Genomic DNA, 1,153,433 nt, shown 5'->3' with positions numbered 1-1,153,433 from the left:
TGAATCCAACCTAAATGCCCATTGATGGATGACTGGCTAAGGAAAATGTGGTATAATCACACACTATATACTCGGTTATGAAAAAGAATGAAATTCTGCCATTCATAGCAACATGGATGAGCTTGGAGAAAATTATGTTAAGTGAAATAAGCCAGAAGAGAAATACTACATGTCCTACTCATAAGTGGGAGGCAAATAAATAAATAAATAAATAAGAAAGAAACAGCAATCACAGTAATAGGTCGAGGTTTCAGAAGAGGAGAACAGCGCTGTGGTTACTAGAGCTGTAAAAGGGTTGGGGGAAGGGATTTGATGAGAAATTGATTAATGGACACAAAGAATGATTACATTTTGTATTGATAAGTATGCTAATTATCCTGATTTGATAATCACATATGGTACATGGGTATCAATATTCAACTCTGTACCCAAAAACTTGTAAAGTCAATTATGTTTCAATAAAATAAATAAATAAATATTAAGAAATCTTAAATCTTCGAAGATACAAAAAGTAAAAATGTTGAGAGTTTCAAGATGGCGGCGGCTGCGGCGGCTGGCGCGGAGTAGCTGAGGTGGAAAAGGTGGCCACTGGGCCTCAGGCAGCCAGGAAACTTGCGGACCTTCCTCTGGCCATCTGGCCATCTCTTAAGGGAGGACTGCTGCTGCTGGCCGGTCGGGGGGGCTCAACGCCACTTTGCCCCCGGCAGGAGAGGCTGCCTCATTTACAGGCAACAGCTTTGAAGTGTGGAGCAGGAAAAGAACTGATTCTTAGCTGCAAAAGCGAGTCTTGAAACAGGGAACATGGCGCCAGGGCTGCTGTGGATGCAGCCAGGATCCTGGAGGCTGGGGCCGCACTGAAGGCGGCCAGCTGCCCTATTCAGGATTCGAGGTTTCAGGCCGGCATTAAAGAAGATTCCTGGGAGCGCCCGAGCGGCGCCGCGACTGAACAGCCCGAGGCGGCAGCGCTGAGAACACGGAAGGCAACAAACCAGAGACAGAGCGAGCGCCCGACCTGGCACAGCACTGTGAGTGATCCCTGGCACAGCTCTGTTCGGGGGGTGGATGCCCACGCGGCTCCCGCCTGCACCACCAGGCCACTCACTGCCCCGGTGCTGCCTCCATTTTCCCAGGTGCGGGCAGCTCCGCCCTGCTCGGCCATCACTGAGCCCATTTGCTTGGCCTGCGCGGGGCTTTCCGGACCCTGCGGGCTGGCCTCCTCTCCCACTCCCTCCGCGGTTCTCTGGCGGGGCTGGGGGTGTGGGGCGTCCGACCAGTGTTGGGAGGGCTAGGAAGTACTGGTGGGCCGACTGTCACTCCACCACACCCTGGACTCCGCCCCGGTAAACTTCCTGTTACTGGGAGGCAGATAACATCTCTGCGACCACCAGCTTGGAAAAAAGCCTAACGAATTTCTGGTTGGGAATAGTGTGGTAGGAGAGTTCCCAGGTCCGCTTGAACCTGCCGGAGAGCAGGCTGCAGGCGGGCACTAGACTCGGTTTATACCGGGGGGATACAAAGGTGAACAAGACCCGAGAAAGATCTACACAGTGCTACAAAGGCACCCAGAGAGACCGGTCGTCTGTGCCTAGCAGAAACCTGGTAGACTTCCTGGGCGAGGCGGTGCTGAGCAGGGTCTTGAAGGCCCAGCTGATAGACGAGGGGTGCAGAAGACACACCCCAGCCCAGCACATTGTGCACAGAGGGGGGAGACATGCGGCCAGGGAGGCGGAGACTCGACAGAAACCACACACCCGGTGGGGTCGCCACTGCACGATCTAACAGCCTAGGCCAGAGCACACGGAACGGGAGAAGTCCTGTACAGGAAGTGAAAGCTCAACAGAGATCACACACCCTGTGGTACGTGATCCACCAGCCCAGCAGAGTACAAGCTGACCAGAAAGGTGGATCCCTGGAGAAGCCCAAGACCCGAGGCAACCACACACACAAGACACTAGAGGCCAACTGAGCAGTCACGGCGGGAGCCATACCAAATTGGCAACCACAGCAACATCCTAGTTAGTCATTAGTCTCAAACCGATGGACTGTGAAACCCCCTGCCACAATGAATAAACACCAAAAAAAAGACACCAGAAATACAAAAAATCAAGAAAGTACACCACCAAAAGTTAATAAATCTCATACTCTAGATCCTATAGAACAAGAAGCCCTTGAAATAACTGACAAGGAATTTCAAGTGATAATTCTAAGGAAACTGAATGAGATACAAGAAAACTCAGCTAGACATCATGATGAAATGAGGAAAAGTATACAGGATCTGAAAGAGGAAATATACAAGGAAATCAATGTCCTGAAAAAAAATGTAGCAGAACTTACAGAACTGAAGAAGTTATTCAGCGAAATAAAAAACACAACGGAGAGTTTAACCAGCAGGCTTGTCGAAGTTGAAGAGAGAACCTCTGAACTTGAAGATGGGCTGTTTGAAATAACACAAGCAGACAAAAAGAAAGAAAAAAGAATCAAGGACATGGAAGAAAATCTGAGAGAGATATCAGACAACCTCAAGCGCTCAAATATCCGAGTCATGGGTATTCCAGAAGGGGAGGAAAATGGAGATTCCATTGAAAACATATTCAACAAAATAGTGGCAGAAAACTTCCCAGGTATAGGAAAAATCACAGATCTTCAGATCCAGGAAGCTCAACGATCTCCAAACGTATTCAACCCAAAAAGGCCTTCTCCAAGACATGTCATAGTCAAATTGGCAAAACTCAGAGACAAAGAGAGAATCTTAAAAGCTGCAAGAGAGAAGCGTCAAATCACCTATAAGGGAGCCCCAATCAGGTTAACATCAGACTTTTCATCACAAACCCTAAAAGCTAGAAAGGAATGGGATGATATTTTCAAAATACTAAAAGACAAAGATTGCCAGCCAAGAATACTCTACCCTGCAAGGCTATCCTTCCGAAATGAGGGGCAAATAGTATATTTCTCAGACAAACAAAAACTGCGGGAGTTCACTACCACACGACCACCCTTACAAGAAATCCTCAAGGGAGTACTGGGTTTGGTTCCTGAAAAATAACTACCATTGCCATAAAAACCTAAGAAAAATCTAAACCCGCTAGTACAATAAAAATGGCATTCATGAAGAGAAAACAAGCTAACAAAAACACTATGAACAACCTAAGAAACCAACAAACAAAGAAACCAAACAGTAAATCAGAAAGCAAGGAACAAAAGACACCTAAGACAAACAAACAACCAATAAAATGCTAGGAATAAATCAACACCTTTCAAAAACAACTCTTAATGTAAAAGGCTTAAATTCCCCAATTAAAAGACACAGACTGGCTGACTGGATCAAAAAGCAGGACCCAACTATATGCTGCCTACAAGAGACCCACCTCACCCATAAAGATTCACACAGACTAAGAGTGAAAGGATGGAAAAAGATTTACCATGCAAACAGAAAAGAAAAACGAGCTGGAGTGGCTATTCTTATATCTGACAAAATAGACTTTAAACTAAAATCCATAAAAAGAGACAATGAGGGACACTACTTAATGATAAAAGGACTGATCCATCAAGAAGACATAACAATCATAAATATGTACGCACCCAATGTTGGAGCAGCCAGATTTATAAAACAAACTCTATTAGACCTAAAGAAGGAAATAGACACTAATACCATAATAGCAGGGGACCTGAACACTCCACTGTCAATATTAGACAGATCATCTAGGCAAAGAATCAGTAGAGAAACACAAGATCTAAACAAGACTCTAGACCAATTGGAATTGGCAGATATCTACAGAACATTCCACCCAACAACCTCAGAATATTCATTCTTCTCATCAGCACATGGATCATTCTCCAGCATAGATCACATATTAGGTCACAAATCAAGTCTCAATAAATTCAAAAAAATTGGAATTATCCCATGTATCTTCTCAGACCACAATGGATTAAAACTAGAAATTAATAACAAACGAAACTCTGGAAACTATACAAACACATGGAAATTAAACAGCATTCTACTTAATGACATATGGGTCCAAGAAGAAATCAAGCAGGAAATCAAAAAGTTTATTGAAACTAATGAAAACAATGATACATCATACCAAAACCTGTGGGATACTGCAAAAGCAGTATTGAGGGGAAAATTTATTGCATTAAATGCTCACTTCAGAAGAATGGAAAGATGGCAAGTGAACAACCTAACACTTCACCTTAAAGAACTAGAAAAACAAGAACAATCCAATCCTAAAGTTAGCAGACGGAAAGAAATCATTAAGATCAGAGCAGAACTGAATGAAATTGAAAACCAAAAAACAATTCAAAAGATCAACGAATCAAAAAGTTGGTTTTTTGAAAAGATAAATAAAATTGACAAACCATTAGCATGGCTAACAAAAAAAAGAAGAGAGAAGACTCAAATAACAAAAATTAGAAATGAAAAAGGCGATATTACAACTGATTCATCTGAAATACAAGGAATCATTCTTGACTACTATAAACAACTATACGCCAACAAATTTGAAAATCTGGAGGAAATGGATAAATTTCTGGACACACACAAGCTCCCAAAACTGAACCGTGAAGACGTAGAAAATTTGAACAGACCAATAACAATAAAGGAGATTGAAGCTGTTATCAGAAGGCTCCCAACAAAGAAAAGCCCAGGACCAGATGGATTCACAGCAGAATTTTACCAAACATTCAAACAGGAATTGACACCGATTCTTTACAAACTATTCCAAAAGATTGAAACGGACGCAAATCTCCCAAACTCATTCTATGAAGCAAACATCATCCTGATACCAAAACCAGGTAAAGATATAACCAAAAAAGAAAACTACAGGCCGATATCCTTGATGAATATAGATGCAAAAATCCTCACTAAAATACTAGCAAACAGAATACAGCAACACATGCGAAAAATTATTCATCACGATCAAGTGGGATTCATCCCAGAGATGCAAGGTTGGTTCAACATACGCAAATCAATAAATGTGATACACCATATTAATAAACTCAAACACAAGGACCATATGATCATCTCTATAGATGCTGAAAAAGCATTTGATAAAGTTCAGCACTCATTCATGACAAAGACCCTCTATAAGTTAGGTATAGAGGGAAAGTATCTCAACATAATTAAAGCCATATATGCCAAACCCACTGCCAATATCATCCTGAATGGGGAAAAGCTGAAAGCTTTTCCTTTAAGAACAGGCACTAGACAAGGATGCCCACTCTCACCACTCCTATTCAACATAGTGTTGGAAGTACTAGCCAGAGCAATCAAAGAAGAGAAGGAAATAAAGGGCATCCAGATTGGAAAAGATGAAGTCAAACTGTCCCTGTTTGCAGATGACATGATCCTATATATCGAACAGCCTAAAACCTCTACAAAAAAACTGTTGGAATTGATAAATGATTTCAGCACAGTAGCAGGATACAAAATCAACACACAAAAATCAGTAGCATTTCTTTTCTCCAATAGTGAACATGCAGAAGGAGAAATCAAGAAAGCCTGCCCATTTACAATAGCCACCAAAAAAATAAAATACTTAGGAATTGAGTTAACCAAGGAGGTGAAAAATCTCTATAATGAGAACTACAAACCACTGCTGAGAGAAATTAGAGAGGATACAAGAAGATGGAAAGATATCCCATGCTCTTGGATTGGAAGAATCAACATAGTGAAAATGTCCATACTACCCAAAGTGATATACAAATTCAATGCAATCCCCATCAAAATTCCAAAGACATTTTTCTCAGAAATGGAAAAAACTATTCAGACATTTATATGGAACAATAAAAGACCACGAATAGCCAAAGCAATGCTCAGCAAAAAAAATAAAGCTGGAGGCATAACACTACCTGACTTTAAGCTATACTACAAAGCTATAATAACCAAAACAGTATGGTACTGGCATAAAAACAGACACACTGACCAATGGAATAGAATAGAGAATCCAGAAATCAACCCACACACTTACTGCCATCTGATCTTTGACAAAGGCACCAAGCCTATTCACTGGGGAAGGGACTGCCTCTTCAGCAAGTGGTGCTGGGATAACTGGATATCCATATGCAGGAGAAGGAAACTAGATCCATACTTCTCACCGTATACTAAAATCAACTCAAAATGGATTAAGGATTTAAATATACACCCTGAGACAATAAAACTTCTGAAAGAAAACATAGGAGAAACACTTCAGGAAATAGGACTGGGCACAGAATTCATGAATACGACCCCAAAAGCACGGGCAACCAAAGGAAAAATAAACAAATGGGATTATATCAAACTAAAAAGCTTCTGCACAGCAAAAGAAACAATTGAAAGAGTTAAAAGACAACCAACAGAGTGGGAGAAAATATTTGCAAAATATACATCTGACAAAGGATTAATATCCAGAATATATAAGGAACTCAAACAACTTTACAAGAAGAAAACAAGCAACCCAATTAAAAAATGGGCAACAGAGCTAAGTAGGCATTTCTCTAAGGAAGATATCCAAATGGCCAACAGACATATGAAAAAATGCTCAACATCACTCAGCATCCGGGAAATGCAAATCAAAACCACATTGAGATACCATCTAACCCCAGTTAGGATGGCTAAAATCCAAAAGACTATGAACGATAAATGCTGGCGAGGCTGCGGAGAAAAAGGAACTCTCATACATTGTTGGTGGGACTGCAAAATGGTGCAGCCTCTATGGAAAATGGTATGGAGGTTCCTTAAACAATTGCAAATAGATCTGCCATACGACCCAGCCATCCCACTGTTGGGAATATACCCAGAGGAATGGAAATCATCAAGTCGAAGGTATACCTGTTCCCCAATGTTCATCGCAGCACTCTTTACAATAGACAAGAGTTGGAATCAGCCCAAATGCCCATCATCAGATGAGTGGATACGGAAAATGTGGTACATCTACACAATGGAATACTACTCAGCTATAAAAACGAATGAAATACTGCCATTTGCAACAACATGGATGGACCTTGAGAGAATTATATTAAGTGAAACAAGTCAGGCACAGAAAGAGAAATACCACATGTTCTCACTTATTGGAGGGAGCTAAACATTAATATATAAATTCACACACACACACACACAAACCGGGGGGGTGGGAAGAAGATATAACAACCACAATTATTTGAAGTTGATACAACAAGCAAACAGAAAGGACATTGTTGGGGGGGAGGGAGAAGGGAGGGAGGTTTTGGTGATGGGGAGCATTAATCAGCTACAATGTATATCGACAAAATAAAATTAAAAAAAAAATAAAATAAAAAAATAAAAAAAGTAAAAATGTTAAAAGAAGTACATAGGCCAGAGAATGTTTATTTTCAAAACCATTAGCCATTCAGGAAACGAGAATTTAGAAGAGCAAATGAATCATAGAATTTTAAAGTTAGAATGGATGTTAGAGATTATACAGGTCACTTTTCTGACTTTACAGATGAGAAATTTAAAGCCCTCAAAGGTTAACTGACTTTCTCGGAGTCTAGACAGTTATTTGATGGGACAACTTGATTTAAATCCATTGGTATTTCCCCTATATCATACAAATTTAAGTTTTTCACGAAGATAAATTGCTGTCTTCTGACTTTGTACCCAGACTAAAAGCCATCCAATCAGAAGTTCAATTATATATGACACAGAAAGTTTCAAGAAAGAATATATCCTTGTACATGATATGTGGTGCAGATATTACTCATGTTAGATGAACTTGAAAGATCAGAACAAACTATAATTTATTTTTTATTTCCTGACTCCTCAATATTAAAGACTTCATAGACTGGATATACCTTGATTCAGAGAGTAGAAACTACTGGCCAAGGGTGATATCGCAGTCTAGCATTAACTAGATATTCTAGATATGCAGACAAACACAAGATTATATATACATAGTTACATATATATACATATTATAGCTTTGAAAGGAATCAGAGAATCCCTCAGAATGGAAAAACAATTTTTTATAACCTTCAAAGCTAAAACAAGTTGATGATTTCCCACTCTTTCAGCTTGTATATGTAATTAACTCTAGATTCCTGTTTGGGTGTCTCTCCTTTCTTTTTCATCAGTTTGTTAAAATCCAGATTCTCTGCTTGGCATTTCCAGTTTTCCAGGTTCTTGCTCCACCATACTTATATATTCACAAAAATGAATTACATATCACAACATGATTCTCAGTTTTACTCAAATTTTCCTTATTTTAAAATAACTGTTCCCTTTAATCTCCATATAATCCTTTAAAAGTCTTTTTCTAAAGCCAGCCTTTGCCAAATGTCTTCTCATGCTTTTCTGACTCACACTAATCCAACCCCTTCCTTTCCCTCCTTTTAATAAGTTCTCATTTAATAAAAATGCCGATGTCTGTAACTACCTCACCAATTAAACCAGATATTACTATCATCATGTTTTAAAAGCTCTTCAACTACAATGTGTATTGGAAGTTAAAATATAAATAAATAAATAAACAAACAAATAAATAAATAAATAAATAAATAAATAAGCTCTTCAGATGATGTAGAATCAAGAATGAGACCAATGTCCTAGGAAATTCACCAACCATATCATTCATGTAGGTTCCTGTTCAACTATGTGTTATAATATTCAATATCTTCATATGTATAAATTTCTAGTTTTCCAAGTGAGACACACATCATGTGTTATGCACATTTTTAATCCGAATGAAACTTCGCCCTGAGATGAGCACAACAAACCCCTAAAGGTAAAGTCCTTTTAGAAACACAGAGTTGACCCCTTTCATAGCTTTTTCCATACTTAAAAGTTTCAACCTGTTTAAGAGGTATATTTCCTTTGGAATGAACCTCTCTCATAATCATCATATAATTAGCAAATAGGTTTATTTCCAATTGGGAATTTGAGCGCTAAACTATTGAACACAGTTGATTGCCTTTCATTTACAAAGATCCAGTTTAACTTTCATGTTTGCTGATAAGCTAATTTGGACTCCAGAAAGGTAGAAAATGTATCCTCAGCTGACAATGAAGCACCCAGGATTGATGACCTTTTTGTTTGTATCGTATTATAGGGGGGAAAAAAAAAGACACTGGGATTAGAAATAGCTTCTTTGTTTTTTTCTCAAGATTCCATGGATTTTTTCTCAATAAGCATGATAAACACAACATTGGTTTTTGTGATTAACTGGTGTCTATATGTTGCAGGAAGGTATTGCTTTCTTTCAACATGTCTTCATGGTTAAATGAATTAAATCTCTACCAGCTCTCTCTAGACTCCTCAATTGACCCATGATCCATGCTCCATGCGGTTTGTAATAGCACATGCTTCCCCTTTCCCTACCGACTGATTAGCACCCAGCTAACTTCTCCACCCTAGAGGATCAGGTGAATGAAAAACAGCAAATGGGCACAAAAGTAGAGAGAGTGATTGAGCCTGGAACCACAGCATGGCATTATCCACACGGGCTGTTTTAGCTGCATGTAAACTGCCTTTTTTGAAACCTCAGATAAGGAATAATTGTATCCAGGAAAAGAGAGAGACAGAGCAATTCAACTATTGCAGTCATTTATTCTTAACTTTTATTTTTATAAAGAATAACAGAAGATCCCAGCAGATAAAATCAATGCTTCACATGAAACCCAAATTCAGTTTGCATAGGAGCATTTTTTTTCCCCAGAGCCACTAATGTTGTTGTGTTGATGCCCTACATTACCGTTCCCTACCAAGCCCAGGAGGGAAATTTAGAACTTGAATAGACCTTGGAGATCAGTAGTCTAAGCCTCCCTCTGTTTCCTCCTTTTCCTAATAAGGAAAGTGAGGCCCCAGGAGGTTAACCAACTTGCACAAGGTCAGATGAGCTCAATTGTCTTCTAAACTCCACACGGAACTTTTTTCATTTCCAGCTTTAAATTATTTATTCAGTTTTTTGCCATTTTCACTTCATTGAAATGAACTCTCTCTTCTTGCTATTATATCCTGGAAGCTATTTATCCAACCTGATTTAATTGCATTTTCATGCAATTGCATTACATTTTGCAATTGCTATTACATTTTATATTCTCTGTGTTTTTATGTCCTAGTGCCAACTGTTAGCATATTCTATGCCCTGCTTTATTATTAAATTACCTCAGGTGTTTCTTAGGCCAGGTATACTTATATTGTAATGTGGAGTTAAAAATAGTAGCATAGGCAGAATGTCTCAAATCCTAATTTAGAGTCCAGGAAGGGAAGAAGTTGAAAGCTAAGGATTATTTTAACTATTTCAGTGCTTGCCACATTAGAACTACAATAAATTAACCTCTTTGGTGTCTTTGTTTCCAAATTCCCCTCCCATCTTCTCTCTTTTTTATAGGCCCACTCAGAGAAGAAACGGTCTCCTGGAACTGCCCCTGTCTTCTGAAATTAGCTCTAGGAAGTCATTGCAAACATTGAACATTAAGTAAATGAACCCCAATTTAAAAAGGATTTACACAAATTAGAATAAAAAAGCTCAGCGGAAACCAAAGCAATCCTCATAGGTCAAAAAGTCTGAGAAATTCTTAATAATATTCCCTTGTTTTCTCAGTGGGCATATTGGTAAACATAGACTAAGACAAAGTTAGGGGGGTTGTTAGAGCAAATGAAGGTTTTGAGACATAAAAAAAAAAAAAAACCTTCAAAAGTGAAGAAAAGTTTATTATAGCAAAAGTCAATAAAATATGTAGCCAAGAAAAAAAAAATTTTTTTTAATCTCTCAGTAGAATAATAGTGCTTATGAATTATGGGGGAGATATTTTGATGCTAGCTCATGCTTGGGCTTTACTTACATGGACTCCAATCTAACCCACTGTCAGCTGAATTATATGCACCATGGACTTCAAAGGCTTTGTGCTCAATGGGAATGTCCAGTACGGAGTGTTGTGAGAAATAAGTGACTGTGCTGCAGTGCAGGCTGCCAAGCTGCAACGATCACTTTTCAGTCACTGGAAAAGCGTGGTGTGCAAATGGACATCACACTGTGATAAGGGGAAGTCCAAAAATATAGTTGCCACACAGTGAGCAAATTTAATGGAAGCAAGTCTTTCACTTTTCTTGGACAGCTATGCTTCACAGGTGGTGCTTTTACTGATCGACACGGTTGTGTATTTGGAAGTGTAAATATACATGCCTTGAACATTCCTTTCTTAAATAGCTATGTGAAAGCCACAACAAAACTTTAGAGAGTTTGGCTGAAAGTAAAATTTGCTCCAGTTATTTGCTTTAGCAGTTTTCCATGACTCCTGGGTAGGACAAGATTATCCAAGGAAACTGATTACCTGTGACTGCATTTTTTAAAAAATATAATTTATTCTTTTTAATTGACACATTGTAATTGTACATACTGATGGGGTACAATCTGATGTCTTGATACATATATATGTTGTATAATAATCAGGTCAGGGTAGTTAATATGTCCATCACCTCATGCATTTACCATTTCTTTGTGGCAAAAATATTCAGCAGCCTCTCCTCTAGCTATTATGTAATATATAAAAATGTTAACAATAGTCATCTTACTGTGAAATAGAACACTAGAATTTATTCCTCCTATCTAATTGTAATTTTGTACCCATTGGCCAATCTCTCCCTATTTTCTCTTCTCCCGTCCCCTCCCCAGTTTCTGGTAACCTCTGTTGTATTCTTTGTTTGAGTGAAATCAAACATATGAGTGAGATCATATGGTATTTGGCTAACTTCACTAAACATAATTTCCTCCAAGTCTATCTGTGTTGCTGCAATGACAGGATTCCATTCATTTTTTTATGGCTGAATTGAATTCCATTGGGTATATATAGCACATTTTTTTTATCCACTTATCCATTGTTGGACACTTAGGTTGATTCCATATTTTGGCTATTGTAAATTGTGTTGCAATAAACATGGGAGTGAAGATATCTCTTTGATATACTGACTTCATTTCCTTTGGGTTTATACCCAGGAGAGGGATTGCTGGTAAAATGGTAGTTCTATTTTAATTTTTTGAAGAACCTCCTTACTGTTTTCCATAATGATTGTACTAGTTTAGACTCCCACCAACAATGTGCAAGTGTTCCCTTTTCTTCATATACTCTCCAACACTTGTTTTCTTTTGTCATTTTGATAAGAGCCATTCTATCTAGAGTGAGGTAGTTTCTTGTTGTTTTGGTTTACATTTCCCTGATGATTAGTGATGTTCAGCATTTTTTTATATGCCTGTTGGCCATTTGTGTGTCTTCTTTTGAGATATGTCTATTAAGATCCTTTGCCCCCAAAAAGACTTCTTATCAAAATGGCAGAATAGACAGTCCCCAGTATCACTCTCTTCCCCAGCCAACCAATTACAATGATTAAAAAACAACTGCCAAGTTGGGGTCTCTAGAGCTCAGGGGAGGAGGAAGGGAGAAGTACAGAGTTCATGAAGGCAGCAGAAAGCACAATGAGAGAAAGAAAGGACCACTCCAACAATTTTGAGCCCTGAACACTTCAAGCCTGGCCCTGATAAGCACACAGATCAAGAGCTGGCAAAAGCCACAGCAGTGCCCTTCATATGAAGTTGCTTGGAAGCTAAAGGGGAGAAGAGGGCCTTGTTGGTTCCCATGTACCCACATAGGAGTGAAGGGCCACAGTCAACTGAAAAAAAGGAGCCACTCAGAGGCCAGTGAGTCATCACAGAGGACTGGCCCATGGCCATCCCAAGGGAGGTGTTTGGAGTACAGGCAGTGGGGAAGACTGGCCCATTGGGGGAACATTGGGGCACAGCATGGACAGCTAACCTGCCCTCCAATTAGCACAGGCCCACTTAATTGAGACTGGTCAGGAATAGAGAATTGCAGGGGATGCAGTTTGCTGAAAAGACTTAGGCCCAGATGAGAGTTTCCACACAGCCCAGAGGTACTGGACTTCACAAGACCCAGAAGTACTTAAAAGTCAACAATTAAAACTGAGCTGCACACACAAAAAAACTTCCCCAGAGAATCAGCAGCAAAGAAGCAATTTAGCTCTACAGCAGGACTCAAGTGCTGGTCCCCACAGGAAATTCTCCCATTTTAGAAGTAAGCAAAGGACAACAAATTAGTTCCAGTGTAGAGTTTAAGTGGTGGGAATAGTGAATAATCCAACACAGAACTGAAAGAAAACAGAAAAAACCCACATATCAGAGACAAATTTCTGATATTAACCAGTAAAGGTCTAACATCTCCAAAGAACACTTGTAAAACCTAGAAGGACCAGAAGACCCCCAGACTACAAAGCTGGGGTGGGAGGAGGGGTGAGGGCTTAAGCTGCACCACCCTAACATCTGCATCTATCCCAGTGATGACCACAAGGCCCCTGCCAGAAGGGCTCCCAAGTCAGGGCTGGAGGTGCCAAGGGCCTCAGCCATGTGCCCTAGCATCAACATCCAGCCCAACAACAACCACTGAGCCATCACCAGAAGCACCTTGGGCTCCTGATCAGGGGTAGGGGATGCCAAGGGCCTCAGCCACACTCCCCAATGTACACATCCAGCCTGGCAATGACCACCAAGCCATAGCTCGAAGCTCCCCAGGCTCCCAAGCCAGGATTATGGGGTCCAAGGGCCTCAGCCATGCCCCCACAAAATCTGCATCCAGCTCAGCCATGACTGAGCCACTGCTGCAAGCCCCCTGGACTACCCTGACAGATTGAGGGAGGATGCCATGAGCATCAACCACACCCCTTTCTCCCTCCATCCTCCTCCTCCCACCCTAATCCCATCCCCTTTTCTTTCTCCCCCTCTCCCCAACTACTCCACACCTTGAAATGTAAATAATAATAATAATAATAATAATAATAATAATAATAATAATAATAATAATAATAATAATAATAATAAATACATGTTAAAAAACAGATTCTTTGCCCATTTCTCAATTGATTCTTTTTTTTTTTTTGCTGTCAGCTTAGGTTCCTAATATATGCTTGATATTGACCCCTTGTCAGATGCAAAGTTTGTAAATACATTTTTACATTCTGTAGGCTGTCTCTTTGCTCTGTTAAGAGTTTCCTTTGATGTGCAAAAGCTTTTTAGTTTTATGTAATCCCACTTGCCCATTTTTACTTTTATTGCTTGTGCTTTTGAAGTCTTATTTTAAAAAATCCTTGTCCAGCCCCATGTTGTGGATTGTTTCTCCTGTTTCCTTCTAGTAGTTTCATAGTTTCAGATTTTACATTTAAATCTTTAACCCATTTTGAGTTGAGTTTTGTGTGATGTAGGGGTCTTGTCTCATTCTTCTGCATGTGGATGTCCAGTTTTCCCAGCACCATTTACTGAAGAGGCTATCTTTTTCCCAATATGTTTTCTTGACATCTTTGTCAAAGATCAGTTGGCTGTAGGTGCATGCATTTGTTTCTGGACTTTACATGCTATTCTACTGGTCTATGTGCCTGTTTTTATTCCTGTACCATGCAGTTTTGGTTACTATAACTTTATAGTATAATTTGAAGTCAGGTAGTATGATGCCTTCAGTTTTGTTCATTTTTCTCAGGATTGCTTTGGTTATTCAGGGTTTTGGGTTATTATTATTTTTTTTTTTGAAATTCCATATGGGTTTTAGAATCGTTTTTTCTATTTCAGTGAAGAATGTCATTGGTATTTTGATAGGGATTGCATTAAATTCATAGATCACTTTGTGTAGAATAACCATTTTAACAATACAAATTCCTCAAATCCATGAACATGAGATATCTTCCATTTATTTATGTCCTCTTCAATTACTTTCCTCAAAGTCGTATACTTTTCATTGTAGAGGTCTTTCACCAACTTGGTTTATTCCTAGGCATGTGTGTGTGTGTGTGTGTGTGTGTGTGTGTATACACACATACATACATATATATATATACACACACACATACATACACACACACACACACATATATATATATATATATAGTAGTTATTGTAAAAGGGACTGTTTTCAGTCCTAAAAGTTGCTTTGTGGTATCTTTAAGGTTTTCTATACGTAAGATCATGTTGTCTGCAAACAGGGACAGTGTGAATTCCTCCTTTCCAATTTGGATGGCTTGCATTTCTTTCTCTTGTCTAATTCCTCTGATGAGGCAGTACTACATTGAGTAGAAGAGGTAAAAGTGAGCATCTATGTCTTGTTCCTTATCTAAGAGGAAAAGCTGTTAGCTTCTCCCTATTCATGATAATGTTAGCTGTGGTATTGTCATACTTGGCCTTCATTTTATTGAGTTATATACCTTCTATACCTAGTTTATTAAGAGTTGTTATCATGAAGAAATGTTGAATTTTCTCAAGTGCTTTTTGTGCACTAATTGAAATTATCATATGGTTTTTGTCTTTCTGTTAATGCAGTGTATATCAAGTTTATTGATTTGTGTATGTTGAATCATCCTTGCATTCCTGGATACATCTCACTTGATCACAGCACATTATCTTTTTAATGAGCTGTTGGATTTGGTTTGCTAGTATCTTGTTGAGAATTTTTGCTTCTATGTTCATCAAAAATATTAGCCTGTAATTTTCTTTTTTTGTTGTGTCCTTATCTGGTGTTGAAATCAGAGTAATTCTGGCCTCATGAAATGAGTTGGGAAGTATTCCTTCCTGCTCAATTATTTGAAATAATCTTAAGAGAATTGATATTAGTTCTTTATGTTTGGTAGAATTCAGCAGTGAAGCCATCAGGTCCTGGAGCTTTTCCTTGATGAACGACTTTGCATTACTAATTCAAATTCCTCACTTGGTATTGGTCTGTTTAGATTTTCTATTTTTTCAAAATTTAATCTTGGTAGATTGCATTTGTCTAAGAACTTATCCATTTCTTCTACGTTATCAAATTTGTTGGCATACAGTTGTTCATAATAGTCTCTTATGATCCTTTGTATTTCTGTGGCATCAGTTGTAATGTGTCCTTTTTCATTTCTGATTTTATTTATTTGAGTCTTCTCTCTCTTTCTCCTGGTTATTCTAACTGAGGTTTGTCAAGTTTGTTGATCTTTCCAAAAAACTAACTTTTCATTACACTGATCTTTTTAATTTTTTATCAGATTCTATTTCATTTATTACTGCTCTGAGTTTTATTATTTCTTTTCTTCTGCCAATTTTGTTTAATTTGTGATTGTTTTTCTAGTTCTTTTAGGTGAATCATTAGGTTGTTTATTAGAAATCTTCCTTCTTTGTTTGATATAGGCATTCTATTGCTATAAACTTTCCTCTTAGAACTGCTCTTGTTGTATTCCATAGATTTTGGAATGATGTGCTTCCATTCTTGTTTGTTTCAAGAAATTTTTAAACTTCCCTTTTAATTTCTTTATTAACCCATTGGTTGTTGAGAAGCCTATTGTTTAATTTACACGTATATGTAAAGTTTCTAAAGTTTTTCTGCTGATTTCTAGTTTAATACAACTGTGGTCAGAAAAGATATTTGATATGATCTCTATATTTTAAAGTTTGTGTGGACTTGTTTTTTGGCCAAAAATGTGATCAAAACTGGAGAATGTTCCATGTGCGGTTCAGAATAATGTGTATACTGTACCTGTTGATGGAATGTTCTATAAATATCTGTAAGGTCTATTTGGCCTATGGTGCATTTTAAGTCAGAGATTTTTTTTATCTTCTGTCTAGATTATCTGTCCATTGTTGACAGAGGGGTGTTAAAGTCTCCTGCTATTATTAAATTACAGTCTATCTCTCCCCTTTGGTCCAATCATGTTTTCTTTATACATCTGGGTGCTCCAGTATTTTAGTGCATATAAATGAATAATTATTATATTCACTTGTTGAATTGAATTTATCATTGGTAATGACATTCTTTGTCTTTTTTTGTAGTTTTTTTAGAAGCCTATTTTATCTGATATAAGTACGGTTACTCCCTCTTGCTTTTGGTTTCTGTTTGCATGAGATATCTTTATCCAGCCCTTTATTTTCAGTCTATGCTTGTAGTTACATGAATGCCTTATAGGTAGCATATCATTGGGTCTTGTTTTTTGATCTATCCATTTAGCCACTCTATATCTTTTAATTTGAGAGTTTAATCCATTTACATTTAAGGTTATCACTGATATGTGAGAACTTATTCCTGCCATTTTGTTCATTGTTTTCTGGTTGTTTTGTAGAACCTTAGCTCATTTTTTTTTTCTCTTGTTATATTCTTCTGTGGATTGGTGGTTTTCTGTGATGCTAAGCTTTGTTTTCTTTCTCTTTCTAATTTGTGTATTTGCTGTAATTCCTTTTTTCATAGTTACCTTGGGGAAACATAAAAAGTCTTGTAGTTATAATAAACAATTTCAAGCTGATAGAAACTTAACTTTGGTCATATGAAAATACTCTAGACTTCCCCCCACCCTATGAAAATTGCATTTTTGTTGCCTTAATTTATGTTTGTGTTATTATATGTTCCTTAGCCACTAATGTAGCTGTTGGTGTTTTTTGTCCATTTGAATTTAAGCCTTCATCCCAGAGGACTAAAGGATTTAAATAGCACCATTACCTCACTGAAGTATTCTGAGTTTAAATTATGAATTTACCTCTGCACATGAGTTTTTTATTTATTCATGTTTTCATGATAGCAATTTATTTTTTTATTTATAATTGTAGCACTCCTGTAAGCATTTCTTGTAAAGATGGTCTAGTAGTGAGGAATTACCTCAGCATTTGCTTGTCTGGCAATGTCTTTATTCATCCTTCATTTCTGAACAATAGCTTACCTGGATAAAGTATTCTTGGCTGACAGCTTTTTTCTTTCAGCCCTTTGAATATAGCATCCAATTCTCTAATGGCCTTCAAGGTTTCTGTTGAGAAATATGCTGATAGTCTAATGGAAATTCCTTCATATGTGACAATGCTTTTCTCTTGCAGCTTTTAGAATTCTCTTTGTCTTTTACTTCTGACACTTTGATTATGATGTTCCTCTATGATTATAATGTTCCAAAAATCTCTTTGGGTTGAGTCTGATTGGAGACCTTTGAACTTCTTGAGAACACTCCACTTCAGAGTGTTCATATCTTTTCCAATACTTGGGAAGTTTTGAACTGTTATTTCATTAAACAGGTTTTATGTGCCTTTCCCCATCTTTTCTCCTTCTGGACGACTCATTATTTAAATATTTTTGCTGAATGGTGTCCCATATGTCTTGGAGGCTTTTTCCATTCTTTTGCATTCTTTTTTCTTTTCTCTGACTGGGCAATTTCAAAATACCTGTATTCAAGTTCAGAAATTCTGTATTCTACTTGATATAGTCTGTTGTTGAGGCTCTTAAAAGTATTTTTTTAATTTCATTTATTGAATTTTTCAGGTACAAGATCTCTGTTTGGTTCTTTTTATGATATATAACTCTTTGCTAAATTTCTCATTCCAATCATGAATGGTTTTTCTGATTTCATTGAATTGTTTATTTGTGTTCTCTTGCATATCATTGAGTTTCCTTGAGATTATTATTTGAAATTCCTACATTTAAAATACATACATTTTGTGATTGTCATTTTTGTTAGTGTTTATTACTGAAAATTTACTATGTTCCTTTGGGGATGTCACTTTTGGTGCCTTTTCATGTTTCTTGAGTCCCTATGTTGATTTCTGTGCATCTAATGGAGTAGTTTTTCCCAGTTTTATGGAGTAGATTACATTGAAATGATTTTTCTGTATGTGGGCCCTAGAGTGTCTTTTTGATAAGTTGTGTTGGCTTTGATTTTGGGTGGACTCTGTAGCATAGTCTCTGTAGTCTTTGATTGTAATGCTCTCCAGTGAAGTCTACAAATGCCTCAGTGACCTAGACTGTTGGAGCTTGTGCCAACATTGGCTCTGTTTTGCTGGACTGGATACTTCAGGTAGGTTGTTGGGCCAGGAGCATGTGAGTGCAGAGGACTAACTGGCTGATTGATGGTTTCTCTGTGGGGTACATTCACTGCTTGACTGGCTATCAGGCCAGGTGTGGTCATACAGATCTGAGGTTGTCTTTCCCATGGGGTGGTGCACTGCCTGACCACCTTTTGAGTTGGAGACATGTGAGCCTAGGTGCAAGGTTGGGGAGGGTGGGTAAAGCAGCTCTTTGAAAGCCTGTCAGAGGACCGGGTTCCACTGCTTGGCCAGGAGCAGGCATGCAGGGTATAGCAGGGCCAATTGGTTATAGGGACACCTGCCAGAGTAGGCAAAGCCACTGCCCAATTTGCTGTCAAGGAGGGACCAGGCATGCACAGGGACGGGAGGCCCCAGCAGCTCTGTGGAGGTCCACTGCATTATCTGTTGAGCCCAGAAGAGGCCTGCAAAGTTGCAACAGGGCCCAGCAGCATTTATAGAGGCCCTCTGGGTGGAGGCAAAGCTGCTGCCTGGTCTGCTCTCAGGCAGGTGGTAGATGAGCACTGTGTAGCAGGGCCCAGAAGCTCTGTGGAGTGTTACCAGATTACCTTAGCCTGGAACAAGCCTGCAAGGCTGTAGCCAGGCCTGGCATCTCTACAGAGGCATGCTGAGGGAAGGCAAAGCTGCTGCCCCATTTATTGTCCAGCTGGGAGCAGGCCTGCAGTGGTACAACAGTGTCTGTCAACTCTGTGGAAGTCTGCTGGCTCACCTGTTGAGCCTGGAGCAAGCCTGCAAAGGTGCAGTATGGCCCAGCAGCTCTGTAGAGGCTTGCTATGGGGAGGAAAAACAGCTGTCTGATCACTGTTGGTCAGGGAGCAAATATACACTAGTGCAGCCATGGTGGGCCTTTGGGTCACACTTGCAGGCTTGCGCCAGCAGGACTATGACCCCAGCTGCCTACAGCCTAGGCCATACAGAAAGCGCAAGACTCCTGCATCTGAATCTACATGGCTACCCCCCACACCCCACAAAGAGAACAGGCAGACCTGCTCAGCAGGGAAGCCATGAAAAAGTGGACAGTCTACCACATTCATGTGCACGTGCTCTGCACAATCCACTGACCCACTGAACCCATAGATGCCCATGCTTGACAAACAGCCGGTTTGGCAGCAGCTCTACCTACCCCTGCAGACTTCATGGAGCTGCTGGACCCTGCTGCACTAGTGCACACCTGCTCCCTGACTGACAGCAGTTGGGCAGTGGCTTTGACTCCCACAGCAGGCCTCTAAAGAACTACCAGGCCTGGATGCACCCTTACAGGCTTGTTCCAGGCTCAACAGCTGGTCCAGCAGCTCTCCACAGAGCTGCCAGGCCCTGCTGCACTAGTGAACAACTGTTCCATGACTGACAACAATCAGGCAGCAGGTTTGCCTCCACACAGCAAGCCTCTACAGAGCTGCCAGGCCCGGCTGCACCCTTGCAGGCTTTCTCCAACAGGAGGGGTGCAGATGGGAAGCCAAATAGGTTCAGATGCTTGGGTCTTGGTCTTTCTGTCTGGACTGGCTCCAGATAGCAGTGGTCATGGTCCTGCCAGTGCCTGTGTGAATAAGGTAGAATGAAGGTGGGGCCTAATTATAGGGGGAATAAGCCTCCACCAGCCCCCCTCGGGCAGAACACACTCTAGCAGTGAGTTTGATTTCAAGATGGCACTGCACCATAGCTGCTTAGGTCAGGATGGTGGGTGTGCTTTCCTTGAGCTTATACTATGAGGCTGTGCAGCTGCACAAACTCCCACCTACTCTTCAAACTGGGTTTGGTGACTGAGAGAACTGGGGGACTCTCTTGTGGCAGGGATTTCTGGCATTTGTGGTGGCAGGGGAAAAAGCTGGGGTTTTCCAGCTTACCTTCTCTCCACCTGACTCTGAGCTGGTCCCTGTGGGGAGACAGCCAGGCAGGATGCCTTGCTCTGCCCTCTATGGTGCTATCCCAGTCTTCCATGCTCCACAAGGATTTTGTTTCTCCCCTGTTGCTCTGCAGTATATTTCTTTATTCATCCTAGCCAAAATATAGTTGCTTATTTGTTGTTTTGTTTTCTTTTTGTGGGGTGATGAGGACCAGACAACTGTAGTCAACCATCTTGCTCCACTTTCTTTGACTGCTTTAAGGGCAGCGAGTCTTCCTCTGTCTTCTGAGAGAAGAAATGTTGACAGAGACTGCCAGATGAAGGATTGATGTTGAGCCACTGCAGCTTTCCTCCACACCTCCATTAGAGTTACCTGGATGATATAGTTTGGGTATGTTTGCCCCACAAATCTCGTGTTGAAATCTTATCTCAAATGTGGCAGTGTTGGGAGGTGTTTGGGTCATGGGGATGGATCCCTCATGAATATATTAATGCCCTCCCTGGAGGAAGGGAGTGGTGATGAGTTCTTGCTCTATTAGTTTCTGAGAGAGCTGGTTGTTAAAAGGAACCTGGTACCTCCCTCCCTCCCTCTCGCTTCCTTTCTCACTATAAGATCTCCTTCTACCCTCTCTGGCTGCCTGAAACTTCCTGCCTTGAGTGGAAGCAGCTTGAAGTCCGTGCCAGATGCAGCTGTGTCAGAATTGTGAGCCAAATAAACCTCCTTTCTTTGTGTATTACTCAGTCTCAAGTATTCTGTTTAAGCAATAGAAATGGACTAATACACTGGAAGTCTCTTTAAAGTAGATTGCCTGGGCCCATACCCCAACCCCAAGTTTCTGATTCCACAGGTCTAGAGTCCAGCTCTAGTTGACAAGTGATGTTCATGCTGCTGGCCTGGGAGGCACAGGGTGGGGGTGGGGGCACACATGGATGGAACACACTGATCTGTGATCTGCACCTATTCGGTTTGGATAATTTCACATGTGTTGCAAACACAGTTCCACTTTAAATAGGCCAGGTTGTTTCTCCATTTGACCAACTTTACATGTTTTGTTGATGCCAAAGCACATGATGAGAGATGTTAAATTATAGATATTACCGTTGAGCTGTCAGGGGCTTGGATTTCCAAATCTCTCTACTTCAGGGAGAGGTTGGAAGAAGATAAAATTGTGATGGTTGTTGGAGGGGTTTCATGAAGGGTATCCTTCCTTTGGGCAGCACTACTGTCATTGTGGGACTAAATATTAGACCCAACAAAAGAAGAATCATGTTCCTTCCTTTCCTAACTTCTCTAGTAATCTGGCCTTTAGTATATATAAGCAGTACCTGACTTTAAATCAATATGTTCTTGGTAGCACTGCCTTAAAATAATTATTTGGGGAAAAGACCCTCACCAGCAAGAGGCTATGGCCTTTCATGGAACTTCGAGGTAGCGACTTAGCAACTTCCCAATAAGGGAGTGGGCTTTAGGATAAAAATTAAGTCTAATGAGCCAAGAGTTGACTTTAGGAAAAAACAAAGCAGTCTCATATAAAATTACAGCAAAATGGTTAATAGCAAAGAAATGAACATATTAAAAAAAAGATGTTTAACCTCATTCTACAATTTAAGAAGTTGAATTTGGAGCAACAAGTTGCCACTTTTTGTCTGTGAGGTTAGCAAAAATGAACCCCATTGATCCAGTGTTGACTAGATTACGCTGAATGAGGTGTTCTTACACACTGCTTCTTGGGAATGTGCATTGGGACATTTTGGAAGTCATCCTGATAATAATTATCAAATTATTAGAAGTAAGTGTACATGCTCTTTGGCTGCCTTGAAATGTTATTGTCATGAATTTACCTTATGGAAATAACTACAAAATTATATATAAGGATGTCTATTGAAGTCACGATTGATAAAATGATATGATACACATCAATTTAAAAGAAAAATGGCAACTTTTTACTGGACGGCTGTCAATTTTTTTTTTTTTTTTTTTTTTTTTGGCTCCCCGGCATCTGACCCATTAAGTATATTTAGTGATCCTTGGCCTTAGTAGTCAGGCCCAAATTTACTATAGAAGGGGAAAATGATGGAAACACTTTTCCAGCTTCCATCACTGTGAAATGGGCATAGGTTTTAGACCCTTCCATTCAGAATAAACTGCCACAGATGTTAAGTTGGAAATGTGTGATACAAAGCAGGGGTTGCACAAAGTCAATTCTGAGGAAACTGGTCACAGAGGTGACAGCTCGTTCTTCCTGCAGGGACAACAGAGGCAATGCTTCTGGCAGCAGCAGCCAGGGGTGAGTGACTGTCACATCAGTTGAAGAAGCAGAAGTGGCTGCACCCATAAGTGGTGCCTTTAGCTGAGCAGCTCGACAATGAAGTTTTGGAAGAATTCCCAGTTGTGAGGTCTCCAGTCTTTGTTCTCAGGTGGTCTCATTCAGAAAGCTACCCAGTATACTTTTTATAAATGTTGATGGAGTTTGGATGTGTTGTCCCCTCCAAAACTCATGTGGAAATTTGATCCCCAATGCAGCAGTGTTGGAAACTGATTGAGTTGTGGGGGCGGATCCCTCATGAACGGATTAATGCTCTCCCTGGGGGAAGGGGGCTTAATGAGTGAGTTCTCTCTGGATTAGTTCCTGCGGGGGCTGGTTGGTTAAAAAGACCCTGGCACCTTCTCTCTCTCTCTTGCTTCCTCTCTCCATGTAATCTGCTTGTACCCGCCGCTGGCTGCCTGCTATTTTTCCTCAATGAGTAGAAGCAGCCTGAGGCCCATGCCAGGTGCAGCTGTCCCAGAATCATAAGCCAAATAAACCTTTGTTCTTTATAAATTACCCAGTCTCAGGTATTCTGTTACAGCAACACAAAATGGACTAAAACAAATGTCATCTGCTTCAATCAGCCAGATTTCTGTTGCCTTGACTGCTTCAATCTTTATGTTCTCATAGAGCAAAATCTTAAAAATATATTCAGTGAAAAGGCAAGATGCAAAATAACGAGAGTATGATTCTCATGTGTGGCAAAAGAAAAAGTTTTTTTCTTTAGATATAATTACTAATTTCAAGGTAGGATACACAAAAAATGGTTAATGATGTTTTTACTTTTCATTTGGAACATATCTTCTGTACTGTGTTTTCTTTTTATTGCCATGTAGCAATGTGACATACACTAAAATAAAACTTAAAATAATATATGAGTGCCCAATGCCTTCATCAAAGAATTCTAGGTATTTTATTCCTAGGTTTTTAATTCCTTGGAGCTCTTACTACTAGCACCTAAACTTAGTTTTCTTGGGAAGCCCTGGTGGAAGCTAGCCAGAGTTGGGCCATGGTGATACCCATCTCCAGCATGCTGAATGTACTTGCTCATGGCATGTTTGTTTTCTGGTATTGGTGGAGAAAGTTTTCCTGCAGGTAACTTCTGACCCTCAAAGCACCACCAGTACTTTGAACAGTACCACAAGACCAGGTGTCTTCCCTAAAGGGTGGGATCTCCCCTTCTGCGTTTGTTCCCACTTGGCTGAAAAATATGGGATGAATAACATGAAAAGATTGGCATTTGCCTGCTTGGCTTCCCTAGCTCCACCACAAATCCAATCTAGGGAAGGATGGAAATACAATTATTTAGAAAACTTTAGGACAGATGGGTGAATTCTGTGCCTGGGGAATAAAGCACAAATAACAAGGAAATTAACATTCGCTGGTATATGCTTTTGCCAGGTACTGTGATGGGTTGTTTCCCCTTGTCTATTCCGTGAGGCAATTTGCAGAAGGCAAAGGGCATGGGTTTCACAGTCAGAATATCCCAGGTTTGAATCCTTACTCTGCCCCATCTATGTTACTTGATTTCAGAACTTCATCTATACAAGAAGAGAAAACTAATACCTAGTTCATAAAGTTGTTATCAAGTTTAGAAATAATATATGTAAAGTCCCTAATGCAGGGCCTAGAACATGGTGGGAACTCCTAAAGAGTAGCATTTATTACCAGTGATGACCCCCCAAAAATGTTCTTATGAAAACTAACGGGGAAAACGAATCTGGAATATAAAATTTTCTTTACAGAACATGAATACTTTGTGATAGAAAGGATTCATATTTAAAGAAAACAGATAATTTTTTGAAAGCTTGAAATAAAGTGTAATTGTATGGTTTAACTTTTCCACACCATTATTCTTAAAACCATCTATAATGTTCTCCCAACTGTAATTGATGAATTTCAGAAAATTTTGAAATTTTAAATTAAGCTTGACAATATGAGTTATTTTTTACCCCAAATCATGGTCAAATAATTTTTCCTGTCAGTTCTAATGTGAACGAAATTGTACACAAGATCATAAACATCTTTCCCCCCAACTATCTCTGAAATACATTTTGTTTATCAAGGCTTAATAAAGCCTTTATCAAGCCTATTAATAAAGCAAAAATTCGGCATCCATTCTTACAAGTATCATAATCTTGCAAACCGGTTTGGAGTAGAGGAGAAAGTCTATATTATAGCTCCAAATGATGTGCCCAGCAGGGGAAATAACATTTTCCCTTATTAAACAACCATCTCTTTGAGTGGAAATTAATCTGGGTCATCGTGGGACTATCTAAGCTTGCCATCTTTAGAATTTGTTCATTAGAATCAGGGGCTGTATAGCCATATATTTGTATTTAGGTAAAAATCAGTTCAGAAGACGTTAGCTTCAGATTCTGAATGGAGGCTCTGTTGATGTGACTGTGTGTATTGTGAGTGGTGGTAGAATCCCATTAGAAGGGTGTTAAATCGTTTTCACAGCTTCATAAGGAGTGTCACTGCTTTGGGGCTCTAGTATGCAACTGAGCTGAGTAATTGATGTCTTCTTATGACTTACAAAAAAGCTTTTCCAATTCTTAAATTGCCTTGTTGAGAATGTGTGTCACAAGATCCAGAGCAACCAGAACCCAGAAAATCTGTATTTGTTTCCTAAGACGTTGAGTCTTTTATTTAAAAAAACTGTACTTGTAACATCTTCACTTATATATAAAAAAGAATATAGTTAAAAAATATCTCCTTTTTCCTATCCTCCATCTGTCTTCCAGTTTCTGCTGTAACCTACTCCATAAATAACCACTATATTTGCATATAAAAACAAACATACATTCATATTCTCCTTTTACCTTCATTTTAATACAATAGGTAGCACATTTGCATACTGTTCTGAACCTTGATTCTTTTCAGTTAATATATCTTAGAGATTTTCTTATAACATCATGTATATTACATATTTCTTGTGTTAGTTTGGGTTCTCTGAGAAGCAGACGCCAAGACAGTATTCAACATGCAAAGGTTGTAGTATGAAATGCCTGTAAGAGAAAATGGGAAGTAACTGGGAGAGGGTGGGAGAGTTGTCAGACCAGTGAAAATCTGACTTGAATGAAAGAGAAAGAAAGAAAGCTGGGTGGTGTCTGCATCTCTTTGTGCTTTTGTAACAGAATACATGAGTCGGGGTAATTTAGGAAAAAGTGAAATTTATGGCTCACAGTTCTGGAGGGTAGGAAGTCCAATATCAAGGTGCTGGCAGGTTTCATTATCTGATAAGGGTCCCATCTCTGCTTCTCTGGAGGCTTGAATGCTCTATCCTCCGCAGGGGAGAAACACTGTTCCTCACATTGCAGAAAAGCCAAAGAGCAAAGAGAGAAAGCTTACTCCTGAAAGAACTTTTTTTAAGTCATTAAACCATTCCACCTCATGACCTAAACACTTCCCATTAGGCCCCATCTCCCAACAGTGTTGCATTGGGGATTAAACTTCATTTAAATCATAGCAGGTGGATGCATCTCAGACTGTGATCTAGTTTGGCAAGACTGTCAGGGATCCCTCAGCCAGAGTCACCTGTCAAAGGAATGCCGGGTTTTCTAGGAATGGGCCTAACTCACAGTCCCTATCATGTTCATTGTCTGGGAGCAACCTGGGGAAGCATAAATTCCTAGGAAATGCCCGGGTGGACTTCAGAGCACAGCAGCTGTGGCCCTCAATTAGTTGCAGGCCCTTGTAGTTGGAGGTCTGCAAGGCACTTTTTATTAATCCATTTTTGTGTTGCTATAACAGAATATCTGAGACTGGAAAATTTATAAAGAAAAGAGGTTTACTTGGTTCATGATTCTGTGGCAGCTGAGTCTGGCATGGGCCTCAGGCAACTTCCACTCATGGTGGAAGGTGGAAGGGCAGCCAGTGTATGCAAAAAGACTACAGGGCAATAGAGAAAGCGGGAGAGAGAGGAGAGGTGCCAGGCTCATTGTAACAAGCCACCGTCACAGGAACTAATCCATTTCTGAGAGCTCACTCACTCTGTAGGGAGGGCACTAATCTATTCATGAGGAATCTGCCCCCATGACCCAAACATCTCCCACTAGGTTTTACCTCCCAACACTGACACATTAAGAATCAATTTCAACATGAGCTTTGGGGCACAAACATATCCAAACTATATCACACATTTACAATAGAAAGCCTATGTTTTCCCAGGGACCTTTCATTTATGTTTTGTTATCCAGAACTGGGTCATATGCTGTTCCCTACCTGGAAAAGAGGTTGCAAAATTGTGGAAGTGAGCACACTGGGGCTGAGCATACAATGTCACAAAGAAGTCAGAGTACAATAAGCAAGAAATATAAGGGCAATTGGTTTCAGTGATTGTCACATGCTTAATAAATGTTTGTTGGATAAATTGATGGGTTTTTTTAGGGCTTGCCATTAAAACTCCACAATATCTTCAAGGCTCCTTCTTGGGATAAAGTGCCCTCTCACCACTAAGTACTCAGTTTGCATATTTCCTCTAATGAAAGAGAGAGATGGGCAAGAACAAAATAAAACAAACAAATCACCCCCCACCCCTACCAAATAACTGGTCTAAAACTTTAGCTTTCCCAAAGCATTTTTACACTCACCGTCACTCAATTTCTGCATTGCTCAGTTTCTACATTAGAGACTTACTGTTTGCAGAAATCTGGTTGTTCTTGTTTGCATTGATAAATTGATACATTTAGGCAATACATAAATATTTTGTAATTAATAGAATAGGATATACTTGAATACCTCTCACTTTTCTACTTGATGACTCTGTTCCGGCCACACTGATTTCTTCCTGTTCTTTGGGCTTTTGTACATAGCATCCCCACTGCTAGAAATGGCCTTCACATGCAAAGAACATTTTTATTTTTAAGGTTCGCAGTAAGTCAAATGTTGTCTTTCAGAGAGGCCTTCCCCAACCACTCCATCTAAATTGATGTTAGGCATGCACAATTGGGTTATACTATCCCCCTAGTAATTTTATTCATAGTTTTTTCTACACTCTGGAATATTTTTATTTGGTTTCTTTCTTTTTTTAATCTTTTTTTTAAAAAAATCTTTCTACTTTTCCCTTTCCCTCTTTTGTGCAATTATGTATACCAGTAAGTAGCCCAGTGCCTTACATAAAATTAATAGAAGTCTTTTTTTTTTTTTTTAAAGAAAGGATAATTATCCTATTTTTTGGAAAGCTGATATTCAGGGAGGTTCTAACTGGCCCAAGTTTTCACACCTAGCAAATGGAAAAGTCCTGTTAAACTTACACAGTAAAATATAGTATTAAGAACATAAACTTTAAGATAATACTCTCAAGGTTGAATTCTTAGCTCTACTACTAACTGGGTATCCTTGGATAAATTAGATTCTCTAACTTCATTTTCCTTAACCTTAAAATTAAAATAATAATAATAACACTCCCTCAGTAGGATGTTGTGATGCTGTGTTAACATGCAGTGACTGCTCAGTAAACATGGGCAGGTGTTATTGAGCATCCAGGCTCTGCAAGTTACCTCTAAGGTGTCCCAGCTTTCTCAGATTGCAAACTCTGTATTTTCATGCTGGCGGTAGTGGTAGAGGTAGGAGTGAGATTTTATGTTAGGAAGGAGACAGAAGCAGGAAAGCATCAACATGTATAAATTCATTAATTGCGGGGCTCCATTGGGCTTAGAATTAAGTTTCATTCTATTGTAAACCCCTAACAGTCAGATGCCCTTGCCCCGTGTTCTTTTTCTTTTTAATTGACACATTACAATGGTACATATTTGTGGGGTGCAATTTGATGTTTTGATACACATATATGTTGTGTAATGGCCAAATCAGGGTATTTAGCATATCCATCACCTACTGCATCTATCATTTCTTTATGGTAAGAACGTTTAAAAACCTCTCTTCTCAGGGCTGGCCTGTGGCTCCCTCGGGAGAGTGTGGTGCTGATAAAAACCTCTCTTCTCACTATTTTGTAATATAAAACACGTTGCTATTAACCATCATTACTCTACTGTGCAATAGAACACCAGAACTTAATCCTTCTATCTAACTGTAATTTTACACCTGTTAACCAACCTCTTCCATCCTCCTCTGTCCCTTCCCCATCCCAGCCTCTGGTAACCACTGTTCTTTCTGCTTCTATGACAGTAATTTTTTTCTTTTTTTTCTTTTTCAGATTCCCCATATGAGTGAGATCATGCAGTATTTGTCTTTCTGTCTCTGCCTGGTGTCTTTTGACCCACTGCAAATGCAGAATGCATGAGGCTGGGCTAGGTTTGGGGTGTTTTCTGCCTTGAATGGACCTGTAATAATCAGTCTGCTCTATTCAAGCTCCTTCCTAGGTGAGATCATCTCTGTACAGGCATGCTGGATATTTTCAAATACTCTTGGAAGTGAGATTCCATCTTTTACTTGAATAACATCAGAAAATCCTAGCAAGATATCAGTTAATCCAGCAAGATGCCTCTGATTTCTCTATCACCTGCCTGGATTTTTAAACCAGGACAACTTGCTGAAGATTTCTGGGTGACTTTTTATTATGAAATTCAGGTTTAATAGGTAGTTTCTCATCAGACTATTGGGTGCTAGTGTTACTGAGAGAAACACTGCAGTGTTTGCAACTCATCTGTCGTGTGGCAGCAATGTGAGATGTACCTGCAGGTTGGTGACATTGATTTCTATGAATTGTTTTATTCTTGTCAGAATTGATCCATCAGCCAGTGGCCACCTCATTCCTGGATGTGACTTCATCTTGTTTCCATCCTCTGTCTTCTCTCCAGCCCCTCCAGCCTGTCAGGAAGAAACAGGTTACCTTGGAGACAGGACGTTTAGAAAATATACACAACTACTACTCTGATTCAGTTATTAGATACACATAGAGTTGTGTGATTCTCTATGCTTAATTTAAAAATACTTGAAAGGGTGGTAATGGATTTCAAAATGGAGGATTTCATTTTTAGACATGAAGATAGTATGTCCACAGAAGTTTATAAAATCTTTTTTTCTCCACTTTTAAAAACATAAAAGAGTAAACAATTTCTGGGTTGCTCTGAAGACCCATTTTAGTGCAGAGAAGAGAGCCCAAGAAAATGAGCTTATACTGAAACAGAAGCCTATATGAATTTAGACTATTTTCTTTTACTCTTCTGATAAATACCATATGCTACAACTTTTTTTATTTAGAGAAAAGATAATTTAAAAAAATTTTTTTAAAAAAATTTGTTTTACCATTTTAGCATCTGTGTGTGGGACTTAGTATGGATGTATTAAACATGCCTATATATGTACTCTATAGGTAGACATCTCACTAGCCCTGTGTTATTCCCATGAGCTTTTTCTTTTGCCCTCTCTCTCCAAAAGTGTGACTTTTTCACTCATACATTAGCAACTGACCAGTGGTCATTTTGCAGAATTAGAGACTTTTCAGACTCAAATGCTTATGGAACCGTAAATATCAGACATGGCTGCTTTCCAAGAATATCCTGGCATGATAAAAGGAGGGTCAAGCTTCTTACTACAGACAGTGTTGTTTATACAGCCCAGGGAATGCCTAAGTTAACTGCTTCTGCTAGAGGATTGACCCTGCAGGCTGTAAACTATTAACTACAGTGTTCCTTGAACCACAAGGAATAAGCACAGATCTCATTAGGGAGCTTTGCTCTTTAATTCTTGTCATTGAGTCTGCAATTGACCCTAGTACATGTTCCATTCAGTATTTCAAAGTAAGGTCATTAACAACTAAGGGTGAAGGGCCTGTGCCATGATCTCCTAAATAAGTGACTTGAGCTTAAATACAGAGCCACGTGAACTTCCTCACCTACCTTTTTACTGGATACTCTGGTGGAAACTGAACCCTGTGATTTTCCGTGCAGTCTGAATCTTTCTTCATGCCATAGGCATTTAATCTTTTTTCAAAATAACGTTTACTGAGATGAAAAAAAAAGCTGCATCAGAAGGAGGAATTCAATTCTATCCAGTGAGTTAAGGTAGTATACTTTCTGCCCAGACTTTATGGTTTCCCACTGCTTAAAGGAAGAAGGAGAGGGCTTTACTATTCATGGCACACTCAGTGAGTGCCCAGTGCGCACTGACTGGGCATTTTACATATTTTCCTCTGGTTATTCTTCACAGAACACTTTCAATTAAATTTTAATCTATAGAATTTATAGATGGGCAAACAGAGTCCTAGAATAGTTAACTCGTCCAAGTTGAAAGAAGCTAGAATTAACATAAGTCTACTTGAGCACACAGCTGAGCTCCTTCTACCAAACCACACTGCCTGCCACAATTAGCATGTTGGCTGCTGCCTTCCTCGACCATATCCATCTTCTTCCTCTCCCGTCACCTCTTCTCCTGTCCCCTACCCTCCCTTTTTCCTTCCCTTCTTTGTCTGTATTTTGTTTACTATGTATTTCAAGGCTACTAAAAAATAAGAAAATTATATATCAGATGTACATGTACTGGTCCTGAACCAAAGTTTATAAATGTTAACATTTGCCATATTTCCTTCAGATTTAAAAAATGTAATCAAAATATTATATATCTGATTAAAGACACCCCATCTCCTTCTTCTCTTCTCTTCCCAATAAGTAAACATTACCCTGAAGTTAGTAATATGTTCTTATCATCCATTTTTTATATAATTACAACTTATGCATTTATTCAAAAACAATACATATTTTTGTAATAATTGGTATTAGTTTTTGAGATTTAAATCTTTATTTGGTTGTATTAATCCACTTCTGTTGCTTATAACAGAATACCTGAAACTGGATAATTTATAAAGAAATGAGATTTATTTCTAACAATTTTGTTGGGTGGGAAGTCCAGAGTCCAGAGGGTACATCTGGTGAGGGTCTTCTTCTGGGTGGGGACTCTTTTCAGGGACCCGTGGCAACACAAGGTATGGCGAGAATGGTAAGAGCTTTCTCATGTGCTCCTTATAAAGCCAACAGTGCACACCCATGATAATTCATTACTCCATGGATGAATTAATCCATTTGTAAGGGCACAGTCCTCATGATCCAATCACCTCTCAAAGGCCCCATCTTTTAAATATCATAATTGGATTTCCCACCCTCTTAAGACTGTTACAGTGGGGATCGAGTTTCAAACACATAAAATTTGGGGGGACACATTTAACCCATAGCAGTGGTGATGCTTTACAGCATGTATCCTCTACAGCACGCCTTTTTAAAAAATCACTATCATTATTAAAAAAATTTTCCATGTAAATGTAGTCCTAGTTCATTTATAAATATACAATGATTATGTAAGTATACAGTGCATGATTATTCAATCACATAAATATACAGAAATTTATTTATCCATTCTTTTATTGACAGGTATTTAGATTGTTTCCAGTATGAGAGCACTTCAAAAAGTTCATGGAAAAATGGAATTGAAAGATAATATGAATCTTTCCACGAACTTTTTGGAGACCCCTTCATATTTTCCTGCTACTAATGGTGCAGAAATGAACACCTTTGCATTACTCCTGTGCCTATGTTCAAGCTCCTCTAGGGTAGACACCTGAAAGTGGATTTGCTGGATTATAGGAGCTGCATATCTTTACCTTTACCAGATATTGCCAAATGGCCTTACAAAGTGTTGTACCAATTTACACCCCATTAGTAATGTATGAGAATTCCCATGTGTCTATATTCTAGTTGGTTGTTAGTATTATCAAACTTCTTAATTATTATCAATATTCAGGGTATAAAGTAGAATTTCATGCATTTAAATTTGTTTTTTGAGCATAAAAGTGTTCAACATCTTTTTACAAATATGATGGCTTTTCTCCTATGTGACTTACATGTTCACATATTTTACTGATTTTTTTTCTTTTTCTATTATTTATATTTTTCTTATTGATTTGTAGAACTTCTTTAAATGTTTTATATATCAGTCTTTCATAGGAAATACATAATGCAAATGTCTTTTGTTCTGTTCCTTGTATTTTCATTTTGTACATGGTATCATTTGACAAGCAGAAATTTTTAATCCTCAAAATAGTCACACTTATCAAAATATTGTTTTGGTTTTTTGGTGTGTGTATACTTTAGAGTGTGTATATTTTGCTAAAGAAATATTTCTCCACCTCGATATTATAAATCTATTTTAATATTTTCTTTTATAATTTTAAAGTTTTTCTTTCCTGATCTAGGCCATCAATCCATTTATAATTAAATTTTTTGTATGGTGTGAGATCAGGTCCTAACTTTATTTATTTATTCATTTATTTTACATGATTAGTCCTTAGTTCCAGCATAATTCATTGAAAAGTTAATCTTATGCCCATCAATTTGGATTGTCTCTTTTCTCCTACATAAAGAGGGCTACTGCTCTGTACAACTCCAGGGGGCACCACTCACAGCATATTCTAGATGAATGGCACAATCTTGGAGCACATAGAATATAATGTAAGTGGTGTCCCCTGGAGCTGTGCAATGTAGCAGCCCTGTATAAATCTTTGATAGGTGTGTTTGTTTGTGTATTAGTTACCTAGGACTGCCAAAACAAATGACCACAAACTGCATGCACTTAAAACAACAAAAACGTATTGTCTCACTGTTCTGGAGGTGAGAAGTCTTATACTGAGGTGTTGGCAGGGCCATGCTCTCTCTGAAAGCTCTAGAAAAAGATACTTCCTTGTCTCTCCCTAACTGGTGGTTGCTGGCCACTTTGGCATTCTTAGTTGTAGATGCATCATGCCAATCTCCGCCTCTGTCATTAGTGCCACTCTTCCCTGGGTGCCTCCATATCTTCACAGGGCCTTCTGATAAGAACAACAGGCACTCCATTAGGGACTACACTAATACAGTATGGCATTATCTTAACTATTTACCTCTGCTCAACTATTTTCAAATAAAGTTACATTGTGAGGTTCTGGGTGGACATGAATTTGGCTGGATAGCGGGCACTATTCAAGCCAGTATAGTTTGTTTTGGGGCAGTTCGTCTCTGTACCATTGGCCTATTAGTCTATGTCTGTGCCGACATAGTACCACCTCAACTTGATTACTACAGCTTTATGGTAAGTGCTTACATACAATAGAAAGAGTACTCAACTGTGTCTAATTGTGTTCTTCTCCAAACTGATCTTGGATTTTCTGTGTCCTGCAGGAACTATGGAATTCCTTTTTTGAAACTTTTGGTTGGATTTTTTTGAATTGAGAGATTAATTTGGGAAAAATTGACATCTTCAGATTATATGTAAATAACTCCATTTATTTAAGTCTATTTTCTTAACTTTAAACATGTTTCTAATTTTTCCATGCATGTTTTCCACATCCTTTATTAATTTTTTTCCTACATACCTAATAGTTATTATTTCTCTCTTAAATGCAATACTTACCGTTCTTTTTTTCCTATTTGGTTGTTGCTGGCATTCAGAAACTCAGTTGTTCTTTATGTAATTATCTTGTATCTAGTATGATTGCTGAATTCCTGTCTTAGTTCTAATCATTTATTTCTAGGGTCAATCTGATTTCCTATATAAAAAATCATTTTGTTTGTAAAGAATAATTTTGCCTTTCCTTTTAAATTCTGATACATTTAAAATTTTTTCCCTTATACTCATGCATTGTTTGGGAAAGTTTCACATAGAAACAATGACAGTAGGCATTATTTTCTTGCCTATCATACATTTTTATGATATTTTACTGCCCAGACATTTTGAGTTGTCATGGTAATGATTCACAACCAGGTTTCTATATTGTTTCTCTCTCAGTTTCTGCCTTTTCCAGTACTTTTCAGCTATTCCTAGTTACAGAGCCCAGTTATATCTAGTTCTCTACAACCAAGTCCAGAAATATATTACAGGATGTATTCCCAACATCTGGTGAATTAAGAATTAAATTGTCCTGAGACTGTGGTGAAAGCCTCTGATCCTCAGCCTTTTCTTCTAAAACCCTGTATTTCCTGAGAAATAAATAGCTAGGAACTGATCCTTGCTTAAGCCGTCTTGTTCTGGGCCAGGTGGTTTGTTAATCTGCCTATTCCTCCTTCTCAGGAGATGAACTAAGAATATAGACCTATCTCAAACCAGAATCATCTCCTGCAAACTGGATGCTACTACCCATTCCACCTATCTGGCTACACATTTCCCCAGTGACCAGACTAATAATTATAAGCTTTATTTTTTTCATGTCTAGCATACCAGAGGGTAAAGAGGGTGAATCACTGTGACAATGAATAGCTACTGATGAATAGCTACTGGCAGGGAGGTAGGTGTACCAAAATCTCTAGAGAACTAACAATAGCTGGGCAAAATGTCCCCAGTATCTCTAGGTAATTTTAACATGCCACATTTTTCTTCCTTCATTTAGGAATCATTGTCTTTGAGAAACTTACTTCCTAGTTTTACTCACTGAGTCAAAGTTCCTGAGTAGCAAAACCCAGCCAAATAGAACCACAGTGCTCTGTGCCTCCATAGATGCTGTGATTGGGACTGCAGACTGTTTCCCTCTTCCACTCACTAAGTTTATTTCTGGTGTAGCACATCTTCTCTTGGAGCTTTTGAGGAATCAAAGGTCTATGGCTGAGCTTCTCTAGATGTTGGCAACAACTAGAGAAATGATTAGAAAAGTATTTATAAAGAAATGCATTAAAATAATAATCCATGGTTATAAATGCTGCACTCCAAATACCATTAAATAATAAAGAATTATTCTGAATTGGTTAGATTCTTAGTACCCTTAATCTCCCTCTTATTACTCTATTATTATATATGAGGAGCACCAGACACTCTGAAAACCAATTTAGTGTTTCACTTCTTGTCAATGTATACCTCTTGATTATATAAAATGTTTTCCTATGTTCAATATATACATCTTGATTATATAAAATGCTTTTACAGTTTCAAAACAATTATGACAAATCCAGTGATTAAAGCCTAGATACAATATTTTGATATGTACGGGTAGTCCTGAATAAATTTACACCAAAGCAATATAGAAAACATTACATTATTTAGCATGTATTCCCGATTAAAGAAAGTTTTCTTTCTTTTTTTTTTAATTAAAAAATTTAATTTAATAGGTTTTATTTTACAGCATGAGAGTGATATTTACTGTTTGGTGACTTTCAATTTTTCTAAAAAGGATAAATATCATTGGAATCTTAGCTAAGGAAACATAAAATGGTGACAGAACAGAAACAGCTGGACAAATAGGACATTTTTTGAATGATATTAAGTTGTATTTCCCTTGGCTCATCTATAAAGGAAACTTATGTTGAGAACTGCAGAGGCAGAATCTCTCCCTAGCTGAGAATCTTCCTGGCCATTAAGAGTCATCCAAGCCTGGGTTTGAGAGACAGTTCTGCAACTCACTAGCAGAGTAACCCAGGATGAAGTCTTAGCCTCTCACGAAAGTATCTCTTTCCTCATAGACACAATGGGGGCTACTGACATTTTTTTTCTTAGTGGACCACCATAAGGATTAGAGACTATTTATGAAAATACCCTGACACAGAAGAGGCACTTGCTCAGTGGTAAGTATTGTCTTTCAGCCCTTATTAAAGGAGTATAATCCATTTGTCATTTTCTTTTATTTAAAGGCTGAAATCTGAATCAAATCCATCATACACTTATCAAATATCTGCTATGTCTAAGAAATTAGGCACTAAGCCAGTGAGCAAAGACATTTAAAACTCTGTCCCTTCCCTGATAATTTATAATCTAATCACAGGGGATAAAATGAAGACACACAACAAGATAACTGACACTCCAAAAGCATAAGTAAGTACTTAATGGATGACTGGCACTTTGTCATCCTCGATAAATATATACTTAATAAATAAATGAATGAGTTAAGAGGAGAGAGAAGGACTTTATCCTTGGTTGGTCCTGGGAGTTTGTATTGAGGAGATGGAATTTTAAAGCAAGGTCTTAAGTAAGGATTGGCTTGGAAAGACAGATGTAAGGAAAAATACTCTTTTCAGCAGGAGTATAAAATGTAAGTTCAGTGCAAGAAATTGCAAGCAGATCAGTTTGGCTAAATAAAACAAAACAACTGTTTTCATGGCCTATTCATAAGAGTGAAACACCTTTACATAAATGGAAGGCACATTCTCTGAGAAGATTTTTGACTATATCTTGAAAATCACACTGTGGTAAAAATAAATAAAAAATATTTTTTTGACCTAATAGATTAGCTCTTTTAGAATTTATTCAAGTAAAAACGTAAAGAAGACTGGCTAAAAAATCTGGCTCAGAATCATTGATGAAACCAACCTGTGATTATACATTAAGATCACAGCTAACTTTTAGCATCCATGTGCAATCACTCAAGACCCAGGCAGATTTATTGCCTGATTTCAGCACCTTCTACCATCAAACTTTCCCTTATTTACTTAGGGGAGTCCCTGTTTTGGTCCTGCAACTTTGCTTGTAAGCTAATACTCTGATGACTGTCACCTTGAGGTTCTGCCATGTTCTTCCACTCCTACCAAACCTGCCCTTGGCTAAAGTCATCTTCTTTCAAAACAGAAGTTTTATTTTGTCATTTCTAATATTGCTTTCATGAGATCACCAGTGTCCATGTGAAGGATTCTTTATTTCTCTCTTTCAAAGCTGCCACTCCTCAAGGTGCTATACACAGCTGAATTTTGTGCATAGGTGAGAGAACAGACCCTCACCTGAACCAGAGGCATACTTTGTTTTCTGGAACTAAAACAATACTGCCTGTGCTCAGAATCTGAAAAAGTTTCTCACAAAGCAGGACTTTAGGTATTTCCTCATCTTATTAGCTCCTGCAAGCAGCTCTCCAATGACTCTCTCAAACAAAAAGTGAATGCTACCAACAGACAGACAGATAGACAAATGCAAGCAACACAAAACAAGCCATATTTGTTTCACAGGATCAAACAACAGTTCAGGCACAGTATCCTTACACACAGTATCCTTATACAAAGAGAGTGCCATGACCCTTCCCCCCAAGAATCTATAACTTTCTCTCACCCCCGAACAGGACAAAATATTATGGAGTTGGCTCTGGCTTGACCTTCTTAATTCACCTACATTGAAGATAGTTCAGTTACTTAGGTTAAATCAGATTACCTCTTTGACTGTTATATATTAATTTTTAGTAAGAGTCTAGGAGATAATTGCAGATATGATACTACTAAAATCGAGGTGCTAAGGACCTGAAGGAGTTTATATGGTTTGTAGTATGGCTAGAATCATGACTTTGTTGTGGTAGAATGTATTCCTAAGATAATATTAGTCCCAAAAAGTTACAAAAATCCTTCTGAAAAGTATCTGCAGTGATTAAAAAAATAAAAAAGATGAAAGAAAACAAAAAACAAAAACAAATGATCTGGAATCTGATCACCACTCTGTTTCCCATAGAATCTACATTAAAAATGTCTGGGTTTTGAAACATCCTTTGCACTATTTAAAGTGTTATATGTATTACTTGGTTAAATTGCTAAGTATCAGAAAGAAGGATCACTAATAAGAAAGATGCTCACAGCTCATTCTTCTTTTAACAATAGACTCAAATGAATAATTGCATGATAACAGGAAGTAGGGCTTCAGTTTATCATAGAATTACTCTTAATTAGACTTGCTACCCCAGTGTATGTCTCATCAGAATTGCCTGTGTATTATAAACTTTATTGGATTATTTTACACACCATGTATTCATCGTGGTCTGATCAAGCCTTAGTTGTGTATTGCAATATGCCAACTATGGTTGGTTGGTTGGTTCACTGGAGTTCATCAACCCCCCCATTCTAATTCAGGATATCATTGAGGTATGAATATATTAGGTTATTCTGCAGCCCAGAGGTTGATCCTTTATTAGCTCTTCAGTATTTGATAATTATAATGAAGATCACAAAACTGCAAGATCTAATTAAGTTTGGAACTTTCCAAAATTGACTTTCTGTAGAAAATTTCATGCTGAATGAATGTGACAATCCAGAAAATTAAAGAAATAGCCTCTTGCATGACTATATTTCATTTCCTTCTTCATACACAGAAGCAGAGAATCCTGGGGCTAAAAACAGGGTTGAACAACTTCTCAAATTAAGAACAATTTTGCACATGGCCAAGATTTTATTGTCTATTCCCATCCAAGAAAAGTTTGTGAATAACAATGCTTCTCCTGGGTATAGGCAGTTTAATTTTTCAAGTTTTTGCCTGTGTTATCCTGTTTATTCTTACATCTTCGGAATTAGGTCCGTGAAATGCTATGTTGCTGCCTCATGTAGCTGTGTGACTGCACACTGAATTAATAAGCTGTGTGTTCAATTAGTAGTAAGTTAACTTTTTGAGCCATTGTTTCTTTCTCTGATAAATGGTGATAATGATGCTAGACAGGATTCATGTGAGAATTAGAAGTGGTCTACTGGGTCTGACCTTTCTATTGTATGGTTACAGTGAGCCTCTCACTTGCTGGAATCCTGCCGTAGTCCATGTTCTTGTTTCCAGACAAATGCACCGGATCTATTCAGGACTGTGGGAATGAGGTAATATGAACACCTCAGCAACAATATTTGCTCTTAGGATTAGGAGTTGCAGCAATCAATTCAGCTGCATTTTCTTTCATGAATACAAATGTAAGCAAGAGAGCTAACTCATAATCACCAGATTCCATATAACTTCTGTCCAAAAATTGACAAATTGGTTCAGTTTGCCCTTTTTTTATCCTGGAGGAGGATAAACTGTCTCAGATGGTGCACAATATTTCTGATAGGTCTACTCTAAATGTGTGTTGTACTTTCTGCTTTTCAGCAGGCTTCATTTGAATTGTTTTCTAGGTTGTATTTTGACTGCTCAGTCTCATCTTCCTCCTTTTCTACTAATCATACGCCAGATGCAGGCTGGTCTGATTTAAGAAGACTGAGTTTTTGCCAATAGGGTATGCTTTGAGAGCCCAGGAAAAATCCCTAAACTCAGAGACTGCCATCTGTGTACAACCTCCGTGCCCAACCTGTCATCATTAACGTGAGTCGACTCAATAAAGACCGACTCCTTTGTGATGTCCCATATGAAAATGCTCCTGAGCAAGATAACTTATCATTCATATATATATTTTATATGGGACTGTTTTTCAGGTCTTTTGAATAGGAAAGAATGTGGAGAAAAATCCCAGTATAATAAGATACAGAACAGGTGGTTTCACTGTGCGGAGTGGTAGGGCAGAAGAGGGTCTTGCATTTGGTAAAGAAAAGAAACTTGGCCAGGTGCTGGGCAGCACAGGTGCTGGCAGGTGGAGGATCCTTTTGAAGAAAAGGTGAGACAGCACCACTATGCTGATGTCTATCATTACGACTTCCTCAGGCTGCTCCTAACATCAGGCCTTTTTCTGAAACACTTCCTACCTTGCAGGAATCTGGTGTCTTCCACTCAACTTGTCACTCCATGTGCTGAGTCCACTCTGGCCTAGGTCACTGCCAATGCTTATTCTGGACTCCTATCAAGAACAGATATGAGCTCACCGTGTGGGGAGTTATGTTCTGTTCTCCTGGGCCCCTACTTCCCAGTGTCTCAAGGCATTTTTTATTGTTATTCTGAGAGAATTGAGAAGGAAGGAAATGCAATATTTCCCCTAACCCTTCATATTTTCCTCTCTGATCCATTTTTTTCTCTGCCTTGGGAATCTCCAGCTGTCACATTGAAACAGGTACCAGCAGAACCCTCATTGTGTTCTGAGATAACGGAATCACAATTCATTCTACAACTTCATACAAGAGATAAATATATTCAAATGTCTAATTGCATTAGGTTTTGCCACTTATTTATTTAACAAATATTTATGAAACTCCTGCTCTGTGCCAGACATTCCTGTAAGTATTGGAGATTCTTCATTGAAAAAATATAAACAAAATCCTTGCCCTTGGGGCTCATGTGTTCTAGTCAGTTACTTAACATTGACAGAACACTTATTACATAACAGGCACTTTTCACAGCCCTTTACATGTATTGGTTCATGCAATACTTGTAGGTGGATACTCTTATTTTCCTCATATCGCAAATGAGAAAGTTAAGGAAAGTGACTTTCCTGAGATCACACTGCTAGTTAAATGAATCCAAGAAATACAAAGGCCAATAAGAGTGTATGGTGTTTTTCATATTTTAGATGTATTGTGATACTAGTACTATAAAGGCTTCTCTGACAATAAATAAACCTCTGCAGAGCAGATGTAGAAACTGTCCTATCTTTTCTCTTTCTCTATGTCAAACATGCTTCAGTAGACATGTTGAAGTGTTAGGTCTGATGTAAAGCCCTAAAAGTGTCAAATGAAAGAGAAATAAATAGTCAAAAGTGTATGCCATCTTTTCAGACTGATTGGGTCACAAAATGTCTAACACTTTGTTATTTTCCTTATAGTTGGCAAAAATTTTTTTTAAAAAATGAGAACCTGGAAAATGTCCCATCACTCATATTTTTAAGATTTTTGTGATAACCTACTAAATTTCAGGAGCTATTGACCAAGGAACCCAAACACTATCACACAGTGGGTTATTCTGTTAGAAGTAACCAGACAGACTGCAACTGAAACCATCTAAAACTAGCTGAAACAAGTTCAAGTTGTTTTACAAATTATCTTTCAGGGTACAAGCTAAGTATGTGCAGAGAGGACCTCGGATACCACAGAAACTTGAAAATCTTCCACCAAGGGATTGGTGCCCAACCAATCGGCCCAACCAATCGGCCCTTGCATGCATGCATCAAATTACCTGATTCAGGCCCATCCAATCAGTTCTTGACTCATCAGCCAATTTGCCCTTACCTGAGTCTTATGGCCTGATTCAGGGTCAGGTCATCACTCTTTGCCTAGTCATGCGGTCTGAACAGGAGACAGCCAATTCCCAGTCCCTAATCCTTATCAATCCTTTAAAACCCCATTCAGCCCCTGGTTGGAGGATACAAATTTGAGAATATTGCTCCTGTCTTGTTTCTGGTTGACCTTGCGATAAAGCCATTTGTTCTCAAAAGAACCAGTGCTGTAGTATTGGCTTCTGAGTCCATCAGGCAGTGAACCTGTGCTTGGTCACACTACCAATATTTGTGATCTTCTGGGCTCTGGGAAAACAATCCTGACAAAGTCAAATACATTAAGGTATCTATCAAAACCAGAGATTAGTTCCTAAAATTACAATTTTTGTGGTTTTCATTATTTGAGAGCCTTTACTAAAAATCAGATATATATTAGGAATAGTTAAAACTATTACCAACTATACTTTTAACAGTTAATTGACAGAAAATGCAAAAAGCGTAAAACAGAATGTGGTTAGAAACAAATCAATATTTTTTTAAAAAAAAGAGAGAAAATCAATTGAAAGGTGTTGCTTTGCCTCCCACAGATTTGTCACCCCTCTTCCCCTGGGTGATGGAGCTGCAAAGGATTGCTCAAAGCCCATCTCTTCTGAGCAGTGAGAAGCCCCAAAAGGGTTAATCTCCCAGTACCCTCAAAAGAGAGGCATTCCTTCCTTTTGGGGAATTAATCATGAATTGGGGTTCTCTCCCCACATTTATTTTCCAGACCAGGAAGTTACAGAAAAAGAACATAGGTGGGGTAATAGTTTAACTATAGAGGCTAGTAACAAGCAAGGTGACATTTCATAATGCAATTTGGAAAAGGTTAAGTCGATCCACCAGCAAAAGCTTGATCTTAGCAAACATTCTCTCTCCCTACACAATTTCCCAGTATCTTTACATATTAATCAGTAACTTGTCTGTCCTTGAGCCAGCAACCTTGCTGTGCTACAATTCTTTATCTTACAACAGAGACTAGCCTGGGGAAAATTTCCTGTCTTTTGCAAGGTTAACATTTTATATGTACTTTTAAGAGGTGAAGCTAAACCTGAAACTGCAGGGCTTTGGAGGCCCTGTGAAATACATTGGCTTTATAAATATTGGTATATTCCACAGAAAGGTATGGTAAGAGTACTCATTTCACAGTCTTGTCTCCCTGCAAAACTTTGTCTTCCCCACCAGAACATAGGGTCCATGAGGGCAGTGCCTTGTTCTGCTCATTGCTATCTCTCTAGTGTGTAAGCAATTTAGGTGCATAATAAGTGCTCAGTCAAGAACTGTTGGGTGGTGTTGGTGGTATAGTGGCAAGCATAGCTGCCTTCCAATCAAGAGCTATTAAATGAATGGCTAAGTGAACTTAAGATTAAAGCAATTAACATACAATTGCAGGATAAAGTTTCCATTGACATGGTTTTGAATACTCGAGGATGGTCCCTTTTCATGATCAAGACAGTTACAACACAGCTTTGACTTTTATTATTTTTAATGACTACCATCTAAACCACAGAATTTTAAGCTCAGTAACATTAGAGATATTGTTTGTTTACTTTTTTCTTAAACCGCCATTGAATGAATAATAAATGAATTGGCAGGTAAAAACAGGAGAAACAACACTGAATTAGGTGGCAAGTAGGAGGTACTGCATTATTGTTTTAAGAATCAGACCTGCCATTGTATTTAAAGAATCAAAAGGAAAGAATAGAAGAATACAGGAAGAAAAATACTTTCTTTTAAACCTGTATTTTAAAACTTAAATCTTGTTAAGATTTGGGTCCACTTCCGTACAACATGCTTCCAGCAAATGCTTATTGACTGCTGTACTGATTTCCCTCTCACCCCCAAATCAACAATTTTAGCTCATACAAAGCCTTCATTTAAAATAAGTGAGTATTAAAAATATAGTCACCATGCTGTGTAATACACCACTAAAACTTATTCCTCCTGTCTAACTGAAACTTTGTACATTTTGACCAACATCTTCCTATTCCCCACTTTCCCTACACCTCCACGCCCCCAGTCCCTGCTAACCGCCATTCTACTCTCTGCTTCCATGAGTTTGACTTTTATCATAATCCATATATGAGTGCAGTATATAGTACAGTATTTCTTCTTCCATGCCTGGCTTATTTCACTTGGCATAGTATCCTCCAGATTCATCCATATTGTTGCAAATGACAGAACTTTATTTTTAAGGCTGAATAGTATTCCATGATATGCATATACCATATTTTCTTTATCCATTCATTGCATTGCTTTTATACGGTGGCCATAGTTAATAATAATGGTATATTGTATATTTCAAAATTACTAAAGAGTAGATTTTAAGTGCTCTCATTATATTGCATCTCAAAGCAAAGCTATGCTATCTACCCTAAATGAATCAATGTACAGTTTATGCATGTATTAAATAACAAACTGTACCCCCAAAATGTGTACAAATAAATGTTAATCTAACGTTTCTTGTGTGGCCCACCCACAACCTCAGTGACCTTGTGTGGGGCAGCCCACCTCAGTTGAGGAATTGCAGAGTGATCCAATATCTCTCTTGGGGGCACAGGAGCCTTCTCACAAATGCAATGGCCTTGCCTAAAGGGGCCTGCTTCAGCTGAGTAGCTGCAAAGAGCTCCAGCATCTCTCTTTGGGGCACAGAGTCCTATACATGACCACAGAAACTTAAAGTGGCACACTCCAGCTGAGCAGCTGCAGAGACCCAATGTCTTTCTTGGGGTAACAGTGGCCCACCCATGACTGCAGTAGCCTCACCCAGAGTGGCCCAACTTCAATGGTGGTGCTGCAGAGCAACCCAGTGTCTCTCTTGAGGGTGCAGGGCCCTGTCCATGATCTCAGGTATCTTACCCAGAGTAGCCCACTTCAACACTCACAGACAACTTTGACCTTGAATATAGTTGAAGACATCACATGAAGACTACACTATGTTCACCCAGAACCAAACCTAAAACACCCTATCCAACTGTCACTATAGAACACATCTGCAGAAAAGAGTCTCTCCCTTCAGAAGCTACTCCAGAGTATTAGAAGAAAGAACTGTTCCACCTGATACCTGGACATCAAAATACGGATACAAGAAACATGAAAAAACAAGTTAATATGACATTCCCAAATGAATACAATAATTCTCTAGTACCAAACCCCAAAGAAATGGAAACCTAAAAATGCCTGAAAAGGAATTCCAAATAATAATTATAATGAGATGCAAGAAAATACAGATAGAAAATGCAATGAAATGAGAAGTACAATTCAGGATCTAAAGGAGAAATTCAATGAAAATGTAGCTTTCATAACAAGGAACCAGGCAGAAATCTTGGAAATAAGGAATTCATTCAATGAAATAAAAAACACAACCAAGAAATTAAGCAGTAGACTAGATCAAGCAGAAGAAAGAATTTCTGAATTTGAAGACAGGCTTTTTGAAATAACCCACTCAGACACACACACACAAGAAAAAGAAAAAAGAAAAGAATTTTTAAAAATCGAAGAAAAATCTTTTTAAAAAATGAGACTACTTTAAGCATACCAACATTGTATTATGGGTGTTATGTGTGTTCTGGAAGGGGAAGAGAAAAAAAAAAAGACATCAAAAATCTAATTAATGAAATGATAGCTGGAAACTTCCCAAGTATTGGAAGAGGTAGTTCCACATCCTGGGTATTTCATAAACAACAGAAATTTATTGTTCACAGTTCTGGAAGCTGAAAAGTCCATGATCAAGATGCCAGCAGATTTGATGTCTGCTGAGTGCTTGTTCCTCATAGGTGGCAGGTTCTTGCTTTGTCCTCACGTGACTATAGGGGCAAACAAGCTCCCTCAGGCCTTTTTTATAAGGGCTCTAATCCCATTCATGTGGGGTCTTCCCTCATGAACTAATCACCTCCCAAAGGTCCTACCTTCTAATACCAACATAGAAGGATTAGATTTCAACATATGAATTTGGAGGAACATGAACATTCAGACCATAGCAACTACATAAAAATTTGTAATTTTGAATGATAAATCATATGATAAAGTAAATAGACAAATATTAAATGTTGGGGAAACAGCCAAGACTCCCTATAAATGACATGAATTAAACAACCCACGAATATTCATTAAAATTTAACCAAAAGGCAAAGCCAAATGCCAACAAACTTATGAAAATATATAGAAACTTATTGGTAGCCAGGAAAATGCAAACTGAAGCAACAAGCTATCATTATACAATGATAAGACAAAAAGAAAAGCAGAGATAAACATTGTTGGGGAGCAATGTAGAAAAATAATAGAAATGGAAAATCCCTGTAAACCAAATGAACACCAATCTATGGGGATTGTGTGATTACTCTACATTCACACCATGCAATTATTTGTACCACTTTAAAAAATATGAATAGAGTTCGTCCAGTTGAATTGCTTTTTTATTCTTTGGATATATTATTGGAGGTAGTAAAGATGTAGAAAAGTGAGCACAAAATAATCTATTTATTAAAAGGGAGCAGAGACAAAAATACTCAATATTTGTATATGATTTTGAGTTATAATCATGAAGGAAAATATAAAAGAATACCCATTATGTTTTTAACGAACATTGAGAAAATATACAAGGCAGGTAATTTTATTGGCTGAGGTGCAAAAAAGAGAGGAAGTGAAAAACAGAATAAAAGACTCACTGCACTAAAAATATTATGCATACTAAGTTCATTTTCTTGTGTGTTCTTGGTTAAAACTGTACTTGTTGGTAAATGTATAAAGAAAATATTTTTAAAAAACTAAAAATGTAAAAGAATATCTTTAAAGTTTCTCTAAATTAAAAAAAAATAAAAAACAGTACAGGATAAATTTTTTATTACATGAAAGTCTAGCTCAATTATTTATAACTTTTTGGTAAAAATAATAAATAGAACAATCTAGTATTTTCTTCTCCATGCCCCAAGGATTCACCATAGGAACCCCTAGTGTTCATATATATACTTTTGAGTTCATTGACCTAGAGGATGACAGAACCAAGCAGTGGAAGGGAAGCATTAAAAAAAACATGAGGCAGAATGAAATGGATGTGATGCTAAAAGTTGTATTATTTTAATAAGTTTTGTTCAATCAATTGAGTTTTTAAAAAAATTTCCATTACTACAATTCTTATTTCAGTTCACACCTTATATCTGAAGTACTGCAAGGTGTAATTGTAATTTGAGGTTATTTTAATTTTTTAATTTGTATTTATTTATATTTCCAAAATGTTATACTTTGGCACACATTGTGAGGTATAAACAATGAAAATCTTCAGCAAATGGTGCTGGGATAACTGGATATCCATATGCAGGAGAATGAAACTAGGCCCATACCTCTCACCATATACTAAAATCAACTCAAAATGGATTAAAGAATTAAATATACACTTGGAAATAATAAAATTTCTTAAAGAAAACATAGGAGAAACATTTCAGGAAGTAGGACTGGGCACAGACTTCATGAATACAACCCCCAAAGCATGGGCAACCAAAGGAAAAATAAATAAATGGGATTATATCAAACTAAAAAGCCTCTGCACAGCAAAAGAAACAATTAACAGAGTTAAAAGACAACCAACAGAGTGGGAGAAAATAATTGCGAAATATACATCTGACAAACGATTAATATCTAGTATATACAAGGAACTGAAACAACTTTACAAAAAACAAAACAAAACAAAACAAGTAACCCAGTTAAAAAATGGGCAAAAGAGCTAAATAGGCATTTCTCAAAGGAAGATATATGAATGGCCAACAGACACATGAAAAAATGCTCCACATCACTCACCATTCAGGAAATGCAAATCAAAACCACACTGAGATACCATCTCACCCCAGTTAGGATGGCTAATATCCAAAAGACTGTGAACGATAAATGCTGGCGAGGTTGCAGAGAAAAAGGAACACTCATACATTGTTGGTGGGACTGCAAAATGGTGCAGTCTCTATGGAAAATGGTATGGAGGTTCCTCAAACAATTGCAGATAGATCTACCATATGACCCAGCTATCCCACTGCTGGGAATATACCCAGAGGAATGGAAATCATCAAGTCAAAGGTATACCTGTTCCCCAATGTTCATCGCAGCACTCTTTGCAATAGCCAAGAGTTGGAACCAGCCCAAATGTCCATCATCACATGAGTGGATACGGAAAATGTGGCACATCTACACAATGGAATACTACTCTGCTATAAAAAAGAATGAAATACTGCCATTTGCAAGAACGTGGATGGACCTAGAGAGAATTATATTAATTGAATCGAGTCACACACAGAAAGAGAAATATCACATGTTTGCACTTATTTGTGGGAGCTATAAATAAATAAATAAATAAATACACAAATAAACTGGGGGTGGGGGGGAGGGAAGAAGACACAACAATTACAATTCCTTGAAGTTGATATGACAAGTGAACAGATAGGAGATTGTTGGGAGGGAGGGGGAGAGGGAGGAAGGAGGGAGGTTTCGGTAATGGGCCCCAATAATCAACCACATTGTATATTGACAAAATAAAATTAAATTTAAAAAAAATTAAAAGAAGAAAAATTAGAAAAGAAAACCATATCTGACAAAAATTCAGAAGTATAACTTTGGTAGTATTATTTTAAATTAAAAATATAGAGAAACTAAACACAGAAAAGGTATTTTAAAAATATTTTTTGTTTCTTTTCCAGAGATCTAGAAAAGTTTAAGTTACATATTGAAAATACTTGGTAGGACAGCATGACAAAAATCTAAATCTAATCTGAAATTTTAAAAATACAATAAGCTCCTGAAAATTTTTATTTATCTTATCCTCTATATACACATATATTACATATACTACATTATATATTATGTACAATATGTATAATTTATATTCATTTTATATTTATATTATATTTTATGTTTATTTTTGTGGATTATTTCCCTTTTTAATTTCTTTTTTCTTTATCCCATTGTTTATTTTTTATTTATGCTTTCATAAACCTCTCAGCCAGAACCCATGTTGAAGAAATAAAGAGATACAATGGCAATTTAATTGTACCTTACCCAGCAGCTACAATAGCAATAATGGAAGTTAATATATTTATGTTTGACTTTTAATTTACCAAATGTTTTCACTTGTATTTTTTCATTTGATTCTTTCAAAATTCTGAGGTAGATATTAATATTAGCAGTAGTATTATGTCTCCATTTTATGGATGAGAAAATTAAAGCTTGTCAGCTCAAGGGTTTCATGTCCAGTAAGTGTAAGAGCTAGAGGGCTTGAAATATTATGATTGTCTTTCCCAAATTATATTCTATGTTCTCCTTGGGTATCATGTTGTGTAATGATCTTTCCCCATAATTAGCAGCCCCATGAGGAGTTTAAGGAAAAAAGAGGTTTAGACCTTTAAAAACTCTTTAAATGTTAAAATTTGAGAATACCAAACTAACAAACTACAGAAAATAATAAAAAACATTTATGTTGCAGCCCTCAATTTTAACAGCTATTGGTATTTTGAAAAATTCACTTCACATCTCTATCTTTAAATATGTAAATAATGCTGTGTAATATTTATACCTAAGGCTCTCAGTCTCATTACAGAATTTTCCTGAAGTTGTGTTATATTATTCCCATGTGTTTGTCTACCTTGATCATTAGCCTCTTAAAATAAATACTATTATTGGGGCATTTAAAAAATATGCGCGAAAATGGCATTATGTCATTTATCTTAAATGGCAACTTACTTGTTCAATTCAATATTGTAATGTGAGGATTTAATTTATCTGTTTACAATTCTGTTTAGTATTCCATTGTATGAATCAGCTACACTACATTGCCTAACTGAGGGCAACTTGTGTTTTCTCTATTACAAACATTGCTTCAGTAAGGATCCTCTATATATCTCCTTTTGCATACATTTGAGAGATTTTTAAAGAATTGTAATTACCTAAGAAGTGTAATTTCTGTGTTTTAGGGTGTAGGTATGATTAACATTATAAGGGAATTCCAAACTACTTACCAAAGTGGTGGTACCAATTTACACTCTCACCATATTCCAGTGTCTATTTTTCTGATATTGACAGGTTATTCATTTTTGCCAACCTAATGGATATGAAGTGGTGTTTCATTGTTTAATTTTCATTTCCTTGATTATTAGTGAGATTGAAATTTTTTTTAATACTTTATATACATGTCATGGTTTTTTCTGTTTCCTTATATCTTTGCACATTTTTTCAATAGGGTTACTTGTCTTTTTTTTTACATTGATTCATAGTTGCATTTATATTTTCTGGATTATAATCTTTTTTTAGATATAAGGATTATAAATATTTGTCAATTTAGTGGCTGGTCTTTTTACTTTATTTTGTCTTACGAATGTTTCTAATTTAAAAGTTATATTTATTAATCTTTCCCTTTATGAACCTTGGTTTTTATACTTTGTTTAAAAAAAAAACTAAACCTCTCCTCTCTCCCTAAATTTGCACAGCAATCTTATTATCTTAATTAAAATAATCTCTACTTTCTTCATGATGATGAAATCCCACTTAACACCAAGGATTTACAATTTTAAAAACAAGTGACTAAAAACAAATTAATCTGAAAAGGCTGAATATTGTATGATTCCAACCACATGATGTTCTGGAAAAGGCAAAACTATGGAGACAGTAAAAACACCAGTGGTTGCCAGGGGTTTGGGGGAGGGAGGGACAAGTAGACAGAGCACAGAGGATGTTCAGGGCAGTGAAGCTATTCTGTATGATACTGTCATGATAAGGACATGTCATTACACATTTGGCAAAACCCACAGAATATACAACACAAAGAATGAATTCTAACGTAAACTATGGAATTTAATTAATAGTAATGTATCAACATTGCCTCATCAATACTAATAAATGTATCACACTAACGCAGTATGTTAATAATAAGCGGAAACGGGGGGGGGAGTCAGGGGGCTTGTGGGAACTCTGTACTTTCTGCTCATTTCTTCTGTAAACCTAAAATTGCTTGAAAAGATAAGTGTGTTCCCTAGTAATGAATACTTTTCTACATATGAAAGCGATTGGAATCCTTAAGGAAGTATTAGAGAAGGACGGCTTTTGCAATTCAGAAATAAATTATCTGGCATAACTAGGGTGCCCAGGCCAATACTGGTTTATGTCTCCTGTCCTGGAGTAATTATTAATAGCATCCTCTATCACTCTCAAAAAGTGTCCCATATAGACAATAAATTGTATGCTGACTCTGCTGGTAACCCTACAGGCCTGACTTTCAAATATGAGATATACAGGCTTCTTTTTGAGTAAAACAGGTCAGAGGGTGGTTTATAGATGTTTTCCCAAGTTTCCTCATTTTTGGCATAAGAAGCAGCTTGGTTTTCAGCATGAAATTACCTCTGGCTCCGGGCTCAGAAATGACACTTATAATTAATAACTTGGAAAAAAATTATAGTTTATGCTAGGAGACAAGTGTGGTGTCAGAAGAGGTGTGTTAGAAAGCAATCGGTCTTATTCACTGGGAAAAGGAATTGAAGTATTTCTTCTTGATATATGAAGCATAAAGATGAGTGTGCCATTCTCGGTTCCTCTGCCGCTCTTTGCCTTGCCCCACTCACTCCTACACAGGAGTTATAGTTATGCACTTGGCTTAGTTTCAACTCCACTATGTGGTCTGCGATAAGCCACTTAATCTTTGGGGGGCCTTAGTTTCTTCCTTTGGAGAATGAGACATTCGAGTCAGATGACCTTTTCTTTTAGTTCCAAAATTGAATGATTATGTGTTCTACATTTTTTACATACACCATTAGAAACTAAGAGTAGTAGAAGATAAGCCTGGAGAAATAATTGATTGAAGGTGAAAGGTTCTGAGAATCTCAGACTTGGAACTTGCTTTTCTAGCTGTGAGACAATAGCTGGCATCAAGCAATCTTTCCCACTGAGAACAACTAGAAAAATCAGATAAAATACAATAAACAACTGTTTGAAGGCATTGGAGAGAGGCAGCCATACTTGAGAAGTCTTCATCACACAGAGAGAAAACAAACATCCTATACTTTTCCCATCCGTTCTGGAAATTAACTAATTCTTGGTGTTGGGTGTGAGGTTGAGAATCCGGCAGGAGCTCTTGCTAAGAGACAAAGGAGCCATCATAGCTTTGCAAACCATCTGGAGCTAGAGAAACAAAACTTGGATTCCAGGGCTGTCAAAGCAGACAGGACTTGAGAGTCTAATTTCTGGAATGAAGAGAAGCACTTGGAAGGAAGCTGCCCCTCAATGCTTTTTCCTTTCGGGCACACGCTAGATTCTTCAGCTGCGCAGTGTTAGAGATTAAACTAAGCAAAAATGTGCTCAAACACAAGGTGAGGTCATGGGAAGTCTCATGGCCCCGAGGAGAAAAAAAATAAGGTTCATGATAAGTCAAAGAGGAGGGGCCCAGTTAATATTCCAGGCTTTTCGTCGGGATCCCTAGAGAGCTGTACTCTAGGACTGTGGGACAGATGGAACAGCCAAATATTGAGGTTTACCAAGCCTGAAATCCAGCCTCCAGTCCGCTCAATCCTGGATTAGATTAAGGGCTTCTGTTTTTACTCTAGCTGAGTGGGAAAGATGACGAGCAATATTATCTGGAGATTGTCCACATTTTCATATACGATGTGTAATATTCAATAAAAAAGATGCATGCATTCATACATACAAAAAACAAGTCCAGAATTAAAAGAAAAAAAATAGAAAAAGAAAGTAGTGTTAGAACAAAAACCATCATCATTCAGAGCCCTTGAGTTTAACCAGTAATGAAAGGAGATTTAAAAAGACCAAGAAAAAGATAAGGAGAGCTGAAAGAATAATTGATCTACCCTTACAAATAACAGGTATTTCAATTTGGACTCATTGTATTGTAAATAGAGGAGCCAAAGGAACACTACTTCATCCCCTCAAGGTTTGCTGAAAATCAACTGACAAAAGCAGATTATTAGGAAAAAGGCAAAACAACAGAGCTAGGATAATTATGACGATGTGGTATTGGCCCAGGATGAACAAATGTAGTTTAATGTAACTGACAATTCTCAAGCACATCAACGTATGCAACAAAACTTGACTTATGACCGAGTTGTGTTGCATGTCAGTAATGAAGAAGGGACTTTTCAATGCAAATAACAAGGATACTTGGTTAGACACACAAAAAAGAAAGAAACTGGACTTCAGCTTTATAATTATACACACAAACAAAATTTAAAGTGGATTAAAAACCTAAATATAAAGTGACAATATTATTAAATTCTACCAAGAGAAGAAAACGGACAAGAATAATTCTAATGTTTAGGTAAAAATAAAGAAGTATTTAAGGTAAAAAGGGCAAAACCTGAAGGGGAAAAATGGATCTATTTGGCTCAAATAAAGCCAAAGACTTCTGTTCATCAAAAGGCACATTAAAGAAGGTGTTGGCAAAGGTATAAGCAGTAAGAACCCTTAGACATTGATGGTGAGAATATAAATAGGTACAGTCATATTGGAAAACAGTTAGTATGACCATGTAAATAACCCCAGCTACTCTACTTCTTTGATATACTCTAACAGAATGTTGTCACATGAGCACTGCGACATAGCATATTGATGTTTGTAACAACATATTTTGCAAAAGCAAAACAAACAGACAAGCAAACACTGGTAATAACCCAAATATCACTCAGAATAGAGTGGGTGGATCTCTGTGGTGCAGACTTTCCACTGAATGCTAGATACTTGTGGAAAGGAATAAACTGCATTTACTGCAAGAGTTGGATAAATCTCAGGAACATAAGACATTGAGGGGGGGGGAAAGCAAGTCATGGGGAGACACAGACTGTGATTCTATTTGTATGAAATGCAAAGTTGGAGATGATTTTTTAGTAATTATTGAACTATAAAAATAATGGCAATATCAATGAGTCAATGAGTTGGATCTTTGAAAAGTCAAAACCAAACCATAAATTAGATAAATCATCTAAAATAATCAAGAAACAAAGTGGAAGAAACACAAATATATATACAATTACAATTACTAATTTTCTGTTTTTGCTCTAATAAATTACCACAAAGTGGTTTATACCAACCTAACTGTATTTATTACCTCACAATTCTGTAGGTCAGAAGTGTAAGTGGGCTCAGCTGGGCAGCTGGTTCATCTGTTCCAGGTCTCACAAGGAAGAAATCAAGGTGTCAGCCAACCTGCTCTCATCTGGAAGCTCTGAAGAAGAATCTGCTTGCAAGCTCATTTAAGTGCTGACAGAGTTGTGATTGTACTGATATGGTCACTGTTCCCTTGCTGGTTGTCAGCCTGGGGCTTCTCTCACCTCACGAAGGTTTCCTGCATTCCTTGTCAACCCACCCCTTCCACCTTCAGACCAGCCACAGTGTGTCAAATTGTTCACCATTTCCCTTCTGACACACTGCTTCTGCCACATCTTTCTGACTCCAGCCAGAGAAAATTCTCTGCTTTTAAGAGCTCATGTGCTATAATTGGGTCCACCAGAAAAATCTCTCCTTCTGATGGTCTATGGTGTTAATCACGTCTGCAAAGTCCCTTTGCCATGTAACATAACATATTCACAAATTCTTCAGATGAGGGTATGGGTATCTAGAGGTAGGCGTTCTGCTTATCATAAGAAAAATTAGAAAGGAGAAATAACCACTGACATGGAGAAATAAAAAATAAATTATGAACTACAACTCCTGCAAATAAAAGTGAAAATCTACTAAAATGGATGATTTCCTGAGAAAACATAATTTACTAAATCTAAAATGAGAAGAGGCAGAAAAATAAACTATCCCTGGAAAAGAATTAGGAAGATCAAATTTCCCACAAAAACAGGAGTCCAAATGGTTTCACTGTTAATTTTTTTCAAACCTTCAAGAAACAGATATTTTCAACATTATCTGCATGATCCCAGAAAATTAAGAGAAGGCTGTGCAACCTATTGTTTATTGGTATCCAGCCCCTTACTGGACCATTTGTGTTCTCCATATTTCTAGGGTCTGGAAGTGGGGCTTTTGTTAGCAGGGTGCTGGTTAGTTCTGCCAGTTGGAGGCGCTCATGCAAGGTTAGGAAGGGAAAGAGAGGAAAAGCCACGTCCTGCTCTGGCAGTGGTGGCAGGACGAGTGCTGGTGTGACAGGGCTCATGAGTGCTCATCTCTGACGGCCACACAAATGCACGTGGAGCTCCCCCTCAGGGGCTGCAGCTGCTTCCTGTCGGTCCTGATCTCAGGATGAAACTAACTTCTCTCTTTTGCTCTTCAAGGCCTTCCAAATATTTTGAAACCCAATTTCCTGCTTTAAATCCCTCTCTGCTTGAAATACCCTGAGTGTTTTCTGTTCTTTGTATTGGAACCCAACAGATACAGAAGGTAAGCTTTTGAGTTACTTTGATAAAGCCCACTCGAAGTGGTCACATAATCTGACAAAGGCAGCATAAAAAGAAAATGGTAAAATGGTTTTATTAATGAATGTCAATTCAAAACTTCTAAGTAAATTGTAATATAAAATATTAAAATAAAAACAGAATTTAATGAATAATCTTAAAAGTAATAAATCATGAGTAACTGGGGCTCTTCCCACAATCATTTATCATATTAATATGTCAAAGGAAAACAAGGGAATGAAATAACAGCTGTAAATTTTCCAAAGAGGGAGACAAATTTATTGTTTATGGTAATGCACCAAAGAATCAGCTGAAAAGCTATCAGAAACAATATGAATATTTAATAAAGTGACTGGCTACAAAATTAATTTATAAAATAATTAGCTTTTATTTTAAAAACAATAAGTGGTATGAAAGAAAATATCTGAGTCAGAAAAGCAAGTAGAGAAATAAAACTGGAAATAAACTATTGAAAATGTGCAGAACCTACATTGAAGAAAACTTGTTCTAACTGGTGAGGAGCATAAAAAATAACTGGAGATATGAAAAGATGTAACTTGCTTTTTTGGTTAGAAGTCTTAATATTGCAAATACACTAGTTCTTTGTAAATTAATTTCCAAAAATCATACCCTTACATCAAAATACCAGTGTTTTATTTTATTTTTTAGTTTTAGAATATGACAAAATAACTCTAAAATATAAATTTGGGAGGATACTAAGAAAAGAAGTAATGTGGGTGGACTGGCTGTATCTAAATATAAAATGTACCATGAATGTTATAGTAATTAAAACAGTATGGTACTGATGAAGAAATAGAGCTGCTGACAATGAACCAGATCTGGAATTTCAAAATAGACTCAAATACCTGTGAGAATTTAGTGTGTGACACAGTTGAACATTTCAAATCTTTTGAAATATACACTTCTAAATAAATTCCAAATTAGTGAAAAATATAATGTACACATGAAAATTATAAATATTAGCAGTGCACATTAGTGAACAAGTTTTTATTCCTTGAGTGGACAAAGCTTGTTTTAAAGGAATGAACATAAAACCCAGAAACCATGAAGAAAAATAACTGATATAATAAAATATATTCAAATTTTCTCTTAGGCACGATAGATGGATGGATGGATGAATGAATGGATGGATGAATGAATGAATGAGTAGTTAGATAAAGTCAAAATAAAAATATCACACTGAGCAAAAAATACTTGTAAAACATACGTCAGGCAAAAGTATTGGATTCCTAAATATATTGAAAAGCACATTGAAATCAGTGTGATAAAGATTAACAAACAATACAATAGAAAAATGGGCAAAGAAGATGAGCAAATAGTGAAAGGGAAGGAAATACAAATGGCTGATAACCTTAGGAATGTCCCTAACATTCTTCAAAATTAATGTAATGCAATTTAAAATAATGAAACATGCTTTCTCATCAATCGCATTGGGAAAAATTAAAGTCCATAATGCCATTGTTTGCAAAATAGAATACAGTAGATATTACGCTTTGTGTAAGTATAAAATGGTACAATTTTTTTGAAGGTAAATAGGCAATTTCTATACAAATTTTAAATTCACATATCCCATAAAGAAATACTACAAATGGAATTTTTCCTGAAGATTTAATTTATGTGTTTAGCATATTTATTGAACACTTACTATGTGACATTCTCTGCATTAAATACTAGAGATAAAGCAGTGACCAAGACAAAGTATTTGCCCTTAAGGTACCAATAGTCAAAAATCTAGTATTGCTCATAATGATTAAAAAGGAAAAATTCAAGTGCTGGGAGAACCTTTATGTGCTAGCAATCCATACAACATAAAACCATTAAAATATTAAAGAGAATAAGATAAATATAAGTGTACTTATATTTAAACATTCATGAATGTTTTCTGCATGAAACAGAAAAGTCACAGGAACTATGCACAGTAGGGGGTTTTCCCCTAAACTAATAAAGACACACACACATATACACACATGCACACACTCATATACCTACAAAATAAAATATCTGGAAGAATACACACCTCATTCAAGAGGTCACCTCTGAGACGTGGCATAGGAGAGGTTCTCTTAACTTACTTTTTAGAATTCCAGATAGTTTAATTTTTTCCACAACCATATATAAATTTTTTAATAATTTAAAAATTCATCTCAGATCCTTTTAAAAAGAAGTCTCTCAGAGGGTCTACTGTATTTATGTCTGCATTGAGATCTGCCGGTGAACTCCAAGCTCCTATCTCCCCCTGTGGGGATAGATTCCTGCCTAATTAAGCAACCCAGCCAGCAGGGAAGGTACAAGCAACACTATCTGGAACACGTGGACTCACACTGAGAGGTGCACTCCTTAATTGTGCGGCAACCCATCTCAGCTAGAATTAATTTCATTCTTGAAGTTGAACGCTTCATCATATTTTTTACAAAGCCTTCCCTCACCTTTGTGGAGTGCTTATTCTGGAAGTCATCAGTGCTGTTGCTTGGTGTTGGAAGGTGCCAAGGGGAGAGCTATGGTTTATTTTGTAATCCAGAAATAATCATAAGGATGGTTATTTTAATAATCTTCTCTTTTTATTCAGTGTCTGTGCCAAATAGCAAAAATCTGTGGTCTTGACATTCCATTTTGTACATAAACCTTTTCTGGCATCAATGATGATCCAAAGTCAGGCAGTGCTGTGGGAATCTTAAAATAAAACTTCTTTCTTACACAGAAAAGGTTTACAATTCTGTAAAGGTTTTGCCACGTCATTTACGTAGTCTGATATTCTGCAATGCAGTCATACCTGCAAATATGATGGTTTATATTTTAGGCACAATGATTGTTTTCAGTGGGGGGGAAAAGCCTCCACAGAGGAATTGATACTGGGCTCCATGCTGGGCCTTATGCATTAATCATGAAGTATCATGCTTATGCAAATGTGTAGAAGCCCAATTAGGCAGAGAGCACAGAGCCCTGGGAATAATGTTATGGGCTATTGGGCCTTTGAAATACACTCCTTGGCCAAATTTTCAAAAGCAAAGCAGATTTGAGATGCCTTTTTACTCTTGAAAACAGGTGTACAATTGTCTTCTTAGTGCTTATTTCATGCCTTCAACCTTAAAATAAAGCTTTCTCCCAGTTGGCATGATTTTCCCTCGTTGCTCAACAGGAGCAGTGGAAATTCTGAATCACTGACAAGAAAATAAAATGTTCATTCAACTTCTAGACGTGCTGAGAATATTGAGGATACATCAATATTTGGGTTTTTTGCCACGTGTTTTGAATGTTTCATATATTCAGTTTTCCTCCGGCAAACTCTGCCATCTCTTATATTTTGTGTGATTAATCAAAATATTCTGGTTTCTATTTTGCAAACCCTCTGCACACAATGCAAATATTGTGAAGAGAAAACACGAAATTCTGGAAGACAAGCTCTCGCTTTTATGTATTACTTCCTATTTTCAAACTTTATTTTACTAACTTGAAGCTGCTCTTGTCTTACCCCTGGCTCTTATTCTTGTAAGACACTTGTTGAACCTGGTCCAGTACTTAGAGAGGATGTAGTAGTGAGTGGGAATGAGGGAGGATAATGAAAAAGATTGGTTCACTCTCCCCCATTTAAATGATTGTGCCTGAGAGGGTCTTTTTGAACACAGTCATGTCTACATTGCTAATTGTTAGAATTAGACAGATAAAGTGGTAAATCAAATGTTGTCACATAAGAAAAGTTCATAGGTTAGGAAACAAGACTTAAAATATTTTTTGCAGCCAGATGGTAATGGAATCCTTACCTCTAAGTATGCAGTTCTATAAAAGCTTCAGACACATATTTTAGCATTTTCTTATTCAACTGGAAACCAGCTTAGGTTCGTAAAAACTCTATTTTTCAGTATCAAAAATATCAGAAACAGCTGATTAGTAGGTTACTTATGATATAACCCTTGCTTCTAATATATAGCACTCACTGGTGGCTGGGAGTGGGATGAGGGGTTGGCAGGAAATGGAGAAAGAAAGAGAAGGAAGGATGGAGGGGGGTGGAAAGAGGAGGGGAGACCAGCAGTTCAGGGGCACAGAGAGAGGGAGACTTTCTTTACAATGTTTGGCTACTGTCTGAAAGACTCTCCTCGGGAGGAGAAAGGACTCTGACTTTTAAAAATGGCGTTATTGGTGGGAGCTAAAAATTAATATATAAATTCACACACACACACACACACACACACACACACACACACAAAACCGGGGGTGGGGGGGAGAAGATATAACAACCACAATTACTTGAAGTTGATACGACAAGCAAACAGAAAGGACATTGTTGGGAGGGAGTGGGGAGAGGGAGGAGGGAGGGAGGTTTCGGTAATGGGCCACAATAATCAACCACACTGTATATCGATAAAATAAAATTAAGAAAAAAAAATTAAATAAAAAAAAAGTTAATTGATAAATTAATTAAAAAATATAAATAAATAAAAATAAAAATAAAAATGGCATTAATCCACTGCTCTGTTTCTTAGAAAGCCCCTGGCTATGTGAGTAGCACTTTCAATTAGATCTGGTTGAAAACTGCGTATAGAAACCTAAAGCCCTCCAAATACAATTTATTACATTAGGCTGTTCAACAAAACATTGGCCTCTGTTAGCCCAAACCATAATATGGCCTTGGTATGTTAGTCCATGTTAGTCCAGTCGATCTTTTTGACATAGCTTCTTAATCCTGACAATAAACTCACCCTTTCTTCTCTCTGACTCTCTCTCTCTCTCTCTCTCTCTCTCTCACACACACACACACACACACACACACACACACGAATTTAATAATTAAAAAAATTCAAAAAGTAGTCACTACTCCTCATAAACCATAGGAAAAACATTTTTTGTGTGGTTATGGTTTCAATGGAGAAACTCATTTCTAAATGTATAATTAAAAAACCAGGATCAGCAAGTGGACTTTGTAGGACATGCACTGTATTTCCTACATCTTTTAAGTAGCTATAAGAAGAGAGCTGTACCCACTTACCCAAAGCTGAACCTGCTGTACCACTGGGGCCCTCACCTCTGTCTCCAAACTTGGAAAGTACCACCCTGCCTAATAGCATTGTCCTCCCTGAAACCAGAAGCCTACAAAGAGACGGATCAAAGGGTGAGAAAAAGGCACATCTTCCCAACAAAACATCTGATTCCCATTGTAGAAAGGTTTATTTAGGTGTTTTCTGTTTCCATAGCAAAAAATGAAGCAGCAGCTGAAGAAGTAAAGTAATAGAAAACTATGACATCGAGTTGAAACCTGTTGAACAAGAAAATTAGTAAAATCTGATAATACCCTAGGGTTTTTTCTCCACAAGAGAGGTTATAAAAAGGCCTTTGTGTCAATGTTTTGCTTGTTTGTTTGTTTGTTTGCTTCTTGTTCTTGTTGTTTTTGATTTTTGTGTTTACTGTGAAATATCTCTTCTCCATACAATTGGGATTAAAGGAGCAGAGGAATGCTTGGAACTGAGAGACAAGAATCATATCCTTAATAACATTCGAAGGACCTTCAAAAAGTTTATGGAAAGATTTGTATTATCTTTTAATTATACTTTTTCAGGAGCTTTTAGAAGTACTCTTGTGTACTATGATGTGGTAAGATGGGAGTCTTTCAGACAAGATAGTCTTTGCCAGGAAAGGTACTGATCATTCCCCACAGAAATACAGAGAAAGAAGAAAGGGCAGACTTAAATTTCCTAGAGTGCCCGCCCATCCTGTACCACCCACCATGACCTTATGGATGTAAGTCCTCCAACACTGTGTGTAACTGATCCCAAGAAAAAAAATCTCAGCATGATTTTGCTGATTGATTGCTAGCAAATTTGCTCCATTGCTAATTTAACCTTGCCAGTGCCCAGTTAGGGACAGGAAGCCCTTCTGCATTTGCTATCTCCAAGAGGGTTCATCACTCGAGCCTGAACTTCCTAATTAGAACAAATAATATGGCTCTCTACAGCAGCAGTTCTCAAACTGTGGTCTGGGGACCTGTGGAGGGCTCTCAAGACCCTTTTGGGAGATTCTCAGAGTCAAAACTGTTTTTTTGTAATATTATCTGTCTTTTCTGCTACTATTCTCTCACGAGTGTGCAACTGAGTTTTGGAGAACATGAAGTGCGATATCACAATAGATTGAATGCAGAAGCACATATGAGACTCCAGTTGTCTTTTATTAACCAGACATTAATAATATTTGCAAAAATGTACAATGAAGTCCACATTCTCACTATTTTTTTATTTGGAAAATATAGTTTTGTTTCATTAACATATGTTATTTGTGTTAATATATAGCAGGTTTATTGTTATTTTTAATTATTAATAAATAAAAATTCTTAGAATTTCCAAGATTTAATTTCTAATATGGTAAATATTAATAGATATAACCAACATTTAAAAAGCTGCTTGGAATCCTCTGTAATATTTAAGAATGTTAAGGGATTCTGAGACCAAAACATTGAGAATTTCTGGTCTACTGAGTGAGCAAAGCAGAGCTGACGCAGGAAGTGAAGCCTTTATCTTCAGTGCTCCAAAATACTCCTCCGAGGACTTGCAGATTCAGTACAGGTGGGCCTTGCTTTACAACAGCCCCATATATTAAGATTAGAATCCACAAGGGGCAGTTTCAAGATGGTGGTGACTGTAGCGGTTGGCGCGGAGTAGCTGGAGTGGAAAAGGCGGCCACTGGGCCTCAGGCAGCCGGGAAACTCGTGGACCTTCCTTTTGCTATCTCTTAAGGTAGGACCGCTGCTGCTGGCCGGTCGTGGGGGGTGACCACCAATTTGCCCCCAGCAGGAGAGGCTGCCGCAATTACAGGCAACAGCTTTGAAGTGTGGAGCAGGAAAAGAACTGTTTCTTAACTGCAAAAGCGAGTCTCGAAACAGGGAACATGGAGCCAGGGCTGCTGTGGATGCAGACAGGATCCCGGAGGCCGGGGCCGCGCTGAAGGCGACCAGCTGCCCTCTTCAGGATTCGAGGTTTCAGGCCGGCATTAAAGAAGATTCCTGGGAGCGCCCAAGCCGCGCCGTGACTGAACAGCCTGAGGCGGCAGCGGCCGAGAACGGGGAAGGCGACAAACCAGAGACAGAGAGTGAGCGCCCGACCTGACACAACCCTGTGAGTGACCCCTGGCCAAGCCCTGTTCTGGGGGCTGACGCCCACCCGGCTCCTGCCTGCATCACCGGTTCACTCACCGCCACGGGCCTGCCTCCATTTTCCCAGGTGCGGGCAGCTCCGCCCGGCTCGACCGTCACTGAGCCTTCCCACTTGCTTGGCCCGGCCAGGGGCTTTCCGGATCCTGCGGGCCGGCCTCCCCTCCCACTCCCTCCGTGGTTCTCTGGCGGGGCTGGTGGCATGGGGCGTCTGAGGCCAGAGTCGGGAGGGCAAGGAAGTACGGGCAGGCCAACTGTCACTCCACCACACCCTGGACTCCGGCCCCCGGTAAACTTCCTGTTACTGGGAGGCAGATACCATCTCTGCGGCCACCAGTTCGGAAAAAAGCCTAACCAATTTCTGATTGGGAATAGTGTGGTAGGAGAGTTCCCAGGTCCGCTTGAACCTGCCGGAGACCAGGCTGCAGGTGGGCGCTAGATTCAATATGCCGGGGGGATACAAAGGTGAACAAGTCCCAAGAAAGATCTACACAGTGCTACAAAGACACCCAGAGCGACCGGTCGTCTGTGCCCAGCAGAAACCTGGTAGACTTCCTGGGCGAGGCGGTGCCGAGCAGGGTCTTGAAGGCCCAGCTGATAGACGAGGGTTGCAGAAGACATGCCCCAGCCAAGCACAGTGCACACAGAGTGGGGAGACGTGTGGCTAGGGAGGCGGAGACTCGACAGAAACCACACACACTGTGGGATCGCCACTGCACGATCCAACAGCTTGGGCCAGAGCACACGGAACAGGGAGAAGTCCTCCACAGGAAGTGAAAGCTCAACAGAGATCACACACCCTGTGGTACGTGATCCACCAGCCCAGCAGAGTCCAAGCTGACCAGAAAGGTGGCTCCCCGGAGAAGCCCAAGACCCGAGGCAACCACACACACAAGGCACTAGAAGCCAACTGAGCAGTCACGGAGGTAGCCATACGAAATTGGCAACCACAGCAACATCCTAGTTAGTCATTAGTCTCAAACCAGTGGACTGTGAATCCCCCTGCCACAATGAATAAACACCAAAAAAAAGATACCAGAAATACAAAAAATCAAGAAAGTACACCACCAAAAGTTAATAAATCTCAATCTCTAGATCCTATAGAACAAGAAGCCCTTGAAATGACTGACAAGGAATTTCGAGTGATAATTCTAAGGAAACTGAATGAGATACAAGAAAACTCAGCTAGACATCATGATGAAATGAGGAAAAGTATACAGGATCTGAAAGAGGAAATGTACAAGAAAATCAATGTCCTGAAAAAAAATGTAGCAGAACTTGCTGAACTGAAGAAGTTATTCAGCGAAATAAGAGACATAATGGAGAGTTGAACCAGCAGGCTTGTCGAAGTTGAAGAGAGAACCTCTGAACTTGAAGATTGGCTGTTTGAAATAACACAAGCAGACAAAAAGAAAGAAAAAAGAATCAAGGATATTGAAGAAAATCTGAGAGAGATATCAGACAACCTCAAGCGCTCAAATATCCGAGTCATGGGTATTCCAGAAGGGGAGGAAAATGGAGATTCCATAGAAAACATATTCAACAAAATAGTGGCAGAAAATTTCCCAGGTATAGGAAAAATCACAGATCTTCAGATCCAGGAAGCTCAACAATCTCCAAAAGTATTCAACCCAGAAAGGCCTTCTCCAAGACATGTCATAGTCAAATTGGCAAAACTCAGAGACAAAGAGAGAATCTTAAAAGCTGCAAGAGAGAAGCGTCAAATCACCTATAAGGGAGCCCCAATCAGGTTAACATCAGACTTTTCATCACAAACCCTAAATGCTAGAAAGGAATGGGATGATATTTTCAAAATACTAAAAGACAAAGATTGCCAGCCAAGAATACTCTACCCTGCAAGGCTATCCTTCCAAAATGAAGAGCAAATAGTATATTTCTCAGACAAACAAAAACTGCGGGAGTTCACTACCACACGACCACCCTTACAAGAAATCCTCAAGAGAGTACTGGGTTTGGCTCCTGAAAAATAACTACCACCACCATAAAAACCCAAGAAAAATCAGTACACACTAGTATAATAAAAATGGCATTCATGAAGAGAAAACAAGCAAACAAAAACACTATCTACAACCTAAGGAACCAACAAACACAGAAACCAAACAGTAAATCAGAAAGCAAGGAACAAAAGACACCTAAGACAACCAAACAACCAATAAAATGCTAGGAATAAATCAACACCTTTCAATAACAACTCTTAATGTTAAAGGCTTAAATTCCCCAATCAAAAGACACAGACTGGGTGACTGGATCAAAAAGGAGGACCCAACTATATGCTGCCTACAAGAGACCCACCTCACCCATAAAGATTCACACAGACTAAGAGTGAAAGGATGGAAAAAGATTTACCATGCAAACAGAAAAGAAAAACGAGCTGGAGTAGCTATTCTTATATCTGACAAAATAGACTTTAAACTAAAAACCATAAAAAGAGACAATAAGGGACACTACTGAATGATAAAAGGACTGATCCATCAAGAAGACATAACAATCATAAATATGTATGCACCCAATGTTGGAGCAGCCAGATTTATAAAACAAACTCTATTAGAACTTAAGAAGGAAATAGACACTAATACCATAATAGCAGGGGACCTGAACACCCCACTGTCAATATTAGACAGATCATCTAGGCAAAGAATCAGTAGAGAAACACAAGATCTAAACAAGACTCTAGACCAATTGGAATTGGCAGATATCTACAGAACATTCCACCCAACAACCTCAGAATATTCATTCTTCTCATCAGCACATGGATCATTCTCCAGGATAGATCACATATTAGGTCACAAATCAAGTCTCAATAAATTCAAAAAAATTGGAATTATCCCATGTATCTTCTCAGACCACAATGGATTAAAACTAGAAATTAATAACAAACGAAACTCTGGAAACTATACAAACACATGGAAATTAAACAGCATTCTACTTAATGACATATGGGTCCAAGAAGAAATCAAGCAGGAAATCAAAAAATTTCTTGAAACTAATGAAAACAATGATACATCATACCAAAACCTGTGGGATACTGCAAAAGCAGTATTGAGGGGGAAATTTATTGCATTAAATGCTCACTTCAGAAGAATGGAAAAATGGCAAGTGAACAACCTAACACTTCACCTTAAAGAACTAGAAAAACAAGAACAATCCAAACCTAAAGTTAGCAGACGGAAAGAAATCATTAAGATCAGAGCAGAACTGAATGAAATTAAAAACCAAAAAACAATTCAAAAGATCAACGAATCAAAAAGTTGGTTTTTTGAAAAGATAAATAAAATTGACAAACCATTAGCATGGCTAACAAAAAAAAGAAGAGAGAAGACTCAAATAACAAAAATTAGAAATGAAAAAGGCGATATTACAACTGATTCTTCTGAAATACAAGGAATCATTCGAGACTACTATAAACAACTATACGCCAACAAATTTGAAAATCTGGAGGAAATGGATAAATTTCTGGACACACACAAGCTCCCAAAACTGAACCGTGAAGACGTAGAAAATTTGAACAGACCAATAACAATAAGGGAGATTGAAGCTGTTATCAGAAGGCTCCCAACAAAGAAAAGCCCAGGACCAGATGGATTTACAGCAGAATTTTACCAAACATTTAAAGAGGAATTGACACCGATTCTTTACAAACTATTCCAAAAGATTGAAATGGACGCAAATCTCCCAAACTCATTCTATGAAGCAAACATCATCCTGATACCAAAACCAGGTAAAGATATAACCAAAAAAGAAAACTACAGGCCGATATCCTTGATGAATATAGATGCAAAAATCCTCACTAAAATACTAGCAAACAGAATACAGCAACACATACGTAAAATTATTCATCACGATCAAGTGGGATTCATTCCAGGGATGCAAGGTTGGTTCAACATATGCAAATCAATAAATGTGATACACCTTATTAATAAACTCAAACACAAGGACCATATGATCATCTCTATAGATGCTGAAAAAGCATTTGATAAAGTTCAGCACTCATTTATGACAAAGACCCTCTATAAGTTAGGTATAGAGGGAAAGTATCTCAACATAATTAAAGCCATATATGACAAACCCACTGCCAATATCATCCTGAATGGGGAAAAGCTGAAAGCTTTTCCTTTAAGAACAGGAACTAGACAAAGATGCCCACTCTCACCACTCCTATTCAACATAGTGTTGGAAGTACTAGCTAGAGCAATCAGAGAAGAGAAGGAAATAAAGGGCATCCAGATTGGAAAAGATGAAGTCAAACAGTCCCTGTTTGCAGATGCCATGATCCTATATATCGAACAGCCTAAAACCTCTACAAAAATACTGTTGGAATTGATAAATGATTTCAGCACAGTAGCAGGATACAAAATCAACACACAAAAATCAGTAGCATTTTTTTTCTCCAATAGTGAACATGCAGAATGAGAAATCAAGAAAGCTTGCCCATTTACAATAGCCACCAAAAAAATAAAATACTTAGGAATTGAGTTAACCAAGGAGGTGAAAAATCTCTATAATGAGAACTACAAACCACTGCTGAGAGAAATTAGAGAGGATACAAGAAGATGGAAAGATATCCCATGCTCTTGGATTGGAAGAGTCAACATAGTGAAAATGTCCATACTACCCAAAGTGATATACAAATTCAATGCAATCCCCATCAAAATTCCAAAGACATTTTTCTCAGAAATGGAAAAAACTATTCAGACATTAATATGGAATAATAAAAGACCACACATAGCCAAAGCAATGCTGAGCAAAAAAAATAAAGCTGGAGGCATAACACTACCGGACTTTAAGCTATACTACAAAGCTATAATAACCAAAACAGTATGGTACTGGCATAAAAACAGACACACTGACCAATGGAATAGAATAGAGAATCCAGAAATCAACCCACACACTTACTGCCATATGATCTTTGACAAAGGCACCAGGCCTATTCACTGGAGAAGGGACTGCCTCTTCAGCAAATGGTGCTGGGATAACCGGATATCCATATGCAGGAGAATGAAACTAGATCCATACCTCTCACCGTATACTAAAATCAACTCAAAATGGATTAAGGATTTAAATATACACCCTGAAACAATAAAACTTCTGAAAGAAAACATAGGAGAAACACTTCAGGAAATAGGACTGGGCACAGACTTCATGAATACGACCCCAAAAGCATGGGCAACCAAAGGAAAAATAAACAAATGGGATTATAGCAAACTAAAAAGCCTCTGCACAGCAAAAGAAACAATTAACAGAGTTAAAAGACAACCAACAGAGTGGGAGAAAATATTTGCAAAATATACATCTGACAAAGGATTAATATCCAGAATATATAAGGAACTCAAACAACTTTACAAGAAGAAAACAAGTAACCCAATTAAAAAATGGGCAAAAGAGCTAAGTAGGCATTTCTCTAAGGAAGATATACAAATGGCCAACAGACACATGAAAAAATGCTCAACATCACTCAGCATCCGGAAAATGCAAATCAAAACCACATTGAGATACCATCTAACCCCAGTTAGGATGGCTAAAATCCAAAAGACTCTAAACGATAAATGCTGGCGAGGTTGCGGAGAAAAAGGAACTCTCATACATTGTTGGTGGGACTGCAAAATGGTGCAGCCTCTATGGAAAATGGTATGGAGGTTCCTCAAACAATTGCAGATAGATCTACCATACGACCTAGCTATCCCACTGTTGGGAATATACCCAGAGGAATGGAAATCATCAAGTCGAAGGTATACCTGTTCCCCAATGTTCATCGCAGCACTCTTTACAATAGTCAAGAGTTGGAACCAGCCCAAATGTCCATCATCGGATGAGTGGATACGGAAAATGTGGTACATCTACACAATGGAATACTACTCAGCTATAAAAACGAATGAAATACTGCCATTTGCAACAACATGGATGGACCTTGAGAGAATTATATTAAGTGAAACAAGTCAGGCACAGAAAGAGAAATACCACATGTTCTCACTTATTGGTGGGAGCTAAAAATTAATATATAAATTCACACACACACACACACACACACACACACAAAACTGGGGGGGGGGAGAAGATATAACAACCACAATTACTTGAAGTTGATACGACAAGCAAACAGAAAGGACATTGTTGGGGGGGAGGGGGGAAGGAGGAGGGAGGGAGGTTTTGGTGATGGGGAGCAATAATCAGCCACAATGTATATCGACATAATAAAATTAAAAAAAATAAAAAGAATCCACAAGGAAGGTAATTAGGTGGTAAAATTCAAATTATAAAGAGGTCTTGATGAGATTCTTTTAAGTACACTGCACTATAAGAGTATTTAAAGTATGACGAGTTTTCAGAACTGTAAGTACGCTTTCAGCTTCTAAGGACACATGCAGTGCAGCCTGGCAAACACCCTGGCCCTAATCCTAGGTAACAGTCTTTAGATTTGAGAAAAATAATAGTAATTTCACTGCGCTTTCAAGATAATGAAGGTGAGACATCTACATTTGGCATTTTTTGCAAAAAATTTAAAACTCAGATAACAAATAGAGGAAGTTAAAATGTGATTGGCTCTAGAAGAAAGAGATTAATGTCATTGTTAGAACCAGATTTTTGAGTTTTTAAAGGTTAAAAATGAGAACAAAGAATCACCATAGGAGAAATTAGATTATTCTGTCTTATTTGCAGCAGAGTGTTACCATTTGAGGTATTGTTAAAAAAATTGGAGTAGGGAAACTTGATTAAAATTGTTTTGGGGTGAACCAAAAATTGAGAAATAGAAGCAGAGAATTGAGGTTGGGTTGCTGCAGGGTCAGCTGTTCAACCTGGAATTAAGGATGGGTTTGAGGTCTAACAAGGATAGACTGAACTTGAACTACACAAGAGCAAAAGATTCTAACTGTCCTAGGAGAAAAATAAAATAAATAGTTAATAATCAAGTTAACAAGCTACCTCTAGTTAGTAACAAGAGCACTGCTAGCTCTCTGTGTGCGTGCATGTGTGTGTGCACATGTGTGTGTGAGTATGTGTGTAGTGCTGAAGCAGCAATGCTCTGATGTTCAGATCCTGCAGCACACGCTCTGCCCTCGATGACAGGGAGCTTGTGATATTGATTGACCCTGAAGGTGGAATGTCCTGAAGAACAAGTCCAGGGGCCCAGAGCTATTCGGTCTTTCATTAAGCCTCCCCTTTGCAGAAGAGAAATGCATATATACTTCCCTTATTTCTGGAGTGCAGTCTCTGTCCACAGAGTGGCCACAGTCACCCCTAAAAGAGAAATGTTCTTGACAGCCATTTAAAGTGTCATGCGTTCAGCAAGGACTCCTTATTCTGACATTTTATTTTCAGCCATTTGGGTAGGTTGACATTTGACTGGCTCTTGAGTTTACTGTCAGAAGATGGCTTTTGCTTCTCTGCAGTGAAAATACTTGCTGAACTAATTTTTATCAAATTTTTCAAAATGTCATCATCTTTGGCTAAGAAAAGAACAAGAAACATCTTTCTTCAAATGAGAGCTTTTTACAGATTTCAACATTCACTGAACAGAAAAAGTTAGAATGAAAAATTTTGGCTATCTTCACCATAGGAATAGCCATAGCCTCTACTTAAATTTTCCTTTTAATTTGTTCCATTCAATATTTGTCACATCTATGTGTGGCTTAGAGCTACTATAAAATCAAAGGTACCAAATGGCACTGAAATTTTTACATGGTTATATCATGTGGTGGAAGATGAAAAGCTCTAGTCTTCTTGGCCACACACTATATGTTTCCAAGAAACTACAAAAAATGATCTAAGGTGTAATATCTAATATGTCTATATTTCTTAGGTTATCCAGAGATGCTAGTCATTTAAAGCACATATGTACACATATACGCACATAAACATACATCCTGCTGAATGCTGATAAAGAGAGGTAGAAAAAATTAGATGTGGATAGTACGTGTTTAAAAATAGAGGTTAAATTGAGAAGTGGTTGATAGACCACTTAAGCAATTCATAAGAAAGCAAGCTGCAAAAATCTACAGTTAGAACTTAAAGGGGAATGTGGTGATGAAAGAAATAAGGTTCTGCACAAAAACAAACTAGAACTGAAAAAGGCTAAAAGAAAAAAAGAAACATACACACAGAAAATAGGCCCTGTTATCACTAGACTTACAAACATTTTTGGAGAAAGTTTCAGGCTTGTTTGGATTTTTCAGTCATAGGAAGTTCATTCCTGGTAAGCAATGCTAATAGCATGCTATCTACCTATAGTTAGTGGGCAAGGCTCCCCTGACAGAAGGTTTCCCCACAAAAAGAATGTGAGGCTGGCGATTGGCACCCTCCAATAGATCTGTAAAATAACCTTAATTTTCTTCTGACTTTGGAGCCATGAGCATGAGGGATCTAAGTATAACTTTCTTTATTTGGGATTCTATGTCTACTTTCTTTTTACCTAAGTAGCTGCACTTTGAGTTTATTGCAGATTCTTAGTCATGTTCTGTGATCTCCAGTGCAAAGTTCTCAGTGTAAATCTGTCCCTGTTTAATTATTTATTTTTGTAAATGCTGTCATTACTATCATATTGTTACATTTCTTAAAACCAACAGCCTAAATACTACAGCAATGCTTTCTCTTTGCAAGCATACCCCAAAAACAGAAAGACAGTGTGTTATAACAAAAGGAGTTTTGGGATATTGATTTTGGTGGTTAAACTTCAAAGGGCATGTGGCATTATATTTCCTTGAAAAGTCTTTTGTCCCTGGAAAGCTATAATAATCTGCTCGTGGTTGGCTGGTCTGATTTTTCAAAGGAAATGCCATGGCAGATCTATAGTGCCTCATTCATTGAACATTCACTTAGGGATATGTGCTCCAAACACTGTGTTATGCTGGGTCTGACAAAATTGCTGGCCCCAGGAAACTCACAGTTTGTTGTGGAGCAAGTGGGGATTAAATAAACAAACATTAAAACTAATAATATGGTAAATACTGCAATAAAGGAATCAGCATTAGAAGTTCCATTAGGACAGGCACAGGATCTTTTCACCATTGTAAGTTCCATGAGGACAGAACTGTATTTTGTTCACTGAGAACATGTGCTTTATTCATGTGTTTTTTTCACATGAGGACAGGACTGTGTTTTGTAGTCCCAGTGCCAGAACAGTGCCTGGCATAGTGTGAGGGCTTAATAAATATTTGATAAATAAATGAATAAATTAACGAATGACTGAGATCACTAAATAAATAGGTGACAATAGAAATGATCATAACATCAATATAGGAGATTACAACTTTAGAGAGAGGACATAAGGATAAAGAAATTCAGAATACTTTAAGACATATCTCATTTTTCTGTGAATCTCTCGCATCATGGAAAAATGCAGAAAAAAAAATAAGAAAAGAAGCCTAAACTAGCAAACTTATCTTCTAATAAAACGCTTATGAAATGTGCTTGAATTCTCAGTAGGATGTCATTGGAGACTAGGTATATGTTTATGAGTAAGTATAGACATTTTTCTAACTAAAATATGTGAATATTATCTGTAATGATAAAAGAATGATTCTTAAGCGTCATTTGGGGGGCTGAAAAATGATCAGTTTAGGTTAGTTAAATTAGGTTAGCTAAAAATATTAGAGTTGGGTGAGGGAAATTCCTATAGTAGATGTTATAAATCAAAAGGTCTTTCCATTGTTTTAAGAGGGAAGGAACATCACAGACTTTGATATAACATTATTGTGAGTGGAGTAGGGAAAAAGATATGGGTAGTGTTTTCAGCCAAAAAAATAAAGGAAAGTTGTTCAGATATTGTTTGTTTGAATGATTAAGGTCACAACTATATTAGAAATAATACCACAGAACAATGTTCAGAATGAGAAATGGTTTTAGGATTATTTTAGGAATGTGCAGCAAAGTGAGAAGATTACAGGAAAGTGGTGAAGCAATAATACAATTATTAAAATTTAATTGTAAGATTCATATCCTAACAAAGCAAAAGATGTTCCTTCGTGGCTTAGGCAGTGATCATTATTGTCTGGACACTAGCTTTCTGTAGGGTCCCAGAAAGGAAGTGGCTCCAGATCCTCTTCTAAATCAGAGGATCTTAAAATGTTTTGTGTCATGGGCTTCTTGGACAGTCTAGTGAAGCCTTTGGATACCTCTCAGAATATATATATTTTTTTTACAAAGGAAATCAATTATATCTAAATAAAGTTATCGAAATGTAAAGGAAAGCAAATTTGTGATACAGTAATATATATACTTCTTTATTAATACATTAAATCTAGTGGCAGGTATATGAAGTACGGTTAATATAGAAATGATGAGCACAAACAGTAGTTCATGATCTCTACAACACTTCTGAGAGAAATTAAAGGAGTTCTAAATAAATGGAGAGATAGTCCATGATCACAGATTGTAAGTCCCAATATTGTTAGGATGGTAATTCTCCCCAAATTGACATATAGAATCAATGAAATCCCTATCAAAATCCCAGAAGGCTTGCCAGAAATGTATTATATGAACAAAAATAACAGTAATCCCTGTCCTTGTGGAGCCTTTGGCAATAGGATGAAGAGAGACAACAATCAATAAATATGATGTTTTAAAAAATGTAGTAGTTGACAAGTGATGAGGAAAAAATAAATAGAGGATAAGGGGTATCAGAAGGGTTAGGGTGGAGGGCTGAAATTTAAATGGGTGCTCAGTGTAGGCCTGATGGAGAAGGTGATATTTAAGCAATGACTCAAGGTAGGTGAGAGAGTGGACCATGTATACATACGTCTTGGGGGAGAGTATTTTAGGCAGAGCAAACAGCTGGGAAAAACATTCTGCATTACACACGTAAAGGCTGGTGTTTTCAAGGAGCAGAGGGGACGCCAGTGTAGCTGGAGCAAAGTGAGCGAGGGTGAGACGAACTGGATCTGAGGTTAAGGGGTAGGTGGTGGGGAAGGGAAAGCTCAATGAGGAAGAAGTATGGGGCTGTTGTAAGGACTGATGCTTGCACTCTAGGATACGTGGAAATCCATGGGGGCATTCGAAACAGAGAAATAAGAGTGTCTGACTTCTTGTTAACAAGACCGTCTGCTGTTGTGTTGAGAAATAAGGAGGTAAGTTTGGAAGCTATTATATACTACTGGTATAGAGATGATGGTCACGTAGATCAGAGTGGTGGTGGCTGACAGGTTAGATGTGGCCATATTATGAATATGATCTGATGCTGGATCCGACAGAATCTCCTGATGGACTGAATCTGGCCTGAGAGAGAGGGAAAGTCAAAGAACGACTCCAGGGCTTTTGGGCTGGACAAATGGAAGGATAGAGTCTCCATGAACATAATTTCTCATTGCTGGAGACTTAGAGAGATACAGGAGAAGCAATGGTGGCCTTATCATTAGGCATCCACTAAGTTGGTGATAGTCACTGGGCCTTACTTTTTTTCTCCAGGTGGAATTTATGATAAGCCCCGGCGAGAAAGGAAACTAATGAAAAATGGTCATGGAAAAGCTCATCTTTCCATGCAATGTGATTTATTTGTTCTTCTACACTTTCTACACTTTCCTTTATTGTCCATTAATGAGTTATTAATTTTGTGTGTGTGTGTGTGTGTGCTGTAACTATTTCAGTTTCTCACATGGCTGCCACTCATGGATAAATATTCCCTATAAGGGGCTGCTCATGACCAGGCTGGCTTTATACTTAATAAAATGTAAATAATGCAAAGAAACTGATGGAGAAAGCATTATGAGCACTCACTATGAGGTCAGCGCATTACGGCAACATTGACGTTGATGTATACCTTTCTTTGAACACATTGTATTTGGCTTTTATTTCTGAATATATCTGATCATGGTCTCACGTGTTATTTTTTGGAGTAATTAAATAAAATGTCCAAGGTCAACTTTTGTCAAGGAATAAAAAACTGAGAAACCTCATCCTGACAGCTGTCCCCATACATAGCCAGCTAGCACAGAAAGCCATTAATGAATGACCCTGCCCAGTATATGATGACAGGACATTGCGTCGAGCATGGGACTGGGGCTTAGATTCCTGAATCGAATTGTCTGAGCTGGCTGGAAGTAAAGGAGAAGAAGCAGCTCACTGTTTCCCTTGAAATGTTCCTTGCTTTACCTTCAAAACTGCTGACTTTATGGTCCAAATTGTTTTAGAAAAACCTGACTTCTGCAGCTATTTAAGATTGTCAATAAGAGGGAAAGAAATAAAAAGAAAAGAGATGAAGTTTAAATGAAGAGGAGAGTGATGCTAGTTTACAATCTGGTGGGATTTTTTGAATGTGTGTTCTCTTTCCGTTTGGGGACTTCGGCTTTAGGTTTTGAAGTAGCTGGATTCCCACAATATTGCCTTTTTCTTTTTCTGACAACACATTTAAGTCTATCTTAGACTAAAATGTGGGCCAGAGAAGGTAAAGTTATAAAAAATATGTTTGACTTCAGGATGTAAGACCGGGCAAAGACTTTATAAATAAGACCTCAACAGCACAGGCAACAAAAGAAAAAATAAACAAATAGCATCAAACTAAAAAGCTCTTGCACAACAAAAGAAACAACAGAGGAAAAAAGCAATGAGAAAATATTTGCAAACTAAGCACCCGACAAGGGACTAATATCCAGTATATACAGGGCAGTCAAACAACAGTAAAGAAACAAATAATCTGATTAAAAAATGGGCAAATGAGCTGAATAGACATTTCTCAAAAGAACACATACAAATGGCCAACAGGTACATGAAAAAATGCTCAACATCACTCATCATCAGAAAAACGCAAATCAAAACAACAGTGAGATATCATTTCACCCCAGTTAGACTGGCTATTATCAAAAAGACAGAAAATAACAAATGCTGATGAGGATGCAGAGAAAAGGGAACCCTCTACACTGTTAATGGGACTGTAAATTAGTACAGCCACTATGGAAACAGTATGGAGGTTTCTCAAACAACTACAGATAGAACTACCATATGATCCACCAATCCCACTACTGGGTATATACCCAAAGGAATAGAAACCATCATGTCAAAGAGATACCTGCACTCCCATGTTCATCACAGTTCTATTTACAATAGCCAAGATATTTAACCAACTTAAATGTCCATTGACGGACGACTGGATAAGGAAAATGTGGTACATATATTCTCCCATTTGTAGCAACACAGATGAGCTTGGAGAAAAATTATGTTAAGTGAAATAAGCCAGGCACAGAAAGACAAATACCGCTTGTCTTCATTCATGAGCGGAAGCTGAGTATATAAATGAATAAATAAACAAGACAGAAAGAAAGAAACAACAATCACAATAATACACTGAACTTTCAAAAGGAGAGAACAGAACTGTGGTTACTAGAGGTGGGAAGGGGTAGTGGGTGAGGTTTACTTAGAAGCAGGTTCATGGTCACAAAGAATAATTACATTGTGTAATAATGAATACACTAATTATCCTGATTTGATCATCACATATTGCACACAGGTACTGATATTCAATTCTGTACCCCAGAACTATGTATAATCATGTTTTAGTAATTTTTTAAAAAAAGACTCAATTGAGGGACTAAAAAAACTATGTGTTTGGCAAGGGAATTGTGGACTTGGAAGTGGCAGACAAGAGAAAGTTATTGGGATGGAGGAAAATTATGAGGAGATAGAGGACAAGAAATAAAAGAAGAAAGAATTTGATTCCTTTTCCTTTTACTGTATAGTTCTAAAAAATTTGGAACCAAAATGAAGAAATCCGTAGAGTACAGTGAGTTCCCTTTTTACCATCTACAATGTGTAATTCACACTTTCAGTTAAGGATACATAATATTAGGGCCAACTCTAGGCAAAAGTATAAAATCAGTGAATTTATTTTCAAAATGTTTCTATCCCGCTTTTATTGGTCTTTAACCTCCTTTTGGGCGCAGTCACAATACACACATTGGTACTAAGCCCCAGCCTCTGGAAATTTCCATGTAGGTGTGCTGAATCTTACCTGACTTCCCTCAAATATAGTTGTTCAGTGTCCCAGACTTTCAGAGTGCAGAATGTTAAGTAGAGTTAATTAAATCTTGTAAAAAAAAAAATCTCTAAATCATATGACCAAGTTACCTTTTAATTAGATAATTATCAAGATAATAGATAATTTCTAGATAATAGCTGAGCTCTTAGCTCATTCTAAATAGTATTTTCATTTTAACAAGGTACTTTTATGCTTTGCCCAAAAGAAATAACATGGCCTTGTTAGGCACGGTATGAGAATGGTGAGAAAGTTGTATTTTGATATGATAGTCCTTTCAATTCCCTGTTAATCTGACCTTTAGGTGACCACTTGCTAAGGCCCAGGAAGCCATACAGGCAAACAGTGGAAAGCCAGTTATTTTATAAACTATGTACTCCAGATTTTCTGTAAACTCCAGATTTTCATCATCAAAATAATAAAGTGATTGAGAAATACCCTTGGTGAAGAAAGTGAAGAGAATTTGAGATTGTTTATACTGGGAGGAATTTTTAAGAACTGTGTATTAAATTATAGATTTTCTAATTATTCCATTTCATAGGATTAAAATAAGCAGGCTCTAATTGTAGTAGAAAAAAACTCATTTAAGACTCAAGGAAAACATTTTGCCACCTTCTGGAACCTCCAATTCAAAGGATTTGCAATTTCAACTTCTATAGATCTTTAGGACCAAGTTAGGTCATTCTCTTGACTGGCTGGTTTGCTTATCAATCTGATAGTATGAGAAGCTCTCAAATTTTCTTCCAATCCTAGGACTTGAAACTCCCAGCACATCTTCTCCTCACACAAACAAGAGGCAGCAAAAATGGGGGTTCTTTCTTAGTTGTGAGCTCCCTCAAGGTATATCGAGAATTTACTGAAATCTCTCCCTCATTGCAGAGATTAAATTTTCATGCTGCTCTTTTGCAAATATCTCAAATTATTTGTCTAACAGTAAATTAGTCCTGACATGTTAATTGGTTTAGGGAGCCATATATGATGTTTACTCATATGTGGCTAATTTCTAATACTTTAGTATTTTGGGGAAAAAAAATCCACTTAGGTAAAATCAGGTCTAAAGTCCAAACATCCTGCAACTTCTGTTATCATCAAAGCCACAGACACTAAAATTAGTCTGAAAACTGCATAGGTGGTTCATTCTAGGCCTGGCTGATGACTCACAGGACCTAAAACAATTTCACTTCACCTTTCCTAGGGTTTTCTCTCTAGTAAAATAGATCTAATAATACCACATAAAAGCTTCATAAAGAAATTGACAGAATTAATGAGATAATAAAAAAAGTGGGAAGTAGTTGTTGAAAGGACGTCAGGGCCTTGTATTTCCTCTCCCTCCTGTGGTGTGGAAACATCTGACCCATCCAAATCCATTCTTTCCATGACGTTGAGCCAATGATCAGTCCCTTAGAACAGAGAAGCCACACCTCCCCACTCAGGTCTTCCTTTGCTTTTCTGACTTGATGATCAAATCATTTATCACAATGTTGAACCTAAATCTGTTTTGTGGTGGCAGATAGATGTCATGGTTCTGTGCCTTTTTCAGTGAACGTGGCAAACAATGGCATGATATGAAACTTCACAGACCATACGGAAATAGTACATGTTGTGATCATGTTCCCCCCCCACTTGATAAACAGAGACAATTGCTAGCTTTTTAAGCTTTTGTAGCCAGTTGTATCTTTTTAAAAATAATTTTAGCACAGAGCTACAAATAGGCTGGAAGTTAAGCAAGCACATGGCATGTAGGGAGTACTTTGAGAGGTTCACAAACTCAGGTCATATAGAATTTTGGAGATACAAAAACATACATGCTCTCACATACACGTATATATATATTACATAATTATGCATATATATACATGTATATATATATACACACACATATATAAAAAGATATATAATGATTTTTATCTGCAAAAAAATCAAAGGTAAAATAGAGTGTTATCCTTATCAGTAATTCCTTCTGTAGTCCAGTGAGGGAGGAGAGAAGGTGTTTTTTCTGAATTTTCAAATTACACCCGGAGAAATCGAGGCATAGACCGGAGCCACAAAAAGAATGAACTATAGAACATGTGGAATGAAACATTAGCTACTTGTGTTGGTTGGGTAAATGAATTTTATACTTGTTTGGGGGATGCAAAGTGAGAGATATTTAAAAATTCATCTTTGGTTGAATTGGATTTTTCTTGGTCATTGGTGTTCTGTTTTGCAGAGTCTAATTAATTCTTACTGCTGGAGTCTGCACCCTGGGGTGATTTTAAATAAGTAGATACATAAGGAGTTTTCATTTGCACCATGATGTGACTCACTGAGTGATCTTGCAGTCTAGCTCCCACCTCTTCAATCAGGATTAATTCCTTCTGTCTCTCTCTCTTCTAAACCCCCTTCCCCACCACACATACGTACACAAATGCACAAACACATCGATTACTATATACTTATCTTTCTAAAATTTTAAGTGTATTCCTGCCAAAAGTGTTATGTTTTCTGAAAGACTGAGGGAGTATAGCACTTTTAGAAAACTGCCATTTTAAATTACACAGATAAGCAACCACAGGAATATAGTTTTTTTCTCTCTGCTGTTTAGCATTTTAAGAACTAAAGAACTATAGCCTTGAAAATTCTAATAGCCATTTGATTTTAGTGCCCAATTTCACAAATTGTAATTCTCTCAAAATTAGTATTTTTAGAAAATAATGATCAAATCCCCCCCCCCCCCATTTCTAAACAGATAACTTTAAATATCCAGACGGGTCGACAACACAGTAGCTTCTGCAGTTCTAACTTGACACCTTCCTCTCCAACTTTAACAACCTTTCACTCTGCATCTAATAGCCTGGTGTCCTGGACAGGCAAACCTTTTTCAGCCTCGTCCTGACCTGGTGCTTTGGCCCTTGAAATAGGAAGTGAAATGAAACAGAAAACAAAAATAACCAAAAATACCCTAAGGCAATGCGTTTTTGTCTCTTTCCTTACCTAATCGGATAAACTTTAACCAGCCTTTAGATCTTTAAATTGCTAGGGAACAAAGAGACACAATAGAAGTTAACACAAAAAGAGTCAAAACAGGAACAAATTAGCGATGAGTGAGGGAAGCTTGCAGCAAAGTAATGAAATTAGAGCCCTCCAAGTATCAAGTATATTTGAATGCCATTCTATTTTATTACAACTCAAGACGTCTTTTTTAACATCAAGTTATCATATTTTCCAGGAAGAACATAAAGAGATGACAGAATTGCCACTTTCTATAGGGTGGCAGGATGGGTTGAGCCTATCACTGGACTGGAGGGAGGGGTGGATTATGAAACCTTAAGGTTGGTGGATGCTGTGCCAGATACTGAAGAGTCTGCAGGAAGCAATAGTGCCACATAAGAGAATTCACTAGCCAGAGGTGTGCATCAAAGCAAGGGTGGTGTCCAGTGACCAGGTGGAGAGCGGACCATCCTTCAAAGACCAGATGATGCTATCCATAAACTCTTGGGGACCTGTATGACACTGGAGCCCCCTCCACCTTTTCATGTCATGAAGACTCACAGGCCACACGTCATACCATGTTTACTTAGTATCTTGGAAAAGAAACAGGGAATGAGGAGGGTATTCGTAAAACAGATTTTTTTTTTTTAAGAAAGACAATATTATGATAGGATTACTTTGATTATTGTATCAGACTAAGCTTAAACTTCTATTAAATATTTTTTTTCCTGTTACTCAGAAGATGTTTCTTGAAGGAATCCACAGACACAGTCAAAGCAATATACTTTCTCTGCATATCTAACTTATGGTGTTAAATTTTGTAACACAGCTATATGTGGTAGAGATAATATAAAAAGAAAAAATTCTCCTACTATTTACCAGGTTTCAATCTACTAAAGCAATAATTTTCTTTCCATATACTCTGGCAAAACTAGTCCTTCTCTTAGAGGGATGCTATCCTGTGTGATAGAGTTGGTGGGAGCCTATGTACATTATGTTGTGGATATGAAAATGTTGAAAATGTTCTGCATTGTTTCTAATCTGTTTGCATCTCTCCATCTTCGCACATTAGGGTTACCTGGAGAACTTTAAAAACACCCTTCTCTAATCCTGATAAATTAAGTCACAGGCTCCCCAAGTAATTCTAATGTTTAGCCAAGGTTGACAACATTGGTTCAGTCCATAGAGAAGAATCCTGATAGCCATGTCTGTAGTAGTCTTCTAAATCTGGGATAATTTCAATACCAGTAGCATCACTGAATGGCTGCCAACTTTGTTCTGCCCATGTGGGGAAGGTTGACTTTCAAAGGGGAAAATGTTTTCCAATTCTTTAACATTTATTTAAAGTTTTTCTTGCTGTACTAATGATTGGTGTCTGATATAAAGCACTAGAGTTTTACTATGTTCTCACTCATGTCATATTAATTCCCAATGATGGAGTTTGGATGTGTTGTCCCCTCCAAAACTCATGTGGAAATTCGATCTCCAATGTGGCAGTGCTGGAAACTGATTGAGTCATGGGAGCAGATCCCTCATGAATGGATTAATGCTCTCCCTGGGGGAGGAGGAGTAGTGAGTTCTCGCTCTATAAGTTCCCATGAAAGCTGACTGTTTAAAGGACCCTGGCACCTCCTCTCTCTCTCTCTTGCTTCCTCTCTTGCTTGCTTCCTCCCACCATGTGATCTGCTTGTGCCCGCTGGCTGCCTGCCACTTTCTGCCATGAGTAGAAGCAGCCTGAGGCTGGTGCCAGATGCAACTGTCCTAGAATCGTAAGCCAGGTAAACCTCTTTTCCTTATAAATTACCCAGTCTCAGGTATTCTGTTATAGCAAGGCAAAATGGACTAATACACCCACCTTCCAATCTGCAAGGCAGTTGCAATTTAGGTAAATGAGGAGAACCTGGGTAAATGTCTGTCTCTGATCCACCCTTCTTCCAATCACTACAAATAACATCCTCTTGGGTACAATGGATAGACGAAAGGTGATTTTAGGTGTTAATCGTATGTGTCTGGCAACTAGTATTTATTTTTATATATAGTGGGCCATTTACAAAGTAATGAACCCAGTATTTGGTCATGAGAACAATTAGGATAGTTACCCCGGACTCTCTGGTTAGAAGGATTTCTCTAGGCTCCGAGGCTACCTTTCACTCAAAGGAAATTTCTTTGGTATCCGTGTTTGCTTTGGCTTAATAATTTGGAAATAGCAATTTGTTACCAGTGTTAAGATCCTTTTTTTGTGCTGTGAACTTTGACCTTTCTCTCAAAGTATTGGTTTTGTAATGGGGATTTAACTAATGATGGAAGTAAACAACTTTGGATTTAACTTCGACAGAGTCATAAGCACACTCAGGCAACCCCCCTTGTGCATTCAAATAGCCTTGCCTGAAAAGCTGAACCAACAAATCTTTAACAGTTACAAGAGTAATGTGTATTGAGAGGCAGTTACTGGATAAAAATTGGATTCAAGATGATTTTCAATAGAGCTGATTCAAACAAAACCAGAGAAGTGTCATAAAAATATAATTTCACACACAAGGAGCACATTCACAGACTGATGTTGCAATATTAATGGACAGTCTCCCCCTTCCTATTTCCCATCAAAATTCTTAGCCATGAAAACTAAAGTGAGAGATTGTTCTTGTATTTTAAAGTTTTGATGAGGATTTTAGGAGTAGCAGTTTAGAAAAGACAATAGCTTCATATAGCCAAAATATCAGACCTTGTCTCCTGTCACTGGACTTCAGAATTATAAATTACTAAGTATCTAGGAAATCTGGTGAAATATGTATAAAAAATTTGAAGAAAAATTTTGAGAAACTATCTTAATATCAGAGAAGATCTCAGATTTGTATATATTTTACAAAAAAAAAAAAGCCCTATAAACTTTCCCATATATAGTGGATTTATTATATTTCTCCAAAGCAATTTGAAAGGCACTGAATTATGTTCTCTTTCAGCTTCCAAACAAATAAAAACACCATAAGTAATAAAAGAAGAAAAGTTGACTCTGAAATTCATTTTTGTGTAGATTTATAGGAAAACTGCTTTGATGTCTTTTCTATTCCCTTGCCAGTTTAAAAAGAAAAAAAAAAAAAAAAAAGGAAAGAAAGGGAATGTCTATTAAGTTTAACATAAAAAAAATCCACTTTTCAAACCTCATTTATCTTTGATGAGCCCTGGGCAGAGTGCCATAATAACACTGCGCACATTATAAGAATTCTATAATCATTCAGAGTCTCTTTCCCTTGCCTTTATAATCAGCTGAGTGTTGTTATTGGCCCTCCCTCTAACAAAGTTAGCAAGACTGGGCTGACACTTTACGCAGGGCAGGTTGCTGTACACAAAAGGGAGCTGAAATCGGATTTCAACACGTCTCCGAATGTGTTGAAAAATCCTCACCGCACTCTCAACATATGAATTTAAAAAGCTTTCTTCATTGTGTTAGAAACTAATGTCTTAATTAAGTGGGACTTCTTGGGGGTCCAGGTGGTCCTGCTGGTGTTAAAAAGAATCTGCCAATGCCCTTGGCAATTGATGGGGAAATAGATCCCTGTGCTTTTTCTGAAAGCTTGGTGTATGTGAATTGCTCAGACTTCACAGATGTGAGTCCCGGCCGAATCCTGGCTCTGATTGTTTTCTCTAGGCATCATGAAAGCACAAACAGAGAGACCTCCAGTTAATACGTTGGAATGTGTTTATGCTTCAAACCAAGAAGAAAACTCAATGTTTTGGGATCTGTCACATCCAAACTGTTGTTTTTTCTCCATTTCTCTTTCTCGCCATCAGAATGAAAGTATTTTCATTATTTGAAAATTCTGGTTAGAAAGATAATAAAAAATTTTGGTTCTGCTTTTCCATGATTCTTTAAGAAGTGTGAAAAAAAATAAAGTGATCAATTTTTCTAGGAACAAAATGTCAGATCTGTTTGGTGAAACTATGCTTGATTAAGTCTGAAGCTCAATTTATATTAAGCCATTGTATTTACTAGAAGTTCAGGTTAAGACAGTAATGCATGTTGTTATATCTCTGCATATGCTCTTAAGGTTTTTAAAAAAGAAATTATGGTGAACCGTAAGGTAAACTATGGACTTTGGATGATTATAATGTGCCAGTGTAGGTTCATCAATTGTAACAAATGCACCACTCTGTTAGGGGATTTTGATCACAGGGAGGCTTTGTGTATGAGATGGCAGAAGAGATATGGGAAATCTCTGTAACTTCCTTCCAATTTTGCTGTGAGCCTAAAACTGCACTAAAAAAAAATGCCAAAAAAAAAAAAAGAAATTATGAATTTTTAATTATGGCTTGGGGAGTTGCTGATGCTACTAGGACACACACCACACACGCTCACACACAGTACTTGGGTAGAGAAATGTTGCAATGAATGAAATGAGATCTCCAGATAGGCTGCTGCTTTGGTTCAGGTCCCGGTCAGTTTTCTTAGACAAAAGTTTCCAGTCTGACTCTTGCGTGTTTTTTCAATACATACAGCTGCCAGAAATTGCTTTCTGAGTACAAATCTTACACTACCCACAACTATTTATGCCAATTCATACTCAATTATATAATGCTTATAGCATTTAGACTCACTTTCAGTTACTGAAAGCAGTGTAGCCTATTAGAGATAAATGAAACTATTCTGGTAGTTTTGCAGTTTTTATTTTGTTTTATTTATTTTGTGGACCTTAGGATTCTATGTAGGTATTGGTTTTCCATCCTCTTTATACAAGTTTTATATGAATATATGGGGAGGCTCTTTGCGGTATTGCTTTGAAAAAATAATTCTTAGTCGTTTTTACAATTTAATTTACAGATGCTGCATAGAGTTGTGGAATAATGAAATGACTTGACCAAGGGCGCACACTAGTTTCTATTTATCGCCCATCCTTGTATACTATGATTCCTTTTAATTAGTACTCTTCGGTTTTCAAGTTAAATTTCTTTAACCTAAAGAACCACTTATTATCTTCAGTTCTCTGATGACTGGTAAAGTCACAATTGAAGTTCATTGGAATCATTCATCCATGTCTATTGAAAAGGTGCCAAACTGAGATATTTGGAACACCTAATTGTTACATTTCACGTACGCAGACTTGCCCACTGAACAAGGCTCCAGAACACTGCTCCTGTCCCACATTTCCTTTTAATACAGCCTCTGAGGAATCTGATGCATGACTTTTCAGGCCTTCTTCCAGTAAAGCCAGACTAGATTGTCCAACCCCAGCCTACTCTATCTCTTGCAATGAATAGAAACATCAGCATATGAATCACGTTACAAATAAAGAGGGCTGTGAAGCCTTTGACAATTTCCTAAATTGAATCCAGGATGATCTAATTATTTTCCTTGACATCTGTGTTGTGATTTATGCTATCAAAATGTGTATTGTAATTCTCTTTGCATGATTCTTGGAATCATCAATTTTGTTAGCACTTACTTATGAAAGTAGAGTGACTTCAGGTTTCTCCCTGCCAAATCCTATCCTCAATCTATGTACTCTCTTCTCAGGGCACATTGCCCCATTCTAGGTCCTTATTAGTAAATGAGATTTTTAAAAGCTAAATTTAATTAGTTTGCAACAGTCTAGTTTGAGAGAGACAGTCTACGTCTGTGAAAAGACCTAAGGTTCCAAAATTTGTTGGCACAGATGTAGGATCTGCCACTTAATAAATCTGATTTGGAACAAGTTTGCCTATGTTTCTGATTTTTAGTTTCTCTAATTTTTGAATGGGAACGGGAACAGTAATCCTTGTCCTCTCTTACGGGACTTAATGAAAATAAAATAGTACATGTGGTTATTTTTTAAAAAACTAGAAAGCAGTGATCATACAGATATAAGACTCAATGTCAATCTATCTCCCAAACCAAAATGCTGCCAGTATGGATCTGGCCATCACATCTTGGGCACGAGCGGTGACAATTTGCTTTGTACCCCATGAATATTCATAACCAATAAAAACAAAACAAAACATTAAAATAAACAAAAACACTGGAAAATAGACTATCAAAGACAGACAATAATGCCATGAAACATGGCCAAGTATAGATATAAGAAAATAAGTTGTTTAAATAAAAGCAGCATAACAGAGGTTAAAATCAGGGTTGAGTTTATGTGAAAATAGACTTGGTGGTTTATAATAGTGTGAGGAAAGTAGAATTGGTTTGATCAGGCCCCCTCGCCTCATATCCAGCTGGGGACGATTCAGCACATCCGTTGTAACCAAGTTACATAGGAGTAGAGTTAGTGCACATGTGCGCCCGTGTACCCCTTGGCTTGCCATTTTTGTGTCCTTCCATATGGAAGGCAGTGGCTCTGAACCGCTGGTGGGTGGAGCTCGCCTCTGAAGACTAAAGCGTGTCCACTTTGTTGGAGGCTACTCCGTTTTTCTTTCAACTACCTGACTCAGGACCTGCACAGGATGAGACAGAGGGATCTGTGATCCAGCCTGACAAATAGCCAGTACAGTTACAAGGCTGACATAAAAAACAGTTAATATAATTTTATGCTGCACTGATAGTAGTATAGTGCCAAAAAGTTAATAGTTCCAGTGGATTTTTCAATGGTCAGAGTACAGCTGATATATTGGGTTCAGTTCTTGGCGCCATGTTTTTAAGATAGGCATTTTCAAATTGCCAGATGCCCAGAGGGAAACACCCAGATGGTAAAGTTTTGTAAAGAATGGAACTTGCTGAAAAAATGGCTATAGAAACTAGAGCACAGGTAGATCAGAAAAGAGTTAGGAACATGGTACGGTTGTATTCAAGTGTTGATGAGCTCTCAAGAAAAGTGGGGATTAGATCTAATATGAGGATTTTCTGGGGACCAAACTATAATAATAGCTTCTCAGGAATCATCAGAGCAGTCTGTTATATTTTACCACCTTTTTGGCTATTAGGGTGTAGCAGTTCGATATGTAGGCAGAGTAGGTATCCCCTTCCTGCATTACCGTATAAAATTTCTTACCTGGTTGAAGATGAAACCCTTCCTAGAAACAGTTGACATCATCAGAAAGATGCTCTCCTTGTTTAAAATTCTTTTTGATGTTTTATTTGTAAAATTGCATACATACAAGAGAATTTTTGTGATTGGTTATCTATGGGAGAACAGGATAGTGAGAAGGGGAGCTTTTGGTGTATGGCAATGTTCTATTTCTCTACCTGGGTGGTGGTTACTGGATGTGATCACATTGTGATAACTTATACACCTTTGATTTATACATTTTCTGTGTATACACTATAATTCAAAAATAAAGATTTAAGGAAGGATATGGGTAACATATATTTAATACATAAAATATACAGAAAATCTTTAAAGATTTCTTTAAGTTCTTATAAACACCATGGACCTTAAAAATGATCAATTTATTTATCTATGTACTCCCACTTTATCCATCTCTATCTCTTCGTCTTAGAGGTAACCACAGTACTGATTTGCAATTTTTACTCCCTTTCTTTAAAAAAAAATGGTTTTATTGCAAATCTACGTAACCCTTAACAGAATTTGTTTTCTCTTGCTTGTCTTTGAGCTTTGTTAAAGGTGCTTTTATTCTAACTATAGTGTTCTGTGATTTTCTTTATTCATGTTGTTACATGGACTGTTTTTTCTATTGGTTTATAAGAATAAACTCAATGACTGCATGTGTGCAAATATCTTCTCCTAGTTTGTGACTTGTTATTTTACTCTTTTAATGATGTCATTTAATGAGTGAAGGTTTTTAATTTTAATTTTATAGTTTAATTTTCTTTTATAGTTAGTCATTTTTGTGTCCTATTTAGGAAGCCATTTCTTATTCTAAAGTCATACAGATATTCTTCTGTATTATCTTCTGCAGTAGATTGAATGGCCCCCCAAAGTCATTGAAGCTTAACCCCCACTATAACTGTTAAGGATGGGAAGTCCTACTATGGTAAGTGAAAGGTGGGGCTTTGAAGAGGTGATTAGACTGTAAACACCCTGCCACATTGAATGGTTTAGTGGTGGTCACAGGTATGGCTCAGAGGGTTTCAAAAGGAGAGTACTTGTGGAGCTATTTCTATCTCTGCTCCGCCAATTTTGTCATGAGAAACCCTTGGGTCACTGTTACCACCACCAAGGTCTTCACCAGATGTGTTCCCTGGACTTTGGGCTTCCCAGCCTCCAAAACTGTAAGCAATAAATTTTGTTTTCTTTATAAATCACCCAGTTTCAGGTATTTATGTTATAAGCAACAGGAATGGACTAGTACATCTAAGTTTTTGAAGAGTTATACTTTCACATGTAAGTCTTAATCTATTCAGAACTGAAGTAGGAATCCAATAGATTTCTTTTTTTTTTCATATGCACAATCAACTTTCTCAGCCTCATTTATTGAATAGATAGACCTTCATTTCCCCACTGATTTATAAGGCACCCTCTGTTATATAACACATTTATATACACAGCCATGTGTATATGGCTTTCTATTATGTTTTACTGAATACTTGTCTATCCCTATGCCAATATCACACTGTGCTATGTCAGTGTAAATTCATGTCTTAATAATCTGTAGGGGAAAGCCCCTCATATTTTTCTTGTTCTTCATCATTGCATTGGCTCTAATTGACCCCCTTTTCTTCTGTATACACTTTAGTATTTGTTTACCAAGTTTCTCATAAAATCTAGCCATGCCCTTAATCATAGTAACTCTTTAGCTCGATGGGCAGCAGGTTTGACCTTTTTACGGTATTGAATCATCCTAACCGTGAAGATCATATGACTTCCTTTAGGACCTGACTCTTTACAGTTGTTCTATGAAGTTTTATAATTTTTCTTCATACAGGTCCTTTACCTCTTTATATTTTTAAAAATTACTCCTCGGTACCTTAAATACTTTCTGGCTATTGTAAACTTTTTGAATTGTCTTTTTGTATTTTTTCTTTTGTGGTACAAACATGAAATTGTTACTTCTATATTGATATTTCATTTAGCTTCTTTTAAAATTATCATTAATTTTAATAATTTATAAGTGAATTAGTTTGGGTTTTCTAGGTAGAAAATCTTACATTTGTGAACTTTTGAGAATCAAGACCACTTATTTCTTCTTTTTCAATCTCTGTGACATTTTTTCTGCTCTTTAATATATGCCAGTATTATCAGTAAAATTTTAAATAGCAGTAGTGGTACAGGGCAGCTTATCTTGTTACTATTTCCAATTTAAATACTTAGAGGGACTTCATATATAAACATGACCCCATAAGACACCATTTCTCCTCCTTGGAAATCATTCAAAGTTAACAATTTAAAAAATGAAGAAAGACCACCCCAATCTCCATCTTCCATAAAACTCGGAGACAGAAATAATTCATAGCCACAAAAATACGTGTACAAATCTTACAAAAATAGTTCAGCAAAATAATGCAAAGTTAAAGAATTTTTTGAAATTAGAGAGAAAAAGGCATTACAGAAGACAAGCAACAGTATCCAAATGATGCATAGCAGCAGAATCTGAGAAATAAAATCAAAACGATGGAACAGAAAATAAGTTAAAGATACAATAATTCAAAAGGCTTTTCCTGAGATTAAGAAGAAAAACAACAAAAAAACCCCCCCAAAACTTGAATCTACGTATTGTAAGGACCCACTTCATCCAGAATAAAACTGGTATAGAAAATTCAACATTGGGACCAAGGCTAGTAAGTTTCCTGAATTCTAACGATAAGGAATGAATCTTTTGGGCAGTAGTATAAAAAGAACAAGACACTTATTGGGGGGAAATAAAGTTGTCCACAGATTTCTCCACAGCAACAGATGGTAGAGAAGAGCTACAAAATACTCAAGGGAAGAAATTGTGAGCCAAGGATTTTTTTATTCAAGCAAGTTGTTCTTCAAGTATAAAGACTTCAGATAAATAATTTTGAACATGTAAGAAATCAAGGAACATTTTTCCCCATGGGTCTTTCTTGAAGAACCTCCCAGCTAATTAATTTCTACCAAGATGAGCTAGGGAAACTGTAGCAAAATAATTTGTGGGAAGTATTGAATGTGTATAAAACCAGGACCCCAACAAATCTGGGGTTTATGGTGACAGAACAGAATGTGAACGTTATGTGCCTGGGAAGGAAGGAAGAAAGAAAATGGGAGAAAACTTCTCTGATTACAAAGGTGTTCTGTTAGCTAGGAGTCAAAAGAATGTTTCAAGCTGAACAAGCCAGAAATATTGGTGTATTTAAAAGTAGAAATATAAATACTAATAAAGTTAATATTATTGACAAAAGCTAGGTAGTAGATAAAAGTTTAAGAAAGAGAAAATAAAATTGAACACTTATTATTCAAAGCAGGGAATAATGTACTGAAAATAAATAGATAACTAGGGTTATTATATAAAGTCATAATTATAAAGGTAACAATTAGAACAAGAAGACAAAACTTCATAACTATCAGAGGTACTACACATAAAAATAATGCAAATAAATGAGACCACTAAATCAAGTCTTTTTAAAAATCTGTGTAAAGAAAAACTAAAATTATACCATAGAAATAAGATCAGAAATATCTTTCATATCAATAAAAGTAAATAAATACCTCATGCTTTCAGAAATATTTTTCCAATAAAGCAAAATACTTTATATAAATATGTACAAATATACTCTCTATATAGGTACATGTGATAGATTACTAAAACAGGGTAATTCAGAAAGGTTGAAAAGAAAGGATGACAAATTATATAAGGCAAAGGCAAACAAAAAGAAAGCTGGGGCCATAATCTATTATTCAAGCCAGAACTCTGGCCAACAAAGAAGGACACTTTGTAATGCTAAAAAGAGTCATTCACAATAAAAATAGAGTGGAGTTGAATATCCGTGAACCAAATATCTCAACTTCATAAATCAAAAACTACAAGATAGAGAAATATACGTGTAATAGAAGATTTTAACTCACCTTTTAGCCCATGATAGTGGTTAAAAAAAAAAAAGAATGAAAGATATACACAAACAAAATGATAATTCTGTAGGAAAGTATAACTTACAAACAATAACCAGTATAAGGATAGAAAAATTAGATTAATTTACATCGATGAAATAAAAAAGTCAAAGGCTTCACTTTCTATACTTTTGAGGAATAGATTATTCAGTGCTATTTTAACTGCTCCAAAAAATGCAGTATGTCAACAATCACATTTTAAAAAATCAGGTAGATATCATTTGGTTCTTTAATAGTATACCTAAGGAATGTTAAGGTGATCAGGTCCTTGAAGTCTAGATAATGATGAAGAGCAGGAGAGCTGACATAATCCAAAATGTACAATGAAGGTACACTTCTGATCCTTCCTGGTGAAAGAAAACAACTTCTGGTTGTTCTTTATAACCAGTTTAGAAAAAAATAGCACAATCAATCATTGATTTACTCATACCTGGACCATATTGAAAACCCCACATACGAAACAGCAGCTGCAACTGCAATCACCACATAATTAAATTTATTATAACCCACAGTTATTCTTGAATACCCATCTGCCCATTGCAGAGCTGAAAACATTGGGAGCTGGTAGGTATCACCAGTTCTGCATTCTTTAAGTTTAAATGATGACAGTAATCTTGGCAATTTCCATAAGAATGGGGTATTGCTTTTGGTTTACAATTCTGTTATGTCTCACTCCATGGATCAGGGAATCATCGTGGGGATTCTTTACTCTATTTCAATTATTTGTCCTGGAACTGAGGAAATAACCATGGACATCTGAGCACATTGTGGGACAAATACAGGCTAAACATTCACATATCATCTAACATCATAATTTCCTGCTTTGATTAATGGACCATGGTGGAATTTTGAATTCCTAGAATGTTTTTAGATATAAATTCATCAATTAATCCATTTATTCCTTTCGTAAGGACACCGTGATTCTTTAACTACCATCAAATATGCCTGTCAAAACAGAGATCCCTGTCTGATTGCCATTTTTTTCTCTCTGTTACAATAAGTGTGGTCATATTTTCTCTGGCATTTGGCCTCTGGCACTTTAGATCCCGTGTTTCCCATTGACAGTAGGGAACTTAGGTCAGTGGAACTTAGGTCCCACCTTTATAATCCCTAGCCTGCAGAGGATAGACAGCACAGACCTTTCCAATGATGTTAATTCTTCCCTCACTAACACATTTTGCAATGCCCAAGAAAATGGAATGCCTTCTGGGCCCACTTGAGAAACAGTGGGAAATTGGATAAGTCACATATAGTAAATCCACTTTAACATTTTTATCTGCCTAAGTTTTAGGATTTCTTCCTCTATGTTATGCTAGGGAAGTTCTGTCACCTAAATATTAAATATAGGCTGTTGAATATGGATCACTACTGAGTCCTGCTCTATTCAACCAACTAAGTCAACTATCGGAGACATTTCTAGTTGCTCAAGCTAATACATTAATTCCAGTGTCTCGGGTAAGTGCATCCAGAGTAAAAATTTGTCTCAACAAAATACTGTCTACCATTCTCCTTGGCCTAACGGCCTTGGAAGATATTCCTACCTATATTCTCCAGATGTCTACTGATATATATTAGAGAAATCTTGCAAATATTTTAATGCTTTAAGATATCTCTTCCTGGGTCAGATTTTGTACTTGTTCCCACTGGGAAATATGTCATCGGATTCTAGGTATGGATATGGAAGCAGTGCCTTAGATAAGGTTATTACAGGATCTTAAAGCAATGTAAGATTAGTCTCCTTAGTCAAGAAGGGAGATGCTTCTTTTACTGAGCCGATGAAGCTCATATGAGTAAATCTCAGATTCTTTCTTATCTACTGAAAGGTTTTCATTTGAAGTCTCAGGGTCTCCATCCTTTTCCCATCAATGCCTTTACTTTCAAATAACATATTTGGCAAGAATATGAATTTAACTTATGCTGTGATATGGCACAGCTAGATTTTTAATGTGATTTTCAGCCATATCTGTCCTGCTCTGAAAATAAATAAATAAAATAAATAAAAGATCCTTGTAGGGCTACTATGGACATTTTTTAAATCACACCTCATGCCGGAAGTTTAAAGCCCTGAGTTTTTAATTTTATTCCTATAAACTCTCCAGAAGCAACATCCTACCCCACATTACTTAATTGCAGAATCTAATTGTTTTTACAAATTGTTACCCTCTACATGTAGTTTATCACAAATAATCTCAGTTGATAATTTAAGAAATCATGATTCCAATGCTTGCCATAGATTACCAGTATCCCATTTTCCAGTGAAACTGATGGCATCTCTGTATTTAAGCTCACACAGCTCAGCAACTCACTCTAAGAATCCAATTTTGGTGAATTTGTTTCTTTGGCTCACTGTTGGTGATAAGTACTGGATAATATGGAGTCTAGTCAGTAAAAGAGAAATGATGCTTTTCCCCCTGAAACAGAGGTGATTTAATATAGGTAACGAATTACAAATATGTTGTTGTACAGCTGACAGTACACAAAGGGGAATGTGATGTAAGATGCAGCTAGTATACTTAAAGCCGGGGTAACAATGGAGAAAAGGTGGCTTTATAAGAGGTTAGGAACACCCCTATGTTGTGCTACTTAGAGTGCTAAAAAGCAACTGGTACCCAGGGAAGGACTACCCAGTCGGTGCCAAAATCATGGAGCAAGAGCTGTGAAGCCAATATTGGAGATGCCAAGGGAGTGCTGGGCAGCCAGGATCTAAGACTGGTAAGAGGGTGTGGTATACTGGAAGTAGGACTGAGCAAGAGAATTTGCCCTGTGGGTGTTGGAAGTGCTGAAAGGTGCTGTAAAGCAGAAAAAGTCTTTTACTCCCCTTTCACCTACTGCTGTCTACCTGTGCCTCTGAGTGTCAGACTCTAACTAGAAGTCAACCAGCAAAAGAGACAAGCAAGTGCCAGAATAGTAGACACAGATGACTTTGTCTCAATGACATCTTTCTCAGCTTTCCCAGGGGCAAAGAGTATTCTGGTCTCCCAGAATTTAAAGTATAGAGCATCTACTTCTCTTTATACTACTTTTTATTCTTATTTCAAAGTGCCACTCTGACTTGTCTCTCTTCTTTTCTATTTTCACTATTGTTATCTTAGTCTAGGAACCCTCTACCTAATACTTACTTTGGTTTAACCTTCAGAATAGAAATACATTATAAGGGTGCATGAATTTTTATCTTCAAATTCTTATTATTTTTAAAATATATTTTATGCTATGCTTTAGACTCTATGCTAAAGGATCATTGATATTTTAATAAAGATGTATAGCTATGAATCTAGCCTTTGTGGTTTGCTTTATTGTGAAATGGAAATAAAACATGTGGGAGCTTGGAAAAGCAAAAAGCAAAGAACTGTATCATTGTCAATTCCAAAATCTCAAAGTTCAGAAGACAGATTTAACTGTATCAGTGAAATCTATTAGAGCACGGATTACTTAGGTACTTTATGGTATAATTGCAATCCTTTATTTACCTCATATTACCTCATTTCTGTTATATATTCCTGAGCAATGTTCACAATGGGCTGTCTTTCTTCAGAGAATATGTTATGATATACTCTCACATCTCCATAGATCATGGTCTTCAAGGTTTTCCTTTCCTCCCTTTCTTCTAAGCTGAGTAAATATCCATTGAGCCGGGCCCTGTTCAGTTGTTCTCACCTTGTAAAGCCTTATCAAATCATCCAACACCTTTCCAGAGTACTTGTTTCACATTATTTGTATGTCATTTACCACGTGATGTTTTTCACACTTTAGTACAAAAGTACCATACATAACAAGGAAGGTAGATTTTCCATGGTATGGTTTACCAAGTGAACCTAACCAAACAGGAATTTCTACATTGGATTCAGTCTTTGTTGCTTTCTATTTCCTCCATTAAGTTCTGAGCACCACTTTGAAGGCAATAAATAAATGTCATTTGTATTTCTATTTCTAGCATCTAGTTCAATGCTTGGTACATAGTGTGCATCAATAAATGGCTAATGTAATTTAATTATATATCAATGGAGGAATGCCAAAGTTGCATACTATAATGCTTTTGAGCAGTGTACGTATTTATGATTTTCCTACCTATTTTGATCTGACAAGTACCAATTTTCTAGCCTTTAAAAACATCTGGAAAATATTATTTTTAAAAGTTAACATTCATTCTTTAGAGTAACTATTTCTTGCAGACATTTGAAACCCTGAAAAAGTATATATTATTCCAATTTTTATGAACATGTATTAGTTTTACCTGATTAGGGTCTGTTAGACTTGACCCAATTCTAGTCTTACATTTATCATGTCAATCAACATGTTATCTGCCCTGCGTGAATCACTGTGCAGTACCGAAACAACACACTGTTCCTATTCCATAAATATGCACAAGTAAATGTTAAAATAAAAACAAACAAACAAATAATTTATGTAGAAAATATTGCACAGTCTTCTTTAGAAAAGGGGACTGCCTAGAAGGGGAACTTTTGTACTCTCTGTTTTATCATATTCTTGATTAGGTTACATTGCTATTCTGGATGGCAGTTATTATACTTACTTTTAATATTTTGAGGCAAGGCTTTGAGCTGACCCTAAGCTTAGAAGGCACAGTCAAATGCTGAAGCAGGGTTTTCAAACAGCAACACAACTATGAAGCAAAGGACGATCTTTGTCCATATGCTGTAGAATAATGAAGCAGAGCGTTTTTCTCTAAGCCATGCTCGTACATGTGAATCTCAGTTGTCATCTGCAGTGTCATCGTAGGATATGGGCCACGATATAAGCTCCACTTTGGTTAAAATGTTTTGCTGCCCTTGATTTCTGAGGATTTCTCTTCTTAAGATAAAAGCCACCCCCCTCCAAAAAAAAAATAATAAAAGAGAAATGTGTTTTATATTTAAACATAGATGGGGGTTAGAGTGTTAGAATATTTCATCTTCAGAAGCTAGTATGTTACCATAGCGAACAAATAAACTTTCTGTCCAGGCAAAAGCCTGTTTGCCCTTCCAGCTGACTCCACCCTGCACCCAAATGGATATGATGCTAATAGAGTCCAGTTGTCTCTTTCTTAAACTCATTTCCTTTCTCTGCATCTTGACACTATGTCAGTTTGAGGCAAGCTGTGGCAGGTTCATTTTCTAAAAGGCTATCCATGTTGGAAAGCAGCAGCCAAAGGCTTAATGCCAGGATTAGCCATTAACAGTAGGGGGAAAAACATTCTTGTTGTAGTCTTGTTTGCTGGAAGGCTACCCACTGGCATTTGAAATAGTTCTCTTCCGTCAATCAAACAAATTGTTTTGCAGATCTAGTAGGTGTTTAGAGGATGTGGGGATAGAATTTTCAGATCTTCAGGAACTTTATCAAGAAAAAGATCTACATTCTGTAGAAATATCTGAAAAATTTTAAGAAGGATGGTTCTTCTTCCAACAATATTTTTAATGTACCCATTGTGCCTTGGGGTTACAGGGAATAATAGTTTGCAAATATTTCATTAAAATGGACACCCTTTTGTGAGATATTGATGAAAATCTGGATATAGGAAGAAATTTGCCCATGTCTTCCAAGATATTGAGGTAGCCTGAGTTATGAGAAGAAAAGATAATGTTAGTGTCAGGAAAAACTATGACAACTTTCTTCCTTAGTCTTCAAATCAATTTTGTCCCTGAATCCACACTTCACATTTTCACTTACCTGTTCTCTTACCTGCCCACATTGCCAAAAGAAATGTCAGTATACAGCATAGGCTGACAGTAGTGCTTAAGAAAACCTGTAGATAACCTTAATGTACTAAAATTTAAATTACCTTAAAAAAAATGGTAAGGTCTGCAATGAATATCCACCTTTGCAATGCAAATATTCTTCCCACTCTAGTACTGTTTCAACTGGAGGCATTCAACTTTTATTCCTTTATTTCTTTACACTTCCAAGTGGAAGCTCCTCTTTATGTTCTATTTATTCCCACTTCTGATTAAGATTTTATCTGAAGAAAAGATTGTACTGCCAAAAATTATTTTTTAAAAAACAGTGAAGTATAGATATTATATGAGATAAAATGAGGTAAAGTATCATTCTCCAAAAATCTTTGAATTAAGAATTACCATATAAATTGATTATTCCAGTGAGAATTACCCTGGGAAAGACACTGAGTCCTTTGACAACCTGGTGACATACTTTATGAAAGTTCCTCAATTATGCCAGGCACATGTCCTCTACTTAATATTTAACACAACCCTCTTGGTCATAAAGGCCTGAATAAGCACTATCTACATACTACAGGTGTATTTTTACTTTTATAATATTAATGAGTTGTTGTTGTTTTGTTGTTTTTGATAATAAGAGTAAGGCATAATAATTGTAGACAATTTGGAAACATGGTTTGTTGGATTTTTTTGGGTAAATGTATTCTTTAAATTATTTTTTTAATTGGCACATAATAATCGCACATATTCATGGGATACAGAATGGTGTTTTGATACATACATACAATGTTTAATGGTGAAATCAGGGTAATTGGCATGTTTATCACCTCAAACATTTATCATTTCTCTAGGTTGAGAACCTTCAAAATCCTCTCTTCTAGCTATTTGAAAATATGCAATAAATTATTGTTAGTTATAGTCACCTAACAGTTCTATATAACACTAGAACTTATTCTATCTAGCTATAATTTTGTGTCCATTACCAACCTTCCCCTATTTCCCCTTCCTCCTCCTCTCCTAGCCTTTATAACCACAATTCTGCTCTCTACTTCTACTTTTGTTGGTTTTATACATCTCAACATACCAAATGTGGAACTATATTTTCCAGAATTCTCTTTCCTATATGATTCCAGTGTAGAGTGAGTCCCAAGATAAATTTGTGCAGGATTTGGACTTTGGATGTGTACTAGTAGTCATTATAGTCTAAAGCCTTGTTTGACAAACTGCATTCCATGGGCCAGATCCAGCACACGGCCTGCTTTTGTAAACAAAGTTGTACTGGAAAACACATACAATTGTTTATGTGTTGTCTTCTGCCATTTTTCATGCTGCAATGACACAGTTGCATGACTGTAACTGAAACCATATGGCCTGCAACAGAAATCATATGGCCTGAAAAGGTTTACTATATTGCATTTCATAGAAAAAATTTGCTGACCTCTGAGCTTCAAGTTGGTGCAGGACTCCACATGCTGTTGCTGTACGTGCAGGCTGGTTTGCCTCATTGGTGTGGAGCAGCTGGATCTTCTCCAGCTTCTCTGGGTCCTGAACCAGGCATGTGCATGATTTTATAGCAATCTGCAGCAGCTTTATCTGCAGGCCATCTGTATCATTGGGGGTTAGATATGGTGAGAGACAGGTATAGTTTTTTATTCTTGTGGGTTTCAGTTTGTTTTCATATGTTCCAGTTTGTCCTAGATTTTCCCTGCTCTGTGTCCAGTTTCTTTTCTACCTTTTCCCATTGACCTACAGTGACTTCTAGCCCTACAGCAAATGCCAAGGCAGCAACCTTCTTTTCTTTAGACTTTTTTTCCAACTTCCCTTTGTGATCTCTGATTAGATATTTTTCTATGGTCACCCATCCATCCCCTTCCTGACCATTATTTCCCCTGAAGCCTAAACTATTATGTAGAGTCTAATCCATATAATAAATTTCAATTCCATACCACTTATATTTGTTATGCTTTTTTTAAAAAAATTAACTTTAAGTGTTTAGTCATTGGACTGAGAGTAGAGTGCTGTCATAACATAAACCAAAAATATGTCTTTGTATTTGGAATTGAACAGTGGGCAAAGCTGGAAGGGTTTTAAAAGAATATTAATAAAGGCTTGAAGAACTGTGAGGGAATTTTTATTGGAGACTGGTAAAAGAGGTGATTTCTGTTATGTTATGGTGGAAGTCTGGCAACACAGTTGCCTGTAGTAACATAGAAAGTAGAAACAGTCCCTAAAGATCACGAAGATCTACCTAAGAACATTTTCAGGCAGGATGTTAAAAATATCAACTTGTTTATTCTAGCTGCCTGTGATAAAATATATGAAGAGAGAGGTGAATTAAGTAAGAAACCAGTTTTTTAAAACAGAATTTAGAGGAAATAAAAGGGAGTCAGGATTTGAGTTAGAAATGAAACTTTCTCATTCTTGGTCTTTCCCACTGAAAAACTCCCATAGCAAAAAAGTGGACTCAAGACAAAATTCAAATTCAGCATTCTACCAATACAGGATAGTCTCAGGATTAATACCTCAAGTGTTCAGCTATAAGATCACCTGTTAAGACTTCAGAAAAATTTAAGCCAATGCCTTGTAAAGTAATTCAGATAGACTTCTATCAGTTGTAAAGATATGTTTCTTAAACACTCTCTGCTAGAAAAAAGAAACTCTATCTTAAGGGCATGCCTCCCAGACTCTCTTGGCTAGAGAAAGGTCTTACAAGGTTCTTAATGATATCCCGCAGTACTTTGACTTATGGCCTATATTAGAGATTGACCTGATTTGAAGATATTTGTGGGTGTGTTTTTTGTGTAATAGAGTTAATCCTAATAATATTTGTAGGAAATCCACAAGGCTTTTCAGAAAATTATAATGGTAAATGTACCATTAGTTTGGACTGAAGAGACAGAACACTTCAGAATGAGTAGAGTGCTTGAGGCCTCTTAAGCTTCTGCAAGCAGGAATCAAGTTGTGAAGGCTGCACATCTGCAAACATAGGCTGTTCTTTAAGAACAACTTAGAGTGCAGAGCCATGAAACTGTGATAGAAGTAAAAGCCATGGAGACCTATTTGCCATCAGCAAAACTGGGTTTTAATCAAATCTATCCTTCTACTTCTACTACCACCTACTTACTGCAGGCCACCATTACCTCATATCTAGATTACTATAACACCCTCGTAACTGTTCTCATAAGTTCCACTCTTCTTTCCCTCCCACCTATCATTTACAGAATAATAAAATATCTCTTTTTGAAAAAAATATTGGGCCCATTGTTGTCTGCTTTAAATTTTCAAGGCTTAGCTTGTTTACAAGATAGTCACTATCGTTTCCTCCCCTCCCCATATGCATATATTATTCTTCCATTGTCCGATATAGTCTATTACTTTACCCCCCTGAATCTGAATTGGCCTGTGACTGCTTTAACTAATAGAATATACCAAAAGTAATATTATGCCAATTTCAAGCCTGCCCTTTAAGACGACTGGCAATTTCTATTGTCTCTCTCTTAAGACACTCACTCTAGAAGCCACCAAATTCCAATAAGAAGCCTGACTACCCTGTAATCTCCATACTGTGAGGAAGTCTGAGCTATCCAGAGGGATAGGCCACTTTGGGAGACAGCAATGGCAGTAAGTCCTCAGTCTTTCCAACAGCCTAGCTTAGGTGCTACACATGTCAGGACAAAAGCCACCTTAGACCTTCCATCTCCAGTAGATGCCATCTGGGAAAGAAGGCATCAATAGGCCTGAGTCCATTTGGGCTACAATAACAAAATACATCAGACTGGGAATTTATAAATAATAGAATTATATTTCTCACAGTTCTGGAGCCTGGAAAGTCCAAGATCAAGGCACCAGAAGATTTGGTGTCAGGTGAGGGTTTGTTCTGTGCTTCCAAGAAGGTGCCTCTTGCTGCATTCTCACATGGCAAAAGGGGTGAAAAAGGAAGGACACTGTGTCCTCACGTGGCAGAAGAGCACAAGAGGCAAAAGGCACTAGAGCACTCCTTTCAATCTCTTTTATATGAGCACTAATTCATTAATGAGGGCAGAGCTCTCATCACTTTACTTCTCCAAAGGCCCCATCTCTTAGTGCTATCTCATTGGATATTAGGTGTCAACAGATAATTTTGGAGGGACACATACATTCAAATCATAGAAGGGCACCAGACATATATGTAGAGTATACTATAAAGCAAATGCATTTCACAGGGCCCCCAAGGCCCTGCGGTCTCAAGTTTAGCCTAACCTTTTGGAATTACATATAAAAATGTTAACCTTGCAAAAGACAGGAAAATTTCCTCAGGCTAAAGTCTTTGTAACATAGCAAGGTTGCTGGCTCAAGGACAGACAAGTTACTTAATTGATATGTAAAAATGCTGGGGAAGCTGCTGTGGGGAAAGAGAATGTTTGCTAAGATCAAGCTTTTGTTGGTGGATCAACTCAACCTCTTGCAAATTGCATTATGGAATGTCACCTTGTTATTTCACTGATGTTACCAGCCTTTACTGTTAAGCTACAATTGGTCATAACCCCACCTATGTTCTTTTCCTGTAACTTCCTGGTTTGGAGAATAAATGCAGGATGAGAACCCCAGTTTGTGGTTAATTTCCCAAAAGGAAGGAATGCCTCTCTCTTGCAGGTTCTGGGAGATTAACCCCTTTGGGGTCTCTCACTGTTCGGAAGAAATGGGCTTTGAGTAATCCTTTTGCATTTCCGTCACCCAGGGGAAGAAAGGTGACAAATCTGTGTGAGGCAAAGCAACACATATAGACCCAGGAAATCCATCCCAGACACCTGGAACTGTTCAAGTCTCACAGGTGAGATACCGTATATTATGGAGCAGATACTAGACATCATGGGTGTGCTGTGCCCAAATTCCTGATGCACAGACATGAGCATGATAAAGTGGTTCTTATTTTACACCATTAAATTGTGGGTAACTTTTAATGCAGCAATATATTCCAGAAACAGATAAAATGCAAAGAATAAAATCCCAACATTCAGAAAATATTTTGGTATATTTTCTTCTAGTTCTTTATCTAGTTATTTATCTATATGTTAAATAAGAGTCCTAGCTATATAAGTCCTAACTATGTAAGTTCTAACTACGTAAGATGTATTTTCCCTCCTGTTTACATTTTTTATACTGTCAGTATCTTATATGCTATTAAAACTTACCATAAAAATTGTTCAGTAACAACCCATTCTTTCACCATATTAATAATGGAATTTATTTAACAATTTTTATACCACATATTCCCTCACTGGGAAAATAAAAAGATTACATCATGTGAAATATCTCAATTTTCTTCCCCCATACCATCACAAATCTGTTTACGTTTATTCAGACCTCTCTTGCTCCCTCCTATACGTTACTCTCAGCTTCTAATTCTATCTCATAGATTGTTGAATAGCCGATGGAGGAATAGTCCTCACCTTCGTACCACCACATCTCTACTTTTTCTTCAGTCACACCCATGTTTTTCTCCTGGTTTCTGTTTCAGTATAGGATTGTGCTCAGGATCCCAAGCCTTCTGAACTTCTTAAAAATTTGACTCCTTTGGTTATATCCTCTTTTATACCTTTGATTTCTATTGAATTGATCTCTTATACTCCAATTTCAAATTTCTTCACAAACTTTTCCTGCAAACTACATTTTCTTGCACATCTATCACTCTTCCTCCTAATATCACATGACTTCCATACCAACAGTTCACTCAAACTACCTTTGAAAAAATGTCAACAATAACCTGCATTTTTCCTAATCCAATGGCCCATTCTCTGTTCTCTGCTGTCTGCACTGTCCCTTGTTGAGTCGTTTGACCACCCATGTGCATTTGTAACATTGACCACACCTTCCTTTTGAAAATATTCTCCTTAACTTCCTTATTCTATACCTTCTGGTTCTCCCTGTTTCATTTGTCCCTCCTCATTCTCCTTTGTTAGCTCCTTTTCCTCTGCCCAAAATATTTTTATCGGGGCTCCATCTTCTCTTCTCTTTTGACAGTTTGTCTCTAAGTAATATTTAAATTCTCATAGATTTAAATGCCATTTTATTATGATTATCTGACTTAACTTACACTGCTAGCCCAGATCTCTTCTCTGTTTACTTAATATCTCCACTTGGATCTCCCTTAGATATCAAATTCAACATGTTTTCTTTGTTTGGATTCCCTGTTAGCAGGTTTTGAGATGAGGATTTAGGAGAAAGAGATTTATTAAGAGAGGATTTTCAAGAGAAACTTGTAAGGGTATGATTTCAAGTGTCATCTAAGTCTATCCTGATCCCCCCAAGGAGAATTAGAGTGTAACTTAAACTGAGGATTCTGGCCTGGGTCTGGTCTTTTGTACATGACACCACACTAAGTGCTGCCCTAGGGGAGTTTACAGAACTACCAGTCACCCCTGGATGTGACAGATCCAATAGCCTAAATCTGGATCTTCAAAAAAGTTTGCAAGTGTAAACCTTAGCAAGAGCACCCAGAGAAACTAGGGAAAAGGTACACCAAAATCGTAGAAAGGATCCCAGGGTAGGATCTCTCCAAGTGGTTTGAAAAATATTATTTTAATAAAAACACATTATTTGTTAACATATAATGGGTTTGTTATGGTTATTTTAAGTGAAGTAATAATTATTTTTTATAAGAAAATTAAAAGGAAAATTTAATTCATCACACTAGTCACATTTCAAGTACTCCATTAACAACAGGTGCCCAATGGCTACCACAACACATAGTAGCACATAGTATAGCACATAGTAAGCACTCAAAATTTTTTGAATAGACACTGATTAAAATAACTCCATCTGTGTTATTGATATTATCTCTTCAGACACACTGTCTCAAATTGTTCCTCTGTCTAAAAGTAATCTCCTCAGTTATTTTTCAGGTTGGGATTCCCTACCCCCAACCTGAAAAATAACTATTTTTCAAGCTATTTATCATCTTATCAATGAAATATTTTGATTCTGCTTTCCCAGAAAGAAGCAATTACTTCCTCTTTTCTGTTCCACTGTACTTCTATGAATTTCCATTCAAGGATTACTTTTCACACTTTATTGCATTTCTTTAGCTTTATCGAAGGCTCCTAGATGACAGAAATTGAATGGTATTTATCTTCATGTTGTCCACATTTGGCATAACTCTGGCATATGGAAGTCACTTAGCAAATGCTGGTTAAAGGGAAAATGAATGGATCTTTCTCCTCTTTTAATCTTTCACGTTCTTATAATATCTATTACTTTTACCATTTTTATATCTTTGACTCTAACTTTTCTTTCACATGCAAACATGTTTTTCTGTTAAATATAAAGTATACAAAGTCTTTTCTTTCTACTAGGTATAAAATATATAAAGTCTTTTCTATTTAAAAAAGTAACACTTATGAAGTTTGCTTTGATGTCATAATTTGAGATTACATGATTAAAAATACCAATTTTTAGAAATATAGATATTTTATTTATGAAAATGGTCAATAATATCGAAGCCTACAACCCTTCATTTATAATTCCAAACCTTTATACATTCTAAAATTCAAAAATTCCATTGTAACTTATCTGGTAATAACTGCTAATGAATCCTGGTTTTGTACACATGGACGGGAGACTATTTGGTCTATTGATATCAATTAATGTGAATATTCAAGTGGAATTTGATTATATATTATTTTTCTAAAATAAGAAAACTTCTGAATTCTAAAACATGTCTAGCCTCAAAGGTTCAGGATGGTCTGTGGATCTGTATGGTCATTGTGGCTATTTATACACAGCAAATACATATCTTGTAGATTTTATTTCAGAAGCAATGTAAAAACAGTTTTACAAAGACAGTTTAATTGGTTGATTTATAAAAATAATTCTATGGCTAGTTATTGAAGTTTTAAAGCTTCAACAAAAATTCTCTTTAGTATTGTTATGGACAGATGTTTGTGTCCCTCCAAAATTCATATGTTAAAATCTAATCTCCCATATGATGATATAAGGATGTGGGGTCTTTGGGAGGTGATTAGGTCATAATTAGGGTGGAACCCTTATAAATAGGATTCTTGCCCTTATAAAAGAGACCCCAGAGACTCTTTCTCTTTCTACCATGTGAAGATACAATAAGAAGTTGTAGTCTGTAACCGAGAAGAGGGCCCTGAAACTGACCATGTTGGCACCCTGATCTCAGACTTCTAGCCTCCAGCACTGTGAGAAATAAATTTCTGTTGTGATTTTGTGGGGTATAAAAATCATAACATGTCTTATTTTTTGTTCAGGTAATGACCAGATGACTCTAAGCTTTAATTTCATTATATTTAAGAAAAATAGCATACTTTTACAGAGTCCAAAGTAGGCATATAGCCAGAGTTGCAGAATAATTCTAAAATTTTCTATATTTATACTGTTTTTATCTAAGTTGGAGAATACTCTGAATTCTTGATAGACGTACTTCTACCAGCAGAATAAAATCATCTTGAAATGATATGGCAGGTTCTTGACAATTCAGTCACACACAGAAGTTCACACTCCAAAAGCAATTATGGAAACTTAAAGCATGATTCATGCTCAAAGATTGTGAATCTCCTCTGAATTTGTGACTGTATTTCCAGTAAATAACTCTGTAATTCTACAGTAACCATGGTTCTATTGACTGTAGGAAAGTTTAGCAATGGAAATGAGTGGAGTATCCAGAGGGCATTGGCCCAATCCACATGAACAATTGAGTGTGAATGTACTCACCTCCTGGGACAAATCGGCAATGTTCTTATATTTTTCCCTTCACTTTCAAGTTTATTGTGATGAATTACTCCATTGTATCAGTAAAAAATACAACCTAGTTGATGGAGTTTGGATGTGTTGTCCCCTCCAAAACTCATGTGGAAATTTGATCTCTAATGTGGCAGTGTTGGAAACTGATTGAGTCATGGGGGTGGATACCTAACGAATGGATTAATGAGTGAGTAGTGAGTGAGTTCTCGCTTTATTAGTTCCCATGAGAGCTTGTTGTTTAAAAGACCCTTGCACCTCCTCTCTCTCTCTTGCTTCCTCTCTCTTGCTTCCTTTCACCACATGATCTGCTTGTACCTGCTGGCTGCTTGCCATTTTTATGCCATGAGTAGAAGCAGCCTGAGGCCCATGCCAGATGCAACCATCCCAGAATCGTAAGCCAAATAAACCTCTTTTCTTTATAAATTACCCAGTCGCAGGTATTTCTGTTATAGCAACACAAAAAGGACTAAAACATTAGTGAACTACTAGTGAGCCAACATGCTGGAGGTCTGAGAGATGTCTATTTCTAAAAAGTGTCTGAAATGTGTGATCTGAGGAATATTTATATTAAATCTCCAGTTAAAATAACAAGTGTGACTTCTGTTTTCTAACTGGACCTTGACTGGCACACTGACATAGGCATAGGATTACACTAAAATCAAGTCAAACATAAGACTAATCCAGCTTCTCCTAAATACTCTTTAGTAGGCAACAGCTCAAATAGAATGTGCCACCTTGGTTACTTTGAGTATCCCAATACATAGTGAATCTGATTTTCAGGATCAGAATACTAATTCTGTTTTTTTTTTCCTAGTTCAGAATTTAGTTTAATTTATTGAAATATAGCAGGTGAAAGTGTATCTGTCATACACCTTATGAAATTCTGTTTTAAAGCTTGTGTGAAAACCCACTGAAAACCAACACCGGAAAAAAGGTCCAGAAACATCAGTATAAAACTTATCTAAAATACAATGATACATCATTCCTAGTTCAGAATTTAGCATAATTCATTTCAACGAAGCAGCTGAACTGCCTCTTTTATTTTTTGATATTTTATTTGACTTTATTTTTTTCTAGTTTAATTTTTTATTATAGCACAACATATGAAACATAAGGATTGCCATTTTGAGCATTTAAATAATTTTTAATTGGATTTTCTTTTTTTTCTTACATAACATTTTTATTCACTATAAATTTAATACATGCTCACTATAAAAAACTTTTTGGAAAATACAGAAAAGTAGAAAGAAGAATAAAAATCATACATAACCCCACAACTCAAAGAAAATGAAATTTTACAATGTTTCTGACAGTCTTTTTCTATGAAAATATTTTCACATAGTTAAAATCATATTGGATGTTTTTTTCCCCACAAAACAAGTCTTAATACATTAAAAAAGACAAAGATCATAGAAAATATGTTCTCTAACTACAATAACAAAAGGAAATTTAGAAAATTCACAAGTGTGTGGAAAATAAACAACACTCTCCTAAATAAACAATGGGTAAAAAGAAAAATCATAGGAAAATTAGAGAGGACTTTGAGATAAAAATCAAAGTGCAACATATCAAAATTTGTAGGATACAGGGATCATGCATTACTTAGAGGAAAATTTATATTTGTAAACATCTATATTTAAAATTTTAAAAAATATCAAATTGGTAATGTGAATTTCTACCTTAAGAAAATAGAAAAAGAAGAGCAAACTAACCAAAAAGCAAATATAAGTAGGAAATAACAAAGATTAGAACAGAAATATATGAAATAGGGAATTAAAAAACAATAGAGAAAACCAAAAAAACTGAAAGTTTATTCTTTAAAGTGATCAACAAAATTTGCAAACCTTTATCAAGACTGACCAAGAAAACAGAAGACCAAAATGACTAAAATCAGAAATAAATCAGGGGCTTTATTACAGTGTCATTATGATTTTTTGTGGTGGTAAGATTTGGTTTCTTTCTCTAACTCATTTGCATTTTTATTATACCAGTGTATTTTGTTCTTTCTTGTGTATTTGTGGTCTCATTTTTCAGATTCCAGATGCAGGACTTCCTTGATGATTTCTTGTAGGGCTGGGTATGTAGTAGTGAACTCCCGCAGTTTTTGTTTGTCTGGAAAATACACTATTTTTCTTTCATTTCTATAGGATAGCCTTGCTGGGTATAGTATTCTTGGCTGGAAGTTTTTTCTTTCAGTATTTTTAATATATCATCTCATTTTCCTCTGGCCTGTGGAGTTTCTCTTGAGAAATCTGCTTTTAGTCTGATAGGGGCTCCCTTGTAGATGACTTGATACTTTTCTTTTGCTTCTTTTAAGATTCTCTCTTTGTCTTTGAGCTTTGCCAGTTTGACTATTATGTGTCTTGGGGAAGATATTTTGGGATTGAATCTGTCTGGGGATCTTTGAGTCTCCTGGATCTGAAGGTCCATGTCTCTCCCTATACCTGGGAAGATTTCCATTATTGTTTTATTGAATAGGTTTTCCATGCCTTTTCCTTTCTTTTCCCCTACTGGAATATCCATGATTCAAATGGTTGTGTTCTTATGGTTGTCTGTCTATCTTAGATTTTCTTCATTTTTTAAAATTAATTTTTCCTTTGTTTTGTCTGCCTGGGTTATTTTAAAAAGTTTATCTTCAAGATCAGAAATTCTTTCTTCTGCTTGTTCTAGCCTTCTGCTCAAGTTATTGGTTGTGTTTTTTATTTTGTTGAGTGACTCTTTCAGTTCCATGAGTACTGCTACATTCTTTCTTAAGGTATTAATATCTTTGTAAATTTCTTCCTTCATATCCAGGATTTTTTTCATGTTTCATTATGTTGTCTAGCTGGGTCTCTTTATATCTCAGTGAGTTTCCTTAACATTGTTGCTTGAAATTCTTTTTCAGTCATTTCAAGGGTTTCTTCATCAAGAGGGTCTGGTATTTGACCATTACTGTATTCTTTTGGTGATGTCTCTACATTGATGTCTCATCATCTGGTAGAGCAGTTGTTTCTTCTATTACTCTGGAGTGGGCTTTGAGGAAAGAGACATCCTCTTCTTTTTCTGGTCTTTGCTGGTGACTCTCCTTGTGTCAATGTAGCCAAGTGTCTGGCAGGCTACCTGCATCGTGGTTGTGGCTACTACTGTGGCATCAAGCCATTTTTGCAGCAGCCACAGCCATGGTGGTAGCTGTGTTGGGCCACCCATGCAGAAGTGGTTTTTCAGCATGCTCTCTTTCCTCCTTCTGGGTGAAGAGGGCTGCCCTCAGCTCTTGCCTAGGACCCCGGGCATGCTCTCTTGCCTTGCTTCAGTGTGGAGGGGGCTGCCATCAGCTCCTGCTCAGCATGCCAATTCTTGTGTTAAGGTTCTTCTTGTAAACTTTATCTAAGTCCTCCTACCCCTTTTTATCAATTGTAGATGTCTGTTATGGCAAATAAACTCATTTTTCTCATATTTAGACTAAACTAAAATTTACTGATGAAAAGGCATTATTACTTATTAGCTAATGTACGCTAAATGTCTTTTTTCTAAAATTCCAGGTAAGCTCTATTTGACCTTGAGGTACACGCAAGATACTGTCTCTTTAGAAAAATGTTCAAAAGAAACAAGGTTTGTTTTGTGAGGTTTTGTTTGTTTGTTGTTTTGTTTTACTATTTTAAAGTCAGCTTGCACCCTGAACTTTGCTTTAGTATAGATACCTGGGAGCTTGTATTAGCACTTCTAGTTTTCCTGAGGCATAAACTCAAATTAATAGTGATATCTCTTTTTACATATCACTATTACATTTTAAATCTATTCTTAGAATTCCTTAGTACAATTTAGATGCGCAGAGGATGGCAGAAACATCATAGAAAACAACTCCAAATCTTTGGTTTTGTGAAAATCAGTTTTCATAAGCTTTATAGTTCAGGTTCTTTTTTTTTATAAACTATTCCTAAATGTCCTGAGATGAGAAGTAAATCAAAACAAATCTCTTGGATTATTCTCACTGGTATTACATTGTATATGGAAACACACTTTCCAGTGGGTAAGCATAAGTAAGACAGATTCTGTCCAGAGAGTTTACCAGCTTACAAGGACACTACAAAGGAGAAAAACAGAGAAGAAGCTGTTTTACTTTTGTTTGAAATTCACAACAGCTGTTGTATTCTTCTTGACTGGTTCCAAATTTAATAAGGCCCAATAAATCTCTAAGAAAACAGTCCTGAGACACTGCTATTGGTTTTGTTTTTGGTGTTAAGCTTATAGTACAAAGTCTCTCTCTTCAGTACTCTTTCTGGCTAATTTCAGATTAGGTCATGCCAAATAAAAACCCCAAAACACTAGCCCAGAAAAACACAGAGAAAAAAAGTTAGTCTCTGGCAATGGATGTCAACTAACAGAAAACTTCCTTTAAAACCTAATTCAGACTATTAGCATCTGCAAATCAGGAGTGTTTTAGATTGCTAGTCCGGCTACTCTCAGAGCCTTAAGTGCTCTTTTCAAATCACTGCTTCAAATTCCTGGCTATTGTTACCTTATAAATAATTTGGGAGAAAAATATTGTCAAATGCTTGTGTAATTTCCCTGGTCTGCAAAATGTACCCCAGCCTGCTTCATTGAGGTAGTCATAGAGATTACACACCCAGTATAAGCAGCTGGAAGGAACACAATACTGATGTGAGTAATATGTTTTCAATTTTTAATGAAGTGTTACTTGTCCTTAACATTATGTCTTTTAGGTTCCAGGTTGTGTGCCTGTGATAAACTGCATAGCTAAACATCTTATCTATTTTTAAGTGACCAGTCTTTAGAGGTAAATTCTCTGTTTTCCTCAGTGTATTGATCCAGTGTTTGACTACCATCAAATGCTTTACACAGTGTACATGATTGATGTGCTTTGTTTGTTTGTTTTCTTTTTGGTGGAGAGGGAGAAGAGTTAAATATATTTCTGCTTCCCCTTTTGTGCAAAAGTTTATGTAATATGCACAACTGAGGAAAATCTTCCAATGAGTTGGAGGCTCTTGGGATTTCTGCCTGATGTGGTGAACAATTACACAGGTTATAAATACGAGTAAGTCTGCCTGCTAGTAAAGGGAAGGAAAACCATCTTACTATCCTGTGTGCTTCAGATTATTTGTAAGTAAGTTCAAGTAACACTACTTCTAGACAGGATGTGATGAATAATCCAAAAAGTTAGGCTGAATGAAAGCAACATCCTCTGTGAAGAGGACAAACAGTCATGACCAGTGTTAAGCAGCTGTTGGATGGAAGAACATGGCTAACGCGAAGGGAGGCAAACTCTGAGCAACTGGATCTATTCTTTTGAATCAGAAACTATAAGGAATGTTCACAGGGACCTGTAAATGTAATCCAGGTGCTGACATCAGAATATGTTTTCCCTGAGGAGGCACGTGAAGGTTGCTGCATCCAGTCCTGCAGTGATTTGTTAAAAGGGGAGTGTGATATTCCTTGAACCTGTATCTGAGATTTGCTGCACAGCCCCGTGAAATTTACCAAATGGGTGGACTACTAGCCAGTTTGGCTGATTTAAATGATATCTTTAGAACTTTTCTCATTTATTTCTCTGGCAAATTTGAAGTCCTATTGAAAGCTAAAGACTAGAAGGAGGCAGGTCATAGTTTAATTTCTCCCCTTGTTTATTTTTAGGCTGCTACTTTGGAAAATAAACAAGAAAGTTGAGAAGAGCACAAAACATCAGAATTTTATATTTTGGACCACCATTTTAGAGTATCCAAACAATAGAATTAGAAAAAGATTTTGTTTGGCTGGAGAATACTGTTCTGATCAAAATAACTTTAAACTAGAATTTGAGGGGAAGGCATTAATAAAGCAAAATAACTAAGTAAAGCTGTAAAACTTACCACGTGGTTGGAAATGGTTATATTTCCAGGTGCAATGTCAACATAAAATATAGGCTATAAAGTGTGCCTTAAATTTAATATGCTAAATTTTCTCATTGTATTGCCCAAATCTCGATGTTCAGACAGATGACTATAGCACAGAAACAAATATTTTGTTTAAAAAGTAGAGTCAAAGTACAGGAAAGGAGAATGTGTTAAAACACACACACACACACACACACACACACACACACACACACACTGCCACACACACTTTCTTAGAAAATATCTGAAGACAGAAGCTTGATAAAAATATTTGAAAAATAAAAATGGAGAAAATGCACTTTTGAAAGGTTAAAAAAAAGGTCAGGAGATTAAAAAATCTGTACATTTTTGGGAGAGCATACATGATTCTGTTTTAATGTATATGATTATATTCTAATGTAAAAATCTCAACTATATTCTTAGTAACAAAAATAATTTAACACTTAGACATTAGTTGAAGCCCCATTTTCCTAGAAGCAAAATACATTACTGCCTTGTTTAGTTGATAATTTGTTTTTTCTTCAGAGGGCTGAGGCAACAACTAGCAGAACCCATATCCTAGATCAGTGTTGGCCCCTTGAGGGTGGCAGTGGTGGGAGAGGGTTTGTCTTTGCAAGATCCCCCCAGGTGATTCAGATACGACTCTTTCCCCTTCACATTTCAAAACTACTGCCTTAGGTTTACTTCTAACCAATATGAAGCAATAGATGGTTAAAGTGTTGTTATAGATTATTAAAGGATATGGGGTTATTACATCAGCTATTTAACATATCAGATATTTAACTTAGTTCTAGGTTAGATAGTGCCAGATATTAGGAATATAGATTTAAAAAAAACTTAGCAGGAGTGTGGATAGATATTCACAATTGTTGAGTAATTGCTCTTGTTCTGGCACTGACCTAGACACTTATATAGTTATGTAAAAATTATTTAATATGTTAAAAAATTCACAAATATCACATTGCAGCATGTTATTGTCATCAAATTACAAAGGAGGGATGAAAATTCTGAGATGAAGTCACTCGCTGTAGCTCCCACAAGCAACCAGGGCAGAACTATGATCTGAACCTATCAGTTTAGCTGTAAAGCCCAGACTTTATGAGCACGACCTTGTGACCTGAAAGAACTCACAAGACTAATCACCCTCATAAAATGTTCTTACACAAGGCACCTAAATAAATGCATAAGGACACCTAAATGTAATGGCATAGAAAATCTCTGGAGAGTTCATATTTAAAAGGTGCACATGCAAAAGATAGAAGGTGGGTATCCAAAGAGTAGAATAATCCCATAAGAGTAAATTTCAGGGAGGCTAAATGCAAAGATTTCCTAAAATAAAGAGGATTTATTGACTGTATTCTAAGCAAGATAAGAGAGAGAAAAAGAGAGCAATCCATTACTGTTTAGGAAAGACAGTGTATTATTAACTTACAAGGAGGCAAAAACTCTCTTCTCACCTGACTTCTATATTTTTCACCATAATTTCCAGGTATAACAATAGTAGTCTAGTACACAGATGTCCAAGAAATATAAAAAGTTTGCATTTTGTTGCCCCTTCCTACTACTAAATCTTTAACAGCATTTGTAATCTTTTATGTCATCTGAGGTTTTTCCAATCTTAATTTATCTTTGCTCCTCTCCATTGTTCTCAGTCAGACACAGGTATAAACTGGCAGTCTCTAATTAACTACCTAAGGAAAATCACTATGTACCCACAAAGAGACCCATAAGTAGCTTAATTAGAACCAAAAAAGCACTATTAAAATTAAGTTTCATCCTGTGCCTCTGCCCATATATAAGCACCTTTTATATATGGAAAATGCTTGCATTTCACCATTTTACACACATTGGTTGTAAATTACAAGTTTTATCATTCTCCGTATGTGGTCAGTGGAAATGTTCAGTATATTATTTGTACTCATTAACTTGGCTGTTCTTTATCTCTGTCAAACTCATCTAATCATCCAGTAATCACAGAAGTTGTTGATGAGTGATAATTAAAGTCCTAGTCAATGGGATTGGGGTAGTAGCTGAGTAATATTGCTATGTTTTGCAGAGACAACTTCTGTGTCCCTTTACCTTTAAAAATCATTTTCTATTTCAAATGTCTGGAAATAGAAAATGATGGAAGAGTGGTAAGACGGCCGCTCATCCTGAGCCTAGATTTGTTCCTTAACCTTAAGTGTGCTAGAACTCAATCCATCTCCCAAGCAAAGCATGGACCTGTGAATCCCCCTGAATAACTCTGTAGACTCCCAAGAGTCTTGTTCGACCTGGTTCATTATAGAGCTGAGACCCTCAGGTGGCAACCTATACCCTTTCCAGTGAAACTTTTTCTCCTTGGCATCTATGTTTGTTGGCAGTGGTATCCTGGACCTGGTCTGTACTGATTTGTAAAAGCTGATTGTTAAATTTTCAGGAATTTTGTTAGCTGGTTTATATCACATAGGAGCTTGAAATGGGTCATGGCTTGAGTATTTACACCACAGAAATCAATAAACACTACAAATCACAGCTTCTCCCAAGAGCCAGTTGTTAACCATTTACCAGCACACTACTGGTGGTAGGCAACGGTTCTTTACTATTGTACTCAAAGCTAACTGGATGGATTATTTGACAACACAAAGAACAAATTTTTCTTGCTCTTTATTTCTGAAAATAGTAGGCAGCTGTGCAAATACCCTGAAAATCTCTAAGGAAAAAATTCCCTTTCTCCACCCACATTCCCCCTTCCTCTCCACCCATTCCCAGTTCTCATTTTCAAATCTCTTCCCTTTCAAATTTGTGCCATTTCAGAAATGCTCCAAGGACATTTCTTTTTGTGATATTTTTACAAAATAATGTGTGCTATTTATTCGGTTCCTACCATGTCCCGTAAGCGCAGCTTTATGTCAGGGCTGCAGAAAAGTTTATTAAAGATGAACAATTTGATTCTAGATAGAGGCTAAAACTCAGGTAAGACTTACCCCTCAGCCTGAGCCTAGATGACTCTCTTTTTAACCCTAACTTTGCTGCTAAGACTCAGAAGATTCAAATATTTAAAGACTCAAATATTGTCTGAAAACTTGAGTCTGAGTGTTGGCATACTATACTATTTGGAAGGGAGGGGGCTGGGGAGCACTTACTCTTGGCTCTTGGTGCATCTTGTCTGCAGAGGGCGCTTAACACGAGCAATTCTCCTAGTATTTTCACCCCTTTGCATACTCCTCTCAAGGACAGGTGGCTTATCTCATTCATGAGTTTCAAAGTGGTATCCCCATCCTTACCTCCCCCCCATCCCTTGTTCTTTCTCCCTCCCTGTATGGGATCCAGCCACCAAGGAATGAGCCGTTATGCACCTCCCACCTGCCCCCTGCTGTATGTGTTACATGGTGAGACCTCCAGCCAACCCAGCTCTGTTTGTGACTGCTAGGAATGTCGCTCTAATTTTTGGGTTCTGTATATACTCTTATATCATGTTCTTTAGTCTACTCTAGTATTACTAATAAAGGTGACATTCTGGTCTCTATTTTCAGATTCCATTGTCTCCATCAGTGGTTCAGAACTTAGAAAAAGAAGATTGGGATTTGTTAAGCTCCTTCAAACACCAAAATTAATGTAATCCTGGGAAAGTCACTAAAGTTCTGTTTCTCAACAGTAAAAAAGAAAGGAAAGTTACCACTGTAGTAGGATTCCTTGACTCACAAAATGTTTATTGATTGCCTATATTTACTACGTGCCCAATGTATGTCAAGTGTTACCCAAGGTTCTAGGAATATTCTGTCCCAGATACTGTGAGGTTATCTATAGATATATAGAATAAAGTAATTTCTGCTTGCATAGTATTCATAATCTGGAAAAGAACTATAATATAATACTTTAAGTGCCATAACACGAGCACAAAGAAAACACCTGACTGTCCCCAGGCAGGATTCAAGGAGAGAAAAGACAGATGTTTTTTTCTTATGTTACCTCCCCTTAACAAGTCTTTTACCAAACTCATTTTTCTTTTAATTCTTATTGAGTTTCTGGGAAATATATTAATGAAAACATAAATGGGAAAAAAATAAAGAAGCTACAAAACCTATTTACTGTCATTGGTCTTTGCTAAATTAAGAATTGACTACACTGACATTTGCTGCTATGCTGTACTAGTTTGCTAGCGTTGCCATAGCAAAGCCTCTACAAACTGGGTGGCTGAAACAACAGAACTTTATTTTTCACCATTCTGGAAGTTAGAAGTCTGAGATCGATTCTAAGTATCAGCAGAGTTTGTTCCTTTTTTTTTTTTTTTTTTTTTTTTGTAGAGTTTGTTCCTTTTGAAGCCTCTCTCGATGGCTTATAGATGGCCGTCTTCTCCCTGTGTCCTCACATGGTCTTCTTTCTGTACATCTGTGTCCTAATCTCTTCTTCTCATAAGTCATATTGGCTTAGGGATCTCCCTAATGACCTCATTTACTTAATTATTTCTTGGAGACCTTATCTCCAAATACAGTCATATTCTGAGTTAACTAGAGGTAAAGACTTAAACATATGAATTTTGAGGAAACACAATTCAGCCCATAACAGTCACCTATTGAAACTTCTCTAGCAGTAGTGAGGAACTTAGCCATGATCTTGAAAATAAATTATTCTGAGCACCCCTTCTCAGATGTCAATGATTGGCCAAGTGGTCCTTAGGAAGTACATTCTTTTTTTCATTTTTAAATTCCGTTCATTCTATATGATCTGCTGGTAATACTGGCCTATTTCAGATGATTTTTATGTATGGTGCTATGCAATAATGAAATGGTTAGAAAACTGGTGACTCATTAAAATTCTCTTCTATTCACTTTTATTGTAGGGAAGAATTCAGTTTAAGAGACCCTTGGTATATCATATTTTTCTTAATTTCTTTCTTGTTAACTTTTTCTTTCTTATTTTATGTAATACTAAAAACTGCAATGGAAGGAAGAATAAAGGAATAAATGAATGCAAATGCAAGAAGAACTGAATTCATACAGCTGTTCTCATCTACCTGCATTCTCTGCTTAATGTATTTTTCAGGAAATTATAAAAACTGTTAAAAGAGGGTGTTTCAAAAATGGAAAGCTCTTAGCAGATGTTTTGCTTTGGATAAGAGATCTTGCTGGAAACATATCTTGCATCTGAAATTATCTGAACCTGAGCATAGAGCTTAATGCATATTAAAATTCCATTGATTAGAAATCTGCTCCATATTGTCATATCTATGATATGCCTACAGATGGTGTTGGAATTTTACCATTAACCCATGCAATATGGATTGAATCTGGAAAAAAATGTCTTTTTGTCCTTAGGCATTGGTCTTCTTTGTCATCCTGACTCTTTAATTTATCACATCCTATTTTTCTGCCTTTATTCTAAAATATTTTATCTTTTATCCTCCCTCTCTGTGTTTTATTTTCCTGTTTATTATCTCAGTAGATGTCTTTTCTCAGTTCTTGGTCTAGGTAGTTTTTAGAAAAATTGATGAGATAGAAACACCTAGGAAATAAAATTGTCCAAATTAAATACACCCAATTTCATGAATCAATGTGATTAAAGAAGCAATTCATTTAGAGACCAATTTAGTATTTCATACTTTACCAGTGAAAAATCTCTAATAGAAAATATCTCATAAAAATTTAATAATGAGGATTTTGTTCTTTTCTTTAACTTTGATATTATCAAAGTGTTGATTCCTTTGAACTTGGGGAACAATCAATCATTGTGTGTGTTTAGTCCCATGAGACAGTTTCTCAAATAACTAAAATGTTAGTGAAGCATGAATTGATTTATGGAGAAAAAAAAAAAAAACTTACTGAGTTTCAACAGCTTTACTCTTCCTGTACAACATAACTAAATTTGAAACTATTGAATTAGTAAAATAGTTGGTGGGAAAAGTTATTTTTCTCATTTCCATTTCAGGTTCTTTTGCCTTTCTCACCATGATCTCTAAAGTAGAGGGTCAGTGGTAACCTGGTGGAGAATATGAGGAACTGAAATGAACTATATTCTTATCCCTTTTCTCTAGAAAAACATCATCTATTTAACCATATCAATAATACTAACAGCAACAATAATAGTAATAGTTATATTAAAGTTCCAGCAGTCATTGTTAACTTATTGCCTGCTAGGCACAGTGCAATTATTACCTTGTTTAAACTTGAAAGTGAGAATGTACCATTATTATTCTAACTTTACAAAAAAGAAAAATAAAACTTTAGAATGATCTGGGGTCACACAGCTACTAAATGGCAAAGCATAATGGTCCATCTTTCTCCAAAGTACTATCTCACCATTTTTAAACATTCTGATATAATAGCCAATAGACACACCTAACTTGTAATATCTATTCATTTGGAAAGAAAATTTTCAATTGATTATAAAAACAATTTATATCTCAAAACCTCCTCTCCACTGAAACTTTTTTCTAGAAAAGGTATTTTATATTTTATTTAATTCTTATAAAAATGTAAATTGACTTAAAAATGTATTTCTGGAATGCAGGTAATAAGGGAAATGAGAATTAGGTATTCTGAAAGGAGACAGAATGTTAGAATATTAAAATTTTAATAATGCTGTGCTCCTTGCCACAGATGTAATACTTATGTTTGAATCTTGGAATAAGCCTTGGGAGTTTTATTTTGAATTGGCAAAGAGATTTTTTTTCAGCTTGGGCTTTCTTGTTTTCTAGACTCCAACTGTTTTGTTTATCTGATTTGGTGTTTATTTTTTTATTCTCTTATACCCTTTTTGCTTTCTGATTCCTTCTTTCTGTTTCATTTTCTTAATTCTCATCCCAAAAGATTTTCTTCCAGAGTATAGGCATATTTCTAAGAAAATGGCTTAGGGAGTAGGCGCCCCAGAACTCAGGTCTCAAGAAATGAAATGGCTCAGTAAACATATAACAAGGAATCAGTTCCAGATCAGGTTGAAAATCCTGAAATAGCAACTGGATCCTTGACCTACTACATCCTAACTTCTTAACACGAATTAACACTTTCTTCATTTGTGTGGCAGTCCTAAAAGCCTTTTGGAATGTGAGGTTAATTTAAGTTTGAAAACAATTGAATGTCAATGTATGTTTTTTTGGTTTGGATGGACCAACTTCAATATACTTTCCTTAAAATCCCTTAGGGCTTGAAATATAGCCTTCTCCTATATTATCAAGAGATATTATGGAAGAAAACCAGGCCAGCACATTGGTCCTATGCATAAATGGGTCTAGATGTCAAGACTAATTACCAGAGATCTTTCAAAAGGGAAAAAGTTAAAATAGTACAGAGGACTTTAGCATCATTCAGATGCTTTCAAATAAGTACATTACTGATATGAATTTACTGATGGATCATTTGCCATATATTTCAAACTTGCAAGAAAGTTGAAAAATAAACCCATCAACCTATGTAAACGGATGGCACTGCGACCACATAGAGATACTTCTAATTGTAGAGAGCTTGCCCAAAGTAGCACAAATTTAGTACTAATAAGTAGGGTAAATTAGCAAAATTAAACCCTTGAATTTTGAACCCAGGAACTTCCTGGTTTGATATGGATCCTTGAGTCACTGTGGCTGCTGCTACCACCCAAGGAGATGTCCACAAGGGGAACGTCTCCTCTTTCCCAGTCTTCCCAGCAAGTTTTCCCTCACCAATCCAAAATGGTCTGTTACATACAGGCAAGTGCCTGTGTTGGTGCACGTTTAACTTAGGCATGAGAAAAGTGCCAGAATTCGGTGACGCATAAGTAAGAATTAACATCAAATATCTTCAGCTCATGAAATGGCTGCAGTTGTTGATTACTACGGACAATCTCCCTAGGGTCTTCTGACTTTGAGATTTAGGGTCAACTTTGTTACTCTCTGCCATGACTTATGTGGGTCCTGCTTTTTAAAACAGGAACAGAACTTCCTTGTGTCTCTAATTTAATCTTGGAGTAAGTGACGTGTTTTTGTTTAAAGCACCAATCTTAGCCAGGCAGTAGTCTACTGTTACCCGCAAATACTTGTAAAACACTTCCGTTCTCCAATCTCCTCTGGTGGTTTTTCCAGATCTAAGACATCACCAAGGTTCTACTTTCTTTTTCTACTTTGTAACTTTAAGTTTCTGGTTGCATGTCCTCCATATTCTGTTCAGACTCTTGTGTTATTTGCAATATCTCATGGTAATATAATGATCAACTTCTTCACTGAATCATACTCCTCTCTGAACTATTGTAGTGTTTCAACTCTGCCTACATCTACTAGGTTTAAATACATAGTGGAAAATATCGTATTTCTTTAAAAATCTCTCAGTACCTGCAACCAACACTTTTGAATTTAAGGAGAGGTAGATGGCGTCACACAAATGGTAAAACATATTTATTTTTGTGTCTGTGTATAGACACACAAACATAAATAAGTATATGCATATAAAGATATGCTTATTCTTATTTCTTTTAGGCCTGAATAAATGCGTATGTAAGACTTTAAGTTTATGTGCAAATTAATATTGACTGGTTGATCTTTGTGGCTCAACTTCTGTAAATTTTCAGGAGCCATGCTTACCTGGATGCCTGTATGGAGACTGTTTCCACACAACAGTAAATTCCCTAAGATGTTAAACCATGTATATAGTTATAGGTATAGTTGCTTAGCAGTGGAAAATATTTCTCTGACAACTTGGTTCTAGGTCTTTATTCTTTATGAGAGAGTGTTATGAAAACTATCTGCCTCCCTCTCTCCCTGTTACTGCCCAGAACCTTTCTTTACCCAACTATCCACTTACTTCTATGTTTGGAGTGTGTTTTGTCACACACACACACACACACACACACACACACAAAGTGCAATTTTGAATTTGCTGCATACTTATTCAACCTAAGTAAGTGGTCAGGAATTTTGAGTAACTAATTTAAAATTTTTTGAATGTTTTAGACATTTTTCTCTCACAGCCAAAGATAGGATATGAAACTGACAAGTCAGCTTAGTTTTGGGGAATTTTTATTAGCGAATTATCAGAGTATTGGATAAAATGCTTCAGGCACTGACTCATGCCTAAATGTTTTCAGAAAAATATTATGTGATTTTTAAAAATATTTGATGAAATATGTTGAAATGTAATACAATGGCACAGCAAATAATAGATTGGAGTTTTAAAAATTGTTATTTGTCATTTTGGAATGATATCTCATTGTGTAGAAGTTTTGCAATTCAATATATAATGACAATGAAAGAATGAGTATAATTTGAAATATGCTAATCACTAAGAGTCATTGCCTTTTTCAAAATGTTAGGTGGGAACTGGAATGTTAGGTGGGGTTGGACAGAGTAAGTTAGTGAGAAGGAAACCAGGCATAGGAAAACTAAGAAGGACTATAATTGAAAAGAATTGGAATAGGCATCTGACAAAATATTGTTCAGATTCATTTATTAATAAAATGTAAAACAATTGGATTCATCTTATTTTAAATATTTTAAGTTATTCAAGTAAAATGAAGGCTGCAGTGGTTGTTGGTGTTATAGTATTCTTTTCCTTAAATGAAGATTTATCCATTAACTGAACAAACCATTTCTGAATACTTATTGAGCACCTGTTATGCTAATGGCAGCTCTCCAAGTGCTGAAGTTTGTACAAAGTAGAAATTTAAACACAGTGGTAGAGCTAGAGAGGGTCTTGGAGATTATACTCAAGTATAACCTTTTTTTTTTTTTACAAATGAGGAAGTAAAGCTAATGTAACGTCTGATCATTGTTTGCCTGATCGTTATTCTGAAAGAGTTTATAGTCTACATGGGTAAAAAAATAGTCCTTATGAAAAATAATACAAAAATATTAAGCTAGTATATAATACAGTGGTAAAAACAGGGAATCTCGAATTTAACTCTCCATTTACTAGTTGTGTAGACTTCAGTGATCTGCTTAACTTCCTTTAGACTTCAATTTTATCTTCTATAAGGACATACCTTGTAGGGTTCTTTTGAGAATTAGATGTAATAATGTTTCAAAAATGTTTAAACATTCTGTCATGTGATAAGTGCTCAGTAAATGTTAACTGTTATCATTATTACTGAACTAATGCTGTTCTGGAAGTGCTGTGCTAGTATTATAAATATCAATTGCCATAAGGAAGTGGAGTCTAGGAAGGCAGTGTCAAAGACACCTCAATTTCCCACTTTGTGCTCTTATCTCCTTTCACTTTTCCTTTTCACCCTTTTCCCAAATCCACACACCATGAAATGACTAAAAACACATTCCTCTTTTGTATTATATACCACCAGTGTCCTCTGCATCACCACCACACACACAAATCCACTAAGTGTTTATTACTTTAAAGACAGGGCTCTTAGGATGTTGAGACGATTTCTTTATAAACTGTGACGAGGTTAGCCACTTTGGCTCAGTCTGTCAGAAGAAAGCATGATGGTTCTAACTCAGGTAATATTAGCTGTCACCTCCCTATTGGAAAAGATTACATTTCTTTGACTTTAGTATTTTTGCAAAATATATTTTTGAATTAAGTAGTTATAAAATTATTTCCCAAGAAGCTTCATTCCCTGAGGACAAGTAAGAGATCCCACCCAGTAGAGATAGAAACAAGATCACTGCTCAGAAAATTTACCCTTGCTACAGTATCACAAGATTCATCAAGCTGCTTTCTCATATCTATATGGAAATTCTATGTGGAAGGTATTTTAATATCATTTTCTTCTCATTTCATTTTTTTTTTCTGCATGACCTATTCCTTGCTACTCTTTTTTGAGGTTTTGATTGCCCTGCTGTATTATTTTTCAACCTTTTTACATATTTATTGTTCCATAAACTTAGATGTTGATTTTCTTTCATACTTGATTTAATTTATTTTGTAAGTTTACGTTCAATTTATGGATTTTGAGATAAATCTCTCTCACCGGTTCTTTACACTATAGACTGCATAAAATCTGATTTATAAAAGTTCACTTTGTTTTTGATGTAAAAGCAAATATTACATTTGATTTGTCCTTGGTCACATGGGGTTATTAAGGAAGGGGAAATGTTTCTGATACTACTAAAATTAGTCCTTTTTGATTTTCAGTTGAAGCAAAGAAGAGGGAAATTGACATTTGTCTGACTTTGATATTTGAGCTGACTCTGATCTTTGATTATTTTCAAATGCTTATGCAAATCTGGGTCCTGTCTAAGCAATATATTATTTACAAGTTTTTAGCAAATCAGCATCCACAGCAGAACCAGATGCTTTTTAGACTAAAGCCACTTCCATACTTTTCAAGAAATTTTATTTGTTTTTATTTAAGAATGTAAGAATAGTGATGATCAGATAATTTCACTTTGAGTTCTGTGAGATTTTGATGAATGACCTAGGCAGGTCTCCAGAACAAGAATACGTACCAGTCCTATCTATCTATCTTTTAAAGATATCTATCTTTCACCTAATAGGATCTTCCAAGTTAAATTTTGTGAGATATTCTTGTGTACTGCTTAGCATCAGACCTAATGTATATTTAAAAGAAACTTCCCAGAAAATGGCAATTGGTCTTTCAGAGATATGTAGACATTTTTATTATGATTATTGCAGGGCTCATAATCCAGGATATTTTTCACTTGGATTTTCTCAGTGCTTAGCAAAATACATTTTACCAGTTTCAAACTTTTTGTTAACAATTTTTGTGTTTTCAAGATTTTTTTTTCTTTTTTGACATTTTACCTACTTTATTTCTCAAGGTCTTATTTATACAGAGACTTTCTACTTTCTTTCCAGACAATTTTTAAAGATGTGAGCTGTATCATCTTAAAAATAAAAAAAGAGAGAGAGACATTTGTTCAGAACTTTGAATAAATAGCTGGCATCAGACTAATATTTCTACCTAAACAACTAAAAAAGTGAATATAATACAAAGAAAAAAATGACTCAGTATAATTTGAATAGTGCTATGACTATTAAAGAAATTGAGCTCATAGGTTTAAAACTCCAGTAGAAGATATCTCAGATATACCCAGATTGTTTCATGGCAAAAGTCTACCAAATATTTAAAGAATTAATATCAGTTCTGTAGAACTGCTACCGTGAAATAGGAGAAAACACTTTTCAATCCATTTTATGAGTCCAGAATTAGCCTGATACTAAAACCAGACAGACACAGAACAAAAAAGTAAACTATAGATGAATGCCCATCATGAACATAGACTCAAAAATATGCAACAAAATATAAGCAAATTGAATCTTGCAATACGTAAAAGTAATTATACACCACAGCCAAGTATGAATCAATATTAAAAAAGAAAGCTGGTTCAGTATTCAAAAATCAGTCAGTGTAACCCACCATATTAACAGGATGAAGAAGAAAATTCAAATGATCATATCAATTGATGGAGAAAAAAACATTTGATGAAATTTAACATCCATTTATGATAAATACCTCAGCAAAGTAGGAATAAAAAAGAACTTCCTAAGCTTGATAAAGAACATATATAAAACAACTACAGCTAAAATTACATTTAATGGTGAGAGACTAAATGCTTTTCCCCTAAGACGTGGAGAAAGGCAAGATTTCTACTTTTAATACTCTTATTCAACATAGTACTAGAAGTCCTAGCCAGCGCGATAAAGCAAGAAAAGGAAATAAAAGGCATGCAAATTGAAAAGGAAGAAACAAAGCTGTTCCTATATGCAGATGACATGATGGTTTATGCAGAAAATCCAAAAAAAATCTACAAGAAAATCCACAAGCACTCCCAGATCTAAGTGAGTTCAGCAAGTTTGCAGGATAAATGTCCAATAAAAAAATCAGTTATATTTCTATATGCTAGCAATAAACACATGGAAATTGAAGTTAAAACGTATTATTTTAATTACTTAAAAATAAAATATTTAAATATAATTATGACAAACCAGGTATGGGAGTTGTATTTTAAAAAGTATAAAATGTTAACAAAATAAATTTTAAGTTCAAAATAAATGGAGAAACATACTGTGTTTATGGATTGGAAGACTTGATGTAGTAAAAACATCAGTTCTCCACAAATTGGTCTATAGGTTTTATGCAATATCTGTCAAATTCCCAGTATATGTTTTGTAGATATAGGCAAGATTATTCTGAAATTCATTTGGAAATAAAAAAGGAACTACAATAGCTAAAACAATTTTTTAAAAAGAAGAATAAAATGGAAGGGAATGGCTCTTTCCAACTTTAAGATACTCTATTACTATAGTAATAAAGACAGTGTGGAGGGACAAACACAGATCAAATGAACAGAATAGAGAATCCAGAAATAAACCAACAAAACTATGGCCAATGATCTTTAACAAAGGTAAAAAAACAATTCAAGAAAGGAAAGAGTGTCTTCGGTTGTCTTTTTAGTAAATGGTACTGGAGAAATCAGACATCTGTAAGTAAAACAAAACAAAACAAAATCCACCTTGATCTAAACTTTTCAATTTACCCAAAAGTTAACATAAAATAAAACATATATTTAAATGTAAAATATACAATTTTTTAGGAGAACACAGGAGTAAATATTCAGAACCTAGAGTTAGGCGAAAAATTCTTAGGACAGTGAAAGCATGATCCATAATTGAAAAAATAATCAATAAATTGGACTTCATCAAAATTAAAATCTTTTGTTCTGTAAAAGACCCTGCTAAAAGATGAAAAGACACACAGAGAGAAAATATTTGCAAAACACATATATACGCGTCCTGACAAAGGACTGTTATGTATAATGCATAAAGAAATCTCAAAGCTCAACAATAAAAATAAACAATCCAGTTAAGAAAGGGGCAACACCATAAACACACACTTTATCAGAGAGGATGTGTGGGTAACAAATAAACACATGAAAATATATTCAGTATCATTAGTCAGTAGGGAAATGCAAATTAAAACCACAATGCATTAACACTACATGCCTGTTGGAACAGCCAAAATTTAAAAAGTTCTCATAGTAGCATGCTGAGAAGGATGAGAGAAACTGAGTCTCTTATACATTGCTAGTGGGAATGTAAGGTGGTACAGCCACTCTGGAAAACAGCCAGGCAGTTTCTTTAAACATACTCTTTTTATGTAACATAGCAATCTGGTATTTATCCCAGGGAAATAAAAAATTATGTCTACACAAAAATCTGTTCTTGGATTTTCATAGCAACTTCATTCGTAATGACCCAAACCTGGAAACAACCTAAAATATCATTCAACGGGTGAATTGTTAAAAAACAGCAACAACCAAAAATACCTATGGTACATCTATACTGTAAAATATTACTCAGCACTAAAAAGGAATGAACTATTGATACACTAAACAAATTGGATGGATCTCAAGGGTATTATGCTGAAGGGAGAAAGCCAATATCAAAAGCTTACATACTATAAGGTAATGAAAGTCAGATTGGAGAGGAATGAGGAAAGTATGTCATGTTAAGAAGTGAAGGAGGCAAATAAAGACTTTTTCTGAGAATCTGGACAATAAAAGAAAGAATACCAATTTGAATGGCATTAGTGAATGTGACATTTTTAATTCTATTGACACTACTGTTATGACAAATAAGATAATCAGTTTTTGTGTAAGGATATACTTATTTTTACGATGTGTCATTTTTCTCTCTTAAGTAAACCTAGAGTGTATGACTGAACTAATATCCTTCAAATTTAAGATGTTTCTATGGTTCATAAATTCCATGCCACAGTGAAGAAACTATCTGCAGCTTTGTTGAAAATATTCTTTTATTTAGGAGACTCAGGAAAAAGGGGAGAAATCTCATTTAATATCCCAGGCTCAAAAAGAAAAAAGAGAGATTAAAAGGATAGTTTGTTACAAGCCTGAGAGTAAGTGCTCTCATTATTTCCTGTTACAACATGCCTTTATGTTCTGAGGGTGCCAATCATACTCTGCAATTTTAATTTTATATCTGCATATTTGTTCATTGCCGGCCAACCCACCAGAACGGAAGTTCCATGAACATTAAACTAATATTATGGCAGTCTAAGCTCTCTAAAACTACACCTGGCATATATCAGACTCTCAGTAAATACTAATGCATGCAGGAATGAATGAATATGGGATTTGGTGCTAAAGTTGTGAAAACACGATAGCTTAAGTGAAGAAAACTCACTAACATTTATAAGGGAGGAAGTAATTTATTGATTTAACAAATACTTATTGAGTACCTGTATGTGCTAGGGATTGCTCTAATTGCTTGTGATATATCACTGTGAAGGAAAAGAACAAAACACCTGCCCTCATGAAACTTCCATTCTGGTGCAGGAAAACAAAAAGATTGAATGGGTGAAGTGAAGGGTTTTGAAGTGCGTCATCACCTGCAAAACTTGGCCTGGATTGGAAGATGAGTAAAACCAACAGTTTGCTCTGTGATAAAAAAAAAAAAAAACTCTGATATTGTTATTTCTTTAGCTGTTTGGTTTTTTTCTTCTTCTTGTCTAGAAGAGAAAAAAACTTGAAGAATAGCAGGTAAAGATGAAGCATGGCCAAGCCTCTCTTTTCCAAGTTCTTGCTTTGAACTATAAATTGGTGATATAACTTTGGGATACCTGGAAACCTTTGAAATGAGGCTATGAAAATGAAGTGTAGGACCTAAAGTAACAGAACCACTTGATGCAAATTCAGAGTAGAATTAGATGTAGAAAGCTGACTATAAAGTGACTTTGTACAGAACATGAGAAAAAGGGGCAATAAATGAACCAAGGTCCTATTTGAAAATCACAAATTTTTTTAAAAGAACCATTCTGTTTCTGAGTGTTATATTTTTGTTTATTTTTTATTTTTGGAGACTGGCCTGTATGGAGAGCCAACCCTTGGTCTTGGTGTTACCAACACCGTGCTCTAACTAACTGAGATAACTGGCCAGGCCTGTTTTTAAATGCAATATCTTCCTTGATAGTATTTCCTCTTAATACAAAAGGTAAACTATGTATAAGTTATTTTAATACCATGATATTTACTTGGAAAAATCTCATTAAGAATATTCTGTTTTAAGACTTGATGTCTGAGGTAAAAATGGGCCTAATAGCACTGCCACCCGAACAGCTTTTGAGGACAATTATCCAAGTGGCAGGCAACTTAGGAGACATGAAATGGCAAAGAAATCCTCCACAAATAGTACCACTTATTGACCATTTATCAGAGATTAAGAGGAGAACCTTTGAAACACGCTGATCTCAATGATAACACCAGGAATCTTTATCTTCAAAAATCTTTTCTCCACATACTGTGTTCAGAAGGGAAACTAAGTCACTCAAATATTGAAGAGATTCTCAGGATCGCATAGGAAATCAGTAGCATAGCTCAGGGGAATGTAAGAAAATCAAATACAGATCTCTAAATATTCTACAATAAACATGCAGATTATCAAAAAATGTATGGAGACTGAGCCTCCATAACCAGGGTCATAAGGGGCATCAATGAGCAAGACATTCTTGAGGATGTCATCAGGGGAAATGACATTATGCTGAACACTACTCACCAGGGAAACACTTTACAGACATTTTTAGTAGGTAAGAGGGCTGAAAGAATCAAGTTGCTGATTCTGTTTCCCAGACATTCCCTGCTCTGGAATCTGTGACAAACAGCTAAGTTAATCCTAGCAGGCATCCTCTTAGAGCAACAGCTTCTCTATTTGAGTGTGTGTGTGCAGGCGTGTGTGAGTGTGTGTGTGAGCCTTAACTAAGGCTGATGAAAATCTCCTTTTGTAATATTGCCTCCTTCCTTTAGCAAGAAAGAAAAAAAGAGTTCTCCTAGCCTAATCCTCTACTTGATAGATCAAACTCTTAATGCTAAATGTTTCAATTGTCACATCCAAAAGACAGCTTATTAATCCAAACTCTGTTTATATTTTTACATTGGGAGTTCTCAATTGACACTCCATTGTATTTATGGTGCCCAATTTGCTCCTCCAGATGAAATTTTATTCAGGGGTCATCAATGTTGGCTTCGTAAGGTCACCTGAAAAAGTTTATTTCCTGGATCCTTTTGAAAAGAGGGGTTTCCTAGGTAATGGCAAATACACATTGGCATGTGGCGTTCTGGCTCTGCGGAACACTGTGCTGTTTGTCCCCAAGCTTGCTGGTCTGAAGTAATCATTGTTTGTTAGAAAAGATAGGATGCTGCTGCAACCTTGAAGGGGAGAATAGGAAGAAATAGCATTTTCTCAATATAAGCCTCTGTGATAACACCAAAATGTGAAACTTTATGAATGCTGTTTGAGAGATTCTATTTTTTGATAACTCAGAAATTGCATTTTTGGCAGGATGGTTTCAGAAAAGGAACACTAGGACTTTGATTTGGTCCTCTGTTTTTATCTGCAACTTTAATCTATATACGGAGGAGGTTTTCTTTGACATTTGTAGCAGCATTTCTGAGATTGATGCTGCTGCCTATTATTATACAGGAGAACATTTGATACTAAAGGTTCCCGCAGCTCCCATCAGCTTTCTATGGCAGGTCTGCTCTCCTGACATTTAATGTCCCTTAAGCCTGATATGGTCTGATAACTTCAACATGCCAGCTGCTTTGGGGAGAAATAAAGAACTGCAGTATCCTTGATGCTTCGTAGGGACTGTCACCACCTGCATGATCAGTTACCAGCACCTTTTCCCCTTGATATGTGTGAATTAAAGTCTAGGAAAAGTGCATGTGTTGCGTCCATGTGTACATGTACCAAACACACCAAGATTAAACCAGACTAGAGGAAAAGTAGTCTCCTTATAAACACAACCAAAGGACGCAGCATCTGTCACCTTGTTGAGATGTCTAGATTATCTTTCTTAAACTGAACTTTGAGTGAGTCCAGGTGATAGGAAAAGTTCCCTGTGCCTCAAATGTCAATTTTTAACTATCACTCTTTTAGTGTGTATGCCTAGAAAGAAGTGCTGTCGCTGTAAATGCCTAAGCTAACAAGAGGCAGGATTTCCTCTCTAACCATAACTCAGAATCCAGTTTAGATCCTGGTGAAATAAACTGGTATATCCAAACATTGAATGAACTGCCAATGGATTAATGCACAGCTACAAAAGAATGAAAATTTCTCTACAACCTGATTTGAAAGGTCTCTAGGATATTTTATCAAGTGGAAAAAGCAAAGTGCAAAATATTTTCCATAGAATACTATTTTGTGTGTGTGTAAGAAAAGGTGAAATATTCAGATTCACTGGTGTAGTGGATTGGGTTATATTTCCCCAAAACTCACTGAAACTTGAATTGTGTACCCCAAGTTATATGTATTAGAAACTTGGCCCCCACTCTGACTGTTAAAAGGGTGGGAAATTTTATTATGGTAATTGAAAGGTGGAGCCTTGAAGAGGTGATTAGATTGTAGGACCGTGCAGTAGTGAATGGATTAAAAATGGTGGTCAGGGGCATGATTCTGAGGGCTTTAAAAGAAAAGAGAGGAGAGTCTGCCTTTCTCTGTGCTCTCTCTGCTTCCACAATCTCACAATGTGAGACCCCTGGGTCATTTTTGCCACCACCACGTGGATTTTGGACTTCCCGGCCTCAGAAACTGTAAGCAATAAATTTTGTCTTCTTTATAAAATACCCAGTTCAGAGTATTTTGTTATAAGCAACAGAAATGGACTAATACAACTGGTACTTGCATAAGAAAATACTGAAAACATATTCAAGAAACTAATCAAAGTGCTAACCAGTACAGAGTAAGTCAGGGGAAAAGGAGCGGATAGGGATGGGGTGGGAATAGAGCTCATATCTTTTTATATGATTTTAATTTTTTAACCATGTGAATGTGTCATCCAAAAATTTTCAATTTAATTTTTTAAAATGTTAAGGCCTTCATTTTCATTGGAGTTTTGTTTGATATCTGACAATTAACTGGGCTCTTGGAGACCTGAAGTTCCAAATTGGTTAAGCCACTGGCCTCTAAGATGTAGCACTGAATTCATGAAATGCTTCTAACTGAATTTTGGAATCTGCACTTCATCAACCATGAACACCTTTTCTTTAGCCCATCAAAAACTCATGGAGGGCAAGCACCATGTCTCTGATTACAGTGCTAAGGACATATGTACACTACTGAATAATACTTCCAGGGTAACTACAATATGTGTTCAAAGTAAGAGAAAGAATGATGACCCACTTTCTCAGCTGAAAAGACTGATTATTTTTTAAACTCATGATATTCTACATCCAAGATAGTAGTTTATAAGAAGGCTATTTTTCAGTTCATTGCTCATGAAGAAAATTAGCCTCTCATTTTAGTCAGCTTGAGAACTATCCAATTTTAACACAAATGAAAGACCAGAATATGAATTTCCCAAAGTTATGCTACTATTGTTATTTTTTAAACATCATTACACAGTAGTCAACATGCAATAAATGCACAACTTAAATAACTAAGCTTGGAAGAAGCGTGTCATAATGGCTTTGCTAAACTGGGAATAGAAAAGGAAGCTCTCTTTGATATATCCCCAAACAATCAAACGTACCTAAGAAATACTACACAGTAATATAAATTAAGTGATAAAATATCCTGGAAAACAACTCAGACAATCAACAGGATCTCAGCTATTACCCAGGAATAATACTTTCTCAGACAGCATAATACAAAAGATATGTGCTAGAGATATGATGGATTGGAAGTGTGTCCAGAAAGGTGACTGAATGCACCAAAATAAAAAATTCAGCATGCTTCCTCATGAAATCTAGGTAATCCCATACCTTGATTTGACAATGTAACCTGAAATGTTTAATCACTGGAAATTTTGAAAAATCATCTAGGTCAATGGGGTCAGTAGGAAAGAAGAAGGAAAGATCATTTGCCGATCAGCAGTTACTGAGAAGTGGATAACTAATTTATAATCTAAAATATTTAAGTGTAAGTGTTGATTTTCCTGTGTGAATTTGTGGAAATTTTAGGAAAATGGTAAAGCTTAGTTTTGCTTTTTAATCTGAATGTTAGTGGTGATATGTTGACAAGTTATTAACATACAAATTTTAACATCAAGACAGAAGGAAAGAGAGAGAATAATAATCTTGAGAGGAATGTCTGGTGAAGGAAAAGAGGAACAGATTGTTCCTTCCTGCTCTTATCCCTAACCTTGAGGTCAGATGATTTCGGCTCTAAAAAATTAAGTTTCTGTGGAATAGCAATTTCATGGACCTTATTCTGCAGGGAAAAGTTACTGCTTGGAAAAGTTTTCTGTTCCTCTTTGTCCTGTGCTCCTGCCTGCAGGCCGAGGTCTATCTCCACCCCTTGGTGCTGGAATGCCTTACCTCCTTCCTGTGGTCTGGAACACCGAACATTTCAAAGGGAAGTCACAGAACAAGCAGGATGAGGATCATAATCCTTCTGGATCCTTGTGTCACCCTTCTTATGACGTGTCCTTATTCCACCTTGTTGATTTATGAATGAACACATGTAGCCAGTTAATTCTCGTTGCTTTCTTCCCCTCTGATTTTTCAGGGAACCCTAATAAGGAAATGCTTTAAGGAGAACAGGGAAGTTTACAAGTTCCACAGCTATGTAAATAATTTAGCAACCCCTAAAATGAATTTGCATTAATATAGTCAGGGCTCCCAGAGTGTCTATAATAGTTATTTTACTGTCTCTACTTTCTACTGGCTCCAAATTTCTCCTGTTCATTACTGCATAGGGATTGTCTTATAAACTTAGTAGAAACACAACAGTTTTCTAAAATCTTCTGCTTGGGTCTTACAAAAACTGTTTTTGTTTTCCAATCTATATATTTCTTTAGCTAGACTAAAAAGGTATAAATTTCTGCAAGGCCTATGGCTTTGTTGTCTGATTGGCCCTTAGTGACTGCCAAGAAGAGCAGCGGCGCCTGCCCAGGGCTTATGCCATGACCTGCACTTTTTAGTGTTTTTCAAGAGATTCAGCAGATGGGCTAATTGTTGTCTCTGAAAGCTCTGCCTAGAGGCCTGGCATCCCAGGAATTTGCCCAAGTTGCTTGTGATGGCTGTCTGACTCTGCCCCTCGCTGTGGGGTTTCACAGGTATAATAGGATTTTACTTTTAAGGTAGCAAGCAAGCTGCCTGGCAAAGAATCTACTCACAGAGAGGATGTACTATCCTTCCCATTCCCTCGCCTACTCTCAGAATCTTTGATTTAGAACACTACAGCTGCTGCAGTTCATTACTGTACATTTTAGAGTCAAGCTCAACTGTATCAAAGGGTTACCCCCTAAAGTGCTATACTCATTGTGATAATAGCTAAGGATATTACAGACAGGAGGAACGCATACTGTCTTTGGAGCACCACTACTCTCAGCCTTAAGTCGGCTTCCAAATAAGAGGGAGAGTACTACCTCACAAGTTGGCTGTCCCCTCTCACAGTGTCCATGTAAATTATGGCTGCCCCACCCAGTCAGGCTTCTAGGAGTCCAGGTAAAGGACAAGGGCTTGTACCAAGGGCTACTCATCCCGAAGTGATTATGGCTCCAAGAGCCATGGTGGGGGAGCCAGGGCTGAGGAGTGTTTGAGGGTCTGGCCCATCAGATATTGGCCCAATATCTCTTGAGTGCTATTTGTCTTCCAAGTCCTGATCTAGCCACCCCTTTGCTCAAGTCACCCCACGAAGGATTTATAGGAAAGAACGTGGTGATATGCAGGGTTTTCTAGGCCTCTGGCCCAGGAATGTCACTTCAAACCACTCAGATTAGGGGGAATGGAGACGCTATATCTAAGGATTATGCAACTACAAGAGAGACAGTATAGTCCAGTGGATACAGCAGTAAAGTCGGCATCAATGACCATAGGTCTCTGGCCCTGCTTTTGTTCCTGAGTGGTTCTGTGACTTTGCACAAAGCATTTTTGTGCTTTAGAGTTCTTGACTGAGAAGTGATAATACTTGCTGGTTGATGAGCCTCCTAAGACTGTACCTTTCAGAGGGGCCCTGTCAAAGAAAGAATCGAGAGCCCTGCTCCTGCCATCCACCACCCGCCCACCCAACCCCACTGCATATCAGCTCTGCTTTTGTGACTTCACCCACATCTTTAAAATATATTAAATATCTATATGCTAGACATTCTTACTAATGCTGCTCCCTTTCTCCATATACATATAAATGTAATAATTCTATATTTGTTAGGCTGCCTAGCAAAATAGAAATCTTCTTTAAACAATCAATAATACTTTAAAAAGTTCATGGAAAGTAGAACTAAAACATAATACAAATCTTTCTATGAGCTTTTTGAAGCACCCTTGTATATCAGATACCCTCTTACCTCCAGTAACTAATATCACTAATAAAAATTAATATAACAATTGATATAACTATCTTTTATTTTCTACAATGTTCTAGGTACTTTCGTAGGTGTTTCCCATTATAGCTAGCCTCACAATAGCCATCGGAACAGGGGTTATTATTGCCATTTTACATGCAGTGAAACTGAGATTCAGAACTCACGCGGTTTATACAATTTGTCAAGAACATATCACTTAACCGTCATACAAAACACTTCTTTTGGTCCCCATTTTTGCTGTAACTTCACACTAACTCATCCAAATTTATTGAGAACTTTGGCATCTGGATTATATTACTTTTAAGCCCAACAATTTAGTCAAGCCATTAATAAATAGACCCTCATCCATCTGATGACTTCATTTACACAGCACAGTTCTATGACATATCATTGAACTTACGAAGATCTTCAACTATCGTACTTCTGAAGGATACTTTCCCACTCTCTCACTACCCCTTCCTCTGCAACAGCTTTCTCACTTGCTTACTTTCTAAATGCCCTCTCTTTAAACACAGCATTATTCCTAGGTCCCAGACGAATTCATTTTCTCTTGATAGTTCAGCTCTCTCTCTGGTCCATTGTGCCTGTCACTTTTATAGCTCTCAAAATTTCCCCTCATTCACATGACCTTCTGTTCTCCTGTCACACCTAAAAACTTCATTTTTGTGTTGTCACCTTTCCCCTCAACTATCCTGTGCCTCATTAACTTTCATGTATCCTTCAGATCTCTGCTCAAATATCACATCCTCATGGCTTATTCTCACTCCACAGATCAGCCTGGTCACTGTGCTTCATGCTTTTGCAGCAGCCTATATCGTTTTTTTGTAGCACTTGTCAGAGTTTGTAATTTACATGATTATTTATTTAATTGTTTGATTAATATCTTTCTCCCTCACTAGTCTGTAAGCTCCACAAAGGCAAAATCCATGTCTGTTTTGTTTAGTTGTAGGTGCTCTTTCATTCCAGACCATTACTCCCCTACTCTTCAGCAAAACAAGACAAAACAAGATTAAAACAAAACAAAACAAATCTGCTTCTTTCTTTGACATGCATGCCATATGGCTATACACCCTTTCCTCTCTTCCCTTTGCTGTGTCAGATTTGTGACATTTCCTCATTTACTTGAAACTTTGATCCTAGTTCACAGTCATTCTCGGCCTCTAATTCTTGTCATTGGTCTCATAATTCCAACATGAAAGTGGATGACCTGTCCAATACCCTGCCCTCTGCATGTTTCCGTGTACCTTTCACCGACTGCATGCCAGCCACTTACTGCCTTGTCACACCGTGCATCTGGTCATCATGAGAACTGACCACACCTAAATTTCAATATTAATATCAAACATCCAATTCTGACCCCGCCATCTCTGAGCCCCAACCCCCACCACCTCACGCACTTGCTCAAACTCTCTCACTGCAGCAATCTTTGATCTCATCTAGACTTCCAATCCACTAGGCCTACAATCATCTTCTGCTTGCATTTCCTTTCTACTATCATCATTATAAAGATTTCCTTATGGACAACCTCATGTCTGTCATCCTCCCTCCCTATCATACTCACCTTCTAACTTCCAGCCCCAAAAGTACTAAACTATCTTTCTCTCTATACCTGCACTTGAAGAGTAAAATTTGCTGGAAAAAAATGTACCCACTGAAAAGCTTCACCCTAAATTCATGACCACAATCCACAGTCAATCAACACTACCTGGAATTCCAGATGTCTTTCCCTAGTAAGTGCATTGTCCTATCTTAGAAATAACTATTTATATCTTTTCTCCTCAAAGCTCCCATACCCTTTACCTTCGCATACTCACCTGGTGATTTTACATTGTACTTAATTGAGACACTGAAAGTCATCAAATGCAAATTACTTCATTTCTCTACCACTGAATTTAGCTCTCACTTGCAATCTCCTTCTCATTTGTTCTAGTGACAGGGAAGTTTGCCACACCTGCTCTGTTGAAAATCCATTCCTGTACCTGTGCCCTGGATCCCATCCTGTCTCACCTGCCTAAGGAACTTGCTTTATAAGTTATCCTCTTTAACGCCTACTTTTCCTGTCTGTAGATTATTTCCAAAAAGTATGAAGACATAATCTAACATTTTTCATCTTTACAACCCCCTTAATACCACATCACCTTTGAACTACTCCCTCATTTCTCTACTTCTCTTCATGACCAGATTTTAGTGGGAACATGAGATTATCATGAAAAAAAAAAACTTGGATAACCATGTCTCCTTACCACTATCTACACCTTTCCTGTAATCCTTCTGTACATACTTTTCTCCACTTGCCTCCATCCTATACTCTTCTTCCTACTTCTCCACTTATCTCTAATTTTTGCATTCCCACCCTTCCTCTAGCTTACCTGGTCATTTTCCACAGAGCAACTGGAGAATCATGTTTTTCATATATACATTAGATCTTATTATTCTCTGGTTAACAATATTCATTTTTTTAAACAACTTCCATTTTGTTTAAAAGCCAGTATTGTTATACACTTAACAGAAACAGGTAATAGAGAAGAAGAGGAGGAAATGACTGAATAAGGAAGTAAATCAGCTACATTTCGTTTTCTCCTAGGACTTACAGTGCTTTGAGAGACACACTGGCATTCAACAGATATTAACAAAGATAACTGCCATTGTTAATGGTGTAATAAAGAATACAGGGTGCTATGAGAACATACATTAGCAGTTTGTTCCCTATAGAAATGACATTTATCCTGAGATCTTAAGGGAGAACATGAGTAGTGAAGTGTTAAGGTAGGCAGATGGAACTCTGTGTGCAAATGCCCTGAGGCAGGAAGCCACAAGTAAGGCCCGTGTGACTGGAACATTGGGACTGGCAAGTATTGTTGTATGAGGTAGTGCTGGAGAGGTAGACAGGAACTAGATCCTGCAGAACCTTGTAGAATACTTAAAAGATTTTGGATCTCATTCCAACCACAAATAAATACCACCGAAGAACTTTAGAAGATATTTTAAATTAATTTTATTTTTTAACAAGAACTTTCGAGGTACTATTTGATGAATATATGCTGATGAAGAGCAGATGCAGATGAATTAGTTAATTACTGTAAGTTTCCAGGAAAAAGATAGTTGTAGTTTGGGCCAGGGTGCTTTTAGTAGAATTATGAGCAGCGGACAGGTTCAAGATGGATTGAGAAGGCTTGGTAATTGATTAGATTCTTGGGTCTAATGGCAACAGACATGTCAGGGATAATAAATGTGTCAAGGATTATCTCAAATTTCTAGTGTAAGTATAGAGGGATATAGAGAGTAGCCAATTTCTAAGAACAGAATACAGGAAGAGAAACTGGTTTGAGAAAGAAGATAATGGATTAGACTTGAGACATTGAAATTGATAATTTTGTGAGAAATTCAAATAAAATTTGAACTATGATATTTAAAACTTGGAATTGTCTTTGATTTATATCGTCCCATAAACTCTACACAGTTTGTCAAATGTGGCTATAATTTAAAAAAAAATTATTCTAAATCCAATCACTTTCCACTACTTCTATTGTTGTGACCTTAATCTGAGTTATTTTATTTTTTTATTTTTTATTTTTTTTAATTTTATTTTGTCGATATACATTGTAGCTGATTATTGCTCCCCATCACCAAAACCTCCCTCCCTTCTCCCTCCCCCCCTCCCCCCCAACAATGTCCTTCTGTTTGCTTGTTGTATCAACTTCAAATAATTGTGGTTGTTATATCTTCTTCCCCCCCCCCCGGTTTGTGTGTGTGTGTGTGTGAATTTATATATTAATTTTTAGCTCCCTCCAATAAGTGAGAACATTTCGAGTCTTTTTGCAAAAGTAAGGACATAATATTTCAAAGTAGGGGTGTGGTATGGTGCAATTGATAGACTATAAGAGGGCAGCAGAGAGACAATTAGGAAATAACCTAGAAGACAGATTAAAATAACTCAGATTCAGATTATATTAAGTGAATCTGAGTTATTTTAATCTGTCTTCTAGGTTATTTCCTAATTGTCTCTCTGCTGCCCTCTTATAGTCTATCAATTGCACCATACCACACCCCTACTTTGAAATATTATGTCCTTACTTTTGCAAAAAGACTCGAAAGAAATCCCTATGTTCCACCCCAAATTTTTATCCTACCCTTCTCTCCATGATATGCTATGTGGTCACACTGACCTCCTTCCTGTTTTCTGAATAAGATCACTCCTACCAAGTCCTGTACTCTAGTTGTACATTCTATTTAGAATTCTTTTCCCCTTCTCTTCTATGAGTTTTGATTTAAATGTCATTTGAAGATTCTGTAAAATAGGCTACTCTTCCAGGCCTATGGATTTATCGTTGGATGACACCACTGATATTCAGAGTAGGAATTATTTCTTGGCATATGGGTATGACATATAAGAGCAAGATGTGCACAATGACTTTTTCTTCTGCTTACACAAAAGAATATATTTTTGTCATTAAAGATTATTTGGGGGCCTGTGATGCAGGAAAGGTACACCAGCAGGAAGGGAGGATGCTGTTGTATGAATAAAAGTGCTTTATTGCTCTACTCACAGAAAACAGCTGCTGGTTAACATATGCCTCCTGATCTTGATTAATTGTGGAATGAAATAGTGAAAATTGTGACTATGATCATTTCAGAGTGCTGGTTAAAGAAATAGCCTTCAAGTGAAAAATCCTTGCTTTACTACATTGACGATTTCTGACTCTTGAGGTAAGTTTTCATTCAGGATTTTACCATGAATGAGATTAACATGACTCTAATAACATCAGTGTTATGTAATTCTATTAAAGTTTCTATAGGATTGTGTCTCAGTAACATCAGTCTCCTGAAGAATCAGAACCTATTACTTTAAGGCACACTTTTTTTTTCTTTATTTTTCTTTCTTTCTTTCTTTCTTTCTTTCTTTTTTTTTTTTTTTTTTGCATCTGGCCTGTATGGAGATCCTAACCCTGACCTTGGTGTTGGAACACTGCACTCTAACCAACTGAGCTAACAGGCCAGCAGGGCACATATATATATATATTATACATACATGTGGGGTACTATGTTGATTTTTAATAATTATGTGCAATGGGTGATGGTTAGATCGGTATAGTTAGCTTATTCATCATTGTAATACACAATCATTCTTAGTGCCATTGACCAATTCCTCATTAGCCCCCCTTCCTCCCCACTCCCCTTTTCCACCTCTAGTTTTCTAAAAGTTCAACACATTACTGTGATTGTTGTTTCTTTCCTTCTTTTCCTCTGTGTCTCTTTATTTTTCATTTGTTTATTTATGGATTCAGTTCCCCGTTATGAGTGAGAACATGTGGTATTTTCTCTTTCTGTACCTGAGTTGTTTCCCTTAGAATAATTTTCTCCAGGCTCATCTACATTGCTGCAAATAGTAGAATTTCATTCTTTTTTATGACTGAGTAGTATTCCACTGTGCATATATACCAAATTTCCTTATCCTGTCATTCATCAATGGACATTTAGGTTTGTTCCATTGCCTGGCTATTGTAAATAGAGCTGCAGTAAACATGGCAGTGCAGGTATCCCTTCAATTTGATGTTTTCCAGTCCTCTGTATATATCCCCATTAGTAGGATTGCTGGATTATATGGAAGTTCTATCTGTAGTTGGTTAAGGAACTTCCATGCTGTAAAATAAAGAACTCAACTAAAGTAGAGGCAGCAGGAATAAAAAATAAAGAGAGATTCAATGAACATTTGGGCCAGAATTCATAACATGTGTTGATTGATTAGAAGGAGGGATTTGAGAGAAAGGTCTAAATATTTTAAATCTGAAATAAATCCAGAGTTTCCAGCTTACAAATATTATGAAATTATTTTAGAGTTGTCAATAGGAAGGTCCAATTTGGACACTTAATTTACACAGATTAAGTGGATTATTTCCACGATATCTACATTGAAATGTTTGAAAATACCAAGAAACATGGAACTAGAACTCAAAAAATAAAAATAAAAAGGAATAATGTAATCACTGTAGAAGCCAGAGAAATGTCAATGATCAACTTGAAAGAGCATTTAAAGTGAAGAGAAGGGGATGATGAGAAAGATGGAATCTGGCAAACAAGAACACATAAAAAGCAAACATGAGAGGAGGATGTCATAAAGGATCCCAAGATTCAGAACCAAGAAAGTCAAGATAACAATAACAAGCAATATTCAATGAGGGAGTGGGCAAGAGAGCGCAAGCCACAGAGATGCAAAGTTGGATGGGACTGAAAAGAGGTCAATAGGTTTGTCAGTTAGATTTTGGTGACATAAATACAAATAGCTTAACCTGAGAGCTGCATCCCTTTGAAGAATCAGGAAAAAGTTTCCAGAAGCTTTCAAGCAGACTTCTGTTAATGACTCATGTTTGTTACTAAACCTACCACTGGTAAGAAACATTTAAATGACCATGGCATATGCCAGTTATGATTTACTTAATGAGGCTGCAGAATGTGCCCACCTCTGCATAGGGTTCAGATTACCCAGCCCTTGGAAAAATCTGGGTTCTATAAGCCTGGAAAAGACTGGTGATTGGGTAAGTAACCTATAGTGTCTACTACGAGAACGAAGTAAAGAATGTGTGTGTGTGTGTGTGTGTGTGTGTGTGAGAGAGAGAGAGAGAGGGAGAGAGAGAGAGAGAGAGAGAGAGAGAATTTTTATTTTCTCTGAAATAGGTGGCAAGGTCAATAGTAAAGATAGGGGGATACTTGATGCTTTGAGATGGTGATAAAAATTTAAATTTAAACAGCATCTATGGGGATTGAGAAAAGGGGTATATGTGCCAGAGAGCACTCTACCTGCTGGAAGATGCAAAAAATGCTGTCACTAAGGCAGGTGTTATTTTGATGTTTGATTTAACTTAGTGCGGAGTCACATATATTAGAGGTAGAAATGATCTGCTTGACCACCCTGTCCTTTTCATGCAGATGCAGAACTGCTCTTGCAGCAGTTGTTTTATTGCTTTGTTCAAACTCACCTTAAACGTCCTGGCTGACAAAATTTCCACAGCTTCCCTTGGGGGCCTACTCCATCATCCAATAGCTCTGTCTGTCAGGCAGCATTCCCTGTGGTCCCCGTGCTGTGGTCCTTCATTTCCTTCTATTCATCTTCTGGCAAAATGATTTCGCTTCCTTGGTGGGGTTTTTACATGCAAGCTCTAAGCCACCAAATATGCTGTTACGTGTGTTTGGGTTTTCCGTCCTGTCCTCATCTGTCAGTTCTCCACACCCTTTAATGATGAGTGCTGCTTTCCCTTGTAACACCTATGAATTCTTGGGGCTTTTATAAATATGGTGTTTCTTATATGAGCTACTATATAATAGGTGGAATGTTCCCATGAAATGGACTGCTAGTTTTATAATTCTTCCACTGTTACCCAGTTTGAATTAGCTTCCTGAATCCCCAAACCTGCTTGAGGAAGCCTACAGGAGAATCGCCATTATTTCAAGGAAACATATCCTAGTAGTTTCCTAACAAACACCTTTGCTTCTAGTCTCTTTCTTCTTTAATGCACATTGCAGACTGTTGTAAAATTGACCTTCTCTCAGTCTCTATTTTCCTCATGTTCATTCCCTACTTGAAACTTTTAATGTCGACCCATCACCTAGATATTGAAGCACAAGATCTTTAAACCATTATTCCTTTTATAGTCTGCTCCCAGGAAACTTTTGCAAATTCTTCTCCAATGTTTAAATTCTGAACTCCTCAGCACCTCTGCTCATGGTATTTCCCTTAACTGAAATGCTCGCTACCATTTATCTACTTATCCAGTTCCCAACTATTTGTGGTGGTTATTCTCATAACTAGTGGAAATGCATAGAATATTTCTTGATCTTTCCTGCCTCTGAAATCTTCTTGCTGTTCATGCCACACCACTGATTCATAGTGGCAGGTTTCCTGATGGCATAGTTTTAACAGTTGCATTGCTAGTTAATTGTGAGGTTTCCTGGTAGCCAGGATGCATTTCTTACCAACTTTGTAAGCAATTTTGTTCTAGTAACTTAATTTCCCTAAGCTTCAAAATTCACATCTATGAAAAGGTATTAGTAATAACAGTTATTTCATGGGACTACTATGTTAAATAAATGTTTAGCTATTAAGTACAATTAAGTAAGTACTATTAAGTACTATACGGTTAGTTATAAAGTTATGCTTTTTTTTTGCATCCTTCATATGATTCATATGCTTAAAACAATGCTGGGTTTTAATAGGTGCTTAATAAGCATTTGCTGAAATAAATGGTTAATTTATTTACTTCTGGGAAGTGACTCTTCTCTAAAGTTTTTCCTTTTCTTTCTTGTTTTCTTTCTCTCTTCCTCCTTCCCTCCTTCCCTCCTTCCCTCTTTCTTTCTTTCTTTCTTTCTTCTCAGTTCTTTCTTCTTTTTCTATTCGTTTTGACATTGGGAAACTCTGGAAAGAACTCTAAATACTTCCAGATTCTGGATGGAGTTGACTTAGTCCCATATCCCTTAGAAGATAATTAACTGGGCTGAAAATGAATAAACACTCATAGTTGTTTATACTGATCTGTGGGAGATGGTTCAGTTCTGACCAAGCCTTCAGAAAAGTGATATAAAATAGTTTAGTTCAAGTTTCCTCAGGGATAACATCTCCACTGGCAATCAATCACCCAGAAAGGATTATACCCAAGTTACCAATTCCTCTGTCCCAAGAATCTTGAGCACATAGAGATTTCTAAAGTGTACTCAAAGAATTATTAGATATATTTGTTTTGGTGGTGGTAATATAACTCAGGGTGAAGGAAGTGAGGTCATAAAATTGATTGCAACAGATTGTGTGTGTGTGTGTGTGTGTGTGTGTGTGTGTGTGTGTGTGTGTGTGTGTATGAGATTTAACCTTCTACCTATGTGCAAAAGAATAGAAGAGTTTAACCAAATTTGACTTGGATCTGTGTTTTGTGCTACAGTGAATCACTCTTTATAATAAACTAAGACATATAGTCCTTAAACTACCTGTGTTGGATTCTGTTAGTTTCATTAACCCTGAAAACCCTCTCTCTTCTATTTTGTTGAGATCTACCCAGCACTCTCTGCTCACTCTAGCCTTCTCATTATTTTATAAAGGTGACTGTTCCTTAGAAAAAAATTAGATATGTCCCTGAAATACTTACTAGATTAATTTTTCAGGAATAAAATTAGAATATAGTACCAACATTGTTGTTTAGTCTGCAGTTAACTGTTGACATTAATAAGCCTTGGTGCTGACTAAAGGAATTATCATGTGACCAGGTGCTTACAGGACTCAGACCTGAAACACAGATATCCTGAACTGAAAAATTCATCTCTACATTTCCCAGCTGTCCTGCCAAATGAAAGAATAGCTGACTATCCTAAATGCAAGTTTGTTTTACTTCCATTTTAAAAGCAAAATCAGGCTAATTATAATTATTATTTGTATTACAAATACCTTTTTTTTCACCATTTTAAGGTAGCTGAATTTACGGTGTCTGGGAACTGATCAGCCAACCAACCCAAGTTATGCAATTTTAACTGTCCAAAGAGCTCCAATTAACAGACTTTTGGGGGACTTCAAACAGTCAGAGTCTTTGAATTTAAGCCATTCCCCAAGGCAGCATCTACTCGGCATGAAGTAAAGGGGGATCTGGCAGTTATTCTCTTGATTTGATCAGTGTAGCTACTCAGGGCTCTATCTCCCTGATGAATTATCTGGTTTGGCTGTCTACACTGATCAAATCAGATGGATAATTGTCCAATTTTCCTTGCATTTTGTATACTATAAACAGTGCTTAGAATAAACAGGACTAACTGGCCTCCTGCTTTTTAAGGATTATCATTTTGCTATCACTCAGCCAGTTGTCCAAGGTCAGAATGTTCTGTTGGTTTGTGTCAAGGTGTTTTTGTTTTGTTTCACTTCCACCCACTGTAAACCAAATTAGCATAGTCAGATACATTTAACATTGATTGAAATCTTAGCATCATGCTCTAACTCAACTCTGAATAACCAGAAATGTTTGAAATAGAAAATATGACATAGAGACAAGGTATTACCTGGGTTTCTGTTATCTAAAATATAGATGCTATTCTCTGCAGTCCATTGAACGGCTCGGTTCCAACAGCCAGCGCATAGGCATATTAAAGCATCATTAATTATTTTGTCTCTGTTTTGCATCATTAGATATTGAGGCCACTGGTGTTTTACCACTTATCTCTCAACCCAGGAGCATTTGCTAAGACCAGTCTCACATTTTTAATGATGGTGCTAAGCATAGAAAAGACTATCAAATTGTTATTTTTCTTTTATGAATGGTGACTCAAAGACCATTCAGAAGTTTTACTGCGTTCTTCTTACAGTGCCCCCTCAGTAGCTGATTTTAATAAAAGTCGTTTTGCACTTTTGGAGGGGAGCTCAGTCTGACTGGTGCAGCTGAGTGTGGATGAGGGTGGGGGAGGGATGGGAGAAAGGGGGAGATGGCGACCGTGGGGGGGGAGTGGGTATTAAGTAGTTTTCTTGATACAAAACCACCAGACAAAGTTGTGTTTCCTCTTCCTTAAAAAGCAAGAAAAGAAAAGAGAACCAAATGCCTTGTCTTGGAAAAGGTGATGTTCTCAAACAATACTGAGAGAAAACTGATCTTGACTTCCTCAAACAGTAAGCTCTTCCTGCTGGCATGTTGGTGGAGGTGGCAAGGTGAAGAAAGGGAGGGATGTCTCATTGGACTTTCAGTACAGGCTATACAAGGGTTTTCTAAAAGTTCATGGAAAGGTTAGTATTAACTTTATTTTTCCACTAACTTTTTGAAGTACCTTCATATGTACTGTATATAGTCACATACAGGATAGTCCTACCATAAAACAGTGCTGGATACTAACTGTCCCAGCATATTACTTTTTGCAAGTATTCCTGGATTTTCTGCTACAGATGTCCTACTCCCATTACTCTTACTTACTTCCTTACCTCTTTTTCCAATCTTCCCTTTTCCAAAATGTGTTCAGTACCTCCCCACTCTTTTTCCTACTCCTTCCTTCTTCCTGTCCTTCAGTTCCTTACCTACCAGTTCATCAAACTCAGTACTTTCCCTGCAAAACTAGCATGGTTTTCATGTAAGCCTTGGGATGTTATTCATTTCCAAACAACTTCAAAATAAGTGAGTTGATTATAAACTACTAAAAATATATTTCTCATCTTCTTGGCTCAATATCAGTACCACTTTTTATAAACTGATAAAGGTGACTGTTAAACATTAGCTGACCCCACACCAGAAATTAAGTGAAGCACAGAAGTTTGGGTCTGAAGGCCAGTCCAGGATTTCATTTGAAGGATTTTCTTCTGGTGATGGTAAGCTCTGAGAGTGTGTGTGTGTGTGTGTGTGTGTGTGTGTGTGTGTGTGTGTGTGTATGTGTACATGTATGTGTAAGTTTCTGTTCTTGGAGAGAGGGTGGTTGGTGAGAGAGGAACAAAAGTACATAAGGAAAGAAGTTGACTATACCATGGATGGCAAATATATGACATCTGAGCTGCATTTCCTAATTCTGCATGTGAAACATAGGTCACTAAATGGGCATTGCTTTCTTCCCAAGTGAGCCAAATAGAGCGCACCTTGCTATTCAACACAACCTTCTGTTTAGCCACTACCATCAGTAATTTATGGAGAAATTTATTTATACTTATGGCCTAGACAATCTCTGTTCAAATCCCCAATGTCTGTAAATGAATCTATTGGTGTGTTATTTTCCCAAGATTAAAAATTGTCCTTTTAGGCTTGTAATTCAAAATTGGAATCATCTTTATTCATAGCCTCTTGGGAATTTTAGATATCTCATGAAAACTTGGGGAAGCAGGTATCCCACTGCTTCTCTCCAAAACATCTGTTCCTACTACTAGGTATTTGTTTTGTGAATTTCCAAGTTTCACATGCAGATAGGCATATGAAATATTCTTTAAATTTATTAAATGTAATATTTCCTAGAAACTGAAAAGGAAATGTAGGTGGCTTATTATGGATTGTGTCATAGTTCAACACAATATTAAAAATAAGGCTTTATTTTAGCTCTAATCTTAATCTTCATATCCATATCCTTTCATTCTTTCTCTATTTTATACTTTTCTTGGCAAGAAAATTTCCATTACAGTCCATTCTTCTTTCTTCCTGTAAAAATTAGAGCATGGCTCTGAATATTTATTTATTGATAAGATTATACCACAATTTATTTATCTGTCCCACTGTTGATAAACATTTTAGTTATGCCCAGTCCTAGGTTACTATGAAAGTGCTTCTATAAACATTCTTCTACATATATTTTAGTACACACATTTGTACACATATTAGTTGAATCAGTGTGGAATGGGATATCTGGTCACAGATAATGTGTAGGTTCTGCTTTAGTAAATCCTGTCAGAGTTTAACTAAATGATTGTGCCAGTCTACATTGCTATCAATAGGATATGAAAGTTCCAATTGCTCCATGGACTTTCCCACACTTGGTATTGTCAGTTTGAACAGTTTTAGCCATTTAGTTTCTCTGATGTCTAATGATATTGAGCACATTTTAATATGTGTATTGGACATTTGTCTATTCTTTTATGTGAAGTGTCTATTCACATGTGACTATTTTTTTGTTTATCTGTCTATATTTTTCTTATTGATTTGTAGGAGTTTTTAAAAATATTCTGGCTATGAATTCTGAATACCTCCTTCCCACTCTGTACCATCCTTTTATACTTTCTTAATGATACTTTTGATTCACAGAAGTTCTTAATTTCAACATAACATGATTTATCAATATTTCTCCTTTTGAAGAGCTTTTTTGATTGTTTAAGAAATCTTTGTTTTTCCGAAGGTAATAAAGATAGTTGTCAATGTTTTCTTCTAGAAGATTTCATTGTTTCATTTTCCATACTTTAGACCTACAATCTACCTGAATTTGATTTTTGTTTATAATGTATAGTAGGTATCATGATTCATTGTTTTTAAATATACGGACATCCATTTGATTCAGCCTCCAAGTTTATTATCAACTTTATGATAAATTATGTGGTCTATTCCTTTACTTTCTATTTTGTTCCATTGAGCTATTTGTATATCCTTGCATTAGTACCATGCTCTCTTAATTACTTAACTTTATATGAATATTTAAATATTTGGCTTTTAGTGTGTTTTCTTCAAAACCAGGCTGAGTGTCCTTTGTGATGCTTCATCAAAGATATATCTGAGGGCTGGCTGGTTAGCTCCATTGTTTAGAGTGTGGTGCTAATAATATCAAGGTCCAGGATTCAATTTCTGTACAGGCCAGCCACACACACACACACACACACACACACACACACAAAATGCATATATACATATATATGTGTATATATATAAAATATCTGAGAATATATAAATATATCTGAGAAGAACTTCCAGTTTTTCCCCTCTCTCCCAGGTAAGGAAATGTGTATTAAAGCATACTAAAAAAAATTTTAAATACTGAAAATGTAAATACTTTTCTTTATTACACTTTGAAATAGAACTTACATTTTTCTTGCATGACTCTTGCTTAACTGATTCTTTTTACTGTTTTCTTTTTTTTTATACCTTTTCTGAGACACCTTGTTTTTTTTTATTCAACATATTTTAACATTTACCTGTACATATTTGTGGGGTACAGTATATTGTTTCAATATATGCAAATACTGTACGGTAATTCACTTAGGGTAGATAGCATAGTTTTGTACCCATTAGTCCACCACTTCTCCTCCTGCCTGCCCCCAACCTCACCTTCTCAGCCTCTGGTATTCATTATTCCGCTCTCTACTTGCATATGAACTACTTTTTTTTTTTTTTTTTTTTTTTTTTTGCTTCCACATATCAGTGATATGTGGCATTTGTCTTTTTGTGTCTAATTTACCTCATTTAACATGATGGTTTCCAGCAGTTCTGTCCAAATGATAGAATATCTTTTTTTTTCTTTTTATAACAGCTGAGTAGTATTCCATTGTGTATATATACCTCAGGATTTTTTTATTCATTCATCCATTGATGGACATTTATGTTGATTCCATCTCTTGGCTATTGTGAATAGTGCTGAGATGAACACAGGAGTACAAGCTTCTTTTTGATATTAATTTCATTTCCTTTTGGTATATACCTAGTGGTGGGATAGCTGGGTCATATTTTTAGTTCTCTGAGAAACCTCCAGACTGTTTTCCACAGTGGCTGCACCAATTTACATTCCCACCAACAATGTAGGAGGGTTCCTTTTTCTCCACATCCTGGCCAGCATTTGTGATTTGTTGTTGTTGTTGATAATAGCCATTCTAATTGGAGTGAGATGATATTTCATTGTGGTTTTAATTTGCATTTCTCTGATGATTAGTGATATGGAGCATTTTTTATGTGCCTGTTGGACATTTGTAAGTCTTTTGAGAAATGTCTCTTCAGGCCCTTTGCCCATTTTTTAATTGAGTTATCTGGTTTTTTGCTGTTGAGTGAAGTTCCTTATATATTCTGGATATTAGCCCTATGTCTGATGTGTGTTGGCAAACACTCTCTCCCATGCTGTAGGCTGTCTCTTCACTTTGCTGACAGATTCTCTTACTATGCAGAAACTTTTCAGTTTGATGTAGTCCCATTTGTGTATTTTTCCTTCAGTTGCCTGTGCCTTTGTAGTCTCACTTTAAAAAGCACTGCCCACTCCCATTTTGTGCAGCATTTTCCCAGTTTTCTTCCAGGAGTTTCATTATTTTGGGTTTTAAATGTGTGTCTTTGGCCCACTTTGAGTTGATTTTTGTGTATGATGAGAGATAGGAGTCTAGTTCCAATTTTCTGCATGTGGATATCCAGTTTTTCCAACACCATTTGTTGAAGAGGCTGTTCTTTCCTCATTGTATATTCTTGGCACCTGTGTCAAAAATCAGTTGTGTGTAAGTGTGCGGGTTTATTTCTGAGCTCTCTATTCTGTTCCATTGGTCAATTTGTCTGTTTTTATGCCAGCATCATGCTGTTTTGGTTACTATAGCTTTATAGTATATTTTGAAGTCAGGAGGTGTGATGCCTCCAGCTTTATTCTTTTTGTTCAACATTGCTTTAACGATACAGGGTCTTTTGTGGTTCCACACAAATTTTAAGATTGTTTTTTCTATTTCTCTGAGGAATGTCATTGGTATTTTGATAGGAATTGTGTTGAATGTGTAGATTGCTCTGTGTAATATGGACATTTTGATGATGTTAATTCTTCCAACCTATGAACATAGGATATTGTTCCATTTATTCTGTCCTCTTCACTTTTTTTAAATAATGTTTTATAGTTTTAATTGCAGAGGTCTTACACCTTCTTAGTTAAATTTACTCCTGAGCATTTTATTTTTTTGGTGGCTATTGTGAATGAAATAACTTTTCTGATCTCTTCTTCAGCTATTTCATTATTGGTCTATATGAAGGTTATCAATTTGTGTGTGTTGGTTTTGTATCCTGCCACTTTACTGAATTCATTTATTAGTTCTATTAATTTTTTGATGAAGTATTTAGGGTTTTCTGTGTATAGGATCATGTCATCTGCAAATAGGGATAGTCCGATTTCCTTCTTTTCGATTTTGATGTCCTTCATTGTTTTCTCTTTCCTTATTGCACTGGCTAGAACTTCTAGTACGATGTTGAATAAGAGTGGGGAAAGTGGATATCCTTGTCTTGTTCCAGATGTTAGAGAAAAAGTCTCCAATTTTTGTCCATTCAGTATGATATTAGCTGTGGGTTTGTTGTATATGGCTACTATTGTGTTAAGGTTCATTCCTTCTACACCTAATTTGTTAACTGCTTTTATCATGAAGCAGTACCAGACTTTATCAAATGCTTTTCTGTGTCTATTGAAATGACTTTTGTCCTTCATTCTGTTGATGCGATGTATCATGTCTTTGATTTGCGTATGTTGAACTATCCTTGCATTCCTGGGATGAATCCCACTTGATCCATGATCATGCTGAATGATCTTTTTAATGTGTTGTTGGATTCTGTTTGCTGGCATTTCATTGCATATCTTCATATCTGCAGTCATTAGGGATATTGGTCTGTAGCTTTCTTTTTTTGTTGTGCCTTTCGGATTTGGGTACGAGGGCTTGTAGAATGAGTTTGGAAGTATTCCCTCCTCTTCCATATTTTGGAAGAGTTTGAAAAGAATTGGTATTCGTTCTTTAAATGTTTGGTAGAATTCAGTAGTAAAGCCATCTGGTTCTGAGGTATTCATTGCAGAAAGAGTCTTTATTATTAATTTAATCTCATAACTCATTATTGGTAGGTTTAGGTTTTGTAGTTTTTCATAATTCAACTTTGGTAAGTTGTATGTGTCCAAGAATGTATCCATTTCTTCTAAGTTTTCCAGTTTGTTTGTATGTAGTTGATTGTAGTCATCTCTTATGATCCTTTATATTTCTTTGATATCAGTTATAAAGTCTCCTTTTTCCTGTCTGATTTTATTGATTTGAGTCTCTTGTCTTTTTCTCTTTGTTAGTCTATCTAAAAGTTTATCAGTTTTGTTTATTTTTTTGAAAAAACAGCTCTTTGTTTCATCTATCTTTTGTATTTTTTTTTAATCTCTGATTTATTTATTTGTGCTCTTTATTTGTTATTTTCTCTCCTACTGATTTTGGGTTTGGTTTGTTCTTGTTTTCTCACCTCCTTTTGAGGTATAATGTTAGGTTGTTTTTGGAGTCTTTCTTCTTTTATGATGTAGGCAATTATTTATTAACATCCCTCTTTAAACTCTTTTTGCTGTATACCATAGGTTTGGCCCATTCATTGTTTAGGAGCATATTATTAAATTTCCATGTATTTGTACAGTTTCTAATGTCTCTTTTGTTGTAGATTTCTAGTTTTATTCCATTGTGGTTGGGACAAGGTAATTGATTTGATTTCAGTTTTTTCAAATTTGTTGAGACATGATTTGTTTCCTAACATATGGTCTATCCTAGAGAATGTTCTATGTGCTGCAGAGAAAAATGTGTATTCTGTAGCTGTTGGATGAAATGCTCTGTAAATGTCTGTTAGGTCAAGTTAGCCTATAGTAGAAATTAATTCTGATGTTCTCTGGCTAATTTTCTACCTGGATGATTTGTCCTTTGCTGAAAGTAGGGTAAGTCCTCAGCTATTATTTTATTGGAGTCTATCTCTCCTATTAGGTCCAATAGTAATTACTTTGCATAACTGGGTGCTTCAATGTTGGGAGCATATATATTTAGAATTGTTATATCCTCTTGTTGAATTGATCACTTTAGCATTATGTAATGAACTTCCTTATCTTTTTTTACTTTCCTTGGCTTGAAATCTATTTTATATGATATGAGTATAGCTACTCCTCCTCTTTTTTGGTTTCATTTGCATGAAATGTCTTTTTCCATCCCTTCTTTTTCAGCCTGTATGTTTATCAGTTAAGTGAGGTTCATGTAGGCAGCATATTGTTGGTTCTTGTTTTATAATCCATTCAGTCACTCTGTCATTTTTAATTGTGGCATTTAATCTGTTTACATTTAGGGTTATTACTGATATATAGGACTGGTTACTGCCAATTTGCTATTTCTGGTTGTTTTATAGATCCTTTTTTCCTTTTTTTCTAGTCTTACTGTCTTGCTTTGTGGTTGAGTGGCGTTCTCCAGTTTTACATTTTGATTTCTTGCTATTTATTTTTAGTATGCCTCTTATAAGTTTTTGTTTTATGGTTTTATAGTTACTATGAGGCTTATAAAAATACGTTATAGTTATAACAGATTATTTTAGACTAAAAGCAACTAAACTTCGATATCTAAGAAAAAAGAAAAAACAGCCAACTCTATGCTTTGGTGTCATTCCTCCTACTTTGTGGTATTTTGTTGTTCCAAGTTACATCTTTTAATATTGCCTATCTCTTATATGGTTGTTGTATATCTTATTGTCTTGTAAGTTTGTCCTTTAGACAGGATAATACTAAGGATATTAGTGGTTTATTCACCACCCTTACAACATTGGAGTATTCTGAGGTCATCTGTTATTGGTTAACTTTACTAATAAGTTGTGTACTTTCAGATGTTTTCTTGCTACTCTTTAGTGTTCTTTTCTTTCACATTGAAGAGCTCCCTTTAGCATTTCTTGTAATGCAGGTCTAGGGTTGATGAATTTCCTTAGCTTTTGTCTGGGAAAGACATTATTTCTCCTTAATATTTAAAGGTTAGTTTTGCTGGATACTGAATTCTTGACTGACAGTCTTTTCCTTCAGCACTTTGAATATATCGTGTCATTATCTTCTGGAATGTAGTGTTTCTACTGAGAAATCCACTGAGAGATGTATTGGGGCTTTGTTGAATTGTGTACCCTAAGAAATTTCCCTGAAAGATAATTATGTGTACTGTAGTAAAGTATGTTTTTTTCCTAAATTTTCTTACTCTAGCCTGTTTTCTCTCCAGTTTTATATCAATATCTATATAGGGTAAGACACCATGAATTAGTTACATTATATTCAAAGAACCTTGCTCATAAAAGGCACCACAATTCTTAATTTGAGTGGATCTGTCAGAATGGGGCAGCTGTTTTACCCAGAGGCTCAATTATTCAAAATCCAAGGAAGAGGCTCCTATAGAATGCTACCATCTAGTAATAAAGAAAGGAAGCAGTAGAAAGACAGAATTAAGATAAAGGAAGCTAGCTTTTGTGTTTGGTAAAAGAAAAAAGCTTAGTTTGGGGTGATTTTCATAACAAAGAAATAAAAGGCTAGTTTAACAAAGACTAAAGATTATAGTATAAAAGGAAATCTAGAGTTGCAAAGTGCAAGCTGCACAGAATGTAGCTGAAAGATACCTCATTTGTGTGTTGTTTTTGTTATGTATATTTTTTCCATAGTATCACTGATTTGCTCTTCTGGAGTTATTCCTGGAACCTGAGAGACCTCTGCTGCATATGATAATGCATTTTGATCTTTTGTAATTTACGGACAATTAATTTAGTTATTTCATTGATGATTTGCATATATCTTCTAAAGTAATTCTTGTGGTTTTCCAAAGTTTTATGAAATTTACCTTGTTTACCATGGGACTTTTCCAGATGCCAGCAACTAGTAATAACAAAAATATTTTATGTAATCCTCCCACTTTTACTAAAAGGTAACAAGCTGCTTTAAAAAAAAAATCCACAAATTGCTTCTTAACTTTTATTTTCTGTACATGTGTGAGTTATGTTAAAGAATATATTTGCTTTTGAAAAAGTTTCATAATAATGGTGTCATATTATGTGTAGTCTTCTGGAACTTGCTTTCAATCTTTACTATATTACTAAAACTTATTCATATTATTGTTCATAACTGTATCGCTTTAACTGATTTATAATGTTTTACTAACTAAATATACCACAGTTTATCTATCTCTGGTCCATGGAATTTTGTGTTTCTACTATTAACAACAATGCTATGAATAATTTTTTACATGCCTGCTGGTATATGTTAAGTGATTTCTAGATCACATACCTAGAAGTAGAATTTATGTATTCTAGCGTAAGCAAATAATCAAATTTGCAGGATAATACTAAATTGGTTTCCAAAATTGTTAAATCGATTTACACATTTACTGGCAGTATATAAGGATTCGTGGTACTTCATAGCCTTAACAACACCTACCATAGTTACTTATTTTGCCTATTTAGTGTGTGTAGAATTACCTGTTGTTCATCTTAATTTGTATTTCTCTTATTATATATTCTATGATGAGGTTTAGCATCTTTTTATCTGATTCTTTACTAGTATTGTTTTCTCTGCTAAAGTATAGCTATTAATTCTTTGGTATTTTTTTTTTCTTATTAGATTGTCTTTCCTCATTGGTTTGTATTTCTTAATATATTAGATTACTAATTTTATTCTCTTAATTTGTGACTTGAACAATTACTTTATTTGTGTGTCTTTTGATAAACAGAAGTTGTTGATTTAAATACAGTAAATTTATCAGTATTCTTATGATTAAAGCTCTTTGTGTCTTATTTAAGAAATTCTACTCTTTATAAAGGCCAGAATATATTGTCCTCTGTATTATTCTAAATGTGTTAAAATGTGTCATTCACATTTACGTCTACAATTCTTCTGGAATTAACTTGTGTATAAAAAAGAAACCAGAAAAATCTAATTTCATTTAATTTTTTTTTCAATTTGGAAAAGCAATGCTTCAGCACAATTTATTGAATAGTTTGTCTTTTCTATACTGATTTCCAATATCACATCTGTTTTAAATTTCTAATTTCCACAGATGTAATGAGCTGTTTCTGAACTTTTCACTCTGTTCTATTAGTTGATATTTCTATACTTATCACTAAAAGTCTTATTCTAAAAAAGCAAGTGCCTCTACTTCCTTCTTCTTGCCTTACCTCTCCACCCCTCTCCCTTCTCTTCAGAAAGATTCTGGTTATTCATGGGCCTTGTTCTTTCATGGAAATATTAAAATTAGATTAACAAATTCCTTTGAAATGCTGCTGGAATTTGATTAAAATTGTCCTGAATCTAGAAAATCCATTTGGAGGTTAATTGTACCTTAATATTGAGAACTTCTTTATGTAAACTTGGCACATATCACAATTTATATCTCTCTTTGAAACTGTATAATTCTCTCCAGAAGGTTCTCACATGTTTTATTACATAGACTAGTTGGTACTTTATATTTTCCTGATAGTATAAACAATATAATTTATACTTTTTAATATACATTCATTTATTCAACAAGATTTTTTTGAGTCTTTATTATGTGGCAGATACTGCTCTAGGTGCCCAGGAAAGAGCAATTAAAAAAATTAGGAAAGATTTCTGGATTCTCTATTCTATTCCATTGGTCAGTGTGTCTGTTTTTATGCCAGTACCATACTGCTTTGGTTATTATAGCTTTGTAGTATAGCTTAAAGTCAGGTAGTGTTATGCCTCCAGCTTTATTTTTTTTTGCTCAGCATTGCTTTGGCTATGCGTGGTCTTTTATTGTTCCATATAAATGTCTGGATAGTTTTTTCCATTTCTGAGAAAAATGTCTTTGGAATTTTGATGGGGATTGCATTGAATTTGTATATCACTTTGGGTAGTATGGACATTTTCACTATGTTGATTCTTCCAATCCAAGAGCATGGGATATCTTTCCATCTTCTTGTATCCTCTCTAATTTCTCTCAGCAGTGGTTTGTAGTTCTCATTATAGAGATTTTTCACCTCCTTGGTTAACTCAATTCCTAAGTATTTTATTTTTTTGGTAGCTATTGTAAATGGGCAGGCTTTCTTGACTTCTCTTTCTGCATGTTCACTATTGGAGAAAAGAAATGCTACTGATTTTTGTGTGTTGATTTTGTATCCTGCTACTGTGCTGAAATCATTGATCAATTCCAGCAGTTTTTTTGTAGAGGTTTTAGCTGTTCGATATATAAGATCATGTCATCTGCAAACAGGGACAGTTTGACTTCATCTTTTCCAATCTGGATGCCCTTTATTTCCTTCTCTTCTCTGATTGCTCTGGCTAGTACTTCCAACATTATGTTGAATAGGAGTGGTGAGAGTGGGCATCCTTGTCTAGTTCCTGTTCTTAAAGGAAAAGCTTTCAGCTTTTCCCCATTCAGGATGATATTGGCTGTGGGTTTGGCATATATGGCTTTAATTATGTTGAGATACTTTCCCTCTATACCTAACTTATAGAGGGTCTTTGTCATGAATGAGTGCTGAACTTTATCAAATGCTTTTTCAGCATCTATAGAGATGATCATATGGTCCTTGTGTTTGAGTTTATTAATAAGGTGTATCACATTTATTGATTTGCGTATGTTGAACCAACCTTGCATCCCTGGGATGAATCCCACTTGATCGTGATGAATAATTTTACGTATGTGTTGCTGTATTCTGTTTGCTAGTAATTTAGTGAGGATTTTTGCATCTATATTCATCAAGGATATTGGCCTGTAGTTTTCTTTTTTGGTTATATCTTTTCCTGGTTTTGGTATCAGGATGATGTTTGCTTCATAGAATGAGTTTGGGAGATTTGCGTCCGTTTCAATCTTTTGGAATAGTTTGTAAAGAATCGGTGTCAATTCCTGTTTGAATGTTTGGTAAAATTCTGCTGTGAATCCATCTGGTACTGGGCTTTTCTTTGTTGGGAGCCTACTGATAACAGCTTCAATCTCCTTTATTGTTATTGGTCTGTTCAAATTTTCTACGTCTTCACGGTTCAGTTTTGGGAGCTTGTGTGTGTCCAGAAATTTATCCATTTCCTCCAGATTTTCAAATTTGTTGGCGTATAGTTGTTTATAGTAGTCTCGAATGATTCCTTGTATTTCAGATGAATCAGTTGTAATATCGCGTTTTTCATTTCTAATTTTGGTTATTTGAGTCTTCTCTCTTCTTTTAATCAACCCACACACTTACTGTCAGCTGATCTTTGACAAAGGCACCAAGCCTATTCAGTGGCGAAGGGACTGCCTCTTCAGCAAATGGTGCTGGGATAACTGGATATCCATATGCAGGAGAATGAAACTAGATCCATACCTCTCGCCGTATACTAAAATCAACTCAAAATGGATTAAGGATTTAAATATACACCCTGAAACAATAAAACTTCTTAAAGAAAACATAGGAGAAACACTTCAGGAAATAGGACTGGGCACAGACTTCATGAATACGACCCCAAAAGCACGGGCAACCAAAGGAAAAATAAACAAATGGGATTATATCAAACTAAAAAGCTTCTGCACAGCAAAAGAAACAATTAAAAGAGTTAAAAGACAACCAACAGAGTGGGAGAAAATATTTGCAAGATATATATCTGACAAAGGATTAATATCCAGAATATATAAGGAACTCAAACAACTGTACCAGAAGAAAACAAGCAACCCAATTAAAAAATGGGCAAAAGAGCTAAGTAGGCATTTCTCTAAGGAAGATATCCAAATGGCCAACAGACATATGAAAAAATGCTCAACATCACTCAGCATCCGGGAAATGCAAATCAAAACCACACTGAGATACCATCTAACCCCAGTTAGGATGGCTAAAATCCAAAAGACTATGAACGATAAATGCTGGCGAGGCTGCGGAGAAAAAGGAACTCTCATACATTGTTGGTGGGACTGCAAAATGGTGCAGCCTCTATGGAAAATGGTATGGAGGTTCCTCAAACAATTGCAGATAGGTCTACCATATGACCCAGCTATCCCACTGTTGGGTATATACCCAGAGGAATGGAAATCATCAAGTCGAAGGTATACCTGTTTCCCAATGTTTATCGCAGCACTCTTTACAATAGCCAAGAGTTGGAACCAGCCCAAATGCCCATCATCGGATGAGTGGATACGGAAAATGTGGTACATCTACACAATGGAATACTACTCAGCTATAAAAACGAATGAAATACTGCCATTTGCAACAACATGGATGGACCTTGAGAGAATTATATTAAGTGAAACAAGTCAGGCACAGAAAGAGAAATACCACATGTTCTCACTTATTGGTGGGAGCTAAAAATTAATATATAAATTCACACACACACACACACACACAAACCGGGGGGGGGGAAGAAGATATAACAACCACAATTATTTGAAGTTGATATGACAAGCAAACAGAAAGGACATTGTTGGGGGGGAGGGGGGAGGGAGAAGGGAGGGAGGTTTTGGTGATGGGGAGCAATAATCAGCCACAATGTATATCGACAAAATAAAATTAAAAAAAAAAAAGAAAGAAACTAGTGAAGAGCAGGTTATAGCCCACTAAAAAAAAAAAATTAATTAAAAATAAATAAATAAATAAATAAATAAATAAATAAATAAATAAATAAAATTAGGAAAGAAAACAAGAAAAAAAAAAAACAACTCTTTCCTCTTAGACTTTCCATTCTAACTGAAGGACATGGAAAATAAACAAAATAAATAAAATATTGAAAAGTGCCATTAAAAAGAAAAGGTGGGGAAGTAGAATAAGTAGTGATAGCGATTATGGTAGTGGGTTGTAATTTTCAATAAAGTAGTCAGAGAAATTCTTACAGAGAATAAGACCTACGAGTGAATTCCTGAAGAATGTGATATCGTTTTCTGTTTTGTTGTTATTTTTTGGTACATAAAAAACATAATTTTTTTAAAAATTCATCTTATACAAGGGTGCTTCAAAAAGTTTGTGGAAAAATAGAATTAAAAGATAATATGAATCTTTTAAAGAATATTTTGAAGTACCCTCATATTCAATTACCTTGTTAAACTCTCTTAAATTCTTTTATTAAATCTATCAATTGTTTGTAGATTATTTGGGATTTGATAGGTAGATAATCATAGACAAGTATATAATCTGTGATTAAGGAATAACTTTATTTCTAGTTTTTTCTTTTCATTCTTTACATCTTTTTTTGTCCTTTTACTTTGCTATCTAAACCCTCTTTCATAAAGTTATAAAGTTGAATTGAAGTGGTGTAAGGTACATTGCTGTGAATGATGTTTACTGTGTTTTTTTTTTTTTTTTTGATAGATGCTCCTGTTTAGACTAAGAATGTTCTGTCTTCTATTTTACATTTTGTACATATTTCTTTATACATATTTCTTTATTATTAGGGTTGTCCAATTTTTATTATGTTTTATCTGTGGATATTTAGATGGTTGAATTTTCCTCTGTAATCTGTCCTTGTGGTAGATTATATTTAGAAATGTTGTCAAGCTAAAACATTATGATATAAACCCAATTTAATATACTGCAGAGGTTTAATTGCAAAAAAATTTTTGAAGATTTCTAATCTGTGTTCACGAATGAGAGTGCCTTTTTTCTCTTCTTTATCTTCTCTTTATCTTGTTTTATATCATGGACAAGTTGAGAATGATCACTTTCCATATTTTGGGAGAAATCCATGTGAAAAATTGTTGTTCTTCAAAAATTTGATAGACTTCAGTTGTAAAACCTTACCAGCCTGGGGCGTTCTTTGTGAGAATTTTTACCCAATAAATACATTTCCTTAATGATTGCAGAACTATTCAAATTTTCTATTTTTTTCAGGTAGTTTTAATAGTTTCAATTCCATTTCCATTTTAACTTCCAAACGAGACAGTATCATAGCCATAGTAATTCTACACAATGTTTCTTTAAATTTGCCTATATTTATCTATGTCTTTGTTCACAATTTCTCCTTGCATCTTAGATCTTTCTGATATAATTTCAACCTTCCTGAAGAAATTCCCTTTAGAAATTCCTCCAGTGAAAGTTTGTTGGTGATAAAAATCTCATTTTTTAACATAAGAAAATGTCCACATTTCAGACACATAACTGAAAAAAAATCTTGTGATCATGCAATTCCAGTTTGATGGTTATTTGCTTTCATAATTTTGACAATATTATTACACTGTCTTTGGCTTCTATCACTGTTTTTTAAGATGTCTGCTATTAACCTAATTGTCATTTTTTTGTAGCTGATTTGTCATTTATCTCTTGTTTCTCTTAAGATCTTCTCTGTGTCTTCAGTTTTAGTACTATATATGGATTTTAAAAAATATATATCCTTCTTGGTATATGCTGTGCTTTCTCTGATAAACTCTGAAAATTTTTAGCCATTATATCTCATGCAGCAATTTAAATTTCTCCATCTGGAAATCTGATTATGTGTCATTTAGACTTTCTTATTCTATACTTTGTGTCTTTTAACCTTTTCTCTCTGTTCTTTCTGTGTTATTTTCTATGGCTCTGCTGGGTCACTAATTAATTATCTCTTTAGCTGTGTCTTATCTGTTATTGAGTTCATATAAGGAGTTTTTTTAAAAAATTAATTAAAAATTTAATTTATATTTTAATTGACATGCATTGATTGTATGTACTTATGGGATACGGAGTTCTACTTCAATACATGTATACAATATATGATGATCAAATCGGGGTAGTAAACACATTCATCATTGCAAAAACGTACTTGTGTTTGTGTGTGTGTGATGAGATCATTTGAGATCCTCTCAGTTCTAGCCGATTGAGAACATACAATACATTTTTACTAATCGTAGATGCCTAGCACTACTGTACACCACTAGAACTTATTTTTTCTATTCAGTTGTAACTTTGTATCTGTTAACCAACCTGTCCTTATACTCGTTCCCTCTTCCCCTCTCAGCCTCGGGTAACCACAATTCTACTCTCTGCTTCTGTAAACTAAACATATTTTAACTCACCCAGAGAGTTTATAATGTGAAATATTGTATTTCTCATTTCTAAAAGTTCTATTTTTAAATTTCAAATGTTCTTCGACAATTTTTGAATGTCTCTCTTGTCTTTCTCCTTTTTTATTCTATATGTTTTATTTCTTCAAATATTTCACATACATGGAACTTACATTTCATATCTGATAATTCTGGATTCCGAATAAATTTGTTTCCTAGTTACATTTGTCTTCATTTCTCTTGTTGCTCACAGATGGATGCTCATTTCTATGTTTGCTTATTAAATTTTCACTGTGAACTCATATCTTATTGAACCTAACCTGCAGGAATTCTGAGGGCATAAGTGGGAGCCCTTTTACTATACAGAAATTTTGCATTCTGCAAGATACAGGGTCAGTACTGATGTGGACTACTTAGTCCCTTTATGATTTTATGATTAATGTGAGAGTTTCAAGTTCTGTTCAAATCTTGCCAGGACCCTAAGGCATAGTCCCTGGATGGCAGTGCTGATGAGGACATCTGCCTCAAGGTAGATCTCCTTTAAAATTCCCTGCTCCAGGGCCAGCCCGTGGCACACTGGGGAGAGTGCGGCGCTTGGGAGCACAGCGTCGCTCCTGCCGTGGGCTGAGCGCGGTGCGGGAGACACCAAGCCGAGGGTTGCAATCCCCTTACCGGTCACAAAAAGACAAAAAAAAAAAAAAAAAAAAAAAAAAAAATTCCCTGCTCCATTTACCCCTACTGCTTACTGATCTCTATTCTAGTTTGAGCTAACTACTTTTTCTCATTTTAGAAATTTGCCTTCCTTATGTCTAGCAAACTTACTGATATATTAAAAACCACATTTGTTTTCATTTATCAAAGCTCTGCTTATATTTTAGCAGGAGGAGCCTTCCGGGTAACTAATTCACTCTCTGACCATTCTTTTATTTTTCCACTAGTTCTTTAAGATTGTAACATTTAATTTCCAAAACTTCAATTTAGATAATATTCTTTGTAAATTAATTATGAGTTTAAAAGTCTATATTTGATGCACAAAAAATATATCATATTTAGCCAATTGGATGTTACACCAATCAATATATAAATTTCTTTAAAAATTAAGCCAGCATCTTTCAAGAAAACTCTTAGAATTTTAGGTATTCATAACCAGTGATAGCTTTTTCCATAACTACGAGGACTTTTTTTTTTTTTGCACTTAATAACTTGATTTTGAAGATTTATTTGCATTCTTGTAGAAGCATTTAGGTTACATAAAAACCAATAGTAAATTGTTTCTGACATACTTATTACTTTCCCCTTTCATTAATTACATCTCTTTACTATTCAGAAGATTTCTTTTGGGGGAGCAGAATACTTGGGAATATGCACAAAATCCATTTAACTACTGATTTGAAAAGATTATTTTCTTCTCTGATTGTAAAAAAGTTATTTCTTATGTTGTATCTTTATAGCATTTATTGCTTAGTTTTATTTAAAGTCAAATTAAATATTCATGGGCTTTATATGGATAAATACATGAGTATGACACCCAGAGATAAAACATGTTTGAAAACAACAATTGTTTATAAAACATATTATCTCTCTATGTCAACAAATGACCATTTTAGATATAATTGTTATTAATCTTATGTAAATGATCTACTGTGGCAAATTTCCTCCTCCCCTACACACATATGTAATGCCTTACATACTGTCAAAATGTTTTAAAAGTTTAACAGCAATAGAGGTAAGCTTTGAGAAGGCTTTCACTTGTCCTTGTGTACAAGATATACCCAAATAAGGACTGAACAATAATCAACCATCTCGAAAATTTCTTTGTTTAATGTTCACATTTGTTGTTTTATTCATTCACAATATTATATAATTCACGTATTTTGAAATGTCCAAAAGCATAAAAGAAACTGTATTACATGTTTAAACACACAATACCTGCTCTAAAGTGCATGCTTACATATTTTTCTGGACTTTGTTATATATTCAAAAAAGATTGAAAAATAATTACTTAATAAAAACTGTTTTGGGAATGATACTCTTTGGTAAGTCATGGAGAGACAAAAAGACCCCCCCCCCAACTTTACTGAGCACCTAATATGGACTTTTTTTTTTTACTTGCTGAAGTTCTTATTTTATTTTTATTTTTATTAAAACATTTTTTGTTGTAACATAGTTGATTGTACATATCTGTAGGGTACAGAATCGAATATCAATACCTGTGTGCAATATGTGATGCTCAAATCAGGATAATTAGTGTATTCAACAATATATAATGTAATCATTTTTCATGGCCCTTTACCAATTCCACCCCCCACCCCCTTTGCCAACTCTGGTAATCTCAGTTCTGTTCTCTCCTTTTGAAAGTTCAAAGTATTATTGTGATTGTTGTATCTGTCTTTCTTTCTTTTTTTTAAATTTTATTTATTTGTTTATATTTTAGCTCCCACCTATGAGTGAGGACATGTGGTATTTCTCTTTCTGTGCCTGGCTTGTGTCATGTAATTTTCTGTAAGTTCATCCATGTTGCTGTGAATGACAATATTTAATTCTTTTTAATGGCAGGGTAGCATTCTATTGTGTACATATACCACATTGTCCTTATCCACTCATCTGTCAATGGACACTTTGGTTGGTTCCTACTCTTGGCTGTTTTAGATAGAGTTGCAATAAACATGGTAGTGCAGATATTCCTTCAACGTGATGATTTCCTTTCCTTTGGCTGTACACCCAGCAGTGGGATTGCTGGATCATGTAGCAGTTCTATCTGCAGTTGTTTGAGGAAACTGCACACTGTTTTCCATAGTGGCTGCACCAATTTACAGTCCCACCAGCAGTGCAGGAGGGTTCCCCTTTCTCTGCCTCCTCACCAGCATTTGTTATTATCTTTTTGATAATAGCCAGTCTAACCGGGGTGAGATGATATCTCAATGTGGTTTTGATTTGCTTTTCCCTGATGCTGAGGGATGTTGATCATTTTTTCAAGTGTCTGTTGGCCATTTGTATATCTTCCTTTGAGAAATGCCTAATCAGCTCCTTTGCCCATTTTTATTTTTTATTTTTTTTTATTTCTTTTTTATTTTGTCAATATACAATGTGGTCGATTATTGTGGCCCATTACTGAAAACTCCCTCCCTCCTCCCCCTCCACCGTCCCTGCCAACAATCTCCTATCTGTTGGCTTGTCGTATCAACTTCAAGGAATTGTAATTGTTGTGTCTTCTTCCTTCCCCCACCGGATTATTTGTGTATTTATTTATTTATTTTTACTTCCCACAAATAAGTGAGAACATGTGATATTTCTTTTTCTGGGCTTGACTCATTTCACTTAATATAATTTTCTCTAGGTCCATCCATGTCGTTGCAAATGGCAGTATTTCATTCGTTTTTATAGCTGAGTAGTATTCCATTGTGTAGATGTACCACGTTTTCCGTATCCACTCATCTGATGATGGGCATTTGGGCTGGTTCCAACTCTTGGCTATTTTAAAGAGTGATGCGATGACCATTGGGGAACAGGTATACCTTCGACTTGATGATTTCCATTCCTCTGGGTATATTCCCAACAATGGGATAGCTGGGTCATATGGTAGGTCTATCTGCAATTGTTTGAGGAACCTCCATGCCATTTTCCATACAGGCTGCGCCATTTTGCAGTCCCACCAAGAATGTATGAGAGTTTCTTTTTCTCCGCAACCTCGCCAGCATTATCATTCACAGTCTTTTGGATATTAGCCATACTAACTGTGGTGAGATGTTATCTCAGTGTGGTTTTGATTGCATTTCCTGAATGCTGAGTGATGTTGAGCATTTTTTCATGTGTCGGTTGGCCATTCATATATCTTCCTTTGAGAAATGCCTATTTAGCTCTTTTGCCCATTTTTTAATTAGGTTACTTTTTTTGTTGTAAATTTGTTTCAGTTCCTTGTATATTCTGGATGTTAATCCTTTGTCAGATATATATTTTGCAAATATTTTCTTCCACTCTGTTGGTGGTCTTTTAAGTCTGTTAATTGTTTCTTTTGCTGTGCAGAAGCTTTTTAGTTTGATATAATCCCATTTGTTTATTTTTCCTTTGGTTGCCCATGCTTTTGGGGTTGTATTCATGAAGTCTGTGCTCAGTCCTATTTCCGGAACTGTTTCTCTTATATTTTCTTTAAAAAGTTTTATTGTTTCAGGGTGTATATTTAATTCTTTAATCCATTTTGAGTTGATTTTAGTATATGGTGAGAGGTATGCATCTAGTTTCATTCTCCTGCATATTGATATCCAGTTATCCCAGCACCATTTGCTGAAGAGGCAGTCTCTTCCCCAGTGTATAGGCTTGGTGCCTTTGTCAAAGATCAGACAGCTGTAGGTGTGTGGGTTGATTTCTGGGTTCTCAATTTTATTCCATTGATCAGTGTGTCTGTTTTTATGCCAGTACCATGCTGTTTGGTTATTATAGCTTTGTAGTATAGTTTAAAGTCAGGTAGCATTATGCCTCCAGCTTTATTATAATAATAATAATAATTATTATTATTATTAATTTGCTCAGAATTGATTTGGCTACGCATGGTCTTTTGTAATTCCATATAAATGTCTGGATACTTTTTTTCCATTTCTGAGAAAAATGTCATTGGAATTTTGATAGAGATTGCATTGAATTTGTATATCACTTTGGGTAGTACAGACATTTTCACAATGTTTATTCTTCCAATTGAAGAACATGGGCTATCTTTCCATCTTCTTGTGTCCTCTTTAATTTCTCTCAGCAGTGGTTTGTAGTTCTCATTATAGAGATTTTTCACATCCTTGGTTAACTCTATTCCTAAGTATTTTATTTTTTGGTGGCTATTGTAAATGGGCAGGCTTTCTTGATTTCTCTTTCTGCATGCATGTTCACTATTGGAGATTAGAATTGCTACTGATTTTTGTGTGTTGATTTTGTATCCTGCAACTTTGCTGAAATCATTTATCAACTCGAAGAGTTTTTTTTTGTAGAGGCTTTAGGCTGTTTGATATATAGGATCATGTCATCTGCAAACAGGGACAGCTTGAATTCATCTTTTCCAATCTGGATGCCTATTTCCTTCTCTTCTCTGACTGCTCTGGCTAGCACTTCCAACAGTATGTTGAATAGGAGTGGGGAGAATGGGCATCCTTGTCTAGTTCCTGTTCTTAAAGGAAAAGCTTTCAGCTTTTCCCCGTTCAAGATGATATTGGAAGCAGGATTATCATATATGGCTTAAATTATGTTGAGATACTTTCCATCTATACCTAACTTATAGAGAGTCCTTATAATGAATGAGTGTTGAATTTTATCAAATGCTTTTCAGCATCAATAGAGATGATCATATGGTCCTTGTGCTTGATTTTATTGATATGGTGTATCACATTTATTGATTTTCATATGTTGAACAAACTTTGCATCCCTGGGATGAATCCCACCTGAACATGGTGTATAACTTCGTGTATGTGTCACTGTATTCTGTTAGCTAGTATTTTATTGAGGATTTTTGCATGTATATTTATCAAGGATATTGGCCTGTAGTTTTCTTTTTCACTTGTATCCAGGTGATGTTTGCTTCATAGAATGAGTTTGGGAGAATTGCCTCTGTTTCAATATTTTGGAATAGTTTGTAGAGAATTGGTGTCAATTCCTCTTTGAAAGTTTGGTAGAATTCTGCTGTGAATCCATCCGGTCCTGCCTGGGCTTTTCTTTGTTGGGAGCCTTCTGATAACAGCTTCAATTTCTTTTATTGTTATTGGTCTGTTCAGATTTTTCTACATCTTCTTGGCTCAGTTTTGGTAGCTTGTGTGTGTCCAGAAATTTATCCATTTCCTTCAGATATTCAAATTTGTTGGCATATAGCTGTTTATAGTAATCTCAAATGATTCCTTGTATTTCAGAGGTATCAGTTGTAATATCACATTTTTCATTTCTAATTTTCATTATTTGGGCCTTCTCTCTTCTTTTTTTAGTTAGCCATGCTAATGGTTTGTCAATTTTATTTATCTTTTCAAAAAACCAACTTTTTGATTCGTTGATCTTTTGTATCATTTTTTGGGTTTCAATTTCATTAAGTTCTGCTCTGATCTTAATGATTTCCTTGAGTCTGCTAACTTTGGGTTTGGATTGTTCTTGTTTTTCTAGTTCTTTAAGGTGAAGTATTAAGTTGTTCACTTGCCTTCTTTCTATTCTTCTGAAGTAAGCATTTAATGCAATAAATTTCCCCCTTAGTACTGCTTTTGCTGTATCCCACAGGTTTTGGGATGATGTATCATTGTTTTCATTAGTTTCAATAAATTTTTTGATTTCCTGCTTGATTTCTTCTTGAACCCATATGTCATTAAGTAGAATGCTGTTTAATATCCATGTGTTTTTATAGTTACCAGAATTTCATTTGTTAATGATTTCTAATTTTAATCCATTGGTGTCTGAAAAAATACATGGGATAATTCCAATTGTTTTGAATTTGTTGAGACTTGATTTATGACCTAACATGTGATCTATCCTGGAGAATGATCCATGTGCTGATGAGAAGAATGAATATTCTGAGGTTGTTGGATGGAATGTTCTGTAGATATCTGCCAAGTCCAATTGATCTAGGGTGTTGTTTAGATCTTGTGTTTCTCTGCTGATTCTTTGCCTAGACGATCTGTCCAATATTGATAGTGGGGTGTTCAGGTCCACTGCTATTATGGTATTAGTGTCTATTTCCTTCTTTAGGTCTAATAGAGTTTGCTTTATAAATCTGGCTGCTCCAACATTGGGTGTGTATATATTTATGATTGTTATTTCTTCTTGATGGATCAATCCTTTTATCATTATGTAGTGGCCCTCATTATCTCTTTTTATGGTTTTTAGTTTAAAGTCTATTTTATCAGATATAGGAATTGGTACTCCAGCCTGTTTTTCATTTCTGCTTGCATGGTAAATCTTTTTCCATCCTTTCACTCTTAGTCTATGTAAGTCTTTATAGGTGAGGTGGGTCTCTTGAAGGCAGCATATAGTTGGATCCTCCTTTTTAATCCAGTCAGCCAGTCCGTGTCTTTTGATTGGGGAATTTAATCCTGTTACATTAAGAGTTGTTAAGGAAAAGTGTTGATTTATTCCTAGTATTTTATTGATTTTTGTTTGGATGTCAAATGTCTGTTGTTCCTTTCTTTCTGATTTACTGTTTGTCTTCTGTAGTTGTTGGTTCCTTGGGTTGTAGATAAACTTTTTTTTCCTCTTCATTGTTGGCATGTTTATTTTACTACTGGGTTTTGATTTTTCTTGAGTTTTTATGACAGTGGTAGTTATTTTTCAGGTACCAAACCCAGTACTCCCTTGAGAATTTCTTGTAAGGCTGGTTGTGTGGTAGTGGACTCCTGCAGTTTTTGTTTCTCTGAGAAATATACTGTTTGCCCTTCATTTCAGAAGGATAGCCTTGCAGAGTAGAGTATTCTTGGCTGGCTATCTCTGTCTTTTAGTATTACATCATCCCATTCCTTTCTGGCTTTTAGGGTTTCTGATGAAAAGTCTGATGTTAGTCTTATTGGGGCTCCCTTATGGGTGATTTGACGCTTCTCTCTTGCAGCTTTTAAGATTCTCTCTTTGTCTTTGGGTTTTGCCAATTGGACTATAACATGTCTTGGAGAAGACTTTTTTGGGTTGGATACAGTTGGGGATCTTTGAGCTTTCTGAATCTGATGATCTGTGTCTTTTCCTATACTGGGGAAGTTTTCTGCCACTATTTTGTTGAATATATTTTCAATGCAATCTCCTTTTTCCTCCCCTTCTGGAATACCCATAACTCGGATAGTTGAGTGCTTAAGGTTGTCTGATCTCTCCCTTAGATTTCCTTCAATGTGTCTAATTCTTTCTTTCTTTCTTTTCTTTCTTTCTTTTTTTTTTGTCTGCCGGTGTTATTTCAAACAGCCCATCTTCAAGGTCAGAAGTTCTCTCTTCTGCTTCTGCAAGTGTGCTGGTTAAACTCTCTGTTGTGTTTTTTATTTGGTTGAATGAATTCTTCAGCATGGCAAGCTCTGCTACATTCATTTTCAGGGCATTGATTTCCTTGTACATTTCTTCTTTCAGGTCCTGTATACTTTTCCTCATTTCATCATGTTGTCTAGTTGAGTTTTCTTGTATGTCATTTAGTTTCCCTAGAATTATCACTCGAAATTCCTTGTCAGACATTTCAAGGGCTTCTTGTTCTATGGGATCTAGAGCTTGAGAGTTATTACCCTTTGGTGGTATACTTTCTTGAATTTTTATATTTCTGGTATCTTTCCTTTAATGTTTAGTCATTGTGGCAGGGGATTTCCTGGTCCTGTTGATTGACACTATTGTCTGGCTAGGATGCTGCTGGGGCTGCCAATTTGGTACAGCTGCCTCAGTGTCTGCTCGGTTGCCCACTGGTGCCTTGGGTGCATGGTCGCCTTGGGTCTTGGGCCTCTCTGGGGACACCCCTCTCTGGTCCATGCACCCTCAGCCAGGCTGGGGATGAAGTCAGGTGGCGGCAGCAGCAAGGCCTACCTTCTGGGTGGTGCGGTGGCACTGCAGGGCACGTAGTCTCTCCTTTGCCCATTTTTTAATTTGGTTTTTTATTTTTTATTTTTTTACTGTTAAAGGTGTTTGAGTTTGTGTATATTCTGGATATTAATCCTTCGTTAGATGCATAATTTGCAAATATTTTCTCCCACACTGTAGGATATCTTTCATTCTGTTAATTGTTTATTTTGCTGTGCAGAAGCTTTGTAGTTTGATATAATTCTTTTTGTTTATTTTTCCTTTTGTTGCCTATACTTTTGGGTACATATTCATAAAGTCTTTGCCCAGTCCTACTTCCAGAAATCTTTCCCTATATTATCTTTTAGGAATTTTATAGTTTCAGGTCTTATACAAAGTCTTTAATCCATTTTGAGTTGATTTGGGTATATGGTGAGAGGTACAGGTCTAGTTTCATTCTTCTACATTTGGATGTCCAGTTTTCCCAGTACAATTTGTTGAAGTGGCAGTTCTTTCCCCAATGTATGATCTTGGTGTCTTTGTTGAAGATCAGTTGGTTGTATGTTTATGGGTTGATTTCTGGGTTCACTATTCCGTTCCATTGGTCTGAGTGCCTGTTTTTATGCCAGTATTATTCTCTGCCACTAAGTTTCTGTAAAATTCACATGACCAGTTTCTGTTTAAGAAATAAGAATGCTTCATATGAATAGGTGAAAAGTCCATTTGTTTTAAAAAATAATTTAGATACTTTACATAAGAAAAGTAAGTATGATTACACCTGGTAGATTACTTTTAGGGCTCACTGTAAAAGATTGTAGTTTTCAGTTGTTGCTCTATGCTATGCTTTCCAAAGCCAGACAGACAGATGGGCTTTCATTATTTTCTTGACTTTTTATATTTGTTGATAATCGTTGTAATTAATTTTTAATCTGAGGACTTGTAAAGCAATACTTGGGGATTTCACAAACCAAACTTGTATTAATGAGCCACAAACTGTTCAAATATTCTTCTTATATATCAAACTCCACTGAGTAGTAATAACTCTTTTCTGGTCATGGGCTGAACCCAGAGCATCTGGGAACTATCCTATGGAATGATCACCAACAGTGTGCATGCAGTGTGAAAGATGATGGAGTTCAATTCATTAAATCCAAACAACTTTTTAAAACTATTTCTTGAAACAGAATTACTATTATTTAGTGAGTACTTACTAAATAATAAGAGTCCTAATTCCAAGTTTATAATAATAAAATTATCAAGAAACTCACTAAAAATGTAAAAAATTTACAATATTAGTTTATTTCTATAACTATTTTTACATATTGTAGGTGATTTTCTTAACTGTTTTCACATATCTAGGCTATATATTCTCGCCTTTTCCCTCTTCTAGTAAGAAACAGAAAAATTTTAGTAGCTTTTCCAAAGTCGTGAATAATTGGTGATCAAAATACAATCCCACTGTTATATTTCCTACACTCATAATTTGTGATCAAGTTCCTTTAAAGAGAATTGCCATGCTAACTAGAAAAGCAACAATAATAAAAGGAAGCACCTATTGACAGCTAACTGTGCCAAACATTGTGCTAAAGGCTGTACAAACATGACTTCATTTAATCCTTAAGATTCTTAATGTAAGCTTAATTACCTTTATTTTACAAAGGAGAAAATTGAGACCGAAAAAATAAGCAACTTGCCAAAAGCTCATGTCATAAGAAAATATCAGAAACAGAACTAAAACTTCAGTGTACTGTATACAAGCCCTGTCTTTCCCAGAGCCCATGTTCACAAGCATGTTAGGCACTCCCATAAAATATAAAGTATACATGCTCTTCAACCAGTTGGTTCACAACGTAAATTAATTTTTGCATAAACTATAAGATACAATCTGGAAGAAAAGAGAAGACTCATTGTGTGACAGATACTATAATGTGAGTTGATTTCAGTTGTTTTCCTAAGCCTTAAGGAGAGCTTTGGAAAATAGGATATATATGATTTGTCAGATGGACAATGAGAGATCCAAGGGGTAAAGAGAAACCATTCACCCTCGCCAACTTTTTATTTCTTTTCTCTTATTTCTGTCAAAGAATGGCTCTACTTTATGCTCAGAATAGCTTTCTAATCCTTGTCTACAAAGCCACATGTATTCCCTTATCAAAAACTTGACTCCATGCCAGCCTCTCTAAGGAGCCCTATCCTGATGATAGGTTGTATAAATGCATCCTCCGTCGCTTCTCTGACAACAGCATTCCCCAAACACCTTCCTTTTAAAATTAAAAAAAAAATTTTCCTCAAAAACAAAAAGAAGAAAATTATATCTGATTTGTCATCTTCTTTTATGTGATTGTAAATTCATACACTATTGGCTGTTTTCTACTACATAAAGGTCAAGAAATATTTAGTGCATTGAATGGTCAATTTGTCTGGAGGAATACAGGCTGAAACATTTAAAAAATGGTTTGTAAAAGGAATAGAGTGTACAGTTTTCTCACCAATTATGACACAATATCTCGGCCATGTTGTGTGAATGGTGTTGATCCATCACAGACAGGGATTAGAGTTCCATTGGGGAAAGCCTCCCAGGAGAGGTGGGTGGTAGAGGGAATCTCTACCCATCACAAAGCCATGGAGGAAAGCAAGAAGCTTCCAGGGTGGGGAAGCTGGCAGCAATGTACTAAAGAGGGGTCACCATTCCTATTTTGCAAAATACTCCAGTTATTTACCTTTTGCTCTGGGCAGCTGTAGGGAATCTGAAGAGAATCAAAAATATATGGAGGCCCTACAGAGGACAGCATACAGCTTGAGCACCCCAGAATGTTGCAAAGTGGAGCAAGTAGGGATTCAGAGGGACTGCTAAGTGAAATAAGCCTGAGTATTAGGGGACAGGATGTTTGTGTCCTCCCTACCCGCATTCATATGCTGAAATCTGATCCCAATTGCAATAGTATTAAGAGGTGGGGCCTTCGGGAGGAGGTTAGACCATGAGGGTTGAACCCTCATAAATGGGATTAGTGGCCTTATAAAAGAGGCACTAGGTGGCTTCTTCACCCCTTCCGTCATGTAAGCACACAGAGAGAAGCCACCATCTGTGAAAAACAGGCCCTCACTAGACACAGAATCTAGAGGAGGCTTGATCTTGGACTTTCCAGCTTCCAGAACTATAAGCAATAAATTTCTGTTGTTTGTAAATGACCCAGTCTAAGGTATTCTGTTATAGTAGCTCAAACAGACTGAAAGTAGATCATCCGGCAGAAAGAAAATATTCAGAGATTGAGAACGTAGCACTACTTTATTTCCCAGACAATGCATTGGCATTGTTAGATATTAATGTCTGACAGTTAAACTTCTTAACATAACCTTATGCCATAAAAGCAAGTACATGTGTAATGTACAGAGTTTGGATGTGAAAAACAAACAAACAAAAAATCACTACTTTCCAAATCATAGAAAATGTCAAGAATATGATAAAACAAGGGAAATTTACCAAAAAACAAAAATTCTGTTCCCTTTATCAGGGCTTTGCCTAAATAAATTAGTTTTTTTCATAAATTGCTAGAAGTTTTGCCTTTAACATTTGTGTCTGACACATAGGCATTTATTACAGCAGTTCTGGAATATACCGTGTTGGTCAGACAGAAGCAGGTTCTATCCATCACTATTACAGGAGGAATGTATTCTCTGTGGAATCCTTTAAAGGGCTGCAACAAGTTCACTTCCTCCTGTTGGTAGCAGAGTAGGTTGCATTTGTCTGGTAATTGATTGTGACTCCCCACCAAGTCTGAGGTGCATGTAGCACACCCAATGGTGTGCACACAAAAAAAGATCAAGTTGGCCTTCCCCTCTCTTTGGAGCTTTGCGCTCACTGATCTCAGTAGAGTGTCACTGTCCTCTTTATGACAGCTGCTCATTTCCCAGGCCTGCTGTGTTTCTACACTGCCTTCCTATTGTATGTGTATACAGACTGATTATAAGTTCACCACTTCCTTCCACCTTTTTGTACAGGGTATTATCTATGACAGATGAGTGCAATAAAGTGAATCATTTTTTTTTTCCACTTGCAGGCAGCACAGTGAGTTCTAACCAACAAAGGCACATTGAGGTAAATCTTTAACAGTGTCACCACATTGACTTTCATCATTTTCACCTTTCCTTTCACTGATTTTTTATCCCTGGAGTTGTAAAACATAGTTTCACATTGTGACTGTCCTCTAGTCCTCAGTAGAATTAGTTACACTGACAGGAACATACTCTTTTTCATAGACACTCCATCACAGCTCAGCCTTAGTTGCCTTTCTCCCTCCACAAATTCAATTTTATAGATAAAAGCTCAGAGTTTCAAGGGATAAAAAAAATTCAAAAAAGTCAAACTTTCATTTTTAAAGATAATACAGTACTAGGAAACTATTGAAAAAAATGTGATGGCATATTTAATGTGAAAGAATGTTTTCCATATTTGAAGAAAAAATTGAAAACCATATATATGTGATTTCATAAGTATTTTATTTTATATGTAATATATGCTCATGTATAATATAATATATATAGCTGCTTTTTTATTTGCTTTACTTTTCTTCTTTTATTTATGAATATATTTGATCGTATAGTGAGATTAAAAGATTTGTAAAGGCAAAAAGGAAAACAACCATATGGTTCTTATTTCAGACTGTTTAGTCTACATAAACAAAAACCAATTTGAAAACAAATAATTTGTAATAAATTTGTTGGTTTTTTTGTGTGTCTTAGTTTGTTCAGGCTACTATGTCAAAATATCATAAACTGAGTAATTTATAAACAATAGAAATTTATTTCTCACAGTTCTGGAAGCTGGAAGTCCAAGATCAAGGTGCTGCCAGATTCTGTGTCTGGTGAGGGTCCACTTCCTGGTTTATAGACAGTGCTTTCTCTCTGTGTCCCCACATGGTGGAAGGGGCAAATTAGCCTCCTGGGGTCTCTTTTATTAGGACACTAATCCTAATCATGAGGATTTCAACCTCATGACTTAATCAAGTCCCAAAGACCCTGCCTCCTAAATCATCAGCTTGGGGTTAGGATTTCAACATATGAATTTACTGGGGACACATATTTTCAGACCACAGTAGTTGTTCCTGGCAAAAAGGAAAGATATTTTAAAGAGGAGGAGAAACACTTGTACAAGAAACCACCACTTTAATATCATAGTGATTTCTATTTTTCTTAAGTAACAGGCAATTTTAAAACAAATAAGAAAGGCACATTTCAAGGCACCCCTGCAGAAATACTGTGAAAGGATTCACTTAAAAAGGGAGATACAGAACCCCAAAGCTACTTTTTTAACCGTTTAAATAATTGCTATCTTTTTCTTTGCAAATTGTTAATACTTCAAAGGACAATTATTATGTCAGCTCTTTGAATCATTCTTTCATTAGTTCATTTAATCAACTGGTAATAATCCCTTATTCTATTGCCCTTATTTAAATCTTTCTGTGATATTTCTTTTTCACCAAGCTCAGTGATCAAGAGTCTTTATGAGAGAACTGATAAGGAAAAAATTATGCTAGGAAGATAGATGATAAGAGACTAAGGGGGGACTTTTGCAAGATCACATTCTGGAAAGCACCCAGTTGAAACAAAAGGAAACCATGGTGTATTACAAAGACAATCTGGGAGGTGATTTTTGTTTGTTTGTTTGTTTCCTTAGAGAAAGAAACAAAACAAGACAAATAAGGCATATAAGGAAGAAATTATTCTTTTATAGGGAATTTGAAGCCCAGATAGAGGGAAAACCAAATAAATAATTCATTTGTAGAGACCAAAAAGTAAAATTTGGGGTTTCTGCATAACTTGCTTCAAATAAAGATACCAGGGTCTAAAACTACCTAGTGCCTCTAGGAATCTTGTACTTAGGATCCAATGAATTTGTACCTGAGCCAGTCAAGATCATATCCTTGATACTAGTGCTAGTACAGGGTGGCAGTATCCTTGAGAGACAGATTGATAGTATCTAACTTTGATTGATAGCCTTGTTCATCAGATTTAAGATAAGACTATTTACCAGATCTGTTCTGTATGCATATTTGAGAATTAAAAATAATATTTGTGAGGCAGATGATCTACATAAACACTCTTCACTGGCAAGGCCTCCTTTTTCTTCTTCAAAATGAAATTTGTTATTCTTGGACCTCTATTTTTCAACAAGAATTTTAGGGTCAGCTTATCAGGTTCCAGGAAAATGTGGTATCTATTTATTTAACTATTTTTTTGTTCTACAATAAAATGTACACTTTTATGGTTATATATTTTATGCTTATTTTGTAAGATTTATTTCCAGGTTGTTCAAAGTTTATGCTGTTCTTTTGAATGAGATCTATATTTATATGTAATTTCTAATTGATGGTTACAGTAGTGGATTGAATTATTTCCTCCCAAAACTCACTGAAGCTTGAATTGTGTTCCCCAAATTTTACGTATTAGAAACTTGGCCCCCACTGTGACTGTTGAGAGGGTGGGTAATCTTATTATGGTAATTGAAAGGTGGAGCCTCAAACAGGTGATCAGATTGTAGGACCCTGCTGTAGGGAATGGATTAAAAATGGTGGTCAGGGGTGTGGTTCTGAGGGCTTTACAAGGAGAGGAATGTCTGCCTTTCTCTGTGCTCTCTCTGCTTTCATCATCTTGCAATTTGAGACCCTTGGGTCACTGTTGCCACTACCAGATGGACTTTGGACTTCCCAGCCTCAGAAACTGTAAGCAATAAGTTTTGTTTTCATATAAATCACCCAGTTCCAATTATTTTGTTATAAGCAACAGAAACAGACTAATACATTTACTGTTGTATAGAAATGTTATTTTAAAAAACTATTTATTCAGAATCCTGCAATTTTGCTCAACTCTTACTAGTTCGAACGTTTTGTGTACATATATTTTCTATACAGATCTAGTCATCTGAAAAGTTTTATTTCTTTTTACCTGAAACTTGCATTGTATAGGAGCTCTAGAAAATGTGAAGTAGAATAAGTGGCCTTCTTTCTTCCCTGACTTTAATGTTTGTGTTTCATCTTTAAACTATTTATCAGATTAAATCAGTTGCATCTGAACACTACTTTGCCACAAGAGATTTTTGTTGTTGTTGCTGTGGCTTTGCTTTGTTTTCTGCTAAGACAGGATCATTTACTTACAACCCATTTACTTACAACCAAATACTTTGGTTTGTTTTTAACAAAGGAGTATTGAACCGACAATCTATTACACATGGTGGTTGTATTAGTCCATTTTCGTGTTGCTATAACAGAATACCTGAGACTGGGTAATTTATAAAGAACAGAGATTTATTTGCTTATGATTCTAGGACAGCTGCATCTGGTGCAGGCCTCAGGTTGCTTCTACTCATGGCAGAAAGTGGCAGGCAGCTGTCAGGTACAAGCAGATAACATGGTGAGAGAAAGCAAGAGAGAAAGAGACAGAAAGAGGGGAGGAGCCAGGGTCTTTTAAACAACCTGCTCTTAAGGGAACTAACAGCATGAACTCACTTAGGTCCCCCTCCAACCCCCCCCCACACAGGGAGAGCATTAATCTACTCATGAGGGATCTGCCCCCGTGACTCAAACAGCTGCCAACACTGCCACATTGGGGATCAGATTTCCACATGAGTTTTGGCGGGGACAACACCTCCAAACTCTATCAGTGATTTCTATCACATTCCCATTTAATTCATTTTGGCTAGTTCAGAAAGGATGATGGCCTCTAGGTATAGACATGGATTACACTATAGTTATCAAGGTGTGGATCTCGATGCTACTTCTGTTCTGGAAGTAATTTCCTTCACTTCCAAATTAACAAAGTTCATGGCACTTGGGACATAGTCATTGATTTCCCTAACTGTCTTTTGTTTGTATCTATCAGTCCTGAAAGTTTGCCTTCCCTGGGCAGGGCAGATGAATACCATTATTGTGCTACCTAGGGAGAAGTCAACTCTATAATGGGGTCTGTGCCACAATTTGATTTATAGGGATCTCGACTATCTCATCCTACTAATTTACATGATACAGGTCTATTGTGATAATGATGCTAATGCTGATAATCCCTGAAGTACAAAAAATTGAAAGTTCCTTCATCTGTCTTGGTAAATCACGTATGTAAAAAGGGAAGAAAGATAAGTCTGTTAAAACCCAGGGATTTGATACCGTCTAGTTTAATGTGGCTCCTTGGTTTTAATATTTTGAGGCCTATTGAAATATTCTCTCCAAAACTTAGGGATATATAAGTTGCGTGAACTGGATGTCATCTGACATATTTACAAAGTTAGTCATGCCTAGCAGCGTGTTATTTTCAAATGGAAGTGGTATTTTTTAAGTTAGAATGCCTAAGGCTACAAATAACAGGATATTAGCTCAACTTGACCTGAACAATAATGGAATTTATTATCTCACTTGGGCAGCTTATGTAGGTAGGAGGCTCCAAGCTGGAGCTCTGGTTTTGTTCGCTGTGGCTCTCTTAATTCTGCCTCCTTTATGTGTCATCTTCGTCTTCAGGATAGAATTTGATAGATGCGGCAGTTTTTGATGTTGTATGTAGATGCAGCATTATCCAGAGATATAAAAAGCAGATACTCTTTAATGGTATCTCCTTCTCAAGGGGAAGAAAATATTTTTCAGAAGGCTTCAGATACCTTTCTGAAGTGGATGGCAAGTCCCAAATTCCTTATGTAGAAATCCCACATGGTCATTGTCTTTCAGTAAGTGATTATTGAATGCCTATTAAGTGCCATCAATCAAGACAGACACAGTCATGCCCTCACAGAGCTTTTCATCTGCTTTTTCCATACTAGAAACAAAATGTGCATACTAGCCTTTGAGGAGGCAGGGATTCTTGTATTAACATACATTGAATATATGTAATTATAAGCTTGTTAGGTGGTTTTTATTTTTTATTATTTAGTGATAGTGGAAAATCAGAATTAAAAAAAAAAACCTTTTAAGTCAATCGTTAACTTAGTCTAAGCAAGAATTGGGAAGGCTCCTTCCTCTTAGCACAAACTGAAGTTGGTTCTATTAAAAAAGAAGGAATCCTTGGATCAGTAACCAGTATTTTCTGCTATAGGATGTATGGGACTGGGCCTAAACAGATAATGAAGACCTGTATCGGTTTACAAGAAAATTTGCTAACAGGTCTGTACCTGCCTAATAACAATTTCAACTAAACCTTTTATTAGGGCTTTCTTATTTCAGTTCCAAGGATTTTCTGATTGCTTTGTGTAAAAGCTGACACTAGTTCTAAGCAGACTGCTAAAATATTACAACCCTTATTGGAGGGTACCTTGTTATGGTACAGAAGGGAAATAGTCATCTTAAGCAAAGCCATTAGCAGTACTTCTATGGGTCTGTATCTAAGTAAAAACACATTCATATTTCTAGCCCAAACCCATTCTCTAAACTCCAGACTTGTATGTCTAGCAGTAACATTAGTTCATGGATATCTTAAAGTTTCCTTAAACTCATCAAGTCCAAAACAAAACTTGTGACCGCCACTTCATCTCCATGTTCTCTGTTTTAATGTCAGGCACCACTTACGGCCCCAGACCTCAGAACCATTCTTAATTCCTCTCTGCACTTAAGCCCCATCATTGAATCCTTCATTTTCACTTTCCATATCACCACTTCATATTTCCACCATCACCATCAACTTGTTCCTGGGCTTTTCCAGAGTCCCACATCCCTTCCTATTCTACTTCCAAAGTAACCACTTGTAAATACAAATTTATCATGCCCTTCTCCTGTTTAAAACACTTTGGTGGGTTCCTTTTGCTTAGATCAAGATTAAATATCCTTAATGTGCCTTCAAGGCTCTGCAAGACCTTGTCTCCACTTGTACCTGCAGCTTTATCTCACACCACTCCTTCCCTCTTTCTCTCTAGTCCACTCTTATTTCCAACCAGGGATTTCTTCTATTGTGAAGGGGACTATAATTTGTCTTCAGCAAAATAAAAGTGTATTCTCTGCTTACCTTCATTTATATACACAACAATATTGTCCCTAAGTTTGCCTTCATCAGGATATTCTCCCCACAGCAAAACAAGTGAAGACGCATTCAGATTTACTGATCCAATTAGGTCCCCCATAATTTGTTAGCATCTGATCGATTGCTCATTTCATTATTTTCTTTCATACCTGTTCATATAATCTCACTATTTTCACCCATTTAAGCATCAACGATACATATCAATTTTTTAATGAAAATCTTTCTAAAATATGTTTTATTTTGTCTAATTGATGATACCAAGTATTCTCTTCATCCTTCAATATTGTCAAAATGCACTAAAATATGCTTAATTTGACAAGGCCATCAGAAACTATTAAGGCTCTTGTAGTTATTTTCTTCTACTCCAAATAACCCTGGAGTACAGTTTTATTCCTTCCCCTTGCCCCCTTAGGTCTCTTCTTTCAACAGCCATTTATTATTACTATTAGTGTGTATTTTTTCCCCCTCTTCTAATTGGTTGCCATGTGTTTAAAGCAATTCTAAGTGAATGCAATCTCTTGGCTTCAAGACTTTTTATGAGTAAAATCTTGCATTTTATGACCCTTTTACTTAAGCCAAAAGGTTTTATTCATGTATTTCTGCTTTCGATTTCTGTTCAGGATAATTAAATTTGTGGCAGACTGATCTTCATATAAATCAAATATAAAATAATACTTTTATTGTCTTTCCCACATACTATTTCTTTAAGGCTACTGCAACTTATATGATATATATTTTACATTAAGTCATTTTTAAAATATATTTTATAAGTTTTTAAAAACAAAATTCCAGCCAAATCAGATGCTCTTAGTGTCCCAGTTCTTACGTCATGGTATATTTCTCTTTGCAAGATGCCATTTGGTTTAATAAAATGGTATATATTGAATACCTCCCTAGTGATCCGAAAGAAGACGGTTTTAAAGATGACCACATGACGCTCAGAGATGTCTTGTGACGCTATATCACTCTGGTTCATTGACCTGGTTTTACAATCCTAAGCACTGGGATCTCAAGAGAGAAAAGCATCTGATTTTTTCTGCAAGGTTTTAGAAAATGGAGCACAGGCATTTGCAAAAGACGTTACTTGCATCTGTGGTAGGCACGTGTACATACACACGTGCATGGAGGAGTGTGAGGAGCAGCGGGAACTCGATGTCATTGTTTTGAGGGCGAGTAGACGCTCATTGTTTAGCATGTTCTAACTTTGCCTTGCATCCTGTCCTTTTTTTGGTTTCTCACACTTCCTTTTGTTCTCTGCTCCCCCTAATCTCCCCACTGTCACTTTCTGCTTTTTCTTCTTTTTTAACAACCATTGACCCTCTCCAAAATTTAAATTAATTTGTGGAGAAATTATAGCTATGCTTGGAGAAGACAGGAGAAAAATGTTTGTTTCCCCCCCACCCCACCCCAATCTCAAGCTCTGGTTATCCCTACTGTGGTTTAATCTTATTTCTAGGATTTGGATCAATAAATTCGTAGGAAACGCAAAGCCAGTTTTCTGTTTATTGACCTTCTGTTGAAAGCATACACAATTTAGCCAACATCTGGACAGTATTTGTCAAGGCCAAATGTAACTCAAATTCAGGCCAGAGAATGAGTTGGTACATTTGTTAGCTAAGCTATTTCATGGGCTTATAAATAAGATCAAAAATAATAATAATAATAATAATAATAATAAAGCCAGCTGCTTTTAGTCCCATGCTTGGTTTATTTTCAGCAAGGCTTTGATAGTCAGGGAGTTACACACCACACTGACAAACACACCATGTTTTCTTTCTTTCTTGTGCCTGTAGGAAATTTTGTACCTGGAGGATACTCTTGAACCCAGGTTTTTCCTACTGACTAAACTACTTACTGTCTTGGACATTGGCCAACATTGCAGCTGCCTTATCTCTTTCAAATGTTAGCTTTCTATTTATTTACAAGGATCATTATAGATTGTCACACTCTCAGATTAACCTGGTAGAGGTGATAAATGGAGCAGGGCCTTCTGCCTGCATTTAGTCACTTGGATTTGCTACTGAGGGCAAATGGAAACTGAGGAACAAATAGTTGGAGAGAAGAAAACAAGGATTATGAAAAGTCATTCAAAGGCAGATTGGGGTTATTTATGTTTAAGGCAAAAAGTGCCTGAATTTATCAAGATAATACCAAGTGCAGGTCTATGTGTGACCTAAGTGGCAAAAAAGGGAGATATTGATCCTTGGATTTGAAACACTTTAAAGGAAATAACATATTCAAATTCCTCATTTGTACAACTGAAATTAAAACGTTCTTAATGTTGTAGGTAGAGGCTACTAATTATAGAGAGTGCTGAGAGGCACCTGACCTAAGCAAAACTTGTCAGCATATTGTTCAGAATGTCTTCTGCCCATTGATGCCTTATTTGTGACATTTATACCAAAATAAATGAGTGGAAATGATGAGACCTTAATTTCTTTTTGTGGATCTAAAGTTAATATTAGCCATAAAAGGAATAACATGATACTTAAAATTCCTCTTATATTCCTAGATGTTACCTGATTTAATTTTTTCCCAAATATTATTTATAATTTCTTTCTTTCTCCTAACCACTTTATGTACAGGTGTACTTATGTTACACATATTTAACTGGACTTCGGGAAGAAGGTTCGTGAAATTGCCTTTGCCGCCATATTCCACTATGGCAACACACCTTCGGAGAGGGCCAGGTCGCTCATCTGTAGAGCTGATAGAAGGACAGAGAGTTGCTCCAAAGGGGACTTGCTGATTCCCTGTTTAGCTTGGCTGGGACGACCAGACCACCTCATTGAAGATTGCTGAAAGAGGTGGAATTTTAAAAACCTCGTTTGCAATTCACTTTTAAGTCTGGTAAGTCAAAATTTACAACTAAGATTTGCAAAGTTAGCTAGCTATTAGCTGTTTTGGTCAGAATCTAATCAAGTGATTGAAAAAAAAAAAAAAACCACTCACTTTTTCCCATTCCTCGGTAAGGCTTCAATTTTGGGGAAATGTGCTGGCAGACAAACTTTTTTTTACCTTTTCTTCTTGGCCCTCTTAAATAGATACAAGCTATTTTTTCAGTCTCCACAGTGACTGACCTGATTTTTATGATTTTTATCTATTCTAAAAATATTTTTCTCCCACAGCAGAGTCCTAATTCTCATATTAAAAAAGACTGCAGAGTAAAGTGGCAAGAATCTATTTCTTTGGGTAAGCAATTTTCTAACAGTGCATGAGCTCCTTACAACACTATAGGAGTATGAGTACCTTTATGTTTACTTCTTAAAAAGCAAATCAAAGTCTGTGATAGTAAAGAAGTTGGTTAATAAATCAGTGAAACTTGCAGAAAATTCACATTTCTTCCCCGTAATCTAAAGCTGGAAAATTCAGTACAGAACGTTACTTGGGTTTCTGAAATATTATTACTGGTCATTAAAATTCAGACTGGTGGTTTTTAACTTTCTAATTCCATGTTTCTTCTAGCCATGTTTATTGCCTGTCTAAATTTCTTTTCAAATTGGTAATCGCGATTACACTTCTTTGAATTTAACTGAAGACAAAATGGCTTGCTTTTGGATGTCTCCATGTAATTACAATTTAATTTTGTGTGGCTGATATACTAAAGATAATGGCTTCTATTTTGCAAAATACGACTTAGCTACATGCAGCACCATTGCCAGAGCCTATTTCATAAGCAGAAGCCAACTGTTCTCTCATTCCTGCAGAGTTCAGACTTTCAGTTTCTGGCGGCATTTCCGTTGCTAGAACAGAATGACAATTTCTCTTGATCTCTATAAAAGCTCTAGTTTACCAACTCAGTGATGTGCATTGTGCAGCAGAGAGCAAGCTGCTGAGTCTACATTACTTCAGAACTGGAACGCACTCGACTGGAGGCTGGAGAACACTTACCTTCTCTCCTTCTATTGTCCCTTAAAAATTCTGCCACAGCGCATGTCTAATCATTGCTGTAAACAGTGGTTTTGGAGGGCAGCAACTTGACTAATAAACATTGGAACAGTTCTAAATCCAGAGTCCACGAATTGACTCTGAGACTTTAGGCAACTGTTTAACCCCTTTGGGTATCATATTTCCTTCATTAAAAGAAAAAAATCGCTTCAAATTTACCTGTGTCTGGAGGAATTTAAAAATAACCAAATGCTAACTCACATTTTGGAACTTTTTTATTGATTTGTTCTCTTCCCTTCTCCAAATATCTTGTTTAGATCACTACAAAGAAGAAGCAACTTGGTGAAGGAAAGTTTATGAAATCAGTTAATAAGAAAATAAGCAAACACATTAAAATATGCACATGGACCCATTTGAAAATTTCCACTATCTTTAGGAGAAAGCTCACTGACTCATTAAAATTCATGTCCATTGATACTGCAGAAACAAGACGATCCAGGTAAAATGAATTTCTCTAAATCTCAAATAACCAGAGAGAAAAACAGGTCTACAGCCCATTCCAAGGAGCAGGAAACAAATTAAAAGTCCCTTAAAATGCTGATAGACAACAAGCAAGCATCAATGAAAAAACTGATTAACTAAACAATGAAGAAAACTTCAATCTTTTAAAATAATCCCATCCAATAGGAATTAACTGAAACTGTATAATTAGTTAAAAGAAATAAATAACTTTGGATAATCATTTGGGATAGGGCTACCTTTTTACCGATGGCCTACTTTACTACCCAAATCTGCTTATCTTTAGTTTTGTATGAGATAAAATGAAAACATGAAACTGAGCTTGCATAAGCCTTTCATGTACATTATTTGGAGCTTAATACTATATTTTTTCTATAACTGTTTAGTGACTCTACGGCTTTTTCATCATTAAATAAGACAGGTGCCAAAATGATAAAAGGGCTGAAAATATGACCTATGTGATAATTGTTGTAGTCACACTAGCTTGACAAACAATGTAATAAATAGCATGATTTAAAATTCAGAATAGAACTTGTGAAACATGTTATCAAGTACTGTATCAAGTGCTTGAACATGTTTTTAATTGGCAAAACTTTAATGCCATTAAGAATTTCACATATGCTTCAGCTAGTTTTTGTGCAGTTGAGAAAAAAATATCAATACCCATCTGTCACTGTGAGTAGAGCACATATGGTAACAGAAGACCTTAAAATACATCAGATGTGTTTTCTATTATCCAAGTCACTTTGGCTCCAAAAGGAGTTCAGGCACCTTAATATAGCTTTGGCTATTAGAAGTTTAATTTTGCCAATTAAAGTTGTTATTTTATATGTAACTATGACAATTTTGCTTGTATTCCGCTGCTGTGTTAACAGTCATTAACAAGAATTCTGAGCTTGCATAAATCCTTCTGTTCCAATTCAGATTTCTGGAATAGTAAAGGCAATGGCTCTGCCTTCACGTAGGTGCCCTTCTCAGTTGGTAAGGTGATCAGTGCTAGCAGGGGCCATTTGTAGATGGCTTCTATTCTTTCTGGAATTGCCCCAGTTTGACTTACAGTGCCAAGTGAAATGGGAGAGTTGAGTTAATTTTCCAGATATTTCAAGTCAAAATACTAATGTGAAAAAAAGAAGATATTGTTGAATGGAGAAGGAGTTAAACCTTGTCGAATCAGGTCTCGCCCATTTATCTAACATTTACTGAGTGGCTACTCTATAGCATGTGTTGTGCCAGATATCAGAAATGAAGAAATGTAGACTCATGACACTTGCCTTCAAGAACATGTACAAATCTAGTGAGGAGGAGGAGATACATAAACAAACAGTGCACTTTAGATCCCATTATAGAGCTGTCTAGAGGATGTGCTGAGAACACAGTAGAAGAAAAATCAGAGAAAACATTAAAGAGAAGGAAGAATAGGAAATTGCCATCAGACACATTGGACAAATGCTACTAATGTCAATGGGAAGAGAGCACAAAAAGACATGAAGATGGGAAAGGGTGTGTGGAATTTGTGGAATGGTGAGTAGTTCAGTGGGGTAGGAACTGAGGGGATAAGGAGGGAGGGTAGGCTGCAAGGAAGGCAGAGGCCAAATCACAAAAAGTCTTCTATTTCTGGATTTGGAGCCCTTCATCTTGAAGATATTAGGGATCTTTAGAGCACGTTTGAGCTGTAAAAGAATATAGGTTGGCTTTCCACTTGTAAGTAGCACTGTGATTCACAATGGCTTCATTGGAAGGAACTGGGATTAGAGACAGTGAATTTATTTTCAGGGGCATAAGAGCCAGTGGCAGTAGAGTGAAAGAAGAAAGGACAAATTGGGAAAAAAATATTAAAACTGTGGAATCTACATGAGTCAGGGTTACCTTGGTTTTCTATACTAAGTTTATCATATAATACTTGGTCTTGCCTTTGTTTGCTGTGCCAACAGAAACCCACAGTTCTGGGTAATATAAGGCAAATATAAGGTAGAGTGGGGAAATAGACCCTGCTTTTTTATGAATTCAATAAATCTTTCCAAATTGAAGAAGAAATGCAGAATTTATAAGTGATACTATATTTTAATTGCACATGGGATAGAACCTGCAAAGTTTATATTTTTCTCATTCTCTTGTGGTAAATTGAGGATAAAAGCATTATAATGTCTTCTAAATCATTATTCTTTTCAATGCTTTGAAGTTTTTAAAAGCATTCTAAATGTTTATTCTCAGCTTACTTTAGCAAAAATCTCTATACTGCTTAAGGTGGTCAATCTTAACGAAGTAGGAAACTGAACACAGAAGGCAGGAAGCATGCCAGGGGACCTTGCTGGGAGCTGTGGACAGCCACTCCTGCCCTAGGGAAGGCAGGAACATGCTCAAGAAGATCACTGAGCGCTTCGGGCAGCCTCCCCACCCATCAGAAGACAGAAGCATGTCACAAACACTGCTTCTGCATAGGTGGTCCACCACAGCCACTTCCACAGTAATTGCTACTACAAGGATGCTTGACACCACTGGAGCAGCCATGGCCACTGTGAAGGTGGCCCACTGCCCACTTGACTCCATTGACACAAGAAGATTCACCAGTGGAACCTAGAAAAAAGAAGGAAATCTCTCTCCTAAAAGCCCACTCCAAAGTAATAGAAGAAGCAACTGTTCTACCAGATAACCAGATATCAATGCAGAGATATTAGAAATATGAAAAAACAAGAAAATATGACACCACCAAAGGAATACAGTAATTCTCAAGTACCAGACCACATAGAGCAGGAAAACCCTTGAAAAGATTGAAAAGGAATTTTGAGCAACAATCTTAAGGAAATTCAATGAGATCTGAAAAGATTCAGCTATACAACATGATGAAACAAGAAAAAATATCCAGGATATGAAGGAAGAAATTTACAAAGAGATAAATAACTTAAAAAAAGAATGTAGCAGAACTCCTAGAACTGAAGGACTCATTCAGTGAAATAAGAAACACAGGTTAGAGCAAATAGAGGAAAGAATTTCTGATCTTGAAGATATAGTCTTTTTAATATAACCCAGACAGACAAACACAAGGAAAAAAGAATTTTTAAAAAATGAAGAAAATCTAAGAAAGCTAGCAGACAACCTTAAGTGTACAAACATCTGAATCATGAGTGTTCCAAAAGGGAAGGAGAAAGGAAAAGCATTGAAAACATATTTGATGAAATAATAATGGTATAGGGAGAGACACAGACCTTCAGATCTAGAAGGTTCAAAGATTTCCAACAGATTCAATCCAAAAAGATCCTTACCAAGACACATTATAGTCAAACTGGCAAAAGCTCAAAGACAAAGAGAGAATCCTAAAAGCAGCAAAAGGAAAGCATCAAGTCAACTATAAGGGAGTCCCTACCTAACAGCAGACTTCTGAACAGAAACTCTACAGGCCAGAAGTAAATGGGATTGTACATTCATAATACTAAAAGAAAAACAAAAAACCAAAAAAATCCCCCCTGCCAGCCAAGAATACTATATCTAGCAAAGCTATCCTTCAGAAATGAGTGAAAAATAATGTATTTTCTAGACAAACAAAAACTGTGGGATTTCATCACTACATCACTAGCCCTACAAGAAATCCTCAAGGAAGTCCTGCCTCTGTAATCAAAAAAATGATAATCACTACCACAAAATATTCAAGGAAGAACAAAACCTATTTATTGAACAAAAATGCAAACAAGGAGAAAGAAACTAAATCTTACCAGCAAAAAAAAAAAAAAAACCATACCAACATTCTAATAATGCCTCTTCTTTATTTCTGATTTTAGTAATTTCAGTCTTCTCTCTTTCTTCTTGGTCAGTGTAGGTATAGGTTTTCAAGAAATCCTCAAGGGAATCTTGCATCCAGGATCTGAAAAATGATAAGCACTACCATAAAAACACAAGAAAAAACAAAACTCACTGGTAGAATAAAAATGCAAATGAGGAAGAAACCGAATTTTGCTACTTCCAAAAACCAGCAACCATCAAAGACAAACAGTAAAAGGGGAAGAAAGGAACAAAAGATATTTAAGACATCCAACCTAAAATTAATAAAATGCCAGGAGTAAGACAATACCCTTAAATAACAATCCTAAATGTAAATGGTTTAAAGTCCCCACTCAAAAGACACAGGCTGACTGATTGGATCAAAAAGCTACACCCAACTAAATGCTGTCTTCAAAAGTAAAGACACACATGGACTAATAGTGAAAAAACGGAAAATGATATACACTCAAATGAAAACCAAAAGTGAGCAGGAGTAGCTATTCTACATATCAGATAAAATAGACATTAAACCAAAAATTATTTAAAAAAAGACAGAGAAGAACATTATGTAATGATAAAGGGAACTATCTGCAAGAAGACATAACAATCATAAATATTATATGCAGCCAACACCAGAGCACTCAGATATATAAAGCAAACACTACTAGATATATAAAGCAAACACTACTAGATCACAATCTGATAATAGCTGGAAACCTGAACACCCCTCTCTCAGCACTGCACAGATCAGCTAGGCAACAAATCAACAGAGAAACACAGGATTTAAGCTACTCTTTAGACCAATTGGATCTCACGGCTATCTACAGAATATTTCATCCAGCATCTACAGAATACACATTCTTATCAGCTCATGGAACATTCCCTATGAGAGACCCCTTGCTAGGTCACAAATCAAGTCTCAACAAATTTAAAAAAATAATGAAATCATTTCAAGTATCTTTACAGACTGCAACAGATTAAAACTAGAAATAAATAAAAAGCAAAACACTGAAACTATACAAATACAGGGAAATTAAACAACATGCTCCTGAATGACCTATGGGTCCAAGGAGAAATTGAACAGAAAATCAAAAAATTTGTTGAAACTAATGAAAATAGACACATCATACCAAAACATGTGGGATACTGCAAAAGTACTACTAAGAGGGAAGTTTATTTCAATAAATGCTTACATCAAAACAATAGAAAGATCTCAAATAAACAACATATTAGTATACCTCAAAGAACTGGAAAAACAAGAACAATCCAATCCCAAAATTAATAGATGGAAAGAAATATTAAGATCAGAACAGAACTAAATGAAATGGAGACACAAATAATGACACAAAAGATCAATGAAAGAAAAATGTTGGCTTTTTCAGAAGACAGACAAAGTATATAAATCATTAGCTAGGTTAACAATAAAAAAGAAGAGAGAAGACCCAAATAACAAAAATCAGAAATGAAAAAGGAGGCATTACAACTGATATCACAGAAATACAAAGAAGCATTAGAGACTATTATGAACCACATTAGACACCAACAAATTTGAAAACCTGAAGGAAATGGATAAATTTCTGGACACACACAAAGACTGAACCAAGAAGAAATAGAAAACCTGAACAGACCAACAAGAAGGAATGAGTTTGAAGCAGTAATCAACAGTCTCCCAACAAGACTGGATGGCTTTACTGCTGAATTCTACCAAACCTTTAAAGAGTTAAAGAGGAATTCATACCAATTCTGTCCAAACTGTTCTAAAAAATTGAAAAGGAGGCCATTCTCCCAAACTCATTCTATGAGGTCAGCATCACTCTGATACCAAAACAAGACAAAGATACAACAAAAAAAGAAAATTACAGGCCAATATCCCTGATTTACATAGACACAAAAATCCTCAATGAAATATCAGCAATTGAATATGGCAACACACAAAAAAATTATACAACATAATCAAGTGGAATTCATTCCATGGATGCAGGGATGGTTCAACATACACAAGTCAATAAATGTGGTACACCACATTAACAAGATCAAGGACAAAAACCATATGATTATCTCAATAGATGCAGAAAAAGCATCTGACAAAATTCATCATCGCTTCATGATAAAGATTCTCAGGAAATTAGGAATAGAAGAAAAGTAAGTCAAAACAATAAAAGCCATATAGAGTAAACCCACTTCCAATATCATCCTGAATACAGCAAGACAAGAATGCCCACTCTCACCACTCCTATTTAACATAGTATTGGAAGTAATAGAGCAATTAGGCAAGAGAAAGAAATAAAGGGCATCCAGACTGGAAAAGATGAAATCAAACTGTCCCTGTTTGACATGATCCTAAATATAGAAAAACCTAAAGACTCTACCAAAAAACTCTTAGAGCTGATAAATGAATACAGTAAAACTGCAGGATACAAAATCAATATCCAAAAATCAGTAGCATTTTATACTCCAATAATGAACTAGCAGAAAAAAGAACCAAGAAAGTAATCCCATTTGTAATAGTCACCAAGAAATTAAAATTTCTAGGAATCGATTTAACCAAGTAGGTGAAAGATCCCTACAATGAGAACTACAAATAACTACTGAAAGAAATTAAAGAGGACCCTCAAACCGAAAGAATTAAGGTTGTGAAAATGTGCATACTACCCAAAGCGATCTACGGATACAATGCAATCCCCATCAAAATACCAAAGACATTCTTTACAGAAATAGAAAAATAATCCTAACTTCCATATTATGGAAGAATAAAAGACCCTGAGCAGCCAAAGCAATCCTAAGCCAATAAAAAGCCAAAGTCATAACACTATGTGGCTTCAAATTATGCTACAAAGCTATAGTAACCAAAACAGCCTGGTACTGGCATAGAACAGGCACTCAGACCAATGGAACAGATAGAGAACCCAGAAATCAACCCACATACTTACAGCAACTGATTTCAACCGAAAGGCACAAAGGCAACAAGAACATACACTGGGGAAAGGGCAGCTTCTTTAATAAATGGTGCTGGGAAAACTGGACATCCATATGTAGAAGAATGAAACTAGACCAGTATCTTCACCATATACCTATATTAACTCAAAATGGATTAAAGAATTAAATATAAGACCTGTAACCATAAAACTCCTAAAGGAAAACAGAGGAAACACTTCAGGAAGTAGGATTGGGCAAAGACTTCATGAATAAGACCCAAAAGCACAGGCAGCAAAAGAAAAAATAAATAAATGGGATTATATCAAACTAAGAAGCTTCTGCACAGCAAAAGAAACAATTAACAGAGATAAAAACAACCTATAGAGTAGGAGATAATATTTGCAAACTGTGCATCTTACAAGGGGTTGATATGCAGAATATATAAGTCACACAAGCAACTTAGTAGTTAAAAAAAAAAACCCAAGTAACCTGATTAAAATATGGGCAAAGGAGTTGAATAGGCATTTCTCAAAGGGAGATATACAAGTGGCCAACAGACATATGACAAAATGTTCAACATCACTCAGCATCAGGAAAACGTAAATCAAAGCTACTTTGAGATATCATCTTATGCCAGTTAGACTAGCCAACATCAAAAAGACAGAGAAAAACAAACGCTGGCAAGGATGCAGAGAAAGGGAAATCCTCCTACATTGTTGGTGGGCCTGTAAATTAGTGCAACCATTATGGAAAACACTATGGAGGTTCCTCAAACACCTACACCTAGAACTGCCATATGACCCAGAAATTCTACTGCTGGGTATATGCCCAAAGGAACGGAAATAATCATGGTGAAGGGATACCTGCACTCCTACATTTATTGCAGCTCAATTTACAATTGCCAAGAGCTGGAGCCAACCAAATTGTCCATCAATGGACAACTGGATAAGGAAAAGGTGGTATATAAACACAATGGAATAATACGCTGCCATAAAAAGAATGAAATATAGATAACAACAACATAGATAAGCTTAGAAAAAATTATGTTAAGTGAAATAAACCAGGTACATCAAGAGAAATACCTCATGTTCGCACTAATAAGCAGGAGCTAAAAAACTAAATAAATTAGAAAAGAAAGAAAGATATAGCAATCATAATATTTTTGATGAACTTCCAAAAGTTGGGAACTGAACTGAGGCCAGCAGAGGAGGGGGAGGGGGGTTAGTGAGAAATTGGTAAATGGACACCAAAAATGATTTAATTGTGTAATGATAAATACAGTAATTATCCTGATTCGAGCCTCACATATTGCATACAGGTATTGATATTCAACACTATACTCCACAGATAATGTACAATCAATTATGTTTCAATTTAAAAAAGTAGGAAATTGAATGATCATCAGTTTTCACAAGGCTAGGGGTTCATTTGCTATAATTGAGAGCCACAATAACAATGTTTTTTGCAAGTCAGGAATATGCAGTCCCGTGCTGGTTTGGAGAATTCACAGTATCAAAGACACACTCTCTTCTCTAATAGGGCATTGCTTGATAGCATGATCCAAGACACTCACTGCTGTATCCTCATTTCAACCAGTGTGAGGGGTTACACAGTTAAACATTTCATTCTCTGAAGGGTACACATAATTTCCCCATCCATCAAGTATCCTGTTAGCCAATACTTGGTCACATGGCCACACCAAGATGCAACGGATGCTAGGAAAACTTGTCTTTTTTGTTTTGTTTTGTTTCTGGGTGTACCTGAGCCCAGCTAAATTTTATGTAACTTTAGAAGAAGAGGAGAATTGATATTGGGGGACAACCATTTCTGATACAGTCCCCTTATGACAGACATTTTTGAGGCACTCATTCAAGAAGGGCCGTGCCATAGCACTCTACCCACTCTTTCACAATGGCTTTTGTGAGCAGCCAGCTGTGTTACCGAGCACATGAATGTTTATTATCCCTGTCATTCACTTATTTTACTAATTCAACAATCATTCATTGAGCACTGACCTTGTAAGTTATGTCAGAGGATCTGGAGATGGAAAATTGAATAAAGCCCAGTCTTTCTCCCATAGAGTTGACAGTTTAACGATGGTGAGATAGAGGAACTCAGTAATTACCATAGGCCATGGTAAGTGCCGTACTGTATGGCAGACACTCTCCTCAGAGCTTGCCTGTACCCAAGCAACAGAATGATTTGCTTAGATGCTGATTTCTGCATTCTTGCTTCTATAGGGGGTAAAGTTCCTTTCCCCTTTCTTTTCCTTTGGGATGAGAAGGCTGACCCTTGGAGGTCTGAGTTCTTGTCTCTCTTTCCTTGGGCCAATTTAAAAGGCCCTTTCCCTTCAAGCAGAAAACAGATGAGTCTGGCACTTTACCCTGAGGCTGTCTTTGGGTTTCTAGGCTGATTGTCTGGAATTGAGCCCTGCCTTCTCTATGGGGCAAGTATGGACTGGGGTGCTTTGCATAGAGAAGATGACTCCTGAGAAAGAAGGTGTGTTTCATGCAGAACTGCTAGAATGAGAGGATTGTGTTGGGCAGAGTGTGGGTGTGGTGACAGGGACCTGGTCCCACTTTTATGCCATAGCCTTAAGAAGTTCTTACCAGAGTCCACGTGGCTCTTATTGAGTTCTTTTTAACTCTGACTTCACCTGCCATCACTTTCTCCCTTTTTCACTCCACTTTAGCTCCGGCCTCCCACGTGTTTGCCAGCAACCTTGCCCCCTTCATGGCCTTCGAGCTCTGTGTCTCTCTGTGCAGGCCGCTCTTCCCGCAGAGCCACATGGCTAATTTCCTTACTTCCTTTAGGTCCTTACTTACCTGCTCTGTGAGGCCTTCCCTGGCCATTCTTTCTAAAATATCGACCCTTCACCCAGACTCTAAATCTCCTTTTCTGCTTCTTTCTTTCTTCTTAGCACTGATTTATTCTTTACTTAATTTCTACAGTGTGTGTATGGGGGGAGGGGGGAGTCACAGAGGGAAATAGACAAAAAGGACAAATAATTTCCATAGGAAAAGTGTTTTTTGTCTGTTTTATTCTATAATCTATCTCCAAGACAGTGCCTGCCAAGTAGTATGTGATCCATAATTATTTGTTAAATGAATGAATAATGGCAAATTTCCTCAACCCAAGCTAGACAAATGAGAAGTAGAGTCTCCTTTATTTAAATTGGCCATAATAACTTGGATAAATGGAATCTCAGCAGAAATCCTGCACTTTAGAATAGAAGCCTTCCCCAACCTCTCTGGCAGGTATCAGCATCTTGTACCTGAGCAACTGGAGGCATAGAGTCACATAAATTTGTTTTTGCTTTTTTTATTTTAATAGAAGAGATATCTTATTTAATGCACCTGAGTGTTTGTAGCAAATTCTTACCAGTTACCTTGAATGGGCAGAGAGGCCATCCTGGCCTCATCCTGCTATTTAATGCCCCAGTATTGGTACAGCCTGTAAGCTTGGCTTGAAAGTGGCACTAGGGACTTGGCAGGGTGTTGGTACAGGAAGTGGACTGTCACAAGTACATGGGACTAGCACAGAATGCAAAGGGTCAACACTTTAATACTAGCCATGACTTAGGTGATAGGGAACTGCAAGTGAGCACTCTGTGTGTGTGTCTCAGTTATTTTGGGCTACTACAACAGAATACCTGAGACTGGATAATATATAAATAATAGAAATTTATTTCTCACAGTTTTGGGGGCTGGGGAGTCTAAGATCAAGGTGCCAGCAGGTTCAATGTCTGGTGAGGGCTTCTCTCTGCTTCCAGATGATGCCTCTTGCTGTGTCCTTACATAGTGAAAAAAGTGGAAAGGCAAAAGGGCACCAGGGCAATCCCTTCAACCTCTTTTACAAGAGCACTAATCCCATGTACGAGGATGAAGCCCTCATGACTTAATCACTTTCCAAAAGGACCCACTTATTAATTCTGTGACATTGACTGTTAGGGTCCAACGTGAAAACTTGGGAGGGAAAGATACCTCCAAATGTATCACAGACACATACCACCTGTGTGTGTGTGATTTAAGAGACATAAAGTGCATATGCGTAAAACTAACCAGTGAATTTGGTGCCTCTGTTATAACTGTGTCAATACTTACGTTTCCATTCCTTTCCATTTCAAAGTATGTGAAAGTTTCTCCTTATACCACTGCCTTAGTTTGATAAAGGAACTGGAAACAGGCCTCTTCTCTGCATTAGACTTTTCTATTCTATGTAGAAAAGTTTTTCCAATTTTTCCCCTTTGCTCAGTACCCTCTATAGTCACACCATATTACAAATTACCATCTGATAAAAGTTATGTTGCTTATGGATTGAATTGTGTCCTCCCAAAGTTTAATGTATTGGAATCTTAATCTCCACTGTGACAATGTTAAGAGGTTGGGAAATCCTATTATGGTAATTGAAAGGTGGGTCCATTAAGAGGTGATTGGATTGTGGGGACCATGTGAATGGATTAATCCTTTGATGGTGTAATGAGTGGTCATGGGCATAATCTGATGGCTTTATTTTTATTTTTTATAGTAATTTTATTTTACTTCTCAATATACATTGTAGTTGATTTTCATGCCCCTTTACCCATTCCTCTCCAACCCCTCCTGTTCCCCCCACATCATATCTGTTCACATGACTTATAAAGTTCAAGGAATTTTTGTGATTTTTGAGTCTCCCCCACATTTGTTTCTGTGTTTATTTATTTATTTATTTATTTATTTATTTATTTATTTATTTATTTATTTATTTATTTTTAGCTCCCACAAATAAGTGAGAACATGTGGTATTTCTCTTTCTGTGCCTGACTTGTTTCACTTAATATAATTTTCTCTAGGTCCATCTATGTTGCTGTGAATGGTAGTATTTTGTTTTTTTTATAGCAGAGTAGTATTCCATTGTGTAGATGTACCACAATTTCCTATCCACTCAACTGATGATGGACATTTGGGCTGGTTCCAACTCTCGGTTATTGTTAATAGAGCTGCAATGAACATTGGAGAGTGAGTGAGGAAGTTAGTTTCTCTCTTGCTTCTGCCATTCTCACCATGTGACAACCTGCATCATTGTAGAATCACCACCAAAAACAAGGCACTCACCAGATGTGTTCCTGACATTTTGGATTTCCCAGCCTCCAAAACTATAAGCAACATATATTGTTTCTTTACAAAATACCCACATTCAGGTAATTCTGTTATAAGCAGCGGAAATGGAATACTACATGTACTATTTTTTTTTCCTTACCTATTTCCTAGAAGTAATAAAAGAAATAAAAGTGGAAATAAAAGAACTTGGCCCAGGTTAAGATGACTGTTAAACTTGGTTAAAAGAAGCAAAACTTACATTTAGGGACTAATTCAAGTTCATTTAATTTTCCATGGAAGAGTTTTTAAAAAACAAGAACAGTTAACTGAAAAATACATGAAATAGAGAGAATTTTAAAATACTCAATAAGTTAAAGAGTCAGAAGCTACCATTTTTTGAATGTCTATTGGGTGCCATTTAGTAACTCATTAATTGAATGAAGAGATTGATGTTATTCGTCCCATTTTACAGGGAAAGAAAACAAGCCTCAGGAATGATAGTAAATGCTAACGATCCATTGTTAGTAAGTGTAGATGCTGAATTTGTACCTGGTGTCTTTGATTCTAACTAAATTTTCCACTCTACATGCTATTTTCCAACTGTCTTTAATTTCAGAATGTTCTTAAAGATTTAGTCCTGTACATTCTAAAGTAAAATCTTCATATTTCATTTCTAAATAAGATCGTCTTTTCCCCCTTGATTGGTTAGTATGAGTTTCTCTACTTGTTTTTTTTAGTGCCATGCAGTGATTTAAAGTTCCTTGCTATTCAGAACACAGATGAGTTACTTCATTTTGAAATTCCTACACCGAAGCAAGTTTCAACAGTGAAAGCGTGTTGTTAGGGGCTCATGCTCTGAATCTGAACCTTACCTTCTCTGCTTATTTCTTGGATGACAGTGGTCACGTTACTTAACTATGCTGAGCCTCAATATCTTCATCTGTGAAATGGGAATAATGATATTAACAGTATAAGGATTAATTTAGTTAACTTAGTAATACAATTATAATGCTTTGGGCCAATCTTGATACATAAAATTCACCAATAAAATTGTTACTTTTATCCAAAGAGAACAATTTTGAAAGAGACAATAGTTTTCATATTCTAGAGCACAGGATGTTAAAGTTTCATGAGGGTCCTTCCCTCAATGTCTTCCTGTTTATTATCTTCCAAAATCTTCAGAAGCATAAACTGGTGGGCTACACCAGCTGGGAGTGATGCTTTTTCACTGAAGCCATCTGAAAGCAGGGCTATTTATCTCTTTTATTTTAAAATGCAAGTATTCATATTGGAAAAACAAAAACAAAATTAATTGATCATTATTGGAGGATCCTATTGCACTGACTCAGTATTTTGAATATCGGTAAATAAAACAACAAATTAAAGGCTCGTCTTGCCTTTACCTTGTGAACTATATATCTCTAGGGGTAGGTAAGGAGATTTTTTTTTTTCACAGAAAAATTTAGGGACCTAGGCACTAGTCATCAGTGGCTTCTAATAACAGAGATAGAGAAAGAGGCAGAGGGAGAGGGAGGGAAATGGAGAGATGGACAGACATTTGTATTTCTGTTTGGGTGAACAAACCATGTAAAGCAGTCTTACAAAAACTGTAATTCACAGTAAATAAAGATAGAGGAACACGCAAACCTACACAAAAGTGATGCAATAGCAAAATCCAAAATGACAGAAACTCTACAGGACAAATTCGGTGATTTGTCAATAAAAGATATGACCATTCCAAGGCATGGATTTATTTTTTTCAGAACTTGATTGAAACAAGCTGTACAACCAATTTTATTACATTTATGGAAAAATCAGAAATCCAAACATTGGATATTTAATAATGTGAAAAAATCCTAGACAATTTTTTTGTCCTGATTGTATTACCAAAAATAAGTCATTGTTTGTAGATAAAAGCATGTGATGTCTAAGATTTGCTTTACAGTAATGCAGGAGGAGGGAAGTAGATAAGTGTGGAATGGGATTAGCCATGAGTTGATGGTGTTAGAACAGGGTGACAACACACGAAGAAATCGGGCTTTTATTACATTTTGTTTCTTTTGTGTGTGCTCAAAATTCTCTATAATTTAAAAAATGTTGTTTTTTTAAAAAAATGACATTTATAAGCTTTTGGTTTAGGCTGGAAGGCATATATGATTTAAGAGTAAAAGATATGAAAGTATTCGCTTGAGTATTATAATCAGTTCGAGTGTGGTTGCAAACTCTAAACTGAATTGATGCTTAGGTAATGATATAATTCAAAACCAAAAGACATGGGCTACATAGTCACCTTCTTTAGATTCTGGAGTTGTTGACAGAGCTACTATAAAGAGCACTCCTCATTTCCTATGAAGATTGGGGACCAGTAAGTGTGACTGATATCCCTTGGTTATTTAAGAAATCTCAGCAAGCTGAAAAAGCCATTCTTTTAGAAAGACAATCCCCAAGCTCTAAGACACGTTTATTTTTCTTATTAAAGAAGAAATTTTTAGCTTGAACATTTAGAAATATAGAAATATTTAAGAAAGTCAAATACATACAATTGATATTTTAGTGTTAAGGAATCTGAGTATGTTTCATATTTTAAGTATTAGGATATTTAAGAGAATTGGGCCTATTAGAGTAACAAGTAAATTTGTAATTCCAATGGACCATGTTATGTAATCGATTCATACTTGTAATGTTAGCTCACATCTTACTGTACGTTCAGTTTGGACATTTAAGAGAACCTGGGGTTCACCATGCTGTGATTTTGTTAGGGGAAGTTTATCGGATAATTGAGGAACTTAAATAGGAAATAGAATTTATTCAATTGATAAATCCAGTTTAAAATGTCTACAGATGTTTAGAAAACTTTTGTAAATGGAACCAAATATTGGCCAAAGTCTCCCTATAAAATTGTTGTTGAATTTGCAATACTTATGAATAGAAGATTTATAGGAGGAAATTAAACACTTTAGAAAAACTAGACTTTTTAAATTTATAACTTTAATATTCCACGTGTTAATTTAAAAAACCAAAGTAACCTTTTATTAGTGATTCCATTGCTTATGAAATTCAGTGTGTTCTCTGTGCACAAAAATCACCCTCCAGGACTTACAAAAACAAGACAAAACAAAAAAAAAACCCAGAACCTAACGTTTTTAACAAATATTCATTGCGGTCCTCAAAAAAGAAAAGAAAATGTTTAACGCAATTGAAGTGGATTTGGGGAGAACTGATAGTAGTGACACTGCTGAAATGTCACTTTCTCCAAGGCTGTCAGACAAGGCAAGGGCAGGGCGGCCGGCGGGCGGGCTCCTGCATTAACATACTTCCCAGACGCTCCATCTCCTGGGTCCTGCGCACCGGACGCCTCCCAGCTCCCTGTGGACGCGGGAGCCCATCAGGCCAGAAGCAGATTAAAGCTCGCACACTGCAAATTGGCCGCTTGCCGCAGCTTGCCAGAAGGCTAGAGTTCAGCGCAGTTTAATAGAGAAGTCTCTAAGCCTCCTTCTCTCCGTCTCCCCCTCGCCTACCTTTAAAAGGAACTCGCATCCTAGGCAGACCTCAGGCCCGCCTCCTGCTCGCCCCGCTGTCTGGCCTCGGCGGCGACGGAGGCGGGGGTCTGGGGCCCCGGGAAGGGACTAACCGGGGGTGGGCGGTGGAGGGACTTCGCGCTTTGGAGAGTCCCCCCCCCCCACCTCTTCCCACCCCCACACGATTGAGCGGCGCAGAGTGAACTGTCAGCGACGACTGATTTATAAAACCGATTTACCTTCTGGAGAGTGTAATTATGTTCATAGTTAAGAATTAATCAGGTGAGAGAATTATGGAATAATCATTCTCCGGACTTTGAAGGACGAGCTAATGCAAACCCACCAGTGCAACTGCAGAGCCCGCCGCCGGGGGGTCTTTGCCTCCCTGCTAGTTGCAGGGTGAGGTTTCTGAGCTAGCTGTCTTCCTTTGCAAAAAGACAAAGTGAGAAATTTTGCTGAGTTTCTCCAGAAGAATCATTCCTATTCACCCAGTTTAAAAGGTGGGGAGACGGAGATTGTGTGAAAGAAGTAATTGATAGAGACAGGCTTATCTCTGAATAAGGATCAAGAGAATTAACTGAAGTGCTTTCCCTTACTCGATGGAACAGTCAGCATTTCAGAAAATTTTCATTATTATTTTTGCTAATATGTCTTCCCTTCGTTCCAATAGTGTGGGTTGGATGTCTTTCACATACAGAATTGTGTTTTTTCACAATGTGAAGGATCCCCCCCCTCCCTGCCTCCTTTTTATGGGCAGGGGATTTGTCAGTTAATTCGGTTTATTTCTCAGCATGTCTCACTACCCTCCTCCCCACACAACCTTTACAAAATTGGCATTTCTGTTGGGACATGGTAGACTATTTTGTATGTTATCTGAGGAGAATTTCTAAGAGTCTCATGACAATTACCTTCCAGTCCAATCACATATCTCTTTACTATTAAATTTTGAAGAAAAATGGCTGCAATAGAAGCCAAGAATGGAACAGATTGTATGAGATGACTGCAGTACCTGAAACCATCGTACCGTTTCCTTGACAAGATGCCATCATTCCGACATTACTCCTGATAATTGGAAGGAAGAGACCATGCACCCCACAGCCCCAATAGCCTATTTTGTTAGCTGTTCAAGTACATACTCACAGCTGAGAATAAGGTCTACACCAGGCTTTGCGGCCATCATCCTTCAGCTCCCTTGGCCCTCCACACCATTCCACTTACTCTTGGCCGTTCCGTTCTTTGACCTTGGGATTGTCCTCTGGCTCAGGACTGTGGACATTCTCTGTGGGACCACCCATATCTTCTCTCTTCCATGGCTTCTGAATCTTTTATTCTTTTTGTGCACTAACTAGGAATCCCATTTTCTGTATCTAGTGGTCAGTCCTTAGGCTCTACTACCTATAGCAGAATTAGCTCCTCTGGTATAGGAGGGAAAGGGAAACGAAGCAATCCCAGGGGACTGCCTGCAGGTGTGCCATTGTTAAGATATTCAGACTTTCCACAAATCAAGTTAACTATCCTGTGAGTTTCTTCTCCACTTTATGTTACGAGTGACTATTTCAGCAGGAGATCAGGAGAAAATCTTTCCAACTTATAGGTGTGAATGAAAAGGAAAAAAAAAAAAAAACAGAAAACTTCTGGTGTACAGGTAATGAATCTTACTTGGTAGTACTCCAAGTCAGCTTCTGGGGTCACACCCTCGTCTCTGGTTCTCAGTACGAAGGGTAGAAAACCCATCACCACTGCCTGCTTTCTGTTCAGCTGTAGAACTGGCTCTCTGCTCTGCGTCTTGCCAAGAGCCATGCTTCCCTCAAACCTCACCCCACCACAAATCCTACAGAGGCCCCAGGAGGTGAAAAGAAGATGCTCTTCACAGAGAGGCTACACACCGAAGATATGTGAGTAACTCTTATTTAAGCAGTACTGTGAAGAATGACTTCCCTCTCATTATTCTTACCCATTAAGATCTTATTCCAACCATCCGGCGATAACTGACTTTTTCATTGATCACTGTTGCTCTCTTCTGCACAGGCAGAGACCTGCACTCTTAATTAATTGGCATGGTGGGAGAGTGGAAACAGTCCTTGACTGGGAGCCAGGAGACAGGTTCCAATTCTGGCCCTACTCCCCAACAGCTGGATGGCCTCAGGCACATCATTTGCCTCTTAGGACCTTGGTTTCTGCAGATGCACAGTGAGGGAACTGGACTGGATCAGTCTTTTCACGAAATGTGATGCTCATGAGAAGGCAGGCTTGGAAAACACTGCACACTGTGTTCTCTCTCATCAGAGACCTTCCATGCACACGGGCTCCCAATTACAAAGAAATCTCTTATACTTGGTTTAACCAAGAGTTTCCCTACCTAATTTCATCAGAGAAGGTCTGACATTTTTCTTTTTTCTTTCTTTCCTTCCTTTCTCTCTCCCTTCCTTCCTTTTCCTTTTTTTTTTTTTTTTTTTCATAGAATCATTATTCCATGGCACTCTCTCTGGGAAATGCAGTGCTAAAGAACCTTCTTTAGGTTGGTTTGTTTCTGTGTTTTGCCTCTAAGTGTGGAATCTAAGCCTACTCAGAGTGTTACAATCCAGGAACCACAATATATTGTTTTAATTATTTTTTAATTATTATATAATTATATTTACTAGTTTCCTGAGTACTAATGGAATATGGGCCAAGACGAATAAGACAAAATGTACTGGTAGCCCAAGAGAGTTTCACCATATTTGTTTAACATTCTTGGGAGGTAAGGTGATCTATATTTTTAAAAATCTACATAGCTAGAATTTACCACTTAAGTGCCAATAATATTTTATTTCTGCTATTCACTTATTTACTCCTTCAAGTAACATAGACATTTTTAACCTTTTATTGTGCCTAAACCCATTGGCTGTCTGAGGAATCTTTCTAAAAACAGTGTTTTTAAATGCCAAAAAAATGCATAAGATTACAAAGTACACTTACTAAAATTCACTTATCAAAATCTTTTTTTAAAATTTGTGGTATGTATCTGCTTCTTTATTAATCATCAAATGACAGGATCTATCAGTGTGTCTAATAATTGCCATAATTTTAAAGTAGCGATGAGTGTAAATTTCTGTAGCAAGTGTAATGTGACAAATGTGACAGATATGTAAAAATTCTTGATAGCATAGTGCTTGTTGCAGATTACACTTTCCAAAGATAGCCACAACAATGTGAGTAAAAATGCCTCTAGATGATGCCAGCTCCAGCTATAGAGTCATACTCAGCCTATAAGCCCTACTGAGACCACGTATATCATGAAGCAAAGATAAGACATCTTCATTGTCCTGTGTCCAAATTCTGACCCCCCAAATAAATAAATAAGTATAATAAAATAGTTTCTGCATGCCACTAAGTTTCAGAGTGTTTGTTATGCAGAGGCAATAGCATAAAAATGCCATAATGAAGTTTGTGTGAGTCCTAAGGAAAGTACTCTCACCTGCAGTTCCAATGACAAGATTGTGAGACTCAGAGAGAGGACAGTGTCCAGCTTTCTGGTTTGGACAACCAGATGGTGTTACAATTCAATAAGGTGAAGAATAAAGGACTAGGTAGAATTTTGAGGTAAAGGAAGGTAGAGATTATGAGCTTTATTTAGGCACGTTTTGAGTTTTTAATGCTGGTGGGCATACACATGACTGAAATGTAGGCCAGAAGCTCAAAAGAAAATTCTGGGTTAGGAATAGGTCTGGGGACATCAGTATGTACAGGGTGGTGAAAGCCGCCAGTCTGGTCGATAGCGTCTAAGGAGAGCAAGAAGGGAAAAAATGGAGATAGTAAATCAGGGAGAACCAAAGTGTAATGGGTGGGAGAAACTGGGAAGGAAAATGAGATGTGGTCAGTGTGGGAAAGAGACAACTAAGAGAAAGCAATGTCACGAAAACAAAAGGATATTTTCCAAGCCATGCATGCCCTCACCATCACACACATTTGGATTTACTTTTTTGTGTGTAGTGGGAATAGCTCACTGTTAATGTGAGGCTTTAATGCATGCAAATGGTTCAGTGGCAAAAAAAAAAAAAAAAGAGAGAGAGAGAGATAGAGAATCATAGCCATGTTAAAATAGGTAAGACAGGAAAACACTCTGTTGGCTCTAGTAATTAAGAGAAAATAATTCTAAATTATCTACAATTCCCTTCCTTCTAAGAACACTCAGAATGTAGTTCAACTTTTTCATGGTGACGTGGTCTATTTTATGAACACACGATAGTCAACCTTAGAATTAAATTATGCCCTTGGAGGCAGTTGTTGTAGGCCAGGATGGTTTAGTTTACAAAGAACTCCCATTCTCCTGTGGCTGATTACATTGTGGTTCTACATGGCTCTCTCAGGGCTGTTGTGGTTTGTGGTCTCCCACACTGTGATTATTTTCCTAGTTGGTGGTTTTACTCTCTTCTCTCTTTAGGCAGTCCTTTAGCTGTCTGCTTCAAGTGTCCGTACCTCCCTGTTCTCTATCTGAGCTGTTGCTGGCTGCCTCAGTCAGTTTTCTCTCCATTTTATGTAACTTGTGTGTTAGTTTTCCATGGGTCCTGTAACAAATTCCCACAAACTTAGTGGCCTAAAATAAAATAAATTTATTAATTTACTGTTCTAGAGATGAAAAGGATCTCATGAGCTAAAGTCATGGTGTTTGTATTCTTTTCTGGATGGACTAGAGGAGAATCTGTCCATTAAAACTTCTAGAGGCTGCCCACATGCCTGTTTCCTCATCTTCCACCTGCGTCTCCAAAGCCAGCAACACTGGCTCTTTGTGCTGCTATTTCTGTAGTTGGCCCTCTTCTGCCTCCCTCTTCTACTTGTATATTGCAATTGCATTGATCTTATCCAGATAATCTAGGACAGTCTCTCCATCTCAAGGTTAGCAGCTTTCATTCTATCTGTAATCCGAATTCTCCTTTGCTAAGTAATGTAGCATATTCACAGGTTACGAGGCTAAGATGTGGACATCTTTGGGGTACCATTATTCTGCCTGGCCCACCTAGGAAAATACCAAAAATTTCCAAGAAAAATAAAATTACCAAATGCAGTGTGTAAAATTATCCCAATGAATTCTTTATCTTAAAAGACTATAATTTTTTGTGGCAGCTGTTGATACTAGATTTGGTGGTAGTTCCTCTGCCAACTTAAAGTCTCTTCTGGAAGTTTGACTCTGCTAAAACCTGACCTTAAGAGATGAGAGGCAAAGGTTTCTATATATCAGTTTCTATACTGCACCAATTTCTGAACAATATTGTACACATTCAGGTAGTACAAAGATTATTTAAAATATTCAAACAATGAATAACAAATTAATGGTGGACCTCAGTGCTCCCAAGTATCTCTATGATGTTTCTGGCAGTTTGGAGTAGATTCCACAGTCATAAAGCACCTGGGTCACCCCAGGAGCTTCAGCTTGAATTTAAATTAGCATCCACTTTCTAAAAGAAGCAGGCCTCAAGAAGGATCTTGTTTTTGCTAATTCTGCTCCAGAGTTGAAGGGAGAATAGAAGGAGTTTGTAAATCTATTGAATTGAATTGCACTGTAATCAGCTATTTACATTTGTGTACTTTACTTGAGGGCAGAGCAGTGATTTGTTCAGTTTCATTTCCCAATCTTTTTTTTAAAAGATGACCGGTAAGGGGATCTTAACCCCTGACTTGGTGTTGTCAGCACCACGCTCTCCCAAGTGAGCCACGGGCTGTCCCTCATTTCCCAATCTTGAGGTGGGTTCTAAGTGAGTTTCTGATTTGGAAGGGTAGAAGGTACAACAGTCCTTCATAGAGGAAGGATTAGTTGGGAAGATCATAGGGTACACTGGGGTGAGCCTTGAAGGGGCAGCTCAGTGATAAATCAATTGACTTTGTAACAAGTCCAGGGTGTTTCAACATACAGATTGAGATTTAGGTAGCTGCAGGTCTAGATCTTAGCTGTGGCTCACCTGGAGCCATTGAAGAGGTCTTAATAATGATATAGGTAAGGGTATGAGTAAATTAAATGTGGCTAACTCACATCATTTTAAATATGAGTGAGTACAATAGATTGTATTGCATTGTGTGAAGTGTTAGTTTTGAATCAAAAAGAGCGTGGTTTGAGGCTTTTATTAGGCTGTGCCATCTTACTGTCTCTGTGCCTCAGGGCTGGCCTCAGGCTTGGTGGATCTGCTACATTTGATCTGATCCCCAAGGACTCTGAAGCCTCACTCAGCTTTTCCTTCCACTTCGTTCTCCTAGGAGTCAAAATTTTCATTATAAAAGCCTTCTTCCCTGCACTCACTCTTCCAGGATTTCCCCCCTTTTTCTCATTCTAACCAATACCTGTTCTCCCAACAGCCACACACACACACACACACACACACACACACACACACACACACACACACACACACACCAGAATTTATGATTTCACAGAGGATTACCCAGAAGCAAGGATGTTTCTCAGTATGAGAATCATAGAATATCAGTTCTAGAAGGGTCTGCTATGGGTTAAATGGGTTGCCCAAAAGTTCATGTATCAGAAACTTGACCCCAATTGTAACAGTGTTAAGAGGGTGGGAAATTCGAGTTATGGTATTTAAAAGGTGAGGCCTTTACAAAGTGATTAGATTTTGAGGACTGTGCCCTCATAAATGGATTGATCCATTCATGGAGTAATGGATGTGGTTCTAATGGCATTATAAGGGGAGCCAGTGAGAAAGTTGACTCTTGCTCAGCTCATTCTTGCCATAGAATACTGTGTTGCCGTAGAGAGCCACCACCAGGAATAAGGTCTTCCCCAGAGGTATTCCCTGGACTTTGGGTTTCCCAGCCTCCAAACTGCAGGAAATAAATTTCATTTCTCTATAAATTACCCAGTTTCAGGTATTCTGTTATAAGCAACAGAAATGGACTAATACAGGGTCCAGCTGAGGTACACCTACATCTATTCTTTGCAGACCTTCACCACCCACCTCACTGCAGAGTCTTGAAAATCACTAGCCAACCTTCGCAGTCTTTAGGGGTTATTAGTTTCACAGTGTGATAAATTCTTTGAAGTATTTTAAGTTTGAGACAAAATCATATATAAGATGGAGTAGGGGTAAATACCAAAATTATTTTTAAGAAAATAGAAACTTGACATGTTTTGGCAGTCTTCAGGAGCCTATAGATTCCTCTTTATTTTAGAGATAATTTGGGACAGTTTAAGAGTGTGGATGCTAATTTGTTACCCTACTGAGGTGAAAATGAAAGTGCAGGACAGGGACAGGATTCAGATCAGGCCTCCGGCCAGGCCTGGGCTTTCCCCTCCCCAGCATGCTGCTCAGCGCTGCAGTGGGAACGGGACACTTCGCTTTCCTTTTCAAGGTCCCACCGCGTTCTGGGAGAGTGACCTACCTGGTCCCTATCGTGATTAGTGTGGTTTCTGAAGCATGAGATCTGATTATGACCCCATGTTGTTATATTTAATTACAAATCTCATTATGGCCCTGGCTGTGACACCATGCAGCCCTCCTTGCAGTCACCTTTGCTGATCTGACTGCCTGAAGGTCTGTCTTCATGATTTACTCTAAATTGTTTTAGAATCATAGACTTCTAGAACTGGAAGGGAGGTTAGAGATCATGAAGTTCAATTCCTTCACTTTACAGATCAAATTACAGAGGCCCCAAAGAGAAAAAGTCATCTTCCAAAGGTCACACAGTAGATGCGGGACTGGAACGTGGATGCCTGATTCCCCAGGCCTGTGACGGTTCTCTCCACACCATGCTGCCTTGCTGGGGACACACTTCAGACACCATCTCCTCATTCCCCCTGCTTTGTATTATGTGACAGCTTCCTAACATGCACAGGTTATTCTGTACTATCTTTTTCAATACACAGTCACAGATTAAATCAGAACTGCAGTGTTCTTTGAATTTTGAGGCAGAGGATGCTTGGTCAGATTATTCACCTTCCTGAGTTTTGGTGTAGGAACATGGATGCAGACTAACCTGCTCTCTATGAAGGAAGACATGAGGCTAACTACATATAAGTACTGTCAAATAAAAACAAATCAAAACTTAGTAAGGAGAACTTTATTTGAAAAGACTACTGCAATAGTGGGAGGGAAATTATTGCAGTAGGGAGAATGCTCAGACCATAAGATCTCCAAGATCTAGAAGGTCACACAGGAAAAAGCCTTTATATAGGGAGGGGTAAAATGTCCGGAAAGAATTGGGTGTAGAGATGTGGGATGAGTTTGCAGAGTGATTGTACAGTTGGACAGATACATTTTTCTTTGTGGTCAGCTGACTTTCAGGAGGTGCCCTCGAGGAGTGCTGTTCCAAATTCCCATGCAGGCTCAGGCTGAGGGTGGGTCAGATTTCAGGGTCCTGTGGGGAGGAGAAGAACCTGGAAGTTTGAACAAGACAAGTTAGTGTACATTTTGTCCATATTGTCCAGTGGGGACAAACAGTTCAGGTAATCATTTATGAGAGAAAGAATGGGAATTTGGAGGGTATGTCTAACTTTGTCATAGATAAACAAGGAGGTCATCTTTGAGAATCTTACCCAAGTCATATGGGGTAGGATGTTTCTTTATAGAAAGCCATTTCTTGGAGCACAAGAGTAGAGGCACTTCCCAACCAGGAGCACAGGGCTCAGGTAAAAGTAAAGCTTTCACATCACACATTTGATTTTCTGACTTTCTCCTTCCTTTTGCTCAGAGCAAGTTGTGGTCGTCCACGCTATATCTGAGAAAATTAGCTTAGTAATCAGCACTTCACAGATCCTCCTTTGTCTTCTTAAAATAAGGATAAACACCCACTTATCCCATTGAGTTTATAATAAGGGCATAAAGAGTCATCACTCCTTCTTTTTCTTTATATAAGCACTAAATAATGCTTAGAATTGGATGGAGCGGATAGGCTCTTAGGGTGTGAGCTTTTGGCTCTGGAAAGTACAGTGTGCCCTTGAATTGGCTTAGCCCAGCCATGAATAATAATTCATAAGATCATATGAACCCTCTTGCAAATGCTATGCATTAAGTCCTATTTAATGTGAGGCTACAGAGTCCTCTGTAGCCAATTCCAAGGATAGGAGGGTGGATGACAGCAGCGATTCCAGTTCCCTAAAAGTTCTTCACCAGCCAAGAGGGAAGGCTTAAAGCTTTCCCATTGTTTCTAAACCTGCTCCTGAGAATTACCATGGAGAACTTGTCAGCTTTGTGAAAGATTTGACCATTTACTAGGATGCTAAAAATCTAAAAAGAAGCAAAATGACTGCTGGAGGTCAGAATATGAGAGAGTTTGATCCATCTTTGATCAAATCATCCTTTGCAGTTGCTAAACTAAGGGTTGATGAGTAGCGTGCAAACTTGGTGACTCAATTGAGGTGGGCAGCAAAGTTCAGCAGTAGCTGACTTTTTGCTCCCACATTCATTGTACAGAAAAAGGCAGTTTGTTTTTTATGCTTTTACATAGTCCTACTGATTTCATTTTAAAATACTAAGTCACTGCAGCCAAAGATAACCCAGACGTACAAATAACGAATGTCAATCTTGTTCTGACAGTGCATCTTTTGCCCAGGGATCTCACATCACCTCTCTAAGTTTCCTGGACAGTACAGAAGCACATGCTGAGTCTTTTGGCAGGACCTGTCTTACCTGGAGGCTAAGTAAGGCCTGGTTTGAAGGCCCTTGATATTGCTCTTTCCAATGTCTGCCTGTAGTTCGACCAGTAGATTTATTCTTTTGAATAAATCCTGTACTAAAATGCAAAATAGCTTGGAAAGAGGTATCCATCACTAGTCTAACTGAGACTCAATTTTTTTGGAGCTGGTTTGGATTCTGGGCAGAGTGGAGGAGACTTTCTAGGCTAGATGAGCAGGAACAAATGGTAAGGTTGGCTTGCCTGGGGAATACTACAGGGTAATCAGCTGACAATGCTTGTATCTTCTCTGTGCTCTTTCCTTCCAATTCTTTTTCTAAATTTATCTCTGTCCCCCAGAGGAAGATCAGTCTCTCTCCAACTATGTGAGGCTAATATCTTCACCTGTACTGTCCATCACTTAGTCTTACCTGAGACCTTTCTCCATCACTCATTATTTTGCTTTCCTATGTATTCACTTTCCCCCTCTCCATTGATTCCTTCTCTTCAGCTCACAAATGAGCACAGATGTGTCCTTACTTAAAACAAAAAAATAAAGTCACAACAAATACCCAACTTTCCAAACAAAAAAAGCAAAACACCTTCCCACAAATTTTAAGTCCTACGTCTTAGTTACTGTCCTAATTACCCTTACAGACAAGCTTCTTAAACACGTCTCTAGGAATGCTTTATGCTACAAATTGACAATAACCTAACGTACCAAGGCTCAAACAAATAGGGACTTATTCTTTTCGTATTAAAAAACCTGAACCTAGACTTTTGCTGGTATTGGCCACTGGTGTCCATACTACTCTTTTTCTGTCTTACTGTTTTGTTGTCCACAACATGATATTTTTTCATCTGTAAGTCTGTCACCTCATAATGCCTGTATAGCTGCTGCAGCATCAGCATCACAACTGAATTCAGATACTAGCAGGGATATGGCCATTGCTCCTCACCATCCTTATCTCACCCCTGCTCCCCAGTGACTGTCTTTATCTGGGAGGAAAATATCTTTTCCTAAGACCAACAGCAGATTTCCATTTAGAGTTTATTGCCCATAAATGATGATCCCTATTTACAAAATAGATTCAGAGAGTAGATATTTGGTGTTTTAACTTATACTCTGGAGATGGATAAAGGAGAAAGGGGTTGAGAATAGTTTTCATGTGGCCAAATAGTGTCTACCACAGTATATCTTATTTCCTTACCTCCACCCAATGACATCTGTCTTCCATCTATGACCTTCTAAGGTCATCAATATTCTTCCAAGGATATGACCAACAGACACTCTTTATCTTGTGGTCTTTAAAGTCTGTGGTGTTTCCAGCGTCAGTGACCCCTGTTGAGCTCCTTTATGTTTCCCCTCTTGTGTTTCCGGTTGCTCTTTCTCTATGTTTTTAAATTTTCTCCTCCACCCTTCCATTAAGTATCAGTTTCCTGGTTTTTTGCCTATTTTCCTTTCTGCCCTCTCTTCTCTTCCTTCTACACAATCTACCCAAACTATCTCACATATGTCTAAGGCCTAGACCTACACATTAATGATGCTTAAAACTATTTTTAGCTCAGATTTCTCTCTTGTGGTCCAAATCTACATATATAACTGCCTACCTTTACCTGGATTCATAAGCCCAACATAACCCCAAACAAACTTTTGGTATTCCTTAGAAAATACTCAGTTTCCTGCATTTCTAATTATTCTGAATCATACCATGATTCCCATCATCTTCCAGTGAAAACAAGAAAACTGGAAGTAGCTTGAACTCATTCTTTCTCATGCCCTGTTTCTGACAGAAGTCTAAGTAGTTTGTAGTCTACTGACCAAATACTTTTCACATCCATTTCTTCCTTTCCATTCTCACTTCTCCTGCCTTAGTTTAGGTTTTTATAATTTTTTCCCTGTATTACAGGCCTAACTTATTATCTGATTTCATTCTAGTCTTACTATTTGCATTCCATCTTATACATTACCACCAATATTTCCCCCAAAACTTGACTACCTCAAGATGACTGCTATATTAGCCAGGGTCCCTCCCCTCTGGTCATACCTGGCCTATACTGGAGAGCAACCATGCAGTTTTTAAGGATACAGATGCTTTCTTCTCTAATGCATTTCTCAATGCCTCAGTAGAGGGGTGTCTCCTGGGTTTTCTGGTGGAATGCAGTTGGGGGTGAGTGTGCAGGTTCCACATAATAAAACCAGTCCAACATTTCTATATCCCTAAGCCTTTGTATTCCCTTCTATACCTTATGCCAGGGCACCCTGAGTTCATCAACAGCAGGTCACTGTTGAATCCAACTTTCAGCTAACCAGCCAACTGAGCTGTTAGGGTCACCTCCCATTTATGAACTAACATGTTATATCTATAATCTCTAGTAAACACATTAACAGATTCAGCCAGATCCAGTGTTATTCTTCCACCCTCCTTGGTCTAACACTTAAAATCTCCTCCCACACATATTGCCCACATTTCTGCCAATATACATAAGCAAAGTCTTGCAATGTTTTGGGCTTGGAAGCTATTTCCTCCTAGGTCATGGTATGTACCTGTCCCCCTTGAGCATGCTGAGACTTTACTGTAGTTATGGGTCTAGTTGCAGCATGGGGTATTTATGTGGTGTGTAGAGGAGAATGAGCATCCCCTTTTAATGTATCTGACCCAGGTGAGGTTATCACAGGGTCTTCCATCAGAGGTAGAGTAGTCTCCTCAGACATTGTAGGGCAAGTTACTTTCACTGGTAAAGGAGATTCTTGGGACTCAAGAATGTTAGTTTCATTTGGATCCAACCAGATGTCAGCAGTCAATGTTTCAGGGTCCCATGCTTTTCTAATCACAGTGTCCTGACATTCACATAAGAAACTCGTGAAATTGTGAATTCAACTGTTGTAAATAATAATGTTAAACACCTGCACAATAAAATGCTACATTTGATAGTCAATAATAGCAGCCAATAGCTACAGTTAGAAGAGTTTCTGGTTCTCTAACCTTCACCTGAGCTAAGAGTTAAAGCACCTGAGCTTGTCATTTTCTTTTTATAAGCACTCTAATGCACTCAGAAGAACTGATCCTACACCCCAATTTTTTAGTAAGTCTTGGATTAGTGACATCAGGGTCAAGTACTGCAGCCGCTTGAACTCTCATGGCACATGTTTTTAGTTGGCACCTTATCACAGTCAAGCACCTGAATAACCAGGATGCCACTGCATGCCACAGATTAGTAATATCTACTTTCCATTTGCCAGAAGCTCAGCATGAGCTCAGCCCAAACCCAGAACCATAACCAAACCAATCCTCAAATCCCATCTTTGTGGGTCTATCTTCTGAGACCTTTCCTAATACCAATTCTGAGTCAATCAGAATCTAATCAGAAGACATAAACAATGCAGTAATTTGAACATAAAAAATTGAATATAAAGAATTATTAACTATAATAGGGATTTAAGTTATTGGACTAGCAGATATACAGAGGATAGAGAGTAGCTGAGGCAGGATAGAACAGGGATAGAACAGGATAGAACCCCCAAGAGGCTACTCAAGCTAACACCTGCTAGCAGCAACTTAACAACCCTACCAATCAGCTCACCCTCTTCAGCCTTGTGATTTCCTGGGTGAGAAACAAAAATCCACAACCACCAAAACCTCTCTTTTTTCTTAGAATAGAGTTTTCTTGGAAGAACACCAAAAACTCCCTTTTTCTCTTCCTATTTCCTGAATATTCCTCCCCTTAGTTAAAATAGAGAAAGACCTGCATCCCAAAACAACATATAAAACCTTCCCTAGGAGTTCATGGGACAGTCCTCACTCATGAGGACACCATGCACCCTTCTGTGTGTACTTTCACTTTGCAATAAATTCTGAGTGTGAGTGTAACTCTGCCATGTGGCCTTGGAGTTATTGTAGATTCCTGATGGGATTCTTCCCTTTGGAAATCCAAGAACCTGCATCTCCAGCATCATAGCCATTACTCAGAAGACTGAAGTAGAATAGGAACAAATCTGAAAGAGCTTCCTTGCCCACACCATGACTAATATTCAGCCTTTATTGAAGAGGGTGTGAATTAGGGCCACAGCATGGCAGAGAAGTTTGTTGAGGTGTTGCACTAACAGGACTCTCTAGAAAGCCATTCTCCAGAGTACTCAGAATCCTACCATAAAAGTATACACCAGAATCTGGGAGAAGAACCCCTTCCTCATGCAGGGTCCCTCCAGCACCCTTTACTGGTCACGTATAGTATTATGCCAGCTAGCAGTGGAGAAATATTCCAGTATTACAAGCAGGGAAAGGAAGGGTGGACTTCGAGCTGAGTGGCAACAGGGTGACAACTGGCAAATCTGGACCTCCTCCTTCAGGATGATCCTCAGAATCCTTAGGATAACATAATGGGACATGCATGAGGTGACTTTTCTTCTATATACCACTTTATCATCTAGCCATGCTAATGTTTTTAGAGTCTCCTAAACATAACATATTCTTTCTTCCTGCCTTTGCATACAGTTTTCTCAGTCTCTTTGGTCCCATTGTCGATAGGGTTATTCTTTAAGTATTCTGCTGGACTCTGCTAAAGAAACATGTTTTCAAGGAAAGCTTTCAATAGTGCTGAGTAATCATTGACTGAATGACATGAATAATCCCCACCTCATCCTGAAGCTGAACCGAATGCCTCTCATCTGTGACATCCTACGTGTTCCCCTAGCATAGAATTAATCAAACCATATAATGATGGCTGATTTTTTCTCTCTCCTGTGATATTGTAAACTTAGCAATGTCAAGAACTGGATCTTGCTCATATTTGGTAATTATTTAGAAGGATGTGAACAGCATCTGGGACACAGAAGACTCAATAGATATAAAGATAACTGTAAGAAGAGACATTTTACATTATTAGTAGTAGTAGTTTTAAAGGAAAAAAATTAGAAATCTCAATATAAATATCAATGTTTACTTATAGAAGATCAAGGATAAAGAAAGAACGATGAATTATTTGCTTTCTAATCAAAGACTAATTTGCCTTTGCTGCTTTGAGATATAATTTTTATCACATCAAAAAGTACTTTTAATAATAGATAATAAAAGTCACTTTGCAGATGTCAAACTAGTTTATTTGCTGAGGGAGTAGTGATGTAAAATTTTATTTTGATTAAATAATTTTTGTGATAATAGACTGTAGGATGCTAGGAAGAAATATTATATTTAACTACATGGACCCAAAACATTCCTCACGAGTCTTTTCAAATGCATTTTTTTAAAAGAATCGGTTTCACAGGGATATTGTATTTATAGAAAATTAGGAGAGAAAGAGAATTAGGGCATAATTCAGACAATTGAATGCATACTTTCTGAAGCTACAGTCCTGAACCTCTTGCGTAATTCTCTCCAGTGCGTGGGATTTTGATGTGTATTGAGGACATGGTGGAGGAAAGATAATGTACCATTACCAGTAACTGCTAAACTTGTAGTTAGTATTAATTTAACTATAGAAAAGCTACAAATGAACTGTAGAGATCAGCCCACCAGTCCCTGGTGAACTGCTAGGTCAACCAACACATGAAATGTACATTATCTTGAGATTTTAGTTCATCAGTATTACTCTGGAATCCTGTGAAATGGTGTGGGGTTTCAGAACATGTAGAACATATTTGCAAAAGGTGTTCTACTTTCTTCTTTTAAAAAGAAAAACCATGAGAAGAAATACCATGTGTAATGAAAAGTTCAATTATTTTAATTGTAGTGACAGGAGTGGGAAGGCATAACTCAGTTTCGGAAAGTTTTCTGGTTTGATAATTCACTTTAACATCCTTTGCAGAATTCTAGATGCTCTGTGAGATATTTGGTAATTATTTAGAAGGATGTGAATATCGTTGGTTATTTTTCAACACAGAAATGAAGCAAATGGTAATAAGCTGTTTTGAATATTATCTGACATGGCAAAAAGCTAGTTGCTGAAAATAATCCCTGCCCTAGTGCTTTCCAGTAAATAACTTGTAGAAGGAGAGCAACAGGAGCCCAATTTCCATTTATTTTATAAGTAACGGCTTAATAAGAGAGAAATCCCAGCTTTGCAGCCTCCTGTATTGTTCCTTCTACAGCATTGTCCAGATCAACATCTTGGAAACATTGTTCAGGTCTGGGAATTTTCTTTTCTTTTTCTTTCTTTCTTTCTTTCTTTCTTTCTTTCTTTTTTTTTTTTTTTTTTTTTGGTAACCTTTTTTTTTTTCCTGAAGAACTTATAATTGGGGGAACAAATTCTCAAAGATAAAACTAAATAGGAGTAGGGGGAAAAAAGATAGCAATTTGCTTTACCCCTTCCTCACCCTTGCTCACACCAAAAGAAAAAAAAAATGCCTTGAAAATAAAAAAGCAAAAATGACAAGTACACTTGATTAGGTGCTGTGTGGATGGTTCAGGTTTCCTTCCATGGAGTTCTTTCTCTCTTGATATTTTTTTCTAATTTCTGCTGCCGTTCAAGATGTTTCTTTCTCTCTGCCTCCAGGCCTCTTTGCTTCCTGAGGCTTTCTTTGTGCTTTTTCAAGTCTCTATTATTTCCTAGATTCCTTTTCTCCAGGTCTAATCCTGGAGAATCGTAATATCTATTCAGACCTTTCAAAGTTTGTGAAAATCATCTTTTCTGGGAAAGGAAGCCTTATGCATTTCACCTCCCTAGTTCGGTATCTGAAAGGAGGAGGCTAGAGAGAAGTCGTGAGTAGGATTCATGATAACGATGACAATGTTTATTGAAATGTCACTGTAAGTCAGGCACTATTGCAAGAGTTTTGTGTGTAGCAGCTCATTTGACCCACATGACAATCCTATGTGAACTGTTTGTAGTATTTTTCCTTTTGTATGGAGGAGGAAGCTGAGACACAGAGACCCTGGGTAACTTGCCCAAGTCTAGGAAGTCTTGGAGTTATGATCCAGGCCCTGGAAATATGGTTTCAGAGTCTGCTTTCTTAACCATGAGACTATAGAGTTAATATGTAATGCGTTCTAGCCTTCTGATCCAATGTCCTTTTCTCCTCTTTGTACTTGCTGTTGAAACAGTCTTGTGCAGTTACTGTTTACTGCAAGCAAGAAGCAATCACCAGACTGGAACCCTCTGTGATCTGACATCATGTTGAAACTGTGGGAAGAAACACATGTGCATCTGGAAGTCATACAGACTTTTATTACATGCTACAGCCCGATAGGCTTTACTAGATTAAATAAATGAGTACAATTTGTACTTGGAACTGGATTTTCTTTTTCTGGTCTCTTGGCCTAACTGCTCTGGATAGTCTGTGTGCTGTTATTTGGCCATGGTGAATCCAAGAAATGTGGAGGTCCAAAGTAGGCGGTATCAGTGGATTTTCATGCCTTTCATTGGCTTCTAATGGCAGCAACCCAAGAGCCCCTCCCCTCCTCTGACCATGAGCTCCTCTTGCTGTCTTGTCTCATCATAAATATATTCACTGCTGTATCCTTTATGAATAGATAGGCCATGACAACTACAATATTTCAGCTTTGAACGTAAACACATGATAATTTGCCCAGTGTTAGTAAGAGTACCCTCAAACACAACAAAATATCTTTTTATATTTTGCTTCTAACTTGAATATCTGCTTGGGTTCATTTTACCAATATTTTTCTTTTTCTTTTTTGTTAATTAAGAATTCTAAGGAAAATGGAATCATGTTTTCAAAGAAACAAAAACTATTCATTGGGACTGATGAATAGAAATCATAGTACGTGCCCCATTCTTCATTTCCCAGGTGGATTTTCTATGAAAAAAACAAGTAAATGACTGGGAGTGACAGTGGTGGCAGTTGTAATGTCTATGGGGTTTCAGACTTACTCCCCCCTCTGACCATTTTCACCAATCACTTGTCCCGAGGCAAGTTGAAGTAGCACATGGTAGCTTGATTATTATCTCTGATGTTTAGATCATAATTACTCCAGAACAAATTAAAAGACACCTGGGAGTTCAGGCATTCTGTGATGTTTATAGCTTCAGCATAAGAAAATATGAGAGAAAATTGGCAAATTTGATCTGAACCTAAGGGAAGGAGAAAAGCTTGTATTTCTAATTAAATTGCTGAGTTGGTTTCCAATCAATACACACCTAAAAAAGATTTGAAACAGAATAGAATTAATATTTGCTTTGGTCTTGCTAACTCCTTTTTAATTTTTTTCCCCAAGTTTAAAGCAAAGGGAAGAATCTCATTCAAATGATGTACAGTGTCAGGGGCAATGATAAATTTGCCAGCAATCAGAAATGTCTCGCCTATTGACTTAGTGGATGCAAAATTATACCTAGTCGTGTAACAATCCTTTCTTTATCGCTCCATATAACTGTACACCAGTGAGTTATATTCTGTATATATAGCCACAGGAAAGATCGCAAATTAAGATGAGGAAGCAGGCTGCCCATGATAGGTTTCTAAAAGGCCAAGAGATTAATTCCGGAGATAGTTCATCTGAAACCAATAGTGTTTGGACTATTTCTTTATGGAAAGAAAACGTAAATATTTTTGCAGAAACTATCCTAAAATATATAAAAGAAACTCCAGGTACTCTTAAAAATAAAGTGCACTTTCTATAATTTTATCTTCTACCATTTTCCCCTCCAGGGCCACTGCTGGGCATCCTGTGAATCAAGATGCTAAGACATACAGTTTCATCTATTTTTGACATTCTGAAGGCAACTGTTTCAAGTTCAGCTGATGAGAAAGGTTCCCATAAAGCAGGTTTGCAACTGGATATATATCAAGACTTGAGTTACCCAGAAAAGGAAAGGCAACAATGTTCTATCATAGAAGTGGGTCCACTCAAAATGGGGTTGCTTTCATATTTCTCAAAGCATATTATTTTGAGAATAAATTGCAACTTCAGTGAAGATTTGAGAAGTACATGTGTCAACTTAATGCCCCATTGAGAACATCTTGAAATTGACAGATTTTCTCTGTTGTTGTTAGCTGCTATTGATCTAGAATTCACTTTTCATTTACATTTTGTGAAAATTTTTGTAATAGTATAACGAACCTGCATGTACCTGTCACTTAGCTTCACATTTTGCCCATGGAATTGAATGTTATATTTGCCAGTCTTATTGTAAGCCTGTTTAAAGGTTCCAGAAATCCTTTGGAAGCTCCTTTCCCATCAAATAGCCCTAAAAGAGCCATCACCACTGAGTAGGTTCCTTCTCTGTGACTAGCCAGCTTGTCATAAATGTCACATTCCAGTCACTTCTAGATGTTCCATCTTCCAAACCATCTTTATTTGTTTATTGGGGGAGCACAACTCTTTTTTACCTTGTGCCAGTTCAGAGTTCACACACGCACATGGGGGCAATCATGAGGTTCTGGCAATTTCAAGTTTTCTGTGATGTCCAGTTATCACCACAGATTACTCACTACGGTGGAAAAAGCCATTCCAGATGTCTGTTGTCTCTCTCTGCTCATATGCATTCTGCTTCCCTCTTTCTGTTCATATGAATCTGAGGTTTACCCAGTTCTTAGTCTGTTTGTGCTTCTATAATAAAACAAGTGAGACTGGGTAATTTACAAAGAACAGAAATTTATTTTCTCACAGTTCCTGAGGCGGGAAAGTCTAAGATCAAGGCACCAGCATATGTGGAGTTTGGTGAGGGGTTCTCTCAGCTCCCAAGATGGTGACTTGTTACTGTACCCTCATGTGGTAGAAAGCAGAAAGGTGAAAAAAGGCCTAGCAAATTCCCTCTAGACCTTCTATAAGGTGCTAATCTCATCCATGGCCTAATCACCTCCTGCAGAACCCAGATCTTAATACTGTTAACATTGGGAATTAAATTTCAATACAAATTTTGGAGGAGTTACAGACATTCAAACCATAGCACTCAGTGTCTGTTCTTGGCTCTGAATTGTCCCTGACATAATGGTGCATAGGCACATTCGACTATTACTGTCACAACTGCATTACAGAGGAGAAAATGGTAAAAGATAAAAAGCAAGCTGAAAAAACAAAATGAGTATGAATATTATTTGATGTGCATTCTTTGAGTATGGATTCTCTCTACTATGGAACTAGACCACGTTTTGGACAAAGCAGTAGCTCACTCAAAAAGGATTTGCCCATTTTTGTAATGTTGCCTTTAGCTATAGAAAGGAAAAACAAACAGAAATGTATAGGACTCACCCATAACCAGGAAAGTGCATGTCTCAGGTGTTCCTTTCATAGTCATGGAAGGATACGGTGTTCTACTCTCTTGACCACTTTAATCATTCCACAAGAGGACTTATACTTGTTTCTCTGCCCTTTTTCCCCCTGTCCCCCTCATTAACCTCTCCAAGTGTGGTGGGGGTCTTGTGGTAATGTTGCTTCAGAAGGTGCTAGCAGTTGCAAACAATAGTCACAAGAGGAAGTTGTCCCCCTAAAAACTCAACTTATTGGGGAAAATGTGAGGATACAATACGCATCTAATCTGCTAGCTTGAATTCAAGGGCCAGCAGTGTAAAACAGACACTGTGTGTTGGGCACGTGGTACACACAGCAGCTGGCTAAAGCTTGGATACTGGAAGGGATGTGCTAGAAGGAAAGGAAGGAGAGAGATCAAGAGAGGACTGTTGGACACCTGGTGTAAAGGAGTCTCTAGCGCAGAAAAGGTGATGCTATGGAATGTCTGCACGCTGTTCTGCACTCAGGTGCGTTCTTGATTCTTGTAAGTGATGGTCTAAGTTTGTGCACTTTTTTTTCCACAGAAGTTACTAGCCATAATGACAAAAAAACACAGACTATTTGTAAACACACTGATCAGGAGTCATAATCAAATGCCACTCTTCCACATTCTACATTCTTCTATAGATATTGTTACTGATATCCTGATTTGAGCTTCTGCTCCCTGAAGCTAATATCCTCATCTCCGTTTTTGTTTTGAAATCTAGGTAATCTGAAATGAATTCTTCCAAATATCCTACTCTCTACTCAAAGTTTTTCTATATTCTTACCTGCACCCTCTTTTTTACTTTAGCCTCTCCATCAATATCCTTTAAATCACCCCCCCCACCCCACTGTTCCCATCACTGTTACCACCATACGAATTTTTTTTTAAGTTGATTTTCTTTGATCCTCTAGATTTGGGTGGGTTTCCTCTAAGGGTTTTTGTTTGGCTGGTTCGTTTTTCTGTGTGGAGGAAAACCTGTATTTTTCAGGTTACAGTCATTGCCATGGTGATAATTTTTCAGAGAGCTGTCTTTTTCATCTTTTTTTCCTGTTTAGTCCCAGTATTTAGAGCAATGCTTGCACATAGTAGCTGCATAATTAGTATTTGTAGAGGCATGAATATTGTTTATCCTTTCAAAATAGTACATGTTTATTGAAAAGATATTTTTAAAAATTGTTCATAGTTCCCACTGCTGGGACATACCTCTTCAGAATTTTATCAAATATTTCTCAAAAATGTAATGAATGTTCATTGATGAAAATACAAATAAAAAATAGATATGACAGTGAAATCACTCTAATTCCAACTTTCAAATTAATTTCTGTGTTCATTATCTCTTGCAAAAATCTGAAAATCTAATGACATCATTAATGTTTGTGGGACTGCAGGTCAACTGGGCAATACATATGATCTGAGCTTGGCTTGGCTGATCTCAGCTGGGCTTATTTTTGCTTCTGTTATTAGCTGATGGCAGTTGGGGTCAGCTGGGGGCCTCCTGTAGGACTTGGCTGGTCTAGGATGGTCTCAGTCTGGCTGACTTGTCTCTGTTCCACGTGGTCTGTCATCCTCCAAAAGGCTAACCCAGGTTTATTCTTCTCACAGCAGAAGCAGGATTCCTAGAGAGAAAGGGAAAATGTACAAGGCCTCTTGAAGTCTAGGCTTAGAACTGGCCACTGAGTTCTGTTGGTCACGCACATACCAAAGACTAAAATAATGAACTTTACTTCTTGGTGGTAGAAGCATCAAAGTCACATTGCAAAGGGAACGGTGAAAAATTGGGACCATTTTTAAAATCAGTCTGCTGCAAGTCTTTTAAATTTATATGTAGATATAGATATAGATGTTTATATATGAATATAGATGTTACTTTTACAATATAAATCTAGTAAGTTATAAAAAATTATATACATTGAATATGTGTCCATATATGTGTTTATATATGTAAACATATATTAATCATTACATAGATATGTAATAACATGGTACATTATAAATATTATGTATGAGGGTACTTAAAAAATGTTTATGGAAAGATTCACATCATCTTTCAATTCTCTTTTTCCATGAACTTTTGGAAGTATTCTTATATTTATCGTACATGACAAATATACAGTTATTATTATACATAATAAACCAGAAATATAGAACTTAATATTTGGAATTTATTCTATATTCTCCTAGAACTATTCCTTATTTTCTTAAATTATTTTTGAAAATATTATTTTAGGAGTGCAAAATATCTAATTGTGTGGATGAACTATAATATTTTTAACAGTATATGAGCCACTTTTATTTATTTTATTTAGTTTTTTAAAACATGTTCACTATATTTCAATCCTAGATCACAGTAAAAAAAGGTAATGAGCTATAAAGTCTCTTCAGAGTAGAACTAAATAGTTCAGTGACAGTGATAAAAAAACTAAATTTAATTTCAGAAATAATATTAGAAAAACATAAATAGTAAATAAAGAATTTATAAATTATTTTGAACAATAATAAAATCTGCCTAGAATGCCCTTCTCCTCTGTCCACTTGACTTCATGTCTTTTCTCAAACTTCTCCTTCCCAGTGAAGCTTACGCTGTTTAGAAATGCAAGCCCAGTCTCCACCTCTAGCAATCCTGATTTCGCTGCTCAATTTTCACTCCCACCACCTCTCCTAACATGCTGCATATTCAGTTTTACTGTCTGACCCTCCTCACTGGACTCCCTTGCCTTGTGGGCTGAGATTTGTGTTTCTTTTGTTGGCTTCTGGGTACCAAGCTCCTAGAGCAGTGCCTGGCGCATAGTTGTAGGCAATCAAACATTTTGTTGAATGAGTGAAAGTACGAGTAGGCTTGAATCCTCACCTAATTACTACCTGACTTAGAACCGTGGGAAAGTCACGCAGACTTTGTGAGCCTCAATTTCCTTTTCTGTATTTTGGAGATAATAATACCTGCTTTAGAGGTTTGTTGTAACGAGTCAAGAGGACACTGTTGTAAATACATATATCGAGATCAGAAAAGGCTAGATGTTCCTCTCTTCCTTTCCCTTCTCTTTTCTCTTCATTACTTTCATCCAGTTTCCATTAAAATGATTCAATTGCTTACTAAATCTTTAATAAATTGGGGTTTTTTTTGTTTTGTTTCAAATTGTTCTAGTAGTTATTCAGAACTCCAAATAATATACTTAAAACTCTTATGTCTGGATTTATGATTTTTGAATAATACAAGTTATAAAGCAATTAAAATCTCAAGAATGGCATGAATTAAGTGTTATAAATGTTCACAAGAAAGCTGTGTTGTAGGGGATGAAGACAGAGAAGATCCCATGAGGAAGATGGAAGCCTGGTAGTAAATGATTACTGAACTCAAAGGGCCTGAGTTTAGGGTTAAGCATTGCCAGTGACTAGTTGGATATGGTCTTAGTCTGTTTTCTATTGTTATAAGTGAATAACTGACATTGGGTAATTTATAAAGGAAACATATTTATTCCTTACAGTTTTAAAGACTGGAAAGTCCAATGTCAAGGGGGCTCATCTGTGAGGGCTTTCATACTGGTGGGGACTCTCTGCAGAGTCTGAGGGGAGCAGGGCATCCCATGGCGGGGGCACAAGAAAGAGCCAAACTGGCTTTTATAACAGACCCAGTCTTGTGGTAACTGATGCACTCTTGTGATAACCCATTGATCCATTAACCCATTAACTCACTAATCACTGAAAGTGTTAATCTATTCATAAGGAAAGAACGAACCATCACGGCCTAATTACCTTTTAAGGGCTTCATCTCTTAATACTATGTATTCTTAATATTGTTAATAATACATTGGAGATTAAGTTTCAATGTGAGTTTCAGAAGAGACAAACATTCAAACCATAGCAGATACTTTGAAATTCCTTAGCTTCTCTCAAGATTTGGTTACACATATGAAAATTAGGGATGATAACACCTTCTTTTCAGGTTTGAACTGAGGATCAAAGGACACAATTTTTGTAAAATCGCCTGGTGCTGCTTCATAGAACTTGAAAAAAGTTAGTTGAATCTGAGGGGATATTTGATCTTTACCAAGATGATGAGAATTTCAATATTTAAGAGGGGACAGAGAAAGACATAGATGCAATGAGGTCAAGGCATAGATGAAGAAAATTTTAGAGTCATCAGTTTAGCTTTTATGAGAACTCGTAAGGATTTATGAGAATAAAAGCTTTAATTTCAGCAAGAATATCAGCAGTCTTCACTTTCATGTAAAGAATTTGGAATTATTTTGTGGTCAGTGGTAAATGTTAAGAGTATTTTGAATGTGCAATTAATAAAATGGGAACCATGCTCTAGTAAATGTTACTAATATGACAGCAAGTGTGCAGGCTTGATTGGAAGAGGAGAGACTCCAGACAGTAAGACCAATTCCTACTGGGTACCTGGCGTTTAACCAATATTTGCTGAATTAATTGAATATTAAAGACTGTATTTGCATTTTGTTAGGTGCAGTATTCACCATTCTAATTAGTGTCTAGAGACATTATGCACATGATAATGCTTTGCTTACTCTTTCCATCTCTAATGCATTTAATGGAAATGAAAAAAATGGACATTTCCAGTGACTCTCAGGATTGACATACTGTCTCCTTTTTGCCTTGTTTGAAATGCAGAGATTGAAAGTCAAATTTAAAGGATATAGAAGATTGCATTAATTCATTAAATAAAATGTCCCTTGAGGCTGAAAGTATGATGGGATGTAAATAGCCATTTGTCAGCAATATGGGATTAACCACCTTAAACATTTTTTTTTTCCTAAACAAAATGATGGCTCTTGCAAAACTGAGCAGGCTTCTTGTTTGAAGTGATCTTTTGTTGACACTTGTGCCCTAGTGGAACTGGCATCCCAATTTGTGAGTGGGCACTCAGCCAACTTGCAAATGGGCATGAGCTTAGACAGCCAGGCTTTGTGGCTGACGTGCATTGATTATGCAGGATGTCAGGCTACTAAAGTTGAAATGGCCGTCTGTCCTCAGCTTCTGCGCTGGCCACTGAGGGGATGGGCTGTCATGAGTCCAGCTTTCAGCTCAATTAATTTCAAAAAATAAAAATTAGCTTCTGCAGTGAATTACAGCAAATTAATATGCCCAGGAAATCAAAACAGGTATTCTTGCAAAGAGAAAAAAACAGTCTTTCTTTCTCTTTATCGCTGTATCTCTATAAAACAAAAGACAGTCTCTATAACAAAAATTTACTCACTACCCTGATTTGTTTTTAACATTCTCTCTTCCTGGAATAAGTATGATTCCAGGAAATGGCTGAATTTTACCCATGTTTGCCAAGAAAGAAATGAAGCCTAGGACACTGCCATTTCTAAGCCTTCTGATATTTTTTGTTTAATTAGAAGAAATAATTTAAAAACACGTATCGAAATCTACATTGTTAATGCATTAAGTCAAGTGCTCCATTACTGATGGTTCCTGGAATGGCTCTCAAATTTTGGGTCTCTTTGGATACTTTCTAAGGAATCCAGTAGATAAATCTTATTTACACATTCCAGAGTCAATGGCAATGGTCTCTGGAGTTTGGTGGACTGATTCCATCAGACAGTAAACTTCTAAAGGGTAGCACCTCTGCTGTGTTCGTGGGTACATCCTTAGTCACTAGCACTAACCCTGCACATACTAGGTGCTCAGTAAATATTTTTTTTTTTCATCAAGGAATGAAACTCATTATGTTGGATTGTGGAATATACTATAAAGCAAATGTACTTCACAGGGCCTGGTTTTCCAAAGACTTGCAGTTTCAAATATTGACCTTGCAAGGATAGGAAATTTTTCTCATGCTGTAAGTCTCTGTTGCAAGATAAGAATTGTGGCACAGCAGTTTGCTGGCTCAAAGACAGACTAGTTACTGATTGTTAGGTAAAGATACTGAGAAATTGCTATAAGAAGGAATGTTTGCTGAGATCAAGCTTGTGTTGATAAGATCATTTAATTGCCTTACTGGAATGTCATCTGGCTTGTTTCACTGAAAGTTAGCAGCCTGAATTGTTAAACTATAACTCCACCTTTGTTCTCTGCCTGTAACTTCCTGGTCTGGAAAATAAATGCAGGAAGAGAACTCCAATTCGGTGTTAATTTCCCAAGGAAGGGCTGCCTCTCACTGGAGGGTGCCTGGGAAGTTAACCACTTCGGGGCTTCTCACTGCTCAGCAGAGATGGGCTTTGAGTAATCCTTTGTGTCTCCATCACCTGGGGGAAGAGTGGTGACAAATCCGTGGGGGGCGAAGCAACACAAAGCAACATTGGATCTGTTTGGAGGTGTTCAGAGGACACAGTAGAAGAGAAGGAGAAGAGAAATGTCATTCATTGACCTATTATAATACACCAAGCACAATGCTAGGCTCTTTATATACACATCGGTATTCCTTACCCATCTTTTAATTAGCAGCTTAGATGTCATTGTCTTCATTCATCAAATCTCCCTAATTATTCAGGTCTGTGTTACTTGTCTCTCCTTCTATCAAGGCACTATAGATCACAGTGTATTATAACTGCTCAATTACGGGTTATACCTCTCCATGGACTGTGAAACCTGTGAGGATAGAGATAGTGTCTTTCTTGTTCACTGTTGTAGCCCTAAAGCCTATCATATTGCCTACATCTTCGTAACTATCATGTTGCCTACATCTTCGTAACGTCTCTTCAGTGGGTTATTTGGTTTCATCTTTACCATGTTTCCATGACAGAAGCATTAAAATCCAGGTGAGCAAAGTTAGGTTGAGATATATTAAACCACTTACCAAAGCCAAGAAGCTTAAAAATGGCAGAACTTGAATTCAACCCCAAATTTAGCCCCAAAGTCTGTTTTTTCTTCTGTGCAATGCTGTGTGCTGCTTTATTACACTGATGATTCGGTGCCTACAGCTTGTGAAAAGTCCATGCCATAAGAAAAATATCACTAGACATATGTTCAGGAAGCCCACAGATCTGCCACCTGAGATACAGAAGTTTCCAGTCTTATGTTGACCATTTCTAATGCAGTAATGTGGATCCTGTCCCTTGCAACTGCATCCCCAACGTTTCACGGTTATTTTCAATATTTCAATTTATAAAAGTAAACTCAGTGCCTGGACATCTGGGTATACAGGAAAACAACAAGATATCATACATTTCAATTTCAACACGAGCTAAGGGACTCTATCAAATCTGGCAAAAGCCTGACTGGAAAGGAGGGATAAATTTTTATCAAGAGAATACATTAAAAACAGATGGAATTGGGAAATAGGTACAAGTACAAATCATACATACGTACCTCTGCGGCCTCCAGTATATTGTGGAAGCTCAAGCTATAGATTCCAAAAGCCAATCTAAAGACAAAATAAAAGAAAAGCGGCAAACATCCTCAGGGTATCCTTGAGTTTGTCAGTTAGGTCCTTCTCTAATGTTCCCTGTTGCATAGTCTGGGTCTTGGGACACAGAAACAAAAGTTTCAGAATTTGTTTATTAGTCTAATAGGAAAAAATAGTGAAATAGTGAGGGAGAAACAGAACACCTTCTGGCTAATACTACTCATAGCTACTGTCTTCAGTAAGGTTGAAGAAAAGGCAAGAAAAAGTTTAAATTTGTGTCTCCTGCATATAAGCCATGATATTTTTAGAAAAGCCTTCTAAGGTGCTCCATATGAAGGTGATTCAAAAGGAAAAAAAATTCTGCAAAATATATTAATAAGAACAGTGTAGTGATAAATAAGATAATTTCATAAGTAGTAATTTTGATGAAACATCAAATCATGTATTAAGTAAATGTTATTCAGACACTTAGACTTTTTTCAGAGACAAAATCTCTCATGTTCTTCCACATCCCTTCATATTTTTTAACTATTTTCAATGAATGTGATTGTTAGTCAAACTTCTCAATTTTATATCATCGTGGGATAAACACAGCCTAGAACAAATTCTATATTTTCAATCTTTCTTTCAATAATGCACAGGACAAGAGAATCTAAACTAATGAGATTTTTATTTCTTTCATGTAAAGCCCTAATTTCACCTTTGCCCCTTGCAATATTATGGCTGAGAAAGGACTTTAAAGATCATTTAGTCCTAAACACTTATTTCAAGGATAAGAGGCTGAGACATTTGACAATATTCCACAGTTCTTCCCACAAGATCAAAATCTATGTTGATTTAGAAATAGTTGACCCTTTGAAATAGTTTCAACGTTAACACAAAGAACAAAGGCTGTGGTGTTGGTTTCATGGTAGAGGTGGCACCCTTTGCCTTACTGGTAGTCCTCCCTGGAGGATAACATTCCATCAGAGGCTGGGCAGCTTCCAGATTTCCTAGAGCTCTCTCCCCAACTTAAAGGCCTTCTTGGCCTCTTAAGCCACGTCAGGATGGCATTATTATGGCATCTGGTTTCCACTCCTAAATTAAAAATGCAAAATATCTATTTCTCTATCTACAACACACACATATAATATATACTTGTACACATATTTTACATATGTAATCTATACCTATATTGAATACATGTATCATTATTGGAGCACAGTAGAAATAGGCACATACGGGAACAATAGGAAAATGAGAAATATAATACTGCATAGATATTATTACATTCATATTAAAGAAGGTATGGGGAAACTAGGTATGGGGTATATGGAAACTCTCTGTACTTTCTTTTCAATTTTTCTGTAAATCTGAAACTATTCTAAAGTGTATTTTATAAATAAATAAATAAGATCGGCAGTCTGCAGATTTCTTCTTGCCAACATTTTCCCTGGTTCCTTAAATGTTTTATTCTAGCTCCAAAGCTGCTTAGCTAACTGAAATCCCGAGTTGATACCCACAGGTAGCAAAAACCTGTTAGTTCACTTGTTGACTAAATAGAAACCTCAATCCCTTAGTGCTTAGAGCTACCTTTAGGTAATATTTTGCAGAAAAGGAAAAGAAAGAAACTAACAAGAAAAAATGGTTGGGTCTTGTTTGAGTAACATGGCCTCTGAATATTTCTACCTTAAATCTCGTAAGAAACATAGATTCCCTGAGGCCAGCATTTATAGTGATTCTTCCACCCTCTGCAGTTTCCAAGTAGGGTGGATTTTACATGCAATTATGGAGAAGAAAAATTATATTTATACTGAGATTGTGCTTTCTTGTTATTCTTGTGATTATTACACAAAAGAATAAAATTAATTTGCATCCTAACCAAAAAATTTTTAAATGCTGCTAAGAACAAGGGAGTATAATTTAGAAGGAAAGTGACAAAAAAATCATTGTTGTGTTATTTTGTGTTTAGAAAATGAATATATCAATCCTTCACCTTGTGGAGCAATATAAATCAGCTTCAGCTATTGCTCTTGAGGAAACAGATGAACCAGTTGAGAGTAAAATGATACAAAACGAATAAGATGGGTAACTGACATGCAGTCACCCCAGTCGTGTGTCTGTGGATCATGCACGTCAGAGAATATGCACAACATTTTGTTTTGTTAGTATTTACCAATACATTATTCAAAAATATTATGAACTCATATTCAGAAACATACTTCTAAAAGAAATCTGCAACGAGAGCAAGAATCAATGCATATTAAATTTATAGGACGTGGAAAAGTTAATAAATCATTTTTTATTAAAGCTGAATTTCCCCCTTTTCTTTGACACAGCAATATATGCACGCAACTAAATATCATTAACCAATATCTGGGTGCATGTGGATGAAAGTAAAAATAGTCCGCTATTACTAAAAATTATTTCCTGAGGCATATATTCATTTGGGGATTAGTTCAGTCTGAGCTCTATTCTTTTAAAAAGAACATTAAAAGAAAAAGTCTTTGCTGGGAAAGTCACCTTCCCCCATCTCCCTGCTTTGCCTCGCTCAGCTGGAAAACTACCTCAATTCTCTATTTGGGGTGACGGGACCTCCTGATCTTGTGACCAGTTGAAAAGCTGGGAACATTCTTATTACTCTTGTCCAGAGTCAGCCATTTTAACCGCATTTGTATTCACAGTGCTGTTCTCAGTGAGACGAGGCTGCATTGCCCGCGCCGCGTCTCTCATGCAGGCCGAGCCGGTGCAGCCGAGTTCCCTTCGCGTCCCTCACCGGAGCAGGACGCCGCCGCGGGATGCGCCTCAGCACATGGGGATCGTGCTCTGTGCAGGCTGTGCGCCTTGTCGTTGTCAGGAAGGCGTGAGCTAAAGGAGAATAAGAAACGGAGCAATTTGACTGCATAGATAAACACAGAACTGGAGGTTGTGAATGGTGCGTGGTAAATGGGGAAAAAAAAAAAAAAAAAACCTAAAAACTGAAATCTGTTTTGGTTAATTATTGCTTCCCTCACCCCCAAAATTCTATTGTCTTTCTTATGTTCTTAAGAAAGGCATTTGAACTCAGGTACCCTGTGTGGAGGTGGTAATTTTACACATAAAATTTAAGTTTTTACCACATAAATACAGTTTTCCAAGAGAGAGATAGAGAGAGAGAGTGTGTGTATGTGTGTTTTCATAAAATCTCATAAAAATGTTAACAGCAAGAATAGTATATGCATCCTCCAAAGGAAAAACTGTTCTGCCGTTCTTTCCATTGCAAGGACAAATACATTTTAATATATTACAGAATGTAAGGTACATTTTTTTTCTTAGGAAAAGACAATGGGGATCCACATACCATCCCCCTGCATCACACTGCACACGTGTGAATCTCTGAGAGAGGTAGAATACATGGCGATTAAGAGAATAAACTCTGGACCCACACTGTCAGGCTCACACGCCAGCCGTGTGGCTTGGGCAAGCTACGTAAGTTCCTTGTGCTTCAGTAGCCTGTCCTATAAAATGGGAGTTACAGTAGTCCCTACCTCATAGCACTGCTAGGAGGCTTAAATAAGTTGCTATGAATAACTTGTTTAGAACGGTATCTGGCCTATAGTGACCATATAAGCAGTGGTGGCTCTGACTCCTTCTTTGAACACAAAAGCGGCTGACACACCTCAGACTGGACTTTCCCAGTAACAGTTCACTGTTACTGCTGTGATTATTCAATGTCACCATTCCACCATTTAAGAAAAAAACAGCCAATGAATGTATATCCTAGGGTCGTGGAGAAGTGCAGATATGGCCATATGGTTTTTGCCTTCAAGGAAATTGGAATCTGATAGGAAAATAAGATTTCTAGATAACAAGACAAACATATAACCTCCCAAACCAGGTGAATATTTAAGTAGGAATTAAAATCTCATAAGTCACAAGAGACAAATGGAACTAGGAACTGTAATAACTGAAACCCAAAGCAGAATGTTATCTAATGAATATTAGTATCTGCATGACTTGTTTTTAGTTCTTCCTTACTTAGCAGTAACTCTCCTTCATTCTGCGTAGAAACACTGTTTCCCTTAATAGGCGTAAAACCAACACTAATTCCTGTGGTTTCCTGATCAATAACAAAACGGATGTACATGTATATATTTTTTCATGTGGTTAAAACTCTGTGGACTGCAAGTTATTTCCCCTCTGATGCTGTTTTTATATTCAGGTCTTCTAGGTATCATAAGAAACAAAATTAAGAGTAATATATGTTCATTTTTAAAATAAGCAAAACTAAGCTATAAAATTTTAGATGCCTTTGAGTGTACCTCAAAGAATGTGACATCAGCAGTTATATAATTTTATTGCTGATGTTAAGTCTGTGACAAACTCTCAGCTACAGTTTGCTCTGGATGTTGGAAAATGAACCTTATGAATTTTAATGCCTTTTACTTTTGACATTGATTTATGTTTTGTACAGCTGTACTTTTCTATACACTGATATAAATAAACAGCATCCTTAATAGAACATTTGGAGAATGCTTTGTTCCAAAGTGTTACTTTTTTAACATCAGCTGGAGGTTGTTTAAGTAATAATATTCAAAGTGTGTACACTAATCACAACAATTTGAAGTGATATAAAGATGTCTATAAATGTTTGTGTGTTTGTTTTACAGATTCAAGCTTTTAAGTATGAAAACAGTGTTCAAATAAAGCTGCTAGTGCTGCTTTCAAACACTGCCAAAAACAAAGATGACATGATGATAATCTAATAGACTTGGAGCCTGTATCTGACAGTGAGTCATTTAGATATAAGGTGTTTGTGCTCATTCAAGGGCAAAGTTTGGCCTCTAAGATAGGGAAACAGAGGGCACAGAAAGGGAAATTTTTCTGTACTCTTTCTGTTTATGATATATGCATCATTGGATCGCATCTTAATTAACTTGATGTTATTCACATAGGAGACACTTGGAAAACAGTTCTGTGGAAGTTGTAGGGCTCCCAAGTAGCAAAAACTTCCTTCCTCCACTTCTTCATGTGACCAATGTGATAGCTAGCGACCAGAAGCAGAAAGGTTTCTTACCAGTCAACTTTTCCACGACCTCACGTTTTATTTACTCTCATTAATAGGAGATGACCTCAAAGGGAAGGGGAGTTCTCCATTATGAAGAGATTTTGGTGCATGTGGCTCCATTCTATTATTCGGGACTCTTGGTGACTGAAGAATGTATGCAGAATTGAAAGCATCCATGTGTTGTTATGATCTATTCACATATCAGGCAGGTATTATTTTTAATTCGCAAAACTCAGGTAAAAGAAATAACAGAATCATTTATTTTTTGAGTCAGTTAATCTGCTCTGATTCTCTACATACTTAGATGGCAGGAAATGAAATCCTGATCATTTTTAGGGGAAACTTTTCACTTGTATTAGGATAGTAAAAGAATCTAAGTGGTCTCCTGAATTCCAGAATATTTGGGGAGAAATCTTGAGTGTTGATACCAGCCACTGTGAATATGTTTGATATTGAATCTTCATGATTCATGCATTGTAAACTCGTCCAATGAAATAGAGGACAATAGAATGCAATTGGATTCTGTATCCAAAGTCTACCTTTTCTAAAGGTGAGTTCTCTGTAAAATCTTGGGTATTGTGCTCTTGCAAAATCTTTCCTGCAAAAATCTTTCTTAACAGCAAAAGTACTAAGGAACTTGACAGGTTCAATGCCAGCCCATATGGCAATTGAGGAAAAGGCATCCTGCCCTAAGACACGTTAGCACCCTCTGCTATGAGAATGTCTCCAATGTGAATGGTGCCCCCTAGCTGTAAATAACTGCACTGCTATATATAGCAGCTCAATAGAAGTTACAGATTTTTCTTTCTTTTTCTTTTTTTACTTTGATTTTCTCAATACTATACATGTTAGCATTCTGGAGCTGAAAGGAATTTTGTGATCATTTGACAGTTAGAAAACTGAGGCCAAATAGATACAATGAATAGTCAAATGTAGTTGATGAAAGCAGTGGAATTAGGACCCATATCTCCTGATTCCTTCGCTACCATATTTTCCACTTTGATAAAATTCTATAAAACAAATGTTCACTTAAAAATTTCCAAACAAAACAAAACAAAAATAATAAGATGACAAACGAAAACAAGTTTTCGTAAGCTTTTAAAAATGCAGATACTTTTCCAAAAGCAAATTTACATGCAACTTCCAGAAATGTTTTGTTTGAAGCAGAATGTTCCCATACAGGTAGTAATATGACGTTAGGGTCTGCATGGGGTGAAATATGCTAGAAGCCATACATTTCTCCTTAGGGGCTTCCCTCTGTAGAGTTACTGAATAATAGATACATTTTAGCAGTGGCCACTTGATAGGGCTAGGAAAAGTGTTGCCAAATGATCTGCATTATTTAAAAAATAATCAGTATTCAATACCTTGGAACCATGGTATCATTATCATTGTCTCTTTGGCTTAACACAGCCAGTCTACCTTCTCCCTCAGCCTTTTCTATCCTGATTTCCCTTTCAGTCATTTGTGAGACCAAAGCAGGCTTGATACCACAGTATTTGGGAAGGTGCCTAGTGGCGCTGATGGAATCAGCAATACAATTAAGAAGAAGCAAATGGTACCGTTCTTGATGCAAGCACCCTGCTTTGTCCTTTACATAGGTTTGCTTTTGATAAAAGATAGTAAAGGCTCTCTCAGTTTAGGGACTTAATAGCTTCTACTTTCAATAGAGGATGATTCTTCCAAGAGCAAAACAAATTACGTAGATTTATTACATTTTTACTCAGTCCATGTAAACTCTACTTCATGCATTGCAGAGTAGAGTATTTTATTTTCCATTAAAACTTAATTTTTTTCTGGAACTGCTATATTTCTATAGCTTAAAGCATCACTTGGGCTATGGAAATTGGTGTTGTAAAGGGATTTCACATTTCTGTAGTTTCTGTGTGTAGCATGCTGGACAGTAAAGACAAGCACAAGAACAGAATGATTTTTTTTTTTTTTTATAAGAAGTGCTTTTTCCTTCCTCTCATATTTTTACATACCAGATGCATTGTCCTCTTTCAAATCAGTCTCCTTTCATCTTTCATCTTCCAATCAGGTCACAGAAAGGGACAAAATCACCCAACAGGCCTTAAAATCTAGTTGTTATTCAAATGAGAACATTTATAATATCTAACTAGAAAAATGAGGTAAACAAAATGTAAGTACAGTACATTGCCTCAATTTTATATGATGAAATGGGAATAATAGATCTTGTAAGATCATAAAAGTGACACAATAAACATCATTATCCAGTTAATGGGATGAGAATTAAGGGTGCTAGATTGTTTGCTTTAGGCTTGATGACATTCTTTCTTTTTAGCCACCTTGTGTTACCAAAAAAATGAAACATTGAAATGACTGCATTTACTGGCCATGGAGTGCTAAGTGCAGGTCCTGAACCCTGCGGCTTACTTTCGAAGTAATCTGAGAGACAACATCCTGTAACAGCAGTGATGTTTGCTTGTTAGGAAGAGAATGCTTTATTCTATTCCTGAAAACCTAGAGAATATGACATTTAGAGAATATTTCTCCAACCCTACTTCTCTAATATATCTTCTTTCCTTTCTTTTGATTGACACCAGCTATGAGAGTAGTTGACAAAAATTATGCAATTAGTGTTGTTTTTTTTCTGTCTACAAAATTGGCATTGAACCTGGCAATGCTAAACTCTAAGCACTAGGTGGTCTTCCCTTCTTTGTTCTAGTGTCCCTTGGGACTCTGGTTAAGGGAACACAATTCCTCAGCTGTCTGAAAATATTTCTCACTATAGAGTCTCATGCAATTTAACCATGTGAATCAAACTGACTAGTCACAAAATCAGGCACTAATAAGTTGCTATTTGATAATCTGAATTACCTGAATTAACTGACTCATATCAAGGAACTTTTTTCTCCCTTTAATAAGAACACCTTTCTCGTAAGAGTTTTCAAAGATAGGATGGATTATTTCATTATAGCTGCAGAATCATTGTAAGTGGTGAAAATTAATGAGGTCTTAAACTCTGAAACTCTATGAATTGATATTTCAATTCAGTCAAAACAGCTGATCTGGTTTCTATCTATAGCACATTTTGATAGAGCATAGAAAAGAAACCCCGATTTACTGGTTAACAGGCATAAAGTTCAGTATAATTTCCTCCAGCCCCAAGACACGAGTCAATGATTTATTTTTGTGAATAATATTTATAATATTGTTTAAAAATATGTTTCATAAGAGGTTCTTCAAATAAGAACTAGCATATCCTTTTCTAAGTTTTTTCTTGCTCAGGTTAAGATATGATCAGCTGTTATTTGTGGTATGGTTCCTGGGTCCCTCGTAATCCTAGACTCCTATTGAATATTATTGAGCATATGTTCAGTTCATTTAAAAGCCTTTGCATAGGAGCTTCTTTCAATACACAAACTATATTTTGTTAGGTTATTTTACATCTAAAAGAGGATTTAAAATTACACTCGTTATTTTCAATGTGGAGATGTAAACTCAGAATTTTAGCTAGAAGAGATTTTTAAAATTCTCATTTCTTCATGCAGCATTAGCTCTCCCTATCAACTTTAAAATACACATACATGTGACCAACATATTTCCATGTCTTCATCTAAATTATCCATTAAATATTAAATATCGATACATATATTGAACAGAACATGAAAAAAGGCAGGAGTCTTGGAAATATCTCTATCTATGAACCCTCTACAATGGTGTTTTTGAAACTATATTATACCAGCCTTTTTGCTAAAGGGGAAAATTTGTTCATCTTCAGTATTAACTTAAATATTTATAATTATTGTTTTGTATATGTGTACATGTTTATATGCATACACATATATACTGAATAAAAACAAAAAATTACAATTGCACAAAAGAGAAATAAAATTAACAGTAATTAAAAGGTATGGGTAATTTTCATTGTTGTTAAATATAAAGCAATGATATTATACTTTTTAGTGTAAATATTACCTTCAGTGTGTAGTTATAATTTTATCAGTTTCTTGAATATTAGTAGTGGAAATGGACATAATTGTCTTATACCCAACTTCAATGGGAATGCTTTTAAAGCTTTTCAGTGTGTACAAAGTTTGTTTTAAGGTTTTGATAAATATCTTTTATCAGGTAAAGAAAGCGACTCACTGTTTTTAGGTTGTAAAGTATATGTATATATGTGTGCATGCATGTACATATATGTATATAATATTGTTTATTTGCAGTCTTTGTTAGAGTTAATTTGTTAACAACTTATTTGGGATTTTCACGTTTTTTACTCAAAAATGAGATTAGCCCTTTTTTTTCTATTTCTGTACTGTCCTTCCTTCTCTGATTTTAATATTGAAGATATATTAGCCTCATGAACACATTTGGTAGCTTTCTTATTCTATTGCCTAGAAAATTTTAAGATAGAGCTTATCACTTCTTTGAAGATTTTGGTGAACTCCCCATGTACAATGATCTGAACTTAATGCACTTTTGTGGGAATAGCATGGGTGAGAGAAAGATTTAAGTACCATTTAAATCACTTAAAAGAATATTGTTATATATATCTTTACAAGGTATAATTAACACACAATAAACAGCATATACTTGCAGTGTACACTTTAGTAAGTTTTTAAATATATGTGTATGTATACACACACACACACACACATATTTACTTGACAACTTGATATACGTATGAACAATGCCATTCAGAGAGCAGAAAATTTTAATTTTAAGGAAATCCAATTTATCCATTTTTGTTTATAAATTGTATGCTCATGAACTATAAAAGCAATCTTTGTCTCTAACCCATGATCATAAAGATTTTCCACTGTGTGTTGTTCTAGAAGTTTCATAGGTTTGCATTTTGTATCTAGGTCTATGATCCATTTTCAGTTAATTTTTTTTTATAGTGTGAAATTCGTATTTTTTGCCAATGGACAAAGAATTGTTTCTGTGCCATTTATTGAAAAGACCATCCTCTCTCAATTGCATTGAACATTTATTGAAGATTAGTTGTAGATACATGTGTATATGTGTGTACATACTGCATGTGTGTGTGCTTGTGTGTCTTTTTCTGGACTCTATTGTATAACATTCATTTATCTTTTTATTTATTTATTTATTTATTTTTTGGCAGCTGGCTGGTACAGAAACCCTAACTTTTGAATTTGCTGTTATAACACCGAGCTCTAATCACCTGAGCTATCCAGCCAGCCCCTTGTTTACTTATCTTAACAGCAATGTCACACTGTCTTAATTGTCATAGCTTTATAATATGTCTTGAAATCAGGTAGTGTTAGTCCTCCAACTTTGTTTTTCTTTATTGAAGTTGTTTTAGCTATTTAAGGTCATTTTTTCCATATTAGAATAAGCTTGTCAATTTTTCCAAATGTCTGTTGGGATTTTGGTTGGGATTGCATTAAACGCATGCTCTATTTGGAGAGAACGGACATCTTAATAATCCTGAGTCTTTTAATCAATGCACCCAATACATGTCTACATTTATTTTTGTCTCTTTTTATTTCTTTCAGCAGCATTTTATAATTTTTACTGAATAAGTACTGCACATATTTTGTAAGATATGATGGCAAATATTTCATATTTTTGGTGCTACCATATAAATGGTATTTTTTTCAATTTTAAAGTATTTTTTGCTAATATATAGAAACACAATTGACTTTTGCAATTGGTCATATATCCTGCAGCCTCACTAGATTCACTTATTACTTGTAGCAGCTCTATTTAAGATTCTTTAGTATTTTTATATAGATAATAATTTCATCTGCAAATTCCTTTCTATTGTGATAGGCAGAATTCTAAGATGGTCCTGAGATTCCCACTAAGGTTTATTACTAAATATGATTGTGGTTATAGCTAAATATACTAATAAAACCTAACCAAAACAAAACAAAACCCACTTAAAATGACTGAAAACCAAAATCTAAAATATATAGAGAATCTATAAATGCATGTCACCATAATGAGGACATGAGAGAAAGTAAAAATTTGGAAAATCAATTCACTTCTAATGAAATTACCTTTCTGAAAATCTGACAAAGCCTTTAAAATTATTGTCTTAAGCAATAGATTCTTGCAACAGACTGAATGTTTGTGTACCCTCAAAGTTTGTATTTTCAAACCTAATCCCCAATATGATGGTATTTGGAGGTGGAAACTTTGGGAAATGATTGGTTCATAAGGGCAAATCCCTTATGAATGAGATTAGCACCCTTATAAAGAGACCTCGGAGAGTTCCCTCAACAATGGTATTGCATATCATATTTAAAGAAACCTTCCATTGTGTGAGGACATAGCAAGAAGATAGCCATCTGTGAACCAGTAAGCAGACCCTCACCAGACACTGAATCTGCTGGACTTCAGAACTGTAAGAAATACATTTTTGTTGTTTATAAACCATCCAGTGTATGATATTCAATTATAGCAGCCTGAATGGATGACAATGCTAAAATAAATAAACACTGAAATAATATTCGGTAAAAACAAAAATTTCAAAGCAAAAGCAGGAAGAGATGAAACAATAGATTAGACAAGAAAAAATATTGTAATTATGGAAATAAAAAGCATAGTATTCAAAATTTGAAAATTCAGTATAAAGGATAAACACTAAACTGAATAGAATTGAAGATGGACTATTTTAGTCAATTTCAACATAGAGTGACAAAGAGGGAAGAGGGACATTTATATGAAGAATAGATTAATGAGCTCCAGCATATATTTAACAGGAGCTTCATAAAAGGGGAGTAAAGAAATTTTTATATGCATTGTTTGAAGAACAAAACTTTAAGAATTAAAGACATGTATTACTGAGAAAATTGTATATGATAACCTGAGATAAAGAAGGCTAAATCCATACTAGACACATTATAATAAAACTAAAGAATATCAAAGGTTAAGTAAAAATGTAAATTGCTTCTACAGTAACACTGTCTAGTAGAATGTTCTACAATTATGGAAATGTTATATCTTCACTGTCTAGTATGATAGCCACTAGCTGTATATGGCTGTTGAGTATTCAACATGTGGCTAGTGTAACTAGTAAGAAACTCAGCTTTAATTGAAAAAAAAATAATCAATTACAATTTAAATTTAACCAGACAAATGTGTCTAGTGATTATTGAATTGTACTGCACAGTTCTAGAGGGAAAAAAAGGAAAAGTAAAATGAAGTAGGCCAACTGTAACTTCTTATTATCCTCAACAAATACCAGAAGGTATGGAAAACCAAGCTTCAACATACTGAGGGGAGATAATTATATACATAAATATATGTATGTATGTATTTATATAATATATATGTAATAAATAAATGTTTATTTATTTATTTAATAATCAGCGAAACAGCCATCCCGTGTTGGAGGTAAAACAAGGACCTTTCCAGATATTTGCTGCAGAAAACATAGTGCGTTCAGATTTACACATATGCCCTTTAGATCTATTTAAAGCAGCTAAGGGATACTCTTTTGGTGATTTTTATAACAATTAATAAGCTAGAGCTCAGGGCCGAGCCCGTGGCGCACTTGGTAGAGTGCTGCGCTGGCAGCGTGGCAACGCTCCCGCCGCGGGTTCGGATCCTATATAGGACTGACCGGTGTACTCACTGGCTGAGTGCCGGTCACGAAAAAACGACAAAAAAAAAAAAAAATAATAAGCTAGAGCTCAGATCAGAATTGCCATGACCCGTAAGTAGTGCATCCTTGGGGGGAAAAAAAAACCAAAAAACATTTTGTAGCCATTTTCAGATTTTCATGCCATATATTATGATTTTGACATTTAAGCAAGAGAGGTTGCCTTTTAAAATGTTAGATCATTCAAAGTTATATCCAACTTTGAAAATGTATACATTTTATTCTAGAACTTATACATATGAAAATACAATACAAAGTAGTTGAAAAAAAGATTCATAATGTGTACAAAAGTAAAATTATATCAACTAGAAACACTCAATAAATTTGCAATTAAATATAAGAACTTAAAATTAGGGAGCCATGATATTTGATTAAAAAATAGAAAATTTAACTAACTATATACTATAAATAAGAAAACTAATCAAGAAACTCCAAGCACCTTTAAATAAAAATTTGAGATTTATTTATGTTTGATTATATGTATTTGTGAGATACAAAGTTGACTATCAGTGTGTGCATACAGTATGTGATGATCAAGTCAATATTATAGCACGTTCATCATTACAAATCATAATTACTCTTTATATCTAGAAACAATATTAGGGTCATGAATTAGCTTGTTCAGTGAAAAGTTAGGCCTTGCTAAGGTTTCTTATTACATTCAGAAGAAGGATAGATACATGTTACATTAATTCATGCTTAAGTATATAAACTTTTTTTAAAAAAGGATTACCATAAAAGGATATAGCTAGGGCTGACCCCATGGCGCCCTCGGGAGAGTGCGGCGCTGGGAGCACGGCGACGCTCCCGCCGCGGGTTCGGATCCTATATGGGAATGGCCAGTGTGCTCACTGGCTGAGCGCGGTGCGGACGACATCAAGCCAGGGGTTACGATCCCCTTACCGGTCACGAAAAAGACAAAAAAAAAGGATATAGCTAGATTATATAATTTTTTTAAATGGAAGAGAGAAAAATAGTTAATAGAAATCAATACAGTCAAAATATCAAAAGAGTTAAAAGGAAAGGGGATTGTAAAAGCAGACCATAAAAAGGGCTAACATGAGATGATGAAAAGGTTCTGCCATTCTAATGTTAATCAAAATAAAGTGGTGGGTTAATATTTGTAATTTGAAAAAATAAACCAAAGTTAAAAACAATATAAGAATGAAGTGGTATTGCATATAATATTTAAAGAAACCTGAAAGAATGATATAAAAATCATTAACTTAAATGCACTTATCAACATAACACTAAAATATGTTACACAAAAATGTACAGAACTAGAGGCAGACTTCCAGAATGGTGGCAGAAAGAGATTGGGGAAAGATCTCTCCCAGATAAACATCTTTTAAGCTACTCAAATTTGACAAAACCAATTGATTAAAGTCTCCTGGAGAATGATCAAGGGACTCACAACAAATTTGGAAGCATTTGTTCAACAAAATTTATAGAAACACAGTAAGGACAATTGCAGACTGTGATGTTCAAGCTACAACTGCACCTATCCCCCACAGCTCTGACTTGCAGAAAAATTGCTTCAGCTGTTCAGTAGCCAAGTGGAAGTTTCCATCTCCCACAGCTCCCTGATCTGTGTTGAGTGAAAGCTGTTCTGGTGGGCTTGTCAGATCAGTGGTAGCTTCCATTTCTGCCAGGTTTCTAGGGCAGATGATCTAATCTGGGCAGTTTTGCTAACGGATGAACACCAACTGATCCTATCCTCCCTGGCTCTGGACTACAGAAGATACATTCTGGATGGTGGTGGCAGCCACTGGTGACACCAGTCCCTGCTAACCACACACTTACCCAGCTTCTTTTCCATAGGGAGAATCCATGGCAGTGAAGAGTGAGTCTTCCATCTTCCTCAACTCATGCTTTTTAACACAAAGAATCTTCCTAAGGGGATAATGAGAACAAGACTCAAAAACTAGCAGTAACCTGCCCTTGCCAAGGGGCCCAAATTCAATTGGATTAGTCTGTGGAGCAATTTATGCCCCAGCACATTGTCAAACATGCTAGAGCAATTAGCTAGAGATCAGTGGAGACTAACAGCTGTGAGTAATATCAATAAAGACAATTCTGTCTTTATTTAGAAGTGTAATGTAACAATCAGAGGAAAAGTCAGTGAAAGAGAAGCTTGCTAAAACCACAGACATCCCTGATAGTCAGAAAGACTGTTTATGTATTCAAACTTGTGTCCTCTGAGGAGTGATATGAGAGGATGGACACTTTTTGGGAAATGGACTTCACTGAACTAGTCCAGCCACACACATAAAAATAAACCAGCAGGTCAGTGAACAACAACAATCCCCAGAAGGGGGATTAGCATTCAAAATTGCTAGATGTAGATAAAAGCATTTAAAAAATTCAACATCCTTTTATGATAAAAACTCTCAATAAATTAAGTGTATAAGGATTGTACCTCAACACAAGAAAGTCTCCAGCCAACATTGTACTTAGTGGTGAAAAGTTGAAAGTGTTTCCTCAAAGATAAGTAACACAATAAGGATGGCCACTTTCACCACTCTTAATCAACATAGTACTTCAGCCAAAATAATCTGGGAAGAAAAAAAAGGCAATCAAATTGGAAAGGAGGAAGTTGAATTATTTGTTTGAATATGACATGATATTATATATAGAAAACTTTAAAGACTATACTAAAAACTGTTAGAAATAGTAAATAAACTTAGTAAAGTTGCAAGAAACAAAATCAACATACAGAAATCAGTAGCATTGCTATACACTAATAGTAAATTATCTAAAAATAAAATCAAGAAAATAATACCGTTTACAATATCTAAATAAATAAATAAATAAAATACTTAGGAATAAATTTAACCAAAGAGGTGAAAGTTATATACACTGAAAACTATGAAACATTAATGAAAGAAATTGAGGAACACATACAAAAAATGAAAAAATACCCTGTGTTCACGGATTGGAAGAATTAATATAGTTAAAATGTCCATATGATACTAAGCAATCTACAGATTCAATGAAATCCCTATGAAAATTCCAATGACATTTTTCACAGAGAAAAAATGATTCTAAAGTTCATATGGAACATCAAGAGACCCTGAATAGCCAAAGCAATATTGTAGAAAAAGAACAAAGCTGAAGGCATCACAATACCTGATCTCAAAATCTACTACAAAGCTATAGTAATCAAAACAACATGGTACTAGCACTAAAACAGACACTAAAACCAATGGAACAGAATAGAAAGCCAGAAATAAATCCACACATTAACAGTCAATGGCAAAAACACACAATGGGGAAAGGGGAGTCTTTTCAATAAATGGTGCTGAGAAAACTGGGCATCCACACAGAGAAGGATAAAATTGCACACTTGTCTCACCTCGTATAAAAAATTCAATTCAAAATTAATTAAAGACTTAAATGTAAGACATGAAACTATAAAATCACTATAAGAAAACATAAGGGGAAATTTCCATGATGTTGGTCTGGGCAAAGATTTTTGGATATGATTTCAAAAGTGCAGGCAACAAAAGCAAAAATAGACAAATTGAATCACATCAAACTAAAAAGCTTCTACACAGCAAAGGACATAACAGAGTAAAGAGACAACTTATTAAATGGTAGAAAATATTTGCTAAACACAGCTGATAGAATGTTAATATCCAAAACATATAAGGAACTCAACTCAACAGCAAAACAAACAATCATAAAAACCCCAAGTAACCTATTTAAAAAATATGGAAAGGACCTGAAAAGGTATTTCTCAAAAGAAGATATACAATTACCAACAGGTACATGAAAAGATGTTCAATACCAGTAATCATCAGGAATACAGATTAGAGCCAGAATGATATATCACCATATCTCACCTTACACTTGTTAGGATGGCTATTTTATAAAAGACAAGAGATAACAAATGTTGGAGAAGATGTGGGAAAAAAGGGGATCCTTGCATGCTATTGATGGGAATGTAAATTAGTATAGCCATTATGGTAAACATAATGTATGGAGATTCTCCTCAAAACCAAAAATGAAGCCGTCATAAGATCCAGCAATTCTACTATTGGATATTCATCCAAAGGAAACGAAATCAGTGTAATGAAGAGATAAATGCACCCTCCACATTTATTGCAGCACTGTTCACAATAGCCAAGATATGGAATCAACATAAGTGTTCATTGACAGATGAATGGATAAAATAAGTGGTATATATACCTGATGGAATACTACTCAGCCATAAAAAGAAAAATAAAATCCTGTAATTTATGGCAACATGGATGAGCATGGAAGACATTATGTTAAGCAAAATAAGTCAGGCACAAAAAGATAACACCATATCTTCTCACTCATATGTGGGAGTCAAAAAAGTTGAGCTCATAGAAGTTGAAAGTAGACTTGTGGTTACTTGAGGTTGGGAGGGGAGTAGGGAAGGGGGAATAAGAAGAGGTAGGTTAGTTGATACAAACTGGCAGCTATATAGAAAGAATAAGTTATATAGTGTTTATAGTAGTGCTAGGTTACTATAATTAGCAATAATTTATTGTATATTTTCAAATGGTTAGAAGAGAGGAGTTCAAATGTTCTTAACACAAAGAAATGATAAGTGATTGTGTTGATGGATATGCTAATACCTTGATTTGGTCATTACGCATTTTATAAATTGTACCCCATAAATATATACAATTATTACATGTAATTTATTTGCACATTTAATTGATTGTACATTTAATTGTACATTATTCAATTAAAACATTTGAACAAAGAAGGACATCCAGTCATTTGCAACAACCTGGATAAGCCTGGAGGACATTATGCTAAGTGAAATAAGCTAGGCATAGAAAGAGAAACACTGTGTGATCTCACTATGTGTGGAATATACAAAAACTGAACTCATAGAAACAGAGAGTACAATGGTGGTTACCAAGGGCTGAGGGGGGTTGTGGCAGGGATTGGGGAGATGTTGGTTGAAAGATACAAAATTTTAAATAGACAAGATGCATAAATTATGGAGATCTATTGTTCAACATAGTGACTAAAGTTAATAACAATATATTGTATACTTGAAAATTTCTAGGAGAGTAAATTTTAAATATTCTCCCTACAAAAGAAAGGTAAGTATGTGTGTTGATGGATATGTTAATTAGCTTGATTTAGCCATTCCACAATATATACCCATCAAAATATCATGCTGCATAACACAAACATATACAATTTTTATTTGCGAATTTGCAAAAATAAATTTAAAAGATCTATTTCATGAGATTAAAAAGTAAAGCAGCTATTATAAACATGTTCAAGGATATAACGAAAATCATATTTAAAAATTTAAGGAAGGAATGATGATAATATCTCACCACATAGAGGCTATCAATGAAGAGATTGTACAAAGAACCAAATGGAAATTTTGAAATTAAAAAATACAATAAATAAAATGAAAAAATTACTGGAGGATTTTACTGGTAGATTTAAGCTGACAGCAACAGCAATGACAACAGAAACAATCAGCAAATGAGACAGATTAACAGATTATGCATGTTGAAGAAAAGAGAAAAAAGGACAAAAAAATGAACAAAACCTCATAGAAATACAGGGCACTCTTAAATGAACCACTATACAAGTACCAGAAGGGGAAGAAAGGGATGGAAAAAAATATTTTAAAAAAATGCTTATAAACTTCCCTAGAGGGGCTCAGCAATAGATTTGAGAGAGCAGAAGGATCAGTGAGCTGGTACTCCCATTACATTTACGTTGGTGAGCTCAGTGATGTCCAACATTTCTCTGAGGCTCTGTTCAATCCTATTCCACATTGTGGGAACTTTTAAAAATTCTTGTGTTATGTATTCTAATCTCCTGATCTTAAAGGTCATTTATCTTTACTGAGAAGACATATATCAACTGGGGAGGTCAATTTTCTGCCAGTTAGCTGTCTCGTAGTTGTTCACTTTTATGTTTGAAACACACATAAACCAACATGCATACACATTCACACTTGCACAACTCATTACACACTTAATATTCTATTTTTGCAGATAGTTAATTCTAACTTTAATGTCTGCAGCATTGTTATTTTAATGTACATAACCATAATTTACTATGTATAGTCAGTTATGTGCTTCTAAATTTATTGTTGGCTAAAAAAATAAAAATTCTACCAGAACTTTCTGGTTTTACTATATTTTCCTTAGTTTTTTTTTTATTGTAAATTTAAGAATTGTTTTATTTTAGTGCTTGTAACTTTTATTCTCTTTTAGATGGGATCATATATCTTTGCTTCAAGTAGTTTGAAATGTTTTAAATCTAGGATACATTTATGAGAATGCTTGCTATTCTATTTCTTGGTTATTATAATTTTATAACTGTCCTTTATCGAACATTTACTAAATGCCAGACACTTTATTAAGAACCTACCTCTACTATATCCATTTTCTCATTTGGTATGAATATCAATTCACGAAATATAATTGTCTTTCACATTTTACTGATGAGAAAATAGGCTTTGCTAATTTGTTAATACCCCACATCAAGTGCCAAAATTGAGATTTAAAACTCAGCCTGTGTGAATCCAAAGCTGTACTAATTTTACTACACATACTGTGTTTTCCCTTACATGGAAGCTATAAGATGTTATCAATGCTTTTCTCCAAAATTAAGAGTTTCTGGTTTTGCTTATGTCTTTTGTGCTATTGAAATTTCATAGCTTCCTGTGATTCCAACAGCATGCCTTGGAGGTGTGAAAAGCCTCTATCCGATTTTCCTGATAAATTCAAATGCTTATTAATATGAGGAATGTCAAAAGTATCTATTCCAGAGTTTCTTAATAATTTTAAAAATTTTTTAAGCATAAAGACAATATGTATTATTACTAAGTTAAACAAATACAAGTGAAAAAGAGCAAAGAAACAATAATAAAATGATATTTCATATCATTTATTGGGCTTTTTACCACATAAAAGATATTTGACTGACAGCCTTACATGTATAATCTAACATTTAAAAAATTAAATCCTGATAAATCGTATTGTTATTCACACTATACAGATAAAAAAATTAAAATTGGAGGATTGGAGAAATTATTTAAGATACTCATGGTGGTGTTTCTCAAGATGGCGGCGGCTGCGGCGGCTGGCGCGGAGTAGCTGAGGTGGAAAAGGTGGCCACTGGGCCTCAAGCAGCCGGGAAACTTGTGGACCTTCCTCTGGCCATCTCTTAAGGCAGGACTGCTGCTGCTGGCCGGTCGTGGGGGCTCAACGCCACTTTGCCCCCGGCAGGAGAGGCTGCCTCATTTACAGGCAACAGCTTTGAAGTGTGGAGCAGGAAAAGAACTGATTCTTAGCTGCAAAAGCGAGTCTTGAAACAGGGAACACGGCGCCAGGGCTGCTGTGGATGCAGCCAGGATCCCGGAGGCTGGGGCCGCACTGAAGGCGGCCAGCTGCCCTATTCAGGATTCGAGGTTTCAGGCTGGCATTAAAGAAGATTCCTGGGAGCGCCCGAGCGGCGCCGCGACTGAACAGCCCGAGGCGGCAGCGCCGAGAACACGGAAGGCAACAAACCAGAGACAGAGCGAGCGCCCGACCTGGCACAGCACTGTGAGTGATCCCTGGCACAGCTCTGTTCGGGGGGTGGATGCCCACGCAGCTCCCGCCTGCACCACCAGGCCACTCACTGCCCCGGTGCTGCCTCCATTTTCCCAGGTGCGGGCAGCTCCGCCCTGCTCGGCCATCACTGAGCCCATTTGCTTGGCCTGGCGCGGGGCTTTCCGGACCCTGCGGGCCGGCCTCCTCTCCCACTCCCTCCGCGGTTCTCTGGCGGGGCTGGGGGTGTGGGGCGTCCCGACCAGTGTTGGGAGGGCTAGGAAGTATGGGCGGGCCGACTGTCACTCCACCACACCCTGGACTCCAGCCCCGGTAAACTTCCTGTTACTGGGAGGCAGATACCATCTCTGCGACCACCAGTTTGGAAAAAAGCCTAATGAATTTCTGGTTGGGAATAGTGTGGTAGGAGAGTTCCCAGGTCCGCTTGAACCTGCCGGAGAGCAGGCTGTAGGCGGGCACTAGACTCGGTTTATACCGGGGGGATACAAAGGTGAACAAGACCCGAGAAAGATCTACACAGTGCTACAAAGGCACCCAGAGAGACCGGTCGTCTGTGCCTAGCAGAAACCTGGTAGACTTCCTGGGCGAGGCGGTGCTGAGCAGGGTCTTGAAGGCCCAGCTGATAGACGAGGGGTGCAGAAGACACACCCCAGCCCAGCACAGTGTACACAGAGGGGGGAGACGTGCGGCCAGGGAGGCGGAGACTGGACAGAAACCACACACCCGGTGGGGTCGCCACTGCACGATCTAACAGCCTGGGCCAGAGCACACGGAACGGGGAGAAGTCCTGTACAGAAAGTGAAAGCTCAACAGAGATCACACACCCTGTGGTACGTGATCCACCAGCCCAGCAGAGTACAAGCTGACCAGAAAGGTGGATCCCCGGAGAAGCCCAAGACCCGAGGCAACCACATACACAAGACACTAGAGGCCAACTGAGCAGTCACGGCGGGAGCCATACCAAATTGGCAACCACAGCAACATCCTAGTTAGTCATTAGTCTCAAACCGGTGGACTGTGAAACCCCCTGCCACAATGAATAAACACCAAAAAAAAGACACCAGAAATACAAAAAATCAAGAAAGTACACCACCAAAAGTTAATAAATCTCATACTCTAGATCCTATAGAACAAGAAGCCCTTGAAATAACTGACAAGGAATTTCGAGTGATAATTCTAAGGAAACTGAATGAGATACAAGAAAACTCAGCTAGACATCATGATGAAATGAGGAAAAGTATACAGGATCTGAAAGAGGAAATATACAAGGAAATCAATGTCCTGAAAAAAATGTAGCAGAACTTGCTGAACTGAAGAAGTTATTCAGCGAAATAAAAAACACAACGGAGAGTTTAACCAGCAGGCTTGTCGAAGTTGAAGAGAGAACCTCTGAACTTGAAGATGGGCTGTTTGAAATAACACAAGCAGACAAAAAGAAAGAAAAAAGAATCAAGGACATGGAAGAAAATCTGAGAGAGATATCAGACAACCTCAAGCGCTCAAATATCCGAGTCATGGGTATTCCAGAAGGGGAGGAAAATGGAGATTCCATTGAAAACATATTCAACAAAATAGTGGCAGAAAACTTCCCAGGTATAGGAAAAATCACAGATCTTCAGATCCAGGAAGCTCAACGATCTCCAAACGTATTCAACCCAAAAAGGCCTTCTCCAAGACATGTCATAGTCAAATTGGCAAAACTCAGAGTCAAAGAGAGAATCTTAAAAGCTGCAAGAGAGAAGTGTCAAACCACCTATAAGGGAGCCCCAATCAGGCTAACATCAGACTTTTCATCACAAACCCTAAAAGCTAGAAAGGAATGGGATGATATTTTCAAAATACTAAAAGACAAAGATTGCCAGCCAAGAATACTCTACCCTGCAAGGCTATCCTTCCGAAATGAGGGGCAAATAGTATATTTCTCAGACAAACAAAAACTGCGGGAGTTCACTACCACAAGACCACCCTTACAAGAAATCCTCAAGGGAGTACTGGGTTTGGTTCCTGAAAAATAACTACCACTGCCATAAAAACCTAAGAAAAATCTAAACCCGCTAGTACAATAAAAATGGCATTCATGAAGAGAAAACAAGCTAACAAAAACACTATCTACAACCTAAGGAACCAACAAACAAAGAAACCAAACAGTAAATCAGAAAGCAAAGAACAAAAGACACCTAAGACATCCAAACAACCAATAAAATGCTAGGAATAAATCAACACCTTTCAATAACAACTCTTAATGTTAAAGGCTTAAATTCCCCAATTAAAAGACACAGACTGGCTGACTGGATCAAAAAGCAGGACCCAACTATATGCTGCCTACAAGAGACCCACCTCACCCATAAAGATTCACACGGACTAAGAGTGAAAGGATGGAAAAAGATTTACCATGCAAACAGAAAAGAAAAACGAGCTGGAGTGGCTATTCTTATATCTGACAAAATAGACTTTAAACTAAAAACCATAAAAAGAGACAATGAGGGACACTACTTAATGATAAAAGGACTGATCCATCAAGAAGACATAACAATCATAAATATGTACGCACCCAATGTTGGAGCAGCCAGATTTATAAAACAAACTCTATTAGACCTAAAGAAGGAAATAGACACTAATACCATAATAGCAGGGGACCTGAACACTCCACTGTCAATATTAGACAGATCATCTAGGCAAAGAATCAGTAGAGAAACACAAGATCTAAACAAGACTCTAGACCAATTGGAATTGGCAGATATCTACAGAACATTCCACCCAACAACCTCAGAATATTCATTCTTCTCATCAGCACATGGATCATTCTCCAGGATAGATCACATATTAGGTCACAAATCAAGTCTCAATAAATTCAAAAAAATTGGAATTATCCCATGTATCTTCTCAGACCACAATGGATTAAAACTAGAAATTAATAACAAACAAAACTCTGGAAACTATACAAACACATGGAAATTAAACAGCATTCTACTTAATGACATATGGGTCCAAGAAGAAATCAAGCAGGAAATCAAAAAATTTATTGAAACTAATGAAAACAATGATACATCATACCAAAACCTGTGGGATACTGCAAAAGCAGTATTGAGGGGAAAATTTATTGCATTAAATGCTCACTTCAGAAGAATGGAAAGATGGCAAGTGAACAACCTAACACTTAAAGAACTAGAAAAACAAGAACAATCCAATCCTAAAGTTAGCAGACGGAAAGAAATCATTAAGATCAGAGCAGAACTGAATGAAATTGAAAACCAAAAAACAATTCAAAAGATCAACGAATCAAAAAGTTGGTTTTTTGAAATGATAAATAAAATTGACAAACCATTAGCATGGCTAACAAAAAGAAGAGAGAAGACTCAAATAACAAAAATTAGAAATGAAAAAGGCGATATTACAACTGATTCATCTGAAATACAAGGAATCATTCGAGACTACTACAAACAACTATACGCCAACAAATTTGAAAATCTGGAGGAAATGGATAAATTTCTGGACACACACAAGCTCCCAAAACTGAACCGTGAAGACGTAGAAAATTTGAACAAACCAATAACAATAAAGGAGATTGAAACTGTTATCAGAAGGCTCCCAACAAAGAAAAGCCCAGGACCAGATGGATTCACAGCAGAATTTTACCAAACATTCAAAGAGGAATTGACACCGATTCTTTACAAACTATTCCAAAAGATTGAAACGGACGCAAATCTCCCAAACTCATTCTATGAAGCAAACATCATCCTGATACCAAAACCAGGTAAAGATATAACCAAAAAAGAAAACTACAGGCCGATATCCTTGATGAATATAGATGCAAAAATCCTCACTAAAATACTAGCAAACAGAATACAGCAACACATACGAAAAATTATTCATCACGATCAAGTGGGATTCATCCCAGGGATGCAAGGTTGGTTCAACATACGCAAATCAATAAATGTGATACACCATATTAATAAACTCAAACACAAGGACCATATGATCATCTCTATAGATGCTGAAAAAGCATTTGATAAAGTTCAGCACTCATTCATGACAAAGACCCTCTATAAGTTAGGTATAGAGGGAAAGTATCTCAACATAATTAAAGCCATATATGACAAACCCACTGCCAATATCATCCTGAATGGGGAAAAGCTGAAAGCTTTTCCTTTAAGAACAGGCACTAGACAAGGATGCCCACTCTCACCACTCCTATTCAACATAGTGTTGGAAGTACTAGCCAGAGCAATCAGAGAAGAGAAGGAAATAAAGGGCATCCAGATTGGAAAAGATGAAGTCAAACTGTCCCTGTTTGCAGATGACATGATCCTATATATCGAACAGCCTAAAACCTCTACAAAAAAACTGTTGGAATTGATCAATGATTTCAGCACAGTAGCAGGATACAAAATCAACACACAAAAATCAGTAGCATTTCTTTTCTCCAATAGTGAACATGCAGAAGGAGAAATCAAGAAAGCCTGCCCATTTACAATAGCCACCAAAAAAATAAAATACTTAGGAATTGAGTTAACCAAGGAGGTGAAAAATCTCTATAATGAGAACTACAAACCACTGCTGAGAGAAATTAGAGAGGATACAAGAAGATGGAAAGATATTCCATGCTCTTGGATTGGAAGAATCAATATAGTGAAAATGTCCATACTACCCAAAGTGATATACAAATTCAATGCAATCCCCATCAAAATTCCAAAGACATTTTTCTCAGAAATGGAAAAAACTATTCAGACATTTATATGGAACAATAAAAGACCACGAATAGCCAAAGCAATGCTCAGCAAAAAAAATAAAGCTGGAGGCATAACACTACCTGACTTTAAGCTATACTACAAAGCTATAATAACCAAAACAGTATGGTACTGGCATAAAAACAGACACACTGACCAATGGAATAGAATAGAGAATCCAGAAATCAACCCACACACTTACTGCCATCTGATCTTTGACAAAGGCACCAAGCCTATTCACTGGGGAAGGGACTGCCTCTTCAGCAAGTGGTGCTGGGATAACTGGATATCGATATGCAGGAGAATGAAACTAGATCCATACCTCTCACCGTATACTAAAATCAACTCAAAATGAATTAAGGATTTAAATATACACCCTGAGACAATAAAACTTCTTAAAGAAAACATAGGAGAAACACTTCAGGAAATAGGAGTGGGCACAGACTTCATGAATACGACCCCAAAAGCACGGGCAACCAAAGGAAAAATAAACAAATGGGATTATATCAAACTAAAAAGCTTCTGCACAGCAAAAGAAACAATTAAAAGAGTTAAAAGACAACCAACAGAGTGGGAGAAAATATTTGCAAAATATACATCTGACAAAGGATTAATATCCAGAATATATAAGGAACTCAAACAACTTTACAAGAAGAAAACAAGCAACCCAATTAAAAAATGGGCAAAAGAGCTAAGTAGGCATTTCTCTAAGGAAGATATCCAAATGGCCAACAGACATATGAAAAAATGCTCAACATCACTCAGCATCCGGGAAATGCAAATCAAAACCACATTGAGATACCATCTAACCCCAGTTAGGATGGCTAAAATCCAAAAGACTATGAACGATAAATGCTGGCGAGGCTGCGGAGAAAAAGGAACTCTCATACATTGTTGGTGGGACTGCAAAATGGTGCAGCCTCTATGGAAAATGGTATGGAGGTTCCTTAAACAATTGCAAATAGATCTACCATACGACCCAGCCATCCCACTGTTGGGAATATACCCAGAGGAATGGAAATCATCAAGTCGAAGGTATACCTGTTCCCCAATGTTCATCGCAGCACTCTTTACAATAGCCAAGAGTTGGAACCAGCCCAAATGCCCATCATCAGATGAGTGGATACGGAAAATGTGGTACATCTACACAATGGAATACTACTCAGCTATAAAAACGAATGAAATACTGCCATTTGCAACAACATGGATGGACCTTGAGAGAATTATATTAAGTGAAACAAGTCAGGCACAGAAAGAGAAATACCACATGTTCTCACTTATTGGAGGGAGCTAAAAATTAATATATAAATTCACACACACACATACACACACACACACACAAACCGGGGGGGGGGGGGAGAAGATATAACAACCACAATTATTTGAAGTTGATACAACAAGCAAACAGAAAGGACATTGTTGGGGGGGAGGGGGGGAGGGAGAAGGGAGGGAGGTTTTGGTGATGGGGAGCAACAATCAGCTACAATGTATATCGACAAAATAAAATTAAAAATAAAAAATCTGATAGTCAAGAGAAGGAAGGGCTCTCACACTGCAGTCCATACCCTGTGGTGCCTATGGGTGTTTATGTAGATACTATCAATAGACACTTCCTGAAAGTCACTCGTTTTTCACTACTTTGCCAATTTTTTTTAAATAATGTGCTAAAAAATAAATAAATAAATAAATAAATAAAAAAATAAGATACTCATGGTGAATAACTAGTGTCAGGGCTGTTTTCATGTCTAACTTACAACTGACATTAAAGTTTATTTTCTTAACCATTATGCAGCACTGGAAAGAACCTATTATAAAAAGTAACCAAACCATAAATGTGACTCAGATATTAAATTAGTTCCTGTAGTTTTAAAAATTATGTAGTTGTATGTGTCAAGACAAATATGTACATTTACATAAATCTTTCCATTGTTCCATTTTTTATGGATCTGGGTGTGGTATTACATAAAAATAGAAGCATTTACTGAGGATGCATTATGTGCCAGGCAAGGCACAACATGGTAACTAGTAGTAACTCAGGGTTCTATCCCTCTGTAGTCATACTAAGTATGCACACACTATTGTCGAATTAGTAGTAAGCCTGGAAAAGCTTGAAATTATGAAATTTTCAGCTAAGAGAAGGAAAAGGAAAGTTCTTTTCATGGAAAATCTCATGACTTCAAGCATTTTAAGATTAGGTGTTTTATGATTGAACTGAACACTTAGAGATTAATCTGAGGGTATCTTGAAATGAGCAAAATTAGATTGAAATTGTCCATTCTATTTCAGAAGAATTTGACTAAGGTAACATTATTACACTATTTCTAAAGTCTCTCTAAATCTCTCCAACAATCCATTTTCTTTCTCAGGTTTACCACTTATTCTACAAATAGCATATATATATTTTGACTGCAGAGAAATTAGAACCCTCCAAAGAAATCTTATAACATTCTAATTAAGGCCTTGCATGGTAACATCTTATGATTTGATAACCTTTTTATGGGCTTGGAGTTGCTGGTTCCATAGGGCCAGAGGGACAGGCAAGAGAAAACTTCAGGCTCTAGAAAAATCAGTATTATACTTCTCAAAGCATAAGACTCATTCAGGTTGAAAGAAGCAGAAGTGATTCTTGTTTTTATAAACATGTTTGCCTTAATAAAGTATGATGTCACATTTCAAATTTATAAAATTATTAATTAGCATGTGTTAAATGAAAAAAAGACTTCCAGAAAGACTTTCTTTTCTTCTGTTCTTTCTCTTACCTTCCTCCTTTCCTCCCTCCCTCCCTTTCTTACTGCTTTTTTCCCATTACATTTTTCTCTATCTTCTCTAATCTCTTGATCTTTTATTCTTACCTTTCCCTCTTCTTCCATTTTTCTCAACTTCATTCTCTCCTTTAGCTTATTTATTTCAAATAATTTCTTTGCAATTTGTTTATCTGGGAGAGGCTGTATGTATCTATAAAAAGCAATATTAAATAAATGAGTCTTATTTCTGCATTTGACTTTAGTTACTCAGAGTCTTTCACTGTTCCACCAAAGAATGATGTACTTGAATGGCATATAAGTGAGGAAATTTATCTTCTTTTGTCAATACCTAGGCTTCAATTGACCTATAGAGACAATGTACAGTTCCAATTAGAGTCACTATGCACACTGCAAGACATAGACATACACACTGAAGCATAATTATACTTAGAAAGCACTTAATTTAATGTGTCTAGTCTGTAAAGTTGGTGATGCTCCTATTTCTTTCACTGGGATTATAAACTCTCCTTAGGATATAACAGTTCAGAAGTATAAACTTCACAAAGCAGGTGAAGCCATGGGGTCCAGATAGTTCACCAGCTCACCCAAGAGAGAAGAGGCTTAGTAATTGTCCCTGTTGGCTCAGCCTGGCCCAAAATCTTCCTAACTTGTTATAGATAGAGATAGTATTAATTGTTGGCTCCTACATTATTGGAGAGGTTGATATTTCACTCTAGAAATGTTCTTGTTTATGATTTGAAAAGCTAGTTTTATGGGGATAGCCTCACGAAAGCAGTGGGTCTGGGGCTGAAGAACAAAGTGGATGTGTCTCACAATCTAAAAAGTTGTATTTCATGAATGACCTGGTGGTGTCTACTAGGGCCCTGGAAACTTTCCTTAAGGGCCTTTCCTTATATCCTGGAAAATATAAATCTCCTGCTGTATGCGCCATTACCTTAAGCCCCGAACCTGTTTTCCATGACTGGTGTATGGAAATGCAACAGTGTGAAATGTGAAATTATTTAAAGGCCATGTGAAGTGATAGGAGACAAGGAGAGAATGCGCTAAAAGGTTCACAAGAAGAATGGCCCTGATCTGCTAATTAGAAATGCTTGTTTGCAAAGTTTCTTTTTCTAGCGTAAGCTCCCATGTCTGATGTGGAAGAAGTGAAGGAGAAAATGAAACAAACAAACAAACAAAAAATCCTAGCTGGTTCTACTGGCTTCTCAGCATGTAAATGGAAACCCTCCAACTGACTGAAATCATGATGACATGAGCTTCAGAGAGTTTAACAATAAGCAAAGACAACCTCATTTAGACAAGTGAAAAGCAGTTGGTGAGAAAGTGTAGGAGGTGAAGATTACGTGACATGAGAAGATTTATACCTGTGAGAACATGAAGGCTCAGGTATACATGCTGAGGTAGTGACACAATCATAGTCATGAACTCTAGGACTTTAAAGAGTTCAGGTCAAGTGGAAAGAGAGAGAGAACAACAGAGAAAGACAAATAGAGTATGGGGTGTGGGGCACAAAGAGAGCGATATAGGGACTAGCGACTCAAGCAAGGAATGCCTACAGCCCACAGAGTGCCACGGTTGTACTTCCATGCAGGTGGCCAAATGTCAGCCAGCAGAAATAGTTACCAGTTCAATCTTAAATGCAAAGCTATGGGTAGAGGTGGAACAGAAGGGGGGAAAACTCACAATAAACAGAAGTAATATTTTCAGTGACATTTCAAGCGTAAAGGAGACTATAAGAATATTCATCTACCCTATGACAGGTGCTTATAGGCAGTAATGTCATTTTTTTTCCATCTAAACACTACTTAGATTGGTACTTTTTTTTTTTTTAAAGGTAACCCAGGGCCAGAAGCTTGCACTGGTTGCTTACTCTCTTATCCAGTGCCATGCTGTAGAGACTGCCTTGATAGAAACCCTTGTGATAGCATAGGGGTATGACCTGTCTCAATGGTTCTGGGTTTTTTGCTCTTACTCCTTTTACCATCAGCAGGACAAGTGTAGTGATGACAGGAGAAACATGCACCTCTTTTCTATTGCTTTATTACTATTCATAATTATTCTGTATGAAACTCAGAATCAAAAACCCAATTACCTGACAATTTCTTTTTGAGTCCTGTGCTTCTGCATCCAATCTCCTTTTATTATGCTATTTTCTCTCTTTTTTTTCCATCTTTGAAGATGGGTAGATTGGTCAACATCCTAGATGCCAGCCACAGAGGAGACAGGAGTCTGGATGGCGAGAGGACTCCTTTCCCAGCTGACTCTCAGGCACTGATAGCACGACAGTTGCGAGGAGACACAGGGCACATGTGATTCCTCTGCACTAGGCTGCCTTCTCCTTACACAGCTGTTCTGTCTCCTGCATTCTTCTGTGTACATAAACTTTTATTAAGATTAAATGAATGACTTACATACAAGTACAACAAGCAGGTATCCTGTTTAGAAAGTGGATATGTATTAAATTTAAGGTGAACACTTTTCATCATGCTGTAGAGATTCCTCTGTCCCTGCTCCTCCTCCACTAAGCATGTTCACAGAACTGCAGCAAATTTAGATGGAAGACACTCCACATTTTTAAAATGAGGAAACTGAAGAATGAAAAGTTTGACAGATATTTGCAAGATAAGGTCTAATGAATGGCAGAGCCAGGATTAGAACCTAAGTCTCTCCATTCTTAGCCCCAGTGATCTACAGTTTCATCCCATAAAGTTATAAACAGGACTTTTTTTTTCCCCCTCTAACTTTTAGGTTGGCACAGGCTATTCACTAACTTTTAAATGTTTCAAAGAGAATTTCACGTTGAGAAAATTTGGAAGATGACATATTTCTTTTGGTGTTGTGGGGTTTGACTTTCTTTTTGTTGTTTGTTTCTGTTCTTCTTCATGATGAGGGGGCTTTTTTCTACAGAATGAAACACTCGGGTAAGACTCAGATCTATACTTTCAGAATAGTCTTTGAATATAAAATAATGATTCAGGGCTTAGTGTGAAAGTCTCATAGCTCTGATTTAAATTCAAGCTGCATGAGTTTGCTAATCCCATAATTTGAGCAAGATTCTTAAACTCTTAGGATCTCAGTTTCCTCATCCTCAAAATCCTGGAAATAATGACACTTTGTTATAGCTTTATTGTGATAATTAAATAAGGTAAGATATATGTAATACACTAGCATAGTGTCAGGCTCATATTAAGTACTCAATTAAATGTTGACTGTTTTTGTAATGTGTGTGTGCTTATGTGTGTGTTTATATGTGTGTTTAAACACATGTGTTTATCTACCAGGAACAGTTCTCAGCTCAAGTCTCATGGTGCTGAATTAGCCCTGATCATGAAAGATACCAATTTGCCTCTTCAAGGCATAATTATAAATATGTGTAAAACAATGAGACAGTTTATAAGTAAACATAATAATTTATTTAACATGTCATTTTAGAGATGCTACTCTGTGGTGGAGAAATATAGATATATACATATTAATAGGTATTATGCAAAATAGTTTTAAAAATTAAATTCATTAGTTAAATGATTAAGAAAGGCTGGCTTACATAAATTTAAAGGGTATTTTTTAACTCACTAAAGGACATTGTGATTTCCAAAAATGAGATATTTGGCCAGGAAGCACTTTTTTCTTCAGACTTCTGTTGGACGTAGACAGTGGATTTGGGTAAAACTGTTCTATTCTTATTCTAATTATATGGCCACTATATTAGTCCATTTTTGTTGCTTGTAACAAAATACATGGAACTGGGTAATTGTAAGAAAACAAAATTTATTGCTTACAGTTCTGGAAGCTGGGAGTCCAAAGTCCAGGGAACACATCTGGTGAGGGTATTGGAGGTGATGATAGTGACCCAGGGGTCTCACATGGCAGAAATGGAGGAGCAGAGAGAGATAGCTCCTCATGTACTCTCCTTTTAAAGCCTTCAGAACCATGCCCCTGACCACCGTTATTAATCCGTTCACTGCATCGTGGTCCTACAATCTAATCACCTTTTCAAGGCCTCACCTTTCAGTTACCATAATAAGATTTCCCACCTTCAACAGTTACAGTGGGGATTAAGCCTCAATGAGGTTGGGGGAGGACAGCATTTTTCCTATAACACCCACCCCCCAAAAAACTCATGCATTTTTCACACACAAATACATTCATTTTGTCCCCAAAGTCTTAACTTGTTTCAACTCAAAAGTCCAAAGTTCAAAGTCCCATCTGTGAAATCAAAACAAATTATCTACTTCCGTGATACAATTGTGGGGCAAACAATAAGTTACATATTTCCATTCAAAAAGGGATAACTAGGCCGAAAGAATAGGATGACAGGTCCTAAACAAGTCCAAAAACTAGCAGGGCATGCGGTGAATCTTAGAGCTGGTGAATCATGTACCTTGACTGCATGTTTGACATCCTCTGCACAGTGGTGGTGGGGTTGGGTCCCCAGTCCTCAGACTGCTCTGCTTCTATGGTTTTCCTGGTCTCTGGCCATACTTCAACTCTCACAGCTTCCTTAATGCTTTGCTGCTTGGAAATTTCTTCCACCAAATACCCTGGCTCAGCACCTTGAAGTTTCACTTCCATAATATGTTGGGACATGAACAGAATGCAGCCAAGTTCCTTGCCAATTCATAGCATGGATGATCTTTGCCCCAGTTTCCAATAAGTCCCCTCTCATTTATATCTGGGATCTTCTCAGAATGGCCTTTACTGTCCATATTTCTAACAGCATTCTGCTCACCACTATTTGGACAGTTACTAAGAAGTTCCAAACTTTCCCTAGTTTTCTTGTCTTCTAAACTCCCACCAGCATCTAGGCTTTTCTAGCCTCCTCCTTCAAATTCCTCCAGCCTTTACCCATTATACAGTTCCAAAGCCACTTCCACATTTTCAAGTCTTTGTTACAAGCAACACGCCAGTCCTGGTACCAATTTTCTATATTAGCGTGTTTCTGTTGCTTATAACAAAATATATGGACCCAGAAAATTGTAAGAAAATGAAATTTATTGTGTGCAGTTTCAGAGGCTGAGAAGTCCAAAGTCCAGAGAACACATCTGGTGAGGGTCTTGGTGGTGGCAACTGTGACCCAGGGGTCTCAAATGGCAGAAGTAGGGGAGCAGAAAGAGAGATAGCACCTCATAAACGCTCCTTTTAAAGCTCTCAGAATCATGCCCCTGACCACTATTATTAATCCATTCACTATGGCATGGTCCTATAATCTAATCACTTCTTCAAAGCCTCACCTTTCAATTACCATAATAGGATTTCCCACTCTCAACAGTTACAGTGGGAATTAAGCTTCAGTGAGGTTAGGGGGTGGCATTGAACCTACAGCAGCCACAGTTCAGAACTCTTTTGGAGGACTCTTGAGGGAATCACCTTGGGGTTCTGTTCAACCAAGGTTTAATCCTTGTAAGGATTTAACAAAAACTGAATTAATTTTTATCCTGACACCTTAATTTTCTCCATCTTTTTTATTTTCATTTGTAATTGTGCTAAAATATATATAACATAAATGTACAATCTTAACTATTTTCATGTCTATGGTTCAGTAGTATTAAGTCAATTCATACTCTTATGCAACCAGTCTCCAGAATTCATCTCATAAAAATGAAATTTTATATCCATTAATCAAAAACTTCTCATTCTCTCCTGCCTCCAGTCCCTCACAACCACCATTGTACTTTCTGTGTCTATGAATCTGACTACTCTAAATACCTCACATAAGTTGGTTTGACTTTTTGTATCTAGCTTATTTCACTTACAGTAATGCTGAGGTTCATCCATTTGGAACCTGTGTCAGAATTGTCTTTCTTTTTAAGGCTGAATAACATTCCACTGTATGTATATACCATATTTTGTTTTCCTGTTCATCTGTTGACAGAAGATTGGGCTGCTTCCACCTTTTGGCTCTTATGAGTAAAGCTGCTATGAATTTGAGTGTACGATTTTCTCTTTGAGGCCTTTCTTTAATTCCTTTTGGGTACATACTCATTAGTGGATTTGCTAGATTATATGGTAATTATATTTTTAATGTTTTGAGGAACCATGATTTTGTATTCCATAGTGGCATCACCATTTTATAATCTCACCAACAGTGAGTGAGTATTCCAATTTCTCCAAATCCTTCCCAATATTTCTTACTTACTTTCTTTCTTTTTTTTTTTTCTTCTGTTGTGGTTGTTAGTAGTAGTCATCTAAATGGATTTGGGGTAGTATCTCATTGTGGTCTTGATTTGCATTTCCCTAGTGATTAGTGTTGTTGAACATATTTTCATGTGCTTGTTAGTTTACACCTTAATTGTGTTCAGGTTCTCCACTTTACTCTTCACCTTGGCCTATTTCCATATATTACATATTGATAATATTCAGAGAAGTGTGCTGTGGACTTTTATACATAATAAAATCAATGGAATTATAGTATAATTAATAAAATTTGGTACAATGAAACAAATGTTGCTCTTAATGCAGAAGAGTTTCGTGCTTTTGCTTTTGTTTTTTTGTTTTCGGTGGCTGGCCAGTATGGGAGATTTGAACCCTCAACCTTGGTGGTATAACATCATGCTCTGACCAGCTGAGCTAACTGGTCAACCCCTAGATTAATGCTTTTACACATTTTAGAATACAAAAGCCTCTTTTTAAAATTAGAAAAAAAACCCCACTAACATCTACATGATAATACTTATATTTTTGCTATCTGTTGATTGAGAAAATATATATGGCAAAAATATCACTATGACTTCAGTTACTTGTTTTATTGGTTGGCACAATTAACAATTGCTGCTGTGGCAAAACAACCTGAAACCTTTGCTGCTTGACACAAGACAGTTACTTTCTCAGTTGTGTAGAGACTAGTATGAGTCAGGTGATCCTCCCACATATTATGGCTATGTTCTTTTAAATGTATGAACCCTAAGGTCATTGCAGAAGGGGAATGAGGAATGAACTAGTTATCTAGGCTCCTGACTACCTTGGGCTACTTCCTCTTGTGGTTGATTGGCCAGGCCTCATCATATGACACTAACCAATCTGCAGTGGAGGCTAGAAAATGTAGGAGAGCTTATATAATTTGGGAAGCACTTACTCTGTGAGACATGTCTAATAAACCTGTATTTTATTAAACACAATAGTGACTAGGTGTATTTGAAAAATAGCAGTAAATATATGTGTGTGATTTATTTAGTCTACAAAATTTGTACATGGGAATTCATAAATCTCTTGCAATAACTTTATAGTACATAAAGATTTTGTTGATGAGATGGGTTTATAGTGTCTATCATTAATCAAATAGTATTGTAATTTTAACGATCAGAGAATTAGAAGCATGGAGCTTTAGACTATTTAGTTTCCAGATAAGACCATGGCTAAATTCAATAGACAAGTGTGTTTATTGTTTTTAAAAATTTCCAGAGAGAACATTAATGACAGTATTTTCTCCCATAGACAATCAGTGATGACATTAATTGCAATTACTTCAATGTGGAATTTTAGAATTATTTCTTACTGTGCACTGTTCTTTGTCTCCATTGTATGGTAAATTGTTTGCCACTTTGATTTGAAATTTTCTGAGTTGGTATAGTTGTTTTGACTAACTGATGATGCCTTGAAGTTGTTTTTAATTAAAGAGATGTTTATTAACTCTTGTGTATAAAGCTACAAATTCAGTTAAAAAGCACATGACATATTAAGTACTTTACACTACACACACACACACACCCACACACACACCCACACACACACACACACACACACACACACACACACACACTTTATACATTATGTTTGAGAGTCCCTGATAATTACATAAAGACCATGCTTGCATTATACCAAAACCCTCAATTAAAAAGTGCTAAGTCTGTGAAACTGGTTATTTAACATCACATATACATATGAAGAAAAGAAGAGTTGTTTTAATGACTCCAACTTACAGAAACTATAGAATTCCATCAAAATATATTATATTTTGGAACACTGTGACAGTACATGAGATAGTAATGCCTTATGCTTTATTACAATGGCTAATTTTAGCCCCTAACAATTTCCAGTGGCCTAGTCTAGCACATTTGAGAAAAATAGATATTAGTTTCCATCTTGCTGTGAATTCAGTCATGAATTCTCAACTTAGTTTTTTAGAATGAGCCAATATTCAGTTACTTCCAAAATATATTTTTGGCAATAACTGGAATTTATTTGAAATTATATTTCTACATTAAGTATCAGGATCATCTTGCATTATCAGGTGTTCTTAAGTATTTTTCACATACTTAAAATTATATATAATCTTTAATTAGTACTAGATGAAGTCATTATAAGTTTATAATCCAAAGTTATGATTTATGAGTCACTTGATTTTTTGTGTTAACTTTAGAGAGTGAATATCCATAATGAATGAGATGTGTGTAAAGTTAGTCACAGGAGATTTGTATAGAGGTAAAGATGTCTAGAAGATTTTCCAGCAGAAGGGATCCGCATTTCCTCTGTAAAACTAGGAGAGGCAAGAATAATAAAATTATGGTTTGACCAAATATATATGAATGAAGGAAAGCATTGGTTCTATTTATGATCTTTGGTGGTTTTAGTCAGGACATGAAAGTTCTGTAGCTCTGACAGATTATTTTCAAAATGCCTTTCCCAGCCAAAACAACACATTTTGGTTTCTGGTCGATTAATTCTTTGTTCTCTTTCCTTAAGCTGGGCTAGTTCATGCTCATTTAATCACATTTATCATTAAAGAAACCAGAGTAAAATGATGTCTCCAAGTTCATGCAGGAATCAGTGATAGAAAAGAGTATTAAAATGCTCAGTATGCAAACATCTAGTTTGCTTTGTAGCCCATAGAAACACCCTATGTCATTTATCTCAAGTTATTTTAAATTCTTTGATAATGTTTCTCCTTAGGAATATGTTGTTTTTCCAACACGACTTTCATTGCTAGAGGGAAACATGAATTAATTGTTTGTTACTTCTGAGCATAGTCCTATTTTCATTTATATTAAATGTGTTCGATAAATCCTACAGGTTTGTTTTGGATTGTTTATACGAATACACTGGGAAGGAAGTGAAATGATTGCTAAGCTGGATTTTAGTAATGGTGTAATCAGAGACTTTCATGGAGTTCATTTTATTCCTTATTTATGATTTATACTTGTTTCTTTAACTGCCTGCAAGGTGCATGAAAGAACATAAGCCAGAAAACTATGAAAACATATATAAATATTTATTCAAATGTGTTATTTTTTCACCTGATAACAATGTTTTTTTGAAGTTTTTTTTATTGGAGCATATTTTCCAGAGCAATTTGCTCTGCTTTGCTTTTTTTCTCCTCTGCTTTGTTTTGCTTTTATTCATTTTTTGCAAATTACTAGAGAAGAGGCAAAAGTTTTATTCTCCCAGAAGAAATTGCACTCACTGCAACTTTATCATGTCTTAAGTTGAAAAGCATGAGAATATGATAATGATGCTGTTACTACCGTTTCCCAAAGAGCACGGGTGAGAGGCAAAGCGAGTGAACAATCAGGCCACACTCACAGTCTTCCCTTCTATATAATCTGAAGCATAAAAAGAGCCTTGCACAGATCTGGAATTTATAGTACAATGCTCAAAAGTCTGCATGTATAGTGGTGGTGGTGTGTGTGTGTCCACCTTTTATTTCTTAACAATCTCTCTAGAGATATTAATACTATGCCTGAATAATAGATTGAAAAGTGAAAAGTTCAAACAACCTGCAAACACAAGATAACTGTTCTGACTAAGGTGTACCAATTTTACTGGATTGAGCATTGTTTTAATGTGTTTAATAGGAACAAGAATGAGGAAATCTATGGGCCTAGTGTTAAGCCACAACATCTTTCTATCAATGATATCTAATGTAGACACTATGGGAGGTTTATTAGTAGCACTGTCATCCCAGACACTAGCTGGTGTCTGTGTGCAAATAATGTAGAGTTGATAAAGTGCTTGGGCTCTGGAATCAGAGCCTGGCTTTAGGTTATGGCTCTGCACTCTCTAGCTGTGTGATCCTAGATGAGTTAGCTAAACTTTTAAGGAATTAAGTCTTCTGTAAAATGTCATTACTGACAGTATCTACCTATTTTTTGTTGTTGGACTTAAATACACTAAACTATTTAGGTATGAAATATGTTAGTGGCTTAGTACAGTGCCAGGCACTTCTTACCCAGTAACATTAGCTAACATCATTAAACAAACTCTCCCTAAAGATTTTACTTTAAATCTTTATCAGAGAATATTAGTTAGGTATGCAGTGATGATGTTTAGATGAAGAGTGAGTCTGAAGGTATTGAAGGCACATTTTTCACACAGTGTGTTTTAGAGATGCTAAAGTACAAAACAATTTCCTTAGTGATTACAGGAAAGATCTCTGTTGACTCACTAAAACAAAATAAAGTAATGTAGCATATGACTTAGGGAAGAAAATAAAACTGATAGGTGTTAGAAATGTTTAACAATCTCTGATTTTCAGTGGAAAAAAAATATTACCTTATTTAAGGCAGCGACATAGCTGGGATCAGGGCAGACTCACTGCATAGGACAGGCTGCTTAGAAAATCCTTGTGACAGGAATCATAAGTTAGATATCACTCAGTTTAAGAGCAAGAATTCCAGGGGGTATGAAGTATTTTTGTTTTTGTTTTGTTTTTTTCCCAAATGTAAACCTGTAATGCTTGAGTACCCATTCCTTAACATTTGCTTTTTGACATTGAATAGTATATTTAATGTATGCCAATATTCAGGAAAGCATGATATGAGTTAATATTTTGACAATAATAGCAGCAGTAGTGGCAACTAAAACAGTCTTAAGGAGAATTTGCATTCCCAAATACATGTGAATGTTAATAGCTATTTTTTTTTCAATCTAGCCTAAATCATTCCGTATTTTCTGATGGTTAGCATTATAACCAGACATCAACATGGCAATATTCAATGCTAGAAAATAGCAGAGCAGCATCTAATTTTAAGAAAAAGGCAATAAACATTTTTGAATATGTAAGATCACAGATAAGATAAACACTATAAGCATTTCTTGAAAACACTACTAGAGCTTGATATTCAGATAATCATGAAATGAATAAAAAAACTACAGCAAAAGTTGTGGTAAAGAACATTAGGAGTGTAGGACTAAGACGTTAGAACCGTGAGGCTAGATTGTAAGGCTACTATTGGAAGAGCAAAAGTATTAGGATTTCAACGCTAATAGTCAAACAAATATGGGGATTATAGTTACATTATAGAGTGTAATTGTCATAAGTCCTGACAATGAATCAATTATGTAAGTCAACTAAGAAAAGTTGGGAGAAAAGGGGAAGGGTGTTCAAGAGAGAAAGAATAAGTGGTTGTTTCTTTATCTTTTATAGCCATGGAATAAAATATATACTTAAAACTGATAAATCTATTTATAGAGGTATAAAACTATATAACTAAGAAATTAAATACTAAGAAAGATAATATAATCTGCTAAAATTGGTGGTGAAGGAGAGAGAAAAATGGGAAAGAAGAAAAGCCATTCTATATACTAACTTGATCAATAGTCATATAGTGTGTCAAAAGGAACTGTATAAGTAAATGACAGAGTTTGGACGTGTTGTCTCCCCCCCCCAAACTCATGTTGAAATTTGATCCCCAATGTGGCAGTGTTGGGAGCTGTTTTGAGTCATGTGGGGCAGATCCCTAATGAATGGATTAATGCTCTCCCTGGGGGTGGGGTAGTGAGTGAGTTCTCGCTCTATTAGTTCCCACAAGAGCTGGTTGTTTAAAAGACCCTGGCACCTCCCCCCCTCTCTCTTGCTTCCTCTCACCATGTGATCTGCTTTTACCTGCCAGCTGCCTGCCACTTTCTGCCATGAGTAGAAGCAGCTGTCCCAGAATCATAAGCCAAATAAACCTCTTTTCTTTATAAATTACCCAGTCTCAGGTATTCTGTTACAGCAACACCAAACAGACTAATACAATAGCTAAGTGCACAATTTTGATAAACCTTATAGTTCTTATATTAAATCACAATGTCAGGAATAATAACTTGAAAATCACACTTCCTTTTAGTACCAGGAAAAAACTTTCAAATTACCAAAAGAAACACATAAATACACTCAGTATTTTCCTGTCTAGATTCATAGTTTATTTTAACTTTCAGCCAATGAGGATTTCCATTTTTTTGACAGCCTAAGTATGTATTTAACAACATTTAAAAATATTTTAATATTTTAACAGGTATTTTTTCATATTCTGTCAAAGTGGTTGATTTTTTTAAGGATAATTCTAAATATTTTTGAAAACAGAAGTAGGAGCATGGATATAAAATGAGATGAAGGTGTGGAAATCTCACACTATTACCAATTTTGAATATTGATATAAAAGTCACAAACAGACCAATACTATGGCAAGATTGGAATTATACTAGGAATGAAGGAAGGTTCCATATTACATTAGGCATAGCAATTAAGGAAGAAAAAGAAAATAAAGGCATATAAATTCTAAAGAAAAACATAAAATTAATCCTTGTTAACAGGTGACATACATTTATACCTCCAATAACAAAGAGCATCTGACTGAAATAGAACCACAATTAATAAAATAACTCAGTAGCATGACTTGCATAAAATTAATATATAAAAAAACAACAGCCTCAATGCATTCAAATAAGATTAGAATATAAAGAAAAACTCTCTTTGTGATAGCAATAAATATGATAAAATATTTAGGTATATCATTAATAAAAAATGAGCAGTTTTTATATTTAAATTTTTTTAAATGTTATTGATAAAGAATACTTGAGCAAATGGAAACATATATCATGATTTAACATGAGAAGATTCAACATCATAATGATATTAAATCTCCCCAAATCAACCTAAAACTTTTACATAATCTAACAAGTTTACTTGAAGAATCAGACAATGTGATTCTAAATTTTATGTGGAAAAATAAGCAAGCAATAGCTGTCAGGAATATTGTGAAAATAAAAAGTATTGAGGAAAGTCTGACCAGTCTAGACAAATGGCTACAAATGAAACCATTGAAGGATTTTTTAAAAAATAATCTTACATCAGGAAAGGAATTATTTAGTATGACTTGGAGAAATCATAATAGAAATGATTAATGCATTTGCCTCAATCATCAAAAACAATCTTCGAAAATAACACCATCAACAAAGAAAATAGCCAAAGGCCAAGTTGGAAAAACTATTTGCAACTTACATCACAGATAAAGGGCCGGCTTTTCTACTGTATAAAGAATGCTAGCAAATCACTAATACAATGGCTCAACAGCTCAGTAGGAACATGAGAAAAGAGAACACATATACTGTTCACAGAAAAGGATACCCAAATGGCTCTTAAATATGTAAATAGTTGCACAAACTCACTTAGAATAAGAAAAATTCTAGTTATAGCTACAGAGAGATTTTATTTCTAAACTGGTAAACATCAAAAAGACTGACAACACACTGCATTGACAAATGTGTTGGGAAACATTATAAATTGGTATGGTTTATATGAAGGGCAATTCAGTGATACATGGTGAAGATAAAAACACATACATCCTTCCACCTCGTAATTCTATTTCAAAAAAATGTATCCTGTAAATTCTGACAAGTGTGAAACGACATACATACAAGTTATTCATTGTAGCAACATTTGTAATAGCAAAAGATTAAAACACTAAAATGTTTACTGACGGGCAAATTACATAATAATGTAGAATTATACGATGGAAGAGGGGAAGAACAGAAAATTTTGTTTTATGTACTTATATGGAATGATGTCCAATATATAGTGTCTTAGTCTGTCGAGGCTGTTATAAAAAAATACCATAAACTGGGTAATTTACAAAAGCAGAAATTTATTTATCATAGTTCTGGAGGCTAAAAAATCCAAAATTAAGATGCAGAAAGATTTGGTATCTGGTGAGGCCCACTTCCTGGTCCATAGACAGTGCTTTTTCTCTGTGTCCCTACATGGTGGAAGGGATGAAAGTTTTTCTCAGGCTTTTTTAATAAGGGCACTAATACTAATCATCAAGTTATGACTTAACTATTCCCAAAGGCCCCATATTCTAATACCATCACCTCAGGGTTGAGGATTTCAAAATATGAATTTTGGAGGGACACAGACATTTAGAACATAGCATATAGTAAGTGAAAAAAGAAATGACCAGAATAATGCATGTGTGCTAGCTAGCATTTGAAGAAAAATGTAAAAAAAAAAAAAAAAAAAAAAAAAAAGAGTTTGTATGCACATTAATTTTCTCTAGATACATGCCTGAAAAACTACATAGCAACTTAATTTAAAAAGAAGAGTTGGGTGATATGGTCAGAGATAAGGAGGACATTTCACTTTAGACCCGTTTTGTACACTTTAAATATTGCAGCATTACTACTTATTACATTCAAAATGAATTAAATATAAATCAAAGAAAAACAAGAAGTATTCATGAAGAAGTGTCATTCATGGACTCAATAACAATGGTTCATTGAAACGGTTTGAATGCAGTAGGTTGAGGAGAAAATGGGTGGTAAGAAATTGGAGAAAAGAATAAAATATAATTATAGAACAGACAATTTTATTTCTGTGCTTGTGGTTATAGATGAGGGTAATAGAGTCAGGAAATATTTTTAGATAGGTAATAAAGACAGATAATAAGATAAACATAGATAATAGATGAAGATAGATAATACTCCAATATATTTTTATGATGTTGGAGATAATCTAATAACTAGCATGTACATTTTTTAGATCTGAGAAGCTATATACCAAAAATAATGACATGGATTTTGAACACTGGACTTTTAAACTTTTTTTTTTTTCCTGATGGGTATTAGATAAAAGTACTTTCTATCTATTAAGGCCACTCCTTCTTGGTGGCAATAAGAACATTTTATCTGCATCTATTTCTATACCAGCGGGAGGAGGAAGATAATTGAGTCAATCACACAAAGCTGCCTGATCATGGGACAAGGAAATCCTGATGAGCTGACAGTGAAGTGTACCTTCTCCACCTACTGTCCCTGCTACTCCCAGATCTGCCAATATCCACAGTGTTTGCTGTTGGAGAAGTGAGGGATGAGGGAGTGACAGTATGTTGGTCTAGCCCAACAAAACAAATGGAAAATAGTTATGTAAAAAAGAGAGAGGAGAAAAGTTAAAAATGCTTCTATTTCAAGATCTATAATTATGCAGAGATTTATTTTGCTTTCCTTTCCAACATACATTCTACTCTGGTAGTTCATCTGTAACTTTTGAAAAGATTTGTTTATTGCATCTGCTTTTCATCACCCATCTCACATCCAACTCAAGCCATGACCACCCACAACCAAATGTCTTCTCTACTCCTATTACTTTTTGATGTACTATTCTATGGCTTTCTATTTCTGTCAGGTGAAAATCATTCCACTTTCTTTTCTTCTTCTTCTATGGTAACATACCATATCCTGCTGCCCTCACCAGTGAGCTTTCCACCTCCTTCCACTCCAAGTCCAATCAACTGACCACATAGATAATTGGGTAGAGATGTTGCATATCATTTTAGTAGGTAAATAAGTAGAAATCCCAGCAGCCAGCACAGTGCCTGTGAATTGAGCAGTCAATAAATGTTATTTAAAAGAATGAATAACACAATTTCAAGTGAAGCAGATTTTGGGTTAATTTAAGGCAGCTCTGTTAACATAGCTAACACAGGACCAGGCTTTTCTTTCAAAGCAGAAGAAGTTTTTATTCGAAACAACCTACTCCCAGTTTATTATTGTAGAGAATTCTTCATTAGATAGGCAGTTGACCCGAAAGATGCCTAAAATTTTAAATTTATGATCATTGGATTTATTCTCTACTTATTGAAGTTGAGTTTTATGTCAGCATTGCTTGTGAAGAAGTGAACTTGCTTATAGTAAAGTGATTCACTTTTAAGGTAAGATATTAGTTCTATGTCAAAATAACCTTACCTTTAAGAAAAAAGTTCAACCACCTTTTGCTGGTGGGAGGGTATTGAAATGAGCTGAGATAGAGAGACATATCTGCACAAACCTCCAGCGCAGCAAGGGAAACAGATGAGAGACAACTTGCTCAGTCGTTCAGTGGTACTGGTTCCAGACCTGCTCCAGACAGAGGCTCAAAGGGACTCGTCACTGGCAGAACAAAGAACCCTAGGAGGGAGGCTTTGCTCCAAAAGAGAGGATTTTGCTTCAGGAAAAGACTGTTCTGAGGAAAAAGAGACTAGCTGTTTCAAGCTCAGCAAAAGCTCATCTCATGGCTTTTAGCAAAATACTGAGTAAAAAAGCAATATTAACTTGAATCCAGCCAAGAGAAGTGCATCAAAGTAAACCTACTGCATATCTAGAGGGAAAGATGACTATTTCTTGTACTTAGCTTTTGCCTGCTTTTCCTTTGTCTTATATTTTGCATTTTTCTATTATTTATGGTTGATAAATGTATCTTGATTCTACCAGCCCTTTTTCTTTGTTTTCTCTATATCATTAATATTTAATTCTAGGAATATTTATGAATGTCTTTTATGAAGCAGACACTGTGCAAGGTGCTCCAGTTTTAAAAAAAGTAGAACATGACCTCTTCTCATATGGACCTAGCAGCCTAGTGGATAACCACACAACTCACAGTAGTAGCAGGGAGTGAATAGCACAGGCTTTGGAATAAGATAGGGATTTGCATCCTGATGTTATCATTGGTTATCTATAAGGACTGAGGTAAGTAAAATAAATTCCAATCTTTAGTTGTTTTATCTGTAAAATACAGATATGTTTCATGGGTTGTGAAGATTAAATGAGATTATGTATGTATCTATATATAAAGCAAGATAATTATAATAATAACAATGCCCAGAGCATAATACATTCTTAATAAGTGTAAACTACTATGACCATTTCCACTGTTACCACTACCACAATTTCTCTGGAAACAAGCTATAGTGTCATTTGCATGGAGAACGTGAAGAAACATAGTTGACAAATTTTGTTCATTAAACTGAGCACTGTAGACTGGATGACCCCCTAACTTCATTGAGGCTTAATCCCCACTGTGACGGTTAAGAGGGTGGGAAATCCTATTATGGTACTTGAAAGGTGGAGCTTGAAGAGGTGATTAGATTGTAGGACCATGCCATAGTGAATGGATTAAAAATGGTGGTCAGGGGTGAGTTTTGGAGTGTGTTGGGTTGGGTAACAGACCCTTCAAACCTGTCCTGTGCAGGTCATGAGCTAGGTAGTTGGAAAAAGATTGGGGGCCATTGGCAAGGTTGGCATGCTTTATTCAGACACGAGCTCAGCTGCCTAGTGGATCAAAGCACTGTCTTTTAAACTAGAGTCAGGAACACGTGGGTGCACATGCGCAGGTATACAGTCTTATGCAACATATTTACAGCAAACTGCTGAGTCATACTCAGCTGGATATGAGGCCTGACCAGTCTGTCTCCATTTTCCTCACAGAAGGTTTTAAAAGGAGAGTGAATGAGAAGGTTAGTCTCTCTCTCTCTGTTCTGCCATTTACAATGTGAGACCCCTGCATCACTGTTGGAACCACCAAGACCCTCACCAGATGTGTTCTCTAAACTTTGAACTTCCTAGCCTCTGAAACTGTAAACAATAAATCTCATTTTCTTATAAATTACCCAGTTCTATGTATTTTTTTATAAGCAACAGAAATGCACTAATACACTGAGTGGTAGAAGACACGGTTGCTAAAGATCCAGGTCTTAGTTATAAACGGTGTTAAGCTAGATAGATACCTGCTTTTCCTCCAGATCCATTCTCTGCTTTTTTCTACCATGCTTTCTGCCCTAGGAGGTGACCTGTATGGACTGTATCAAGAGGTTGTTATACCTTCTTGCTTCCAGTTGGGTCCAGTCAATTGGAAACCCTAAGAAAATACTAATGTTGGGGGGGGGGAGAAATTAAGACATTTATTCCTCTGGTTCCCTCCCTAGGAAGTAGTCTTGGGCTGGCTGTATTCATTGATAAATGGTCACTATTCCTCATAATGGGAACTGTTGTACCTCTGATCTCTTTCTTTCCAGGTTCTAGTAACTTCTTCCTACTTCTTGCTTTGCGCCTAAGGGCAGCAACAAATCTTCTGTTGAGAGTCCTAGGTTCTCACATTGTCCCTTTATTGTTTCCCATGTCCTGTCTACTCCACTGTAATTCTTTTAAAAAATATTTTTTTTGGAAATAAACTCTCTTAGAGTTTTCCTGATTTGAGCATACTCTCTATTTCCTATCATACCTTTACTGATAGAGGTATTAATTGCTGTATAACAGTTTACTTGTTTATTCATTTACTCCATCATAAAACAAACCTCTGTTGAGTGCTTCTCGTGGTGTTCCTAAACACTGTCTATGTTCTCATGGAATTTACAGTCTGGTATGAGATTTATACAAATAAATAACAATGAAAATGCAGTATAATACATGTTAAAATAAAGTGAAGATGCTTACGACTACATAGCAAGCATACCTGACCTGGACATGATTGAGTGACAAGTATGTAATGTGAGGTTTGTTCAGAGGAAGAGAAAGTACTGAGCATAATGGAGATGAGAATACAGAAATTTAGTATATAAAAAGACAGTTCTACACTTTGGGAATTACAATGGATGTCAGGGAGTGAAACATGGTGTATCTAGTTGTATACATTTTGTCCAAAGTATTAGTTACAGGATCCCTGTGATGAGAGAAGCCCATTAAACCTTAGTCTGAAATGATCTGATATGGTCCTTCCTTGTCTTAGGTGGATTTGGGGATCGTCTGACTTCACTGGATGAAGTCAACTTTGGTCCTTAACTGATAGAGTGGGCCTGGGCAACAATACCTAATTGTAAGACAATTGAAGTCATCTTGCTCTCAAATTAATCTCCTATGTCTCAGAAATAATAATATTTTGATTTTCTGCTCACCATTGTTTCTCTTTTTTTTACTTCAAAATTTATCAAATTAATGGTTAATATTTGTTTTAGTCAGGGATCTCCAGAGCAACAGAACCAATAGGATGTATAAATAGAGAAAGCCTTATTTGAAGGAATTGGCTCACATAATTGTAGGAGTTGGCAAGGCTGCAACCTGTAGGGAAAACCAGCAGGCTGGAGGCCCAGGGAAGAACTGATGTTACAGTCTTGAGTCTGAAGGCGGATTGGAGACAGAATTCCTTCTTCTTGGGGGTACATCAGTCTTTTTTCTTAAGGCCTTCAACTGATTGGATGAGGCTCACCCACATTATGGAGGGTCATCTGCTTTACTCAAAGTCTGCTTACTTAAACCTTAGCCGCGGCTAAAAATACTTTCACAGCAACGTCTAGACTGGTGTTTGCCCAAACAACTGGTTATCATAGTCTAGCCATGTTGATACATAACATTAACCAACACAATGCTCATGAACTCCATATCTTCTCTACCTACTCCTTTGCTCAACCTTTGCCATGTCAATCCCATCATTAACCTGAAATGCCACTTTCTCCAAGGGCATAAAGAGTTTCCTTATGACTAATTCCAGTGACTTTTTAACTACTCTGGGCCTTTGGGTTACATTTGGTATGTTTGGCCACCTCCACCCTTGTGGAACCACTTCTTTCCTTTTGATTTCTAGACAACGTCAGATTTTTTTCCCCAGCGTATCTGACCAACTGTTAGCATTCCCTGAGGTTTAGTTCTTAGTTTTGGGTTCTCCCTTCCTAATTCTCAGTCTTGGAGAATACATTCATTGTACTGTTTTCAACTATCAGATTTGTGCCTGTGATTTCTGAATTTTCTTATGTCTTGACCTCTCATATAGGAGACGTCTTTGTGCTGTTATACTTCATCCAATTATTAACAAAATTATGTCAGTTTTCCCATGGCTTCTAAATGTCTTCTCTGTCTTGTAATCTGCTATTAGGCCATTCTATCTGTGAGGAAAATAGAGTAGTTTAGTCAGGCCCCCTCGCCTCAGGTCTGTTGGGGGTGGGGCAGCACATTCTTTGTAAACCAGTTGTGTGTGAGTGGAGTTAGTGTGCATGCATGCCCATGTATCTTTTTAGTTTGTTGCTATTCTTGTGTGTTCTTCAGAGTTTGTGAAGCGGCAGCTGAACCCAGAGCTTACATCTAAAAATAGAGCATGTCCACTTTCCTGGCAGCTGCTCAGTTTTTCTTTGGACTTTGCTGGTAGCAGTTGAGTTTCTGAGTTTCTCTTTGGACTGCCTAACTCTTAGAAGTGTGTGTGCTGATTAAAAACTATTCCTTCTTCAACCAAGGCTCCAAGGACTTTTTTCCTGAAGGGTTTGTGACCCAGTCTGGACAATATGCTTGAGGGGTCTGTGAGCTCCAGACCCAGCCCTAGCTCTACAATATCTTAAACAACTTTGATTACATAACCCTTCTGATTTGAAATCACAATCACTACTACTTTGAATCTAAGCTACTCTACATAGTTCTGAGGGTCTTTCATAATTTTGCCAACTGTCTGATCTTTTATCCTTTATTGCATTCTCTACTAAGGCATATACATTCACTGTCATCAAATCATTTCATCCAATCCCAGTTAAGTACTCATTTTATGCTGGATGCTGGGAATACAGAAGTGAACAAAACATGGTTCCTGCCCTTCAGATACTTAAGGTAGAAGACCAGTACCAGATATGTGGAAAGTAGGTGGAGACTTCTCTGAACACATTCATGCTAATACAATTTAGCCTGTGACTAAGTATTTTAGTAGCTGTACAAAACACTTTTAGTTGACAAGTGACTTTTTAATGGGGTAATATGGGGGATAGGGAGTAATATGAAGGTCGACAGAAGTCATGGATCAATGCGTGACCACAGAAATTAACCTTGACTTCTCTCTCTCACACAGAATCTCAGTTTTTACTAGCCCCATGTTATCTTAATAGGCTAAAGAGAGTCAGCCTTGCAACAGCTCTAGAGGGATTAGGCTGAACTGCAGGGGTGACAGATTATGAATGGCTATTGTGAGTGTGTGTAGTTCCATATAAACAATGACACTAAAGTCAGAGAAAGCCCTGTTTTTTCTCATCTGCCTCAAGTAAAGTGTCTCTCATTCAGAATCCTTTACTTTTCCTGCCAAGCATTTAAATTTGACCTGTCCTTTGAGACTGAGCTTAAGAACTACTTCTTTTATGAAGCATTTTGTTTGTTGCCTGACAGGTCTGGCTGTCATTGATCTTTTCCTATAACTATACATTTAATTTAGTATTCAATGATTTTCTAATGTTATTATGTGTGTTAGTCTTGTTTGTTCTAACTAGGTGATAAGTACTCCTTAGGACAGGGACCATGTCTTATATGTTATCTTATCCTTTAACATTGCTAGCATAGTGGTCAGCAGGAAGAAGATACTCAACAAATACTTATTATTTGACTAATTTTCTTCTTATATGGAAGGAGTGGTGAGGAGACTAGAACCAACATTTATCTAATATGTGCCAGCACGTTATACATATTGTCTAATTTAATAATCACAACAGCAGAGTAAAGGAGACATTACCAGTTTTCAGGTGAGACTTCTAGAGGTTAAATAATTTGGCCAGAGTTGTCATAATTTTTCATTGTCTTATCCAATCTTTAAACCTAGGTCTGTCTGAATTCAAAGCTCATGTGTTCCCAAATCTACCATGCTGCCTCCTTATTACACACATTTTCTCTGATGTGCTGCCCAGAGCCCCTTTGAGAGCAGAGGCACTCATTCCTTCAGGATCTGGGAGTGTTTATCTTTCAGAGTGTTAGTTATGTTCCTCACTGAGACTTACCTTCAACTGAAGGGGGCATCCTCACCTAAGAGGATGCCTCCTTCCCAGGGCAGTCCACATCCAGTGACTGGTCTATGTCAGGGTATAAAGGCCTAACTTGTTGCCCCATTTGGAGATTACTTTGAGTAGCATCCCAACTCCAGAAATCTCGACAATATTGGCTAAGGCTGGGACTACATTCTAGCTCAACTCCTCCCTCAACCCTACCAGTCCTGCTTTCTTCGCTATGCTTCTCCTAAGTTTATCTCAAGAGCTCCCCTCAATAAATTTCTTCCATGCAAATCTCTGCTTCAGAGTCTGTTTTCCAAGGAACTGAGCTGCAACATGTGTCATCTCACAAGCTAGATGGTTATCAGGAGAATGTGATATGTTCCTGGGTGTTACCCAGGAAGCATCCAATCACTCTTTCAGTGAGACTTTCAATACCTACCATGAGTGCTAACGCTTGCTGTAAGGTATCACTACTGCTGTATTTTTCTGCCTACTTACTTCCAATTTCAAGAAAAATATATTCTGACTTTGAATAGGGTGGCACAGATTTTGTTGTCTTCCTCCCATAAAGTAAATCCCTGAAACTGAGATTGTTAAATTGTACAACTATTATGCATGACAATATTTGTGAGCAAATTTTCTCAGAGAATGGAAGTGTGATTAGAGTCTGAATCATTTGAGATTATCCAGAACACATTAGGGCAATGACTTTGCAGTTACAAGTTATACTTACATTGGTCCTTCTCCAAGTCCATCGATGTTTGATTAAAACCAGATTCCACGTTTTTTAAGTTATATTTTGGCACATGATTAAATTTTAACTTTTTTCTTTCATAAGCAGATTATAAAACAATCTCTACGTCATTGCTTGTGAAGCTAACATCTCTTTGATTTCAGCTTTTTCATGCCTTTGTTATATCAGAGTATTAAGTGAAGGCTCAGCCCTAATAGAACACTCTCTCTGCACCTAGAATACTGCCATTCATATGCAAATGCAGTCAGTTACTGTTTGGACCACGGTTGGAATATTACCAAAAATAGGAAAGTCCATTTTTGGTAATTGGTCAATATGTAGAGCATAGCCTACTAATAAAAGTTAGCTGGTGACTATTAACAAACCAGAATTTAGAAACAAGAGCAAAGGAGAATTATGTACTAAGAAAACACTTTTTGAATCCCTTAGGGAGCAATGTACCCTTTGCTTAGACACAGCTTTATCTTGGGAAAATGTGGGACAAGAAAAGAGACCGATGTAATCAGAAAGTCAAAACAACCCTCCACCTGCAAGAACTTAACTCCTGGACAAAAAATAAATATAGTGAAGATGGATACATAAGAGTACATGAGAGCCAACAGAAGTGTATGTATTTCCATAATTTTGATTCTGTTTATTGTATTGTCCATGCAGTTAAATAAAGATGAATAAAACAATGAAAGATTTACCTCTAATTGCGCATTTCTGTTTAATCTGGGAGCTTCTGAGATTTTCTAGCTGGTAACTTGATGATCCCACGGCCTTAGATTTCACTTTGTTGAGTCTTTGGGATCTGTGCTCTGCTTTTTTCTCACACTATTTCCCTTCTTCCAGAGTAAGACTCACCACTGGGCTTCCATCCCTTGACATGACATCAACAGCCCATCACAGCCAAGATGTAAAATATAGAGATCCCATCCCATGTAGCATAATTGGTAATCAGATTCCGTATCAGTGAAGGGAAAATAATAGTAGGGCCCATTGTGCATGATTAGATGCCAGCCAGCATAGAACAAAGGGTACCTGTCTAGGTTGGTTATTGCTAGTGGAGCTCAAAGCTCTAAAACTTTCAATGCCTTGTTCCAAAGCAAGAACATAAGCCCTTGGTAGCAGACAAGGGTGACAAGCATTAATAGTGCCATTATCTGAAGATAATACTAAGCTGATAAAATATTTGGCCATGGCCAAGGCTTTTATTTCCCAAGGAAATATGGTTTTCAAATATCACAATCTATCACAGAATCTCAAGGGGACTGCACATTTTGTAATGTATTAAGTTCATGTAAACTGCCACTATGAAGACAGGAAATCTAATTTAGGGGAAAATATTCCAGCATAATAAGGAGGCTAAACTGAGGTGGCCACATTAGGGACACACTGGCTTTCTGGCTGACTATTTCCTTAATCAAAGAACATGTCAGAGGGAAGGCCACCAAAAATGATATGGGATTCGGAGCTGTCAATTATTAGATGCACACAACAGGTAAATTAATATCTGGTGATAGGTTTCTGGTGCTTGGGGCTTGACAGCTTATGCAATGTTACTTTGGCACTACAAATGAGGGAGATCAGATTCTTTGTCATAGTCAACCAAATATCACTATTCTCCAGCTGTCACTAGGCAGTTTAGGAATCTATATTAACTCTTTCAGGCCCCTAAGAGCCTCTTTAGAAAACTTTTTTTTTTTCCCCTAGAAATGTACCAGTTACTGGCAGAATTGGTGGAAAGAATGACGGACCATAGTTTCTATATTATATAGCCAGGGCTCTGAACTGGGAGAGAACACATGGACTGTCTACTTTAACACGCCCCACCCTCTCGACCTGCCTAGAGAGGTAAGGAATTGCCTCTGGTCATGCTTTTTGGCAGAACAAAGAGGAGAACTCATTTCTATTCTGTTAAGTGTGATCTACTAAAAAAGAATAGTTTGTGGAATACTTTGATATGCACAGTCTACTTTGAGCAGAGCCAACTCTGTGAGAAAGATACATTTTTCAAATGAGAAAACAAGATTCGATGTGAAGCAACTTGCCTGTGTCAGGCAATGATGGCACCGTAATCTCCTTGCATGGATTCCAAGCTCTGTGTTCTTACTCCTTACTTTGTGTACTGCCTGTATTAAAACTAAGGCTATTCGCTAGTGAAAGTTTCCCTTAGGTTAGTTAATTCATTGCCCTTGTTAATTTACTCTTTTCCAAATTTAAAAAAGTATGAATATGTGTACATTTTGTCCACAAAAATCTGTTATTTACTCAAATTTAAACAAAGTTTTAAGCAAGTCCTCCTCTTCTTCCTTCTCTTCCTTTATTCTTCCTTCTCCCCATCCTCTTCCTCCTCCTTTTCCACTTCTTTATTCTTCTTCTTAGACTAGGGAATAATTTAATTCATCCAATTCATGCTTACTTCCTGCACTATTCCTCTTAGAATGTATATATAACCTCGTTCTTTATTTGCATGTTATTTAAAGTTTATTGACTTCTAAAGGTTATTGAGTCTTCCAGACTGTTCTTTATATAATCATTGTTCATGTCAAATGCAAATGTGGTTGTTAGTTTTGCAATCACCCAGAAAAGGTAAAAATGAAAAGTTGCTATTTTTATTTTTTAATATAAATGAGTGGCATCTCTTCCCATAACCGTCGGAAGCCCTACAATACACACTATCAGATTAGACCACAAAGAGGCCAGAACGCTCATATTAAACTCAAGTTCACTGAATTCTATCAGTCATCAGTTATGAAGAGACAATTTCCCCCCAAGGGCCTGTTTAGAAAATGAATCCTTTCCTATTTAGAAGCTCTAGCTTAGACTAGATTACTATCAAGGTCAGTAATGATTAGATTTAACGGACACTTAAAAATTCTGCTTAGATAATTGTTTTTAGACAATTCAAGTGGATTCATATCTGGTTGCCTTTTTTTTTTTAAGTGAGAACCTCTGAAACATGTTCAGAGATAGAAAATACTCTACGAAGTTAGTACTCTCATAACCTTATTTTGAATAGCAATAGGTATAGGGTCAGCATGTCAAAGGGTCAGCATACTGGGAACTTTACTGGTAAGACAGAAATGTTTTGATCTCTTCCAAATTAAAGTTTCAGGTGTGTTACTACCCATTCTCTCTACCTCAGCTCCAAGTTCTAGAAGATTAACCAAAGCTGAAGCAGGTAGCTGTAACATCGATAGAGTTTCCTGGGTTGTTGCTATTCCTAGTGTCCCTGAGGAAGCATCTAACTGCAGCAGCAACAAAGGCATTCTTAAGACATACTGGTGTTTGTTTGAGTCACAGCAGGTGGAACAGTGGGGGCTACCATAAGAAGAAGGTTAAGGAATAATCTGAAGCTTGCTAAGTTTGAATAAACATTAAGCAATGTCTGTGTGGTTCAAAAACAAACCTCAGAATGAAAAATAGTCTATGGAAGAGTGCTCATTGAAGTGGTCAGTCTGAATTAATTATAGTGGGGTTGTATTCACACAGTGTGCTTACTCTACATGCTCAGCTAAAGGCAACGTGTACACACACAAATGCACCTACACACACTTAGCAATTTTATAATTACCCATATTTGGTCTGGTATTCCACCTGACAAAGGAATGCCCTCCATGAGAACCTAGTCCTCACAGCCCTCTCCTGATGCAAGAACCTCAGTGTTGTGAGTATGCTTTTCATCATTGAAGATGCACATTTACATTCAACATGGCTCTTAATAAAACAAGTGTAAATTATTTCATCTGATGCCCTACCAAGGAAATAATGATCTACCATTATAGTGATAGAAAAACTGATGGAGTTGGACTTAGATTTTAATACTAACTCTTTGTAGATGATTGAAGAGATTTTCAAAGATAATTTTAACTTTGGAACCCCAATAGCATCCAAGATATTACTCCATTCTGATGATGCTCCCCTCCACGTACTGAACTATGATGTTCAGAAATTAATTGGTTATTAAAGAAGACACAAGTTGACACCATTGAAAAATACTTAATTTGAAGGTTACATTAGACATAGTCCCTTTTTCTATTTGCACTCAGATACAGTAAAATAACAACAATGATAAATCCAAAATGTGGATAATATCTTCTTACTCTACTTCTCCTGGACTGATACCAACAGAGCTCTTCTGCCTGACAATATGATCTCTTTCTCCTCTCTTTTTCTCTTGCACTCACACACATTGACATATACACACTCAGACACACACAAACACACCAATCTTATCTTATAATAGCTTTGTCCCAAATTCATTTAGAAAATATGTTCAGATTAATTAAATCATTCTAAAGACAAGCATACATTCAAGAGAACTGTTGCTGAAAAAATGTTCTGCTCTTTTCAAATTAAACTTTCAGGTGTCATAACTCCTGCAAGGAGAGTTAAGAACCAAGGAGTCAATCTCCTGTGGATCCTATGAGTCTTTCTGGCTGGTTAAGTAAAACAGGTAGAACATGCAATACAGAGCCCTCTCCGTGGGAAGCCATTTCCTTATTTGCAAAATTCTAGCACCAGCACCCTCACTGCAATAATTAGAGGCCCCTACCAGTCCACATAGCTGTAGGATTTCATGCAAACAGTGAAATGATTCATTAGAATGACCTAATGCATACTATTTAATGAACACTATAGATATTTCACTGTTAAGTGTAATCATACACAACAGATTACAAAAGATATGTTTATTTTGATATCTTCTCTTACTAAAGAATTGGAGAAAACCCTTAGATTGTTTGGTCCAAGAGAATGATTTCAATGTGCTTTCCTTGTGATGCCTCCTGTTTTTTCAGTGTTCAAGTTCTGCTCATCTTCTTTTCCCCATCTTCTGAGCGTTCCTTATCCCATACAAGTCTGTGCCTGGGCCTCACTTTTGCCTGTCAGGACCGTTAATACTATTTGAGCATTTTTGACATCCATTTGCAGTCATTGAAAGTTGACTTTACATATCAAGCATTTATTGATTATTTCTCTAAAGAAAAGTCTTATTTCTTCCACATAAACTCTAAAATTTAGTTCTTCCCTACTATCCTAGGAATAGCATGCCTGCTTGTGTAGCCCTATGCCTTTCTCTCTCTCCAATGAATTTCGTCTTATGCTCTCTGTTTCCATGACTATGGTTCTGGACCCACTGAAAGATGGGAAGACACTATAGTCCATCCTACCGACCAAAAGAGAAACTTCCTGAAGGAGTCTGAACTCTATACCTATGTTAAATAGGCTGCTCTGGTTTCAGCAGTTGGAAGAATACAGCTTGTTCATCTCAAAGCCAGTGTTGTGTGAGCACTGTTATATTTGCAAGAGACGAGCACACCAGAGGAAGCTACAAAAAGGAAGCAATTGTACAAGTTAAGAATATTTATAAAGAAAAGTTAAGAGAATAATCATTAAGAAAGGGAACTCAGAAAATGGCAAGTCTTTTTCCATTGTCATCTGTTGTTACCAAAAAAGCTTTGGCATTCTGGAATCATTAAGAACTCAATCTCTACGATTAATAGATTCCTAATGTTACCATTTTCAGCAACCTTTAGGTCTTAGAAATATGTCCATTTTTATCTTCTATTCTTAGGGGAAAGTGATATTAAAGGTGCACAAAAAAATCAGATATTTTCCTGGGCTTTCAGTTGCCTTTTGACATTGGATGTATAGCAGCACCTTGAGAATAAAACTCCTCTCCTACCTCTGAATTTCCATTAGACCCTGTAGTAGGAAGGGAAGATGGACTTGTACTATGTTTTAAAGGGTGCTTGGGCACAGGGTGGGATAGGATCTAGTCCAAGTGTTGCAGATAGTCCAAGGTCATTCACAGATACCTTGAGGAAAAAGGGTAGAAAATCCAAACTTGAGACAAAAGCAAATTCTAATAGTCTCACCAGGAATTTGCTTTGTGGTCTGTGAGAACTTTACTTTTTCTTCACATTTGAGTAACATGGACCAGAAGGCAGTTTTGTTGCAATCCTGGCATAACACGGCAAAGCTACTGTTTGCTTTGTGAAGTTGGGCGATTTCTCAGACCATGTCGCTTGTTATAGAACTATATTCTTCCCAGGCCTACTCACTGTCAGGTACTCATTTTCTCAACACCTTTGAATTAATACTACTAGAAAAATCTGACATATGTAATAAAACATGCATATTTACATTCTTCTAGTTCATTCATCATCTTCGTGAAGCAAAATTACAAGAAGATGGTGTGCAGTGTAAATTTTTGTTAACCAATGATTACTAAAGATTTCAATAGTAAAAGTATGCTGCGTTAAACAGGAAACAATCTCTTTGAAAATCATCTGGAGAGCAAAATTACTATACAGGTAAATTCTGAATATTCTCATCATATTGAGGGCAACCTTTGAAGATCATTTACCCAGACTGTACCAAGAACTAACTGTCAGAAACTTCACTTATTATTCTAAGAACTAAAACTATTTTTTTAAATGGGTTACTTGTCTTTTCACTGTTAAGTTGTCTGAGTTCTTTGTATATTCTGAATATTAATCCCTTGTTGGGTGCATAGATTTCTCCCATTCTGTAGGTTGTCTTTTCACTTTTTTAATTGCTTCTTTAAAGAAGTTTTTTTTGGTTTGATATAATCCCATTTGTTTGTTTTTTCTTTTGTTGCCTGTACTTTTGGGGTCTTATTCATAAAGTCTTTGCCCAGTCCTGCTTCCTGAAGTGTTTCCTCTGTGTTTTCTTTTAAGAGTTTTATAGTTTCAGGTTGTATATTTGTGTTTAAATTCATTTTGAGTTGATTTTGGTATACAGTGAGAGGTATGGGTCGAGTTTCCTTCTTATATGTATGTATGCCCAGCTTTCCCAGCACCATTTGTTGAACAGTCAGTCCTTTCCTCCATGTATGTTCTTGTTGCCTTTGTCAAAGATCAATTAATTGGCTGTAAGTGTGTGGGTTGATTTCTGGGTTCTCTATTCTGTTCCATTGGTCTGAGTGTCTGTTTCTATGCCAGTCCAATCTTGTTTTGGTTACTACTATAACTGTTGTATAATTCAAAATTAGGTAGTGTTATGCCTCCTGCTTTATTCATTTATTTACTTTTGCTCAGGATTGCTTTGATGATTTGATGACTTTTGTTGTTCCATATGAATGTTAGGGTTGATTTTTTCTATTTCTGTGAAGAATGTCATTGATATTTTGTTGGGGATCGCATTGAATATATAGATCACATTGGGTAATATGGACATTTTCACATTGTTAATTCTTCCAATCCAAGAGCATGCAATGTCTTTCCATCTTTTGTATCCTCTTTAATTTCTTTCAACAGTGATTTGTAGTTCTAGTTGTAGAGATCTTTCACCTGCTTGGTTAAGTTTATTTGTAGGTATTTTGGGGTGGTGACTATTGTAAGTGGTCTTACTTTCCTGATTTTTTTTTTCTGTTGGTTTATTATTGGAGTATTAAAATGCTACTGATTTTCACATGTTGATTTTGTATCCTGCAACTTTTCTGAAATCATTTATCAGCTCTAAGAGTTTTTGTAGAGTCTTAAGTTTTTCTCTATATAAGATCATATCATCTGCAATCAGGGACAGTTTGACTTCATCTTTTCCAATCTGGATGCCCTTTAGTTCTTCTCTTGTCTGATTGTTCTGGCTAATACTTCCAATACTACACTAAATAGGCAAAGGGACTGAATAGGCATTTCTCAAAGGAAGATATACAAATGATCAACAGACACATGAAAAAATGCTCAGCATCACTAAGTATCAGGGAAATTCAAATAAAAACCACATTGAGATATCATCTCACCCCAGTTAAACTGGCCATTGTCAAAAACAGAATAAAAAATGCTGGCAAGGATGTAGAGAAAGGGGATCCCTCTTACACTGTTGGTGGGAGTGTAAATGAATGCACCATTATGGAAAACAGTATGAAGATTCTTCAAACAACTACAGGTAGAAATTCCATATGATCCAGCAATCTCACTGCTGGGTATATACCCAAAGGATTGGAAATGATCATGTCAAAAAGATACCTGCAGTCTCATATTTATCACAGGTCTGTTTACAATAGCCAAGAGTTGGAACCAACCTAAATGTCCATCGACAGATGACTGAGTAATGAAAACGTGATATATATACTCAATGGAATATGGCTCTACCATAAAAAGAATGATATTCTTCCATTTGTAGCAATGTGGATGTTTATGTTGCTATAACAGAAATACTTGAGACTGGGTAATTTATAAAGAACAGAGGTTTATTTGACTTATGATTCTGGGACAGCTGCATCTGGCAAGGGCCTCAGGCTGCTTCTCCTCATGGTAGAAAGTGACAGGCAGCCAGCGAGTACAAGCAGATCACATGACCAGAGGAAGCAAGAGAGATAGATGGGGGAGGTGCCAGGGTCTTTTAAACAACCAGCTTTTGTGGGAGCTAATAGAGCAAGATATAACTCATTAATACCCCCACCTAGGGAGAGCATTAATCCATTCATGAGAGATCCGCCCCCATGACTCAAACAGCTTCCATCACTGGGGATTAGATTTCCACGTGGGTTTTGGCAGGAACAACACATCCAAACTCTATCATTCCACCCCTGGCCCCCCCCAAACTCATGTCTCTCTCACATACAAAATATAATCATTCCATCCCAACAGTCCCAAAAGTCTTAGCTTGTTCCAGCACCAGCATAAAAGTCCAAAGTCCAAAGTATCATCTGAGACCAAAAGCAAAAGTCCTTCCAGCCATGAACCTGTAAAACTCAAAAGCAAATTTACTTCCAAGATACAATGGTGGAACAGACATTGGGTACACATTCCTATTCCAAAAGGAAGGAATGGTACAGGAGAAAGGAGAAACAGGCCCCAAACAAGACTGAAACCCAGCAGGGTGGACATTAAGTCTTAAAGCTCCAAAATCATCTTCTTTGACTCCAAGTCCTACATCCTGGGCACAGTGGGGCATCTGGCCTCCAAAGCATCAGGCAGTCTCACTCCCACAGCTCTGCCAAGCACAACCCACCATGCAGTTCTGGTTTCTGTGGCTTTTCCAGGCCAGCATTGTACATTGCCAGTGGCCCTACAGTTCTGAGGTCCTGGCAGAAGCCCCGCTGCATTGACTCTACTAGACATTTCCCCTGGTGGGGGCTCCCTCTGGGGGCTCCAACCCCACTTTTTTGCTCGGCATTGCTCTAGTAGATGGCCTCTGCAGTGTCTCTGCCCCTGTGGTAGGTCTCTGCCTGGCCCCCCAGGCTTTTCCATACATTCTCTGAAATCTGGGTAGAGGCTGCCACACCTCCACTGCTCTCATGTCCTGCAGGCCTGCAGACTTAACACAATGTGAATGCCACCAGGGTTTCAGGCTTCTAGTCTCCAGAGCTGCTGTATGAACTGCACTTTGAGCCATTTGAGGCAGGGCTGCTCCAGCCAGAGCAGCTGGGGTGCAGGGAGCAGGTTCCTGAGGGCAACTGTGCCCCATATCTGTCCTCCAGACAGCTCAGTCCTTCTAGCCTTCAGGGTCTGTGATGGGATGTGCCCCCTTCCAGATTTCTCAAATGCTTTTAGGGCTTTTTTCCCATTGTCTTGGCTATTAGCATTTGGCTGCCTCACCACCAAGCTAATGTCTTTAGCAACCAGTTTATCTGCTTCACCCTTGCATTTTTCTCCTACTGTCTGCTTCTCTACCACATGGCCGGGTTGCAAATTTTCCAAATCTTAATGCTCTGCTTCCCTTTTAAGTTCTGGCTTTACATCATGCCTTTGCCGCCATAACTCAGAGTAGGCTATTAAAAGTAACCATGCAGCTTCCTTAATGCTTTGCTGCTTGGAAATTTCTTCTGCCAAACTTGCTGGTTCACAACTCTTAAGCCCCACCTTCCACAAAGTCCAAGGACATGGACACAATGCAGCCAAGTTCATTGCTATAGTGTAGCAAGGGTGATCTTTTGTCCAATTCCCAACAAACTCCTCATTTCTATCTGAGACCTCATCATCCATGTGTTCTTTACTGTCCACATTTCTATCAGCATTCAGGTCACAACAATTTAACCAGTCTCTAAAATGTTCCGAACATTCTCTCATCTCTTTGTCTTCTTCTAAGTCCTCCAAACTCCTCCAACCTTTGCCTATTATCCAGTTCCAAAGCTGCATCCACATTTTCAGGTATCTGTATAGCAAAACCCCACTCCTCAGTACCAATTTTCTGTATTAGTCCATTTTTGTTGCTTATAACAAAGTACACTGAACTGGGTGATTTATAAAGAACTGAGGTTTATTTGGCTTATGATTCTGGGACAGCCGCATCTGGCTCAGGCCTCAGGCTGCTTCTACTCATGGTGGTAAGTGGCAGGCAGCTGGCAGGTACAAGCAGATCACATGGCAACAGGAAGCAAGAGAGAGAGAGGAGGTGCCAGGGTCTTTTAAACAACCAGCTCTCATGGGAACTAATAGAGGGAGAACTTACTCATTAATCCCCCTACCTAGGGAGAGTACTAATCCATTCATGGTGGATCTGCCCCCATTACTCAAACAGCTCCCATCACTGCCACATTGGGGATCAGATTTCCACATGAGGTTTGGCAAGGACAACACATCCAAACTCTATCACTTAGAGAAAATTAGGTTAAGTAAAATATGTCCAGGCTCAGAAAGAGAAATACTGCATGTCCTTACTCATAAGTGGGAGTTAAAAAAAAAATTTAAAAAGTAAATTTTAAAAAAGAAATAAAGAAAGATTAAACAATCACAATAATGTGTTGAACTTTCAAAAGGAGAGAACAGAACTGAGGCCAACAGAGGTGGGGTGGGGGGGGGTTAGTGAGAAATTGGTAAAGGTTGAATATACTAATCATCCTGTTTTGAGCATCACATATTGCACACAGGTATTGGTATTCAACGCTGTACCCCACAGACATGTACAATCAATTACGTTTCAATATGAAAAAGAAACAAAACAAAATTTAAACAAACAAATAAACAAAAAAGAACTAAAACCAAACCTTGATTAAAAAACTGAACTGTGGGGTGGAAAGAGCTGATTGATAAACGTTTTCTTATTTCTAGAAACTATTGGATTTTCTTTCTCACTCACTCAAAGAATGAAGAAGCAGGCAAAACTCCAAAGCTGAGCTTTTTAGGGTAAGATTTTTCTCACAACTCTACACCTAATTATCGGTGTGTACCATCAGCAGAGATTCTCAAGGTACTGTTTATTGAAACTGACCTGGTAGGCATCCCAGGTCTCAAGGATGAATGAATAAATAACTTTGCTGAATGCGGCTGAATATGTGATAATGTAATTAGTATTCCTGCCAACAGAATTGAAAATGAGATGTTGCATCTCTAGGGACTTTTACGCTTCTCTGTAAATAGATTCTCTTAAAATGCACAAGATCCATATGAGCTAAGCAAAAAGGTTCACTCTAAATTAAAATGCTATTATGCTACAGATGATGTGGATGAAGGATTTACTGAATTGTCACTCCCAGATTGACAGGGGAAAGCCATCATTTACATATTTTCCAAGCACATTGAGCCCCAAAGGCATTTGTTTCTTTTAAACAACAAAAAGAAAAAGCCACTTGGGTTAGAAATAATCCACTAGAGGAACACAATGGTGACCCATTGCTAGTGTCTCCATGACTATAAAAATAAACGTTAACATTTATTTGATACAAAGGAGAAGGAAAACTAACTGTTTGAGATAAGGTACTTTCTTCCAGATTTCAAAGTGAGAATTTTTAAAAAGTGTGGTATTTTGAAATCATCAAAGATTGCTGCCTCAATTTGTTTAAAACATCAGGCATTTACCATATTGGCACCAAATCAAGTCAATCTAATCAATTTCCCCTTGGATACTTTAGTAACTTAGAATTTAAATGTTAATCAGTTCCATTCAGATTATTTACATACAGGTGCCTAAGAAATAATCCAGTGGATTGCTACCCAATATTTGCTAGCTAAAACTGCAAATACAAGAATTATTTTTTCTTCCTTCCAGAGCATTTGCAAAGGATGAGTGAACTTCCTTCAGACTCAGCAGGGCTTCCTCAGTCTGGCTGTGTTTCAACTCAAAATGATTTCCTCCTCAGAAACAAGTGCACGGATGCCAGTTCATCTTTCACTAGAAATAAGAATAGAGATGTATGCCTCATGCCTAAAGGCTCAAATCAGGAACATATCTAGAGAACAGCTGCTAATGGGTTCAGTTCCTTTAATGGCATCACTATAAACTAGAATAAACAGAAATTCAGACCAACATTGGGCCAAGAATCAGAAGAGTTGGCCTAACTTTGCCCCTAATGAGTTCTGTGGCGCTCAGCAAGCTACGTAAGCTCTCTGGGTTTTAATTCCTGCCTGTGTAAAGAAAAGCAGTTTGGACCAGTTACTCCTTCATTTATTCAAATATATCGAGTGCTTGCAATTTGCCAGTTACTGCAAAATATGCCATTCCAAAATATGTTACTTTGACATAAGGATTATTTTGAGCTGAAGGCAATTGAAAAGCAGATACAAGAACAGCTCTCTGTCCTCCCCGTTTGCCTAAAAGCAGGACATAAATTTACAAAGGTCTTTCTCCTGTCCTCTTCTCTGTACTTGAGAGGACAAAGTTGATCACGGGAGACCCTTATCAGCCTGGAGGTAGTACAGAGGAGTCTATATAACAAACTTTACTACTAGCCTTTATCTACCATGATTTTCCCATACATTTGTCCTCCCACAATTTTTTCTTTTTTTTAGAGGTAGGCATTTCACTACTTAACTGGCATTTTATTTTATTTTTTTTAATTTTTATTGAATCAAAATTGATTATACATAGTTTTGGGGTTCAACATGGAGACATGTTAATCAAATCAATATTACTAGCATATATATTGTTATAAATTGTAATTATTCTTTATGCCCCTTGTCCAATCCCACCCCATCCCCCTTTCTCTCAACCCTCCCCCCCCATCACCCTAGATTTCTTCTCTCCCTCTGAAAGAATAATGGTTACTTTGTTGATTTGCTCCCTAAATGATCTGTCCAATGCTGAGAGGCATGATCAGGTCCCCCAATATTATCACAGAGCAGATGTATCTTCCGCCACTATGAAATGGGCTCAGTGGAGACAGACATCCTCCTCCTTTCTTTATCTCTGGTGACTCTCCTTGTGTCAACTCACTCCAGTGGCTGGTGGACCATCTGCATGGTGGTTGTGGCATCTAGCCGCCTTCATGGCAGCCATGGTTATCATGGTGGCTGTGGTGGGCCACCCTCACGGAAGAGATGTTTTTGGCCTATTCTGTGGTGCTGGCAGTGTGCCTGGTTGTAGAGAGTGTCTGATCCCCGGTTCCATGCCCCAGGTCCCCGAGTGGGTCCCGAGGTGCTGGCATGGTGTGCCTGGTTGTGGGAGGGGGTTCCAGTCCCCAGCTCCTTAGCCTGGGTCCCTAGGCGGGCCCAAGGCACTGGCACAGTGCCTCCCACAATTTTTTGCCCCTACACACTCAAGATTCTTTTTCTGTCTTGTCACTTCTCTAAAATGTTATTGTTCCTTGTTGAAGATGCTGTATAAGCTGGAGTTCTAAGCCAGCTCTTTGAGAGTTATTCTCTCCCTGAGTAACATATATTTATGAGATAGACATCTTAATAAACTTCTTTTATTTTTTTTCTTGTTAATCTGTCTTTTGTTATGGGGGTCCTAACTTAGAACTCAGAAGGTGCTAAGGGTTGAATGTGTACCCTACAAAATTCAGGGGTTGCCAATGTGATGGGATTAATAGTTAGGGCCCACAAGGGCTTCTCCCTCATGGATGGGATTAAGATCATTATAAAGGAGACCGCTACAGTGTTCAGCTCTCTTGCGCGTCTGCCTTCTGCCTTGTGAGGAAACAGCATTCCTCCCCTCTGAGGGAGGGAGCAGGAGGGTGCCATCTTGAAAGAAGAGAGCAGCCCTCTCTAGACAGCCAAACCTGCTGGAGCCTTGAATTTTCACTTCTTAGTCTCCAGAACTAGTAGAAAATAAAATTTCCATTCTTTATAAATTACCCAGTCTCAAGTATTTTGTTAAAGCAGTACTGAAAGACTAAGACAGAAGGGTAGAGGGAAATTTTTTCTACCCTGCATTGTGGTTGCTACTGGGAGTCCTGCTGGTGAACTGCCTCAAAGAGCCCGCACCCTGGCACACTGAGGTAGGCTTTTTAGCTCTTTTTTTTGGTCTAAATTGACACCATCTTGGCTCATTCACTCTCAAAGCAGACTATGAAGAAAAGATTATCACAAGTCAGCATGAACTATTCCATTCAATCTTAGAAAGCTTGAGCAAACCTTGCTTAATTAAGATACAATGGTACATGTGAATAATTAATGAATTTATAAGGATTGACCTATTTTCAGTATCTGTGGCTTTCATTAGCTAAAGATTCTGTATCTTTTTAAAAATGGAAGTTTATAAACACTTCCAATATTGGAAATGGGCTAATCAGTGGACCTTTTATAGATGTTAGCAAACTTACTTGCATAGATATTGCACATGTTTTACCTCTTGTTTCCCCAGATAATATGATTTTTCTCTACTTGGATTGTTTTCCTTTGCTAATCTCTATCCACTCTAAACTACCTTCTCTTATTGACCTTAAAACTTTGCTACTTCCTACACAAACATTTCTCCTATAATATTAGCTTCCATGTGAAACAGTTTATGGTCACTATTTATAAGGAATTATATGTAACAGGCACTGAACTAGGCTCTTTATGTACATACAATCTCTCTGTGCTTGTACTTCTTAGTTCTAACATCATTTCATATCTGTATTTTATTCATTCATTCGTTGCTTTATTTAACATATATTTATTGACCGTTTACCTCATGCCTGGTATTATTCTAAGTGCTAGAGATATAGGAGTGAGCAAAACAGTCCCTGTTTTTATGGAATAGATGACAAGTTTCTAGAAAATGAAGCCGATTCTGTTCTTTTTGTTTGTTTTTATTTTGTATTGAATACAGCAGAAAACAAATGTTTGTTAAATAACTAGAAGCTTGTGTTGAAGAGGCACAGTATGATTTGAAAGTGTCCGCCAAAAAGCATGTGTTTGAAACTTAATCCCCAGTGCAATGATGTTGGGAGGTGGGGCCTAACAGGAGTGTTCCATTCTCATGAACTGATTAAGGCTGGTTATAAAAAGGCTTGAGCCTGCGAGTTTAATCTCTCTCTCCCTTTCTTTTCAGCACTCTCTCATGCTTTCTTGACCTTCTGCCTTCTGCAATGGGATGACTCAGCACAAAGACCCTCGCCAAATGTGGGCCCCTTGGTCTTGGACTCCCTAGCCTTCCAAACTATATGAAATAAATCTCTGTTCTTTATAGATCATCCACTCCTAGGCATTCTATTACAGCAGCACAAAATGGATGAAGACAAGGCACAAATGTAGAAACCTGGAAGCAATAAGACTAACTACGGGTGTGTTATGGAGACAATTAAAAATTGCCATGAAGCAACTTGCTAGATAATTTGGTTAAAACCAAGCACAGTTTGCATCATTGCCACTGCCTCCACATTGAAAGGACATGGTTAAAGCTGATTCTAGGAAATCCTCAAAACTGATAAACTTGCTTGTCAGAGTCCATTTCGCCTGACTACTTGCCTTCTCTCCTTTCCTTCCTCCCTCCCTTCCTTCCTTCCATCTTTTTCTTTTATTCCAGAATTATCTAAATAAGTATTGTAATAACATTTGTTGTGAACTTTCACTGTTCACCTTCAAAGTATTAACATGTAAGAGATGAGGGGTAGAGGGATGTAAAGTTGATATTTATTATTAAAGTATAGAATTTCAAATACTCTAACTCAAAAATGAGAAAGTTCTATTGTGGAAAGTGGTCTCATCAAAACTTAAAATTATACTACCTACTAATGATCAATTGCTTGTAAAGAAAGATGCATTGTTCTCAGCAATGATGACAGAAAAGTTGCATAATAGTAACAGAGAAATCAAAATTTTATTTTTTAGCATAAGAATTTCTTAGGTATTTTTGAAACTCAATGTACATTAACTTTTGGAAAGGTTAATTTTAGAACCTACTAGCCGAGATATCTGAAAATTTATTGCGTAGAAATGTTGATAAGGACAACCGAAAGAAGGGGAAACAAATCTGTTTTTCTAAGGGTATACCCAACTGATCAAGCTCTCACTCCCAACAGCACACAGATTTCCTGACTTTCAATCTGACACCCATAAATATTCCAGCTCAGTGGGTCTTTGGGTTCCCCAGTCTCTATAAATATACCATAGCTTTTGATTGTTTTATGATGGAAGTTTATTTTATTTTATTTTTGCCTGCACAGTTGGCTTTGTTTTTTTCTGTGCTTTATAGACCCTTGTCTTTTTATTAGTTCAGTGTTCCCTGTTGATTTTGTGTTTTATATTCCTGCTGTCACCACCAGAACCTCACTGTAAACAAGAATGTTGTATCTCAGTAGGTTATTTTCTGTTAATGACCTGTGATACAGTATATAAATAAACTAGAGAGTCATCCACAGGTGCAGTTTATTAGAGTTATTGCACTGTGGCTTGGGTAATGTTCCTCGGTTCTTTAAAACTTTGCTGCTTTGAGAAGCAAAGGGGCCAGCTAGCTGGCAGTTTTGAAGAGAGAAAAATGAGTCTGTCACTTTGCAATAGATGGGAATCCAGCCTAATAATCATCATTTTAATTTCTCAGTGTCAACATCTAGGTTGCCGTATGACTTAAAAAATTCTAAGCCCAATTACCAAGATAAAGCGGTCTGGTCCTAATAGCTGTCTTGAGCAGAAGTAAAGAGAACACACAATGATCCCTCCCCACACATAAAAAATAAAACCACGGGAAAATACACACACTATACTGCTCAATTAGAACAAGAGGAATTGTTTTGTGCTGCACACAGGTGCATAATGAAAACCGATAATGATAGTTTATTAATGAATTCTCATAACTCCTGGCGAGGTAGGTGTTATTAAGACTCAGGTTGATGTGGGCAACGGAGGCAAAGTAACTTGCCCAAGGCCAGGCAGTGAATCAGTCCCTGCTCAGGGAGCAGAGACATCAAATGAGCTCCTGCCACACCTTGGGCTCTAACCACTAGATCATGGTCTGTTTTGGTCTTGGGATGAAATTAGCAGAAGTGAAATTGGAGCTGAAGAGTCAAGAAATAGAAGGAATATTGGGTAATGGTTTCAGAAGGAACTGAAAGGTGATAAAGGGCTTTGAGGATACGGTAACATACTTCAGTGAACAGATATGCACTCCTGGCTTTGAAGTACATTAGAAACAGATTCTGCCACACATTAGAAGCATTCAGGACTGGAAGAAGACAAGAAAAGGAACAGAGGTAAAGTGGAAAGTACAGTAGAGGAGACTAATATTCTGGACATTCTATACTATTATGTAGGGTACCTACAACATAATTTAGCCCCAGAATCATATCTTGTTGGCGGAGCTGTGTAGAGAATAGGGGTGCAGGCTTCTAGCTTCCTAATTGTGAACAGAATATTAGCATATATTCCTTTGTTCTGTTTTCTTATTGTTCATTATAATAAAATTAAAAGTGTCCACTTGCAAATCTTCATAATTATCTATTACTGGTGTTAAAAACGTCTCTAATTTTTTGCCGTAAGTATTCAGGATGACTCTATTCTAAACTAACGAAGGCTGTCCGTGCATAACAAATCCCCAGTAATTTTAGGTGTTTAACTAGTGCATGCACAGCCATACCTGTCACTGAAATGATGAGTTTCACTTTGATGCATCTCAATCTTCAAATTTGTTGCAGGTCTTTTATCAGACAGACACACTTATTTCTCTTTGCCTTGTTCTAGAAATATTTCTGCTTAGTGGAACTGCATGATCAGTTAGCTCCACTGTTTTATCAAATATATCAAAAGCATGCAATCTATGCCATTGCACAGAATTAGTTTGGTGAGCTAGCATTCCAAAACAACTCATTCAAATATGCTAACCGAAAGTGAACTATTAACGCACAACTTTAGAAAAAAAATATTAGCACATAGATTTCACAATAGCCGAGTCACAGCTATCCCCAGTGACATGTTCCATTGTCTTATTTGCCATCCCATGGTGTTGCCATTATTTAATTCTTAAAGCATCATTATTTTTCATCTAGAAAGCATCTGTTATTTTAGATAGAAGATGCAGGACAACAGAAATTTCCTTTGTTGTTTGTTTAAATAAAAGAAGCAGAGATGCCAGGATGTGAAAATCAAGCCTGAATTCCTTGCTTCCCATATACATCTCATCTCTCTAGTATTTCTCACCAACACAGTATCTTGGGGGGCTCAGAACTTGTCTCTATATGGATTGTCTACAGGGTTTACATCTTTTATAGTCTCCTTATTAATTGTATACCAAGACATAGTTAAAATGGTAAGAGAGAGAAAGGCTACTAATGATAACGACTTCAGCCTTTTTCACTTGTGTAAACTCTTAAATCATATTTAATGTTAAAGCTACCAACTAGTTGGCATTGTGGTTTTGTTTTTTCATTTGCTTTTGTGGAAGAAAGAAAGAAACACCTACAATATTTGTTTACCAGTAGGCAAGCTATTAAAAAAAAGACCGATACAGGAAAGAGTGACTGAGACGCTTCTTTAACAACTAACATTTAAAAATCATTATAAATCACAGTGTCTGTTAGGTGCTTAGATGTTTCTCATGACTTTTATTCTTAACTGGCTTACCCAATTCATCATTTCCTTGGACTCTTACACTTTTTTAACTTCACACCTAACTTTCATTTTTACTAATTTAATTTATGACTTACTAAATAAGAACAGAGAAATAAAAAATCTTACCTTTTGCCTGCTTTGAGTAGTGATTTTAGGGTGGCATTTGAAAGAAATGTTTTATATGCTTGATTAAATGCATGTATGAATGCATATTAACATACATAATTTTTCTTAGTGATTTAAATGACATATAATATTTCATCCAAAAATGAAAACAATATAAAAAAAAAACTATCAGGCCTATTCACTGGGGAAGGGACTGCCTCTTCAGCAAATGGAGCTGGGATAACTGGATATCCATATGCAGGAGAATGAAACTAGATCCATACCTCTCACCGTATACTAAAATCAACTCAAAATGGATTAAGGATTTAAATATACACCCTAAAACAATAAAACTTCTTAAAGAAAACATAGGAGAAACACTTCAGGAAATAGGACTGGGCACAGACTTCATGAACACGACCCCAAAAGCACGGGCAACCAAAGGAAAAATAAACAAATGGGATTATATCAAACTAAAAAGCTTCTGTACAGCAAAAGAAACAATTAACAGAGTTAAAAGACAACCAACAGAGTGGGAGAAAATATTTGCAAAATATACATCTGACAAAGGATTAATATCCAGAATATACAAGGAACTCAAACAACTTTACAAGAAGAAAACAAGCAACCCAATTAAAAAATGGGCAAAAGAGCTAAGTAGGCATTTCTCTAAGGAAGATATACAAATGGCCAACAGACATATGAAAAAATGCTCAACATCACTCAGCATCCGGGAAATGCAAATCAAAACCACACTGAGATACCACCTAACCCCAGTTAGGATGGCTAAAATCCAAAAGACTCTGAACGATAAATGCTGGCAAGGTTGCGGAGAAAAAGGAACTCTTATACATTGTTGGTGGGACTGCAAAATGGTGCAGCCTCTATGGAAAATGGTATGGAGGTTCCTCAAACAACTGCAGATAGATCTACCATACGACCCAGTTATCCCACTGTTGGGACTATACCCAGAGGAATGGAAATCATCAAGTGGAAGGTATACCTGTTCCCCAATGTTCATCGCAGCACTCTTTACAATAGCCAAGAGTTGGAACCAGCCCAAATGTCCATCATCAGATGAGTGGATACGGAAAATGTGGTACATCTACACAATGGAATACTACTCAGCTATAAAAACGAATGAAATACTGCCATTTGCAACAACATGGATGGACCTTGAGAGAATTATATTAAGTGAAACAAGTCAGGCACAGAAAGAGAAATACCATATGTTCTCACTTATTGGTGCGAGCTAAAAATTAATATATAAATTCACACACACACACACACACACAAAACCGGGGGGGGGAGATGATATAAGTACCACAATTACTTGAAGTTGATACGACAAGCAAACAGAAAGGACATTGTTGGGGGGGAGGGAGAAGGGAGGGAGGTTTTGGTGATGGGGAGCAATAATCAGCCACAATGTATATCAACAAAATAAAATTAAAAAAAAAAAAAAAACTATCAAAAGGACCTTCTCATGGTAGAATGGATAATTAATTGAGAAAATTAAATGGCTCCTCCCTGTTGCTTCCCTTAGTTGAAACTTCTGGGAGCATCAGACACCAGGAGGCACAGGCCAGAGTAGTCTGAAGAGGGTGGTAGGAAATGACCTGCCAGAGAGAAGCATCAAAGTGGCCCAGGGGAGAGGCTGGGCCAGTGCTGCAGGCCTAGGACACCTCCTTTCTTTTGTGATTCCTGGTAGTGTTGTGTGATGGATACCCAGCTTTCTTCTTCTGCCTCGATGTTATCTTACTATCAGTATACCTAGTTTTCTTTTGAACTAATGGGGAATTTTAGTATTAGTGAATAGTGTAGGTTAGCTTTCGAAGGAAATTAGAGATTTACTCAAACGGCAGGCATCTAATGCCAGAATCTATAATACATTATTCTTGATAAACAGACATTCCTCTCTACTGGAATATTTGCAGTGACAATAAATTTACTATGCTGCAAAGTAGTTATTCCCAAGTCTGCCTCCTTGTAGCTTTCTCCCACTTTTTTAGTTCTGACTTATGGAATGACCACAATCAATGACTCTCTTCCATGTGTCAAGCTTGAACGTTTTGATAGCAGCCATCCCTGGTACATTTCCCTTCTCCTGACCTGAGATGCCATGTTACTTCAGCAGTTCTTTAGGTCACATGATTCTGGATTCACACTGGTTTGTCAAGACCCCAACAGAAAATATTTTTCAAGAATGGAAACAATATTCCAGATATGGTTTAATCAATGCAGCCTGTAACAGGGGTTTTGATTTCTAAGGTTTAGATATTACATCTCTACTAATGCCATTTGAATTTGTTTAAATGGTTCATCAGCTGTATTGCAGAATTGGTTCATAGTAAGCTTGAAGTCAATTAACAGTGTCAGACATTTTCACACTTATATTGCCCAACTATGTCTTTCCTATCCTGCCTTTATCTATCATAAGCTTATATTAATAGAGAAAATGTCCAGAAAAAGGGGAGATAAAATAACCATTCTATTGTGTGCTTACGAATTCTCACTTGAAGTATGTATAAATTTCCGCATCCTGTACTTCAGAACATGTTAATACACTGGAGCATTTCTGGGGTGGAGATCAAGAGCAGTAAGGAAATTTCAGGAAATTTTCTATGAGAAACTGTGGAAGGAACTGGTAGGCAACACAAAGAAGAAATGACGTGATAGCTTTTCTTTTGTGAGCTCTCTTTAAGTATCTGAATGGCTGCTGTCTAATAGTAGAATCTAAACTAACTGATTTATATTAAAATAAGGCAAAATTGAACCCAACATTACACAGAATTGTTTGAGTGGTTTTGCCATTAGATTTTATCAAAAGTGACATAGGCTGTTTTGGGCAATAGTGAACTACCTGTCACTAATAGTTTAAAAAAAGAGAAAAATTACTGGCTAAGGATACTGTTAAGGGAATTAACCTATCTGATGGGGCCCTGGGTTAGATTATTTTTTCACATTAAAGAGTTTACAAAAATTTTTTGAAACTAAATGACATTTACATTTATCCCCACTAAATGATATCTTATTACTTTGGTCCCGTCTTTATTTTATCATATCTGTGTCACTTGCATATCTTATAAATGTTGTTTTTAGGTTAAGTTATTGATATAAAAATGGGTAGCAACATATTTAGGTCTCCAGTTGTTAACACTATATGGGTAGCGTGTGAAAGCCCATAAAAGAAACAATTATTTAGTACACATTTTGCTGATTTTTCCTCGAAGAATTTGTTAATTGCTTTTCTTTTCTTTTTTTATTGGTTATAAATATTCATGAGATACAAAGCAGATTGTCACCCCTCCTGCCCAAGATGGGAAGGACAGATCCATACTGGCAGCATGCCCATTACTACAAACTAAGATTGTATCCTGTGTTTCCCACCCAATTATCCCCAATCTCCCTCTCCCTTCCCCTCCACCCCCCACTTTGTATCTCAAGGTATGCTCTCTCCATCTGCAAAAAAGGAAAAAAGAATTAAAAATAATGAGGAAAACCTAAGAGAGAGAACAGACAATGGCAAGAACTCTAACATCCGAATTGTGGGTATTCCAGAAGGGGAGGAGAAAGGAAAACGTATTGAAAACCCATTCAAGGAAATAGTAACAGGAAACTTCCCAGGTGTTCATTGCTGCTTTTCAATCATAGTTCTTTGATTTACCGACTTATGATGCCATAGCAATCCAAAAGAAAGAAGGAAGAATGAAAGGGTTAGTTTGACATGACCATATGAGCACACTTGTGCTGACTATAGGTGCTTTTACTCTCTCGCGTGGGACTCACTGGAAGATGTGGCCAAGGTTGAGAGGTGGGTCAGAGCACAATGGACTTCAACACCTGGATCTGCTCACAGGGGACAAATCCTCTGAGAAGAGTCCTGGGACTAAGCAGTGACCATTCAGTCTGGGAGGCACAAATGGTGATGGGAGGAACAGCCTGGACTATAAAAGGAAGCAGTGATTTGGAGGAGGTTGGAGATGTACAGAAATAGAGCTTCCACATCCAGAAAATGACAGAAGTAAAAGAGTGGTTGTGTTAATCCAGTTTCTGTAGCTATATCAGAATACCATTTAATTTATAAAGGGTTATTTATAAGGAACAGAAGTTTATTTGGCTCACAGCTCTAGAGGCTGGGAACTTTAAGAGCATGGGGCAAGCATCTGGCAAGGGTCATCCATGGTAGATGACATCTCATGTGAGGAAACGCGTATGACACAGAGAGAAAATTGGGGTAGAACTTATTCTTTTACCAGGAGGCCCTCCCTTGATAACTAACCCACTCCTGAGATAATGATGTTAATCCATTCATGAGGGTGGCGCCCTCATGGCCTAATCACCTTTTAAGGCCCCATCTCTTAATACTGTTACAATGGCAATTGTTTCCAACACATGAAATTCAAGGCACATATTCGAAACATAGCAGTGGGCATAGGATAGACGAAAGTAGTTGGTCAGCTGCTGAGTAGATAGAAGAGAAGGGAGGGCTCCATCTGGGGGATCGGTGCAAAATAAGCCTTGTGGTCAAATAAGCTTCTATTCCAGCATTCCCTATATATGGACTATTGGTCCTCAGAAGGTTGATAGTGTGACCAGCTGTAGACACTCAAACTCATTTGTTCTGTGACTGTTTGTCTGCAATATATCCTGCCCCTCTCCCTAGCCCCTTTGAGAGATAGGAATTTTGCACATTTTCGGTCCAAATGATCATCTTTAAATATTTATGATTTTTCAAGTATTCTAAACAGTGACTCAGAAAGCATCTGCAAATTATATTAGCCCGTGAGTTATAACTCATTTGGTTCTACATGTTTCAATAGTTTGGTTAAAAGATCACATGGCACCCCAGATTCCCCAAATCTAAAAGGCTCTGAAACACTACAGAGTTTTGTTAAAGTTAGTGCCAACTTTTTTTTTTAACCTGAACTAATGTAAGACATTAGTTGTATTTCAGTATCCTACCACATTCTGCTCAGTATGGACATTTTGTGGCTTTTTTGCTATTTAGTGACTTTGGGTGAATTGTGTTAAGAAACGCTGCCTGTGGTCCCAGTGAGAAGAAAGGGAAGCATCTGCCAATATCATAGCACGGACAGTGGAGTTAGTGTAAGATGCTTCATGTGGTACATCTATGAGGTATGTTACTGAAGAGTATGGTGTTGGAAATACCAAAATATAGAACTTTAAAAAAGAAAGACAGGTTGTTGAAGGTTTTCAATGACAGCGATGAATTAAAAATATTGAAAAATAGAAAAAAACTTGCATAGGATGAAACCTAAATATCTCAACCATTTATTATCAGGTGGATTTGACATTAGGAAGAGAATATAAGTACAGACTGGTTTGTTGGCATGAATAAACGAAAATACACCATGGAAAACAGAAAACTGAAGGTGAATGGAGTATTTAGAAAGTTATCTACACAAAATTTAAGGAGTGTCATGGTGTAAAGTTCCAGAAAATCTGCTGGGAAGAGATTTATTTTGTTTATGATGCACCTTAAAAATCACATTGATGGATTTGACAGGATACTATCTGGAAAAAAAACTGAATCCTGAACAAATTGCAATGCTCAATCATTGGCTCTGTGTTCTTACAAAAACCTTAAACATGGCCCATAAGAGAACACCAACAGAATAGAATATAAGGGATCTGTTTCATGGAATCCAATGCAGTGGACACACACCAAATAAAAGCCAAGATACTTGAAAGAGGTGTGCAATTTACCTGGTTATTATAATGCAGACGAGGAATATTTCTAGCAGCATAAACTCATTGCAAGAAAACCAGAGTGGAAAATTCCGTAGAATTTTATTGCTTCTGGACACCAATCCCTCTCTTGAACTTCTTGTAAAGAAAATGTTTTGGCATTTCATTTCCCTCAATGAGACATTCTGCCTTGTGACTATGGAGTTTTCCTCTGTCCCACTTCAACCTGATACCAATGACATTGGTGACACTGATCTAGTCCTTTCTTTAAGACCTTCATGGAAACAGATGTCGTAAGTATTTATGGAATGTACAGCACAAACAGAGTGAGTTTGAATGTGCGTAGGTTTGTAACTTTACAAAAAAATAGATGAAAAGCACTAATATGCTTATGTCTATCGTTATTTCATGTATCAGTTTATTTCTATTTGTGTAAAGTGTAATAATAGCTAAAGTTTTTATCATAATGTGGTTATTCATACATTTTATTGGAGGAGTTTTAATGCTGCCCCAGGACCTTCTTCTTCTTCTTCTTCTTCTTCTTCTTCTTCTTTTAATATCCATCCATATACTGCCTCTAAAATCTAAAAAAAAAAAATGAATTTTAAAATACTTCTGGCCTAGTATTTTTCAGAGATGGTGCTATGTGATTATTTATTTATTGTCTCCCAACTAGATTATAAACTCCATGAAAACAGCAACTATGTCTGCTCTGTTCTTCAATTCATTAGCAGCACGTCTCCACATGCCTGCCAGGAATAGATATCTATTGAAGCATGAATTAAATGGAATGCTGCTCTCCAATTTACTCCTCTCTTATCCTGAGGTACAATTCTTCTGCAGCCTCCGCTTCTGCTCCTACTCAGGTGGCCATTCACGTTCCTGAGGATGGTTATCGGTTTGCATCCATTCAGACATCTGATGTCCTGATGTCCTTTCGCCTAAGCATCAGGCATGTCCCTCCCTTCCTTGTTAGTCAATATGCTGAGCATGTGGATGTAAAAGCTTTGTTTTCTGTTCTCTTTGAATATTTGTACCTCACAAATCCTAGCTCCTTTTGAGTGTTCATCTTTTTAAATAATTCATAGGTTAATACCAACATTTTGTATGTGCTTTTGATTTTGTGTCCCTCTTCCAAATTATACACATGTGTGCTTAAAATTTAAACTAATGAGGTAGCCCTCTGAGCAACTGGAGGATTTCTTTGAATACGTTCTTTTTTCCTCAAGGATCATTTACAACTCTATAGTCCCAATGCCATTTTCTAGAATCTCTTCGATAAGCCACATTCTCTCCCAAAGTCTATCATGGTCCCTTACTAATTAATCTTTTTATTTTTAACTCATTTGTAATGTATTTTCCTAACCTGAAGGAAAAGTAGAGTGGGTTGAATTGTTAGTATTTACCAAGTACTACCTAGCTTTTACCAGCAGTTTATTTAATCCTTACAATGGCTCTGAAGATTGACATTCTTATTTTATCGATGAGGAAACTAAAACTCAAAGAGTTTTAGTAAACTGAGCAGACCATTCTTACTCCAGTCACATAGTGCCACTCTATTACACTATTTGTAAGCCCAGCACATCTAGTGTTATCGTTGCTCATTATTATGACTCCTACTTAACCTTGTCACTCCTACCCAAGTTCCTGTACCTTTGAATTAAAATCGGTCTTCTTTTCCTTGTTAAACAAAATAATATTCCATGGGTTTTTGTTGTTGTTGTTGTTGCTGTTTTTGCTTTATTTTTTGTCTCCTATGAAATAGTAACTTTGTTAAAAAGTTAAGAATTCCACAATTTTTTTATTTCTTTTACCAGTAGAGTTGAAACTTCTTGCATCTGTTCAAGTTTTAGAACCTGTATTTGGAAAGGGGACGTGGGAGTTGGAAACTATCAGTTAAGTATCTACCATAGTATGCTATGTACTTTATTTTTACTATCTCCTTCATTTTTTAGACAATGTAAGATATTATTTTCAATTTGGCTGTGCTTTTTCCTTTTCCTTCTACTTCATTGAATTAGAATTTTTTTAAAACAGACGTAATTAGTCAAATCCCATTCTCACTCTTGTCCCCGCTTCCTCCTCCCCCCACAATAAACAAGGCTATAGGAGAGAAAGATAGAGAAATCTTTTACACTATGTACCAAATATATTTAGAATTTGTATGCTAGTACACTCTATGTCACATGCATTGTCCTCCATTGTATCTAATATTTCAGATTTATCTATGTATGTAATGCATTTTTCCATACACACATCAACTACTTTTAAATGCTTTGATCAATTGGGCAACTCCCTTGCCAACCACATATTCCCCAGTCCATCTTCTGTGCCTTCTCTCATATCTGGGAAACGATTTCACTTTCAGAAAGATAAAGCTCTAATGAGCTCTTAGGAATCTTTGTTCAAAGATGTCCAGTCCACCAGGGATCAGCTAAGAAGGTGTCTGAAGTGAGAATTACTTACTGATTAGAAACCAACAAGAGATTTTTCTCTACTTCTAGAGGTCGCCGATAAAATTCAAACCATGTTTTAAATTCCACCCAACAGCAAAAACCTTTTTTAAACAAAGCCATTTTTTTCCCCCATTCCTCTTCACTGAGAAGAATATTTCAAATTCACAGCCTTCAAACTTTGTGGTGAATGAAAAATAATGCTTTAATAGATCTTGACCCTTCACAACTAGTACACCATTAGATGGTTTAAATAATGCACTTGCTGACTTCTCAGATCCAAAATAGATTTTATAGACAATATAATTCTTACTAAATGGTAGTTGGATTTTTAGCAATTAGAAGGTTTTTAAGCATTTTATAAATACAAAATTTTAAAGCATTTTAAGCAGTTTCAAAGCACTTTGAACATATAAAGAATACAAAACAGCAGTGAGTTAACCTCTTCAGTTTTTCCGTTCATTGAACTGTAGAAATTTTTCAGCTTTTAATTAGCTTGAAAAAATATTGAAACATCTATACCTATCTATACCTTGAGATTCTTTCTTATTAGACAGAAAGCAGCACCAGCTGAGATGCTATTTAGACCAGATGGAGCTTAGCCTGAATGAGGAGTCTATTTTCTTAGGTGGCAAAATGACCAGAGCAATTATTTTTTGTGTATGTGAGGATTGGATAGTGCTTTGTAAAACTCCACAATAACAATATATCTCCAAATCAGTATCCTGACTTGTTTACCCCTCCTGGAAAGGAGAATCCTTCCTAGGAAATTCTCAATACTTCATGTTAAAAAAGAAAAAAAAAAGAAAGAAAAGAAAGAAAAAAAAAAAGAAAAAGAAAGGAAGAAAGGAAGGAAGGGAGGAGAGAAGGAAGGGAATTGAAGAAAGGAAATAAATAAACCCTAACAGTAGTTTACTCCTCTGTGTCTGCTGGATAGAAAAGTATTATTACCTTGTGTCATTGACATATGGAGGGCTCCATTAAACAGTCAGTTTTATTTTCATGTTAATCACTGTTATTTAAAAGTTTCAGGAAACTCATGGAGAGTTTGGTGTCATCTGAAGTTAGGTTGAAAATGTCTTAAATCAGCTAGTTTGTAAAACTGCTACAGTTTAGACAAATACCACTGGTAGGTTCATCTTATGCAAAAGAGATACAGATCTTCCTTCCTGAAAGCTTCTATTTTTCTTTCCTCTCTACCTTCTGCCCAGGGAACTGAATAGAAACGTTAAAGCTTAAATTAAAAGAATCCTTTCTCTTTCAATTGGGAGATAGGAAATTGGACATTGTTTAGTCTAGAAAACTTTCAAAAGATTGACACCTAAATGTATTCTTTGGCTGAATTTTTCCCAGTGATGCGACATCATTTGAATACACTGAAGCCTCATCATTTACCAGGTTGGTAATAATTTTGATACAAAAATAGGCCTCCATAGGAATGCAGCTTGAACCAATAATGAGCAACAGTGCTTCCTTGGTGATAAATTGACACTAAAGCCCAATCCTAAAAAATCTCTTATATTATTTAGAGGAGTAGTGATCAAAGACACAGGAGAAGAAAGAGCTGGCAGCCTCGTATATTCTCTACTGATGCCGAGATAGTGCCAGTAATAGGGAATGCAGTTACTACCAGGGAGAGCTGGAGAGCTGCTTTAAACTCCACATTCATAAATCTTCTGGAACAGTCAGCGGCAGGAGTGAAAAACAAATCAGCACAATGTCTTCCCGAAGTTTTTAAAAACTAGCTACACAAATTGTCATTCTGCAGTATGAATGGGACAACTATGAATTTAGGTAGAACAAAACAAAAGAATTGGAATGTCACTGGAAAGCTGATGGGAATGATAAGAAAATGCTGAGATTTGACTAGTGAGAGTAGTTTTATTCTAGGGAGAATCTAGTCATTCCCTTTTTCAACTTATCCAGCATTCCGTCGTCATGCTAATCTTCCTAGAGTCCAGTTTTTTCCATATCACTTTTTGCTTAAAACTCTCTGTGCTTCCCCATTGCTTATAGACTATAGTACTACAGGACAGTGCCACCAAATTATTGGACACATGAAAAATTAATGACCAAATTTAAATCCCATGATAAAGAAACTTCATTAACAATCTATACTATAGGTTCTTTAAAATTTAAACAATTATAGGTAGCATAACAGATACCATTCTAGCATATCTTAATCATTATAAATGCAATATTAATTCATTTATATATTTTAACTTTCACTATAAAAGCACAAATTTTTCTTTTCAGATAAAACAAATAATTTAGTGACCCAACCTTCAGTAACATGTGTATGGCAATGCTGACAAATAACGTGTATTTCCAGTTTATTCTCCTATATATATATATCGCCCTTGGTAATCATTTGCATTCAATTACTTTTACAGTACTCTATTAGGCCCTTTTTCTCTTTTATTTTTCAGTTTTTTTTTTCTTTTATCAATATTCTCTACTTATTTTACAGCAGAGTTTCTATTTGATTTTGTAATTTTTGTGATCATTTTCCAATATTTTGCTCCATATATTTTCTCAGCAATCTTACAAAGATTCCATTCATATATATGCTACTTAAAATTTTTAAGCAGGTAAGTAAATTTTCAGAAATTTATACAATTTTTATGCATGGCATTAAGGTAAAGTTAAATAAAACATCAATAATGTAAGGTTAGAGGATTCTTATGTCAAAAATTAGAGGATAGGTTGCTTTGATTAGAATATATTGTACAACTGTTGTGCTAATATCATACCATATAATAATTTAGTTTTTATTAAAAGAAAGGGCACAGAAACAGGTAATAAATCTTATATGACTGTACTCCAAGTCACCTGTTGGGGTCACACCCTCGTCTCTGGTTCTCAGTACGAAGGGTAGAAAACCCATCACCACTGCCTGCTTTCTGTTCAGCTGTAGAACTGGCTCTCTGCTCTGCGTCTTGCCAAGAGCCATGCTTCCCTCAAACCTCACCCCACCACAAATCCTACAGAGGCCCCAGGAGGTGAAAAGAAGATGCTCTTCACAGAGAGGCTACACACCGAAGATATGGCAGTAGATACCAAAGATATACCTTATTTAAGCAGGAGAGCTGTGAAGAATTACTTCCTTCTCATTGTTGTTGCTCATTCCTATTACTTGTTCCATCCATCAGTCTGTAACTGACTTTTTCACTGATCACCGTTGCTCTGTTCTACACAGGAAGGCACCTGCACTCCTAATTAATTGGCATGGTGGGAGAGTGGAAACTCCTTGACTGGGAACCAGCAGACAGGTTCCAGTTCTGGTCCTGCTCCCCAACAGCTGGATGGCCTCAGGTATGTCATTTGCCTCTTAGGACCTTGGTTTCTGCAGATGCACAGTGAGGGAACTAGACTGGATCAGTCTTTCCATGAAATGTGATGCTCATGAGAAGGCAGGCTTGGAAAACACTGCACACTGTGTTCTCTCTCATCAGAGACCCTCCATGCACATGGGCAACCAATTACAAAGAAATCTCTTATACTTGGGTTAACTGAGAGTTTCCCTTTTTAATTTAACCAGAAAACACCCAATTTTTTTCTCTCCTCTTCCTTCCTTCTTTCTTTTTGTCAAATTCATTGGAAGTGCAAATACAGGGTGGCTCATGACTTGGAAGTTTTTAAACAATCCAGTCTTAATATACTTTCCAACTTAATTATAGTTAGTTCTCTACATAAACCTTCAACTTTACTTTGAGTAAACTACTCAGCCACAGCCAGAACAGTCATCCTGTTTCCCACCTCACTTGTATTCTTTCCCCATGACAGTACCTAACCCTTTGTTCTCTCTTTCCAGAGCCACTTACTCTACCACAGTCATATCTCTCATAGTCCAGTCTCATATACTCCTTTAATCTCCTGAAACAATACCCATTTTACATTTAGTCATAGTCATCTGCATTTTCTTTGCTGGTGACTTGCTTCATTTTGCCACTGCCCATGCCTTTACCTCCTGTTTCTCTAGTTACAAATCCCAAGAGGACAAAAACATGGTCAACACACTTTTATAGGACATAGTAATAATTTGATAGCTCATGGGGAGTAGCTGTTGTAGGAGTAAATGCCAGATAGAGTAGTGATGAATTTGCCAGGTGGAGAGGAATATAATATAAAGTTTTAAAATTTATTTGTTTTTGATGTTATAGTTTGCTATGGAACAAAAAAAAAGAAAAAGAAAAAGAAGAAAAAGCAGAACACTGCTGCTTCTGACATCATGAGAATGTTCTAGGCTTTTGTTGATGGTACTATCCTGTCTTGTACCTTGAAACCTTGCCAACATAGCTATATTAATCATAACACTGTTCTGAATTTTATTATTTATACTAAAATCTGACTGACAGGATAGTGTTCCTAGAAAAAATAGCAGGATAGTCTGAAGGAAGAATATAACTTTTCAAAGAAAAAGGAGAAAAGAGGAATGTGGAAGGCCAAAAAAGATTAACTTGACAATTTCTTTGGACTCTTTGTGTGAGGCATAAATCCATTTTCCTACCTAAACCTGACAATGTACAAATTATTTCCTACTTTCCTAGTTTGATGTTCAGTGTTGACTTGAGGCATCTTATTGTGTCTGAATACATCCCATTACCTGCTGTGAATATAGAACTGTCTTCTTGGCAATAAGTGGACTTTTCCGCACCGAGGATAGAGGAAGGATTGAAGCATCCTTGAGAAACCAGGAAAAGAACCGTCTGAAGCTACTCCTCTCCTGGTAGGGAAACCAATCTAGAAGATGACTGGTTGGGGGCATCCCTGGTAATGAATTTTCTCTACAGTCAAGATGGTGCTAGCACTAGGAAAGTCTTGATTGATTTGCTTTTCTTTGCTTTTGATAAAAATAAATATTTTGTGCTCCATGGATATTGAAGAGGTGTTTGAGGGAGCTCAATCACAGTCCTTGGGTTGGCTGAAAGGGGCAGTAGGAACAGCGACTCTTTGTAAACAGTTTCTATGCCCAGCAGGCTCCCCTTGTGTCCCTGTTTTGTTGGCTTTGAGTGAGACAGAACATTGTTTTCCAAAAATACTCCAACTTTCATTATGATCATCATTGTCATTATCATCATTATTGCTATTCTCCAAACCACCCAGCAGAGCAAACTTTCACATATTGACAGTGGCTGAATGTAAGCACTTTAGTTACTCTCTCAAAACAAGGGTCTGCAGGGTCACCCAATCTTTGTATCTTCATAGGCAGGGGCCCTCCAATTAAAGACAAATGTTCTGAAATTACCTTTGTGTTCTGTTCACAAACCACATGGATGCATTTTTCTCATTATATGTGATTCCGTGATGAGAACAAGGCAAAGTGGCACGTATATATTTACCCGTAGAAGGTAAAGCCATACTTAGAATATCCTAATTCACTAGACAAGAAATAGGAAAATTGCAAAGGGTTGGGGTATTATAGGAGCAGATATGTTCCACTGAAGGCCAAGGTGTTTTTGTACACCCAAAGGTTCACATCAGGTGTTTATTGCCTAAAACATGTCTGAGAAAATTAATGAGGTAAGTTATTACCCACCATGTCTTCAGTTTTTCCATTACCAGCTGTAAAAGCAGGTAGCAATCTCACTCTACCTTGAAGGCATCATTCATAATAAATTACTTGCTTTCAATCATGAGCGGAATGCAGTGAAAGGAAAAGTACCAAAAAGGTCTTCACTGGGTTTTGTTAGAAGGCAAAGGCACAGGCATTGAGCCTCCATGTTATTGTCAAACTTCCCCAAATGAGATACTTTGAATTCAAAATTATCTTCAGAATTATCTGAAGCCAGACTGACTTTGTTCTTTTTCTTAAATTTTTTTAAACTAATAAAAACCAGAGGCATATTCTCCTGTCTAGAACAGTAACTCACATTACTCTATAACTGGAGAAGTACCTTCACTTTTATCTTGCCTCAGTCCAACTTTTGTTCCAACCAAGTGTTGTTAGAGATGAAAAGCAGGAGTGGAGAGAAAGTTTTCCTTGTGGTTAACTCTGCTCCTGATCCATCTGTCAGAGACAGCCAAAAGATGGATTTCTTCTCCCTAGTACCATGCTTGGTTATAATTAGAGTGCTCTTAGTTGATGGTTGCCAATCTATAACCATGAGTAAAACCTGCAGTGGCAAATATTGTAGACAATCCAACTTAGATCCAGACATATGTGTACATTTGATGAACTTCACTACATGATTGCCAGATTGTTTTCCTTATCCTGTGCTATTTAAGTCCAGACTTAAATGTCTGCATCATACATGGTTGAAGTATAGGTGATTGCTCCCCATAGGACACCTAGGTGAAATAGGCAAGACTCAGGCCAATATTTAATCCTATGGAGATAACAAAGGGAGTTGCAAAGATCATGCAGCAAAGACATTCCCAGGATGCTGCTTGTGATAGATTGTGAAATACTGATAGTTTAACATATTCAAATTGGGGAGAAATAAAAATACTAAAGAGCTTATCAAAATTAAGTACAGGACTAATTAAGGCTACATTGAATATAACTTCCACAGGCAGTAGGGTTGCCTAATGGGTGTTCCCCTTAGGAAATGTGTGGTCATGTCTGATAAGCACTGGCAGCACAACATCATTTATTTTATCAAAGCTCCCAAGGCAGGAAAAATTAAGAGACGGAGATTACCATTTAATCTGCAAGAACAGGGATCTTTATTCAGCAGTACTTATAATTTATATTCTTGTACATTTTGCTATCCTTAAAACCCTGAAATCTCAAATCTCCAAGTATCAAAGTTGCTGCTAGTTTTCTTACAGTACCATGCTAGTAACAGTTTACTCTTAAATAGATCTCTACTTTGGAGCTGAATTCTTTGTCTTAGTGAGTAGATTGCATTATTTCTCTGTACTGGTAGTGGCTTGTAAAGAAATAAGATACTGTAATTAACAGAAATGCATTTTGAGTGTCTTTGTTTCTCGTTCATTTGTCCATTCAAACCATTATTATCTTCTTTAAACTATACATTCTGCCAGGATTTGAGGTTATAGAAGTGATTACATAGACATAGTTTATACTAGTCAGCTTACGATAGATTTCACTCCAATGACAAAGAACCACCAAAAATATTACGTGCTTACAGTGACAAAGGCTTATCTGAAGGTTGACTTTGACTCTGCTGCATGTTAGTTTTCATTTTGCAATGTAGGCTGAAGGAGTAGCCCCTGCCCTCTCACACTGTTCTTGTAGTGGGAAAATAGAAATGATGGAATCGTGCTGGCTTTTAAAGTTTCTGTTTGGGAGTGGCAAGTGTTTCATTGACACATTTCATTAGCAAAATTAAGTCACATCTATAAGCCAATTAATTGTCAATGGGATAGAAAGAATAATCCTTCTGTCAAAAAGATCTAGAAGTGAGAGGCAGTGAATATTTTTGACAATAATGCAATTTACAACACTGCTTTAGGAAACTTACAGCCTAGATGGAAAACCGAAAGTTCTGATACAGAAGTGCTTACAAGGCATGCAACAAGTGGAGTTTTACATTAGAATCTATTAGTGTTTTTTTGCCTTGCTCCCTATTAAACATTGCACATGTGTTGTTTTGGCAAATGGTTTAATTTTTCTCATATAAACATACTGAGTTAAGGTAAGCAATTGCCAAAATAAAACCAATTTAAGCCATATCATAGTTTATGGTAAAGTATGCATTTAGAAATGTGAATCAGATAAATAGTGACTTCTCCTTTGCCAAGTCATATTGACTGAGTGTCCAATTCAATTGATTGCACAGATATTGACCATCAGAATCCCAAGAGGAAAAAATTCTGATTTAATGGAAATAGTAACATATCAACATGGTCTCTTGATGACCAAAAAATCAAATGAAAAGGGCAAAAAAGTGGAAGGAATTATTACAATTCTCATGAGGTCCCCCATATCCTCACTAGGCCAACACTGGTTTGCTTCTGGCTAGGGCCTTTGGCCCAGTTTGTCCAATTTTGGTTGGATGCATACCACATACTGAAATCCAAATCTCATCTGAGAATTTTTATTTAATTTCATTTAATATGAGATGCCTCTAACACCTAATAATATTTAATAATATTCAGTTGCCCAAAGGGGCTGATTGTTAACATGTCTAAAAACTTGTGATTCAGTTTAGTCAACCTTAGACTTATACTGTCAGTAAGTGCATCATATAAATAATTCAACTGCTAAGGAAAGATAGAATCCAGAAAAATGTGCAGTTTACAAAGCTTTCATCATGTTTAACATTTGATGAGCTCTTATAACTGAAAACAAAGTACAAAGATTCATCGCTTAACGAAGTCTGTTTTTAAAAATAAGTGTAACAGTGCTTACAGTTTGCTTAAAAGTGAAATTGCATGTGAAATTCAGGTTTCTCTAGGGAAGACAATTGAATGACCATTTTGGTAAATTAAACTGATTAAATGGACTTAACATTAATAGATATATAGGGTGACTATATGTTATAATTGAAGGAACTGTGGACTGAAACATGAGGGACGTGAACTACATCCAGACATTCCTTCAGCATGCCATCAGAGCAAATAACTTGCTGAGCCCAAGGTATTTCCAATTTTAAAACTGAGTGATTTGGACCAAGTGCTGGTAAATTTACTAGAAATCATATTTCTTCCTTTCTTTCTCCCTCCCTCCCTTACTTTCTTCCTTCATTGAAATACAGTTATTGAACTTTTAAATGTTTCAGATGAAAAAGTAGGCACTGGATAATGTATTAATGTATAAAGCAATCATGGCCCCTGCTCTCAGGAACTCAGTATTGACTATTTGGGACAAAACAAACAAACTATTGAAGTGGGTGCCATGAGAGAGATAAAGAAAACCCCGATACCTACAAATCTGTCTAGGTAGTGAGGGAAGTCTTCTCTGAGGAAGTGACATCTGCCCAGGTCTAAAGAACAAAGATTGGGGACAAAAAATATTGCAGATAGACACGGCTCCAGCAATGTAAAGGATTTGGATTTTATTCAAGCACAATGAAAAGTCATTCATGCATTTATAGGCAGGGAAGTGATAGGAAGTAATTCATACTTAACACACTTCATCTGGTGGTTGTGGGAAGAATGACTTGTAGAAGGGCAAAATTCTAGGCAGGGTGGTACAGTGGGGAAAATTGCATTGGTCCAGGCAAGAGGCGATAGAAAATTGACTAGGGGTAGTAAGAATAGTGATCAAGATAGACAAATGGATTTAAAATACACTTTGGAAGAAGTGTCAGTATTTGCCGACAGATGGCTGTAGGGAATGATGCAGAGGGAGACATCAGGAGTGATTCCTAGCCTTCTGGCTGGAACAACTGGATAGATGGTGCCATTTAGTGGGAAGGTGAGGTATAGGAAAAAAATTAGTGTGGAAGTTTTGGAAGGGGGAAGATAGTTGGCAATCAAGGAATCCCATTTCTACCTGTTTAGGTGCAGATGACTGTGAACCTTTCAACTGGAGATGTCAAGTTGCATGTGGATAATTGAGTTCAGAGCTGAGGAAAAAGGTTTGGACTGGAAATAAAATGTGGCATTCAAAGCCATAGGAATGGGTGAGGTCATTGATGAAAAAAACCTGGGATCAAACTCTGGAGTCATCAGGAAAACAAAACAAAGCAAGGCAAAAACAAAACAAAACTAAAACTAAAAATCCTGAGCAGCTGAGGTCAAAAAAGTCACAGAAAAACAAGAAGGGAGTAATATCATGGAAGCCAAAGGAAGATGGTATTTCAAAAAGGGTATGGCCTACCTTGCTGAAAATTGCTGAGAGGCAGATGAAATTAGAACAGAAAAGAAGCCTCACTCTTAACAGCAGAGAAATCACTGGCAACTTTGGAATAAATAGCCTCATAGAGGAATGGGCAGGAAAGAGATAGTCTAAACGGGAGTGGAATGAGGAGTAAATGTGATGTGAGAAAGTGGAGACAGCAGGAATAAACAACACTTGAAAAGTTATATGGTAAAGCGGGAATAGAAAAAGGGAGCAATATTTGGAGAGGAATCTGAGACTGAGGGGATTCTTCTTGAATAGTGAAGACAGGCACATTTGTTGCTACTGGGAAAGGTAAGGCAGAGGAAGAGTTTGATGGTGCAATTCAGAAAGAATTGGAAACCTGTGAGAAGGCTAGAACAGGTGGGGAGTTCGACCTTTCACTGATGGGGGACATTTCTTCAATAACAGGAAATGAGACAAGAATGGATACAGATGTAGGGAGCTTTGCATAGTTTGTCGTGGAAAACTAGGGTATTTAGATTTTATCATTTAGGTATGATGCAAAATCATGGCCTCAGAGGTAGACAGGTATGAGGCAGAAATTTTGAGGCGAGAAAAGAAATGTCTAGCAAGCTGAAAGAAGCTGTAAGAAGCTTTTATGCATTAAGTATTCCTAGCATCTGATAGACGCTCCATACATGTCATTGAACAAATAGGGTATTGCATGGCCTTTTAGATATAACAATAGGTTCACTCACAATTTTCAGATGAAAACCTAAGACAAGTTTTTGCATATAGCAGAATTAATTCAAAAACATCCTTTGCAAAAATCTCTTAAAGGCTCAACTATAAGAACGACACTTGCCAATTTGCTGTAGCCATAGCCTCAAGAATATATCATCAAGACCCTAGACTAGAAGAAAGCAATCAGCTTTGTATATCCTCTAATGGCCTAAATCCTCTAATATGTGTGAGGAAAGCTAGTAAAGACAAATTTATCCAATGGAAGTTTTGCATATGTGCACATCAGAAATACCATAATTATATACAGATCACCATTTTGGCTATGCATTATATGGAGAAATGAGATGCTTATAACACTTACTATTTTTTGTTTTTAAATATATTTTTCTATCACTTGAAAAAAGCAAGCCCCTTTTACTGGTTCTACTTGAGACTGTTTTCCAAAGCCATTTTTAAGATAGGCATTCCGAGTAAAAATGTTCTAAACCTCCTGGTAAGTCTCAGAGTATTGATTATCTTCTAATCTAGTTTTGACTTTGCCTTGAAACTTCAGCCATAAAAGATTTAAAAGATTTTGCCCTTCACTAAAAGCTATCATCTATAATCCTTGCACTCACCCATTTCAGAATCCAGATGACTGAATGTCACATTCAGTTACCTTTATAACCCCCCAAATCAAAGTTTCTAATATCAACACTTGCCTCACTCATCACTCTTGCTTCTCAACTCCCAATTTATTGGTAATTCTTTACCACCCCTTGCCACTTACTGTCTGCAGGGTTTGAGCTGTCAGAGCAGCTAAGCAGGCTTCTGGAGTCAAACAGCTTTAAAAGTTCCACAAATTTCATACAGAAAATGGGAAAACATAAAAACTGTGCATGTCAAAATGCCATCCCATGTTGACAGTAAATCACTTAGCTAACATTCAGTTTGTCTTTGGTGTGCTATCACAAACCACTAGCAGCTGGTGTGTATGCCTGTGTGTGTGTCTGTGTGTGTGCATGTGTGTTTCAAAATAATTTCTTAAGCCTTCAGAAAATGCTGCCATTCTCACATTCATTCTTCTTTAGCCTTTTACAAATAGCCAAAATAATGTATGGACGTGCAATTTCACTGTCCTTTTCTCTCAGATGCTGGCAATAAAAGTTGATTTGCACTAACAAGCTAAAAGCTCTGAGTGCTATCAGACTGTGATGCATTCCAGGAGGGAGGACAGCTATCAGAACCTATGACGGTAGAAAGCATTTTTACAATAGACCCCACAAAGATTTAGAATCCAAGGCTGGGGTTCAATCTATTGTTCCAAAGTCAGCTCGTATGGAAGAAAAGATTCAGCTGCAAATTGGTCAGAGTGGAGACGATCTTCCTCTTCTTTTGTTTTTGATATATTATGGCTGCTACACTCTCAGCTTTTGCTACTCTCCTCCATACACTTTGCAAGAATTCATAGTAGGTTCATAGCATTACCTAGTAATAAGGCAGAAAATATGTTTGTCAGAAAATACATGCTAGAAATATTCTATGTGTATGCCACTGGCCAGCAGTTGACATTTCCATTAGTTGAAAAGAAAAGCAGAAAATACAGCCAAAGAAAATGTTAAAAATGAAAACATTCCACTGATAATGTGCATCTACCCCTCCCATTTGATATTTCATTGGCAAATGTACCAAATATGCTTGAAAAGATGTGACGTGGTTCTGCATAGGTTTACAGGCTAGAAACACAGAGCTATAAATCTAAGGTACATTTAGCCTTAATAAAGTATATATGAGGCTTCTTAAAAGGTGAAAGTATAATTGAAGAGTTTCAAATCCCACCCAGTATACAGGACAGACTATTACCACTTTGTCACCTTCATGATTGTGCTGTTTAGGCAGGCAAAACGTTGCACAAGATAGGATGGAGCTTCCATGAAGAAATGAATGGTTTAGAAGAACAAATATAGCCCATATTGACAAAGAAGATACTCCATTTTTGCTTTTGAGCAAACAAAGCCAGAAGGATACAAGTGGAATATCATAAAGAGATGGGGGAAAAAGTGATTGTCATACCATGAAATCACTTCATACAGAATGGAGAGGATTACAGCGGTAGTGTTCTAAGAGCTCAAGCTTTGAAGCCAAATAGTGCCCACGTTTAAACCCCAGCGGCCATTGACATCTTGTGTAGCTTGGGGTAATTTATTTAACTTTGTGATGTCTCAGCCTTCTTTTCTGTATAAAGGGACTGTTAGTAGAACCCCTTTATGGAGTTATAAGGATTATATGACTTGATGTATGCAAAGTCCTTGCTGGCATATCTTTAGCATTCAATAAACATTAGGTGTTACTATTAAGTAATGCGAGCATACATTCAAAAAAAGAGAAACCCATATGACTGAGAATTTTTAATTTCTCAAATAAATATCATATTTCTATAATTTGTAAGCATTTAGTAGTAGCAGTGATAGTGGTTGTGGTGATGGTGGTAATAGTGGTGGGATTAGTAATGTTTTAGAGTTTTAAACAGACACTGAGATGGAGATTTGTGTGCATGGATGTACCGGGAAGTGCTTTCTGAAACAACATCTGTAATGGAGCAAAGGCAACAGGATTAGGCAGAGGAAAACACTGAGATGCCAAGCAGTGGCGACCAAGAACTCAGCCATTTCAGGGGACTCTGTGAAGCTGTAAAAGCTCTTCAGAAACACCTCAGATTGCCTTCAATGGAGGCAAGGGAACTGGGGGTCTTTGGACTTCTGTATAAGTCGGTGGATACAAGCTGCTCCTGCAAAGAGGCATAATCTGGGCAAGGCAGCTCTATTCAGCCTTAGCAATTTTTGAGTGGGGTCCTGGGTGGCATACACCACAGCTTTGACGACAGTTAACTGTGTTGTTCATATGCTCTTGCTTTATGTCTATTCAACCAGTCTAGAAACAGCTCCTCCAGGATTCTGGTTGGTCTCTTTTTCTGGAGAAAATTACCAAAAAAAAAAAAAAAAAAAAAAAAAAAGTACAGTTCCTGTCACAGCAGCTGGTTTGGGGACTACAAGTATTATTTACCATCTCCCTTCTCTGGTACTCATTCTAGATTCCCTTTGCCCTTGGCTAGCAATTCTGCTGATGTTACTAACTAACCAGGTTATATGTCTCTGGCCCTTAGCCTCAAGGACCTGAGCCCAGGTCTTCATGCCCTTCTCAGGCTCTTGCTGTTGTACTTGTCCATTTAACATTAAAATTGTGCAGAAGAGTACAAATCGCCTTAGTGCAAACATAACCTTCCCATCTCTGCTAGGAAGGTGATTCCTTTTCTGCTGGCTTGTTGGCACAAGGAGCTTAAAGTAACTGGGTGGCAGAGCAGCTAAAACTTAATGGGACTTTTGCCAGTTCTGTGGTAGAAGTGACGCCATCCTTGGAACCAGGATCTCGGTTCCTCTCAGCATAGAATTGTGGGAATGAGAAAAATGAAGTCTTTTAAGTGGGTCACTGAGAATAATGGAAGGTGAGGTCTTTTCTTCCTTATATGTAATATTCCAATCTTTCTCCTTCCAGGTCTGGGTCCAGCCAGCCATGCTATTTGTTACTACCCCATGAGTCCACATGTATTCTTACCTCAGGATATTTCTCTTTCCACAAGAGTGGATAATCAGGTAAAGGTTTTCCCTCACCACTGTCTTTCAGGAATACCCCTGAGCAGGGGCTATGCGTAGCAGCAGCTGCTATCTATCTATCTAGTCATTTTCTTCCATTGCCAGCTAGTTATAAGGGACCCACCACATGGCCACAGATATGATCTAAGAAAGAAACAATAGTGCAAGATCAGGGGATAACTTGGGGGGTGGATGCTTACCATTGAATTCTGACTCTGCTCTGTCGCACATGGCTACCACTGAGCTCCTCTCTGGTATAGGTGCCCTTTTAACCAGCACATCCATTATCATTTTGGTAAAGGTGTGTCCTCTGGGCCCTTCCCTGAAATATAATTAGCGAATGAGTTTTTCACTTTACATAGTATTATGTGCAAATTATGTCCTTTGCATTCAAATCAAATGTTGAATCCTTAACCCCAGTACCTCTCAATGTGACTATATTTGGAGATGGGGCTTTTAAAGAGGTGATCAAGTTAAAGTAAGGCCATTAGAGTGGGCCCTAATCCCATCTGATAGGTGTCCTTATAAGAAGAGGAAACTTGGACACACAAAGAGGCACCAGGAGTGCACACACACAGAAGAAAAGCCTATTAAAGTACTTATAAATAAATATTAACAAGCCTGATTTTTAGCTAAGGAGACCCTCTGCTTTAACACTTTATTTTAAATCAGTGATTATTTGCCCACAGTCTTTCATGTCTTTCTCCATTGCATTAATAGACCACATATTAAAAATCCTAAGAATTGCTAGCTCTCTAAAACCTCTAAAACAACTGAGATATTCCTACTGCCAATGTATTCCATTCCTGTAAAATCAAATTTCATTCACACCAGTGACTCTGTTAAGAATTATTTCCCCTTCGTGCCAAGGGCTGCTAGTATTACACTTACAACTACCGATACTTCTTCCTTGCCAGCCTGATGTAGGTGATCAACTCCGAACTCGTATTTCAGGTTTTCCTTCATAGTATCACTTGGGGCACCAACAGTTTTGCCTGGGTTCCCTGGAAACAGTCTCTGAGATGGAGAATTGCATTCAGAGGCATATTAAGTAGCACTCATTGAAACAACACCTCTGAAAGAGTGAGGGGAGTGATTGAGTAGAGGGAAAATTTGAATTGTAATGAAGTTACAATAAACATCTCAATCAATCTGAATATGGAATTGGCTCTTCAGAATGGCCCCCAATGGAAGTAAGTTTCCTGGGCTTTTGTCCTTTTGCATTAACTAGTCATTAAATGTGGGCTAACCCCAGGGAGGGACATAATGTGTCCCTTCAGTAGTGGGCCATTTCTGGGAAGGGGCTCAGCTGTGAGCTGTCAGTGGGTAACAACACCAAAAGTTGAGGGAATGAGTGTCTCAGTTCAGAAGGGGGATCTTGGAGGTGTACTACAGCAACCGCTATGGGAAGTGATTATACAGGCATCCTTATCATTCTAATATTCATCAATCCTATTTTAGATCCTCCAGCTATGCAAATTGCATAAAGAAGCAAAAGTTACTTTAAGAGAATTTTCTTTTAATAATGATGTAATTTATAAAACAATTTTTCACTGAAATAACCCTTTCTATACCAGCATCTACCCTTGCCCACAAAGCTTTTTCTTTATCTATCTGTTGAGGAACATCAGAAAATTCAATGCAAATCAATTGCACCAATGAGTGAAAAATAATTTGATTATCAAACAATTTATAAAGATTTTGAGAAAACTGGTGATATTTTTGAATATTTTCTCAAAAATATTTTTTGTGTGAAGTGAAAATTATGGAGTCATATGACTTTAGAATTTTGTGAAAAAAAGATAGTATTTCATTCAATCTTTGTTCAAAATATTAGTGCATAATTACAACTCAAACATATTTTGCAAGACAAAATGATTTTATTTAAGAATTTCTAGCTCAAAAATTTAAGTCCCGAAACCCTCTTTTGAGGCAATTCACTGACTTTTTCTTCTTTATCAATTTTCTCAAATATTAGTAACCTCTAGTTACTATACATAGAAATAGACATATCAGATACCACATGATTGAAGTCTACTTTTTAATGTAATTTTAGTAGTTCCCTAGTGTCCTTCTGCTACAGAATGGATAAAAAGTTCATTCAGATCTTATTCTTACAAAAAAAATTTAAGTAGGTCTAGGTAAGCTACCAGTCCATTAAAAGTAATAGGAGGAGATAGAGATCAGCTCTAAGTAAACCCTGCGTTAAGGAATTTGTCTTTCAAGTATTCACCACTTCTGGAAGATAAGCAAAGTTTTCTTAACCAATTAATTGAGACTGTTGAACTAAATGTCATAGCAAACAAATTCAAATTTGTACATCACCAAGTCACTTTTCATTGCAAACCTGGCAAGAACACCATAAACTTGTGTAAAATAATGTTACGGCACTCCCAGGATCCCTGCTGTGCTTCGTGATTAACCTATTTAAATACATGGCTTATTGGAAAAACAGTGAGTGAGAGTCATTGGCAAAACAGCTACTGATTCAAGAGAATAGAATACTGGTCACTGGAGACTGATGGAGGAGAGGGGGAGAGGGAATGGGCAGAGGGTGATCAGTGGATACAAAAATAGTGGAGCAATAGGAAGAATGGGATCTAGTGTTCTATAGTAATGTAGGGAGACTACAGTTAACAACAAAGTTCTGTGTATCTCTGAATAGTTAGTGAAGATGATGTTGAATGTTCCTAACACAAAGAAGTGACAAATGTTCTAAGTAACGAATATATTACGCACCCCGATATGATCATCGCACACAATATGAATGTACCCAAATATCATTTTGTACTCTATAAATACAATTATCGTGGGTCAATTAAGAAAAATAAATTGAAGAGAGAGAAATAGAAGAATAGTAGTTACCAGAGACAGAGAAAGGGAGGGGTAAGGGAAGGCCGAGGAAAGGTTGGCAGACTGGTACAAAGTTACAAAGTTACAATTAGATAGGAAGAATAAATTCTGGTGTTCTAGGGTGACAATAGCTAGTAATATTGTATTGTTATTTCAAGTTAGCCAGAAAAGAGGATCTTGAATGTTATAACCACAAAGAAATGATAAATGTTTAGGTGATAGATATGCTAACTATTCTGATTTGATCATTACAATATGTGCATGTATTGAAACAACTGTACCCCATGAACATGTATAGTAAGAAAAAAAATTTTTTAATTCACAAAAATAAGAAAAAAAAAAAAACAGCTGCTAATTCTAATTCTAAAACAGTTCTTCCTCAGTTTCATAATAAAGGATGATACTGGTATTTGACTGTATGACATCATTAAAAATTATTACTACTTATGGGTTTGGTAGAATTGAGAATAGGGGGCCAGGAATCTGTCAGTAGGTTTTCCTGGAAACTATGGGCCCACCCTGAGGTCAGGATAGCAACATCCTGGAAGAATCTCTAGTTGACTAGCTTGTTACTCAACCTCTGCTCAGCCATTAACTGACTTCACTTTGGTTATCAGTATACATATCTGCATACACCTCTAGATGTTAAGCTCCTAGAGAGAAGGGGTCATTTCTTATTTTATTTTTCTTTCTGTGAGTGGACTAGTGAGATGCTTCACATACAGCCAGCATTCAGTTATTTGATAAAAATAGCACTCTAATTTTAAATGGTAAATTTTGTTCACAACATTTTCTAAATCCCATTAACCAATCTGTATATTTAAATCAGTCGAAAAAGCATTTACTGAACATTGTGTAGTCACTGTGATTAATATGTGTGTGTACATATGTGTGTGTGGTCTGTGTGTATGTACGTATAAATACTCAATGCTTTTGAATGAATTAATGTGCAAAAACAGTCAAGAAGGCTGGATTTGTCAGTGACTACTTGAAGGAAAAGATAGAGCTTTGGGGAGAAATGGGTATAAAAATAAAGATAGTGGCATCCTCAATATTTGGATAGGGACAATCACACAGTGAAAAAACTTTGCCTTGACAAGTAACTAAGGCACCAATTGTTCCCACTGTCATATTAGTAAACAGCTTGGTCCCCAAGGTGTTTAAGGAAAGTTCTGACTAATTGTGGCTCCAAGGAAAATTGGTAAATTGGATTCAGACTGACATTTTCCTAAGCTGGAGTCATCCCTAGGATTTTAAACATTATAAAATGTGTGTAGAACCAAGGGAATCTGGGTGGCTGAATAGGGTTCAACAAACATGGTTGGCTAAGTCTTAACTTTAGCACTTTGAACCAAAAGCTATCATGGAAATTTGGCAATAAATTTTAAGTTCGAAAGTCTGATTCACCTCTAATTAGTTAAATATGTCAATGTGTATAAGGTGGCAGTAAAGATAGGAAGGGATGTGGAAGTGTTATCTATAGGATAAGCTTCATTTTCTGTTTTTGTCCTATCCACTGTAGGGTACAATTTTAAAAAACTTTTAATTATGGATATTTTCAAACATAAAAAAACTATGTAGAATAGTAAAATGTATTCCCATGTACCCATCAAAAACTTCAATACTTGGCAAGTCCTGTTTCATCTATGTGTCCTCTCTCCTTCAAGGATTATTTTAAAGCTAATTCCAGACATCATATCATGTCACCCATAAATATGTCAGTGTTCATCTCTAAACCACTATGACCTTTTTTTTTTTTTTTTTTTAACATAACAACAATGCCATGGTCTGACTTTTAAGGATACAGGAGACCTCCTCTGTCCCTAACTTGTTTATTTACTAATGTTGAAAATCCCACACACTTAAAGTTCTTTGTTGGAGATAAAATACTAAATGCTCATCAGAATTGTCACAACTTAAACCTTTTCAGTTATGCTCTATTGGAGAAAATGTTCTTAAAGGTCTAGAGGAATGTGTGAAAGACAACAAAGATTAGCCATTTCTGCAATTATATCTAGAACAGGCACAGACATCCAAGAAAATTAAGAAACTGTGAGAAATTCCCTAAGATTCTAAGGTTATCTGTTTCATGAGGGCCTAATACTAGTCACAGGTATGCAAGATCACAGAGTCGGTGGGTAATAGAGGAGGATTCCAAGCAGGTCTCCAAAAGCTACAACCTTAACTTCTGGCTTCTTCCCACACTCTGTGCTTTTCTGGATACTTTCCTGAAACTAGTGCTCAATTTTCTGTAAGTGTATTACCCAAGCATGGTTCTCCTTTCCTCCTGGCTATAAAACCCCCATGTCTAATATGTTGGATTTTCCAAATGTAGCATAGAAAATAAAGCAGATAGATACAGTTAGGCTGCATATTGAAACAGATTAAAGCTTCGATTCTTGCTTCAAGTGCAAGCAACATGGTTATTGCCAGCAGTAGGGGATTGGAATTCTTATGATTTCTTCCAAACTTTATGACTTTCTCAAGATTCCCTGAATTTATTCCCATGTATATACTGATGCCTACTGCCCTTAAAGGGCATACCCTAGAAGGCTAGACTGCATAGACTGCAGCTGCTTGAAGAGTACCATAGAAAATAAAACTTGATGTTCTTATGTCAGGAAACCTACCCTTCATGCATAGGTTAATACAAAACTTACTCTTGATTTTTATGGGGAAGTCTTCCTCTGTTCTTCACATGAAAACTTGTTGTCTGCCGCAGGAGGCAAAAACCATGCCAATGAAGTTTATGGGCTGTCAACATGTGGAGAATACAGGATTCTGACGAGAACACTAACCACTTCAGGTCACTCACGTCTCCTTGTCATTCCCAGGGCTTGCCCAGGGGCAATGAAGGGGATACAAATTGTCACCCATCATGGTTGGTGAAAGGAAAGCCTGAGATGAACTAGATGATTCCAGTACAGAATTTTCAGCTCACTCAAGGAAAGTAAGGAAAGTGAATGAAGAAAGCCAATGTTCTTCTGGAAGTTATAGTTCTACAGCTTCATCAAATTTGTAGTGGTGATTGCTCCCTAGTGGCCCCTCCTCCCTGCTTACCGAAATCTCTCCCTTCCTTTGAAGCCTAACTAAAGTTCCTTTATAAGCTTTGCTCAGCTCTCATGACCCTCTAGGATTGTTCCTTTTTCTTCACTTCTGTATAAATCATTGTCTTTTTCACTCCACTGGGAAATTAGGAGCTGCCTTAAAATTAATTTCTAAGAAGGCATCAAGTCAGAGAGCTGGTTACACATAAATCTAATGAATTTTTGCATCTCTCTTTACAGATATTTTTTGTTATACATAGTATAAGGATTATTGATATTAAGTTATAAAGATTTGGGTATAATAGGATTCCAGAAGGAGTGAATGAAAGCAGACAGCATTCCAGAGGGATGTAGCTCTCATACTCAGTAGGACCCCCCTCCAGTAAGCTGTTACTACCTGATGCCCCCTGAGAGGTGACTGAGTGGGGCAAAGGGACACAGGGAGCTGCCCCAGGCACCAACCGGGAGAACTGAGCTGCCCACTCTTTTGCCTATATTCTTACACAATAAGTAATAGCTATATCTTTTGTTGCATTAAAAGTAAGCTTTAATCATAGGTGGGTAACATAATCATTGTTTTCACGTACCATAAACTTGTGATGACCACTTATTTGACATTTAAACTATATATTTAATATATTTTCCATTGGCTTTTTATCTTATGGGTATGCATCCTTTCAACTAAACTAAGTTGTAAACCCTACTGAAAAGACAGATTCTCCATTTTTTGTATTCTCAGTGTACAACTCATGGATCCATGCAAAATAGACACTCATTATAGTATTCAGTTGCCATTGTTGATAACAATCTAAACCAAACACTGATTTAAGACCTAAAATATTTGCAAAGTCATTTCTTGAAGAAAAAGCTGGTTTTATCTGATAATCCCCTCGTGGACCACAATCACACATAGAGGTAAAATAGACTTCCTAATGAACAAGAATAATGACTTAAAATGTCTAATAAGAATAATACAATACTAATTATATCTCCTGTTATATTATGATTCAAAGTACTTGGATCACTTCTAAGTTATCACAAGTTACCATGACCCTGGACTATTTTCTGGGAAGTATGATCTTGGATTATCTTAACAGCCATTTACAGACAATAGCTCAAATATCTGTAAGATAATTCAAGTCCTATATCATCTTTTACTATTTCTAGGTTTTCCACAACTTATTCTTGAGCTAATTGAGAGAAGAAGAAAGGCAAATCATTAGTACTTTTTCAAAACAACATTAAATGGATTTCTATGTTTTTAACTTTTTAAAGGTAGACATAGACAAACAGCTGCATAACTTTTTGCATTTACTTCGAAGCAACTGTGGAGGATATTGTAAATGACACCATCGAATGCTGCACTGTACCCTAACATCAGACATTTCTTTCAAAGTTTGGGACTAGAAAATGCCTTGTTTTCCCTAAGGAAATTTTGTGCTTTCTGCTCTTGGGCACAATTCCTTCCTTGACTTGGATACGGGGAAGCTTAAATAATTTTTATGCTCAATCCCAGAAACCATATTGAGCTTTCTTATTGGTACATTTGTTTTCTCTTCTTAGCTGTGTTTCCTTACTCTCTTATTTGTATTTTATTAACTATTTTATATTATATTTGTCATTTTGGCAGCTCATTTAAAATCTTTCTGAAGGATGTGACATACAAATATATTGGAATTAAAGTCACACTTAGCATTAAATGGGCAGGCAAGCTTTCCATGAAGGCTGAACTGGTACCTACATCAGCACTGGAGTGATCCTCATTTTACCTGAACTTCGCTGGAGCAGGTCTGTGAAATGGCTAGATGAAAAGAAGCTGTAAAAGAAGCTCATCAGAGCAGGCCAGAATAAGGAGTTGTATTTGAGCAAACGGTAAATGCTTAAGAAAATGATGAACCCTTAAGTGCTGCTAGATAAAGGGGAAAAAGCTGTTGAAAGGTATCTTGCAAATTGAAATTTAGACAAGAAAATGTGGCTTGCTCATGAGAATCCAGGTAGTTAATGCAGAACTGAAAGTGGAAAAGGTTCTCTTGGATAACAGCATGGCTTTCTTTTACTTACTCCTGACAGACTGGAATAACTTTGCCTTCTAAGGCAATGTGGCCCAAAGGGCTGGGCCAAGACAGGCTAGGCACTAGTTCAAGATTTGCTCGAGCCAAAGAGAATCTGTATGTAGTCCTGAATACAGGAGAAAGCATCAAGCTTCACTATTTCTGGGTTGGGTATCTGTGCAGTAGTAATTCTTTCTGTATGCTCAATGACATCTCTGAGTATCTAGTAACCTGAGTGTCAAAAAGGCAGAACCACAGACTATATATTTGCTATCAGTTTGAGGTAGCAAGAGAGTTAAGACTATTCATTATAGAAGTCTTGGACAGAAGAGTCCAAGGCCAAGACTGATGTTTGGCCAGGTGATAAAGAGCTGGTAAGTCCCCCAGGCTATCAAATAAAATATCCATTTCTGAAGGCATCAGTACAAAAAGAAAGGTCAAGGTTGTCAAGGACGGAATTTGGGAAGTTAGAACTGGAAGCTAATTTTATTAGTGCAAGTGACCTTTGACCTTAGAGAAGAAACTGTTCTCTATTTTTTTTTAGCAAATTTTATTTTTTACAGCAATTTTAGGTTTGCAGAAAAATTATGCAGAAAATAAAGACAGTTCTCATATCCCTCCCCCCTAACATTAACAGCTTGCATTAATGTGATATATTTGTACAATTGAAGAGCCAACTTTGATATTATTAACTAAAGACCATTTCACATTAGGGTTCACTCTTTGTGTTGTAAATTTCTATGAGTTTTGCAAATACGTAATGTCATGTATCCACTATTACAGTATGCCCTATGCTAAGCCTACTCATCCATCTCTTTTTCGCACTGAACTCCTGGCAATCATTGATCTTTTTAATGTTTCCATTGTGAGGCCTTTTGCAGAAAGTCATATATAGTTGGTATCATACAATATGTAGCTTCCTCAGACTGGTTTCTTTCACTTATCAATATTCATTTAATACTTCATTTTTTAATATAGCTTGATAGCTCATTTCATTGTATTGCTGAATCATACTCCATTGCACCACAGTTTGCTTATCTCTTCACATGTTGCAGAACATCTTGGTGTTGCCAATTTTTGGCAATTATGAATAAAGCTACTATCTATATTGGTGTGCAGGATTTTGTGTGAACATAAGTTTTCATCTCATTTGGATAAAAATCAGGATTACAATTTCTTGATCATATGATAAGGCTATGTTTAACTTTGTAAGAAACCGCCAGACTGTCTTCTGAAAGGGCTGTATCAGTTTGCATTCCCACCAGCAATGAGTTGCTTCATATCCTCATCAGCAATTGGTGTTGTCAGTACTTTGGATTTTGGGCATTCTGATAGGTAGGCAATGGTATCCTGTTATTGTTTTAATTTGCAATTTCCTAATAACATATGATATTAAGTATCTTTCATATGCTTATTTTTCATCTGTATAGTTTTTTTGGTTTTCTGTTTGTTCATTTGTTTGTTTTGTGAGATGTCTGTTCAGATCTTTTGCCCATTTTCTATGAGTTTTGCTTTGTTATTACTGAGTTTTTAAAAGTTCTTTGATATTTTAGGGTACAAATCCTTTATCAAATATGTGTCTTGAAAATATTTTCACCCAGCCTGTGGCTTGTCTTTTCATTCTCTTAACAGACGCCTTCATAGTTCTCAATTTTATCTTTCATGAGCTATGCTTTTGGAGTTATATCTAAAAACTTATCACCAAACCCAATTCATCTAGATTTCCTGTTATGTTATCTTCTAGAAATTTGGTAATTTCCATTTTATATTTCAGTCTATAATCCATTTTGAGCTATTTTTCTGTGAAAAGTCTTGTCTGTATCTAGACTTATTTTTGGTTTTTTGTTTGTTTGTCTTGTGTGTAGATGTCCCGTTGTTCCAACACCATTTGTTGGACAGACTGTCCTCCTTTCACTAGACTGCCTTTGTCTCTTTGTCAAAGATCACTTGACTATATTTGTGTGAGTCTATTTCTGTACTTATTCCATTCCATTGATGTATTTGTTAAGTCTTTCACCAATATCACACTGTATTGATCGTTATAGCTTTATAATAAGTACTAAAGTCAGGTAGTATCAGTCTCCTGATTTTGTTCCTCAGTATTGTGTTGGCCATTCTGGATCTTTTGCCTTTCGTATAAACTTTTGAATCTGTATGTTGATACCTACAAAATAACTAGCTAGGATTTTGATAGGGATTGTATTGAATCTATAAATCAATTTGGAAAAATTAGTATCTTAATAATAACTCTTCTTATCCATGAACATGAGATATCTCATCATTTATTTAAAGCTTTTTGATTTCTTTAATATTTATGGTTTTCTTTATATAGATCTTGTAAATATTTTGTAAGACTTATGCCTGAATATTTCATTTTGGGATGTTCATGTAAATTGTGGGGGGTTTTTGTTTTTGTTTACTTCAAATTTCAGTTGTTTATTGATGGTATATAGAAAAGAAATCAATTTTTCTATTTTGACCTTGCATTCTGTAATCTTGTTATATTTACCTATTAGTTACATTATTTTATTTGTCCCTTCTTTTGGATTTTCTATATAGACAGCCATATCATCTATAAACAAAGAGAATTCTATTTCTTTCTAATCTATATACCTTTTACTTCATTTTCTTATCTCATTTCACTAGGCAGGACTTTCAATATGATGGTAAATACCAGTGGTTAGAGGGGACATTCTTGTCTTGTTCCCAATCTTAGAGGTAAAGCATCTAGTTTCTCACCATTAATATAATGTTAGTTTTAGGTTTTCTGCAGATGTTTTTTTTTTTTTAATCAAGGTGAGGATATTTCCCTTTATTCCTTGTTTTCCAAGAGCTTTTACCATGAATGTTTATTGTATTTTGTGAAATTATTTTTTTACATCTATTGATATAATCATACAATTTTTCTTCTTTAGCCTGTTGATGAGATGAATTACATTAATAGATTTTCGAATGATGACTAGCCTTGCATACCTTAAATAAACCCCAGTTGGTTGTGGTATGTAATTCTTTTTATTCATTGTTGAATTTCATTTAGTATTTTGCTGAGAATTTTTGCATCCCATGGTCATGAGAGATATGAGACTGTAATTTTCCTTCCTAATAATGCCTTTTCCAGGTTTTTTATTAAGGTAATGATGCCCTTATATAATGAACTAGAAAATATTCCCTGTGCTGTTACGTTCTGGACAAGATTATAGAGAGTTGGTCTCTTTTTTTCATTTTTCCACTGGGTATGGTTGTCCTGAGCCCACAGATGCTGATGAGGTATAGGGTGGGAAGAAAAATTAGACATGTAGACAAAGTTTATTTTCAATGGGGCCTGGCTGAGAGGATTAGCTTTATTTAGAACTGATAGTTTCTGTGTTGGTGCTGGTATAGTCTAATTACATAGTCTAATTATCGGATAGCTAATTATTACTAGTAATGGCTCTCCGTGCAAGAAACTTGTTCTAAAGATTCTAACCAGGGGATATATAGATAGAGACAGAGAAAAGCCTTGAAACAATTATTGCAGCTATAAAACAAAGAAACAGTATCCATGTACATAGTAGGTAATGAAATATTGATTATACATTGATTTTGTAAGCTCTGGTTGCAGATGCAAAGTACAATACCATCAACAAATTGTCTTAAAACATGAAGAACATGCTGTCTTCAGTGACGTTTGAAAACAAAGTAAAAATACTTACTTTTTAATGTATTTGAGTAGCATTTTAAAATCAGGTACATGTTAGAATAAAGGAATCCACTACTTTCTTTCACTTCCTTTCCAGATCTGGAAAATGAGGATTTTAATCTTATGGGATTTTTAAGAGAATCAAATAAGGTAATTTGATCTGTTAATTTTTTATCTGCTTTTAAAAGTATTTTAGTGAAAAAAATCAGTCAAATAGAGTTCTTGCCTTCAAGTCGCTGTACTTTAGAAAACGATATTACAAGTATCATTATAAAACAAATGCCAGTAAGATAAGTGACTTAAAGTGGGTACCAACACAGAGCCGTAGGGCAGGGCTTAATTAGTTTATTCTGTAAAAGGCCAGTTAATAAATATTTTAGTCTTTGCAGGATGTACAGTTTCTGCTTTAACTATTTAACTCTGTGTTTGCAGCACAAAAGCAACATAGAAAACAAGTAAAAGAATAAGCATAGCTTTATCTTAATTTATAAAAATAAGTGGGTGGCTGGATTTGGTGTGTGGCCATATTTTGCCAATTCCTGCTCTTAAGTGTGAAAGGAAAAAGAAATAATGTAAAAAATTATTTCCAAATTATAAAGTTCTGTTCAAATATAAAGTTATTATTTATTGAATTTATTGAAGATTAATGCAGTGTTTAACTTGATATTAATACACAACTAATAGTCCTTGGGCTGTCACCAATTTGTTGCCAGATAAATCAAGATAGAATGACAACAATAATTAAGGGTAATAAGCCACACTCACCCTTTTCTTAGAGGAAATGGGAGAGAAAATAAATCCTTTTCATTTTTTGTTTTTCAAAGAATTTTATCTTCCTAAGAGTTTAGCAAATTTTAAATACATTTTTGTCACTGCTCCCTGATGAACTTGGAGATTTAATCCAATTCCCAACTTAATATGAGAACCTGCTCTCTCCCCCCACCCCCCTTTCCCACCTTCTGTTAATTGCATTTGAATCCTAACTCTTTCTGGTGCTAAGTCAGGAGTCAGAAGTTCTGAAAGCTAACCTGGCTGTGCCTCAACTTAACAAGTTTCTCCAGATACTAACTGCTTTTTCTCTTTCTTCCACTTTCTCACTCAGTGGTTTAAGCTCATTCAAGTCTGCTTCTCTTCAGAACTGAATTTCCATTTTTCACAATTCAACAAGTAGGCCTTTTGTCTGTCATATTTGGAGCCACGTATATTTATTTTAGCTGTTCAGTGGAACACTGTATTTTATCATCATCAGACTAATCAGCTGCACGTTTTTAATTTAAAGGGTTTGCCCAGCAGTGTGGTCTCTATGACAATCTGCTCTCTACCACTCTATTCTCAAATTTGGCTCCTTGAACCAAAAATCTGTTTGTTTTAACAGCTTAGACATCTTGACAACCATTTTTTGTTAACATATTCAGAGTAAACATGCACAATGTTAGAAACTGATTTACCCCACAGTTGAAATTGTTAGCACACAAGTGGTTTTTGACTGGAGTTATACATATTTTTTACTAATTTATAATCTGTTAGCATTACTTAATTGTTTCTATCTCTTTAGATGCAGCTCATTTGAAAGTATGATTACTGCTGTTCCAAAACAACAAAAGCTTTACAGGGAATTCCTATGTGAACAGTAGCAGAAACTTTTATTGCTATATTAATTATCCCTATGTGGAATTTCAGAATTCAACAAATCTTTTTACCCTATTCTTAAAAACACCATATTACTAAGAACAGGAGTGTTCCACCTCTTTGAGAAGATCCATCTGCATGTATCATTTATTTATTGCTTCTCACTTTACCTCATCTTCCAAGCTTTATTTTAAATATCAAATGTCTCTTAACTAATGTAGAATAAAAAACAGTAACCCATTTTACTATTATTTAATTGGTGATTTTTTACCGACATCTGCCATTATTTTAAGAGCTGTATTTCTGTCAGACAGCTAGGTAAAGTTCTGTAATTCATACTTCATACCTTGACATTCCAATTCTGCAGAATGAATTTAATGCCTATTCTCATATCAGTAACTGATTATAATCTCTTAGTGGGTAGGAACTAGAGCTGTTTAATTTTCTGTGTGCAGCTCTCAGATAGCAACAAGTTCAGGGATTCGCCAAACACACATATAGTGCAGAATGATGAATAGTTTTTGCAGTAAAATACCTAGTAGAGTAAAAAATTATCAATTTTATTCCATCTTAAACTCAGAGAGAAGAAGGTAATAGAAGGTGATTGTGTAGTTGTCTTGGTCCTGAGGTAAAGGCAGTCTTCTTGCCTGCATAGATTATAAATACTCATGTGGGCATCACCCTGCTATATGCACTATCCTGATAATAAAATTTTGAAATCACGTTCCACAAAGAACATTTACAGCTCTAGAATAGGAATACTGAACTTTATAACTGTGAATTAGGCTCAAAAATGCTGGTAAAAGTTCTCCAAATCTTAGCTAATGAACCACATTTAAGTAAAGGGTATTCTTATCTTTGCTATAAAGACTGGAAGATCCTCTAAATTATTAAACTTGTGGCTATGGAAATGTTAGCCAGTTCCCTATGGCAGAAACATTCCAAATACATACAATCAGAAAGAAATGAGCATCAGAACTGGCAAGAGGGACCATGAGGGAAGAAAGTTGTCTCACCAAATGATGCTGGAACATTTGGGTATCCATATGCAAAATTGAACTTTGATTACTAGATCAAGCCACAGACAAAAACTAATTCAAGACAGATCATAGATGTACATCTAAGACATAAAACTATAAAATTTCTAGAATAAAACATAGGAGAAAATTTTTGTGACCTTGGGTTAGGAAATGATTTCTTAGATACAACACAAAAGCATAACTCACTATAAGAAAAAATAAATAAAATGAACTTCATCAAAATTAAGGACTTCTGTTTTGAAGAGACACCATTAAGAGAATAAAAAGAGAAGTCTTATGCTGGGAGAATATATTTGAAAACCACATTATCTGATAAAGACCTTATATACATAATATTTAAAGCACTCCTAAAGCTCAATAATAAGAAACAACCAACCAATGAAAAATAGGCAAATGTTATGAACAGACCAAAAAAGTAAATGAATTGCAAATAATGCTTCACCTTTCTTCACTGAAATGTCTTTTTAGCTTTCTCAGAAGTCAATTAACAACATATGTGTGGATGTGCTTGCTTTTGGACTTTCTATTTGGTACCTTTCATCTGTTTGTCTGTATGAAGTCAACCCCATACTGTCCTGATTACTGTAACTTTATAACAATTCATTGGTGTCAGGTAGTATAACTTCTCCCACTTTGTTCTTTTTTCTCAAAGTTGTTTTGGCTATTTTAGTTGTTTCAACTTTCTCTGTAAATTTTAGAATAACTCCTTTATTCTAAGAAAAAGGCTGCTGTGGTTTTATTGGGATAGTGTTGAATCTATAGATCAAATGGGAGAATTAATATTTTTAAAATATTGAGTTTTTTAGTTAATGAACATGGAATTGAAATTTTGAAATTTTTTATTTTCATCTGTTAATATGGTAAATTACACTGATCAATGTGAAACCAATATTTCACTCCTGGAATAAATCATATATGGCCATGCTATATTATCTTTTATATACTGTATTTGCTATATATGTATATATACCTGTTTATATCTTTTTATATACTATATTTGTATATATATATATACACACACATACAGAATTTACTAAAATCTTGAAGACTTTTTGCATCTGTGTTTATGATAGAAATTTTCCTTCCTTGAAATATGTTTGACTGCTTGGTAGCAGAATAACTGCTGGCCTCATAAATTAAATCGAGAAGTATTTCTTCCTGTTTGAGTTTCTAGGAGAGTTTTTGTAGAACTGTAGAAAAATTAATAAAATCAAAAATTGATTTTTTGAGAAAATCAACAAGATTGACAAGCTTTCAGCTAGACTAACCAAAAAAAAAAAAGGAAATTCAAGTTACTAAAATCAGGGATACAAGACAGGACATCATGACCATGTTTTTGGAAATAAAAAGAATTATAAGGCCATACCACAAACAGTTATATTTCAACAAATTGGGTAACTTAGGTAAAATGAACAAAATCCTGGAAACACATAAGTTACTGAAACTGACTCAAAGAAATAAAAAACTTAAATAGACCTATAATACATGAAGGGATTGAACTAATAATTTTAAAACTTCCTAAAAGAAAAGCCCAGGCCCAGATGGTTTTATTAGTGAACTCTACAAAACATTTAAAAAAGCATTAGCACAAATTCTTCACAATCTCATCCAAAATTAAAAGAGGAACATTTTCCTACTCATGATATCAGTCTTTCTTAACACAAAACCAGACCAAAATGCTACAATGAAAGAAAACTACAGAAACTCAAGCTCTAATGGGCCCTGCCCACAGCACAAGCAGGAGCCATAGTGAGTAGAATCTCATGTGCCACCAGAGGTCCAGACTCAAGCCCTAGAGAGCCCAACCCACAGCCCAAGCAGGAGCCAAGATGAGCAGAGTCCCAAGAACAATCCTTAGCATTTTCAGGGGCCTAGATTCAGGCCCTAGAAAGCCCCACCCACCATCTGAGAAGGAGCCAAGATGGTCTACCATAGCCACTGCCACACCTACTGCCACTGCAAGATTGTTCACCACCACAGTAGCAACTAGGGCCACCCTACCTACAGGCAGCCCAACACACACTTTACTGCATTGATACTACAAAAAGAGTCACCAATGGAGGCTTCAAAGAGAGAAGGAAATCTTTCTCCTCATAGCCAACTCTAGAGTAATAGAAGAAACAAGTGCTCTACCAGATGACCAAACATCAACAAAAAAATACTAGAACTACAAACAAGAAGATATGACACCACTAAAGGAATACAGTAATGATCAAGTACCAGACCCCACAGAAAAGGAAAACCTTGAAAGGTCTGAAAAGGAATTCCAAGCAATGATCTTAAGAAAACTCAGAGATAAGAGAAGACTTGGTTCTGGTCAAGATGACAGAATAGATGATTCCCAGCATCACTCTCTACCACAAATCAACCAATTTACAACTATAAAAATGTAACATCACAAGCTGGGGCTGCTGGAGCTCAGGGGAAGAGGAGGAGAGACCTACAGTGTTCATGAAGGTGGGAGAAACCATGATGAGAGAAAGAAAAAAATGCTCTGAGCGTTTCATGCCACGGTTACTTTAAGGCTGGAACTGCTGAGTGCATGGAGCAGGAGCTGACAAAAGCCACAACTGTGCTCTTCAGATGGAGTTACTTGGAGGCAGCAGTGGAGAAGAGGGCCTTGAAGGCCTCCAGGACAGCAAGACTACTAATAGGGTTCCCACAGACCCATGGAGAAGTGAGGAGCCATAACAACTGAAAAAAGGAAGCCATTCAGAGGCCAGTGAGTCATCGCAAGGGACCAGCACAGGGCCCATCCCATGGGAAGTGTTTAGAGCATGGGCAGTGGGGGAGATGGGCTCACCAGGAGAACACTGGGGCACAGCAAGGACAGCCAGCCTGCCCCTCAATCAGCACAGGACCACTCAGAGGAGACCGGTTGGGCATGCAGAATTACATGGGGTGCAGTTTGATGAAAAAACTCAGGCCTAGATCAGAGTTTCTACACGACCTAGATCCACCAGGTCTCTGGAGAGCTGGAAGTACCTATAAGGTCAACCATTAAACCCTGAGCTGCACAAAAAGCCTTCCCTAGAGAAACAGCAGCAAAGCAGCAATTTAGCTAAACCATATGGCTCAAATACTGGTTCCCACAGGAATTTCACCATTTTAGAAGTAAGCAAAGGACAAAAAATTAGTTCCAGCCCAGGCACACTACCAGCACCCTGGAGGTTGCCTGGGAACTGAAGACTCAGAGCCAGGGACTGGACCGCCCTCCAACAACCAGGCACACTGCACCAGCACCCTGGGGCCCACCTGGGGACCCAAAGCATGGAGAAAGGGACCAGACCCCCCTACCACAACCAGAAACACCATGCTAGTGCATCTGGGCCCACCCAGGGACCAGAGGTATGGAGCCAGGGAGTGGACCCCCCTCCCACAATCAGGCACACTGTGCCAGCACCTTGGAGCCCACCCAGGGACTCAAGGTATGGATCCAGGGACCAGACACATCCCACAAACAGGCATACTGCCAGCACCAAGGAGCTTGCCAAAAACATCATCTCCATGTGCGTGGCCCACCACAGCCACCACAATAACTGTGGCTGTTGCAAAAGCAGCTAAATGCTATAGCCACCACACAGATGGTCCACCAACCACTGGAGCGCATCGACACAAGGAGAGTCACCAGCAGAGATAAAGAAAAGAAAAGGATGTCTCTCTCCACAAAGCTCATTTCAGAGTGACAGAAACAGCATCTGCTCAATGATAATATTGGGGACATGATTACACCTCTCAGCATTGGACAGATCATCTAGGCAACAAATAAACAGAGTAACCAATATTCTTTCAGAAGGAGAGAAAAAATATAGGGTACTTAGAGTGGGGGAGGAAGAGGTGGATGGAGAGAGATTGGACAAGGGGCATAAAGAATAATTATGATTTGTAACAATATATATGCCAGTAATATTGATTTGATCAACATATCTCAATGTAGAACCCCCAAAATATGTATAATCAATTTTGATTCAATAAATAATTTTTTTAAAGTGCAAAAAAAGAGAGAGGGAGATAAGAGAATGAAACAAGCAAAAATATCCAAAATTTGAAGGAAGAAATTTACAAAGAGTTTAATATCTTAAAAAAGAATGTAGCAGAACTCCTAGAGCTGAATGGGTCACTCAGTGAAATAAAAAACACAGCAGAGAGCTTGAGCAGCAGGCTACAGCAAGGAGAAGAAAGACTTTCACACCTTGAAGACGGTCTTTTCAAAATAACCCAGTGGACAAAAAAAAAAAAAAAAAAAAAGAATTTTAAAAAAAATTTAAAAATCTAAGAAAGCTAGAAGATAACCTCAAGCACTCAAACATCTGAATCATGCGTATTCTAAAAGGGGAGGAGAAATGAAAAGGTATTGAAAACCTATTCAAGGAAATAATAACAGAAAATTTCTCAGGTGTAGAGAGAGACACAGACCTCCAGATCCAGCAAGCCCAAAGATCCCAAACAGATTCAATCCAAAAAGATCCTATCCAAGACACGTTATCCAACTGGCAAAGCTCAAAGACAAAGAAAAAATTTTAATACCAGCAAGAGAAAAGCATCAAGTCACCTATACAGGAGCCCCCATCAGATGAACCATAGACTTTTCAATTGAAACCCTACAGACCAGAACAAAATGGGATGATATATTCAAAATACTAAAAGAAAAAATGGCTAGCCGAGAATTCTATACCCAGTAAGGCTATCCTTCAGAAATGAGGGAGAACTAGTGTATTTCCCAGACAAACAAAAATTGTGGGAGTTCACCAACATATGACCAGCCCTGTAGAAATTCTCAAGGGAGTCCTTCATCTGGAATCTGAAAAGCAATAATCTCTACAACAGATACACAAGAAAGAGCAAAATCTGCTGTTAAAACCAAAATGCAAGCAAGAAAAAGAAAGAAGCTAAATCATACACCTCAAATTTCCAGCTAACATTGAAGATGAAAAATAAAAGGGGAAGAAAGGAACAAAAGATTTAAAACATAATAAAATGACAGGAGTACAAAAATACCTATCAATAACAAACCTAAATGTAAGTGAATTAAACTTCCCATGCAAAAGACACAGACTGATTGGATTAAAAAACTAGACCCATCTTCAAGAGACCGAGACTCACCTCATCTGTAAAAACGCACACAGACTAAAAGTGAAGGAATGGAAAAAGATACACCATGAAATGAAAACCAAAAACAAGCAGAAGTAGCAATTCTTATATCAAAAAAAAAATAGACTTTAAACCAAAATTCATAAAAAGAGACAAAGAAGGCCACTATATAATGATAAAGGGATCTATCCAGCTAGAAGACATAATGAATGTATGTATGCACCCAACACTGAAGCACCCAGATATAGAAACCAAACACTCTAGACCTAAAGAATGAGATAGACCCTAATACAGTATTAGTGGGCAACCTGAACACCCCTCTCTCAGCATTGGACAGATCTTCCAGGCAATAAATCAACAAAGAAACACAGGATTTAAACTATACCTTAGACCAATTGGACCTAGGAGATATCTACATAACATATCATCCAACAACTCCAGAATATACATTCTTCCCATTAGCACATGGAACATTCTCCAGGATAAGCCACCATGTTAGGTCAAACATCAAGTTTTAGGAAATTTAAAAAATTGAAATCATTCCAAGTAACTTTTCAGACCACAATGGATTAAAACAGGAAATAAATAATGAGTGAAACTCTGGAAACTACAAATACATGGAAACCAAGAAGAAAGTAAACAGGAAATCAAAAAAATTTTTGAAACTAATGAAATAAAGATACATCATACCAACACAAGTGGGATACTACAAAAGCAGGACTAAGAGGGAAGTTTGTTGCACTAAATGCTTACATCAAAAGAATAGAAAGTCTTCAAATAAATGTCCTAACAGTACACCTCAAAGAACTAGAAAAACAACAAGAATACAATTTTTAAAGTAGTAGACAGAAGGAAATAATTAAGATCAGAGCAGTACTAAATGAAATAGAGCCCCCACAAAATGATATGAAAGAACAATGAAGCAAAAAGTTGGTTTTCTGAGAAGAATAATAGAATAGACAAACTATTAGCAAGCTTAACAAAAAAAAAAAAAGAAAGAAAGAAAGAAAGAAAGAGAGAAAACCCAAATAGCAAACATCAGAAATAAAAAGGGAGACATTACAACTGATAGCACAGAAATATGAAGAATCATTACAGACTATTATAAACAACTGTATGCAAACAAATATGAAAACCTGGAGGAAATGAATACATTTCTGGACACATACAAACTACCCAGACTGAACCAAGAAGAAACGGAAAACCTGAACAGACGTATAATAATCAGTGAGATTGAAGCAGTAATTAGCAATCTTCCAACAAAGAAAAGCCCGGAACTGGACGGCTTTACAGCTGAATTCTATCAAACCCTTAAAGAGGAATTAATACCAATTCTCCTCAAACTATTTTAATAAATGGAAGCAGAAGTCATTCTCCCAAACTCATTCTATGAGGCCAGCATCACCTTGATTCCAAAGCCAGACAAAGATACAACAAAAAAAGAATATTACAGGCCAATATCCTTGATGAACATAGATATAAAAATCCTCAACATAATGTGCTGCTGTATTCTGATCGTTAAGGATTTAACAATCAGAATACAGCAACACATCAAAAAAAATTATACACTATGCTAAAGTGGGATTCATCCCAGGGATGCAAGGATGGTTCAACATACAAAAGTCAATAAATGTGATATACCACATCAACAATACCAAGGACAAAACCATATCATTATCTCAATAGATGCAGAAAAAGTATTCAACAAAATTCAACATCCCTTTATTATAAAGACTTTCAGCAAATTCGATATAAAAGGAAAATAATCTCAACACAATAAAAGTCATATACAACAAACCCACTGCCAATATCAACAGGAACAAGACAAGGATGCACACTCTCACTACTCCAATTTAACATAGTATTAGACATACTAGCCAGAGCAATCAAGCAAGAGAAAGAAATAAAGGGCATTCAAATTGGAAAAAATGAAATCAAACTGTTGCTGTTTGTAAACAAAATGACCTTATATATAGAAAAACCTAAAGATTCTACCAAAAACTATTAGACCTGATTAACAATTTCAGTAATGTTCAGTAATCAGCAGGATACAAAATCAACACCCCAAAACCAGTAGCATTTTTGTTCTCCAATAATCAAGGAGCAAAAAAAAAAAAAAAAAAGAAAAAGAAAAAGAAAGAAAGAAAAAAAGAAATCAAGAAAGCAAGCCCACTTACAATAGTCACCAAAAAAATTAAATACCTATGAATCAATTTAACTACAGAAGTGAAAGATCTCTGTAATGAGAGTTACAAAACACTACTGAAAGAAATTAAAGAGGACAGAAAAAGGTAGAAAGACATATCATGCTCTTAGATGGGAAGAATTAACATTGTGAAAATGTCCATACTACCCAAAGCAATTTACAGATTCAGGGCAATCCCCATCAAAATGCCAATGACATTCTTCACAGAAATAGAAAAAACAATCCTAACATTCATATGGAACAACAAAAGACCCTATATAGCCAAAGCAATCTTGAGCAAAAGAAATAAAGTGAGAGGCATAACACTTTCTGACTTCAAACTATATTACAAAGCTATTGTAACCCAAACAGCATGGTACTGGCATAAAAGACACTAAGACAAATGGAACAGAATAGAAAACCTGGGAATCAATCCATGTACTTACAGACAACTGATCTTTGACAAAAGCAACATGAACATCCATTAGAGATAAAGACTGCCTCTTCAATAAATGGTGCTGGGAAAATTGGACATCCATATGCAGAAGAATGAAACTGGACCTGTACTTCTCACCATATATCAAAATCAATTCAAAATGAATTAAAGACTTAAGTATAAGACCTGAAACCATAAAATTAATAAAAGAAAACATAGGGGAAACACTCCAGGATGTAGAATTGGGCAAAGACTTTATGAATAAGACCCCAAAAGCACAAGCAACAAAAGAAAAAATAAACAAATAAGATTATTTCAAACTAAAAACCTTCTGCACAGAAAAGGAAACAATCAACAGAACAGAAAGACAACCTGTGGAATGGGAGAAAATATTTGCAAACTATACATCCATAAAGGGATTAATATCTAGAATATATAAGGAATTCAAAAAACTACACAGTAAAAATCCAAATGATCCAATTAAAAAATGGGCAAAGGAGATGAATAGACAGTTTTCAAAGGAAGACATACAGATGGCCAAGAGGTACATGAAAAAAATGCTCAACATCACTCAGCATCATGGAAATTCAAATCAAAACCATTTTGAGATATCACCTCACCTCAGTCAGACTGACTATTATTACAAAAACAAACAAACAAACAAACAAAAAAAGAACCCAGAGAATAACAAATGCTGTTGAGGATGCAGGGAAAGGAAAACTCTTTTATATAGTTGATGGGACTGTAAATTAGTACAGCCATTATGGAAAACAGTTTGGAGGTTTCTCAGACAACTACAGATAGAACTATCGTATGATCTAGAAATCCCACCACTGGGTATATATCCAAAGGAATGAAAATCATCATGTTGAAGGAACACCTGAACTCCCACGTTCATTGCAGCTCTATATACAGTAGCCAAACTATGGAAACAACTTAAATGTACATCAATGGATGACTGCATAAGGAAAATGTGGTATATATTCACAGTGGAATACTACTCAGCCATAAAAAAAGAATGAAATTCTGCTGTTTGCAGCAACATGGATGAGACTGGAGAAAATTAGGTTAAGTGAAACAAGCCAGACACAGAAAGAGGAATGCCTCATGTCCTCACTCATAAGTGGATGCTGAAAGTGAGAGAGAGAGAGAGAGAGAGACAGAAGAAAAGACTACAATAATACATTGAACATTCAAAAGGAGAGAACAAACATGAGGATGCTAGAGATGCGGAAGAGGGAGGGAAGAAGTTTGGGGAGTGATTGGTCAGGAAAGGGGCATAAAGAGTAATTATAATTTGTAATAATGAATATGCTAATAAAAATAAATAAATAAAGCTACAGATTATCATTACTTATAAAGAAGCAAAAACACTCCACAAAATACTAGCAAATTAAATTCAGCAACATATAAAAAGGATTATACACCACAATCAAGTGGAATTTATCCCAAGAATGCAAAGTTTGCTTAATATATGAAAATCCATCAATGTAATACGCTGCATTACTAGAAAAAGGACCGAAAGTATATGATCATGTTAATAGATGCAGAAAAAAATGTATGTGACACTATGTAACACTCTTGCATGATAAAAATGATCACAAACTATGAGTAGAAGGAACTTCTTCAATCTGATAAAGAGCTTGTATGAAAATCCCATAGCTAACAATATATTTAACAACATGAAAGAATAAATAGTCTCCCCCAAAGATCAGGAAATGACAGGGTCGTCTGCTCTCACCACTTCTGTTCTACATTGTATGTTCATTGTGTTCATATACTACATTTTATTCATCCATTCATCAGTTGATGGAAATTTGGGCTGTTTCTACTTTTTGGCTATGATCATTTGTCTAACATTTCAAATGGAACTATGGTTTTATTTCTTTTAGGTTATAGCTAACAGTGGAATTGTTGGGCCATATGGTCAATCTATGTTTAAACCTTTGAGGACTTGCCAAACTGTTTCCCAAAGTGGTTGCACCATTTTACAGGCCTAACAACAGTGCATGAGGATTCCAGTTTCTCCACATCCTTGCCAACACTGTTCATTTCTATCTTTTTTTTTTGTTATCCCCATCCTACTGTGAGTCCATTGGAATCTACTTGTGGTTTTGATTTGTATTTCCTTAATAGCTAACGATGTTGATCATCTTTTGGTGCATTATTGGCTATATGTGTATCTTCTTTGGAGAAATTGCTCCTTAGATTCCTTGTTTATTTTTTAATGGAAATATTTATCTGTTTATTACTTAGTTGTAGGAGTTCTTTATATATTCTCATATATATACTCACATATTCCGAATCCAAGTCCTTTGTCAGACATATGATTTACAAATATTTTCTCTCAATTTGTGGGTTGTCTTTTCACGTTCTTAATGGCACCATGTAGAGCAAAAAGTGTTTAGCATGTATATAGTTCAACTTATCTATTTTTTTTTGTTATCACTTTTGCTGTCATATGTAAGAAACCATTACCTAACTCAAGGTAGTAAAAATTTATGCCTGCTTTCTTCTGAGTGTTGATAAATTAGTGAGTAACAATTTGAGTCACGTGATAGTAAATAGTTGAGGTGGAGGGGTAAATGGTTCCTTTACACTAAGTAGAAAGCAGTTGTAAAACTCATCAGTAATAGGATTCTAAGGAAGAAAATGAATCAAAGAAAGGCCTAACGGAAAAGCCAAATAAAACAAAAACATTTAAATATAAATATGGATTAGAAGAAAATTCTCTATTAGTTTGGATAAATTTAGTATTTAAAATTAGAGGTAATGTTGGGAAAATAGAATAGTTTGGTCAGGGCCCTCGCTTTGGGTCCAGTTAGGTGTGGTTCAGCATCCTCTGCAAGCAAATTGTGTGTGTGTGTGTGTGTGTGTGTGTGTATGTGTGTGTAGTTAGTGTGCATGTGCACCAATGTATCTTTTTAGTTTTGTTGCTATTCGTGTGTTCTAGAGAGAGGAGAGACAGGAGAGAGCTTTCCAACCTATGGCTCCAAGGACCTTTTGGCCAGTTACCTAGCTCATAGACCCACGTGTAAGGAGTCTGGAGACCCATCCTGGCATGTGAAGGGTTTGTGGCCCAGTCTGTGAGTGGGCTTGAGGGGTCTGTGGGCTCCAGACCCAGCCTTAGCTTGACAATCAGCCCAGTCGTTACAGGATTACCAGCAGGTAAAAGAGCACCACAACTGGTATAGTCATGGTCGAGCAGCTTTACAATTGGTGTCACGAACAGGATTGAGAGCTAGACAATTGGCGCTGTGAGGATTCAAGGCCTTAGCCTAGCCAGACAGGTAACAATATTAAAGTTATACCATAAAAAAGATAATTTATTTAATAATTTATTAAAAACAGTTTTTAACCTAATTTAGATGAAGGAACCAAATGACATAGATTCTACTTATCGACTGGTCTTCAGTACATTAAGTTGTGCTCATATTATTCAAAATATTTGGGGGAAACAGAATATATAGTTAATTCCTGAGTACCAAATAAAATTGATTTGAATAATTATTTTTTCCTGAAAATTCTTTTATGTCATCAGTTGACCAAATAGGCCAGTTTTTTTTTTTTTTCTTTTTTCAATCTGGACAACAAAAGTAAAACCAACTAATAGGTATTGGAAATATAGATATCTAATTAACTGATGTTATTAATCTTAATTTATCATTTTTTATGTCTTGAAAGAAAAAAGAAAGAAAAAATTGACTTCAAAATATGAAAAACTTTAATATGCTAATATTTTATTTTTCTATACTATAAGAAGCATGTGGTAAATATATAATTTCTAATACCAGAAAAGGAATGAGAATCAATTGAAGTTGTGAGTATTTACAGCCATCCTATTTGGGTTTTGTGAAAATTTTCACACATACACAAATAATGCCACCATCACATAATTAGAAATTCCCTGAAATGGAGATTTAAAAAGAAGAGAAAAAATACAGAAAGCTATTTCGAATCTCACAATGGAATGAATTGCCATGGTACAGTGCAAACTAATCAGAGCATATCCGATGCTGTAAGGTTACTACTATAAATAAACACAGAGACCCACACATACTCCGATTTGATGGTCTTCCTTCAAAATGATGGAGTGCGCTGAACTTTATATTCACGTGTCTCCTGAATGCCACTATCTTCTAGAGGTGCAGGTAATTTTCCTACTTCAGAATGTCTAGGAAAGAAAGCACTTGTTTTCCTTTTCTAGCCTCCAAAATATATGCGTATGTGTATATGTATACACATATAGGTATATAATTTACTACTTTCATTTTTAAGTTTTCATATTATCTTGAACTCTTCCAATAGTGACAAACCAGGGAACACAATAAAAAAAGATTCAGTAACAGAGAATGAAGTCATAACAAAAAGTTAAAGATCATTTCTACTTACAGGAAAACTCATTTTCTCACCTAGAACGCAGTTTGCTAAATGGTGATGTCTAGGCCCAATCTACCCTCAAGTGTGATTCTTTTCCTTTTTCTTTGATGTGCAGAAGTTTTTAAAATATTTTGAGTTGGTTGCCAACATCTGAAAAGCAGAATGTTCCACATAAAAAGTCAGGTTCCTGGCATTTCTCTAAAAATTAGAAGATCTGAAAACAGAAACTTAAGTCCTGCAAGGCCCCTGTTAGCTAGTGAGCCCCTTAGCTGAGGCCCACAGCTCTCCAGCTTTCTGATGAGTCCGTCTTGCCCACCTCAGTCATTTATAGTCCCTGCCTGACACCTGTGAGCATCTGGGTTTGCATACATTTTTTAGACCCAAGTGAACGGTTTTTCTCTGCTTTACAGCCAGCAATTCTCTCGGCATTCAATTAAAATAAATTACCAGCCTAGAAGCAGTCTGTTTTCGAGAAATGAAAAGAAATTTTTAATATTGCTTTCACAGTTAATATGTAATTACTGAGTAAATTATTGCCATGCTTAGCGCTTCTTTAGGACCTGTTCAGGAAGGAATGTAGAAAGTCGTTCTCGTTTTCATATCAATTGTTGAAAGAGAGCCTTCATTGACCATATTGGACAAAATGAGAAAAGCAATACGTGTTTTTGTTGTTCTGAACAGGATGACAACACAAGTGAAAATAGGTGTGTAAACACCACTAGGAAGTAATAAAAAACAAGATTGCTAAGATCACAAAGGCTGATGGTGTTTTATGATGGCCTGAAGCAACAACTAAAAAACTTCTCTTGTAGTCACTGAATCTACAGGTTTCATTATTCATTTTCCGTAGGAATTAATTTTTTTTTTTTTTAATATAAAAGGCTTTCTCCCTTTCCACAGACACTTTAAAATAGCTTGCACAGAGTATGTGGGCTAAGAGAAAGCAATGTTCCTGGTACAAATGTAAAATCAAAACCAAAATCAAATTGTGCTTTTGTATGTAATGTAGTTCTAATGGAACTGCAAGCCATAAAGCTGAAAACTTCTCTGTTTAGGGAACATATTTTTCACATTGAAGGAAAATCTAGATCCCAGGAAAATCTTTGAAAGGTATCAAATTTAAAGACCCTAAGCTCTCCTCAGAAGCTTTACAACTTCAACCTTTTTCAAAGTTTTGATCTGAAATCAGGTAAACCTCTCGAGGTAGAAATAGCATTGAAACTGAAAGAGGCAAGTCAGATGAAATGCAGGTAGGTACTAATGAGCATCATTGTAATTCATGTTCACTAACCTTTACTCCTGAAATTTTCAAGTATGCACAGCTGTGGGCATAACCACACATAATGCATTTGTTATGTGAACACATATCATATGAATGAAAAGCTTACAAGTAAAACCCAAGCAAGGGTAACAAGAATGGGTTTTAAAAGGTTTTTACCCCTCTGGCATTATAAACATATATCTTTGCTTGTATTCTTTAGTCATTTAATTTCCAGGCTTCCAAAAATTTCTTCATTGAATCAATAGAATCATAATAAAAAGCTTTCATGTGTACTGAAACTTTAAACAGACATAAACAATTGATAGAAAAACCTACATATAGCCATGGGCATAAACAAAAGAAGTAGCTGAAACTATCAGAATAGTGTCCATTTGGCTAAATCCTCCAATGACCTTTTTAATGCCTACCCATGTCAACATCAGCCAAAAATTGCATTTTAGAAGTTATCCAACCAGGAGGTTAATAAGTAAAGAATAGGCTTATTGTTGGGAAAGATGATAAAATATTACAGAGGGGGAAATACAACTCATTTAACTCCTTCTTACTTTCATTTAAGTAAAAGACCTTTAAATTACTGACCAGATAATGTCAGGATATAGGAAAAAGGCACTGAATTCAGATTAAAATTTATGCAGGAAGTCGCATATAATTTCATAGCCATGAGAATTAATCATGGAGAGAAGAGAGATGAAAAACGGGATCTGTGTCAGAATACTGGAAATAGACAAATATTTAAGTCTTATGAAAAGCAAAAATATGGGAACTCAGGCACATAAATTTAATACCAATTGGGTAGTAAATAGCTTTTGAAAAAGTGTATGTAATCATTTATAATAAACACATGTACTCTAAGACATAATAGAAGAATCTCAAAAGTTGATAGTTTAAAACTACTTTAGTTTCTTTTCTAGAGATAATTAGTAGGTTGATGTTTCAGGAAAAAAAATGTTGTAAAACTATTGATTTCTTCAAATATTTCATGAAATCTCCCATGAGTTCCTGGAAGAAACTGTACGGTTCAATATTATCATGCGATATGGGTATAGGGATAACAGAAAGGGCTCACAAGAGAAAATAACTGGCGGGAGGACTGAAAACAATACTTAGTAACTCTGATATCTATAACTTACAGCACAAAGTAGTGCCAATAGAAAAGTGAGTTTGAGGTTGCAAAATAATAAAGCAAATTTGACAGTGTAGGTACAGTTGAGACTTGGTACCATTTCATAAGAGAAATAACTAAAACAAAAGAGGTACTAAATTCCAAAGACTCAGGCATGTTTGGAAAAGAGCCAGAGAAGCAGTATGTGTTCAGAAAATTTCCTTCAGAAAATACACAAATCTGAAGCTGAATCATACCTGGGAAAATGTTGAGTGCGGATAAGAGGACAAGAAAAAAATACTGATAAAGCTGTGAAAGGGTGCTGAAGACTACCTAGTCAAAGAAAGGAGAAAGATAGTGGGGCACTGGGGCAGGTGCTCAAACTGATATAATGCTGAGGTGGCCTCATCTCTCTGAACAGATGTGAAAATTTTTTGTTTGGTTAAGAATAGAGCATTCGAAAAATTATTTTTCACCTTTCATAAGGAAAAAAAAATTACAAAGGGAACTGTTACCCAAGACATCATGGAAAAAATCAGTTGGTTAAATGAAATAACAGAAATATCCTGGGGGGAAATGTAATCACTTCAAAGTACATGAGACCTACTCTGTGTCAAACACTGCTAGGGGATTTTTTTTTTTTCTTTAATTATCATGGATGCAGTAGAAAACTATTTCTGCATGACTTCATTCTCTGTCAATATTAAATTTTCAGACTGTTAAAAAATTAAGTTCTATGCACATGCAATAAACAAAATTTAACACTTTTTAACTTAAACATATCCTTTTCTTTCTCACAAATGTGTGCCTATGTCAAGATTCATAGAAGGAAAAAGAAAACATTCTTTAAAATTTTAAAGGAAATAATGCTTTTTGTTGTGGTTTGTTTTGAAAGAAGTAACATGAGCTCAATTATACTGGCTACGTTAGTAATAACTGCTGTATAACTACTCAACTCCAAAATGTCAGTGGCTTACAAAACAGAAGCGTATTTCTTGCTCATGTAAAGTTCAATCATTAGTGATCGGGGGTGGGGCAGGTTTTTGACAGGATGGGGAGGAAGCTCTGTTCCATGCAGTCATTCAGGGACCCAGCTGAAGGAGGCTCTGCTATCTTCGTTGTGTGGTTTCAGAAATTGTTCTGAGAATTCTGTGCCCAAATTCCACTGGTCACACATAGATGCAAGGAAAAATTGGATTTGCAAACACCATCTGAAAAATTAGTTCCCAGCAACAGCTCTAAAACCATAGATAGGAGCACAAATCTTTGTTGGAAAATCAGTTATCTGTGCTGCACGTATATGGAGTTATTCTGACCATTCAAAATCTGTTAGTATAAAGATAATGGTTTCTTTGCTGACACTTACCACTGTATATTCTCTGAACATTGAAGATTGACTGATATTTGAGAGCTCCACTGAGAAATACTAACTGTTATTATTTTTGATGCAGAAAAATTGTTTTTAGTGCTCTCATTAAAAAACTAAAAATCATTAACAGGGTCATTGTGATAAAAATATCAAACGTCTAAAATATTATCTCATTGAGTTATAGAATTTTAGAACTAGAAGCAACTTTGGAGAATGCCTAGTCTGACACCATTTTCTAACAAATAAAATTACATGTTGTATATATTTGTAGTTAGGTTATAAATTTATCATTGAGTGCAGAAATAAGTGAAACCAGTCTTTTCCTTTTGCCTAAATGAAACCCACGTAATAAGCTAGGCACTTAGTCCTGTTAACTGTTTCCAGCTCCTAAACGATTAGACATATCTTCACTCTGATATTGTGAAGTGTGGAAAGGGACAATGATAATTTTGCAGCTTGTCTCATGTGCCTGTGTTATTTGATTTATGTGCTGTACCTGTCTCCTATGACACTGTCTGAATTCATAAATCTGAGTAAAAGAACAGGGACCCATAACTCAAAGAGGATGAGATGGGCTCAACCCTGAGGCTGAGAATGTACTGTGGAGTTGGAGCTCTGTTCTCTCATGAATACCCATGGGTATCAAAGTTGCTAAAGGTTAGGCATTCATCACACAGTATCCCAATTCAGATACGTGGCAAGGTTCCAAGAATAGATTTTTTTTTTTTTTTGTCTTCAAACTTTTGTGTAGTCCACATAAAATTTTTTTGTTGTTTTTGCTTCTTCTTTTTTTTAAATAAGGTAAACTTGAGGCATTCTAGTATTCTACTAATGTACACCTCCAGATCATGTACACCTATTGTCAGTGCCTACTATGTGCAGGATGCTATCCTATATAAGTCTTATGGGGAAAAATGGTCAGTATGAAAAGGATCCTAGCGATATAAAATACTCAGTAGTACAGAAAATTAGAAGAGAGAGAGTTCATTGAGGATGAGATACTGAAGGACCATGTAACATAAGACAAGTAGTATTACAATCAAACTGCTTATATTAATAAAAAGCTCCTGAGTAGCCAAGTCTTATCACTTTCTCAGTCTTTAGGCTACCTTTACTTTGTAACTATTATTATCAGATTTATTTCTCAGTGTTTAATGAGACTTTAAACTATGAGATTTATGTCAGACATTTAGTTTTATTCTGTCATGGACAGTAGTAGCCACATCTCTAGCCAGTCACAAACAGATGCTCTGGCTTTAAGTATATAATGGTTAGGTATATACTTAATTGGTTCGTTCAACAAGTAATTAGAACATCAAATATCTATCAAGCTTTTAGTCTGTGTCAGGCACTAGTCTGGTGGTAGGAGCACAGCACTGAGAAGGACAGATGCAGTCCTCACCATCTTGAGATTTCTAACCTGTGAAGCAGACGGATCTTTCTATCAACAATGACATTAGATTGTGGTAAGTACAATGATGAAGAAGGCACAATAAATATTCTTTCAGAACAAATAGTAAAAGAATCTGGCCTAGTCTCTTAGCCCTGCGGCCTGCCTGTTTTGGAGAAGCTGCCTGCTAAATTTACAAAGTTGCACTAACCGCACTTCCTGCTTCTATACAACTGCTTAATTAAGCCCCAGTTTGTGTGACCCTGCCTGAAGACAGGCAGAGCCAATGAAAAGCCTGCCTGCCTGCTCAAGAAAAGTATAAAACCACAACTCTCCCTGCAATCAGGGTCCCAGGATTTTGGAATGTGAGTTCGCACGGGTCCCACTAGCATAGTAAACTTCCTGGTTCTCCAGCCTGCTGAGTGTCTGAAGTTTTCTTTGCCAAGTTCTTTCCATAACATTAGGAGTCAGGGAAGACTTTCCATAGGAAACTACATTAAAGTTAAAACGTGAAAGACATAAAGAAAGTGGCCAACTGAAGCTGAGGCGGGAGTGGGTTCTAAGCAGAGAAAAAAGAAAAGGCATGTGAGTTTTGCCAGTTATAGGAAGCTCTGTGAAGAAGCATCTTCTTACCTCTACATAAGGAGATGATATAACCCAGCAATTCTCAAAGTGTAGTCAAGGAGTCTGCAAGGGCAAAACTGTTTTCATGATAATACTAAGACGTTATTTGCTTTTTTTTCACTCTCATTTTCTTAAGGGAGTTTTCCAGAAGGTGCATAACATGTGATATCACAACAGATTGAATCTTGAAGCAAACATGAGAGTCCAGTTGTCCTCTGTTAAGCCCGTCATTAAAGAGATTTGCAAAAATAAAAAAAACAATGTCATCCTTCTCACTGAATGATTTTGGAAAACAGAGTCTGTAAAAAAATATGTTATTTATGTAAACATAGTGTATTTTTATTTCTAAATGAACTAATGAATACGTATTTTAAAAATTCTCAGTTTTGGGCCAGCCCCGTGGCGCACTCGGGAGAGTACAGCGCTTGGGAGCGCAGCGTCGCTCCGGCCGCGGGTTCGGATCCTATATAGGGCTGGCTGGTGCGCTCACTGGCTGAGCGCCGTTCGGGCGACACCAAGCCAAGGGTTGCGATCCCCTTACCAGTCACAAAAAGACAAAAAAAAAATTCTCAGTTTTAATTTATAACATGTAAATACGGAGAGATATAACTCACATAAACAAAAGTTATTTGGGGTCTGCTGTAGATTAGGTGTCCCCCAACATCACTGAAGCTTAATCCCCATTGTTAACTGTTGAGAGTTGGAAATCCTATTAAGGTAACTGAAAGGTAGGACCTTGAAGAGGTAATTAGATTGCAGGACCATTCTGTAGTGAGTGGATTAATAATGGTGGTTCTGAGGGCTTTAAAAGGAAAGCACATGAAGAGTTTTCCTCTCTCTGCTCTGCCATTTTCCACCATGTGAGACCCCTGCATTGCTGTGAAGACACCACTGAAGAAAACCCTCACCAAATGTGTTGCCTGGACTTTGGACTTCCTAGCTTCCAAAACTGTAAGCAATCAGTTTTGTTTTCTTTATAAATCACCTAGTTCCAGGTATTATATTATAAGCAACAGAAACAACTAATACAGATAGAATTAGTTGACAGAATAAGGTAATAGAATAAGGTGGTCTTGAGACCAAAAAGCTTGAGAACCATTAATATAATCAGTTATCCAAAATGAAGATCTTTTGAGAGTAGAAGTGCTTATTATTAATACAGACAACAAAATAACAATACATCTCAGCTTACCTAGATGTTTATCCCAGCTTATTACTTGTTTTCCTGTCTACACTTGTTTTCCTAGTATTTATTATTAATAGCTTTCAGTTTCACAGTCAAAATGTCCTGGTTTGGAGGATCAGCCATATGGTCACCCCACCTCTAGGAATAATTAATGGTGGCTTTGTCCTGTGCCCTTCTAAGTTTGCTATCACACAGAACTCCAGTACATGAATTTCTGAGGGGTCTTGTGGGGGCAAAGATGTCTGACCATCACAAATAGACTGGTTGAAATAAGCAAGGGCAAACATTTTATTACTTTCATTTTATGTTTGTTTTGTTTTGTTTTTGTCTAAAGTGTGGCATGATGAGTTTTTCACATCTTGGGTCTGAAAAAAACACTGTTAGTCTGTTTTAGAAAAACAGATTTTTAGTTTCCTGCATCAACTCCAGTAGTTACCAGGACATCTGAAGAATAAAATCTTTCCTTTTAAGTAACTTCAGCCTTTGAGAGAATGTTGAGAGGAATGAATCATTCCTGTGCTGCATTTTATAGAAGGTCACTCCAAAGTATAAATGCTTGTTATGAAAACTGTAGGAATTTGTATACTCAAATTGAAATAAGGTCATCATCTGAGCAGAATCCTTCAAGCATTAAAAAACAAACAAGAAAAACAAGAAAAACTGCCGAAAGCACCTGACGGAAAAGGTATTTTATTGCTATTTTTTCCCTCTTCCCAAAGACTGAAATACCTAACATTTACAGAACAAGGATGCACAAATTTGTAATGAAATACATCACTCAATTTCAGCTAGAGATTTTGAGATCAGATACATTCTTTTGGAATATCTGCCAACAAATAACGTGAATATGTTACTGATTCACTTGGAAAATGTTTTGAGAAACAATAGAAACATTACAGGCTGAATAATGAGAAAACAAGATAGAAAAAAAAAAAAAAAAAGCCAGCCAGGGAGAGAGAGAGAAAAAGAGTGAAAGAGCAAGAAAGAAAGCATTGTCCTTGTGGGAGCATGCACCTTTGTTTCTTGGACACATCAAGGGCTTCTAGCCAAGGGCTGTGGTGTTATTCTAGACACTTTCACTGACATGAAATGAGGAGTCTAAATTATGATGAAATCAGAACAGCCAACCACAAGGGAAGCCATTAACAATTTAACATGAAGGAGTGTGGATTCTACTTGTCAAAGAGAATATTAGAGAACTATTTGATATAAAATGCAACTATCACAGCACTGAGGGTTGGGTACCTCAGCTGGGTTTTCCTTGAACTCATTGCCTTACAAAGTTAAACACAGACCTGGATGTTTCACAAGGACAGCGTATTTCATGCCAAAGCAAAAAAATTAGATCAACTGAATAGGATGAGGATTTGATTGGATACATATCTATCACATAGTCTTGTGGCAAAAGAGAAGTTCACAGGGAGGAAGAAGAGGAGGAAGGTAGACCAGAGGAAAACATCAGAGAATTTGAAATCTAAGACACACTGAGTCAAGTTCTAGCTGGGCTGCTTCCTGTGTGATCATGATACACTTTTATCCTCTAGAATCCTAATTTGCTTCATCTTAAAATAAGAATAATAATATCTACCTCATAAACATGGTGTCAGAAAATGAGCCAAAAATGTAAGGTGCCCAGCACAGTGCCTGGCACAGAATGGGAACTCATTAGACATCATCTGTCCTCCCTCACTTTTCGCTCTTCATATGTGGTCTCTCTTTCCTTCTCTTACTTCTCCTTTCCATCTTTTTTCCCTAATACTTGAAGAACTTTTTTAAAATGTGATTTAATTTTAGATTTACAAATAAGTTGCAAGGATAGTATGGTAGTTTCCATATGCCCGTCAACCTGTTTCCCACCTTTTCTTTTTTAAATGTATTTTTCTCTAGTTGTGCATGTCCCCAACTATTGCGAAAAGAACTAGGTTATGTTGCATCACTCACTCCAACTGCACCTTCATCATCCCTTCTGCACACAACTGATGAATGCTAAGTGATTAGCCAAAAGCGGAAAAGCATTAAATTATCTGGGACCGAGTATGATTATCGACTCTCTTGGCTGCAGGAAACTTTGGAATGATCTAGTCCCTACCAACTTCAAGAAAGCCAACTAGGTGGAGGCAAAAGAAAAAGCTGATGAAACCCCAATACCAGTGTGATGCTGAAGTTATTACATATATTTAATAAGTGTCCTAAGACATACCAATAGATCATGGTTCAATAATTTAGAAATCATTTCAGATATGTGATGTGAAGGTGAAAGGGTTTAAAAAGCATAGGATAGAAGGTTTAGTTTAAATTTATATCCCCAGGGGCTTTATATAGTATCCTGATGTAACCCATGACTCTAGATAATAGAATAAGGAGTTAGGCTTCTTTAGTTCCATCTTATATCTCTTTTCTGGGCTTCTTTTCTCATTGCTTGCAAACATTGTCTCCATAATTTCTCTGTTGTTCTTGTGGAGGCTTTTTACCTAATGACAGCTTCCTTTGAAAACGTCCAATGCTCTAAAATAGCCACAACAGCCTTCCTATTTTTTTCTAATAATAAAATACTATATCCTTGATAGTCTTTTAAGCTACATGTCAGGGGAAGAAAATAAGTTCAGATCCAGCCGTGCACATGGACTCTTACACATAACTAGCGTAATGCCTGTGTCTCTCTGGGACATTTGCATTTTAAGAGAGGAAGCTTTGCAGTAAAAAATACTGTCATACCCAAGAATAGACCTCAAATGTTGGAAGTTTAGGCACTATGATGGGGAGAAGACAAGGAGACCTGAAAGTACAACCTTTCTTGGTACTTCTCCAATTGAGCACTGTTGGAAACCCTAAAAAAATACGTCCAACCTCTTCTAATACAATGAAATCTCTTTAGTTCACTACATTTAAGATAGTCAAAATAATAATATTAATGAATAAAGAAAAATAACCTATGAAGGGGGTAGGTAAGGGCTAAGAAGTGGCAAGAAGGATTGGACGGCAGCTAAAGGGACTTTTGAGTCATGTCTGCAGTGCCATTTAAATTTCTTAGATACAAACACCAATGTAAGGCAAAAATCTCACCTAAAGCAATTTTGAAAAAAAAAGAAAAAGAAAAAGAAACCAGAAACTTTAGTCCACTGCAAATTTTTCCTATGGCTGTAGACCTTGGCATAACACTTTCGGGAAAAAAAAAATAATGAAGCACAATGCTAAAGGCTGGAAAATGAAGAATGATTTGAAGGTGTGAAAGAATTGGGAAAAAAAGATAAAAAGTAGTGACAGAAGTTTATTTCATTCCCATCATGAGATCCGGCAATGCTCATTGCCTTCAGTTACCAAGGCCACAAACTATTATTTTCAAAGGATCATTGCCCTGTGTGAACAAGAAGATTTGATGGGAAGACAAAGGGGTTGTGGGGGGAAATTGCCTGGCTATTCTCCTTAATAGGTTTTCTTTTTCCTTTCTTCTGGAGAGGATAACTAGAGAAGAAAATGCTCAGAAATAGTAGCAATAATAACATTCATCATCATCGCCATCATCACCAAATTTTGTTAGAATACGGAACGTAAATCAGATCCCTCCATTTTTTACCTTCCCTTTCTCGACTTCGTCAACCTGAAGAATATGGACTAAATAATTCTCTCAAAGTACTGCTGCCTTGCCTAGTGGTGAAACTTTTTATTAAAATTTTAAATAGACCCACAAAAAGAAGTGATCTTACTGACATAAATTCACCAGATGAACTATACAGTTCACAGACAATACAATTTAAATTATAAAATGAAACTGAAAACAATGGAATAAAATAAATAAATAAATTATATATTCTAAGATACTATCCAAGGAGGCTCATGAATCAAACTCTGGTTTACGTGGAGGCAAGATAAATGCACTTGTACGTGGAGAGTATAATTTTCCATTTCTTTCTCTGATATCACTCTAACTGATTTTTTGAATGCAGTGACAGAATGCAGTTGTTACCAAAGAGTGATTCAAAATGACAATTCCTTCTTCTAATCACTAATAAGCAATGCTAGAAGAATATCCTGTATTTTTTAAGATTTTGTGCAAATCTGTTTATTAGATAACCTAAGAGTTCATTATTCTAATATGGTTGTGCAAGTCCGATTCAGTGTTTGTTCAGTATAAATTGTACTTTTTCTAGGAGATACGTATTTGCTCCTGTTAAACGGCACGTGCAGCAAACATCTCAGGCTTTCGTTTGGCTCTCAAATTTGGCACTGCAGGCAAAATGCCATTAGGCAGAGTGAGGTAAGAAGAAATGGCAGACAGAAAAGTCATGACACTTGGTGCAGCCTCAGACTTCTGAGGTACAGTCACAGCCAAAATTATGCTATAAAGATTGTTCATTTCCTACCGCATCTGAGTTTTATGCTACACAAGGAAAAAGAGGAGAATATGAATGGCTCACAGTACAACATCCGCCCTGGCTGCATAATGACAGCACTGCTCACTGTTCACACCCTCATCTCCGAGATATGCAAGACAGCACTGCCTGTGTCTGAGCCAAATGCTATTTCAAATGCCATATCTGGCATGCACTTCTTTAAGAGAGATTAGATTACTATTAAACATATCATTTCTTATTCTGTTCATTTCCATCTCTTCCTGATGCCTCCAGTGAAAAGATTTCTTACATATTTTGACAAAAAGGTTAAACCAAATCAACTCTGCAGTAGAAATGGACACTGAATCTTGAAGGGTTAAACAAGCTTCTGAAATGCTGAGATTTTTTTTTTCTTCCCTAGAAACTGCATGCTTGAACGATTCTTAAGCTCTTAGGGTTACCATGGTAATTATTATTCTTAAATGGAGAGGTTTATTTGTGAAGCAAAAAGCCCAACAAACTTGTTGCCTATATCTCTAAGTCAGAACTACCTGCAGCCATTTTTAAGAAGGAGCCAACTTCTGGAAGAATTGAATAATGCATATCAATCTTTATCACAGTCTATAGGGCTTGCAAAAGAGAATGGAGGGTCATAAACATATTAGAAATAGTTACTGAAACTGCACTTATTGTATAGGCTTTGCAGGTTTTCCCTTTTGAAGGCAAGCTGAGGTTATAAATGACCTCAGAGTCAACTGGATTTTAGGAGAATCAGTTTGAGCACGTGATAGGATATTTACCATATGACTGATCATAATGGTCCTAAAGTCAATTCATTTCAAATGTGAGGGTGACCCCCCAAAGCTGAAATTAACTATTTTATTATTATTATTATTATTATTATTATTATCATCATCATCATTATTTAATCCTAAGGTCATGACCTAATGAGTCTGTTTCTCCTTAGGGAAGAGATCTGGCTTGACTGACAATAGTAAGTGTTCATAGCAAACTTTTGCACCATAACATGCTTTTGCAAAATACTGGGTTGGTGTTATAAGGTGAGAAGTCTCAATACCCTTCTTCACATGTGGAAAGGCTCTATTTGGGGTCTACTCTATCCAAGAACAGTGTTAGCTCATTAAGTCTGAAAAAAAACTGCATAAGTCAAAAATCAATTATTTTTGTGTTATCCGTAAAATCAGACATACAGAATGAAAAGCAGCCTGGAAATTTCTGCTAGATGGATGTGTCCCTATACTTTGTGCATGCCTCTACTCTTGCCCTTATCAAAGTGTAATCATGGCTTTCTTGGTGGGTCACCCCACTAGACTGCTGGGCCTCAAAGCGTTAAGGACAGAGGAGGCAGGAGAACAAATTCTGGAATCAAGCTGCCTGTATTCAAGCCCCTTCTCATTTGCTACATATGTGAATTGGGCAAATTTCTTAATCTCTCTGGGGCTCAGTTTCATCATTTATAAAATAAACCTAATAATAAGACCACCTTTATAGGGTTGTTGTGAGAATTAAATGGGTTAATACCTATAAAGTAAGAACAGCTCCTGGCACAGGGAAAATATGGGAGTGTTAGTCGCTTCCCAAGGGATATTATCTTTTTATGTTTGTACTCTCAGTATCTTCAGATCAGTTGCTTACCAGAGGTTTTTCTTTGAAAGACTGAGTGAATGAGCCTTCAATTCAATTAAGGAACCCCTTTACACCTTCTGCCATAATTGATCATCTAGCTTCTGGGTGAAAACTTCCAGTGTCCAGGATTCATAAAATAGCCACCCATTCTATTGTTGGAAAGCTCTGCTCAGAAACTCTTGTCTTCCTGGCAACTCTCTTCTATGGGAAAAGAAAGTCTTGAGCAGTCTTCTTTTTGGAGAAAATGTGTCTTCTTCCAGCCTGCATATCATAATGATGAAAATCCTGTGGTATTAGAGGCAGGAGAAAGAGTATTGCTTTCTCTCCTCTTCATATCAATGGGCAAGTTGCAAATGCTTCTGAATTCTCACTGGATGAGAAGTGAGTTGTTAAGATTTTTTTTTTTTTAATGGACAGAAATCTTATCTTTTTCACTTGGCAATTTGATCTTTTAACAAATCATCTTGCCTATTTTGTGGGGTTATTTTTTACTATCCCATTTTACAAGAGGTATTCAGAGAAAAGAAGACTTACTTGACATTTCTAAGCCACTGGGATTCTTTTTAATTTGTTTCCACGGTATTTAATCTATAAGACATACCAGACTGAATAATTTATGTAACAAAACAATGACAACAAGGTCAAAGCAGAAGTATGACTTTACAATGGGGAATATTCATGACATGATGCTATTTGAAATATGCTTCTTGAATATTAAAGAGTTTTTCCTAATGTTATGTTCCAATTAATAAGCAGAAAGGTATAAGAAAGAAAATTGGATTCTTTTTGAATTGGAGAAATTAAGCAAATTCAAAGATAGCAATTATCATATGGCTATTGAAAAATGTCAACCACTGTCTGTTCACATAAGATTTAGAGATGGCAGCTGACAATGACTGTCTGTTCACATAAGATTTAGAGATGGCAGCTGACAATGTTTTCACTTGTGGCCTAGTTATTATATCAACCTCAGAGTATCATATATTCTGCATCAGTAGATCAGATACTTATAATCTGATTTATTTAGTGATCATAACCTCAATTTTTTTTTTTTTGGTTACATTTAAACTTAAAAGGGGAGAGTCAAAGCAACAACATTTGCTGCTTAAGATGGCTTATAGATTGAATTTCTGACAAGATCTCTTTTCTAACACATTAGAGTTTATGCTCTGAAAGGGATATGGCTTCTTATGTACAGTGGACAAAAAATAGATCATCTAGTACATAGTATAGAAGAGTACTAAACTAAGAATTAAAAACCTGGGATGTTTGCAGACCCCCATCATCAATTAATGTGTGGTCTGGGCTAACTGCATTAATAGTGATATTGAACATTTATTAAGAACTTGCTGGATTAGTTAGAGGACTTACTTCTTGCACTTCTAATGGATAAGCCAAGAATCTTAGTATATTAAGGTAATAAAAGTTTATTTCTTGCTCACATCAAGTCACCCTCTTTCCAACTGGTGGCTCAGCCATATTCTAAGGCTTTAAAATCCTCCAATGCATCGCCAGTCTTCACCTGGCAGAGTAATGAGGGAAACAGAAGGGAGAAATATGTGACTGAGCTTTGAACAGCCAGGCCTGGAACTGATGTTTATCATTCTGCTCATATTCATGTGGACAGAACTCAGTTACAAGGCCCTACCTATCAGCAGCTTGGCTGAGAAACACAATAAAGCACTGTGCCAAGGAAGAGAGGACACAGACAGTGCTCAGCAACTGCAACCAGGCTCTCCATGCTCTGTTCGTCTCTCTCAACATCTCACTTGATTCTCACAATGACTTTCTGAAGATCAAGAAACGAGCTTAGAATAGCAGAGCTGGACTCTTCCCTTTGACTTAGTCTGTGCTCTTAGCCACTATGCTAAATGTCCTCCTTGGCCTTTGAAAATCACTACGTATAAATTTCTTTGCCTTGATAACAAAAATGAGAATATTTGCAATCCCTGTTATGGAATTTTGGAAAAATTTATGGGATATTGGAAAATTGTGAACATGTGAGGACTTGCCTTCTCTCTGTTATACAGATGAATTGTCTGGGCATGGTTTTGTAGCTAACTCCTCTACCTGTACCGTGTATACCATCTCTTCTTGCCTTCTCCAGCAATTCTTTTCTCTCTCCTGTGTCATAAAATCTTCCCTCTCCACTGAATCATTCTCATCAACATAAAAATATGCTATCATTTCTCTGATCTTGGAAATAAAACATTTCTTGACTCCACATATCTAACTAGTTATTGCCTCATTTCCTTACTCCTCTTTACAGCAAAATATCTTTCCAGTAGTTCAAAATACCATTTCCAATTCTCATCCCCCATTTCCTCTTGAATCCCCTCCAGTCAGTCACCCCCATAACTGTCCCAATGCCAATTTTGCTTCAGTTCACCAATGGCCTCTATGTTGCTAAATATCATGAGTTCTTAGTCTTCACCTTAGTAGACCTATCATCATCATACTATCTCTTTCCTCTTTGAAAAGTTTTCTTTACTTGGTTTCTAAGACATCAGCACTCCGCCTGTCTTTCTTTCCAGTTCCTTGGACACCTTTCATGTGCCTTTTTCTTTGTTTCTTCTTCATTTCCCTGGCCTCTAAATAGAGAATTGCTCCAGGGCTCAATCCTTAGATGTCTGCTTTCTTGCTCTTTATATTCGCTCCCTTGATGACCTCATCAAGTTTTATGGCTTCAAATACCATCTGCAAACTGAAGATTTCCAGACTTCTTCCCTGAATCCCAGATTTGTGTCACTACCTGAATGCACAGTCAGCATCTCAAGCTTAAAATGCCCTGAATTGAAGTTCTCATTTCTCTACCATAACCACCCTGGTTCCAGGCACCACTATCTCTTATTTAGATTATTGCAGTATCTTCCTAAACAATCTCTTTGCTTCTTTCATTACTCAACTCCTACCATCTAAAGTAAGGTCATGTCACTCCTATGGGCCAACCATCTAATGTTCCTCCTTCTCACTCAGAATAAAAGCTGATGTCCTCATATGGCCCACAAGGCTTCTCAGGATCTGATTCTCCCATCATTTTTCTAATTTTATCTCCTATTAGTCACTTCGTCCCTTCAGCCCACTCTAGTCACCAGGGCCTCCTTGCTGTTTCCCAACCATTTCAGTCATTTCCTCCAGCTCAGGGTCACTTGCACTTGTTCTTTTCTCTGCTTAAAATACTCTCATGTCTCAATTTGTCAGTTGCTTGGTTCTTTACTCACATGCACCTTGCACTGAGGCTAAGTAGCAATATCTCCTTCTATGCTGGTTTAAACAAGCTTCTGCTCATTTTAGCATTTGCCCTATTTAAAGTTTAACTGCCTATCAGGGCTACTCTAATTAAACTCTTTTTAATAATTCAGATTCTTTAGACAAAATGCTCAGTGAGCATCTGAGATACTGTCCCCCTTTTCTCTCTAACAATAGCATCTTGGTTCATGGGAAAGAGGCCTATGTGACCTTGTAGAAGTAGGAGAAGTTGACCGCCTGGCCTGGTGCTGGTCCTTGGATGTGGTGTTGGCCAGTGTTCACTGGGAGGTAGTGACCTCATCTAGCACATGGGACACTGTTGTTATCTACTACTGATGTCTGAGGATAATCAACTCTTGTTGACCTTGGCTTGATCAGGGCTTAATGGCCCCACCATGCTGACTTGGCATTTTTTATTATCTTGTGGCTGCTACAAACTCCTCTGAGTCTCTTCCATGTCCTCCATCTGGTGCAAAGCCTAGCCTGTCCACCTCACAGCCTCTGCTGCAGGATCATCTTACCACTTCCTCCACACATCCATCATATTTGGCCCAAAGACAGTCCTCTGGCTTTTAAAGTTCACAACACCTAGAAGTCACATTTGACACAGGTGTGCAAACTGGACAATCTCTCCCTCTTACCTCAGTGCTCTTCCCTCTTTACTATATTAGGTTGGGGGAGCTGCCCTACACAGAAGTCATCTTCCTAAGTCCCAGATAGGGAGTAGGGAAAGAGGCTCTATTTACTTTTTCCAAAGCAAACCAAGAAAGGGGAGATCAGAACATACTTATTACTATTCTCTCTTTTCTCTATATATACATTTTTGTCTCATAACCATTGGACTAGAAAAGGTGGTCTGCCCCTCCTTCCTTTTCCTTTGACTATATGGCCAGGATACAGCTTATTGAGATGACATGTGCCTCTCCGTCATCCCTGAGACTGTGATGGTAGCCAGGGAGTATGGAAAGAAACTAACTTACCAAACAATAACAACAAAATCTAATCAGGTATTTCAAATATATACAAGATAAGGACTGTGCCTTTTTGAAAACAAGGTTTATTAATTCCCTCCACTCATGGCCAAAGAAAGCTTAGTTAATGATTTGAGATTCTCAGATGAAGTCCAAGGTTCAGAGAGGATGAACCAGTTTGTCACTGAGGAGATATAACAGAAAGGCTAGAAGAGTGTGTGAAGGACTGTTCTTAGAACAAGTACTTGGAGGAGCTCCTAGATAATGCAGAACATGGGGCGCTGATGGGGCCAGCATCACGAGTGTGCTTCCTGTGCAATCACACAGGGCCCTGCACTCATAAAAAGTATGGCTTAATATTCCGTGGTAGTCATCCTGAAGTTCTTAATAATTTTTGAACAAGAGGTCCTGCATTTTCATTTCATACTAGGCTCTGGGCATGTATCCTTGGAGTTCGGAATACTTGCACATAGAGATAGTGTCTCTTGTCTGAAGCCTGGAGGTTCACAAGAGTACTCCAGATGACCAGAGCATAAGATGAAGCCTGGAGTACTGTGCCCAAAAAGAGGATAGAAGGAGATGCCTATCCCAGTTACCTCTTGCCTCTCAGAATTTGCAGAGAGGAGGCTAGTAAAGAGGAAGAAGTCACACATTTGATTTACTGGGTATTTTTTTGTGTGTCATAAGATGTACACACAAAGACAAGGAAGGACCATGGCTAACCTTTGAAAGGTGAGAGATAGGAAATGAAACCAGACCGAGACTGAGACGCCTCTTCAACACCACTGAGTCAAGCAAGCAGAGTCTTCCTTCCCTGCTGCGCTGCTCTTGCTTCTGGTGGGATGAGAGTGAGAACGTCCCCTTGAGAGTTTTAGGGTCAGAGAAGAAATTCAGAAGAGAAAAGTCATGGCTGTGATCATTGGCTGATAAGTGATTATGATTTAATTTGACTGAATACTTACTGAGAAAGGCTGAGATATTCAAAACTAAAGTATGTTACAGGAATCATTGAACTAGATGAGTATTTAATTGGGAATTGACCAAATAAATAAAATATCTCATCTCAGCAACTTAGTTGTTAAAAGACCAGAACAGTATTGTATACTTTTGAGAATAAAGTCAGTTTATATTACATGTTTCTGTGTAGAGAATTCTCAGTCATATCAATTACACACAGACATATGAATGAAAGCTCAATTAGCTTATGTAAAAGCAGATATCATATATATACATGTGCACATATGCATATATATTTCTTATATAGAGATACATACACATATATACACGCACTTACCCACACGCACACACACACACACACACACATTTCTCTTTGGTACTCTGAAAAACATTGGCAGATTTCACATTCCCCATGAATGCTTGAGAGTATATGTTAATGACAGTAAAGTTAATTAAAACCCTAATTTTCTATTGGCAGAATCTACTAGCAAGGGTTCAGGGCTCCACAGAGAATAAGAGCAATCTCACTGGGACTTTTCAGTCATGTACTCTTTATTTAGTACCATTCTAGCCCCTGACATCCTAAATATATAAAATCACCTCCAGGTTGATGGATGGCAGCACTTTAGGTCTCCTAGAAAAGCAGAAGACAATTCATCGTTCTTGTCACAATAAGGCAAGTAGCCCACAGGACAAACCAAAGACCACCGTGGCTTTAAACAAGAAAGGCACTGATTAGAGGGGAAGCAGATGCTGAAAGAGAATTCTAGAGATACTGTGGAGTCAAAGAAGCTACCAGTCAAACATAGAAAACAAAGAAGACTACAGCTGAGAACCTGTGGGACTAGAGATAATAAGAACAGCAGGAGGAAAGAGAGGGAAAACATATAAAGAAGGAAAAAAAATAAAAACAATGAAAAGAAGATACATAAAAGGGAATAAAAAACCAATAGAAGATGCCAGAATTTTTGACGGTGAGTGGTAGGATCTGAAAGAACTCCTGAAAGAAATGGGCGAACTTCCCTATGGGGCACCATCCTTGACAGTGAGATATTAACCTAGAGGGATACCTGTGGAGCCCCAAGTCCGGCAGAAATAAAAGACACAGAACAGCTAAAATGCATGCGCTAGATTGCTTGTGTATACTCAGAAATACATTACTACAGCTATTTCAAAGAGAAGGTAGTTGAAAAGCTGTATGTTTTAGAAAATGTAATCAAAAGAAATTTGTGTGTGTGTGTTTGTTGTTATTGTTATTTTTCTTCCATCTTTCCCTTTGACATGGCAGTCAGCCTGCATGAGGTAAGGCAGCATTTGAGAACTATTTTAAAATAGAATTGGCCCCTCTATTTTCCCTTTTATTTTCTTCCATCCATCCTCACTCTCTCTCGTTATTTCTGAAACTTTCAGCACTGAAAGCACTTCTGCCTTTGATTATTGATTACTCTATAGCTCTCATAGACTGGCTGCATATGTGGGCTTGGGGAAAATAGAATAACTTCTTTCAGAGAACAGATATTCTGTTTAATGCAGCTTAATTTTTTTGTTTTTTTTTTCTGCATTTAGAGTCACCTAAACTTGCTTGTTCATTAAAAATCCTATACCCATGATAAAACCTAGAACTGTTGCCCAGGCATTCACCATTTACTTCATATTTTGTAAATTTCAATATGATGCTGGGGGTCTTGGTTCTGCACTGCGTGGTCTCCTCAGGCACAAGGCTCTGTCATTTTTAAAACCACGGAACAACTCCACAACAGAGCTGATTCCTTTGTATTCTTCCTCCGCAGATGCAGATAACATTTTGAATAAGGTGTGGCTCTTATTTACTTTTAGCAGTTTGATGATTTATTTATTTAAGTGGGAGAGCCAGATAAGGGACTGATTATGTTCACACTTCAGTGATGAGCATAAGGTAACCCACTAAAGCTGGTGACAAAGCTGTAGCTTAGGTCCACAGGCAGTTCTGTTTGTATTTATGGCAAGACATGGTGATGGATAAGTGAAAACTCTTATTTATAAGAAAGCAAATGAATGCTTCCTCTGTAAAAAAATAATAATAAATTACAGATAAGCTAACTTAAGGCTTCAAAAGCAGTCCTCACCCTGGGTGGAAAGAATGCCCAAGAAAGGTCCTGTAATAAGTCTCGGATCTTTTGGCATGTACATAGCACAATAGAGGTGGAGATAAGGCTGTTCCTCACCCATAAATAACCCCCTCATGTGATCCCTAATGCATTGTGAATTCATTGTGGATTTTCAGGCAGCTGGAAGACACTAACTAATCAATGCAAAAAAAAAAAAAAAAACTTTGCAGTGGTTTCCACTTGGAAGTAAGTATCAATCAAGTCACAACTGTGCTTTGGTTCGGATAGTCTGAATAAAACTTGCTAAAACAAAGTTTGCAGAGGGAGAAAAAAAAAGAGTTGTTCTTGTGGAGGAAAGCTTTTCTTAGAGGATTTCAAAGCACTCTGAATCAGATCATCTTCTCATATAATATTTTTCTGTAGTTCAGAGTAGCCAGTTCTTACACCTAGGAGAATTCATTCATTTGCGAGCTGTCTTTGTAGGTCTAATCATTCAAATATTTTTGGTCCTCCAAAAGTGATTATTAGAATTGATGCTGTGGTGTCTGTCTGTGTAAAGGCAAGAGAATTATTTCAAATACAAATGGTAGGTGGGTGAACCATTCTATATTCTGAAATCACTTATTTGGGCATTGTTGCCTCTTGGGCTTCTTGGTAATTTGTCAAATTTTTAGAAACACAGAATCACACTGTTTAAAGAATTTGTGATTCAGAAGATATTAATTTATTTTTATTTATTGAGTGCCTACTGTCTTAGTTTTCTAAGACTGCCATAATGAAGTACAATAGACTGGGTGGCTTAAGCAATAGAAGTTACTTTTCTCACAGTTCTGGAGGCTGGAAGATCAAGGTCTGACAGGGTTGGTTTTTTCTGATACCTCTCCCTTTTTTCGCAGGTGACCTTCTTTTGGCTGCCTCTTCACTTAGTTGTCTCCCTGTGAGCGCATCCCCTGGTATCTCTCTTTATGTCCTAATCATCTTACAAGGACACCAGTCAGATTGGATTAGAGCCCATCCTAATGGTTTTAATCACCTTTTTAAAGGCCTTATCTCCAAATATGGTCACATTCTGAGGTACTGGGAGTTTGGGCTTCAACACATGAATTTGGGGGGGGGGGGAGAGGAACACAATTCAGTCCATAATATTTATCATGAACCAGGCACTGATATAGATGCTAAGGATCAATGAATGAAACAGGCAAAATTCCTGTCCTTATGGAGCTTACATGCTAATGGAGACAAATATACAATGAATAGCAATGATAATTTTAAAATTACATAGTGTTAGAAGATGATAGGTACTATTGGGAAAATATTAGAACAGAAGGGGATCTGGATTACACTGGGTATAGCGAGGCAGATGGCCAGAGAAGACTTCAGAGAAGGCTTCCTTTAGTTAAGAAGATGAGCACTGAGCTAGTTGTTGCTTGAAGGATGTGAGTTTGCCAATGGTAGAGAAGAGCAGTACAGGCTAAAGAAACAGCAAATGCAAAGGCCTTAAGGTGGGAGCATATCAGCCTATTTTAGGAACAGCGAACAGGCCAGTGTAGCCAAAACAAAGTGAGTAAGGAAGAGTAGAGGAAAATGAGATCAAATAAAAGGTAACAAAGGGCCAGATCATGTAGAGTTGCAACCACTGCAAAAACTTCAATTCTTACACTGAGTGAGGTGGGAAGACGCTGGAGGTTTAAGAGCAGGGGAGTGATGCGACCTGACATACTTTTTAATAGGATCACTCTTTATGCTGGGAAGAGACTGAAGAGGTAGAGGAATGGAGTCAAGAACACCAGTTAGGATTATTGCAGTAATCCAGGTGGGAGATATTGGTGGCCCAGACAAAGGCTGTAGCAATGGGAATGGAGAGAAATAGCCATGTTCTGGATATGTTTTGAAGATAAAGACAACAGGATTTTCTAATAGATTATAAGTGGACGGTGAGAAACAGAAAAGAGTCAGAGGTGATTCCAACAGTTTTGGTCTGAACAAATGGATGGATTTGACATCAATTGTGATGTGAATAGAAGATATTTGGTGAGAAAGATCAGGAGTTCAGTTATGCCATGTTACTTCCTTTTTAGGATATTGACATTTTTAAAATAATGGTTCAGGAATTTTAGGAATATACAAGGATTAATAGAGTATAGAATCAATAACTAAATTTAAGAAACGATACATACCCAGGCTCTGAGACAAATATTATGGTGATATATGTACTGTATTGGCAGCTATGTTTATTGCAGCCACTGTTATGAGCCCAGAGAAATAAAGATTTAACAGCTCTAATGTGTCATGATGTAAATGAGTGCCAGGCCCAAGTCAGTGAAATGTATTGGGAAGCATGCTGCACTGGAGTCATACTGACCTGGATTCAAGTCTGCATTTTACTTGACCCTGAGAAGTCAGTTAACCACTCTGAATCTCAGTTTTCTCACCTATAAAATGGCCTGTCAGTGATATGTTAAAGATTAGAGATAGTGAGGCAGGACAGAATAGGGACATGCCCCAGGGAGGCTGCTCATAAATATTCAGACTGGATTGGCACTAGTCACCTCCTTGTTTTGCAGTTAATGAACCCATAATAAGCTGATGACAACTTAACCACTGTACAATCAGTGTGCTACACCTGGAACTCTGCAGTTTGCAAAAACCACAGTGCCAGTGCACTGAAAGAAACAAAACTGCAGATGACTGCTATACAACCTTCCACCCATGATGATAGAACAGAAAGGACAAAGTTAAGGGAAAAGTGACCCCACTGTGCATGATCAAAAACTTCACAAACTGAGGGATGCATGACAGGAAGCTGACACAACCTTGCATCAGTCTGTTAGGCCTTAATTACCCTAGATCCTCCCCCATGGACAAATATTCCTCCTCTTAGTTAGGATAGAGAAACACTCCCATCCCAGAACAGCATATAAAAAACCCCCTCTCCCCAAAGAATCCAGGAGCACTCATCACTCCTGGGTATGCCTGTGCACCTTTCTGTGTGTACTTTCACTTTACAATAAAGCCCAGTAGTTTGAATGCTCAGTCTGTCTGTCCCTCTTCCTTTTCACACTCATCACATTGTGGACTTTGCTCAGTTCCATGAAAGGTTCTCCTTCTCAGTTTGACCAAGAACCTGGAATTGCCATCCAGTAGCAATACTATTAAAAATTGTGTGGGACAAAGCTAAACAGACAAGAAAGACTTAATTCAAGACTCGTGCAATGGAGGAGAGAGACTTAGATCAACTTCCCAGAGCAAAGGTCTGGAGAGTTTTAACTGCTGGGGTGTGGGTATCACAGGTCATCTGTGTTTGCTAATTGACTTTACCCAAAGGAAAAAGGAAACTGTCTTGTTATCTTCATGACAGGAGGTAATTTTACAATTTGGAGCAAAGCACCCACCAGAGTTAAGCTTCTACCATCCTACAGAAACTGGGAGATAAGGGCTCTATTTTATTTGAAATTCACATTTCAAAGGGATGGCTCCCAGGACCTTGAGGAAAACTATCCTGGATTGTAAAACTGACAGGAAGTTTTTAAAAAATATTTACATCTCAAAGGAATAGAGAAAAAATTTACAATTACAAGTTTTCTAAAGTAAGCGCTCTATGAGGAGCGAGGTCAGAGGCCAAGAGGCAGGATAAAGCCTGTCTAAAGTTTGGTCAAGCTGAGAAAAATGTTAAGATTATTTTGGCAAATACTATTTGAACAGCAACTGATTTAGGCCATGGAGCATAGTAGGTGCTCAAAGAACGGAAACGATCATAGCTATTATTAATATTATTATCACTAACAATAACTATTAATATCATACTTATTGTCAATGATTGCTGCTACAGTAAACTTAATCTAAACTAGACAAAACCCCCACTGACCTACATTCTGATAAGTGCTATTAGATGCTATAGGAAAAAAGTGGGTGAGTGTTTTGGCTTGCTATGAATTCATGATTTAGTTTAGACTGGAGAGAACCAAAAGTGTCATCAGGGTTGGTATCATACCACGGATGCCCTAGTGATTTCTGTCCAAAGTATGAAGAATCCCTAGCAGAGTATCCAGGCAGTTCTCCTCCTCTCCAGATCGCAGGAACCTGGGAAGAGGCACAGTTGGAGAACAAAGCAATAAAGATCATTCTTTAGTCTAACAGGAAAGGACATGAACCATACTATATTAGTCTGTTTCTGTTGCTTATAATAGAATACCTAAAACTGGATGATGGAGTCTGGATGTGTTGTCCCCTCCAAAACTCATGTGGAAATTTGATCTCCAATGTGCGGTGTTGGAAACTAATTGAGTCATGGGGGTGGATCCCTCATGAATGGATTAATGCTCTCCCTGGGGAGGAGAAGTAGTGAGTGAGTTCTCCCTCTATTAGTTCCTACGAGAGCTTGCAATATATAGGACCCTGGCACGTCCTCTCTCTTGACTCCTCTCAGCATGTGATCTGCTTTTACCCGCCGGCTGCCACTTCCTCCCATGAGTAGAAGCAGCCTGAGGCCCATGCCAGATGCAGCTGTCCCAGAATCATAAGCCAAATAAACCCAGTCTCAAGTATTTCTGTTAAAGCAACACAAAATGGACTAAAACAGAAAATTGGTACGAAGGAGTGGGGTGTTGCTAAACAGATACCTGAAAATGTGGATGCAGCGTTGGTACTGGGTAATGGCCAAAAGTTGGAGGAATTTGGAGGACTTAGAAGAAGAGAAAAAGATGAGGGAAAGTTTGGAATGTCTTAGAAACTTATGTGGTGGCAAACAGAATGCTGATAGAAATGTGGACGGTAAAGGCCATGTGGATGATGAGGTCTCAGATGGAAATGAGGAACTTTTTGGGAATTGGACAAAAGATAACCCTTGCTACACCATAGCAAGGAACTTAGCTGCATTGTGTCCATGCCCTTGGACTTTGTGGAAGTTTGAACTTAAGAGTTGTGAACCAGAGCATTTGGCCAAAGAAATTTCTAAGCAGCAAAGCATTAAGGACGCTGCATGGCTACTTCTAACAGCCAAGTCCGAGTTATGGTGGCAAAGGCATGAGGTAAAGCCAGAATTTAAGGGAAGCAGAGTGTAAAGATTTGGAAAATGTGCAGCCTGGCAATGTGGTAGAGAAGCGGAGAGCAGGAGAAAAATGCAAGGGTGAAGCAGATAAACTGGTTGCTAAGGACATTATCTTGGTGATGAGGCAGCCAGATGCTAATAGCAGAGAAAATGAGAGGAAAGCCCTGCAGGCATTTCAGAAGTCTGGAAGGGTGTCCCACCCATCACAGACCCTGAGGCCTAGAAGGACTGAGTTATCCTGGAGGACAGACCTGGGGTGCAGCTGCCCTTGGGAACCTATTCCCTGCATTCCACCTGCTCGGGCTGGAGCAGCCCCAAGTGTGGTTCATGCAGCAGCTCTGGAAAGTAGAAGCCTGAAACCTCGGTGGCATCCACGTCATGTTAAGTCTGCCGGCTGACAGGACTTGAGAGCAGTGGAAGTGTGGCAGCTTCCACCCAGATTCCAGAGGATGTATGGAAAAGCCTGAGGGCCCAGGCAGAGACCTGCCACAGGGGCAGAGCCACCACAGAGGCTGTCTACTAGAGCAATGCTGAGCAGGAAAGTGGGGTCAGAGCCCCCACAGAGAGCCCCCACCAGGGAAACGTCTAGTAGAGCCAAGGCAGTGGGGCTGCCGCCAGGACCCCAGAAATGCAGGGCTACTGCTAACTTGCAACGCAGGCCTGGAGAAGCTACAGGCACCAGTACTGCCCACTGGGCTGTGCCTGGCACAATTGTGGGAACAAGGCTGCCTGATGCTTTGGGGGCCCAGATACCCGATTGTGCCCAGGATGCAGGACTTGGAGTCAAAGAAGATTATTTTGGAGCTTTAAGACTTAATGTCTGTCCTACTGGGTTTCAGACTTGTTTGGGCCCTGTTTTTCCTTTCTTCTGGCTTTTTCCTCCCTTTTGGAATGGGAATGTATACCCAATGCCTGTTCCATTGTATCTTGGAAGTAGATAAATTTAGTTTTGACTTATACAGGTTCACAGCTGGAAGAACTTTTGCTTTTAGTCTCAGATGAGACTTTGGACTTTGGACTTTTAAGTTGGTGCTGGAACAAGCTAAGACTTTGGGGACTGATGGGATAGAATGATTGTATTTTGTATGTGAGAGGAACATGAGTTTTGGGGGGGCAGGGGTGGAATGATGGAGTTTGGATGTGTTGTCCCCTCCAAAACTCATGTGGAAATTTGATCTCCAATGTGTGGTGTTGGAAAGTGATTGAGTCATGGGGGTGGATCCCTCACGGATGGATAAATGCTCTCCCTGGGGGAGGAAGCATAGTGAGTGAGTTCTTACTCTATTAGTTCCCACAAGAGCTTGTTGTATATAGGATCCTGCCACCTTCTCTCTCTCTCTCTCTCTCTTTCTCTCTCTCTCTCTCTCTCTCTCTCTCTCTCTCTCGACTCCTCTCGCCACGTGATCTGCTTTTACCCACCAGCTGCCTGCCACTTTCTGCCATGAGGAGAAGCAGCCTGAGGCCCTTGCCAGACACAGCTGTCCCAGAATCATAAGCCAAATAAACCTCTTTCCTTTATAAATTACCTAGTCTCAGGTATTTCTGTTATAGCAACACAAAATGGACTAAAACACTGGGGATTCATAAAGAAATGAAATTTATTTCTTACAGTTTTGGATGCTGAGAATTCCATGGTCCAGGAGGTGCATCTGATGAGGGCCTTCTTCTTGATGGGAGCTCTGTACAGGGTCCTGTGGCAACACAGGGTATCACATGGCTAGAATATGGCAATGGCAAGTGAGAGGAACCTTCTCACTGGCTCTCCTTATAAAGCCATCAGAATCATGCCCAGGACCACCCACTAACCTATTAACCCATTACTCCATGAATAAATCAATCCATCCGTGAGGGCTCAGTTGGGTCCTCAATATCTAATCACCTCTTATAAGCTCCACCTTCCACCACCATATTGAAGGTTATGTTCCAACATTTGCTTTGGGGGACATTCAAATCACAACATAAACCAAATGTTTTACACCTATCACTTAATGCCTAATGTGTCATTGAACACTGGCACAAACTAATTCTTATTGGTAAGAGGTTTGAGGTGAGAGAAGATACAGTGAAAAGATTCTGAAAATAACATACTCCAAAGCAGATTGGCTATTAGAACTCCATATCATATATAGTACAAGAAAAACCCAAGGCCTTCTGCAGATTTAGTTTACTACTACTGGAGGACTGAAGGCCTATGTAAAACCCATACTAGTTAACAACTCTGTCCACTGAAGTAGCCTACTCAGGGAACATAACCAGTAGTAAATTTAGGGTTAATGTACAGTTTTGAAGTGTCCCACCAGCATATTATGAATACTTCAGTATTGTCAGTCATAAAGACTTCAATGTGCAGGCCCGAGTAACTAAACTCTAGATTGCTTACATCTTGCCCAAATTTAATGCAAATAGTACTTTTTTTGTTGTGGTTTCCTTGCCAGGTTATTTTTTTGAAAGTAAACCCATAAAGATATTTCAAACTAGCCAACTTTTGGAAGTCCCAGATGACTTCCCAAGAGGGTCTGTGGTTTTAGTTATTTGGCTGTGAAACAAAATGATAATGCATTGGCTGGGGGTAAAGAGGAACACAGAAGCAAAGAAGGTGCAATTTTCATGCCATTCCCAAGGACAGTTGCCACTATGGTTTGAATGTGTTTCCCAAAAGTATATGTTGGAAACTCAATTGCCATTAACAGTATTAAAAAGTGGGACCTTTCAGAAATGATTAGGCCATGAGGGCACTCCTCATGAATGGATTAATGCTATTATTATGGCAGCAGATACCTTATAAAAGATAAGTTTGGCTTCCTCTTGCTCTGTCTTGCCTTCTCTCTGCCCTTTCACCATAGGATAATGCATAAAGACGGCCCTTACCAAATGCTGACCCTTTAGTCCTGGATTTCCAAGCCTCCAGAACTGTGAAACAATAAGTTTATGTTCATTATAAATTACCCAGCCTGTTGTATTCTGTTATAGCATCACGAAATGGACTAAGACAGTTGCCTTCTGTCTGTAGCATAACATCAGCACTGGAAGTCATTTTACCAATCATTTAGCCCAATCTATTCACTTATAGATAGAGAAATAAAAAGGCATGAAATGGCCAAAGGCACTCAACTGATTCCATAGTCATATCTGGTCTTGAATGTAGATTTCCTGCTCCCTAAACAAAGACTCCTCTTCTATACTCATGGACCCTAAACAGAAAGCGATTGTCTTAGTGTAGTGTGGGTTCATATAGCTGGGGAAGACAGCACAATCGCCAGTGAGACACTGTTAGGAGAGTGTGGCTTCCTGATGGTCATCGGATGCACACAGAGACCGTGCAATATCTGATAGTTACTCCATTTTCTATTTACCTTTTTATTTGCTGCATGGTGGTAATAGTGCTTACTGGTGGAGAGTCCCAGGATTATCTCATAATGTATTTCCCATTTCTTGACAGTGGCTTGAACTAAAGACAATATTACAAATTCACTCCCCCTTTCCCTTTTGTGCTACCAGTGCTTATTATGCTATGTATGGCATGCCATATCTTTTATATATTACAAACACTCTGTGAGCCAGTGCCTTATAATTATTTTTATCTTCTGAGCCATTCACTCAAGTGCTTAATATACATGTATGTATAATTACTTAATATGAGCATGTATATACAGGTGCACATACACACACACAAACACACACACACGTGTGTGTATGTGTATGTACACTCACTTGAGTAGGTAGCTCCTTGTGGTTCTAATGACTCACTGCTCAACAAAGGAATGAAAGCTGCTTTCAAAGCAATAGGGAGAGAAGCTTTAACTCTTCAAGCATTGATGGCAAAAGCAGGGCAAAGGGTTGGTTTAGTTGGGGAGGGTATTATACATGGGTAACAGTGGAGTGGGAAGTGTACTAGGAGGTCAACCATAGGCATGCCATATCTGATCCTCACCTTGCCCTTGACCTCACTTCCAGTGGCTTTTGGAAGTGTATTGAATCTATAGGGTAGCACAGGTTCCTCCATGTGTCTTAGCCTAACTCTCAGGGAGAATTAATTACTTCCTTTGTACCACTAAAGCAATTAGTATCTGACTCTACCACAGCCATTGTAATATATTATAAGTATCTGTCTCCTGTTAAACTTTGTGCTGCCTAAATGCATGGACTATGTCTTAGCTATCTTTGTGTCCTTTAGAGCCTTTCATATAGGAGACGAATAAATGAAGGAAGATAAATGCCAGACTTTGACTATACTCCCCTACTGCCTGCCTGCCTGTCTGTCTGTCTGTCTGTCTCTCTATCTATCTATCTATCTATCTATCTATCTATCTATCTATCTATCTATCTATCTATCTATCTATCTATCTATCTATCTATTAGCACTGTTCTAAGTGTTTTAGAGATATTAATTTATTCAATCTTCCTCACAACGTTATTTTAGGAAGACTGGACCCGAAGTTCAGAGAGATTAAATAACTTGCTCAAGGTCACACACATGCTAAGGCAAATCACAGAGTTCACTCGCAGGAAGTGGGGCCGCAGAGTCCCTACTCTAACTGATCTCACTAGGCTGTACCTGTCCTTCCTGTATGTTCAATGGTTAAGTTATTAAGAGATAAGAGATCAGGATCCAAAACTAGCAGGGAACCAGGCAAATTATTTTGACTGGGAATACTAGGAAATAGCAGTATGTCTGTAGCAAAAGGTTTCTGTTGGCATTTGGTGGTTCACAGGGATCCTCCCTGGAAAGTGATAAGGGGGGGGGAAGACTGATGCAGAAGTGTTGTGTTGTTGAAGAAGGTGCAGAAGTGAAGGGTAGAAGAACTTTGAGGCTGGTTCTCCTTACAGCAGTACCTGGGCATAATTCTGGTGATTTTCTCTGTCTTCATAGGGTATTTTTACCCTGACCCGCTCTCTCCTCTGAGGAACTAGCTAAGACATAGGCTTATTAATCCTGAGGGATTATACATGAAACCTACATCTTTATTATTTTTGTTTTTTCACACAGTAAGTCTACATTCCACAATATCTTTTGCAAATACTTTCAGAGGCTGCCAGAGTTTTTGCTCTGGGTCACATAAACTAGAAGGTCAAAGATGCTGAAATCTCTGAGGTGTCACCAATCTATTTTTTTAACACACCTCCCACTGAATTATAAGCAGGTATACCAGTCAGGTTGCACAACAACCCCAGAATTGTTTGTTTCTCATTGCAAACTTAGAAAGACAGGGACAAATTTACAGTTCCTATTTTGAATCCATTGCTAAGCCCCCAGGAATGTGTGGCTTAAAAGCTCATTTGGTGCCTTGGAGAAGCATGGTGAACAGTTACATTGAACATTACTCATGTCCTTCGGGAGATGCTCTTGTTCTTGTTCAAGTAAAGTTTCTGGAGGGAACACTTTGCATTAAGTATCTGTTCCTACTCACTCTGATTACTTTTCTTGAAGTTCCCTTGGCTTCTTCCAAACCAGACACAGTCTCTAAATTCTCAGTGATGCTCTTCACTTCTAATACATGTGCTGTCCCAGCCTCATTGCCATAGTCATTCTCAGACACAGAGGAAGGAGCAGGTGGGGGAGTGATCCAGGATGCTCACTGGTAGGCTGCAAGAAAAACATCTAAATGAGAATGAGTAGATTCAGGTCAAAGCAGGTAATTGCTCCAAGAACTATAGCCTCCCATCTAGGTAAGTCCCCATACTCGGTTTGCTTAGACCCAAGACAGCCTCTTAAAATCAAGTGCGTAGGAAAGTGTGCTCCTCTGGACATACTGCTCATATGACTCCCAGAGAGAGACTTGAGCCTGGAGGAAAAAGTCTCAGTCTCAGACAAGCAGCTTTATTCTTTCAATTATTTTTTTTCTTTCCTCTTTATTTTTGTATTTCTTTCCTTGTTTGTTTCTCTCTTCTCTCTGTCTGTCTGTTTCTGTCTCTGTCCCTCTCTCTCTCTCCATCTATAGACCTTTCCAGTGTTGTCCAATAGAACTTTTGTTGTGACACTAGAAATGCTCTGCATTGGCACTGTCCAATACAGTAGCTGCTACCAACACTTGACTACTGAGAATTTGAAATGTGGCTAGTGTGACTAAGGAATGGAATTTTTAATTAAATTAAATTTATTTCAACTTGAATAGCCACAAGTGGCTAATGCGTATCAAATTGGCCAGTGCAGTTTTACACCAATTATCTCTAACATTACCTTTATTATTCAAATGTTGGCAACTGTGAGTTGATATCCTTTGGCTAGCCTCACTCTCTTTTTATTAAAAATTGTTTATCAACAGAAAAAGTTGGTACAGCTTACAAAGTTTGGTTCAAATCTGTTCCAAACCCTTCCCCTCAATTTATAGGGCTTTGGGGGCAAGAGAGCACTTTGTGTCTTTTCTGAAGATAGAATGCTCCTCTCTGGTTGCCTGGAGACTAGATATTCTCTACCTAAGGATGCAGGGCACCCCAGTGTGACAGGAGGTTCAGACAGGGTTCATTTGCAAGGCATGGGAGCAGGTGTATTTGAAAATTTCATGAGTGAAGGCAGAGGTCAGCAACCTCTTTGGCCATCTGCAGAAATAAACAATGTTGGTACAAAGGTCTTGAGCCAGGGGAAGCACAAAGAGAAGGGAAAGGAGGAGTGGAAAAAGAGAGAGTGGGGAAGGAGAAGGAAGGTAAAAAGGAAAAGCACACAGGGCCGAGCCCGTGGCGCACTTGGTAGAGTGCTGCGCTGGCAGCGCGGCGACGCTCCCGCCGCGGGTTTGGATCCTATATAGGACTGACCGGTGCACTCACTGGCTGAGTGCCGGTCACGAAAAAACGACAAAAAAAAAAGGAAAAGCACAGAGTCAGAATACCCATGTTAAGAGTGAGAATGTTACTAATTGTGATCGTAGTCACAACTCTGCCTCTGGTTATCTATTCCTAGGAAGCCAGGCTCTCTTATCAGAAAACTTTCACTTTAATCAGCCACAGATGCTTGTATCTCAGGATTGGGTGGTGCAATTTGGGGTGGAGGGTGGTGGGCGGGAGGAGTCAGTTAATTCTATGTATCCCTCAGAGTCTACCTGAATTCAAATCCAAGTGAGTTTAATGCTATCCTCATATGGACTGCCTGCTACTTTGTGTCCTTCTCTTCTTTTTCCCTGGCTATGTTTTTGCTTGACAAACATGGATCTGAGAGTCTAGTGACCACCTATTGTTTTTTGTCGACATGTGTTCTAACTAGTGAAAAAGAAGTATGAAAAGACATTTCAAGACCATGACACTAATAAAAGCAAATACGTTTCTTGTAAGTATAAAGTTCTGTTAAATCACGGATTTTTTTTTTTTTTTCTTTTTTTCTTTTCCCAGAGCAGTTTGCTTACAATCCTGGAACTGTATGTCTTATATCTGGGAAATCTATTTTACATTGACTTCTTGTATCTGCTACATTTTATATTGACTGGCTTTGCTTTATTTTAACTGTATTTGTGTCTAGACTTGTGGGGCTTTAGCTACAGCCAATTTCTACATTATTAAGAGGGTTATTTCGAGTGGCCCCTGTGAATAAACCTAATTTTCCCCTCTGATTAGTGCTTAATTTGAAATTGTTTGTGCAGTGATGAAATCTTTCTTGAGTTTCACTTCCAGATTCCAGTTTCCATTCCCAGAGGTTGCTTTTGATTACATAAATGCTTTCAGGGTGATTATGTGGGCAAAATTGTATATTAGGTAGTTTGGGTGCTTTCTGTAAGAAAATTGTGTTGTTTAGAAAGAAGAGCTGTGAGTTAGGTTTTGAGATTTTAGGAACTTTAAAATTACGTGAGCATTCCTTCTAATTAATGCAAATACACCCTGCATCTATAACCCTTCATAATTTTGTCATCCAGCCTTTGTCTAGAGGTTCGTTTCTCTTTGAGGCTCTACCTTCCATTGTAGGAAGATTTTTCTAGATATACACATCAGGCTTTTCAGAGTAAAGTTTCACGTGTTTTTCTCTTCTCTCAATCTTCAATTTTTGTAATAAATGTCTTGATGAGAAAAAAGCAGATATTCATGCTATTCCCCCAAATGTAACCTAGAAATCAGACCACATGACATCCTTATGGGCCAATGCTTGTTCTATAAATCTTCACACATATACTATCTGACCCCTTCTAAGATAATTTGATGTTTGTTCACAGCTGGTAAAGAATTTTGCCTCAGGATGAATCACACCTTGAATTTTATCCATACCTGATTTAGATTATGTTAAGTAAGATTTGGGACTTAGAATTGATGGCAGAATGGGTTAAGATTTTTGGAGATGTTAGAATGGGGTGAATATATGAATATTTTGCATGTGAGAGGAACATAAATTTGGGGGGGCCAGAGAGTAGCATGTCATGGGTTGAATTGTGTCCCCCTCAGATTAGTATGTGGAAGGCCTAACCTTTGGGACTTCAGAATATATCCTTATTTGGAGATAGAGTCTCTATAGAGGAACTCAAGTTAAAATGAGGTCATTAGGGTTGGCCCTAATCTGATATGATAATGTTGTTATAAAAGGGGAAATGTGGACATATAGACACGCATGGAGGGAAAACAATTTGAGGATACAGAGCGAACAGCATGTGAGATAACCATCTACATGCTAAGGAGAGAGGCCTGGAACATATCCTTCCCTCACAGCCCTCAGAAGGAACTAACCCTACCAATGCCTTCATTTTGGACTTCTAACCTCCAGAACTGTGAGGCAATAAATTTGTGTTGCTGTGATACACAGTTTGTGGTACTTTGTTACAGCAGCTATAGCAAGCTAATACAAGAGCCTAAGCCCCAACCTGGTTGACTGGAACATGGAACAGACAAATGGCACAAAAGACATGTAGACCCAGTGACTGCTCCAGACATTGTCTAGATGCAGACATCCAGCTTGCCAGAATATCATTTCCTGTATTCCTATTTTCTATTATCTTTAATTTTTATAATTTCTCTCATTCTTTATAAATCTCAAAAAAATAGCCAGTCCAAAGAGAATATGTGCAGGTTTTCAGTAGTTACTATACATCCAAGAGATATTAAAAGTTATTTTTACTATTACTAATAATATTTATTCACCGCCTGCCATGTTCCAGGTAAGGTATTACAATATTAACTTCTTTAGCTATTGCAACATTACCTTAAAATAGTAGAGATTATAATATTCCTCCCTCTTTAAAAAAGGATGAACTGAGGCAAGAGGGTTTGGCAACTTGACCAAGCTCGCACAGCTAGTTAGTAAAAGAGAGGAGAAGAATCAGCACCTGCATGGTCTTAATCATGTCTCCACTAAGGGAACCAAATCCTAAGACTGAGAAAATGGAAGTAGGATAAGATTTAAGCAGGGAGGTTACAGGGAGAAAATCACTTTTACATATTGGAAGGCATCCTTTAAGAAACAATACAAATTACTTTACACCTTTCCAACTTTTCCCACTGACGACTTTTCCAATAGCTAAACCTAATGTGGGTAGTCATTGCAACAGTTCATATTTTAAGCCACAGACAGACAAAAACAGTTGCTGCATCAGCTTAAAGGAACATTCTTCTTCTGTAATCAATTAAATTCATTGCACTTGATTACTCAATTCCTGCCAAGAAACAATTTAAAAAGCCTGTTCACAACAATTTGTTTTACAATTTTCAGGACCACTAAAATGACCTCCTGAGGACCTGGAATTTTAAAAGATTTTTCCAGTGTTGCTTGAGGACAATATGGCAGTAAAACAAACGAAAGCCCACTTAGATCTTAATGATATCCATGTGAAATATGCACTCTTCATTCATCAAGCTTTAATGTACATGTCATATGCATTATCATGGGATGTGGTTTTTGCTGTAAATAATTAACGGACTTTAGAGACTTCAGGACTGTACTGCCCTTGCTGTGTGTACCTTCGCAAGTTACGCACCCTCTCTAAATTTCAGTGACCTAGTCTTTAATTAGAGAAGGCAATGCTTATCTCACAAGTGGGTGTGAGAATTAAATAGAATAGTGAGCATAGAGCATCTGAAATCACTAATTTTTCCTTCCATTCCACGTTTTCCTTTGCTCTCATTCTCCCAGACGTACAGCGTGGTTCTCTGCCCTTATCTAAGCTTGCCAATGGCTGCCATGCAGAACCTTGATAATAGCCACACAAGTTGACTAAAGTTTGACTCAGAACCACTTTAAAGTCAATTTCCAGTTTGTGTTTTTCCTGGGAAGAAGAAGGTGAAGACCATACAGGTAATGGGACTTCTGGCCTTCTCCTGCACAAGAGTACGTTTGTGTTTAGAAACTCTCAGGGGAGACAATTTGTTTTTTTATTTTACTCAGAACCAAGATAAAGGCAGGTTATTATCCTCATGATCTTTGTGTGTGTGTGTGTGTGTGTGTGTGTGTGTGTGTGTGTGTGTGTGTGTGTGTGTGTGTGTGTGTGTGTGTGTGTGTGTGTGTGTTAAGCTGTGGCGTTATTTTTGAGTCTGTGATCTCAAGTCTCTGGTCTCCGACCTTCCTCCTGGGGTAGGCCTTAGACTATCCCTTCAAGTTTCCAGTCAGTTAAAAGTCATCTCGAGACCATCAGGAATTGGCAGATGGCCAAGGGCAAAAGCCTGCTTCAGTGCATTCATACCACTCTAGATACTTCCTTCTGGATTTCTGGTCTCTGAGGATTTCTCTGAACTCCCTGACATAAAATCAATGAATTTAAAAACAATTTATGCAGTACATTTTTCTTCCGCATTTTTAGATACTCTTTAGTGTCTTCCTTATTTTTAGAAATAAAATTCCAGTCTCGCAGATTATTTCCATTTTTTTCTAAATAGAACACCAAGGAAATCCCCTGTTTTAGTCTGCTTGGGTTGCCATAACAAAATACCATAGACCATGTGGCTTACACAACAGAAATTTATTTTCTCACAGTTTTGGAGGCTGGAAGTCAGAGATCAGAGTACCAGTGGTGTGTTTCTGGGGAAGGCCCTTGGGTGGCAGATAGCTGCCTTCTCACTGTGTCCTCACATGACCTCTTTGTGCATTTGGGGAGAGACAGCAAGGTTTCTGATGTCCCTTCTTATCAGGTCACTAATCCCATCGTGAGGGCCCTGCCCTTATGACCTCATCTAACAGATGAGATACTAGCTTCAGATACTATCTTGCAGAGGTCCTACCTTCAAATAATATCACAGCATATACATTTTTGGGGGGAGGGCACAAATATTCAGTTCATAACAGCTCTTTTCCATGCCTGAAATAATGGCTTCACGGTATGGGCTTAGGTATCACACCAACTGGTATGATCTTGAATTTCATCGCTTATAACATGAGGATAATCTAACTCAAAGCATGGTAAAGACTAAGTACAGTACCACATATAAAATAGGGACCACAATGCCTAGGACAGTAGAAACTTCACAGTCCTTTCCTTTCCCTGTTGCTTCCACTTGCTCTGCCACAAGTGGCTGTATGTAGCTGACTGGTATATAATGATCAGCTCCAATTTCAGCCTAGAAATTCAGGAGGCAAGACAGTCATGATCCCAATTGCATTACCTTGTTGAGCGTTTTCATTATTTATGTCACTGGAGGGGAGAAGGTGGGGACAATAGAAGAAAATAAAGACAATTAGAAGTTTTTTATTGAAGAAACAAGCAAAAACAAAATCAAACAAATCCAAAGGTGACATCTGGATACTTTCTTTTTTAAACTCACACTCAAGTCAAAAGTTGTAAGCTATCCAGATGGTGAGCTCGAGAAGACAGAAATGAATCACTTATTTGTACTACGGCTTGAGGATTTAAAGATCTTTGGGGAAGATGTTCAAAAGCTTCACTCCAATTAACCTCAGCCTATTAAGTGTGACCATCCACAGATCAGAGCCAAAGAATGGATTTCAAGGACGAGAGAGGAAGGCCAGGGAAGATGCCTAAAGTCTGCAGCCATTTCTCTGGAATGAAACCCCCAGAGAGAAAAATGAAGCAGCTTTAACAGAGAGGATGGATCAGCATGCAACTAGGACACAATGTAATTTTTCTCAGAAAGTGTTGAAATGGGGACAACCTTCTGATTTAATTCCGAAGGCCATATTTGAACTCTATAACCCCTTTCTGAATTTGATCTAAGTGAAACAGATTATCATGTGTCAGTGTTCGTAGTCTCGGCAGAATCCTAACCTAGACCATTTAGAACCCATTTATTCTTTCTGGCACTTTTCCGCCTCAAATAAAAATGGAAAGATAAAGGAAAATGGTATTTCTTCTTGCAGATAGTCATCAAATGAAAAGTATGGTGATTCTGGCGGAACCTCTGAAAATTAAGAGATTTTAACTGCCCTACGTCTTGCTGAGAAGTACTATTTTAAAATGTCTTTGTGACCTTTCTGACTAAATTGGAAATGAAAAATAAGAGACAACACATTTTTTCTCATTCAAGAGAAGTGGAAAACTCTCATTAACAGACCAAGAAAATGAGAAAGAAGGAAAGAACAGAGGCAGGAGAAAATGGGAACAGAAACCACAAAGACCATGTCTATATTTTTATTTCAGACGCTCTTTGCAGACAACACCCAGAGATTTCACTTTGTCTCATAGGACCCTCTCCCAAATGTTGGTCCTCATTTTTGATTCTCTAAATTTTAATACTAAGCAGTACCTTTTTCAAAATTAATAATGATTGAGAAAGATAATGAAAGGATTTGGCCCCTCTTAATCTCCATAATATCTTTTCAAACGAGAATGTGAACATTAAAATCTGCAGAATTTGCAATTAGTCACAAACAAAAGCCCTCCCAGTTGGTGGCACATGATTCTTTCCTGGTTTCTGGCTTCTAGAAAGGATGTCATTACTCCTACTGTCTTTGAAACTCCCAAGGATTTTATCAAATAGTTATATATGTGCCTGTGTGTGTATGTGTATGTTTGCGTATATATATATAATACGTATTATTTATATATGTAAAATTAGAAAAATAATTGTCTTGATTTATTTAGCTCTTTTGATAATAATTTTGGGTGTTTCTTGGGTGTAAAGCAGATATTCTATTTCCGTTTATTGCAAATAAATGTTTTAGAAAGCAATAGCATTATAGAAGAACTAAATGAACAATTATAACAGAAAAGAATGGTAGTGTAAGAGATCTGCTGAAGAGAGCAAAATAAATTGCAAGGTAATCCAGTAGGAGCATATTAATACGGCAGTGAGGGATATGGGCACATACCTCATTCACACTGCAACTGATTTTCCATATAAGCAGCTACTTTAGCTTACCTGGTGTGAGGATAGAAATGCTGATAATGCTGAATGCTGCCCCCCCTTCCATAAAAGTTTTATAGAGAAACCAATATTAATAAAGGCTTTTGAAAATAGAAATTAACTAGCTTATGTGAAGTTGATCAATACAATGAGGTATATAGAGCGTGTTCTTTCTTCAACTACTTTAAAATTTATTCCTCCTTGTCATGATCCTGCAGGGTAGCTTGAAAGAGAGAAAATGGAAAGAGAAAGGCACCATTGAGAGGAAACCAGCAATAATCTGTCTCAAATAAAACAGAATTATTCCTGTGCTATTTTTAGTATTCATCAAAATTTCTTTTATAAGAACATATTATGCCCTCAAGTTTATTTTTATTTATAAATGCCTCGGACAAGAGTTATTCAAGTCCATACTTCAGACCTACATTACCTCGGGGGGCATAAGAGGTGGCCCCTGTACTTGACAATGGGGCTTAAAAGCATTCCAAGAGAAGAAAGGAATGTTACAATTGGTTTATGTACTGTATAATTGAGTATGCTGTAACTTTTTTAAAAATCAAGAATATTTATGACTAAGCTTCAGAGTGTTCTCTTAAAAGCTGAAGTATCAAATCAACGAGTCAATGGGCATAGGGGAGGAAGAATACAAAAATAACCATAAACTTGCTCAGAAACTAAATGTGTTCTTGTCTTTAAAACCGTCTGTTGCTTTAAGGAGTGTCTGACACATGGAAATATTCTGCTCTACGTTCAGAAGTTATTCATGAAAGGTGGCTTGAAGATTTGGGTATTCTCTGTCAGAGGGTGTATATAGACTTTTTACTAAAACTGTTTAAATTTCATAAAGAATATTGATAGGAAAAAAGATATACCTGTGAGTTTCTTCAGCAGTTTCATATGCTTTTCTAGTTGAGCTTAAATTTTTTTGCAGAAAGTGAAGCAAAACTGGAAGCCATTTGGGAAGATGTTGTTTAAATTGCAAAGAGGAAAATACCCAGCTGAGCAGTTTTTTTTTTTTTTTTCCTCAGCCCCAAACAAAGTAATCCAGCCAAATTCTCATTTTATTTCTACCCTGAAAATAGAATTATGGCACCATGGCCAATGCATGTACCTCTGAATATTTTACTATATAGCACAAGATGTAAAATGCCTGGGGTAGAGGAAAGCACATCAGATTGGAAGATAGAAAATGTGCATCCTAGTAGTGATTCTTCCGAATGTAGCTTTGAGATTTGGGGAAATCACTTAATTTTTTGCATTTCAGTTTACTTTGAAAATGAGGAGGCTATCGTAGGTGATTTCCAGAATCATTTCTAGCTCTACCACAGTGGATTCTATGAATCAAAAGAAAAAAAAAATGTTAATATTTGTTTCTCAATCTATCACAATATACATAATCCTCAATGGAGAATAGGATATTTGAGTTTTTTTTTCCTTTTTTAGTTTTGTTTCCCCAAACATTTTTGATATTCACATTAGAAACACTTTTTTTTTTTTTTTTTAACCTGTAAGTTCATGTCTTCACACAGTGTTAAGGCCAAACAGTCTGGTGCTATCCATTCTATTATACAGGTCAGCTTCCCTCATGGAAATTAACAACTATATAATTTTTAAAAGTTATTTATTCATTCATTTACTCTCTAAAAGAAGTGAGTGAACGAGCCATGCAGATATGTAGGGGAGAACATTGCAAGCAGAGAAAAATGTAAGCTCAAAGACACAGAGATGGGAGCATGTTTGGTATATTTGAGGAACTGTGAGAAAATAAGTCTGGGAAGGGATGTTCACAGGAGATGAGGCTGGGGGAAGGCGAGACCTGATCATATACACACTTACAGGCTATGATAAAGGTTTTGGTTTTCAATCTAAGTCATTAGCGGATCAGACAAGATGTGACTTACATTTTAAGGTAAGAACTCTGGCTGCTGTGTCAAGAATAGATTCTAGGGAGCAATAATGAAAGTCCAGAAACCTATTAAAAGATTGCTGTTGTAGCACTTAGAGAAATGATGGTGGTTTGGCTTAGAACTGCAGTGATGGAGTAGGAAGGAATAGTCAGATTCAGGATATATGCTGAAGGGCAGTCCTTCAAAGAGAGATGAGAAAACATTCAAAGCTGTTCTAAAATGGGAAATGCCTCAAACTAGGTTTGGCCAGGATCTTGTTGAATGACCTGTGGGACAGAGGCATGTGACACAGCCACTTCTTCACACTTAGCCAGAAACTCTTCTCTGATGCACCTTTGGACCATCCCCTTTTACTATGCCTCAGTCCACTTTGTTCTCCTACAACTCGCATCATGTCAGTTGGGATTTATAAATTCAAACAGAAAACTATAAAATGGAAATGTATTTTGAGATAGTAAAGATGTGCTTAGACCAGTATATTCTGGAATAATTAGTCCTATAATGCAAGGAAAAGTGTTTCTGGTAAGTGGCTAGAGAAGAGGGAGCACTGAACCCTTTTCAAGATTTAAAGTGAATCTTACTTATTCTTCTGTATTACTATTCTATTATTCCTTTAGTGGCTCCAAGGAGTACCATACTACCACTAAAGAAACACGTAATTGTTTTAACCTAGTTTTATACTAACTTATATTACAGTCAAAAATCTGTATTTCACACAATTTCCTTCATCATGCTAAAGAAGTAGAGTTACATAAAACAAATATTGAGAAACTTGAACTTAGAGAATGTTATTGGGTATATAATCTGTATTAAAAATATTTTTGGTAGTGTTAGGTGCCCTAGACATCAACAAATGGCTCTTAGTGAGAAAATTTGCATATTGGTGACAGGATAAAGTGAATAAACCTTACAATATTAATATTGACTCATATTTTATAACAACCATAAAATGCAAAGAATACTGTAATATAGTAACAACATTAAATGTGGTGGCTTAGTATCTTTTACAAAAAATAGTGCATTGATTTTGAAGCAATGCATAGTTTTGAAGGACAGGGAAATCAAATGTTTTATTATGCAAATATAGATGCTCCCCAAAATTGGTGTAGCTCAATTACATCACTAGTTGTCAGAAAGGATTGAAAGGGTAGGTTGGAAATAATTCTTTTGAATGTCACATAAATTTTCTTCACAGCTAATCTCTGAAAAGAGGGAAAAAAATTCGCTCTACTCAGGCATCGAATAGAAGCATTAACAATGGAAAGGTCAGTGCATAATGATGCAAGAGAGAAAAGGCTTAAAGTGCCATATTGATGAAATGAAATGGGGAAAAGTTATACAGAAATATTAATCAATCAATCCTTAATTTAAGACCTTTAGGTAACTTGCTAAAATCTTCTGCACTGTTTAATATTAAAGAAATGCTAACCAATAAATTCCTTTTGTGGGGAGGAAAAATCCTCCAGAGCCGTGTATGTAGCTTCAACTTTTCTCTTTCCCTTTCAGTTCTCTCTATTGCAGGAAATAGTTGGCACACTTGAGTTATCCTAGTAGGTATTAGATAGCCATCTTGTTCTTGATATAATTTGCCCTCTGTTGGCTTAGAAAACCCAGCGTCATTATACAAACTCCACAAAGGAAAATTATGTATTCATTAAAATTCATGTTTGGAAAGTCATGAGTAAATGGTCATGATAAAATGGTAAGTAAAATTGCAGGATATAAAACTGTACACGTAGTATGCTCCACACTTCGCAAAGATAAATATATGAGAATGCATGTAAGGACCAGAAGAAAATATATCAAGAGAAAAATTGTGGCTATCATTGGATGATGAAATGCATTTAGGAAATGCATTTTTGTCTGCTTTACTGATTTTACAAGTGTGGTGGTATTTAAGATTTGCAGTGATATGGCTGGCATTAACAATAAGCATTTTTCTCTTCTTGACCTCATTCTTGCTATCTAATTTACCTGTTGACTATTTCACTTGCTCTATTAACTACTATATGTATTGTAAAGGCCAGTAGGAGCTGGAAGGAAAAGAGAAACTGGAGACAAAGAAAAGGTTAAGTTATCATCATATAGGATTAAAGCTTTAGAAAGATATTTGGAAAGACAATGTATTTGACTGTCTATGAAACTGATTCTATTTACATAAAGATTTCATGGGACACATAGAGTACACTTAGATAAAGGGAAGAGGAAAAGAGTCACATTGATTTACTGATTCACCCACTAATTTATTCATTTATTCAACAAACATTCATGAGCACCAAATAAATGCCATGAACTGGAGAGCCACTGATGAAAAAATATGGTACCTAACTTCTAGGACCTCATGGTTGAGCTTTGGAGATAAATGCATAAATATGAAGAATATTATGTCATTTATAGAGATATAAACCAGGTAAATGTGTAACACAATGCATACAGTCATCCAAGCTGCTTGAGGGTGTCATAAGTTTGAGCTGGGTGTCATAAGTTGAGCAGTAGGTGTTCACGAGATTGATGATTGGAGGGAAGGAATTTTCTGGTAGAAGTTTCAACATGTAAAAAATCTCCAGAATTGTTGATGGACAGAGAACTATTAAGTGATTTAGAATTTGCTGGAACTTGTAGACAAGCTGGGAGATTCTATAGATGAGAAATTGAAAAAGGAGATAGAATCAGATGTTTTTCACATCGTGTTGTCATTGGAGTTTATCTTACAGACAATGTCACTGAACAAATGTGAGTGGTATACAAAGGATGTGCACTTTAGAAGGACCACTGTGGTAGCAATATGAAGGCCAGACTGAAGAGAGCAGAGATGAGTCAGGAAGAGCAGACCATCACAATATTCCAGTAAAGAGATAATGCAGGTCTGAGATATGGCAGTTAGTGTGGAATGAAAAGAAGATGCATCAGAGATGCAGGAGGCAGTGATTAAGAACATGAAATGAGATAATTTACTTTCAAAACCTGTGTCTACCACCTACTAGATAAATGAGAGTGCATGTTATGGTGTCACCCAGATCCCTAAAAAAGCCACATTTTCTCAACTGACAGAAATGTCGGTTGCTGACAGTTCACAATTGAGTAATATCCTAGGGATTGACCTCGGCAAGAGGGAGTTGTCATGCCTGAGGTTATGCTCCTGCTTCCCAAGGGCAGCCCTTTTCCAGTGACTGCCCAGGATGGGGTACCACGAACCATTTATCTTGTCTCAATTCAGGAAAATTATAAAGGACAACCCCAACTCCAGACCTTCCACTGTGAGCTATTTACATTTTAAGTTGTGAATTCATCTCAGTTCATTGTGTCCCTCTGCCCAGGCATGCTTTCCTTACTCCTTCACAGCTATTATTCCAAGATTACTACCCAGTAAACTTCCTGCATGTGCATCTGTATCTCAGAATCTGTTTCCTGGGGAACCTGACCCAAGACAATTTGTAACAGAAGTGGACCTAGGAATAGATTCAAAAGTGGGACTTGGATGCTGGGTCAGCAACAGTTTTATTGGCAATGGGGTACCCATTATTAGTGGTGGGTGGAGGTCTTACTGTCCTTGGCAAGCCATAGAGGTGAAATTGTTAAAACTTACACCAGGGCAAGGATGATTAATTACCAATTCAAGCAAACTGTGAAAATCAAAGGGCCTGTTTGGCAGCATATTAAGAAATTTTTATCTCCTATATCCTGAGTGAAGAAAAGGCTGAGGATTAGGCTCAGGATTTAATTATAAGAACAGAACTTCAGAGAATGTTGATTTGCAATAACAGCAAACCTGCCATGTCCAGGTCAGGGCCCTGGTTGGGAAGGAGCTAGGTCTTAAAATATAGATGAGGGTATCATGTTTGATGATGCACTCAAAAACCTTTAAACCCCAGATCCTCCTGAACCTCTGAACATGCAAAAGTGACTGACTCCTCCCTTGCTTTGAGATAATTGAGTGGTGTGTGGCTTGCAAGTTAATATGTGCTAACCAGGACATATGCCACCTACTTTTCTAGCTTCAGACAAATAAGTAGGGTAAAGTTACAATATAACCTGGCCAGGGAAGTACTGGGCCTGCTGAAGGAAAAAGAAATTGTGGGACATAGCCAATATATACCAGCAGGAGCTGGAAGAGTATATATGAGAGTAATAGCAAAAACTTGGATATCACCCAAATGTCCATCAGCAAATGATCAGATGAGTAAATTGTGGTATATCCAGTCAATGGAATACTGCGTAGCATTAAAAAGGAATGAACTACCAATACATGCCACAGAATGGATGACTGAAAATAATTATGTGAAATGAAAGAAACCAGATGAAAAAGAGTACATACTGTTTGATTCCATTTATATTTATTTCTAGAAAATGCAAGGTAATCTAGAGTGGTAGAAAGCTGAATACTGATTGCCTAGGGATGGAGAGATAAGAGGATTGGAGGGGTGGGAGGAAGGGATTACAAAGAGGCATTTGAAATTTTTGTGGGTGATAAATATGTCCATTATTTTGACTGCAGTGATGGTTTAATGAGTATATACATATGCAAGATTTATAAAATTGTACACTTTAAATATATTCAGTTTACCATATATCAATTATACCTCAATAAATCAATTGAAATAAATACACAAAACAAGCCCAATCCCTCTAAATTTTACAGGTTTCAGGTGCAGAACAATGCCCTTGTCATATTAGATACTACACAGATGAAAACAAACAAACAAACCAAAAAAAACCCCAAAGATACAACTAAAATATCACCTCTACTGGGAAACCCCTACGCCTCCTCTGACAAGGCTCACTGGCACCCTCCTCTCTGATTCTTCTCTGTTATCACTCTCATTCCTGGGAATTGGAGCCCTGCCTACCCCCTGCACCCCCTACCCACAAGTCTGGCAACTCCTGGAAGGTAAGAACCACCTTAAACTCATCCTGGTATCTCCTGTACCCCACACAGAATCAGGCCTGCAGGATTCCTTTTCAACCATTGTTTCCCCATCTCCACTGAGATATAGCCCTGACCTTGCTGATAGCATAAGTAAAACAGCCATTAAGTGTTCTTTCCCTATGTTCCCCTGTATAGAAAGCAGGAAGGAGAGCTGTTAACAAGACCAGTATTCCATTCTCTGTAGAGCTTCTGTGACACGGTGAGGCTGGATGACTGGGGCTCGTCTAGGCAGTAAGGGATCCGAGTTCTGCTTTATCAGGAAGGTAGAAAAGTGAGCTTGCAGTCCACAAGCCAGGCAGTGCTGGCATGTCCTTGGTGCCTCTTGTCTAGTTTTAACCTCTCTAGTCTCATCATTCACACTTTTCTATTTGCTCTCCCACCCCAGCCCCAAAACCTCACTCTCTTTCTCAAACTAGCCAGATACTCCGCCTCCTCAAGGCCTTTAATATTTTTGTTTCCTCTCTTTGATGGAGTCTGTATTGGCTAAAATCAACTATGCACAGACTCACACACACACACACACACACACACACACACACACACACGTATAGTTGAAATATATTTATCATATATGGTTTAAATTGAATCCTCGTTCTGTTGCTTAACAGTTATGTGACAGTAGGGAAGTTACATAACCTTCCTGTCTTTCCGTTTTTTGCATCTGTAAAACAAAGCCAATTACAGTACCTTCAATAGAATTTATATGAGGATTAGACAACGTCTGGTATTTGGTAAAATTATATAAGTGTTGGTTATCATTGTAATTACTACCACTTTATTATGTGGTAATGCAGTGAGTAAAGAAAATGAAATGAAAACAATAGTAAAGATTAAAGATGTCAAATGTACCTCCTTTAACCTAATTTCTGCAACAGATGCTCCTCTCTTAATCTCAACAGGGAACAGATTTCACAGCCCAGGAGCGTAATTACAGAACACGCAGGCTCCTGTGGTCACAAACTTATACTTGGGGCACACTGAGCAACTGCCAATTCAGGCCTCAATGGGTGACTAGGGCATATGGTGATGAAGGATCAGTCAAGAGTACACTGTAATGTTCAATAAATGCCAGCAGCTTTGTGACATTAAAAATAGAGGTTGCCACGCTGCTCCATCAATAGGAAGAGCAAAATCTAACATATAACTTGATCAATATGTCTTATTTCTTCTCTACTTTCCATCCTTCCTTCTGTAAAACTAGGTTGAGTGTAGATTGAGTACCTATCATGTGTCAGAACATGTGCTAGGTCACAGGGATAAAATAAAAACAAACACATTCCTGCCTTCTGGAGCATACAGTCCAGGGAAGTTGTCTCTATGGAGCTTTCTGTTAAGTGGGTTCTCTTATAGGCTGAATGATGCCAGGACCTCAGACTTTGCTGCACACACAGTGCGGTCTGTTCTTGATAACACAGAGGCCATTTGTTCTTTCTATATCTAAATCTCTCATTCTTGGGGCTGCCCACTTCTGGGAAGTTCTACTCTCTCAAGATCTTCTACCATATCGTGGGACAGGACAGGAGATTACATTCCACCAGTAACCTTGGCTTTCTTCTGTTAAGGGCTTTGGTAAGAACTACTGACTAAAGTGGGATTTGGGAGTCATCCATATCTTGATGCTCCATTTTATTCTTGTCTCCATGAACATAGAATTGGTTCTCTGTGAAGATAAAGCCATAAAGGTCAATAGGTTAATTCTTAGGTTAGAGAAACCAATATTTTTTTGTTAATTTCAGCAAGGGCATTCACTTCTACTTGAAAAATGGTAACACTGATTAAAGTGTTTTTTTTGTTTGTTTGTTTGTTTTTTTTTGCTTTTTGTTTCCTTTTTAAGAACAGTCAGTTACAGATCAATATATCTCCAGTGGGGGAGAGGGACAGTAAGAAGAAAAAAGAGTTAAAATGCTGACAGGAGTAAGAGAAAATAACCAGCTCTGCATTATAACACATTCCTGGCTGGGTTAGAGCAGACGTCTTTAAGAACATTCTGCATCACAGAAATCCAAGTCCAGTACAGCCCAGAGTACCTCTGTGGGGAATGAAATCCTCTCAGACTGCCTCCCTGGGAAAAACGCTGGGCTATTCTTATTGCAGTTACTTTAGGATATCATTGAAATTAGACACCGACAAGAGAGGCACAGTATAGGGAGATACTGGGCAAAAGGCATGCAGCTTAGAAAACTCCCCCCAGATGGCTCAGACTTTCTACTTTTTTGATATAACTATGGCCCACTGGGAATTTGAGAACCCAGTTCCAGCTTTTCTGATCTCACCTCACTTTGTTAGTTATACTCCATCCCAGCTTCTGAAGCACGTGGCAGTAAATTGTGCTAAACGCATCTTGAATTAGATGGCCCCTTCCAGGGAATTTTGTGGATTTGTGTGTGAGTGTGTGTGTATGTGTAATCGAAAGTACTTTCTCATATATGCAGAGGGGTTCCAGAATTGAAATGAATAAGGGAAGGGAATAAGGGCCAGATATTTTAATTTCTTTAAACTTCTATCTCTCTTTTCTCTCTCTCTCTGTACATACACACACACATTTGTCTGTGCAGGCGTGCATGTGTTTGTATACTTGTATACTCTGTACATAAAGCAGTATTTGAACAGTTTCTCTGACTCCTTCATCCCTTCATCACTGAGCTTAATTTATAGTGAGGGAATAGTTTTTTAAATTATGTGTGTATACTTTTTATATATAAACAGTATCTATATCTATGTCTGTATCTATATCTAGACCTAAATCTATATCTATGCAGATAACTTTTTTAAAGTAATCCATTACTATCAATTATGCTCAACAATAAAGTGAAGAAAGGGAGAGAAAAATTATTCAAATACTTCTTCAGGGATGAACACAAACATGATTCATGGGTTCCCAGATTCAGCTCTGCACACCAAACCTTTTTCTGCCTTTTAATCTTGTAGGGACAGTCAGTAACATATGTCAGCATATATAAAAGGGTAAAGAGAGTTCCATTAAAATCCCTTTTGAGGTCTGCTCCCCAACCGGGTTACAGAGTAACAATCCAGTAGACTCAGAAAATGTATCCTTAAACGACATCACAGCTGGGGAAGGGATTTATTATGCTCCCTTCTAGGCAATGATGTTCACCTTGAGGAATGTAAGACAGACAATCCTTGAAGAGAGCAGACTCACTCCCCCCAGTGTCTGCTCTCCAGACTGTGCCTCATTTTTAAGGTGGCCAGCATAGGTAATGGACAGGCAGTCGTCTTCTGGTGGTGAACAATTCTCTTTTCATAAAACTTAGAACAAAGACAAGGGCAATGAGTCCCTCTCTGGATAATGCTCATTTTTGATAATCAGCATCATGTATCAGAGTGCCTTCTATGTGGTCCTCCCTGAGGAGGCAATATTGGGGATACAGAAAGTGCAGATACTATCTCTAAAACGAAATAATTTACTTAACCCAAAGAATGTTGGGAAAGTGAGGCACACAGCAGATAAGTGAAATATCCAAGGGTCATAAATCTCTTCATAAAGTTAGAAATGGAACTTTTAAAATATAAGTAACAAGAAAACAAAATTTAAAAAAACTTGAAGAAAGAACTAGATGGTATTATTAAAGAAATACAGTAGTATTTTGGTGGACTGATCTGGTCATCAACACTAAGTATACCTGCAAATATTTTGCTTTAAACAGTGACCTAAAACAACCAGGCATGTGGTGGGGATGTGCCTGCTGAAAGAGCATGTATCAGGATTTCCCTGGGCCTTGCTCCTTAGAATGTGAGCCATAAGCCTCCAGTAGCCTTGGCATCATGTGATTTACTTCCTGAGTCAGAATCTGCATTTTAATGAGATTCCTCAGGTGAATCATGAGCCTATTGAGAGGCATTGCCCTAGGTATCTTTGTAAATATATGTTCCCTGCATGGGCGTAATTTATTGCATAACCAATAACTATTATGGATAGGAGTATGACTTAGGCCTCATGAATGCTGAAGTAGAGAAAATGTTCAAAGAGCATTTAGGATTCTAACAAGATGGCAGACCAAGATAACTAGGCAACTAGGATTTTTGGATGAAATGTAAAACCAACAATGACATTTCTTTAATGCATAGTTGAACTTTGAATAAAAGAAAGATAAATCTCCAGGTGCTAAGAACAAAGGTAAAAGTGAAACTGAGGATTGTATGCACATGTTGAGTCTATGGTTGTTCGGAAGTAGAGGTTAAGTAGAAGCTGTTAGCTAATAGCTCGTAAGCTAAGCTTTCATTGCACCTCACTTGGGGAATAAAGATAAAGCATTAGTGTCTGTCTAGCTAGGCATTTGGGAATGAAATTTCCTCATGAAGTTGGGAGCTTTGAATGGCTTTATCACCAGAGAAAAAGTAGCTTGGTTTCACCTCTATTGAGGAATAGAGATAAAAAACTGGGCCCTCTGAACTAGATATTAGATATTGAGATCCCTTTATAGGGATCCATGAATGGCTTAATCCTCAAATTAGATGAAATCTACCCAGTGGAACAGGGAGAAGATAAAAGCTTTCCATTAAAGAGATGAGGAAGGGATATGCACATCTCAAAAATGAGTTTGAGGTCTGAATTTATTTTACCCATGTAGTTTGTGAACAAGAAACCAAATATTAATACAAAAATTGGTCCCTGACTGGTGATGCTACTAAGGTCATTGGTAGAAACAAGCCTAAAATTATTCTTGAGGGACAGTCCTATAACCCAGGCTACAGGAATTTCCAATGAAAAGTTGAACCCATATAAAGATAATGTCATAATACAAACAACAACCTAAAGAAAATCTAAAAAATTATCAAATATCTAAAAACATCTAGAAATTATCAATTTGACGTTAATGAATAGATAATAAAATGATTATGGCCCAAATAACTTAAAATGATTAAAAGAAAAGTCTTAAACGGAAAATAAAATTAGTATGTTAATAATGATTAAGATGTTAAATTAAAAATTAAAATCCAATGAAATGAACTAGGAATGATGAAATAAGGAACACATCTAGAAAATAAATATATTAATAATTGAAATTAAAAACAAAGTTAATATGTTAAATTGTTTAGTCACAACTAAATAATGAGTATGTGAACTTGATTAATTAAATTACCCAGAATGAAGCAACAGGAGAATAAGAGAATAAAAAGATAGTGAACATGAAAGATAAAACGAGGCTCAACATAATATTTAGAGAAGTTTCATCCCAAGAGAATATAGATAATCACTGCAAGGCAATATTTAGTGAGAATATAGGTACAAATTTCCCAGAATTGATATTTTTAAAATAGGCAGAATTAATAAAAACAAATCAATACGTGGACACATTGCAGTGAAATTGCAGAACACTAAAGACAGAGATTTAAAAAAAAAAAAAAAAAAGGCAGCTAGAGTGAAAAGATGATGCCTTACGAAGAAACCAGAATTAGACTGACAGAGTACACAATGAGGCCAGAAAGTGATGGAAATTATGTCTTCAGAGTGCTAACAAAAAATAACAGTTAATCTACAATTATGTACAGGAATCAAGTATCGCAGTAAAGAAAAAGTGAAAATAAAGGTACTGAAGACTGTGATATTTCACTGAAAGAATTACAAAAGACTGATCTTGAGAAATATGAAAATGGATCTTGGTGGAAGAAGTGGAGTACAATAAGCTCTGTGAGCAAAGAATCAGTAACTCACATAAATCAGTAAACCAGCAAAGCATTTAATGTTTGAAACAGCCATCACCATAACAATAATTTGGGAATAAACAAAAACTAATTAGAAAATAAAATAATAGAAACTAGGTAAGACAGGAGAGCTGTGACTAGTGGTAAAGTATTTTAGAGATGTTTATTTTACAAGAGGAAGCCAGAATTGTTAATTGTTTATATTTGAAACAAAAAACCCCATGACAGTGGTTTAAAAATAATTGCCACACATGTAGATATAAATGTAATTTTGCAATCAGTAGAAAGAAGAATTAAATGAAAAAAAGATGATCAGTCCTACAGAAGGCAAGAAAAGAAGAAAGCAAGATAAAAGCATAATGTGAAAAGCACAATAGAATTGCAAAAATAAATCCAAAGAGATCAATAATCACACCAACTATAATTTTAAAAAGTTTTACACTTAAAAAAAAATTTCAAATTAAAATTATTTAGCTATATGCTACTTATTAGAAATATACCTAAAACATAATGATAAAAGAGTTGAACTTAATAAAATTAAGATATGTGAAATGTTTTTAAATAAATGCTAATCAAAAAAGTTACGGCTTATAATATTATCAAATAAAATATTTTAATGCAAAAATGATATTATATAAAAGGAACAAGTCACCAGAAAGATATAAATATTCTAAACTTGGGTGCATATAACAACAAATCAAAATATTAGATTAGACCATATAAAATGGTCTTTTTCCAGGCTAAAAAATAATCAAGTACTGGCAATTTCATATAGTTCAGTCCATATTTGAAAAAAATACTAACGAAGTTACCCAAAATGAATAAATCTATAATAACAAAAGATTTTAACAAACTTCTTTATATCAAGCAAAATTTAGTAAATATATTGAAGAGCCAAACAATATAATTAATAGTCTTGATTTTTCTTCCCAAGCACGCAGGAAACCTATGTGCTAGATACACCAGGTCCTAGGGCAACAAGAAAGGCTCAACAAACAGCAAATATTATTTAATATAGACCACGATTAAATACAATTGAAAATCATTAAGAAAACAAGAATATCTGCTTTCTCTCCCCCTCACTTTCCAAATGAGTTTAGAAATTTAAAAAATGCCCTCCTAAATCATTTGTGGATCAAAGAAGAAATTATAATGGAAATCACAAAAGGGTTAGAACTGAAAACTACAATGAGAGGAGTGTGTATCAACCCTGTTTTCTATATACTGATTTTTTTTTTTAAATGGGAAACTATGTATGCCCTCTACATGCCTCTAAAAAAAATGGACAAGTTCTCTCCAGATATCTTCACTGTCTATCCTGTTGTCCAGTAAGGTAGTCATGAGCCAAATGTGGCTATTACGCACTTGTAATGTGGCTAGTTTGAATGGAACCATGATATTACTGTAAGTTATTCACTTGATTTTAAAGTCTCAGTATGAAAAAAATACAAAATCTCTCAATTTTTTCTATTAATTGCATATTAAAATGATGATAGTTTGGAATTTGTTGGTTTACCTAAAAAACATTATAGAATTAATTTTACCTATTTCTTTCTACTTTTTTTTAAATGTGGCAGCTAGAATATGCAAAATTACATATGTGATTTGCATTATATTTATCTTGGACAACGCTGTTCTATACTGTTCTCGGACATCTTAGGTTAAAGAGCTGGTCCATGGTAAAGCAGTCTACTGAGGTCATGAGAGATTTGAGGCCAAGAGCAGGTCTGGCAAGGAAACTACATCATTGCATTATTTCTTTTTAAGGACAGAATGACAGGGGCAAGTTTTGGTTTCTGGTGATTTGACATGTAAGATGTCAAATCTTAGGAAGAATCTTCACCTATAACTGTTTATTCCATGTGGTCCCTTGAATCTCTGTGCCTCCTGACACACTGTAGTGACCAAAGGGATCCTAAGAGGAGTGTTTCTCATCTATCTACTGCCCACCTTCCCCTCCAATATTCATCTTTCCAAATTATGGTGTTTGAGTTAGGTCTAGATATGGTCCAATTATCATGCAGTTTTCTGAGAAAAAGGAATTTTGAGGTAATTTTTAGAATCTCCCTTTGCTTTAATCCTGTCTGCACAATATGTAACATGAATAATTCCATTTCTTGGATGTGGATGACTCTCTTAATATCCAGGCTAATCCTATTTGACAATTATTAAAATTATTCTTGGCCTCCAACTAACAATCACAAAAAATGATATGGTTGTAACTCTGATCAGTAAACTTGGTGAAATGTGACCCTTTTGTTCAAGGTATTTTAAGTCAGTGGTTCTCATGTGGGGACAGTTTTACCTCCCGGAGGACATTTGGCAATGTCTTGGGACATTTTCAAATATTATGATTTGGGGAGGAGGTGCTGCTGGCATCTAGTGGGTAGTGGCCAGTGACGCTACTAAACATCCGACAGTGCCAGCTGCCCACAACAAAAAATTACCCAGTCTTGAAATTGTAATAGTTCTCACAGTGGGAAACCCTACTGCAAGGTAATCTGAGAAAGACTATATAGAATTTTTAAAATATAAATATATATAATTATTTTAATGTAAATTTACATTAAAGTATAATATATACACAGAAAAGTGCACAAGTCTTAAGTGCACATCTCAATAAATTTTCAATGTTAACACACTTGTGTAACACAGTAGCCAGCTCAGAAAACAGAGCATCACTAATACCCAAGAAGCCTTCCCATGACCCAGCCCAGTCACCCATTCTTGCCGTAGATAGCTACTATTCCTAATACAGATTAGGTCGGTCTGTTTTTGAACTTTACAGAAAGGAAATCGTGATGTGCACTTTTTAGTGTCTCCCCTCTTTTGCTCAACTTTACATTTCTACAATTCATCTGTGTTGCTGTGTAGTGGAAATTCGTTTATTCCTATTGCTGTGTAGTATTCAGTTGTAGGAATAAATTATTTTTTCATTCAACTACTGAAGCACATTTAATGATTTTTAATTTTGAGCTATTAAAAATAGTGCTACTCTGAAATTATTATATGTGTAGTTTTGTTAAGTGTATACACATTTTTGGAAGGGAGTTGTTCCTAGGTGTAGAATTGCTGAACATAAGATATACAAACATCCAGGCTGTAGTGGATATTGTCAAACATTTCCAAAAGTGGCTGTATCAATTTACTCTTCTCTAGGAGTTTATGAGACATTATTTTTAAAGGGCCAGTCCAGATGTTTTATGTATGTATGTATGTATGTATGTATGTATGTATGTATGTATTTCCCAAGCTTAAAATTCACATCTTGAGCACCAAGCTAGTTAGGAAAGAGAAAGAGCATAGGCCAAGTCTCATGTCCTTTCAATCACTAGGTGACTAAAATGTGTTCTAATGAGTAATTGTGCTGACTTTATGGATACCAGGAAAACAACATCAGGTGTGGAGAAAGTGTATGTCAAAAAACCATTTGGAAGAAGTGGTTCTTTGAAACTGTTGGTTTGTTCTCACTGCCTTCTTGCAGCAAATTTAGACAAGCAAAACCAAGCACTGCAATCCTGTTGTGACAAAAATAACTAAGATTTTGATATGCTTGCTTTCCTTAAATGTCACCTAAATGTCTTGCCTCTGACGCCAATGCTTTTCTCACTATAGTGGGCTATTTCACTGTACCCAGTACTTTCTTCTGCACATCCCTGTTACTCTATGTTCAAGTCCCTAAGACTGTAATGTACTTGAACATAAAAAAGACTTTCAGATTCTTAAGATAAGAAAACCTCGTGAAATTGAAGATATTATAAACACAATAGCAGTATTGACATTATTTTGACTCCTCTAACTATTCTAGATATCATACTTCCTTTGTTAATTTTTAATACTGGAAGGTTTCCAGTTTCATGTAAATTAGCATCACATTTTTATGTGCATGTTTCTATTTATTGAATCCCAGGTCAAAGTAATTATACAACAAAGAACAACAGTTTTCATAGCAGACTGCCTGAATGCATGTAAATTGGGTCTCTCACCAAGGAGGTAATGAATACAATCTCAGGTTTCATGGGATGAATCAGAAAATGGAAAAACTAATAACAGACTTCTTATACCTCAGATAACCTAAGTCAAGGTATCTTTCGTCATCTTCTCCATAAAACTAGCTTCTTAATTTTAGAGTTGTGTATTAAATGGTGTAAAAACAAATCATATGGGAAAAATCTGAAAGTCACACATGAGAGAAAATGAATTTTCATTTCGTATGTAAAATAATTTAAATGGCTTCACTACACCATGATTATGTAAATCAAATCCCATATTCCTGGAATAACAGTTATACTCAGGAGATGAGATAGTGTTGAAGTCAAAAGCACTGAGTCTGAGATCTGACTACCGGTTCAAATTTGGTCCTCAAACTCAGTAGCCACGTGACCCTCAGCAAGTTACCTAACCTCTTAGACTCTCAGTTTCAGCTAAATGGGAGTCAATACTAGCACCTATGTCACAGCTTATGAAACTCAGAAGGTACTTTTCATCATAGCAGTTAGCTCAGTGCCTAGGACACAGTAAGAGCTTCACAGATGGTTGCTGCTATGTGTTGACTGACAATAATAATGGCAACAGAGGGCATGGGAAGTGTTCATGTTCCTCTTACTGTAGGGGAATTGTAGAAAAATATAACTTTAATATACGCAGTTTGCTTTTGTAAATGCTTGCTAAAAACATTTTAAGTAAAGCAGCTTCAAAGGGGCCATATAAAGGTCAGGCGGGCCCGAGCACACTAAAATTCCAGGAAGGGAGTGACCCCCACCTTGTTCTAGGAACTGACTAGTTCCCTATCTAAAGGCCACCTGGCCAGACCTCAGGGAAGATAAACGATTGAGAAATGCACTGTTCCTTATCGAGGTACCAGCCTGCTAAAGCCCACCTGTAAATCTAAAGGCACCACAAATCTATCGGGGTACCAGCCTGCTAAAGTCTACCCATAAATCTAAAGGCACCACAGATAACCAACAACTCATCCTGTCATTAAGGTCTGTCCAGAAAAACTGTATAAAAGGTGCTTGTGTTGTAAGCTCGTGGTCGCTTCTGTCCAGGAGACTAAGTGACCTCAGCATGCTGGAATAAAACTCCTCTTGCCTGATTGCAACGGTCTCTGTCTCATGGTCTTTGTGGAGTGAGCCATCCCTGCGTGTGTGGGATTTGTGCATTGTTCACAGGTCTTACATTACAACGGTGTGCTGTAAACTTAGGTTAAATTGACTGAAACCATATGCAGAAAGTAAATGAAGAAGGATCATGGCTGAAACACTTTAAGTCAATTTGCACACTTTTTACATTGAGAATCTATGAAAAGTAGTCTCATAAGGCAGTGGGGTGCAGTGGTTAAGAGATCAACTCTGGATCCAAACTGTCTAAGTAAAATTTCTGTTCTGCCACTTTCACTCTCTGCATGATCTGGGCAAGTCATTTAATCTCTCTGTTCTATACAATGGGCTTAGTATCTCAGAACTTGTGTGTGTGTGCATTTTGTGTGCATGCAATGTATATGACATGGCATTGTTTTGAAGACTAAATCAACACATGGTGCATCTGGAATAGAGCACATATGTAGTAACTGTTATTAGATGCTTGGTATTATAATTATTCAGCTCACATTAGGTCACTTGCTGAATCTATGGGGAAAAGGCAGCCATCCTGAAGAGGGATATAAAAGTGATTCCACTGCTGTCACTTCAGGGCTGAATTCCCATTCTTGGGCTAGTTTCTTGTGGACACTGCTGAATGAAGTGTTGAAAAGCACATGGTACTGGAGCTTGAGCTTGGTGGATATTAGGTCCCAAGCTATTGGAAACATTGACAGGAGTGACAGAATTGGAGAAAAAGCTCATTTCAAAACTGCAAGCAGTTTTTCTGTCTTTTTAGAAGATGGGACTTGAACATAATATTGATGCAAACTATTTGTACATTCTGAGGAAAATCATTGAATGGACCTTTCAGTTATGCAAATCTGAATCACATGTCACAATTAGAAAAGGAGGTGTCTGAGAAGCTGTAGCGATAAGGAGCTAAGCTGTTCTGGGTGATCACGGAAAAGGCCATTTATGTAGTAAGCAGAAATAACTGTAAACTACTTTTTAAAAAAGTTAATTTTCTAAGTATGGATCTAGATGCCTACAAACTGCTGTTTATATCTTGTATCTTGTACTGAGTAGCTTCTTGAAGGTGGTCAGGACCTGAGACTTTAGGACTTTAGATAAGATATGCAGGAATCACTTTTACGTCACCCTGGAGAAAGGACCTTAAAAGAGTCCTGAATGTGGTGAGTACAAGACTGAAACCCAGAATCTGAGAAACTTTAAACAATAAAGGAGCAATCAATTCTTAGTAATTTGTAAGCAAGGGATATAAAAAAGAAGCTTCTGCTGCTTCCCCGGTCTCCCACCCTCTCCACTGTCTGCGTGCATCACTTATAAAGCAGAATGGCGGTGTTCTGCCCTGATTGTTCTGTTGAAACTGTGAGATAAGAATCTGTTCATATGGGAGTGGAGCTGCCCATTGTCAGTCATCCTGGGATGAAATGGGTTTTAAAACAGGAAATGGATCCTTAGTCTGGAGATAAGGAAGGGATACCTTCATCTCCTTAGGATTTATTTGCTTGGGTCTTGTCTCTGGAGAGCCTAGCCAAACTTGGAGATGCTTGGGGAGAAAAGTCATCTCCCTCATAGGCAGGAACAAAGAGGCAGCCTTTAAGGAACTTCACAGCCAAGGGCCTGGTACTGTGGTTTCTCAGAACAGCCATCTCTAGTAGCTGCTGTGAATTAACCCCTGCATGTACTTCCCTTCCTCTAGACCTGGGCCTTCAGTCAGGCCTTGTGAAAAGGTAGAGCTGTCTCTCATGCGTACGTGAGGAAGAGTGTTAGATGAAGAGCCCTGAAGAGGGCCTGGCAGTGCAGCCTCAGCCTAAGGGAGCTCTCAAGGTTTGGATCCACAGGGTGTTATTGCTGAGTGGGAGGACTGGCCTGCTGACAGAGACCGGGTTAGAGGTAAGAATTCACCTAACACACCTAGGGCGGAGAAGAGAGGCGCAGACAGACACACATCAGGAGTTATGAGTTTGGGAAGGGATGTTAAAGAGGATCTGGGCTCCAGCCCTCCCACAGAAGACTGTTAGATTGTGCCTCTACCTTACCAACAGGGACTGGTCATTTTTAACAATTTATCTTAGTATAGTCTGTGCAGTAAATGAATGCTTGAACTTCTAGTTGTCTAAAAAAAGAACTCTTTCATAACTTAGCATATAATAGCCAGTGAGATCCAGAGTTCTCAGGTTCTAAAGTATATCTTACTGAAGATTTTATGCTGAAAGTTTTTGTGACTGAAGTTTTAACCATGTCTCTGGAATTCTAAACGGGCTGACACATAAATTAGCATTTATTTTTTAAAGTTTTAGTATTTTTTTCCTGTTTTTTATCCTCTTTCTCTTTCAAGTTGTGCAGTCTCTTTTATAATTTATCTTTTCTAATTTAAGGATGTTACATTCTAGAGACAAATGCACTTAAGAGGAAAATCTTGTTCATGAAATCCTTTCCTGAGTATTTTTATGCCTACTTCTATTACTCAGAGGCAATTTTCCTGGGTGGTGTGTTTTTCAGTATACTTATTTTTTTTTTCCTCTTCAAAAATCCCTCTCCCTTTTGGCTCTTTTATCTCCCTGTACCCCACGAGCCACACACACACACACACACACACACACACACACACACACACACACACACACACACACACACACACACACACACACACACACACACACACACACACACACACACACACACACACACACACACACACACACACGAATCATAGAAAAGATTTTTGTTTTTATTAATGAGCTGAGGTCAAAATTTCGGTTGGGAGGTAAAATGTCTTATTACTGGTTAGCATGGAATTTGGTGCTTTCATAAAATTTCATGATGAATCGTTTTCTGTGTCCTATTTCCCAACCAAAGCTAGAATATTGCTAAATGTTTTGAAATTGAGGAAAGTAGTAGCACAAAGAACCACTTTGAAAATGTTATTATGTATATTAACAGAGAAATGTCTTTACCCTGTGGCTCTGTGATGAAGGGGGAATAGAAACCTAACAGCTGATAGAACTAGAATGTAAAGGATTTGGTTTGCTATCGATGTTTGGGCTTTATTTGCAGCTAATTAACATCAAGTCTTCAGTGAGCATGACTTATTTCAAATACAGCTAGTTTTATCACTTAGTATTCATAATAAATATGCTACAGTATAGAAGTAAACTCTCTAGAGAGCAGCAGGAAAATTAAACCACCAGTCTAAGCAATCTAGTTTGCCATGTAGACCATCCCCTTCAGCATCCAGGGTTCGGTAAGCACGGAGGCTGACACATTAAATTGCAAGTAATAATGCGGTCGCTTCCATGGAGCAGATAGGTCAGAACTGCTGGCTGGATCTTCCGAGACCTGCATACACCATCATTCCAGCATAATCTCCCACAGTCTCGTCTTGCCTCAGGTCCTAACACCTGTCCTCAGTCTCCAAGTTCCTTCAATAACATTAACCTTTCTTCCTTCTCATTTTCTTGTGTATGAAGAGCTGTAGCACTCCATGTTTCCTTCTGTTTTCTCACCCCTTTCTGAGCAGTCCCTGTGTCTTTCTAGGGCATTGAAAGGCCACTCTGGCAGTAAAGCAGATCGTTTTAATTAGGTTTGATTACTTTTTAAATAAATCCTGGAGGAGTGGGAAAAGCGATAGATAAAAAAAGTACAAGCTTTTTTTAGAACCGAATCTGTGGAACAGTGTGGCTACTGACAATAAAATGGGGTGCTTTTCTACTTTTCTCTTTCTAATGGAGAGTAGGAACTACCTCCTAATGAAATTCACTGCCCTCCCACCCCACACCCCACATAATTCTGTTTTCTTTTTCAGGCCAAACTAGAATACATTGACCACCTTGAGTGAAAATTTTAGCTGAAACAGGTTCAGGATTTTGTGGTCAATTACAGTTTAAATATATGATTTATTTATGTTTACTTGGTTTGTTTTCCACACAACCTGAAAATTCTTAGATTGTGCCATTTGTTCAGCCTATGAGGAGGAGCATGTGAGATAATTTACAGCTGAGTGAAGCCAGATTATAAAGTTATCAGTTGATAGAAACGCTAGTTTACACAATAGGTTTGGAAGGAATTTTCTTTTCCTCCACAGATTAGTTTTAAGGAAGATTGGTTAACCCTTGTGTTGCAAACTTGGATATAAGTTTACCAAATATTAGAATGCTAGGATAAGTAGAATTAACCTTAGCTGTAAGTTTCTCCATCTAAGTAGTTTTACCAGTTGAAATGGGTAATTGTTTTTAGCCATAAAACAATTCAGGCTATTTAGAGCAGATATCTCATCATCTTTATGGCTTTGTTACTATTTCTTGAATTCCAGCCATGCTGATGGCCCTGATGAACTAAACCAAAGAGTCAAGTTGCATTCTAGGAACTAACAATTTAACTTGGAAATGTAAGGTTTATCTGGATTTTCCTTTGTTTGGTATGCTGGAAGAGGTAGGAGGTTAAACTGCCCAGGAATGTTCACTGAAGAGACCATGGCTTTCTGCGTTTGAATATTATCTCCTTGTCACGTTGACTCAGCTAGCACTAATAGTCCAGGTTTAAAAGAAATTAGGTCTACAGAGAAATCATGCTTCTGGACCTCACAGAAATTGAATATTCAATGCTCTGCTTTTTCCTGTTTTTCCTTTACATTTCTCTGAGAATCTGTGAAAATAGTATTAGAATTGCTGCAGATATTAGAATTACTGTTATTATTATTTAGAGCCACGGAAGCAGTACAATAAACTAGAAATAATTTGGGGAAGAAGCAATATTGGTAGTTGTTGGCATTGGGAGCCAGTAAATGGCACACTCTCCCTGTGTGTTTAAGAACTAATTGAGAAATATGCTCAAGTAAGAAAAATAAATATCAAAATACCAACTTTATTGATGTTAGAGTTAAATTAGAAAAGGCAAATTGAAAATATGACCATAATTGGGCTTCCTTATATATCTCACTCAGATTAAATAACTCATCCAGTCACTGTCACAACCACAGGCTGTCCTACTCCTATCCCATCTTCTCCACCAAAGTTGGGAATTCTAAGAAAGGATTACCCTAAACAAGAGGCTGAAGCTCATGGCCATGTATTTGCAGACCCTTTTCCTAATTTCACCAGTCAGACAAGTATTGTCTTTTCTTTGGGGAGGAGTAAGTGAGCTGGATGGACAGAAGAATAAGAGTTACTTTCTCAATGTGTCCAAGAGCAAGATATGTCTGTCACATGAGCCTAGTTGGACAGGCCAAAAAAGAATGGAATGATTCCCTTAACAGTGAATCTCTAAGGAGCTGTAACCGGCAGACCAGGCTTGGCTTGTCCTCTCGCACTAAACAAATGACTTGCAAGTCCAAAAGTTGGTGCAAGGATTGGAAAGTTTATGCAGATTACCGGTACTCAACTAAATGTCTAACCAAACAAACAAAGAGAAAAGAGGAGCAGTAGGGTCCAGTTTATCGTAGTCCCAATCGGCGGGGCCAACTTATTCCACTGACACAGTAATTGACAAAAGCAGATCTCCCACTGTTGTCAGCACAAAGAAAAAAATACTGACTAGATTTAGATCAGAGAAACAAAGCATTGCCAGTAGCTCTCCAGGGTGCACCTATACAGAACAGCAGAAGAGGGCTCGGAAAATCAGAAAGAAAGCATAGATGGGAGCCCTCCAGGGTGCACTTACATAGTAGCAGATACAATCCATCCAAATAGCAGAAGAGGACTCAGAAAATCAGGGAAAGGTAAGGAGAATTTGAGCAGGTTCTGGACTTCCAGTCACTGGGTAGCATGAGAATGAATCCCCACCTCTCTCATGAATCCCCTGTCAGGGGGAATCTGCTCAAGAAAGATCTTTACGGGGTAGGACTGGCCTTCTCACCTCTGCTAGTTACCTGTCAGGGCAAGCCACTGCTGGCCAGAGGGAGCAGCTTCTCACAGGTTGAGAGGAGTTTAAGCTGTGGTTGTCTGGCAGTCACTTTAAAGAGGAAGGAAAGGGGGGAAAGGAGAGTAAAAGAAAATAAAGAATTTTCTTGTCAGAATTTAGCTGGGAACTTCAAGAGAGATTTACCAGCAACAGAGACATGGGAGCAAAATAGTTCCAGTGGCCCAACCAAGCACACCACCAGTGCCTCAGGGCCCCGCCTGGGGGCCTGGGGGCCTGGGGCATCAAGCAAGTGACTAGACCCCCGCCCACAGCCAGACACACTGCCAGTGCTAAGGAGCATGCCAAAAGCATCACCTCCATGTGGGTGGCCCACCACAGCCACCACAATAACCATGGCTGCCATGGAAGTGGGTAGATGTCACAACCACAACACAGATGGTCCACCAGCCACCGGAAAGCATTGACACAAGGAGAGTCACCAGCAGAGACCAAAGAAAAGAAGAGGATGTCTCTCTCCACAAAGCCCATTCCAGAGTGACAGAAGAAGCATCTGCTCTATGATAGTATTGGGAGACCTGAACACACCTCTCAGCATTGGACAGATCATCTAGGCAACAAATCAACAGAGTAACTGTTACTCTTTCAGAGGGAGAGAAGAAATCTATGGTTATCAGTGGTGGGGGGGACGTAGAGGGGGATAGGGAGAGATTGGACAAGGGGCATAAAGAATAAGTACAATTTGTAACAATATATATACTAGTAATATTGATTTGATCAACATATGTCAACATTGAATCCCAAAAATATGTATAATCAACTATGATTCAATTAAAAAAAAAAAAAAGAAAGAAATAGTCTCAGTGGCCACTTGCCTCCTGTAGCTAGAATCTTCTCTGGTGCCCAAAGCTTTCCAGTTTTTGCCAGTGACTAAATTAAGCTCTTGGATTCCAAAATCATAGAAATGAACAATGTACCCAGCAGTAAAGCAAGGAACACTTTATTAAAAGAGGAAATAGACGTATGCAAAAGGTAGGTAGCTACAGTAAAGCTAGCTCCCTGAGGGGAGCTGTTCAGGGTCTTTTATAGGGAAAGGAGCTAAGGGCCAGCGTCACTGGAGGTAGTCCGTTCTGTTTTTCCTTGGTTGCGTCATGGGTGCATGCTCAGTAGGTCCAAGACGGCAGTGCTATTCATCATCATCACCCCAGAAGGGTCATTATAGTGGTCACCTTGAAGGTTTATGTTCATGGGGGAATTCCTAAAGAAGTCTTAAGGTTAATCTGTAACTTAATTTTTACAATTACAGTAAACAAGCCTTGGGGAGGGGTTTTGCAACTCGGTGAATATGTGTTTCCTCTCTTATCTCACTCTATTTTATAAGGGCAGGCCATGGGGTAATCATTTGCCTTGGGAGTCTCATGACTAAGGAGTGGAAAAGTAACCAAATGTCCTCTACAGGTAAAATGGAGTCAATTTGGTTCACAGGCCTAGACTTTGTTTCAGAGCTATATGAATTTTATGGAGAAACTAGAAGTTTTCCAGTGCTAGTGATGTTTTAAGAACTTTTAAAAATTAATTAATGTATTTATTGAATTGACAAATAAGAATAAGACTTTATTTGAAGCTGATTTATGAGTCTTCAGTGCAGGAAATAGAATCTTCTGCATTGGCCACTACAATAGAGGTACCTAAGAAAAATAATAACAACAAAAAAAATGGATTTCTAGACCTGAAAGCCACCTTTTTTTAAAAAAAACTTTTTATTGAGCTTTATAACCTAGAAGGCAACCGGACCTTTCTATATCTCTTGGGCTTGAAGCCAGCACTAACAAGTATTTTTTATTTCTTTGCCATTTTTACTCATACTTGTGAGGAAAATGGAGTTAGTTGGTTCAGGCCCCCCTCGCCTCACATCCAGCTAGGTATGATGCAGCATATCTGTTGTAAACAAGTAATGTAAGAGCGGCTTAACTATGCATTTGTGCTCATGTACCCCGGGGCTTGTTGCTGCTATTGTGTACTTTTTGTAAAAAAGGCAGCGGCTTTGAACCACCAACCAGTGGAGCTTGTGTCTGGAATAAAGCATGTTCCCTTTGCCAGTGGCTACTCGGTTTTTCTTTTCAACTACCTGGCTCAGGATCTGCACAGGATGGCACAGAGGGCTCTGTGATCCAGCCTCACAGTGCTCTATCCTGATTGTTCCTCTACTTTATAGAGTCAAAGGTGCTCTCCAAGCAAAAAATACTCCTTTGCCACATCTTCTCAAACTCGATCTACTTCAATCTAACCCCTCAGAGGCCAGAATGCTCAGACCCTCCAGATTTTCTAATTTCTACTCTCTACACTAAAAGCGCAAAAGAAACATATTGAATGGATGAAACTGCATCCCTCTGGGCCTTTCAGTGACTTCCTGGAGCAGAGACTGCTCTATGCTCCAGATCGCATTAACCAGGACCACCTATTTTAAGACTTTACAATGGCAATAAATAAACTTCAATTGTGTTAAGCCACTGAAAAATTTGAAGTTTATCTCTTATAGCAAATAACATTATCTTAATTAATACTCATGAGTATGAGCATTAGTTTCATTTCTTAATGAGTCCCTAATCTCCTTTAGCACTAAAAGCCAGGCAACTTCCTCCCATCACAGTTGGCATGTAGAATTAAACTACGTGCCATTACTGCTGTGTGAATGCTACTGCATTTTCCTGTGCCCAGACTGGGTATTGTTTTGACCTTCTCTCCCCATCATTTTCCCCAAAGTTTAATATTTGTTTCTTTTAAAAGTGTTCAATTCACTGCAATAAATATTCAAAAACATAATCTATGAGTGTTGGGAAAATAGAATAATTTAATCAGGCCCCCTAGCCTGCCTGTCCAGTTGGGGGTGGTGTGGCACATTCTTTGTAAGCAAACATTGTGTGTGGGTGGAGTTAGTGCACATACATGGTGCCCCAGTTTGGCTGGCATCTGCCTTGGGCGGCCACCACCCAGGCAGCCATGCTCTCTGACCTATGGCTTCCAACGACCTTTTTGGCCAGTTACCTAGATCATAGACTTGCATGTGAGGGGTCTGGTGACCCAGCCTGGTGTGTGAGGGGGTCTGGACAATGGGCTTGAGGGGTCTGTGAGCTCCAGACCCAGCCCTAGCTCAACAATTGGCCCAGTTGGTGGGATTACGGGCAGGTAAAAGAGCTTGACAATGAACAAATTACTCACTATGCTGATTAAAAGTATGAATATGTTTTTCTCCCACCCTTAGCTCTGCTTTTCTCCATTGTGAAAATGTGATGCTTTCTAGTTCTCCTCTGTACGACAGGAGATAGGAGTTCGGTCAGTCTGTGAGGCAAATAATATTTATCAAATAACTGTTATATGGTCTGCTTTTGCTTAATGATATAGCGTATTTAGAAATATAAAAAAGGATCTTTGACTTTAAAAACTTTAGAGTTTGTTCATCAAGCTGTATACGTTAAATACGTATAGTTTTTTGTATGACAATTGTATCTCAATAAAGTAGTTTTTTAAAAAAAGAAATTTAGAATTTGTTATTATAAAAGCGGCTCAAATAACTACTATCAAGAACTTATAAGATCAATAGAGATAATGATTTTTTTTTTTGAGATAATGATTTTTGATTGCTTATTTGCCAGATATTGTGCTAAATCCTCTATATATGCTAACTTTTTAATCCTCACCAAAAAAAAAAAAAAAACCAGAAAAAGAAAAAGAAACAAATAATACATACAAACATTTTATAAAAAGAGGAACCAAGGCTCAGAGAAGTTCATCATTTGTGCACAGGCACATAGGTAGTGAGTGGTGGAGCTAGGACATGAGTTCAGTAATCTGACTGCAAAGAATGAATTTTTAAGCTCTGTGCTATACTGCATCATATACTGTGACAATTACAGCCAATACTTTAAATAATAAACTTACTTTGCAAGTATTGAGCTAAGCTTATTTAGTTATCACAATAGCCTTATGGGATAGGCACCATTATTTACTGTTATTTTACAAATGAAACTATGTCACACAGAGATCTTGTGCAAGGACACCCAGCTGGTAGATTTTGGCAGTAGCATTTGAAAACAGGCTGTCTGTCCTAAAATATTTCCTTCCAAGCTTCTGAAAAACAAATTAAAATCTACAGAAGAAGGCCAAGAATAATCCCATAAACACCCAGGTACCCATTATCTAGGTTCACCCATTGATGCATTTTACTCATGTGTAGAGCCTGTACTGTCAACCAGTGTAATTATGAGGCTGGATTATTTGATCAGATTCAATAGTAGAGGAATTTATAGAAAATATAATTAATAGATAAGGGAGGCTTTATGAAGGTATGTCTTGAGCTAGTTCGTGAAATTTTTAGATAAATGGAAAAAGAAAGGTGTTCTGAAAGTGGGGGACAGTCTGGGATGATGATGTGGTTATAAGTGGAGGAAAGATTTTAGATGGGTAACAGTAGAAAACGAATTTGGGACCAGATTATGTGAAAGCCAAGGAAGGTGTTCAGAGGGATTATCATAGGAAACAGGTGGCCTATGAAAGATTTTTTTTTTTTTTTTTAGAATAAATAGCAACTAACTGCAGTATTGGCATTTATAAACACTGCTCATTTTTTTAAGAACTTCCATTGAATACTGCCACTCTGAGAGAACATAGCACTCTTCTCGTTCAATTCTAAGAGCTTAAGGCTTAGACAAGCCTTTTGAAAATCAATAACTTGAAGAATTTTTGAAATGTCAGCATACAAGGTAGGCCTTGGAAAAATCAGCGAGATTGTAAAAAAAGAAAAAATTATTTTGATGATTTCCCCGCTTGCTTCTAGGACACTCAGGGTTGTTATCATGGAGACATCCCTGTCAGGACAGCCCTTCAGAACTGTGCTTTATACTCCAGAATGTTATTTTTCCCACTAATCACAAGTTCACCTAACCTGTACACTATTTTCTTAGGATAAACTTAAGTTACATTTTACAAACAAACTAACTAAAGAACTTAGGAACAAGGTTATAAAAATGTATTATAGGGGTAAAGAGATTTGGGAGATAATAAACAAGCAGGAAATATAAACCCTTCAATATGTGGTAACACAGGTGGCCAAAAATTAGACCTATGTTTGTGTCCATTCCAGAACAAGGCCACTGGTTTTAGCAAACAGAACAGAAAAAAGTATGTTAGGCTGTAACACTGAATCACTGAAGGTTTCAGAGTTACTGCATTCCAGAGGCATGGATTCATGAGCTGGGAAAGGAAGCCTCTTTTACCATCAATATCTGACAGTCACATTGCCTGTACTTCCCATGCCCGACAGGAAGAACTGAAATGAGTATTGCAAAATGAATATGCTGGCTATGTGTGTGATGTGCCACTAACATTTCCAATATGATGCAAATACATGACATGCTTGTCATTGTGGCCTTGTAAATCCCTCTGGCTACCAGTGTGATGACTTGTAAACAATAATGTTTCCAAGTTGGTAGTATTTTCTGCTATTTCAAGGTCACAGGAAAAACACAAATGTTTATTTTTCAGTATTAGGTTGAGCCAATCTCATGCAAAGATCTAAATGGTAATGCTTTCCTTATACTACCCCTAGCCAAAACAAAGTCCCAGATAATTGCATTTCTCGTAGTTGTATTGTAAAATGTTTAAAATAATGTTCATTTTGGTCAAAAATTAACCCAGGGCAAGATGGATGATTTTTGCTTTCATGATGGCAAATTTTTCCTATTACTTGAAAGTTAATGGCATGTAAAATGCCTTAATATTGGATCAATTTATTCCTTGCTAGGCAAAAATAATCTAGAATTTTTTCACTTATGAAGGATTTCAGTCAAATATCAGGCAGTGTTGAGGTTAAAGTGATGATATAAAAAGTATGATGGCTACTACGTAACTGTGTTGTCTTCTTGCCACATTTTCTTAACTTTATCTATACTTTCCTTAGTGAACTACTGTAAATGGTTCTTCTTAGGCTAGTGATTCAATGGTCATTGAGAAGTTTGCCTTAATATTAGATTTCAAAAAAATAGTTGTGAACATCAGTGGGCAAAGGATTACTGTCCTAATTTTATCTGTGAAATAGTGTCTGTTATAGCTAGACAGGCAACATGGAGAAAACACGGCTTTATTACTGTTATTATCAATAACTTAAATTTTTAAAGCAGTTTAGGTTCACAGCAAAACTGAGTGGAAAGTACAAATAGTTCTCATAAATGACCTGTCCCCCTCATACATGTACAACCTCCCTTACTTTTAACATCCTGCACCAGATTGGTACATTTATTATAATCAATAAACACATTGACACATCATTATCATCCAAGTCCATAATGTTTACATCATGGTTCACTCTTTGGACTGTACATTCTGAGTTTTAACAGAACTCAGGTGTCAAAACAGAGTTGTTTATTCAGGCCTTTTGACTACTTCTTGAATCAAGTTGCTTACTTTTTGTTAATTTTTAAGAATTCTTTGTATATTTTGGATAACAGTTCTTTATCAGATGTGTCTTTTGCAAATATTTTCTCCCAGTCTGTGTCTTGTCTTCTCATTCTCTTGACATTGTCTTTTTCAGAGCAGAGTTTTTAATTTTAGTAAAGTTTAGCTTATAAATTACTTCTTTCATGGTTCATGCCTTTGATGTTGTACCTGAAAAGTCATCATTGTACACAAGGTCATCTAGGTTTTATCCTTTGTTATTGCTTAGGAATTTATAATCTTGTGTTTTACTGTTAGGCCTACGATTCTTTTTGAATTAATGTTTGTAAAGAGTGTAAGGTCTGTGTATAAATTCATTTTTTGCATGTGGATGTCCAGTTGTTCCAGCACCATTTGTTGAAAAGTCTATGTTTGCTCCATTGTATTACTTTTGTTCTTTTGTCAAAGACAAGTTGGTGTGGCTCTCTTTCTGGGATTTCTATTCCATTCCATTAATTTACTTTTCTATTTGTTCATCTGATAGTGTCAGTCCTCTGATTTTATTGTTCTCCAATATTGAGTTGGCTAGTCTGGGTCTTTTGCCTCTCCATATAAACTTTAGAATCAGTTTGTTGACACAACTGTCTGGGATTTTCATAAGGATTGTGTTGAACACATATGTTAAGTTGGAAAGAACTAACATCTTAATAACATTGAGTCTTCCTATCTATGAACTTGAAATATCTCTTCATTTATTTAGGTTTTTCTATATCTTTCAGAGTTTTGTAGTTTACTTCATATAGATCTTCTACATATTTTGTTAGATTTATAATTAAGTATTTAATATTTTGCAAGGTGCTAATGTAAACTGCAATGTGGTTTTAATTTCAGTTTCCTCGTGTTCATTGTTGATATATAGGAAAGAGATTGACTTTTGTATGCTAATCCTGTATCCTGCAACCTTGCTATAATCACTTATAATCACTTATTATCACTTATCATTGATTCTTTCATATTTTCTACATAAGTCATGTCATCTCTAAACAAAGACAGTTTTATATTTTCTCAATATGTGTACCTTTAATTTCTATTTTTTGTCTTATTGTACTAGCTAAGACTTCCAGCATGATGTTGAAAAGCAGTGGTGAGAAGGGGCATCCTTGACTTGTTCCTGATCTCAGCAGAAGAGCTTTAGCTTCTCAACATAAAGTATGATGATAGTGTGAGATTTTGTTGTAGATGTTTCCTATCAAATCGAGGAAGTTTCCCTCTATTCCTAGTTTTCTCAGTGTTTTTAACATGAAGATGTGTTAAATTTTGTAAAACACTTTTTCTACAACTATTCATATAATCATGTGGTTTTTCTTTGTTATCCTGTTGCTGTGTTCGACTGCATCAACCAATTTTTTAATGTTGAACCAGCCTTGCATACCTGGGATAAATTGCACTTGGTCGTGGTGTATAATTTTTTTTATACATTGTTAGATTTAATTTGCCAATATTTTATTGAGGATTTTTGCATCTATATTCATGAGTGATATCAATCCATAGTTTTCTTTTTTGTAGTGTCATTGTCTGGTTTTTGTATTAAGGTAATGCTGGCCTCAAAGAATGACTTAGGGAATGTTCCCTCTGCTCTATCTTCTGGAAAACATTGTAGAAAATTTATATGATTTGTTTCTTTTAAATGTTTGTAGAATTCACCAGTGAACACATCTGGGCTTGGTGTTTTCTGTTTTAAAAGGTTAAATTATTGATTCAATTTCTGTAATAGATAATAGACCTATTCAGATTGTCTCAAGAGAGAAAGAAAGAGAGAGAGAGAGAGACAGTCACAATAATACATTGAGCTCCAGTGGCTCAATCACTTAGCGTGCAGTACTTACACAATAATACATTGAACTTTCAAAAAAAAAAAAGAGAGAGAGAACAGAACTGTGGTTATTAGTGATGGGAAAGTGGGAAGGGGAGGGGGATAGCAAGAAATCGGTTAAAGGTAACAAAAATTGAATATGTTTTGTAAACATGAGTACACTAATTATCCTGATTTGATCACCACATACCTTACACAGGTATTGAGATTCAAGTCAGTACCCCACAAATATGTATAATCAGTTATGCTTCAATAAAAAAACTGAAAAAGATGAATGTCACATGCCTAGATGTATTGTCTCTTTCTCTCTCTGGCATTTATCCTGCTTGATATTCTCTGAGCTTCCTGGATTTATGCTTTGGTGTCTGGCATTAATTTGGGGAAATTCTCAGTCATTATTCTTTAAATATTACTTTTGTTACTTTTTCTCTTTCTTCTCCTTCTGTTGTTCTCATCATGTGTGTAACTTTTGTAGTTGTCCCTAGTTGTTGGACATTCTACTATTTTTTTTTTCTTTCAGTTTTTTTCTCTTTGTTTCCCATTTTTGGAATTTTCTATTGCCATATCCTCAAGCTCAGAGAAACTTTCTTCAGCTCATTCAACTAATGAGTCCACCAAAGGCATTCTTCATTTCTGTTACAGTGTTTTTGATCTTTAACATTTCTTTTTGACTCTTTCTTAGAATTTTTATCTCTCTGCTTAAATTATTTGTCTGTTTTTGCATCTTGTCTACTTTTTCCATTAAAGCCCGTAGCATACTAATCATAGAATTTTTTGTTTTTAATTTTTTAAATTCCTGGTCTGGTAATTTCATCATCTCTGGTTCTGATGCTTTTTTAATCTCATCAAGTTGTGGGTTTTTTTTCTTTTAGTGTGCCTTGTAATTTTTTGTTGAACTGCAACATGATGTGCTGGGTAAAGGAAACTATGGTAAATAGGCCTTTAGTAATGTCATGGTAAGGGAAGTGTTTTATAGTCCTATAACTAGGTTTCAGTCTTTTGGTGAGCCTGTGCCTCTGGACTGTAAATTTTACCAGTGATTCTCAGTTTTTCCCCAAATTAAGTGGGATAGGATGTCTAGAGGGGGCTGAAGTTGGGCATTTCTGTTCCTGCACATGAGAGGGTGGGGGAGTAGAGTTAGGTATTTCCCTCTCCCCAGCTAGGTTAAGCTTTCATTAAAGCTTAACCTAGCTTTCAGCCTAGGCTCTGATAAAACAGTTTCTCCTGTGGGCAGGCTCTGTTAAGAAGAACAGAATCTTCTGGTATATTTTAAAATGGTTCCTTTTCCCTCTCCTGGAAGCAAGAGAGAATTTTTCTTTAGTATTTGCTGTGAGAACATGGTAGAACTCCTGGAGGCAAAACTCACATAGGTGCAGGGGCTGCCTGATGACTGGGTCTCCCTGGAGTTTTTAATTCTCAAACATGCTTCTCTGAGCCTCCAGAAATTTGCCAATGAGAGTTCAGTTTTTCCCACTCCAACCATGCTTCTTGCTCATAGGTTTCTGTTCCAATAAGTTGTGATTCTCTGTATCTTCCTGTTTCTCTCTCCAATTTTAGGGGCAGCAGTTTGACCTGTGATCTCATTTCTCTGAAAGTTGTTGATTTTTTTAGTTCTTTTTGGTTTTTACTTTTTATTAGAATGAAGTAGCAACCTGTAATCTCTTTACATGCCATTTTCAGAAACTGGAAGTCAAAACATTGTTCTCATAATTGAATATTACTTTTTAAATTGCTGCAAGAATGTGCAATGTCATTCTAATGACATTTTAATGGACGGTTGGAGAACTCTGAAATATTTTTTGGAAGAAATATATTCAGTTAAAAGACCAGGTAAAAAGAAAATGCACTGTTATCATTTTTCCAACTTTGAAGCCCTGTAGATGAAAGCTAAGCAGGATGAAGGTCACCTGGGGTGTCTGTAGCTTAGAACAGTAATACTCCAATCACAGGAGGCAAAAAATGAGGGGTATTTTCTATCTGACATACGCACTGAAGATAATCAGCTGCCTTCAAATGAACAGAACAGAATGTGGATCTCAAGCAAAGAGAATAAGTTATATTTCTCCAGACAAGACATCACTCTTTTGGCTCATCTTGATGAGGGAAAATAAAACAACTGAGAACAAGTGAGGATCAGTTCCTGTTGATATCCAAATCTCTGCTTTCAGGCTGGTCTACATCCTAAACATTCCAAGGGTTCCAGGATGGCTATATTGGATGAGAGCTTATCAGTCGACCTCTGTTTTGAGAATGATATCAATAGGAGAGCTTTTTTAATAAGAACTATTGTTTATGGTAAAATATTTCCCTGACAAATATGAAGGATAAAGAACTAAAAGCATTTATATCATTCCTCACTGGTGTCTTTCTCTATTCACACTTCTCCTGTCCATAGAACGTAGACCTTCTCTAATTCTCTGGTTTTTACAGGGGAGATCTGTGATTGAACATTTTAGTCTGTCTATTTCAGGGGTGGAGTGACAACAAACAAGTTTGGTCATAACCCTAAAGCTAAATTTTCCATTTGTCTGTTTTATTCTTATTTTACTTTAACTCAAACAGGAAAGTGAAATTGACATATATATTATCCTTCCCAACATCAACAGTAATATTCTTAACTAGAAAAAGTAACATATAATATGATAAAAAATAACTCAAAAGTCAATACAATAAAGACTTATTACACTTCCCATTTCCAGTTCTAATTTGCCTTTCCAGAATCAAAGAAATATTCTGTGTATAATCAAGTATCTGTGTGTGTGAATATATTATTATTCAATATAAATTGTTTCTTAACCTTGCTTGTTTCACTTAAGTATATATGTAAGCATTCATTCAATATAGTACATTTGAGGTCTATTTTATTCTTTTTAATGGCAGAAATATATTCAATATTATGGCTTTACCAATGTATTTGATTACTGTTCCATTAACTGGTATATAGATTGCTTCTATTCTTTTGTTAACTGAAACAGTGCTTCACTAAAATCCTCTGCATGTGTGAGTACATTTGCAGACTCCATTCCTAGAAGTGGATATGCTATATCAAAGGTTATATGCAATTAAAATTTGATACATATAACTATTGTCAAATTATTCTCTAAAGAGATCACACCTACCATTCTCATTTGAGAATGCCTGTTTCTCTGTATGTTTACCAATATTGCATAATATCAAATACTTTGATCTTTAAAATTTCATTTTTTGTAAAATAGATTCCAGAAGTGGACTTTCTCAATGTTGCTACAGATACCATCAAGACATAGCTTATCTACCTGATTGTTTGGCATGAAAATCAAAGGGACAAGTCAATGTACCAGTTCCCTTTAACTTTTCATGCAGGAAGTTTGGAAAAAAGAGGTGTGTGTGTGTGTTTGTGTGTAATTGTCTACACTCATCATACCTCAGCAGTAAAATTCAAACATGCATTTGATTTCCTTTAAAAAGCACACACTTGGATACAAAATATTATTCTAATTTCTAGTTTGAGCAGCTCCATTTGCAAAGAGCAAAACTACTATAACAGGTAGGTAATTTCACAGTGTCTTATATAAGTGGTCATATTTTGTGAGGAGGAAATGCCAATGAGGCATAGCTAAAGGTCACCTATTTTAATGAACCAGTTTCTGACTCATGGTTTTACTTTTGCTTTTCTTTTACCTTCTTTGTAGGTTATACTTTGATTAGCATAAAGATTGTTTAATAATTGTCGAAGTATTTCAAGTTCAAATGATTCCTTATTTAATGTGTTTCTTTGTCCAGGATTAAAAGCAGGTGAGTTCTAACAAGCTTTTGGAATGAGAGAGAGAGGGACATGGCTTAAGAAGCAGGTCAGGTCTATTTTGTTAGATTCTCTGGTGCTAGCATTCTGTTGAGGTAGGAAGGTTTCTCAGAGAAAAGTAAATGAATCCTGTGTTTCAGAATTAGAGGTGATGCTATATTTTCTCATATGACTACATTTTATCTGTTATATTTAACTACATTCAATACTTCTCTATTCCTTCCTCTGTTGGTGATAAAACACAAATATTACATAAGCAATGTAATAGTCAACTTATTTTTTTAATGATGTTAGTAATGGTCCTCCAATCTTCCAACCCATTCTCCAATCCCCACTTTTTACTTCCCCTCTAGATTTTGGAGTGCCATGAAACCTCTGCTCTGGTGATTTCCAAAAAAAAAAACCATATCACAACCTTTCATCATATTAAAATAACCTGAAATTCACATTTTCCCAGAGGGACAACTGTACAGTTGCATAGTATCCCTGCGGGTGGGTTTCTCTGAGCTAGATATTGAGTGGACTGATATTAGTGGAGAGCCTTCTATATGCTAGGTCTTTGTGCTGTTTTATGCAATCATCACAATCTTCCCATGAAGTAAACACTATTATTCTAGTTTTATAGACTAAGAAACCAAATCATTGAGAACAAGAATGTTGGCCAGGATCACATGGCTCAACTCACCAAAGCCAAGCTTTAAGAAAAACTTAAAGTTGCACTTTTTTTCTACCATACTACCTTGCTTAAATGTGTTGATGTTTATGGGTCCCATAAGACAATGTACACAAAATTATCTGTAAATTATTAAATTTAGCAAACTGTATAGTAATGCTCTGTGATCGTTTTCCTATGTGTTTTGCATGATGTTACCTTTCCTCTAACATAGAGAAAATGGAAGTGAAAATTAAATTAATTAATTTAAAACTTACTAGACCTATGAGGAGATATAATAAATAATGTATATGCATATGCCCACAACTCAGCTTAAGAAGTGGAACATTTCAGTGACCACTGAAGCCCTACCCCATCCCATGTACTTCTCCCCTGCCCTCTGCTTTCCCTCCCACCTTCTTTCTTTCATCCTCCTGCAGAGGCAACCATTATCTTAAAATTGGGATTTATAATTCTTATTTATTTCTCCAATCTCTAAATAATACATGGTAGTATTTTGGTTTTTATAAATCTCTACATAGATTCCATCATGCTTTATGCAGTCATTTGCAACTTGCTCTTTTTTGTTTGACTTCATGTTTTTTAGATTCACATATGTTGGCAAATACACTTCTAGATTTTGAAGTTAAAACATCTAAAATGTTCTTCTGAAATGGTGATAATAAAAATGATAACTTGATTATATGAGCTAGGAGCTGAAACTGAGCACTTTACATATTAATTTATTTAAGCTTTACAATACTGGGGGATGTGTATTATTATTCTTATATTATTGCTGAAGCTCAGAGAGTTTATTACTCACACAAGGTAATTGCTAGTCAGCAGCAGAGCTAGAATTCCAGCACCAGTATTTATAACTCAAATTCTGTGTTTTCCCTGTTACACTGCACTGCCTACCTTCAGTGAATTCCAACTTTCATCTCATTCAATTATTTTCAAGATCTGGGCTCCAACTCCTGGCCAAGGGCAAAGCATAGAGCAAAAAACAGCGACCCCCATGTGCATAAAAGCTGCCTTAGTAATGCAGCCCCAGGGTTCCCATCTCCCTACTGCCTCTCATTTACAGAGGCAATTACCCTCTGCTGTTACTGTACTGTGTAGTGATATTTGGCATCACCTAGGGCACCTGTTTCCTGAGACATCCTACCCATAGAAAGAAATAACTGCTCCATGAATCCATCCCTCAACTAAAACCAAGGTCAATTCACCACCGTGCACCATGACTGAAAAGATGCCATAGAAAAATGTAATAGGCTGTCACAAACCAACCAATGGCCTAATTGTGAAGCAAAATTGCTGTCTTACAATTACTACTATTACAAACTATCCATTAAGGAGCAGCCTCTGCCTCCCTCTTTACTCTTTCATTAGCACAATACTCCCACATTAGTACCCAATTATAAACAAGCCCTACCCAAATTTACATCACTCTCCAAATTACATACACATACTGATTACTGTTTCTTAAAAGAGCAAAATTTATGTGAGCACTAAATACTCCTTTCCTTTCAGAATGTTGTGGTTTCATAGTCAGACCCTTTTGCATGCATGTGACAACAGCCTTTTAGCTCAGTCTGCAGAAGCATGCATTATACTTGGAATGTGTTTCTTCTAAATCAGAGTTCAAGAACAACAGAACTTAGAGGTGTGTTTTCTCCTTCTGTCATCCAAACTATACACAACACCTTTCTTTTTGTGTTCTCTCCCTCTTCTCTTCCCTCATTGTTTTCTCCGCTTTCCTTACATGTCTCTGTAGTTCTCTCATTTTTAATAGCTGGCTTCTCTCTGTTTCCAATTCTCTTTTTACCTATCTCCCAAATGTTTTTTATACATGCCTCATTTTGGCATTCCAGCCAGTTTGATTCTCAGCATGTTAGTATCTCTTCTGTCTAGTGGCATTTTATACTGTGTGACTCTGCAGGATCTCCTGTAGGATTGTCCTGAAAAGGTGGCTTCCAACTGGTGAATATGGGCTTAAATCCACCCTCAAAAGAAGACAAAGTTCTTTTGTCACTGTGGTGCTTGAGTCCATCTTTTATTTTCCCTGAACACTGGTTTTACTCAGATTATATGTGAGAACCACCCTGCCTGAAAATTATTTGGAATACTTAAACATTTATTTTGTGATTTTTAGTTCTAAACTCGAGACCACTTTCAACATCTTCTATTGACCTCTTGGATGCCACCATATGCTTGAAATAGGGTTTCTGTAACATGCAGTAATTCCTAATTTTGCATCTGAAGTTGTTATTCATTTCTTATGTTTTTCAATTACAATCTAAAAATCGTACTCATTTCTTATTGTCAAATTAGAAGGCAGCCATCCCTACTCATTGAAATAAGACTAATTTCCAATACTGTGAATAACATCATTGTGCTTTACTTTGAAATACTCCAGTGGATTCCACAGCACTCAAATATGAGCTGACTTCTCAGTTATGCCTTTAAAAGTTCTATGTGGTACGGCTTCTGCCCATCACTCCCGTGTCATCCAGAAGCATTCTCCTCTCTCCCTTAATGTGATCTGGCCACATCATTGTTCTTTAAAGTTCTGAGACTCCCTAAATTCACTCCTGCCTTAAGGCTTTTACTGTTCCTACTTGTCCTTTCCTGTGCCTGAAAGGCTCTTTCCTCAGATCTCAGAATGGCTGGTTTATTGTCAATCATATTCCAGCTCAAATCTCAGCCACCCCTTTCCAATGTCTTCCTTGGCACATAACACACTCAGTAAATACCTGTTGAGTCAATCAAATAAAAATTGACACTGTCTTTAATTTCTATATAGCATATATTCTGTTCCTGTCGATGTTGATGATGTTATCCAATGTATGTTTCATTTGAAAAAACTGGTCCAAAAATTTCTGGTGGGAGGAAGGAGAAAGATCATTGAGGTGGCCTACAGCATTCTATGTATCATCCTCTGTCTCTATCAGATCCTGCCCTTCTTCTGTAACTTGTTCACTGGGAGTGTCTGGCTTCATACGTGGTATTCAAGTTTGATAAGGAAAACCATGATGGCAGAAGCTTTTTTTAAACATTACTAGCACCTGGTTGATCATAAGTGGATCAGGCAGAGGCAGTGAAGCTTTGATAATGTGGGGATATCAAGTATTTCTTTCTATGTATTTTTCATAGTCATTTAACTTCTGTTACTTATCAACAAATAGAAAGCAAGTATTCATAGGGCAGACAAGGTAAACTATCATATCATCCTACCTTGTTTTTTGTTGTCCTGTTTAAGGTTGTCAATCAACATTTCTTCAACTTATACCTTTTCAATGCAAGAAAAAATTATTGCACAGTTTGTGTATGCAAAATATATTTTAGCTACTCACAGTGCACCAAGCTATTTAATACTGCTTGCAGGATATAAACAACACAAAAACAACCTTTCCTTTCTCATCCTTTTAGGCATGGTAAATCTACCTTCTTCTGCACATGCATAGATCTGACCAGTGTTACCTTCATAAGTTCTTGCCTCTTCACCTCCAGTCTTGGACTGTAGGGGAATTGTAGAAAAATATAAGTTTAATATATGCAGTTTGCTTTTGTAAATGCTTGCTAAAAACATTTTAAGTAAAGCAGCTTCAAAGGGGCCATATAAAGGTCAGGCGGGCCCGAGTACACTAAAATTCCAGGAAGGGAGTGACCCCCACCCGGTTCCAGGAACTGACTAGTTCCTTATATAAAGGCCACCTGGCCAGACCCCAGGGAAGATAAACAATTGAGAAACGTGCTGTTCCTTATCGGGGTACCAGCCTGCTAAAGTCTACCCATAAATCTAAAGGCACCACAGATAACCATCAACTCATCCTGTCACTAAGGTCTGTCCAGAAAAACTGTATAAAAGGTGCTTGTGTTGTCAGCTCGGTGTTGCTTCTGTCCAGGAGACTAAGTGACCCCAGCATGCTGGAATAAAACTCCTCTTGCCTGATTGCAACGGTCTCTGTCTCCTGGTCTTCGTGGAGTGAGCCATCCCTGCGTGAATGGGATTTGTGCATGGTGCACGGGTCTTACAGGACATGAGAATAAAGCTGATCAAGATGGTCACAAAGAATATAGGATTTTAGGTACATTATCACTGACATAATAAATTTCCTCATTACCTTGAGATAATTATTTTGATCTGGCTCAAAATAGAATTGGCCTTTTCTTTCTTGTTTCTTTGTCAACAGCTATTTTTGTAAGGTTTTCATTACTTCTTAATTGTTCAAACTTCCTATATTCATTTTTCTTGTTAAGGACCAATTTTACAAATGAGTTCATTATCTCTACCATTTTAGACTCATCATTAATTTCATGCTCCTCATTTATTAGTGGACCTATTTTTTCTTTGGTATTCCTTTTTTCACTGCGGTATTTGGAAAATGCCCTTGTTTTCTCTGAATCCCCTTTACTAGCTTTATTATGTTCTCCTTATGCTGCTGGTATCTTTCCTATGTTTAATTGATGTATCTCTCTTTTTATTCCAAATAGCAAGTTTTCCTCCACTGACTTTTAATATAAGGTGTTAAAAGACATTTGTGTTTACAGTTTATATTTTCACACCCCATTCTTCAAACACATTTTAAATACACTCTAGTATACTTAAAATATCAATAGAATATAGATAGAATCAATAGAAGCTATGGCAGAAAGACTTGAGACAATTCCACCTTTTATAAATGCATTACTGCATACAATAAATTCCTTAACCCTAAATTAGTGAAGAAATTCATGATAGTTTTATCCATTAGGCTGGTACAGACCATTATTTAACAATGTCCTGGGCCAGGGTACACAACAAAGCCAAGGAGTAGAATTTCAGTTACTCAACTTGTGGGCACTTGAGGAAAAGATGTGTAGGGCAGAGGTAAATAGTATGGACAAAGATATGGAAGTCCTGCTTCTAGACCATGAATGTTTCTGAATAATTTTAACCAGCTCCCTTCCTCTTTCTCTCTGCTGGAGTCTCTTCCTCTCCATTGTGACTTCCACCTCTCTGTCTTTATCAGAAATATAGGGGTGGGAGCTGGGAAACAGAAAGGCGTGTATCAGCATGGAGAGCACTTTGGCAGAATCTAGGCAGCCAAAAATACTGTAATCCATGATTCCTACTGTGACACAACAGAGCATTGGATTAGGAAACAGGAGGCCTAGGGTTTTATTGCAGGTTTCTGATTATTTGACTTCCTGGTAAATGAGCTTTCTCATTTGTAAAATGTGGGAGTTGAATTAGATGATAGTTAAGGTTCTTTCTATCTCTGAGTGTTCCACATGATTCTTAAAATTCAGAAGCTATTAAATCATTTACTAGGAGGTTTATTTATGTATTTCAATCATTAGACTTGTATTAAATACATTAGTTTCCTCCTTGGAACTCTAAATGAGCCTGATCATTTCATATACCATATATATGTCAACCCACAAAAGCAAGTCCTGGACAGCAGCCTATGTTTAAACTTACTGCCAGTGTTCCTTTTTTGCCTAATCTCTGATTGATTTTGTTTCTATTCCAGTTTCATTTAGTTTTGAACTCTTGACATTGGGATCCAAACCTTGAGCTGACCTTTAACCCATCCAGAGCTGGAGCTCATGTGGGTTCTCTGTGGCACAAAGCCTCACTGTCCACAGATGAACTAGGTTGCATCTTTGACTCTAATCATAACCTGCTGCATGAGAGGAAACTCTCTGCCATAGCTGTACATGTAAACAACTCAATCTCTACTACTCCAAACAAACCAGTTTCTGCACCTCACTGACTTATGTAAGGTCAGGAAGATGCATCGGAAAATTATTCATCAAATATTTTGTCCTTGGGAAAATTCTTCTCTGAGTCATAGCTTTGCCATATGTAAAAACTGTTAACCCACTTCATCCAAGCTGCTATGAAAATCAAATGAAATTATTTCTGTGAAATTCCTTATACACAAAGTACAAAATATCTTATACACTACTATATTCAAGTTTCTAACATAATGGCTTTCCTGCTGCTGGGCTTTGTTCTTTTTAAGCTTCCTTGATTTTTTTTTTTTTTTTTTTTTTTACATATACTCTCACATCTCTCTTACTCTTTGAAATCATCTGTTTAATTTCTTTTCAGTCTGGTAGACTGCTACTCATCCTTCAAGACCCAGCTTATAGGTTATCTCTTGTGTGAAGGCTTCCCACCTCTCCCAGCCAGAGGCGACCGTGCTCTTCTCCATGTGTTTGTCTGCACATTTAGTCATAGTTGTAGCTGCAGTTGTCCCATGGGTAATATGCCTTGAGCACTTCCTACATGATTGTATTATACATGCCTTATCTCGTTTCACCCTGAAACAATAATATCAAGAAATAGGTAGCTTTATTAAGTCCATTGTTTCGGTGTTAAACTGAGGACAAATAATTTGCTGATTAGAAAGAGCCTGGGCCTAGCCAGGATCCATGCCTTAGTCCTCCCACTCCACCCTAAAACTTTACAAAGCATCCTCACAAGGGAATTAGTGGAATCCACTTATTCAAGTGGGGCTCAGGGGCAGAATATCTTTACCCAGAGCTTCATTCTTTTCTCACCCTTCTGGTTTTGCAGTGCTGGATTTTCCTGCCCCATATCTTTTAATATTCTACTTTTTGCTCTTCTACTTTTTAGAGTTCTTGCTTCCTTGTAATGAGTAGGATTTTTTAATATTTACATTAAACCACTCAGTTTCCCTGTTTTAAATTTCTCAAAGGTGTACTCTATGCTCAGATTTTTTTTTTTTTCTTTTATTTCTGAGGTGGTTTGTCTTCCCTGTACAATCTTTTACTTCATATCTGTATATCTTGATTTGACTGTTTTCTGTTTAATTTAGTTCAGCACTGTGTTTGGGTATCTCTCAAATCTCCATTATGGTGGGAGGAGTCCCCTGAGTTTGGAGCACAAAGAAAACAGTTTCCAGGTTAATATTAATCTTGAAAAAGAAGCCCTCTGCACATAAGTCCTAGGTGTTCTGATACTTCCCATGAGGAATGTGGTATTATAAAACAACACTCATTTTACCTCTTAAACCCAACTTGAGCCACGAGAAATTTGACCATTAACCATTTTATGCCTACTGTGTATATAGCTGCATATTAATATTTTTATTCTCCCAATTTTTAAACAATGAGATGTGTCTCCATTTAATGCCAAACAGATACAATGTTTAAGGCATCTCTGTGTGTTTCTTCAAGTGTTTCCCTACTCCCCAAAACTGTCTAAGGAGAGAAAGAGTTCATCACTAATTTCTGAGAGTAGTACACAGAGAACCTTGATTAAGTAGATAATGCAACTCAATTATTTATATGAAATACACTCCATAGAAAAAAATGGTGGTATGCCAGATTAATAAACTTATATGAAATTCATAACTTGTAATATAAGTGTGCATAAAACAATATTTTCAATTTTGTACATCAATGGAAATTTATATGATCCTATATGTTCACAATGATGATTCTGTAATTTTCAGCCATCAAAGAAAAAATGCATTTCTGATCCCTTTGGTATTAAGGAAAGAGGAACCATGTATTTGAGAAAGATTTTTAATAAGAATTGAAACAGAAAGAGGTATCTCTTTCATTGCAGAATTAAATTAGCCAGAAAATCTCATTCTTCAAGCATTTTCATTAATCAAGGTTTTACTATACTTTTAGATAGGAAGTCTAATCAAGACATCTGAGAAGTCAGTGTGTGTCACTTACCGAAGATTTCAAATATGCTTTTCAAAGCTTTTAGACCACGACGTTTAGGAAAAGTTCTCCAGTCAAAAGACTGCCTGCAGAATGTCACATAGAATATTTAAACAATTGTCACTAAAATCTCATTCCCTTGTCAGACAGAAATGGCATTATTCCTACAATTGTGTGTGTCTTGATACACATAAAGTCACAATAAAATGCAGAAATGTATTGATACATACAAAACATGTCTTGAAAAATGAAGAGGTCTTCCTGGAATCAAGATAGCCTTGTTTACTGGATCCAATTGCTCTTTAGACACTTGAGCAACTTAGGCAGAGATGGAGTTTTGGGATATTTTTGTTTTAAATTATCATCCATTACCTAAATGCATTTTACTCAGCAAGCAATGGCAGAGCCCAGGATTTTAAAATAAACACTCCCAACTTCAGAAAATGATGATTCCAATCATGGTTTCTGAAAAGGTATTAACATACTTATACATGTCTGTTCTTTCTGTATTTCTCCCCCAAATTCCCGATTATAATATGAATATTTTATAATGATGTTTAGTAATGAGCACGCAATCCAACCTTAAAATGACTCCTCTTTTAATTAGCACATTAGTCACTCAGTAAAAATTGAGTTGGATGAATTATTCAAATATAATTCAGCAGAGGTTCGAGCAAATCTGAAAGACAGAGGGGGGAAAAAAACCCCAGCAAGTCTGCCTAGTTGTTTTTCCACTCACAGAAGGTTAAAGAAGGACCTTGCAAAGTGGAGGAGTGGAAGTTATAAGAGCCATTTATTAATAGAGGGAGACTTAGAACTAGTCTAAGGAGCCTAATGCTGCCAGTATTGGAGGATGACCTTGAAGCACTGAAAAACACCAAGCAAAGAGGGGAAATATTTTGTAAAGTAATGCTTCTTTATCTTTTGCTTTTATAACTTAAATTAAACCCCAAAGAATACTGTTGTGTACATTTTGGAGGAACTCTCACTAGGCATTCACCTGAAATACTTTTGAACTGCAAAGAAACATTCATGTGGAAGTTTTGTTGCCTCAGGACAATTCTGTAATTTAGTGCGGAGACATGTTCCGATTAGCAGTGGGGACCAGCAGGGGGAAGCTAACTGGAGTGAAGAGGTGAGAAAAAGAGTCAGAACTTTATTCCTGAAGCACAAAAAACCGCTCAAGGGAAGAAGAGGAAGTGGGAAAAATCAGGAGGAAGTAGAATTCAGTCAGTCAGTAGCATTGATAATTGGAAACAAGAACGACTTTTAAAATACTGCAAGGCCAAAGTCCATAAAAATAAACAAGGAAAAAATCCCCTCAAGGATTTAGACTTTCTCATGAAATTGGTCAGAGGCATGGACAATAAACAAAGCATAAATCCTGTAAGATAGATCCCTGCCCTATGGATCTGGATGAGGACTAGAAATAACAGAGCTGAAAGGAAAGTTGCCATGAAAATCAGTCTGGCTCTCCAGGTAATTTATTTGCAGAAAACATTTGCTTGAACTATTTGTTTTTTGGGTTGCTATTCTCTTTCCATTTCATGTTGCTTTAGTCAGAGAAAATCACTGGAAGGGAGGAAGGCTGCTGGGTTGTACTTTTTTCACACCGAGTGAGCCATTCCCGGGGCTCAGTAGGAACTAGTTGGCTTTAGCCTGATGTGCACCGTTCAGGAGACTTCTTGACTTAACCGTAACAGAAGTCTCCTCGGTGGCCATATTGAGGAGATGGGTTATTTTATGACATCCTTGGCTAGTTACAGATCATTTGGAATAAATTGAGGTCCAGGAGTCATTACCTAGTGGTAAAAATCCACGTTGGACCCAGATTTACTTCTTCCCTCAAATCAATGCTCAAGCACTTATCTACATGCCTACCTGGGCCATTAGTCCCAAATTTAATCTGGTTTTACACAGAAATAACCATCATTTGACTCAAATATACTCTGCTTCCCATCAATCATTTTTCTGTAATTCTTTGACCCCAGAATAGCCTTAGGCCAAAGAAATCTGTCCCTACCTGTAGGATATCATCGGGAGGCTAGCAAAATACTCCTAAGACCAACGATTTCTTTCTCCCACCTGTTCCCAGCTCCAGCCTATGAGGGATTTTTAGAGACTAGTTAATTTAGCTCTCATTGTTTTACTTTTTAGCTTATTTATTTGACTTGTGCTGATGTGTGATGATGTGTTTGTTACTACCCTTGTCACCGAGCACAATGTTAGGTAGCCCTGAGAGAATGGGAAATGAGATTGGGTATTTGTCATCCAGGATACTGTGCATAAGGTTAAAAAATAAAGTGTCTAAAATTAAAATAAAAAGTAGGAGTTTTCTTTATGTTACTATAGGTAACACCAATTAATATTTCTCATAGCTACTCTTCCAACTTCTATTTTTTGACCAATTTCAGACAGTTATTACCTCCCAGAAATACAAAGATTTCAGCATCATAACCCTACTTAATTTCTCTAATTTTTATTAACTCTATTATTATAGTTTTATTATCAAGTTTTACAAACTTATATTCTGACCTATAAATATAAATATCTGATGTTTTCTTTGTCCATAGTTTAAGTGTAATAACTTGAACAAATGAAAGCAGTATTTTCAGTCTATTATTACATAAATATTAGTCTCTCTATAGCTGTGTAGCATGATCAAACTGATAAAGAAGGAAATATAATTCTGCAATTCTCTGCTCAAATGAGAATTTTGTGTGTGCCAAGGTCCACTGGATTCTCTTCTAATTCCCTTTCTGCTCTCTTTGTTCTGTCCAAATCATTTCTGCTGATACTGTTTCTTGTATATCACATCACCTCTTTTTCTTATACTACGCTTTTGCTGCTTTGGAACGTTGCCTTGAGAGGTTGTATAATTTATGAGTTCATGCATGTCCAAGAATGTCTTTATTTGGCCTTCACATTTGATTGTGGAGTTTGTTTTAGCTGGAATGTTATTACTTTTTAGCTTGTTTATCTGGTTAGTGTTAATGTGTTTTATTGCTACTTATGTTACCTAGCAAGATTTAGGTATCCTTGAGGAAATAAAACATGGGATTGTATTTTTGGTAGGGGGTGGGGGCCAGGGGGGTGCAAGATGGGATTAACCTGAATGTGGTTAAATACAAAGGGCCTAAAATAGGGGGTGGCACTGTAAAGGGACAGAGAGGAAATCTATTAGGCATTGCAAGCTCTGTGGTCTCTACCACATCTCTGCTATGGTCTCTCACAACTCTGCCCTCATAGGGCAAAATCAGCCATAGACTATATGTAAACAAATGAGCAAGGCTGTATTCCAATAAAACTTTACTTGTGTGCACTGAAATTTGAATTTAATATACTTTTCATGTGTTATAACATTGCTTTTTAAAAATTTATTAAAAAATGTAAAAACTATTTTCAGTTCACAGGCCAACCAAAAACAGGTATTAGGTTGAATTTGGCCTGTGGGTCATATTTGCTGATCTGGTCTGAAATAAACATAAAAAGTAAAAATCTGTCTCTCACACACATTATAATTTTAAAAATAATGAGAAATTCAAATATCTAAATAAGTATCAATTAATTTCTCCATAATACTTTGAAAACCTTTTTCCATTGTTTTCTAGCATTCAAGATAACCAATATGTTATCTGATGATGATATAATTCTCATTCTTTAGTAGGAAAATTACCCTTTTAACCCTGAACGTTCTTAGCATTTCCTCTATATTTTTGCATCCTGAAATTTTACTAGGAGCTGTACAAAAGTGGATCTTTAAATCTTTTCTTCTTAATTGTTGGTGGTTTTGTTCAATCGGAAGGCTGTTATTAATCTTTAGCTCAGGAAAATCATTTTGTATTTAAGTGACATAATTAATTTTTCCTCTCCGTCGTTTTGTCCTCTTTCTACAATTTCTATTAGAATAACATTAAATTTCCTGGATCTATCATTCACGAAATTTTATTTTATTTTTTTCTGACTTAGTCTCTTTTATATTTTATATGTCATTCTGGGAAATTTCCTCAATTATATCTTCTAAGTTAGTGACTTCTTGTTGCTCTTCCTGTTTAATTATTTTGCCTATTCACTGGATTTTCAAAAAAACAAAAATCTACCATCATATTTTTAATTTAAATGAATTACTATTCATTTATAATACATTGATGTTGCCTTGAGTTTTTGGAGCTTTTCCATGTCAATTGTCTTCTGCAAAAGTTCCCCTCTGCTTTCTTCATCTGTCCAATTTGCATATGCTGTACTATCTTTCTCCTGTTAAGTCCTCCAAATTGTGCTTCATCTGCGTTTTTTTTTTAATTCCTTCTGCTACCGACAGACCAGGCTCGGCTTGCCCTCTTGCATTAAACAAATGACTTGAAAGTCCAAAGGTTGGTGCAGGATTGGAAGGTTTATTCAGATTGCTGGTACTCAACTAAATGTCCAAGCAAACAAAGAGAAAAGAGGAGCAGTGGGGTCCAGTTTATCCTAGTCCCAATCAGCGGGCCAACCTATTCCACTGACACAGTAACTGTTAGCACAAAGAAGAAAAGTATCGGCTAGATTTAAATTAGAAACAAAGCACAGCCAGGAGCCCTCCAGGATGCACCTACACAGTAGCAGATACAATCCAACACAAACAGAAGACGGCTTAGAAAATCAGAGAAAGGTAAAGAGAATTTTAGTGGCTTCCGTACTTCCAACCACTGCACTGCATGGGTGTGAATCCCCACCCACTCTCATGCATCCCCTGTCAGGGGGGAGCTGCTCAAGCAAGATCTTCACCATGTAGGACTGGGCGTCCCTCTTCTGCTAGTTACCCATCAGGGCAAGCTGCTGCCAGCCAGAGGGAGTAGCTTCTCATAGAGCGAGAGGAGTTTCAGCTGTAGTTGTCTGGCATCACTTTAAAGAGGAAGAAAAGGGGTGGGGGGTGGGGGCGGCGGGAAGGAGCGTAAAAGAGAATAAAGTATTGCCTTGTCAGAATTTATGCTGGGGATTCCAGGAGAGACTTACCAGCAGCAGATACATGGGAGCAAAATAGTCCCAGTGGCCACTTGCCTCTTGCAGCTAGAGTCTTCTCTGGTATCCAAAGCTTTCCAATTTTCACCAGTGACTAAGTTTAGCTCTTGGATTCCAAAGTCATAGAAATGAACAATGTACCCAGCAGTAAAGCAAGCAACGCTTTATTAAAAGAGGAGATAGACTTATACATATGGGGAGCAGCGACAGGAAAGCTAGCCCCCCGACGGGAGCTGTTCAGGGTCTTTTGTAGGAAAAGGAGTTAAGGGGTGCAGGCCAGTATCGCTGGAGGTGGTCCGTTCTGTTCTTCCAGGTTGCATCATGCGTGCTTGCCTCAGTAGGTCCAAGACGGAAGTGGTGTTCATCATCCTCACCCCAGAAGGGTCATTGTAGCAGTCACCTTGAAGCTTTGTGGGCAGGTGGGAATTCCTAAAGGAGTCTTAAGGTTAACCTTTAACTTTTACAATATGGTAAACCAGCGGTGGGAAGGGATTTTGCAAATCGGTGAATATCTGTTTCGCCTCTTATCTCAGTCTATTTTATCAGGGCAGGCTATGGGGTAATCATTTGCCCTGAGGTCTCATGACTGAGGAGTGTAAAAGTAACAAAGTGTCCTCTGCAGGGAAAATGCAGTCAGTTTGATTCACAGGCCCAGACTTACTTTGTTTCACTTCTTATTCCTGCCTTCAGCCCCTGCCTTCCCTAAAGCTGTATGGTTTCTCTCTAATTTGCAAATACTGTTTCTGTCATTTCCTTCTTGAAGAGGAAGGAAATAAATAAATGCCTTCAGTCTGTTATCTCAAGCAGGTTGATGAAGATGAGGACAGGGTAGAATTTGACGGGGGCTGGGAAAAAGGAAAAAAGGAAAAAGTTGTTTGGCTTTCTGTGCCACTTCATATGGGATAAAATGGAAGGAACTGAGTATACTGTAGAGAGAAGGGAACCGAATCAAACTGACTGCTTCACAGTTTGGAGAAGAGGCCAGAAAGGGCAATTCCATTCCTAGGACAGAACCTGTAAATTTTCAGCTAGTGTTATGTAATAGACCCAAATATTAAGATAGCGCTTTATCAATTAATGTGGTGCTATCGATTTGTTATTGAGAAGTTGCAAACATATATGTACCAACTGGTGAGTTTAGACATGCAGAAGAGGCCAGGCTAGTTTTATTTGATTTCTTAGAAGCCTATGGATAGGAACAAAATGGCAAGTATGACAAATTCCATTTAGGTACCCTGTTCTATATGAAGAAGTAGTTAATGTATATTTACACATGGTACCAGATCTTTCCAGTATCAACACCTGTGATGTTCTCAATTACTAGATAGGTCCACCCATTTTAATATTTTCTTGTCTTTAAATGAAGTTTAATCTTTATCTTCTTGTTGAATGTCATATGTACTCCACAGTAAAACCACATTTTGTTGTCAAAATGTTTGTAATAGTGGCTCAATGTAGACATGGTTTAATCCTGCTCCCCAAATTCCTTCATGTCATTAATAACAACCCTCAGAGTACAATTTCCTGGCTATTCTGCATCACCTTTATGTTCTTCCTTTTGAATAGTCCACAATTTGCATGAATGAGGCCCAGAAGAGTACTCTGTCTGAGTTTTAATGATGTTCATGGACTGAGTAGCGCTTGGGAGGAAAAGATAAAGAACATTAAAAAAAAAAAACCCACCTAACCCAAAACACAGAGCTATTCCCAAACAGAGTGTACAGACTGTGGATGTTCATTTTGTGTGCAAATAAAATCTAATCTTTTTCTCCCTCTCTCTCTCTTGCTTTTATAATGCAGAACATCTGGAGCACTTTGGTCTTTTCCTTTGAGCTCCACATTGCTGAATTGAATAGTAACTTGCAAACCAATCTGTAGCCCAGGGAAGAAAAACTGAGAAATTAATTACTCATCCCCTACTCTCTATACCATTTTTGTGACCCTTAATTACATTCACAGGGTCCTATTCAGAATGTGTAATGCAAGCCTAGGAGACAGGGAGCTAACAGGCAAATCAGACAAAAAAGATAACCTTGCAAAGCTTTCATTTTGAAGTAACACTGTGCTGGGTTGTAAGTTTTACAAGGCAAAAATACATGAGAATAATAGGGCTTTGTAAATCAATTTGGGCTTAGCGTTTCCATTTGGGGTTTACCAATCAAAATGAAAGCAATGATATTTAAACTTATTTCAACCTTTTAACCAGTGCTGAATTTAAATAGTATCACAAGTATAACAGAAAACATTGCATTATCTCCTCACACCAAACTTATGTCTCAGAATGAGATCATACGTAAATTTAAAGCCATTATTATTGATTTTCAGGACCAGTGTAATTAATTTCTATTTGCCCAGCATTTATAAATCAAATAGTATGTCAAACTACTTAAAATGGAATCTGTTAGGAAATCTACATCAATCTACCGTACTCACTCTACACACATCATTTCAGATGTGCATGTGTTAACAGCTTGGATACAGCTTGTAATACATGCAAAGGAAGGAAAAGTAGCTAGAGCAGTGATTCACTCATTATTAAGATCTTTAACATAATTCATATTTTTCTTGTTAAAATAATTAAATAAGCTTGTCTGATACTATTGGTACATTGTACTGTTGGGAAAATAGAATAGTTTGGTCGGGGCCCTCACCTCGGGTCCCATTGGGTATGGTTTAGCACATCCACTGTAAGCAAACTGTGTGTGTGTGTGTGTGTGTGTGTGTGTGTGTGTGTGTGTGGAATTAGTGCACATGCGCACCAATGTATCTTTTTAGTTTTGTTGCTATTCTTGTGTTCTTCAGAGAAAGAGAGAGAGAGAGAGAGGAGTTTTAGTGAAGCAGGTGGGCAGGCATCTGCCTCGGGCATCTGCCCTGCACAGCCATGCTTTCCAGCTTATGGCTCCAGGGACCTTTTGGCCAGTTACCTAGCTCACAGACCTGTGTGAAGGGGTCTGGTGACCCAGCCTGGTGTGTGAAGGGTTTGTGACCCCGTCTGTGAATGGGCTTGATGGGTCTGGGAGCTCGAGACCCAGCCCTAGTGGGCAGGATTACCAGCAGGTAAAAGAGCCCGACCACTGGCATGGTCATGGAGCTAGACAATTGGCATCATGAACAGGATTAAGAGCACTACAGTTGGTGATGTTGACAGGATTCAGACATCAGCCATGGCTCCACAAGTACCTTGGTTGATATCTAATTGGCATGTAACAGAAATTGGTAACAAGGTATTACAATGCCACTTTACCTTCCTGTACCTCAGTTTTCTTATCTTCATAATGAAGGAGATAGGCTAGATTATTTCTAAATTCCCACTTAGCACTTAGAATTTTTAGTGGTGCAATTTATATTCCTCATTCTCAACCCACCAGTTGGCATAAAAACAACAAACTTATCTTCTCTCAATTGTAATCTTAAGACTTGAGAAAATCAAAATTGATACTCAAATTGGAAAGGAAGAGGGATCATCGTAAACTTTCCTAGAGGACAGTCAAAAAAAGTAAATGTTGAAATGGCATTTATATTTATCTTACAAAATATTCCTTCCTCTATGCTGATATCATGATTGCCCACTATCTACTTAACTCTCCAGATATATCTTCAACCACTTGCTAGAGCCTTGTGCGATACTGAAGTAATTGAAGCCTACTGTCCTATAATTAGAGGAAAAGTTTAAGAAGCAATTGTCTGAGAGGGCAACCATTAACTTAAATTTAGAGTAGAATGTAAAGTTTATAAAATTTTTCTGAGGACAGGTTTGTTTCTTACAATGTTACTGAGGTAAGTTGACATAAAATATAACTTACATATTCAAAGTACACAATTTGATGAGTTTGACCTACGTATTCACTTCTGAAACCATCACCACAGTTGTCAATGAACATTTCTATTACTCACAAAAGTTTCCATGGTGACCCTTTGCAATTCATTCCTCCTTCATCTGCCCAGACAACAACTGTTCTGCTTTCTTTCACTATAGATGAGCTTCCAATAAGTTAGATTTATCATAAAAGAAATCATACTGTATGCACTCTTTTTTTAACAAGCTTTTTTCACTCAGCATAATTATTTTAAGATGCATTCTATGTTGTTCTGTGTATTAATAGTTTATTCCTTGTTATGGTTGAGATTCCATTGCGCAGACATATACCACAATTTGTTTCTCTGTTCATCTGTTGATGGATATTTGAGTTGTTTCTAGTTTGGGGCTACTACAAATAAAGCTGCTATGAACATTTATGCCCAAATCTTTATGTTGTCATATGCTTCCTTCTCTCTTGAGTAAATACGTAAGACTGAGATGGCTGGATCATATGGTAGGTGTATGTATGTTTAACATTTTAAGAAACTGCCAAACTATTTTCAAAGTGGATGTACTATTTTAAGTTTCCACAAGCAGTGTTGCTGTACACTAGAGTTCTACAAACTATGTTCTACCGGCCAAATCTGTTCTGCCATCTGTTTCTCTATAGCACGTGAGTTAGAAGTGTTTTTTATATTTTTAAGTTGTTGAAAAAAATTCAAAACAAAAATATTTTGTAAAATGTAAGAATTATATGAAATTTGGATTTTGATGTCCATAAGTGAAGTTTTATTCCAACATAGCCATATTCATTCATTTGTGTATTGCCTGTGGCTGCTTTTGTGCCATAAAAACAGGGTTGCATAGTTGTGAGCAAGAACACATGGCCCCCAAAAACTAGTCTGTTGGATGTGTAGTTATTATATTGTGATTTAAATTTGTTTCCCTAATGACTAATGATGTTGAGCATCTTTTTATATGTCTTTTTTTTAATTGAAATGTAATTGATTATACATATTTGTGGGATACAGAGTTGACTATTGATATATGCATACAATATGTGCTGATTAAATTGGGATAATTAGCATATTCCTCACCGCAAAATATAATCATTCTTTGTGTCCATTAACCAGTTTCTCCCTAAGTCCCATTCCCCTCCCTCTTTCCCACTTAACCACAGTTCTGTTCTCTTCTTCTGAAAGTTCAATGTACTATTGTATTGCTTGCTTCTTCTTTCTTTCTCTCTTTCTTTCCCTCCTTCCTCTCTTTCTTATTTTTTAGCTTTCATTTATGAGTGAGGACATGCAGTATTTCTCTTTCTATGCCTGGCTTATCTTACTTACGTATTGTTTTTTGAGTTCATCAATGTTGCTGCGAATGGTAGAATTATGTGTCTTTTGCTATCTGTATATCTTCTTGGTGAAGTACCTGTTCAAATCTTTTGCCCATTTTATATTGAATCCTTTGTTTCTTCTTGAGTTATAAGAATACTTTATGTATTCCAGATCCAGAATTTTAGTCAAATATATGTTATGTAAACATTTTATCCCAATCTGTAGCTTTCTGACAATGTTTTTTAAAGAGCAAATGTTTTTAATTTAAAGTCCAGTTTATTGACATTTTAAAAATTGTTTGTGCTTTTTTATTCAAAATATTTTAACACTTATTTGTACATATTTGTGGAGTACAGTATATTGTTTCAATACATGCATATACTGCACAGTGATTCACTTAGAATAGATAGCACAGTTTTGTACCCATTAGTCCACCACTTCTCCATCCCCCACCCCACTCAGGAAGCTTAGTAACCATTATTCTACTTTCTACTTCTATGAGAACCACTTTTTTTTTTTTTAGATTCCACATATGAATGAAATCACGTGGTGCTTGTCTTTTTGTGCCTGATTTATTCCACTTATGATGGTTTCCAGTTCCACACATGTTGCTGCAAATGACAAGGTATTTTTTTGTAGCTGAGTAGCATTCCATTGTGTATATATACCACAGTTTTATTTTGTTTGTTTGTTTTAATCCTGTCTTGATGGACATTTAGATTGATTCCATCTCTTGGTTATTGTGAATAGTGGCTATGATGAACATGGGAGTGCAGGTGTCTTTTGATATATTGATTTCATTTTCTCTGGGTATAAACCCAGCAGTAGGATAGCTGGGATATTTTTAGTTCTCTGAGAAACCTCCAGACTGTTTTCTATACTGGTTGTGCCAATTTACTCTCCCACCAGCAATGTAGGAGAGTTCTTTTTTCTTTGCATACTGGCCAGCATTTGTTATTTTTTTCTCTTGTTGATAACAGCCATTCTAACTGGAATGAGATGAAATCTCACTTTGGTCTTAATTTTCATTTCCCTGCTGTTTAGAGATGTTGAGCATTTTTTCATGTCCCTGTTGGCCATTTGTATGTGCTCTTTCAAGAAATGTCTGTTTAGTTCCTTTGCCCATTTTTTAATTGGGTTACTTTTGTGTGTGTGCTGTTAAATTGTTTAAGTTTCTTATATATTCAGTATATTAGTCTCTTGTCTGATGTGTACTTGGCAAATACTTTCTCCCATTCTGTAGGTTGTCTCCTCATGTTGTTGACAGTGTCACTTGCTGTGAAGAAGCTCTTTAGTTTAATGTAATTCCACTTATGTATTTTTTTTTTGCTTTAGTAGCCTGTGCCTTTGCAGCCTCACTCAAAAAAGTGCTGCTCATTCCCATTTTGTGTAGCATTTCTCCTGTTTTTTCAAGTAGTTTCATAGTTTCAGGTCTTAAATTTAGGTCTTTAATCCATTTTGAGTTAATTTTTGTGTATAGTGAGAGATAGGGGTCTAATTTCAATATTCTGAGTGTGGTTATCAAGTTTTCACAGCACCATACATTGAAGAGGCTGTTTTTTTTCCCAATTATATTTTTTTGGCACCTTTATCGAAAATCAGTTGGGTGTAAATGTGCGCATTTATTTCAGGTCAGGGCTCTGTATTCTATTCCATTGATCAATTTGTCTGTTTTTATGCCAGTACCATACTGTTCTGGTTACTATAGCTTTAGGTATATAAAGGCAGTGTGATGTCTCCATCACTGTATTAGTCTGTTTTGTGTTGCTATAACAGAAATACCTGAGACTGGGTAACATATAAAGAACAGAGGTTTATTTGGCTTACGACTCTGGAACAGCTGCATCTGGCATGGGCCTCAGGCTGCTTCTACTCATGGCGGAAAGCAGCAGGCAGCCGGCGTGTCCAAGCAGATCACATGGTGAGAGGAAGCAAGAGAGAGGGAGAGAGAGGAGGTGCCAGGGTCTTTCTAAACAACCAGCTATCACAGGAACTAATAGAGCGAGAACTCACTCATTAATCCCCCCACCCCCAGGGAGAGCACTAATCCATTCATTAGGGATCCACCCCATGACTCAATCAGTTTCCAACATGGCCACACTGGGTATCAAATTTCCACATGAGTTTTGGTGGGGACAACATATCCAAACTCTATTATTCTGCCCCTGGCCCCCCAAAACTCATGTCACTCTCACATACAAAATACAATCATTCTATCCCAACAGTCCTAAAAGTCTTAGCTTGTTCCAGCACCAACTTAAAAGTCCAGAGTCTCATCTGAGACCAAAAGCAAAAGTCCTTCCAGCTGTGAATCTGGAAAACAAAACCAAATTTATCTATTGCCAAGATACAATGGTGGAATAGAAATTGGGTACACATTCCCATTCCAAAAGGGAGGAATAGGCCAGAAAGAGAAACAGGCCCCAAATAAGTCCAAAAGCCAGCAGGACATACATTATGTCTTAAAGCTCCAAAATAATCTTCCTTGATTCCAATTCCTTCATTCTGGGCACAATGGGAAATCTGGGCCCCCAAAGCATCAGGCAGCCTCACTCTCACAGCTCTGCCAGGTGCAGCCCAGTGGGCAGTGCTGGAGCCTACAGCTTTTCCAGAACTGCGTTGCACATTGCCAGTGACCCTGCAGTCCTGGGGTCCTGGCAACAGCCCCACTGCCTTGGCTCTACTAGACATTTCCCTGGTGGGGGTTCTCTGTGGGGGCTCTGACCCCACTTGTCTGCTCAGCATTACTCTAGTAGATGACCTCTGCAGTGGCTCCACCCCTGTGGCAGGTCGCTGCCTATGTTCCCAGGCTTTTCCATACATCCTCTGGAATCTGGGTGGAGGATGCCATGACTCCACTGTTCTCGTGTCCTGTTGGCCTGCAGACTTAACACAATGTGGATACCACCGAGGTTTCAGGCCTCTACTCTCCAGGGCTGCTGCATGAACCACACTTGGGGCTGCTCCAGCCAGAGCAGCTGGGATGCAGGGAGCAGGTTCCTGGGGGCAACTGCACCCCAGATTTGTCTTCTGGGACAACTCAGTCCTTCTAGGCCTCAGGGTCTGTGATGGATGGGGCACCCTTCCAGACTTCTCAAATGCCTTTAGGGCATTTTTTTCCATCATCCTGGTTATTAGCATCTGGCTGCCTCACCACCAAGCTAATGTCTTTAGCAAACAGTTTATCTGCTTCACCTTCGCATTTTTCTCCTGCTCTCCACTTCTCTACCTCATGGCCAGGCTGCAAATTTTCCAAATCTTTACATTCTGCTTCCCTTTTAAATTCTGGCTTTACATCATGCCTTTGCTGCCATAACTCAGCATTGGCTGTTACAAGTAGCCACACAGCTTCCTTAATGCTTTCCTGCTTAGAAATTTCTTCCGCCAAATGCTCTGGTTCATAACTCTTAAGTCCCACCTTCCATAAAGTCTAAGGTCATGGACACAATGCAGCCAAATTCCTTGCTATGTTGTAGCAAGGGTGATCTTTAGTACAATTCCTGATAAGTTCCTTATTTCTATCTGAGACCTCATCAGCCTCATGGCCTTTACTGTCCATGTTTCTATCAGCATTCTGCTCGCCACCACATAAGTTTCTAAGACATTCCAAACTTCCCTCATCTTTTTGTGCTCTTCTAAGTTCTCCAGACTCCTCCAGCCTTTGCACATTACCCAGTTTCAAAGCTGCTTCCACATTTTCAGATATCTGTATAGCAACATCCCACTCCTCGGTACCAATTTTCTGTATTAGTCCGCTTTGTGTTGCTATAACAGAATACCTGAAACTGGGTGATTTATAAAGAAAAATGTTTATTGCTTACACTTTCTGAGGCTGGGAAGTCCAAAGTCCATCTGGTGGTGGTAACAGTGACCCAGGGGTCTCACATTGCAAGATGGTGAAATCAGAGAGAACAGAGAGAGCAAGAGAGAAAAAGACAGACTCTCCACTTCTTTTCAAGTCCTCAGAACAATGCCCTTGACCACCATTTTCCATTCACTATGGCATGGTCCTGCAATCCAATCACCTCTTCAAGGCCCCACCTGTCAATTACCATGATAAGATTTCCCACCCTCTTAACAGTCACAGTGGGAGCTAAGTTTCCAATACATAAAACTTGGGGAACACAATTCAACCTTCAGGGAGTTTTGGGGGGACACAATTCAATCCGCTACAATCAAACTATCTTTTTTTTCAAGATTGCTTTAGCTATACAAAGTTTTTCATGGTTCCACACAAATCTTAAGATTGCTTTTTCTATTTCTGTGAATGTCGGGCCTTAAAAACTAATGCCACCTTAAGTGACATTACAAGCAGTGCCATTATGGGCCCACAAGGGCGTATTAATGTGGCAGCCTAAGACGGCACTGGGAGGAAGTAGGGTGGGAGTGTCTGCAGGAACCTTGCCTTAGCCCTTATTGGCCAAATACGCGCTTCCACTCTCGTGGTTACAATAGCTAGTCATTGAGACAGGATGCATGCTCTCTTGACCTTTAAGATGATAAGATTATGTAAAAAACCTCCCTTCCCCATTTGCCTTTAAAAGCAAGTGCTTGTGTGATAATAAACGGAACTGCTCGACAGAACCCCCGCCGCGTCTGAGTGTCCTTTAACCGGGCTGTTTTTGGGGCCGGCGGCTGTGCTCACCTCTCTTCATGGCTCTCTTCCCCCGTCTCCTTCCTAAGGGGACAGGAGGGAAAGAGGAATCCCGGGCCATTCGCTCACCCACCAAAAGGAACAAGGCTAGGGCTGTTCGGGTCGGCCGGCGGCGGACCCCACATGTGAAGAATGTCATTGGTATTTTGATAGGGATTGCATTGAATGTATAGATTGCTTTGGATAATATGGGTATTTTGATATTTGATATTTTCTTCCAACCCATGCACATGGGATAGCTTTTCATTTCTTTCGTCTTCAATATTTTTCACCAGTGTTTTGTAGTTTTCATTGTAGAGGTCTTTCACCTCCTTGGTTAAATTTATTCATAGGTATTTCAGTTTTTTGATATCTATCACGATGGGATTTCTTTCTTGATTTCTTCTTTGGCTATTTCATTATTGTTGTATAGGAAGGCTATTGATTTTTGTGTGTTGGTTTGGTGTCTTGACACTATTCTGAATTCATTATTAGTTTTAGTAATATTTTTGGTGGAGTCCTTAAGAGTGGGGAAAATGGGTATCCTTGTTTTGTTCCAGATCTTAGAGGAAAAGCCTCCAATTTTTGTTCATTCAGTATGATCTTAGCTGTGGGCCTTTATGGTATTGCAGTACATTTTTTCTATACCTAATTTATTGAGTATTTTTATCATAAATGGTGTTGGATTTTATCAAATGACTTCTTTTTTTGCATCTATTGAAATGATCATATGTTTTTTTTTTTTTTTTTTTTTCATTCTGTCGATGTGATATATCACATTTATAGATTTGCATGTGTTGAACCATCCTTGCCTTCCTGGGATGAATCCCACTCGTTCATGGTATGTGATCTTTTTAATGTGTTGTTGAATTCTGTTCGCTAGTATTTTGTTGAAGATCTTCACATCTGTGTTCATTAGGGATATTGGTCTATAGTTTTCTTTTGTGTGTCTTTCTCTGGTTTTGGTATGAGGTAGTTTGTACTTTTTATGTACTATTTAGGAAATGCTTGCCTAACTCAAAGTCCCAAATATTTTCTCCTGTATTCTCCGCTAAAAATTTTATAGTTTTAGCAGTTACAATTTCATCTATGATAAAGTTCGAGTTAAATTTTGTATATGATGAGTTGTCAAGATTGATTGATTGATTGATTGATTTTTACAGAGGGTCATCCAATTGTTCCACCCATGTTTTTTAAAAATATTGTTCTTTTCCCACTATACTGCCTTGCACCTGTATTGAAAACCAATTGAGTATATATGAGGATATTTGGAAAACTTTGTTGAAAAATTGAATTAAATATATACAAATCCTTCCATGAACTTTTTGAACACCCCTTGAATGTCTGAGTCTATTTCTGGACTCTCTATTCTGTTCCACCAATCCACTGTCAACCTAATGCCCATTCCACACTCTGTAGATTACTTTAACTTTATAAGAAGTTACAAAATCAGGCAGTGTGTTTGCTCCATCATTGTTCTTCTGTTTAAAAAGTATCTTAGCTCTTCTATAATTTTTCATTTTCATATAAATATTAGAATCAGCATGTCAATGTCTACAAAAAAATGCGAGGATTTTGATTGGCAATTATTTTGGATCTATAGATCATTTTGGAGAGAATTGATATCTTAACACTATTTCTCTAATCAATGAGCACGCTATATCACCCCATCTAATTGACAGTTTGTTAATTTATCTCTGCAAAATTTTGTTCTTGTGATATAGGTCTTGCTCATCTTTTGTTAAATTTATTTGTTAGTTTTTCATATTTTTTATGTTGTTGTAAATGGTATTGGCTTTTCAATCTAAATATTATTTTGTTTATTGCTAGTATATAAAAATACACTTAAGTTTTATATATTGACCTTGAGTCTTGCCACCTTGCTAAACTCAATGATCAGATCTAGTGATTTTTTTGGAGATTCCTTAGGCTTGTCCTCATAAAAAATCACTTACTCCATGAATAAAGGCAGTATTCTTTTTTTATAGTAAGTATGCTGTTTTTTTCTTTCCTTAATTTACTGGTTAGGATTTTTAGTACAACAGTAGGTAGAAGTGGTGAGAATGTATTTTCTTGTCCTGTTTTCAGTCATAGATAAAATCATTCAAGGCACCATCACTAAGTATGATGTTAGCTCTGGGATTTTTTATAGATACCCTTTAATAGGTTGAAGAAATTCTTTTCTGTTCCTACTTTGCCAAGAGTTTTATTTTTTTAATTATAAATGGATATTGAACTTTACCAAGTATATTTTCTGCAGCTACTGAGATTATCATATGTTTTTTTTTTTAGTTGGTTATGATGAATTCTACTGATTTTTTTGGTTGTTGTTCCTTTGTTTAGATCCAGTCTTCATCAGTATTATTAACCTTATGCTTGAAGAAGTTCCTTTAATATCCTTATGAGCTGCTGGTGATAAATTTTTTCAGCTTTTGTATTTCTTAAAAAGTCTTCATTTCACTTTTATGTTTCAAAGGTATTTTTCTTGGATTGATAGTTTCTCCCCAACCTCCCCTGAATTTTAAATGTGATATTCCACTGTCCTCTAGACTGTATTATTTATGAAGAGAAAATCCTTATCTTTGATTCTCTGTCTGTAGTATGTCTTCATGCTCTGGCTACTTTTAGAATTTTGCTTGTGTCACTGTTGTAAGCAGTTTGGTTATGATTTATCTCCGTGTAGTTTCCTTTATATTTCTTCTACTTTGGGTTTGTTGAGCTTCAGGTATCTGTGTGTTTATAGTTTTAATAATCTTTGGAAAATTTTCAGCCATTATTTATTTAAATATATTTTTCTAACACCCTTCAGATATCTTTTCCTTCTGAGACTCCAATTACATGTATTTAGGTTGCTTCTAGTTGTCTCCCAACTCACTGATGCTCCTCCATTTATTTTCTTTTTATTTCATTTTGTATAGTTACTATTGCTATGTCCTGTTGATCACTAATCTGTTCTGCAGTGTCTAATTTTCTGTTAATTCTATTTATTGTATTTTTCACCTCCAGAAGTGTGATTTGGATATCTGTATGTGTATATCTATGTGTGTGTATATATATACGTGTATACATATATGTATATATATATATATGTATATATATATATACACACACACATGCATATATATATGTGAATGTATATCTATAAGGGTGTGTGTATCGTGTATGTACATATGTTGTGTCTCCATTTGTCCTGTTCACTTTCTTCTACTTCGTTGAACACAATGAAGTATATTTCTAAATGCTATTGCAAGGTACTTTTCTACAAATTTAATTACTCATGTCATTTATAGGTCTGTTACTAATGATTGATTTTTTTCTTTATTATATGTTCTATTTCCCTACTTCTTTGCATTCAAAGTAATTTTTTATTGGATGCCAGACATTGTGATTTTTTTTTTTTTTTGTATTTCTTTAACTATTTGGGGGCTTTGTTCTAGGATATAGTTAAATTATTTGAAAACAGTTTGATCATTTCAAGGCTTGCTTCCAAGCTTTCTTAGGCAGATCTAAGACAGCTCATGTGTAGGACTAGTTTGGCCTCCTACTGAAGAATTATCATTTTGAGAATTCTATTCAATGCTTTATGTATTGACAGGTCTTTTCCCCTATGGTTTGGAAATCAAACTATTTCTAGCGCTGTAGGGTCTTGGAGATTTGTTCTATTTGTGTTTTGTTTGTTTGTTTGTTTGTTTGGGGTTTTCTTTGGGGGGGGTACTCTTGCCCCAATCTTTCTAGTCTTCTCATTTGCATGTGTTGATGAATATTCAGCTGAAGTCTCAAGAGGGAACCTCTACAGAACTCCAGATATCTCTCTCCACATATCTCCCTTTTCTCTGGTACTCTGCCTTATGAATTCTAGCTGTCTTGTGCTCCTCAAACTCTGAGCTCTTTTCCCTCCACCCAGCGAGACAGTTGGGCCCCCTTTTCTTCCTGCACTGTGACCTAAAAACTGCCTGCAATAAGCTGAATCACAGGGGCTCACTCTCACTTCATTTGTTTTCCTTTTCATGGGGATCACCATCCTATGTGCCTGTTTTCCAATTTCTGAAAACTGTAGTTTTATACATATTGCCTTTTTTTTTCAAAGTTGTTTCAAAGAGTTCAAAGTTTCTATGGGGCATGGTCACTGGGAATAAATTATACCTACTTGACATTTGTGCCTACAGCTTATCCTATATCTGAGTCCAACTTATTTGAAACTTTTCTGAGAAAGTCATCTTTCTGATCTGGTCTCTCCTAAGTAATGCCCAAGATTATGACTGGTAATGCAAGCGTATCTGTATAAAAAGAAGGAAAAAAAGAGATGTAAACAGGAAAATCAGGTGTATAAAACTACTCACAGCTTCATTGCTAGGAACGTCTGCTCAAGTCTAGTGGTTCCAGGTGCTTTAGTCTGACAGTTGAGAAGTTACAATAGTATAATTTCATCCTTTAGCTCTTCAACTTGGCATCTGCTGATATTTTTTATTTGAGAGTCAATGACATACATAAACAGTAGAGGCTTTATCACCAGGATAGGAGTCTCACAATCCATTATAGATTAAATATTTATATTTATTTCATATTTTTATTTACATGCCCTCAAGTAGGTGTTAAGTGATACAGAAGGAATAGTAGGCATTTTTATCTCTGTGTGTCAATCACAGCAAGAAAAAGCTGAGGTTCAGTACTACATAACATTTCTCTAGTTTTCATATCTATTTCTGTGCAAAATTGCTGGAAAACAGCTTTTCAATTCTTGGATTCTTTTACAGGATTTTCACCATATGCTCATCCCAAAGAAAAAGACTACTATGCTTTAGAATTGCTTGATTCTATAAGTCAATTTTAGGAGGACATATATTTGCAATGTTGCAAGCAGGTAATAGAAATTATCACCCTTCCTAGGCTCTCTTGTTGTTATGTAACTGTCCAAGAGCCTATATTAATTTTTTCTCTTGTCTTCCCAAGGATAGGTGGGATTTCTGTATCATGAACATATAAAATTCATAGGTTTTCTACATATATGGGGTGGAAATCTAGAAGTGTTGTGAAGAGATAAAATAAAGAAAAACTGCGAACTAATTTTGTCATTAAAAAACAGAGTTTACAAATATTAAAGAAACAGAAGTTGTTGAACTTTGAAAATATTTGTGACAAACAATGCCCTCTTTAGTTTATGTGGTATTACCTATCTTTGGGAAGTAATATATTATTTCCCAACATAAAATAAAATCAAGACATTCTTTCTACGTTTATGTTTATAGAAAACAAGAGTTCTAAGTGACCGGTAGTTGACTCAATTTAGGATTATCTTGTGATTAAATTAGGATATATACTATCATAATATTTGAGTTCAAAAATTATAGTCTTTGACTGATTGGCCAAACCATTGACAGTTCTGGAAAAGCTCAGTAATTCTAAGTACAATAATAAAGTTCTCCTGCCCTACTAGGACCTGCAGTTCAACAATCCTACAGCCTTTTCAGTCTCCCTCATCCACCTCACTTTCAAACCCTGCTTAAATCTAAGTCCCTAACTATTTCTACTTTTGAATTCACACAAGGCAATGAGAAAAAAATATATGATTTGTTAACTGGTCTACCTTTTAATGCACAACTAACTTCAAATGGACTCGATACTTTCCAAGTATCTCACTACATCCAATATACAATTATCATTTTCAAATTTATAAATCCCTCCCTTTTTCACCAAGAAAATTGAAACAGTCAGAAAAAAAATTGCCACAGTTCTCTCTACTACCTTTAATACCTACCTGCATCTTCATCCATATATTTTTTCTGCTTGCTTGGTGTTATGGATGAGGTGTCCATACTGTTATCTGAGACCAACCTCTATGCTTGTCCACTAGGTGCCATCACACCAGCCATTCTCTACTTCTTTTGGCATCATCACTTTTTCTATTACCAGATCTTTTCCCATCAGCATTCAAAAGTGCTGAAATTTATTCCAACTTAAAAACAGCAACAACAACAACAACAAAACTACTGATCTTGAGTCCCTCTCAAGCTAATGCCTCATTTGTCTTCTCCCTTTTATAACAAGACTCCTCAAAAGAACTGTCTGTTTGAGCTATCTCTAATTACTCTCCCATTATTTTCTATTGAACCCATACCAATAAGTCTACTTCTTCACCTAACATGCTCTGTTCAAATTTACCAATGATAACCATGTTGCTAAATCCAACTTTCATGCCACATCTGACATCACCTGTCAGTAGCATTTAACAGAGTTGATCCTTCCCTTCCCTATGAACTCTGTCACTTGGCTTCAGGGTGTTACCTCCTTCTCATTAGGGTCTTCCTACCTGACTGCTATTTTCCTCATTCTCCCACCAAGACTTGCAGGGCTCTGAAGCCCCATCCTCATGCTCTTTTATGCTCTACTTATACTTATGGATATAAAACAAAAATGCCCAAAATTTAAACCTCTACCCTGGACTTTTTCCTTAACTCTTGATGTATATATTCAGCTGCTTATTCAGCATCTCCATTTGAATGTCTAATAAGCATTTCAGACTTTATAGGTCCAAAAGTAAACTCCTGATCTTCATTCTCAACCTGCAGTCTTCCCCATTTTAGTAAATGGTAAATACATCCTTTGACATGAGTCAAAATTTTGGAGTAATCTTTGACTTCACTCTTTGGTACATACCTTATATCCATTCCATCAGCAAATCCTGTTAATCTTACCTTCAGAATATATCCATATTCTGGCAGAACATGACAATGGCAGGGTCACCTTAGTGTAAAGCAGCACCTTAGTGTAAGTCACTGCTTGCTTGAATAACTTCAATAGGCTTATTACTTAGTTCATCATTTGTGCCCTCGCCTGCCAACTCTATTCTCCATACAGCTGCTAAAGCAATCCTTTTATTCTTTTTAAAGTGTTTAGATTTATTTTTAATTTTTATTTTACTGAAACATAACTGGTTACACATGTTTGTGGAGTGCAGGGTACAATATCTGGGTACAATGTATGATGATCAAATCAGGAGAATTAGCATTTTCATAATCACAAAATGCAATCATTCTTTGTGTCCATTAACCAATTTCTGAAGTGACCATCTTAAAACATAAATCAGATCATGTTTCCTCCTCCCCTAGCTCAAACATCATTAATGGCCTGCCTTCTCACTCAGAATAAAAGCCAGTGGCCTTACAATCACCTCAGATTATCCCAGTAGCTTTTCTTGGTGCATCCTTTGGCTCTTTTTTAAATGTCAACTTCACAATGATACCTTTGCTGACAGCCTGGTTTAAAATTGTAAAACAGATTAAAGAAAATTCATGGGAGCGCCCGAGCCACGCTGCAACTGAACAGCCCGAGGCGGCAGCGGCCGAGAACGGGGAAGGCAGCAAACCAGAGGCAGAGAGTGAGCACCCAACCTGGCACAACCCTGTGAGTGACCCCTGGACCAGCCCTGTTTGGGGGGCTGACGCCCACACGGCTCCCGCCTGCATCACCAGGTCAATCACCGCCCTGGGGCTGCCTCCATTTTCCCAGGTGCTAGCAGCTCCGCCCGGCTCGGCCATCACTGAGCCTTCCCACTTGCTTGGCCCGGCGTGGGGCTTTCCGGAGCCTGTGGGCCGGCCTCCCCTCCCACTCCCTCTGTGGTTCTCTGGTGGGTTGGTGGCGTGGGGCATCCCCGGCCAGTGTCGGGAGGGCAAGGAAGTACAGGCGGGCCGACTGTCACTCCATCACACCCTGGACTCCGGCCCCCGGTAAACTTCCTGTTACTGGGAGGCAGATACCATCTCTGCGGCCACCAGTTCGGAAAAAGCCTAACCAAGTTCTGGTTGAGAATACTGTGGTAGGAGAGTTCCCAGGTCCGCTTGAACCTGCCGGAGAGCTGGCTGCAGGCAGGCGCTAGACTCGGTTTATACCGGGGGGATAAAAAGGTGAACAAGACCCGAGAAAGATCTACACAGTGCTACAAAGGCACCCAGAGTGACCGGTCGTCTGTGCCTAGCAGAAACCTGGTAGACTTCCTGGGCGAGGCGGTGCCGAGCAGGGTCTTGAAGGCCCAGCTGATAGACGAGGGTTGCAGAAGACACGCCCCAGCCCAGCACAGTGTGCACAGAGTGGGGAGATGTGCGGCCAGGGAGGCGGAGACTCGACAGAATCCACACACCCTGTGGGGTCGCCACTGCATGATCCAACAGCCTGGGCCAGAGCACAGGAACAGGGAGAAGTCCTGCACAGGAAGTGAAAGCTCAACAGCGATCACACACCCTATGGTACGTGATCCACCAGCCCAGCAGAGTCCAAGCTGACCAGAAAGGTGGCTCCCTAGAGAAGCCCAAGAACCAAGGCAACCACACACACAAGGCACTAGAGGCCAACTGAGCAGCCACGGAGGTAGCCATATGAAATTGGCAACCACAGCAACATCCTAGTTAGTCATTAGTCTCAAACTGGTGGACTGTGAAACCCCCTGCCACAATGAATAAACATCAAAAAAAAGATACCAGAAATACAAAAAATCAAGAAAGTACACCACCAAAAGTTAATAAACCTCAAACTCTAGATCCTATAGAACAAGAAGCCCTTGAAATGACTGACAAGGAATTTCGAGTGATAATTCTAAGGAAACTGAATGAGATACAAGAAAACACAGCTAGACATCATGATGAAATGAGGAAAAGTATACAGGATCTGAAAGAGGAAATGTACAAAGAAATCAATGTCCTGAAAAAAAATGTAGCATAACTTGCTGAACTGAAGAAGTTATTCAGCGAAATAAAAAACACTACGGAGAGTTTAACCAGCAGGCTTGTCAAAGTTGAAGAGAGAACCTCTGAACATGAAGATGGGCTGTTTGAAATAACACAAGCAGACAAAAAGAAAGAAAAAAGAATCAAGGACATTGAAGAAAATCTGAGAGAGATATCAGAGAACCTTAAGTGCTCAAATATCCGAGTCATGGGTATTCCAGAAGGGGAGGAAAATGGAGATTCCATTGAAAACATATTCAAAAAAATAGTGGCAGAAAACTTCCCAGGTATAGGAAAAGTCACAGATCTTCAGATCCAGGAAGCTCAACGATCTCCAAACGTATTCAACCCAAAAAGGCCTTCTCCAAGACATGTCATAGTCAAATTGGCAAAACTCAGAGACAAAGAGAGAATCTTAAAAGCTGCAAGAGAGAAGCATCAAATCACCTATAAGGGAGCCCCAATCAGGTTAACATCAGACTTTTCATCACAAACCCTAAGAGCTAAAAAGGAATGGGATGATATTTTCAAAATACTAAAAGACATAGATTGCCAGCCAAGAATACTCTATCCTGCAAGGCTATCCTTCCGAAATGAAGGGCAAATAGTATATTTCTCAGACAAACAAAAACTGCGGGAGTTCACTACCACACGACCACCCTTACAAGAAATCCTCAAGGGAGTACTGGATTTGGTTCCTGAAAAATAACTACCACTGCCATAAAAACCCAAGAAAAATCAATACCCACTAGTATAATAAAAATGGCATTCATGAAGAGAAAACAAGCTAACAAAAACGCTATCTACAACCTAAGGAACCAACAAACACAGAAACCAAACAGTAAATCAGAAAGCAAGGAACAAAAGACACCTAAGACAACCAAACAACCAATAAAATGCTAGGAATAAATCAACACCTTTCAATAACAACTCTTAATGTAAAAGGCTTAAATTCCCCAATCAAAAGACACAGACTGGCTGACTGGATCAAAAAGGAGGACCCAACTATAGGCTGCCTACAAGAGACCCACCTCACCCATAAAGATTCACACAGACTAAGAGTGAAAGGATGGAAAAAGATTTACCATGCAAACAGAAAAGAAAAACGAGCTGGAGTAGCTATTCTTATATCTGACAAAATAACTTTAAACTAAAAACCATAAAAAGAGACAATGAGGGACACTACTTAATGATAAAAGGACTGATCCATCAAGAAGACATAACAATCATAAATATGTATGCACCCAATGTTGGAGCAGCCAGATTTATAAAACAAACTCTATTAGACCTAAAGAAGGAAATAGACACTAATACCATAATAGCAGGGTACCTGAACACCCCACTGTCAATATTAGACAGATCATTTAGGCAAAGAATCAGTAGAGAAACACAAGATCTAAACAAGACTCTAGACCAATTGGAATTGGCAGATATCTATAGAACATTCCATCCAACAACCTCCGAATATTCATTCTTCTCACCAGCACATGGATCATTCTCCAGGATAGATCACATATTAGGTCACAAATCAAGTCTCAATAAATTCAAATATTGGAATTATCTCATGTATCTTCTCAGGCCACAATGGATTAAAACTAGAAATTAATAACAAACGAAACTCTGGAAACTATACAAACACATGGAAATTAAACAGCATTCTACTTAATGACACATATGGGTCCAAGAAGAAATCAAGCAGGAAATCAAAAAATTTATTGAAACTAATGAAAACAATGATACATCATACCAAAACCTGTGGGATACTGCAAAAGCAGTATTGAGGGGGAAATTTATTGCATTAAACGCTCACTTCAGAAGAATGGAAAGATGGCAAGTGAACAACCTAACACTTCACCTTAAAGAACTAGAAAAACAAGAACAATCCAAACCTAAAGTTAGCAGATGGAAAGAAATCATTAAGATCAGAGCAGAACTGAATGAAATTGAAAACCAAAAAACAATTCAAAAGATGAACGAATCAAAAAGTTGGTTTTTTGAAAAGATAAATAAAATTCACAAACCATTGGCATGGCTAACGAAAAAAAGAAGAGAGAAGACTCAAATAACAAAAATTAGAAATGAAAAAGGCAATATTACAACTGATTCATCTGAAATACAAGGAATCATTCGAGACTACTATAAACAACTATATGCCAACAAATTTGAAAATCTGGAGGAAATGGATAAATTTCTGGACACACACAAGCTCCCAAAACTGAACCATGAAGACGTAGAAAATTTGAACAGACCAATAACAATAAAGGAGATTGAAGCTGTTATCAGAAGGCTCTCAACAAAGAAAAGCCCAGGACCAGATGGATTCACAGCAGAATTTTACCAAACATTCAAAGAGGAATTGACACCGATTCTTTACAAACTATTCCAAAAGATTGAAACGGACGCAAATCTCCCAAACTCATTCTATGAAGCAAACATCATCCTGATACCAAAACCAGGTAAAGATATAACCAAAAAAGAAAACTACAGGCCGATATCCTTGATGAATATAGATGCAAAAATCCTCACTAAAATATTAGCAAACAGAATACAGCAACACATACGTAAAATTATTCATCACTATCAAGTGGGATTCATCCCAGGGATGCAAGGTTGGTTCAACATACGCAAATCAATAAATGTGATACACCATATTAATAAACTCAAACACAAGGACCATATGATCATCTCTATAGATGCTGAAAAAGCATTTGATAAAGTTCAGTACTCATTCATGACAAAGACCCTCTATAAGTTAGGTATAGAGGGAAAGTATCTCAACATAATTAAAGCCATATATGCCAAACCCACTGCCAATATCATCCTGAATGGGGAAAAGCTGAAAGCTTTTCCTTTAAGAACAGGAACTAGACAAGGATGCCCACTCTCACCACTCCTATTCAACATAGTGTTGGAAGTACTAGCCAGAGCAATCAGAGAAGAGAAGGAAATAAAGGGCATCCAGATTGGAAAAGAGGAAGTCAAACTGTCCCTGTTTGCAGATGACTTGATCCTATATATCGAACAGCCTAAAACCTCTACAAAAAAACTGTTGGAATTGATAAATGATTTCAGCACAGTAGCAGGATACAAAATCAACACACAAAAATCAGTAGCATTTCTTTTCTCCAATAGTGAACATGCAGAAAGAGAAATCAAGAAAGCCTGCCCATTTACAATAGCCACCCAAAAAAATAAAATACTTAGGAATTGAGTTAACCAAGGAGGTGAAAAATCTCTATAATGAGAACTACAAACCACTGCTGAGAGAAATTAGAGAGGATACAAGAAGATGGAAAGATATCCCATGCTCTTGGATTGGAAGAATCAACATAGTGAAAATGTCCATACTACCCAAAGTGATATACAAATTCAATGCAATCCCCATCAAAATTCCAAAGACATTTTTCTCAGAAATGGAAAAAACTATTCAGACATTTATATGGAACAAGAAAAGACCACGCATAGCCAAAGCAATGCTGAGCAAAAAAAATAAAGCTGGAGGCATAACACTACCTGACTTTAAGCTATACTACAAAGCTATAATAACCAAAACAGTATGGTACTGGCATAAAAACAGACACACTGACCAATGGAATAGAATAGAGAATCCAGAAATCAACCCACACACTTACTGCCATCTGATCTTTGACAAAGGCACCAAGCCTATTCACTGGGGAAGGGACTGCCTCTTCAGCAAATGGTGCTGGGATAACTGGATATCCATATGCAGGAGAATGAAACTAGACCCATACCTCTCACCGTATACTAAAATCAACTCAAAATGGATTAAGGATTTAAATATACACCCTGAAACAATAAAACTTCTTAAAGAAAACATAGGAGAAACACTTCAGGAAATAGGACTGGACACAGACTTCATGAATATGACCCCAAAAGCACAGGCAACCAAAGGAAAAATAAACAAATGGGATTATATCAAACTAAAGAGCTTCTGCACAGCAAAAGAAACAATTAACAGAGTTAAAAGACAACCAACAGAGTGGGAGAAAATATTTGCAAAATATACATCTGACAAAGGATTAATATCCAGAATATATAAGGAACTCAAACAACTTTACAAGAAGAAAACAAGCAACCCAATTAAAAAATGGGCAAAAGAGCTAAGCAGGCATTTCTCTAAGGAAGATATACAAATGGCCAACAGACATATGAAAAAATGCTCAACATCACTCAGCATCTGGGAAATGCAAATCAAAACCACATTGAGATAACATCTAACCCCAGTTAGGATGGCTAAAATCCAAAAGACTCTGAACGATAAATGCTGGCGAGGTTGCAGAGAAAAAGGAACTCTCATACATTGTTGGTGGGACTGCAAAATGGTGCAGCCTCTATGGAAAATGGTATGGAGGTTCCTCAAACAATTGCAGATAGATCTACCATACGACCCAGCTATCCCACTGTTGGGAATATACCCAGAGGAATGGAAATCATCAAGTCAAAGGTATACCTGTTCCCCAATGTTCATCGCAGCACTCTTTACAATAGCCAAGAGTTGGAACCAGCCCAAATGTCCATCATCAGATGAGTGGATACGGAAAATGTGGTACATCTACACAATGGAATACTACTCAGCTATAAAAACGGATGAAATACTGCCATTTGCAACAACATGGATGGACCTTGAGAGAATTATATTAAGTGAAACAAGTCAGGCACAGAAAGAGAAATACCACATGTTCTCACTGATTGGTGGGAGCTAAAAATTAATATATAAATTCACACACACACACACACACTCACACACACAAAACCGGGGGGGGGGAAGAAGGTATAACAACCACAATTATTTGAAGTTGATACAACAAGCAAACAGAAAGGACATTGTTGGGGGGGAGGGAGGGAGGGAGAAGGGAGGGAGGTTTTGGTGATGGGGAGCAATAATCAGCCACAATGTATATCGACAAAATAAAATTAAAAAAAAAAAAAAAGATATAGTAAAACTGAACCACATAAAAAAAATAAATAAATAAAAATAAAATAAAATAAAATAAAATTGTAAAACATCCACCAGTCCCTGGTACTGCCCATTTCCCTACCAAACTTTATTTTTGTGGTATACCATATATTTTTCCTATATATTTTTTTCTTCATTATCTATCTTTCCCTATAAAAGGTGAATTCATTAAGAGCAGGGATTTTTCTTCTGTTTTCCTTTATGCTCTTATCTCAGCACCTAGAATAGTACCTGATACTTAATGAATACTTGTTGAAGAACTGAAAGAAACAAGGGTTTTATAGCAACTAAAAAATATGTTGTCAAATATACCTTTACTAAGTATATAACATTAGATGCTATATAAATATCATATTTTGTTCACACTCCTAGGTATCCATTTATTGTTAACCAAATTAAAGCATCAGCGGCTACTTAAATAGTGATGTTGATAAAGGGGTATGAGTTAATGATGTGTGTGTGTGTTTGTGTGTTCTTCATTCACCACCCCTGCCCACAATGTATCACTGCTTTGCTTCGACTCTCAATGGCTCCAAACTTTTACACATGAGCAGCTCACACGTGTGTACACACACACACACACACACACACACACACACTTGTATAAGGCTTTCCGGACTTTGGCACACCTACTTGTTAACTATGGTTCACAATATTTCTCACTGAGGACCTGCCATTTCTGCAACTCATTTCCCTTGCTCTAAGAGCACTGTACTGTCTTTATGCCCAGTCCATTGCCTGTAAATTTTCCTCACCTAGAATGCCCTGCCATTTCTCATCTATCTTAGAAAATCTCACTGTTGTATTTGACAAATGCACAGCCAATACTGAGCTGCTGCTTCTCTCTCTACTTATAGACATCACTGTCTGTATCATTCACGTAACGTTTATCCTAATGTGCCTGATATTGGAAGCGTGTGTGTCATATGGCTCCATTGTCCTCCTAGAACACCCACCTGGAAAAGACTAATTCTAACTGAAGTTAAAGCCTATTTTTTATTATCTTATACCCCTAATGCTGAGCACTGATGGAGCCTAGCAGGTTGGTGCTACTCTAAATTCATGCTATCCAACCTCAAGTGGGCTGCCGTTGATTTCCTACTTAGTCCTTGCTGCCATTCTTTGCAATAGCTATTTCCAACCTTCTCCCTTCTCCTTAAACCTCTGTTCCTGCCAGTTTTCTTCTTACCCCTCAGCATATGTCCTAACCTCCTACTTTAAGGAGAAAATAGAAGCCTACTAATATAACTTTGTCAACTTCGTGCAACCAAAGCAGCATGTTTGTACCTGCACTTACCCTCCTTTCTCTCACTTAGTGCATAAATTGCCTAATGCTGATCTCTCCACCTGTCTTCCTGATCTTCCTTCTCACCTTTTACGCATGCTCATTTTATGAAGGGGAGAAAAATCCTTCTTCTATATCTTAACTCTCTCGTCATCTTGGGCTTTCTTTCCATTAGTATTAAACATGCTCAAGTGTTGCCTAACTTTAAAACAACCTCTTCTTTATATCACATTCTCCTCCAGCCACTGCTCTCTTTATCACCTCGCTTTAGAGATCCAGACTTTAAAAGCTTTGACAACCTTTGTGGTTTTTCTTCTCTTCCTACTTGTTTCTCAATACACTGTGTTCTACTTTCTGCCCCTACCAGTACACTGAAACCCTAACACTAAATTTTAGGATGAAGTCATAATTTGTAGCAGGGCTTAATGTACCCTGTTTTTTGATCTCCTCCTCTAGTCACACCTTCCTCAGTGTTCCCTCACCCACACCCCCACTGCTCCCCAACACACATGCTATGTACACAGCTTCTTATAGTTTTCATTCATTTATTTTAAAAATTATTTATTAGTATTATTTTTTGCATCTAAGAGGTTGTTACGGAGCAGTTGGAGGGTCGTTGGAGGAGTAAAGGGGGAGGGAATTAGGGGGGGGAAGGAGGAAGGAGGGGGATGTAGTTGAGGCCCGTGGCACCCTCCCTCCCCCATTCGGGCAGGGGAGACCAGGGGAATTCCTGCAGTGGCTTGGTCATTGCTGGGCTGGATGCAGATGTCAGCGGGAAGTTGCTGAAGCCCTCGGCCCCCAACTGCCCCAACTCAGGAGCCCGAGGAGACTCCTGTGGTGGTGTGGTGGTCATCACTGGGCTGGTTGCTGATGTTGGAGGGTGTGGCTGAGGCGCTTGGTCCCTCACCATCCTGGCTTGGGATCCTGGGGTGCTTCCAGTCCTTCTAGGTTCTATAGATGTTCTTTGGTGGTGTTAGAACCTTACTGGTTAATATCAAACTTTGTCTCTGATCTGTTTGTATTTTACTTTTTCTTTCAGTTCTGTGTTGGATTATTCACTATTCTCACCACTTAAACTCTGCACTGGTACTAATTTGTTGTCCTTTAGTTATTTCTGAAATGGAGGAATTTCCTAAGGGAACCAGTACTTGAGCCCTGTGGTTGAGCTAAATTGCTGCTTTGCTGCTGATTCTCCAGAGAAGGCTTTTTGTGCAGTTCAGGTTTTAATTGTTGACTTTGTAGGCACTTTCAGGTCTTGTGAGGTCTGACACATCTGCTTCATGTGGAAACTCTGGTGTGGGCCTGAGTCTTTTCAGCACACTGCACCTCCTGTGGTTCTATATTCCTGACCAGTCTCTACTGAGTGGTCCTGTGCTGATTGGAGGGAAGATCAGCTGTCCATGCTGTGCCCCAGTGTTCCCTTGGTGGGCCTGTCTCCCCCACCACCCATACTCCAAACAATTCCCATGGGATGAGCCATGTGCTGGTCCTTTGCAATGACTTACTGGCTTCTGAGTGGCTCCTTTTCTCAGTTGTTATGGCTCCTTATTCCTATGTGGGTCCACGGGAACCCTGTTAATGGTCTTGCTGGTGTGGGTGCCATCAAGGCCCTGTTCTCCCCTGCAGTCTCCAAGCAACTTCATACAAAGGGCACAGCTGTAGCTTTTGCCTGTTCTTTCTCCATACGCTCACTGAGGCCAGCCTTGAGGCAGCCAGGGCTCAAAACGGTAGGAGTGATACTTTCTTTCTCTCATCGTGCTTCTCTTGCCTTCATGAACTCCATAGGTCTCTACTCCTCTTACCCTGAGCTCTAGTGGCCCCAGCGTGACTGTTCTTGCTTTTTAATAGTTGTAAATTGGTTGATTTGTGGGAGGAAGTGACGCTGGGGACCGTCTATTCCACCATCTGGACCAGAAGCCCTTTTTATGAGTTTTAGAAGACATAGTGATCTCTCTCCTTCTCTGACTTTCAGGATTTCACATCTTGTGACTTTGGCTGGCTAGTTAGCATTTGTGTATTCTTCAGGTCTCACTTGAGACATTCTCACTTGAAACTTCTCTGACCTAGATTTTCTCACAAGTCTGAAGTAAAAGGGCTCTGTGTATGTTTTCCCATAACAAGTTATTTACCTTCACATTGTAATCAGTTATTAAATTGCCTACATCCACACTCTCCACAGTTGAAATTAAAGATCAAAAATTTCATAATTGCATAAAACCATATGTCCGTATTTGTCATTATATCTTTGGTTGCCTACTAGAATACTTGTAGGCTACACACACACACACACACACACACACACACACACGCACACGCACACGCACACGCACACGCACACACACACTGATTTAGCCATTATAAAATTGTAAAATTGTATGTATGTGTGTAGTAATTCAATAAACCTTTCTTGTTTGCTGATTTGCAATCCTGGGCTATTCATATTTACAATTCTAATTCTATATTAGGATTTGTGAACCAAAGAATGCAAACACGGGGTTAAATTGTCACTGTAAATCATCACATTAACTCAACGTTTTGGGGATACTAGAGGATCATTTTCATAGCTATTTTTAAGTACAGATATATTTTTTCCAATCATATAGCCAGTCATTGAATCTATATTTTCCAAAAATATAGATTTTAATAAAATATAGATGTAATATTAATATATACTAATATAATATAGATATTGGCTATAATATTGATATTGGAGTGCCCCAGAGCTTACTCCTTGATCTTCATCCCTTCCTTGCCTATTGCTCTTGATAATCGTAATCAACTTTGTCGCTTGAATATTCTAGCAGCTTATCTATTGCTATGGAACCAACTACCCCAAAACTTGATGGTGTTAAAAAAATGAGTTATTCTTTTTCATGGTTCTGTGGATTGATCAGATGGTTACTTTCCTTGTGTCACCTGGCTCTCTCATCAGTGGTAGGGATGGCTGGGGAATCCAAGGTGGCCTCCCACTCAGGTTTGACAGTGGTGCTGGCTGTCAGCTGGGGAGCTTTGGTTTTCCTCTTTGTTCTCTTTCATCCTCCTATAGATCGATAGGCTTCCTTACATGGCAGTTTCAGGGCAGGGTTCTAAGACCATGAAAGAGAAAGCTGAAAGGCCTGTATAGACCTAACTCAGAAGTCATATCATTCCTTCCACCACAGTCTATCAGTCAAAGCAAGTTATAAGGCTAATGCAAATTCAGGAGATGGGAAAACAGACTTCAGTCCTTGAGAGAGGAGGGAATGGCAAAGCCACATCCCAAAGGTACAGGCAAACTGGGATGGGATAAATTTATGTTGTTATTTTACAATCCACAAGAAAATAAACAGACAAACATCTTTATGACAAAGACTCCCCCAAACTTTATCTTCTGCCTGTACCTATTCTTTAGGCCTAGACCTGTATATTTGAATGCCTACTTAACACCTCTGTATGGACATCTAAAGTGAACATGTCTAAAACTGAGCCCATCTTTCCTATCCTGGAAAACTCTTCCATCCACCACCTTTATCACTACAATTAATGATGAATCGGTCCTTCTCGTTGCTCTGGCAAAATCCTTGATGTCACTTTTGACTAGAGTGGCCTTATAATTTATCACTCAAACTGGGACACATTTGGAAGAGACAAAAAAGAAAAATAACTGAAATTATATAATTTTTTGAAATAGGTAATTTTTGACTGACAATTTGATTTTATTGTAAATCTAGAAAAGATTTTATTTGAAACTATGTTCAGAAATATCATTCTCTCTAAAATAAAATTAACACACATCCTTGTATTTAAAAAAATACAAAACAAATTTTGGATTGCTGATACATTCAATGGATGTTTCTTGTAAACTGTAATATTTTTACTTTTGCAGCTGACCAGTAAGGGGATCTGAACCCTTGACCTTGGCATTATCATACTGCAGTTTAACCAACTGAGCTAACCAGCCAGCCCAAACTGTAATATTTTAAAATGAGAAAAATACTATATCCACAAGTGCCAAAGTACCTAAAAAGCTCAGAGAAAATTCATTAAATAGAAGATATCTCCATTATTTATTGTTTTTATTAAAGTACATATTTGGTTCATGGCAAATACGCCACAAGTTCTTTCTGTTTGCCTCCCTCAAGAAAACCTTTTCTTGATAAATATTTTTACAAGAAAATATTGTCAAATAATTTTCTCTATGATTCTTTGAGTGTTTTAACAAATGTAAATCAGAGGACTTTGCAGTTTCATTCCAGTGGTATAGAATATGTATATATCCAATTTAATATAGGAGCTCCATGAAAAAAAAAAAATCTTTCTACAGTTGGGATATTGCAGTTGAAGTTTTCAAATTTCAAAATTAAATCTTGGATGTCATTTGACCTATCATGACTTATTGTGTTCCATTATCCCATTGCTTTTAAACAGATAAATTTGAACATCTTTCTATTTTTGGACTTTATTTTCAACAGCTGCAATTTGTTAAAATCTTTAGAAGCTGAAATGGGTTTTGGTTTTGCTTTGCTTGGTTTTGTCTGGGTTTTCCAATCATTGAATACTTCAATGAAAGATTCCCAACTGATTTTGGACAAAAGTCAACAAAAATTTAAATGATTCGTTTACAAAAAGTTCATTGCCATTATAGAACACTTAATGGTTCTTCAGAGGATCAAAGGTATGCACTGCCTGGCTGAAATCTTTTTGCTATATTTCTAAAATTAAACATCAATTTTTCTATATGTGTGTGTGTGTATATATATATATGAACATTATTTGTAAATTTTGACAACTTTAATTTTGGTTTTTAGGGTATCACCACAAATTTGGACTCAACTTTAAATTATGTGTATTCTATAATCAATTCCAAATATATTTTTACTTCTCAAGGATCTGAATGGGAAAGAGCATTGTTCTTTTTATAATGGTTCCCAAAATTTGCATTCAAATTTTCACTAGAAAACAAATAATTTATCTTTATTGTTGCACTTAATTAAATGGCATTTGGAATGTTAGAAATTTCACCTTTAAAGATATGAAAACTTAAATGCTTTACTTTGAACTGGATTAATAAAACCTTCAAATCATAATTTGATGACACTCATCAGCACTTAATTATTCACAAAATTCTCCAACTATTGGACCACAAGAAAATTTAAAATGAAAGGAGCAAAAGTAATTTAAAATAATGAACATTGATCTAAAGGAAAAGTCATTCTTCATTTAGTTATATATAAACCCACATTTGGCAGGTGTGCATTTTAAATCAGTTTTGGTGACAATCTTTTTGCAAATAACAGCTGACTTGAAGTGGACACTTACAGTCCCTCATCATACTTTTGTCTTCTGGTTTTCATCTGACCTTTGGCATCATTAAGATTCCCATGGAGGATGGTAAATGTAACAAGAGTTTGTGTAAGTTCCATATATTTTTTTTTAAGTTCCATATTTATCATCAACTTCCTTGAAGAGTGAAAACTCACTATTCTTTTTTTATTAAACATAAAATTTAGTGATTTTTAGTTTAGTCAGGCCACAGATTATCACAAACTATCACAAAAGTATTACAAAATGATAAAACAAATAGTTTTAGACCTGTGCTACATAATATACAACATATAGTAATACAATCCATGATAAAACCAAGAAGTGTACATTCTTGTCTGTAAGAGTCTAGTCAATTTCTAATTTCCACTTATATTTCCCAAACCATTGCGACCATGGACACTTCCAACTGGTGATCTGGTGGCATTTTGTATCTCCCAGGCCCAGAGGGCACAATGGGCTGGTACACCACGTGGCCAGCAGGAATAACAGTGCTGAATGCTTCTCCCACCCCTAGAGAGCACTGGTGTTACTGTTTGTAAGGCAGCACATTTTATTTTGTCAGAGGGGTATGGAGTCTCCTCTCTCTCTTCACCCGCACCCAATCCATCAGTACATACTGTTTTCTCGACCTTCAAAACATATCTAGAATCTTACCATATTTTATGACCTTCTTGGCTACCTCCCTGGTTGAAGTGACCATCATCTCTAGCCTGGAATTCTTCAAAAACCTCTTAACTGGTCTCCCTGCTCTACCTTTGTCCCTCAGTGGTCTATTCTCAACACAGCAACTAAACTGATATTTTTAAACTTTAAGTTAGCACCATTCATTCCTCTGCTGGAAACCCTGCAATGGCTCGCCATTTAGTTCGAAGTCACGGCCAAGGTCCTTACCTTGAACTACAAAACCCCCCTCCATCTGTATCTGTTACCCCTCTGACCTCACCTGCTACTACTCTTCCCCTTGTTACTTGCTACAGCCACAGGAGACTCCTTGGTATTCCCCACATACTCTAAGCTGCTTCTTATTTGAAGAGTTTTCCTCTAGCTGGTCCTTCTACCTGCAATGTTCTTCCTCAGATATCCTCTTGCTGAAATTCCCTCATGTTTTCCAAAATGCAGCTTCAAATCTCGTCTCCTCAATGAGGTCTACCCTAACCATCCTATTTAATGCTGCTACCGGAACATAGCCCTGTCTTACACTAGTAGTCCTCTGTATTCTGCTCTACTGTTTTCCTTTTTTCTATATCTCATATTCATTATTTACTGTATTAATAAGCTTGTCTTATCTTGCTATGTAACAAATGACCTCAATTAATCACCTACAAAAACAACACTTTATTTCCATGGATTGACTGAGGCTCGGTTTCAGAGTCTTATTCATTCTGAACATTCCGTGTTGCCTTTCTCCTGATAGAAAAGAGCAGAAGCTTCTGCTTGTAAGTAGCATCCTTTACTCCCATTGCCATTTCATTAGCTAAAACGAATAATATGGCCAAACCCAAGGTCAGAAATGTAGGAAGTGTAATACTCCAGTGGAGAGGGGCATAGTAGCAGTTAATGTTTATTGTTTGTTGTCTGTTCTCCCCACTAGTACCTCAGGGGCAGAGCTTTTTATCTATTTTTTCCCCAGATAAATATTAAGTACCTAGAGCAAAGCTTTGCACATAGCAGCTATTAAGTAAAATTTTATTAAATAAAGAAATGAGTAAAAATATAATGTTTATTATATGGTTTTGTATTTCTATAACCATGGTTAAGGTGAATACTATCTGTCATTTATTTATTTAATTTTAATTTAATTTTATTTTGTCAATATACAATGCAGCTAATTATTGTGGCCCATTACCGAAAAAAAATAGATTACAGGCTTATGCAACATCTAATTTATTGTTGATAAATAGTGAGGATGTAAGAATATGGTAGAGGATAATGAATCACATTCCAATGATCAGGGCATGAGAGGTCCATTGTCAGTTCTATAGCTTGCCAACTGGCTGTCTACTTGGTCTGAGACATGTTTTCCTTGCTAACAGAATCTATATGGCAATGTAGCTAACCCAAGGGGTGTGTAATGACTGCTCTAGGCCAATAAAGGCACTTCTTTTTTTCTCTTACCCTTGACAGAGATTATTCTGGTATGATTCCCTACAGAGGAAGATTGCTGAGGGCATCTGGGAACTAATTCTCCCTAATGAAAGGGAGAGTTATATAAGGAGAATGTCTTTTTCAGTCTTCCTCTCCTTCTCTTTCTGCTGAGATACAATTGAGTGAAGATGACATACCTGGAGCTGTGGCAGCCACATTGTGACCATGAGGTGACAAACACATGCATGAAGACAAACACATGTAGAATAAGGAATTAGAGCAATGGAAAGAGCCAGTGTCTTTTATCACATCCCTGAGCTGCCAAACAAATCTTGCAAATGTTGACCTACAGAACTCTAGATAAGTAACTACATGTTCTTAAGTAGTGGCTCAACACTGAAATTTGCATCTTAACTGAGTTGAATGCATCCTGAGATCAGTTGAGCCAAAAAAAAAAAAAAAATCATGAACAAACATCACAACATCTCATAATATAGTAGTATGTTTCAAAAATATCTGAAATAGCTAAGAAACACATATTAAAAGAGAAACTTTGACATATTGCCAGTATATTTGATATGGTTGAAATGCTGGAATACAAACCGGCTTAACTATATGTAAATGGCAAAAAACTTTAGAAAATAATTAAATTGATTTTTATTTGCACTGTTCTAGAGAAGTAGTTTGGAACATTTTGCTATTTGTAAAGCAGCTGTTTTAGAGTCAAATAGATTCAGTCATAAATTGAAGCACTCTATTCTATGGCTTATCACCATGTTTACTATAAAAACACAAAATACATAGTAAGAATTTTCCTATTCATCTAAAATACTAGCTTGGCTTTGAAAGTGTCTGGTTCTGGTTTGAGGCTAGATATGATTTTATAATTTCATAGACTATCAGCCATACCTTTGGAAGCATCTGGCAATCAATATGGGACTTTGGGTATTGTGTATGGAAAATGGGGTTTTGCTCTAAATTCAGGAAGACATCATGGGTTAAAGAAAGAGTCAAGAGAACCTGAAGAACTAGGTTTTTCCCTGTAGGAAGATAACTCATTGACATGAGCAAGAGAATAAATGGCATTCCCATTGAGTTCCTATTAGTTATGAATTCATTTGGTGGCAAACAACTCACAATTACCATGACTTAAATCAAGTTATATTTGTCTCTTAAAGCAGGAGTTAAAGGGTAGGAAATTCCAGACTGCCCTGTTGGCTCAATGATGCCATCAGGAACTGAAGCAGTTTCCATCTCTCATTCCTCCATCCTGCTTATGAATTTCTTAATCGATATGCTTCCTATCTCAGGGTTGAAGAACAGAATTTTCACTTTCTGTTGGTATTCCTGGCAAGAAGAAGGGTGAGAACTAAGATTTTGCCTTTTGATTTGGGAGGCAGCACACACCTCAGAGTCACACACCTCAAATATCTCATTGGTCAGAACTGTGTCACAAGCCTACCTGTGGCAGAAAGGTAGAATGGGAAATAGAGTATTTTCTCCTTCCAGCATCTATGGTAGAATGATAGAGGGGAGAAAATAATCACAAATAGGTTTCAATCAATAGTGTAACTATATGGGCAACAATTATGTTTTTATAATCTCTCTTGTCTGGAGCTGAAAGAACATTTATGAATCTTCGTCAATACAGAGGGACGAGGTGACTCCTCTTCATACCGAGCCAGTCCCCGTGCATTCTCCCTGCCTGCATCTTCTCCATTTCTTTTATGTGAAAAGAGATTAACCATCTTCAGAATCAACTACTTAATTCACGTGCCCAGCACAGAGTGAAAATGTGGGGTCCTGATCAGGAAGGGTCTGCAACCCCAACCCATGTCAGTGGGTGACTTCTAGGAATTGCAACTTCTGCTCTGGGATGTGCTCCATACCTGGCTTGGGGAGGACAAGAAGCTCCTCCTAAACTGTCTGCTGAACGTGCCTTTCCTGACTCTTCCAGCTCTTTTTAGTCCCCAGTTGTGCCCCATGTGCAATCATGAATCCCTAGCCAGAGCGTAAGCCTGGGTGATCGCAGCTGTTAAGTGCCTTACACTGTCCTTATCTTCACCCTAGTGCTGGGCCCTTGGTAGGTACTTGACACGTCGTTAATTGTTTTTGTCTTTTGTCCCTGACTACAACAGAGAATCTCCTAATGGCAGCGATGAATGAATCCTGCTTTCCAGTGGCCAGTAGTCAAGTCCTGTCTGATACTGTGGAGATAAATGTTCGGCACAGAGAATTTTCTGAAGGTCCTCACCATGCTCCAAGTCAACATTCTCTCCGGGGACTCCACAGCCAAGGCTTCACAGGTCCTTAAGGACACTTGCAGCATCCCTGATTCAAGAAGGACTGTAGGGACTCGCTTTCTCCCTCCTGGCCTTAGATTTTGTTTCTTGTTTAATTTTTGTTATAAGCTGGGACATGACATTGTCTATTCTCCATGCAGTGTCACATGCAGAGAAATAGCTCAATGATCAAAAAGTAATTAAAAGCAATCCCACCTTTTTCTGACATTTCTTGAAGAAGGTCCAAGGGATTTAATGCATAATTCATATCAGTATCCTCACCCTCCATCACTGCCCTCAAGACCAAAGGGTTCACACTTTGTAATCTACTTCCTGCAAGAAATCTTACAGAAGCACATTTCATATGGCTCTTGAATCTTCACTGCCTTCCTTGTTCTGTTAGATCTTCTCTTTTATTTTCATCTCAAGGTAGATATAGGTTCCCCTGATCTCCCCACTCCAGTCATGTTTCCCCCACTCCTCAAGAGCATAGAAAGGCCCAGGGACTTCTCTTATAGGCTCAAAATTGTCCCTAAAAGTCTGGAGGGAACTAAAAGGCAGTGAGAGACTTACCTTTAGGGCGAAAGGGGAGGCAGAAAATTGAAACATTCATAATTGAATATACTTTAAATCCCCTGTCCTTCTGAAAATCATTGACCGTGCATGCCTGGACTTCCTTCCCCCAGACAAGGAAGAGTATCCGTCTCTCTCTGTGCACATGCAGCACAGCGCTTGGGGGCAGAGAGCCAAGATTGGTTTCTGTTTATCATGGGAAAGAGCTCAAGGTACTTAGTTTTAAGCTGCACTGAATCTGGTATCATTCATCTGTTCATGTTCTTTTAAAAAAGCCTTTAAAAATTCAGTGCAGAACAACAACAACAACAAAAAAGCAAATTGTCCTTTGATTCCATAATGGCTTTTATTCCCCAGAACTGCAGTGTGCAAATAAAGGAAAGCAAATTATGTTCTGAATTAAACTTCTTTTGCTTCAGCTAGGCTGAGTCACCTTTGACGTTCCATTTTTTTGAACAGTGCTGGCCGCACATCTAGAGCTATTTTAAAAGATGTCACGTACAAACCTGCAAACTTTAGAATATTCTACTTCAGGCAAGTCATCTAAAGAAAGGTAACTGAGCTGAATTTACCCATATATTTCCCTAGGCTTCAGTCCCCCTGAAATCTATTGGTATCTTTAGGAGCACCCAGAATATTAAAGCACAATCAGTATAGATGCCGGCCTCTCTGGTCCTCTTGGATGCACCACAGATGGCAAGATGCAATCAGAGAGGGAATATAAATGCATTAAATTTCTCCTTGGATATATCCCATGGTAGGGAGAGAAGCAAATGGTAAGCAATATTTCAGCAAACAACTTCAGAATGTTTTCTTAGGCTTTTAAACAGCCAAGAATACAAGCAAGAGCCTATGGTCCTAATAACTTAATAAGTCCATGGTGGATCCAGAAAGAAAGCTATCTGTGGAGGGTTTGAGGAGAGTGATATCAAATCTATACAGTGAACATAAAGCAAGAGACCTAAAAATGACTACTCTCTGCATCTGTGATTTTCCTATTGAGTTTGTTTTTTCAGTGAATGCTAGGCATGAAGGTGTCCTTAGGGCTTTTGCAGTCAGTAGCATTTCCCCAAAATCTCTACAGGAAGGGCTTGGGGTGTCAGTCTGCTGAGAGGGAAAAATGGAGGTAGAGTATATACCTGGAGACTCTGATCATTTACAGGTACAGTAGTTTTATTTAAATCACATAAATATTAGGAATGTCTAGGAGGATGCACTGATGGAAATTATGGGAGGGGTAGCTAGCTAGCTCCCTTCCTAAGCCACACCTCCCTTGATGCCATAGCTGTGTAGAGCCCAGTCTTCCAAACAGTAGAGTTAACATTCTAAAATCTTTCTTAGAAGATAACACTCTGAGCAGTCAGAAACAAACCTCCCAATGAAACCATGCAATCAACTGGACACTTCTTAATCTTAGGAGCTTAAAGAGGTAGTTTGGTATATAGCTTGGAGCATGGGTTTTAGAGAGACTTGTTTTCAGACCCCATTTCCATGATTTCTTAATTGTGTGAACTTGAGCAAGTCACTTTGTCTCTGTTGGGAAAATAGAATAATTTAATCAGGCTCCCCTCACCTCAGGGCCAGTTGGAGGTGGTTCAGTGCATTCTTTGTAAACAAATTGTGTGTGTGGGTGGGTGGAGTTAGTGCATATTCATGGCTCCACGGGTTTGGCTGGCATCTGCCTTGGGCCTGCTCCGCGTGGCCATGCTTCCAAACCTACCGCTTCTAAGGACCTTTTTGCCAGTTACCTAGCTCATAGACCTGCTTGTGAGGGATCTGGTGACCCAGCCTGGCATGTGAGGGGTCTGGGGACCCAGCCTGGTGTGTGAAGGGTTTGTGACCCAGTCTGTGAATGGGCTTGAGAGGTCTGTGAGCTCCAGACCCAGCCCTAGCTTTACAACGGGCATAGTCGTGTAGCACTACAGTCTCTCTGACTCTCAGATTCTTTATTTGTAAGTGACCTACTGCCTGGGGTTGTATGGATCAAAATGGGTCTGTGCATAGTTCCTAAGACATTGCTTGGTACCTTGTAGGTACTTAAAAATGTAGCTATTACTAATATTATCATCCTTGATGCTATTATTATACTGAACCAATGTCTACCTATATGTATTGTAACATGTTATCCTCATTTACTGACTCAACAAAAAATAATTGGGTCTTTATCTTGATTCAGACCTTGTCATAGGTCATGAAGACACTGATTTGAGAAGGTGAACATTTGGCAAAGCGGAAACAATTGCACATGAATTTCTAACAATAACCTGGTAATTATGCACAAAGTGCAAGGAGTGTGCGGAGGCGGAGGCCCTGAATCCTGACTGTGGAGGGTGGGGTGGGCTTCACAGAAGAGATGCCATATTTATGCTAGTTCTCAGGATGAATAGAATTTCATCATTTGGGGGTAGGATCCAGGGTGGAGAATTGCAGAGAAAAAGGATAGTGTGCTTGAAGGAACACAGGTTTAAAAGTACAGTCTTTTAGACTGATTAGTCCTTAGAAGCCAAAGTGTACGTTCAAGGAAAGGGAGGTGGTTGGGGGATTGAGATAGGAGAGGAGTAGCAGAATATGAATGTGAATTTTAGTCAGAAACCTTGTATGCTGAGGGGTTCATGCTTGCTGCGTGTGTACTGGGGAGCCATTGGGAGGTTTTTAAGCCAGGAAATGTCACAGTAAGATGTGTGTTTTGGAAAGATAATTCTGGTGTGTTATGAAGGGTTTATGTGGGAGAAATACAAGATGAGATGCAGCGACACTAATTAGAAAATTATTGCAATAAGGCAGCATTTTAGGTCAGAGGCAGTGGTAATGGAGAGATGGAGGTGCATTTCAGAAACAGAAAGGCAGGAATCTGTAGTGACAATATTTATCTCTCACCATAAAGACTCTTTCAAATGTTTGAAAACACTATTCTCAGTTTTCTAGATCTTCCAATTTTTAAACCAAATATTTCCTGCCCCTTTAATTGTTTCAGTTTATAGATGTCATTTTCTTCCTTGTCGTACTTTTTGTGACTAGTCCAAATCTGTCATTTTCCTCCTTTAAAATTAGGTGCCTAAATTCAAGCCCACACATCAGATATAGATTCGTCACCTGCCCCCCTTAAACCAGACATGACATTATCTTTTTAAAAGGCTTGTCATAATCTTGGCATCTTTGAACTTGTGGTCAACTAATACCTCCAGATCTTTTTTGCTTTAACTGTTGCCTTGCCACCTTTTAGCATATGATTTGCGAGGTTTCCATTTGTCCACATAATCTAGTATTTTGACAGACTGAATTAGCTGAGCGGTTATCTGGAAAAAGCACTGGAAGATAGTATTTTAAAATATTTTATGTTGCTAATAAGTGAGAATGATTTATGAATAACCACGTCTAAATTGTTGATGTGGACTTGTATAAAGTAAATCACGGTTCATAAACATTTATCTTAGATATGAAGTCTAAGACACCTAATTCTGGAATCCTCCCACCCCCCACCCCTGCAGCTATTTTACAGCAGAGAAATCTACTGGGAAATGAAGAATCTGTGTCAAATAAATACATTTTGACTTCATTTCAATCACAGATCATCAACAAATTCACCCATAATTTCTCATAAACATAAAGCATCTATACAAATACAACATGGCATAATGATAGTTTCTGTGTAAAAAAGCATCTAAGGATTTTTGTTAATAAACATGTAATGTGTCCATGGGCAGATAATCCTTTCAGAGGCTTAGTTTCCTTATCTATAACACAGGGAAGACAATAATAATAACAACAACAACAAAGTCTCATGGGGTTATTATGAGGATTAAATAATAATATTTGTAAAATAATTAGAATTCTGCCAGATGTATGAAAAACACTATTGAGAAAAAAACAGTTTAAATATTTAACTAAATAAGCATCATTTTCTTTCAGTACTACAACAAATCAAGGCAACCAGCCCCTCATGGTGATGGGTGAGGGTATCTCTCATATTCTCTGTTCCTTCTCTTACCCTCAGCCGAACAAGGATATTTGATCATTTATCAAGGAACATTTATTAAGCACACACTATATTCCAGGTACTGTGTTTAACTTGTGCTTATAAAAGATTAAGAAGATATGGTCTTTGCTTAAGAAATTCAGGGTCCACTACAGCAAATGCTTAAACCAGCAATTATAGACTAGGCTACAAGGCTAGGACGTCTCACTGGTCTGTGAACAAATCAGTGACTTCCAACCTTTGAAGTTGATGTGCACTTACATATTTTCCCCCAAAATGGATATTAGAAGTAACATAACTGTTGTACTGGTAGGGGTTTGGGGACTGTAATATGTTTCCTCCTAAAAATAAGTTTTTTAAAAATGTATGCACTGATAGTCTCTGAGAAACATATGTGAATCACTGGTTTCAAGGATGACTAAAACACCAATGGGGATAAGGCGAGTTAAAAGTGAAAGTAATTTGGGACATATTTATACATTGTGGAAGTTATTTTTGCTAAACTCTTTCAGACACTGTCATCTCAAACCTTTTTGGCAATGAGATAATAAATAAGCAAACACATTTTATAACCTTATCTGTATTAAACTGTGTTTATTGCACACATAGATCAATAAACTACTTTTTCCTATCTATGCCCTCTAGCACTCCACACGTCAAGTGACATTGTGAAAACATTGATCTTTCACTATCTTGTTATGGTCATCCCAAATGTTTCCGATCATTCTTCAATGACAATACTATTTTTATGAGTCAATGTACCTTGCAGTACTTTATACTTATTAGAGAGACAACTGAAGTGGTGAGACTACCTGTGTGTAGCTTTCTTTCCAGACTATCGCCAAAGCCTAATTGTACTTATTTCAAGCACAGCCAGAGATGAAGCTGGTAGGATAAGATTGTATCCAACCACCGCTCCAGCCCAGGGAAAATTAAGCTGGTTCTATTCAGCATCTCCTCCATCACTCCTCCTTCTCTTGGGATTACAGATATTCTAGAATGTGGTAAGGTAGAGATAAATTGGACAGGTCTGCAGGTGCAGAGTGGCACCACATCCATTTGGACTTCATTGGGAAGTCTGCCAGTGAAGGTCAATGCTCCCCTGCAGCTGCGGGGGAGGGAGCTCAGTTGAAGCCTTCGCTGCAAGCTTCGGATGGGCCTCAATGGAGTGAAGGCTGGATGGTCTACAAAGGATGATGTGGCATCCACAGAGCTTCGAACACACCAAAACTTCTCCTGCTGGGAGTACTTTGCTGAGACGTCTCTCATTCCTGCATGTCATCTGTAGAATTCACCATGTTTCTAAAAAATTCTTATTTTCTATCCTTCTCTCAAATGCATTGCCTCCACTTTTATGTCTTTGACACAAAGACATTTAAAGTAATGCATCTAATGGAATTTAGGCACTTGAAAACACTAGAGACAGAGCTCTTCAGGCTATTTCTGCTTCTACTCTGGTAAGCTTGGGGAAATGGACCAGGAACCTATTAATTGCTTGAATGGAAATACTTGGGGGGAAGAAGGGACAGGTGAGAAAGGGATGAGGAATATAAGCAAACAAAAGTAAAATTGATCAGTATTTCGAACAATTCTGCAATAGATCAATTATCTGTAGAGGTCACCACGTTTATGAACCCTAGAATGAGACTGCAGAGATTCAACTCCTGTTCTGGCACTTGCTAGGTGAATAACTTTCAACAAATTATTTTACCTCTCTATACTGTGAGTGGGGATAACAACAGCACTATTTCTCATGGGCTGTCATGAGGACTAAATAAGTAAATATGTAACGTACATGTCCACATAAGAATTCGAAATGTAGACATGTCCACATAGGAATTCGAAAATTGAAATGTTTTATTTTATTGAGTTTTATTTTTTACTTAAAAATACTCTGATAGAGGCGTTATTGCAAGTGATCTTGTTTTTCAGACTCATATTTATAAAACTCACAAAAATACATTTTACCAGTGCTGAAATTGCCCACCTTTAAGAAGGGTTGGACTAGTAATTTTGTTATTACAGTCTCAGAAAAGGTTAGTATTAAGATCCTGTAAATATGGAGACAAAGGGTGCTTTGGGATTGAGCTCTAGTTGCTATGGATGTAAAGACAAGGGAAAACTCAAGCTGAGGGGAGAATACAAGAATAGGACAATAGGGTAGAAAAGAGATTTCAGAGCTGAGCCGGTGGTGCAGTGTCTCTTAATTTGCCTTAAATGTAATCACCCTCTAAATTACTTCCTTGCTGGCAGGTTTTTTTTTTTTTTTTTTTTTTTATTGTTATTTTGTTTTGCTTGTTTTTGTCAGAAGATATTTTCCATGAGAACATATTTCTGGATATAAATAGGAAATCAATGGTCAAGCAGGTTTCACTTTGCTGAACGTATCGATTCTGTAAAACGAAAGCTGCTCGTATATACATCTAGCCTGGGCAAAGGGCACCCGGCAAGGAGTCAGGCTTGTATCTTTCTAAACTGCCTTTCTTTGACTCTTTCAAACCCAACAGGGCTGAAAAGGAAAAGGGGTCTTCTTTAGCTTCACACAAACTAACAGCCATTTCGATGACAAGAAAGCAGCATTGCTTCCCAATGTGTCTTTGTTCGAGTGATAGCAGGCCCATTGAAACCTCCTGATGGAGCTCATTGAAAATAATAGGCCCTATTATCTTCACTGGCAAAGCTGCCATGAGAGCTTCAAAAACTGAAATAATGACAGCACATATTGGATGTACAGTAGAAAGGCATGGAGTGATTATGGGCAATTTCTGGCTCTCTTCTGCACACCTTGATGGATGGGGGGTGGTGGCACAGGCTGTAATGTACAAAGAAGGGGCATTTTTCAGCAATGCCCTTTGGGGATGTTTGTATCTTTAGAATTTAAATGCTTTGTCTCAAATAATTCATAAAAGTAAAATATCAATTCCAAAACCGGTTTAGAAACCAGAGATTATAAGTAATGGATTCCTTAATTTAGTATTGAAATGCTGTCATATTTGGCAACTCAGTAGAGACTACCTCTGCCACGTTGGTAGGAAATTTCTATTGGAGAGAAAGCGAGTACAGTGTCACAGAGTGACCCAGGATGCAGTCAATGGATAGAGAAGTGTTTCTGTGAGATCACAAAGGCCTTCCTTCCCCCAGGTTAGTTCTCTCTGTAACCCCAGATGTTCCCAGCAAATCTGATTGTCAGTGCACTAGCGTTGGGAGGAACAAATAGGAAGGGGGATAAATCTGGAAGGAAGGAAAACATTAGCCTTTGGAAAAACAGGAACAGGCCTGTTAGGCTGTGAGAAATTACCAGAGAAAAACTCCCCTGAGGACCCAATGACAACTGAGCAGGAAAGGGCTCCCTCAGGAGATTGGGCTCCGTTTCATTACAGGGTTTGGGGGACGGGGGAGAATATTTGCTTTTTCGATATGTTTCTTTGATTATGTGTTATTATTTCTCTGTTTTCAGAAATGAAATGTCTTAAAACCACTAACCAACACACACAAACAATATTTTTTTTCATTTGAAACAACTCTAAAGAACACCATGTGCTGTGTATGTCCCCCTCGGGGCTTATATGTAATATAAGAACAAGATGGTCTCCCTGCTTGCCTGGTGCCTGACTATAACTACAACTGGGGAGAGGCCCGTGGCAGCAACAGCATCTTCCAGCTACTGTGGCAGAATGAGAAGTGACAAGAAGGTGAAGGCTATCTGCTACCGATTGCCCACAAATCTGTCCAGTGACTGAGGCAGATCATTACATTCCCCCAGTCCCAGGCAGGGAATGCTTAGAAGCAACAGTAGGAGTTTACTGGGACTTATATCCTTATAAGAAGCAAACTTCCTCTCCCACCTCATCCTTCTTCTGGCATATCCTCTTCTATATTTATTCTGGCTTGTGAATACTTCCTTCAAGGGACTCAGTCTGGGTGGCAGTGTTATTCTATTTGAGAGATGTTACCCCTTGGAAACACATGCCAGTACGTCTTACCAGCATGCACAATCACACACACGCACACACACACACACACACACACACACACAAGCATGGCACAAGACCCCACCATGTCATACTAAACCACAAAGAGACCTGAACCAGCAAGAGGTACCTGCAGCAATGCACAGTGGTGATTCTCTGTGCTGCTTGGCTTCTGCAAAGCACCGTCCTGGCAGGCCTCTCCTCCCTTAGGCATCTGTGTCTGCAACTAGGCAATAAGTTCCCTAAAGGCAATGACAGTTCATCTCCATGCACGGTACCCAGCGGCTGCTCCGTAGATATTTCTGAATAAAGCTGTTGAGCAAAAATAAACATCATAACTACTGAAACTAAAATGTGACAAGATTGTAAAAAATGTTATTTCTTGTTTATATTTACACCTTTTTAAAAATCCTTTAGAAGTGGAATTCAAGGCTGGAATCTAATTACATTTATTAAATTCCAAATAAAACTTCCTCTTGTCCCTTGAGTCTGGCAAGGCACCTTACTCTCAGATTGTTTCACTATTACAGGTGTTTTCCCCTAAGTTAAATCTCTCAACAGAAACGCTTGTTGTCTATCATGCTTGCCTTGTCTTCTTATTTCTTGGTGGGTGGGTATTATTTATTTATGTGCCTATCTATGTGTTTATTTAGCCTTTACGTAAAAATGCTGACTTAATGAATTAAAAGTCTTAACAGGCAATAGGAAAAAATTACAAAAAAATTTCGACTTTTATGAGACCTTTAGTTTCTCAATATTTATTAAAGTTTGGCCCCAAAATAACTAAGTGGGATCATTGGTATACTCATTTAAAACATAGATTCCAGGGCCGGCCCCATGGCTCACTTGGGAGAGTGCAGCGCTGGTAGCGCTGAGGCCGCAGGTTTGGATCCTATATAGGGATGGCCGATGCACTCACTGGCTGAGCGTGGTGCTGGGGGTTGTGATCCTCTTACCGATCAAAAAACAAAAAACAAAAAAAAAGAAAAAGAAAAAAAAAAACATAGATTCCAGATTCTGCTAAAGATCTTCTAAATTGGAATCCTTGAGGGTGGTGGGCTCTAGGATTCTGCATTTTTAAACAAACATCCCAGGTGGTTCTAGTCTGCACTAATGTATGAGAACAGCAAGATTCAGGGCTCAGAAAGTATGAGAAGACCAATGTTTCTGGGCGAAACCTCACAATTATAGCTTCCAAACAAAATGAATAAATTCTATATCACCTCTCAAAAGCAATCTCTCAGTAGTGCACTGTGTTTTCTTCTCACAGTATAAATGCAGTGTTGAAGGGTTTTTCCAGTGTCATAGATTTTGTTTTAGGGGATGGAGGGAAAACATGGTGCAATGTATCAGAGAATGTGTTTTCACTCTTAGGGCATGTCCTATTGTAGAGTTGGTGATGAATTAAAATCTGCTGATTGTTCAATAGCACAGTCTGTCAGTAGTGCACACAAAGCACTAAACTTCTTTCAAAAAACAGTGGCTAGGATCTTTGAATCTCTCTTCCCTCTGGTGTGCCTAGAGTATTGAATCCTCAGAGTGGATCAATTTTAACACCCCTTCCTTCTATACAGCAACATTATTTTCAGAAATGATCTTGTCATAACCAGTGATAATCATTAATCTCTTGATTTATTCTTTATGTTTAAAATAAAGAATTAAGAAGAATATATTGCAATATATTTCAATATATTGAAAAAAGTTATTCAAATTCAGTAAATTACATCATTTATGATCTAACATTTGCCCTTCCCAGCAAGGTGCAGTTCACAGTTTCATTCTTGCACATTTTAAATACTTATAAACTTCAAGTAGTCACCTAGAATGACAAAACTGAATAACTCATGTTCTCTTTCTTCATTTTTACAGTCATGTGCAATCATTGTATATTCAGTATTTCAACTCAGGAATATGTAGAACCATATCGTTTGAAGACACAAATTTGAAGGATGTTGAACCATTAAAAACTTCTTTTGAGCAAACTCGTGAAGCTGAGTCCAGGTGTGTCAGGGGCTGCTGCATAACCAGGAGCTCTCTCAATGAATTTTCATGTAAAATATAGAGTGTATCAAAGAATAAGTAATAAAATATGCTAATTTGAAGGTTACATTATATATCATTAAAACTCAACAGTAACCTCAGTCCTTGCTTAGAAATTAGAACACCTAGACATTTTTTGCAAAGGGGTATTTCATCACTGACATTGTTTCAAATTGCTGGTGCATGGTGATAATGAAAAAAAGCAGATGGTCTTTTAGTCTTTTTTTTTTTAAAAAAACTATTTTTGAATTCTTTGTAAACAATGCACCTTCTTATTGCCTGTACCTGGGGTGGCAGATCACATTGCACAGCTGTGAATGGGTAGTGGGGAAAGTTCAGCTTCAGAAAAAAAGTTCAGTATCTGTGATTATCTCTCTTTTCATTGATCCTGTGTAATTTGCATCATTTAAAACATTGAACTATTTCACCTTGGTTGTAGGGGACTCTTTTCCCATTCTTCATGGTAGAGTTACAAGGGATGGTGGCTCAGGCTGATCAACTCAGGCCCCTCTATTGATATCACTTTATGGCGGGGACAGAACAAAGCATTTCTTTGTCTGGAAATAGTTACCTGTTTTTTTTGTCATCCTTATATTTCATTTAATCTCCACCTCAAGCCTCTGCTCTAGCCTGTCTAGAATCTCTGCATCCGGAAAAACATGTGTTTGCAGAGCTATTTCATGTTTGTGATTTATGTTGTCCTCATGTCCTGTGGGAGACACGAAAGGGACTATTTTTTTGTTTGTTTTGTTTTGTGGATGAGGAAAGCAAGTTGAATGAGCTAGTAAGTGGAAGAATTATAATTGGAGCTCAGGATTTCTGCCTGTGTCTTTCATCTTTGCTGAGATTATCTTTCTCTCAAGAAATGTCACTAAAGTGACCTTTTAGTCACACAAGTTGTAAGTCTGTAGAGCTGCAACTAGAGTCAAAGTCTCTGATTCCAGTCCTAGACTCTTCCTGCCATACATCACACCTTTCCAGTTCTGTGATATCTTTTTGCATCTTATCTCTTGTCATAGCATTCCATGCCATTGGATTATTGTCTAAGTTTTTCCATATGTGTTAGTCTCTTCTTTTTTCCCCACCTGAATCCCCAACTGAACTTTAATTTAATTGGCCAAGAGGTGATGTTTTATGATTCTCTTAAGCCCTGTTCTTCCCTATAGCACTTAGCGTATTTCTCAATACATAAATAATTTTCAAGAAACTGTTTTTAGTCAATTGCTTGAACAATTGATTAAACAATTGACCAATTGAAAATATTTCTTTGCCATTATCAGTCCTTTGGCTCTTGGAATGATTTATTTTCTGAGTTCCTTCATATTACAGGCACTTACACTGGCATATCCTGTTGCTCTGCAGGGCCTCTTTGAATTTGGTTCAATAATTTGACCTTCCATTTAAGTCAGTATTTTAGCCCAGCATCTTTCCAGATTTTGCAGCATCTTCTTGGCCTATATTCCACCACCTTCATGCTCCGTCCTTCTCTTGGATTGTTCCTTGTGATATGTCATTGTGTGTGTGGATTTCCAGCTCTAGACACGTGACTGCCTCACACTATCTCAGTGCGGCATTCATCCAGGTGAAGTATTAGAGAGAAAAACTAGCAGCTTAGCCTTTGTAAAAAGAAAAGTTGAACTGTTCAGAAAATTGTGGCTGTGAAATTATACTGGAAATTTCCACTAATGTCCTAGTAAGAGATGAAAAATGTATCTTTTGATTAGACAAATGCCCTTGAAATCACCTGAATTTTGATTAAAAAATAGCTCCCATGACTATGGCTATCAGCAAGAAGGTAGACTGATAAAATTAAAAGATCACTGAACTGAGAGTTCAAAGACTATGAACTCACTAGACTGTGAGGTCCTTAAGAACATAGACAGTCTAGTTATTAATATTCATATTTCTTGTGCACAGATGTTTCTGCCTTATGTAGGTCCTTGAAAGTCTGTGAGATGAATGAGTGAATTAGTGAATGAATGAATGAATGAATGAATGAGTGAATGAAAAAAAGAAAAAAATGACATAAAGCACAGCTTTAAGTCTGGCTACACCACATGCTAACTTGGTAACTCAAAGTAAATAGCTTTCACTATGTGGCTTCCCCATATGTAAACCCAGGATTTGATGGGATCTCCTATCTTCACCATGGAGTTGTGAAAATAAAATACTGCATGCTTGTTAGTGCTAGCTAGTAAAGAGGCTTGTTAAATGGTAGTGCTATACATTTTGTATCAGTTAAAAATGGATTTGGCTGCAAGCAACAAAATTTTACTAACTGCAGTTTAGACAAACAGGAGGGTATTTTCCCCACAGACCACAAAGTACAGAGGTTTGCTAATGCTGGTGTTGGTTAATGGCTCACTGATGTTAAGGTCCATGTCTCTTTGGCTGTCTTTACTTTTCTCTCATGATCACAAATGACTGGAGCAGCTCCAGCTGCCACAGTATATTCTAAAAAGGGATATGTGGGACAGAGGGAGGGTGACATCAGTTGTGGTGTCTCTTTTCTTTTACCTGGAAAGCTAGCAATTTCCCAGAAACCTACACAGCAGACTCCCCTTCAGGCCTTAATGGGCAGAACTTTGTTACATAACTAGTCCTTGCAGTTTTGAAAGTGATAGAAGGAACTGTCGCAATTGGCTTTGGTCAATCATGTTTCATTGCCTAGGAGTGCATATACTCGCCCCAAACAAAATTAGGACACTATTGATAAGAAAAAATGATATCTAACAATGTCTTCCATATAATTATCTGGAAATGTTATGACGAACAAGGTTTTAGAAGGAAAGAAAAACTGTTATGTCAATGCTTCCACCGGACATAGGGGTGTGTGTGTGCATGCGTGTGTATGATAGTGTATGTAGTGATAGTGTAAATGGTGGTGGGAGTTTAACCTTTGTCTTCCTTAATTACTAGCTTCCTAATTTGGGAAAGGATTGACCTAAAGTCGTTGGGTATGTGAGGTCCTTAAACTAATGGATACTTGTAGAATAAGCATTTTTGATGTTGCCCTGTGAAAATTACTATTTTTCTCTCTTTGCCAAGATAGAGTGATAGCCACAGTCTCTGCGATAGTGGAAATAGTAGCTGACTCTCCAATCTGCCATACACTTTACTCTTTAACTTCTGATACTAAAAGGAGAAGGTATTCCATGTCATCAGTGCAGAGAGCCTATTGGAGTAAGAATCAAAAGAATAATAATTATAGTGTATGGTAGAGCAGCACATTCAGTCTGAGACGCTCCTGACTTATGTCTTCTCCCTTAATTATGGGATCAACCCAATATGCCATTCCTGTAGTTTCTGGTGACCCACAAGCTTCTTTTACATGAGTATGTCTGGCATACTTAAATAGAGTATTAATTCCATCATCTGCTTGACTATGATCCTGGTTCCCCCTCCTTCCCCTTCCCACACCCCCTATTAAATTGAGCTGCTTACTTTCCATTATGGAAGTGATTAGAATCTAGTGCTCTGACTCTCTGCTTATTTATGAAGTCAGTGTTTACTCTGTTGAACCCATCAGTGTTAAAAAGGAGAAGAGGGGGACATCTGTGACCCAGCCAATGACAAGAAGTCGCAATTTACAACTGCCAAATTACCAAGTAATTTTATTAATACCAGCCTCTGAAATACAAGGAAAAGGTGCTTTTAAAGCCTTTTGATTACATGGTTAGAATACAATCCTATGTGAAATATCAGCTAAGTTTTAGGGCTTTTTGTTTTGTTTTGTTTTGTTTTTTCTGCAAACACAGTAGAAGAGCCTGGATTTTTTAGAGTTCATCAGGTTGCTTCAGGGTTATACTGCTGCCATCCACCAGATTTCTTTTTTTAAGATTGCAATGGATACTACATATTTTGCTGCAGTAAATTTCTCATTACTTGCTATAGACACATAAAAGCCAAAAGTCCTTCAAATTAGCTAGATGACTCTTGATAACAATTTATACCTACAATAGTAATTATAGCCCTGTCTTTTCATTAATTAAACATACCCCCTCAAGATATTTCATTTTCAATACAGAAGTTTTCATTTTATTATGCTTCTATAGATTGGTTTCTGGATTCATATAGAAATTGGGTTTTGCTTGTTTGTTTGTTTTTTTTTTACCCTGACAATCATTTGTTTCTTGACTGTTCTTCTGAATTTGATTCATTACCTTGTAGTCCACTTGGGATTAACATGAATTGAACTATTGGTTCCACATGAAGTCAAAGACTTTTTTTTTATTGTCTTAGTTGTTCAGATACTGTCGTTTACCCAAATCCAGGGAGAATCAAAAGCAGCATTCATACTAGGGGAGCCCTATTGTTGATTTAAAAGCAGCAAGACACTTTTTTCTTAAAAGTCATCTATATTAATTGAACAAATAGGCATTGGAGACTCAATATTTCATAGACATGGCTCATGGCCTTAGTCTCCTTGGGCTGCCATAACAAAATACCATCAACTAGGTGGCTTAAATACCAGAATTTATTTTCTCATGGTTCTGGGGCTGGGATTCCAAGATCAGCTTGGTTGGGATTTGGTGAGGGCTCACTTCCCGGCTTGTAGAAGATGCCTTCTCCCTGTGTCCTCACATGGTGGAGAGACAAAGAGCAAGCTCTCTGGTGTCTCTCCTTATAAAGGCACTAATCCCATCTGAAGGCCTCCCCCCCCCCCTTTATGACCTCACCTAAACCTAATTGCATCTCAAAGGCCCAGTCTCCAATACACTACACTGGGGGTTAGAGCTTCATTAATTGGGCAGGGGTGGAGCAGGGAGGGCTGGATACAATTCAGTCCCTAGCACTAACTAAAATAAAGATGCTGAAACAACAAACATGTAAACAGAGAAGCAAACTGACACAGAGGTTGACCAAAATTGGTCAAAATGGGTTATTGTCCAGCTAACATAATAGTCATAGATTAGATTTTAGTTCCCCACCAGATAAAGAACATAAAGTTTTGCACTCATCTAAAGCAGGATGTTGGCCCTGGGTTGTCTAGACCCCCATAGAAGTCTATGAAATAGAAAGAGTGAACTAAAAAAAAAAAAAAAAAAATCTACCCACCATTTCAGAGCGGCAAGAACAAACCTTGTCGTCTCCTCTAATGGCTGGGTAGGATATAGTCTTTCTTGAAACCCTGAAGTACTGAGCATAGACCTTGTACAAGTTTGGAGTTCAAATTTACCACGCTTACATGGTCTAAGAACCTCTCCGTCAAAGAAATAAAAATAAAAATTTATCTCTGGTGGTGCAATCCCTGGGACTGACTGAAATTAAAAACTGCTCTATAGGTGTTCTCCTACAGCCCATGTTTCAAGAGATTCTCAAAGAGGGAAAAATGAGTTTGTGAAGACAAATTATATTCCACCATGAGTGTTCATAGATAAAAAACAAAGAATATGAGAGGCCAAACTTGAGCTAATAGCTTAACAATTGCAAGAAAAAAAAAAAATTTAAAGGGGCCTAAAATGATTAAAAACATTAAAGAAGAAATCCAAGAATATAAAATATCATGAAGCACACAAATATCAAATTGATAAAAATAGATCAGGTAGATAAGAATTTTGTCACTGAAGTTAAAAAAAAAATCAGTGGTATGGTTAAGTAGTATGTTAAACAAAGGAAAAAAGATGGTTAAGTAGTACGTTGAACAAAGGAAAAAAGATATTTGTGATCTGAAGGTAAATCTGAAAAAATTATCAGAAATAAGGAAAAGAAATATAAATACAAAAAGCATGTAAGGGAGCTTACGAAATAAATGGAAAAAGGTTGTCCAACATTCCACTGATAGGAGTCCAGAAAGGAAAAATGAATAACCACATAAGAAATATTTGAAAACAAAATGTCTCAAAATTTACAGAACTGATGAATGATTAGAATCTTCAGATTTAAGAAACACACACATAAACATATATTCAGAAAGTTCATGAAATAATAGAATTGAAAGATAATACAAATCTTTCCACTAACTTTTTGAAGTACTCTGTGTGTGTGTGTGTGTGTGTGTGTGTATTCCATACCTACGCACACTATCAAATCTAGTGTGTGTGTGTGTGTGTGTGTGTGTGTGTGTGTGTGTGTGTATTCCATACCTACGCACACTATCAAATCTAGAATACTAAAGACAGAGAGCAAATCTGAGAAGTTAATAGGTAAATCATAGTCAACCTACAGCAAACTTTTCAACTGCAGTGAGAGGTCAGAAGACAATGAAATGATATATTCAAAGTGCTGAGCAAAATTATCAAACTAGAAATTTGTATTAAGCTAACCTAGAACTCAACTGTAAACCCAAACTAAAATTAGATAATGAATATATTTTAGAAAAAAGAAATTAACTTGTTAGTAAGGTGAGTGGTGCAAAAAGAAATAGGATGCATTTTATTACTTCTTTTACTTTTCCATATGTTTGAAATGCTTCATGATTAAAAATAAAAAAATATCAAGACCTTCTTAACTAATGATGAATTCATAACTTTCTGACTGTCTCTCTTTCTCTCTCTGCAGGACCTAAATAAAACTCACCCAAGACAGTTTTTACCATTATACAATGTAAGAATAATACCTGGGATCTGTGAACTTTTCAAGAATCTTTAAGAATATTTGAAGCCTATAAAAAAAAGTTTTCTGACTCCAAAACATAAAACAGAAATTAAATTTCTTTAAATTTGCATTTAAATGTCTATGACACATAATATTAACAACCATTGAATGTCAAGTCCATTAAACTTCTATTTCATTAGAAAAATGTTAATTTTCTTGCTTTGAATTTCCACATATATAATATAGGATAATTCCTAAAATTCAAAGTCAATAAATAACAAATTAGTTTGGAACCAAATAATTTCAAAAGCAAAATTATAAAAAGAAAACTTTATATTCCAAATTTCTTTTTTAGTGTGGGATTTGAGTATGTAATGCTATGTAACATTTGCTATATAATATGTTTGCTATGAGGTAGAATGTGGTTTACAAAGGTAGAGGGCCTAGAGGGTCTATGATGGTTCTCCAATGATCCTGTTATTAACTCAGTGGTCTCTTCACCAAGGATATTCATTGTTCAACATGTAGAAAGTATGGATGATCTTGGTCCTACAACTATGCCTTTTATTCTAACTCCTTTTCTTTTTCCTGTGGCTATGACAAGTACAATGTTTACTGAGTTATCGTGTATTAGTCACTGGGCTTAGAGTTCCAAAGGCATGAACTCCTTTAATCCTCATGATAGCCCTAGGAAAATAGGCTCTATTATCTTTAGTTTATAAATATGGAAATTGTGGCTTAGAGAGTTATATAACTTGCCAAAAATCCCATGGACAGAAAGTGTTTAACAAAGTAAGAAAATGAGCCTTTCTGACTCAGTGCCTTGCTCTTGCTCATTGTGATGTTGCCCTGACCGTGTCTACAGAAATTCTAAAACATATTGTTGTCAGGCCTAATATTTGACAGATGGATCCAGTTCACTTTTATTATAACTTCTAAAGGGTTGGACAGGAAAAACTCATGTAATGATGATTCAAAATTTTCAGTAATGGCCAGAAGGCAAGGTCTTTGGAGGTCCCAAGCACTGAAATATTGTAGTGATTATGGAGACTTTTCTGTTTCTCTCTACCCTCTATCTAAGTCAAAATACAAACAATGCTAAGCTATAAAATCAGGATAAGATAGCCAGAGTAATAGTTGTGTCCATAATGATTACTTTTCTAAAACATCATATATCAAATGATTTCAAAAACTTTTCTTTCTTTTTCTAATGTACCTATTGTGCTGGTATCCTAAATATAAATTTGGTGGGTGTGATGTGATGGTTAATTTTATGTGTAAACTTGCAGAGTGTTTTGGGATGAGATTGACATTTCAATCAATGAACTCTGAATAAAGCAGATAGCTCTCCATACTGTGGTGGGCCTCATCTATTCAGTTGAAGGCCTGAATGGAACAAAAAGACTAGCCACTAGGAGCAAGAGAGGATTCTCCAGCAGACTGTTTTCTAACCTCATCAGTACCATTGGCTCCCCTAGGTCTCCAGCCTGCAAGTCCACAACACAGATTCTAGACTTGCCAGCCTCCATACTCATGTAAGCCCATTCATTATAATAAATCTCTTTCTCTATATACATGTATCCCATTGTTCTGTTTCTCTGGAGAACACTGACTAATATAATCCATGTTGTGTAATCCACATTTCCAAAGACCTGCCCTAAATCAGGTGTCCTAAATCTGTGCCTTTTCTTTCTTGATGTTAATGTCTGAAATCCCAGTTCACTATTGTCTCACTTACTTGCAGTTAATGCAACTGAGCATTTATTTAAAAACCTGGAGTTTGTTCTTCCTTATTTCTATGGTGCTAAGAACACACTCTAAAACATCTTTTTTTCTCAGGTCTCCTGTTGACATTTAACATTGGCTTAGGAAACAAGGTAACAATTGTGACCATGAGGTTTGGAATCAAACCTTCATTCCAGTCCCAATGCCCTGTAACCTTGGGCAAGTCACTTTGAATCCCACTACCTTCATTGGTAAAATATGAAGATCAAAAGAGACATAGTAGGTAAGGATATTTCACAGTGCTATGCAAATGCAAGTGTTTTATAAATGTTGATTATTTTGACTATTATAGGTATTATATTATTAAACATAAACATGCATGCAGTACCTCTTTTGTAAGTTGCGGTCTTTGGCCATTGGTGAAGGTGAACTTATAAATAACTAACTAAAAGGTCCTTTGGAGATTGCCATATGGGCCCATAATGGAAGGGATTTGAGAGCCTGCATGTTAACTGAGAGATCCTGAATATGAACTGTGTATACACAATGCTTTTCAACCATCTGTTGTCCTGTGTATGGTGGTAAGCTTCAACCAACTTAAAACTCTACAGCAACGTAATACTTCTTATCCTCCCGCTACCGATTGACTTACTTCCGTTGCTAAACAATCAGGGCTACTCTTTTCCCACCTGCTGTTCAGCTCCTGAAGACTCTGTGGGTGATTGTGCTTGAAGCTATTTCTCCTTTTTCTCCTCCCTTGACTGGTCTAGCAAATACAAGTTTGGTCACTGCCTACTGTACCCTAAAGGTACCCCTCTGAGTATTTAGTAAGAGCCCAATCCATCTGCCTATGGATTTGCATGTAATGTTCAAGATCATGAGAGACAAGTTTCCTACTTTTTTATATGCCAGATATTCAACTGGTTCTGATTCTATGAGATCTTAACTTTTACCAGGAAAACATCAGAACATGTAGTGTAATGGCCCTGTTAGAATTTTTTGTGTGTCCCAATCTATTTTAAATATATATATATATATATATATATATGTATAAAACTTCATTTAAAACACACAAAAAAACCAATCCAGCAAGTTTTAGCACTGGTCATAGGATTTTTCTTCAATCTCAAGAACATGCAAATCATGTGACACATGACTTGACCCTAAACCCTTCAAAGCTCCTGTGCTGTTTGAATGGAGCCCAGAGAGCCATGACTTATCCTGTGTTTGCTGCAGTGTTTGGTTCTCAGAGACCGGGGTCACAATGAATTTCCTAATGACTAGCTTTCCCTAGGGCTATTTTTTATGTGCAAGTGCTTCTCTCATAAACAATTGAATTAGTTTACATTAACTACCATCAATGGCAAAAGTACACAAAACATAAAGAAATCACCTAAAATAATGTTTTTGAACCAGCTGCTAAATTAAGTAATGTATTTGTTTTATTGCACATTTGCATAATAGGGCAAACTAGAAACTCTCTGTAACAGATGTGCTGGTGGCAGGGAGATTTGATTACTGGCTTTTGTTATTAATCACTGCACAAATCTTAAATGATTTGTTTCTACAGTTTGATCAATTTACATCTCAGAATTTACATTTATGCACACAATGTGGAGATAAAGCATCTGTTCACACCTTTCGTGAAGGCATCAATATATTTATGCGGACTGTAGTTTTGTTAACCAAGGCACAGGAGACTTTGGCCAAAGACTGGACAACTTTTGGAAAGATCCCATTATTCCTCATCAAACTAGTGAATAAATAAAAATCATTTTGCGATTTCCAGAATAATTATGTTCTATTGTATATTGTTTTGCCTCTCCTTTCAAAACAAACAAAACATATGATATTTGAAACTCACATGTTTGAACCATGGACATTTCTATTTTTTACAAATCACTCCAGAATTTTGAAGAATTACAATGTTATCATTGAAAACTATAGTGTGTAGTTTTAAAATTATCTTTCCCCTTTTAGTTTAACAGTTGACATTTCATAATCTTATATCTATGATTTCCATCAGCATTTTAAATAGGTATAATACTTTTTAAAATGGCATGCCTAAATTAAAAAAAGTAAAAACACAGGCAATATAAATATTGTTTCATTAATTTCCAATTAAGCGTGATAAATGCATTGGTTCTACCCATAAGTGTTTCCCCAATAAGTCAAAACACTAGATAATGTGATTTTTTTTTTCAATTGTAAGTATCAACCTTATTTTGTAAGCCAATACATTGTCAAAATATGCATAAAATGAAGTTAAAATTTCAGCCTGTCAATGCCAGGGGCTTATTTATATTATAAAGATTGTTTATTATTATTACTTGCTTCAATGACTCACCATTTGAATCCTAACATTTCTCAATGTTTTATACATTTCCATATATATCCTTTTTGATTAATTTTTATCTCTTCCAAAATCATAACTACTAACGGGTACAGAAAAAAAAGCACTGAGGATTTTGCTTCTCGTACTATTCTCTTTTCCCAGTTTGCCTTCCTATTTCTTCATGGCAGAGGGAGAAAAAAAGAGAAAAAAAGAACTCAGGTCTGAAATTAAATGCATCATTTCTGAAAACTGGATGAAATTTCAGATGAAGGCTTTGTTTTTAATGCCTAGGAAAAAATTAAAATGTATATATTTTTCTCAGTCAGAGGCAAGATTGTTATGGTTGCAACCCCTGCCTTTTTATAGTTCATCCTCGGAGCTAATGAAGCGTTGCATATTGGTTTCAAAGTCAAAGCATATGTAGTCACTGAAGCATTTTTCCTTTATATAGCATGATTTCAAAAGAAGCCCCAAATGTGGTCATCTTAGAAAATCTAATTTGGTCGAGTACTAAAGAACTTTTTCCCAGACGACAAAAACCTTTCCCTTTGAGTTGCCTAAGAGAACACAAACTGGCTGTGAAGTACATTCACAATTCTCCGTGAAAAATGTACAGGAGCTGATGAAAATGTATTGAAGGACTGGCATGTCAAGGCCATGAAGGGCATTGGGCAAATTTGGATAAATGTGTCCAGATTTCACAGAATCAGAATCAGAAGTGAGTTAGAGGACAATGTAAAAAGATGTTGAAGAGGATAATGTAATTCAGACAACAAACTTAACAGCATTACACATCCACAGCCATCTCCGAAGTCATTAACGCTGTTGCCGGGGGTGTCTGCCAAAGAGCCAGATGTCATTCTGCCACAACTTGGCATCTGATGGTTGTCATTTATAAGAGAGAATCGAGTGAGGACTGTAATTAGGTGTGCTGAATGGAACCCTTCCGTCTGACTTCATCAGGGGCTGTTTCTAGTCCTGAACACATACAGAACAAAGCAGGGGAGCTACGCTGCCCTTTGGACTCCTAACTAAAAGCTCATATATTTTTCCCCCTGAAGGAAATGCAGAGCTTATAATTTTTTTTTGTTTCACACATTAAGCATTTATTGTTCTCTTTGGAGATGACAGGCATGTTCCTGGACCCCCAAAACCAAAAACTCCAGTGGAAAAATTAAACATGTAAACAGATCAGTTACAAATATACCCTTGTGAGGGCTATGTTAGGGATACTGGTTAATAGTGGTGTTGTGGGGGTGCAAAGAGTGGAACAACTCCTCCTTGGAGATTTGGGGGGAGGCTTCACAGAGGAGGAGCTATTGAAGGATGAGAAAGCATTTGGCAGGTGAGTGAAGAAGTGAGGGGGTGGGCATCTAGCAGAAGAAATCACATGTCAACAAGTGATTAAGAAATCACTTATGGAAAGGTCAGTTGTGCTCCAGGAATGGTGAGTATTTACACATAGTGAGAGTCTGAGGCATGTAGACATTCTCGATAAGAGCAATTCAAGTTGGGGCCAAGATGAAGAAAATGCCTATTGAATCCTTAATTCCTGTTTTCTTAATGAAGAGCAGTCTACATTAATAAGTATAAACTCATAGAATATCCCTCAAATCTTAATAATAATAAAAAAGTTTTCCAAATTCAGAATTGTCCCATCAAATTATTAGCACAACCCTATCAAAGAGATTCTATTTATTATTTTCATTTCAATTACGGACGATAAATAGCAGGTCTATGTTCTCCTAGCAGGCAACCAGCAAAGCCAGGGGAGCCCAGAATGCTTGCGACCTGCCTCTGCAGCGCTGCACGGTGTCTGTCTTCCACAGAACTGTGTTTCAGTACTTATGGACTGGCATTGCACTGGCTGGGAGAGTTTCAGCTTCCCAAGTGGAGAGAATGTGGCCTGACATCTCAGCTTTCAGAATCATTGATCCCTTTTTCTAGATAAAATCTAGAAATGGTATTGGGAAATAGATTTTTAAAAAATTAATTATGATAAAAAATTACCTGCCCTATCCACGAGTATCCTCATTAAGCAATGGAATCCTCTGGAGGTATTGCCCAGGAAGGGCTTTTGTTAAACTGTCAAAATATATTTAATAATATAGTTACGACTTCAAGTAATGGGATATAAAACTATATATATATACATACATATATACCGTATGATGATTAGATTTTTAAAGGGTAAATATGAATCAGAAACATATACAATACATATATCAAGATAATGTTAAATGTTGTCTAAATGCTAGGATTACAAGTGATTTTTTTAAAGTTTTGCATTTTTCTCCCATTAACAGGTAGAACTTGCACAATCAGAAGACACAAAACATGCGTAAATGGAGAGTGCCTATAAGGAGAACTGTAAAAAGTGCCGAGGTCAAAGGGCACTTAGAGAACCATTGGAGGCAGCAGTCCCTGAACCCACCTGAGAAGGATCAAGACTTCCTGAAAATCAGCCAAGGAAGGAGAAAGCATCTGCCATCGAGACACCTTGATTTAACTGGGGGCATCCCTCAATGAGCTTGGTCCATCTGCATTTAAAACTCTGAGATTGCCCAAAGCCTATCCAAAACAACTAAGGAAGCCCACCACACCAAGTAGAAAACCTAAACTGAGGTAACAGAAAACCTGCTAAACTGGCTTCAGCAATAAAGAGATTATCTCACATAGAAGGAGTCCAGAAGCAGAGTAGCTACTAGAAAGGCTCAAAGATGCCCAAGACCCTGGCCTGTCCACCTCTCTTTCTCCTGAGTCAGTGCTGAAGCTGCAGTAGCCATTCCAAGCATCAGCACCAGGTTCAAGCAGATGTCCAGGGGCAGAAGTAGGCCTACCTCTCTCGTGACTTTAAGAATGAGAAAGCCTTTCCTGGAAGACCCTAGCAGCCCCTTCTCATAATTCATTATGTCCACTAAGACCAGCCTTTGAATTGCCTGAATTGGGTTTTTTGAAAGTCCAGTTTCCACTCACCTTCTTTTTGGGTGCGAACTCTGTTATATACCTCCTGGGGCCCAATTTTGAAGCCCCTAAATAAACAGAAATTTGCTCAGCATATTAGAGATAAACTAAAGAGGGCAAGAATCCTATTCTGTCAACCCAGGGTAGCTATAATAATTGAAAAAGCTTAGTAGGTTGTTTCTCTCTGAGTACTATACTGGGTACCAGGAGGTGATTAAGGACAATGTAAACAAAGCTATGCCACAAGATTTTTGGGGGGACAATGGACTTCTTACTCTACAAATGTCTGCTCATACTATTTAGGGGCATTAACACAAGGCCTGTGGCCCAGTAGTATTCATTATGGGAGGTATGAAGTAGTTTCTCTGCCTCCTAACATCAGAAGATTTTGGTAAGCTGAAACTCAAGTACAAGTGACATAGACTATGTGCCACTTACTTTGCAACCAGTAAGATAGCAGAGGAGGAGGAAAGTGGGCCCAGTCCTGACATTTATGGTTCCAAGGCAGCCAGTGAATACTTGGGCCTGAGATTGGGCTTAAAAAAATGGAAAGATGACTTGAATATGAATGAATCTCCTTTACCAATGTGCCAAATATTTCCCAGTTGCAGAAGCAGCCCATGCCAGTGTGTGGCTTTCCTGCCCTTTTAGAATTGTTTCTGCTCAAGTGCCAATATTGTGTGGGGGACGGGGAACACTTCCCAAGCTATGGAACTCATTTCTCATCCATCTGGAGTGCTGAGGTATCCAGCCCGCCCTTGAGCTGTACATGGTGAGTCACCATCTTGGCTGGATTATGTGCCTTTGATAACAAAAGGACCTAGGTGGTTCCTCTTAAGAAAGCAAGCATTATGCTGAACTAGAGCTCGCAGCAGCTAGAGTGCCTGGCCATTGCTAGCATTGCTAACAGTGGAGCAGGTAGCTGTTTTGGGAATGGTCATCTGAAGTGTAGCCAGTGCATGGCTGGTGGAGGCCAGGGACATCCATGAACTTCAGCCATCAGCAGCCCTCTTCAAGCCACTATACACGAAGCAGCAACCAAGTGAAGAACAATGTGCTTCCTAGGCAAACACAGCACTCCTTTCAGCCTGGATTTGAGGCTAGAACTGCAGAATTCAGATACTCCTAAAGCTCAAAGGGCTGCTTAAACGGGCCACATCAGGTTGAAAAGTGAAAGGCTGTCAACTTCTCTCCAATTCTGCCACTTAAACCTTGTTCAGGAAAGTATCATTTTTTCTCTGGGTTACTGCCAACTGCATTTCAACTCCATGTTCTGGTCAATCCATTTACCACAGAACAACCAGTGTTCTTGCTTAAAATCCTTTAATGTATTCCTTTATTTTTAAAATGAAATACAAACTCTTCCCCATAGGACCCGGCCCATCTACCCCTCCAAACTCATCTCATCTGGCTCTTCCTCTTGCCCACCACGCTTCAGCCTCACAACTTTCTGCTCGTTCTCACTAACTAAAATACCCCGATGAGTTTTGCAGAAGCTCTTTCCTCTGCCTACCATGTATTCCCATTTTTTCCCGCTCCCAGCACTGTTTGCATGTCTGTTGAGGCAGGTTCCAGCCTAACTGCCAATTCCTCAGAAAGGCTGATCCTGACCATTCTACATAAAATTTGTCTCTAATTTATTTTCTTTGTAATTTTTAATTCCTCAGTTTATCTGAGTATATGTCTGTTTTCTGATGTATCTAATGAGAATTTAAGTTCCTGACTAGAGAGACCATGTCTGCTTCATTCTGTGTTTGTAGTCTGGCAAGAAGGGACTTATGAGTCATCAAAGAATGTTTACTACATGAGTAAATGTACCAGTGAATCAGGAAAAAGTAGATAAATTCCCACCTCTTCTAATAAACATCCCTTGAGTGTGCCACCTGAGGCTGTGATAACCTTTTCTTCCTGTTTTCTTTTTCTGCATTATTGTCATTGTCGATATTAGCTCCCATTTTCTGAGTGCATGTCGTCAATGTAGAGATCACACTTAGAGATGTGAGACATTTTCTTTCCTGATGATCTAACGGAAGTGTAAACAATCAATGAGAAAAAAGAATGACCACGGTGCAGCTTTGAGGAGATCTCCATGAAGGATGCTCTTAGGATTTAAGACCAACATTGAAGGAGGAATTAGGAAGTAGAAAGCATATAAAGGAGAGGAAAGAACACTAAAGACAAGAAAATGAGAAGATTGGAGAGTAACCAGAATGTGTGGAAAAAATGAAATTACTTTTATTTATATTAATTTGATTTGATAGCAAATGTCTGGGCAATTCTTGTTAAATATGTGATTTGTACCATTCATATATCCATTAATCACACTCCACTTTGTAAATACCTTTATTTGGTGTCTTGAACCATAATTTGAGTTGTGTTATTTATCTGTATCATAAATCCATTTTTCTTTCCAATGAGATTATAAACATAATATAAACAGGGGCCTTGTCCCATTCATCTTTATATCTATAGAATTTCAGATTATCCAAATCAGAAACTATTCTGGTCACCTTTTAGCTATATCTTCTACTGAGAATGATGCCTTTCTATGGCGTACCTAATAAAAGACCATCCAGCCTCTTAATAAACTTTTCACAAAAAGATTCTCATAAAGCAGCTTGTTTCAATTTCAAATAGTTTTTTATGACAGCAAATTCTTAAATTTTTCTCTTTCTCAACTTTCCACCACTAATCCTAGTTAAGTACTCTGGAATTATACAGAACAAAAAATTAATCCTTTTCTGTAAAATAATCCCTTGCATATTTGAAAGCAGAATTATTTTTTCTTTTGTCTGTTATTCTTTAGGTTAAATATCCCTATTTTCACTAGCTATTCCTCACAGATATTTGCACTCATGTTCCAATACATCTATTTTCTCAAACAATTGAATAATTATTTAAGCTCCATATCATGAACCCTGCTTGTTTCATTCACACTGTATTCAACTCACTTATAATCATGTATTTATCGTACTTCTAATTATGACTGATATATAATAGGCAATCAAAAATATTTGTTAAATGAATAAATGAAGGATTAAGAGTACAAGCTTTAGCCAGTGCAATAAAGCAAGAAAAAGGCATAGGAGGCTTCCAGTTGCAAAGAAGAAGTACAACTCTCTTTACTCACAGACAACATTTTCATCTACATAGAAAATGTGTGGAATATCTGAAAAGGTGCTAGAACTAATGTGAGCTTAGCAAGGTTGCAGGATACAAGGTCAACTACACAAAACCCAATTGTATTTCTATATCCTAGCAGCAAACAATAGGAAATTAAAATTTAAAATATCATTTCAAATAACATTCAAAAATACAAGAAACAGGGACAAATTTGACAAAAAAATATGTAAAACCCTTAAATTAAAAGTTATGAAACATTGCTTAGAGAAATTAAAGAAAACCTAAATGAAAATATAATTGATTTGTGGGTTAGAGGCCTCAATATTACTAAGAAATCAATTTTCCTTAAATTGATCTGTAGATTTAATGTGATCGCAATCAAAATTCTAAGAAGCTTTCTTGAGAAAATCGATGAATTGATTCTCAAAGTCCTATGGAAATGAAAAATAGCTAGAATGGTCCAGACAACTTTGAAGATTAAAAAAGTCGGAAGGCTGGCCACACGTGAATTCAAGACTTGTAAAGAAAGACAAATATAATGCTAGTCATCAAGACAGCATGGAATTGGCTTAAATATAAACAAGTAGATCAAAGGAAGAGAACAGAAAGTCTAGTATAGGTCCATGCATATATGGACAACAAAAAAAGCAAAATTAATGGAGTAGGAATAGTCTTTTTAACAAATTATATGATTCATACCTTGAACCATAAACAAAAACTGTTTCAAATGGAATATATACCTAAGTATGAAACATAAAACTAAAAACTTCTAGAAGAACACATTGGGAAAAAAAATTTGTGACCTTAGGCTAATTTCATTGGTTAGACACCAAAAGCACAATTCATGAAACAAAATATTGACAAACTGGACTTAACAATTTATTGTTACTGTTAATCAAAATTAACAATTTCTACTCTTTGAAAAACACTGTTAAGAAAATGAAAAGGTAGGACACAGATTTGTAAAAGACATTTGCAAATAAAACATCTGATAAAAGGATTATATTCACAATATCAAAGAACTCTTAAAACTCAATAAGAAAACAACCAATCCAATAAAACATGAACAAAAGATTTGAACTGACAATTCACCAAAGAAAATACACTAATATCAAGTGAGCACAGCAAAAAAGATGCTTAATGTCATAAAAAAAATGCAAATAAAAACTGTGAGATACCCCCCAAAACCTATTCTAATAGCTAAAATTAAAAAGACTGATTATAGCAAGTGTTGGTGGGGATATGGAGAAATTGGAAGTCCCAGCATTGCCGGTGTGAATGTAAAATGGTAGAACCAGTTTTAAAAAGTTTTGTGGTTTCTTAAAAACTTAAACATGCACCCACTATATTATTTAAGGGAAATGAAAGTATATACAAAATTGTATTTTGCACATGAATGTTTATAATAGCATTATTTGTAATTATCCCAAACTAAAAACAATTCAAATATCTATTAGTTGATGAATGAATAAATTGTGGCATATTTGTACAATAAAATAATGTTATGCAATAAAGAGGAGTGAATTGTTAGTACACAAAACAACATAAATGATTCTCAAAATAATTTTACTGAGAGGAAAAAAACAGAGAGAAAAAAGAGTGCATACTATAAACATCCACTTTTATTGAATTCCACAAGATGCAAACTATCAATAGTGACAGAAAACAAAGGAGTGGTTACATGGGCTGGGAGGGGAAGTTCAGGGAGGGGTGAAAGGGAAGGCACGTATGGTGTGGTGATAGTGTATAATGTGACAAAACTCATCAAAATTTACACATTAAATATGTGCAGTGTATTGCATGACAAGTATACCTTAATAAAAGTGCTAAAAATAGTGAAAGAAAGTGAACCAAAATGCCAGGTACAGATCAAGCTTTATTAAAGGAAAAGAATCTGCCAGTCTGCACTCAAAATGGAGGACAGTTCCAGGTGTGGGGGTGAGAGGGCTTATATAGGGCACCAGGGGCTGGCTGATACAATCGAGGAGGGGCATTATGCTAACGTGGAAGCTATGCAACTAGGGTGGAGAATTGTGCCCTTGCAGAAGCAAAAGAGTTTCTGTTTCTCAGAGAGCATGACGTTTCTTAAAAAGGGAGAGGCTGGTGACTATTCTGTGCTTATTGTGTGCAAGATGGCACTGGTCACGTCCAAGATCCATCCTTCCCATCTTTTAAGTATAAGGAGAAAGGAAAAAGGGGTAAAGGTCTCATTCTTCTGAAGCTACTTCCTGCTGGAGATGGGCGAGGATATGGAAAAAATAAAAGATTTATGTTGGCGGGTAAAACAATTAGGTGGCAGGGTATTGGTTTCATATGGGGAGGCTGTATTCTTCCAGGGAAGGGTCGCTGATTCTGAGGGGCTGATATCCTCCTTGCAGGAACAATTTGGCGACCTTTTGGTTGGTGAAAGGCTGCATACATTCCTGCAAGAAATTAGAGAAACACAAAAAGAGACAGGAATCAAAGAATAGGATGAGTCCCAGCACATTAAGGGATCTTAGTAGGGGCATAAGCCAGGGTATCCGAGGGTTCAGTGACTGGGGCCACCCCCAAGGTGTGTTTGTGTTTTGTAACCTTTTGCATCAGTGATCAATGCTTGTCTTTAAATGGTTTAAATTGTTTTGGATCACCCAGACTCATTTATGTAATAACAGCATTCCTCCCCCAAGAAGAGGCAGGTGCCTCCCTTCTCGGCTGTAAGGAGAGGTCAAGGGCCTGATGGTTCTGTAAAGCAATTGCCATGAATGAGGTGACCTGTCAATGTAGGGAGGAGATGCTATCTATACTTAGTTCTTCTGAGGGTTTTTGATAGAATTGAGAGGCAGTAGCAAGGCCTGCTATGCCAGTCCTAGTTGCAGGAAGGATCCCTGCCCCAATTAAAAAAGGTACAATTAGTGCCTTACGGGAGTGGGGGCACTTCCTGAGGGGGGGGCAAAGTTAGTCCCAGTCCCGTCTTCATCCCTCCATCTGTCTGGATGATGATGTCGGGACTAGCCAAAAGAATATGCAGGAAATTTCATTAGGGGGCAGGCAACAGTATAACGTAGTTTTGCAAAGGAAATATATTTCAGTTTTAGGGCATGGATGAGGTGGGGGTAAGTGAGTGGTAGCATTTTGTCATGTTAGTAAGGCAGAGTGTGGGCAGGCCCCACATAATGCTGACAGTCCCCACTGAGGTGAGATTAGAGGAAAGTGAAGAGACGTTTGTGGAAACATTGCAGGCTGCATTGACAGGGAGGGGGGTGACTGCAAAATGTTTCTCATGAAGTGGGAGACAGATGAGTCACTCGGGGACCAGTCTGGTTCGTTGAGGACTGCATCATCCCTGCGGACCCAGAACCTCCCTGTTCCAGGTAAGGGGGAGAATTGAGATAGGAAGAAAAACATGGGAAGATGTGAAGGGTTAGGGAGCCAAAAGAATTTAAAGGGTACATTGTCATCACAATGACATTGCTAAGAAGCATCCTACTGATAGGAGGTAAAGGAGTGCCAGGAGAAACCTTCCTATAATGTTACACTGCTCTGGGGCAGCTGCTGTCAATCCTGTAGCAAGTACTAGAACAGATAGTATGATAAATGTTAGGGACACAGGGTGGCATATATTTATCATGTCCCATGATGACAAACCAATGATAGCAGGTTGGGACCAGTCTTGGAGTAGCTCTTGTGCAAAGGATGTGAAGTGGGCCTGCAAGAGTGAGAGGATAATCGCCAGGGGAAAGATCATCCTTCTTCTGGGATTGGGGGAAGAGCAGAGGTCCTGGAGATTTTCAGTTTTGTGGGTCCTAAAATTGACAAAGTGTAAGGAGATGTTGGGCTGGGCATTGAGCAGAGGGACCCCTCTGGCTTGGTGTTAACAGATTCTTTGGGTGAAGTCTTGGGTGCTAGTTTTACCAAGGATAAGTGGTACCGAGGGGCCTTTCCTAGTACTTTTATTGTCCTGGGAGGAGTGAGAAGTACTGTATAAGGCCCTTCCCAACATGGTGAGAGGGGCTTTGCAATTCGGGTCTTAACATACACTTGTCATCCTGTTCTCAGTTTAAAGTCTGAGGGGGTGGTGGGGAAAGGATGAGGTAATAAAAGGTTGGCCTGTTCCCTAAGAAGATCCCTAATGAGCAAAAGAGTAGGGAGATACTGGCCTAAAGGTGATGAGCTGGAAGGGGGAGGTGTGAGTGAAGGGCCTACTGTACATAAGTTCGAAGGGGCTGAGGCCTGTGGGCTTGCAGGGGGCAGCTCATAGGCAAGCGAGTGCTGGTAGGTAGGCCAAGACAAGGGATGATTTCTGAGGTGAGAGTATGTGTTAAAGAGGTCTAAAGCCTCCATGCAATGGTGTTCTAAGGGTCGTGAGTATTTTGGGATGATAGTGGCTGGATTTAAGGGAGGGCAAGGTTTAAAGGAGAATTGGGAATTTTCAATGGAAGTAAGGTGAATAAGTTGTAGGCGGAAAGGGGGGAGAATTGACTTGGCCTTATGGCTGAGAAGGCCTTGACTGTTTGTTCTCCAAAAGTTAATTTAGAGCTTTCTTGTGTTAAAAGTGAGGCTGCCACCAAGGCCCATAGGCAAGGGCCCATCCTCAAGCTGTGGCATCCAATTGTTTAGAGAGGTATGCAACCAGGGAGAAAATATCTTCTGCCTCTTTCCCCAAAACTTCAACAACCAATCCTTGGGTTTTGGTGACATATAGGATAAAAGGATGAGATAGGTTTGGGAGGGATAGAGCTGCGGCTGCAAGGAGAGTGGCTTTTAATCACTGGAAGGGAGAATGAATGGGCTTTGTGGGATCTAAGGGAATGGCAGGATCCCCTTTGGCTGTCCCATAAAGTGGCTTTGCTAGCACACCATAGTTAGGAATCCACAGGCAAAGATACTCTGAAAGCCCCAAGAAAGAAAGGATTTCACCCTTTGTGGTAGGAGTAGGGAGTTCAGAAACTAGACTCTTGCGATCCACCATTATTTCTCTAGTGTTGGGGGTGAGCTGGACTCCTAAATAGGTAACTGAAGGAGAAGAAATTTGGGCCTTGCTGGGGGACACTTGATATCCCCTGGATGCCAGGAAATTAAGGAGAGCGACAGTGTGGGCCTGTGAATCCACATAGGAGGGGCTGCAAAAGAGGAGGTCATCCACATATGATATTAAAGTGCTAGAGGTTGGGGGAAGTTCAGATAAGTCTTGAGCTAAGGCCTGGCTGAAGAAGTGGGACCTATCCCAAAATCCCTGGGGCAAAACTGTCCAAGTAAGTTGTTGGGAACAGCACATGTCAGGATCAGTCCTGTACTAAGTGGTATGAGCCATTAGGCTTTATAACTGGAAGGATGGGTGTATTAAAAAGTGAGTGGGTAGGCTGTAAGAGATGAGAAGAAAGGAGTTTGTGTATGATGGGTTTTAAGCCTATTAGGTTTTTGTTAGCGATGGGGTATGGTGGGACTTTAGGGAACAAAGAGGGGTTCTGCAATTTAACTAGGATAGGGGAATGTTGCATAGCAATGGAGGGAGAAGAAGTGTTCCATACTATGGGATCAACCTTGTCTGAGGAGGAGGGGAAGGTGGAAGCCCCAGGGGCCAGGTCTGGGGCAGCCTGTAACAGGAGTATTGTGGCTGGAGTTAAAGTGTTTAGGGTAAGAGTAGCTTTGAATTTGAAAAGAGTGTCCTGTCCCAGTAAGGGGGTTAGGCATTAAGGCATTATTAAAAATCTGTGTGTGAATTGGGTGCAAGAAAGGGGTTGAGTGATCTGTGGGTGGTATTCTGATCCCATGACCCCTACTATTGTGATAGAGAATGGGATTGTTGGTCCTGCATATTTAGGAAGGGTAGAGTAAGTAGCCCCTGTATCGATGACAAAAGAGACCCACTTACTGCTCCAAGACGAATTATCCTGGGCTCACATGTGGTCATCTCTGTGGGGGCCCCAACCCCTAGGCATCATCAGTCCTCCTCTTGGGTAAAGCCAAGCAGATCCAGTAGGGATGGCTGTGATGCCACTGTCTGTGGGTTGAGGACTGGACCACTCCCTCTCTGGTGAGTGGGACGGTCAACCCCCCGCCCCAGTGACCTGGCTGTTTGCAATGAGGACAGGGCCTGGTAGAAAGCCTGGGGTTGGAACAGGCCTGTGCCCAGTGGTCTGGTTGACCGCATTTGAAGCAGTTCCTGGGTGGCTTGCTCCTACAGGCAGCTAGCTTTGGAGTATGTGAACCACAGATAGCATTAGCCAGGAGTTGGTATTCGGCCTGATCTCTTTTGTAATGATCTTTCTTCTCCTCTTCCTCCCTATTGTTAAAAACCTTGAAAGCTGCATTGAGGAGGTCTTGTTGGGTCATATTTGGACCATCCTCAAGTTTTTTAGTTTTTTTGTTTTGTTTTGTTTTTTTCAAATATCAGGGGCTGATTGGGTAATGAAATGAGAGAGTAAGAGGGCCCTGCCTGCAGGGGAGTTTGGGTCTATACGTGTGTATTTATGTAAAGCCTCAGTGAGGTGGGTTAGGAACTCACTGGGATTTTCAGTGGATCTCTGTGTGATTTTTCTAAGCTTGTCATAATTGACTGACTTGTGAATAGCCACTTGGAGGCTGTAAATCAAGTGTATGATCATGTTATCCAGGAGATCCCAGTCCCTGTGGCCAATCTGGTAGTCCCAATTTGGGTCCATGTGAGGTATGGCAACAGCTCCCACAGGCTGCCTATTATTTTGGACATGTACCTCATCTGCCTGTTGCTGGGACATTATCCAGACCTGCTCCCTGCCTTCAGGGAACAGATATGTGTCTGGGTTGGACTGGAAGGATCCCAGTCATTTTTTGATTTGGAAAAGTTCAGAAAGAGAAAAGGGGATATGAACCTGGACAATTCCCCCCATCCCAGCCACTTGACAGTGGTGAGTATAAAGGAGCTGCAGCTGAGGCAGGGTTGTCCCCTGATGAAGGGGGAGAAGGAGAGGGGTTGGGTAGCTGAAGACAGAGAGAGGGAAAAGACGAAGGGGCTGGTGGAGGATCTGGAGCATAACAAGGTGGTCTGACAGATCAGAAGATTAACCTGAATCCGGAAGGGGAGGTCAGGCATGAGCTAGGAGAATTTGAGACATAGTACAGTTTTGACAGAGAGAAGGAGGCTTGAACCTAAAGAATCTCTCTGACTTTTCCATTCTGGTAACAATAGCTGTCTAGGTCTCTGAGAGTATCTAATTCAAGTGTGCTATCTTGTTGCTACTGGGATCCATTGCCTAGTTTGTAAAATGAGGTGTTCAGGTTTTAATGTCTCCCTGGAGGTTGAGAAATTGTCCAAGAGACAGCCCAAGGGCATGGAGCATGGAGGTGTGGATTGTAAGGATCCCATGTAAAGGGTGAGAAAGGAAACAGGCAGTCTTAGTAGAAGAAGAGTGCCAATAAAGAGCATCCTCTTTGCTGTGCACCTTCTTTTCAAGAGAAAAGCCACTGACCAGCTAGAGGAGCATCCTCCAATAGCTGGGAGGGCACGAGAGGTGTTTTCTCGGCCAGGCACCTGGGCTTTGAGAAGTAGTGAGCAACAGTGAGTCGGGGGAACCTGTGATGAGAGAGGACTGACTCACTGACTCACTCTGAATTGAGTCCAATGTTGGATGCATTGGTCTGAAATGGCAAAAGGAGACAGTCCTGGAGGTACCCAGTTTGGCAGGTCAGGGAAGGGTGGCCAAGGGCCAGTCAACCCAGGTGGGGATCATCCAACAATGTCGGTCAGAACCTTTCCTAGGTTTCGGCACCAAAATGAAAGAAAGTGAGATGAAACACCGGGTACTGATCAAGCTTCATTAAAGGAAAAGAATCTGCCAGGCTGCACTCAAAGTGGAGGACAGCACCAAGTGTGGGGGTGGTAGAGCTTATATAGGGCACCAAGGGCTGGCTGATACCATCAAGGAGGAACATTATGCTAATGCAGAAGCTATGCGACCAGGGTGGAGAATTGCACCCTTGCAGAAGCAAAAGGGTTTCTGTTTCTCAGAGATCATGAGGTTTCTTACAAAGGGAGGGGCTGGTGACTATTTTATGCTTATTGTGTGCAAAATGGTGCTGGTCACATCCAAGATCCATCAAAAATAATATAGACATGAATTCAGTTAAGTCTAGATTTAAATCTCACTTTGTCCATGGGTGTGCTGTGTGCATTTGGGCAAGTTATTTATCCTCTTATTTTTATTTTAAATTGAATTTATTAGAATCCCTTTAAACTTCACAAATGTGATCTGAATGTATGTAACAAGGTGTCTTAGATAGGTAAAGGATAGAGCTCCTATGCTGGTGAAGTTGTGCAGGCTTCCCCCTTCCCATTTGTAACTGCTCATTTGCAAAGGGACTGAAGAGTTTCAGTGGTGGGGGTGGGGGCAGGACACATAATCCCTGTCCTCCATTGACCCTCTTCCATATTTACATATTGCTGCAGGGTAACGAGAAGCCCTTGAGGTAGAGTTTCCCCAAAGGGAAGAAGTAGTCTAGATGGTGGTACATAGAAGTGTAATATTTGCCAGCTATAGCAATGGAAGTGACAGCAGAGCTCATGCTAATATAGCCATCCCGCACGTAGGTGAGCTCTCTGAGGATAGCAGTAAGTGCATATGAAAGGATAGAGCTGACTCCCTACGTTCTGTATACTTTGTTGTGGCATATCCCCAACTGAATACCACAGAGGGATCCTCTCTATTCACAAAAGCATCACTGCAGCAACCAGGTCTCCAACGTTGAGCACCACAGCTATCTTTCACTGGCATTAGGTGTGGTGGGTTTCTACCTCTACCGGCAGGAAGAAATGTCCAGTATACTGATTCATAGGTAATGTCAGCATCCTTGGAGATCCCTCAAAATAATTAAGGTGTAAATTGTCCCTAGGCAAGCAAGCAATATTTCATAACAAAAAGAGCTGGGTGTTAATTTTAACAAAACTACATCTGTACTTATCAAAGGTAACAACGGAGAAACTGAGTTGCAAATGAGAAAAAGACAAATTACATTGAAGATGTATTTCCATAGCATGTCATTAGAGAAATGTCACATTTCCAAATCTAATGGAAACTTTTCTTTCCTCATCTTATTCTCACCCCTTAGTGCACTAAATACAGTTTACTACCATGATCTAGAAACATGTCCCTTCTGACTCCTATGACATCCATGATCGAAATTGTTTTTCTACCTCTCCATTTATTTTTCTCTCCTGCCTCTCCATTCATCTTTCTCCAAATGTATTTCTCCAACTCAAACTTCTCTCTGATCTTTACATTTTTCTATCCTACTCTCTACCTAATATCTTTACGTGGATATCTCATGATATCCCAAACTTATTTTATTCTTTTCCTTCCTAAACTCTTCTTCCTTCATTCTTCACCAGTTCACCTTATTCCAAGTAAGAGCGAGCCCAGAGACCTGGGAATAATGCTTGATTTCTCTAGTACATCAGTCTAGAAACTCTACGAAATAAGAAAATGAGTTCATTACCCTTGAATTATTCTCAGTGAATAATCCATTCAGGTTCTTTCATCTTCTTCCCGTGGACTTAAAAAATATTGATTTAAGAATCAACTATAGAAAATTTTCAAGGAATCATTGGGAAGTGTTCTAATATATAGTATGTAGCCTCCCACTTCTATTTTCTCATTTCCCTATTTACCCCCACTGAAATCTTTAGAATTTTTATTTATTTAGATCATTTCTCATAAATACTAAATGTGTGATGTCACTTATATTGGATTTTGTACCATTTAGGAGCTCCTGAGGAATTTCTTTTTCTGCACTAGCAGCCTTGACAAACCTGGCTATTCAGGACAGCTATTTTATTCCCAGAGGTAGCATTACCTTTAGTCAATGTGGCCACTGAGGAGTGAACCCGGATAAATGGGATTAAACTGAAACAATAGGAGATTCAGGTTAAATACTAAGAGAAACATGTCAAGAAAAGGTCATTTAGACATAGGAACAGTTTCCCTTGAGAATATGGGAATATCCTCATTGTAAGCTTTTTTTTTTTTTTTTTTTTTCTTTAACACAGACTACAGTTCAGCAAGGGTCACTGTATCACAGTAGGCAATACAGTTTTTCCCCCCACCTTAAGGAAGAGTTGAGAAAGGGAGCCAATGCCACTTGGGCATGACATTTAACACCCTATGGAAAGGAAGCATTTCATGGCCCTTCCTATATAACATCTCCCCTTTCTATTCTCCTTAAGCATTGACTTGTGATTTTGGAGAACAAACCCGAAGAACCAAGGTTATCACTAATGATAATACTCATATCTCTTTTGAATCCTGGATTAAACATTTGTTTTGAAGGGATTAGTTTGAAGCTATTAGTCTATGACTGTTTTATAAAGCCTAGTGGAGTCGTCTGTACACACTTAGCACTTAGTTTCCATTGATAACGCTGTTAAATAGAGTTAGTTCTCTAATAAGTGTAACAATGAAATCAAATCTCTTTTCCCCACAGGCTAAGGCATAATGCATTCCTCCAGCAGAATGGTGGTTTCTGTCTGTCAGGGGATTTGTAATCGGAGAGAGAACTCTATTTGCAATGAGACAGAGCTGTACATTTGTGGCAGGCTAAGGAGTGAGGAAATGGGAACTTGGCTTACCATTCACACCCACTGCTTTCCAACTTCATTGGTCAGAGACCCTGTGGAAATCAGATCAATCAACTGCATTCTTAATTGTTGTTTTTTTACACTCATCAATTTTCAATTTGGTATTCCATCTATTGACATATGTCACCGTTATTGAGGGATAATCACATTAGTTTTAGAATAATGAATATATCTCCCTGACATAAACAAATTAACATGTTTAATAAACTTCTAACAGTAGTGCAATTCCCCAGCCTTCCCTGACTCTACCAGTAGATTTACAGTGAAGTTTATTGGAGGAGGTGATGGGGAGGAAACAGAATCCTTCTTCATAATTTTTATAGTTGTTGAATGGCTCTGAGTAAAGCTTACACACTGGTTGCCTGTGGGCAGGATTGAGCCTGCAGATATATTTTGTTTGGTCACATAATGCTGTCAGGAAATTTGATGGAGAGCTTTGGTTCTATTGGTAATAGCTCAGGAAATTGAATTCTCCATTGAAAAGTCCTAATAATCTCTATCTAGTAATAGTGGCTGGATTGACAAAACGGATTTTTACAATAGAAAGAATTATAAAGTAATATTACATATTTTGAGTTAGTTATAACACAACTTTGGGTCCTCTGTCACCATCTATTCTTTTTGTCTTTTTTTACTTCATAATGTATTTCTATCAGTTTTGTTTTGTTTCTTTTGTTGTTGTTGTTGTTGTTTTTGTCTTTTTCATGAACGGTAAGGGGATCGCAACCTGCACTGCACTCAGCCAGTGAGCGCACCGGCCATCCCTATATAGGATCCGAACCCGCGGTGGGAGCGCCGCTGCGCTCCCAGCACCGCACTCTCCTGAGTAAGCCGTGGGGTCTGCCCTTGTTTTGTTTCTAACTGACTGGTCTCTTGTGCTTTAAGTCTCAGTTCTATCTCCTCATTTCAGCTGATGATCTACCTTCCTTGTATTCCTGAGAAAAATGATGGCATCTTTTGTTTGAAAAATTTACTCAGTTTTCCTGTTCTCCACTGCATCATTTCTGTTTCTTTAAGATTTGTTTTACACTCTTTTAACTCACTTCTCCCATTCTTCATTCATATTTAGAATTCTTCTGTCAACTTTGTGACTATTATTTATCTCTTTACATCTTAATAATTAATTAATTAATCAATTTAAAAGAAAACATCGAACACGTACCTGTAGGTGTAAATTTCATCAATTGCCAGTTTCTGTATCATTATGACTAAGACAGAATTTAGTTCTTACTGACAATAGAGAAGATGTTTTAAAACCATTAATTATACTATAATGAGAAGGTACTTATAAAGAAGTATCTTCAAGGAACTATGAGAATACAGAAAGGGAGACAGGGGGATTAATTCTGCCTGTAGTGTGTAGAATGTAAGGAATGGTATTTTAACCATTGCTATTTAAGACAATTTCCCCTTTCTACTCCCGCATCTCCTCTAGCATACTTCCCGCTGACTCAGATGGCATTGGAGAAGCTCCAGGCTTTGGGGGAATATGATTAGGGGAAAGTTGACTTGGAAACAGTTTAGGTTCGTGGGATGCAGTTCTGTGGCTTGCAGTCACATCCATGTGTAGTTAAGTTATAGCTAGCCATCCGATGGTAGGCATAAATTCCAGGAAGACTCCTCCCACATACTGTTTCGACTCACCCAGGGCTGGGACACAAAGGTGCAGACCTGGAGGTCACATCTTACTTTGAATGTTTCCTATAGCACCTCACACTAAAACATGTATGTAGGGGAGGAGGAACAAGATTTAAAATGTGCAGAACCAGAAGTTAATCTGTGGTAAGTTCTTTCAGTCATCTGATGGGTCAAATTATAAACAAAGGAAGATTTGATCTCATTCGTAAGTGGTCACACTAGAACCATATACTCAATGATGCCTTATGAGTTTAGAACTTATATGTGAGGGTACTTCAAAAAGTTCGTGGAAAAGTAGAATTAAAAGATAACATGGATCTTTCCATGAATTTTTTGAAGAACTCTCTCTCTCTCCATATAGATTGAGAGAGAGAGAGAGAGAGAGATGAATGACACTGGAAACAGGTTTTCCCCAAATTCCTAAAAACTGACTTGATCTTATCAGTAATAAAATGTGAAGCTTAAAAAAAACTTTTCAAAACTATCAATTAAAACATTTTCCATACATGCTAGAGAAAAGATCAACTTATCTTTGTACTATCGCTAATGAAAATAAGATTATAGAATTGTTGTCCTATAAAGAAGCAAAAAATCTGTGGGCAAAAAGGTTGAAAAATCACGTTATAGAGCTGTGTCAGAAGATTAATTAATAAAAATATGCTTTTTTTGCTGAATTATAAAATTCTGTGATATGTATTAGCCTTTAAAATGTATAATATATTGTAATTTCTCATTCTAAATACATTTTTTTCATATCTAAGTTTGTATTTATAAATTTGTATTATTTTTCTTGGTAGATGCCTAAAATTTTATAAACTTCAGGCAGCACAAACCAGACTGAATGAATTAAAATTTTCCAGGCAATCCTGGAATTTTTCAAGTAGAGGAAACAGTCTGTATCAAGATTGTTATCATATATAATTCGGGTTTTCACACAAATTGAGCAAACTCAAGTTGAAATAAATCAAGAAGAATCCAATAAAGGGACAGTTTTCAAGTGTGGGTAGGGTGCAGGGGAGCCATCATGGGTAGTGATATTAGCCCTCTGCGCATGACCATGCAAGTTGAGCCTTTGTGGACAAATTCTTGGTGTAGAGTGAGTTTCATGTGGGGAGTATGTAGAAAGCCTTTCCTGTGTGTCTTGATGGCCCCGTCCAGGCATAAGTGACAAGTGCATGGAGCATGTCATTGTGCCTATGCATGAATGTGCGTGCAGGTTTGTGCACATGCATGCCATAAGGGAGGCAGTGCCAGCTCGGTCTCCCTGCCGGGCTGAGAGCAGCCCTGGGCATGAAGGAGTGAGTGGAGACAGCAGTTAACTGGAAGGAGTAAACCTTGTAGGGAAGACTTTCTCCAGAGAATAGCTGTATACTGTGAGGAATGCAAAAAGGCCTAGATAATCACACAGGGATGGAGTGGAGGGAATACATATGCAGAAAGAACCTCACTCTCTTCCCTCCCTCCACTCTACTGCTTTAGTCTCGCATTGTCCTAACCCTCCAACAGCAAAAGGGAGCCTATGGAGGTGATCCAATTATGTCAAAATACAGGAGACAGAGGAGCAGGGTAGAGAAGTGTATAGAGTAGGTTTGAAGAGGCAGACAAAAAAATCTGGCTGGATCTATCATAAATGTACGCACATATATGTATGTGCACATGTACACATGTGTATGTGTATTAAACATATATACACACATATGGATGCGAGATGTGGGTAGTATGTATAGTTACATTTAAAAATGGAACCACACCTTGCTTACCGTTTTATCATCTGTTTAATTTATTTAATAACAGATAAATTATAAACTCTTTTCTGTGTCATGAGGCTTTTTTTTTTTTTAGTACAACAGATTTTCATAATGTTATATAGTTCAACATTCTATGGTGGATGTATCAGAATTCTTTTATGCTACTTCACATTTGTCACTATCATATAAAGACCTGTAATAAGCATCCTTTAAACCATTTAAAGTTTTTAACGATCAACAATAAATATTTTCTTAAAATAAATTCAAAGAAAATGTAATTGCAAAACCAAAGGACTACCCATTTCAAGTTTTTATCACCAAAATGCTCTCCAAAAAGATTGGGCCTGTTTACACTGCCATCATCAGCATATTAATTCTTATTTTCCCCACATCCTTACCACTGCAAAATATCTTGAAAGACAGAGCTATGAGGCTACTTTCACACAATCTCTCACCCCTGAATGTTTGCAATCTACAACTCTCCTTTTGGCAGTGAACAATGGCTTCCCAATTTTGAATCCTATTGGCTATTTATCATTCTTATCATTGACCTTACAGTATTGGATTATTATTGACCTCAAGCTTCTATTTGAAAAATCTCTCTCCTCTTTGGTCCTGTGATATACTCAGTGCTGATGTGAATCTTCCTCTTCGGCTCATCCTCCTCCCAAGTTCTGTTAGATCCGTCCATCCACTCAGACTCAGAGCTCTGCCCACTACGCATTCTGGCCGAGTCTAGTGAGCCTTCTGTGCCTCCCATCTTTGTCTCTTTTTTTCCGCTTCCAATGCTCCCACTCTCATTTGAGCCCTTATCATGTTCACCTGGACTATCAGCACCTTCCTAACTCATCCCCTCGCCTCTAGTCTTAGCTGTCCCTTCCTACAGCATCATTTTGCTACGGCACTCTCCTGTGCCACAGCGTCCAGTGCCTCTATTCCCATTATCTAGCAAATGAAATCCACACTGGCCTTTGCTATCCCTCTTCCACTACTCCTGATCTTGCAGCCTACCTTCCAGCCTAGCCACACAGGTCTGTCCACCTATAATTCTTTTCTCCATCTCTGCTCTTCAAAATTCTACTCTTTCATTAAGACCTAACTCAAAGTCACCTCCTATAGGAGTATTTCTCTAGTCACCCCTATCAAAAATTACTTCTGTCTTCCAGAGTCAATAATTTAGACCTCTTTCTCTTGTAGCCACTGTGGGAGGCTTTAACCATTACTACTTATACAATGATTGAAAGCAGAATCAGGCATTGTTCATCTTCCTCCAAGCACCCAGCATAAAGTTTTATTGCTGGTAGGTGATTAATAAATATTAATTAAGTGAATGAGCCAGACCTAGAGTAATTCTCCTGAACCTTTGGTTTTAAGAACAGTTATGGAAAGCTCAGAAATAGTCCACTGGTCACAGCTCATCTCCACTTTCAGATCTTATCAAGCAACCAACATAAAGATGCCATGAAAATTTAAGTTTCATGTCTTTAGTTAAGCAATGAATAAGTCCAATATGGCTTTATTGGCTGCCCCAGAATTCTGAAAGTTCTAACAGAACTTGTGTTGCATTTTATAAAATCTAACAATTCAAACCTATGGTGCATGGCAACATTAGCCACTTGCAAATCCAGAATAGACAGTTAATGTCTCTGTCTTCATTACCACATTTTGGTCTTTCCCAGAGTGGACAAACTTCATTCTCGTTTCCCCCACAATAGCATTTCACAGGGGCAAGCTGAAAAACATTGTGGAAGCATTTATTAGGCCTAGGGTCAGAAACAGGACAGCGAGGAAAACCTTCTGCCTGTCATGAACAGCATAAAGCCATTTTGCCAAGTTAACAAAGGAAGGAGAGGTGCAGTGAAGTAATGTGGAGGCAGACACAGGAGTCCTCTGCTGAACTTTGTGCATGCCTTGCCTTTCCTGTGTGACTTCAGGCTATTCATTTCACTTACTTGTGCACGACATGTGAAGTGTACCACCTCCCAGCCTGCTATTCCTACCTCCCAGGCTAGAGGCATGCCGGCAGCTAATGCTGTAAGATTTTCCCAGCCTGGCCTAGACTCCTGCATGATGAGATTTCCTCTGTGCAATTTGTACAGCACCTTTCCCAAGCATGGAGACGTTGCACAGCCCAGCAGTGAACAATAAGGCAGCAGGAGGCAGCACCAACGGGCGACATCTAACACTTTCAGGAAAAAACAAAATTAAGCAGCAAAGCTCTTTAGAGCAGGAGAGGCTTTTTAAAAAGAGTTCTCTCAGGTAACATAAGCAGCTGCTTTCTCACCGCTCTCACGAGGGCATGCCACAGGGCTAAACGAGCAACCCTTCCAGCCCCAGGAGAAAGAGCTGAGCTGCAGTGGGGACCAAATCCATTTATTTTCATGTCTCCATAGTTTCTAAATCACACATACTCTCATCACATTCCTTTTAAGAACACACAGCAGATTTTCTTCCTCTGGGTGCAGCCAATTTATTCACATAGGGGAGGTATTTGATCAGCCTCCATGCACAGAGATTCTTAGATGAATGTGGCTGCTCAGTTTCTTACTAAATTAGGAGCTGCAGAGAAAGTGTGACCAGAGACAGGATGCTGGACAGGTACATAGATTATCATGTGGAAAATTTGGCTTGTGTACTACAAGGACTATGCAGGTGAGAAACGACATTCATGTCTGCTCAGTTCTAATTTCTGAACACAGTTTACAATCTCTAGTTCAACCACATTTTGACCCCAAATTAAACCATGCCATGTAAGGCCCTGGTGGTGCGAATATAGAGAAATCGCATTTTCCACAGTGCTGTCAGGAGTAGAACAGAATGGTAATTTTGCATTTGGTCTTGTTTGTCAGCCTGCATTCTAATGTATTTTCTAATATGACCATTGGATACAGAACCAAACCCACATTGTTCTTCCTAGTAATCCAAGGGGAAAAATTCCTCTAAGGCATCTTTGCAAAGGGACTTATCTCTTCAAGTGTGTTGAGTTTCTGAGTGGGTGGAGTAGGTTCTGCTCTGCGTTTCAAGACACAGAACAAAATGCCACCAACAACACAGAATTTAAATAGTGGCATACTGGAGCTCAGAGTGTGCTCTTCAAAGAAAATGTAAGATTTGACACACATCTGAGGTGTGTGTTGTTATGACAATTAAATGAATCCTCCATTCATTATTTTTAAAATGGCTATCAACACAATGCATATTTACTTAGGAGCTGTGATGGTTTCTGGTTGGAAAATGACTGGGGTTAGGTAGTGTTAGCTTTGTACATAAGAACAAAAAGGAGTTTTTGAAAAATTTTAGGTTACTTATCTATTGTGAAAGCATTCTAACTACACAGTGTAGGTATTAAGAGTACAAGCTCCGTACAGAGAAAGACAGACTTGGTTCAATTCCAGGCTCCATCTCTTGGGCAGATTCCTTAACCTGCCCCTTTCCCCATGTCTTAATTTTCACCTGCTTAAAATGGGGTGATAATTATTGATGTGAGAATTAAATGAGATAAGTCCTCTTAAGTATTTAACACTGTGCCTTAGATAAAATGCACATAAATGTTTGTTTTTATTATGATTAAGGTTCAGATTAACATGACTGGGTGCCTGATAACTACCAGCAACATGTCATCCCCTGTCTTTGAAAACCTTTCCTGTAGGAAAGTGGCACATTACCTTCTGGTCTTATCACTAAAGAAGATTTTACTGTTAGAATTCCCTCAACCTCTCACTGTTTTTTTTTTTTTTTAACCTCTCACTGCTCTTCCTTTCTCACCTTTCCTTCGGCATGCAGCTTTCTTTAACCAGAGCCTACTGCCTCCTCTGTAGGATCTATGACCCCGTTACTTTTTCAGCCCCTAACGCTTGTAACCTTGTATGACTATTTATTTTTTCACTTCCATGTTCCTTCTTTTCCAACACAGGGTAAACTCTTTGAAAGCAGTGGCCCATATCTGTATACATTCTAAAATGTGTGGGGTAAATTTTCCCCTAGGATATAAGTGAACAGAAACTAGCTCTTGGAAAAATAAGTCTGTTGCTGTAAGTATCTTTATGAGCTTAAAGAGAAATTAGAAAAACTTGCAGACCTTCTACACTCTCAGCCCTGCTTCAGGTGTGGTAAGGTCTCAGCCACCCTGAAGAGATGATCAAGACAAAAGACTGCAGAGGTAAGAGGAACAGATTAGAAAGACCTATTTTAGCCCTTCCCAGTAGCACTTTCAGCTTCTTTGCACAGGTTTCTTTCTCCACATATGGGAAGAGAGGCTCAAAATATTAATTTAGGACTTCCAGCCAAAGATGCTATGAGCTGACACATAAAATTCCATGTATCTATCTATCTAATAATTAGTACGTACCCTTGGAGTCCACGCAAGAGTACAGCAAACCTGAGGGCACCCTCTTTGTTTACACAACTCTGATCATCTTAATGAAAAAGCCAGTTGGCCATAAACATAACTAGGGCTCCGATTAATACAGCGTGGATTGCTGCTCTCAGCAGTTGACACGTAGCCTTCTGCACCTACACACTGCAATGCTGGATCTTGCTTTCATTATTGTGATGCTTGCGCAGTCACTGGGAAACAACTGCAGCCTTGTGGGTGATGGACCAAATGCCAGGGGTGAAGAGTGCATTTCCAGTGTGTTTGCCACTGTTTTCTTTCATGATTTTTTAAGTGAATATGGTATCTGTCCTTCTATTCTTTAGAATGTATATGTTGGGCTTCGGTGATTTCAAAGCTAACGGTAAAATATACACGATGTAGCACTGCTCTGTTGAGATTTGAATCATTATTTGTCCTCTTCCTGGACAGACTGTAGGGTTAAATGGCTGGGGTTTTTGAAACAAAAGATTTACACTCCATTTTCTTTGTACGATCCATCCACGCCTCCTGTAATAGGAGCCGGCTGGAAAGCTCTGTGTCGGGGTTGTCATTTCTCTTGCACAGTATATATTAGAGTCCAAACGACCTCTACACCATCAAGGTTCCACACACCTTAAATTTAAGCTACCTGCTCCACCAAAGTACCTAAAACAATAACTTTTTTATGTTGCAACAAACATTACATTTAATGAGTACAGTGCACACGTAATGATACAGTGAATCAGTGTGAAGCCTCAAATAATGATTTCTGTTGGCACTATAAAAGGAATGTAATTTTTCTTGTTGAAATACCATTTTTCAGTTACTGCATGAGTGATGTGGTAATTATCCCCTACACCTGGGATTTAAATCCAATCCTACAAGCCCATTTTCTGTTTGCAAGCTGTCAGGCTGATGCATAGGCTTTGTTCTTATCTGGCAGTAGGCAAGGAATCGGTAATTCAGAAACAACAAAGCCACTGATGGGTCATCATGTAATCTGCACTGAAAATTGCAATCTGTAATGAGATTGGAAACGCAGATGAGGTGACTAAAATTGATTACCTACTATATCTAAAAATTTCAATTTTATTGCGCAAATATGATCAAACTAGTCCATAAGTTTGGGGATTAGTTGAGAAAGAATAAAGATTTCTTTTAAATTAGGTGAATGTAGATAAGTTATTTAAATGTAAATTATTTGCTTTATAGCAATATGGTAGGTCTGTGGGGTGAATAATATGGCCACATATTTTAAGTTCCCTGATGGGATCATTTCTGCCTGGGAGTTCCAATTAGAGATGACATATACACTTTCAATTCTTAAAAGTAGTACAGCAAAGCAGACCATGAATGAAAATCACACCAACCCCCAGACCATAAAAATTTACCTTTCATATGCTTGTTATGGAAAAAAGTAATCATCTAGAAGTCTTGAGAGCTTCAAAAAACAAGCAGCAGATTGTGCTTGGAGTATTTGAAACATCTTCCTCATCATTCTCCAGGCCCCTCCACACATCTACTGTGTTTCAAAAGGTCAGGCTTTGTGGTTTTAGCTAAGGAGTCAAGATGACAGGCTCACAGTCTCTTGTTTCCAATGGGAACCATGCACCTTATATAATCTTAGAACTGTAGGAGATATTGGTGATATTCTGGTCCAACCACCCAGCTACAATAAACATCTCTCTACCTCTTGTCAGTAACATGATGATAGTTCCTACCACTGGAAATCTGGCAGAACTTAGTGATCCGAAACAAAAGGTGCATGCAAGAAAGGATCGTTAACATGACACATTTTCAGAAATGAATAACAATATACTTATATAATGCCACCAAAATATTTCACCTTTAATCCAGCTCTCAGAAAGTATTCATTAGGGTGTCAAAAAAGCCTTGCAAGATTAATTTCTACTTTTTTTCTAGAGGGAACATCCTCTAGAAAAAATACATACCATCAAGACTCAAATTTCGTTTTGGGGTGCCAAGGCAAAGAAATATTTCTACCCTGGGAGCTGTAACTGTTTTTAGAGCTTCAAGGGTTTCTTTCATTTGGGGAAGTTTTTATGAATAGGTTATGAAAAAAGGGCTCCCTCTCATCATTGTATTCATGATCTTATACTCATACAAGCACAGACAAGGAGTTGGAAAGACACTGTATTAGTCTGTTTTGTGTTGCTATAACAGGATGCCTGATACTGGTTGATTTATCAAGAAAATGAAATTTATTGCTTGCAGTTTCTCAGGCTGGGAAGTCCAAAGTCCATCTGGTGGTAGTGACAGTGACCCAGGGGTCTCACATTACAAGATGGTGGAAGCAGAGAGAGAAAAACAGACTCTCCTCTTCTTTTAAAGCCCTCAGAACCACACCCCTGACCACAATTTTTAATCCATTCACTACTACATGGTCCTACAATCCAATCATCTCTTCAAGGCTCCACCTTTCACTTACTGTAATAGGATTTCCCACCCTCTTAACAGTCACAGTGGGGGGCTAAGTTCCTAATACATAAAACTTGGGGGACATAACTCAAGCTTCAGGGAGTTTTGGGGGGACATAATTCAATCCACTACAGACACATCAGTGAAGCATTGGACCACATGCTCTAAATTACTCTTCAGCGTGAATTTCACATTCAGAACTGTCTTCAGAGTTTCACTGGTTTCCTGCCCAGTGTATAGTGTTTTGCGGGCTATTTCCATAAACTGACCCTGTTCAGAAGGGAAATTCTTGGGAAAAATATAGCTACTATTATAGTCGCTTGTTTTGTTTTGCTTTGTTTTTGCTTTGGTCTTCTTACATTCTGACTTTCCTATCCAGTTCCTCTGAGGCTCAGAGAGGGCCCGCAGGCAGCTGATGCAAGAAACAGTCACTGGCGTTGATCTACAAGTTCCACAATAATGACTAAGTCTCTAGTGGCCAAATTAACATATGCTAGGCTTTGTGCTCCATTATTATTTATTTTAATCATTGTGTATTCTCTTCTTCCAAAAGAGAAAGGAAAGAAAGGAAGGAGCTGTTTGTTAATTTATTAAACTATGAAAAGGTTTACCTTCTGAGTACCATCTACATTCGTGGAACGGCTTTCTTTATTCTTGTTCTTTTCTCTTTCAAATTTTAAACCCTTCCTTCTGCAATGAACTCACCTTCTCCTTTATATCCATTCTTCTTTTCTGAAAATCTCAATATTCCTATCATGAAAAAGAGTTTTCATGCTCCTGCGGTCCGGCCTCCACATCTCACATGCACAGCATGTAAGCAGAGGATGTCTGCTGCCCTGTTCCCACACTTCCTCCCACACGATCCACTCTCAGCCTCTCTTTCTTGTAGAAACTGCTGTCTTTATGAACCCTGGTCCAAGCCACTACAGCATCTCACTTGGAGGGTTGCAGGGTCTCTCTGTTTCCTATCTTGCATCTCTAAAATTCATTCTCCATAAAACTGCCAGTTATCCTTTTTAAATACTAACTGATAATACCACTCTTGTGATTAAACCCTTCCAATAGCTTCATGGCATGCTGAAAACAAAATCCAAGCACCTTAAACTGGCCTCTGATTTTATGGATTCTGCCAACCTCATCTCATATAATTCTTAGCATTGCTCACTGCACCACAGCCAGGCTTGGCATCTTTGAACTCCTCTAGCTTGTTCCTGCAATAGGGCCTCTGCCATAGCTTATCTGCTTTTTGTTCCTGGCTCCTTCTAGTTAGTCAGATCACAGCCAAATCATCCCTTCCTCAAAGAGTTCTTTCTTACCCCCTCTCCTTGGATACAACCTAAAATATTCACTCAGTCATTTTCTATTTGAATATTCTCTTCAAATTTCTTGATAGCATCCAACATTTCTGGTACTTCTTTTGTTTATTAGTATTATTATTTTTATATTTTTTTGTCTTCTCCAACACAATGTAAGTTGCATGAAATCTGAGATCTTGCTTGTCTTACTCACTGTGAGACCCAAGATTTGAAAATTGCATGGTACAGGGTATACACCTAATAGAGATAATTAGCACTTCCTCCTACTCATTTTATCCAATTACCTTTCCTTATAGGTTTTTTTTTTTTTTCCAATAATTGTTTTCTCTTATGCAGAACTGATACTGTTGACATTTCTCTTCTTGAAATTTTCTTGTCCTTCAAGTTCTATGTTACATATACTGGGATTTCTTCCTACTTCATTTCTTTCTCCATTCTCTAATTTAAAAAGTTAAGTTTCCCCAAGTTACTCACTTGCCCTTCATCTCTTTCTCACTCTTCTTGGATATTTAAAATACCTCCATAACTCCAATGGTTGTAGGAAAGAAAAATTGCAGTGGACAAGTTAAACAAGCAAGAAGGACTTTATTTAAGACTATTGCAATAGGGGAGAAAGATTCAACTTAACTCCACTGAAACAAAAGGAAGGAGAATTTTTATCCTTGGAGTGAACTACTGAAAAAATACTAGAAGATATTAAGGAGGAGATTGGTCAGTGTGATGAGACCATTTGTGTTTGGTAATTGGCACTTATTAAAGTTAGGCTCCTATCTTCCCTCAGAGACTGAGAAGTAAAGTATCCATCTTTCTTGATGATTGCATTTCAACGGGATGACTCTCAGATTCTTGAGAAAGTCATTCCTGAGTTACAAAATTGGCAAGAGGCTGGGAGAAGATTTGCATCTCAAAGGGGCAGAGAGAGGATTTGCAATTGCAAGTTTTCTACAGTAAATGCTCTAAGAAAAGAGAGGTCAGAGTATTTAAGCCAGAAGGAACCTGTCTAAAGTACAGTTGAGCTGAGGGGAACATTAGTCTATCTTAGGTGCATTTACCAGATTGCCTTCCAAATTACTATCTTCAGACCTAATGTCTTTGATATTCAAGGCCTGATCTCTCTCTATGTAAATGAATAGACAGATGATCTATAGATGCTAGGTAGATAGAGAGAGACAGATAGGTAGGTAGATTAATAGATTTTCTCTTGTAACAGGTGGATCTGAGAAAGGCTGACCAGTACTGAGTTACTCAAAATGACTTCAGAGAAGACTGGAAAGAGCACTGGCACAAAGGGCTCGGCTTTTTTCCTAAAGTTCAGATTCTAATTTTCTATATAAATAGATATAGATATAGATTTAGATGCAAATAGAGTTAGAGAAAATGAGAGAGCAAGAGCCAAGAATGAGAGAGCCATGGAGCTCCCCTTGTTTCTTACAAAATCTTATAAAATCCAAAATGCAACACAAACATACAAATCTAATGATTGAATTGGAGGATGGATGTCCTGGTACCCATCCTCTACTCTATCCAATTTTCCTATTGTGTTTAAGGCTTTTTTTAAGATTTCCTAATGGACAGTGGCATTTGAAAACAACTTTGAAAAATAATGTGTAAACTTTCTTCCACCTTTTACACTCTTTAAATTCCTCTTTGTTGATGAACCATTTTCTGACCTTTTTATTCATTTGTACTCCCTATATGTCTCTCTTAGTTTCTGAAATACTTCTTTTTTAATGCTCCCACGCCCTGCATTTTGAGAGATAATCTGTGGTTATATTCACATCTTGAGTTTTTATTTATGTTTTAACTTATTTGACCTGGTCTTACCAGGAGAGTACAAGGTTCTCATCCTTCTCACCTGCCCCTGACCCAACACTTGGCATGGTCTCACTAACCACTATGTTGATACAGAGATTAGAAGGAGGTTATAGCTCTACCCACCGCTCTGTACTGGATTTCCAACCTGATATTGGACATGTTCTTGAGTTCAGGTACTAGATTATCTCCATACACTCTGGTGCTGTGAAATATGAACCCCCAATAGTTCTATATGATTTCACTTTCCATACTACATTTTACTTTGATAGGAGCAAAGGAGCTGGCTAATCAAATTGTTCAATGCCGTGACACCCTGTACACTTGTCTCTTGCCCAGTTCTCGTTAATGTTTTGCATAGTTATCAGACTTACGAGAACCCTCGTGTCTACTGCAGTCAGGCAAATCAAACTCCTGAGCCCTAATACTGTGAAGAGCTCTGATAATTATCACTTACCTGTGAAAAGAAAATGACCCAAAATGGAATACTTGAGTTTTTGAAATAGTAGTTTTCCATTTCAATAGGGTTGTGCTGGAAATGTATTCCTAGATAATAGCTCAACTAAGATCCCCTGTAGCTCAAAATATTTTGATTTGGGTATTTGAAAGAGATTAAAGAAGATCTCTAAATATAATGGTTACTCAAAATTTAGAAATAAAAACAGAAAAAAAATGTGCGCGCTTGTGTGTATGTTTCAAATGATAAATCATGTTTATGCCAGAAAGGTAAGTGAACTTCAATCTCAAGGTGAGCCCAGCTAAGTTACATAGATACTGGAACACTATGAAAGGACTGCTAAGTAGTCCTGAGTCTTATTTGTACATTACTGTCGGGTAAAACAAAGAAGAGCATATTTCAGCATTTGAAATCCCTCTAGTGACTGAATTGTTTATCTATAGTCATTTTTCAAAAGCCATAAAGTCACTTGAAGTATTGAAAACAAAATGTTCCATTTTGGTAGTCTGGAAATATTTGTAGGAATCTAGAAGCTAAAGTGAACTGTTGTCTTTATATGAAATTGTTGCCAATGCCTATTCAATAGTGCAACTACTCTGCATTTTCATTTCAGTGGTGAAGATGAATGATCCACCCACATCTAGTTGTCCCTTAGTATGATGGCCTTTACTTATAAGATGAGTGTTTGTGGACAGAGCTATAGTCACTGGCCAGAGAATGGAATAAAGGTACTAGATCCTTATAATAATAAAATGAAGCTTAGCTACATTAAAAGATTAAATTGTTACAGTAAAAACTTATATTCCTGACTATGATGGATTAGTTTGTAAAGACCATCCTTTCCTCCTGTAAGAATCAGAGAGGCTGGATAAAACAAACAGAAATCTATTTGAATACACCGGAAACAAAATATAGATTCAGCAAGCACTAAAGAGTCTAAGATTTTGGAGAAATCCTGAAAAGGAGGGAGTAACAGAGGGGTTAGCCTAATATTCAGTTCTGCTTTTTCCTTCTAGCTGTTGACTCGTTTGTAAACGGTGGTGGAACAGGTGAAAAGCTAAACAGACCTTTACTTATTCTCCTAAAGCTTGGGAGACAAAACTTGGAGTTAGGTACTATCAAAGTAGGACGCTCTTGTGTTTTAGTTGGAATCTCTGAAGGAAGCATCTTACTAGACCAACAGTGAGAGAACCATGGAACATCTTGTGAGTAAGAACAAACTAGAAAATTTACCAGCCTTCATAAAACTGAAGCCTAGCCTTAATCAGTTCAATCACAGATTGACTGTTTTATTCCTAGCCTAAACACCTGTCCAAAACAAAAACAAAAACAAAAAAATAAATCCTCAATAGAGAACAAAATCCTTCAGACTCTCAAAATACCTCTCCAATTTTTCACACACAGTGATTATCATTTAGTCAAAAGTTACCATACATACCAAGAGACATTGCCGAAGGACAAGAAAATTATAAAAAGAGATCTATAGGAGATCCACATTTTTCAGTTGTTAACCACAGAGTTTTTAAAATAGCCATGATAAATATGTCTAAGAATATAGATCACAAGATGAGAAATCTATTAAAAAGAATTAAATTAAAATTATAGAATTGAAAATTACAATAACTATAATTAAAAACTCAACATATGGATGCAATACCAAATCCAACAAGTCTATCTTTTCCTATTTTTCTATCTTCCATCACTAGGATGTAAGTTAAGTCAGAACAGGAGCTTTGTTTTTCCTTGCTATTTCTGCAACAACTAAAATAATACATTATAAATAATAGATACGCAACAAATATTTATTAAATAAAGAAACTAATAATAACTTGCCAAGAGGTAAGTAAAGTGGCATATCCTTTTATGGTCAGAGTTGTAAGCAAGGAGATAAAAAAGAGAAGGTATCAGTTTGAACATTTGTTAGCACAAGAGCAGCAAAAATGAAGATAGTAAGAAGCTGCAGAATCATAGACTAAGAGCCTTCACTTGATGTGTTCTCTTATCTGCCTCTCTCTACTTCTCTCCGCTACTTCCAGTATAATGACACTTCTCGTTAGATACAGGAAGAAATGGCTGAAGGCCACCTGTGGCTAAACCCCTGCTGCACAATCATGGACTGCCCAGCAGAAAGATTGAGTTATCAAGTTCGTTCAAACCTCAATAGGGGACTGATAGAAACTATAAGTGCTCTGATAAAACTTTCCTCACTCAGATAATGCTCTTTGCTGAACCTCTCCTTTTGGGAAGGGTTTGCAGGAAAATCATGTCTTAAAATCCTCCATAGCTTTGCAGTGGCCCATACCATGAACCACTTTCCATCCCAAGGAGATAAGGGGTCTCAACTTAGGCAGCAGGCAATGCAGTTTGGTAATACCTGTGCTTTCAGAATTAGGTAATATTTAAAAGGAACCACACTAATTGAAAAAGAAAGCAGTAATAATTGAAAAAAACTGTCAGAAACATGGAAGATCTTGGTAGCCCAGGCAGTTTATAGGCAGTGATTATAACTTCAGAGTTTTCTATTGCAGCTCCTTTAAATACCTTCAAATTAACAGTAAGATTGAAAGAAAAGGATAAGTTTACGTTACAAAGTAGTTAGACCATGAGGAAATACTGAAAACTAAAACATAACAGACTAAAGGTAAATATCTACAAAGTGCTTTTCTTAGCCTATGCAGACTTTAGTCTTTGAGAACTTTCTTTATTGAAGTTCAGTGACCATTTTTAGTAAGGCTCACCAATTTAGCCTGCTGCTTGATTTCTTTGTTTTGATTGTGTAATCAATGTTAATGTTGTCTCTGTGAGGCCGGTGCAAGCCATCTATTCTGGACTTTACCTCCATCAAAACAGAGGAGTCTGAAAGGGCATAGTTTAATAACATATCCAGGTTCAGTGGAAGGAGAGAAGTTGGGGACACTAGCCTGGAAGCCATTCCTACAAGAGCCATAAAAAGATAACAGAATTCCAGGAATCAAATGCAAGAGACACACTCCCCTGGGTAGTCTGGGGTGAGAGCTAACCAGAGTGAAAACTGGCCAACGGCAGGAGCCCAGGTCGCGCAAGAGCAGTCGAGAGCATTCTCCTTAATTTATCAATTCTAGAACTCTTTGTGAAGACCTATGAGTGACCTCTGCAAACTCTGTGAAGAGGTGACCGGCTCTGCCACTGTATATTTTACAGTACAAAAGCCATGTTGGAGAGCTAGATTTTCTCAGTCCAATTCCCAAAAGCTATGTAGAGCAATTAATACTTAGAGGCCTCTGAAAATATTAGTGCTTTCTAGAGTTTGAGTAATTATTTTTCTTAGCTTATCTGTGATTTTGCATAGTTCCAGTTATAAGTGGCATTGTCTCAGTTACAGGAAAGAAGGCTCTCTTAATTGAGATATGACAGGTGAGGGGGTGAATGTTAGTGACAGTGGCTTAAAGGATTATAGACAACGCTTTGTCAAAATTATGCAAAAGAACATTCACACACAGCACACACGTATAAATACATACATATATAGTGAAATAGAATTGATTCTACTAGAACCCATTAGCTCTTTATTTTATTCCTTTAAAACGGTGCCTTTCAGTTCCATAACACACTATGAAATTAGGTAAGGGGGCTGTTTTTTGTCACTCATTATGTCATGGTATAATTTTACCTATCGTTATTTCAGCTGAAGGTGGCATTTAGGAGTTCATTAGTGATTAATAGGACCCTCCATTGCTCAGAGATGATTTTAGATATTTAAGGAAAGCATTTAGCTTAGATTGATGGTTTTTCTGTTCTCACAATGTCTCTAAAACAAACACAGTAAAAAGTTATGGTGAATCCTATTAAGAAATGTATATTTAATATAAATTTGCCACCAAACCATAAGCAGCAATGACAGTAAGATAGCTCTCTCTCTCCCAGCAGGCTTCATTTCCCTATCAAAAGAGAGCAATGCTTGCAAGATCTGAGCAGAAGACACTTACCATTTTTCAGCACTGTCACTCTCTTTTTATGTTTTGTTCATAATGGCAATATCTGGCTTGATGCATTGGTTCTGATGTTTTCACCTGCTTGTTGTCATTCAGGTGCTAAACGAGGAGAATGAATATGTATAATTCTTTAAAAAGTGCATTAGAATGACCCATCTTGGCATATTTTATGACACATCCCACCAGACCCTGATTATTTTGTGAAGTTGGCATTCAAGTTATACTGGTTGGCTTTTGATAGCTTTTGCCAACTTCCTCTGAGCATATGATTAATCAGTACAATAAAATGGAGCACTTTAAAATGCAGGATTGATGCATGGGTAAGGACTTTAAAATTTTCATTCCTTTATCAGTCATTCGAGACAGTTTTAGTGGCTTGTTACCGAAAAGTATTTTAGGACATCTTCCCCCTTTTGATCACTGTGTGGGTATTGTGTAGCCTCTCTGGGGAGAAATGGATATTTTGATTTTGATAAAGTTTCTCTGTTTCAGAATGAAGCTGCAGTGTTTTCTTCTTTGGAATACCATCAAGTGCCTTTTGATAGGTAATAGAGAGAAACCAACAGTAGCTAGGAAATCTTAGGCCAAATTAGTTTAAAAGTCCTCTTGAGAATGAAGTCCGGGATTGAAATTGGAGAAGGTTCTTCTGTATACCCCTGCAGCTGGCTACCAGGAAAAACACTTTGAAAAGTTGGAACTCTGCAATTGTTTCATTCAACCTTTCATGGACTTCATAGGATGAAATGGGCCTAGAGAACAGCCCATAAAGGGAAAACAAGTCACCAATGGACAACCTTTGTAAATAATAATAGCAGGCAGTGTTTAACACTTACTACATGCCGGTTACTTTTCTGTATGCTTTAGTGCATTATAGCCCTCATTCTTAGCTCATTTAACACATATTTGCACCCTCAGTAAGGGGAGGAGCCAAGATTTGAGCCTTGGTTGTCTGACTCCTGAGCCATGACCTGGAGAGCAAGATCATTTTATATACAAGAGCAAGTATCATCCCATATACTCTTTCTTTCAACACAAAGAATGGCCCAGAACAATTGACCAGATTTGTAATATGTTAGTGGCAGCTTCAGCTTTAGGGGATGGGGAGCTTTGGGCTTCCTTTCTCTCAAGGCTCTGAATTTGATTTATCATTTGAAGTTAAAGAGGGAGGGTGAAAATTAATTATGTTATTACTGACTCTAGAGTACAGGAAATAGAAAAGACTCTATTTTTTTTTCTGATTTCTGTAGAATAAACCACACAGTTAAAACCATTTAATTGCAAATTTTACAGAATAAGAATTCAAAGAGGAGGCCAATTTTGAAAATCAAAAACTCTACGATGATTATGGAGTAGTTGAAAAACATGGAATAAGACTATATGATACCTCCACTTTGCCCTGCAGGTGCCAATAGATTTAGACATGGAATGCCTTGATGACAGAGACGACTCCCTCCCTGCTGACACCCAGTTTATCAACATGAAATTAATAGCTTCCACACCCGGCCATTTCACGGAGAGTCTGAGAACAAGCAGATAATCTATGCAGAGAGATATTTAGACTTTCAGAGATAAGGTGCTGCTGAATGTTTGATTTCTTATTTTTCTTCACAAAAATTAATAAATGGAGGTGCCTAGAATGAATACACAGTGTTCGAAACAGAAGCTTGGAGAAACCACTGATAAGCAAAGGCTGACTTTCTAAAAGCAAATACATGGAGTTCCAAACAAAGCTGAGAAATAAAAGCTTGGGCTGCTTTACTCAGTTAAATAGTTAAATTTTAAAAGAAGCAACCACAACTGGCAAAACTTTTTTTTTTTTTTCTTTCTTGAATCTGTAGCGAAAAGATGTCTGATACCAACTATTCTCAGTTCTCTTGTCTTTAGAGTTCATTTTCCAAATTTATACACTATGACAGCCAAGAATATAGTGGAATAAATGTGTCTAGGGAAGAAATAAGCGCATTGGGGAATTGAATGGAAATGATAAAAATCACTCACACTTCTTTATTGAAATAATTAAATATGAAGTGGAGTGGAGAGTGGCAGATGAATTCTAATAGTAATTGAATTGGCACTTAGGAGTTACCTTATCTGCCTTGCCACAATTCAACACTCCCCACAGTGTTTTCTCTCAGTCCACATCATATTAATTACACCTCTCACCCACCATCTTGTTTGTGAGCAAAGTAGTTGGTATGCATGGAGAGGCATCCAGCAATCCCCCTGGGGTTCAGTAAGTAGTTATTCCATCCCTCATGAAAATGGCATCCGTTTCTCTAGCACATAAGAAACAGCTAACACACATACCAACTGCCATGGGGATTTCTCTTTCCTGCTTCATGAAAAGAACAAAGTTTTCTGTTTTATATAACTCAGATAGATGGCCCTGCTTTCTCTATTTGGGAGAAAATCTTGGAGCTTGATTCTTGTCAACTCCATCTCCAAAAGTATTTGGCTTTCCACACCTAAGTTTTCTTTGTTGTGTATATCTTCACAGAGCCTACCCATTGCATGTCATGCGGTATACTTCCTGATATCCTAGGTGAAAGTGGATTTTTGCTATAAAAATTTTCCTGCTATATTTTTTTTTTTTTAGTATTCTTTGTTTCATTTCATAGAGAGGAGAAAATTATCGATCTAGTTTTTCCAGCCAATCAACTTATACTGCCTCCGCTTGTCATGGTCTCAATTTGGATGGAGTATATAATGATAGATGATTCCTATAGTACACAGGTTCTTTCCAACCATGATTACATGGACCAGTCCTTTTGTTTTGTTTTAAGATTAGTCAGTGGGAAGAATAAATTTGAGGAGTGAGGATTTTGCTGGCTGAAATTCTATTTTTCTTATTCTGCTTGAACAGCTCCAGAAAAAGAAAAAAGAAAAGGTGGTGTGCTCTGGCTAAACTAGGCTTTAACCAAGAGCAGATTTTCAGGTGCAGCTGAAACCCCAGACTTTGATTTCTACATTTGTATCAAAATGTCAACCAGACTGGGAGCCTATGTCTACACTGAGCTATTTAATAAAGTGAATTGGGGAAATGTCAGGTTGACCAAACAAGACTTTTTACAACAAAAACCACTAATTTCAGTTTTTTATTTATTTTAGACATCTTCAAAATATTTTTTAGTATTTTAGGATGGCTCCAAATATAATAGAATGTGTTACTTCTGGTACTTTTTCAATGAAAGGTCTAATCTGCCTTAAAGTAAAAATGAGATCCTGAATTACCTGATTTGATCATCTGTATTTATCAAAGTAGTAAGTTATTTGGTACATCTATATTCTTACTTATGGGCAGGGCAGCAATTGTATAGAGTTCAGGGAGAACAAAACTGTAAATGTTGTACAGAATGAAAGATTTAACACCAAATGGTGTGATTAACTAATGGAGCTGCATTGCACATGGCAGCACAACAGGAAAATCCTTGCATTACTGTGAAAAAAAAAATTAAGATGGATAAAATGTATTAAGTCCTACAAATGAGAAAGAAAAAAGTTGTAAGAAAAAAAAAAAAACTTAAACTCTAGTGCAGGAAAATCAGCTTAGTGAAAATTGAAAATGCATGTAATAAAACTAATTCAGGCAGGATATTAATCTTGTGTAAAAAAGATAAAAGCATGTTAAAGCCTGATTGTAAAATATTAATGTGCTAAACCATCATAAAACTTCACATATGCCCTTTAGCGATAGTATTGTTAATGATGATAAAAACTTATTTGCAAATTCTTCTTTTATGAAGTCTGGAAACAGAAAATCTGAAAAACGAAGACTAATGTAGACATTCATTGAGTGTAAAAGATAGGAAATGGTGAAGGTTAATGAGGTTTAAGGTGTCTGGTCTCTTGACATTTAATTGTGTGACCATATCAAGGGCCCTGTGCAGTCTGTGAGTGATTTGATTCAGGGTGATTTGGAGTTGCATCCTGATAATACTGGGGCATTTTTAACTTTTCCTAATTTGCTTTGTGATGGTGCAGAGTGCTTTGGAATTACACTTACTTTGGCCCATTAAAAAACTGGAAGGAACCTGCATTCCTAGATTTTCTCTTTCCACTGAAGCCCCATTTAACAAAAGCAAAGAGGGAATTTATCTGGAGTCTTATTTTGCTTTTTGCATTATTATTTTACTAGTCCTTAATTTTTAGGGGCTAGAATGGCTGAAATTCTGTGATAGCTCAGGAAACTGTTTTTGTATATTAGGGGGAGGCAACTTAATATAGTGGGAAGAAGTGAACTAGGCTGTGGAATCAGCTTGAACTGTATGCACATCTTCACTGTGTCTCTTAATAGGGGATATTGATTGTTTACTTAACCTCTCTGGGTCATGCATACTTACCAGGAAAAACACACATGAACAAAAGGGGGATAATAATCTCTATTTGCAAGGTTCTGGTGAGGATCTAAAATTATATATGTAAAGCTTCTATTATGGCATAGGGGCTCAAATGCAATACTTATTATTACAATGTTTATTACTGGTTTTTTTTGTCTACTCAGAAAGTTCTACTAAGAGATTTTCCATGGAGTATGTACATTCCACACTTTGTGATTCATTTCCCCATTTCTATGTAACTGAAATGCTTTCTCTTTTTGCCTATGTTTAAGGAAATCTTATTCATTTGTTAAGACCCAAGTCACATCCCACTTCCTCCAAAAGGCATTTCTAGCCACTCCATCACACAAGGATCAATCTCTGCACCTTCTGTCCCTTCTCTGGCCTCCTGTCATAGTTATCGTCCTTGCATCTATGGTTAAATCATGTTTTATTTCCCCCTCAATAGCGGGAACAATGACTTCTACTTCTCCCATATCTCACTCACTTCACAAGCCCCTAAAATATTTATCATGTTACCCAATATGTGGTTCAAATTATTTTATTTCTTTTACTTCTTTAGAACATACAGGAGCAAGAGCAGCTACAAATTCTTTGGTTGATTGATGAAGACAAGAGCATGGCCTTTGAAGAATTTTAAGAGCATACAGCTCAGATTTTGGATTTGACTTCAGGACCCTCCCATTTTGTGAAATGACACTTTTTGAAGTATATGTCTCACTAGAAGGAAGCCAATGACAAGGCCCTTTGTCATTGACTTCATAAACTCATCATCAACCTGATAGTGAATATAAATTAAGAGGCCTTTTCTTGGATATACTGCTACATGCGTTCATGCTTCTGTTCTCTTCCACTCCAATTGCCTTTACCACTGTTGCCTTCTCATTGCTGATTCCTGTCCCCGTACCCTCTTTTTATCTCTCTTCAAATCATCAACCCAAGTGACACAGTGAAGAACAAAGGGAAGGAAACTCTGCTCACCAGTCCCATGCCATTCTGTTTTTCTGCCTCAATAGTTTTTGTTCTTTAAGATCCAAAGAGAATCTCTACAGAGCAGAAGCCAGTTCAGGGCACATAAAAGTCAGAAATAAATAATCTAGATGAGGATAAGGATGCCTATGTATAGAAGCTTCTAAAAGCAAAAGAGGTGTTCAGCAGCAAAACTGGATCTGTCTTGCAGAGCAAAGGTAGCACATCCCCCGATTATTTCCAGGGCGTCTAGCCTGGCTGCATTATCCTTGAGAGAAACTGAAGTCCACATGGCAGCATTTTATTAATTTAATTAAACGTTCAGAAAAAAACATCAAACGAAGCTCAAAACAAACATCTTATGTTAATGATTTTTACTATCTTGTGTATTGTTTTCATATTTGTATTACTACTACTTGTGCCTGATTTATCTGCTAATCCGTATTTCAAAATCTAGTGCTTGGGCACATTGAATCAACTACCACCATGGTCTATAATCTCCTACTTAATTAAGAGATAAGCCTTAATAAAATATGGTTAGCATAAATAAGTTCAGATATGATCCTGTGGTCATGTTATTCTGAATACTGCTTGATTTAAACCATCAATAAATGTAAGCTTTTAAAAACATGATAGAATATGTTTACTTCTAGGATGAAGAAGCAACTTGGACATACTAGAGTAACAGGTTTAAAAAGAAAGACAATTTATGAGTTTGCTTTTGTTCATTTGTTTGTGTTTTACATTTTTAACACTTCCCCAGGACTCCAGTATTGGGAACACGCATATACACATACGTTGGCCCTGGTTCTACTCTCCATTTCCCATCATAGGTTCATGATTTGCTCTATTTTTGCACATATTTGCATGTTTTCAGACAGAATGAGATTCAGATAATGTGGTTATGAACCTGTTCTTTGTTTATACGTTTGTTTTTTAGAAATGTCAGTTAGTGGAAAGCATTGGGAGCTATTACTTACAGCACCAGTAAGAAGAGAACTTACATGATTGTGACACTTGTTAATTCATATTTTTGGAAAGTTAAGCATAGTTAGCACTTGATTTTTATTGTCTTATAGTGCTCTCTAATGTTTTACGTGGATAGTCTCCCCAAACCAGTTATAAACACTTTAAAAGGAAAGTATTGTGGTTTTTTCTCACTGCTTTTATTTGTTTTTGGGGTTTTGTTTTGTTTGTTTTGGTTTGGTTTTTTCACTGTTTGTAAACACTTCAAATCTGTTACCCAGTGAAGTTGGACAAACTGCACAATAACACTAAACTTCAGCCTGCTTTTCTGCCGAATGACAATAATTATACTTGCCATGGCTAATTCACAGGATCATTCTGAGGCTTACATGAAATATCAGATGTCTAAGTTCTTCATAAGTTCTAAAGCCCTATACAGATATTAAATATTATTATTGTGGTAACTGATGCCCAAAAGTAATTTTTCTTTTATACAGAACTATTATAATGAAGTCAGGAGCCAAACATTTGATTCTCTGAAGCAGTGTTTTATTTGTGGCATAAAAAAGGAAGAAGTTTCTAAAGTAATTCATGTAATTCTAGTTACAGACCATGAGAAATGAAAATTTAATTTTATGTATTTCTTCATATTGATGAGATGGATCCCATTTTATCCTCTGAGGAATAAACATTTCTCTTCCATTAAGCAGTATATGTCTTATAATTATATGTCTAGGTTCATGGAAGTTTCTATGAAGGTACAGTAGTATTTCATAAGATTTATTTTAATACATGTTTTTTAAAACTAAAAAAATATAATTAAAACTATTACAGTTTTCACTGCTAACATTTTTATACTCTGTTTTTATTTTTTGAAGGTCATTAAATATCTGTGACCCTTAATATAAAAATCCATTAAAGAATCTCTTCATTGCTTGAAGGTGTGTGAAGGCAAATTCCAGACTAGATTTGCCAGGTATATTATAACAAAGAGAAAGAAAAATAAATAGGTTTTCACTGTTTTTTAATCCTAGGAAGTCAACACAAGGGTTAATGTAAAAACAGCTTTTCTTGGTCACTGGGTACCTAGTGTGAAATGCCAGAACTATAACTATGCCAAGGTAATGTGTCAGTAACACATAACACAGCCATTTATTAATTTAAAAAAAAAAAAGTTCTCATTTGCCAGTACAAGCCAACTTATTCCTATATCAGTGAGCTAATAAATAAAACAAAATATATTAAAAACAGAGGAAGATCAAAATTGAAAGACTTCCTTCTCATTTAAGTCCTTTATCCTCCTCTTTACAGTCAAACTTCTTAATTATAGAAGATTATATTTAATGAAGCGCTTGTCATATAGAAAGCTGGCCTCCAGACAGTTGCACTATTGAAAATTCTTCTTTTAAATTCATCTACAACTCTTTTTTTTTAAGTTGGAAACAAATGGAAAATTCATAAAACTTACCTTACTTGAAATCTCAGCAACATTTTACACTTTTGATGACCTCCTCTTTTTTTGGAAATTCTTTCTTCTCATGCTCTCAGTGACACCTTATTCCCCACTTCCCAGATTGTTCCTTTTATGGCATCTGTTTCTCTGCCTGGAGATCAAATGTTTATTTAACTGAGGGTTCTGTCCTCTTCTTGAGTTATACAATTTTCCTGTGGGATCTCATTCTACATTTATATGCTGATGACTTCTCATCCAGCAAAAACTTCTTCCTGAGCTTCAGACTCAAAAAGCCTACCTGCCTTCAGGACATGCCTATTTTCCTGCCCTATTTCAAACTTAACACGTCCAAAGTGGATTTAAAATCTTTATCAGCTCCAAAATCTGCTCTTCCTCTTCTGTTCTAATGGCACCATTTATCCCTCCGGTTGCCCAAGCAGACGTTTGATGTATTCTTAGGTTTCATTTTTTCCCTTTCTGCCCCATGTCCAACCAAGCCTCAACTCCTTTTGATTTGTTAGCTGAGTAAGTCTTAAGTCTCTTTTTCTCTCTATCTCTAATTTCAAGGCCCAGGAAACATTGTGGAGGACTTGAGTCCTCTCACTCTTTGATATATATTATCACCTTCATATCTCATCACCTTCATATCTCTTTAGTATTAGAAGAAGGGTATTAAAATAATTTCATATTAGTTATACACTTCTTTACAAGGCACTGATCTCCTGTACAGCAGGAGCCAAAATTCAAGAATTTCTTAGGCTTGAGGTGCAATCATATGGCCCAGCTACCCCATACTTTGTCCCACTCTCTGCTCCTGCCATAAATCTGACCACCATCACCTACTACTTTTATCACCTGAATCTGACCCTAGATTTATACCTCCTGTCTATACATCCTAATTAGAATTACCCATAAGTATTTGAGAATGAAAGCATGAATGAATGATTGTAAGTATTTTAGAGGTTTTTAAATGTCAGATCTCATCCCCAAATAGGAAATTTCAGTTAATTCCCAATGAGCCATTTTCAGTAGAATTCTAGGTGCATAGTGCCCTTAATTTAAATGTCAGAAAGTTCTTTTTTCCACATTATAAAATAAAATATTTGCCCTCACTTAAAAAACAGCTATAGATACTGCCTTTTTATTTCTCACTTTGTCCCAAAAGACCTATCATTTGTTTTTCTATTAGATATATCAATTCTAAAGCTGAGAAGAAATTGGCAATGGCATTTTTCTTTTAATGGCGATACATGTGTGTGTGTGGATGTGTGTGTGTGTGGATGTGTGTGTATAGTGTGTGTATGTATAGAAACACTCTGTGTGTGTATATACACACACTCGCACACGTATGTATAATTATTATTAAGAATGTACCCATAGTTCCTCCACAGAGAGGGTTACAATGACATCATCTAATCTCTTCCATAAGTCTTCGTGACATCCCATTTCTTTTCAGCCCAACAAAGGGCACATTTGTGATGGAGCTTGTTCAATTTACTTTGGGTGCAGTCAACTTTACAACCTTTTTGGCTTACCACTTCATCTTCTCCATGGTTGGCACAGCCTGGACGAACATAAAAGGAAACCTAGTAATACACTGGAGAAATACAGCACACACACAATTTTCTAGTCCTACTCCATTTTTATAGGCTTCAACAGTATCTAAATGGTTGACTTCCTGAGCTATATTAAATGCATTTTAGGCTTTCTTAGATTTCCTACCTGACCAAATTTTAACTAGGAAACTATGAGACGAAGATTCATAAACTGAGCTGCCTTCCTTATTTCACAACTGGAAAGACAGCATATTTCATGGCATTGCTACTAAGGGGCACCAGGGATTTGCAATTTCACTAATGTGGGTATTGTCCATAGTTCTATGATGAAATGGTGTGAAACAGGTGTGCAATGGGGGTGATAATTGTTGCCAATAAACTTTTTTTGTGCCAAGACCTAAATGGATACAAAGATCAAGAATAAAACAAAAATAACAATTATGGTTACAGCCTTCATAGAAAGCAGACAATATAGGGATATTTATATAATATGTACAGACATAAGTATAATGCAAAACAGAATCTAAAAATAAGAGCTGATATTCATTGAGTCTTAATATGTACTAGCAATTGACCAAAAGCATTTATGTGGATAACCACTAGTCCTCATAAAAAACCTGCAATGTTTTTCTAGATGAGGAAATAGATACTTAGAGAAGATAAATAATTTGCCTAAGTTTGACCAGCTCAGAATTTAAACCTAATTCCATCTGCTTGTCTGTCTGTAAAAACTGTGCTATTTTCATAAATGTCTGGGAAGAAATAAAGTTTTGTGTGTGTTCAAGATAAGTTATATTTATCCCTATTTGGAGCCACAAAAGGAGGCTTTATAATGAAGACTTTATGGAGAAAGATATGGAAGAAAGTAAATATTCCAAGCAGAAGGAATGCCAAGAAAGGCATCACAGTGGGAAAGGGAGGAGCGTGCACAGAAAGCGGTAAGTTACATATTTTCATTGTAGGTTAAGTGAAGGATGGAAAGGTAAGTTGTGGTCAGTTTATGGAGGGGTAAAAGAGTTTGGACTTAATTCAGTAGGCTATAGGGAGCCAGATAAGTGTTCTGAGAAGCATAATTACTAGAATATAATCGTACTCTAGGAAGATTTACTCAGCAACACAATGTAAGTGGATAGGAATGTGGGAGGGGAGACTGAAAGATAGATGATCATTGTAAAAGGTTATTGAAGTAAGAAGATATTGACCTGAGTTAGGACAGTGGGAAGGGTAAGGGGAAGGGGAGAATATATACTGTACCTTAGCTATCCTTCCAACTTTCTAGCCTTGAGAATTATCACTGCTGGTTCCTCAAATAATAGACTGTAGTTTGAAGCATGGCAGGCCTAGAAACTGAAAACTTTGAGAAGGGAATGGTTTCATGTAGGTCCAAAGTACTTTTAATGTACGATGTGCCATAGATTATATAAGGAAAAACATTGGGAATAAATATTCCTGTGCAGCCTGAGAAAGCAACTCACTATTTAAAACACTTGGTTCTTTCTGTGATATAGAAAGGAAGAGTTATTCAAAGGTATAATCAAACCCCCAGGTGATTTATAGAGGGCCTGGCATAACAGGGAGGGTGACTTAGATTTCAGTGCTGCTGGTTTCTTGATTGGAATATGTATAATAATAGTTATTTTTCTTGCTTCTCTTGGCTGTTGTAGAAAATCAAATAAGATAATTAATGTAAAAGTACTCTAGAAAACACAAAATTCTCTCTGATTTTGAGGGTAAGGACTGTATCAATTATGCTTATTTGTAGTCACCATAGCATTGTATTAAGCACACAGTAAGAGGTAGAAATATTTGTTGAATGAGTATATGTATACAGCAGTTTGGACAGAAGAATGGTTCTTGTACCAATGCATTGATACTAGGTTCAATGCAGCAAACGTGGACACATTCTTTGTTTCCAAGTGATAAGCCCTTATTTAAAGAAGAGGATAGGAAATAGAGTGGTGACCAGCTACATTATAGAAACATGACATAAAATACAGCTACTACTGGTTCATTTTCTGCTAGAGATTCTTTGAGGCCTACTATAAAGATGTAAAAACTACAAAGAAAGTCTCGTTAGTGAAGCAAGCACGTAGGCTATAGACAATAGCTCAGAATCAGGAAAGCCTGGATCTCATAGTGCAGGTGCTTCATTTACTATCCCTGGGCCAGAAAGAGGAGTATCTAATCAGTGCATGGACTGTGAAGAAGGAAACAACATTCTTTCCTGTGATGTGACTTTAGGGCTCTGGGCATTATAAAGGGAAAAACCAAAGAGGGATGTTCAAGGAGAAGAGAGAAAGCTACATACCTTCATTCATTCCACAAATATTTATTGAGCATATAAATAGGCACGAGGGAAATGCACAGTGCATGGGAAGTAAGGATGCTCTTCTCTGCCTGAGACTCACAGACTTTGAAGGAAATATGACAAGGGATTAATTTATGCACAAGCACACAGTAAATTATGTTTCCTACAAATATTGAACACAAATAGCATGCAACTTTTAAGCTATAACAGGAACGGTTAATTTCTGAAGATGTTTTTACTAAATTGAAACACATTTACTCTGTAGCAGATGGAGCACAAAGGAAATAAAAATTAAACAAAAGTGGGATGAAAATCAGTAAGCTTGCTTTTCATTTAGATGAATACTTTCTAGTCTAAGAAGATTCTCCTTTGATTTATCAGAATGTTGGTCGTTTGCGTTTTAATTCTAAAATGAAGGTAGCTGCTGTTCAAAACTTTCAAGAGTAAGTCTTTGTTTCTCAAGGTCAAGGTGAACACTGTATTTAAAAGGAATTAAATTTTACACAAAGGGTGTGGATATGTGTATCAGAGATACAAGCAGAATAAAAACAAAATGAGGAGAATCCAGCTGGATCCACATTTGGACACAGAGCAAATAAAAAGGGATTGCAATGTAGTTCCAAGTGGAAAACATTCACAAAGAAGGAAGCTAGGGAATATAAATTTGGGGGGAGATTTTGGCAAAAGCCAAGATCATCTGTTTCCCATGATCTAACAGATGAGATATAATTTTGCTTGTCCTTTCCATTTTCAAAATGCTTTCTCATTTTTAATCATACATTTATTGCCAATACGTGGAATTTATGTATAAACATGTAGCCAATCACATAGAGTAAGATTGAATGAGTAAAGCTGACATTAAAAACAGAAAAAGACTGAAATAGAGAAATAGGAGACAAGGTGCATTAAAGGAGAGGATTACCCTTGGGTTTGTTTTTCATTATTTTTTTTTTCTTTGACTAAAATAACACTTTTCTATCTTAAACACAAGTTCTTGTCTGGGGTCACAGCTATATTTCTTCCCAGTTTAAATGATATATTCACTTTATGTTTTATTTTAGGTTGAGCTGCAATCTTATAACATTCCTATGTGTAAGAAATTGTATCATCGAACACACAAAGCTTTCTTGTTTGCTGGTGATACAAACTTATCCAAAGAATTATTTGGTAGCATCTAAAAAATTCAAATTTGATTTTAATATTTATAAACATGGTAACCTAAAAATGGGTGCTGATTTTTTTCCCCAAATTTGGAAACATGCAAGATATTTACCTGGAACACTTTCGAAGGATCTGTCTCAGTTTTCAATTTGATAATATACTCAGAATCAGACTTTATATCTGCCCATCACTGACAAAGGAAAACATTCGAAAGCTCTCATTTCAGAACAGTTCTGACTATTGCCATTCAGAGACATTTTGGAGGCAGAATAATGGTATCTAATAATTTCAGCCAACCTAAGTATTTATCACAGCTTCCAACAGGCTGGTAATTCACTTATATTTGTTTTCTCAAAATGTAACACTAGTCTGAACTAAACATTACGACACATACCTGTACTAGTATAAACTATTTTTTCAAATTTTCCTAGTCGAGATTTCTTTCTCAGAGAAGAAAATTAGACAGGTGCAGCACACCAAATGAGATGAACTTTGTCCTCAAAGAAAATTGGTTTTTCCTTTTCAATTTCATTTCAAAGAGATCTGACAAGTGTGGCTTTGAACAAACTTTAACAGCACAATATCCTTTGTGTGAGTTTTCCCTTGTCAGCTTTTCCATTCCAGCAGGAACTTAGAACAAAGTGGATGCTGCCCTTTGAGTTGAGAACTTCATCAGCTGAATGAACACCAGTATAGTACAGTGAAATTGAGGGCATACTCTCTCCTCGAATCTCAACAGTGCAGTGTCTCAACAAATATAATTTCTCTATCTGGTGCAAGGAGAGACACTAGCTATAAGTTTAGTTTCATACACTCTCCTTCTTCCCAGGAAAGCTGTTTGGCAACATACCCACTTGAAACTTTTACAGATTGTGCTAAGAAGTCTTCCATTGTGCATGGAACACAAACATTATTCTGTGATGTTGTTTTGTCTTACACTATTTTATACCCAGACCACAGGAATACTGATTGTTAGAAGTGCAAAATCAGACTTTCAGACGTATGCTGTTTTCTGTATACATAAAAGAAAAAAAATGTGGTTTTTTATTTGTTTTGCTTTGTTCATTTTTAACCTGTTCTGTGGCTTTGTGGCCATTTAAAAGTAAATGCAAAAGCAGAGGGAAAAAACACACACATGAAACTGCTTCACAGAGATTCTAATCTTTATTGCACAAAAGATTGTTATGGCTACTCATTCCTTAGAGCTTTAGACTGTGTATAAATTGTGTTGCTTTATGCTGGTAACTAACTGCTTGGACAAGTTTGTTTTTATTTGCATACTCCCCTAACTGTCTTAAGGTTTGTATTACAATTGCCTCTTGCTAGCTTTTACTTTCTCTTGGCTCCAACTGATCCTTTCATCTTTTTTTTTTTTTTTTACCCTGTGCATTAATATTTAAAGACTGTACTAGTGTCAAACATTCATGTAGAGACAACTTAAATGCAAAGTGAATAAGGTTACAGAATAAGTCTATGCCCAATTTAATTACAGCATTTTGATTAACACAGATTGTAAGTAGTTTAAACTAGGAATTTTAAGTTGTTCAGCTTGAATATTACAAAGGCTAACCAGAAATGAAATGTAACTTTGACTCAGAAACTGCCAGAAAACACTCTGATTAACCAATTTAGATGTACTATCTAATTAAGGATCTAAATATCTTTGGATCACAGAAATTCATGTTTATTGATAAGATAAAATATTTATTACCCAGAGAGCTGAATTAGCAAAAAGAACAGTTCTAATCAGGTACTAACTCCCAGAAAACAGAATATTGGTTGAAATTGAAAATGTGATATTTTTATAAGCAAACCTGGCTTGTTTATTCAAAGGCCATGCTTTTTGCCAACAAACTCAGTATCCTTGAAAGGCTGGAGTTGATGAAGTCTGTGGCCAAGTTTCTAAATGGGTTCGATAGATAATGACTGCCTGTAGCAATAGCTAATTGTGAATAATGACTGGGCAAGGAAGAAAGGACATAGAGCAGAGATGGAAGAAAACGTCTCTGAAGTAAAGGCCTGAAAACATCCCCAAGGGCAAAGGAAAAGAAAACCAAGCCTTTTATATTTACTGAATTCTCATTATTTGACCTAAATTTTTCCTTTTTTCTTTTTGGATGGATATAATGTTGGTTCCCTAAAAATTACAAATATAAAGAAGGCAAGGATACATTATAAGCTCCTGCAATATATTTCCTAGAACCTGGCAAAATGCCTATACAGAGTAAATAATCAATAAATTTACAACCTCATCTTAAGAAACATGAAAATGAATGTTACTTCTATATCTCTTTCTAAGATTTAATTTTGTGTTAATTTGTTTTTGTGGTTATTTAAGGCTTCTCAAAGAGAGATAAAATGAGGTCTAAGTTATACAAAGATTGACAGCAATAGTAAGGTCATTGTTCTGTCATTTTTTTCTTTAATTTCTAGAAGTTTTTCAACTTTGTAAATGCAGAGATTTGTACTCATGGATTATAATAGGTAGATTATGATTTTTAATAAAGTAAAACTTCATGCAAAAGCAGGCTTTATTTTTCACATTTAATCATGTCAAAGACAGACCAAGTTCCAATACGTTTTCAAAGCCAATATCTTTTCAAAATGGAATTATTAGCTAGGTAGAACCATTTGTCTGTTGGCAATTTTATTCAAATTATAATTAAAAATTAAAATGTACACAACTCACATACACACATACACAAGGCCTATTCATTCTAGCTTTGTAGGTTAATAACATGAAAAGGATAAAGTTTAAGACTTTTATATCAGAGTAAGACAGATATATTTTGTTCGTATGAACTTTGCCTGGAAAGACTTACTAAAAAGAATTTAGAGGGGAGATGCTGGAACACTTTGTGCATTATGACTATAGGTCTTAGCTATTATACATTTATTTACTCTGAAAAAGAAGTTTCCTGAACAGAGAAGTTATATTCCCCATGTTAGATTCTGTAGTTAGTTTCACTGTTGTTCTGTCCCATTATGATTTGCCTCAAATGTCAACTCAAAAGCTAGTCAATACAATATTACAGAAATTGGAAATTAAAAGTAGACAGCTATTCAATATATACATTAAAATACGTAATAATCCAACCATCTTTTATCCATTTTTACATTCTTAACAATTATACATATTTCTAGTGAGACACCTTTTTGGCTTCCGCTTCGCTTATTTGGGCACTGTCCTGGATTGAGTGTCCCCTCCAAAACTTTGCTCCCACTATGACAGTATTAAGAGGGTGGGCAATCCTATTATGGTAATCGAAAGGTAGGGCCTTGAAGAGGTGATTAGATTGTAGAACTATGCAATAGTGAACCGATTAATAATGGTGGTCAGGTGCATTGTTCTGAGGGCTTTAAAAGGAGAACATGTGAGAGTCTCTCTCTCTCTGCTCCACCATTTTCCAGCATGTGAGACCCCTGCATTGCTGTAAAGCCTTCACCAATGAAAATCCTCACTAGATGTGTTCCTCAGACTTTGGACTTCCCAGCCTCTGAAACTGTAAGCAATAAATTTGTTTTCTTACAAAATATCCAGATCCAGGTATTTTGTTATAAGCAAAAGAAATGGACTAATATAGGCAAAGTATAGTAGCTGATGCTGGGACTGAATAATGTATTTGCACCCTATAAATTAGAGTTTAATGTATTATCCCATTAAAAATAATATATCACAGCATTACCAGCATTATTATTACAAAAAATGGTTTAGAAATAATAAGCCAAATTTGACCAGGGGACTGTGAAGCCATAAATCTGCCAGAATCGCACCAGTCGTGGTTTTGCTGACAAGAAATTCCTATGCGCTGGCCTCTTGAGACATAGAATCATATGCATGGCACATGTGACTATCAAGTACTTCTGTCTGAATGCAAAGGGAAAACATTTAAGCACATAATGTCCTCCAGGAGCAAAGAACAAAACGTTTCTCTATGAAATGAGAGAATTCACTGTTTCTGTATTTGGAGGAACATCATATGGACGTTAAAGTAAGAATCCCCAAATAATTATATACAAAAGTGACAAGCTTCACAATTAAATATAGTACCCACAGTGATGATAAACTATAACCTATTGCCCTTAAGTGAGGTCTGGTTCTAAATTATAACTGAAATAAAATTTATCTTTGTTCCTCCCATATTTTTCATTTCTATCTCCTTTCTCCACTGGCTACTTCATCCCTCCCATCTCAGGCCCAGTCATCTAGGATGCTCACTTTCTCTATAAGAAAAAGTAATAGACTGTTGAGCCTGGAAATGACTTTATTATAATTTAGTCTTCACATTACCACTCGTTTACCAAAAAAAAGAGATCCTGACATGTTAGCTGAGATGCCCAACATCCCTAAAATACTTCATAACAGGTTTTCAAATAGAGCACCTCCTTTCTTGATTGATAAGATGCACTACATCCTCCTACAATTGTTTTTATTAGCATTAGGTAAATCATTGGGCCAGAAGTCTGTATTAGTAATTGTGAAAAAGTAGACAGCAGCAGATTCGTTTGTTCTGTATATGGGGTTGGGGTGCTCAAGGTGGCAGTCAAGGAGTTACCTTTGCATTCTGGAAAACCTCCACCAGTGATTCCTATGCATGGAAAGAAAAGCATTTCTTCTGGACCTGACAAAACTTCAAAGTGTAGGCAGAGCTCTTGGTTGATGCCTATGTTTGTCTGGAGAAAAAGGCTAACTGAGGGACATCAAAGAAACCTCTTTTTTTCTGATTGAAACAATTGATTATACATATTTGTGGAGTACAGCATTGACTATCAATACTTGTGTACAATATGTGATGGTCAAATCAGGATAATTAGCTTATTCATCCTTACAATATGCAATCATTCTTCATGTCCATTAATCAATTTCTTGCTGCCTCCCCCCCCCCCCCACTTTCCTACGTGTAGTAACTCCGGTTCATTTCTTTCCTTCTGAAAGTTCGAGGTATTATTGTGATTCTTCTTTCTTTTTTTTCCTCTTTCTTTCTTATTTAATTTTTAGCTCCCACTTATAAGTGAGGACCTGTGGTATTTCTTTTTCTGTGTCTGGCTTATTTCATTTAACATAATTTTCCCCAAGTTCATCCATGTTGCTGCTAATGGAAGAATCTCATTCTTGTATGGCTGCATAGTATTCCATGGCGTATATATACCACATGTTCTTTATCCAGTCATCTGTGTATGGACATTTGTAAATAGAGCTTGATAAAACATGGTAGTTCATGTTTCCCTTCAACATGACGATTTCCATTCCTTTGAGTATATACCCAGAGGTGGAATTGTATCATACAGTAGTTCTATCTGTAGTTGTTTGAGGAAACTCTATACTATTTTCCATAAAGGCTGTACTAATTTACAGTCCCACCAACAGTGTAAAAGAGTTTTCCTTTCTCCACATCCTCGCTAGCATTTGTTATTCTCTGTCGTTTGGATAATAACCGGTCTAACTGGAATGAGATGATATCTCGATATGGTTTTGGTTTGCATTTCCCTGGTGATTAGTGATGTTGGCTATTTTTTCATATACCTGTTGGCCATTTGTGTATCTTCTTTTAAGAAATGTCTATTCATCTTCTTTGCACATTATTTAATCTCTGTGTGGGGGGAGGTGTTTGTTTTTACTGTTTGGTTTTTTTTTACTGACTATTTGTTTTTGTTTTACTGTTGAGTTATTTGAGTTCCTTGTATATTCGGGGTATTAATCCCTTGTCAGATTTATAGTTTGCAAATATTTTCTCCCATACTGTAGGTTCTCTTTTCATTATGTTGATTGTTTCCTTTGGTATGAAGAAGGTTTTTAGTTTGATATAGTTCCATTTGTTTATTTTTCATTTTGTTGCCTGTGCTTTTAGGGTCTTATTCATAAAGTCTTTGACCAGCCCTACATCCTGAAATGTTTCTCTTATGTTTTCTTCTAGGAGTTTTATAGTTTCAGGTCTTATATTTAAGTTTTAATCCATTTCAAGTTGATTTTGGTATATGGCAAGAGGTACAGGTCTAGTTTCATTCTTCTCCATATGGATATCCACTTTTCCCAACACCATTTATTGAAGAGGCAGTCCTTTCCCCCATGTATGTTCTTGGTGCCTTTGTTGAAGATCTGTTGACTGTAAGTTTGTGGGTTGATTTCTGAGTTCTCTATTCTGTTTCATCAGTCCAAGTATCTGTTTTTATGCCAGTACCATGCTGTGTTGGTTAATATAGCTTTGTACTATAATTTGAAGTCAGGAAGTGTAATTCCTCCAGCTTTACTTTTTTTATTTATATCTTTTTTTTTTTTTTGCTCAGAATAGATTTGGCTGTTTGGGGTTTTTTGCTGTTACATATAAATATTAGGATTTTTTTTTTTCTGTGAAGAAAGGCATTGGTATTTTGATTTCTTTGGGTAGTATGGACATTTACACAACCTTAATTCTTTCAATCCATGAACATGGAATATCTTGCCATGTTATTGTGTCCTCTTTAGTTTCTTTCAGCAGTGATTTTTAGTTCTTACTGTGGAGATCTTTCACATCCTTGGTTAAATTTATTCCTAGGTTGTCACCTCTCTCCCCCTGGGTGATGGAGACACAAAAAGGATTACTCAAAGCCCAATTCTTCTGAGCAGTGAGAAGCCCCAAAGGGGTTAATTTTCCAGGAACTCTCAAAAGAGAGGCATTCCTCTGTAGAAAAATAACCCTGAACTGGGATTCTTTCTCAGTATTTATTCTCCAGGCCAGAAAGTTACAGAAAAGGAACATAGGTAGAGTTTTATGGCTAAGTATAGTTTAACAATAGAGGCTGGTAACATCAGTGAAATAACAAAGTGACATTCCATAATGCAATTTGCAAAAGTTAAAGTCGATCCACCAACAAAACTTGTTCTTAGCAAAGATTCCTGTGGAATCTAAGAAAAAAAGTTGATATTATAGAAGCAGAGAGTAGAACAGTGGCTACCAGAGACTGGGTAAGGGAGGAAATGGGGAGGAAAAGAGGGAGAAGCTGGCCAACAGGTACAAATTACGATTACAGAGGAAGAGTAAGTTCTGATGTTTTACTGCACAGTAGGGTGACTGTGGTTAAATTAAGTTTTATATATTACGTAATAGCTAGATGAGAGGCTTTTGAATCTTTTCTCCACAAATAAATGATAAATGCATGAGGTGACTGATACATTAACTACCCTGACTCAATTATTATATAACCTACATATGTATCAAAACATCAGATTGTACCTCACTTCTAGAAATCTATTTTAAGGAAATAAAAAGAGTTATCACATAAAACAGATTATTCTTCAAAATATCCATATAGAATTAGTATCACAATAAACTTTGCAACTTCCTAAATAACCAAGAATAGGAATTCTGCTAAATAAAATATGGCGCATCAATATAATGGAATACAGAGGCAAAACTTTATTCAGAAACACTTGGACTTTAAAATTTTTAATTCGAAAGATAAAAACAAAGCAGTTATCCTCCAGAGCAAATTTTGTGAAATAAAAGAGCCTTAGTATGTAGTAGAATCTCAAGTATTTTAAACTTATATTAATACTTTCGACCTTGGCAGTGTCACTTCTAGGAATCTGTCTTAATCAGAGATTTGGAAAAAAATTTATGCATAAATATGTTTAATAAAACATTTTACTACTAAGATTATAGAAACTACAAACTAGCCAGTTATAGTGGAAGGTAATGAAAGGTGGTATAGACCTGTGTGCTTTAGTGTAGAATATGATGTCAGCATTGATTTGATATTTCATATGTTTAAGCACATGACCAAGTAATTTCAGTATTTCAAGAGATAAAAAGATACAAATCTCTATATACAATACCTTACTGGAATAAAATGTCCCAAGTATTAAAAATAACCTTTGAATTATGAGATTAAGAATTATTTTAAATACCTTTATGTATTTAGTTTATATATATATGTATGTATGTGTGTGTGTGTGTGTGTATATATATATATATATATATACACATACTGTTTTTATTCAATAACTTTTTCAATCAATCTACATTGCATGTATGCTTTTAGGAAACAGGCACAGAGGGTCTGAAGCTGGCTGTCAGTATTACGTAAACACAGTAATAGTTGGGCTGAGTGGACATTTTGCATTTTTGCTCTTTTACCAATTGTTCTGATATCAAAGAAACAATCTCAACATTCCTATAAACACAATAACTACAAAAATAATCTGCAGGGGAAATGGATAACAAGGTTTAGGCAATTTCCTTTAGAATTTACAATTTTTTTCCACTAAATTATGGACATATGAACCTGTTCCCATTTTCACAACTGAAGTAGGTGATTTCATAAAATTATGATTAGTTCTACAGCAACCTGAGAGGAAATGTGGTTGAACTACCTCTCTGAGGTGCCCAAGGCAGCATTTTCAGGGCCTTTGTACCACCCACTCCACTTTTTGATATATCAGTTTAATAAAGTCCTTTATTCAAAAGATATTTATAGGCACCTACCAAATGAGGATATTTCAAAAAGTCTTTGAAAAAATAGAATTGAAAGATAATACGAATCTTTCCATGAACTTTCTGAAGTACTCTCATATGTCCAGTACTATGCTGGGTACAATAGGAATTCAAAGATACATATGGATGCAAACTTAAGTTGGACGTCCTACAAAGGAGATTATACAATCTGGTCATAGACGATGCAATATGACCAATGATGTAACTATAAGAGAAACACAAAGAATCTGATGGAAGAAGAGAAAGGGTCACTCAGACGGGGCAATGAGGGAATGTTCCAGTGGAAGGCATCCTATAGAATGAGGATGGGTACAGTGGACAAGAATAAAGAGGGAAGAATTTCTGATAAAGAAAAATGACAAGAGCAAAAGCAACAAACAAGCAAACCAACAAATCGTGACACACCTAGGAATACTGGATATGTTTATTTTGATTAAAACAGGTTGGGGGAGGGGGCCGGCCTGTGGCTCACTTGCGAGAGTGTGGTGCTGATAACACCAAGTCAAGAGTTAAGACCTCATTACTGGTCATCTTTAAAAAAATAAATAAATAAAATAAAATAGGTTGGGGGGAAAAGTGCCACAGTTTTGCTGAGATCAAATCTAGTGCTCTGTTTTAGGCCAATGTATTTAACCTTCATCTTATAGAAAATGAGAAGCGATTGAAGGTCTTTGAGTGGCAAAATTATACCATTAAAGTAATACTTTAAGAAGATTGCTCGAATGTTAATGTACCAAAAAATTTAATGGGAAACTGAATCTATGAAGATTATCAAAAAGACAGAACAGATTTCAAACCCGTCTCAATAACTTCACTGTTTGTATGGCCCTGAAACGTTTCTCCTGTCTTTTCCGAGGTTTAGTCTACCATCAATATAAATATACCTTTGAGTGAATAAAAAAAGGAACCTCCTGGGCTGGTGAAGACCAGGATTGTGGTTAGGTCGTATACCCAGTATGTATAGAAGAGAATTGGAATAGATATCCAATGAGTGATCATGATGGTGGTGGTGATGATGACAGAGAGCAGTAGTAGTAATATCAGTAATAATACCTACTACTATTATCTTGACTTGGCATATTAAGGGCTTAGACTAATATTCAGGAGAATAGAAGTGAACAGTTGAATAAAAAAAATTCAAAAATAAGAATGAATGGTATCTGATGACTGGTTATATTTGCAAAGTGCAGGAAAATAAGTCCAAGCTGATTTTCAGTTTGGCGAACAGAAAAAGAATGATTATGCTCCAGACAGAAATGGTGAAGGTAGGAAGACCAATTATGGGAAAGATTTGCCCTCTATGTGTTGTATGTGAAAGTAACAGTGAGGTATCCAGGCGGAAATATTCACCAGGTGATTGAAAATGTGGGATTAGAGCTTAACACGAGGATGGAGCTAGATTTAATACATTTGAGATTCAAGTGGATAATAAAGCGATAAAAATTGATGTGATCACTGGGGGACAGTATGTAAAAAGAGAGGAAAACACGGAAGAGGAGTCCTTTGTGTAGTTGTTACAAGTTATTTACTACTTTATACCAGGGACGTCCCACTTAAAGCAGAGTTGATGCGATAAAACCCCCATGAAGGAGAAAAAACACCTCTAGACAATCACACGTGATAACTCTGTTTGGGGATTTCTCGTGCTTAGGAAATGATGGAGTTCTGGTTCTGTGAAAGATGAAGGAATAGCACACTCCACTTCTCTCTTACTGAATGCGTCTATAAAATCTGAACAAAAGGCATGCAGTAGCTCTTTGAGAATTCTGAAAAGAAAATAGTAGCAGGAAGATTGGGGAAAAAGAAAAAAAATCAAAGTACCACCAAAAGGGTGATGAATTTGCCATCCTCTTACTCTAGTATCTCTTAGCCCGAATGCAATACAGTCTGAAACCTAGACTTGAGCATCAAGAAAGCAGAGAGCACCGAGAGGAGCTCGTTAATTCTGGCTCGAGGAATCAGAAAGGGAACTTCTAATGGTTTGAGAGAGTGCAGAACTCCCTGTTTTATTTTTCTTCTCTCTATTCCATTCTTCCCCATCTCACAAGCAATCATGTGATGGCAGTGGATCAGGCCAGAGTGCATGGGGAGGCCACAGACACCAAAAGAAGAAGGTGACTCCCTTCTCTAATTGGTGGAGTTATGATCCTGAAAGAGTGGGTAGACCTTCTTGCATTTTTTCTCTTTCTCTCGTCTTCCGCACTTTGGTTCCCAATGCAATCAAAGAAATACATGGCGGAATGAGGCAACTAGAGACTCAGCTTTCTGGCTGGAGGACCAGACAGGAGAGCTCCAGGGAACTGGAAAGTCACAGAGAGATGCCAGAGAGGGAGAACCTCAGAAAAGCTACCCCATGAAGTTGATTTTAATACCTGGGTTCACTCAATCTGTGCATGTATGGATCTAATCAACATACCAAAGACTTTGAGAACAGAGACAGATCACCACCCACAGTGGTGCACACTGGGAAGGATCTGAATAGCGCTGCAAAGACTTTGAAAACTGAACTGCCATAGAAACCACAGCCCACAGAAGCTGATTGGGACTTGCAGACTGAACCTAACCATGCAGTTGTCTACTAAAACAGAAATATTAATATTTTCTATAAATTTGAACAAGGCTCATAGTCCCATCATATTCAGAATGTCCAGAACACTATCCAATATCACTCAAGATATGAGAAAACAAAGAAAACCTAAACTCTCATGTGAAAAGACAAATAACAGTCACCAACACCAAGAAGACAGATGTTGGAATTATCTGACAAATACTTTGAAGTAGTTGTATAACTACTTCATTAATCAATCATAAGCACTCTTGAAATGAATGGAGAAATAGAAAGTCTAGCAAAGAAGAAGTATAGAAAAGAATCAAATCGAAATCATAGAACTGAAAATACAATAAATGAAATAAAAATCTCACTGGATGGGCTTAACAGCAGATTGGAGATGAACCTGAATCTTTACTTGAGTGAACCTGAATAATTATAGAAATTATCCCATCTGAACAACACAAAGGAAGAGAGATTTTTTAAAATGAGCTGAACCTTATGACCTCTGGGACAATACAAAAAGTTTAATATTTGTATCACCAGAGTCTAGAAGGAAGGGAGGAAGAGTGGAGTGCTGGAAAAAAGAAAAAGTTGAATAAATAATGGCTAAAAACTTCACATGTTTGGTTAAAGATATGACCCTACAGATTTGGAAAGCTCAGCAAACAGCAATCAGGATAAACTCAAAGAACTCTGTACTAGACACGTCAAAATCAAACTACTGAAAACTAAAGACAAAGAAAACAATTTTGAACATAGCCAGAGAAAAATGAAGTATTACTTGTAAAGAAACAGTGTTTAAATGACAATGGATTTCTCAACAATGGATATAAGAAGGGAGTGCCAAATATTTTTTAAAGTGCTAACAAAAAAGAACTGTCAACCCAGAATTCTGTATCAGGAATGAAGGTGAAACGAAGACATACATGGAGGAGTCCTTTGCGATGAAGAATTGTGATGTGTCCTGATTGTGGTGACACAATTCCATACACGTGTTAAAATTAATAGCACTGTATACAAAAAAGTCAATCTCACTATATGACAATTAAAAAATAAAATTAAAAATTAATAAACCGTTGAAGCCAGAAAATAAATGTATTTATAGACACCTTGATTTTATTGTATGATTCTCTCTCGCTACTGTTTTTCCCTGACTCTTCTTGAGTTTAGAAAGAGTGGCGAATGGAGAACATCCTCTAGTGACATCCTCTATTGAGGTGAAATTATGTTTATCTTTATAATTCGATAAGATAGCTCTTCTCAAAATAATAAATTCTTAGTGGCAATTTGGAAACTATATTCAGTATTCAGTTTATTAAGATATTATTTGTTGAATGCTCTACAATGACCTAACTTAAAATGTGGCAACCCGTGGCTGGTGTGCTATGGGTGGCTTCTGAGAGGGACTTTGTGGAGCCACATAATCACCTGGAGGTGGGACAGTAGAAGAAGCCATTCAAATCACTCATCATGGAATGGGGACAGTGCCGAGGACAGAGCCACTGAGAGCAGCATGACCGCAGAAGTGAATTAGGAAGAAACTGGTAGTAGAACTCGATTTATATAATCCCAGATTTTGATTAATACCTTATTGGACTAATCCATGGTCACTTTACGGTTTTAGCAATGTTTCTCAAATACTGTTCTAGAAGGCTTAGGGCTCAGTGTGGATGTCCAAGGAGCACTGCTGGTGAGGCTGTGAGAGAACATGTGGATGGTGTTTCCCGTCTCTACCCAGCCTCAACAACGTAGGCTACAAAATATTTCAACATTTGATTTCCATGAAGATATTTCTTGAAAAGCAGGTTATATTTCTAGGGGCTGGGGCGGGAGAGTGTTGCACAAGTCCTATTAAAAACAGGACACATAAAAGCCTGCAGCCAGAGCATATACAAAGGCAAAGGAACCACATTAGTGATTGTTAGTATCACTTCTAAGAAGGAAGTAGTAGGGGCATTTAGGAGCACCTGACTTTTTTAGGAGGTTCAGGGACTGCTTTGAGAGAAGCTACTGAAAGAGAACAGAGAAAGAAAAAAAAAAAATCTAAGAAAGCCTATAGGAAAATGATATATCCAGTGGTGAAAATAAGAAAACATTAACACAATTTTCAGATTTCCTCACTAACCTGCGAGCAAACGAGCCCACACTGCAGTAATACCTTCCGGATCCTACACTGTGGGAAAAAGACAGGAACGGAAGGAGCATATGATGACAACAAAGAATAATGTGGGCCCTTGGAAATGAGCAATTTTAAAATTACTGAAGAATACAAAGAAAAGCCAGAGAAGATTTTAGAAGGTATGATTTGAGAGCTTAAAAAGGGAGAGAATTTTTAAATTTTGCAGATTGACTGAAGGGAAGAGAAATGATATTAATACAGCCAGAAATGAGAGGGCTGTCTCCAGAGTCAGCCGTGACAAGGTGGGGTCTGGGCCAAATGGAAGTCAGGAGAATTTAGATTTATCCCTTCCCCACAGGAGCAGGTCCATGCCAGCCTGGCACAGGGTTAACAGATACTGCCACAGGACCTCTGTTGGTCTGTAAGACTTCCATGAAACCAGGACTACTGACCTCTGGGATCACCTCTCCTAAGTGTTTGGAAGAATGATGTGTAGCTGGTCAGAAGGGTCAGCCTCAGCTCATAACGGAGGCCTTTGGTCTCACTTTTAGTAGTGGAGAGAAAACATAATTTCAAGAATCGAAAAGTGAGGGTTTAACAAAAAAGATGAGTTCTCTCTCAGCTCCTGTTAGTTATGGTAAGAAAAACAGCAAGAAAAACAGAGAAATACATTCACTATTTGAGGACAGATCGCTATAGTTTATTCTCATCTCTAGCAAAAATCCATTTGGCAAGTCAAAAGATAACATGTCTTAGTATTATAAAGTTGGAAACTTCTCAAGCTCCTTTTCTAAGGTCTGCTGGTTATTTGTATTTTGATTTACTTTTTTCCTTTAAAAAAAAAAAAAAGTTTTCCTAACCTAGTAATTTTCCTTGTGGACTAGCAGGTCAATAAATGTTTTGGCATTTTTAGAAAACATGCTTTATTTATTTCTCCAATCAAACCAAAAAGCCCCTTAGGAGCCATTGTAGTCTACTGGTTAAATATGTTTTCATTCATATGCTTCTTTAAAAGGTCTATTATTTACAAATAGACAGTAATGGCTTCATCTGAGCTAATCTAGTTCATCATGTCATTATATATTTAGGGCATGTCCTGCATTTAGAAAAATCCCTTTGAGAATTCTGTACAAAGTGCCAAGATCCCTAGTAGCGTGTGTTAAACTTCCTGATTGCAGTATTATATGCATTTTTCTCCCTAAGGAAGACCAGCAATTAGCTTTTTGCTCCAGGAGTATTTAAGCAAAACAAATTCAAGTACCTGGTCATCATGACCCAGCTAAACATCCAGAACTTGCCTCCAACTGGACAGGTAACAATAGACGTTCCTGGTCACTAAGCAGGTAGTGAAGGCGAATACGGATGTACATTTGTCTCTACTAAAATAACTCTCAGCTATTAAAGGGCATGTGAAGCCCACCACTTTCAGGGTTCCCAGACTGGGGAGGAGATGTTAGGAGTTGGCAATGCTCACTTCCATTTAATGTCTAATGAGTTTCCTATAAAACAGCCATTAAGTTTTTGCTTCCTTCATTTTAAAATAAAAAAAATACTCTAGTTTGTTTTAAAGAAAGCTGATATTTCTCACTGGATTGTAATTTATTTTTCCTTGTATCTGAAAAAAGGACAGTTTGGTAAAATATTTATTGCATTGGCTAAATTTTTCCATACATGTCTGTAGCCCTGTGGGAGGTGAAATTTAAGGCAAACTCAGAGAAATGATTATGAACCCATATGAAGGACATGCAGACCTTTAAGCAGATATATTACATAGGCAGTGAGTGAGACGTGCCCATTTAGGGTTGATGCAGCCTTTTAAGCCCACCAAGGAATCCCAAATACGAGACTCCATGGGTTTTGGCTGCTTGGCTGGTCTCTATGCCTCGCATTGTGATGCTCTTTCTTAAAGAATATGTCACATCCTCCCATTATTTGTTGAATTTAGAGCATTGTCATTGGCTTTTTAAAGTTAGTGAACTGAGGGAGAAAATAGAAAATGCAGAGATCTTAACAATCAACCTGAAGTGTGGCAAAGAGACAATAGCTGATCAAGAAAGCACTGGCGAGGACACCTTGAAGGAGCGAGTCACCACAAGACTTCCGGAGACAAAGGTGGTGATGAATGATTTGTATTGACTCTTCTAGCTTGTGGGAGGGGGCGGGGAATGCTCTGGCCTCTCAGGTCCTGACCAAACTCTTCAAAGCTACCCCAACGGGCCGGGCCTTCAAATACAGACTGTGAATAATAACATCAAGGGGCCGTGAATAAGCATGAGGACTATAGATGCTTAATTTTCTTTTTTCTGCATTCTTCTTTTGTTCCAGACAATTCCAGATTCCATTCCCAATTTTTTTCTCTCTATGTGCTAAAACTAAGGCTTTGTGCACTCTGTTGCTATGGAAACAGGAGAGAGAGAAACAGTTTATGTATTTCAAAAGCTGTCAGCCTATATGCTGTGGATTTTGATAACTAAACCTACACACGAACCATCCTTCCTCTGCTCCCAGTGCCCAACACTTTAGCATTTATTCTTTTAATACATATGTGTGTTGCTTTGGAAAATTAAGGATCTATTTATTTAGCTTTGCTGCAATCCGTATTATACTTAATTTGATGTCCAGAGGACAGAGAGGCTTTGGTGATGCAGTTAGAGAAATATAAAACTATTCTTAATAAATGCTTACTAAATCAGAATAAAGACAGAGTTAGCAGGCATCACAACTCAGTCTATTGCCAAAATAAAAAAGATTTCAGCTCTATTAATTTGAAAACAGATCTGAATGTTGTCTGGCTTACATTTCATAGAAATGTAATGTCTGCTATAACCTCTTTGGCTCTCTAATAAAAGAGCTATTTTGAAATTACAAAATACACTGTGTTCTCCCCCAGAGGACCCAATTCAATAGCTTATTGATTTTTCCTGGCATCCTTAGTCTGGTGCAAAGGGGCTTCTGGGCTCCTGGACCTGGAAGGAGGGAGTTTGTTTGAAATTGATTCAGATTCTGTATAGCAAAGTCACCTCCCCACACCCCCAACTCAAAGTCTTTATGATAGTCCAACCTATTAAGTGTTGGTCTTACTACTACTCTCAGTTGCTTTCCAGCGCTTCCTAATATCTTCAAGAAAATGACTGCCATCGTAAGATTATTTTTTTATCAAGTTTAGATGATACAGTTAAGTGGACCAGGAAAAATACATAAGAACTTCGACCTTGAAATCTAGAGCACACTCCAGTAGCTAAAAGGTCTACTGGGCTTTCTGCTATGAGGCCCATTTTCCTGGTCTTTATAACCAGATGATTCTCTTGAGCCTGAAAATTAGGCCCTCATCTAAAAGTATCTGTTTTTTTCTTCTCCATGAAGACATACTAGCAATAATTGATCTATATATGTGTAAAGGATAAAGGAAGGACAAATGAGAATATAATGAAGAGCTAGTGATGCCCCCTATTTTATTTTATTTTTTAAAACTAAAAAAGGAATGTCCTTGATCTTAAAGAAAAAGAAAAAAATTCAAGTTCAAAATCTACTGTCACAATGTGGAGTTTCAGAGCTGAATTATCTCAGTCTCCTTGTATGTAGTCATTTACCCAGTAGATGAGAATGGTTACAGAAGGATTAGGACTCTCTAAAGTAAATTATTTTGTTATTTTTAATAAGCATGGGTATATAGCCCTTTTTCCTCTAAGGAACTCAAAGCATCTTATTGACCTTATCTCACAAATACCCTGCTTCTGAGAGGTGATAAATTTTAAATTTCTATTAAATTGCTAAGGGTAAATAAAACCCAGAGATGCCAAATGTCCTCATCAAGGCATTTGGCAGAGAATTTGTGATGGCTTTGAGAAACAAAGTCTGGCTGACTCAATCTTAGGAATGCAGATTTTTAAAATCTCCATTAATTTGGAAGGAGGTTTCTACAAAGTGTCAAAGGATTATGTCCTAGGTGGCACTCATTCTCACAAGTTTTGTCAGTTACTGGAGCGAGAGTATCAAATGAATTATTATCAGATTCTCATATGGTAGATACTGTAAGGAATAGAACATATATTGTACAGTAGAATCAGGTTCCAGAAAGATATTAACATCTGGTGGCAGTGGCTAAAGCCAACAAAATTAAGTTTAGTAGGAATGCAAGTACATGAAAAAATTAGAAATAGTTGTGAAAGAACAGCTTAGGAAAGATGTGAATATTATTTTTATATATTTTTACAACAATAACATCAATATAAATCTGCCATGTATTGTGTCTGATGAAAGAGCAAACGTGGGCTTTGACTGCATTCATTTAATTATGGGGTTCTGAATAGGTGCTGGTTTGGCTGTTATCTAACTGGTCAGATATTTTCTAACAGGCTCATCTATCTGATCTTAAAAATCACCTATACCTCTTTCTACAGAATCTTCTGGGAAGGAGACTCAAAAAATTGAAGTTTATTCCAGAAAGGTGAGCAGAGCGCTGAAGGAATTAAACCTATTCCATGATGAATATCTGTTGGGGCTAGTCATGTTTATCCTAGAGAAAAGACCAAGGGAAAACGCAATACTTGTGTTTACTATTTCCTTTGACACGAAATTGGGACTGATGTTTTGAAGTTATAGAGGTCAGATTTTCATGTGATTTATTATTTTAACAATTTGGGCAGTCAGTCCAAAGATTAAATGTTTTACCTCTGCGGGTAGTGAGTTCTCCATTGCTAGATCCCACTATCGGGTGGATAATAAAATTAGCTAGCCTTTGAAGTCCCTTCTAAATCTGAGTTTATAACACTGTGATTCCAAATCTTTCTGAGGAACCCATAATATGACATGTCGCCTTCTGAGAGTATTTATAGACACAGGGTCGCATATGTGGGGTGCTTAAGGGTGTACATGTGTTCTTGAGTGAAGGAGAATAGATTGGAATCTAGCTTTTAAATGCAAGGCTTTAGATCTCGGATATGATAATATAAAAATGACCATTTACCTATGGGAAGGAAGTGGAGTTACAAAATGGAGATATTGAAGGAAGAGTACCCACAATGAGTTGTGATTATTGTTAAATTAATTTACATATCTTGGAAAGTATAGAAGTTCTCTTATTTATGGTATAAATTCTCATACTTTCTTATAAGTGAGATTCATCCAGCAGAGTTTATTCTAAATTCAGATTTGCTGCCCCCACCTAATGATTCTGATCCAGTAGATCTTTGGTTGGGAAAGTTAAATCAAAAAAATAATTCATATGTTTATGATGAAGGTTGCTGAAAAATACATTTTGAGAAACACTAAAGTATAGCCCAATAATTCTCAAATTTATTTACTCAGAATCCCTTTTATTCTTAAAAATCATTGAAGACACCAAAGAACTTTTGTCCATGTGGGCTATATCTATCATTATTTACTATATCAGAAATGAATACTGAGAATTCAAAAATTTTTTACTTATTAATTTATTTAAAATTATAATAAATCATCATAGGTTAAATAAAGTTAATAAATTCAATTAGTAAATTAATTTTTAAAAAACAATACTTTTCACAACAAAAATATTAATGAGAAAACTGACCTTGTTTTGCATTTTAGCACATTCTAGTGTCTGGTTTAGTAGATCTCTGAATTCTCATATATAGGTCTATATTAAATTTGATGAACATGTTTTGGTTGAAGCATTTGAAGAAAACTGGCTCTAAACAAATATGCAATTGGACAATAGAAGAGCATTTCAATAACTTTTTCATACATTCACAGATCGTTGCTCTTTAATGCCACACCAAAATGCAACAAATGGCAGTTTCTCAAAGGTTAGTTGCATTGTGGACTCTGAGTATGTGAACCGTATAAATAAACTTTTTGTTCTCTGTTACCTTAAAATTCATTGGTCTATCTTGTATTTTGTGTGGATGTTTTGCTCATTCATGATTTTTTAATGGTAGAGGTTTATTATTTGCAAATTTTTATTTTTAAAGTTAAACGGACCTTCCAAATGTTGATACGTTTGTATTATACAACATCAATCATATCATATATATTAATTTCACCACTGATGTCATCAGAAAAGTCATGTTATATTGGGAAACCAGCAAGATCATGATAGTGGATAAAATGTTTACACCATTGTAATTACTACTTGAAAGCTTAAACCTTATAGCTTGCAAAAAGTTGTTTTCCTTGAAGTAACAAATTCAGTTCATTTTAGAAAATGACTGTCAAATACGTAAGTCTGGTAACCATACCTGTCTGTCAGTCATTCTTTGAAGTTAAAAAAAAAAATGCCCCATGAAAATGGTGACTAGCTCAGCTTGCAACTCACACAACTACACACACGCTTTAGTATGCAGCAAATATACTTGGTACATATTTCCCATTTCATGACATAGATGTTCAATGCATGAGTACTCACGGGTTGAGATTTAATAAAATTAATCATTTGACTACTTTATTCAAGGGCATTCTTAAATGAAACTGATTTTTTAAAAACTGTCAGTGTGTGGAGGCAAAAAATATAACAACTACTACTACATTTTGGTGGCACTGTATTGATCCACCATTAAGGTGACACAGCAGCTATTCCCATCACTACTTTTGCATCACTTGGGCAAGATCAACAGTGTGAAAAAGGTAAATAACATCTTAGTGTTATTATGGAAATAGTCTTGACCTCAAAGACCCTAGAGAGCCTTGGAGATATCCAGGGGTCTGCAGATCATACTCTGAGAACCTTTAATATACACCATCAGTCCAGTGTTTTTCTATTAAAGTGATGAGGTTGAAGTTAAGAGTGATGTTAATGAAAAACACAGCAGTTGACATTATCATGCCACATATTGTTTTTTGAGTTTTATGTATATTTCATTCAGGCCTCACCAGAACTCTACATTACATACTATTATTACCTCCATTTTGAAAATGAAGGATACAAGGTACAGAGAAGTTAAGATACTTACCCAAGATCACAAAGCTGGTAAGTGGCAAAGCCAGAGCTGTCCTTCAGACCCTTTACTGGTAGTAAGAGAGGCATGCACTGGGAAGACGCATCACCTAGGGACTGAAGCCCAGGACATCTGAGGTGAACCACCAGCAGGAATAGTGTATGACAAGTTATCAAGTTTATGTTTGCCTAAATAAACACTACCAGCCTGTCCCAAACCATATTTAGGTTTAGCTATCTTTATGTAGTTCGTGTCTGTTTTATAAACATCTATTTCTATACTTCCATCATTTTCATTTTATCTTACAGTTTGGGCAGTTAAACTCAACCAAATTCATTGCTTTAGGCTTAGTTGCCTGCTTCACAGATGATCTTTTGAAATTAACTTTACCAACAGTCCCTGCCAACTCAATCAGCCATGTAAGCAATAGACACATTTATGTCTGTTCAGTGTAAACTAGAGAAGATGCTTTGTCACTACACCTTGGAAGAAAAGACACATCATATCAGTAGCACTATGTGACCACGATGCAATCTAGAATGTAAACTGTTTATGTGCACCTGTTACCATCATTAGAGGGGCCTAGCCCACACATAAATGCTCATATTCTTTTCAAATATTTAATAGCCATTCCGCAGCTGAAAGAATTTGCTTTTTCTGTGTTTTTGTGTTTAAGAGTTTTGGTTTTATAAGGAGACTATGAAGATTCAGATTTAACTAACACTTTTTCAGTGTCTATGTTATGCTCCTGCTAACTGCATTTTGTTTTTTCCCTTTGTTATCTCAGAAGTCCAGTGACTCCTACTGTGACTATACTGACATATCTTGTTTGATATCAACCTTCCATTAACCTTCAAAGGGAGAAATTGAGCTCAGAAAAGTTTAGGGACTGGCCCAAGGTCATGCAGATCTTACATTGCATTTTAGCCTAAGTTTTAGCCCAAGCCCTCTGACATCAAATCCAGAGAAATATGAGAATAGAACAAAAAGTGCATAGTATCCTGAATACTAGGTATGCTCTAATCTGTACAAACCATTTAGTATATTTAAGACAGGCTGGTAACATTGATTCAGGCAAGTTGCCTTGGTTTATTCAGTAAGTCTCATATCTTGAAATAAGAAAGCACCTATAAGTTAATCAGAACTAGCTCTTTCTCAGCAATTGGAGATATCTTTTTCTTCCAAACAGTAATGAATTATACTTAGAATGTGTATAAATGGTATAAAGAAAGTATGTAGAGCATGTAACACAAATGCTGCTACTTGCTTCTAGGCAATTTAGCATAGTTTTCTCTTCCATCAAGCCCTGAGGTTGCTTCAATATTCTTCTCAGCACAGAACTCCAAGCAGCCACTACCAATTGATCGCAGTTAACAATTCAAGATGAAAGCACTTTTCTTCTCCGGATTAAAGTCAGTCTTCATCTGTGTAAACAACTCAAGTACTATTTTTGCTTTTAGAGAAATTTATATATGGAAATATCACACATATATATGTTTAAGATTACACAGATGCTTATTATCACAAAAAAAGCAGTCTGATACTATTCAAGAGGCAACTCAATACCTACTTACACAGACTGGGCAAATTTTCCTTTACCAAATAGCACCTGTGACCTCTTATCAGCACCTCAGTGCAACCACTTGCCACTTGTTTTTCTTCTGTGCCCTTCAGTAAGTCAAAGGAAGGTGAGAGACAGAGCTCTGTACCACCAGGATCCAAAGAAAATGAGTCATACGCACCTGGGCATTATGAGCTCTAGTCCAGACATCCTCTCTTGCTCAGTCATCAGCCCTTGCCTGTGTACTCAAAAAAGGAAAGGACAGAGTGGAAGTCTTGGATGAGCTCCCCAGAAGAAATCCCTTAGCAATACTAACTGGACTCCTAATCAATTGCCACATTCCCTTAGGCTTTTCAGAAAAGTTGGGCAGGGTCCGAAGATAAACCTCTAATAAAAATTAAGGTGATTATTCATTGCAGTACAATAGATGAATCAACATTTCCTGGTAGGCAGCAGGGAATTGGACGACCCAGCAGCTGTGCACTCACATTGAAGCTCTCCCACGGGTGCTTTCAGGCCTCAATCAGGACAGTGATAGGGAACTCTATTGGAAGTGCGGGGCTGCTGGTAGCTCAGGTGCGTCAGTCCGAACCAAAAAAAATCACCCTTCAAAGGGGTGTCTGCATGAGGAGAAGCACAACAAGGAGAAGAGAGAGAGAGCGGCCCCACACTGCCAGCTCTGTCATGGCAGCTCTCCTTATCATTCCGCTCCAGTCCTGTGATTATGAGGAGGGAGTGAAAGCATCCGCTAATCGGGGCAGTGTGGTGTGCTGCTCACAAGCTCATCACTGGCAGTAAAACAGAAAGGCCCGTGTCTGCTCTGTTGAGTAATTTCCACACTGAGGCCCTGAGCAGAGATGTCGCGTCATTTGTAACATCTGCCTTGGCATCCAGGAGCCAAAGTAAGCTAGTTAGCGAGTCGTGCTGCTCGTTTCACCCTTCTCTTGTGACAGGTCTAAAGGACTCGAGGTTATTTATAAAGAAAACTCGTCTGAGCTCTTCAGAGAGTTGTCAGTTTGATGCAGGTGAGGTACAAGGGTGTATTCGTGGCTACAGAGACAATCTGGCCTCTTATTTACCTAGGATAGAGGGAGAAGTAGCAACAGGTATGAATGGAGAAAACATCAAGTACCAAGGCAGAAACAGGCATTTGGGAGGAGGGATCTTCACAACTGCATAAAGAAGACCACTCAGTCTTCATGCCTCATTAGTTTTGTGACTGTCCACAACTTCTTGGACAGTGAGAGTAGACAATTTTACCATGTGAGACTATGCCCAAATGGTAAGGATGGGACCCAATACCACTGTTCACTCCAAGAGCACTTGGCATTTAAGTGAAATCTTAACCTTTCCTAGTTATCCTAAAGCCCATACCCTAAACCAGTGCTTCTCACTGTTAATGTGCCTACAAGTTACCTGGCGTCCTGTTAGAATGAGGGTTCTGATTCTGAAGTTTGGGGTGGGACTGAGTACCTATAGCTTCCAAATGATATCAGGGATGCTGGTCTGGGCCCCCTTGCAGTGGGAAGGTACTGCATGTCACTTTTCTAAGCCCTGGCAGGTTTCCTAAACAACCTTCACTTTTCTTTCATCTCCCATAACTATGACTTCTCTTAAAAAAAAAAAAAAAAAAAAAAAAAAAATTAGAGGATCCAAAGTGCAGTCAGAACACATGAACCACATCTTGCCAACCAGCCATCTTATACCTCATATGCATGAGAGAAATAAAGCTGTGCAGGAGGCCTCCACCCAGGCCTGCACAGGTGTGGACAGTCACTTTCTGATGAGCTTGAGGGTGAAATGAAGCTGCATTGGATGTGTGCCCAAGCCATACACCTAGTGCAACTGATTACACTTTCAGAGAGCCCAGAGAAACTGAAAAGTAGAAACATGGAACCTCTTAATCTGGAACTTAGGAAATGTGCCCAAGTAACAAAAGGCAAGTCAAAGCCATTAGCCATTCTATCTAAAAATTAAAGTCCCAGGGACCTTTCATTACAGATTCTCTTGGCCTTGAACTATATCATGATTAATGGCTCTCAGCTGATGGTTCCCGTGGTGCCATGCTCTGAAGTAGGTACCACAGGGCATGTGAAATGTGAAGAAGACATAGAATATGACCTCAAGAAGCCCAGTAAGGGACTGGGGAATGAAGTATCCAATTCACATTTTTTTGTTTGACATATTTCTATTATTTTTCTACAAAATTTCCATAGGGCAGTTATTCCTAAAAGACTGGCTACATCTAACAGCCAATGCTATACTGAAGGTTTGCTGCACCACAATTGCCAAATAGTAATTATTTTAAGCACATTTATACCAAATGATCCCTCGCTGAAGTGGGTTTTAAACTTTTCCACTGCCTTTTCTATATCCAAAAGACTCTGTGTTAATCATGGATGGGCTCAGCCTCACAGCTTCTCTGAGAGGCTCACCAGTATTCCTCTTTCCATGTTACAGATGGAAGACTGGGCAGAGAGACGTTAAGTGACTGCCCAAAGCAAGAGCTGAAATCAGAGACTGGGCTCGGGCCCTCAACTCTCATCCTTCACCAACCAAGGCATCCTGGCTCTGTTAACCTGGATTCTTGAACACACCAGGCCTGCCAACCACTTTAGCAGCCAGCAACAGACGAATCATTATGAGGCTGCTACGTAGAGAAAAGAAAATATAAGCCAGATTCTCATCCTCTGTAACTCCAGGGGAACTTTAAATTGCCAGATGTCAATCTGGAACCTCTCCTGAGTGCTCCAGTTCTCATGCACAGATGGGCAAAGTTGGGCTTTAAGGACACATTACAGGCAGACCTCGAGACCAGAACTCAGGAATGGGACCTGGCTCTACAGGGTTTGCAAGTGGCCCCTTGAAATATGTTATTTAACACTTCCAGTCTCCAAATCTCATCCCTATAGGGATCTATTTTGCTCATTTGTCTGAGTCAGAGCATTTTGTTGGAAAGAGAAAAGGCTTTGTTGTTGGCAGACTTGGATTTGTATCTTGTCCCCACTTCTCATTAACTGTGTGATACTGGACAAGTTATTAAACTTTGCTGGCCTCAGTGTTTTCATGTTTGAAAACTTAAAGATTCCAGAAGCAATTTTTACAGTAATATAGTGATAGTTAAATATGACTAAATAACTGAAACATTGCTAATACATAATAGAAACTCAATGAATGTTCTATTTCTCTCATTCCTTTTGATATTCATGAATAAAATATCCCAAAAAATATTTTGTAAAGAGAAACAATGTTAATACATTAATTCCATTTTAATAAGCATTCACTCTTGATCAAAAATATGTCAACAAGTTAGCTCATATAGAAGCAAGGTAATTGAGATAAATTAATTGGAAAAATAGAATACTAAAAGGGGGTTAGATAATTGTCCTCAAATAAATGAACTGTTTTCATTCAATACATTATGGTTTCCTATTAGCTTTCACCTCTGCTGAAAGACACAATGAAATATATTCAGAATCAAGTAATGCATAAGGAAAAACCTCCTAAAATCTAGGATATTTTTCTAGGAGAGAAGGCCCAAAGGTTTATGGAAAACAGATATAATTACATTTTAGGCCAACAGAATCAATGAAAATCTGCAATTGTGCTAACATTATAAGGTAATATATGACAAATATAGGCAAATATTCAATTAATTTAAAAACTATTAATAAGAAAGGGTTCACAGAGACAGCCTAATATGGAGGGAAGACAAAAAGAGTTTTTATCCTGAGTTTGTCTGTAACTACCCTTTTCACCTTAGATAAATTAAATGTTTGGTCCCCAGTATCCTCATATATAAATGGGACCGTTGAGTTAACTTATTTCTAAGATAATTTTAACTAGTTGATTCTCTCTGATTCAAAATGTGTCTAGAATTACAAAATAAAAGGGCATTTTCATACTTTTTATAGAATCAGACGTACTTTGTAAGATGAGGTTTGTCTATAATATAAATTTCCAACTATCTGAAATGATCAAAACCACTCTTCAGTCTGGAGGCAGGATGATGGACTCGAGGTCGTGGTGCACAGCACCGTATCTCTCTGCCTGCCTCACAGATGTTCAATAAAAAATTTTTTTGAATAAGGGAATGCACAAGCAGATAATCCCAGGCATTAGCACTACAATGTGTTCAAGCATTAATTCAAAACAAGCCTACTAAGTGTCCGGTGGTTTATTTGTTTGTGGTGATATGTGGATATGACATGAGCATCAAATTTAATTCTTTAAAAGTAATTTACCACCATTCAATTTAGAATTTTCCTAGTACGTTAAAGGCAAATGAAATCAGTTGATTATGTATTAGAGGCTAAAAGCTGCAAAGGACAGTTTGGTGACCTTGGTCTACAAATTTGTCTCTTCAGTGGCAGATGCTCTCAGGGAGGAGAGTTGGGATGAACTGAAGGATTAGTAAAATCCTAAGAGTAAAGGAATCTTCCCTCAGCCTTTCGGGAATGGAGTGATGGAGCACAACAGAGCAAGTCACATTACCTATGTTAACTTGGAGAGAAAAATGAGTTTTCTTTTACGTGTAGACCTTATAAATGAATAATAAACTATCATTCACAACTCCCCTATGCTGAAAAAGGTGAAGTGGACAAGGATGAGCAGAAAAGATGTCTGCAAGTAAATTTTCATGACAATTTGATATGCAGACTGATTTTCAAATGCTTTGACTCAGAGGACTCAGAAAGTAAAGCCAAGGAATAAGTAGGTGTATAGAGCATCATTTTGGTGGGTGAGTGAGTCATACCCATAGGTTTCTTTCCTGAAAATGGTATGTCACAGCATCTGCTTGAGTTATTTGATCCAAGCTTTAAAAAGAAACGTAGCAAGTCTTCTTTTCAGAAAAGAGACCCTAAAGAGTTTAACAGAAATTATGACTTCATCAAGACTTCTACAAGCTTTACTGCCATCCGCACTAATTACTGAAGCTCTCAAACCCTTTACTCCTTCAATTTAAGGCTTCAAGAATACTCAAAGCTAAACAGTGGAAATCCAACACTGTTGTGGGCTTTTTGCTCTCATTTTAAAATGCATTATATAAGAGGGAGAATCCTTATCTGGAACTACAGGTTTGAACACACCGTAGGTCTTAAATTAGACCTTTCTTTGAAGCTTAGTAACAGAACACTAGATGGGAACACGGATACAGCTGAAAGTTATCTTCTGGTGAGAGTGCTGCAGTGCCTTTTCTACAAGGAGGTTAGAGAAAGATGAGCAGAAACCAAAAGACTATAGACACTAAACAGCTGTGTTTATTTGGGGACGAAATGTCCATTATTGAGAATGTTTCCTTGACATTTATCCGGAGGAATTATGTCCATATAGAAGTCAGGTTGACTCTCCCTTGCAGCAAAATATTTTCTCTCATGGGAGAAGTTAACTCTTTTAATCACAATGATGTTGAAAGTAGAATTGTAGCAGATTCTAAACAAAGAAACAGTCTTCATCTGAAATTTGCAATAATATTGTTTAATCTTTATTTCCTCCAGGATAGCATATCCCTCTGTTCATATAATTCTTCTTTTACTTACCTTGTCGTTTATTCATCATCTCTTTACTGATTTTCTATCCCTCTTATTCATAATTTGTTATATCTTTATGATTTAATACAGGGCCTGACTTAGAAATGGTGGTATCCTTTATGTGTGCGTGTGTGTGTGTGTGTGTGTGTGTGTGTGTGTGTGTGTGTATATATATATATATACTTTGCTGCTTTTCATTTTTAAACCTCATTTCAATTATATAGACAAAACAATTATAGAGTTTAGAATATAAAGGAACAGAATCACCCATAACCTCACCACCCTCACCAGCAAATATTGTTTTAGGAAATGAATACTTTTGGAAAAAAACATAAATCTAAAATTAAATATCATTTTACATTTTTAGTTAGAAAACATAAAATCATACTCCTAGAGTTCTTAAAAATATATTTCCTATATTTAAGTTTCCTTAAAAGCCATAACACTTCATCAAGATGTCTTAAGTGGGTGAAGATGATCTCATTTAGCAGATGAGGATAAAGAAAAAGAGCTTAATACAACTATTTCAAAGATAAAAAATGGGTTAGATCTAAAATGATACTTCCCAGTTCAGGCTCAAATGGTGGTGACATACTTTCGCTGCATGGGCTGGGAATGGGTTTGGAATTGTTTTTTGTGTTGTACTGAAAATTGCCTTGAAAATATTTTCTAAATTGTAGACCTGATGAAAATTCTTCAAGGAACATGTCTGTTTTTTATCAGACCCAATTTTTCCATGGTAAATATAAGAAAAAAAAAATATCCAAGCAATCCCAAGACTATTAGGACCTGAGATATCATATCCATTTCACTTTCTCTGTACTGGCAGGTAAGATCGCAAAGCTCTGTTTTCTGAAGGCATTACAGAACTCTTCATGGGTAATACAGACAAATGAAATTTGATTTTTTTTATTTTCTTATATAGAATTCTTAAAAAATAGTGGATATTATAAAGTCAGTAGTAAACTAGGTATTTTAAAATAAGATATTTTTACTTTTATACTCCTAAACGAAAACAAAATATGATATCCAGAAGGAATTTTTAATGTCCTATTTTCCTATAGCATTGTGGTTACTACAAACAAAACAGTTTAACAGATCTGGTTTCTATTCTCCTGGAGTTTGGTGGATACAAAAAAGTTGACTTAGGATTTAAAATGACCCTTCTATTTCACATATTAGATGATTGTGTCTCATGTTGCCTATTGGTGTTAGGAGTAAATTTGGTGATCTCACACCAACACAGAACGATTAACCCAAAATAGGGTCAATTGAGAGAAACTTTTTTAATATTTGATAATTTTTTTCTCCACATTGCCGATGACAAATTCATCAAAGTGAATGAAACAAACAAACAAAAACTATCACTCAGTTAACCCATTTTGGATAGGTTGGAAGGATGGAGAAACCAGGTCAATAACTGATGAGAGTAAATTTTCAGAGTTAAGATTATTTTTCACTAGATCTCTTTTCTGAGTAGCCCTTGTCTTAATCATGTCGGTAACCATCCTCTAAGGAAAGTGCTCCATGGTCAGATGAGAAAGCCTGTCCAATGAAACCAATACCTCCAGCCAAATCTGTCCAAACACTTATTTAGGATTAAACTGATTGCCTAACTCCTCTTTAGGCTCCCCGGCCCCTAGGTGCCACTCAATTTGTTCTGTATGTGATTCTAGTTAATCTCAGGCAATGTACCTTGTTGTTAACTACTGCACAGAATAAAGCTGATGATGGGCCCACTGCCACAGCACAATGTGGGGTCTTGCAGGTAGAGGTCCAGACCATCAGCTTCAAGGCAGAGTAACAGAAACACTGCAGGGACTTAGCCATGGCTGACAAAATGAATGTGTTAAATATTTAATTAATATTGGCCTCTGTACAGAGTTTCTAGGTTAGAGATGGTAAGGAAAATAGTTTTGTTTGACAGTTTCTGGCCTGAGAATTTTCACAGTGCCCAAACCATTGCCAGGCTCAGAATGTTTCTCCTTCTCCTTACTGTAGTGACACCACCACCAGGCCTTTGGATTAGAGCACTGTTTCAGGAATTCCTTGAAGTTCGATGCATATTGTTTGGAATGGAAACAAGTTCTTCTCAAACCACCCATAATTACATCCGTGATTATTCAACCACTAGTATCTGCTAGGAAATAAAGGAAATAAAAGATTAATAATACTAACAGCAAGAATCGCAGTGCAAGGTAACAGGTGCTACAACCAAGGAATACCCAGGGTGGGCAAACTGCTGAAGGAGTCAGGAAAAACAACAGAGAAAGTGGTACATAAGAGGAGACAAAGCCAGACAAAGTGTAGGAGAGTGTTCCAAGCAATGGGGAGTCTGTGTATGAAAAGACAGAGATGAAATAGTGTGCAGGTCCTCAGGAATGGAATAGAGTGCAGTTTGTTGCAGGGGGATGGTATATGATGGTGCCAGAGGATTAGTCATGGAAGGCTCTGAGTAGAGTGGTGGGATGAAAGATCCTGCTGGGATGGAAAAGCACAGAAGGGCCTAAATGCTGAGGAAGTGCTTGATTCCATCCCATCAGTGATGGAGTACCACAGAGGCCAGGGAGGGTCTGGAACAGGCTTACACTTTAGAAAGGTCACCGTCATTGCAGCATGGACAGATGGTGGATAAAAGGAAGGCAAAACTAGATGCAGGGATGCCAGCTAGAAGCAAACTGCAGGTGATCCAATCAGGATAGAAAATAACAGAAAAATTAGAGGAGTATTTTACAGATGAAATCAATGAAACTTAGTAAAAACTGGATATGGTTGATGAGGCAGAAGGGGGAATCTAAGATGAAGCCCAGATTTCTGGGCTTGGGAACAGGATATAAGAGTAGGTTTGGTAGTAAATGCCATTTAGATTGATTAAACTCACGGTGTCTGTGAGATGTCCAGTTAGAGAAGTATATTAGGGTACAGTATACGTGGGTCTGGAGCTCAAGAATAAGGGCCAGTTCTGAAATGGGTAATTGTGAGTCATCAGCATACAACCTAAATTGAAGAGTCTTTAGCAGATTAAATGTGATGAGACCAGAGGAGACATTTTAATTAAGGGTAGAGAGGGCAGGTACAGAATAGGAGACACTGCCCCACTGTGAGGGTTATCCAGGACACTTCAGAGGGTGATGCTGGGGTGGTTTTCTGGTTTCCACATGTTCGTTCTCCCAACTGCAGCACAGACAGTAGACTATTTGTCTGAGTTGGGACAAAGGTCTGAGGCAAGAGAAAAGAGTAAAAGCTGAAATAAGGTTACTCCCCTTCCCTAAAATTGCTCTGGAGTTCCATAGCTTGGCCAATTTTGTCAATAAATAGCGGTACTTGTTATCCTGACATCCCATGCAAATGTTCCCCTGAGACAGGTATCCCTAGTGTGGGAACTGAACTGTGAAGATTATGAGTAGGATCTGAATGGAGCATCTTGTTCTGACCATTTTCCAGGCTAAGATTATAATTAGAGATAATTAGGGAATCTCTCACCCAAATCTTAACCTCAAGGACTGCCTCTTTATTATTCTAACGGTACTTCTATAAATCTAACCTGATTTTCAGTCTATAGGGGCATCTATTAAAATACACACACGCACACACACACATACACACACACACACACACACACCCCATGGGAACACCATACTTTATGAACATTTAATTGCCTAGATGTTATAGCATCAAAAGTACTGGATCAAAATTACTGGATTTAAACTTAGAATATCTCACTTTGATTTTTCTACTGTGTCACAGATTAGATTTGAAACTTGCTAAGATGTTTTTCTTCTCTAGGCCTCTGTGCTCAAGCTTATAATGTATGACAGGGTTAGATAAGATAACCTCTAAGATTTCTTCTCTAAACATTTCTGTAAGGGGTTTAGTTGATAACCAGACACAAGTAAATATTTATTCATTTACTACTTCAGTTAGTTATGGAACAAACACGTATTAAATACATATTTTGTGCGTCTGGAATATATATATATATACATATAGACAGAGTTCAGAGACTAGTGAAACTTAGATATGTGTTTCTTTCCTTAGGTGAAAATGTATTTTCTCAAGATCTAATTCTTCATGTTGTGGGTCTTTTTTTATGAGTCAGGCTTGGTATATGGATTTGGAGGTCGCTGTGGAAAAACAAGACCATTTATCGTCCAAAGTGATATCTTGAGAAAGTAATCTTGAAACTGCAGATACTGAGGGTCGTGACATAAATGCACTTTGGGAGATTTTTAGCAAGGAGTAGTGCCATTAGTTTGTGGTTAAAGAGACATCCTGGTAACCGAGTGATCTAAAATAGCAGGACTACCATTTAAAGTGTAGATTTAGTAGAAAGGTAATTAAAGGTTTAAGAGAAGGACAAGCATGTGATTCTGGGGTCTTTCTGTGAATATGGAACTCTGTCCAGGTAGGTATGTTCAATGTGCGTGCATCTGTCCAGTAGACACTATTTCACATGGTAGGAGGGGCCAATATGCTGAAATGGCCCCGCTCTTTCCCAGACTCTTTTGTCTCCACCTGCCTCATTAAATAGAACATATTTCTTTGAGATATAAGGTCAACTTCACTTACTTTAGGAAAAGTAAAATACGGGGGAGGGTAGCAAGTGCTGACAAGAGAGATAAAGATCAGATTTTCAACCCAGAATGATCTAACTGGGAAGATAAGCTTGCTTTCTAATGGCATTATTTCTCTTTGCTCATGTGTTTGTTTCTTGCTTCTTCTGTTAGTAACAGAAGTCTGTTTTTCTCTTAGGGTACCACTCCTACACCATTCTTTTTGGTCCTTATAGCTGTGCCCTTTCCAGCTTTATCCTCAGCCCATGGGTAAGCCCTTGACTGACAAAGATTTTGACAATTTTAGAATTTTGGCAATTTTAGAAGTGTCAGAGAGGAATGGTTCATGCACGGAAAACAGCTGGTGCAGAGTCATTCCCGGGTGAGAATGCCCCTTCATCTGGCTACCTTGGAACAATCTTAGATCCCACCTTTCCAGAGGCTATTTAGCCCTGTCTTCAATTCTCTTGCCCACACAGTATACTTTCTATAAATTCCTCATCTGCTTATACCAGACAATCTAGGTTTCTCTTATTCATATTAAGTAGCTAAAGCCTCTTCCTTATATCACTTGATACGCTGAGCCCTTCCTGTTCAGAGAAAGGTTAGGAAATGCATTTTGAAGTAGACTTGAGAGACAAAGTAAGTGGTACTGGACCCCCTGTCTGACCAGGTGTAAGAAAGAATGATGAAATTCACACGACACAAAGGTCTCTTGTAATTGTGGCATCTCTATCTTAAAGAGATTGGTCATGAAAGCAGAAATCCCTCTTAAAATAGGGACTTCTCTGGAGGTTTTGACATGCTATGGGTTCAAGCGCTACTGCGGGAAAATCAGCTGCATTTGTCCCACCCTCTCTCACTTTTCTGGTAGTTAATGTAGACTTCCAAAAGTTCCCTTCACTCCTGCTTTGGTTCCTAACAAAGGAATTCCATTATCTTCTACTCTTTCTTCAGCCTTGTCTACAAGTCATTTGTTATATTACAGCATTTCCTGAAATTTAGCAAATTCTTGAAAAGAAAGATTTAATCTTCTCAGGAGAAGCTGGGGAAGATTTATGGACGCCTATTCTTAACATGTCAAAATGTGGCTTGGCTGCTAAATTTACTGGGACCGCCTACACAGCTGAGGATTTCTGTGACTCTGCTGGAAATAATGGCTTTAGGAGGTAACCAAACAGCATTAGAGAAAGATATTTGAGAGAAAACAGATTTTTAGGTTGCAGAAATATTTCTTGTTTCATAAAAGAACATTAGAATTTTTAGGAGCTCATTAAGTTGTCTTCCCTTATGTTTGACCCTAATTTAGAGTTTGGATTTCTTAATTTTGTCTACTAAAATCATCTGTAAGATATCAGGAAGCAGTTTCCAAGTCTTCAAATGCCACACAAAATAAAAGCATTCATTCTTAAGTATTATTATGGAATGAATTGAATTTTGTTAGGTAGCCTTTTACAATCCTTATTTTTTTCTGTGTTTAATCATTACAGGCAATTTAAAAATAAGTAGTTCTGCAAGTGAACCAATAAAAATATTTCACTGTCTTTGAACAGAAAACTAAAAACCTAATCACTGTATGTATTGAACATTTTTCTGCAGAAGTTCCTTCACTCTTTCCCTACCTTTGTTTACCTTAATTAACATCCACAATTTCTCCCCACATATATTGGCCTTTCTTTCCCCATTTCATGGAAGAAGATGGTACTACTCTGTTACACGAATGTGCTTCCTACTTCCTTTGAAACTGTATTCAGTCAGTCCCCGCAGAAAGAATGGGTAATGAAATTCTCTCTCTCAAGTGTGTGTAGACATATCAATCATTTTAAGTGGAAACAATCATTCCTCTGCCATTTGGAGCCAACATCTTTGAACACAGAAGCAGCACCATTGCTTTCTGTTGCTAAAAATAGCTTTTCCATATAATGCGCAGGTTTACCTTCCAACCACATGCCACGGAGGTCAAGAAAAGCAGATATTCTGATAACATTTGATTTGAGCTAAGGGAGTGATAAAAGGTGTGTTCTGTAATCTGGGTTTAGAGCTGACTGAAGGTAGGGAGTCCAGCGGAGGTAACTGAGCAGACTTGTGCTGTGGCCCTACTGCCGTTCCCTGATCTCTGCCCGGGATTGGTCAGGAAGCACAAAGGGTGATGGTTCTTTTCCATGCTATTGATTCTCAGTCCTCCCAACTCTAACATCTCCTACACAATTCAGCATTTTTTCTCCCTCCTACGTGTAAGCAGAAAGATTTTGGATTTGTGATGCCATCTTTTTCTCAAGAATCATCATGCATGTTTAGCATCTATCTTGCTATCAGTATTCTTGGAAGCTGACACCAGAAGATACACAAAATAAGGCATCTGACCTCTTTTATTGCAACTGTCCCCATCCTGCCTGCCTCCTCTACCTACCATAAACTTTAAAACCTGCACATAATTAAAATGCTGCTGGCTAAAGGCATGTTGCTGATGAAGGAGAGAAATATCACATTAGCACAAGGCGTTCTAGTTACAATGAGGCACTGCTGTCTCTACCCAGGGCATTGCTGCTGTGAAGCAAACCAGCGTTCACTTCCAATCCCCAGATACAGAGCAGCATCAATGCAGAAATATTAAAGAGAAAATTAATAATTTATTTCAAAAATTCATTTGCAGCTGCACTTCAGTGAATTAATTACTTTTTGTCTTTCTCCTCTTATTCATTCCTCTCTCTTGCTAATGATCAAGTTGGAACTAGGAAGAGAAAGCAAGTGGGGTTGGACGAGGTGGGAGTCTGGTTCTGTCAAAGCAGAAAGCACAGAGAGCGTGCTTTTATGTGGGTACCCTACGGGATGTGATAAGTGAAAAGGGTTAAGTTAAACTTAATCCCACTTCTCCACCCTAAAAGCAATAGGAAACCATTTCTCTATGTTATAGGTTCTACTTAGTATTTTAGAGGAGGTGAAAATTAAATCCACCTAGTTATTAAAAAGATTAATTGGCTGTTTATCACTGCATCATCAATGCAATTCACTTCCCTGTATGCTCATTAAAATAGTATGGCCACACAGACAAAGCAATTGTATGATTTTGCTTAAGTGTTACATGGAGCTTGTGTACTGACTTCCAGAAGGGTTGGGGGTGGGCACAGTAATTTTTGCATAACACTTGCTTATCACAACTTGCCAGATGACTCTAAGGTGACATTATGGCAAGGTTCAAATCCATAGCCATTTTAATCATTTTCTGAGCTAGAATAGAAAAATCAGTCATAGAAATTTTATTTACCAAACCCCAGACTGAGACGAAGCAGATGCTTTCTTCCATATTTAAAACATTCATGAAACAGGAAGACAGTTTCCATCATGCCAGTCCAAGCTAACATTTCAAAGCAAGCAAGCAAAACAATGTGTTTTTTAATATACCTTATTCCAAGTAGCCATTTAATGGGAGAAATAACCTTTGGACTAATGAGATTTCGGAAAACAAATGAATGCAAAGGCAAACACTGAATTTTCTCTGATAATCTTGTTGCTCTGGCACAGGATCCATAGCCATTTGAGTACCAAATGCCCCTCTCAGGGATAAACAGTTTCCATGGGTGCAGTTACTGTTCAGGTATGTATATCAGCTGAGAGGTGGGTAAAGTTAGGAAAGAAGATGGAGATAATCCAGTGTTTGATCCAAAAGATAAGAGACAAGGAAAGGAAAAAAAGGAAGTACAGGGAGGGAGAACATCAAGAACCAGTGCTGGTGAGGTCAGGGGAAGATACTCCTCTGCCCCCTCCAGTACAGACTATCACTGTTGATTCCTCTGTGAGAATTTGTCTAGCTTGCATCATAACACTGTGCCCCAGACTGTCACAAAGAGTCATTTGTCACTGCTTTCACGTGACCTGTGATCAGGAGCTCATCAGCTAATTCCGAATTTGTTTTCTGAAGGTTAGAATGGCACACCACCACCTAAAGGTATACTTGATGTAGCCTCCCCTCTGAGCAAGGAAACAAAGTCTTTGTGACTTTGTATCTCTCAGTGCTGTAGGTTATGGGAATGTACCTCAGCATACCATCATAGCTCTTTCCTTGGATTTCTAAAATACACCTAACAAGTAACCAAAATAATTGATTCCAAGTGTCTTGGTAGAAAAGATTTCCTCTCCTAACCCTGAAAATCCTTCAGATCAGATGAATGCATAGTTATACCAATGTTTGTTTATGTAGCTGTTATAACTTAAAAGAGATCTATCTGAAGGAGAAATGCATTCAGTGTTATTAAGCCACCAATAACTTCCTTGTACTCAATATACTGGTAAACAGCCACTGGCTATGAAAGCATTCTTTCTTGTACAGCTTCCCTAGAAATCCTTTATTTGAAAATTTACCAAAAAGCAACTCACCATATCATACAATAAGAGACTGAAAATCATTACCTAAGATATATTGTCACTGTTCAAAACACACCTAGAATATAATTTGACAATTTAATAAAAAAAAAGTTTTGTTCGTTTTATGTTGTGTGTGTTAAAAGAAGCAGCATTAACTGGAGTAATCAGTCAAAACATTTCCCCAACATCTCCTGGCAAGTGACTGCACCAGCAGCTGAAAATTTGGTAGACATCTTTCCTTCCTAATTCCTTCAGCAAGAACATTTAGAACACTGTAATAATTGGCTTTAAGGAATCTTGTGCTTATGAAAAACGATCCTGCTTCTGCTTTATGCATTCAAACTTTATCTCTAGCCAGACTTTTCACATGCCCTGAAAGCTCCTGGAGGCTTTGGGCTACCTGGTACTGCCCCCATGTGGACCAAGGGTGTCACTGGAACCAAGAGTTACATGCATTCCATTTTTGATATTAGCAAAGGGAGGTAAAAGTCATGATTTTTAATAGTTTTTATCCTATACATTGATTTGATTTTTTGAGTGAAATAGAACTGTTTTCTGGTCTCAGAGTTAAACAGAAAGAATAGCTCGGTTGGTGTGCCTGGAAATAAAGAACAGAGAAGAGAGGATGGAAAAATCTAGGCTAATGTTCCTTCTCACCTGGGATTCTTGTTTTTCTCCACCCAGAAGGTCAAATCTCAGCTGAATCAGTATGCAGATCACATACACAGCAACTACAGTTCCAGGCTAGGGAGTGTGCTAATTGGCTCACCCGCCCGAAGTACCCGGGGTACCAGTCGTCTGACACAGAGCCTCCGAGGGAAGCAGGACTTAATGCAGGGCAGAATGTTCTCGCCACTCTGCACCGTCACCTATCCCTGCTTCTAGCAAGTGGTCTGGCCAGACGCAGAGGTGACTGGAGCACTTTCATAATTATTCCCACTTCGTAGGCTAATGTGTAACACTTGGGATTTTAGAATGCTATCTAATTCAGAAGAAATTAAAATTAAAGCCAATGCCCCTTCAAGCCTTCTTTCTTCTTATATTTTTCCTATCGTGTTCCAAATAGTGCTCTAAATATTGTAATGCATAAAAAGGTAGCTTAGGAACTCAGCATCAGTGTTGTTAACACCCTTTAAGTCTGTTCTTAGCATTGAGAATATGGTTACTGCTAGTCCCATACCAGACAGTGCAGTACAAGAAACAACCCCTTTGGTTACTTGCATGTAATCCCCTCCACTACTGCCTTCTGCTTCCAACTCACAAACTGTTTAGCTCTTTTCTGAAATTGTTTCAGGAACAGATGGAATGCTTCAGAGAAGGAGCATAGAATTTCATGAGCAGCAGTACCTGCCTTGTTCCAGAAAAGCAGTGATATCCTTAGAGCTCTCTGAATAGGGAGCAATACTCCTGAATCATGTGGCATCCGTGTTGCTGATGCAATAGGAATAGAACAAACTACAGCCGTCAGTTGTTGATTAAGTCTGATAACTTACCCTGGCTAATGAAGTGGAGGTTTTTCATGCTTCCCCTGCTTAATGTCGCTCATTAAATGTACACTTATTAAATGTTCGGATAATTGTGGTAGTCATAATAGTGGTAATGATAGCTGCATGATGACAATGATGAAGGAAAAAAACATCCTTGAATGGAGAAGGTTTCATTTTGCTGAAGCAAATCAACAGAGGTTATAGTCTTGCTGAGAGCCATGTGCAGCATACATAAGGCTATATAGGTGTTCCTTTGCCTTATAATGTTTTTAATAAACTAAGCGTAATCACCTAGAAGATTACATGGGATTGCTTGGACACACAAAAGTACAACCAATTTCCAGGCAACACAAACACTGCCTTCTGACTTGAGTTTGCATTCTGACCTAAAACTAGCAAAGAAAAGCTCAGTCTCAGCATTGTAATTTACATTCTGCTTCAATTCCTTATTCATGACAGTTAAATTTTAGGTCAAATACCCTTGTGGAGCCAACTACCTTCTACTAAAGAAAGCCTTCAGCCTCAACTAAATGAAAATGTTTTTCTGCTTTGGGTTTTTGGGGGTTTGTTTGTTGTTGTTTCTTTTCTTTTCTTTTTTTAATAGGTTTGCAGCTGAGAATTTTTTTTGCTTGTGTTTTTCAACTTTAATGTTTGTCAGAGTCTCCAAGTTAGGGGCAAGATGAGATGTAAAGATGTCAGAAAATTCAAGGAAACTTCAATTTTGTAAGACTCAAAGGATTTGATAAGAATATGAATTGTCAGTTTTGCTCACCACTCAGTTCAAAAATCTATACTCAAAACCTTTCATGTCTGTCTTATCCCTCACTAGCATCAAACATAATAAAATCAAAATAAACTTCTGATAAAAATCAGGTTTCAAAATTTTACCATGGATTTCCTTTCTGTTTGATTCTTTTTGATCAGCACCAGATACACCAAAAACAAACAAGTTTCTCCCAAATCCCATTTTGTCTCAGCAGTACTCCTAGTAAGAAAAAAGAGAGAGAGAGAAATATGGAAATGATGCTGTTCAGATATGTTTTCTATCATCTCTTTTAACAAGATTATAAAAGCAATACTTACTTTGGCCTTATGAATTTTCCAAATTAAAAATAAGATAGATAATACAATAGACTCAGCTTTTGAATTTGTGGTGATCTTTCTCTTGCATTAGGAAATTTTGTGTCCCTGACAGTTTGATATTATTATTTTCCCTTTTCTCTTATGTGTAATGTAAGTCTAATTGGCTCATTTAAACTGTAATGCTTAGGAGTTTTTACTCTCAGGTTCCCAATCCCGGTAGGTGACAATAGCTTGTTCGATTTTGCTTTATGTATTTGATGCTACGCAGTAGTGAAATGCAATCCTTTGCTGTCTATACAATTATTATGATGCCTTTGCAACATGATGTGCTCACTGACACTAGTTTACCTTTTGTGGCCCAGGCTCACAACCTGGTGTCATTTGAATGCATCTGCTCCAAAGAGAGCATTGGTCTTATGACAGTTTTGTTATATGGAATGAGCTGAAAGCAGGCTCAACTGACCTGATTATACCAACATATCTGAGTCTGAATACTCTTCTATCTACTGATGATTGCTTTTCTCATATTTGAAAAAAATATAAAATGGCTGAGAGAGAGAGAGAGAGAGAGACATCCTTGACCAAGTCTCTGAACTGTAGGAACTAGTCAGAGATCTTTTTTTTTTTTTTTTTTTTTTTTTTTTTGCTTCTGAGGATAGCAAAATACTAGGAACATGTCTATGACAATTGACTTAATAGTTCCAGTTAATGTGGATGGACTAGCAATAGTGGTACCTCCAAAATTTTTACTTTGGAGGGGATTATGGGAGGCAGTCTGATTGGGAGACATAGCTGAGGAATTATAAGCATTCTGTTTTCAGTGGAGATAACAATGGATTGTCTGAACGGGGCTATGAGAAGTTGCAAAAGTCTTTCACCCTTACTTCTTGGCACTTCTCCTAAAATCCAGTGCTAGTCTGGTAACCACTTTGGAAGTTGATTATTTGTTAATTGCTTCTACAATTCATGACATGCAATATGTAGTGACATAAAACTAGATGGATTCGGTGAGGAATATTCATTTAAATTAACCTACCTAATGAAAAAAAACCAAACAAATATCTATTTTATACAAGTGGCTTTAAGCCACTCTATTAAGTCTAATTCCCAAAGAAGCTTTCATTGTCTGGGTCCATCTGCCAAAATGAATTGCCATTTACGTTGAACACAGAAAGTGGTAAACATGTTGGGCAAATTTGTCACAAATATGCCAGCTACTGCTGATATAGGTGTGGAAATACTACATAAGTGTTCTTTGAAAGGAAGAGCAAACTAAAAACCAGCTACTGAAGATATGAATTTTTCATCATGGCTAAGGTGCTACGAGACCCCAAAATTCTTACAAATCCACGCATCAAAGAGAAGGGGAAAAAAAAGAAACATAACAATTCCAATGTTAAGACAAAGAAATGAAGAGCTAATTCTAGCACTCTCCTTATGTTCTCTCTAGAGTTCTATAGAGAATATTCTGTGCTGGTAATTGTTCCTAATCAACAGGGTGAAGGACAAAGCAAAATAAGAACAACCTCTTGCTACATATTTAGTATGTGCTCAATTCTCCTCTCAGATAGAGGACATCTGGGAGAATCCTAGAAAGGTCTCACTGGACATTTCTTTCGTCTATCACACAGTTCTCCTACATGTTGTTTTCTTAGAAAGCTTGTAATACCTTCCCCGAAAGTGTATGGCACCATCATAATCTGACATTATGACATAATCAGCATAATAATCTTTAATGCTCACTACCACTCAACCTTCACCAAGTTCTAAACATGCTAGAAAATAGATTTTGAATAAGTAGAACAGCCCCAGCCCCATCTAACTTACTCTACCTGGAAATAGAGAACCACCATGAGAGTGGGATAACCCTTGAAACCTGGCACTTTGGACAAGGTAAAAATTGGGCTCCATGATGCACACCTATGATCCCATATCTTGTCTCTTTCAATTTGCTGAGTTATAAAGTTGTCTTCTGACTTTGTATATCAGAATAAAATGGCCTGATTCATTACAAATAAAGCCATGTTTCAAACAGTGCTTAAATCGGACACTTTCAGAGAGCTGACAGAATGGAGAGCTGTCATTTTTATGTTGTGTGCCCTCCTTGCCCAAGGATAAGGCAGTGCCCTAGACTAGCATGTATGACAAGCCCAACAATAAGTACCAAGCAATTGTATATTTAACTTTCAGTCTTTCGTTTTTTTAAAAAAGCCATTCAGCCATAAGCTAGGTTCACTCATTCTCACTTCTTTCCATATTGCTTGGATAAGTGAAGACAATTTTCTCAGCCACAAATTAATGTGAAATTTATCAAAAAGAAATTCAGAGAGAAATTGAATGAGGAAAAATGCACTTAAATAAACAAAAGCCACATCTTATGCACTTATATTTTTAGCTGACATAAAGTATTCTCATATAGCAATGACCACTAAATTATAACCTACCTTGAGGCATCTTCTATGTTCTTCACATCTCCATAATCCCAGATTGTAGATTATCTAATTCATAGTAGGTACTCAATAAATATCTTAAAACATTAAGCCAATGAGACATTGGACTCTATGTTTTATCTCATAACATAATGCCATGTCTTGCAGAAGAATGCAGAATTTGAGCAAATAGTCACATCTACCAAGTATATAAAAAGCTAGCTAGCTCTTCAACAATGAGTTGGACAAAATTAACTTATTCCTTTCCTTTTTGCCCTACATACGCTTTACAGAGCCATTGATTCATACTCCTTTATAAAAGAAACTGGGGTTCTCAGGTCTCTGAAGAAGCTGAAAGGCTATTTATTTTTAAAAAATAATAAAATAAAAAAATAAAAAAGGACACTATACCCCAAGCTGTGTGTATGGGACTGAAGCTAGCCATTTGACTGAGGAAGTTTTTCCACATACTGCACTACCCAGTGATCTAGGATCCATGGGGCCCTCTTGGGTACATGAGATTAGCCAATCATATTCTCAGTCTTTAGAACTTAATAGAGAAGAAAAAAAAAATTTTTTTTCTAGTGAGAAAATGACCAAGAGGAACAGACAATGATGATGTTGGTGGTGGGGACAGAGGGGATGGGGTTGCTGAACTCTATCAATGGTAAATCACTAGGAGTGTTACCAGCATCCAGTTTGGCTGCTCTCTGCTCAGAAACAAGAGACTTGTCAGTCCCAAATGTCGAGGACAGGAAGTTTATTATCAGACATCTGAGGAGACAGCTAAACTACAACTGTCTTTGAGTCTTAGGTTTTTGTTTTGGGGGGGGGTGGGGGGAGGGGATTATATAAGACAAAAGGACAAAGGGAGAAGTGTATTGGAAAATGCCACAGGAATAGGGTTGGTGATTACATGTTTTAACCTCTGTCCTTGTGCTCAGTCCTGTGAAGCGACTTCTTGGTTTTAACTTTATCTCCTTCACAGAACTTCTGTAACTCCAAACAAGATGGTTAGTTTTGCAAGCTGCTGAGGTAGGGCCTTGCTTTATTACTCCTACGAACTGCAGTGATTATTCATTGTTCAAGCACAATTCTTTTCTCAGTATTAAGTTCTAACTTGTGCCCTTGCACTAAGCTAATACCTGTGCGGCTGTATCAGGAGAAGACTCCAAAACTCCCACTAGTAAAATCTTTAAGTGACCTTGAGTTCAGAAACATCTCCTTGAGGGCCAGTCCTATTACTGATCATCTACTTAGGTATCTATGATAGCCCAGTGCTGAAACTACTCCATGCATGTTCTTAAGCTGTTGTTTTCTCTAGCTATAGCTTAAGTAGTACTTTATTCCTCACAGTTAAATAACCCAAATGAGAAGCATTTGGAATATTTTCCCCTTTTTGAGTAAGGTAAAATTTTTTGCATTACCTAGCCCTCTTTCCTCAGAGGATGTTTAAGGGAGATAGAGAAATGAGGAGGAAAAGATGCTCGAAATTTAGGGAAGGTCTCACTGTTCTTCTAGAGCATGCCCAACTGGTAACTTGCAGGCTTCCTTCCGCTTATTAAGAATAAGCAGCAATCTTCTGTGTGTCTGAATCTTCTGAGATGAGCTGAATAGAGTAGGAAGTTTCAAAAAGGCTAGGAACCATAATAAACCTAGGAGAAATTGTGAAATTAATAGGTGCTTTGTAATCTTTAATGTCTATGAGAATAATCTGGAAATCATGTTAAAAATTCAAATTCTGATCCACAGATGTAGGGTGGGGCCTAAGATTCTGCATTTCTTACAAGCTTCCATGCGATGCCAATGCTGCTGATCTATTAGTTACATTTTGAGTAGCAAGGATGTAAATGAAAGGACCCTTCATGCAATTACACAGTAATTCTCAATTTATTCTTTGCAGGATAGTAAAAGAGCTGACTATTAAAAGCATACAAATTCGCCATTTTTGAGCTGTATAGCTTTGAGCAACTTATTTAACTTATCAAAGTTTTAGTTTCCTCATTTGTAAAATGGTAGTGACAATATTTATCTTGCAGGAGTCTACAAATAAATGATGTAAAATATGTAAATTTTACAATTACTCCTAAGCAAATGGTATTTTTTTATTAATTCGCTATGTTAATCAGAAAGCATTTATTCAACAACATGCAATTTCTTATAATAAATGCTAGCAAGAAAGAAATACATGATCTCTGCCCTAAAGAGTTTACAAACCAATAAGAGTAAACAAAAAAGTCTACAGGTTGCTACAATATAATGTGACATAAAACAATAAATGTCATGGAGAAATAAAAACAAAATGCTTTGAAGTTTTAAAAAAGGCAGGTTTGCTAAAAAATAAAGGAAGGAGAAAAAGGTATAGAACTCAAGAAAAGTTTTGAAAAGGAAGATGCATTTGTACAAAATCTGGAAGTATGGGCAAGAGTCTACCAGGCAGAGAGGACAGGGGCTGTCATTTAAAGTAGAGGAAATAGCTTGTTGAAACCATGGTAATGTGAAAAACTGTTACCTTTTAGTAGCACCTCCAGAATGCCTGTGTGGCTACAACTAGACTGAATTGGAAGAAAGGGAGCGAGATGAAGCTAGCTGCATCTAGAAGGTAAAGACCCTGTGTCCTGGGGTCCTAGGACAGACTGCACCTCCTCTTATAGCTCCTGTCATTCCTTATTACGATTATATACTAGCTCATGTATAACTCTGAATATCTAATACAAATGTCCAGCACATAAGAGGCACTCAATGAATTCTTGTTGACAGAATTAAATGCATAAATGGTGGGAGTGGGAGTTTCTTGGGGAAGGGGGAGAAGTCCTGAAATAATATTCCATAGAGAGATCCTATACACAATTGCTGACTCTGCTTATTCTGCAGTGAGCCTGGCCCATGAGGGTGCTGCAGCATAAATATGTTCCTTAGAGCAACACCAAGCATTTTTTATTCGGAATGATTGTTACATTATACAACATCAACAACCAACCCATTACACAACCCATTGCATGCATTCCATTTGGCCTTCCTGTGATGATTTCAATCTCCTAGTAGTGCTTAAGATGGTAAAGGTTGAGAGAAACTATCATACTCTAAGCAGACTGGGATCATCGGATGAAAACTATGGTGTGTCAGCACTGCACCCACCATCGCTTGTAACACAAAGTTCAGTAACATAGCTCGCAGCTACTGCTTGATTAGAACAGCTTTCTAGACCAGGACTTCTGCTTTCTCAACACACAGAAGCACAGGGCTGCTTGTTTTCTCAAAGAAGCAAAATGGCAAAAAAAAGTCTCTAGTGAACAATATGATTTCAATACAGAAAGTCTGCTTATATCTCACTTCATTTTTATTCCATGTATTGATTTCTTCAGGATTGTGCACATGTACTGGAATGCCTTTATTGAATCCTCCAGGCATTCCAAGTAAACACAAACAGTAATTAGGAATAACTGTTAAAAAAAATAATTGTAAAGTAGACTGTGCCTTCATATTATATTAAGAACAGAAGCCTTGGAGATGGAACCATTTTGGAACTGGCTGTAAGCAGAATGCGAAAGCAAGCAAAGCTCATCTTCTACCGAGGGAGGACAGCACAGTGGTCAAGGTCATGGGCTGGGGCAGTCCACCTGGATTTGAAGCCCTACTTTAAGACTTTGTGGCTTTGTAATTTGGATACATTGCTCAATCTTTCAAGGGGAGAAGAATAAAATTACTTAATCCATAAGGCCGTGGAAAGTTAATCTATAAAATATCACTTAGAACAATGCTGGCACACAGTAGGAACTTAATAAATGTTAGATCTCCACCCTACTAATTCAGAAAATATCCTCTACTTCCAGAGCACCTCATTGCATATTTCAAGTGCCCCCAGTATTCTTTCTCTTTCTTTTGTATACTCATATTTCTAGCAGGAGTTTGAGTCATTTATATGTTTGAGTAATTGTGTCCTCATAAAATGTTGCCCCTGCCAGAAACACTTTTATTTTACTTTTTATCTCTCTCACTGTAGAAAGAAAAGAACTTTTTAAAATTATTATTGAGGAATTCAAAACATTAATACTCAGGTGGTTGGAAACCTATTATCCCAGCCCACAACCAAAGCTCCTAAAGTTACAGTCATTGATGTAACAAATATTGATTGAAGTGTTGTATGTGTCAGATATTCCTGGATAATGGGGGTGCAAAGATAAACAAGGTAATGTAGATGCTCAGTATTCACTGGGGAGCAGGGGAGCACCAGGAAAGAGACCTTAATCCAGTTTAATGTAGGGGAGGAGATGGAGGCAGGAAAACTTGTCCCCCTATATCATTGTAGACTTTTTTACAGTTGTTTAATAACAAGCATCAGTTTTCATTTGTTGTTTGACATCTAACTAGTTAGAAGACAAAGTCTTCCTTCTCTTCCTTCAATAAATTCTGAACACATATTCTTCCACACATTTATAATACTCAGAGAACTGGAAAGAATATAACTCTGAAGTAGGAGACTCAGGTCACATACAGAAAACTTTCCTTCAGGTGTTACTGACACTACAAAAGCAGCATGAGCACATTCACCACTCCCTCGTTCAGTTACCCCTCTTCATCGTGACTTCCTACACAACTGCAAGTGGTAAAGATAGTTGAAAGATAAGATGTGCCTTAGAAATAGTTAAATAGAAATAAAATTAAATATACAATTAAATCTCAATGAATTATTCAATCAATGATTCTTGATGTTCTGGAAAGGACATCAGCTAAGACAGTGAAAACCGAAAGTTTCATCTCACGTGCCACTTTCTGGCAACTGGAGGTAGATGCCTGGAAAACAGTTACCAGCGATTATGTGACTTTGCTAGACTCAGAAGGAAACGGCTTAGGGACTGATGTTGGTGATGTCATAGGAATGAGAAATGTCAGCACTCTGCCACATCTTATCCATGGTGTGCTGGCTATGTAGCATGACAGCTAAGAAAAGTGATTGTAGTGTAATACATTTGGATTCTGCTGCTTATTAGCTCTGTGACCTTGGGCAATTTATTTAACTTTTCTGAGCCTCAGTTTCCTCACTTGAAAAGTAAAGATACTATCATCTCAAAAAATGTTAGCTATTATTATTCAATTAGGCTATTACCTCCATGAAGGACAGGACCAAGTCTGTCTCATTTATCTTTACATCCTTGCCAGATGGCCCAACAAACAACCCCCTTCCCTACACACACACACACACACACACACACACACACACACACACACACACACACACACACACACACACTCATCCACAGTGGGAAAGGGCTTTGAAGGAACTGAAATTTGAGAAGTACTTTAAAGGATGGGTAGAATATTAATAAGTCAAACAGTATGAGAGAAGTTACTATCTGAGCACAAAAGAGCTGGCAAAATATGGAACCCAAATGAGTATGACAGTCACGGACTGAAGAAGACACAGACGAGCCAGAAGGAAAGATAAATAATATCCAAGCAACTTTGATTTTGGAAAACACTAAGAGATCATCTTGTCTATGTTTCATTTTGTGAAGAAAGACATCTGAAGCTCAGAGGAGTTTAAATAGCTTATAGTTACAGCCCAGATTTCCTGACACACACTTCAGTGCTCACTTGGGAAAAAGGTAGAGGAAAAAGCTCGGAAGCCAGTATGAAGTCCAGTGGTAGAGTCCTCCATATGGAAAATTCACTCCTCAAGTAATGAAGATCTCTCTTATTTGCTACCAGCAGGATAAGGTAAGAATGAAATTCCCTTTTGTGGCATGATCGGGGACAATGAGGCCACAAAGCAAGCACTATTGATCAGCAGGCACAATTCCTTAAAGAGTATGGACTAAAAACATCCCAAGCTAATTTAGAGAAAAACAGAACCCAGTTGTGTTGGTAAGAGGGGATGCAATAGGCTGACTGCTTGATTTAAGTGGAGACTAGATGAGGAAGATAGAAGAATTCCCTCCACCCTGAAAACACCATACTGTATCTGTAATATGCTCAATACTCCCTAAAGGCAAAACCTCACATAATACTATGCTTGATGATTTGATTTTTTGTTTATTTCTTTGTTTGTTTTGGAAGAGCTAAAGATATTTTCTCAGATATTACCATTACTCATAGCAACTATCCCTTTGTGTTTAGGGCTAGACATATTTTTAGCTTCATTTTATGATGGAGCAACAATTAACATTTAAATATGAATAACACTCTGGTTTCTTGACTCCCATTGCCTTATTTCTTACACTTGATGCTGTCTGACCCAAGACATGAAACTAACACCCGATGTCTTCCCCAGGTAGGTAAATGTTGCTCATTTTTATTTGTCATCCAATAAATAAAAGCCAGATTTGGAGGCGGAACCTTCAAAATGAAGTTGCTTCATCCTGAGAAAATGTTGGTGTCTGTTTACATCTATGTATTAATGGAATAATTTTCCAGACCAGTCAGAGTACTTGAGACACAATCAGTGATACATATGCCCCCATTGTTCTTAATTAGCTTTTGATTAAAATGTCTTCTCATGCTCTTCAAGTTAATTGTTGTCATTGAGATCCATGAAAGCCCTCTTGCAGAGATTTCTGTATGAGGGTTAGAGGCAGGGGATCTACAGCGAAGCACCATGTCCCCAGGAATTTCTTCTCTCTCTCCTGATTATAATCAGTCTCTGACTGTCATCATACAAAAATTACAGTGCCCAGGAAATGGACACCCTGCTAGCATACTGTGACTGTAATATTTGGGTTCTTCAGACAATGGGGCCCTGCAGGGCCAGTCTGTGTGTAGCAGTGCTCAGAAGTTCCATCCAGAAGTTTCTTCCATCAGTGATAGTGTTTACTTCTCTTCTCCATTGGGATGTAAGCAGAGCAGAATTTGGGACTAAATTCCAGAACAGTGTTCCTTTCAGTGGGCCTTGGGATTGCTTCCTCAACACAGATTTCACCCTCAGCTCACTGTGTAGTAACACTGGCTTTTAACCCTGAAAAACATCACGATTTACCTGGGAAGTATATTCTAAATGATCCCAAGGCCCTATCCTATTTTGGTTCAATCAGAATCTCTGTACAGAGGTTAAGAGCTATGGCTCTGGAGCCAGGAGCCTGAGTTTGTATTCTGACTCTATAATGCAAACTTGGGCCAGTTATTTAAACTCTCAGCACCTCAGTTTTCTCATGTATGAAAACAGGGTTAATAATAATGTGTATATCATGGGAGTGTGCTTAGACCAGTGCTTGGTAGATAAAAGCACCATGTATTTGTTATGATGGTGATGATGATTATCTTGATCGTGATCATGACAATGGAGGAAATGGAACTAAGACTTGACCAAATTTGCCAGAAGACCCTCCTCCTACCTCTGGACTTGGCAGATTGGGAGTCAATCAAACCCTTTTATTTTTTAAGTCTTTTTGAGTTCATTTTTTCTATTATTTGCAACTGATATGCAATCAATGTTTAAGCTAGGTTGAGTAGCCTAGTCTAGGTGTTCTACCAATACTCTGGAAAGAGCACCAGTCACAAGACCTAAGTCCTAGTCCAAGTGCTATTCTACCTAGGAGCATATGATTTTGGAAGGCTCTGCAGTATCAACTTCATTATGTATGAGAGTCTGGGACATTGACATCTAGTAACTCACCAGCTAAGTCTCCTCACCTCTCAACTCTATTTATTGAGTAAGTGAGAATACCGAACTAGAAGAACCTGAAGGATGGTTAAGCTTGCCTTAAACTTTGACCACATCCTGAAGGCCAAGGGGTAAGTTAACTCTTAGGATAAGAAAATCAGTGAACTGAACTTTGCAGTGCACTGCAAACAAACTTTTCTTCCCTTGCAGAGGAGTTTGTTTCACCCCTTCCCTGAAGATGAATAGAAAGGAGATGTTCAATGTTGCTGATTTTCAGAATGGAAACCAAGGCAACAAGACAAAACAATGCCAAAGAGGTGCTGATTCTAGATGGTTGATGAATACAGAAATTACCTGTCTTTGTTACATGTCTGGAGCAGAGCCTTTCTACAATTTTTCTATGTATCTCAAGAGCCTATAAACAAAACTCAGAGACATTTTCTTAAATAGAAGAGACTCAAAAACAACATTAAAAAAAACAACTGTCCCTTTCATCTGGTTACTTTCCATGCAGTTCATCCAAGACTGGTGTGAAGTAACCTGAGTATGCCCACAAATATTTTAGGCTGTGGCCATGCAATATCTAAACATTCACTTGAAAAGTGAATTCCAAAGCCGAGAACACGAGCTGGCCACATAAAGTCTTGATGTTTAACATTAGTAGTTTTCATATAAAAATCCAGTGTTCTGGCCTCTCTAGAAAGAAATCGAAGATCCAACAGCACTGGACTGGCATTCCCCATTCCTACTGGCAGTAGTAAGCTATGACTGAGTGGCAGCTGCCCTGATACCACAACCAGTTTTCTTCAGGACACGGAGGCCGGCAGGAGTCAACGTTCAACTTCTGCTGTGTTTTCAGACTGGGCCTGCTTCACTCATTCCTGCTCATTGTTTGACCCATGTGGGTACTTTAGTTTGTAACCCCAGCTTGCCTTTGAACTTGTCCACATCAAAGCTGATGGGCCTGAACTTCACTTTTTAGAAATTGAATGGAGTGCTTCAAATGGTGCAGTGAATGGGTGAAGAGCAACAGCAATGCGATGCCTGTACCTGGTTTAGCTGATTAACTTTCCAGTAACTTCTATGATGTACTATAAGCCCAGAAATGTAGTTGCATGTGTTATAAACTTCTAATATGAACCCAAACCTCTATATTGTCACAAAGTTGTGACAATTCTTCAGATTACCTACTGAAATGAATTGAGGAAGAGTCTTCTGGCCTAGGCCTCAAATTGCTGTATAGATTAGCCTGAAGCCTTCTCTACATTTTCCTCATTCCCTTTATGGAGCTTAAGTCAGAAACAGCTTTTCCAGCACCATCTATTAGTGAAATGTCAGGCCCGATTTATGCACGCATAAATTGACATTGGATCACAATTCAGTTTACAGTAGAAGGAACAAGAATGCCAAAAATGCCTTGGAGCCAATTCCTTTGTAACCACAACAGCAACAATAAAAAGAGAGCATTGGTCTCCAAGCCAAAGCCACTCCTCCTTCCACCCCTGTCCCCAACTCTCATTTTGGTATGTATCATAGTAACCCAAACACTCAATACACAATTAAAATGGAGACCTAAAATCTGATTACCATTTCGGCTATTTTTTCCCCCAGACATCTGACTCTAGACTTCTCTATGACCACCAATGTCCTCTCTCCTTTTTTTCCTCTCAGTCCTTCACGTCTACTGAATCTCTCTGCTTTTGCATATGGTCATCCCTTTCACTAAATAGTGACTACCAATGCAAGAACACATTTTATTCATCTTTGTTACCCCAGTTGCTAAGCATGCTACTTGGCACAGCAGAAGTTCTATTTGCGGTCACATACATGATGGAGAACCTCCAGCACCACAAGTCCTTGCTCTATTCCAGGACGTCAGCCACTTTCTATTTATGTTTACTTCACTACCAAACCCAAACTCCAGGTTCAGACATATTAGTGAGTTCTTGCTTTTTACTTTCTTCCATCTCCCTTTGTCAAGTTTAGAGACTGTCAAGTGTTGCAAGAAAAACTTTTGAAGATATATTATTTCTAAAGTAAATACACTCAATAAAATAGTAACTGCTCCTTCACAGGCATGTAGTAAAACTTCTAGTCAGTCAATTCCACGATGACATAAAACACCCAAATGCTCTAGAATCTTTAGTTTCTCAACGCCCCATTCTCCTCAGTCTTATTAGATAACCTAATCTATCTATGAATTTAGGTAACCCAAACTTAAGCTCCCTAATTCCCTATTTCCCTTTTATTTATTTTATTTATTTTATTATTATTTTATTTGTTTGTTTGTTTTGTGACCAGTAAGGGGATCGGAACCCTTGGCTTCGTGTCATCCGCACTGCACTCAGCCAGTGAGCGCACTGGTCATCCCTATATAGGATCCGAACCCATAGCCTCGGCGCTCCCAGCACCACACTCTCCGTAGTGAGCCACAGGTTCACAGGTTCCACCCCTCTATTTCCCTTTTAGAAATAACATTGTATTTTTACTTCTCTTTACTTTTTCGTTCACCTATCTTTGTCATCTAATTGGTCCACTTGTTCATTTGATCCTTTCTCTCCCATAATCCCAGGGACATTTATCTGTCTTCTTCTCTCTATCTCTGTCTCAGTCTCTCTCTCTTTTGTCTCCATTTTTGTCTCCTCCGTCTGTTTGTTGTTTGTTATACTCTGATGCTTATCTACTTCTCATATCTAAAGCAGCTCTTCTGAATGTAAACAGTGACCTCACAATTGCCAAATCCAAGATTCTTCTAAATTCTATTTCTCCTTTGTGGGGAGAGGAGAAGTGGTGGACGAGTGGGTTCAAAACTCTGCTATGTACCCTAATTGAATCATTGTGCAGTATGCACATGTATTGAAACAGCACACTGTAGCCCACAAACATGCACAAGTAAATGTTAAAACTTCTTAAAAGGGTAAAAATAAATTCTAGTCCTCCTAAATAATTGCATTTTTCAGCATTATGTTTATCGCTTTCTTTTTAAATTCTTTGTAGTAACAGTAACTTTCATGATGCTGCCACATTTTGGTCCTATTACCTTTCCAATCACTTCTTACCTACCTCCCATTTTTGGCTCCTTCTTGTACCACACTCTCAATCACAGAGACTCCTAATCAATTTCAATTCTTCCCTTTCCTTTGCACCCCTCCTGTAATCAGTCCCTAAGTCCTGAAGTATACTTCAGAGGACAAGATACACATTTAACTTGCCATGTTGCTATCTATTTGAACATTTCAATCTCTTTTCAGGGGCCAAGATGTTCTAGAAGTATACTCTGGAAAACTTCAAGTAAGAGATTAAAATCAGGAATGAGGCTAAAGCTATAGAATCAGAAAAGTAGTTCAGTATTTGACATAAGACAGGTGAGATGTGCTTGGGCATATTTATCTTCTGCCTCTACAGCTAGATGGGGATTTTATTGAGAAAAAATTCATTCCTCATGGCCAGCCTCACATTCACTCCTTTCCTACTAAGAGAGATAAAGAAGAAATGAATTCTATGCACTCGTGGGGATCATTGTGGGTTGCAAGTGAGAGAGAGCCAACTCAGACAGGCTTCGGCCAAAGAAGGGGATTTGTTAGCAAGCAGAAATATGGAAAGGGAAGCAGTGGCTCCATTCAAGGATATTGACTGTTCCTTATCCTTTGTCCGTACTTTTCTTTCACTTCAAATATAGTGCCTTTGGTCAACTTTTTCCATGATGCTTGAATTATGGCAACTGGAAGTCTGTGTTCACATATTCTCATTTTCTCAAAGAGGAGGAAAGATCTCTTCCACTCAGCTCCAATTTGGAAAAAAATAAAAATAAAAAGGATTTTGTCAGACCAGCTGGGTGATATGCTAATCCCCAGATCAAGCACATTACTTGGGAATATGGGGCTCTATGTGACGCTGGTAACTCTCATTCACATAAAACAAGATCCATAAGATATGAACCAATATAGCATTTCCTTCAAGCCAAAATCAGTTCAGACCCAGTATGTGATCCCTATTTTAGTAAAATGACCATTCACCTAATATTTGATTTTTAAGTTTTATTTCAGCTCAGAAAATTTAACTTTTCCTTGTTAAAAAAAAAAAAAAATTAAGATTTCACGCATCTGTGGCCACTGAGGTGGAAGAGAAGTGTTAAGTGCAGCCTTCACTAATCTTAGAATCTCAGAAATAAAGATTATTTTGACAGAATTTACCGAATAGATTATACAGCAGGTGACATAGCACTTTCACAAAACTTGAAATCATCAGGACTGAACCGAGACTGAGTGAAAATGGTGATCGGGATTGCACAGGCCTGTGAAGGAGGGCAGGTGCAAAGTCACGCCATGTCTCTTCCACATACTTCTTCCCCAGTGGTAGATTGTCAGTGCCCCACTTGTCCATCACTCTACCCATAGAGGTGACTGGAAACCCAAGTTTCCTCCATCATTCTGACTTTCCCTAGACTTGAGGTCAGAAGTATGAAATAGATGAGAAAATCTTTTTGTCTTACAGTCCAAATCCCACATAGAGTATTCATTCCTAGATTACAACTCACTTGATCAATCAACTAAATGATTAAAACTTATTAAATCTAAGGTCCTGTTTTGACATCCTTTGTCAGTAAAATTCTGAAGGGAGAGAAAAATCCAGCATAATAGATTGTGAGTTACTGTGTGTATCTGAGAATAGATGTAATGGAAACTTCAGAAAGCCAAACTATCAAATTGAGAGATGGCTGCCTCCAAGCTCCTCTCACACAGAAAACTTTTTTGGATGATGTGATTGTAAACAATTTTCTATGTAAGACACAAAAATCACGGTTGAGTAATAATAACAAAGGGTTACAGAATCAGAAAATTCTTTCCGATCCATCTAAAAACACAAAGACTGACAAAAATCAAAGCTTGGAACAAGCCGACACAGACCCTAATTCATGAATTCAGTTCACTACTGCTGCGGCAGCCTTTTTTTGTTTTGTTTTTAATTGGATATTCAAGGTCAGTTGTTACAGAGTCAGTAATTGATAACGTATTATGTTAGACTCACATGAGTAATAGTCAATTCTGTAATAATGACTGCTTTTAGTAAGGAAGAAATTGTTGTTAGTGTCTGCAATATCCCAAACAAAAATAATAATACTAATGAATCAGCTGAGTACTGATGGGAAGGATGTAAAATGCATTTCCACTGAAATGTCTTGTAATTTAGGATTAATTAATGTCCAATTATTGTAAGCTGTTACTAATAAATTTTAAAAGTCAGCTCTACGCTTCCATTTTGTAATGTTTTTATAAAATGGAACATTAGATGTTTTTAATCTTGTCCGTTCTTGCAAAATACCCCAGATAACATGCTGTTTTGCATTTCAAATAATATATACTCATTTAAATGCAAAACCAGGGTCCAATCAGAATAAGATGGCAATCAAATTACAATATTCCATGAAGAGTTTTCCAAGCTGACTTCATTAGTAAACTATCATGAATTTCAAGATCTTACAAGGTTTCTATTTGTTTGTACAACTGCAAAGGGCTCGATTATGGAGCTTTGAGAGAGTCTAAATATAACATCAGACTAATTAAAAGTTTCAACCGGATTTGGGCTAGCACTGTTTTGAAACTCTTCTTAATCTGTTTGACTTTCAAAATGGACTTAGGAAACTAAAGCTCTTTTGTTATTAAAGTGTTGAATTAAAAACAAATGGCAAAAAATGGAGCTTTTTGCCTCCTTTCTTCCTGGAGTCTAAGATGACAGAGCGATTGCGCGGCTCTGTGTGAAGATACCAGCCATGAGGGTCCTACTCCCGTGGTGTCCTCCAGTGCTCCCAAGGGAGTTCGGCGTCATTTTCTGGCATTACCGTGCATGTTGCGAACAAGCTGGGAGAGTCTGTAGCTTCAAGTTGCGGAATCTTTGAAAAAATGCAGGTAAGAGGTTCAGTCTTTGAAGTCATTTTCCCTTTGGGAGGTAAGATCCAGGTAATCAGGAAAAGCTCAGGAGGTCGGGCTGTTATGATAATGTTCTGCCAGCGCAGTTGCTGCTCACAGTGTTACATCATTTGGATCATCGAACTTTGTGGAAACTCTCAGCAGGGCTTCTCCCTCAACAGGTGCTTTCTTTGTTTCACAAACAGGGCAGTGGTAGGGCAGGATAGAAAGCACCTAGAGGGCTGAATTTTTTTCACATTTATTGGACAGTGCAGTAGTGTGGTTCATTGAAGTAGTGTTTTTTATTATTTGGTTTTTATTTTTCCCTCTTTACATTTCTGTTGGAACTATCTTTTTTTTCCCCTTCTACAACAAAGAGTTTTATGCTCCCCTGAGATTTTCCATAACATATGAGTTAAATTTTTAGAAAATTATTGTCTTTGGAGAAATGCTAATTTCTCACCCTAAGGAGTTGCAGAAATGAATCTCACTGATTTCGAGGTTTCCGATGTCGTATAAATACCATATTCATTAAACTCCTATTCTGGAGGTTACAGAGGTATCAGAACATCTGTCACTGCCACAGAAAAACGTTAGAGCTAGCTAACAGCTTGAGAAAGAGTATAGCCTTGTAATTAGGTTTTATGTTGTGCTTATTAATGCACAAATTACTATGGCAAATAGTGTTGATGTTACTATGCCATTGAAATGGACAAAAGAGAGATTGTAGCCAAAGCAATTGACATCATCATTAAACTCAAGGAGACCAGTCGTGCCATTCAGATCTTAGATGAAATAGTTGTAAGCCTCATTTCAGAGGCTGGATTTTCTTTAGAGAACTTCTTTTATGGTTAAGTATTTTTAAGGGCAATAATCCATGAATAAAATATTGATAAGTGAAAGAACTCTAAAGTCTCATAAAGCTAACTCAATTATCTATGCAAATGGGAGCATGCGTTGCATAAATCAGTAACTTCCAAATCTAATTTCCTAGTTTCAATTTAGCCAATAATTTCTACTTTTCTTCTTTTCTCTTCAACAAACCATCTACTTTCTCTCTAACTAGAGCTGCAACTAAACAACAAAATGGATCAGCTTGGATTTCATCTCACCTTCTCTTTCCATCCCTAAAGGACTGATGCACAGAATTTGTCTAAAGAGGCAAGAGGAGCAGAGGATGGAAGCCAAAAGACTGGAAACTGCACCAACAAGTGAATGAACCCTCATGAGTCCAGGGTTGGGTAGAACTCACCCAATTTCTCATTTTCATCACACTCACGTCAGAAGTTAGCAAATTTCAATCTTAAGACTACCCAGAATCCTGACAGAAATTATTTAGCAGTCAGATGTCACTTTCAGAGGGCTTTCTGTATGACTGGGTTTGTGCTGAATACAATTTGGATGGGTCTTTAGAAAAGAAAATGTCTCTGAGGTAAAGAAAGGAGCTAGCTGATCAAAGAAAACAAGAGAGTGTCATAAGAAACATGGAAGCTCTTTAGATAGTAGCTAAATAAATAGAGATTATTTGAGGAGTGGGAGAACACAATACCATTAAAGTTCAATAGATGAACAGAGATGATGTCGGAAAAAGATGCCACAATATTTCTCTCAAAGGGAGATCAAAGAGCTGGTGAAAAACACTATCACTTGTAAAAGTGTTAGACATGGGGTAATACATGAGCCAATTGAGTATCACACGGAAATCCCACTCAGAGTTGCCCCCATATCGTGTTCCTTTCTGATACCTGTAACTTGATACCTGTATCTTATGTATGTTTATGCAGCAATACCCATAGGGATTATAAGTGTTATTTTATCACAGAATCCCTATTTTTAAAGGAAGTGTGCCCAGTATAACCTTTGAATATATTAACCCCCTCTTGACTACAATGAAGAACAGATTTTAAGCACAGTTACAGAGTGGTTTTCTCATGGGGGTACACCTGCACTTTTCTGAGAAAAACAACTATCAGGATGAAGTTGGGGTCACAAATGAAGATAACTCACAGTTTTAGAAAAGAGGTAGAGCATAGAGAAATTAAGTCAATTGTCAGAAGAAGATGTAGAACAGATGCCTATTCTCAGAAACTGCTTTGCCTTAACTAGGAGAAAGATTCTCATATAAACATACATGAATATTTGTCCTCTGAATGTCTTGCCCAACATCCCCATAACCTTTCTAACAGAAACCCAGGCTCCTTTACTCAATGTTCAGTGCCTAGAATATGAATGCAGAGCAACATGATAAAGAGACAGAAAATGCTCAGATTTCTCTTTTATCTAGGAGTCAGCCTCCTGGCCAGACTCTCCTTGCTACCAGACCATTATTGTGGTTCTTGCTGTCTTGTTTCTAGCATTGCCTCATTCCCATCTGTCCTCAAGCCCAGGTCTTCAGGCATCTAGACATTCTGTAAGCTCGCTATATTCTTCCAATAAATTTCCTTCTATTTCTGCTGCTTTTGACAAAAGAATTATGACATATGAACTCTTTAAGGCAGCTTAGAAACTGAAGGGATATAAAATGTGGAGAGAAAAAGAAAGAATCAATGTCAGTAACAGAATTTTAAATCAGACCATTAAAAAACAAAGCTGTTGGTTGTTGGTCCTCAGACTCACTAAGGGAGTCTTAGGAGGTCAAAGTGATGCTAAGAAGACAGTATCCCCCTGAAGGGATATTTCCCTTAACACATACACTTGACAAGCACTTGCGTCCTCAGAGAACACTCCCTGTGAAGGCCTTAGACCAACGGTCTTCAATCTTTTTCCACCCCAGCACACTGCAGGGATGAGGAACAGGCTCACCAACACTAATGTCCCCTGGCAGCAGTGATTCTGAGTTCTGGAGGCAGACCAGAACAGGGTGAGGGGGCTGAAAATGCCCTTTGGGTGATTGGAATACATCTCTCCCCCACACCTGTCAGCTTTAAAAGACAACTGCTTTTGACGTTAGTAGACAGGTTGGAATAAATAGAAAAAGTAAGATTAAGTACTGATGCAAAGAACTCAAAAAATGTACCAGCAGTAAAACGTGGGGTAATAAAACTCAAAAATAATTTAGTTACTTAGCCTCCTTATTTTAAATTTGAAGAAACTGAGGCACAGAGAGCTAGAACATTACCAGGGCTATACAGCTAGCTTATTAAGGCAGGAATTAGGGCTCTTGGTTCTCAAAACATGGTCCATTCCATTAAGACTCACTGCTTTCCTATTTTTAAAATCTTTCTACAGATAATATCAGTTCTTAATGTTAACATATAAGAGTGGTTAGCAGTCAAAGATCCATCATGGTATGTTAATAAAGTTGCATGTTATAGAAAAAGCATAACTTGATGAAATTTTAGTACCAGATCTTGATCTATAAGAGGGATGACATGGAAATTACTACTTAAATTATAGATAGAACACCTGACATGTTAGAACCAGTGGCAAATTTAATCAGATTTATTGATGGCAAATAAATGCAACTCTGAACTAAGTATTGCCAACAAATATTACATTTTAGAACAAAATACATAGAAGAAGCTCAAATTCATTTTAAGATTTTTCTTTACAAAAAAATTCACCAAAAATCTAAATACCAAATTTTAGAAAATACATTCACCAAAAGCTCAAATTCAATTTACATTATTCCACCAAAAACAAAACAAAACCAAAAAAGATCAACAATTGACTTCTTTATCAGGTAATTACTGACAAAACATTCAGGAGCACATGTGTGTATAAACTGACATACATCTTTAACATAAATTCACATTAAAAATCCCTTCAAATACACTCTAGATGCCCTTTGAAATAAGAAAACATCTACATTTGAAGTTGACTTTAGTAGATGTTAGTCCAACCACTATTTTCTTTTCCACAAAAAACACTGTTTCATTTTACAAAAGTGTAAGTATTTGTGTCATGTTGGGCAGTCTTTGGATTTTGGGGGGCGGGTAATCTCTTGTTCATCTGTATTTTTTAAAGTGTACAGAGTTGGCAGATAATATCATCAACCAGTTATTTTATGCATTCCTATTTGGTTTTTGTCTTTCTATTTCTCATCATTCATTGATGATACAAACAGACTTTTCTTTTCCTTTAAAAGGAATTTTTAAATTCCTTTTTTTATGGCTCATAATTTATGAAGAACATGGCCTTCTGTGATAAAGGCCCATCAAAAGCATCATTATTCTCCATTTATCTGCATTGAACTGCCTGTTTTATCTGTTAGTATTTAAAAGGTTCTGCTTTTTTCCTGTATCTGGCTATAGTCCTCTAATTCATCTCATCTCTATTATCTTCTGGGATAAGGCTTTGCCTTAGATTGTGGGTCAAAAAAATATCACATTATTCAAATTATCTCTGACATTCAAAATAAAAAATATTTCCATGCAATCTTATTATTTTGGTGAAGATGGCAAATGAATATCATTTAGCACTTCTGATGGCTGATCTGATCTTTTGTACCTACTGCCTCTGGTAATGCATTGCTATACAAGATGTACTCAAATAAGCGATTTGTCCTTCAGTTCTTCTAGTCCTGTGTTCGTTATCTGTTAATGGGGTTCCACATGCTTAGCTTTTCAAAACTCCTCAAGTTGCTGCATTGAATGATAATTGTTTAGCTGATCCCCTTTCTGAACGATGGCCATTGAATCTACATATTAACCACAAATGAGTAAAAATGGTTGGAAAGGGGGTTGAGAATTTAAAATGAAGTTGCACTCAGGGTGAGGAAAAACACAACTTAGAATGGAGATGCAGAAAGGAAAACAACCATGACACTTCCACATTCTCAGAGGTCTTTACAAACTCCCACTCACTTGGGTTTAAAATCTGGAATTTGCCAGAGTGGCTTAAAAATCCTGTGCCTATGCATGAGATGAAGGTGAATATTGTGTATTTTCATTCCTTCTTGTTCTATTAAAAATGACATGCATACTGAGCTCTTCTGAGTGATAACTTGATTTCTTTCTTCCCTGACCTCCCAAATATGACTCATCAATGATGATTTAACCTTGTGACTTGCAGATTATTTACAAAATGCTCAGGGGAACAGTAAAATTTGGAGTTTTTTTTGTTTTGTTTTGTTTTGTTTTGTTTTAATGCATACAAGTATAACCTCAAGCTAGAATATTATAGAACCAAAAAGAATCTTGAAAAACACCTAGTTAATTTTTCTACTTCTACAAGGGCAATGCCTAAACTCAGCCTAAAAGGCAGATATCATCCTCCCTTTGAAAACTACCAAGGGAAGGTAGATTACACAACATACCTTGGTGACCTGTTTGAGTACCTTAATCCTTTCAGAAAAAAATTCAAGTCAAATCTAACAACTCCATACCAAATGTCCTAATTTTTTAACACAAAACAGAGCCCTTATTTATCATGGTGTAGTAGAAACGGCCCTGGAATTGTAAATGTAGTAAACCCTCCACACTCATGTATATACTATAGAACTAACTTTGTTTCCCCTTTATAGTTAGCCCTTACTGATTAACTAAGATTGTATCAAAGGCGGACATCCTGTCTTGCCTGATACATCTTTCCAAGCAGGAAACTGTCAATGGCACTTGAACATCTTGCGTTGCCCCGTACATCTCTCAAACCATCCTGTCTCTCCCAAAACATCCCAATACATCTCTCAAAGCATTCTGTCAAAGCAGGAGGCACCTGTCCATCCGATACATTTCTCAAAGCATCCCGTTTGGTCCAATACATTTACCTATATAAACCCCAGCCCTCAGTCGTTCGGGGAGGCAGTTGGGACTTTACCTTCTGTCTTCTGTCAACATCTTCTGACATACAAAGCCTTTTCAAGTTCTACATGGTGAGTGTGATTGGCAAACCTATAGCAGCGAACACTCAGACCCACAAAGGTCAGGATTCCCCAGACTAAGTCGGCTTCTTGCATGTTGGCTGATGGTAAAGGGGAATCCTATGGCACTTGTTTGTTACCAGAATCAGAATCTGGAGACCTGAGTCCACGCATCTTCCTAGCTGTGGGCCTATTTCAAGCCATTGCACTTCTGTGAGTCTGGCTTTGCTCATCTGAGAGAATTATACCAGCAGAGTTTGTTAAATAATTGTGTGCACTAGTTTAAGTTTACTGCCATCACTATCATTCTCAAGTACAAGAACACACTCGTCACCTACTTATTAAAGGGCCTTTTGCAGGTAATGTGGAAAACGAAGGCGTACTGTGTGGTCTCAGCCATTAAGGATCAGATCACTCCATAGAAAGAAAAGATGTATCCATAAAATGTGACCTAAGTCAATAAAATAACATGCCATATATTAAATCATTGGTGCAAGAAGTAAGTTCTGCTAGAATTCAGAGAAGCAGCCAGAAATTCAGCATATTCCTAAAGACTGGCTCATGCAGCTGCGTGGGAAAGGACTGTTCCAAGCCAAATTGAGGTTCATTCCCTAAACACAGTATTTTGGCTTGAACAGAACTTAATTGGGAGTAAAATGAACCTTTCTACTGCTCTGCATTGAAAGATAGGACATCTCTCATTTAATCATTCTACAAATAATGACAATTTCTCTACAAGTGCCAGATTAAAGGGATACAAATTAAAACATAGTTGTGTTCTGAAAGAATCTTGTAGTCAAGTAGAAGGAAACTGAAACTAAGATCAATCAAATGATTTTCTCACTTAACCCAAATGAAAAATAGCATAGCCAGAATTCCAAGTGAGTTCCACATACTCTTTCTACCCTGCAACTCACGTTTACTCCAAAATTCCACTTTGTTCCTCTTACACACAGAGACATATGCGCTACATGCACACATAGGCATGGAGGTATCATGATAATATTTAATAATAGAATATTGTTATGTTTTTTAAATTATTTGTCTTTTTCCCTACCTTTTCCCTAACCATTCAAGCAGAAGGACAAGTTTGCCATATACACTGAAGCCACAGAAGAGATAATACAAAAGAACAGAGTCAATTTACTGGATTTTAAAATTTTAGATAGAGTTTGAAAATATCTAGCACAGTCAATGATCTTGAAAGTCATGTCTTTTATATTCAAGAGCCAAACACTTAAGAAAATGTGTCTGTTTTTATTTTCTTATTTCGAACACTGTTTTATATATTAAGAAACAATTTAAAATTCTGAGCATGAGTTTATAACAGAAACAAATGCTTCTCCAAGCATGATCTGCAAACCATCTGTATCAGAAGCATGTAGAATGTGTCATAAAATTGTAGGTTGTGGAGCCATACCCTGGGTCTACAAGGACAAGGACAGAAATACGCATTTTAACAAGCAATCAAATCTTCCTTGTTTCCTAATGAAGTTTGAGTAACTCTGCTTAAACTGTACTAAGGGGAAGACAGGATAAGATAGTTATTTTCCTGTTCAAATAGGGATACGTGTTTGGACGAAAAAACAGAGAATGGGAGGCATGTGGCTGGTGCAGAGGTGATTGTGGGTCTCCGAGAAGGGTTCAGAGCTCTACTGGCACTGAGCCCAGGGAAGATGGTGGGATGGTAGAAACACTGGCAGAGACCTGGGTAAATTTGGTAAAGACCAGAGCAGACAGGACCAGACCATGATCTAACTTCCATGTTGTCTGTCCTCCAAGAGGCTGAAAACCTCATAACTAAGCTCCACTTTTGCCATCTCACCAGGGTAATAGAGCACCAATACCAGGGAAGGCATAGACAGGGATGTACCTCAGGGAAGTCTCACAAATCCGATGAGCCCCAGGGATGTCCTGAGAGGGTGTTGAGAGGGTAAGCAGTCGGTGTGAAGAGTGTGCAGTTAGGGTAACCCAATACTATGAGTTGAATTGGGTCTTCTCAAATAAAATATGTTGGAGTCCTTATCTCCATACCTCAGAATGTGACCTTATTTGGTAATAGGATCTTTACAGAGGTAATCAAGTTAAAATGAGGTCATTAGGGGACCCTAATCCAATATGGCTGTTTTTATGAAAAGAAAACTTGGACACAGGGACAGACACTCATAAAAGGAAGACAATGTGAAAAGACACAGGAGAAAATGGCCATCTATAAGCTGAGAAGAGAGTCCTGTGATGGATCCTTTCCTCAGAGCTCTCAGAAGGAACCAATCCTGTAGACACCTTGATTTCAGACTTCTAGTCCCAGGCGTCATGCAGAAATGGGATCTAGTTTACAGTCTTCCAGAGGAAATACATCCTGTAAAATCAGAGCATGGTTCTTTCTGTTCTGTGATCCTTTCACAATACTCAGGGATCTCCACTGCTCTCTCCATCTCTAAGGACATCGGTGGTGAATATAGCAAGGCTAGAGACCAATGTCTACGGCTAGGTGGCAAGTGCTACATCTCAGCTAAAGACAGAGAGGAGCACAAATGGCATCAAATGTAATATCCTGCAGATGTCTGCAGAGCACATAAATTCTCCTACTCTGTCCTGGGGAGATGAGAGAGGGAATCCTGAATTGACTGAGTAGTTTCCAAAATACGGCTTCTCATAACAAAAGTGACTGAGTTATATTGTACTGGCAAGAACTCACCATCCGCAGAGACTGGAGCCTGAAATTTTATCCAGGTATAAAGCAACAAAGGAAGACATGTTTTTACTTAGCCAAGTTTATAAAGATATAAATATACATACTATTTTCATTTCAGCAAATGTGCTTGGAACTTAATTAAGATGAATAGCTCCCATTTATTGGTTGATGCATGGCAGCAGTGCAGGGTGAGGCTCTTTGCACACACCATCACAGCTCCTTACACACAGGCATTATCATCCACCTCCAGTGAATTAACAAACTGAGGATTAGCAAGGTTGTGTGAAGGTCGCATCATTGGTGACTGGTTAGCAGGGATCGAACCCAGGTTCATTCACCTCTGGTGCCTGCCTTTTACTCACTAGACCCTAGGAAGTTTTGAGTAGAATCATAAAAGAGGTATTTGAATTGTAGTAAATAATTCAGTAAATGCCATAAGAAATGTACGAATAGAGTGAAGTAGGACAAGGAGCAGGGAGCCACTGTTGCCAAAGGTCTCAGAAAATATTATATAGTATAGTAATTTTTTTCATCTGTTTTAAGCTAGGATAAGAGTTTTGGAAGTGATAAACGGAAAGAGAAGGAGTTGCAGGAGAATGAAGTCACATGCCAAGCCTAGGGCTATGAAAGGTTATGGCTTGTGCAGAGAAGGTTGAGAAGCTGGTCTGATCAACCACAGTATGGGGATACGCCAGGGAGCAGTGTGAAATCCATCCGAAGGAGGTGGGTTGAATCAGAACGTGGAGGCATGAAGGTTAATGCTATATGTCAATTTGATTAGATTAAGGAATACCAAGAAACCTGGTAAATCTATTTTAGATATGTACATGAGGGTGTTTCCAGGAGAGATTAGCATAAAAGCCTGAGTAGACTGGGTGGGAGAGATTTGCCCTCAACATGGGTGAGTACCATCTAATCCACTGGGGACCTGAAGAGAATAAAAGCAGGTAAAAAAAAAAAAAAAAAAAAAAAAAAAGGCAAGTCTATCTGCTGGAGCTGGGGTACACTCTGCTTTTCTGTCTGTGAACATCAGAGCTCGAGACTCTTCAGCTTTGGGGTTCCAGGACTTACACCAATGACACCATTGTCTTCCTGGGTTCTGAGGCCTTTCAACTTGGACTGAGCGACGTTACCGGCATCCAGTTTGCAGAAAGCCTATATTGGGACTCCTCAGCCTTCACAATCACATGAGCCAATTTCCCTAACAAATGCCTTCTCATACATTTACAAACATATCCTATAGGTTCTGTCTCTCTGAAGAACCCTGACTAATATAGCATTGCAGAGTCATGAAGATTTTTAATGCAGAAATGATGTACTCAGATTTGTTTTTAGGAAGAACTAATTTGGGAGATTGTGAAGGGTAAATGTGGGGAGTCAAAGCCTGTGCCCTTGCAATGGGAAAACCTAAGGTGGGGGTCCTTTGCAAAGACCTAGGGGGAAGATGATGAAGTTGTGGGAGGGAAGGCACAGATTTGGGAGTCCTTCCTAAAGTGGGATTAGCCACATTGGCGGCTAAAGGCATGTTTGCAGGGCAAATGAATACTTAGTTGAGAATAGTTTAGGTCATTATTATGTGAGACAGGGTGGATTGGGATGACTGTAAACGAGACAGGAAATCCAGGTAAAACCATCAGTGTAGTCATCAATATTTTCATGAGATCTCTTAGTGAGAATTATATAAAGGGAGCTGAGAAGCTAGCCAAGAAGCAGAGGCCAGAAAAGAGCAACATTTAAAAGCTTAAGTATAATGGAACTCTTGGCATGTCTTTGCTCAGACTTTAAGACATTTTTTTTCTTAAAATAAATGTTCTAAATATTCAAGAAATTTAAAGTTTTAGTGGAAAGTGTTCTGACGTAGTAAGGTTCTAGTGCCAAACTTGCCATTAATTAATTTTGTGACCTTTGGCATGTCACTTAATCTAACTTAGATGTGGCATACTGATATGTGGAACTAGGAGATCTCCAAGGCCCTTCTTTCTTGCTTTCAAATGCAATGGTTCTCACTAATTGCTTTGATTAGAGGATTTTAATTGAAGCATATATTACATGATACTACAGACTATTGTGTTATTGGCTCCCCAAATATTAATGGTAGGAAGAAAAATTTTAGTGATAATTTTAACTTTATGACTGTAGAACTTTCAGGCTTTTACACCTCAAAGTCATGGGTATATTTCTCTCTACCATGACTGAGAACAAATTTTATAGATTAGAAAGACGTTGCAAAGACTGGTAATAAGATAAAATTATCAGGACTGGATGAAAATTTTCCCAAATCATCACTGTAATTTATAAACATAATGGTCATTATTAATAGTGCCTATAGACGGCAATGCTACTTAATGTAAAAAACTTTTCTTCATTTGAAAAGTTTATGTTCTAAGTAGAAAATAACTTATGAGTTCAGCTGGGTATTGAATTCTAACAAAAACAATCTAAAATCACTCAATATATTGGCTCTTCAATGAGGGAGTGAGATGATTAATCCCAGTATTGCCCCTGAGCTCTAGATCTTTTCTTTCCAAGTACTGCACATAATAAAAAGCTCTGCTATTGTAGATCTAATGCTCCTCAAAGGTAGAAACTGTTGTTGAGTTTATCTTACAACTTATCATTTAGAAATGACCTATTTCTTAAAAGATGCCTCACTCTCTCAGAGCCCAGAGGGATTCAAGCAAAGTCTCTACAAGGTGAATTAATGGGCAAAAGTATAGCCTCATGCCAAGCCAGTAAGTCAGAGAAAATCATTTCAACCTTCATCCAGAAATTAAATGGTTATTGATTGATATGGAAGATTCTGTAACCTTTCAGATTAAATTAGGAAATGCTGCTGAACACAATTAAAATTTTTCTGATGTAACGCTGTTTGCAGAGTGCATTTTTGACTAAATTCCATCTCTGAGGTTAATTACCATGTCTAGGGTCCAGGAATAATACATTAAGTGCAAAGTTGGCTCCAAAAATTAAAGAATGGGAAGAAAGCAAGAAGTACTGAGAAATGATTTATATTCCACTGATGAATTTGAGGGAGGAAAGCCAAATAACCACACCACTCTCTATGCTAAATGTTTTAGGCTAAAGAATGGTATAAAATTAGAAGAATGTCCATTCCTTTCAGTAGGGAATGGGCAGCTCCACATTTTCCTCACAATTAGGAACCAACCCATTCTTGCTAGCTAGACTAAAGATGCAATATCTTTTTGAATGCTCTGGAGACATCCTGAGCAGTATGAACAGCCTTTGTTTCTAAGCTGACAACTCTTTATGGAAATTATTGTGGAAGCTGAGTTAACTACTTTAGGAGGATGGGCAATATTGAATTATAATCTTTAAACACAAACTCTGTCTCAAAGTGTCAAGGGTAGTGTGATATTCAAAGGAGGTTAAAAGGGTCTGAGTTTTTGTCTAGAATATGGTATTAACAGGGGGGTGGGGTTGAGAAGATGCCCAACTTAACTCTGTCTCATTTCTCTCATCTGTAAAATGAGAGGGTTGGGCTAAATGCCTTTTGAAGTTGTTCCACTTTCATAATATATGTATAATAAATATTTAAAATTAGAAAGTCTTTAAGCTCAGTTGTGAGGGTTCTTGTTATGACCCTGCCTCACTAGAACCATATGGGTAGAGAGCAAAAAACACTTTTAGGAGACTGCAAATAAACTTGTTTTATATAAATCAGGTTTCCACAAAAAAAAAAAAAAAAAAAAAAAAAAAAAAAAAAAACCACAAAAAACAAACAAAACAAAACAAAACAGAAAAACCCAAGTAGCTCACTGTGAAAACTGCAAAGAATATATACTTAAAAAAAAAAAAAAAAAAGACTAAAAGTCCTTTATGACACATTCAGTGAAGAGATGCCCTGGTAACTTTTACCAGTTAATTGATGCATAAAGGTTGTGAAGACTAATATACATCAAAATCAAAACTAAATTGAATTTTTGACATTTTTGCAAATAAAAACCTCAAAGAATACATAGGTGCCTTTTGATTTGTCACAGCTGGAAGACTCTGAATCATGAAGCGCTCTAGGAGAGGCCATTAAATAGTGTTAGATGGTTTGTCAGTGTGGAGGAAAAGTAATTGAAGAACCAAACTGTGTGTATGGGCATTGCATTTTAAAATATTTACCAGACATAAAGTGAATATTTTTCTTCCACAACTAGAGCACAAAGTGTTGATTAGATAGTCAACAGGAAAATTTAATAATTTAAGTCCTTAATTTTTCTTATGAGGTCAGACTAAATAATCTTCACTTTAAAATATTTCTGATCTGCATTTAGAAAAAATATTGGCCATCTAAGCTATTTGTTTTTCTCTTTATGGCAGAGAAAAGATTTAAAAGCTGTCAAGAGTTGAATGAGAATAATATTTAAAAACAGTAATGTGATATGGAATGAGTATAGTAGGTAAAATAAAAACCAAATTCTTAGTATTGGGTCAGTAAGACTACAAATACAAAAATAATTTCAAATCACCTCATCGTGATATTCTTAGCCTCAAGCATAAGGACAATCACTGATATTTTAAAAAGAAATGCTAATGAAATAAGCAAGTGCTAGCATATCACTACATCAATGAGGTTCCAGTTTTGTTCTTTAAAAAATAATATTATTTCTAATAATATTAATAATCAGGTAAGTGCAATGCCTTTTAGATAATACAAACCACATGTAGAGTAACAAGGTCTGCATTGGAATCTGCTATTGTTTCAATATGGTTTGTCCCCACCAGAACTCATATTGAGTCGTGGTCCCCAATGTAATGGTGTTGAGAGGTGGTGGAAACTTTAAGAGGTTTGTGAGGAATCTGCCCTCATGAAGGAATTAATGCTATCTTGCAAGAGAGCCAGAGTGGGTTCTCGCTCTCCCAGGACTGCATTTGTTACCATGAGAATGGGTTGTTATAAAGCGAAGTCTCCCCTCCATCGTGTTTGGTCTCTTTTGCACATGCCCACTCACCACTCTTTTGCATAGGCTTTTGCCATGTGATGCCATCTGCCATGATATGACACGGCGTGAGGCTCTTGTGAGATATGGGTGCCCTAGTTCGAACTTCCCAGTCTCCATAACCATGTGCTAACTAAACCCCTTTTCTTTATAAATTACCCAGTCTCAGGTATTCTGTTTTAGTAACAGAAAATGGACTCAGATAGAATCCAAATATATCTTTGTTTGGGGCCATGTAGAGAAGACCCCAGGGACCTAGTCATATGGTTCATGTGTTTCTGCATGGTCTGAAGTGCCCCAGGAAGAGACCACTTGCAGCATATGGAAAGCAATTCTGCCATCCAAATAACTGGCTTCACCTGAATTTACTCATGAGTCTAAAGTGTATTTTCCTCTGTAGGTGGGATGATTTTTCTTTTCTTTTCTTTTCTTTTCTTTTCTTTTTTTTTTTTTTTTACTGCTGACTTTTTAATAGTAGACAAGGCTAACAAAGACAATACAGAAAGGAACATACATTTGGCAATTCCAAAAAGCTCTTGTGACTATCTCCATTGTCTTTTCTTCCAATGATTACTTTAGCAGTTGGAAAAGTGAAACTGTTCACACCATACAGGAATCAAAGACAAAAAACAAACCTGGTCTTGAAAAACTGACTTCCACATGGAACAGAAGGAAGAAACAATTTCTATTCTTGGAAGGACAGCAACACTTTGTTTTAATCAGTTGTGAATGATCTAAAACTCTAAAATTCTAAATGAGGTTAATAAATCAGGAAGAGTTAAAATGAAAACAAGTTTCATAATCAGCTTGCAAATAAACACTGCTGCATATTCTACTAAGATTAGTCCCAAAGCTGAGGCGAGTCAGATTTTTTGTATATATCTACAGTTCAAAGCTTTTAAGTGGAAATAGATCATGAGAAAACATTTTAATAAACAATACAACTATTGAATAAAAATGGTAATAGCAGAATGCATCAGAGGCTATCTAACAGAAAACTACTTTTCCCTGAAAGGATTTTTTCTCAACCTTCAAAATAACTGTATTTTGGTAATCATCTGCAAAGGACGTCTAAAACATCTAATCATACCCCACTGACGTCATCCAGTGAAGTGTTCACTCACGTACCAGCTCTGGCAATTAAGACTTTGACTGAGCTAAGGTTTCTTTGAGGACTCTCCACCTTGACCCTAGGGTTGATAATATTTAGGAAAACAATCAATCTGAAATAAAATTTTCTACATACCTCAAGGAAAATACCAAGTTTCTATTTTGGGCAGGTAGATAACTGAGCCAAAATAGAAAACATGACTTTATGAGGCATTGAGTATATTTAAGTTTTACAAAAATTAGTCATAGAAAATTCAGTTAAAGGTTGGTTTTTGTAAACGTAGGTCAAGAGGTCAATGCAAGAGAGTAGTTGCAGTTACCCAGAGAGATTATATGTAAAGTGAAAAGAACGCTGATAACCAAAGCTTGCAATCATAATACTTAAAATTTGGAAAAAAGAAAGACCTATGAAGAAGACCATGAATAAACAATGAGAGACAAAAGTCAGAAAAAATTTAGAAAAAGATAAGGGAATAATTAATTTAATCAAACACTACCAATGTCTGAGGAAGATTGGGATAAGTAGCATCCATTAGATTTTGTATATCAGGACTATATCGGTGACCCTAGCAAATGCTGTTTCAGTGGGAAGTCATTGTAGTGAATTGAGAAGTGAAAAGTTGAAAACAGTAACCTTGGTTCTTAAGGCAACCCTGCTGTACTAGATAAATACCTGTACGCAGACTCCAGAGGCAGAGAGACCTGGGTTTTATTCCTTTCTCCAACATTTATGATTGGACCTTGAAAAAGCCACTTACCATCAAAGAACTACACTTTTGTCTTTACAGTTGGGGATAGTAACAGTACCTCCTAGGGCTTTGTAAAAAATTAAACGAGATATTGAATGTAATTTGCTAGAATAGCACCTGGCATATGGTAAGCACTCAGTGAATGTCACCTATTACTTTGGAAAGTAGAGAGATAAGTCAAGTAAATAGTTTTTGTGTCCTTTGTGACTCTTTTGTTTTAGAATTTATATAGGTAGGTATATGGGTGTTTTAAAAGAGTAAACTGAGCATAGTTATAGGCTACGCAAAATCAGCCAGTAAATAAAGAAAAGGAGACACTTGAATTCTGCTTAGGGAAAGACATTTCTCCATTTGGAAAGTATACTCTCATAAGCCTACCAGGAACAATAATTTGGGCAGGGATTTTGGCTGATGACAAGACAGCAAAGAAAGGGAGGAAGATGCTTTAAATGAGATGAGAGGAAGAAGGTATATTTTTAATACTGAATGCAGAACCTGCATCTAAGACTTAGGTAAAAGCAGTTTGTAAAAAGGTGGTCCCAGGAAGCAGGAATAAGGGGCCACAAAGGTGGAAACCCAGAAGAAGGAAAAACCAATTTACTGCTGTGTCTCAAAGAAATTTCCACCTGAGGATTGAAAAACAAAAACGGCACTTATTGATTGATCCACCACCCCCTGCTGGTGGAGGGCTGCACAGACGGCATGAACACGCTCACAATTCAGGCTGATCTTGCATCCCACGGTGCAGTCAGAGAAGGCTTCAAAGATTTTTTGGAGCTTGCTCGAGACAAGATGTTGTCTGTTCCAGGGAAATTGAAGCCTACACAGAATTAATTTGCTGTAGCCATGATTGGAATCAGAGATGAGGCCAAGAAAATGTGAGTTGGTGCACAGCAGTGATCTGATATTGTTTACCCTTTGCAGTGTTTCTGCATTTCATTAAGTCCAACCATTAACTGAGTCTTCTAGGTTTTGGCCTTCAACAGACTTAGTAGAGTGGGGTTTGTGAAATGAGATACAATTCTCCTCCCCCTTTCTTGATGCAATTGGTCACAAGACGTTAATGATAGTCATCATCTGTCTTTATCACATACTTTAAATTTCCCTCGTGCTAAGCCATAACTTCTGCTAATCTGGCTGCTTTCTTATGAGGTGACATAGACCTTCAACACTGAAGGATCTGAGCCCTCATTAGTTTTGCCATTATTGAGTGGTAATTATTGCTATTGCCCGTTCACCATTATTACTTGGCATAGGGGTTCCAGGTATACTCCTTCCTGTCCCATTATACAGCAGAGGTGCTGCTAATATCTTCTGATGGTAATCAGGAGCTCCTTTCTTTGCCTGCTCACTCACTGACATGATGAACCTAAAGTGACCTGGCAATAGCCATAGCTTCAAGTTCAGTAGAAACTTTGTGTTCAGTAGAAAACATGATCTGCAACATGAGATACCAGGGGAATTCCGCTAGGCCTGCACACTTGAAAAGCCCATAGTTTCATAAAAATTAACACCCTCTAGGGTAATCCTCAACTAAAAGGGAGCTGATGAGTAAATGCTACTCCTTGTCAGTCTGACCCCTAGTAAGAGTCATCTCTGGGAATGAGAACTTCTAAGTCTACATAGCTTAAGGATGAAAGCACAAAATCTGCAAATAGGTCACTGGAAATGGTGGTGAAAGGGGCCAATCCTGTTTCCAATGCTTGTTTCTCAATCTAGGTATTCCAGCTTTTGAGGAGATAGCACATTTGATTTAGCACTCTAACCCTGCAGTTTTGTTTCCAAGGTAGCACCTGGTAAATATTTGAATAGGCTATTCTCATTCTATGAGGTTGACTGCTTCTGGGGAATGCATATATTTATGCTAGGACCAGACGATTCCATGGTCATGTGCCCATTGCTATGAAATGAATCTCTTATTTTGGAGACAATATTATGGGAAAATTAGGCATTATGTGTGCTCTTAGATGATGGTGGAGGTAGAGAAACTTTGAGCAGGGAAAGTAAAAGCAAATCTGGAGTAGACATCAATTCCTGCATAAACTCTTGCTGCTCCCTCCAGGATAAAAAGGTTTTAGTAAAATCCACAAGCCATCCAAGTGACTGTGTAGTTTCTTCAGAATTGTACCATATAGAAGAGTCATCAAATTGTGAGGTCGACAGGTTGGGTATTCAGAAGTGTAGCAACTAGTTCAGCCTGGAAAGAGGGAGTTCATGTTTCCAGAACTGTGCACGGCTACATCCTACCACCTTGGCCTCTCCTTTCATGTTCCACCATGTAAGCACTGCAATGGTTGGAGAGAGAGAGGTTAGTTGAGATCCACAAAATAAAGCATAGAAAACCTTTTAAGTCTGGACTTTCACTTTCTTTTGGTCTGGTTTTAAGTAAAATCTGCCTTGTAGCTTCAGGAGAAGGCCTTGACTGGAGAGTTGTCAATCTAGCTTTCTTTTTTGTTTTTGTTTTTGCTCAGGTCTTCCACAATGATGAATAGCAGCCAAACCAATCAACTTCACAATCCTTGAAATTACTACTGCTCCCATACCACTGACATGTTAGAGCCACCAAATAACCCAGCACTTCACCTGCCACTTGACCTCATCTTGTTCCATTGCAGGTAAGAGACTTAGTAATCATGATGCTAGAACATATCTGGGCTTTGTCATCATCACACTGCCCACTGTTTTTATCAGTTCTGAAATCCTATCCCGTATGTCTACTTTCTAGGTACCAACTTGTCCTACCCATAATCCCTCCAGAAACTAAAACCTCAGTCAAAGACTTCTGCAAAGGTAGTTTATTTGGAAGACAACCACAGTTAGCAGGAGTGATATTAATAAAAGTGAAACAAGTCAGGAGAAAAGGAGGTGTGTTATCAGGTCAGCCACTGCTGTAGCAACAGCGCCTCAATCATTCCAAGAACTTCTGAGGAACATAAAGAATGTCTCTCAGAACTGTCCACTTGAAAACTAACAAAGAGTAATATCCATCAGCTCTCTATTGGATGAGGATTGTGTCAGAAGATGTTAAGTTTTCTGAACTTTTGGCTTTTGCATGTGTGCAGGCTTCCCCTGACATCCTATGCTACAGTGTTGGAAGAGCCTCAGAAGGCTTGGTGCAATTGAGATGAGATGCTGCCGGGATGAAGTGAGCCCAGGTACACATGGCACTTCTCCTGTACAGCCACAGCTGGAGGTAAACTGGAGAGGATGGAAGTAGTGCACAGGGGGCACCTGATGCAGAGGGAGGGAGGAGGATACAGAGGAGAAAAGATCGAAATGAAAGATATGGGGAGAGTCTAGGAATGATGCAGTGAAACTCCGTAATGGTAGCCTGGAGGATACTATGTTAAGTGAAATAAGTCAGGCACAGAAAGACAAATACCATATGATCTCACACATGTGTGGGAGCTAAATAAGTTGAGCTCATAGAACTAGTGGTTATCAGAGGCTGGGCAGGGTGGTGGCAGGGGGGATATGGAGAGGTTGGTTAACATATACAAACAGCATGAAAGAAGGGATAAATTCCAGTGTTCTTTAGCACTGTACAGTCATTAGTTAACAATAATTTATTCTATATTTCAAATAGCTAGAAGAGAGGATTTTGAATGTCCCTGACACAAAGAGATGATAGATGTTTGAGATGATGAATATGCTAATTACCCTCATATGATCATTATACATTCTATACAGGGATCAAAATATCACACTATACCCCATAAATATGTACAATTATTACATGTCAATTAAAAACCATAAAAAGGTAAAAAATGTAATTTAAAAAGACTTCATGATAGTGGGGTGGGCAAAGAACATGTTTATGAATAATGATACCCAAACATTTAAAGTTACATGTATTACTCTAGTGTAAATCACTTTTCTATGTGCTTCCAAAGTGTCCAATAAAGTCTGGGAAGCCAGTGAAATCTGCATGTTGGTAGGTATTTGGTGGAACCTACAGAAGTGGCTGCCTGTTACATTTGAGTTAGTCCAGGGAGACATGAGAACAGCACTCAGGGAAGGCAGGAGGTTCGCAGGAAGAGAATATGAAGAAAATGTTATCATCCCTATGCTTACAACTTTGGAAAAATATCAGGGGAATGCTTTTGGAACTTTAGCAAGTCATGGGATTTTTTTCTCATTGAAGTATAACATCCATACCAAAAAGTGTACTAAATATAAGTGTATTTTCACAAGGTGAACAATCCCATATCAAGAAAACTAATATTACCAGAGTCACAGAAATCCCCCGCTTGCTTCCAATCACCACCCCTTGCAAGGGTAGCTACTTTCCTCATTACTAGCACCTGAAGGTAGGTCTTGCCTCTTTTGAACCTTATACAAATGCAAACACAGAGAATGTACTCTCTGGGATCTGGTTTCTCTCACTCTGAGACTCTGCAAGACTTGCAGTTTTGGTGGTGAAATTCAAGCCAAGCTCTTTACATGTCTTATTTTTTCTGATAATTAAGCTGGGGATCCTTGAGAGCTGTGGCTTTGTCTCCCTCCTGACTGTGAAGACCCAAACTGTGTCTTATTCATCTTCATCTCCCCATCACCTGATAACACACCTCCTTTTCTCTTGTTTTACTCATTGATTGCTCATTCCTGCTCACTATGGTTTTCTTGATCACGATCAAGTGAGTGGATCTCTTTTTAACCACCACAGATGCACAATAAATGTGAGTTGATTCTTTGATGATAAAATTATTATAATTGTCCATTCTTATGTCTCTAATATTGTTACTGACATCTCAATCTGTAAATACTAGTCTTAAGTATATAATTTATGCATGTTTATGTTTTAGTTCTTTATTTAGTTTTTGTTGAGAGAAAAGACGCTCTTAATTTTGCAGCCAAGACTCCCAAAATAGCATTAAGTAATGAAAGAGATCCAGTGATGGTGAGAAAGGAAGACGCTTTGATTTCTTATATGGCTGAAGCAAACTGTGAGGAAAAAGGAAAATCCAGAAGGCCTGAATATCCAACAGTTCACTAGTTTTAATATCTCTCCCTCAATGTACCTACTATTTTTTTGTTTGTTTGTTTGTTTTTTCTAGCGTTTGCTTAGTTACAACTGTAGACCACAGATTTGGAGATGTTGGTACCATGTTTCCTGAAAGATAAAAGCAAATTTCACAAATTTAAGCAAACAGCATGAATGCTAATCATGGGTTTGCAACAAATTATCAGGATTAATAATTAAAATTATATTTTGTAATCCTCATTTTGTCTTAGTAGAATCTATGTATGTGCTTAAAGATCAAGGAGACATTATTTATAAGTTGTTTTCTTTTTATCTTTCTGCAAGAGGGAACATAGTGTAGCATGACTTGTCACAAAATCCCCTTCTCTCCATTATTGTTAACAAGTTTAATAACAGTATTGGTTAAAATGTATATAACTATAACTTAGCTATAGCAATGGTAATGCCATAACTAGTACTCACTGTGTGCCAGTATTATTCTAATTAGTTTATATATATTATACGTTAGTATATATAAACTTAAATATTAATACTTTTAACTCATACCTGCCTATAAGGTAGTGATTTTTATTATCCCCATTTTGCAATTAAGAAAACTGAGCCTTTTAGAAATTAAGAAACAAGATCATATACCAGAAGCAGAGACAGAATATAAACCCAAACGTTAGAATCTGTGCCTTAACCATTACGTTATACTGCTGCCGATTAAAAAGGGAAAGCTTTGGCATTTGTATTTAGTATGTATTTGTATTTAAGTATAGGAGGTCTGGAAGAGAGGCAGAGAGCAGAGACAAGACAGAGAGGAACAGGCAAGAGGTGGTGGGATCGGGCTTAGCAGGCAGGCAAAACAACTAGGCAGGGGTGGCAGACCAGGTAGGAGTCTGAAGCAATGTGACTCGAGGCATCTGCCACAGCAGGAAGAAAATTTAAAATATCACCTAGAAGAAGGATTTGGTCTTTTTCGTGACCGGCACTCAGCCAGTGAGTGCACCGGCCATTCCTATATAGGATCCGAACCCGCAGCGGGAGCGTCGCCGCGCTCCCAGCGCCGCACTCTCCCAAGTGCGCCACGGGCTCGGCCCTAGAAGAAGGATTTGGAAGAAAACTACAAATCTATTCTAAAACACTGTTTTCAAAATAACACAGAGGCTAAATCTTTGCCTAGCTATCAGATGGTTAGAATGAATATTAAAATATTAAAAATTAATACAACCACATTAATTTTTCTAAGCAGGAGATTAAGGCACACTAATGTTCTGAAGCAATTAGAGTAAGAACTGAAAGGAACTTATAAAACTAAGTGACCAATTCTGGAATGATTAAACAATGAACAAAATATCAATCAAAAGAAGCATAGAAATCTAATTACAGAAAGATGACAAATGCTCTCTAGTGCTGGTCAATGTATTCCAACTTCTATTCTGTCTCTCCGTCTTTCCCAACTCTTTCTATTTCTTTTGCTTTAGAAACAAAGCAAGGAAGAACCAAATTCCTTAGGCAGTACAATATGTAGTTAGCATATCTGAATGCCTCTTCCTAGAGCCTATCAGACCCATATATAATAATATTATTAATTAATATTTTATCATTAATTAATGTAAACTAGATGTTACAAAGAAATCCCCAGTTTCCCAAATCTCACGTGGAATTAATATATTAACACTTTTAAGTAATAAACACAAATTGGACAAGTGACGCCATGTCTCAAGACACATGTGTAATCACTTTTGAAACATTAATAACCATGTAATTTATTCAAGACAATAATTTTTAGATATTATGTTGCATCTGTATGTAGTTTGCAATTATGTGATTGACTCAGAGCATGCACGCAACATATTTTCTTAGGGCCTTAACCGTTAAAATTTGAATAGTTGTATAAAATCTGTAAACATCTCAAGAAATGTCTGCCTGATTTTTTTAAAAAGTGTTTTAGAGCAAGTTTGTGAAAAATCAAGTTTCTAGGTAAGCATATTATGTTTCATGTCAACAGCAAATACAAGGTCATATACATTTCACAAAATTTGAAATTATATTTGAAGGAAATATTTTTTGCTATGGTTGAGAGAATCAAAAACTTATTAATCATTGTTAAAAACATCTTAATTACATTTAATTTAACATCTTTTGGACGTTAACTATATGACATTAGGAATTCACTGAAAATGGCATGGCATTATTATCATCAAGAAGCTTATAAACTTGTTGGAAAGACAATATACAGATGCCCCTTTACTTATGAAAGGATTATGTCCCAATAAACAATCAAAAGTTGAAAATATTGTAAGTTGAAAATGCATTTAATACACCTAATCTATCAAACATCAGAGCTTAGCCTAGCCTACCTTAAACATGCTCAGAACACTTTACAAATGGGCTAAAGTATCTAACACAAAATCTATCTTTAAGTGTTGAATATTTTATGTAATTTATTGAGTACATCAAAATTGTGACAGTTTTGCATCACAGTAAAATCGAAAAATTCTAAGTTGAACCATCATAAGTTGGGAACCATCTGTACAAAGATATATATAGCACAGATAACACAACACTATAATATGATATTTCAACTGCTGTTAGAATGCATTTTGGTAGAAGTGGGACAGAGTTCTGTGGGGCCAGAGTTTTTATGGAAAACGAAAGTATTATCCGAAAGGCTTTCAGCAAAGAGCGCTGACTCTCTGGAACTTGCTTCCTAACGAGGACAAATAGAGTCACAATCAGTCAATATAATATCTAAGTATATAAATAGATAACACAGTAGCTTAGAAAGTGACAAAAGCTATGAAAAAGTATTAGAGCAGAATAAGGGGAATTAAGGATAATGGGAGAGAGTGGGTTTAAGTTTAAAAAGTTTAAGCAGAATAGACCCTATTAACAAAGTGATGTGTGAGCAAAGACGTGGAGTACGTGGGGGATGATTGCTCCATAGCAATCAGTACAACAGCCGTAGGGCAGGAGAAGCATGCTAGCTTGTGGAAGGAACAGCAAGAAAGCCAGTGACTCTGGGACGGCGTAAGTCAGAGGAGCCTAGTAGAAGGTAAAATCACAGAGGCAAAGGGGCCAGATCAGGTAGGGCGTTAGAGAAAATGACAAGAACTTTGGTTTGTTCTTTGAGTGGAATGGGGATTCCTTGAAGGGTTTGAAACAGAGTAGTGCATGATATTAACTTAGATTTCAAAAGGGTCATTATGACTGGTGTATTGAAGATAGATTCATAGGTAGAATTGAGAAGTTGCAGATTGAAATAGATTATAAAACTAGCGCAATAATCTGTGTGAGTTATGAGGCTTGGAATAGGGTGATACCAGTGAAAGAGGAGAGAAGTAGTGAGAATTGTTGACAAATGTGTGGGTGTGGAGGACCATGAGGGATAGTGGGGTGTCCCAATGCTAGCACATTCTTTAGACTTGGTGAGACAAGGAGGTGGAGAGCTTACTGTAAATGGAGAGAGAGAGAGTTGTACAGAGTCCACTATTGTGCGAAAAGGCACACAACCAGGTCAAGATGACCTCGAAGGGAGGGAGCCAGAACAACACATACCCTGACCTCATTCTTCTCCTGCCTTTCATCTCTTACTGGGGCTTCCCATGGGCTGAAGGTCACAGCCAGACGGCACAGGAACCTTCTGGTATAACTCAGACAGGTGAGCTTCACGGGGCCAAACACAGGAAAGGAGAAGAGTAAAGAGCACACGTGGAATATCAAATGGAAGGTAAACAGCACCCATATCCTGGAAGCCAACTGACAATGGATCAAGGAGGACGTATGACAGGTTGTGCCAAATCCTTAGGTGGCACAAACGAGATGAGTACAGAGTATTGGCCATAGGATCTAGCAACGTAAAATTCATTGAAGATCTTGAAAAGAGGAATTCTGTTACAATACTGAAGACAAAAGCTAGATTAAAGTGAGTTTAAGAGGGAGCAAAAAAAGAACAGGAAACAGTAAATTTAGACAACTTCCACAAAGCACAGCAAAAATTTCAAAGCCCTGTACTTCAATATCAGGCTTACCGAGTAGCAGAATTCCCATGTTATATGACAATATACATTGCCTCTGGGGACTGATGTGCCTGAGATGTAGAAGACAGTGATACCATTTTTCTTGGCTTCTTTATCCTAATGGACATCTCAAACTATGTGGGCTGCCAAGACCACCATTTGAGCATGCCTTCACAAGATACAAGGAAACGCTGGGAACTGCGACCATGCATTTGCATCTATCTTTTTCATACATTTTAACCCCTGTTTTATAGCTGTTTCTAGAGTAAATCAAAGTAAAAGAACTTAAAATGCTCATTCTTGCCTATCCTTAAAATCCATACCCCACGTTCTGACAAATCTCAGGTGCGCATTATAAGGCTATTGTGGTAATATTGGTATAAGGTGACATGAACCTGGTTAGGTTAGTGGAAGCAGAAATTTAAAAGATAAGATTTTTGAGATAATATAACAACATAGCAAGATAATTGGATATAGGGTATGAAAGATAAGGATGAGCCAACATTCCTCCTGGTTTTCTTACAACAGAGCAGAGAAAAGTATGATTCTGCAGACATGTGCTTAGAATTTTTAGAAAGAAAGCATTAGGAAGTATAAGAGGAATCAGCATGTTCAGTTTGGAACGATGAAGCCTCTGTTGAGTGCCTGTTTCATGGCAAGCAATGAGACAGACATACCCATGAATGTTACCTGATACAAGGGCTTTAACATCACACAGAGGGAGAAAACGAACCTGTACCTATGCATTAAATGATCCCCCTGGTTGGGTGGTTGGGAAGATGCATAAGTGGGGAGAATTAGTGCAGAGGGGCTGCAGACCACTCAGTGATACTTGTGCAATTGATCTTTAGAACCTAAATGCTGTTTTTTGTGTTGATCCTTGTGTTGTTCAACCAGTTGATGAAATTCTGTTTTTCTTTGTTTGGTTTTTGTTTTTTATTTTTGTCATCTATCTCATTAGTTTTCACTTAAAACTTGGGTTCTCTGCAAATGTGATGCTTGCCTTCTACAGATTCATGTAAGCCAGGGTTGAAGCTATTGAAAGGCCCAGGGCTAAAAACAGATGCCTGTGACACATGCTGTTGAGTGGTCAGAGCAGAAGACAGATTGAAAGAGTTAAGGATAAGAGTATGGAAGATGCAGATTCAAAAGATATAGATTTTTAGAGTGGGACATCCAACAATGGCAGAGTGAAAAAAATCAGTCAGTCCTCTCCCAGAAAAACAATTATAAAATTGAAAAAAATTATCATAACCATTTAAGTGTCTGGAAATTGACCACTGGCAAACAATAACTTAAAATGCAATAAAGCATTTACTCATAAAAACTACTGAACTTTGGGTAAGAACAGTATGATTCTGTAGAGTTCTGGACTGAGCCTATCTCTATCTACCCCCCCAACTCAGTCACAGTTAATGTTTCCAGGATGGTGCTGGCCATGAAAACTAGCAGCTTTGCTGCTGGAGCGGGACAACTTAATAGGAAATAGAGTTAGGAAAATCCACAACCAGTGGTGTTTTTATGTCATTGAATGTGCTCTCTAACTAACTCTCACATCCATTGGCAGATTGGAAGCATCACACAGACTCAAAATGTTTAAGCACAACCTGTGACTAATCATTGGCTTACCTCCAAACTATGAAAAAAACAAACAAACAAACAAAAAAACAGGGGCAACCTCTAGAAAACCAAGCTTAAAAATAAGAATAGGGTTTAAAATATTGAGCAGAGACATTAGTGGCCACACACTGTGGAGGAGACAGATTCCACAGATTAAGTCCAGTCAATTTATTAAAACAGAACTAAACAAAATAAGATTCTAAAATTGCTATAAAGTGTTATGTAAAATGTCTAGTTTAAAAAAAAATTATAAGCTATGCAAAGTGTATTAGTCAGAGTTCTCCAGAGAAGCAGAATCGGCGGGATGTATAAATAGACATAGAGAAGTTAATTTTAAGGAATTGGCTCATGCAATTTGGGAAGCTTGGTGAGTCCAAAATCAAATGGAGTAGGCTGGCAGACTGAAGACTCGGGAAGAATTGCAGTTCAAGACCAAAGGCAGTCTATAGGCAGAATTCTTTCTTCCTTAGGGGAGGTCCATCTTTGTGCTATTAAGGCTTTCGACTGATTAGATGAAACCCACCCACATTATGGACATGGACAGTAATCTACTTTACTCACAGTCCACTGATTTAAGTCTTAATCTCATCCAAACCCTTTACAGTAACATCCAAAATAATGTTTGACCAAATATCCAGGTGCGAGTTGACACATAAACCATCAGAAAAAGTAACAGAAAAGTGTGATTTATACAGAGAAGATGAAAAGCAGTCAGTATAAATTAACTCAAAGTGGTTTGACAATGAATTTAGCAGTAAAAACTTCATCGCAGCTGTTATAAATATATCTAAACAATTAAAGGAAACCATTAAAGGAATATATGGCAATGACTCATCAAGTAGAGAAACTCAATAAATAGAAACTATGGGAGGAAAAATGAAAATTCTGAAGTTGAAAGTACAATAACTGAAATAAAAGTTTACTTGATGGGATCAACAGCATATTTGTATATAGCAGGAGAAAGAATCAGTGAACTGGAAGATAGATGAATAGGAATTATTTAATCTTAAATACAGAGGGATAAAAAATAAAGGAATATTAAGAAAACCACACAAACCTGTAGACAATATCACATAAATGAACGTATGTATAAGAGAGTCCCAGGATAGAAACAAGAGAAAAGAGAGCATAAAAAAATTCGAGGAAATATTCTAACTTTACAAATGTGATAAAGAGCATTAATCTTCAAAACCACATAGTTCAACAATCCCCAAATAAAATAAAGCAAAGAGATCCTCACATAGACATAGCATAGCTAAACTACTAAAAGTCAAAAATGAAGAGAAATTTTGATAACAACAGGAGAAAAGTGACTCATGATGTACAGGGAACAACAATATCATAAACTTCTTATTTAACTACTTGTAACTGGGAAATTTTAAGCAGTGAAATGACATATTCAAAGTGCTGAAATAAGAAAAAAGTCAGTCAAGAATTCTAAATTAAGCAAAGTTACCCTTCTAAAACAATATGAAAGAATAAATTCCCAGATGAACAAAAGCTGAGAGAATTTATTAGCAGCACCACTGAAAGGATGAAAGAAGAATATATATATATATATGTACAGATGAGCAAAAAGGGGGAAGAAATGGAGATATAATAGAGCAAAATTACTATATTTAACATGATTTTATTTATTTTTTTAAATTTAATTTTATTTTATTTTACTTCTCAAAATATATTATACTTGATTTTCATGCCCCTTTACCCATTCCTCTCCACACCCTCTCCACCCACATCGTATCTGTGCACTTGGCTTAAATAGTTCAAGGAATTTTTGTGGTTATTCTGTCTTCTTCCCCCCACCACCCTTTATTTGTTTGTGTGTTTATTTATTTACTAATTTTTAGCTCCCACAAATAAGTGAGAACATGTGGTATTCCTCTTTCTGTGCCTGACTTGTTTCACTTAATATAATTTTCTCTAAGTCTATCCACGTTGTTGTGAACAGTAGTATTTCATTCTTTGTTATAGCAGAATAGTATTCCATTATGTAGATGTACCACAGTTTCCTTATCCACTCATCAAATGATGGACATGTCAGCTGGTTCCAGTTCTTGACTATTGTATATAGAGCTGCAATAAACATTGGAGTACAGGTATCCCTTCGGCATGATGATTTCCAATCTTCTGGGTATATTCCCAGCAGTGGGATCACTGGGTCATATGGTTGATCGTCTGTAATTGCTTGAGGAACCTCCATATCATTTTCCATAAAGGCTGCACCATTTTTCAGCCCCACCAACAGTGGATAAGAGTTCCTTTTTCTCCGCACCTCACCAGCACTTATCATTCTCAGTCTTTTGGATGTTAGCCATCCTAACTGGAGTGAGATGGTATCTCAGAGTGGTTTTGATTTGCATTTCCCAGATGCTGAGTGATACTGAGCACTTTTTCATGTGTCTTATGGCCATTCATATATCTTCCTTTGAGAAATGTCTGTTCAGCTCCATTGCCCATTTTTTAATTGGGTTATTTGTTTTTTTGTTGTAAAGTTGTTTGAGATCCTTGTATATTCTGGATATTAATCCTTTGTCAGGTGAATATTTAGCAAATATTTTCTCCCATTCTGTTGGTTGTTCTTTTACTCTGTTGATGGTTTCTTTTGCTATGCAGAAGCTTTTTAGTTTGATATAATCCCATTTGTTTATTTTACCTTTAGTTGCCTGTGCTTTTGGGGTCCTATTCATGAATTCTGTACCCACTCCTACTTCCTGGAGTGTTTCCCCTATGTTTTCTTTAAAGAATTTTATTGTTTCAGGGTGTATATTTAATTCTTTAATCCATTTTGAGTTGATTTTGGTGTACGGTTAATGATCCGAGTCTAGTTTCATCCTCCTACATATGATTATCCAGTTTTCCTAGCACCATTTGTTGAAAAGGCAGTCTCTTCCCCAGTATGTAGACTTGCTGCCTTTATCAAAGATCAGATGGCCGTAGGCATATTAGCTAATTTCTGGGTTCTCTATTCTGTTCCATTGATCTGTGTGTCTGTTGTTATGCCAGTACCATGCTGTTTTGGTTATTATAGCTTTGTGATATAGTTCAAAGTTGGGTAGTGTTATGCCACCAGCTTTATTTATTTATTTATTTATTTTGCTCAGGATTGCTTTGGCTATGTGTGGTCTTTTGTTGTTCCATATAAATGTCTGGATAGCTTTTTCCATCTCAGAGAAAAATGTCATTGGAATTTTGATGGGGATTGCATTGAATCTGTAGATCACTTTGAGTAATATGGACATTTTCACAATGTTAATTCTTCCAATCCAAGAGCATGGGATATCTTTCCATCTTTTTGTGTGCTCTTTAATTTCTCTCAACAGTGGTTTGTAGTTCTCTTCACAGACATTTTTCACATCCTTGGTCCGCTTTATTCCTAAATATTTTAGTTTTTCGTGGCTATTGTAAATGAGCTAGCTTTCTTGATTTCTTTTTCTGCATGTTTGCTGGTGGAGTATAGAAATGCTACTGATTTTTGTGTGTTGATTTTGTACCCTGCTATTTTGCTGAAATCGTTTATCAACTCTAGGAGTTTTTTTATTGAAACTTTAGGCTGTTCAATATATAGGATCATATCATCTGCAAAAATGGACAGCTTGACTTCATCCTTTCCAATCTGGATGCTCTTTATTTCCTTTTCTTCTCTGATTGCTCTGGCTAGTACTTCCAACACTCTGTTGAATTGGGGTGGTGAGAGTGGGCATCCTTGTCTAGTTCCTGTTTTTGAGTGAAAAGCTTTCAGCTTTATCACATTTATCGATCCGCATATGTTGAACCAACCTTGCGTCCCTGGGATGAATCCCACTTGATCATGGTATATAATTTTCTGTATGTGTTGCTGTATTCTGTTTGCTAGTATTTTAGTGAGGATTTTTGCATCTATATTCATCAAAGATATTGGCCTGTAGTTTTCTATTTTTGATGCATCTTCATCTGGTTTTGGTATCAGGGTGATATTTGCCTCATAGAATGAGTTTAGGAAAATGGCCTCTGTTTCAATCTTTTGGAACCAATTGTAGAGAGTTGGTATTAGTTCCTCTTTGAAGATTTGGTAGAACTCTGCAGTGAACCTATCCAGTCCTGGGCTTTTCTTTGTTGGGAGTGTTCTGATAATAGCTTCAATTTCGTTTATTGTTATTGGTCTGTTCAGATTTTCTATATCTTCATCTCTCAGTTTTGGTAATTTGTATGCATCCGGAAATTTATCCATTTCCTCCAGATTTTCAAGTTTGTTGACATATAGATGTTTATAGTAGTCTCTAATGATTCCTTGTATTTCTGAGGTGTCAGTTGTAATATCATCTTTTTTGTTTCTAATTTTAGTTATTTGGGTCTACTCTCTTCTTTTCTTAGTTAGTCTTGCTAAAGGTTTGTCAATTTTATTAATGTTTTCAAAGAACCAACTTTTTGTTTCATTGATCTTTTGTATTGTTCTTCATGTTTCTATTTCATTTAGTTCTGCTCTGATCTTAATTATTCCTTTCTGTCTACTAACTTTAGGTTTGGATCATTCTTGTTTTTCTAGATCTTTAAGGTGAAGTGTTAGGTTATTTATTTGCCATCTTTCCATTCTTCTGAAGCAAGCATTTAATGCAATAAATTTCCCCCTAAAACTGCTTTTGCAGTATCCCACAGGATTGGTATGATGTGTCATTATTTTCATTAGTTTCAAGAAATTTTTTGATTTTCTGTTTAATTTTTTCTGAGACCCACATGTCATTAAGTAGACTGTTCTTTAATTTCCTTGAATTTGTATAGTTTTCAGAGTTTTGTTCATTATTGATTTCTAATTTTAATCCATTGTGATCAGAAAAAACACATGGAATAATTTCAATTTTTGTGAATATGTTAAGACTTGCTTTGTGACCTAATATGTGGTCTATCCTGGAGAATGTTCCATGTGCTGATGAGAAGAATGAATATTCTGAGGTTGCTGGGTGGAATGTCCTGAAGATATCTGCCAAATCCAATTGGTCTAAAGTATTGTTTAGATCTTGTGTTTCTCTGTTGATTTTTTGCCTAGATGATCTGTCCAATAATGAGAGTGGGGTGTTCAGGTCCCCAACTCTTATGGTGTTAGTGTCTATTTCTTTTTTTAGATCTAATAGTGTTTGCTTTGTAAATCTGGCTGCTCCAGCATTAGGTGCATATATATTTATGATTGTTATGTCTTCTTGATGGATAAATCGTTTTATCATTATATATTGGCCATCTTTATCTCTTTTAATGGTTTTTGCTTTAAAGTCTATTTTATCTGATATAAGAATAGCTACTTCAGCTTGTTTTTCATTTCTACTTGTATGATATCTATTTTTCTATCCTTTTACTCTTTGTGTGTGTCTTTACAGGTCAAGTGAGTCTCTTGGAGACAGCATATTGTTGGGTCCATTTTTTTAATTCAGTCAGTCAGTCTGTGTCTTTTGAATGGGGAATTTAGTCCCTTTACATTCAGAGTTATTATTGAAAGGTATTGATTTACTCCTAGCATTATACTGATTTTTTGTTTAGATGTCTTAAGTATCTTTTGTTCCTTTCTTTCAAATTTTCTGTTTGTCTTCTATATTTGTTGGTTTCTTGGGGTGATAGATAAATATTTTTTTCTCTCTTTTGTTAGCATTTTTGTTTTGTTGGTAGGTATTGTTCTTTCTTGTGTATTCATGGTGGTGATGGTTGTTTTTGTGGTATCAAACTCAATACTTCCTTGAGAATTTCTTGTAGGGCTGATCATATGGTAGTGAACTCCCACAATTTTTGTTTGTCTGAGAAATATGACATTTGTCCTTCATTTCAGAAGGATAGCCTTGCTGGGTAAAGTATTCTTGGCTGGAAATTTTTGTCCTTTATTGTTTTGAATATATCATCCCATTCTTTCCTGACTTTTAGAGTTTTTAATGAAAAGTTTGATGTTATTCTGATTGGGGCTCCCTTATAAGTGACTTGCCACTTCTCTCTTGCAGCTTTTAAGATTCTTTCTTTGTCTTTGATTTTTGTCAGTTTGATTATCACATGTCTTGGAGAGGACCTTTTGGGGTTGAATGTGTTTGGTGATCTTTGAGCTTCCTGAATCTGGAGATCTGTGACTTTCCCTATACCTGGGAAGTTTTTTGCTGTTATCTCATTGAGTATGTTTTCAATGTCATTTCCTTTTTCCTCCCCTTCTGGAATACCCATGATTCAGATATTTGAGCTCTTAAGGTTGTCAGTTGTCTCTCTTAGATTTTCTTAAATTTTTTTTTATTCTTTTTTCTTTTTTCTAGACTGCCTCTGATAATTCAAACATCCTGTCTTTGAGGTCAGAAATTCTCTCTTCTGCTTGTTCAAGTCTGCTGGTTAAACTCTCTGTCATATTTTTTATTTCATTGAATTAATCCTTCAGCTCTACAAGCTCAGCTACATTCTTTTTCAAGGCATTTCTTTGTACATTTCTTCTTTCAGATCCTGTATGTTTTTTCTCATTTCATTCTGTTGTTTTGCTGAGTTTTCTTGTACCTCATTTAGATTCCTTAGAATAGTTACTCTAAATTCCTTGTCTGTCATTTCAAAGACTTCCTGTTCTATAGGATCTAGCACTTGTAAGTTATTAATTTCCTTTGGTGGCGATGTACTTTTTTGATTTTTCATATTTCTGGTTTCTTTCCTTTTGTGTTTTGCCATTGTGGCCAGGGGTATCACAGTTCACTCATTTCATCCTGATGTCTGGCTTGGATCCTGAAGGGCCTGTGGCTTCTGAACAGCAGAAACTAGCCTGGACCAGAAGTCCTACCCCACCTGCCTTCACTGGCTGGTCGGATTGGGTGGGAGTCCAGAACCTCTCAAGTTGCTCATGGAAACAGACAGACTGGGCTGAAAGGCCCACCGCACCTGCCTTCACGAGCCTGTCAGGCTAGGGGCTTGTGAGCCTGTGCCTCTCAGGTCGCTCAAGGAGATAGACAGCCTGAGCTGAAAGTACTGCCCTGCCTGCATTCACCAGATTGTCTGGCTTGGGGCTTGGAAACTCAGAGCCTCTCAGGTCGCTCACAGAGACAGGACAGGCTGGGCCAAAATTAGCGCCCCGTCAACCTTCACCAGCTCATCCATCTCGGGGCTTGGGAACCCCTGCCTCTTATGCTGCTCATGGAGATGGATGGCCTCTGCCAGAAGTCCCACCTGCCTGTCTTCACCAGCTTGTCTGACTTGGGGCTTAGGATCCCAGAGCCTCTCAGGCCGTTCACAGAGATGAGACAGCCTGGTCTGAAATTCCCACCACATCAGCCTTCGCTGGCTTGTCTGGCTCAGGGCTTGGGAACCTGTGCCTCTCAGTTCGCTCACAGAGATGGGACAGCCTGCACCAGAAATCCTGCCCTGGCTCTGCCTGCCTTCTCTGGCTGGCAGGCTTGGGTCATGTGGGCCCAAAAGCTCTAAAGTCTCTCTATGAAATGGGGAGCAACCTGAACTGGGGTCCCACGGCGGGTGGCTCTTGTCCATTCCAGCACAGATTTTGGGTCCTCTGTTGCTGCTCCTCAAAAGCTGCAAATTGGTCGCTCTGTGGGAGAGAGTGACACCAGGAACCGACTACTCTGCCATCTTGACCCCTCCTCTCAAACTCAGTTCTTTGATTTTTATCTCACAAGTTACCACACTATACTCTGGAGCAGATTCTGAGAGAGACTGTACCTGTGATTCCTCAAGACATCATGCTCTTGGTCACCTCTGAGACCCAGCTTGTGCTTCCCTCTTCATGGAGAAGTTTCTTCAGTCTTTTTGCTAACAATTGATTCTGGGACAGCTGCATCTGGCATGGGCCTCAGGCTGCTTCTACTCATGGTGGAAAAGTGGCAGGCAGCCAGTGGGTACAAGCAGATCACATGGCAAGAGAGGAAGCAATAGAGCTTTAACTGGATTTTAAAAGTTTTAGTATAAGGTAGATTTTGACAAGTTGGAATGTACATTGTAATCTCTAGATCAACCAGGGAATAACTAAAAACTATACCATTTAAAAAATCAACAGAGGAACTAAAATGGTACATTGAAAGTATTTAACACAAAAGAAATAAAAGAGAAGTGAAGGAACAACATGTTATAAAGTTATAGAAAATGAATAGCAAAATGACAGATATAAATTCACCATATCAATGATATTAAATGAAAATGGGATAAATACTTCAATCAAAAGACACAGATTGCCAAACTAGACAAAAAAGCAATGTCCAATGACATACTCTCTATAAGAGACACAAGTATATTCAAAGACACAAACAGGTTAAAAATAAAAGGATGTGTGTGTACACATACACACACACACACACACACACACACACACCCAGTGTTTGCAAATAGTAACCATAAGAGATATGAAATGGCCATATTAATATTAGAAAACAATAAAATACATGAAGCAAAATCTAATAAAATTGAAAGAAAAAAATAGGTAATTCAAGAATTATAGTTGGAGATTTCAGTACCTCACTTCCCAATAATTGTTAGAACAACCAGATAGAAAATCAGCAAACACATAGAAGGTTTGAACACTAAATTGACCTAATTGACATTTATAAAACACTTTACCTAACAATAGCAGAATATACATTGTTTTCAAGCTACAAGAAATATTTTTTAGAAAAGAGCATATACTAAACCGTAGAAAAAGTTTTAATAAGTTTTAAATGATTGAAATAATTCAAAGTGTGTTCTTTAACCTTAAAGGAATTAAACAAAAAAGTCAAAAGAAATAAATATTTCAAAAAATCCCAAAATATTTAGAAATTAAGTAATTTACTGCAAAATATCCAATAAGTCAAAGAAGAAGTCACAAGAGACATTAAGAAATATTTTGAACTACATAAAAATGGAAATATACTAAAATTTATGAGGTGCAGCTAAAGCTATGCTTACAGGCAAATTCATAGCTTTTAACAGCCTATGTTAGAAAAAAGACAAGTCTCAAATCAATATTTTAGTTACCACCACAGAAGCCCAGAGAAAGAAGAGCAACCAAACCCAAAGTCAGCAGAAGAAAGTATATAATAAAAACCAGAGGAAAATATATGAAGTATAAATCAGAGAAACAATAAGAAAAATTAATAATACCTAGAGTTAATTCTTTGAGAAAAATCAATGGAATTGATAAAACTTTAGCTCAACAAAGGAAAATAGAAATAGACATCAGACACTTATGACCAAAATCAGGTATAAAATAGAGAACATCACTTCTGACCTAGAAAAATTAAAAGAAATACTAGGGAAAAATATGAACATCTTTATTTGAACAAATTTGACAATTTAGATAAAGCTTACAAATATCTAGAAAGACAGGAATTGCCAAAACTAACAAGAAATAGAAAACCTGAAGAAACGTGAAACAGACTTTCTTAAAAAAAAAAAAAAAAAAAAACTGAGTTAGTAATTAGTGATTAAAGACCTTCCAACAAAGAAAACTCCAGGCTTACATTACTTCACAGGTGAATTTTATCTAATACTTGTATTTAAAAAATAAATAATATTAATTTTACCCAAACTTTTTCTTTCAGAAAATACTTTTTAAATCATTTATGAATATAACCTTACTCATACTGAAGCCAGACAAATATATCACAAGAAGAGAAAACTATAGGACAATAGTTTCATGACTATAGATGCAAAAGTTTCTAATAAATTTTAACAAATCCATTCCAGCAACATACAGAATAGGTTATACATGATGATCACATGGGATTTATCTCAAGAATGTGAGGTTGGTTTATCATCCAAAACCAATTAATGCAATGGATCATATTATTAAAGGACAAAAAAATGCATTTGAGAAAATCCAACACCTAGCTAAAAATTAATATATAAATTCACACACACACACACACACACACACACACACACACACAAAACGGGGGCGGGGGGAGAAGATATAACAACCACAATTACTTGAAGTTGATACGACAAGCAAACAGAAAGGACATTGTTGGGGGGGAGGGGAGGAGGGAGAAGGGAGGGAGGTTTTGGTGATGGGGAGCAATAATCAGCCACAACGTATATCGACAAAATAAAATTTTAAAAAAAAAGAAAGAAAAAAAGAATATCCAACACCTATTTATGATAAAAACTCTCAAAAACCTTAGAAGAAAATATCTTTAACCTGATGGTGGACATCTCTAAAAAACTACAACTAATACATACTTAATCATGAAAGATCAAATGCTTTTCCTCTAAGATTATGAACAAGACCAGGATATCCATCCACTAATCACATTTCTATTCAATACTACACTGAAGGTTCTAGCCCATGAAATGGGGCAAGAAAAATAAATTAAAGCCATACAGATTTGAAAAAAAGAAATAAAACAGTCTTTTTTCAAAGACAACATAATCCTGGGTATAGAAAATCTTAAAAACGTACCAAAAAAATATTTGAACTAATTAAATAAGTTTTAAAAGTCACAGGATACAATATGAATATAAAAATAACTACTATTTCTATATACTAGCAATAAATAATTTGAATATCACACTAAGAAAATAATGTGCTCATAATAATATAAAATAATAAAATATTTAAGAATAAAGTTAACAAAAGTACATGACTTGTACACTGTAAACTACCAAACATTGGTAAGACATATTGAGGAAGATGCACAGAGAAAATCCCATATTCATGGATTGGAAGACTCAGTATAGTTAAGATAGCAATTCTCCCCAAATTTGTCTTTTAAACACAAAAGACCTAGAATTGTCAGAAGAATTTTTAGAAAGAACAGCATAAAAGCACTTGTGCCATTTGATTTCAAAGCTTATTCTAAAGCTTTAGTAATCAAAACAACATAGTACTGGCAAATAAAATAAACAAAATAAAGAGAAAAATTAAAAATAGATAAATAAACCCTCAAATTTATGACTTGATTTATCAATTTATCAGCTGATTTTTGAGAGAGGTGACAAGATAATTCAACGGTGAAAAGATAGTCTTTCAAAAAATGAAGCTAGAACAATTGAACATTCAGGTGCAAAAAATGAATGTAGGCACTGACCTTACAGCCTTACGTCATACATAAAAGTCAACTAAAAATGTATTATAGACCTAACTGTAAGAACTAAAATTATAAAACTTTCAAAGGAAACATAGGAGAATTATCTTTGTGGTCTGGGGTTAAGCAAACATTTCTTAGATAAGTCACACAAAGCAAACTCCTTTAAAGAAAAAAAAGACAAATTAGACTTTATAAAAATTGAAAAATATTGCTCTTGATGCCATTAAAAATAAAATCACAAGCAATAGGCAGGGAGAAGATATTTTCAAATCATTTATCTGATAAAGGACCTAATCAGAAATATTTAGAAAACTTAGTAAGACAAACAATCCAATTAAAAACTGGCAAAAGATTTCACCAAAGAAGATATAAGGCTAATAATCTCATGAAAATATGACTGGCATCATTAGTAATTAGGGAAATGCAAATTAAAATTTCAATGCAGTACCACTAAATAGTCACCAGAATGTCTATAATAAAAAAGCCAGAAGATACGGAGTGTTGGCAAGAAGGTTGAGAAACCAGAACCCTCATACAATGCAGTAGAATGAAAAGTGATATAGACATTTTAGAAGACAGTTGGGCAGTTTCTTAATATTTTAAGCACAAAACTTACCATATGACCCAAACAAAGTGAAATGTTTGTCCACTCAAAGACTTAAATGTGAATATTAATAACTACATTCTTCATAATAGCTAAAAACTGATCAAACTTAAATGCCCATCAACTGGTGAACAGATAAACACAGGATGATATATTCACACAATGAAATAGTATTCAGAAATAAAAAGGAATGGACTATTGTGAACACATATTACAACACGGATAGACCTCAACACATTATGCTAAGTGAAAGAAACCAGACAAAGAAGACCACATATTATATGATTCTGTTTACATGGAATTTCCAGAAAAGGTTAAACTATGGAGAAAGAAAAAACAGTGCTTGCCTCGGCCTGGGGATAATAGTTGGGATTGTGAGCAAGTAGGCATCAAGGAACACTATGGTGTGATGAAAATGTTCTAAAATGGGGTTATGCTGATGGTTGTACAACTGTTTACCTTTTCTAGAAAACATTAAATTGTACACTTACAATGGGTGCATTTATGGTATGCAAATTATACCTCAATAAAGTTGTTTTAAAAAATCAAATAAATTTTCAAAAAGGACAACACTTGAGTATTCACATTCATGACCACAGCATTTAAAATACAACTTTAATTCTCCTCGAAGGCATGGTACCTACTTAGGTACTACTTTGGGATGCCTTGTTTAAAATATATTTTCTGACTCCCTACTCTCATAGAGTTTAGAACCTATAATAATAATCAACAGATATAATCTTTCTTACATTGTGACAAATAACCGGTTGAATGATTTTAAAAATCAAGTTCAAGCCAATTAATCAGACACTTAATCTACATGACATCACACATCTATGATATTAAAAGTGAATTACTCTTTTTAGAAATTAAGTAACTGGTTGACTGAGTCTAATACACAGATTCTTAATATTGTCTCAGAAAATTCTCTTTTCATCATCTCAGAAATAATTTAAGGTAATAATAAATCCAAATAAAAGATGAAACTAAAATTCCTTTCATAATTTCATCAGAATAGAAATTTCTTTTTCAATTTTAATTGTGATAAAATACACATAACATAGAATTTATCATCTTAACTATTTTTAAGAGTACAGTTCAATGGCATTAAGAACATTCACATTGCTGTGCTGTGTGAATCACCTTTCATCCACAGAAATCTTCATCTAGCAAAACTGAAACTCTGTGCCTATTAATCAATAACTCTATATCCCCTTCCCCCTATCCCCTGGCAAACCACTTTCTACTTTCTGTGCTTTCTGTGTCTGTGAGTTTGCCTGCTCTAGGTACCTCTTACAAATGGAATCATACAGCATTTGCTCTTTTGTGACTGGCTTATCTTACTTAGCATATTGTCCTCAAGTCTGATCCATGTTATAACATATGTCAGAATGGCCTTCCTTTTTAAGTAGAAAACTTACCCATCGTATGTGCATTCCACTTTTGTTTATTCATTCATCAATGGGCTGCATTTGACACCTGAGCTGTGTACATCTTTTGACTATTGTGAATAATATGCTATGGACATAAGTGTTCAACTATATCTTCCAGCCCCTACTTTCAATTCTTTTGGCTACATACCCAGAAGTGGAATTGCTGGATCATATGGCAATTCTCCTTTTTAATTTTTTGAGAAACTGCCATACTGTTTTCACAGCGGCTACATCATTTTACACTCGCACACACAGTGCTCAAACATTCCAATTTCTTCACATCCTCACCAACACTTGTTACTTTCTGTTTTATTATAGTAGCCATCCTAATGGGAATGAAGTGGAGCGACATCTTTGAACATGACAATCTCATTTCAATCTCAACGTTAATACACCCGACTTTGGGATTGATTGATTTGCATAAGTTTGATCAAATTTTATGTGCTTGATCTAGTAGAATAGAATTAAAATCACCAATTTTTTACATTTAGAGTGGTTTGTTGGACCCACAAAACCTCCCAATATGCCTTTGGGGTCTGCTGTCCACCAATTTGGAAATAGTATATTGGAGCAACACTTCACTTGGAAAAACATGAACTGCAAATTGGATCAACTTGAAATATTTTTGCATCAAACTCAAATACTAATTAATGTTTCAACCAAGAACTACATCTTATCCCACATACAAATGAAGCAGTCCAAATCAAAACCAAATCCATGCTTTTTTTAAAATAAACAAGGAAACAAAAAATGCTGAAGCATTCAAAATATTTTTTTTCTGAAATAAAATACATAGGAACTTAAGTAATATTACATGTAGTTCAAGTCTCTGAATGAAAGTGAGATTGGCATTTGGCATTTGGAATTCCTGCTGCAAACCTTTGCTTATTCTGTTCCATTCAAGCAGAGTCAGAGTTACAGGAACTAGTGTGTTTCAGTTTTGTGCTGATTATGGAGCATTTCCATCAAATACCAGGGATTCTCAGTAAACATCCATCTTCTCTGGAAGCTAGTTTCCCCCTAGCATTTCAATTGATCTATAGCTCCTTCAGCAATAACTTCCTACTTAAATTTTGAGAGTTTGTGTTCTTTGTTTTCTGTGCTCTGTATTTTTAATATTTCCACTTCCTTTTTTTTTAATAGAGGTGTTTAGTTGTGGGCGGCAGGCAACAGATTCCTCCTAATTCATGTCACCACCAATAGTCCTACCAACCCGTGGTCCAACAAAAATTAACAATAAGACTGATTCTGATACTTGATTAACAGATCTCTCCTTAGTCAGCAAGGCAACCATCACCAGCAGACCCACTTCAGAGTTTCCTGGGAAAGTGTGAACATGACAGTAAACAGGCTACATCAAAGACATTTTGATTCCGTAGCAAGTCTTTCTGTTTCGGGTAAGTGAGACACAGCCAAACAAAACATTAATCAGAAGACCCATTTCATCTCCCTGGGGAATCTGAGCTCTAGCAGACTAATCCCGCTGTGTACACATGATTTTGAACATGAAAAGAGTTCCTTTAAAGACATACAGAGGTTGAGATAATCATCTTAAATTTAGTAGGGATTTTATGGTAATAAAAAGAGTCTTGCTCCAAGTAGATATTTGAACAGTATAAAATTTGAACTCTTAAAATTAGGCCTATCATCTTGGGGGCTATATTTGTGCTCATCTGTCTGGCCAGTTTCAGTTAAAATAAATTTGAGAGTGGTAGAGATTACAGCAGTTACATTGTTTGCAGAAGGACTCTTTGAGGTCAAAGAGTTTGAGTGTAAGCGTTTGTTAATTCATTTGTTTTCAATAATATCTTAAAATATGGAATGCAAAAGGGGAGAGTGGCAGTAAAGCCTGGAAGTGGGACAGACAGAGGACAATATTTGCCTCGCAGGCATGGAGAGAGGGCTACTGTTGTGAGACTTTCCACCTAGCCCATACCTCTGTTTGGAAATGTCAGTGATTTGTTAGAGTATCCCTGAAGGCCACCTAAAATTGACAGATAATGATCCTTTGGCCTGTATGTTCATCCTAATGTTTACTCTTGTGGGAAACAATGAATTTAATTCACCCTATCTCCCATCCTTCATTTTTCCCTCTGTGATTTTTCCTGAATCTCAAAACCTTGGTGTATAGCACAGGCCTTGCTGTAGACTGGATGCCCTTCCCCAACATCAATGAAGTTTAAATCCCCACTGTAACTGTTGACAGTGGGAACTCCTGTCATGATAACCAAAAGGCGAGGCCTTCAAAAGGTGATTAAGTTGTAGGGCCATAACATAGTAAATGGATTAAAAATGGTGGTCATGCACATGGTTCTAAGGGCTTTAAAAGAAGAGCACATGAAAGGTTAGTCTCTCTCTGCTCTACCATTTTCTGCTATGTGAGACCCCTGGGTCACTGTCACCACCACCAAGACCTTCACCAGATGTGTTCCATGGACTTTGGAATTCCCCACCTCAGAACTGTGAGCAATAAATTTCACTTTCTTACAAAGTACCCAGTTGCAGGTAATTTGTTATAAGCAACAGAAACAAACTAGTACAGGCCCCGAGGAGGGTACAGGCTGCACAGATTTGTAGTGAGTTGCTATGATTTGGCCATATACTCTCCTGACTTTCATACAAAAGGTGAAGAAAATGGGTGGTTTTAGGATAGATGTTTTTCCCAGATCACCATATGCAAGAATCTAGTTTCTGCTGAAATTCTGACAACCCATGAAAAAGTTAAATCCTTAAACCCAAGTTCATTTTCCTACTTTGCTAAAGATGATAATCTTGTCACAAGCACTATTTGAAATTTTAATATTTGAGATAAACTAGCACCTAGAAGATAGACTTTGTTTTTAAAGGTGAAATGTTATTTTTCTAGCCTTTTTTGTAACTTGAAAGATATTTAAGATTTTTTTAAAGATTCAAGATATTTTTAAATCTTAAAAGAGATTTAAGTCTGATGGTCAAATATAAAAACATTAATAAATTGCCTTTAGAAATCATGTGTTCATAGAAATAGAATAATGAGTGGCTTCTTACAAGAACGTGAGACCATCTCTTACAAAGTTAATAAATACCATTCTTTTACAAAAATTTATATGAGGATGTGAAACCTAATTTTCTCTCAGTAGTTATACCATCTTCCTTTACAACTATTCTCATAATGAAGGTGCTCCTTTCACCAATAGCAGAGTTTTTTTACTGAGAATATACTCGAGCATCCTAGCAATCAAACAAATGATTAAGAAACAAACTAAATATCTCTTTGATTTGTTGTAGTGAGAAGGAATTTCATGGCAGGAGAGGAAAAAATAATCTCTTCAATTTTTGCTTACCAAGAAAGACAGACAGGCTCAATGCTCATGAATAACCTTTACTGTGTGAGTGTGTTGTAAATATTAAACATATTATATTTATTTTTAATGCATATGTGTATTAATATCTTATTGCATTCTTAGTGATGAATTAAGATAGCATTTTTTAACTTAATCTTGTTTTTTATCTTTAGCTTAGAAGGAAATTGACTACTGAAATTTATACTATGACATTTTGCTTTTATAAGAAATCTAAACTTCTGAAAAATGTAAATTATTATTATTATTTTTACTAGCTAATTTCATGTAAATCAGAAAGTGGTTATCCCATTATATTCAGAGTTAACCAGACACTCCTTAGATTGTAGTGGCCAAGTTTAATTTTCATAGCTAAGCATTATTGATGAGGACTTTTAAATAGTTCAGAATAAACAGAAGATATAAGGGTTTGTTAATCAGATTTTTTTAAAACATAGAATAACCTGTATCTTTTAATTTGGTGAGTAGAAAGCTAAAGGAGACTTAATTGTCTTTTCATCATTCCAAAACAACTGATAAAACACATGTGTTATATGAGATACAATTGAGCTAAATCGGTTGTGTCACTGAATTCAGTTAATCAAAATGGTTAATCTGGTAACTAAAAATAGAGAATCTTAAAATAGTTTAAAAGACAATGAAAAGAAACAGGATTACTATTTGCATTGAAAACAAAAATTGGGGGACGGGGGATCAAGATGGCAAAATAGACGGTACCCAGCATCACCCTCTCCCACAATCAACCAATTTATAACAATTAAAAAGAAATGACAGCCAAGCTGGGGCTGCTAGAGCTCAGGGGAAGAGGTGGAGGAACCTGTGGAGTTCATGAAGGCAGGAAAAGACATGATGAGAGAAAGGAAGGATTGCTCCAACCATTTTGAGCCCCGGCCACTTTAAGGCTGGTCCTGGTGAGTACACAGAGCAAGAGCTGGCAAAAGCCACTACCGTGCCCTTCGTATGAAGTTGCTTGGTGGCAGCAGGGGAGAAGAGGACCTTAATGTCCCCCAGGCCAGCAAGACCACTAACAGTTTCCCATGGACACACATAGGAGCAAGGGACCACAGACAACTGAAAAAAGGAGCCACGCAGAGGCTGGTGAGTCATCTCAAGGGACAGGCACATGGCCTGTCTCATGGGAAGTGTTTGGAGTGCAGGCAGTAGGGGAGACGCACCCACCAGGAGAACACTGGATCACAGTATGGACAGTTGATCTTTCCTCCAATCAGCACAGGACCACTCAGTGGAGACTGATCAGGAATATAGAACTACAAGGGGTGCAGTTTGATGAAAAGACCCAAACCCAGACCAGAGTTTCCACACAACCCATGTGAACTTGACCTCACAAGACTTGGAAGTGCTGGCAAGGTCAACAATTAGCTTCACAAAAAGCCTTCCCCAGAGAATCAGCAGCAAAGCAGCAATTTAGCTATACCAGAGGGCTCAAGTATTGTCCCCCACAGGAAAATCCCCATTTTAGAAATAAGCAAAGGGCAACAAATTAGTTTCAGTGCAGAGTTTAAGTGGTGGGAATAGTGAGTAATCCAAAAAAGAGCTGAAAGAAAAAACAAAAAACCCACAGATCATAGACAAAGCTCTGATATGAACCAGTAAAGGTCTTACACCATCAAAGAACATCTGTAAAACCTAGAAGGACCAAAAATCCCTCCCTCCCCAGGCTCCCAAGCTAAGGTGGGGGGAGGACTGAGGGCCTCAGCCATGCCTCCCCAACATCTGCCTCCAGCTCAGCAATGAACACTGAACTACCACCATAAGTGCCCTGGGCTCCTGAACATGGGATGGGGCTGGCCAAGAGCCTCTGCCACGCCACCCCTATGTCCACATCCAGCCCAGTGATGACTGTAGAGCCACCACTGGAAGTACCCCAGGCTCCCAAGCCAGGGCAGTGTGGGGGCCAAAGGCCTAAGCCATGCCCCCTGACATCTGCACCCAGCCCAGTGATGACCACGGAGCCGTGGCTGGAAGCACCCTGGGCTCCCAGTGGGGAGGGGGCCAAGGGCCTCAGCCACACACCCCCTGAATCCACATGCAGCCCAGCCATGACAGAGCTGCTGCTGGAAGTCCCTGGGCTCCCCTGTGGGAATGAGGAGAGTGCCACAGTCTTCCTCCATGTCCCCCAGTCCCTCTTTTCTTCCCCTCCCACCTTATCCCCCTACCCTACTTCCCCATTTCCCTCTTCCCCCAACTGCTGCACAACATCTTAGAATGTAAAATAATAACAATAAATAAATAAATTTTTGAAAAATGGGAGATAAAATTTACTGTCATAGAATGGGGGAATTAGGATGGACAAGGTATCTAAGATTTCACTAGGTATTGAGTCACACTCTCCTTTAATGCCCTACTCATAACACTATAGGTCTTCACCCCATTTGACTTTAGGAACATTTTTTTCACTATGATTTCTTATCTAATTATTTCTGGAACCTCTTGAGGCATGATTACAAACTAATCCCCATTGCACTGTGGATCCTGATTGTCTGGCTCTGGACTCCTGATCCTGTGAGCTGTTTTGGGCCATCCTGGTTTGATACAGTATAGGCTGCTTCTGTGTCCTGTACCGCCTTTTTCTAAACGTGAGTGAAGCCCTTCCTTTAATTCTCTACAAACCACCTTGAAGAGGCTTTAACTTTTAATAAACTTTTGGGGGGGGTAGAATTGAAGACATGAAAAGAGAATAACTATCAGAGCATAACCTACTACGACTCCACAATGCCCCGTGCTGATTCAATATCCAATTTTCCTCTCTGGTGGTTGACCTCTATGTAGGAAGAGTTTCTCCCCAAATCCCAGCATATCGGAACATCTCCACCTCAGAGTCTGGGCCTCCTGAACTGCAAGATTCTGAGAGATATTGCTACTTTATCCCTGGCTAAGGCCACCACCTCAAGCTGCGGCGCTGATCTTTTCCCAGCTGGTTTCAAAGTAGACATTTATTTCCATTACTTTCTGGTGAAATCATAACCTCACCCACAGATTCTGTGACCTCAAAACTAAATGAAAGAATAATCAAACATCAGCATATAGCCCAAAAACTAAGTTATTCAGACTTACATAATGCCAGAACCTAATCCCAAATTGGGATGTTCATAAATTTATAAAAATATAGTTAGAAGTGACTATACCTCTATGGTAAAATTTGGGGTGTTTGTTTCTTCTTAATAAGTTTTTATATTTGGGCAATAAACATATGTTAGTTTCTGGTCAAAAAAATAATTATTTAAAAATATTTTCTCTAGGGCTGGCCCGTTAGCTCTCTTGGGAGAGCGTGATTCTGATAACACCAGGGTTAAGGGTTTGGAACACCATACCTGCCAGTTGTCAAAAAAAACAAAGAAACAAACAAAAAATATTTTTTCCATTAAACGGAATAGTAAGCAAGTAATCTCACCTATGATAACATAAATATTATTGTAGGTAAAGAGTTCTAAAAAACTGTAAGTGCTGGGCAGTTAGCTCAGTTGGTTACAGCACGGTGTTATAACACCAAGGTCAATGGTTCGGATCCCCATTCCAGCCAGTGAAAAAACAAAACAAAACAAAATTGTTTTTAAGACCTGGTTCTGAACTACAGCTATACCTGGTCAGGTGGAGGCAACCACAAAGTTGAAAATTTTGTGGAAAGATGAAGAAAAGAGCAGGCAAAAATTCTAAAACCAAGTATCCAAATAACAACAACAACACACACAATGATTAAATACTTCCATTAAAAGAAACCTTTAAAAAAATGACTCTTCAAGTCAGAGAAAAAAAATGGGAATATTGAAAACTTTTAAAGGGAATATTGAAAACTTTTCCCAGTAGAACAGAAGGTAGGAATAAAGAAAAGAAGCAAACAAAAAAATGGTGTATAAAAAACACAAACTATAATTATAGTCAAAAGAAATACATTGAATGGCGTGCTAGAAAATATTTAACTGCCTCTCCTGAAAAAAGAAAAAATCCCCGATTCATAGAATTTGTTAATTTCTGTGCTTTAATAATCATGCCATGGCCTTTCAAGATACCACTGTGATGTCAATGAATGTGAACTTGGGAAGAGATGGGTCCAATCAGTTCTTGCATGCTGGTACAAACTGGTTTCTGAAGCCATTGGATATATCACAGTAAATTGCAGTGTGATAAGTATCTAAATTTACAAAATTCACCTATTCAAAGGCATAAAACTTTATCAGGTGTCTGCTTTCAATAATTTTTCACAATACACAAACAATTTTAAAATTAAGAGTTAATATATACAATAAAAATATTAATCAGAAAAAAATCTAGAACACACAGGAATTGGAAACAAACAAAAAAAAACAAACAAATATATCATAAAATAGTAATTTAAAAAATGGCCAAAATATTACTATAAAAATATATCCAGGTAAAAAGCATGAATATAAAAAATAGGACCCCAAAAAATTGTTTATAAAATAAACAATTTCCAGATTATGCCATGATATCAATATCATGAACTTGTATATACCTAATAACACAGCCTCAAAATATGCAAGCCAACTTTGTGAAAATTAATAGCTTTTAACACATTTCTATTAGAAAACTACAAATCAAATATATTTTTAAAAAAATCAAAGAGCTTAAACTAAAAGTTATGTGTAGACTATCTAAGAGAACATACAATGTTTTGATGCTCACATAAAATATTAACAAATTTGACCAAGTATCAAGCCAGAAAAAGAAGTTTTAGCATATTTTAAGAAGCCAATAACATTCAGAACATCAAAATGATGTTAAATTAGGAATTAACAACTAAAAAATGGAAACATTTTTACAAATTAAAAGCAGTCATCTAAAAATCAATGAATCATTGTAATCAGATAGTGTTATGCCTCTGGCTTTGTTTATTTATTTATTTATTTGTTTGTTCAGGATTGCTTTGGCTATTTTAGGTCTTTTATTGTTCTACATGAATGTTAGAGTTGTTCTTTTCTATTTCTGTGAAGAATGTCATCAGAATTTTGATGGGAATCACATTGAATCTGTAGATCTCTTTGGGTAGTATGGACATTTTCACAATGTTGATTCTTCTAATCCAAAGCTATAGTAACAAAAACAGCATGGTACTGGCATAAAAATAGACACTCAAAGCAATGGAACAGAATAGAGAGCCCACAAATCAACCCATATATTTACAGCCACTAATTTTTGACAAAGGTAAAAAAACATGTTTTGGAGGTAACACTGCCTTCTCAATAAATGGTACTGGGAAAAATGTACATCCATAAGCAGAAAAATGAAATTAGACCTGTAACTCTTGCCATATACCAGATCAACTCAAAATGGATTAAAGACTTAAGACGTGAAACTAAAGACTACTAAAACAAAACATAAGTGAAACACTTCAGGAAGTAGGACTGGGCACAGACTTTATGAATAAAATCCTAAAGCACAAGCAACAAAAGAAAATATAAATAAATGGGATTATATCAAAGTGAAAAGCTTCCACACAGCAAAGGAAATGATCAACAAAGTGAAAAGACAACCTACAGAATGAGAGAAAATATTTGCAAACTACACATCCAACATGGGATTAATATCCAGAATATAAAAGGAACTCAAACAATTTAACATTAAAAAAACAAAAAACCTAATTAAAAAATGGGCAAAGGATCTGACTAGACATTTTTCTAAGGGAGACATATAAATGGCCAACAGGTACTTGAAAAAATGCTCAAATCTCTAATCATCAGGGAAATGCAAATTAAAACCACATTGAGATACCATCTCACCCAAGTTAGACTGGCAATCATCAAAAAGACTGAGAATAACAAATGCTGGCGAGGATGCAGAGAAAGGGAAACTCTTCCATACTGTTGGTGGGACGGTAAATTAGTACAGCCACTATGGGAAATGGTATGGAGGTTTCTCAAACAACTACAGATAGATCTGCCATATGATCCAGCAATCCCACTTCTGGGTATTTACCCAAGGTAATGGAAATCATCATGTCAAGGGGATACCTGCACCCTCATGTTCATCACAGTTCTGTTTACAATATCCAAGGTATAGAACCAACCTAAAGGTCCATTAATGGACAAGTGGATAAAGAAAATGTGGTATATATACACTACATAATACTACTTAGTCATAAAAAGAATGAAATTTTGCCATTTGCAGCAAGGTGGATGAGCTTGGAGAAAATTATGTTAAATGAAATAATCCAGGTACAGAGGGGAAAATACTGCATATTTTCACTCATAAGTGATAGCTAACAGAGAAAAAATGAAGGAAACAAAGACTACAGTGGTAAGTGTTGCATTGGAGTTGCAGAGGGAGAGAACAGACCTAGGTATGTGGTGGTTGGAGTTGGGGAGGTGGGGCATGGAGAATAATAGCAAGCTGAGGTGGTGGGCATGCTGATAGTATTGATCTGATCATCATATCTTGGGCACAGATGCTGATGGTCAGTTCTGTGCCCCATGAATATGGATAATCAATTTTTTAGAAAATCATTTTTAAAAAATAGGGAAAAAAAGAGAAAAAAATTAATGAATTATAGACAAAATCACAATTAAATTACATGCTAAAACACTTTAAAAATCACAAATCAAGAGTTCTGGGAGGCACCTATTAAAAATTAATTTAAAATAATTACAATATTTTAAATATGAGAGTGGAAGAGTGGAATACTTATTCAAAATAAAAGTTTTATAAATGTAGAGTGAAAGTAGGCATTAGAAAAGGCTTTACAGAGGGCCGATCCCATGGCCCACTTGGGAGAGTGCGGCGCTGGGAGCGCAGCGACGCTGCCGCCGCGGGTTCAGATCCTATATAGGAATGGCCGGTGCACTCACTGGCTGAGTGCCGGTCACGAAAAAGCCAAAAAAAAAAAGAAAAGGCTTTACAGAGAAGTTGACATTTGAGCTGCATTTTGGAGGATAAATAGAAATTTGCCAGTGTAATTTGGGAAAGATAGCATTTCAAGTGGAGAGAGCAACATAGGTAGTGAGCAAAATATAAAAGAATGTGCTGTACTGGGGGAAGTATAAGTAATTGGGTATGACAGGATGATATGGCAGGGGATAAAATTGGAAAACAAGTGGTGATCAGACAATAAAGTACTTTTTTTTAATACTGAATTGCTTAGATTTTACCCTAAAGCTGTTGGTAAGACATTGAAGAATTTTAAACAAGTGCATGACATGGTTCAATCTACATTTTGGAAGGATCAGTCTGTTATCATTGTGGAGGACTGTGAAGTGGGGTGGGCGGTGGTGAAAAGGAGGACAGTTTGAAGACACAGAAATCATTTGTGAGCCTGATAAAATAGTCCAGATAAGAAATGATATGACCTAAATTAGATAAGAATCAGTGGGAGATAAGAATCAGAGAGAAGTATAATCAATGAGAATTTAGAAATTGATTGAATATGGAAGGTAAGTGAGAAGAAAGAGACTAAAAGTCACGTTTGATCTCTATCTTGGGTGACTGGACAGATGGCGTATTAGTCTCCTAGGGCAGTCATAACAAAATACCAGACTGGGTGACTTAAACAACAGAAATTTATTTCTCACAGTTTTGGAGGCTGAGAAGTCCAAGATCAAGGTGCTGGCACTGTAGTTTTCATTCTGAGGCCAATTTTCTTTGTTTGTAGATGGCTGTCATCTCACTGTGTCCTCACATGATCTTTTTGTGCCCATGCAGAGGGCAAGCTCACTTGTGCCTCTTCTTGTAGGGATGTGAGGGCACTAATCCCATTATGGGGGACCCCACCCTCATGACTCATCTAACCCAGTTACCTCACAAAGACTCCATCTTCAGATGCCATCACATTAGGGGGAAAAGCTGAAGAGCCTGAGATTTATTACAGATATTATGATGTTGAATTTCAGTTGCCTCCGGAAAATGCAGGTGAAAATTTCTGGCAGACTCTTGGTTATGTAAGTGTAGAGTTTTCAAAAGGGGAGCGGCAAAGTTGATTTGAAAATCATATATTTATTTCCACTACATATACAGGAGTGAAGCATGTGTGATAGGAAGAGGGCCACAGATGGACTGCGTGGAAATATAAGACATGGCCACATGTGAGGACAGAGTGAAGGAGTCTGAGCACAGGCAGAGGGATGGGAAGAGAAACAAAAATCTGTGATGTCATAGAAACAAGGGATGTGATTGTCATCATCCATAGAAGGGTCAGATAAATATGCTACCCATTAAATTTGGGCATTTAGATGTCACTGGAGAACTTGCACCTATGACAATGCTTCCGTCTTGAACCAAGTTTCATGAGCTCTGCCATCCCTTGTTCCACTATGCCTGAGACTCACCCTGAATGCCCGCTACACTAGTTCTGGTGATGCAGAAAAGGGCCCTGTTTTGCTCTCATTAGTTAGCTCAGGTAGTAGAACCCTAGGTGAAATCTATACCTTTTCAGATACATCTGTGACCCATGGTGCTTCTCTCTGACCTAGACCACCTTCTTGATCAACACCTCTCAGACTATATGCTTCGGATGCCTGTGCCCATTTCTCTGTATATATCTAATCCCTCAATCCTGCTCCCTCTGCATCGGAACTATCCTGCTGCTCATGGATGGAGGTCCCAGCTCCTATGTGGATGTTTTATATCTTTGATATATTTTGTTTTATGACCTGTTCCTTAATTCCTCTGCTCCCTGTAGCTTTTGGAGAGAATGTTTTAAACAGGGGCTCCTGATTCCTTAGAATTGCTTTTGTAAGGCAATTACTACTAGTGTTTGCAAGTCCAACTTCTCTTTTTTAAAAAAATTGAAAAGGGATAAAAAGATAAAAGAATTCACTTAAGCCCGGAGGAAGCATTCTGGGAAGAGACTCCAGCTGCCCTGTGACTGTGCATTTTAAACGGGAGCCTCTCCTCATGAGGAGAATTACCTTGGCCCTGGCTGAGCGTTCCCAATGGACTCTTTCCACTTAAGCTTTTTATTAAAAAAGTAAATTGGGATTATTGTATTCCCTCACTTTACTTTGGAAGTAGACATTTTAAATTAATTGTGGTCTAAACCGATAGCAAACAGAGAGGTTCTGATAGCAGTCTGGCGGCCTCTTGTTTAGCCAGCAGAGATTTCGGTTATTGCTGCTGGGAATGGCTTGGCTGAGATACTTTTAATTTACATTTTTTCTTCCCTCTAATGAAGGATTGAATTATGACTTACTAGAAAATCCCCAGTGTCATGGAGAGAGAGAGAGATGTTGACTAACTTCCTCTGACTTTATTGGGAGTGGAGCTATTTATTTGGAGCTGGGTTTTAAATCACAGGGGTAGCATTCTGAAGGATTCCTACATTCTGGGCAGCACTGTCCAGAAAATGCCTTTAGCTCCCTTCAGGAGTCATCACTTCGGCACAGTGAGTAGTGCTGTAAAAAACAAGAAGAGCATTTCTGTGCTGGTTGTTGGTGTGGCACTGTCACAATGTGCTCTCTAGTAAGGTCAGTCCCTGCAATTCAGTCAGGAACTTCCCTAGCCCTTCTCAACCTGCCTCTACCTTGGCCAGTAAAGAAATCCCAAATGTCAGCCCCTCTATATAGCCACCACCTGATAAGGGATCAATTCCCAGTGGACAGAACAGATTTGTAAACAGTAATCTCTGTGATATAACAATACCCATAGCTCTGTCCACTACAAAGTGGGGATGGAAAAAATGCTCATGCTGCAAAACATAATTACTGGCCTGGAAATTTTCCTTCTGTGGGCAGATGGTATGATCAAGAGCAAAGACAGACATGTCCTTCCACAAACCAAGGACAATGGTTACACAACAGGCTTAGATAACAACCACTAGGGTAGACAGATTTAGGTAAAACTTGGTGATATATATTTTAGAAACTTCTTTGAATCCAGACAACTCAAGTGAAACACCTTTTGAGGATATTGGGCCCACATCTCACTACAAGCACACTGCATGGAACAGAGTGGATGTATCAGGTTTGCCTGTATTCTAAAGCAACTGCATCCCAGACATTTCCATATTTCAGGGAAAGAGTTTAAAAAGAAAGAAAACAGCACTCAAACTAAGAGCAGAACTCAAGCATAATGACCTTGGAATAACATTTACTCTGTGCCTCTAGTTTTCTGAAAACAGCTTTCAACTGCAAAAATATTTTTTGAAGTTGCCTATTAGAGAAATCTGTCCTGAAGCTTATTTCACAGTTTCATTATTGCTGCAATGCCAACCAGTATATAGTATCTCAAGGTGCTTGTTTGTTTACACCCACCTCATATATAACTGCTGCACCCCCCAGCTCTTATTGCAAAGATAGAGCATTTTCCTGAAGATTGGATGAGACGTGCTGGGGAGTTCAATTAATGATTTTTTTTTTTTTTTTTCTAAATACAAGGATTTTTTTTTCTTTTTCAAGCAGTAAGCCAAGTAACACATGGAAAAGAACCTTTAATGTTTTGTAGAAAACAGTCCCCATTTGGTAATGCACACTGCAAATTGAAAGATAGCATTCTGGCTTTTCCAATCACCTCAAAAAGATGCCCTATTTCCTATTTATTGTTTCTATTTGGCAAAGCTCACATTCCTGAAAAAAAGAGGGAGATAATTTCCAAAAGAAATTAAATTTTCTTTCTAAATAATTAAGGCCTTGAGAGTCCAATATTTAGAACAACATTTACCACAAGCTTACAAAATAGGAAGATCAAAAAGAAACTTTTTTTTTTTTTTGCCACACAAGTTAAGCCCAAAGGAAATCTGAAAATTGTTTTATTTCTCATATTGGTGCCACCGTCAAATTGTTTAGATCATGTGGTACAGAAACAGGTTTTTTTTCTTGGAATTTTCTGGGGTTTTTTGCTGGACATAATGATAGACAATAATTACCCATTAGAAATAATGAGAGTCCCTCAATATCACAAAATCAACAGTTGATTTGCCAACAAATGGCAAAGCCTTGATAATCATTGCTCTAAATATGCAAAGACTAAGTATAAAACCAGTAAATAGGGCAGTTGTCCTGCTGCACGTCGACATGAAAGAGGTATGAGTAAGAGTAGAGCTGAGGGACGTGGGTCTGCCATACTCCAAATGCCTCACAGAGATGCAACCTTGGGGACCAGGAAGTGTTGATTCACATGTACCCAAGTCACACTGACATCACTCAAGGGCAACTCAAGTATGTTCACTTATAAAGATGCCCATAATAGTAGTTATGCTTTATATTAATTTTTAAATGAATTGAGTGCCCTATATTTTTTATGACCTTGTTTTATTACGAAGTATTCAGATAAGGATATCCCCATACAAAATACTTATGTATTCCCAAGTCTTAAGAGGGAACTAGATTTTAGATAAGAAAGTCCAAATCTTAGGAGCAGTCTGATTTCTTTCAAATGTAGTGTCTTTTTGACATCTGTGTGGGAAAAACTAGTGATAATGTTATTACCTTATTTTGTTTTAATACTGTTTTACCTAATAATACAAAGATTATTTGGACCATGCATGCATAAATGACAGGAGAAGAAATGGCTGTCACTCATCCTGAAACAAGAAGGAAGGAGAGTGGGCAGGGTCATATATCATTTGGAGATGAAGATGTGCATTGGTATGTATGCAGCCCCTCTGCTTGTACTGTCATTCTTCAGAAGTGGAAAACACACCTTCGCCTCGTTCCCATCAATCTGCAATGTGGACTGAGATCCTGATCTCAATCTCCATCCTCCTTATTTTGGGTGCTGAGCTCTGATCTTATATTGTTAATGAAATTTTAAAGATTAAAATTCTGGATAATGTCCCAGATCCTACTGATTATGACAGCCTCGGAAGCAGGGTGACAGGAGGTGGAGAGCAGGAAAGGGTAGCGTGAGTTTCTGCCTAGGAATGTGACTTTTAAAGATAAATGAGCATGACAAAGGAGGAAGGCCTTTTCAAAATACAGTTAAAATATTATCATCAAACTACCAAACTTAAATTCACACTACCAAATATCTTTGACTGAGCCACTGTCTAACAGCTTGTGGTTTCTCTTCCAAACTGAAGTAGGTAATAAGAATTTTATTCTAGAAATTCTCTAGTTCAAACAGAATTCTGTAGGAGTTGCCGATCTCTTTATACATTATTAAATCTCTCACAGAAGACTTTTCCCTCCGACATCTGACCTAAGGTTTTTCACTGGAAACTGTTGAATTCTGAGTTGATTTGGAATGCTTGGCAACTTAGATGAGCCACATCACATTGAATTAGATTTCATTTCCTAGTACTGAAGTGTGTTTCCAACAACTGCAAAAGAATCTGGGACCTTCTGTCCTGTGCCCCCAGCCCCACCTCACAGTGCCATGTCTGTGCTTAGTTCAGCAACATGTGATGGGTTCCCTTGTTTCTGGCAGGGGAAGAAGAAAGTCAGAAGCCCTTTCTTTGCTACTTCAAGAGTCCAGCCAGAATAAACAGGGGACTTAAAGAAGCGTGTGGATTGCTCTTGCTCCATCATGTCCTTCCATGTCCCAGCTTACATTTGGTGTTTAGGGAATGTACTGCCAGTTGCCTAAACACAGTAGGAGAACTAAATAGGGATTTTAATAAATAGGGGAAACAGATGGAGGCTAGAAGCTCTTGCGTAGTTAACAGAATTGCATGCTTAACAGACTAAATGCTTAATAGCAGTCATAGCTGCCAAGCCACTATATAACTCACTAATATGCATGAACCATAGCAGCAAGAAAGTGACTGCTTTCAGTCTCAAGGACTTTCCTAAAAATTCAAGGTTGTAAGAACCTAACCTAGAGAGTAATTACTTGTCCAGACGTGATAACAGACTCTGGCAGAACAAAAATGACAGCTTGATTCACAGACAAATATAAGTTGGTCTTGGATGTCTGGCTTCCATTTTTCTGTGGAGAGATAGATGTCTTTAAAAAGGCTCAGCAGTGAACATCCTGTCAGTTTAAAAGGTCAGACACTAAAGTGTATCAGAAGAGATGATGCTGCACAGACCATTGAGAGAAAAGAAAATGATTTTATTATCCTCATTCATCTGCTATAGATTAATTCAGCTCCCATCATAGTGGCAATTAAGGCATTTTTGTAGTCTTGTCCTGACCTGGTTGAGGTGGAACTCAACCAGGGAGGAGGGCCACTACAGCTGAGTTAGTGTTTCTTTAGAGCAAATGCTACAGGAGTTGAGTTTGGAGTTGATACATTCAACTACAGCTGTTTAAGAAAAAAGAGCACAAACAAAAAAATGCCTAGAAACATCTTCCTATATGTTAGAAGTGAAATTTGCACTTTTGATACCCAGTGACCCATTCTAGTGATTGAAAACAGTCATGTAGAAGACATTTTGCTATTGATGATATGTAAGTGGATGGGACACTGGATAGGTGGATGGGGGATAGAATAATGTGGGGAGAATTTCTGCCCTCCAGGTCAAACAGAGGGCTGATTTTCTGTCGACCTGAGCTTCTCAGTAGTTTAAGTGCATATCCTCCTAACCTAGCTCCTTCTGATTTTCTGTTTGCACAGTCCCTCCAGCTCAAAACCTTAGCCGTCATGTTTAGCAACTCTTCTAGTACCCCTTCCATCAGTGCCAGTTTATACTCATTCTATTTCTACTGCCTTCTCAATGTCTTCTTTATCTCTAGCCTTCTTTCTACCCCCACTTATAAGATCCTCACGGAAGCCCTCATTACTCCTCACTGGGACAACCAGCTTTCTAAGTGTCTCCTTACCTACCCTTTCCAAACTCTAAAGCATTCTACTCACAACAGAAGTATTAATCTTCCTAAAGTTTATCTTCAATCATGTCACCCCCCAGCCCCCTTGCTTGAAAATGTCAAATTGTTTCCCAGTGGCTACTGAATTAAATACTAAGTTACCACCCTACCATTCAAGGTCCCCCAGAGCAAGCCATGGCCAATCAGTCATGCCTCTTTCCCGTTAGTCTTCCACGTCCCCCAGGTTCTGGTCAACCCAGACTGTGAGCGAACCCTCAGCCACATTTCCTGAACAGCTTCATTTATGCTTCTGCTTGGGTTTTTTGTTTGTTTGTTTGTTTGTTTGTTTGTTTGTTTGTTTCTCTTGGAATGCCCTTTTCCCTCACTTTAACTTGGAATCCAACCCACCCTGCAAGGTCATTCATTCCTTCAGGGAACATTTCTTAACTTTCCCCTAGTGAATATAATTTCTCTTCATTATTTGTACCTCTCTTAAGGTACTGAGCATACTCCTATGGAATAGTTAAAAGATTACAGGGGCTTGGAGTAAGATCTGTTCAAATCTGTCTCTTGTAAATTGGGGAAAGATATTTAACCTTTCAAAGACCTTGGTTTACATAATCAAATTCAACAAATATATACTAAGAGTGACTTTGTGCTCAGAATATATTAGTGAACAAAGCAAATACTTTACATTCTAGAGGGAGGAGACAGACGCATAGGCATTTTAAAATATACTAAGTAAATAAGTAAATTATTAGCATGTTACAAGTTGGTAAGTATGATTTTAAAAACATAAAACAGGGTAAAGGGAATGAGGGAGTAAAGGAAGGTTGCAATTTTAACTTGGGTTTTTAGGGTAGGCCCCATTACAAAGAAAATATTTAAGCAAAGTCTTCTATCTGCAATCCCAGCAAAAGAAGCAGCGAGTGCAAAGGCTCTGAGGCCTGTGTTGTTTAATGAAGAACAAAGAGTCAGGTGTGTCTGGAGTAGAATAAGCAAGAAAGGAGGAAACAAAGTCAGGGAAATAATAAGGGGAGAGGGCAAATCTTGTAGTCCATTGTAGGACTCTGTTCTCTGCAATGAGTGAACCAGTAGTAACTACAGGTTTTTGACACATCCTGAGTAGAGGAATGACATGATCTAACTTGCATTTTGAAAGGAACACTGCTCTGTTGAGATTACAGTGTGGGCAAGCAAAGATAGAAGGGAGATCTGTTAGAAATATAGCATATAAATCTCGCAAGAGATGATGATGGCTTAGGTTAAAGTGATAGTGATAGAAGTAATGAGGAGTAGTCAAAATCTAGCTATATTTTCAAAATAGTGCCAATGAGATTTCCTTGTGGATTGAATGTGCTATGGAAATAAAGAAAGGAATCAAGAATGACTGAAATTTTTGGCCAAATGGCACAATGGAGTATCATCAACTTAGATGGGGAAGACTGTGGGTAAAACCTTTTGGGAGAAAGGCTAGTACCTAGGGTTCAGTTTTTAATATACTTTGAGCTTGAGATTTCTACTAGGCATCAAATTGAAAAGTTGAGTAGGCAGTCATATGCATCCAACTACAAAATTAGAATAAGTCCTACAATACGCAATAAACAGAGTTTTCCTGATGATAAAATTTGATAACAAGATTATATGTGCAAATGTAAAATTGTTTGTATATGCTTTCTGCATTTCCTCTTTGTTATTTTGTGTCTGTTTATGTATTTGTGTCTATTATGTATTCTGTATCTTCTTAAAGCCACAGTTACGATAATTTTGTTTTCATTCATTTTGAAAAAAAAACACATTTATTGTTTATCTCTTGTTACAAATGAATGAATCTTTATTGCAGAAAGTAGAAAATAACAGTAGCTGCACAAAAGAAGTTTAAAAGTCCACCTAATATCATATTCCCCAAAGATAAACTGTTAACATTTGGAATATATCCTTCTTGAACTTTTCTTTACTTGATTTATTCCTTAGGAGTTTTTAACTTTTGTGCCTTCCTCCTGCTGTGGATTGACTGTCCCCCCAAAACTCATTGGAGCTTGACTCCCATTGTAACAGTGCTAAGAGGGAGAAAATTCAATTATGGTATTTGAAAGGTGGGGCCTTTAAGAGGTGATTAGATTGTGAGGACTGTACCCTTATGAATGGACTGATCCATTCATGGAGTAATGGGACTGGTTCTGATGGCTTTATAAGGGGAGCAAGTGAGAAGTTTAGCTTTCTCTTGTTCAGCCCATTCTCGCCATGTGACACCCTAGTAGAGGATTCCATAGAGAGTTTCCACCCAGAGGAAGCCTCTCACCAGATGTGTTCCCTCGACCATGGATTACCCAGCCTCCAAAACTGTAAGAAATAAATTTCATTTCTTTATAAATTACCTAGTTTCAGATATTCTATTATAAGCAACAGAAATGGATGAATACACCCACCCAAAACTTTGTTATAATCCTTTGCATTGACATATTTAAAATGTTTATTCAATTGAATTAAAATATGTATCTCAGGTTTTCAAAAAATATGCCTGTTTAAGAGAGACAGACAGAGAACTCTGTGCTTCCCTGATTGCTTTACAACTTCATCCATTTCCTTGGGTGGTTAAATCAAAACTTTAATCCAAGACTTTCAAGTCATAAAAAAGCATTCTTTCTTGACATCATTTCTTTAATATTGAAATAGAATAAATCTTTTTTTTTTACATAATCCCCTGTCGAGGTTCCTCCTCCTTTGTAATTGCCACAAACCCACTGACACCAACTGTGTGGTTGATTTTGTCATGAATTTTAACCTCATGTCTGACTCTATTTTATGTTTTAATTCTTGTTTATCTTTGTTCTTTTATTCTTAATTTATACTGTCTAATTGCACCTTGTGTGCTTTTTTAAGTTTTCTTCTTTCTGGCGCAAGGCACCAATCGAACAATCAATAAACAAATACATAGGTTAAACCATCTACTACTAATGGTCTGGCTCCAAGATGAGATGAAGGAAAGGATGTGTACACACAGTGTAACAATTTAAACACTCGTGTAGTTCCAGGTTGCATACTTTGGATAAATTTGGCTTTGGTTTATTTGATTGGTTCATTATGGAGAAAATAAATGTCTTCCACACTTCCTCTATCCCTTTCTTTTCCAGTAGGAAGGAAAAAAAATCAGTGACTAATTACATGTTGGTATAAAAGCCAGCACCTATGTTGTCCAAGCTGCAATGTACGTGTTTATTGCTCTCATTAACATTATTGTTACATTAGTGTTTTATGTAGTCATTTTGCTCAGTATTTATTTTTTAAGATAAAATTGTCTCCAGTGGAATTCTGGCAGACATTCAATTTATAGTTCTAAAATTAAGGCAAACAGAAATCTTAGTTATGACTAATAGTTTGGTTATCCAAATATTTTATACCAATAAATGTGGGAGATCTATTAGTGAAAACATATATATATCTAATCCCTAAGGGTTATTTCTGTACAGATATAAACAATCAATATTTATGAGGAAAATAATAGGTATGAATATCTGCACAAAATATCATATAGGCTTAGGTAAAATAAAATGTAATTCAAAGCCTAAGGTAACAATAGATAAGAATGGGCAAAGAAAATATGCAAACTGAAGACAAGCATCATCTTAGAGCATTAAGGAAGCTCCAACCTAAACATGGGCCTATAGTTAGAGAAATTAACTCTGTGGGTTTTTAGATCACCCATAGTTTTGCTGCAGAGAAAATGCCTCTCACTCAATCTGACAAAGGGAACTGAAGAAATGGTTATGACAAGCCAGCAAAATATAATAGAGAAGTATCGCATGATGAAGATTGCCATATTGGGTATTATATTATTTTAACATGAGGAATAAAAAAAAAAGATTAAAGAGTGACATTTGGGGAAATGAAGCCATAAGAAATTCATATTTTAAAGAGCAATGCAAACAGATGAAGTTTAAAGTGACAGTGTTGTTATTTTTTGTTATTAAGATGATTGCAGCAGTTGCTTTATGATTTTGACTCACTGTTTTTATTAATACTGAAGCCTTTCTCTTTTGAGTGCTAGGAATGTAAAGATCAGGGAACAAAAGAGACTACTGTGCCTGAACCTAAATGTCATTGGCACTGAAATAATGGAGATCATTAATGGAGCAGACAATTCATTCTCATTTCTAGTTGGCTAAATTACCTGTGGTCCACAGAAGGGGAAAATAAAATAAAGATGTAAAAAATGGCATTCCTTACAACTTGAAATCTGCAAACAAAGAGTTCTGAGTGTCAGAGCATATGCTTTCTGGCAAAAGGCGCTGACAGCAACATGCTCCTAGTCTAACAAAATGCCAGGTGGTAATTCAGGTGATAGCTCTCTTTGGCCAATATGTACAGTCAACATTGGATAGGACTGTTCATGAAAAATTTCCTCAGCAACCTTGAGGCAGGTATTAAAAAAAAAAATTCTCTGTAACCTCCAAGGTCTTCCTTCACCATGTTTGATTATAATTCCCAGCACAACTTCTAAGAATATTTCAAATGAAATGGTCTAAGTATACTTAACTATATCTTCAATTTGAATTCAAAAGGAAAGTTACTTAAAGGATAATGTTTATGTCTTCAGGGGCATATATAGAAGTAGAAATAAATGGCTTTTCCAGTAGATTAAATGCCAAAACTAAATTGAAGTATTTGACATGCTGGGGGGAAATGTAATTTACTACAAGTATGCCACAGATTGTGGTAAAATTTCCAGTAATAATACATCAAAGTCAGTCTTGGTTTTAATGACACATCTGTTTCCCTTTTGGTTGATGGTACAAATTTTACATTTACTGAACTTTTTTTTCTATGTAGGGAACAAATGAATCACAGTTCTACAAGTTCTGCCTCAAATGATAAAGGCTAATAATGCCCTTTGTAAAATGGCCAAGTTTTTAAAAAATGATTTTCAACTAGATGTCTGCTGCCAAATGCAGTTGTGTTTTAAAACAAGAACTAGGTATCTCTTTCCTTACTCATAAGTAAAATGATAAACTTTCTGTATCCCAGAGTGCACTGTGGAGATTGGACAATATTTCCCGGGGAGGTGGATGTTCTCTACTGGAGGATGTACTACAGTAGCATATGCACTGCCTTTGTGCAGAGTTTGTAAATTTGCCTCCTTCTCTCCCAGATATAATGTCGGAAGTGGGTTTCCTGGAAAGATTTTCCTTATTTCATACTCCAAGATCCATAAAGTCTTTTAGATGAGTGTTTGGATGTCTACTGTAGGAATTGTAGGAATTCGGACTGTCATGCATTAGTTGGAAATGGGTGACTGAGCACGGCCATCCTCCCACCTTACACCACTCCCAATAGAATAACAATAAATTGATACAAAGAATTAATAAATCCATAAAAGTTCAGATCACAAGAAACACTGCTCAAAATGTCCAGGAATGTTTGAAGAACGTCTAGAAACTAGAAAGCGGATGGGTTGTTATTGACTGCAAACCCAAAACACATAGAGGAAAAAGTTATCACAGAGTAGGGATGCTCACAAAGTCTTAATTATATTAAAAAAAAAAAGAGGACACTCCTATAGTCCTCGCTACTCAGGAGGCTGAGGCTGGAGGATTGCTTGAGCCAAACAGTTCTGGGCTGAAGTGCACTACGCTAATTGGGTGTCTGTACTAATTTTGACATCAATATGTTGACCTCCTGGGAGCAGGGGACCACCAGGTTGCCTAAGGAGAGGTGAACAGGCCCAGGTCAGAAATGCAGCAGGTCAAAACTCCTGTGCTGATCACTAGTGGGATCGTGTGCATGAATAGCCACTACACTCCAGCCTGGGGAACATAGAAAAGAACTTTTAAAGGGGGGATCAGGGAGGAAGAGCTAGAGTAAACATGTGGTAAGCAATGGCCTGGTCTGTTATAACTTAGTAAAAAATAGAATTTGGAAAAACACCACAGTGGTACAACAACGAAGTCCCAATACGTTAGTAAGAAAACTTGTAAGTATGGTGATGTTTCCTTCCTCCACTTAATAAATTAAAAAACAGAAGCTGCAAGACTAGACTTCTCTGACCTGGCAGACTTCTCATTCTGTGTGGGCTTCAATGGCCACCAACTTCACAGGACTTTATGAGGAAGCAGTGAGCCACCAGGAGCTGTGTCCACTTACTTGTGTTCTCAGTCTCTTGAACAATGATCTGTACATCTCCTGCACAACCTCTTTGCCTGCAAATAGTGAACCAGGCTAGAATAATGGTTTAAAGTACAGACTTTGGACTCACAATCTCTGAGTTTGATCCAGATTTTGCCACTTGGTAGCTGTGGCCCATTGGACAGTCACTTAAGCTCCCTTTACTACACTTTCCTTACTGCAAAATCAGGCTAGATTAGTTTCTACCACTTGGGGCTGTTGTATTTTATAAGCTAACATACGTATCTAGAACATCGTTAAGCACTGGATTTATTATTATTATTATTGCTTTAAAAAGGTTGAGAAACAGTGCAAAAAATTTGGATATAAAAGAGAGATAGTACATAAAAAGATAAAAAGCAATAAAAAAGAAAAGGAAAATATTAAGTGATGTGAAAGATAGGTTCATCTATCGAATCAGACTTCCAACAGCAAATTGAAGTCAGAACACAATCAAAGAAACAGTAAAAAACTTCTCTAAGATGAATATCTACATTCTTACATTAAAAGAGATTCTTGGTTACAAAGGAACAAAATAAAAGAGAACACACGAAGAGTCTTGTGAATTTTTTAAACTATAAACATTTAGAGAAAAAAAATCCTAAAATTGTTTGGGGGCGGCAAAACACAGCCTACCTACACATGAATGAAAATCAAAGTTTCTTGAGGCATCTTATCGGCAACGTTGGAAGCTAGAGATCAGTAGTGCACTGCCTTCGAAGTAATGCAGGAAAATTTGTTTTTGGAACAGATTACTATGTCCATCTAAAATATCAACCAGGCATGGTGATAAATATAGGTATACAATATACAGGTATACTCCTATATTGAAAATAAATATATATTCAAATACATAATGGCTCAGAAAGTATAGGTCACACATACTCTTTCATAAAATATGTTTATTTGAAGCAAAAATTTAGGCCAAACAAAAAAGAAATTATAGAAAAAGAAAGACAAATGAAACAGAGTTGGAGAAAAAACCTAGGATTCTGATGAAAAGAAATTCTGGATTGTAACCTTATTAGCTAGGATGCTCAGCTACAAGTAGCAGAAAGTTCTAACAGAACTGGTTTAAGCAATGATGAAAATTTATTATCTCAAAAATCAGAACATATTGAATTAGGGAAACTCCAGAGTTGATTAGTTCATTGTTCAATTTTGTCACCAAGGATTCAAGTTCTTTTAAACTTTGTACCCTGCCGTCTTCTGAAAAGCTCCCTTTAGGATCACAACGTGGCCAGTGCAGTTCGGATATCACAGATAAACACAAACAAGTTCAGCAGAATAAAAGAGAGTCACTTCTTCTCTACCCACCACCTCCCTCTACTTTTAATCAGTGAATAAAACTATCCCAGAAGGCTTTTTCAGTTTAGCCTTATTTCTCGTTGGCCGGAATTGTCTCACATGTATATCCCTAAAGCAATAGTGGGCAAGGAAAAGAAGTTTATTATGATTAAGAGAAAACAGAAAGTGACCCTTTTCTTTGAGTAACATGGGATAGGGATAGATGTACTAACGGATAGATGTTAGACTAAGATTCATGATTTACAAATGAAATTGGTATAGCCATTAATTTACAAATTAAGTTGGTACAAATTAGAACCAAAAGTCGGTAAGCCCTATCAAGAATATGAACAAGAATAAAATTAGTACCATTACACAAATTTTTTGCTTCACATGATCATGATTAATGATGAAGAGAGGAAGGTGTAAGCCTTCTGTCAATAAGAAGATAGACAATTAAAATTCTTTTTTTTTTTTACATTTTAACATTTATTTGTACATATCTGTGGGGTACTGAATGTTGTTTCAATGCATGCATATGCTGTGCAATGATTCACTTAGGGTAAGTAACATGGCTTTGTACCCTGTATTCCACCACTTTTCCTTCTTCTCCCTTCCCCAACCTCCCCCCAGCCTCTGGTAACCACTATTCTACTGTCTACTACTATGAGAAACACTTTTTTTGTTGTTATTTTAGATCCCACATACGAGTGCTATCATCCAGTATTTGTCTTTTTGTGCTTGGCTTACTTCACTTAACATGATGGTTTCCAGTTACATCCATGTTGTTGCAAATGATAGGGTATCTATTTTTTTAATAGCTGAGTAGTATTCCATTGTGTATATGTACCACAGTTTTTGTATCCATTTATCTGTTGATAAACATTTAGGTTGATATGTTGATTCCATCTCTTGGCTATAGTTAATAGTGCTGCAATGAACACAGAGGTGCAGGTGTCGTTTTGATATAATGTTTTCATTTCCTTTGAGTATGTACCCAGTAGTGGGATAGCTGGGTCCTAGGGTAAATGGATTTTTTTGTTCCCTGTGGAACCTCCACACTGTTTAACACAGTGGCTGTACCCATTTGTACTCCCACCAGCAATGTAAGAGTTCTTTTTTCTCTGCATCCTTAAAAGCATTTATTATTTTTTGTCATGTTAATAATAGTCGTTCTAACTAGAGAGAGATGATATCTCATTGTGGTTTTCATTTGCGTTTCTCTGATGATCAGTGATGTTGAGCATTTGTTCATGTGCCTGTTGACCATTTGTATGTCTCCTTTTGAGAAATATCTGCTCAGATATTTTGCCTATTTTTTAATTGGGTTATTGGCTTTTTTACTGTTAAGTTCCTTATATATTCTGGATGTTAGCCCCGTGTCTGATATGTAGTTGGCAAACACTTTCTCCCATTCTGTAGGTTGTCTCTTCACTTTGTTGACAGTGTACCTTGCTTTGCAGAAGCTTTTTATTGTTTGAAGTATTCCCATTTATGTATTTTTGCTTTAGTTGCCTGTGCCTTTGTAGTCTCGCTCAAAAAAGTGCTGCCCAGTCCCATTTTGTGTAGCATTTCCCCTATGTGTTTTCTTCTAGTAGTTTCATAGTTTTGCATCTTAAATTTAGGTCTCTGATCAATTTTTAGTAGATTTTTATGTATGGTGAGTGACAGGGAACCAGCTTCAGTCTTCTGCATGTGGATATCCAGTTTTCCCAGCACCGTTTGTTGAAGAGGCTGTCCTTTCCTCATTGTATATTTTTGGTAACTTCCTCAAAAATCAGTTGGCTGTAAATGTGTAAGTTTATCTCAGGGCTCTCAATTCTATTCCATTGGTCAGTTTGTTACAGCCAGTACCGTGCTGTTTTGGTTACTATAGCTTTAGAGTATATTTTGAAGTCATGAAGTATTATGCCTCCAACTGTGCTCTTTTAGTTCAAGAATGATTTCACTAGATGGGGTATTTTGTGGTTCCATACAAATTTTAAGATCATTTTTTTTCTATTTCTGTGAAGAATGTCATTGGTACTTTGATAATGATAACCTTGAATGTGTAGATTGCTTTGAGTAATATGGACATAATGATGATGTTAATTCTTCCAACCCATGAACATGTGATATTTTTCCATTTATTTGTGTCCTCTTCAATTTCCTTCACCAAGGTTTTATAGTTTTTATTGTAGAGTTCATTCACCTCCTTAGTTAAATTTACTCCTAGATATTTCATTTTCTTGGTAGCTATTGTGAATAGGATTACTCTGCTGATTTCTGCTTCATCTATTTTGCTATCGGTGTATAGGAAGGCTATTGATTTTTTTGTGTTGATTTTGTACCCTGACACTATCTGAATTCATTTATTAATTCTAGTAATTTTTTGTGGAATTTTTAGGGTTTTCTATGTGTAGGATTGTGTCATCTACAAATAGGGATAGTTTGGATTTCTCCTTTCTGATGTGAATGCCCTTTATTGCTTTCTCTTGCCCTATTTCACTGGCTAGAATGTCTAGTACTAAGTAGAGTAAGAGTAGGGAAAGTGAACATCCTCGTCTTTTTCCCAATTTTAGAGGAAAGGCCTCCAAATTCTGTTCAGTCAGCATGATATTAGCTGTGGGTTTGTCATATATGGCCTTTATTGTGTTATAATCTTTCTATACCTAATTTGTTGATTGCTTTTTTAACACGAAGCAGTGTTGGATTTTATCAAGTGCTTTTTTTTGTGTCTTTTGAAATGATCATATGGTTTTTTCTCTTCATTTTGTAAATGTGATGTGTCATGTTTATTCATTTGCATATGTCAAACCATCCTTTCATCACTGGGATGAATCCCACTTGATGACAATGAATGATCTTTTTAAGGTGTTGCTGGATTCTCTTTGCTAGTATTTTGTTGAGGATTTTCACGTCTGTGTTCCTTAGGGATATTTGTCTGTAATTTTCTTTTTGTGTGTGTCCTTTTCCAGTTTTGGTATGATGGTAATGCTGGCCTCATAGATTGAGTTGGAAGTATTCCTTCCTCTTCAATTTTTTGGAAAAAGTTTGAGAAGAATTGGCATTAGTTCTTAAAATATTTGGTAGAATTTATCAGTGAAGCCATTGGTCCTGGGGTTTGCTTTATTGGAAGACATTTTATTACTGCTTCAATCACATTTTGTGTTATTGGTCTATTTAGGTTTTTTAACTCTTCATGATCAAACTTTGGTAAGTTGTATGTATCCAGGAACTTATTCATTTCTTCTAGGTTTTCCAGTTTATTCACATAGAGTTTGTTGTAGTCTCTTATGATCCTATGTATTTCTGTAGTTATCAGTTGTAATGTCTCCTTTTTCATTTCTGATTGATTTGTTTGAGTCTTCTCTCTTTTATTCCTCCTTAGTCTACCTAAAGGTTTATTGATTTTATCTTTTTGACAAACCAACTCCTTGTTTCATCCATTTAAAAAAAAAAAAAAAACACTGTAAGAAGGTTATTGTCCAAATGTGAAGTAAGTTAAAATGTGGCCTGAATATGAGCACTTGGTGTAAGTGCATGACTCAGAGTCTCCTGAATAAGAAACACAAACTCCATTAGTCAGGTAATCTAGAAAGACTGACAAATACTTGAATTAATGTGTAGTCTTTTTGGATTGATAATAGGGAAATTTCTAATCAGTTCTTCATGATGCATTTGGTTGTTGCTCTGAACATCATCTATGCCTTTTACGGAATATTTTGTTTACAGTTCAACATTTCCCAATTGATTTATTTTTTAAAATCACACAAAAATTAAATATAAGTTTTAACAGCTATTCTTACAAATTTTTTAAAAAATCAAATTTTTCTTTATGTAGATATAACAATCTCATCTGATTCCTATAAGACACCTGACTCAGATTTACTTCCTAGAAACTTAAGCTATTTAAGTAAAAACAAAAAGTTAAACTAGAGGATCTGTGGGTAACCCCACCACCTGGCAGATGTAAGAGCATGCACAGGGTCCTAGGCAAGAGCCATGGGCGGCCCCCACCACCTGGCAGAAGACAGGAGCATGCTAAAAACACCTCTTCTGTGTGGATGACCCACCACAGCCACTGCCACAGCCACAGCTACAGCCACTGCAAAAGTGGCTCAACACCACAGAAGCAGTCACAGCCACTGTGCAGGCAGCCCACCAGCCACTTGACTGCACTGACACAGGAGAGTCACTAGTGGAAACTGGAAAAAGAAGAGGAAGTCACTCTCCTCAAAGCTCATTCCAGAGTAAAAAAGAAACAACTACTCTACTGGGTGACCAGACATCAACATAGAGATACTAGAAATACAAAAAGCCAAGAAAATATGACATCACCATAAGAATACAGTAATTCTCAAATACCAGACCCTAAAGAGCAAGAAATCCTTGAAATGACTAAAAAGGAATTTTGAGCAACAATCTTAAGAAAACTCAATGAAATAGGAAAAGACTCAGTTAGATAACATAATGAAATGAGAAAAAAAAGTACAGGATACAAAGGAAGAAATTTATAAAGACATTAATACCTTAAAAAAGAATGTAGAAGAACTCATGGAACTGATTCATTCAACAAAATAAACATAAGCAAGAGCTTAAGCAGCAGGCTAGAACAAGCAGAAGAAAGATTTTTTGATCTCAGAGATAGTCTTTTTGAAATAGCCCAGGCAGACAAAAAAAAAAAAAAAAGAAAGAAATTTTTAAAAAGAAGAAAATCTAAGAGAGCTAGCACACAGTCATAAGCGCACTAACATTCAAACCATGGGTGTTCTTAAAAGGGAAGGAAAGAGGAAAAGGCATTGAAAACCTATTAATAATGGAAAATTTACCAGATACAGAGAGAGACACAGATCTTCAGATCCAGGAGGCTCAAAGATTCCCCAAACAGATTCAATCTAAAAAGATCTTCTCCTAGGCACATTACAGTCAAACTGGCAAAGCTCAAAGACAAAGAGAGAATCCTAAAAGCAGCAAGAGAAAAGTGTCAATTTACCTATAAGGGAGCCCCTATCAGACTACTGGAAGACTTCTAAACAGAAATTCTATAGGCTAAAAGAAAATGGGATGATATATTCTAAATACTAAAAGAAAAAACTGCCAGCCAAGAATACTATACCCAGCAAGGCTGTCCTTCAGAAATGAGGGAGATATAATGTATTTCCCAGACAAATAAAAACTTCAGGAGTTCATCACCACACAACCATCCCTGCAAGAAATCCTCAAGAGAGTCCTACATCTCGAATATGAAAAACAATAATCACTCCCATGAATACACAAGAAAGAACAAAACCCACTGGTAGAATAAAAGGAAAATAAGAAAGTGAAAATAACTAAATTTTACCACCTCAAAACCAGCAAACATCAAAGACAAAAAATTAAAAGGGAAGAAAGGAACAAGAGATACTTAATACATCCAAATGAACATTGATAAAATGCCAGAAGTAAGACAACACCTTTCAATAACCCTAAAAATAAATGGATTAAACTCCACACTCGAAAGATATAGAATGACTGATTGGATTCAAAAGCTAGACCCAACTATATGCTGCCTTCAAGAGACTCACCTCACCTGTAAAGACACACACAGACTAATAGTGAAGGGATGGAAAAAGATATACCATGCAAATGCAAACCAAAAACAAGCAGGAGTAGCTATTCCTATATCAGATAAAATAGACTTTAAACCAAAAACCATAAAAAGTGATGAAGAAGGCCACTATATAATGATAAAGAGGTCTATCCAGCAAGAAGATGTAACAATAATAAATATATATTTACCCAACACTTGAGCACCCAGATATATAAAGCAAACACTATTAGACCTAAAGAAAGAGATAGATCTCAATATGGTAATAGTAGGGGATCTGAAAGCCCCTCTGTCAGCACTGGACAGATCATCTAGGCAACAAATTAACAGAGAAATGCAGGATTTAAATTACTCTTTAGACCACTTGGACCTGGTAGATATCTGCAGAACATTTCATTTAACAGCTACAAAATATGCATTCTTCTCATCAGTACATGGAACATTCTCCAGGATAAATGACATGTTAGATCACAAATGATGTCTCAGCAAATTTTAAAAAGTTGAAATCACTTCAAGTATCTTTTCAGACCACAACGGATTAAAACTAGAAGTCAATAACAAACAAAACTCAGGAAACTATGCAAATGCATGAAAATTAAACAACATGCTCCTGAATGACCTATGACTCCAAGAAGAAATCAAATAGGAAATCAAAAAATTTCTTGAAACATGAAAATAAAGACACATCATACCAAAACCTGTGGAATACTGCAAAAGCAGTACTAAGAGGGAAGTTTATTGCAATAAATGCTTACATCAAACTAAATAGAATGATTTCAAATAAACGACCTAATGGTACACCTCAAAGAACTAGAAAAACAAGAATAATCCAATCCCAAAATCAGAAGATGGAAAGAAATAATTAATATCAGAGCAGAACTAAATGAAATAGAGACCCCCAAAAATGCTACAAAAGATAAATGAAGCAAAAAGTTGTTTTTTTCAGAAGATAAAATAGCCAAGCCATTAGCTAGGCTAACTTAAAAAAGAAGAGAGAAGACCCAAGTAATAATCAGAAATGAAAAAGGAGACATTACAAGCAATACCACAGAAATACAAAGAATCATTTGAGACTATTACAAACAACCATAAGCCAACAAATTTGAAAACCTGGAGGAAATAGATACATTTTCTGGACACATAAATTACCAAGATTGAATGAAGATGAAACACAAAACCTGAATGGGCCAATAGCAAGCAAGGAGATTAAAGCAATAATCAGCAGTCTCCCAACAAAGAAAAGCCCAGGATCAGATGGCTTTACTGCTTAATTTTATCAGACTTTTATAGGGAAATTAATACCAATTCTCTTGAAACTATCCAAAAAATCAAAACAGTATATTATCCTAAACTCATTCTATAGGCCAGCATCAACCTGATACCAAAACCAGACAAAGATACAACAAAAAAAGAAAACTACAGACCAATATCTCTGATGAACATAGATGTGAACATCCTCAAGAAACTATTAGCAATCAGCATACAGCAACACATCAAAATCCAAAAATTATACATCATGATCTAGTGGGATTCTTCCAGGAATGCAAAGATGGTTCAACATAAGTCAATAAATGTGATACACCACATCAACAGAATCAAGGACAAAAACCATATATGATTATCTCAGTAGATGCAGAAAAAGCATTTGACAAAATTCAACATCCTTTATGATAAAGAATCTCAGCAAAATAGGTATAGAAGGAAAGTATCTCAACACAACAAAAGTCATATAGGACAAACCCATCACCAAGATCACCCTGAATGGGGATAAGCTCAAAGCTTTCCCTTAGAAATGGGAAGAAGACAAGGACGCCCACTCTCACCACTCCTATTTAACATAGCATTGGAAATACTAGCCAGAGCAATCAAGCAAGAGAAAGAAACAAAGGGCATCCAGATATGGAAAGATGAAGTCAAACTATCCCTGTTTGCAGATGACATGATCCTATGTAGAGAAAAACCTAAAGACTCTACCAAAAAACTCTTAGAGCTGGTAAACCACTTCAGATGAGTTGTACGATTCAAAATCAACACACAAAAATCAGTAGCATTTGTATACTTGAACTAGCAGAAAAAGAACTCAAGAAAGCAAACCCACATACAATAGTCACCAAAAAAATAAAATCCCTAGGAATAAATTTAACCAAGGAGGTGAATGATTACTAAAATGAGAAGTACAAATCACTGCTGAAAGAAATTAGAGAATAAAAAAAGATGGAAAGGCATTCCATCCTCTTATACTGGAAGAATTAACATTATGAAAATGTCCATACTACCCAAAGTGATCTACAGATTCAATCCAATCCCCATCAAAACACCAATAACATTCTTCACAGAAATAGAAAAAATGATCCTAACATTGATATAGAAGAACCAAAGACCCTCAATAGCCAAAGCAATCACTAGCAAAAAAATAACACTATCTGACTTCAAATTGTATGAAGCTATAATAACCAAAACATGGTACTGGCATAAAAAGAGACACTTAGACCAGTGGAACAGAATAGAGAACCCAGAAATCAACCCACATACTTAGCAGCCAACTAATATTTGACAAGGGTATCAGGAGGATACATTGGGGAAAGGACTGCCTTTTCAATAAGTGGTGCTGGGAAAACTGGACATCCATATGTATAAGAAAGAAACTAGACCTGTACCTCTCATCATGTACCAAAATCAACCCAAAATGTACTAAAAAACTTAAGTATAAGACCTGAAACTATAAAACTTCTAAAAGAAAACATACGGAAACACTTCAGGAAGTTGGACTGGGCAAAGACTTTATGAACAAGACCCCAAAAGCACAGGCAACAAAAGAAAAAATAAACAAGTGGGATTATATCAAACTAAAAAGCTTCCACACAGAAAAAGAACAGTTAACAGAATGAAAAGACATCCTCTGGGATGATGTCATCCTCTGGGAGAAAATATTTGCAAACTACATTTCTGACAAGAGATTAATATTCAGAATATACAAGGAACTCAAACAACTTAACAGTAAAAAAAAGTAACCTGATTAAATAATGAGCAAAAGAGCTTCATAGACATTTCTCAAAGGAAGGCATACAAATGGCCAACAGACACATGAAAAAATGTTCAACATCACTAATCTTCAAGGAAATGCAAATCAAAACCACATTGAGATATCATCTCACACCTGTTAGTCTGGCCAGTGTAAAAAAGACAGAGAATAATGCTGGTGAGGATGTGGAGAGAAGGGAATGCTCCTGCATTGTTGGTGGGACTGTAAATTAGTACAACCACAATGGAAAACAGTATGGAGGTTTCTCAAACAACTACACATAAATCTATCATACCATCCAGCAATCCCACTTTTGGTTATATACCCAGAGGAATGGAAGTCATCATGTCAAAGTTGTACCTGCACTCCCCTGTTCATCACAGCTCTGTTTACAGTAGCCAAAATATGGAACCAACCTACCTGTCCATTAATAGATGATTGGATAAGGAAACTGTGGTAAATATACACAATGGAATACTACTCTGCCATAAAAAAGAATGAAATTCTCCCATTTGTGACAACATGGATGAACTTGGAGAAACTTATGTTGAGTGAAATAAGCCAGGCACAGAGGGATAAATACCACATGTGCTCACTCATGAGTGGGAGCAAAGAGAGAAAGAAGGAAGGAAGGAAAGACCACAGTGGTGCATTGGACTTACAGAGGGAGAGAACATACCTAGGGATACAAAGTGGATTCGGGGGATGGGGGATGGAGAGGGAGGTTGGAGATAATCGGGTGGGGGACATGGGTTACAACTGCAATTTGTGGTAATGGGAATGCTGCCAGTATGGATCTGGCCTTCACATCTTGGGCACGAGGGGTGACAATCAGCTTTATATCTAATGAATATTCATAACCAATAAAAAAAATTGGTTCATTGACTACATAGCAGTGGTATAACATCAAAATTGGGCTTCTTGTCTAAAATAAGTGCCACAATAAAAGTTGCTCTCCATTTTTAACTGTGAATTTTCTACCTGTAAATATGGGTTTGTCTTAATAAGGACCCTGTGTATTGGAAGGGATGACCCACAGAAGCCCAAAGCCTACTTGTTGATCTCACGGGACCAAGCAAAGGTGACATTACCAGTTTCTGCCCTCTTATGACTTACACCTATGCCTGAGCACACTCGCAAGCATACACACTGAGTAGATGAATGCTATTCCTGGAAATGATAAGAGTTTGAAGGATGGATTAAAAATCATCTGGATGGATAGGTTAGGATGGATACATAGTGTGAAGCATCATGTTGTATCCAGAAAAGCACAAATTCAAAAGTTTTATTGTTGAATGTACAGAATGAGTTAAAAGGAACTGTCTGATAAGACCGGGAGTACCAAATGAGATAAAGTGCTACACAAACCAAACACATTTCTATATTTCCTATCTCCCGCAAGATTGATGAAACAATCTATGTAAAATTGCTTTGGAAATTATAAAAGAAAGCTGTTAATGTTAATTATGATAAGATATTTCAAATATAGCTAGAATGTCAGATCATTTAATGAACAAGAAAGTGAAAATATATCTTAGTTTATCTGAAAGCACATATTTAGAACTACACACCATGAAGTCTAATTAATGTCCTTTATTTCTCACCTCTTTTTAGATGATTGAATTATAATCAATTTCAGTCCCTATTAAACATAGTAACAATTAGATCTTCTTGCTGTGGGTTTGAAGGCTTAAAGTCTTTCTCTCTTTCCCTCTTTCAATTATTTGCAGAGAAACATCCAAAATATTTCTCAGTCACGTCCCTTCCTGCCCATTTCCTTAATCTTCCTCCTGGAGTTCATGAGCACACCTCACCCAGACTAACAGCATCTCATGTTCCCATGATCTCTTACCTGTCAGTTTTTTGAATCATCCTTGTCATGGCTAATCAAAAGCAATGCTATTTTTATCACTGCAACTGTCTTATAAGTATTTATAACAGAGCCAATGTGGTGAGAAGAAAACCGTAGAAAGAGGTATGAGAATTGGAAAAAAGGAAAAAATTATTATTATTCCTGTATGAATTGATAATACATAGACAGCCTCTCCAAAAATACTGAAAATTTTAAAAATGATAATAGCAATAGCCACAATAATAATAATGACTAGCTAACATTAATTAAGTACTTGGTATGTCTGAGGCAGGCAGGAAGTGCCTCATAGGTGGAAATCATTAAATTGCTACAACAAACTCAAGATGTAGATACTATTATTATCCCTATTTTACCACAGGAGGGCACGGAGAAGGACTTGTTCAAAATCACACAGCTGCCAAGTAGTGGAGCCAAGATGTGCTGGATACTCTGGCTCCGGGGTCAGTACGGTTAACCACTGGGTTATTAAAGGTGAGGAGAGAGGACAGGGAGCAGACAAAGCAAAAAATTCTCCTATTTAGAGTTTTATCCAAATAGAAACCATGGTAAAACAAAACAAAACAAAAAACAACGGCTCTCTGTGTAGCTGCCAGTCCTTGGTGAGCTGTATTCCATTCAGAGGAAAGGGGAAATGTGCTCTGCCCACTCCAGGATCTTGCTCCAAGACCCGGTCACACATAAGTCAGCCTTACCCAGTGTCTCTCAGAAAGGCTGTTCTGCCACCTAGATCTTGTCCCTCTAACTGAACTCAACCGCCGTCTGACCGAGGCCATTTCTATCCTCCTGCTTTCTTTTTCCTTAGCAATAATAAATTATTTACAAGAGTAACATTGTCTACAGATCATCCATTCTGCCTTTGACCCAGAAGCTATTTACTGTCTCACACCCAAAACGGTTTTAATCTTTGGAACTCTAACTACTACATTTACATTCCTGAAAAGGCTTATTTTAGTTGTTTTTCTTCTTCGAAAAAATATACAAAAGAGTTATCTTTGCAAAAACATAAATAAATACAAATCCCAATTCTTGTGAGAGATCGACTATAGCTTTTCCCTTTCCTTTCACCCCCACTCTTTTGTTTGGTCTTTTTTGTTTTGTTTTTAACTCTTATGCTTCTAACTCATGCATCAAACATCTGAGAGTCTGCACTGCAGCCTGCATGACGGAACGCCTCTCAGTCCATGGACCACAGCTCCTTCTGGCTGAGGCCAACCCTAGTGGTTCAGCTATAAGCTGTCAGCAGGCTACACTTCTGGCAGCTGGGGTATTGAGTGCCTCTGTCATGAATGGGACGTTTACAGGTGCAGCGCAGCAATCATTACATTTATTTTCACTGTAGCAATGGGATCTGATGTTTATTTACTGTCATAGATACCTGTACACTTAGAGGGATATTTCCCTTTATACAACTGGGATTTCCCATAAAGAATATGGAAAGAATTTAAAATCCTAAATCCCAAAAGGCTAAGTTTCCTAAATGTAGAGAATAAAGCCAAGTAAAATGTGGAGAATGTTCATGGGATGTGGCCAGACAGTGCTTAAAGTATGAATGAAAGCAATATTTTAGTTCTAATTTCTGTTGCTTCTTTACTGAAAGTATCCAGATGACTATAAAGGGTGATTTCCTTTTCCTCCAGGGGTATTCTTGACCTTCTTTCCACAAAAGGGTGGGTAAAGAGGTAATTATAACAAGAATTATTATTAAGATTTAAAAAGTTAGTTGTACCGAACATTAAGAAATGCAAGTCAAAGTAGCGGTATTATAAGCTGTTCTGTTAAAAAAAGAGAGACAGAGAGACAGAGAGACAGAGATGGAGACAGAGAAAGAGCAAGATAGAGCATTGATTGCCCTTAGATTTTTTTTTCTTTTCTTTTAATTTTTTTCTATTTGGTTGGTATATGGTTCTCTTAATTAGCATTGTTAAATACAAGAAATGACCTGCTTTCTTTTGTTTTTTAACATATATGTATTTGATTTTATATATGTAAGGTATACAACATGATGTTTTCATGTACATATACATAGTGAAATGATTACTACAGTCAAGCCAATTAACAGATATCTCATTTCACATAGCATGTGTGTGTGTGTGTGTGTGTGTGTGTGTGTGTGTGTGTGTGTGTGTGTGTGTGTGGTAAGAGCACCTAAAATCTACTCTCAGCAAATTCCCAGTATACAATACAATGCAATATTATTAAATATAGTATATAAATGGTGTGCTTTTGATCTCTAGACTTCTCCACACTGCCTCCCTGTCCCTACCTCTGGTAACTTACCTTCCATGTATGCAACTTCCTTTTTTTTTTTTCCACATTCCACATATAAGAGAGACCATGTAGTATTTTTCTTTCTGTGTCTGGCTTGTTTCACTTAGCATAATGTTCTTCAGGTTTATCCATGTTGTCACAAAAGACAGCATCTTTTGTGAAGGCTGAATAACACTCCATTACATAAACACACACACCACAATTTTTTTTATCCATTAATTCCTCTTTTAAATTTATAAACAAATTTTTGCTTCCTGGAAATAACATGGGTCCAGCCTTTCTCTGACATTTTTAATTGTTTGTTCCTAATGCCTAATTCATTCTCCAATTACATATGCTGAACTGGCTAGCTATCTTCTCCAACAGCTCCAACTAAGCTGTAATGGGAAATAAGACAGAAAGTACCCCTCAGAGAAAGGGCTGAACAAGAACTTTAAAACAATCAGCAATGGATAGTCACAACTGAAAGCTGTATATACATATATGTATACACATAGGTATATGTATATATAAGTATGGGTACATATACCCATACATACATATATTTCAATCAGTCTGACTAAAATTTGACTTATCTCCTTAACATTGTATTAATGTTGGTATCAATAGGGAATCTTCTTTGTAGTTAATTGAAAGAGCCTGGTACCTCATTCTATTTCTATAACAATGAACCTTACTGGCAGAATCTAGATAAGTAGCCCATATCCTAAATGGAAGGGAAGCTGGGAAAGCAAGTTCATGGCATTTTTATTCAGTGTACTGGGAAAAGGCTCTGATTCCCAAAGTACTCATGTGCCAGAAAACTCCCCAAATGTAGGAAGGAGAGTCCATAGGCCTGCCAGCCAACACAACTTCATGTGTACATCCAGTCTACTCATTTGTGTTACCAACACTTACCTAAATTTTTTTCTAATTCATAAATATTAAAAGAAAAAAAAAAAAACTCCTGCTTAACACAATGCAATTATCCTTTGCAATCCAAAAATAGACTCTGTCTTTTCTAACAGTGGATGATGGCCCACATTTTCTTCAGTTGCTTCATTCAGCACCAAGGCCAGAACTCTAGATAATTATTTCTTCTAGTTCTGTTGCTGCAGTCCTCTCTCAATAATGTATAATCTGTGGATTAAATTGTAATGTTAGCACCACGCTCAGCCAGTGAGCAAACCGGCCATCCCTATATAGGATCCGAACCCGTGGCCTTGGTGTTAGCAGCACCGCACTCTACCGAGTGAGCCACGGGCCGGCCCGATTAAATTGTAATGTTAACCATCAGGGACACACCATATATTAAATACTTAGATAGATGGAAGGGAAAGAACAAGAAAAAGAAAGAGAACAAGAATTTAAAATTTTTATTTTCCCCTAGAATTGATGACAGGGATTCCAATTCGGTAAAGACGTTGTTGTGTTCCCTACAGGAAGCATTTTTTCCTTAGTGTAAAGATTTCCCAGTTATCAAAACCCAAATCATAGTCCTGGGAGCAAAACTCTTTGTAGAATCGTGGGTTGTTAAGTGAATAATGGACAGTAACCCTATCACAGACTCGCACACTCCTTGCACGCCTTCTAATCCTCTCAGTCTCTCCTCTCAACCAAGCCACTGCAGTGGAGTGGCGACCAGTTCCACGCAGGCTCAGTGAGCTTTGTGCAGGTGCAACCTGGAATACTTCACCTTGAGTCTGTGTCATGTCCCTCTTGTTTCTTGCACCAGACCTTCTTTGATGCCATGTCAGAGACAGTGCAGGAACCTACCCAGCACTCACCCATGTGCACTCCAGAAGGGCAGGGAAGTTGAAGCTCATGAGCCTCCTTTGTCCATTGGGGACAGCAGCCAATGCATAAAAGCTTTCATAATTTTTTTCCTCAGAAAAAAACTTTCTGAGATGTGTTTCATAAGGTTTCTTAGAAGATGCTATAGGTTTAAGTACTTTTTGCTTACAATGGTAGTTAACTTAAAAATACACACTTGTATTGGCTTTACCTCATTCATTCCAATTCATTCTTTCTGTTGCTCCTTCCTGCTTCCAGGTTCACTTACCAAATAAACAAGTTACACATAAGCTTTTGTCACTGGTCTTGCTTTCAAAGATACTCAGGTTTGGGACCTCTGCATTTTGACTTAAGGAGTAAGTTTACTGGATTTCAGTTCAGAGCACATATCACTTTGTAGGATGACACCTCAGCCTCATAAGTTGTCTGCTGCTAATATTATAAAATATGCCTTAATAAGACATTCTAGCATTTTATGCATCCAGTTGTTCTGGATGAAGCAATATGTGGTAAGACTAGAGAATCCAGTAACAATTATTTTATTGTATCAACTATGTTTTAGGCATAATTCTAAGTATAAACAATACTATGTGGGATATCATTGTATGGGAGAGGACATTCAGTGATTTTATGGATAGTTGTTGGAACCAATAATAGCTGTCTGCCTCAATATGGAAAAACTGAAGTTCCCTTCATGGTTAAATGTGTCACATTTAATCAATCTGACACCCAGCATCTGGCTGACTCCCCAAGAGTTACGGTTGATTAGTTGGTGCTATTGACAAATGGATACTCATCAATAGCAGTAGCATGATGGGCCTTAATGAGAACAAATCCATGTTATTGAGTCCATGCCTAGTCTCCATTCTTTCCACCCTCATCACTTCAAACCTTCCTTTTCCTTCTGTTGTAGAATACCTACTTCTGCTTCAATATTTATATTTGTGTTATTGAACACAAGCAACAAAACTGCAAAGTCAGAAGCTTGCTAATCAAGTCATTACAGTCTAGGTCAATTATCCACTCCTAAGTTTCATGAGATACCTAGAAGCGAGTGTCTGATATTGTGTGCTTTAATAGTGAGAAGCAGACTCATTAGTTGGGAAATTCCCCAAACACAGGAAGGAGTTCTCAGATATTTACTAGCCAAAGAAAGCAACAAATTTCCACAACTAGGATATCCATCTTATTGTTGATGTTGTTGCTGCTTTTAGTTAAGATGCATAATTTTCCATTCAAGAAGACTAATTCTGCCTTGGGTTAAAGTTTAGAAACCTGAACCTGCACCACAACATGGATGCAGTTTGTAATAAAGAATAGGATAATATTTTATAATTGTATCATCATTTAACAAGTTTTTATTGACTTCCTGCCTTTGCCAGGCATTTCATTGCTTTAGGGTTGGGTATACAAAGAGATTAAGACAAACATGGCCACAGTACCCAAGGAGCTTACAGGATCAAAAAACTAATGGATTGATTATGTTTGCAATAACTACTCTGAAAGATAAATGCAAGATACCTTGAAAGCAAATAATGGGAAAAGCTGGCTTGTCCTACTGAGTCATAGCAGGGTCACCAAGACAATTACATTTACAGTGAAACCTGTAAAAATAAAAAATGAGGAGGCATCAATGAAAAAACAGAAGGTATGTTTGTACCAGAGTCACACAATCCCTGTTACCCTTTACTAGTCAAAGAGTTTTCTATTTCTTCATGCTTACTTAATAGAGGACACATACATTTACATATGGATTATCTGTGTTCATGCTGGGCTTAATTTAACTAAGGTTTTGTAGGAAAAAAAATTGAGTAAGACAAAATACATTTTATGTAAAAAAGGACCAGCCATACAGAGTAATGATATTGTTCCCTTGTCCCAGGATTTCTATGAAAATAAGTAGCTTCAACTTATTGGACAGGAGGTTTTGTCATCTGATATAGTGCCAGTGCTTTCCTCAATGAGAGCCTAATGTACCATCCAAATCACTGCTTTGCTGCAAATAGAAAGTTAAAATTGTGCTGATATTTTACTCCTTCTGCACTTTCCATTTTGGCAGCTTGGCTTTCTGGCTAGTTACTTTAATCATTTTAAGTGCTTGAACTAAGAACCCATTTAACACTTTCCATTGATAAAGAAAAATGTGGTCCAGGAATACCCAACTTAGAATCTTGGAGGTCATATAGTTTAACCTCCATCCAATTCAGGGAACTCTGCATCACTTATCTGACAGGTGGTTACTCAGGATCTGCTTAAAACCTTTCGGTGATGGAGAATTATCTAACCTCAGAAGGCAACTATTGACTCCATATGTGCTTGAACTGGTAGAATAATTTCTAGGATCTGGACATTATACATCTGTATCAGTTAGAATAAGTGTAGTAGGTAACAGAATGCCTAAATGAACAGTGGCCTAAACACATTTTTTTTTTAATTTTATGTAAACAATGCCTGCAAGTTGTCAGTGAAGGACTGGTATAGTGATTCCAAAAAGTTATTAGGGACTTGGGGACTTAGGCTCCTTCCAGGTCCAGGCTGCTAAAACTATGCCTTTGTCTCCAGCTCTAGCCATAAGGTTTATCTTCCTGCTGTCTGAAGGGCAAATAAACTTTGTTTTAAGGAAGTGCTCAAAAAGCTGGGATACAACAGTACCATAGAAAACTTATTGGCCAAAATAGAATCACATGAAATGCCTGACAGAAAGAATGCCAAGAAATGCAGTCTTTACATGTTCATATGTCCAACTAACTGTTGGGAGTTCTATTACCAAGAAAGATGGGGAGAATTAGACTCGGAATAGACTAGGGGTGACATTTTCCATAAAAGATCAGGTAGTAAATATTTTTAGTGATATAGTCTTAATCATAAATATTCAACTGTACTGTTGCAGTGCAAAAGCAGCCATAGCCACTATATAAGTGAATAAATGTGGCTGTGTTCCAGTAAAACTTTATGTACAAAAACAAGCTGTGGGCTGGATTTAGCCCTGTTGCTGACTGACAAACAATAGACAAGTAGCAAGCTATGTTACATTTATTAGTGTATCCGAAGGCAACATCTTATTCTGTTGATAATATAGTCAACTAAACCCTTAGTTCATTTTATACAAAATGCTGATTAACCAGTGGTTACATATGTTTTTAAACCTAAGTGTATCCCCTTTCATTTGTCTTTGATAAACTCCCTTTTTCTGATTGGTAAATTTGTTAAACATGCCTTCAACATCTTCTTTCAAATTGTTGATGAAAATATTTAACAGTATAGTAACATGCATTTTCCAGAGATCTCTTTCACAGTTTAACAAATAAACATTTATTGAGCAAGTATTACATACCAGGCACTAATGTAATAATTAAAGCTGTAAAAACATCCAGGATGGAGCACTTGCCCTTTAGAACTATGCAGTACCGTTCAATGGTTAAAATCTGGAGGCAAATCAGAGTGATCCGGGAAGCTTGTTCAAATTCCTTTGGAAAACTTGGAATAATTCTAATTCATTTGGTTTCTGATGAGACAAGAGCCATGACATCTTTATTTGTTATAGAACAAACACTCTGGTGAGTTTTATATAGTCCACCATTTGGAACCTAATAGCTACTATGTTTTGAGAACTGTCATTAAGACCAATTTCCCTATCATAACTACAGAGGTATGAGCTTTACCAAACGCCTTGCTAACTTCAAGATGCATTCTATGCATGTACTGACCTCTGATCTCTAATATTATATTTCTATTTTTTAATGTGAGATTAATGCTGTTCACTAATCTTTCTTAAACAACCACAAATAATAAATGTTAATAATTACTAGCATATGTATTGCCTTATATAAACTCCACACAATCCTATGAGATAGTACTATTATTAACCATATTTTAAAGATCAATAAACAGGCCTAGAATGGTAAATAATTGCCCAGGGTCACAACTTTCACAAGTAGAAAGGCAAGAATATAAACAGAAGCTTATACAATCTCAGGGTACCCGCTTGAAGCCATTCTACCCTACCATGCCTCCAAATCAACTTTTCAACATTTCTTTCTGGGTTTCACTGGATTTACACAAGATTATTAAGCCATGCAATGGAGACTACACCCTTTCCTCTTTAAAAAGATATCTAAACCATAAACAAAATAATACATACTGAGTTATTTCATTTATAGAAAATAAAAAACAAGCAAAATAAATTTATGCTCATTAATGTCAAAATTGTGGTTGCTCTTGGAGGGTGGCAGTGACTAGAAGGGGCATTTTAATTAAGGGGGCACAAGGGAGGTTTCTAGAATGCCCATAATGTTGTACTTATGGTCTGGCTTCTGTCACATGAGTGTATTTAGTTTGAAAAATTATTAAACCGTATACTTAACTTTATGTTTATTATACTTAAGTAAAAAGTAAAAATATACCTTGTGCATCACTATTATTAAAGTACCAAGAGAGATGTATTAAGGAACATTTAAAATCATACATACATGGACCAAAAGCTTTGGGAAACACTCTTCCTGTGGTTCTCAACCCTGAATGCTCACGAAAATCACATGAAAATATTATTATTAGAGTTCTACCCCAGAGATTCTGGATTTTTTATCTTACTAGTAATTTTTTTTTTAGATAATTTATTATATATACATGTGGGGTACAAAGTTGATGTTCAACAATTGTGTGCAATGTGTATTGATTAGATCAGTATAGTTAGCTTTATCATCATTACAATACGCAATCATTCTTTGTGTCCAGTGACCAATTCCTCGTTAGCTCCCCTCCCTTCCCCCTCCCCTCCCCTTTTCCATCTCTAGTTTTCTAAAAGTTCAATGTATTACTGTGATTGTTGTTTCTTTTCTTCTTTCTCTCTGTCTATTGTCCATTTGCATTTCTCAAAGGAAGACATACAAATGGACAAGAGGTACCTGAAAAAATGCTCAGCATCACTAATCATCAGGCAGATGCAAATCAAAACCACTTTCAGATCACCTCACCCCAATCAGACTGTCTATTATAAATAAGATAGAGAATAACAAATGCTGGCAAGGACGCAGAAAAAGAGGAACTGTTGGTGGGACTGTAAATTAGCGTAGCCATTATGGAGAACAGTATGGAGTTTCCTTAAACAACTACAGATAGAACTTCCATATGATCCAGCAATCCCACTACTGGGGATATATCCAGAGGACTGGAAAACATCAGATCAAAGGGATACCTGCACTACCATGTTTATTGCACCTCTATTTACAGTAGCCAAGTGATGGAACCAACCTAAATGTCCAACAATGGATGACTGGATAAGGAAATTTTGGTATATATACACAATGGAATACTACTCAGCTATAAAAAAAGAATGAAATTCTACCATTTGCAACAATATAGATGAGCCTGGAGGAAATTCTGCTAAGTGAAATAGCCCAGGTACAGAAAGAGAAATACCACATATTCTCACTCATAACCAGGAACTAAATCCATAAAAAGTTTCTGATATTAAGTGGAGTCCAGGCGTTTTATTTTAAAAGCACACCAAATGATTCCTATTTGCATTGGTCTGTTCTGCAGGATACTCTTCAAATTTCCTACACCTGTGAGTAAACCAGAAGCCAGAAACCATCTCAGGCTCTGGTCCTGAAGACTCCTGCACAGTGTAAAAGAGTCTGGAAATCATGGGAGTAAAGGAGGGGAAATTAGTTGACTAAATATTCAGTGATAATAAAAAAATAATGTAGGAACCTGAGGCTTTGACCTGCTTATGCACCTGAAAATAAAATGTCCTTTTAAAATTTTATTTTACTTAGAATTACCAAATTTGCCCAAGACTCACTTCAGTATGCCATTATCTGTCAATATTTTATGGAGAGTCATTTCTGCAGCCTTTTCTTCATTTATTAATTCAAATATTTTATTGAGTGCTATTATCTGCCAGACTCTGTTCTTTGCCTTGAATACTACAATGAGCCAGATGAGCAAAGTCCTTGTTATCGCAGAGGTTATGTTCCAATTAGGGAGAGAAAAATAAACAAAAATAAATAAATATGACAAATGTTTTTTTTTCTCAGTCCCCAATCTGTAAGTGCTTTACCTGAAATATATTTTAATCCTTAAAACACTGAAAGAGAGAGATGATTATCGCCTGTTTCACCAATGAGCAAACTAAGGTACAAACCCTACTCTGGTTGAGTCCTGCTCCCACCTTTTCCCAGCTCACTTCATTGACATCCAGGGTTGTGGTTAGTGTGGCTCTGTAGACAGTGTAGACAGAATGAAAATGAAGGAGTTAACAAGTTAACAAAGAGGAACAGAAGAAGCACTTTCTAGATGCTTGTCACTCTACCAGGTATTGAGAAGCACAGGACTGAGTAAACAGCCATTCATTTCTGCCTTCTTAGAATTTATAATGTAGTTTAGAAGATAAGATTCCATTTCTTTCACACACAAAAACTAGCTCATATCAGAACATGAATGCTAAGTGCTAAATAAGATCAGATAATAAAGAGCATAAAATGTCAGCAGGGGGGAGCAGTCTGTCCTTGTTGCACAGAGCAATTTTCCTTATAAGCAAATCTTATAATGTCCCTTATGTATTTAAAATCCTTCAGCTGCTTTCAATTCATTATAGGGTGGTGCGCAAACTCCTTGGTGTAAAATAGGGGGCCCCCATCTGTTTTGGCATATCTGGTCCCATAACCCTCCAGCCCTGTCCACTCCACATGTTACCTTTTCCAGGCAGCCAATGCTAATAATATAAACCTCCAATCTTCCTAGTTTGAGTGCACTTATAGAAACTTGGGGATATTTCTCTCATAGTTCTTATAGCACTGAATTTTGCTTTTCTTATTACTTATACACTCCCCTTCCCTGGGCAATTTTGTAAACTCAAATTTCTTCCAAAGAATGTATTTAGTAGACACGGTAGGCTGCCCACTCAATACCCATTAACCCAGTCTTCCTTGTCAACACAAACTAGCTTTATCTAGGTATCCAGCCTTCAGGGAAAGTGACTATATTCTCAATTCAGGAGTCAATCCTAGATTAGTATATTGGTTTACCACCAGTAATTGGTTTAGGGATGGAAAAGTGACATAATTCTGGCCAATTAGACATGATAGGATGTCAACTGGATGGGGAGAAACTTCTGAAAAGATTTCTTCACTTTTAAAAGGTGACACAGAGGAACAGACTTCTTTCTTTTAACATTGTTATGTCTGGAAATGGTGCAAGAAAATGTGACAGTAGAAATATATAAAGAACCTAGATTTTGGGGGGATTTCATTCAGTGGAAGAATTAACAAACCCTGGAGCCACCTTACGTTGGGGCTTCTTGTCTTGTTATCTGCAGCTATAACTATCCTAACTGATAAAAATATAGACTTCAAAATTTTTTTTTCTTATTTTATTCTACTTAAACAAGCTAAGAGTTCAAACTGTCTAAATCTCCCCTTATTAACCAAACCAGTGTTTTTCAAACAATGTGGTGTGAACATCCAGAGATTTAACATTGTTCAGGGAGATGTTAAAGTCAGCAATGTCAACTCTTTTAATTTATACGTATTTTTTAAACCAAACACTAGAAACATATTTATTTTTATTTAAAATGGAATAATTGGAGAATCTCTGAATACTTATGAAATGAGAATTTACAGCAGTTAATAAGGCTCAAGTAAATTGAGATTGCTCATGACTTATTTAGTCGATCTTTCATTTACCTTCCTTTTGGTGTCATCATAACAATTTTTACAGATGTATGTTATTTTTATTCTTAATAAAGTATTATTTAATTTATGTCCAGATAAACAATTGATCAGATAAAAGAGAAATAAGGAATGCCAATGCTGAAGTCCAAGTTGATGAGGAGTATAAAAACAATAATAACTGCAAATTTGCTTCAATGTGATCTTCACACGATCCAGTTCCATGAGTTACATTTGTCTGTTCAAAATTCTACTCAGCATAGAAAGATGCCTCCAGTACTTTGAAAATTAAACAGATAAAATCTGGTGATGATTATATCTAATTTTGCTTTTCATTTATGGGCAATAAAAACTCTCCACACCCACAATCTGTTACTTGAAGAGAAGAGCTTATAAATCATAGTTTTAAAACTTCCCTTTTATCTCATCATTTAAATAAAGTGGAAATTGTAGAAATAAGCTCATTGATTTTTGAAGTGCAAAATTCAGAATGCTAAACAAGATCATGAAATTTTTGTATAGTTTTATGTTGCATATTTTTAATGGCATCTACAGAATTAAAGTATAAAGGGATTTTTGTCATTTTAAAAATTTTTAGACTTAGAGGAAGGAAGGGAGGGAGAGAGGGAGGAAAAGAGGGAAGAAAGAATGAAGGAAAGAAAGAAAGAAAAGACCACAACAATACAATGAACTTTCAGAAGGAGAGAACAAACCTAAGGATACAAGAGAGGAAGGGAAGGGGTTTGGGAAGTGATAGGTCAGGCAAAGGGCATAAAGAAATATCATGATTTGTAAGAATGAACATGATAATAATAAATAAAAAAATTAAAAATAAAATAAATAAATAAATAAATTTTTAGACTTAGAAAATTTGCAGAGTGGTGCAGAGAGTACCTGGTATGCCCTTCACTTATCTTACTTATATTTACCTAATCATAGGACAATTACTGAAGTATAGAAATGAACACTGATACAATACTGTTAATTAAACTAGATACTTAATCTGGATTTCACCAGTTTTTCCAATATGTCTTTTTTCTGCTCCGGGATCCAATGTAGGATCCCACACTGAATTTAGGTGTCCTGTCTCCTTGATCTCCTCTGATCTGTGACAGTTCATCAGTCTTTTCTATTCATGACCTTGACACTTTTATAGAATGACCTTCTACTTGGTTTTGTCTGGTAGTTTCTCATATTAAAATTGAAGTTATGTGGTACTGGGAAGGATAACACAGAGGCCATGTGCTCCTCTCACAGAGTAGATGGATAATGTCAATATATATCACTGGTAATAATAACTTTGATTACTTAGATAAAGTGGTATCTGCCAGGTTTATTCACTGTAAAGCTACTATTTTTCCATTTGCAATTAAGAAATATGGAGGGAGATGCTTTATAATTAACAAATATTTGGGGGGAGATAAAATTATTCTGTTTCACTCACTAATTTTAGAAGCAATTGATGGATCTTGCTTGCAGCAATTATTATTGTGGTGATCCTTCTCCCCCAATTTATTTATTCGGCTTTCTATTTATAGCAGCATGGACTCATGGGCACTTATGTTATTCTTTGGTTTATAATCCAATACTATTATTATTCATTTCATTGCTCAAGTTGTATCACCTTAGGCCATTATGAATTCATACTGACACCTCCAGAACCACGTGGTTCATTCTGGCCTTCCCTCCTTCCTTATTTGTAACTTCTTTCTTCCTCATTAGCTCTCATTATCACAGCTTATTTACACATTCATCCAAATCTAGTACACATATAGTTTCAGAATCAATAAACCAAACTCCTGGAAGGAACAAATTTACCAACTGAGTACAGTGATACTATAAAATTATTTCTGCCTTATCGCATTTAGTTAAATTACTTTTTTTCCAAAATTACTGACCTGAGTTTATTTATATCCTACCATCTTTATTCATTTGTAATATAGTTAGTTTTATTTGTCACAGTCTGCATTTCATCTTCCTCTTCTCAGCCTGGTTAATTTTACTATTTACATGTAATAAAATCTATTCTTTGAGGACTATACATCTGTGGGTTTTGACAAATGCAGGGAATCATGTATACTCTACCATAGTTCCATAAAGAATAGTTCCAGCTATTCCATAAGAATATTACATAAGAACAGTTAAATATTCAAATATTCCATAAGAATAGTTAAAAATTCCCATGTGTTACCCTTCATTTGTTAACTCCTTTGTCTGCCTTTCAACTGCTGGCACATTGATCTGTCTTTGGTTCTTACAGATCTGCCTTTCCACTTAATAAAGGGCATTTAATACTAATCCATATGGTTAAATGAAGAAAAAGTTCTTTCTTTATCATTGCTGAGTAGTATATCATTGTATAAATGATATACTGAATGAAGGATATCTGAGTTGTTTCCACTTATTGGTGTTAGTAAATACAGCTGATATTAAATATCCATATAATATTTTTTATTTTTTATATTTTTTTATTTTATATTTTTTATTGCTTTTGAGTAAATACTTACCAGTGTGATTGTTGGGTCATATGACAAATATATTTTTAAGTTTACAAGAAACTTCCAAACTGTTTTTTTAAGTGGCAAATTTTTGCATTTCCACCTGCAGTGTATGGGAGTAACAGTTGCTCTCCATCCTCACTAGCACAGATTACTGCCTCCTAAAAACTTATTATTTTTAAGTCAGCCATTCTAATGCATGTGTGGTTGTATCCCATTGACTTTTAGTTTGCATTTACTTCGCATTTCCTTAATGATACATTTTTTGATGTCCTTATTTACCATCTGTCCGTCTTCTTTGGTGAAGTGCTCAGATCTTTTGGGCATATTTTAAATAGACTTTTTGTTTTCTTATTCTTGAGTTCTGAGAATTCTTTATATATTCCGGAAATAAGGCCTTTGTCGGATATATAATTTGCAAATACTTTCTCCCAATTGTGCGTTTATTCTCTTAATTGTGTCTTCCAGAGAGCAATATATTTTCATTTTCATAAAGTAAAATTTACCATCTCATTCTTTGGGGGATCATTTCTTTAGTGTCATACCTAAAAGCTCTCTATAACCCAAAATTTTCTTCTTGAAGTTAGATAATTTTAAATTAGATATTAAATTTAGATCTGTTAAATTTAGATCTGTTATTTATTTTAAGTTAATTTTCATAAAGGCTGAGGTTCATACTTTTGTGTATAGATGTTCAGTTTTTGCACCATAACTTTTTGAAACCACTACCCTTTTTTCACCGAATTTCATTTGCACCTTTGTCAAAAATCAGTTGACTATATTTGTGTGCATCTATTTCCGGACTCTATTCTGTTTTATTGATCTATGAACCTCTCCTATCAGCAATACCATACCGTAGCCTTACAGTTAGTTGTGAAATCAAGCAATATGAGACCTCCAAAGTGTTATTTTTTTTTTTAATTACTATGGCTATTTTGGTTTCTTTTCTTTCTGTATAAATTTCAGAGTCTGCTTGTCAATATCTATTTTTTAAAAATCCTTCTTTGATTTTGAATGAGATTGCATTGAATCTGTAGATCAAATTTAAAAGATATATTTACAATATTAAGTCTTAATCCATCAACATAATATATCTCTCTGCTATCTGGGTCTTTTTCAAAAAAAAATTTCTTCACTGGTGTATTTTATTTTTCAGTATATGATTCCTACATATATGTCATTAGATTTATAGCTAAGTACTTCATATTTGGGGATGTTATTTAAATGATTTTTTAAAAATTTTTGAATTTCATTTTTTTCATTGCTAGTATATAGAAATAAAATTGATTTCTGCATATTGAGCTTGTATCCTGCAATCTGGTTAACTCACTTACTAGTTGAGGGGATTTGGAAATCTTTAGGATTTTCCACATAGGCTGTTCTGTTATCTGTAAATAGAGACAGTTTTATTTTTTTCCTTTCCAATCTTTCTGCCTTTTTTTTTTTTTTTCTTTCTTTTTATTTTTCTTGTGTTATTGCACTGGCTAGAACTTCCAGTACAATGTTGAATGGGAATGATGAGAGAGCATATTTTTCATTGTTTCCAGTTTTAGGGGTAAAACATTCAGTCTTTCACCATTCGGTATGATGCTAACTATAGATTTTTAATGATTTTCCTAATGATGTTAAGAAAATTCCCTTCTACTTCTAGTTGGCTGAAAGTTGTTTTTTGTTTGTATGTTTTGTTTTGTTTTAATCATGAATTGATATTGAATTTTATCACATGCTTTTTTGGTGTGTGTTGACATAAGATTTTTCCCCCTTCGGTAATTTACTTTTGCTCTTATTTATTATTTTCTTCTTTCTTCTTACTTTGTATTTAATTTGCATTTTTTTTCTAGTTGGTAAGAATCCAGGTTTTAAGAAGTACTGAACTGAGTCATTTCTTCTTTCTTAATATAATAATTTAATGCCACAAAATTCCCTTTAAACACTGCTTCAATTGCATCTCTCAAATTTTGACAGGTTGTATTTTTATTTTCATTAAGCTCAAATATTTTTTTAATTTTCATTGAGACTTCTTCATTGACCCACAGATTATTTAGAAGTATGTTTATCTTCCAAATATTTAGTGATTTTCAGATATTTTTCTGTTATTTATATTTCTTGTCTCATTCTATTATAGCCCAAGTATATACTTTGCATGATTTCTATTATTTTAAACTTACTGAAGTTTGTTTTGTGACCCAGAGTATGGCCTGTCATGTAGAATGTTCCATGTGCCTTTCTAAAGAAAATGTAGTCTGTCACTGGGTGGAATGTTCTATAAATGTCGCTTTCTATGTGATTGCCACCCTCTTTCCACCCCTGCGCTGCCAGTTTCCATCTTTGTATCTCCTTATGTCTTCCATCCCACCCCATTTCATTTTTTCTCCCCCACCCTGCCACTTGGTTCTGGACCCATCATATATTCCTACTCCTCCCAAGGAAGAAAGATTTTCCCCATTGCCTTCCCAGATTCAGTGAATTTTTATCTGGGTCCTAAAGATGAAAAGTTGCGTGATTGTCATTCTACAATTAAGGCTTTTGTTCACAGAGATAATAGAGAAATGGTCTAGGTGGAGTTTTGTGCCCTCCCATATAAGCCGTTGTTCCCGTTCTCCAGGTACTCACCATGATAAAGCTTTTCTTAGGGCTCTTTCTTACTTTTTCTGTGAAAACATAATGAGATTTGAGGAGAAAGAGCCTGTGAGAGGATGCTGAAGGAGCTCCAATTTCTGTGGCTCCCAAGGACTTTAGACTCTCTTGTTGGCCCACATTTGCCCTTCACCTAATTGTCATCTGTTCTAACTGAACTCTCCTTACTGATGCCCAGTGGCATTTACTTCAGGTAAGCAAATGCTCACATCACATTGTTCCTTAAAGTGCCTGTGTCTTCTTGGATTTGGGGCCAGTTCATTGCCTTGTTCCCCCTTTCTCCAATGGATTTGAAAAAAGTCATGAATTTGCACCTCCTTTTTTACGATAGGGGTGGGAGTGATGCTCTTTCTGGCTTTCTGCATCCTTGAGCAGAAACTAGAAGCTGTTTAGGAAGGAATTAGGGGAAATCTGGCTGAAAGAAGGGGTTATGGGCCTTGTTTTTAAGCTGTAAATGTATAGCATTATATTGAAGAGTGCAAAATCCTTTGTCCAAATAAAAAAATGGGAAATATGGAGATACAGCTGATGGAAACTCTGAAAGGGAGCTATAGCTCCCTCCTGCCCTTTGCTACCACTTGGTCATTGTGCTCAAACCACTAAAAAGTAAAAGTTCTCTCTCTCTCTCTCTCTCTCTCTCTGTCTCTCTAATTGATTCTCACCCACCCACCCCCAACAGTTTCTATCTTTGTATCTCTCTATCTGTCTTTCACCCTGCCCCAAACCACCCCTCACTGAAATGGCTAACACAGGGTCTCTTCCTTTCTTCATATCTTATAGTGAACTTGCTAAACTATAGGAGCAAAAAAAGGAAATGTTGTCCCTTTCATACCTTGAGAGTGTGGTTGTCATCTTTTCTCTGTAGCCATTGCCACCCTGTCTCCACTGAGCGATCCGCACACTAGTGGTATCCTAATTCCCCTCCAGCTCTTTTTGCATTGGAATCCCACCAGATGGCATGGTTGAAAACTGATAAAATCACTTCAAAACATTTTAAGGAGATTTATGACTGTATATATAACAGTGGAAAGATTTATGACTCACAAAATACTAGGCTTTGTTAGCTGTAAGCAAATGTCCCTGGCAACTTATTGGTTCTCCTAATTTTGACTCCTACTCACTTGTTCTGAACCCTTCTGCGATAATTTGATAACCTTATACCTAAGTTTTATCTGTACTGCAAGTGCTTTCCTACTGGTGTCATGCATGGCTGCTGTGTAGCATACTGTTTTCCTTCTGCTTCATCATAACTTCTCATTTCCATGATCTGCATTCATAGGTCAGTCCTGTCTCCTCTCCACATTGCAGGCTTCCAGGTGCCTACATCAGGTTCAGAGTTGTGGCTTCTCCTGGTCTAAAAGAAGAGTTTGGATGTCATTATCTACTAAATGTTACGTACTCTGTCAGACAGTAGATGTTTGAAAGAATTAAAAAACAAGCCAAAAAAGTATCTGGAGTCCCAGCCAGAAAGGACTTCTCATAGCGAATAAATTGAACAGAGCTTGAAGGATGGTTATACCTGAGATTGGCAGAGAAATTAAGTAAATATTCTAAAAAAATGCATAAATCATCCCTTTACACCGATACTCCCTTTCTACTTGCCTTTCCAGTGTGCAGCAAATGGTGAGGATCGTCAACACCCATGTCAGGACATTGCTAACAGCCAATGTCACTGTCACTTTTCTTCCCTTTCTGATCTCTACCTTCATTCTCAGATATCTTATGATTATTTATGTTGATTCTTCAGTACTGCAACTTCCTCTGTGTTTCCACACTGTGAAGACACTCGGCGCAGTTTTGATTCTCCATCAGCAGCCTATCTGTTGGTGTATGCCTGAGACTTTTCATACCATTTTTACCTGTTATGATCCATTCTCTTCCATGCATGGTCTTTGTCCTTGAATTTTGTGAGAACCTTATTTTCTCAACATTTCTTACTTCACCCAAACCATTTATTCTACCTTGCTGACTACCAGCGCCTAAATCTCATGGACTCCTCAGTTAACTGGCTGAAGGCAGGTTATCCCAGAGATACTTTATTTCTGGATCATTTCTACCATCTACTTTGCTTTAGCACCCTAACCAAGGAACTGAAAATGGACAGCAAATGTCTTGGCATATTACACCAAAATAACAATATTTATTTATTAATCATTTATTTTGTAGAATACATACTACCAGTTAATTTATCTTATAACAATTAGCTTTCTTGATGCTCCAGCGATATGGTTTGAATGTGTCCCCCAAAGACTGTGTGTTGGAAACTTAATCCCCAATGCAACATTGTTGAGAAGTGGGGTCTTTATGAGGTGATTAGGTCATGAAGGATCTTCCCTCATGAATGGATTAATGTCGTTATCACAGGTGTGGGTTAGTTATCACGGGAGTGATAATCCCCATGTAATTAATCCACCCAATTGGATAATCCACCCAATGACAAAATGCATTTTCTGGTATGTTTGTACCAGAGTCACACAATCTCTGTTATCCTTTACTAGTCAAAGAGTTTTCTATTTCTTCATGCTTACTTAATAGAGGACACATACATTTACATATGGATTACCTGTGTTACATGTGGATTATGCCTGGCAAAGGCAGGAAGTCAATAAAAACTTGTTGAATGATGATACAATTAGAAAATATTATCCTATTCTTTATTATGTGAGATGACACAGCAAGAAGGCCCTTTCCAGATGCAGGTCCCTTGACTTCAGACTTCCCAGACTCAAGAACTCTAAGCAATAAATCTGTTCTTTATAAATTATCCAGCCTCAGGTATTCTGTTATAGCAGGACAAAACAGACTAAGATATCCAGCAATCTTGCTTTTATTTTTTTATGTGTAACTGTGGTTCCAGTTGAGCCAGTTAGTATGCATTTACTTTAGATTCAAACATGCAGCAAATGGTGCATACAGGGATTAAGAGCTGGGTCAGCTAAGCATCTATTTGCACAAACTGCTGAGGAGACTCTCGAGGGTAAAAAATTGGGAACGAGTAGAGGGCACCCAGGCACATTTGCTTTTTCTAAAGTCAAAGCTCTGGAGGCTGAGGGGGTGATTCTAACCATAACACTACACTTGTCATTCAGACTCTCTTCTATCCTAACCCCAGGGGCTCAAGCTCAAATCCTGGAAAGAGAGAGACCTACAATAATACAGCCAGTAAATGTTCCAAATCATCATGGGGCACTAACTGCAAAGTAACATCGGACAATTTGCAGCCCAGGAATCTGGCGAATCCACATAATTTATATAGGTGATGACCATTAAGATCTCTGACCTTATTTTATGCCTGCAAGTGTAACCGCATTGTTGCAGGGGGAAACATTTCATAAAGTATTTTTTTTTTCTCCTGAACTTTCAAGAGTTATATCTGATTTACATTTTTTAAAAGCTCTAAAGCATCTACAGCAAGACAAAAATGGTGGACTCTATATTAAAATTTGTTGCAAATGTTTACATAGACATTAAATTTGAACTTGAAAGATATACTTTAAGAAATTGAGGGGCTGGCTAGTTAGCTTAGTTGGTTAGAGCATGGTGTTATAACAACAAGGTCAAGAGTTCGGATCCCCATACCAACCAGCTGCCAAAAAGAAAAAAGAACTTGTAAGTTCATAGCAAGAAGCCACAGTGATCAGTGATGTTTTGGTTGCTACCATTCTTTTTGGAATTTTTTTGCTTGTTTAATTATAGAAATATAGGTTAGTTGTTTATTACTCCAATATGCTTTTAAAAATTTCAAGTAAAATTGACACAGTAAAATGCACAAATCTTATGCACTGATACACACACTGATACACATACTTCAAAAAATTCATGAAAAAAATAGAATTGAAAGAGAATACAAATCTTTCCATGAGCTTTTGAGGTACCCTCATGTGTGTGTGTGTATACATATATACACACACACAACACACACCTGTGTAACCACAATATAACCTCAACCAAAATATAAATACTTCCATCACCTACCTCAGAAATTGTCCTTTCCAGTCAACCTTACACTCTGAAGGCGTCAGTATTCTTTTCTGTATAAGCATAGATGAGTTTTGCTCTTCTTGAATGCCATTAAAAAGGAATTATATAGTAGTTACTCATTAGTGTCTTGCTTTTTTTGCTCAATGTGTTTTGCAGATTTTTAACGTATCAGTTGAATCATTATCTTTTTTTTATTTTTAAGTTTTCATTTAATAATTTACTACAATTTGCTTATCTATTTCCCTAATGATGAACATTAGAGTTGCTCCTGGTTTTGGATATTATAAATAAAGACTTTTAAGCAAACTCGTGCAAGTGTATCACGAACATGTTTTTCTTTCTTTTAGATAAGTACCTGTGATGAGCAGAATAACAGCCTCTCACAGATATTTACATCTAGTCCCCAGAGTTTGTGCATAGTTACATGGCAAAGGGAAATTCAGACGGTAGGTGGAATTAATGTTACTAAAAAACTGGCCTCAAAATAAAGAGCTAATTATGGATTATTCAGGTGTGCCCAGTGTAATCACAAGCAACCTCAAATGTGGAAGGGGGAAGCAGACGTCAGCCAGTATCAGAGTGATGTGATGTGAAAAAGACTTCACTGGCCATTGCTGGCTTTGAAGACAGAAAGGAACTACACACCGAGAAATGTGAGCAGCCCATAGAAGCTGGAAAAACCACAAAAATGAATTTTCCCCTAGAACCTACAGAGAGGAATGCAGCTCTGTTGACACCTTGATTTTAGCCAAAGACGACTTATGTTGTACTTCTGAATTCCAGAACTGTAGGACAATAACTTTGTTTTGATTTAAGCCACTAAGTTTGTGATAGCTTGTTACAGTAGCAATAGGAAAGTAATGTAATACCAGCGACTATAAATACTAAGTCGTATGGTAAATATACAGTGAACTTTCTGAGAAGCGACCAGTTTTTTTAAAAGCATACAAATTCACACTCAATTTCATTAGCAATACAAAAAAAGTTCCATTGCTCCACACATTGCCAACATATAGTATTGTCCATCTTTTTATTTTGATCCATTTTGTTGGGAATGAAATACACGTTGTGATTTTAGTTTGTCTGATGACTCATGATACTGGACACATTTTCATATACTTTTGCCATTTGTGTATCTTCTTTTGGGAAATGTCTATTCAAGATCTTTGCCTATTTTTAGTTGTTTCCCTTGTATTATTTAGTTGTAAGAGTTTTTAATATATTCTGGATATAAATCCTTTGTGAAATATTAGTAAAGACAAATTTATTTCTTCTTTTCCAACGTTGATTCCATTTATTTATTTTTTATTGCCTAATTGCTTATTGTAGGAGTTTCAGTACAATGTTGGATAGAAATGATGAGAGTGAAACACTTGCCTTGTTCTTCATATTAAGGAAAAAGTGTTACAAATGTCAATTTTAAGTATAATGTTAACTAAAGGTTTTTCACGGAAGTCATTTCCAAATTGAAGTGTTTTTCCGAGCCCAGTTTGGTGAGAGTTTGTCATGAATGAGAGTTATATTTTATCAAATGCTTTTCTTTTTGCTTCAATTAAAACAATTATGATTTTTATTCTTTATTTCTATTAATGTAATCAGTTTTTTAAAAATTTTGTCACAACCTACAATCCTGGGATAAATTCCTTTTTTATTATATATTATTCTTTTTATATAATGTTGGATTCCATTTGCTAATATTTGTTAAATGGCCTTTGCAAGTATATTCATAAAATACATTGGTCTGTAATTTTATTTTTTGATTTATGTCCTTGTTTATGCTGGTTTTATGCTAACCTCATGAAAAGACAAAGAAAATTTTTCCAACTCTTCTGCTTTTCTAAAATAGAATTTGTGTGAAATTTATATTAATTATGATTATTAAATATCTGATAGAATTCACCAGTGAAATGATCTGTACCTTAAGTTGTCTTTGTTGGGAAATACTTATTATGAATTAGATTTCATTAATAGGCAGGGGACTATTCAGGTTTTCTGTTTATTTTTATATCAGATTTGGAGAGTTTCTGTTCTAGGATTTTTTCCAATCCATCTAACTTGTCAAATTTATTGGCACAAAGTTGTTCATAATATTCCTTTTTAACTGACTGTGATGTACTTACATTTTTGCTTCTTTCACTTATGCTACTGGGGTTTACTGAACTTCTTGAATCTGTGTGGTACCATTTTACACCAAATCTGGGGAATTTTTAGTCACTCACTCTTTCTTTCTCTGATGCATTCTTGATCGATTTTTTTCTGGGACTCTAACTATACTTATGTTTGCTCAATATTGCTTTACAGGTCATTGAGGCTCTGTTAAAATTTTCAATATTTTTTTTTCTCTCCTTTCTTCAATTTGGATAATGTTATTCACCCTTTCTTCTGCAGTGTCTCATCTGTTTTTTTTTTTAACTGATCCAGTGTATCTTTATTTCAAATATTTTAATTTTAGTTCTAGAATTTCAATTTGTTCTTTTATAGTTTCTTTTTATTTTCCTGAAATTTGTGCATTGTTTTTAAAATGTATTTGTAACAGCTATTTTAAAATTCATATCTGCTATCTCTACTATCTGTGAACTTCTTACATCTGTTTCCATTGGATGCTTTTTTATTTTTTTCTTGATTTTGGGTAGCAAAATCCTGGTTCTTTTCCTGTCTAGTAAATCTTTATTATATATGTTACTTTGCAGGGAGTCTGACTTATGTTGTCTTCATTTTAATCTGTTAAGTTTTGTTTTATCATACAGTTAGTTTATTAATAGATTCTGTTGATCATGTTGGGCTTGGTTTTATACCTTGTATGGTGGGTTGATTTCAGTTTTTTCATTAGGTCTAGGGTATTTTTATTCCTCTAGCACATGGTGTTTCTGGGATTTTAATCTAATGCCTGAATTACTCAATGAGGTCTCTTCATTCCAACTGGCCCAAAATTCTGACATCTTTTAACCTTGTGCAACCTCTAGCATCTCAGTCCTCCTCTCAGCCCCCTAGAAGACACTCTCTGCTAGGCCTTTCTGACTCAATACCATATGTATAAGTATCCTAACCCTCAGCCATGAGGGCAAGGTGAGCCCTCATGCAAACATCTGGGGTGCTTTCCCGGTATAGCAACCTCATTTTCCATACAAGGACCCTCCAATTCCAGCTGCCTCAGCAGCCTCAAACTTTAATCTCTACCTGCTCAGCTATGGAGACTCTGCTCTCCACTTGAGGTCCATTTTCTTGCTGCAAAGTTTCAGCAAGTGTCCCAGGCAGAAATATGGAGGTAACATGAAGTCTGCCTCATGGGTTTTCCTTATCTCAAGAACAATAGGGCTGATCTTGCTGTTTACAATGCCTGAAAGAGATTGTCTTATAAATTTTGTTCAGCTTTTATAATTATTTACACAGGAGTATAGGTTCAATACCAGTTATTACCAGTTACTAGAAGCAGAGGTCCCCTAGCACATTATTTTGAGCATCTGCTATGTATAAAATGCTATGCTAATTATTATGGAGTACAAAGAAATAAAAAACAAGTTCTCATGCATCTGAGATAGGAAAGGAACATATATAACTAAAAAACAAAACACATTGACTTTCTCTCCATTCCTGAAATTCATCAAGACCTTTACCACCTCAGAATTTGCAAACACAATTCTCTCTGCCTTGAAAATTCTTCCTTCTATTCCTGGCCTTTACGACTATTATTCATTCATTGGATTTCAGCTAAAATGTCACATTCTCGGGAAAGTCTTCCTATGTAAATTATTTTATTTAATATTCTTTCTCATAGCACAATGTAGTTTTTCAATACAACTCTTATCAAAATTTCTCTTCATATACCTCTGTGATTATTTAACCATTTATAACTTTTATAAGTGCAAGACTAACTCCATTTTATTCATTGCCATGTCTCTAGACCTATCACAATATTGAAAAAGTGTACAAAAACAAACATTTCTTGAATACCTAAATGAATGAAGGACTTGAGCAGAGACACAATCAGCCCAGAAAATACACAGGATACTCACTTCCTATTGAGTTGATTGGAGAAGGTCTTAAGAGATGGAATTTTAAGAGGCAGAAGTGGGAAGAAGGAGATTTCTAGGCAGAAAATTGGCATGAGTTTAGAAAGTGCAAGTCATATTTCAGGAGACAGTAACTGGACCTATGTTGCTGGAGAAGAGAATTCATTAAGATGACAAACAGAATGGCTTGTAAGGTAAATTGAGTTTAGATTCTTGATCTTACCAGCCTAATCATACCACCAGTTTGTAAAAACATGAATCTGTAAATAATATTACCAGTTAGCCATGCAATATTTCTTTAAAGATATGATTTATTCAAAGCGATAGGTATTAAATAAGAGTTCTCACCAATAACATTATAAGAAGATATTGACTGGAAAAAAAATACTGATACCATGAATTGTAGTCCTTATATTTGAAGTTCAATTTTGTTGAGGAGGATGCCCAGAAATATGCCTTATCAACTACTCCACATGAGACACAATAAAGGGTAAATTTTTCTTCCAGTGGTTTTTAGCCATATTAGTATTAAATAACTCATCTGACATCTGAAGTATAACATGGAGATGGGACGTTTAGGAGAGTGGGTTGTAATACAGTTCTTAGAAACCCCATGCGGTTCTCTTCTTATGCCTGTAGGAGAATGTTTTAGAACCACAAGTGAATGCTTATCAGGGTTCTATGAAAATGGAGAGAAACACAAGTCAGGTGGGCACTGGGAACAGGAAACCAGCTGCCACACTCACCTGAGACTCTTGGTATATGCATGTCCCAGTTACTTTCCCCATCTATAGCTAAGCACGGAAATATACGTGAGTGGTCTGCCTGCTACCTCATGCTGTTAATTCTCAGAATCGTTGCAGTTGAGGCTTTCTCCAGGGTGGTCAAAGCCACCTCCAGGAACCAGTTAGTCTCTTCCTATTGCCCTAGTCGGCCCAGTGAAGCTGACTCAGTCACCAAGTACCATAATCAAGCCCATCAACAGCACCCTCCCCAGTCCACCGAACAGAATGTATACAATTTCCCTCAATTTTGCCTTTTCAAAGTGAGTGTTGTCCTATAATTTGAAAAGCTGAGCAAAATTATGCTTAATTTATATAGTCAATGTGAGGAATTCTGTATGCAGGCCGATCAGTAAACAACCACATTGTAAGACAATTTCATCTTTTCTGGGCATCACAGTGTGGAAAAGAGGAGCTATGACCATTAAGAAGTTCACGAACCTGGTGGCATTAGCTGAATTTGCCACAAACTAATCCTCAGCTTAGAAAGTTCCCTTCATCTCAGTTCTCCAAAGCTGAGCTGACTAAGAAAGACTGGTTCTTTTTCCCAACAGCTAAATGATACTTTATCTTTCTTATTGCAACTTAAAGTCATTTCATTGGGAAACCTATCCTTAACCTTCAAACCAGATCCAGCTCCCCTGCTACATATGTCTTTTCTTCACACTGCTAACGTCATGACAAGAAGGTAGTAGAGAATCACAGTTATGAGCATGGCCTTTGTGAGAGGCAGGCTGCCTGTCTTTGAACCCCAACTTCTACCATTCATTAGCATATGTCTTGGGAGAGCTTTCAACCTCTGTCTCAATTACTTTACCTTTAAAAGAGAGATAATAATGGTATCTATCTCAGAGGATTGTTTTAAGAATAAAATAAGGTAATGTAATGTAAATTTATATGTAAAGCATTGAAAACAATGCCAGCAAATAGTAAGCAATATATACGTTAACTATTATTATCACAATTTTTTAATTATACATTTATTTTTACTTGGCTTATTCATTAAACATTCAAACTATTCATTGAATGCCTACTGTTGGTCAAGCTTGCTACAGGTTATATCAGTGAACAAAACCTTTGTCTTCAAGGGGCTAATATTCTAGTGAGAGAGAAAGAAAGAAAGAATACAAAAATATCTGTTCAGTAAAAGAAGGAAAACAGTATTTTAAAAGATTGAATTTAAACTAGAATATCTATTTTTAATCGGAATTTTTTTTTAAATTCCTTAACCAGAGAAGTACTTAACAATCTTAGAAATCTGTAGCAGTCTGCAGGTTGATTGGTGCAGATGAAATCAGAAATCTGTAGCAGTCTGTAGGATGATTGGTGCAGTTGAAATCAGAAAATAGTGAGGAAGAGAATCTTAATATGCATAGATATTTTTCCTAGGCAAAGAAAAGCCAGATGACCCAGCCTGTAGAGTACTCCTCCCTAGTGCCCTGAGTCACTGTTAGTCTTCCCTGGATAGTGTTTTATATAGATCAAATACACATGGGCACCTCCAGCAGTTAACATTCTGCAAGGACCAGCCTACTACAGTATTGCACACCCTCTGTAAATGTGTAATCGCATCGATTTGACTATCTGCAAGTCTTGCTCTTGGAGGCACTGGATCTAATATGGCTTTTGTATATGCCTAATTAATTTTCCATTCATTTTTACTAGTAAATTATTGGAGAGAGGGGCACATTGGACGAGGAATTTACATCTAAGAGGTGGTATTTATTTGTTTGATTGATTCATCCTTTTTTTAATCTTTGTTTCCCTGTGTATCAGCAAAGTTTGGGGAAAAGTTCTATAAGCTAGAAATGATCTCTTGCATCTCCCACACTATATCTACTTTATATCTGTCATTTGCAAGTATAAAGTAATGTCAGGTCTTTCTTTTACTTCAAAAGGAATTATGATGCCTTTTTAACAATGAGTAGGAAATGTGCCTCCATAGACTTTTTTCCAGTAATAGAAAAAAGTCTGGTTTTTTTTTTTTTCCTTCCCATATTCACACTTCCCATAGAAGGCATGGTTCTCCTTGTGACCTGAGCATACAACCATGCAATTCAAATCTGGGAACAGAAGAGAACCTAGGTTGAATCAATAAATTCAGTCTCTTTCGCATTGAGAGCACAATACTTCCTCATAGCTAAGCAGGGTATTTATTATTCAGTTAACTAAACAAATACCATTAATTTTACATATACTAATATTTAATGAACATCCTTTATGCTCCATAGAGAATTTTTTGGAATGATTTATTATGAAATAAATAACTTTAAGGTGTCAAAATTCCAAATAAGTTTCAAATTTTGCTTGTAAAATTAAGCTAGCCAACTGACCACAAGTTTATTTAAAAAAAAAAACAAAAAACTATTGTCCAACTATGCTAACTGGTACAATAAGACCAATTTGAAATCCATTTGACTAATTTGAGATCAAATGACAGCTATCTCACATTGGGGGAATCTAGCATATTTTTAATGATTAGCTCTTTGGGAAAATGCATTCAGTAAAGTCACAGAATTGGTAAAGCTCCCAAAAGCACTGGATAGCCCGTATCTGAAATGAAATGCCTCCTGCTCACAGACTTTTTCATTTTTTAAAAATAAATTTACTACTGACTGAAATAGAGGGACATAACTCAGCTGTGTATGTAAGTACTCAAAGCCTCCACAAAAAAGTGTCATCCATGAAATTATATTGATCAGAAATAAAAACATCTACCAGGTATAAGGTCATTACGGGGATTCTTTATCTATAAATGTCTATTCCCAACTTCTTAAATTAGATAAGAAGAGAAAATGAAATAAAAAATACAAAAATTATTAGTGATGGGATAAGAGGGATACTGTGTAATAATGAGAAAAATCCTTGATTAAATGCAGCATTGCTGTGCATCAACAGCATCATTAGCTGTTAGGCTTCAGGATTTTTAATAAGGAATCAAAGACCAAATGAGAATGATTTAGAATCTATTATTCAGGAGGCAAGAATTGGAATAATAATCATATCAAATGAGCCAAAAATAAGGGATTAAGAAAAGGTATTTAAAAGTGGGTAAGAATAAAATATGTGAATTTAAACCAGAGCAAGTTAATACCTCATTACAATGACTTGACATTTAAGGTAGACACACAATGTTAAATCCAGCCTTATAAAAATCACACATTTATTATTAACAAAATCTACTGAACACTTTCTGTGGTTACATATGAGAAATAACTAATTGTGTCATTATATCTGAATTTGAACAATTTTCCCATAAACAGAAAATTTGCAAAGTGGCACACAGTACAGGACAAGTGAATATTTGATATTTTTCACTAAAAATCACAGGTGGTGATGAATATTTGTCTACCCACCTACCTATCTACCTACGTATCTACCTGCCTTTACCTATTTATCTGTCTATTCCAATAACTTACATCTCTGTGCTGTGACATATGCCCGTACATGCAAACATGTACCATGAAATGCCCCAATCTCTAAAATCTTCTAATATCAAACCCTCTGTAGATCTGTGATGTGTAGGGCTTTAATGCTTTGTTCCCTTGCAGTACAGAGGAAGTAAATCAAACATTTCAAGTACTGGACATTAATAATACCCCCATCCTCAAAGGAGGATCCTACGCCTAATGGAAAGATTATTCTCTAAACCTCATCAGCAATGCCAGCCTCAAGGTGACTCACTCTCCCACCCGGACCTGCAGCAATTTCTTCCTCCACTGCTCTTGCCAGACATTAGCTGTTGCCATCCTCCACAAAGGGACATTAATAGTCTTGAAGGCAATATGCTGTTTTTGTTCTTGCTCCTTGTACCCTCCCTTGGAGCTCATTAACTTATATCTGCCCTCTAGGAGTATAACTTAGTAATCATCTAAGGTAGGTAGAAAGATCTTACAACTTCACAGATAAAGAATAGAAGGGAAATATTTTTTAAAAGTAAATTGTGAAAACCAAGATAACTCATTATTCATGAACCAGAAATCAGCAATTCCAAATATCCTTAAGTTGGTGATTGTCAATGTCATTTATTAATACATTTGAATTCATTCTGGATTCAAAGTGCAGTTATCAACACCACTTTCTCACCTCTGAAAATGTACATGTTATTGACAGAAAACATACACAAGGTTAGCAAAGATGACAAAGCATGTTGAGATAACAGATAAACAGCTTGTCCTCTGGATGGTTCAGCACAGTGCCCTTTAGCCCTCAAAGGAGAGCAAACCTTTCTTTGTTTCCTGTAGGGAATGTTGGCTAAATTCAAGTCTATAACACATTCAGGCAAACAAATACTTATCTGGAATTGGAGATCCTGTACTTCAAGAAAACTAGACTCTTAAGTAGCTTTCAGGGTTACCTAAGGAGTTAAAAGCAGGTTCTCAGAACATACAAAATAGGGAAAATGAAGAACTATTGTGAGAGCAGGCAGGGTATACCACAGCCACAGACTCCCATTTGTTCCTTTGGAAATGCCTGCACCTTGAGGCTATGAGTCATGCTTACAAAGTACATACTGTGTAGGAATTTTAACTTCCTCTCTCAACCAGGGTAGAACATTTGGTCAAGTTGAACAGAACTACTTTCCTAACTTCTATATTAAATATTTGGCTCAATGTTCCCTTTTGAAAAATTTTTATTTGACCCCCCAGCCATGGCACACACCCAGTTTAAAGTCCACTCTATAAATTCAAAAGTAGATGTTGTGAGAGGTTCAGATGCCTATTGTATGAGCTGTAATGACGTTGATTCAGCTAAGGTTTGCAAATTTCTTGGAGGAAGGATGCTGAAGTGCACTGCACAGGCCTCCTAGGAAGCTCAAATCCTTTCCTTTTGCAAAGATACTCTCAGGTGCATCAGAACTGTGCTAATGTTGTGCTTTGGAAGAAAAGAAAAGTGCCTTTTTTTCCCCTCCAGGTCAGACAAGGAGTAAAATTACTTGATGACTATAACAGCTTTTTTAGAGTTTCTAAAAATCAAGTCCACAGAAATTCTATTTGCCCTATTATTTTCCTATTGGGAGAAACTTCCTTGCTCCTTAAAAACACACCTACACCTATCTTCAGGTTTCCCACATAGTAACATTTCTCTAATGAGCATAGATTTCCTTTTAAACTCAACATAAATAAGCTGCAAGTCAGATTAGTGATTGGGCAAGTGGGCTGATGTTTTATCTTATGGTTACTTATATATCATACAATACATTCGGCCCTTCATATCTATGGGTTCCATATCCATGGATTCACACAACCACAAATCAAAAATATTCAAAAAAGCCTCTCCTCTAACTATAATGTAATATGCAAAACTTAACCATGAACCATAGTCATCCTACTGTGCAATAGAACAGCAGAACTTATTTCTCCTATCTTGAGTGTAATTTTGTATCCATTGGCCAAACTCTCCCTATTTTCCCTTCCCCCCTCCACTCCCCAGTCTCTGGTAACCACTGTTCTACTCTGTCTCTATAATATCTTTTTTTTTTTTTTAGGTTCTACATGAGTAAGATCTTGTGAATATTTTTGCCACAAAGAAATGATAAATGCATGAGGTGATGGATATATTAACTACCCTAACCTGATCATTATTCAACATATATATGTATCAAAACATCAGATTGTACCCCATATCTATGTACAATTATAATGCATCAATTAAAATAAATTAATTTTTTAAATATTAAAAACTATATCTGTACTGAATATACAAACTTTTTTCCTTGTTATTCCCTAAACAATGTAGTATAACAACTATTTACATAGGATTTACATTGTATAAGGTATTATATGTAATCCTGAGATGATTTAAAGTATACTAGAAGATGTGCATAGGTTATATGCAAATATTATGCCATTTTTATCAGAGATTTGAGTAACTGCCAATTTTGGTATGTGCAGGAGGCTCTGGTACCAATCTCCCATGGATGACTGTGTACCTTTTATATGAACATAACTTGCAAAGCAAAAGTAGCTTCATTCCTTTCTACTCAAAGTTTGGTCCTCAGATCAACATCAGCAGCATTACTTGGACCCCACCCCACACCTACTGAACCACAAACCTACATTTTAACAAGCTCCCAGGCAATGCGTATGCCCAGTGACTGTTGAAAGCATTGATAGTCCACCAGGTCAATAGGGTTTGGAGAATCTGGGTCATAGGCTGGCTTTCAGGACTAGAGCAAAAGGCTACACCATAAAAGATTAAAACTACATTCAAAAAGTTAAAAGTTTTGGTGGAGATGACATTGACAACTAGTGCATTCCCCACCCAGAAACTATAACCCCAAGGATCTTTTCTAAAATCTCAGTTCTCCTTTCTTCATTATCATCAAGGTTACTTCAGTTCTGCCATTCCTGGAATATATACGTATACATACACATATTCAAACATTTTCTTAAAATTAAATTACATATGTTCCCTAAATGCTCTACATACTACTACATTTCTCTTTTGAATATGTTCTAGGAATTCTTTTTTTTTTTTCTTATTGGTTTAAGAGATTTAAGAAAAAAAAATCTAATATCACTTTCAGTCATTCTTTAACCTCAAAAGCTCTGCAGCACTAATTGTCACACAAAGCCAAGCTACTCACTGTGCTTCCCCCTTTAAGTCATGTGCCTTATCTCTGCATTGTAGCGGCTCCTTCCTACTCTGGGGCAAGTCCACAAGCACCAATAAAAGGGGCCATAGCTTCCTGTGGCAGCATCTGGAAGATTTTTTCAGGCCCCGTCTTCCACTTGTCCTCTACTTTTCTTATTTATGCTCCTCTGCTTCCAGAACACTACTGTAGTCCCTTGGTCTCTAATCCAATTTCTCTTTCTCCCTCCTCCACCTCCATCTTTCTCTCTCTCTCTCACTAACCCTCTTCTTCCCCCTTTCTTCTCTCCCTCCCTAAATCAGGTGTTTAGTTCAGATTATGTTGGTTCTGAGATACTTCTCATTTTCAAATACTATCTTCCATTCTCTGCTTTGTTGTTTATCCTCATATCCCACAATTCCACTTCTCCTTGAACCTAGAACCTAACCCCAGCTCTGAAACCAACTCTCTTTGTTGGCTCCAACCTCAGATTCCTCATTTGCTCAGAATGACAGTTTAGATACTTATTCTGAGGATTTTCCCTTTTCCTAGTTTCTATGTCAATGCCAAGAAGAGCTGGCCTCACACACCCTAGGGTTTAGAGCCTCCTAGACTTCTAACTATAGCCAATACATAACACAGCTAGCTGGAATTTGTCCTCAGTTTCCCACACCTTCATCCTCAGCTTCCACCAGCCTCTCTTTTACCCCCACACCACTGTCACTCTAGTAGACACTAATCCAAAGGAGTTGCTGGGACTGTCCTCAGTGAACTCTGTAGCACTGTGGTATTTCTACTTCTGCTACTGAAAATTTCATCTGAGAGTCAGAGTTCATGCCCTTTCTTCAAATATGGCTGTTCCTAGTCATACTAAGCTGCAGATTTGGAGATGATCAAGAGAGAAGGCTAGGGAGATGAAAAGGATTTAGTGTCCTTCCTTCAGAGTGTTATACCAGGCTCCATGATTCTTTAATTTAGATCAGCAAGATTCTGTTTATCAAATACTGGGTTATAACAAGGCTTTGTAAGAGGCACGTGGTGGAACAATATACTCACTCTGATCAAGGCTTGTCTGAATAGTGGGCTTCCTTTTCTCATTACCTTCCTGAGATAAAATTAGGTGTGGGTTTACCAGATGTTTGATTTTTTAGGTCAGAAAAGGACAAGTGTTCACAATTATTTGAAGTTATTTTCCAGTGAAGGGATTTCACAGTGGTGCCTTCTTCAGATAATTAGAACTTTCTGTTTTCCTTTGTTCACTGGGCTTCCCATGGAAGAAATGATGAACCTGATGTAGCCAATCAGAGTTTGGTGCTGTATTTTTATAGGCCCTTGACCTTGGCCGAAAACCAAAACTGCTTGTTTAAAATGATAAACTTCAGTAGATGTAGAAACAGGAAGGGTTGGAAACCCTTTGCTTCCATCAGGAATAAACGCCTTCCTTTAATTAAAACATTGATGTGACTACAAGGTTGACAAATAAGGATTGTACTTTAAATTAGGGACCTAAGGAAAATGTCAGTGTCAGAAATTCAAAGTAGAGAGCCTAGGTCTTCTAGGAGATGGATCATGGATCCTTAGCCAGGAGAGGATGAGGATCATGAGACAGCTAGTGGGGTTATGACAAACTCCTCAGGGGTAGTTCAGGTAGATTCTTCTTTTGGACCACAGCCTCAGTGTCAGATAAGAAACTCTCCTGCCACAGGAAGTCTAGAAGAGGTCTTACCAGATCAAAAGGTATGCATATTTTTAAGGCCATTGGTACATATAGCCAAATTGCTCTCTATCAAGTTTATGCCAATTTATGGTTTAACAAGATAAGATATGAGATTATCCATTACCCCATACCCTGGCCAAAATAAACCTTGGAGATTAACTTTCAGGACACCTCAGGAAGGCCAAGCACTAGGCAAAGAAGCAAATTAACAAGCTCCTGGCACTGAGCAAGAGAGCATCAAAAAGAGATGCATGTGGGATTAACTTCAATCTCATAAATTTCATCTACCTATAGTAGATAAATCAATGCTATCTGGAGCCTCAATAAAATTATGAAAAACTTTATTCCAAAGATTTTCCAACACTAGTTTTCTCATTCCTTGTGAACTCTGGCTTTCATATACCCTTGCTTCACTTAACTCTGAGAAGATTCACCTTCTATCATTCTCTCTGAGAACCCTCATTGGCAGCACAAGATGGGGAACCAGAGTATACAATGGCAGAATTCCAGATATGCTGTCTCCAGCTTAGGTACCTAGCCCTCATGGGAGAGTTCAGACTGGAGAAATAATTGTGAGAACCTGCTGTCTGCCTTTGGAATGTGCATAAGCACGTTAGAGCCTTCTATACAGCAAACCCAAGGATATGCTGGTTCTGATTACACAAGAAAGCATAAGGACTGAGTGGTGTGTGTGTGTGTGTGTGTGTGTGTGTGTGTGTGTGTGTTTCTAAACCTATACAAGGAAGGGGTGTCTCTGAGTCTCATTAATTCTACCCCCAAACTGCCTTATTTGTCCTCTGTTCTCCTTTTCCATTATCACAGCTGAAAACAGATCCTCATCCTTCAATTAGTACTTGAAATGTTGCAACAGTGCCTTTAACAGTTTGTTTCTCGCTCTGGAATCAATCTTGTCTGAGCTGATTATGTCCTACATGAGTTTAACATAAGTATCCCATCCAACTGACCCAAGTACAAAACTGTATTTAATTGTACTTTTATTCATTTTCAGTCTGGCTTGTCTAAACTAGATTAAAATTTTTTAATGGACAAACTGTATCATCTTATTTTTTCTAATATAGTCAAATATAACTCCACAAAAGTTTATTGAATTGCCATCCAAATTCTTTTCTCTCCTGGGAGGAAGATTTAGAAGCTATAAAGCAAGGAAATTACAGGTATTATAATTCACGATAACTGTATAATCTACATATAACATAGGAAATACATTAATACTAACATCATGTCACATTAAAACCAATGATAGTTTAAATGGCCACGATGTGGAAAATAATAACTACTCCATACTCTTTGTTATTCTCTGAGGCTTCTCTATTTACAGCTTAAGTAAAAACCTTTGTCAATTAAGGGGCATATCTGCGAATTTTCTACACAAGGAAATGACTGGTGTCAATATCTGATTCCTTCATACCCATAACTGACACCTCTCTGGAGAGTGCCTAAGATGTTCTGAGCTGAAATCATTACCTAGTGAGCTGCATGGGGAGATCTCCAACCTCATTTGCATTTCTTTTCTCTTACTTAATGGCTTACCTATACTGACTCTGCCATTTTTCTCTAGACTTCATCTTCTTAGTTCAAGTATCGCCTCGTATATTCAATCTGTTCTGTTTGCTTTTATGGTTCCTCTGTTTTGTTTAATTGCTGTCCCAATATGACAAATACATGATTTGTATCAGTTTTTTTTGAAAAATGAACATTATTTAGGATATATTGGGGATGAAGCAGGCTCTTATGAGTTTGCCTGGAAACTATTCCTGAGGGAAAATGAATTCAAAGATTCAATACCTAATTATAAATACAATGTTGAAATGTAAACTACAGGTAAGTTCAGGCAAGTTAAGCAATTTCTTTCAGGCCCTTTTGATCCTACAAAGAAAATATCTCTCCTGATATTTCTCATCACCAATTAGGGACGTGATCAGAGTTAGCCTAATCTCAACACTTCATTCAGGGGGTTATTGCTTAAAGAATTCTAATTGTATACACAAATTATTTATTTACTAAATGTCCATTAAGCATCTATTAGTATGGCTGGTGGTTTTTAAAAAATATGAGCTCAGTCCTGTGTACTTTTCAAACTACCGTCTTCCCATTCCCTATAATAAAGGGGGAGACATAACAGAATCTCTGGAGTGGACAATGCCTGAACATGTAATTTGGCAATCCTGACATCCCATCCATGCCCAATTGAGAATCCTTTTCTATATCCCCATCTGTTGGAAATCTCATTTACTCCCATGGCTTTAAATAAATTTTATATGCAAATAAACCTCAAATCTATACTTTCAGCAGTTTTCTTCCCTTAATTCCAAAACTACCTGCTTTTGGATTGTCTCCTTACGGTGGTTCCTTACATAAATAGAGGAGTTCTTCACCAAACTCAGGGTCATCTGTTCTACATATGAATGTTCCCCAGGGTTTCCTATATTATTAGATATTGCTATGCATATAGTCACTAATATTAGAAACTTAAAGCCATGTTTGTCTTCTCCCTCTTCTGTATCTTAGAACTTACGTCTTACCTATCTTGGAGTTTAGTTAATTCTTTATCCACAATTTGTCTCTAATCTGCCTCATGCTCTCCAACTCCACTATTACTACCTGTAGATATTTATCAACTGGTGTTTAAATGATTGCCAAGCATCTTATTGCAATCCTATCCTTGGTACATATCTTTAGTTACCATTCTAAGACAGAAATCAGATCATTTTCACTCCCTTCCTTTAAAACTTTGAAGGTATCTTCATTACCTACCAGACTAATTTAAAATATACTGAGGAATGTAATATTCTTCAAAATCTAGGGAAACTTTCTCTATCCCTTGTACTTGAAGCACATGAAATTTCTCTAATTTTAAGAAGCAATATATATTTTTACCCAAGTGTCCATGTGTATTTGAGGCTGCTCTATTTAATACGACGATTCGGGGTGGAAATGCAGTTTAAGTCTCTAACTTCAGATTCATAATACATAAATTCAGACTAGCAATAGCTCTCTTGCAGATTTGTTAGAATATTACTAAATGTGGTGTTTATAAAGCCCTGAACATACATCCTAGTACAAAATTGATGTTCAATAAGTGATAGATATTTAATGTTGTTTGTTTGTATCTGACAGTTCTAATTTAGCATTATATTGTGAATGTTTCCCCATGCCATCAAATAGCCTTTGAAAATATGATTATAAACTTCTGCATAGTAATAAATCATATGAATATACCCTAATTTATTTTTCCAAGGGCCTATTGGTGGACATTTATATTGTTTTCAACTCTTTACTCTTAAAAATATCACTGTAATGAACAACATAATTCATAAATCTTTGGGAACATCTTCAAACATTTTCCCAGGATGAGTTCCCAGGAGCAGTGCACGTGAGTTTCTATTCTCCACACCCTTCCAGCCTTATGTATTGTATCTTTCTCACTCTCTTCCTCTTTCTTTCTTTACCAGTGTAATGGTATCTTACGTGTTTTTGTTGCAACAACCAAACACTCTTCCATCTTTAACCTATTAGGCTCTTTTAATAACAGAAAGGACAGAAATCCACCTATGTTGCAGAATCTTGGGAGTTTTTATGTACTCCTCTGTCATCTCTTAACCTCCTGGGAGTAGACTAGGTACATGTCAAGCATTTTCTGAAGGAGTTACCTTAATTTTTTAACCATTTTTTAAAATAAATTAATAAATCACTCCTACTACCCCAATAATCCCTAATCACCACCAACAAACTATAAAGGCCTAACCCTCTACATTGGAACATTTTATGATTCCCTGACATTCATCCCCCATGCCCTGCCGTCAAAATGTAAAAATCTATATCCTATGATAAATGGCAGGGTAATTATTAGGAGTCATTGAAGGGACAAGACTACTTAACCTCAAAATTCCCCAGCTTAATAAAAGCTCTCTTTGAATCACTGGTACAAATGGTCCTTATCTAGCATCCAGAGATCAGTTAAACACCCAAAATTGCATAAATCCTGCTTATCAACTGGCAGAAGAGGAGATAAAGGCTAAATGATTTTATACACTGTTTACTAGCTAAGAAAATGCAGGGTAATATAAGGCTATAGTTCAAAAGGATTATGTTTGTCTTATATCCATTTTCTTCTCAAGGTCAAGCATATTGTAATCACTCAAAAAATTGTCAAATAAAAGAATAAAAGAAAAAAAAAAGAAGACATATCAACTAGATTGGACTCTCAACTACTTTCACTTAAGCAGGGATCCTTAGAATAGCTCTTAAAACACTGATTAAACCTCCTCTCAATATGTCTAATTTGCAATGATTGGATTGATAGTAGATAAACATAATTTTCAATTTTATTATTATCCAGTTGTATTATTCTTTTGTGAAATATCATAGCATGATATACTTGGATATGCTATGATATGACATACATGTATTCTTTGAGCCAGCAAGTCTGCCTATGTTTATTTAATAAATATAGGATCACAGAAATAAAAATGTATTTTAAAATTTGTATTCAGTGTGGTTTTAGAAGGAAAAAAGGGAAAAAACAATAATCCGTATATCTAAACATATGGAACCAATTAAATGCACTAAGGCACATCTGCATATAAGAGTACTATTCAGACACTAAAATTGATGACATAGCAGAATAGCTAAGCACAAAGAAACTGCTTATAACACATTAAGTAAAAACATTAGGCCACATAATTATATATGGAATAATGTCCTATCTTTCTGTTCACAATTGAATCTGTCATCATCAACTATTTAACCAAACCATATGAAGGTTACTAATGTCTTCTGTGTTGTAAAATCCAGTGCTCAGTTCTCCATTCTCTTCTTCCTTGACCTATCAGTATTGTTTGACAGGGGTGATTGCACCTTTCTCCTTGAAACAGTTTCAGCACTTGACTTTAGGTTAATCACACACTCTTGGTTGTCCTTTACTGGTAGCTCTTCATAAGTCTTCTTTGTTGGTTTCTCTTCTTATCTCAAGACTTCAAATGTATGAGTTCCTGGTCCTCAGTCCTCAATTCTCTCTGCTCTTCCATCACTCACCCTTTGGTGATTCTACCTATTCTTACGGCTTTAAACACTCTCTATGTATACTGAGTACTCCCAAATTTCTGTCACTAGCCTGGACCTCCACCCTGAACTCTAGACTCTGCAGTCACCTGCCTATTTGACATCACCAGTTGGATATTTAATAAGCAGTTTGGATTAAATACATCAAAACTGAATCCCTGATGTCTTACCCTCAAGGCTATTGTTCCCACAATCTTAACCATATCAAACAATGGCAACTCTATTCTTCGATTTGAGTCGTGATAATGGGGTGTGGTGGGTCAGGGCCCTAGCTGATGGAGGAGGGAGTTGTTGAAGAGAGAAGAGAAAAGACTTAAATATTTATTCTGTTCTCCCAGTTTACTTTTATATCTGTTTGACTGTTAGACAGATCTTCATAAGCTTAATTTTAAGCCTCTGTAGCATCAACTTCTGCAACATCAACTGTCAATATTTCTCACCAAAATACATTCCTGAATTGACACAAAAATGATCTAGGTGAATTACAAGATTCCAATTTTTAAATATTATTCTTATTTAAAGCATGCATTTCACCAAATGGTGAAATGTTAGAAGCATTTCCTTTAACTTCAAGAACAAGATGAGGATGTCTATGACTGCCTCCTCTGTTCATTGGACTGGAACTCCTAGGCAGCATAATAAGGTAAGAAAAAGCAATAAAGATATAATGATGTGATAGAATAAACAAGACTTATTATTCACAAATGAGTACATTACATTTAAAACCTCAAATAGTTTACAGATAAAATATCTGAATTAGTAAGAGAGGCTGGCAATTTTGCTGAATGAAAGGTCAATATGGGGGGGGAAGAGTTGCATTTCTGCTTATCAGAATAAAGGGCTAGGAAACAAATTTTTTTAAAGGCTGAATTTACAAGAGCAAAAATATGTACCTATAAGAAACTTAGAAATAAATCTAACAAAATATTTTAAGACCTTTTACAGAGATAAGTATAATGCTTTGTTGAAAGGGATTAAAGAATAAATAAATGGAGAAGAAGCATGTGATGTTAATGGATAAGCAGACAAAATATCCTAACGATATCAGTTCTTGACAATTTCAGTTAAAGAGTCAATGCATTTCCAATCATAATCTCAACAAGAATTTTAAAATGTATATGGAAGAGGAATGGCCAAAAATAACAAAAAATTTCTTGAAGAGGATATAGATCAAAGATTTAAATGTAAAAGGCAAAATTTTATACAATTTTTTGAAAAAATAGAGTATTCTTTTTATGCATCCAAGAAAGAAAAGGATTTATTGAACAAAAGTGTAAACCACAAAGGAAAAGATCAATAAAGTTAACTTTAATAAAATTAAGACTTTCTGGTTCTCAAAGGAGACATTAAAGAAAGTTTTAAATGTATAACCTAGGAGAAGATATTTACAATATGACCACTAAAGTTCATGTCAGAACTCCTACAAATTAATTAGAAAAAATAGAAAAACAATACCCCTCCCCCCAAAATGGCAAACCATTAAAAAAGTATTTCACACAGGAGGAAACAATATAGTCAACAAACACATAAAAATTTGCTCAAGCTCATTAGCAATCATGAACCTGAAAACTAAAATCACAATGGGATACCCTCTCACATATGGTGGGCTCACCAAAATTAAAAGAATGACATAACAAAGAGTTGGTATGAATGAAATCAAAAGAAAATCTTAAACACTGGTTGGTGGGGGATTAATATAAAATCATGGAATTATTTAGTAAAGCTGAAAATACACACACCCTCTGACCCAGTATTACCAGTTCTATAATATCTTTTGCACCTGTTTACCATGAAACATGAATAAGAATATTCATAGTGAGTTTATTTTCAGCAGCAACAAATTATAAATAACACATGTGTCCCTCACAGGAGAGTTAATAAGTAATTGTGAAATATGGATATGATAAATCACTCTGACAGTGAAAATAAATGAACAATAGCTCTGTGCAACAACATGGATGAGTTTTAGAAATATTAATGTTGAGTCATAAAAAGCAAATCACATCGAGGCATATATAGTATGATATCATCCATCTAAAGTTCAGAAACTGGCTATCTCACAAGTTAAGTTATTTAGGGGTAAAAATAATCTATGAAGGAAAGCGAGGGAATGATAAACACAAACTTAGAGTAGTGTTTATCTCTAGAGTAGGTTGGAGTATATTGTCAGGGATGGTACACAGGGATTTCACTGAAGGATAAGGGTCTATTTAAGATGTGTTACAGATGCCAGGGTGTATGTATGTTAATGTTCTTACTCAACATTACATATGTTCTCTTGTACTCATATATACCATATATTTCACACTCATTTAAAAACTGTGATGACAGAACTTTTGATGTCAAGTTTGTTATAATAAAACAAGGTGAACTTTGGTCAATTGATTATTTATATATCCTATTGATTGTATTCTCAGGCAAGAAGAGGCTAGGATACAGGACAGTTACAGTGGTAACCTATAGCCTCATCCCAAACCCTTCATCTTCTCAAAGTGCTAGGCGAGACCGTCATGTTGGGTATCTTCCTTTTGCCCCTCTGCAAATACCCCTTCACCCTTCTCCACTCTGTTCTCTGCCATGGGAGGGTGACCTATGTAGGCCACATGAATGAATTTCCATTCCCTTTGACTTCTGGTTGGTTCGGCCAATGGTGAGCCCAAAAAGGTGATTAAATGGAAGGAGGACAACGCAATCAGGATATAAATGCCCCTCATTCCTTCTCATCAAGATTGTCTCCAGATGGCTGTGTGTCCCTGGATCAAATGTCACTGCTTCTCTCAAGGCTGCTAACTCTACATCACTTCTTCCAGGTTCTGGTCAGTCCTTCATCCCTTCAGACCTAGAGGGCCTAACAACTGATATTAACTCATATTAAACACTGAGTTACTGTGCCAAATATGTGGCTCACCTGAACCCATATTTCTGTAAGTAGTCCCTCTGTGAATAAGCCCTCTTTGAAGTACTCTGTTTTGAATGCACCACCTATTTCTTGTTGGGACTTTGATACAAATGGAGAGGGATTGAAAGAAAATCAGGAGAGATGACATATCAACAGATTAGGGGAAAAAAACTACTTAGAGGGACAATAAACAGGTTTTACTTCATTTATTTAGAAACATTTTTAGTTTATTTAGAACATCTTAAAAAATTTTAAGAAGGAAAAATGATAGAAATAGAAGCATAAATATCTCTTAATTCTGAGATATTTAACCTCATATGTGTTAGCTCGTTTAATAGAGAAATTGTATGTTGAACATTGTTAGAGGAATATACTTCTGGTGGCAATTTTATGTGGAACAAACTACGGCTGGAAACAAGAGGTCCTTGACTTAGCAAGCCCAAGGGAACTGCCTTACTGAGATCAATCTTACCACGCGTTGAGGGGGTATCCGGTGTGGGTCTTTGGCAAACCCAGTCCCATACCACAGCATGCAGATCCTGACCTTGCCTGGCATGCCTCATCTCTGAAGTGAATTCCACCTGGATGTCAGAAAAAGGGATGACCTGACATGACAAACAAAATGGGAACCTAGTCCAACATCTCTTTCTTGCTGCCAATATTTTAATTTGCATCCTTTTCACCACTAATTGTTTCCTATCACACTGTTCAAGGCCCTTAGCAGCATTTCATATTCTACTGTAGGTTTGTTTCAAGCCTTTATTGCACCAAAACAGTCATTCATGTTTTGCTTTATCACCTTTTAAACCCAGTCATCTTATATTGTTCTTTTACCCACAATGAATCCCGAAATGTCCTCCAGTTTAGCACTATCTACAGATTTAATTAATGTATGATTTTGTTCATCTTCTAGATGATTAATAAAGATATTGAATAAAATCAAGTTTAGTACCACAACTTGTGGTGCCCGGTAGCTACCCACCTCTAAACGAACACAAGTGCAGTTTGCTTTTGCACCTGTTCATGGTCTTTTAGTCTATTCTCAATCCATGTGAAAATGTTCTTGAATCGTACTGTGTTCATCAATCTGAACTGGGAGTCTCCTTCAGAAGAAATAATTTCTTCATAGATTTTAGGGCTGTGCCATTCCTAATATCGCCCAATGCTGTCTATAAAACAATGTGACGCAGATTTCTAAACTGATATATCCTAAAATTTTATAACACTTTGGAGATTCTCCAAATGTCCTCACAGATGTGATTTGGCCTTTTTAGCAACCAGTGACATCATAAAACAGCTTCTGTGTTTCTTATGGTGATATTGAGACTCAGAAATTAATTTACAGAAAGTTAATGATAGTCACAGTTCTAAGTTTCTGGAATTCATATTTGCTGATGCCTGATTTTGTGTTTTAACCAGTTGAAATATGCTGCCTTGAGCTTAGATATTAGAAGTTTGGGGAAAGAACTCCTTTTACCATACCTTCAACTCAGTGTTTGAAAGTGAAGTTTGGAAAGATTTTATAAACACCCAGCAACATGAATTTTGATTTTTCTCAACACTTTCACTTATGGCATTTCTTACTAATACTAAGCCAGATGTTGAAGGCAAATAAATGATAAGATTAAAGAGGAGTATAGTAAATATCCTCTTACAGGCAATATATACTGGTAGACAGGCCCATAGTGAAGGCTCACCTTTCTATTGGCTTAACAGAATGTACACAATAATTCAGAGTCAGCTAGGCTAAGTTATTAATGCCAGTTTATTACTTATGAGTGGGTTGTTCCAGCTGATTTTCTGCTTCATAGGAGACGTTTTACTATCCTTCCCCCTTAGGCTTGGTCTTCAGCCTTATACTGCTCAATGATTGAACCCCTGAATTCATCCCAAGGCCACAGAGACCTCTGGCCTCTATTATCCAGCAGTCAGTTTCTTCTACATGGAAAAATGCCAGGAGCTGACAGCATATTCTTCACTTGTTCTTGCCTCTGGGATGATCTGCACTAAAGGGTTTCTCAGCTTAGCAGTTCTGCTGATTTCTGACTAACCGCAAGGCTTCTTTGTGAATGAGGGTTGTCAGGAGCTCCTGGGTTGTGTGTGTGTGTGTGTGTGTCTGTGCTGGGGGAGCTCTCTCTGCCCAGTCCAACTATGATGATAAAGAGCTGGATATAGGACAAGAACTATATTCAGCAAAGCTGAGTATTTCTTCATTAAGTTTGCCTCTGATCAGTTCTTAGACACTATTACAATTAGTTGTGTGACCCTTGGGGAAGTTACGTATCTTCAGTTTTTCTTATCCATCAGGATAATAATAAAAGAAGAAACTTCCATTAGGACAAAATAATGTGCCAGAAAAGTTAAAGACGTACCCTTGCATGCTAGACCTTCTCTTTTCTGTCTCATAGGCCATTGCAATTCTCTACTAAAACTTATTCACCGAATTGTTATATCGTAAAGGCATACCACTTCTTAAAAAAAGAAATTAGTATAGCAAAGCTTATCAGAAAACTATATCTATTTTAAGTGAAGTTTTTAAATATCATGGAATAATAAGCAGAAGGTAAAGCATGCTTCTTTAGCCTAATGTTAATAAAAACTTTTAAATGAAAGTCAGCATTAAACAAAGATAAAAATAGAAAGAAAATGTCTCAAGTCAATTGTTTAAGGTACAAAGTAGGCTTTGGTGCATAAATTCCACCACTTACCTCTTCCTCACACCCCCAAGTCCTGACTACAACATCTAAACCAAAGTTCTAAAGCAAATGGGAACTAGACTTCAGTTTAATTGATGGTAAAACTTGATTGAGGAATGTCGGGCACTTGAAGTCAAAATGAGATTTTTTTTTTTTTCTCTTTTAAGGTTGGCCAGGTCCACAGAATTATTCAGTTTGACCTGGTTTTGTGGTTGTATTTATCACAGGGTGTGATGGTTAATTTTATGTGTCAACTTCACTGAGATACAGGAAGCTCAGATATATGGTTAAACATTATTTCTGGGTGTTTCTGTGAGGGTGTTTCTGGAAGACATTAGCAATTGAATTCATGCACCAAGTAAAGCAGATTGCCCTGTCCAATGTGAGCTGGCATCATCCAACCTGCTGAGAGCCCAAATAGAACAAAAAGGTGGAAGATAGTTGAATTCTCTCTCTGCCTCAATGCTTGAGCTGATTCATTGGTCTTCTGCTCTTGGACTAGGAATTACACCATCTGCTACCCTGGTTTTCAGACCTTCAGACTCGGTCTGGCATTTACATCAGCTTTCCTGGGCCCTCTTATAGACAATAGATGGTGGGACTTGTCAACCTCCATAATCACATGAGCCAATCCCTTATGAGAAACCTCATACACACACACACACACACACACACACACACACACACACACAATCACATATATCTCCTATTGGTTCTGTTTCTCTGGAGAACCCTAATATAGACAGACATCAGGAACAGGTGAGCTATTGTGCCTGAGAAGAGTTACATTGTGGTGAGATGAGTAAGAGAAGGCAGGAAAAAGGGGAATCAGTGGAGGAAACAGAAAGAAAAAGTGGAAGCTTTCTTCACCAGAACTTCTGAAAGCATCTAAGTATTAGTGGCCATTCTCTTTCCATAGCCAAGATACAGGGGCAGGCGGAAAAGGGCTGCTCCTTACATCATCACCTGTGACAGTCATAGAGCTGATACATTTGCTTGATGAAGTTGGCATCAGATCTGTTCTTGGACAAATCAGAAATTTTTCCCAGTAAGAACACTAAGTGACTAACCCATCCCTTATTTAAAATGGTCTCAGATATTTGTCTCAGAACCTAGTAATGAAAAGTGAATAGTACTGATTTAGCATCAGCTTTATGCCAGGCACTTTATATATATTATCTCATTCTCTTCCTGTTCAAGTCATATTTAGATACTATCACAAATACTTTACTGATGAGGGACCTGAGGCAGATAAGGCAGAGAAAGTTAAGGCAATTTGTTCAAGGTCACATAGATGGAAAGAGGTGGAGGCAGGATTGGAATCCACTCATGACTTATCTCAAAGCCATAACAGCAGGCTCCATGTGTCCATTTGGTGAAAACAAAAACCAAACAAAAGCAGACATACTCACACACTTGTAACTTATAATCAGCCAAACTGTAGAACTGGGAAATACATTCTGGCCTAAAGAATCCCACGTCTTTCAAAAAATATTATTTCTCTAGCGTACCTGCCATTTCACGGCATCTCTTCATGCTCCTTTCAAAATTTTTTAACCATATTTCATCATTTTTGCCACATATTATCTGTTAATTCTGAAGACCATTCAAACCTTTCTAAGCTCTCCCATGAAGGAGCTAAAGTCCAGGATGTTACATTCCCAGACTTCCCTACCAGAAGGCCTTTGGTTACCCTCCACCATAAGAGGCCCTTACATGAGATTTGGAAGGCAGAAGAGAAGGACAGACCTTTACCTTTACCAATAGCTGAAGGCATGTGCATACATGAAGGCAGAGCTTCCAGGGCTTCCTCCTGAAAATCATTCAGGCCTACGCTGCAGACGGCCAAGACCATGTGCTTTCCTGGATTATTCCGAAGGCCCACAGATCCCTCTCTTCTTTGCATTCCTTTTAGCCCTTCTAATGCTTGTGCTAGCCTCTAATTCTCTGTATTAAATTTGTTCCTGCTTGAAATACTTAGGGTGACATTTTTTTGTTTGCTTTGTTTTGTTTTGTTTTAATCCACCCTGGTGATTGGCAAACTGTAGCCCAAGAAACAAATCTAGCTCCTGGTTTGTTTTTGTCAATACAGATTTATTGGGATACAGCCACTCCCACTGACTTACATATAGCCTATGGCTGTTTTTCCTCTACAGAGGCAGAGTTGGGTAGTTGCAACAAGAGACCAAAGGGCCCATGTGGTAGACAGAAATAATAGCCCCCAGAGATGTCCGTGCCCTAATTCCCAGAATCTGTGAATATACTAACTTAAATGGCCAAAGAGACTTTGCAAATGTAATTAAGTTGAGAATTTTGAGATAAGAAGATTATCCTGGATTATCTGAGTGGACCCAATGGCAGGGTCACAGAAGGAAAGAGATTTGAAGACACTATGCTGCTGTCTTTGTAGATGAAAGAAGAAGTCACAGTCCAAGGAATGCAGATGGTCTAGAAGTTGGAAAAGACAAGTGATGGATTCTCTCCTATGACATCCAGAAGGAGCACAGGCCTGCCAACATCTTGATTCTAGGACTTCTGACTTCCAGAACTGTAAGATAATAAGTTGGTATTGTTTTCAGCTACTAAGTTTATGGTAATTTATTACAGCAGCAATAAGAAACTAATACAACTGGTAAAACCTAAAATATTTACTATCTGGTCCTCACAGAGTAAGTTTGCTAACTCCTGATCTATCAAACATACTCTCCCAGGGCTGGCTCTGGTTAGGGATAGAGTCTTTTTCTCTGGGACAGTGAACAAAGAGGGTCCTACTTGGACAAGATTTGCTGTGTCTTTAATGTAAAGACCTCAGTATTGCCAGTCGTCATAATTACTCAAATCTTACTGTTTTTCCATTGACTGCTCAACATACATATAGATCTACATATTTCAAATCCCTCGTACATCTCTGTTCATTACCACATTTTCATCACTGGCCACCTCTGCATCACCATTTTTCTTCCATTTTAGTGGGTTCAAATCAGCTCTCTCGCTCATGACTTTGGTCATTACCCTTCTTCCATAATTTCCTCCCCTTTTCTCTTGGTATAAAATTCAGACACTTCATTGGCTACATAGTATTAACTTTAACTTATTTCCTTCTCCCTCCTCTCCTTGATGCATCTTTTGTTATCTGTCATGTTGCTTCCTGTTTAACTTTTCAACTCACTCTTGCTCATTCTTCCAAATGTTCCATATTTTCAAAAAGCTGGCAGTATACAATTTAGATTAGCATACACTCACCCCCTCTCTGATCACTCCATTCCTGCTAACACTCTCTATCGGCCACAGAAAAGGAAGTGCTTGGGTGACATATCTTTGAATTATACAGGACAGCTTGGCAGGTACCAAAAATTTTCTACTCACAGATTGATTGTCTCAGACAATTCTAAAAACACATCTGTCCCCAGTGATTTAATTTGCTTGATAGTAAATCCATTGTAATCTACTCAGATAACAACTTGCTATTTATATCAAACTAGTATCCAATTCTGAGATGTTAAATATAGGATTCTCCACATTTCCTGACAGTCATTTCTAATAAACCATGGCACACGCGAGAATGAACATTTAACTTTATAGAGAATCAGCTGCAAGGCAAAAAGGTTTAAAGCACCAGGTCAGAAATAAGCCACAAGAAAGACCTCTATTTCTAAAATAAATAGAGCATCAAAAAATATTTAGAGCTAGAGAGGACCTTACAGATCATCCATTGCAATCCTTTTATTTTAGAAATGAGGAGACTGACACAATTGGAGAGCTCAGACAGCTCATTCAAGGTCACACAGCCAGCGAGGGGGAGGATCAAGCTCAAACCCAGGGCTTCCAGCTTGAGCATGTGGGCTCGGAGCTCTTACCGTCATGCCCCAAAGCAGCCACAGAGAGTTGACTGGACACCAAGAGCTCCATCTATTTTCACAAAACAGATTTATTCTATTTGGAAACACAGAAAAACACATTATACTATCCACAAAATAGGAAGTCCTGAGTGCTGAAAAGCATTTTTCTGTGTAAAAATGTGGCTGTGGGAGGGGGTGGCAGAATGGCCACTGCCCCTAACCTGAGACCTGGACCTTAAAATATGTAGGGGAAAAAAAGTCTTTGTTTTATCAAGAGGACAATCATTCCAGAAAATTCTCTAAATCCAGTGTTTTGGCTAATTAGCTTGAGTTGGGGAGGTTATGAAGAAGGATGAATTAGCCCAGGCTGTTGTGTTGTTGTTGTTCTATTTATCCCAAGAGTCTTTGCAAAGAGACATGTTTCATCCTGAACAAGTGTCAGTGACATTAAGAAAAACTAGTGAAGCAGAGAGAAAACTAGCAGGGTGTTAAGCTGAAACTGGTCCCATAATACTTCGAGGACCTCATCCGAGGAGCCCCTTTTCCTTCCAGAAGACACAGAGGAAAGTCTGTAATCCTAGAAAAGCCAGGGATTGTAAGGGAACACAATGGTATTTTTAGAGACTATCTGTAAAAAACCACATTAGGCTATAATGTTTCACATTTGACTAAATTTTTTACCACACATGTAATAAAGTACCATTTAGATACCTCCATATACTACTAATTCCATTTGATATGGTCAACCGTTAAATGTGGATACACACATGTAACAATCAGGATAGAAATTACAGTGTCATAATAATTTCCCATAAACAAAATGCCATCTCAGAGTAATTTTACAATTATATCAGTTACCTGTATGTCTGGGAAGTGTGGTTTATTAACTATTATCAATTACAAACTGAAAGATTAATTACATTTAAGGAGAAAAGACACCAAGTATAAAAAAAGTTACATAAGTCACATTTCATTAAAATGATAGAATTCAATAAATTTTGTTATAGGTAACCCTCTAGTAAATATACTATGTCAACCTAATAAGATTGCTGTTGAAACCTTATTCAGTATCTTTAAACTCCAGGATCAGACATTATTATTTAAGTTGTTCAACCATTTATTAAAAAATACTGAGTGAAGGTCTGCTCTGTGCCTGGCAATGTGCCTGGATCTGAAGGACAAACAATGCATTCGATGTGGTCTCTGCATTCAGGAGCAGATAGGGATTCCCTCTCTGCAGATTGTAACCATGATTTGTTTAAGACTTATTCCACCTGGCCAAAGCCTCTGTTAAAGAAGGTATGAGGGTAGGTAAAGGGTCTGATCAAGATCTATGTGGAGGAGTCTATACACTGCTCACAGTGACTATCTTTCACTTTCCAGAATAGACACATTCCATCAAATTAGACAAAAGTCCTATTTTATAGAAAACATATCTTTATAATTTTTATATTGTATACTTAGAAATGAATTCCCTCACTTACAAAAAAAAAAAAAAAGGATAATCTCCCAATAGACTGAAATTTTGGTGCTGAATAGGTTAAGATGCATTGCATGATGGTAGCAGAAAAATCAGGAGCCAGGGAAAGGAGAAACTTAGGTCCTAGTCAGGGTGTTTATATAATCATAGGCCATACCAGGGCACCACTGAAAGTGAAAAGAGGTACTGTTATCAATTAGGCCAGGACAATCTGTGTAAACTAAGACTGCTCCTGGAAAACCTAGATATACACTCACTTTAGTTCTAGCACCAGGTCTGCCATTTGTAATCTGTACTCACAGATGAGTCAGATCAAGATACACCCCTTCTTAAAATTCTCCATTGGCTTTTCACCATCTTTAGGACAAAATCTACCAAGAACTACACGGCCCTAGAGGATCTGACCCCAGCCACCTCCCCGACCTTGGTCTCTCCCTTTCACTCCCTGTCCTCTTTGCTCTTCAGCCAGCCAGGTGTGATCAGCCTCAGGAGAGGTGAAAGTTCTCAGGCCTTGAAGACTCTGCACAGGTAACTTCGTGGCTCCACCCTTCTCTTCATTTGGTCTCCCTTCAATGCGCCCTCTCGGAGACACCTTCCCCGACACCCTGTCTAAAATAACAGCCCTTTTCACAAACTGTCTTATTACATCTGTTACCCTTCTCTTCATAACAATTTCACGACTTGACTTATGCTATATCTATTTGTTTCTTTGTTTACTGTTTGTCTCTATCCTAGAATGTTAGATCTGTCCGATCAGGGACTTCTTCTTGTTCAATATTACCTTATATTCCCAGCATCTAAATTAGCATCTGGCATATTAGCAGCACTTGTTAAGTACTTCTTAAATAAATGTTGAGGGGATGAAAGTATCCACCACTGCTCTGACCCTAATTCCTATGTTATGTAAAAAAGAACTTTGTAATGCATGTTATTTAATTTCCAGTCTGTGAATCTTTAAATAAAAACGTTGGCATTGTACAATATTTACAGGACCCTTATTGATACAGGGAGGCATTCAGTTCCTGGCCGAGGCTCCCCAAAATCTATTACTGAACCCAAGCTGGACTTGCCCCAAACAACCCAAAAGTCAAATGTGGATGATAGTGGAAGTCAGCTTTTATTCAGGAATACAAATAACCTGAGGAGAGATTTTAGGCTAACCCATCTTTCTGGTAAACCTGAAGGAGGATAGCCAAGTTAAAGCCATCTCCAAGACTCGCATTTACTGAGGGGTCTGTAAAGAGGGGACTGAGGAAATGGAATGTGGGAAATGAAAAGCAGCAGGGAGGGGGACATGAGCCACGGGGGCTCTGTGCGAGGAGCCAGGTGTAAGGTCTGGCCAAGGCTCTGTCTGCTTTCTGCTCCCATCCTTGCTCTTATTTTAGGGTCCTGATTCAGAGTGCTATCAGCAGAGCCTTACTGATGTCTTCGGTGGTTTCTCAGGGTCTGGATAGCCTTATAACAAGTCTGCAGCTCTAGACTACTAAAAAACCACTTTACATTCATGTAAATAATGTCATCTTGTCCCATAACCAAGGTTCAACATGTCAAATAATTGTGGGAAAAAAGCAAACTCAGAGAAATGCATGCCAAAACAACAACAACAACAACAAACTGGGTCCTTTTAAAATCTTGTACAGCCTGTGCAGTTTTAGGTCCCAACATGGCTTCAGTCCTGCTCACTCCAACACTTATGAGCCTGTCAAGTGTTTCCTGGTTTCTGACGCTTCTCTCAGCTTCTCTATGCTGAGAACAGTCACTTATCTCCCTTCTCTGTACTCCTATACCCTGATACGTACCTTGATTATAGCTCTTATCACACTGGCCATCACCAGTCAGGGAAGTGAGCAGGGCGTACCTTGGATGTAATTAAGGAGCTGATAAGGGCAGAATGGAGTAAAGTGACAGTGGAGATACTGGCAGAAGTCAAATCGTGGGGACCAAGTTTTGTAAGACAAATTAAGCAATTTGTATTTCCTCCTAAGGCAACTGAGGAGTGACATGATCACAGTTACATTTCCAAAGGATAAGTCCAGCTGGCTTGTAAAGGTGCTGGCTTGTAAAGTGCAGGGTAAAAAGGCTAGCTACAGGGTGGTCCTAAAGGCATTCACTGCCATCACTGCATCCAGAAATAATCATGGCCTGATGAGGAAGAATCCTGGATAGGTGCACCTTTCTGCATCCCTCATATTTCTCATTTAATGATTTTACTGTCTCTCTAGGTTAGGACTCAGCTATATTTCTATGAAAAGGAAAACAAAATATTTTGCAGCTGTCTGTAGTAGATATACCATAAGGATAGCAGCTGACTAATTGGATCAGTTAATCTAGATTCTTTCTTCCCATATTGTCCCAGTCTGCCTTTTTTTAAGCAAACTTCTTAGTAAAGGAGACAGATATATTTAAGGTAGAGGATAAAACAGTGTTGTTATAGCCCAAACTTATTAGTTAACCTGTAATTTTAGTGGTTTGTGACATCTTGATGCTCCACGGACTTATTAAGGTGATCTAAACAATCCTATTTAAGACCCACTGCTCCAAGACAAAAGAGAGGAAATGACCCAATGCCCAATTCCTGGGTTAAGTGTGCTTAAATTATAAGACAGTTATGACGGGAATCATGTAGGACTTGTGTGCCAATGTTTATCTGAGCAGTACTGCATTCTGACACTCTCTGCCAAGTTAACAGGCAGAGGGTCTCAGGATATGTGCGTGTGTGTGTGTGTGTGTGTGTACACATATTTTGAAAGAGAGAGAGAGAGATCCAGATGGGACAAACCTTGATAGATGGCACATGAAGTATGAAATGATTAAGGGATGTTAGGATTATTATATTTCCTGACAGCTCCTGATATGTCTAACATTTTCAGAGTTTTTTCTTTTGTCAGGACAATAAGGTATCAGTTAAAATGCAAAAGATGCTGGAGGGATAATCCACTAGAATTTTAACTCAAGTAGTTGATGATATTAGTTCTATTGTCTGTGGGCAGAAGAGCTTTAAGAGAAAGTGATATCCATGAGGTAATTTGTTAAAATAATACAATCATGCATATTCATTAGATAATATTCAGAAAACTCAATTAAGTAAAAAGAAAAAAATTAAAATTGTTCATAATTCCATCACCACCGTATAAAGTGCTAATATTTTAGTATACCTTATTTTATATGACATTTTAAAAATAAAAATCCATGCAAGTGGCTGCAAAGAACTCCACTTTCTGGACACAGCATAAATAGGCAATAAATCACCCAGTGTTAAAATTTTAAGTTGCTTTCAATTTTTAATTATCAAAAACAGTAAAGCAATAGATATTTTTGTGATTAAATGCAAATGTGGAGTCACTGTATCAAAGGACATATGGCACTACAACGTTTTTAATACATATTACAAATAGGTGATGCTTTCTTAAACCTCATCAGCAGTGTGTGAGAATATCCATTTAGTCAAATCTTTGTTACATTTGAAAATTAACATTCTTAAAGAGTGCTTGCCAATGAGGTAGATTAAAATGGTGCTTTGTTACTTTTTAAGTTTATTTCCTTGGTCCCTAGTGAGGCCGAACGTATTTTTTATAATATGCCAAGATGCCAACGTAGCAGAATAGCTGCCTTTCTCCATTAAGATGAAGTTGAAGAACACACCAAGACACAGAACACAACCATGAGAAATCTGTGGGGTGAAGAAGTTGTTTTGACCTAGTGTTGAAAGGTTACGGCTTTGACCTGTGGCAAGAGGCAGCAACGCAAGGCTGTGGGGGTTAAGAACAAAAGAATCGCTGGAGTTTGTCACTTGCTTCTCTTCTGTCCTTAGGTTAAAGCAAAGACGTGCTTGATGACACACTTGTGTGGACTCAGATCTCTAGTCTAGCTGTCCTCAAAAGTGAAATCAGAGCAGGGCAGAAACTCAGTGCTTAAAGCAGCTAAAAAAAAAAAAAAAAAAAAAAATAGATAAGTGGAGACCAACCAACTTAGGCACCCAAACCCAAAAGGTTGGTTAATTGTCGTAAAAAAAGATAATAAATATCAAAAACTAAACTCACCCAATAGAGCTATTTACATGAATCATACTTAAAGCCTAACGACTCTAAAGGAAAAGGTAGAAAATACCATATCATATCAGATGAACGCTTACCTAAATAAAGCTACTACAACCTAATTAATATGAGATGAAATAATTTTGAACAAAAATAATTATTAGGCTTGCAGAGAATCGTGGCATCATCATAAAATTTCCATTCACCAGAAAGATATAGCAATTTTAAATGTGTTTACAGCCAATAAAGTAGCCTTTAATACATATGAAGAACCATGAATTTGCAGAGTATTTATAAATACCATCGTAATAATACCAAGATGATATCAACACAATTCTCTTGGATATCAAATAGTTCAAGTATATATGACATCACTGAGAATATAGAAAGTCTGAACATCACATTAAGAAATTTGGTACAATTGGGTCCCACTGCAGGTTTGGATCCTATATAGGGATGGCCGGTTGGCTCACTGGCTGAGCGCGGTCACAAAAAAGGACAAAAAAAAAAAAAAGAAATTTGATATAATTTACATATAGAGAGTTCTGGACAATTGAGTGCGTAGACAGAGAGAGCACTAATGGGTATGTACAGTTCATAACAACTAAGTTGTGAGCTAATATGAAGACAATAAATAGAAACAATAAAATAAGATATTGTTAAATATTTTATTCATCAAGCTGCAGAATACAATAAAAGATGTCACAAACACTCAAAATTGAGAACGTAACATAATTATAGACAAAGGAGAGATTATGGAGAACATTATCAACAACTATATTCCAATATTTTTAAAATATAAGTTGTTTTATATATTAAATATAATGAATTTAAAATGTAAATTTATATTTTAAAAATATAAACATTCTCAAACATAGAGAGAATGTCATAATAAATCATTCTATGCAGAAAATTCAAATTTAACTTATCATTCCCCTCATTATTTTATTTTATTATTTTATCCTTAGTAGACTACCTTTAAAGAACATTTCAGATATAATGTCATTTTACCCCCACATACTTCAGTAAACAACTCTAAAATTATATAAACATCATTTAACATCATTATAATATCATCATATCATTATCACACATAGAAAAATTGCCAAAAATCTCTTGGTACCATCTAACTTCTATTCTGCAATCAACATCATATAATTTTCTCCAAAATCTCTTTTTAAATTGTTTTTTTTCAAATTAGGATCCAAACTGAAACTACACATTATATTTGGGGGGCTATGTCTCTAAAATCTCTTTCAATCTAGATCCACCCCCCACCTTACTTTTGAGGTGGCTATTTGCAGAAATTACGTGAGTGTCCTGTAGAATTTCCCAGATTCTGAATTCATTTGTTTACTTTCTTATGACATCATTTAACTTGCCACTCTATCTCTGTTTTCCATAAATATAGGTTAGCTCTACAGGATTGCTTAGGTTAAAGTTAATTTTTTTTGTCAAGATCACTTTATAAGTGTCATGTATGGTTTATGTTGGATCTAATAAGTAGGCACACAATGTCATGACAGCCTAATTCCTACATTTCAAAATTCTCTTAATTTTTAATCTAATGCTTTCAACCATCAAAATTTTTTTCCTTAAAACAATTATTTCATTATTAGCTACCAATATATTGGCTTTCTAATTCTATTATTTCTTCTACATGTGTTAATTGAAAATCATCAGAAAATAAATGTTCTCTTATCTAATAGGGTTACACTGAAATACAGTTCATACTGGAAAGTTATGCTAACAATTTTGGAAACTTAGATGAAATAGTCAGATTTCTAGAAAAATATAACTTACTAAAACTAACTCAAGAAAAAATAATATCTTCAGTTATTCCATAACTACTTGAAGCAGTGGCTAAACTTCTTTCCAAACAAAAAAAACCCCACCAGGACTAGATGATGTTGGAGAAAAGTTTTGGCAGACTTTCAGTGGAAAGATTATCTCAATTTTTTATAAAATCTTGCAGATGAAAGATAAGAGAAAGAATACTGCCTAATTAATTTTACAAATCAGGTTAACTTTGATATCAAAACCAAGCAAAGACATTACCAGAAAAGAAAATTATAGGCCAATTTGATTCATGAATAATAGGTATAAAAACACTCAACAAAATTTTAGAGAATAAAATCAAACAAGGTATATAAGAGTTAATGTAGTTCACGTTGGGTATATCCAAGATACGAAAGCTGATCTATTATTAGAAAAACATATCATCATCTCCATATATGTAGGAAAGGCATTTTATAAAGTTAAACTCACTTATTTAAGATAAGAATAAACACCTCTTATTAATTAGAAAAAGAAAGGAAAATTCCTTAACTAGAGTATCTATACTAAAAAGAAAACAAACAGAAACCTCGTCAAACATCATCTTAAATGAGGAAATGTTAGAAATATTGCCTTTATAATCAGACATGAGGCAAGAATGCCCATTATGCCCATTTCTATTCAAGACCACAATAAAATTCTATTTTGAGCCTATTTAACTGGCAAATGTAACTTTGATAATACCACACTGGAGAAATTTTGGATCGACAGGATCTCCCATACATTTCTCATTGACCTGTAAATTGGCGAAACCACTTTGTAAAACAGAATGTTGTTATGAGTATATCCCAAAGTTGGATATTCATATCCCTAGAACCTAGCAACTCTACTTCTAGGTATACAGATAATACCTTGCCCATATTCCATAGTAGGTATGCATGAGAATGTTCATAGCTGCACCGTTCACAATAGTACGAACCTGGAAACAACCCAAATGCATATCAGTACAAGCCAAAAGAATGAACTACTGCAACAAAACATGACACCCTGTATATAAAGCTAAAAACAACTAAAATAAAATGTTCTGTTCTGTTCTTAGGAATGTAAAAGCAAAGAAATACAACACTATGTAAAAGGAAAAGTGAGAAAATGACAAAGACAAGATTCAACATGACAGTTTTGGGGGGTAGTAGTGGGCAAAGAAGGAGATGAATAGGATTAGGGGCAACTATATGGTAAAATGTAGTTTATTGTCAGGTCCTACCTTTTTTTTATATGGTAGGTTCTTGGATGCTTATTACATTAATAAAAGTAATTATCATATCTAATAAAGTGCAAGCAGGTCATATATGAGTCAATGATGATAGTATGCCAGACACTTATGATTAATCCAGTTCTATGTACCTGAAATCCAAAGAGAGAAATTTAAGATTTTAGCTATTTGAGTGCCAGAAAATTGTAACTTCTCAAGCTTTTTCATATTTTTAAAAAACCATATCGTAGCTATTTGATAAATGAAAAATTGTTTTCCATTATTGCTTTAAATTCAGCATTCCAATTTAGTTTCATCAAACAAAAGACTCTGTGTAAAAACAAATTTTGGGGCCGACCCCGTGGCACACTCAGGAGAGTGCCGCGCTGGGAGTGCAGCAGTGCTCCCACCGCAGGTTCGGATCCTATTTAAGGATGGCCGGTGTGCTTAAGACAAAAAAAAAAAAAAATTTTGTTCTCCTTAAAGCCAGCTTATAATTGAAAGCATGGGTGACTGGTGCAATCAAGTGGAACCTCTAAAAAGCCTATTCCTCTCACCTGTGCTGTAACAAACGAACGGCTACCTGGGTATGCCTCATAGGTCATGCGGAGCTGTACATCATTTTTTCCATGCCTCTTGTAACTGCAGACTGCTCACTCACTCCCAGAACTGACCTGAACTTGCCTAGCAACTGGATGTAGTTGCTAATGGTAACCATTTCATGGGGAAATATTTGTTCTGGGTATTAGGGGTCTTTGTCTTTACAGAAGCATAACAGTTTGATATACTTTATAGGTGTGAGTGACAATTTCTCAATGCCTAAACCTGTTCCATTCTCTCACCTCCTGTGCATGTACAAATTTGGAAATTTCCTAGGTAGAAGCACAGTCTACTTTTGAGGATTGTCTTCACTCTTGATTCAAATATCTACACTATTTTTTTTACTTAGACCAAAAATAGATGTAAATCCTACCAAGTCTTACTGCGACCAGCTGCAGATTCCTGCTCTCTCACATGAGCACCACCTGTGAATTCTCAGGCTTGGCCAGCATAAGCTCTGTGGAAACTGAACTCTCAGTATTTTTTTTTTTAATACTAATTTACAAAGCAGTAAAATTCATGTGAAACTGTATGTACCCTAGAGGGATTTAGGTTATCAACATATCGAATTGAGTTTGAAAAATCTGTAGTTTGAACCAATTTGCTTTAGAGTAAGATTTCTCAACCTCAGCACTATCGACATTGTGGACTGGATAATTTTCTGCTGTGAAGGACTGTCCCATGAATTAAAGGATATTTAGTAGCATCTCTGATCTCTACCCACTAGATGCAAGTAGCAGCCCACCCCCGACTTGTGACAACCAAAGATGACTTCAGACTTTGTAAACCTGGGGGTGTAAAACTGCCCTCATTTGAGGTCTACTAATTTAAAGCAACTTAATTAAAGACGAAATTTTACAGCACAGAATCATTAGCAAAACAAGCAATGCAGAAATAATTGACTGAAAGATGATTGAAAATCTCAGAAAATGGACAAAAATACTCAAACCCTATTAAAGCTCCTATAGTGCCTATAAAGTATGAAAAAATGGCCAATATATTTGAAGCCAGTGCCCAGAATCAAGTTGTTTTTTTATATTTAGACTAATTTTTTTTCACTAGTTCATATGGAATTGATTTTCATTCCTTGCCCAAACTTTATTTTGTGACTCCAGCTACAGTGAATTTTGATGATTTTTATTATTGACTGGTCAGAGGTTTCTATATTTTTCTATAAGTTAGGTTTTCCAACCAGAAGTTATTTTAATTGACCATATGGGGAAATTGTGGTACCCACAGAGGCTAAAATATAATGCTACCACAATTTCTTGAAGTTGATGGCATATTGTGGTTATACAGAAGAACACCTTGGCTTGTATGAAACATACACTAATGTACTAGGATGATGGACTGTTATCGTGTGGTCAACTTATTCAAAAAAGTCAAGAAAAAAAATTGTACTATAATTGAACTTCTCTGTAAGTTTAAGATTGTTCTGAATACTATAGAAATTTCTTTAAAAATCCACTGTACATAAACAAAAACAAAGGAAAACATGGGGAGAGACAACAATGTTAATAGTGAGGTAATCCCACTAAATAGACCTAGCCTTAGCAGAGCATAAGCTGAAAGACACGAATATGCGATTCTCTTGTAGTTTTGAATCCTGCATGCCTCTCACAGTGTGAACATCTTGACACATTTGCATTTCATTGACAATTGTAGTAATTATCTAGGGTAATTTTTTTGCTATATGTAATTTTTGTTTGTTTGTTTTACGTATTACTTTCTGAAGTTATCCACATAATGAGATACAAACAAGGAAGAATGAAGAAACCAAAACAAAAGATGTCAATGAAAGATAAGGGAGGACAAGATTTTGAGATGAATATAGGTATATTAAATGCCATAATAGTTAAAATGAAGGCGGTGACCTATGCAGACCCAGCAAAGTAATAGGGCAGAGCTGGTCATTTAGCACAAATTGCAGCTTCTCACCACCACCACCACCACTATTATCAGGAATTTATGGACAAGCCTCGGGAAACCCCTTATTTCTACAGATGAAAGTTTGGAAATCTGTGTTTCAAGACATTACCTAGTTTCCTCATTTCTGGAAAGTATTAAATATCCACATTCAAACAACTATCTCTGTTTTATATCTTTCATTTGCATTTGCTTATGAAATTCCCATTCAATTTTGATTGATAGAGTCTCAGCCAAGTGACTAGCACAGCCTAGGGCATAACTTTCCAAACTGGTGATCCTTGAGAGGGGGTATTTTGAGGGAATTGCTTTTGAAATAAGATTTTTGTAATGCTGCTGACTCCAGCGTTTTAAAATATGTACTTGTGCCCTTTGGCAAAGAGAATATAGGGTGTCCTTTTATTGATCTAAATAATAAATATGAGTCAGTTTGCTTTGCATTAAATAAATGTGCCATTTCTGCTGGAACATGTATCTTAAATTCAAGCACACAAATCAAACATGAAGGGAGATTTAACTAAAGACAAACAACAACAAAAATTTCCAAAATGGCTAATGGCAAGCAATGAGTAGACTGCCTTTGAATCTTCTCAAGATTATTAAACACCAACACTCTTATAATGAGGCTCCATCTGCACATTCTTCAGTGAGTTGGGTGTTGTGCCATTATCTGGAAAGTCAAATTTGGGCTTGCCTAGAATTAAATTTGTTCTTTGGGTCTTGACATTTATCAATACAGAATGTCTTCCCTAGAAAGCTGACATCAGCACTTCAACAGTCAGCAGCACTGAACAGTTCCACTTTCCTCTGAAGCCCTTGCTCGTTGTGGCTGATGGGCAAGGAGTGATGTTGGAGAGCATGCACAAACCACCGAAGTGACTGATAGAGGGTGTTAGGAGAATAGCCTGGAAAGTCCAGGACTACTGCAGAAAAGAGAAATCAGTTTCCACTACCTTCTCTCGGTGTGAGACCCCCTCCCCACCCCCCACATTTGCTTATGGCCTTGTTTGTCTTATTTAAGTTGCTGACCCACTGGGCAGAGACTGTAGCTTCCTGATATTCTATTCAAAGCCTGCTTCACAGTCGGCATTCGATAGATGTTAAATAACAATGATAACACCATATAGAGCCTCTTATTTCAAAATGTAAAGTAGAAATTGGTGTTTTGAATCTCCATACTAATGGTACTGGCTTTTGATGCCTTTTCTCCTCCCAACACCGTCTGTTTCCTGCTGACTGCTACACATCGTGCACTCTACAAAGCAGCTGCTACTAGCTAACCATCCTAACCAGCTACTGCGAGGGTCAGGAAGCACTGGGCTCTTGGAGACTGAGAAACTGCGTGCATGTGTGCACACGTGCAAAACACAGAGCAACAACAAAAAGCCACAGCCCTCAGAAGAGAAGCTCTGATGTATGCCATGGCCTGAGAATATCACCTCCAGCGAGAGTCCCACCCACCTGAGCACAGCAGTGTACTGCAGGGTGTTAGTAAGGAAAAATCATGGACTCCTTCGTGGTCCTTTCTGGTTACTAATCATGAACAGCAAGCTAGCCACAAGTTTAGCCTAGCAATCAGCATTTCTTTGAAATGGTTAGGTTGAAATGGATATTTTTTTTCTTTATTTTATTAGTATTATTTTTTACATTCTATGATGTTGTGGAGCAGTTGGGAGGGAGAGGGAGAGGAGAAAGGGGAAGGAAATGGGATGGAAGAAGAAGGAAGGAGGAGGGGTGGGATTGAGGCCTGTGGCACCCCCCACATTCCCACAGGGGAGACCAGGGGGCTTCCAGCAGTGGCTTGGTTATTGCTGGCCTCAGTGCAAATGTCAAGGGGCTGTGGCAATAGCCCTCTCCCCACTGCCACCCCAGTTCAGGAAACTGGAGCCCTTCTTGCTGAAGCTTGCTGGTCCTTACTGGACTGGTTGAGTGGGGGGCGGGGGGAATGGTGTGGTTGAGACCTTCAGTCCCTCACTGCCATGGCTCAGTTGAGCCCAGGACACCCCCTGCAGCAGCTCAGTGGTTGTCTCTGGCCTGGTTGCTTGTACGGGGGGAGGTGTGGACGAGACCCTCGGCCCCTCACTGCTCTGGCTTGGGTAAGTCCAGGGTGCCTCCTGAGGCAGCTCAGTTGTCGTCACTGGGGTGGCTGCACTTGTTGGGGGTGTGGCCAAGGCCCGAGGCCCCCATCCTCAGGACTGGTTGTGGGAGTCAGGGGGCATGGCTGAGGCCCCCGGCCCTCCCCTCTTCCTGGCTTGGTAGCCCACAGGACTTCCAGTCCTTCTAGGTGTTATAGGTGTTCTCTGGTGAAATGAGATCTTTACTAGTTATCAAACTTTGTCTTTGGTCTGTGGGTGTTTTGTTTTTTTCTTTCAGTTCTGTGTTGGATTATTTGCTGTTCCCATCACTTAACCTCTGCACTGGAGCTAATTTGTTGTCCTTTGCTTACTTCTAAAATGGGGAACTTCCTGTGGGGACCAGTACTTGAGCCCTGTGGTTGAGCTAAATTGCTGCTTTGCTGCTCATTCCCTGCGGAAGAGTTTTTGTGCAGCTCAGGTTTTAACAGTTGACTTTATAGGCATTTCCGGATCTGGTGAAATCTGATGCACCTGAGTTGTATAGAAGTTCTGGTCTGGGCCAGAGTCTTTTCATCAACCTGTACCCCTTGCAATTCTATATTCCAGGCCATTCTCCTCTGAGTGGTCCTGCACTGATTGGGGTGCAGATCAGCTGTCCTTGCTGTGCCCCAGTGTTCCCCCAGTGGCCCGTCTCCCCCACCACCCGTGCTCCAAACACTTCCCAAGGGATGGGCTGTGCGCCAGTCCCTTGCATCCACTCACTAGCCTCTGAGTGGCTCCTTTTATTCAGCTGTTCTGGCTCCTTGCTCCTGCGTGAGTCCACGGGAACCCTGTTAGTGGTCTTGCTGTCCTGGGGGCCACCAAGGCCCTCTTCTCCCCTGCTGCCTCCAAGCAACTCCATCTGAAGGGCATAGCTGCAGCTTCTGCCAGTTCCTGCTCCATGAGCTTAGCAGCTCCAGCCTTAAAGCAGCCATGGCACAAAATGGTTGGAGCGGTTTTTTCTTTCTCTCATCGTGGCTTCTCTCACCTTCATGAACTCTGTAGGTCTCTCCTCTTCTTCTCCTGATCTCTAGTGACCTCAGCTTGGCTGCTGTTGCTTTTTAATAGTTGTAAATTGGTTGATTTGTGGGAGAGAGTGATGCTAGGGACTGTCTATTCCGCTATCTCGACTGGAAGCCTCTGAAATGGATTTTTGATGCCTTTTTTTCTTTAAAGTTGGTAATTTTCCTTCATAAGACAGGATTTCTTCTCATTCAGAGTGCCACTTAGCAACTGAAAGAGAACAGTTTAGCTTTAAGTTAAAATAGTTGCTGTCAATTAGAAACTGATTCCAGGGCTAGTGAGCATCTTTTTTTTTTTTAATTGAAGATATGAATAGATTTACTTTAACTAGATATGAGAAAGGGAAATGTGGGTGGACAGATTGAATGAGGCTGCGGCAAGCTGGGGAGTGGGGCAGAGGAGGAAGGAAAGGAAGGATGGGTTGAGGGAGAAGTATTTGGAAGGCAGGGTGAGGGAAAGAAAAACAAGACTTTTTAGACTACTATTTGTCTATTTTACCAGCTGTGCTTAAATTGACTTGGTGTTTGGAAGAATATAATTCATCCCAGAAGGTTTTCTAAAGGGCAAAATAATATCTTTGTTTATGTTAAATGTGGTGGAGATAGATAAATGTTCTAATTTATATTTATAATTGACTCTTTACAATGGCAAATTTTAATTCTAGAAACATGGGGTGACCATGTGGCAGCAGTGTGGGTCCTCCAGCAGCCTTTGCCTTAACTCAGAGGAGGAGAAAGAGGTGGGCGAGGAACAAAGTCTCACGAAGGAAAACTAGCACTGTGTAATAACAACAGCACCAAGGGTTTACTGCACGCCAAGTGCTGTTCTTTCTAAACACTTCAAATGCAATGATTTCCTTAGATTCTCACAATAAACCAATGAGAAGAGGGACTGTGATTATTCCTATCTCACAGAGGAACAAATTGACCTAAGAGAGAAATTAAGTAATTTTCCCAAGGTCACACTGAGAAAGTCATGGTACCAGAAGTGTAACTCAGTTATTTTGGTTCCGAGGGCTGTGGTCTCTACTGATTCCAATGACATAACATAACTAGAACTCAACCTGCTGTGGCTCCATTAACCTCAGGAGTGAGCCGTGGCTTTCCAGCAGGCACACTTCACTCTCTATGCTGAAATCCCTTCATGCTCCAGCCACACTCTCCATTTTCAGCCTCAGCTTCAGACACTTCACAATTGAGCCCCTAACCAAGCCATTTTAATTTACTTGTGGTTGTCATTTCCCCATGCCTCTTCATTCTCTGCAAATACTCATAGCTTGCCTATAATTCCCACATCCCTCTCTTTTCTATTTCCCTGTCTGATGGATTTACCTTTTAAAATTCAGCTCGTAGGCCGGCCCGTGGCTCACTCAGTAGAGTGCGGTGCTGATAAAATTCAGCTCGTAGATAGCACCTCCTGTGAGAAGTCATCTCTGACATCTCCAGGCAGATTTAATAATTCCTTCCTCTGTAACCCTACAATACTCACATACTCATGTTTTAGAGCGTTTACCACATTGCCCTATCATTATTCTTTTATATATATTACTCTGTCATTTGAATAAAACATTCCAAACAAATACAATACCTTATTTATGCTTCTATATCTGATGTCTTTAAAAGTACCCTGACAGTGAGAGGTATTCAATAATTATTATTGAATGAATGTTAAATGAGCCTTATCCTCAGGCTCCTTTTCCCCCATCAGATCTCAGCCTAAATGTCAGCTTGTCAAAGAATTCTCTTCTGACCATTTCCTTCAGCTACCCTCTATAACACATTAAGATTAAGTTATCTGTCATTCCTCTCATCAAGAGGTGGATCTAACCCCTTTCCCTTGAATTTGGACAGGCTCCTGACTACTTAGCTGATGTAACATAGCGCATATGTTGCTTTTCTAGGTTTCAGGCTCAGGCTATCAGAGGCTGGAAGCTTCCTCCTCCCACCTCTTGGAACACGTGCTTATAGACCCAGCTGCCATGCTGTGAGGAATCCAAAGCTGTGCAGTGAAGAGGCCCACGTGAAGAGGAGCAGCTAACAGCCAGTACCGAATCGCACCCCATGTGAGTAGAGGAGGGATGTGCTGTCCCAGTCAAGTCCTGACCGAATTGCAATTAGTGAGCAAAATAAATGATTATCATCATTGTAACCCACTAAGCATGGGTTGCTTTGTTGGGCAGCAACTGATAACTGCAATGTCTTCTAACTTTAACACATCATCCTGTTTATTTTACTTTACATAAAGTGTATCACCCTGCAAGGGTCATGTTTATCATCTCTTTCCTCCTACTCACCATTCTCAGTTAAATGTGAACTTCATGTCTGTCTTCTATGAATGGAACCTAATGTAGAACAAATGATTAGTAAATACCTATTGAGTGACTACTCTTCTTAGAATGTGTTAGGCAATCGCCTCATAGATGGAACCAAGGCCCTTCGGACACTTGGCTGAAGTAATCTGTCTTATGTGGAAAGTTACAGTGAATTTACTGTCTACAATAACTGTATTTTAAGTTTCATGTTATAGCCAGTGACAGTTGCTATTGTAGATTTAATGTAAAAGTAAACATTTCTTGTGTTGATAGATATTTCTAAACCTATACTAATTTCTAGTAAAGAGAGAATGTCTGGGTTTATAAGCAAAATAATTTACAAGAAAATCCAGAAGGTTTAGACCTCATTTTTTCTTAAGCAACCATTCTAGAGACTTTAGTGTGAATGTATAAGTACTCTGAACTACTATTTTTAATACATGACCTTAATAAGCTATGTTCTTCTAAAAATTCTGTCATGTTTTAATTTACTCTTAAATAATTACACAGAGTCTTTCAAAGTACAGGGCATAAAACTTAGGAAGAAAAACTTATTTCATAGAGGTCATTGAAATAAAAGAACAAGAAGTAAGTTTTAATGGTATTTTTCCCAGTAATTGAGTATTTTCTTATAATGATAAGAGAGAAATTTTGGTCTCAGTATACTCATTCCCAGCTCCACAAGTAGGTGGGACCCTTTAAGTCCATGTCAGAAATAAAGTATCAAATGATCAGCAAGAAGCTGAACTTTAAATTTACAAGTGCACTTTCAATTTCAATGGAAATTGCACATTTGTGGAAATGTGCTTAGATTGTCATTGTCTAGTCAAATACAGTAAAAATGCAAGTTGAAAGAGCATAATTAAGGTTAAAAAATAAAGATACAAGGAGAATGGCTATCTTTCATGAAGCCTAATCAGTACCTTGGATTGATCTATGGGCACGGAATGGTCAGTCACATTCTCCTGGACCACTGGTCCTCACTTATCATCATCTGTGGCTTGTTACATATGTGTATGCACTACTTCAGTATCCTTACTTAGGTAATCTGTGGCTTGAGTAGTAATTTTCTTTCTGTAGGCTCCTTCAAATACCATTGCTTATTTCTATTTCTTTGATTTCATGCAGCTTGTCAAGTTATCAATAAAGTAGAAATACATTTTCTTTTTGAGAGACAAAACTTTTTTGGCAACACAGTCAATGAATTCTAATGTTGTTTAAAGGGGGATTACAAAGATACTAAACATGTTTATTTTCTGTGCATCTGTAGCAGTAGTAATAATAGCAATGCACTGATAGAGGAAGGATTAGCTTTCCCGCTAGAATTCTAAATGTCAAACCCCTCCTCCATAACAACATGAAATATAATTAAACTTGGATCTACCAGTATTTATTATTTATTGAACATCTACTATGTTCAAGGCAAAGTAATATTGTCTGTGAAGCACATAGTGAAATGAACATACAATTCTTCATCAAGTAACTTTCATTGTATGTTAAATCCCACCACTTAAGAAAATAAATATAATTTTATAATGAATAGGGAATAGATTAGATTAGACAAAGTCTATTTCCCTGTGACTTTGCTATATTCAGATAAGCAGAAGCGGTCAGATAGCCGTCCATTGAGAAATGTTTTGGTATAGGCCCATGAAAATAAACTCAAAGACCAAGAAATGAATTGTTTTTGTTTTTTCCTCCCAATATTTTGTACTGAAATATTGTTAATGTTACCGACTGATCAAGAATTTAATATATATTTTAGTAATGTAAAAAGATTAAAAACTTCCAGTATTCTGCTTGCCTATCTTGCCTGCAGAACATGTGACTGGCTCATTTATTTCTCTTTTTTACTTTAAGCTATTTCATAAGTTTAAGAGGCAGATCACACCCCAGAGGAGGAGGTAAAATTTTGGCTTTCAAAATTCATCTAGGCCCTAAAGAGGACTGGGGAGATGCCTTAAACATATCTTCCTACTCCTCCCCACTGTCTATTTTTTACTGCAGAAGTAAATAACTGTCTATTTTCTTTTATAAAAATGATTTGAAAGGTTTCTGCTTTCTTGTCTATAGAATCAAGTGCACAAAATTAAATTCCAAGAGATTGGTAGGTTTGCAGTCATTGTGCTGTGTTTCATCTCCTGCTCCTAGAATGCAATTCTGGTTATTTCAGGAACTCATTGACTGTAGGATAGAAATGTTCTGTGCACTTTTCACATTTGTTTCAAGGGCAAATTTTCTTGCAGACAAATGAATACAACTAATTATCTTTAAAAACTCCTGGAAGAACTCAAACATAACTCAGTACAAAACTGCTTCAAGTCATCACATTGAAATCCAAATGTGTAGAGCATTAGTGGAGCTGAGTGGAAAGTCGTCAGGGACGAAATGATAAAGAGTCATGCATGCAATGCCAGTTAGTTTGGATGTTTTGTTTAGGTAATGGGAACCTGTTAAAGAATTTTAATCAGGGGGATGGCATAATAATATTTTCAGTGAAAAATATCACTAGAAGCAGCATGGAGAATGAATTGGAGGAAATAAAATTGGAGACCAAGGCATCATTTGAAATAATCTCAGTAAGAAATAAAAAACAGTCTGTATTGAGATTTAAAATAGGGATGGGGAAGAGAAAATAGGTTCAAGAGAGATATACAAAGTAGGATTAGCAGGACTTAGTAAGTGACTAAGTCTGAAAGGAAGGGAGAGGGCATAGTCATTATATTCATAGCTCTTGGCTTTAGGGGTTGGATAGGGATTGGTGCCATCTAACAATAAAAGAGTTGGGATCATAAGCAAAGATCAAGTATTGAGTCTTTGGCAGAAATACAGATTTCTTTCCTGGGAACAGGAGAGGGCACCTTGGGTAAATCAGAATTAAGATACAGTTTCTCTTCTCTGGGATAGTCTGCAAAACAGGTACTTCTCACAGAATGACTATAACACACAAGACTTAGAGCAGTTTTCGGTCTGGTACACATTAGAATCACATAAAGTGTTTTAAAAAATATATGATTGATTCCTAGGCCCTATAATAAGCCAATTAATAGCAGAATCTGTAGTGGATGGGGTCCAAGTATCTGAAGTTGTCAAAGTTCTCTACTTCACTGTAATGTACAGCCAGATTGGGAATCGCTAGGAAGTGTAAGCACTTGAAGAAATATAGAAAAAGATTTTTGTTGTGCTGACTGTTTTAAGGCAAAAATATAACAGTTTTTGCTATCTGTTTTTATTCAGCCTCATTATATATTTCATCCAGGACTGAGGGACCGATAGGAGGAAAGATCTGGTTTGGTTGCAACAGGAAAATGGGTAGAGGAGATGGATTTTTGTGCTGATGGGGAGAGGTGGAGGTTTAAATTTAAAATCTGATAGGCAAGGTTTAGAAGAGAAGGGTCAGAGTAGAGATCTCATTTGTCTATTGAAGAACTAGAAGTTGTTTTGAAGGTTAAAATGACACAGCAGAGACCAACAGGAATTTTGGTAGCCTTCATATGTGCGTAGATTACCCTCATGACTAACATTTACCGTAGGTGGGCTAATGAGATAAAGAATATTCTGAAACCCTTCCACTCTCTTCCTTTGTTATTTTACACACTGTTGAGAACACCACCAGAAAAACGCAAGTTTTAAATTTCAGGTCCAGCCAAATCATTAAAATAGCGAGGTGGCTTAGTGGCTTCATAAAAATTAAATCAGGCACATGTTTCAAGTAAGCTCATTATGGAAATAAGAATCCACAGAGCCATTTTAAAGTTGATGCCCAATCCAAAATCTTGCTATTATCTTATTATCTATATATGTGCTGGAATGTCCAGTGTATGGTTATATAAAAATGCCTGATGGCAGCCCCTTTTTTCCCCAATGAATATTTTGATTTATACTACTTCCAGCTTTATTCTACTTCCACTGATTAGTTTTCATTTACATTTTCATAGCATCCAGCTGCTCAGCATTCATGATTTACATTCATCCAATGTAATTAAAGTATTTGTTGTGGGTTTATAAGCTTTTTAATGGTCTATATTTCTGCATTTTGTGTCTCTCCTTTTCCAAATTTATTTTATTCATCAAGCTGTGTCCTAAAAAGTAGTAGAAACAATTACCTCTAAAGTATGTTAGTATACAGCATGAATAACGCTCACACTGGGTTTAAAACTACCCTCACTCGAATTACCAATTCAGTGCTGAAAATAAATGTCTCTCTCTCCAGAAATTAGAATCTAATTATGCACAATAAACCACGTTAAATAATATCAAGGGTCTAGCCTAAACCAACAAAGACTCAAACATTCCCATAGAAAGCTGAAATGTCCTCCTCACACTTGCTCTTCAGGGGCAAGGTTATTTTTAGAGGTCTCTGGCACTGTTGAGAGCCTGCTAGGGTTTGAATGTGTTCCCCTAAGTTTCTGTGTTGGAAACTTAATCCCCAATGCAACAGTGTTGGGAGTGGGGCCTCATAAGAGGTGATTAGGTCATAAAGACTCTGCTTTCATGAATCGATTAATGTCGTTATCGTAGGAATGGGTTAGTTATCTTGAGAGTGAACTTGATATAAAAGTGAGTTTGGCTTCCTCTTGCTTTCTTGCTCCCATGACCTCTCTTGCCCTTTTGCCCTTCACCATGGGTTGATGCAAAAAGGCCTTCACCAGATGCAGGGCCCTGGACCTCGTACTTCAATTCCCAGCCTACGGAACTATAAGAAACAAATTTCTTTTCTTTGTAAATTATCCAGTCTGTAGTCTTCTGTTATAGTGACACAAAACGGACTAAGACAAAGCCTGTTCAGGGTTTAACATGATAAAGTACACATTAAGGAAGGCATTTTAGCCTGTTTCTCTTGCCTTGGTGCAGACCCAAATTGGTAAATACTTTTATTTCAGTCCCCTGTAATTAATAGGTAATTAGCTGTGGCTCTGGGAAGTAACAGCAAAATGACAAATAAACCATTTAGACTTTTACTACAAATAAAATAGCATAATGCAGTCAGTACTTCAATATGATTTAGGAAGCTAAAATAATCTCTAGAATTTAAATTCTTATTGACCTCTAACTCAATCCTAACTTCTAAACTTTCAGTCTCTTTTGACATTAATCCCCATATTTGCTTTAATTTTTTGAAATATGCCTTTAACACCCTAAAATCAACTAACCTTGTCTTCTACACTCAGTTCTTTCAGACACCTCTGAGCCTTTTTCCAGACCTATATAAATTTGACCAATTTACTATCTCATTAAATGCTAAACCACACTCTTCATCTATTTCAAGTCACAGGTCAAGACTAACATTTTAAAGAAGCCCTACCTGGTTAAAATCAACAATTTACTTTGAACGTTTGAATCATTATGCAGTTTCTAACACATTGAAACAATTACTTTTACCTTAGTATCCATTTATCTCTTTAGTATTCATCTGTGCAGTTTTGACTATCTTATCTCCCCTATTTGGTTGAAGATAAAAGGTGAGAGATTACTCTTTGTTTTATTTATTTATTTATTTTTTTAAATTTTATTTTGTCGATATACATTGTAGCTGATTAATGCTCCCCATCACCAAAACCTCCCTCCCTTCTCCCTCCCCCCCTCCCCCCCAACAATGTCCTTTCTGTTTGCTTGTTGTATCAACTTCAAATAATTGTGGTTGTTATATCTTCTTCCCCCCCCCCCCCGGTTTGTGTGTGTATGTGTGTATGTGTGTGTGTGAATTTATATATTAATTTTTAGCTCCCACCAATAAGTGAGAACATGTGGTATTTCTCTTTCTGTGCCTGACTTGTTTCACTTAATATAATTCTCTCGAGGTCCATCCATGTTGTTGCAAATGGCAGTATTTCATTCGTTTTTATAGCTGAGTAGTATTCCATTGTGTAGATGTACCACATTTTCCGTATCCACTCATCTGATGATGGGCATTTGGGCTGGTTCCAACTCTTGGCTATTGTAAAGAGTGCTGCGATGAACATTGGGGAACAGGTATACCTTCGACTTGATGATTTCCATTCCTCTGGGTATATTCCCAACAGTGGGATGGCTGGGTCGTATGGTAGATCTATTTGCAATTGTTTCAGGAACCTCCATACCATTTTCCATAGAGGCTGCACCATTTTGCAGTCCCACCAACAATGTATGAGAGTTCCTTTTTCTCCGCAGCCTCGCCAGCATTTATCGTTCATAGTCTTTTGGATTTTAGCCATCCTAACTGGGATTAGATGGTATCTCAATGTGGTTTTGATTTGCATTTCCCGGATGCTGAGTGATGTTGAGCATTTTTTCATATGTCTGTTGGCCATTTGGATATCTTCCTTAGAGAAATGCCTACTTAGCTCTTTTGCCCATTTTTTAATTGGGTTGCTTGTTTTCTTCTTGTAAAGTTGTTTGAGTTCCTTATATATTCTGGATATTAATCCTTTGTCAGATGTATATTTTGCAAATATTTTCTCCCACTCTGTTGGTTGTCTTTTAACTCTTTTAATTATTTCTTTTGCTGTGCAGAAGCTTTTTAGTTTGATATAATCCCATTTGTTTATTTTTCCTTTGGTTGCCCGTGCTTTTGGGGTCGTATTCATGAAGTCTGTGCCCAGTCCTATTTCCTGAAGTGTTTCCCCTATGTTTTCTTTAAGAAGTTTTATTGTCTCAGGGTGTATATTTAAATCCTTAATCCATTTTGAGTTGATTTTAGTATACGGTGAGAGGTATGGATCTAGTTTCATTTTCCTGCATATCGATATCCAGTTATCCCAGCACCACTTGCTGAAGAGGCAGTCCCTTCGCCAGTGAATAGGCTTGGTGCCTTTGTCAAAGATCAGATGGCAGTAAGTGTGAGGGTTGATTTCTGGATTCTCTATTCTATTCCATTGGTCAGTGTGTCTGTTTTTATGCCAGTACCATACTGTTTTGGTTATTATAGCTTTGTAGTATAGCTTAAAGTCAGGTAGTGTTATGCCTCCAGCTTTATTTTTTTTGCTGAGCATTGCTTTGGCTATTCGTGGTCTTTTATTGTTCCATATAAATGTCTGAATAGTTTTTTCCATTTCTGAGAAAAATGTCTTTGGAATTTTGATGGGGATTGCATTGAATTTGTATATCACTTTGGGTAGTATGGACATTTTCACTATGTTGATTCTTCCAATCCAAGAGCATGGAATATCTTTCCATCTTCTTGTATCCTCTCTAATTTCTCTCAGCAGTGGTTTGTAGTTCTCATTATAGAGATTTTTCACCTCCTTGGTTAACTCAATTCCTAAGTATTTTATTTTTTTGGTGGCTATTGTAAATGGGCAGGCTTTCTTGATTTCTCCTTCTGCATGTTCACTATTGGAGAAAAGAAATGCTACTGATTTTTGTGTGTTGATTTTGTATCCTGCTACTGTGCTGAAATCATTTATCAATTCCAACAGTTTTTTTGTAGAGGTTTTAGGCTGTTCGATATATAGGATCATGTCATCTGCAAACAGGGACAGTTTGACTTCATCTTTTCCAATCTGGATGCCCTTTATTTCCTTCTCTTCTCTGATTGCTCTGGCTAGTACTTCTAACACTATGTTGAATAGGAGTGGTGAGAGTGGGCATCCTTGTCTAGTGCCTGTTCTTAAAGGAAAAGCTTTCAGCTTTTCCCCATTCAGGATGATATTGGCAGTGGGTTTGGCATATATGGCTTTAATTATGTTGAGATACTTTCCCTCTATACCTAACTTATAGAGGGTCTTTGTCATGAATGAGTGCTGAACTTTATCAAATGCTTTTTCAGCATCTATAGAGATGATCATATGGTCCTTGTGTTTGAGTTTATTAATACGGTGTATCACATTTATTGATTTGCGTATGTTGAACCAACCTTGCATCCCTGGGATGAATCCCACTTGATCGTGATGAATAATTTTTCGTATGTGTTGCTGTATTCTGTTTGCTAGTATTTTAGTGAGGATTTTTGCATCTATATTCATCAAGGATATCGGCCTGTAGTTTTCTTTTTTGGTTATATCTTTACCTGGTTTTGGTATCAGGATGATGTTTGCTTCATAGAATGAGTTTGGGAGATTTGCGTCCGTTTCAATCTTTTGGAATAGTTTGTAAAGAATCGGTGTCAATTCCTCTTTGAATGTTTGGTAAAATTCTGCTGTGAATCCATCTGGTCCTGGGCTTTTCTTTGTTGGGAGCCTTCTGATAACAGCTTCAATCTCCTTTATTGTTATTGGTCTGTTCAAATTTTCTACGTCTTCATGGTTCAGTTTTGGGAGCTTGTGTGTGTCCAGAAATTTATCCATTTCCTCCAGATTTTCAAATTTGTTGGCGTATAGTTGTTTATAGTAGTCTCGAATGATTCCTTGTATTTCAGATGAATCAGTTGTAATATCGCCTTTTTCATTTCTAATTTTTGTTATTTGAGTCTTCTCTCTTCTTTTTTTGGTTAGCCATGCTAATGGTTTGTCAATTTTATTTATCTTTTCAAAAAACCAACTTTTTGATTCGTTGATCTTTTGAATTGTTTTTTGGTTTTCAATTTCATTCAGTTCTGCTCTGATCTTAATGATTTCTTTCCGTCTGCTAACTTTAGGATTGGATTGTTCTTGTTTTTCTAGTTCTTTAAGGTGAAGTGTTAGGTTGTTCACTTGCCATCTTTCCATTCTTCTGAAGTGAGCATTTAATGCAATAAATTTTCCCCTCAATACTGCTTTTGCAGTATCCCACAGGTTTTGGTATGATGTATCATTGTTTTATTAGTTTCAATAAACTTTTTGATTTCCTGCTTGATTTCTTCTTGGACCCATATGTCATTAAGTAGAATGCTGTTTAATTTCCATGTGTTTGTATAGTTTCCAGAGTTTCGTTTGTTATTAATTTCTAGTTTTAATCCATTGTGGTCTGAGAAGATACATGGGATAATTCCAATTTTTTTGAATTTATTGAGACTTGATTTGTGACCTAATATGTGATCTATCCTGGAGAATGATCCATGTGCTGATGAGAAGAATGAATATTCTGAGGTTGTTGGGTGGAATGTTCTGTAGATATCTGCCAATTCCAATTGGTCTAGAGTCTTGTTTAGATCTTGTGTTTCTCTACTGATTCTTTGCCTAGATGATCTGTCTAATATTGACAGTGGAGTGTTCAGGTCCCCTGCTATTATGGTATTAGTGTCTATTTCCTTCTTTAGGTCTAATAGAGTTTGTTTTATAAATCTGGCTGCTCCAACATTGGGTGCATACATATTTATGATTGTTATGTCTTCTTGATGGATCAGTCCTTTTATCATTAAGTAGTGTCCCTCATTGTCTCTTTTTATGGTTTTTAGTTTAAAGTCTATTTTGTCAGATATAAGAATAGCCACTCCAGCTCGTTTTTCTTTTCTGTTTGCATGGTAAATCTTTTTCCATCCTTTCACTCTTAGTCTGTGTGAATCTTTATGGGTGAGGTGGGTCTCTTGTAGGCAGCATATAGTTGGGTCCTCCTTTTTGATCCAGTCAGCCAGTCTGTGTCTTTTAATTGGGGAATTTAAGCCTTTAACATTAAGAGTTGTTATTGAAAGGTGTTGATTTATTCTTAGCATTTTATTGGTTGTTTGGTTGTCTTAGGTGTCTTTTGTTCCTTGCTTTCTGATTTACTGTTTGGTTTCTTTGTTTGTTGGTTCCTTAGGTTGTAGATAGTGTTTTTGTTAGCTTGTTTTCTCTTCATGAATGCCATTTTTATTGTACTAGCGGGTTTAGATTTTTCTTAGGTTTTTATGGCAGTGGTAGTTATTTTTCAGGAACCAAACCCAGTACTCCCTTGAGGATTTCTTATAAGGGTGGTCGTGTGGTAGTGAACTCCCGCAGTTTTTGTTTGTCTGAGAAATATACTATTTGCCCCTCATTTCGGAAGGATAGCCTTGCAGGGTAGAGTATTCTTGGCTGGCAATCTTTGTCTTTTAGTATTTTGAAAATATCATCCCATTCCTTTCTAGCTTTTAGGGTTTGTGATGAAAAGTCTGATGTTAACCTGATTGGGGCTCCCTTATAGGTGATTTGACGCTTCTCTCTTGCAGCTTTTAAGATTCTCTCTTTGTCTCTGAGTTTTGCCAATTTGACTATGACATGTCTTGGAGAAGGCCTTTTTGGGTTGAATACGTTTGGAGATCGTTGAGCTTCCTGGATCTGAAGATCTGTGATTTTTCCTATACCTGGGAAGTTTTCTGCCACTATTTTGTTGAATATGTTTTCAATGGAATCTCCATTTTCCTCCCCTTCTGGAATACCCATGACTCGGATATTTGAGCGCTTGAGGTTGTCTGATATCTCTCTCAGATTTTCTTCCATGTCCTTGATTCTTTTTTCTTTCTTTTTGTCTGCTTGTGTTATTTCAAACAGCCCATCTTCAAGTTCAGAGGTTCTCTCTTCAACTTCGACAAGCCTGCTGGTTAAACTCTCCGTTGTGTTTTTTATTTCGCTGAATAACTTCTTCAGTTCAGCAAGTTCTGCTACATTTTTTTTCAGGACATTGATTTCCTTGTATATTTCCTCTTTCAGATCCTGTATACTTTTCCTCATTTCATCATGATGTCTAGCTGAGTTTTCTTGTATCTCATTCAGTTTCCTTAGAATTATCACTCGAAATTCCTTGTCAGTTATTTCAAGGGCTTCTTGTTCTATAGGATCTAGAGTATGAGATTTATTAACTTTTGGTGGTGTACTTTCTTGATTTTTTGTATTTCTGGTGTCTTTTTTTTGGTGTTTATTCATTGTGGCAGGGGGTTTCACAGTCCACCGGTTTAAGACTAATGACTAACTAGGATGTTGCTGTGGTTGCCAATTTGGTATGGCTCCCGCCGTGACTGCTCAGTTGGCCTCTAGTGTCTTGTGTGTGTGGTTGCCTCGGGTCTTGGGCTTCTCCAGGGATCCACCTTTCTGGTCAGCTTGTACTCTGCTGGGCTGGTGGATCACGTACCACAGGGTGTGTGATCTCTGTTGAGCTTTCACTTTCTGTACAGGACTTCTCCCGGTTCCGTGTGCTCTGGCCCAGGCTGTTAGATCGTGCAGTGGCGACCCCACCGGGTGTGTGGTTTCTGTCGAGTCTCCGCCTCCCTGGCCGCACGTCTCCCCCCTCTGTGCACACTGTGCTGGGTTGGGGCGTGTCTTCTGCACCCCTCGTCTATCAGCTGGGCCTTCAAGACCCTGCTCAGCACCGCCTCGCCCAGGAAGTCTACCAGGTTTCTGCTAGGCACAGACGACTGGTCTCTCTGGGTGCCTTTGTAGCACTGTGTAGATCTTTCTCGGGTCTTGTTCACCTTTGTATCCCCCCGGTATAAACCGAGTCTAGTGCCCGCCTGCAGCCTGCTCTCCGGCAGGTTCAAGCGGACCTGGGAACTCTCCTACCACACTATTCCCAACCAGAAATTCGTTAGGCTTTTTTCCAAACTGGTGGTCGCAGAGATGGTATCTGCCTCCCAGTAACAGGAAGTTTACCGGGCCGGAGTCCAGGGTGTGGTGGAGTGACAGTCGGCCCGCCCGTACTTCCTAGCCCTCCCAAAACTGGTCGGGACGCCCCACACCCCCAGCCCTGCCAGAGAACCGTGGAGGGAGTGGGAGAGGAGGTCGGCCCGCAGGGTCCGGAAAGCCCCGCGCCAGGCCAAGCAAATGGGCTCAGTGATGGCCGAGCAGGGCGGAGCTGCCCGCACCTGGGAAAATGGAGGCAGCACCGTGGCAGTGAGTGGCCTGGTGGTGCAGGCGGGGAGCCGCGTGGGCATCCACCCCCTGAACAGAGCTGTGCCAGGGATCACTCACAGTGCTGTGCCAGGTCGGGCGCTCGCTCTGTCTCTGGTTTGTTGCCTTCCGTGTTCTCAGCGCTGCCGCCTCGGGCTGTTCAGTCGCGGCGCCGCTCGGGCGCTCCCAGGAGTCTTCTTTAATGCCGGCCTGAAACCTCGAATCCTGGATAGGGCAGCTGGCCGCCTTCAGTGCGGCCCCAGCCTCCGGGATCCTGGCTGCATCCACAGCAGCCCTGGCGCCGTGTTCCCTGTTTCAAGACTCACTTTTGCAGCTAAGAATCAGTTCTTTTCCTGCTCCACACTTCAAAGCTGTTGCCTGTAAATAAGGCAGCCTCTCCTGCCGGGGGCAAAGTGGCGTTGAGCCCCCACGACCGGCCAGCAGCAGCAGTCCTCCCTTAAGAGATGGCCAGAGGAAGGTCCACAAGTTTCCCAGCTGCCTGAGGCCCAGTGGCCACCTTTTCCACCTCAGCTACTCCGCGCCAGCCGCCGCAGCTGCCGCCATCTTGAAACCTACTCTTTGTTTTAAATGGTGCTGAAGAAGACAGATCTGAATGATTGTTCAAAAAATAATAGTGAGTTTTGGTTGGCAGGAGGAATTGGGTAATAACAAAGTGGAACTTTATTACAATTGATTTCTTTTTTGAAAGAAACAGAAATTATGTAATGAGATAGCTAAAAATACCTCTCATATGCTAATTAGAATGCTAGCATTCATTGTCCATAATCTTTGGCATGCTGGCTTTTATTAAAATAAGCTAAAAATAGTTACTAAACATTCTCAGTGCTACATGTTAATGTAGACTTTCACTGAGTAGCCTACTGAGATTCTGGTGTAATTACCTTTTAGTTTTTATGGCTATTCCACAATTTTAACTAAAACCCCACCTCTGAAAATTTAGACCAAAGCAACTAAAAGATGTCTCTCTCTTTTTAGGAACTATCCTCAGAAACTTTTTTCAAAACTGATTCCGAAATAATTTCAGACTGATAGTAAAGTTGCAAGAATAGTGTATTAGTTTTCTACAGCTGTTGTAACAAATAACCACAAATACGTGGCTACAAACATTTACAAATTCAGTCTTATTGAACTAAAATCAAGGTGTCCGCAGGACTGCATTCCTCCTGGAGGCTCTGGAGGAGAATTAGTTGACTTGCCTTTACCAGATTCTAGAAGCCACCTGTACTGCTTGGCTCATGGCTGCCTCCTCTGTCTCAAAGCCAGCAGCATATCTCTTTCTCTGACTCTCACTCTACTGCCTCCCTTTGTCACTTATAAGGATGTTTGTGATTACACTGAGCCTACCTGGATAATTCAGGATAATCTCCCCATCTAAAGAGCCTTACTTTATTCATATCTTCAGTCCCTTTTGCCATGAAGTTAACATACAGGTTCTGAGGATTAGCACATGAACATCTTTGGGGGCATGGGGGAGGGGGCATTATTCTGTTACCACAAATAGTATAAAAAATTCTTGTATACTCTTCACCTATAGTTCCCAAATGTCAACATTTTACCACATTTACTCTATATTTTACTTTTCCTTTTTCCCCTCTACTTATACATATTACTTCTTTCTGAAGCTTTTGAGAATATATTCCAGACATGAGGCCACTTTACCCCTACTCAGCGTATATTTCCTAAAGGCAAGCTCATTCTCTTAATCAACATAAAATTTAACCAAATCATAATATTAACATTGGTAAAATACTAATCTACAGCTCTTGTTTAGATTTTGCCAATTATCACAGTAATGTCCTTTGTAGCAAAACATCTCAGATCATAACGTTGCACTTAATACCATTAGGCTCCTTTAATTTAAAACAGTTCCTCATTCCTTCTTTAATGACATGGACAACTTTTGAGAGGAGAAGTCAGTTATTTTGTTAAATGTCCCTCAATTTGGGTTTGTTTGATATTTTCTTGTGATTAGCTTCAGGTTATGCATTTTTGGCAGAAATGTCACCAAAGTGAAATTGTGTTCTTTTCAGTGTATCATATCAAGAGACTTCAGAAACTAGCTAGATCTGACTTTCAGTCCCTTTCTATTAATAGCAAGGCCTAACATTTACTGATTTCTTACTTTGTCTGGATCCATGCCAAACACTCTACACATATTAACTAATTTAATTTAGCACATTTGTGTTCACTACAACTGTATGGGAACTCGCACAACAGGAGAGATGATCTAGAATTTGAACCCCTCATCTTTTTGAGCCCAAATGCCACACTTTCCATTTTGTTTATATTAAAGAGAATGATTATATTTCCATATTTAAGTTTCACCAAGTTCACCAAATGTTTACTTCAGCTTGACAGTACTTCAGATAGTTTTTTCCTGAGGATACACCCCCAACCTTTTTCTTAAAGCATTTACTTTAGAAAATCTTGTAATTATAAATTATTTTGCTGACCCTTTGAGATGTAAATCTTCTCCCATCCTCTTTCCATTTTACCGTCTGGAAATGACTTTCTCAAGGACCTGGGAGCCATCTCATTGAAATGTAATCATCAAGAAAGATAGTGCCCCTATCTCCCAGTCTCTATGGGAGGGTAGAAGCCTAACTTCAATAAGAGACAATCCTTAAAAAAAAAGAAAGAAAGAAAGAAATCCTCTTGGGATACCAAAAAAAAAAAAAAAATAAGAGACAATCAACAAACACAGATGGCCTAATCACCTTGACCAACCTCCCACCAATGCCCTCCAGGACTTAAAAACTCTGCTGCCTTTTGTTTAGTGGAGTTTTTAGTCCTTCTTCCCTATTGCAACATTTTCTTTTCCCCTATTGGAATAGTTTTGAGTAGTCTTCTTTACCTGTTTAACTGTCTGGTGCGATAATTCTTTTACAAGTTTTATATATAAAAAAAATTTAATTGGTTAAATGTAAATTTCTCTCAGCAAGTATAAAGTAAGCAATGACAAGTACAGCAGTTTTAGCTATTATTGTTTTTAATGACTCCTGAATCGTTCATATGTTATTTAAAGGCTCTCACTTTGACATAGCCGGTCTTATTTTAAATAGAAAATTATACCTCCCTGTTTTGTCATTGCAGTAAACACCTAAGATTGCCTATCACCCACTTTCTAGGCAGTGCTAGGCATAAAGGCTATTTGGAGCCCCCATGTTAGTGTCTTGCTTAATCACTAAAACATTCCTCTTTCTGCTTGAGAAGTTGGGTTTCTGTCATTTGCAAAGAAAGGAGTTCGACTAATGTTCTCATCATTTAAAATGTCTTTCTACTCTGCTTGGGGTGTAAACGCTTTGTTTGGAGGTACATGTAAGAATGTTTTTGGCTCTCCAAAAACTTTAGGGCAGATGGCTTGATTTGGATTTCTGCATCCTCATTTTTTTGGCTATATGTGTGAGGGGTGGGGGAGAAGAAGGGTATACATTTTCTAATATAAAAGACAGTGATTTTTGGAATCCCAGGAGGAAGTACCAGCTGAATACATACATTACTAATCCTCAGATTCCAACTCCATAATTGCCTTGTTTTCTGTTTGATTTATTGTTTTGTCTTCCATGTACCTCATTTTCACAGTTACTGTTTTGTTAATGAAATATCTTTTCTTATCATTCTGAGAATATTTATAATTTCCCTGAAGTTTTTTCAACTTCAATACCTATATGTCTATATCATCTCTTTTCTAACTAGATTTAACCACCTGGAAAACAAGTATATGATCTTAAATGTTTTTGTATATGGGTGTGTGTGTGTGTGTGTGTGTGTGTGTGTGCACATATACATATATATGTTATATATGTATATTTGTGTGGTATTTGTTGTGAGTTTTGTAATAATTATAATATGGCAGACATTCATAGAACACTTATATTTCCCAGGCACTCTTTTAAGCACTTCACGTGAACTAATTCATTTATGTATCATAACATTCTTGTGTCATAGATACTATTATTGTGTCTCGTTTACAGATGAGGAAACTGAGATGCTCAAAGGTTAAATAACTTGCCCAAGTTCACATAGCTAGGAAATTGTAGAGCTGAAATTTAAGCACAGTTTGGTTCAAGTCTTAACCTCCATGTATACCACACTACCTCTCAGTTATGTGGCTTTATGTGCATATGTATCCATGCTTCTATTTGCTATCCACTATATTTTTTCTTTTATTTGTATGGTTAGCATAGTAACTGGCGATAGTGTTTGACTTAGAACAGATATGTGTACCATCAGAGGACTGATGTCATTGACACCACACAGAATATTTTTATCTCACCCTAGCAACATGACTTGCCCATAGAAAAGTCTCAATGGACATTTATCATTTCACTTCATTTTGATACCAATACACAGTAATTTTATTGGTAATTTAGACTTTATAAGTTTTTCAACCTGCAAATATTGTTGGATCTAAAATTTAAGCTGTTTTATTGAGGGGTTGGTGAGGAATGGTTCTCAGAGTAGTTATTTATGCAGAAGTTGTTTACTTCTGAATTGAAATGAAGAGTCTATTATACAACCCAATTGTTCTATTCCTGCAACCACTTTGCATTTAGATGTACTTTATTTAGAGTCCACTGTACATGATTTAAGCCAGTTAAGTTTAGATAGAGCTTGGGCTATGTCTGATAGGGAAAGACAGACAAATGAATCCAGTTTTTATAAAGAGGGTAAGCTAAACTTCTAGAGGTGTTATGTGAATAAAAATTGTTGTGGCTTTCTTTTTCCAAAAGATAGAATGCTGAGTGCTTTGCTCCAAAAGGCATATACATATAAATATCCCCCACCATCCCTGCCTAATACATATACAACTTGCTTTCAGGTCAGAGTCAAGACCATTTCTTCAGCTTGAGAAATGATAACAATGGAAAATAAATTCATTTTTACTATTAGGTCATATCATATCTCCCTGATATTCTTCACCTTGCCAAGAAAGAGCCACTGTTTTTAAATAAGAATGCAGGGAGATACTTAGCTGTACATTTTGACAAGAGACTCAATTAGTATTAGATTTTTTCAGTGACTGATGACTTACATTTACTTCAAAATAGCCTCAAGCCACACACTTCTTTCACAAAGTGCACCTGAGGGCCTGCAGTAGGCAGCAACTTTGCCATTATTACTGATCTTACCGTAATTCTAAATAGAAATTGTATTACATATCCTATTTCCCAGCTCCTCTGCTCAAAAAAGAAAAAGTTTTCTCATAGATGAGTTGGAGTTATCCATATACATTCCTATGAGAGAATTTCAAAAATTAGAACCAGCAACTTTCCAGGGTAAAGCATACAAATGCAGACTTACTTTTTTTTTTCTGGACTTTGAGGATATGTTTGTGCAAATGTGTTCCGTGTGTTTTTCTTCACAGATAGTTTGTTATAATTAGATGGCACAAGGCAAACGTGTTTCAATGATTTTTCAATGTTCTAATAAAATGTAATGAAAATAAACAGAACAGATTATTCTAAATTCAGTAAGTCTCTCCAATGTTTCATGGTAATATCCAAAATAACTGGTCGTAGGTATATTTAAATTTAGCTTCTGTTTTATTCTCTTTCTTACTGCCTCTCAGCTATCTGTGAAACTGTCTCCTTTTCCTGTTTTTTTCAGTACATTGGTATTACCTCCTCTATGTCCCTCTTGGTTCTTTTTTCTTCTGATACATAATTAAATTTCATGAAATAAATATGGATTCATCCTGCTGAATGCTAATATGTTGAACTCTGCTATTAGCTCTGGCCATTTGGGGAATGTTGTAAAAGTCTTTTGGATTTTTCCTGGAACTAATAGGATTATGAAAAGCAAAATCCATCAATTTACTTCTCAAGTTTGTTCATTGTTGGTTTCTTGATGAAAGTATGTGACCTTTTCTTGATGAACTGGCATTGATCAGAGTCAGAGTTGAGACATCTGCACAGAAACTCACGGGCCAGATAACCAGTGGATGTGAAGCAAGAGTCTTGCTTTCATTCTCAGAATCCTTTGCACTCTCATTATTCTACAAGGTTCACCTTCACCTTCTTGTCCTCTCCTGTCATTTAGGAATGGAACTACCTCAACACCTGGGAGATTTGTGGCACTAGAAACTGCTGTACTTTAATACAGCAACGTCATTTTCATAATTTCCTTTCCCACTTAGGAAGTTTCTCTTCCCTCTCAGTGAAATTTGCATCTTAATCTTTCTTCATTATAAGAGGCTCCAAAAACACTTAAATCACAGTATTTCTGAAAACATAAAAGTTATGATTTGACTTTCCCATTGTCTGTTTATCCATTGGATTAGTGATTTTCATTAAACTCAGGAATTTAAGGAAGCAAAGCTCCTGACTGAGAATAGATCTTTATCATGAAATCAAATTATCAGATGAAACTTTAATTAGGATTTGCACTGCTGATCAAAGAACAGCCAAGGGATTATGTGGCAAAAAAGGAAACACAGAATCTATCCAGTGCCAATGGGTGAGTTTTTTCCATGATGCTTTTATACTTACTAAAATAGGGTTTTGGATCTGTGGCCCACTAATAAACTAAAAATACGGATCTGTTATTTTTAAGTGAATCTTCCAATTCACTATTTGGGAATCAATATAAACAAATAGGAAAGGTATCTCAATAAGACAAAATTCTGTAAGATCTATAAACTTATTTTATTTATCTGACAGCACTATCTCTTCCTTTATTTCAGCCTATGAAATCATTCATTACAAATGAGGCTTATGAAGGATGCGACAACCAAGGGAAAGTTATCCAAGCAAGCTTGTAGGATTTAGCATAGACCAGGACCCAAGCAAGGGGCAAGTGTCTGTGTTAGTTTTTCTAAGGATAAACTCAAAGGAACAAAAGTCTAAAATTAGGGTAGAGATATTAGCTTTTGGTCTAAAATTAGTTGTGCATGCCCACCTGCCATAGCTTTGACCAGCTGCTGCCACTGAACATCTTCAAGCTACAGATTCAGTCTCTCTAAAGCCCTGGGCCAGTGAGAACCATGTCTATCATCAGACTCATTATCCCCCTGCAGACAGTGGGTTTGGAATTGGTCCATGACCCTCGAGCTACTGCGATCCCCCCAGGACTCATTTCATTTACTAAACTAATATTGGTTGAACATGTTAATGTGCCAACTGCCTTGAGAGGTGCTGGAAAAACAACAGTGAAAAATACATCATTCCTTCTCTTAATGAGTTTACAGTTTACTGAGTAGACAAAAATTTAAACAGTTTTAATAAAATATGGTAAGTGCTATAGTAAAGGCAAACATGGCAAAGGGTCCAATAGGAATACGAAGGGTACCTACTATCATATCCAGTGGGGGAGAGGGGTCATGGAAGACTTTCAGGAATTTTCAAATGTTTCACTGGAGCACAGAGGGTATGGGAAAGTGCTGTGGTAGGCAAGTAAGGTGTGAGGTTAGAGAGGTTGACCAAAGCCAATCAGAAAGGTCCTGTATTTCACACTAAAGAGGTCAGACTTCATCCTTAGAGCAACAGGGATTAAGTGGAACGCTTTAAGCACAGGAATGACGTGACCAGATGGGCATATTAGGAATACCTCTCTGAGTTCACTGTGGATTGGGGTGCAGAGATGAGCAAGGCTGAAAGCAATCATCTAGTCTAGAGGTATTAAAAACCCAAGACCTGAGAGTAGCAGTGGGGATGGGACAGTTCCAGGGGCTACTAAGGAAGCAGAATCATAAGATTTGGGAATTGACTAGATAAGGGCAGAGGGAAGTTAACGAGCTATAGAAGTAAAGGATAACACTCAAGTTTCTTGCCTGAGAAAATGGGTAAATACTGATGCATTTTACTCAAATAGAGATTACATGAAAAGTAGGCTTTATGAAAGGTGGTATAAGTTTGACTTTGTGAATGTTTAGTGTGGAAGTGTCTGCAGAACGTGCAAGTGGAGCCGTCCAGCATGCCATGGTTAGAGGAGTATGGAATGCAGGGAGACAGGTCTGAACTATAGATAATTGAGGGTCATTAATACAGAGATGGTGATGAAGTCATGAGGATTGATAATTTCAAAATGGAGAATAAAGATAGAAGAAAGCTTAAAGGATGTGCAGGAAATGAGGAGCCCATCTCAGGAAAATGAGATGCATCTTCCTCCATTCCTTTTCTGTATGATTGAGCTTCTGTCATAGCTCCTGCTTCCTATTCCAGTTTCCTTCAAGGACAGTAGCCCTGCTGCAAACCCTGAGATCACTTGGTTGATGCCCAAAAAGTCCACAAGACCTTACTTAACAAGTACCTTTTTAGAGAAGAGTAGACACTGTTTCTTTATTACCAGAAGTGACTTGAGTTCTGCTTCAACCCAGTCGTCTTCTGCTGGGATGAAGCTACTTTCAAGCCCTTCCCAGAAACTCACAGTGTTTGGTCCTTCCATGTACCAGAGCAGACTCTTTGGTTGTGAAGACCATTCCAGACTGTCATGCTTCCTTGGCCTACTGGGCACCTCTTTTTGATATGAAGCATATTTGAACTTGGGAGTCAGACAAACCTTGATGCAAAAATCTGACTCTACCAATTAATAACTTGTCAACCTTTGGCAAGTTACTCTTTCTGAACCTCACTTTGTATATCTTTAAAAAGGATTAATAATTCCTACCTGTCAGAGCTATTTTGAGGATTGGATGAGAACATGCACAGAAAGCTCCTGGCACTTCTTATAGATGAATACATTTTACTTCTTTCTATATTTTCCCCATCTTTATTGTTAGTAATGTGAGAGCAGTATGATACTGTGGAAATAACAACTGCATGTATTAAATGCTTAAATGTTTATATTTTTAGACTCCTAAAATGGGTTTTAAATTACCTTACCTCTGTGTGAGTGATTTTATGTATGCCAGTTCTCTTTTTGAGCTTCAGTTTTTTCATTTGTAAAATGAGGATAATAATAATACCTGTGTTATTTACTTCACAGTTACCATGAACCTCAAAGATAATGCATGTGACAGCACTATGCAAACTAGAAAGTTATTTTAAGATTCGAAATATTATTTCAAGCATCATGCTTTACTCATAGGAGGTATTCAAAAACTTTTCTTTTTGATATTGGTATGTGGACACAGTCATCGTAAATTTGGGACCAGAAAATATTTATTTATTGCCATTTAATTATTTGAATTGCCTAGGAAAAGCTCCAAAAGCTTACAAAGAGACTCAAGCAAATTATATATATTTTTTGTTATTATGGGTCTTGATTAGTCTGAAAACATTTATTGAACACTAACTTAGTGAAAGGTACTGTGCTTGGCTCTAGGAATATAGAGAGGAAATGTCTAATACCTGACTTTCAGAAGTTTGCAGCCTTGAATGAAGATAGTCAAATAAATCACTATATAGAGTGATGAGGTGTGTGGATTTTGTATATACATAGTCAGTCAAGGCTGAGAGGATCAGGAAAGTCTTTATAAAGAAGGTAATAGCATGCTGGGTCTTGCAGCATGATTAGGAGGGATTATCCAGGTGACCGTGGAAGTGGAGTTTCTAAGGATATTCCACACAGAAGGGGCAGCAACAACAAAGGCAAGGTATTGATACATTTGAGATATCACCAGGATTTTAATACAACTGGTTTACATTAGTTTAGGGATGGAAAATGGTGGGAGAGAGGAAGGGAAAAGCAAGGGTTGGTTCAGAGATAGAAAAATACATAGAGAAGAGCCATGCACAAAAGTCTTGCTTTCAAAATATTTTAGGTACTGGGTTTCAAATAAGAATAAAATTTATCTTGGACATCGGTGGAGTTTGGATGTATTGTCCCCTCAAAACTCATGTCAAAATCTGGTCCCCAATGTGGCAGTGTTGGGAGCTGTTTGAGTCAAGGGGGCAGATCCCTCATGAATGGATTAATGCTGTCCCTGGGGGTGGGGGTAGTGAGTCAGCTCTCACTTTATTAGTTCCCACAAGAACTGGTCATTTAAAAGAACTGGTCTCCTCTCTCTCTCTTGCTTCCTCTTGCCATGTGATCTGCTTATACCCACCAGCTGCCCACCTCTTTCCACCATGGGTAGAAGCAGCCTGAGACCTGCACCAGATGCAGCTGTCCCAGAATCAGAAGCCAAATAAACCTCTTTTCCTTATAAGTTACCCTGTTTCAGGTATTCTCTTATAAGCAACACAAAAACAGACTAATATAAATACCTCTGGAACAGAGCAATACTGGTGGCAGGAAGAATAGTGGGGGAGGGTGATTATTGCAGTGACCTAGGTGAGAAATAATGATGTCCTAATATAAAGTAATGACCGTGGAAGAGGAGAGGCTATACAGTCAAGCTTTATTAGAGGAGAAGACCTGATCATTGATTGAACATGGCAGGTGAGGGGGAGGAAAAAATCAGGATTATATTTCAATTTTCTGACTTATGTAAGAAAAGGAGGGTGTTGGGCTATTAAAACAAGCTAGAGAATTACCAAAAAAAAAAAAAAAAAAAAAGAGCAAAACTACTGGGAAAGATTAGAGGTAACGAGAAGAGCATGGAGCATGTTTAGTTTCACACATCTAGTCTACAGCTAGCCAAATCCAGAAGGAAGTCTTTATCTTAACTAGGCAACTCCAAAGATAGAATGTGTGTATTTCCCTTGAGTACACTATCAACCCTCATCTCATCTCTCAACTCATAACCACCTCTTTGATTAGCTTCAGAGAATCTGAATTTTCTCTTAAATATACTTTTACTTAATAAAAATCTAGGAAAATCCTCTGAAAATATACTGATTCAAGTTTGATATTTTAAATTCTGGTAAAAGGAGGAGACACTGAAGACTCTTAAAAGAAAATGAATGACAATTCTTAACCATGAAAGAACATTTATCCTAACCCTGTCAGGATTAAGCCTCCCCCCTTATTTTATACTCTTTCAGGTATTAGCCATGGGGACACTCTTTAATTCTTTAGCATTGTTGTTGTTGTCTTAGAGGTTTTAACATAGTCAACCAAAGCTTCTTAAAATTATTAATCTAAAATTATTGAATAATAATAAACACTTAATATTATTTAAAATGTGCCATTTTCAAGTGCTTTAAATACCTAAACTCATTAATGAGCACATCCTGTGATAAAGGTTATTGGTACCATCTCTATTTCTAAGGCATGGGGAAGTTTAATGACTTTCTCAAAGCCGTAAAGAGAGTAAATGGAAGACCTCAGGATACAAATCCAGGCAATCTGAGACCAGAAAGTATGCATTTAACCACCACATTATGAAAAGTATGGATTATAGGACAAGGGCCTTTGTGACATTGAGACAGGATCCAAGACTCCTAATATTACATATAATGTACATACAAAATATATATGCATATACATTATTCCCTATGTGTAAGTAATATACAGGGTACTTCAAAAAATTATTTTTTCATGAACTTTTTGAAGTACCCTTGAGTATTATATATATGATATATCAAAAATACAGAGGCTAGATTCTACTCAGCTGGGAATATAAAGAATAAAATTACACATCTCACAAGCCTGGGTTCACATCCCTACTTGTCTTAGGACCCTGACTGCCTAGGTTTAAATACTTAGGAGTCAAGTGACTATTTACAAGTTAATGTCTCTGAGACTCATTTATTTGTAAAATAATTATAACATGACCTTTCTTACAGAGATATGGTGAGGATTCAATGAGAGAATGTATCTGAAACACTCAGTCTGCATTTGTGTCATATTTACTATGTGTCATCACTGTTCTCAGCACTTTATGTATAAGAACTCATTTAATCCTCCCAGCAAGCTGTTTTAATCTTCATCCCCATTTTACAGGCGAGGCAACTGAGGCACAAGGAGGCCAGGTAACTTGTCCAAAGTCATACCTGTAGAGACTGGCATCTGAGGCTCCTCTAGCTCACCAGTCCCTGCTCTCAGCTGCCATGCTATGCTGCCACTCTAAGCACAGCACAAGGTACATTGAGACCATTACCTTCCTGCCTAAGTGAGCATCGCACTCCTGTGCTCAAAGCAGTTCTGCTTGCCACTTCTGATGGGATAGGCACAGCCCCTGAAACTCTGAAGGTAACAGCTTAATAAGAAAACAAAATCAGTGAAATAGAAGAATAAAAGATCTTAAAGGCCAGCTGTGAAAGAAAGTGTAAAGAATCTTTCCCTCCTCAACAATCAATTGGAACTCGCCCCTCACCAAACAGTAGTCCCCATGACTGACCAGATATGGTGACTCGGTCTATTACTGACCATAGGCAGTTGTTGTTTCAAAGAGCCATTAACCCAGAATAAACCTGTCACTTCATATCTATATGGGTAGTATCCACCTCATGTAACAAAACTTTTCGAGAAAAAGAGTCAACCCTGGTTTTCTTTCAGTGCGAGGCTGGATAGTGTATTGGTGTCAAACCACCTGGGTGGGAGGTCTCATCTCCACTTGCTGACCATATGGCCTTGGACCAGTCACTCACTTTACCTCATTCTCTTAGTTTATCCACTCCTTGGGGCTACAGTAAGGAATGGAGATAATATTCTTAAATCTCTAAATCCAGGTCTGACCCAGAATTAGTACTCAATGTACGGTGGCTATTATAATTATTATTTCGACAAACCACTAAACTTTCTTGGGAAAAAAATTACTTCCTAAGACTTCTTTTCCCATCCATATTTATCATCGATCTTTCCATTTGAAAGCCTATGATCATATTCCATTTTTAAGTCTAACAAATTCTAATCTCTCAGAAGGTCCAAACAATATTATCATTCAATATGAGTTTGAGCATACTTTCTACTTTTCTGAAATTTTATTTGGATTTATTTCATTACAGCTGTACATCTTTCTTCTCACAGTGATTACCTATGCAGTTGAGAATTATGAGCCACACTAATCAGGTCAATGAAAAGTTATGCTATCTTCCTTATACACCTTCCTTTGTAATTCAGTAACTCCAGAAGTGATCTGAAGTCACCATCTCAGAACTGTTGGGTGACGCCAGCCCATTGGCATCCCCAGCCTCTTTCTTACTATGCAAATGGTTTAAAGGGTGAACCTTCCCAGAGTGTTTTTTGTCTCGAAAACTAAGTTGTTTAAGAGCTTTCCTACCGTGCATTATTTAGAATGCATTTCAGGCAAATAAAATGTTCAAATCCATGGACTGAAAATGATCTTCACACATAAAATAAAATCTGATCACTTTACAGCCTGACATGAACAGAACTCCCAAATTAGGCACTTCCAAATTCAGCACAGCAAACACTGCCAGCCACCAAAGGAACTGGAGAAATCAAAGCCCCTCTAAAACCTCCTTCCATGACATATGAAAGATTCAGCAGAGTAGAGGTCAAAGTATATGAGGGGAAGAAAGGTATAAAAGAAAAGTAAAATAGCTGATTTTTTTTTTTTTATTGGTGTGAAGGGATAGAACCTAATTATTCTTTTATGCAGAAAATCCCGTTGGCTGTACACATGAATAAGAGCACTCAAGGCAGCAACATTTTTCTTATAATTAGAAGAAATTATGATGTCTCTCTTGAAAAGCAGAATTTTCCTTATCATGAAAAACAGTGTTCTTTATCATTCTTACTTTTTATTAGAGCCTTCAAAATGAGGTTTTCTTGAGCCTCTTGAAATAAATCCATTCCACTTTGAACTGCCGGAACTAACTATTAAAATGTGGCTTGATTCATCCTGAGAAATGGCCACATGCTCACTTGCTTAAGATAATAATGACTGCTAGGTGAATTATTAAGAACACTGAATTCCTTTATTCTACAACCTGAACTGTCCTCAGATGGAAAATGTATTGATCACCCTTTTTAATAGGCTGACATGTCTCATCTTTACATTCGTTTATTTTTTCAACAAGTATTTAAGTGACAGTATGCAAAGCATCAGGTAAGGGACTGGATTTGCTGTAGCTGCTATAGAAATTAAGCAAAACCAAACAACACAGATAAGATAAAAACCAAAGAAATGAAGGTGTGTTTTTACATTGAATTCGGAAGGTTAACAATGCTTTTTAATTCCATATCAATTCTTCCAGGGGCACAGATTGTACAACTCTGAGTTGTTATCGGTAACTAATGAGAATATTGACACCAGGGGGGCAAAATCACAGTGCAGTAGCTGCTCTGCTTGCCAGTGCTCACTGAATTCTAGGAGAAGAGCTTCCATCTAGAGTGCTGCCACAGAACCTGGCTTAGAGTTTCTCCTGTCAGTACATAAGGGTTGCTCCCTGTGCACACACTGAATGTGTGCAAGTCTCTTGGGGTACCCTTCTCTCACTTGCCCTTTTTCTTCTTTCTCTTTTTTTAAAATTATTTTTATTTTTCTAAGTACCTTCCATTTCTGTTTCTCACAAGCCTGAAGCACCTTTAGAAAATTTGGAAGAGGGAAACAAATTAAAAATCCCTCCAATGGATGTCCCTCTATGAGTTCCCATGAAAGACTGTTTATCCCCAGCATCTTAATATTTACATATAAGTAATTGCCTATAATTATGAGTATGCCTCCTTTTATTAGGTAGTAAGTTCCTAGAGGGAAGAAACTATATTCTATGTATGCCTGTACCTTTTACCATCCAAACAACACAGTAGGTGTTTAGTAAATAATTTATAAATGAAGAACTGTCTTCTTTGTTCCACTTTGTGTCTTCTACATAGATTATATTCAATTTATTTAAACTAGAATCTTTATAGAACCTCAGCTCTGGATAGGACTTTGTGCTATCTATCTGCTCCAGAAGAAAACAAAGATGAACAAAACAGAGTTTCTGTCTTCAGAGAATTCAGACGGAAAAAATGAAATGAATGTAAACTAATTATAATAAAGGCAAAAGTTTAGATTTTGGGGGGTAACAGTAAACACAACAGGCATACGAATTAAATCATGGGCCACTCTTCATTTTCCTGTCTGTGTAGTTATAGGCAAATACGTAAAAGGCAATACTGAGAATCAGCGTCAAAAAGATCAGATGCCTACCATGACTGCAGCACAGGCCCATGCACACGAGCTGCTGGTGTGTGATGAGGAACGTTCAGAGCTCAAAGGGAGGGATGGAGCCCCTTTGGCTAAGGGGGCAAGAACAGCTTTCTTGGATTAGATATTATTTAAGATGGGTTTCTAGGGAAGGGTAGAACATCATCAAGAAAAGATAGGAGCATAATATTTCATGGGAGAGGAGGGAATGACTACTACCACCAAAGTACAAAGAGGAGAGTGGGGAAAAGGCTCAGTACTTTGAGTGTTAGCTTGGCCAGAAGATTGCAGTGGAAGATTGATTGATGGGACACATTTAAAGCTAAGGTCTCAGAAACTAAGCTGCCATTGAACCTCAAGAAACTAATATTTCTATCTGTATTTACTATGGAAGCACCTATAGATAAGCAACTGGAATGCTTTAAGACCCAGATGGTTTTCTACAAGGCAAGAATTTGAGTCAATTGTTTCATATCTCTGGCATTCTTCATAAATCAGGAAATTTAGGTTATATATTAAACGCTCGATTATTCATTGACAGACTATTGAGCCTTATAAAATATCCTATATTTTAGCTATAGCCAAAAAACAAGTACATTCCTGTCTCTCGTATTTGCACATTAGCCCACAGGAACAGAGTTTTTTGTTTGTTTGTTTTTAGCTTCCAGCAGCCATCAGGCAAATCAGGCAAGAACCTGATTAAAATGCTATATACGCAATTGGTTTTTAAGGTTTAGTATTTTTTCACAAATAGTTTTTTGTGCAAAGATATTTAGGAATGTGTTATTTTATTATATAATTAAGAAAACCATCATACTTTAAGAATCCATAGTATATTGTCCCAGCTATTAATTACCTGCACTCTATTATTTACATATGTATTTATTCAAAACATGAGTATTGATCACCAAATAAGAGTCAGGCTCTAAACAAGTTTGAAGTGATTGTGAAGATGACTGAGATAGGATTCCTGCTCATAATGAGTCACAAATTAAGATGCAAAAGAGAAAACGAACAGTCACAGAGGTTTTGCCACTAAGAAGTCATTAATTTCTTCCCCAAATATTGCCACTAATAGCATTGAAACTAAGTAATCACTTACTTTTGACAATTATAGGTTCTGACATAGCAAATTTTTAAAACCAATTATATATTTAGCCATTTAGTATTTTATTAAAACATTTATTGATTTTGATTTTTTATAAAAAATGGCAGCAATATTTAAAAATTATAATGTAATCTTTGGGCTAGAGGATTAAAAAAACAATATGGTTAAAAATATCTAAGAAATAGTTCAATAAAACAATCAAGGAAAATATGTAGAGAGCCAAATTATAAAAAATTTCTTGTCTTTCAATAAATGTTATAACTGAACATAAACATATTGTTCAATTACAGGAATAATTAACAAAAAGGCTAATTTACGTTTTGTTCATTTCATAACAATTTGAAATAAATCCAGCCTATTATCGATCTGATAATTTGCTTTCAGATCTAGGTCAAAGGATTAGAGAAAGTCACTCTGGTTGACTGTAGCATCATGATTGCCAAGAATGAAGACACCTTTAGAATCACTAAATGACCATTTCATATTTTCTCTCTCCACCTTTATTGGCCCAAATTCTTTATGTACCCAAACATATAAACCACCTATATGACTAATTTCTTTAATTTTTTTTTTTTTTTTTCAAAATGCCTGTCAGGTCTGACACAGAATGATGATATTTAACCCACCAGGTAAATTTTTTTTTGTCATAATTTCAGTGCAGGTGAGAAAGGTGTTTGAGAACGCCATGGTTCCTTGCTATTAATTCACATCCACAACTTCAAGCTTTTATCAAAGGGTCGGTCTTTCTAGTTCACCCTTTCGGATGAATGGCTGGATCATAAGGAGTTAACATAGTTTAAGACGTGAAAGAGAAAAATGTTCTTAGCAAAAAAGGCTTACAGCTAAATAGTGAGTGCCAAGGTTGAGGCTGCTGTTTCTTGCTTTAGTGCTAGAGCTGCATTATTCACAACTGCCAATCAGCTAATCTGAAAAGAATTTGTTCTTCACTGCATTTGTCCTTTATTGCTCCCACCCCACTGGTCTGGTGTACATTGCCTCCAACTAGGAGGGTTTAGAAATAGCTCCTAAACAAACAACAAATGCTGGACTGTAATCCGAAGGGCAGTGGACACCATGGAAAGAAAGGGCTTTTGCTCACCCCCATTTCCTTTTCACATTTAGCCTTTGCTACTACCGCACTGAAAAGCACAGGCTATTGCAAAAGGAGAAATTGCTTGTCAATTTTTGAAAATTCAACACTGAGCTGTTACTGAAGATCCAGGGTGCAGGACTGGTTACAGCTCCCTGAAGGAAAAAAAGAAAAAGAAAAAGAAAAAAAAAACTTGCTAACTCTACAGGAAATGAATTTTAACAAATGAGACCATGGCCACTGCTGCCAAAATTGAGCACCATTGTGTGTGAGGTGAGAGAATTAGACATCATGATTTACAGTTGAAAACAAAGAGCCCTACAGATGAAGCCAAGATTCATGTTGTGCAATTATCCTTACATTGACATTTTGAGTACCCTTACAAATGCGTGCTACGTTATAATGCCAAATGTGTGTGTATGCATGCACACACACACACACACATGCCTGAGCAATGTTAATAGACATAAAAATAAATATATGTATAAATAATTGGAGATGGATCTTTCAGCCAAGCAAGGAGTAGTATCTTGGAAAATTTGATTAATGCCCCAGGGTACTTTTTTTACCCTTGGTAAATTCATGAAGCAGCGGTTAAGAATGTTGGAATTTATGTAGGTCTACTGGGGAGTAATTATCACTCAATGCATTAGCAGTGAAAAATCAGAGATTGTTGCCAGCTTTCCTTACTTTCAGAGCAAAGCAAAACATTCTCCCTCATTGAGTCAAATAGTCGTTGTTAGTTTTTTTTACTAATTCACCAAGTGGCAATGCAGGAGTGACACTGGCTTCTGTTGCAGATATGTCCATTCCATGGAAAATGTGATATAAGAAGGCCTTTATTATAAATCAGAAATTCCTGTGTGCTCCAGGCAGGACACATACCTGGGGGATGTCCAGTTGGCAGGATCACAGGTAGGTGAAGGCAGGTGGATTGGGCCTGAGCTGGTTTGCTTTTGCTGCTGTTATTAGCTCTTGAGCTGAAGTGCATGGATTGTTCAGATTGTAGGGACAGACTGGGGTGGATGGTCAGCATGGTTAAATCAGAGACATGTGCTGATTCTACTCCACACCAGCACAGTGAGACACTGGGGCTTCACTGCAAGCCCCAGCACTGCTGTCAGTCCATCTCTCAACAGCTCCCCTAAGCTGCCAACCCAACTCCTCTCTTCACTGCCTCCCTGCCACATGTACCCAGGCACTGCCCCCACCCCTTGCCTGCCTCAAAGGCACCAATTTGCTTCCTGTCACTTCACTAAATCCCATTCCGCTCCATATACTTCCACTCTCCATGACAGTACGGTGGGAGTTCAAGACCTCCAGGAAGTCAGTGACATTGCAGACCTCGGGCCATTGTACAGAGCCAGATATGACTCAGCCTCAAGTCCAAGCTGAAAGGTAGCCCTGAAGAGTGGGGCAGGAGCCAGAATGGATGCAGTATCCAGTTGTCCCAACTAGGAAAAATAATTGAATCATTTAACAGATGCAGTGGCCCCTAAAAGTTAAGTCATTTTAGTTTTTGGTCAGAGACAGTTCATTTGTTAAGGCAGACCACTGAGAATCCAATGAATGCATCATTTTATTTTCCTGAAAGAATGTTCCTCCCCTGCCACCATGACGATGCTTATACTATGCCATTTAAAGTGGTTTTGTTAGAAATACACTGTATCCATGTGACTTAGGTACCCACACATATGCATCTGCCTATAAATACTATACCTAGAGAGGTAGAAAGTGAGAAGAAAAGGAAGGGAAAGGGAGAGAGAGAGAACTGTACAAAAAAAAAAAAATTCAAAGGACTCACTGCAATGCAGTTTTACATACAGGCCTGTAGGAGCAACGAATGTTATTAGACCATAAAAGCACATCAGGCTGATTTATGGTTTCTGATCAAGGTTTCTGTGAAAATTACTCTGCATCACCGGCTCAAGGTGACTGCTACCATTAATGTGTGGAAAATAAATGAGATGGGGAGGCTGATAGCAGAGGCAGGAAGGGAAGCGCTGAGGCAGTTTATACAGCACAGGCTCCCATTTTGCTTTACAGTGCAGAGAAGCCTGTCATCAAATGATTGCTGTGGGGCAGGAAAGGCAATTCTTGGTAATTAGATCTTATGGCTTGTAGCTGGTGCTTTCTTATATCGAATATATCAGGATATTAGGACAGTCGCCTAATTTTTGCATACCATCTTTTCTGTTTTCTGCTCATATTCAGACCCAGTACTCTAAATTTAGGGGGAAAACATTGTAATACTGCTTTCCTGATTCTATTTCTTTTTAATAGTATTCATTTCCCCTCTACTGTTTTCCTGACTCTGTTTGCTTCAATAGTGCTCTCCTCCCCAAAATAAGCTTCCAAATTTGAAACTTTCCAAAAGAACCGATATCTAGAAATATTTTACATATTATCCAATTGCCACAATAGAGTTCCACTAGCCTTCCCTTTCCTGCCCCACTTATAATTCATCACCAGAGCGTTTCGTAGATGGAATGCCATGCCGCTTGTTTAGATGTAAACTAATGCCATAGATCACAAGATTTTCATACAAGATACTTACTGCAAAAGATATAAAAATTGTTTGCTTGAAAGATGCCCTTCTCCTCCTCCTCCTCTGGTTTATGTTGGGTATCTCCATATTGATTTAGGATTGGAGGTTATAATATGCTGCTGGATTGACTCTCAATGCAGGTAAAGAATTTGGGGATGCTTGAGGTGAAACTGAGTAAATTAGAAGGTTTTCAAATCCTTTTACTGCATTCCTTTCCCTAGCTCTTAACACTTGCCCTCCAGTGCGTCTATGGCATTCCACATCCGGAACACGTTGTTGTTGTCTGCTCTCACAGCTGGCTTCTGCTGCAGTGATGGCCATTAAGAAACATGGCTCCAGGGAAACCCACAGGCAGGAGAGCCTTCATCTAGCCAAGAAAGAACGGAGACTTGTGTTTCTCTCACCCTATATTTTTAAAAGTATCACATTTTTCACTTCAGCGATACATCCCCCTCCAACTGCCCATCTTTATATTATAGCAAGGCTGGATTGGGACTTCCATGCCTAGACCCACATACCCTGGAACATTAACTGGAACAAACATTCAACACTGGTGCTTCTTACACATATTGTCAAGGATTCTGTTTCAAAAGGTCAAACATAGTCAGTACCTTACTCCCAATATACAAAGTACAAGAAGGTTTAATTGAAGCAAGGGATCCTAATATTCATATAGCATTATAAATTCTTCATAAAAGCTTTCACTCACATCTCATTCGAACAGTGCCAAGAAATCACTAAGATAGTTGTTATAATTTGCATCTTACAGATGGAAACGCGAGCTCGGAGAAGCTAAGTGTTTTGCCCGAGATCATTTTATTCACAGTAGTGGGACCAGCTCTCATTTTTCTTACCTTTATCTAGATAGAATACTACAGTTTAAAAAAAATAATAATTGTCCTGGGAGAAAATAGACTGCTGTTCTGTAGTGACTCCACTATGAACAACAGGCAAAACACCAGGCAAGGCTCCTAAGCTCTTTTTTTCCCTTTGTTCAACTTTATACAGACTAGAAATTTTCTATAGCACCTTCTAGCACTGTTTTTTCTTATTTCAGCATCTTTCTTATAAACCACACTATTCAGGAATAAATAACCAGTCACTACCTACAGCCTGGAAACAAAGACAGGGACTACCTACCCCAGTTATCACCTCTTCCTTCTTCAACACATGCACACAGGTGCACACGCACACACACACACACACACACAAACACACACACACACACACCACATTGTTTGAAAGAGAAATTTTCAAGAGAGAAGCCAGAAACCTTAGTAGTATATGGGCATCCTGAAATGCCTGCTTCATTTTAAGATGAAAATTTAGTTCTGAGAATAGTTATTAAACTCCACCTAGAAAAGACGGAACGTCTAGAGGTTCCAGAAGGATGTATGCCAAAGCATGGCAGCGTCAGAGACGTTGCCAGATTGCTATTACTTGACAGCTATGATGAAAGCTGAATGGATCTAACACATCTCCCCTCAGTAGGGTCATCCTTCCACTTATGCAGCTTCATTTAATTTGGAAGAAGCTACTTTTTATAGCAAAAGATCTATAATTTACTAATTTGTCTTTTTTTCATTTTATTAAATTATTTTTTCTTAACTGGCACATAATAATTGCATATATTTGCGGGGTACACTGATATTTGGGTACATATTCACAATGTGCACTGATCAAATCAGGGTAATTAGTGTGTCACCACAAACATTCATCATTTAGTTGGACATTCAGGAAGGTCCATTTGTAAACTCAGAGGATAATGGTTCAGTATTTGGAAGTTAGCTGCCCGTGAGAATATGTGAATGTTAGGTAAAAAAGCCACTTGCTTGTTTTAAAAAACAAATGTGTTTTTTTTGTTTGTTTGTTTGTTTTATGAGAAATGAGTAGTTGATTGATCACAGATATCCTCCTCTTCCAAAAAAATCTATTCATAAATCTGTCCCCTTGATGGCCTTTATATAGTTTATTGGATTTTTGTGGCCAGCTTCAGCTATGAACCTTGATTGGTGTTTCAGTAACCACCAGGCTTGGGTGGAGAATTTTGAGTTCCAGATATGGTAATGTCCCTTCTTTCCTATCAAAGCCTCAGAATCTCCAACGCCCTCTTTTGCTCACTTCCTCCTGAGAGATGAAATATTTAAGGACCAGAAAGAAACCAGAAATATTATTGGGGAAAAAATACTGTAACTTTCAGTTGCACAGAAAATATGTGGGAAGGCCCCAGAGTGTGACCACCCTAACAAGATGGAGAAGGAAAAACAGGACCACGCGAGCATCCAAGCACTTTTGGGGAGTCACCTTTGCCCAGCGACCAGCTGCTCTGAAGTCAGTCAAGTCAGGATTGCTCTGAATGGATTAGAAGCAATTGCTTTTGCTAATAATAATGAACACTGCATATCTAACTTCCCACAAAAGGCTCTGTCTTACACAGGTCAGGCTGCTATAGCAAATTACCATAGACTGGGTGCCCTATAAACAACAAAAATTTATTTCTCACATTTCTGGAGGCTGGAAGTCTGGGATCAAGGTGCCAGCAGCGCAGAGTTCTGGTGAAGGCTCTCTTCTGTGTTGCAGACTGCCAACTTCTCATCGTATCTCACATGGTAGAAAGAGAGCAAGCTAGCTCTCTCTTAAGGGCATCAATCCCATTCATGAGGTCTCCACCCTCATGACCTAAATACCTTGCAAAGGTTCCACCTTTAAATATCATCACACTGGGGATTAGATTTCAGCATATGAATTTTGGGGAGGACACAAATATTCAGTCCATAACTGACACTAAAACCTACCATCTGGAGGAGAGAACCACCCAAGTGGCCTGGTAGCATATATGTGTGCATTTAGAGGAACAAATGAACCAGGGGGAATAGCAAGAGATGGGGGCCATGTTTCTTTCCAACAAAACTTCAGCCATTTACTGTCTCTCTCCTTTGACCCTGACAATAAGCTGTACAGCTAAACTGCTTAAATCTCCATTCTTCATAATATACAGAGAAGACATTACCTTCATCCATAGAAATCCTGCCTTTTCATTTAGATAACTGTCCAGAAATGAAATGTCACTGTCTCCTCTCTCTCAAGAACAACACATCATGATAGGCAGCAGATGAAAACAATTTGCCTCTCAGCCCTTGTAGCCCGTACATTTCTTCAGAGAATCAATGCTTAGGGCCGAGCCGTGGCGCACTCGGTAGCGTGCTGCGCTAGCAGCGCGGCGACGCTCCCGCCGCGGGTTCGGATCCTATATAGGAATGGCTGGTGCGCTCACTGGCTGAGTGCCCGTCACGAAAAAGACAAAAAAAAAAAAAAAGAATAGAGAATCAATGCTTACACAATGACCTATATGTTGTCAGTTTTGCTGTAAAAATACCTAGCAATTTTTTTAAAGTACTGTCATTTTGAAAATTTCCATTTATTCCAGAAGACATCATCTAGTGGCCAATCAGACAAAAGAAGCAAGAAGAATGACAAAGTCCTTCAATGAGCAGATCAAAATCTTTTCAAATTTTATGTGATAAACACAATTAACCACAAAACTTTCTTCGTGTTCTTTGCTCAGTTTAGTAAACCTTTATTGGAAACTTTTCTAGCTATGCAGCTCTCATGCATGCAAGAGATCCCAGCTCAAACTCACCCTCTTTCACAGGGTGTGAAGACACAAAACTGGTGCCACCATTAACTATTCTGAGGACAACCTATTGTGGCAGGGTATGAATGTTCAAGGTTGTTTTGATATGGAAATTTAATTTTTTTTTCCTTTGTTGCAGAAGTTTAAGTTCTTTAAGAAGTAAAGTGTTCCTTACCAAAGAGAAGGAAATCTATTTTTTGGTTGATTAAATTTGCTTATAAAGATTCAACAAGATCTGTTGCAAAAGAACCTGAGGAATGATGAGGTATTATGAAGAAGGCAAAGGAGAAGCGATATGGGCAACTACTAAATATCTTGAACAAAAGCAGAGAGGACATGAGTTTCCCTGTCAACCTACAAAGAGATTCTACCTGGCTCAGAAAAGAAGAGAAAGAGGAAAGGGCTGTTGTGGTATATCTCTGAAAGTAGGCAGCCTCGGTTGCTGCCTGTTTCATGAGCTTGACCTATAGGAAACTTTGTAGTTCCCCCAGGAGACACTGTTTGAGCATCCAGAAGCTGTCTGTGAACTGGGACAATACAGTCACCCAGCCACCTCACCCACCCAGGTGTCAGGCTGGCTGTTCTTTCTATAATTTGTTCTTTCTACAATTTTCCCAGACATGGTCCAGCTGCAATGATGCTTATCCAGGTCTAAAAATAGGCTGGTTCTACATTAGACTTACCCTGTGTGAACCACACCACTCACCACACACACCACGAGGACCCTGAACGGCTGAGAGCTCAAGACAAGCATGAGGTCTTGACATACAGGAAAGTGTGGGATGGGCAGCAATGAAGAGAACCAGTTAAAGCCCCATTGAGCTAAGGCAGTACTTTGTCTTCTCATGGAAAAGAAGTTTTTAGAGTCTACAAATAGCCCAGTTTATCAGGGTAGAAGACTCAGTTGGAGTTTGAGAACCATGGCCAATGCTATGCTCTACTGGATTTAGGGGTAGAGATGTTGAAATATTCCCTGCTTTTTATTTAGCTTGATGAGAACTTGGCCCAGAGTTGTGTTGTCAGGGAGGAAGTTAAGTAGGCCCAATCTTGCAGAAATAGGGAAATAATGCAGAGGCTGATAATCTTATTATTTCTATGCTCAAAAACACCCACTAGCTCTTTATTGCCTTTGATTGTCAATGAAATTTTCACCATGTCTCTTAACCCGCCTTTCTAGTCTTGCCTTCAACAACTCCTCTATGCCTAGTAATCCATGCAACCTAAAAATGCCTACCCTTTTTCACTTGGTGCCTTTATGATTTCCTCTCTCTGAAATACTCCCATTTCCTCATCTGTGCTATTCAAAATACTATTTACCATTCAAGTGCTAACTCAGATCCTACCTCATCCCCAAAGCATTCCTGATTCAGGCAGACAGACTGAATTGCTTCCTCCTTGAGACTTTGCACTTCTCACATGGCATGCCTTTTGAAACCAAATCCTAAGAATCTAACAAAATGTCTGCACATAGAATTCAAAAAATACATATTTCATTTTGTACCCTACCTTACACTATGAACATTTTGCACTTATCTAGTTCCTCCTATGAAATTATAAGCATTTTTTTCAGAGGTCATGAATTAACTCATTAATTCTTTATAAGGTCTATCACAAGGCCTTGCACAAAACAGGCCTCAATCAAGATTTATCTAACTTATTAAATTATCTCATTAGGTAATTACATTGTATAGCTCAATATTTGAGCATTGCCACTAGCCTTGCTGGAGCACTTAGTGAATATAGATGTATTGCCATTAAGGTTAGTGTTCAAATCTCAATGCCTCAAGCCCCTACTTGCTAAAGCACGTTTTGATCTTTTACAGAGTTTCCTTACCCCAATATTTCTGAGAATCTTCAATAGTGCTGACACGTGTCCATGAATCTCTCTTGACAGTCACTGTGTGCAACTGCTTCCCAGTAGGGATTGTGCAGCCTAGGCACTGCAGTTCTACTAAGGAGCCATTCTAGTCTAGAATTCTACCCCAAACTCTATGGCTGCCAGTACCGTAACTGGGAGATCAGAAACTCTCATCATTGCTTTGTAAAATGAAGAGGAGAAATCTCTTTCTGCATTATTCTTAACTTACCAGAATAGGGCTGCGGGTGGGAGTGAGCTTTTTAATTAGACCACAGAACTGCAAAGCTTTGTAGCAGCTATCAATAACTTTAACTCACCATCACAGCTAATTAAACCATGATTTTACAACCAAGGCACTGTAAGTTCCACAGAGCCACTCATATCTAGCTGTCTGCTTCTGCTGATGCTTTTGGATAATAGATTCCTTAAACCTTAGTGCTACTGCTGCTGTCACCACTACCACCACAATTGTGGCAGGAGCTGGTGAGCCAATGACATCACCAACATTCCCACTAGACTTGTTTGGGTACTTTGTAGTCTCTGGGACCATTTGACATGAGTGCTACTTGATCGAGCTGCTTATTGGACCATTGTAATGTAGCATCCCACTCGTTCACCTGGACAGAGATGATATGTGAGGAACCATCTGAGTGCTCTCTTTTATATTCCTTTAGAATGCGTGCCCAGCAAAGATGTCTCAGCTCAGTTCTTTTAACTTATATATGTGTATAGTGCAAGTTATCCCAGGTATGCCCCTCTACACTTTACTTATCACCCCATGTGTGGCTGAGTTGGTGTAAGTTCTGGTATCAGCCACCTAGCTATGCTAGGATCAATACAGCCCACTTTGTCTGGATTGCTATTTTAGTATTCTTCTTTTATCACAAAATCTCTCTGGAGGGTCTTATTTTCCTTGCTGAAAAGGCTTCCATTAGAGTTACAGCAGTCCACTTGATATGTGAGAATACCCTTGAGTTTCACTGGTGGTCAGGTCCAGGTCTTTTATTTTATTGCATGAAACCTTCCATCCCAATGTAAATTAATGAATGCAAGTGACATGGGGTGGAAGGTGTGGCATCTGAGTCCTTTATCCTGACTACTTAAAATATCAGTAATCACTGCATACCAGAAACTATGTTAAAAGTCTTTTAAATTCCCTGAAAAATACCAAGGAATTAATCAGTACATGTGTATGAGTGAACTACCTGAGGCTGGGGAAAGAGCCACCCAGTGGCTCTTTCCCCAGTATTAGAGGCAACAGTGCAGGGCACCCAGAGAGAGCTGACAGTAGCACCTGTTCACATCAGCCAGACTGGAAGTTTTCATTATTCAAAGCCAATAAGGTGAAATTCACAATGATCACATCCAAATCAAAATGTATGAAGCATGCAAAGAAGCAGGAAAAAGCAACCCATAATAAAGAGAAAACTCAAGAGAAACTGACATATATGTGACACATATGTTAGAATTAGCATCAGATGTAAAAATGATCATTTTAACTGAATTTCATATGTTCAAAAATTTAAGTGGAGGAACAAAAGTTATGAAAAGATCCAAATTAAACTTTTATAGATGAAAAATGTAATATCTGAGAGGAAATTACACTGGACAAGATTAATGGAAGATTAGATATTGTAGAAGAAGAGACTAATGACCTTGAATGCATATTTAAAATAAAACACAGGCTTACAAAATCAAAAATGAATAATGAGCTGTGAGAAAACTTCAGGTGGCCTAATATATGTGTCACTGGAATTCCCAAAAGGAATAGAAAAAAAATATTGGAAGAAGGAATGGCTAAAATTTTTCCAAAATTGAAGAGCACTATAAGCCCATAAATCTAAGAAGTTCAATGAATCTCAAGCCCAAGAAATATGCAGAAAACTACACCAAGACACGTTATAATCAAATTGCTCAAGCCCAGTACTTAATAGAAAACCTTAAAAGTGTCTGCATAGGGAGAAGAGGGGAGACATATTACACAAAGAGAAACACAAAGATGGATGACAGTGACAGCAGATTTCTTGTTGGAAACAATACAAGCAAGGGGACAGTGGCGCAACATCTTTAAAGTACTGAAATTAAAATAAACAAAAAAACCTGCCAACCTAGAATTCAATACCCAGCAAAACATTTCATTTTCTAAAACAAAGTGAAATAGTTTTCCAGAAATATAAAAGCTGAAAGAATTTATAAACAGCAGACGTACACTGTAAGAAATCTTAAAGGAAGTCTCCGAGCAAAAGGGAAATGATACCAGATAGGAATAGAAACCCACACAAAGAAATCAAGAGACTGGAAATGGTAGCTGCATGGGAAAATATATAAAATTTATGTTTTGAGTATTTAAACATCTTTAAAAGATAATTGACTATTTTAGACAAAAATAATAATGTAATACAGTGTGTATAACCTGTGTAAAAGTAAAATATATAACAACAGTAGCACAGAGGCTGGGTGGGAAGGAATGGAAGTGTACTATGGTAAAGATCTTACACTACTTGTGAGGTCATATACCACCATTTGAAGATGAGCTGTGATAAGGTAAAGATGCGTGTGCTATGAGCCCTAAAGCAATCACTAGAATAACAAAACAGAAAATATTATTATAGCTAATACTCCAACAAAGGAGATAAAAAAGAATTTAAAAATACTTGACTGTCCCAAAAGAAGACAGAAATAGAGAAAAAAGAGCTAGTGGAACAAATGTAAAACAAATAGCAAAGGGTAGGCTTAAACCTAGCCATATCAATAATTATATTATTGGTTATTGTAAAAGGCAGAGATTGTCAGATTTGACTAATAGAGAAAGATCCAACTCTCTATTGTCTAAAAGAGTTGCATATGAACTATAAAGATACAAAACATGTTTTTTAAAATAAAGGAATATAAAAAGATACACCATATAAACACTAACCATAAGAAGGTGGGAGTGACCATTATTAATACAAGAGTAATTAGAATTCGAGACAAGGAATATTATAAAAGATAAGGATATTTCTTAATGAAAGAAGTGTTGATACATCAAAAATAACAATCCTAAATTGTTAGAATAACTAATAACAGAATTAAAAAGACCAACTCACAATTATATATAAAGAGATTTATTTCAAAAAAATTGGCTCACACGATTGTGGGGGCTGGCAAGTCTGAAGCCTGTGGATCAGGCCCGCAGGCTGGGTATTCCGCCAGGAGTTGCTGTTGCAGCCTTGACTGCAATGAATCACAAATGAACTTTTTAGGATGACAGAATAGTTTATGTTTTGATCAGAGTGCAATTACATGGGTGAAAAAATTTGTCAAAGAACATCAAATTATTCCCTTTAAAAGGGGTACACTTTAGTGTATGTAAACTACAGTCTAATAAAGTTGAAATGTATTTTTTAAATTATTGCCCTATTGTAACCAGTAAGAGTACAGAGTGTAAAAAAAAAAAAAAAACCTAATAATCCCATCCCACTCAAAATCCTCTTTCCTGAAGTAAACAGTGGTTAAATGATTTTCTCTGTTGCCTGCCTTGATACCACCCTTCCCTTGGTCTTTACCAGCTTTTTTCATGTTCCTCAATGGCAGTTCTGTTTCTGCCCACCCCTAAATAGCAGTGGTCTTCAATATTCTGTCCTAAATTCTTTTCTTATATTGCTCTAAACAATTTTTATCACCTGATCTTACATTCATTTAATACCTCTAAGCCTATGATTTCCAAATCTACAATCATTGATGCAGTCTCCTTCTGTGTGCTAAAGAGTATCTCTCCCTAAATGTCGCAAAGGAATCTCAGTGAACATGTCCGCTCCCCCCACAAAATGCTCCTTGCCTATATTCACTTCCTTTCTCAACGAATGCCACCGTCATTCACTTAAACCCTTTGCCAGAAACTAGGAAGTCAGTCCAGAAGATGACAAACAAAGACCAATAATAAACTTTGGATTCATAGCTTAGTTTTAAGAAGAAATAGTACAGTCACCTGGACAAGAGTGAACCTGCCTTCATTACATGCTTTACAGCCTCCTTCTAGTTAATGTTTCTTTCACTCAAGAGAATATGATCTAATAATTGCACCTGCAGCAACTTGGCATGTCACCCACATAGTCTGTGGAGGGGATGGTTAAAAAGGACATTTTTATGCCCTTGGATGGTCATCCTGGTCTTCCATTAGCTGACAGTCCAGGGCAGTTTCCTTCCAGACCCATCATTTCTTAACAGGATATTAAAATAATTTCTTGATTAGATTCCTGGCTTAAACCTCCAAATATTCAATCCAGACCCATTCCTGTGTATTGCTGAAGAGTATTCTAAGAACAGTACCAATTACTTAGAGTTGTACGTGAGATTCTCCCCAACAGGGGTTTTAATAGCTGCTCACGCCATGCCTTTCCCCCACATTCCTCTCTAAACTTGATATGCTGGTCTGTCCTCCAGCTTTTGCTTCACTCCCTCCTTCAGCCAACAGTGCACTCTTTACCCCATTCCTACACACCAAGAAAAATTCCCACTTTTCGAGTTCTAGACAGTTCATTCTGTCTTCAATTAAAATTTTCTAACACCTCTTTCCACTCCAATCCCAGTATAACTCATTTTATGTCCTCTGTATCCTAATCACTAGTGTCCTATGCTACATCACCTATAAAATTTTTTGGCTTTATTTGATTGAATGTCTAGTGTTTTATATAACTTTCATGTTCAGGGATTTTTCACAGGATTTCTCACCCTTGGCACTATTGATATTTTGGACCAGATAATTCTTTGTTGTGAGGCGCTCTCCTGTGCATTGAATGTCGAATGTTTAGTAGCATCACTGGCTTCTACCACTGAGTAGTACTTTCCCCACCTCAGTCATGACATTCAAAAATTGCCAATGTCCCCTTGTGGGAAAAAAAAAAAAATCACCCTGGTTGAAAATTACTGGCCTAATACACATCTGGACACATAAAAGCATGTGGAATTTATAAGAATATATATTGTTTTTTAGGTGTGACAAACAACAGCAAGGAAGTTTGTGTGAAACGTAGCATATCAGCCCATCATCAGCCCTGAGAAGAGAGGGAGGCAATGTGCAGGTGGTGGACTAAGGAGCAAGGCTGCAATGCTGGGCCCTATGGAAAAAGAAGAAAGGGCTCCATGTGGAAATGTGAATGTGTCCTACAAGAGAAATCCGAGCTAGGAAGTAACAGAGCCAAACTTTGAACCCTGGTCTTTATGCTTAATCAAGAAGACGACTGTGTAGATTCCCCTATATAAGCACGATGACAACTGGACCATCTCAAGGCATATACAAAATAGGACAGAAATGTGGTCCAGTATTTTAACCTAAAATGCAAATAGAGTCCACTGGTTCATGAAAGTGAGCAATGATATTTTCCCAAAATTGATTGCTGGAGCCTGAAGACCTGAGAAGGAAGGATGCACACACACTATAATAGAACACAAATGAGGTGGAACTTCCTTCCTTCCTGGATCTGCACTTGGTTCCCAAGATTTGGAAGACACGTGCAGAAACAACTACAGAAAAATCTGGATTTAAGTGAGTAGGGTTTTAGGACAGGTCAAATATATTTTTGCACCAAAATAAAGAACATATGAGCGTTGTAATAGAAATGCAGAAATCATAAAGGCAAAGCTAATGCCAACACAGCAGCAGAAGTACAAAAGATCAGCAAAGAGGCATGACTGAGTGTTAAAAATAAAATAGGTTTTGAAGAGACACACTGAATATAGGAATTTTTTGTTTTGTTTCTTAAAGCCAGTGTAACAAATGATGGTAATGGTAACTTTGGCAGGCTGCTCAAAAGCTGGGTATCTCAAAAAATAATTCTCTCTTCCCTAGCAAAAATAATATTAAAATGAAACTGGGGTATTTATTTCCCTTTTTAACGCAGCAGGGATCACTTACAGCAAATAAGCCTAACAACACTCTGATGAGAGAACCACTGATGCTGTTAAGAACTGGCCATGTCATGATCCACACAATGCATTAAATGCCCACACCATGCCTAGCAACAAGTCTGTGCCTCTGCCCTCTGCTTTCAAAATGCTGTTTATTTTTCCCCATAAAATCTTAAAAGATCTTATTAAACAGAGAGGAAGCTTCTCAGCACTTCTCTGTCTCAGCCACTGTATGCTGACCCCCAACGGCAGAGAGTAAGTAGATTCAAGATGCACTGTAAAGATTAAGGCTGCAGATGAAGAACTTACCAATTAGGTAATTATTTTTATTCAGCACCTCCACTGGGTCAAGAATTTGTATTACGTTCTATGAAAGTAAAAAAATATAGCAAAAATTCAAATAATTTTTTTTCTTGAGCTTGAGAACTGTTAATGAGGACAACAGGCCCATGAAGCGACTGTATGTTTACAAAGTAGGCTGTTTATATCAAAGAGCAGAGGCCAAGGAAGTCCCTGGATTTTCAAGGGGCTCAATCAATGAAGGCTTTCAAGAAGAATGTTTAATTGTTAAAGGGTGCATGACAGACACTTACAAGCAGAACAGACCTTTATCAACCTGAGAGAAAATTAGATTTAACAGCACTTGAAATCACAGAGGTGAATTAAAGAGCATTAGCATGGCTGCTCATGCAGTCTTGAGCAAGTGGCTCAATCTCTCTGAGCCTCGTTTTTCTCATTTATGAAATGTTGCAACACTAATTCCTTTTTCATGGATTGGTGGTGAAGTTTTGTTTGTTTGTTTGTTTTTAAAAGATGACCGGTAAGGGGATCTTAACACTTGTCTTGATGTTGTCAGCACCACGCTGAGCCAGTGAGCGCACCAGCCATCCCTATATAGGGATCCAAAGCCGTGGCCTTGGTGTTAGCAGCACCACACTCTCCCGAGTGAGCCATGGGCCGGCCCTAGGTGGTGAAGTTTAAGTGAGATAATGCACGTTGTATGTGCATAAGCAATGCAATTATTGTTACTATCATTGCAATGACTTCTGGAAAAATGAACTAAGAATTACTGGACAGTAGAAATTCCACCAAATTGATCAAAAGCCATTTTCTCTTGATACTAGGTTTACAGGTGAACTTCTTTTCTTCTTTCTACTTTTCTTCATTTTCCATATTTTCTATAATGAGCATATATTATTTTATAATCAGTAAAACATCAGCATTTAAAACATTTTAAATTTAAATTCATTGAATGAATTATCTGGCAAGATAATAAATGTTAATACAACTCACATAATCAAGTGGCTTTTGAATGTACAAATCCTTGATTACACTGAATACTTAAATTGTGTCAAATATTGTCCTAGGTCACATACAGAAATGGAAAAGCATGTCTCTGATCCTCAGGGAGATTAGTCTTATTGATCAATGTGTTCTCTCCTTGGTATCTCTGCAAATAAACTCCTGTCGTGTAGATAGATCTGCATGAAAAAGGTACCAAAGACCAACAATTGAAAGTTCAGTATTGAGAATTAGATGGTATGAGTTCAAATCCTGATTAATATTCAGCAAATACGGATTGACTGCCTACTGTGTACTGGGCATTTTCTTGGCACAGAGAATACAGTGTTGAACAAACAAAGTGTGTAGCCTTAGATATGATTTTTAATCTTTCTGTTCCTGTTTTTTCACCCTTCCAATGGGAAAGAGTAAATGAGATAACACATAGTGTGCCCAATATAAAGCAAGGACACAGCACCCTTTGTAGTGAATTTTTCCCACCAGTATCCAAACATGTTCTTAAATCTCCCATTTTCAAAACAATAATAATAATAAAATTTCTTTGATTCTACATCCCTTCCAGTTACCAACTCATTTTTCTCATGCTATCTATTGGCTACACTGCTGGTAAGAACTGCCCATACTTAGTGTCTTCAATTCTTCCCCTCACGTTCTCTCTTGAACCCATTTCAAACAGGCCATGGTCCAGAAATTGCTTTTATCAACTGGGCCTCAGATAGCAAATACCATGCCTTTGTGTGAAGTAAAAAAAAAAAACCAACAGTGCCCCTCTGGAAGGATGAATTATAAATAGCTGTGCTCTCTGGGTAGCTGTAGCAGAGGACAGGGAGTTTTATACCCCCACTCACCCCTTCAGGTGGGCTCCTCACATGAGGCGTGACCTGCACACCCACAGCGCTCCTGCATCTCATGGTCACCAGTGGCCTCCAGGTAGTCAAAGCTAATGAGCAGTTCTCAATCTTTATTTTACCTTGTGTTATCAGCAAAGTAGTGTGAGAGTTTCATGTCTCCACTTCTTTGAAGCACCTTCTTTACAACAACTCCTTTTGTTTTTCATTTTCTCATTGCTGGTTCCTCTTTGCCTCCTGGACTTCTTAACACTAGAGAAGCTTCAGGGTTTAGGCCTCGGACATATTCTATTTTCTATCTAAAATGATCCCCTTATAGAACCAATCTATAATCTTATGGGTTTCATAGCAGTCATGTGCTCACAGTGCCTAAATATGTATCTCCAGTGAGGACCCACGCCCATGAATTCCAATTCCTGTATCTAACTACCTCCCAGCCATCTCCACTTGTGTTTCTAACAGGCATCTCAAAGTTAACAAGCCCAGGACTGAGCTCCTAATCCCATCCCCACTCCCAGTCTGATCTTCCCATTGTTCTGATTATTCAAGCCACAAACCTTGAAGTTTCCCAGAATTCCTTCTTTCTCCCATACCCCACATCCATCAGCATGTTCATCAGTACTGTCTTCAAATACTGAAGGAATTCAACCACATCTCACCAACTCCACTCCTCACACTTGGTCCAAACTACCACCATCGTTGGTCTATTATTTCAATTGCTTCCTAACTGCTAAATCTGCTTCTGTTTTGGGTATCTTTCGATCTGTCTTCCACATAAATTAGAACGATCCCATTAAAAAATCAGACTATGTCACTTGTCTATTCAAAATCTTTGAATAGGTTCCTATGTAACCCAGAAAAGCCAGTGACAACGATCTGATGCAAGCCTCCTCCCTGCAGCTGGCCTCTGTTGCCTCTCTGATCTCACCCCCAACACCCCCAACACACACACCCACAACACACACACATCCCACTCATTCTGCTTCAGCCACATTCACCCATGTATTGTTCCTCGAGCACACAAAACACACACAGCACCTACCCCAGGGACTTGCTATCCCTGCCTCCTGAAATTTTCTGTTCCTGTCTCCAGGAATTTTTTCCCCCAGAAAGCACCCGTGTTTACTCTTTACTTTCTTCAAATGTCACTTCTCAGTCATGCCTTTCATGACTGCCATATTTAAAACTATAACACTCCATTTTCTTTCTCAGGCATGTTACCCAACAATATAAAATATATTTTACTTATAACCAGAGCATGACGATTAGTAGGTGCCCAAAATATATTTTTGAATATATAAAAATATATATACAGTTATCCCTCAGTATCCATGGGGAATTGTTTCCAAGACCCCTGCAGACACCAAAACCCCAGGATATTCAAGTCCCTGATATAAAATGCATTTGCATATAACCTACTCATATCCTCCCATATACTTTAAATCATCCCTAGATTACTAATACTTCCTAATACAATAGTTTTTATACTGTATTGTTTTTCAATTTTTTTTTATTGGACTATTTTGTCTTTTTTTTTTTCCCAAATATTTTTGACCAGCAGTTGGTTGACTCTGTGGATGTAGAACCCATGGATACCAAGGGATGACTGTATATGTACGATGTATAATTATTATGGCACAGCATTTTACCTGAGGACTATCTGAAAACAGAAGATTGAGAAAGGAGAGGGGAGTCCAAAGATACTGAAGGGAACTGGTCATTCTCTATAGTAGGCCCAATGCCTATGGTAACATGGCAGAATCCAAGAGCTGGGAAGGTAAAGGTGGTAGCAATTCCCACTTGTGAAATTTACAAATTCACATTTCTTTTTTCTCTAACAAGTCAAGCTCAGGGGACTGTAAGAAAATTCCTAACGAGATGAATATGTCCTTTTAGTAAACATGTCTCAATGGAGCCCTCTTTTTGTTGCAACCCATTATACCATTCTGTTTATATATGTCATTTTTATTTTCCCTCTTATGTATATAAATACATGTACATATATAATACATTTTATCATAGTGGACTGTAGTAGATTGAATTATGTCCCCCCCAAGACTCACTGAAGCTTGAATTGTGTCCCCCAAGTTTTATATATTAGAAGCATAGCCCCACTGTGACCGTTAAGAGGGTGGGAAATCCTATCATTGTAATTGAAAGGTAGAGCCTTGAAGAGGTGATTGGAAAGTAGGACCATGACGTAGTGAATGGATTAAAAATGGTGGTCTGGGGCGTGGTTCTGAGGGCTTTAAAAGAAGAGGAGAATCTGTCTGTCTCTCTCTCTCTCTCTCTGCTCTTTCTGCTTCCACCATCTTGCAATGTGAGACCCCTAGGTCACTCTTGCCACCACCAGATGGACTTTGGCCTTCCCAGCCTTAGAAACTGGAAGCAATAAATTTTATTTTTCTTTATAAATTACCGAGTTCCGTGTATTCTGTTATAGCAACAAAAATGGACTAATGCATGGACCATTTTACCTCTCATTAACATTTTTCATTATGTAACTTATAATGCTCTTTAGATTTATTTATTTTTCTTTTAACATTTATTCATACATATTTGAGGGGTACAGTGTGTTGCTTGATCTTTCAATTTTTACAACACATCACTCCTTTAACTTACTGGTTTGCATAAATATTTATCTGTATGAATGTATTAGTCAGGATAGGTTAGCGATTCAAAGTTCTACTGCAAACAACCTCTGCATGTCAGTGGCTTTGAAAATCAAGTCTGCTTCTCAGTTACACAAAGTCTACAGCAAGACTAAGTCCTGGCTGCTGAAACTGTGTGGATTTGTCTTCTCAAAATGAGGCATCCTGCATGACTACTTTGGCAGGGCAAATCTCACAGGAGTTTTCGTTGCTTCAGCTCACATTTCATTGGCCAGAACTGACCACTTAATACTTTAGCATATCATCTATATCTTTAATCAATGAATTAACTAGGACTAACTACAAATATTTCTGGTGAGATATTAGAAACTTTTGCTTAAACTAATAACTCCATCAAGCAACTTTTGCATTCTTTAAGCAAATATTCAACCAGGTGTTAGACTATTCTCCATTATTTTGTTCAAGTCGTTTTTTTCACCTACAAAAGAGATCGTCGATGGGAGTTAAAGAAGGAAAGATATTCTACAGGAATTGCAGTAGGTTTGCTTAATTTCCCTTAAATATTGAAAGTAGTAGTCAGTTGTTTTGAAGTTGATAATTTGCAAGTTAAAATTCTAACTCTTAATAGTTTCAAGAGTGGCTTAGAAGTGAGAATATATTATTCAGAAAGTTTTAAATCATAGAAAGCTGAGTAGATAAAGCATCCATCTTAAATTTGAAAGCATAAGTCATAGAAGAAAATACAGGTTTCAGATCTGAGACATAAAAGAAATTCTAATAAAAGAAATCTGCACACAAAAGAAAGATGCTCTAGAAGGGGTATTTGTGAGAAAAAAAATGGTAAGAGGCAGTTTTCATCTACATAAATGTATCTCCTTTAGTTCCAATAAGTCATACACCAATGTTTTTTAACCTGAGTTCTCTTCGCACTACTGGATAGTGAAATCATCTTATCAAATCATAATTGGAATTTCTAAAAGAAAAAAAATTAAATACATATATCTAAGAATTTCTTACATAAATGGTAAGTTTTTTTGAGAAACTTGTTTTTATTATGTAGATATGTAGATATAGATACACATATACACACATACCCCTACACACAGAGAAGTGTGGTAGGAAGATGGAAAATATATTTCTTACTATGGGCTGCAGTCAAAAAATTTAAAAGTGCATCTCAGCATTCATGGTCAAAACATAGCAGCTTACTCAGAGGAAGGCAGAATGTGGGTCCTGGCATTGGATCCGCCCACCAAAGTATATCAGGTGCTGGTAGGCACACCCAACCTACAGCACCTATGTGGGCAGGCTTGTCATTCCCTAGTACATTTTGACTACTATTCATACACATCCGTCCATGACCACTGGGATCGATTGAAGAAGTGCTATACCTGCCCACTACCTGGGTTCTGTATCAGTCTTACCCATTTCCCACATCATCTCATGTGGTCATAGGCCCCCTTAGTACACTATCTTTTCTTTTTTTTAGACTCTGACTTTATATCTAAATTCCATTTTTTATCTGACCCCCTTGAATCTGATAACCTGGATTGTTATTGCTTGTTCATTCTTACTTAGCTTTGTTTGTTTTTGGAGCCCCCTTGAAATTATTGATTGGATCTTGGTTAATTCCCTAGCTTAGATCCAAATCTTTTAAGGATCCATTATTCATCAATCTCTTCCCATTGACCCACAGAGACTACGGGTAGGGAAAATCCTACCCTCTTCCACTATTGACAATTGCTGCTTTGTAGAGATGTTCCTTCATATTGAGATACAGGTTGAGTATTTCTTATCCTAAATGATTGGGACCAGAAGTGTTTCAGATTTTGGAATATTTACATTATACTTACACGTTGAGTATCCCAAATTCAAAAATTCAAAATCTGAAATACTACAATGAGCATTTCCTATTTCGTAGCTTTTTCAGATTTTCAGATTTGGGGTGCTGAGCCGGTATATATAATAATTTTCCAACATTGTGACCAATTTTATTCATAGTTTGGGCAAGTAGAATGAAAGTCTATGGTGAAACAGCAATAGCACAAGTTTTCTGTTTAGTTGATAACAGCTTTAAAAACTATATTCCAGTAGCTGGAAGACACTAGCAAAGGCAAGGCAAGTAAGTTCATATGTGTATACATAGCTGATGGGGTAGTGAGAGAAAAGGTAGAGTGGGTTTGCTTCTGGAACCTAATAAGAATGGGGACCACAGTATAATCCTGGTATAGTGAGTTGGACCACACAGCCATATTACGTTGTAAGCGGTGGAACCTGGATTTAGGAGTCATGGGGTCTTCTTATAAGCATGGGTTCCTAAAATAAGGTTCTATGATTCAGAGAAAGTCTAAAAATTATAAAGTGTCCATTGAACAAGAGCTCAGAAGTCATCAGTAGGGTTAGAATTACAAATCAGACAAACAGGAATCATGGTGCCATATTAAAGCTTAACAAACACTAGATCAGTACTCCCTACCACTTCCTGACTCTGCCTAGAATCCAGATTAGACCAAGAACAGATACCTATGTAGATCATAAATTGAACAATCTAAAAAGGCCAGTTAAGTGAGGATTTAGCAGGTAGGGGTACTGATCATGAATAGTTAGATAGCAGAGACCAGGAGCATAAGACAGGGGTTAAAGGTACAGAGAGATGACAAATTTCTGAAGTGAAATGCCCAAAGTTTGGGTACATGCAAGAAAGTAGCTTGAGGGTTGCCTTGAAGCTGAGAGGCGAAGGAGAAAAGAAAGTCTGCAAGAGCAACAGTGCTCACTATTTACTCCAGGACCAAGAAGTGCTTATGAGCACAGATGCTGAATCCAATATTACCCGTTTTATTGTCTTCAGCCAATCACTTGGCTGCTGTGATCATGCCATGAATGCAAAAGAAGATTGGGAACTGAACTAATTAATAAGTCAAATATCAATATAGGTTAAGGTGAGAGTCAGCCTGTGCAAAATGGAGGCTGGTAACGTAAGAGAACAGAAAGAACAGATGCTGACATCTTATAGAGCAGTAATATCCAGCCTTGAAATTGTGGGTCCCCAGGAAGCCCCTGAGCTATCATCAGTTCAGATCCATATGCATTTCAGGCATTTTCAAATGGTGAGATATATGCCTGCATATATCACCACTCTTTTCAAACATCTGTAAGTTCTACAAGATTAATCAAATATAAATTAATTGAAAGTGTTTATTGATTTATTGAATTTATAATTTATTTTCATTGTGTATTTTCTCAGTAATTGCAAATACCAATATATAACTACTATCAGATATTGGTCTGCAAAAATATTTAATGTTAGAAAATATTCCTCATAGTCACATAGGCTGAGAACCACTGCTTTAGAAGACAGAGGCAATATCACCCAAAAGAGGAAACAACTAGAATTGGTGGGCAGGATGAAGGCAGTGTGGTAAAGTGGAGAGAACTCACACTCTATTGTCCATTTAGATCTCCTCTGCACTATCCCCTAGCTGTGCAATCTTGGGCAAATTATTTATCTTTCTATGAATGTTTCATCAATCTTAATATGGTATAGCATTATCCAAATTTAGCGTGTTGTTGCAAGGATTAATAACAATGCATGCAAAAGTATTGGGCCTGGGTGTGTGACTTGTTTTGGCCAATAGAATGTAAGCAGAAGTAACAGTGTGCCAGTTTCAAGCCAAGGTCTTTGTCCTTGAGAACCACCATGAGGAGAACATGCCCTGGTCGCTGTTGGTTGGAGAAGAATATAAAGATGTATAAAGCAGATCTGAAACCTGAACCTGAGCCCAGTCAGTACAAAATACAAAGCAAGGCTGTGCCAACCAGCCTGAAGACACATGAGAAGAAGAAATGCTTGTTGCTATAAGCCATTGAGTTTTAGCATTTTATTATGCGTTGTTATGGCAAGAAAATATGATTGGTATAGTAAGACTATAGTCTGATTTAACATCTAGCAAGAAGACCCATACTTATTTTTTTCATATGAAGTTTAATATCACTTGTAATCCAAAGGTTAAAAAAAAGAAAACCCATAAAGTTAAGTTGCCATTTATAATTACATCACATGTCTTTCTTTCCATTTTGTTCAGATCTTGTTTTATGTGCTATAATGTAATTTTACAGTTTTCTTTAAATGGGTCCTTTATTACCTAGTTTGTCACTATTGGAAATAGACTCTTTTCCCATTTCCATTTCTGGTTTGTTATTGCCAGTAAAGATAAAGCTAATAATTTTTGCATATGAACCTTATATCCAGCTACCTTATCAAATTCCCATATTAAACCTACTAGTTTTATAACTTATTGCTTTTTAAGCTATCAAATCATATCTGTAGGATAAAAACAATTGTATCTCTTTTCATAGTACTTATTGAAATTTATTTCCACTTTATTTTCTTGGTGGGTAACATTATGAAGGACAGCATAATTTCAACTTGGATGAGGAGCTAAAAGGCATAAACCAATATTATGGAGAAAATAAATATACTATAGTAGAATTAAATGTAAAAGGATTTAGCAATGCTAAAAATAAACTATATATTCCATTATAGACTAAAAAATAACTTTAAAAAAGAAAGATATTTCATGGTCTGTCACTAAGCATTCTTGCAAGGGAATTAGATTTCCATGCAAAATATCCATGTGGATCAAGCTGCTTTGTTCCTCTAGCACCTAGATTTTGATCTGTGATGATACTTTTCATTAGAAGTAACACTGTTCTTTGGGGCAGAAGAAAAATCAAGACGGGCCTAGAAAATGTTGCTGGAAAACAAGGAAACTTTTTAAATGCCTGCAATAGTACTGAAAATAAAAAGGAATGCCTAAAAGTGTTTGCACTGACCAATCATAACAACATGAGCATCAAAAGGGAAATAAAAATTTAGGTTGACTGAAACAGGTTGCATTTAGAAAAAGCTATCCATCTACAATGATATTCCAAAACACATAGAAAGATAAATGTAATAAGAATTGATTAATTTATATCACTTGAATAAGAGGAGTATTGATTTGTGCAAGTATTATTTATCCTACTAAGTATATATATATATATGTCTGTGGAGATTAGACACATTTTCTCTACCAATCTACATAGAGTGGAAAGAGAAAACTAAATAGACTAAATGATACCAGAGAATCTGGCAAAAAAAAATGGACATGATCTATATAAAGAAAACTTTGCATAACTTCTGAGGAATATTAAAAATAAACAAATGTAAAAGAATGACACGTTCTTTTGTAGAAAGACTCAATACCATAAAAGTTATCATTTTTCCCAATTTAGTCTATAAATTTGTGATCCCAATAAAAATAAAGGTTGTTTTGTTTTATTTTATTTTGTTTGAATGGGCAATCCAATTCTAAAGTTCATAAGAAAATTTCTTTAAAAAAATAAAGATTTTGGAAGTATATTCCTAACACATCTTAAAACAAACTCTTAGTAAACAATAAGCTTAAAAGTTTAGAAATTGCCATAAAAATATGCAAATCACAAGACTTTATAAATGATATATAACTTCAAGTTAGCAGGAAAAATTATTCATGAATGGTATTGGACAATAGGGTAATGGTTTGGAAAATTATAAAGTTGTGACTATGAATGCACCAATTACACTTAAACAAATGGAATATAATATTAAAAATTAACTCTAAAATTATAAATTAGAAGTTTTATAAATACCTTTTATCAAGTTAAGGAAATCCTTTTCTGCCTGGTTTTTTAGAGTGTGTGTTTGTTAATGGCTGCTGAATAACCTTCAGGGGTTTTCTTGTTTTAGTTTTTGCTTGAGATCAAGCAAATCGATTTTTCCACTTCAATATATTAATGTGGTGAATGAAATTTTTAGATTTTCTTTTCTAAATAGTCTGAGGTTTCTTCTTTTCTATTCTTTCATTCTAAGATAAATAAAATTTGATCATGTTTTACTAACATTTTAATATATACTTCGTTTACAACTATTTTCCTAGGTACTAACATCTATGGTCATGAGTGATACTGGTCTATGACTTTCATTTTTTCATACTATGTTTGATTTAGTAATCTAGATTATGCTGGCCTAAAATAAGTAGTAAAATATCTCTTTCTATTCTACAGGGGAGTTTGTATAAAATTGGAGTAATCTGTCCACTATTTGGTACAAGGCATCTGTATTACTATCTGGATTTCATTTGTTTTTTATGAAAAAATTTTAATGTCTGACTTGATTTCTTTAATAGCATTGGAGACTATTCTGGCTTTCTACTTTATCTTGAGTAAATTTTGGAAAATTATATTTTTCTATGGAATTGTCAATTTTACCAAGTTCTTTACTGTTTCATAACTTCCGTGTAACAAACCATCCCCAAACCTAGTGGATTAAAACAATACAATAATTTATTGTGCTCACTAATCTGCAATTTGAATAGGGTTTAGTTGGATGGCTTGTTTCTGCTCCACGTGGCATTAGCTGAGGAGGCTACTAAAGCTGAATGGTCTGCTTCCAGTATGGCTCACTCATATGGCTGGTAAGCTCTGCTGGAACTTGAGCCTGGACGGTTGGACTGAGGCCTCAGATGTTCTCCACAGGGGCATCTCCACAGAACTGCTTGGATTCAATAAAGCAAGGTGGATCAGTTCCAAGCATGAGTATTCCAAGAGACTAATAATGGAAGCTGCTAGTCTCCCAAAGTCTGCATCCAGAAGGGGGCATTCCATCATTTCTCCTTATTCTATTAGTGAAATCATCACAGAGCTCTACCAGAATTATGGGCAATAGATCTCTTGGCAGGCATGTCAATGAATCTTTATCACTTCAACTTACTTGTATAAAATTATTCATATAGTTTTGTTACTTTCAAATATTTATCCTGACTGTAATAACAATTCTATTTCAATTCCTATTAGTGTTTGCTTCTTTCCTTTTTCTTTTTTTCCTCAGTCTTTCCAGATAATTTTTATCTTATACTCTACTCATGGAACCAAATTTTAACTTAGTTGGTCCTCTCTATAGTAATTGTGGTGTCTATTTTATTAATAGTTATCCTTTCATTGTTTTATTTCATGTATTTTTTAAGGTTAATTCTGTTATAATTCTAATTTCTTCTTTTGGATGATTTTCTTTTAATGCAAGTATTTAAGGTGATGTATTTTCCCTAATAAGTAATTGCAGTAAAGAGATACCATGACAGACCTGAATGTGTTATCTTTTGAAAGGCCTACTTATAAGGTTGGATGTTAGTTGATGTCAAGGAACTTGGATTTTGAGAATATTCTTGCCAATAATTGATAATAGAGACTCACTGTGTCTAAACTATTTGTACAAACAATATGGTTTATTCTGAACACTGTTTTCATTATAGGAGTCTGGAATTTGGGTACTTGCCAAACAAGGGGGGCCTATGTAATCAGTCCCCAATAAAAACCCTAGTTATTGAGTCTCTAATGAGATCACCTGATTGACAACATTTTCTACATTATTGGCAAAAGTCACTGCTGGGTGAATTAGGCATGTTCTGTGTTACTCCACTGAGAAAGAAACCTTGGAAATTTGCTCCTGATTCCCCCCAAACTTTACCTCATGTGCTGCTTCTTTTTGTGAATTGTTCTTGGTATTCTTTTGCTGTAATAAATCATAGCAATAAGTACAACTATATGCTTTAGTCCTAGGAGTCCTCCCAGCAAATTGTCAAACAAGAGGGTTATCTTGGTGATCCCCCAACACAGTAACATTTCATCTCCATCCCACATATTTTCATATGTAATCTATTCATAACAACTTATTACTTTCTAATTTCCATTATGATTTTTTCTTGGGCCCATTATTTATTTAGAAAGATGTTTTAAATATCTAATTATATTCTTTTAAAAAATATTTTTATTACAAATTTCCAACAGGTTATATTGTGGTTAGAGAGCTGATGTACAATATTATCTCTTTTGATATTTTTGAGACTTGCTTCCAGGCCAAATATATGTTCAGTTTTCATAAATGATTCAGGTGTGCTTGAAAAAAATGTGTATTATAAGTCATTAGTTGTAGTTATATGTATATATGTGCAAATTATGAAATTCAGACTTCAGGGAAGACACATTACTAAAGGAGACCCTTTTGCTCCTCTTGATATCTGCTAGGTATTTAAAGCAAAAAGAAATTTCATATAGGGAATTTGGTACCTCCAAAAAAATTAGAAGGCCTGACAGATCAAAAGTCAAAGAAAATCATTGTTAGTGTTTAGGAAATCAGGACACATTAGAAATGACTGAAAACTGTCATGATAATCTAAGCTTCCTGCTTCCTGAGACCCAGATGCCCAGAATGCCCAGATGCCTCTGTTGTCGGCTAGAGCCCACTCACCACTGCTGTCTCCAGAGTAATAGAGTCTTCTGTTACACCTCTCTTCCAAATGTCACAGGACTGCTTCTCATGGCAGAATCTAAACCAGAATTCTTAAGGCAAGGAATTTTAGGAAATATACTTGCCATACTTCCTGTCATGGAAAACCAAGGAAAAACATAAAAAGAAGTGGGGATGAATGCTGGTTACAAAAACAATAAAGGAACCCAGCAAAATCCTACAATATGCAGCACAGTCGAACAATTAGAAGATAAGTGCCCCTTCCTATGGGCTGATTCATAGCCATAGAGTGCACATGGCTTGGAGAGCTGGGTTTTAGTTCTCACTCTACCCTTGTTATCAAGGTTAGATAGGACACATCAGCAGGCATCGATCCCTTAGGTCAAGCTTATTAATTTAATTGGTCAGATAATCTTACTCTTACTGATTTGGGGCTGCACTATTCATCAGTCAATGAGAGAGAAATGTTATAATCTTTCACTGATAGTGGATTTATTATTTTCTCATAATTTTGTCACACTTACGTATTTTAAAGCCACCAGGTGCTTACAATTTTAGAGTTGCTATATCTCTCTGATGAATGAATATTTCATCAATATGTAGTGATCCTACTTATATCCAATAATACATTTTTTTTTGCCCCAGAGTCTTTTTAGTCTAAGACTGATATGAATATATCAGCTTTCTTTGAATAGTATTTTTCATGTGTCTTATAACATTCATTCTTTCTTTGTTCTTATATTTTAGGTTGATAACTTCTAAAGAGCATACAGCTAGGTTTTATAGGATTTTTATTTAGTCTGAGAATTCTTGTTTTTTACCTGGGAACTTTGTACATTTACCATAGTGACCTATTCACTTGGATTAATTTCTACCGTGTTATTTGTCATACTGTTTCTATATTTCTTTTTTTTTCTCATCTCTTGTATTCTTTTGGATAGATTAAGTTTCTTTGTTGTTGTCTTCTCAATATCATATTTCTATATTAGTCTGGAAGTTAATCATTCATTCTCCTCCTACTCTTTGGGTATTTACTTGACATTTTAAAAATGCCAAGTTAAAAATTTTTAGATTTAAACTGTATATTACCCCCTCCCAAATAATATAATTAGATTGTTCAGTTATAACACTTTAAGTCCAATGACTGCCTTCATAAATTACATGGGGTTTTTTTAATATTATAATTCTATCTTTTCTAATCCCAATAATTAGATATTACTATTGATGTGGTTATTTACATTTCATATTGGTTTGGATTTGCCCATGTTTTCTTTCTCCAATGGAAAATCCAATAAATAGCATTATCTCCTACCTACTCAGGTTCTGAACTAATTAAAAAAGAGTCAAGAAAGATGCAAGCATATGAAAAACAAAATATGACTGATATTCGAGAATGTGGCTTAAATCTGTGGGCAAGTAGACTTCGTGACACTAAACCACAGAATAAAACAAAATTACCCACAGGCAGCATGAATAAAAAAATGTGGTCCTCTCTGTGTGGGAGTACCCCCCATTGCAAAACAAGAATGGGGGAGCAGAGTGGAATGTGTGCCTCCTGCAAGCAATTAAGTATATGATCACAAGAACTGTAAAACTAATGAAGAAATAAATCTACAGCACCAATAATTTGGTTATACGTTAAGTGCCTTATAACAGTAAGTTCTGTAATCAGTGTCAAAATACTCTGTGTTCTGTTTGTTTTTAAGGATTTGAAACATTTAAATAAAGTTGGAAATTTTACTCTATTTTCTAATCTTTAAAATATTTGGGAAAACTTGATAAACAAGCTTTTATGATTTATAATTTTTATGTTTTGATGTGTAAGTTGTACAAGTACTATTTAAACTTTTAGATAAATTTTGTTAAATTTATCAGTACAATAAATTTAGTATTGACTTCCGGGAAGATGGCAGACTAGAGGTGGCCAGGGAGTTTACCTCCTGCAGAAGAAGATCAAAATGGGCCCACTGCTACCACTGCCACTGGAGCCATTGCCTGGTCCCAGAACCATTGCCTATGGCAGAGCAGTTCCCCACAGAGCAGTAGTCCTGTGGGTGGCCTGTCACTGCAGCCACAGACACCACAGATACAAGAGCAGTGGCTGCAACCACCACTCCTACCCAAGGTAACCCTGCAGCTGCCAAGGACACCGCAGATGCAAGGGAGACAGTTGCAGCCACTGACACCACTGCTGCCAACTGCAAGGTAACCCCACTGCCTCTGCAGACGACATAGCCACGCAGGCAGTTGCTGCAACTTCTGTTACTGAAGTTGCTGCCACCACCAGCACTGCTAGGAAGCCACCATCATCATGTGAGCAGCCCAAACTGATGGGCCTCTGCTGCCACATGGGCAGCCCACCAAATCCACTGTCACAGCCACCACTGCCAGAAGGGCAGCCTGCCACCACAACAACAGCCACTGCTGCTGTGCAGGTGCACCAACGACTACTCGATTGCATTGACACAAGGAGGATCACCAGCTGAGTCCAGGGAAGGAGGTGATCAAGCACAGACCTACAACTCAGTGGCTCAACCTGCAGGGGAAATTATGCTGCTCTCCACAGTAACACACCTAGGGGTGATAGCTACATGGGCAGCCCATGCAATTGCCTTGATCTGGGGAAAGACACATGTGTAACCCCTGGAGAGTGCAGAAACTCAGGATAGCAAAAGAAAAGAAGGATAGCCAGTGTACCTATCAGGGTCACAGTAGGCTATTCAGAGTACCAACAAGCCTGCCTGGGGTCACACACCCCAACCAAAGAGTGACAGGACACCCAGGTGTTTCTCCAAAGAACATAAGATCTCGCCCACATCCTTTACAAACAAACACAGTGTCCATAACCTCAGCAAGGAATCACTAAGAGCCCCAGTGCCTCAGCCATGGAGGCACTCACATGCAGCTACAACACTGAATGGCTGAATTATCCACATGGATACTTCCCTATTGCATCTTCCCAGAACCAATAGTAAAATGCCCTACTCAACGGTAAATATGAAACACATCTACAGGAGTCTCTGTCCTCAAGGCCCACTCTAGAGTAAGAGAAGAAGCAACTGCTCTACCAGATGACTGGATATCAATGTAGAAATACTAAAAATATGGAAAACAAGAAAATATGAGCCCATCAAAGGAATACAATAACTCTCAAGTACCAGACCCACAGAGCAGGAAACCTGTGAAATGACTGAAAAGGAATTCCAAGTAAAAATTTTAGGAAACTCAATGACATACAAAAAGACACAGTTAGATGACATAATGAACTCAGCAGAACTATCGAGAATATGAAGGAGGAAATATACAGAGATTAATACTTTAAAAAAGAATGTAGCAGAACTCATGGAACTGAAAAAAATCATTCAATGAAATAAAAAACACAACCAAAAGCTTAAGCAATGGCTAGAGCAAGCAGAAGAAATAATTTGATCTTGAATATAGTCTTTTTGAAATAACTCAGGAGACCAAAAAGAAAAAATAATTTTAAAAAATGAAGAAAATCTAAGAGAGATAGCAGACAACATTAAGTGCACAAACAGCCAAATCATAGGTGTTCCTAAAGGGGAGGAGAGAGGAAAAGGCATTAAGAACATATTCAACAAAATAATACTACAAAAACTTTCTAGGTATAGGGAGAGACATGGACTTTCAGATTCAGGAGGCTCAAAGATCCCCAAACAGATTCATTCCAAAAAAGTCCTCTCAGGGACACATTATAGTCAAACTGGCCAAACTCAGAGACAAAGAGAGAATCCTAAAAATAGCAAGAGAAAAGTGTCAAGTCACCTGTAAGGGAGTCCCCATCAGACTAATGGCAGATTTCTCAACAGAAATTCTACATGCCAGAAGAGAACAGGATGATATATTCAACGTACTAAAAGAAAAAAACTGCCAGCCAATAATACTATACCCAGCAAGCCTATCCTTCAGAAATGAAGGAGAAATAGTATCTTGGATTGAATGTCCCCCACCAAAACTTAAACCCCACTGTAACTGTTGAGGGTTGTAAATCCTATTATGGTAATTGAAAGGTAGGGCCTTGAAGAGGTGCTTAGATTTTAGGAGCATTCCATAGTGAATAGATTAATAATGGTGGTCAGAGGCATGGTTCTGAAGGCTTAAAAGGGGAGCACAAAGAGTCTCTCTCTGCTCCACCATTTTGTAATGTGATACTGTCCCATCAGTGAAGTCACCACCAAAGAAATCCTTTACCAGATGTTTTCCCCGGACTTTGGACTTCTGGCCTTTGAAACTGCAATCAATAAACTTCATTTTATTATTAACCAACCAGTTCCATGTTTTTTGTTACAAGCAACAGAACAGACTAACACAAATAGTGTATCTCCCAGAGAAACAAAAACTGTGGGAGTTCACCACCATATGACCTACCCTACAAGAAATCGTCAAGGTAGTCCTACATATGGAATCCAAAAAATGATAATCAGTACTGTGAATATACAAGAAAGAATAAAACTCATTGGTAGCACAAAAATGCAAATGAGAAACAGAAAGAAATTGTATCTTAACACCTCCAAAAACCAACAAACAATAAAAGAGAAAGAAAGAAAGAAACGATATTTAAAACATCCAAAAGAAAATTGGTAAAATGCTAGGAGTAAGACAACATCTTTCAGCAACAACCCTAAATGTAAATGGATTTAATTCCCCACTCAAAAGACACAGACTGGCTCATTGGATTAAAAAACTAGACCCAATTATATGCTGTCTACAAGAGACTCACCTCAACTGTAAAGACCACACAGACTAAGAGTGAATATATGGAAAAAGAGATACCACAAAAATGGAAATCAAAAATGAGCAGGAGTAGCTATTCCTATATCAGATAAAATAGACTTTAAACCAAAAACCATAAAAAAGAGACAAAGAAGGCCACTATATAATGATAAAGGGACCTATCCAGCAAGAAGACATAACAATCATAAATACACATGCACCCAAAATTAGAGTACCCAGATATATAAAGCAAACACTATTAGACACATCATACCAATACCTGTGGGATACTGCAGAAGTACTACTAAGAGGGAAATTTATTGCAATAAATACAGAAAAAGCATTTAAGAAAATTCAACATCCCTTCATGATAAAGACTCTCGGCCAGTTAGGTATAGAAGGAAAATATCTCAACACAATAAAAGCCATATATGACAAATCCAAAACCAGTTTCATCCTTATCAAGGAAAAGCTGAAAGCTTTTCTCTTAAGAATGGGAAAAAGACAAGGATGCCCACTCTCCCCACTCCTATTTAACATACTATAAGAAGTACTAGCCAAAACAATCAGGCAAGAGAAAGAAAGAAATTAGAAAAGATGGAGTCAAATTGTTCCTGTTTGCAGATGACATGGTCTTATATATAGAAAAACCTAAAGATGCTACAAAAAAAAAACCAAAAAAAAAAACAAGAAAAAAAAAACCTCTTCAACCTGATAAATAATTTCAGTAAAGTTGGAGGATACAAAGTCAACACACAAAAATCAGTAGCATTTTTATTTAACCAAGGAGTTGAAAGATCTCTACAATGAGAACTACAAATCATTGCTGAAAGAAATTAAGAGGACACAAAAAGATGGAAAGACATTCCATGCTTTTGGGTTGAAAGAATTAATGCTGAAAATGTCCATATACCTAAAGCAATCTACAGATTCAATGCAATCCCCATCAAAATACTGAGGACATTCTTCACAGAAATAGAAATAGAAAAAACAATCCTAACATTCATATGGAACAACAAAAGACCCAAAAAGCCAAAAGAAATAAAAGGAAAAGAAATAAAGCCAAAGGCATAACACTACCTGACTTCAAATTATCCTACAAAGCAATAGGAACCAAAACAGCATGATACTGGCAAAAAAAAAAAAAAAAAACAGACACTCAGAGCAATGGAACAGAATAGAGAACCCAGAAATTAACCCACATACTTATAGCCAACTGACCTTTGACAAACGCACCAAGAACATACATTGGGGGAAAGTCTGCCTCTTCAATAAATGGTGCTGGGAAGACTGGACATCCATATGTAGCAGAGCAAAAGTAGACCCGTACCTCTCACCATATACCAAAATCAATTCAAAATGGATTAGAGACTTAAATATGAGACCTGAAACTACAAAACTCCTAAAAGAAAACATAGGGGAAACACTTCAGGACATAGGACAGGGCAAAAACGTTTTGAATATGACGCCAAAGCACAGGCAACAAAAGGAAAAGTAAACAAATGAGATTATATCAAACTAAAAACTTCTGCACAGCAAAAGAAACAATTAATAGAGGGATAAGATAACCTACAGAGTGTGAGAATATTTGCAATCTATGCATCCAATGAAGGATTAATATCCAGAATATACGAGGAACTTAAACAACAGTAAAAAAACAAGTAACCCAATTAAAAAATGGTCAAAGGAGCTGAATAGGCATTTGTAGTGGATTGAATTATGTCCCTCCAAAATTCACTGAAGCTTGAATTGTGTCTCCTAAGTTTTAGGTATTAGAAACTTGGCCCCCATTGTGACTGTTAAGAGGGTAGGAAATCCTATTATGTTAATTAAAAGGAGACTTGGAGAGGTGATTAGATTGTAGAACCATGCTGTAGTGAATGGATTAAAAATGGTGGTCAGGGGTGTGGTTCTGAGGGCTTTAAAAGAAAAGAAGAGACAGTCTTCTCTGTCTCTGCTCTCTCTGCTTCCACCATCTTGAAATGTGAGACCCCTGGGTCACTGTCATCACCACCAGATGAACTTGAGACTTCCTAGCCTCAGAAAGTGTAAGCAGTAAATTTTGTTTCCTTATAAATCACCCAGTTCTGAGTATTTTGTTATAAGCAACAGAAACAGACTAATACAGCATTTCTCAAAGAAAGATACAGATGGCCAATAGACACATGAAAAAATGCTAAACATCACTCACATCAGGGAAATGAAAATCAAAACCACATTAAGATATCATCTCACCTCAGTAAGTCTGGCTATTATCAAAAAGACCGAGAATAACAGGTGCTGGTGTGGATGCAGAGAAAGGGAAACCCTCCTACACTGTTGGTGGGTCTGTGAATTTGTGCAGCCATTATGGAAAATGGTATGGAGGGGTATATACCCAAAGGAATTGAAAGTTTCATGTTGAAGGGATAACTGCACTCCCACGTTTATCGCAGCTCTATTATAACAGCCAAGAATTGGAGCCAACCTAAATGTCCACTGTCAGATGACTGGATAAGGAACACGTGGTATATTTACACAATGAATACTACTCTGCTGTAGAAAAAAGAGTGAAATTCTGCCATTCTCAGCAACATGGATGAACTTAGAGAAAATCATGTTAAGTGAAATAAGCCAGGCACAAAAAGAGAAATATTGCATGTGTTCACTCATAAGTGGGAGTTAAAAATTAAACAAATAAATAAAAGAAAGATAACAATAATACATTGAACTTTCAGAAGGAGAGAACAGAATTGAGGTTACTAGAGATGGGAAAGGGGCAGGGGGAGGGGTGGTAAGGAAGAAATTGGTAAAGGGCCACAAAAAATGATTACTCTGTATAATCTTGAATATAATAATTATCCTGATTTGAGCATAACATGTTGCACACAGGTGCTGATATTCAATGCGGTACCCTACAGATATGTACAATCAACTATGTTTCAATAAAAAAATAAAATGAGATAAAATAGAACAACTTTAGCATTAAATTAAGTGATAATAGTTGTATACGATTTTCACAAACATTCCTGAGACATTTAAAGATCCTGGCAATAAGTCTATTTGTCAAACATGGCAAATAGTATTAAGCAACTTTTACAAGAATGGGCATTATGTCTTATGCATGTTTCTAATGCAATGGCATTACAGTTTCACTTTAGAGAGATTTTGCTGTTTGTTCATTTGTTTGGTAAATTACTATATTTAAGTTCATTTTAAGAAGTTTTCTTTCAGGTTACCTTTACTTAGAGTTTATTTTAGGTGTTCCTGCAGAATCTTACCAAACGCATTTATATCTATTTAAATTATCATATAATTTTTCTTCTTTAATGTGTTGATAGGAATATCTTAGATTTCCTGATATTGAATTATCTTTGCATTACTCAAATTTTTTCTACTTGTTCATATTGTGGTTCATATTGTACTTCATATTGATATACTAATGAATTTTACTTGATCATATTACATAGAGAATTTTTCCTTCTATATTCATACATAAAATCTGTAAGATTTTTGTCTATCTTTACCAAATTTAAAATTAGTTACTTTTCACTTCATAAAATAAATTTGGGGAGTTTCTGATTTAGTTAACATAGAAGTATTTGATCTTTAAAGGACTGATAGACTTTATCTGTGAAACCATGTTGGTGCTTGTCATAGTGTTTGTTTAATTTTATTTTTAAATTTCTTATCTTTCACTATCTTTCCAATCTTTTCTGTAACAATTGCCTGCAGTGGATTGAATGGCCCCTCAAAGTCATTGGAGATTAATCCCAACTATTACTGTTGAGGGTGGGAAATCATATCATGGTAATTGAAAGGTGGGGCCTTGAAGAGGTGATTAGATCGTGAAGAACCTGCCACAGTGAATGGTTTAATGGTGGTCATGAGTGTAGTTCTGAGGGTTTTAAAAGGAGAGCACATGAGGATCTCTCTCTTCACCCTTCTAGCACGTGAGACCCCTTTGTCACTGTGACCATCAACAAGGCCTTCACCAGATGTGTTCTCTGGACTTTGGACTTCCCAGCCTCTGAAACTCTAAGCAATAAATTTCCTTTTCTTACAAATCACCCAGGTCCAAGTATTTTTTTTTTTTTTTACAAGCAATAGAAACAAACTAATATGGTGCCTTTCATGTTTTCTACTTCTTGGATCAATTTGACTATATTTCTTCTGGGTTTTCAAATTCCATGTTGTTGAGTTTAGTAAATCAACAGTAACTCTTGTCATCTATTCCGTAGCTGGAATGATTTTTTTTTCCAATTTTCATGTATTTTTGTATACATGCTTTATACTTTTTGTTAATTAAAAACTCACAAGGGATTTTTCCCAATTTTTTAAATTTTCAGTCTTTTTTGTTTATGAAGTTATGAAGGCATTTAACACTATAAATTTTTCTCTGATTAAGCTTGTGCAGTGTTTTGTAAGTTTTGACATAACGAGTTTTTATTTCATTGCTCTGTAAATGGTTCAGAATTTTAGTTTCAGTATCCTCATTAATCACAGGCTGTACAAAAAGCTTAATTTATAAATTATTAAATTCTTCAGTCATTCTTTTCAATTCTTAATTTTACTAGACTATTATCAAAAATATAGCCTGCCATCTCTCTCCTTTTTCATAATGTGTTAAAATTTTTTTGTGCCAAATAAATGGTAGATTTTTGTATGTGCTTTAAGAGAATATAACACAATTATATTCCCTTTTTTGAAGGATATTAAGATATATAGATATTTATAAAAGTTTTGATGATTATATTATTTAATTCTGTTTTTACTTTTTTCTAATAAATTTCTACTATCTGAATGACTTCAATTAAAATGTCCTACTAAAAGGGTATATTAATCAAGTTTTTGTATTTCTAATACTTCTCACTTTATATATTTACATGCACTGTTGCTTGGGTCTGAAAGATTTATGACTGTCATATCTCCCCTATAAATTATAGCTCTAGGGATCACATAATCTCTCTTTATCCTGTTTAGTCATTTTATTCTTAGATTTCACTGTGTTTAATATTCACGCTGAATCTATGCTTTCTTTTTATTTGCATTTCTTAGTATCTCTTAGCCCATTCCATTATTTTTCAAGCTGCTTTTATAGTTCTTGTGAACCATATATAACTGGATATTGTGTTGCAATACATTATTATAGTGTCCATCTTTTAATAGTGCCCTCACATTTAGTGTACCCACTGATATGCTTCATTCCTTCTATCTTACTTGATATTTATTATTTTGTTTTTCTTTCTTTCTTTGGCTATTTTTTAAATTATAACAATTTATACTATAACTGTATAATTGTATAATAACTATGACTATATGTAAGTTCTGTATTTTTTTTTAGAGTTTACCTTATTTCTAAATTCTAACATTCAACTTCATGATTTCCTGTTATTAATATACCAACTATTCATCTATTTCTCCTCACCGAAATGATCTATTTTCTCCCAGTTTCCAATCCTCATGCCAGTAAAATGAGACTTTTAGAGCACTTTTATTTTACAACCCATTTCCTCTCATGTACTAGCTTATGCTAACATCATTTCATACTTTTAGTTCAACTCTATTCCCTTGCAGTATGTCTTTGTATTTTAAGAATCCTATTTTTGACTTAAATATATCCTATCACTTTTTGTCATCCATTTGGAGAGGGGATGCAGAGTTCTGTATATCTGTGTATTTTTTTCCTTTCATGAGGACTCTGATTTGAGTCACATGTTATTTAGTTAGAATATTCAGTATTCTCATCAGATTGTGTGTGTATGTAAGTGATATATTCTCCACTTAAAAATACTTATCATTCACCCTAATAGCTAAACTTTTTTCCAATTTTGTTTATATTTATTTTTCTGCAGTATAGTGTGTTGTGTCGATACAGGCATATACTGCACAGTGATTTACTTAGGGTAGATAGCACAGTTTTGTGCCCCTTTGTCCACCCCTGCTCCTCTCCCTGCCTCCCCTCTCAGCCTCTGGTAACCACTATTCTACTCTGCTTCTATGAGAATGACGTTTTTCTTTTTTTTTAGATTCTACATATGAGTGAGACCATACAGTATTTGTCTTTCTGTGCCTGACTTACTTCACTTACTTGATGGTTCCCAATTCCATCCATGTTTCTGTAATGACAGGATATCATTTATTTTTACAGCTGAATAGTATTCCATTGTGAATATATCCCACAGTTTTTTTCATCCATTCATCCATTGATGAGCGTTTAGGTTGATTCTATCTCTTGGCTATTGTGAACAGGGTTATGATGAACATGGAAGTGCAGGTGTCTTTTTGATATACTGATTTTATTTCTTTGGGGGTATATTCCCAGTAGTGGGATAGCTGGATCATAATGTAGATTTATTTTTAGTTCTCTGAGGAAACTCCGTACTCGAAAGGTTTGGAAAGAACTGGTACCGAAATGAGAAATCAAGCTAGAAGGAGTTTATTGGTACAGGCAACGTGGTGGAAGCATAGGTACAGGACCTAGCCTAACAGCTCCTGGGGGTTGGGCTTATATTTCACGTGTGGTGAGTTATGTTGTTCCGATTGGCTGGGGCTTAGGCTAATGAGGTGAAAGTTAAACTGTCCAATGGGAGCTGCTAGGGCCTTATGTTAATGAGGTGATTTTTAGGTTTACAATTATTGATTCCCTTAGTATGTAAAGTGGGGGTTCAGAGGGGACCAGTGGCATGGAGTTATGTTGACCTTATGAGTTCCTCTGTTTTTGTATTTTACAGGGAAGTCCCATAGGGCAGGAACCAGCATTCTGAGTATCTTTTGGTGGTGCCATCTTAAGTGTTCCCCATCCCCAAACCTAATAATACTTTTTTTCACAATGGCTGTACCAATTTATATTCCCACCAACAACATTGGAGGGTTCCCTTTTCTCTGTATCCTGGCCAGAATTTGTTATTTTCCATCTTGTTGATAATAGCCATTCTAACGAGTGAGGTGATATCTCATGGTGGTTTTAATTTGTATTTCCCTGATGATTAGTGATTTTGAGCATTTTTTCATGTGCTTTTTGGCCATGTTTTCTTTTGAGAAATGTCTATTCAGGTCCTTTGCCCATTTTTTAATTGGGTTATTTGTTTGTTTTATTTGTTTGGTTTTTTGCTGTTGAATTAAGCTTGTTATATATTCTGGATATTAGCCCCTTGTCTGTTGTGTAGTTTACAAACACTTTCTCCCATTCTGTAGGATGTCTCTTCACTTTGCTGATAGGAACCCTTGCTATGCAGAAGTTTTTTAGTTTGATGTAGTTGCATTTGTGTATTTTTGCTATAGTTGACTGTGCCTTCGTAGTCTCACTCAAAAAAGTGCTGCCCACTCCCATTTTGTGTAGCATTTCCCCTATGTGTTTTCTTCTAGTAGTTTCATAGTTTTGCATCTTAAATTTAGGTCTTTGGTCAATTTTGAGTAGATTTTTATGGATGGTGAGTGATAGGGAACCAGCTTCAGTCTTCTGCATGTGGATATCCAGTTTTCCCAGCACTGTTTGTTGAAGAGGCTGTCTTTCCCTATTGTATATTCTTGTCACCTTCATCGGAAATCAGTTGGCTATAAGTGTGTGGCTTTGTTTCTGTGCTCTCTATGCTGTTTCATTAGTCTGTTTGTCTGTTTTTATGCCAGTACTATGCTGTTTTGGTAAAAATAGCTTTGTAGGATATTTTGAAGTAAGGAAGTATGATGCCTCCAGCTTTGTTCTTTTTGCGTGAGATTGCTTTAGCTATACGGAATATTTTGTGGTTCCATATAAATTTTAAGATAGTTTTTTCTATTTCTGTGGAGAATGTAATTGGTATTTTGTTAGGGATTGTTTTGAATGTGTAAATTGTTTTGGGTAATATGGACATTTTGATAATGTTAATTCTTCCAACCCATGAACATGGGATATCATTGTATTTATTTGTATTCTCTTCAATTTCTCTCACCAATCTTTTTAGTTTTCATTATAGAGGTCTTTCACCTCCTTGGTTAAATTTATTCCTAAGTATTTCATTTTTCTTGGTAGATATTATGAATGGAATACTTTCTTGATTTCTTCTTCAGCTGTTTCATTATTGGAGTATAGGAAGGCTGTCGATTTTTGTGTTTTGCTTTTGTATCCTGCCACTATACTGAATCCATTTATCAGTTTTAGTAATTTTTTGGTGTAGTCCTTAGGGTTTTCTGTGTGTAGGATCATGTCGTCTGCAAGTAGGAATGGTTTGACTTCCTTCTTTCCAATTTGGATGACTTTTATTGCTTTCTCTTATTTTATTGTACTGGCTAGAACTTCTAGTACTGTGTTGATAAGAGTGGGGAAAGTGGGCATCCTTGTCTTGTTCCAGACCTTAGAGTAAAAACCTCCAATTTTTGTCTATTCAGTATGATATAAGCTGTGGGTTTGTCATATATGGTCTTTATTGTGTTGAGGTACATTCTCTCTCAACTTAATTTGTTGAGTGTTTTTGTCTTGAAGTGGTGTTAGATTTTATCAGATGCTTTTTCTGCATCTATTGAAAGGACTCTATGGTTTGTTTGTTTGGTTTTTATTGTTTGTTTTGTTTTTCCTTTTTTCTTCATTCTGTTGAAGTGATGTATCATAGTTACAGATTTGTGTATATTGAACCATCCTTGCCTCTCTGGGATGAATCTCACTTGATTATGGTGTATAATTTTTTATAATCCTTTAATCTATTTTATTGTATAATTTCATCTTTTTGCTGACATCCAGTGTTGAAGATGAAAAAAGCCTGAGCCAGTTGCATACTATTTTTTTAAGTAATCCATAACTTTCATCTTGAAGCTTGTAAGGTTTTCTCTTTATTCTTGGAGTTAGAGATTTTACCAAGGTATATCTATGTATATCTATTTTCTTTTCTATCTCGGGTTCATTTTCCTGTATAATTCTTTTATTATTGCCTTTTCTCCACCTGTCCCCCTTTTTTTTTGTTCTTCTGGAACTCTATCGTTGTTATATTGGGTTGTCTGTTTCTCTCTTCTAGGTATCTGATTTTCCCCACAAGATTTATATTTCTTTGATCTTTTCTTCTGTGTTTTAAGTTATAGCTTAATTGTTCAGATCACTAATTCAAGTTTCAGCAATGGCTTTCTTTACCTACAATTATCTCATATTTTTAATCTTCTTTTTTTAAAGTCCTGGAAGAACAAGATATCTTACCAGAGGGATGGTACAGGAGAAGTAACACTGAGATTTAAAATATATGGCAAACAATTAATATTGGGAAGGGTTTTCATCAAGTTCTAAGGGTTCAATTTCAGGGTTCCTTTCCTTGAGGGACTGGAGTACTAGGGAAATTATTAAGAAATGCACTTGTGCAAGAGGTACATGACAAGAAGCCAGTAATCAGAGCTGGAAGAAAAGTAAGAATAGCATATTGAAATTTTGGCAGAAGTCCTTTCATTAATATGAAGGCCAAAGTTCAAATTTTGGCAGTCAGGAAGCTTGACTTATTGTGCTATATAAAGGATAGACTAGTACCCTATAATGACTGCCCTATTGGAGAATGATGTGATGAATAACACCCAAAAGTCCAGGTGTGGCAGGAGTCTGAGAATTAAACTGGCCCTGTCTTCCTCTAGAATAAAATTGTTCTCTAAAAACTACCAACTAGAGGATTTGCAGTTTAGAAGGCAGGTGAACAAAAGTGGCTCCTTAATTATATGGGCCAGGTAAGTTGGTTGTTTGCAAGTGAGAAGATTGGATGTCATTCATAATGATAGGGGAGATCACCCCTGCCCAACAACTCCAGGGTCTTCCCTGCATATTCTAGTAGCAGGAAGTGCAGAGGCTGAAGTAGTCAAAGTGTACCATCTCTATGGATGTCTGGAATTAGTTGAGGGATCAAGATTGGATAAAGAAAGCAAAATGATCATGGGGAAAGTAGAGTTCACAGAAGTATTAATGCTGCAGCTGCTGTTCAATGTTTTGAGAGGAAATAAGCCACTGCATGGCAGTACAGAGAATGAATGTGGCCAAAGCAAGAGAGCATTGGTCCTGTGTGGGAAAGAGCTGGATGGAGAAGCATTTGATATGTGTCATCAGAATTAATATAAAGGTCAAGGAGAATGAGGGTAGAGAGGAAAACCTGAGAAACAATTTGGGAAAAAATCAATACCCTGGACATTCAGAGGAATTCTGAAGTCATGAATACCAAGCTGGCAGGCATGTTTTTGCTGAGAATCAAGCGAGAGAAAACAGAAGGTCAATGCCTGATGGAGTAGAGATGGATTTTCTCATCCATCTGATGACAAGTGTATGTTTCATGAACTGTGATCTGTGGCTGTCTCTGAGGCTTTAATCACTTATGAATGTTCTTTCATCATATGCATGACCTGTGGGGGAAAAAAATCCTATATAAATGATTGGGATTACTGTAACATGCATTTCACAGCTGCATCCAGTTTGTAAATAATTGAACAAGATTTTCTTGCCACGGCCTACCTCCCAGATGAATTCAACATAGGACACGTTAAAATAAAAAGATAGATCAATGCAGTTGCATTTGGGTTTGTTATCCCATGAAGGCCATCTTGTAACAAAGCATACTCAAGAATGACACCTAAAACAATAGTTCCTCAGGTTGATGAGCTTAGTAATAAATCACTCTGTTATTTCCTTCCAGGACTGATTAAATCAGCACTTGAGTTTCTGAATACTATACTGAAGTGCTTGTAAATGAAGCAAACAGATGTCTGGTTAAAAAAAAAAAAAAAAGCAGACCACGGTAATGCAAGAGTCAGTGGTTTTGAGTGTAAAACCAAATCCCCTCAACAAACTCATGAATGAAAGTATTTCTTTTATATCGAAGAAATCTGATTCTGTGAGGGAGGCTTTTCTCAAAGTGGGTTGATTGTAACTTCTATCTACTATAAATGGATCAATCTTAGGAATCTTTTTATTATTTATATTATTTGTATTCTCATGAATAGAGTCTGCAAGGGTATATATCTTACCAATTACTTAAGAATTACTAAGAAACTATTGTGTGAAAGTTTTAGTCTCAGTAGATAAAATAAAGCTGAATCAAAGCTGAATCAAATCTAACCCTCACCAAGAAGAGCACACAGACAATTAAGATAATTAATATCTGTTACTCAGCAGAATATGTTGTATTGTGATATATTTTATAAGACAAGTGTAAAGTATTGTAAAAGTTTATTTTTGTTGTCTTTTGTTTGTTTTTGTTTTGTTTTTAAACTGGAGACAGATTACAATAGTCTATTTTAAAGATGGGATATTTGAGCCAGATTTTTTTTTTAAAGGTAAGATCTACTTATGAATAGATAGTATGGAGAGAAAACCCAGGGATCAAGGGAATGGAAAAATGAATAATAGTAGAATTATAAAACTTGAAGAGAATACAAGGGAATATTTGTTTCAGGTGATGTGTAAAATACCTTGACCCAAAATAATCTCTCTTCTCTGAACTTTTGTACTACTTTAATATTTATGATATTAATGATGTTATCATAAATATTAATATTGATAATATTGCCTTATTTTGGATATGCCTATATTTATTTGTGGGCCCTTGAATATGGGAATCATGTGTATCTTTATATTTCCACAGACAGTGCTTACTTATTATGTGGTTGGACAGCAAAAATGTTCATCACGTTCAGAATAAATTTATGAAAGATAATGGTCTTAGAAATACTGGTGTGACACACCTCTTTCATTACTTTTGTTATTTTTTCACACTGCAACAGCAAGATTTGATTTCTACATTTCCTCATTCTTAGTTTCTTTTATCCATTTTATTACAGTCCTTAAAAATGCACATCTCATTACTTTCTTCAATTTTCATGTGACATGACATCATTTCCTTCATGCCCCTCATTAGATTATTTAACGTGCTCATCTCATTACATCTTTCCGATCTTGCATCTCATTGTGGCCCTTAAACATGCACATCTCATTACACAGTCCTTACATATCTCATTACACGATTCCACTTTTGTATCTCATTGTCATTTCATTTCTGCATCTTATTACATTAAAACCCAGTTCCCATTATATCTTACATATTTCAAAAATTTATATACTCTCCCTTCCTTTATGCATCTAATTATACTGCTTCTCCTTTATGTGACCAGCTCATTACACTCTTCCTTGTACCCATCTCATTCCAGCCCTGAAGGATGCCCATCATCCAGGACACTTTCTGAGACATAGCTCATTAAACCATCTCACGTATTCACCTCATTACAGCTTTTTAACTTATACACCGTATTACATAGAACTTTTCATGAATCTCATTAAAATCTTGGACGGTTCATATCTTCCTATCCTTCTCCATCTTATGCATCTTGTCAGAGCATCATAACTATGCATCTCATTAAAATATTTATTATTTTAACATTGCTTTATTACACTCTTTCTATTCAATATTTCAGTACTTCATTTTCACATCATTATGTATAACAAGAATGACCACGTATCTTTCAAAGAAGAGGTTTTCTTAAATTGTATTTCACATGCGTTCAAATTATTTTGTTGTTACACTCATGCTTCTCAAACTGGTGCCCTGGGAATGTTAATAGATATGCAGTAAAAATAAGTTCAAATAAGTTTGGGTTATAAGCTTACAAGGGTTACTAAAAATTAATTAAATAAAAACTTATACTCTTATTTCAGAAATTCTTGGAGCTTTTTATATTCTACTGAGAATTGTGAATATTCATGAGGGAGGTTTGGCCTGTAACATTTCTCAAATGGATCGGCCACACATGTTATTTATAGCTTGTATATTAACTGCTACTGGAACTTGTGTTCCATAGAGCACGAGTCAAGAAAGGCTGCACTGTAATATTTTATATACACACAGACATATATTCACATCTATATACAGTTCTATATTTACCACTATTTATTGTACTTGTAACTCTATATTTCTTTCTAGAACTAATGACACTGCATTGTGATTTGTTAACTAAAATCTCATCACAGTGGTTCCCAAACTCAGGTGGGTACCAGAGTCCCCTGAAGATCTTGGTAAAAATACAAAGACCCCGGCCCCATCCTATTTCAGCAAGCCTGGACTTTTGTGTACTTTATTATCTCTCCAAGTGATGCTGATGCACATCAAAGTTAGGAAACCATTGCCTTATTGAGTGCTTACTGTACCATATTCTACATGAGAATACATAAAGATGAATACATACATAAGAAGACACAGGCCCTGAGCATAAAATCATAACAGTTCCATGATAATGATTGCTTTCTTTCTCCTTAGTCACTAAAAGATTTGCAGACATATCTTTTCTTCCCGAGTTGGGCTGCTTATCTACCTAAGTGCTAGCAATACGTTGAAGCTATTTGCATCATGATTGAAACACAACTTTGGCATCCTACAGACCTGGATTTGAATCCATTTTCCACAATGTACGGAAAGTGAAGATAGATGATCATGGTCCCTCAGGGGTTTGGAGTCTTGCTGAGCATTTGATGTAAATATGCATTTGTACCCAGGTGTTCCTTCAATATTGTCTAATGTAATTATGCATGTGCACCCGGGTGTCCTGGGTTATCAGACTTAAGTATAAAAGACAAATGGCTCTGATCCATGGTGCCCCCCACCCCTGGGACACCCTCAGGGTGGGGGGTGCCACGGGGTGGCTGCTACTGCTGCTGGAGAATGTGGCTGCTGAAGCCCTGGGGATATTCCAGAAGGCTGCCACCGCCACTGCCACCACTACCACCACTGCTGCTGGAAACTATTGCTACTGCTGCTGCTGTTGAGGAAGCTGAGGACTGAGCTTGTGTCATCTGCCAATGGCTCCCAGGATCTTTCCCAATTACCTAGTGTAGTGAAAATATAGGAAAATGGTCAGGGCCCCTCAGATGTTCAGAATCTTGCCAAGCATTTGATATAAATATCCACGTGCACCCAGGTGTTCCTTGGCTATTGACTAATGTAATTGCATACATGTACCCAGGTGTCCTAGGTTATGGACTTGAGTATAAAGGACTAACAGCTCTGATATACACCACTGCCCCCTGCCCCTCAGGATGCTCTGGGAGGCCATTAGGGTGGCTTCTCCTAGCTCTGAATAAAGCCTATTAATTTTTTACCCATGGCTTCCAGGATTTTTTCCTATTACCTAGCTCATAGACCTGCATGTGAGAGGTTTGTGACCCAGTCTGTACAACAGACTTGAAGGGTTTGTGAATCCTAAGCCCTAGCTTGACACTTAGCTCATGGACCTTCATGTGGGTGGTCTGGTGACCCAGCCTGGCATGTGAGGGGTCTGTGACCCAGTCTGTACAATGGGTTTGAAGGGTCTGTGGGCCCTAGCTTTAGCCCTAGCTCTAGCAATAAAATTGGCTATTTCAAAAGGATTCCAACAGTTGCCCTAGCCAGACAAGTTGCCTAACCAGACACATGAATATCTGATGATCTTGAGGAAGGATACACTACCTTTCTGAGCATCAATTTCCTCAAACTATAAAATGGGTAGTAATACTTCTTGTATCATTACTGTTAGGAACAAATGAGCTTAATACATAGAAAATTCTTATCACAGTCTCTTGCACAGAGAGGCTCCTCTAGAAATAACAGCTATTATCAAAAACTTTTCTTTGACCCTCATGTCACATCAAGCCAATGCCTTTTGAAACTACTACTGTGTGTCAACTTATCCTCAGTTAACAGATGCAAGGGATTAAGTGAGGACACAATTTCCCTACATGATCACCAACGGAGATTGTCCCTAAACCCCACAGGATTGCCTGAGCATATATGGTAGATTACCATCCATCATATTATAGAAACTCAGAAGTTATAGCCTCATACATGCATTAAAAATGGTGTGGTAGTGACCTAGAAGGTGGAAAACCTTAGTGTATGTCTCCAAAGTTGAGTGACCTTTATACAACTTACTTCACTTCTAATGGTATTGATTTCTTATCACCTGTGCAAATGACACTGCTAATCCTTGTGGTGACTATCTCAGGAAACAATTATAGTCATCACATGAGATTATCTATGTGCAAATTTATTGTACAAAATAGTTAATACAACCCTATAAAGGGAATTCATCATTATTTCCCAGCACTTACCAGAAAAGTTAGCTCCCATGAGAATCTCAGTTAATTACAGGCATATTTACAGTGTGGTCTTTTGATAGCAAATCTGCTCTTTTAACTATTCAAACTAATTCTTTGAAGGACTCAGACATAGATCTAGAGATTCTGATTCTTAGATGAGGCCAAGGCAATGATACTTTGTAAAAGCAGCCATTCTCTACCTCCAACATGACGTAGTAAAACTGATTAAAAACCCTAGAGGAGTGGTTCTCAAACCTGCCTGCACTTTGGAATCATCTGGAGAGCTTTAAAAACTACTGATGCCTAAGTCCCACCAACAGAGATTCTAAATTAATTGATTTGTGAGGAGATCTGGGAATCAGGATTTTTATAAGCCCCTCAGCTGATTCTAATGTGCAATAAAGCTGCAGGACCACTGCCCTTTCAATTCGGAAGACCCTATGGCTCTACTATCTGTTCTTCATTTGAAGTAGGGAGGAGTCAGCTTAAAATCAATTTCTATGTGATGTCTTTCTAAGTCTTTCTAAGGATTCCCTGTGGTGTTTTGGGACCAGTCTTTCTTCGTAATTAAACTACAGCCGTTGTCAAAGTACTGACACCAGCCCTTGTTCTTCCTCAGAAGTATCTGCTCCTACAATCAGATGATTTCTTGAATTGGGGTCAGGAACAAGTTTTGTTCACTGGCCTCTCAGTTTCCTACCCAGCACCTAGCATACTGCTGGTACATAGAGCTATAGAGCTCACCGAGTAACTGGTGATTAGCTAAACTCTGGCCGTGAATATGCCAACATCAGATTTTTAATCAAGTATACTAATTTGCATATCTGTTAGAATAAAATTAAAACTGTGGCTTACTTTCTTTACAAACCAATTCCAAACTTAAATTGAGAAAATATTTCCTAGGAGATATACATATTTTTGGAAGGCATCTTCATACTTTGAGCTCTGAGGATTACTTTAGATTAACTCAAAAGGTGAAGATGTGTTTTCTCATAATGTTATGATGATATTATATTCAATTAGGAAAGATGTTGGCAGTCTAGAATCTAGCTGGTTGTAGAGAACTACTTCCAAGCTTCTTTGTCTCTGCTCTATTTTATACGTCTATTTGATAAAATCTACACAAATTCACTGGTCTTGCATAATAGGTTGTTTTTCAAAATTTTTTAAGTATGTTCCCCAATTCAATCTTTACCAAAATTACACAAAAATAATATATAAGTAAATCCTAAATAAGATATGAATAAATGAAATACTGATTCAGAATATTAGTAATAATAATAACTAATAGCAATCAAAATAAAAACAAAAGTAAAATAAGATTTAATAAGGAATAAAAGGAAAGCAAAAACAAATTTGATAAGTAATAAGAAAATTAACAGTCTATATCGAATCCGTGGTCCAGATAAGACAAACCAAATGCCTTATGAAACATTTGATAGAATGTAGTATGCATTACTGATATTTTAAAGAATTTAAAAAATGAAGGAAAACAGAAAAAATAGCTACAATACTTCTTTTGGGGAAATGCTAGCAACATTTCCATTTAAAGTGAAGAGCAAGGTAAATATGTTTAATGGTTCATATTTATTGAACATGATTTTGGAGGTTCTGGGTAATATAATAAAAGATGAAGCAAAAATAAATATAGATATTAGAAAGCAGGTTTTAAAAATAACCATTTTTCACAAGTGATATAATTGTTTATGTTGTAAGCCTGAGGTAAAACTTTGCATCTCATGATTGAACTACTACAATATAAATATTCAAAAATAAATATGTTCACTGGCTATCAGCACTCTCCAATCCAAATAGACAATAGAAAAATCCATTTTCTATAATAGTTGAAAACATAGAGTCCTGGAAATAATTTTAACAAGAAATGTGAAGGACCATTGCATCTGCTGGTTATGTAGCTGCTTAGAGACTGAGTTTCTATCCTATCTGTTTACTCCTCTCAGGCCTTATGAATTTGCGCTGCTTCTCATGGGGTTGTCAAAAACAAGTGAAATAATCCAAAGACTTAGCACTTAAACAAAAGGAGCTAGATTAATTTGATCCAAATGGAAAAGTTCAGTATAAAAAAATGTCTTATTTGTGTCCACAAAGATAGGCCCCAGCTTGTGGTGACTTCACAGGCTGACAGTGTCTCACTCTGATCTGTCCCTACGTGCTCTTTTCCAGCCACCACTACATAATGGTAAATGATCCAGCACCCATAACCCAATGTGCAGCCAAGTAAAACAGCTGGTCTCCTGCTGGCATAGTGACATTTAAACCCATAATACCCAAGTGACTCCATGAGTGTGTTAGAGTCCCGTGTAGTGAATGGGCCAGGCATCGATGCTTCTGTTCTCAGCTCTTTTCAGGCTCATGATAGGACTACACTCCCCCACCCCATTTGAAATGAGATGAGGGCATATGACTCTCTTTGGCTGATGAAATATAAACACAAGTAACAATGTGTCACTCCTGAGTGAAAGACATAATAGCCAGTGCTTTAGGAACCACCTCTCCACAGAAATAACAGAAGCACATGTTAAGAAGCTGCCTCCATTACCTTGGGTCCCTGAGAAACTATAATGCCCAAAGGCCCCCAGCCAACTCACAGTGAGAAAGAAATAGACATGTATCGTGTTAATAAACAAATAGATCCTAATTATGTTATGCCATTGAGATTTCAAGATTTTCTGTTACCACAGCCTTTGCAGCCCAATTAGACTGGAGAAAGTCCAATTTACATTTTTTATAAATCTGGAAGTAGCTATTGGTTACCAGTTTACTATCTGGTCCAAACGTGGTACGATTGCTACCTAATACTACCAAGCAAGAAGCTGGTAAAGTCAGCTATTTAGTTTGATTTTAAGCAGCGGGGAAAAACGTAACTCTGGCTGTTGTGTTGCCACAGTGTCATCAAAGTCAAATGGGATGTGAAATATTAAGATTAAAATATTAATATTAAGACTAAAATGATCTTAAGGTTGTAGAATAATAATTGATTTTTTTCTTATTCTTTTGCTGAGATATTGCCCCTATCCTCGTATTTCTTTGGACTGAGAGCCATTCCACTTTTGAGAAGATGTGGTCACTCTGCCCTCCCTGGAGCAACTGGCTAAGATCCTGGTCTGACATGAAGAGGCAAATAAGGAGGAGAAGTCGGGGGAGGCAGGAGAAAAGGGAAGAGAAGGGCAGAGGTGTAAAGGAAATGTGTGCACGCTGTAACCCCTTGAGTGTCTCCTAGAAGAAAAAAGAAAGATTGCAATTTAATGAAGGAAAAAAAGGAAGAGCAATAGGGACAAAATAAAAGGCGAAAGATGTAATAAATGGGAGGCAGAAGAAGATACAAGAGGAAAAGAGAGCATCGGAAGGAAAAAAGGCTAAAATAAGAGCAAAAATTTAAGAGCGTGTTGAATTCCTGCATGATATTTTTAAATACCTCCAAGATTTTTTCTAATTTGATTAACACAACTGATATAATGCTATTCATAAATAACCAGATCATCTTCTGCAACACAAATTGCGCTTTCAGCTGACTAGTTTATAATAAATAAATATTCAACGAAGTGCTCGCTTTTCGAGATTGGGTCATTTAGAAACTTCCATTCCATTAAAAGAAAGTTTTATTTCCTTGACAAAGGCCACTAGCAGAAACGTCAGTTGCCTGTCCTAATGGATGACACCTGTAAGTAAAATAAACATATTTTTAATGGAATAGATGGTCAAAGTGACCTTATCTCAAGATAGCATGCACTTTGGTGAATATTTATTGCTGAATTAAACAGATCCTAATACGAAAGGACAGTACTTCCTCTTCATTACCTTTCCTTGCTATATAAAGGCAGAAACTTTTTAAATACCCAAATTACCTTCAGAATTTACCAGTCATTGAGTAAAAACATAACACACTTAATAAACACTATGAATAATTTGAAATAAATCTGCTGGCTCAGTTTATAAAGATTAATATAAAGGTACTGCTGGAATTAACCACATATCCTTTCAACCAAAATTTTCATTTTATTTTATCACTGATACTTCTATCTGTATCTACATTTAGTTGGTTTGAAATATACTTTCTACAACATTTAGTTGGTTTGAAATATATTTTCAAACAATAACAACTAAAATCTAAGGCTATTGCTGATGTGAAACTGAAATGTCAAGCTGTCTTTTTCAAGTTAAAAATAAATTCAGTTGCAAGGTGTATTTTTTTAATTCCTAATCGGGAAAAAAAAAAAAACCCTACACTTACATTGAATCTCGGTGGAGGTTTCAACAGATGACAGATGAAGAAATGACACAAAATATAATAGTTCATTCAAACTCGTAGAAGTTACACCAAATCTCCCAAGGAGGAAAAAAAAAAATGCCAGAAGTTTTCCAATAAGATATTATTTTGATGTGTTGAAGTAGCTTCACAAAATTTAGTATTCTCAAATTATGAAGGATCCCTTGAAATTATGTAATTGACAACTTTTATTTAAAGATTAGTAAATTAAGTCCCACTTCAAATAAGTTCAAATGGCTTGCCAAGATTCATACACCTGAATAGTTATAGAACTAGAACCAGAGCCTTGATTCTTTGGGAACAGAAATACAAGGTACTGCCTTCAAAGTTCTGTGCTACTCTGCCTGAATCATAACCATTGTCCTCAAAATTCCTGCTTCATTTTCCATGTTACACAAAGAGACTTCCTGTCTGACCTATATATAAACTACCAATTACTACATTGAAAGAGAACACCAAAACTTAATGTCTTGATATAACAATAATTATGTATTGTCTTTCAGGAATCTAGGAGCAGCTCAGCAGGGGAATTCTGGTTCAAAGTATCTCATAAGGTTCAGTCAGATGCTGACTTGAACTGAATGATCTGCTTCCTGGATCTCCTTTGCTCACAAGACTAGCAAGTTGCTTCTGGTTATTGTCTAAAACCTCAGTTTGTCTCCAAGTGGGCCTGTCCACAGGGTGGCTAGCTGAATCCAGAGAGAGAAACCCAAGACACCAAGCCTAAAAATTCAACTGTTATAATCTAGAGTCAGAAGACATATTGTCACTTCCACCATATTCAATTGGTCACACAGGGCCAGATGTAATTAAATGTGAGAGGAGACTGCATGAAGGGCATGAAGACCAAGAGGCAAGTATTATTGGGAGCAAACTTGGAGACTGACTAGCAGAGTTTGCGCCAGAGTCTCCAATGGTTCGTGTCACTCCCACATGAAAAATATACTCACCAACTCCCAAGGCCCATGAAAGTCTTGTTTCATTATAGCAAAGCTAGCTGACTTTTCCTTCTATAAATAAGGTCTAGATACAGGTTAGGTTCCTCAGCTATGGCTCCTCTGCTCCTTGAGTAGAGTCCCTCTCAATCTCAATAACTAAAGAGATGAGACATCTGCACACACGCACACCATCATTTTGGTGGGGGAGAAAGAAGATAACTGCTATAGATCCAATTAAAAAAAGAGAAAACAGGAGGCACATAGGAATTACTGGTTTATGGAAATTCTGAAATCCAGCCAGGCATGTGCTGGCAGTTTATTGATTAGGGCTGGGCCCTATTCTCTGGAAACAATTCTTCACCACTTTGGCTCTGCCCTCTGGTCTCTTTGTTTCACTGAGTCATCCTTCCTTTTCCATGATAAATGGACAGTGTTTGCAGCTGAATAATTTTCTCAGCCTGCTTTCTGCCTATTGCTACTCAGAGATCCAAAGGCCTCTCTTCCTGTTGTAGTCTCTGCCCCTTTTAATTTAAGGTGACAGTGTTTACAACAATATAATTCTCTTAAAAACCTATGGGTTTCCTATGAAGCCACTAGAAAAAATCTACACTCACAAATAAACCCTTCTCTACCTTGAGATTCCTGAAAAGGTGCTGTTGGCCAGCACACTCAATATTCATAGAAGCCCTATCGTTTGACAAAAGGATCTGTGAAGCACACCCTTAAGATTCTTAAAGGAACTCTTTTCTGTTTGAGAAATCATTTTAAATCTTCCTGAAGTTTTAATAAAGAGTTTTTCAGTCATGCCCTCACTTTTGTCTTCAGACCAACAGTTCTTAAAGTGTGGCGTAAAAACCCTTGAGGGTCCCAAAGACATTTTCACAGAGTCCATGAGGTCAAAACTATTTTCATAATAATACAAAGATGTGATTTGTCTTTTTCAGTCTCATTATCCCATGTAGTATGATTTTGCAGAGGCTATGGGACCTGTGATATTTTCATCTATCTTTCATCAAGTTAGGTAATAAAAAAATTGCAACAATGTAAACCAATGATACTCTTCTCACTAATATATTTTGTAGTTTTTTTATAAAAAATGTTATTTTAGCCCAGGTCAGGGCCACAAGTGAAGAGGCTGCAGTGCCAAGAGGCCACAGGGAAGGCAGGGCTTATAAGGGCAGGGCTTTCCCTGCCTGTGGATGCCACAGTAGGCGGCCTCCTGTGGCTGGGCACCTGCACCTTGGGGGCTCCTCGTTTGCCCTGGGAGGTCCATGGCAATCCTGTGCTCAAGACTCATGAACACTGCCTGTTAGTGGGGAGACTTGAATGAGGTTCACAAAAGGATTGTGAAGAGGGAGACATCTAGCAGGAGAGGCGGAAGGTCCACAGAGACCACACGCCCTGCAGTACTGGCATGCGGCCCAGCAGGTAGGGCTTGCTGCCGCTGCCTGACTCCATCCCCAGCCCAGCCAAGTGTGCACAGAGCAGGGAGGCATCCAGCCGGAGAAGCGGAAGATCCTCAGAGACCACATGCCCTGCGATGCTGGTGCATGACCCAGAGGTGGGCCTTGCTGCTGCCACCTAACTCCATCTGCAGCCCAGCTGAGTGCATGCTGACCAGAGAGGTGGCTCCCTGGATAGGCCCAAGACCCAAGGCGACCACACATGCAAGGCACTGGTGGCCAACTGAGCAGACACTGAGGCAGCCATACCAAATTGGCAGTCCCAGCAACATCCAAGCCAAACAATAGCGTCAAACCAGTGGACTGTGAAATCCCCTGCCACAATGACTAAACATCAAAGGAAAGATACCATAAATTTGAAAAATCAAGAAAGTACACCACCAAAGGGTAATAACTCTCAAGCTGTAGGTCCTATTCAAGAAGCCCTTGAAATGTCTGACAAGGAATTTCGAGTGATAATTCTAAGGAAACTAAATGAGATACAAGAAAATTCAGCTAGACAACAGGATGAAATGAGGAAAAGTATACAGGACCTGAACAAAGAAATGTACAAGGAAATCAATGCCCTGAAAAAGAATGTTGCAGAGCTAGCTGACCTGAAGAATTCATTCAATGAAATAAAAAACACAACAGAGAGTTTAACCAGCAGGCTTGCTGAAGCAGAAGAGAGAACTTCTGGCCTTGAAAATGGGCTGTTTGAAATAACACAGGCAGACAAAAAAAAAGAAAAAAGAATTAAAAGCATTGAAGAAAATCTGAGAGGGATATCAGACAACCTTAAGTGCTCAAATATCCAAGTCATGGGTATTCCAGAAGGGGAGGAAAAAAGGAGACTGCATTGAAAAAATATTCAACAAAATAGTGGCAGAAAACTTCCCAGGTATTGGAAAAGACACATATCTTCAGATTCAGGAAGCTCAAAGATCCCCAAATGTATTCAACCCAAAAAGGCCTTCTCCAAGACATGTTATAGTCAGATTGGCAAAACTCAAAGACAAAGAGAGAATCTTAAAAGCTGCAAGAGAGAAGTGTCAAATCACCTATAATGGAGCCCCAATCACACTAACATCAGACTTTTCATCATAAACCCTCAAAGCCAGAAAGGAATGGGATGATGTATTCAAAATACTAAAAGACAGAAATTGCAAGCCAAGAATATGCTACCCCACAAGGCTATCCTTCTGAAATGAAGGTCAAATAGTATATTTCTCAGACAAACAAAAACTGTGGGAGTTCACTACCACATGACCACCCTTACAAGAAATTCTCAAGGGAATACTGGGTTTGGTTCCTGAAAAACAACTACCACTGCCATAAAAACCCAAGAAAAATCAAAACCCACTAGTATAATAAAAATGGCATCAATGAAGAGAAAGCAAAAAAAAAGGCTATCTACAACCTAAGGAACCAACAAATACAGAAAACAAACAGTAAATCAGAAAGAAAGGAACAAAAGACACTTAACACATCCAAACAAAAATCAATAAAATGCTAGGGTTAAATCAACACTTTTCAATAACAACTCTTAATGTAAAAGGCTTAAATTCCCCAATCAAAAGACACAGACTGGCTGACTGGATTAAAAAGGAGACCCAACTATATGCTGCCTTCAAGAGACCCACCTCACCTATAAAGACTCACATAGACTAAGAGTGAAAGGATGGAAAAAGATTTACCATGCAAACAGAAAGGAAAAACGAGCTGGAGTAGCTATTCTTATATCTGATAAAATCGACTTTAAACTAAAAACCATAAAAAGAAATAATGATAAAAGGATTGATCCATCAAGAAGACATAACAATCATAAATATATACCCACCCAATGTCGGAGCAGCCAGATTAATAGAGCAAACTCTATTAGGCCTAAAAAAGGAAATAGACACTAATACCATAATAGCAGGGGACCTGAACACCCCACTGTCAATATTGGACAGATCACCTAGGCAAAGAATCAGCAGAGAAACACAAGATCTAAACAACATTCTAGACCAATTGGACTTGGCAGATATCTACAGAACATTCCATCCAACAACCTCAGAATATTCATTCTTCTCATCAGCACATGGATCATTCTCCAGGATAGATCACATGTTAGGTCACAAATCAAGTCTCAACAAATTCAAAAAAATTGGAATTATCCCATGTATTCTACTGACCACAATGGATTAAAATTAGAAATCAATAACAAATGAAATTCTGGAAACTATATACATACATGGAAATTAAAAAGCATTCTACTTAATGACATATGAGAAGAAATCCAAGAAGAAATCAAACAGGAAATCAAAAAATTTATTGAAACTAATGAAAACAATGATACATCATACCAAAACCTGTGGGATACTGCAAAAGTAGTACTAAGGGGGAAATTTATTGCGTTAAATGCTTACTTCAGAAGAACAGAAAGATGGCAAGTGAACAACCTAATCCTTCACCTTAAAGAACTAGAAAAAGAAGAACAATCCAAACCCAAAGTTAGCAGATGGAAAACAAATCATTAAGATCAGAGCAGAACTTAATGAAATTGAAACCCACAAAACAATACAAAAGACCAATGAATCAAAAAGTTGGTTTTTTGAAAAGATAAATAAAATCAACAAGCCATTAGCACAGCTAACTAAAAAAAGAAGAGAGAAGATCCAAATAAAAATTACAAATGAAAAAGGTAATATCACAACTGATACATCTGAAATACAAGGAATCATTCAAGACTGCTATAAACAACTATATGCCAACAAATTTGAAAATCTGGAGGAAATGGATAAATTTCTAGACACACACAAACTACCAAAACTGAGCCAAGAAGATGTAGAAAATCTGAACAGACCAATAACAATAAAGAAGATTGAAGCTGTTATCAGAAGGCTCCCAACAAAGAAAAGCCCAGGACCAGAAGGATTCACAGCAGAATTTTACCAAACATTCAAAGAGGAATCGACACCAATTCTCTACAAACTATTCCAAAAGATTGAAACAGAGGCAATTCTCCCAAACTCATTCTGTGTATAAACATCACCCTGATACCAAAACCAGGTAAAGATACAACTAAAAAAGAAAACTACAGGTCAATATCCTTGATGAATATAGATGCAAAAATCCTCAATAAAATACTAGCTAACAGAACATGGCAACAGAATGTAAAATTATACACCACAATCAAGTGGGATTCATCCCAGGGATGCAAGGTTGCTTTAATATATGCAAATCAATAAATGTGATACACCATATCAATAAAATCAAACACAAAGACAATATGATCATCTCTATATCTGCTGAAAAAGCATTTGATAAAATTCAACACTCATTAATAACAAAGACCCTCTATAAGTTAGTTACAGATGGAAAGTATCTCAACATAATAAAAGCTATATATGATAATCCTACTGCCAATATCATACTGAATGGGGAAAAGCTGAAAGCTTTTCCTTTAAGAACAGGACCTAGACAAGGATGCCCACTCTCACCACTCCTATTCAACATAGTCTTGGGAGTACTAGCCAGAACAATCAGAGAAGAGAAGGAAATAAAGGGCATCCAGATTGGAAAAGATGAAGTTAAACTGTCCCTGTTTGCAGATGACATGATCCTATATATCAAACAGTCTAAAGCCTCTACAGAAAAACTCTTGGAATTGATAAATGATTTCAGCAAAGTAGCAGGATACAAAATCAACACACAAAAATCAGTAGCATTTCTATTCTCCAATAGTGAACATGCAGAAAGAGAAATCAAGAAAGCCTGCCCATTTACAATAGCCACCAAAAAAATAAAATACTTAGGAATTGAGTTAACCAAGGATGTGAAAAATCTCTATAATGAGAACTACAAACCACTGCTGAGAGAAATTAGAGAGGATACAAGAAGATGGAAAGATATCCCACACTCTTGGATTGGAAGAATCAACATTGTGAAAATGTCCATACTACCCAAAGTGATATACAGATTCAATGCAACCCCCATCAAAATTCCAATAACATTTTTCTGAGAAATGGAAAAAACTATCCTAACATTTGTATGGAATAACAAAAGACCACACATAGTCAAAGCAATTCTGAGCAAAAAAAATAATAAAGCTGGAGGCATAACACTACCTGACTTTAAACTATATTACAAAGCTACAATAACCAAAACAGCATGGTACTGGCATAAAAACAGACACATTGATCACTGGAATAGAATAGAGAATCCAGAAATCAACCCACACACCTACGGGCATCTGGCCTTTGACAAAGGCACCAAGCCTATACACTGGGGAAGAGACTGCCTCTTCAGCAAATGGTGCTGGGATAACTGGATATCCATATGCAGGAGAATGAAACTAGACCCATAGCTTTCACCATATACTAAAATCAATTCAAAATGGATTAAAGAATTAAATATACACCCTGAAACAATTAAACTTCTTAAAGAAAACATAGGAGAAACACTTCAGGAAGTAGGACTGGACATAGACTTCATGAATACGACCCCAAAAGCACGGGCAACCAAAGGAAAAATAAACAAATGGGATTATATCAAACTTAAAAGCTTCTGTCCAGGAAAAGAAACAATTAACAGATTTAAAAGACAACCCACAAAGTGGGAGAAAATATTTGCAAAATATACATCTGACAAAGGATTAATATCCAGAATATACAAGGAACTGAAACAACTGTACAACAAAAAAACAAGTAACCCAATTAAAAAATGAGCAAAAGAGCTAAATAGGCATTTCTCAAAGGAAGATATACAAATGGCCAACAGACACATGAAAAAATGGTCAACATCACTCAGCATTCGGGAAATGCAAATCAAAACCACACTGAGATGCCATCTCACCCCAGTTAGGATGGCTAATATTCAAAAGACTGTGAATGATAAATGCTGGCGAGGTTGCCGAGAAAAAGGAACTCTCATACATTATTGGTGGGACTTCAAAATGGTGCAGTCTCTATGGAAAATGGTATGGAGGTTCCTTAAACAATTGCAGATAGATCTACCGTATGACCCAGCTATCCCACTGCTGAGAATATACCCAGAGGAATAAAAATCATCAAGTCGAAGGTATACCTGTTCTCCAGTGTTCATCGCAGCACTCTTTACAATAGCCAAGAGTTGGAACCAGCCCAAATGTCCATCATCTGTTGAGTGGATACGTAAAATGTGGTATATCTAAACAGTGGAATACTACTCTGCTATAAAAAAGAATGAAATACTGCCATTTGCAATGACATGGATGAACCTAGAGAGAATTATATTAAGTGAAACAAGTCAGGCACAGAAAGAGAAATATCACATGTTCTCACTTACTTGTGGGAGCTAAAAATAAATAAATAAATAAATACACAAACAAACTGGGGGTGGGGGGAGGGACGAAGACACAAAAATTACAATACCTTGAAGTTGATAGACAAGCAAACAGAAAGGAGATTGTTGGGAGGGAGGGGGAAGGGAGGTTTCTGTAATTGACCACAATAATCAACCACATTGTATATTGACAAAATTAAATTAAATTAAAAATAATTTTAACAAGGGATATTTTTGGTTTTGTTTTTAATAAATTAATAGGCATATTTTTTAATTCCTCAATTTTAATTTCTAAAATCAATAAATACAACATACATACAAAAAAATATCTCAACATCTTCATTCATTGTAACAGTGTAAAGGGGCCCTGAGATAAAAAAGTCTGAGAAGTAGCACTTTAGATCACGTCCTGTTTATAAGAGTCTGTACATCAACTATTATTATAAAGACTCTGTGCAAATAGTACAAACAACAGCAATAAAAAATAATCAAAACAAAGTAGACAAAACAAAACCTGTCCCATAAAGAATGGCATTAGAGCAGACAGGGCCTGACTTAAAAATGAGTAGTAATTCTCTACAAGGGTTTTTCTAAGATAATGTCCAACATTCAAAATTACATTTTTTTTTTAATGGAAACAATGTGTGGACCACAAAGACCAAATGGTGACTCTTTCACACTGAACTCAATCACTAAAGGCAGGAACCATCTCTTCTTTAGGCTGAGCAGGACAGATACTAGCAAGATCTCACTTTGTTACACCAAATAAGGATAGATCCCCATGCACAAGCCTAAGCCCAGTGAACACATCAGATTAAAAGGAAAGAACAGATACAATACAAACATGTTCATCCTGTCTATACTGTAGGGAAAATTTTCCTAGGATAGTTGAACTAGTTGTTAGAGCCATCTTCATATCTAAATCAGAGCAATTCACAGTTCAGTCATATCCAACCTAGCCAAAAGCCAACAAAAAAATTAATCAGATTGTTATCATTAATATAGTATCATGTGCTATTTTAAAGTTATCTCCAAAGAAAGACTCATTTTGTTAGAGTTTAGAGTTTAAAATCAGATAGGAAATGGAGTTGATTCTTAAGAAAGATTTCAATACTGTTAGGTGAAACATTGAGGATCTTAGCTTTCGGATCATTTTGTGCATTCAAGAAGTGTCTGTCAATTCCCTTTAGTTCCATGCTCAATCATTTAGAACAAAACACAACACAACAAAAATCCCGATCCATTCTGCCAGCTCAACAAAAGGCTTTGTATGGGTGAGTGTTAGAAAGTAATTACGAGGTTTTTATTTCACTAATTATTCTTCAGCCTTTGAAATGTCAGGGTAGGTCAAAGTAGCAGCCAATGTTTTGAACCGGATCTAAATTAAAATAAAGAGGCCACTGCAGGAATAACAAGAAAAGGAATCAACGGTGAAGTAATTTGATGTTATGAGTGATGGAAAATAAGACTCAAGGTCACAGGAATTTAAAGTTTCCATCTAGGAAACCTCAAAAGCCCCAGTTTCGTGCAAAATTTATTTCTTAGATATGACATGATTTACTATGCCTCTATATCCACATTGCAATGATGGTCTAGAGAAGTATAAGTTGAGATATAAGTAATAAGATTATAATTATAATGAGATTATAATGTAATTTTGAATATTTCAAAAATTACAAAATCATATGGGGCTTTTTTTCTGAGAAACCATAATGGCTCCAAACATTTTTCTTAAATCTTATTTAGAAATTATTTTCTTGAGCTGATTTTATGAATTAATTTGAGGATAGATCTCATTATCTAATAACAAAATTTCATTTTTATAAATATTAAATTGTGACATTTTCTAACTTCAACAGAAAGTAAGAACACCTCTGAGATGAGAACATGAGTAAGGTAGACAAATTGATTGATTGCCCCTTATAATAACTAATATGCATGAATAAGCTGATTTTCCTTTAATAAATTATCCCAGGAAGGTTAGTAGACTTAGGTGTAGCTCTGATTTCCATGACCCCAAACCCTCAGGATCAGCTAAGTTTATACAATGAAAGCAAACCAGATTGGAGTAAAGTGATCCCATTCATTTCAGTCATGTTCGTGACTGATACCCAGTGTCATGACCAAATTGATCACACAAGGGTCCCCATCAATCTTTGCAACAGTAGAATTGAGTAGATTAGTTGTGCTGGCCTGTTCGTTTCACCTTCTGGAGATACAGCTCAATCTGAGAGGAGAAAGAAGAGCAGGCTAATTAAGGATAGAGGGCTCCCTCTGACAGTCTTGACAATCACCTCACTTCTCTTCTTCCCAAATTTTGATGTCTGGTAGATCTAATATGTGTTCTGGCCCCTTGCTTCTTCACGTACGTTTCCCAGAACTGTAGCATTAGCGTCATTTCAAGCCCCTTCCCTTAGACTCTATGTTTAATATGACCTCCCTCTACCTCCGTAATTTCTGTGTATGTTAAATTTGAGAAGTAATCGTCTGGCCCATTATTGGTTCATTGCTTGTAGGAGTAATGGAGCTCTCGATATTAAGCAAGTGTGTTGTTTACAAGAATATCTGAAATATTCTGTACAGCTTGAGACCAGGTGAAGTGCTTAGGAGGAATAGACCAAAGGACCAAATGTGGCTTTAAATAAAATCCCCCAAAACTGACTTCACTAGAATCTGAGCTGTATCTGGAACATTCTGTAGGTTACTATGGCCTACTTGATTCTTGACATTCTAGCCCAGCACTGTCTAACAGAAGTATAATGTAAGCCACATATACAATATTAAAGTTTCTACTAGCCACCTTAAAAAGGTAAAAATATAATAAAAATTAATTTTAATAATACATTTTAACCCAGTATACCCAAAATATAATTCAACATTAAACTGATATAAAAATATTAATAAAATAATTTACATTTTTTGTACTAAGTCTTGAAAATCTGGTGTGTAGTTTATACTTACAGCATATCTCAGTTAGAACTAGATGCATTTCAAGTGCTCAGTAGACACCCACAGCAATGGCTACTGTACTGGACAGCACAGTTCTAGCCCAAAGACTAGGATTATAGCTAAATCCATCTTCTCTAAATCCTATGTGTTCTACTTTGGGACACCTAATTTTTTTAACTACCTGTGTTCTGATACATGATTTAGAGATTTCTGTGTTGTCTTAATTTATTGCTCATTTTGTGTGTGTGTGTGATTTATTTTTTCTCAATTTAAAGCATGCCCAAGTAATGTACCTTTGGCTTTATTAAATTATTCACTGTTTCTAGTTAGTTTTGCTTCTTTTCCACTTACTACATTAGGTAAGTACTTTCTCTTAGGATATTCTTTTTGCTTATTTCTAGACAATTTAGAATGTGGAAAACCCAACTTTCCACATACCCATTGCTTCTCTAATACTCAATTGGAAGGATAGAAGATTGGCTTCTCTAATCCTCACTTTCCTCATCTGTAAAAAAAGAAAAATAACACGGTCTCCACCACAAAGTTATTGTGAGGAATCAAGGTAATGCACATACTATAGTCCCATGCCTGGCACATAATAAAGGGTCAATGCTATTTATCATTATTTTTTAGTCTCCTTTTAAATTCAATAATAGCCAAGGGACTGAAAATAATAACATGACCTAGGATTGGAATCTAGGTAGAGAATGGTTTCTTAAAATATGATAAACTCTCATGTGAGGGCCACTTTCGTACCTTCCAATGCTAAAGCAGTGATTCATGTCTTAGGTTTTTGTTTTAGCCACTGCTATCTTTTGGCATTAATTTCTGTATTGGTCAAGGTAAAGTAGGTTATGCTATGGTTAAAAAAGAAAACTGAAATCTCATGGGTTTAATACAACAAAGGTTTATTTCTCATTCAGGTTATAGTAATGATGGAGTCAAGTGGATCTCTGGGATTACTGCCCTCCAAATGGTGACTCGGGGATCTAGGCCATTCCCAACTCTTTTGGCTGACAACCAACCAGTTGGCCTCCAAGGTTTAAAAAGAGAGACATAAAGCCTGGATAATCAGGAAAGGTCTCTGAACAGGCACAGAAATGGCATGCATTATTTCCCTTCCCCAAAATACAGTCAAATAGCTACATCCCAACTGCAAGACTTCCACTATGCCTGAATTTGAAAAACACATAATATCATTTTTGGCACAAGTTGATATCTTGTGCTTTTAGAGTATAAAATGCAATATTTTTAAAGGGCTTTCCTCCTAAGTATCTGAGTGTGTATGGTGGGTTTTACAGTGGTTGGAAGGGACTGAATCAAAGACATATGGAAGGAGAAAATGACATCCCTGGCTTGTACATGTGTAACAGTCTAAATATGAAATCAAGGGAAAATTACAGATTTGTCTTCATTTAATAATATCTAATTTTATTTAGCCCAGTACAGTTTATTTTGACATGTGAATGGTCTGTTTGCATGATTAATAACCACATTTTCAACAGTGCATCAAGCGCTGTTCAAGCATCTAAGAATAATATTGTTTTGAATAAAAGCAGAAACTCTTGTGGAGAAACCCCTGCCCTCAGGTCAGGCTGCTCAAATGTCGACCAAGTGCAGCAGCTCAGAGAGCTGCAGCTCAGAGGCAACTTCCTCTTCTCTTGAACTTAAGATCAGCCTCTCTAGGTGCTTCAGCTGTTCAGTCAGAGATGTGCTTGTCACCTCTGACAGCGGCAGTCGCTCCCCTGTCCTTTCACTCTGTGGGCTAGTAGTTGTAGATGTTTTCATCATGGGTTTGATCGTCTGGGGAAGCAACACTGGAGTCTGAGGAAGGTAGAGGGGAAGGGAAGATGAACCTGTAAATGCTCCCGAGTCTTCAGACAACCACTGCTGAAACTGACCTTCACACCTCTCGTTCTCCTCTTTCTGCAGCAGCAGACTGCTCGTCAGACACTGCGCCATGAGCTCCTCTGCAGAAGCTCCTCGCATCGGATCCTCCACACTGGGAATCCTCCCTTCTTGGCTGCGGTCGGTGCTCCTCTTCTCTTTAGGGTGCACATGAAGCAATGGAGTGGGAAAGCTCCACTTTCTGTGGAGGGGAGAAGGATGAGGAGACTTTATCCCCAAACGTCCCTGACTCAGCTGTAGCTCCCTCTGCATCTGCAATCTGTCTTATTCTCACAACAAGGGAACATCATATTTTTTCCAATGATTTTTTTAGAAAATATACACGTCTGATCATTTTCACTCCATGCCTCTTATGTGATGGGAAACCTGAGGAGCATCTAGTACCTCAGCTTGTGGTTGCTGCATAAGACAATGACATTGTCCCACGGGATCTCAGTGACCAAGAGCCCTGCCCCCTTGCTTGGGGGGTGGGGCTCTTGCTCTTCCATCTGCTGTACATTGAATGGAGCAGGTTCTCCATAATAGTTTTACAAAGTCAAAATGTGCTTTCAAATTTCTATGAATTATGATATCATATTTTTACAGAGCCTTAAGACATGGGTGGTACTTTTTCCATTTTACAGATGAGTAAACTGAATATTAGCAGGTTCACTGACTGCCTTCCCAGGTGTCTAATGTCAAGGGCAGAACTCCACTCTGGTGTCACAGGGCCCTAGAACCCAGCCTCTCACCTGAGGCCAACATTGTTCCCACTGCAATGGCACATGTTCACCCAGTCTCTGAGTCATCACCAGAGGAATAAGTTAACTATGTTACAAGGTTTCTTGTCCATTCTCAGATAGTGCCAGCTACTTAGTTTAACTTTCATGGATTATTCCTTATTTTACTTTGGAAACCATATGAAAGGCTAATCCTTCTTTGATAATACAACCTTTTTTAATAGTTGAAGAACATTATACCTGTTTCCCAACCTTAATTCTTTTTATACTTTCTTTTCTAAACTTCGTCAGTGGCATTTTTCCCAAACTTTTATTTTTCCCATATAATGCTCTAGTTTTTCAACATCTCTTTTAAGGCTTAATGCACACAGTTAAACACAGCATTGTGTATGTGTTCTGAGACTGTCATCTCTCTTGAACAAGAGCCAAGGCCTGGCATGCTTTGGACATCCTCCACCCTTCTCATCTCAGTGACTGTCTCTCCACCCTGATCTTCAGATGAGAACTACTGCCCTAAGGTGAACTCCTGACTACAACATGGGGGCTCTGACTTAGATTCATTGGCTTGTGTTTCATTTTACATAATAGAAAAGTTTAAATTGTATCACTTAGGTAACCATAATAAGAACCCTGCATTTTCAAGAATCTATTCCCATGTAACAGTACTTTGATAAGAAAAAATAAACTTTCTTCATTTAAAAATAGGCTGATGACGTGTCAGTGTAGGTTCAGGAATTGTAACAAATGTACTACTCTGGTGTGGTATTTTGATAGTGGGAGAGGCTGTGCATATGTGCAGCAGGAAGTATATGGGAAATCTCTGCACCTTCTGCTCAATTTTACCATGAACTAAAATTGCTCTAAAAATAGTGTTTTTGAAAAGAAAATAAAAAAATAAACTGAAAAAAAATAAAAAAAATAAAAAACAGGCTGATTTTATTTTCTGGGTTCTTCCAAAAAATCACTCTAGGTTTTACAAGAACTAACAAGATGTCAAATTTCTTCCAGAAATAGAAAAAAAATAATCCTAAAATTCATATGGAATCCCAAAAGATCCCAAACATCCAAAGATTACTTTGGATGAACAAAGGAGAACAAAGCCTGAAGTGTGACACTTCCTGACTTCAAAATATCTTACAAAGCTACAGTAATCAAAACTGCATGGCACTGCCATAAAAATTGACATCTCAACCAATGGAACAGAATAGCGAGTCCAGTAATAAACACACACATTTATGGTAAACTAATCTTTGACAAGGAGGACAAGAATACATAATGGGGAAAGGATAGTCTTTTCAATACATGGTGCTGGGAAAACTGAACGTCTATATACAAAAGCATGAAATTGGACCCTTATCTTACATCACACACAAAAATAAACTCAAAATGGATTAAAGACTTAAAACATAAGACCTTAAACTGTAAAACTCCTACAAGAGAACATAAAGCTTCTTGATATTAACCTTGGCAATGATTTCTTAGACATGACACCAAAAGCACAGACAACAGAAGCAAAATGAAACAAATGAAACTATATCAAACTAAAAAGCTTCTGCACCACAAAGGAAACAATTAACAAAGTGAAAAGGCAACCCATGAAATGGGAGAAAATATTGACAAATGATAAATCTGATAAAGGGTTAATATTCAAAGAAAATAAGGAATTCAAACAACTCAATAGCAAAAAAAACATAATCTGATTTAAAAATGGGAAAAAAAACCTGAATAGTCATTTCTCCAAAGAGTACATACAAATGGACAACAGACATATGAAAAGGTGCTCAACATCATTAAATCATCAGGGAAATGCCAATGAAAAATCACAATGAGATTTTATCTCATACCTGTTAGGATGGCTACTATCAAAAAGGAAAAAGAAAAGTGTTAGCAAGTGTGCTTAGAAAAATTAGACCTTTACACCGTTCATGGGAATGTAAATTGTGCAGCCATTATGGATAACAGTAAGGAGATTCCTCCAAAAATTAAAAATCCCATATGATCCAGCAATCCCTCTTCTGGGTATTTATCCAGAAGACTGGAAAAATCACCATCTCAAAAAGATATCTGCAATTCCATGTTCATGACAGTATATTGTACAATAACAAAAACATGGAAACACTTAAATGTCTATTGACAGATAAATGAATAAAGAAAATATGGTATGTACATACTATGGAATATTATTTAGCCTTAAAAGGGAAAGAAATCTTGCCACTTGCTACAACATGGATGAACTTGAATACCTAAGTGTAATAAGTGAAATAAGCCAGACACAAGAGCAAAGACTAATAATCCCACCTCTGTCAGGAATCTAAAATAGTCAAACACATAGAAGTGGAGAGTAGAATGATGGTTACCAGGGGCTAGGAGGAGGAGGAGGCATCGGAGAGGGGTTGGTCCAATGGTACACAGTTTCAGTTATGCAAGATGAATAAGTCCTAGAAATCTATTGTATAGCATAGTGCCTAGTTAACACTATATTGTGTACTCAAAAATTTGTTAAGAGGGTAGATTTTATATTAAATGTTCTTATAAAAACAAATAGAGGAATGGAAGGAGAAAACTTGTAGATGTGATTGTTAAATTTATGGCATTGTTTATGGTGACAGTTTCACAGGTGTGCACTTATCTCCAAACTCATCAAAACGTATACATTAAACTACAGTTTTTTGCTATGTTAATCATACTTCCATAGAAAAATTATAAAAAGTTTTTAAAAAAAGAAGACAAAATGTTTATTGAAAACTATTTTTATTCACCTCTTTAACTTTTATTCTTGTTAAAATATTTTTTCTGTTTTTCAAAGAAATATACAAAAAAAGTATTATACTATATGATTGCCACTTAGATGTAGCTAAATTATTTTTTGTACTTTTTCTAAGTTGAAACATGTTATAATTTATTTTTTAAAATAAACACATTTATATTGTTGAAAATTTGTCAAATACGGAAAAAAAAAATTGAAGTTATTTTTAATTCCGCCACTGAGAAGATACTCTTAAAGTGTTAATTTTTTTCTTTTTTTTATGCCTATATATTATAAAATTATGATCAATTACAGTTTGGTATTGTATCTTTTTCTAACAATATTATCCATTAAAGATTTCATAAAATAATATTAGTCTCTGAATATATAATATTTCATGGTATCATAGCATTCCACTATAGGAATAAAACAACATACTTTCTTTTTTATATATTGTGACCTGCCTAAAAATTTGAAGTAGAAACCTGTAAATTTGTTTCTCTGAAAATATTCAACCCTGAAAATATGTAAGACTCAATAGCCACTGATGTTTGTTCTATAACATTTTACCAAGTAGTCTTTACTGCATACTGCCCTATAAGTTATAGAAAAGCATGAATAAAAATCTTTATAGATTTTATTTTACTTTTTTCAATTTTATTTTCATTCTGTTTTACACTTACTACGTGCTAGAGACTAACATAGGATGGATTAAAATGGCAAACAAAACAGCCATGGTCTTTGCTTGCATGGTGCTGAGAATCTAGTAGAAAAGACAGTGTTTAAATAATCGTGCTCATAAATATAAAGTCACACCAGCGATAAGTGTTTTGAAGGAAAAGGCCGAGTACTTTGAATAATCTCTGAGGAGATAGAGATTCGCTATGTGAGTGGTGACTAAGTTGAACTGGGACAGTTGGAACCCAGTTGTCATGCTCTGTCCATTATATACTCTGTCCTGATGAAGGAAAGAGAACATACTCGTCCGGGAAAAGTTTGTCATATGATGCAACTTTCAGCACAAACATAATAATAAACATATGAAATAAAGGGTAAAACTTTAGAGATAAAACAACACAAAAGAGATTATTTTTAATAGAACCCCACAAGCTGAGAAAGCAGAGAGGGGCAGAGGACTGGAAAGGAGAAGTAACATCATTTGGAACATAATTTTGAGAGGCTTTCCACACCTGGGTCTTCATTAGGGTATTGAAGGAAGCAAAGGCCAGGTTTGAGGAAATGAAAAATCGATGATGTTCCAAATGCAGGGGTGGCACCTGTAACGCCTCAGAAGAAGAAGAAAGAAAGGACATGTCCTGACTCTCAGTTCCCAGAGGAATTCCACACACCTTAGGACAGGGTCTACCTGCTTTTGAGAAACTAACTCACCTTCATTGTAAGAATCACGTGTGGTGGACTTGTGAGCAACAGATGAAACGTGCACCACAGTTCACATGTGTGGGTTCTTCTGAGTTCCCTAAATCACATCTTTTAAGACACATTAGTTTTGTCTGGGCAAAGCAAGGCTCTGGAATGTGGTTATTGCCAGTTAAAGAAAGAAGAAGAATGATTTTCTAAGGTACTAGAACGTTTTCAAGTAAAATTGGATTTATGCATTGCAAAAAATACATTGGTTTGCTGCTTCTGACAGGTCTCCCCTTGATTTAATTTAGGGCTTGGAGCATGTTAACATTCTAAAGACAGTAGAATGATAAACATGAACTGCTCTAAATGAAAGTTTATATCCCATCTCTTCCTCAACCTGCAACATTTTTTTACAGGGCAAAATAATAAATTTCAAATCTGCTATTATTTAGCCATTTCAGATTTTCCAAGGGCAACGTTAATAGGTAAGTGCCTTAAATGGAACTGACAACAAGTTATAAGTCATTTAAAGGATGGTAGAAATCTCAGAAAGTTCTCCAAAAGAGTTTGGCTATAAAATTAGATTTCTAAAAAACAGGCTATTTTCCATCCTGAAATCTGAGGTCAGTTCAACTTTATACAGCATTTCAATGGAATTTTAAAATGCACTTCTTGAATAAAAAGATTTCTGTATTATAAAATCATTATTTAGCATTTTCTTTTCTGCCCTTCAGTATCTGGATTTATTTCTCTTTTCCCTAGTTCCATGATTATGCAGAATTTCTATCTTTTCTACCAAGGACATTTAAATAGGATGTAGATTTCAGGCTTGTTTTGTCTATGGCTCTAAAAATGCAAAGAGCTTTGTTTTAATGTATTTGTTTTTCTTTAGAGTAAACATTTCTTTTGCATTTAAATGTGATGATGTAAATCAAAGCTGATACTATGAGTGCTGTCTGCAATCTTTGCTTGGTCCTGGTGTTTATGCACCCCCTCCAGGACTCATTCCAGCACATTCTACATTGTTTCTAATAATCACTTTTACACCAGTGAATAAACATTGTTATAGTTAACATGTAAAACAACTCATACATAGAAAAGATCAACAATGATTCATGATAACTCAGAAAAATCACAGAACTTTCAGACATGTCATATAATGAAGTTTTATGTTATATTCAGTTCTATGCAAAGGATTGATCACCCCTTAAATTACACATAAAACACAGTACACACAGCATCATTTTAGAGACAAGCAGAGTCTTTTGACGTCCAACACAGTTAGTTCTCCAGTTCTGGAACAGAATCCCACTTCTTTGATTAAATACCAAATGCAGCTGGCCTGTGTTTTGGGTCTATGTTGCATAAAAAAATGTGTGTTGTTGAATACTAGACTTATACTTAGCACTATGAGATGCTTACACTCTGAATTGGGAACAGCAGTTTCCAGTCTCCTGGCTCACCGGCCCCCTGAGGTACATGCTTTCTCTGTGACTTATGATCATGGGATGGAAGAGCAATGGAACCCTCTGCCTTTAGGTAACAGCTTTTCATGCTCTTTGCCCTCCCTTCCACTGACCTCCTAACTCCCCTTTTCCTCCTCTTTGCTCCCCTTTCCATCCCCATTCCCTCTCTCTTCTTTGTAGAAAGCATAAAATGGAATGTTTATATGAAGATTGTGTAATGCATTTCCATTGTGCTGCTGGGAGATGTGCTTTGTCAGGCCAGCATTACTATGCAGCTCACAGATCCACAGACATTTTTTCAGCTGGAGGAGAATTAGAGATAACCCTGTGAAGTGGCTTCCAAATTATATTTTAGCAGTGGAATCTTTGGTTTAAAGAAAATTCTACATGGGATCACAATACATAAAATTGATGAAAGTGGAGCTGTTCTTTGAAACAAGGCAGTAAGGAGGGCACAGAGACCCTCAGCCTCATCCTCTCTTTCGCCTTCAAGAAACCTTGGTCTCCTCAGAAAACAATTTAAAACCCTTGATCCCATGCTATCCCCTATTTGAGGCTCAGAAAGATCAAATATTTTATCCCAGATAGCACATCTTTTAAGTGATAAGGACACAACTGCAGCCCAGCTTTCTGTATCTGGCAATTATAGGTGATTTTGCTCTTATTTTAATAAAATGTGAATTCAGAGCTGAAGAAAACAGAATAACATTGAATAAGGGGGGTGATATCGTTATGTAACTTCAATAAACATGGATTTAGCATTTGCACTGTACTAGGCAGTGAGCAGGTGTTACACAATTAAAAAGAAAGATTCATTCCTTGAAAATACTTAGAGTCCAATTGGTAGAAATATGTGTAAAACTAAACAAAAACCAGCAACCCTGGAGTTTGAGAAAAACAAAATGCAGAAAGAGCCTTCATTCTTCTCTGTGGGTCATGGAATGCTTGGTAGGTGAGCTAACTTTTGGCTGTCAGATGGAAGACCAGGGACTAGCCAGGAAAGGGACAGTTCAAAAGCATAGAAGAATGAATGGCAGAGCACAGTCCAGGAACTGCAAATAGCTTGGTGGAGCCTGAAGTGGCAAAGGAAGGATCAGGACAATGAAGTCGAGAAATGGAGAGGACCAAAAAGCTATTTATGTGATAAAATGGAAAGAATTTGGGAATTTGATACGCAAGTTGGAAAAAGTATTTTATGGTAAAGCAGATGCAAATTAGAACTGTGACAGGAAGGGTGACAATGAATTACAGAGTCCAGAGGACTTAGTGACATGCTGGGTGTAATTGAATGAGGGTCAGAGATGAGATAGGGCCAGGTTTCTAGTGTGGGCGATGTGTAGGTGGTGGCCAATCAGTGGGCTGGAAATATAAAAGGGAGATTAGATTTTAGGCTCTGAGAAAAGGATGATTGTTTGGATTCTTAATATACCTAGAGAAGATTTGGGGTCCTGATGGAAAAGTCTCATGCTTTTAGATAAAATGCTTACAGATACTGAGTCGATGATTTTAAAAGAGGGAGTGGGGAGAGAGGGCATGTCAGCTTGTATGTGAGACCGAAAACCTTGAAAAAATTTCCCTGAAAGTCCACATGGGTTAAAAAAAAAATGAGAGAGCCCTCAAGGACTCCAACATCTAAGATAAACACCTCAAAAGGAAGACTGAGAACAAGCTTTCAGAAGTGTAAGAGACTGACCCGAGGGTTGTCATGGAAAGAATCTCATGAGACACGGAGTGGCAAACTGGGTCAAGTTCTGCAGCGAAGTCATGTAAGGTGAGGACAGTACATCACCAACTAGTCTGGCCACAAGGAGGTTGTCTGTGGTCTTTCCTGGGTGGTTTAGTAGAGCAACTGAGACAGAGGCTAAAAGCCTACCTCCAATTGTTCCAGGAACCAATGTGAAGTGAGAAGTGGAGATGTTTACTATAGATAATTATTTCAAGAGAAGTTCCTAGGAAGGGAAGGGGAAATACAGGTTTTTAACTAAAGGAAAATGTGAGGTAAAAATTAATGTTTTTCTTTTCTAATGGGAGAGACTTGAGAGCTACAGGTCAGTGAAGCTGGTGAGGTTGGAGACCCAGGAGAGGGAGAAATTGCAAAAGGAGCCCAGCCCAAAGGAGGTGAGAGAGGATTCCAAACACAGATGATAGCATCCTTGAACAGGTGGAAGATGGGCACAAATTGAAATGTTTCTAAACAGCTGTGTAGAACCTGAGAGCATCCTTCCCAGACAGTTAAGTCCTGGAAGCGAGTGAGGTGGTGATGGGACAGAGTTTGAGGACTGAGAGAAGTTTGGCAGTCCCTGAATGTAGTGGCTGAGGACAGGAAATGCATTGATAGGGACGTGTAGAAAAATGGCCCCTTAGTGTTGAAGTATAACTGAGCTTAGAGACATGAACTTCTGGTTCCAGTTCCAGTTCTAGGCAGATGTCCATTCTTATTCCTGACCCTAAGAGGTGAGAAATGTGGCAATGGTATTATGGGATGCAGCAACATTATTCCCATGTACCAAGGGGACATTGGCGCAAACAAAACGAAAATTGTGCATTCTGAAAACTTTCGAAATTATTAAGAGGCTCAACTTCTCTCATGAAGCCTCGTCATCGATCTCTTCATTCCATCCTGCCTTCCTACGCCCTTTGGGCACAGACAAGCTAAGTTGCTCCTCTTCCTGCCAGCCGCACCTTCCCAAGGCTTTGTATTTACTTCCAACTCCACTTTCCTTTTTTCAGTGTCATTAGGACCAGCAACAGCCATAGGAGACCCTTCTTGTCTGCAGGATGATTGTGTCCACAGAGGCCATTTGCAGAACATCAGAGGGCAGTTACGTTATCTCCATTCTGGGGAGATTATACTGGATACATAATCACCAACACTCCCTGTCTGGATACATTCAATTAATTACAATCCATCTTTCCAAAGACCACAACGAATTCAGGAGCCGTTGCCTCTTCAGAGTGTTTTCACAACTGAAATTGCTCTTAGAGATGGTAGAGGGAAAAATCAAATTAAGTCATTTCCCTCCTACCCTTTTGCTACCTACTTGGAAATCATTAGTACAAATGATAGCTGGCCTGGCAGCAGTAATGCAATCAAAACAACCACATCCATCTCAGTGAACAATGCCGCTAGCCTGGGTATTCCACTGGCTGCTAATTAACAGTGACACACATTAACAGCCCCAGCAGCAGGGTCAACACTGCATTAGTAGCACCTTAATGCAGACAGAAATGATAGATATTAAAGTCTTTTCTCCAGCCCACCAAAAGGGGTGGGGGGCTGGAATTGGAAGTCACTTGATAGCAGATATCACATGGAAACAGCATCTCTAAAGCAGCAAGCTTCTTACATCTTAGAGAAGGAGAGAGAGTCCTATATGAAAAAGAGTTCCTGCTTCTGGGTCCGAGTAATTTCATGTTTCATTTGATAGGACTTTTTAGAATTTTATGTTTAATTTCATGTAGACCTGAGCAAAAGAGATTACCACCACGTGGAGTTAGGAAGAGGATCAAGATTGGCCCTAGCTTTTGTTTTGAAATCTTTCTTCTAGTCCCTAAGTTGTTTTTCCTGAAAAAAATAAAAACAAAAATATTTCAAACCAACCCATGGCTTTCCACCATATCATGACTGTGGCCCAAACTGTGTAAATGCAGAATCAGCGGCTATTCAGGAGGCTTAAAAAATCTTCTTTCCTTCCAAGAAATCTCCCTGGAGGCTGCCAGAGAACCCCACATGGATTCTCCAGGAGGCTGTGTGAAAGAACAATTGTGTTACTTGACCAAGATTCCCCAATAACTAATCCATCCTTGTGCCCTCAGGCTTTGCATGGTTTCAGGCAAACAGCAGGTGTTCATTAAATATTTGTTAAATAAATGAATAAACCCACCCCCAGTTGTTATCCACTTAGCCCTGACTAGTTTATCAGATTATAGTTTGCCCCTATCCCTAAGCACTGCCTGGAGAGGCTGAAAGAGGAGTTTGTGAAGGGGCTGGTGGTGAGTGGAGGTGGAGTCTGGAAGGGAGGAGAGCAGGGTTCAGGGCAAAAGAGAGCAGCCTGAGGACCGCTGCACCTGTCAGGAGTGAAGATGTAATGATAAGGAGTGATGGCAGAGACAAAGGAGCCTGCCTGGGAACCTCAGAAGGCAACGTGGGGCCTTTCTCTCCTGGAGAGGAAGGCAAGTCCCAGCACGGTACCCTGATGCTTCTCTTTCCCGCTGCCCCTTCCCCGTCTCCAAGGGAGGCAGACTGTGTTTGTTTGTTATGCACAGCACTGCAGTATACAAACAGATTGACATAAATTTATGCCAGCCTTTCTTGTTTAAAAACATGAATTATTCAAGAAATATTACAATATTAATTAGAAATCATTAAAATACGAGTGGTGGGGGAGGGAGGAATGAGATGGTGCATTAGCAAAATCACATTTAGCCCAAACATAAAGTGTGCCAAAGCTGCTTAATCATTGTTTTGATAGTCAAAATACCATAACACCAGTTTCACAGTACAGGGGAAAGGAAGCCTCTTGGAAGCCTCTGCTTCCCATTATTATTGGTGAGATTAATTATTTATGGAGCACCGGCAGTGTACCGGGTGCTCCAGAAGACACAAATAAGGCGAGGTTTCTGCCCAAAGGGCATAGGATGAAATCAGAGCAGTGCAGAGTTCTGACACTCACACCCAGCCAGTGATTAATGACCAAGAGTATGGAGGGGCTTTTGCTTTAACTTTTCAGTTTGTTCAATGTTTTAAGTTTTTGGCCTTTGGAGGAATCACAAAGTGAATGTTGTTCCTAAAGAATGCCATGGAAGATGTAAGCTATTAGGAGCCCTGTAAATGAGAAAAAAAATATGTCTGGAAGGTCCATGTTACATTTACAAACTATGGAGGGCAGCAAGAAAGAACCTCGGATCCTGGAAGGTGTTCACTGAATTGAGTGATTTGTCTGGGGGATTCACTAGTGATGGTGATTATTTTATGCTTTTTATTTTATGCTTATTATATATGGAATTATTTTATGATTAAACTACTTCTCTGACTCAAAATGCACACATGACATAACTACTGCATTTTAAAGGTTTCAAAACTGGTAATTGTGTAGATCACATATATACAAGTATGACACTGGCACTGACATACAGTGGTCATTTAAAAAAGGGTTATAGCCTAGTGCATCATGAAAGAAAAGACCAGGAAACACAATGAACCAGCTGATCTCAGTTTCAAATGGGACCATTTGGACGGCCGAATTAACTTTTTCATGGTGTTAAGGTATCATCCTGAGGCTGCTGCCATGCACACAAATAGAATCCCCATGACCTTACGTTTCAGTCCATTTCTGTTGCTTATAACAAAATACCTGGAACTGGGTGATTTGTGACGGAAATGAAATTTATTGCTTATAGTTTCTGAGGCTGTGAAGTCCAAAGTCCATCTGATGGTGGTGACAGTGACCCAGAGGTCACATATTGCAAGATGGTGGAAGCAGAGAGAGCAGTGAGGGACTAACCTCCTCATTCACTCTCCTTTCAAAGCCCTCCAAACCATGCCCATGACCATTATTTTTAATCCATTCATTACAGCATGGTCCTACAATCTAATCACCTCTTCAAGGCCCTACCTTTCAATTACTATAATAGGATTTCCCACCCTCAACAGTTACAGTGAGGATTAAGCTTCTAATGCATGAAATTTGGGGGACACAATTCAATCAATCCACAGCACCTTCATTGATTATAATAGCTTCCAACTCTGCACCAGTCAATGAGCAAGTGATTATCATACCCTGCAGGATATGGTCAAGAAATAGTAAAAGCAGGGTTGAAGAGAGCCAGTACTGGAAACTAGTTCATCCACTTGCCCCATTTAACTTAGTTTATGCCCGGCAATGGACCATGGTCAAGCCTGAGCACTATCAGCACTGACTTTAAGATGTGTAGATGGCCCATGGCAAAAGAAGCCACTGAATCTTTCAGTCATATCCAAATTGATGTGACCTCAGAATGAGTCAAAGACATCTAGACCACACTGTTTCTCCTTCATTTAAGAATATTAGCCTATTCTGTTGCAGGAGGAGAGAACCCAGTCTAAAGCTCCTTGAGATCGGGGACTTGGTTGTATACTCCCACCGAATCCCAGGTCATGCTTCCACATGTTAACATGAAGAGATGGTGAGGTTTGAAGCTGAGGTGGTTGGAGTATAGAGTCAGGAAATCTAATGGGTCTAAATGGAAACATGCAGTAATTGAAGTAAGAGGAGTGAATTCAGGAGCAAGAGGTAGACAATCAAAGGAAAGACAAACCAGAAAAAGCTAGTCTCATGCACAAGGTGGGAATCCAGATGCCCCAGCAGATTAATGTTGGGAAGAGTAACAGTCACAAAAGAAGGGATAAATGAGTTCTCCAGGGTTCACTCCAACTGGGGACTTTTTATTCTTTTTCTCAGTTCTTGGTGTTTTCTCTCATAGTGAACCTTAAAGTTGTAAAGGAGTCTTTTAACATCCAGCACAAACTCTAATAGGTTCAATAAATATTTGTGGGGTGAATTACTTAATGATTTTAATTTCAGTTCTAGTCCATCTAGAGACCAGTGGGTATTCAGGGAGTCTAAATTAATGTACTTCCCACTTGACAAATATAAATTACCAGCAGGAGTGGAGACAGAGTTTGGAACAACAGTGACTATTTATAAAATCAAGGCTAAGTGAGGCAGTTATAGAACCTTGTAAGTTGGGTAGCTTTCCAAACCCATTCAGCAGCCCCCGAACAGCAATTGGGTTGAAACATTTGCACTGGCTCCTTGCATATTGCCTAGTGCTGCCATATATTCCCCTGGTACTGATACTTTTATTTCTTTTGAATTTGAACTCTCTGTCTCTTTACTCTGCTAAGACAATACAACAATCTGTCTTTGTGGCTGGCTGGTTAGCTCAGTTGGTTAGCACAGTGTTGTTAACACCAAGATTAAGGGTTCCTATCCCCACACCAGGCAGCTGCCAAAAAATTTAAAAAATAATCTGCCTTCAATCATTCTGAGTTCTTTGGTTACAAATATGCATTAACTAACTCTTCTTTTCTCTAGCCAAACACACACACATTCATGTAACAGAGGAAGCCAGTATATTAACTTTTTATTAGATACACTTATCTTTTTTTAAAAAATGTTTCTTTTAACTTCTGGAAGTGGGAATAGGAGTTATTTTTAAGACTGCAATAACAGGCTGCAGTAATAGGCCAGAAAAACAAGCAGTATAATAAAATAAAGGTACAAATCCATTTGGAAGAAAATACAAGTGTAATGAGATACTTGACCCCACAAGCGTGACCTCAATAGCTGATCAAAAGCGTTGTGCTTTCCAAATAATCAGAATGCAATTTAATATAGTAGAAACTTCCCAGGTTACAAGATCAACTGTCACAGTTTAAATTTTCTTGAGTTCTTGTTTACAAGCTCTGAATATCTCTGCAGAATAAAAAACTCAAAAAAACAAGCATAACTCCACTTAAGAGAGAAACTTACCAAATGCATCTGGATTAATTAATTAACTGAACAGGCATTCAAGCTAAGTTCAAGTTTATCCTTTCAAAGTTCTGTTTCTGCTACCAAAGCAAAGTACAGGACAGGTGGTAACAATGATGATGATGCTTACTTCCAACAGTCATGTTCCATTGGACATCATGGACTAAACCTCCTATCCCATACCAATATTCTCTGAAATGTAATGTAGGCCAGAGAGAAGTGTGACACCTCTCAAAGGGAGAAATTTTAAGTAAAATATGCATCCCTGCAACACACACACACTCAGCACCAAGTTCTTCATGAAAATAAAATACTCTTAAAAGTTTGGTATTACTTGTACAGTAGGGTGTGCTCCAGACTATTCATGAGGAACTTCCTGGATCCAAGGGGATCTTTTGAGAAAAGGAAACGCATTGCCAAGTACCACCACCATCAGAAGACCCTGAACTAGGGGTCAACCTACCTGAACTAGAGACTCGTCAGAGCCACCATAGAGATGTGCTTCTGAGAATACTGATGGTGCTATCTGAAAGAAAAAGAGCCTGCTGTCTATGGCCAAAAGACCCAGCCCGTGGCTGCATACCTCTTACTACTTCTGATTAAAAAATAAAACTTAGGCAGTCTGCATTTTGCCTGTTGAAAACCTCTCACACGTGGCACTCAGTTTTAGTCAACCCCAACCTCAATGAAAACTCCAAGTGTCGAATGTATGTCTGGAGAACAACACCATGAGGACTTCCCATGACCCCAAGGCATTCTTCTTCTCCCCCACTACATTCTTAATATGTAGACTTCCAGATGTTAGGGTCTGACTAACACTAATTAGAATTAGTGTATACCATAACACAAACTGACAGTCAAAAGTAGGCACGATGCCTGCATGCAAGTGTGTTAAAATTGCAGCAAGAAAAGGTCCTTTCTATTCTATGATCATACAAAAATATAAAAACATGCTCTATGACAATCCACCCACAGATGCCTTTTTATCAAAAATTCTTCCCTTTGGATGCTTGGCATCATGACAACTTCTCTTACCTTCTGGATAGAGATTGGAATACCCTATACACTGCACTGGTATCACAACATAAGGTGGAATTTACTGCAGCAAGAAGAAAATAACCAGGGATCTGAATATGAAACTCTCACTTCGGTGCCTCTTATTACTTCCTATTTTAAAAAAAACAAACAAAAAAACCAACACTCAGGCCATCTGCATCTTGCCCTTTACAAAGTCTCACATAGAATATGCTGGCACTAGTATTGGTGCTCAGTTTGGGAGTCCTCTGTGGACAGAGGTGCAAAGGCTGCATAGAGTACTAACCCTTTCACACAGGAAAGCTACACACACCTCCCTAAAATTAAAGCCAAGAAACCAGAGCAGAGGAGACAAGTAAATATCCCCCTTCCCCATGGCACCTCCCGCCTAATGGGAATCGTAGTTAATGATCTGAATCGAAAGCGAAGTCTTGTTTTATGGAATGCTCACTCTTTGTTAAGCAAAGCTGTTTGGGCAAAGGACCATTCTATTGATTTAAAAATTGATTTCTTTTTCCCCCCTTCATATAACTAAAACATGGCTCACAAATCACAGCTCTTTTATTCTACTGGCTGCAACCTAGGCTGAATGTCTGCTAACCTATTCTCCAAGGGACGTCTGATGGAGGTGCAGGAGGAGGAAGTGGGAACATTTGGACAGAGATTGTTCAAGATTCTATTAAAGGTTTCAAGTGGCTTCCTTTGAACATTTGGTAATTTATATTTCGAGTCCCTTGGTATAATTATTGTAATTATCATTAATCATCAACTTCCAGACCCAATCGAAATGCAGAACATTGGAAAGGTCAAAGCAGTGGAGAATTCTACTATCCTTCATGGAAGATATGAGGCATTAACATTCTGATGCTCCACTTGTGTGACAAAGATTGTAATGAAAACAGAAAATAGCACAAGATTAATGTGTTCTCATGATAAAAATTATCATACGGAAAAGAGAAAGTAGAGCAAACTTAACCCACTCCTGCCACAGAGGCATGGTATTGAGATGGGCTAGGCAGAGGGACAGGCTGTGTGGAGGTCGGCCTGGCCCTGCTGAAGGTGACCATGTCTCCCTTCCTTTGTACGTTAACTCAGGAGCATGGCAGATCACATTTTGGATAATTCCCTGGACCCCTGGTTGTCTATTTAATTCCTTCCCTAGATATCTGTCTCCCAATCAGATCATTCATTTGACCTTCATTCAAATCCATATCACAATTGCCGGCTGGAAATCTACCTGCATGTTCAAAACAGAACTCACCATCTCTCCTCTGAACTGAATCCATCTCCTGTGGACAAAAGAGGATAATGGTTCAACACCAAAGTTCTGGAGGTGTGCATGCCGGATTCAAATCCCAGTTTGGCCACTTATTTTGTGATCTGGGGAAAGATTCTTGCCTTTTCCATGCCTCCATTTTCCTATTTGTAAAATGTGCTTAATGCTATTTACTCCAATGTGTTATATTAAAGATAAAGTGAAATAACATACTTAAATTATCATATAGAAAGTGCTCAATAAATGTCAGTATTTGTTAAAATTACAATTTCTTTATTATTACAAAGTCCATCTAACAGAAAAAGATAAATCTGCACATTATTCTCTATTTCCCCATTTCTGTCACCCTCACACAAGCAGAATGGAACTAAATCCTGTCAATTTACCCCCTTAATCTCTCTCAGATGTTTTCTTTTGATGTTTATTGCTGCTGCCTTAGCTCTGGCTCTTATAACTCCTCTCTATGTTAATTTAATAATCATTTTCCTGCCTTCTAGCATTGCCTCATTCTAAACCATCAGCCACATTGGAGCCAAAATGATATTCAAACACATAAATATCATGATAATGGCCTTCTGCTTAACTTCCATCGGTTGCTTTCCAGCTCGTTTAATCACAGCTCAGATTTCTTAGGAAGGCGTGTGAGCCCCCACGATCCAGCCCCAACTCCCCTTCCCACCCTCACTTCATTTCGGCATCTTCACATTCCCCATTCTCCAGACATGCCAAATTTCCCGGAATCCCCAGCATAGTCTTCAGTCTCTCTTGCCTCCATGCCCCTGTCAGTGCTGTCAATTTATGTCTGGTAAATTCCTTTTAACCCTTCAATGACTCAGCGTTTCTTCTCATCCTCAAATGACTCAGTGCAGGCATCATCACCTCTCTTGGAAGCTTTCCCTAACCCTCTTCTCCCCCAAATAGTTTTAAGTGTTCCTCATATGTCTTCACAACACTTAAAAGACTCCTTCCTAGATATTCGTGTTGTATTATAATGTAGGTAAGTCCCCATTCCCCACTAGGCCACGGACTCCTGAAAAACAGGGTGTTCTTTCATCTCTATAAAGCTGTTATTTAGCCTAGTACCTAGTATGTAGGAGACGCTCAATAAGTGTCCTTGAATAAATCCACATATCTTTCTTCTCTTTCTTCCTATGAACCATTATGAATGAGAAGGGAAGTGAAATAAAATTCAAGTAATTCTTTTTTGTTTCTCACTAACCATTAAGGTGGGAAATAAGTTGGAAAAAAATGCTAAGGTTAAAGGGAAAATAAAGACTGTGAATTATCTATGCATTTCCAAGATTATTCAGGTTATTTGCATTGTTTGCTTATAAAAGACAATGTAAGTCCTGCTGAAATGCACCAGTAGGCCAAAGACAATTGTGGTCATTTGCTGAAATGTGTCCCTCTAGATTGCCCCTGTACAAGAGAGAAAGGAACTGAGAGACATTATGAAGAAGAAAATTTTTTAAAGCTTTTTATGGGATCAGGAATGCAGGAGAGTTGTACTATACAACCAGTTTTGGGGAAGTACATTAAGGGAGCCAGCAGGAAAAACCATAAAGAACAATGATTCCACTTGACAACACAAAGGTATGGAAGCCCAAGGAGTCAATTCCCATACCCTGCAGAGAATGTGTTATGTTTGTCTTCTGGCCAGAGGCAAACAGCCGCCATGAGAGTGGTAAATGCTGTAGCTGGTCCCTCTGTTTGAAGACTTCCTTTCTACACTCTTACTAGTGTGAGAGGATGACAAATTCCCAGTAGAAGAGAGGTGGCTGAGATCCACTTGGAAGCCTCAAGACAGTTCGCTGGGCACAGAGATCACAGGAGCTGCACCAGTGGACAGTCTCTGGAGCTGGGCTGACCAGGTAGGCTGTTTACTGCTGGAGGCAATGACAGTGGAGAAAAACTAAATCATTGTCAAGAAAAGAAGCAACATTTATAACTGGAAAGGTAGTACTGAGGCCTGAGGGGAGACACAAGGTCAGAAATGAGAAATAATAACAACTTCAGGAAACGGGAGTGAGGGTGAAACAGGCCAGGGCAGGAGAGTCAGGACGAAACCATGGATGGAGCCAGGGAGCCCAAAGGCGATTTTCATGAGCTGTGTCCTGTGTGGAGTCAAGCAATTTAGTTTTTAAATGAGTTGGTCAGGATTAAGCAGCAAGAACTCTTGAAAGGAAGAAGAAAAATATTAAAGTTGACTTCAGGTGCCCATGTCCCCTGGCAACACAATGAGGAAATGGAGGGAAATCATTGGTGATACTGGAGAGCAATGTGACCATAGAGAGGAGAGCAGAACACAGACAGCACCACAGAAGGCACGTGGTGGTGCCCAGATGGGGTCAGCAGCTCTCACTGCACCACTCTGTCTTCATCTCCAGCTGGGTAGGCTCCTGATAGCAACCCCTGGTGGGCTCAGACGATGGCTCCCACCCTCTGCTCTGAACCTTCTCACTCCCATCTCAGCTGTGATCTGGCTTTCCGCACCCCACCTGTCCTCTCCAGGCTGACACATTGTCTTCTTGCTTTTCAATTCCTTTTCTCCATAAGACACTGTCTCCCAGCTCACCTCCTCTGGGCTATGTGTCCCACAGCTGCATGTTGGGTCAGTACTTCCATCCATGTGCTGCACCCTGACCAGGTCCAGGGCAAAAAGGGAATGTCTCCACAAGCATGTGTTCAAGTGTTGAATAGATGCTCAGAAAAATAAGAATTCTCAAAACAGCTAGTAGCCCTGGTAAAAAAAGACTTACAGTGATTTTTTTTAAAAAACAAGTTTCAAGGAATTGGATGGTTTGCTGTGTGTGTGAATCTAATATGTAACAAAGAGATTTCTGAAACACTTTCAATTGTGTATTTGGTACCCAAGCCAACATATATAAATTAACACTTCCAGAGAAGACCTAGGACAAACTCCTAAGAACTCAGAAGTCCTTGGCATGAAAATGAAAGTCTTAGAGGAATAGGAGTCCTATTCATCCCTAATTCCAAATGATGATTAGAGTTCTGACTGAAAGGAGAATATACACACTAGAAATAATAGGTCTGGGGCTAAGGAAATTGTATGCAATCAGAATGGAGATTCCTGGTTGAACTTACCAAGACAACTTTAAAATAAATATAGAGGAATACTTCCAGATTTACCTGTGCAGCCAGTTACTGCAGAAGGAATCATGTGTGACCCCCCAAAAAACACCCAATTATAAATTATAAATAATAATAAATAGTTACTAATAGTTATTATTAATAACACCTGCAGTTGATTGAATATCCCCCAAAACTCATTAAAGCTTAATCTCCACCGTTAACTGTTGAGGGTGGGAAATCCTATTATGAATAATTGAAAGCTGGAGACTTGAAGAGGTGATTAGATTGTGAGGACCATTCCCTAGTGAATGGATTAATCCATTTCATGGTTTAATGATGGTCATGGGTGTGGCTCTGACAGATTTAAAAGGAGCGCATGTGAGAGTCTCTTTCGCTGCTCCACCATCCGCCATGTGACACCCTGCATTGCTGTCACCACCAGCATGGCCCTCACCAAATGTGTTACCTGGACTTTGGACTTCCCAGCTTACAAAGCTGTAAGCAATAAATATTTCTTCATAAATATACCACTTCAAGTATTTCTGTTATAAGCAACAGAAATGGACTAATACAGAAAATTGGTACCAGAGAAGTGAGGTGTTGCTTATAGCAAATACTTGAAAGTGTGGAAATGGCTCTGGTACTGAGTATTAGGCAGAGGCTGGAAGAATTTGAAGGAACCGGTTTTAAAAAGCCTAGATGCTGGTAAGAGCTTAAATAACCAAAAAAAAAAGAAAGAAAAGAAAAACATGGAAAGCTTGGAATGACTTAGAGACTGGTTAAATGGTGGTAACCAGAGTGCAGATAGAAAGAAATAAGGACTATAAAGACCACTCTAAGGAGGTCTCAGATAGAAATGAGAAGGCCCTTATTGGAAACAGGGGCAAAGATCACCCTTGCTATGAACTGGCAAGGAACTTGGCTGCATTCTGTTCATGCCACAAAATTTTATGGAATATGGAACTTAAAGGTGCTGAACCAGGATATTTGGCAGAAGAAATTTCTAAGCAGCAAATCATTCAGGAAGCTGCATGGATACTTGCAACACCCTACACTGAGTGATGGCAGAAAAGGCATGACATAAAGGTAGAATTTATAATTCAAAAGAAAGCAGAGGGCACAAAAATTGGAAAACTTTCAGCCTGGCCATGTAGAGTCAAAAGGTGTCTTCAAGAGAGGAAAACAAGAGATACTTTGCTAAGGAGATTAGTAGAGAAGGAATTATCAAGTGAATGGAAAAAAAGACTTTGAAGGCATTTCAGAGATCTTCAAGGCATCACATCACAGAGGCCTATGGAGGCAGAATGGTTTGGGGGAACAGGCCCAAGGTGCCCTCCACAGGCTTGCTGCCCAGTGCCACCTCAGAAAGCTGCTTCCCACACTGCCATTCAGGTTGCTCCAACTGCCTCAGCTGTCCCAGCTGTAGCTAAATTGGCCCCAGGTGTGGCTGGACCTGCAGCTTCAGAAGGTACAAGCCAGAAGCCTTGGTGGTGTCCACATAGTGTTGTCTGCAGGCTCCCAGAATACCAGAGCTGTGCCACCCAGATTTCAAAGGATGTATGGAAAAGCCTGGGGGCCCAGAAAGAGATCTGTTACAAGGGCAGAGTCACCACATAGAGTCTTCACTAAAGCAATGCCGAGCAGAAATGCAGGGTCAAAGTTGCAGCAGCAAAACCCCACAAGAGCCATGCCTAGTGGCACTGTGAGAGCAGGACCACCATGGAGATTCCAGAACCATAGAGCTACCAGTGTGTAACACCAGCCTGGGATAGCTAAAGCATGACTGGAGACCAGGAAAGCCATAGGAGTGGAGCTACCCGAGGACTTGGGGACCCAACCCCTACACCAGTGTGCGGAGAATGCCAAACATGGAGTCAAGGTACATGATATGCCAGCTTTAAGATATATTGCCTGCCCTGCTCTGTTCTGAACTTGTTTAAGACCTGTTACCCCTTTCTTTTGGCCTATTTCTCCCTTTTAGAATGGGAATATGTACCCTATGTTTGTCCCACCATTGTATCTTGGCAGTAGATAATTTGTTTTGATTTCATAGGTGGGACTTTGGACTTTTGAGCTGAAACAAGTTCAGACTTTGGGGCTATGGGGATGAAATGAACATATTTGTATGTGAAAAGGACATGAGTTTTGGAAGGCCAGGGATGGAATGCTGTGGATTGAATGTCCCCTCAAACTCATTGAGGCTTAATCCCCACTATAATTGTTGAGTGTGGGAAATCCTATTATGATAATTGAAATGTGGGGTGGGGTCTTGTGTGATTAGATTGTGAGGACCATGCCACAGTGAATGGATTAATCTATCTGATGGTTTAATGGTGGTCATGGGCATGGTTCTGATGGCTTTAAAAGGAGAACACATGAGAACCTCTCTCTCTCTAGCTCTGCCATCTGCCATGTGAGATACCGCATGGCTGTCACCACCAACAAAGCCCTCACCAGATGTGTTCTGTGGACTTTGGGCTTCCCAGCCTCCAAAACTGTAAGCAATAAATATTTTTTCATAAATTACACAGTTTCAGTTATTTCTACGAGAAGCAGCAGAAATTGACTAATACAACACCCAATTATTTTAGATGAAAACACACTCAAAAATGAGCTGTAACCAATGCTGAAGACCTAAGTAATGATAAGTAAAACAAATTAGGATTATAAGAAATATAGAGAAGTAAACAATAAGGTATCACTAAGATCTGATTACCCGATACTCATGGTTAAAATACCAGTTGAAATATATACCCTATTAATTATAAATAAGCTCATTAGAAGGAAGTGTTAGTAAGTCCCACTCAATATGGTCCTAAAGGGGATAACTACACACACCCCACTTTCTCGCATGGCTACTGGAGGGCAGCAGAGCCTCCAGGTTGGCCCGGCAAGTACTGGCTGCTACTGGGACGCATTCTGCCATCCCAGCAAACCCAGTGCTGTCCACCAAGTCTTCACCAAACCAGAGATTGCATCATTAGGTACTGAGTGCAAATGAGAGCTCATAATCGTGGAGCCATGTGAAATTAATGTCTACTATCAGCACTGTTGTCAAACCATATGAGACACAGAAATATTCAAAAGATAGTGTTCAAATAGAGTCACAATAAACAAGCCAAGCTAACAATATTGTGTTACCAGGTGAGAAATTTGGAGTGAAGAGAACTAAAGCCACAGTTTTTTACCTAGTTGTTATGAACATGGACTCTTAAGCTACATTGTCTGGGTTCAAATCCCAGCCCCACCAATTACTAGACATCTATTAGGCAACTTATGTAACCTCTTTGTGCCTTATAAATTTATTTATAAAATAGGTATAATAATAGTGCATATCTCCAGGCTATTGTGTGGATTACAAAAGTGAGTTAATTTGTGGATAGTATTTAGGAGAATCTGAGGCACAAAGTAAACTATATATTTGCTCTCATTGCTATCCAAGTACAAATCATGTAACTTAGAAATCTAAACGTGAAGCAGAGGCTAATATGAAACTCAAGGTAGTTAACAGGCCATGGAGACATTAATTAAATCAATAACTAGTTTCAAGTGTCTACTATATGTTGGGCACTTTGCTAGGTACTTAAGACACTACAGAAAATGGTGAGACTAATATAAAAGAGTTAGAATTACATACCTGTGTGAATACCCACCTTCCTAAGGACAGAGGTGAGCTAGTTTAATGTTCTTCTTTTGTTTCCCCCCTTTCCTGAAAAATTTAATCCAAAGGCCATTCAGTGGGACCATCTGTGCTGGTAATGGGGGGAGCCACAAAGACCCAAAACTGGGTATTAGAGCCTTCCGGAATGAGAAAGAGAAGGTCAGGGAGGGTGGTTATCATGGGGTGTCAGAGCTTCAGCGGTGTGAGGATATCCAGGAAAGGGGTCTGGTCCATAGCAGGATGTCACACACTGAACAGGTGAGCAGGGCACTATACACAGAGGGGCTAATCAAAGGAGCAAATACATCAAGGTGCATGGGAACCAGGGGGTTACAAATAAAGAGAAAACACTAGAGTAAACTCTGTGATGTTGAATTGATGCATCCATGTAAACCCAGCTTCCTGTGTGTATAGATAAATGTAGCAATAACTACGGATTGAGTCAATCGCCAGCATGATGCCTACCTCCTTTGAATGCACTGTGTATTTCCTACAAACTAAGACATTCTTCTACCTAATCCAATCCAGAAAGACAGCTTTCCCCTCAGGTTTCAGATGCCTGTCCAGCTGCCACTGCCACCGCAGCAATACAGATCTGTAACTGGAGCTGGCCCTGGGGCAGGGTCAAGAAAGAAAACTGAGGAAATTTTTTAAAAAAACCCACAGAGATCTACCCCATTCTCTCAGGCTCAGGGTTTTCATTGGGAAAAGAAGCCCCTTTTCCCAATCCTCCGGTCAGAACACCTGGCTCCCCTGAGATTTGCTGCCTATGCCAGTGCACAGTTCCCTGATTTGGCCCACTCTTGGGTCAAAGCTGGGAGATAAAGGAGCTGGCGGTGGGGAATAGAGGGAGGGCCCTCAAACTTACCAAACTAGTTCTTCATGTTTTAATTTTCCTCCTCAATCCACCTGCTATTGTTTGCATTTCTGTTCTTAGGTAGTTGGTTTTTGTATTTTTAACCAGTCTTTAGCTGTCATCACTAGGATAGACTTATAGGGCCTATTCCTTCTGGGCAGACTCCAGAAATCCCTGCTTCTTTTCTATATCTGTCAACAGGGAAGGCCAGCTTCTTGAGGGTACAACCTGCACAGTCACGTGGGGCCCTGTGCTCAGTCTATTGCTCTGTTAGTGCTGTCTTGAAATTCTTAAAGATTTCATCTTTGAACTTCTGTGAGTATAGTTCCATGAAATAATGGGGCATGTGAAGGAACCAAAGAGATGCACACAAGAAGCATGTGCACTACTATTCCTGCTGCCCCCACTACCAATGTCGCATCCATTATGGCTCATGAGTACGAAATTCCAGTAGACCCACAATGCATGGGAGTTCAATGAGACTCGGAGCAGGTACAAAGTAAGGATGTTGAATCTACAACTGAGTGAGCAGAAGTGCTAACAGTCACACTTTCTGTTAGAACCAGAACTTACTTTGAACACAGAAAGAAGACGATGGTATTTTAAGAAACACAAATGACCAAGGAAACCTATCATATCCTTATTTATTCACGTTACTTCCCTATGTTAGCCAACAAATTACACTGAAAATGATGACTTCAAAGGAAAGGGAAAGATAATAGTTCCTTTATAAAATAGATTCTTTTCATTTTGGTCCTTCCTTACTCATCAGTAGGGCAAAGTAGGAAGTACTGATAGAATGTGAGCAAAGCAAGAAGTGAAATAAAAACAGCTAAGTTTTCTGCAGCATTTCCACTATTCTGGTAAGAACAAAATACACCTGCATGTACAAATCGTGTGATCGCAATGATTCTCTTGACAACATAAATGCTCTTGTATTTGCATTTAAACCTGGCATTATACAATACAAAGATGAATGGTGCAATTCATGCTAATAATTTAACATTAAAAATTTTTTTTTAACTCAGAACATTAAGTAGCAAATAAAAAACATAATAAGTTGCAATACCACAGAAGAAAGGAAAAAGCTTTGTATTTACTACTTTTTGTAATGGCACTTCTTTCTTACATTTTGAACAAGGGGCCTGTATTTTCATTTTGCACTGGCCCTGGAAGGTATGTAGCTATCCCTCTCTGCCAGTATTGGCCTGAATCCAAGTCCAATTTTCTCCTAAAGAGCTCTCAGTTTCTTTGTAGTATCTTCCTCTCCAGTCCAATCCAGCCAATAACCCCTCTCCCCCACCCCCAATTTAGGAATAGTGTTAGTCTGAGGGCTGGAATCTAGAACACTCTAGAGATAAGACTAAATGGGCTCTCTAAACACCCTGGAGGGACAGGCAGTTTGACTTGTTGGCTGTAATTTTTGTTTCATTATCTTTACAGAAACATGGTCAGCCCAGTTTGCCTGTCTCAGGAGCAGTAACATGACCAAATAATCAGATCAGTTGCAAAATTAAATTGACTCTAATCTATGCCATAACTTGCTATAGTGGATTGAATAATGTCCCCCCAAACTCATTGAAGCTTGGATTGTGTTCCCAAGTTTGATGTATTAGAAACTTGGCCCCTACTGTGACTGTAAGGACGGAGGGGGGGATCCTGTTATGGTAATTGAAAGGTGGAGCCTTGAAGAGGTGATTGGATCATAGGACCATGCGGTAGTGAATGGATTAAAAATGGTGGTCAGGGGTGTGGTTCTGAGGGCTTTAAAAGAAGAGGAGAGTCCATCTTTCTCTCTCTGCTCTCTCTGCTCTCTCTTCTTCCACCATCTTGCAATGTGAGACCCCTGGGTCACTGTCACCACCACCAGATAGACTTTGGACTTCCCAGCCTCAGAAACTGTAAGCCAAATAAATGTCATTTTCTTATAAATTACCCAGTTCCACGTATTATGTTATTAGCAACACAAAATGGACTAATACATTTGCTATCATAGACTTTAGGGAATGAGCAGCAGACTTAGAATCAGAACTAGGCTTGGTGTGTTACTTAAGATTACATGTTCTCATGTGTAAAATTACAGTAGCAATACTAACTTCCAAGAATTGCTCTTAGGATTATATACAACTGCACATAGCAACATATAGAAGTTGCTCAGTAATGTATACATATTTGCACTTGGCCGTTGGTCAACTAATACTGCAGTTCTATCACTTCCCCCAACCTAGAGATCACTTAAAAAGTAATGCAGTCGGGCCGACCCCGTGGCGCACTCGGGAGAGTGCGGCACTGGGAGTTCAGCAGTGCTCCCGCCACCGGGTTCAGATCCTATATAAGGATGGCCGGTGCGGCCGGTCACGAAAAAGACAAAAAAAAAAAAAAAAAGTAATGCAGTCATTGTAAAATGCCTTATGAAATAATGCTACAAGGGTGTGAAACTACATATATGGCTTATTGGAGTGATCACATTCAAAAGAGTTTAAAATGTATTGAATTAATCAGTTTCCTTGCCCTTTTCTTCTTTCCTTTACCATTTTGTTTAAAACTTCAAATCCAGCATTTTCCTTTGTTCTTAAGAAACCATAGGACCTGATCAAATTCTGCCACACTGTTTTCAAAACTTTGTCAATTCACTGTTAAGCTTTTTTCCCACCTGATCAAATGAACTTACAGAAATGTCTTGGCTTATAAAATTCATAGAGAGGAATGGACTAACCTGCTGCTGAAATGATGGTTATGATCAGAAAGAGAATGCTATTATTTTAATTTGACCAAAGTAATCTTTTAGTGGCATGGTTAAATGGAAAAATTATACTGGCCCCTACTTAACTGTCACATGCATATTCTCGAAAAAGATGTTCCCTAAGTGCTTTATGCTTATCCTTTAACTATATAGTTTTCATTTGGTTGTAGTTGACGCAGTTAGGGTACCAAAAATAAACCAAAAAATAAACACATACAGACATTCATAAGTTTGATCCCCCTTTTATTCACAACTTTCATAGGTGTACCTATTTTGGCTTGTGTTCCCTCTAATGTTCTCTAGGACAGAAGAAAGACATAGTAAGTGATGCAAGCATAAAATAGGAAGGACAAGTCTTACCTACGCAGGTGGATGATTTACATGTGCCGTGTAAATGCAATTTTTTGTAGTATGTCTCAATTATTTATGGCATTAAAAGACAGAGATAGCACAGATGAAAGAATCATAGCATCTCAGGGCTGGACATGCTCAAAAGTCATACAGTTCAGTCATATGTATGATGGTTAATGTAACTCCATAGCCTTCTCCCTATACCAGGTAGACTTCTAGCATGTGCTTGACTATCTTTAGTGATAGCAAAAGGCTAGTTCATTTCATCCTTGAATAATTCCATTAAATTTCAGCTCAATCTAAAGGACAAATCTTTCTATCCCTCTGTAACTTCTACACCTATTCTTTGATAATGAAAGGCAAGGACCATGCTTTTCAATCTTTGTATCCCTGGTGCTTATTACAGTGCTCAAGGGACACATAGTAGGGTCTCATTAAGTTTTTATTGAATAGAATTGGAATATAGAGATAAAAAGTGTGTCACCCAGGCCATCTTCTCTCCAGGCCAAATATTTTCAGTTTCTTCAAGAAGTTTTCTTTAGTTGTGACTTTGAATTTCCTTAACATCCTGGTGCCTTCTCATTGACTGGCATTTATTTGTCATCTCTTTTTAATCATGTTGTCTCAAGAACGAAACAGAATATTTGTTTTTACAAGTACAGAGTACAGTGCACTAGAAACTTCATCAATCTAGGGACCACTTTTCAACTAATACAGCCCGGGATTAAAGTACCCCATGTCAGCAGCTACCTCCTACAGAAAGACATTAAGATTAAAACAAATCCTTTACCAAGGTCTGCTGCTGCAGAACCATGTTTTCTTAAACTATATTCATAGATTTAGATTTTTTTAAAAATTTTTTATTTTGTTGACACAAGCACAGAACTTCAATATAACTTTATTTGGGACTAGAAAAATCTGGAGACAATGGGTATCAAACCAGCCCAGGATTGATACTGATACTGTTGTGTGATCTTGACAAAGACCCTTCATTTCTCCGAGTCTCATTTTCCTCTGTTAATAGGAGATAAAATGTCAATTACTTAGGAATCACCTTTTAAGGAACTAATGGAAGAACACAGATGCCATTTAGTAAATTAGGAAATACCACAGAAGAAAGATTTGGTAATAATGGAGGCTTGGCATTCAAAGTTCTGTTTTAGACATGTTAAATTGAAATGCCTATTAGACAATTAAATGGTGTTGTTAAGCGGGAAGTAGAAACACATGGTAGGAGTTCAAGAGAAAGAAAGGAGAGAAAAAAATTGGAAGCTCAAAGATATAGGTGTAGATAAAGCTTTAGGAGTTAGCAAGTTTCCTAGAGAATGAGAGTAAAGAAGATTATATTTAGTCCCTCCAATATTGGGAAGAAATAGCAATGGAGACCAAGAAAGAGAGACCAATGGGATGGAAGGGGAACCATGAGAGAGTGATATCCTGGAAGAGAAGACAGAGAGTTTCAAGAAAGAGAACTTAATTACCGCTACCATCTGTGAAATCCTGCTGAGAGGCTGCGTAATTGACAGAATCACACATTGTCTCCAATCTCCAGCTCCTGGAACACTACCTTATTATTTATTGTAGGCCCTCTACGTGGTAAATGTTATTATTTTAGATCTTGACAAAGTCATCCAAAATATTTGTTACATCTTCCAGCTTCAATAGCTTCCCGCAATAACAGATTTAAAATAGAAGTCATGACAGATGCATAAGAAATGGCACTCCAGGGCTGAAATTGATCAACTAACCAGCATATACGTCTTTGATACAGTTGCCAAACCAGTTGTACTTTTAAGGGTGCCAATATTCTCTTCATATTTCTCCCTTTTGCTCCAAGGAATAGAATGAAAGATCTGATCCATTGATGTGTTGCTGAGGAATATGTTACTTGTAATCAGTTCTCCAATTTTATAGCCTAATAAGTCTATCTAAAAAAGAAATTTGGTTTATCTGGTAGAAATTTTCATCATGAATTCATGCAAGCTCCTGATGATCCTTTTAACTCTGTACCTAACATCTTCATAATAATATATATATATATTTTTTTTTTTTTTTTAACTTTGGTAAGTTTATTTATTTATTTATTTATTTATTTATTTTGTCGATATACAATGTGGTTGATTATTTTGGCCCTTTACCGAAACCCCCCTCCCTCCTCCCTCTCCCCCCTACCACCCAACAATGTCCTTTCTGTTTGCTTGTCGTATCAACTTCAAGGAATTGTAGTTGTTATGTCTTCTTCCCCCAACCCCCAGTTTTGTGTGTGTGTGTGTGTGTGTGTGTGTGTGTGTGTGTGTGTGTGTGAATTTATTTATTTATTTTTAGCTCCCACCAATAAGTGAGAACATGTGGTATTTCTCTTTCTGTGCCTGACTTGTTTCACTTAATATAATTCTCTCAAGGTCCATCCATGTTGTTGCAAATGGCAGTATTTCATTCGTTTTTATAGCTGAGTAGTATTCCATCGTGTAGATGTACCACATTTTCCGTATCCGCTCATCCGATGATGGACATTTGGTCTGGTTCCAACTCTTGGCTATTGTAAAGAGTGCAGCGATGAACATTGGGGAACAGGTATACCTTCGACTTGATGATTTCCATTCCTCTGGGTATATTCCCAGCAGTGGGATAGCTGGGTCATATGGCAGATCTATCTGCAATTGTTTGAGGAACCTCCATACCATTTTCCATAGAGGCTGCACCATTGTATGAGAGTTCCTTTTTCTCCGCAACCTCGCCAGCATTTATCGTTCAGAGTCTTTTGGATTTTAGCCATCCTAACTGGGGTGGGATGGTATCTCAGTGTAGTTTTGATTTGCATTTCCCGGATGCTGAGTGATGTTGAGCATTTTTTCATATGTCTGTTGGCCATTTGTATATCTTCCTTAGAGAAATGCCTACTTAGCTCTTTTGCCCATTTTTTAATTGGGTTGCTTGTTTTTTTCTTGTAAAGTTGTTTGAGTTCCTTATATATTCTGGATATTAATCCTTTGTCAGATGTATATTTTGCAAATATTTTCTCCCACTCTGTTGGTTGTCTTTTAACTCTGTTAATTGTTTCTTTTGCTGTGCAGAAGCTCTTTAGTTTGATATAATCCCATTTGTTTATTTTTCCTTTGGTTGCCCATGCTTTTGGGGTCATATTCATGAAGTCTGTGTCCAGTCCTATTACCTGAAGTGTCTCTCCTATGTTTTCTTTAAGAAGTTTTATTGCTTCAGGGTGTATATTTAACTCTTTAATCCATTTTGAGTTGAGTTTAGTGTATGGTGAAAGGTATGGGTCTAGTTTCGTTCTCCTGCATATTGATATCCAGTTATCCCAGCACCATTTGCTAAAGAGGGAGTCTCTTCCCCAGTGTATAGGCTTGGTGCTTTTGTCAAAGATCAGATGGCTGTAGGTGTGTGGGTTGATTTCTGGATTTTCTATTCTATTCCATTGATCAGTGTGTCTGTTTTTATGCCGGTACCATATTGTTTTGGTTATTATAGCTTTGTAATATAGTTTAAAGTCAGGTAGTGTTATGACTCCAGCTTAATTTTTTTGCTCAGCATTGCTTTGGCTATGCATGGTCTTTTATTGTTCCATATAAATGTCTGGATAGTTCTTTCCATTTCTGAGAAAAATGTCTTTGGAATTTTGATGGTGATTGCATTGAATTTGTATATCACTTTGGGTAGTATGGACATTTCCACTATGTTGATTCTTCCAATCCAAGAGCATGGGATATCTTTCCATCTTCTTGTATCCTCTCTAATTTCTCTCAGCAGTGGTTTGTAGTTCTCATTATAGAGATTTTTCACCTCCTTGTTTAACTCAATTCCTAAGTATTTTATTTTTTTGGTGGCTATTGTAAATGGGCAAGCTTTCTTGATTTCTCTTTCTGCATGTTCACTCTTGGAGAATAGAAATGCTACTGATTTTTGTGTGTTGATTTTGTATCCTGCTACTGTGCTGAAATCATTTATCAACTCCAAGAGTTTTTTTGTAGAGGCTTTAGACTGTTCGATATATAGGATCTTGTCATCTGCAAACAGGGACAGTTTAACTTCATCTTTGCCAATCTCGATGCCCTTTATTTCTTTCTCTTCTCTGATTGCTCTGGCTAGTACTTCCAACACTATGTTGAATAGAAGTGTTGAGACTGGGTATCCTTGTCTAGTTCCTGTTCTTAAAGGAAAAGCTTTCAGCTTTTCCCCATTCAGGATGATATTGGCAGTGGGTTTATCATATATGGCTTTTATTATGTTGAGATACTTTCCATCTATAACTAACTTATAGAGGTTCTTGTCATGAATGAATGTTGAATTTTATCAAATGCTTTTTCAGCATCTATAGAAAGGATCATATTGTCCTTGTGTTTGATTTTATTGATATGGTGTATCACATTTATTGATTTGCGTATGTTGAACCAACCTTGCATCCCTGGGATGAATCCCACTTGATCGTGGTGTATAATTTTACATATGTGTTGCTGTATTCTGTTAGCTAGTATTTTATTGAGGATTTTTGCATCTATATTGGTTCGTTTTTTGTTTTTTTTTTTCTTCTCCTTTCAAACTTTTGTAAATCTCTCTTCATTGGGATCTTTTTTTCGTATATTCTGGCTACTGTGTCTTTGCCACTTTTTAATCTCCAGTACTCTTTATATTCTTTTTTCCTTTTAATATCAGAACTAATTAGAGAATGACTTGCTCTCCCCCTCCCAAGGTGATTACTTTCTTTTTGCTCCCTAAAAATATAGATTTTTTTCTTTTTTTTATTGCAACATAGTAGATTGTACATATCTATGGGGTACAGAGTTGAATATCAATACCTGTGTGCAGTATGTGATGCTCAAATCGGGATAATTTGTATATTCAACATTATACAATGTAATCACTTTTTGTGGCCTTTACCAATTCCTCCCTTACCCCTTCTCTCCATAGTCAATTTAATTTAATTCTTAAAAAATGTCTTAGTTTCTCGACCCAACATCCATTTGAGAATTTATGAACACATTCCAGCATTTTCTCTGAACATTTTGAAGGCTATCTTGCTAGAATTTAGTGTATGTAATTGTCTATGCCTAGCCTTCCATTTTGAGATTATAAAGTCTAGGTTGAACTGGTTTATTTCTACCAAGACTTCTGTACTCCCATTTAATCAACCAATTTGGATTGAGAAAAGAATTTCTTCCACCTCTATCTCATGGGTGATTACATTTGTCAGCAATCTTGTGTGAGGTTTGTAATATGTTACGCTTTTACCTAATAGAGATTTCTAAAACATTCTAGTGTAATTAAAGTTCCCCATCAAGTATATTTTCATCTGTGCCAATTTTTAAAATTCAGTATCAACAATGTATTATCAACTATCTTTCCTCATGATTAGTTAAGGTCATAGTAGCTTGTAAAGGTACTGTGACCTAGTGCTTAACAGCATAAGTTCTTGTGTCAGATATAGGTTCTTATCTGTTTCTACCTCCTTGAAAGTGAACTATGATGGGTAAATTAGTTACATTTTATGCCTAAGTCTCATCATTAAAAATAAAAAAAGGTGGATAGTAACAATACATACATATCTCATGCAGTTGTTAGAAGAATTAAGTAAAATCAAGAATTAAATGATCCTGAGCTAGGGCTGAGACATAGCAAGAGCTCAATTAATGGCATCAGTTGTTGAATTACCCAGCTTGTTTCCTCTAGGGTTTTATTCTTTGTAACCATTTCATCAGGCATGACATGAATTATGATGGATCCCAAACATTCAGTTAGTTAATTTATATTCTCTATGACAGAAGTTAATGGAAAATATAAGACATTTACACTACTTAGAGATTATTATGCACACAACCTCAGTTATCCCATACATATATATACACACACACACATATATATATATTACTTAAACCTTCCCATATAATCTCATTCTTTGTCAGTTGCACAATTCCATCCCTTATCCTCTTTAGATCTTCTTCTAAGGTATGATATCTAAGCCATGTATGGTGCCACCTATAACTATTATTTGTTTCATTTGCTTTTTCCTTTATATTGTAATTTTTTTACACTACCATGTACCAGTAATAAGAAGTGGTACATTTGTACTTTAGACTCAGCTGTACCCTTTGGTCAAACTCCACCTGGGTTCTTGCCTGTATCTTTTATGTGTTACTAAAAACATAAATATTCAGTATCCTCATCCTTATTTATTCTGTTACTCCACAATATCTTTTCAACTTGTACAGCTTTCCTAAATTTTCTGACATAACTCAAGTTACTTCTCTTAACTAAATTAGAAATCTGTCTCCTCCAATTTAGTGGAATTCTCTTTAGAACAATATTTAGTGCTCAACAGCTATTATCTGCCTATAATCATATCAATTATATTGCATGCTAACTTATAATTTATTTTAATTTTTTATTTTGATACAACCAAAAATTTAGAAATTTGCAAGCACCAAAGAACTTTTTTCCCCTGAATCATATGAGATAAATTGCTAACACAAACTTATAAATTCGAAAAGCTCAATAAACCCCAAACAGGATAAACTAAAAGAAAATTATGGCCAGATACATCATAATCAAACTGAGGGAAAGCAAAGATAAGAAAAAATCTTCAATGTAGCCATAGAAAAATAATACATTACATTCAGAAAAACAAAGATAGAAATAACTGCAGATTTCTCATTACAAATTATGGGGGATAGAAAACAGTGGAAGCAACATCTTTTAAGTGCTAGAAACAAAAAATAAACAACCAGACCAAAAAAAATATTAATCCAGAATTCTATATCCATGAAAGTATCCTTCAGAAGTGAAGGGAAATAAAAATATTCCCAAATGAAGAAAACTAAGAGAATTTGTCACTAGTAGACTTGCTATAAAAGAATTGTTAAATGAAGTTTATTGGCTGAAAAATAATAATATCAGAGAAAAATTTTGGAACTTTAGGAATAAAGGAAGAGCAACAAAAATGGTAAGTATTTGGGTAAATATATTTTTCTCCTCTTATGTTCTTCATAATATGTGTAACTCAATAAAATAAATTATAACCCTGAGGGGAAGGGTTTAATAGATACAGATATAATATGCATGAAAATTATAAAGAAAGGAGAATAAATAGAGTGTATATGATTGTGAGGCTTCTACATTTTACTTGAAGTGGTAAAATATTAATTATAAGTAGATTAAGAAGTTAGATGTGTATATTATAATCCCTAGAGGAACAAATAAAACTTAACACAAAAAGATAGAGTCAAAAGCCTAATGGATGAATTAAAATGAAATATTAAAAGAATTCAGGTAACCCAAAAGAGGACAAAAAAGGAAGAATAGAAATAAATAAATAAATAAGTCAAAGGAAACAAACAAAAAAATAATAAAAGGCTGGACTTAAATATAAACTCATCAATAACTACTCTGAATGTAACTGATCTAAATGCACCAATTAAAAGACAGATTGTCAGATAGGATTTTTTAAAGAAATAAGACTAAACTATATATACTCTACAAAAACCCACTTTAATTATGATATAGTGAAAACAGAAGTATAAAAATAATACCACACAAACACTAATCAAAGGAAATCTTCACTGGCTATATTAATACGATAAAATATAGATTTTGGAATGAGGAAAATTGTCAGGGATAAAGAAGTACATTATATAATGATAAAAAGGTAATCTTTGACCATTTTATGTTGCTATAACAAATCACAAACTGCATAGTTTATAAAGAAAAGAAATTTATTTTTACAGTTCTGGAGAATGGGAATTTCAAGGTCAAGGGGCCACATCTGGTGAAGGCTTTCTTAGTACATCATAACATGGCAGAAGACATCACATGGTGAGAGAAAAAAAGCATACCAGCCCAGGTCTCTCTTCCTCTTCTTATGAAGCCATTAATACCATTTTGGGGGCCTCACCCTCATGACCTCAGCTTACCCTAATTACCTCCCAAAGTCCCCCCCTCCAAATACCATCAACATATAAATTTGGGAATTTAATTTCCAACACATGAATTTTGGGGAACACGTTCAAAAATGAAAAGTAAAGGTCAATTTGCTAAGAAGACATAGCAAACCTAAATGTGTATGCATCTAACAACACAGAGCTCATAACATATGAATCAAAAACTGACAGAACTGAAAGGAAAAATAGACAAGTCCACAATTAGAGACAAACATACATCTCACATTCTACTCGTAATAATCAGCAAGGGTATAGAAGACCTGAAAAACATTATCAAACACTGACCTAATGACCTTCATAAAACACTCTACTCATAAACAGCATAATACACTTTTCAAGTGTACTTGGCACATCCACTTAGACCTTACTCTGGGCCATATTTGGAAATTAAACAACACACTTCTCATTTCACAAATACTTCTTTGGGTCAGGGGTGAGCATGGCTAGGTAAAGAAGCAACCCAGTAATACGTGACTAATTTGAAAATTAGTAAATTATCAACCTCATATTTGCTTCTGAACTATCTAAAAGATAACATTTCCTAGCATATCAATCTTACAGGTACAAATTAATGGTAAAATAAATGGGCTCAAGCCAGAGTAAAAAAGTAAAAACCATGGAATTAAAGTACTTGCTTAAAAGGCAAGTATTAGTGATAAATAAAGATGAGTATGGCCCATTTATTAAAGATGCTCCTTGTACTTGGAAATACTACTGGTCATAATGCAAATTCTTTAGGTACTTGAAGGTAATTGCAATCTGGTATTCAGAAATTATCCTTCATCTATGTGGCTTCAAGTGAGAGAACTTTATTACAGTCATCCAGACCAGGGTCATTACTCTCTCTGGCCACCATGATTCCCTGTTACATATCGTCCTGTACTGGCTCTTTCCCATTCAATACCTTGGCCACCAGTAACACAATATCCCTTCTTGATTAATAACAAAAGAATCTTAGAATGTGTTTTATCATCTTCAGCTTCCTGGTGTTTGTCAAATTCTCTTGTTTTACAAGAAGTAGTTTTCTTGTAGGGTTGTGAGTGTGTCTACATAATCTTTCATCAATTCAATAATGTAGGATTCTAAGTCACAAGTATTCTTTGCAAGTCCCTTAAGTGTGGTGTAATTTGGAGCTGGCAATCCATTTCAAATTCGGAAAATTAAAGAGGAAATAGCCAAGCCTGAGTTAGAGGAACAGGCCTGACTCCCACACCTGCAATTTCAACCAAATGACACAAAATGCCAAGCCATTATTCTTCCAATTTACCTTCCTCAGCTTTCATGTTCAAAACGAAATTCATTCTAAAAGTAATCAGATCAGATAAGGAATTCAGAGGGAGGGGAGGAAATGCTAATAATGCAGCCGGAGGAAACGGTTGGAGGGTTCTGGTGCTTTAACATTCAGGTTATTTTATGGAGCATATTTTAAAATGATTTTTTCAGGTTAGTTTAATTGGAGTATCAGAAAACCTTTCATCTGTTTTGACAATTGAAATGATGATGTGCAGCCTGCACTGTGTTTATACTGTTAGAGATGGGAACATCCATATTGATGCTCCAGCTACTGAAAATTTAAAAGGACAGGAGCAGCTAAAGGCCGATTAGCCATGGAGAACATTAGCTCCGATACCCCTTATACAGAGCCAGACATTACGTCAAGCATGACAAGCCACTCTAGCATAAAAGTATTAGCAGCCTCCAAGTCTCAGGCTTACCCTTAAGTCATTTCATTAAAATACAAAATCACGCTGACCTAATTTTTTGACAGGTTTTGAACAGAGCAAAGATTTCCTCTCTTGTCCTACGTACCTCCCCTTTCTCTCTCTTCTTCCTGCCATAACTCTGGGGAGTTTGCCAGTTTCAAGTCACTGCAAAGTGCCAATCCCTTTTATTTTAATCAAGGTAGAAGCTCAGGCTTTAAATGCTTTCTTCCCTCATCTCCAGACATGTATGCTGAGGCTCTTCATTGGCATGAGAACTTTCAATAAGAGTAACTTCATGCCCTTGGGGAGAAGAGAGCTACTCAGCATTCAGCGCAGAAGCCGGAACCGCCTGGATGGGTCTCATTATGTAGGCCGTATGCAATAAGCCACGGCACCTAACAGCTGCTGGTGCTAGGATTAAGGGGGAAATATTTAATTTGATGCAGGAGCACGTGCATGTGATTTCAGCTGCAGCTCTTACCTGCTCCCTAGGGTGTGCGTTAGATATATGGTATAACGCAGAAATCATTTAATTGTGTCAACACAATGTTAGAATGTTTGTTTAAAGTAAAAATTAGCTTTTGCAGCATAAATTGATTAGTTGACAGGCTATTTGACTGTCACAGAGGCTACTAGATACAAAGAAAAAAATGTCTTGGTTAATCTGAGCAAAGGGGAACAACTCCTTTGAGAGCAGGGGAAATACAAGCAATGTAAATTTGGATTAGTCTTTGTGTTCTGTAAATCAATAAAACAACAGGGAAGTGTGGAGAATAGGCTAGATCATCTATCAAACTGGTTTTTATTGTGTTTCTATTTCTATTCCTAGTAAACATGTGCTTTCAGTTTCTCATGAATAAAAGCATTTGACAAAGGAATAAAAATGGACTGGAGTTCACTGTAGATGCAGCGCCAATGACAAAGGTGGTGGGGGGAGAAGTAAAGATGAGAATCAAAAAGGCTGCTTCCTGCAATCTCAAAGCTAGATCATTCTAAAATTCTCAGGTGACAGGTGGTGAAAGTGAAGATAGATTTTGTGTATCTACAGCAATGAAGACTGCACCTTATTCAGAATACTAATCAAGATTTTTTTTAATGCAACTGCATTGTCTTAGGCTCTGAAAGAAATAGAGGGGCACGCATGCACACACACAAAAGAAATCAGTTAAGAAGGCTGACAGAGCAACCAGGATTTCTCTCCACCAATCGCCTTCAACCGCAGAAGAAATAACTAACGTGTTAAAATAAGAAAACACTAATTTTGTGGCCCACTGAAGAGCCCTACTCTGTTTAAACAGTCCTGTTGTTCTTTAAGCCCCTTTTAGAGGCAAGTATTTCACCTGATTGCTTTAATTGAGGGAAATCCTTTTATCTGAGTTGACAGTTTGCATTGTCATTGTGTTTTACCTTTTGGTGCATACAGAATCCCATTTTAAGACCGCCCACCCCAAGCTACGCCGTGCACAGAGATACTGCGGAGAATGAGGAAGGGAAAGGAAATGCAGCTTTCAGGACTGACGAGCCGCACGTTATATTGCAGCAGTCGAAGCAGCTAGGCAGAGCGGTACAAATCTTCCCTTCCGAGTGTTTGAAAGATGGGGCGTCTCTGTGGCATTATCTTCCCAGGTGCCCCAGATGGCACAGTGTACTTCTAATGGAAAACCATTCATCTGGCCCTGGGACTGTACGTGTTGTACATCATGATGGTTTGTGGAGAAAACGAGCTCAGACAGCCCAAGCAGAAGGCGCAGAGCATGCGGTTGTGAAGTCGTAATGGAAGCCAGGCGCAAAAGGACAGGCGGATGAGTCAGAGGCAGAGGAAGGGGAGAAGGCCGTTATTTCTGTGTAATTCCCCGGGATCCGCTCCTGCTTGGGTTGGCGGTGAGAAAAAACCAATTCAATTTGAAGGTGGTTCAGGGTAAATGAACCAGGGAATTGAGCTGCTGGAATCTAATTAGGGACCCCCCAAATTACTACTACCTGCCCAGCAGAAAAGTCAAATGGCTACACCAGCCAAAAGAGTTAAGGGAAGTTGGCAGCATAAGCAGTCCAGAAGGAGAGGGTTTGTGAACCTTCCAGATAATATCTCTAAAACCCTCAGAAGTGATTTTTTTTTTTTAATGCTAATGCCATAGGCATAGAAGATTGCAAAGCAGAAAATATGGCCAAAAAAAAAAAAAGGCAGGTGTAGTATCCTGAGATCTAACAGTCCGGCAGCATCTCCACCCACTCTGGGAAAAGGCGATCCCCCTGGTATCCCTATCTTCTTCCTCAGGAGAATTTTCCCTAAAAAGAAACCTTGTGAGAATCTCTCTCCTCTCCCTCCTGCCTTGATAAAGCAAACTAGGGAGGAATGGTCAATGCTAGTGGACACTATAAGAGGAGTGCAGGAGGGGTGTGGGGAGTGCAGCAGGATTGGGCCTCTGAGCTCCCCATGCGTTCCCTGGCATCATGCAGTTCAATTCAACTTTCTGATATCTGCATGTTCAAAAGCAACCTACCTTTGGGCCTTAGGATCTCTGAACATGGTCTGGGGAAAATGCAATTTAACTTGTAGTTGAGACATGCAATGTAGTCCTCACATTCTCAGTAATCTATATAACTTCAGGAAACTATTTTGAGTGGCAGTTTAAGCTCACTTATAAAATAAGGAGTTGGGTTAGAAAATCTTTAAGATCAATTCCAGCTTCTAAATCTGAGGATTCCCAAAAAAAAAAAAAAAGGCACATTTTTGTCAGGTTTTCTAAATTAAAAATAGGCCCACTTTGGGATAAAAGACAAGGAATTAACCCCTAGAATTAATAAGACCCAGCAGCTGCTGTCACCTTTGAAATTGATTTCCTGGCTCTTACTTCAAACCTTTATTCACATAACAACAAATCAAAATTTACATAAAAGGCAAATTGTGCTTTTATTTACTGAATGATTAACACCATTGCAACTGCCGATTTCTCCCCAAAGCCTTGTAACTACAGTTGCCTAGATTTCATGCAGATCCCTCAGGGCAGAAGAGAGCCAATAAATCCAAAGGAAATAAGTGAAATGGAATATGTTGCCCTTGTCTGCTTTAGCCGTGAATGTAAAATTTATGTTTCTAGATGTCAATTAAATGAGCAGCTACAGTTTCCCCCCACTGAATTAAGAAGGCTCTCACATTGAACATTGTACAGAAACAGTAACAGAACACATTAGCAAAAAAATAAAATAAAAAAGTTAGCTAATCATGGCATACTTGAATAGAGAAAGCCAAAATTAACTGCCTATGCCTTAATATGGTATTGCCAGACTGTGTTAATTCCAAGCTGGTCCCCCTGGGAACCAACACGTGTTTCTAGCACCATCAGTAGGGGAGTGAGCTCAGGGAATTTGAATTTATTTTATTACCAGCCTAAGCCAAACATATTTAAGCAGAAAAAATTTTATCAGGAAAAGGTATGATTCATTTCTAAAACAAATAAAAATGTTTGAAGTTTATCCATTGTTCAGCTGAATAATTGAGAGTTCATCATATAAAATATCATGTGCTGACACACTGAAAGGTGACAATGTGACTTCAAATTTACAAAGGTTTTTTTTTTTTTTTTTTTTTTTATTCCTTAATTTAAAGCAACCAAGATGGGGTTGGGAGTCACTAGCAGTTCAATAAAACTTGAATGATCTGGGTGATGGTAACTGACACATACCATTGTTCCCCCATCCTATTAACTAATAAATCAGTCTTTCCCTTCATGTAAGTCCTGTAGTTAATAAGGTGGCTCATTTAGTTGTCACTGGAACAATATCAGTGAAAAGACTAGATTTAAAGAGCAGGGCAGCAGCAAGTGCAAGACTCAGGAGCACAGCCCACATCATCCTCACCTGGTTGTCACAGAGCAGAGTGCAGATCAAAGCTGCCCCCGGGTGTCCTTCTGATTTGTAGGTTTACCTGGTAATCAACGCAGACAGGTTTTTGGGGGGTTTTGGGTTTTTTTCTTTTGATCAATAACCTCTCTTGTACTCATTCCAGCATCACGCTAGCAGACATTCAGAACCATGGCAAAGTTTCTAGTTTTTCTGCCAGTATACCCTTCCTCTCCATCAGGCCTCTTAAAAAAAAAAAAAAAAGTAGAAAACAGCAAATAAATCTAAAACTGTGTCTACACAAATTCCTAAATATTGTTTGTCTAATTTTGAGATCACTTTATGCTGCAATTATTTGTATGTCCACATAATTAATGGCATCAGCTATTCGAACATTGTTGGTGAGAAAGAGATTGCTCACTTAAGAAGTGGTCATCCAATCCAATTAGCCTAATCATTTGACCTTAACCAGCGTGATTCAGTTATTTGAATCATGAAGCAGCCAGATTGGATTGAGCGTTTTCAAATTGATCTTTTTCTCTGTGATTAAATTTAATGATGACATAAGTAACAAATGTGATGTAAAAATGGGTAAATGGTGACTTTCTGAAGAATTCCTGTTTTTCAGGAGGAACAAAGATTACTCTGAATAATAAATCCAATTGAAAAATTTATTAGGCATTTCAAGTTCAAGAAGCTGTATCAGACACTGGAGAAGCACAAAGATGACTCAGACCTAGTTCCTGACTCAAGTGTTTGATCTGAAACAGAAGACAAGTATACAAACAGGCATTCACACTGCAAAGAACCATGTGATGTGCTAAGATGCAATAATAAGTAATTAGAGCAATTAATTCTAAGAAGAAAAAGGCAGAAAAGGTTTGGGCTGGGCCTTGGAGGGTGAGAAAAATAACTAGGGGTAGCAGATGCAATACCTTCAGGGCCAGCCAGGTGACATGAACATGAGAAGTTCAAGAGATATACAGCCTTTGGCAAACTGAACCATGGATGCCCTACCAAAAGGATTTGAAAGTCAACATTAAAACTTATTTCTTGGTAAAGCAAATTATAACCATGGGTCTCATTTGGCCTTCCATGGTCACATGCACTTTATTTAGTTAGAAACAGAATGATCAAGAAGGCATTGCATGATGAAGAAGCAGAGTGAACCAAGCACCAGGTCCGGTCTGTTCCCTGACTGCATCCTTCTTATCTCGGTCCACTTTGAACCTCAATCCTGTAACCTCTGGGAAAAGGATCAAAGGTATCTAATAGAATTGAGCCCCACACACTGGAACCCATCATTCACATTTCTTTCCTAGTGATTCTGGCCTTGCATCCCCTAGGATGATAACAGAATTTCACTCTGAACCCATCCCCCCTCAAGGTGTATCCCAGACTTTGGAATATAATTCCTAATGTATTCGTAAAGCTTAGATCTCTAGGCTGGATGACCAGCCAGTCACCCAGTCCAGGCCAATGAGTTACACAGACCCTTCAGAACTAGTGTTCAGCATCCTTGTCTCTCCTCCACCCAGAGACTGTGATTCTGCCCCGAGCCCCAGCCCAGTGAAGTGAATGCTGCCACCTGTTGACAGATTTCCCTGATGCCACCTGCCTCCATCTCTGAACACCACTTGCTGTCACTGGCTTCCCGCTGCTGTGCTTCATCACACATCAATATGCCCATCTCCTCAGGACTTCCTGTGGCCCTTGCCAGGACCACCCCCAACTGCTGGCATCTATGGGGGTGAAAGAATTCTATCTGACTCAACCTCCCCAGCATCTACAGCAAGTCCAGCTCAGCACAGCTAGACCAACTTTGGGTGGAACATCAAGGGTTCTAGGACTTAGCCCTTTTCCCTTTAGACCTGTCATCCTTCTCTTGTTCTCAGACCCTTGTTGAGGTGTTCTCTGAGGTAGGATGCTCTATTCAAAACATCAAGTAGATATTCATCTAGTAAATATGCATTGTTCCCTGCCATGTGCAGGCCTTATTCTAAGGTTTGGGGATCTAGCCCTGAACAAAACAGACACAAATCCCTGCTCTTATGGAGCTGACATTTTTGTGGGGTAGACAGAAAACAATCAAATTAATAAATAAAATGTATAGTATGTTGGATAGTGATAAGTTCTAAGGAGGAAAAAAAACTAAGCAGACATGAAAGACATAATTTGCCATGGGAATGGGGTGTTGAAATTTTAGACAAGGGTCAGGGAAACCTCTCTGAGAGGGTGAATTTTGAGTAAAGACCCAGAGAACATGAGGAAGTTACTAGGGGGCTTCCTTGGGGAAATCATTGTAGGCAGGGAAACTGCAAGTGGCAAGACCCTGAGGTAGGACTGTCTGGCATGTCCATTACCTCCCTGGACGCCATGGTGTTGGAGCAGAGGGCAATAAGGGTCAGGTAGAAGTAGGATCTTGTGGGTCCTAAAAAGGTCTGGGGCTTTACTGTGAGTGAGATGGGAAACCACTGAAAGGCTTCAAGCAGAGGAGAAACGTGGTCTGAATTACTGTCTACACACACCAGAAGACCAATTAGGAGGCAATTCTGGTGATCCAGGACCAAGAGAAGAATGGCGTAGACCAGGCAAGTACTAGAGCTATGCAGTAATTACATAAAACTCTCCTACCTCTCCTCAGGCATTCTTGATAGTTACTATATAAGATGTCATGGAAAGATTCAGGTGACGGAGGCCTCAAATGATATGCTAACAATTTCAGACTTTATTTTCTAAGGAGTAGAAAAATTTACAATAACCAAGAGTTGGAACCAACCTAAATGTCTATTGTCAGATGGCTGGATAAGGAAAATGTGATATATATATACATCATGAAATACTACTCTGCCGTAAAAAAGGTTGAAATACTGCCATTCGCAACAACATGGATGAACTTAGAGAAAATTATGTTAAGTGAAACAAGCCAGGCACAGAAAGAGAAATACCACGTCTTCACTTATAAGTGGGAGCTAATAAGTAAATAAATAAATAAACAAACAAAATTTTTTTAAAAAGAAAGATACAACAATCATAATAATACACTGAACTTTCAAAAGAAGAGAACAGAACTGACATTACCAGAGGTGGGAAAGGGGGAGGAGGAGTGGGGGAATAGAGGAATTGGTAAAGGGCCATGAAAATCAATTGCATTTATAATGTTGACTATACTAATTACCCTGATTTGAACATCACATATTGCACACAGGTTCTGATATTCAATGCTGTACTCCACATATATGTACAATCAACCACGTTCCTATAAAAAAAAATAAAGGAAAAAAAGAGTAGAAAAAAACTACAGGGTTTAAATAGATGAAAGGGTTTTTAGAAAAACAACTCTGGCTGAAATATTGAGGGTAATTTGAAGAGTTGAAAAGAAAGACAGAGAAGTGCTCTCGTGTTGAACCAGGCACAAGATAATATACACCTCATCCAAGAGAACTGCAGTGTATTTTAAAGATAGTGGACAGTGAGATCTTTGAGGGTAAGCAAGTCAATTTTAATAATCTTTCTATTCCTGGTCTCCACCATTATGCCTAGAACATGAGATATTCAATAAATTCATTCATACATTTATTCAAAAGGTATATACTGAATGGCTTTAAAAAGCAAAATAGATTGGCATATTAGTTTCCTAGGGCTACCATAACAAATTATCACAAACTGGGTGGCTTCAAACAACAGAAATGTATTCTGTCGCAGTTATGGAGGCTGGAAGTCCAAATTCAAGGTACTAGCAGGGCCAGTTTCCCTCCCAAGGCCCTAGGGGGAAACCTTCCTTGTTGTGGCTCCTGGTGGCTTCTGCATTCCTTTGCTTGTGTCAACATAGCTCCAATCTTTGCCTCCATCTTCACATGACCTTCTTCCTTGAATCTCTCTGTATCTTCTTTTCCTTCTTTTATTAAAACACCCATCACTGGATTTATAACCCACCCTAATCCGGAATGATCTTATCTCACAAACCTTACTAATTATACCTGTGAAGACGCTATTTCCAAATAAGGTAACGTTCACAGGTACCAGGGCATTAAACTGCCCACTTTAAACCCCACTTCTGCATTTAACATCAGTGTTTCCTCAGCTAAGTTATTTATTTCCTCTGTGCCTTGGTTTCACCATTTGTCAAATGGGGTTAATATATGTTTCACAGAGCAGTCATGAGACTTACCTGAACCAACCTGTATAAAGTACAAGCACTTAACAGTGCCTGGCCCATACTAATTACTCAGCACATGTTTATTATTATTATAAAATATTAATATATGTAGCCAAGGTTCTAGAGGTACAGAGACACAGAACATATGTTGTTTCCACATGGAACTTGCAACCTAGTGAGGAAGAAACACAAGCAAAAGTTCTTACCTGTCTAGTGTGATGGGTGCCATGATGGAGTCAGGAGAAGTGAGTTGAAGTACATCTTGAGGAAGACATTAAAGTTAATCCGATGCAGAAAGAGACTGGAGTGATCAGGTGCGGACGTGAGTTCGACTGTTGCAGCAACATTTGCAAACATGTGGAGACAGGAGAGACACGAGAGAGTATTGTCAGTTAAGGGAACTACAGATAGTTACTATATCAGGCAGGAAGGACATGGAGAGAAAATAAGCAGGAGTCAGACCACGAAAGGCCCTGTGTGTCATGCTGAGGAGTCTGCATCGTACTGGAAGCAGGGAGAAGCATAAAGACACAATGAAGCGAGATGTAGAGAACGAACTTTCATTTCAGAACAGTCTCTCCAGCTAATGAAGACTAGGGGATCTCCAAATCTTTTCTTACGATGTGCCACAGCAGTGAGAATTGGGCCCATAGGCCAATGCTTGCATATAAATGTATTTATTCGTATGTTCAATCCATGAATGACTGTACTAATCATACACCAAAGTAAAACACACCAAAAAGCTTTAAAATAGTGATATGTCATTAACTTCATCATACTTCTAAGTAAGTTATTTTATTATCAGTTTGAAAAACTTTTTGCAACCACTTAAAAATTATCATTATTAATAATTTTAGTAAAAGAAACATGATTCGATATTTCATTAATTTGAAAATATTAGTTTAAATTTTTGAGAGACAGTGATTCAAAATTCACTTTATTTGGATACTTAGCTACAATGGCTATCTTAGCTGAAAAACACACCTCACAGAGACATGCAGAGCCAAGACAGAAGCCACCTTTGGCTGTGCTTACTGAATCCTGACACTCACTTTTCAATCCCAGCCACCAATTTTGTATTTATGAAATTCATCTTGTAAATTTTTATCTTCCCTGATGTCAGTCAGTTGTGTCAGACAGGAAAGCTAATAGGACAATATCGCATTGTCATATTTTTAACAGATGTGTTCAGACAAAAAAAATTGATTTCTATGAAAGATTTTCAGAGCCAGTTAGAAAATTTTATTTCTAAAATATCTAAGTGAACAGATAGGAGAACTGTTACACGTGGTGCAGATTGCTTTTAGCCAAATATTATATAACTTGAATGTAAAATATAAATGAAAACATAAATGAAAAAAAACCATATTCAGAGTAGTCTCTTCACAGCACCAGTTTCTTTCAAAAATGTTAATTTCTTACTAATTGTTAATACTCTTAACATGAAATGACACATTAAGTCTGATTATTTTTTCAAAAATATCTCCTGGGTAATAAATTACTGACAGACACTTTCCACAGATGATCACCAATCTGGTACATTTGTCTCTTCGTAATAAAAAACCAACTAACATATCTAAGTTAGACAACACTTAAGTATTTGTTACAAGATAAACAGAGAGCTTTGGTACAAAATATTTTCACGGTGTCATTAACAAAGGATTATAAAAATTTAACTTATCAAAACAGCATCCATCAGTCTAAGAGGGAAAATGCAAATTGTGCAACAGAACACTAAATGCAATGTGTTGTTGATGTTGTTGTTGTTACTGTTGTTGTTGTTGTTGTTGTTGTCTGGCCAAAGAGTGAGAACCATAAATCACATGCCAGACACCCCCAAATCCTCAATCGACGTGCCAGCCCACCTATAAAACACATAATAAGAGATCTGAAACTAACTCTGTAAACCACGCATTCCTTGTCTACAATTGGGCTATTTAATAGAAGATTAAGATTTTGGGGCACAGGCTAAAAGGCTGGTGAAAAGATGTCTGTGGAAAGAACTGTCGGTGTTTCTTGAAGTCCTGTCCCCTGCTATAGGCAAGGTAAAGAGAGTGCTCTTAAGCAAATTAAGGACATTTCAAGAGAACTACTCAGCACTTTACATTGGACCTCCAGGCTTTGAGGAACCCAGGAACTACTGATGACACATTCGAGATGCTCTGATATTGGAACAAAGAGAGGTGGCTGCTTTAGGGTGGTTTGTTCATCCTAAGTTGTCAAGGCAAAGGATGTGTAAATTTTCCATGATTTGGATTGGATCATGTTGAAAGAATAGTGGACCTCCTGATGCATGCAACTCAGGGGACGATAGGACATGGAAGAGCGGGTGGGGTGAGAAAAACAGTGAAGGGAGCCAAGGGCAAGGAGACATGTTACATTGGATGGTGGTGTGGAGTTTTAGTATTAGTACTGGACATATTATTGCTTGAGTGTGTCCAGAGGAGCTAAGGGACCTGCCTAAGATTTCCTTGTGGAGTAGGGAAAAACGAGCAACAGCAGGTTTGCATGGGCCATCAAGACAAAAAAGTCTGTTCACCCCAACATGCTGAAGAATGTGAGAGGGAAGAAAGATAGAAAGAAGGAAGGAAGGAAGGAAGGAAGGAGGGAGGGAGGGAGGGAGGGAGGGAAGGTAGGAAACCACAATAAAACTTTAAACTTTCAGAAGGAAAGAACAGACCTATGGTTACTAGAAGTGGGGGAGAAGGTGGGGGGGGCGGGGTTAGGGAAAAATTGAGTAAGGGACACAAAGAATAATTATGATTTGTAATGATGAAAAGGCTGATAATACAAATTTGATCATCACATACTGTACACAAATATTGATAGTCAACTCCGTACCCCATAAATATGTGTAATCAATTATGTTTCAATTAAAAACAAACAAAAAAAAGAATGTCAGAGGCAATGCACTATGGCAACCATATTATATAGCTGGTAAAATGTGTGTTTTTTGAAATTAAAACAGTCCTAGGCACATAGTGGCTACACAATAAATGCTTGTTATTTGATTGAGAACTGTACAACTTTTAGTGATCTTTCCTTATTCATTTAGTGTGTTGCTAGGAGAATCTACATCTCCAATTTTTACTGAATACACTGGATCGCATAGTTTCTGTCCTTTATGGCTTATTTTCCATTGGAGAAAACTTGTTTCCTCAGCACAGACCAAATAATGAGGACCATAAAGCTTGCTCTTTTTAAAGCATTTATAGTAAAATAATTTAGTTCTCTGGGTTTGTACATTTCCCCCTACAGAACCAAGTTTTCTTTGGTAGGTTGTTCAACTAAATAATGTTGTAATGAATAATGAATAACAGCAATCTACTGCATACAAGTAGATTTTCTCAGACAGTTGCATATGGTAGGAAAGTGTTTTCAGAAAGGGTAGGCCTGGGGAATATTCAGAATGTTAAATAATGCAAGAGCAGAAAGATTGAAACTTTCTTTTGATTCAATATTGTTTGGAAGCTGGTACGGCTGGACAGAGAATGAATATGAACTTTTAAAGAGCTGGAAATTGTGTTTGGGTGGAATAGTCTGCAAGTATAAAATCATAACTTAGTCTTTTGCCTAAAGTAAATACAAATAATTCTCGTTCAAATCCTATTTTTCCTTTAGCATCAGCATAAGCCCCTCTTCCTCTGAGAGGTCGTCCCTGATCTTCCTGTCCCCTAGTCACACTGCATGGCCCTCCTCTGAGCAGCTCTGACCCTTACTTATGTATACCACATGACTATCTTGAATCGCTGGTTCCTGTTTATCTGCTAAGATTACTGTTTCTCCAACTACTTTTGTTTGTTTGAGTATATTATAAAAGGAAAAAGTACTTTATTTATTTTTTCACATTTATTTCTCTGCAGTCCCTATAGTACCTAACACCTTACTATCAGAATAAGCAAAGGATTGCTTTGTTGATTAAATTTTCTTCCAAATATTTTTGTTAGTTGTTCTTTGGATGGGCAATTTGGATTGGCATAGGGACGAAGATAAAGATCCTGAAAAGGAGGAGGGAGAAGACTATATTTGTCCCTGTATGAACAATGTGGTTGCAAGCCAGAGGAGTAGATAGATTGCACTAGTTGATAGCCAAATGGTATCTTCCAGCAATTTTTTACATGTACTACATATTTAAAACCAGTTGGAAAGGCTTATTAATGCCTACCTAAAGATCACAAGAGGGTTGCAGAAAAAAGGAGTAATTTATAGAAACCTTTCTGATAGATGAAAATGAAATAAATATAAAATAAATATTAAAAATTCAATGTTTAAGTTCCTCCTCAGTTTATCTGAACTACTGATAATTAAATATCCCCTCATTTACACTCTATGTATCAGCCAAAAGTCAAAGAGAACAAAAATTTTGCAATTATTGGATTCATGTAGTTTGAAATTTTTAACATAGTGATGCAATTGTTATATTTTCTCCAAAATTGATTTGTCCTATATCCACAGTTAATATTATGGCTATGTAATGTCCTAAACGACTCAGTAGTAAATAGCAACATATATACATACAGACATACACATATATGTATACCTGCCGTATTTAAATTAGTCAATTTAATTTCATGTCAAGATGGTTGTTTTGCAAACAAAAATTATAGTAGATATCCTGAATTTTTTACATTTTAATTAGTTAGGTATGGTACAGACAGCTTTAGACTGTAAAACTCCTAGGAGAGAGTCTATATTTCTTTTGTAGATCTATAAAGGCCAAGTTGAGTGCTCATCACACAAAAGCCTCTTTCTAATAGTTGCAGGCTGAATAGAGAGTAGGACAATAATGAGGAGGAGGAAACGTGTCCATACTTTGAATTACTTTGTGCAGCCTCTCTGGGTAGACTCCTTCAGTGCCTCACCTTGCAAAATCAACAGGAAAAAAACAAGAGGCCTTTATTCTTAAAGCAAACAAAGAAACAGATGCATTCAGCCTTCATAGGGTTGTTGTTTTTTTTTTTTTTAAATCTTTGCCATCCTGCACTGGGTAACAATTGTTTCTTCAGTGTAGAAAGAAACAGGTTGTTTTAGTAATTAACCATCTTCTGGTTCTTTGTTTTCCTCCACAGATATTTTCTGAATCACATATGTTGTTACTATGGGCAAATCACGAGAAACTAAACCAACAAAGAATAAAAGACTGAAGTGAAATACACTAATATTCCTTGACCTCACCTACTGAAAGCATATTGTCTTTTAAAATGATTGCTGTAGAAACAGAAAATCATTACTGGTTGAAAGCTGAAGAATATGCTTTAGAGGTAAAGGTTATGGCTATTCGAGGATCATAAAAATATTTGTACAATGTATGGTGCCATAAATGTCTGTATCCCTGTCATTTGTATATGTAACTTTCTGAAAGGTAAAGATGCTCTTTAATGAAAGCAGTTCCTAAACAACTCTGCTTGAAATTATGGTCTTACTATATACCACTTAGAATTTTCTCTAAAAATATGCACATTTCTATGTTGTGATTTTCTATGTGTTTATTATTCTCTTTTGAGACAAAGAGAGCGGTTTGTTCCAGTCATGGCTGTGAATCAAATCTCTTACCAGTGACAATATCGTTTGGGTGGATGCAAACCAGCGGCCCATGGGTTCCTTCACGTTTGCTCCCCCTGCAGGACAAGGTGAGAGGACAGTGGGAGAGGACATGTGCTCAAGGCCAATTGCCTGGGGAATGAATACTCTGAGCTCTGTCACTCACTAGCCTTGTGGCCTCAGGCAGAATACTTCCTCTCTCTGACCTCAGGTTTCTCATCTGACGAGGCTGAGTTAATACTGCCCACCCCATACAGGCATTGTTAGGGTCAAATTAGTAAGTGCATGAAGTGCTTAGAAAAGCACCAGGCACTAGTAAGCAGTTACAAACTCTGAGTTATTATTATCACTGACTATCTCCACTGCCCACCCAGCCTTCCTGACTACACACTAAGTGACATTTGCCACAGCTACTCCTAACCCAAACAGAGCTTTGTTGGGGATTTCTATAATCCTACTTGCTCTTCTGTCCACTTGTCTAATTTAAAGTGCAATTTTAGGGCTACCAGCTGAGTTATTCATGCAGTCCTAGGCTGTGTCAAAACGACAGCACAGAAAAACACAGCACTTGCTGGCAGCAGGGCTCTGGAGTTAGACTGCCTAAGTTCAAATCCCAGTTTTGCCACATGTCTTTGGGAAAAGTATGTGAATTTTCCGCATCCAGTTTCCTTATTTATAAAATGAGTATAATCATAGCCACATCTCAGAAGATTGCTGTGAAGAGAACATTAATTAGTTATGAAAAACATTTAACACTGTAGTTTAGTGCCTAGCACAAAGTAAAATGATCAAAAATTGTAGATGGGGGAAAAAGGCAAATAAAAAATGCAAAAACTGCTGTGAAACCCAGTGAATTCCCAGACTAGCCAATGTCCTGGGAGTTCCTCTTTCCCCAAACCAAATAAACCATGGAGATAGAAAATTTCTTGTCACTTTCAGGTCAGGAACTCTTGTTCTGTGGTGGTCGTGGGACTCTGTGAAGCTTCCAGTGACACGAAATACAGAAAGAATGCCATGCAAAGGGCCCTGCACAAAAGAGTCTCCAGCATCCCCTCAGAATTGTGTGCTGAAGAAAATCTGACCTCGGATGAAGAGTGTGCCCTCCATCAGAAATTCTCATGGAAGTTCTTTCACTCAACCACCTATTTGTTTTACATCATGTTGGATACCGTAAGAAATGCCAAAAAAAAAAAAAAAAAATTAAAACTCCAGTTCAGGTCCTCAAAGGAAATGCATAGAAAAAAAAAAAACTAACACCAGTTCCAGCTGGAGCACAGTGGAAGCTTCATCTGGAATCTCCCACTTCTCCTGGAAATCATCCAGAGAAACAAAGACAATGGGGAAAACCAAAAATTTTCAGTGAAGCCGGAGTTCAGATAATACCCATAAACTCCAAGTCTAAGTTGGGATTGCTCAAGTTTTATTTGACCAGCAAATCTTTGCTGGCATTCGTCAGTGTGCTCCAGGGAAGGACTGGGAATTTGGAGGGGGTTTAGTGTTGGCAGAGCTCAGAAAGCTTCAGCAAAAGATGTCTCCCAAAAGGAGAGAATCCACTGAGAAGGGACTGCAGAGAGCAGAAATGAAGTTGCACAGGGCTCTATTAATAAGGGAAACAGAGAGGAAAGGTCCAGAAAAGGACCATGGAGAGCCACTAGGGGCAAATCTCTGAGAGACTCTTCAAAACCACCTTCTATAAGTGTGTGCTTCCCTTGGCGGACAAGAACTGTATCCTGTGACTATACAAGGAAGCAAGGAAGCCCAGGGTTCTCATGAGCCAGCAGAGGTGGCTGGTAAGCATGAACCACTGCACTCACTGCCTTTGCTCACCACTACAGAACAAGTGCAGACACTTACTGTGCGCTGGGCACTGCTCTAAGCACTTACATGTTAGCTCATGTAATCTCAGCAACCCTAAGATACAGATCCTCTTTTTATCCTCATTTTACCAATGGGGAAACTGAGGTACAAACTTACCCAAGACCAATAGTTAAAAGGGGGCTGGCCAGTATTCAACACAGGCAGTTTGGCTCCAAAGTCTATGCTCTGATATCCTATCCTGTATAGCCTCCAAAAGGTGGGGGAGGAGGAATGCTTTTGTGTATGTTAAGGAAAGCCCTCGTCTTTTCTCGGTAACAACAGAGGTGGGAGTTCTGGAGGTGTTCTGGATACTCTCACGCCACAGAATTCTTCTCCTGGTAACCCAGGAAAACAATATGTGCATTAACAAAGGAATATATTCCATATAAATAAAAATATAAAAAAGAGCAAGCCAATATTTCTACAGATAAAAACTTACTGGAAAAACATTGCCAAAGAGTAGATAAAAGTTGTGGCCAACACTCCGAACATGAATTAGGAAAAAATCTTAAGGGAGTCTCTGGAATTATGAAGAAATACAAGAAATCAGAAAATAAACCTGTAGCTAACCGGAAGTTAGGAAATAAACAAACAGACCTCATGATAGAAACAGAAAAGAAAATACTACAAAATTAAGACTAAATTACAAGAAGCACAAGGAAAATTAGTTAAATGTGTCTCAAAATCCAGAAATTATACATGAAAAGATTTTAAGAATTGTACTCATGGAAATTAAAAACGTCTGCTTGGCAAAACAAAAATCAAAAAACCGAAAAGCTCTGTAAACAAAGACAAATGTCAAGTGATACATTTGGAAAAATGCTAACTACTCATACCACAGCCAAGGGGGTAATATTCCCAACATTTAAAGAGATCCCAGAAATCAGTAAGAGGACCAGCAACCCAATAGAAATATGGGCAAAGGTCATGAAAAGACAGTTAACTTAAAAAAACAATATAAATGAACCTTATATATATGAAAAGATGCCCAAGTTCATTCATAATAACAGAATATAATTAAAACTCTGCTGGCATATGATTTTTACCTACTGATTTTGCAAAACCAGCATTTTGACAAGATACTCCATTAGCTAGGCTATAGGAAAAGGGCACTTTCATGCATTGCTGGTAGGAGTGCCCTGCAGAGGGCAATTTTTTGGCATATTTCACAAAATGACAAATGTATTTAGCATTTGACCCAGCAGAGGGCAATTTTTTTGGCATATTTAACAAAGTGGCAAATGCATTTAGCATTTGATCCAGTAATCCTAATCCTGAGAATTAATCCTATAGATAAAACAGCACACATGAATAATAATGTATATACAAACCTATTCATTGCAATATTGGTTGTAATCATAAATATTTGGAAATTGCCCAAGTGTTTTCCAGTATGGAGTTCGTTAGATTAACTATGGCACATAATCATGAACAAATAGAAGCTACTGATTATCTCTAGGGTGTGTGGGGGACAAAAGCGAAATAGAGGAGCAGAAGTGAGAGTAATTCTTCTACTGCGTCTCTTGTTTTGATTTTTTTTTTTATTATTGTGTACTTGGATTTTTGCTTTTGTTTCTGTCCGAGAGTATTGAGAGTTTTGGGGTTTTTTTTCTTTTTAAATTCATAACATTAACTTTTTGAAGAGTCCAGGCTAGTTTGTTTTTTTTTTAAACTATGCAAATGTATTCCTTTTTCAAAACTAAAAAGTTAAATTGGAAGGTGAAGTGTATAATATGAAATATCTAAAGAGCAATTTGAAAGCATAAACAAGTATTACTCTGCCGGTATTTCAGACTATATTTAAAAATTAAAAGATTCAGAAAATGAGACACCATTGTGGAGACAGAGAAAGAGAGAGAATGTAGCTTTAAAAATCTGTTTCTTTGGAAACTAGGAAAAATTTTGGAGAGTTAGTACAATATTACTGTTTAAAAAAAATGGCAGTAAATCGACAGAGAAACTCAGACTTATTAGCAGAGGAGAGCCTGTGGACTGAAATCACCACTCTTCTCTCTGTGGCCGCCAACATTCGCACACGCAGGCCATTGTGGAGGCTGCGTGGAGCTGGGATACCAAAACCTGTCCAGTGCCTCACAGTAACTCCCCTCTGGTTTTATTCATTCCCATGCCTCCGGGAAGAATTCTCCTTTTCTCTGGTAAATACACATGACAGACCCAGTCCTTACAGTCCAGGTTTACAAATCCTGACTGTCCTCCTTCTATATTACAAGGAGCCCTGGACAGCTGTAGGCTGGGCTTTAACAGGCCTTCACTTCCAGACTGAAGACGTTACCTTTCCTCTATGAATACTGTCCTAAGAATGCAATGACAAAGACAATATGAAAATACATCCTTTATACACTTAGAAATGAGAGATCTTGGAATATGAGCCTCATTAAATTCTCATTATTTACAGATGAAGCAGTTTGAATTACCTTGTAGTTTTGGGTAGGCTTTTTTTTTTCAGAATTTTTTGTTTCTTCCATTATTCTACATGCAATGGTTTTGTCATTTTAAGTGCCTAAATTTATAACAAGAATTTAATTATTTTGACAGTATATAGCGAAATGTGTATCTCACATAAGGAAGATGCTTTGGTTTTACAAAATCCTTCCTGAATGTCCAAGAAAAAAATCTTAAAATCTGAAAGTCTAGTTGGTAAATAATGCCAAGGCTGTTAGAAAATAAAAAGGATATGTAGAATTCAGTCATTCTTTTATAGTTCCCATTAACAGTCAATGTGGTAACAAAATATAATGCTGTAAATCCTTCTGAGTTAAGCGAATAAAAAGGCCATAATAAAGGTCAATTTTACTGCCATCAATTTGCAATGATGGGACATTTGGTTGCCAAAGGAAGCAACAAATACAACCCAGAATTATGGTACCTCTGGGGAAAAAAAAAGTGCTATTATGGCAAGAAGTGCTTTGAGGAGATTTACACTGAAACCCACACTCAGCTTTGCTCCAAAATAATAATGTGGATTCTTTACAAATTGTTCTAACCCTGTGCAGGTCAGTGCAAAAGACAAATGCACTGTCGTGCCTTAATGAAGCAGATTCACTGTAGAGAAGATGGAGAAGTTATAATGGGTGTTTGAAATATATGCAAAAATAAAAAGGAGAAATGGTAGTTTTGTGAGCAATTAATGCTATCCATAATTACAATGTGCAAACAAAGAAACCACCAGGGGACAATTGCACAATAATGAGTTTTGGGGGTATTAATTCTTCTCTGAAATGGTGAGAATATAATTTTTATAAAAACAACAATAGTCAAAATGATGGCACATAACAGACAGCAACTTCTATTATTTATTCCAGGATTTTTTACATTGGAAAATTGAAAATTAAAACTTCAAAGGAGCATTAAATACCTGAGTGATGCCATGACCCACCCCCCAATCTCTCTTCTGTGCCCTCTCTCGTCCTCTCTTTCAGTTTAACTGCGCACTTAAGCAGGATATTCTTATGTTGTATTGTAATTTATGTTTACATTCAGAACCATTTGTAAACTAGAGAGAATCCAGAGTGGATAATTATTTCTACAAATTGACTTCTGGGCCAGTAGTGGCAGTCACCATACCTAAACACCAGCCAATCAAGAAAAGCAAAATGTGACATGGGATTAAAAATGACCACCAAGTCAGAGCATTGAAGGAACTTTCTGTCAAGAAGAACAGGTGAAGCTGTTAAATGGCCCACTTTTCTATTTATAATTAACTTTTTTCTCGATTACAAAGTGTATGCTTAGTGAAGGAATTTGGAAAATACAGAAATCATCTGCAACACCACTACCAAGAAATACATACTGCAATATTTTAGTGTAATATCTTTCCAGAATCTTTTTCTGCCCATATATACATGTTATACATATACACGAACGTATTTGGGACCACACTACAAATATTATTTTAATATTTTAAGTAATTTAAACTTGCAGTCATCACATAATATATTAGAAATATTTCCCACATGATCCCTAATAACTGCAGTTTTCTATTAAGTGATCAAACCATAATTTATTTAATGAATATCTTGTTTACTCATTTAAGAAATATGTATTGAGCATCTATCACGTGATGCGTGTTAAAGGTGCCAATGTGGCAAAGGTGAATAAGGAATATTTCCTGACATCGGGGAGTAAAGTGATTAATATGATGCTTAATACTTTGAACTACACTGTATGCGATTAGTTGCTGATCCCGGAGAAAAGTGACTACCACTTTCTAGGGAGTTCAGGAAAGGTTTCTGAGAGGAAGCAGCAACTGACGTGGGTTTCATATATGAATGCGAGCAGAAGTTAACGGGGCAATCAAGTGGGGATGAGAATTTTAGCCAGAGGGAAGAACATGTCTAAAGGTATGGAGACAGGAAGTGAATGAAGGGGTTCCCACACAAGATAGATGAAGTCTTCCTCAATTTTTAACAATTGTTCAGTGTGATACTCTCAGACACCTGTAAAAGTGATATGACTGGGCTTTATCTAATCAGTGGGGCTCTCCCTTTCTTCCTCACATCTAACTTTAAAAACCCTGGTTTCATTTATGCTTCTGGTTCCTTCTGATTATGATCAAACCATATGGTTTGATGTCAAAAAGAAGAAGAAAAAAATCACCAGAAACAGGTGGATTCTGAACAACACTTTAAATAAATATTTTATATCAATTGGGAAGGGAGATATAATTTAGTAAACTGGCTTTTATTCTAAAATATACTGGTTCTAATTATTAAAAAGAAGGAAAAACAAATATTGAAAACATAATACTAGGAAGAAGTGAAACAGATCCCAAAAGCATAGTGTGTTCAAAGTTATCCAAAGAGCACTGTCAACTCTTGAAATACACAAACTATAGCATAACAGACAATAATGGCTCCAAAAGGGCTGATTGGGATTAGGCACAAAGAACTAAGACTCTTGAATCTGCATATAAAGTCATATATAACATTTCTGTTCTCCATGTCTCTTTGGGGCTATTTGGATTTATCCTTTGATTACCTACTTCGAGATAGTTCACCTGACTTGGGAGTCATTACCATCAGTCAGTAATTTCAGTCTATTTCAAGATGTGACACCTTGACTTCTAGGATGTCCTCTCAGCCACAACAATATTGTTTGGTTCCCTGCAGAGCTGGTGACCTGTCTGCTCTTCCATAAGCATTTGATCCTTTAACTGGATGCTTCTGAGAATGTTTGATGATATGTTTAGCACAAAGCAGACCCGTAGACCAGAGCATAGCATTTCCAACAATGACATGACAAGCAAGATGTTTACCAAACAAGGAATAAACATGAAGTCCCTGCAAATGGCACATGGTGATGCCGAAAGTACAGATTATAGTCACATACCACTCTTCTGAGATCTAGGCCCATGACCACTCTTTCGGTCTTAAAGGAAGCTGTATGGGCAAAAATCTACTAAACAAAGAGCCATGAAATGCTTCCTCATGCTCCTTGCCATAAAGAAGTGTGCCACTCCCAACTGATAACAAACTGTGCCCTGTCCCTGAGGCAACGCACCCATATGGCAAAGCAGAGCAATTCTGACAACAGAGAGACACGCAAGACGATGCTCTCCTCAGGTAAGAGGCATCCACTACTGCATTTATCAATTTAATACGAATCATTTTAAGCTTTTAGCGCCTGATAAGAGAATTAAGTTTTACTTAGTTATTTCCATATAAACTAAAGAATTTGTAGAGATGCGGCATTTGCTTTCTTAATCACATTTTCCTAAATGTTACTTTCAAAAAACAGCATCGGTTTTTAAGGACTGGGGACTGGGAGCAGGAAGAGCCTGATCGAAAGAAATGAGTGACCTCAAACTGCTATCATATATTAATCAGCTGATATTTTAAAAATTAAATCTATGTGTTTATTATAAACCAAGTTCAAAAGAGGAATGTGCCAATATGTATGTATACATAAACTGCCTCCAGATTCCCATTTGTGGTAAACATGCCTAAATATTTCTCAAGCTATAAAAGGAAACCCAAATAAATACCAGCTGTGCAGGTTTATTTAGGAATAGAAAGATATGGGAAGAAGAAAAAGGATGCACTGCTACATCATTAATGTAAAATGAATTAAAAAGGTTACAAAGTGGGACCCATGAGTTGTGTTGTTAAAAGGATACAGAAGTAAACAACTTCATGGTTCCATACTAGAATCTTGTCCTGTTTATCATTCAAATAGTTGACAGGAGAGTCACATAGGATCTGTATCAGTGAAAGGGTCACTTGTACTTCTCCATCTTCTCTGTCCCTCTTACACACACACACACACACACACACACACACACACCCCTTTCCTCTTTCTGTCTTTTCCTTTGTGTCTCTGTTTCTGTCTCAATCTCTCTCTGCCTCAGTGTGCATGAGAGTCTGTGTTTGTCTCTTTGTGTCTTTCTGTCTTTTTCTATGCCTGCATGTGTGTGTGTGCGTGTGTATCTCACTCTTTCTCTCTTCTCTCTTTCTGTCTTAGCAAGGCTCTATGTCTCTCCCTCTTCTCTGACTCTACCGCAGACTGACTTTTTGGCTTCCAAATGCACAAAAGCAAATAAAAAAGCCCAAGGCCTTGTTTACATTACTTCCCAGAGAACAAGGCTAATTAAATTGAGTTAAGATTTGCGGTTCCCAAGAGAGACAATCTAATAGGCACAGGCTGGATCAGGTATGTACATTTAGTTCAAACAACTGAGGTCATGAAGGGCACATAAAGTCTCCCGCTACCAACGTGGTCTTAGGGCCACATGTTAGGTGAGAGGGGCAGGGGCAGTTCTTAGACAAAGGGGTATGGGTAGGGAAACATCCTTCAGTGCCAGTGGCCCTCGTTCATGAAGACTTTCCCAATTAAGCTAGTTCAGAAAGATGTTCCACTTAGCACTTAATTATACGCCACTTACTCTGGGCACTTGTTAGTTGTGTGACCTTCAGAAAGTTATTTTTTGCTCTGATCTTTAGTAATAAGAACTACCTCACTGAATTGAAGATTGAATATGTGAATATAGGTGACAGTATTTATTGCTGATTTTGGCACAGGGTCAGTGTTCAATAAGGGCATTACTACATCTAAATGTTGCTCCTTTTGGGGTTCTATCTTGTCATCTGTGCCTAGTCTCTTAAAAGACTTTATTTTAGCCAAGTGGCCCCTGCAGTATCTAGCACAGTGCCAGACACAGAGCAAGTGTGTATTATGTAAATAATCTTAGGGACCTGAGACCTGAAACCCAATGAATGTGTTGCATTTCTTATTCTATGCTGTAGAAGGGTTTCATGATGAACAAAAGAAACCTGTGATCAGACATCAAAAGGGTAAGTAAGTAAAGACAGATGGCCCCAAGAGATGAGGCATGGTTTGGGGGTTTTCTTTTGCTCTTAGCATGACAGTTTTCTAGGATGAATGCGAAGGAATAAATACTGAAGCAGACAGTATTGTTCTCATACATAATAATGCCATATGTATTTGACCCTGTGTTGACTGTAGTTGCCTCAAGAATTCTGCAACCTGACTTTGAAGTGTTTAGAGAAAGACCATAACCCTGTTACCAAGTCCTCCCAACCACGTACACAAAATATAAACTTCATAAGAGCAGAGCACTCGTCTGCTTTGTTCCTTGCTGTATCCCTGGTACTGATAACAATGCCATAACGTTGTAAATGCTCAATATATGTTTGTAAAATAAGCGAATTAATGAAATGAATGAACAAATCCTAACACCATCCCCAGGAGGGCCAGCTTCATGGGCAGTTGCACAGGGATCCACATTAAAAAGGACCCCATGCTTGTTCTATGGTCATCTTGAAATTCTTAATTATGTTTGAACAAGGGACCCACATTTTTATTTTGCACTGGGCTCAGCAATTATTTAACCAGTCTTGTTACCCAGGGCAGATGACTAATACTAGGTGACCATCAGCCTCTCACACTGTCCAGCAATAAGACCAATGAAATGGTTCTAGGAATGGGGGTGCTTATACCAAAACAGCTATGAAGCCCCCATGAAGATGGAGGCCCACTAAGTCACCGATGTTCCAGTCCTACCACCCAGTGCCTCCTGAAATTCCCTGGAAGCTTCTGCTTCACTATCCTACCTGTCTCTGGCTTTGCCTTTCAAGGATACCAACATTCTGGACAAATGCCTCCTAGGTTCCAGCTACACTACTTCTGATTTGCCTACTCAATTCCAGAGGCCAGTGATGTCTCTTATCTACTCCTACCATACTGTAGCTTAATATTGTGGTTATCAGCTATGGATTTTAATTAGGACTTATGGCTTTTCCTATTTATCTGTTTATTAACAGGCTTTAAATTAAACCAAGCCATATTATTTGTGGCAATTTCAAGACATGTCACCTAACAAGCTAGGGCACATATTTTAGGGCTAAACATTAGCAATATTAAATCCCCAGTAGCGTGAAGAGTTAACAGAAAAATTTCTAAAAATTAATCTATGCTTTATAGCATGCCTCTACTTGACATGCTTTTCTTTTCAAATATCATTTGTATTATTTTTTATTCTAATAGAGTGGTGATCTTCAATTCAAGTACCCTGTCTCTGATCATAATATATGTTCTCACTTTCAATGAAAATTTGTTCTTGTCACATAGGAATCCACTGTTATTAGATTCTGTTGCAATAATTTATTAATATCAAGTCCATTAAATGATGACACACTAGGCAAAGAAAAATATTCTCTACCAAAGAAATCATTTTCCTTCAGAATTTTTTAGTTCTCTTAAAATTATTTAGAAGTGTTAATAATTATTTTAGAAGATTTGTCACAGAAAAGAATAGGGCAAACATTTGAGACTAAAAAAGACCATCAGTATCTCTATGTTAACAATTCTGAATTTACTTATTAGTTTCAATCTTTCTCTATCCCATCACATTTTAAATGCCCCTATTAAAGTTATACAAAGTCCTCATTGTATTAAAAAATCAAGTTAATGAAAGAGAAGATTTATCCCTATCCACTAAATTTCGTAGATCAGTTCTCCTTCAAATCCCCCTCAATTCTTAACTTTTTAAAGTCTTGTTGAGTCATTCGTGGTCAAGCATAACATTTCTGGAGAAGACAAGCAAAGGTGTAAATCTTTCTGGACACTCACTGACCATATATCTCTGTTCTGCCCAGCTCTCCTGCCATGGCTTGCTCACCTCTCCTGCCCTTTGTTCTTATAATCCATCTGTCAGGTACAGAAAAAGCACAGCCTACCCTGAGCATCTTGAGCACCCTGCATAGAGAATGCTAAGCTCAATTTTCTGAAACACTGTTTACCTAAAAATAGCTTCAATTTACAAATAGAAGAACAACTGCTGAATTTGGAAGAAACTTTCTGTAAATATATCAGTGAGTCAGCAGTGAATCTTTCCTCAGTAAAAACAAGTTTAATACTATAGTCACTAATGGCTCCAAAACATACGAGTAAGCCATCATTGTGCCAAGCTTTAGCATCACTTATTAGTGGTAACTGTTTAAGGACATACAAAACACTTGCTACTATTACCAAATCATTCTGAAGAGAGAGACACTGGGTAAGTCTTTGCCAGGGCTGAGAATACACCATGCTATGAAACCAGGTGATGTTGTGTATTAAATCTCCCATCCATTGTTGGGTTGGGTGGCTTCCCAATTGCCTACAGGACAGAGTCCAGACTCCTGACCTGGTATCAAACTACATGTCCTGCCTAATTTTCTTTATATGTTAGATATATTGAAGGTGCCAGTTACTCAGCCTTTATCTCTCACTTCCAAACCCACCCTTCAATATGCTTAGCTTTGTGAGGCTGAGTCTGAGGCTGGGCCTCTGCAAACAGCTTCTGCATTGCCAACTTCTGCCTGTGAAGATCAGCCAATAGGAGGCAATAGATGCAGGTTGTGAGACAGAGAAGGTAGACAAGATTACTCCTTCCTGTTTGTTTCTCGTGGGCTTCCTGTTTATTTCCTGTTCACATGAGCATCACCCTAGGAATGCTTCCTTGCCCCAGAAGTGGTGGTTTCTTTCCATAAAAGCAGCTGAATTGTTTGCAATTTTTCCACCACTCACAGAACCAGCCTCACAGTGTACCCCTCAGAGATACCAGCACTAGCCCCTCACTACCCCTCCTCAAATGTCTGAGTCCAGCCCACAGGCTTCCTCTGTAGACTTCTAGGTTTTAATAATTCCAGCATCTTCCCATTGTTCTTTTAGCCCTGATTCTTGCAGTTACTTACTGCCTCTGTAATATGTTACAGTACTTTCTTTTTTTCTTTTTAGTTATCTAGTTAACAACTTTATGCCTAGTTAAAATTCTTTACATTAAATTCAGACTGATACGCTGAAGCCACATTTAATTTACTTTGACACCATGGTGTTTTTGTACACTCTGCTGGAGTACTGTCATTGTTCTCTGGAGACATATGCTTAAATGCTCTCCAGTACCATCTTAAATATTACCTCTGCTGCAATGCTTTTCTTGACCTCTTTAAACAAAATCATTCCCTTATGATCAGTACAATTTAGTGTGTACACCCAGGTATACGCCACTTAATAGTATAATTATTTATTTGCATATCTTTATGCTAGACTTTGAGCTCCATAGAAGCATGACCTCTGCCTTACTCATATATGTTTCCATAATATCCAGCACATTCTGTGGAACATAATAGAAATATCATAAATGGTCATTTAATTAATTTGTTTTGTGCTGATGAACTACAAGATTCTCTGAGTAGATTTAGAGAGAGTCTTTAGCTCCAGCATATAAGGGTTTTGCTCACATTGTGAGATATAAGGAGTAATTGAAAAGATGCCAACTCAAGGAAGTTCCCCCCAAAGTATCAGATACTGTGGTATATCTTTCAAAAGGATATACCACAGTATCTGGTATATAATAAACATGAAATGAATGTTAGCTATGATTTTTTTATTCAATTACTCAATAACTAACAATGGCTCTCTATTTGCCACTGACTTAAGCACAAACTTCTCAATGGAATAAATATTCAAGATACCTAACAATATAGCCCACTTAATTTCATCTGCCCGTGACCCATATTTTGAGCTTCCAAACAAGGAGCTGGCCAACTACAGCCCACCCCACAAGATGGGCTAGACTGTAACCATTTTTGTAAATCAAGTTTTATTGAAACGCAGCAATATCCATTCATTTACATATTGTTAGCTCCATAACCACACTCCTATGCAACTGTCTATGTCTACTACTAACATGTAACTATTGTCTGTATGTATTGTTTATGACGGTTTTCACAGTATACAAGCAGATTTTAGTAGTTATGACAGAGATCACATGCCCCACAAATTCCAAAATATTTACTATCTGACCCTTTATAGAAAATGTCTGCTGACTCCTGCTCTAGATTATTGCCGAACCAGAATTAAAACCCTCTTGTCCACATGTGCTCCACGCCACTTTGCCATTCCTAATGTTATCCCCCCATTTTTACCTGTCATATCCTATTAGTCCTTGAAATGTTTTTGACCTATCCAACTAAAAGGCACCATCCCCCTCTTTGGGCTTTAATTTCATTTTTATTGCTCTTACAACATTTATGTTTTACTTTGAATTATTATATATATATATATATATATACACACACATATACATATACATATACATATATATAATGTACTCATCATATCCCTCCTAATTCATTATAGATTCTTAGAGGATAGGTTCTAGAATTTATATATTTTTTTTATCTCTCACAGGCCTGGAAATCAGTAGAAACTTATAATAAATATTTACCAAATTGAGTCAAATAGAACTGAATTATTCACCAGCAGTTTGCCTATGCTTCTCTCTCAACAGCCTGAGGTCTTGGATGATAACACACCATGTCTCAGGCTAGCTAGTGGGTCAACACAATGACTAGTTTCTTTCTTTGAACTTAATAATGCTGCTCAGTCAAAAGAGATAATTCTTGGTTTTACTATGGTTAACAAATTATGTAAAATAATGAACCAAATCATATTTAAAACTGTGCTTGGGGATTTGTAGGAAACTGGCTGCTTTTAAGTTTAGTGGGTAAAATACTGAAAGCCTTAGAATCTGAATGTGGCTTTAACCAGTGATTTGAGCTAACAAAGTTATTCGGTGATTCACCTTAAATTTCCCCCAAAGTTACTAGTTATAGGTTCTGAATGTAACCAGTGCCATTTTAGGCAAGGCCAAGCACAAAATGGCCCCAACCCTCCCCACTTCCCTTTATGAGAAACCTCATGATTTCTGAGAAACAGAAGTCCTTTTGCTGCCACAAGGGTGCAGTTCTCCACCCCGGTTGCATAGCTTCTGCATTAGCATAATGTCCCTCCTTGATGGTATCAGCCAGCCCTTGGTGCCTGTTTTAGTCTGTTTTGTGTTGCTATGACAGAAATACCTAAAACTGAGTAATTTATAAGGAAAAGAGGTTTATTTGGCTTACAATTCTGGGACAGCTGCATCTGGCATGGGCCTCAGGCTGCTTCTACTCATGGTGGAAAAGGGGGCAGTCAGTGGGTACAAGCAGATCACATGGTGAGAGGAAGCAAGAGAGAGAGAAAAAAGAGGTGCCAGGGTCCTTTAAACAATCAGCTCTCATGGGAAATAATAGAGCGAGAACTCTCTCACTACCCCTCCTCCCCCAGGGAGAGCATTAATCCATTCATGAGGGATCTGCACCCATGACTCAATCAGTTTCCAACACTGCCACATTAGAGATCAAATTTCCACAAGAGTTTTGGAAGGGACAACACATCCAAACTCCATCAGTGCCCTAGATAAGTTCTTTCACCTCCACACATGCTGCTGCCCTCCATCTTGAGCACAGCCTGGCAGTTTATTTTCCTTTAATAAAGCTTGATTGGTACCCAGTGTTTCAGCTCACTTTCTTTCATTATGGTGCTGAAACCTGGGAAGGGTCCTGGCCAGACTGTAGGATGATCCCCTCTCTTTGGTTGATTGGCTCTTCCCAGCCGCCCTTCCCGGACCTGCCAAACTGGGTGTCTCCAGGACTCTCTCCTTGTGCTGTTTCAGACCAACACATCCAACATCGGCCTCAATTCAGGGTTAGTCAGTTGGTCTGTCCTACTTCGATGGGTGCCCCCAAACACTCTCTATGACTACTGTCTACTTGCTATGAAGCCCTGGCCAAGGGAACTCTTTTCATGCCCCCCAGATATTGGAGGATGCTCCATTAGCTGGTTGGTGGCTTTTCACTTGAAAAGAAGATGCACACCAAAGAGGATGCTCCTTGGTAGCATTCTTCTTCTACTAGGACTGCCTGTTTCCTTTCCTACCCTCACATGGGAGCCTTACAATCCAAACCTCCGTGCTCTACGCCTCTGGGCTGTCTCCTGGCTAATTTCTTCCAAGTTCTACACCTCTGGGCTGTCTACAATCTCTTGGCCTCCAGGGAGACATTAAAACTCAAATGCCTCATTTTACAAACTAGACAATGGATCCCAGTGGCCACAAGGTGACACTCTCAATTTAGATACTCTCAGAGATATAGACAATTTTTGTCACTGAATGGCAAAAGCTGGAGAGATTCCTTATGTTCAAGCCTCCTTCTCTCTGTCAAAACTGTCCTCCATCTCAAATTCTCCTAGCTCATGCCCGACCTCCCCTTCCAGACTTGGATCAATCTTCTGATCCATCAGCCTTCACCTTTTTCCTCTTTTCCCCCCTACCTGGTCTCAAGATGCTCACCCTCAGCCACCCAACCCCTCTCCTTCTCCCCCTTCATCAGGTAACAACCCCACCTCAGCTCTGGCTCCCTTATATCCCCCTCTGTGAAGTGGCTGGGACAGAGGGAATTGTCCAGGTCCATGTCCCTTCTTCTCTTTAGGATCTTTCCCAAATTGAAAAATGACTGGAATCCTTTCAGTCTGGGCCAGACACATACCCGTCCCTGAAGACAGGGATCAGTTCTGGATAACAGCCCAAAAACAGGCAGATGAGGTACATGCTCAAAATAACAGGTGGCCTGTGGGAGCCATTGCCATACCTCACATGGACCCAAATTGGGACTACCAGGCTGGCCATGGGGATCAGGATCTCCAGAATAACATGATCACACACTTGATTTACAGCCTCAAAAGGCTACTAATTCCTAACCCACCTCTCTGAGGCTTTACGTAAATACATATGTATAGATCCAAACTCCCCTACAGGCATGGCCCTCTTATACTCTCACTTCATTACCCAATCAGCCCCTGATATTCAAAAAAAAAACTAAAAAAAACTTGAGGATGGTCCAAATACAACCCAACGAGACCTCAACACAGCTTTCAAGGTTTTTAACAATAGGGAGGAGGAGGAGAAAAAGGACCATTACAAAAGAGATCAGGCCAAATACCAGCTCCTGGCTAATGCTATCCATGGTTCACATTCTCCAAAGCTGGCTGCCTCTAGGGAAAGCCACCCAGGAACTGCTTCAAATGCAGTCAACTGGGTCACTGGACACAGGTTCTAACTCCAGACCCCCTCCCAGGGCCTGTCCTCACTGCAAACAGCCAGGTCACTGTGGGGGTTGACCATTCCACTCGCCAGAGAGGGAGTGGCCCAGTCCCCAACCCACAGCCTTTGGCTTCACAGCCATCCCTACCAGAGCTGCTTGGCTTTGCCCAGGAGGAGGACTGATGATGCCCAGGGCCCAAAGCCCCCACAGAGATCACCACACATGAGCCCAAGGTAACTCTCCAAACAGCAGGTAAGCTGATCTCTTTTGTCATCGATACAGGGGCCACTTACTCTACCCTTCCTGAATATGCAGGACCAACAAACCCATCCTCTATCACAATAGTAGGGGTCATGGGATCAGAATATCACCCACGGATCACTCAACCCCTTTCCTGCACCCTACATCACACCCAATTCACACACAAATTTTTAATAATGCCTCAATGCCCAGCTCCCTTACTGGAACCGGACATTCTTTTCAAATTCAAAACTACTCTTACCCTAAACACTTTAACTCCAGCTACAATACTCCTGTTACAGGCCACACCCAGACCTGGCCCCTTGGGCTTCCACCTTCCCTCCCCCTTTGGACAAGGTTAATCCCATAGTATGGGACACTTCTTCTCCCTCCATTGCTATGCACCATTCCCCTATCCTTGTTAAGTTGCAGAACCCCTCTTTGTTCCCTAATGTCTCACAATACCCCATTGCTAACAAACAACTAATAGGCTTAAAACTCATCACACACAAACTCCTTTCTTCTCATCTCTTACGGCCTACCCACTCACCTTTTAATATACCCATCATTCTGGTTACAAAACTTAATAGCTCATACCATTTAGTTCAAGTCCTCAGGGCCATTGATGTGGCCATTTTACCCATAACCCCAATTGTTTCTAACCCCTATACTCTTCTATCCACAATCCCAACAACAACCCACTTCTTCTCTGTACTTGACCTCAAATATGCCTCTTTTTTTTTTATTCCTTTACACCTTTCCTGTCAAAACCTGTTTGCCTTTACCTGGACTGATCCTGATGCATGTCATTCCCAACAACTCACCTGGACTGTACTGCCCTAGGGGTTTCGGGATAGCCCCCACTTCTTCAGCCAGGCCTTCACTCAAAACTTAACTTCCTCCAGCCTCTAGCACTTTAATATCATATGTGGATGACCTCGTCCTTTGCAGCCCCTCCTATGAGGATTCACAGGCCCACACTGTTGCCCTCCTTAATTTCCTGAACTCCAAGGGATATTGAGTGTCCCCCAGCAAGGCCCAAATTTCTTCTCCTTCAGTTACCTATTTGGGAGTCCAGCTCACCTCCAACACCAGAGAAATAATGGTGGATCACAAGAATTTAATTTCTGAACTCCCTACTTCTACCACAATGGGTGAAATCCTTTCTTTCTTGGGGCTTGCAGGGTATCTTTGCCTGTGGATTCCTAACTTTGGCGTGCCAGCAAAGCCACTTTATGGGACAGCCAAAGGGGATCCTGCCATTCCCTTAGATCCCACTAAGCCCATTCATTCTCCCTTCCAGTAATTAAAGCCACTCTCCTCACAGCCCCAGCTCTATCCCTCCCAAACCCATCTCATCCTTTTATACTATACATCACCGAAACCCAAGGATTGGCAGTCATGGTTTTGGAACAAGAAGCAGGAGATATTTTCTCCCTAGTTGCATACCTCTCTAAACAACCATACACCACAGCCCAGGGATGGGCCCCTATTTATGGGTCTTGGCAGCAGCTACCCTTTTAGCACAAGAAAGCTCTAAACTAACTTTTGGACAACAAACAGTCAAGACCTTCTCAGCCATAAGGCGAAGTCAATTCTCTCCTCTTCCCACCTACAACTTATTCACCTTACTTTCATTGAGAATTCCCAGTTTTCCTTCAAACTTTGCCCTCCCCTAGATCCAGCCACTCTCATCTCAAAACACTCACGACCCTTAGAACATAATTGCATGGAGGCTTTAGACCTCTTTCTCAATCCCTTTCCACACATCTCCCTGCATCCCATTATGCGGCCCCAACATACATCGTTCGTAGATGGATGGGAGCACTACCTCCATGCCCACCCCCCGGGCGGGTTATGCCATAGTAATTCTAACACACCTCACCAAGCTGTCCATGGAACTTCACCTCCCGTGGACCCAACTTCTCCCTCTAGCACTCACTCACTTGTGAGCTGCCCCCCACAAACCCACTGGCCTCAGCCCCTTCAAACTTATGTATGGTAGACCCTTCACTCTCACACCTCTCCCTTCCAGCTCATTGCCTTTAGACCAGTATCTCCCTACTCTTTCACTTATTAGGGATCTTCTTAGGGAGCAGGCCAACGTTTTATTACCTCATCCTTTCCCCACCCCCCCCCCTCAGACTTTAAACTGAGCCCAGGACAGCAAGTGTATATTAAAACCCGAATCCCAAAGCCCCTCTCACCATGCTGGGAAGGGCCTTATACAGTGATTCTCACCACCCCCACAGCAGTAAAAGTACTAGGAAAGGCCCCTTGGTACAACTTACCCCTGATAAAACCAGCACCTGAGACTTTACTCAAAGAATCTGTTAACACCAAGCCAGAGGGGTCCCTCTGCTCAACACCCAACCCAAAATCCTACACTTTATCCATTTTAGGACCCACAAAACTGAAAATCACCAGGACGTCCACTCTTCCCCCAATCCCAGAAGAAGGATGATCTTTCCCCCAGTGATTATCCTCTCACTCTTGCAAGCCCGCTTCATGTCCTTTGCACAAGAGCTACTCCAAGACTGGTTCTGACCTGCTATCGCAGGTTTGCCATCGTGAGACATAAGTATATGCCACCCTGTGTCCCCAACTTTCATTATACTATCTGTTCTAGTACTTGCTACGGGATTGGCCAGTGCTGCCCCAAAGGAGTGTAATATTATAGGAAGATTTCTCCTGGCACTCCTTTACCTCCTATCAGTAGGATGCTTCTTAGCAATTTCATTGTGGCAACGTCCCCTTTAAATTCTTTTCACTCCCTAACCCTTCGCATCCTTCCCATGTTTTTCCTCCTATCTCAATGCCGCCCCCCACCTGGAACATGGAGGTTCTGGGTCCGCAGGGATGCAGTCCTTAACGAATCAGACTGGTCCCTGAGCGACTCATCTGTCTCCCACTTCGTGAGAAACTTTTTGGTCACCCCCCTCCCTGTCAATGCAGCCTGCAACGTTTCCACAAACATCTCTTCACTTTCCTCTAATCTCACCTCAGTGGGGACTGTCAGCATTATGTGGGGCCTGCCCACACTCTGCCTTACTAACAAGACCAAACGCTACCACTCACTTACCCCCGCCTCATCCATGCCCTAAAACCAGAATACATTTCCTTTGTAAAACTATGTTATCCTGTTCCCTGCCCCCAACACGATTTCTTGCATATTCATTTGGCTCATCCCCAACATCACCATCCAGACAGATGGAGGGATGGAGACGGGACTGGGACTAACTTTGGCCCCCACTTCAGGAAGTGCCCCCACTCCCATAGGGCATTAATTGTACCTTTTTAATTGGGACAGGGATCCTTCCTGCAACTGGGACTGGCATAGAGGGCCCTGCTACTGCCTCTCAATTCTATCAAAAACTCTAAGAAGAACTAAGTATAGATGGCATCTCCTCCCTCCAGTGACAGGTCACCTCACTCGCAACAGTCGCTTTACAGAACCATCAGGCCCTTGACCTCCTTACAGCCAAGAAGGGAGTCACCTGCCTCTTCTTGGGGGAGGAATGCTGTTATTACATAAATGAGTCTGGGGTGATCCAAAACAACTTAAACCATTTAAAGGCAAGCATTGATCACTGACGCAAAGGGTTACAAAACACAAACACACCTTGTGGGTGGCCTCGGTCACTGAATCCTTGGATACCCTGGCTTATGCCCCTATAGGACCCCTAACTGTGCTGGGACTCATCCTACCCTTTGGTCCCTGTCTCTTTTGGTGTTTCTCTAATTTCTTGCAGGACCATATGCAGGCCTTCACCAACCAAAATGTCACTGAATTGTTCCTGCAAGGAGAATATCAGCCACTTAGAATCAGTGACCCTACCCTGGAAGAATACAGCCTCCCCACACGAAACCAGTACCCTGCCACCTAATTGTTTTACCTGCCAACATAAATCTTTTATTTTTTCCATATCTTTGCCCATCTCCAGCAGGAAGTAGCTTCAGAAGAATGAGACCTTTGCCCCTTTTCCCTTCTCCCTATACTTAAAAGGTGGCAATGATAGGTTCTGAACATAACCAGCACCATTTTAGGCAAGGCCAAGCACAAAATGGCCCCAACTCCTGCTTCCCTTTACAAGAAACCTCATTATTTCTGAGAAACAGAAACCCTTTTGCTTCCGCAAGGGCACAATTCTCCACCCTGGTCGCATAGCTTCCGCATTAGCATAATGCCCCTCCTTGATGGTATCAGCCAGCCCTTGGTGCCCTATATAAGCTCTACCACCCCCTCACCTGGTGCTATCCTCCATTTTGAGGCCAGCCCCAGCTGCCCTCCACTTTGAGTCCAGCCCAGCAGATTCTTTTCCTTTAATAAATCTTGATTGGTACCCAGTGTTTTGGCTCACTTTCTTTCAATTAGCCACAGAATTATTTTCCAGAATGGTTCTGTTGGTGATTATAAAGCAAAGAGAAGGAGATTTGAAATCAGAGTAAATGCAGTCCTCCTTTAGATACTACCTTGGTCTCTATGTCTAATTAATAATCTCTAATTGTTTTTTATATCTAAGATAATAAATTATGAAACTATAAAGAAATGCAAGTCAATACATATGTCTCATTGCATAAATACAATAAAATTGCATGTGTTAGAGATGGGAGTACAGAAATGATGCATTATTTTGTTTAATAAAATGAGAATTAATTGAGTCTATTCACCCTGATTTAGTTATCTTCATCTCTTAAGAACTTTCTTAAAGAAAACATTCTAGAAGAGTAGACTCCTCTAGAAAAGCTACTCAGTTAACAAAAGAGCTCTGTTTAAGAAAGCAAAACTGCTATTCATATTAATTTCACTGGATTCTGTAACATTTCTTCCAAAGTTGTGCATTAATGAGTCATGGTCAAGTCATCTGGCATATGATTCCCATGCTTCTTTCTCTTTATTTTATGATATCTTGATACCTTGAATGATATTAATCATTTCATAGCCCCATCAATATTACCTGCACTGTTATTTCAACTTGGCAGATTATCTCGTCCAACAGCAATGATAGAGTATCTACGTGAAAAATGAGAAAGTTTCAAAAACCCTGGGTTTCATTTTGCTCCTTAAATATGCAGTGCCACTTATCTATGAAAATTAGTTAGTACTATTCAGGAGGAGACACACCTAGCTATCAAATTCACAAGATATAGAATATAGCAACCTGACCACATAAACAAAGGATATAACCCTCATGGCAAAACAATGCTGTATACAAGAGTTATAAATAGTCCATCTACACAGAAAATGGAAAATGAAACCTTGGGATAGCAATAATGCTTTGGTCATATCCCAACAGCAGTGCTACATAAGTAAATACACAGATTTATATTGGGAAAGATGCAAAGAACAATTGCATACTCAAACAGCAATTAACTTTATCAGAATGTCAGTGTTGTTGACTCACTATAATTTGATATTTCAATTCCTTATAGAAGCATACCATGAGTAATAACATTGGAAAGACTTTAGGTATCAAGCAGACTAGAGACCTCCATTTTATATATGAGAATAATGAAACCCAAAGAGTTGCCTTGTCCAAAAATTACACAGCTAAAAGTAGTAGTAGAGAGTGGATTATAACCCACATCTTAGATCTTTGACTATTCCTCTAATCTGGGTTGTTGATTTGGGGTCACAAATATCACATATTTACTGGGCAGGTACCGTGTTCATGCTAAAGGAAACCTATCACCCTCAAAGTAGGGAATATAATCAAATAGAATAAGAAGGAATATATATATATATATATATATATATATATATATATATATATATATATATATATATATATTGACTGGAGGGATGGAACAAGCTACAGCAGTCTTACTATCAACAACCTCTAGGCTTCTCCCGCCACAAGCAGATGCTAGAGTCTCCCTTCCAGGTAACTGGCCCCTGAAACTGTTACAGATTTTCCCACTTGAAACAAGCCAACTTTTGGTCTTTTCCAGGTAAATAAATAGTTATACATGTTTACATTCCTTTACATGTATTTAGTATAAGATGAGACATAAGTTCTCAGAATCTTATCCTTAAATATTTGAGGATTTTTATCAAAATTTGCACAGTTTTCATTGTTGGTGGCCAAGAGAAAGACAAAAGGAAGGAGAAATACAAGAAAATATTTGTCCTAAGTAAGAGGTTTTGGGGGCCATTTGGGAAAATTTATTGACATAAATTTCAAAATACATTTTACGTTTGTAATTTGTTTTTATCTTGCTGAATATTAATCTTACTAATAATGTCATTTATTTAGCTATTTCAACTTTTTGCCTCTTCCTAATATACTTCTCATTACTGCACATATTTTTCAAAATATACATATGAGAGATAATGTCACTGGACTGGAACACTGTCACAAGATAATAGTTCCCTGTTGCTAGATAAATGCCAAGGTAAAGCTAGACATTTATTGAAAGTAAATGTCGAGGCAAATTGAGAAACATTGATTGTAAGAAAATGTTCTAATACAGTAGCCTCATTTCTGCTGTACCAAATGATGCATGTTGATGTAATCATTTTCTTTAACAGATCTTAGTGTAGTAGAGTTAAAGTAGCTTGCAGTACAATAGAGAAACTACATTCCGACTGTTGAAGAGAACCAAACTTGACATAATATGCAGCCAATCCAACAGCTGTTGATAGATAATAAGCCTATTTCCTACTCCACCAAGTTGTGTGTACTAACGATTTCTCACTAGCAGAAGCTAGTTTTATTCCAACTGTAAATAAAGGTTGGCTATTGAGAAATTTGGTTTGATATATTTCATTCCAAAGAGTTTCTGTTCTACACCTTAGAAATATCTTGGAGATACACACACACACATATATATTTACATGTAGATACATATATACATATATGTCTGTATATGTACATATACACACACACACACATATATATATATAAATAAGAGAGATGGCTAGACTCTTTTGCTTACCCATACAGATAACTAAATATGCCAGAAAAAGTGTGTGAAAACAAAAATCTAGTCCAGATTTTGAAAATGCAATGTATTGACCTTTCAAAAATTGGCTCCCAAAATACACATTTGCTATTTTGCAAACCCATCCAAATTTCAGAGTGATGAAGCTCACTGAGCAAATTCTGTTCCAGAAGGTTCAACTTAGCGTGGTGGGCCATCTGAGTTGGCCAAAGTGAAACCATAAGGGAGATCCAAAAACAAGAGCCTTCCTCAGATTTGAGAAAAAGTATGACTTACTGAAAGGAATTCTTTTGTGCACTGGAACTATGGGGAAATGAGAGCAAGGTTGTTTCACTGGGGACCAGTTTTGCTTAAGGAGAAAAAGAGAAGACCAAACAAAATTAATTACCCAAACTTATTCCTTGTTTATAAATCTGGAAGTAGACTTTGAAGTTTTACGTTATGTATTTAAACAACTTCTCTCAGGCTTTCAAGTTCTGAAAGTCAGAGACAGTAAGAGAAACAGAATTCACCTGAAGAAAAATACATTGTGTTGTTAGAGAGAACAAAAAACATAGAGGTTGAAAATGTGTATAAAAGCAGTTTCATTTAACTTTTCTGGTCATAGGGAGGGAAGTGAAAGGCAGAGATGTTGTAATGTGTGTGTGTGTGCGTGCGTGCGTGCGTGCGTGTGCGTGTGTGTGTGTGTGTTGTGAAAGAGACAGTGTGAGAGAGTGATATATTTCTTCAAGCAAATTTTAAGAAGAATAAACTTTACCTATTGAATCTTACCTCATAATAATGGTTGCTGGGAAGAAAAAAATCTTCAGTGCCTTGTAGATGTATGTGTGTGTGTGTCTGCATGTGCGTACATGTATGCACACTGTAAATCTATACCATATCTGCTGCCAAAAAACACATTAAAGAAGATGCACGACATCAGTCAATGTTTTCCTCCGATTTTGAATGGAGTCAGGTTTCCATTTGTAAACCTGGTACATGGTAGAGTTTAAAATAATATGGGTTCAGGCACCCAATAGGCCCACCAGTTGAAAGAGTTGTTAAATAACCTTGAGAATATTATTTGATCTTCTAATTATTCATTCCTATATCTCCCAAAGGTGAATTTTGTGAGACTGCTGTAAGAATTAAATAAGATAGTTATTTAATTTGGCATAGTTCCAGTTCCTGGCACACAATAATCACTTGCTGAACTTCTATTTCATTGATATGCATCAGTATATTGAACAACCCAGAAATGGCCAGTAGTTGGGAAGGAGCAATAATCCTGGGACAGTACCTGTTTATAAGACTAGTGTCTGAGGAAGAAATCTGTCAGACACTGAGGCTTCAAGAAGGTAATATCTGGTTCACCCATTGCCATACCTGAGTGACAATATCAGCCTCTCCTCATTTGCTTGGGAAGCAAAAGGCCATGCCTCTTGCCAGCCTGGCTGTTGGTCCCAGCCTCATGGAGCTGCTCTGTGGTTAAACGTGGTTTTCATAAATTTGTACAATGACAATAAAGCCCTAAAATACCCTTTTTTCCATCCTTCCTTCCAATGTAGATAAGAGACAGGAAGGAGAATTTTTTAAAGTAAGCTTTTTAAAATAAAATAAAACAAAGAAAAGTAAATTTTTCCTCCAGTTTTCCAGGCTTTTTTCATCTTTTGTCTTGGGTTGCTGAGAAAGAATGTTTTGCTGTTGTCGGGTTGTTTCTCTCACGTCTCTCTAGGAGTGTTGAGTCATGATAAGGGAGGTTTGCACCTCCTTCAGGCCTTTCAGGCTAGGTCGACACAACCTACCGATCATATGATTTTACTTATTCTTTTCAAAGGGGGTTGTCAGAGAGCAAAAATTCATTAGTTACCAGAGATACTGGATATACTTAAACATCTGTTTCCAAGGACCTAAACATTTGGATGAAAAGTGAAAGGATCAATTGCCTATGCATAAAGACAATTGATTTGATTTGTAAGTTTTAGTCTAGATGTTCAAGCAACATTGGGCATACCAACTAAAATTACAAATAAGAATGAGGCAATAGGCACATAAATGGGTTTGAATCTTGAATCAAATTAATTTAGTACCCTTTTAGATCATTCATCTGAAACGTGGTTCTCGACCTTAGCTAAACATTAGAACCATCAGGAAATCTTTTTAAATACAGGTACCTGGTTCCATGTCACCAGACATTCATATTTACTTGGTCTTGGGTAAGGCACAAATATCAGTATTTTAAATCAGCGGGTGATCCCAATATGCTACCAAATTTGAAAACTAATGTCCAAAGGAATCTTCAGAGTTAGTGTTCATTTTAGGCTTCCAGCAATTTTCACAAAAAAAGTTGAAGCTCACACAGGTACCTACCAGTCTCCAGCAGCTTGTTTATGAAGAATCATGATCTAATAGCAAGAACAAGGCTTGAAGAGCCATGGCTGTCTGTTTTGGTTTTACTCCTGTATTGCAATTTGGATATTTTTACCTTGAGAACAGAAAGTAAACGACTACAGTAGACCCTATCCATTGACAAACAGGACTACACCTGCCACACAGACTAACCCTGCTCTTTATTAAGATCACTAATTTATCATAGTATACAAAAGTTATGATGTGAATTTCACTCTCTATTACACAAAGCTTGATGCAACAGGCGTCTCAAAATTTCTTCAGGATTGTTCTCATTGTAAATATTCTGGTTTAATAGATTTCTTTTTCTGATTTGGACATGCCACAATAGATAGCCATTATTTTGACTATACAGTTTTAATTGATCATTTAGTTTCTTATCTTTAATGGACGATACTTTGGTTTTACTGGAGTTCTAAGCTAGCCTATGAATATTATGAAATGTTTGTAGCTATGAACAAACATTGTTCTAGTTGAGAAATAAAGGTGACTAATATCATAAATAAGTCAAGTTTTATTACTGTTTTTCTTTAAATTACTCATCTTTACTTCTTAATCCCACATGCTATGGTAGCAACGGGCAGGGTTTAAATCTCATACTAAGTTAGACCTCTCACAAGGTTCATACCAATTTATTTTTAAAGCCCAGTTCTCTCTGTTACCTTTGTGAGGCACACAGGCTATGGTAGGTTCGCTGCAAAATTGGCTGTCATTTTCCTTCCATCAGGAGGTGGAGTCTATTTTTCCACCCCGTGAATCTGGGCTGGCCTGCAACTCACTCTAGTGAACACAATGTGGCAGAAGGGATAGCATGCAAGTTCTGAGCCTACACTTCAAGGGCCTAGACTGTCTCTGTTTTCTCCCTCTCTAGGAAACAAGCTGCTACCATATGAACAGGCCTGGACAAGCCAGCTGGAGGATGTGAGACCATGTGAAGGAAAACTCACCTGTCTTGACCTAGAACAGCCTTCAGCCAGCTGACTTGCCTCTTAACTAAAGGATGCTAAAGGAGCCAAGCTGTGATTAGTCAAACTTTGCTAAGACCAAAAGACCCACTCAGCAGACCTGCATACTCAGGAGATAATAAATGTTTATTGTTTAAGCCACTTGGTTGTGTTGTTATCTGCTACAAAGCAATAGTGTGTTCATAGACAACTGATACATAGACTATCTGATTTGTAAATATCCAGAATATAAGACAAAACCTCTTCCAAAGTCCAAAATACAAAGTCTACAGAAGTATGATTTCCATACATTTCCTGAATCTCCAGAAGAAAGTGTGTTTACACTAGTCAATCCCAATCATTTGTTCCCATAATTATAAACAAAATTAAATTACATGTGAACTATAGTGTCCCACAGTGATGTAGCAGTAATAGCTAAGGCCAGTCTTGAGAAAAAAAGACAATTGGTTTAGAACATAAGGTTGTCCCCTGCACAATTCAGACTGGCTGAAAAAGCAATGTTGTTTTTATCACCCTGCACTTTTACATGTGCACTATGTTACAAATTTCATTATTTGTTTTTCCTTTAATCTAATTGGTAAAACCCAAGCACCTTCAAAGAATAAAGCAGATTGCTTAGTTCCTGATACCAGGTATTGGTACTAGAACACTCTGACCTTGACATTCTGAACTGTTCCCTAGCCCACCAAATGCATTTGTCAGCCAAAATGCTCAGGGATGAGACAAGGAGGCTGAAGGAACCTGAAATAGATACTATTGAATTCATTTTGTCCTTTGTCCAAAGCACAATTCCTAAGATCCCACTCTTAGCTGTGGCATAAACTTAATTAAAACCTAATAATATGATAGTTACAGAAGGGAAAAGAAATGGTTATTTTAGGTTTATGGATGGGGCAGAGCTTCCTCTATGGCTTTCTCCTTTAGTCCTGTTTGTTTAACTCATCATTTTTGAGGATGTATGAAGGATCTATCTTGCAAAATGATGAATGCTGCAAGACATATTTTTAAGGGAAATTTAGTAGTGCATTTCAGAGAGAATGCTAAGTGCAGTCCGGCTCACTGCATTTTCATCTAACAACTGCAAATCTCTTACATGTGATTTTGGCAGGTTTAGAGCACCACTATGTGGTCTGTCAGTGAGTATGTGAAAATGTATATATATTTGTTGTATATATATATATATACACACACACACACTCATATATGACAAAACAACAGAAAATGATTGTGATGTTTCTGTTATTAAAAAAAATAATTTGTTCACAAAAGTATAAAATGCAAATAACCTTTTAAAAGAGTAAATGAAACCTTTGTATTTAATTGTGCAAAAACAAAAATAATTTGGAAGCTAATTTTAACAAATGGAAAAACACCCAGACCATTTTTTCCAAGGGATTCTATCTTAATGCATTTTGCTATTGTGTTTCATCTGCATGTGGTACATTACATTTAAGGGAAATCACACAGTCCAATTATCTCTCCTAGGGGAAGAGGAGGAAGGAAAGAGAAGGTAGGAGAATCTATTGTAAGCACAGGGAGATGCCTTTGGCAACTTAACAGGGAAAGAAAAGACAGACCCTGCTTTTCAGCCATCCACATAAATCCCTCACACTTGGTGAGTCTCCAGATAGGAACACCCAGAAGGGACATCACTTGACCTCTGTTTTCTGGAGAGAGTGAAACTTTGCTGTTCCTAAAACTACAAACATGGCTTCTTTTGTAACAGTTGCATACTCTGGAGGACAAAATTCAGCCTGTTTTCTCTTGGCACTCAATGCAGAAGGCCAATTGAAGAGCTCATTTTTTGCTGAAAGATGCTTCCAGTTGCCTGAAGGTATAATTCAGCTCCCAGAAGTTCCCATCTTTAAATGAATGGCAAATGATGTTACAGTAGCTTTGATTGGGATTGGGAGAATATTCTGGACTCCTCATGTAACAATCAAGAACCTAGGCTGCACCAGTCAATATAGAAGCCACTCGCCACATGTGGCTGTTGAAATTTTAATTAGCTAAAATAAATTTAAATTAAAATGTAGTTCCTTAGTCACACTACCATGTTTCAAGTGCTCAGTAGCTACCTGTGAATTGAGGCTTCGATACTGGACAGCACAAATAGAGAACATTTCCATCATGGCAGAGTTCTGCTGTACAGGACCGGTCTATGGCAATACCTGAGCCCCTGCCTGCACTTCCAAAAGTCTGGGTGACAGGCTGTGTTCCAGCATTTCTTTTATGCTTGTTCCCTTTCTTCTATTACATACGTGGGGTCTATATAATTCTGGTTATTTGTACCTACTGATCCTAAATCTGGGAGGAACTCCATGTTCCAGGATAGGTGATAAACACAAGTCTCTTCAGTGCTTATGAAAAATTGCAGGAAGTCACATGGAGAAGATGGAGATGACTTCAGAGACAGAAGGCAAAAATTGCAGTAGTGAGCTGATGTATCCCATCTCTACCCATCAAGTCTCTCCTGCCTTTTAGCCATAAAAATGGGTACTTATGCTATGTTTAGAGAGAGATGAAATTGTGAGAAAATTGTATCTGCTATGCTGAGGATAGAGATTTCCTGATGTCTACAGAAGCCTTGGTTAAAAATGCATCTTTGAGATAGACAAATGTTATCTTATCAAAGGGACCTACCCAATTTGAAATTTCTCCTATCTCTTCTCCTCTTTCAAGTCTCCATATGTTGCCTATCTTTCCTCTTGTTAGGATGCAAGGTCAAGAAGACATAGATTTTTGTTTTCTTGGTCCTCTGATTTTATCCAAACACTTAGAAAAGTGTCTGCATGTGGTAGGCTCTTAATAAACATTTGTTAAATGAATAAATGCATTACTCATCTCCAGTGTGGTTCTCTGTCTGTCCAAGGAAAATAAAATATAACAAATTACTCACAGCCAGTTTGGAGTTTGCTGGCTACTACATTAGCCCAAAGGAGTAGTTATTAACACCGACTACCTGATTCCTGTCTCACACTAGGTACTCGGAGAATTTTATTCAACATATTCTCCTTTCTCTAATTTATCTTGGTTTTTGTTGATCTTACCTGTACTGCGAGACTCCATTTCTCTCTCCCTGAACTTCTGTAGTAGCTCCCAGGGGTCTCCCAGTACCCAGACTATCACTTCATCAATCTAGCGTTCATAAAGCTTCAAGAGTTAGCAAAACTCAATGAAAGGATTCCACAGATCCTCTGCCTATTGTAGGCATGCAAAGCCCTTCATAATGTGCAACACCAAATGCCTCCTGAGCCCTGTAAGCTTCTTGATAATAGGTGCAATATTAACTAGGACCCTCTTCGTTGCAAAGGACAGTGTACCTTTGGCTAGCTCTCCAAAAGGACTTTGTCGATGCACAGAATCTTATGACAGGTTAAACAATCTGGCTTTCTGATGCACAGGAGTGCATCCAGGCTTGGAAGCAATTTAAGGCAGGAATTTAGAAACTCCAAGACTGTTTCTCATCTTTGATCCTCTCATTGCATCATTTTTAGTCTCTGTCACTGCAGATGGTCTTTCTCCACATGGTAGAAACCTTACCATCACTAACTCCAAAAGATTCTATCTCACACCTTCATCCCTACAAGAGGGACACCACAGGCTCTCTCGTATCCTAAAATTTAAATGTCCAGGTTGCAGACTCATTGCCCTAATCTGCAACAGGTGTTCCCAAGAGATAGGGTCACATTACCCGTGCAGGCTGTAACCTATCCATATCATTATTTTAATAGTAAAGTATTTTGGCTGAGCTTTATACTACCAGAGGTAGGGCATGGAAATTACTCTGTTTTCTAGAAGTCAACTACTGCCTTATCAATTTCCCAGAATTAAAATAAGAAACTACCTTGGAAATAACAATAATTATTATTGTTTGTTCTGCCAAGAGCTCACACACATTATGTTATAGTGGATAATGTCAGACTATGTAAATCTGAATCCTGGCTCTACCATTTTTAACTGTGTGACTTTGGCAAATTACTTAAACTTTCCCTACCTCAGTTACTGTATCTATCAAATGGGAATAAGAATAGTACCCATCAAATGGATAACATATGCAAAGCACTTGGAATAGTGTCCAGGATACATTAAAGCAGTAATTCTCAGCTGGGGGTAACTTTGCCCTACAAGGGACATTTGGCTATACCTGGAGACATCACAACTGGATGAAGTAGAGGGTACTTACATCTAATAGGTAGAGGACAGGGATGCTGCTAAATATCCTATCACGCACATGACAGCAACCCCCCCCAAACAAAAAATTTTTTAAAAAGTCAGTAGTGCCAATTATAATTAATTATTCATTATTCATTACCATTATTATTAGAAATAACAATTATAATAGCAAACACTTATACAACATTTATAATGTTCCAGTAAGTGGTGCATCAAATCACGAAAGATAGCAACCAAATTTAATTCTTACAAAAATAAAGTACCATGAGGAAGGTACTATTTTGAATCTCTGTCTTACAAAAATGAGGGGTATAATGAAAAGGATTCAGTCTCTTATTTCTCCTGGATGGTAATTGGAACCTCTCAGTTAGGTACAGTAAATCTGGAAAATTGTTCTCACTGGGAGATATGTTTTTGTTATAAGAAACTTAGGTAGATTTTGAATTTTTTCCTTCTCCCCTTTACCTTTCATTTTTCAACTCACATTTTAAGAATGTTGAAGTTTAATTTGTTTGTTTTTAATCAAATATTCAAATCCAATAGTTTCCCTTCCCCCTTATTTTTCTAGCCCCTCCCCTGATTATTAGAGGATACTTTGCAAGGATTACAGCAAATAACTGACATGAAAACATAAGAGATTTGGGGTATTTATTCTAAAGCTTAAGTTGGCTTTCCTGCACTTTGATGTATAAGCCTCTTTCTGAATTTTCTCCAAATGCACTGAACAATACTGTGAAAGAACTTTCCCAAGCAAAGGTCTGCAAGATGGCGTCAGAAGGCTGAACACCTCCTGTCCTTTGGGAACATTAGAAATGTAAAGGCTTTTTTCTTGGATTAATGCAGTTGTTTGAGAACTGATTAGTTATTGAGCCTCTAGCTCATTTTTTAAAGATCTCATTTTACTTAGAAACAGTGCTCTGCAGACGCCATATTTTTAGTAGGAGTTATGTGTGTGTATGTTAATCAAGGCCGACAGAAACTGAATTAAATGTAACCAAACGGCTGTTCTTAAGATTACAACAAAAAGTTGAGGCATTCAGCCAAATCCTTAATCTTCCATACAAAAAAGCCTCCTACTTCTCAGGCAATACAGGTAACCTTAAGAAAATAAAAAGATGTCCATTTATCACCAAGATTCCAAAGGCCATACTTTTTCTCTATCTACTGACCTTTATTCACTCTCAATACCTAACATCTCCATTGATGAAATGTAATACTTTGCAGAAGCCATCTGAACATGGCTCATCAAGATGGCAGGGGCTCAAAATTTAATCCAACCAAATTAGCTATAACTACAGGTGTGGGTTGCCCAGATTTTAGGAAAAGGGACTGGTCCAGACCTTCCTGAGACAGCAACACCTTGTAAATGCCTGTAGCTAGTAGATTTTAAAAAACACTTATACATGATTTTCCCTTTCATAGTATCTGTTCTGATACAATATACTGTAACCAGGAAGTCAGAAGTCACAATAAATAAAAAAAAAATCAAGTCTCCTTAACTCTGAGGAAAATAAAAAACAGGACTTTGCCACAAGATGAGGCAAACAGGCACTCAGTAAGAAGACCTGCTACACACCAGCCACCCAGCGCCCTCTGGCTACAACTTCCCTCCCCACAGCCCTTCTTCCCCTGGATCCCCAGATTTAATCTCTATCAAATCTACCAAGTAACTCTCTCTTGTATAGAGTTTATGTAAGAAAATGAAAGACCTAAAAAGTGATTTTAATGAAGTGTTCTGCTAACAGTGCTGTGACAAACGTGTTGCTTCATGTATAAATGACTAATGCAGTGTCCCAAAGGGGGTCATTTGCTGCACTGGTCTTTGTGTTCAGTTTGGTGGGTGGCTGGAGATAATTAGGATGTTGGATATGTCCAAAAGTGAGCAGAATTGCAGAAGAAATAAACTTATCTTTACTTTGGACCACTACTCCTGAAAATGGCTTTGTTTTACAGACCATTCTCTGAAAGGTTTTTTATGAACAGGCTGGTTAATAGATATGGAATGATTCTGAAATATTTAAATCAGTGATGAATCTGTCAGGTGAATGCCGGCATGCATCTGAGTACAGACTTAATATAGAATAAATATTGTATCTATAGAGATGCCCCTAAAAGTTCCATTTCTACTCTGGACTGTGGAATGAAGTGGGTCCTTCGAATGGGATGCTTGGACGTGCTCTCTCTAAGCAGTAGTAGATTGTTTCCCTATCATAGTCTTGATTTAAGATTGGGATTAGACTATTTAATCACCAACTGGCAGGAAGAATATTTGACTAGGGAAACACCGATTTACTCAAAGCTGGATAGACTGCATCCTGCTCATGCTAAGTAATGGAATGATAAATCTGGGAAGCTCCTCTAGAGACCTCTATCCCATTCTTCCTTTTACAGTAGCTCGAAGTCACAGAGACAGAAGCTCAGAGGCACAGCTGAGGTCTCCACTCCTAGAACAGCCTCCTGCTACTGCATTGCATCATCATATTTTATCTACCCTCTCAGAGCATACCTACTCAGAAGAGCCAAGCAAATAAGCACAGAATAACATCCTAGGGTCTAAAACATCACTGAGTGATGATCTCAGAACTACTTGAGCCCCTTTCCCTCATGTTTCTCTAACATCTGTCTTTGTGTGACTGAGATATTTGCTGCTATAAAATTTTGTGTTCTTCATCTCACAAGTTGAGGAAGATTAAAGGGAGAGGATGTAGTAGGAAGCTTGGATGGAGTAAAGCAGATATGAGAGTCAAGAGAAGATTTTAGGCCTAATGGGCTTTGGAAAGTATTTGCAAAACTGAACTAGACATTGGCCTGGTTGCCATGGAAACCAGCAGTGCTGAGAGGTGGAGATGAGGGCTCCAGTGAGAAAGGTTCTCCTTGAAGTTCTGGGGGGTCATATAAACTCCCAGCCCGCCTTCAGGTTAGAAATCGGCCTGTTCTGCTACACAGCAAATGTACGGCACTGTGCTGGAAATATTTCTGGAGTTAACAGTGTTCTGTAGCTTCCTTTGTTGTGCTAGTTTTAAAAAAAATCCATATATTGTGTTGTGAGCTCCTCCTATCTCTTATCTACTACAGAACAGGAGCACAGCAGAGAAAACGGGGCATCTGCAAAGAACGCATTTGGCAACGTCCTATCGATTTCCACTTCTTGCTTCATCAAATTACAGCAAAAAAAACATGTTTTCACAAATTGTGCTCATGGGGTGTCAATTGTTAAAATCTATTTGCTGAAAAACTTCTTTCACAAAAAGACCTTATTTTGCCAAGGAAGTAATTTTGGGCATGTGAATACAGCTTACTACTTTTTACCTTTTAAGTCCTGAGAATTCAGGCGATGGGATTTGTTGTTGTTGTTCTTTGTCTAAATTTAAAATGATTTCTGTGTGTCTGTGTATATATGAATTCATTTCTGTGTATGTGTTCACACACACACATGCATATAAATGTATGTACGTGAATAATGTGTGTATATCTGTATACATGAATTCATTTTTTAATTATCTCCTGCATTTTCATTTTAATGTTTACTGTTGTTTTACAGTTGGTATAAGTTATTTCCTCTGCTTTGGAAATTTTTACATAATAATGCTTTGTAAAGGTGCTTAGCATTTTGCTTTTATTGATAAGGGAGTAGTTAATATGTATTATCACTAAGTCATGTCTACATATAACCTAGTCTTTAGTATCTTCTCTCAATACCCTCAAAACAGTCACATTACTTTTATATGATTATACAGACCTCAGTATAGTATATTTAAGAGTTTGCATCCTGAAAAGAGCACTGCAGAAAGTAGTAAGGATGAGATTGGCTACAGGTACCAACTTATTCTGGCCAGTAGGGGGGCCAGAGAAGTTCCGATGGTTTCCTCTACTCCAGCTGAGTGAGCCTGCAGGCTAGGCCTACCTATAGGCTTAGGCCTGCCCATACTTTAGGTAAGTTGAGGCTCTGGACAGAGAAGGCACCAGAAGCCCACAGCTACAAAAGTGGCTGGCTTTGATCAATTGCTATTACTGTCACTGAACCTACGCATGCCTTTTACTCCCTGCCTTGCTTGGATCATGACAACTTTTGGCCATATATTGCCTAGGCTCACAACTTTCTGATGCCCAACTACCCAAAGCTAGTTTTTCATTTCTGTTGACTGGTTCTCTTACCTCTGGACCCCTGGTAACCATCCTACTCTACCTCTTTAGCTGATGAACAACTGAACTCAGTCTCTGATCTGCCCAAATCTTCCATTTTCCTTTGCTGGAATAAGCTAATTACTTTTTGAAATACGTTTCTATGCTGCAGAGGCAGAAAAGCTAAAAAATACATCTCCCAGTCCTCCATGCAACCAAAGAGCTGGATGTCAATTAGAGTTCACCTATTAGATGCACATGGATGAGATTTGAAAGACAGAATAGAATCCTTTGGGGCTATTTTTGCTGGCAGGCAAGCCCGTGGAAGGGTCAAGTTTTTCTACAACACTGCTCCAGTGTCCATTCTGTAGGTTCCTGGGAGTGAAGAGGCAATTGCAGGGACACTGTACACACATCACCACCTTGTTGAGGGGCCATTCACCAATGGCAGTGGTGGCAGTGGAAGATGCCCCCACCCCTGGAATGCAGTCTCACCAACGTGTTCTGGAATCATTTGTTCTAGTGGGGCCTCAGAGGCAGAACAAGTGTCTTGGAAATTGTTCCTGGAGACCAAGCTTAAAACCCCTTCCCCAGGCCTCCCAATGCTTTGGGGAGCATCTAATTCCCTGTATTAAATAACCTGTGGTCTAAAATACCCAGAGTGGCTTCTGCTTTCCCAAATGATCTCTGACTGATACATCAACCCAGAGGTCAGGCTCTGTAGGAAAAGGGAAGCCAAGAAAGATACAGCCAGAGAACTTAGCAGATGAGAAGTTGACCCTACACAGGACAGACAAATCAGAAGGAAGAAAAAGCACTGCTGGTCCAGGCAGGAAAAAACTAGAGCCTAAGTGCTCAGAGCCACAAATGGAGGATGAGCTCTGATCTTTGGGTTCCAGCCCTGAACCCATAGGCACTGTTAATAGTCCAACTAAAGATATTCCTGGGCCTCTCTGAGTGGACAGAGCCACGTGAATCTGCCTGGGTTTATTCATTCTGTCCATGAAAACATGTTGCTGAAATACATTTGAGATGACATTACTTAAAAGGCTGCTATGTCAAAGAGAGAGGGTGAGCTAGGAATCAAAAGAGTTACAAGCCTTTCTCACAGCACTGGGGTGGACTAAGAGAAGTCTTAGCCAGCACCACTTGGAGCTACTACTTTCAAGTCAAAACTGTTGTCTGACCCCCCTCAGCATCTGTCTGGGTTTTTCAAGCTCCTGCTCCCTGCAAGGAGCTCCTCTGGATCTCAGAAAGTGAAGAGGAATTATTAATACTAATGAGCACTACAACATGTCAGGTACTTTAGGTCCATTATTTTATTTAAACTATAACAAGCTATAAGGTAAATACTAGTACTATCACTCTTTTAAAGACACAATTTAGACAGATTAAGGAACGTGCCCAAGATTACACAGCTTCTAAGAGGTGCAGCCAGGATTTGAACACAGGTCATTGCAAGCCAAAGTCTCTGCCTTAACCACCATGGAATATACTCATTTCCTATAGACCTGACTGTAAAGAGCAGCTCTCAATGGGTTATGCATGTAGTATATTTTTAAAAACTTTTTATGTTCATGGCAGTTCCTGAGCTATTAACAAATGGAGTCTGGTCAGTGACAGCCCTGGCTTTTTCTGGAGCAGGGCAGTGGCGTGAGGACATCTGAAGATCCTCATGGAATCTGCTCTACCAAGGGGAAGTGCCTTCCCACCTCTTTAGGGTCCCGGAGTGTCAGAGCTCAGAAGTCCCCTGGAGTCACCCTCCTTCCATCCGGCATGCCAGGGAGGCCCGTTCTTTTATTCATTTCTGTTATTCGTCTCTGGCTGTGCATTAGTGCTGAAGAGAGAAGCTCTATGCTGCCAGGAAAGGAGCTGCCAGATGGAATTGGAAGAGGAGAGTGGAGCACAACATAATTCTTAATTGGGGGGGAGGAGGGAGCATGTCTGAGGGTAATAGGGAAAATCACAGAATAATGAGAAAAAGTTTAAGATATAATGAAATGGCCCTATTGTTGCTATTTACGTATATCTCTAATGTGAGTGTTAGGCTTGTTGTGCTGTATTTCATCGTTTTCCTGCTGAGGCCACCTATTCCCCTCCCACGTCTCATGGCCCTTTCCTCAGAGACCAAGTCAGTTCTAGTTTCCATTATCTGGGAAGAGGCAGCTTCTCAGTCAGGAAAATGAAACTGGGAAGGAGTTTCACTTTGGTCCCTGGGGTCCAGGCCCAGGCTCCTAGGCTCTGTGTGCTAGGATGGTGGCCTCCTCAAAGAGACTTACCAGGAGTTAGAATGGATCAAATCCCGTAAGCTCAGGAAGTAAGCTTTTTCTTAAAACCAAAGTATCTGGATCTATGCTCCTTTTTGTGTTTATTTCTCTCTTTACCAACTCCTGGTGTATTTTGCAATAAAAATAATAGCTGACGTCCTGAGCACTTACTGTGTGCAAGGGACTATGATAAATTCTCCTGTAATTATCTAACTCAATGCTCACAGTAGTCCCAGGAAATGGGTATTAAATGCATTCCCTAATCCACACAGAAAGAAAGTGAGACTCAGGGGTAAAGTGACCCACCCAAAGTTAAACAGCCAAAATTTGGCAGAAGAGTAGCTTACATCTTTCTGACACCAGAAGCACTCTTAACTACTTAACTTATTGCACCAGAAGAAACAGACCCTTCCCTGTTTGTCTTGTCTCAGCATTGTTATGGAAAAATAAGGAATCAGGTATCCACACATGGACAGATTGTTACTTGGAAATATATAGAAGGCCAACATGGAGGTAGTCAGAGTAACTGGAGATCTCCAAGAGTCAGGTGAAATTCAGGAGACAAGAATGTGGGCCCAGAAGCCCTTTTCCATTGTTCAGTATTACTAACCATTGACAGTCTAAGTTTCACTAATAACAAGATGGTATTTTTCTCACATGAGGCATCGTGGCCAATTTTGTGGCTTGGAGGTAGAGAAGAGACTCCTGTGGAAAATCAATATTTCATATGGGGTTAGCCCATCCGGATTCTGTAATTTTATTTGGTGCTTTTTACTTTATGGTGTGAAAAAAAAATGACTGAAGTCATATACAAGCCTTCTCCCCAGCTTATTGTGAAGGAAAATAGCATACGTATGTCAGAGAGCTTCAAGGCAATGGGGAATTTGAATATAGTATAGATATTATTCATAATACCCAATTAGTATGTTACATAGTAAGAAACATGGCTGCTAAATGGGTAATATTTTCTAGAAGACACCCATAAAAAGAGAAGACCAAGCAAGCAACGATTGTGTTCATTAGGCCTTTCACATTACCCATTCAAGAGTTTTACAAGGAACTCAAGGTTACTCTTTCATTTATTTATTCATTCTACAAATATTAATTGAATGTATTCTCTGCGCCAAGCACTGTGCTAGATGCTGGGGTAGAGCAATAAAGGAACCTGGCCTCACATTACCTACAGATCCTTGGAGCTCTCTGATTCAAACATGCTATTTCCCTCCACCATGAGCATTAAAATACCTATGAATGGTGCCAACAGAATCAAACTAGCAAATCAAAAAGGCCAAGCACAATTTACAAAAACAAGGCCAATTGCTCACCCCAATGGAACTCCAACTTTTGTGGAAGTCATGTTTGGAGATTCTTTAAGCACCGATCTCTAACATTGAAATGAACTTCCATTTACCCAGTGACGGCTACAAGTATCAAGAGAGTGAGAAAGTGACGATGGGTTAGTCTTGCAATTTAGAATCAGTAGCATAGGCAGAATTTTTTTAAAGTTTGGACCCCTGACTTTGATAAATAGCAAGAGAGCATATATGCACACACACACACACATGCACATGCACACAGGAAGATACATGCACACGCACACACACATGAATACACATATGCACACACACATGGGCATGCACATAGTCCTTACTAGCACCAAACTTCCACCCAGACTTTGCTCTCTTTTTCCTCCAGACCTGTTCAACTCATTCTCCTAAATATGTTTTTGATTGATATGCTTTTTGCCATTATCTTTCCAGGTCCAAATTTAGAGGCCTTTAACTTTGTTAACTTTGTACTCTTCTGCTAGCTTCCTTTCAGTTAGCTTATTTGAAGAGTTCTTTGAAGATGAAAAGTCCTACGTTAAGTGTGAAGAATTATCTCTACTTATTCTGCAAACAAATAATGTGAAGGTCATAAAAAGCGAACATACTTGTATTAAAACAGAAGCAAACAGGGAAAAGGCAATTTCCAAAAGAAGACACAATTTAATAGCAACAATACCAATAATACCTGATGGCTTAGGATCTCCTTTTAGCTTGCAGTCTTGGAAATATTGACTCATTTATCATTAGAAAGTCTCACAAAGCTACGTGTGAAGAAATAGCTACAGTCTTCTACAAGAAAGTAGAGGAAACTGGATGCTTACCCCAAACTCTCAGAACAGAGAAGGAAGAGAGAACCCAGCATTTCTGAATCAATTTGAATCGATTTGAGTCCTACATTGCCTTCCCTGAAGATGCAGCCTTACAGTAAGGCAAACGAGTGGCAAAATATCAGTTGGCCAGCAAGCAGAGACGTTGAGTTGAATCTGAAAAGCTTTGAGTGCTTCTTTCTGCTCTTTACTCTGCTTATTCTAATCAATGGAAATTTAGAAGTATTTAAAAGACAATTCCCAGATCATCTGATCTACATTCCAGAAAGTAGCCTCTGTGGGCATGCACCTGTTTGCCATGTGATTTCAAGAACAGAAGAAGTAGTGGGCAGCAATTCATATGACTTTTCTGGGACATTTGCTTAATCTCTCCTAACAAGGCAATGCCTCTGAGGTGATGGTTTATATTAGGAGCTAAAAGAAGTGACCGCACAGGGGGCGAGCCTGAGCAGGAAGCCTCAATATGTAATTCACCAAGGTTCTGCTTAGGACGGACCAACCACCCACAGAGCCTGGCACAGATTATATGCTTCCATCTCGTGGTTCTAGAGGTAGGGACTACTTCCATTTAATGGGAAGATATGTAGGAAAGAATAATGAATTTACCTAAAAGGAGTCTGAAAAGCTTTTGAAAAAGATGAATAAATTGTATAAACAAAAGCTTGAAATATCCTGGAGAATCTTCCCAGCCCATCACTCTTCTATCTTGGGACATTTCTCCTGTTAGCCCAGACAGGGCGTGGGGTATGCAGTGGCATTCGGGGAATCTCACAAAAAGAGATTCTAAACCCCTTCAGTTACTCACTTCTCTAAATATCTTCACTTGAAAGAAATTCATATTGAATTACACATATTAATAACTATGTTTGAGTTAGAAATGTCAACCATTTTGAAGTTCTTAAATTTGCTCCCCCTTAGTAAAATTGATAATTTTTAGCATTAATTTCAACTGACTGACCAAAACAAAAACACCCATTGTTTGGTTTGCCCTCATTATCTTTATCTGTAAATAAGAGATAAGCTAGAATTTTCTCCAACATGAATGTGGGCAGAATCACCTGGAGGGTTTGTTAAAATTCAGGTTCTTGGCCCCACTCTTAGAATTTCTGGTTCAGTAGGTCTGGAGCAGGGCCATAGAATGAGCATTTCTGACAAGATCCCACTAATGCTGGTGTTGCTTGTCCAGGACCATACTTCAAACACCACTTGACTACAAGACATCTAAGTTATATTTTGACCTCAAGTATTTGTTTCTTATTATTATCATTTGGTGGAGGAAAGAAGAGACTTCAGTCCAATGTTAAAACCTTATGAACTCACATATTTAGAATCACTTTATTTTTGACAAAGGCAACACTGTACATCAGTGGGAGAAAAATGGGCTTTTGAAAAGGGTTCAAATTAATTAGTCATTAGGAAAATGCAAATTAAAACTATAATGAGATACCAATTATGCACCCATCAAAAGGGTTAAAATAAAAAAGACTAATAATATCAAATGTTGGCTGGGCTTTAGAACAAACTTAACTCTCATACACTGCGAATGTGAGTGAAAATGGCTACAACCACTTCGGAGAATGTTTGGCAGTATCTACTAAGGCTGAACATAGGATACACTATGAGAAATTACACTCCTAATTATATACCCAGCAGCAATAGGTACATATGCTCACCAAAATCATGTACTAAAATGTTCATAATGTTATTATTCATATTAGCCAAAAAAATAAAGACTATACAAATGCCCATCAACTAGAATGGGTAAATAAATTATAGTATATTCATACAATGATATACTACTTATCATGAGAATAAATATGCAACAATATAAATAAATCTCACAAACCGCATGTTGAATCAAAGTGGATGGACACAAAATAGTATGCACTATATGACTCTGTCCATGTAAAGTTTTTAAAAAGGCAACATTAATCTGTGTTATTAGAAGTTACTTTTCTAGCAGTGAGGAGCATGAGGGGGTTCTGTGGGGCTAGTAAATGTTGTTTCTTGATCTGGGTGCTGATTACTGATAAATGAAAAACTTAAGCACATTTAAGTCTTAAAGATTTTATTTGAGCATTCAGAAATTCATACAGCGGGGTAGCACATGACCACAGGTGGCTAGTACTCTGCTGGGAGAGACAAGAGAGGAGATTTTATAACATGATTGCAGAAGCAAGACAAAGAAAGCAGTTTTGATTGGTTAGAGTGGAAAATTCCTAGTTAGAAGCTAGTTAGTGTATTCTGATGGGTACAGTTTCTAGTTTCAATTTGCTGTTTACATTGGGTTTTGGTTTGTTCACGTGAAAATTTAAAATGCCAGAGTCACCCTAGTCTAAGGGCTTCCCAATTAGAACATTTTTAAACATTACATTTTAATTTTTAATTTTGTTTTAAACAGAACATTTTTAAACATTATTTTTATATTGTGAAAATTCAGTGAGCTATACACATACAATACGTGCACTTAGCTATACATTTATGTGTAGTTTTAAAATATCATGATGATGTTTGTTTCAGTTTTCCTTTAGGTATTCATGTGTCTGTTTAGCTCCCATAAATCCCTTCTGCAAAAAAAAAGTCCACTTTTTCTTCTTTTTCCACTTCTCACATTCCTCTTTTTCAAGTTAAGAAATTGTTTCCCTCTGTGTATTGGGTTTTTCCTTCTAACAGTTTAATTAAAGAAGTAGTTACATCTGGCCCCATGGATTTAAATATCATATATAATGGTAAATTTTCAAACCTGACCTTTCTTCTAGACTCCAAATACCAGCAATTATTTCCTTGGAATTTGCTTCTCCTCTAGCCTTACCCATCTTGGTAAATGGCACTATCTAATTCAGTCGCTCAAGCTGAAAACCTAGAAGTCATCCCTGATCCTGCCCTTTCTCTCGCCACTAACCATCCAAGTCCATCAAGTCCTACCTATTCTTTGACCACTCCTTTCTAATAGAGGCATGACACTCTCATGCATTTCACTATTATCTCTTACCTGAAAAACCGTTCTAGCCTTTTAGCTGGCTTCTGTGCTTCTGGTCTTAGCTCCATCATAACTTCAGTCTGTACCATTCCCCCGCTTAAAATTCTCTAATGGCTTAGCATAACCATTAAGGATACAATCTGAACTCCTCACCCTAGCCCACAGGCCTTAAAAGTTCTGCACTTCACCTCTGCCCATTTGCCCTTGTTAGGATCCTTCCCTTCCTACAACTTTACATATGCCATCTACCTGGAATGCTCTTGCCCCCAAATCTTTGGCTAGTTTTTCTTGTTATTCAGAAGAGCCTTTCCTAGCTACCAAATTTATAATTGTTTCTCAACCCTTGGCCCCCCTCCAGTCACTCTCTATTACATGGTCTTGCTTAAATTCTTGTCATAGCATTTTTCATGACATAAAATTTTCTTGGTATAACTCAGTACTTTGCACATATTAAGTACTCAACAAATACGTATGGAATAAATTAATGAACTGTAGACCACAGCAGGATATAAAACACAATCCTACCCAATCCCTGGCTTCTATGGAGAAATATACATTGGACTCTGTTCTTTGTTACTTTTGTAAGAAAGTGTTCCTGAATGCCTCCGTGCTAAAACAATATTATCTGACAGCTGAGCGGTGTTCAATGGCTGCATCTGTGGGTGTCACACTGAGACATAAGTAGCAGTAAGTCATGAGTTCAGAAAAGGAAGGTAAAAAGCAGGAGCACTGGGCATGCTTCAACTGTGACTGCAGGATCAACATCTGAAACTAAGGTAGTCGGCATAGTCGTGATCAGGAAGTGAGGAGAGGACCTCAGGAGAAGGACCTTGATGTTAGACCACCACTTGCTAATGCTGAGAGCTTTGATATCTTTTCTGTTTAGAGCAGGAACCAAGCTTGCGTAGCCTGGGGGCTGGGTATGATATTGCATGAGAACAAATGGCTAAATTCGGAAGTAAAGGGCAAATAGGGGCATTCTTGTTTACAAAGGCAAGGGCCTATCCTTAGATAATGCCCACTTATCACAGAGCAAAAATTTAGCAAACATATGTTTCATTGGAAAGAAATGGACCTCCAAAATGATTAAACCTACAATATATCTTGTAGCTACAGTTTTCTTCCCAGCCCATTTATTCTTTTTTTTTTTTTTTTTTTTTTAACTTCAACAGCAGCAGGGCTTCTAAAGCAGGTCAAAAAAGGGAGATTTAACTCACTGTATGTATCCAGTTTTCATTAAACCAAATTCCGTGATCTTGGTTGCCACCCCCCTTAGAAGATGCAGCACAGAGCAGCACTGCAGCTGCTGTTACACAACTTCACTCCTTCCCTTTCACTGCTGTGGGGCCCCAGCACGCTGGAAAAGCAAAAAGCCATCCGCTCCCCAGAGCAGTTGATGCAGATAAACCCAAGGCCATGGTGATGTTATTGGAACATAAACCAACAAGTAGATGCTGCATTTATACTGTTGCGGAACTGGAAACGTGCCCTAATTAAAGCAGACACAACAGCTCTGCAGACACAGCCAGAGAGCAAAGGAAGGGGCTGCCTGCCTGTTTCCTCAGCTTCCAGGTTATGACAATGCTTATGTGAATCAAGTAATCTCATCTACAACTCAGTGTTCTCCACTTTAAATGTTTGGACTTTTGCCTATCTGGCCTCTAAAATATATGTATATGAGGACTATAGAATCTTAGAAGACACTTAGCTAATTCTCACACTCAGGGAAGGAATCCCTTATAGAACTTCTTGTATCACTTAGCCTGCCCCCAGGGGTGCTGACCAAAGAAAAGCTGAACCATCCTGGGGTCACAGGGGGACAATCCCAGAAATCTATGAAGGGGCATCAGATTCAGCCTGTCATTCCAGGCAGTTATGGGCCAGTGACCAAGGTCAACCTTAGAACCTTGGCACAGAGAAGGCAAACAGAGCCTGCGGCGATGTAATGTATTTGCACCCTCTCTCCCTGGCTAAGTTAGATTTTGTCTGGAAATAAACAAACATCTAGCGAAATTAGGTTTTGATTATGTGTTTCATGTTCAACAAATCTAAAGATAGTAACTCAGTGTGAAATTAAAATAAAAAATTCTCCAAGTGTTTTGCTTAAAATGCAGACAAACAGAAATCATATATTCCCCTTCAGCAAATTCCCCCAACCCCCACCCCCTAGTACATCTCTGCATTAGAACAAAGCAGATAGTCACACAGATGAGAAGCCCCAAAACATGAACCATGGGTAAAAGGGAGGCAGGGTCAAAGGAAATGTGTGAATAGGTGTGGCAGATTTTTTAAAAAGTTCTCAATTTTTTTATACTCCTCCCAGTAAGAGATGGAATGAACATTACCTCTTCTTGAATCTGGGTGGACTTGTGACTGCTTTAACCAAAAGAATACAATAGAAGTGATATTATGTGACTTGCTAGACTAGATCAGAAAAGACCATTTAGCTCCCACCTGGCACTCTAGAGATACCTGCTCTGGGGGAAGCCAGGTGCCACATAAGAAGTCTAACTACCCTAAGCCCACCATGCTCGAGAGACCACATGCAGCTCAGGTCACAGCTCTTGCTGAGCTCCCAGCCATCAGCCAGCATTCACTGCCAGCCAAGTGAGTGAACCATCTGGAACATCCATCCCAGTTGAGCCTTCCCATGACATGCCTCAGCCAACAACTAACTGCAGCCTCATGACAGCTCCCAAGCCAATGCTACCTTTACTTTCTGGCCCCAAAAATCATGATCGAAATAAAACGGTTGTTTAAAGTTCCTGGTTTGGGGGATAATAAATAGTAACTAGAACCCTAAAGTTTAAATTATTTAACTGAAAAACATTGTTCTCACCCCAGACTCTGGATGATGGGATGCCTGTCCATGAACTCTCATCACAAAGAATCCTAACAAAGGCATCTCTCTGAGTACCAGGCACAGAGTCTGAGTGAGGACTTGCACTGGAAGGTCAGGACAATGACTTCCAGGCAGCATTGTCTTCCCTACTTTGAGCCGAACTCTGTCTCTCTGTAACTTTCACCCATCTGTCCTAGTTCTGCCTTCTGATGCCAGCCAGTACAAGTCTTCTCTCTTCTTCTCTGTGACATCAGAAAAGATTATGCAAATATAATAGGTCAATAGAAAAAGAAAAGCCTTCTTTGTTCGCAGGTCCTTTGAAGCATTAAGACATTAAAGAAGTGTTCTCTCCTGAGATCTCCCTGGGGGTCATAACATTTATACATTCTTTGCATATGTACTTCTGTGCAGAAATGGAGAAAATGACTGTATATGAAAAACTTTTTATTACAGATTTTTTTTCTTTAAATGCATTTTTTCTCAGATCTCAAAAATCTAAAAAAAAAGCCACACACCAAAATAAATTTGAGCTGGGTTAGAAAGTTAAATGCAAACACTTCAGTTTGTTCATAGAACAGATGACAAAAATACCGATAAGTATTTATATTTTGCAAATGAAGAAGGGCCTAACTTTCTAAGTATAAAAACACTGAGAAAAGACTATGAAAAAATGATAGAATTGATTAGACAAAAACTCAGAACTTTTGCATAATAAGAATATTCACAAATAAATTTTAATTACCATAATCATGGTTGACAAAGGTAAAGGAATGGGGCCCCAAACATTGCTTGTCAGCTATTTACTGGCCCACTCTTTCTACAGAATAGTTTGGTAATATAAATCAGTAAGCTTTAAAACAAACTCTCTCTATAACTCAGAAATTCATTAAATGTAGAAATAATCAGCAAAATGTGCAAAATTTTATCTATATTAATGTTCATCAGAGCATCAGTCATTGTCAGAGAAAAAAGAAGAAACACAAAGTATTTCAGTAGGAAAGTGGTTGAATAAAACATGGTATATCAATGTAATGGAGGCCCTATCCACCCACTAAGTATCCTGTGGTAGAAAATGTTTAATAACAACAAAAAAAATGGATATTGTTAACTTATATGAGCAAGTTATAAAATATACAGATAGGTTTTATATATATATATATTAGAAATATTTAAAATATATAATATATATTATAAATGTTTAAAATATATAATATATAATAATAATATATTAAATAATATATATTAAAATTTTTAATATATGATAAATAAATATAAAATAAAATATATAAAATATATAATGTGTATTTTATATAATTATAATACGTATAAATATAGAGGTTATAATCTCACATATATATATATATATATATATATATATATATATATAAAATGTTACCTCAGTATATGAGAGCACTTCAAAAAGTTTATGGAAAATGGAATTAAGAAATAATATGGATCTTTCCATGACCTTTTTGAAGTATCTTCATACATATTTTTTAAATTTAAATTTTTTTTAAAAAGGGTCCCACCAAAATGTTTGTAGTGGCTATCTGCAAACTTGGAACATTATGAGCAATTTTTATTTTCTTTTTTCTACTGCTTTAAATTTTCTGAATTTTATACAATAGCCATTTTAATCTTGGCAATAGAAATACAGATAAATGTATCCAAGCAGACAGGTTTAACATTTTGTGAAGTCTACTAACTACTCAAATTCTGTGTAAACAAAAACAAAAAAGGCAATTGATGATGAAGACCTGTTTGATAAGAAAGAGGATGGATAGAAGAGGAAGCAAATGAAGCTCAAAAGAATAGAATCACAGGTGCCAGAAATGTGTCCTTTTGGAAGGGAGCTGAGTGATGGAGTAGAAAGAAATCTGAACTGGGACTTAGAGCACGCCAAGTGCAGGTGCAGTTCTGAGGCTCTTAGTCTCTGACCCAGGACAAGACACTTACCTACTCTGGGCCCCGGTTTCCTCATCTAGAAATAAATATGTTAGCCTCGATTGTGGTCTAGCTGCTTCTCTCTTTGCTTTTCTTCAGTCCTTTTTTAAAACAACAGCCAGAGTGATTCTACGAAAAGAAAGTCAGAGCGTGACATGACCCTTCTCAACACCTTTCACTTACCTACCATCTCACCAAGACAAAAACAGGCTCCACAGGCTCTACCTCGTGTTAATTTTCTGACTATACTCTATTTCTCCTTCCTTTGCTCACTCAGCTCTAGCCGTACTATCCTCCTTGCCGTTTCTCAAATGCTAGGCACACTCCTGTTCAGGACATTTGTACATACTGTTCCCTCTTCCTAGAATGTTTTTTCCCAGATACTCCATAGTTCCCTCGTCTAATGTGGCTCTCTAAGGTAAGAAGTCTAACCTCCTTACCTCATTATGCTGTTGAAGACGGCAGCATTCCAGTGCTCTGTATTCCCTTTCCCTGTTTGCTTTATTTTTCTCTGTAACACGCATCATCATCTAACATTTCATATATTTTGTAGTTTATTGTCTGCCTTCCCCAACTGGAACGCAGGCTGCAAGTCGGACAGACCAAATTTTGCATACTTGTGAAACCTATTAGCTATATAATCCTGGCCAAGTTACTTAACATTTCTGAGGCTCAAGTCCCTTGTCTGAAAAGGAGTGTAAAATTACCTACTTCATTATGTTGTTGGGAGTCTTAAAAATAGCTTATGAAAAGTTCTAGCACTGTGACTGTCATGTAGTATATGTTCACTAAAGGAGACCTGCTTTAATTATATTTCCCCATTGCTTTGAACACATTTTCTTAATGTGTCTCCTCTTACTAGACTGTTAACTTCCTCAGGTCCAGGAGGTGCATTTTTCGTCTCTGTATTCCCACAGTCTGGCAAAGAGCAGGACTTAGTCAAGATTTGTTGAATTAAACAAACCATCAAACAAGCCTATACCCTATTAGAGCTCCTAATAGTTTAACTGATACATTTTCTGAACCTATACTTAAAGAAGCAAGACTACAAACTAGTTGATATTGGAATTGTCCTCAAAAATTCTGAGTTGCTGTACTTACCCAAAAAGAAAAAGAAAAAGTTGCAAATAACCATAGGGCATCTGAAATTGGGTCACTGCTTGGAGAATGCTTTATTATTGGTGGATTAAAGCAGGCCCCTAATTGCAGCTTTAACTTCCATATGTCAGTGTCAGCACTACTCAGGGATAAACTTCTAAAATGATAATACTTTGATTCAGTATTAGACTTTTACCATTCAGTGCACTTTGCCACCTATTATTTTCTTTTATCCTCACAACGAGCCCAAGAGCCAAGAGGCAGAGCAATTTTACAGATGAGCAAATAGCAGCACAGCAGGTTAAGTGACCGATGGAGGGTCACAGAGTGATTTTAATAGCACAGTTGGGCTCTCAGACAGGTTTCAGACTCCCAGTCCTGCACTTATTTCCTGGGACCAGGGTGTCTCCTTTTCAAACTCACAGGACAGGTCTCCTTGAGGAACTGATGCCAGCACAGTGCTGTTCCATGTCTGCTGAGCATTCAATAAATGCCTGAAGAGGGAAGGAAGAGAGGGAGGGAGGGAGGGAGGGAGGGAGGAAGGAAGGGAGGGAGGGAGGGAGGGAGGAAGGCAGGAAGGAAGGAAGGAAGGAAGGAAGGAAGGAAGGAAGGAAGGAAGGAAGGAAGGAAGGAAGGAAGGAAGGAAGGAAGGAAGGAAGGAAGGAAGGAAGGAAGGAAGGAAGGAAGGAAGGAAGGAAGGAAAGAAGGAGGGAGGGAGGGAAGGGACTAGACTGGTAGGAAATTTTCAGTGTGGTAACTTATCATGTCTGGAGAATTTTAAGAGAGCTGTTCAGATATCCTAGTTGTAGTTCCCTAAACTACGTTCAGAGCTTCATAGGCAGGTCTCAATTACAACAGTGTAAGGAGTGTTAAGTGTATGTGCTAGACAATTTTCTGTGAAGCCAACCTTTCTAACATGGTATGGATACATAAAGCTTGTTGATTCTTTTTTGATTTTTAAATGTCAAAGTTGCAATTTTTTATTCAAGAGTGTCTGTCTTGTACAATGAAGTCATTGACAATATTTAAGGATAAGAATGTCCAATAAATGGTACTTTTATTTGAATGGTACGTATAGTTTACAAAGCACCTCTACTAGAAGATCTTCATCTTTCTTAGGTCATGGTTCACTTTGAGAAAGTGGTAAAAACTATGGAACTTATTTCCAGAATAAGAAGCAGCATATTATGCACATATACAGACACAATTTTACATATAATTCAGGGAAGATGGGAGATGGGAGTTTCCGTACATCTTTTAGTAGGATTTCACGGGAACGAGTTAAAAACCTACCATTTATAAATTGTATCATTTCATATTGACAACAGCTTTGTGAGGGTTGTAAGCAGGTATTATCTATCCCATTTGACACATGAAGAGATTAATACTTCAAAAACATAAGTAATTTATCTAAGGGGAAAAATTAATTAGGAAAAAAAATTAATTAGGAAGAACTAATACCAACTCTCCTGACTACTGGCTAGGAGCTTTCTCTCTATATCAAGGTTCCCAAGTTATAGGTGAATACATAAAAAAATGTTGCAAGAAATTATTGGACCTCTCTGGACAACAGTCATTTCAAGGGAGTAACAATTCCCCTTTCCCAGCAACAGATGTTATTTAAAATATTGCTCTGTAAGCCTCCAGAGCATTTTAACAATCACCGAAAAACTACCTTGTCCCAAAGCCCTAATTGAAATGCTGATCATGGATATACATAGCCATCAGCCTTGAATTCATAACCACTTAATTCTGTGGGAGTGATGGAAATATTTTCCAAAGGTTAAATAAAAAAGTTTTAAAGCAAGTGAGTGCTATAATAGGAGTAGGTAGGGGGTAGGTTATGGGAGGACAGAGGAACTGGCAAGAATCCAGGCACAGGTGTGGTGACTCGAGTGAGTGGTGATAGTAGAGTGCAGAGTCACGATCAGATTCTGCTCACACTTTAAAGGTAAAGCCAGTCATCGGTAGACGAATGATGGTAGGTGTGAGCAAAAGGGAAAAGTGAAGGTTGTCTCCAAAGTTTTGGCCTAAGCAATTGGAAGATTGGAGTTGGTGTTAACTGAAATGAGGAAAAAAGGATACAGAGTTCATTTTTGGACATATTAAGTTCAAAATGTCTAGGAGACACCCAAGACATCTAAATGTCTAAATGTTGAAATATATGTACCTATAAGTCTAGAATTCCCAGAAGAGGTCTGCACTGTGGTGTGTAAGTGATATTTAAGGACATGAGACTAGATGAGGTCAACAGGTGGGTGAACACAAATCAAGAAGAGGTCAAGGGTTGAGCTCTGAGTGCTCCAATGTTCAGCAGGTAACCGCCTCTGATGGAAGCCTCTCTTGGGTCAGGTGCTCATGCATGACAATCACTGTGGCCTGGAAAATGCTGTGTTCTGGTGGGTAGAACCTGACATATCTGAAACAATTACTATGGGAAGAAAGATGGGATTAATCAGGTTTAGACCCTCCAGGAGTCAATTCTGATGTTTTGGGGGAAGAGGCAGGTCCAAATTCACCCAAACCACAGTCTGTACACAGAGGAGTAAAAGAGATGCTGGAGAGGGCACCACAGTGCCCACCACACCAACCATACAGCTTTATGCGTTTTGTTCTACCTGTGAATTTGGACGTAAACATTAAACAAATCTGCATTTAAATCTGGGTACTGTAACCAACAGTATGATCTTGGGGAGGTTACTGACCTTTTGAAACCTGTTTCTTTATTTGTAAACTTAGTATAATAATACCTCCTCTTACCTTAAATGATATCTGTAAAGCCTCAACTGAGCTATTACATATAGAGTGCTCAATGTAATAATGCTTGATACATAGTAAAAGCTCAAAAATATTAATTATATTATTTTTCTTGGCCTGGGTTCCTTTGAAAGTATAGCCTGAATCAAAGGCCCATTTATGCACAGGTAGATTATTTGAGAAGTCATCCCAGGAAAGAGGAAAATAGGAAGGAAGGAAGGCCAGAGCCAGGACAGGTCACCACTGTAAGTGTCTGCGGATGGATTGCACAGGACCTTCTGGAGAACATTATGAAATGTGCCTCAGAATTGTGTGGATGACAATGAGGGAAGCATTTGTCCATCAGCTTCTACTCCTGATTGACCAAAGATATACACACACCCCCCACTGCAACAACTTAACTCCTCCACATTTCTAGGTTGCTACAGCATGAGTTGAGTGGTTTTCCATAGATATCCTACATCATTACTTCAGATAAGACCTAGGGCAAGAGGCAAGAGATAGAGGCCAAGGGAAGACACTGGCAGATTGGCCCCGTGCAAAGCAGATTGAAACCAGTACAGAACTGGTCCCTGCAAAAGTGGCTGGGAATAGGTGGGGCTGAGAAGATATAAGATGAGTTCAAAAGACGTGTGATGATTACTTTATCATTATGATTATTATTATGCATCTCTAATAAATCCTTGTATCAGAGATTCTTATCTATGGCTCTTTCTCCATCAGACTTTGATCTCATGAAATGCAAGGCTAATTTCTTTTCTTCTTTTCACACCTACAACTCAGTGTTTTGCATATAACCAATGGTTAATATTTGTTAAATTAAAATAAATTAATGTGACATAAAAAAGACAAAATGCACTTGTATGTGTATTTATAATTGAAATATATGTATTTTGGGTATGTGTGTGTGTGCTCTTTCATCTATACTATATTTCCTCCTCTGGTAATTCAAAAGCAGGAATTTGATGTAAAAGTCTTGAACTGTTTTATTTCCTTTGGCTCTATGTTGGAAAACACAACAACATAAACCACAAAATTCTGATTTTGTACGAAAAGCAGTATGACTCTGGAAAATTTTTTTTTTTCTCTAATTGCTTCCCTAGCTACCTTTCCGAGATTCCTAGGAATTAGTGGTAGGAGAGGCACAGCTCAATTGGTTGTGCAGAGCTGAGCTCCTGTGAGCTTCATTACAGCCTGGGTGAGAAGAGGGCTGCAGGCAAAAGCCCCTTCCCCATCCCACTCTGTGCTCATGAGTCTCACACAGACCAAGGTCAGCCTACTCCTGTCCCTCTGTGTTGATTGAGTCATTCACAAGCTCTCACTTTTCATCCTAGTTAAGTACAATCCCACTAGCCCGGATATAAGACTGGATTACATTTTACCTCAGCTCCCTCTGTTCAGTATTTTCCCACATGCCAACATGTTTATATTCTTTTCAGTACTCATGTGAACTATACACAAAGATAACATAAAGGTAACAGGCAAGGTCAGACCTCTACGTAGACAACGTAAGTCATATCCACACTGTACAAGTGAAGGGCAAATCTTTCCCCCAATTAATGCTTGAAAGCCCGTTATTAGTACTTCATTCCTCTCTGCTTTTTCCTTCTCCCTGCATCTTCTTTGAAGATTAACTAGTTTGAGGGGAATGAGATTGAGCACACTCAGTCTCTACTGTCTTAATTGATTGGCTTGGTCAATTGCTGGTAGGGCTAGATATTCTAACCTTGGAGGAAGAGAGACCAATGAAGGCAGGAGATTAAAGGCTAAGAGGGTGAGCTGGAAAGAGGATTGAAGATACTACAAACCTTTCACCCCACAATCTGACCAGCCAGCCCTGAAAGTGGGAGATGGTAAGGCTTTATAAAATCCCTAAAACTGTACTGCAGGTCCTTTGCTTTCTGTGGTCCCCAATGGCAAGTAGATGTCTCTTTAACCGCAGGAGGCGGCCTGGGCCAGGCATGAAAAACTGATCAAGCCAAGAGAACAGCAGACCACTGTCACTCCTATGTGGGTTCAACAGGCCTCTCTGGATTTTGTACTCTCCGATGAAAAGTTATATCAGCATTATCTGTTCTTATCACCTTCTCTAAAATGGCTTTAACTCTTTGCCAGGTCTACCACCTTTTACAAAAACAAAGCACCTAACGATTTTAAGTACAATTTACAAATAAAATGTTCCTCTCTAATTCTAAAAGCTTCTATCAGATTGTCCTTCGGGAAAGAAGGAAATTTCATGCAAAGAGGACACTCTCCATCTTTTTTTGTCCTCAGCCTCCTTTTCTGTGGAATTTCCCCCACTCTGCCGTTGCGCTTTCTCCCGGGAATCCTTGCTTTCCTCAGCCTTCTTGCCTAAAGTCCTCAGGAGAAGGGTATTTGAACTTTGCTTTCAATTTAGTCCACCTGCCACCACAAATCACCTGTTATTCTCTCACATTCAGAGCCTCATTTGTAATTATGGAATGATAAGCTGCCATGACTGAAAAAGGCATTTCAGTAATTCTCACCAACAAATATTTCTCAGTCACAATAAAGTGCGCTTCTTAGGGCTCCCGAGATAAAAATACAAGATTCTGTCCCGAAAGAGCTCACAGCGCAGGGGCAGCTGTAAAAGACTACACAAGGAAATAAACACCTCCATAAAGTTGTGAGCAGAGTGTTCTTGTTAAGATACAGACAGAGGCAGAAGGACTCCACCTGAACAGCCTGGAGATGATTTTCAAGGGAAAAAAATGTTTGTCCAAAATCGTATGAGACTAGCAGGACATCCAGAAATACAGCGGTTCACGGAGAGCACATTCTGCAGGCTGGAGGAAGAGCATGGGCCAAGCACAGAGAATTTCAAAGTGTTCAGTGTGCAGGAAATAGTGAAATGTGGGGGCTGCAAGTTGCAGGCCGAGGCAGCAAGGGTGGTCAAGGACGAGGCTGCAGGAGCAAGTTGGGTCAGAGTAAAGGGTCGCCTACGCCATACTCCAGTGTGGGCTGTGAGCAGCCAGGGCCAGCAAAGCCCTGTAAGCCTGGGGATGACACGGTCATATCTGTCTTTAAGAGGATTATTGTGGAGGAAATGTGGAGGGTTAAGCACAGTTGGAAAAGACTTGTTTCTGGTATACCAGTTAGGAGGCAGCCAGCAAACAGCAAAACTCAGGGAAAGAGGGTGAAGCTTGAACTACATTCCTGGGCAAAGGTGAAAAGACAAAAGATTCCCTCACATGGCTCAGTCAAGATGTCAAGCAGCTCCCAAAGTGTCTCAAAATGCCCTGAGGACAAAAGCCAATATGGGTGCATGGGCATGCATGTGTGAGGGCACATGTGTGTGTATTACCAATTGCTTTCAGATCTAAACCAGTATTGGCATCTTGAACTTTGTCCTAATTTGCCTGACACTTGAGTGTATAAAGCTTTCTTCCACTTTAATTCATCTTCTCAGCAAATACCTGTTCCCAGCATCTCAAAAACCAGCTGGCTGCATTTTAACTGGAAAATATTTTTTACCTAACAGAGACTGATTTTTAGGGCTGCCATTATTGATAACAGATGTAGAAATATTTCAACTTACTTTTTATTTCTTTTTTCCCCAAGATTTTTAAATGGGTTTTAAAAACATTTTATATAGTTTTTTAGCTTCAACATGTTTTTCCTCATATTATTACTACTTTTCTCTCAATGTATAATAAAAAAAATTAACAACTCCTACTACTGTTTATTTCCCATCTGTTGGAGATGATATAAAATTTCAGATTCGCTTATAAAATACCTACCAAACATGCCAAATATAATCTATAGTATACTAAACATTATGTTCATTGTATATATTTTATGTAACACTTCTGGCTAAACTGTGCATTATTATAGCATGAGTCATCCTGTTTAACCTATTGTAATTTCACCAAACTCTACAGTGACATTGTAATTGAATTGGGATATCATGTTTATGTACAGCACAGAGAATCTGAACTTTTTCTGTACTTATATAGCAAACAGTATTCTATCGTTCTTAAGAACATCAAAACTAGATTTGATATGCATGTTACATTCACATGTAAAGAATGTAGTTTAAGTGTATTAGTCCGTTTCTGTTGCTTATAACAGAATATCTGAAACTGGGTAATTTATAAAGAAACAGAGATTAGGTCTTACAGTTTTGGAGGCTGGGGAATCCAAAGTCCAACGAACACATCTGGTGAGGGCCTTGTTGGTAGTGACTGTATTCAGTGACGCAGGGTGTCACCTGGTAAGAATGGCTGAACAAGAGAGAGCTAAGCTTCTCAATCATTCTCCTTTTAAAGCCATCACAATTACACCCATTACCCCATAAATGGATCAATCCATTCACAAGGGCATAGTCCTCACAATCTAATCATCCTACCTTTCAATTACCATAATAGGATTTTGTACCCTCTTAATAGTTACAGTGGGGATTAAGCTTCAGTGAGTTTTGGGGGGACATTCAACCCACAGCATTAAGGAACTCAGCATAAGAAATAGCAGAGATGCTGTATGCATTTATTTAAAATTTTTTAACATCGTGCAATTCCTCATTGTTTGAAGCAGTAGGTAAAAGAATAATCACTGTAAACTGCCATGATATAAAGCAAATGCTGCTAAATGTTCCTTTCAATTTATCATGTCATCCTCACTTCACACAATCCCTGTTGACTAAAAATAAATTTCCAAAAGGTTGAGGGGAGCTGTCTGTTGATTTTCTCGCAAAAAGACTGGTGCTGAAATAGCTGCTGTTTGGATTAGGCCTACTTTAGTATTAGTAAACTTCAGCTATTCCTTAAACTCAGTTTCAAGTACACACAGTTAAGTGAGAGACAGAAATACCAAACTTTTACTTATCCCTAACACAACTAAATGTTGAAGGCAAAGTGTATTTTTCAGGCATTTTAATCCATTTGTGAGCAATGGGTACACACACACACACACACACACACACACACACACACACACACACACACGAGTCCTATTTCTTGTCATGGAAACTCACCTATCCTCTTTCTCACTATCTTATTTCTGCTCTATTTCCATTGATGCTGCAAATGGTTTTATTCAGCTGTCATAGTTAATAATGATAAGCTAATCAAAATAAAGTGTGTTCTTATTTTGCAGTTGTACTACATTATTGTGTACTTTACTTTGGGAGGTTCATGAAATAGTTTCATGTAAATAAATTCACTTTGATTAATTCTTAGCTGATAAATCAGTGCTCTGAAATTGTTACTGAAGGAAAGAGAAAGATTTAGAGTATGAGTATTCTGGATCAACTGCACCTCCATTCAACTACAACTAGCCCAGGGGATTTGCAAGGTGTGATCCAAAAACCCCTGGTGGTAACAATATCCTTTAAGGGGTCCTGTGAGGTCAAAACTATTTTAATAATAATATTAAGAAATTATTTACCATTTCACTCTCATTTTCTCATGAGTATATAGGAGAGTTTTCCAGAGGCTACATGACATGATATTGCAATAGACGGAATGCAGTGAGAATCCAGTTGTCTTCTATTAAGCCAGATATTAAAGAGATTTGTAATAAGTTAGAAAAATACCACTCTTCTTATTAATGTTTTTCTTTTGGAAATTTGGTTATTTGTCATAAAAATGTGTTATTTATGTTGGCATAATAATTTATTTTTAAATAAATTAAACATTTTAACAATTTCTATTTTAATTTTTAATATAGTAACTATTGATTGATGAAACCCATGTAAACAGAAGTTCTTTAGAGTTTATAATAACCTGTAAGAGTGTAAAGGAGACCTGGAGCTAAAAAGTTTGAGAACCAGTGACTTAGCTTGCCAACTATTCTTCCATGTTAAACACAGGAAGCAGAAAGAGGGAGAGAGAAAGAAGAGGTCATGGTTATAGGGCATCTTTTACTTACATTATAATCTTCCATTAGAATTTCCATTGATTTGGTTTTCAATTTGTACTCAATTAATTTATTTCTTTCCAATTAATATGCCCATACTGAACCAGTAGTTAATGAATTCTTCATGGTTAACATAATGGTATCTCAAGAAGATAAAATAGGAAAGAGAATTAACATTTATTAGGTCCCTACTAGGTGTCAGGCACCTTGTAAATGGCAGGTGATTAAGAGCAAAGGCTCTAGATTCCGATTAGTTCAAATCTTGCTCTACCACTTACCAGATATAAGAGCTTAGGAAAGTTATTTAGCCTGTCTGTCTACATTTCCACATCTGTAAAATGTCTTGTCTCATCAGGTTGTTATGAAGAATGAGTCATTACATATAAAGTTCTTTGAACAATGCTTGGTACACAGTAAGTACTAAATATAATATTAGCTTTACCTAGCTGTATAATCTTCACAACAACCCTGGAAAGGAAAATTTATTATCCCCTTTCATTGGTAAGGAAACTAAGACTCAAGGGGTAATGTAATCTACTCAAGGTTATGTACATTGCAAGTGACGTAGGTGCTATTTAAATTCAGGTCTACATAATGCAAAAGCTTTTGCAACAGACTGGTAGTTCTCCAACTTGAGCTCATATCAGCAACACCCCAGCCCCCAGAGTTTCTGATTCAGTAGGTCTAGGATAGGGTCAAGAATTTGCATTTCAAATAATTTCCCTGGAGTTGCTAATGTTGACAACCTGAGCACTACACTTTTGAGAACCTCATCCCTACAGATCATGGTTGGTCATCAAAAACATTTACACCCATAATGCCATCCTTAAATAGCTTAGGATGTTCTCACTTTGATATATCATGGCTCTTTAGATAGAACTATTTTTCCGGACCTTCCCATATTTCCACTATAATGTACTAACAATCAAAAATTATGATTACTTCTATAAATTTAGAACTAAAAGAATGATCTTACCAAACAGGCTTTTTGGTCACCTGATTAAACTCATGCCTTCTAGAAGTGAGGAGACAGGAAGATCCAGTTAACTGATATTAAGAGGTCCCCCTAAAGCTCAAATTTTTTCTATCACTCTTTTTTATACTATTCTTGCTCACCCCAAAATAAAACCTAAAAATAGCCAATAAAGGACTCCTTACTTTCAATCCCTCTTTCAAATGTGACCCAGATATAGATATCAAGTCCAGAAAAAAAAAAAAAAAAAAAGTTGGCTTTCTCATGGAAACCCAGTTTTGGTATGAGCAAATAATATTTCTCAATTGCCTGAAATTCTTACATCACCATGGCAAAAAAGTGGAAGGGAGTTAAAAATCCTGACAAATGAATCAAATTGAAAAAGAGTCACCTTTGTCTTCTGAGTTCTACCCTCTACTGGGAAATCAGTAATGTGACTAGAAATTGGCAATGTTAACACTTGGAGATAAGCCAGTGAGTCAAGATGTACTTATGTATGTTGCAGCAATGTAGAAGTATACTTCTAGTGTTCTCTGTCCTACTTTAGACTATTTAGGTATGAATGGGAAAAACAAACAAACCAATTTTTTCTCCTACTATACTCTCGTAACACAGAACAACTCTGTGACCAAATGCATGGAAAGTTTACACTACACATCACGTAAGCAAGCAGTTCTGCAGCAGACACAAGCTGGGTGTCCTCTAATTCACTTCAGTGATGACACTATCTACCTGAAGGTAGCATCAGCTCCCACAGGTTGAAGTCTCAGTCCCACAACTATGCCCTCACTTCAAATGTCAGTTACAAGCCCAGACTGTGGCCTGTGCTCCTAATCAGCAGGCTATAAATTGGGGTTCTCATGACCCTCTCCTTGGATTCCATTAGTTTGCTAGAGCAGCTCACAGAACTCAGGGGAACACTTACATTTATCCATGTATTATAAAGGATATAATAAAGGATACAGATGAACAGTCAGATGGAAGAGATGCATACGGTGAGGTATGAGAGAAAGGGCACAGAGCTTTCACGCCGTCGCCCTTGCACACCACCCTCCAGGAACTTCCATGTGTTTAGCTATCCAGAAGCTCTCCAAACCCTGCTTTGTTTTCTATGGAAGTTTCATTGTTTATGCATTATTGATCAAATCATTTGCCATTGGTGATCAACTGAATCTTTAGCCACTCTCCCCTTCCTAGAGGTTGGGGGGAACGGGGCTGCAATTCCCAACCCTCTAATCATGCTTTGGTCTTTCTGGTGACTAGCACCCCCATCCTGAAGCTATCTAGGGGCTCCCACCTCCAAGTCATTTCATTATCACTCAGAAGATTCCAATGGTTTTAGGAGCTGTAGGTCAGGAAACTGAGATGAACACCAAATATCTATTTCACAATATCACAGGAAAAGTGTGCAGAACCCAACGTTGGTCAAGATAAGCAATGACAATAAAGGAATTTGAGGAAGGAACTGATATTCTGTTGTTTCCTAAATAGAGGAGACTGGACACATAGGACAGTCACCATTCTTAGTAAGATGCATAGCGCCAGGTGTAAGAGCACAGAGACACAAGTACCACATGCTGAGTGTTTTAGAGGGAATTCCTTTTTGTTTAGTTCTAAGAAAGAGAAAGTTCTCTGGAAGCCAATTCCTCCTCTCTTTCTCTTTCCTATACTCTATTTTTAACTATCCCCCTTTCTGTTTTTTAATTATTTTTGTACTCCAAGAAGTTGAGGGGAGAAGTGAGAAGGATTTTAGACAGTAGTCTATTTTCAGGTGTTATATTGAAAGGACAAGATTTTCCACTGAGGAAAGGAGAAAACAAAAAATAATGACTTGATGTGTATTAACAGATTTGGGTTAGGTATTTGAAATAATTGTCAAACTATTAGAAATATTTACTGCTATCAACGCAAGAAGATTTTTAAGACTAGAAGAAAAAAAACATCATCTGCGTTCTTGTTGGAATACTTATACCCAAAAGAAGAGGGTCAGGAAATCTAATCCTATGATGCTATGAGAATAGAAACTGAACATTAAATCTATTCAAATTAATATTTTGCACAGTGCTCAACAATGTGGCGAACAAATACCTTTGTCACCTTATCATCAGAACAGTTACCAGGACAAAGTCAGAAAGGAAATACCCTTCTTGGCATTAACTCTGGATTTCTCAGGAACCAAGATTCTTAGTTTCAGTGCAAATTGTCACAAGCCTTGCTCAGGTCAGTAACTGCTGTATGCCAATCACCAAGCTAGGTATCAGTGAGGCAAAAACTAATAGCACAAGGTTCCTGCCCCCAAGTGGTTTTTGGTTAGCTTAGTGATTATGCTTAGATGATCTATTTCTCCTTAGATGTGCACCTGTTTTCAGCCCATCTAAGCAGATTTATCTCACAGGATCCTCTTCAGGTCTCTGCCTTTCTCCTACATAAGAAAAGTACAATTAGAGAACATCCCAGTAGAAATACACTTCCCCTTTCCTCCTTAATGCATCTCAGCTGTACCCAGTATGTTCTGAAAAGGGCACTGTGTACCATAAATTCATAAACCCATTTACAGGGGCAGAGCTAGGCAGGAGAGCTGCCATTCAATTGATATAATAAACCTCCAGGAACAAGCTTCAGTGCTCTACTGTTAGAGCAGTCAGCAAAATCCACAGATTTAATTACACCCTAGTAATTGCAGAAAAGATCATCCATTATTCTAACTACTCTGAAAGAGAAGAGCCCATACCCTGAAACGACTTTGTAGAAGCATAAATGGAGATCTATTCATTAGGACCATGAAATAAAATGGAAATCTGTTTTCCTTTCAGAGCAATGTGATTACCATCACCAGTAATGATATCACCAGTAATGAAATTATGGGAGGAAAAACATACTGTCTGTTAGGACACATGCATTTTCCTTTTTGCCTTGGCCTTTGTTTCTTCCTTTGAAGTGATCAGGGTGACTAGGACCTGGATACTTTTGGATCATCCCAAACATTCCACCAAGGTGCCCAGATTTGGTACTTCTTAATCAAAGAAATTCAGAATCTCCACATACAGTCACTTCTCTCTACCAATTCTGAAAGCTTTTGGGGTTTTATTTTTCTACACCCCTCTGGTTAGATTCATAGTATGAAGATAAAAGATGAGTACAGCATTATTCTTATAGAAAGACTGATTTAAATTGGAAATGGAACTAGGTGTTGAGGAGTTACAGAGACTAAAAAAACAGAAATAAGGTCTTAGCAGGAGAAGGCCTAGGTATTTGATTTTTTTTGTAACATAAAAGGAGGATTTGGAGCAAGGATTATAGAGCAGGAAAAAGCAGTTTGAAAAGAAGAAAGAATCGTGATATATGGCTAACCCAAAAGAAGCTAGTATTTTATTTCATATTAATTAGGGATTTAATATATTTGCAGACATTAAAATTATAATGAAGCAGAATAGAAGGACTGAATAGAAGAGCAGTTATGATTTGAAATTTTTTTAAAAATTCTATTAGAAATGTGACAGCTGATTGGAGATGAAGAGGAGAAGCAGAGCAATGAAAAGAAGGTCTTTACATCTCTTGGCCAAGACTCAAGCAAAAACTGAGTGAAGGAGACTCGGAGCTGAGAAGAATGAGAGAAGAGATGGAGTTAGGACAGAGCGATCCCAAAGGAAACAAATCCTTCACACCAGTCATTGAGAAATCAAAAGGAAGTGGGGACAGAGAATGCTGATGACTGGCCAGGGGCACAGATATAGCTTTGTTGGCTTTTTTCTCTGAAGCCTTAAATGTATATACTTACAAATACATAATCTTCTTAAAGATCTTCAAAATTTATTCTCTCAACACATCCCAATAAAATTTTTCTGTATTTAGTAAAACTATCCTGAGCTTCTTTACAGATGGTGAAGCTGAGGCATATAGAGACTTCAAATCCTATTTAAAGGAAGAACTGGTAATAGGTTGCAAGTCCTGCAATTTCTAGTCCAACCATCTCACTACTGTGCCTTCCCATGGGAGTTGCATGCCCCACTCCTCCCTTGTCCTGGGCCTAGGGAGAGGGAAGAGATCTATGGTTGATATTGAAATACCCAACTATTTTCTTTTAACTTATATTGTAAACTGTAATCAAAGAGCTTCCAGGTGGAAGAAAGACTAAACTTATTCTATCTTCACACAAAAGGCAGAGAACCAAGAGTAGGAGGTGAAAGCTACAGGAAGTCAAATTTCCATTCATTATAAAAAATAATTTTTTTAATATTTATGACTTTCCAAATACAGAGTAATTCCTTTATTAGTAAATAGTATTAATAATTAGGTCCCTTTTGCATGAGATATTCATGTAAAGATTGCATGATCATTTGTCATAGAGAGAGATATGATCTCGTTTGAAAGTTGGACTTCGTAATGTCTAAGGATTCTTCCAAACTCTTCTGGATTTTTGGGATTGTTTTTATCCTGATAGCTAAAACTCATCCTGTCTTCCATATCATCTTCACCAGAACAGAGCAGTCTGCCAAGTCAGAGAAAAAAAAAAAAGAGAGAAAATAAATAAATAAATAAAGCCAATAATTCCCCTACTCCTTCAGAAATGTAAAGACTGATAACAAGAGTCATTCTCTGGCTAACTCAAAACATTTCCTCTTATTCTTTCCTACAGATTCTTTCACAAACTTTCTGTGAGTCAGATAGATTTCATAGATTTCACCTGTCTCCTCTCTTAGTGGATGAGTGGCTCCTCTGTATAAAGTAGTTCTGATTTAAGTGTTCATATTTCTGGATATTTGGAATAAAGCTTTCCAATACCCAGAAAATCTGTGAGCTCCTCATTGAAATTATTTAAAAATAGTTGTAATATCAGGTTAATTTTCTCCTGAATCAAAGTACATAAAATAGAATATTTCAATAGTTGGTTGAATAATCCTTGAAAGCTTAAAGCTTCAGGTCATATTTGATCCATAATCTATGCATTTTTCTTAGTCTTCACTATATTTCACTCTCAATAAAGTTTCACTAGAGTTTGGACTACTGGACTTAACTTAGGTTCATTATCAACAAGTTATAGCTGATGCATCTAATTTCTTTCTTTAAAAGAATTACTAGATTGGATAGCCTTAGAGTGTAGAAAACATAGCAAACATAAATGTGATATGTCTGGACTTCAGCACGGAATTTAATGAGTTCAGTAACAATGGTCTTAACAACATATCAGAAAATTTGGATTGAAAACAAGGACAATTTGACGGAGAATTACAATTTTTAAATATCCAGATCCAAATGGTACTAAGCACTGGATACAGATCAGTAAGGAGGGTTTTTCCCCTTAGTTCGGGACCATTCAAAATGGCTTTCAAAGTCTTGGATGGTGACTTAGAGGGCACGGTCATCTCATTTTCAGATAACACAAAGCTCCAAGATGGATAAAGGGCATAATAGACATCACAGTCAAGCTCCAAAATGTTTTCTAGACTTGACCAAAAAAGTATGTTTAAATAAGGTGAAATTCAACAGAGATAAATGTGTGTGTACTTCAGACTAGAAAAGCAACCAAGCCTGAAAAAAAGAGAGTATTGTCGTGCCTCAAAAAAAAGAAAAGAAAAAAGAAAAGAAAAGTCAACCTAAGCTATATTCAGAGAAGGACACAATCTAGAATGAAGGAATTTATAAGTCTCCCTTTTCCAAGATCAAATTATTCCCAAAGAATTGTGTTTTTGTTTTGGACTTCACATTTTTTAAACAGGTTTTAGTTAAAAAGGACCTAACTAAGGTGGATAAGCCAGAGTAAGGATGGGCCTTAAGACCATACTCAGTGAGGAAACACTGAAGGACTTAAGACTTTTTAATCCGAGAAAAATACGATTGCTCTCTTCAGGTATTCCAGTGGTTTGGATGCGATGCAGATATTAGACTTGTTCCACATAGCTCCAGAGATAAGAACTACTAGAACTACTGAATGGAAGAAGAAAGAGATTTTAATTAATCTAAAAGGGAATATTTTTATAGTCAAAAGTATACAAAGATTAAATGTGTTGCCCTATGGCAGATTTTCAGTCATTCATAGGATGTCCAATGTGAAAATGTTGTACAATACATATTCTCTATGGCATCTGGACTGTAAACAAAAACAACAAAAGAAAATCTTCAAACAATTGAAAATTTACTATTCTACAGTAGATAAAAAGAATGGCCGAAGAACGAAGCTCAGTTTCCTTCCTTTCCAGTTTTTCCAAATCATTTGTTTTTCTCTCTACCTCTATTTTTTCACCTGTAAAAATAAAGGTAATTCTATTTGCCATCTTAGGCCAGATGGGAAAGTCTGTAATGAGTTTGGAGCCGAGAATGTTCTTCACCATAAATTGTCCATGTGTTTCCTGTGCTGTTTTTCAGAAAGAAATTCAGTTTTCTGCTTGAATGAGAATCAAGTTCAAAGTTTGGGAGAGTTCCCTCAAATTATTTCTTTTTCTCTTTCGAAAATAAAAATGGAACGTGATTTGTGCCAATCAGTAAGTAAGGCAAATAGCAATACCGCTGCTGTATATTCCCAAGGCTTTACATGAATTGTGTTCTGCTAAGCCAGGAACTCCCAGGTTTTACTTAAACACATTGGCCCAGTACCAGCTCATCCATCATGCCAGCCTCTAAACAAACAGAGACCAACCTGCCAAGGCTGAACACCAGGCAACAACTAGAGGACTACGACCAATTCCAAATTGTGCTTTCAATACATTTCAAATATTAACTTGATTTTTACCAATATTTTTCTTGAATCTAACATTTATTCCCTTAGACGCTTTTATTTCTCAGACCCATTTACCCAAAAGAAGAGCAAATCAATTATTAACCTAAAAAAAAAAAAAAGAAGAAGAAGAAAGAAGGAAAGAAAGCTATGGAAAGGAAAGCCTGATAGCACAGAGAGTTCTTCTGTGACTCAAATGCAAGAGGAAAGAGGACACAATGGAAAGTTACAAGGCAACTGTGATCTCCACAAAATGCTGAGATTTTTCACTTCAAAATATCTGCCTTCTAAATTAAATACCCCTCAACATTTCCATAATGATTATGAATATCAGAAAGCTTTTATTTTTGACATCCTAATTATGTTGTTGACAGGTTGAGTTTTTTTAGTTTTCTTTTTCTTTTTTATTTGTTTAAATCAAAAGAAAAAAAATAATAAAGCACTCAATTCTGCCAAGAGAGGAAAAAATGTCAAAAAATATAAGGCTATTTCTCTGAGTCTGTCTACTGACTGAAAATACTCAATTTTTAGAAAATGGTGATGGAGGATACACTGTATTAATTTTGTAAAGTGTGATAAGGCTCTGAAAAGGAGAATAATCGCAATGCATAATAATATGGGTAGGCTGTCAGAATACAATGAAAATTAATACCATACTCTCTGAAAGATATACAAATTGTACATCTGAGCAAAGTTCTTAAATAGCTCCATAATGCTTCTGCTAAGGGAGATAACTCATAGCAGGCACATATTGTGTGACTGGGGATTTATACTTTTGGTTAAATGATATCATTGATTGGGGTATAAATATCAGCTATTTTCTCAGCATTAGATTTTTATTATTTCCCTTACATTCTTCGTGCTTTTTAAGTTTGGATATAAGTCACAATTAATATGTTTAGTATCTAATGTCTAATCAAATATACAAATGGATGTCCCAGTTTTGTTTGTTTAGCTATGGCATCATCTATGCATTTAAGACTAAAGTAATTAAGGACAAAACAGGAGTCAAGAAAGTTGTAAAGTAATGGAGCTCAGACATGAGAGGAGAGACAAGAGGCCTTTTAAAGTTCACTATTAATGATAAGGAACATTATTATTGGATATTCAGTTTTCATATCAAGTCACATGGCATCTCAGAGCCATTTGCACACCAGGCTCCAGAAAGAAATGAAAAGCTGAATTATCCAAAAATTTCATGATATTTAGTATTACGTAAGTCAAATATTTTGATTTTTTAATTAATTTTATTTTGCTTTATTACATTTACTTTGTTGTGGACTAGAGGAAAATCTTAGAAAACTTCAAGCACACATTTGGTAACTATCTACGTATTTAACTGGTAAAGAACAATAAAGTGGGATGTGATCAGGAGTCACCAAAAGTTTTCTGTAAAGGGTCAAAGAACAAATATTTTAGACTTTGAAGGCCATACAGTCTCTGGGTCTCTGTCACAGCTGCTCAACTCTGCCATTGAAAGCAGCCATAAACAATATGTAAAGAATGAGGCAAGCTGTGTTCATAAAATTTTATTTGCAAAAACAGGTGGTAATCCAAATTATCTCACTGGCTATAGTTTGCTCACTCCTCGTTTAGATAGTCAATGCACCAGGTACTTAGAATTAATGGAACCTAGGTGAGTCATACAGTTCAGGTAGTCATAGTGGTATAATCTGCAGTTTTGCATATAATACAATAGATTTTCAAAGTGATTAAAGGATTTTCCCACAGCCATTCAGAATAAACAGATTTCCTATTTGTTTAAAAAATGACAAATTTTTCTCATTGCATCAAATTGAATAACTGATCTCTGTCAAATCTCCACATAAGAATCTAAAAATAGATCAAGACAAAGTGGATTTAGTCTTAATAACAGGTTTGAGTTGGTCAGACTAACAGCAAAGATTGTCATTAACAAGCTGCAAATTTTGAATTGACCCATCACAATTAAAGTCCTTGTGAACTGTTCAAATAATTTTTTCATTATGGAAACTCAATTCTGAGATTTATCTCTATAGATATGGTTTGAAATTTTTGGTATCAAAAAAAAGGGGGGGTAGAGATAGAAATTGTAAAATCAATCAAAAATCATTTGCTGAGTAACAAACCTGTAACCAGTACAGGAAGTACTGAAAAACATGGAAGCTGTGATCGCTGAAAAAGCTTATATTGTACTTGGGATAGAATGTAGTTTATTTCAACATATTTGTTGAGTAGTTATTATATGCAAGGCACCAATCTATAAAATACTGTCCACCTTTGAGAAGCTCCCAGACTAGCAGGACTGTGAAACAAATGCATGTCCATGTTTGTACCTTGCTTCCTAAATGTACCCTTTCTAGTTTATAGTACACAACATGCTCTTAGTCGTGCTGATTTATCGCTCATGTTCTTCTCTTTTCCTGTAGATCAGTTTCTCCCACTAATGCTCCATTATACAGAAGTGTACAGAGAGGAGCACTTGCAATTTTTAGGTAAGGATTCTTAGAGAATTTGAAGAATGAGTTGACATTATTCAATCGAAGACAGGAGACACCGCACTACTGAACAAGGAAAGTGCATGAATGAGGAAATCATGTCATACCACATCCTGTTATACACCATGAACTATAAGCAGAACAGGCAAGGAAGAGAACTGCAAATGATGTGGCTGGAGAGTTGGGGAGCAAGGTCATGCAAGGCTTTGCATTCTTCTGCCTAATTACCAGAGTGAACACTTGCAAACAGTTTAAGCTTTGATAATCTGTGTCCATTTGATACACAATTCACATCTACCAGCCACCACCACCAACAGCACTATATGTACATAAAGATTTTGATGTGTCCCTCTGCTTGAAGGATGCAGTAGAGAAGCTTGACAGAAAGAAATAGGAAGAAAAAAGCTAGAGGTTTTTAATCAAGTTGTTAGTGATGTGGTATTTGATGTAGAGCCCTAATCCTCTTTTCTCCAAAAAATCTTTAATAAAATTTATATTACTGCTAATGCTTTCTGAAGTTAAATTTGTTTTCTGAAGATTTCATGAATGCAGAGTTTGTCTTCAAGAGTGGAGTTTCTCCATAGAGGCCTGTCATATGTTGGTTATGTTATTTCCTATTTGTCAGGAACTGTGCTCAGTAATACAGATAGAAAGATGAATTCTGTGTCTGGAAACAAACACTGACAAATAATAATCACAGCACTGTGAGAGTGTTTAAAAATATAGGCTTATACCAGATGATACGGAAGCACAGAAAAAGGACTGATTAATTTTACTAAGATGAGGTCCCAAGAAGGCTTTCCAGAAGAGATGATATTTGAGCTGAACTTTGAAACATAATTCGAGTTCACCGAAAAGAGAGGGCCGTTAGGAAAGTCATTTAAGAAAAAGAAAAAGCTTAGAGAAAATATTGTGTTTTACAAAACTGTAGAAAGATTTGTGCGGTTGTATGAGGTTGATGAGGCAGGAGCCGGGTCATGAAGTCGCAAGGAGGAAGAACGTGAGCAAAATTCGCTGGTTTGACGTCCTAGAAGAAGAAATAGGATCAATAAGACAAATGCATATGACTTGAGCTAAGCCCTAAAGAGTAGGTAACATGGATTAGCATACGCGCAACAGGGTCCTAATCGTGTCTTTTATCACTTCTATGTCCTCTGCAATACTTAATCAGTACTGAGAATAAGATGGACATACACACGCAACTGTATTTATTGATTGACTAATTGACACAAATAACACTAGAAAACTGTCTTGAATCTTCAGATAGTCCTCAAACTACGTAACCACCAGAAGTGTAGAAAAAAATAGATTCCAAAATAGTCATCGATATGGAAGAATGTGGAAGAATGCTGAAGAATGCTGCAAAGATTTGAATCTTGTGTGAAATATATATATATTAGTGTATATGTATATTTTATGAAGTATCTATATGTGTGTATATATGTTTTTCTTTTTATCAGTGATATATATTTATATTAGTGATAATGTATGTTTCATGAAGTAGAAATTTTATATTACATATAAATCATATATGTATGTATAAGGCATATATTTATATATAAATTATATATTTGTATATATCATATATATTTATAATATATGTTTTATAATTATATATATATTTGGAATATATATGCCAGTTTTTAGTTATATCTGTGTAATATATATATCAGTTTTATTTTCATGTATATATATATATATACACACAAACACACTTGCATATGTATACATATACCAGTTTTTTAAACCTGCATTCTAGAATATTGGGGATCATATATTCCACACACACTTCCACTCTTATTTTAAGATATAACAATGCTTAAATCATGTAGGCCACTAAACATATATCCTGTCACTATAAATTTATTTTTAAAATATTTATTGAGTACCCACTACATAAAAGGCAAAAATGATGTAGTACTCTATTTAATGGCATTTGGTGAATCCACAAAATAATGATGAGAAGCAGGTTATAAAACAGCATGTAAAACATAACTCTATTTTTATTAAATTATTTATATATTTGTGTATGTGTACATGCTCACACACAGACATGATGAACCAACTTTTGTTCCACTGAGATCTTTCCTTGTGTCAACCCTGTTTTCCAAGCTATGTAGCTAAAAATCATTTCTTAAAATCAAAGGGAAAAAAAAAGTTATTGAGCATTAAATAGCTTTCTTAATATGTTCTCCAAGTGCATTAAGTCTCAAAACCTCAGAAAAATAAGAAACAACAAAATTTTAGTGTGAAATGTCCCCACACGCAGAGTACACAGAAGTTGTTTTCTGTAAAGGGATAGATCTGCCAATAACTTCCTCCATGCAATGAAATTGGCCCACTTTTTTAATAGTCTAGGGCCAGATTTACAGGCTCCATATTAAAATGGTGGAAGTTTGTCTTCTAGAGGAAATAAATCTCTACCCTGCTGGCTGCTGTTATCCCAGCTTCAAATCCCATTTCAGTTTGTTCATTTTAATCGAAACATTTATATTGTTTATCTTCGCCAAGAAGGTTTGTAATCCCCCTCATTAAGATTTTTAATAGATATTGCAAGTCTTAGAGCAAGAGCCACTAAGAAGCAATTTAAAATAACTACCATGTCAGCCTTATAGGTTGTGTTGAACTGGAGGAAAGAGATAAGAACACAGTATTAATACACAAGAAAATTTCAACTGCTAACTGCTCTGCCATTATTTTAACCCAAGTGCTTAAATCTTTTTGTATAAAAACTGTATTAAAGATCTTCAATATAGTACAACAGAGCTATGTGATATAGAACAATTAATATTAAAGAGAATATCAAATATATTTTAAATGTCTATAGTGTTTATGTTCATTGTTGCTCAGATTAACACAATATCTAAACCATTTCCTGGTAATATTAGTGCCAGGCTTGTTATTTTTGTCACAATAGCTTGAGGGAACTTTGTGGAATCAGAGGACCAGAAGCAGTCGATGTAAAGGAAAAGCATAATCTGCAGGAAAAATCACAAGGCACATTACATGCAGGTAAATCCCCACTTAAAAGAGAAAAAGAACTCTGTCTGAAAGTTGGAAATCTCCCGGAGGATTTTGGAAGACTCTAAAGATTTAATCTATTAAGTCAGTACTAAGTCATTTAATTCAGTGGAGTTGCCCTAATAGTAAATTTCATCTCAGTATATTAACTAATCTGTACTTTACTGGAAAGAGTTAATGCTACCCAAAATGGTGCTGATAGTTTGGGGATATATGGTTAAAATAAGTAAATATTGATATAGACATATCTAGCTATATAGAGATAAAGAGATACATATACAGAGATAGATACACACATAGATAATAGACGGACAAAGTGAGATTTCCTTTATCTGGCCCTATAAACCTGACGCCTTTATCTCAGTCCAGCTGTTCAGTTAAGAACATTTGTGTGAGATTAATTACACATGTTACATAGGATCTGATGTAAATATTCCTCTTATCACATTTACACTTACTCTTACCACCAGACTCTATCCACAGACCTGTCATTTATTTTTGGAATTTTTTATCCACAATTAGATTTTCTCGATTTTACAGAATGTACAAACAGAAGTAAAGTCAGTATCTCCAAAGAGATTAGAAGACGTCCTGCTAGTTTAAAAGGTGGAGCGTTGGGACATCGGCACAGAGTCAATGAGGGAAATGAGCATTGGTGCCACCTGAGGAAGGAAAATGCACCTTAACAAAAGTCATGTTTCTTTAACATGCTGGTGTCAGCAGCAGACACTTGGTGACCAGGAAATGACAATTCATACACACCTTCTTACTCAAGTAGTGGCCCACATTCAGCACAACAGTTAGCCTGACCTAAATAAAGTCTTTGTATGTTTTCCACCACTCTGCTGATTTTGATTTGCAAGACTAGCCAACTTTCCAAAAGCTAGCATTTTCTATCAAGTTCTATGCCCACCCTTCCGGTGCACTGTCACCAGTGGGGGTGGTGCCTCTACTGTAATATTAACAACCACAATGATGGCAAAAATAATAGAAATACAACTGTGGACTTTTGAAAGGAAATAATAAGTTTTCAAATCCTATGGTTTCCAAACATTATTTTTCTGTTTAGCTGCAGAGTTTTTTCAATAAAGTTTATTCAGAAGACCAATTAAATCAGATAAAGGTAGAACTATTCTGGTGAACCAAAGGTACCAGTGTCTTTCTCCAAGTAGCCCCAAATCAGGGTTGCAGTGGATAGACACCTGCTTCATAGACAGAGCTCACAGAATGGCTCACATGTCCTATCTTCTTATTTAATCAATAGAGGAACTAGGGTCCTTGTAAGTGAAGTAACTTCTCCAAGATCACAGAGGGGGTAACAGAGCTGTGAATCCAGAAAACTTACATGGTTTTTTTTTTGTTTGTTTTTGGAAAATACAAAAACTCCATTTTTATGGCAATTTCTAGTTCCTATAGCTAAATCAAAATCAATTTGGCTTTATTTCATTTGATTATTACAATTACCTGGTGGACCAGATAAAGCAGATTTTTTCTTATCCCAGATTTATTCATGAGAAACTGAAGTTCAGGAAAGTAGAGGATTCGTCCCAAGTAAACTTTATTGCAAGGGGAAGAGGGGGTTAGACTGCAGGTTCTCTGACACATTGCTCAACGTTTTTCTCACTGTGTGATGTACTCATGACTCATGGAAATTTTTCCCATAAGTATCAAATAACTAAAGCCAAAGAAGTATCCACATGCTTTTCTACTAAGTTATGCCTTCAAAATAAAAACAGGAGTAATTGATATTAACAATTAAGCAGTAAATACTATGATCAAATTATTTACAACAATGTAGAGAGATAAATTGGGTGTCTCTCCAACTCTCAATCAATTATGGCTTAGGTCAAAATAAACAGCTTTCTAATTTATCTTGAATCTTTTATGGCTTGTATGGAATTTATTCAAACATCTAGGGCCTTAAATAACTTTGTCAAGGGTTAAACTCCCACAGTTGTTCATTGTCCCTGGTTTTAATTTGCCTTAACTAAAGAGAGAAACAAAACTCCTGAGTTAGAATTAATCATGGTTGTCATCAGTCCACAGTCTTACAAAGGACCTGGCCAGTGGTGGAAGGGATGGGAGAACCCCAATTTCCCTGCAGCCTGCTCCGTGTTCTCTTCTCCCCACTGCTGCATCTCTGCTCTCACCTAGCTTGATATGAATCCTCTAACGTGGCTCCCTGTGCTCGTGGAGTTGAAGTCCAAGTAACTCCTCCCGAGGGTGATTATAAACCACCACAGAATCTGAAATCATTCTCCTGGAATGCAGCTCATCTTTCAGAAATTTAAACTTTTTCTTTCGCATAGCTTGACAGAAACCAAAAGGGAGAAAAGATTATGGCCACACTGTATGCCTTTTTCTCCATAAATGTGTGTGTGAATGTGTGTGTGTTTTCTAAATGAGAGGGAAGTATATTTTCTCTTTTCAAGGAGAAAGATTCTCCCCTCCCCTTAGGTTTCTAGCTGCTGGATGCTTGCTGATTAATTTAAATCTACACACAACTGGTTCCCTTATTAATGATTCTGCCAGGTTTCCAGAACATAGCAGGATTAACCTGCTCTGAACAAAGGCTGTTCTTTTTTAAAGGGGCCATTGCATTATAATGAGAACATGAGGGGATTTACACCATGACAATACCAGTCTTTATACAGGAGGGATACCACGAGTCACCTCCTAGGAACTTTGAAACTCAGTGGTCCAATGAAAGTTAAAGTAGCAAAATCTCCAGACCATGATTATGGTCAGCCATTATGAAACAGATCCAGAGATTCCCTAAATGTGTGGCAGTGAATCAGGAAACCTCCAAAACTCCAGCTAAAGTGATTGGAGAGAATCTCAAGGAGGTGAGGTGAGATTGAAATGAGATTGCAATTTAGATAAGCAGAAATCTAAGCAAGTCCATTAAACCACATTTGAAGAAAGAGCATGTGAACAGCAGGAGGTTTGTAAGTGTAACAGAATTAAAAGGAGAGTAACAGGGACAAAATTGGTAGTTCTTCTCAAAGCATTGTCTGAGAGACATGAAGAGTTTGGCAAGCCCCATTCATGCTGCATGAGAGGTCTCAAAACCTCCTCAACATTTTTATGTCATCACACCCAGTCTGGATCTGATTACAAACTCACCACACCACAGCTCCATAGAGCTTGCTTTGAAGAAGATGACAGGTGGGCCAGGCTGAGCCAAATGACCAACATTTGACATTGTGTGTGGCTGTGCATGTAGCTGAGCTCTAATCTGGGGAGTTGGCTTCAGATCTACTTTCAGTGTATTCCTTGTTCCAAATGTCGAGGCCTGGAGGATCACAGCTTAGCACCCTATGGGCATCTATGGTTGTCCTTCCCTGTGCAAGAAAGATTTGCATATTTGTATTACATGCCTTCTACAAACTGCCACAAAAGTAAAAAACTCTTTCAACATCCTCATCTCATTGAATGATGGTGAAAATTAAACGGGAACTGTGTCTGGCTCATAGCAAGGGCTTGATAATTGTTAGTTATTATCTGATACAAAGCTCCTCTGTTACACCTTACACAGCACAAGATCAGCAAAAATCATTCCATTTAATTAATATCCTAGTTTCTGAGACTTCAAATAAATGGCATTTAGATGACACATATTACGACAAGAAAAATGTTCTGGCTTTTCTAATGTTACCTGACAGCTACAAATAAAGTCACAAATTGACAAATCTCCACAGAGACACAATCCAAGTGACTATCTCTAGACTTTATGCAAGGTAAGCTAGTATCCTCACAAAGATGGAAATGAGAATGTCCCGGCTTCAAGGAGCTTACAATACACAGTGGAGAAATAGACACACAAACAACCGATGACTCTATCCTCTAAGATCTCTAAAGAATGATTTGCTTCGTGATTTGATTGTGATGGGTATTGCAAAAGGCTTATGGATTACATTTTTTAAAGGGATAGTAAATATAGCATGCATGTGTATGCAGTCTAATGCAATAAGTCAACTTCCCAGTAGGTGAAAGAAAGAGAGGAAAGGAAGGGAAAATAAATTTAATACTTTTTTTTTTAAGGAAGGGAAAAGATGAGGGATTAAATATTTCCCCTTGGTTGCTAGGTGTTCTCTCTGTTGCTATTCTGGAACTGAAAACACAAACCAAAGAAACTGCAGACTATAAAATGCTGCATGGATAGCACCTCTGGGAGCTGTCCAGCTCTCTCTGTTCCCACCAATATACCGAGCAGTCCCCAGAGCTGAGATTTCCTCTGAATCCAGAATCTAGCCAAGTGTCTCCATAGCGAGCCAGAGGTTCAATTCCAGGAATCAGATTTGGCCTACCTCCTAGTGCATTAACAAGACTCTAATAAGAACTACAGCCTGTCAGCAAGACAAACTCAAAGAAAGACCACATGATCATTATATCTTCCAGCAAAACAAAGCTGTCCAGGAAAGAATATTTGGAACTTTGTAAGAAAGCTAAAAATTTAATAAAATATGAGAAGACTAAGGGGAAGAAACAAAGGTCAGAAATATAAAATAATTTTAAAACTCCTACATTTTCACTGAGCACATATTTAAACAAAATTTAAAACCTGAAAGCAGGAATGTACTGTTCTAACAAGTACCTTTCAATGTCCAATGTTTAAAGTCAAGATTGTTTGTGACTTACATGATATGAATGTTTTAAAACGTTAAACCAAATGACAAATTTTGTTTGTTTGAGCAAGCAACTGACCCTGTCTCAAAGTCCCTTTCCAAATAGAACAGTTGTTTAACTTCCAGGGCTCGGTATGTTAGAAATACTGCTGAACAATTTGCCCCCGTCGATCTTGGACATCTTAAGAAAATTAAATTTCTAATGTGTTTCCACCAGAGGGCAGTAAATAAAAAATAAACAAACAAACAACCTTGTTCACTGAACACAATTGCTCCTAAAATCGGATATAAACGAATTTTATTTTCCCATAAACCTACATTATATGCTCAGAGACTGTAACTGTTGAAAATCTTTATTTGATCACCTCTTCTGGACTTCTCTCTAATGTTCTCATTCTCTGTCTCTAAAAGCATGACCTATAACTATATCCCAGAATGAAACAGAGGAGGCTGTTTTTGTAAAATGAAAAACCTTTCCTTCACCTTAAAATGTGCCTGTTTTGTACATTCACACAGGGACTCCCTGGGTCTGAAATCATATCCCTGCTGGTCCAGGGGCTTGGTGGGTTCCGCTGACTGTATTTCATTGTTGTAAGGACAAACACTGGCAAGGAGCACTCTAACGAGAGCTATGAAATCTAAGCAGAAATCCTGCAAGAAAGGAAAGGACAGGGATGCCATCCAGTGGTCAGCCGGTGGCCTTGCTGCCTGTGAGATCCTCAGTTACTACTGCATTGTCTCCAAGGAAAGCACTAGAATGCAATCTGCAGGCTCTGAATCTGGAAACCAACCAGGGCCAAAATAAATTATTATTCCAATTTGAGCAAATCTCAACCTCATAGCCCACTTTTCTAAACTACAAAATGAGAATAAAGGTGGTGTAGTTGAGCCAGAGATCTGGAAGCTAACTTGAAAAGCCATGTGGTGCAGGGGCTCCCAAGAGCAGCTGCTTCGCAGAATCACCTAGGCCGCTTTTCAGACACTGATTCCTGGGACCCACAATACCTTCTGAGTTACAACCTCCAGGGATAAGTCCTGAGAACTGGTATTTCTAAAAAGCTTGGTGATTCTGATGCAGTAAATCTGGCCTGGTCCAAAGACTGGTTTTTGGGAACTCATTAATTTAATCCATACTTCCATCTTTAGGCAAGATTATGCTCCAATTATCCTTGCTTTAGCAGTCTTTTCTGACTCTAAAAGCTTTAAACATCTATTCTAGTCATCCCTTCTATTGTATAAAATCCCAAACCATTAGAGAATTCTTTTTGCTGGTCTGAATTCAGACTCTACTACTTATTAGCTGCATAATCTAACCTTCCAATATCTCAATGTCACATCTTAAATGAGGCTATGGCAGTACTTACCCTGCAGATTTACTGGGTAATGCTTAAAACATTATCTGTCACTTAGTAAGCACTAAGATGCTTGTTATTTGGGTTAGCATTTATTATTACTCTCTCTGGCTGCTCTTTTTGCTTACTTATCTTCATTTGCTTGGTCCCAGTGGATATAGTGATTATGCTGGGCCTAAAACTTGATATTCAGCTAGCCATCTTACCTGTTTCTCCTACCTTCCCCAGGCATGTACAGCCCTGGTTGTTACAATATATTTTAACAGTAGGCTCAGTCCACCCATTTTCTGACTGGAGCTTCAGTGCTCCAGTCAGTAGCTATACGGAATGGACAGAAACATTTCTTGAGGACTTAATATGTGCCCAGTGATAAACAAAGGCCCATTACAGACATTATCTCATTTAATTTTCACAGCAACTTTCCAAGGTGGGCACTAAGTTCCCTAATTTACAGAGTATGAATCTGAGTTTTAAAGAGGTAGAGGAATAAGTGGCACACTTGCCTGGGTGGCTCCAAAGGCTGGAAAATGAATTGCTTCTGTGATAAGCTCTGGGCCTAGGCAGTCTCCCACTATTAACTGCTGCTGATGGCCCAGTTTGTGCATCTGGAGATTCTGCCTAGCAGCTGGGTCCTCCTTAGCACAACACACTGGCTGCTTCTCTGGGATGCCTGGTCTAACACCTGCAAGTCCATCCCTAGGAAGCTGAACACTGTTTCCTACCTCCTGTGGTCCCGGCATGCCCACTGCTCTGAATAGATGGATTCCCCAGACCATGACAGCACAGCTGGCCTGACCCCAAGCATCACTCATGGCTGCAGCACCCCTGCAACATGCTGCCCTCAATGCACAGTAGCTGATGGAAGTGAGCCCACATTTGCCAAGCCTCATAGATGCTGAACATACAACTACTGGTTGCCCTTCCCATAAAAACCAGGCCAACAATTGCTTCAATTTCCCCAGCAATTTATTCTTTCCTGATTCTAATTTTTCTTATTTCCCATCATCTGAGGTTGCTGGGACCCCAGCACCCCTCACACCCGGGTCTGCTGTGAGAATAAACACACCCACCAAAATCTATGTAAGCCCACCAGCATACAGAGCAGAAGGATCTGAGTCAAGATAAGGGCAAATGCATGGTATAACAAAACTGGAAAATAGCAAATCCCGTCACTATACTCTTACAAAGCATGCAAGGTCACTTGCTTCAAAATTACTCATAACTAATCATTAAATGTCTATGAACATTTATTTTATACAAGTTGTTTTGTGAGCTGTCATGGATGATATGAAGAAGACCAAGAGACAATCCTTGCTCTCAAGGAAATATAGTTTCAGATAAAAGCACACAATTTTAAGTGTTAATAATAACACACATCAATGTATGTTAAGAACCACATGAACAACATGACGACTGTGTGCTGTAGGATTTGATAAAAGACTATGTCATAGCCTGTGGTGGTCACAGGAAACTGCCTAGAAGAAATAGCCCTTGCACTGGGCAATGCTGATGAGTAGAAATGATTTCAGTGGAGAAGTTGTGGGAGAGCTCACCAGCATTCACCAGAGGCAGGACCAGAATCCACCCAGAGGTGTGGGAGGCCACTGATTCCCTCAGCACCGTGATTGCACATGGAAGGCATCAGGGCTGGACTGTGAACAACACTGGATGGGCAGCTGAGAAGTCCAGAGCTAATCCTACAGAGAAGAGGATGCCCATGTGACTTTTGAGGAGGGAATGTTACGATAAAAGTGTTTTGCAGGAAAATCAATGGGGCGACAGTTAACCAAAGGCTCAGAGGATATCTGGAGGTGAAGGTGATCTAGTTCAGCATTCACCAGCATGTATCTTAGTATGTTCTTTGGGATATAAATAGAAGGAAAATGAATCAAAGATTACAGAGTGTACTAACATTAATAAAGCAAATGTATTTCACAGGGCCTAGCTTCCAAAGCCCTGTAATTTCAGGTATAGCCTAACTTTTTAAAAATTACACATAGATATGTTAAGCTTGCAAAAGACAGGAAACTTTCCCCAGGCTAAAGTCTCTGCTGTAGATACAAAATTGTAACACAGCAAAATTGCTGGTTCCAAAGGCAGATGTCCTTGGTGCAACTAAACCTAATGACTGTTGCCATGACAATTATCTTACTGTTCTTTTTTAACCACCTATGTTCCTTTTCTGTAATTTTCCTGCCTGAAGCATAAATACAGAGAGAAGACCGGGGTTCAGGCTTAATTTTCCAATGAGGAATGCCTCTCTCTTGAGGGTTTGTGGAAAATTAACCCCTTCGGGGCTTCTCACTGCTCAAAAGAAATGGGCTTTGAGTAATTCTTTGAGTCTCTGTCACCCTGGGGGAGAGGTGACAAATGATATTTCAAATTAAAACAAAAGAAGAATATACCAAATTAAACAAAGTGAAACAGGTGTTTTTTGTTGTTTTTGCAGATCTTCTCAGAGCCTTTATGGCAAGCCTCTGAAGGAGATATAAAATACAGCATTTCCCAGACTTACTTAGTTGAATACTAAACCACTTTTCCACTGTGCAGCTCATGGGACTAGCACTCTGAGTACAAACTTTTGATGACTAAGGGGGCCTGAACTAGGGAAGAAAGCAAGTGACAGATGTTGAAATTTTAGAGAAGACCCCTAAAGATCTCTGGTCTGATTAGTAGTGGGGATTAAGGGGAAAGGAAGAAATGTCCTTCTGTTCACTCAGTCTAGATGTCTTGGTGTCATCCCTGACTCCTCTCTTTCTCTCTGATCATACATCCAACCTATCATCAATACCGACTGAATCGACCTTCGAAGACATATCCAGCTGAGAACACTTCTCTCCACTGTCTCAGCTACTTTTCTGAGGAAAACCACCATCATCTTGCCAACTTGTCTCTTCCTCCCAGCCTTGTCTCCAGTGGTTTGCTCTAAAATTAATCTAATCATGTCAGTTCTCTGTTCAAAATTCTGCAATGGTTCCTATTTCAATCAGAGTAAAAGCCAAAGTCCCGACAACGGGCTCAAGACCCAACGTGTCCTCTCCCCACCATGTCACCCCTCTGACCTCACTTCCTGCTACTTTTCCCCTTTCACTCCATACCAGGCAGTCTGGCCCCTGCTCTGTTCTTTGACCATACCTAGGCCTACCCTAACACAGGGATTTGGGCTTATTCTTCCCTACACCTGAAATTCTCTTCTCCCAAATACCATTACGGCTGTTCCTTCAGGTCATTTCTCCAATCCTCAGCGGGATTTCCATGACTGACCCATTTGAAAGTATATTGACCTTCTCCATGATCCATTCCCTATAACCATTCCCAGATTTTTTTCTCTCTAGTACTTACCACCATCTGATTGTTTGTTATTGTTTGTCCCCATACAGGGTCCCCACCCCAATTTTATTCCTATTGCCTAGCATACAGGAGGCATTATATGTGTTGAACTAGCAGATTAATTGGATTAAGTAAATTTCAACAGCAATGCTGTGAGTAGGTTTGAGAAGGCATTATCTATATTTTACAGATAAAGAAATTGAGAGTCAGGATGATTTGTAATTTGTTCAAGAGAGCAAGTTAATGGTTAGTTAATTCACCATTTTCTAATTTTCAGATTAGAATCTAGGTCCCAGCTTTTTCAACTGTACAATAATACCATAAAGTTAATGCAACTGCTAACAATATAGCTTGAAACAAATTAAACTGACCAAATTCATAGAAGACAACAGTTTTCCTGTTTCCGAGGAAAAAAAAAAGAAATGTGGGCTAAATATCTCCCTTTTTCTTTATCTCATTAGGCTACTCAATATAAAATTTTCACTTATATTCTACATAATTTGTCAAGAAAAGAAATGAAATGGGGATAAACACACAGAGAAGTTATACACACGTACATGAAACCTCCCCCTACTGAGATCCATCACGAGTGTGCACTAGCGTGGGAAGACGCCTACTTACATTATAGATATCTTAAGGGGGCTTTTTATGACCAAGGGAAGGGGTAATACTTACGCTAGCAAGACCTGAGGTGGAAAAAATTTTAAATGTTATGAAAATTTAAAAAGCAGCAATTCTTACATCATATATGAGTATCTATGAAAAACAACCACAACCACCAAGTAGCCCAGGATTCCAATGCATCCATCAGGACAGACGATGTGAGCACGTGCTGCAAGAGAAGAGAGACTGTGGCACTTCCCACTAGAGGGCACAAAAACTCTAACTTGTACTTGTTCCCTTCCCAAGACCCTTGGGTATTTCTGCAGGGATGCTGCGCACAACGGGCTAGAAATGACTGGAGTTTTTCTGAAGTGCTTCACTGTGCTGTCCTGGCATGCAGAGATGTTGCAGGAACTGATTTCCCCAAGAAATATTGTGAGGTGGGGGGAAGAGGTGTGGAAACAGACACTCAAATGAGAAGACTAGAGATGTAGAGAGCCTGTTTCAGAGAAGACAATTGTCCTAGACCAGGGGTTCTCAAGCTTTAGCATATATCAGAATCAACTAGAGGGCTTGTAAAACCACACATTGTTGACCTCCCCCCCCCCACCCTCCCACCCACCCCCTTCCTTGAGTTTCTGATTCAGTAGGTCCGGGGTGGGGCCTGAGAAATGGCATTTTTAACAAGTTCCCAAATAATGCTGATGTTGCTGGCAGGAAATTACATTTTGGGGATCACTGTTCTAGATGTACAAGTTACTTAAGTAGGACTTCATTGTGGGAAAAATGTAACAAGAAACTCACAATCTCCTAGAATGAAATCTCACAGAATCTTAAACTATTAAAACTTGAAAGGCCCTTATGGGGCCCTCATGTTATGGAGGGGAACTAGAAGGTCAGAGAGGTTACTCAATGTGTTCAAGACCATGCTTTTCAAACTGCGGGTTGAAATCCATTCATGAATTACAAAGTTTAGCACAGACTGACCAAGAAAAAAAAAGAGAATACTCAAATTACAAAACTGAGGAATGAAAGAGTGGTCATCACTACTAAACTTTCAGAAGTAAAATTTTTCATAAGGAAATACTATGGATAATCATATGCCAAAAATTAAATAACCTACATGAAATGAACAAATTCCTGGAGAGACACAAACTACTAAATCTGACTCAAGAAGTAAATCTGAACAGACCTATTACAAGTAATGATATTGAAATAATAACTTTTTAAAAAAACTTCCCAAAAAGTAAAACCAGGCCCAGCTGGCTTTACTGGTAAATTCTACCACATGTTTAAAGAATAAATAATCGAAATACTTTCAAAAATAGAAGAGTGAACACTTATCAACTGATCCTATGAGGTCAGTATTACTCTGATCACAAAAACCAAAGATGCCACAAGAAAAGTAAAGTACAGACAAATAAATCTTATGAATATTGACACAAAAATCCTTAACAAAATACTAGCAAACCAAATTCAGCAACATATGAAAAGAACTATACACCATGATCAATTGGAATTTATTCCAGAAATGCAAGGTTGGTGAAATATATAAAAATCAGTAAATTCAATTCACCATAAAAGTAGAATAAAGGACAAAAAATACATGGCCATTTCATAAAAAACAACTGACCAAAATCCATTTTTTAAAATTTTATTATTTCATGATCAAAAACACTCAACAAAGTACTAATAGAAGGGAACTTCCTCAACCTGATAAAGAGCCTCTACAAAAACCCACAGCTAACACCATACTTAATGGTGAAAGACTGTATGCTTTCTTAAGGTCAGAAAGAAAACAAGAATGTCTTCTTTTGCCACTTATATTCAACATTGTACTGAAGGTTCTAGTAGGAGAAATTAGGAAATAAAAAGAAATAAAGGCATCTAGATTGGAGAGAAAGGAGTGAAACGATCACTATTAAAAATAACATGATCTCGTATATAGGAATCTACAAAAAAATCATCAGGACTAATACATGAGTTCAAGTTTCCAGGATTCAAAATTAATACACAATAATTAACTGTATTTCTAGACACTAGCAATGAAAAATTCAAAAATGAAATAAAAAAGCAATTTTATTTTAATAGCATCTAAAAAAATAAATACCTAGGTATAAAACTGACGAAAGAAGAGAAAAATTTGTACACTAAAAACTGCAAAACATTGCTGAAGGCAATGAAAGAAGGCCTAAATAAATGGAAAGAACATTCAATGTTCATGGATTGAAAGACTTAATGTTGTTAAGATGACTGCTATGATCTGGATATTTGTGTCCCTCCAAAATTCATATGTTAAAATTCTTACACCCAAAGTGATGGTATTAGAATGTGGGGTCTTTTGGAGGTGATTAAGTCATGAGAGTGGAGACCTCATGATTGGGATTAGTGCCCTTATAAAAGAGACCCTGAGGGGGCTGGCCAGTTAGCTCAGTTAGTTAGAGTGCAGTGTTATAAAAACAAAGTCAAGAGTTCAGATCCCTGTACCAGCCAGCCACCAAGAAAAGAAAAGAGAGAGATCCCAGAAAACTGGCCAGTCCTTCCACCATGTGAGGACATAGCAAGAAGGTGCCGTCTATGAATCAGGAAATGAGCCCTCAACAGACACTGAATCTGCTGCCACCTTGATCTTGGACTTCCCAGACTCCAGAACCATGAGAAATAAATTCCTGTTTTTTCTAGGCTACATGGTCTATGGTATTTTGTTATTGCAGCCTGGATGGACTAAGACAATGGACAATATTCTCCAAGTTGACCTACAGATTCAATGCAATCCTTATCAAAATCCCACCTGTTTTGTTTGTTTTGCAGAAATTGACAAACCGATAATCCTAAAACTCATGTTCAAAAATGTTGGCACCTAGGGCAAGACAAAAGCCCTATCACCAGAATTTCTTCCCATCAAGCTCATTAAGATATTGCCTACAGATTGAAATTTTTGGTGCATCTCACTAAAACCTAGGCATCAACACATTTCAGTTATATTTTCTTTGATGTTAGAAGCACAGAGTTAGGATCTCAGTGGTGGGATGTTTTATCATGCTATATTCCGTAATGACAGAATATAGCATAATAAAAACATGAAGATAAAATCTTTATTCATAAGATTTTAGAGAATGAAGCCATCTCTTTTCCCATTAGAAGACAAGAATGTGCTTTTAAAAGTGAAGGCTGCCTCAGCACACGCATGCAGCCTGAAGATTTGCTTGAAAGAGAAAAGCTGCTCTTCCCAGATATGGACGGCTGTGGCTGCTGAGCAAATCCGCATGGTAGACACTCCAAACCACCCAGCTCCACCTCGAGGCGCCAAACAGCTCCTCTCACTATCCATGGATTCACATTTGTGAGTCTATTGGCAGAGCTCAGGCACGTTTGAGTCTTCACTTGGTTTTACCTTCCGAAGAAAGAAGAAAATAGAATTGTTCCGGGTCTGCTCACACCCGTCATCTCAGTCATAAAGCAGGAGAAAGAAAAGGCCTTGCAAGTAGGCAGAGGTGATTTGACTTTTAACTCTGCCACTTACTGAGTAATTTTTTTTTTATCTCTAAAATAGAAAAAGAGTATGTATAGATTGTGATGATTGAATTAAAGATGTAATCTTTCCAATCGTTCCTCAGAGTAACTTGCAAGGTAAACAATGTCATCCTAATAATGAGGTGCATTCATCACTTAAAGATTAATATATCTTTTATTTATAAGATTGCTTTGGTCGAGGGTTCAGATCCCTGCACTGGCTAGCCACCAAAATATATATATATTTAAAAAGGGAGTGGGAATTGCTTTGGGATATTGCTGTGAGTATTAGGAGCTAATTCCTCTCTATTTTGGATTTCTACTTCATTTCTAAGGGAAGAAAAAATAAGGAAGAAAGCATGTAAATACCAGAGACTTGTATCCCTGTGTCCTGTGGGATGACTGTCCCTGTTTGCTCTCTGCCAGCTTTTCCCAGCTCAACTTCTAAACTTGAAGTTCATAGAGAAGCCAATGCCACGAGCTGTGGTGACACTGTGTTCTACCGATGGTCACTCCTGTTTAACACTTTTTGTGCAAAACTGACAGCAAGGAATTTACTCCAGTGTTTCAGTTATTTGAAACTCTGTTTCCAAAATGTCCAAGTAACTATTGTTTTGCTTCTTGCTTTTTTCTCCTCCATACATGCATGAATCATGTTGTTATTAGCTCCTCTCATTAGATTGATCGGTAAACAAAAAGGTGCATTCAATTATTCAATGAATTGAAAGTGTCAAGAGCTCTGTTGAGAGCACGGTAAGACCCCATGAGTTTCTATCTTCTCCATGCAATAACCAGAGTAACGGAATAATATTGACTTATATTTGGGCTCTCATTTCAGTCTTCCTAAACTTTCATAGAAAATGAGCTTTGAAAAGGAAAACATTATTTGATAGGGAAGATTTTCTTTTTAGCTGGGAATAAATGAAGAGGAAGTAAACCCTAATCAGGCAATTTCACTCTTCTGCTTAGCTGAAAATGACTAAAATACATAAAACTTCTTTATTTTCTAATTAACAGTCATAGAGCTGGTCTTAGGAAACCATGCATAAGTAGTCAGTAAAAGGGAAAAGGTCCAACATCACCATGCAAAGATGGTAATTAAAAACAGGAGGGAGAAAGGCCTGTTATAAATTATACTACACTTGAGGCTATTAAAAATCCTCTTTTTAATTAACTGAAAAAAATGAGGCAAACAAATTCTGAGCTTTTACAACTGGTTACTGAAGTTTGGAGACAAATGATACAATAATTTTTTATGTGTCGTTGGTAAGCTGAATACCACTAGTCACCGTCTCAAGGGGTATGGATTATCCTGAGCAAATTCCAGAAAAATTACCATGGAAGATTTTGGAGTCTGCGCTGCTTCACTCTAGCTCACCTATTACAGCAGAATCCAGAAAAACCTGCTGGAAGAGCCAGACTTTTCCCAAAGAACAAAGGCATTTGTCCAAACTTCTTATGTGAAAGTCATAACAGAAAAATTCAATACTGCAAGACATTGAACTCAAACACGTGTGCCTGTTTTCTCTGTTTTAGAGAAAGCCATTCATTTTAGAAGTAGTTTCTTAGTCAAGAACTCTAGACTCCAGGGTCTGTTGCCAGCTTCATTCATGTTTCTTTGGGGATGACTTTCACCTTGGTCACTATCTCAGGTGCTGTTAAATATTATATTATCATGATGATGGTGAAGTCATTATCAATGTGTTATTTGGTTTTCTAAGAAAATCCTATCACATACCTATAGCATAATAATTGTGACATGTTGTGCTGACTTTAAACCTTTTTTGATCTCTTATTCGAATCTGTGCTTTATTTTGGGCCTGAAGATTGGAGAGTGAACTTCAGCACTAAGTTTGGAAATACTTTGTTTACTACTATTAAATAGTATAATTCAAGATGGGGGAAAGAATTAATTTTCAGGAATATTTAAGAACATGGTCTATCGATTAATTAAATATCACCTCAATATACTTTTTCTAACACAAAGGAAAATAAGAAATATGATTTCTAAGCATTTTGATTCTGTTAAAGAAAAAAGAAACTTTAAAGTGTAAAGAATGAAAGCAAACCACCAGAGTATAAAAGCTATCATATGATTAAAAGCTTCCCTGGAAAGATGGAGAAACGGCATTATTTGGAAATTAAGTAAGGTCTGGGCCTTCATTCTGTGTCAACACAATTTAGTCCACATAGTCTCTAACTCTGTTCCCATATGGCAGTGCCTGCTGCTTCCTCTCCCTTATTACCAATCATGAGCACCACAATCACAGAGTAACACAGCCCAAGGTCACATTGAAGGATTCTTCAGACTAAAGTGGAGTTCTAAGCAGGGCCTCTAGATGGCACTCTTTCTTATCAGTTTTATTTCCTATCTTCACAACAGTCAAATGACTAAAATTGGTCATCTTATATTTTGATGCAATTGTCCTATTCCATCTTAGTAGAAATCTGGATGCTTACATAACACATCAGTCACACCTTACCAACATCAGATTGTGCTCTTAAGAAAAAAAATCATGTCTCACTAACGTGTTCCAGTTCCTGCTGTTATCCTGATGGAACCCTGCTCGGCCAGTATTCCACCCTGTGGAAGTGAGCATCTCAGATCTGTCCAGGTCTACATCCCACTTTGGACCCTACTTTCCCTGTCACTAAGGTAATAAAAGAAGAGGGAAGGCAGCATCTCAGTCCCCACACAGGTTGTCTCCTTGACTCTTTACCACTCAACAAGAGCTATGTAGTGGTGGGGTCATGGGATCTGTGGTTAGAAGCAGAAGAACCTGGAGTCAGGGGAAAGGGAGCTGTGTTTCCCACCAAACCAGGACTGCCTCTGTAACTGATGGACTGGTGGCCCTGGGAATAACACTTACCTTTCTGTGTCACTAATGTCATTAGAGTTGCTTCAGTGAAGCTTACAGCAAGCTTTAAAGTCACCACAGCCCCCACCCCCTATCACCCCCTTCACACTCACAATATTCCGTGGCTGAATGGGCAATGTCCTTTATATCCCCCAAATACTGATCATTCCTCCCCCCTCCCATTTACACACAGAATTCTCAGGAAACCAGGTACTTCATTCATGCTTCGCAAGGGAACACATTTCCACACTATTGGTCTGAGCACACTCAGGATGTGATTATGGTAACCAGGAAATGTAAGTTTTGAAGGTAGGTTGTAGAGAAGAAAATTGAAGACTGTGGATGGAATTTATTCCTTTCTTTCATGCTTCGAATGATATTTAGTGAACATACTTTTTAATGTCCAGGGATCTTCAAGAATTCATGGTTCATTGATAACCATAAGTATTTCAGAGAGTGATAGAGTAAAAACCAGTGTTTTACTCAAATTTATTTTATGTAGTTTTATCTTATTTCAACTTCAACTTCCTGGTCCTGACTGTGAACTTTCTACTTTCCAAAGCTGGACTTAACTAGTTTGCAGCTTGACCACTGCATGAACAGAAGGCTCTGACAAATACAACACAGGTGAGATTCTAAGACTCTTAAGAAAAACACAAAATGACCTCTCAATACTCTTTTGTCCTCAAAGCAAAGACCCTTGTGCCTCTTTGCAATTAAGAATTTTTATAAAAATTCATTCCTCACTGAGTTATTTTTCTAATAGCTTATCTTGCTGAGACATAACACAACAAAGGTCATAAGTGCCATACATAAAATTTTAGTTATATAACTTGGATTAAAAAAAAATTTAATGGACCATTAAACTAACACTGGATTCTTTCCACAAAGTCAGAGTAATTACTTTGATTGTTTAGTCCATCTGTACTTTAATTTTGCTCAGAGGATTCCTTGTTAGGACTCAGGAGTGAGAAGAAAACTATAGCTGCAGATTTACCCAGAAACATTTTAAGCCTGCCATTTTCCTGAGTATTGCTTGAATGTTTAGCGCTCCATAAAACTCAAGCTGCATTGGATGAATTCTTTAAACACCACCAAATATAGTTTTCTAGGAAGAAAGCTGCCAATATTTTGAGATACAAGATTAAGCCTCCAGATGGCCTTTTTCAGAAGGGGTGAGTACTAATTGGGTTTCCATGTCCTTGTTTGACTCTTTAGTCTACCCTGCCATCCCTTTCTAGAGAAGAAGCTGGGAAATCAGAGTTCACACGGAGGCCCAGCTGGGGGGTAGAAAGATAAAACAGTTCACTATGTGGTACTGATCTATGGCAACTTGAGGCCCTCTGACTGTGAACCTATTTATTTCCAAACAAGCCTCTTCCCGTCTGACAAAATGCCTAAAAATCTACCTCTTGAAGATTTCTTCTTTGGCTCTGAAAGACCTATTTTTCAAGCTCCCTAACCAAGTGCAAATGTCCTTGGGAAAGGTACAATCTTCAGAGTTTATTAGCAATACTTACATTCCCTTGAATGAAGGGAATTGCCATGGATGAAGTGGCCAGGAAGGGAACATAAATTCAGATTGGTTAGGGTTGTCTGTGGTTACCCAGCTTGTAGGTGGCTAAATCCAGGGAGCGCTTAGGAGTGAGTCTTTGGAAGGAGCCTGGAAACCAGCTCTCACTCTATTCCTCCCTCTTCTCTTGGCTGTGGATGGGCTTAAAGAGCTACTAGTATTTTCTTCAGAACAGAGGTTCCAGGAAGGAGGCAGGGAGTATAGACATGTCTCTGTGCTTAGATAAGTGCTAGCAACACAGTTGAGAGAAAAAAAAAACATGGGCTTTTGCATCAGGAACTCCCAATTCCAATTATTGAAAAAAAAAAGCTCATGGTCAAATCACTTTGGAAATACTCCTTAATATATCTCCCTCTGGAAGATTTTTGGTAATTATTAACATATTAGAACAGATATGAATACCACTTATAACCTTTTTTTTTAACCCCACTATTTCCCAAACTATTTGACCATAGAATGCTATTTTTCTTAACAAGTATTAACATCTCTCTGGAACAGTTGGGAGGTTCTGAGAATTTTCTGTCTCCTCGCATGCCCTGAAGCTGCCATGTAACCCAGACCAGAACTCTTAGAAACTCTTATTCCTGGCAGAAATTATTTGCCTTTCTTTTCTCCATAGAGCACAATCTGAAAAAGGCCCAGAAGGGTCTCAGCTGCTTATCATTTGCAACACCCTTTCATAAGGGCCACTAACATTCCAGAGAAAACCTGTTGAGAGTCAAATACAAATAAAACCTAAAATCCTCATCTCTTCTTTCCACCTGCAGTCACGTTCTTTTTTTAAGACTCCCCTCCCCTAGAGCACCCTCTTTTCTAGGGAACATTCCTCAATGCCCCCTGCATAATTAATTCTCCATTCTCCTCTCATCCAGGGCTAGAGTTCCTATGTGCAGCAGAGCACTTGATACCGTTGCATGCCATTATTGGCTCATAAGTCTGAGTCTCTCAAATGCCCTGGGGGCAATTCAAGGCCTGGCCCAATAAAGTATTGTATCTTCTTAGCCCCACCCACCCACCCACCTAGTGCAGCCCCTGGTACACAGTAATCACTGTGTAAAGTTCTGTGATATGCATAAAGAGTCAACAAAAATTCAAAAGGCTACAAATGAGAAGCATACGTAAATTCTATACTAGACTGATTTAAAATTTTAAAGTATGGAAAATCATATCCCATTAAATAAATAATAATCGATGCCTAAATATATTTTACTATGTCCATTTAATTTTGCAGACAGAAGAAAAAGAAGAGGAAGGAAGAATGAATGAGAGAGAGAATCAGAAAAGAAATATAACAAAAGAAAGACCAAGAAAAAAGGTAGAGAAGAAAAATAGGAAAAAGAGAAATTCATATAGAAGTACAAGTAGAGTTAGAGGAAGAAAGACAAAAGTAAAGCAAAAGAATAGTGGGGGTGAAAAAGGAGGAGGAGGAGGAGAAAGCAAAAAAGAAGGAAGAAACTCAACAGTTTTGAAGTGTTCGTATAAGAGCATACGGTTCAACTTACTGGGATCTCTTAGCATAGACGCCCCATGACTGAACTAACCATTTTTCACACCTCTACAACTGCTGATTTTTCACTTTGGAGGTCCAAGTGGTTGGTTCATAATTGCTGCCATTGTAACAACTGTGGAAAAAAATTCAAAGGTATGAATTTTTATTTCCATTCATCTACTGGATAAGATTGGCCCATTCCATTTGAAAGTTTCATGATTTAGTAATTTTCAAAAGCCTTTAAATAAAAATTTACTAATAGTCTATTTGGGTTAAAATAAATGAAACTGTAATAAATGTCTGAATTGCAAACAAATAAAAATATTATTTGTTTTAATTGCTTTGATTGGTTTCTAAGGGTAGGCTGTTAAAAATATCAGAGTGTTTTCATTTTTTTGCTAATTTTTTTCCCCCGTGAAATTTTTCTTTCCATCTCATTCTTATCTTCCTAAAGTGCCGTCAAGTTTTATAACAATTACCCACTTTTCTTTGTGCGCCTTATCTATTTTTATTACTGAGCAATAGTCAGTCTCCCTCAAGCACAGTTGTGGTAATTAACCCGAATAAGGAATGACTCAGATCCCTGCATGGAATTTCTCTTCCAGCTTCAAGTTCCAAAAATAGACTTCTATTAGTCAAAAGGGCCATTTCAGTAATATTCATTGTTTAGAGGGTCTGTGAGCACATTCTTTACACTCAGGAGCATCTGAGAGGCTTTGTGTTTTGGCTTCCCAGCAGGAGATTTCCCTAGACTAAGGTAAAACATCAAGTCCTACATCCTTTTCAGGCTTTCAAGTCCAGAATGTCATCATGAACTTCTAACTAGCTCCAGGACATTGAAAAAGCAGCAAGCTCTTTGGCCTTCAGTTTCATGAGCCATAAAATAAATTCCTGAGTACGAGAAGCTTCCTAGCTCTAAAATATTCCATGTCTAAAGAAACTTGCTCTTCAAGGTCCACCCAAAATTCAAATCCTTTTAGGGAATAGAATTTGAAGCAGCAATTCTACCCAAAAGTTGAAAAGAAAAACTTCTTGCAAGGTTTTTTAAACACCTTTCCTAAATCAGTCAACCAACCAATATCCATGATGAGTAATGATTACATGCAAATATATACAGCTAGAATTCACAGGAAAAGGTCCTGTCTCCTGCCCTTCAAATAGCTTGTCTGCTGTCTGTTGCGATAGGACATATGATGAGTACAAGTGACAATAATATGGATACAATGTAAGCCCTAAATGAGTCATAAAACAATAGAAATTCATTTGTGAATCTCACATAGGCTAAGAAAGACTTGCAAAGCTTCATTGGAAAAGTGGAATTTCGGTTAAGGCTACAATCAGAATAATGTATGCTTCAAATGGGGTGATGGTGGGAATAAGCTCAGGTGTGGGGCATTAGTAAAGGAGGCATTTTTCATTTGTTACTCATGAGTGTCCTTCAAGTCTCCCTTGCCTGGCTCGCCCCTGCTGTCCCCTCCACCTGCAATGCCCTTTGTCTGTTCAAGCCCTCAGCTCCTCACCTGCTTCTTATCCAAGCACAAATACCCTTCCTGCATGAAGAAGTCTCTGATCCTCCAGTTGAAAGTTGTATTTTTCTCTTGTGAATTTCCACAGAACTTCGTCTTTCCTTCTTTCACAGCATTCATCACTTGATCCCCTCTGTTAATCTTTTATATACTCTCGTATCTCTGCTGCTACGCTTCAAGCTCTTTAGAGAAGGAGCCGAATTTATCTTTGTTTACTCACAGTACTTATATTAAGGACTTGCTTTGTTCATTTATTCATGCGTTTGTTTGTTTTTTATCCATTCACTCATTCAACACAAATTTATTGAAGAACTTACTGCAGCCAAGTAACATTGTAAGATGATTCACTCACTGCAGTGAATAAAAGGAGCCAGATGCTATTTTTCTTATCGCTTGCATTCTGGTGTGGGAAAACAATTGACCAATCAATAAATAAATATACAATGTGCACAGTGCTTGTAATTCCTAAGTAAAGTTAGAGGTATGGGGAAAAATGGAAAGGAGTGTCTGGAGAAAGTTTAGATTCAGTGGCCAGGTTTGCTGTATTGAATGAGTGATATATCATTCTAAGGTAGAAATTCTTAAACAAAGAGAATATTTTCAGGCATTGGATAAAATGAATTAGACAGTGGTAAGTTTCTTAAACTACCCCACTGCAAGCAGGAGTAATGAAGATAATTGATAATGTTAAGAACTATAACAATTACTATTACTATGTATAATAAAACAGTTAATATTTATTGCATGTCTACCATCTGCTAGGCAATGTAGTAGACAATCCCTTCAACTACAAGTGGGGGAGGGTATTATTATTATTCCCACTTAACAGGTGAGAAAACTGAGGCTCAGATGGATTAAGTAACATGCTTCAAATCACTAGGTAGTAAATGGAGGAGCCATGAATAGGAATCTGGAGCTGTCAGAGAAAAATGTTATTATTGTTTGTATTGAACAACTGCCCTTTTCTAGGCATGGCTGGAAGAATATGTTTTTTTCCTCTGCCTGCTTCCTGGATCTCTCCTCTGGAGAACATCTTGGTAGCTTCTTTCATCTTTGTGCCTAGCTGCACATCTTTTAGGAAAGCAACCATCTGAGCAAGGACCAGAAATATTCCAATCCAGAGTTTAGAAGGAAATGGAGAAGAAAGCATGCGTGTTCTTTTCTCCTGCAAAAGGAATTTTTGCCCTGGCTTCTGCCCAAGGAGGTCTTCTGGATCTGGATAGGCCACAACCAAAGGTGGTGCCAATGCAGAGAAGAAAGGAGAATTCCATAACCTCCTCCCTGCAAGCAGCAGGAGGCCTACCTAGTAAGATTCCAAGGTTCGAGGTCAAAAAGCACAAGTTCTGAGCTGAGAATGTATGAGACTGATTCTCAGAGCCTCCAATTTCTACAATGTTAAGAGAGTATCACTGCCCCAAAGAAAGCATCAATAAGGCCTACACTAACGCAGTGCAAGAGGAAGGTAAGAGTCAAGAGAGGGCCCTGGTGTCTGTTCTCCACAGGCAGTTCACCTCTTCCTCTGCAGAGCTGGCTTCTCACTGCACTGGGCTGTCACACACCCACCCTAAGCTGCTGCTGACAGCCCTGACAGCCCCAAAAGAAAAACAGTGCCCCATTCCTACACCCAATCAGGGCAATGCTAGACTGCTAAACAGAAATGAGCAATTAAAACTTATCTGCATTATGGTATTAAAAGATACTAAATAGGCAAGGCAAGAGGGAGAAAAATCCCTTAATTATTTCCACAATCAAACCACTGAAGCATCCAAAGGAAGGAACCACAAGCAGAAATATTTGTTCCCAGCACCAAGTAAGGCTGCTGTGGAAATGAGCAGGAAGTTATTTAATGGCCTCTCCCTGGGAGGAATCGGGTGATGAGCAGGCAGAGGATCAACAAAGAGAAGGCAAGAGTCCTGAAAAGAAGCCTGACTCCTCTCCTCAGTGAGTGACCTTTTCCTCCTTGAGTCAATAAGCCACTCCTGCTAATGTCTAGATGAACGTGGATACAAGGAGATGTCAGGGAAAGTTCTAAAATGTTCTGAGGACCTTCCAGAGTCACAATTGCTTCTGAGAGGACAACACAGTGCCTGGCACACAATAATCGCTCAATAACACTTCTTTGAATGAGTGAATGAATGAATGAATTTGTGGTTTCTTCAGCATAGTCTGTGCTCTGTAACATGTGGCCCCACTGCCCTGGCCACAGAGGACTGGACCATGGGTGAATGCCTGATCCAAAAGCAGATGCTTCCAAGGATGCTGTAGGTATATGAGGGGTCTGGGCAGGACATCTCTACCCAGCGTTCAGTACTAGAGGATGAAGTAGAGATTCAGTAGAGCAGCAGAAGGAGAAAGATATGGGGAGAGGAAAGAGAGCAGAAGCAGACGGGGCACAGAAAGCCACAAAGGTGAAAGGAAGCTGTCTGATTTAGAGGATGAGAGGGTACAGTGGCCTCACCGAGAGTAGCCAAGTGGCCATGGTGAATCAGCAGAGGGAGATGTGACACCGGCTTCCGGGAAGGTGCCCTGGCCGCTCTAGGTGCATTTTGTCTTCACAACTTTCTAATTTTCCATGAGGCCCGATGGTGTAGTTATCATGGAACTTCAAACCACAAGAACACGAGACTTCTTTTCCCTAGATTTCTTAAAATAAACCCACATTAACTGAGATTCTCTGAGACTATGTTCAAAACATGAGAGTCTTAGGAAAGGGAAGAACATTAACTAAGACCACGAAGATGCTGCAAGGCTGAACTCTCCTGGGAAGTCCCGAAAGTCCATTAGTTAATGCCTGTTTGAGAGCTGCTCGGGGAATCAGATGGAGAGGGGAGTCCAGGATTCTGTATGTTTACCAAGCACCAGGTTGCCTGTTGCTCAGCCCAGTTAGGATTTCTCTTTTACACTATCCTTTGACGTATGTTTCATGAGGTAAAGCATTTGTTCTTTTAACAATGCCTATATTCTTTTGCTAACATTCTTGTTAAAATTGGACTTTTCTATGTGAAAATAATGCATGTTTATGCATTAAACTGCATATAAAGATTTTTAGAGAAGTCTAAAACAAGCAAAAAGAAAACTTCAAAAAGCATTTGCAATTTTATTTAACAGTAATACAGTTAATACTTTGCTGTGTGTTTTTCCAGTTCTTTAATACGGGCATTATACATACTACTTTGTGCCTGCTTTTCTCACTTTACATCTTGAACATTTTCACATGTCACTTAGCATTTTGCTGTATCACCTTGGCACCTCAGGGCAGGAACTTTGTCCTTTGGGATTATTGTCATCTGTTGTATCAATCTGCAGTGCTGCATTAAAACACCACCACACCTTAGCTGACTGCACTGTGTCTAGACAGTATCATTACTGTTCAGGACGTGATGGATGGGCGACCCACGAACCTCAGAGCCAGCCCCCATTAAGAGCACCATTGCCCCAGCTGTGCAGACCATCACACCTCTTATATTCTGTCTTCGCTGGCATCTGGAAAATGTTTAGAATCCCAGTTGGGAGTTTACCAGAATACCATTTACAGAGACAGAGCATCTTTTTGTTTAAATTCTAAAGCTCCTTGACAGGAACCTTCTTTGAAGGTGCCAAGGAGCATTTGTGATATATATCAGTTTCCACCAAATTGTTGTGTACCAAAGTTAGTTTTACTACTTCATTTACACACTACATTGTGTATGATTTTACTACTCAAAACTTTAAACCAAAAATAATCTCCTTTCAAAAGGACAAAGGAACACTGGATGTGGCTGTTAGTCATTTAACACAGTATAGCTGGTGGTTTATAGTTTACCCTCCAGGAAAAGGCCCAATGTGTTTTTCCAGGCAGGCTCCCAATGGGAAAAAGCCCTGCTCAGAGCCAGGCTTGTTCTTAGCAGTATATTAAACTTCATTTCTTGCCTCATCCTCTTTCTCCTCCACCCATTCTTTCTCACTTATTCATTACTGGTTTACAAAATAAAGTCAACAAGACAGCCTCTGAAAATAAGCATGAGTAGGGTCACCAGTTATACAGTCACAGCAGAATAACACTGTGGCATTAATTCCTTCTGTGTTATTATATCACCCTATTGATTTTCCTCTTTCTAACTGTGTAAAGCAAAAAGGACAGAACTTCACCTTCAAGACTTCTTTTTCCTTAAGACAAGAATTCCAGTGCATTTACTGGTTTTGAAATGAAAAGACCCTGCACCTGAGTTTAAAGTCAAGTAATTGTTCTCACTCTCTCTGTTCCACCATTATCTGCCATGTGAGACCCCTGGGTCACTGTTGCCACCACCAAGGCCTTCACCAAATGTGTTCATTGGACTTTGGACTTCCCAGCCTCCAAAACTGACCCTTGGCCCTCCACCTGGAAGCAGGCAAGAGAGCAACACCTGGGGCACTTGGCAGAAGCCAAGGGCAGCACCCTCCATCCAGAAGCAGCCAAGAGAGCATGCTGAAAACACTACTTCCATGCAGGTGGCCCACAGCCACAGCTTTCTCAGAAGTGGCTCAATGCCAAGCAGTAGCCACAGCCACCATGCAGGCAGCCAGCTAGATACTCAACTCACTGACACAAGGAGAGTCACCAGCAGAGACCAGAAAAAGAAGAGGAAATCTCTCTCTTCAAAGCCCACTCTGGAGTAACAGAAGAAGCAACTGCTCTACCAGATGACCAGACATCAACATACAGATATGAGAAATACAAAAACCCAAGAAAATATGACACCACAAAAAGAATAGAGTAATTTTCAAATACCAGACCCTATAGAGCAGGAAACCTTGAAATCACTGAAAAGGAATTCCAAGCAACAGTTTTAAGGAAACTCACTGAGATACAAGAAGACTCAGTTAGACAACATAATAAAATGAGAAAAAAATTCCAGAATATGAAGGAGGAAATTTATGGAGAGATTAATACCTTAAAAAATAATGTAGCAGAACTCATGGAACTGAAAGATTCATTCAACAAAATAGAAAACACAACTGTAGCTTAAGCAGCAGGCTAGAACAAGCAGATAAAAGAATTTCTGATCTTGAATGTAGTCTTTTTGAAATAACCTAGACAAACAAAAAAAAGGAAAAAAGAATTTTAAAAAATGAAGAAAATCTAAGAGAGCTAGCAGAAAACCTAGAGTGTACAAATATTCAAATCATGAGTGTTCTGAAGGGAAGAAGAAAGGAAACGGCATGGAAATCCTATTCAATGAGATAACAACAGAAAACTTCCCAGGTATAGGGAGAGACATAGACCTTCAAATCCAGGAAGCCCAAAAATCCCCAAACAGACTGAATTCAAAAAGATCCTCTCCAAGACACATTATAGTCAAACTGTCAAAGCTCAAAGACAGACAGAATCTTAAAAGAAGCAAGAGAAAAGCATGAGATCTCCTATAAGGGAGCCCCTATCAGACTAACTCAACAGAAACGCTACACATCAGAAGAAAACAGGATGATATATTCAAAATACTAAAAGAAAAAAGACTTCCGGCCAAGAATACTACATCCAGCAAGGTTATCCTTTAGAAATGAGGGGAACATTTTCCAGACAAACAAAAACTGTGGGAGTTCACCACTACACAACCAGCCCTACAAGAAATCCTCAAGGAAGTCCTACATCTGGAATAAAAAAAAAATGATAATTACTACCACAAATACTGAAAAAGAACAAAACCCACTGGTGGAACAAAAATGCAAACAAGAAAGAGAAAGAAACTAAATCTAACCACCACATAAAGCCATAGTAACAGTGTAATAATGAACCTACTTTAGTTCTGATTTTAGTAATTTAGGTCTTCTCTCTTTTTTCTTTGTCAGTCAAAATAAAGGTTTGCAAATTTTGTTGATCTCTTTAAAGAATCAACTTTCAGTTTTCTTGATTTTCTCTATTGTTTTTTAATTTCCTATTTCATATATTTTTGTTGTAATCTTTGTTATTTCCTACTTATATTTGCTTTTGGTTTAGTTTGCTCTACTTTTTCTATTTTCTTAAGGTAAAAGTTTATATTACTGATTTGAGATTTTTCTTCTTTTTAATATAGGTGTTAACAAGTATAAATTTTCCCCTAAGCACTGCATGAGCCCTGAATCCTATAAATTTTGATATGTTGTACTTTGATCTTTATCTCAAAGTACTCTCTAATTTCCCCATAGTTTTTCTTTTTCTCTATTGTTTATTTAGGAGAGTTTTGTTTAATTGCCACACATTTGTGAATTTTCTCAATTCTCCTCTGTTATTGTGGTCAGAGAACATATTTCTATGATCTTAGTCTTTTTAAATGTATTAAGACTTGTTCTGTGGCAAAAAAAATGCCTACATTTTACATTTTGTAATGATGAATATGACAACTATCCTGATTTGACCATCACATATTGTACACAAATACTGACAGTCAACTTCCCCACAAATCTGTATAATTAATTATGTTTTAATAAAATGGTTTTTTTTAAAAAAAAGCAATTAAAAGTAAAGATGGTCATACAACAATGTGAATATACTTAACACTACTGAACTATAAATTTAAAAATGTTAAGATGGTAAATTTTATGTTATATGTTTTTCAACCACATTTAAAAATAAAAATAATTTTCAAAGGGCAAAAATAAAATTTAAAAAAGTCCAATAATTGACTTTTGTTCAGTCTTATTGCCTAATATTTCTGGCTACTTTTCCCCCTAACTATCCTTCCCATTTCTCTTTAGTCCTTAGAAAATACCATCATCCAAAAATGTGCAAAATGAAGTTAATTTTGTAAAGGAAAGGCTGATAAAAGGAAAAGTCTATTGGATAGAAAAAAACAAAATGCAATGGGTGGGACATGACTTCTGCATGCAAGACATAAAAAGAGAAATACATAATGAGGAGTTTTTAAAACATTATAAATATTCTGTCAGATGTATCAACCAGGAGACAGAATAATAATAATAACCTTGACTTTGAGCACTTAGTATGTCTCCCATACCCTTTATGAGTATAATTTTATCAAATGGTCACAACAAACCCATAAGGATAATATTATTATTCCTGTGTTAAGGCAGAAACAAAGGCACTGAGAAATTAAGTAATTTTCCCCAAAATCATCCAACTAGAAAATAGCTCCATTGGGATTCAAACAAAGGTCTCACTGGCTCCAAAGCTTGTGCTTTTAATCACTATTCTGTCCTGCTTACTAAGCCATACAGACATCAATATTAATTTATACACATATAGCAGCACTTATGTGTATATTCTGCTTGTGTTTTTATACACTGTTTAACACTCACAACTACCCTGAAGAATTCATATCAAATTGACCACTTTGCAAATTTTGGAAAACTATATGCATTTATCAATTTGTTCAACAAATATTTATAAAGCACATGCTTTTTTGCCAGGAAATATTCTAGGATCTGATTATAAACAAATTGGAAAAGATCCCTGCTTTCTTGGAGCCCACAATCTAAGATGGCAAACGGACAAGAAAAAACATATGAAAAATTGATAAGATTAATGAGTAATAAAACTAGGTAAAACGGTTGAGAGTGTGGTGGTTTGCCTAATTACACTGGCATTTGAATGTTTTATAAATGTGCTCCAAATTGAACTCCTGACTTCCCTTCACACCTCTCCCCCAGCAAAAAGGCTTGGAATCCACCTCGACCTCTCTCTTTTCCTCACATTACATACCCAGTCAACTGGCACATTCTGTTAGTCCTACAATCAAAATATTTCCAGAATCCACGACCTCCTCTGCTACCACGCTGGTCAGAGCCAGAATTATTTCAATAGCACCTAACTGGTCTATTGTTCCCAGTCTTGCCCCCTACAATGCCTGCTCCACAGCAGCCACATGATCCTGTTAAAACAAAGGCCTCTGCACTGCCTGTCCCCTCGTGGCTTACTCTATCACCTCCTTCAAGCCTTTGCTCAAATGTCACCTTCTTGATGAGGCCTGACTTGCCACATTTACCCTGCTCTATTTTTTCCACAGTAATTAACACCTTCAAGAATACTGCGTAGTACACTAACTTACTATATTTTTTATTTATAGTCCCTGTCCCTACACAGAATATAAGTTTTGTAAGGGCAGGATTTTTATCTGTTTTGTTCACTAATGCATCCCCAATGCCTAGAATAGTTTCTGATGTATAGTAGTTTCTTCCTGTCTTCTGAATAAACAAATGTTTGGGAAAAGCCTCCTTTCCATCAAATTGGACACAGCTGAAGAAAAAAATCAGCATATTAGAAACACAAAGACAAGGAATTAGAAATTATAGAAAAAAGAGTAAGAGACCTACAGGACACAATAAAAAGGTGTTGCATGAACATAATTGGAGTCCCAGAAGGAACAGGTAGGAAAAAAAAAAAAAAAAACAGTGAAAGCATATGTGGGGAGTCAATATTCAAAAATGAGTTTTACAAAAAAAACATCAAGCCACAGATTCAAAACATATGGCAAAACTCAAGCAGGATAAATATAACCACACCTATGCACATTGTGGTGAAACAAAATCATAGAGAAAAATCTTTAATAATTCTAAGTATTACTGTCTTGAAAGAAAAGTTGCTAACTACTATGTTACCTCTACTCAATTTTGCAGCCCTTTGTTTGCCTCTCTTCTTTTGCAGGGAACCACATGCCTGAGGGACACACGTGTAGGAGTAGAACCCTAGAATTCCTCGCTGGATAGACCAGATCCCCCCAAATTAGGGTCTTTGAGTATCTTTTCTCACACTATTAACACAAAATGGAGGAAAGCATTTTTTTAAAATAAATAATGTCATTCATCTATAAAAGATTCACTGGCCTATATAAGATGGTAATAGTCCATAAGTCCTGTTAACATTCTTCTGTGAAATCCTATGAAGGTGGTGGTGCCAACACAACCTAGCTTTTTACTATCAGATTACACTGATTCAGGGAACAGAGACAAATGCACCCATATGCCCAGGTTCTTTCTCCACAGCATCTATTAAAACATGGAGAAAACACTTGAAAAAAATTCCTAATAGCATGGTCTATTACATTGATACCAATCTTAAATACATCTTTTAATACACAAGTAAAATTTAAAATTTTGCATATTTCTAGCAGCTAAAGTTGAAGGGAAACAGTAGCTTAAAGACATTTTCTCAGATGGTTAAGAAAAAGGCAAACTATCACATTCAGTAAACATCAGATATTTTTTAATGTGAAAATGATCCACTTTGCCATACCACTGAACTGAATATAGAGTGTTCTGAATTAGTGTCAAGAAATGTTCAGGCTTGATTTTTTGAAGATAAGAAACAATTTTAACTCTTCCCCCCAACACGCACAGACACATGTGCGTGCACACACACGGTATATGTGAAAGAAGTTGGATAGTACATAATTCATACTGCTGATTTGGGGAGTTTTCATAACATTAAAAAATTAGCAATTTTCTAGTGAAAATGGTTATATTCTCTCTTTAATGCCTATCACCCTTTTCTTGTAGATTAGAAACAACATGGTGGCAAGAATGCCATTGTCATTTGACAGCTGTCAGAAGTCATTTTGAAGACTTTCTTCTGGCTCTGGGAAAGCCATCTTGAAATGGAACTAAAGAGAGCATTCAGGATTTAATGACAAAATCGCTTTGTGTTTCAGAAAGAGCATTATGGAAACATGTAAAATTTTTTCTCCAGATGAAAAAGCTGTCATCTTAGTCAAATCAATGTGGCATCGCATTAGACAGCGAGACAGAATGCAGAGAAAGGCAGAGTGGAAAAGTTATCCAAGGTCATTTTAGCATCAAGGCCGAGAAGGGAATTGCCTGGATAACAGCCAACAGAGGGTGGTAGGGGCAGACTCATACAGGAAGTTGTGTTCATGTGGAGATTATGGTCTTAAGACAACCAAGCCAGGTCTCAGACTCTACCTGAACCAAGTCCCAAGTGTTACCTCAAGCTGAAAACCAGATGGAACATTTCACTCTGTGCAATGGGAAGTATAGATGACAGTGACAGGCCCGGGAAAAAAGTGTGAGGAGAGGGTGGCTTTCAGAGGCAGAGAGCTTTTAGGATACTACCTGAAACAACTTTAAAGTCACAAAGCAAAAAGGGCATGCTCATGCTATTTTTATAATATTTATGAGTATTAATTGGCCTATTATTATGCCATAGGCCAGACACTGTGCTAAATTCTCTGCATGCATCTTCTCATTTAATCCTCACAACAGACTGTAAAACAGGTACTATTATTATCCCAGTTTTACAGATAAGAAACCTGAAGTTGATTTACTTGCCCAAAATTACAGCTAGTCAGTAGAAGAGCTTATCTGAGTTCTAAAATATGTGCTTTTAACCACTAAGTATACTTCCCATCAGCTTTCCAAGTACTGCTGCTCCTCTCAACTCCAGTGTCTTATAGGTGTGCTCCATCATTTTCTAAAAAAATTATTATAAGATGTCAGCACTAATGTATCCACCTGGCCACCAAAGCACAATCATCCTTGCATACCAACATGAAGTGCAGAATCTACAAGGAGATATTCACAAATATTTCTACCACTTTAGGACCTTCTCAGCTAGCTCAAGAATCTAAAAGATCATTAGAGTGTAGAGAGGAATATCCAAGAGGAGATCATGAAGAGAATCTAAGTTGTGAGCCTCAAGCCCAGGGATGGGCATGGCTGGGGGCATCCTGACCCTCATTTCAAGTCTAGTGAGAGCGCAAATTTAACTGAGACACTCTGAGAGTGTGATATAGGTTCTCTGCTGCTGAGGCAGGGCCTGAAGACAGGGCCCTTCTTGCTAAATAACTACACTAACACCCATGTAGAAGTCAGTTGTGCATGGGTCTTTCCCATGGACCAAATGCAGAACACATGGAGAGGGGGCCTGGGCCAAGAGGACACCTGGGGAGGGGATGGGATGCCACCATGTAGAGCCTGTGTGTGGTGGACCACAGAGAAGCAGAGGGAGCTCCAGTGAAACACTAAAGAGCACCCAACAGGAAGTCATTCATTTTAAACCTCTGCCAGACCAGTGAGTGCAAAACCAGAGAGGGTACTAGATACCACATAGTAGGAACTTTTCCACGCTACCCCTTGACCTCTTCTTCCCTCCCATTTTCCAGTCCTGGTGGTATCTAAAAAGTAGCCAGTGAGCATGTGCAGAGGTCAGAGGAGAAGACAAATATAGTCTCTTCCCCAAAAGTGGGTCATCGGCCAAATCGGGCTTTCAGTATTAGCCGAGGAAGAGCATGGAGAAGCCTTTCCTTTAAATGAAGAATGAAGTGTTTATTAATGTTTTATACCAAACATTGGAAGTTTCTAATTTAAAAATGTTTTTGACTTAGACGATCCATTATCTATGAGTGAGAAGAAAAGTAATCCAGTAGCAAGAAAAAAAAAGCTTCCCTCACTGAATTAATTTTTAAAGAGACAATTGAGGGCAAAAAAAAAATTGTCTTTGATTCATTTCCCATGATTGTACGTTAATTATGTCCTTCGCACTAGCAGCACCTTCCTGTGGAACATGTTGGGAATGAGTAGTCCAAGTGCTTATGCAAGAATCTGGGCTATGAAACTCCATATGAGGAGGTGGGGACTCACGTGCAGAGATTGTAAGACCCGTGCACCATGCACAAATCCCACACGTTGGGATGGCTCACCTCACAAAGACCACGAGATAGAGACCATTGCAATAAACGTGAGGTTTTATTATTCCAGCATGCTGGGGTCGCTTCGTCTCCAGGACAAAAGTGGCCCCCAGTTTACAATACAAGCACATTTTATACAGTTTTTCCTGAACAGATCTTTATGACAGGATGAGTTGTTGGTTATCTGTGGTGCCCTTGGATTTATGGGCAGACTTTAGCAGGCTGGTACCCCCCGATAAGGAACAGCACTTTTCTCAATTGTATATCTTCCCTGGGGCCTGGCCAGGAGGCTCTTAGATAAGGTACTAGTCAGTTCCTGGAACCGGGTGGGGGCCATTCCCTTCTTGGAATGTTTAGTGTACTTGGGCCCACCTGCCCTTTGTACGGCCTCTTTAGAAGCTGCTTAATAGCCCCTTAGACGCTGCTTTTCTTAGAATGTCATTAGCAAGCATTTGTTACAAAAATGTGTATACTAAAGTTTATATCTTTCTACAATCCCCTACAAGATGACATCTTTGTAGGGGCAACAGGAATAAGTGATTACTCAAAAAAATCATTCTGCCACTCAACTTTTGCCCAAAAAAAAAAAAAGCATATCCTTTTTAAATACTTCCAAACACAAAATAGGATCATAAAAACAGGTACCACTTATTGAATGGTTATAGTATGCAAGACATTATGCTAATTGCTTTATATGAATTATCTCTTTTGATTCTCCTAATAATGTTATGAGATAGGTATGGGTTTTATTGTTTAAGGGAAGAAATTCACAAGCAAAAATAAAATCATATCACTAAACAAAGTGACAAAGAACAGCAAAACTGGGGATGGCATTAGAAAGGTATAATATTTAAATAATATTTTATTTCTGAATATAAAAGTGATCCATAACTATTGTACAAGTGGAAAATGTAGAAAACTATAAAAAAGAAATGTACATTTTATTTAATTTCCTTTAATCCAGATAGAATTGTATGATTTATTACGGTAAAGTGTTTTTCAATTAATAATTTCAATAATTAAATAATCTTCCAGCACATAATTTTTATTAACGTTTAGTGTTTTATCCTGCTGCTGAACGGTTTATTTTAAAATCCCTTGTAAATTTAACCAACTTCTTTTGCACTATTACAAAGTAGTGAAAAGTAAAAATCCTTAAACAAAATATTTTTGTAACTTTCTCATTATGGAGGAAGTATGTCATATCAGACTCAAGAAAGATAGCTATCACAGATGCCATAAGAAAAAAAAACATTCAAACTTCACAGCAGCTCATATATACATAATCTGCATGGTCCAGGAACCCTCAAGTAGGGGTTTGGTTTAAAGTGGTTCCTGACTGGCAGTGCCCCTAGCATCCAGCAGAAGCTGCTATGATCTGAATGTTTGCGTCCTTCCAAAATGCATAAGTTGAAATCATATCCCTCAAGGTGATAGTATTAGAAGGTGGGGCCTTTGGGAGATGATTAGGTCATAAAAGCTTCATCCTCATAAATGGGATTAGTGTCCTTACTAAAGAGATCCCAGAGAGCTAGCTAGTCCCTTCTGCCATGTGAAGACATAGCAAGAAGGCACTCTCTATGAGGAATGGACTTTGCTAGACACCAAATCTGTCTCAGCCTTGATCTTGGACTTCCCAGCTCCCAAACTGTGAGAAATAAACTACTATTGTCTATAAGCTACTCAGTCTATGGCATTTTGTTATAGCAGCTTGAACAGACTGAAACAGATGCCAACCCACATCCTGTCCAGATAATGAAATAGCTAAATGGAAATGAGCACTAGGATGCATATAGGAAAATGTAAAACGAAATGCAATGGCTTAAGAATTGCAGTCAAATGGGTAAATTAATGGGCACAGTAGTGGTAAATAAAGAGAAGTTCTAAATAATGCATCAGTCTAAGGTATAAAAAAGTATTAAAAGATACATATCTGGAAGGATACATAATCTTATAGATAAATGCTTAGTGATTCAGAGATAGGTACAATGAGACATGCTTATCTACAAGACTTAATGATCATGTAAACCTTCAGGTCAGACCCCTGTGGAATATTTTGTGACCTGAGAACTACTGAAACCTCTAACAGTCACCTAGATAATTAAAGAAATGCAAATGACATTCTTGCAAAAAAGGTATAGAAGCCAGATTATTTATGATTTCTTTGCCCATTAAGGGCTACCATTTAACCAGAGAAAGCAATAAAATTCAACATCTTCTGAGAGGAAGGCAAATAATGGTTTTGGCTGCATTATGAAGCTTTTACATTTACCCTAAACAAGAATGTCCTAGGAGAGATTTACATACTAAATTGTTAAGCTGGAGAAAGAATTTTCTTCTATGTAAATTTTTCAAATAACAATAAAAGCTCACAGGTTTAGCAGAATAACAGTAAACAATTATCCACTTATCTAGAAATGGGAAACACGGGAGCATAGCATGGCCCTACTGGATCAGACTTTCAATCCATTCAATGTAGGTTTGTTACCAAAAGTGCATGGGAAATCCTTCAAAAACATGGTTTTCCTCTATGATACTACCCTTTATCACGGCTTCTCAGAATAACCGTTTATGACATTTTATCATTTCTCCAAAATCCTCTATAACAGTACTACTTCTTGAAATAATGAATTTCATAGTCCATTATCTCCTATTTATACTAGTCATCCTCTTGTTTTGGGGTTTTTTTTTTTTTTGGTTGCTGGTCAGTATGGTCATCTGAATGCTTGACCTTGGTGTTACAAGGCTGCACTCTAACCAACTGAGCTAACCAGCCAGCCCAAAAGACATCCTCTTAATTTTCTCAAATTTACCTCCATAGGATTTCAAAAGGTTCCCCCCTCTTCTTCATTTTTGGGATTTGGGTAGCATTTAGTGTTTCTTATATCTGCTTAGTCACATTGGTCATTAATTTAAAATTGCAGTCAATCCCCCTCTAAATATTCAGATTTCTAAAAAAAATTTTAACTTTTTATAGTCTGTCTTCAAAGGCTACTATTTCACCTCTGCTTCTTCTCTTCCATCATTTTATATTCTCTAGTCAGAAGCTTCTAAATAAAGATGAGTTCATGTCCTTCATCCTCTATGGGACAAGCTACTAAGCAATGGTGTCTGAGTCTGAAAGAAATGCAATGGGCTCTGCTTAACTCTTCTGGTGCTTTTCCTGTTAGGCATTGCCTAGAGTTTTCTGCACCCGGAGAGAACCTGAGTTGTGTTTTCCCAGCCTAGTTTCTTCCTAGAGAGAAATAAGATGCAGTGGAAGACTGAAAGGAGTCTGTATTAGTCCATGTCTGTTGCTTATAACAGGAGTACCTGACACTGGGTAGTTTGTAAAGAAACAATACTTATTCCTTACAGTTTCAGAGGCTGGAAAGTCCAAAGTCCAGGGAACATATCTGGTAGAGCCTTCTTTGGCAGTGACTTCAGTGACCCATGGTATCACATTGCAATCTAATCACTTCTTCAAGGTCCCATCTTTCAGTTACTGTAACAGGATTTCCCACCCTCTTATCACTGTCACAGTGGGGGTTATGTTTCTAATACATGGACTTTGGGGGACACAATTCAATCCACAGCAAAGTCTTAAAAAATCTCAGTGATTCTTATTCATCTTTTTGTCCCCAGAATCTACACATATATTTCCTAATAATAATAGCTCACTTTTATTGGAGGATTCTGTGTGCTAGGTACTTAACTGAAAGCTTTATACTCATTATCTATTTAGTCCTCAGAACAATCTTATGGGGTAATTATAAGAGTATCTAACATTTATTGAGCCATTTATATGTGTCAGGCACTCTTTTAAAGTGCTTTACACATACTATTTCATTTAATAATGAAAACAAATTTTTTAAATAGGCATTTTTATTAGCCTCATCTTAAAGATAAGAAAACTGAAGCATACAGAATAAGGTCAAATAGCTAAAAATGGAGAAACCAGGATTTTAACTTGGGCCCATTCTATTAACCATTATATATAACACTGCCTCATTTATCAAATGATGAATAAATGACGAGTGAATAAATAAATGAGCTGTGAGTGAATGACTGATAAATTAACTGGAACTAATAGAAAAATTTTAAGCCATAGAGAATTTGTGGGCATTGTAATGTAAGAAAGTTGGATTATACCATCAAAGCTGGATTATACTGTCATTCAAGTTCCTCTCAGTACTAGAATTCTGTGAAATTAACAACCCAAATAAATCAATTCAACAGCTTTTGTTACTTTTAAGATTTGTAAGACCTAATCAACTGCTTGACTTTTTCAAACACCAACAATTACTGAAACTCTACAAAAATCTGTAAACTTTGTTAGTCTTTGTTTTTCTGATGAAAGGAAACACTGGTCCTAATCAAGCAATAAAATATTGAAATTCTCAGCAAAGCAGTGCATATCAGTTAGTTCAGCTTGCATACTACTATCGAGAAGGTTAAACACAACAGAAACCAGAGGGAAGTGTGTGTGGAGAGAAATAAACATTTTCTAAAATGTCAAAGTTATTTTCATATTAATGTCTAATGAACATTTCTTTTACTCATATTTGTTAATTAACTCTCTAAGGGTAAGTTTATTTCAGAAAATACACTATAGAAGTTATCTTGTTTCCTAGTTCCATTTGAATAACAATCACCACCAAAAAGAGGAATCAATCTGACCCTAAGAAGATCTGAAGAAGCAATTTCAAGAAGTAAAGGAAAATGTTAACTTTAGTTTTCAAGCACTGTTAACTTCCCTAATTCCACTTATAAACACAAGCCATTTCAGTTTCCAGGAAGCTACACAGATCCCTGAGCCACTAACTTGGTATAAATTAATCAGCACATCTTGTGTTATAAACTTCACTGAAAAACTTTAAGACCATCTTACCAAAAGTTGAGTTTACTGAGTGGTATTTTGAGAAACTACTTATGATCATTTCAATTTCGGCAGCAAGTTTGTTCTACTGAGATTCACTGGACCTTCACATAGGTACCTAGAATATGAATGTGGAAGGAACCTCCAGATTACTAGTCAAAACATGACAAAACAGTGGATATTCTTTTTATTTATTTATTTATTTTTGACTGTTAAGGCGATCGCAACCCTCAGCATGGTGTGGTCTGCACCACACTCAGCCAGTGAGCACACTGGCCATCCCTGTATAGGATCTGAACCCGCAGCCTCAGCACTACCAGTGCCACACTCTCTTGAGAGAGCCACGAGGCCGGCCCAAAACAGTGGATATTCTGTTAATGGCAGAGCCAGAATGAAAATTTGCGTTTTCTGTTCTTGGAGTCTGCTGAACATTCCACAGCACCACACTGACCTCTGCTGTGGGCCAAATTGTGTCCTCTTCCCTCAAATTCATGTGTTGAACCTCTAATCCCCAAAGTGACTGTATTTAGACATAGGGTATTTACGGAACTAACTAGGGTTAAATGAGGTCATAATGGTGGGGCCCTGATCAGATAGGATGAGTGTCCTTATAAGAAGAGACAACAGAGAGAGCTCTCTCTCTCTCTCACCCACCATACAAGGACATAGCAAGAAGCAGCCATCTGTAAGCCAGGAAGAGAGCCCCAGTATCCAGAACTGTGAAAGAACAGATTTCTGTGGTTTACACTACCCAGTCTGGTATTTTGTTATGGCAACCTGTGTAGAAAGCATTAACATTAATAAAGCAAGTGTATTTCACAGGGCCTAGCCTCCAAAGCCCTGTAGTTTCAGGTTTAGCCTAACTTTTAAAAATTACATATAGATATGTTAAGCTTGCAAAAGACAGGAAACTTACCCCACGCTATAGTCTCTGTTGTAGATAAAGAACTGTAACACAGCAAAACTGCTGGTTCAAGGACAGACGTCCTTGGAGCAGGTTAACATACTGACTGATATGTTAAGAGAGTTGCTTTATTGTTATGTAAAAATACTGAGGAAATTGCTGTAGGAAAAAACAGCATATGCTAAGAACAAGCTTTTGTTGGTGGATCACTTAACCTTTTGCAAATTGCATTATGGAATGTCACTTTGTTATTTCACTGATGTTACCAGCTTCTATTGTTAAACTATACTTAGCCATAACTCCACCTATGTTCCTTTTCTGTAACTTCCTGCCCTGGAAAATAAATACTGGGAGAAGACCCAGTCCAGTGTTAATTTTCCAAAGAGGAATGACTCTCTCTTGAGGGTTCCTGGAAATTAACCCCTTCAGGGCTTCTCACTGTTCAGAAGAAATGGGCTTTGAGAAATCCTTTGCATCTCCGTCACCCAGGGGAAGAGAATGTAACAACCTGAGCAGACCAATATACTGTCCCCTTTAGTTCTTCAAGACTTCAGGCCAACCTCCACCTCCAGAGAACAGAATTGCCAGCAATAAGCCAAATAACCCAGTACTCAAAGTTGCCAGCAGAGAGTAGAAAACATTCAGAGCTAACTCTTCCATGTGTCTATGCAATAAATACTAGTTGAGGACCAACTACATGTGACACAGCATGCAGGACCTGGAGAGGCAACAGCAGGTAAGCCTCAGCCCTCCACTGGAACTTACAGTCTGATGTGGAGACAGACTTTCTGAAAGAAGGGAGATTATTGAAACAGTGTGATTAAATGAGCAGGCATGCATTTATAGAGCATCCTGTCTGAACCAGGCACTGCATTAGGCACCTAGGACACATCAATATGAGCAAGAGACATATGCCTGATCTCAGAGACTCTACAGTGTAAGTAGAAAATGATACTTTTTATGGGTGAAACTCTATTTCAATTTAACTGGTTTCTTTGCAATCCCATGTATTTTATTTTATGTGTTTAAAAACATTACCCTGAGATGTGGTCCCATATGTTTCCCAAAATAATGCTCATTGTCTTGGACTTTTAGTCTATAACTCTCCAATGTGAAATAAGGCACCCATAACTCACTCTTTGTCCGTAGTAGCAGATACATTCCCACGATTAAATGCTAAAATTTGTATATATTTGAGAAGGGTCTTCAGGAAACAAATGTTAGCATTGATGTTTGATTATTCTTGTATAATCTGAAGGGCACTAGAGTCCAAGGTCAGACCCTAGTTCTGAGAATGGTGACAAACATCTGGGCAGTGGGGCTAATGGACAAGAGGAAGGCACCCGGAGCACTGAGAAGGGTTAGGCTGTGCCCACTTGCAACTCTCTCAGCTGCCTCTGTTCCTCTTACCCTGCTTTCTGTCGCTTCCCATGCCAATTAGGCAGAAACAGTGAGGATTAATCTACTGTGTCATAGCAGCAGCTCATTGCTCCTCCAAATTAGTAAAAATGAGAGCTGACAGTATAATTTAATTTTAGAGATGGAAGGGACTTTCATATGGTCCAACTTCATTTCATAGATGATAAAACTGAAGATTAATAAAATTTTGTGACTTACCCAAGGTCACAGAGCTTATTAGGGATAGAGCTGGACCTAAAATACAGGTCTCCTAACATCGAAGGAAATGTTCTATCACTCTTCTATTAGGCCATCATCATGGAAAGGTCATAAATATCAGTATAGATATTGATAGTATAAATACATTTTAATTAACTTTGGGTATGTCAATGTGAACGATACAGCATTAGAAAAAGTAGAGAAAACAAAATAATTCAGTGGAAAACAGAAGTTTAACTCTATAAAACTGACTTTAAAGGGCATGGATACACCACTGTTTCTGTCTAATACTTCATTTCAAAATCTGTTTTTTGATTTAAATTATTAAATGCTTACTAAAATCTTCTTTATTCCTAAAGAGCATTCTTTAATAGGCTCACTAATTTCTGCATGTCTCTCTCGTGTTTAATTGTATTCCAGCAGTTCAATTTTGATAATACGATTTCCATTTTTATCTTCAAAACAAATGTAGTGTTGTCATTCTCCCAGGTTCTCCTGGCTTTTCTCCAAGAATTACTGAACTATCACACTAGCAGAATCTGAATAAATCCTGATACAGTAGACAAGAGCAAAATTATATTCTAGGCTTCTTATAAATTGCTGCTCCTCCTGCCCTTTAAAAATGAAAAAAGATGAATTGTATTATATATTTCCTCCAGACAACTTTTCAAAGCCAGGAAATCTTGATTTATGATACCTGCTGAAAATCAACTTTTAGCGCCTCCTACTCATTCACATTTAAGACTTGTTGGAGTAATATCAAGTTGTCTGTTAAAAGTTCTGCTACCTACCCTAAGTGAATCACTGGGCAGTATATGCACATATTGAAACACACTGTACCCCACAGATACATACAAGTACACGTTAAAATTTTTAAAAAGTTGTATTTAATCCGCTGCTGTCCTGCATGGTACTTCAGGAGGGGTGTGTGAGCTGTACCCAAAGTGATGCATGTCACTGTGGATCTGCCAAGTGTAGCAAAGGTAAGTAATTCTGCCCAAAGTGGTTTCCTCAGACTAACACAGTGACCAGGACATCCTTCTTTAAGCAACATGCTAAAGAAAAACATTTGCAGTTACTTAGGTCTTTATACTCAATAACCAGATGTTCTAGTTATAGAGATTTAAGTGACAATAACTAAGATTTTTATTTTTTGGAGATCTTCCTCCAAATATCCTTTTATTTCTGGGGTAATATTTGTGAAGGCTTGTAAACCATATAAGGTCTTTTATAGATCTTAGTTGTTATTACTGTAATTTTGGCAGCTTAACAATCACTCATAAATAGGCATGCATAACAGCACATGAATCATTTATAAGTACACACACGGCTCTTCCATCACACTTGGTAATAACCTTTGGGAAAACCTCATTTTGAGTCTTTCCACTTAGCCATATATCTCTTTGCTGTCTAAATGTTTTATAACGTACTATGAACACAGTTTCATAAAGTAATTTCTTGTCTAGTGTCCGAACTGGTACCCAGTATAGTATTTGGTACACACATATTTTAAATGAGAGAAGAAATGCTGGAAAAGAAGAAACGGAGGAGCCCCTTGAAATGTCTACGCTTGGATAATGCTAAGAAAGAAGGGAAAATTCAATTCCATCATGTCCTCTAAGAAAACTTTTCAAAAAGTTTTCTCCATCTAAGACATAGAATTGACCACTCCTTTCTGTGTGGTGCCCATCTACCCTCTATGCGTTTCTCATACAGTGCAAACAACATCGTGTCTCTATTATTTGTTTACATTTCTGCCTCCCTCTAATTGACAGACAAAAACAATGTTTGATTAATTTTTTATTCTCCATACCTTGCACAGTGTCTACTAGCATATAGTAGGCACTCAATAAAATTTGTTGAATGAATGAATTTTTAAAAATTGGGGAAAAGGACGAATAAAGAAAGGGAAGAAAGGAGACATAAATGAGTAATGAAATAGAGAAGGTGAGTAATAGAAAAATGCAGTTAGAAAAACATGGGAAGAGAAAAAAATGATGGCCACTCAGCATTATCTAACTTGGTGTCATGTGGCTTCTGTTAAAAAGATTTAATGGATCAAGGCTAGAGATAAGTCAGTTGACATAAAAGTTCAGGTTCCCCAGAATTTCTATTCTGCACACTTGTGTCTCAATCAGGGTGGTCTGGAAAGTGACTGCTGCTCCACTATCACCCCACCCCCATTAGACTAGAGAGCAAATACTCCAAAACTGCATTCGTTCTCACGTTCAATCACTTGTCCGAAATTACTTGGTATACAACTACTTTTCTCCAGGCACACTGACAAGTTCTGAAGCTGTAATGAACAGCATGGTCTTTGCAATCACAGAAGTTACAGCCGAGTAGGAGAGACCAGCTTTTATAAGATAATCACAAATAAAGGAAACGCGTCATCATGTTAAGAGCTATGAAGAGTGAGATGTGGTTCTAGAGAAAATGAGGATTTGACCCAGTCAAAAAAAGCAAGGCTTCCACAGGGAAATGATGCTGGGGCTGATATGAAGGCTGAGTATGAATTAACCAGGTGTTTTGGGAGGAAGACAGCATTCCAAGCAGAGGCTCCCAGGATTATAATACACAGATCCTAAGAAGAGAGTATGAAGGCAAGTTCAATTGTCCTGCAGACAACATTTAGGAAGATCCTCCTCACTATCAACTTCAAAATCATTTTAGAAAAAAATGTAGCCCCCCCCCCACTACTTTGAGGGGATGCCTTAAAGAGGAATTTAACAGTGAGTAGATTTCATAGGCCTTAAGAACTGAACAGTCAGAAATGTCATTCGGCCTGCTGACTGTTCATGTGTAGTTTTGGTTTCTTTTGTTTGTTTCATTTTGCAAAAATGGAAACATATTCTATAGTTGTTTTGAGCCTGATTTTTTATTTAATATTATGTAGTGAACAACTTTCCATGTCAAACATTAGTTTTAGGTGTTAAAAATTATTCCGCCCTATAATTCTAATACAGATCCTTCAACCAGACCTCAATTATTGGACATATTTATTGTTTCCAGTTTTTTAATATAAAAACAACATTGTAAGGATATTACTATGAATGAATTTTTGCACCTACACTGAATCATTAAATGTAAATGTGAAACAGAGTAAGGCTAGGCCTGTGAACCAAACTGACTCCATTTTCCCTGCAGAAGACACTTTGTTACTTTTCCTCTCCTCAGCCATGAGACCCCTCATGGGCTGCCCTGACAAAATAGACTGAGATAAGAGAGGAAACAGATATTTACTGAGCTGCAAAACACCTCCCCAGGGCTTGTTTACTATAATTGTAAAAGTTACAGATTAACCTTAAGACCTCTTTAGGAATTCCCACCTGCGCACAAAGCATCAAGGTGACTGCTACAGTGACCCTCCTGGGGTGACCATGATGAACAATACTGCCATATTGGACCTACTGAGCATGCGCCCATGATGCAGCGGGGAAGAACAGAACAGACCACCTCCAGTGACACTGGCCTGCCACCCCTTAATTCCTTTCCCTATAAAAGACCCTGAACAGCTCCCCTCGGGGGGCTAGCTTTACTGTTGCTACCCCCCCCCCATGCATAAGTCTATCTCCACTTTTAATAAAGCGTTGCTTGCTTTACTGTTGGGTACATTGTTCATTTCTATGACTTTGGAATCCGAGAGCCTAATTTCATCACTGGCAAAAATTGGAAAGCTTTGGGCACCAGGGAAGACTCTAGCTGCAAGAGGCAAGTGGCCACTGGGACTACTTTGCTCCCATGTCTCTGCTGCTGGTAAGTCTCTCCTAGAGTCCCTGGCCTAAATTCTGACAAGGCAATGCTTTATTCTCTTTACCTCTTCCGTTTGGTTAGATTGTAACCACTTCTGTATAGGTGCACCCTGGAGGGCTCCTGGCTATGTTTTGCTTTTCTGATTTAAATCTAGTCGATACTTTTCTTCTTTATGCTGAAAACAGTGGGGAGAGCTGCTTTTATCAATTACTGTTAATGGAATAGGTTGGCCCCTCCGATTGGGACTAGGCTAAACTGGACCCCTCTGCTCCTCTTTTCTCTTTGTTTCTTTGCTTGGTTATTTAGTTGAGTACCGGTAATCTAAATAAACTGTCCAGTCCTTGCATCAACTTTTGGACTTTCAGGTCATTTGTTTAAGGCGAGAGGGCAAGCGGAGCCTGGCCTGTCAGTAGCAAATGGTGCTGGGATCAATTACAGTGTCTGGAATAGACAAGACCTGGTTTAAATTCTAACTATACCATTTACCAGCTCGTGACTTGGGCAACTCGATTAATCAGTAAGCCTCAATTTCCTCATGTATAAAATGAGAACAGTAACAGTATCTGCATTATTAGGTTGTTGGGAGGCTTAGATGAGATCACGCAAGTCAAGTGCATAGCAAGATTTCTGCAACACGATAAACACTTAGTGATACCTATTTCATCAGAATAGTTCTGGCTATGTTTAAGACTTTTGAGATATATTGCCAAACCTTTCCCCAAGAATTATATGAATTTGTTTTTTTTATCAGCTTGTGTGAGACAGCCCACGGAAACTCATTCTTTATGTAGCAGGGTTTCACTACGCATCACTGCCTGAGAAAATATCGTTATAGGGAAGATCGAGTTCAGAGCAGCAGCAGAAGCAGTAGTGGATCTTTTTACCACATTCATGCACACCAGCTACTGATGTGCTTTTCAATCCTGACAGCCAGCTGTGAGTCTTTGTTGGGCTTCCTTCAGGCTGCTAGAATCTGCTTTGTTGTGTGCATAAGCAAAGCCAGAAGTGCTTGGGGATTCACTTCCCCTCACCCCAGGCATAGCTCTTAAACAAAGTATATATAAATATCCCAGCTTCCCTGCTCCCTCAAGGGGACAGCTCCGAGATGTGACCTCCACTGTCTGCAAAACTCCCCTGCGGAGCTGGATCAGCCATTCGATGTGGGCCTTGCTTGCACGGCCTCCTTCCTTCCCAGTCCTTTTTTCTGGGAACATTTTCTAACAAATCACATTAACAAAAATCCCTATGTCATAGTTGGCTTCGAAAAGAAACAGATGCCAACTTGGTTGTGTAAGAGTTCAAATATAAATTCTTTGGCAAAGTTTTTTGATGGTAGCAAATTTTATTGAACATTTACTGCATGCTATGTGCTATGTAAAGTGCATCCTCTGCAATAACTCATTGAATCTACATAGTATGTCTGTTGAGGAACCTGACGCTTGGAGAGCTTAAATAACCTAGGCAGAGTCACACAGCTAGTAAGAATGTGCTGAATCTGGGATTTGAACCAAAGTCTGGCTTACTCCAGGGCCCTAGCTCTTAACCAAAGTGGATATATCAGAATATATGCTGGTTTTGAATTTGTCTTCATAAAGATTTCTGCCTTTTCCCTCTTAGCTCGTGTTCCTTTACATATTCCACAGTCACTTCCAATCTCACCCTACTCTTTTGATCTATTGGGTAAATTACGAATTCATATGAGATGCTCTCCCAGCAAAAGACTACTTTTTTTCTGACTAACCTGAATGGCTTTTACTCATCATTTGATGTTTCTGGCTTATTGCAGCATAGTTCCTGTGTTAACACAAATTATTTTATTTTTGTCATAAACCTCCAGTCTCACAGAATACAACATGTATTGTATTTCTTCCTTTTGCATTTGCATACTGTGGCATTGTTTCACTTTAATCAACAAAAGAAAAACTGGAGAACTGGTCAGAGGAAGCAATACAGTTTGCGTTTTAATGGAAAGTGTGCCAATGTGGTGAATCCTCAGATATCCCAAGTCTAATCTAGGTCTGCAAATAACTAGCTGTGTAATCCTGAGCAAGCCACTCACCATTCCTAGGTCTCAAAATATCTGCTAATATTCCCTAGGTCTGAACAATATCTCTAGGGCTTTAAAATGTCTATGAAAATATTGCTACCTGGAAAGGCAGACCTCAGAATCAGGTTCACATATGCCCTCAATCCTTAAATTTCATATTTCTTTGAAGATATCCACATTTCTATCATGTACTTTCTCATTCCAAGCTCATTTTTCTTCTGTCTTGACCTCTAAGGGACGCCTGCTTTCCAGCCTTTGATGAGCAGCAGATTCTATCCCTGCTGCTGTAAAAAATCTATCATTCATGCCCCCCCAATGAATTTTTGACTCTTTAACTCAACATATTACCAACCATGCAGCTTCGAAGCTTTAATATTCTCAGCAGAGCAGGCGTGTTTGCAGTAGATCAAAAAGAAGAAAGACTGGATCTACATCACATAGCCTCTTGTTTGTGCAATCAGAGTTAGCAGAGGGGGAGAAGAGACAGTCCTGAGAGTAAGGAGCTGCGTCCTCGGCCTGTGCTCTGGAGGAAGACACAACATCTTAATGAGGAAGCAGAAAGAAGGCCTGAGAGAGTTCAAAGCTTTCTCTGTAAGGCAGCAGTCTCCCTAGTTTTCTCTCATGGTGAAACAGGCTTCAGTTACAGGAGGGTGGGAGCTTCTGGCTGGGAGCGAGTACTTCAAAAGAAACAAACCCCACCTCTATTTAAGAAAAGACTTAAACCTCAAGACAAAGCACCACATACACCCCCAAAACTGGAAAAAAACTAAGAGAATGATAATATCAAAAAATGGTAAGTATGTTGATCAACTGGTACTTTTACACAATTGGTAGGAGTGTAAATTGTACAACTGCTTTGGAAAGCATTGTGCCATTACCTGCTAAAGCTTACTATATGCATATTTTATGACTGAACTCTTGGATAAATATGTAGAGAAACCCTTGCATAGAGCATCAGTTCATAGAATCATCATTCATATTCATGAAAAATGGGGAACAACTAAAATGTCTAAATGTTCACTGGCAAGGAATGAATAAACAGATAAATAAATTAGTAAATTCACACAAGTTCACATTCCTCAGCAATGAAAATGAATGGGCCACATCAAACCAAACATCAGAAATGATCTTTAAACCATACTACTGAATTAAAAAAGCAAATCACAGAAGACTAGAGAGTGTTACCATTTTTGTGAAGGTCCAAATCAAACAATGCAAAACTAAACAACATATTCTTGAGGAATACCTGCACAAGCAATTTTTAATAAACTATGTTTTAAGAAGAGAAAGATAATTTAAAGATCTAAAATAGTTATTATTTCTAGGTGGGAGGTGGGTTGAGGGCAGAGGCAAGAGAGCAACAGCAACACAGATAAATTCTGTCAGTGTTGTTCTAATTTTTACATGGGGTCCTGGGTTCACGGGAGCTCAATTTATTATTATGCTTTATAATTTGTATATTTTATACTGTTGTTTTTTTTAATCAAATATTACCTGAGAAATAAATTTAAAATAAATAAATGAGAATGCAACTCAAAAGGGAAATAAAGCAAACAGGCAAGAAGGACTCCCTCCTTCAATAACCTATAGACATTTGTGGGCTTTCCTTTAAGTTGTTATTTCCAAAGTTATCACCACAGGTTGACCCATATGCAATACTGCACTTCAATTCCTTCACATTTAGATTTGGAATAATAATCCCTATTTTAGCAAATCCATAGATTTCCTAGAAGATTAAATGGGTAAACTGAGAAATGTTTCACAAGTACAACGTAGAATTGTTATCATCTTCCCAAATCTACTTAATGAGAATGTAGAAAACAAAAGAGGAAAGCTCTCAAGAGTGTTAAAGAGGAATAAAATAGCAATAATCTAAGAAAAGCTAACAAGTATTAATTCAGAGACAGCTGGTAATTTATCCAGAGCCTTTGCTTATTTTTTTCTTTCATGTTCATATTCTCTTGATATTTATAGAAATGTAATCAATTAAAGAACAAAATAGAGCAAAGCATAGGCTATGCAATTTTTGTTAATCATTGAACTAATCTGAGAGCAAATACTAGTACATATTCTAGGTGGTTTATTATTTCATGTCTCTGAAATCACACACCCACCCACCTGTATGATCTTTTTAAAAGTAGAATTCTGTGAGGACGAATTAACTAATAGATGCAATATGGAAATTCACAGTTGTATCATTGCTATTCAGGTATCAGTATCAAATATGTAATTTCTCAGAATGTTTGATTATTCATAAAATGAAGAGTTAAGAATTCAAAAAATTCTAAAAATGCATTTGAAATATTTCCCCAAAAGTTTGCTTGATACAAACAAAATCAGTCAAACTTAAAAAAACAGCTAAATAATCTGAGGCATTTATGTCTCTGATAGTAATTTTGTTGACTTTCTTTTCTGTTTGAATTGATTGAATTATTTTACACAATTCACTAATTGAGAAACTCAAAATAGTCTCCATCTCATTACTTCTAAGAGCAACACCTTGACCAGGGCCACCAGAATGTTCTGTTCTGAGCTCACCCCAAGCTTGTTTGTCATTGGTAAAATAATTGGGCTGTAAAATAATCGCATCCCGATACCTTATTTAGGAAGATGAGTAGCAAACTGTGACACAGTTACAGTGGCAAAGCAGAAGCATGGAGAAGTTCAATGACTTCCTCAAGGCCACACGAGGAGAAAACTCAGACAGAAAGTAGGTTTCTTACCACTCAGTCAATGACCTGTATTTTCAAGGTTATGTTTCCTTCATTACTTAGATCACAGAAAAGGAGAAACCCAATTACCATCAGCATGTCATGTTGTACTGGATTTCTGTTGCATTACCCAACAACCAGAGAACAACTTTTTCTCCCTCTAGTTAGTACATTCACCCACTGAGAGAAAAAAACTTCCATCCAAGCCCCCTCTCCCTACTCAAGGGAGTATATCGGTTGGCAAAGTGTATTGACATCTCATCTTCAGCCTAGTTTTAACTATTCGACATTCTAACAACAATAACAATGTGGGCGAGGATTTAATTTAATGTGAGAAAAAGAAGCCTCCCATGGCCTCAAGCCTAAGCCATGGTCTTCGACTTGGTTTACCTTGCATTTCCAGGAGTGTGAGCTATGTGACCAGCTATTAATAACTGCTGTTTAAGGGACAGGTCAACTACTCTCCCATGCTGTTTGTCTGAGTTGCTTTAATTCTACAGCCTCCCCAATTACACGTGTTAAGGCATCCGACCACTATTATACCACTAGTTATCAGCTCCCTGTTTTTCTTAGACATTAAGTGTAGGGGTATTTGCAGTGGGCACTGTGATGAGGACTGAGCACATTCTTATGGAACAGACTGATATTAACTCTGCTGGTCTACCAGCAGGCAAAGTTCTAGAAGCAGTTGAATAAATTCCTTCCCGGAGAGCATGAGAGCAATAGCTAGGTACAGATAATGGGTGGTACTCAAATAAAGGTTGGGTGATCTGCTAGTGAAGACCCCCCCCATCCCCATGTGATCCTGAGCATTTGTCTGATATTGCTCATGGTGGTCCTATCCAGGCCTACCCACTTGACTCTTCCCTAGCAACAGGCTCTTCCTTTACCATTACAGATGCTATTGGTACCCCCAGAAGACCCCCTAGGTCTGAGCTGTGGGTGTTGGTTGCTAATGGCTCACTCCTGAACCCTGCCTCTCTTGGAGACAACTGGGAGGTCACACACCAACCAACTCCCAGTGGCTCATAGCTAGTGGTTGATACAGTGCTATGACAGGCCAGCTCAGTTGATTCTGGCCATACAAACTCTAAAGTTCATTTCAGTCAGGCTGAGACGATACTTCATCTGAATGCACATCTTTGCTTAGCTTCTCCTGTCCTATTCTGCTTTCTTCTTTTTTTTTATAGGTTTCCCCTAAAAGTGTTTCGACATTAACAATTTGCATGAGAATCCCCTTCTCAGGCTCTGCTTCTAGAGGACCCAGTCTTAAGACATTTCTCGGGATCAGCTCCCAGATCACCAGTACTCCTCACTGGTTATCTCCTTTCTTCTTTCCCAAAGGTAAAAATGCTTTTGCCCCTCCTTGCATTGCTTGTTTTGCCCAGAATACATCTTTTCTTTCCTTCTATCTTCTCCAAAAGCCCTGTTTTCCACTACATTTCTCCTCTAATATTATCCTTCTCCTATTCTGTTCTTTTCTTGCTCTTCCAATGGTCCAATACACCTATAGAGAAAATCGGTAGCAATCAAAAATCTAGTTCCTGTTTTCTTGAAGGCAAGAAAGGCTTTATCTTTCAACTCTCCAATGAAGTGACAACATTACTTTCGGTACTGTTATGAGATTTAAAATATATATAGTAACAGATAGTAGATGCTTACCAAGTGGTAGCTAATATTATTACTTTATCTGCATATGTCAATCACACCAATTCCAATTATGCCCAGCATCAAGTAGTGGGGACTCTCAGCTACCATGTCAACCTTGCCGGGTCTCTAAACTAATGAGAAAAAAAATGGCTAAATGAACATTAGCACCTTTGAACCCCAAGATCTGTAACCTTTCCTCGATCCCAGTAACATGAACTCCTAAGAACAAAAGACATTTGTAATCTGCTTAAGCTTCATCTATCCCCTCTCTGCAACCAGAACCAATTCCTATACCCTCAACTACTATCCACAATTCCACCTACTTCAGAAGAAATGCCTAGAATCAACACATTATTCCCTTCCTAATGATGGGTACCATTGCCCTAAAACCATATGAGTTATTCACCCCAATCTGATCCAGGTTTGTATTGCCATGGACCACTCGCCATTTTCCCAGGGATTGGCTCTATAAATGATCGCCTCCCTACAACATCTATTCTACTTTATCCCACTTCCCTCTGCGACATACTGTTAAACTACCAACTGGTCAATTACTACATGCAACTAACTACATACAAGGGTACTTCAAAAGGTTTATAGAAAAATTGAATTAAAAGATAATATGAATCTTTCCACAAACTTTTTGAATTACCCTCATATACCATATACCATATGATTCCAATTATGTGACATTCCAGAAAAAGCATAAACTATGGAAACAGTGAAAGACCAGCTGTTGGCAGGAGTTTGGGGGAGGGGAGAAGGAGGAATGGATAGGCAGAGCTCAGAGGATTTTTAGGGTCATAAAAAATACTCTGTATGATACTATAGTGATGTATACATGTCATTATACATTTGTCCAAACCCAAAGAATATACAATACCAAGAATGAACCTTCAGGTAAACTACAGACTTTGGGTGATTATGATGTGTCCCTGTCGATTCATCAATTGCAATAAATTTACCACTCTGGTGGAGGATGTTAAAAATAGGGGAGGCTATGCATGTGTGGGATCAGAGGGCATACATGAAACTTCTGTATCTTCCTCTCAGTTTTTCTGTGAACCTAAATGTGCTCTAAAACGATAGTCTTTAAAACAAAATGAGAGAGAGCTGTGCATTTCTCAAGATGCCTGGGTCACAGATGAGAAATAACAAAGGCTCTACAACTATAATAGGATTCAATCATGCAGTGATTATAAGGTAGGTAGGGTCCAGAATACTCCCTTCATCCCATTAAAGACATATCAAAAGAAGCAATATTCAGATATGAAACATCAAAAAGATTGAAATCCACAAGCCCAGCAAAAATCATGCAACCAAACAGGCATGTTTTCGGGTTCCAGATATTTCATTTTGCTATCTTTTCCAATCCACTCTCCAAAATGGATGGCACAGGTGTTGATATTAGGCTGTTCTGCTGAAGAGCTGCCATGGGCACTCCTGATGTCCCTGTTCCCTAGGCTATAGATGAAGGGGTCAGCATGAGAGTGACCATGGTGTACACCACTGAGGCCATCATATCCTTTTTTCAGAAGGTAAGACAACCAAACTAAGATACTCCCCAAAGCCTGTTCCCTAAAAGAAGCAAACAACTGACAGGTGAGAGCCACAGGCAGAGAAGGCCTTATACTTCCTACCTGTTGATGGGACTCTTAGAATGGAGGACGCAATGTGAGTATAAGAGTAAAGGACCCCTGAGAGTGAAACAGCACCAAAGATGACACCAGTGAAATACATTAATATGTTATTGGTGGAGGTGTCAGGACAGGAAAGGCGAAGTAGCTGAGTAGGTCACCGAAGAAATGAGGAATTTCTACATTTGCACAGAAGGTAAGTTGTGACACCATCCCACTGTGCAGTTGGGATTCCAAAAGACTGATGAAAAAAGACAGCAGAGCCAGGAGGCCACAGAGGTGGGGATTCACTGGGTTCACCAGATAGTGCAGGAGAGGACAGATAGTCACAAACCAGTCATCACCAACAGAAGTAGATTGTCTAAACATCCAGTTTTTATGTCCTGGGTCATCTCTGGGAGTGTAGTGTGGGTCAAACAGATGTCAGCCAAGGACAGGTTAGAGAAGAAATATATGGGGGTGTGGAGGTGGGAGCCAGAGCTGCCATGCAGAATGACGGGCAGGTTCCCAAGCACAGTGACTGGGTAGATGGTTTGGGAACAGCCCAAAGAGGAAGGGCTGCAGTTCCATATCACCTGAGAGGCCCAGGTGGAGGAATTCCAAGCATTTGACAGATTCTTTGTTCCCTTGTGGCTGAGACATCTTTTTCACTTACTCATTCTCCAGTGCTCTTCCTTTCTTCATGCATATCCAACTTTCTGACTTGTATCATTTTCCTTCTTTCTGAAGAAATTCTTTTACTGTATCTTGCAAGGCAGATTTACTGGCGACCAATTCATTCAATTTTTGTTTGTCTGAGAAATGTGTCTCCTTCCCTTTTGAAGGACAGTTTCACAGCACTCAGAATCCTAGTCTGGTGGTTTGTTTTTTGTTTGTTTGTTTGTTTTTTTCCTCAACCCTTTAAATATTTCACTCCACTGTCTTCTTGCTTGTATGATATCTGAGGAGAATTCAGATGTAATTCTTATCTTTTCTCCTCTATAGGTAAGGTGTTTTTTTCCTCTGGCCTCTTTCAAGATTTATTTCCTTATCTTTTTTTACTGTTATTATTTTAACACCTGTACATTTTTGTGGGCTACAGTGTGTTGTTTCACTACATGCATATACTGCACAATGACTCACTTCGGGTAGAGAGCACAGCTTTGTCCTCGTTAGCCCACCATTACCTTTTTATATGACTCCTCCCCCAACCCTCCTGCCTCTCAACCTCTAGCAACCATTATTCTACTCTCTACTTCTATGAGAACCACTTTTTAAGAAAAAATTATGTTCTACATATGAGTGATATCATATGATGTTTGTCTTTCTGTGCCTGAGTGACTTCACTTAATATGACAGTTTCCAATTCACTCCATGTTGCTGCAAATGATAGAATATTTTTATTTCTTTATCTTTAATTTTCTGAAGTTTAAAGATTATATGCTTAGGTGTAGTTTTTTGGCATTTATCCTGCTTGGCATTCTCTGAAATTTTTATATCTATGATTTGGTGTCAACGATTTTAGGAAATTATCAGTCATTTTTACTCTAAATAGTGCTCCTGTTCTTTTCTCTCTTTTATCCTCCATTATTCCCATTATGCATAGGTTACACATTTTGTGGTTTCCCACAGTTCTTGCATGTCCTTTTTTGTATTTTTTTTTTCCAGTTTTTATTTTCTTTGCCTTTCAGTTTCGGAAGTTTCTGTTATCATATCCTCAAACTCAGAGATTCTTTCCTCAGCCATGTCCAGTCTCCTAGTGAGACCATCAAAGGTATTCTTTATTTATTAGTGTTTATGATCTCTAGCATTCCTTTTCAGTTCTTTCTTGGAATTTCCACCTCTCATTGCCTATTGTTATTGCATATTGTCTACTTTTTCCATCAGAGCCCTTAGCATCTTAATCATAGCTGTTTTAAATTCCCAGTCTGATAATTCCAACATCTCTGCCATATCTGACTCTGGTTCTGATGCTTGTTGAGTTTCTTCAAACTGTGTTTTCTTTTTCTATGCCTTCTAATTTTGTGTGGGAATCTGGGCATGATGTACTAGATGAAAGGAATGTCAGTAAATAGAGATTTAGTGATGTGGGAGGAAGGCAAACATTTTATAGTCCTGCGATCGGATCTCAGTCTTTTTGGTGGGTTTGTATCCCTGGACTGTAAATTTCACCAGTGCTTCTCAGGATTTTTCCCCTTTGGGTGGGACAGGATGGCTAGAGGCTGGAGTCGGATATTTCTCTTCTTCTGCCTGGTTATACTCTGTAAAAACCCCAGCAGAGTAGGATTTTATAAAGTAGTTTCTCCTGAGGGTAGAGCTTGTTAAGAAGATCAAAATGATCTGGCATATTACCAAATGGTTTCTTTTCCTTTCCCCCTGCTATAAGCACAAGAGGATTTTTCTCAAATATTCATTGTGAGAACCTGGTAGAGCTCCTGGGGATAAAACTCACAAAAGCTTCTCCCCAACCCCAAGACTAGGTCACCCTGGAGTTTTGACTCTCAGACTTGTCCACACTGAGCCTCCAGTAATTCATTAGTTACAATTCAGATTTTCCTCCTCTGGCACTGGTTTTAAAGATTTCTGGTCCTGGATTTCTTCTCCAATAAATTATGATTCTCCACCTGTCTGTCTCTCCAATTTTGGGACAGCAGTTTGCCCTGTGACTTCACTTCTCCGACAGATCTAAGAAGAGTTATTGATTTTTCAGTTTGTCAGCTTCTTACTTGTTGTTAGGAAGGAGTAGTGACTTCTAAGCACCCTACATGCGGGCTGGAAAACCCAAAAAGACTTTTTCAGCATATTAAATCCCAAAAGGCTTTCACTAGTTCATTACCTTTCCAGAAGCTGGAACATCACTTGTAAAACTTAAGCCAATAGGATATTAGAACCAGTCATGACAAAATAAACTCATATTGGCAAAATATATTTTCTAAGTATAAATTCTCCCAATTGACCAGCTTCTTTTCAAGTTCAACTCTTTCCAGTCTAGGCTTGCCTCCTTGGAAAGAACATAATCATTCACAAAATAAAAATTTTAAAAATAAACAGTGAATATTTTATAGGCTTTTATTAGATAACAAAAATAGATTTGCATAATAACAGAATTATTCTAAGGGTGCTGTCCAACTAAGATTCACCCTCTAAAAAATGTCTCATTCTAATCAATATAACTCCCAACATCTATATGAACAGATGTAATTCATCTCATTACTTTATGGCCTCAGTCTACAATTTAAAGGCAAAAAGGCAAGCTCTTTTTCCCATGAAGTTCATATTTTCCCTGGATCAATTAATATTTTCCAGGAGCTATAGGTAGCCCCCAATGCCCAGCAGAAAGAAGGAGCATGCACAGAGTCCTAGGCAGGTATCTTAGGCAGTGAAACCCACCCAGCAGAAGGCAGGAGCATGCCAAAAACACCACTTTCATGCAGGTGGCCCACTACAGCCACTTCCACAGCCACCGTCACCACAAAAGCAGCTCACCACCACAGAAGCAACCAAAGTCATCAGGGAGGCAGCCCACCAGGCACTCAACTGCATTGACAGAAGGAGAGTCACCAAAAGAGAACCAGAAAAAGAAGAGGAAGACTCTCTCCTCAAAGCCCACTCCAGAGTAATAGAAACAACTATTCAACCAGATGACCAGACATCAATGTAGAGATACCAGAAATACCAAAACCCAGGAAAATATGACACCACCAAAAGAATAGAGTACTTCTCAAATATCAGAACCAGAGCAGGAAACCTTTCAAATAACTGAAAAGGAATTCCAAGCAACAATCTAGGAAATGCAATCAGATACAATAAGACTCAGAAAGACAACATAATGAAATGAGAAAAAAATCCAGGATATGAAGGAAGACATTTACTCAATGCCTTACTTTACTCAATACCTTAAAAAAGAATGTAGAAAAACTCATGAAACTGAAAGATTCAATAACAAAATAAAATACACAACTGGGAGCTTAAGCAGCAGGCTAGAACAAGCAGAAGAAAGAATTTCTGATCTTGAAGATAGACTTTTCTAAATAACCCACACAGACCAAAAAAAAAGAAAAAAGAAAAAAGAACTTTAAGAAATGAAGAAAATCTAAGAAACATAGCAGACAACCTTAAGTGTACAACCATTCAAATCGAGGTGTTCTAGAAGAGGAGGAGAAAAGTAAAGGCATTACACTACCTGACTTCAAATTATATTACAAAGCTATAGTAACCAAAACAGCATGGTACTGACATAAAAACAGACACCCAGACCAATGGAACAGAATAGAGAACTCAGAAATCAACCCACATACTTACAGCCAACTGATATTTGACAAGAGCAACAGAAGGATACATGTGGAAAGGACTGCCTCTTCAATAAATGGCACTGGGAAAACTGGACATCCATATGTAGAAGAGTGAAACTATACTATACCTCTCACCATATACCAAAATCAACTCAAAATGAATTAAAGACTTATATGTAAGACCCAAAACTATAAAATTACTAATGGAAAACATAGGAGAAACACTTCATGAAGTAGGACTGGGCAAAGACTTTATGAACAAGACCCCAAAAGTACAGGCAACAAAAGAAAAAATAAACAAATGGGATTATATTAAACTAAAAAGCTTCTGTACAGCATTAAAAACAGAGCAAAAACACAACCTACAAAATGGGAGAAAGTATTCACAAACTATCCATCCAACAAGAAATTAATATGCAGAATATACAGGGAACTCAAACAACTTAACAGTAAAAAAACAAGTAACCCAATTAACAAATGGGCAAAGGAGCTGAACAGGAATTTCTCAAAAGAAGATGTATAAATGGCCAACAGACACATGAAAAAAATGCTCAATATCACTCAGCATCAGGGAAATGCAAATCAAAACCACACTGAAATATCATCTCAGGCCAGTTAGACTGGTCAGTATCAAAAACACAGAGAATAACAATTGCTGACAGGGGTATGAAGAAAGGGCAACCCTCATACATTGTTGGTGGGCCTGTGAATTTGTACAGCCATTATGGAAAACAGTATGGAGATTCCTCAAACAACTACAGATAGAACTGCCATATGATCCAGCAGTCCCACTGCTGGGTGTATACCCAAGGAATGGAAATTATCATGTTGATGAGATACCTGCACTCCCATGTTTATCACTGCTCTATTTATAATACCTAAGAGTTGGAGCCAACCTCAATGTCCATCAGTGGATGACTGGTTAAGGAAAATTTGGTATATATACACAATGGAATACTACTCTCACATAAAAAGGAATGAAATTCTGCCTTTCACAACAACATGGATGAACTTAGAGAAAATTATATTAAATGAAATAAGCCAGGCACAGAAAGAGAAATGCTGCATGTCCTCACTCATAAGTGGGAGCTGAAAAAGTAAAATAAATGGGGGAAAAAAAGAAAGAAAGAAAGAAAGATATAACAATAACAATGATTCCTTGAATTTTGAAGAGGAGAGGACAGAACTGAGGACCCCAGAGGTGGGAAAGAGGGAGGGGTGATTAGTGAGAAATTGGAAAAGGGCCACAAAAAATGTTTACATTCTGTAATGATAAAAAAAAAACAAAAATTAATATTTTTCACAATGAAAATTTGAAAGTTTAAAAAATTATCTATTCCAGCCAATTTCACTCTAAATGTTAAAAAAAAACTGCCAAGGTTAAAATAAAATCCATATGAAATTAATACTTAGCATATATCTTGTGGCACGCATAGGAATTCCATTTCTACTTGCAAAATGATTTAGGACTAGGCAAAGACTTTATGAATAACACTCCAAAAGCACAGGCAACAGAAGAAAAATAAACAAACAGGATTATATCAAACTAAAAAGCTTCTGCACAGCAAAAGAAACAATCAATAGAGTGAAATGACATCCTACAGAATGGGAGAAAATATTTGCAAGCTACACATTTGACAAGGGATTAATATCCAGGATATACAAAGAGCTCAGACAACTTTACAGGAAAAAAACAAATAATCCAATTAAAAATGGGCAAAGGAGCTGAATAGACATTTCTCAAAGGAAGGCATACAAATGGCCAACAGGCATATGAAAAAATGCTCAACGTCAGTAATCATCAGGGAAATGCAAATCAAAACCACTTTGAGATCTCACCTCACCCCAATCAGACTGGCTATTATTAAAAAGACAGAGAATGACAAATGCTAGCAAGGATGCAGAGAAAAAGAAACCCTCCCGCACTGTTGGTGGGACTGTAAATTAGTACAGCCATTATGGAGAACAGTATGGAGGCTCCTTAAACAACTACAGATAGAACTTCCATATGATCCAGCAATCCCACTACGGGGATATATCCAGAGGATTGGAAAACATCAGGTCAAAGGGATAACTGCACTCCCATGTTCATTGCAGCTCTATTTACAATAGCCAGGCGATGGAACCAACCTACACGTCCATCGATGGATGACTGGATAAGGAAATTGTGGTATACATACACAATGGAATACTACACAGCCATAAAAAAAAATGAAATTCTACCATTTGCAGCAACATGGATGAGCCTGGAGAAAATTATTCTAAGTGAAACAACCCAGGTACAGAAAGAGAAATACCACATGTTCTCACTCATAACTGGGAACTGAATCCATAAATAAACGAATGAATAATAAAGAGAGACAGAGAAAAAGAAAGAAAAAAACAACAACCACAGTAATACATTGAACTTTTAGAAAACTAGAGGTGGAAAAAGGAAGAGGAGCAGGAGACGGGGAGTTGCTAATGAGGAATTGGTCAGTGGACACAAAGAACGATTGTGTATTGGTAGTGATGAAAAACCTAACTATACCGATCTAACCACCACACATTCTACACAATTATTAAAAATCAACATTGTACCCCACATGTATGTATAATAAAAAAATAAATAATAAATAAATAAATAAATGGAAAATTAAAAGACTTTTCCCACAAATTCAGTGTTAAGTTCACTTCTGCTAAAATCTTCTACATAATTAATGCAAACACAGTTTTTAAAGTTAAGTCAATATAGGCCTGACCTAATACATTGCTATTACTATAAGTGCATTGGGTAGATGTCACAGCAGCAGATGTTTGGTCTATTTAATCCTGGGTCTAGCTCAGCCGTGGGTAATACTATCATTAATCCACTGAGAGCACACCCCTCGGGTGATAATTAGGAAGGAATTTTTTTTAAGTAACCATAATTACCGTGACATCCTCAATAGCCCTAGTTATGGAAATGAGTTTCACATCAAGTCATGTGCCTGATAATATACAACAAAAGTTTATTTCAGCCGAACTATATTGTTTGTTAAAGCATCATTCCCTGAGATTTAGGTATTTAACATGTGAATAACAGAGCCATCATCTCTAGCATTTCAACTCAGACTAAAAACTGGTATTAGGGCTGGCCGGTAAGCTCACTTGGTTAGAGCATGGTGTTGATACCACCGAGGTTCGAGGTTCAGTCCCTGTTACTGGCCAGCCACCAAAAAAAAAAACAAAAAAAACCTGGTATTAATTTGCCTAGAGTTAGTGCTATATGCTTGGTAGGAAAAAATACATATTTAGGCAAAAAAGTAATAGATCCCAAATAATATTCTAGTCCAGGGTTTATCTCCAATTTTTATCTAATGCCCAGTGTTTACCCTATTCAGACACTATAAGACACAGAGCAAGAAAGGCAGCTTTAAAAATTCCACAAGTTTAATGTTGATTGCTAATATTCCTACTCTTTTTTGATCCTGAGAAAAGTTATAGAATTTTTAATCTCCAAGACACTTGCCAAGATCCCAGAGGAAAATATGTACACACACACACACACACTCTCTCTCTCTCTCACACACACACACACACACACACACACACACACACACACACAACGGCTAATGATAACCTAATTTCTTTATATTGATATAGCTCTATTCTAACATAAAAAAGACTGTGGGTTGCATCTTTGTCTTTCAGAAACCCTAGGCATGCAATAATGCATTAATCTCCTGAGTATTTAATAAATGGTAAAGGTACTCAAAAAAGTGAAAGCAGTCTATTGTTTACAAGGAGAGAAAGAGAAAGATCTGAGAACTGTGTGGTCCTTGCCTTCTCATTTTTCATCTTTCTTGGTTTGGCTCACTGAGAACTATTCATTAAATATTCAGTGAGACTAACAATACTAAGTTTACCCTTCTAGCATTTACAAAGCAAATTACCCAAATTAACTTTGCAAACTGCTAAAAAGATCTTTTTTCCTGTGCTCTCTTTTCTGTTTCTTTGCAATTTGAAAGGGCTCCCCAACTCTGAGGTAAAAGGAGAAAGAGAAGGACAGAGTGATTTATTTTCTCTCATTTTCACTCAAAATTCCAGCTAAAAATGGCAAATGAGGACAAAATCTTGCCACAAGTCATTGTTATGAAGGTGACTTCATTTTGATGAAAGTTGCAAATAGACAGAATATATTAACTCTGGTTTGAACTTTAAGACAACTCTTTCTCTCATCAGCTGTAGTCCCGGCGGTAGGAGTTGAGTGGTGGGAGATATCAGCCATTTCAGTCCTCATTAAATTTTTGGCCATAAGCCATTGAACTAAATTCAATAAGCTGAAGTCTTGGAATTTGCATTAGTTCTTTAAACAAAGGCTCTTTCCTGGACAATGGAATTTTGAGTACAATTTCCTTCCCTGACTGTAGAAGGTTCATAGGGAGTTCACAAGGAAGAAATTAATTGGGCTCTCTCTTGTTCTTGTCTCTCCTTTCCCATCCCTGATGTATTAAACACTTCTATAGACTTCAAATGCCACTGTCTTTCATGTAGTGAAATTTAATTCAATTAAAATTTACAAAGCAGCCACAGAACAGCAGATAGTATTAGAAGAGGAATCAATTCTAAAAAGAAAAACAATAAACCTATAAATTGCTCATTAATTCCTGCCTTCTAGAAGCTTGTAATCAGAGTTATGTCAATTTAAGAGAGATCCCACCAATGGGTCTTTCATGGGACTTAAATAATAATCTAGCCAATTTGATTCCCTATCTTTCCTAGGGTTCATTTCCTAGAACAGAGAAGAGTGCTACAGATAAGATTTCTTACAGGCATGACCCATAAGTAGTGGGAAAGAAGTTAATTTGTGTTTCTTCCAGATATCAGTGTTCTCTATCAGGGTTACTAATTATTTATTTCAAGCACCAAAGGAGGGAAATGAGGATACAAGTGGTAAAAGGAAAAAACCAACTCAGTATAGGAAAACAATCAGCACTACTATAAAGTCTGGTTCATGAAAAAAAGACAAATGCTGTCTTGGTGACTATGGCAATTTAAGAGTAGCTGTAACTTACAGAAATTCTCACCATGGCAATAGTATCAACTTTTATAATATCTTGTAAGAGAGAATAAAATATGACCTTTCCCCACTCACTGACTACCTCCTTTACAGAAGACGTACATAGAGCACAGTCTACACCATTTGTATGGTATTACTGCATTCTGTTTCAATACTATTTTATTAGAGTGAGGTAGGAAGAGGGTCAGACTTTAAGAAAAAAGTGAGTTCTAGTCCCGTATACTAGTTTCAAGGTCTGAAATAGGCATCTTAATTTTCTGAGCCTCAGTTCTCTTATATAAAATGCCCTAAGCAGGCTATTTCAGATAATAAATGTGAAGACACCTTACAAAACTATCTATCCCTGTATCAATGTAGGAATGATCATGGTGATGACCATGTAGTTTTTCACCGTTTTTAACAGATCAGGTCTTTGATGCTAGATCTTTCCTAAAACCTTCCATACAACAAAATTAGTGAACAGCTAATGTTCTAAGTACTAAGCTATTGTTCTATTGTACTAAATAACTCAAAAAAATTATTTTGATCTAGAGGTAGTAAATCTAGAAGGACCTGAGATATCATCTGGTCCAACACAATCACATAATAGATAAGAAGACTGAGCTCAAAACTGACTTTCCCAAGTAACTCGTGAGGGTGGTGCAGAAACAGTGCCAAACCGTATGACTTCCAGTGCTCTTGTCTCTGCACCACCCAGACCAGACGAGGACAGGCTTCATTTGGGGCAAAGACATTGCAAGTAAATGTGTGTTTGCATTAAAAGGGGACAGTCCCAGTCTCCATGAGCAGCTGACTTAATATAGTCTTATGAATATTTTGACAAAGCAGTTCTTTTTGCAACAGGCGGTCACCCTGAGGATTCATCATTTGTTGGAAGAGGCAAGGTAAAGCACAGGCAGTGCACAGTGAATTGTCTGACACCAGCTAGACTTTCAGATACACAGTACTGGGATTGTCAAGAGAACAAGAAAAGCGGCACATTAGATTTTTTCCTAAAAGAGCATCTACTTTAAAACTCCATTAGGAAGCTGCATTTAAGGGATTACCCATGGGGTGAAAGTATGAGAGACCCAGAAATGGAGGATGCCCCATTGTCTATCAGCTAACGAGGCACATTTCAGCTTTCCCAACTTCACACTTGAAAACAAACCTTAACAGCCTTCTTTGTTCCCCTAAATATTTATCCTCAAAAAGGTTATAAAAAGGCAGGCATCTGGGAAGCCACACTGTTTCTGATTCAATGAGTTATACCTGAAAGAGTTTCAAGGACAAAAGTGATGAGAGGCAGGGTCAGGAGGAGGCCTTCTTCCAGCAAAGCGGACCATCAGGAGTTGGAACGAGCAGCTGAACCCCAGGCTGGAAGCACAATGAGCTTCTCCTCTCACATCCTCGGAAGCCTTCATACATATCAGCAGCTTGTCTCTCCCCCGACCCTCAGCAGCCTGGTTAAAGACAAGGGGCAGCAGGAGAGAACGGCACATACGTTCTGCTATTAATATCTAATTACTTGACACAAGGCCTACCTAAGGAGCATAACTTCTAGATGCAGAGACTGCAGTACAATAGTGACAGCAAAGTAAAGTCCCTGGCCATGGCCTTTTTGGTATAGAGAAGCTCCTGGGGTGTCCTACAAATATCTTTTGAGAGCCTGGGGCTTTGTGAGTTGATAGACTATGATTCATACATGCAAAGACTTTCAGGTTCTCTCCTTCAGAATTACATCCAACTCTTGAAAATGCAAAAAAGAATATCGTCAGTGCCAATTGAAAAGGAGCACCCAGTGCCATTTGTTCTAGCTTCATTATTCATCTTGCCCCACAGCAAGATTTAACCCTAAAAATGACCTTGCATTATTGGTGTTGCTATATCCAAATGCTTGTGTTGATATTCCAGTTTAGATCAGAGTAGTAGAAGGAGGCAGAATAAACAGATGCAAACTTAAGACAAGGTGATAAATTTTTATTTGCTACAGATTTATATGCGTGATAGGCTTTTGGGGTTTTTCTTCAGAAGCACTCTCAGTAAGTTATTGCTTTCTGAAGGACAGAAAGTAGCCGATTGCTCATGGGTGTTGGGGGAGGATGGAAAGGAGAGAGCATGTTGGGAAGGACTGAGAATGACTCAGTCCACCCACATGCCTCTGATGTGCCAGAAAAAGTATCTCCTGAAACCAAGGGTCAGACTTGTACTGATGTTGCCAAAAAATATTCCTGAGCCTTTTTAAAGTTGCCTGATTCCCTCAGGTTCGCACATTTTCAGGTCATGCTTTAGCAATTTTAAGAAGCTCAATGGCCACTGCTTCTGTTTATATAGTTCTTGCTTGACTTATGTTGAAAATCAACTTTATTTTAATTAATTTTACTGGTTATCTTATAAAAGCAATGGGCTGAGCAGACTGCCAAGCAGCAACTCTCATATTGGCTGGGATTTTAGAATTTGCATTAAATTTTATCTGCAGCTATTCTAAAAGGAAATATTTCTTTTTTTTCCTGCAAACCTGGGACCTTTCTTATTGTATTGGTTATCACACATACAGGAACATCTCATGGAGATCTGCCTTTCCCTTAAGTAAGGCAAGATGGGCAGGTTGTTATTTAATTAATGCAACAAATATTTATCACGTAAGTACCATATGCCAGGGAAACAGAGAGGAGGATAAGCATTTATGAATTAGAATGCTTCCCTCCGAAGCTGTCATTGTAGATGGAGAGAGGACACACCTAAAGTTCCAGGCGAAGAATGAGACATGCTCAGGCAGTGGATAAGGACAGGACAAACACCAATGCTTTCCATCAATGCTTCAGGTATGATAGAAGGATATTAGGTGGTATTCTAACCTGGGACACATTTTAAAGTTAACTTTCCTAAGGTCAGTTCTTTTTACTTCATATTTGTGGCAGGGATGAAAAGTGTACCCCCCTCCCCCCCACAAACAATCTATCTACCTCCTAATCCCTGGATGCTGTGGCTGCTCTATGGCAAAAGTGGGGAGTGGTCTTTAAAGATGTGATGAACAGTATTGACATGGGGAGATTAACCTGGATTATCCAGGTGGGCCTTAAATGCAATCACATGTATTCATATAAAAGGGAGGAGATTTTAGACACACACACACACACAGACATGCACGCTAAAGAAAACAAGGTAAGTACAGAGGCAGAGAATGGAGTGGTGTACCACAAGTCAAGGAATGCTGGCAGCCACCAGAAATGGGAAGAGACAAGAAAAGGATTTCCCTTAGAGCCTATGGAGGGAGCATAGCCCTGCTGACACCTTGATTTCAGCCCAGTAATACTGATTTTGGAATTCTGGCCTCCAGAACTATGAGAAAATAAATTTCTGCTATTTTAAGTCACCAAGTCATAGAAACTAATGAAGTATCTGGTCATTATAGTTATAACTGGCTGTAAGTTAGTTTAGAAAGCCAATAGCCCTAGCTACTACTGTTAAATTCCTGAGGGAAGAAGAATAAAGAAAAATATTTTTAAAAGACTAATAAATTCTACTTTTAGAGCAGTTTTAGGTTCACAGCAAAATTGAATATAAAGTATAGGGAGTTCCTATAGACTGCCTGACCTCACACATGCACAGTCTCCCCCACTGTCAACATCCCACACCAAGGTAGTGCATTTGTTACAATCAGTAATAGCACTGGCACAGCTGTTTAAATCAACATGAAGAAATGGAGCCACAGTCTTTTAAAAATTCTTTCTAAAATAAGAATAACATTTTTCCTTAATTTTTATGGCTACTGTGAGTAAGAAAGAGGGTCATCACAAAGTTTAAAGAATATATCACCCTAATAAAAATATAACAGGTTGTAAAAAAATTAATCAAATATAGGCCATATTTATTGGGGGTTGTTATTGTTCTAATAAATCATATTTCTTCTTAAGGACTTCCACAGAAAACAAAGATTTTGAAATGTTATGAAGATAAAATTTGAAATGTCTCTGTTTATGGCTCACATCTTTGATTTTTCAAAAGAAAGAGACCTATAAATAGCCTTCAAAGCATCATTTAATTTAGAATTTCTTAACTCTAGATGAACATTAGAACCACCAGGGAGCGTTCAAAGAATGTGCTCAGGTCTCACTTCAGATTTATTTGTATTTTTTTTAACTGCTCCTCAGGTGATGCTAATGTTCAGCCAGGGCAGAAGTACACTAATTTACCTTCTTATTCTCTTATTGTTATTTTATTTCTATGGCTTCATGTTTCTTAAACCTTTCCCAAAGATGTTTTGTTTCATCCCTGCCTTCATATACTTATTATTTTATAGGTAATTCTCTATCCTACTTGATCTCTAATTTTTTGGTTGACCCTCTTTGTAATTTTATATTGTAGCCCTTTATCTTGGTGTTTTTTCTCTTCATTCCAGAACTTTCCCTCTCTAATATACCTGTACATTGATGTTGACTTACCAATTATTCCAAATATTACCACAAGGCACACAGTAAAAAACAAGTGACAATCTCTGAAGAGTAATTGGTTCCATAAATTACTAGATGGTGTTGATGGTGAGGTTGACTTACTGAACAATAGACTATTGATAAACTAGACTGATGTATATGAAATTTCAGTTTTAGTTGCTTCCAGTCAAATACTCTAATCCTAGTCTGAACCTGATATAGCAAAATAAGTCTAAATTTTAAACAAATGAAGAATTTTGATAAAACAGAAGTTTCATCTGGGGGTTACTCAGAACTACTGATGTTGTAGCTCAGAATCCTTGGAGTTAGAATAAAAATTTTCTACCAAAATATGATTTTATGTTTCCCTAAACCTAGAAGAGAGAATGAAGTCAGTTGACATTTACCAAATGTGTGTGATGATTTGGGGTTTGTCACTTGTAGCTAAGTTTATCACTAGCATGACAATGAACAGATCATACAAAAATTAATTCGTCTGAAAAAGAAAAAAAAAAAAACCCTAGATTTCTATATGTTGTCCTGGGACAGTTAAAATATGGACATGTCTGAAATACATTAATTTTCTTACTTTATATTCCTTTATGGAAAAGGAGTCATTCTAATTCAATCTTTGATCTTAAAATGACAGTAGGGTCAAATATAAACCAAAACCATGTGAACAACCATGTGAGTGACTGGCACAAAGGTAAACCTTCATCTTTCTAAAGACATGGAGTTTAGATAGAGCTGTTATCTACATACACGTGGTCTAAGAAGTGCTTAGAACAACAAAAATTAGAGTCTAGAAAACATCGAAAATACAGGACACAAGCATTAGAGCCACTCGGCAGATCAGAAATACGTGATCCAGACAAGTTATTTAATCAGTCTATTCTTCTGTTTTCTTATCTTTAAAATGGAGATAAAAGAAGGACAAAACAAGATAGCAAAGTAGTAATCTCCAACAATTGTCCCCCACAGAAACATCAATTTAAACAACTATCCACACATGCAAATACTTTCGCAAGAGCTAAGAAAACCAGGTGAGGGATCACAGTACCTGATTGCAGCACAATAATAAAAAAAGATACATTGAGGAGGGGGAAAAGGGCAGTTTTACATTACCCACATCACCCCTCCCCAACCGCGGGTAGTACAACAGGGAGAGATATACTGTATTAGTCCATTTCTGTTGTTTATAACAGAATACCTGAAACTGGGTAACTTATAAAGAAACAAAATTTATTTCATACATTTTCAGAGGCTGGGAAGTCCAAAGTCCAGGAAACACATCTGGTGAGGGCCTTCCTCTTGGTGAGAACTCTACACAGAGTCCTGTGGTGACCAGTATCACCCAGTAAGAATGGGTTGAGCAGAAGAGCTAAGATTCCCACTTGCTCTCCTTTTAAAGCCATCAGAACCATGCCCATTACTCCATGAATGCATCAATCCATTCACAAGGCCATAGTCCTCACAATCTAATCACCTCTTAAAGACTCCACCTCTCATAGACCATAATTTGATTCCCCACCCTCTTAACACTGTTACAGTGACAGTAAAGTTTCCAATACATGAAGTTTGGGGGGACACATTTAACCTATAGCACATACCATCTGATCAGGAGAAAAAGAGGGAAGTGAGTACAGGACATTGCCTTAGATCCCAGCACCAGCATAGTAAAACCTAGCACCAGGCAGCTCCCCACAGACCCATACTCCAGCCCAGTACCCATGGACTGAGCCTCAGACCCATCTCAACTTCGGGTGGGACGATGCAGCCCCAGGCTTCAAGCTTGTGTGGTGGAATTGTTCTCTAGGCCACATCAGCACCTCACCAGTCACAGTCGGCCCAGGCTTCTGGTGCACTCCAGCAATGAACCAGCTTCAGTGACCCTGGGCTTCTGGTGTGCCCCGGTGCCTTTCCGCTCCCAGCAAGCCAGGGCTATGGCACCATGCCTGATGGCCTGCCCAGAATCTCTATTCAGGCTGACTGTTGATGGGTTTTCCCAGACAAGGCTAGTCTGTGAAGACAGCAATAAATACCTACTTCTTCAAATGCACAGACATTGACACATAGCCAAAAAAACCAAGAACAATCAGGGAAACATGACACTACCAAAGGGACAAAATTAAGTGCCAGTGCCGACACCTAAAGAGATGGAGATATATAAACTGCCCAATAAACTATTTAAAATTGGTTTAAAGAATTGCAACAAACTTCAAGAAAATATAGAGAAACAATTCAACAATATCAGGAATAGAATAAGTGATCAGAAAGAGAAACTTGACAGAAAGACTGAAATAATTTAAAAGAAGCAAATGGAAATTCTGGAGCTTATAATAAAATGAACAAAATGAAAAGCACAATAGAAAGCATCAACAGCAGAATTGATCAAGCAAAAGAAAGAATCTGTAAACTCAAGACAGGTTATCCAAAAATATACAGTCAGAGGCATATAAAGAATAAAAATAAATGAAGAAAACTTACAGGATTTATGGAAAAGCATCAAAAGAGCAAATGTTTGAGTCAAAGGAGTTTAAGACAGAGAAGAGAAAAGGGGAGGAAAGCTTATTTAAAAAAATAACAGCAAACAAATTTCCAAAGTCATATTTCTAAAGACTACAAAACAATAGAAAAAAATCAATGAAACTAAGAGTTGGTTTTTAAAAAGATAAGCAAAATTGGCAAACCTTTAGCGAGGCTGAGAAAAAAAAGAGAAGATTTAAATAAAAGCAGAAATAAAAAAGGAGACATTACAACTGATACAACAGAAATACAAAGGATCATAAGAGACAATTATGAACAATTACATGCAAACAAATAGAATAACCCTAGAAGAGATATCTGCACTCGTATGTTCATTGTAATCCTATTCATAACAACAAAGATGTGGAATCAACTTAAGTATTCATCAGCAGATGAATGGATAAAGAAAACGTGGTTACATACACACTGGAATACTATTCAGTCATAAGAAAGGGGAAAATTCTGTCACTTGTGACACAAAAGAACCTGGATGACATTATGTTAAGTGAAATAATCCAGGCACAGAAAGGTCAATACTGCATGATCTCACACATATATAAAATCTAAAAAATGTTGACCCCATAGAAGTAGAGAGTAAAACGGTGGTTACCGGGGGCTGGAGTGGTTGCAGGAGAGGGGGGAGATGTTGATCAAAGTATACATAATTTCAGTTAGATAAGAGGATTAAGTTTAAGAGATCTATTGTACAACATGGGCACTATAATTAATAACAATATATTGTATCTTTGAAAAATGCGAAGAGTATTTATTAAGTGCTCTTACCAAAAAAATGATAACAATGAGAGGTAATACATATGTTATCTAACTAGATTTAGTCATTCCACAAGGTATATATACTCTAAAACATCATGTCGTACATGATGAATGCACACAATTTTATCTGTCAATTTAAAAATAAATAAATAAATCTGAAATAACATCTACCTTATATGGTTGATAGGAAGGAAATGATGGAACACACACACATAGCATTTAAGATGGTGCCTGGCTTATAAATGCACAGGCACACACAAAAAAGCATCTTTTATAATGTGACTACATAAAGCTTAAGATCTCCACTCATATGTTGAGAAGCGTGTAGTTACACAAACACATACACACACACGAAAAAATCCATACAAGGAAAAAAATCTAGCACTTATTCTCATGCCTCTTCTTTCTAGAAATGAAGCCACAGGTACTCCCAAAATGAGTTTAAAAAAAAAAAAAGTAACAAAACTCTTACTAGAAGTACTATAGCCCCCTCAGCTTCTCCAAGAAAGAAATACTTTTGGAGATGTATTGCGCAAGGCAACAGTTCTCACCAGTCAGGCCAGTAATATTCTAAACTATTAAATTAATTTGAGGGCCAAAAAATCTCTCATTAGGGACCAGTTTGGTTCAGCTCTCAAATTAGTAATGATTATATTTTTTCCATTTATCAGTCAGCTAAGTCAGCCCTAACATAGGACATATTTTTTTAAGCTCCGAATGATCCAACTTATCTGTTGACACCAATAAAACTTACCAATGAGTTCCAAATTTCTTCTCTCCCTTTATTTTGGGATCTGTTAGGTTATAAATCACACTTTGAAAATACCACTTAATTGCATTTATCTGATCTAAAAGGAAATTAGTTATTAGAATTTGTGAGAAATTCTTGAGACATAAGTGTGGCTTACAAAGTACTTTTTAATTTCCTCCAAGTTACAATGTTTAATAGTACAATTATAACCTAAAGTGAAAGGCTTATATTTAGTAGGTGCTCAATGGGTATTAATTATTTAGATGCTAAACTTAACAATCAAAATTTTCATAAAAGATGCGTGGGTTCAATATGAGAGTAAATATTGGGTGCATTACAGGTTTATTCTCAGGGGTAAGAAAACAAGGTTGCAGCAAAGAGCATTAGCAGAACCATAACATTCTCAAAGTTATACTGCAAGTCACAGGAAAATGTAGGAGTGGGATTTGGGTCTTTCAATACCAGGATAGATGCCCCAACCAATGAAACTGGATGAATGAGAGAACAGGGCTCCATAATAAGGTTCTCAGTTAGGAGAAGAAACTTATGCTACAGTAAAAAATCTATCCTTATATCACCATGCCCTCTTTCTCGTGCATATCTGAATATAGACTTGAGATTAAGTGATGCAAGAAAGGACTCTATTGACCAGGAATCTAGTAACCAGCTGATTTTGAACAGAAAATTCAATTTCTTATATTAATCTAATGGGAACATTTCAGAGTTTGCAAGGTATAGATAATTAAAGTCCCCAAATAAAACATTTTAATTGTTTAATAACTTGGTATTATATATGATTATATAAAAATGAGTTTAGGTCAAGCATATTTGTTCTAACAATAAAAATCAATACTATGTAAAACATACATTCTACTGAAGACAGATTTAGCTCAACACATTTGCCAAATAATATCTACCAAATGTAAGATGTAAAATATTTTAAAGATAATTTATTGAGCACCTTTACAGTGGTATTTTACATACATTATACCATTAATCCTCACAAAAAGACTAAGAAAAAACTAGGTGACAAATAGCTTAAATAACTTGCTCCAGGTTACATACCAGCAAATAATGAAGCTGCATTCCAACTCAGTTCTTTCAACTCTATTTTATACTCTCAACTATGTCCTGAGCAACACCATTCCCTTGTCTTACATATTTTACATGCAAAAAAGGATGGAGAAAACAAGCATCCAAATGACTACATAATATCTACCTAGTGCAATACGTTAGGTAATACAAATTAAGTCATATCAGATGCACGACACGACAGACTCCAGAGAATGTAGTATACAAGGAATAATCAACGGATATTCAGAAACAACCTATGTTGTAAATTTTAAGCCAGAGTTCTAAAATTATATTGAAACAGTGTTTTAAAACCAGTAGATTTATTTGCAAAATTATTGATGCTAGAAAGTTAGAAGGAACCTTATGAGTAACTCAATCCAAGCTAAGAATTTTTCCTACAGAATTCTGAACACACAATCAGACCTTGGCATCTTATGGTCCCAAATCCCTATTATGTCTTGGTAGTTACCACACATTAGCTAGAAAGAGATAGGCCACACCACTGTAGTCAAGTTGGCCCAACTCCTCTCCATCTGCTCTTGTAATTGAATATTTCCTTAACAATACAGTCCATTAACACTCAATGTAAGTCTCAAATTCCTTTTTATACCCAGAGTTTGCTTGGTACAGTTTTTAGTTTGTTTTCTTGTTTCAGTTCATACTTTCATTATAAATGAGCACTTACTGAGTACCAACTAAACCAGGACCCTTGCACATCTGAGGATGCAGAAAGTTATAGTCCCTGCCCTGCAGAAGCTCCGTTTTAGATGGGAAGAGAGGTTTGTGCATTAAAAGGCTCCAGTAATAATAGTGTCAAAGAATAGACAGAGGTGCCACAGGAGTTGCAAAAGTTTCTATAGAAGAGGCCCTTCTGATAGGACTTATAGAATGGGCAAAACTTGGATAAAAGAAAAGAGATTATCTGATAAATTAAAATTTAAATTCTTGTTAACTAATTCAAATAAACATTTCCATTTCTAAGTCCTATGGGCACTAAAACAAAAGATGCAGAGGCAAGATGTAAAGGGGCATTGAAATACAATTTAGGAAGGAACACCCACGTACATTTGTTTCCTACATGCTTCCCCTACTTCCACATCACTTAATTTTCCTGCAGATTTTCTATAAACTTGTTTCTAATAAACTAAGTAAACTACATATTACATCATGCTCAAAGGCCTGATTCCTTATTTTCAAGAAATTCATAAAAATTGGGTTCAGAACCATAGTTGAACAATACTCTCTATTTGACAAACACGAGACTCAATCCTGAAGCAAACTGGTTTAAAAACTTTTAGAATGAGCCCAGCATGACCCATAGAAACAGTTTCCAAACAAGTTTCATTTGCAGGACATTATGCTGGAGTCTGTGTCAATTTCACTTCAACACAACCAGAAATGGTAGAAGCAAGGAACAAATAATAATGGAAAAAGCCTGCCTAGACTATGCCTTTCAGACAATGTCCAAAAAAACTGGAACAAGCTAAGCAATGTTTCACTAAGAATCTGCAAACTGCTAGAGTCAGGCTGGGAAGATGAGGAAAGATTACTTTATTTCTCTACCTGGGCCAGAAACTTTAGATATTTACAACAACTTATAGTTAAAACAAGAGGAATGTGAATACAATCTTTCCCAGCAGAGAGTGATAAATCTCACAAGTTTCTGCAAAAATGAGCTCTGCTTTCCCTGAGCATCAATAAGGTGGAGGAAGGCAGGTAAGGGTGGGGCTGACTCAAGATGCTGGGAATTTTGCCATTTCTAAGAAAATAGGCTGAACGTGAGCAGTAGAAGCTGCACTAGAAGGAAGCAAATTGTTAGGGGAGAAACTGCTCTAGTGTCCCCATCTTAAAATGGCAATTGAGTTTGCAAAGTACAGGCATACTTCAGAGATACTGCAGGTTTAGTTCAGACCACCACAATGAAGCAAATATCACAATACAGCAAGTCATGAATTTTTTGGTTTCCCAGTTCATATAAAAGTTATGTTTACACTACACTGTAGTCTATTAAATGTGCAATGGCATTATGTCTAAGAAAACAACATACATACCTTAATTTTAAAATATTTTACTGCTAAAAATTGGTAATGACCATCTGAGCCTTCAGTGAGTTGTAATCTTTCTGCCTTGAAGGTCTTGACTCCATGTTGATGGCTGCTGACTGATCAGGGTGGTGGTGCTGAAGGTTGGGTGGCTATGACAATTTCTTAAAATAAGACAGCAATGAAGTTTGCTGTATCCATTGACTTTTCCATTCACGAAAGATTTCTCTGTAGCATGCAATGCTGTTTAATTGCATTTTACTCACAGTAGAACTTTTTTCAAAACTGCAGTTAATTCTCTCAAACTCTGCTGCTGCTTTAGCAACTAGATTTATACAATATTCTAAATCCTTTGTTGTCATTTCAACAGTGTTCACAGCTTCTTAACCAGTGGTAGATTCTGTCTGAAGAAATCTTTCTTTGCTCATTCATAAGAATCAAGTCCTCACCTGTTAAAGTCTCATCAGGATTGTAGCAATTCAGTCACATCTTCAGGCTCCACTTCTAATTCTAGTTCTCTTGCTATTTTCACCACATCTGCAGTACTTCCTCCCCTGAAGCCTTAAACCCCTCAAAGTGATCCGTGAGAGTTGGTATCAACTTCTTTCAAACTCCTGTTATTGTTGATACTTTGACCTCCCCCATGAATCACAAATGTTCTTAACGGCATCTAAAATGGTGAATCATTCCCAAAATGTTTTTAATTTACTCTGTCCAAATACAGCAGAGGCAGCAATAGCCTTATGAAAAGTATTTCTTAAACACTAAGACATGAATGTTGAAATGATCCCTTGATCTGTGGGCTGCAGAATGGATGTTGTGTTAGCAGGCATGAAAACATTTATCTCTTTGTACATATCCATCAGAGCTCTTTAGCGACCATGTGCATTGTCAATGAGCAGTAATATTTTGAAAGAAATCTTTTTTTTCTGAGCAGTAGGTCTCAACAGTGGGCTTAAAATATTCAGTAAACCATGCTGTAAGTAGATGTGCTGTCATCCAGGCTTTGTTGGTCCATTTATAGAGCACAGGCAGAGTAGATTTAGTATAGTTCTTGAGAGCCCTAGGATTTTCAGAAGGGTAAATGAGCATTGGCTTCAACATAAAGTCACCAGCTGGATTAGCCCCTAACAAGAGAATCAGCCTGTGCTTTGAAGCTTTGAAGCCAGACATTGACTTCTCCTCTCTAGCTATGGAAGTCCTAGATGGCATCCTCTTCCAATATAAAGTCGTTTCATCTGCATTGAAACTCTGCTGTTTCGGGTGCCCACCTTCATCAGTGATCTTAGCTAGATCTTCTGGATAATTTGTTGCAGCTTCTACATCAGCACTTGCTGCTTCCCCTTGTCCTTCTGTGTTATGGGATGGCTTCTTTCCTCAAACCTCATGAACCAACCTCTGCTAGCTTCAAACTTTTCTTCTGCAGCTTCCTCACTTCTCTCAGCCTTGATAGAATTGAATAGGGTTAGGGCCTTGCTCTGGATTAAGCTTTGGGTTAAGGGAATGTTGCGGCCAGTTTGATCTTCTATCCAGACTAAAACTTTCTTCATATCAGCAATAAGTCTATTTCGCTTTCTCACCATTTATGTGTTCACTGAAGCAGCACTTTTAATTTCCTCCAAGAACTTTTCCTTTACATTCACAACTTGGCTAACTTTTTGGAGCAAGAGGCCTAGCTTTTGGCCTGTCTTGGCTTTTGACACGCCTTCCTTACTGAGCTTAATCATTTCTAGCTTTTGATTTAAAGTGAGAGATGCGCATGATTTTTCTTTCACTTCAACACTTTGAGGTCATTGTAGGGTTATTACTTGGCCTAATTTCAATATTCTTGTGTCTCAGGGAAGAGGAAAGCCTGAGGAGAGGAAGAGAAAAGGAGGAATGAAGGAGAGGGGTTGCTGGAGCAATCGGAGCACAGACAAAATTTATCAGTCAAGTTTGCAGTCTTATATGGGTGTGGTTCATGGGAATTACAATAACAACATCAAAGATCACTGATCATAGATCACCATAACAGATATATTAATAACGAAAAAGTTTGAAATATCATGAGAATTGCCAAAATGTGACACAGAGACAGGAAGTGAGCACATGCTGTTGAAAAAAATGGCACTGATAGAATTGCTCGACGCAGGGTTGCCACTAACAAATTTGTAAAAAAAAAAAAAAAAAAAAAAGCAATATCTGCTAAGCATGATATGAAGCACAGTAAAATAGGTATGCCTGTATCTGAAAGGATCAATATTCAGGATGCCTGTCCTGGGGATGTGGAAATTACCAATACCATTAAAGGCACAGAAGTACTGAAAGATTAAAAACACCATAAATAGATGAACAAAACTCCTACAAAGACCACAGATTACACTAGTGAGAAACTGCAGAGAGTGGTGCAAAGAGCATTGGGAAGTTCTTCCCTTCCGGATCTCTGTCTCCACGTCTGCAACACTTAAACATTGGCCTACCTGATTCCTAAAATCCTTTTAGCATTAAGATTCTATAAATTCTGTGAAGTGCTACAAAGGGAACAATACAAAATAAGCACGATAGAATAGTTAGCAGCAACACTCAAAATGCAGAGCCATGGGGTCTGTCAAGGAAAAAACCTCTGATGCTGCACAGAGGATCACCACACACAAGCAAATTTGGTGCAACTCACTCTCACTCCATCTGTCCAACCCAGATTTGTATAAGATTGTTGAGAACTTTATCATGTCCTAGAAATATACCAATAATAGCATATATTACCTGTGTCTTCACTAACACGATCTGGCCCTTGGCTTTTGCTTCAACCTCAACTCCCCCTCTTCTCCCTCTGGTTCACCTCATCGGAGGTATCTGGCCTTATGATTGTGCTTTGGGTGTGTCAAGCTCATCCTCGTCTCAATGCTTTTTCCCTGGCTATTCCTTCTGTTTACATTGTCTCCTCTCCTCTCATCATAGGGCCAGCTCCTTACATCATTTATGTTTCAGCCCAAATCTCACTTAACTGAGAATCAGTCTCTGACCTTCCCCACTAGTCACTTCATCCCCCTGCTCTTGTATTTCTTTCAGAATACTTATTCTCTGAAATTATTTATTTGCTTACATGTTTATTTTCTCTTTCCCAACTAAATTGTTAGATGAATGAGGGCATGAATGTGATCTGTTTAGTGTACTCCTGTTCATAGTAGATGCTCAAAAATGCTTATTGAATGAATTTTAAACCACTATTTAAGTATTAGTATCTCTATTTTACTGACTAGGAGATCTCAGAAAAGAGGTTTAGTAATTTGCTTAAGTGAACACATTTTAGTATGCAGTATAAGATTAGAATCTGGGACCTTGAATAACTTTTTTATTGTGATCCTAAATTTCTGAAATATTTCATCCAATTTACCCCAGAAGCCACCCTTCATCCCCCTTTATGTTCAGAGCTAACTATCCCAGTCTATTGATAACTCTACTCTATGCTCAAAGTGTCTATGTTCAAGCATCTGTTTGAGTAGAGATGAAGTTCTAGAGGGGGTGTATCTAAGCATAAGACTAGGGATAAAATTTGATGATGAATAACTACTTAAAAATCATAATTTTTTTCTGTTACAGTGAAAAAAAGAGAAAGGGACCAATGGGTAATTGGAAGAAATAATTTGGGAACTGGATGTAGTTCAGTCTTGGCAGTGATCCAACTATATGCTGTCTACAAGAGACTCACTTTAGATCCAAAAACACAAATAGGTTAGGAGTGAAGGTAGTGAAGAAAATATCCATGAAGATAGTAAACAAAAGAGAGTTGGAGTGTCTATATGCTATGGTCCGAAAGTTTGTGTCCCCCCAAAATGAGTATGCTGAAGTCCTAACCCCCAAGATGAGAGTATTAGAAGGTCGGGCATTTAGAAGGTGATCAGGTGATTAGAATAGATCCCTTATTAATTGGATTAATGTCCTTATAAAGGAGACTGCAGAGAGCTCACTTGCCCCTTCAACCATGTGAGGACAGTGAAAAGATGCCCATCTATGAACCAGGAAATTGGCTATCATTAGACACCAAATCTGCCAATGCTTTTTTCTAGTACTTCCCAGCCTCTAAAACTGTGTGAAATAAATTTATTTTGTTTATAAACTACCTGGTTGATGGTATTTTTTTATAGCAGCCAGAATAAACTAAGACACTATAGTAATACACAAAATAGTCTTTAAGTCAAAAACTGTTACAAGAAATAAAGTCATATACGGGTCAATTCATCAGAGGATATAACAACTGTAAATATATTACAACAAACAAGAAAGCCCCAAAATATATGAAGAAAACTTTAACAAAATGGAAGGAAGAAATACACACATATTATAATAGATACTTTAATACCTCACTTTCAATAGAGAACAGAACATCTACACAGAAGATCGATAAGGAAATGGAAGACTTGGATAACACTATAGCAACTAGACCTAACAGATATATATAGAACACTCCACTCCACAACTGCAGAATACACATTGTTCTCAGATGCACATGGAACATTGTCTAGGATAGATAATAGGTTAAGCCACAAATCAAGTCACAATAAATTAAAAAAGATTGAAATCATACAAAGTATTCCTCTGCCTTTTCATCTCTACAGTGAAATGAAGCTACAAATGAACAAGAAAAAAACTAGAAAATTCACAAATATACAGAAATTAAACGACACATTCTTAAACAACCAATGTGTTGATACAGAAATAATAGGGAAATTAGAAAATACTTTGAGATGAACAAAAATGAAAACATAACATATCAAAACTTATAGGATGTGGCAAAAACAGTGCTCAGAGGGAAATTTATTGCAGCACATACATACATTAAAAAAGAAGATCTCCAACCAATAACCTAAATTCACACTTTACTAGAAAAAGAAGAGTTAACTAAACTCAAAGCTAGCAGAAGGAAGGAAATACGAGTAATAAAGATTAGAGTGGGGATAAGTAAAATAGAGAATAGAAAAACAATAGCATCAATGAAATCAAAACCTGTTCTTTATAAAACTTTAGCTGGACTAAATAAGAAAAATTAGAGAAGACTCAAATAATTGAGATTATAAATGAAAGGGGGAAAAAATTTTGCCTACCGTTCAAGTAACTTTCTATTGACCATTGAAGCCCCAAAAAGGAAAAAAAAACTTTTTTACTCTTCCAAATTCCTAGCAAAGTGATGGGTCTCCTAAATCCTTAAGGTCATGGTGGGCAGAATGGCATTCGTCTTGTCTATGCTCAAGGGATCAGCCTAACTGAAGCTACAGGAAATCTTGCACTGTATAAATAGCAGGAGTGTAGGAGAAAACTCTTGCCCCATATACGACTTCCCCTCTGGATGGACTCATTGCTGTTCCCCAGCACCCATGTCCATGGGGAAGTTATCCTTCTGCCCACCTGAACTCAAGCATGGCCTTGTGACTTGCTTGGGCCATTGAAAAATGAGCAGAATAATCGGGTCCCTTTTAAGCAGAAATTTTTAAAGCCAGTTATGTGTTTTGCTATGTATTGTTTATACTTTTTATTTTCTCTATATTATTTTTTGACATCTTAGAAACCTTTCTGGCTGGGAAAGTCAGCCCCTCCAAAGGGCTAGCCAAATTCTTAGAGATGACAAAGGGCTCAGCTGGGAGTCTGCCTTTTATTTGCAAACTAACCAATCCCAAGACATACGTCCTCTTTCTATACACCCCAAGAGGCAATATTCCTCTGCCTTAATCAACCCAAGGCCAGGTACCAGGCAACTAGGAGCCACCCTCATAGCTTAGAGCTTGCTGAAATGTTTCAAACTAGCCTATCCTACCCTGCCCCGCTTTGCCTCTTCCTTGCAAACTGCAGTAAAGACTGTGAAGGCCTTCCTTTCATGCCTGTCCTTTCTGCCTCCTGATCAACACTGGTGTCTTCCCCATGTGGCCCTGTGTGGCATGCCATGCCTCCTGTTTCTAGGACCTGTGAGTATGATAAATTTTGTCTCCCTGATCCTCTCCTTTGTCTCTTCTTGTGGTCCCACCTGACTAACCAACACACGAAAGAACACAGAACCTACTATATATTCTCTTTTCTCTGTCTCTATTATGGAAGTATGTGTTGAGATGCAGCTTCTGTCAGCCTGGAACTCTGATTACAATGGGCATATGCCCTGTCAACACATAACATACCGACCTGCAGTGTGAGCAAGAAATAAACTTTGTTCTTTTAAGCCACTGCGACTTTGGAACTGCTTGTTACCATTGCATATCCAAGCCTCCTGTTACCTAGGCTTGAAATATGAGGAGCAGAGGCCAAGTATTTCTTTCAACAATTAGTTTTGAGGACTAAAGAATAAATATTACCAAAATAATTAACTTAATTTCACAATGTATAATAAATGAAATAACAGTAGAAATTTTCCAAAGAGTGACTTAAAAAAGAAGAGATACAAGTGAAACTATTCAAGTGGGAAGAAGAAAAACTTGACCCATTTAATCATTTTTCTGAGAGGCTTCCTTGGGGAAAAAGAAAATATTTCTTCCTATCAGAGTGAGAACAGTATTTTCTCCATTATTGGATTTTTATTATTTTCTTTCCTCTTGAAATTTAAATTATCTCTAAGTCAATTTCTCATATTTTTCAAAAATGAGTTGTTCTCTATTTTGAGAAAATTGCTAGCTACATGGTTTGGAAGAAAACATTATTCATTTAGGTAGGATTTTAGGGTCATATGCTATACATTATTAGTTTCAGTGTTATCAGAGCCAATATTTGACAAAAGTGTAGAGTTGGAAAAGTGGGTCTTTCCCACATAAACCTGTTCCTAGTGTCTCCTTCCAATGCCCACATTTACGGCTGTTACTTTAAAATTGCAGTCATATTCATTTTGTAACCTACCTTGACTTTATTTTGCTATTACTTTTAAGTCGTGCTATTTGCTTTATTTTATGTAACCTTATAAGCTGCCTTCATTACCTCTGTGAAAAGGCAGGGCATATATGAATAGTATATTCCTCCTATAATCTTGATTTAAGCTGTGAATCACCATGACTCACTGCCACAAACCTGCCACTATCACCCCTTTTACAGCCTCAATATCGTTAAGCCTCCATTGACAGGACCACAGATATTTTCTCTCTCATGAAAAGTATACATTCCTTACTTGCAATTCACTTTTTTTTTCAGATCTCTAATTAAATTTCCATTTAAGTCTATATCTTCCATTGGACCATCTCCTGAAATTCACACACACACACAAAAAAGTGTCACAAAATGTTAAATAATTCAGCCTAATGCTCGTATTTTCAAATTAATGACTTCAAAAGTAACAGAATATTTGAGACACAGAACATGCAAAGAAGACAAAAAATGAATCATAAACCCACCTGGAGGTGGTTTCCAACTTTTTTTCTTATAGTTATTTGTATTAGCATGTGTGTGAATGTATGTATAAATTCTGGATCATATTGTATCCACAACTTTATATTCTATTTTTTCTTCAGTATATGCTGGAAACATTCTTACATAATATAAAATATGATTCAAAAATTCTGTTTTAAATGCTATTTATATCAGTTTCCTGCTGAAGTCTGCACTAGTTTAGGATCCTTAACAGTTCATCTTTCATGTATGTCAAAGACCCAGGCCCCTTATAAAATTTACTGACCACTGTACTCACAGAAGCTCAAGGAAGTTCATTGGACTCCTGCCCTCCACTCTAAATCCCTGGTCTCTGCCAGTGGCTTCAAACTATTAGTCTCCTGTTAGCCTACCCCTGTGGACTGAGATCTTGATTATACTTCCTACAGTGCTTTCTCTTTAGGTTTGCCCCTGGAATCTCTGTCAGTTCATTCTTGCTCCTTGCCAGAAATCTTGAGGGTCTCTCTGGCCCATCCTGTCCCAACTTGGATCTAGTATCCTGCTCTCCCATCTCTCTAGATAGGAACATGAGACCATAAATACTACAATAGGGTATCCTTGTCACAATAGAATTTAACAAAGCTGAGCTTTTATTATAACTTCTATGGAACTAATTTGGGATTTGATACCTAGAAAAGATTAAGCATAATTTGAGCATGAACTATTAATTCTCATCTTTTTCTTCGGATCAGATTTATAAGTAATATCTTGTTTGCATTCTGACTTTCCTAGCATGTATCTTTATTTTTTTATAACTTATATTTTTAATTGACAAAAATAATTGCACATATTTACGGTGTACAATGTGATGTTTTGATAAATGACTATATTATGGAATGATTAAATCAAGCTAATTAACATATGTATTGTTTTCATAATCTGAAGGTCGTGAGAATTCTCTCTTTTTAATACCATAATCCATTAGTTAGAAAACATTTTTCAATGAATACTTCTTTTACATTTTTCCTCTAGTTTGTCAAAGCACTGTATGGTTAAAAGTGTCTTTAGATATACTTGAAGGCTATAAAAGGCCACCATATTTCCCAGACCTTCAACTAAACTCTTGTCCGGGGAGTATCTTGCACTCTCCATGCCCCTCAAACACTTCCAGATTTTCCAACTTGGAATCCTTTACAAGATTTACTTTCAATTTTAGCTAGGTGTTTCCAAGAAGCAAAGATACATAAACCGCAATATTAGCATGTGCTACATGTTCTATGGTCTTACTTTTATTAATAAAATTTTTGATGAAACAAATTTGCTTTAAAAACTAGTTACCTAGGAAATATATTCCTCAAAACCCTAGCTTTCCATAACTGTGCTTGCTAAGGGTATTACACACTCTGTTCGAAGAGGATGATTATTCAAACAAGCAGCATCAGTTTATCAATCCAAGTGCTCCATCTTGCAAAACAATGAAATGGCTTAACGAGCACATACATTAGAGCTACTAAAGGAAACTAGCTCTATTTCAACGTGTTCTCTCCCTGTGAGAGTATTTCATAAAATAGATACAACAGCCCATGGACAGCAGTCCAACTGCATGTTGACTTTTAATTTTCAAATCAGATATACCCAAATCAGAAAAAGTACAAGTAGTAAACATAACCCTTTCCAGAGTTACTTTACCTGTCCTTTGAAAAAGTATCACGGGACTTAACTCAAAAAGCACCTAAGCCTAAGCAGGATGAAAAACAGAGCCAACATCATTGGTATATAACGATCAAATTAACATGTTTGGTGGGGCTAGTGAAATGCAGCAAACGTTTTTGCCAGAACTGAGATCAACTGTGGGGGAAAGAGGGCTGAGAAGGGGGTACTATAAACTATTAGATCTGAGATTCTCTTCTGGCTGTCTATAGAGCTTGCAGTTTCTCTAGCTAAACATGAGTATTCTCAACCACCTCAACAAAAACTAGAATCAACAACAAAATATCATTTCCTAAGTGAGAGTGACACAGGATTTATAACTGGAAATAACTTGAAACAGCCACCAATCAGTCACCACAAAGACAGGTAGAATGAGCAGTGAAAGGGTTTTGACTTTTAGGGCTCATTCTGCATTGTTTTTGTTGCTCATGAAATACATGTTATTTATGCCTTGGAGCAAACTGCAGCCAGAGATTGCCAGAGATAGAAGCAGGTGGCATCAGAGTCTCAAGGCAGCATAGTGGACTCATTACAAAAGGCACTATGCTCAGGACACAGAAACACCAATAGGATCTGCTAATGTCAAACTCCTGTAACCAGATATTCAATGTAAGCATTCATCCGTTCCTCATTAAACACCTATTGAATGCCTTCTATGTGCCAGGTATTGAGCTGGCTTCTGAGGACACAGCAATGCATAAAACAGAATCTCTGACCTCGACAAGCTCACTGTCTATCAGATGAGACAGACATGCAGACAAATAGGATCAGGTATCGTATCAATGATATGTACAAGAGACAATGGTAGGTTTACAGGGGCTATTAACTATGCTATTCTTGAGTTGTTGTGGGGTTTGTGTCAGTAAAGGCCTCACACAGGAGGGGGTTCTTGAACTTTCTCTTAAAGGATGAACAAAATGCCCATCAACAACGTAGGAAAACATCCCATGCAGAAGGAGGAGCAGGTACAAGGGCACAGAAGTATAAATATGCATGCTGTGTTTGAGAAACCACAATTAGTCTGATACCAGTGGAAAGGTGGCAAGTAGAGATCAGCACCTAATAATGCTGAATAGGTAGGCAAGAGCTAGATCACAGAGGGCCTAATATGGAAAGAAAAACCATGGAGCTGTAAGCAGGGGATAGCACTATCAGATCTGGACTTAAGAAAGAGCTCAATATGGACAGTTTAGACAGGATCGATACTGGATATAGAAAGATCAGCAATAATTTTGAAAAGGATACAAATTAAGGATATGACAGATTTCAGATATGTTCATAAGGCAGAAGGAATAAAACTTAGCAGTCATTTGGAGTGGGGAGGGATGGAGAAGAAAAAGTATGTGGCTTGGGTGGCTGTTTGGGTGGCATTAGTCAGAACAGGGAGAGTAAGAGTGTAGAGCAAGTGAGAGAGAGGGAGTGTGTGTGTGCTCACGCACGCGTGTATGTGCATGTGCATTGCGTGTGTGTGTGTTTGGAGCAGAGAGGAATTGGAAATAATTGCTGCTTTGGACATGCTGAGTTTGAAAGGCTGCAGGACTCGAAAAGAACATGCTCAATAAGCCTTTGGCATAGGGGTCTGGAACATGTGACAGTAATCAGGGTTACAGTCTCACAGCTTTAGAATGTGTCAATACACAAATGGTAGCAGAAGCCTTGAGCATGGATGGGGAGTCTCTTCTCTATCCTTGCATTAAATTATTGTGTCTGTTGTCCATTTTCTCTCTTCTTTGCTCTCATCACTATTTTCTATCCTTTATTTCTTTACCAAAAACATATTCCAATTACACCTTCTCAATTTCTTTCCAGCATGAAGTATACTCTTAAGTTTTGACAACTTCTTTACCCTTTTACTTGTGTACTTGTTTACTTGTTCCCAATTATTTTTCTTCTATAATAAGACCCTTCTACATTAATACTACTCCAAATATAGAATGATTCTAAATTAGGAACATGAATTTATTTTTAATATTTAACATTTTATCTTGTAAAATCCACACATATACAAAAGGAGACAGGGTATCTCTATGAGCCTCATGCTCCTCCTGCACCGAAAATAACCAAAACAATAATACTCTTGTTTGCAGATGTTCACATTTTTTCATCCTTAAACCCATGCCCTACACTGTTATTCAGATTTCCTACTTATCCTTATACCTGCCTTGTGGGTAGTCAGGTGTTATTACTTTATCCATCAGACATTAAAAAAAAAAAAAAAAAAAAACCACTCAAGACTCAGATTAAATGACTTGCCCAGAGTCACACTGCCAGTCAGTGTCTGAGCCAAGTAACTTTGATATATTCCTTCAACTCTACCTCAGTGCTTTTAATTCACTGAGGACTACATGAGCATTAGTTGATGATAATGATATTATCCTTCTTTGATAACATCCTTCATATTATTCTTATTCAAACAATTCCCTAATTCAGCATTTCCTGAACTCTTAACAGAGCTGTGATGAATTTGACATACACAGCTATTTAAAGCCAATTAGTTGCAGGTGAGAATAAATCTTCCTTGACAGTACCAGTGGAATTAGCCTTTTAGATATTGTTTCAAAAGATTTCAGTGTCTCTGTCAATGTAGGTGATTGTTTGGAAGCTCAAGGCTGTTAGTCCCTTTCTGAGGCCCAGGGATGCCTCCATGAGGTTCCCTGTCCAGGGTAAAGAAGAAGCTGTTGAGACAAGACAGCAGCTCTTCTTCCAAATGTGGCCTTGGTCCTTGTAGGGTAGGTCTTTTCTGTTCCACCCTACAAGGGGATGCCCATTCTCCTCAATGCCCAGCCACACCAGCCCTCATGGCCACTGGGACAATAAGCTGAGTCAGACCTCATTGTGTTCTTGGGAGAGAAAGTGTGATTGAGAGGAAATAACTTATACTTCAAATGAATTGCAATACTATGCTAATCTATATTGGCAGAAACCTAGGAATACATATGTGGATAGATTCTAAGAGTGGTAAGCGAAGGAGGATGGAAGCTAACGTGGGATTAGGTTGACTTTGCTGATGAATGCATTGCCAGAGATTCTGGATTTCATATGCTTGCTCTAGCAGCTGGAAGTGTCTCTAACAGTTTACTCGGTGGGGCTAAGATGGGGTGTTGCAATAAATTCATCTTGTGACACTTGCACACCTCCCACTACCACCTGCATTGAAAATAACAAAGCCAAAAGATACTTTCTTTTTGGAAAAATCAAAGGATACTTTCTTCAAGAAGACATTGGAAAATATGTCAGTGGTGGGAGCACTAACATCTTTGAAAAGCTCTATGGTATTTGTCTGTGCGGGCCATGATAAAAATGGAATATACCACTGTTGAGATGCACTCCCTGATGTTAGATAAGGGACCCTTGAGTGGAAGAAGCCACATGGCAGTGGATCTCACCAGAAGCAAGTTTGGCGTAATTTCCATAATGGTCAGCAGAAAGTGGAGACAATGTGGGAGTCTGAATGTTTTCATCCACATGGATTTAACAGTGGCTCACTGATTATGGTTTTCCTGGCAATGAAATAGATGGGCAGCTTCTAAAATTGTCCTGATCTCTATAACAGAAAAACCCAAGGCCAGAAAATGGACTTTAAGGTCCACAATTGAGAGTCAAGACCTCTCATCCAGTTTCCCCAATGAAGTTCATGGACTTCAAGCTTCTTAACTATAGAGAAGTTTGGGTATGCATGAGGAAGGACTGTGTGACATTGCACAAACATGTATGTACTGAAAAGCTTTCTCCAATCCTTCCCTAAGGTAACTCCAGCCATTTTCTAAAGTAACCACACACTAGAGGAAAGAAAAATACCAAGACTTTTCAGGGGATTCTAGAGACAGGCTCTAAATTGACACTGTTTCTTAGGGATCCAACACACCACTGTGGTCCTCCAGTCAAAGTGGGGCTGGTGGTGGTCAATGACACCTGGAGATTTGCCTCAAGTTCTTCTTGCAGGATAAACAGTGGGTCCATGGAGGACCCTGTAGTTTCATCCTCTGTTCCTGAATATGTAAATGAAGTAAAATTGGGCATGCCTAGCTCTTGGAAGAATCCCACATTGGCTTCAAGGTCCCACACACATACAGAAAGTGAGCAAAATAGGAATAGATACTACTCAGTATAATTTAGTCATCACCAAAAATATCAATAGTCTACAAATATTACACCCTATAGAATTGCCTACATCAATTATGCTTTAAAATGTGAAATCTAGAAATTAGCTGCTGAAGGCAGAGCCAATCAGGTATATAGATTTTCTCATTTTGTGCCATGAAGTATCTGGCAGCATTTGACAACCACATTGTCAATAACAACTTCAATATGATCTTCCTTATTTATTCCTTAAAAACAGCTAACATCTCTGATTTTTGTTCCTCCATCTCTTTGTCAGTCATTTTTTATTTTGTCAGTTTATTAGCTTGTAGCCTTTAGAAATGGGCTCACTGATTAAACTTTGACCATTTACCTTCTATGTCAGAATATATTTCCAATGGGACCATAAGCCAAATTGATGGTGTCCCTTCATTCAAAGAAAAGAATGAGTAGGTAATACATAATTGCTTACTGCCCTCCCAGCAACTTTTTTTAATTACCATGTAAGAATTTCTACTAGAAATATCAGAATATTTCTTAGTTTCACAATATGAGAAATATTCAATAAGTTTTCAATAGGATCTCCTTGTGCATGCAAATATAAAGAAAATTTGGCACACTGGAAGCCATGTAGAACACCTGGGGGAAAATGTACTGCTTTGAAACATAATGGTAATATCCTTTAAAACATTTCATTTTTGTCCCTCAGGAAGATAAAAGCAAATTTAGAAAGAGCTAAACAAATTAATAAAAACTTTTTAAAGCCTTATAGTATGTAAAATTCAGGATTTCAAAAAATTATGCTACAAGATTATGAGAAATAGGGTCTCCTGTGCAGCATCATCTGGAAGGGATGGCAGTAAATAAGACAGTTACATTAATAATTGCTTTCTGCAAATTTTTAAAAAGTAAAGAAATTGCATATGTATGTTATCTCAATTCCTTTTGTATTTTCATATCTAATAGCAACAGAATTTGATTGTTAGAGCATAGCCATGGTTAAAAATGAAAATGAAAATTAGTAATTAGATTTTATGGTACAGGCTCTTCCCTATGTTCATATATTATATCTTCCTTGAAACCATGAAAAAAATTCAATGTGAAAAAATTCAATAGATATTATAAGGAGAAAAATTTTATTCTGAGAGCTAAAAAGTACTACAAAATCAAATTATGTGTTATCTTTCAAAAACCCTCTTTACCAATATATATACTCAGTATTTCATAAATATCTCTAATTTTGTTATTTTTTCCTTTACATATGAACTCGGTATATGTGAACTTGATCTTGCATTCTATATGTATGATACTGATACTAAAGACCTGGCACTTTAAGGCTTCAGCTAATAATTTCCAACTTCGCATTATTTTAATTTTGTGAGACTAAGCATTTTAGCAATAATATGAACATCTTAACTTTTGTTATTCCTCATGTTTTTTAAAAAATAAGGGCAAGATAAAATGCCCAGGTAATGATGAACTTTGCTACTACTAATAATTAATATTTATAATATTAAAATTTTCTGAGAGGTTATCTTACACCAAGACTGCATAGAACATTTTTAGGCACATTATTCCATTTAACACTGCAGTACTATCAGATGCTATAATTATGCCATTTGAAACTGAAGGTTAGCAAGGTATAGTAAATTGCATATAATTTCACAGCTAGTTAGCATAAGAACCATCTAGAAAGATGGCTGGTCACCTCTGTGCAATAGTTTGGAAAAAACTGATTGTTCATCTGACACACTGAAAATCTAAATTTCATGTAGTTAATGAAGTTTAGGGGTGTTTATGTTGATTACATGAATGTTACTTACATGAATGTTGAATGTATGAAAGTTGAGGACTGCATATTTTCTTAAATAACTATAGAATATTACTTTATAGAGATGTATTTTCTATCAGTCTGAATATTTGGTAGAATTTTACATACTAATGCAGTTCCCAAATTTCAGAGTTTATTTTCTTACCCAGTTGTTTAGTACCTGAATCTTCCAGGCAAGCAAAGTGTACATTGAGATTATTAGTGAGGTTAAATGCAGAATAATTTGCTGTAAGAAATGGAAATTTTGTCTTAAGTGTTTCAGATCAACTGCCTAATATAAAATATGTTATGTTGTATTGTGCTGTGTTGTATTGCATTATGTGTAAATAATAGTATATATATAGTGTCTAAGTCATGCAGTCATGACTTAATTTGGACAATATGGCTAAAAGAGACTGGCCTACATCACCTTTGAAAGTGTGTGCAATATTTCCATCAATCAAAATACTCTAAATGCTTAATATATTTTTGAAACAAATATTAATAAACTATACATCTGACAAGGGACAGATACCCAGAATGTACAAGGAACTCAAACAATTTAACAGTAAAAAACCAAATAATCCAACATAAAAATGGGCAAAAGAGTTGAACAGACATTTTTCAAAGGAAAACATAAAAATGGCCAGGAGGTACACAAGAAAATGCTCAGCATCACTAATCATTAGGGAAATGCAAATCAAAACCACACCAAGATATCATTTTACCCAGTTAGACTGGCCATTATTAAAAAGACCGAAAATAAAAAATGCTGGCAAGGTATGGAAAAAGAGGAATGCTTATACACTGTTGGTGGGACTGTAAATTAGTACAGCCATTATGGAAAACAGTATGGAGGTTTCTCAGACAACTACAGGTAGAACTCATATGATCCAGCAATCTCACTTCTGAGTATATACCCAAAGGAATGGAAATCATCATGTTGAAGGGATACCTGCACTCCCGTGTCCATCACAGCTTTATTCACAATAGCCAAAATATGGAACCAACCTAAATGTCCATTGATGAATGACTAGATAAGGAAAACGTGGTCTATACACAACGGAATACTACTCAACCATAAAAAAGAATAAAATTCTTCTATTCGCAGCAACATGGATGAGCTTAGAGAAAATTATGTTAAATGAAATAATCCAGGCACAGAAAGAGAAATACTGCCATGTCCTCACTCATAAGGGGGTGCTGAGAAAATAGGAAAGAAAGAAAGAGAAAGAAGAAGGAAGGAAGGAAGGGAGGGAGGAAGGGAGGATGGATAAACCACTATAATACATTGAATTTTCACAAGTAGAGAACAAATCTATGTTTACTAGATGTCATGGGGTGGGGAGGGAGAGGGATGTTGGGGAGATATTGGGTAAGGGACACAAAAAATTATTACAATTTGTAATAATGAATATGCTAATAATATTAATTTAATCATCACATGTACACAGGTGATGGTAGTCAATGTTGTACCCCCAAAATATATATAATCAATTATGTTTCAATTTTAAAAAGGCAAAAAATAAACAAACAAACCCATATTTCAGCAAAAAAATTTCCATATTGTTACTATATGTCAAATACCAATTTTTTAAAAATCTGTTTTATTTTAACTTTAAATAAATTGCTTTAAAATAAGGCAGAGAACATGTCCAAACCGAATTTGCATAGAGTGTCTACCTAATGGTAAAAATTTGAATGCCTTTATTTTAAAATGTCATAGATGTATACATAATTTTCCAAAGATCTTCTCATCTTTAAAAGATTGTGGTGATTGGGCCACCTGGTTAGCTCAATTGGTTACAGTGCAGTGGAATAACACCAAGGTCAACGGTTCAGATCTCCATACTGGCCAGCACCAAAAAAAAAAAAGCATCCTGATGTATGTATGTATGTATATATGGAACAATGTAAATGATTGCTAGTATTTTTGACTTCAATATATTATCTCAATTAGATACTCATATTCAAAACCCACGTACTTATTCATACTGTCCATAACCTAATCCCTGACTTCGGTGGCTTTAAATATCTCTTGACTTTTTAAAATTGATGTAATCCACATATATGCTTGTAGATGTTCAAACTCAATTAACCTATTGGACCAAACACTCCTCTTTTATAACATACATTTTGTAATGAACATTCTCATATATAATGTAACTTGTCTATATTCATGATTACCAAATGTATATAAACATATATTAAATTTAAAAAACAATGCATAATAAAGTAATTGGTATTTAGAAATGCAAGTTTTCAGGCACAACTACTTTACAATACTGCAATTTCAGAAGGCATGATGAAGTCAGATTCTTGCACCTGCACCTAGAATCAACACAAACGGGACAATAGCAGTAATACAGACTAATGAGTTGCAGTATATTAGTTACTAAAATATCTATTATAAGCAGCAGCCATTTCCACTGATGGCATGATTTATCAAAGTGGAAAACACACCTTTGTAAAATTAAAAATAAGACAATATAAAATGTTTTTAGCATACATTGCAATTATGTTTCTGGAATAGTCCCTGTATATTAAAGCTCTGAAAAGAAAACAAAAAATCTTTGTGTTGATATGTAAAACTGAGTTAGGTTCTAGGCTCAATTGATTATAAAGTGGGTTCTCACCCATGTGAATGACCAATAAAATATTCAGGAGTTATGCACTGAGTAAATGAGAAATCAGATGGTTTATAAAACTGTCTTGGACATGGCTAGATAGCTAACATCTTGGCCTCACCCATCAAAAATCAGTAAGGTTTCCCAACAATTGAGACAATCCAAAATGCCTCCACAAATTTCTTGAACAATCCCTAGAAAGTCATTATGGCATTGCTCAGAACGATGGCCTAAAGCATCTTGATTATCTGCCTATGTGACCCAAATTAACTGAAAAACTGCCTAGATCATGTCTTTGATTGACCTGTAAAATTCTTACAATTAATACAATCAAGACTTTGAAAATAGGCAGGCAGCCCACACTACCCAGCAGAAGGCAGGAGCATGCCAAAAACACCACTTCCACATGGGTGGTCCACCACAGCTACCACCACAGCCATGGATGCCATAAAAGCAGTTCATCATCACAGTAACAGCCACAGCCACCAAACAGGTGGCTCGCCAGCCACTTTACTGCATTGACACAAGGAGAGTTACCAGCGGAGACCAGAAAAATAAAAGGACGTCTCACTCCTCAAAGTCCACTCCAGAGTAATAGAAGAAGCAACTACTATACCAGCTGACCAGATATCAATGTAGAGATACTAGAAATATGAAAATCCAAGAAAATGTGACACCATCAAAAGAATACAGTAATTCTCAAATGCCAGACCCTTTAGAGCAGGAAGGCTTTGAAATTACTAAAACTGTATTCTGAGCTACAAGCAAGGAAATTCAAAGAAATACTAGGACACTCAGTTAGACAACCTAACAAAACAAAAAAAAAAATCTAGGATATAAAAGAGGAAATTTACGAAGAGATTAATACCTTAAAAAAAATGTAGCAGAACTCAAGGAACTGATTCATTCAACAAAATAAAAAAAAAAAAAAACACAACTGAAAGCTTAAGCAACAGGGTAGAGCAGTAGAAGAAAGAATTTATGATCTTGAAGATAGACTTTTCTAAAAAAGTGGACAAAAAAAAGGATAATCAATTTTTTTAATGAGGAAAGTATAAGAGATAGCAGACAACCTTAAGTGTGCAAACATTCAAATCATAGGTATTCCAGAAGGGGAGGAGAAAAGTAAAGTCATAATGCTACCTGACTTCAAACTATAGTACAAAGCTATAGTAACCAAAACAGCATGGTACTGACATAAAAATACAGATGCTCAGACCAATGGAACAGAATATAGAACTCAGAAATCAACCCACATACTTATAGCCAACTGATATTTGACAAGTGCAACAGGAGCATACATTTGGGGAAAGGACTGCCTCTTCAACAAGTGGTGATGCGGGGCCGGCCCCGTGGCTCACTCAGGAGAGTATAACTCTGATAGCGCTGTGACCATGGGTTTGGATCCTATATGGGGATGGCCAGTGCACTCACTGGCTGGGCGTGATGCAGATGGCACCAAGCCAGGGGTTGAGATCCCCTGATCAGTCAAAAAAAAAAAAAAAAAAGCAAGTGATGATGGGAAAACTGGACATTCTTATATAGAAAAATGAAATTAGACTCATACTTCTTGCCATATACCAAAATCAACTCAAAATGGATTAAAGACATATATGAAACCAAAAACTATAAAACTACTAAAAGAAAACATAAGGGAAACACTCCAGGAAGTAGGACTGGGCAAAGACTTTATGAACATGACCCCAAAAGCACAGCAACAGAAGAAAAAGTAAACAAATGGGATCATATCAAACTAAAAAGCATCTACACAGCAAAAGAAACAGTTTGAGCAGAGAAAATATTTGAAAACTGCATCCATGAAGGGATTAATATCCAGAATATACAAGGAACTCAAACAACTTAACAGTAAAAAAAAACAAACAAACAAGTAACTCAATTAAAAAATGGGCAAATGACCTGAATAGGTATTTCTCAAAGGAAGATATACAAATGGCCAACAGACACATGAAAAAATGCTCAACATCACTCAGCATCTGGGAAATGCAAATCAAAACCACATTGAGATATCATCACAGGCCAGTTAGACTGGCCAGTATCAAAAAGACAGAGAATAACAAATGCTAACAAGAATGCAGAGAAAGGGGAACCTCCTACACTGTTGATGGGACTGTAAATTAGTGCAGCCATTATGGAAACAGTATGGAGGTTCCTAAAACAACTACAGATAGAATTGCCATATGATCCAGCAATCTCACTGCTGGATGTGTACCAAAGAAATAGAAATCATCATGTCAAAGGGATACCTGCACTCCTGTGTTTATTGCATCTCTATTTATAATAGCTAAGAGTTGGAACCAACCTAAATGTCCATCAACAGACAATTCTGTAAGGAAAATGCAGTATATGTACACAATGGAATACTACTCTGCCACTAAAAGGAATGAAATTTGGCCATTCTCAGCAACATGGATGAACTTAGAGAAAATTATGTTAAGTGAAATAAACCAAGTACCAAAAGAGAAATACCACATGTCCTCACTCATAAGTGGGAGCTGAAAAAAAAAAAAAAAGAAAGATAGGATACAACAATCATAATAACTCCTTGAACTTTTGAAAGCAGAAAATGGAATCGAAGCCACCAGAAGTTGGGGGAGGGAGGTAGAAATTGTTAAAGGGCCACAAAAAATGTTTACATTGTGTAATGATAAAATTTTTTTAAAAAGAAAGAAAGGAAGAAACTCCAGCAAAAAAAAAAAAAAAAGAGTTTGAAAATAACCTTCCATGTATGTTTTACAGTTCATGACAATTTGCTGTCTCAAGAATAGGGCAAAAAAGCACAATTAAATTTATGTGTTTAAGTACTCTTATTAACTCTTTTACAAGTGAACCAAAAGGAAAGCACTAATTAAAAATAGCTTCTAGTGGGACAGTTTCTTTTATCTCTGAACCTCACTTTGAAACGCATTTAGTATCCTGTTTATCACCTGAAACTTCTATTCCAATCTACTTGCTTGAAATGTTCACTTGCATTTCATGGCACTTTTAAGCTTAATTTTTTTCAACAGAGCAGATCTTCCCTTTAAGGCAAGACATTTCTTTTAATCAATCTGATATTCATATTTTAAAAGCTTAGAAGATTTTTTCTTCTCATTTTTAGAAAGCAAATACTATTTGCCAATAAATAAGTGTTAGTTTCCTCTGGCTATTTTTAAGAGAAAAAAGAAAGTAGTTTGCGGCAATATTAATGCATTTGAGCTTGGAAGAAAAAGAGTAGACTTTAATTTCTTGAGATGCCATCTAATCCTAGAATCTTATATTTTATAAATTCTATAAAATAAAAAAATCTCACATTTGAATCCAAACTACTTGAAGTTATTCATGTTTATGGTTTTTCTACCATTTATTATGTTGTCAAAACCACAAAATCTATATACAATCTATATTATATACAATATATCTAAGAGTACTTCAGAAAGGTCATAGAAAAATAGAATTAAAAGATAATATGAATCTTTCTATGAACTTTTTAAAGTATGTTCATCTACATAACCTATATATTGTATAATATATATAAGAATAATCATGAATTTAATAAAGCGATTCTTGTCTCTATATTTAATTTTGTCTTCCAGAGGAAGCAAATTTTTTCCCCTATTTTTAGTTGTTTCTGTATTTTTCAGGCAACTGACAATTACCAATTTGCAGCAGTAAAAGCCATAGGAAAGTAGGGTACTCTCTGCTACAGTCATGCCTTTCTTTCCCCATATCCCAATCCTCAAACATGCCAGAGCTGACACTGTCCAGTCCCCCAAATAATCCATCAACTGAGCCTGCCCTCAATGATGCCACCACCTATCCAGCTGTACAAGCCAGAAACATGAAGTCATTCTTGACACCTCCCTCCCCCCTCTGATATTCAATTCACAAAGTTTTAGCAATTTTACCTGCTAAAGAGCTTTAAGATCCACCCTCAGCTGCCTATCTTTTGCAATTGCAGCCTTCCTTTTCTAAACTACCAATACTTCATGCTTGGGATCATACAATGTCCCCAAAATGATCCATGGTATCTACTCTGGCTCACCCCCACCCCCATTCCCTTCCCACAGAATTTTCAAAATGAATATCTAAAAATACGATCTCTCTGCTTAAAATGCTTCAATATATTACAATTTCTAAAAAAGAAGGGAGGGAGGTGGCAGGGAGGGAGGGAGGGAGGGGGGGAGGGAGGGAGGGGGGGAGGGAGGGAGGGAGGGAGGGAGGAAGGAAGGAAGGAAGGAAGGAAGGAAGGAAGGAAGGAAGGAAGGAAGGAAGGAAGGAAGGAAGGAAGGAAGGAAGGAAGGAAGGAAGGAAAAAAAGAAAGAAAAGAAATTCTTCATGTGAACTACAAAGCCCCTGTCTGTCTTACCTGCCTGATCCCATCACCTGCTTCTGCTTGCTACCTTTGCTTGTGTGACATTGTTTCATTCCAGTTCCTCATTATAGACATGCTTCCTCCAGACCTTTGAACATTTCTCCTCTTCTGCCTGGAATCTTCTTCCTCATCTGGGCAAACAGTACAAGTATAACAAGATCAGAGAGAACAGGAGCACTGGAACAGATTGTATACTTTCATATGCCAGGTGCACCATTCCCTAGATGTACAACCTTAAACTCTCTGGGAACCACAGTTTTAATATCTATAAAATGGAGGTAACAGAGTTTTATTACAGGGTCTATATCACAGTTATTCTGAAAATGAAAAGATTAGATACATATAAAGCATCCAGAACACATCTGGCACATAGTAAGCCCTCAGTATTTTCGGATGTCATCCTACTGCTCTTCACCTAATTAACCCCTGCTAATCCTTCAGGTCTCAGCTTAAGTGTTGCTTCTTAATGGAAGAATTTCCTTATCTCCCTAACCTTATCAGGGAAAAGTCCTTGCTAAAGAGTCTCTCAGCACTGGGTATCTCTCATTCACAGGGCTTGTTACAGATGCAGTTTTAAATTAATTTTTTGTTACTGATTGGCTAATGTCTAACTCTCCACTAGATAAAAACTCCTCAAGGATGGGTAATATTTTTGGTTTTGTCCAATACCTAACACAGTGCCCAGAGACTAGTAGAACTCAGGAAATATTTGCTGAATAAATGAATGTTCTACCTGTGTTCTGCCTTACTTTTCCTCCCCCATCACTTGTTTTTAATTTATCAGTGTAACTTGATACCTATCTTGTTTAATGGTCTTCCCAAAATACCCCAGATGGGATTATTTTTCTACTCTCTGATCTTCCATTGCTGTTTTTCTCTTTTAGAATAATGATCATTGTCTACCTTGCATCAAGTTACATGAGATCTATATTCATCATCTCTCCTTGTGTCTTTCTTCCATTGTCATTAGAGTCAGATTTCTAAAACATAAACCTGATATATTTATATCTAATGTATTCAAAGCTTTCTGATGACTCCTCAGAGGGTAAAGTCAACCTCCTTAACCTGATATACTTGTAATTCACAACCTGATCCTAGCCAACTTTTTTCCAGCCTCATGTTATGTTATAATACCCCAACCCCATGTCAGGCTTAGACAGGAGCTCTTTATGCAGTTCAGAGGATACCTGCTACCTTCATGGAGAAGCATGTCCATCACATCTCACAGTCAGGATAAACAAACAAGCAATATCCCCCCCCACATAAACAAACAAAAACACATTTTTTTATATATATTTTATTTTTTATTTTTTTTTATTTTATTATTTTTTAATTTTTATTTATTTTTTTATTTTTTTAAAAAATTTTATTTTGTCGATATACATTGTGGCTGATTATTGCTCCCCATCACCAAAACCTCCCTCCCTCCTCCCTCCCCCCCAACAATGTCCTTTCTGTTTGCTTGTCGTATCAACTTCAAATAATTGTGGTTGTTATATCTTCTTCCCCCCCCCCGGTGTGTGTGTGTGTGTGTGTGTGTGTGTGTGTGTGTGTGTGTGAATTTATATATTAATTTTTAGCTCCCACCAATAAGTGAGAACATGTGGTATTTCTCTTTCTGTGCCTGACTTGTTTCACTTAATATAATTCTCTCAAGGTCCATCCATGTTGTTGCAAATGGCAGTATTTCATTCGTTTTTATAGCTGAGTAGTATTCCATTGTGTAGATGTACCACATTTTCCGTATCCACTCATCCGATGATGGACATTTGGGCTGGTTCCAACTCTTGGCTATTGTAAAGAGTGCTGCGATAAACATTGGGAAACAGGTATACCTTCGACTTGATGATTTCCATTCCTCTGGGTATGTTCCCAACAGTGGGATAGCTGGGTCGTATGGTAGATCTATCTGCAATTGTTTGAGGAACCTCCATACCATTTTCCATAGAGGCTGCACCATTTTGCAGTCCCACCAACAATGTATGAGAGTTCCTTTTTCTCCGCAGCCTCGCCAGCATTTATCGTTCATATTCTTTTGGATTTTAGCCATCCTAACTGGGGTTAGATGGTATCTCAGTGTGGTTTTGATTTGCATTTCCCGGATGCTGAGTGATGTTGAGCATTTTTTCATATGTCTGTTGGCCATTTGTATATCTTCCTTAGAGAAATGCCTACTTAGCTCTTTTGCCCATTTTTTAATTGGGTTGCTTGTTTTCTTCTTGTACAGTTGTTTGAGTTCCTTATATATTCTGGATATTAATCCTTTGTCAGATGTATATTTTGCAAATATTTTCTCCCACTCTGTTGGTTGTCTTTTAACTCTTTTAATTGTTTCTTTTGCTGTGCAGAAGCTTTTTAGTTTGATATAATCCCATTTGTTTATTTTTCCTTTGGTTGCCCGTGCTTTTGGGGTCGTATTCATGAAGTCTGTGTCCAGTCCTATTTCCTGAAGTGTTTCTCCTATGTTTTCTTTAAGAAGTTTTATTGTTTCAGGGTGTATATTTAAATCCTTAATCCATTTTGAGTTGATTTTAGTATACGGCGAGAGGTATGGATCTAGTTTCATTCTCCTGCATATGGATCAAAAACACATTTTTAAAAAACAGGGTTACCTTGTCGAGTTCTAGTCTCCAAAACAAGTGAGCCTTTCCCGTAACAGATTCTCTAGAATGTTCTTTCTAACTTTCACAATACTAATGTCTGAAAAATGTGTGTGTACGTACCACGATGTTTGTGGATATGGCAATCATGAGTACAATTACCGTTCCCATCATGAACTGTCAGTGTAAGAGGATGCATCACTGTTTTCAGTTCTGTACGCTCCCTCCATCCTTGCCTTTTGACATGTGGCTTTGCAGTTCCACCCAATGGAGGCAGGGATACTTTCTCACACTATTGGTGTTGGGTAGACAACATACCTTGTTTTGACCAATGGGATGTAAGTGAAAGTGACAGCTTGCTTGTCTAAGCCCAGTCCTTGACAGATATCACCTTTATCTATTCACCCATGAGCTTTTGTCATCGCCTGAGAAGAACATGCCCCAGCTAGCCCACTGGACTGAGGAGGCTAGGATGGGAGACACTTGGAGCCAACTCAAGCCCACAGTGAAGCTTGGAGCCACCAGCCAAACCCACACTAGAACTAACATGCCCCAGCTTACTCTCTTACATGCTTGGTAAGCCACTAGGTTTTGTAGTGGTTTGTTGCACAGCATCTTGACTGGAGCTGACTGAAAAACATGGTCCCTTCATTAATCTTGTGGGAAATTTTTTTCTTTAAATTCTTACTGTTATTTTAATTTTGTGGGACAGTTTTTTTACAGCCTGGTCTTTCTTGCAATCCTAGCAAGTAAACTTTTTTCCCCTCTTCGAAACACTTTATCACTGAGTCATCCTTGACAAGAGCAATCCTTGAAACTGCATTCAAAATCAGTTTTTAATCTCTGGGAGCCAAGCTTGTTTGTCTGATGATCTTCCTTTGGGATGAGCTCTTCCCTCAGAGATTCCCAAATTCCTTGTCTAAATAGACTTCTGGCAGGCTATTGCTCCACCATATCACCAAACAATCCCAGACCGCATGCATTGAGACCGGAATGTATTTTCATGCCTCCTTACCTTCTTACCTTCATTCGTACAGTACTAGTCATATTACAAGGCCCAGATGAAGTGTTGCCTCCTCCTCTCAGTAAGTTTACCACCAATCTTTAGCCAAGATTAAGCCCTGTCTCACCAGTATTCCCATAACACTCCATACATTTTTGCTTTCTCCTTGCTAGACTGCAAGCACATGGACTGTGTTTGTGTTTTGAGCACCTAACAGTGCCTAGCACATCAACCGTTCTCAGTAAATATTTACTCAACTATATTGAATTATTTTTATTGAAATGTGATTGATTAGACATATTTGTGGGCTACAGAGTTGAATGTCAATACCTGTGTGCAATGTGTGATGATCAAGTCAGGATAAACAGCATGTTCATCATTACAATATGTCATCATTTCTTTATTTTATATGCGTCTCTCCCAACAAAGTACCAAAAAATTAAGACTTCTCTGTATTTGTTCATAGCACCCAAGGGAGTGTCTGAGCATAATAAGTATTTGTTGAATTGAACTTTATTGAATTTGTGGCTTATGTGTTTGATAAGACTGCCAAAAGTGAATTTTCTAGAAATATATATATGGTTTCCACTGAGAAACACTGAAAAATTAGCAAGGATTCCAGTAAGTAACTAACCTTCCTGGAATTTGAGCTAACCATATAGCTAACTTTGTAAGAAAGACTAATGTGCTGTCTATATATGTTAGTGGACAGAAAAAAATGTGGTCTATGATATCTAGCTTAATGGACTTGTGAGACTGGTTTAAGGTTTGATCTTTGTGTTTGGAAGATTTTAAGGAGGAAATGTGCACTGAGTACATGTCGTTGCTATAGGAAGCAACAATCTCAAAAGGGAATAAAACAACAGATGCTGTTCCTGGCATGTCTTAAATAAATTATACGAGCTATGGGTTCAATAGTCTTCCATGTAACATTAATATTTGTCAAGCATATGCCTTTCTGCTCTCTCTTTCCAAAGACACAAACTGTGCCTTTGACATCCCATCACATATTCTGTACCCAATGTCTCTGACTGTAGAAATGTAGATGAGAATGGCAGTTAGAAGGTAAAGAGAGAGAAAAAAGAATGAAGAGGGATATAAGAGCAAAAGGGAAAAGCAGACAAGGATAGAAAAGTGGAGACCCAGGCAGGTAGGGCAAATACCTTAAGTTGGCCCATATCTATATTTTCCTCTAGCAGGAAAATTGCTCTTGCATGTTCTTGTGTCAGCTGATCACTGGACTTGCCCACTCCCACCCCCATCACGTTGATAGTATAGAATTTTAGCTCTGGGTTTATGTAGATATTCAATGCTTTTTCTATGTCTTTTCTTGTCTTATCTTTTTTTCTAAGACAACGATACATCTTATTATTTGATCTCCCTCATGCCCAGGCTTGTATTCTGCCAACATGCCCCAGTTTGGCTGTGACAGTTTGTTGGATGGTCTACGGCCAGCGTCCATACTAATCGATAGTCTGAAGTCTCCTGCCTCATCTCCTGGATTTGTTTCTCGTATTATTGGAATATTTCTTCCAAACGTTTTTAATGTGGACCTCTGTACAGCAATTTTTCTAAGGTCCTTTAAGTCTAAGTATATTTTTATTCTGCCCTGACATTTGAACAACAGTTTGGAGGATACAATATTCTAAATTCAATGTTACTTATCTTCCTTAAAAACATTTCACCATTATCTTCTTGTATCTATTGCTGCTATTGAGAAGATTCTTGTTAGAAATTTGATGCCAAGCTGATTCTTGGTCCTTTTTATGTGATTTACTTGTATACCCTACAAAATATTAGAATTTTATATTTGTCCTTGATATTGTTAAATTTCATATGTGTGTTTTGTGGGGTTTTTTTTTCTTTTCTCTGGCATTTGGCACTCAATGGCTCTTTCGATCTGAGGTCTTTCATATTTTTTTAATTCATGGAAATTTGTATCTAATATTTCTTTAAATATTTTCTTTTCTGCATTTTTATTTGTATTTCATTTTGGTAACTCCAGCACCCAAATGTGCTTGCATTCCTTCCCTCCACACCATTCAGGAGTGGAGGAGGTTGGATATATTTTTCTATTTGCACTTCATTTCTTGTTTCCTTCTTATTTTATCTTTAAACTGATCTCCTGGCTGGCCAGTTAGCTCAGTTGGTTAGAGCACAGTGTTATAACACCAAGGTCCAGGGTTCCAATCCTGATACTGGCCAGCCACCACAAAAAAAAAAAAAACTGATCTCCTAACTCAATCATATATTCTTTATTTAAATCTATCCTACTATTCATCTTATATATTGTGTTCTCTATTTTCACTATTATATTTTGATACCGAATATTCCATTTTTTTATTCTTTCTCATCTGATTTCATCTTGCTTATATCATCCCTTATTTCAAGTAAATTTATCTTGCTTATTTTTAATTCTTCTATCAGTTCTAACCCTCTGATACAGATAGAATTTGATATCCAGTTTCTGGTCACTACCTAGAAATAATTTATGTGGCAAATTTTATTTTTCCAAAATGTCTGCAACAATATTTGCAGTCCTACATATGCTTCTAGAATCTTGTCACTTTCCCACCAAGAGGTGGAATCTATTTCCCAGCCCTTTGAACCTGGGAAGACCTTTGTGACTACCTCAACAAACAGCATGAAGCCTAAAGCCCAGCTTCCATAACAGGTAATACAATTCCTGCCTTGATGTATATGTTAGTGGACAACCTCTAGGAACCCTCCATTGTGTATTGAGGAAGCTCCGGCTGCCTGTTGGTGTTGCAGCCAACAGTCCCAGCTAAGGCCCCCTCTGACAGCCAGCATCAACTATCACCCGTGTGAGTGAGGCTTTAATGATTACAGTTCCACTTATCAAGTCACCTCAGGCTTTGATTCTTCCACCGAGGTGCCAGACAGACATGGTGGGGCAGAGATAAACTCCTCATGCTAGGCCCTGACAAAACTCCTAATCCACTAAATCTGTGAGCATTATAAATGACTGTTTTACACCAGTGAATATTCAGGCAATTTTCTACCTAGCAATAGAAAATCATAACATTGTATTCCCAAGGAGTCTAGGAATTTTGGTCTGTGCATTCATGTTTCTTTGCTGGTATGAGCTATTCTATATGTACAACAAAATCTTGTGTCATTTGAAGTCTTCCAAGAAGCAGATGCCAAAATGAGACTGGCCATGTGAGATGTTTATTGGGATAAACATCTGTAAAGGATAAAGGGGACAGGAGCAGGAGTGGGCAGGGAGAGACTTCAGTCTGTGACGCAGGTCTGATAACTATGAAAGAGAGGGGAAGAGAAGGGAGGGGTAGTCACCCTTCAGTTTCCACTAAAATCTCAGGTGGGCCAACGGGGAGTGCCTAAACAAAGGTTGGCTATTAGGAGGACCCCACATCAGGCAGGAATGGGCTGGCACTGGTAACCTCACTGTGCTCGGTTATTGTCTGAGAACTACCTCAGGGAAGTACAGCATCAGTATTCACAGGGCAGCAGCTGGAGGCTGCCATCTAACTCTACTGCCCACAGCATATTCTTTTGAAAGAAATCTGAGTAGCACATCTCCAAGGAGGCCCAAAGTGCATTGGAGAAGAGCTAAAGGACAGGCCTGAGGGTTTGGAGGAGGGCGGATGTACTCCAGGGCAGAGATCTCACAGCATTACAGAACCGCAGTGATCGCTCCTGTTGCTGGTACTGCATCTAGCATCTCCACTGTAGATGACAGCCCTCAAATGTTGGGAGTTAAACAGCACAAGGGAGCTGCCAGTCTCTTGAGGTTGTTGTCCACCTGCTGTTGAGATTTTGAGTGGGGAAGGGGGCATGGGGGGTTGATGCCTGACAGCAGTTGGTCAGACCTGCATCTGCTTTCACCAACTCCTCAACCGGGAAAGCTGGGGCCTGCCCTGACACCACACCTGGGATACAGGGCATCCGTGCCTGGCTGTGATCAGTGGCCTCTGTGAAGGAAAAGCCCTGGTCTCAAGGAAATGCAGGGGAAAGGCAAAGCAGCATTTATGACGCTTCCTCCAGCCTGTGCTCTCCCAGCCCCCTGCAGACCTCCAACCCAGAAGCTCTCCCCACTTGTACCAGTTCAATTTAAACTAGCCTCCCTAAAGGTTTCTCATTTTATACCATTTTCTTAGATCCTGGTCTCTCCATTTCTCTCTCACTTCTATAGACTCTTCTGGGTTGATTTTAATTCAAGGACACAGCAGCCCATGCTATGTCACTATCTCGGCAACAGATATACAAAAAGTACAAATAAGAGAAGCATTTGCTTATCCACAGAGTCTTACTTGCTCAGTGCAGAAGTCAGTCACCCATCCAACTTATGACAGACTCATGAAAGGCCAAGTTATGGAGTGTGTGGGGAGGGCTGGGGAGGCAGTGACTTCCAGCTTGAGCCTAAGCCATGTCCACCCCTGGGATTCAGACAAACCTGCTGAACTGCTGGAATAGAATTCCCAAAAGTTTATTTTCATAAGCGACTGAAAATCCTACTGGAGTAAAATGATACTAAGGAAAGATAGGTAAATCAGCTTAAAATAATAAGTAGCCACCAGACATTAGGGATACTTCTAAGAAAGTGTAGAGTCTATCTCTCAGATTTGCCCCAAGCTGCCTTCCTGTGAACTCGTGTATGACTCCTGTGGGAGCAAAGGTCATAAGAGAAGACCAAAGGAGCTGTTTACAATAAAGTTTCTTTAAAAACTGAGCCTGAAGGTGTGAATACTTTGGTACTGCTCTAGCAGTCATATACAAGGAGGAAGAATAAGGCATTGTGGGCGTGCTCTGTACCCAACCCTGGGTTTGGTGCTGGAACTTTTTACCACAGGACTCTAGGGAGACTCTGCATCTCCAGAGTCCCAGGGCATCCACAGCCCCAACAAATACAGCCATTCCCAGAATGATGAGCAGGGTGCCTGGAAGCTTTCATAGTCATCCCTGGCCAAAGCAGCAGCAGGAGTAAGCAGAAGGAGTGGTACCATTTGGACAGGGCAGCACCATTACAGATGGCCTGGAGCATAACTGAAGGACGGCGTGTGGACACCACAGGCTAGATTTCTACACAGATTCACAAGTTCACATGGGACACTCCCTCATTAGCCCAGCAGGACTCCAGAAATTCTTGGGGAAATACACCAAGTGGTAAGGCTCTACAGCGGCATGCAGAGTAAGAATCAGCAAGGTGCAGATGAGGGAATTTAATTTCATAATATTTAGATGGTGCTACTGGCAAATGGTAGCAGGAGGGGAGTACAGGCAAGAGATAAATAGGCTTCAAAAGGGGAGATTTTGATTGCTAAATACACTACTGTATACTAATCCCAACCTTAATCACCATAGCATTTAATTTTTAAAAATTGAAAAAAATCAAACTACTAACATTAATTAAACCATAGCACCTCCTGGCACATGTAATTTAATAAAAGTTTATTAATTACTGACCACAGCAAAATAATGTGCTAGACACTGTGCGAGAGACAAAGAACAAAGACAAGCTCTTGGCCTGTCAGAATTGCCAGTATAGAGCAGGAGAGAGAGACATCTTTACATATCCATGGCAAACCTACATTTGAGGTTCTAGGTTCAAAATTAAAGAGGCCATCAAATTTCTCTGTAAACACTAATTCTTACTATACAGAAAATATAATCATGGAATTGTAAGGTGATGTAGAAGATGTAAGATCATAGATCACAGCATTTTAAAGCTGTCTGGGAGCTTACTGGTTTAGCTAATCATGGTAACTCCTATGCTCAGCTGTTTCTATTGCCAAACTTAAAAGAAAAATAATAAAGCAAGCCCGTGATATGAGCATTTCTATGGTCATTGGCCTCTATATGGCTAAATTAGAATACTGAAAATAGTTTATTTGAGAATTCTGGTTTTATGGTATTTTCAAAATAAGCAAACTACTCTCTAGAAGTTGGAGTATGGTTCAAAATGCCATAGAAAACATTAAATACTAGTAGACTTCGTAAACAGTGTACCTTAGCAGTGTTGAATCAGGTGTAGAAAATGGCTTTGTCTTTTTTAAACTGATCATGATTCATGGAGTCAAGGAGATAAATAGCAAAGGCCTGACCAGGGCAGAACCATCCTGGACAACAGACTTTCCTTTTCATGAGCTTGATGCTCTCACGCCCAGTTCTAAACCTGGGTTAAGCTTATTTAGAACTCCTTCATAGAGTTCAAAAATGTAAATATATCTGATTTCTTTAAAACCTTTTTGATATAGTATTTTTATTGTCAGATTATAGGAACTATTGATGAGGTGTAGGTATGGATACAGAGCTATAACCTTTCCCAATGTTTTCACACTTCAAGTGTTTCAATACAATATTGAAGCTACCGATATTAAGTGTATAACTAAACAACAAAATGTACTTAACGTGGATTTTACACCCAAAACAATCAGGAATTCATTTTTAAATGCCATTTAGTGGAATTCTGGATTTTTTTCACTATAACCTAAAACATGCACAGTATTTATTTTTTTCAGTTATACTTGTAATTAAACCTAAATAAGATAGATCAAGCCAGTAATTAGGTTTGTTTTACACTTTGAATCTTCTTCATAGTTGATTAATTTTTCAAATATCACTTTAACAAATAAACCTAGTAACAAGCCAGTAATTAGGTTTGTTTTACACTTTGAATCTTCTTCATAGTTGATTAATTTTTCAAATATCACTTTAACAAGTAAACCTAGTAACTGTGTGTACAAAGAGAGTCATAAGACCATCTTTGCAAGTGACTATTTAAACAGGGTCCCTGGTTAGGATAACATTAGTGCTCAGGATATCCACTGTCTTTTGGTCACTACGGGAACCTAGTACACTAACCAGATTTATGACTAGTTCACCTAAGTTTACCTTCCTCAACTCTGACTATGTTTAAATAGAACTATTTCATTGGAATTTTATAAACAAAGAAATTATTGAAAGAAACCAAACAACATCTTACATAAACAGATTACAAATTTGTAAAAACACTTAAACATTTCAAATAACTTTGCACTTCATTCAGAATAGGCTCTCGAGTTCTGTCGTCACGCCACAGTCTCTGTGGCCCGGATCTGTCCTAGTCTCCAATGTTTCATCTCTACTTGCACATCTGCTTTCTTCATAGCTTTATGGGTGAGAGCTGTCAGCCCTGCACTTCAACAAAATGTCTTATAATACAGAATCAGTCTTGTCTTAAAGAGTTTCTACAGGCCTTCTCGACTGTAGCTGCTGTCCCTTCACACTTTAGCTTTCTCTGACTGTGTCTGCTGTCATGGCTACACCACCATCTCGGCTCACAGCCTCACAGCCCACAAGCTGACAACTACAACATTACCATATGATTGCCCAACCTCTTGGATCTTTACACGTTTTAAGCAACTTTTTATTTGCTCCTGTAGTTTGGAAGAATAAACACTAGATTCCTGACTGATGCTCGTGGTTAGTACACAGTAGGAAGTCCAAAATGTTTATTAAGATAATTAATGTTCTGGGGTAAGAGAATTAGAAATAAAAAATTGAAGTCTACAGAGGCTAGCAGAGTCAGATTCATTCATCTATACAGGTAGAGGAAACCTTGTAACCATCTACTCCTGCTCCATAATTTTACAGATGAAGAAACTGAAGCTAAGTGATGTGTCTGAAGTCATGTGGTCACCAGAGGTCAGAGCATGGTGTGACATGGCTCAGTGTGCTCTCTGCTCAGGGCAGCAGCCCCCATGTGCCCACCTCAGGGTGGTCGACACCTCTGTTTTTTGCTGTAGTGACATGGGATCCCAGGCACAGGCTGTACTCTCTGGCCATAAGCACAGAGGTTTTGAGAGGTCACTGCTGGAACACAGAAATACATCTCAGGATCCATGAGAGACCTTAAAATAACTCCTATGTGGCAGCACTGCTCAAATGGCTTTGGAAAGACATCATCAAACCAACAACCCAGAGAAAGTTTTTAGTTCAAGGTTGAAGAAGCTTGCAAGCCAATGTCAAGGGGTTTGAAGCTCAGTGATGACCTAATAATCCACAGAGATATTCTCTCTGTGAGTACTGAGGAATATTTGAATTTAAGTAGATAGTTGTTGTCAAAGTTAAAACAAAGAATTCTGTTTTATTTAAAGCTCTTGTTCCTGATTCATTCTGGGTGGTGAATAATGTATCTTTAGGTGGGAGGGTGATTGAAATGCAATTGTAGATGCCTGGCAATGCTTTTCAGCCTGCACCTGCCTATCAGAGTACAGACAATGTTGTGTGGCAAAGCTGAAAAGCAGAGGAAAAACAAAGGAGTATTTAAAGTCATTTGTATCCCAAGGTGACCAAAGTACTCATTAGGATCTCCAAATACTGGGCACAGAATAACTAGTTTTCAAAAGGAATGCAGTAATTCACTAGGTATTATTTATAAGGGCCAAGCTTGGGAATTGGCAGGGCATGTGGCCGGAAAAACTGCTTTTGTTTTGGCACTAACATAATGTCATATGAAGGAAGGCATTTAATAAATGCTTTTGGTCATTCTGGAGATGAGTTTTACCGGTGGTTAGAGTTACAGTAACATCTATCAGAATTAACAAAGCTAAAATTCTCATTATATGAAGATCACAGAATTATTAAAAGAGACAGTCTTTGTATTCTTTCAAAAAAAAATCCAAAAACTATTAATGGTCAGATGAGACGTGCCAGGACATTTTTTCCACATTTCAACAAGGGGTATAAAAACTTAATACACTAGGATTCAAGTACATAAATTGGATGTTAATAAATTTTTTTTAAATAAATGTAAGTGAATAATAAACACATAAAAATGTGAAATCTAAGTAATAATGCAAAATGAAAATTGAGATTAATAACTAAATTAGCACAGATTAAAAGAAGATAAGTCCAATGCAGAGGAGGGTACAGTGAAGTGGGCAATCCATTTTTGCTGACAGAAGTGTAAATTAATTTACTCTTTCTGGTGAAAATATAGCAATATACATCAAGAGCCTGAAATTGCTTATAGCCTTTAAACCAGTAATCTATTTATAATTAGCTTGCCTAAAGAAATAATTTCATATACAAAGCTTTATGCAAAATTTGCTTATACCAGCATTATTTTTAATAGTGAAAAATCAAAACCAACTTAAGTGCCTTTGTGTGGTTAGATTTCAAGAATAATTAATAACATATATAAAATACTCAAACATATACATACAAGAAAAAATTTTAAATACTAGAAAGAAATGTTTAGATATCTGGATAAGATTCTCCAAAGTCTATGACATACACAATAAAATAAAATCCTGGAAATAAGGGTAATTTTTTGTTTGTTTTAAATAAAATGATACCCAGTAGGTCTGGTCAGTTAGCTCAGTTGGTTAGAGCATGGTGTTATTACACCAAGGTCAAGGGTTTGGATCCTCATAGCAGTCAGTTGCCAATAAATAAATAAATAAATAAATAAAAATAAAAAGAGACCCACTAAAAGCACCTTGGAAGTGAGTTTTTATACATTAGAGTTTTATCCTAAGATGAGCTCTGGCTTCAGGTAAAATGAGATCACATGTGTCAAGTTTCTCTTTCTGAAGTAGTTCCATCCGTTCCTGGACCCTGATGAAGGTTCCGGCTGGCCATATGGAACCTTGATGCTGAGCCCAGTATTTGTCACAAGTACCTACTCCCTGTTCTCACTGACAACCTGGGCCAGACTCCCCCAGGGTTAAAACCCTGCATAGACACCTCTCTTCATCATCGTCATTAGGGTTCCTTTTCTTTATTTCATGCCAGGTCCCCTCAGTCACTGGCTACAGTGAAAACATGACTTTCAGTCCTACAAATCTTACACCCAACTGGAAACATACCTCTCACTGTGCTAAATGGTCTCATTCTATTATTCAGTTACTCTGTTTTGTTCCTACTAGTTAGAAGATGGGCCCCCTGCTAGAGGACTCGTAACATGAATAGAGATTTCTCCTTTCTAGTATACTTAGGCACATACTCTGAAACACAGGAAATCCATCTCTTGGTAACAGTTTGGTAATTTATGCATTTTTTAAAAAAAAATACAACTGGCAATTCCAACTGGCATACATAGGGATGTTACACTTGCTCAATTCCGTAGAGAATAAAAGTTTCTTACAGAAAAAATAAAAGTTTTCTTTTCTCCTCCAATCCCACTGATGACTGTGGGCCAGACTTCCATGTGGCACTGGGTATCAGCACAGCTGGTAGTAAGCACACTGAAAAATAACCAATAAATGCCCATGTTAAAAACAATAGAATCCATGATTCTTCACAAATATTTTTGTATAATGAATTCAAATATGGAACATAATTGAAAGCCAGTCATGACATCAGTCTTTTTTTTATTTGTGATTGTTTCATTTTAGGCAGATGTTATAAACCGTGTTGTGGCCAATTTCATTTAATAAGCCATGTCATAAAGGAATTTCACCACACTGAAAAATGGAGTACACTCACTGTAGGTGAAACTCACACACTTTAGCCACGGTAGAAAAGTGACCCGATTAAAGAAGAAACTGGACTTACAGGCAACAGCTTTGAAGTGTGGAGTAGGAAAAGAACTGTTTCTTAGCTGCAAAAGCGAGTCTCGAAACAGGGAACACGGCACCAGGGCTGCTGTGGATGCAGACAGGATCCTGGAGGCCGGGGCCGCACTGAAGGCGGCCAGCCGCCCTATTCAGGATTCGAGGTTTCAGGCCGGCATTAAAGAAGATTCCTGGGAGCGCACGAGCCGCGCAGCGACTGAACAGCCCGAGGCGGCAGCGGCCGAGAACAGGGAAAGCGACAAACCAGAGGCAGAGAGTGAGGGCCCGACCTGGCACAGCCCTGTCAGTGACCCCTGGCCCAGCCCTGTTCGGGGGGGTGATGCCCACCCGGCTCCCGCCTGCATCACCGGTTCACTCACCGCCCCGGGGCTGCCTCCATTTTCCCAGGTGCTGGCAGCTCCGTCCGGCTCGGCCATCACTGAGCCTTCCCACTTGCTTGCCCCGGCACGGGGCTTTCCGGGGCCTGCGGGCTGGCCTTCCCTCCCACTCCCTCCGTGGTTCTCTGGCGGGGCTGGTGGCGTGGGGCGTCCCAGGCCAGTGTTGGGAGGGCAAGGAAGTACGGGCAGGCCGACTGTCACTCCACCACACCCTGGACTCCGGCCCCCGGTAAACTTCCTGTTACTGGGAGGCAGATACCATCTCTGCGGCCACCAGTTCGGAAAAAAGCCTAACCAATTTCTGGTTGGGAATAGTGTGGTAGGAGAGTTCCAAGGTCCGCTTGAACCTGCTGGAGAGCTGGCTGCAGGTGGGCGCTAGATTCGGTCTATGCCAGGGGGATACAAAGGTGAACAAGTCCCGAGAAAGATCTACACAGTGCTACAAAGGCACCCAGAGCGACCGGTCGTCTGTGCCTACCAGAAACCTGGTAGACTTCCTGGGCGAGGGGGTGCCGAGCAGGGTCTTGAAGGCCCAGCTGATAGACGAGGGTTGCAGAAGACACGCACCAGCCCAGCACAGTGCGCACAGAGTGGGGAGACGTGCGGCCAGGGAGGCGGAGACTTGACAGAAACCACAAACCCTGTGGGGTCACCAATGCACGATCCAACAGCCTGGGCCAGAGCACACGGAACAGGGAGATGTCCTGCACAGGAAGTGAAAGCTCAACAGAGATCACACACCCTGTGGTACGTGATCCACCAGCCCAGCAGAGTCCAAGCTGACCAGAAAGGTGGCTCTCCGGAGAGGCCCAAGACCCAAGGCAACCACACACACAAGGCACTAGAGGCCAACTGAGCAGTCACGGACAGAGCCATACGAAATTGGCAACCACAGCAACATCCTAGTTAGTCATTAGTCTCAAACCGGTGGTCTGTGAAACCCCCTGCCACAATGAATAAACATCAAAAAAAAGGTACCACAAATACAAAAAATCAGAAAGTACACCACCAAAAGTTAATAAATCTCAAACTCTAGATCCTATAGAACAAGAAGCCCTTGAAATGACTGACAAGGAGTTTCGAGTGATAATTCTAAGGAAACTGAATGAGATACAAGAAAACTCAGCTAGACATCATGATGAAACGAGGAAAAGTATACAGGATCTGAAAGAGGAAATGTACAAGGAAATCAATGTCCTGAAAAAAAATGTAGCAGAACTTCCTGAACTGAAGAAGTTATTCAGCGAAATAAAAAACACAATGGAGAGTTTAACCAGCAGGCTTGTCGAAGTTGAAGAGAGAACCTCTGAACTTGAAGATGGGCTGTTTGAAATAACACAAGAAGACAAAAAGACAGAAAAGAGAATCAAGGACATTGAAGAAAATCTGAGAGAGATATCAGACAACCTTAAGCGCTCAAATATCTGAGTCATGGGTATTCCAGAAGGGGAGGAAAATGGAGATTCCATTGAAAACATATTCGACAAAATAGTGGCAGAAAACTTCCCAGGTATAGGAAAAATCACAGATCTTCAGATCCAGGAAGCTCAACGATCTCCAAACGTATTCAACCCAAAAGGCCATCTCCAAGACATGTCATAGTCAAATGGGCAAAACTCAGAGACAAAGAGAGAATCTTAAAAGCTGCAAGAGAGAAGCGTCAAATCACCTATAAGGGAGCCCCAATCAGGCTAACATCAGACTTTTCATCACAAACACTAAAAGCTAGAAAGGAATGGGATGATATTTTCAAAATACTAAAAGACAAAGATTGCCAGCCAAGAATACTCTACCCTGCAAGGCTATCCTTCCGAAATGAAGGGCAAATAGTATATTTCTCAGACAAACAAAAACTGCGGGAGTTCACTACCACACGACCACCCTTACAAGAAATTCTCGAGGGAGTACTGGGTTTGGTTCCTGAAAAATAACTACCACTGCCATAAAAACCCAAGAAAAATCAATACCCTCTAGTATAATAAAAATGGCATTCATGAAGAGAAAACAAGCAAACAAAAACGCTATCTACAACCTAAAGAACCAACAAACACAGAAACCAAACAGTAAGTCAGAAAGCAAGGAACAAAAAACACCTAAGACAACCAAATAACCAATAAAATGATAGGAATAAATCAACACCTTTCAATAACAACTCTTAATGTAAGAGGCTTAAATTCCCCAATCAAAAGACACAGACTGGCTGACTGGATCAAAAAGCAGGACCCAACTATATGCTGCCTACAAGAGACCCACCTCACCCATAAAGATTCACACAGACTAAGAGTGAAAGGATGGAAAAAGATTTACCATGCAAACAGAAAAGAAAAACGAGCTGGAGTAGCGATTCTTCTATCTGACAAAGTAGACTTTAAACCAAAAACCATAAAAAGAGACAATGAGGGACACTACTTAATGATAAAAGGACTGATCCATCAAGAAGACATAACAATCATAAATATGTATGCACCCAATGTTGAAGCAGCCAGATTTATAAAACAAACTCTATTAGACCTAAAGAAGGAAATAGACACTAATACCATAATAGCAGGGGACCTGAATACCCCACTGTCAATATTAGACAGATCATCTAGGCAAAGAATCAGTAGAGAAACACAAGATCTAAACAAGACTCTAGACCAACTGGAATTGGCAGATATCTACAGAACATTCCATCCAACAACCTCAGAATATTCATTCTTCTCATCAGCACATGGATCATTCTCCAGGATAGATCACATATTAGGTCACAAATCAAGTCTCAATAAATTCAAAAAAATTGGAATTCTCCCATGTATCTTCTCAGACCACAATGGATTAAAACTAGAAATTAATAACAAAAGAAACTCTGGAAACTATACAAACACATGGAAATTAAACAGCATTCTACTTAATGACATATGGGTCCAAGAAGAAATCAAGCAGGAAATCAAAAAATTTATTGAAACTAATGAAAACAATGATACATCATACCAAAACCTGTGGGATACTGCAAAAGCAGTATTGAGGGGAAAATTTATTGCATTAAACGCTCACTTCAGAAGAATAGAAAGATGGCAAGTGAACAACCTAACTCTTCACCTTAAAGAACTAGAAAAACAAGAACAATCCAAACCTAAAGTTAGCAGACAGAAAGAAATCATTAAGATCAGAGCAGAACTGAATAAAATTGAAAACCAAAAAACAATTCAAAAGATCAACGAATCAAAAAGTTGGTTTTTTGAAAAGATAAATAAAATTGACAAACCATTAGCATGGCTAACAAAAAAAAGAAGAGAGAAGACTCAAATAACAAAAATTAGAAATGAAAAAGGCGATATTACAACTGATTCATCTGAAATACAAGGAATCATCCGAGACTACTATAAACAACTATACGCCAACAAATTTGAAAATCTGGAGGAAATGGATAAATTTCTGGACACACACAAGCTCCCAAAACTGAATCATGAAGACGTAGAAAATTTGAACAGACCAATAACAATAAAGGAGATTGAAGCTGTTATCAGAAGGCTCCCAACAAAGAAAAGCCCAGGACCAGATGGATTCACAGCAGAATTTTACCAAACATTCAAAGAGGAATTGACACCGATTCTTTACAAACTATTCCAAAAGATTGAAACGGACGCAAATCTCCCAAACTCATTCTATGAAGCAAACATCATCCTGATACCAAAACCAGGTAAAGATATAACCAAAAAAGAATACTACAGGCCGATATCCTTGATGAATATAGATGCAAAAATCCTCACTAAATTACTAGCAAACAGAATACAGCAACACATACGTAAAATTCTTCATCACGATCAAGTGGGATTCATCCCAGGGATGCAAGGTTGGTTCAACATACGCAAATCAATAAATGTGATACACCATATTAATAAACTCAAACACAAGGCCCATATGATCATCTCTATAGATGCTGAAAAAGCATTTGATAAAGTTCAGCACTCATTCATGACAAAGACCCTCTATAAGTTAGGTATAGAGGGAAAGTATCTCAACATCATTAAAGCCATATATGCCAAACCCACTGCCAATATCATCCTGAATGGGGAAAAGCTGAAAGCTTTTCCTTTAAGAACAGGAACTAGACAAGGATGCCCACTCTCACCAAACCTATTCAACATAGTGTTGGAAGTACTAGCCAGAGCAATCAGAGAAGAGAAGGAAATAAAGGGCATCCAGATTGGAAAAGATGAAGTCAAACTGTCCCTGTTTGCAGATGACATGATCCTATATATCAAACAGCCTAAAACCTCTACAAAAAAACTCTTGGAATTGATAAATGATTTCAGCACAGTAGCAGGATACAAAATCAACACACAAAAATCAGTAGCATTTCTTTTCTCCAATAGTGAACACGCAGAAAGAGAAATCAAGAAAGCCTGCCCATTTACAATAGCCACCAAAAAAATAAAATACTTAGGAATTGAGTTAACCAAGGAGGTGAAAAATCTCTATAATGAGAACTACAAACCACTGCTGAGAGAAATTAGAGAGGATACAAGAAGATGGAAAGATATCCCATGCTCTTGGATTGAAAGAATCAACATAGTGAAAATGTCCATACTACCCAAAGTGATATACAAATTCAATGCAATCCCCATCAAAATTCCAAAGACATTTTTCTCAGAAGTGGAAAAAACTATCCAGACATTTATATGGAACAATAAAAGACCACGCATAGCCAAAGCAATGCTGAGCAAAAAAAATAAAGCTGGAGGCATAACACTACCTGACTTTAAGCTATACTACAAAGCTATAATAACCAAAACAGTATGGTACTGGCATAAAAACAGACACACTGACCAATTGAATAGAATAGAGAATACAGAAATCAACCCACACACTTACTTCCATCTGATCTTTGACAAAGGCACCAAGCCTATTCACTGGGGAAGGGACTGCCTCTTCAGCAAATGGTGCTGGGATACCTGGATATCCATATGCAGGAGAATGAAACTAGATCCATACCTCTCACTGTATACTAAAATCAACTCAAAATGGATTAAGGATTTAAATATACACCCTGAAACAATAAAACTTCTTAAAGAAAACATAGGAGAAACACTTCAGGAAATAGGACTGGGCACAGACTTCATGAATACGACCCCAAAAGCACGGGCAACCAAAGGAAAAATAGACAAATGGGATTATATCAAACTAAAAAGCTTCTGCACAGCAAAAGAAACAATTAACAGAGTTAAAAGACAACCAACAGAGTGGGAGAAAATATTTGCAAAATATACATCTGACAAAGGATTAATATCCAGAATATATAAGGAACTCAAACAACTTTACAAGAAGAAAACAAGCAACCCAATTAAAAAATGGGCAAAAGAGCTAAGTAGGCATTTCTCTAAGGAAGATATACAAATGGCCAACAGACATACGAAAAAATGCTCAACATCACTCAGCATCCGGGAAATGCAAATCAAAACCACACTGAGATACCATCTAACCCCAGTTAGGATGGCCAAAATCCAAAAGACTCTGAACGATAAATGCTGGCGAGGCTGCGGAGAAAAAGGAACTCTCATACATTGTTGGTGGGACTGCAAAATGGTGCAGCCTCTATGGAAAATGGTATGGAGGTTCCTCAAACAATTGCAGATAGATCTACCATACGACCCAGCTATCCCACTGTTGGGAATATACCCAGAGGAATGGAAATCATCAAGTCGAAGGTATACCTGTTCCCCAATGTTCATCGCAGCACTCTTTACAATAGCCAAGAGTTGGAACCAGCCCAAATGCCCATCATCGGATGAGTGGATACGGAAAATGTGGTACATCTACACAATGGAATACTACTCACCTATAAAAACAAATGAAATACTGCCATTTGCAAGAACATGGATGGACCTTGAGAGAATTATATTAAGTGAAACAAGTCAGGCACAGAAAGAGAAATACCACATGTTCTCACTTATTGGTGGGAGCTAAAAATTAATATATAAATTCACACACACACACACACACACACACACACACACACAAAACCGGGGTGGGGGGGAAGAAGATATAACAACCACAATTACTTGAATTTGATATGACAAGCGAACAGAAAGGACATTGTTGGGGGGGAGAGGGGAGGGAGAAGGGAGGGAGGTTTTGGTGATGGGGAGCAATAATCAGCCACAATGTATATCAACAAAATAAAATTTAAAAAATAATAATAAAATAAAATAAAATACTTGGCACACAGTATGCATAGGAGTACCTAGATTTTGAGAAAAATAATGATAAAGAAGTAGAAAAAATATTATGAGAGTTTTGAAATGGAGGACATTAATAAGTATTCTGTGAACATAAATAATGAAATGAGGCATTTAAAAATCTCTGAAATTATGATATTGCAAGAAAAAAGAAATAAGTATAGCCAATTTTTCAATAGCTAAACTTTCCTTTTTAAAATATGTCTTAATTTTTTTCCAGATCTTCACACAAAAGGTAATGTTTATAAGGTATCTAAGCAGAGCAGAAGAAACAGAAATAAACTTTATTTTATTGTTTAAAAAATAATGCCTAGAATATAGAGAGTTTTAATGTCATTACTAATATATGAATGCTTTTGGAAATTTTACTTTTGGCTTTGATTTGTCTACTTTTGATTTGATATTAGCTGCTCTTCAAACTGTCGAATAGAAATGTTCATAACTTCCCACTTGTCCATATACAATGTAATTGTTAACCTGCCTTGTTTCTTATTAAAATATACCTATAACTAAAGTTAAAAGGAAATAAAAGTCATTATAAAATCAAAAAAATAAATAAATAAATAAAACCTAGAAGGCTTAGAGCATTTGACAAAAATATATAACACCATGAAACAAAATAATGTCTCTTCCATAGACAAGACTGTATTATCTATCGTTATTTTGGATGGTTTGGAAGGAGATTCAGCAATATCCTGAGACTTAAGTGCCCTCTCTCTTACTTCCTTCAGCACCATTTGTCACAAAGCAGCCACTTGCTTCAAAACCATCAAAGGTGTTTCAGAATGATATGTTTGCTTGCCTTTCTGACCACGACTTACTGCTCTGCCCTATTAATTGTCTGAATGTTTTGAAGGTGTGGGTTTTCTTTGCAGACCCTATTCATATTCATATAGGGACTTTTTTCTGAGGAAAGAAGAGATGTCGCAAAGAAGAAAATGTTTCCATTATTGGCTTAGGTTACAGTCTGAGAGGGAAAAAGAAAAAGATGAACTGAGGGCAACAAAAGAGTAACTGAGGCAGGAGGGAAACCAGAGAATGCAAATGTCCACAGGATGTTGGAAAAGATGAAAGAGTCACAAGAGCAGCAGACCTTTGCATAATCACCAGGGATGGGGAGGAAAATTAATCAGAAGGAAAATAAAATTTTTATAAGTAAATGGGAAGGAGAGGAATAGAATTTTAAAATGGCACGCAGAAAAAAAGAATGAATATTTGGTAAAAGCACAGATGGATAAAATGAAGCAAAAAGCTGAGATGGGTCTGTGCTCACACTCACCAGTGTTTCACTCATCCTCTGATAAGATTTGTTTCCAGCTTTAACTGGCAACACTCTACAGAACAGGAGAGCAACTGAGCAGTCTCTGTGAGCTTCTCCTGCCACCTCCTCCATGGTCTAAGTATAGAAAAACCATTTTTTGCCACTTTCCCCCTGGAACCTCTGCATATACAACTCTATGTGAAGGATTTTTAAAGTGTTCCGCCACCTTCTGGCCTCTTTTATCTGATGAAGAATTACACTCATTCCAATCATTATTCCCTCTATGTAATGCTTCAATTTTCTGTGGCTGCTTCCAAGATTCTTTGTCTTTGGCTTTGGCTTTCAACAATTGGATGTATCTGAGAGTAGATTTCCTTGAGTTTATCTTGTTTGGGGTGCACTGAACTTCTTGAATCTGTAAGTCTGTGTCTTCTGCCAAATTTGGGAAGATTTCAGCCATTGTTTCTTTAATTCTTTTGCATCACGCTTTCTTTCTTGAGCACTTCCTCCTTCACAATGTTTCAAGGTCTAGCCTGAGTATTGGGACAGAAAAGGAACTAGAGAGCCTGTCAGGTAAGTGCTCAACTCTCAGATCCCTCCCACACAGCCTTGTCTTTCCCTATTAGTCTTGTAACTAAAAGAGTTCAAATAAACAGGAAACCCATAACTCCATAGCCTTTCCCTCCCCAGTATACAAAATCAGCTTTCTTGACAGGCCAGAAAGTTAGTTTTAAAAATAGTCTATAGTTAAGCCACAGTGCAAGCCCCCCTGGCTACTAGTGATGGCTTTCACATATACATAGACCCAACACTCTCCCACCACTAGGCGAGGCCTAGGCAAACCTGGAGATCATCTACGCTGAGCCCTTCTCCGCTACTTTTGGTGCCCCGCCACCTCCTCTGCTGACTCTCCCACCACACCCCAGCACTGCCACCTCCCTAGTGCCTTTTCCCCATGGTCTTCTGGCTTGCTTTTCATCCTGACTTCTTTGCCCCATCACAATTTCTCTATTATAGGTACTATTCCTTCAAACTTAGTTTCTACTATAATACGTTAGAAAAGCAAATTCCAATGAATGCTGATCCCTCGAATAAAAAAATAAAACACTAAGAATTGTCCTGGCTAGAAGAGCTGTTGCCCCACTTCCGAGTGCTCCCGGATGAGAGGAGGGAAGGGCAGCCCCAAGGACCAAGTCCAGCCCAAGTTCTCTCAAAGGTCCTTGAGTGGCCTAAGAGCTGAGGCTGCCTCCATACTCAGAAAATCTAGCCTTAGTTAGGTCTAGACACTCAAGGGTAGATTTACAAAAGAAAAGGTAAACCAGATGAATTTATGCAGGAGAACAAAGATTCATGCAGAGATGAAAGAAAACACTCAGCAGTGACAAATTTGTACAATGATGCTTCATACGGCTGGCTATAGACATGAAAGGGTTGGGAATTATGTGCCAGGAGGCTTTCTTCACCTTCTAGAAACAGAAACATCTAAAGTCTTTCCCATTGTCCCAGAAAAACTTTCTGGATCAATTAACAACTCAGATTTATTTGTATGGAATTGAAGGGAAGAAAGGAGAAAGACATGATTTTGAGGAACAGACTAAAGAACATTAAGGAAGGATGGTAATACCTGGAACAATAGGCACCCTAGCAGATATTTTTGGTCAGGAATTCTAATACCTTCCTTAGGAGAAACAACTGAAATGGCACTGTGATATTTTTTCTAAGATAGCTAAATTAGGAAGTCATCAATATGTTGGTGTCAAGACTTCACCTAAAATGATTTAGGAAAATCATGTCTTGAAATTTCAAGGGTAAGAGTTTTCCACCATCAGAATTTAAATCTTTTAACAATGACTTCAGGTAGACCTGAAACTTATTGAGGCAGCTCAAGAAAAACTGGCCCTCACTTTTTCCTGTCTTATAATACCCCTAGGATTATGCCTTCGCTGTTTGTACCAGTTAAGTTTCACCTATTGAAAAGGCTGAAATTTCTGTTCTTTATAAATTACTCAACCTCAGGTATTTTGTTATAGAAACACAAATGGACTAAGACACTCTGAATCTGAAATTTCCTACATGTAAAGCAAGTAAGGATTTCTGGTTAAAAATAGAAGATTAGCACACCTCAAAAATGACAGTAAAAGATTGTAGGGAGAAAAAAAAAAGGTAAAACTCACAAAAATAGGGAATGGGAGAGGAGACGACAGTAGATAAGAGATGTCAAAAACATTGTAGAAGATGAAAAGCAGATAGATGATCGTAATTGACTGCAGAGAAGCAAAACTGCAACCAAATTGGCTGCACAGGAGAAAATCAGTGAGAAGCGAGCCAATTGTGGTAGACTAAGTAATGGCCCCAAATATTCATGTCTTAATCCCTGGCACGGGGATATGTTACCTTACATGGCAGATGGGCAGATGTGATTAAGTAGGATCTTGATATGGGAAAATTATCCTGGATTATCCAGGTGAGCCCAATATAATCACAGGGGATGTAAGAGAAAGCAGGAGATGTGCAAGCAAAGTCAGATTACAAAATGTAATGACGGAAGCAGAGGCTGCAGTGATGTGGAGCCTAAGCCAAGGAAGGCAGGCAGGCTTGAGAAGCCAGAAAAGCCCAGGAAACAGTCTCCCCTGGAGCCAGCAGAAGGAATGCAGCTCTGCCAACACTTTGCTTTTTAGCTTCATTAAGACTCATTTTGGACTTCTGACCTCCAGAATGGTAAGAAAAGTTTGTGTTATTTTAAGCCACTAAATTTGTAGGAATTTATTACAGAAGCAGTAGGAAACATACATCAATTCACACCAATTTGGATAGACTCAGGAAATGGAAGCAGCAGTCACCTCTGAAGCTGGGGGAAAGAATGGGCAGAAAAACTGGTCAATAGAAAGTCTGTAAAGGGAGAACTTAGACAGCCTGTTCTCCTCTCACCCTATGTAGCAAGGTGACAACTCTTCTCCCATCACTACAGGAGCAGACTGTTTTATGTTCTAGAAAAATTGAATCAGGGAAGCTTCAAATTTGGGAAAATCTGGCCCAGTAGAGGGAAGGGTTGAGACACTAGGATGAAAACCACCTGCCTACTGAATAGTGAAAATGTCAACTTCTTCTTCAGCCTCACAATCCTTCAACTCAGGAGAACAGAGGATTTCTCTCTTAGGAAGCATCTATAGATGCTAGTATGTGAAGGCTCTTCAGCAATCATCTTATTTCTGCCCTTTTCCACTACAGAGAAGCCCTGCAGCTGGGAGGCCCCAGCTATGCACACAGAGCATCCACAAAGTGTTTTAGTGCTTCACTCTAAAATATGGTTGGGCAGACAAGACACAAGATGTTTGAAACAGACAGAGCAGGTTCATATCCTGACTCTAATACTTACTACGTGTGTGACCACAGACAGACTCATTACCATTTCTTTAGCTCAGTATTCATATCTGTACACTATGAGAATAAGATCTCTACTTCATAAATTGGTTATAAAGATTAAATGAGATTTTAGATACAAAGCATGTATAATAATGAGTACAGTAAGAAAAGACAAGGTCTAAAACAAACAAAGAGAAAGAAAATATGTTCAAGTGAAAAATAGATAATGTAAGGATCCAAAGAAAATATCATAAATAAAAATGCCCTTGGATTAATGTCTTCAGATTAAATGGGAAAAAATCCTGTGGAAAAAAATCAGAGAAGGGTTTTTGAAAATTAAAAATATGGTATCAGAAAGGAAAATTTCCGTAGAATGTTTGAAAGATAAAGTTTAAATATTCTCCCAGAAAGTAGAATAAGATATAGAGATGGACAATATATAAGAAAAAAGGTAAGAAAAATCAAGGACCAGGGCTTCTGGTCAAGATGGCAGAATAGATGGTCCCCAGCATTACTCTCTCTCACAAATCAACCAATTTACAACTATATAAAAAAGCAACAACAGCCAAGCTGGGGCCACTAGAGCTCAGGGGAACAGGAGGAGAGACCTGCAGAGTTCATGAAGGTGGGAGATGTCATGATGAGAGAAAGAAAAAACCACTCTTACCATTTTGTGCCACAGCCACTTTAAGGCTGAAACTGCTGAGCGCATGGAGCAGGAGCCAGCAAAAGCTGCAGCTGTGCCCTTCAGATGGCATTGCTTGGAGGCAGCAGGGGAGAAGAGGGCCTTGGTGGCATCCAGGCCAGCAAGACCACTAATAGGGTTCCCATGGACCCACATAGGAGCAAGGAGCCACAACAACTGAAAAACTGGAGCCACTCAGAAACCAGTGAGTCATTGCAAGGGACTGGCATACGGCCCATCCCATAGGAAGTGTTTGCAGCATGGGTGGTGGGGAAGATGGGCTCACCGGGGGAATGCTGGAGCACAGCAAGGACAGCTGAGCTGCATCCCAATCAGCATAGGACCACTCAGAGGAGACTGGTCAGGAATATCGAATTGTATGGGGTGCACTTTGATGAAAAGACTCAGGCCCAGATCAGATTTACTACACAACCCAGGTTCACCAGGTCTCTGGAGAGCCAGAAGTACCTACAAAGTCAACTTATAACCTGAGCTGCACAAAAAGCCTTCACTAGGGAAGGAGCAGCAAAGCAGCAATTTAGCTAAACCACAGAGCTCAAGTACTGATGCCAACAGGAAGTTCCCCTACTTTAGAAGTAAGCAAAGGACAAAAAATTAGTTCCAGCTCAGATATACTGCTAGTGCCTTGGGCCCACCTGGGGACATGAGGCACAGACATGCTGGGGACCAGACCCCCCTCCCACAACCAGGCACACCTCACCAGAACCTTGGGGCCCACCTGGGGACCCGAGGTATGGATCCAGAGACCAGACCCACACACACAACCAGGCACACCACCAGCACCAAGGAGCATACCAAAAACATCACCTCCATGTGGGTGGCCCACCAAAGCCACCACAATAACCATAGCTGCCACGAAAGCAGCTAGATGCCCCAACCACCATGTAGGTGGTCCACCAGCCACTGGAGTTCATTGACACAAGGAGAGTCACCAATAGAGATAAAGAAAAGAAGAGGATGTCTGTCTCCACAAAGCCCATTTCAGAATGACAGAAGAAGCATCTGCTCTGTGATAACATTGGGGGACCTGATCACACCTCTCAGCATTGGACAGATCACGTAGGCAACAAATCAACAGTAACCATTACTCTTTCAGAAGGAGAGAAGAAATCTAGGGTAATTAGAGGGGGGAGGGGGGAGGGAAAGGGGGAGGGGGAGAGATTGAACAAGGGGCATAAAGAATAAGTATGATTTGTAACAATATATATCCTAGTAATATTGATTTGATCAACATATCTCAACATTGAACCCCAAAAATACGTATAATCAATTTTGATTCAATAAAAATTTTCTTAAAAAGCCTTAGGTTAGATCAGTGAATAGAAAAAAAGAAAGAAAAATCAAGGGCCAGTCAAGCAGTAAGCAGTCCCCACTGTTGTTTCACCCTCAGATACATGAATGTTTATGTAGGTACATCTCTGGCATAGTTTTTCAGTACTATTTTGCAAGCTCAAAGCATATCTACTAAGTTGTAGTGGTATTTTGAGGGATAAAATTTTGCATCTTGAATCAGTACTGCATCACCTGGTATAAATAAATTGCACGATAACCCCAGAAGCCAAATATATTATTATTCCCATTCCTCTCCCTGGTTTTCATTTCCTTTAAACCTTATCAAGAAATACTTAAGAACTTTTTCTTTATCTTATCCTTTCAACCTAATTCATTTTGAGCAGTTAGCCTCCAATGAACATTTCATTTCGATTTAATTTCTATTATGAATGTGAAAGAGAAGGTGAAGCAAGGAAAATGATGAAGTCATAAAATCATAGTTTCAATAAACTGCATAAGAACAGTTGTGTTTAAATTTTTTTATTCTAAATTCGTCATGTATATGTTACATGGTCTGTGTTTCCCTAAAACCCTTTTGTCCTGTCTGCTCCTGAATATTCTCCCACAAAGAGTGTGATGGGGGGTGTAGATAAAGAAAAAAATGCTGAGATTTACAGAACTCCACTATTCTACATGAAACATATTGTTATCAGCTTCTATAAAATTGAGCCTGAAATTCTCAGTCTCAGGATATATCAAAAAGATGGAAATTGACAAATGCTAGTGAGGATGCAAAGAAAAAGGAACCCTCTTACACTGTTGGGGGTACTGTAAATTAGTGCAGCCATTATGGAAAACAGTAGGGAGGTTCCTCAAACAACTACAGGTAGAATTGCCATGTGATCCAGCAATCCCACTGCTGGGTATGTACCCAAAGGAATAGAAATCATCATGTCAAAGGGATACCTGCACTCCCATGTTTATTGCAGCTCAGTTTACAATAGCCCAGATATGGAACCAATCTCAATGTCCATCAACAGATGACTGGATTATAAAAATGTGGTATATAGGCACAATGGAGTACTACTCTGCCATAACAAGAATGAGAGTCTCTGGAGACCGGGGACCCAGACAGAAGCCCTTGTCAACCTTCTCACTACCCAAACAGAAGGCAAGAGAGCCTCACATGACTGGAGACCCAGGGGGAGGCACTGGTCAGCCCCCCAGCAACCCAAGAAGAAGGCAAGAGTGCACCACAAACACTGCTTCTGCATAGGTGGCCCACCACAGCTACTGCTGCCTCAAGGATGGCTCACCACCACAGTAGCAGCCAGAAACATGCTACAGGCAGCCTGCTGCACCTTGACTACATTGACCTAGGGAGAGTCACCAGCAGAGCCTGCAAATAGAGGAGGAAGTCTTTCTACTCAAAGCCCATTTGAGAGTAATAGAAGAAACAACTTCTTTACCAGAGGACCAGATATCAAAGTGGAGATACAAGGAATACAAATAAACAAGAATATATGATACCGCTAATGAATACAATCATTCTCAAGTACCAGACCCCATAGAGCAAGAAACGCTTGAATAGATTGAAAAGGAATTCTGAGCAACAATCTTAAGAAATCTCAAGTAGATAAGAAAAGACTGAATCAGAGAACACAATGAAATGAGAAAAAATATCCAGGATATGAAGGAGGAAATTTACAAAGAGATTAATACCTTAAAAAAGAATGTAGTAGAACTCCTGGAATTGAAGGATTCATTAAGTGAAATAAAAAACACAACTGAGAGCTTAAGCATCAGGTTAGAACAAGTAGAATAAAGAATTTCAGATCTCAAAGACAGTCTTATCAAAATAATCCAAGTGAACAAAAAAAAGGAAAAAAGAATTTTAAAAACTGAAGAAAATCTAACAGAGCTAGCAGACAACCTTAAACACACAAACATTTGAATCATGGGTGTTCCAATAGGGGAGGAGAAAGGAAAAGGCATTGAAAACCTATTCAATAAAATAATAATGGAAAACTTCCCAAGTTTAGAGAGAGACACAGACCTTCAGATCCAGGAGGCTCAAAGATCCCCAAACAGGTGGAATCCAAAAAGATCCTCTCTGTGATATGTTATAGCCAAACTGGCAAAGCTCAAACACAATGAGAGAATCTTAAAAGAAGCAAGGGAAAAGCATCAAGTCACCTATAAGGGAGCCCTGTCAGACTAACAGCAGACTTCTCAACAGAAACTCTACTGGCCAGAAGAAAATGGGATGATATATTCAAAATACTAAAAGAAAAACACTGTCAGCCAGGAACACTATCCCCAACATGGCTATCCTTCAGAAATGAGAGAGAAATGGTGTGTTTTCCAGACAAATAAAAACTGCAGTAATTCACCACCACAAGACTAGCCCTGCAAGAAATCAAGGGAGTCCTGCATGTAGAATCTGAAAAAATGATAATCACTACCATGAATACACAAGAAAGAACAAAATCCGCTGGTAAAATTAAAAGCCAATTGAAAAAGAGAAAGAAACTTAATCTTACCGCCACAAAAAAACCAACAAACATGAAAGACAAACAATAAAAGGGGAAGAAAGTAACAAAAGACATTTAAAACATCCAAATGAAAACTGGTAAAATTCCAGGAGTAAGACAATACCTTTCAAGAACAACCCTAAATTTAAATGGATTAAACACCCAGCTCAAAAAACATAGACTGGATTGAAAAGCTGGACCCAAGTATATACTACCTTCAAGAGACTCACCTCACCTGTAAAGACACACACAAATAGTGAAGGGATGGAAAAAGATATACCACATGAACAGAATCCAAAAATGGACAGGAGTAGCTATGCTTATATCAGATAAAATAGAGTTTAAACCAAAAACTATAAAAAGAAACAAAGGCCACTACATGATGATAAAGGGATGTATCCAGCAAAAAGATGTAACAATCATAAATACATATCCACCCGATACTGGAGCACCCAGATATATAAAGCAGACACTATAGGCCTAAAGAAAGAGATAGACCCCAATACAACTATAGTGAGGGACCTAAACACCCCTCTGTCAGCACTAGACAGATCATCTAGGCAACAAATCAACAGAGAAACACAGAATTTAAACTACACTTTAGAATAACTGGACCTGGCTAGTATCTACAGAACATTTTACCCAACAACAGAATATGCATTCTTGTCATCAGCACATCAATATTCTCCAGGATAAACCACATGTTAGGTCACATATCAAGCCTCAACAAACTTTAAAAAAGTGAAATCATTTCAAGTATCTTCTCAGACCACAATGGATTAAAACTAGCAATCAATAACAAGCAAATCTCAGGCATTTATACAAGTACATGGAAATTAAACAACATGCTCCTGAATGGCATATGCGTCTGAGAAAAAATTAAATCGGAAATGAAAAAATTTCTTGAAACTAATGAAAATTAAAACACATTATATCAAAACCTGTAGGATACTGTAAAAGCAGTACTAAAAGGGAAGTTTATTGCAATAAATACTTACATCAAAAGAGTAGAAAGATTTCAAATAAGCAACCTAACACTACACCTCAAAGAACTAGAAAAACAAGAATAATCCTTTCCGAAAATTAGTAGATGGAAAGAAATAATTAAGGTCAGAGCAAAACTAAATGAAGTAGCGACAGAAAGAAATGAAACAAAAGATCAATGAAACAAAAGTTGGTTTTTTGAGAAGATAAAATAGACAATTAGCTAGGCTAACAAAAATAAAAAGAAGAGAGAAGACCCAAATAACAAAAATCGGAAAGAAAAAGGAGACATTGCAACCAATACCAGAGAAATACAAAGTATCACTAGAGACTGTTATAAACAATTATATACCAACAAATATGAAAACCTGGAGGAAATAGATAAATTTCTGGACATACAAACTACCAAGACCGAACCAAGAAGAAATAGAAAATCTGAACAGAACAATTACAAGCAACAAGATTGAAGCAATAATCAGCAGTCTCCCAACAAAGAAAAGCCCAGGATCAGATGGATTATTGCTGAATTCTACCACACCTTTAACAGGAACTAATACCAATTCTCTTCAAACTATTCTAAAATATTGAAACAGAGGCCATTCTCCCTAACTAATTCTATGAGGCCAGCATCATCCTGATTCCAAAACCAAACAAAGATACAACAAAAAAAGAAAACTACAGACCAATATCTCTGATGAACACTGATGCAAAAATCCTCAACAAAATAACAGCACCCAGAATACATGAACACATCAAAAAAATTATATGCCATGATCAAATGGGATTCATCCCAGGGAGGCAGTGATGGTTCGACATACTTATTCAAGTCAATAAATGTGATACACCACATCAAAAAAATGAAAGACAAAAACCATATGATTATCTCAATAGATGCAGGAAAAACATTTGACAAAATTCAACATCCCTCCATGGTAAAGACTATCAGCAAATAATGTATAAAAGAAAAGTAACTCAACACATTAAAAGCCATATGTGATAAACCAATTGCCAATATCATCCTGAATGGTGAAAAGCTGTATGCTTTTCCTTTAAGAACAGGAACAAATAAATAAAGTTAATTTTAAAAAAATGCTCAGTCTCAGCCATGTCCTTGTTTGAACAGGTGTTGAACCCTTTCAATGACCCTGTATGGGTTTATATAAAATTGCCATTTGTTACATGTTATTAAATCAGCATTTATTCAGATGAAAACTGATAAAAAATAAACACCAAAAGCTGTCTTAAAATGTAAATTTTTCAAATAAAAAGAAGTTTTAAAAAAAGAAAAGCATTTATAAAGATAGTCAGCAGTTGAGCTCCCAACTCTAAGGTGTTTATCTGAAGAACAGAAGGTTATCTTAAGGATATTTAGTACCAGCTAGTAGCATTGCTTTTATTTCCTTCACCTACTGTTTGTTTGTTTGTTTTTAATTATTGTGCAATTCAAGAACTACCTGGTCTCTCTAGCAGAAGTAAATAAAATGTCAAGGAATAAAACACCAAATTTTAACTAATGAGATTTTAGAATGTGAGTAAATTTATATTATTACCATGATTAATCAAATAAGTTCTCTTAACACATTTAATAAGATTCCTACTGAATAAAATATATCATTTAAATCAGATGCCTTTACCTTCAAGGCATCTGATTTACCCAAAGCAGCTGAAACAAGAACCAACTGAAAAAATGCCACCAAAACTCATTCTACATCTGAGAATAGACAGACCAAATATGATAGCGTGCCAAAGTTACATAAGCACCATAGATTGAAAGTTGATACATGATGTCCCTCAGCACTTACAGATCTCAAACCACCACCCCACCCCTGTCCCTCAAACCTAAACAAACCGCAACCAAGCTGACCATGGTCAATGACACTATCTAGTGGTTGCCACAGAAGACTGCCCCAAATCATGTTTCTTCTTCCTCAGGAGATCATGTGCATGTAGTGATTCCACTCTTTCATTACAGGTAACTGTTTATATTACCTCAAGCAATTTTATCTTTAGAGGCAAAAAAAAGGTTTAGAATTTTCAAAATAATTCTTATTGAGTTGTTTTTTGTTTTTTGTTTTCTTGCCAAAGTAAAACATTAACAAATGTAGAAAATTCAGAGTATATAGGCATGCAAATTGAAATAAAAATTTTTTAAAAAGAAATATAGGATCATTAATTTATGTTGTTTGAAAAAAAATGTTTTAATGTAAAAAATCACGTATAAACCCAGCATCCAAAATAGCCTTAATGGCTTCCTCATTAAGATGGAAGATTTAATACAGACATACAATTTCACTTCCCCATCCAACACCATTAAAATACAATAAAGAGATTTTTAAAAACAAACAAAAAAACCCCATAAATCCACAAAGATGGGAAGTTCTGGAGAAAACAGCCACAAAATTTTGGCAGATGAAAAGCAGATCATGAGAAAAAACTGACTTACAGACACAAGGCAGGGATATCAGAAGCCAACAGTGGGAAAAGCTAATAAATAATATGATTTACACTGTAAATTCCAGCTACCTGTGTAACTATGAGTGAGCCATGGAGGCAGAGAGACTAAAAATAAATAAAAGTTGATTATAGTTGTGTGAGAGGCAGTTAGAGTCTTTCTCCCACAACATGCTGAAAAGATGACTGTCATTCTCCAACAGCTGCAAAAACCGAGCGTTTTATCCTCAGAGGGGTAATACAGGGCTTCTGTACCAGGGACTGACCCAGGGATAATTGAAGGACTGGGTACCATATATAAAAGAGGAATTAGGGGACCAAATGAGCACTAAGTGCTTTATGCTAAGAGCCGAAGCCTTCAGCCTCCTGGCCTACTTTCCCACAATATTGGGAGCCAGATTCTCACCCCCCTAGCAGGAACCTAGAAAACTTCGAGTAATCTCAGAGAATAAGGTAACAAGGAAAGAACATCAAGTCAACCTACAGTGAAATTCAGATCCCCACAAATTCGACGAGAGCTTTAGGATCTCAGTTTTAATCTGAGCAGATGACCAAGTGTCAAAGAACATTTAAAGAATTCAGTTAACAAGAAAGATGAAGACAAAAACAAACAAACGGGGAAAAATATCTTAGAAAAAACAGCTATGCAGGTATTAAAAAAAAAACATTTAAAAACATAAACTGTAGTTATTCTCAGTGCAATAAGAGGAGTATTACTTCCATGAAGTATGGTGCTTTTAACAACAACAAAAAAAATCTCTTGGATGTTAAAAATAAGGTAACAGAACTTTTTTTAAAAAAGGGACTGTGTGTTGTGTTAAAATCAATAGAGCCGCTTCCATCAAGATGGCAGAATACATGGTCCCCAGCATCACTCTCTCCCACAAATCAACCAATTTACAACTATTAAAAAGCAACAGCTGCCAAGCTGGGGCCACTAGAGATCAGGGGAAGAGGAGGAGAGACCTACAGAGGGCATAAAGGTGGGAGAAGCTATGACGGGAGAAAGAAAGGACTGCTCCTACCATTTCGAGCCCAGGCCACTTCAAGTCCGGCCCTGGTGAAAAAGTGGAGCAAGAGCTGGCAAAAAACCTCAGCTGTGCCCTTCGTATGAAGTTGCTTGGAGGCAGCAGGGGAGAAGAGGACCTTGGTGGCCCCCAGGCCAGCAAGATCACTAACAGGGATAGGAGCGAGGTACCACAAGAACTGAAAAAGGAAGCCACTCAGAGGCCAGTGAGTCATCACAAGGGGCCAGCGCATGGCCTGTCCCATGAGAAGTGTTTGCAGCTCGGGCGGTGGGGGAGACGGGCCCACCAGGGGAACACTTGGGCACAGCATGGACAGCTGATCTGCCCTCCCATGAGCACAGGACCACTCAGTGGAGACTTACCAGAAATATAAAACTGCAGGGGATGCAAATTGCTGAAAATACTCAGATCCAGACCAGAGTTTCCACATAATCCAGGTGTACCAGACCTCGCAAGACCAGAGGTGCTTACAAGGTCAACCATTAAAACCTGAGCTGCACAAAAAGCCTTTTCCAGAGAATCAGTGACAAAGCAGCAATTTAGCTCAACCACAGGGCTCAAGTGATGGTTCCCACAGGAAGTGCCCCCATTTTAGAAGTAACCAAAGGACAACAAATTAGTTCCAGTGCAGGGTTTATGTGGTGGGAATAGCAAATAATCCAACACAGAACTGAAAGAAAAAACAAAAAACCCACAGATCAGAGACAAAGTTCTACATTAACCAGTAAAGGTCTAACACTGCCAGAGAACACTTATAAAACCTAGAAGGACCAGAAGCCCCCTGCGCTCCCAAGCTGGGGTAGGGGGAGGGAGGGCCTCAGCCATGCCCACCTGATGACCACATCCAACCCAGCGATGACCACCAAGCTACTGCCAGAAGCATCTCGGGCTCCCAAGCTGGGGGGGGGGGGGGCAGAGGGCTTCAGCCATGCCCCCCAATGTCTGCATCCAGCCCAGCAATGAACACCAAGCCACCGCTGGAAGCACCCTGGGCTGCCAAGCTGAGGCAGTGGGGGTCTAAGGGCCTCAGCCACACCCCACCAACATCCTCATCCAGCCCAGTGACGACAATCAGGCCACTGCCAGAAGTGCCCCAGGCTCCTGAGACAGGGTGGGGGGACCAAGGGCTTCAGCCACACCACCCCAATGTCTGCAACCAGCCCAGCCACCGAGCCACCTCTAGAAGCTCCCAGGCCCCCAAGTTGTGGTGGGTGGGGGCTGAGAGCCTCAGCCATGCCCCCCCGACATCTGCATCCAGCCCAGTGACAACTACTGAGCCACCACCAGAAGCACCTCAGGCTCCTGAGCTGGGGTTGTAGGGAGCCAAGGGCCTCAGCCACATCTCCCCGGATGTCCACATCCAGCCCAGCAATGACTACTGAACCACTGCCAGAAATGCCCCAGGCTCCCAGGGTGGGGGGCGGGGCTGCGGACCTGGCCACACCCTCCCAAAGTCCACATCTAGCTGCTGCTGGAAGCCTCCTGGGATCCCCCAGTGGAATGAGGGGGGTGCCACAGGCATCAATCACACCCCTCCTTCCTCCTTCCCCTTTCTCCCACCATATCCCCCTCTCTTTTGCCCTCTCCCTTGCCCCACAACTGCTCCACAACAACATCTTAGAATGTAAAAATAATAATAATAATAAATAAATAATTTTTTTTTAAAAGAAAAGAAAATGTGTGGCCAAGGACAGCACAAGGCAGCATGTTAGTAGCCATCCATCCCTCCAGGGGGAACAGGTGGACATAGATAAGGTCAACTGAACTATTTTATTGATGATATCCACAGTAATGATAGCATATGGCTGCAAATGAAAAATAAGACTATAAAGAAATGTTTCTAACAAAGTGTACAATAAAGTATAACATCACTGTTTTACCGAACATCCCTACAAGAGCCCTTTGGTCCTCACAGACTTTGATGTCAATTAAACATGTTTCTATCCAAATAATTAATTCATATTTTATATGTGTATATGTGTGTATCAATGCATGCATACATACAAATGCTTGTATATTCATAGAATATCTCTGGAAAGATATACAAGAACCCCACAACACTCATTTCTGGGGAAGGCACCTGGGTTGGCTGGAGTAAAAAGATGTATGAAAGACTTGCTTCTCAGTTATCTTTTTGTGTCTTTTGTTTTCTATAACACAGGCATACATTAAGTAAATAAAATAAAATGTTTCTCCCGCCAAATATTAATAATAGCATTTAGGTGCAATACCTTCTATTTCCACCTCCCCATCAAGCTGTTAGCTTTGCTTGCCCACACATTTGTTTTTAACACTTTTCCTTCATTCTGTTCACTATTCAATTTTTTGCCCAATTATCCTAGGGAGAAAAGAAATCTCCCTTTTCATTTTATTTTTGAGGCAAAAAATTATCCTAATTATGATTGATCAGCGTAAGAGTAGAACTGATGATATTTCCATATCAAGGAAGAATAAATCCACAAGCTCTGAAGGGAAATTAACCATAATAAAGAGTCATTGCCATCAGTTTCTCAAGATCTTGCCTCAAAGGCTCTGATAATTCAAATTTTTAAATTGTTATGTACCCCCTCTTTTCCTCTAATTAGGACTACTTTACATTAAGTACCAGCTTTAAAGATTAAGAAACTATTTCTTGCTCAATTTGATTTTAGTTTTGTTGAATCACTGTACTGCAACAGGCTTGCTTCCCTGCTGTTTATTATACCCAGTTCCCTGATTTTGGCTGCATCATGTCTGCAGAAGAGCACCCCTTAAACTTGGTGCTCAGGCAAGCCCTTTCCAGAATAGTCAGGAGCTGTAGTCCTCCCAGGGCAATGTAAGTAATCAACAAAGTGCCCAAAAGCAATCTTTAAGAAGAAATTGCAATAGGCAGACAAACATGGCATCTTCAGTCTGGACGGAAGAGATAATCAGATATCCAAGTGAGTAGTTGATTACAAAAAGACTCCACAATAAGCAGCAAGTAAATGGCCCCGTGGGCTAGTAACAACCAGCATCCAGGAGTCTGGCAGGACAGCACATAGAGCAGTAAGGTAGGATGTAAAGCATGTGAGCCAAGAGGGTCCAGACCAGTAACTGGGGTGCAAAAGAGAAACTAGGTCACTGGGTATAAGGTAAGAGCCATTAACAAGTTCTGATCAGGTCAACATCTGGTCCTAAATCAATAGACTTCTGAAATATGACCCCTTAAAGTATCCTTGATCAAAGAGACATTTAAAAGAGTCTCATTTAGGAAGAAGGAAAGCAATTTAAATGCTGAAATTAAATCATCTCAGTCTAAGAACTAGAGGTAGGCGTTGTGGATAGGCATCGAGGAAGCAAGGCAGGGTGCCCCCAGCCCAGAGACACAGTCACCATTTACACACTTCATTATATAGAAAGTGTGTTCTACAATTCAACCCACCAAAGTTACCTTTGGAAACATACACTGCTCGAGTTAGAAATCACCAATATCTAGGAGGTATTCACTCTTTTAACATCTACAAGGAATTATGCCTTAAGAATTGTTTGGATAACTGTGTCGGCATGTTTTTGATAGTTGCAATAACTGGGATGTGCTCCTGGCACTGAGGGTGTGGGGTCCAGTGATTCTAAAAGTCCTGCGACAGCCAGACAAACTCACAAACACACACAAAATGTCCCACCCAAATACCAGGAGCACCCACATTGAGATATACCCATTGTCTGACTTCACCAATGTGCTTCCCATATACAAATGCAGCACTGTAGGATTTCAAAGCCTCCATTAGAGACCTTTAAAGTTCTATTCTCTACTCTTATTTACCTGAATTTATTTATGGGTGTTTTTAAAATATGGTAGGAACTTCAGGTTAGGCTCGTAGACACGTCCTTCATTAATGTTTCCTCTAACTTATGATAAACATTAGAATCAGTTCAGAATTACCATGTGAAAGATCACAGAAGAGAGATTGTTTGCCAATGTTTGTTCTGAATAGTAAGGGAAATATATGGGTGAGTGAATCTAACACTTTCCCAATGTAATAAACTCATGCAAAGAAACAAAAATCAATTAAAGCAAATCTGCCATGGATCTTGGATTTGAAAAATCACTTCTCAGCTTTGCAATAGGTAGCTGCTGAGGTTAACGTTCAATCAATGCACCAAAGGAAATGTCTTGAAATCACTTCCCATGTCATTGCCATTAAGAGAGACTTGTTAATCAGAAAGGCACCTTCGGTTTTTAAAACAAGAGAAGGACATATGTTTTGTGATTCCAGGGAGTGCATGAGTCCCAGGTACCAGGAGATTAGAATGAACTCTTCACCTATTTTAGATCATTAAATTCAACGGGAGTGCTATCTGTACAACAGAATAATGATGCCCATAAATCTGCAGTCAGCTGTGGATTTACTACACAACACATTCACGTGCAAAGCTTCTCTACGCATTTACCTTAATATAAAGTACATTATCAAGGGCACTTGTGTTGTGCCTAAGCATCATTTAGAGCACACTTACTTCAATAAATGCAACACATACACAGAGCACATGGACTATTAAATAAAATCCATCTTGCATTTTGAACTTTCACACTTTGGGGTGATATAAGTTAATTTCTGAGGGGAAATATGATTCAAATTTTATAGAATTGGGGGAGCCAAATTTAAGAAACAGAATTTTTCATGTCACCACTTAAGACTAAAAAATAGACAATCTAGTTGCCATCCCCATGTGCACCCCCCCGCCAATAAAACACACACACCACCACCCCATGTAAATCCTATCCACCTTTCTGGTGCATGTAAAATTCAGGAATTCGGGTTATTTCTCCTTTTCTAAGTCTTGTGGTTTTTGTTTTCACTAACACATTTAGCATATGATACCTCCTGTTACTTATGTTTTAAAAAATAAGTTCTATATCTTCATTGCTCATACACATAAGCTATATGCATGTTTCCTACAAGGCATAACCCTATATGCAGAGTAAGCACACAGGTATTTGTTGATGGGGTGTATTCTTATCAACTTAAAATCTGAAAAGCAATTTCCTTTCATTCATTTATTACAAGCTATGTAAGTGATTATTTATTTTAAATGGGCTGATCAGACAGCTGCCTAGGCAAGGTTTGACAGTGACCAAAAGTCTTTGATTGAACCAAAATATCTTCCTCGAGTTGATGGGTTTTCTTTCTTCCAGACTGAATTTTCTGACTGATGGGCTAAAATACCACAATGAAAACATAATTTCCAAAATTCTCAAATAATTTCACAATACTTTATTTCCCTGCATATAAACAAGGAATGCATATAATTAACACTTAACAGAAACACATTCATGCTTTAAGGAGGACATTTTCACTGGGAGGAGGTCTGTGGAGAGTATCAGCCTAGAAATACAGGAGTAGAATGATTTTGCCACCTGGTTTGCCCAAGATAGTCCCAATATACTACAGCTGTCCAGGAAGTCCCCTTTCACTCTCAGAAGTGTAAGAGTCAGGACAATAAATAATAGTCTCCTGATGCATGAGAGTCTCGTGTTTAAATTTGGGCCCAAGTCGCTGAGGCACATTAGCTTCTGGAAGGTATTGGAGAGGGATTATTGTAGGAGCTGGAACTGGAACTGGAATCCTGACTTCTAATTCAGTGATCTTTTCTTCTGGCCCACCTCTTACAACAACTCAATTACTGCTCCTGAATTATCTCCTGTAGGTTACAGATCTTCACAACCTGCCAAATTCACTTCCACAGTTTTTTTCCCTCCAACTTATTAACTTTCTCTTCTCTTCATCATTATTACCAGCTATCGGACTTTTTAGATCTACATTTAGAATCACTTCTGAACTATATCTGCCTATATCACAAGTCAATTGAGACGCAGATTCTGGGTGGCAAGCAAGGGACATTCACCAGCTAAAGGAGGCTTACTTGCACACGATCATAAGATCCCAAGACCCCAGCTTGTCCCTCAGCACAAGGATAAAATGTGAGGGACACAGGCTTTGGAGCAGTAGGGCTGTGTCATGCAACTGTGGGTTGCCACGCTACATATGCAACACAGAAGCTCTGCTCTTGCTTTCTATTAGTCAAAATTACAAATTTAAATTTTTGAATTCCAAGGATCCACTGTAAATTAAAAATACATGTTATAACCAGCAAGATGTTATGGGGTTTTTTTTTTTTTTTTTTTTTTTTTTTTCTCCTAGTTCGGTTTTAGTTCTGTCTGAAACCTGAATTCAGAGTTAAAAGATCTTTCTTCTCCCCTGCAAAATTCCATTTTTTTAAATTGTCCAAAATCAAGCTCCATTCAATCTTTGATATGAAGCTTATGATAGAGAATGGAAAAGGAAATCATCAGGGATAAGTGCCAGATCTCTTGATCTAGTTTTGTCACCTACCTAAGGACAGACAGATTTTGACGGATCTGTTTACACAAGCCTAGTCATATAATATAACAATCACATTATACTAACCTGGCACCTCTGTACTCTTACTGCTGTGAACTGGCATAGAATCCCTTGGTATTTATCACACCCAGATTTCTAGAAGAAGGATTAAAATGGAAATATATTTTATTTGAACCAAGTTTAATTTCCAATTACATCTTATTTCATGATTCAAAATGTTGCTTTTTATGAATATTAACAATAATGAAAAAAAATTGAGCACATATTTGGGTTAATATGAAAATGAGGCCAAAAATACAGCTGGCAGAGCTCACCATAGACCCAGTGACTCACATGAGATATACCCTCCAATTCAGGCAAAGCAGGTAGTTGCTGCATGACAGATTGTTGATACCTCCTGGTATGTGGCAAGCCATTTTTTTAAGTTTCTGCATCAAACTCTATTCACAGAAATTCACAGAGAAAAAAATATACCCAGCTGTCTTTAAAATGCAAAATATTTAACTGACAGCATGATTATCAGTTGAAGCCATGGAATATTTAGTTGTCAGGGCGCTCAAGGACAGATTTTACAGCTTTGTGAAATTCTTACTTGTTAAGTGCTTGGTTCAAAAATAGGGCTTCCATCTTCAGAGTGGGGCTTCATCTCATGAGTGCTTGGCATCCCATGAACAACTGCAAAAGTATTTACTGAGAATTGCTAGTAGAAAAGTAATTACAAAAGATTATGAGCCCACCACTTAATCCCCTGAAGAAACAGAGCTAGAATTATTGGCCATACCAAGTGGAATTTTGAGGTATTTAGATAATTCTATATGAAAAATGCTCTAAATGTAGAAGAAAAGGAAGCTTTAGGTCTCCCTAATACAGACAGACTCTCTATAGTGTTGACATCATCTCAGTTGAGCCCTTACTTTCCCTTGCCTGTGTACACATCGTTTCTCTATACTTATGTAACTTCTACTTTTAAGACCATGTTTCCTTATGTATTTCCTAATTATGACCTAAGTCAAGATTCTGTTCACATAAGCCAGAGTCCAGGCTACTTGAGTTCTTTTGTTTGTTTTTGTTTTTGTTTTGTTTTGCTTTGTTTTGTTTTAATTTTTGTTGAATCATAATTGGTTATAAATATTTTGGGGGTTCAATGTTGACATATCTTAATCGAATCAATATTACTAATATATATATATATATATATATATATAGTTACAAATTATACTTATTCTTTACGCCCCTTGTCCAATCTCTTCCCATCCCCCTCTCCCTCCCCACTTCCCCCTCTAATTACCCTAGATTTCTTCTCTCCTTCTAAAAAAGTAATGGTTACTCTGTTGATTTGTTGCCTAGCTGATCTGTCCAATACTGAGAGGTGTGTTCAGGTCCCCCAATATTATTGTAGAGTAGATGCTTCTTCTGTCACTCTGGAAGGGGCTTTGTGGAGAGAGACATCCTCTTCTTTTCTTTGGTCTTGGCTGATGACTCTCCTCGTGTCAATGCACTCCAGTGGCTGGTGGACCATCTGCACGGTGGTTGTGGCATCTAGCCACTTTTGCAGCAGCCGTGGTTACTGTGGTCGCTATGGTGGGCCACCCCCATGGAGGTGAAGTTTTTGACATGTTCCTTGGCACTGTTGGTGTGCCTGGTTGTGGGAGGGGAGTCTGGTCCCAGCTCTATGCCTCAGGACCCCGGGTGGGCCCCAAGGTGCTGGCGGTGTGCCTGGTTGTGTGTGGGGGGGTGTCTGGTCCCAGGCACCATGCTTCAGGTCCCCTTGCAAGCCCCGAGGCACTAGTGATGTGCCTGGGAGAGAACTAATATGCTGTCCTTTGCTTACTTCTAAAATGGGGGAACTTCCTGTGGGGATCAATACTTGAGCTCTGTGGTTGAGCTAAATTGCTGCTTTGCTGCTACTTCCCTAGGGAAGGCTTTTTGTGCAGCTCAGGGTTTAATGATTGACCTTATAGGTACTTCCAGCTCTTCAGAGACCCAGTGCACCTGGATTGTGTAGAAACTCTGATCTGGGCCTCAGTCTTTTCATCAAACTACACCCCATGCAATTCTATGTTCCTGACCAGTCTTCTCTAAGTGGTCCTGCACTGATTGGAGAGCAGATCAGCTATTCTTGCTGTATCCCCGTGTTCTCCCGGTGGGCCCATCTCCACCATCACCAGTGCTCCAAACACCACCCATGAAAGGGCATGCACCAGTCCCTTGTAATGACTCACTGGCCTCTGAATGGCTCCTTATTTCAGTTGTTGTGGATCCTCACTCCTACATGGGTCTACGGGAACCTTATTCCTGGTCTTGCTGTCCTGGGGGCCACCAAGGCCCACTTCTCCCCTGCTGCCTCCAAGCAACTTCATCTGAAGGGCACTGCTGTGACTTTTGCCAGCTCCTGCTCCGTGCACTCAGCAACTCCAGCTTTAAAGCAGCCGTGGCATGAAATGCTCAGAGCAGTCTTTTCTTTCTCTCCTTGTGGCTTCTCCTACCTTCATGCACTCAGTAGGTCTCTCCTCCTCTTCCCCTGAGCTCCAGTGGCCCCAACTTGGCTGTCATTGCTTTTTTATATAGTTATAAATTGGTTAATTTGTGGGAGGGAGTGACACTAGGAACCGTCTATTCCACCATCTTGACCAGAACTCTCCTGTTTTTGTTTGTTTTAAATGAACATTCTTTTCAATAATTTTGAATGTACGGAAAAGTTACAAAGGTAGTACAGAATGTCCCATTTTACCCTTCCCATAGCTTCCCCTAACATCCCCCTCCCCACTTATAAAACCATGGTATTTATAATGATTAAGAAATTAATGTTAGCACAATATTGTTTATTGAATTACAGACTTTGTGTTTGATCAGTTTCTCCATTAATGTTCCTTGTTGTTCTAGAATCCAGTCCAGGATATCATAATGCATTTGGTCATCAGGTCTTCTTACACTCCTCTGGTCTATGACAATTTCTGTCTTTCTTTGTTTGGGGGGACCTCAACATTTTTGAAGAGTACTGGACAGGTGTTTTGTAGAATGTCCCTCAGTTTGGGTTGTTTGATATTTTCTTATGATTAGACTGTTATGGGCTTTAGGGGAAAATATCACACAGGTAAGATGCTCTTCTTATACATCCTTGAGCTGTTTTTGAGCAACAGACAAAATAATAAGAAGTTCTTACTGTATCCTCCAGTGCAAAGTTGTAACAGCTTACAAATAAATGACTTAAGTTGTTTTAATATGAAAAAAATAATAATTGTTAGCATGACATTCCACGTTGTAAACCTGGATCTATTTGCTTTTGATGGAGATTTTAACCAAAGGATCACAACACACCTGGGTATTACAATCAGTTATCAGGTGTTAAAAGAAATACAGTTTTAATGATAAAGTACTAAAGCCTACATATGATTAGCTCTACCTATAAATTGGAGCAAATTTGAAGATATCCCCATAAAACAGTACTTATACTGATGCATCAATATGCTGCCTTGAGTGGGAGAAGAAGGGTAAAGTCATAGTTAATACACTCATGAAAACAGCACACAATCATAAGGGGGTGTCACAATACAATTAGAATATCATCTAATGGGCTTGCTTCGTTTTTAAAAAGTTGGTGCTTTATGCCAGTGATCTCCAAAATGTTTATCTTATATCCTTTCATAAAGATGGTTTAGCATATATACCTTGCTTAGCCTGGGTTTTTCCCCCTCCCCCCAAAAAGAGTCTAAGACAATGACTTTCATGCAGTGAGTTTATTTTCAGAAATGATCCTGCCAAGGGGAACAGGAGTAGAGACTAGAAAAAAGAAAACAGGGAAGCGTCAGAGGTCTATCCAAAGCTACATAATTTTGTTAGTTACTATTAAGGGATATGATGGTTAGTTTCAACTGTCAACTTGACTGAATTAAGGAATATCTAGAAACCTGGTAAAGCATTATTTTGGGGTATGTCCATGAGGGTGTTTCCAGAGATTACCATGTGAGCCCGAGTGGGCTGGGTGGGAAGGATCCACCCTCAGTATGGGCGGCCACCATCCGATCTTCTGGGGACCCGGAGAGAACAAAGGTGGAGGAAAAGGTGAATCTCTCTCTATCCACTGGAGCTGTGCTACACTCTGCTCTTCGTTCACGGACATCAAAACTACAGGCTCCCCAGCCTCTGGATTCCAGGATTTACACCAGCGGCACCCCCGGCTCTCAGGCCTTTGGCCTCAGACTAAGAATCACACCATCAGCTTCCCTGGTGCTGAGGCTTCTGGACATGGACTGAGCCATGCTAGCAGCATCGCAGGGTCTCCAGTATGCAGACAGCCTATAGTGGGATTTCTCAGGCTTCACAATAACCTAAGCCAATCCCCTAATAAATCCCCTCATATATCTATATACATATCCCATTTGTTCTCTCTCTCTGGAGAACCCAGACTAATATAAGGGCAGAAAGGTCCATCATAGTGGAAACCCTGTAAGGAGCCATGTAGAATGCACCTGAGAACTGTCCATCTGGGACATGGGAAAGGTGAGTGTTTTTCCACTGGCTCTCAGCTCCCATTAAGTCAACTTCCTTATACTTCTCCATTTATGCATACTTGAGAATGGCTAGACAGAGGTAGAGAAAAGCCCAGAATAGTAGGTGAGAGAAATATGGAGGCTGACAAGTTATACCTGTGCACAGCTGGATGCCACACAACAGCGAGCATATAAAGGTGGGCCAAGAATGTGTGAGCCAAAGCACAAGGAGGCCCTCCACCTGCAGCCAAGGTATATGCATCCATATATAAATTTATGCATTCTCTCAACCCATATTAAATACCAGTAAAGTCTATTTCATTCTTATCTTTAGGTGAAAATTAATATAAAGAGAAATCCTAATATTTTCTTCCTATAGCCCAATGAATGGTCTTGCACACTTGACCCGTGCCTGGATTACACATAGTCAACTTTGGAGACCTCTGATTTAGATTATGCAACATTCTACTTGAATGATTTTGGGTAAATTTTTCCTAGCTTCAAGTTAAAAATTAACTGACAATGGAAGAAATTAGAAACAGGAAGTTCAGTTAAGAAACTCAATTAAATTAAGCCACTGACTCCTCTCCTCATGTAACAACAACTGCATTTAATTTCGCTCCTCCAGTTACAGATGATAAAGGTCTTTTTAAGGAAGTGTGACATAGTGCAGTGGTTCTCAAATTTGAGCACGCATCGGAATGACCTGTAAAAGGTGGTCCATAAGGCCTATGAAAACAAAAATTCCTGGAACCCAACCTCAGAGCTTCTCATTCAGTAGGTCTGGAGTTAGGACCAAGAATTTAGATTTCCAGCAAGTTTGCAGGAGATGCACACTCTGTTGGTCACAGTGACGATGGTAGGGTAGGGGCTCGGGGGATGGAAACTGGCACATTTTGAAAACCACTGACCCAGTAGAAAGAGCATGGACTTTGGCATCAGACACGCCTGGGTTTAAACCCTACCTCTAACACATGCTGTCATGAACTTTTCTGAGTATCATCTATAAAATGAGGGCAGTCCTCACTGCACAGGACTGTTGTAAGAAGTAAGGGAGGAGATGATATTTGAAAGTGCCCAGTGTAATGCTGGGCACACCATAGGTTTCAATAAATCATTATCAGTAAAAATAAAAGCATTAATGTCATGTATTATTTCAGCAAATAATTTCAAAATAACAAAAAGTAATTTAACAAAATCTGGCAAAATAACAAATCCCTTTAGCCAAGTGCTTTTTTGAAAAAATGAGAATAATATAAGGGTATTTCAAAAAGTTTTTGGAAAAATAGAATTAAAAGATAATACGAATCTTTCCATGAACTTTTTGAAGGCCCCTCATACAGGACTGGCACTAAAATTTTGGCTTCCATAATCAGTAAAGGAGTGCCCTACTCATGTCTCTAGTTTCTCCTTCCTTCCCCACCCCCTAGTCTTTGTGCTGCTATTAGCGCTGGCGTAGAAGTGTGTTGGGGAGAGAAAGAGATGGCTTCATAGGCCTGAACACCAGCACTCAGGACAGGGCCTGGCACTGGGCCAGCAGGAGAGTTTCCAGGGAGTGGGAAATCTCTGTGGGTCTTTCCCTTGCCTTTTACAAAAAAAAGAGATTAAAAAATCTGCCAGATGTCCTGTGGAACTCTAGGTAAATGTTCTGAATTTTAGAGTACAAAATATTTCAGATTGTCCAGCCTTTTGACAATATTTTCAACTCTATATTTTGTTTAAAATGTCTGTATCCATCTTAAAATTCTTTTACCACATTGATTTTCTCATCTACAAATGTATGCTGCTTAAGTAGTAGTTTAAATGTAAATTCTAATGAATGCTATGAATCAGTGCCTAATTTGCACATTTTGTTAATTACCTGTGGTTTGGGATAATCCATCCAAGATGTTCCCTATTACCCAGGATAATTAAGAGCTGACCTATTTTCAAATTTTAGAAGCTCAAATACGATGAATTCCAGTCAATTTTCTTTCCTAATAGAAAAACCATCATTTATTTAAATAGTCCATCAGACATAATTGGAATGTAAAATCTCAGGATGAAAATTGACTTTCAAAGGTCATAGAGTCCACCTCCCTACCTTTGGGGAGACTGTCAAACCAGCTAGAGAATGTATTCCATCTTTTACAGCCTATTTGTAAAATGTAGCCATGAATGTGCACCAGCCTGAGGAGCCACCTGTTTCTCCCTCCACACCTTCTGAGTCTTTGACCTAAAGAAAGGTCAATCAAGCAGTTACCAATATTTGCATACATACATATAAATGTGCATACAGATGCACCCGTCTTCTGCATCCACACACCTCACATGCAGAGGCTTGACAATGAAGATTCATACAGCATGAGTGCACTCCCTCAAAATTCTCTTCCTTGGGTGCAATTCATGGTCTTTTTATGCCTTGAGGAAGACCAGACATTCCTCTATGAGGTCTCCCCACACTCAGCAGCTTTGCTATAGACTCATCCCAGCATGGCAATGGGGAATTTTTTCAACCTACCATGCTCTTGTCTATGTGTCTTTTTGTTAAAGACTCTAGAACCACATGGAGTGATGATTATTTAAGAGCTCCTCTCAGTTCTTCCCCTAGGCTGTGATGTCAGTTTCTGAACCACTATTCACTGGGTTTTCTTACAAATCTCTTGCAACCTTTACCCTGGAACCTGCCTGTGGCATTATTTACCTTTCCCTGCTCATGCCCAGGAAACCATCTCTACATATAAAAAGTTCATTTTCTAGAATGTACAGGTCTTCTCTTGCCCCTCTTCCACTTCAGCCAACTAAACCTACTTGCCATCCCCTCCTTGCTCAGACTCCCCACTCTCAAAGACTAGTGCTGGCCTAGAACAAGAGACCCTGCCTCAGACAGCCTTTGACTTAATATTAACCTGCATAGTTAGTGCTGGTGCCCTGACCCTCCCCTTCAGTTGCCCTGCCTGAATCCTGCTCTTCTCACCCAAAACTTAATCTACCCAGAGTCTTCCCACCTTGGTTGATGGAAACTTCTTCTTGCCAGTTTCCTAAAGCAAAAATCTCCAAGCCATCTTTGATTCCTCTCTTTCTCTCACTTCACATATCCAGTCTATACTCTCGAACTACTGAATGTTTTTTGGTGGATTGAAAATATGGATACAAATTCCTCCTATCTCAGTGTGTAGGCCCCTTTGCGGTATGACTTTGCTATTCTTTCCTTCAAGAGATGGAGTCTGTTTCCCCACCACTTATATCTGGATTGTCATTGTCACTAGTTTTGAAGAATAGAATGTGGCAAAAGTTATTATGATATGACTTGAGGCCACATTCCCTCTCTTGGAATACTTCCCTAAGTCCATCGCAGGAGGAGGCTGGTCTAGTCCTGGAGGATAAGAGGCTAGAAGGAGAACCAAGAATTCTGGCCATGTGAGGAGCCAGCCTTCCAGTGGAATGCAGCTACAGGAGTGAGTCCAGAAGAAACCGTCAGAGTAACCACTTGCCAAATCCCAGAATTATGATAAATGACAAATTATTTTAAGCCACTAAGTTTTGGAGTGATGTTACCCAGCAATCGATACTCACTTCCCACTACCTGCATTGCTGCCCTTTGGATTGAAACCACCAGCCAGAATTACTTTAGTAGCTTCTCATCTGGCCTCCCAACTTCTACCCTTTGCCCCTAGAGGCTCTTCTCAATGCAGCACCCAAAGTAATCCCTTCAAAATACTTCAAAATACAAGCAGGATCATGTCACCCCTCTGCTCCAAATCTACCAAAGGTCCTATTTCACTCACTATGGAAGCCCAAATACTTACGATGGCCTACGTGGCCCAACATTGCTTAGCTCCATCACCTCTCTGACCTCATCTCTCGTTTGCTCTCTCTCACCCACCCTGCTTCAGTCACACTGACCCCCTTCTACTCCTAAACATGCCAGACATTTCCTCCGCCTGCAGAGCTCTTCAAATCTTTGCCCAGATATCACCTTCTCAGTAAAGCCTACCCTGACTACCTTATTTTAAATTGCTCTTTACAGCCACCTGGAACCAGCACCATGCAGGTGAGCCTGCCGGCACCAGCCAGCCAGCGGAACTGTGCAGCTCCACACAGCCCCTCCACCCCGCAGCCTGGGACCCAGGCGGGGGGGAGCTCCAGGCTCTGCCCCGCCACCCCAAACTGGAACTGGCACCATGCAGGTGAGCCCACTGGCACCAGCCAGCCAGCAGAACCATGTGGCTCCACATGGCTCCTCATTCCTCCTCAGACCCAGGGAGGAGCACCAGCCTACGGATCCGACCCACCAAGTTTGGCCCAGCAGAACTCCGTGCATTAGGGGCTCATCCTACGACCACAGAGTCTAGAATGGGAACCAAGTCAGTTTAACATAACTACCACCACACCTACTGTCAAGTAAGACAGTTCACCCCCCCGCAGTAGCAACCAAGGCCACTCCACAGCCAACTTCAGTGTAAAAGAAGAAGCAAACCCCCCACCAAATGACCAAGCATCAGCAACAAAACACTAGAAGTACAAACAATAAAGAAGAAATGACACCACCAAAAGGATACAGTAATGCCTCAAAGTCAGACTCCATGGAACAGGGAATCCTTGAAATGTCTGAAAAAGAGTTTTGAGTAATGATCCTAAGAAAACTTGAAGACATAAAGGAAGACTCAATTAGAGAACAAAAGGAAACAAGAAAAAGCATCCAGAATATGAAGGAGGAAACCTACAAAGAGATTAATACCATAAAAAAGAGTGTAGCAGAACTTCTAGAAATGAAAGCTCACTCAACAAAATTAAAAACACAACTGAGAGCTTGAGCAGCAGGGTAGAGCAAGCAGAAGAAAGAATTTCAGAGCTTGAAAATGGTCTTTCTGAACTAACTCAGGCAGACAAAAAAAAAGAAAAAAGGATTTAAAATAATGAGGAAAACATAAGAGACATAGCAGACAATTTCAAGTGCTCTAACATCCAAATTGTGAGTATTCCTGAAGGGCAGGAGAAGGGAAAAGGTATCAAAAACCTACTCAATGAAATAGTAACAGAAAACTTCCCAGGAATATGGCAAGATATAGACCTTCAGATCCAGGAGGCTCAAAGGTCCCCAAACAGATTCAACCCAAAAAGATCCTCCCCAAGACATATTACAGTTAAATTCGCAAAGCTCAAAGACAAAGAGAAAATTCTACAAGCAGCAAGAGAAAAGCGTCAGGTCACTTACAGGGGAGCCCCCATCAAACTAACAGCAGACTTCTCAACCAAAACCCTACAGGCGAGAAGAAAGTGGAACAATACATTCAAAATACTAAAAGAAAAAAACCGCCAGCCAAGAATTCTTTACCCAGCAAGGCTCTCCTTCTGAAATGAGGGAGGAATAGTGTTATTTCCTAGACAAACAAAAGCTGTGGGAGTTCACCAACACACAACCATCCCTGCAAGAAATTCTCAAGGGAGTCATTAATCTGGATTCTGAATAATGGTGACCATCATCACGAATACACAAGAAAGAGCAAAATCCACAGTTAAAACAAAATTCCAGAAAGAAAGAGAAAGAAGCTAAACTATTCTGCCTTAAATCCCCAACTCACATTGAAGAAAAGAAATAAAAGGGGAAATAATGATCAAAAGATATTTATACCACCTAAATGGCAATTAAATGACAGGAATTAAACAACACTTCTCAACAACTACTCTAAATGTGAACTAAACTTCCCATTCAAAAGACACAGACTAACTGACTGGATTAAAAAGCTAGACCCAAGTATATGCTGTCTTTAAGAGACCCACCTCACCTGTAAAGACACTCATAGACTAAAAGTGAAGGGATGGAAAAAGACATACCATGCAAATGGAAACCAAAAATGAGCAGGAGTAGCTATTTTTATATCAGACAAAATAGACTTTAAACCAAAAAACATTTTAAAAGACAAAAAAGGCCATTATATAATGATAAAGGGAACTATCCAGCTGGAAGACATAACAAACAGAAACATGTATGCACTCAATACCAGAGCACCCAGATATATCAAGCAAACACTCTTAGACCTAAAGAAGGAGATAGGTCCTAATACATTAGTAGTGGGAGATCTGAACACCCCTCTCTCAGTATGGGACAGGACTTCCAGGCAACAAGTCAACAAAGAGACACAGGATTTAATCTACACACTAGACCAACTGGACTTGGCAGATATATACAGAACATTTCACCCAACAGCTAAAGAATACACTTTCTTCTCATTAGCTCATGGTACATTCTCCAGGATAGACCACATATTAGATCACAAATCTAGTCTCAGCAAATTTTAAAAAACTGAAATCATTCCAACAATCTTTTCAGACCACAATGGACTAAAACTGGAGATAAACAATAAGCAAATCACTGGAAGATATACAAATACGTGGAAAATAAATAATAGGCTCCTGAATGACCTATGGGTCCTAGAAGAAATTAAACAGGAAATGAAAAAAATTCTAGAAACTAATGAAAATAAAGATACATCATACCAAAACTTGTGGGATACTGCAAAAGCAGTACTAAGAGGGAAATTTATTGCAGTAAATGCTTATATCAAAAAAATGAAAAGACTCCAAATCAACGACCTAACATTATGCCTCAAAGAACTTGAAAAACAACAACAATCCAAACTTAAAGCAGTAGATAGAAAGAAATAATTAAGATCAGAGCAGAACTAAATGAAATAGAGACCCCAAAAATAATAGAAATGATTAACAAAACTAAAAGTTGGCTTTTCAAGAAGATAAACAAAATAGACACACCATTAGCTAGATTAACAAAAAAAAAGAAGAGAGAAAACCCAAATAACAAAAATCAGAAATGAAAAGGGAGACATTACAACTGACACCACAGAAATACAAAGAATCATTAGAGACTATTATAAACAACTGTATGACAACAAATTTGAAAATCTGGAAGATATGGACAAGTTTCTAGACACATATAAATTACCAAGACTGAACCAAGAAGAGATAGAAAATCTGAACAGACCAATAACAAGCAAGGAGATTGAAGTGGTAATTAGCAATCTTCCAACAAAAAAACGTCCAGTTCCGGATGGCTTTACAGCTGAATTCTATCCAACTTTTAAAGAGGAGTTAATATCAATTCTCATGAAACTGTTCCAAACAATTGAAACAGACTCTACTCTCCCAAACTCATTCTATGAGACCAACATAACTCTGATACCAAAACCAGATAAAGACACAACAAAAAAAGAAAATTACAGGCCAATATCCTTGATGAACCTAGATGCTAAAATCCTCAACAAAATATTAGCAATTAGAATACAGCAATATATTTAAAAAATTATACACTATAATCAAGTGGGATTCATCCCCGGGATGCAAGGATGATTCAACATACGAAAGTCAATAAATGTGATACATCACATCAACAAGCTCAAGGACAAAGACCCTATGATTATCTCAATAGATGCTGAAAAAGCATTTGACAAAATTCAACATTCCTTCATGATAAAGACTCTCAACAAATTAGGTATAGAAGGAAAATATCTCAACACAATAAAAGCCATTTATGACAAGACCACCACCAGTATTACTCTGAATGGGGAAAAATTGAAGACCTTCCCCTTAAGGACAGGAACAAGACAAGGATGTCCACTCTCACTACTTCTGTTCAACGTAGTGCTGGAGGTACTAGCTAGCGCAATCAGGCAAGAGAAAGAAATAAAAGAAATCCAGTTTGGAGAAGATGAAGTCAAACTTTCCCTATTTGCACATGACATGATACTATATATAGAAAAACCTAAAGACTCTATCAAAAAACTCCTAGAGCTGGTTAATAACTTAAGTAACATTGCAGGGTACAAAATAAATGCCCAGAAATCAGTAGCATTTATATACTCAGATAATGAATTAACAGAAAGAGAAATAAAGAAAGTAAGCCCATTTACAATTGTCACCCAAAAACTATGATACCTAGGGATGGATTTAACCAAGGAGGTTAAAGTCCTCTACAATGAGAATCACAAACCACTTCTGAAAGCAATTAAAGAAGACACAAAAAGATGGAAAGATATTCCATGCTCTTGGATTGGAAGAATTAACATTGTGAAAATGTCTATACTACCCAAAGTGATCTACAGATTCAATGCAATCCCCATCAAAATACCAATGGCATTCTTCACAGAAATGGAAAAAACAATCTTACCTTTCATATGGGAAAACAAAAGACCCCTAATAGCCAAAGCAATCCTGAGCAAAAAACACAAAGCCAGAAGCATAACTCTCTGACTTCAAATTATACTACAAAGCTATTGTAACAAAAACAGCATGGAACTGGTATAAAAAATGGACATTCAGACCAGTGGAGTAGAATAGAGAACACAGAAAGAAACTCACTCCTCAGGCTTATAGCAACCTGATAATGGACAAAGGCAACAAAAATCTACATTGAGGAAAACATTGCCTCTCCAACAAGTGGTGCTGGGAAAACTGGATATCCATATGCAGAAGAATGAAACTAGATATGCATCTCTCACCATACACTAAAATCAACTCAAAATGGATTAAAGACCTAGGTATAAGACCCAAAACTGTAAAATTACTAAGGGAAAATACAGGTGAAACACTTCAGCAGTTAGGTCAGGGCACAGGTTTTATGAACATGAGCCCGAAAGTACAGCAGCAAAAGAAAAAATAAGCAAATGGTACTACATCAAACTAAAAATTTTCTGCACAGCAAAAGAAACAATCAACAGAGTGAAAAGACAACCTACAGAGTGGGAGAAAATTTTTGCCGACTATGCATCTGACAAGGGACAAATATCCAGAATATACATAGAACTCAAGCAATTATACAGTAAAAAAAATAAGTGACCCAATTAAAAAATGGGCAAAGGAGCTGAATAGACATTTTTCAAAGGAAGACATACAAATGGCCAACAGATACATGAAAAAATGCTCAACATCACTAGTCATCAGGGAAATGCAAATCAAAACCACATTGAGATACCACCTCACTCCAGTTAGACTGGCTATGATCGAAAAGATGGTGAATAACAAATGCTGGCAAGGGTGTGGAGAGAAGGGAACACTACTGCACTATAAATGGGAATGTAAATTACTACAACCACTTTGGAAACAATTTGGAGGTTTCTCAAACAACTACAGATAGATCTTCTATATGATCCAGCAATCCCTCTTCTGGGTATATATCCAGAGGAATAGAAATCATCATGTGAAGAGATACCTGCACTCCCATGTTTATTGCAGCTCTGTTTACAATAACTAAGATATGGAACCAACCTAAATGTCCATCAATAGATAATTGGATAAGGAAACTGTGGTATATATACACTATGGAATACTGCTCTGCCATAAAAAAGAATGAAATACTCCCATTTGCAACAACATGGATGAACCTGGAGAAACTTATGTTGAGTGAAACAAGCAAAGCACAGAGGGATAAATACCGCATGTGCTCACTCCTATGTGGCAGCTAAGAGAGAAAGGAAGGCAGGAAAGAAAGACCACAGTAGTCCCATGATCCAACCGAGGGAGGGAACATTCCTAGGGCTACAAATTGAAGTTGAGGGGAGAGAGGGTGGGGGAGGGAGGTTGGGGGATAATTGGAAGGGGACAAAGGGTACAAAAGTAATTTCTGGTAATGGGTATGTCCGCAATATGAATCTGGCCCCCACATCATGGGCAGGAGGGGGGACAATCAGTTTTGAATCTCATGAATATTTGAAATAAATAAATAAATAAATAAATAAGGAGTGTATCTTGCAAATGTAAAAAAAAAATTAAAAAATAAAATTGCTCTTTACATCTGCCCAGGACTCCTAATCACCCATATCCTTTCTCTCTTATCATCGTCTATAATTCTAGAGAATTAACTTATGATTCATTATGTTTATTGTCCATCTTCCCCCATGAAGGCAGAGACGTATGTCTATTTTGTTCACTGATGCATTTTAAACATCTAAAACAGTGTTCGGTATACAGAAGATACTGAATAAATATTTGTTGAATGAATATTCATTATTTATAGAAAAAGTCATCGGAATCTTTGGCAATCCATTTCAAAGTTTAACCAATGTTAGTGATTTACAGGAACTCCATAAATATTTTACTGGAATTTTCTTTTTAAAATGTGCTTTAGCCATTTTAATAGATGGTATGGAAAACACATTCACTCAGATATGGTATTGTTCAAATTTTGTGTTAATCAAAACGGCCTTATTATTGCCATAGTTTGACGCATGGTGGCTGTCCTTCCTGTGTTTCCCCTCCACACTTTCCGCCCTAAAGCCCTTTGGCTCACTCAATTCTCTCTCCAGTGAGGTCCCCACAGACCTGCTCTGACGCCCCACGCTGCACCGTGAGCTCAGGTGCCTACTGGCAACCGCTGAAGTTGTTCACCACCGAAACAAGGCAGAAAGCCAAGAAGAAAGAAGACCAAGGAACCAGAATCAGCACCTGGGAAGCAGAAAAAAGCACTAGAATCCCCAGAATGATGGCAAAGGGAAGTACCAGAAGTACCCAGCTGAAATGCAAACTGTCTACATGTCTCTACAGGGGGAGAAATGGAGCTCATTAACGAACAGATTTGACAATGTGAAAAATTGAAAGGCATTTTACAAAACTGTTTACAAAGCTGTTGGAGGCTGAAGGAAAGGAGGCTAAAGAAAACAAATGAAACAATGATGAGCAGTTATTAACTACTGAAATAAACAAATATAATAAAAAGCACTCCTTATCTACAAAAATCCTTACAGCAAATATCATACAGATACTTACTGGTAAAATACTAAAATCACTTCCCTTGGCATCAAGAATGAGACAGATGTTTGCTATCACCTCCTTTATTCAGTTTTGAACAAGATATCCTAGCTAGTACAATAATGGAAGGAAAAGAAATAAAAGGTATAAGGATTGTAAAGGAAAAAAATATCACTACCACTATTTGCAGACAACATAATTTCGTACTTAGAAAATCCGAGAGTCTACAAATAAAATAATAAAGTTAATAAGTAAATTTGGGGAAGTCTCTTGATACAAAGTCAATATACCAAAATCAATTCTATGTCTACATACTAGCAAACAAACCATTAGAATTCTTTTTAATTCTACCCTTTATAATAGCATCAAAAAATGTCAGTAAAATACTATGAATAAATCTAATTACACTTATATAAGACTTCTACCTGGAAAGTATTTATGAGAGAAATTAAAGCTATTTATATAAATGGTAAAATTTACCATGTCTTTGGATTGGGAAATGCAATATTATAAAGTTTTAGATCTCCTTAAATTACTCTATAGATTAAGTGCAATTCCAATTAATATCTCAGTAGGTTTTATATTCATTGTTGATATTGACAAGCTGATTCTTAAACTTGTATGGACATAAAAAGGCCTAAGAATACTCAATACAACTTGAAAAATAAAGCTAGAAGACTTTCAGACAGCAAGGGTTAATATTAAGTCACAGTAATTAAGACAGTGTGGACTGAATGCAAGGTTAGACAAATAGAAAAACAAAACAAAATAGGGTTTAGAAACAAACCCACAAATATACAGTCAGCTACTCATACAACAAAAGTGCTTCCGCAGTGCAGTGGAAAGGAAACTTTTCAATAAATGGTACTGGCTCAAAATAAAATAAAATTACAACTGTTTTTTAAAAAAGAATCCCACAGGATGAACAGGACAAATTTGAGAATGTAACATAGACAATGAAATAGTGTTTCAGTGTTTGGAGATGTACTGTGCATGGCTGCTTTCATCAACTGTGGATCAAGTATGAGTTTTGACTCTAAGAAAGGAACTCATTTCATCTGCTTTGTTTCTAAGACCATCTTTGACTTTAGCAGTAAAAGGACCAGCAGGTACGTAAAACATTCTCAGATAAGGAGGGCTTGGAGGCATTTAGATGAACCTATTTTGCTGAATTTTGGTAGATCTTTTTTGTCAAATTCCAGCAGTTCCAAAACTTACTCTGCTCTCCTTCTAAAGTATTCCTGTTTCCTGGCGATACTAGAAGAAATACTATTTATTCTATTACTTTTTAGAATGGCACTTAAAATTAAATATATTCTAAATCTGAAAAGTTAAATTCAGTGTAAAGCAGAAGTCTTTTTACTTTCTTGTGTCCTTCTGAAAGCAACATTATCATTCACTAATTTTAGCTTAATTTTTTAAAAATAATTTTTCTCATATTTAAGCCATTTCTTGAAGCAATAAGAAAAATTGCTTCATTTCAAATTTAAGGCTCAAGAAAGAATGGTTCCTGTTCTCCTCAGCACAATTCCAGGGAGCTCCCAATCAGATTGAGCACTGTTTTGAGAATTTATCAAAGGAAATATAGATTTCAAAAAGAGTACAATTTAAATGATCCTGATATTTTTCTAACCAAATTCATAAAATTAACTTTGAAACCCTCTTGAACTTCTGCATATTTCAAATTCTAGTACATAGTACAGTTCCACGCTCCCTGCAGACGTTCAATAAATGTTAATTAAATTGAATTGAAATTTAATTTGAAGCCTTTGAGAGAACTAAATTTTTCGCTTTTTTGAAGCTTCTTGCTTTACACCAAGGAGTATTTTCCCTGGATGTACTGTAAATTAATTTTAGAACTTAATGTTTAAATGAAGGCAAAGCAACTCAATACACGGCTTGAAAAAGCTGAAAATAAAGTCTCCTGTGATAATCAAACTGCTTTGTTACCTTCATAATAATTTTCCTCACAGAAAATCAAATGGATAATAGTCTGTGTGCTTAGCATATTCTAGCCATCACGAAAATTGCTTTTTTAAAACAGGTTCCAAAGGGAAATGCTATTGAGTATTTCACCAATTCATGTTAACAGTTTTGTTAGAGAATATTCATGGAGGCTTGTGCCACAAACTGCATTTATAAAAAAGCCAGTAACTACTCAAATTACCTCTGACGAAATCTGAAATAGTAATGACAGATCTTTTGCTCTTTTCACAATGGTACAGAGCCTGTTTCCCTTGTCTTTATTTGATTTTATTTTTGATGAGTAGCTCACGCTCCAGAATTAATCATCTTCCCCATGAAACAGAAGATGAATTGGAGACTATTCCAGAGAACTGTCAACTAAGGCATTTCCTCCCTAAGTCTTCCTACTTCTAGTTCTGGCTCAAGGTTCTTGGTTCTCTTCCTCGACGTATCAGGGAAAGAAAGGAGGGAGGGAAGGTGTTCTTGCATGGAAGGAGAGGGTTTTATGTGGCCTTCTGAGGACACGAATGTGGCAAAAATTGTGCTAGATGGAATTTCCCACACTAGTTTTCTGGTCTCGAGCCAATATAAAAGGCAAAATATAGAAGAAAGCTATTCTCTTCACCCTGAGGTACACATTGCCTAGGAAAAAGAATAAAATTAGATGTTCTCACTTTAATCTTAGGCAACACAATGAGAATTATCTGTGACTTGTAAGAGGAATAGAAAGAGAAACCTTAGTTAGATGCTCCTACCACTTTTACAGGAGCTCTTTTAAACATAATTCAGATACTCCCTGCTCCATGTAGAGAAAAGTGTTAAAATATAGATGTAACTGAGACATGTCCAAAACTGTGGGTGGCCTCTCTTCTTATTTCAAGCCCACTTAAAGCTGGCCTCAAAGCAAATCTAACTCCACAAAGCATTAACAAGTATTCTAGATTTACTGAAAATTGGGTGAGGAGGCTGGGAATGGTTACATGGCATACTACATGTAAAAATAACTTTGAAGTCCCTATCAAATATCTTTGTGGTCCTCTTCTGTGGTAACCAACCTCCAAGATGGCCCCCAATGACCTACATTTCCTGGCATTTATGCCCTTGCATAGCCCCTTCCCACACTGAATCAGAGCTGGCTCTGAGTGGCCAACAGTACACAGTGGAAGTGATGGTGTGTTACTTCTGAGGCTAAGTTATAAAGCATTAGAGCTTCAACTTGGCCTCTCAGATTGCTTGCTTTGGGGAAAGCCAGTTGCTATGTTATGGGGACTCTCAAGCAGCTCCATGGAGTGGCCCACAAGGAGAAGAACTGAGGCCTCCAGCCAACAGCCAGCAGTAACTTACCAGCTATGCTAGTGGTTTCTCTAGCCCAGCCAGATATTCAGGTGACCACAGCCTCAACCTACTACTGCCTGAGAGACCCCCTAGCAAGAAGTGCCCAGCCAATCCTGACTCACAGAATTTGGGAACATAATAACAAATAATTACTTTATGTCACTAAAGGAGGGGGTAATTAGTATGCAGCATTAGTTACCTGGAACACCTCCTATCTCCAACATTCCTCTCTGGCTACCGCCTACTTTTCCCTCTTCGTCTTTTTCCCACATGACTTATACCACCTTTTGCACCTCCTGAGTCCTTGGAAGTAAGATCACTTCTCCTCCCTTCTCCACCCCATCTCTGCCTTTTTTATGCAGAACAATTTAGCTCTCCCACGTTCTCTCATTTCTTTCAGTAGACACAGCTACCCTTTCTCTTACAAGTACCTTTACTCTATAATAATATGAAATAACTTCCCCGGTAATGTACTTTCCTTTTACACACAGAGGTCTTCATCTTACTTTCTTAAATGGAGATCACTCCTAGTATCTCTAGCACTTTCAGGTCTCAAACTTATTTAGGTAGAATAAGAACTGCTCTTTACATCTACCTCATTAAGCCAAATTTAAAAGCAAATAAGCAAGTGAATCCTACTCATTAAAACTAAAAGATAAACAAACATCAAGAAGAACTTTTTCATCTTGTATATTTCATTGTGAGTCCTCATTATTCAGCATTATACTCAGCTGAGAAATGTGACTTCAATTATACTTATTTGTTTCAGCATTTTGTGACTCATTGTGTACTTGCCAAGCCTTAAGAAACATAATTGTGCCCAAAAGATGTATCTCTGTCACAATAGTTTAATTTGTCTGTTGGCAATTTTTTGGTGTCTTGTGGGCTTTTTAAAAAATAAATAAATCTTCATTTTTGAAAAATATGTCATGTTTTCTTTCTGTTCTATTACTCTATGCTAAATTTAAGTGCATCTTACTTTAAAAGTGCTTGTAGAGAGAAGAGGAAGAATTTCTATTTAAATTGCTCATATACAATCCTGGCCTTAAATTTTTAAGATAACGGCTTCTAGATTTACTTTCATTATCAAAAATACCTCCCACTGGAAATGGAGAGGACTTGCATCTTCTCTACTTCCTCCACCTCCTTATGAAACTTTCTCTGCCTGTGGTCTTCCACGGCGTCCTCCAAACTCGCACAGCAAGGGTCACGCTCCCGCTGAATTCCATGGTCCCTGTCACTTCACGTCTTTTTTTATTATTATTATTATATTGAAACATAATTGATTGTACATATCTGTGGGGTACAGCATTGAATATCAATACCTGTGTGCGATATGTGATGCTCACATCGTGATAATTAGTATATTCAAAATTATACAACATAATCACTTTTGTGGCCCTTTACCAATTCCTTGCTAACTTCCCCTCCCCTCCCCCTTTCTTGCCTCAGTTGGCCTCAGTTCTGTTCTCTCCTTTTGAAAGTTCAACGAATTATCATGTTACATCTTTCTTTCTGTATGTATGTATTTATTTTTTTAGCTCTCACTTACGGGTGAGAACATGGGGCATTTCATTTTACTTCTTTACCTTGTTTGATGCCATTTTGGGAGGGGGGGATTCACTTAACTCCAGAGAAAGAAAAATTAATTGTCTTGGTTGATAGTGCATATTCTAAAGTTAAAATCAGGAAGTTTGTCTTTTTTCTAAATCTGTTTTATTTCTGTTCAGAAAAAAAAAATGTGTTCTTCATTTTGTAGAAAACAATGTCTTCTGTTTGTTAACAGATAACATGTAATTAAAATCAAATAATGATCTCACAGGCTTATATTATGCCTGCATTAATAAAACTCAAAGATACATTTTAGAATTGCTCTAACTCATTCTCAGTGTTCTCATTCATTTTCACAATTTCACTAAATTTTACAGTGGCAAGAACAGGAATTATTCCCCTAGTATTTGAGAGAGAGAAAAACTGGGTCTTTATAAAAGTTCCTTTCTTAATTGCCTGTGTATCTGTGGTCACTCCCTTTCTCTTTTACACAGAACCCATCCAGTATGTGTTTTCCAAAAATTAAAATGCCTGTAATGGTAAATTTAAGAGTAATAATCACCCAGGTATTGTTCCCAAAATTGCCAAAATTGTTTTAAAAAAGAAAAACATGTCAAGTTAGCAGATATGTGCAAAGAGAAAAATGTGAAAAAGAGGAGGCAAAGACAGAAATGATAGAAGAGAATATAAATTAAAGCAATCAGATGAGGAGAAGAGCAAAATACTTAAAGACTTCTGATGAGTGAAGGGTGTAGGACACCCAACAACTTCCTGTCGTGCTGTGTGTACCAACTACTTGGAATATAGCTAGTCACACTGAGGAACTCAATTTTTTATTTTATTTAGTTCTTACAATTTAAACTTAAACCTAAATAACCACATGGAACTTGGGCTATTATTTTGGCCAGTGCAGGTGTAGAAGCTAAAAGGGACCTTGCTTTCGTTCAGTGCCTCATGGGGTCTGGGAGAGAATAGTTCTAGCTTAGAGAGGCTGAATGGTGACAGGAAGAGAGCACAAGACTAAACTCCAAAAAACATGCATGGTGGTCCCCAACTGCCCCTGAGCTTGAGCAAGGCTGTTGGCCCTTTGTTTCCTATCTGTGCATGGGGAGAATAACTATATGTCTAGCCCATTTCACAGATTTCCTATAATACTCCTAATGAGATCATAAACAGGGAAACTGAAATTGTAGTTCAGAATCATTCAGATGTAGTGTACTACTCTTCACTGACTGGGAGTAAGTCCCAAAAGGGAAAGTAGGAAGAAAAAGTTTGACTTAATGCATAACCAGCACTCTTAAATCAGGATCCCCAGAAGTAAACCATGAGAAAAAGATTTCCATGCTGGTGATTTATTAAGGAAGTGCTCCCAGGAGAAACCAAGAAGAGAATGGGGAAGCACAGCAGGAAAGGGGAGAAGGACAAGCCAAGTCCCAGCCTCAGCCAGATTCTCAGGGCAGATCTGGACTGCAAGTTACGCATCAAGGTTTGACTCGGCTCAAAGCAAGGGGGCTGGACTCTCATAGCCCCAGCCATCATCTAGGCGGCACACTGGAGGTTGTAAGTAAGCTTCCAAGCACTTTCAGCTGTGTGTGTCTGTGTGCAGCATGAAGCAGTCCCAGCAGCCCAAACAGAGGTAAGAGAGTCATCTCAGGCACTGGCCATCAAAAACAAAGGCCCACAGTGGCCAGGGGATGGGCATCAAGACATGGTAAAAGGATCCAAGGGATCTGGAGGGTGGAGACCCAGACAAAAGTGATCTATCAACTACCAAAGAATGGGCGGGGGACACTAGACAGAGAAATTCGAGAAATGAATCTCTAAATGAAACTACTTACAGCATAAGGAGAAAGCATTTAGCTACCATACTTAATCAGAGTTGTACCCTAGATAAATGTTCTAGGGCGTTTTTCAGATTTGCGTCTTTTTGGTTTATACTTTACATATTCCCAAAAAGAAATAAAATGTTTTTAGTTTTAAAAAATAATCACTTTGTTTCTCCAGCCCATAAAACAAAGGGATATCTCATTGATTTAGGAAATAATATGCAGTTGAAAGTTAGATTTACTGAGGACAAAACAAACTTGAGTGGCTTGTCTATCACACAGGTTCTTGTTTAGGTCAACTAACTTTCACTTTCAGCCTAGAGCAGCTATACTTTCATCACTTTGCATTTTTCATTTTTTTTTTCATTCCAAAGGACTGTTTACAGGCATCTTAGTCTGTTTTAGAACACTTATAACATACTATCTGAAACTGGACTATTTATAATGAAACAAAATTTATTTTTTACACTTCTGGAGATTGGAAAGTCCAAAGTCGTGGGGCATATCTGGTTGGGGACTATACAGAGTCCCAAGGCAGCACAGGGCATCACATGGCAAGAGCACAAGAGCAAGTTCACGTGCTCTCCCTTGCTTTTCTTATGAAGCCACCAGTTCTACTCCCATAGTAACCCATTAATCCATTAATGCATTAATCCATAATCCACGAACAGATTAATTCATTCATGAGAGCATAGCCCTCATGATCTAGTCACCTCTTAAAGGCCCACCTGTCAGTACTACCACATTGAAAATTAAGCTTCAACCTAAGTTTTGGAAGGAACATTCAAACCATAGGACAAGGAAATAATGGAACCTGCTCCAATCTATTCTCTTGGACCAATGCTTATTGTTTGACCTATCTCGCGTGTTCTCATATAGTATTACCTCATTTTTCTGTTTGCTTTCTCCTATAACATCTTAGATAAGAATTCAAGAGTGTGCTGGTTTTTGATGCTCCAGTATATTCGTTTAAGAACTAGAGGTTGTAAATGGGCCTTTTTTTACATTCACATGTAGCCTTCCCAGATTTATAATTTAAGACCACAAACAAAAACAGGGACAGTAATGATTTTAAAACAATTGGCATGGTGTCTAACATGGTGTAACAGTCTTGCAGTTACTTTTAAGACATAAAAAATGAAATTGACATATCCATTTAAATGATGTAGGTAAAGCTTAAAGTTTTCCATGGCTTGAAAAGGAGACTTTAATATTGTATGTAGTGCATAGCTGCACTAAACACTAGAGAATATATATAATACATTTAATTCCAACAGGTATTTGTCCTGAAAAAGTATCCTAAACATTAAGCTTATTCAGTTTAAGAACTGCATCATTTCATATTTTAAAAACATTTCCCCAGCAAATTAAGTAAAATTTTAGCATATAATTTCTATTTTTCTATTTTCTGTATAATTTCTACATTTCTGCTTACTCCAAAAAACTATCTGCTCTAAGGGAGGGAAAAATGGGCTCCTGGATATTAAAAAATGTCACACTTCAACTAACAATTCTTTACAAAGAAAATATCGACATTGCTAGAATAATAATAACCAAAACAATAACAGATCTCAAATGAATAACAAGAATATTTTAAAATATTCGTTATCTGACTATAAATGTCACAAAGTGAAAGTGTGATGCAGCATCAGACACTGTGCAGATATAATTATTTACATGAACTGAGTTTTTAGCAAATTACCTGCTTCCACCAGCTCCAAATTTCCTGAAAATTACTTAATTTCCTTCACATTTTTCCTAAATTTTTACCATTATATCCAACATTTTGCCACTTTGTCCATTAGTTTTACTATACCAGGGGCTTACAACTGACTTATAATCAACTTTTTACAACATCCATATGCATAAAAAAGAAAGCCGACCATCTACCAAACTGAAGGATAGGTATAGGAATAGTTAGATAAACAGGGCATCATCCTTTCATTACAGAGTCACAGTCCAGTGGAGAAGGATGGGACCTAGGTCCTGTCCACAGAAAGTCCTACTCAGAGACATATATCTATCAGAAAAAGCCAACCACATTTTTAAAATGGGAAAAGCTTTTGAATGACAAGTTAACCTCCCCTTAACACACACGCACAAATACAAGACCAACTGGCGTATGGGAAAAAATATTCAATCTTACTCAGAATTGTAAAACTGCAAGGAATTTTTGGCCTTCAGACTGGCACAGATCAAAACGCTTTAAAGTATAAAATGTTAGCAAAGGTGAAGGGAAACAGGCACTCTCACATCCCTCTGTTTAGAGTATAAATACGGCAGTTTTGTATATTTAAACACAAATATTCCCTGTTCCAGAAATTCCTGTAAAAAAACTACTTTACAGATATACTCATGAAATTACGTCATGGTACATTAAAAATGCATTCATCTTGTTACTTGTCGAATAGTTAAAAAAAATAAAGCCAATACACAAACTATCAGTAGCGCCTGGTTAATTAAATTAATAAACATGCAAATGAATACTATACAACCATTAAAGAAGAATTGAGTATATCTGTTTGTGCTGTAAAAGTTCCCTAAATGTGGCATTAAGTGGAATCTGATGTGGAACAGTAAGGTCCTGTTTATGACATTTTAAAGTGTGTGTGTATATATATATATGTATGTATGTATGTATGTATGTATGTGTGCGTGTGTGTGTATAGAGAGTATATTTGTGGACAATGTCTAAAAATGCATCTGGAAGATGACTTTGGGTAGAGAGACTAATTCTAAAATTGTTTATCTTTCTGTCCTGTTTAAATATTCAGCATGTATGTATGACTTTTATTTAAAAATAAAAACTCAGAAATAAGTCAGGAAGTAGCAATGAAACACCAGAATGGTATAGGACCCACTCACTCATTCATTCTGAAATAAAAGCCCTGTAATTATTAACTCTGAGATATCCAATCTCCCTTTAGTAATAGAGGCTTCCCTAGTGTTTCCTGGGACATGTAGTTGTCTGGCAATTGGCTAATGTCCAATAATGATGTGTAAATTAGTAAATTCATCACATGTGCAACTTCTGCCTCCAAACTAATGGTTTGCTTAACAAATGGCTGATGTCTCCATTATAGGTTCCTTCGTTGCTAAATGGCATTCACTGAGCTTAGCAAATGCCCTCACATGGCTGTTTGCTGGCTGGCACTGCTTAATACCTACAACAGTGCAAGTGATGCTCTGCAGCAGAGGGCAATATGGCAAGAGGACTGTAAGAGAAGGCTCCCAGATTCTGAAAGTTTGGAGGGGGAGGTCCATTGTGGACCAGCCCGATGGTTTAATGTGCTTCCCTTTGCTGGCCTACCACTGCCATTCATTCATTCATTCATTCAGCGAGTTGTTTACTGAGCATCCACTATGTGCAGATAATGTTCTAAGAGCTGGAGACGACAAAAACCAACGGAAACCCTGTCTTATACAGCTTACATTCTAGTAGAATGATGGATAAAATAGGGAATTAAAAAACAGTCAATTGAGACTATGTTTGATGATGCTAAGTGTATGAAAAAATAAAGCAGGGAAGGGGTGCCATTTTAAATATGCAATCGGGAAAGTTCTCCCTGAGAAAGTGACCTCTGAGCGCAGATATGAAGGAAGTGATAGAGCAAGCTCAAAGATATATGAGAAGAAGAATGCTCCAGCAAACAGCAAGGGGGAAAGCCCTGTGATGAGGGTGCACCTGGAATGTTTGAGGAAGAACAAGGAAGTTAGTAAGCAGGTAGAGGAGGTGAAAAAGATATCTGGCTGGAAGAGGTGAGCTCACAGCAGGTAAGGCCATTGCAGGAACTTTGACTTTTTTTTCTCTGTAAGTAAAACACATGATTGTCCACATAAGTGACTTATAAAAATGTGCCTGCATAAAGCTTGCTTTCTCTAATAAAACAGTGAATTTACCACCAAAAGAAATAAAATAAAAATACGATGCCAAGAGAATTAGAAATGTATTTAATCAGTGGAATGCTCAAGACAAGAGATCGAGAATATCGGTGGAAGAGGGCATTTCATAATAAATACATAGACACTGTGTTAATTCTCGGTTGAGGTATCATCTGGCTAAATGGCTAACGAGAAGGACTGCAGATACCAATCAACAAAGGTAAAATGCCAGTCAGCCTGCTCTAGTCTTTTTCAGTGACAGTGTCATTGGTGGTTTCAATAGACACAAGAACAGCAGTAGGTTTAGGATTTAGCAGGAGTATAACCTCAGGTCATATACAGCCAGTCTTCTCAACAGGTAACATTTAACCTCAGAGATGGACATGATCCTGCTAGTAACTTGGCCTCACCATTCACCTGCTCTCCTCCAGTTTCCTGGTCCTCCACCTACTTCAGCCCCTCACTCCCATGGCAATACCTCAACAGTGGCATTAGCAACAAACATCACTGTACTCTTATATCATAGCCCCCTGATTCATCTCCCTGCTTCCCCCATGCTCCTCCACAGTCTGCTAACACAGCAGCTAGAGCAATAAGTGGAAGTTAGATCACATCCTTCCTGCAAAACTCTCCAGTGGCTCCCATCTCACCCAACAAGACAGACTCCTTACAACCACTACCAGGGCTTATAGGATCTGGACTCCAGTTACTTCTCTGAGCTCCTCCCCACTACACCCCCTCACTCACTCTGCTCCAGCCACCCTGGTCTTCTTGGTATTTCCCCACATTGCCAGCTTGCCCAGCCTCAGGTCCTCTGTAATTGCTCTTCTTTTGTGTGGAAATGCTTTTCCCCCAAATAACTGTATGACTCACTTCAGCCTTCCCTGCTCACTCTATTTAAAAAGCTGTACTTCATACAACACTCCTTTTCCTCTGCCTGTTTTATTTTTCTCTGTAGCACTTACCAGCATCTAACATGCAACATAATGTGCTTATTTTTATTTTTTGCTATCTTTCTCCCTCCACTAAAGCATAAGCTCCATAGAGCAGGGATTTTGGTGTTTACTTCACTTCTATGCCTTCAGCATCCAGAACAATGTCTGGCAGGTGCTCAATAAATGCTCATTGTTGTTGAATGAGTGTTGTCTACAGTGCCAGGATCTGTGTCTATGCTTGTGCCTTTACACTCATACTTGTGTGCATGCACACACATACATGCACACATATGTGTATATATACACACACATGCCTGCATGCATGTATATAAATCGACATTATATCTGCATCGGTGGAGTATAAGAGCCTTCAAACCTCCCTTACTTCTCCAGTTCTTAGCTTTGCACTGACTTTGCTCCTTAATTCAAAGGCTATGGAAAATGTACTCGCATAAAGAACAAAATGACCAAGTCAAACTCTCTCTCTCTCTCTGATTCGTTTCTTTAGGCAGACTCTACACTTGAAGATCCCTAGTTTTTCATACACTTACATCTCCTCTAACTTTGCAAAGCCTGAAGTTTCAAACCTTTGCTATCTGAGATACAAATAGCATCCCCATCTACTTGATAAAAAGAAATAACTGGATTTATCTCTGACAGGATGTGGAATTGACTTTTATGCATTAGTCATTCAACCTTGAATTGAATTTTGACAGGCTCTGCAGTGTATTAAATTGCTCTCACAAGGATGAGAAATGTATATTTCTTATTAAATGTATAATAGGACCCAATAATGTCTGTCATTTTCCACTGCAGAGATGAACTTGAATTATTTCGGTAATGGGCCACAATAATCAACCACATTGTATATCAACAAAATAAAATAAAATTAAAAATTAAAAAATTTTTAAAAATTTTTTTAAAAAGAGATGAACTTGAATTAAAGAAGAATTAATTCAGCTAACTTAAACAGAGGTCTAATACAAAGTTTATTTCAGTTAAGGTATAAGACAAATAAGCCAAATTCCTATGCAAAGCTCTGTCGTAGTTCAGACAATAATCTCTGATTCAAAATGAAGCTAAAATATGACAAAATTAAAAATTTAATGAGTTTTTTACAGCCCACAGAAGTGTTTAGATGAATGGCATATTGTAAAAAGAAATTAACTATATATTTAGAAAGGGCTTGTAGTTGCAGAAATTAACCTGCCCTTAAAACAGCTCTGTGTATATTGACAGGCACAGTGAACAACTGAGGCATATGTGAAGCAGACATCTAACATTTTTTGAGCACCTACTAAGTGCCAGGTATGGTCCTAGGCAATTTACATTCATTATCCCACTTAATCCTTGTTTTAAAAAAATAGAGTTGACATTGACTCTATTTCTAAAATGAGTAAATAGACTCAAAGAGGTTTAATTATTTGCAGCTAATAAATGACGGCCGATGTTTGAATCCAGAGCTGAGTCCAAATCTACATCATTTTCCAGTTGTCTCAATAACTGCCCACTTAGTGGAAGGTCCCAGAGAGAAGAGTCATCTGATAATATCGTGGAAGGTGAGTGACTAGAGAACAGGGCAGGAAGAACCCTGAATTAGAAATCAGGGGGTAGTTTGCTAAATGACTTTGGACATCTTCTTACTTTAGTTTCCCATCTATAAAATTGAGAAAATAATTTCTTACTGTATACTATGAGGTGTTATAAGTTAACACTAAGACAATATCTGTGTAATGGATTTGCTTGGGATGAGTTTACTGTCTTGATGAGAGCGTGGATCAAACTTTTCCTATGGTCCATCCAGTTCCAAGACAATAATCTCCTAAGAACGTATGATTAACGCTGAAATGAATCCTTTTCTACAGTAACCAATCATCCCCGATATGTATGTTTATACATACAAACATATAGTTTTACATAGTCTGTTTTCTTAAAATAGTATACACCTCTACACTATACTAACGGTGATAGCAGTGATGTGGGCTCAATGCTGAATAACTGCAGTGGTTTCATACAAGCCATTTGCTGCTACAAATATTTTAAGTTTATAGCTCCGTATCCTGAGTCCATATATATTGAACAACTCCTGAATCTTATATAAATTTCTCCTGAGGCCACTCATTACAATCCTTTGATGCACTCCTCATTACAGCCTTTTAATATGCGTATCTCTTTATGTGTCCCTCTTTTCTCCTCTCATATACCTAATCATGCCTTTCTTTCCCTAGGACTGTGTGTGCAGTTCTCTCAACACCACTACCTGAACACATCTCGTTCTACCTCTTAGTGCATCTCATTTTAGTGTATCTCACTGCCCTCTCATTTGTGGATTTCAGTCTAATTTTGTCTGTTTATGTACTTGTTTTGAACCACAACACAAAACATACCCTCACTCACAGTGTCATGACTCATCTTTCCTTCATGAATAAGACTTACTTAACTTGTTGAATTATTGTTGTACAGAATGGTCATGAGCAACAGTTTGAGGTAGCTGAAGTTTGCCTTTACCAAATCCCTGCTTTCCTTTATTTGAATTTCTCTACTCCCTCAAAGCACCGACAGCCTTCACAATGCCCCAGCTGTCCAGCACTACTCATCTCTTAACCCAGGCCTGCAGTCTGTGACAATATCCACCTAAGTGTCTGAGGCTTTTGTCTTCTCCTCCTGCTCTACACAAAGCAGATCTGTTCCGTGTCCTGTTCTCTCTGTTCCTTGGTCTCTGATAAACTAGACCATTTCAACCTCAAACCATTCAGACTTTTTACCCAAGCAAAATACCTATATTTTACAGGCAATCATCTAAGAGTAAATAAAATCTAGGAGAAAGAAAAAGAGACAGAGACAGAGAGATGGCGATAGAGAAGAAAAAAACAGGTTTGAAAACACCAAGTGAGACAGCAAGCCTATCAAGGAGCCATTCTGGAGCAGATGAGCTGTCCATCAGTCATCAAACCACATCTTTAGATAACTGCCCACTCCACCTACTTACAGGGCCAGCCTCAGTAAACTTTCATCAGTGTTCCCTGTGAGTTCCATTTAAAGGCATGTCACTGTCCACAGGTCACCTGTAGGTCCCTAAAGTCCCTCTAGGTCCCTAAAGTCCTTTCTATGTCCCTGTTACTCAACCCAATGAATCAGACCTACAGAAGCATGTGTAGTAAATACCTGATGGTTGGTGAACGTCACCACCAAATTCACTCTAACTTTAAAGAGGACTGCTACTTAGTTCTGATAAGTATGGATCAAAATCCTGGGCTCTTATTTCCTCCCTAACTGTCCTGTTGGACCTCAGAGAGTGACTTGTCCTTGCATTCTCCATTTCTGGGCTTTGACCAACTGTTTGAATCTCCATTGCCCCTTTGCCCCTTTCTGAGCCCCTAACAGCAACTGCTTGCCTGAATAATTCTACCTCTTGGATACAAAGCTCTGTTTGGACCTTCTCCTAATACCTACAAGATAATTTTCTTACTCCAGACATTCCCGAACTTACCTTTTGCTTAATAGTTAAGTCTACTTATTGTTCTTAGCCTCTCTCAGTCTATCCCTCTCACTGTAATTAGAAGGCTCTGCATCTTGCCAGTTCCCAGTTAGATCAGTCTGGTCTTCCCTATTAGACTTCCATTACCATCTAATGAAAGATCATGACATCCAAATCTGTACAGCAACTTCTTCTACTCTGTTCATCTCATTTTCCTGTGATTTCTCCCTAATTTCTAGTATGGATTGATTACTTTATTGAGAACATAAATCATTCCTTTCCTTCTGAAGTCAAACTGGTATCCAAAGATCATTTTAGTGACCTGGGCACCTTGCCACAATAATGTTATATACAACTCATATCTAATTCAGCCAGACTTGGTTAATGATTGATTTCTAAGAACTAATAAATAAGGAGAAAAATTCTGTGTTTGTTAATTTTTTTAAAGTGATTTTAAAGGTTTACTCAAAAAGTCATCAAGAATATAGAGCTAGAGGAGCATAAATTACACACTCATCCAAAGCAAAAGCCAACAAATCACAGACACCTTATGTTCTATGTTATCTTCCACAAATAAGGGTACTTTGAAAAGTTCATGGAAAAATAGAATTAAAAGATAATATGAATCTTTTAACGAACTTTTCACAGACTCTAGTAAGATTCTAACCTTACTTATTGATCTAGAATACATCTATAACCTGAACTTGAGAAAAAATATCTGGACCCTTCCTGACACATTCCACCACGTAGAGCTGAGCCCGTAAAGATGTTTTCTCCTCCGGGTTTTCCATCTCACAAGCAGTACAGGTAATCACAAGCTATTTATCTTTATTTGCAAAGCGCTCCAGGAGACCAGAAGAGATGAGAATTGATTAATGCTCTCCACGAAAAGTTCAATAACTGTTTAATCACAGCTTGGAAATAAAGCAATGATTCTGATCTTTTACAAATTAATTTAACGTTGCATTAAAAATAAAATAGGCTATAAATTGTGCTGTGCAGGGATAATCAATGGCTCATTATCTTTGCTTCTAGTAAAATGCACTGATTCTTTTAAAGCCATTAATGAGCAATATTGGGCAGTACACAGCTGCAAATGTGTTCAAGTATTATTGATCCTACGTCTATAAAACTAATCTCATCAGGGCAGAATTCATGAGCAGTAATAATGCAAACTGTCCTGTGGTCCATACTAAAGAAATAAAGAAGAAAATTCATGTGCATGAGGCAAGATTATAAGATCACTGAGCCCTTATTCTATTCTGCTGCTAGCACACCATGGCACTTAATCCTGTTAAATATAAATCTAATGAAAAGAGATTATCAATGGTGACCAATGAAATGTTAACAGTCTTTCCATATAACTAAGCCATTATGACAATTCTGTAATTTGGATTGATGTCACCACTTTCCTTAGCCATTACTAGGACATTATGCACAAATTATCTATTAAGTTATTTCTATGTTATTTCATATTTTATGACATAATGCTTATAAATATTTTTCTACTAAAACCAAAACATTGAGTTGATAGTTTTCATTGTCCTACTTTTAAAATATATGTGTTGCCCATGTGTCCAACTGCCTGTTAGATATCTCCCCCTGGGATGACAATCAAGTCCCACAAACCTAACATGTTCAAAAATCTTAAGCCGGCTCCCAGGCAGTTGGAGGTAGCTACCGCCCCTTGGGATCTAGTTTATCCTGGATGCCACAGGGTGAGGAAGAGGAGGAATGGGCCCTTGAAACTTCTGTAGAAGGAGAAAGGTGGGAGAATGGAGAATTCCCCACAAATAGAAAAGGAGAATGGAAAATGGAAATCTAACCACTCCAACATGTATCCGGCAAAATTTTTATATTCTATTTTATTATAATTGCTGAGAAACATAGGTAAAGCTAAATTATTTTTAGGTAACACCACAGACTATTATAGAGAAACTATAATCACAAAAATGCATCATAACATTGAGGTCACATTTTGCTGAAAGCTGACAGACTAGTGCCCCTCTGTGCTGCTGTGAAACTTCACAAGGGTTGCTGAGCCAAGTTCTGAAATGCAAAGATTTAACACCCTTCCTTCCTTCACTACCTACTCCCATCATTTTTGATTCTTGCAATTGTAATTTTTGACATGAGTGATTATATAATAGTCATATTTTCTTCTAGCAAAAGTGTTTCCAATTAGATATCATGAAGTAAAATATATCAATCTTTCCCAACATTTTATGGGGGAAAAAACTTGACATCTCGGTGTATCATTTGAATTTTATAAAAATAACTGGATCCTACGATTAACTTGGATTGTATATAACGATTTCTTAGGATGTATATAAGTGACAGCAATAAATATCATATTAAAATTACCTCCTTACAATACGAACTCCCTTCTCTTTTCATCTTCAGAGATGACCAAATTTAAAGGATATTACATTCCATGTGCTGAAATACAGACAGCACCTTTGGGTAACATTCAGGGAAATTTTATTTCATTCCCATAGTAAACAAGGCTTGCCCTTTCCTGTATAGAGGAGAAAAGAGCAGGATTCAGTAGAATTTTAGAAAGTCATAGTAAAGTTACACCTGAACTAGTCAAAGAAAGCAAAAAATAATAATAATAATCTTCTTTAAAGAAATATTTTTGGAGAAGTAATCTCTTAAAACATGTTTCTTACATTATAAAACTTCACCATTAGAGTGGAGGAAGAAATATATGAGGAGATCAACCTTCTAGTTTTCTGCCACAAGAGAAGATTCCCCATGGAAATTCTCTAGGTAGTTGGTTTCTCTCCACCCACCTGCACTGCCTGTCTGTCCTTCCATATGTATGCACAGGACACTGTCTAAGCCAACCACAGTGACAGGCAGGTGCCATCTGCCTCACCAGCTCACCTTATGACACATTTAATGCTGTTTAGATTATTAAGATTCCAATGGCACAATAGGACTCAAGCTTATTAGCAGCCCATCTGCTCAGCCATTCACCTCATCTGGATATGAGACCAGGATGGTAAAGGCCTAGCAGGGCAGACTCATATACTGTTAAGCAGTCTAACTTGGCAGCATTGATAGAGGTTGAAAATAGGTGAACAATTTTTGAAAATAGGTAAAGCAATATTTATTAGGATTTGAAAATAGGTAAAGCAATATTTATTAGGATTTGAAAATAGGTAAAGCAATATTTATTAGGATTATACATGCTCATTGTGAAATTAACTTTGAGTTTAGAAATGAATACAAATAATCTGCTTAATATTAATTTCTTCTATAACCATAAACCCCAATGATATCCACATCACTTGCACCTTCCCTCAAGTCTTTGTTCCAATATCACCTTCTCACTGCCCTTTCTCAGACCACCTTATTTAAAATTATAGGCCTCCACCCCTTGAACATTCTATACTTCTTTCGTCCTTTATTTTACTCCATAATACTTATCATTATACAAAATACCATCTATTTTACCAATGCGTTCGTTTAATGTCTAGCTCCCGTCATTAGAATGTAAAATCCATGAGAATTTACCACCAATATCTATGATAGCACCTGACCCATGATAGGTACTTACCAAGTATTTGCTGAATAACTATTTTGTTCCCTAATCTTCGTGTGCAAATATATGGTCTTAAAGTTCTGTCTTCACCTCCTAACTAACACCACTGCCCTAACTCCAATACATGGTAGAACTGACCCAGTGCTAAACCCAGAGTAAAAGTGCAATAAATATTTAAAATATTGATGTGTTAATTAATCATTTGTTCCACTAGAGACACGGGGGCGGAGGCGGGGGTGGCGGTAAGAAATCCTTCACCTCCTGTCTGTTGCAGAGCACAGCAAACGCTTTCCTAACTCCAGGTTGAAGAAATCATATATTGTTATTAATATGTTTCCCAAGCAAATGTTTATTAAGAGCATTCCATGCTATCTTTGATTTCTCAAATGGCTTTGCCACAGTGAGAGATTAAACAACACAAATATCTACACTTAGTGTAGTTCACTTCAGTATGTTGTTGGACTCTGTGATCTTGCTTTCAATACAGTCTTCCTGAAGCAATAAAATATAAGCTTAAACATGTAATGAGCTGTCTAAGGGTCTGACACAATTATATATCCTATTCTCTTAAATCAGTTGCTTAGCAAATGGCAGATAACCCTTCTGATTTACAGAAGGAATTTTCAGGACTCTGAAATGCATTTGAAATGCAGAAATAGTTTAGAAGCCTGATAGCAGGAATGGCCCGGTGGATTATATGAGAAAAAGAGAGATGCAGGAGAAATGGAGCTTAACTTTAGAACTGGTCCCATAAAAAGCAGGTTGGGATGACAGAGTAGGAAAGAAGGGTCACCAGAACCCAACATCAATGGAGCTTAGACTCTTTATGAACCACCCCAGAAATGTTGCCATTCTGATGTCTCTTGAGATGCCATTTAGCACATTTCTTGGCTAGTGCATTAAATAGTCTATAATTAACTTGCAAGAACTGGTCCAGATTTCAGAAGGTGCCTAACTCACTTAATGAGCAGTGTTTTAAGCACTGGAGGAATCTGGTTCATGGTGTGAAAATGGAGGATTCTGAACGTGCTCCTGTGATTAAGCATATGTAACATGTATGTTCTTTGTAGTTAAAGATTTCCTAAAGCTACAAGAGTCATTTCATTCACTTATTCAACAAACATTATTTGAGTACCTACTCCATTAATCCCCAAGGATGTGGTGGTGATGAATAAGACAATTAAGGTTCCTGACTTCAGAGACCTGACCTTTGAGATAAAGAGGCAATTGGGAAGCAAAAACTTAAATTAAATTAAATTAAATTTTAAAAATAAATTTAAAATTAAGATATCTATAGACTATGATAGTTCTGTGAAAGAATTATATAGAGTGATGAGAGAGATCAACTGGAAGAGGCCACTCTGAGGAGGACACTGAGGAGGTGCTGTAGATTGGATGTCCCCACCCCCGCCGCCACCGACCTCATTGAAGCTTAATCCCCACTGTAACTGTTGAGGGTGGGAAATCCTATTGTTGTAATTGAAGGTAGGTCCTTGAAGAGTTGATTAGATTGTAGGACTACACAGTAGTGAATGGATTAATAATGGTGGCCAGGGACATGGTTCTGAGGGTTTTAAAAAGGAGAGTGCATGAGGAACTATCTCTCTCTGCTCCACAATTTTCTGCCATGTGAGACCCCTGTGTTAAGTGTTTCCTGGACTTTGGACTTCCCAGCTTCTGAAACTGTAAACAGTAAATTTCATTTTCTTGTAAATTATCCAGTTCCAGGTATTTGTTATAAGCAACAGAAACGGACTAATACAGGAGGTAACATTGAAGCTCTGACTTGAAACATAAACTAACCAGGCAAAGACTACAGAAAAAGGATTCCAAGCAGAGGAATAGCAAATATGAGACCTGGAGTTAGGAAAGGGTTTGCTGTGTTCTGCAACAGACAGGAGGCCAGTGCTGCTTGAATGAGCAAAGGAGTTGTATGAGATGAGGTTCGAAGAGAGCACAGGAAACAGTTCACAAGGAGCAATGTGGGCCAGGTTAAGGAGTTAGGATATTTTTTTAAGTGCAATGGTGAATAACTTTTTCCTAGGACTTCCACTTTAGGCAATATGTCAGCAAGGATCACATGAAAAACTTTCAGCTACGAACACCTAGAAATGTTGGAGAAAATGGTAAAAAGCTTTTTTTCAAACATTAAGTGCAGATCTGACCTTATGATATAAAAAAGGGTGGAGGGGAGAGTCCCAGGTACAGCAGGCAGCGGGGAGCTGGGGGAGGGAAAAGAGGAGTAAATGACAAGGGGTATAAGGGAACATTCTAAATGCTGAGTGGTAACATTTAAATCTCAGTCTGAGTGGTAGTTACATAAATGTGTATTTATATAAAAATTAACTAAGTCGTACAATTATGATTTCTGCACTTATTATGTGTGTTTTATACATGGATGAAATTTTAAAAATAAATAAAACAACCAGAGAGGAAAAATAAAGACACAATTTGAATGACAGATTTCTCAACTACTACAAGAGGCTAGCATCCAAAAGAAAAATGTTTCAACATGCTAAAGGAAAATATCTCAGTCTAGAGCTCTATGTCCTATTAAACCGTCATTCCAAAAATTTGAGTAAAATAAAGACATTTTTAGACTTTAAGAAAGTTTCCCCTCACAGATCCTCACTGTAGATAGACTTAAATAAATAGCAGATTGCACTTAGTAGATAGGAATGGGAAGCAAGAAATGATACATGAAAATATGTTGTAGACATCACTAATCTCCAGTCCATTATCTGGGGACCACCAAATTAGAGGATGGCTTAGGTTTCTTTGTCTCGATTTTTAGATACAAATTATCTGTCTTTGTTTTCTCACCTATAACATGGGGATAATAATAGTACTTTATGCATATAGTAGTTGTGAAAATTAAGAGAAGGAGTTTGTGTGTGTATGTGTCCTTGGAGCAGTCCCTGGCAATGGTAGGCTATTATTACTACATATTACATATCTGAACCCTTGCTCTGTAGACCATCAGAGAAAATTATTTCAGAAGCTTCATACTCTTTTTGCTTAAAAATCACAAATAGCTTCTTTTCATATTTAAAGTCTTCTTGATGTTTATTAATCTATTTTTTAAATATAAGAGAATGAAAATTCACTCAAATGTTTCTTTCAAGCACAAGGCTCTGCTTTATACTTTTAGATGGTCACAGTGGCTACTATGCAGAAAAAAAGGTTGGAGGTGGGCAAGTGTGGAAACAAAAAAGCCGGTTATAATGTACTTTAACAGGACAGGCAGGAATTGAGGGGAAATGTAAAAAAATAAAAATAAAACTACCATAAAGTATACATTAGAATATAAAGTCTGGTACTGAAAGAACTATTGGGAACATTGGGGCAAAAAGTTATTAAATTGTATCTAGATTTTCAAAATCAGAAATGTAACTCTAAAAACTGTCTTCTTGTATTCTAGTATTATCTTTCATTTGTGCAATGCTTTTAGTAACCCCAGATTTTCATCCATACTTATCTCCAACTATACAATTTCATACTGTACAATTTTCATTCCGTCGCCTTTGATCATATGATTGTATCTGCCCTAAATATTCCTCTCTCCTCCCTCTGCACCAAGTCTAATGCATACTTCAATGATATGACCAGATTTCTTCCTCTCCGCCCCAGATTTTCTGCAGTTGGAATCAATATTTCTTTCCCGTTTTTTCCAAATAGGACATATCTATGATATTAACAGACTTTTCCTCATGACAGTCTGCCTTTTCTTATAGTTACCTGCATCATTACTCTCCCTGAAATACTAAGCCCTAAAAATTAAGATGCCATATTCAATATGCATCCCCTATGTCTTCCAGCAGAGTATCTTTAAAAAATGTTGAAGGAATTGAAGTTGAAGTGAAAAAGAAGTTATCGTCATGGAACTATTTAATGATGAGATCTTTGAAAAAAGAATGGGGCTCACCATCACAAGTGAGGACACTGCAGCACCCGGCAGGCAGGCAAATGCCTCTGATCACAATGCCCCAAAAAGTCTGCCTCTTTGTGTTTCAGCTCTGACTTGCAAAATATCGCTTTACCACCAGAAACACATTGCTAATTCCAAGTATCAGAGAGGTGGGAATAAATAAATAAATAAATAAATAAATAAATAAATAAAGCTGAAAGCAGTACATTTTTATTCGCTATCCACCACCTCAGGCACCTTAGTTTAGAGATGTTATTCCTATTTAACAGAAAAATATTTTTCTTCTTTAGCATTTTACTAGTTTGGCATCGATTCCTATGTTTTTGTGGTTGACAAAGTTTTGCCCCATAAAGCCCTTCAGGGAAACTAACATTATGAACTAGAAGCATCCATGGAGTAAATAAAGAGGACCCAGCTCAAAGACAAAATAAAATAAAATAGAAATGAAAATAGGTGTTCTTACATAGGGAAGCAGCTTTATGTGCCCTTGGAATTATTGCATTAATGTAACCGTTTTCAAAGTTCACCTAAAGGCAACAGAGATTGTAGCATGTTAGACTGGACGTGGCAAACCCTGTCTTCCAGGGTTCATGTCCTTGCACAGCAGCTGCTTTGAGACTTATCAGAAAAGCCATATCCTGTCGTCTCTCAAATAGCCTGAAGCCTAATCTAAAAATATGTCAGCTGCTAAATCGTGAAGTTAATGATTTTCTGTGGATGCTGTGTGGTTCAGCGGCAGCAGCACACACCCCAGCCATGACAACCTGAGCTCCTCCACTTGTGAGTAAGGAGGTTCACCTCTCCGATCCTCACTTTCCTTATCTACAAAACGGGCATACTGATACTTTACTCACAGTGTGGATGGTAACAGGACAATGTTAAGTAAAGCATTCACAGTGCCAGCTGTGTGGGAAGATGCTTACCAAATTGTGTGGGTCCCTTTTAATGCCCCCTCAATCCCACACCCCACTCCCCTGCAATAGCCACACTTTTATCTCTGGCAGAAGAAGGAAGGGTTGTAGTATGGCCAGATTAAAGAGCGGACTATGTGGTCAGCTGTACAGGGTGATCAACTCTAAAGGCTAAAATATGTCTAGGAAAAATGGTCATAATTCCATACTCAATTGCAAAATGTAAAAGATCTTTTGTCCATTTTTCCAAGAGATATTTAGCCTTTAGAGGTCAGTGCATAAATTTTTAATCTGAATATCAACAGTTAAATAATGTTTGTTATATGTAATCTCTTGAGGCATTCACAGAAGGGTGATTTTGGTAAAAGGTGGATTTTTTTTTCTGAGAATAATTAAAATCTCCATCTTTATTTTAATGGCTATGGACTACTTGAAGTCTGTGTTAAGTAGTGGGTGGTAGTATAAAAAGCTTGGAAATAGAAACCAGAAAGAGATAAATTGCTCTGGGAAGAGTGATGAAGATGGGGCAGAGGAGGATTCAGGAATTATAAACCAGAAATGCCAATTATTGGAGGCAAGAGAAGACAGACACCAGTTTTCCCATACCAGCTGAGTACATTCTCATGGTCTTTGCTCCATATCTTCCAAAGCTGGAGCTAAAATTGTAGTCCAACAAGTCACACACACACACACACACACACACACACACCCCCACCATGCACAGACAAAACAATGTCAGATCCCAGGGGAAAAAAATCTGCTTTTATTTTTGGTTGCTCTGATACCTATTTATTTTAAATATCGCTAAAGTGAAGATTTAACTTATTTCTCTCCAGTTATTAATACATCTCCTTAATTCTCTGCTTCCTCTTAAAATTTTAAATAAAAGTTTGTTTTATTTCTAACCCAAGAGAGAGAAAACATACAAGGCTGTAGGGGCTGTGAACAAAGAACAGGAAGAAGCAAGATATCCAATGGAAATTTCTGGAAATGCTATGTAACCAAAGATGTGAACATTCGCCTTATTCTCTCCTATGGAATTTTTATTAAATTTCACATTGCTCAGTAACGCATTTTTTAAAACATTTTTGGTTTAAGGGAGCTTAAAGAGGGATCAAATGATAAACAGATTATGAATACAGAGGTATAATACATTTGTATTATAGAAGTTGTTTCACTCTGCTCCTGCTAAATAGATGTTGAACGAATACTTCATTCTAAGTTTGAAGGGGTACCACACTCCCTAGGCCCCAGTCTGTTTCCTCAATTCAGCTAATGTTCAGGGAATAAGAGAAACTAAATTAAGAAAACACAGAAAACTTCTCAGAAGTCAGACAAGTGTCAGGGAAGGAGAGAGCTGTGGGAGCTGAGAATCCATCTGTCTGCTGGGATTAGTCAGAGATTGCTAACGTACTTCTCCAGGATGAGAAAACAAAGGGATTTTCGCAAAAGCAATGAGAGAAAAGCAACAGCCATATGTCCTAAGAGAAGGGAGTTGCAGAAAGGCAGAGAAGTGACTATCAATGCCAAATGCTGCAGTGAGGGCAACTGAGATCAGAAGAAACATTTCCATTTGGTGGCAAAAAGGCATCTCAGTGGAGAAATGAGACCTCGAGTGACATCACAGATTAACCAAAAGACCAATTTAAGAGAAGTTTCTGAGAGCTAGAGAAGGGCTCTGCCGTCTTCTCTCACCTGCACATGCTCCCTAGGTGAGTTCATCTATTTCTATGCTATCAGTTGCCGTCTAAATGGTGATCTACCCCAAGCCAACCACTCTAGCCCAGACATCTCTCTCTTTCTCTCTCTCTCTCTGTGCCCCCCCCACTCTGTCTTACCCACCCCCACTTCTCCCTCCAAGCTTCACACAGTATTCCAACATCCTATTAGACATTTCCACTTGCATACTCTGTGGAAATTTCCATTTCACTGCGTCCAGAATGGAACTAACCATCTTTCTCCCAAACTGTTCCCCCTTTTCCTTGCCCTCTCTCGGTGAACAGTGCCTACATTAATACCTAAAAATAGCCTGGATTCCTCCTTTTTCCTTACTTTCCACATAAACCACCAACCCAGTGCTTGTGATCCTTGTAATGACTTGGTATCCCTTTCATCCATTATTTCCCCTCCATCCCCTATGCAATTAGTTTTTTCAGTTAGGTCTTCATCATTTCCTACCTGTGTGATTGCACCAGTTTCCTGACTAGTCTCCCTCCCCAGCCTGGCATTGCTCTGCAACACTGCCAGAGTGAGCTTTCTGAAACACAAATCTAATCATGCTAATATCTCAGATTCAAAATCTTCCTTTAGCATCAATAATTAACACGGATGTAAGATATGAGGAAAAAATCACTTCACCTTTGTGCTTTAATTTTCCTTCTGTACAAAGGGGACCGTGCTGAATTTCATTACGTACAGTGAAAGGATTTCTGTGATGATTAATTCAACACTGCTTTCTAAAAACCAAGTTTTGAGGATTGTAAATGTCAGAGAAACAAGTCGATAATATGAAGCTAAGTTTTAAAGTTTTAACTACCAGAGTACGAATTTATATTTTATGGTATGATGCCATCAGTGTAAAATGCATAGTAAAATCCTAGAAGAAATAATCTAAATTTTTAATGGTGATTATCTCTTAATGTTATGATTATGGACAGCTATTATTTTCTTCATAATATATTTTCTACAAGTTCCACAATGGGCATATAATTCTTCTATAATAAAGAAAAAATATTCACCTTTTTAACATCCAAGATGTCTGAAAGAAGAACTAATACAAAAGAGAATTCCCCATATTTAAGGCTGCTGTCACAATTCTAACGAGGGCTACAGGGTTTGATTGCTTTCTGAACTGTTACAAGAAATCGGTCCTCTCTTTGTGCTTCTCCCAGGATTACTGTCCAGGAGACATTAGCAAGGACAATTCTGCATCTCCACAACACCTGGCTAGAGAGGATGAAAGCAATACAGAAGCTGACAGTTAATTAGAGGAGGCTGCCCCATGGCTAACAGGTCCAGACTGTGATGGGTGACACTGTAGCCCTCATGGAGCCTCAGAATGAAATTCCAAATACTAAGTCAGGCACTAAATAAAGTATAACTTTTATACAGACTTTAACAAAACTGCTAAATGAAAATTCAGCCAATACCATTCTCTACCAACCTTGCACATACTATACAGAGGAACTGAAGAATAACCCAAGAAGAAATCACTTGCAGATTCCTTCTTGGCAGCTGGATTTTCATTAAAAGACTATTTTCTACCTGTCTGTATTTTCAGCTTCTTGGCTAATTTCTTTCAAAGAGAAACGTTCCTTTTAAATGTTTCTACCGTGCAGGAGAGTAGACCCACTCTAATTGCAGGGGCATAAGTAGATCTCCATGGTTTAGTTCTTTGTCACCTCACACAGAACAATCTGCATAACAACTGTGAATGTTAATTCTAGGTGTCAACTTGGTTAGATGAAGGAATGCTGAGAAACCTGGGAAAGCTATCTTTTTAGGTGTGTCCATGAGGGTGTTTCCAGCAGTGATTAGTATGAGAGTCTGAGTGGACTGGGTGGGAAAGACCCGCCCTCAGTGTGGGTGGGAACCATCCAACCCGCTGCTGGTCCAGAGAAAACAAAAGACAGAAAAAAAGGTGAAGCTTTCTCTATCCGCTGGAGCTGGGATAAACTCTTCTCTCCTGTCTGTGGACATCAGAGCTCGAGACTCTTCAGCTTTTGGGTTCCAGCAGGACACCATCAGCTTCTGATGCCTTCGGAAGGTTTTGAGGCCTTCAGACTTGGACTGAGCCACACTACCGGCATCCAGATTATAGACGGCCTATTGTGGGGCTTTTCTTCACAATCGCATGAGATAATTCCCCTAATAAATACCTCTCATACAGTTATAACATATCCTACTGATCCTGTCTCTCTGGAGAATCCTGACTAATACAACTTTTTTTAATGTGATAGACTTGCTAAAAGTCATCATTACAAAAACTTGGTAAGCTTTAAACCAGTGGTTCTCAACCAGGGGTCATTTTGTACCAAGAGAACATTTGGCAATGTCTAGATACTTTTTAAATTATATATGTAATATATACATTTTATATATATTTATATATATAAATAAAATGACTGAGGGGTTCCTACTGGCGTCTAGTGAGTAGAGCCCACAGCTGCTGCTAAGCATTACACTATGCATAGGACAACCCCCCACAGCAAAGGATTATCCAGCTCAAATGTCAACAGCGGCAAGGCTGAGAAATCCTTAAGCAATCAAAAAGAATAAAATTCTATTTCTATTTCATGGTCATCAGCTTTCAAAATATGGGACAAATTTCTTTTTTCTTTGTTAGACCCAAAGTCATCCACTTTCCTCGTAAGTGCCTGCCCAGTAAAACTTGGGATTTTCTCCAGAAACTAGAAGAGAGAGTCAATTGTCTTTTCCAGCCTCTCTCCTCAGGACCCAAGCAGCATGCCTTTCCTTATAAATAGAATCCAAAAGCAGTCTTTCTAAATTTCGTACACACCTGGTTATCATGCTTGTTATCATTTATATCACATTAATTATCATTTTCTATTTGGCACAGACTATTTAACAACCTGGGAGCAGAGAACAGGAATTAGGTACAAACTAGACTCTGGAGTTATGTGCAGCCCTATGGTGGAAGAAAGGGATAGATAAAGGAGAAGATGATCAAGACAAAATCCAATATCCTAAAATTCCTCAAATTCTGCATGAATTCATCATGCTAACTAAAGTACATAAACTTTGGAATAAGCAAATGTGGGTTTGAATTCCAAGTCTATCATTTAATAGCTGCATAACATATGACAAATAACTACCTGCTAGAGTCTGTTTTCTTCTATCTCAAATGGAAATGATAATTCCGTCTACCTTCCAGGGCTCTTTCTGATCTTCAAAAGTGTAAGTGATCGATAAACATTAGTTTCTTTCTCCACCCTATATTCATGTTGTAACAGTGACTGGGTCATATTCGTTTTCAAACACTGTTCCTCAACGGAAAATTATTTAGTATCTCAAAGCCTTGTTTTTCACATCATAAAGGGTGTATACATTTCACATACCTAAGGTGAATGTCAATATATTAGCATCTAGTATCATGCCTGGTACTCAGAAAGTGTTGTAACATGGTAGCTATTTCTCCAGAAAGGTTTCATGACTGCTCATCTTCCTGAAAAACCCCCTCCACTGCTGTGCTCTGATTAAAGGTCTCCAACATCTGTGTGTTCCTGCACCAAATAGGTCACTTCTCTGGATATCACTCCCTTTGAACACCTAAGCACACCACTTACTCTCAGGGAATCATATGGGCCCTATGAGAAGAAAGTCCAACATCTCCCAAACATATTCACATTTTTCCCCTATCGTGGGGCTTGCAAGAATGAAAATTTTAAGTTTTAGATATCAAAGTTTATGTTCACATTGTACCTAGGCCTTGGTGGATGCCTAAATAAATCAATAACAACCCAGGGAAAAAAAAAAAAATCTCATGTCTGGGGCTTTGAAAGAGCAGAGGAGTCCTTAGATCTACATCCTTGCTGACTTTATGTCAAATGATCTCTGAAATGTTGCCTTCTTCTCCACTTGGGAATTCACTCTAACATCTTTCTATTTTGACTTTCGTAGCATGTTTGAGAGATGGCATCTAGCTGTATTTTGCTCTATAACCTTTTACAGTTTTTGACGCAGAGCAATCAAAATCAACCTCTCAAAGCCATTACATGGTCTGTGCTGCATGGTCACCCCCCAAAGAACTTCATTGCTCCTCTAGATTTGTGCTGCTTCCACCCTTCACTGAAAAACCAAATTGATTTAGCAAAAACCCACAAATACAAGCAATCTTTTGTCCCAGAAAAAAATTTCTTCATCTGTCACTTCTTTCAATTGCAGTGGATTTTTGCTGCAGTAGCTAAGACAATGCAGTATAAAAGGAAGTCTACAGTTAATTTCATGTCTTCTTCCATGAACTAATTTCCAGATAGTTCCTCAATGCTACTGCTCTACCCTCTGCCCCAAGACACTAATAACATCTCATCCTCTTTACACCATTCTTCTTTAGATATAGCTTGATGAGTATTTATCCTCCAGAATTGTCCCTATGTACCTGTCTTCCCTAATAGACACCAAGTAAGTGCTAAGCAGGACTGGCTCATTTTTTCCTGTAAACTGATATAGCACAGGGTGTGCTCCATTAAAGGTAAGCACTAAATGTTTGTTGAAAGAACTTCACCTAAAACTCATGTCTATTTTCATACAGTGTGTAATACAGGGAAACCCTATATACAGTCTAAAAATCCATGAACAAAGATGATTTGTCAATGGATGAAATTGTACTAACTCAGGTATCAAATGGCCTGCTACCTGCCCCGATGACAGACTGAGAAAGGTCATCTTGGCCTTTGTGTAATGAAAACTGATGGTGCCAACCAGCAAATTCAGCTCAAGATAAAGGATCCTAACACTTATGGGAACAGGCATCAGAGTACCTTGCTATCTTTCAGACAGACCAATTTAAATTAACCTCGGTTCTTACCTGAGGGTGTGATCATTCGGCTTCATTTCCACGGAACAATAAACCCTGGATCATCCCTCAGAGAGATAGCTTCTTCTTTGAGGAACTTGGGCAGTGACACATTTAAGACCCACTTACCAATAAGTAGCTCTTAGCATGGGTCCAGACCATGAGACTCATGTGCAGTAAGAGAAAAGCAACCATCTTTCAAAATTGCTGCAAGTGAACTGAGCTTCAGCAAAAGCAGGAAAGGAGAGCAGGAGAAATGCTTACTGCTTTTCTAGAACACAATCCTGTGCACAGTATGGCAGCGAATGTTGAGAAAGAATATATCTGACAAAAGCACTCCTAGATCATTTTCAAGAATAGAGATGTTCTGAATAATCAATAATTCCATGAGCAAAGAGATGATGGTTGATGTTTAGTCAGTTTTAGGTACTTGAAATATTGTCTATGATGGCTCAAACTTGAAGACACTCCCAATTTTCTTTAAAAACAGAAACTGTAGAGCCAAAAATAAAAGAGAAATCTTAAGACCTTATCTGGTCAAACATCTCATTTTACAGAAGAAGAACTAAAACCTAGTGGATTAAAGTAATTTGTCCAAATTCACTAGAGGCCTAATTTTAGATTTGTATTTATTTATTTGCACTCCAACTTGTTCCAGAAAAGATTTAAGGCAGCTTACCAATAATGTAATCAGTCCAACAAGAGGAAATAAAGAATTAAATAAGGTTAAAGAGAGATGGGCCATTGAGTGAGGTCAGTCCACCAAGAATCCCTATGTACTGGGTAGAATTGGGCAACAGAATCGTTTCCAAGCTTCCTAATAGCCAATCACAAAAAAGAGCCTCAACCTGCTTCATGGTTTTGTGTCTACAAATTAGGAACACACCAGTTGCTTAGAAAGTTATTAATCCTATGCCAAGATCACAGGATAATTTCTCCTATATGTTCTCATGGAGAAGACCCTGGGCTTCACAAAAATAGGCTGCAGGGAATGTCATACGGTTCTTCCTGGTAACATCCCCGTAATATGATTCTATCACACTGGAGAGCAGTTCAATAATAAGTGATTCCTGGGAGGACTAAGAGGTTTCAGGCACGTAGATCAATACGGGGATAGAATCTAGAGAATAAAGAGGAATGGGCGTGCTGTGTGCCCTGGAGGCAAGGTTCAATAAACAACACTTTTCTCAAACATAACTGTGACAAATGTTGAATGACAGGTATTTGTCAGTACTTAACCTACCCCTTCTTCACCGCGTTCTCTCTCACCATGGGCCTTCTACTCATCCACTTAGTGTTCGAGCATTTTCCAAGAGCATTCCTTGATGTCTCCACTCTCTTGCCATCCATTCAATAAACAAGTTTATTAATTGTGCCTCTTCAGTATCTCAGAACCAATGATTTCCCTCTAGCCTGAATTTTTCCACCAACTCATCATCATTTCACCTAACTCAGAATTCCCTGAATCTAATTTTGTGTTCCTCCAGTCATGGTCCCCACAGAGACTCAGTGAACTTTCCAAACCCAACTCTGATGATGTCACTCCTCTGCTTAAAACCTGGTACTTATTTCCCTGGTATTTCCCTGGTACTGTCAGAATAAAATTCCAAGTCCTTACACAGCAGAGCAGGTCTTACATTGTCTGGTCCCTGACTGTCCCCACCTTTATTCAAGCCCACTCTCCTAGCTCATCGATGTATTTCTAACCTAGCATATACCAGGCACAGTGCCTGAGACATGGTAAACATTGAAATACTTGAATGAATGAAAAAATAAAGGGACGATTAAGTGGACAACTAAAAAAATGAATACTTCAAGTCTAGCTTTTTCTTTTTGCTAGATATATAAATAGAAAATAGATATGATAGATTGGAAAGATTAGATAATACATAGAGAGATGGATGACAGAAAAGTAGATGATAATTTTATTTAATGTGTACAACCATGTGTTGGCAGACATACTCCACAATCCTGTTCTGTTTTTGCCTGTTTTCCAAGTAGAAGAAGACACCTTTGTTCTGGACTATCTTTACAAGGATGTTTACATAGCAAACAGCCTTAGAAGACAGAGGTAATGTCTCCCTCTAGGGCAAGGACTGGGCAAGTGTGCTAGTAGCCCTCTTATGCAATTGAGGGTTTCCTGAATTCAAGGTTTCTCAGCTGTGACAAAAATCTACAGTATGCAACATTGTTGGTGGGACTGCAAAATGGTGCAGCCTCTGTGGAAAATGGTATGGAGGTTCCTCAAACAATTGCAGATAGATCTACCATACGACCCAGCTATCCCACTGTTGGGAATATACCCAGAGGAATGGAAATCATCAAGTCGAAGGTATACCTGTTCCCCAGTGTTCATCGCAGCACTCTTTACAATAGCCAAGAGTTGGAACCAGCCCAGATGTCCATCATCAGATGAGTGGATACGGAAAATGTGGTACATCTACACAATGGAATACTACTCAGCTATAAAAACGAATGAAATACTGCCATTCGCAACAACATGGATGGACCTTGAGAGAATTATATTAAGTGAAACAAGTCAGGCACAGAAAGAGAAATACCACATGTTCTCACTTATTGGTGGGAGCTAAAAATTAATATATAAATTCACACACACACACACACACACACACACACACACAAACACACACACACACAAAACCGGGCGGGGGGGGAAGAAGATATAACAACCACAATTACTTGAAGTTGATACGACAAGCAAACAGAAAGGACATTGTTGGGGGGGAAGGGGGGAGGGAGAAGGGAGGGAGGTTTTGGCGATGGGGAGCAATAATCAGCCAAAATGTATATCGACAAAATAAAATTTAAAAAAAAAAAATAATAATAATAATAATAATAATAAAAAAATCTACAGTATGCAGAGCACCTAGCCGGGCTGCTCTTCATTGCCTCCGTGTGGCGTAGTGGGCAAGGGGAACCAGCACAAACATGAAGCTCATGATGTGTGTGTGCCATGAGTAGTAAAGTCCTTTGTCTCTGACACAAGAGTCTTATGTATTCTGCCAGCATCTATACAACTATGACGGGCTAACTTGTTAGCTTGCAAACAGGACAAAATCTCAGACCCTTCACAATTCTTGACATCATGTGTTTTAACAATGGGCAGAGCTAGTGGTGGGGAGCAGTGGAGGCTGAGATATTCCAGTGAAAATTGGGAAGTCGACAAAAGATAATATCTCAAATGGTTATGAATTAAAGATCCTCTTCAAGTGGTAATTTGGGGGTGACTCAAAAAAATTAATGGGAAATCTTAGCCCCAGAGTTGTATATCATAAAATAGTATTAATAAATGTGTAGTTCTCAGAGCATTTGCAACAGAAATAACTGTGTTTAAGATGAAGATCCTTGTGACCAATTCCAAGTCTATTAAATCAGAGCTATATTCATGGAATTATTTTTCTAGTTGACAAAGCAAGTTTGCACTGATCCATTGATATCTTTTCCCAGAACTTGTAGAAACCAAGAGCATGCATCTTTCCTAAAACAAACAAACAACAAAAAGTATCAGTTTTATAATCTGCACTGTGTTAGGGTTGGGCCCAAAGATGAAGCATAAAACACATGTCAACACCAGGATCAGAACCACCGAACTCTTAAAAAATGTCTAACCTTGCCCCCACCTTACTCTCCTTCCATCCTCTCAGTGTTTGCAATAATCCCACCCATTTTCTTCAATTCTATATATCACCATTATATAAAAGTTTTATAGACAGATGAAGGAGGGATGGATAGATAGATGGTAAAGGGAGACAGAGGATATCCAAAAACAAGATAAACACAACAAACTAAAACTCTCCATTTAGAACAGGGCTAGTATATAAAGTGGGTAAAAAAGAATTTATAAAGTTTTACTTTGGCAGAAAACAAATTGATAGAGTAGTCTTCTGTTTAAATCTATAGATGAATAATTAAATAATGTGCCCAGCAAATAAAAAAGCTCACTATTCAGTAGTCTATTGTCACAGTAAGGTCTGTATTTTCTACTTCCCTTTATCTCACAAACCCTGCAGTGTCTTAGTATGACAAGTACTGCTTGTTCAATGCTAAGAATGAAAGATCTAATTACCGATGGAAACTCACCTGTGAGCACAACCCAGTGAGCGCTGCTAGTGGAGCTCATTTAGAGATTCCTAATAGTTTTGATTCAAAAAACTCCCTGAAGTCTGAACTGATCACATCAGAAATCCTGGCTGCAGTGGACAAAGTAATATCCACAGGATATGACAGGAATTATGATGGATATCGAAAGCTCTGCAAGTTGAAGAGTAAAATCACTTTTCTACCTGAGAGTTCTGTTCCATATAAGACCCAGAATGTAACAGTGAGAAGTTAATCTCTTCCCAGTGGAAGTAATGAAGACATACAACACGCAACTCTGCCAGAGAAAAGGAAAAAATATCTCTTCTGCATGAAGGTTTTCTCCTTAATCAATCTAGTTGGAAATTTGTTTATGATACTAAATAACCCATCAGATTATTAAATAGCCACCAGATTTACACGGGAAAAATTTAATCAGCCTTCACAATATATAAAAATCTATTGTTGAAAATTTTCTCCTTTCAAATCAATGTCTTCCAGATATCAAGATTTGTCTTGGAAAGTTATCTAAGGTTTGGTGCTATGACAAAAAGTTTCAATTTAACTTAAATGGTTGTAGGAAATTAGTATTTTCCTCACTTTTGAACCTATATTTAGAGAGTCAATCCTACAATATTTTAAAGAAATATACTAGGATACTAAGTTTATGGAAAGACTTATGTTATCTTCCAATTCTATTTTTCCATGAACTTTTTGAAGTACCCTCATACATTTAAAATGAAAGCCAATTAAAGCCCAAATAACTTATGTAGCTATTTCACCCTCAAGGTGGTGAAGCATAACTCCCCACTTCTAAAGTATGAGCTGTACATATTTTCTTTCAAAAAATTTAATATGAAAGAGGTGATTACCATGGAGAAACCTGACAAATACTACCTCAGCCAAGTGATCAAGGTTAATGACACCAGTTATCAATCAGGTTCTCTTGATATGAGATAAGAATGGTATTTTACCTCTGTGGTCCCAAAAGGCAAAACCCTAGTCTTATTATGAAGACAGCATCAGACAAATCCCAGTTAAGGAACATCTATAAAATACCTCACCATAACTTCTCAAAATTGTCAAAGTCATCAAAAACAAAGAAAGTCTGAGAAACTGTCACAGCCAAGAGGAGCCTAATGAGACATCATGAGTAAATGTAATATGATATCCGAGATGGGATCCTGGAACAGGAAAAGAACATTAAGTAAAAACTAAGAAAACCTGAAGAAAGTATGCACCTTAGTTAATAAAAATGAATCAGACTTGGTTCATTAATTGTGACAAATGTACTATTACTATATACTGTAAGATATTAATGATTGAAGTAAGGTATATAAAAACTGTCTGTACTATCTTCATGATTTTTCTGTAAATCTAAATCTATTCTACAATATGAAGTTTATTTTAAAAAATTTTTTAAGTGAGTCAATAAATTATTTATTTTCTGAAAAACAAATTAAAGCTACAAATATCTAAATCCAGGCTTGATGGTAAGCCAGTAGTGATTATCTGGTCATATCCATGTAGGCTAATTAGAAAGCAGTTAAATTCCAACAAAACTAGACAGCATCTAAAAGGAAGACACACAGTAAACTATAACAAACAAATCAAAGAACAGTAAGGTACCCAAGATTACACAATCTTCCATGTCGCATCTGACTAGCATCCACTAAATGTCAATTTTTCGAGCAAATGCTCTCAAAATGGAAGCCACAGTTTACTGTTCCTGGGCAATACAAGCATTGACCTTAGATGACAGCAAAAACAAAATATGCAGGGCTGAGAAGGTATAAATTCAGAATTAATAGTTACCTTATATTTTTTAAATATCCTTCTATACACGGTGCCTGAAAATCCTTTCCCAGGGTTTAAAGTATCACACAATTACAATCACTTAATGGCAAATTCTTCTGCCCCATGCTAAATCTAAATTTCTACTCAAATCTAAATGACTGGTAAGGGTTGTTTTGCTTCTACAGCTTGGCAATGGTCTTCCAAGAAAACATAGATTGAGTTGAGGGAGAAAAAGAGTGAGAGAGAAAGAGGGGGAGAGGACCATACTATTCACACTATGATTCAGCAGTAAAGCTGTATTTCAGTTAAATATAGGCTCATGAGACAAGCTGAGAACCAAATACCAATTATAACATTATTTTAGCACAAAAATATGTTCTGGTTTTCAAATACTAAATTATAAATAACTGTCTTTGGAACCCAGACCTGGTATAAAATGTCTGCTGATATATATTCGTAGCAGGAATTTTACATGTTGCTATACTGTTCGCCTAATGCTATACCTGTCTTCATCTTCACAGAAGCCCCATTAAAATGCTGACACTCTTTTTCCTAAGGAAAAAATCTAAGAGATAAACTAAACTCTGGTTGCAAAGTTGTTCCATCCTAACACGTATACTAGGAAAGAGCTAATTTCTAACAAAAAGACTGCAAAACTGAATATGTACATCTGTACCATTGGTGTATTATGCAACTATTAAAATGGCTATAGAAAAATATGTAATGTCAGGGGAAATTTTTATGATATGCTGTGGGGGTCAATTGACTATTCTCATATTATTCCCCATCATTCTATGCTCTGTTCCATCTGCCAGGGAATTATATTTCCTTGTACTGTGGCATCCAGTAGTTTCAAACAAAGAAAGCCACCAACAGAAAACTGAACATGGATATAAACCGCAATGTCAGTACGGCACCCAGATCACCTAGGATCCCCTTTTCATGTTTTTTGCATGTACCCCACCCACTTCAAATGGGTTTCATTTTAAGGAAAACCTGCAGTTGTTTTTCAGAAAAGTGTTTTTAAGCTACCAGAGCCTGTTTTGCCTAGCAAAGAGCTGAAAATGCCTGGAAATTTACTTTCAGGAGGGTGCAGTCACCCTTAAACAATGACTAAGATTAGTAGGAGTAAGAAAACCCAGCTCCTTTGCTTCAGAGATGGAGAGCTGAGGCATAGCTTACACTCTGAATGTTCCCTGCAGGATCCAGCTATAGCCACCCTGGGGAACTTTGCCTGGCTTTCACCCTTCTCTTACACTGCCTGTCCCATTCCCCTGTGGGATTATTCTAGAAGCACTCCTATAATATTTCCTTGCATGCAAATCCTTGCACTAGGAGAACTCAACCTAAAGTAGTAGAAGAAAGGGAGACACCAGACTAGTTCCCCCCCCCCCCTGATTCAGTGATGTCCCCAGCAGAGGCTGCATCTCCTCCTTGCCTCCAATGCCTGTGGACAGCCCCCACTGTGGTTGTTCAAGGCAAGCACATTCAAGTCTCTTATGCTGAGGTTAGAACATTACTTTGAAGAGAGGAAATTGAGATTTAGGATAGGGACATGTGGGAGTCTCAGATAAAACTGAAAAATCTTGAACCACCCTAAAAACTCTTGGGCCCCCACTGACATTTCAGAGCAAAAAGTGGGAAGAGTGGTTCATCATTGGGCTTGTACCCATGTTATTCCCTCAGCTTATCATGTAGCCCATGACTGAGAAGCAGCTGGTCTAGAGAACAGGAGGAGAGTTTACAGAAGATTCACTAGAGATGGTGTGCTATTCTCCAAGATGCAGTGTGTTTTGAATCAGAGAAAAATATAAGGTGCTATTTTTTCCCATTACCAGTACCCATAGACCCCAAATCAACAGATGGAAGTAGCAGTGACCCGTTTCACTATTACACATAATATTCCATCATTGCAACCTTGAAACCTTGGGTTCTAATGGTTTATAGATCTTGGTTCCCAAAAAAGGAAGTTTTCCACTAAGAGGCACACAAACCTCCCATTAAAGTATAAGTTGAAACTGCCATCTGCAATGCCATTGATTCAACAGGCAGAGAAGGACTTACTGTACCACTGTGATGACTTACCCAATCCATCAAGGGGAAATCACATTGCTGCTGCACAATAGGGACAGGGAAGACCATGTCAGAGTCCACCAGGACACCTCATAGTACTTCCATGTTCAGTAGTAAAAGTCAATGGAAGATTACATCAACCCAACCAAGGCAGAACCACTAATGATCCAATGCTTCAGGAAGAAAGATTTGGATCACTCCACCAAATAAAGAATCCAGTTAAGGTGTGCCTAAGTGAAAGAGAACATAGAAGGGACAATGGAATAAGAAAATGATAAACATCAACTGGCCTCATGACTAGTTATAGAAATGAAGACTGTAGTAGCTGAGTATATTTTTGTTATACATATGCCTGTATATAATAACAAAATACCTGTTTTTCTTTCACCTTCCTTTACTCTTTTTTTGAGGAATATTGGTGAGTCCTAATTTTATAATTCAGTTCTCAGATAACCTGATCACAAATAGATATCCAGAACTAATGGAGGGAGCTACATATCACCTAAAGAACCTAGTTTTGTATAATACAGTTATTTTGTGCTTCATTCTGAAGGAAAGGAGGCCACCCAGGATCTTGGGCAGAGGCCAAGGGCAGGATTCCCTGCCCAGAATCAGGTAAGGAGCACAAGACACCACTTTCATGTGGGTGGCCCACCACAGCCATGGCTGCTGCAAAAGTGGCTTGATGCCACAGCAGTAGCCACAACCACCCTGCAGGTGGCTCACCAGACACTTGACTACATTGACACAAGAAGTGTCACTAGCAGAGACCAGAAAAAGAAGAGGATGCCTGTCTCTCCTCAAGGTCCACTCCAGAGTAATAGAAGAAGCAACTGCTCTACCAGATGACCCGACATCAACATAGAGATATCAGAAATATGAAAATCAAAAATAAAATATGACACCACCAAAAGAATACTGTAATTCTTAAATACCAGATCCTATAGAGCAGGAAACCCTTGAAATGACTGAAAATGAATTCTGAGCAACAATCTGAAGGAAACTCATTGAGATACAAGAAGACTCAGTTAGACAACATAATGAAATGAGAAAAAAAATCCAGCATATGAAGGAAGAAACTTACAAAGAGATTAATACTTTAAAAAAGAATGTAGCAGAACTCATGGAACTGAAAGATTCTTTCAATGAAATAAAAAAATTAAAAAAAAAAAAACAAGTGAGAGCTTAAACAGCAGGCTAGAACAAGCAGAAGAATTTCTGATCCTGAAGATAGTCTTCTCAAAATAACCCAGGCGGAAAAATAAAAGAAAAAATGAATTGTAAAAAATGAAGAAAATGTAAGAGAGGTAGCAGACAACCCTAAGCACATAAACATTCAAATCATGGGTGTTCCAAAAGAGGAGGAGAATGGAAATAATAGCATAAAACTTCCCAGGTACAGGGAGATAAATGGACCTTCAGATCCAGGAGGCTCAGAGATCCCCATACAGATTCAATCCAAAAAGATCCTCTCCAAGACACATTATAGCTAATCTGGCAAAGCTTAAAGACAAAGAATCCTAAAAGCAGCAAGAGAAAAGCATCAAGACACCTATAAGGGAGCCTCTGTCAGACTAACAGCAGACTTCTCAACAGAAATTCTACAGGCCAGAAGCAAATGGGATGATATATTCAAAATACTAAAAGAAAAAATTGCCAGCTAAGAATACTATACCCAGCAAGGTTATGCTTCAGAAATGAGGGGAAAATAGTGTATTTCCCAGACAAACAAAAACTGTGGGAGTTCACCACCACACAACCAGTCTGCACAAAATCCTCAAGGGAATCCTGCATCTGGAAGCTGAAAAATGATAATCACTACCACAAATACTGAAGAAAGAACAAAACCCACTGGTAGAACAAAAAATGCAAATGAGAAAGAGAAGGAAACTAAACATTATCGCCTCAAAAAACAACAAACATCAAAGACTAACAATAAAAGGGGAAGAAAAGAACAAAAGTTATTTAAAACATCCTAACAAAAATTGATAAAATGCCAGGAGTAAGACAATGCTTTTTGATAACAACCTTAAATGTAAATGGATTAAATTCCCCACTCAGAAGACAATGACTGACTGATTGGATTAAAAAGCTAGACCCAAATATATGCTGTCCTCAAGAGACTTAGCTCACCTGTAAAGACACACACAGACTAAGAGTGAAGGGATGGAAAAAGATATAGCACACAAATGGAAACCAAAATGAGCAAGAGTAGCTATTCTTATAATGGATAACATAGACTTTAAACCAAAAAAGATAAAAAGAGACAAAGAAGGCCATGGTAAAATGATAAAAGGATCTATTCAGTAAGAATACATAAAAATCATAAATGTTTATGCATCCAACAACAGAGCACACAGATATATAAAGCAAACACTATTAGACCTAAAGAAAGAGATGGACCCCAATGTGATAGTAGTTGAGGGCCAGAAAACCTTTCTCTCGGAACCGGACAGATCATCTAGGCAACAAATCAACAGAGAAATACAGGATTTAAACCACACTTTAGACCAATTGAACCTGGCAGATATCCACAGAACATTTCATCCAACACTGCAGAATATACATTCTTCTCATCAGCACATGGACTATTCTCCAGGATAGATGATATGGCAGGTCACAGATCAAGTCTCAGCAAGTTTTTAAAAATTGAAATTATTTCAAGTACCTTTTCAGGCTACAACAATTAAAACTAGAAATCAATAACAAGGGAAACTCTGAAAACTATACAAATACATGGAAATTAAAAACATGCTCCTGAACAACCCATGGGTACAATAAGAAATTAAACAGGAAATCAAAAAATTCCTTGAAACAAATGAAAACATGAAAAAAAAAAGACATATCAAAACCTCTGGGATGCTGCAAAAGCAATACACTAAGAGGGAATTTTATTGCAATAAATGCTTGCATCAAAAGAACACAAAGATCTGAACTTTTTATCAGGATGGCAGAATAGATGTACCAATGTCACCCTCTCCCACAATCAACCAACTTACAACTATTAAAAAGTAACAACTGCCAAGCTGGGGCTGCTATGAGCTCAGGGAAAAAGGAGGAGAGACTTATGGAGTTTACAAAAGCAGAAGAAGCCAAGACGAGAGAAAGAAGGGACTGCTTTGAACATTTCGAGCCCTGACCACTTTAAGCCTGCCCCTGGTGAGTACATGGAGCAAGAGCTGGCAAAAGACACTGCTGTGCCCTTTATATGAAGTTTCTTGAAGGTGGCAGGGGAGAAGAGGGCCTTGTTGGCCTCCAGGCCAGCAAGACCACAAACAGGGTTCCTGTGGACCCGCATAGAAGCAAGGAGCCACATACAATTGAAAAAAGGAGCCACTCAGAGTCCAGTAAGTCATCACAAGGGACCAGTGCAAGGCCCATCCCATGGGAAGTGTTTGGAGTGTGGGAGGTGTGGAAAACTGGCCCAACAGGGGAACACTGGGGCACAATGTGGACAATTTATCTGCCCTCCAATCAACACAGACACACTCAGTGGAGACTGGTCAGGAATATAGAACTGCAGGGGGTGCCACTTGCTGAAAAGACTCAGGCCCAGACCAGAGTTTCCACACAACCTACATGTACCAGAACTCACAAGACCAGGAAGTGCTTACAAGGTTAACAAAACCTGAGCTGCACAAAAATCCTTCTCCAGAGAATCAGCAGCAAAGTAACAATTTAGCTCAACCACAGAGCTCAAGTGCTGGTTCCCACAGGAAGTTCCCCCATTTTAGAAGTAAGCAAAGGACAACAAATTAATTCTAGTGTAGAGTTTAAGTTGTGGGAATAGTGAATAATCCAACACAGAACTGAAAGAAAACACCAAAAACCCACAGATCAGAGACAAAGGTTTGATAACAACCAGAAAATGTATAACGACACCAAAAAACACCTATAAAACCTAGAAGGACCAGAAGACCCCCAGGCTCCAAGCCAGGGTGGGGGAGGACCAAGGGCCCTAGCCACACACCCCAATGTCCACATCCAGCCCAGTGAAGAACACCAGGCTGCCACCGGAAGTGCCCTGGGCTTCCAAGCCAGGACAGGGAGGGTGCCAAGGGCCTCAGCCACAACCCCTGAGGTCTGCATACAGCCCAGCAGTGACCACCAGGCCACCACCAGAAGCACCTCAGACTCCCAAACTGGGGTGGAGGGGGTCAGGGGCCTCAACCGCACATACCCGATGTCTGCATCCAGCCCGGCCACGACTGAGTCACCGCCAGAAGCCCCCTGAACTCCCCTGCCAGAGTGAGGGGAGTGCCATAGGCCTCGACTGCACCCCCTCATTCCTCCTCCTCCGACTCTATCCCCCTCTTCTTTCCCCTCTCCCCCTCCCACCCAACTGCTCCACAACATCTTACAATGTAAAAAATAATAATAATAAATAATTTTTTAAAGAATTAAAAAATAATAGAAAGATCTCAAATAAACAGTCTAATGCTATACCTCAAAGATCTAGAAAAACAAGAAAAATCCAACCCCAAAATTAGTAGACAGAAAGAAATAGTTAAGTTCAGAGCAAAATTAAATGAATAGAAACCAAAATAAAGGATACAAAAGTTCAATGAAACATAAAGTTGCTTTTTTAAGAAGAAAAGCCTCTTTTCTGGCTGCAACCATGGAGGGTGTTGAGGAGAAAAAGAAGGTTCCTGCCGTGCCAGAAACCCTTAAGAAGCAGCGAAGGAATTTCACAGAGCTGAAAGTCAAGTGCCTGAGGAAGAAGTTTGCCCTAAAGATGCTTTGAAAGATGAAGAGGAAGCTAATCTATCAAAAAGCTAAGCACTATCACAGAATATAGGCAGATGTACAGAACTGACATTCATATGGCTAGGATGGCAAGAAAAGCTGGCAACTTCTGTGTACCTGCAGAACCCAAATTGGCATTTGTCATCAGGACAGAGGTATCAATGGTGTGAGCCCAAAGGTCCTAAAAGTGCTGCAGCTTCTTCACCTTTGCCAGATCTTCAATGCCACTTTTGTTAAGCTCAACAAGGCTTCAGTTAACATGCTGAGGATCGTTGAACCATGTATTGCTTGGGGGTACCCAAACCTAAAGTCAGTAAATAAACTAATCTACAAGCCTGGTTATGGCAAAATCAATAAGAAGCAAATTGCCTTGACAGATAACACTTTGATTGTTTGATCTCTTGGTAAATATGGCACCATGTGCATGCAGGATCTGATTCGTGAGATCTATTTGGTTGGAAAGTGTTTCAAAGAAGCAAATAACTTCCTGTAGCCCTTCAAATTATCTTTTCCATGGGGTGGGATGAAGAAGACCACTCATTTTGTGGAAGGTGGAGATGCTGGCAACAGGGAAGAACAGATCAACAGGCTTATTAGAAGGATGAACTAAGGTGTCTGCCATGATTGTTTTTGCAATCTGCTTAGTTAAATAAAGTGACTGCTTTCCAATTGAAAGAAAAAGAAGAAAAACAAAATAGACAAGTTATTAGCTATGTTAACTAAAAAAAGAGAGAAGACACAAATAACAAAAATTAGAAATGAAAAAGGATACAACTGATATCACAGAAACACAAAGAATCATTAAAGACTTTTATAAACAACTATATGCCAACAAATTTGAAAATCTAAAGGAAATAGATAAATTTCTGGACACATATAACTACCAAGACTGAACCAGGAAGAAATAGAAACCTTAACACACCAATAACAAGCAATGAGATTAAGCAGTTATCAGCAGTCTCCCAACAAAGAAAAGACCAGGACCAGACAGCTTTACTTCTAAATTCTATCAAACCTTTAAAGAGGAATTAATACCAATTCTCTTCAAACTATTCCAAAAAAACTGAAACAGGGGCCATTCTCTCAAACTCATTTTATGAGGCTAGCATCACCCAGATAACAAAACCAGACAAAGATACAACAAAAAGAGAAAACTACAGGCCAATACCTCTTATGAACATAAACATAAAAATCCTAAACAAAATAATAGCAATCAGAATACAGCAACACATCCAAAAAATTATACATCATCATCAAGTGGGAATTATCCCAGGGATGCAAGGATGTCAACACATGCGAGTCAATAACTATGATACACCGCATCAACCAAATCAAGGACAAAAACCATATGATCATCTCAATAGATGCAGAAAAAGCATTTGACAAAATTCAACATCCTTCATGATAAAGACTCTCAGCAAATTAGGGATAAAAGAAAAGTACTCAAAACAATAAAAGTCATATACTAAAACCCACAACAAATGGCATCCTGAATGGTATATATCACATTTATTGACTTGCATATGTTGAACCTTAAGAACAGGATCAAGATAAGGATGCCCACTCTTACCTTTCCTATTTAACATAGAATTGGAAGTACTAACCAGAGCACTCAGGTAAGAGAAAGAAATAAAGGGCATCCAGATTGGAAAACACAAAGTCAACATGTCTCTGTTGGCAGATGACATTTTCCTATATACAGAAAAAACTAAAGACTACCAAAACACTCTTTGTGCTGATAAATAATTTCAGTAATGTTGCATGACACAGAATCAACATGTAAAAATCAGTAGCATTTGTATACTCCAATAACAAACAGGAAGAAAAAGAAATCAAGAAAGCAAGCCCATTTACAATAGACACCAGAAAAATAAAATACCTAGGAATCAATTTAACCAAGGAGGTGAAAGATCTCTGCAACAAGAACTACAAATCACTGCTGAAAGAAACCATAAAGGACACAAAAAGACAGAAAGACATTCCATGCTATTGGATTGAAAGAATAAACATTGTGAAAATAACCATACTACCCAAAGTGATCCACAGATTCAATGTGATCCCTATCAAAATAACAATGACATTCTTCACTGAAATAGAAAAAATAATCCTAACATTTATATGAAACAACAAATGACCCAGAATAGCCAAAACAATCCTGAGAGAAAAAAAATAAAGCCAGAGGCATTGCTCTACTTGACTTCAAATTATACTACAAAGCAATAGTAACTAAAACAGCATTGTACTGGCATAAAAACAGACACTCGGACCAATGGAACAGAATAGAGAACTCAGAAGTCAACCCACATACTTACAGCCAACTGATATTTGACAAGGGCAAGAGGAGGATACATTGGGGAAAGAACTGCCTCTTCAGTATATGGTGCTGGAAAAACTGGACTTCAATATATAGAAGATGAAACTAGACCCTTACCTCTCGTCATTAACAAAATCAACTCAAAGTGGATTAAAGATTAAACATAGGACCTGAAACTAAAAACCTACTAAAAGAAAACATAGTGGAGAGTTCCCAAGTCCGCTTGAACCTGCCGGAGAGCTGGCTGCAGGTGGGCACTAGACTCGGTCCATACCGGGGGGATACAAAGGTGAACAAGTCCCGAGAAAGATCTACACAGTGCTACAAAGGCACCCAGAGCGACTGGTCATCTGTGCCTAGCAGAAACCTGGTAGACTTCCTTGGCGAGGCAGTGCCGAGCAGGGTCTTGAAGGCCCAGCTGATAGATGAGGGTTGCAGAAGACACGTCCCAGCCCAGCCCAGTACGCACAGAGTGGGGAGACGTGCGGCCAGGGAGGCGGAGACTCTACAGAAACCACACACCCTGTGGGGTCGCCACTGCACGATCCAAAAGCCTGGGCCAGAGCACACGGAACAGGGAGAAGTCCTGCACAGGAAGTGAAAGGTCAACAGAGATCACACACCCTGTGGTATGTGATCCAGCAGCCCAGCAGAGTCCAAGCTGACCAGAAAGGTGGCTCCCCGGAGAGGCCCAAGACCCGAGGGTACCATACACACAAGGCACTAGAGGCCAACTGAGCAGTCACGGAGGTAGCCATACCAAATTGGCAACCACAGAAACATCTTAGTTAGTCAATAGTCTCAAACCGGTGGACTGTGAACCCCCCTGCCACAATGAATAAACATCAAAAAAAAGATACCAGAAATACAAAAAAATCGAGAAAGTACACCACCAAAAGTTAATAAATCTCAAACTCTAGATCCTATAGAACAAGAAGCTCTTGAAATCACTGACAAGGAATTTCGAGTGATAATTCTAAGGAAACTGAATGAGATACAAGAAAACTCAGCTAGACATCATGATGAAATGAGGAAAAGTACACAGGACCTGAAAGAGGAAATGTACAAGGAAATCAATGTCCTGAAAAAAAATGTAGCAGAACTTGCTGAACTGAAGAAGTTATTCAGCGAAATAAAAAACACAGCGGAGAGGTTAACCAGCAGGCTTGTTGAAGTTGAAGAGAGAACCTCTGAACTTGAAGATGGGCTGTTTGAAATAACACAAGCAGACAAAAAGAAAGAAAAAAGAATCAAGGACATTGAAGAAAATCTGAGAGAGATATCAGACAACCTTAAGCGCTCAAATATCCGAGTCATGGGTATTCCAGAAGGGGAGGAAAATGGAGATTCCATTGAAAACATACTCAACAAAATAGTGGCAGAAAACTTCCCAGGTATAGAAAAATCACAGATCTTCAGATCCAGGAAGCTCAATGATCTCCAAACGTATTCAACCCAAAAAGGCCTTCTCCATGACATGTTATAGTCAAATTGGCAAAACTCAGAGACAAAGAGAGAATCTTAAAAGCTGCAAGAGAGAAGCATCAAATCACCTATAAGGGAGCCCCAATCAGGCTAACATCAGACTTTTCATCACAAACCCTTAAAGCTAGAAAGTAATGGGATGATATATTCAAAATACTAAAAGACAAAGATTGCCAGCCAAGAATACTCTATCCTGCAAGGCTTTCCTTCCGAAATGAAGGGCAAATAGTATATTTCTCAGACAAACAGAAACTGAGGGAGTTCACTACCACAAGACCACCCTTACAAGAAATCCTCAAGGGAGTACTGGGTTTGGTTCCTGAAAAATAACTACCACTGCCATAAAAACCCAAGAAAAATCAATACCCGCTAGTATAATAAAAATGGCATTCATGAAGAGAAAACAAGCCAACAAAAACGCTATCTACAAAATAAGGAACCAACAAACACAGAAACCAAACAGTAAATCAGAAAGCAAGGAACAAAAGACACCTGAGACAACCAAACAACCAATAAAATGCTAGGAATAAATCAACACCTTTCAATAACAACTCTTAATGTAAAAGGCTTAAATTCCCCAATCAAAAGACACAGACTGGCTGACTGGATCAAAAAGGAGGACCCAACTATATGCTGCCTACAAGAGACCCACCTCACCCCTAAAGATTCACATAGACTGAGAGTGAAAGGATGGAAAAAGATTTACCATGCAAACAGAAAAGAAAAACGAGCTGGAGTAGCTATTCTTATATCTGACAAAATAGACTTTAAACTAAAAACCATAAAAAGAGACAATGAGGGACACTAGTTAATGATAAAACGACTGATCCATCAAGAAGACATAACAATCATAAATATGTACGCACCCAATGTTGGAGCAGCCAGATTTATAAAACAAACTCTATTAGACCTAAAGAAGGAAATAGACACTAATACTATAATAGCAGGGGACCTGAACACCCCACTGTCAATATTAATTAGACAGATCATCTAGGCAAAGAATCAGTGGAGAAAAACAAGATCTAAACAAGACTCTAGACCAATTGGAATTGGCAGATATCTACAGAACATTCCATCCGACAACCTCAGAATATTCATTCTTCTCATCAGCACATGGATCATTCTCCAGGATAGATCACATATTAGGTCACAAATCAAGTCTCAATAAATTCAAAAAATTGGAATTATCCCATGTATTTTCTCAGACCACAATGGATTAAAACTAGAAATTAATAACAAATGAAACTCTGGAAACTATACAAACACATGGAAATTAAAAAGCATTCTACTTAATGACATATGGGTCCAAGAAGAAATTAAGCAGGAAATCAAAAAATTTATTGAAACTAATGAAAACAATGATACATCATACCAAAACCTGTGGGATACTGGAAAAGCACTATTAAGGGGGAAATTTATTGCATTAAATGCTCACCTCAGAAGAACAGAAAGATGGCAAGTGAACAACCTAACACTTCACCTTAAAGAACTAGAAAAACAAGAACAATCCAAACCTAAAGTTAGCAGACGGAAAGAAATCATTAAGATCAGAGCAGAACTGAATGAAATTGAAAACCAAAAAACAATACAAACGATCAATGAATCAAAAAGTTGGTTTTTTGAAAAGATAAATAAAATTGACAAACCATTAGCATGGCTAACAAAAAAAAGAAGAGAGAAGAATCAAATAACAAAAATTAGAAATGAAAAAGGCGATATTACAACTGATTCATCTGAAATACAAGGAATCATCCGAGACTACTATAAACAACTATACGCCAACAAATTTGAAAATTTGGAAGAAATGGATAAATTTCTGGACACACACAAGCTCCCAAAACTGAACCATGAAGACGTAGAAAATTTGAACAGACCAATAACAATAAAGGAGATTGAAGCTGTTATCAGAAGGCTCCCAACAAAGAAAAGCCCAGGACCAGATGGATTCACAGCAGAATTTTACCAAACATTCAAAGAGGAATTGACACCGATTCTTTACAAACTATTCCAAAAGATCGAAATGGACACAAATCTCCCAAACTCATTCTATAAAGCAAACATCATCCTGATACCAAAACCAGGTAAAGATATAACCCAAAAAGAAAACTACAGACCGATATCCTTGATGAATATAGATGCAAAAATCATCACTAAAATATTAGGAAAACAGAATACAGCAACACATATGTAAAATTATTCACCACGATCAAGTGGGATTCATCCCAGGGATGCAAGTTTCGTTCAACATACGCAAATCAATAAATGTGATACACCATATTAATAAAATCAAACACAAGGACCATATGATCATCTCTATAGATGCTGAAAAAGCAGTTGATAAAGTTCAGCACACATTCATGACAAAGACCTTCTATAAGTTAGGTATAGAGGGAAAGTATCTCAACATAATTAAAGCCATATATGACAAACCCACTGCCAATATCATCCTGAATGGGGAAAAGCTGAAAGCTTTTCCTTTAAGAACAGGAACTAGACAAGGATGCCCACTCTCACCACTCCTATTCAACATCGTGTTGGAAGAACTAGCCAGAGCAATCAGAGAAGAGAAGGATATAAAGGGCATCCAGATTGGAAAAGATGAAGTCAAACTGTCCCTGTTTGCAGATGACATGATCCTATATATTGAACAGCCTAAAACCTCTACAAAAAAACTGCTGGAATTGATAAATGATTTCAGCACAGTAGCAGGATACAAAATCAACACACAAAAATCAGTAGCATTTCTTTTCTCCAATAGTGAACATGCAGAAAGAGAAATCAAGAAAGCTTGCCCATTTACAATAGCCACCAAAAAAATAAAATACTTAGGAATTGAGTTAACCAAGGAGGTGAAAAATCTCTATAATGAGAACTACAAACCACTGCTGAGAGAAATTAGAGAGGATACAAGAAGATGGAAAGATATCCCATGCTCTTGGATTGGAAGAATCAACATAGTGAAAATGTCCATCGTACCCAAAGTGATATACAAATTCAATGCAATCCCCATCAAAATTCCAAAGACATTTTTCTCAGAAATGGAAAAAACTATCCAGACATTTATATGGAACAATAAAAGACCACGCATAGCCAAAGCAATGCTGAGAAAAAAAAATAAAGCTGGAGGCATAACACTACCTGACTTTAAGCTATACTACAAAGCTATAATAACCAAAACAGTATGGTACTGGCATAAAAACAGACACACTGACCAATGGAATAGAATAGAGAATCCAGAAATCAACCCACACACTTACTGCCATCTGATCTTTGACAAAGGCACCAAGCCTATTCACTGGGGAAGGGACTGCCTCTTCAGCAAATGGTGCTGGGATAACTGGATGTCCATATGCAGGAGAATGAAACTAGATCCATACCTCTCACCGTATACTGAAATCAACTCAAAATGGATTAAGGATTTACATATACACCCTGAAACAATAAAACTTCTTAAAGAAAACATAGGAGAAACACTTCAGGAAATAGGACTGGACACAGACTTCATGAATACGACCCCAAAAGCACGGGCAACCAAAGGAAAAATAAACAAATGGGATTATATCAAACTAAAAAGCTTCTGTACAGCCAAAGAAACAATTAACAGAGTTAAAAGGCAACCAACAGAGTGGGAGAAAATATTTGCAAAATATACATCTGACAAAGGATTAATATCCAGAATATATAAGGAACTCAAACAACTTTAGAAGAAGAAAACAAGCAACCCAATTAAAAAATGGGCAAAAGAGCTAAGTAGGCATTTCTCTAAGGAAGATATACAAATGGCCAACAGACATATGAAATAATGCTCAACATCACTCAGCATCCAGGAAATGCAAATCAAAACCACACTGAGATACCATCTCACCCCAGTTAGGATGGCTAAAATCCAAAAGACTCTGAACGATAAATGCTGGCGAGGTTGCGGAGAAAAAGGAACTCTCATACATTGTTGGTGGGACTGCAAAATGGTGCAGCCTCTATGGAAAATGGTATGGAGGTTCCTCAAACAATTGCAGATAGATCTACCATACGACCCAGCTATCCCACTGCTGGGAATATACCCAGAGGAATGGAAATCATCAAGTCGAAGGTATACCTGTTCCCCAATGTTCATCGCAGCACTCTTTACAATAGCCAAGAGTTGGAACCAGCCCAAATGTCCATCATCAGATGAGTGGATACGGAAAATGTGGTACATCTACACAGTGGAATACTACTCAGCTATAAAAACGAATGAAATACTGCCACTTGCAACAACATGGATGGACCTTGAGAGAATTATATTAAGTGAAACAAGTCAGGCACAGAAAGAGAAATACCACATGTTCTCACTTATTGGTGGGAGCTAAAAATTAATATATAAATTTACACACACACACAAAAAAAAAAAACGGGGGGGGGAAGAAGACATAACAACCACAATTACTTGAAGTTGATACGACAAGCAAACAGAAAGGACATTGTAGGGGGGGCGGGGGGGGAGGGAGGAGGGAGGGAGGTTTTGGTGATGGGGAGCAATAATCAGCCACAATGTATATCGACAAAATAAAAATTAAAAAAATAAATAAATAAAAATAAAAATAAAAATAAAAAAAGAAAACAGAACTCATAGGGAGAGAGCTAAAAACAATGTGGCTAATACCTGAGTGTGTTTAGTTAGTATGACTTCGGCTGTCTTTATTCAAAGGAACGGTAAAATAATCCACACTGACCGATGTCTGTGTCCAGGTATCCTGGAGCCACCATGTCACTGCTTACTTTAAAAAAAAAGCCTAGGTAGTAAGCCTGACCCAGAGAAGAGCATCATCCCAGATTTTGGCAAGCTTCTAAAAAATGATATTGCTCAAAAAAAAAAAAAGAAAAGAAAAGAAAAGAAAAGAAAACATAGTGGAAACACTTCAGGAGGTAGGACTGGGAAAAGACTTTATGAATAAGACCCCAAAAGGACAAGGAACAGAAGAAAAAATAATCAAATGGGATTATATAAAACTAAAAAGCTTCTGCACAGCAAAAGAAACAATTAGCAAAGTAAAAAAAACCTACAGAATGAGAGAAAACATTTACAAACCATGTATACGACAAGGGATTAATATCCAGAATATACAATGAACTCAAACAACTTAACAGTAAAAAAAAAAAAAAAAAGTAACCCGATTAAAAAATGGGCAAAGGAGCTAACTAGGTATTTCTCAAAGGAAGACATACAAATGGACAACAGACAAATGGAAAGCTGCTCAACATCCTTAATCGTCAGGGAAATGCAAGTCAAAACTACTTTGAGATATCATCTCATCCCAGTTAGACTGGCTATTATCAAAAAGCCAGAACGACAAATGCTGGCAAGGATGCGGAGAACGGGAAACCCTTCTACACTGTTGGTGGAACTGTAAATTAGTACAGGCTTTATGGAAAACAGTTTGGAGGTTTCTCAAACAGCTAGATAGAACTACCACATGATCCAGCAATCCCAATGCTGGGTATATACCCAAAGGAATGGAAATCATCATGCCAAAAGGATACCTGCACTCCCATATTTATCATAGCTCTATTTACAATAGCTATGAGTTGGAACCAATGTAAATATCCATTGACAGATGACTGGATAAGGAAAATGTGGTATACACACACAATGGAATACTACTCTGCCATAAAAAAGAATGAAATTCTGCCATTCACAGCAACATGAATGAACTTAGAGAAAATTATGTTAAGTGAAATAAGCCAGGCACAGAAAAAGAAACACTGCATGTCCTAACTCATAAGTGGGAGCTAAAAAAATAAACAAAGAAAGAAAGATACAACAATCATAATACTTCCTTGAACTTTCAAAAGAAGAGAACAGAACTGAGGCCACCAGAGGAGGGAAACAGAGAGGGAGCATTAGCAAGAAATTGGTAAAGGGACACAAACCATGAATACATTGTGTAATGATAAATATACTAATTATCCTGATTTGAGCATCACATATTGCACACGGGTATTGATATTCAATACTGTACCCACAGGTATATAAAATCAATTACATTTCAATAAAAATGAAAAAAAAAGTAGCAATAAAACCTAACCATATATAAAAGCTTCGGTTCTATTTTTTTTTTTTCTCAAAAAAAAAAAAAAAAGAACAAAGCCCTCTAGGATTTTTTTTAGTATAGAATTTAAATATACAAAAAATAGCACATAATGTAGAGAGGGGATAAATAGAGCTACAGTATTTTATGGACCTTGTATTGTCCTAGAGGAGGGTAGTTTTTTAACAATAGGGTTTTATAAGTTAGGGATTCATGTTGTAATTTGTAGATAAAACAGTAAAATAATAGAAATAGATTGTATAAATTCTAAGCTGGTGGGGAGGAACAGTGAGTGGGAAAAAAAAGTCAACCCAAAAAAGTGAAGAAAATAATCCAGGAAACATGTTTAGGGAATAGTTATATAAATGTATAAATGTACATAAACGCAAAATGTACTAAAACATATTCTCTCCCTCAAATCCTCCAATTACTCTTTATAATTAGATATCAATTCCTTAACATTCTAAATTCAGCCCACCTTAGCTGAGCAAAACTGGCCACTTTTACTCTCCAACTCCTCACTTTCTCCATTTCTGATTTTTGTTACTATTGTTCCATCTCTGTAATTCCTTTTTCTGCATCTCATCATGTCAAACCCCTGCTGATTACTCAAGGTACAAATTAAACTATGCTCTCTCTATGAAATTTTTCCTAATTCTGTCAGTCAAAAGTAATCTCTCAATTCTCGAAGCAGGAAGAACCCTTATCATGATACAAAACACATTCACTCTTGTTCATAACTTAACAAAAACCTGGGGTAGCATAGCCTAGACTCCAGGAGAGCCAGATGGAGTTCCAGGAATTCTAATTGAACGATCACCCGCTATGCCTCCTGGCCGGCATAGCAAAAGGACTTTAATAAAAACAGATGCAGTGATTGATGTTCCTGAAGCAAGAGGAGAAATAAAGATTAGCTCACCCCACTCTTTGGAGAAGTGCCCCAAGTGGGAGGAGTGTACTTTTAAAGGTAGGAAAGTTAAGGTGTCTGGGCTGCCCAACTCTAAGACCCAATGGCTTGGCCATTCCAGATCTCTTGTATGTAATTGAAAATTGAATGTATCAGGCTATCAATTTATGACTGTTATAGACTAAATGCTTGTGTCCCCCCAAAATTTGTATGTTGAAGCCCTAACCCCCAAGGGGATGGTTTTAGGAGGTGAACATTTGGGAGGTAATTAGGTTCAGATAAGGTCATGAGGGTAGAACCCCCTGATGGGATTAGTGTCCTTAGAAGAAGAAGAGACACCAGAGCTTCCTCTCTCGGCCCCATGAGGGCACAGTGAGAAGGCGGACAACTCACCAAGAACTGAATCTGCCAGCACCTTAATCTTGAACTTTCTAGCCTCCAGAACTGCAAGAAATAAATGTTTGTTGTTTAACCCACCCGGTCTATGGTATTGTGTTAGCTTGAGCAGATGAAGATGATGACTTGAAGAAAAGATGTGCAAACGCTAATGGAACAATCTTCTCAACATTAGAGAGGAGCAGCAGTGATGTCTGAGGCAGAAAATTACATGAGACAATCAGCAAAGTCAGCAGCCACAGAAATGAGGATTGAGGACACCAAGGGGCAGAGAGTGATGGCACTTTTCTCAGGAAAGGTGAATAGACTTCAACACCTGTTTTTATTAACAGTTATCTGATATTTGGACAAGTGATAGAATAAAGGCAGAGAAGTCAGCTTCTTTTGCAACTCTGAATATACCGGTTAGACGTGAAAGCTGCAAAAGAATGAAGACTGAAATACAATAGACGTTATCTACGGTTTCTCTATCTCCTTTATGAACAGGAGCCAGTGGTTTTATTATTTATTATGAAAACTGCACAGGCTAACCGATCAAGAAAGAAATCGAGTTGCCAGATCTTAACCCGAGGCTTACTATTTTGCTTTGAAATCCCAATTTTCTTGACCAGAAACCCTGTTCATGAGGGAGAGTGACTGTGTACAGCTGTGTTATTGATTTGTAACCTTTAATCTCATTCTTATCTTTCTGCAATGACCAACAAGTTGCCTGTAAACTCTATAGTCTGGCTCTCCCACGTTCGGCCTGCTTAGTGAATGGAATGAGTTTCATGGGGACAGAAGCAGTCAGGGGATAGATTTCAACCTGCAGAGTAAAAGACATAAACTTGGCCTTCTGCTGTATATTACCTGGCAACAACCCTGTGAGCTTTCTCCAAACAATAAAAATTAAGCACATCCATCTCTCCCCCTAGTCATAGTCATCAGTCCAGCCCACGTCAGCTCACAGGGTTATGACACATTAAATAGTAACATTAAAATTGCAATATTATTAGGACTAGTTATGGCCATGGCCAAGTTGATCCAAGCACTGCTTGGGGGTTGGCTGCAACAAGTCTGTTGGTTGCAATCGAGTTCTTTGGAGAATCTTATGCAGTAGGGGTGTGTAGAAGATTCATTGTACCATTATATCTAGTGAAACTGATCTTTGAATATAAAATTGCCCCAGGAATTATATTCAAATATGTTAATTTCATTTGTGTCATTCACCTGCTCCAAAATCAGCTCAAAAATAAATTATTAAACTCCACATTTATATTCAACCTTGATTAAACTCATAGGCCATATGTTTCAATAGCAACTAATAGAACTTTTAAGTAAAGAGCTGTTGAAATAAGTTTTTTTGAGAATGCAAAGCAGCCACAAAACTTAAGTGAAAGTTATGCTTATTCCGTATCTTGTAACCATGAAATTGATCTTTTTCTAAATCTGTTTACTAAAAGGAAAAAATTGAAATGCTTCTGTTAACAGCTACAGGGATGGTCATTGATGTATAACCTTAAGACTATAAATGTTTGCTATCAGAAACTGTATTTGTTAGAACTTATTAAACTTTTGTTTAAACAATATGTGTCTTGGGAAGTCGATTGTTCTCACCAACCTTGAGATAATTCACCCACCATCTGTGATTTCACTGATCTAGTTCTAATTTACTTAATCAATGTAAAAGAGTAGAAAGATACTGTTAGGATTAAAAGTAAGGGAGACCAGCTTCCAAAGCGATTGTGTGAGGAATGTAGACCCTCTCACCACTGACATAACCATTTAACTGAATAAAATGATATGAAAAAAATTTAATCTCTGGAAACTGTCCTAAGGTCATACAGCAAATGAAAAATATCTCTACTCAATCTCGGTAAGAACATCAGGAGCCTGAGGCATTTGAGCCATGATTTGCTCACATTTCCTCACTTCCCCCAGCCCCAGATCTATGATGGAAGCTCAAATGTAAGCATGTGCAGCCAAGAAGACCAGGGCTGTTCTCTACCTAGCTGCCAGTCAAGATCACATAGAACCAAAAGATATGTATGGAACACTCACCCAATAAAAACAAAATGCCTATTATTCTCTAAGGCATATGGAAGCTTCTCCGGGAGAACCCATATGCTAGACCATAAACAAGGTGGGTGTTGCCACAGAAAAGGTCAAGGGTATTGTAGAGAAATCAACTCTGACTTCACTGAGCCACTGAACCAAACCCAGCAGCCACCTCCTTACAGACTTCTGTAACGATGAAAATAAATGTATATGTTCCTGGTCAGGATTTCTACTTCTTGTAGCTGAAAGCATTCATAACTAAATCTATTGCTATTCCAGAAAGGGGAGCAGGTGGTACTTGACAGGAGACTCTGAGGCTTCATACATATAGAAGAATCTGTAAAGTCATTGTGGAATTCAAGTCACAGTTTTGTTTTGCTTTTTATCTCCCACGCATACCATTTTCCTAGGCACCACATTAGAAGTCACTTGCACTGTGGCTACCCACAGTCTCACTTATTTTTATGCATAGCCCTGCAACGGAGCAGCCCAGTTATTCATACTAATGGGTGCTCAGGCTCTCAGTGCACATGTGTAACAATGGTTAATCCTTCCTGTTGGTCTTCAAGGCTCTTAATCTGTAGTTTAAAGCCTTTGATAATGGTCTAAAAATCACTTCCAATTTGGTCAAGAAACTGAAAAAAAAAAATTGGAGTTAATACCAAAAAGTGATAACTGTCTTTCCTAGTATCTTCCCATAAAGAGGGTACATTTAGACCTCAGTAGCAGTGGATCTTAAAGGGGAGTCCCCAAACCAGCTGCTTCAACATCTCCTAGGAACTTGTTAGAAATGCAGATTCTCAGGCCCCCATGGACCTACTGAGTCACATGCTTAAAGTTTGAGAACTGCTGCCCTACACAAAGGCATATTGGGGGGTATGCTCTCTCTCCTCTTACTCTCATTCTTTCCTTTCTTCCCACCAACTTCCAATATCCATTTTTTCCCTTCTCTTCTGCATATATTAAAAGTTTGCAGATGGTAGCCTCTTCATCATTTGATCTCATTAATTACCATGATGATCACTGACCCCATACTAAGGCTCATGGAACATTTTTTCGCTTATGTATCCAAACTACAAAACCCAAAAGCCCACCCTCCAACTACAGACTGTCAAGCCCAGGAGGGAAGTAGAATGAAAGATCCCAGTCCATGTGTTTTCCCACCCACAACAAAAAAACTGAACCTCTTTGCTCATTTAACCCATCCTAAATCATGGGCTTTTCCTCTCATTTTTCCTTTCCTCCCCCGCTTTCTCATCACCTAGTGGCCAACCAGCTCTCACTTCGTTCTCAAAATAGGTCTTACAATCAATCCTACCTCATTTCAATCTCAAATTATCTTCTTAGCTTCTGTCTAAAACTCACACTATTTTTTATTTATTTACTATTTATTTATTTATTGGCAGCTGGCCAGTATGGCCTGTCCCCATTAAACACTAACTCCCCATTACCCCTCCCCAGCCCCTGGCACCCACCATTCCACTTTCCGTCTCTAGGATTTTGACTACTCCAGAGACCTTGCATAAGTGGAATCAAACACACACTGTCTATTTTCATTTCTTTCAGCTAGGAGAGTGAAAGCTGAGCTTCGATGAGCTGTGTGTATGTATCCTAGAGATTCTGCCTGATTATCTTGTGCTAAAGACAGCGTACTATTATTCCATCCATTTTTAATCAGCTGTCACTACAGTGAAAGAATGTCCTGTTTGAAGAAGTGATCTCAGTGTGAACCATCCCCACTCCCAGTTACCTTTTACTAACCTCTAATTTATGTAAATATTCACAAGGTTGTTTTTACATGTTCCTCACTGTGCAACCCCTAGCAGATTTTTCAAATATTCCTCATGTATTTTCCTTATCCCTTGACGACCTTTGAAAATATGATTTTGGTTATACATTCATTAAAATGTTTCCCAGCACAAAAAGCAATGAAGACAAAACCAAACCATGAGACCCCTTGACCTGGGTGTACAGTAGAGGTTACCCAGTCACAATCAAGTGTGCCTCGTTTAAGCATCTAAAGAACTATTTTTAAAGTGCGTATATTCAAAGGGCATAATGGAAGTAATGCCTATATATGTCTGTATTTACTATTCTATGAACAAAGCTACACTGTGTTAACCTTTATATTCTTTTTTCCCTTGGTCCTGATGTTTCTCTATTTTTATTTTATTATACACTTTGAAGCCACCACAAATCCTTTTTGGAAAGAAAGTCATAAAATCAATGATTTATTCTTAAAAACAGTCGTAGTAGTATATCTATTACTTTTAGTAATAATTAAAATGATAATAATGCCATGATTTATTTAGTACTTTTAACTTTTCTGAGCATTTCCATTAACATTTTTTTCAGTGAGTTCTTATAGTAAATCCAGGAGTAAGATTTTTTTTTTTTTAACAATAAGGAATTAAAATCCAGAGATGAGACTCTCCCAAGGTCAAGCATTTAGTTATTATTAACAATAACAAGGGGCCGGCCCATTGCTCACTTGGGAGAGTGTGGTGTTGGTAACACCAAGGCCATGGGTTTGGATCCCATATAGGGATGGCCGGTTAGCTCACTGGGTAAGTGTGGTGCTGACAACACCAAGTCAAGGGTTAAGATCCCCTTACCAGTCATCTTTTATACTAAAAAAAAAAAAAAAACCAATAACAAAAACAGCAGCAGCAGCAATAGCAGCAGCTTATTACATTTGCTAATTGCTAACCAGGACTTAAACTCAAGTCCCCCAACTCCACATCCCACACTATTATCTCTATGCATAACATATGTCTCCAGTACCTCTGACAGAAAGTAACTAAGTTGCTTAGGATTACCTAGAAGGTGAAATAATTAAAGCTTCAGCCAACGATACATTAGTCACTAGCATGCCCAAGAATATTCACTTAGTTGTTCAATTCTGTATTTAAGGAAGTGTGGAAAAGAGAGAGGTTAAGTGATAGGGCAAAATAATGGAAAAATCAGTAGTTTGGGATCCACCTGGTGGCAGAACCAAGACTGTTATTCTTATCACATACTGGGAATGCCCAATTACTCCCATTTGAACCCATTTTTTCTGTCGTTCACTCTAACATATGAACTTGGACTAAGTCGTAAAATAATGTTTTTGGACCAGATAATCTCTAATGTCCCTTTATTCTAAGGATTTCTGCTTCTATGAAATGAAAGGTGGGCATGTTCTTTGAACAATTCTTGAAAGTAATAATTGTGAAAGCAATATTCAGCAATCATCAAGCTGTGTCTGACCAACCATAGCTCAATGATTGCTACACTTCAGTGTGCAGCAGAATCTCCTGTAGTATAAATTTCTTAGTCCTCATGTCAAGAAATTCTGATCATGGACCACATGTTGAGAAACACTTGTCCTCTCCTCTAAATGCTGATCTGGAACCTGGTGATTCACCTGAGTAATACCTGCTTCCTTGGGTGCATTCTAACAATGTCTTAATGAAAAAAATACACTAAATAATAAAACCATCTGAAGAAAACAAATTACTAAAAGAGAAGAGAGACAAATTATAATATTAATACTTCAAATGTATTTTTTAAGATCTTCACAAATATTAAATGGCATTTTATCATAATGGAGATATTTTCCTTCTGTGTAAAAATTCTCGATCCCAACTTCAATCTCAATTAATTATAAAAATAAAATTAACTGATTCTGAATAATCTTAATCATTGAAGTAAAGGTTTCATTGCTCTATATATGAAATGGTAACATCCTCTGATAAAGTAAGAGTTTGCAGACAAACTTAATTATCATAAATATATAAACAAAAAGAGCAAATTGGGAACAAAATATTGAGCTCAAAAAGTTTATACTCAGGAAATTCCCAAAAGCAAGATAAACCTCTATAGTACTGAAGGAATAGTGTGGAATTCAGTAAAGTATGGTGAATAAAAATTAAAAGTTAACTGGTATATGTCCAGAATAACGCACCTGACATGAGTGAGGCATGACACATTGGTAGAGAGAATGCCACACAGCTATAGAGCACCTTAAACCCTTCCTCACTTCAATCTTCTGAGAAATTTAAATTTTTATCAACTAAACAAAATTTTTTTTATTTTATCAATATACAATGTGGTTGATTTTTGTGTCCCTTTACTGATTCCTCCCTCCCCCCTCACCCCTTCCCACCATCAACATATCTGTTCACTTGTCTTAACAAGTTCAAGAAATTGTGATTGTTGTGTCTTCTTCCCTGTCCCCCCCACCACTATTTGTTGTGTATTTATTTATTTATTTTTAGCTCCCACAAATAAGTGAGAACATGTGATATTTCTCTTTCTGTGCCTGATTTATTTCACTTAATAAAATGTCTTCTAAATCCATCAATGTTGCTGCAAATGGTAGTATTTCATTCTTTTTCATAGCAGAGTAGAATTCCATTGTGTAGATATACCACATTTTCCATATCCACTCATCTGATGATAGATATTTGGGCTGGTTCCAACTCTTGGCTATTGTAAATAGTGTTGCAATGAACACTGGAAAACCAATATACCTTTGACTTGATGATTTCCATTCCTCTGGATATATTTCCAGCAGTGCAATAGCTGGGTCATATGGTAGATCTATCTGTAATTGTTTGAGGAACCTCCAAACCATTTTCCATAAAAGCTGTGCCATTTTGCACTCCCACCAACAGTCTACAAATGTTCCTTTTTCTCTGCAACCTCGTCAGCATTTATCATACTCAGTCTTTTGGATATTAGCCATCCTAACTGGAGTGAGATGATATTTCAGTGTGGTTTTGATTTGCATTTCCCAATTGCTGAGTGATGTTGAGCATTTTTTCATGTGTCTGTTGGCCATTCATATTTCCTTTGAGAAATACCTATTTAGCTTCTTTGCCCATTTTTTAATTGGGTTACTTGTTTTTTGGCTGTAAAGTCATTTCAGTTCTTGTATATTCTGGATATTAACCCTTTGTCAGATGCATATTTTGCAAATATTTTCTCCCACCCTGTTGGTTGCCTTTTAACTCTGTTAATTGTTTCTTTTGCTGTACAGAAGCTTTTTAGTTGGATATAATCCCATTTGTTTATTTTCCTTTTGGTTGCCTGTGCTTTTGGGGTCATATTCATGAAGTCTGTACCCAATCCTACTTCCTGGAGTGTTTCCCCTATAGTTTCTTTAAAGAGTTTTATGTTTCAGGGTGTATATTTAATTCTCTAATCCATTTTGAGTTGATTTTGGTATATGGTGAGAGGTATGGGTCTAGTTTCATTCTCCTACATATGGATGTCCAGTTTTCCTAGCACCATTTGCTGAAGAGGCAGTCTCCTCCACAGTGTGTAGACTTGGTGCCTTTGTCAAAGATCAGATGGCTGTAGGTATATGGGTTGATTTCTGGATTCTCTATTCTATTCCATTGATCCGTCTGTCTGTTTTTATGCTAGTATCATGCTGTTTTGGTTATTATACCTTTGCAGTATAGTTTAAAGTCAGGTAGTGTTATGCCTCCAGCTTTATTTTATTTTATTTTATTTTGCTCAGAATTGCTTTGGCTATTCGTGGTCTTTTGTTATTCCATATAAATGTTAGGATAGTTTTTTCTATTTCAGAGAAAAATGTCATTGGAATTTTGATGAGGATTGCATTGAATCTGTAGATGACTTTGACTAGCATGGACATTTTCACAATGTTAATTCTTCCAACCCAAGAGCATGGGATATCTTTCCATCTTCTTGTGTCCTCTTTAATTTCTCTCAACCATGGTTTGTAGTTCTCATGGTAGACATTTTTCATATCCTTGGTTAACTTTATTCCTAAGTATTTTATTTTTTTGGTGGGTATTGTAAATGAGCTAGCTTTCTTGATTTCTTTTTCTGCATGTTCACTGTTGGAGTATAGAAATGCTACTGATTTTTGTGTGTTGATTTTGTATCCTGCAGCTTTGCTGAAATCATTTATCAACCTTAAGAGATTGTTGTAGAGGCTTTAGGCTGTTCAATATATAGGATCATGTCATCTACAAACAGGAACAGTTTGACTTCATCTTTTCCAATCTCGATGCCCTTTATTTCCTTCTCTCCCCTGATTGCTCTGGCTAGTACTTCCAACAGTATGTTGAATAGGAGTGGCGAATGTGGGCACCCTTGTCTTGTTCCTGTTCTTAAAGGAAAAGCTTTCAGTTTTTCTCCATTTAGGATGATATTGGCAGTGGGTTTGTCATATATGGATTTAATTGTGTTGGGATACTTTCCTTCTATACCCAATTTATAGAGAGTCTTTATCATGACCAAATGTTAAATTTTGTCAAATGATTTTTCAGTGTCTATAGAGACAATGGCAATCAATGGGAAAATAAACCCTTGTCCTTAACTTTATTGTATTATGCGATGTGTTTTTCCATGAGATTTCCAACTTAATGTTTTTGATGCAACATAACTGTTCTTCTAAATAGTCTTGTGCTTTGAGAAATATTTCATAGTCTTTCATCTATGGCCAAACCCAAGTCAGTTAATTTTGATTTTCAAGGGAAAAAAATTATTTCCAAAAAAAAGTTTTCAAATTTTGTGATCTAAGAGTACAGCGCCTGGCCCACAGTAAGTACTCAATAAACTTTTGTTCTGTTATAGTAGCCCAAACTGACTAAGACACCCAGTGATCTGCACATACTGTATATTCAATAACTATGTGCTGATACCCACAGAGGTTCCAAGACTAGAGACCAGAAAGATAATAAATCATTAACAGTGAAAGGGAAGCCAGTTTGAGAAGAAAAGGAAATGAGGGAGGTCCATTTTGGATAAATTGAATTTAAAGTGACTGTGATGCATCTAGGCAAAGATGTTCAAAGGAGGTTAAAAATGTAGAATAGTAGTCCTGGGGACACTTCAATGCTACACAACAGAACTTATATCATCATTTTCTCAGTTCTTAAGTGTAAGAAAAAATATCTGAGGGTGGAAGTTGGAATAGTAGTTATATTTTTCCCCTCAACTTTTTTTATAGAAAGTGCAATAAACTTAAAATAAATATAAGGGGTATCCTTGCAAGGAAAGCTAAGTTAAGGTTGTGACCTTAGGATGTGGGCTGCACATGCAGGGAATATGATAGGGTTAAACATACAAGAATAACCCCAATCTCAATGCTCTAAGTTCTCAACTATGTAAAGAGCAGGAGGTCTCAGCTATTTTATATAGAGCCTCCACTCCCCAAATATTTGAAACATTTCCAGAAGTGCCCAGATGTATAATTTAAATGACCCCTGAGCCTCAGCAGGATCAGGGTCTTAATAAAATCATTTTCTCAGAATCTCAAAAAATGGGTAGGGGACAACCAGGGAAGCATTAATCAAACACCAACAGAGCAACTACTTACAGTTCAGCTGCTCCAATATCCTCTGTGGATGCCGGTTTCAGGCTTCTGCCATCATATGGGTGCTTATTTGGGACCACTGGCCCTGAGATGTCTATGGCTTATCATTCTCTCCACTTAGGAGAGAAATGCTTTCCCTTTTCTTGTTTGCTTCTTCAAAGATTATCTCAGAGGGGGGCTGTTTTGAAACCAGACAATAGTCATTTTTCTTCCCACCACTCAAGAGAACTTAGGCAGTTAGGTTCACCTTCCTTGAGCATCTAGAGATCATTAGTGGTAGAGGGAGTCTTAGTGCACAGGTGGCCTCTCAGAGTGTGAGCCAGATCGCTCTTTTCTGTATGTATTAACAGGTCTTGTTCTATTTATCATTACCTTATACTGGATAGCCTTTTCTTTGTCTCAGTTCCCATTTTCTCCCTCTTCTTTTCTCTTCCTATGGCTTTCTTTGGTACTTGCAGGTATCCAACATGCCCGCTAAGTATGAATTTCACAGTAATGTCCTCAATTTGGCATATCAGGACTGACTCTAGCAGTTTTCTTACACTAGGCAAGTTCAGCTTAAAAACAAAAAGTGCAACCTATTTTCAATAGGAAGAGATAATGTTGTCTGAAAGCCTGGGGATAACATTTAAACCCATTGAAAATCAATAAAAAGCCCTTTAAAGGCCACCATTCTCTTTAATGACATTTTTCTTAATATTAGATGTCCCATACCACCAGGCAATCAAATAATAGGATTGATTTTTATATAACTCTGATTTGGGAACATCCAACTATTATGGGGAAGGTGAAGGGACCAAGGAAGTAAGAAAAACTGAATTTCTATGCCTTCTCCCTAGCACAGCTCCACATTTCTTTTGCAGGAAACAACTTCTGAACATACATACAGCATTAGAGAGCAGTGTTTTCCCACAACTACATTTGAGTGGTGGGCACCCAAACTGGATGTCCCAGGAACCTAGCAGATTTCCAAGTCTGACACTAATTTGCACTAAAGGGTGCCCTCACCTAACTTTTTGTGCGTATAAAATGAAGAGAAAGATGCCTGCTCGTCATAAGTCAGCTCTGTGTTCCAGGTATATATATATATATATATATACCTGGAGTCATATAACATGATGTAGTAGGTAAGGACTTCAAAAGATACAGAAGAAAAAAATAATGAGGATTATCATCTCCAAGAATTTATGAAACCACTAAACACTTCCAAAAACAATTTTAATTATATCCAGGGGTAGGCATGATAAAGCATTCTCCCCAGTCAAGCAGCAACCCAGGGGAAGGACAAGCTGCCCACCTTCCAATGAGAGACTGGCCCTGGGCCAATTCTATTGAATGTGAATCCAGGTATGGAACCTCCACAGATGGCCATGAATTTTTACAACTGGCTTTCTTTCCTGCTTCTACTTCAGGTTCTACCTCCGACTTGGGACTTTTCTGACCTTCAACTTCATCTCTCAGTTCATGCCTTTATCATGCTGGCTCTGACATCTGATAACTGACATCATCTGGCCCTAAGACTTCCCTCATGAATAAGCAGTCAAGGTCCAGTGTATCCTAACTTCCATATCCAATGGTTGTGATAAGAATAATCATTTGAACAAACATAGAAGTGTTAGAAACATCTTTAGGAAGGCATGAACAAATAACTCAGCTAGTTCTACAAAAAGTAGCTGTGGAAAAAATCTGAAGATAATGAAAAATAAATACTTGGGTGTGACCCACTACTACTACTCCTTGCAGTACCTGAATATTCAACTTTGCATTCCAGTGAGACGAAAGATTCTTCAACTAGTACTTGAGTTCTGTATCTTATTCTTAGGAGGACTATTTAGACAATACTCAGCTTACAAAGGCATGACCACCACTTCCCACATCTGCCTTTCTTTCTCCCTTCTCCTCACCACTGGAGTTCCTCTCCGCAAGAAGATTTTGCTGAACTGCCATCATCCGTGACTGCTGCAAGGAAAGGATTGTAAAACATGCTGGTGCTCTTAGAGAGCTCATGGGTTCAGAAGTAAGTAAAGGAAATAAGTTTCAAGAGCTATGTGTATCAATTAGAAATGTTCATTTGCAATTCAACCAAAAATCTTAGTAACGAAAGATATTTGTTGCTTTCTTAACAAGAGGTGCAAGGGTAAGTGGCCTTAAGGTTGGTCCATCAAATCACAGTGATTTCATCAAAGGTTTTCTTAGATTCTGCTAGTGATTTTGAGATTGTTTATTCAAAAAGTTCCTCATCACCATATTCAACAGTTGCCCCGATCAAGTTTGTGTACACTATCTCCTAACAGGGTGAATTTCTTCTCTACTCAGTACACTGAGGGAGCAAGCATGGTAATTGACTTCTGATTCTTAAGGCCCTTGACATTCAG

The 1,153,433-nt window shown here is 37.5% G+C and overlaps 2 pseudogenes; one reads left to right on the top strand and one right to left on the bottom strand.

Annotated features, from left to right (window-relative positions):
• Positions 1-1,004,726: 1,004,726 nt before the first annotated feature.
• On the bottom strand, positions 1,004,727-1,011,850 carry LOC134372718 (tigger transposable element-derived protein 1-like; annotated as a pseudogene).
• A 118,537-nt stretch (positions 1,011,851-1,130,387) lies between these two features.
• LOC134373824 (large ribosomal subunit protein uL30-like) lies at positions 1,130,388-1,131,169 on the top strand (annotated as a pseudogene).
• Positions 1,131,170-1,153,433: the final 22,264 nt, after the last annotated feature.

This window comes from Cynocephalus volans, chromosome 3 (assembly GCF_027409185.1).
Source record: "Cynocephalus volans isolate mCynVol1 chromosome 3, mCynVol1.pri, whole genome shotgun sequence".
NCBI lineage: Eukaryota > Metazoa > Chordata > Mammalia > Dermoptera > Cynocephalidae > Cynocephalus > Cynocephalus volans.
The sequence above is the reverse complement of the archived record's forward strand: the minus strand, read 5'-3'. Positions and strand labels throughout refer to the sequence as shown.